Below are 1,153,433 nucleotides of genomic sequence, written 5' to 3' on the forward strand. Positions count from 1 at the left end.
GTCACCCGAGTCCTATGGAATGGGAATTTGGTCTGGCAGGCATCATAAACTGTAGCCAAAGCTCATCCCAGCACAAATCCCATCTTGCCCGGTGATTTTTGACTCCTTTCAGCCTGTTACGCCTGACACTGTGGACAGGGCGCTTGATCACTCTCGTGCCACCACCTCCTCCTTGGACCCTTGCCCGGCCTGGCTAATCAAGGCAGCCAGGCCTTCAACAACGGAATGGGCCACTGTAATAATTAATGGGTCTTTCCTTGAGGGCAGACTTCCTTCTGCCCTCAAGGAGACACTCATTAGGCCCATTAGAAAGAAACCTAGTTTGGCGGCAGACGAAATTGGCAATTATAGGCCCGTCGCCAATGTTTCTTTCTTAAGCAAGGTAGTCGAGAGGGTGGTGGCCGATCAGCTTCAGGCGCTCCTGGATGAAACAGATGCCCTGGATCCGTTCCAGTCGGGCTTCAGGCCACGCCATGGTACAGAAACGGCATTGGTCGCCCTGTGTGATGACCTATTGAGGGAGGCTGATAGGGGCAAACTGTCTCTGTTGGTCCTCCTCGACATCTCAGCAGCCTTTGTTACCATTGACCACGGTATCCTCCTGGGGAGGCTCTCTGAGCTGGGAATAGGTGGCCTGGCTTTGGCCTGGCTCCGTTCCTTCTTGGAGGACCGTCCCCAGAGAGTGTAGCTTGGGGAAAGCATCTCGGCCCCGTGGAGTCCCAATTGTGGGGTCCCACAGGGGTCGATCATCTCCCCAATGCTGTTCAACATCTACAGTACATGAGGCCGCTGGGTGGGGTCATCAGGAGGTGTGGAGCTTTGTGTCATCGGTATGCGGCTGACACTCAGCTCTACATCTCCTTTTCACCAACTGCAGGAGATGCTGTTCTGTCCCTTCAGCGCTGCCTGGAGGCCGTACTGGAATGGATGCAGGAGAACGGGCTGAGGCTGAACCCGGACAAGACGGAGGTACTGAGGGTGGGCGCCCCGACAGTTGGGGATTTGGGAAACTCCCTCTCTTTCGGGGGGGTGACCCTGCCCGCCAAGGATGGGTTCCGCAGCTTGGGGTTCATCTGGACCCAGCGCTCACCATGGAATCCCAGGTGGCGTCTGTGGTCCGCACCGCCTTTTTTCACCTCAGGCGGATAGCCCAGCTGCGGTCCTACCTTGATGTTGGGGCCCTCACCACTTTGGTGCATGCGCTCGTAATCTCAAGATTAGACTACTATAATGCGCTCTACGTGGGGCTACCTTTGAGGCTGCTGCGAAACTGCAGGTGGTGCAGAATGCAGCGGCCAGATTACTCAGTGGAGTGAGGAAATACCAACATATCTCACCCACTCTGGCCGCACTGCATTGGCTGCCCATCCGATTCCGCATCGACTTCAAAGTGCTGATGCTTACATATAAAGCCCTAAACGGTTTAGGACCTCGGTACTTGGCGGAACGCCTTCTCCCGCCAAGAACTACCCGTGTCACTCACGCGAGCCAGGAGGTGAGGCTGAGGAGCCTAATGCCGAGGGAGGCCCGGAAGGAGAAGACAAGAAATCGGGCCTTCTCGGCGGTGGCTCCTCACCTCTGGAACAACTTACCTCCTGAGATTCGCGCGGCCCCCTCGCTGGGTTCTTTCAAGAACCTATTAAAAACATGGATGTTTAGGCAGGCCTTCCCATCAAATAATTCCTGACACCCCTCTTTTCCCTTTCCTTCAGTTTTCCTATCTTGTTTAATATCTTTGTCATGTAAAATTATTTTTATGTGTATATCTATTGTATGATTTTAATGTTGTTAGCCGCCTAGAGTGGTCCTGACACGACCAGATAGGCGGGATATAAATAAAATTAAAAAAAATGTGGGTGCATTGCACTTCTCATACAGAACAGTTCATCATAAAGAAGCTGTGCGTGCCCTGCATAATCCACTTATGCTCTATAAATCAAGTCAAGGTATTGAACCAATGACTGTGCCCTTCAAGGCTGTGCCTTTACTATTACCCTGAAGTAAATTAGGAAGCCTGGGAGCCAATTAGCTTAGGTCTGCTCGGGCTTATGCTTCCTACGTCTCTCTCTTTCTCATCCTTTTTTCCAGCTCCTTTCTGTCCATGTCACATTAAGGAGCTCAAATAAATCTACATAGTTTCTCCATCATATTTTCTCCTTAGTGGCCAGAGTGAGATGGTCTCCTAATGACATAGTGTAATCCCCAAAATGCAAAGCTGTTAAAGGAACCAAATTGTACTCTGTGTCAGGTACTGATGGATAGTACCAAACCCTGACCCCAGTTGTTGCACCCAGTGGTGCTGGGAATGTAACTTGTGGGTAGGGAGCCATTCAGCTTCCAGACATTGTCCCTGGGTTAGGCCACTGGTTAGCCAGGGACCTATACCCCTATAGCTCCTGCACTGTGTTATAAGGTGTACATCCCTGCCCACTGCTGGGCCAAGGCCGGGCGGCCAAGATCCAGCAGGTGTCTGGTACCACTGCCAGCTCACCTGATGTTGCGACTGGGATCATATCTTGCACTGCCCTAACTGGCTGATAACCTGTGTTCATTTCAGTGTCACCTCCCTGAAGTCCCTGGACTGCTGCAGATGGTACCACAACCTCCATCACCTCCGTCCTCTGGTTCTCATCCTCACTTTGATGTTGAAGTGTTGTCATCAAGGGATCAGATGCACCTCACAATGTCCCCAATGCCTGATGTTTGGCTTCTAAAGCAGCAAAATGAGACGTTAAATCTTCTGCCAGAGCCTTACGTTTTGCACACTTATGACTCTTAGACTCTCTAGCTGAGTGACACAGCTACTGATCACTAGGCTTTGATCCACCCTGTGAAGCCCACTCAGCTTCAAGGGCTGCAGTCTTAGCCAGCAGTTGCTCCCATATAGGCCAGCTCTCCTCATCTGAGAATGACTGGGGTGGCGAGACCTGAGGGGCTGCATGCTTCTTGGCAGGCTGCTTGCCTTTACTTTTCCCCTGGCTCTTCCTAGGTGCCATTATTGCAACCTGGTCTCAGCCTGTGATAGCACACCTTCTTCTGTGCTGTCTCAAATTAAACCTCCCTATTAATTTTATTTGCTTATATATATAAATGTTTATATGTAAAATTGATATATATAAAACCCCAACCTCTAGTTCTGGCACAGATGTCTCCTAGGTTTTAAGAATCTCTCTTTTGCTTTCCCTTTCCCCTGCTATCACCTTATTCTGTTGAAAATATATATCTCCATACACACAGACACACAGACACTCTCTCCTTAGAAGCCTGGGTGGAGGGGGGAATTGGGGCAAGCTAGCCAATCAACCAACCAGTTGATTGGCTATGTATATATATAAAAACAAAATTATCTGTATTTATATTATTCTTGAAAAAAGGCTCGCCGTTGATGCTATGTATATATATATAAAAATAAAATTATCTGTATTTATATTATTCTTGAAAAAAGGCTCGCCGTATCCTACTGGCCCGAGCAGGCCACCCACCCTATGCACAATGCAGTACCATCCTGCTCCACTCGTCCACTTTGATTGATTGATTGATTGATTGATTTATCCTGAAAACGAGCATGCCGCGTGAATCGCTGACTCTGAAGATGGAGCTCTGTTCTCTCTCTTTGCCAGCCTTGAAAGAGGCAGATGGGGGGGGGGAGATTTCCTTAAACAGGGCAGTCCTTCCCACTTCCCTCCTGAGTCACATCCCGGGAGGGAAGTAATGGAGCTCCGTGCTGCCAAAGTGTGCTGGGCAGCAGAGCCAGCAGTCTTTCCTCATAAGACTTGCTTTCAAGCCCACTGGGCATTATTGCCCTCCACTGAACTTGTTCCAATTCAGCAGCATCCTTCTTGAAGTGCAGTGTCCCTAATTGGGGCCTAACCAGTGCTGAATTGAGGGGAACGGTAACCTCAGGGGATTTGGAGACTATACATCTGTAAATGCAGCCTAAAATAGCATATGCCTTTTTTGTAGCCACATCACACTGTTGGCTCATATTCAGCTTGTCATCTATGACAATTCCAAGATTCTTCTTGCTTGTACTATTGATGAGCCAGGTATCCTCCATCTTGTAAGTGTGTATTTGGTTTCTTTTTCTTATGTGCAGTAAGGTAAAGGTAAAGGTTCCCCTTGCCATTTAGTCCAGTCGTGTCCTACTCTAGGGTGCGGTGCTCATCCACGTTTCCAAGCCGTAGAGCCAGCGTATGTCATAGACAGTTTCTGTGTTCATGTGGCCAGCGCGACTAGACACAGAACACTGTTGCCTTCCCACCGTGGTGGTATTTATCTACTTGCATTTACATGCTTTCAAACTGCTAGGTTAGCAGGATCTGGGACAAGTGACGGGAGCTCACTCCGTCATGTGTATTCGATCTTATGACTGCTAGTCTGATCTTGCAGCGCCACTACATCCTTTTCTAGATGCAGTAGCTTGCACTTATCCCTGTTGAATTAAGATATATGATATATGGTTCACTGATATAGATTTTCTTTTTAAAGGCCTCATCTCCAAGTGCTTCTACTTACAACAATACAGCCTTCCCTTTTAAGAGCTCCCACACACCTATATGGCCCTGCAGTAGGACATGCATTCTTTTTTGCAAGCATTAACCAGGAGCGAGCAGCCTTCAGCAGCAGCTTCAGATTCCGAGGGAGAGTTTGAGAGAAAAATTATGGGAAGAACAAGGGAAGGGGAGTAGGAAGAGGGAGGGATAAAAATAGAAAGGCTCTGAAAGAGTGAGAGAGGAGGGTTTTTAAAAAAATCATTAGGAGGTAATCAGAGGAAGTACTTCACTGACAGCTGATTGGGCTAAAAGTGATTGTTTGGACAGGGATATCCAAATGGCACATCACTCCTCCCTCTGACCTCAACAGACCCTTTGTAGCCTGATCCACCCCACACCCAAAACGGCCAGTGTGGACAGGTTCTGAATCACATCACTCCAGGTTCTTTTCATGTTGTCCATGGGTGGACTGCTAATTTCTGGGACCATTTTAAGATGTTGTTTCAAGGACCTTAACTCCCTAAATGGATTCAGACCATGTTACTAAAAGCTACCTGTATCCCCATAAAAAAATTAAGATCAAAGAGTTCTATTCAGTCTCCAGAATGCCAGCAAATGCTGTTTGAATGGTGGCAGTTCTTTTCGCTTTTGGTATTCCCCCCCCCCCCCCCGGTCCTTATTAGGATGAATAGTTTCTAACTATTGGTTGCCTTTAAGAAAACATGGAGTCATTTTGATTCTAGTCTTATTTGAATTAATGCCTTACGCATTGCAAAAATGCTTTAGCTGTTGCTGGCTTTATTATCTGTTCCAGTTGTGAATCAGTGTTTGCATATTGCTTATTACATGTTTGTAAACCAACTTGAAATGGTGATGCATCTTGAAAGATGGATCAGAAATAATCTTAATAATAAATGAAGAAATTAAACATATGCAGAATGAAGCGAAGCCTCTCAGAACACCATGCTTTATTAGTTAGCAAAGGTTCCAACAGAGAATATTGCTTCCCAGTCTTTGTCTTCGTTTTAGAGCCAACAGGCGAAATGCATGTTTTGTAAGCAGACAAAGCTACAAAGAGTAGCCAAAAAAATAAAATAAAATAAAATCACGGGGTTGGCTTCACTTCTAAAGAAAATAAATTAGAACAATGTTGGCTCCACTAGGAATCGTCACTCGGGCTCTGAAAAAGCTCCTGTTATATGAAAGGTACTCTGAAGGAATTCATTCAGTAAGGAATGAATTCACACAATTTATCCTGTCAGTCATAGAAGAAAATATAATAATAGGAGTCAGTTATGATTGCTGGCATCTATCAACACTTTGTTACATGCCACTTAAGCTGAGCAAAGAAATACAAGCACATGAATTTTCAAAAAGGCAAAATGAAAACAGGAAGAGGGGAGGGGGAGAAAATAACTAAAAAGCACGGGCCTGTTTGCCTGCCAAAACTGGGCATTCTTTGCTGTGAATGTTCACAAATTCAGAGAACAATAACACATCAGATTTCCAATAGGCATCTGTGAGTTTAGCTGTCCTTGGTTTTATTTTGCCAGCTGACCAATGAGGTTACTCTTTAAGCTACCTGTTCCAGTCTAACACATCTTGGGTTTGAAGACTAGGGCAAATATTGTGTCTAATCTCGTAAGGAAAGAGATAACAGACATGGTTCAGGGCATGCAGAACTAAAGAAAAGAGCAATTAAGATTAGAAGGATGTGGAGTGAGGAATTTAGCTATACTCCCAAACCAGCAGAGGGCATTCAGAGGAGTCAGATACCTCCTGAATAATCTAAAAAGTTCAAGGCCAGCAGATGGTGATTTCAGCAGCAAGAGCTGGAGGGGATGGAAGAGTGTCTTGGCTAGAAAGATACATTGCATAAAAGGAAAACTACACCTTGGGAGGGGAAGGATATAAAGTTCGCTGGGGCCTAATTTGCCCTTCATCAGCTAGCTCACCACAAAATTAGTTTATCTGGAATACAGTAAGGTGCCCTTGAAAAATGACAGTTCTGTCTGAAAGGTTTTTGGCAGAAACACCGTGGTGGAACAGACTCGTAAATAACTTTTTATCTCTTGTTAGAACTGGAAGATGTGTGCAAGTTTGGTAGGTGCTTAGGAGGGGAGAGGTTTGCATCTATCACTCTGCATAGACTTTTCTTTAAGAGCATCCTTTTGTTTTGAGGACATCAAAAAAAAGAGATGTGCTTGACCTCTCAACATTCCCTGAATTTGCTGCGCAAATGACAAACAGTAGGAAATGATAAAATATCAGGAAATGTTGGTAAACAAAGATGAGTGCTTTGTAGAAACCTGATTATTCCTTTTAGTTAGCAGAGTATAAGGTAGAAAAATCAACAACACAGAAACATGGAGCGATCAACCCAGTCTCCTCAGCACCCTCCCTGGTTTTGCACACAGACTAGCACTTAGTATGATAAAATTACTCTAGAACCATTTAAAGTAGTGGAGGGAAGTATTTTTATTTACCATCTTTAGTTACAGTCAGAAGAAAAGAGGGAAATTGAGTCTCCAGCTTGCATGAGACCCTGCATCCTTGCTGCTTGGTGCTTGGTCAGAGGAAGAAGAAAGAAGCCATCAACAAGAGAGTGGAAGGAAAAACAAACAGAAAGATGGGGTGATGGCTTACCTCAAATACCAGAGGTGGGGAAAGAACTTAGCAATCATATTTGTGGCAGAAGACAATCACATTAGGCTGTAAAGCTCCCTTCCACTGATACCCAGTGTTAGTGCATGCAAAATTACCATATTTTTCACACCATAAGACACACTTTTCCCCCACAAAACAGGGGGGTGGAAAGTCTGTGCGTCTTATGGAGCGAAGAAAACAGATTATATCTTCCTGTTTTCTTCTCCTAAAAAATTGGTGCATCTCATGGAAAGGTGCGTCTTATGGAGCGGAAAAATACGGTACTATTATCCCAACCAAAACAATTCTGCAAAGTTTCAGAAAAATAGGAGAAACTGTTCATATAGAAGAGCAATCCAGAATGTTCTTGTGGAGAGAATGATTCACATTATCTTCCCTCTCCTCACCTCATAATTCAATAATATTTTGCATGAAAAAGGCGCAAGCCATAGACATGTACCCAACCAAAAAGCTGTGAAGTTTCAAGAAGATACATGCAGGAGCTGGAGAATTTTCTCACTTGAAATCCAGTACTTTGGAAAAATAGTAATGTTACATGGGCTGAAATCTTCTTGCATGACTTTATGCCATGCAAACTGGAGGATGTGATTATCTGCAAATGGAAGTTTACATTAATTGAAAGCTTCCTATCCCCTTCTTTCAGTTCCGAAGCTCCCTAGGTCTCCGAAGGTCTTACAAACTAAGATATGTAGATTCCTTTGTGTGATCCATCTCATGATAGGTATTCCTCTTTTTCTACTGCCCTAACACCATTTTCCTCAATAATATTGTCTTTGCTAGTTTGTTTTATACTGTCATTATATATGAATAGTAGAATAGTCTCAGTTTACTCATTTTTTCTTGACTTGATTGAGCACCCACTTTTCTGCCTTTCTGGTTCTCCATAGTATCTATAAGGCTCTCCTCCAACACCACATTTCAAATGAGTAGATTTTTGTCCTTCCTGTCTTCACTTTCTTTATTTTACATAGTATGAAAGCTTTTGACCTTGGTTTCCAGTGACAGTCTTTGCTAACCACCAGCTTTTATTTCAAAAGATGAAAGGATATATTTAGGAAGACATGCACAGAACATGGTTGTAGAACTTTTGGCCCAGTATAGCTTTTCTTCCTCAAGTTGCCTACCCAAGGAAAGGGTTTGTAAATTGGAACATAGCTTTCAAGTCTGCATTCTGTAGAGCAGTGATAGCACTGTAATTTTACCTGAAAGGCTAAAGGGTGCATATGTTTTACCCTTGCATGTGTTGCACTTACTCCAACATTTGGTTCAGAATTTCATTAAGTCCAAAACAGCCCTTCAAAATATTTTGGCACAAATTAATTACAGCCACATCAAAGCTGTTCTTGCTTCTGTCTAGGCCCAACAATCATTGTATTCATCATGTGCTCATCTTTTGGGATCCTCCAGCACTGAGCGATTTTAAATGAAGATGGTTTCTTTTGGAATTTGCTTGTAGTGTACATATAAGCAAACTTCCATTTTAAAAAGCTAGGAAATTCAATTCTTCAACAAAGTCCCAGTTTATGAATGTGGGATATTGTGCTTCTGTATCTATGATTCACAATGCCAGGAAACAGTCTGAATATTGCTGCACAATGTTGTGTCCACAGGGCATGCAGGAATAAGGATGCCAAGGATTACATAGCAAAGAGCAGCCTCAATTTACAGTTAGTTAAAAACAAACACAAGAACCAAAAATAAGAGCTCTGACAATTGCTTTGTATTTGGGTGAGATGTAGTTAGTTGATGAAAAAAGAATCAGCTTCTGGGATTTTCCTTTGCTCGGTGTCACTTTGTGAATGGTAGTGAGCAGAAGAAGGTATCCTGAGTAGACCATCTGGACTGCTGTCATTGCTGTTCTCAACATTCAGGCTGCTATGTAAACCTTCGCATCCTTTTTTCTGCTGGCAACACGGGCATGATATTGTGCAGCAATATTGGACCATTTCCTGGCATTCTGAATCATGGATACAGAAGCACAGCATCACATTGGAGGGATTTTTGGAAGAAGTAAATCATTACTCTTGATCACTGACAGATATGAATTGCTTCAAGGTGTCCTTAGCCAGGAAATCCCCTTCCCCTAAATTCTAGCCACCCGCTTCTCTGTCCTAAACATTCTGCTTTGAACAGGTTTGCTATGGGGAGTGTGTATTGTGTATATTGTATGTATGTGTATCATCTTTGAACACTGGCTTTTACAAATGAAGATTACCGCACGGTTCAGAAAACCATCTCTTCTTATGAAACTAACAGGTACACCTGCAAACCACCAGACTTATTGATGGATGTGGTAAAATATAGCATTAGTGCCAATAACATGTAGAGGAGGCGGAGGGGAAAACAAGTCTTCCAATATCAGAAGTGTTGCCACAGGAAAGAGGGCATTGATTTATTCTCCACTGCAGCTGAGGGTAAGACAAGAACCAATGGGGGGGGGGACTCGTCAGAGGGAGATCCAACCTGGAAATAAAGAGGAATTTCCTGATGGTGAGAACCATTAAGCAGTGGAACAGCTTGCCTCCCAATGTTGCGGGTGCCCCATCGCTGGAGGTTTTCAAGAAAAGATTGGACAGCCATCTGTCCGGGATGATATGGGGTCCAGGATGGTATGAGGTCTCCTGTCTCGGGCAGGGGTTGGACTTGAAGACCTCCAAGGTCCCTCCCAATCCTATAAAGATTCAATGATACGATTCTATGATGATGGAGGGCATCATTGATGAAGAAATGGGTATTGCAGGGATGAAATACTGTACTCATACAGGACCATTCAGCATTCAACATTGTGTTGCTAAATTTAATTCATATTTGCCCTCCTTTCCCTTCAGAGCTTCTCCGACAGCTGTTATTCCCAGCTCTACCTGTAGCTGCTGAAAAAATGAACATGGGATTTTAATAGATTCTCCCACTAAGCTATGTTTCAGTTAACAGCTAGTTAACTATTTTCCAATAAGTCTTCCCCTCCTCGTTTTTATAAATACATTGTAATTAACACATGGCACCTAAAGGCAGGAGAGGTTGGGATCAGAAAGCAATTTTCTTCTTTCTCATGTCCCCCCCTCTCCCAATACAGATAAATTGAAATATCTCTCTTCTGGGTGATTTGCCTTTTAATGAACTCTGATATATGCAGATTTTTAACAGCCTTTTTTCGTCAGTTCTTCTAATTACTGGGGCCAGAGTGGAATGAAAAGGGTTGCAAAATTGAGGAAAGTGGGAGGGATATTGAAATTAACTGCATATATGGAAGCACACGCGCGCACACACACACACACACACACACACACACACACACACACACACACACACTCCAAGAAATGTGTTTTGGAGTCTTTTTTTTTTTCAGTCTTGCTCCTGCTCTTAAATCCAAAGCTCCATTATGCTTATGATTACTGCTTTTCAAATAAAAAACTCGAGAATCCATCAAAACACCTGCTAATCAACATCATTGTGAACTTCTCTAGGTGAAAAAAAAAATCAATGCTGGAATGAAAGGAATTATTTGAAGGGAACCTCTGACCAATTCCCAAAGATCAGTCTTTGTCTCTGAAGTCTTGACTGGATCAAAGCAGGATGAAACCCTGCAGTTAACTAAGGCAATTTCGACTTATAAATCATATCTCCTCCTACTTCCAACCCCAACTTGGAAACTGTATAAAAGTAATTTAATTTGGTCATTATTTCTGTCACTCACTGATGAGAAACTCTTTTTAATTCTAGCCAATTCTTCTTCTTCTATTTTTTTTCCCCATTGCATTAGTGTGGCCATTATTTGAACCTTTTGAGTCTGGCACTTGGACCGAGTTTTAAAGTGCTTTAAACCAGTGGTTCTTAACCTTGGATTACTCAGTTGTTTTTGAACTGCAACTCCCAGAAACCCCATCCAGCACAGCTGGTGGTGAAGGCTTCTGGGAGTTGCAGTCCAAAACTCCTGAGTAACCCAAGGTTAAGGACCACTGCTTTAAACTATAGCACTTCTAGACTATTTATGATTTGTCTACTCATGTCTTTTACTAGTACATGGCAGAAACCAATTTCCTTGTGTTTGACCTATTAGAAGACCTGCCAACTGACCAGATCAAATACGTGGAAGCTGGCAGTTTTGGAGTTACTAGAAGAAAAGAAAAAGAGCAGTGAACTGAAGAGGCTGTCTCTTGGGGCACAGAGCCTCTCTAGGGAATTAATGTGTTTTAAGGGATCAGTGCTCTTTGCCTCCACTTAAACTTCTTTTGTATGTGTTTTAAAGAAAGAAAGCATACCTGAGGACTAAGGAGAGGAATCTGGAATGGACTGTGGGGGGAACCTGCCCTGGCACTACTGGTTCAGAGGACTGGGAGGATTCCTGATTCCTCAAGGAAGAGGAGCAGAAGTTCTTTGGGAGGAAGCTCTGCCTCCATGTCCAGCATCAAGTCCACCAGAAGAGGAATGGTGGTGACTGGTCTATCGATGGGCTTTCTGCCTTTAGAGACCGCAATGTCCTTCATTTCAGGTGCTCTAGCTTCTACCTCCTAAACAATAGACACACTTTAGAAATAAAGTGTGGTGGGCTTGGTGAGAAATAAAAGGAAAAATTAACTGAGTTGATCTAAGAGGGTGTAATAAAATAATATTTTTAACAGAAGGTGGGGTCCTCAGAGAAAATTCTGTGGAGGAAAAAATAAGAATTTTTTAATAAGAAGAGAAACGGGCTGGAGGGGGGAGCAGGAAAAACATATCCAAAAAAACCCCAGTTGTCCCCCCCACACATACATGGATTTACGGGCAGGAAAAGTGAAACACACACACACACACACACACACACACACACACACACACACACACACACACAAATCATCCAACCTGTCCTAACCCTAAAACCTCAAAAACAAACAAACAAACAAAAAACCTAGATGGTTGCTGTGGGTTTTCCGGGCTCTTTGGCCGTGTTCTGAAGGTTGTTCTTCCTGACGTTTCGCCAGTCTCTGTGGCCGGCATCTTCATAGGACAGCACTGCCAAAGAGCCTGAAAAACCCACAACAACCATTAGATCCCGGCCATGAAAGCCTTCGCGAATACAAAAACCAAGAAATAAAATGTACCCACCTAAAGAAAACCCTCACCAAAGTCCCACTATTTTAGATATTAATAAAATATGTAATTAATGTATACATACATTAATGTAATTAATGTCTCAAGGTTGCCTAGAGACTTCTGATTGACAGGAACAAGCTGCAGATGGTCTGAGGGGGTGCAAAACATCATGGAGATGGACTAAAACAAATTGACAAATTAATGACTTAAAACTGCAAAAAATATTGTTAATTGGTACAGTGGTGCCTCGCATCACAATGTTAATTCGTTCCAGCGAAATCGCTGTAGAACGAAAACGTTGTGATGCAATTTTTAAAAGCCCACAGAAACACATTAAAATCAGATTAATGCATTCCTAGGGGCTTGAAACTCACCGTCCAGCGAAGATCCTCCATAGCGCGGCCATTTTCGCTGCCTGTGCAGCGAGGAATCCGTGCGAAAACACAGCGGGTGGCCATTTTGAAATCGCCGATCATCGCTTTGCAGGGAACCGATCATCGCAAAGCAAAATTCCCCCATAGGGAACATCGTTTTGCAATCACTTTTGCGATTGCAAAAAGTTCGTCGTGATGCGATTTCGTCGTCAAACGGAGCACCCGTCTTGCGGGGCACCACTGTATTTGTCTGAGGAAGTTCCTTCTGACAAATATGAATGAATAAATTTGCAACTTTTGAATGAATTTGTCAATTTGTTTTTTAATTTGTGCCCTTCCCTAGTGGCGACACATGCTGGCTCTGCTTCTCCAACATCCCTTTGTCCTCTGGGCCACACCCTCTCATTCCCTGACATTGCCAAGTGGAGCAATTTTGAGATCATCTTTCTGGCTGATAAGATAGACTGTGACTAGATAGGGAGGCTGATCCAGGTAGATTTGGATCAATTAGAAGTTTCATATGGCAGTTAAATCAGTGGTGTTTTCAGATGGAATGTTTAATTCCCTGACAATTTTCAGGGGAAAAGGCCTCACCATACCTCAAATCACTGCAATTTGCAATGCGATCAGAGGTTACCCATCCTGGTTCATCATGAACACTGCCTTTCCCCTGCTTTTTAGAAAATATTGGCTAGTGTCACAGCACTGAGTTGATATAACAACTTGTGAAGCCTTAGCACTAATATGATATATTGATAAATATAACAAACAATTAAAAATAATTAAAGTATTGTTCAGGGGATATACAAGGTGTTCACTTGAGGGGAACATTCCACCTGTACGGGCATATGACCTCCTACTGAAGATGTTAACATCAGTATCACCCTGTGACGCACCTGCCAGTACCCCATTGGACCAGTACAGATGATTAGTTTAACAGAAACTACGACAAAAAAAAGGCAATGTGAGTGGAATAGCTACAAAATACACTAGGCCTTGCTGGCTGAACAAAAACAATGACTGCCCATGAAAAAAGGCTGGGCTTATTTGAAATTAGCTGCATGTTCTGTAATCAACAGAAAATACATTGAATTTAACCATGCTAACTCCAGCACAAACTGCGGCGTAAGCTGCGTATTAGTCACACCTATACTTGCTGTATTAGAGTGAAATACACAGAGAAATAGCCCGGGTGAATTCCTCCTTCTTGTATTTTTGCAACTTTTTTTAGATTGCTGTTCTAAGGCAAATCCACTCCTCCTTCTGTGGCCACTTTCCACCTCTTCCTTCTGCTACCTGGAGAAAGGCCGGTTAACACGGCGTGACACTCCCTCCCTCCATGATGAGATTGTAAGTACTGGTAGGCCTTCACTTTTATTGTGAAGGTCTACTCACGCAAAGAGAAGCACAACATCACAGCAATTCGTGCAGTCCCAGGCCTGTCTTAGCCAGTGAGTTAGGGAGTTCTAGTTCCTTGTCAGCACAGGGCCTCTAGGCTGACCAAACACAGTCTCTATTGGAACCTGCCTCCTGCGGGCTTGAGGTACTCCGGTCCTGAGGCAACTCAGGCCCCCTTCCTGGGCAGCCCATAGTCCAGTCCCCTCCCCTGGCCTGGTTCCTGCCCAGAGTCTCTGGTTGCAATTCCAGCATTATGCTAGTTCCTTAGTCCCCCAGGAGTTACTTCACTCCTTAGGCAGTGTGGCTTGCAGGGAATGTCTATTCAGTAAAACTGCCCAAGCCCCAACAGGGAGAAGTCTCTCCCCATTCCCCTGCTTCTCCCTCTATCTAGCCCTCTGCCTCTGCAAGAGCAAAGATCTGGTTACCAGGACTGGGTCCACATAACTAGAGTTCTGACAGCAGCTGCCGCCTAAGACGGCCAGGATTCAGTCTCTGTGTCAAAAAAAAAAAAAAAAGCAGAGGGTGAGGATTGAAGACAAGGTGGGAGAAGGTTCTGTTGTCTGTCTCTAGGCATTGGGAGTTTCCTTGAACTTGCATCCAATCTCCCTCCAAGCCCTTGCTTCCTGGGCTCACCATAATAGCTTCTGCAGGACAAGGCAACACACTTCCATGACCTTCTCCCCGACACCACACCTTAGTTCGCTGCTGCTGCTGCTGCTGTCAGGTGTTCCCGTGCATCTTCCCATCCTATCTCTCCCTCCCAGTTCTCTCCTGTTTCTCATCTGGCCAAGGCTGCAGGTGTGCTTGCGGGGGTGTGACTGATGTCTTTTCTGCTCCAGGGCTCAAGTGTTCTGTATGCAGATAACATTCCCCCCCCCCCCCCCGACCTGCCGAAGGGGCCTGGCCACTCTCACACTTAGCCACAGCCAGCCATCTGAATAGAGCTGGCTCACGCATGGCTTCTCTATGACGGTTAGGCACACTGGCCAAAATCCAGTTTTTTTCTGGGCACTATAGCACAATCCCAGATATACGTAGTGGCAGCTAATTTAGGATAGTTAGTGAGATGCTGGTCATGTGTGTGGTACTGTATATATATATGCCTCCCTATCTAGTCACAGCCTATATAAATATACAGTACCACACATATGACTATATAGATTTGTCCCTGGGTGGTAGTGCAATCAGGAACATTGTGATGGCTAACTGACCCGTGTTATATATATATATATATTCCTGGGCATGTAACTGACACTGTGCTAATTCTGGTCAGTTAGCCGTATTACATATTACAATAGTATTTGATTTAAACAAGCCAGTTTAGCAGGATGTGTGTGTTGGGACCCTGTTTTGGGCTTCTTCTCTTACACTACCGCTGAACTGAAGTGTTAAACATGTGTTTTTTTAATTATTGTTAGCTAATTAAAAGCTTCCAGATACTGATTGCTGTTCAATAGTCATAATGTTAGCACTCTGTTAATATCAATGCTGTTTAAAGATACTGGCTGTAAATGACTTCAACAGTTTGTCTCTCCTTTACTTGAGCAAAGGGCCAGGCAAAAGGGATTGCTTGCTTTACTTGAGCCAAGAACCAAGCAAAGGCAAGGTGGAAGCACAGCATATATTAGAATAATGGCATCTCCAGCAGGTGGCTAGAGGCCAGGTGGAGGGAGTGGGGATAAAAAGGCAGCCACAAAAATGCCAGCAGTTAGCTGTCTGCAGCGAAACACTGTCCTTAAGAAGTGTGGCACATCCTGCATGCTAGCAAGGGAGAGACTCCCACCTGGGATGCAAAAGGCAGACAATATGCTCATGTTAGTACCAGGTCTTCATCTGGAAGACAACTGAGCACATGGAGAAAACAGGCAGGTGTGTTCAGGGGCAAACTAGGCAATGTGATTTATATTTAGAAGTACTGCTGTTCCATGAAGTGGCGGAAGATGTTTATTTGTCGTCTTGCATGCTACATACATGTATCTTACATTTAGTGTGCTTGGTGTTTTTTTTAACTGAGCATTGGAATATAAACACGGGTATACTTAGCATATATGTCTGCTGGGACATACATCCCAGAGGAAATTTCATCATGCAGGAGCTATGCATTCTTTTCAATGTCTACCCTGACCTTCACATCACACTGAAGTTACACTGGCATAACAGGGATGATGTCATCATCAGTAACAAATGGCTGCTGATTAAAAGCAATTTCTGGGTGCACACAACTCATCAGTAGTGAAATGATGTCACGTGCACCCTAATGTCACCAAAGAAAGTCTTTAAGCAGTGGTGATTTGTTACTCATGGTGACATTATCCCGCACTGTACGTGCAAACTTGTGCAACAGTATTTCAATGAATGACTGCTTAGCTGAAGCACTTGACCTTTTGCATTTCATCCTGTATCTCCCTGCCTGTCACTCTGTGATCAAAAAACAAGCATATCTATGGACACTGTAATTCAGTGGAGCTTTCCCCCAAACCCTCCAATCTATAATCGCACCATCTTCTCCAAGTGCAAGGTTAGAATTTCTATCTTGCAATGCTACCATTTACCAGCAGGTGTCCCTTCCAGCTCATCAAAGCTGATGTCTCCTGCTCCTTTTTTTTCTTTATTGAAGGGAATCCAGAGGCATCTATTATTAACTGCAGCAAATTAGTTTGTATAACATTGGGTGAAACTGTGCCGTGAGGCACAATATGCTTCACTGAGCTTCACCATTACAGAGACTCACCAGAAAGCAGGATGTAGGTTCAAACTCCATGGTACCAAATGTCTGGAATTTCTGTGGTTTTTCACACATGCCATATCAGAAGAATCTAGATTTTGACCTCGAAAACTACAGTCTATTCCACAGGTGCCTAGGTTCATGGAGGATATTTTTGAGAAAAGAAAATGACAAGAGGAGTAGAAATGTGCAGGTGAAACAAGGGCAGGGCTAAGATTAATTGGAAGGACAGGACATTCTGCAGATGCACCCTCTTCTTGCGTTCCTGTCATTCCTCTTTAATATCTATTAACCAGACAGCCAACCAGCCAACCATTCCTTTTAGAGGCAGCCTGATGATTCTCTGTTCATGATTAGAGATGGGCACGAACCACCAATTTGGCACTTCATCTTGGTTCATTTACCAACCAAACAGGTGTTGAGGGCTTCCCAGCCCTGCCTTCTCTGATGGGTTCCCACTCCTAGGCCACACCCAGAGAAGGTGGAGCAGGGAAGTCCGGGCTCTCCCTCTGAGCGGACACTCACTTGAAGGAGGCCAGGCTTGGAAGCACCAAAGACCTGTTTGGCCACTAAAGGAACTGGCACAACCAGTGAGCTAGCAGTTTGTGCCAATTTCTGTTCATGATACTTGCTTGATAGGTCTTTAGAAAAGCTACAAAACATAAGATGGACCCCTAATAATTTGGCCCTTTTCTCTGTTTTTGAATGAGATATTCATCAGAGCTTGGTCAAAGGTGACATCTCTGTAGCCAAGTCAGGTGAATATGTGAAAGTGGAAACAGTAGGTGGTTGCTATAGGTGTCAGGAAAGGAACATTAACTGCATCCTCTCCCAGCAGTGAAATGGAGGTAACATAACTTACCCTTTGACCCTTGCTCCCAATTACCACCACTGCCTTTGGTGTTAATGTGCATAGATGTTTGCATGTCAGTCCCCTCAAGCTGTTCTTTAGGGATGCTTAAAGAACTGTGTGTCTAGATTCCTCTACTGGAAGTAAGGCTGTGATGACAGATGCAAATTCCTGCTTGTCTTGTCTTCACAGATTTAAAGAAAAAAATAGAAATTGCAGCATGAGATTTTCTTCTGCTTTTGATTCTGATGTTGCATTTGTGGTTTTTTTGTGCAAAACCTCTTCTTAGATTCATTGAAGTTTAAACCTTAAATGGGTTGCCTGCCACTGTCTTTATAGATCAGCCAATCCATCTGTGCATGCTGTGTCTGAGTGACTTGCTTCTCAACAGGAAATATTTTGTATACATTTTTTACAAATTTCAGAGACCGGGCAGTGGAGGAAACTCTGCCCTGCCCCACTACCTTATTGAGGTATCTTGCCAAGTCCAGACACCAAAATCAAGAAATATGAGGAATTTAGCAAATATTATTTACTTCTCTAGACAGGACATGTGCAAATTGGGTAAATCAAAAGTTTGGCCTTGAGTTGGCTTGTCACATTGCTTCCTCTAGGCATATTTCTGTTTTGAGCATGCAGCTTTACTCATGCTTTGTTTTGTTATTTGTATATCAAAGCAAACATTTCCCCTTTAAAAACATTCTGAATCCTCCATGGGAGTGTGCACATTATCACATCCACAGCTATGACCACAACTATGACCACCTGTTGTTGTCTAGTAGGGCAAAATCCTTCTCTCATTTTTGCAGTGTATTCAACTGAGTGCATTTTTTCCCTAGGCAATCTTCAAGGTGTAGGATTTGCTTACTCGCAAACATCCCCCCTGCTCACAACAATCAGTGTTGCAAGCTCTCAAGGCACCAGGAAGTGTTGTGCTTCGGTCTCCCTAGCTCTTTGGGCGAGGAGACAAATCCCATGTTGAGCACGGCTGGGGGAAGAAAAGGCTTGATTTTACTCTCTGCAGGTGGCTTTAATGCCTGGGGAAACATTTTCTCCCCACTTCCAAACTGGTATCACAGCTCCCTGACAAAAGTGTATCTGTGTAGCGGGTAGGGCAGGAAATCCTGCAAAGTGCACGTGCCACAGTCTTATTGGGAAAAATCAGGTGTGGAGCAGTGCTTGCACAATGATCTTTCACCCACTAATTGCTTTTCACAATGTGACTGAGCACACAAGCCAGCATACAACGGCTTCCCTGACCTGAGAAGTAAAAGGACTGGTCAGCAATACAACTGGGCTCAGTACGACTGGTTATTTATGTTGCACCGGACCAAAAGGACTTTAGTCATTGTTTGTATCAGGGTGTTGCTACATGGCATGGAAAATACACTTTGGTGCACATTTATCTGCACTTTTTCCAAATTGGGTCGCTGCTGGTTTTGGTGGGTGACATTACAAATTGTATAGATGACAATTATTATATTGCAGGAGACAGCAGGGGCAGAAGCAGAACAAACTGTCCAATGTGTTTGAAAGGAGTTCCAATGGCAGAAGCTGAATTCTCATCTGATGAGGTGTCAGTTGGTCATTTCTTCTAGGACCACCCCTTTCCTTTCCTCCTTTCTCTCCCAGGTGATAAAGTGTGTTGCTGAATTTGCATTAACATAAAATGTTTTTTTTCCATTTGTTTGTTTAAGAAACAGTGTTTAGAGACAACAATTGCTCAACTGAGGGGAACTGAAAGCCTTGAGAGGGTCCCTTTGCATGCACTCAGGTCATCACAAGGGAGAAAGCAGAGTAAAGGGATGGCCACTCAGCCAGAGCAAAATAAAATTGCCCCGGCCAGCTGAATAAGAGATGATTCCCCACTGAAAAGAGAGAATTCCCCAATAGACTTCCCCACATTGAGTTTTATGTTGTGTAGTCACTGGGTTTTAATTCAATTGCATCCATGCCTAATCTGATGAAAACTGAACAGTAGATGGTCAGTGTAGTCACTCCCTTGTTCTGTCATTTTGCATTTGTTGCATAATACACCACCACTTCATCTGATGTTTCAGACTTGAAATTTCAGAGAACTCATAGCTATTGACCCGGCAAGTCTTACTTCAATGATGTTTGTGCATTGTTTTTGTACAGATTTGACAAACGTATATTTTCATCTACATGTTTGCAAAAGAGTATATTTTATTAGATTTGCTTGTAAGTTTCTCTCAATGTGTAATTTTGGAACACAAAGTCCAGTTCTGACCCTCATCTCACCCAAGCATTGTAGAATGGGAAAAGGTCCACCTGAGACTGGGACCCAGATTTAGCTGGAGACTCCAGTTTGTGGCTGGAGGGGCGGTCCAGTCTGGCAGTCGCAGCAGGGTGGCCCCTGTGCTCAGTCACCGCTGCACTCAGCAGCTTCTGCAGCAATGCCAAGGAGGCTGGGAGGGGAGAGTGAGTAGCTGGAGTGATCAATCGATGGAGAGACTTCCGGCAGGCAGGTAGGAAGGGAAGAGGCTTCAATCTGGTCCACAAACCTCGTATACACGGAAGGTAAGCCACGTGCTTGGCCTCACTCTGAGGCAGTTTTTGTCCTTCCCCAACTTTCTTGTTAAGGTTTTCTGTTAAGAGGAGAGGGCAATTTTACATGCTTCCTCTGTTTTCTCATTGCATTGAATTTTTCTGTCACACCTTTGTTGGCAGGTTTGGAGCACTGAGGTGGATCCAAGCAGTTGGACATCAGGAGTCAGGGATGTGCATGTCTTGAAGTGGAATCGCCTTGAAGGAGTCGGGGACAGGGCCGTGGCCTGGCCTAGCTTGGGGATAAGAAGCCTGAAGCCTGGCCTCTGGGTGGCAGGGAGCCATGAAGCGGCATACGCCCGTGTGGTCTCCATGAGCTGCCATTCTGAGCAAGTTCCTCAGTAGGATCTGGGGAAGGACATGGTTGTCATCAGATGGCCGTTGTCTCTCCCAATGAGTTGGATAATGCGCTCCAGTGCTGAGCCAGTGAAGCTTCTGCTGTTATTTTAAAAATGGTGGCCTATTTTCTTCCAAGTTAGTGTGTGTCGTGTGTTTTATTCCTGTGAACTAGATCTGGTCAGCTGCAGACTGACAAAAAAATTCAACAGGACATGTTCTTTGCACACGCTTTCCCCGAGTATTAAGTTTTTGAGATCTCAGCCTCCCTTTTACCATCCTTTTCGCCATCCTTTTCATCATCCTTTTTACCACCTTGATTGCCATCTGTTTTAATTCATCCTGATGGTTATGATATTTGTTAAATGTTTGTATTATTTTATTTTTTTTATCGTGTTTTGATATTGTGCTGTTTATCTTGTTGTTAGCCACCCAGAGTGGCCTGGTTTCCAGACGGCGCAGGGTATAAATCCAATAAATAAATAAATAAACATATTTCTCCTCCTAACAGCAGCTGTTTCCGATCTCCATTAGTCTGTCACACCATGTGGATCTTTTTTCCTGTCCGCCCCCCCCATCTCCCTTTTTTGCTTGTGCCTGTCTCTTTGTAAATGTGCTGAGTTGCCAAGGTAACAGGTGCGCTCTAATAGACATTCTGGTAAATAAAATACCTGGTATTCCTGTAGAATTAAAAGCTTCAAACTGGCCTATTCAGTTGAGTTTTTTCTTTTTGGTCAACATATCGCACTTCAGCAATGAAAACAAGTATCCAGTCCCTCTTCTTGCTGTGCAAGCTGCCCACAGGAACCTGTTTCATTAAAAAAAAAAAAAACACCCATAGGTAAAGGGAATGCTTTGTTGGAGCTCAGGTTTGATACCGAGGCAGAATCTAAAGAATAATTTCTCTCCAAATAGAGGCTCTTCTGGACCACTTCCAACATTGTGTGAGAGTCATTTCATAAAACAAAGTGAATCATTTCCCAAAGATTATCAATAGTATTTTTCAGAATTATCAACAGAGAGACCCCCTCTTCAAGGTCTGTTTCTCAGCAAAGATGTAGGAGAAAATGAAACTGAACAGTCACTGCTAAGTGTACAGTGCTGGATTCCTAACTTACTGGCAGAGGCAAACTGTGGGCAGAATCTGATCTGCCAGCTGGTTCTCTCCAGCCCTTTCTATACTCCCCGTTTAATGTCAGAATGGCTCAGGAGAAACTGATGTGGGTTAGACGTGATGGATGGTTTACTCACACACCACCTCTGAGCTCAGCTGGCAAGTCCCCATTGCTAAATAGAGAGGCCACGGAAGACTCTGCCTCTCTCTGCCTCTGTTGGTGAGGAGCTGTCAGCTTAGCTTAAGCTGCAAGTTTTGAAGTGCCCCATGTGAGCAAGAGTAACAGTTTCATAGCCTTCTCAGAACTCAATGGACAGAAACTGAGAGATGCTTGTGTGCCATATCAGAGCCCTGCTGAAGCTTCCCTATAGGCTCCTGGGACTCCTCTAATCAGTGCCAGCTAGCTGCCGTTTTAATTTTCAAAAATGCCATGGTGTAGCATCTCACTGGGGACTGGGCAAAACAAGAATGTCTCTTGACCAGATTGTCAGCTGGCCACCACAGAGCACCAGAATAATAAATAAATGAAACATTGACCCATGATTGATGCTGAACCATTACAAGACACTGCAATCCCTCTAGCCCCCTGGATCTGGAGTGTCCATTTAATGATGTGTGCAATGTATTCTGAAAATAGTTTGTATGGGATTACTGGTCCCTTATTAGAGTTTGAGCTCTTCTCATGAGGACCTATAGGCTTGGAAATCCACATGCAAGGCTTCTGCATGGACTATGGAATTGGGATTCTCAAATGAGAAATGCAATATCAAGGACATCAGTCCACCTTACTTAGAGTATCTAGATGTTTCTCCAGATATTTTGTACTACAACTCCCACAGGTTTTTTTTAATCATTGTCAATACATCTGGCATGTCAAATGTTTACTACCCCAATCAATGAAGGCCACCAGAGGTTGTTATTTCACTAGTACAGGATCTGATCCCACCAGGAGATACTGCTCTAAAGGAGATGCTGGAAGGAACTAGGCTTTCAGAATTCTGATTTCAACCACTGCCTCCATAAATATGGGCTGGTGTTCTGGCTCTGGTGACTTCTTCCTTCCCCCCCCCCCTTGTTCCCTTGTATGCTTCTCTGTGCTTATCTTTCCATTTGTCACCCATCTGCCTCACATACTCCTTTACAACTCTTCCTTACTCTGTCCTTTCTGCCTGCTTGACTTTTCTGGAAGTCTTGATTCAAACCTTAAATCTTTTATTCTAAATCTTTTATGCTACCTCTATCTGTGTTTTCTTCTGTTCATTCTTCTCATCTTCCTGCCCTTCTATCATTTAGCTATACTATAGCCTGCATACTTACCAACTTAGGGCTGACCATACTCCTCTCCACCATCATTTCTCAATGTCCTCTGACTGCCAGAATCTGTTGGGTAGCAAGTCATGGGGTTCATGCCCTGGACTCTTGCTTCTGGGTCCACCCCAGGTGGTAAAAGACACCATCCTCACTTCTAACTTTAGCCTTGTATCTGTCCTCCTGCATCCAACAAAAGGCTTGTTTGAGAGCTTTGGTTGGTTGGTCACTTGACCAGTTATTTTTTAGTGCTGCTTAATTTGAGTTTTCAGGTTGCTTTAACACCTATGGGAACATTATACGATGCCCCTGTCAAGAAAAATATGGCAATTGTATGTTTGCAAGTGTCTTGAATCTTGGATGAAAGAGGAGCCCTATGAGATACTCCTAGCAGCTTAATGGGAGGGGTTCGTGAACTGGCTAAGGTGGCATTAACATTTAACTATTGCAGAGGATGGACAACTAAGTTACATGAATTTGCATTTAGGGATATAAATACTCAATAAATGCTTCATCCTCATCAATTTGGGATCTGTCATATTGAGATGACACTGATGAGAACTTTCCAATTCCTGCAAGATTTCTGGAGGCAGGAACAAGACAAGAAGTAACCAGCATCCTATTGCAGAAATGTGGAGTGGAAAGGCAATTGTTAAGTGTTATCGGCTTCACTCCCCTTTGCATGCCAGTTTTTGTCAACAAGGTGCCTGTAAGAAGGAAGATGTGAAGACATACCAGTATGTGGCAAATGCAATAATAATAATAATATTTTTTTTAAAAAAAAGTTATGTGATCCACACATAGAAGTAAAATTCTGAGTTAAGCAATACCCTTATTCCATCACTAAGATGTTACATGCAAGATGAAGTATTTTATTCTCCTGAAGTCTTTGTGAGGCAAACATGTTATCGAAGTTGGGAATCAAGCAAAAGTCAAAAATTTGGGCCACATGTGATGCCCAGGGCTCATGCAGTCAGACCGCAATGAAGGAGGAAAAAAACACAGAACATTCAATTCTGCATGAGAGAGAGAGAGAGAGAGAGAGAGATGTGTTTTTCTTCTCCAAGACTACTAGAGAGGCCTGTGGCCTTGCTCAAGGCAATTGGCAGGTCTGCAGCAGTAGGAGGAGGGTTGTCAAGCTTTTGTCTCCAGTGAGATGAGAGCCTGCAAATTGAAACTGTTGTCACCCTTGTGACAAAGTTCTGGAAGCAGAATTCTGGAGAACTCAAATGGCTTTATTTCTAGGAGTTTAGTGATCTAATAATCTTTGGTTTTCTCTTGTACTGATATGGCTCAGATGCTAGAGTTAGTATATAGTCATCCTAACTAGTAGCCCCTGAGAGCCTTATCCCTTTTTAATTTTGTCTAATACAGGAATACACATAAAAGACTGCTGTTGTTGTTTAGTCGTTTAGTTGTGTCCAACTCTTCATGACCCCATGGACCAGAGTACGTCAGGCCCTCCTGTCTTCCACTGCCTCCCGGACTTTGGTCAAATTCATGTTGGCAGCTTAGATGACACTGTCCAACCATCTCATCCTTTGTCGTCCCCTTCTCCTCTTGCCTTCACACTTTCCCAACATCAGGTTCTTTTCCAGGGAGTCTTCTCTTCTCATGAGATGGCCAAAGTATTGGAGCCTCAGCTTCAGGACCTGTCCTTCCAGTGAGCACTCAGGGTTGATTTCCTTCAAAATGGATAGGTTTGTTCTCCTTGCAGTTCAGGGGCCTCTCAAGGATGACCTAAATAACTATAAACCTGACAGCCACCTTTAGTATTATACGCAAACTATTCTCTAGCCACTTTTGGGAGAAATTTAAAACTTGGCTAGACCAAGAAAATATACTGGTAAGAGAGCAGGCCGGATTCAGGGAAGGAAGTTCACCCCAGGGGCACAACCTGATTATACCACAACTAATCGACAAATACACGGCTGGGAATACAGTATCCTTATAGGCAGCCTTCATTGATTTAAAGTCTGCCTTTGACTCCACTCCAAGGGATAAACTATGGGGGAAACTGGAGGCCACATCCATTGATTGAAGGCTCCTCCACCTAATTCAAGCATTATATTCTGAAACCTCTGTAACAGTTCATTGTAATAGGAACGGCCAACTTAATAAACTCCATCTCAACATCTAAAGGTGTGCAACAGGGATGTGTCCTAGCAGCCATGCTATTTATTTTCTATATGAACACAAGAGAACAGGCTGCATCAGCAACACTAAAACATTTCACATCTGCCATAGCCGATAGAAAGATCCACATACTAGGGTACACTGATGATACCGTCCTATCTCAAGAACCCTTGTAGGACTCAGAAGAGTCCTGCAGGTATTGTAGGGAGTGTCAGGAACAAATCTCCCTAAGAGATGTGGGTCCTTCAGGCAGGGAATTCACAAGCCACAAATCTACCACTTTACGCTGGGGCAAGTCCTCAACCTCCAGCAGTGTGCTGCATTTGCACCTGGACAAGCCTGACCTTAAAAGAACACTTTACTCAGTACTTTGCAAGTACAGCAACATGGGCTTTGTGATTCCTGAGAACTCACAACAGCTCAGTTAATTAGGACTTCTCTGGTAGCTAGTCAATGGCCCTTACCACTCCTCTGGATTTCGCCAAACCCTGCTGATCCAAGAGACCAGTCCTTAGTGATGATTTTTATAATTATTTTTATTAACAAAATATAGAAACAGTTTGTTTTTGGTCAAGCATTAACATAAAGACATATTCAAAGGATTCTTGTTGTTGTTTAGTTGTTACGTCGTATCTTACTCTTTGTGATCCCATTTACCAGAGCACGCCAGGCCCTCCTTTCTTCCAATGGCTTCTGGAGTTGGGTGAAATTCATGTTGGTAGCTTTGGTGACACTGTCCAACCATCTCGTCCTTTGCCGTCGCGTTCTCCTCTTGCCCTCACACTTTCCCAACATCAGGATCTTTTCCAGGGAGTCTTCTCCTCTCATGAGATGGCCAGAGTATTGGAGCCTCAGCTTCAGAATCTGTCCTTCCAGTGAGCACTCAGAGTTGATTTCCTTTAGAATGAATAGTTTTTTTCTCCTTGCAGTCCAGGGGACTCTGAAGAGCCTCCTCCAGCACCGGAATTCAAAAGCATCAATTCTTCAGCGGTCAGCTTTCTTTATGGTCCAGCTCTCACTTCTGTACATCACTACAGGAAAAACTATAGATTTGACTATTCGGACTTTTGTTGGCAAGGTGGTGTCTCTGCTTTTTAAGATGCTGCCAAGGTTTGTCATCGCTTTCCTCCCGAGAAGCAGGCAACTTTTAATTTTGTGGCTACTGTCTGCATCTGCAATGATCATGGAGCCCAAGAAAGTAAAAACTGTCACTGCCTCCATATCTTTCCCTTCTATTTCCCAGGAGGTGATGGGACCAGTGGCCATGATCTTAGTTTTTTTGATGTTGAGCTTCAGACTATTTTTGTGCTCTCCTCTTTCACCCTCATTAAGAGGTTCTTTAATTCCCCCTCAATTTCTGCCACCACAGTGGTATCATCTGCATATCTGAGGTTGTTGATATTTCTTCCAGCAATCTTAATCCCGGTTTGGGATTCCTCCAGTCCAGCCTTTTGCATGATGTATTCTGCATATAAGTTAAATAAGCAGGGAGACAATATACAGCCTTGTCGTACTCCTTTCCCAATTTTGAACCAGTTGTTCCATATCGGGTTCTAACTGTTGCTTCCTGTCCCACGTATAGGTTTCTCAGGAGATAGATAAGGTGATCAGGCACTCCCATTTCTTTAAGGACTTGCCATAGTTTGCTGTGGTCCACACAGTCAAAGGCTTTTGCATAGTCAATGAAGCAGAAGTAGACTTTTTTTGGAACTCTCTGGCATTCTCCATAATCCAGTGCATGTAAGCAATTCGAGCTATAGTTCTTCTGCCCCTTCAAAATCCAGCTTGTACTTCTGGGAGTTCTCGGTCCACTTACTGCTGAAGCCTGCCTTGTAGAATTTTGAGGATAACCTTGCTAGTGTGTGAAATGAGTGCAATTGTACGGTAGTTGGAGCATTCTTTGGCACTGCCCTTCTTGGGGATTGGTATGTAGACTGATCTTTTCCAGTCCTCTGGCCACTGTTCAGTTTTCCAAACTTGCTGGCATATTGAATGTAGCACCTTAACAGCATCATCTTTTAAGATTTTAAATAGTTCAACTGGAATGCCATCACCTCCACTGGCCTTGTTGTTAGGCATGCTTTCTAAGGCCCACTTGACTTCACTCTCCAGGATGTCTGGCTCAAGGTCAGCAACCACACTATCTGGGTTGTCCAGGATATCCAAATGTTTTTGGTATAATTCCTCTGTGTATTCTTGCCACCTCTTCTTGATGTCTTCTGCTTCTGTTAGATCCCTCCCATTTTTGTCCTTTATCATGTTCATCTTTGCACAAAATGTTCCTTTAACATATCCAATTTTCTTGAACAGATCTCTGGTTTTTCCCCTTCCTATTATTTTCTTCTATTTCCTTCATTGTTCATTTAAGAAGGCCCTCTTGTCTCTCCTTGCTATTCTTTGGAAGTCTGCATTCAATTTTCTGTAATTTTCCCTATCTCCCTTGAATTTTGTTTCCCTTTTCTTTGCTATTTGTAAGGCCTCGTCGGACAGCCATTTTGCTTTCTTGCATTTCCTTTTCTTTGGGATGGTTTTTGTACAATGTTAGGAGCCTCTATCCAAAGTTCTCCAGGCACTCTGTCCACCAAATCTAGTTCCCTAAATCTGTTCTTCACTTCCACTGTGTATTCATAAGGGATTTGGTTTACATTATACCTGAGTAGCCCAGTGGTTTTCCTACTCTCTTCAGTTTAAGCTTGAATTTTGCTATGAGAAGCTGATGATCAGAGCCACAATCAGCTCCATGTCTTTTTTTTTTTTCTGACTGTATAGAGCTTCTCCATCTTTGGCTGCAGAGAATATAATCAATCTGATTACGGTATTGCCCATCTGGTGATTTCCATGTGTAAAGTCGCCTCTTGTGTTGTTGGAAAAGAGTGTTGTGGTGACCAGCTTGTTCTCTTGAGAAAACATAGCCTTTGCTCTTTTTCATTTTGAACTCCAAGGCCAAACTTACCTGTTTTTTTCCTTTTATCTTTTGACTCCCTACTTCAGCATTCCAATCCCCTATAATGACAGGAACATCTTTCTTTGGTGTCAGTTCTAGAAGGTGTTGTAAGTCTTCATAGAATTAGTCAATTTCAGCCTTCTCTGCATTGTTGATTGGTGCATAGACTTGAATTTTTGTGATGTTGAAAGGTCTGTCTTGGATTCGTATTCAAATCATTCTATCATTTCTGGCATTATACCCCATTATAACTTTTCCCACTCTTTTGTTGACTATGAGGGCTACTCCATTTCTTCCATGGGATTCTTGCCCATAGTAGTAGATCAGATAATCATCTGAATTGAATTCGCCCATTCCTGTCCATTTTAGTTCACTGACGCCCAGGATGTCAATGTTTATTCTTCCATCTCCTGTTTGACCACATCCAGCTTCCCAAGGTTCATAGATCTTACATTCCAGGTTCCTATACAGTATTTTTCTTTGCAGCATCCGACTTTCCTTTCACTTCCAGGCGCATCCATAGCTGAGTGTCCTTTCAGCTTTAGCCCAATCACTTTATTAGCTCTGGAGCTACTTGTACTTGTCCTCCACTCTTCCTCAGTAGCATGTTGGACGCCTTCCGACCTGAGGGTCCCATCTTCCAGCATCATATATTTTAGCCTTTTGTTTCTGATCATGGTGTATTCTTGGCCAAGATACTGGAGTGGCATTGTCAATTCCTTTTCCAGGTGGATTGCGTTTAGTCGGAACTCTCCACTATGACCTGCCTGTCTTGGGTGTCCCTGCATGGCATAGCCCATAGCTTCTCTGAATTACTCAAGCCCCTTTGCGATGACAAGGCAGCAATCCATGAAGGAGTTGTTCCATTTAATGCAGCATAAAACCAGATGCTCTCTTAAAAATCAGTGCGCACACACACAAAAGAAGGCAAAATAAAATGCAAAATTAAACTCCTTCAGGTTGTCACATGGAGCTAGGGATATGAGAAATTTTCACTGAATTTCTTATTCTTGGCTGAGACCACCTTGTTTTGGAGTCATTATCCCTCACAACAGAACATGCCTGCGGTGTGAGACAAGCAGTTTCATCTTGTTCCATATAAGGTGAAAGCCTTTGTTTCAACATCTTGAGCTTCACTTTGCTTGTATGGGAAATTAAAGCAATGATCCTGCACCCTTTGGTATCTCCTTTATTGAGGATTAGTATGTATATAGAATTTTATTATTGCTTTGTTTTTCATTTTTGTTGGCACATTCTTGTTAGGATGTTGACAGAATGATTCTCTGTAGCTTGAAATAGTTTTGTTCATATTCCATCTTCCATTGATGGTTTATTTCTTGCTAGTTCTTACAGAGCAGCTTTCACTTAACGTTTTTGAACTGAAAGTTTTTCACCATAGGATTCCTCTTCAAATGAGTTTGTTATTCTTTCATCTCTTCTGTATAGGTCAATATATTTCTTCTACTTTCTCTTTATTTGTTCTGGTTATATGGTGTGCTTCCCTGTTAGCACTTCTAATCTAGGCTTAAATTTCCCTTTGATTTCTTGTATTTTCTGGAAGAGGTCTCTTGTTCTTTCTTATTTTTCTGTTCTCTATTTCTTTATGGTAGCTGTTGTAGTAATTATTTGTCTCTATGTGACAGTCACTCAAAAACTACATTCAGGGTTCTGAACCTATTTCTGTCTCTTTTTACTTTCACTGCTCATCAGTCCTTAGGTGGACTTTAAATTTATTAAGAATTTTGTTTGAATTATATTTTGGCATTATAATTCTTTTAGTGTTTTCTCTGGCACATATGCTCTTTAATATTGTTAGATACATCTTCTCCAGGCATTAAATGCTTGTGATATAGCTTACGTGCCACAGCCATTTTGGACCCAGCTGTATCTCATGCATAGACATTCCTGAGTGCTTGCCAACACTCCTGGATTGTTTTCAGGTTCCTCACGTAAGTCACTTGCAAATCTTCCAAGCACAATGTTATTGTGGCTCTTGCTTTACCATCGTTTGCACATCCCTCATCATCATCAGGAGTATTTTCAACATACTACCACAGTGACTCTCTCTTCAAGTATATCCCCATCTTAAAAGACCAGGACATGTAATTAATGTCATTTAGTTTTGTACACATTATTCCACTTGCCTGCTGCATCATGGAACTTGCTGTTACAGTCTGCTCCTTGTCCTCTGAAGTACTACCACTCTCAGTTACTTCAGCACTATCAGACCTCAGCTCTGTTCCAACATCAGCCTTGGCTTTTATGTGTTTCTTCCTCCCAGACATTCAGCACTTATTTGCTTAAAAGACAATTTCCTCTGGGCGCATAACCCTCTTGAGAATTTTGATTTTAACATGTATTCTCATAACATCAGGAGAGAAAGGAGATATTGGTTAGCAGAGATACTTACAACACTATGACACTGAGAGAGTAAAACCAACAACTTACTCTATTTACATATATACATAGAGAATAGATATTCCTCTGGCAGCATGACATGACATGAAGCAACACACAGAATAGGAAAAAGTGATCTGACTTACAGCAGATAAAGACATTCATTTTACACATGACTTATGTACAGTTCTGTGATCAATCAGAAAATACATTGCTTCATTTTCTGTTGCACAAATTTTCATCATGTATTCAGCTGTACAACATTAAGTCTTAATCCTTGATACCCACACCTGAATACAATCAGTACAGTGACTCAGGTAAAATCAGCCATTTTACAATTAACTATACAACATTAATATTTAATACATTTTCATATCAAAATCTTAACACTGGCACCTCCAGGCACTGATGTATGTGCTGGCACAGTCCCTGTGATGACAACTCATTCCATTTCTTGGGACAAAAGGTGATCCATGCCTCCAGGCAAATCACGGATGACCTGTGAATTAGCTCCCCTTCCGGTCATCTTGCCTAGCAAAATAACAATTAAGAAAAGCAGTCTTATTCTAGAGTTCTCTGAAAATGCAAAACTGTTTCTAAACAGAATAGACTCTCAATCGACTCAAGTTGTTTGAATCTCATTGTTGCCAACCAGGTGATGTCCAAGTCTCTCTAAGGTGAGTATGGATTCTGGGCAGTGAGTCAATCTGTTCAGAAATCTATCACTTTTTACTGAGGTAAGTCCTCAGGCCTCAGCGGTGCATAGCATTTGTGCCGTAGACAAGCCTGACCATTAAAGAACACTTCACTTTACTCTGTACTTTGAAAGTACTTAAACATGGGCTTTGTGATTCCTCAGAACTCACAACAGCTCAGTAAGTTAGGACTTCTCTACGGTAGCCAGTTAGTGACCTTTTCCACTCTTCTGGATTTAAATCTAACACTGCTGTTTCAAGAGACTAGTCCTCAATGAGTTTTTATAATTATTTTTTATTCGAAATTTTAAAGATTTATAGAAATAGTTTGTTTGCAAAAGCAGTAGCAAAAACATGTCCAAAATTCCGATAGTTAAAGAAAGCTGCTATATCTTATTAAAAGAAGAAATTCTAAAGATCTAAGCTATGGTGGGCTATTCCCACCCCTCCTTCTTCTTACCATGCTACATTCTGTGAGCATTCCTTCACATAGCACAATCCATTCAAAAACTCTCCAAGCTGGCAAAGCTAAGAGAAGCTCTCTTACACATCCTATCATCCATCTTTTGCTACATTCTTAACACCTCCCTCTTCTTGAAACTTCATAGCTGTAAACTAATTAGCTTCAAAGAGACATGACACATCTCTCCACCCATAATTCTCATGAAGATGCAGGTGTATTATCTTCTCCCAATTAGGATGGTGTGTGTTGCGTCTTCACACTGGGCCTCCTTTGACCTTGCACCCTTATCTGAATCCTCACTGTACCAGGCTTAACAGAAAAACACACTCGAATGCCTTCAAATCATTTCACAATGACTGACTCCATTTTCTCTGACTACAAATTCCACTCTCCTTCAAATCATCACAGTCATTATTGTCTTTGACCAGCAAAAAACATTAAACATATTACAGGTTACATTTATAAGGCAGTAAGGGTACTAAACAGGAAAAAAGAGTGAAAGGAAAGTTATAGCTTAAAATAATTATGCATTAAATCTTTACATATATTGCATGCAGCTATGAGAGATTTTGCACAGGTAAATGTAATCAGGGGATCAAGGCCTAAGAATAGTTTATGTGAGACCTGTTTCAGAACAGTCCAAAAACTAGTTAAGTAAAGGAAGGTAAAGGTAAAGGTTCCCCTTGACAATATTTGTCCAGTCATGTTCAACTCTAGGGGGCGGTGCTCATCTCCGTTTCCAAGCCATAGAGCCAGCGTTTTGTCCGAAGACAATCTTCCGTGGTCACATGGCCAGTGCGACTTAGACACGGAATGGTGTTACCTTCCCACCGAGGTGGTCCCTATTTATCTACTTGCATTTGCATTCTTTCGAACTGCTAGGTTGTTGGGAGCTGGGACAAGCGACGGGCGTTCACTCCGTCGCGTGGATTCGATCTTACAACTGCTGGTCTTCTAACCCTGCAGCACAGGCTTCTGCGGTTTAGCCCACAGCGCCACCACGTCCCTTAAAAAGCAAAGGAAGGATAAGTTTAATACATGGTTCAAGATAGAGGTACGTAGCAGTGTGAAATTACGTGTGTAGCTGATTCTACCATGCTATCACCACAAGGACAAATCCTTGTGGTGTGATGACAAACCTAGACAGCATCTTAAAAAGCAGAGACATCACCTTGCCAACAAAGGTCTGCATAGTCAAAGCTATGGTTTTTCCAGTAGCAATGTATGGAAGTGAGAGCTGGACCATAAAGAAGCTGACCGCTGAGGAATTGATGCTTTTGAATTGTGGTGCTGGAGGAGGCTCTTGAGAGTCCCCTGAACTGCAAGGAGAACAAACCTCTCCATTCTAAAGGAAATCAACCCTGAGTGCTCACTGGAAGGACAGATCCTGAAGCTGAGGCTCCAATACTTTGGCTGTCTCATGAGAAGAGAAGACTCCCTGGAAAAGAACCTGATGTTAGGAAAGTGTGATGGCAAGAGGAGAAGGGGACGACAGAGGATGAGATGGTTGGACAGCGTCATCGAAGCAACCAATATGAATTTGACATAACTCTGGGAGGCAGTGGAATATAGGAGGCCCTGGCATGCTCTGGTACATGGGGTCATGAAGTGTCAGACTACTGTTATTTAACATCTCACTATTCCCCATGTCAATAATTTTAAATAAAACTGGATTGTGCTACCATATTTCAGAACAAGCAGGAAAAAAAATCAACCATCTGTTATACATGCATGCCCTAAAACTATATGCAAAAAGTTCCATCACTGCTAAACACAGTGCAAATATTCAGTGACAATATCCAAATGAAATTTAGAATTCAGAAATGTGCAGCTCTGTCTATACACCGTGGCAAGATCCAAAAACTAGATGGAATAGAGTTAAAATGGCAATATTATAAAATCACTATCAAGTGATGAAAATTAGAAAATACTTTGGAATACTAGAAGCAGATAACATCCTGCATGCAAAAGTTAAACAACAGACAGAAAAGGAATATATCAAAAGACTGCCGAAAATCTTAGAGTCAAAATTAAATGGTGGAAATACAATCAAAGCCATAAACACATGGACAGTGTCATGATTGTGAGATATGTGGTTTAAAGCATGTAATTTGAATGGGATGTGTAGTCATGAGAAATGTAACATGGAGTGAAAATGGTTCTGTGTAAGGATGATTTGAAGCACTTGGGAATGTTTACTGAAGTAGCTGTGAGAATGTTTTCTGCAGACTGGTACAGTGAAGGACGAGATAAGGAAAGAAGACTCAACATTCCAGCCTAATTGGAAGAAGAAAACACCTGTGTTCCCATAGGAAAGAGGGATGGAGAGAGAGGCTTTACAGCCCCTAAAATCTAATTGGTTAATATCTGAATGGACAATGAAGAGGGAGGGGATTGAAAATGTAGAAAAATGGAGATTGTCCTATGTGAAAAGTTACTTCCTTCCTTCCTTCCTTCCTTCCTTCCTTCCTTCCTTTTTCATTCTTTTATGTTATTTTTTTACCTTTTTCCTTATGTTAAGATGAGGATTTGAGTATGTAGGGACGAGAAAAAGAAGAGGGGAGGCGTAACTCCCATTGCCTACCCTAAAGAAAGCTTTTTGGTTATATTTATTTAGTTTGGATCTTATTTTATTTAACTGTACTCAAATGCTAAGCTTATGCATCAAACTGAATTTTCTATAAAAACTTTATTTTTCCAATAAAATATTTACCGGTAATCTTAAAATTGAGGATTGGTCTCTTGAACAGCTAACTGCTAAGCCTGATTCCAGAGGGTGGAAGGGCCACAGGATTGCTACTAGACACCTACCTCACTGAGCTTTAGTGAGTTCTAAGGAATCACAAAGCCCACGTGTCTGTACTTGCTAAGTAACAAGTACTGTAAGTGCAGGAGTGTTCTTTTTAAGTCAAGCTTGCTAGAAAGGATTTATGCTACACTCTTGCTGGTGTTTGATAGACTCGGCCCAGCTAAAAGGAGGTAGATAAATACCTGGAAGCTCTCTGACTGAAGGAGCAGCATTCCCTAGTGGGAAGGTGTTCCTGACAGGCACTTCCAGCCGTTAGATACCCAGCTGGAAAAATAGATTGGACTCAAAACGAATAGGAAGAATTGGATCGAAAAACACAGAAACTAATGAACATGCATCATAATCATCATCATCATCATCATCAGTAGTAGTAGTAGTAGTAGTATGCCATTGAGTCCAACCCCATGCTTAATGCAGGGAAACAAATCAAAGTGTATCCGACAAATGATTGTCTAACTTTCTCTTGAATGCCTCCAGAGTAGATGTAAATCGTAACAAGAGACAGTTGAATTTGAAGAGATATTTGATTGGTTGTCAAAATGGGAACTAAGCTAATTATTTTGCATGATCTTTCCTGCAATGTGCTAAAAAAGAACCTCACAGTTATTTCACGTACAGGCAAAGAGAAGCCCTTCAACACCATCTCTGTTTTCTTTTGTTTTGTTTTTCAACCAAGGCAGAAATCTCTGCTCCAATGTGCTGCTTGGTGACTATGTTGGTATTTAATCCCTTCAAGTAAACAAAATTGATTGTCTTGATGGAGCTAAAATGATGCAAACAAAACTCTACAGACATTGTGTAAAAATTGCCTCTTTTCTCCAGTCAATCTCAAGAACGTGCGTGAAGCACCTAGGGAGGTGCTTAGCGTACGTCATGCTCAGTTCTCAAATGTCACCAAACCTTAGTTGAGGGGCTGACATTTACAACACTCAGAAAGCCCCACAGCATCTGGATTTCTGGACAACTGGGTTTTGTTTAGTAGAGTAGATGAAAGTAATAACTGGGGAAGGGGGTGGAATCTGTATTTGTTTCTGGTTTTTCAAGCATTTTTCCCAGCCCTGGAGGCAAAATGCATTTCAAATAACTTCCATAACCCAAGAAAGCCAACAAAAATCTGGTGTCAGCACTGGTCTCATTTTATGTCACACAATCTGCAACAATTATGAAGAATGGGTATAATAAGCCTGGGTATTCTATTAAAATATGGGGTTTCTTTATTAAAAACTAATAACCAGAATTAATCATCACAAATACTTAATTTTCAAGGAGATTTAAGAAATCATAGAAAAGTGAAGTTGGAAGGGACCCACAAGGCCATCAAGTCCAACCCCCTGCTCAATGCAGGGATACAATCAAAGCATATCTGCCAGGTGATTAAGTTTTTCTTGAATGCCTCCAGTGTTGGACCACTCACCAACTCCTGAGGTAATAGGTTCCACTGTCGTATTGTTCTAACAGTTAGGAAGTTTTTCCTGATACTCAGCCGAAATCTGGCTTCCTTTAACTTGAGCCCAGTTTTGTGTGTCCTGCACTCTGGGATGATTAAGAACAGAACTTGCCCCTCCTCTGTATGACAGCCTTTCAAATATTTGAAAAGTGCTATTATATCACCCTTGAATCTTCTTTTCTCAAGGCTAAACATGCCCAATTCTTTCAGCCTTTCCTCATAACCCTTGGTTTCCAGCCCCCTGATCATCCTTGTTGCCCTCCACTGGACATGTACTAATTTGTTAGCATCCTTTTTGAAGCGCGGTGTCCAGAACTGGACACAATACTCAAGGTGAGGCCTAACCAGTGCTGAATAGAGGGGGACTAGCATCTCGCAGGATTTGGAAACAATACTTCTGTTAATGCAGCCTAAAATAGCATTTGCCTTTTTTGTAGCCACATCACACTGTTGGCTCATATTTAGCTTGTGATCTACGGCAACTCCAAGATCTTTCTCGCTCGTAATTTTGCTGAGCCAGGCATTCCCCCATCTTGTAACTGTACAAGTGGTTTCTTTTTCTGAGGTGCAGTACATTGCACTTATCCCTGTTACATTTGATTCTGTTGTTTTCAGCCCAGTGCTCCATCCTATCAAGGTCATTTTGAATTTTGTTTCTGTCTTCTAGGGTATTAGCTATTCTGCCTAACTTTGTATCATCTGCAAATTTGACAAGCACTCCCTGCACTCCCTCATCCAAGTCATTAATAAAAATGTTGAAGAGCACTGGGCCCTGAACTGAGCCTTGGGATACCCCACTTGTTACCTTCTCCCAATTAGAAAAGGACCCACTAATCATCACCCTCTGAGTACGATTCTGTAGCCACTTGTGTATCTAAATATTTAGAAATGAAGTGAGAAAGCAGTCCTGCTGTGATTCTGCCTATGGTTATACCAAGCTTCTTTTCCACTGTGTTTTTAACTGTGGAAGGTGTGCCATTGTTTGTATGTCAGGCAGAAAGGGACTGGAGAAGAGCCTTGCCTTTTTTATGGTACTCTGTGGCTGATTGGTGTTTGAAAGCTGCAAAGGAAGGCATGGTTAGACTTCAACTGTGGGGCCAAAAGGTAGGGTTGAAAAATGCATTACCAGACAAGTTTCTTTATTTCAAACATAATATTATTGTGCCTTATCAAGCATTTTTGAAGGGTTTCAGCTGTATACATGCATAGCACAGAAGAAGGAAATTATTGAATGTCACCAATGGTTAAGGACAGCAGTAGCTGCAATTCAATAGAATTTGCAGGGCTGCATGTCTTGATCCCTGCATCAGATGGAGGTTCCTACCAAATACACTCTATGTGTGGCTGTCCATCCATCTTATTGCAACAGGGGAAGTATTGCACCTGATGGGTGAGAACAGATTTTGAATTTCCTATTTAAACATAATTATGAGACTCTAACAGTCTTTTAAAGAACTAGATTTGGTGGAAAGAGCGCCTGAAGAACTATGGATGGAGACTTGTAACATTGTACAGGAGGCAGCAACAAGAAAAAACATGCCAAAGAAAAGGAAATACAAGAAAGCAAAGTGGCTGTCAAACGAGGCCTTAAAAATGGCAGAGAAGAGAAGGGAAACAAAATGCAGGGGAGATAGGGAACGGTACAGAAAATGGAATGCAGACTTCCAAAGAATAGCAAGGAGAGACAAGAGGGCCTTCTTAAATGAACAATGCAAAGAAATAGAGGAAAATAATAGAAAGGGGAAAAACCAGAAATCTGTTCAAAAAAATGGAGAATTAAAGAAACCTTTTATACAAACATGAACATGATAAAGGACAAAAATAGTAGGGATCTAACAGAAGCAGAAGACATCAAGAAGAGGTGGCAAGAATGCACAGAGGAATTATACCAGAAAGATCTGGATGTCCCGGACAACCCAGAGAGTGTGGTTGCTGACCTTGAGCCAGACATCCTGGAGAGTGAAGTCAAGTGCGCCTTAGAAATCACAGCTAACATCCCAATCCCAAGGAAGGGCAGTGCCAAAGAATGTTCCAACTACCGTAAAATTGCACTCATTTCACACACCAGCAAGGTTATCTTCAAAATTCTCCAAGGCAGGCTTCAGCAGTATGTGGACCGAAAACTCCCTGAAGTACAAGCTGGATTTCGAAGGGGCAGAGGAACTAGAGATCAAATTCCAAACATGTGCTGGATTATGGAGAAAGCCAGAGAGTTCCAGAAAAACATTTACTTCTGCTTCATTGACCATGCAAAAGCCTTTGACTGTGTGGACCACAGCAAACTATGGCAAGTCCTTAAAGAAATGGGCGTGCCTGACCACCTTATCCATCTCCTGAGAAACCTATATGTGGGACAGGAAGCATCAGTTAGAACTGAATATGGAACAACTGATTGGTTCAAAATTGGGAAAGGAGTACAACAAGGCTGTATATTGTCTCCCTGCTTATTTAACATATATGCAGAATACATCATGCAAAAGGCTGGACTGGAGGAATCCCAAGGCAGAATTAAGATTGCTGGAAGAAATATCAACAACCTCAGATGTGCAGATGATACAACTGTGGTGGCAGAAATTGAGGGGGAATTAAAGAACCTCTTAATGAGGGTGAAAGAGGAGAGCACAAAAATAGTCTGAAGCTCAACATCAAAAAAACTAAGATCATGGCCACTGGTCCGATCACCTCCTGGGAAATAGAAGGGGAAGATATGGAGGCAGTGACAGTTTTTACTTTCTTGGGCTCCATGATCATTGCAGATGCAGACAGTAGCCACAAAATTAAAAGTTGCCTGCTTCTCGGGAGGAAAGCGATGACAAACCTTGGCAGCATCTTAAAAAGCAGAGACACCACCTTGCCAACAAAAGTCCGAATAGTCAAATCTATAGTTTTTCCTGTAGTGATGTACAGAAGTGAGAGCTGGACCATAAAGAAAGCTGACCGCTGAAGAACTGATGCTTTTGAATTGTGGTGCTGGAGGAGGCTCTTGAGAGTCCCCTGGAGTGCAAGGAGAACAAACCTATCAATTCTGAAGGAAATCAATTCTGAGTGCTCACTGGAAGGGCAGATCCTGCAGCTGAGGCTCCAATACTTTGGCCGTCTTATGAGAGGAGAAGACTCCCTGGAAAAGACCCTGATGTTGGGAAAGTGTGAAGGCAAGAGGAGAAGGGGACAACAGAGGATGAGATGGTTGGACAGAGTCAATGAAGTGACCAACATGAATTTGACCCAAATCCGGGAGGCAGTGGAAGAAAGGAGGGCCTGGCGTGCTCTGGTACATGGGATCACAAAGATTAAGACACGACGTAACAACTAAACAACAACAAGAATCCTTTGAATATGTCTTTATGTTAATGCTTGACCAAAAACAAACTGTTTCTATATTTTGTTAATAAAAATAATTATAAAAATCATCACTAAGGACTGGTCTCTTGGATCAGCAGGGTTTGGCGAAATCCAGAGGAGTGGTAAGGGCCATTGACTAGCTACCAGAGAAGTCCTAATTAACTGAGATGTTGTGAGTTCTCAGGAATCACAAAGCCCATGTTGCTGTACTTGCAAAGTACTGAGTAAAGTGTTCTTTTAAGGTCAGGCTTGTCCAGGTGCAAATGCAGCACACTGCTGGAGGTTGAGGACTTACCCCAGCGTAAAGTGGTAGATTTGTGGCTTGTGAATTCCCTGCCTGAAGGACCCAAATCTCTTAGGGAGATTTGTTGCTGACACTCCCTACAATGGGTGCTAAATGCCTGCAGGACTCTTCTGAGTCCTACAAGGGTTCTTGAGATAGGGCAGTATCATCAGTGTACCCTAGTATGTGGATCTTTCTATTGGCTATGGCAGATGTGAAATGTTTTAGTGTTGCTGATGCAGCCTGTTCTCTTGTGTTCATGTAGAAAATAAATAGCATGGCTGCTAGGACACATCCCTGTTGCACACCTTTAGATGTTGAGATGGAGTTTATTAAGTTGGCCGTTCCTATTACAATGAACTGTTACAGAGGTTTCAGAATATAATGCTTGAATTAGGTGGAGGAGCCTTCAATCAATGGATGTGGCCTCCAGTTTCCCCCATAGTTTATCCCTTGGAGTGGAGTCAAAGGCAGACTTTAAATCAATGAAGGCTGCCTATAAGGATACTGTATTCCCAGCCGTGTATTTGTCGATTAGTTGTGGTATAATCAGGTTGTGCCCCTGGGGTGAACTTCCTTCCCTGAATCCGGCCTGCTCTCTTACCAGTATATTTTCTTGGTCTAGCCAAGTTTAAATTTCTCCCAAAAGTGGCCAGAGAATAGTTTGCATATAATACTGAAGGTGGCTGACAGATCTATAATTATTTAGGTGATCCTTCCTTCCTTTCTTGAAGAATGGGATTATTATTTTTCAATAAAAAAATTTTTTGGGAGGGGGATCTTTGCCAGGATCTTTTCCATTCTTAAGTTGCTTGATAAGTTATTTTATTTCATCCTTCAAAACAGGGGGCATTCATGGATCTCCTCTGGCTTCCAGATTCTGTGGAACTTCTGCCTGTATTCCCCAGAAATATGCTTCCCATACATCAGCTGTATTTAGTGAGTCTAGTGGGAAGTGTCTTTGAATAAGGATGTTGATATCAATTTCCAGAAGACCAGTGGGCTTTTATCTTTGGTTGCTTGGATTAGGTGTACCCAAAATAGTTTTATACCCACTTTCTTTTTCTGTTCCACTATTTGTTTGTAAGTTCTCTTTTTCGGTAGTACTTGAGAATACAGATTTAGGGTGTCAGGTTCAGAAACAATCTTATAAAAGCAAAATACTTTGGTTACTGCTTTTTTTTTTTTACACTGCAACAATCTTTATCAAACTGTCTCTTAGATGCTTACAGGCTTTTTCCCATTGGGGGCCATTTTCCTGGAACAGTAAACAGTTAACTAGCTATATTAGATTATTGTAGGGACTTACTGGGTCTCCCCTTTTCCAAAATAGCTACTTGGCATTTTGACATCTCCTCTTCTGCTAGAGCTGTCTTTATCCTCTGCTCCAATAGGGTTTCCAGCTGGCAGTATCTTGGTTGTTCAGTGGGAATAATTTGAAACACAGTTTGAATTTTAAAATGGATTTCGTACCCAACTGGGTGCAAGAGAAGCGAAAGAGATAAGTGATCACTAGCCAGGTTAGGGAACATCTGGAGGTTCTTGGCAAGGGGGAGTAGATTCACGTTTACTAGCATATAGTCAATGGTACTGCGTCTCAGTCCTACCATAAATGTAAAATCCCCTGGAAAATCACCATGGGTTAAGCCATTTAGAATATATAGGTTCAGTCTTTTGACCATTGTGGCATTGCACATTCCAACCCAGTTTGCTGTTCTCTCCTTTGAGGAGCGATAGTAATAGGTGCTGTGACTTCAAAGAGCAAGGAAATTGGGTTTATTGTTTTGGCACTGTTAATTCACTCCTGAAAAATCTAACGTGATATTTCTCTTGTACTGGAGCTGTACCAAGTTTGTACTATTGATTAGCACCTTTCATCAAAATGAGTGATTTACTGTTTTACTGTCCATCTTGTCTCATTTAATCTAAAATATTGTGGGAGCTCAGATACTTACTTTATTTTACTGTATTTTGAAGGATGTAGATCTTTGAGAAGACTAGCAGAAAAAGTTGGTAACCGACTTGACAGTTCCAAAGCAATTGCATGTGATGGATAATTCACCAGAATGAGCAATGACCACATTTAAACTATGAGCCATACTATGTACATTCAGTGCTTTACAATATTTGTCAGAAATGATTCATTGGACTATCTTACATCTCCTTTTCATTTTGACAGCACCAACATATCCTTGCCCAATCATTGTTTCTAAACCTATACCCAAATTGTTCAGCTGGCACAAATTTGAGGAAATCATCTTGCAGTATTTTTTACTGTCACTTACTTCCATATAATGAGCACAACGGAAACAATGCTTGTTTGGATAATTTCTCCATACAGTCCAACTATCTCATTTTGGATGACTGGAGAGGCGAATATAGTTCTGGCACCTACAGTCTCTGTTGAGTGTTTCTTTCGAACTTCATCTCTACATCTAGCTTGAAAATACAGAACACTGCAGGAATTTGCATTATTATTATCTGGGCCTTCCAGTTCAATAGCACTGAAGTTGTCAGTGCCTCTTATTTGGCTATTTCCTGCCATCTGCAAAAGAATATGATTTCTACAATGAATACTATTTTTTTTTCAGTTCTCTAAAACAATTCGTTGTCTCTCTGACCTCAGTTTGGAGAGAATATCAGCCTGCTTTCTTTCCATGATATTAAGGAAAATTTTAGCAAACATTGATAATTTTTATTGAGTAGACTATGTCTAGATGGGCGGCATATAAATGCAATAAATAAATAATTTTTATTGATAATTTTTTCACCAGTATTTCTCCATTTTTTCCTGAAGCACGTTTGCAGTCCATTTGTACTTTTGTAACCAAATATCTTAATGTTTGGTCACGTCTTCCCCCACATTTGTGCCTGAACAAAACACAAATTTTGCATATTGGACCTCTTAAGCATTTTTAAAGCACTAGTCAAAGAAAAATCTTAAGTCATTGATTCTGAAATGACAGCTTTCTTTCTTCAAACACAGGAAATGTAAATTTTTCAGGTGGAATGTAGGGATCCTAAGACTTTCCCTTTTACTGAGTCATCCGAAGGCACTTCGTTTACATATAATCCTCTGCTATTTGTTGCTGTTTAGTTGTCAAGCCATGTCCAAATCTTCATGACCCCATGGACCAGAACACATGTAGAGTCACCTCTTGTGTTGTTGGAAAAGAGTGTTTGTGATGACCAGCTTGTTCTCTTGAAAAAACTCTATTAGCCTTTGCCCTGCTTCATTTTGAACTTCAAGGCCAAACTTACCTGTTGTTCCTTTTATTTCTTGATTCCCTACTTTAGCATTCCAGTCCCCTATAATGAAAAGAGCATCTTTCTTTGGTGTCAGTACTAGAAGATGTTGTAAGTCTTCATAGAACAGGTCAATTTCAACCTCTTCAGCATCAGTGGTTGGTGCCTAAACTTGGATTACTGTGATGTTGAAAGATCTGCCTTGGATTCATATTGAAATCATTCTAACATTTTTGAGATTGTATCCCAGTACAGCTTTTCCCATTCTTTTGTTGACTATGAGGGATACGCCATTCCTTCTACAGGATTCTTGCCCACAATAGCAGATATGATAATCATCTGAATTGAATTCGTCCATTCCTGTCTATTTTAGTTCACTGACGCCCAGGATGTCAATGTTTATTCTTTCCATCTCCTGTTTGACCACATCCAGCTTACCAAGATTCATAGATCTTACATTCCAGGTTCCTATGCAGTATTTTTCTTTGCAGCATCAGACTTTCCTTTCACTTCCAGGTACATCCACAACCCACCATCCTTTCAGCTTTGGCCCAACCATTTCATTAGCTCTGGAGCTACTTGTACTTGTCCTCTGCTCTTCCTCAGTAGCATGTTGGACACCTTCCAACCCGAGGCGCTCATCTTCCAGCATCATGTCTTTTAGCCTTTTTTTCTGTCCATGGAGTTTTCTTGGCAAAGATACTGGAATGGCTTGCCAGTTCCTGCTCCAGGTGGATCGCATTTAGTCAGAACATTCCATTATGACCTGTCCATCTTGGGTGTCCCTGCACAGCATAGCCTATAGCTTCTCTGAATTACTCAAGCCCCTTCTCCATGACAAGGCAGCAATCCGTGAAGGAGAAAGCTCTGCTATACCCATCAACATCTTCAGAACTTTTAATCACTATCACCTCACTTAGGTCTAGATCAGCTGAATCGTTTTACAGCTACTCTTTGAGTATTCTACTTCAGTATTTCAACTTCTAACAGCAAATGCAACTACTGGTAATTATTTTGACCTCTGTTTTGGATTTTCAGAGATAGAAAAAAATAACAAAACACAAGCTTGCCCCTTTCTGGGCAGTCACGAAAATGGAAATGGGTCAGAAATCAGGGAAAGTGTGAATAAGATATACTCAATTAGGGGATTTTTTAATAAGCTGGTGCAACACAGTATTGTCCTGACAATTTGTGTAGAGAAGTAATGTGAGTACAACTTAATGATGCCCTTCTCCTTCTCTGGCTTTTCTCAGAATCATCTCTTTCTTCATTCCATATCAGTTGCCTCAGCAACCAGTCAACTGGCTTTGTTGAGCTCTGTCCCTGCATGACTTGATCAGTCAGTAGCATTTACAAAGCAAAGCTAGTTTAAATGTTTAGAGTGACATACAAATTCCAAACATTTAATTGTTTGCATCCCTACATTTAATTTGCATACGGAGAGAAACATGTATTGGTGTCATGCTTGTGTAAAGAATGGAAGATTTGTTTCCTGCTCGATGCTGAAATCAGTCGCAAATGAGTTTTGGTGCTGTTGAATCTCACAGATGACTAGCATGTTGGTGCATCAAAGAAAGTAAAGGTTGTAAATGAGACTGTTCCTAAAGGAGTTTATGCAGGACCAGCTCTCTCACCTTCTTCCCTGACCTTTTCCATGCATGAAGCTTGCGGATGAGTATTGTCTGCCTATTCTTAATTGCAGAAATGGTCTGTGAACAGTTAAACTCTACTTTCATCCCTATTGCTGATATATTCATTGCATTATCTGGAACCCAACAAGTTAATCCTAGTTTTGGACAGTTCCTGTTTATCAAATTAAGAAATCTCCTGTACCTTGGTGTCAGGCAGGTGTTTCTGTGAAATGCTGTATCTGAAAACATGTTTTGAAAATGAATTTTAAGACAGCAGATTTTAATGGCTGGATATTAAATTTCATGCTGAGTTTATTCCACAGCTATCACCAATTGCTGGAAACAAACACAGAGATTATTGTAAAGTGTGCTACAGAACCTTTGAACTACCATATTTTTCCATGTATAAGACACCCCCCACTTTTCTAACCCAAAATTAAGAAATCTAAGTGGGGCTTAGCAAGTGGAGGGGAAAGCAGGGATCAAAGCCCTGCAGGATCACTTTGATCCCTGCTTTCCCCTCCACTTGTTTTTGTTCTCTCCTCATCATCATACTTCCGTGTATAACTCGACCCTCAATTTTTAGTCTAAAGATTTTAGACAAAAGTGTAGTCTTATACACGGAAAAATACGGTAATTAACATGGTAGTTAGAGATGTAGAGTCTCATGCACAAGAACTGTTGCATCAGACAAATCTGAAAATTAAATCAAGTCCATTGCTATATGTTTAGGTTCAACATCAAATAAAAGCTTGGACAGTAAAAGCAGACAGTATGGAGAAACAGACCCTGTAAAAATAGGAAAACATGTTTAGAGTTATGAAATAGGCATGCAATCAGTATGGCTGGTTGTGTAGTCAAGGATTATTTTAGGACAGTCAAGTGCCTGCAGGCTTTGCAACTAGTGATAAAGAAAATGTCATTTAATCTTGTAGCAATGTCAGTGAATTATTCAAGTGAATGTTTTTAGGTAGCCAAATGGACCAACTGTTCCATCGTAGTAACACAGAAACAATGTATGCTGTTTCTTTTGTTTCATCAATAATTAGCAAACTGTTTTTTTACAAGTTCAGCTACAGCAATCGACGTTTGAACCACTTTAACTCCCCCCCCGCCCCATATCCAGCCATGGGTTAGAAGAATCATTAATCCATTCCTATTCAGTTCTTCAAACAGTTTGTTCTTTTTTCTCTCTATTGGGCACAGTGTGTGGATATTGCTGGTAAAATAAAATAAAATTGAAAAACCTCCACAGCTACACAGCAGTCCAGATAGACACCCACAGAGCAGATTAATATATTAATTTGCAAGTCTCCCTCAGATACACCACATTTTATGGTATAGTTAGTTTTTAATCAGATTTACCTTGCTTTATTTTACTGGCATAACATATTCCCACTATATTCAGACAGACTCTGGTACTGTATATAAGTTTACTGGTTTTATAAATATTCAGAATACCAAAATTACTAACCTGTCTCTAACAGATGCATTCCTAAACTCTCACAGGCTGTAACATTGCTAAACTGACACTGAATCCTGACTGAGGTAAAAAGCCATATTGTTGTTTACCTCTCTACCTACTCTAAGTGACTGACATTCACCCAAAGTCCCTCCACATGAAAATCTCTTAAAGGCACAATATGTAGGTTGCAATTTCAACATTCTCTAGGCACACTATATTCTTCTAAAGCTTGTACTACCTTTCTGCATCCTCATGCTGTCATACATATTCAGCCCATTGCCATGTGTATGTTTCCACTGCATAATAAGTCTAACTTACCTTATAGTTCCAATACTTCCATAAGGCATATTTGTCTCATACTGCATCTGTCACGTTCCCAACTCACACATTTTCCCAACCACAAATTCTGGATACTCTAGCAAACAAATATAATCCTGCCATTTTATAGAACCAGAAATAAGGTCTCAATCCATAAGAAAGCCCTTTGTTTCTTATTGCGGACAAGTAATATACCTCTGGTGGGGATCAGTTGCAACTCGGTGGGAAATGACATATTTTGCAATCTGACTCAAGTACCTGGCGTAAGCACAAAGATAAAATCTATCCCTTACTCAACCAAGAGTGCTACTATTGGCTCATCAGCAATATATGTATGGATATATGTTGCAGAATTGCTGTCGGGTACACACAGATTTAGTGCTTTCCATCAGAATGTATTATTATATTCAGTTGTAGTCTGTGAGTTGTTCAAAGGCCTGCTGATTTCAAACAGACATGCCCTTGAGTACTAGGGTAAACTAGAGGCTGCAGTGAACAAAGAAAGAAAAAGTAGGATGTGCAAATACACAATCGTTAAGGCCACTTTAAAACCTATTTGTATTAAATGCAGCACTGATGTCAATATAAATGCAAACAAACAAAAAAAGAAGCAAGTGGAGTGAAGCATCTTAGAAAGAATCCATTACTTGCCTTAAAGTCTTCAGAATTGTATTAATCCGGTAGCTGGTAACAGATGCTTTTCTTCCACTTCTTGTTCATTTTAAATGATTTAACAGCTCTGGAAGTATTCATGAATTCAGGTTTCCTCAGTTCCCTAATCATGTTGTCAGCTTAAAATTCACATTTAATTAACCTCTTCACCGAAGGCATAAATCAATACTAAAACTCCCAGCACTTGCTATACTGATGGTGATTTTCATTTGGAGAGATGTGGGCATTGGGATACCTGGCACAACCTGACGTGCTAGTTGTGTGGAGTGAAGCACAACTGACGTGTAAATACCATTGCACATGGCCTTGGAATAAAGGAAAAGTCAGGTCTCTTAGGTCTCCAACAAAAAAAGTGCTCAAACTAGTGCAGGAACTGAAGCTGTACTAATAAGAATGAAAGTTGCCATTTAAAATGCATGCATATTTCAAAATCCTGTAAAAATGTATTTCAAATCTTGACAGTACTGGTGGGCTTTCTACCTATTTCCCAAAAGGAAACGTTACGGAAATAGGCATGTTCTATTTATATCTCCCCCACAAATCTCATGATGGGATACAATCCATATAGTCGTAACCACCCTGAAACACTCTAAATCACACTGCCTTTTGGAAAATCTTTGGAAGCTATCAGTGGGCCCACACTGTGGTGGTCAGATTATCAACCACAGCTGAGTCCCAGGAGTGCAAATATTGTTTGGTACTGCAGCTCCACTGGCTACTGGTTTCTGGGCACAACTGACACACGAAGCCATGTATAGAGATCCACCTTATCACAGGGCCTGGTCACACAGGGAAAAAAACCCTGTAATTTGACCTGTGTTTAAAACTGTGCTTCTCTGTGCTTTAAGTCATTTGGGTGAGGTTCTATTCACGCAAAATTAAAAATTATTTACGCAAAAGGAAAATTTGGTCCACCCTGTCAAAAGCAGCACTGCAGGAGACAGGAGAGAGAAGCAGGTCAAAATAGGTAAGGAAGTGGTAAAAGAACACCTAAATGCTTTGAAAGAGTTCAAGTCTCCTGGACCGGATGGTTTACATCCCATGGTACTAAAAGAACTGACAGATGTGATCTCAGAACCACTGAATGACATCTTTGAGAGGTCCTGGAGCACAGGCAAACTGCCAGAGGACTGGAAAAGATCAGCTGTAGTTCCAGTCTTCAAAAAAAGGGGGGGAGTGGATCCAGGAAACTACAGACCAATCAGCTTGACATAAATACATGGGAAAAACCTGGAAAAAATAATCAAGCAGCAGATTTGTGAGCACCTAGAAAATAACAAGTTGGTTACTAGAAGCCAGCATAGGTTTGTTAAGAACAAGCCATGCCAAATAAATCTTATTGCCTTCTTTGGTCAAGTGACTAAATTAGTGGACCAAGGAAACACTGTGGATATAGTATACTTTGACTTCAGTAAGGCATTTGATAAGGTAGACCACAACCTACTTCTGTGCAATATAGAACAAAGTAGGATAGACAGTGCAACTACCAGATGGATTTGAAGCTGGCTGACCAGCTGCACTCAATGTGTGGTCCTCAATGGAACCACATCTACATGGAGGGAAGTGGGGCCCTCAAGGTTCTGTCTTGGGCCCAGTGCTCTTCAACATCTTCATCAATGACCTGGATGAGGGGATTGAATGAGCACTCATCGAATTTGCTGATGACACAAAGCTAAGGGGAATTGCTAATACTTTGGAAGATAGACTCAGCATTCAGAAGGATCTAGACAGACTTGAACATTGGGCCCTATCCAATAAGGTGCAGTTCAGTGGTCTTGCACTTAGGCAGGAGAAACCAGATGCACAGGTACAGGATAGGAGGTACCTGGCTTGACAGTCGTACCTGTGAGAGGGATTTAGGTGTCCTGGTGGACCACCATCTAAGGATGAGTCAGCTGCATCTGCCAAGAAAGCCAACACAGTCCTAGGCTGCATCGACAGGGGGACAGCCTTAAGATCACGGGAAGTGATAGTATCACTCTATACCACACTGGTGAGGCCGCAGTTGGAGTGCTGTGTCCAGTTCTGGTCACCACAATACAAAAAAGAAACTGAGGGCCTGGAAGGGGTGCAGTGAAGAGCAACAAAGATGAGAAGGGGTCTGGAGGCTAAATCCTATGAAGAACAACTAACAGAACTAGGTATGTTTAGCTTAACGAAGAGAAGACTGAGGGGGAGACATGATAGCAGTCTTCCAATATCTGAAAAGTTGCCACAGGAAGAGGGCATCAATTTGTTCTCCATTGCTCCTGAGGGTAAGACAAGAACGGGGGGGGGGGGACTCATCAGAGGGAGATCTAACCTGGAAATAAGGAGGAATTTCCTGATAGTGAGAACCATTAAGCAGTGGAACAGCTTGCCTCCCGATGTTGTGGGTGCTCCATCACTGGAAGTTTTCAAGAAAAGATTGGACAGCCATTTATCCAGAATGGTATGAGGTCTCCTGCCTTGGGCCGAGGGTTGGACTGGAAGACCTCCAAGGTCCCTTCAAACCCTACAACAATTCTATGATTCTTCTCTTAGTCCTGACAGCTTCACTGGCACAAGGGAGGGGTTTTCAGTGGCTGTCCCCAGGCTGTGGAAATCAGTCTGGCCGCCTCACTGTTGTCCTTGCACCTTTTTATTCAGGTATCTTTAGGGAACTCATTAGTTCCTGAAGAAGAAGTTTTTAATGGGAAAAACTACACTCTTTACTTGAAAAAATAAAATATTTATTTATTTATTTATTTATTGGACTTATATACCGCCCCATAGCGCTACAAGCACTCTCCGGGCGGTTTACAATTTTAATTATACAGGCTACACATTGCCCCCCCAGCAAGCTGGGTACTCATTTTACCGACCTCGGAAGGATGGAAGGCTGAGTCAACCTTGAGCCGGCTACCTGGGATTTGAACCCCAGGTCGTGAGCACAGTTTTTAGCTGCAGTACAGCGTTTTAACCACTGCGCCACGAGGCTTTTAAATTAGTTTCAGTTCAGTAATTTGAATATGATGTGTTCAGTCATTGTGATTTTAGCTTCTTATGTTTCTAACCCCCTCATGGATTGCTGCCTTGTCATGATGAAAGGGCCTGAGAAATTCAGAGAAGCTATGGGCTATGCCATGCAGGGACGCCCAAGACGGACAGGTCATAGTGGAGAGTTCTGACTAAATGCGATCCACCTGGAGCAAGAACTGGCAAACCACTCCAGAGCTAATGGTTGGGTAAGAGCCAAAAGGACACTCAGCTGTGGACATGCCTGGAAGTGAAAGGAAAGTCCAATGCTATTTTTGCTTCATTGACTACACAAAAGCCTTTGACTGCGTGGACCACAACAAACTATGGCAAGTTCTTAAAGAAATGGGAGTGCTTTACCACCTTATCTATCTCCTGAGAAATCTACATGTGTTACATGAAGCAACAGTTAGAACTGGATATGGAAAAACTGATTGGTTTAAAATTGGAAAAGGAGTATGACAAGGCTGTATATTGTCTCCCTGCTTATTTAACTTATATGCAGAATACATCATGTGAAAGGGAGGACTTGATGAATCCCAAACTGTAATTAAGATTGCCAGAAGAAATATCAACCTCAGATATGCAGATGATACTACTCTGATGACAGAAAGTGAGGAGGAATTGAAGAACCTCGTAATGAGGATGAAAGAGGACAGCACAAAAATAGTTTGAAGCTAAACATAAAAAAAAAACTAAGATCATGGCCACTGGTCCCATCGCCTCCTAGCAAATAGAAGGGGAAGATATGGAGGCAGTGACAGATTTTACTTTCCTGGGCTCCAGGATCATTGCAGATGGTGACAGCAGCCCCGAAATTAAAAGACGCCTGCTTCTTGGGAGGAAAGCGATGACAAACCTCGACAGCATCTTAAAAAGCAGAGACATCACCTTGCCGACAAAAGTTCGCATAGTCAAAGCTATGGTTTTTCCAGTAGTGATGTATGGAAGTGAGACCTGGACCATAAAGAAAGCAGACCACCGAAGAATTGATGCTTTTGAATTGTGGTGCTGGAGGAGGCTCTTGAGAGTCGCCTGGACTGCAAAGAGAACAAACCTATCAATTCTAAAGGAAATGAACCCTGAGTGTTCACTGGAAGGACAGATCCTGAAGCTGAGGCTCCAATACTTTGGCCATCTCATGAGAAGAGGAGATTCCCTGGAAAAGACTCTGCTGTTGGGGAAGTGTGAAGGCAAGAGGAGAAGGGGACAACAGAGGATGACATGGTTGGACAGTGTCATCGAAGCGACCAACATGAATTTGACCAAATTCTGGGAGGCAGTGAAAGAAAGGAGGGCCTGGCGTGCTCTGGTCCATGGGGTCATGAAGAATCGGACACAACTTAATGACTAAACAACAACAACATTTCTAAATATTTTGTAAGCTCCCATGCATCTCCTATGCTGGCAGAAAGGAAAAATATAAATAAAAACAATCAAATAATTCAAATACTTGGAGGAATTGGAAACAATAGAGCATTGTTGGATACAATGGACCCTGAAGCAGGCAAGGACAACCTACTGAATTCGGCCATTACCAATGGTTATGTTAGTTACAGTCATATTTGAAAAAATTATGAAAATTTCGATCTCACAAATTTTGGATGAAAGGAAGCTGAAGGTTAAAACACTTGAATGCAGAAAAAAAGCAAACCTGGCTATTTTCTTCCATTCTTATTCCAGATTAATTCAGTGATTTTAGTAAATCTACTCTAGGTCTGATATCTACTCCACTGGTTACAAAGCAGACTTCCTAGCTGGAGTGTAACCAGTTGTTCCTACAGAATGTGGTGTTTGATCTACAAAAACCTGTACAGATTTTGCTTTACAGTGAAGATGAGATTTTGTGGTTTGGGAATGTGGTTAACTGGGAACTCTGATTAGATCTCTCAGTTATCCAATTGTAAATGATGCTACAAACCTGCACTACAGAACTACTAGTGATGGTACATTCATCGTACTAGTAATAGCAGCTTCATAGTTAATGTGGCTAATGAACTGAACAGTGTACACTCTCAGTCTTTCTACCATCTTCCTTCCCTCTGCCCTGGCAACATACATATACGCCATGCTTTCTGTAACTTCAGCCTGACCTGAGTTGGCTGCTGGGGAAAATGAAAGTGGTGGAATGAAAGCATAAAATGCATAGATGTCAATTTGGAATTCATTGTTTTCATGTGCATTTATTTTGTATCAAATAAGATATAAAGCAAATGGACCCAGTGTTTCATCCCTTTCCTATTTGTTACTAGATAAACACCGTTGTACCCTTAGTTTATTCTAGAATAGTTTTTAGACATTCACCTGGTTAAATTAGGATACAGGAGTAAACAAGGGAGAGCAAAGAAGGAATGGAACAGCAAAAATCTCATCCTTCAAAATACAGTGCTTGAAGAAGCATCTAGATTACTTTTTTCACAAATGCCTCATTAGACAGGCCTAGCAAGCTGATGGAGAACTAGAGACAACTTCTTGTATGCCAAGAAAATATTGTCCTTGGAAGATGATAAACAGGGAGTAACTTCCATTTTCTTTTTACAGGTTTGCTCTACAGAGGCCAAGTTCACTTTAAGCCCATTAACTCTCCTGCTCTTCCCTAGTTGTTCAATGGTAGTAATTAGCCTCTGTGCACTTTATTGTCTCATTTTATTGCAGAGGGCTGCTAACCTGTCTCCTCTTAGTGTCCCCCTGCTGCTCTCAGATATGTCAGAAGGTGAATAAGAATTTTAAGGACACAGTATTATGACTTTAAAAAAAGGATCTCCCACTTTGAATGAGAAATGCGCAGATCAGTTAATATTTTTTGCTCTGCATCTTAACACATCACTACTCTGAAGAAGATTGAAGATGTAATCTGAATCCATCTGTCAGCCTACCTACTTGCCAGTCTGTCTACTTGTCGGCCAGTATGTAGGACTTCCCTTCTACCTCCTAGTCTTCCTAAGAGTACCTGCTTTGGGAAGGATTAGGGCCATCAAATTTCTCCAGGATGATGAGTCCGCTATGGTTGGCTTCCTGCTTAGTAAAAGATGCTGTATCAACTAACTCACTGAAGGGGGCACATTTCTCACCAGCAGAGGTAAGACCAAAGAGGAGATGAAGCCCAGCCCTTGCTAATAAAAAGGACACAATGTTCTTGCTCCTGCCTGCTGTTTTAATATTGGAGACTATCCCTATTATAAATTATCTGCTGAAGGGAAAATATGTTTTCAAGAAAGGGAGGGTTCTGAAAGGGATCAGGGAGCAGCCATCAAAACTGCAGAAGGCAGAGGGAGATACATTGAAGGAAAACAACCATACCATCATAAACAAGGGGACAGAGAATGTTACAGCCGCTGCCAAGTCCCTGGACTTTGGGTAGCGTAGCCGGCTCTTTGCCCTCCACCCAGGATGACACGAGACTGCTTCAGTCTCTCAAGACTTGCAAGTGGGAGAGGGGGAAGCCAGGGTACTTAAGGGGCTTCCCCCCTTGCACCACCCTCTTTTTTCAGGCAACCGAGAAGGAGTCTGCGCGCTGAGTGGCCTTGCTTTTATTAGCTGCATCAGTGGAGAAGTGAGCTTTACAAAGATGGGAGGGCAGCATTGACTCCCTCCCAGGGTTGAGTTGTTCTATTGCTGATTTGTTTTACTGTTTTTTTGCGTTCTGATTATTTAATTGTATTGTATTTATTTGATTGTATTTACTTATATTTCCTGGTATATCCTGTTTACTTAGAGCACTTAATTAGAAGGGGGAAAGCAGCAGCGCAAAAGGTTCAAAAATATAGAAATAAATAATAAAAGAACAATAAAGAAGAAGGTTTAATAAAGGGGGAAGAGAGAAGGGACTAATAGTTTTAAAATAAATTAGCTTGAATGCAAGCAGGATAAGGAAGGCTGAGCAAGAGAGTAGGGGAAGCAATAATTAAACAGGCATTTGTTTACATTATTGGTAAGTTTTATTTTACTTACAGTGGCTGCTCGGTATTTATTTCCTTTAAGTTTCCCCTTTATTTGTGTGAGAGCTTCAAGGTCAGCAGGGACCTGCTTTCCTTTTCCCACCAACCACACTCTGTTGCGCTACCACTTGGGTTGGAATTAGATACCTTTAGTTACCACAAATTAATATCAACTTAGGGTAACAATGCCATCAAGGAAGGGGCAGGGCACCAGGAAGGGGAAAGAGCTGGCCAAGAAGAGGCCCACCCCTCAGGTGTCTCCCCCACAATCCTCATCTGATGAGGAATCCTGGCCAATATGGCAGGAACTCCAAGAACGAATTTCAGCCCTAGAGGCCCAGAGGATGGTAGGGCAGTCTCCCAAGATGAGTGAGGTTCTACCACACAGATCTGCTAGGGAGACAAAAAGCCATTGGAAAGCAAAATTAAAGGCAATGGCTCAAGACCAAATGGAGAAGTTTACTGCTCTTGAGTCTGCCCAGGTCTCAGAAGCTTCATCCAGGTGTGACGCTGACAAGGTTTCATCAACTCCAAGGACAAGAAGCATAGAGAAGCATAAGTCATCGACCCCTGGGGTGTCTGAACCATCATCAGTCTGCCAGGAACAACAGGACAAGGTGGAGGAAGTTAGCTTCACGCTCTTTGGAGGACCCGTGCAGGGCTACAATATTGCACGGTGAGTCTGCTTTTGCACCGGGCACTTATACACCTTCCCCTGCAGGGCCTTGGGCTGGTGGCACCCCATTTAGCTACAATTCATGCATACCCTACAACGCACCACATACAGGGTTGACTAATGTGGCCTGGCCATACCAATCCACAACTTAGTGTTTGGGATATGCCTTTTGTTGCTCCTTCTATGCAGGCCCAAGCTGATAATGTAACTAGCATAGGGGCTTGGCCATATCTATCTGTGCCTAATACAGGCTATAATACGGTTCAGTTGGGGGCATTGCCATATGGAGATTACTCCATGCCCCTAGGTGACCATCTAAGCCAGGGGTGTCCAATCTTTCACCTTCCCTGGGCCACATTAGAAGATGAAAATTTGGTTTGGGCTGCACATAAAATAAAATAACAGTAACGATACCTGATCATCCAATTGGTCAACACAAACAGGAATTTCCACTAGTAACACAGAAGCAGGAATGTGTTCTTTTCATGAGTTAACTAAAGAACAAGGAAAACGTAGTTTTGTCAAGTAGAACGGGAATGTTCAAAACTTGAATTTACCAGGGGTGTTGAGATATTTATAATGGACCCACAGAGATGGGGCAGCCAGCCAATCAGCCAGAATAGGGTCAAAGTGGGGGTGGGTGATGGGCTCTTTTCTGTGCCTCTTTGCCTCCCTTTCACACCTTTTCCAATCCTCTGGGGATCCATAGCTCACTTCTTTAAAATGTCATTCTATACAACACACACACACACAGAGAGAGAGAGAGAGAGAGAGAGAGAGAGAACGGGAGATCAGGAAAAAAGAGGCCAAATAGGGAATTGGAAACAAAATGAATGGTGAAAAAAAGTTAACAAAACCTCAGTTTAAAAAAGGATGACTCTCTTCTCCCCCCCCCAAAAAAAGAATCCAAAAGGCCCCATGGCCATGCGTGGGGGAGAAATCTCTTGGTGTGGGGGTGTCACCTGGAGAGTCGGTCTGGAGGTGGAAAAAGAAGGGAGGGCCAGGTAAGACAGAGGTGGGGAGAGAATCAAGTGGGGGAAGAGACCCAGTCCATGCCTCTCCTTCCCTTTGGAACCCCTCCCCGAAGGAAGGAAAGCTAAAAAAGAAAAAGGGGTCTTCCTTGTTCCACCCCCAGTGAGATCGTGAGCCCTCATGGAAGAAAGAGGGGGAGGGGGAGGAAAAAGGGGAGTCCTTTCCTTCCACGGCGAGCAACCCGGGATCCCTAGGGAGTTGGGGGGCCCTAATGTTCATTTTTGGAAATCCCCTCCAACCCACACAAACACACACATACACTCCTAATGATCTCGCCCACCTCCTTCCAGACCTTCTGGCGGGAAACGGCCAGGAAGACCATAGAGTTTGGGGGGGGGAGAGAGAGGACAGCAGGCACCCAGCTTCTGCTCAAGGATGATTTGCACCAGTGGGGCTTGGGGAAGGGGGGAACAGAGACAGATAGAAGGTAGGGTGTGTGTGCGCGCGCATGCGCGCGTGCGTGCACATGAGAGAGAGAGGATTTGAGCTCCATAGCATGCAGAAAGACCCCCACACATCTCTTTCAGAGGCAGACACAGTGAGTGTCTGTGTGTCCCTGTGTGTGAGATACACAGAGTGCGTGTGGGAGGGGAGACAGTGTCTGTGTGAGAGAAAGAGATAGTGTGTCTGTGTGTGAGAGTGTGTCTGTGTCTGCCTGTGAAAGAGACGTGTGGGGTGAGTCTTTCTGCATGCTAAGGAGCTCAAATCCTCCGCGCTGTGCCAACCTCGCCTAAAGACAGAAAAGGCAGGAAGCAATGGAAGGGAAGAAGCAGTTGCCGAAATGCCCGCGTCAGGTGGCACTTTGGGCTTCTTTTCCCTGCCGAGAAAGCAGCCATGCACCTGGAGAGGCCGCCCTCCCTCGGAGCAGCGAAGCCCACCAAGCCTTGGCTGTTGTGCCTCTCAGAATAGGAGGACAGACGTGCAAGCCAAGTAAATGAGCAGCCGCTGCTTCTCGCCCTTGGCCATGCAAGTAGTTTCGGCGGGGTGGGGGCGTTGCTATATGCACTGTGGGGGGGCAGCCCCCTCCCATCGCCTGTTGAAAAGCTCCCAGAGCCACATACTGACCTCCACCAGGGCGCTCCCAGCACCACTTCCTGGTCTCGGTTGCAACTGAACCATAGAGCTAGGGAAGGAATTTCTTAAAAAATAAAAAATTGTACTGGCCCGCATTACTAGCCGACCTGGGCCACATGCACCCCGCTGGCCGCGGGTTGGACAAGCCTGATCTAAGCCCTGCTACAAAAGAAAAAAACTGAAAAAGGCCAATACGTGGATGTATTTGACCTACTCAACAGAAACATCGATAAGAAAGACATAGATAGAGAGAATGAAAAAGCAAAAGGGAAAAGCAGAAAGAAAAAGCCACATAGAACATGGTCTAACTGGCTTCCTGGATTCTTGATATATGCAGGTGTTATTGTTAAGACCCAGCCTTGGAGGGCTGAAGCCCTCATTCAATATTTAGACATCATTTACAGAGCCTACACAGATTTTGCTGGCCAGGCCTGGCTGCAGTATAACCAAGCATTCCACATGTGGAGCGCTATTCAGCCAAACATGCACTGGGATCAGCCCCACCTGAGTCTCTGGCTCCAGCACATGACCCCCACCCACCAAACACAGGTGACAGATTCGATAGTGGTCACCTAAATAGAAAAATTGCCACTATACAAATTTCTTGCCCTGGTGTGAGGCAAGCGGTTCAACTCCTCATGCTTTGTTTTCAGCATAACTCTAGGGCATTTTGTTACAAGAAGTCATGTAGTTTCAGGCATGAGTGCCTTACCTGCGGGCTGCAGCACTCAAATGCAAATTGCTTTAAAGCAGGTGCCCAGTGACAGGATAAAAGTGCAGGAGGTGTCACAAAGCCAAAAAGCAGCAGGAGTAACCCTGGAAAAGGGACCCAGCCCAATGAAGGTTTGGGTTCTAGAGAAATGGTTAAAGAATTATCCTCATAAGGAAGATGCCAGGTATTTGTTGGATGGCTTTACATACGGGTTTGGAATCATGGCAGTAGGTGAATGCAAAGCATTTTTGGCACGGAACCTCTGATCAATATTGGGCATGGAAAATATAGTGCAGAATAAGACTGATAAGAAAGTAAAGGAGGGTAGGGTCCTTGGACCTTTCCCAACACCACCCATAGAGAACCTAAGGGTTTCACTGCTAGGCATAGTGCCTAAAAAGGCCAGGGCGACTTCCAATTAATTCAACACTTATCCTTTCCAGAGGGAGCATCAGTTAATGACGCCATTCCCCCAGAGCTGTGCACTGTTAGGTATACCTCCTTTGACAAAGCGGTGAATATGGTAAGGAGGTGTGGAGTGGGGGGCTGAACTGGTGAAATGTGATATTAAATCACCTTTTAGAATTTTGCCAGTTCATCCCCTTGACTTCAACTTACTCGACTTTCAATTTAGAGACTCATTTGATATAGACAGGGCTTTACCCATGGGCTGCTCAGTGTTGTGTGCTGCTTTTGAAAAAATTAGCTCATTTATTGAATGGAAAACCAGAAGCAGGATGTATTGTAATTCCATGGCTCATTACCTTGATGATTTCCATTTCTGTGGAAAAAGGAACTTAGAGAAATACATTTTTATACTAAATACCTTCCAAACACTGGCAAAAGAGCTGGGGCTGCCTCTAACCAAAGAAAAAATGGAGGGGCCAGCCACATCCCTAAGTTTTCTGGGTATAGAACTCAACACGGTACAGCAAATCTCGAATAAATTGGTTGACCTTAGGTCTAGGGTAGATTCTCTTCTGCATAAGAGAAAAGCCTCACTTAAGGACCTGCAGGAAATAGTTGGGCATTTAAACTTTGCCTGTAGAGCAGTGGCACAAGGTTGAACATTTCTCAGATGCCTAGGTGCAGCCATGAAGGGTTTTAAATGACCAGTACATAGGACTAGGGTAACAAGAGGTATGAGGGAAGATCTCCTCCTCGGGAAATTTAATGGGATCTCTTTCTGGAGATCTGATGTGTGTTTAAAAGCAGATTTTCAGGTGAACTCAGACGTGGCCATATCTTTAGGATTCGGCATCTATTTTCAAAGTAGGTGGTGCTCAGGCACATGGCCAGATTTATGGCATCAGATCGGCATCACAAGGGACCTGACCTTTTTGGAATTTTTTTCCAATATTGGGTGCACTTTGGCTCTGGGTAGAAGAACGGTCAAATTCAGTGGTTCGTTTCTGGTGCGACAACCAGGCAGTCGTTTATATCATAAACAACCTTACGTCGCAATCAGAACAGGTCATAACATTGGTCAGGGCCTTTACATTGCAGGCATTTCAATTTAATATATTGGTGCACAGCTTCTATGTTCCAGGTATTGACAATAGGATAGCTGATGCTCTATCACGCCAACAGATCGAGTGGTTCAGAGATCTAGCACCAGAAGCCAGGGAACTGCCAGAAATTCTTCCTATAAAGGTCTGGCAGATTGGTATGAGAATGCATCCAGAGCAACAGGTTTGGCCCTGGCACCCAGGACAAGAAAGGATTACCTGGCTGTGAGTATAGAGTTTCAGGAATTTAGGAAAATGGTTATATCTATATATATCTCCATGCATAATTTCTATGCTAGAGATGGACACTTTGCCTCATGTCTTTCCCTTCTATGATGAATTGGAGATCCAATTATGGGCATCCTGTACCATTTGCTTTTTTTCAGTCATGAAAAGTCGTCCAGTGTAAGGAAAATATCTTGTTTGGACAAATCACACGCTCCAATGTGTTTTTGCAAGCTAGAGTAACAAACTGCAGTACTCTCCCTCAAATGTCACTTTAAAGTCTCTCTGCTTCTTGAAGTCTAGCAATTATTTCTGATGATAGAAAATCATCTTAGCAAGATGGTAAAGGGGGGAAATAGAGCTGCATCATCTAACTGATGAATGGGCAATTACATTTTGTTCAGTCCATCCTGTCAAGGGAAAGAGAAGAATTTCAATTAAAAGCCCCCATCCTAATCCTTTCCTCAACCACTCCAAAAGGCATCTGAATGTAAATCTAATAGCAGCAGGGCCAAATTTTCATAGGAAAAAAAGGCTACTCATTCTCAAGGACTGAAAAATTTACCTGTTTGATTATAGTTCCCAGAATATCCCAAACAGAAAGGTGTGGCTCAATCATTCCAAAATTCAATATGTATTTTTACATAATATGCAGAAATTCGGGGGGGGGGCTACCAGTACTTTTAAATTAATTTTAGTTATTATTATAGTTACAAGTTCCCCAACAGCAGTTTTGAAAGTAGCATTTTGTGTTCTGTGCCATCAAGTCACACCTGACTGAGAGTGTCCTTAAGACAGTTTTCAAGGTATGTGCTGCCACTACGTCCAGTCTGAAACTTAGTCTGTCACTGTATCCATTATGCCACACATTATGCTTTCTTTTTCTGCTTAAATAATTTTGTAGTTCTTTAATTCTGTGATTAAAATTATTTATCTCAGTTACTTCAAAACATCAATTCTACCCTGACACACATTTGTTGGCCTGGTATGTGAAACAGATCCTGCTCCCATCTACCTTATCGTCATCTGAAGATCTACAACAGAACACAAGACAAGCTTTGAACCATGTTACTTCTCTCATTCACCATTTTATAAGACCACAAACCCAAAAAGTACATAAGCAACTGAAACATTATAGTTACACTGTGCAAAAGTAACACTAACCCTCTGTGTTACAAGTATAGCTATACCTTCCTCACTGAAAAATGGAATTAATTGTAAGTACGTAAGTTATTGGTTGAGATTACTTTCTCCTGGGGTCTAATATTAAGCATTTATTAGAAGACCTTTGTGGTGAGGAATGGATAATGTTGTACAATTTGTCCATTAATAGTATTGCTGTCATGTTGTGCTATGAGCTTTCCATGTATGCCATGAAATAACTTGCCTGAAGAGGCATGCCCTTAACACACCTGAGCCAGAATCTTATTTCCTCTACCACATGTGCAATGCTCCATGGTACATGCAGAGAAGCTTATGCAAGTGGGAATCCATTATCTCTTTACTCAAGCATAAACTCCACTGAAAACAATGAGGGATGGGAGTTGTTCTTGCACAACACACTGACCCTGCTATTTAGGCAACATTTTCCCACTCTATCCATACTGGAAAAGCACTTTAGAAACATAGATCAGTGACAGACAAGAGGCATTCAGTTGAGGTAGATGCTCCTGTGTCACATTTCCAGGGGTTACAACAGCAGAGTCCGTTAAGCCAGTCCAAAGTCAGGAATTCAGGGAATGCAGAGCCGATATCCAAATACCAAAGACAACTCACACAACATAGTCCAGGGTCAGAGTCCAAAGCCAAAATGCACAACGTAGTCCAGGGTCAGAGTCCAGAGCCAAGAGTCCAGAGAACACGGTTCAAGGTTGTCAGGAGCATTGATACAAGCCAGAGGTTTGACTTGTTGCTTCCACGGATTTTCAGCCATCTGAGAGCTGTTTATATAGTAAAACAGCCCCTTGAACTGCTGGAAGCCTTTTCATCCTGTCAGTACTCAGGGCTAGTTGATCAGATGTTTCTGCGGGCAGCCTTCAAGTGATCCTCTGACCTTTTGGTCATAAGTCTTCCCCGCAGCCTGGCTCTCAGCCTGTCTACTGGGGGAGGAGAATCTGAAGGCAATTCAGGTGTTTGTATTTCCAATTGCTCAGCATTCTCCCCAGCCACAGTTAACCCTTCAGGTTCCAGATCTTCAGCTGCACTCATGACACTATCCCCCTCCCCAGGTCCCCCCTTTCAGATGGACCGGGTCGATTAGGATAGGTGGCATGGAACTGCTGTACAAGGTCCGGGGGTGTAGGTTACTGGCGGATTCCCATGATCGATCCTCAGGGCCATAACCTTCCCAATCTATGAAGTACTGAAGACCTCCCCAGTGGATTTGGGAGTCCAGGATCTGACAAACATTGTATTCTTCCTCACCATTGACCAAAATGGGTGGAGGTGGAGCCAGGGGTGGAGGTCGGGCAGGGTCTGGTGCTGCAACAGGAACAAGGAGAGACTGATGGAAAACCGAGTGAATACGGAGAATAGCTGGGAGTTGTAACCGGAAAGCAACAGGGTTGATTTGGTCCGTGATTAAATAGGGTCCTATAAACCAAGAACTGAAGAGAGTAGGAAAAACCACTGGGCTACTCAGGTATAATCTAAACCAAATCCCTTATGAATACACAGTGGAAGTAAAGAACAGATTTAAGGAACTCGATTTGGTGGACAGAGTGCCTGAAGAACTTTGGACAGAGGCTCATAACATTGTACAGGAGGCAGCAACAAAAACCATCCCAAAGAAAAGGAAATGCAAGAAAGCAAAGTGGCTGTCCAACGAGGCTTTACAAATAGCAGAGAAGAGAAGGGAAACAAAATGCAAGGGAGATAGGGAAAGTTACAGAAAATTGAATGCAGACTTCCAAAGAATAGCAAGGAGAGACAAGAGGGCCTTCTTAAATGAACAATGCAAAGAAATAGAGGAAAATAACAGAAGAGGAAAAACCAGAGATCTGTTCAGGATAATTGGAGATATTAGAGGAACATTTCGTGCAAAGATGAACATGATAAAGGACAAGAATGGGAGGGACCTAACAGAAGCAGAAGACATCAAGAAGAGGTGGCAAGAATACACAGAGGAATTATATCAGAAAGATTTGGACATCCCGGACAACCCAGACAATGTAGTTGCTGACCTTGAGCCAGACATCCTGGAGAGCGAAGTCAAGTGGGCCTTAGAAAGCCTGGTTAACAAGGCCAGTGGAGGTGATGACATTCCAGTTGAACTATTTAAAATCTTAAAAGATGATGCTGTTAAGGTACTACATTCAATATGTCAGCAAGTTTGGAAAACTCAACAGTGGTCAGAGGACTGGAAAAGATCAGTCTACATACCAATCCCCAAGAAGGGCAGTGCCAAAGAATGTTCCAACTACCGTACAATTGCACTGATTTCACATGCTAGCAAGGTTATGCTCAAAATCATACAAGGTAGGCTTCAGCAGTATGTGGACCGAGAACCCCCAGAAGTACAAGCTGAATTCCGAAGGGGCAGAGAAACTAGAGATCAAATTGCAAACATGCTCTGGATTATAGAGAAAGCCAGAGAGTTCCAGAAAAACATCTACTTCTGCTTCATTGACTATGCAAAAGCCTTTGACTGTGTGGACCACAGCAAACTATGGCAAGTCCTTAAAGAAATGGGAGTGCCTCAACACCTTATTTATTTCCTGAGAAACTTATACGTGGGACAAGAAGCAACAGTTAGAACTGGATATGGAACAACTGGTTCAAAATTGGGAAAGGAATATGAAATGGCTGTATATTGTCCCCCTGCTTATTTAACTTATATGCAGAATACATCATGCGGAAGGCTGGACTGGAGGAATCCCAAACCGGAATTAAGATTGCCAGAAGATATATCAACAACCTCTGATATGAAGATGATACCACTCTGATGGCAGAAAGTGAGGAGGAATTAAGGAATTAATGAGGGTGAAAGAGGAGAGTGCAAAAAATGGCCTGAAACTCAACATCAAAAAAACTAAGATCATGGCCACTGGTCCCATCACCTCCTGGGAAATAGAAGGGGAAGATATGGAGGCAGTGACAGATTTTACTTTCTTAGGCTCCATAATCACTGCAGATGGAGACAGCAGCCACAAAATTAAAAGACGCCTGCTTCTTGGGAGGATAGCGATGACAAACCTCGACAGCATCTTAAAATGCAGAGACATCACCTTGCCAACAAAAGTCTGAATAGTCAAAGTTATGGTTTTTCCTGTTGTGATGTATGGAAGTGAGAGCTGGACCATAAAGAAAGCTGTCCGCTGAAGAATTGATGCTTTTGAATTGTGGTGCTGGAGGAGGCTCTTGAGAGTCGCCTGGACTGCAAGGAGAACAAACCTATCAATTCTAAAGGAAATGAACCCTGAGTGTTCACTGGAAGGACAGATCCTGAAGCTGAGGCTCCAATACTTTGGCCATCTCATGAGAAGAGAGGACTCCCTGGAAAAGACCTTAATGTTGGGAAAGTGTGAAGGCAAGAGGAGAAGGGGACGACAGAGGATGAGATGGTTGGACAGTGTCACCGAAGCAACCAACATGAATCTGACCCAACTCTGGGAGGCAGTGGAAGATAGAAGGGCCTGGCGTGCTCTGGTCCATGGGGTCACGAAGAGTCGGACATGACTAAACGACTAAACAAACGATATTTTTCATGATTTCTTTACCTCACTACAGTTTTGTAATTAACCAGCATAATGTTTATTTGCTTGCTTTTGCATAAATTGACTTTCCCTTAAGGAATTACCTTTTTTCTTTAATAAACAATGATTATAAAAATCAATTGGTTTCTTCAACAGTAAACTTGTCATAGGTCATCTGATTGTGCTGCCTCGGATTTGCATACTTAATGAGTCCTACCTGTGGCGCATAGTAAGTCTAATGACTACAAAGCCCACATGGTTTTCTATCAGAAATATCCTAAGGTACAAGGGTGTTCTTATTAGGGCAGACTTGTAAGAAGGCGTGTTGAACACGCCTAGCTGAGCTATGGAACTCTCTCAGCACATTTTAGGGTGTACAAGCTCCTTGTTACTCTCTGTCTGACCGGTCAAGCATCCTCTTGGGGAGCTGATCGCTGACACAGCTTATGGGACTGGCCAGGTTGGTGGAGATAATGGGTGGAAAGCCAGACCTGGTCCCCTGCTTTCAGAGGTGGCCCTTCTTGCCGTTTTCTGTTGGCCACTGTCTTATAGGCCTCCTCAGCCTGCTGAAGCTGCTCTCGGAGAGCCTGCAACTCGCATATATGGGCATCAGCAGCAGGAACCACGGTTGACGGCAGGACAGCCGGGAAAAAGCGAGGATGGTACCCATAGTTGCCTAGAAATGGGGTCTCTTTTGTAGATGTGCGTATGGCATTATTGTAGGCAAATTCAGCCAGGGGTAGCAGGGTAGCCCAATTATCTTGCTAATAACAGGTATAGCAATGGAGATATTGCTCAAGGGTGGCATTGGTACGCTCGGTCTGTCTATCTGTTTGAGGATGATACACCGACAAGTGCACCTGGGTACCCAAACTGGTGTGTAAGGCTTGCCAGAACCGGGAAATGAATTGGGAACTACGATCGGAAATTAAGTGTGTCGGGACCCCGTATAGACGAAAAACATGGTGAAGGTAGAGCTGAGCTGTTTCAAGAGCTGTAGGAGGCTTGGAACATGGGACAAAATGAGCCATCTTGGTGAACAGGTGCACTATAACTAGAACACAGGTATACCCTTGTGATTGTGGGAGATCTGTGATGAAGTCTAGGGATACTGTGTCCCAAGGGCCAGCTGGTGCAGGTAATGGTTGCATCAGACCTGGAGGTTTAGCTGGTACGTCCTTGGCTCGACGACAAACCTCACAGGAATCAACATAACGGATGACATCAGCTCGAACCCAGGGCCACCAGAATTCCAGTGTGAGTAAATGCAGAGTTTTGTAACAACCAAAATATCCTGCAGGAGGGGAATCATGGGTCAGATACAGCACATTGGTTCAGAGGGGCCCTGGAGGAACATGCAAGCATCCACGGTGTAATAGGAAACCCTGGTGGTTGGTAAAGTCTCCGGCAGAGCCCTCTTGAAGTTCCTGCAGGCGTTGCTTGGCCCAGGGATCTCGAGCTTGGCTGGCTCGAATTTCTTCAGCCAGGGATGAGTGAGTGGTAGTGGCTGCAAAAACTGAAGGGGATAGGATAGGTGTCATCGGAGGCTCTTCAGAGGTTGGAACAGCATATTCAGGTTTGCGGGACAAGGCACCAGCTTTCCGATTCTGAGTATGCGGGATATAGATTATACGGAAATCAAACCGGGAGAAGAAGAGACTCCACTGGATCTGGTGTTGGTTAAGGCGTTGGGCTGTCTGTCAGTGTTCTAGATTCCGGTGGTCTGTCAAAACTTGGACAGGGTGATGGGCCCCTTTGAGGTAATGCCTCCAGACCTCAAAAGCGGTTTTGATGGGCAAGAGTTCTTGTTCCCAGATGGTGTAATTGCGTTCTGGAGGTGTGAACTGCCGGGAATAGAATGCGTAGGGCTGCACTGGCTGTGAGGGGTCTTCCCACTGGGACAGTACTGCACCCAGGGCGACATTGGAGGCATCCCTCTCTACAGTAAATGGTAGTCGGGGATCTAGGTAACGTAGAATGGACTTAGTAGTAAAGCGGGTTTTTAGTGTTGTGAAGGCATGGTCTGCCTCCAGAGTCCAAAGAAATGGCTTTTGGGGCCAGAGGAGGTGGGTCAGTGGCGTGGTTACGTTCGCATAAGATGGCATGAACTGCTGGAAAGAATTCACGAAGCCGAGAAACCACTGTACATCCTTGCAGTTCCGGGGTTTCTGCAAGGTCAGAACTGACTCTATTTTCCTTGGGTCCATCTGGATCTCTTGGGGAGATACAATGTGACCTAGGAACTAGACTTCTTGCAAGTTGAATTCACATTTCTCCAGCTTGGCGTAGAGTCAGTGGTCTAGTAACCATTGTAAAACCTGGCGAACGTGTTCCGCGTGCCGAGTGGGGTCTCAGGAGTAAATCAAAATGCCATCCAGGTAGATGATCACAAAGCGATCAAGCAAGTCCCAAAAGATGATGCTCATGAACCGCTGGAACACTGCTGGAGCATTAGTTAACCCAAAAGGCATGACCAGGTACTCATGCTGGCCATAATGAGTTCCGAAGGTCGTCTTCCACTCGTCGCCAGCACGGATTCACACCAAATTATAGGCGCCACGGAGATCCAACTTGGTGTAAATACGTGCCCCCTTAAGGCAATCCACAAGTTCGCCGATCAACGGCAGAAGGTAGCGGTCTCTAATGGTGATTTTATTCAAGGCCTGGTAGTCATTGCAGGGGCGGAGTGTAATGATATGTGTTTTTTAAGCTATTTCTGTGTTTGTTAGAATGGGTTTTGTAGTCATAAGATTGTCTTAATAGCATCCATATTGAATTAATGTCTGTGTCTGTAGAAGGAATTTTACATGCTGTTTTCAAGAAGCTTAGTTCTCCGTCTTATCTAGTTGCTAAGATGAGCAGGAGAGCTGAATTCCTTGTAGTCATAACAAATCCTTGCACCTGCAAAACCCCCATGGGAAAGTTAGGCAGGACAAGACACCAGAAGGCTTGTTCCTAATTGGTCATCCTGTGGAGGAAGAAGGAGGGGGGAGAGTTGTGAAATGGAGTTTGACTGAGAAAGACAGGAGGAGAAGAGAGAGACATGCAGTTTTTCCTAAAATGGATTATAACTTTTGAATGGAACCCTTTTGCCAACATGGACTTTTGGATTACAACTGGACTCTAACCTTTCCTATTGGACAATGGACTATGGAGTCACTGGATACGTAAGAAAGACAATGCCTATGCATAATTCTAGCTTAGTATGTTTTTCTTGTGTTATTTTTCTTAGCTGGAGTTTGTGGGGTGGTCTATCTGACTTGACATGGAAATGTTACTAACTGATTTACTATGCTATAATCTGAATTCTGTTTACAACTATATTTCTTAATAAAAGCAGTAATGTTTAAGATTGCATGCATTGGTCTCTTGTACAAACTAGCCTAACTAATTGGCCATGAATATTTTGCTACCACATAGAGCCCAGATTTTAGCAAAGTGTTAACTCATGGATTGTCTGTGATTCTTGCTTTTTCTTAACAAAGGGGATGGACTTGAGGAAAGAGATTCAGTGCAGGGCCTGGTTGAGAATTTGGGCTCGTCTTAGCCACATAAGGACTGACTGAATCTCTGGAATCTCTCTATCTCCGGCTCCCCTAAATCTCCTTGGAGACGGGGGTAGCTTACACGGAGTTCTCCACCCTTCTTCTTAACGAAGATAATGGGTGCAGCCAAGGGCGACATGGATGGCCGGATGAATCCCCATTTCAGATTTTTGTCAAGAAAGGCCCACAAGGCCGCGAATTCTGGTTCCGACATGGGGTACATCCGCACCACAGGAAGAGGTGCCCCAGGCACCAAATTGATAGCACAATCATAGGGTCGGTGCAGAGGTAGCTGGTCAGCCCCCTTCTCCTCAAAGACATCTGCAAAGCCCTTGTATTCCAAGGGTATCATGGGACTGTCTGTTGACCCTGCTGCAGCCAAGGTAGCCGGTGGACCCAGATGTGGACACGGGTCCCTGAAATGCAACTCCTCTCGTGTCCAGTCCATTAGGGGGTTATGTGTTCGGAGCCAGGAAAGTCCCAGAATAAGTGGGAAACGGGGCATACGTGCAACGTTGAATTGTGGTTGCTCCTGAAGGCATTGGACCTGGAGAATGACCGGATGGGTTTCCTGGGTCACAGGACCAGAGTGGAGGAGACACTTGTCTATGGATTCCACTAGGGTCAGGGTCTCCTTATCCTGTACAGGGATCCAGTGCTGTTTCACAAAGGCTGTGTCAAACAGCGATCAGCTCCAGAATCGACCATAGCATGAACAAACAAACAACGTCCATCCAGCAGGCACAGTTTTACTGCTATGAGGAATGGACCTGGGATGTTAACGTAGGGTTCAGGGGACCCAGCTAAGTGCCCCACGTCTGAGGGTCCATTCAGACATGGGGCAAATCTTTTACTGACGGTGGTAGTGCGGAGCTGGGGTTATGCCGCTTAACCAAGCAGCCAGAAGCAAAGTGTCCTGCTCCCCCACAGTACAGGCAGAGATTCTGGGAACAGCATTGTGTTTTTAGCTCAGGGCGAAGGCGTGGCTAAGCAGCTCCTAACTGCATGGGCTCCGAATCCTCTTGTCTAGCATTGGTGGATGTAAGGGGTGGCTGCAACGGACAGGAACTGCCCTGTGCTAGGCGTCGGCTCTTCAGGCAGCCATCAATGTGAAGGCATAGTGATTAGTTCTTGCAGCATATTGGGTCGATCTACAGGTGCCAGCTCATCCAGGATCCCATCAGCCAACACCTCCATATATTGGTCCATAAGAGCTGCGTCATTCCAAAGTAAATCTTGAGCCAAGAGTCTGAATTCAGTGGAATACTGGGAGACTGAACCCTTACCCTGTTTCAGGGCCCGAATCTTCCTATTAGCAGTAGCAGCTTGCAAGGGATTAGCAAAAGCTGCTGAGATATGATCCAAAAGCCCTGGTAATTGGTTAGCAGAGGTGAAGGAGCAAGGAGTAGAGGAGTAGCCCATTTAGCTGCCTGTCCCTTGAGTAGACTGATTATGAAGCATACCTTGGTTTTGTCCGTGCGAAAGTCTCTGGTGCGCAGCTCAATATACAGTTTACACTGTGCCAGGAATGCTGGAAACACCTCCACCTTTCCTTCGAACTTTTTGGGAGGAAGCACAGGGCACTTGGCCTGGGAAGCAGCATTGGCTTGGGATTGCAGTTGTTGTGCCACTGTTTGAGTGAGAAACTGCACTTGAGTAAGCACAGCATTCAGCGGATCCAAACCTCTGCTTGCTTCTCTCTCCATCTTGTGGGGGAAGTGTCGTGGTGGAAACAATCTCACATTTCCAGGGATTACAACAGCAGAGTCTGATAAGCCAGTCCAAAGTCAGGAATTCAGGGAATGCAGAGCCGATATCCAAATACCAAAGACAACTCACACAACGTAGTCTAGGGTCAGAGTACACTAAAGAGTCCAGAGAACACGGTTCAGAGTTGTCAGGAGCATGGATACAAGCCAGAGGTTTGGCTTGTTGCTTCCATGGATTTTCAGCCGTCTGAGAGTTGTTTATATAGTAAAACAGCCCCTTGAACTTCTGGAAGCCTTTTCATCCTGTCAGTACTCAGGGCTAGTTGATCGGATGTTTCTGCAGGCAGCTTTCAAGCGATCCTCCGACCTTTTGGTCATAAGTCTTCCCCGAAGCCTGGCCCTCAGCCTGTCTATTGGGGGAGGAGAATCTGAAGGCGATTCAGGTGTTTGCATTTCTAATTGCTCAGCATTCTCCTCAGCCACAGTTAACCCTTCAGGTTCCAGATCTTCGGCTGCACTCATGACATCCTGCTGTACAGGCATATTATCCACCACTGAAGAATACTACAGTGGGGTCTTGACTTGAGAACTTAATCCGTATTGGAAGGCGGTTCTCAAGTCAAAAAGTTCTCAGGTCAAATCTGCATTTCCCATAGGAATGCATTGAAAACCATTTGATCCGTATCTGCTCTTTTCCGTCCATAGAAACTAATGGGAAGCTGCTATTCTGCCTTCGACAACTGGAGGGGGATATTTTGTTTCTTTTTTTCTTAGGTCAAGAAAGGTTCAGGGAAGTCAGGGAAAATACAGTCCAGGCAGTACAGTACCAGGCAGTCTGAAGACTGTCTCCCAATCCACTCTCTAAACGCTGGGAGGAGTGAGGAAGCAGACAGGCACCCTTTTCACTGGCCAACAGTTAACTGAAAGTTCACATTTTGCACTTTCCCTGCCTCCCACATGGTTTTTTTTCAGTTCTTAACTCAAATCTAAGTATGTAAGTCAAGTCAATATTTTCCTATGAGAGTGGTTCTTAAGTCAAAATGTTCTTAACTCAAGCCGTTCTTAAGTCAAGACCCTGTCAGCAAACACGGGTCCAAGAACACACGTGTAAGCCTGGACAGAGAGCAATCAGGAGTTTGCACATGCTAAAATGGGCTGAATGAGTCCAAATTCAGCTAGCCATGCTACAACACTCCTTCTCACAGGTCTGCCCACATAAGAATACCCTAGTACTCTCAGATATTATTATGAAAAGGTCAAGTGGGCTTTGTAGTCCTTAGATTTAACTTGCACCACTGACAGGACTCTAAGGAAGCTAGGCCGAGGCAGCACTCTCAGATGACCCTATGACAAGTGTACTGTTCAGGAAAACCAATTGAGTTTTATAATCTTTATTTTATTAAAGAATAAGCATGTTACTAGGTATCAAAGCCAAATTAAACCAAAACAAATAAACTAGCATTGTGCTGGTAAGTTACAAAGATGTAGTGAGGCAAAGAAACCATGAAAAATAGAAAAGTGTTCAAAAACCTTATAAAAACACAAAAAGCCATTAAAAAGAATAAAAACAGTTCCAGTCCAGGAAATCATTAGTAAAAACAAAATAATCCAAGTAGGTTATAAAAAGGCTATAGTCCTCAGTGATACTATAGAATAAAAATCCCTTAACAAAAGTAAAAATCCCTTATATGTCCCATAGTCCTTAGAAAAGAAAAATCCAGTAAATATACCATAGTTCTTACAAAATTACAAGAGCATAGTCCATATGGAGTATTCCAAGAAAAGGAGTTCATAAAGAATATTCCATAGGTAACAGTCCATAGAAAATAGTCCATGCACAGTCTTTAGGAAAAATCCCATAAGTCCAAAAGTAATCCAGCAAAGCATAGGAACCAGTCCATGTAGGTAGGCCACCAGTCCGTCTCGAAAGACATTAGGGTGAGTCCCAAATGGCTGAAGAGTAGGTCACGAATGACTGAAAGGTCGGTCTTGGAAAGACAATGTCCATAGAGAAAAAGTTCCTTTTTCAAGAGTAACTGGCAAGGGCTCATCGCACCTTCCCAAGATGTCATCCAATCAGAGTTCGTTACTATGCAAACAGTCCTGTCGCACCACATGACTTCTTTCTCATACGCACCAGATGTTATTTGGGTTATGGTGGTTTATCAAAGAGTCACAACAATTCCCACCTATCTAATCACACAGAGTCCTTTCTCAGGCTCTCAAAATAACATTCTCTCGGCTCGCCTAGAAAACAACTTGTCAGCATAGCAAAGATACTTTATACAAAGAAACAAGATGGAACCTCTCTGGCTCATTTCATAATTAGAAAACCCATATGCCTTAAAAGATTTTAACTCAAAAACCCATCTCATCACAAGCCCCCAGAAGATTAACAAAATTCTCAAACAATTAAAGTTTTAATTTTGATAACTGAATAAGATGAGATGTCATAATTAAGCAGTAACAAAATAGAGAAAGATACTAACTTGAGCATAAAGTAATACATTTCAAATATGATTCTAAAATAGCAAAACAATTGATACATGAGAACTATTATAATCACAGTATTTACCATACATGAGAGAAATTTGCGTTAGACACTTCTACTAGTCTGAAAAACAGAAGAACAAACATGTCAGTATACTTAATCAAATACATCACTCTGCATATGCTCAGATAATACTCTAGTCATCAAACAGTAAAATAATGAAACAAGGTTTACATCATAATATCTTGACAAACCAATATACTGAGATGAAGTAATAATGGATAAAACACTCTATGTATGCTCAGGAACATAGTCATACAGAATATCAAGACAATTAAACATCAGAGCTTTATCAATTCTAGCCATTTTCTCCCCTTGCATCTGCACTAAACATTCGAGATAAACAGTTAGCAATCAAGGCTTCCTTTCCAGGTAGATGTTCAACATCAAAATTATATTTTTGCAATCTGAAATGCCACTGCATTAATCTTGGGCTTCAATATCTCTGCTTCTCTAAGAAAGTCAAAGCATTTTTGTCTGCTTGAATAACCACTTTCTGTGTACATCCATATATTCTGAAAACATGAAGAGCCCACAAAATTGAATATGCATTTCCCTCCTGGGAGTTATACTTCCTCTCTTTTTCCTTCAACTTTCTGGCCACATAAGCTAAGGGGTGTAAAAAAATTAGTGTCATCTGGTTGAAGCAAAATCGCGCTCAAACCACGTTCTGAAAAAGCAGTTTGAATGATCATGGGTTTAGCAAAATCAGCTGATTGCAAGATTGGTTCTGTTATAAGTAACATTTTTAAACACTCAAAAGACTGGTTGCATTCTCGTGTCCACTGCATTGCAACAGATCTTGCTTTCCTTATCAATTTCTTTAGAGGTGACACCTTCCCCTCAAACCAAACACAATGATCCATTTGCACTTTCAATCCTGCGCTCCTCAATCTACAAAGTACCGTTTCTATATGTTTTACATGTAACATTGGATCAGGGCTGTAAATTACAAGGTTGTCTACATAGCCAATCACGTAATATAAATCACCAAACAATTCATCAACCAATTTCTGAAAAGTAACATAGGTATTTTCCATTCCAGGTGCTAGTTTTCTGAGTTGGTAAATTCCTTGAGGGCAAGTAAATGATGTATAAGGGCGATGTTCCTCTTTAATTAAAATCTGATAAAGCCCTCCTTTTATTCCAATCACAGAAATGTATTCAGCGTTTGCAACAATTTCTACCAACGTCTCAACATTGATTGTAGGGATTGTTTCAGTCTCCGTGAACTTATTTAATTGGCTAAAATCTAATTCCACTTTCAGACCATCCTGTTTGTCTTGACACACTGAAATAGTATTGAACACAGCTGTTCTACATGGTTCAATCACTCCTTGTGAAATAAGGCTTTCAACAGTTCCAGACACTAAATTGCCCTTAGTCCCTTCTAGGTCCATAGGAACAGAAACAGCAGTCAAACCATCATTGACTGTAATAAAATGTTTCACCACATGAGTTTCTCCCGGTGAATTCGAGAAGACGTTTTGGTGATTAGCTAACACAGACTCCAATATCTGTCCTGGGCTAAATTGATCAATGCCTTCACCCCTGAATACCTGTATTGCTGAATTAGCTGTGCTATCAGGTTTGGTCACAAGAGGCCGCTGTTGCATCCAAGTTCCCTCGGGAGTACTCTGCATAGCCTCAGAAACAGTATCAGCATTCTCACCACTTCCTTGGAAAATAGGCTGTTGAAAATAAGAATGGTCCCAAACCTCTGTTTTTCTCTCTAAAGATCTTTCTGAGAAGTTTATCTGTGGTACTGGGCCAAAGCTTCCAGATATGATTTCAGTCTCTGGAGAAACATCAGTACTTTGTAATCCCAAAAAGTTAGCGCTTCCCCCTACATTGGTTGTGTTAGAAACAGTCTCACAATCTGACAGGTTCAAATGCAGCTTTCTATCTTTAGGCAAGCTTACAGAATTAGTTCCATATTCACTTGTACTACTGAAACAATATGAAAGTCCATGCTGCAAAACCGCTCCACTATCAACTACTAAGGCACTTGGCGATGACTCTGAGAAAACCTTCACTCCTCCAGCCTTCTCAGCTGACTGTTCCGGTACACTGAGTAGGCCACCGCCCTGGTAAATCTCATTACTTCCAAACTGCCATGAAGTACACGGGGTCCCTGTCAACTTAACAGTGTCTGATTTCGCTGTCCCCTCTGGGCTAAGAGAGGGGGGGTTGTTTGAGATCTGACATGCATCAAGATCTGCTGTCACAAGTCCTGGCAAAGAATTGCGCTGAGTCTCTATTACATCATCCTGCTGGTATTTTACTCCCCCATGAACTACTGTTGCTTCTAAGCTGATGTGAGGCCTCTCAGTCACAGTAATTGCGTTAATGTTTTGGAAAATCCCTTGCTCTCCCTCTTCTGGCAAACCCATAGTCTCATCCCGAATTATTTCAGAACTTCTCACCTGTCCTGTGCTCTGAAAAAGAGCTAAGGATGGTGCTGAGTTGAATCCCAATGCACTGAAATTCTCTGGAGCACTGCAGTTTTCCCTTGCGTCGTCCGATGCTAATTCCCCCAAGGAAACAGCTTCTCGGCAAACTTTCTCCTGCATTCCTTTCTCAGCGCGCGACTCCAGGGCCTGTGAATCCTTTGTTTGGACGGGCGATAAATCGCTGTCTCCTCTGGAATGCTCATTAGAATTCCACTGGGCCTCGTTAACTCTTTCCACACAAGCATCTTGCATCTCAGGATCGCTCCCAATTGTTTGGAGCGTCTCATTGCAGTAATCCCCAAAGGAACCCTGCTGAGCTTGGAAAAACCTTTGCATCAAGCCAGGTTCTGTGCTTAAAAAACGTTTTAAAAGTATGTTTTCCTGGTATAGATGTTCTATAATAGAATCTCTTTCCCTAATTTTCTGCTTGGCTTGCTTGAAAAATCCCGAAGCCACTTCCAAGATTCTGTCCACAGTTGCCGACTGTTTTTGCTCCCCCATCTTCTGCTGGCAATTTAGCCTTGGCTAGGTCAGCAATAAAAACAAACAAAACTCCAAGAAAAAAAAAACAATTTAAAAATCTCCTCTGCCCCTTCGCCCAACTGCTGTCACTCTGCTATCCTAAGATATGCAAAGGGGACAGACAGCTGCCAAAACCAAAATAAAATTAAAAATCCTCTCTGCACCTTTGACCAACTGCTGTCACTCTGCTATCCTAAGATAGGCGAGAGGACAAACAGCTGCCAAACCAAAATACTGAAAAATCCAAAAGGAAGAGAAAAGAAAAACTGTGACTACTCTGTGAACCCTAAAGTTACAGAGATGATCAATGGCTGAGTTGGGTGCAGATAGATACCCTAGGGCCAGATCATCCCGACAGATGCTGAGATCATAGGGCAAGACTCTAGGCCAAGCCAGATGCAGCTAGGTACTCCTGACAGATCCTAAGATCGTAGTGGGAGACCCAGATCTAGGCTGGAACACGGCCAGGTGCTCCGGCAAATCCTAAGATTATAAGAGTACGCTTAAGCCAAAACAAGCTGAATGCAAGTCCCAGAACAATGTAGCCAGAGTCATTTATGCAATCCTAAGATTGTGAAATGACCTGCTCAACTTGGGTGCTATTACAGAGTGCAAGCACTCTAAAAATAAAGGACATGCATCTTGGAATTCCTTCACTACAACATTGTAACAACCTGCACATGCCTACTGATTAAATCCAATTGTTTCCTAACAGTTTGCTTGTCCCACTGGGAATCTCTTTCTTAAAAGAGCACCCCAGATTCTAACACACATTACCACAGCCTGAAGATTTGACACCTCTCACCACAGCCTAATTGCTGGCAAACAGCGTTTCCTAGGAAGCTACTGTTCACCTCAGGGAAGCACTTAGCTCCTTGAAGCCTCAGTGTCCCACTGCAATCAAAACTTAGCTTGTGGATCTGAGTCACTCAAGCTGCTAGATAGAACAAAGATTGGTCATCCTGAGGTACTACAAAACCTAGCACGTGGTCCATCGCGCCGCTGCCACCATGCCAGCAAACATGGGTCCAAGAACACACGTGTAAGCCTGGACAGAGAGCAATCAGGAGTTTGCACATGCTAAAATGGGCTGAATGAGTCCAAATTCAGCTAGCCATGCTACAACACTCCTTCTCACAGGTCTGCCCACATAAGAATACCCTAGTACTCTCAGATATTATTATGAAAAGGTCAAGTGGGCTTTGTAGTCCTTAGATTTAACTTGCACCACTGACAGGACTCTAAGGAAGCTAGGCCGAGGCAGCACTCTCAGATGACCCTATGACAAGTGTACTGTTCAGGAAAACCAATTGAGTTTTATAATCTTTATTTTATTAAAGAATAAGCATGTTACTAGGTATCAAAGCCAAATTAAACCAAAACAAATAAACTAGCATTGTGCTGGTAAGTTACAAAGATGTAGTGAGGCAAAGAAACCATGAAAAATAGAAAAGTGTTCAAAAACCTTATAAAAACACAAAAAGCCATTAAAAAGAATAAAAACAGTTCCAGTCCAGGAAATCATTAGTAAAAACAAAATAATCCAAGTAGGTTATAAAAAGGCTATAGTCCTCAGTGATACTATAGAATAAAAATCCCTTAACAAAAGTAAAAATCCCTTATATGTCCCATAGTCCTTAGAAAAGAAAAATCCAGTAAATATACCATAGTTCTTACAAAATTACAAGAGCATAGTCCATATGGAGTATTCCAAGAAAAGGAGTTCATAAAGAATATTCCATAGGTAACAGTCCATAGAAAATAGTCCATGCACAGTCTTTAGGAAAAATCCCATAAGTCCAAAAGTAATCCAGCAAAGCATAGGAACCAGTCCATGTAGGTAGGCCACCAGTCCGTCTCGAAAGACATTAGGGTGAGTCCCAAATGGCTGAAGAGTAGGTCACGAATGACTGAAAGGTCGGTCTTGGAAAGACAATGTCCATAGAGAAAAAGTTCCTTTTTCAAGAGTAACTGGCAAGGGCTCATCGCACCTTCCCACGATGTCATCCAATCAGAGTTCGTTACTATGCAAACAGTCCTGTCGCACCACATGACTTCTTTCTCATACGCACCAGATGTTATTTGGGTTATGGTGGTTTATCAAAGAGTCACAACAATTCCCATCTATCTAATCACACAGAGTCCTTTCTCAGGCTCTCAGAATAACATTCTCTCGGCTTGCCTAGAAAACAACTTGTCAGCATAGCAAAGATACTTTATACAAAGAAACAAGATGGAACCTCTCTGGCTCATTTCATAATTAGAAAACCCATATGCCTTAAAAGATTTTAACTCAAAAACCCATCTCATCACAGACCCCACTGTAGTATAGTAAGGGCATCCCCCCCAAGTGAGTGCCTCATCTGTCTCCTCTGAACAATTGTTTAAAAGGTTGTTTTTTCAATATAGCATTCTTGCCAATATAGTGCTATGTCAGATGAGCACTGCAGTTTCCTAAGTTATTATATCAGCATAGATCTATATCACTTGAAAAAATTATTCAAATTATACCCCATTATCAACAACTACCCTAAGACATCCCTGCCACTACCCTTTAGGATCCATATAGGCAATTACACATGCCAGGACCCCCTCCCTAAAAGCAATGCAAGCATAATTACAACAACAGCATCCCCTCCCAAAAAATAGCCCCTGATAGCTGAAAAAAAGACAACAAATGCCTATTTAAAAAGACCTGACTTGCTTACTGTTAGTTGCATGTAATGTAGTTGAGAAAAAAATACATCAAATTTAACCATGTCAAATTCAGTACAAATTACGGAGCACATAAGCAGGCCTTCCGTGAACAAACAACACCATGATACTACAGTGCTCAATATTATATCATCCATCACACCGCCATGCTTCTTGTCTTTTATATTTGTATGCTTTTAACTGTAATTTATTGTATTGTATTTTTGTTCTCACTGCACTTTATGCTATCTGATTTATGCCCCCCAATTTTATTGATATTTTATTTTGTTGTTGTGTTGCTTGTCTATTTGTTTTAAACCACCCAGAGTGGCTATGGCTGCCAGATGGGTGATATATGAACAAACAAACAAACATCCCCATCCTTACGTTTTGGGATTAAACCCCATTGAACTGAATGACACTCACTTTAAAATAGATGGGCATTTGCTTACTCTGTGCAAATACCTGAGAAAGGAAAAATGAAGTGGGAGAAGGGAAGAATTGATTGAGATTGCTGCAGCCTTGACATTCTACTTTCATTTTTATCCCTCCCTCCCCCTTCCTTCTAGACCACTGCTAAATTGATAAAAAGGAGGACATGTCCACCAAAAGGGAGGATAGTTTCATACTAAATTTGAATGTGCTAATTTAAATGACTGTATGCAAATATAATCACCTAATATACATTATTACTGTAAATTAAGTGGAAGTATACTACAGCTCACCATAGAGCACAAGATTGGCTATGCCCCCAAAAAGGAGGACAGAACTTCAAATGGAGGAATGTCCTCTCGAAGGAAGTCATGTGGCCATCCTCTCCTTCCCTCTCTCCCTTTTTGGCTCATCTCTACATCTATTTCTCTGTGGCTCTTCTTTCTCTATGTCTACATTACCTTCCTCTATCCTATTGACTCCCTCCTTCCTTCCCTCCCTCCCTCTCTCTGACACATCTCTTACTGTCTCTTTCCCATTGTGGCACCAGATCCCCTGGGTCTGTTCTCTCTCTTCCTGTCTCTCCCTCCATGGCTCCTCTTTTTCACTCTTTCTGCCTTTCTCACCTTCTCCCATTCTCTCTGTGAGAGGTTCTCTGTGTATGTGTGTGTGTGTTCAATGACACTTATACCTGTGGTAAGGCTGCAGTCCTAATCTACACTCTGGCCCAGAAGTAAGCCCCAATCACCTCAATTGGATGCAAGTACTGAGGTTCCTCCAGTACTGGGAAGACATTGGGGCAATTGCTATGGAATACTTCAATAAGCATGTGCAGCCAGAGTTCATGAAAGATTTCCTATATAGAAGAAGTATTTTTATGGTCATGGATGTTTTTAACAACAGGACAATATTAGCTTCAAATAAACAAAAGCCTGCAGGAGGAAGCATTTTCTTTGCAGCAAGAAGCCCCTGTCCAAACGTCTCCAAAATCTGTCAGAGAACCATCCCATATTGTCCAGTACTACTCTGTTGAATACAACCTTAAAACTGGTTCAAGGCCTTTGATGCAAAACTCTTACTTGCCTAGGCTTGAAGCTTTATATTTTCAGTAATATTAGTGTTGAATTACCCTGTGGGTCTTTTTTCCTTCTCATGTGGCTTCTCATCTTTAACATACCTGGCTCACAGGGACCATAAGTTTACACACACAGAAAGAGAGAATAGCTTATTGTCTTTGATCAGTACAGATGGAGAGGGAATTTGTTTCCCTTCAATTCTGAAGAACTTCCCAGACTTCACGAATTATGTATTTCAATCAGGAACAACTTAAGGGTTGTTGTTTTTAAGCGTAAATATAGGAAACAGCTTACCTGGCTGAGTTCCCTATCCCAAGCTGAGCAGAGGTATACCTATTGAATCTGTCCATTTGAAACCCTGGCTTTATAAAAGGAGAAGACTATTATCTTCCTTTCCTTTTGACGAAACTGGTGACCAGTTTCACAAGAGATAGAGAGCTGAACGAGGACTCAGAAGACCTGTGTTTGAATCCCCACTAGACCATGAAAACTCACTGGGCACTGGCCCTGGGGAAACCAAGCCTTAAATATCTCACTTACCTTGAAAGCCCTATTAGGGTCACTATAAGTTAGATATGACTTGACAGCACACTGCAGATTTCCTTATAATTTGAACAAAAACAATTGGGTTAAAAAAAATAGAATGTGGAAGAAAGACAAACTGACAAATTTTCCCATCCTAGGAAGCCTGAACAATTCCCTTGATGCTGGACAGAGTTGCACTTTTCATTATTATTATTCTAGAAAACTCAAAATATATGCCTGTTGCTACCCAGGTGAACATGGGTTGAGCCATCACTTCTAGAAAACAGCATAATGCCTCTGTCAGCAATTTAAACAGAGCTCATTATCTAAATGGATCCATAATTAATAAATATGTGAAAGGATGTCAGCTTTAATGATCGCCTACTTCCGCGAGCTGTATTTTATTTGCTTATTATCTGTGGCCTTCTCTCTTCTTTGGCTCCCACTCTTTGTTAAAGAGCCAGCTTATAAATGAGATGTGACAGGATGAAATGAAACCTGAAGTGATGGTGTACATACGTGAATGCACTGCCCGGCTGAGCAATTGTTTATGTCAGCAAGAGTCTGGAAGAAAATTAACATGGATCTTCTGCATTTTCTGGGCTATTCAGGTGTTCCCATGGGATTACTGGCTAGGTAAGAATTGCCTCAATCCGATACTGATAGGAAATTCTTAGATTGAATCTACACATCCCCTTTGAACCTTCTTCTGTCTTCAGTCACTCCTGTTGTTCCACATGACATCATCCACCACACACACAAACGCACGCACACTGAATGAAAATGGCTGTGCTTGTTTTTCCTCCACTGCAGCATTGTGATCTGATAGTATCTCTTGGAGATCATTCACTCATAGGGCTGCTATAGTTTCTTCGCTGACATTAAAGTTATGTAGTTCTTTGGTACTCATTGTTTTCGTTTTCTTAATGGTCAACTGTACCTAATGTAGTATAGTGGGCGGAGTAATGACTAGGACTCAAGAGATCAAGGTTCAGTTCACTGGCTCTGCCATGGAATGTCACGAGGGGAGGAGAGCTGGTTAAACCACTCCTTAAATATCTTGCTTACCTTGAGAGCACTATTAGGGTTGCTGTTCGGATTTGATGGCACATAACAACAAGGTCAGCTGAAGACCTGCCTTTGCCTTTTGCTCTTTCACCTTCATTTCTAGTCATTGCTGCTTCCTGCCGGTTATATGAAACCATCTGCAATTCCTACATCAGTGATATTTCTTCCACCATCAGATTAAGTGAGTCCTTGATGAAATCAGGTCTAAACTCTCTCTAGAAGCAAAAACGATGAAATTGAAGTTGTCATGCTTTGGGTACATCGTGAGAAGACAAAACAGGCTGGAAAAGTTGAAGGCAGGAGGAGAAGAGGAAGGCTGGATGTGAGATAAAAGGACTCTATGAAGGAAGTTACATGTTTGAGTTTGGAAGAACAAAGCAGAGCTGTAGCTCATTCATCATCATCATCATCATCATCATCATCATCATCATCATCATCATCATCATCATCATCATCATCATTTATTGTCATTGTAAGTATATACACATACAACGAAATTCACAGACATCCAGAGACCAGACACATGCACACACATAAAATTCCCCAAACACTCCCCACCCACTAAAAGTCCCCCACTAAAAATACAAACATCTACAGCGCAGGCCGTGTTAACACAGTCCAACTAATTATTCACTGCTGGTGGTCTTTAAACTCATTATTAATTGCAATTATAGCTCTGGGATAAAAACTATTGAGAAAACGTGTGGTCCGAGTCTTAATTGTTCTCTATCTTCTGCCAGATGGTAACAGTTCAAAAAAGTTATAAGCAGGATGGGAAGAGTCTCTCAGGATGCTATGTGATTTCCTTAGACAGTGGGATGTGAAGATGTCATCCAGGGTTGGTAGCTGGAGCCCGATGATATTCTGGGCAATTTTAATGGTTCTCTGTAGAGCTTTTTTTCCGCTACAGAGCTACTCCCAAACCATGCCAGAATGCCATAGGTTAGGACACTCTCAATGGTGCTACGATAGTATGACAGAAGTAAATGCTGAGATAAATTTGCCAAGCATTCTCAGGAAATACAGCCTCTTCTGTGCCTTCTTCATTAGCATGTTGGCATTTATAGTCCATGAGAGGTCCTCTGAGATGTAAGTACCCAGAAATTTAAAACTACCAACTCTCTCCACTTCCTCACCGTTTATGTACAGTGGTAAATGTACATTTCTCTTCCTCCTAAAATCAATTATGAGTTCTTTAGTTTTCTTTGATGTTAAGTGTGAGATGATTTTCTTTACACCAAAGTATCAACCTTTGTACTTCCTTTCTATAAGCAGACTCATTGTTCATATTTATGAGCCCCACCACTGTCGTATCATCCGCAAATTTAATAATTGCATTGGTGTTATACAGTGGGGTGCAATCATGTGTGTACAGGGAATAGAGGAAGGGACTTAGCACACAGCCCTGGGGAGCTCCTGTACTTAGTACCAGGGTAGAAGAATGGTGAGATCCCATCCTTACTGACTGTGGCCTATCTGTCAGAAAATCCTTTATCCACATGCAGATCTCCTGAGGTAATCCCAGGTTGATCATTTTAAAAAACAACCTATTTGGTAGAATGGCATTAAAAGCAGAGCTATAATCCACAAACAACAGCCTCACATAAGTTCCCTGATGTTCTAAGTGGCTCAATACAGTATGGAGTACAATAGACACAGCATCATCAGTAGATCTATTTTTCCTGTATGCAAATTGCCATGGGTCCAAAGAAGGTGAAAGACTAGCCTTAATGTAATCCAGCACCAATCTCTCAAAACATTTCATAACAACAGATGTTAAAGCTACTGGTCTATAATCATTGAGAGATACCACAGCTGACTGCTTGGGGACTGGCACTATAATAGATGTCTTCAGGCAAGTGGGGACTGAACACTGCAACAAGGATAGATTGAAAATATCTGTAAAAACTCCAGCTAATTCTGCAGCACAGCCCCTAATAACTCGTCCCATGATTCCATCTGGTCCAGCTGCCTTTCGAACGTTAATATTCTGGAAAGCGCATCTCACATCTGAAATCTGCAGTACTAGTGGTTGTCTGTTGATGGTAGATTCTAGTGAGGTATTATAGACAGTAGGTGCTGGAATAATGGTTGTTCCTGTTTCCACCTCAAAACGGCTGAAAAATTGATTTAACTGCTCAGCCAAAAAATCACTGCTGCTACACAGACTGTTTTTGATACTCTGCCCTGTGATTTGTTGTAGGCCATGCCATACTCAACGAATGTCAGAACTCTCAAGATGTTCATCATAGATTTGTCATCAATTAGACAACAGGCTGGCACATGACAATTACTACTACTGCTTTGTTCAAGTTATCTGGACGTTGAGTCATGGCAACTGGACTTATTTTTTATTTGGTTGAAATGTTTTGATACTCATCCAAGTAACTTCTTCAGTCTGAGGAGAGTTGGTAGGAGATCCCTGACATATCTTCCACATTGGTTTCACTTCCCCCTGGTTTGAATAGACTTGTTAGAAGGGCAAAGGATGGGAGGGGGGAAGTGAAAACCCACCTCTGTAGTCCTTCTCCACCAATTGTCATGGCCGTTAACAGTCATCTTTCTGGTGGCTGTGGTCCTGATCTTTCTGGGGAAGGATGAATAATTTTCACTAACTCCCTCCCCAATTCTTTGTACATCTAACAAACCTATTCAGACCAGGGCAGAGTGAAACCAACGTGGTGGATATATCAGGGATCTCCTACCAACTCTCCTCAGACTGAAGAAGCTACTTGGATTAGTAGTGAAATGTTTCAACCTAATAAGAACGGAGTCCAGTTCCCATGACTCAGCTTCCAGATAGCCTCACCTGGATAACTGAATCTTCACAGCTTTATTCAAGTTATTTGAATAAGCTACTCATCATATGGTTGCCTTAACGAGCTAGTTATTCTAGTACAACATCTTTACTACCTCAGACAGCAACCTCTACACTACCTCCTGTGCCTGTTTACACAAGATTGAGCCTTGTCTTCCTTTTGGGAGTGTTCTCATCATTCAGTGCCTCTACCGCTTGCTTATTCTTTCCCTTCCCTTAAATGTAGTTTTAAAACCACTTTTTGTTATTTTTAACCTGTCTTGCAGGTTTCATCTCATTCTGAGCTTTGGCTGTCTGAATCTTCTTACACATATCGGTGACTCAATTTTCTCCTCTTCCCTTGTGATCTGCCCCATCTTTTAAATCCTAGCTCATCATCTGCACACAAAAATATACATTTTAAGAAAGTTATATAGGTATGTGTGTATGTTAGGGAAATATTTATGCAAAACATGTATGAACACGGCTAAAGAGCCCGAAAACCCAGAACAACCATCAAACATGTATGATATTTGTGCAAAACATGTATGATACAGATGAAAAAATCTGTATGTGCAGGGTTTTTTTTTGCATATTTGAAAATAGTCACAGGGTGTTGTAGAATTTGGATGGAACAGAACAAAGATTATAGAATGCATGTCAATACTGACATGGCATGAATAGACTTTCCTAATTGTGTTGGAGAGAGTTCTTAAGCACATACAAGCTTTCCTCTTTCATTCATAAAGAACAACATTATCTGAAATCCCCATTATTACAAAGTGTTAAGTCAAAAAAAGACCTGTTGTCCTTTGCATGTAATCACTCTAATCCTGAGTGTGTTGATTTCTTGTAATCCTCAACATTGTAGACTTGATTCTTGCAGTTTTAATCAAGAGTATGAGAAGAAGATTCCCATATGAAGGAGGACATGTCTTGTAAATCCATATCAGCTGCAAAACATAAACTCAGATCCTATTAGACTGAGTCTATTTCTTCCCAATGATCAGCTCCTCTTAACTTATAAAAGGATGGCCTGGCAAGCTCTGGTCCATGGGGTCACAAAGAGTCGGACATGACTTAACGACTAAACAACAACAAAAACAAACTTATAAAACTGAAACATTTCTGGACTATGAAATTAAACCATGCCTTGATAATGTTTGCTGGTTTTGCCCCCACTTTCTTTTATCTTCCTTCAAGGATTAAAGGCGAAGTCTCTGAAGCAAATATCAATTGTCAAATTACAGTATATGTCACAAACGCTGAGCATTCTGTGTATCTGTGATGCAGCTGCTACTTGACCTTGGGCTGCTTCTCTTGCGACCTCTACAATATGGACTTTCTGTTCTCAGAGCTTAGGAAAAGAGCCTCCAGTCAAGTAACATATGGTTTTGCTTACTGACCTAATGCAGATCTTCTAGTTCCCTGGAAATATATTCTCTGCAACCAACCAGCTTGCCTTCAGGTGTGCTGAATCATACATTTCCAGCCACCACATCTTTATCTACACTGACTGGATTTTTTTTAATTGCTGAGTGAAATATTTAGTGCTTTGTTAGCAAAAACTTTGCCTCCATGTATATCTCTCCTGCTCTCTCCGTGCCATGATGACTACTAAGTAGGTTCTGCTGCTCTTCCTCCATGCAGCCAGATGCACAGCTTACCTCAGCTGTGGTGATCTGAGAATCAATCACCAGGGCGTGAATTAATCTCAGGCATAGAAAAAAAAAAATACAGATGCTTCATAACTTTCAGTCAAGCAAATTGAACACAGTGGAAATGATTGCATTTTTTATCAAACAGGTAGTTAGAGTGAAGCTTCAGAGGTGCTTATCTGGCTTTGTTAGAACTACTGATCCGCTTTTAAAAAAATTAATTTTATTTGTTTTCTAATACATGGAAAGCAGAACTAGCTATCATTATTTATTCTCTCCACCCAGTCCCCACTCCACCCCCTGCAGTGAAAGTAGAATATGAAATTAACATGTTAACTTTTCAACATGGCTCACAACACCCCAAAATGTTTGTAAGATTCCAGGAGACCGGTATTAGCTTTTTCTATTCAGAAAAGCCATGGAAGATTGCCACTCCTCAATAAATACATTTGGAGGTTTTGCCCCTTTTGCTGCCTGACATCTCTGTGTTAATTTTTCCATTCGTGCAATCTGCCATATTTCACTATACCACTGTACCAAACTGGACCTGAAACTCCTTGAAGATTCCTCCAGAATTTTGGAGATCATCATAAGTTGGAGGCAACTTGACAACACATAACAACGACATTCTGGCAGCTGCTAACAAGTAGCTTGTTAAAGATTTATAGAATAGCTTTGCATTATCCGCTAGGTAATGCTAATTCTGGAGACTTGATTATGGATTGCCCAGTAATAATTCTTATTTTATTAAATACTGTGTTCCAGAATGGCTCGTCTTTGTTTACAGAACAACCATTACTGTGGAACCATCATCCTGGGGCTTTGTTTGGCTTTAACTGTTTGATAACCATTTTTACTTGTCCCAATGTCACAGATGGTAGCCTCTTTGCTAATTCAGATGACTGTGGTACTATGATGGCCACCTGATAATTATTGAAAACTGCTTCAGATACTGTACACAATATACAAATCAGCAAAAAACTTTATAACTCTATTGTCTCTGGTAAAGGTATAATAAGCTCAGTGTAGTCTTATGAGTTTCTGTAGAATTTAGCTCCAACTACTTTGTGTTCAATACTTGGTGAGTTTTCAAGGAGCCAGTCTATTTATAAATATTTGTGAGAGTAACTGTTTCACATCCATATCTGACACCTTCTCAGTCTTCAGTCTTTTCATTGTTGATAATTCCTTTATGCAGAGGCCTCAGAAAACAATTTTCATAGCTTCCCATCTAATTATTTGGGAGATAGAAGAGTCTGCATTTTCCTTAATATAATTTTCTGACCCTTCTTGTAAATTCCATTCATTTCTTATAGGTGTCATCAGTGACGGATTGAACTTCTAAATTCTGTCTGCTCTAGACTGGCCAGTGATATTTAAGCACATCAATAAAGGGGCATGATCAGTTGCTTTGATTGTTCCTTATCTATTTATTTTTATTTAAAATATTTTACCCTGGCTTTCTTCTTAAAAAGAACCCAAGGAGGCTTACCTCATTAAAAGACAATATTGAAAGCTAAAAAACATTTAGTATACAAATACTAAAAAAGATCAAACAAATGACACTAAAAAGCAGTAAGCAAACACAATACCAGTTCCTAAGCTCAGATCTGATGTATTATGCAAGAGACTATGTCTTATCATAATCACATTTAACCCCAGAAAACTCCATGGGCTGCTGAATGATATGAATGGTTATAATGTCTGGGGTTGTATTCTGCCCCGGCCTCGCACATGTCGTGGGAATTAAGTATATTCACAAATCTTTTAAAGCAATTATTCTTAATTCTATCCATGCCTGATGCTCCCCATTTTTCTTGGCACCCTTATGAAACATACTGATCCAGACCTTGCATGTTTATATCTCCTCCAGTTATAACCTCTTTTTGCATAAACATTTTCAACTTTCTCCAGTTCATTATACATAAGGGAGAAGTGCCCCTTATTAGGGGCATAAATCGAGGCAAAAGTTAATGAAATTAAGTTATTATACATTCCTTCAACAAAGAGGTGACTACCCTTAGGATCTCACTGAATTTTAGTAACTGCTGAGGCCAGATCATCATGTAAACAGACAGACACCCCTCCTCAGTTTCCTTTTCTAAGCTGATGCAGGAATAATTACATTTTTAGATGCCTATGAGTTTCCTTCAGAAACGGTAGTGATGGCATGATCTTTAAGTATTCTATATAAACAGGCTCTTTTCAAAGGTTCCCAATCCCTTTTGCATTCAGAGTAAATACCTTCAAGTCCATAGACCTTAGTAAAAGAGCAATATAACCTCAAACATATTCGTTAGACTATTAGAAAATACCATTTGCTATCTAATTCTGTCCCTCCCCACTTTCACTTTCCTGTAGGTGATCACGGAGCAAAGGAAGGAATGATGGCGGTGATCAGAGAACAAAGGGAAGGCAATTAGCTTTCAGAGAGAAAACAAAGAAGTGTCAACAGCAGATGTCCAAGCCAGCGGAACCCAAAGGCAACACCTTGAGAACTCTTTTATTAACTTAGCAAGGGTTACATTGTATGTTGTGAGAATTCAGATAGGATACTGGTTACCTAATTGCCACTAGGACTGGCTGGAGAAAGTCTTTGAACCTATGCCCTAACTAAGGGAAAAGGCAGAATGAGTAGGTCACCCCGTCCGCTGGCAGCTGCTACTTCTCTGCCAAGAGAGTTTGCTCTCACTGAAAATACTTAGCCGCCCCGAGTAGACACTGTCTAGGGGGGGCAGGGTAGAAATCAAATAAATAAATAAATAAATAAATAAATAAATAAATAAATAAATAAATAAATAAACAAACAAACAAACAAACAAACAAACAAACAAACAAACAAACAAACAAACAAACAAACAGATGACGGCTAACAGCCTTGGGCAGAAGCTTCCCAGACTTTCCCCCATTAAATCCCAGAACATAACCTTAATCAATATAATTTGGTCATCAAGATTTTTATTTCTGATGATATGTCCTCCTCTTAGAGTAACACCGAGATACCAACCCTTTGAGGAAGAAGACTTCCACCTTGTGTGTTTGCCCAACGCAGGTCACCTATTTCTGTGGGAGGGTCTTCGTTAAAGAATTATTATTATTATTATTATTATTATTATTATTATTATTATTATTATTATTATTATTATTATTATTATTATTATTATTATTATTATTATTATTATTATTATTATTATTATTATTATTATTATTATTATTATTATTATTCCAGGCTAGGATACTCACTCCTAGACCTCTTGAGGAAGAAAGGAGTTAAACTCCACATATCCACACTTCCCTTAAAAAAGAAAAAAAGAAAAGAAAAAGACCCTACCTGAAGTAAGCCCCTTATAATTTTTGTGCAATGAATGCTGTATTTTAACCTTCAGTGATTCTGATATATATAATCTGGGATGAAAATATATATATCTTCTCTTGTCCAATCACTGTATAACTCTAAAACAGGGAAAGGAAAAGGTGGAAAAGGTAGGGAAATAGGAAGATAAATATTGATAATGTATTAGGTTAGCAAGTCAGTTACAGCGAATCAATCACATCTGGTTGTTGGAAATAAGGGAATCCTCACTGAACTTCAGTCTCATAGAAAATCATAGGTAGAGGAATCAGATATAGCTGTGAAATAATGAAAAGGAGAAATAAAATAACTGTGAAAATGGAGAGCAAGTGAAGGAGCAGAAACGATGGGGAGGGAGTGGGGATCAATAACTCAGCCTTAGGAGAATTTTTTTAAAATATGTGAAAAGTCATAAATGTTCAGGGGTTATGCAGTGCTCCTTAACAGTCTGTGTTCAACACAGTTCCTCCCTCTTTTATGTGCCATTAAAATCTTTAATGGAACAAAGAATGTCCTTCTGCATTTATCATCTATATGTCTTGTTGCTTTTGGAAAGGAGTTCAAAGAGGCACATGGCTAACTGGTTGTTGCTCAGCCATGGAAAGTCATTAATTTAAAAAGTCAACAACAGCAACAACAACAACAAAAAACCCATGAAATCCCCATGTAATTATGCCTCCTTTCAATCCATGAAATGGCAATCTGCAGTATGAAAGAATGATTTACTGACCAGAAGACATGCACATGTTGTTAAAGAAACAAGGGAAAAAGAGACACTTAAGCTAATTTCACTACAGTTTCTTGCATTGTATTCTACATTTCCAGGATCCACAATGAACCAGCCTGGGCATGTTTGCCCCTACCCTTAGAAGAAATGAAGACTTATAAATATGGTGACATCACATTGCCAATTGCCACTGTGGAGCCAGGGAAGGAGAGGTTAAAAGCCCTCCATGCCCCATTGCCAGCCCTCTTTTGCTTCCAGGATGGCCATTGCTACATCACCAAATGGAAGATGGACTTCACCTAAAAGGAGGGCATGGGGACAAGGAGCACCGAAAAGAAAGACATTCTGCACAGAGAAGGATATTTTCGCATTAAATTTTCATATACTAATTTAAACTAAGATGTGCAAATATCACAATTCCAATCTGACTCCTCTTTAAAATCAGTTAAACACTTCTCATCCAAACAAAAAACAATAGTCAGGGCTGTTCTTCAACAACTACTCTAGGTATCTATTGCTTGGGAGCAAAAAGCAAAGTGCCTAGAAAAAATGTGTCTTTCAGATTAACTGTGTGCACACAAGTACACACCCGTGTAGCTGGAAAGTATTGGATATTTAATCCCCAAGGAATTTACATGAATTTGGTGTGCTTCTGCCCCATGCAATCCAGTGCACACCACTCCCAGCAATTTATATTGAGATGCATTTTTTTATGCTCAAGAGCAAAACACATCCAGAATTTGAGAGAAGGAATGTATGGATACTTGTTGCAAAACATGTAATTTTAAATCACTCTCATAGGTGTGAAGTGTTGAAGGGAAGTGAAATGATGTAAATTACAGCATCTGCTTGGCTGCCTCCTTTGGACTGAAAACATTTATGTTAAAAAAACAAGTTCAATACACACACACACACACACACACACACAGACAAATCTTTCCATGTGCATTGAATTGTTGGTCTATATCAAGAGGAATGGAGGAGCAAACATTGTCAATTATTCTCTCCGGCTCCTCCTTAATAACAGAAGTATAGTGGTGCCTTGGCTTACGAACGTCCCGAGAGATGACTATTTTGAGTTACAACAAGCTCCGGACGCAAAATGTTGCTTTGACTTGCAGCCGGGGCTTCCAGTCATGAACAGAAAAAGGCAGGGGGGAAAAGGAGGGGAATTCAAATTGCTAACCGTTGGTAGGCAAACAGGCTGCTTCTTTGTAGCTCTTTTGGCCCAGCGGTTAGAGTGAGTGTGATTGGAGGGGGCTTCGGACTGCCTGGTAAAGTAAGGTGCCGCTTTCTGCTTTTTAAAAACTGTTCTGGGTGGGGTTTGCAGTGTGGTTTTGGGCTGGGTGGTGGGATTATGTTTCTATGCTGTGATGGGTCTTGCAGGGTTTGTTTTTTGGTGTATTCTTTCCCTTTTCCAATGGGTCTTGCGGTGTTTGTTTGCTTTTTGGGTCGCCCCCATTTCCGAAGGGTGTTGAGGGGTTTGTTTGCTTTCTGCTTTGTTTTTTTTAAAATTTCCATTAGGTCTTGCACAGTTTGTTTGCTTTCTGCTTTGCTTTTTTTCCCTTTTTTTTCTTTTTCATTTCCGATGGGTCTTGAATGGTTTATTTGCTTTCTGCTTTGCTTTCTTTTTGCATTTCCGATGGGTCTTGCACAGTTTGTTTGTTTTTTCCTCCCCCCCCGGCTGGAACGGATTAATCGCATTTCCGATGCGTCTTGCCATGGGTTTTTTTTTGTGAGTTTTTTTCTTTGGCCGGAATGGATTAATTGCATTTCAATGCATTCCTATGGGAAATGGTGCTTCAACTTACGATCATTTCAAGTTACAAACGGAGTTCCAGAACCAATTAAGTTCATAAGTTGAGGCACCACTGTAATGAATTATCCCCTTGTGTTTGAAACATTGGCAGCATCCAGGTTCAAAAACAGAAGAAGCAATCACTTCAAATGTGACTAATTAACTGGATTTATAAGCCCCTGTCATGGAACACTGTTTCTTTCTTTAAAAAGCCTTTTTTGAAGACCAGTATTTGAGCCTGTACAGCCTGGATTATCTCCAAATTTTAAAAAGTGGATGGGGCCAACCATTCTCTTTCAAGATAACAATGACTGCCCCTCCCCCAATTTATATGATCTTTTTTAAATCTAGTGACATTTAGGGCCACTATTTCTGAATCGGGAAAGCAGTTTTACTATTTAAAATATAACCCTTTGTCTAAACTTCCTTAAATTATGCACAGAGCAAGGGCAAACTGATTGTTACAACTATTCCAAATCTTGTGCTGGTCTGAAGCCAAGTTTAAAAGGGTTGTGCTTCCCCCCCCCCATCTGTCCCCATTTTTAGAATTTCCTTATAGAGTGTTGATTTGCTTTGCCAGCACAAGTTCACTGCTACACAGTTGTGCAGCACTATTATACAGCTAGGCGATTATTACTTATTTCACAAGAATAGTCTCAACGGTACTTTCAGAATGTCTACTCCTGGGACTAATCTCACCTCTGAATATCATAGAAAATTGACATGCCATGGCACATCCTTCCTGCCATTTATCAGTAGTTATACCTGTATGTAGCTCTCATTTTCTCTTACAAAAGGACCCGCACAAACCATTTTACTTTAAAAAGAGAGGAAGTAGATACATTTATCAATCAAAGTCTTTTTTTGCCTGCTTGGCCAGGGAAATTCACTGAGGAATAAGGTGGACAGTGGCACATCACCAAAAAGGAGGATGTGCATCATAAAAAACTAGGACTTCTTCCAATGATGGTGCATCCTTTTTAAAGGAAGATATATGGCTGCCCTATTTGCTTGTGTTTGGTGTCTGGAGAGGATCCAGGGAAAGGATATGGCCGTTCTGTAGCTGGCCGTAGGGACCAGGAAGAGACAGAGGATAGCAGTAACAGCATGGTGGTGTGCTGCAAAGGGGTTAAGCCCCTCAGCCGCCCATTCTGGCTTGATCGAGTGACCTGAGTAGAGCGAGGTGGGGACAGGCGCTCTGCCAGGTATCGAGGCCCTAACCATTTAGGGCTTTATATGTAAGCCTTAGTACCTTGAAATCAATGTGGAAACAAATGGGTAGCCAGTGTAAGACCGCCAGAGTGGGGGGAAATATGTTGGTGTTTTTCACCTTGGTTAATAATCTGGCGACCATGTTCTGGACCATCCATAGCTTCTGCATCAGTCTCAAAGGCAGCCTCATGTAGAGCGCATTGCAGTAATCTAATCTCGAGACTTCAAGCACACAGACCAGAGTGGTGAGCGACCCAATATCAAGATAGGAGCGCAGCTGGAGAATCCACCAAATATGTAAGTGGGTGAAGCGGACCACAGACGCCACCTGGAACTCCATGGTACTTATAGAGCAAGGCTTGCAGATCCTGCCATCAAACTAAATCATTTTTGCCTTATTTTGGATGCTGGTCAGGCCCTAATGTACCTGGGGCTGTGGAGGGGAGGAAAAAAGGAAACAGTAAGCAGCTTATTAGACAGCCAGCAGCTCAGTGGTCCCTACTGCAGATTTTGCACTTTTAAAATACGGATCGCCTGGATTTTGCAAGGATGGTGTCCCTGGTTGAGGTCCTGGAGAAAGAATGTTTTTGATCAGATATGTCAGTGTGGCAAAATGCCCTCTTCTCTGTTTTATCCCTCATGGGAGGGGGATACTCACATTTTCAGAGCATGACTGAGACTAGGAGAATAGCAGAGTAAAAATAAGTAGTAATCTTTTCCAGTGTTTTTTCTTGATGTTGTTACTCTACTCAGATTCTGAATAGCCCCCTGCTTCCACTGTAAGGCGCTTTTTAAGTAAAAATCAAAATGTCGGGAAATGATATCATAGATTTCATGCATAATATGTAGTGTGACACCCACTGCCACTCCCCACATGCATTCATTCTCTCTGATGTCTGGGAAATAACAATCAGGTCCACATTCACTTCTTGGGGTGATCAGCAGTTCTCCTTTGCCTCCTCTTCCCTTCAGTTGACAGCACAAATATCGGAGTGCTTTTATGTCCTTTAATATACTGTACTCATATTTTGAATGTAAAACTTAAATGTGCATAGCACTCAGCTTGCATATTTCAACCCACCCAGAAATTTCACTAACTGCCCGGGATATTTTTTTATGAATGCCCATGAAATAAAAAAAATATAAATTTGCAACTGATTTAAAATTTTATAACCAGAGTTACACTGAACATTAAGCAGGTCATTTTTGGCTAATCCATAGTGCTATGAATTAAGCTATTTCACTAAAATGAAGAGGAAAGAAAAATAGTTCCTGTACGGACGTCCCAGGTGGCCTGTTTGTTTCAGCAACTGGAATCTCAAGCTGATAAATACGCTACTCACTGCTGGCATTTGTCTCTTCCTGGGACCATTTCTATCTATCTTGGTTTCTAACCCATCCCGTGTGAGATATCAGAGTCTGTTTTCAACTATGCCCTGTTAACATCCAGGCTAGGCTGCTTTAAGGAGATATAACTGCGGCTCCCTTTGAAAATTACTTGTTATGTGCCATCAAGTCTGAACTGATGTATAGAGACCCTAATAGAGCTTTCAAAGTAAGTCAGATATTTAAGGAGTGATTTTACATGTTCTGCCTCTCCCGGTGAGTTTCCATGGATGAGCAGAGATTTGAACCCATATCTCATAAGTCCTAGTCCATCAATCTATTGATTACACTAGTGTTCCCCAACCTTGGGCCTCCTGATGTTCTAGGACTTCAACTCCCAGAAATCCTGACCAGCAGAAGTGGTGCTGAATGCTTCTGGGAGGTGTAGTCCAAGAACATCTGGAGGCCCAAGGTTGGGGACTGCTGGATTACACCACACTGGCTAACCATAAAGATTAGAAACTTCTAATTTTCAAAAACACAGCAGCTGAATTGTTAAACAGGCCTGGTTGGTCAGTTTCAACCACTTCCTGTTGATTCTGAGTATACTGTTTTTAACCTTCAAAGAGGTAGATGGTTTGGGACCTGCATAACTAGTTGGTCCATCTGTTAGGAGTATCATCACAGGATCTTCTCTCACAAATTTGCCATTGGAGGCTAGACAGATGCAACAAAGGAAAGGCCATTTTCTGTCAGGGCATTCTGTCTCTGAAATCTCCTCCAAAAGGCTGCTTACCTGTCGAACTCACTGAATTTTTAGCAGTTTCTCCTCTTTCCTCTTCCTTCATCCTCCACCACTAGATTTTTAAACAGTAATTCTTATGCTATTTATTAAATAAATAAAAATAGACAGACAGACAGACAGACAGACAGACAGACAGACAGACAGACAGACAGACAGATAGATAGATAGATAGATAGATAGATAGATAGATAGATAGATAGATAGATAGATAGATAGATAGATAGATAGATAGATAGATAGATAGATAGATAGATAGATAGATAGATAGAAAGAAAGAAAGAAAGAAAGAAAGAAAGAAAGAAAGAAAGAACATATTCTTGATGTGTACGTCTGCTTCTGAGGGGAACAGGCTACATGGAAAAAAGCACTGTGGTGGGAATTTATTCCTTGAAGACTGAAATATCCAGAACACTCCCACATACACAACTCATGAGCATGGAGATACTATGAGGAAAGTTATCCCATGTATTTGTATTAAAAGTCTGTGCTTGGAAGTTCAGAGACTGCAAACCTGTTCAGGAGGTCCAAGATAGCTCAGGGGATTAGGTCTCTGGCTGTGGAGCCAGAGGCTGGGATTCTCCACTGAGCCTTCTTGGCAGGGGCTGGACTCAATGATCAACAGGGTCCCATCAAACTCTGCAATTCTAAGATTATTATTCTAAGATTATTGAATAGGAAGAAAAGACACTTTACTGTGTTGCCTCCATTGAAGATTGAAATATCTGACTAAAAATAGACATGATGCCCAGAAAATTCTCTCTGTCTCTCTCTCTCTCTTTAATAGGAACCAGAAAAGCTACAGTGGTGCCTCACAAGATGAATTTAATTCGTCCTGCGGTTAATGTTGTCTTGCAAAAAAATTGTCTTGTGAAACACGCTTTCCCATAGGAATGCATTGAAATCTAATTAATGTGTGTCATTTCCTAGCTTTAATTTTCATGTGACTTTTGTATGGGTGTGTCATATTAATGATTAGATGTGATTGTAATTTCAGTTTCTCCAGAAAAAATTAAAGACTATTGTTGTTGTTGTTCTTGTTGTTCTTATTTTTGTTAAAAACTCCAGGCACAGTTAAAATTATAAAAACATTGATTGGTATTATATAACAAATACATGTTTTAACCAAAAACCCAAGTATCTGTTAAATATCGATGCAGTATGTATACTGTTCCTAATATTGCTGGTTTTTGTAGCTCTATTTATGTGATTTCTGAGATCTGCAACTGCTTATAGTAAGTACTGTGTAAAATTTCTTGATATTGTTCCCAATGCCCCAGTGATTATGGGGACCACTGAAATGTGTTTCTTCCAGAGGTGAGATGTTTTGATTGCCAGTTCTCTGTACTCTGTACTTTTTCCAGTTCTTTATTTTCAACTCTGGCATCCCCTGGAACTGCAATGTCAGTGATCCAGACATTTCTTTGGTCTGTTACTACAGTATGTTTGCTGTGTTCTGTTCTGGTGTGTTATCCAGAACTCCCACAAGATCTTGTCTTCCACATTTTCCGACACCTTCTCTACCTGATGTTTCCATGGGTTTTTGGAGGCTGAGAAGTTACATTTTTGCATAACCACCAGTGCACTAATTTTGCCACTCTAAGGCATCTAAATTTGTAAATTGTTTGTGCAATCTTTGGACATTCACAGATGTGGTGTGATACAGTTTCATCTTTTTCTTGGCAGAGTTGACATTTGCTGTTAGCACTAATTCCTGTTCCTGCTGCATCACCTGGTCCAAATTTAATGAACCCAGTTGTTTCAAAGCATCTATTGTCTGCAGTCATGGATCAAACTATGGAAGACAGCAACTTGTGAAGTATGGAAGTGAGCAACCAGAGGCAATGACAGTGGTGGCCAATGTGGGGCAGTTCCACTCATGGTAATGGAATGCTCCTGGGCTAATGCATTTACTGCCTCTCTACAGATTTGTGATGGGGATTTTGTAATGAAACCCTAAAGGTTTGTGAATTGGAACACCTGGCTGGGAAGTAAAAGCTTTTGTTAATGTGAGTTCCAATAATGCCATTCTAGACCCTCGTTGCGGAAAAACTTTGGAGAGGCAGATCTCAAGAGACATGGCCCTGGGACCATAATTACCAAGTGTGTGCATGGCAGTGTAAAGCCATACACCACTGCTTGGGTAATACAAAGAACCTATGGATGCAGCAAAGAAACAATCCTGCCTGAAGCTTTGTAGATCTCCCGCCAGTCGAAGCAGCCAGTAGTGGGCTAAAGAGCTCAGTCATGCACTACAGAATAATATACCTACTCATCTTGCTACATATATGTTGGCAAATATTCAGAAAGCAAGATTCACTCAAGGAATTAAGAAACAAGGCAATATTAGCTGAACTTCTGGTCCTCTGAAGCAACCAGGTCTTGCACTAATTCCCTCACAACTATAAGGATTATAGACAGGGGAGTTTTGAGGAACTGTGCAGATTAACACAGCCTATTTAAAGTGCAGGATTATCAGGGTACTGATGATTCACAGTCAAAAGAAAATGTAGCTGTTTTCCAGCTTTGATCTGTTTACATGATCAGAGGTTTGAGGAGTTGAAAACCTTCTCATCCCCATAGGGTATTAAGAGTATTTTCCATTTGGATTTGAGACCTCCCTGGTGTTAGCTGAAATGTCCAGGTTTCTTTGAACAAGGACAAGTTTCCTCTCATCTCTGCAGTAAAGGACTCAGCTGGATTTGTTGTTATCAGATCAAAGGCAGGGTTCCCTTTTATATTTCAAATGCTAGAGCTTTCAGTTAATTAACACACTAAAGCACTGAAATGGTGACAAGCCATTTTAATAAACTTACTGAAATAAATATCCATTACAAAATAAATTCAGTAATGATTGATCACTTCTACCTCTTTATTTTAGTACTATATACACATACACACTAATTTTGTTCAGACACTAAAAGAACATGTGATAATGGAGAAAATACACAACTGATGTGACTCTGAACACACTTGATCTCATCTGTTTTTTGCAAGCCAAGCAGGATGAGGCCTAGTTAGCATTTGGAAAAAGACCACAAATAAATGCAGGGACCCGGCGGGGTGCTAATAAACACCCCCAGACCTCAAGCCATCTTTAGTTGATTACTGTTGGTCCGGAATTCGCCTAGCGCATCTTCCCCCCACAGGCACTGTAATTGCTGGGAGGAGGGATGCGTTGTTAGCTTACCTGTTATTACAGTGGGACACACCGTAAAATACCTGTTTTTTTCCTCACTACGCACCACAGCATAGGGACTAACCATGCTGTGTCTCATGTGCACCACTGAGTTGCTCTAGCTCGACAATCAGCCCTCTCTTAGGGGGCTGTTTTTTACTTTTTAAAAAATGTTCTGGGTGGGTTTTGGAGGGTAGATTTGGACTGTATGTGTGTGTGTTTTGGTTACTTTTTTTTTTTTTTTTTTTTTTTTTTTGCAGTCCCAGCGTGGGACTTGCTCTGTTTATTTATTTTTACTTTATTTTTTGGTATTTAAAAATTAGGTGCTGCTTTTTATTTTTTTAAAAAAATGTTCTGGGTGGGTTTTGGAGGGTAGGTTTGGGCTGGGGGTATGTTTCTATGTTGCTTTTTTTGGTGATTTATTTTGAAATCTGATGATCAGCTGGTTTTGATTGTCGTAATGCGAAGAATCGGTTCCTGAAGCAGTGTGGAAGGGATGGTCACTCTCGAATTGGCCTTCTCAGCCACACTAGATGCTGTTCCAAGTCCTCCATTCAGAGCACGTTAGTATAGTCTCTCGAGACCGAAGGATGCCTAATCTAATTTTCTAGTTAATGTTTACATTGATTTAAATTGATTTATTATTATATTTCTGTCCTATTTTTATATGAACACCACTCAGATTAGGGACTCACTAAGACATATTGAGGAGGGACAGGATTTGTTCTGAATCACCCCAGAGTGAAGGACATGCAATAATGGGCTCAAGTTATAGCAAGGCAGATGCTATAACTGTTAGAGTAGTACAACAATGGAACCAATTGCCTCAGGAGATGATGAGCACTCCAACCCTGGAGGCATTCAAGAGAAAAATGGACAACCATCTGTCAAATCTGCTTTGATTTGGATTTATGAATTGAGAAGGGAGTTGGATTTAATGGCCTTATCAACCTATCAACTCAATTATTCTATTTTTATATTATTCTATGCAAATACAAAAACCAGAAAAACCCTGCTTTTTAAAACCTGGAAGTGACTTTTTGGCCCTTTCTGGTTTTATCTGGAGAGAGATGGTGCAGGTTCAAGCAGATACTGGGACTAGAAGACTGGACCCCTGACCTTGTAGTATGCCTATGGAGGCCCACCACATATCGTTTGGGATGGACAACATTCAGGAGGTGAGGCAATGCATTGTCCCCTTGACCCTACCAGGATTGCATCCAGCTACTGTTGGAGGCAGTGGGGAACTACAGTTGTGCTGGGGAAAAAGCCATCTAAGCCTAGTGCACCTTATTCTACACAAAGACAATCAAAACACCTTTTTGTAGTTGCAGTGGAAATAGCAAATTCAGCCCATTGGCTGCAAGCCTGCTATGGACCATACAGTATGTGCATTATATGTTGTCAAGTCGCATCTGATTAATGGCAAGCCTAGTAGGATTTTCATGGTGTGTGAGATGTTAAAATAGTCTTGACAATGCCATACACCCCGACAGCAAGTTTCAATTACTTAGCAGGGATATGAACCCAGGACTCTTGAGTCCTAGTTTATCAGTTTACCCTGCACCACACTGGCTCCTACACAAACTGTTGGGAGTTCTGTTTGCAACCTCACATGCTGTCTGTGGCTTGTCTGACCAGGAGGAACTTTTCTCATTTAGGATGGTTGAATTTATGTCCTGCATAAACTGATTATTCCTTCCAACCTCGGAATTCAAAGAGAGCACCACCTCTCCTTTGAATGTTTCCTTCCCTCTCTTCTGTCTATCGGTCGCTGTTGTTTTTTGCAGTTGACTCATTCAGTTGGTTGCTAAATATGTGTGCAGTAAAGAAAGCAGTATATACAAGTCTGTAATTTCAAGCAATTGTAAGTAAAAAAAATTTTTTTAATTCTTTCTCCTAAAAAGGTCTCAGAGTGAGTTACTGAGACTTAATTGGAGTGTCAATTAATGTGAAAGGCATGAGGAACATTCTCCTCTATAGATCTCTATATTTCTGTGTAGCAAAAAAGAATTTTACTAGAAATTCAAAACTCTGCAACATAAAACTACATAGCCCATGTGAAACAATACACAATAAAATTGACATCAGTAAGGTATAAATGGTTTTTGGAGACCATTTTTACTGAGCTCTAAGTGGGACAAGCTGTGATTGTTACATTCTTTCAGTTTCCAGTATATTTCACATGTGTGTCTTGTTCTCTGCAAAAATCAAATACAAATGATTGCAGAGGTCATGCTGTTTTTCCAAGGCTTCTGCAAACAACTTTTTGTCATCCTGCTTTGGAAGACTGGAATAACTCACGTTCTTTCTCAGTTGCTTTAGCCTGGCTGTTTTTACTCCCATGGCTTCAGCACAGGCTTCTTCAACATTTAAATGAAAGCAGTTTTCTCTTTTTTTTCCATTTTTATCAAAGTTATGAAATGTTGACAATGAAGGGACCCTTCAAGTCTTGCAAATTTTAAATAAATTGCAGTGGCAACCTTAATCAAGCATGTTAGAGGATTTTTCAGGCCAGAATGCAAATCAGAAAACATCTTAAGCTTTCTTTAATACCTGAACATTTTATTCATTTTCTGCTTCTTCCCCCTGTAAGAAAGGAGCCTTTTAGGAACAGGAAATTCTGACTTCATTGGACACAAGGGGGAAATACGATTTGGCTTCCCTGAATAGAAAAGTTTCCTGTGATTTTTACAGTAGTCTGAATATTACAAGGGGATGGAGGAATGCTAGAAATGGCATTAAAAAGGCTGGAATTTGTTCTTCCTGGTGAGGCAATGGAAAAATGGTTATAATAACCAGCTGCACAATTCCAGTGCCTGTGGAGAGAAAAGGATGGAACTCTGGGCACTAGATGTCAGAAGATTATCTGAGAAGTTTCACCCCAAATCCCTATTTTACCTGTAGAAAACCTAATTTCTTTGCAACATTTCCCTACTCCAGATAGGATGGCAAGATGGAGATTTCTGCTTAGCCCTGATTAATCTACAGTTCCCAGAATCTCAAGCATCATAGGAGGAAAAAGTAATATAAAAATGAAAATGAAGGACAGGGTGATGGCATCGTTTTTTGTCCATAGAGCCCATAATCTCAGGGGATGCAAGATGAAAAATAAAATAGACTGTGTGTTGAAGTAATAATGATCAGTGACCAAAACCTGTGCCAGAATTCCTGCAGCCAGCATGGCCACTGGCTGTTCCAAGCTCAGCTTGGGTACATCATATCTGAGTTAGAGTCTAAGCTTGTAGGAACAACAACCTTTGAGGAAGGGATAGGAATCTGGGGGCAGGTCAAGACAAGCTGTTGAGAGTTCTTCAACACCCACAAGAGATTGAAAGACATCCAGACTTGCAAAAATTTCTGGCAACATCTCGAATAAGTGCTGGAAATGCAAAAAACAAAAAACAAAAACAAAAACAAAAAACGAGAAGGAACTTATTACCATACATGGTGGACATTTGATAATGCAAAGAAATATTGGATCAAAATTCGTACATGGACTAAGCATATGACTAAGCAAGAAATATTATTTATTTTATTTATTTATTTATTTATTTAATTTATATGCCGCCCACTCTACCCAAAGGTCTCTGGGCGGCTTACAACAATTAAAATTCAATGCAATAAAATAAAATGATTAAAATACAGTTAAAATACAATTAAAATACAATTAAAAATACAATTTAAATTGCCATCATTAAGACCCACAGTTAATGTTCAAACTGTGAAATTTTCAAACCAGAAATTTTCTTATTGGGATTAATACCAAATAATATAAACAAGCAAAGTTATTATATAATATCACATGTCCTGACAGCAGCTAGATTAGCATGGGCACAGGTATGGAAAGGAGACCCGCCAAAAGATGAATTGATTATTAAAAAAAATATTAGAGTGTGCAGAAATGGACAGACTAACAAAGAGACTAAAAGGGCAAGAAAAATCAATTTACTATGAAAGCTGGAACCTATTCTATGAATGGTGGAAAACAAAAGCTTTGTAATAAATAGAAAGTAAATGACCGACATGAATAATATGGAGAAGATATTGCTGAAAGAAATGTATTATTATACAAAAAGGCTTACAGACACAAGATAGATTTTAGATAGATTAGGCATCCTTCAGTATCAAGAGACTATGGTAACATGCTCTGAATAAAGTTCTTGGAACAGCGTCTAGTATGGCTGAGAAGGCCAATTCAAGAGTGACAATCCTTTTCACACTGAAGACAAATCCAATCTGTCCCCTGTCCAGCTCCCTGATTTTGCTGGTTTCGGGAATGCCTCTTTGCCTCAGCTTGGTGGACAATCCTTTTCACACTGAAGACAAATCCAATCTGTCCCCTGTCCAGCTCCCTGATTTTTCTGGTTTCGGGAATGCCTCTTTGCCTCAGCTTGGTGGACAAGTGTCTCTTCAAATTGGGAGAGGCCATGCTGCACTGCCTGCCTCCAGGCTGAACGCTCAGATGTCAAGGTTTCCCATCTGCTGAGGTCCATTCTAAAGGCCTTCTGATCCTGCTTGCAGATATCCTTGTATCGCAGCTGTGGTCTCCCTCTGGGGTGCTTTCCCTGTACTAATTCTCCATACAGGAGATCTGTCTCCGTAGGGACACAAGCACAAAAAGGATAGGCTGGTTAATCTCAAAGACAGAAACAACCCATTTGATACCCTTGTTTTTTTGAGTCTATGCCCTTCAAAATATGTTTAATCTCTATGAAACATGCTTCTGCAATCTTGCTGTCTTGTGGTGAGGAGGGATTTCAATTAGAATTTGTAGTCTTAGTAAAGGGCTCCAAAACTGGACCACTGCAATCAACCTGAATCACTGTGTTTGGAGTAATCTCACCATCAGCTAACATGGAATCATCTCCCATTACAACAGGGTATCTATGGGCTGGCCAATCAGCCCAGAAATGCAAGATGGCAAAAACTGACAGAAGGAGGACTGATAGACAGGCTGGAGGTCTACCTATTAAAGATATTCCAATCCTTAAAAGGGAGGTAGTTTTGATCCTTTAAGAAAATAAGACTTCAGTCCATCCCTGGACATAATTGGATCAAGTTTTATCAGTGGAGGCTTGTAATACATCTCTTGCCTCCCTGTGTCCAGTTGGCTACCTGATGAGACAAAATATGAGAATGTATCACTGATGTATCACTTCATGCCTTATCATTTCAGTGTGTCTGAACATTATTGTTGATTTATTTGCTTTGTGAAGGGGTCGGGTTTTGGGTTACTGCGGCAACTTGTCCACTGTGCATATACCATTGTATTTTAATTAAAGGAATACAGTGGTGCCTCAACTTGTGAACTTAATTGGTTCTGGAACTCTGGTTGTGACTCGAAATTGTTGTAAGTCAAAGCACCATTTCCCATAGGAATGCACTGAAATGCAATTAATCCGTTCTGGCCGAAGTAAAAAAATCACCCCCAAAAAATCACTGCAAGACCCATCAGAAATGCGATTAATCCCTCCTGGCTGAAAGGGGGGGGGGAGAAAAGCAAGCAAAGCATGCAAGACCCATCAGAAATGAAAAGAAAGCAAAGCAGAAAGCAAATAAACCATGCAAGACCCATCGGAAATGCAAAAAAGCAAAGCAAAAAGCAAGCAGATCATGCAAGACCCATCAGAAATGCAAAGAAAGCAAAGCATAAAGCAAGTGGAACATCCAAGACGCATCGGAGATGCAAAGAAAGCAAAGCAAAAAACAAGCCGATTCTGCAAGACCCATCGGAAATGCAAAGACAGCAAGGCAGAAAGCAAGCATATCGTGCAAAAACCATTGGAAATGGGGGGGAGCCCCCAAAAGCAACTAAACCCTGCAAGACCCATCAGAAATGGAGGGGAAAAACCCCAAAAGCAAGCAAACCCCCAAGACCCATTGGAAATGGGGAACCCCCCCAAAACACAAACTGTACAAAATGGGGAAAAAACAAACAAACAAACCCCCCAAGACCCATCATAGCACAGAAACATAATGCCCCCAGCCCAAAATCACACTGCAAAACCCACCCAGAACAGTTTTTTAAATGCAGAACACAGCACCTTACCTTACCAGGCAGTCTGAAGCCTCCTCCGATCGCACACTCTCTAACCACTGGGGTGAAAGAGCTACAAAGATGCAGCCTTTTCACCTACCAACAGTTAGCAATTTGAATTTCGCGCCTTTTCCCCAACCTTTTTCTGTTTGTAACTAGAAGCTCCGTTCGCAAGTCAAACCAAAATTTTGCAGCCAGAGCTGGTCATAACTCGAAATGGTCATAAGTCAGGACGTTCTTAAGTCGAGACACCACTGTATTGTTAAATCACTAGTAATAGCCACCACCACCAAAAAAACAACACAAATACATTGCTCAGAAGACATATCAAAGGAAACAGCCTTCTCCCCTCCCATGTGAGTGAAAGCAGGCTTGGGAGAGCGATATTTCCTGCTTCTAATTCTAAAGAAAGGAGTGTAGCATTAATGTCTCCTCTCTTTTTTTTTTAAACCCTGCTCTTCGCAATACTTTGCAAGTCTCTTAAAACCCATTTCTTCCTCCTGATACTGTGCAAAAGGGAAGAAGAAAAATGAAAACCAAGAACTGAAGAGGGAGACATATTAAGGGAAATAAGAAAAGGGTGAGTAAAGGAAGGAAGTGAAAAGGGGAAGAAGAGAGAAGGCTCGTACCGTGTTTCCCCAAAAACAAGTCTTATATTTTATATCAGTTTTGTTATTTTTTAAAATAAAAGGGGTCGGGGGGGCTGATTGCCCCAAGAAACAGTAGAGAAAATGAATCAATACAAAATTAAAGAGCAGTGTAGCCTGTCATGATGGTTCAAACAGAAAGAAACGAATCAATATGGTTAAAAGCAATGTGAATGTTTCCATTGATATATATACACCATGTGACTGCTGAAAAAGATGTACAGAAGGATGAAAAGTATCAGTATAACTGGGGTTCCTTTCTCACATGTGGTTGAGCCCTAAAATGATCCCCAGTTACAAAGTAAAAACCAGTAATTTCACAGCTTATATATGTGCCAACTTCAAATATTTATTCTCTGTTTTTTAAATATATAAATTTTAAAGTATTTTACACCAAAAATAGAAATTATTTTAAATGTCTTTTTGGTCAGGAAGGAGTTAAAAAGTTCTCTTGAATGTCATTTATTTATTTTGGTCCTGACAAGCAAGACCTAAAGTTCAAATCTCTCTTTTTGCTCTCAGGTTCTCAATAGTGTTGTTTCTGTTTTGAACATTCATTTTTATATAAACACACGCACAAATAAACACAGAGGCCTTCCCTCTTTGAAACACCAAAAAGTCAATTTAACCCCCTCCATTGAAGCCTGGATACCTTTCAAATTAAAAAATGCAGCTGGGACTTGGCATTCTCTTTCAAAAGAAGCAAGATTGATATTTTCAATTTGATATGTTTAAAATCTGATACAGAAAATGTCACTGGTGTCTGTGCAGGGGGTGGAAGGTAAAACAGTTTTTACTTTTAAAAAAATCATAACTCATAACTGAAAAAAATTTGACCAAATCTCCCCCAATTTGGCACAGCGCAGACTGTCTGCTACATCTGGGCCAAATTTGGTACTTATCTCGGTTTCAAAGTTATGATTTTTTTTGTTTGGGCTCTCCCCATTTTTATAGTTGTATTATGGAATGCTAAATTATTCTGTTACACAATTTTTTAAAAAAGTCTCTTCAGGGAACAGAGAAATTTTCCAACGGTTTTGCGGGGACAGTTCAGAATTAATAGGAGTGCAGCTTCATTCTTCTCTCAAGGATTCCCTCCCCAACCCCTTTTCTCTCTCTTTGCTATATCTGCAAATGGCAACAGCAGCAAATGTGTCGACAACTTGGCTGCCATTTTGCAGCATCGCCAATGGCCTGTGTTGTACTCTGTTCTGCTCACGGAGAACAGATGTCAGCCATCAACAACACAAGCACATACTCACATAAACAGTGCAGAGAAGATTTATTCTGCAAAATGGCCTTTCTCTTAGAGTGCAAGGAAATTATTCTCAGGAAAGTATTGGCTGAAAAATTTGTCCCTGTTTTAATGAAAAATGAAAATTACATGGGAAAACTCTGAAGTCCTTTTCGTTTTACAGTGTTCTTGCTGGCCTTCACAAAGGGGGCATGGTAAAAGCAACCATTCAAATATTGAGGGAAAACTAGAGCTTCAGAGCCATACACTATTACATGGCTCTCCCATAAGTAAATACTGTATGAAATGTTGGAGGAGATGGATGGAGGTCAGGGGCATCCCTTTTGTGGATATTGTATGGAAATGAGTTGAAGAGAAGTAGTATCCTCATAGAAGAATCCAGAAATTGGCTCTAAAAAGATGTAAAACTTTTCAGAAGCATGAATACCTTTTGAAAGATTGAGAAAAGATTGTGCTGGCGGCTATAGCTAGTAAAAGCAAAATTATCTCATTAAAGTTCTTCATTTGCAGCCTGAAGAAATTCTATTAAAGTCTCAGATAGGATTATGAAAGGGCATCAAGATGAATGGACTGTGGCCATGTCAAGTTCCAGACTTGCAGATTATATTGCTCCCTTTCAAGAAAATAATTTTTGACCTTAAAAATAATGTAAGATAACCTAACAAAGTCCATGCAGAAGGATGATTAGATGGATATAAAAAGGAAAACTTTCCTGGCAAAAGAGGCCTTGAGATAATACAGTGCCAAATGATGGGGGAAGGAAAGATGGAAGATGACATGGTGAATGCGAGACCTGTGTGGTCAGGTCAGAAACATACCGAAGAAACCCCCCCCCCCCCACAGGCATACAGGTAGATATATTAGGGCTTGATCACACCTGTCTAAAGAACCCTAATTATACTATTTTGGCTGTTTTTTAGATCATTTCATAACTTTCCATTCACATGACACACAGCCAACATAGATTCATTTGTCCCAGCAAGCAGTTTATTTCCCCCTCGACAGCACGGTTGTTTTAAATTGTACTGATGATAAATCACTTCATTCCTTATCGTTTCAGCATGTGTGAATGTTGCTATTGATTTATTTCCATTGCAAAGGGTTAGCTTTGGGGCACTATGGCCACTTCATGGCCACTGTGCTTGTACTCTTTTTAAAATAAAAAATTAAAGGGATATTGGTAAGCTGCTTGTTTTCACAAGTAGTGACTGCTACTAGCAAAAACAGTGCGAATATATGACAGGTGAAAGAGGGCTAGAAAGAGAAGCATTTCCTGCTTTGAACTGTAAAGAAAGGAGAGTAACATTAACATCTCTCTTTTTTTAAACCCTGCTCTTCACGTACTGCTCTGTTGCTCTACCAATATACCACTTTTGGGTGTTTTTAAATAAAAGAATGGGGAGGTGTCTGATTGCCCCCTCAACCGCGAAATAAAGATGCAAGACAAGTCATATGGATTAAAACACAGGCTGCACTTTATTGATTGTAATTCAATTTTTTTTGCCAGATATCAGTCATTTGGCAAAGGGGGGCCTGCTGTAGTGCGGAAACAGACAAATCAGTAATCATATGGGCAGGTCCCTGGCCCAAGGTTCTTATGGTCTTAAGGACAGCAGGAACCTGGCTGGCCACTAATAAACACCCCCAGACCTCGAGCCATCTTTACTTGATGACTGTTGATCCGGTGGTGGCCCAGCACATATTTCCCCCCAAGTCCTGTAATTGCACGATCTGCAGCCCTTGGAGGTCTGATGTGCTGTTAACTTACCTGATCTTACAGTGTTACTCACCAAGAAATACCTGTTTTTTCCGCACTACCCGCCACAGCATAGGGACTAGCCATGCTATGTCCCATCCTCGCCCTCGAGCCTCTTGAGCTCAAAAAGCAGACACACACACACACCCCGATGTCTTCTAGGAAGACATCTAAACCCAAATCAGACAGATGGACTCCGTCATTTCGAAAAAACTCACACTTATCCATTTGGATCCTTTGGCGACCGATCACCCATCCAAGGCCACTACAGACAGCTCTGCAGACCACACTCCTGCGCAAAGTGTTAACATTGAGGAAAAACCAGGTGTCCCTCTACGCCAATTGTGGAATGATCGTAGACCACATGATCCACATAGCTGGGTACCTGGCCTTTAACCATCTCAGGTCTTGGGTAATGCCTATTACGAAAGAGTGAGTACAAAATCTCATATCTTGCATACCTACTATTTCTAATGCTAAGTCAGTTAATTTCCAAAACTGATATTTCATCAGAGGCGACCTATCAGTATGCTGGAAAAAATATCCTGGGTACTGTCCTCTGACCTTCAGATATATCTGTGTAGCTCTAACGGGGCATATGATGCTTATGCTACACTGCACTAAGGTAATTTGTGTACCCTTGCCTCGTTGATCAGCCTTGGATTGCCGAATTAGGATGTGTACCTTTCCTTCTTCTACCTTACCGTCCTGCCATTGAAGGGCTAGCCTGGACTTATCCTCCTTTCCTGATGCAACCACCTCACTAATCCTAAGGGCCCCAAAGAACATCATCAGAGACAACACTTCGAAAAGGGCCTTCTCATAATCATCCTTACATAATAGCATCCACTGCTTGCAGATGCATTCTAATAGGAGCGGTGAAATAGGGACCCTTGTGTTCTGACTCCTGCCCCTCTCCTTAGTCCACCCTTCTATCATTTTTCTTATGTGGTAATCCCCAGAATAATCCCTAAATCCATTGATTTTTGCATGATAGGCTAGAGCAGAAATCCTGCTCTGAATGGTTCCTGGAACCAGTCCCTTTCTATTTAAATGCAACATAAATGGTTGTAAATGTTCAACCTGAGCCGGCCATTCTGGCTCTAGGTTGAACATTTTCCTGAATTCCTGGAACTCTATTTTTTATTTTATTTATTTATTTATTAAATTTCTATCCCGCCCCTTTAGACAAAGTCTACTCTGGGTGAGTTCCATTAAAAACAATTCAAACAATTCAAACAATAATGTCAGTAATGCTCAAGATGGGAAAACAGAAAATTATAATAAGAATAACGCCTATTGACAGGAGGGAAGGCCTGCCTGAAGAGCCATGTTTTTAATTCAATTTAATTTAACTCTATACTCACAGCCGTGTAACCCTTCCTTGTCCTCGGTGCCAGAGCCAAACCTATAGCTTTTGATGCATCCCCACGCCAATTTGCCAGACCTCCAGGGGCAGCATTTCAGAAAACTCCTTGGCTCCAGGGTCTATCTCCCTGAATAGGTCAATCTGTTGGCGTGACAATGCATCAGCTATCCTATTTTCCAGACCTGGCCCATGCCGGGCATGAACCAGTACATTAAACTGCAATGCCCGCAATGTAAATGACCTGACCAATGTTATTACCCATTCTGAATGCGATGTGAGGTTGTTTATAATGTAAACAACCATTTGATTGTCGCACCAGAACCGGACCACTGAATTTGACCATTCTTCAGCCTATAGCCAAAGCACACCCACTATCAGGAAGAATTCTAAAAACGTCAAGTCTCTGGTGATACCATTTTTTGCCACTTGACGGGCCAAGTGTCCGCACACCACCTTCCTTTGAAATAAATACCGAATCCCATAGATCCTGCTGCATCTGAATGGACTTGGAAATCAGCTTTTAACCCGATCTCCCCTCTCCAGAAGGAGATACCATTAACTTTTTTCCAGAAACTGACTCCAAACTAATAGATCTTCCCTCATTCCTCGGGTGACTCTAGTCCTATGCCATGGTTGATGAAGACCCCACATGGCCATGCACAACTATCTGAGGGATGGATGCCCCGGACCCACAACTCTACATGCAAAATTCAAGAGCCCTACTATTTGTTGAAGATCCCTCAGTGACACCTTACACTTCTGCAAGAGTGTTGCTATCCTGGTCCTAAGATCCTCCAACTTATTATCAGGCAATCTTGATGCCTGGTGGATTGTGTGTAACTCAATCCTTAGGAAGGTAAGGGACGTGGTAGGCCCCTCAGTTTTCTCCTCAGCTAGTGGTAATCCTAGTTGTTTTGCTAATGCCTGAACCTTTTCTAGTATAAAACTGCACTTTCCTGAGTTCTGCTTACCACAGAAAAGGTAGTCATCAAAGTAATGGGCTGTAGACTTACAACCCACTGTGCACATAAGCTTCCATTCGATAAATGTGCTGAATTTCTCAAAGGCAGCACATGATACCAAACAACCCATAGGTAGGGCCCTGTCTCTGTAAAAGGAGCCCTGAAAATTGAATCCTATCAAGTTAAAATCTCTGGGGTGCACAGGCAAAAGTTGAAACGCTGGTTTTATATTGCATTTTGCCATTTCAGCCCCAAATCCGCATGATTCCTAGCTAGCAATGACAACACAAGTCTTTGAACTCATCCTACAGTTATGCAAAATGGCTGGTGGAGCAACTGCAAAGGAATGACTACCCTGCCCAGTAACCTCATGGTGTGGTGGTTAAACTGCTGTCCTGCAGCCAAAACTGGGCTCACGACCCGGGGTTCAATCCCAGGTAGCCGGCTCAAGGTTCACTCAGCCTTCTAGCCTTCCGAGGTCGGTAAAATGAGTACTCAGCTCACTGGAGGGGTGGGGCAATGTGTAGCCTGCGTAATTAACTTGTAAACTGCCCAGAGAGTTCTTGAATGGCTATGGAGTGGTATATAAGCAGCATGCTTTTTTAAAAACCTCCCTAGCACATCAGTTGCTGAAGTGTCAAGGAGAGTTATTGAGCTTTATTGGGGGAGGGCTTAGCTGTCACTCACATTCTCTTTTGACACTAGAAAATCTGTCTATTCATAGCATTTAATACTTTTAAATTTCCCCTCTCCTCAATTCAAATTTACCACTTTTGTTAAAAAATGTTTAATCCTACAAATGCTAGCTGGAACATGCAGGCTCTATAGGTGTCTTGCTTATTCCTGTGGGTGACTGTTTGCTCAACCACATGGTCACCCCCAAATCATACAAAAATAAAAATAAGAACAAAATCTGAATCCATTCATTTTCATGTGCTTCTCCAAATATGGTGCAGATCCCTACTGTGTTTTCTGCCTGTCTGTCTCTCTTTCTCAGGAAACAAAAATACCAGACTCTATTCCTTACAAAAGCAACTTTACATAAGAGTATATATCTGAGGTACATTAAAAGCTTAATAACTTTTTAATAGCTATGTTCTCAGTATCACCTTCATTCTGATGGAACAAAAGATGTGCTCATACTAGCAATTTGCCATTGGTTTCTTGCTAGAAGCCTTACTGTTGGCTTCACCCTCAGCCATCAGGATTATTAAATTAGTGCTAGAGGACCTAACAGCAGCTTTTTGCTGCTTCTTCTGTAACAATATGAAGAGAATGGGTGAATATTTATAAAGTATGCCTGGTCTTCCTGAACAGAAAATACTGGATAGACGTTGTGCTCCAAATTTATTTACTCTATGTAAGAGGTCATGGAACATTGACTGTTCTTCCCCAGCATAAAGACAAAGCAATGTGGAATCCTAGTACTGTTCTTCTCAATAGTCAGTATCCTGTTGCAGAAACATGGAGCAGAAGGGCAGAAGGGTTACTTGGAAATTTCCCTCTCATACCTTTAAGCACTGTTTATTGTCAATAATTATTTCTGTTTCCTTTCCAACCACTTCCCAATAACTACTAATTGTGTCTTCTGTTTCCTTATTCTGAACTAATTACAGTTAATTGAGTTGGCTTTTGCATTTGCTATTTCAATGCTTAGTTCAATAACCAGGGAGCTGTAGCTTCTTGAATCCTGTCAGTAAGTAACTGGATTCTTACTCATTTTCTTTTTAACGTGCACCATAAGTTTAGTCTTGTATATTATCCTTATCCCGCTTTTCCTGTTCAGGAAAGATCAGTCTTATGTGATGTGCCTAAAAAAATACAATGTGGCTTTTCTATGCCTATGTTGTTCAGCATTTATATGAAATCATTAAATGAGGTCCTCCAGTGATTTGAAAGTGTGTGTCATCAATGTGCTGATGAAGCCAACTTTTTATCTCATTCAAATGGTGCTGTGCAAGTTTGGGATTGCTGAAAGCCGATAAACTTTGGCTCATTCTCAGCATGAAAAAAAATGCTGTCTTGTTGTTCATCTGCCATAGGGATGGGGAAAGTGGTCAATTTTAACTTTTCCACCATACATTTTATCTTTAAAAAAGTCTCAAGGCCTTGCCATTTTGAATATGAAGACTTCTGTGAATGTTGCTAAATTCTTCAAAAGTAAACTGCAACAAAAATTTGAAAGCATTTTTAAGGTGCTCTGAACAACTTTAACCAATTATTTTAATACTGCTATATGTTTAATTGTTTTTAGCATCACAACCTATTCTAGTTCTACTCTGTTTTTCAACTTATAAGTCACCTTGGGTCTTTAATTGGGAGAAAGCATACAAATGAGAATAAATAAATAAATAAATAAATAAAACAAAGTTCTCCACAACTGTACTGGCAAAAGCCTGTCAGGAAAAGGAGGTTACAGTCCTAGTTTGAACACACAAGAATTCAAACTTCAACTCAAAGAGTGGGTCTGGATGGACAAATCTTTCAATTTCAGTTTCTTCCACATTCATCTAAAAGGGAAATAAAATCTTGAGTTCTTCCCACTTTATACATGCAGGAAAGAAACTTCTGGTAAATCATTGACTGTTGCACTAAGAAAGTAATAATATTGCTTATTATTTAATCATATTGCTTTGATAATAATAATTATGTGCCAGCAAGCCAATTCTGACTTATCTGACCCTTTCCAGGGTTTTCTAGGTATACCAACATCCCAGAGTAGACCTTTGGTCTAGATGGACAGGATAGAAATCCAATAAATAAATACACAAATAAAATACCATACTCACAAGTATTTGGCAGTTCCTTTCTTCATGGAGCCCTGTGGGACTGTACAGCTTGCCCAAGTCTACATAGACTGGCTGTTCTCCTGGCAGGCACGCTGAGAGATTAAATTCCCAACCTCTGGCTCTAAAGCCAGATATGTAACTCATCCCAAAACGTAGTGAGATGCAGATAAGGTTCCTACTTGTAAGCTCTGGAAGCTACTAGACATGCAAAAAATCCCCCAATTCTGAGCTAGAAGGATAAGGAAGGAAGAGTCATATACCCAAAAGTTTAAAAATACAAGTTGGATGACTATTATTAAAACATGCTTATTCTCTACAGTTAAAATAGAATATGCTGACCAAGAGAAGCTGGTAAATCTCATTCCTTGCAATTTTTAAAGATAAAGAATTCAACAGTATCTAGAAGGTTGATTTAAACGAAGTTTGACATCCTGTTGTGGGTGGGTGACCCTTCCAGCTGCAGAGTTCTTTTCTCTGTCAAAAGTCCTCTGTTCCTCCAGGGTTCTTCAAGAATGTTAATAGCAAAATCCCCAGGAGGCTGTTTTCATACCAATTTTCTATTCAGTTAGACTAAGTTTGAACTCTATTTCAGTCTCAGAGGTACTGTGCAGAGAACTTAGTTTCTTAAGCTGCAGACAGTGCCTGGCTATTCATTTTTAATAACTTGGTGTTATTTAAGCAAATTTGGCATGCAACAAGTCTTCCTTACAATCACTTAAAATTTCTCATTTGTTGTCAGCTAAGCAGCAATCAGAGACACATGTTCCTATCCTCGGTTTTGCTTTTTCCCAATGTGAGTGATGATTTTGTGACTTCTGCAATGTTAAATTTCCAGTACATAATAAACTAAAAAGTGAGCCTAAACAACCAGAGGCTTTCTTATTCACTATTCTATATTCTAGTACTTTAAGAAAGTTGTTGAATTTCAAGGAGAGCACAACTGCCTGAGAAATCAAAGATGTGGTCTCCCACAGAGTAGTGTCCTGGTACCATTACTTTTTAACATTTGCACAAATGATCAACCAACATTCCCATACTCCAAGGGTTTCATCTGTCAGGACTGGGGCCATGCTGGAGCCCTGCAACCTTAGTGCAGGCAGGATTGGCCCCATCTCCCCCTCTGGGGAGAACTGCTCTAAGGATTGCAGGACTGGGCCCTTTCCCTGCAGCTGTTGCCCAGCTCCTCAGGAGGGCCACCTGGGGAAGCTGAGGACTGGGTTATATAAGAACAGCAATGAAGGTCTTTGGCTTTCTGGATTTTGTTGCTTTGATATGGTTCCTCTTGGCTTTGACTCCTGGACTGTCTGATCACAATTTGCATCATCCTTCTACTGAGCTGCTGTTTGGACTCAAAACCCCAGCTGGTTGGTCTCTGCTTGGGCTGCGGGGTTGGTTCTGCCTTGTTTCTGTGATCTTGCTCTGGCCCAGCCCCTTCCAACTTCATTTTCCTATGATTCTACGAGACCAAGTGGTTTACTAATGAAAAAATAAACTATTTATTACAACATATCAGCTGGTAAAGTAGAGTTCAACATAAGTTCTTCATAAGTTACAGCCCAACTTTTAAAATACAACTTCCCTCTCCAGATACAAATTAACTTCTCTCCCGTTCTGCTTGGCTCCACCTCCTGCAGACTCGACGGGATAGGCTCAGCCCCTGCATTCTCCCATCCAATCATCTTATAGCTCCTGTTAGCAGGCAAAATTGGCTTGCCAAATTATGTTGAATTTTGAACACACAACTACAAGCACCTGTGTATTTGATCTTGTTTTAAAACAAACAAGAATATTAAATGGCTTGGGTCCAAACTATCTAAAAGACCACATCTTCCTTTATGAGCCTTCCCAGGTATTGGGATATTCCAGAAAGGTCTATCTCTCAGCCCCACAACCTTTACAAGCCCATAACCTTCACAGATGGAGACACAGGAGAGGACCTTCTTTTTTTGCTGCTCCCAGACTCTGAGCATCTTCCTATGGGAGGCCAGGTTGACCCCATTTTTGTTGACCAAGGGGATTTTTAAAGGGATTATTTTATTCGGGTTTTTGTGTGTGTGCTTTTAATATTCCTCTTATTTATGAGTTTTAATGTGATAACTGTTTGATGCTTTTAAAATATTGTAATAATTTATTATTTAGCTTTTAACTTTGTTTCTTTTAATATTGTAAGCTTCCTTGGATCCTTAGAAGAAAAGTGGCGTATATATACTATAAATAAATAAAAATAAATAGTTTTTAAAAAAACTTTCAGCTGTTTTTCCACTTTTGGATTACTTTCTGGATTACTTGATTCTCTGTTTTTTCAGCCTTTTAATTGTATTGTTTTCAGAGATGTCCTGTTGCTGAAGTAGTGTATTTGAAAGTGATTTGAGAATTATTAGCTTTCTCTAGAGCTAGTCTTTGGTTAGAAGTGCATGGCAGCATTTTCTTGGAAGATAGGGAGTGTATTCCTATCTGTGATCTCTGCCAAGGGCACAGCAATCACTTTTAACAATGTTAACAATCCAAAGTTATTTTTAAAAGATATTAGATGGATTCGTGCCATTTTCTCCATCTGGACCAAAAAAAAATAACTATTTAATATAAACACATTATAATTAACACATTAAATCTTAAGTTCTGGTTTTAGTATTATCCCTGAAAACAGTCAGCAAAGTTAGATAATTTTGTTGTTTTTGTTTTATTCTATTACTTTATTAAATTACTGCAACAGTCAATCACCACAATGTGTATAGCACGCATCCATGACCTATCACAAAAGGAGGGAAAAGTAATACATCCCTCAAATACAGTGCACATCACGAAGTGCCATTTCATAGATCAACATGGACAATGGAGTTGGTGTTAATCGTTGACTTTGTTTATTACCACAGGCAAACAGCTTTTCCAATGTCTGCTAGAAAAGCTCTGATTGCAGCACTACCTTTGTTTTTGTTTCTAGTTTATGAGATCCTGTTGAGTTTCAAGTTACTTGAACTTCAGCAACTCAGAGGAGGTGATGGCAGAGAAAAGGACAAAAGGAGTGCCTTTAGCAGAGATGCTGGAGGCAGGACAGACTTGGAAGACCCAGGAGCCTATATGCATTCTGTACTATTGGCCCTCCTTGAAGGATGTCAGTTGACTGAGGTGAGTGAGAAAAACTAGATCCCAGCCACAAACTCTGGACTGTATCAGCCCAGTGATGGAAACTGGGGCCCAGGTGAGGGAGCAGCAGCAGGGTAGTGGAGTTAACTCAGTCCCCTGAGGACTTTTGGTACAGGATACACCAGGCACCCAACAAACCCTTGTACACAGTTCCTCCACATGAATAAAATCCAGTTTGAGCAGTAATAAGAGTCTTGACTTCATTGAACCCATGGTTGAAGAGACGGAGGTAGGGGCCACCACGTATGGTTGTAAGAATTACATAAAAGGCCACTCCAAGACTGAATACAAGAACACTTCAAGGAAATGTCAGTGTGATTCAGTTACTCAAGACAAGGAGGTCAGGTGGACTTTTCTTTTTCTGTCTTGTTTGCAGAGGAGAGACCTTTTCACCAGTGTCAGTCGGAGTGTATTTACCCACTTCTTACTGGATGTTTACTGAGTTGAAATGCCCCGGGGGAATGTGAAGTGGATAAGGCTTAAATTGAGATGGAACATTTAAAAATATATTCTTCTACTGATCCAGACTAAGATATGCATACTTCCATGAAATTTCTAAAAGTATCAGCTTTGAAAGCCAAATAATAGTCCCCGTAGTGCAGTGGTCCCCAACCTTTTTGGGACCGTGGACTGGCTGAACCTCTGAGGAAGGGAGAGCACCCCCTGTGCTTGCACGGGTGCCGTCTCTCAGGCACATGTGCGAAGCAGTGGGGGAGCGCCTCCACGCACGCCAGCACCAGTGCGAGCACTCCCCCACTTCTTTGCGCATGTGCAGGAGCACCTGCACGCATGCATGCGCACCCGCCTATATCTTTGTGTGGACACTCAGGTGCATGCGTGAAGGGGTGGGGGAGTGCTTACGCTGGCATGCGTGTGTGCGTGCAAAGCAGCTGTGGGGAGGGGAGTACTTGCGGGGGGGAGAGGTCTGTCTCCGCGACCGGTCTGGCTCAGGCCACGGACTGGCACTGGGCCACAGACTGTAGTGGTCAAAGTGCCCCATCAAAGTTTGAGAAGGAGGCATAGTCAACACTGTTTGATGCAGATTATTTTATATGATAATTGCAAGTAACGGATGGGGAATTGTTGGTTTTTAAAATATTCTCAGCCAGCTTGGTCAACATTAAGGGGTTGTAAGAGCTGTAGTCCAAAACATCTGGATAGCCAAAGGTTCCCAATAACTACTCCTATGAGTGGTGTAAGTCATATTGTAAGGACGGATGTGAGCATTCTAGGGTACTCATAAATAGTGGTGGTGGATCAGAGTGTGATTTTAGGTGATGTTCAAAATCACAGTCATTGTTCTTTCCTCACTGAGAATTAACTGTTCAGATTTATTGTGTGTGGGAAGGGAAGTTACATCTTACCTATGCTCCCGATTCTTATCTTTTGTTAAGAGCTGTTGTTTTCTTTTGCAAAGAAAACTGGGACCTGGGAAACTACTTATTTTATTATACTTTAAAATGTAGACATTGCTTTCCAAGATTTACAATCACCATAACAAAGTTGAGGCTGAGGTTTATTCCATAATTATTATTTTATGATTCTGGGGACGTGTCTGAGGAAGAAGTTAAACAAATGGATTTTCATACTAAATGTCCTACCTGGAGAGAGTTATTATTATGTCCTGGAATGTGTAATGAATAATTCCTGCACCTTTCCCCCTCGTTGCCTGGCTATTAGTGTTAAATTAATATTAATTGCTGGGCAAAATCCTTCTGGTTTGTGTACAAAGGGTTAGATGCATACAGTCTGTTAACCTCTTCTTCATGCAAAAATACATACATGGGAGTTCCCATCCCCTGGTGGGATTACAATCTAACGTGATTTTCATCTCCAAATATCCTTCCTGCTGTGGCTGAAAATTGTATCATGATGTCTAGCTCTTTAATAAGCTGTTGAGAAATCAGACTTTTCACTCCATTTAAATAATTAAAATCTTGTCAGTAGAAACCCAGGCATTGGATCATTCACATCTTCCCTTCAAACTTTTACATCTGGGCAAACTGAAAACTAGCTTTCAAGGATGTGAGTTGAAGCGGTTCAATGAAAACAACAGTAGATAATTCTCCTTTCTGCCAACTCCATCCCTCCACAAAACCCTTCAGAATTCTCTCCTCAGGAGCTTCAAGATGGAGTGGGGGTGGGGAACCTGTGGCCTTTCCAGATGATCTTCGACTACCATTTGCAATGGTAGTGGCAGTCCAGCAACGTCTTGGAGAGGCAGATGTTGCCCACCACTCTTCCATACTGTCACAAAATAAAGTTGATATGTGGCTATGGCATGGTCTCCTGTTGTTGAACAATATCTTGTTGTACTGCCCTAGAAGCCTTCAAAACAGCACTGCTGCTGGCAAAGGAAACGGTGTTGTGATAGATGTTGGGTGTTTGTTAACACCATGACTTGTCTCTGCCCACCTGTCCTGGCCCAGTCCTAGAAGCTATTAAGGAGGTACTTTTGGGGGTTTTCTCTCTTCCTAACCCATTATGCACTTTATTGGAGATATATATCTATTAGAAGGCTTTGCCAAACTTGCTTTTATTGTTGTTGTTGTTGTTGTTGTTGTTGTTGTTGTTGTTCTGCTGCTTAGAAGCTAGTAGGAGGAAAGTTGCCATAGGGTGAAGGTACCCTTCCTTCTTGTTTTGTTTTTGCTCAGGGCATGGGATGTAGGTAAGAAATGGGTCTTGCCTGAGGATGAGTGCTCTACAGTGATTTCTTTATCAGTCTTGCTCTAAGCACATTATAATCACATTTTCTATATTAGTATTCTTTTGATAATATTAGTATTAACTTTTAACTTATATTAAGTTAACTTTTTGCAATGTTTTACATGAATTGTCATGTCATTATGAATTGCACATATTAATGTTTCATGACTGATACTGTATTTCTACACGTTGTGAGCTGCTTTGAACACATCACACTGAGAAAACATAGCATATAAATAAATATAACAATCATAACCACAACAATAATCATAATACTTTGATAACTGTTGAAAGCAAGTTTGTCTGGATAGTTGATGTGGCAATACCTGGGGATACTAGAATTAAAGAAAAGGAATTTAAAAAGATTGCCAGTTTCAAAGACTTCCAGATTGAGATAAAGTGACTATGGCAAAAGCAAACTAAGATGTGACTACATGAGCATTTATCCCCCTGCCTGGTCTCTTGTGTGGATGGGTGAACCAGCAAGTGATCGGATAACAGTGCTAGCCCATCCCCAGAACACCCTACCTGGACTTTCCTGACTTGCTGTTTAAAACATTTCCTCTGGTTTTAATTTCCTAATGGCATTAAGCTTAGCCAGTTGATGACATAAGAAAATTAAAAACTTCCTCTGCTCCTATATATATGTGTGTGCCTGTGTGTGTTCATTTATATGATGTGGATACAAGGCTCATACCAAATGACATACCCTATTTAGCCCAATCCAGGCCACTTCAGATATTATCAAATTGTCCTGGTTGTAACTGATGCTTTAGGTGCAATATCAAAACCTTCTTTGTACACTAGGAATAACTGAGATCATAATACACCAGTTATCATGATGATGTTGATGATGATGTCATCACTCGTTTTCAGTGGTATTGTTAGAGATGATGTCCTAAGGCAAGAGAAGGCAATTTGGATCCTAGAGTTTTGGACTACAATTCCATAACCCCAGTCCATTGGTAATTTTGGCTCAGCTCTGTAGGTTGGGGCCCCAGATAGAACCTTTAAAGAATACTACCATTCTTGCCCCTCATGGCTCAGAGGTCTATCCCAAAGCAGAACAGGCAGTCGCCCTGATTGAAGGTGCCAGTTGCTGGGGCCCCTTATGTGGTATTGCTACAAAGGTAATCTGTCTTGGTGTGTTAGGGAGGGATTCCAAGGCCTGTTGGTTATGACTCTGCATAACATTTCAGAGCTAGAGCCAACCATGATTAGTTGTCTTTTCAGGAGCCACCTCTGTCCACAGGACCTGCTAGAACTAGGATCATGCTGTAGTAACGCATCCCAGAAATGTTGCATTCTCGACAGTGGGTGATTAAAGGCTGCAGATTGTCTACCCATGATCTGTCTTAGAGTGTCAGATAAAATCGTTCACTGTGGAGTAGAAATAGATTGGTTTTCTGTTTAATTGCATATTCCACTAATAACCCATGATAGCCATATTGCTCTGAATGTATAGACTGCATTTCAGAACTTTTGGGAGGCAGTGCTGGCTAGAAAGTGCTATTCCATTCTAAGCATTCATTAAAGAGAGAGAGAGAGAGAACCAATCAAACTGACACTCAAGCTCTAGCGGAGCGGGAAGGCACTGAATTTTGCCACTCATAGATATTTTTAAAGGCTTTGCAAAACAACATAAAAGGAATATCTTATTAGTAGACAGAGACTGGAGCAGCACACTATGCAAATGAGGCTTTCCAGAAGCCATCTTTTATGGAAATTAATATCCTATTTTCATTACCCAGCTGCAAGATTAGAATTAGAACCATGACAGTTATGTAATAGCAAAATAAAATTTTGGTGCAGTCAAGCACCAATGTTTGGACGAGATAGAATGATAACAGAGGGCAAGACTATGCATGCAAAGCTCCTTGCTTTGCTCTTACATGCTGATCATTTTTTGTTATATTCTAGCATGCCCGAAGACAAAGACTAGAAAGTAAACAGGCAAGCTGCTTATGACACTTCCTATTTCAGCAAATGTATGACAAGGGGGGAAATGGAATCTGGGCTTCTGTCCTATGAGCTAAACATCAAACTCTGAGATGCTTGTGGTGCGGAATGTGGCAATGTTTCAGGTGCTTCAGCCAACCAGGCAGGAGGCTAGGAGCGATGCAGAATTAATTAACACACTGGTGAATGTCTGATTCAGCCTTTCATGTCCCCTCCCTTCGACATATTTTAATACATCAAAATTATTTTGGAGTGGCAGTCCTGCGCAAGCAACAGCAAGCCTACTACCCTCCCTTCACACAAATATTGTGAAGGCTACAGTGTAACCCTGAGCCAAACTGAGCTTTACTTTTGATAGCACTCTCTCCAGGGACACCATTTTTATGTTTGCTGCGCCAAAATAACCATGCCCACCCACAGTCATAGGCAAAACATGGAACAACCTATTAATTAAATTGTGTTAAACCATTAGAAGTGGGAAAATTAATTTGTTGCTATTAATGTTGACATTTGAATGCTGTTAACTAGTGGAATTAGCATACTTAATCAACAATTTAATTAGTTTTAAAAACAATGAGATTTGCAGGATTCATTTTTGGTTTATCCTTAATGGCAGTCAGCTCCTTCATAAATTCTTTAGTTGTTTTAAAACTGACATCCCCAGTCAAGCACCTTTGTTTCAACAGATAGTGAAAAGAATGTATCAACTAGAAATCTTGCAAACCTGGTAAAGAGGGCTTTAAAGAGTACTTTGCCAGGAAAGGTGGCAGTGCTGCATGTTAGAACGTGTAAATATTATGCAACGCAGCATGCATATGAGTATATAAAAATGAAGGTGTAATTATTTGCATAAGAGAACATGTGTAGCCAATCAGATTGTGTCTAGTATCAGCAAAAAAAAGGTGCTTAGAGGATTAACTGCATTAAAAAGTGTCAGTATGAGGCTTGTCTATTAATAAGTTAGTTTTCAGTTAGGACTGTCTGCTGCTAGGTGTCTGCTATTAGTATGTCATTAAGAAAGAAGTTCGGAAACTAATAAATGTCTGTTACAAAACTGTCAAACACAAACCAAATCTATACCAAGTCAAAGGTCCAATTACTGTTAGTTTAGTCTTCAACATATTTTGAGTAAACATTCTTAAAGTTTACTATGACTGAATGATTATTCTTTTATCTGCTGGCACACACACACATATCTATGAAGAGAGAATTTTATCTTAATCCGTGTGATTTTCAAAATTCGCACTTAATCTGCTGTGTGGAAACTCACAAAAACCTCAACTCTGCAGAGCACAGAGGAACAGGTAGCATCAGACACGAGTATCAGTGATGCATCAGAAACTGCAGTGGCAGTATGGGTACACAACCAATGGAATGGAATGAACAACAAAGAAGCAGCAGCTGAAAGGAGGAGTGACTTGGAGTTTCAAATGTACCTACAGTATACCAAAGCACAGACCATATGAAACAAACAAGAAATGTGCTAGAACTCTCAACACATGAAGGTAAATATGGTTTAATAGGTATTACTGAAGCATGCTGGGATGAGAATCATGACTGGAATGTAGTGATAGAAGGATATAATAGATTCAAAAAGAAGAGACAAAACAGGAAGGGAGGAGGAGCATTACGTTTTCTAGCCGTGTTGGTCATTTTCGCTTCTAGCTCTGTCTTGCAGTAGTTTGCTTCTGGGTGTTTGTCTTGTCCAGTTAATTTGTTCCTCAACCATATTGGATGGTCTTATAGTCTGAGAAATGCATTTTGTAGAGTTCGACGTTTCTGTATTGTGGGTCTGAACAGATATGATCATACCCGAGGGCTTAGCTGTAAATTATAGATTTAGTGTTGTATTCAGGATGGAAGCTGGAGGCATGCAAGTAGGCAATACTGATCAGTGGGTTTTTGATGCAATGTGGTGCTAAGATGTTCATTTTGTAGTTTCACAGTAGTGTCTAGAAAATGCACCTGTTGTGTAGATTGCTCCAGGTTGAGGTTGATTTTTGGATGAAAGTTATTGAAACCCCCAGTGGAATTTTTCTAGGGTTTTCTGTCGGTCCTGATTTTTTTAAAACATCATCAATGTAACTCAAGTAGAGGAGTGGTTTTGAGAACAACAGTTGAGAAGGTGTTGTTCTCTGTCAGAAATTAATATATTTGGGTATTGTGGAGCCATGCAACTACCCATGGCAGGTAGATTTTATTGTGAATAGCAAAATAGTTGTGTGAGAGCAGAAAGTTGCAGAGAGTGGGGATTTTGTGGCCTTGTTCCTTGTTCTTCATGTTATTCATGATAGCTTGCAGTCCATTTCTGTGTAGGTTGTTAGTGTAGAGAGCTACAGTATGTCCATTGTGACTAAGACAGTGTTGTCACAGGAAGGCTGTGAGTGGATTGATGTTCCCTTAGGAAGTCTATGGCATCTCTTACCTTTTCATCCAAATTTTTTCGTTAGCTAACCACTTTCACCCAAACGTAAAGCAATTATTTTTCAACAAGTTTTCTAGGTAGAGATGGGAATGAACTGCCAAAATAGCACCTTGTCTTGGTCCATGGGTAATCAAGGTTGACAACCCATGAACCACAAATTTGCCCCCAGTGACCCAATAAACCACAAATTGATTTGTCAGTTTGTTAGGTCTTTTTAAACTGCCCCCCCCACCTCCACAACATGACCCCCATCCCCTTCCCAGTGCTGTGTCACTTCCCAATCCCTACCTTATCCTGCTGTCTCTGTTGGAATGGAAGGTTGGCTGCCGGAATGACAGTTTCTGTTCCAGCAGCCTAGCTTCCATTCCATTGCAAACAGGATGGTGGGGATTCCCTTTAGTCAGGCTTTCTCTCTCTGCCTATGCCGATGGGAATCAACTGATCCACGCAGGCATAGACAGAGAGACAAATGAACGAATATAAAAGGTGTATATTTGTGGGGGGTCTCCTTGATATTTGTGGGGTCTCCAGATCTCATGAATAGGAAGGGATGAATATCTGACGAATCAGTGATAGTCAATGAATAATATCACAATTTGTTTTTATATTTATCCTCATGTTTTTTTCAAGGTATCTATTGCTTGGAGGCACAATGTAATCCAAATGCCTAGAAGAAATGTGTATTTCAAGTTAACTGTGTACATTCAAGTACATGTCAATGTAGCTGCAAAGTATTGGATTGTTAATTCCCAAGGAATATACAGGAATTTGGTGTGCCTCTGCTCAATGCAACCTAGTGCACAGCACTCCCAGCCACCTGCATTGAGAAACAAGTCTCAGCCATGTTCCTAAGCCATTGATCTCAGGATCAATGATTTTATATATATATTCAAGAGTGGTAGACAACACATCCACCTTTGAAAGAAGACTAAAGGAAATGTATGGCTACTTGTTGCAAAGTATCTCATTTTAAATCACCCTTGGGATGAGCACTGTGGGTCTCTGAATCTTTGGCAGGGAAGTGAAACAGTTTAAATTAGGGCATCTGATTAGCTGTGTCTTTTGGATTGAAAAAAATATATGTTAAATCAAGTTCAACACCCTGCACCTTTCTGTATTTACTGACTTTCTGTTCTATATCAAGATGAATGGAGCAGTAATACTGTTAATTTTACTCTCAGCCTCCTCCTTAATAAAATAATTAATGGTTCATCACCTTATTTCAAAAACAAGAGCAGCAATAAAGATCATCCAGCTGGTTTCTTGCTTCTGTTAGATATCTTGCAACTTGCACATGATGCCTTTTAAAGAGATTTTAGCTAGGAGGGTTTTTTCTGGACTGGGACCGAATGTCAGCCAACCCAGGAACAGTTTTCTCTTTACCTCATTTTTTCCCCTGACTTTTTTTCCAGTCAGGGTTCAGTTACTGTCAGTATTAGTTATAGCATCTGAAGACAGTTAGAATGATGTGTTCTGTCAGCTATGTAACCACTTAGTTAATCCAGAGGTCTCCAACCCCTGGTCCACGGCCCAGTGCTGGTCCGTGGCCTGAGCCACACCAGGCCGTAAAGACAGACCTCCAGCCCGCTCCCACATGCACTCCCCCTCCCCACAGCTGCTTTGCACATGTGCGGGCATGCCAGCACTGGTGTGAGTGCTCCTCCACCCCTTCACACATGTGCCCGAGTTCCCGAGTGCCCACGCAAGGGGGTGGGTGGCCTGCACATGCAATAAGGGGTGGGGGAGTGCTCACACTGGCGCTGGCGGGTCGGTGGGTGCTCCCCACCCCTTTGCATGTGCACCCAAGAGTGTGTGCACACCCACGCACACCTGCAGGGGCCTCCCCCACCTTACTCACAGGCTCAGCCAGTCTGCAATCTCAAAAAGGTTGGGGACTGCTGAGTTAACCAGTTAAGCTCAGTGATGTAACAAGTTACATTTTTAAACACAATATGTCTGGGGTTTTTTTCAGATAGATAAACACTTTTAAACAGAAGTACAATCTCCAAATCCCACAATGTACTAGTTCTCCTTTATTTGACACTCGTTAGGCCACGTGGTGGCGCTGTGGGCTAAACCGCAGAAGCCTGTGCTGCAGGGTCAGAAGACCAAGCAGTCGTAAGATCGAATCCACGCAACGGAGTGAGCGCCCGTCACTTGTCCCAGCTCCCGCCAACCTAGCGGTTCGAAAGCATGCAAATGCAAGTAGATCAATAGGGACCACCTTGGTGGGAAGGTAACGGCGTTCCGTGTCTAAGTCGCACTGGCCATGTGACCACGGAAGATTGTCTTCGGGCAAACGCTGGCTCTGTGGCTTGGAAACGGGGATGAGCACCGCCTCCTAGAGTCGAACAAGACTGGACAAAAATTGTCAAGGGGAACCTTTACCTTTACCTTTACCTAGGCCTCTCCTTGAGTATTGTGTCCAGTTCTGGACACCACATTTCAAGAAGTATGATGCTGAAACTAGAATCAAGATATAAAAAGGACAAAAATATGGACTTCTTTGAGGGTAAAGTCCAGGTGGGTGAACTATGGATCTGCACTAATGAGAAAATAATTTAAAATATGTATACATATCTATTAGAATATGATTTAAAGGATGAGAGGGTGAAGGAGGTGATGGTAAAATGGGCACAAAATTTTGGGTATAATATCAATATTGATGAATGGACATAAATGAGGAAAGATAATTATAAAATGATTAAGCCAGTCAATCTTAAAGAAAATATCCTTAAAATGTTTCAAAGATGGTATTTTACTCCAGTAAGATTGGCAAAAAAAATGTCAGAAGGGGTCAGTAATGTTTGTTGGAAATGTAAAAAAAAAAATATCCAGGAACTTATTATCAAATGTGGTTGTCATGTGAAAAAGAAAAAAAAAAGGGAAAAAAGGTTACAGGCTTGGGAAATGTCACAAGAGATTTTTCAGCAAAAATTAAGTTTTAAACCTGAAATGTTACTATTGAATATAATGCCAGAAATTATTGAGAAGAAAACAAAATATAGTCTACTGCATATATTAACTGCAGCTAGGTTACTCTGGGCCCCAAAATGGAAGAACGGAGATACACCAGCAATGGATCAGCTATTAAAGAAGCTATTAGACATTGCAGAACTAGATATGCTTTCAGAGACACTACGGGATCAACCAAGCGATTTTGTAAAGGAAAGCTGGAAGCTGATACATAATTGGGCCCAGAAAAAGACAGGAACTTAGGGGAAGAATTAGTTTATAGCGAATCAGTGCTCACTGGAATCCTTTCATGATATTTAGATGACCAGACAACAGCGAAATCTCTGATCCATAGGGGTAGTATGAATGTTTATTTATGATGTGTTTTTTGTTTTGTTTATTATTGTTAGGTCTTTAGTGTTTTTAGTTTTGTATGTTAGGTATGCATGAATAAAATAAAAATTCATTCCAAAAAAGAAGTATGCTACTGACAAATTGGAACAAGTTCAGAGGAGAGCAACAAGGATGATCAAACCAAGGCTTATGAGGAAAGACTGAAAGAATTGGGCATGTTTAGCCTTGAGAAATACTTGAAAGGCTGTCATGCAGAGGAGGGGCAGGATCTGTTCTCGGTCAGGACACATAACAATGGGATCAAGTTACAGGAACCCAGAATTCTGTTGAATATCAGGAAGAACTTCCTAACCGTTAGAGTAGTAAGACAATGGAACCAATTACCTTGAGAGGTGGTAAATGCATTGGAGGCATCCAAGAGAAATTTAGACAACCACCTGGCAAACACCCTTTGATATGTATTCCTGCATCAAGCAGGGAGTTGGACTTGATGGCCCTATAGGTCCCTTCCAACTTGATTCTATGAGTAAATGGCGAATCTGAATGAACATCCCTAGTTCTTGCTTCTGCCGTCCCCCAGTAAACATAGTACAGATCATGAGATCGTCTTATGGGATGCTCTAGCAGTGAGAAATAAGGGAAATTGCTCTTGGAGTTTGTGTGTGGTGTATATGTACTTAAACTTCTGTTTTTAAAAAAGCCAGGTGGTTCAGTTCCTCAAAAAGCCTCTGATATATAAATGTGTGGTATTCTGATTTTCTATCTATAGTTCAAAACACCAGGAAATAGCCCAGTATTGCTGCACAATATCCTGCTCACATTATCAGCAGGAAAAAGAATGCCAAACTATGCATAGCAAAGGGCAGTCTGAATGTTGATGAAACCAGAATCAGTAGTCAAAATTGTCTACAGGATACTTTATTGTGTTTTCTTAATTATTAGAATTTAAGGTGCTAGCTGACCTTAGTTTGAGAAATGCATGATAGTAGAAACACTCATTTTTGTTCAAGCATTTGAAACAGGCTCTCATTCCTTGTTGATCTCATAGCTATTGGATTTCTGGAACAGACAAGTCCTCTTCCACTTGAAAAGGGAGGCCAAAGGAGAGTTAGGAAGACATCATTATTTGCACATTATATTCCTCTTTTTGAAGTAACTCGTCTCTGTATTCACTCCTGGTGGGAGAAAAGTGGAAAGAGGTCAGCTAACAAAGTATGTGCCATTTTCAGTTGCCAATCCATCACTCTCTACATTCTTCATTGAGGTTTTTTAGTTCATGTTGTTAATTTCTTATGTGGGTCCTTGAAGTAAAAAATGAAATACGGTTATTAAGGAGCAAAATAACATTTCTCGTGCTTTGAGTGTATGTGTTGCTTTGTATGAGCATGTCAACAGCCAATCAATACAGTGGGTGGCTTGGCAAAAATAAGCTGTAGCCTTGACAGCCCATTCAATTTCTTCGTCTCCCTGTTTCTTTGGAACACACACACACACATACATACAGACACACAGAAACTTTTAATATGTGCTAAAGGTCAGGGACTATATTTATCACAACCAAATACACTCTGATGATGCGAAGCTATCTTCTTTTTGACAACATAGTTTGGGAGAGAAAAGAAAATCTAATTACAAGAGTTTTTTGATTACCAGAGTTAAAGTAAGCCCAACTGCACTGAAAATTGCTTGCCACGTTTCTAGAGACTTTGGATCCGAAACGTTTACCAGGCTAGGATTAATTTTTCCATGCCTGGCAGAAATCAAATGTTTAGTATACAAGACTATAACCTATGGTAAAGGATTAGAAGTAAGAATAAGTCCAATTTTCATGTATTAGTTTTTAAATTAGCAGCTATGGGTTTTTTTTTTCCTGATCAACTATAATCCTGAATCTAATTCCCAATCCAGCCCGGTTCAGTAGTGTAGAATTCAGCAAACAGTATGATCAAAACAGAGTTATATACTGGCTAAAGTGAGTTTCGAATGGGCACAACCCCCTAAGATCAGCCAACACAAATGGATCTGCCATCACAACTGCCATGCTAGCTAAAATCAGTTGACCAAAGAAAGGGGGCAGAAGAAAAGGGATGTTAAGTCAGATCCAAATCACTCTCAGCCAAGGCTCACAGCCACTATGACATAGAATCATAGAAACACAGAACAGTAGAGCTAGAAGGCACGACAAAGGTCATCAAGTCCAACTCCCTGTCAATGCAAGAACCCCTGAAAGGTGGACATCCAGCCTCTGATTAAAAAACTCCAATGAAGGAGAGTCCTTCACTGACAAGGTTCAACCAACTGTTTGCCACGACTCCCTTTTAATTCCTATATGTGGGTAGTGTTACTTGGAACAAAGATCACATTCCAGATATTCAAACCTTTCCTGACAATAACACCAGAGAACCCATTGGTCACTTCCAGTATTTTCCACTCTTTTGTCGGACTGTGACTTTCAAGAGAAATGTGATACACATAGACACAAAAATTGTGTTCCAATTTCCTTCACCTTCCTAACCAGAATCTTTTAGTCAGTTGCAATAAACTAAAGACTGTGTCTAGCAGCATCATTTGTTCCCCTATGGATAATGATGATAATGATGATGATGATGTCAATGCACAACATGTGTGCAATGAAATGTAATGAGACTCCATTGGTACAACCACACAAAGCACAAAGCACAGAATACATTCAGACACAGACTACATCTCCAACCTTATAAACAAATCCCCAACCCCAGTAATACTGGGGTTATTCCAACGGTATGCACATATTGCATGTTATACTGGCACTGTAAGTCTTATTAAGTCTAGTCATGGTGTTATGTGGCATTTAGAAGTCTGACGGCCCATGGATAGAAGCTATTTTTCAGCCTATTTGTCTAGCAGGCTCTGCATCTATATATATCTCTTGCCTGATGGTAGAAGTCTGAAGAAGTGCTGACCCAGGTGAGAGTCCTCCCTAAGGATTTTACTCACTCTGTTGAGACAGCAGGCCATGGTGATTTCCTCCAGTGGGGGTTATGGGGCAACCCATGAGTTTTTGTGCTGTGCTCATCACCCTCTGTAGCGCCTTGTTCATGGTTGTTAAGCCAGCATACCATACTGTGACATAGTATGTGAGGATGCTTTCTATTGTTGTCAAGGAGGTGGTGATGGTCAGTGGACGTCATGATTCTGGGCACGCTATCTGTCACATCTTTGATCATCATGCCAGGGAACCAGCACATCTGTCAAGACATCCTTTTCCTCTCAGTAAGGTGTTATTTCCTACCACCACATGTTTTGTCTTTGTTCTGGGAAGTGGCAAGAATCCTTAGATCCACAATGTCTTCAACAGGAACGTGTGTGCTGCCTGCTCTGTCAAAATCCCTGTCGGTGGAGGACTAGGACTGGTGTTCTTCTTTCAGAGGTCCTGGGATAGCTTTTCCTCTTCCAGTTCCTCAAAGTCATCATCTATGTGGAGGTCCTGAGTTTCCCTTGAGCTCCAGTAATACTCAACATTGAAGATGCCCTCTAATTCTAATTCATGTCCCTTCTTCCTCCAGGTCTGATAACTCACCTCCCATGGCAGCCTCCTCTACGGTTTCTCTTATAGTTCCCAGCCTTTTCCCTGCCCTCCTCCAGATGACCCTCCTTAGTGGTGCCCTTTTCTTTTCCCTCCTAGCTCCAATGTTCTGGTCCTATGTCCATCTCAGGTCCAGCTTTGGCTGGCTCTGATGGTCTTGCTTGGGAGTCAGAGGTGGGGGCTGATGGTTCACTAGAGGTCCCAGTACCACCTCCCTCACACGTCTTTTTTTCCTACATGGGCAGATAAAAGAAAAATCTTAGCCTCCCTTTCAGATTCCCCTATAAAATGCCTCTATTCACTCTCCCTGTTTGCCAGCTCCCAGAGACTCTGAGTGCAGCTATAGATGTGAGTGCAGCTGCCGGCTTCTCCCCCAGCCAGGTAGGTGACTTACTTCCTCTCAGCCCCTCTCCTTGGAGTAGAGCAAACTCCACCTCCCCCCCAAAAAATTAAAGTAAGCACCAGAAAAAAGCACAGAATCAACCTCCCATAGAGCTCAGACAATCACCCTCAAAGCCAACAGATAGCCTCACTTTCTCTTGTTTCTTCTTCCATTCCCCTATACAATCCTCCTGTTTACTTTCCCTGTTTGCAAGGTCACAGGTAATCAGCGTGAGTAGAGTCATAAAATTTCCAAAAGCAGCCCATTTTTCAAGTACAGTGGTGCCTCGCTTAACAACAATAATCTGTTCCAGGAAAATTGCTGTTAATTGAAAACATAGTAAAGCGAAATTAAAAATCCCATTGAAACGCATTGAAACCCATTCAGTGTGTTCCAATGGGGTAAAAACTCACTGTCCAGCGAAGATCCTCCATAGGGCGGCCATTTTCGCTGCCTGTATAGCGAGGAATCTGTCCCTAAGCACAGCGGGGAGCCATTTTAAGCACCTAGCGGCCATTTTGAAAACCCGACGATCAGCTGTTTTTGATCATCATAAAGCTAAAATTGGTTCCCGAAGCAGGGAACCGATCATTGCTAAGCAAAATTCCCCCATTTAGACCATTGTTTTGTGATCGCAAAAACATTGTCGTAAAGCGGATTAGTCGTAATGTGGGGCAATCATTAAGTGAGGCACCATTGTACTCTCCATAGTATTCTTCCTAGCCTTTTCTGTCAGAAACCTGTCCATATATTGAAATCAACAGCTAAGGTCCTTCTCTCATTACCTCCTCTGACAGAGTCTCAGAGGAAAGTGAAAAGGGGCAAGCTGTTTTGCATATTTATGTTGTAAACTGCTCTAGCACCAAGGGGTGGCATGCAAGTCGAAAGAACAACTCTTTCACAGCTTCTAAATTCATTACTCTGTCTCCATTTTGTTTCTCCATCACCTGAAACATTTTACAATAATTGCTTGAAAGGTTTGCCACCTATGAAAAACCTATGACAGTCAGGTATCAGGCTGAAATTTGAGACTTTGTGGAATTGTCTGAGTTTAGGCAGGAAACAAATCTCAGGGTGAGCACACAGGGAGAATTAATTTGTTCTATATGGATGTGAGGTGAATTTCAAGCCTGGATACGCATCTCCAACTTTTCCAAGCTGACACTAGTGCTCACTGCCTTGTTGTGTGTTTACATTATTGAAACGGATTGAGAGCTTGATCAGTGTATTTGGAGTTGGTTTAAAATCATGTGATAGTCATGTGGTCTTTGTGTCAGTGTTTGCATCCTAATGGAACAGCTTGTAATCTGATTTTAAACTGTGCAGTATATTGGTTCAGGGGACTACATGGATCCACATGACTTTAATATGTAGGATCATTCCCAAATCGCAACAACATGACTTCCAGGCATGGATCCACATGATTTTTATGTCATATCATTCCAAAACCACTGTCCAATCTGTGGACAGAAATGGGAACCTATGATTTGAGAGTTGTTTGGGGTGAAGTCCTTGTAAAAATCATGAGGATCCATGCCTTGGATTGGTAGTCTGTGGACATACGTAAAATCTATTATTTGATTTCAGTTTGGTGATGATCACTTATAAAAATCATATGAAATCATGAAATCACCTCTTCCTCTTGTCCTCTCCCCCCTTCCTTCCCACTGTAGGAAAAATCATTCCTCTTTTTTCTACTTAATACGTATATTTCACTATATTGTCTTTAAATCTTTAAGCAACAAGAAATTAGTGTAACAAGGCCTCATTCAAGTGAAACAGCTTTCTCAGGCTATGCAAGATCAGGAGTACAGATGTCTCTATATAGTCTAGAGAAGACACCAAATAACAGGAAAACAAAACCCCAACAGGAGAACAGGCTTGTTTTCATATCTCCATACTACATATTGTATTAACAAGGCACGACCAGTGACTTTAACACATACATGTTTCTCTGCAGATTGCATGTTATTGTAACCTAGCTAAGGCGGTATCAGGACAGTATTGCTGATCAAACTATCCTTGACATGGGAACATCTTGATCTTATCCCTCACGTTTGTTATGATTTGTGGTCTATAAGCGTAATTCCCTTCTTTTCTGTTGTTGAGCTGACATGATTTGAGTTATACTCCTGTCATCTCCTTCTGTAGGAATTTCTGTCTTTCAATAAACCCTATATAATATAAAATCCAATTTATCGTGTCAGGTTGTGGTCACTTCTCTCTCTCTCTCTCTCTCCAGGTACCTAAAAAGAGCTGGTTTCTGCCAGAGTAAAACACACTTGTATTTTTACAACACCACAATCCGAAACAAGTGGTTCTCTCTCTGCAGAGTTGCCTGTGAATCAATGATTAAGTGATACAGTAATAAAGTAGAAGACAAGGAAAAAATGGCTAGAGCTGGTCGCATATGGCCAATTGCTAGAAATTAAATCGTTGAGGTAAAATTAATTACACTCTAGAGGAAAAGTAAAAGAACTCACTGCCACTGAAAAAACCCACAATCACGTCAAAATAATCTGTCTTTCCATGTGCATCATGTATTCACCTTTAGAAAAAATATTGATTAAAAAAAAGCTAAAATCAATTGAACTATGCATTCTTTTTCTCTGTTCCTTCTCCTCATACCAAGTCCTTTGATGCAGTGATGTTTGGCCAATCCTATTTAGTGCAGGCCAGGACCTATTCTTCTATCTGGTGCAAGATCAGTGAGGCATCTTGTTGCTATAACCCTGTCAGCAACAGTGCAAAACCTGGGAATAAATGGTTGTTGTGGGTTTTTTGGGCTCTTTGGCCATGTTCTTCATGACATTTTGCCATGACGTTTCCTACTCCAGTCCTCTGAAGATGTCGGCCACAGAGACTGGCGAAACGTCAGGAAGAACAACCTTCAGAACACGGCCAAAGAGCCCAAAAAACCCAAAACAACCATTAGATCCTGGCCATAAAAGCCTTCGCGAATACATTGAGTGCCCCTGGGAATAAACTTCCCATTCTGCCCTACCTCTGTGACATCACATGGCTTTGCAACATCTCAGCTTTTGACCCTGAAATGGTAAGTAATGGATCGTTGCTGTCCTGGATACCTTAATTTTGGAACTGTAGTCCCCCAAAAAACTGACATTTCTCACCTCTGGCTGTCCAGTCTCACTGCCCAAAAGTGGCCAGAGATACATATCCTGGGAGGGTGAAAAAGCCTAGTCTAGTTGAATAGTTAAAATCAGATCTGCATTTATATAATTTTAGATCGTTATAAATTCCCCATCCCAGTTGTTCTTATCTGAAATTACTAATAATAATTACTTTTCTTACATACATATTATGGGTTAAAAGAGAGAGAGAGGGAGAAGTCCTGAAGAAGGTGAATTTGATTAAAAATCCTGTGAATAAGTGTCTGCCCTGTCGAGTGTTGGTTTCTATGCATTACACTAAGTCTATTTTAGAATCTTCCATCAGTATCTAATGGCCTAAACAAGCTGTCACAGGAAAAGTATCCAGACAATGGGATGCATGTGCCACAATATCACATATTGTTAAAGTCTGCCAGTGCAGCAGTGATGTTATTCCTGAGCTGCAGTCAGATACGTCAGAGTAGCTGTGTCGGATTGTCATGCCCATCGGATCTCATATTGAGCATCCACTAGTTGTGCATATATTCTGGACAACACACTTCGAAATATGTTCGCATTTCCATACGGGGGTGGATGAAAGACTTGGAGCCCAGCATGAAGCAGAATGAGCCTGACAACTTTAGGAAATGAAAAGTTGTTAATTCAGTGTATAGCCAGCTATACCCACACATCCAGACATTTGGCTAAACCAGTTCCTGAACTGTCTTGTGAACAAGCGTGCATGAATTAAAGTATAAGTCTCTCTTCAGGAAGCAACTGAGCTATGCTTATGCAAAGATGATAAAATGCCCTCTGGGCACAGTAGAGAATCTTCCCAAGTGTTCTGACACTAATTGCCAAGAACTATTCTGCACTCCATCCTTAAAATGCCCAACATATGAGACTCCACATCTAGGGCAATAATGAAATCTAGCAAGTATAGGAGTGCAGAGCAATGACATTGGAACTAGTTTCATGCCTGGAGCTCAGGTACTGCAAGTTAAAGAAGGGAGGAGCAGCGATTTATTTTGTATCACATAAGCCCATTGGTTATCTTTGTTCCAAGTAACAATGCCCATATGTGGGGATGTAAAGAATACTCCACAAATTCCTTGTTCTCATTAAATTAGGCTTTGAGACATGCAGCTAATAAATTTTCCAGCCTGTGAAATTTCTCACCTCTAGCTTGAAAATGCACTTCTTTTTCTTCAGGGTTCTGCAATTTGCTTCAGATATTTAAAATTCCACAGAATGAGGCAGCAGAGGCCATTATTTTCTGCAACCGGCATTATTTGTGTTACTTGGAATACTGGTGCAAAAAAAAAATCATCCTTGCAAATGTGAAGGCTTTGATTGAGGCTGACAGCAAAGGGCTTACCCTCTCACAGGCAAGAAGAGCAATGTGGTTTCTCATTTTCACACACAGGGACATGAGGAAGGAAGAAGAAGCAAGTTTTTATGTAGCACATTTCCTCAGATTGCTGTGAGAAGCGTTGGGCTGTTCTGGAACTGGCAGCCTGCCACTACTGGGCCAGAGTCCAGTTTCCAGTTTCTGCCTGACATATCCAGTTGGCCAGCCCTGGGCAGCATTGACACACAAGATCCCAAAACAGTCTGTTATCTTCTAGCTTTCTATTAGCAAATGCATTACTCATCTGACAAACATTGATGTTAAAATATCTTCATTGTGTCCATATAAAAGCTCTTTTCCTGATTAGCTCCAGCCCTCTGTTACAATCATGATGAATATTATTTTAGGCTGCAAAATTTATTGGTTCCTAGAGACAATGAGAACTTTTCTACAAATATGTTTAGGGGCACAGTTCAAGTAGAAAAAGCAATGAATGCTAGTTTGCCACTGCCTGCCTGCACCAGAAATGGGAGTGCACAACAACATGAGTTCCTTTTCTACCCAATATTGGAGAAGTAAAGAAGAGCTAACTTAATTAACTCTTCTGCCCTCTGGCTAGAAGCTGCCATCCTTTGTCACTGGATATGATCTGTTCCAAATTTCAGTAGCCATTCTGCCAGCTGTCTTTTCTATTAGAACAAAAAGTTCATGTGAATATAGATAATTAGTGAGAAACTTTGCCAAGCCATCAATTCCTCTTCCATGAATCAGTTCCACTGGTTTCTAACCTCAGCTTACAATTAACTTCCACATTGGTCAAAATAGCTGGTAGCTCAGAAAGCTCAACGGGGACACAGTGCTGGCTTGTCTCCCCTGCCAGGGAAAGTTTCAATAATAATAAAAAACACAACATGAGACCACTCTACCCCAAACTATAAGAAACATTAACTATATTTCTTTACCACCTTTCTTCCACATAACTGAAGGTGGTTGACATTGTACAAGTAACAGCCCCAAACTCACTGAAAAAGCTGGTATTTGTCACCCCGATGAGTGTGCAGGCAAGGACAGAGTAGCAGCCACCATTTTGGAGGCTGCTGGCAGTTTCTTTCCTAGGAGACAACGTTGGCAGCACAGAGGATCTTGGGGTGACTGCCCCGGCCAAGCAGAAAGTCCAGTGGGTAGGATCTTTATCCACAGGTGGTCTGGATTGCATTATTCAAATCCAGTCCATCTGTGAGGTTTTAAAACAGGAAAATGCCAGACTGAAGCTGTCATTCAGGTTGTTTTTTTAACTTCTCCCACCCACCATCCCTTTGTCATTTGGTGGTTTTGGTTAGCATATGAAACGGGTTCTGTGTATTCTGTCACAGCCTTGTTGGTGGAGGTTGGAAGCATGAAGATGGATCAGGCAGATGATGGTAGAGTCAGGCAAGTGCTTAGCTCTCCCTAGTGATTCCCTCTAAGAGGGTGGGACAGAGAGACATTACAGGGCTCATCCCAGGAGACCATGAACACTGTAGGGTTGCTAGGAGGTAGACACCCACATTGTTAGCCCCATTTCTGGTTGCCCTGCTTTTAACATCAGTTGGCCGATGCTGATCTATCCTCCAATTATAGTGCCAGGACTAGTGACAACTATTACCAATGAAGTTGTGGCCTGTTTTACCTCCAATACTTGTGCGTTCATGTGATTATTTCATACCCACCAGGACTGCAGCCTGACAGCTTGGATGAGAATAATGGTTTATAGTTTAAGAAGTCTGATGCAAAAAAGAAATAGGGATATGTAAGGGGTAGGGTTGGGGAGGAAAAAACAAATGCCTAGATATTCGTCCTTCTGTCCAAATGAGGTAGAATGCAAACCACAGGAAATAGTCTTGGGGAAAACCAGAGAAGATCCAAATGGCACCTGTTATCAGTAGCAACAGTGTCACATCTCTCCATAGAGCAGAGATGGTCTACTTTGAGATGGCAGATGTTTTTGATAAGAACTTCCAGAGTCTTCAGCCTGTATTTTCCCCCAGGAAAGCTCCCCGCAGGGACTTAGAGAATCCAGAATCGCACCGAAGCTTCCTATGTCTTCCCCCAACACGCCTGCCAATTTGGTGAAGATTGGATATCGGACATCCGAGTTATTCACCCACAAATTGGGTCCCCCCAGGATAGTTTACAGAAGCCCATGGCATTGAGGGTGTTATATTTGGCCCCAGCAGAATGAGAGATCTTTGGCACTGAGGTAGCTTAATTTGTCACTGACAGGCACACAGAGGCATGAGGCATTGAGTCTGTTGTCTTCAGCAACATCACATTTGGCAGTGAAGTATAGTTTGCCCCCAGGAGGCAGTGAGGAACATGGCAGAAAAGTACAGTAGGCTTTTTGGCCCCATCAGGCACTGAGGCACATGACAGCAAAGTAGTCTTTTTGGCCCCATTGAGCACTGAGGCACATGACAACGAAGTAGACCATGGCATTGCGGGTTAAACCATTGAGCTGCTGGGCTTGTTGATCCAAAGGGTCAACAGTTCTTATCTGTGCGATGGAGTGAGCTCCCGTTGCTTGCCCCAGCTTCTGCCAACCTACTGAGGCAGTAGAGACACACACACAACACAACCACTCAGGAATTTAATTTTGGGGACTGAGGTAGTTGGTAGCAAAATAGGCAAGAAAGCATGTCTTAATAGGCATTGGGCACCAAGGCAATTGGCAGCAAAGAAGGCTTTGCCCCTTGGGGATATAGTGGCAAAAACCTTCAACATTGATGAGCAAGATGGTGGTGTTTGCCATCAAGGTGGCCTTTGAAACACAATCCTCTGAAAAGAACTACATTTATAGTATTAAAATATGCTATTTTTTGCCTGCCAGGAAGGGCTGGTTTGGCCTGACCATGTTGCCATGGAGTGCGACCAGGTTGGGTTGTGTCGCTGCGCTGGAATAAATTCAAAAACATGTCACTGCAAGTAGATGAATAGGCACCTCCTTGGTGGGAAGGTACTACTAATGGCGTTCTGTGTCTAGTCATGCTGGCCACATGACCATGGAAAAGTGTCTACAGACAAACACAAGCAATTGGCAGAAACGTAGACTTTTTGCCCCATCAGGCACCGAGGCACGAGGCAGCAAACTAAGCTTTGGCCCTATCAGGCACTGTCTTCGTAGGCAGGGTTACAGATATGGGATTCGGACATTCCATACCAACATGATTCTTAGCAGATAGGGTGGCAATGGGGGAGGCATTGGTGGTGTAGTGGCAGAAATCTGACACATGGATGAGCAATAGGGAGGTGTTTGCCATCAAGGTGAAATAAAGACAACCTCCAAAAAGAACTAAAATGTGCTCTTTTTGGCTGCCAGGAAGGGCTAGGGTCATCCCTGCCAACCCCTGCCATGTTGCCATCAGGGGACCCAGACAAGTTTGGATGGCAAATTTTTATATTTGTCCCCATCTCTAGTCGCTACCCCTGCCCTAGGATTTAGAGCAAAATTTCTTCTCTTCAAATTTCAGTCTGAGCCTACCCCACCTACCAGTTGAAAATCGATGGTATAATGCAACATAATTGTGCTAGTGTGTATTTTCACTCTGCCAGACATATATTGAATTTAAACCCAATCAAACCCCAGATGAAGGTAAACCAGATCATGAAAAGAGAAATGGGCTCTGGGGATAAAACATTCCAGTATGAGGGTGACCTTTTAAAAATAGTCAGCTCACCAAAACAAAATGCTTGCTAGATGAGGAAGATTTTGAATCAGCTGATAAATAAAAAGAATAGTAACCAGGATTGGGCATGAACCAGCTGTTTGACGATTTGAGCCACTTCATCCTTTGGACAAACAGCGCTTGCCAGCCTTGCCTCCTCTGGCAGGTATATACTTGGAGGCAGCATCTGGAGGAGACAGGGCAGGGAAGCCGTGGTGCTTCCTCTGAGCAGGCGCCCACTGGAGGAGGTAAGGCTGGGAACTGCTAAACACCTGTTTGTCCAAAGGACGAACCAGCATGAACTACCAAAGCACCAGATCATGCCCGTCTCTCACAATAACAGAGGGAGCTGAATTGATCTTATTCAATTACACAGTTGTATTCCACAATTTGGGTGTATCCATTTAGAAGACAGACCATGACTTAACAATGGACAGGACATGAATACCTTCAATGGCTCTTAAGGAGAAGGCACGCACAAAACCTGTGATGAGAGCAATGCCTTACAGATCGCCTTTGAAACAATAATCGGAAAACACAGCCAGCATTTTTTGACCAGAGCTGAAGAGGGACTGAATCTGGGTGTGTGTGTGTGTGTGTATGTGAGATAAATCCCTTATTCAGACCATCAGTGCCCTTAGACAAACATAATCCTGATATTGAAGTGAATGAGCACAACTGTAAGCATTGTGAAGTCTGTCACTGTATTAATCAGACATGTTTTGTACTGTCTCTTCTGAAGACTTGCATTCATCTTGCATTTGATTCTATGACAATTCCTTGCAATAAAGTTGCAGTTTAATAATTCTTATGCCCTTGGGCATTACTATCTATTTTACCATTGAGTTTCTTTTTCCTGTTTATGTGCTTGATTAATCAGTCTGGGGACTCAGATAGTTCTATTACAAAGTATAATTAAAAGGCAGAAAATGAGAAGCATGTCCTGGATGGAAAATATCACAATACAAATGCACACTTTGTGGGTGTCTATCTAGGAATGGCCACATTACGAATGCATTCACATTACCTGTGAACACATGGCACTATTTAGAATTAAAGTCAATTATACTGGGAAATTTTTGCATGTTTTGAAGTCTAAGAAATTGCAAAATTTATTTATTTAAATTACAACATTTAAAACATAGCAAAATTGCTCCCACACTCTCTAGAGTAATGCCTATAAATTCCATCCTTGATATTGAATTCTGAATTTTGCAGTGACATTAGTGAATTAACAGTCATTATTCTGCAGTTAACTTCCTGACTTTGTTCAGACTGCTACACATGTTTGCAATAATTTTCTGATCTCATTATATCTGTCAAGATTCTCAGTCATCAAGGTGAGGTTGTCTGGAAATTGAGTCATGGCAACTGGACTTCTTTCATATTAGGTTGAAACGTTTCATTACTCAAGTAGCTTCTTCAGTCTGAGGAGAGTTGGTAGGAGACCCCTGATATATCCTCCACATTGGTTTCACTTCCCCCTGGTGGACAAAGATGGACAAAGGGTGGGGGGGTCAGTGAAAATCCCACCTCTGCTGTCCTTCTCAACCCATTGTCAAGGGTTGTTAACAGTGGTCTTTGTGGTATGATGTGTGGTCCTGATCTTTCAGGGGACAGATGAAGGGACAGCATGATTAATAGGAGACAGATTGTATCTAAGGCCTCCACCTCTGTTGAGTGAGGGATTTTCTATATACACATGTAGTGTATATAGTTTGAGAGAGGGGTCAGAGAGGCCATATGGACAATATTAGTCCATTTATTTGCATTTTAAATTGTGGGCACAGAAGCAATATTGCACATTCTGGATGCGAGGGTGATCTGGCTGCAACATCTGTCACCCCATTGATTGCCAGGGTTGACTTGGCTGATCCAGCAGGCTAGGTGGGTGTCTCCTTCCGCCTTCACCTCTCCATGCATGTCCCTCCTGAAGCTGCATGCTTGGTGAAAGAGGGCAACCATCCCAGATAGGAGGAGTGTGTTGTTCTTTAGTCAAGGGTATACTATAGCTGTGCCCCCTTGCTAGAATCTCCAAACAAGGTTTTCTGAAAACTGAATTTCTTGGTATTTTAACATTGAAGCTTATGCACACATTGCATACAAATTCAAATCAGTATCTCCTTATTTTCAGCTACTTCCTCTTGTGTATGCCCAGACTAGGAATACATGATCTACAGAAGCAAGAGCCTCTGTGATGTGGCTACACTTCCTCTGTGCCACATTCCATTGCAAGGGGATAATGAAGAATTATTCAGGTTGGGGCTGGAGACCCTTTCTGTGAATTTCCTTTCATGCTCTTGTATGGTTAATGACTTGGCAAAACAGAGATAAAGGAAAGGAACAATATGTATCAGTGAGTTCCCATGGCTAATTCAAACCCAGTTTCCCTAAGTCCCAAGTCCATTGCTCTGTCCACTCTACCATACTGGCTTTATGCTATTGACTGGGGAATTGTGGGAATTCTACTAAGTAAAAACCAGTAAAATATTTTATGAAAAAGTTATGTTTTAAGAATACAACTCCCAGGAAACTCCCAACCAGCATGGCCAAGTTATGTTGAAAAGCTAATTATTAAACTCCTTCCCTGACTGGCAAAAAGGACTTAAATTGGTCATTTTATCTTGTTTCACTGTTCTTCATTTGGATTCTTTGCATCTTGTCTAATATGTTTGTCATTTGGAATCTCAACATAATGAAACATCAGAATCTGAGAATTTATAAGCTTTACACACATTCATAGCATGAATTAAATGCTCTCCAGGGTAAGTGTAAGAATAAGTAATGTGTCTCAAAGTATTTTTGGGATAGGAATTTACTTGAATTACATCTGCTTCCCACCTTCCCACCCCCCAAAAATCCATAGATGGTTTAATTTATGGCAGAGTCTTTTTCTCTGTATCTGTAGCATGCTATTTTTGATGAAATTCATATATGTTTTATTGAAGCCACTTTGAGTATCAAGAAAACCATGTAACTGTGTGTGTGTGTGTGTTAAGCTGTGCCTGAAAGAATATGATTATTAAGATTACAGTGTCCAAATATATGAATTACAAGATATCACTGAATTGTGCCAGAAAAAAAGAAAAAGAAGTTCCTTGAGAAATTGTGATTGTCACCAGAAGGTTCTATGTACAATAAAGCACATGTTCTGTAGCTGAGGAAACTTTATCCTGGTTTAACCATTACTTTTTTGTTTGTTTGTCCAATCCTAATGTGGTACTTCTCCCTCTTTCCTGCACTGCATAATTAACTTGCTTAGTATTAGAAATGGTTTTTAAAATCAGGAATCAGGTGTTTAAAAGGACTTGACCAATGGTGTCCAAATTTGCTACAGAGCAAACCTTAAATTGGCTGCAGTTAATTTGCAAAATATGGTCCTGATTCAAGTTTTATTGAAACTGCCTCCTCCTATCAGAAATGGCTTATCGAATGTTGATTTATCTGGTCATACAATATTAGAGGTGCATTTTCATATTACACATGCGTGTTAAATTACCACTGGACCCACATATGCATAGTTGTCCCAAGCATGTTCTGTTTCTGTTTTATAAAAATCCTTCATTCTCCAGCTTTCTGTACTCTTAATTTAATTTTTCCTCCTGCAGATTACAATGGGGGTTGTACTGGACTCTTAACAAACAGAAGCCTCTCAAGTACATTTATTGGGTTATTAACAGGCATTGAATAAAGCAGAAATAACTGTGCTCCAGAAACATCGAATTTATGGCTCACCTTCACAATCAGGATTCAGAATGGGTTGCCGTCTGGTAATGAATTTTGTAGCTCTGATCAATGACCTCCTGGTGGCTACACGATGAGGTCAACCCCCAAAAGAGCAGAGGAGGACTTCATGTCAGAAAGTCAATGAATCAACAATGTTTACTGAGGAGGCATCATTCAAGACACCACCCTGGGTTGCCCCATGCCCACAAACAATCTGCCAAGACAAGGAAGAGAGACCACATGAGTTAAGTCTCAATAATTGCCTGGCAAATACTCAGCAGGAAAGAAAGATTCTATTCAATCATTGCAGCTAATTTTGCAAGTGCAAATTGCCACCATCCCCCATGCTGTGGCCAGCCAAGGTCACAATTTTGGGTAGACATATACCCTGAGAGTAAATCCCACTTCACTCAATCAGTCTTGCTTCTTAATGGACATGGATAAGATGGCACAGAGTATAGTGAAAAGTCCTTTTCTAATGTATTTGTATGCTTTACATTTATGACTCTCACAATGTGTTACCCAAGGTCACTGAGTTAATGAATAGGTGGTCTGAGAATGTAAATCAGGGAACTCCAGCTCCCAGCACAGGCTGTTAACTAATATCTCAAGGCTGGACAATCTCCAGAGAACCAGCTGAACAGTCCCATCCTGCATTTTGGAAGGCTTCACCTATACCCACACCCACCAAAAAGCCACCATCTCCTTTCCTGTCCTCTCCACTCCAAGCCCAGCAGGCAGCAGTAGGCAGGGCAGGTTTCAGCAAAAATAATTTAAGAAACTATGTACTCCAAATACCCCAGTGTGGTGCTATGGATAACGCAATGAACCAGGACTCTGCAGGTAAAGGTAAAGGTTCCCCTTGACAATTTTTGTCCAGTCATGTTCGACTCTCGGTGCTCATCCCCGTTAACAAGCCATAGAGCCAGTGTTTTGTCCGAAGACAATCCTCCGTGGTCACGTGGCCACCGTGACTTAGACACAGAACACTGTTACCTTCCCACTGAGGTGGTCCCTATTTATCTACTCGCATTTACATGCTTTCGAACTGCTAGGTTGGCGGGAGCTGGGACAAGCGATGGGCGCTCACTCCGTTGTGTGGATTCAATCTTATGACTGCTGGTCTTCTGACCCTGCAGCACAGGCTTCTGTGGTTTAGCCCGCAGCGCCACCATGTCCCTCCAGGACTCTGCAGGGCAGGGTTCAAATTCCCGCTTGGCCATGGATACTCACCAGGGGAATGGAACTGGTAAAACTGTTCCTTAAACATATCACTTATCTTGAAAGTCCTATTAGGTGACTATAAATTGATTCTGACTTAATGGCATGGAACAATAACAACAACAAGCACACTCCAAAAACACCTAATTGGATGAAAATTTCCTTCTCCCGCAAAATTGTGAGGGAAATCCCAAAAAATCCTGAAGAGGCGTATTGGGGAAAATAAACCAAAGAAATTGGCCTGGGGTGGGGATCTTAAAGAAGATTAAGGCATGGGGGGAAAAGGAAATGAGCCAGGATGATGGCAATTTGCAATTGCCCTCCATACTGCAAGATGGAGGACACCAGGAACCGAGCACACAGTAATCCTACAAGGAATGATCAAAACAAAGAACACTCCTCACTGGGTTAGGGGCTCTTTTTCAGATTCAAAATTCCCACTCCCCTTTGCCCTCGGTGGTCTGATTAGCTGCTGACAGCCCGTGCAGTGCTACCGGATGACTAATTTCTCTGGCAATTTCACTGACAGGTGATGAAAGAGCAACAAAAGGTTACACAAAAGAGTGAACACAAAAGAAATGCAACACTTTTGTGTATTCCTCTTTGGTAAACACAAATCATTGAATGCTTAGAGGCTGTTTTTCAGCAATTCCCAAAAGAAAACAAATTACACAAAAGAAAAACTCCTTTATGTTTTGGGTCTTTCCTTTAGACACAAAAGGCTGTTGTTATTATCGCTGGATTTGCTGGATTGTGGAAGATACCCGAATTGGCCAACTACAGCAGTTATCTGCAACCAAAAAAGAACAGCTACCACCACCCAAGAAGGACTGCACCAAGCGGAGGACTTTTTCTTCCTCCAGCTACTAGGTAATACCCTTAGAACCTGTTTACATTAATTATGTACCTTGGAATATACTGCAGTGTTAACAAAAGCAATTTATAGTCACACAAAAGATGCACCAGAACAAACCACCAAATTGGCAGTTCATACCCATCTCTAATCACATCGTAATTCACGTGGTCATAGAATCTCTGTGTGTGTCTCCCGGGACAACTTCTGTTCTGTTTTCATTTTCTAAAGGAGATGGCAGAGCACACCAGATTCTTCCACTTCACATCAGGCTGGATCCTTCAACCTATTTCCTCTCATTTCCTATGCAGATTGCGGTCTTCCTCACCCCGGCCATCCATTCAACCCTTGATGCTCTCAGTATCTTAAAGGGTGTGGCTTTCCTCTCCCTGTCTGCTGAGTGATTTCCACTTGGCAGAGTGCCGTACTGCTGTATCTGCAGTAATCCATGGCCACCAATTTTTCATAGTAAACATAATCCATCCACATCACCTTTTGGTGTGTGATACACGTTCATTAGTTTCCGTGTTTTTCGATCCAATTATTCTAATTCATTTTGGGTCCAATCTATTATTCCAGCTGTGTATCTAATTACCGGAACTGCCTAAGTGTTTATGGCTTTGATTGTATTTTCACCATTTAATTTTGATTTTAAGATTTGCCACAGTCTTTTGATATATTCTCATTCTGTCAGTTTTTTTAACTTTTGTGTGCACGGTGTTCTCTGCTTCTAGTTTTCTAAGATATTTATAGTTTTCATCACTTGATAGCGATTTTTCTACTATTGCCATTTTTAACTCTATTACATCTAATTTTTGGATCTTACCAAAGTGCATAGACAGAGCTGCACATTTGTCTATTCAAAATTTCATTTGAACATCTTCGCTAAATATTCACACTGTGTTTAGCAGTGGTTTTATCCCTGTGGAACGTTTTGCATATAGTTTTAGGTCCTGCATGTATAACAGATTATGGATTTTTCCTGATTATTCTGAAATATGGTAGCCCAATCCAGTTTTATTTAAAATTATTGACATGGGGAGAAGGCTGACCGCTGAAGAACTGATACTTTTGAACTGTGGTGCTAGAGGTGACTCTTGAGAGTCCCCTGGACTGCAAGGAGAACAAACCTATCCATTTTGAAGGAAATCAACCCTGAGTGCTCACTGGAAGGACAGATCCTGAAGCTGAGGCTCCAATACTTTGGCCGTCTCATGAGAAGAGATGGAAAAGACGCTGATGTTGGGAAAGTGTGAAGGCAGGAGGAGAGGGGGATGACAGAGGACGAGATGGTTGGACAGGGTCACCGAAGCTACCAACATGAATTTGACCAACCTCCGGAAGGCAGTGGAAGACAGGAGGGCCTGGCATGCCAATTTTGTAATTTATTTGTGCAGTCCTTGGATATTCACAGATGAAGTGTGACACAGTTTCATCTTTTCCTCCCACAGCTGACATCTGCTGTTAGCCCTAATTCCTTGAATCTTCACTTTCATAACATTAGTTTGGAGTGCTTGTTCTTGAGCAGCACAAATCAAGTCTTCAGTTTCTTTCTCAATGGTCCCCAGTTTTAGTCACATCCATGTTGAATTATTGTCATGCTCATCAGCAATACTGAGAAGAGGACACAAAATGCATTATTATTATTATTATTATTATTATTATTATTATTATTATTATTATTATTATTATTATTATTATTATTATTATTATTATTATTATTATTATTATTATTATTATTATTATTATTAAGAAATATGCCATGATGCTTCCTGGGTATCAGGGGTCTTTGGGAAGCACCCTCTGTAGAACATAATGAGCACTGAGACTATGACTCCTAATGTCTTCCGTACCCAGGAACACCTGGTCCTCACTGGTCCTCCTCACCCTCACCCCAGTATTAGTGCATGCATACTGATGTGTGTCATGAACATATAAAGTTGTATTCTGCAGAAACATGGTACTAACTTAATATGGTCTACTTTTCCCCAATCTTTTCTTCCCCAAACCCCTTTAAATCTGTTTGTTTGTTTATATATAATTCTTCTCTCCGAAAGACCCAAAATGGTGCAACACACAAAAACAATGTGTAGAATGGACAACAATAAAGTACTTCATATAAATGATAAAATTCAGTAAAATCTAATCTTCCACATGAAGTTGTAGCACACTGTCAATGAAAGACTGTGCATGATTCTACAGCAGGGGTGGGCTTTATGCACCCTAAGCCCTTTTTGTATCTTCCCTTTAAATTAAAAAACAAAATCTGAAATCTAGTGTTGCAGTTTCCCTACTGTTATGGCTCTTCATATCTGTCAAAAGAAAGATTTTTAAGTCCATAAGTTTAAACATTTATCTTATTGGTTTTTCCTTTCTTAAACATGTTAACAACTGAATAATTGATGAGATTTTCAGATTTCTTGGACTAGAAATCCCATACAGTGGACCCTCTACTTAAGGAATTAATCCATATTGGAATGGTGGCTGCAAGTCGAAAAGTCTGTAAGTCGAATCTCCATTGACCTACAATGCACTGAAAACCGATTAATCCCATAACCAGTGGTTTTTATTTTATTTTTATTCCATTTTTGTTTTTTTTCTGGTCTGTAAGTCGATTCTCTGGCTGCAAGTCGAATCTAAATTTTGCAGCCAGAGAAGTCTGTAACTCGAAAAGTCTGTAAGTCGAGCCGTCTGTAAGTCGAGGGTCCACTGTAATTTTTTTCATTCTGGGAGTTCAACCCGATATAAACCTAAATGTGGCTTACCTGGGAGAAAGGCCATGACTGGAAGGCTTTGAGATGGGGTTAAATGCAGCCCTGCTTAGCATCCTGTTTAGAAAGACAGTTTCCAGATAACCAGAACAGGAAGCTTGGATGGAAGCTGAGCCTAACTTAGCCTCCGTGTCTTCCAGCTGATACCTTTCTCTCAAGTGAGCCACTTTTAGCAGTCTGACTGTCATTTAGAACAGAGAATTATGGGATTTGTAGTCCAAGGAATCCTAAATCCCATCTCTATTGAGTAAGGCCTTAGCTGACTAAAGAAGTCTTCAATCCCCCAGGGTGCTTCCTTCCTCCTTAATTGGATATAGTCTGCTCTTTTCCTTCCTCCTGATCTTGCCAATTGCGTCTCTCTCAATTGGCGCTAGGATTCTCTGATGCTACTTCTGCTGGGCATAACTCTTCTCAGAGTAACTGCATGTGCTGGGAGTTATAAAAAGTCATTTAAATATAGCTCTGGGGATTTGTGAATTCTTTTATTTGATGAATTATTAAAAGATTTGGCTGTCACAGAATGAAAAATATTTTATGTAATGTAATGAAATAGAAATTAATTTTTAAAAGTTGCATCCTTTGTTTATTAAGTGTCCTGTTTGCATAAGCTTTGGGATGGAATTTAATTTGAATGATTTTTACTGATGGAAAATAGTTAAAATAGTTAAAATATTTCAACAACAGTTTTTTTTAGACTGGTAGTTTTGTCTATCTTGTATTTTAAAAGACTGAAAATCAATGTGCAAATTTTACTTTTTCCAGTGACCCTCTTCCTTGGCAGCACTCCTTTTTTGGGTTTCTTTCTCATCTGAGAAATGGGTTTTGGCCCTGCTGAGGTCACCCATCCATCCTCTTGAGATTTACCTGAGGATGGATAATGTTCATTTCATTGCTTATGTAACTTACAATTTTTAGAACAAGCAATCAGTCTTGATCAAATGAATAAGAATATCCCCGCGCAGGATTAATGAGCTGGAGTTATTTGTATACAAATACAAATATCCCTATCTCTAATTATAATGTCTGTTTTTATGTTTCATGGTATGCTTTGCAAGCAGAGGAGGAGGAGGAGGAAGAGCTGTACTTAATTCAAACTTCTCCCACCATAGGGATTGAAATTGTTTAAGACTGGCCTCACCCTGACCTAACTTGGTGCCAGCATCATGATCATGATCAATCTTGCTGAGCTGTAGAGTGTTTGGATTTTGTCAAATTGGACTCTTCCCTGGCCTGCATCTTTTCAGACACTTTTTTGGCTTTTTTGCTATTAAGTTTTTATTAGAAGAACTAGTAAATCTCTGAAATCAACCCAGTTGAGGAAGATACCTTGAATTTTTTTTGTCTTAATTTAAACTCACCTTTTCAATTCTACAAGCAACTTCTGTATTGGTGCTGTTGCCGAGGACATGGGTGCACAAATTGTAGTGTTAATTTTGTTAGAATCACTCATTTTCTCTGTAACAGTGGATAAGAAGAGACTCATTTTGTGAGCTGTTTGCAAGGTTCATCAATAGATATCTAAGTAAAGAAAGAGCCTCATAGAAGTTTAACGTGCTACATTCTCAAAAAAGACCTGTGCTTAATCTTAGCTTCCTAAAGCCAGTGGATCTTTAACTTTTGATTGTGCTGTAATATTTTAGTATATCCTTTGGATAACCCAATGGCTGAACTTCTGTTGCTTAGTGTAGTAAGTGGCAGTGGAGATTTGGTGAGTCAACTCCTCCATAGGTTCATCTGGTTCCCATGGACCTATTCTAGTTGCAACTTAATTTAGTATAGCAAATCACAACTAGAGTAAGCCCATTTGAATCAGTTGGACTTACGGAGGAGTTGACTCACCAAATCTCCACGGTGACCTACTACATTAAGCTTCAAGTACTGTACCAGTGAAGTCAATGGGTCTAATCTAGTGAGACTTGCTAAAAAGGAAACTTAGATTTTCTCCTTCCATCTTCTTAAGGATTTTAAAAACTCTTTCCCTCCCTAATCTCTTTTCAGAGCAGCCATGTATGAAGAGAGAGTCCTAACTGCTGTGTACTTTTGTTTTCATTACCTGCTTTGCTAGCAGTTTGAAATTTTAACAGCACTGCAGTTTTCACCTCCACTAGCTCCGCTCAGCATTTTGAGCACTGCTTCACACTTCAGCTCCTGCCTTCCTTGCAAATCCAGAACACAAGTCTTAGATACACTGTTTTTTAAAGAAATCTTTTGAAGTCATTCTGTGCAGTTCATTTCAGTCTCACACAATACTTTGTGACAGGACACTCTTAGCTTCAAATAGTTGTCCATTATTAGCCCATTTCAAAATCTTATCAATATTAATACTGTTTGTATTCTTTATTGACTACATTCATGTTGCTTATTATCAATATCATCAACATGCAATGTTTTTTTAAAAAAGTCTGCAGCTATTCTCAGCCTTGTTTATGGCCACAGCCATATACACAATATGAAGGAAATATAAGCCAAATGCAGTTTGTGTGTCAGATAATAAACCTTATAAGGTGGTTTGTGAAGAATTGTTTCCGGTTTGTGGCCACCTTCAATGTGCCACAACCCTCCAGGGGGCCATATGGCCCTCATTGAGAATGGCTGGTCTTAAGGAAAGATGGAGGAAGGAGAGTGATTATTGACATGAATGCTGAAGACACCAAAAAGACCTATCATATAATATTAAACAGGAGCAAATAACCTGAAAGTCACAAATGAAAACTGAGACAGGTGTCAGAGAAGTGTCACAGAATTTAACAGACAATGCAGAAATGGGGAGGATGGAGTCTGGGCATTTGGCACTACAGATGTTACAGACTGTATTTCTCATATTTCTTCATGTCTGAGAGAATTTCTTCATTGCTGAGAGAAAACCTGAAAAGCATGTAGAGAACCAAATTTTCCCCGTCCTGGAACTGAAAACAGAATAGAGTTTATGGAGGTCTTGTAGGCTGTTGAGTTCAGCCCCTTACTTAAAACTCAAAATTCAGAACTACAACTTTATCCAATGACCTTTAAAAATATTATGAGCCTACTTTCCCCATCAAGACATTTTATTTGAAATCTCTTATCTTGAAATATCAGCCTCATAGCCTTCACTGCAGGGATGAAAGCCTGAAGATTAGAGATGAGCACAAACTGAACCACGAACCAGAAAAACCAACAAACTGAGCTGGTTTGTGGTTCAGTTGTGGTTCCGTTAGGGGATCTTGTTTTGGCAAAACAAAACAAAGTGCTAAACTTTTTTCTCCCTGGAGCTTTGTTTTGTTTTGTCAAAATAGGATACTCACCCATCCCCTCCCACTGCCTCCATTGCCTTATCTTGTAGCTGCCGCCGCAAGCGCCATCCTAAGAGGAATCAGGCCTGGCCCCTTGCACAGAAGCTTGGGCCTGATGCCTGTTTACGTGCGTCGGCCGCTTAACTGACAGGCAGACTCCTGTGCAGAAGCAGCAGACCCGGCTTCAAGCCCCCTCAGCACAAACCCAAAGAATGAACTGTGAACTGGTTCGTTTTTCAGGGGTTTTTACGATGGTCGTGGTATGTGGGTAGCCACAAACCATCATGAAACATTGGTCTTCTGGTTTGTATCAATCTCTACTGAAGATTTTAAACCAGCTAGTTGGAGCGGAAGGGGGAGCTCACCACCACCAAACACTTTGTGGCCCCCAGGATCTTGAATGTGGAGTAGCACCTTCCTATCACTGCTATTGTCCTCCCTTGCACACGATGCAAACCTACAGAGATAGCTTCTCTTTCCTTAAAGTGTTTGGATTTCACAATACTGTACAGTTGCAATTCACCAACCACTTAAAATCTGCTGGTGACTGCCCCAATTTGAATTCAAAAAGAAAACAACAGCAGCAAAAGAAAATCCTGTAACAAAGAACATTCGCACTTCTGATTAGTTACTGTGCAATACTTCTAATTTGTATGTAATAAATCATAAACAATTTGAATAGAATTCTTCCACGTCAGATGCTATAGCTACAGAAACACTTATGGAGCCCCCCTCCTAGTCAGTTCTTATAGTTACTTAGATCTCAGCTGAAATAGGAGTTAGTTTGTCTTTTAGTAGTTCTTCTTTCTTTTGTCAGAGAACACATTTTCACCTTTTCATAAATGCCCTTTCAAACCTCTTGGCATTTCTGAATACCAGAACATTACTGTTGGTTGACAGATGTGGAGGTTACCAGTGTTTAAAAAACTCACCACCACCACTTATAACAAGCTGACAGACACCTGGATGAAAAAATAATAATTTGTTAGAGTGTGATGTTTTAAAGAATTGTTTGTGTGCATGCATGTACTGTATGTGTCTGTCTATTATCTATAACAGGGCTAGATAATCTCCAGAGGTGTAAGGGCCTGTTTTTCAACCTGGGGATTCTCATCAAACTGAAAAAAAAGGACTCAGATTCTGGGTTGAAAAAAGGGGGGGGGAGTTAAGCTCCTAGAGTTTGACAGTATCTCATTTATCACATAAGCCAGCACTCTTAGAAACATGGCAGTTCACTTTTTGTGTTCTCCATGAATGGCACCCTTATTCTAGCATAGCACCTCTCAACTTCTTCTTTACCATGGACCCTCTTTAAATATCTTTAAATATATTTGTTTAAAGTTTCTCAGGAAGGGTCTTCAAATTTGGAGCAAAGGGCAAAATAAGACAATCTGTTAATGGACACACTCTTATTATAATATTTTTTAAATTGGAATGATTCCATGCAAATTTAAAATCTCCTTCATCCCCTCCATGGACACAGGCCTTATTGAGATGGAGGGGCTTGTGTGCTTCAGTGAGGTTGAGAGGTATGCTGGCGGTAGTGTTGCTACCTGAAGGGTCTCCCAAGCCAGACAGGTATCAGGTAAGAAGCCAGATTAACAGTGTCCACCCACCATCAATTATGATAACAGGAAATAAACAACAAGGACCATGTCAGATGCTATAGTTCCTGGACATCTGGCGACAAATGGGCTACAGGGCTCAGCAAACGCTGCTGAGGAACCAGGACAGGCTGTTGCAAATCTACTGGAACAATGTGAACTCCAAACTTGGACTCCTACCAAAAATCAAGAAATTATGAAATGCTGTTATGAGGCAAACCCAGCAGCTGGTGATTGTCCAAAAAAAAAGAAAAAGAAAAAGAAAAAGAAAAAGAAAAAGAAAAAAGATTGAAATTTGAACAAAGAAACATCGGAATAGTGACATAGCTAAATGATTAATGGATCATCTGGAGAAAGTGTTCTCAGGACTGGAATTGCAAAAATAGTGGCAAAAGAAAATTCAACACAGAATAATGACCATAGTATGGAAAACAAATGGAGAGTAGAGGTAGATGGCATAGTGGAAGTCAGTGTATCAATAGAGGAACAACTTATGAAATAACCCAGAATTTATGAATTGACAGAATGGCAGACATCACTGAGGGAAAATATAGTAACCCATATTAGCCAAAACACAGAAAGAAAAAGGCTTCCCATTTTGCACCAATTGCAAAGGAAACCAGTAAAAGATCTACTGAATGATGCAAATGTAGTAATCAGCACAATTCAAACCAATACACTAAATGAAATAAACCAGCTTATGTATAGCAGAGCTACCATAATAATGGTGGAACTAGTTTTTAAGCTACAAAAAACAAAACAAAAACAAAACCCAAAACTTCCTGGCATGCCAAAATTCAGCTGGGAAAATAATAAACAATTTAGGCACAGACATTAGGAACTTAAAACACTAGAAGGATACAAAACTTAAAAATGAAAAAGCAAAAGCCAGACTATGCAAAATGTATGACCAAGAAAGCAAAACAATTGTTGAAATCATGGAAGAATTAAAACAATGGAAGAATTACAACAAAGAAAATTGAAAGAGATGATGGATGCCTGAAACAATAAACACAAATTTTTAAACAACCAATAATTGTTCTATAAACCACTAGGAGAAAATACAGAGTAAAGGAAATTAGGCCCATGTAAAGATGATGTTCTAAAATTTTGGACGGAAACTTGGAAAAGGACCTCATGGATTAAAGTTATTTGCAAAGAAACTCAAGGAAAACATATAGCTGATATTGCAAGAACAATCAAATTATTAAGAGGCAAGTAAGGACGTGGTGACACTGCATGTTAAACCACAAAGCCTCTCGGCTGCCAAGTTGAAAGAACAGCAGTTCAATTCCACGCAGCAGAGTGAGCTCCTGTCCCTTGTCCCAGCTCCTGCTAACCTAGCAGTTTGAAAGCATATAAATGCAAGTAGATAAATAGGTACCACCACAGTGGAAGGTAACAGCGTTCCATGTCTAGTCGCTCTGGCCACATGACCATGGAAACAGTCAATGGACAAACACTGGCTCTATGGCCTGGCAACGGGGATGAGCACCAGGCCCAGAGTCGGAGACGACTGGACAAATTGTCAAGGGGAACCTTTACCTTTACCTAAAGGCTGTAAAAACTGGATTGCACCTGGTCCAGATGAACTGCACAGCTTTTGGTTATAGCATTTAACAAGTCCCCATCAAGATATAGCAGTCCAATTTAATCATTTACTTAAAAATTTGGAGATTGGACAATAGGCTGCACATTTCTGATAATAAATGATCATCAAAAGAGCAATGAACCAATAATTATTTACGAGTTGCATGCCTTCCAACAATGTTCAAACTCCTCACAGGAGTATTTGCAAGATCATTATACAATTATTTAATTGAAAAATCCCTAAACCTGATTGAACAGAAAGAGAACTTTTGTACAAAATTGTACCTCATTAAACTGAAATTGGGTGGGGGAAAGGGAATATATTATATTCATATACAGAGGTGCCTCGAGTTACAACCATAATACATTCAAGGAGATGAATGTAACTCGAAATGGTCGTAAGCTGAAGCACCATTCCGGCCGAAGGAAAAAAAAATCATCAAATATATATATTTCAATATATAAAAATCACCGGCCCGGGGGGGGGGGGGAGAGAAAAGCAATCAAGCGTGCAAGACCCATTGGAAATGCACAGAAAACAAACGGAGCAGATCAGAAATGTACAGAGAACAAAGGGGACAGGTCGGAAATGCAAAGAAAACAAAGGAAAAAGCAAGGGAAGCATGCAGGATTCATTGGAAATGGGGAAAACCCCCAAAAAGCAAACAAACCCCCAAGACCCAACGAAAATGGGGGGAAAGCCAAAAAATAAACAACCCCTCAAGACCCATCAGAAATGGGTAACCCCCCAAAAAGCAACCAACCCCCCAAGACCCATTAGAATTGGGGGGGAGCCAAAAACAAACAACCCCCCAAAACTCATAGGAAATGGGGAAAAACCCTAAAAAGCAAACAAAACCCCCAAGATGCATCAGAAATGCAAAACCAAATCTGGCGGCGGATGAAATTGGCAATTATAGGCCCGTCGCCAGTGTGTCCTTCCTCAGCAAAGTGGTTGAGAGGGTGGTGGCAGACCAGCTTCAGGCGCTCTTAGATGAAACCAATGCTCTAGACCCATTTCAGTCAGGCTTCAGGCCACGCTATGGTACAGAGACGGCACTGGTCGCACTGCTGGATGACCTGTTGAGGGAGGCCGATGGGGGCAATGTGTCCTTGTTGGTCCTCCTCGACATCTCAGCTGCCTTTGATACCGTCGACCACGGTATCCTCCTGGGGAGGCTCTCCGAGTTGGGAGTTGGTGGCCTCGCACTTGCCTGGCTCCGCTCCTTCCTGGAGGACCGCCCCCAGAGAGTGCAGATTGGGGAGAATGTCTCGGCCCCGTGGAATCTCAATTGTGGGGTTCCACAGGGGTCGATCATCTCCCCAATGCTGTTTAACATCTTCATGAGGCCGCTGGGCGGGGTCATCAGAGGGTGTGGGGCATCGTGTCACCAGTACGCTGATGACACACAGCTCTACATCTCTTTTACTCCAACTTCAGTGGATGCCGTCCAGTCCCTTCAGCGCTGCCTGGACACCGTACTGGAATGGATGCAGTCTAATGGATTGAGGCTGAACCCGGACAAGACGGAGGTCTTGAGGGTGGGTGGCCCTCCCATCAGCGGCATAGGTGACTCCCTTTCTTTTGGAGGGACGACCCTTGCCGCAAAGAGTGAGGTCCGCAGCTTGGGGATACATCTGGACCCGGCGCTAACCATGGAAACCCAGGTGGCGTCCGTGGTCCACTCTGCCTATTTTCATCTATGGCGGATTGCCCAGCTGCGGCCATATCTTGATCGGGGGGGCCTCACTACTCTAGTCCACGCGCTCGTAATCTCGAGACTAGACCATTGTAACGCACTCTACGTGGGGCTGCCTTTGAGGCTCTTGCGGAAACTCCAGATGGTCCAGAATGCAGCAGCCAGGCTTATTAGTGGGGTGAGAAAATATCAGCACATCTCCCCCACTCTGGCTGCGCTGCACTGGTTACCTATTCGTTTCCGCATTGACTTCAAAGTATTAATGATTACATATAAAGCCCTAAACGGTTTGGGACCTCAATATTTGGCAGATCGCCTCTTCCCACCCAGATCTACCCGAGTCACCCGACAAAGCCAGCAGGGACGGCTGAGGGGACTGACGCCGAGGGAGGCCCGGAAGGAGAAAACAAGAAACCGGGCCTTCTCGGCAGTTGCCCCTCGGCTGTGGAACACACTTCCCACTGAAATTTGGCTGGCACCCTTGCTGGGTGTGTTCAAAAACCAACTAAAAACATGGTTATTCAGACAGGCCTTCCCCCCAGTCACCTAAGTTCCTTCCCCTTTTTTCTGGTTCTTAATGTTGCCATCTTGGATAATATTAATTATAATAATTATGTTAGTTATTTTTCTACATTGTTTTAATGTGTTTTAATGTTTGTAAGCCGCCCCGAGTAGACGTTGTCTAGAGGGGCGGGGTAGAAATTGAATAAATAAATAAATAAATAAATAAATAAATGTGAGGGGGTAACCAACAAACAAACAAACGCCAAAAACCCATTGGAAATGGGAAAAAACACTCCAAAGAGCAACAAAACCCCCCAAGACCCATTTGAAATGGGGGGGGACAAAAAACAAACAAACCCCCCAGGACCCATCATGCCACAGAAACATAAGCCCCCCAGCTCAAAACCACACTGCAAAAACACCCAGAACAGTTTTTAAAAACAGAAAACAGCACCTTACTTTACCAGGCAACCCGAAGCCTCCCTGCAAACACGCACACATGCTCTATTTAAGGAGTGATTTTACCAGTTCTAATCTCCCAGTGAGGTTCCATTGCTAAGTGCGGATTCAAACCCTGGTCTCCAGAGTCCTAGTCCATCACTTACTAATAGATACAGATACAGCATTAGAAATGAGAATTATAATTCATACAGAATTGCGATGACCAGGAGACCTCTCACTGCAGTCAGACTACCCTATGGTCCCTGATCTTCCTCCTTGTAGTTCTTTTAACTCAGACTTATATGAGACAATGACAGCCATTTGACAATGGAATCAACTTCTTCAGAGCATGGTGGACTCTTCTCCATTTGATATTTTTGAGCAGAAGCCAGGTGGCCACCTGCTGGGTGGTAAGGATTGCTCATACTGGCAGGGAGGTGAACTCAGTGTTCTTTCTGAGTCCCTTCCAGCTGTACAATTCATGGTTTTATGAAAAGAAAGGCATTGTCCTCAAAATTATAGATGTGATGCAGGGGCTTCTTTACTAACACTTGTGAATGTCCTTCAGGTGACGCTTACAGAGCACAGACATTTAAGATATTGAATGTGGGGGTCAATCTGAGCAGTTACCTGCCAGCAAGGGGTGATTGCTGAGTTCCATTGCATTACATGCTTGAGTTTGGTCTGCCTAAACTCCATGTGACAATCCTGTGTCCCTTTTATTCTTCAGGCGACAATGGGTATTCCCTCCTTTCATATCTTATCAATGTTGCAGGTGGTCACAGATGCCAACATAGGCTGCATTCAGTAAGGCACCCTGCAAAACATGTGTCCTGATTGCATATGACTTTGATCCTATAAGCTTTGTTTCTGAATCTCACTCTGTGCATGTGGCAGATCTTGCATTTCCTCAGGGACAGCCACTAATCAGTCACTGATTATGTGCACCATGCGGCAGAATGTGCTGTCCCAGACTTCCTGTCTGAACTTGTGAGGCAGCATACTTATCTACCTGATGTGATGTTCATTGTCCATCAGAAGTCTAAGCTCCAGACCCCGAGACAGTTGCTCTGTGCTTTGGCTAGTGGACAATTTACTTGAATACTGGCACATGCTGTGCTCAAAGAGGTTGTGCTTCATGTGCCTGGGTGCACACTTCCCCTTCTCCAATGTGTGGAGGGTGCTAGACATTTTGCTTTGATGCAACTGGTATTCCCTTCCTGCTCTAGTTGTGGGCCACCCCGAGAACCTGTCTGGCCCTTGTCTTTTGTTCATTACACTAAGTCCTCCTGGTTTGGCTACACATTATACCCTCTTTATCTTGGTATTTGCATTGAGGGATGTTTCCATGTGTGACAACTGCAACATGCCATCCCTTCATTGTTCCACATTACAGAACTGCTCACACAAAGACATCTTTTCCTAGATATGGGCAGAGATTGCAACTGATAACACAACAGCTTGTTAGACATATCGTATTTCTCAATAGGCAATGTGTGCTGATCTGATTTCACCTTTATAACAGCTTTTTCTCCTAAAAAGAAGAACTTGAGATAACCATACACAGTGGTGCCTCGCTTGAACGTTAACCTGTTCCAGCGAAATCGCTGTAGAACGAAATTGTTGTAAGGGAAAGTAAAAAGCCAATTGAAGGACATTGAAAACCGCTCAATGTGTTCCAATGGGCAAAATACCTCAGTGTCCAGCGAACATCCTCCATAGGGCAGCCATTTTCTGGTGCCTGTAATGTGAAGAATCCGTCCTAAGCACAGCGGGGAGCCATTTTGAACAGCAGGTGGCCATTTTGAAACCCGACAATCGGCTGTTTTCTGATCATCGTAAAGCGAAAAATCGGTTCCCAAAGCAGGGAACCATTCATCGTGAAACAAAAAAACCCCATTCAATCATTGTTTTACGATCGCAAAAAACACATTGTGAAGCGATTTCATCGTTAAATGGGGTAATTGTTAAGTCGGTCACCTCTGTACATCTTTAAAATGAATTGCATTCATCAGAGAGCACTTGACAGCATTAGTATTTTTATTAGAATATTTTTAAAAAGAGAAATTTCATAAAGTTGATTCATTGTTTACAGCAAAACGGTATGCTCTGTATGTCCAGCTTGAAGAAACCTATTGAGCAAGGTAAATAATTTAACATACCTCAGCCAAATTAAAAGAAATTTCTGTTTTGTGTTCCCTTGTGGCTTCCATGGCTTTTCATTTGCATTTTGCAGAAGAAAATATTAACAATGGAAAAGACTTCAAAGCACATATTCAAGTGAAAAACACACTGCTGGTTTCCTGGTATTCAACCTCATATTCCTAAGGAAACTTTTAAATGGTTTTTGAAATTCTTCAGATCTCCTCCGTTCACTGAGCACTGAAAAATTTCAGGGTAGTGTTGCAAACACCCCACTGGATGAGAAAGAGAACCTATGGAAATTGGACATGATTGATGCCCCCAGAGGCACGAAGCAGGGAAGTCCCTTATCCCCATTGCTATTGGCATTAGCCATGGAACCCCTGACCAAAATTGCTCTCTCTGTGGAGAAATAGTTAATGGAAAGAAAAATATATTATATTTATTACTGGATGACATTGCTATCGAAGTTTCAGGTCCACTCAAAGAAACTCTTACTAAGTCTGATTTTATGATCTGTCCCTAGTCTGGCAACTTTCTCCTTACTTTCAGGAGGCTGATGTGGGCACACTGTTCCATGCAATCGTAACCTTGAGATTAGACTACTGTAAGTCCCTCTATGTGGGTCTACTCTTGAAGACTAATTAGAACCTTCAAATGGTATGACAAGCATCTGCTAGGCTATTAACAGATGCTTCCTGTTGTGGTCATTTGACATCTATTTTGCACCAGCCACATTTGTTGCCAGTAATTTTCTGGGTATAGTTCAAATAGTTGGCTATCTTTTAAGTCCTACATGACTTAGGACACACATACCTACTGGACTGCCTCTACAGTTATGAGCTTCCATGCCCACTGATGTCATTCAACAATTCAGAACTGCTTTCTAAAGGTGCCAACTATCAAAGCAGTCCAATCTGAATATATCCAAACCTTGGAAGCCAGGAACTGCTATCCTACCACTTATATTGAATGTATGTAAGATGAAATTGTTAATTGTTAATGAAATTGTTAATGTATGTAAGATGAAATAAATAATTCCTCATATTTTACAAATTCTAGATGAGTTTGGAAATCTACTACCCTAAGGTTCATCATGTAACATTGACATAAAGGATCTTTGATAAAAATCTTAACCTTTTTCTATTCTTTGAAATTCCTAGGGATCTGTATCCCTTCTAACAGATCTAAAACTACTTCTTTACATTTCAATTACCTTCTCCAGCAAACAGAACAATGGTAATACAAAGAAGAAGAAGAAGAAGAAGAAGAAGAAGAAGAAGAAGAAGAAGAAGAAGAAGAAGAAGAAGAAGAAGAAGAAGAAGAAGAAGAAGAAGAAGAAGAAGAAGAAGAAGAACTAACTGTCCATGTTTGGTAAGAGTGGCTTCTATTAAAATAGTCAACTTCCCCAAGCTCTCCTGTTTGTTTTAAGCAATTCCTGTTCATTTTTTATTATGTAGCTCTCTTCCTAGCAGATAATATTATTGTCTTTCATTCACAATTTTAAAAGAACTAGAATTCCCCTGCCTGCATGGTATGGATCAACAAAGTGAAGAAGCATAAGTATTCCCCAGCTAATATCAAATTACAATGTCTACCACATTAGACAGAGGGTTAGATTTATCAATAATTCTAATGCTGCTTGGTTTCCCCTTGAAATTTGTGACAAACACATTATGCAGGTCAGCGTTATTTCCTTCATTTCCGTCAATTCCAAAGTATTATCTAACTTTTCCAATCTTTTCACATTCTGGCACAGATAGTAACAAAAATATATCATCTCCCCCAACATCATTTTTCTGTCATCCTTTATTGATAGATGATGCTAACTAACCATTTTAACAAGTGGGAATCCAGAAATCTATACTCGGATCTTTACTGAAGCTTACGATCAAAACCTATGCTTATCTTACTCCCCTTTCAGTCCCTAGCTTTCAATTGAGAGGCAGAATTTTCTCTCTCACGCTGACGAATTTTCTCTCCCATTTAGTCCAGGATGTTCATCACCTAAATTCTTCTGAGTAATTGATCACACAAGAGTCCAAAAATGACTAAAGAATTAACAACAAATATAAATAATTCATCAATAGGTACTCCATGTCAAATCTTTTCACATAAAACAAATGTAGGAAGAAATTTCAATAGTAATATCAAATAGTAACATTATTGGGTAACCCAGTGGTTCTTAACGTGGGCAATAATGCCCCCCAGGGGGCGATTTCATTTTTCAGGGGGGCGGTAGAATGAAAAGGGGCGGCATGGGGGTGATGGAGCAGAAGGGGGGCCGTAGGGGGTGCTGGAGCGAGCCAAACCTGTGAAGGTGGCTGCAGCCAGGGTGCTGGCAGTGAATCCGGTGCTGCTGCCGCCAGACGGTCCCACTCTTTCTGCCTGCCACATCTCGCCTTTCTCCCATAGGGGAGCACTGAATGTGGATCGGGTGGAAGGGTCTATTGGGTCCCCGTCCTCACCCAGTGAAGCTCTGCCTCGCACCCAGGTGGGGAGGGAGAGACAAGCCCCATTTGTCCGTCCTGCCTTCCCACCCACCTTCCTGCCCGTTGCAAGGGAAGCGCGGAGAGAAACGGGACGGTTTGGGGTGGTGCAGCATCTCTTTGGGTGGGATTGCAAATGCACTGCAGAAAGTCAGCCGCTCCTCTTTCTCCTTGAATTTAAGGAATTGAATTCAGTCATTGAATTTAAGTGTCATAAATAAATAAATAAATAAATAAATAAATAAATAAATAAATAAATAAATAAATAAATAAACAAACAAACAAACAAACAAACAGAATATCATAGCTGCGGGGAGGGGGGCGATGATAACTTCCTCAGTGGCTCAAGGGGGCGTTTCTTTCAAAAAGGTTAAGAACCACTGGGGTAACCTATGGGAAGAAATGACTATTTAAGAATTCTTTCCTTGAACATGTGAGAACATCGCCTCAAGATTCCTAGGATGTGGTATCTTATTCTGATTAAACTAAGTTATACCTCCAAAGGATACAATCATCGATATTAGAGAATATGTAATGAAATTGGTTTATATGAACATTTGTGATTGATGTTTCTGGTATTTTCCTTTTTTTAAAAAATGTGTTCAGGGAGATGACCAAAATGACATACCAAAATATTATGTTGTCACCTGCAATAAACCTTCTCTCCCTTTTTGTCAGAGATAATTAAGAATTGTTGCATAAATGTCTCCTTCTGTCTTTCTCTCTAATCATAAATAACACTACACTGGGAACATTGTTGACCTTTTTCACCAGAAAATTGAAAAAAAATGATTGTGAGCCTTCAGTGTTACTGAGAAATTATCTTATCAGTTGAAAAATGATACAATCCCAAAATATTTTGTCTCTTTTATCAAGTTTCTTTTGATATCTTATGTAAATAATAATAGTAAAACCTATCATCCCACAAGTATTCTAAGATAATCCTTGGATTTCTGTATCAAACAAATAATCTTGCTTTGCTTATCAGTGTAACAATTCTTGCCTTTGCTGATTATGTCCTTATGATTCCATTCTTCAAAAAATATCAAGTTTATGAATGTGGGATATTGTGCTTCTGTATCCATGATTCAAAACACCATGAAATGGCCCAATATCACTGTACAATATAATGCTAGCCATGCCAGCAGGAAAAAGAGTGTCAGGCTTTAAAGGGCAGCCTGAATGTTGATAACATCAATGGCAGCAGATGGTCGACAACCCGGGTCCCCAACCCTGGTCCACAGCCTGTACTGGTCCATGGCCTTGTCAGGACCAGGCCATGGAGACAGATCTCCCACCCCCTGCACACACAACCCCCCACATGCCGATGCACACACATTCCCTGCCCACCCACGCATGCATGCAAGAGCACCCCACCTGTGAGTGTGCCCCGCCCATCAGTGCATGTGCACAAGCACAACCCACCCACCTACACACGGGGGTTGACCCACTCCCATGCATGGACCCCAACTGGTCCACGGTTTAGAAAAGGTTGGGGATCAGTGGTCTACAGCAGTGGTTCTTAACGTGGGCGATAATGCCCCTCAGGGGGTGATTTCATTTTTCGGGGGGGCAGTAGAACGAAAAGGGGCAGCGTGGGGGTGCTGGAGCAGAAGAGGGCGGTAGGGGGGCGCTGGAGCAAGCCAAACCTGTTAAGATGGCTGCAGCCTTTTTACAGTGTGCATGAATATATATTTTCCTCCAATCTTAATTTAGTTTCAGAGTTTTCGTGTTGAAATTTTTAGTTCCTGCAATGTGGTTTGTTTTTATGCCCTTTTTATATTTCTTTTTGCGTCTTAAAATTCGCTTGCAACTAAATCATTAAATGCTACTTTTTGGGGGCATTTCATTTTCTTGGAATTGAATTTTGTTTTCAGGGGTCATTGGATTTAAGTGTCATAAATAAATAAATAAATAAATAAATAAATAAATAAATAAATAAATAAATAAATAAATAAATAAATAAATAAATAAATAAATAAGATATCATCACCACGGGGAGGGGGGCTATGATAACTTCCTCAATGGCTCAAGGGGGCGTTTCTTTCAAAAAGGTTAAGAACCACTGGTCTACAGGATACCCTCTTCTGCTCACTACCATTCACACTTGTTGAAAAACAGCCCTGACAGATTTTTGTTTGGGTAAGAAGTGGTTAATGGATGAAAAAAGGAATCAGCTACTTAAATTTTCCTTCACTTCATATTACTTTGTGTGGGGATATACAAAGATTCTCACTCAAGAAGTGGTTCAAAACTCTTTCATATAATCTCTCCTAAAATTCCCCCGTGACATACCTGCTGCATACTTAAAGTAAGATTAATCCCAACTGAAACACATTCTCACATTACACTGGCCATGTATTGACTAAAATGGGTATGCATGAGTGACTCTCACCTTCCAAAGAAGTGCTATAAAGAACAATATAGTCCTTCTCGAAAGTCCTGGGTAAATTCAGTTAGACCCATTTTACAGAACTATGGGATTGAAACAGAGTCCTTGCCCACTTTTGCCTCTAATGAAGTTAGGCATCTGGTTAAAGAAAAAAATATCTCTTCGATCTCAATGGCTGGGTTTGTGTGCCATCTCACAAATGCCCTATTCTCGTTGGTTGTACAAAACATCATTTTGTTTATCTAATTTCAGCCCCTTTAAGAAATGCATTCATAGCTTTGTGTTTCCAGTGTATGCCATCAGCCATTTTGGAGAGGGGGTGATAATGTTCCATTTCATCAAAGATTTTGTTTCAAAGATGCTTTCGATTATTAAGGTGCCCTTTATATGAGCACCCCAGAAGTCAGCTTCTTGCTAACATCTTCAGACTCTTATGTGATAGACCCTTCCTCACGTGGCTCAATTTTGAATGCTGTTTGTCTGCAGGGATGTCCTACTATCTATCAAATAGCAAAATTTGCTTTATCAAAGAAAATCACCTTGCATTTATGTATGGATCTGTTGTGTCAGTGCAGTTTTGTGTTGTTGTTGATATATTGTGGCGACCTATGGTTTTAAACAATAAAGCTTGTTTTGTTCCATATAAATTTGTGAGGAAAAGAGGCTGTCCTGTAGACCATATTGACTGCTGCCATTGGTGTTGTCAACATTCAGGGTGTCCTTTGCTAGGTAAAGCTCGGCATGCTTTTTAATAGAATCATAGAATAATTGAGTTGGAAACGACCTATAAGGCCATTGAGTCCAACTCCCTGCTCAATGCAGGAATCCAAATCAAAGCATTGTCAGCACATTTCCCACTGACAATGAAGGAACAATATTGTTCAGCAATATTGGGCAATTTCCTTGGTTTTTTTACTTATGGATATAAATTTACTTATGGATATAAAATATGGATACAGAAACACAATATTTCACCATTCATAAACCAGAGGTGTTTTGAAGAATTTAGTTTCCTGTCTTTTTAAAATTGAAGTTTAACTATACGAAGACTACACAATTTCCAGCAGAAACTGCCCTCATGTAGAGTTAACCAGCACTTAGAAAATTCCAAAAAATGAGCACATGATCTGTACTATAGTTGCTGAGAGAGAACAGAAGCAAGAACAGCTGGTATATGGCTGCATTCCCTCTGTGACAAAATATTTTGAAAGTCCAGTTTTGGACTTAACAAATTGGTGAAGGAAAGGTTTGACTAAGTCCAACACATACAATGGGGAAACATATATAGTACATCCTTTAACTTCTCAGGTAATGATACCATGTCCACTCCATAGAATGCACAATAGAAAGCCATCTTCCAATTTCCAAACCCTTGCATTGGGGTAGGCAACCTGAGGAAGAAAAGCTATATTTAAAAAATGCTCTACAAACACATTGTACGTGTTTTCCAAAACATATTATTTTGCCTTTTGAAATCAAAAAGGGGCAAGGGAGCCGAAAAATTAGAGAAGGTCAAGATCAGCCATGCTATGTAAAAGACAGTGAATAAAGACCAGTGGGAAAATCAGTTCATTTGAAATGTGATGTTGAAAGAAAGTTTTATAGATACCATAGACAGCAGAAAGGCAGAAAAGTAGGTGCTCTAGTCAAGCCTGAATTCTTGTTAGAGTTAAAGTCAGTAACCTGCGGCTACCCTGCCAGGTACATATAATAAAAGTGTAGAATTGACTACAAAAGATAAGAGAGAATACTTACCGAAAACTGGGCTGGAGCAAATACAACTGCTCTGTGCTTTTGTAATGAAGAAATACACTGAATCAGCCTTACAAAATTGTATGCTAATTCTTTGAAGATACATGGCAAAATATCCCCCTTTCTAGAGGAATGTCATTCCATTCATTTACCTAAACTAAGCCTGGTTTTTTACTCTTTACAGAAAATTTATCTTTCCATTGCCTTCCAAACATCTCCCTTCCAAACACAAGAAGCAGCAACAATGCATCTAATTTGGAATGCTCTTGCTGTTAAACCTATTGTACACATGCTCTGTCTTAGAACAAAGTAGCAGTTTTTGTCTTTTGAAAGATATTTTTGATTTTCAGTATTTTAGCCCCTGCAGCCTGGATTCCTTTCAAACTAAAAAAAAGTGGGTGGGACAACAATTCTATTTCAAGATAAGCAAGGTTGGTTTTTTTCAAATTTGTATTGGCTGTCTTGAATCTGGAGACATCTAAGGTTGCTTGTTTCTACACAGGGGCAGCTTTACATTTTAAAAATCATAACTTGAAAGCTCTTTGCCAATACTTCCTTAAATTTGGCACAGACCAAGAGTGGTCTGTGTGCTACATCTGTACCAAATTTGGTACTGATCCAACATGCAGTCTCAAAGTTTTTGTTTGTTTGTTTGGGCTGACCCATTTTTAGAATTGCCTTGTAGAATGTTTATTTGCTGTTCTGCACAAGAACAAATCTGCACTACTATACAGCCATAATGACTCTGTATCTCTGCCTTCATTCATCACTCCTGTACCAAATTTGTTGTGCTTCACTGTTTAAATTGTTGATTTCCTTTTGGTGTGTTGTGTATGATGAAATGCAATATACTTGGGAAAAGATGAAAATAAAATAGAGAATTAATGGCAACAGTTCAACCCTTAATATTTTCTTTATCTACATACATGCAAGCACAGCATATGTAGTGTACCTTCAATTTATGTATAATTTTTGAATGAAAGTTGAATATCAAATGGAAGCAAGCTTCTTCCAAGCTATTGTAAATTTTTTGTAGCAAACCTCCTCTAAGAAATGCTGTGGTAGATCCAATATTCAAAGGACTAGTTTGATCAGCAAAGACAATGATCTCATCTGTTACCTCTCTTAGAACACACTGGTCTCTCTGAACTTAACTGCAGTATTCACAAGAGCTGGGTGCTGATGTGAAATTCTTTTTCAACAATAATACATTGTTACAAGCTATCCCTATTATCATGTAAAGTTTTGGGGTGTTTTAAATGGGCAATGTAAACTAATAACTTTCTGTGGGGGAACCCATAGAAGATCACCAGTCAAGATCAAAATACACCAAACCGTTTATTAATATTCTAGTCCTAAACAAGACTGGATGAGTATTTTATCTGAGTTCATTTTTATAAGAATTTACCAATATTCACAAATGGAATAATTAACAGTCAAAATTTGAAATGAAAAAAAAAATCAATGTGGTACTAACCAAAAAATGCCATATTATTTCATGCAGGCCCAGACTTTGATTCCCCCCCCCATTAAAAGTCTGGGTTTGTATCCATATGTATAGAACTATGTTAGTACTAAAATATTATTGCCACCTTTTTTCCTGAGACATCTCCCATTTTAACACTGGTATGCCAGGCAGGGACAACAGTACCCTCCCTATTCTAGGAACAGTTCTGTTTCTTGAATTTGGCAGATTCAAATGAAACAGACTTTCATTTCAGTTTGCTTTGAAAACCTCACCAAATGTGCAGGTCACATATTCAGGACAGAAAGGATATTCTGTTCCAAATACAGGAGAAAGGGAAACTTGACAGCTTTTTCTTATCCCTACAAATCAGAGGTAAAATACTTTAAAAAATCAAGAAGAGCACATTGAAATAGACCCATACATGACTTGGGGTCCTACAGAACAATATAATCATAATGCCAGACAACAGTAATAAGAATACCACTGTACTCTGAACTGATGGACATTTCCAAATGGTCTTCAAAGGGAGACCCACAAAAGGCACTAATAAAATTCATTTTCTGTGAGGTATGGTTACTTTCTTACAGCTACAGGTGATGTAGGTGTTTGCTTTTAGCAGGATACACAAGTAAAATACATCACTTTGGCAGAATGTTGTTGTTTATGAGAAACTTCAGCTCCTAAGAGACTTTGCTAAAGAACTGCCAAATATGTTCTAAAATTAGCCATACATTTCTATAGACTCTTAGTGGAGAAGTTACATGCTGGCATATTTACACATGTAAATAGTAAAGGACCCAGGTTCCAAAAAAAATTGTTTCCAACTCTATCTGACAATTTTAATTATTAAAAGCATTGTATAAATCATACACAATACCAACTGACTTTCCGTGTGAATGCTGATCTGCTTTAAATATTCACAGTGCAGGTTTGATACTCAGGATAATTAATCAAACTGTCAGGCCTTAGACCAAGCACTGCTGTGAATACAAGCTAGTGTGCTATTGTTACTTAGCAACAGTAACTGAAGAGGTTAAGGTAAAATCTGCTGTCATTTTCTTCTTTGTGTGAGAAAAATCCCTCTGCAGCTCTAAGTGTGTGTATGTGGTCTGGGGGAGGGGGGCTGAGGGGAGAAAGATTCATTTTCCAAGAGATATTATCTTTTGTATGTTTTAACGCCACTGTGTTGTAGCTGACAAAATGACTTTCCTACCAGCCTATTTGAATGGGACACAGAATGTGAAAGCTTTTCTATGAATTTGCCACAATTGGCAGCTATTAATCTGGAACAGGTTGAAAGGTTCCCTGTTTGGGATAAGAGAGAGATTTGCTTTTTAAATCTTCAATAGAATCCCACTGGGTAAATATGATCAATAGAAAAGTCATAGGAGGTGGGGGGTTACTGGCTCACATCTTTCTTGTAATAAAGAAATGCCTGAAAATCATTATAAGACCCGCTCATTCAATGTGTTAATGAGATGATATCAACAAAAAAGGTTCCAACAACAGGTACAACCAGATACAATGCATATGAAGCTGATTTATTCCAAGCAAGACTTCTTAGGTCCTTCTCGAGTACAGTCTTGATCAGGAACAGGTTTCCATCGTCTCCGGCACAGAGCCTTCGCACTTCCTGACACTCGCATCCCTTGCTGCCTTATAGACCAAGGAGCATAACCTAGAGGAATGGTTATAAAAGACCACTCAGGTCTATATTGGCTTTCTCAAATCATCTGGTTTGGTTTGCCAATAAGCTGCAGTAAGTTTCAGGTGAGAATCCCCTGGACTGCAAGGAGAACAAACCTATCAGTTCTAAAGGAAATCAACCCTGAGTGCTCACTGGAAGGACAGATCCTGAAGCTGAGGCTCCAGTACTTTGGCCATCTAATGAGAAGAAAAGACTCCCTGGAAAAGACCCTGATGTTGGGAAAGTGTGATGGCAAGAGGAGAAGGGGACGACCGAGGATGAGATGGCTGGACAGTGTCTGCGAAGCAACCAACATGAACCTGACACAACTCCGGGAGGCAGTAGAAGACAGGAGGGCCTGGCGTGCTCTGGTCCATGGGGTCACGAAGAGTCGGACACGACTAAACGACTAAACACACAAGTTTCAGGTGTGACCATTCAGGCAATCTAATTTTATCATGGGCATCGAAGCATGAGGAAGAGGAAGTGCAATGCCCAGCATAACTTGTACCCACTTAGTCATATGTTTTTGAGAACAAATCTGTGAAGGCGGGTTTTTGTTTTTGTTTGTTTCTTTGTTTTTATCACTCCTTTCAGAAGGTTGCCCCCATACAAATATTTATTTATTTATTGCAGGCAACAGAATTGATGCCAGAAGACAGAGGGCCTAGTCTGTGCCCCCACTTCACACATGTATTTAACATACCATCAGAATGCCAGGAAAGGGCTTAAGTGATTGAGCCTCATGGCGTAGAGGTTAAACTGCTGTCCTGCAGCCAAAACTGTGCTCGCGACCTGGGGTTCAATCCCAGGTAGCCGGCTCAAGATTGACTCAGCCTCCTATCCTTCTGAGGTTGGTAAAATGAGTACCCAGCTTATTGGGGGGGGGGCAATGTGTAGGCTACATAATTAACTTGTAAACCACCCAGAGAGTGCTTTAAGCACTATGGAGTGAAATATAAGCAGCAAGCTTTTTGCTTTTGACCAGCTTTCACCCAGGCTAATCATATTTAAAATACAGTGGTGCCTCGCATAGCGATCGCTTAGTTTAGCAATGAAATCGCTTTGCGACACATTTTTTGCAATCGCTTTGCGATGTTCCCTATGGGGGAATTTCCCTTTGCGATGCTTGGTTCCCTGCTTCGGGAACCAAGCATCGCAAAGTGACGATTTTAAAACAGCTGATCGGCGGTTTCAAAATGGCCACCGGGTAAACAAAATGGCCACCCGCTGTGTTTAGGGATGGATTCCTTGCTTAAGAGGCAGTGAAAATGGCCGCACTATGGAGGATCTTCGCTGAACGGTGAGTTTTAAGCCCATAGGAACACATTGAGGGGGTTTCAATGCGTTTCTATGGGCTTTTTAATATCGCATAGCAACATTTTCGTTCTGCAGCGATTTTTGCAGAACGAATTAACATCGCAATGTGAGGCACCACTGTACCTTTACTTTAAAAGGCTTGCCTTCAGCCATAAACCCATAAGCCCAAGTAGTTTTAGAATGAAACATATGAGAGGTTCTTTATTGTGATGTAACAAGTAGTAAAACAAGTTCAACTTAAATTTATACTGAGTTACATGACAGGTCTCAAACATACAACTTCCCTCTCCCAGATACAAAATAGCTCTCACAAGTTCTAGCCCACTCTCAAAATATAATCTTCCTCATCAAGATACAATTTAAATCTCTCATTCTCTTCAGCTCTTCTTGACTCCACCCTCCTGCAGACTCTCTTGGATTGACTCATCTTCTGCATTCTCCCAGCCAATCATCTTATTTATGTTGTTATTAGGCAAAATTGGTTAGAGTTCTGTCACATTTCCCCCTTCTTTGCTTTATTGCTCAACTGAAACTGCTCTGAACTGCTAGGCAATGAGCATGAACTGAGCATACACATATACAATTCACAGTTTTTATGATTCTGTCTGTAATATTATTAATCATATTTTCAATATATTTTTCACTTTTACCCTTACCACATTTTTTTCTTTAGTAAAATTGATTTATCTTAGATTGGCACATTCATATGTATATTCAAATTCCAAATGATTTGGCAGTCACTGAATATTTTTACCATTTAATTATATCACTTTTATTAATTACTCATTTTCCAAATGTAATAATATATACATATAATGTCCGTTTTGTCTCCTTTTGAAGAATCCTCCATCACCTCAACCCCATTGAAAATCTCTCTCCACCTCACAGCCAGTATCAAGGCCAAGAAATCTGGTGCTTGTTCTATAAAGAGTTCTTTTATCTCTCAAAGTGGTTTACTTTGAAATGATGATATTGCCAAGTAGGACAGGTAATCAGGATCTTGAACTTTTCATTTCCTAGGCTGAGATAAATCTCCTACCTCCTCTGATCTTGCATTCTTGGGCACCATTCCTGAGATCTCACCAACAGTCTCTGTAGTTGGGCAAATTTTTCCAGATATCAATGGAGTTTCAGGATTTGCAGTCACAGCAGCTGCTGACTCTTTCATTTTGACCACTGCAAGTGGCACAGTCATTTGTTCTTTCTGAAGCTTTCTCTCCTGTTTTTATTTAACCACTGCTTCTCCTCTCTTATTTCTTTTAAGCTTTTCACATAGCCTTTAGAATGTGAATGGCTTCCACTGTCTTTCAACGGTTTTGTAGTAACGGCTCCTATAGAAGCTCTGGAGGGGATTTTACCTCCAATATGGTTATCTCTTCCAACAGCTTTTCCTTCTGGAATGGAAAGCAATCTCTTCCCAAGTGGAGCTTTGCCAATATCAGACTGGGGTGAGCATCTGATGTGTGATTCTGGAAACTCTTGTGGCTCAAGGGACCTTTCCAGATAATTAATATCATAGCCATCTCTTTCCCCTTCCATCATGATATTGCCTGCTTTTTGCAATAATTTTGATTTAAAGTTCATACTCAAATCCAAGACCATCTCAGTTGGAAATCGTAATCTACCATATATATTTACAAAGGCATTAGCCACTGTACTGGATTCTATTTATTTATTTATTTATTTATTTATTTATTTATTTATTTATTTATTTATTTATTTATATCCCGCCTATCTAGTCGATTGACCACTCTAGGCGGCTCACAACAAAGGGAACAACAATAATAAAAACCAATTTACAAAGAGGAAAACTTTCAACAATTGGGTAAAACACTAGGAGAGAGAAGGAAAGAGGAATAAGGAATTAACTGGGGGGGGGGGGAAGGCCTGCCGAAACATCAATGTTTTTAGTTGCTTTTTTTTCTAGATTACTGTCTGAATCAGACAGTGAATTTATGGGTACATTTATGTCTATGAGTCATGTATTGTACTAATCTTTTCCATCAGCATTCTCCAGTATAGTTTATCTATTTTCTTTAGTTCATCAAAATACACGCTTAATAGTGTGTGTTCTGAAAACTTTGATGGCATTTACAAGTTACAACAACACAAGCAAAATAGGAAAAGTAAAATTACATAGATTTCAAAAATTAGGAGCGAGAAGCAGGGGACAATTTCAAAATTGCAGAATAGTGTTTTCTCCAAATTTCAGATTCCTCCCATTATAGCCATTATTATTTTGCTTATAATTAGTTAATTTAGCTTGTTCAGCTCTGGACACTAACTACTGCCTTTTCTCTTTTGGTATGTAAGCATACCAAGCTTAACTTCAAAGAATTCTTATATTACTTACTACCAGAATTTCATCATGCCAGCTTTCCTAAGCTGTTTGGCTATCAAACTTAATTGGTAGTTAATTTTGAATACAATTAGTTGTCATCACAGCTTCGGCTAGCAAGTACCTTGTCATTTTTAAATGATATCTTTCTCTCTACCATTTTATTTTACTCATGAGTATGAGCAACTGTTTTCATATGTAACAATCCTTTCTCTTTAATACATTATTTCATTTTCTGTAAATAATATTCACCACTATTATCTGTTAAAACTGCCTTTCATCTAATCTATTATTGACCATTGCCACATATCTTTTAAACACCTCATATGCTTGGCTTTTCTCTTTTGATTTATTTCTATTTTGGTTCATATTTTCCCTTTGCCTTGCTTGTTCAGACTTAAAATGTTAATTTTTATTTAACTTATAATTTGAACATATCAGCCTTTCAAAATATGAATAATTTTGCCACAGCAGAAACTTATTCTTAGCTTATCTGTTTTTTACCTTTCTTTTAATAGTCATGTGTGAGGTAACTAGCTTCCTTTCTTTTGGACTTCACAAAACCAACTAAAGGTTTCATACTCTGCTCTAATTTTTGTTCTGTGACCAGTTCTGATTATTTTTTTCCTCAGAAGCATCCATAAACCCTTATCCGTCTGCTCAGTTGATCCAGCAGGTTCAGGATAGTCATTTGGAAGAGAAGCATTTTTATCAGATTGTTCTTCCTCAGTTTCTTTCTCAGATGACATCAAGGGTTGAATTAGGCCCTGATATTAGGTCATTAAACACACTTTTTAAAAAATGTCTGGCCAGATAATTTCCTATTAGACATGGGACTGGAACATCATCAGTGACAGCTACATTCCAAGGCCCTGCCCAGTCCTTATACTGAATATGTGCTTTGGCCATAAGTACAGAAAATAGTGGAGGCCCTAACACTTTTAATAGGACACTTTCATGAGGTAGCATATTTTCCTTGGGTATCACATCATTGTGACACACACTTGTGAGCATATATCTCTCAACCCTCCCCCAAAGCTTTGCCATGAATCCAAATTCTCTTTCCATATTCTTCCACTAACCCTGTATTTACTGTAACAATGTTTAACTTCTTGCTTCAGCCTGGCCTCACTCCCCTCTGACATATAGTTTCTGCTTCTTAGTCTCTCCATTTGGTGAGTGGTTTAACTTTGAATTCTTAAATTTTGAAAAATAATATACTTTCTTCTCAGGGTACACTTTTTCCCTAACAACTTTTTCTGTACAATTGTCCCTGAAATTATCTTCTTTACCATGTCTGAAACATATTTTATTTCCTGTTTTCCCCTTAGTAAACTGTTTTTCCCTGGCCATGCGTTCATTCTGCTGAGGAGATTTTCCCCTCTGTTCTTCCTTTCCTTTCCATTCTACAAATTCTTTATTTCTACCACCTAGCTACTAGTTTGTAATCATTTTCTTACTGTACTGTGGTTGTCTAATCTCCCTCAATGTTACTAATCTGTCAGTCAAGTCAACTGCCTCAACCATGGTTTTTGGCTGCTTCTGCTGTATATACCATCCATATTTCTGGGAAACAGTATTGTCAAATTGTGCCAGTCATATCATATTTATTATATCTTCCTTGGCTGTAACCCCTGACCCTTCAATCCAACCATTCAATAAATAATCTAATTTACATCCTAACTGCATGTATGTTTCATCACTTTTCCTCTTTAAATTTTGCAGTTCCTTCCTGTGATGTTCAGACATTAATCCAAACCTCTGTTTTACTCTGCGCTTATATAATATAATCCTGGGCTTTCTCTAATCTCATTTTCCCACAGATTTCTGCTATGACACCACAAATCTGAGAGATAACCCATTCTTTCCTCATCTCTAGCTCTTAACTCTGCACACGTTCTTTCAAAATTTGTGAGAAAAGAGTTGACTTGATCCCCTTGATAGTATCTGTGAAATCTCTTAATATCTATCTGAGATCCATTGTTACCACTGTTATTATTTGAGGAACTGGCTGCCAATTCTAATTCCCTCCTTCTTAATTGAAAATCCATTTCTTTCTCTCTTAACCTTATCTGTTTTTCCTTTCCAATTTCTAGCCTTTCCCCTACCAGTTTACCCCAGACTTTTACCTCAGAGAATTGCTTTTATGGCCTAGGTTTTATCAGTGTGTTCTACCTTTACTCAAAATCTTACCTCAGAAGGTCACTACTTCAATAGCTTAGTCTCCCCCAGCTTCCCAATGGTTCTCCTATCATTTACCACAAACTTTTACCTCACTCACAGGGCAACTAACTCTTTTCACATAATTATTAGATCTTTCCCCAACTTAGAATTTTCAGCCAACAAGTCTTTAAATCTTATCACCCACAGGATTTTCTCGAGACCTCCTCTGGAGTGCCAAAATCTTCACTAAATCTTTGGATCCCACTTCTCCACCAGGTCTCTAAATCCACCACCTAGAAATTTTCTAGCCCTCTCATTTCTCTTTAAAAATCGCCACTGGATTTTTCTTATCTCACTCACTGCCACCAATTAATGTGTCAATTAATATTGATTGTGACCAGCCTTCACCCAGGCTAATCATATTTAAAATATCTTTAATTGAAAAGGCTTGCCTTCAGCCATAAACATATGAGCCCAAACAGTTTTAGAATGAAACATATGAGATCATAGAATCAAAGCATGATAGAAAAGTGAAGTTGGAAGGGGCCTACAAGACCATCAATTCCAACCCCCTGCTCAACACAGGAATACAATTAAAGAACATGGGATGTTCTTTATTATAATGTAATAATTCATAAAAGAAACAGAGTTCAAGTTTATAAGTATAAACTCAGTGTATGTTTATACTGAATTACATGCCACCTCGCAAACATATAACCCTCCCTCTCCTAGATACAAAATAACTCTCACAAGTTCTAGCCCACTCTTAAAATATAACCTTCCTCGTCAAGATACAATTTAACTTTCTCATTCTCTTCAGCTCTTCTTGTCTCCACCCTCCTGGAGACTCTCCTGGATTGACTCACCTTCTGCATTTTCCCAATTGAGAGAATTTCTGCTGTTACTACGCAAAATTGGTTAGGGCTACATCATAGTGATGTTACAATGCAAAGACTAAACCCACCTCTTCCTTTGCCTGAGAGCTTCTAACATTATGAAGGATATGAATGAACCCTATGGTTCCACACTATGAGCAGGGATGATCTTACAGTTAGGCAGACAAAGGTGGACACGATGGTTGTTGTAGATTTTTCAGGCTGTTTGGCTGTGTTCTTGAGGTGTTTCTTTCATGTTGTTTGATTCTGGTCTGGTCAGACCAGAATCAAACAACATGAAAGTTACTGCAGACTAAAACAACCGGAAAAATCAGCAGTAGCTGAACATGCCCTGAAACTAGCTGGACATGAAATCCTATTTCAAAACACAGAAGTACTGGACAACACCAGCAATCATTATGTTAGAATGCACAGGGAAGCCATTGAAATCCACAAACACCAGCACAGCTTCAACAAAAAAGAAGAAAGTCTAAAAATCAACAAAGCTTGGCTCGCGGCACAGAAAAATAAAGCCTGCAAAAAGGTCAATGAAGGACTGGTGATCAGTGTACACAAAAGACTAGCTAATGGCACCCATCAATTATGGTGACAGATCATCTCTCCCCTTGTCACAACTATACACCCATAACAAAAAACACCCTGATTACAGGAATCACCAAATCTCCTGAAAGAAAAAAATCTGATCCCACAGCTACAAAGCTCAACAGTCCCACACACTACACCAGAAGACAGAGTTCTAGCTCCTGTGCGCTGAAGATGCCGGCCACAGAGACTGGCGAAACATTAGGAAGAAAAACCTCAAGAACACAGCCAAACCGCCAAAAAATCCTACAACCATCGGATCCCAGCCATGAAAGCCTTCAAGAATACATTGAAGGTGGACACCTCAGGTGCCAGATGTTGAGAAGCAACAGCAAGGTGTCAGAAGAGAGAGCAATGTCTCATGTAGTTTGCCTTCCACTCACGAAGAATATTTTGTCTCTCATTGCCACTGTAGAAGCAATTTTCAGCTCCCTGCAATTTGCTCACCAGAGGAAGTATGTACTAGCCACCTCCATGAGAAACTATTTTGTGTCCTAATACAAAGTCTCTTCTGACATACTGCAAATGAAGAAAATAGGCCAAGGGCCAGAGTATGATATCCCAAGATACATACTAGGATACCAGCTGTGCCTACTGTTGTAGTCTCCAGGGCTGCAGACACTAGGGAGGTAAATCTTCACTTATCTCAATCTCAATTCCCCCCTCCTTTCCTACAAGGCAGTGCAGTTTTGGTTTTGGTTTGTGTCAGTAATGACAAAATCCTTGCAGCTGCAATTATTTGTCCAAATTGTAAAAATTGAAAAATTTGTGCAAAATCATGATAGGAGCCTTCTGACTTGTTGCATGGACTTTTAAAACATCAAAAGCATCAGATGCACATCTATTGGCTGACTGCTAGCAGAGCACAGAAGAGGAATAAAACTGAGGTGGACCCCTGGGAGGAATCAACCAGGAGTTTGATAGGAAAGTAGTAATAAGGAAAGGGAGACAAAGGCAGAGATGTGAATGATTTAGATTAACACCAGGACATAACCTGGAGTAACACCAGGAAATAGTCTATTCAAAAGCAGTCTGATCAGCTTCAGAAAAAAAGGGGCATGGCCTGATAATTGCTGAGAGTAATAAGTAGCAGCTGGACCATAAAGAAAGCAGACCGCTGAAGAATTGATGCCTTTGAATTGTGGTGCTGGAGGAGGCTCTTGAGAGTCCCCTGGATTGCAAGGAGAACAAACCTATCCATTCAGAAGGAAATTAACCCTGAGTGCTCACTTGGAAGGACAGATCCTGAAGCTGAGGCTCCAATACTTTGGCTATCTCATGAGAAGAGAAGACTCCTTGGAAAAGACCTTGATGTTAGGAAAGTGTGACGGCAAGAGGAGAAGGGAACGACAGAGGATGAGATGGCTGGACAGTGTCACCAAAGCAACCAACATGAATTTGACACAACTACGGGAGGCAGTGCAAGATACGAGGGCCTGGCGTGCTCTGGTCCATGGGGTCACGAAGAGTCGGACATGACTAAATGACTAAACAACAACGACGTGAGTGCTTGGAGAGCCTTTCTGTTTGCTGAGTTCTTACAGAGCACAGCAAAGGAATAAAACTGAGATGGACCCCAGAGAGTGAGCAACCAGGGGTTTGACAGGGGAGAAGTAGTTAGAAAAGAGTTTTTCTGGAAGGCGAGACAAAAGAAAATGGAAACCGAGGAGACAAAGGCAGAAAGTTATATATTAGTAGACTCTCACAGCATCCTTCAAGGCAGACAGGACAAAGCAAAGGGCACTCATCATCAAACAGAAGAAAGTAAAAAGGTAACAGGAGGGAAGAGGCACTTCAGTGGTGGTGATCTGCAAAGTGTGTGCAATATTTATCTTCGTGCCTGAGAACAACATGGCATCCACATGTGGCAAGTGCAAATTGGTTGCACTGCTGGAAGAGGAAATAAGAGAATTGGAGAAGTGATGCTTAAGGCTATAAGAGAAAAATAAAGAGAACATAGATAGAAATCTCAAGTAGCAGCAGTCAAGGGAGGCACAGAAGGTGGAGGAACAGCAAGATAAAGCAGAGGAGAAAAATGCTGAGAGAACAAACATAGGAGAGGAAGCTACATGGAAAAGTATCACAGGGGCAAAAGAAGCAGGAGTGGAATTGCAAAACTGCTTTCCAATTCTTGAAGAGGAATCTGGCATAGAGGATGCAGAGCAAAACAGAGGAGACCCAACAAGAGAACATGAGAGAGGCTGAAACTCAATAAAACATAGTCACTAAACCCACAACCTATAAAAATAAGTTAGAGTAGGAAACAGTCTACTGCATGGGACTTATTATCTACAACAATTCCAGGATCCTTCTCACATGTAATATTACTGAGCCAAGTATCTCCCATCTTATAACTGTGCATTTTATTTCCTTTTTCTGAGCTGTAGAACTTTGCACTTGTCCCTATAAAAGTTCATTCTCTTGTTTTCAGTGCAGTATTCAAGCTTATCAAGATCTTTTTGAATGTTGTTTCTGTCTTCTATGGTATTAGCTATTCCATCCACTTTCGTGTTATCCACAGATTTGGGAAGCATTCCCTGCACTCCCTCGTGCAAATCATTAATAAAAATGTTGTACAGCACCAGGTTTAGGACTGAGTCTTATGGTACCCCACTTTTTACTTTGAAAAGTAAGCTACTGATGAGAAATCTTTGAGTATGGTTCTGTTAACGGACTGTGTATCTATCTGGCAGTTCTATCCAGCTCACACCTCCTTAGCTTGGGATCACGGGGCACTTTGTCAAAGTCTTTGCTGAAGTGAAGATTTATTATTATTATGCAAGACACATAATAATGGACTCAAGTTACAGGAAGCCCGGTTTTGGTGAAATATCAAGAGAAACTTCCTGACTGTTAGAGCAGTTTGACAATGGAGCCTGTTACCTTGGGAGGTGGTGAGCACTTCAATGCTGGAGGGATTCAAAAGAAAATTAGACAACCATCTGTGAGATATACTTTGATTTGGATTCCTTCATTGAGAAGGAGTTTGGACTTATAGATCCCTTTCAACTCTATTATATATTGATTCTGTGGGCTTCTTGTGTGTGTTTTTGTGTATATCTAGTTATCTCTCTGTATATTAGCCAGCCACTCTTGTGTGCACATACTTTGCCTCACAATGGAAAGAAAAAAATAATTTGGGGCAGATTTATAATCTTGCACTTGGTCCAAACAGTATCATTCATTATTCCATACTAATGACAAATGACTTTTCATAGTTTTTTTAGTCCATGTTGATCTAAATTTATGAACATTCAAATATGGGAGAACATTATCTTGACAGGTTTACCAATACCAGTTCTTAACCAGCTTCTTCTTATTGTGTCCCAAAGACATAGACACAACTCATCTCATTGAGTCCTGACATGTCATTGAGCTCAAAGGAAGGAAAGAAGAAAGCAAATCTTCCTCAACTCTAGTAGGAAGTTTCTGTAGTATTACAGTATATATTTATCATTTCAGATAAATTCAGTTTACCTGCAGAGGAAGATGGTCTGACCCCTCTCAGCACTGTTTGCAATACTGTCTGCTCAAATATTTGCCTGTGGCAATAGGTTAAAAATAATAGTGGTTCTGAAAATTTGATGAAAGCTGGAGGGTAAGTGTTACTTCGACACGGCTGGTTATCACACAAACAAGTCTGAGGCCTCACCGCTCGTAAAATAATCATGCCAAAGAGATTCCAAATTTCCATTGTCATATTGGTCTAAGAGATAAGTGAGTATTTAAATTTCTATAAAATGATCACAAAAGGACACAACAAAATCCTTGACCAAGGGGGTGTGCAAACCGAAGCGTTTAGTGCTTCACTTTTGGATAACTTTGATTCACATGCAAACTATTTTTCAATGGGTATTAGCAGATTTGCCAACAAATTCAAATGCTGTGAACTCATAATTTATTTTGATCTAAGCATGGGTGAGAATTTTCTTTCAAATTTACAAAAAATGTGCTTTTTTTCGTATTCAGGATAGAAACTTTGTGAGTTTTTCGATAGAAATATGAGAGAAACCAAAGAAGACATATCCATCCATCCAAGCTTTTAACTCTGAGAGCTCTACTCTTAAAAGTCTTACAGTATTTTGCATCCCTGTACATTCAGTCATTGTATGACTGACTTAGGCTTGCCCCCTTTTTCAAGAAAGGCTGCTTGTCTTTTACAAGTTTCTGTAGGGCAGAAATAAACTTGCCTTCTTTGTCCCTTAGGACAGAAGCTATCTGTCAGGCTGAAAGTCAGGAAAACACTCTCCTACTATGTTCATGGTCCTTATCTGGAATTGCATGGAGCTAAAGTTGTGGAAGCTTTTTGCCCTCCCACCTAGAACTTGGTGAGCTCAGGACAGTTCATTGTGTGAGGAAATAAGGGGATAGAACCAAGGTGAGCCTTCAAAAGGACTCCCTGTTCCTGGCTTGGCATCCTTCCTGAGGTATATGGCCCACCTTCGCACCCTGTGAGATCAAGACAAGACTAGCTGGTTGCTGATGGGCTGGATAGTAATTTTGGGCCTGCCACACCTATTTGGTGTATTGAACAAAAGGTGGGCAGGAGGTCTTTTCCTTATCCCATGCTGACTACTCACGAGATTAACAGGCTGATCAGATATGGACTATCTTTAAATGACTCACATGGGTGGGTAGTGTGGAAGAGAAGGTGTTAAAGTGACTTCCCAAGGGGCACCTGTGTGGGTGCTAACCTATCCCATCTCCTGGCATTGCAGATCCTGAGATGTCAGTTCTGGAAGGGGGGGGATGTGTGGGTACCGCTCAGGGCTCAAGCTGGGGTTTTGGTCAGCCAAAGCCAGGCTGTACAAAGGAAAACACAACTTCAGGACTGGGGACTTGCTCATGGACGATCTGGAGCAGAGGTCAAGGCTGATCACCGGCTCCAAATCAGGATTCCATACTACAGTAACTCCCCTTCCCCGCTGTGGAAAGGGGGCAGGTAATGTTCAAATGTTAAATAAGGTTGTGGCCCTAGTTTAAACTCATTACCTGTGTTTTGCCCCTTTATTCCAGGCTGTTTGGAAAGTGGGTGAGGACCCAGGGCTCCAAGACCCATATCAGTAGATGAAGGTTTTTACAACAGATGGGCAGCAGAAAAACCTTTGGATTACATTTATGTTGAGCTCTTTCAGGTACCACTCAAAGGGGGTCGATTCTTTCAAACTCTTCTGTTTCAGTTTTTCCAATCAGGTATCTGGTGCTAAAGCAGATTAAGCCCTACGGAACTGTGGTGCTGTTGCAGAAGAGTATTGTATTCTGAGGATATGTAATTGTGTATTTCAATTTTCTTCTATGCCCAAGCTTGATGCTTAAACTTACTCGCATGTAGATATAGGCTTCTATATATAAATCTTCCTATTGTACAGGCTTTTATGGGCCTATACAAAACAGAGAGCTACCTCTATTCAAGTTTAAAGTTACCTCTCTGTTTCATAGTGCTATTTTCCAGTTTTGTTTCTCTTCATATATTCTTTCCTTGTCTTAAGAAATAACTGTCTGGGAAGAGTATATGCTTACAGAAAGAAAAATGGGAGAGAGAACAAGAAACAGCAGTATTAAGAGGAGCTCTGGTAAAGTAGTCTTTATTATTGACAAAAATTCAATATGTGCTTTTTTCAGAGAGACAGACAGAAGAAATTGATAAATAAGCAACTATCTCTAACTCCTTTTGATACAAGGAGGGCTCGCCAGAAGCAGGCACGTGGCACCATTTTCCTGTGGTTTGTTTTCTCCCACACCAGCTAGTAGACAGAACCATAGAATTTGGAGAGCTGGAAGGAACCCCACGGTAAGTCTAGCTGAAATCCCTGCCAATACTGGATATAGAATTATAGAATTGTAGAGCTAGAGGAGATGCAAAGGATCATCAAGTCTCCTACCTAAGGAGAAAATCTGTAGCTAAAGCATCCAGGGCCAACTAACTTCTTTTTAAAAACCTCCACCACATTCCAAGGCAGTCTGTTCCACTGTTAAACAATTTCTGCTGTAAATAAATCTCAGTAATAAGAAATTTACCGTATTTTTTGCTCCATAAGATGCACCTTTCCATAAGACGCACCAATTTTTTAGGAGAAGAAAACAGGAAAATATAATCTGTTTTCTTCGCTCCATAAGACACACAGACTTTCCTCCACCACCACCCCGTTTTGTCGGGAAAAAGTGTGTCTTATGGTGCGGAAAATACGGTAGTTGAAATTTCTTGTTATGGGAATCCATTGTATCTGGTCCTACTTTCCTAGTTACATAAAACATGCCCACCATATCTCTCAATATGTACACTTCAAATACTTGAGGATGGCTGTCATATTGCCTCTAGGTTCATTGGCTTCCTTGGCTAAGTAAGCTCAGATCCCTCAAATGTTCCTCATAGGGTTTTCCAGATCTTTTACTACCCTGTTCTGAATTCCAGTTGTTGATAGCTTCTTAAATTCCCACAAGATTATTCAGTTCTTCAAAAAAAAAGTTCTGGCTAAGTTATGAATGTAGGATATTGTGTTTCTGTATCCATTCTATAAAACACGCAGGAATTGGCCCAATACTGCTGCACAATATCATGTGTGGTGGTGGTGGTGGCGGCGACAACGATGATGATGATGATGATGATGATGATGATGATGATGATGATGATGATGGGGGAAATGCAATCAAAGCCATAAACATATATGCCGTTCCAGTAATTAGACACCCAGCTAGAATAATAGATTGGACTCAAAATGAAGTAGGACAATTGGATTGAAAAACACGGAAAGAGCAAATGCCAACAAAAAGATGAAACTGTGTTACAGCTCATCTGTGAGTGTCCAAAGATTGCACAAACAGATTACAAAGTTAGACATGATAGAGTGGCAAAATCAGTGAACTGGTCATTATGCAAAAAATATAACTTTCTGGCCTCCAAAAACCCATGGGAACATCAGGTAGAGAAGGTGTCAGAAAATGAGGAAGTCAAGATCTTGTGGGATTTCTGAATCCAAATGGACAGATGCCTTGAACATACCATTTCTTCTAAGCATTTTGATACTTAGAGAAACTGTTGGAAAACAGCTTTGACAATTGCTTTGTGTTTGTGTGAGAAATGGTTAATGAATGAAAAAAGGAGTCAGCTTTTGGGATTTGCCTTTGTGTGGTGTTACTTTGTGAATGGTGTTTGATCTGTTTGAAATCTGCAGACACAGGGCAGTGATGTAAAACAGCTTTAAAGGTAAAGGTTCCCCTTGACAATTTTTGTCCAGTCGTGTTTGACTCTAGGGGGCGGTGCTCATCCCCGTTTCCAAGCCATAGAGCCAGCGTTTGTCTTCCGTGGCCAGTGTGACTTAGACACGGAACGCTGTCACCTTCCCATCATGGTGGTACCTATTTATCTACTTGTATTTGCATGCTTTCGAACCGCTAGGTTGGCGGGAGCTGGGACAAGCGACGGGAGCTCACTCCATCACGTGGATTCGATCTTACGACTGCTTGGTCTTTTGACCCTGCAGCACAGGCTTCTGTTTGGCCAAACATCATGAAATGTGGCACAGAGCCAGAGCAGTCTGTCTGCTACAGTTTCAAAGTTATAACTGTTTGGGTTGCCCCATTTTTAGAATTGATTTGTGGAATGCAGATTTGCTCTGCTGCACAATATCTATTGCTGCACTCCCATGCAGCAATAATTTGGTGAGAATGCAATGGCTCCAAGTATCCATCACCTAATATGAAGACCAAAAATAACTGCTAAGCAGAGGTGGCACCACTCTACAAAGGCTAGAGCATTACTCACACTGATTGATCCAGCTATCTTTCATTTCCCATTAGTCATTTGATGCATTCTATTTCTCTTGACAACACCCATAGTACAAGGACACTGCAAATGGAGGGAAGACCTAGCTGTTACTTTTACTTCCTTCAGACCATTTAGATCCTCTCCTACCACTGGCTTAAAAAATGCAGAACTCCCATTCTTCATTTCCTGCTCTTACACATGTACTATTTCCTCACATGGAGTATTGTCACAAACTCTGCTAGGTATGTCATTCAGTAAGCCAAAGAAGTTTCATGCTATCAAGCAATTAAGTCTACATTGTTGATAAAATATATGATCATAACAGGTTAGGAAATATCAGAGATTTCCTAGTCACAAAAATACCCCAGTACTGTTCCAGTTAACAAATTCATACAGATTATAGTTACCATAGGTCTCAATGGTATACAGTGGTGCCTCGCAAGACGAATTTAATTCGTTCCACGGTTAATGTTGTCTTGCGAAAAAATTGTCTTGCAAAACGCATTTTCCCATATCAATGCATTGAAATCTAATTAATGCATTCCTATGGGCAAAAAAGTCAGAACAAAGTCAAATTTGGTTTACAAAGGGTTTATTAAGTGCTCTTTAAAGCCATACATATTGTGCAGATGATTTAAAAAATTTCAATCAAAAAACTTTAACTTTTTAAATATCATAGAAAAACATTTAAAAATAAACAAACATAAGGCAGGAACAAAAAACGGAAAACATTCGTCTTGCAAAGCATGGCCATAGGAGTTTTGTGAGTCATCAACCCCATTGCCAAAAACCATTTGTCTTGCAAGTTTTTTGTCCTGCAAGGCATTTGTCTTGCGAGGCACCACTGTATTTGCATCTCATGACCTGCCAGGATGGAAACAGATCTTCTTTCAATCTTCAAACAGCCTGATAAATCTGAAAGGAAGCTTCAGCTGAAAGCATTCCTGCTTTTATCAAAGAAGGGAGCTCATTAAAGCTGTGATTCCTCTGTAACCTAATGCAGAACAAACCCCAGAAGAGATCCTGAAAGCGGGCAGGGAGGCAATTGGAAAGCACTGTATATTAGAAGAACAGCACCCTAGAAGAAACTGTCTTTCTTTCCTTCTTTCCTTCCTTCCTTCCTTTTGCTTTTTTTGTTCATCCAAATAGAGTGTAAGTAGGAAGAGAACTCTGATAGATGAGACAGCCAATTTGAGATTGCTGAGAAGAGCAGGTGATGGAGCTTAATAATGATGAAGCAACATTGTGACATTCGCCCCTGCTGCCTGACTCCCCAAACAGAGCACATGAAAGCAAACCAATACTCCTTTTTACCCCACTGCCACCAGTTGATCACTAAATCAACATTACTTATGGAAGGATGAAGATGCAGGTCCAAACTTCACTGTCTTTTAAATAAAACTTGTTTATTGATTACAGATGTTTGATTATTAATCATACCGTATTTGCCGGTGTATAAGGCGACTGGGTGTATAAGACCACCCCCCCAACATTCCCACTCAAAATATAGAGTTTGTTATATACTTGATGTATAAGACTACCCCCTCTTCCACCTGTGTGATTCTGCTTTGGCTGCATCATGGGGAGAGTTCCTTTTGCCCCTTTTGGTTCCTTTTCGGAGGCGGCAGCCATTTTGGAGAGGCAGCAGCCATGTGGTCACATCTCAAAATGGCTGCCGCCTCTCTGCTGTTCCGACAGTCAGCTGTTCGGCACTAGAATCAGGCTGTTCCCAGGCTAGGAGCAGGGCTCTACTGGGTCTTACTACCAGGTAAGTGACTTTGCTGGGAGAGAGGGAGGGTTTGCTAGACATGCACCCGGCGTACAAGATGACCCCCCACTTGGAGGCATGTTTTTCAGGGCCAAAAAGTCATCTTGTACGCCGGCAAATACGGTAGGTAACTTTTACAGGTTTATTTATATTCAGTCTCAACTTTCTATTTGATATAACAGTTCTTATTCACTCTTCACTCTAATCACACCTCAGATCTCCCAAATACCACACTATATCTCTGATCTCTCTGACTCTCACTGACTGACTCTGACTCACCCTCTGACTCCGCCTCTTTATTACCTATCTCTCGGCTCTGCCTCTCAGCAATATTAGCCTGTAACATGAATATGCATGACTACTTAACATAATCAGGATGAACGCTACAAGCATGTTTCATGGTTACATGTTGCAGTCATACGACAGGAAGTAAAAGTAATGTGGAAATAGTTGAACAAGACAACCTGATGTGTATCTCTCTCCCACTGCCCTCAGTTAGTTTGATCTTCAGGTATGGTTTCCTCAAGGATACTTGAGGAACAGCTACTAATCTCAGTATTTACCTCACACTCAAGTTGCTGTATTTATTCTGTGCAGGCTTAACAAATGAACTTAATAATATTTCAGTGACCTCTCCCCTACCAAGCTGCCCCCTACAAATAGAGCAGTATGCAAAACAATTTGAAGGAATGTTTTTCATCCTGTGTTTAAACTTGCTTAAAATTTAAATGACAACAGAAATGTTTATGGCCTTTAAGTGAGGGGAACTTTTTTAAAAAATATGCAGCACATTTAGCGAAATATATAAGGGAACAATATCCAATTGTACTTATTAATTATGGATTTGCATAGGAATTTACAAGCTCTCCTTTCAACTTTCTCAAGGTGACTAAAACATATGCTATTTAAATCATAAAACAATTACAATCAGTATAGCGGCAGCATAAAATAATTTCTATCACATCAATGAAAACATATTACCATTGATAATAGGGTGAATACAACTGATAATTTCAAGTAACATGTAGATGAAATTAGAAGGCCTTAAAGCCCACCTAAAAGCAAATAGGGGAGGGGCCAAATGTATTTGCTTTGGGAAAGGATTTCATAGATGTGGGTTCACTACTGAAAAGGCCTTGACCAAAATCCAGTTACCAGCCCCAGCTCCAAATCCCACCGATGTAATTTTCCAGTCTAGTTGGAAATGATTAATACGGGTTCAAGGTACTGTGTCTTTTGCCCACTAAGCTATATGCCTTAAAGGCATTTTTTTCACTGATGTGTGTTCACAATTTAAGAGCTATCATGAGAAAACTGAATAATTGCTCCATAGTTAGCAATTTTATCCTGCGCAGCATATTAACTACAGACTGTCACCAGTTTCTGCCTTTGAGAAGCCACTGAAGCCACATTAAGAGCAATTAGATGAGAGATGGCAAAGCCTGGAAAGTTACTTCTCCAGGTGCTGAGTAAACTCTAAGGGTACAGTCAAATGGGCATTTGTTCTGTGGTTTGCTTCTGCTTGGGGATGGGCTGGTTCACTCCTTTTCTTGGTGACCAGGAGATTAACTGTGGGCACAGCATATGATAGCCGCCTAGAGTGGACTCAATGAGACTAGATAGGTGGGATATAAAATAAATAAATAAATAAATATTCACCTTTCATATAACACTCTACATCTCATTATATATGATCAGTCCATCCCTGATCAATGCATACTTGCACCTTTTTGACTACTGGGCCTTTTGGGGATGGATGGATAGGATTGCTCCATTTTGGTTTGGTTCCAATATATATGTTCACTGGGATTGCCACAAAGTGACTGGCTTAAGCTGTCTCTTTGCTCAAACTGCTTAGCAATCTTGAGAAATGAGAATCTACCTTCCTGCTCATCTGTTGATGAGAAAGGAGAGGGAGTTTTCAATTTCTTTTTAATTGCTGTAACACTTCAGCAATATTTTCAATGAACTTTTCCCCCTTAAAGCACTTTATCAGTTAGTGACAATTAAGAGGAAATGGGAAACATCTTCTCTTTTCTCCTCCCCAGGTGAATGAAGCTTCCCATTTCTCAAGATGGTTAAGCAGCTTAAGCAAAGCATGGAGGAGGACAATGGAAGGTATTTTGGTTTTGGGGTGTTTATGAGTAGCTGTTTGTATTTTTAGTGGGGGACTTTTAGTGGGTGGGAACTGTTTGGGGATTTTTTATATTTGTGCATGTGAGTCTGGTCTCTGGGTGTCTGTGAAATTCATTGTATGTGTATACTATGTATAGACTTACAATGACAATAAATTATTTGATTTTGATAAATTATTTGAATTGAATTTGGGTGGGGATGGGGTGTTCTTTTTATTTTATTTCCCTTGGGGTTGATCCTTGCATCCACATGCAAGGATCAACACCACTGCATCTCAGGCAATCCTGTTTAGCATGATCTAGACTAATGCAGGTCAAGTTAATTTGCCCATCTAATTTGCCCTCCCTAAGTTTGGTGGCTGCATTGCCCCCCTCTCTTCAGATGGTAATAAGTTATTGCCATCTAAAGAAGGATAACTGGTACAAATACCAGTCATTTAAAAATAACTAAAGAGGGATGGTTTGAATATCAGTTCTATTAAAATGTGGTGAGGCAGTTCTAATATACTTCAGAAGTTGTTTTTTTAATGGGGCTATGGTCTTCTTCCCCAGGGACGTGGTGGCGCTGTGGGCTAAACTGCAGAAGCCTGTGCTGCAGGGTCAGAAGACCAGCAGTCGTAAAATCAAATTCACGCAACAGAATGAGCTCCTGTCACTTGTCCCAGCTCCTCACCAACCTAGCAGTTCAAAAGCATGCAAATGTGAGTAGATAAATAGGTACCACCACAGTGGGAAGGTAAAACGGTGTTCCCTAGTCATGCTGGCCATGTGGCAATGGAAACTGTCTTCGGACAAGTGCTGGCTCTACAGCTTGAAAATGAGATGAGTACCGCCCCCTAGATTCAGACATGACTGGGCTAAAAAGGTCAAGGGGGACCTCTTTACCTATGGTCTTCTTCAGTGTGGATGTGCTGTTCTGCAGTTCTGTACATAGCAACTCAAAGAGTGAGCAGTGGGGTGGAGGTTTCTACCTTCTCCCTTCTTCAGTAACATGGCTCCTATGCCCAACTCACTGACATCTGTTTTCAGAACAAAGGATTGATCAAAATCAGCTGCTAGCAAAATGGGCACCTCCATCAGCTCACTCTTTAAAGTGTCAAAGGCTTTCTGGAAAGCCTCTGTCCATTGAACTTTTACTGATATGTGTTTTTTGCACAAGTCAGTCAAAGGGCTTGCAATCACACTGGCATTGGGCATGAATCTTCTATACTATCTGGCCAGTCCTATAAAGGAGATGTCTTGTTTCTTAGTTTGTGAAATGGGTCATCCCTTCATACTTCATTTCCAGAAGCTAGTTATGCTCTTCATCCACCAAATGTCCCAAGTACACAACTTAACATCACCTCAGCTAGGACTTTGAGGCTTTAACAATCAGTCTTGCCTCCTGCAGCCTTTGCAGTGCTATTTCAAGATGACACAACTGAGACTCAAAATGTTCACTGGAAATTGCTAGATCATCTATTTAAATGAATGCAAAAGGCAGTCCAGCCAACAAATTGCTTATATGCATTTGGAATGTAGGTTCCTTAAACCAAACATACATATTGTGAATTGGTACAACCCCATGTGACTTGGCTGATTCATCCTTGTGAATGGCAACTTGCCAGCATTCTTTCATTAAATCAAAGGAGGAAATGTATTTAACTTTCCCCAGAGTTTCTATCAAGTGATCCATCCTGGGCATGGAATACAGATTAGGCTAAGTGATCTGGTTCAGCTTTCTATAGTCCACACAAATATCTCACTTCCTCCTGGTTTTGCTACAAATCTTGTTTTGAGACCACAACTATTGGATAAGCCTATGGGCTGCTGGAAGACTTAATTACAAAACCAGCAGTTCCCTGTTCTCCCTCTCAATAGTCTCTGCATGCTTGCCTGTAGCATGCTTAAGGAGGTAATTGGGCAGGTGGTCTTCTTCTAGTCCAGATACTGTGCTGAGCCAGAGAGGTTTTGCCAGGCTTGAAAACAAAGACTGACACCTTTGTATTAGGAGCTAAAGGGGTTCCTGGAACTCAGCTTCTATTGCCCCTTCTGGTTCTTTTCTTGCCACACAAGTTAAAATTCTACCCCTTTTGGGTTCCTCCTGACACAGTTTGGATAGGGTTTCCTTTTGTTCCTCATTAAAAGCATCAGAGACAGAGTCTTAGCTTCCAAAACCGTAGATTTTTCAAGAGCTTGCACAAGTGGCTCAGGCGAACCAGTTCCTTCCAAACTCTGCTGAGCCTCTTCCCTCTCCTTTACACATCTTCTTGGAAGGGAGTCAGGGGAATCAGTGGCCATCCATCTGTGCCAGGTCATTGCCTTTGTTGTCACCCCATGCACACTATCTGTGCCCATAAGAACCTTGAGGTTCTGGGGTCCATTGTGAAAAATAACTCATTGAATTCTCTATTGAGCAGAACCATATTCACATATTATGTCTGTGGCCCTTCTGCTCTATAGGTCTGTATTAGGAACCTCAGATCCTTTGTCATCTGTCCTTGCTCCAAAAGTGATTTATCAAGGCTACTCATATGAGCCCCCAAGTCCTGGTATGCTATTAATATCAGTGCAACCCTCCCTGTGGAAAATGTGGATCCCCTATTCTCCTTTTTTTTGCCCATTCTGTTTCTTCTGTGATTATGACTGATGCACATTATCAACAGTCTGCACATTGCCACATTGCTCCATTATTTTCAAAGCGGCTGTTCCAACTCCATTGTTGGAATCTTCCTTCTCTGATCATGGGATAGTTGGCAAAGTTTCCCTGAGCTTTGACAGAGGGAGCTCCTTGGTGGCTGCTGTCAGGAAGTGCTCCTCCATATTTAATACTTAGGATGCTGGTATCCTCTGCTGTTGGTTTAGCCGCCTAGAGTGGTCTTAACCGACCAGATAGGCGGGATATAAATAAATAAATAAATAAATAAATAAATAAATAAATAAATAAATAAATAAATAAATAAATAAATAAATAAATAAATAAATAAATACATTTCCTATTGCACCGCCATGTTTCCTGAACCTCCAGTCTCACTGCTCAGCTGCAGCTCTTCCACAGCAGTCTCAGGTGAAAAGACAGCTTTGTCCTCTTCTGCTCCCTTAGTTCTTCTTGCTTTTCCTCAGGACAAGCTTTCTGTAAATGGCCAACTTTCCCACAGTCAAAGCACTTTAAGAGGGTGCTGGAAGTCAGTGACCTAGTGTCATGAGTGCAGCTGAAGATCCGGAACCTGAAGGGTTAACTGTAGCTGAGGAGAATGCTGAGCAATTAGAAATACAAACACCTGAATCACCTCCAGATTCTCCTCCCCCAGTAGATAGGCTGAGGGCTAGGCTTCAGGGAAGACTTATGACAAAAAGGTCAGAGGATCACTTGAAGGCTGCCCACAGAAACATCCAATCAACTAGTCCTGAGTTCTGACATGATGAAAAGGCTTCCAGCAGTTCAAGGGCTGTTTTTACTATATAAACAGCTCTCAGACAGCTGAAAGTCCGTGGAAGCAAAATGTCAAACCTCTGGCTTGCATCCACGCTCCTGACAACCTTGAACCTTGTTCTCTGGACCCTTGGCTTTGGACTCTGACCCTGGGCTACGTTGTGTGAGTTGGCTTTAGTATTTGGATATCGGATCTGCATTCCCTGAATTCCTGACATAGGACTGGCTTATCAGACTCTGCTGTTGTAACCCCCGGGAATGTGACACCTAGCTATGGGTGATCCATGAGTAGGAAATGAAGAGATTCTTGCTCTCAACTCAGTCTCTCTGTTAACTTTGGTCCCTAGAAACCTCACTTCTTTCAAACCTCCCATTTCCCTCGTCTCATTACTCCAGAGCTAATCTGTGAGCAGAGCCACATTTTTAACCTTGAGGGCTTCTGATCCAGCAAAGGAGTCAACATGTTCACTGACACAAGGGTATAAAACTGCTCTAGAGATTATTAAGTCTCTTTGCTGCTCTTCTGTCTTTGCCCCAGCAATCTCAGCCCATTTATCAAAAGATTTAAACAATAGTGTCATGACAGAAGAGAAGCTTTACTTTCCATCTGTATGTGATGGATTTGTTGGCAACACTACCCCATGGTAAACGAGAAATGCTGCTTCACCAACTCTTCAAACAAAATGTAGGTGTTCTCCTCACCCATGTCACAGACTAGCTCCAGCAATGCACCAGTGACTTGAGCATGCAAAATCTGCAACCAGTCTTACTTTTGCACATTAAAGTCACAACAAATCTTTTCCAAAAGACATGGAACAAACAACATATCCCAATCCTCATTGTACATGGAAGACAGGTGTCTGATAATTCTGGTCACATCCACATGCTGTAGCCTGGCCTGCAGCCACTCCAATTGGGCCTGAAACATCCACTGCTTCTAAGTGACCAGCTCTTCCATCAGCCTCCTTGGGCTTTCCACAAACCCCTTCATTGATTCTTCCCACACTATCATCTGGTTCTGAGAAACTGGATCTAGGGTTCTCCATAGTTCTTGTTGACTCCAGCTCTCTCCCATTAATGATTAAAAAAATACTGGAATACTGAACTGAGACATCCTCTATCTTTCCCTAGAGATTTCCAACTCCTCATAGCATGAACTCAAGCTGTTCCACTCTAGGTACTCTAACTAGGAATCTTCCCTGGCACTCATTGCTTATGGCTAGGGATGGGAATGAACCAAGAAAATAGCAGTTTCTGATAGTTCATGGTTCATTGCTATTTGCAAATCATAATCCATGAACTTTCATAAACCTTCTAACAAAATGAACTGTTTGGTGGTTCATGCAATTCAGAAATTCTGGGAGCAACAGAACATTCCCTGCATGAGTTAGAGATGCCAAACTCACAGAAAGTCTTCAGGTAACTCTCCTCCCCAATCCTTCTAAGTTTGGCAAAGATTGGATTTGGGAAATCTGAGTTATAGCCTTCCAAATCAGATTCCCGCAGGAAAGTGCTCTTTAGCAAGCTGGGAGCACCTGCTTTGGGGAACTGTAACTGAGACATTCTAAATCCAATTTTTGCTAAACTTGGAAGATTTGGGGAGGAGAGTCAGCTGAAAACTTTCTTTTGATTTGGGTATCTCTAACTCATGTGGGGACCATTCTACTGCTCCCAGAATTACACGAACAATATGACTTGCCAACTCTGATAATAGTTTGCCATTTTATTGTGTTCTGGGCAGGCGTGTTTCCCCAAACTGCCCAAAATGATCCACAAAAAGGCCCAATTTATGAAGAGGTTTTTGCTTTGTGGCTTATTTCAGGCTTATCTCTATGTATGACCCTTACAAAATAACAAGCCACATCAATTATGTTATATCTCAGAGTGTCACAAAAAATGCTAAAAAACTCAATCACTTCCTAAGAACTTTTCACAAAACACACAAAGGAAATCAGGTATCAATCCTTCTTCTGGTGACCATGTCATGCTATTGAGGTTCAGCCCCTCCTGAAAGCCTCTGAGCCACTCTACCCTCATGTGTTTTGAATGTGGGGACTCAAGGGAATGGTAAGGGTGAGAATCTGTTGAGCCTAACCAGGAACCAGTTTTTGACTCCCAGCACCCAGCTTTCCTTAGTCTGGCCATGCTTCCAGGGAATTTAACTCAAAAAATAGCACTGCCACCACCACCCTTTACAATTTATGAGATAATTGGTAACATAGTGAGTCCAAGGCACTGTATGCAATTCTCAGACTTCATCACCACTCCAAAAACCAATCAACAGCTGGAAAAGATGTTATATATTTTATTAGATGAAAAAGAACAGAAGAGTTACAAAATGAAAAAAGGCGAAACTCCCACTCAGTTACTCAGAATGGATTTCCCAGTATAATGGAGCCAAAATACAGTGAAGACTTTAGACATTTCCCCCAAAAAAGTTCACACTATGAAATTAAGAAAATTCAGTCTAGCCTGTTCTATACTCACATTAAGCATAGAGTAAGGTAAAGGTAGAGGTTCCCCTTGGCATTTAGTCCAGTCGTGTCCGACTCTAGGGCACGGTGCTCATCCCTGTTTCCAAGCCATAGAGCCAGGGTTTGTCCGAAGACTGTTTCCGTGGTCATATGGCCAACACAACTAGACACAGAACGCTTTTTCCTTCCCACTGAGGTGGTACCTGTTTATCTACTCGCATTTTTACATGCTTTCAAACTGGAGCTGGGACAAGCGACGGGAGCTAACTCCATCACATGGATTCGATCTTATGACTGCTGGTCTTCTGACCTTGCAGCACAGAGGCTTCTGCGGTTTAAGTCGCAGCACACCAGATCCATATGCAGAGAGTGATAGCAAATGAGCTTCCTTGAGTTCTGGCCTCAAAGAAACTGTCCCTGTGGACTCTATATAGGTTAAAGGCCAGTTTGGGTGGCATGCAGCCAGGAACACTTAATTACTTTTGATCTCTGGTGATCCCTTTCCTCCATTATTAAGACAATGGGCACCTTCCTCAATAAATTGCCTCAATGTCTCTGCTTCCCAGATCCTAATCTATATTCCCTGAGGCACAGAAGGAAACTTCTTCACAATATTCAATAACCATTAGATAGAATGCTTTGAAATGATGGAAAATGTAAAGGAATCAATCCAGTCCACTTTGAAATTTTCCTGATAGCAGATAACAAAAGAGCACCAGTTCCTTCTCTGGAATAGTCTCTTGGCAAAAGGCAGCAGAATTATGTTACACCTTTCTGTTTTTCCTTTGACATATGTAGATGAAGAAGGCAAAGGTGAGAAATTCCCTTGATATGCTGCCTCTTCCATTTGGTCCTTGTCATTTGCCTCATTTTCCTAAATAACCAATTTTGTTACAATAGCTTCACATAAAGCTCAGAGAGGGCCAGAAAATAAGAAGGGACAAATACAGAACATAGAAGGAAGGCCTGACCATAAAGGACAAGTGCAGACAGGTAGCAAAGAATTGCAGGGATGGCATTAGGAAAGCAAAAGCTGAGAATGAGCTGAATTTATTTATTTATTTATTTATTTATTTATTTATTTATTTATTTATTTATTTATTTATTTATTTATTTATTTATTTATTTATTTATTTATTTATTTATTTGTATCCCGCCCATCTGGTCTGGTCGACCACTCTGGGCTGAAGTTAGTTAGAGTCGCTAAAATCAAAAAGAGAGAGAGAGAGAGAGAAAGAAAAAGTGAAGTGCAAGTAGGAGGGGACAGGGTTGAAGCTTAAGACTGATAAACAAATAGTCAAAAAATCCTGTACAAGAAATAAAGTGCCCCAGTGATTCTTGGGAGGCACAGTCCCTTGTAGATCCTACTGCTGATTAGGCTCCACCAAGGGCACCCTTAAACAACCTAAAGAACCACCCAGAGAACACTGAGGCAGTTTCGTTTTTGTACAAGAGACAAGTCTGAGACAAGGCCAGAGACAGTCTGACTGATAGGGCCTGTTCCAAGTTAATGAAACGTAGGTGTGTGGAGGTATGGTCTATGGGCAGAAACTCTAAGAATTCTGCCTGGACACCAACTGGAACTTAGAAGCAAAGAATGGCACACCCCGAGCTACAGCTTTTGTTCAGTCCATTTAAGCACTTCTACAGTTTACTGCTCAGGAAGCCGTAGAAGGGGGGGGGGGGAAGGAGACCTGTCGCCCCACGCCCTTTTTATCTGGCACATGATCAACTCCGATTCCCTACTGTGGCTGAAGAAAAGGCACAATCAGAATTTGCTTTCATTCCTTATATGGCTTAACCATAGATAGAGTAATGACTCAGCCGCATTTAATAGTCTTTTGCTGGTTGAACAGAGCCTCCTTTACATAGTTATGCTTTGTATGCCACACTCTTTTTATCCAAAGCTTCCTGTAAGCATCTAGTCTCATGCACGGAGAAATTCTATAGGAAATTAAATATGGAAATACTAATGACCTAAGAGTCATTGAATCAATGTTAATTGAACTTTAGCTCCTAAAGAAATCCATTTTTCAAGCCACCCAATTATGAGAACCAGATTGTTGCTGGTTGCATGTGTCAGATAAACTCTTGCAAGTGTTCTGTAAACTTGGTTTGTCCTATTTCTTCAAGTTTTTGCAGTTTAAAATAACAATATGAAACTTAATTGTTTTGTTGTTTTGCCTGTTCGTTTGCCTGTTTTAAAATATACACATTGTTCAATTATTTCCCTTCTTTTAAAATATACACTTCAAACCATTGTGCTATAGCTATTGTGGGTTATGGGTTTTCTTCTTCTTCTTCTGTATCATGGGATCTCCTTTCTTTGAGCCTTTTCCCAGTGACACCTCCAGAGCCTGGCACTTTCTCCTTTGCAGTGGAAGAAGCCCTTGAAAAGTGTTCTAGACTTGAACATAAGCCCATTAAGGCTCCAGAGACAGGGTTGTTGCTTTCAGTAGAAGCAGCTAGCATCCCCCAGAGATCAAAAAGCAAAAAGAACTTTTAACATGCCACAAATGCATATCAGGCAGTTGTGGCTGAACTTTGGCTAGGCGCAAAATTTAATTTCCCTGAGTTTCTCTTAAAAGCATTCTCAGACCCAAGGTCATTTTAAAAAATTATTTAAAAAGTAATAGGACAAATAAAGATAAAAACAAAAGCAAAGCCAGAAGTAGAAACAAGTTTATGAAAAACACTTGCAACCAAAGAATAAGCTTCTGGAAACTTGAGCAAGATTTCACAAAACAAAGAAAGAAACTTAAACCATTGGTTAAAGGTTAACAGGCAATGGACTCAAACAAAGCATAGCACACGAGAAAAAAGGAAAAAGGAACACTATTCTGTCATGAGGGCTGAAATCTTCTCTGTGGTTCATGCCAGTTTGTTTTTTGGCCAGATAGGTGTTTGGAGCTTCCCACCCCGCCTCCTCTGGCAGGCACCCACTTCGGGGCAGTGCCCCAGCTTCCTTGCTCCGCCTCCTCCAGGCGCTGCCTCTGAGTGGGTGCCTGCTGGAGGAGGCAGGGCTGGGAAGCGCTAAACACCTGCTCAGTGAAAAAATGAACTGGCACAAACCACCAGTTCAGTGGTTTGTGCCCATCTCTAACTCTGGGTATAGCTTGCTAGCTGTTTCCAGTTAAGTTCTAACTGACGTCCATTCACTCTCAGGATTTGCTCCTTCTCCCATTCATTGATGTTGTTCTCCCCTCTCTCTCCTAAGAGCTTCTTAAAGAGTTCCTAAAGCCTTTGACTCTGTACTTCAAAGCCTTCGAGGTGTGAATTTCAGAGACACAACTCTGGGTTGATTTCTTCAAACTATGCAGGTGTCCATTGTTTCCCCAGGACTTTGTAGCCTGCTGAACATCTCAGTGGTCTCTTTGGCTATTTGGCCTGTCTGATTAACATATCACAGAGGATTTATTTCCTGGGCAGCCTGCCTGGAGTCCTTCTGACATGCAGGTTTCTTCTGATCTCTGCTCCCACAAGAATTAACTAAAAGACACCATTTATACAAGGAATCAAAATTATATGTCAAGGTATCACTTAGGCCTTCCTTCATTTCCACACAGTTTACTAGCCCTTGTTTTTTGAGGTGAGAATTATGTTATTCTCAGAACATTTGGGAAGTGTGCATAACTATGTTCCAGCAACTTGACGTCAACACAGAAAGTCCTTAAATTTAATAGTATTTATAAATATCATGTCATTTATATACTCCTGCAGACTGTTCACTGCTCCCAAACATGGAAATATAGTTACAGAAGTAGCCCAAATCATCTTGTGTACTCTTGTGCTATGATGTATTTCACATGCTCTTTGATTTCTCTCATCTCTTTACTGAAGTGCATGTGTTTGCTAAGACATGAACTGACCTCTGGTACTCAAAGGGGTAGTCATGCCAGAAGAAAAAATCCTTATTATTTCTAGTACAGTATATGTGTTCTAAACTTGAACAATTTTTCATAGTACCTGAGAAAGTAAGAGAGGGGAAATTGTGTTATGGAGTTTAAAATTGTGCTGACAGTGCATGAAAGTTATAGACAAATCCAGCAAACTCTGATGCCTATCATTACGATAGGGAAAAAAAACTTTAAGTTATAATCATATTTCCTGATTGCGGAAATATAGGTACCATAGTTGTCCATCATAGTGTAGTTTCCTATTTATTCTTTGCAGACTTCCTGGCTGTAATGTAATCTACTGTACCAATTGTAATTATTATCTAGGGCAGAGATGGTGAAACTATGGCACGCGTGCCACAGCTGGCATACAGAGCCCTCTCTGTGGGCACACGAGCCATAGGTCGCCATAAAGAAATACTTACCTGTCCTCCGATCCCAGATTTCAGCACTCCCGTCTGCTGGTACAGTGGTCCAGCAGAGGAGTGCAATGGTGACCATTACCGGTGTAGCCCAATGGGGGGTAGAATGAGCAGTAAGTATTTATTTAGAAAGAAACCTAGTTTGGCGGCGGACGAAATTGGCAATTATAGGCCCGTTGCCAATGTTTCTTTCATGAGCAAAGTGGTGGAGAGGGTAGTGGCAGATCAGCTTCAGGCACTCCTGGATGAAACAGATGCCCTGGATCGGTTCCAGTCGGGCTTCAGGCCGCGTCACAGTACAGACGGCATTGGTCGCCCTGTATGATGACCTGTTGAGGGAGGCTGACAGGGGCAACATGTCCTTGTTGGTCCTCCTCGACATCTCGGCGGCGTTTGATACCGTCGACCACGGTATCCTCCTGGGGAGGCTCTCCGAGCTGGGAATCGGTGGCTTGACGTTAGCCTGGCTCCACTCCTTCTTGGAGGATCGTCCCCAGAGAGTTCAGCTTGGGGAGAGTGTCTCGGTCCCATGGAGCTCCAACTGTGGGGTTCCACAGGGGTCGATTATCTCCCCAATGCTGTTTAACATCTATATGAGGCCGCTAGCTGGGGTCATCAGGGGGTGTGGAGCGTCATGTCACCAGTATGCTGATGACACCCAGCTCTACATCTCCTTTTTACCAACTGCAGGTGATGCTGTCCTGTTCCTTCAGTGCTGCCTGGGGACTGTACTGGAATGGATGCAGGAGAATGGCCTGAGGCTGAATCCGGACAAGACGGAAGTTCTGAGGGTGGGGGCCCCCGTGGCTGGTGGCTTGGGTGGCTCTCTCTCGTTTGGGGGGGCGGCCCTGGCTCCGGCGAGTGGGGTCCGCAGCTTGGGCGTATATCTGGACCCGACGCTCACCATGGAAACACAGGTGGCGTCGGTTGTCCGTTCCGCCTTCTTCCATCTTTGACGGATCGCCCGGCTGCGGCCCTACCTTGACACGGTGGCGCTCACCACCTTAGTGCACACGCTCGTAATCTCAAGATTAGACCACTGCAACGCGCTTTACGTGGGGCTGCCTTTGAGGTTGATACGGAAACTTCAGATGGTGCAGAACTCAGCGGCCAGACTTCTTACTGGAGGGAGAAAATACCATCACATTTCTCCTACACTGGCCAGACTGCATTGGCTGCCCATTCGTTTCCGTATCGACTTCAAAGTTTTAACGCTCACTTACAAGGCCCTAAACGGTTTGGGACCTTGATACTTGGCGGAACGCCTGCTCCCACCAAGATCTACCCGGACCACCTGCATGAGCCAGGAGGTGAGGTTGAGGACCCGACGCTGAGGGAGGCCCGGAGGGAAAAGACACGAAACCGGGACTTCTCGGCAGCGGCTCCTCACCTTTGGAATAATCTCCCTCCTGAGATTCGCGCGGCCCCCACACTGGGTACATTTAAAACTCAACTAAAAATGTGGCTTTACGTCCAGGCCTTCCCTCCTGCCAGCATTTAATCTAATTTATTCTCTCTCTTTTTTCTATCTGTCATTTATTATTTTCTGTATGGTTTGTTAATAATTAATGTTTTTGGCTTTATATTATTTTAATTGTATATATACTGATATTAGCCACTCAGAGTGGTATAAATATACCAGATGGGCGGGATATAAATCAAATAAATAAATAAATAAATAAATATTTGTTAATACTGCCCATGGGGGGGGGGGAATAAGCATTTAACGCTTGCAAATTTTGCAGTAACAATGTATTTTTGCCATCTATCCATGGCATGGATCCACATGAATGTTAATGTACGCTCATCTCCAAATCATTGCCCATCCCCATTTCCTCAGTTGTGGCACTGGTGTGAGAGGTTGACTGGAAGCCTCTTTGAAGTGGCATATTTACTCCCCACTTGTACTCTGCAAGGAGCTGTCCATGGAGTACTCATGGTGTGGATCACTGGTTCTTAACCTTGGGTTACTCAGGAGTTTTGGACTGCAACTCCCAGAAGCCTTCACCACCAGCTGTCCTGACTGGGGTTTCTGGGAGTTGCAGTTCAAAAGCATCCGAGTAATAAAGGTTAAGAACCACTGGTGTGGATGATGAAGATGAGGCTTGCCAGGTCTCAGAGAATGAGCTGCTGTACCTGGAAATGGCTGGGCTCCCCTGAATCTCCAGGCCAGGCAAACAAATGTGAGGAGCAGTGGTGGAAGGGAAAGAGCGAGTCATGTTTATTGTTACAGAGTGGCCATGGTGTTTGGGTACCCAACTCCAACCCTCTCAGAATGGCACCAGGGCTCACTGGCTTCCTGTGTCTGTCCAACACGACACATAGTATACTTGCTTAGGAGCTCAGACAGGGAACCCACAATGCCTAGCTCACTCCCTCACATATGCATGGAGAAATATTATGTTCCTAATTCCTGTGACATCACAAGGCTCCACAGCATGACTTGACAAAGACCCACCCCAGGCATTGGGCCCCAGATATAATGAGGGGATGGGGAAGATAATCCCATGACAGCCCCTAACAAACAAGACAACACTTCAAAACCATTCCAGAAAAATTCTTTTATTGGTTTTGGAAAAGAGGCTAAATGGGTATCCTCAGTGGAGACAATGGCCTGGTTCAGCTCCAGCAGGACGCCTGCCTTCTCGTCCTTTGCTTCCCCCTGGGGAAGAGTAAGTTTCAGGCCCTGCAAGGGAAAGAGAGAGATTAAAAACCATTTAAGGGGACGAACTCATCCACTGCCGTCAACCGGCTTCAACCCTGGTGTATCCACAGACCAATGTTCTGGCAACTTCAACCTGAAGTTCTGCCTGCCAACATCCAATGGCTTCCACCAGGAATATCCATCCTGTTCAACTCCTCCACTCCGCTTCTGAAGCGAGCCCCCACCAGCTCCCGAATGCTTAGGTCACAGTAACGCCCCAGCAACATGCCCATGGAATGCCAGCCAGGCCATTCACACACACACACACGCATGCATGCATGCACACACTCAGGTGCTCACTCACTCACTCACTCACTCACTCACTCACTCACTCACACACACACACACACCAGCCACCACCACCCCTGACAGAGTAGCGGTAGTACAGGTACACACCAGGGTACGATAACCAAAAGGATCTTCCCTGAGATGATGAATACGCCAAGCACCAGAGTAGTGTTGATAGCAGATATTGTATTATTTACAGAATATACAGGTATATTTACAACTAGGTCTTTGTTCTCAGTCCCAAAGTAATGCACAATAGTTTCCACAGAGTTTCAATGTTCAGTAGTCGTATATCATACGTTCCATCCAGGTAGCCAGAGTTCCTCTTCAATTCCATGCTCGTAGACATGGCTTCCTCCAGGATTCTCCAGCACAGGAACAAGACGACTCTTCTCCACAAACACACCAACAAGCATCACCACCACCAACCCACAACAACCCACAGATTGTGTATGCTTGGTCTGCTAGTTTTATCCCATGGATGACCAATCCTAGGGTTACATTCACAGCTGTTCCAATCACCTCAGCTGTATACTTTCAAGCTTTGCTTCTTTTTACAATACTGATCCTGACAATTACTTATTGTCATGTACAAAATTTAACAGTTCTATCAGGTTTAGCCCAAACCTGTCACCCCCCAACACACACACATACCTTTACTCCACCAGCCATTCACAGACACGCCTGGGCTTCCATCCACCAATACCACCAAGCTTCCACCAGCTGGTTTCAGGAGGCTAACATCTCCCAGCTTCATCCGCCAACCTCTGCCGGCCTCCGCTTTGCAGCCTCAGCTTTCGCAGGCAGATTCCAACAGCTTCTGTCTGCCGATGTCCACCGACTTCCCACTGGCACATCACTGACATCAGCCAGCTTCAAGCCATGGATCTCTGCCTGCCTCGAGCTATTAACTCGCCAGTCCACTTAGCAAGTTCATCTGCTTTTGCGAGAGAACTTGCCTTGGGCAGAAGGGTTGGGTGACCTTCAGCCACTACCACTATCTCTGTCAGACGGGCCACTGACCTCCCTTCTGGTCTCCTGGCCTGCCCAGCAAGCCCCTTTTATCTGCCAGCAGAGAGGTGGGGCCCTGTGAGGTCACAAAGACCCAGGTGAGTGGTGTTGGGTTCCCAAGGCAGCCTCGCCCTCAGGATTGGCTGAGTCCTGAAGATGATGTCAAAAGTCCCTCTGATCATGTGATTCACTCGCAAAAGCTTGCATTTTGCATGATTTTTTAAAAACATTTTTAATTAGTGGCCTATAAATGTACCCCTGTCACCAATCATTCTGATTGTTAAATCTCCTGGCCTTCCGACAAGATTCTAGGCTGGTGCTCCAAAAAGTTATCTTCCAGCATGCAGATCTTTTGCCCATCATAGCAAGAATACAGGAAGCCTCTCTGCATGCCTCGTAAGTCGGCAGCAAATTCAGTGCCTTAGGTCCCAATGAAAATGAAAGAACACAACTATGGCTCTCTCTTAAACTGAGAGAAATCAAGGCTTGCATTCATAGACAACTGAACTACTTGGCCAGTGATGGCGAACCTATGGCACATGTGCCATAGCTGGCACACAGAGCCCTTTCTGCGGGCACACGAGCCATCAGTCGCCATAGAGAAATACTTATCCGTCCCCTAATCCCGGATTTTGGCAGCCCCGTCTGCTGGTACAGTGGTCCAGCGGAGGGGTGCAATGGCGACCATTACCAGTGTAACTCAATAGGGGGTAGAATGAGCAGTAAGTATTTGTTTGTTAATACTGCCCGGGGGGGGGGGGAATAAGCATTTAACGCTTGCAGTGCAGGAGCAGTTGTGTTTTTTTCTAAACTTAAACCACAGCATTTGGGTTTTAATTGCAGTATTGGCACTTTGAAATAAATAAGTTGATTTTGTGTTGCAGTTTGGGAACTTGGGCTTAAAAAGGTTCACCATCACTGCACTAGGTGCTCAGATGCAGCCACTGCCCTCAAGCAGCAGATTTTGCAGTACCAGTGCATTTTTGCCATCTATCCATGGCATGGATCCACATGAATGTTAATGTACGCTCATCTCCAAATCATTGCCCATCCCCATTTCCTCAGTTGTGGCACTGGCGTGAGAGGTTGACTGGAAGCTTCTTTGAAGTGGCATATTTACTCCCCACTTGTACTCTGCAAGGAGCTGTCCATGGAGTACTCATGGTGTGGATCACTGGTTCTTAACCTTGGGTTACTCAGGAGTTTTGGACTGCAACTCCCAGAAGCCTTCACCACCAGCTGTCCTGACTGGGGTTTCTGGGAGTTGCAGTTCAAAAGCATCCAAGTAATAAAGGTTAAGAACCACTGGTGTGGATGATGAAGATGAGGCTTGCCAGGTCTCAGAGAATGAGCTGCTGTACCTGGAAATGGCTGGGCTCCCCTGAATCTCCAGGCCAGGCAAACAAATGTGAGGAGCAGTGGTGGAAGGGAAAGAGCGAGTCATGTTTATTGTTACAGAATGGCCATGGTGTTTGGGTACCCAACTCCAACCCTCTCAGAATGGCACCAGGGCTCACTGGCTTCCTGTGTCTGTCCAACACGACACATAGTATACTTGCTTAGGAGCTCAGACAGGGAACCCACAATGCCTAGCTCACTCCCTCACATATGCATGGAGAAATATTATGTTCCTAATTCCTGTGACATCACAAGGCTCCACAGCATGACTTGACAAAGACCCACCCCAGGCATTGGGCCCCAGATATATTGAGGGGATGAGGAAGATAATCCCATGACAGCCCCTAACAAACAAGGCAACACTTCAAAACCATTCCAGAAAAATTCTTTTATTGGTTTTGGAAAAGAGGCTAAATGGGTATCCTCAGTGGAGACAATGGCCTGGTTCAGCTCCAGCAGGACGCCTGCCTTCTCGTCCTTTGCTTCCCCCTGGGGAAGAGTAAGTTTCAGGCCCTGCAAGGGAAAGAGAGAGATTAAAAACCAATTAAGGGGACGAACTCATCCACTGCCGTCAACCGGCTTCAACCCTGGTGTATCCACAGACCAATGTTCTGGCAACTTCAACCTGAAGTTCTGCCTGCCAACATCCACTGGCTTCCACCAGGAATATCTATCCCGTTCAACTCCTCCACTCCACTTCTGAAGCGAGCCTCCACCAGCTCCCGAATGCTTAGGTCACAGTCATGCCCCAGCAACATGCCCACGGAATGCCAGCCAGGCCATTCACACACACACACACACACACACACACACACACACACACACACACACACACACACACACACGCACGCACGCACGCACACATGCATGCATACACACACTCACGTGCGCACTCTCTCACACACACACACACAAACACCAGCCACCCCCCCAACACATACACACCTTAACTCCACCAGCCATTCACAGACACGCCTGGGCTTCCATCTGCGAATACCACCAAGCTTCCACCAGCTGGTTTCAGGAGGCTAACATCTCCCAGCTTCATCCGCCAACCTCTGCCGGCCTCTGCCTTGTGGCCTCATTTTTAGGAGGTAGAGTCCACCAGTTTCTGTCTGCCAAAGTCCACTGACCTCCCCTTGGTCCATCGCTGACATCAGCCAGCTTCAAGCCATGGATCTTTTCCAGCCTCGAGCTGTTAACTCGCCAGCCCACTTAGCAAGTTCATCTGCTTTTGCGAGAGAACTTGCCTTGGGCAGAAGGGTTGGGTGACCTGCAGCCACTGCCACTCTCTCTGCCAGACTGCCCTCTGGCCACTGACCTCCCTTCTGGTCTCCTGGCCTGTCCAGCAAGCCCCTTTTATCTGCCAGCAGAGAGGTGGGGCCCTGTGAGGTCACAAAGACCCAGGGGGAAAGGGGTTGGGTTCCCAAGGCAGCAGCAGCAGCAACCTCAGGATTGGCTGAGTCCTGAAGATGATGTCAAAAGTCCCTCTGATCATGAGATTCACCCACAAAGCTTGCATTTTGCATGATTTTTAAAATATTTTAAAATTAGTGGACTATAAATGTATACCCTATCACCAATCCTTCTGATTGTTAAATCTCCTGGCCTTCTGACAGGATTCTAGGCTGGTGCTCCAAAACGTTATCTTCCAGCATGCAAATCTTAGCACAGGTCAGGCTTTTGCCCATCATAGCAAGAATACAGGAAGCTTCTCTGCATGTCTCATAAGTCGGCAGCAAATTCACTGCCTTAGGCCCCAATGAAAATGAAAGAACACAACTATGGATCTCTCTTAAACTGAGCGAAATCAAGGCATGCATTCATAGACACCTGAATCACTAGGCCTGTGATGGCGAACCTATGGCACATGTGCCAGAGCTGGCACACATAGCCATCTCTGTGGGTACACGAGCCATAGAGAAATACTTACCCATCCTCTGATCCTGGATTTTGACACTCCCATCTGCTGGTACAGTGGTCCAGCGGAGGGGTGCAATGGTGACCATTATCAGTGTAGCCCAATGGGGTATTGGAGGACCAGTAAGTATTTATTTGTTAATACCACCCATGGTGCGGGGGGGAGGGGGGGAAAACACAAGCATTTAACCCTTGCAGTGCAGGAGCAGTTGTTTTTTTCTAAACTAAAACCTCAGCATTTGGGTTTTAATTGCAGTATTGGCACTTTGAAATAAATAAGTTGATTTTGTGTTGCAATTTGGGCACTCGGGCTCAAAAATGCTCACTATCACTGATCTAGGGTGTTTCTATCCTTCATATTTGTTATCTGTTTTCATCATTCTGTTTTCTTATTTCTCAAACACATATTATCCCTGTAAAATACCTATTGTGTTTGGATAAAGTAATGCAGAGAGAATGAAAATCCACTTTGATTTTTTTTTTGACATTTTTAAAATATCTTTTTGAAATTACAACACAAGAAGTAAATTAAGAAGTGTGCCACTATCTCTTTATGAACTGTGCTGGATAACTGCCACTATCTTTCTCTCTAGTTCTGGCTGCCTGGGAATTCATGGACTTGAAACGGTACTGTAGTATATGATGCTGTTGGCGTGCCCTAATTACACAGCATACAATCCATATTTAATTTGGTTGAATCAAGTATCTAGACTCAAAACTACTTTCAGATGTCAGGTATAATCAAAGGCTTATTAAAACAGTGCTTCCTACAAGGGATATAATGAATAAGGCAGATCATTTAGAACACATTCATCCAGAAAATATTGACAATTCTCTCAGAGCAGAAAATAGCTCTTAGATCTCTTCTTAATCCAAAAATACATATAATTGTTCAGTTCTAAACGGCACCACTGCTTGTGCTGCAAGGTTCTGAATAAAAATAGGATGTGGACGGTGAAGATAATTTTTAACAAAATGTTTTTATGCTAACATAGCCCATCTCATTTGACCCTATGAATCGTTCTACTTGCATATCTTACAAATGCAGTCACCATCTCTTTGTGTATCTTGGTAGTCTGAGTTCAGCTTATGACACTGCAAATCATCTTGAGTGCTCCGTGAGTAGAGAAGCAATTCAGAAGCAAAATGAAAAGAATAAATATACGGCCAAACCAATAGAGGCCCCTTTAGTATAAATTCTGGATCTCACAAATCTTTCTGAGTTCAGTAAACAGAAATTGACGGAAATGTGTTTGGCTTGTGTCATAGTCCTATACTCTGAGGAGAAGTCGCTCAAAAAATGAGACATATCCAACGTCTAGCCCAGCCCAAGCAGACCTGACAAAACAATGTTGCTGTCTCAATCTCCCAAGTCTCTGTCTCTTTGCTTTAACAGAAACCTTATTCAAACATTCACCAGTGACTGAAAGCCTGTTGCCCAACTTTACACAGTGCAACTTTGATAATGTCATCCATTTTGTTTTGGGGAAGCACCCACTGTAATATGTTTGTATTTGGTCACTTTTGTAACCCTTCGGCCTTTCTGAAGTTCTGTCTGTGAAAGAGAGAAGCCCTCTGATTTTACGTGTTTTCTGCTGTCCCTTTCTATCTTTATAATTTGTTCCCTTTTAATAGATTAAATATTCCTTTCAAAAAAACCCAAGAGAAGCTTGTGTAATCTAAAATGTATTGGAAATAGTTTTGTTCAAAGGATGCAGCAGATGGTAATAGACAGCTAGTACGTCCTACCAAGCTGGGTAGGCTTCCATTGCACAGGAGAAATCATTCCCGGAGATGCACAATTTCTTATGTGTTAATCAATTCCTTACCCAAAGAAGAAAGTCAAAGCCCAGGAGGCTAACAAAGGCTTTGATACCCTAAGTCTTTCCACACACTAGAAGAAATTGGTAGAAGGCAGGAGGAAGGAAAGGCAGCCAGCAGGAGCAGATAAGACCCTGTTGGAAAGAAGACATATTCTCATGAATACTGCAGTACTGTTGTTAGAACATGTAGGAAAGAAGCCTGGGTCATAGAGATATTGCATAAACATCATTAACACAGGAATGATTTTATAGGAAAAGCCAAGCTAAGAAAATTACCACTATTAATCTCTAGGACAAGGGATATAACCCTTGCATGCCCAGCCTAGACTGAGATGATGGATTGGAAAATTCACAATTTTTGCTCGTTCCCACCATCAATGCACTGGACTTGCAGAGTTCCAGGCAAAGTCACTCACTTCTAGGCCCACAGCCAGAAATTTTGGTTGGAGAAGCTTGAGTAGAATAAAGATGGATAGCCTGGTTAAATAAATAAATGAGGGACATGATACTTGTAAATACATTAAGCAGGTTCTACATTCTTCATCAGGAAATTAACATGCCCATAACCGGGGCAAGCATGGGCTGTTGTAACTAATGCTTCATCTTTCTCTTCCATGAGAACAGAGGCCAGAAGGAAATTTTGAAGTAGCTGAGCCTCCATGGGTCTCTCTGATTGCTACAAACATGGTCATTTCCCCAGTAGCTCCCCTTATCAAAAACAATGCATGAAACACTAAAATGCCATCATTGCTGATCGCCTTCAAGAGGTTGCTATAGTTATTACTTTATTTTTCAGTGTATAAGATGCCCCCATGTACAAGGCACCCCCACTTTTCTAATCCCAAATTAAGAAATCTAAGTGGGGCTTAGCAAGTGCAGGAGGAAAGGGATCAAAGCGCTGCAGGATCACTTTGATCCCTGCTTTCCCCTCCACTTGTTTTTGTTCTCTCCTCGGCTTACTTCCGTGTATGACGACCCTCAATTTTTAGTCTAAAGATTTTAGACTAAAGTATAGTCTTATACATGGAAAAATATGGTACTTAGCTTGGCCTGGTCAACTTTCTTGAAGAGAAATTTCTTAGTAAAGTGGTAATGAACTCTCATCTGTCATAAAGAGTCACCAATTTAGACATTTCTCTGGTGGTACAATTAAGACATGTAAGTATGTTATGTTCAAAGTCAAAGGAAGAAACCATCATCTTATTTTAAATCTTCCTCTTTTTTTAATTAAAAAATGAATCATTAATGGCAATGGAAAGTATGGCTTGCAGTTGACTAAAAATAGTGCTTGTGGGATGTTTACATTCCCTCCAGGTTTTCTGATGATAGGTCTGGAAGAAAATAACTGTTTAAACTGTTTTTTCACTGCAAAATGCGTTGGAAATGTTCTTCTTAATGTGCTTTTTATTGGAATGCTGCCCCAAACACATTCTCGGTAGCCATTCACAAGAGAACAATTAATTCATTACAACAAGAACTTGAGTTAAATGCATAATAGATGAACTGTTTATATGTAATGAAGTCAAATAACACCTGGAATGGGTTTGCCCAATTATTAATTCTGGATCTTGCTTATGTATTTGTTTGCTTTGCATTTTATGTGAAACTGGTGTTTCTGTCTAGCTTTAAAAAATAGGCTGCATGCAGAATTACAGATGGTATGGTGTTTATGCTGTCTAATCAGCATAGCTGATTTTGTCATGAATTCATCTGTCTGAGGGAGTGGGCTGCTAGTGTGGAAAGATGGAAAATAATGATGAAAATGCATTTGTGCCAAAATAATAGCAAAGGTTCTAGCATCTGAATAAACTATGAATTGACAAAGTTCAGTTTGTAAATTATGAATGTAAATCTATAGCTGTTGACTTTCAACTTTTAAATATATATTTTTGAATAATCATGTGTCCTCTTCACTTGAAACACAGTATAAGCTTTGCAGACAAGCCATGCAAGTGTCTTTGTTATGTAGAACATCCTCAAGGAAGGTTGCAAATGGTGTTCAAACAGGCTATCTATTTCTCGTGAAGGTCATCATTCACAGCCAGCTGATGGTATGTATATATCCTTCCTTTTGTCTCTTTTTCTCCTCCCAGTGTTGTTTGCATGATAGTGATCATTAAATTTCCCTAATATGGCTGATAGAAAATATTTGATTCTTTTTTTTTCCTGAAGATTTTGTGAACAGTACTTAATTGTTACTAAGGATGTGCATAGACCATTAACTGGCAATGTGTTCAATAAGGCTCTCTCCGCAAGGAGCGGAGCTGCTGCTGTGGGGATTCTTTGCCTTCCCACCCAGAACTGGCAGACATAGGCAGAGTGGTGTGAAGACCAATGGGGACAGAGATAAAGCCAGCCTTTAAATGGCTGTACACCCCGACCTCAGCCTCTCTTCTGTGCTCAGCACACAGAGGGAAGGGCAGTGAGAGCAGGAGAGGCAGTTTCACTTTCACCTCATGTGTGGCAAGAGTATTCAGGCTGGAAATTTGGGACTGATTAGTGGTGCACCCCATAGTTTGGAGGAGACTCGTTGGGGTGGCCCAGGGAAACAGATGCTTGGGGGAGCACCGAAAACTTAAAATAAAATAAATTGAGATGGGCAGAAGGTGCAGAGGTAGGTAGGTAGGTAGGTAGGTAGGTAGGTAGGTAGGTAGGTAGGTAGGTAGGTAGGTAGGTAGGTAGGTAGGTAGGTAGGTAGGTAGGTAGGTAGGTAGGTAGGTAGGTAGGTAGGTGGGTGGGTAGGTAGGTGGGTGGGTGGGTGGGTGGGTGGGTGCGTTTTGGATGGATGGATGGATGGATGGATGGATGGATGGATGGATGGATGGATGGATGGATGGATGGATGGATGGATGGATGGATGGATGCAGTCCCCCTGGCAGGCAAATAAACCAGGTACCATACATGGTATTGACGTACCTTGAAATTGGTTGGACATCATCCATTAATCCAGTGGGTTGGCTGAAAATAATCAAACAGACCTTAGGCTACAAATCCAGAGCAGGTTATTCCATTCTGAAGTTACCTTGAGGGAGCTCCAAGAGATGACTGAACACCTCAACTTCGAGTGCAAAGTAGCTGCATCAGGTAGGGCTTTTCTTGGGCAGCTTTGCAAGCCATGGAAGGCCTGTCAAAGTTGCATCACTGGCAGCGACTCTTCACCAGGATGAAACATGATTTAAGGGTCTGGTGGCAGTTCCTTGATGATTCAATAGTGTATCATTTTGAGGGAGGAAGTGTGGTTAGGATCAGAATGTCAAGTGCATTTTGATGCAGTTTGGTCTTTAGATTATGGGATTTATTTAGAGGTAGGTGGTGCACTGAAACATAGACAGCTGGGTAGCAAGCATCCAAAATTGTTAGATCCATGAGGATCATGCAGTTTGCTCAGGTCCTTATGCTTATATAATGCAATGTTTACATTATAATATAGAGTTTCAGGCATGCCATGTGACAGGTACAGTCAATGCCTGGCTGATACCCTGTCCCATCAACAGATTGACCAGTTCAGGGCATTGGCCTGGGAGCACAGGCTCAGCCAGAGGAGGTACAGAGCCTTGGAGGAATGAATCCAATAGGGTCATTGCTTTAGCTGTGGCATCCAGCACTAGGAGCGACTATGCAGTGGCCTGCAAGGAGTTGGTTTTTTGTTTTGTTTTGTTTTGTTGCATTTGTGGTTGGGACCACCTTCAATGATTCAGGGTGTATCTGCTCCTTAAGGGGCTTGTTCCTTGTGCTATTTAGGGCTGAATGGCACCCCTAGTGTTTTTATGCTAAGGCATAGGGCTGCTACGACCTATGAATGACCAAGTGATAGAAGGAGGGAGGAAAATGAACTGTGAAGTTTGTGGCCCATGTGGGCTGGCTTGTGGTCAGTGGTTATGCATAGAGATATACATGTGGAACAGCCCAAGTTATACAGAATTGATGGTGCCTATTCATCAGCTTTGGGGCATTGACGTTTTCCTGCACGATTTGCAAGGGGGCTGAAATTTTTGGCTGGGATGGTGGGCATGGGGCATATGAGTAGCCCCTATGCTGTGGCAGGTAGTGTGAAGGTAAGAGCTTTAGGTGAGTTCCATAGGGACACCCGAGGAGGGTGCCAATCATCCCACCTCCCTGATTTGCTGAGTCAAATGTTTCTGTGAGGGAAGGGAAGGATTTAAGGGGATCCCCGGGGCAGCTGTGCATCTAGGGTCAAGAGGCTTGGGTGGGCTGAGACATCGGGAATACACCGTGGCCTGTTACCAGGCATGAGCCATAAAGCATCTCTGAACTCTGGCAATAGTATGTCTTGACATGGGCTGACTATATCACACCCACACAGAGCTATGTATAAGGGAAAATTTATTAAACAAAAAAGAATTAACACATAACACAGATTCACAATGAAGTATAACTAACAAGCTCAAAAGAAGCAAACTTATATGGCTAAGACAGTACAAAGGAAAGACTTTTCCCTAAAACACACACGCACACACACGTATACACACACAGGAAAGTGGGGGATTGATTGGGGAGTCACCAATGTGTGGGAAAAATGTTCCCAGAAGATAGAGAAGTGACAATGATCACCTCTCTTTAGTCTTGTTAGACTGACTTGGAACTATGGAGTGTTGAAACTCCAGCTGGCAGGAGTAGCTGGAGGGTTCAGGCAAAGATACATCAAGAAAAGCAGGCCATTCAAGGATATTTGCTCTAGCAAGCCGCCAAACAATGCTTTTAGCGTAGAAACAAAAGAAGGTGATTAAATTTGCCATGGTACTTTGGCTGGGGTATTCATGTCTTATGTACTTTTGAGCTATATTACTGTATTTCCTCTTAAGGCCTGGGCTGTCCTTTAGATCTTTGAGGCATTTCTTCTTTGCCAATGTTTTAACTTATACTTGTCAATGACAAGTTTTCCAATTAAAACCAGTCTGGGGTGTGCAAACCTGACCAGTTTGGAAAGAGGCCAAAAGACTTTGATGATTATATCATTAATTTTATCAATGAGTTTGCAAAAAAAAAATGCAAGAAAGGTAATTTCTAAAGTAAAGTAAAGGCTGACTTTAATTTTACCCCCCCCCCCCATTTATAATCATGACACATGAACACCAGATTTAACTGAAATGTTCTGTGGTGATGTTGCTTCATCCTGTTAAAATGCACAAATGTAAATATTTACACATTTATTTTAAGATAATATGCATTTCTATTTTTTAGTTATTTTTGACCTTTTCTCCAAGCCACTCAAGGCATGGTCTCTTTTACCATTTTAATGATCACTCTACTATCCTTCGAAGTAGGGTGACAGAAGCTGTGAGAGGAAGACAGTGGCTGAAATCCTGTTTCTTGACATAGTACTAAATCACGCTAGAGTAGGCCCATGGAATCAATGGGGATTTTGTGAGCCATCTCCTCTGGAAGATTTATTAATTCAGATGACTTACTCTGTTGTGATTTAATATGCTAAGTAACAGGATTTTGGCCAGTGAGAAAGAATGATTGACCCAAGATTGTTCAGTGACATTTTTGGCCAACTCAGGATTTGGGTCTTGCTTCTGTTCTTCCTTTCCTCCTTGCCGTTTCTCAGGTTCCACCTCAGCATTCTGACCACTACTGTCAGGGATGCCATTTTTGCTACTCAGGCAGTTACTCTCATAGCCTAACATGGGGAATGAAGTGGCACTTTTGCATCCCCTTCCTGCTTTGAAAACGAGCATGTTTGTATAAGTGAATTAACATTTACACTTCAAACATACAGCTGCCCTTTGATGGGTACATCAAATTTTCATTGAGACAATTCAGCCTTTGAAGGATGTGTCACAGCATAAACAACAAATGAACAAAGCATTGCTGAACAAGTTGGCAAATGAAATAAAAAGCCAGCCTCAAAAATTGTAAAGTGGTGGCCATCCCTGAACTTGAAGAAACAATGAAGCTGATCGAGGGATGAGATTAGCTCTGTCGTTTTTCATTATAGTGGCCACAATGTGAAGAAGAAAGCAGAATGGTTTCCTCTCCATATGTCTTCCTGCAGGGTAGCTTTGGAATCTTTCAGCAGCTCAGAGACGGCCCTTAGAGACCTCCAGTCATGTATAATGTGCTGTAACAGAACTTGATGCTAAACTAACCCTGATAATCCAGGCCCTTGGAGACTTCTTGTATGCCAGTACAGCACAGACTAATTTCCAGTCAAATTCTGCTTTCAAAAATGCTGCAGAGGTTAAAATCACGTCTAATTACTGATGTTGTCTAAAGACTACAAGAGCATAACAACAACACAACAATTATGCTTTTAATTAACGATGGCTCTTTCTGATAGTTTTGATTACTTCTAGAAGTGGGGAAACATAACTATGAATAAAATGTGAGGAGTGTAAAATGTGAAGATTGGCTTAATGAGATTATAGAGGTCTCTTCAATAGTACAGACATATATGTACTTTTCAGACCATTTATTCCATTAAATAGGTGTCCAACATGAGAAGAGTTCAATCTAATTTCTTCAGGTTGGTATAGGAAAGCTTTTCGAGAACAGAAATCAGAACTTTTAAAATACTTGTTCAATCAATCAATCAATCAATCAATCAATCAATCAATCAATCAATCAATCAATCAATCAATCAATCAATCAATCAATCTATCTATCTATCTATCTATCTATCTATCTATCTATCTATCTATCTATCTATCTATCTATCTATCTATCTATCTATCTATCTATCTATCTATCTATCTATCTATCGTCTGTCTGTCTGTCTGTCTGTCTGTTTAATTTATTTATACCCCACCTTTCTCCCTAAACAGGACCCAAGGTCGCACACACCAATTAAGAGACAATAGGTAAAGTTAAAGGTTCCCCTTGGCATTTTTAGTCCAGTCGTGTCCGACTCTAGGGGGCGGTGCTCATCCCGTTTTCAAGCCGTAGAGCCAGTGCTTGTCCGAAGACAGTTTCCATTGCCACGTGGCCAGCGTGACTAGGGAACACCGTTTTACCTTCCCACCGAGGTGGTACCTATTTATCTACTCGCATTTGCATGCTTTGGAACTGCTAGGTTGGTGAGGAGCTGGGACAAAGCGATGGGAGCTCACTCTGTTGCGTGGATTCGATCTTATGACTGCTGGTCTTCTGACCCTGCAGCACAGGCTTCTGCAGTTTAGCCCACAGCACCACCACAGACCCACCTAACAGACAATATTTACAGCTAAAAACAGTAAGTATACTAATAACAAAAATGCTCAAAGAAATACCACACTAAAACATGGTGAACAAAAGCAACATGAAAACACCTTCGAAGCAGTAAAGGACACCAAGCTATTTAAAGACTCAAGCAGCTAGTCATTAAGGAAAAGCTTGTTTGAAGAGAAAGGTCATCATTTGCTTGCAGAAGGACTGCAAAGATAAGGCTAGCCTGGGATGGATTTCCAAAGTCTGGGAGCAGCCACAAAGGAGGCCCTCTTCCATGTCACCATCAAACACACCCGTGAAGGTGTTGGGACTGACAGAAAAGCCTCTTCTGGTGATCTTAAAACTCAAGCAGGCTCACAAAGAGGGACGTGGTCCTTGAGATATCACCAGGTATCACAGAAGCAGTAGACTAAAATTCTGCTGATGCTTCAACTGCTTATTCATTTAGAGCCTAATGGTGTTATTTGTGTGTCTCATAATAGCTGAAATCCTGTTGCTTAGCAGGATAAGAAACATTAAATTCAGTCTATTGAATCAGTGGTGATTTGGTAAGTCAGTCTCTCCATAGGTTCAATTGATTCAAATGGCCTTACTCTAGTTGTGACTTAATGCAATGTAGTAAGAGCTGATTCACCAAATCACCATTATTCAATTGGCCTACACTTCTGTGACTTGCTGTGCTAAGCAAGAGGATTTCGGTCACTGTGTGAAATGGCCGGTTAAAATTGAGTTAGTTTAGAAAAGTTAATTCATTGAACTATAATTAAAAAACAACAAACCAACAACCCAGCCACTGTGGCCAGTTTTGTGGCAGCTGATTTGTTTGGTGGTTCTGGAGGAGTGGGGGAGAGAAACACTTTTCCCTAGCGATGACTTAAATTTGATGTGCCATTCACAAATGACACCAAAGAATCATAGAACTGTACAGATGGAAGGGAATCCAAGAGTCATTTGGTCTAAACCTCTGTTAATTTAGGAATCTACAGCTCCTGACAGATGGCTGTCCAAGCTCTCTTTGAAAACCTCCCATGAAAGAGAATTCAGCATGTTCTGAGGTACTTCAGAGCTTAAGAGCTTTTAATATTCTTCATGTTTAGTCATAATCTTCTTTTTAATATGTTGAACCCATTGCTTCAGCCCTGATTTTCTAGAATAGCAGAAGACAGACTTGTTCCACCCTCCACATGATACGTAGCTCTTCAGATATTTAAAAATGGCTGTCATATCATCTCTTAATCTTATCTCCGTCAAGTTAAATATATCCAACTGACTTAACATCCCCCTTTACTACCCTTGTCACATTCTCTAGACATGTTCCAGCTTGTTAATAGCCTTCTTAACTTCTTAGTGGTGCTAAGAACCCACCAAAGCAGAATAAACTGGTATATACATCCTTTGGTCTGAAGAGAATACCTCTTTTGATGCTGTTGTTGTCATTGTCATTACAATTGTTGTCATCCTTATTCCACTGATTCTTAAATCCTTTTTTGCCCAACTTTAAATGAGGGGGAGGGAGGCTCAAAGGTGTATAATATAAATACTTCCTAAATTTGTATAAGACTGCAAGTCTAGACCTAGGATTCCAAAGTCAAAAGGCATCACTTAGGCCTGTGGTACCAGCCTTGGGTCCCCAGATGTTCTTGGACTAAAACACCCAGAAGCCTTCACTGGCTAGGGCTTCTAGAAGTTGTAGTCCAGCCACATCTGGGGACAATTTGGGAACCACTAACTTAGACTACATGGATGGAAAAGACTTCTTCTGGCACCTGTGCCCAGTCTCTGCCACTTACAGTAGGAACTATTAAGGCTAGAGGTCCATCTGTGACCACGTAAGCAGAAGGTTGGGAGACCTTCTTAACCACCCGAGAAATAGCCAGCTCCCCTGCCTTTTCAATGTTGATTTTCAAATACTTCTATCATTCATTTTCTTTTGGGAATATTAGACTGGAATTAGATTAATGTAGTTGAACTCCTGACCTGTTAAAATCAGTAGAAACAAGGTGTAGCTAGAGATAGTGCAGAATTTTGTTGGGTCCAATCTTAAGTCAAATGAGCTTCAGCCCTGATTTTCTAGAATGTGTTCCCTAGGCTAATGTGAAAATTAACACCTGGTTATCCTTTTAGATGGCATAGTTTTCTAAATTCTGGCATAAGCATTCAAAAATGCAGATCTTAGAGGAATATGCATAAAAAAGTGTGTGTGTGTGTGTGTGCGCGCGCGTGCGTGCGTCCGTGCGTCCGTGCGCGTACGCGTGTAGAAAATTTCCTATAATTTAAATGCATAGGGATGTGTGGAATGTGTTTGTGGGTGGTAGTGCCTGTGCAATTGTCAAAATGGGATGGAACTAACATAGGATTTGTCAGTCTCTTTCCTGAGACAGATAGGAAAGAGACTGATCAGTCCTTCCCTACATGCAGCCAGCAGTGTAGATTCAATCAGTTCTGTGCAATGGATGGATATGAAGCTAAGCTTTTCCTTCCTCCTGTTATTCTGGCCAATGTGTCTCCATGCAGTGGAATAACCGACAAAGCCCCAGACGCTGATAATTGAATGTCATCCTATTCTATTCTATTGTATTAATATTGCATACACTGAAATATTTAATAGGACCCATCTACCTGAATTTATAAATTCAGTGTTCTGAAATTATGTATTTGCTGCACTCAGAGGCCCTTTCACCACAAAATTTCTGGCTCTGGTTTTGGTTAGTTATGAGGTTATATATGGAGACAGCTTTATATAGAAATTAGCATGAAAAGGACATAAGGATAGACAGTAACAAGATGTTTCAAAAGCTGTGGCTTAGAGTTCATCTCAATTTCCTCATATTCATCTGTTATGAAGATATTTGTTTCGTCCATCTCGTTGCCTTTCAAGATTTGTAAGCAGGTAAAATGATTGGAATTCCCTGCAATAGACAAAGTAAGTCATTTTTAAAAGAATTAACCATGTTAGTCTGTGCTAGCATAAACAAAACAGGCAAAAAATAAAAGAAGACAAAAATGTTGTGGCACATTAAAATATATTGCTATACTTTAATGTGAGCTTTCATGAAAAAGTCTCTGATTTGAGACCATGTAAAAAGGTATATACAACTGATTGGTTCAAAACTGGAAAAAGAGTAAAACAAGGCTGTATATTGTCTCCCTGCTTATTTAACTTATATGCAGAATACATCATGCGAAAAGCAGGACTGGATGAATCCCAAACCAGAATTAAGATTGGTTGCTGTGGGAATTAAGATTGCCGGGAGAAATATCAACAACTTCAGATATGCAGGTGATATCAGTCTGATGGCAGAAAGTGAGGAGGAATTAAAGTATCTCTTAATGAAGGTGGAAAACAAGAGCCCAAAACATGTTCTGAAGCTCAACATCAAAGAAACTAAGATCATGGCCACTGGTCCCATCACCTCCTGGCAAACAGAAGGGGAAGATATAGACATTGTGACAGATTTTACTTTCTTGGGCTCCATGATCACTGCAGATGGTGACAGCAGCCACAAAATTAAAAGACGCTTGCTTCTTGGGAGGAAAGCGATGACAAACCTAGACAGCCTTTTAAAAAGCAGAGACATCACCTTGCCAACAAAGGTCCACATAGTCAAAGCTATGGTTATTCCAGTTGTGATGTATGGAAGTGAGAGCTGGACCATAAAGAAGGCTGACCGCCGAAGAATTGATGCTTTTGAATTGTGGTGCTGGAGGAGACTCTTGAGAGTCCCCTGGACTGCAAAGAGAACGAACCTATCCATTTTGAAGGAAATCAAGCCTGAGTGCTTACTGGAGGGACAGATCCTGAAGCTGAGGCTGCAGTACTTTGGCCATCTCATGAGAAGAGAAGACTCCCTGATGTTAGGAAAGTGTGAGGGCAAGAGGAGAAGGGGACGACAGAGGATGATATGGTTGGACAGTGTTATCGAAGCGACCAACATGAATTTGGCCCAGCTCCGGGAGGCAGTGGAAGATAGGAGGGCCTGGCGTGCTCTGGTCCATGGAGTCACGAAGAGTCGGACATGACTAAACAACTAAACAACAACAACAACAACGGGAGGCAGTGGAAGACAGAAGGGCCTGGTGTGCTCTGGTTCATGGAGTCACGAAGAGTCGGACACAACTTAATGACTAAACAAAATCAACAAAAAGGTATAAATATTTGGCATGTAGTCCCACCATTCGGTCTGAGGAAGTGGACTTGTCCATGAAAGCACACATTAAAATATAGTCTTTGGAGTGCCACAGGATTTTTGTCTTGTTTATTTTTTGTTTTTCTCTTGTTTTTCCTGATATATTTTAAGGAGGATGAGCAGCCATGACAAGGCACTCTGCTGATCTTGAATAAACTTAGCATGGCATCTGGAAAAGTTCCTGTCTGAAGAATACTGAAGTTCATTGACATTTAGTAAGGTCCTTCTCTCCCCTAGGACTTTGTTCTTCCCTTTTTATCATTACAAGGAATGTTGTAGAAAATGTTCACCATGAATCTCTCTTTGCAATCTTAAAGCCTGATCCTAAACGTCTTAAATCAGAAAAAAAAGGGGGGGGTGTTCAGAACCAGGTCATTGTTATGATTTGGAGAATAATCTATATGCTGGTTTTACTTTTAATACAAGGGACATTATTTGTCTATTTCATTTCATAACCACCATTTGCAGGAATCATGGTTCTCGCTGACATTTCTTTCTCTCTTTCCCCCCATGCATTTATTGCCACATGTCGCAGGTGCTGTTTTGAGTCATAGCTGTACATATGTTATTTCCTTCCTCACTCCTTTACACATGCCAAAAGATCCAGGTGCTTCTATTATCTGCCCTTTTCTTTCCTCTGCTAGATAAAATGTCTTGTTAGGTATTTCTCAGAAGTGTCATTAGCAAGTCACATTGGTATTTTTGTTCCCGCTCCCTCATCCTTCAAGGTCACACGCTGAGCCTTCAGCAAATTTATTTAAAGGTTAAGGGTACATTCTAAAAGAGCAGGTTGAACTCAGATGAGCTCCAGCAAAAGAGCAAAAAGAGAGTACTGTATCATTATGTGACAAATAGGAAAGCTCAGAAAATAATTGACAGGGCAGAAAATAACCATAACAACTTTATTTCTCCCTACAAACATACTCACAAATTATTTCCCCTATTCCAATTTTGTCCTTGCTAGTAAAGTCCGTGATTACTTGATTGGGACTATGAAAACATAACGTAAACCCTCATAGCAAAGATAGTCCAGCATTCCAGTCATGTGATGGTCAACCAGCTGTCTATGGGAAGCCCACAAGCAAGATGTAAGCAAGAGCACCCTTCTACTCAGTAAATATACTGCAGCATATCAGCTTTCGTATTGGACAGAATATGTATCCATCATGGCCAGTAGCATCAGGTGACTCCATTCTCCATGGATTTTGTTCAGTCCTCTTTTAAAGTCACCCAAGTTGTCATCCATTGCTACATCTTAAAACAATGGGTGCCATATCTATATGACTGTGAGAAGAATATGAACCATAATAACTTATAACACACTGTTAAATTCAGATTTGTTAACATTACAGATTTCATGTTCCCATAAAATTTTCTTGGATTCTTCTACATGAGACTGCAGCTGTGGAAGGCTACATTTTCCAATGTTGTTCTTATGCATGGAAAAATATCCCAGTCTACTGTCATGAATGGAGATTAGACCATACTCTTCTCTCCCTCAGACTATTATGATATGAAGAAAGTTTAATTTCTTTCTGTGTAGGGAATGCATTCAAATGTGAAACACTTTCAGCTTTCAATTAATAATCAATTAATAATAGATTTTTTTAAACAATAACTGTGCTTATCACTCTTATTTCTGGAGACAAGTGGTAAAATCAAAACCCGCATCAGAACACTTAGAATTTAAGAGTCAATCACCTCCAACTCCACTAGCAAGAATCTGGGCTGCTTTAATTGAAAACAAAACAATTTAGAAAACACTAATGTTTTGATGATTTTCCCCCCTATTAAATTAAGAGTCTATTTTTTAAAAAATAATAATAATATGAAAATCTTTCAAATGAAAATTGTTACATACAAGCAACTGCGAGTGTAAGTTGTGGCATCTTTTAAAAATCAAAACTGAAACATGCCATAGCAATTTTGAACTCAATTGTTCCACATCTGATATTTTGAACAAGTTGATTTGTGCATCAAGTTATTGAAAGGTGACTGTTAAATCATCCAGTGAAAGTAAAAGGAAATAATCTTCAAGAAGAATATTCTCAAGGAAAATACATGATATTGGATGTACTAAGCAAGAATTGATTTTCTCTTCAGTGGATGTGTTATAAAAATTCTAGTTCCTCTGGCAGGCCCAACCTTTTGGGGTACCTGAGAGGGACAGAAAATAACACCAACCCATACAAGATTGCTTTTATATTATATTGGAAATAGCCTGCAGACTAGGAGATGAAAGGGGTAACAGCCAAATCTTTCACCTCAATAGGGTAAAAGAAAAAGCATACCTTGATGGAGATCCTATCCCATAGCAAACAAGATCACAAGATTGAATGTCTTCTTGAATGGTCTGCACAAAAATTGTTCTGGCACAACCTTCTATTGATGATATGTTTACAGTTTTATGACAAGTTGTGACACATTTATACAAACATCAGAAATATACTGATTAGATTATTACATTAATATAAAGTAGGAAACAAGTGATGTTCAGTATTTATTGGAACACGAGTTAGGTTTCCTGTAAGCACCTCCAGTCTTTATCTCTCATGTTAAAATGTCAGTTTGTTCATCACATGTATTGTTTCCTATCGTTAGGAACTCTTTCCTTATCTCTTCCTCCCTGTTTCCTTGGCTCCCACCTGGTACAGAGGGAATAACATCCTTGTGGTGGTTTTCAGCAAGTTTGTGAGAAAGAGTTGGGGCGTTTTTCTTGTAGGAAAGAAATATGTTTAGGGAGAATTGTTAATAAATGAGCTTATTAATGCCAGCCCATTTGCAGTGAAAGTATCATAAAATATTGGGTGCATATTGAAAGGGAAAAGATATAAAATTAATTTTATATCAGATGGAATGAGACTTTAAGGGGAATATGTAGTCTCTATGATTTACTTCTCTTTATTTCTTTCGATGGAGCGTCATTAGCCTCATTAGGGTGGAAACTGTTTGCATGATTAGCACTGCTTAAGGCTTAAGGCTATAAGAGAAAATACATAGGCAGAATTCTCAAGCAGCCACCACCAAGGGAGGTACTGGAGGTGGAAGACCAGCAAGACAAAGCAGAGGAGAAGAATGCTGAGGAGAGAACAATGGAAAACAGTCACGGTTAGAAGCAAAAGAGGGAGATGATATTCTTCACCAGTGTAACTGCAAATCAGCTTTCAGATTTTTGGAGAGGAGTCTGGCAGACAGCATGCAAAGGACCTCATGGGAGGACATGAAGGAGGCTAAAACTCAGCCAAGCAGACTCACTGAACCCACACCTTATAAAAAGAAGAGTATAAAAAGAAGAGTAATGATAGAAGGAGACTCCCAACTGCATGCGATTGAAACCGAAAAATACTGGGAAGACTCACTGACCCTTCAGGTACGTTGTCTCCACGGAGAAGGGATTAGGGATGTGACAGAAGGATTGCTGTCACTCATAAAATGTTATTTGTTTATTTAAAATATTTTTACTTTGCCTTTCTCCTTAAAAGGACCCAAGATGCATCCATGTGGGAACAAATATCACAGCCAAGAGGAACTATGAAGAAATCACATCAGTCTTTGAAGTTCTGGGAAGGGCACTTGAGGGGCTAGGCAGGGGTGGGCAAAATGCAGCCCTCCAGATGTTGCTGAACTGCAACTCCCATAATTCCTAGCCGACACAGCCAATAGTGAGGAGATTTGGGCCTAGCCCACACAGCCAATAGTGTGAGGAGAGTTGGGCCTAGCCCACATAGTGAGGAATGTTGGGATTTGCAGTTCAGGAACATCTGGAGGGCCTCACTTTGCCCAGGTCTGGGCTAGAGGGTCTTCTCATCCATCTTACCAGTACTCAGAAGAGGAACAGAAAGGTAAAAGGAAACACTCTGGCTGAATGACTGGCGACAAAGTTGGTGCCAACATGAGGGATTTGGATTTGGGGTCACAGGCTATGCTTCCTGAAAGGTGGACTGCTGGCAAATGATGAGTTGCACCTCACAAGGACTGAGAAGAATGTATTTGGCCACAGCATGAAAAATTTCATCGGGAGGACCTTAAACAGAATTGGAAGGGGGAGGGAGACATAAGCTCAGAGAAACTCATGACACAGTGGTTAAACTGTAATACTGCAGTGAAGACTCTACTCATGACCTGAGTTTGAACTTGTGCTCAGGTGGCTGGCTTGAGGCTGACTCAACTTTCCATCCTTCTGAGGTCATTAAATTCAGTAGCCAGCTAATAGTGGGGGCAAAGTGTAGCATGCATAACTGAATTGTAAATCCCTCAGAGAGTGTTTTAAGCACTAAAGGGCAGCCTATAAACAATACAATTTGTTTTTTGCTGTCCTTTGCTCTACTCTACTCAGAAATAAAGATGGATGAAGGCTTGGGTACAATAGGAACAGGGCAAGCGGCTCTAATGGGATGTCATAGGGTACTTTCAAAGAAATACACTTCCAACAGTACCCAATGCCTCCCAGGAAGCAGTAGCATACAAATACAGTGGTGCCTCGTATAACGAGTGCCCCGTTTAACGACAAATCCGCATACTGATGCGGATTTTGCGATCGGAAAAGCGATCGCACAATGATGTTGCCTATGGGGAAAAATTGCTTTGCAATTTTTTCCCCATAGGCCCCATTTTCCCCCACCTGAGCGGCGGGAGCCTCCCAAGGAGCGCTCCCACAGCTCAGCTGGGGGAAAATGCCTGCGGTGACCTCGGAAGGACCCTTCTGAAGGGTCCTTCAGAGGCCACCACCGGGATTCCCCTTCCCCGCGGTCGGCTTCCCGGGCCATGGTCGGACTGTCAGGAGTCCGACCATGCCTGGGGTAGTCGGCCGCGGGTGGGATCCAAGCCGCGGGTGGTGGTGAAAGGCATGGCCGGGCTCTTCGGCAACTGCCGAGGCTCGGATCCAAGCCTCGGCGGCTGCAGAAGAACCCATCCATGCCTCCGATCCTCCCCCCACGGCTTGGATCCCAGCCATGGGGGAAGGGTGGAAGGCATGGCCGGGCTCTTCGGCAACTGCCGAGGCTCGGATCCAAGCCTCGGCGGCTGCCAAAGAAACCATCCATGCCTCCGATCCTCCCCCCATGGCTTGGAGGGGAGATGAAAAGGGGAGATGAAAAGGGGCTTTCTGTGTAGCTTGGCTACACAGAAAGCCCCACTACATGGGCCCCAACACCTAACTTATTTGTTCCAGGCTGCCGCCACACTGACCACCTGAACAGGACAGTAGTCTAGGGCCTACTTCCTGCGCCAGTGCTTCCTGGGAGGTGTAGGGTACTGTTGGAAGTATATTTCTTTGAGAGTACCCTATAAATAGTCCTTTGGGCAGCAAAACTACTTCATTTTGCTTGTGAAATGCAGTTCCCTGAACCAGCCAAAAAATGAACCATAAACCAGCTCAGTTTGTGAGGTTATTTTTGGTTTGTGGTTCATTTCACACTCATATTTATTTGTAATCTATGTCAAAAATACATATTCCTGCACAGAAATATAGGAATAAGCTTGGTTGACCCACCAAGAGCATCTGGATTTATAAAAGGAATGTGGTAGTTTGAGTCTATGGCCAATCAAGGAGAACTTGAGGATGAAATCTTTGGAAAACAATCTAGAATATTTTGTAGGAGGTATGATGAAGTAGTAATGTGAGATTTCAATTATCTTGATATCTATTGAGAGGCAAAGTATTGCCAAATATGGCACTTCCAAGGAATTCCTGGCTTGTGTGGCTGATAATCTTTTCCTTCAAAAAGGGGAAGGAAGAAACTAAAGGAGAATTGATTCCAACCAATAGAGATGATTTGGTGGAAGAAGTGACATTAAGGAGAACCTTGTGGAAAGAGACCACGTTCTTCTTGAATTCTTGATTTCAAAGAAAATAAAAGCAGAGGACAGAGACACATATATGTTGGATTTTTTAAAAGCTAACTTCAATAAACTTATAGAACATGGATTAGTAAGGTCCCATGGCAGGAGATCATAACAAGAAAAGTGAAGGGACCATGTTCACAAAAGCACTACATGAAACATGCAGGAAGAGCACATCTTTGATCAGATCACACGGAATGCAGTTTGGAAGGATAAAACACAGCCAGCTATACACATGCTTTTTGTTCCCTCAAAGAGTTTCTGTAAAGGAATAAGGCTGGCCAGGTTTCCTTTGCCAGGGCAGTTATCTCGCTTTCCAATCTAGATTGGAGAAGCAAACAGACACAGCACAGCTGGGTTTTGTTTCTCTTCCCCCAGGTGAATACCAAGACCACCTGGACAGTCACTGCACTGTACCTTTTTCCTATCACCTTGGAAGTCTCCTTCCACCTTGTAACCTCTTTGCAAGATAATAAATTGCTTTCCTGTCAGAACAATACAACGATGTAACCATGTAGTTCCATAACTGCTGTCTATAGACTCATCCTGTTGACCCAGCCTGTTGTAAAATCCTATCCCTTCTGTGATTCCCACTCTGATAAAGTTTGGATTCCTTTGTAATCCCATCCCTTCTGCTAATAGGTCATGAACCACCCATTTCTCCTCCCATTCTCTTGTGTAACCAATGTTATAAAAGTCCTGATCTTCCTTGGCATGACAGTTGTCCTTGCCTACACTTGGAGGCATGACTTCAGTCTGCCTTTTATTTAGCTAAATAAAACAGCAACCATTTGAACTCTCTCTCATTTCAAGGTTATTGTTGTTAAAGCTTTGATTCGCTATTCCAGAGACTAGCTCTTGGTTTCAACAAAAGGAGTCCAAGAAGGGTGGAATTTGTTAAAAATGAAATTTTTAACAAAAATTCTTGGATTACCTAACATAAAATTATATTACATAGCGAATCAGCTTAGACATATCCCAGATATAATTAAGGATAATAAAAACTTAATTTGGACAGATATTGAGATGGAAGGAATACAAGAAACTGTGGAAAGTATCTTGTTTAAAAAAATTGCAGAAGGGATTAAAAAGATCAAAAATCCTTTTTTAATAAATATGTTAGAAAATTGGAAAGAATTTAGAGAGGTATTGAGTCCACCGATATCTCCTCTATCCCAGGTAGTTGAATTAAGGAACTTTCCAGAAAATTTAAAAAACTTAAAGAATGTATTAAAAATCAAACAGATAAGCAGATTAAAAGAATGGACAGAGAAGATAAGAGAAAAAGGGGATATAAAAAAGGTATTAGGAGGAGAAGGGTATTCATGGCTAAATTTAATTCAATTAGAAAAGTGGACAAGAGAATGGTATACTAAAGAAGGGAAAGGTAGAGAAATGACAAAATTTGAAGAGATTATAGAAAAAAGATTGAAATCAGAGGAAAAGACAGAAAGAAAAGGAACTGTAAGCCAAATATATAAATTATTAATTCAAGTAGATCAGGGCATCTTAGGGTTAAAAATGCAATGGCAAAATGGTTTGGATGAAGAAGTAATAGGAGAGGAATGGGATAAAATACGGAGTCAGAGAATTATGAAGAACATGTCAGTAAGGATAAAAGAAAACTGTTATAAAGTAATACGGAGGTGGTATTTAATGCCGGTTAAAATGAATATGATAGACAAAACTGTCTCAACATTATTTTGGAGTTGCAAAAAAGAGAAGGGGACGTATTTACATATGTGGTGGTTCTGTGAAAAAAAAAGAAAGAATGGAAATTAATATTTAAAGAAATCTGAAATAACTGGATCGAATATTTCAATGTCTCCAATAATAGCTTTATTGAATACGATTAAAGATCAACGGGCGAAAGAAAATAAGGATTTAATAGTAATAATGATTACGGCAGCAAGGGTAATTATGGTAAGGAATTGGAGAAATGATAATCAATTTAACTTGGAGGAATGGTATAGAGAATTATGGGACATGGCAATTAATGATAAACTGACATGTGATATGAAAATAAGTAGAGGCCAAATGAAAAATAACGACTTTAAGAAAATATGGAATGTATTTTTAGAACATGTATTTCGGAGAGGGAGGGGGTTTACACCGAGGGAAGAAACAATGAAATTTTGGAGTGAAAATGGATGGAATGAAGTGTAATGCTAGTCCTGAAGGTGATGGGTGCACATGGGTAATTGTACTGTTTTTGTTTTGTATTCTATAGTTTTTTTTCTGTAGTAGTAGGTGTATTTTGTATTCTTTTAATATAAATAAATAAATAAATAAATAAATAAATAAATAAATAAATAAATAAATAAATAAATAAATAAATAAATAAAAAATGAAACTTTAAAGGCAGAACTACAAACAATTCCAACAAGAAACAAGAGCAAAAAAGACCCATGTGGCTTCACAAAAAGCTCAGAGGGAACCTGAAAACAAAAAAAATGACACACAGAAGAAGGAAAGCCAGACCAGAAAAGAAGAGTAGAGACAAGTAGCAAAAATTTCAGGGATGGCATCAGGAAGGCAAATGCTGAGAATCAGCCGAGATTAGCAAGAGATGCTAAAAGCAAAAGAAAATCATTTTTCGGATTGTGTGTAGCAAAAGACAGAGAAAAGAAATAGTGCCTCAGCTGCTCAGTGGAGATGGGAAAATGATAACAGACAACAACACAAAGGCAGAAGTGCTCAATTCCTGCTTCAGAAGAATCTTTTCCCAAAAGACAGTCTATGCCCCTCCAAGCAAATGTGCAGTAAAAGTGGAGGGCACAGGATTGCAGCTTGAGTTTGATAAACAAATAGTAAAGGAATACTTTATTAGTTTGAATGATGAACTGCATCCAAGATAATTTATGGAACTATCTGAAGAACCCTCCAAAGCACTCTCTATTATTTTCTAAAAATCATGGAGGATGGACGAAGTTCCAGATGACTGGAGGATGGGTAATGTTCTCCCTATGTTTGAAAAGGGCAAAAAGGAAGAACCTGGGATCTACAGAGCAATCAGCATGACATCAATCCCAGAGAAAATTGTAGAGCAGATTATAAAGTGGTTACGCTGCAAGCACCTTGAAAATATTGCAGCAATAACTAGAAGCCAGTGCAGATTTCCCAAGAACAAATTTTGTCACAGTAATCTTATCTCATATTTGATTAAGTAACTTTCCTGGTAGATGGTGAGAATGTTGTGGATATAATATATTTTGTCTTCAGCAAGTGCACCATGATATTCTGATTAGCAAGCTAACTAGATGTGAGCTGAATAGAAGAACTGTCGGGTATATACACAGTTACAGAATCATATGATTTGGATGAGGCGGTACAGGGAATACTTCCCAAATTTGCGGGTGACACAAAATTGGGTGGAATAGCTATTACCCTGTAGGACAGGAACAAAATTCAAAAACATCTTGATAGGCTCAAGCCGCGGGCTTAAAACAAGAAAATGAAATTTAACAGGGACAAAAGAATAGTTTTTCCCCTTGGAGGGGGGAAAATCCAAATACATAGTTGCAATGTGTGGGGGGTACTTGGCTCAGTAATACATGAGTGAAAATGCTCTTGAAATTGTTGTAGATCACAAGCTGAATATGAGACAACAGTGTGATGTGGCTGCAAAAAAAAGGTACCGTATTTTTCGCTCCATAAGACGCACCTTTCCATAAGACACACCAATTTTTTAGGAGAAGAAAACAGGAAAATATAATCTGTTTTCTTCGCTCCATAAGACGCACAGACTTTCCACCCCCCTGTTTTGTGGGAAAAAAGTGTGTCTTATGGTGCGACAAATACGGTAAATGCTATTTAAAGCTGCATTAACAGAAATCTAGTTTCCAGATCCCACTAAGTACTCGTTCCCCTCTATTTGGCAATGATTAGGCCTCATCTAGAATATTGTGTCCTGTTCTGGACATCACACCTTTAAGAAGGATGCCGACAAACAGGAACAAGCCTTATCAAAAGAAGATTGAGGGGAGATATGATAGCACTGTTCAAATAGTTGAAAACCAGTAATATAGAAGAGGGGCAGGATCTGTTCTCAGTCATCCTAGAGTGCAGGGCATATAATAATGGGCTCAAGCTACAGGAAGCCAGATTTCAATTGAATATCAGGAAAAAACATCTTGTTAGAGCAGCATGACAATAGAACCAATTACCTTGGGAGGTGGTGAACACTCCAATGCTGGAGGCATTCAAGAGAAAATTAGACAACCATCTGTCAGGGCTGCTTTGATTTAGATTCCTGCATTGTTCAGGGCACTGGGCTTGATAGTCTTATAGGCACATTCCAGCTCCATTATTCTACGTGCCCTCTGTTGTGGGTAATGAAGTGATGAAAAGGTCATTGGGAAGAGAATGACAGAATGGTTCTAACACAGACCAGTAGATTGTAGCATTCTGGTGGTGCTTTTTTCTCCTGATTTTTTTCCTTTGAATGTACTGTAAATAATTAATTACTCTTGAGAAACAGGAATGATACGATTTACTTTAAAGAAACTGCATCTCTAATGGTAACCATGCAGGGAGAGGTGTGGGTTTGAACTAAAGCACTAGCTAATTAGTTTGGGAAAGAATATTTATAAACTCTCGGCTTCACACACTATATTGGTTGTTTTCATAATGGCATTTAGCAAAACGTATTATATTTAGAAGGAATCAATTGTGACTACTAGTGATGGCTGCCAAAATACTTTAATTTCACATCTTACCTTAAATCTAATTTAGCAAATGAACTGCCTGCTTTCACATGGTCAAAATCATGCAGCATCACCTTATACATAGTTTAATTATGAGGTTTCCATAGTAACTGTTGCAATTAACTTAAATACATGGACATAGAACATTTATATGTTCAGAAAAATATTTCCATGTATAAATAGTGCAATCTGTTTAAGCTCAAAGGAGTCCTTATCTCTCCATTCTCTACTGATAAATTGAGCCATTTACCTTTTTTGGTGCTGATAAATCATTGTGATTTGCCATAAACTTGCTACACAATTCCCTCTGCTTTATGTCTGCTTTCTGGAGGATAAACACAGTGGTGGGGGGAAATTTCTATGTAGCATTAAATGAGGCTTACTGTACTGTCACTTTCTCTACCCTTTCCTGATGAATATTTTGCTGTGATGGCTATCTTTCAGGAGGATACTTTTTATCATCAGCATTTAACAGTAATAATAACAAATATGAAGATGTCCCTTCAGTACACAACCATTATTTTGAGACTGTGTCCTTTTCAGCAGCCATGTGCAACTTCAGAGAGTGCCTAGTGAGATGGACTGGTATTTCATTGGATTCTCCCTTATGAAAAGTATTGAAATTTAAAAAAAATTAAATATGGGAGACAACATTATACACATTCCAAATGCAGCTACACCATAAGTATACACATGTCATGATACCAGTTGTCCTATTCAGAAAAGGGAAGTTAGTAAAAAGCTATTAACTGTTAATTGCTCTCAGTGACACCTAAAAGCTAATCCAGTTATGTTTAAAGTGGAGGAGGCAAACTTTTAATAGTTCAACTGATGTAAAATTTAAAATGGTGGTAGCCCAAACAAAAAACTATAACTTTCAAATTGTGCTTCAAATCAACACAACAATTGGCACAGCTATAGCAGCCAGTCTACTCTTGTTTCATGCCAAACTTGGAGAAGTTTGGACAAAGCAATTTCAAATTATTATTTTTATAACTAAAATCTTTTATCTCCCATTCATAAATAGGTGACCCCAAGCTATCTCAGATTTAAAATAGCTCACTTAAATTGAAAGAACCAATCTTGAAAGAAAATTGTTGACCCCACCTGCTTTTCTTTATTTAGAAAGAATCCAGGCTGTAGGGGCTGAAATACTGGTTCTCGATAAGGCCTTTCAAATGGGAGAAACAGCAGTTTCCTTATAACACTGAGCATATGTGGTACAGGCTTTTCAGGAAAAACAGTGGCTTCAGCAAAGGCTACCCTGACCGTTGGTTTGTGGTGTCCCCTATCATCTACATGAAAATTCTGGGATTGCTTTTCCAGAGTTTTGAGGTTTGGTGTCACAAGTATGTGGATGACACCCAACTCCATCTCTCCATGCCATCTAAATCTGCGGAAGCTGTTTTGGCTCTAGATCAGTGTCTTGTATTAGTAATGGGCCAGATAAGGATGACTCAACTGAAACATCAGACAAGACAGAGATTTCCTGGTCAGATGAAAAGCAGAGCAAAGAATAGGGATTCAGCCTGTGTGGATGGGGTTACACTCCTGAAAATATAGGTGTGCAGCTTGGGGGATGCTCTTGGATGCATCTCAAAATCTGGATGCCCAGGTCTCAGAGGTGGCCAGGAATGCATTTGCACAGTTAAAACTAGTATGCCAGCTGCACCTGTTCCTGTAAAAAAGGTCTGATCTGGCCATGGTGACACATGCTTGACAGATAGAATCCTCAGGAGAGGTTTTTCTCTCAGTTCCGCCACTCTCATAAGTGCGTACATGGGAAAGGGCCTTCTCTGTCCCTAGTCCCAGACTTTGGAACTCCCTCCCATGGGAAGCTAGGCTGGCCCCATCTTTGTTGTCCTTCCACAAGCAAATAAAGATGTTTCTTTATAGACAGGCTTTCCATTACTGACTCGCTGTCTGAGAGGGGTTTTTAAATGGATTGTTTGCCTTGTTGCTTTTAAATGTGTTTTTACTCTTGGTTTTACAGTATTTCCCATTTTAATGCAATATTTATTTCTTTTTAAAATATTTATATATTTACTGTTTTTAGATTTTAAATTTTGTCTTTTAGTGATGTCAGACACCTTGGCTCTTTGGCTGCAAAACTTATCAAAAAGCAGCCCTGGCAATTGCTTTGTGTTTGGTTAAGATGTGTTTAACTGGTGAAAAAAAAAAAGAGTAAGATTCGCCATTTCCCCTCTGCTTGGTGTCTCTTTGTGAACGGTAATGAGTGCAAGAGGGTATCTTGTAGACCATCTTGGCTGCTGCCCTTTGTATTGTCAACATTTGGCTGCCCTTTGCTAGGTGAAGCTTGGCATCCTTTTCCTCCTGGCAACACGGGTGTGATGTTGTGCAACAATACTGGGTGATTTGTGGTATTTTGAATCATTGTTAGAGAAGCACAATATCCCATATTCATAAACTGAAGGTTTTTTGAAGAATTGACTCTACATTTAAGGAACTATGATAGAGCTTTACCAGAGAAAAGCAGAAATATCGCATCCATTCTTCTACCATCTTCCTCTAATGTTTTGAGCATGGGAAGGGATGATTTTTCAAAAAATTATGTTCCATCCACCCTATCAAAGCATTCACATTGATTTATTTCTTCTTTTCCTTTCTAATCAAGTCTCCTCACACTTCTTATCTTAACTCACTAATTCTCAAATCAAAGATACTCCCAGGGAGTCAAACACCAGTTTCATGGGACAGATGAAGTAAAGGGCAGCCGTGTGGTCATAACAAAATAGAATCCACATAGAAAAAGTAAGCAATACCTTTAAAGGCCACTAAAAAAATCACACAGTAATCCACAAAAGCTTGTTTATTGTGTGATTATTTGTAGTGGTCTGTAAAGGTAGGAAGGGACGTGGTGGGGCTGCAGGTTAAACTGCAAAGCCTCTGGGCTGCAAAGTTGAAAGACCAGCAGTTGGAATCCACGCGACGGAGTGAGCTTCTGTCGCTTGTCCCAGCTCCTGCCATCCTAGCAATTCGAAAGCATGTAAACACAAGTAGATAAATAGGTACCACCACAGTGGGAAGTTAAGGGTGTTCCAAGTCTAGTCATGCTGGCCACATGAAACTAGCTCTAAATTAAAAGAACAATTCAGAACCATTAATATACATATGAAGGGTATCTCAGTAACATTAGAAATATAAGACCAGGAACCCCTCAGGTCAGTCATTTTATGGAACACAATCATTTTTTAAAAGCTCTACAGCAGGCTTGTCCAACCTGCGGCCAAAGGGCCACATGCAGCCCAGGTCAGCTCGTAATGCGGCCCAGTGCAATTTTTTATTTTTAAAGAAATTCCAAAGTTTCAAGTTACACTGCCGGTGCTTGCGGCCGGAATGTGGCCGGGGCATGTCACAACAGTAGAGGGGGAGAGAGGGAAGGAAGGAAGGGGTGGGAGGGGAGGGAACAGGGGGGCTGCGTGACTGCATTGCGCCATCCCCATCAATAGGTGACCCCCTCCCAGCCCCATAAAGCCGCCAGAGTCAAACCTGGCAGCCTCTGCTGTCTGAGATCGCTGCTGCCGGTAAACACGCTTGGAGCAGGGCTGTGGAGGACGGCTAGGGCTGCCCCCCCATGTGGCCCAAACCAAATTTTCATCTTCTAATGTGGCCCAGGGAAGGTGAAAGTTTGGACACCCCTGCTCTACAGTTTTGGGTTATTGATGCTGTCCATCTAAACATCGATAAGGCTTTTTAAAAAAGGGAAATGACTGGATATTGAGACTGGGGCAGTGGCTCCTCAAGCTGAAATGAAGAACCAGAGTTGTTCCCCTACTCCATCAATGCTGCTTCCTGCTTACGCTCCCTAGGCCTTGCATGACATCAGTTCATGGATTAATCAGAGTGACCCTGAACAACACAAAATAAGAGTCTTGAGTTCTTTCATTCCAAATATGAAGAAGAAATGAAAACAACAGTGAAATGATATTGCCTTCCATTCATAGTGGAGGTCCATTTATTCCACCTGGAATACACCTGGATGTTATAAGCTTTTGGGGTAAGTTCTAAAGAGAATGTTCCTTTGTGTTCTCAAAGGCTTTCACAGCTGGGATCCAATGGTTGTCGCGGGTTTTTCAGGCTGTTTGGCCATGTTCTGGAGGTTCACGATGCTGGCCACAGAGACTGGTGAAACATTAGGAAGAAAAACTCCAGAAAATGGCCAAAACGGCCCCAAAAAACCCACAGAAACCATAGAATGTTCCTTTGTTTCCTGAGAATACTTCCCAGCACATAATGCTGTCAGTGGCACATGAGCATTAACAGTAGTACTTGGGTGCATGCCATTTGTGGGAATTAGAGTTGGTTTTGCCTGCTTGGCCCTATACAGTTGTGCCGGGCTACAAAATAGATCAGCCTTTAATTTTAACTCACTCCCCACAAACATAATTATCTATTAACAAGGGAAGGTTTAAAACCTGGATGGGGAACAAAAGCCACATGGAAAATGTCCAACCTTTGTTAATATCCTTCTGGCACATTTACACTGCAAATGCAAAAGCCATTTTAAACCAGTTAAACTGTCACAGCCACTGCTATCCTCAAGGAATCCTGAGAATTTGTGGTATACACATGCTCAGAGCAGATTCTCTTTATGACCAAATGTTGTTCTGTAATTGTAAATTTGTGTGGAAGATGTTCCACAAAAAGATGAAAGACCTGAGTAATTTTGCTTAGCTACTAAATAATGTCAGAATATAAATGGACCCCAGTTGGGTAACATTCATTTGCAGTCATTGTTCCATCTATCTCTCTCACTTTCCTGCTCTGGCAGCCATCATTGCTTTGCAAGTGAACATACGCAGAGACGATAAAGATTTTATGATAAAGTGATAGATCTTTTTTAAACACTGGGGCATTACATGGTTTTGTGTGGCTGTAAAACCTTCTCCAGACCTGACAAGTGTGGACTGACAGAGACAATTTTATCTATAAGACTGTAAAACATTAAGTGCCACATTGGACAAGCATAATAGAGAGGAAAGAGGAATAATTTCCAAAGCAGCAAGTGTTAGACAAGCAACAAATGTCTGTCAACAGGACTCAAATTACATGTTCAGAAATGCAGCCTGGTGGAACTCTCCCAGGCTGGTTCCACCAGAAGTATCTTCAGTCAACATTTTTCCGTGTCCATACTGAAGTCCAAAGAGAGTGTTTCAGGAACAATGTATATTGAGGACATTAGTCAAAGTCGAGCTACATATATGTTCAGAAATACATTAGAATGCAACACTTTTGAGATGGACTTATAGGAAAATTCTTTTTCCAGTCTGTGTGACTTTATTGTATGTCTATGCAACATTGGTTGAAATCCAATAATAAGTTGCAAGTAGCATAAGCCCTTGAATTAGTGTGAATTAGGTGAGTCCTCCCCACAAATTCCATTGGTTCAATAGGTCTACTCTGTTTGTGACTTACTACTGGATTTCAGCATCTCTCTCTGGGGTTCTGTGGAGCTATCTTCTTTTTGTGAGTATTGTAAACACAATGTATTTTACAAAGATGTGAATTCTTTTTTTCTTTCTTAGAGAACAGATCAACAGGAATAGAAATACAACCCAGACTAGATGATACAAAAATATGTATCCTCAAATCCATTCACTGACACTTGGCCATTGCATCAGTTGCTTGTAGGGGAAAATAAAATAGTATAAATGTCTTTTTGAAGCAAAATAGTCTTGAGCAAAGTTCCAGATATCTTTCTTGCCCATGGCAGAAAATCCACAGCATGAAGGGAACAGCTTCAGGTGTACAATTTTTAAGGCTCTGAAATAAAATATAAATTCAAAAACAAATACACAATATCACTACATGGATTTCTCTTTCTGTGCCCTAAATTAAAATTTGGTTAGTTTAATTATCTAAATCAAGGGGATAAAGGCTTATACTAACTTCTAGGGGAAGAGTAGCTCCTGCACTTTCCACCTCTGTTTCACAACTGAAATTTTGAATCATAGTCCTTTCCTAAGATTTCCACACCCTACACATAAGCCCATTTCATCCTGTTCCACATGAACGTGGATTTATGACTATGCAGAAATACCTATTCAAATAGTATTTCTACTTGACTAGGGGAAGAATATAAAAAAGAATCGCAATGAATATTGTTGATTCATCAAATATCTTTTGCTTCATATTCATGAGGTCCAGAGACCCCAACGAATATGAAGCAATGAATAACCCTTTTATATCCGTCCTTCCATCTATCCCTGTCTGTTCATGCCCCCACATATCAGCTGTTCCCTTGGGGCATAAGCAGAAAGGGGTTTTCCCTTTGGGTGGCTTGCTAAATCCTGCCCAAAAGGAATCCCACCCCTCTGTTTCTAAAGATGGGGGGATCGCTTTGCTCAGGCTTCCCTTGTCTTTCTATGCACCTGCAGCATATACATGGAAAGCCTGACCAAAAGAATTCTATCTGCTGTCTTTTCAAACAGTGGAGTGTGGGGGATAACTTCACTCAGGCTTCCCCTCTCTTTCTATGCCTGTAAGGGAAGTGGGACCCAAGTGATCCCCCATCCCTGCTGTCTTTGCAAAGACAACGTTGATGACCCATGAACCAAGACGAAGTGCCATTTTGATGCTTCTTCCCCATCTCTAATTTCTACATATATAGGGTTGTCTCAAGACTAAATTAGTTTAACTTAGCTCTCATAGGACCTGCTCATCAAGGAGTTTGATGTAAGGTCAGTCTGTAGCAGAATTCTCAAAAATGGTATTCTTTAAGCATCTCTAGATTCCAGCTAAGAACAAAGTTTGGGGTAGGTGCAGTGTAAAGACCATTTCAGAATACAGTGGTGCCTCACTTAACGATGATAATCCATTCCAGGAAAATCGCTGTTAAGCGAAAATATTGTAAAGCGAAAATAAAAACCCCATTGAAACGCATCGAAACCCATTCAATGCATTCCAATGGGGTAAAAACTCACCGTCCAGTGAAGATCCTCCATACGGTGGCCTTTTTCGCTGCCTGTATAGCGAGGAATCCGTCCCTAAACACAGCGGGGAGCCTTTTTAATTACCCAGTGGCCATTTTGAAACCGCCGATCAGCTGTTCTAAAAACATCCTTTTGTGAAGAATCGGTTCCTGAAGCAGGGAACCGATCATCGCAAAGCGAAATTTTCCCATTTAGACCATCATTTTGCGATAGCAATTGCAATTGGAAAAAGATCATCGTAAAGTGGATTCATTGTAATGCAGGGCAATCGTTAAGCGAGGCACCACTGTATAATAGCTGCCAGTATAACAAAACTCCATGAGATGGGACCTCCTTTGCCATTCTTCTCAAGTAGCTGGCAGTGGTGGTGTGTTTTCTGCACAATTCTGTATTTATAGGATACTATGTTCCCACTATGTGTGGTTGAATCAAGGGTATAAAAAGTTCACTGTGCTCGTTTACTGCCCTCATCCTATATTGCTCTCTTTGTAGACAGGACACTGAGTGAGGCCATGAGACTTAGCTGTGTCAAAGCATGAGGTAATGAATGTTTACTAAATTCTTTGACTCCATCAGTTTATGCAATTTGAACTTGATGAAACATCACCACAAAGAGTGTTTGTAATGCCAGTGAAAAACTTGTGTATTTTCTCAATTTCCCACAAATGCAGCCGATCTCAGATATTCTTTTGTAAAAGGAACTTGTTGCATGTCTTTTTCTCAGAAGCTTGGTTAACATTAATATTATTGCTTCTATCATGCAAGTAATTCCTTGTACCCAGAACCTCCTAAAGGAATTATATCTATGCAGTGCTCAAGATGAAGGCCAGCCAGAGCACCATGTTTAACCAATATATGTATACTGCATTTTATATGTATTTCTTATAGTTTATAGTCTAACCTTTCTTGGCTATCCAGATTGAATGCTGCTTCTTCTTCTTCTTCTTCTTCTTCTTCTTCTTCTTCTTCTTCTTCTTCTTCTTCTTCTTCTTCTTCTTCTTCTTCTTCTTCTTCTTCTTCTTCTTGTTTGGTATGGCAATTTTTAGAAATCTTTTTTTTTAAATTCTAAGGAACTTAGAACATTCAAAGGACATTTATATGACTCTGGGTCAGTTTCTGGCCAATTCAGTGTAATTTTGTAAAAAAAACCCTTGAGGCTGAACCCGGACAAGATGAAATTCTAGTGTTTGCAAATTGGGTGCCTCTCTTTCTTTTGGGTGAGTGGGGGTCACTCTCTCTGTTAAGGATGACATTCACAGCTTGGGGATACTCCTGGACCCAACACTATCAATGGAGCCCCAGACAGCATCTGTGGCCCGCTCCACCTATTTCCACCGAAGACAGTTTGACCAGCTACGTCCCTACCTTGACACCGGGTCCCTCACCGTGCTGGTCCATGCATTAGTAGTCCTGAGATTAGACTACTGCAATACTCTCTACATGGGGCTGCCCATGGGGCTGCTACAAAAACTTCAGCAGGTCCAGAGCATGGCAGCCCAGACCATTGAGAGCTCTAAAAAAATGGCAACATATCTCACCTACTCTGGCCGCCATGCACTGGTTACCTGTTGGTTTCTGTGCCTGCTTCAAGGTGATGGTGCTAACCTATAAGGCCCCAGATAGTTTGGGATGTTGATATCTGACAGAATACCTCCTTCCAATGAGATCTGCCCATCATATGTGAACTTCCCAGGCCAGGCTGTCTGGACCCTGAGAGAGGCCCAGAAAGAGAGGACTAGAAACCAGGCCTTCTCTGCAGTCACTCCCCAACTCTGGAACAACCTTCTGGCTGAAATCCGCCTGGCCCCTTCACTGGGAATTTTCAAGTGATTGTTAAAAGCATGGTTTTTTTTTTCAACAGGCCTTCCCAGACCTCATAAGTTAACATCCTAATACAGTGGTGGTCTTAACAATTTATATTATCAGTCCTGCTGCCTTTCTTTTATACCATTTAAATTATTTTAGTTAATTTTTGTTGGTGTGATTGTGTTGAATTTTGATTTTATAACTATTATGTTTACTGTTTTCAATTGTTCTTTGCTGTCCTGTTTGTTTCATAAGTAAACAGGCCAGAGTGGCCTTGGCAGCCAGAAGGGTAGTATAGAAGTCAAATAAAGAAATAAACAAAATAAATAAAATAAACAAATCAATTTTATGGTGGTAGATTGCCACTACCAGTACACCAGGTAAATATGAGAAATATTCTGGTTAGCCCATGATAATTATAATTATGTGCTGTCAATTTGTTTCTTATCTATGGTGACCTTGCCAGGGTTTCCTTGGTGTAAAATACTTAGATGTCCTTTACTAGTCCCTTCTTCTGTTGGCTCTCCAGGGGTATCACTGAACTCTCCAGCCAACTCCTAGTTTCACTAGTAAGGACCAAAACTGGAAAACATTTGTTACTTAGGATTCATAGCTAGATAGCATAAAACATGGAAAATTACTACTAAATATTCATGTGACAATTCCTTAAAATGCCTTCAGAGGTAAGCTTTGAAAGTAACTAGAATATATTGTTCATTGCTTATAAAAGTAACAGTGTACTTATTATCTCAATTTTACAGTAACTACTCATTATATTGTCTGCTCCGAAAGAGTAATTAATTATTTACAAAAAGTTACTTCCAAACACTGACTTTTAATTACTTGACTTAAAGAATCTTGATTAATCAATGCAAAACTAATATTTTTTTCTCTCTTGCTGAGTCAAAATATCTTTACCCCTCGTGGCATTGGGATAATTATTTTGCAATTAGAACAAGCAAGGATTTAGCAAAGAACAGTGGCCTGTAGGTTTCTGGGCCCTGCACATATCTGGATGCTATGCCATGAATGGACTAAAAAAGCAGCACAGTGGACCCTCGACCTACGTTCCCACTTACGGACTTTTTGACTTACGGACAGCTCCAGCTGCAAAATTTTGCATTGACTTGCGGCCAGAGCTTCGATGTACAGACCGAAAAAGGCAGGGGGAAAGGGTGGGAAATTCAAACCGTTGGTGGCGAAGAGGCTGCTTCTTTGTAGCTCTTTTGCCCCAACGGTTTGGAAAAGGGAGGCTCAGTCTCGCGGGCTTCCACCGCTGCTGCTACTGCAGCCAGGAGGCAAGCTGCCAGACCATCCTGGCTGGGCTCAGCCTCCCGGGCTTCCAGAGCCATCAGGGCAGCCCTTTCAGAGAAGCCACGCTCCTGCTTTTCTCTCCCGCCAGCCGGCTTCTCCGCTGCCAAAACTACCATTGGGGCAGCCCTTTGGGAGAAGTCAGGTGGCGGGGAAGAAAGGCGGGAGCCGATCCAGCCTTTCTCGCCCACCACCCGGCTTCTCCCAAAGGGCTGCCCCGATGGTAGTTTCGACAGCGGAGAAGCCAGGCAGCGGGGGAGAAAGGCCGTGGTAGAGGCCAGGCCTGGCAGCCATAGCCTTGGCCCGGTGGCGGAGGTTAGAGTCCAGGAAGCCTCCTGGCAGCGGCGGTCGTGGTGGTGGAGGCAAAGTACTGCTTTTTGCTTTTTAAAAACTTTTTTTGTCTTTTGCAGGGTGGGAATGGACCGGTGGGGTTATGTTTGTGTTTGTTTTTTGCAGCCCCAGGAGCTTGCAGTGTTTTATTTTTATTTTGGGGGGTATTTTTTTCTTGGGCCAGAACGGATTAATGGGTTTTCAATGCATTCCTATGAGAAATGGACCCTCGACCTACGGACTTTTCGACGTGCGGTCACCGTTCCAATATGGATTAAGTTTGTAGGTTGAGGGTCCACTGTAATGCTACTTACAGAAGGGGACCTGAGTGGTTCAAGGCTTGATGGAACAGGTCACAGCCTGGTTGCCATGGCTGGTTTTTTTTTGGGGGGGGGTGTCTTTTATTTGATTCATTTGTGGCCTGCTTTTGTTACTGATGGAATTCGTTCATAAAAGAAAAGAAAAATCCTCACCAAATAAACACACGTATACACTTGCCATGTTTATAGCACCCAGGTATTTTATTCATCATTTTCAGTTAGAAGCACTGGGAATTCTTAAATTGTGTGTAAAATAAACATCTGTCCATTGCCAGGATGGACACATCTGGACCAATTAATTTTCCATCATTTCTCAATATGGGAGAACAAATATTCACAATATGGTAATGCACTGAAGTGGTTCCATTGGTTACGTTAATGAGTTTCTGAAAAAGATATTTATAGAAAATGAGAAAGGTCTTCATTGCTCTTTAACCTGAGCGGCAGTATTTAATTTTATATGGTGAAGGGCTAATTCAATTTTTCATTAGGAACAGAATCATAATTTCTTTCCTTTATAAACACTGACTTAGTAGGAGGAAAACTCATTTGCAATGCAGAAAGTTAGTGCTCACAAATTTTTCTCTTTATTTATGCATTTAGTATTAAGAATAGAAAAAGATATATTTCAAGGTGATAGCATAGTCAGAATATCTTCATTAGTTATAGCAGCTCACCATGCATGTACATCTATATTCACTGGCAGGTCATGAATACGAATGGGAATTCTGGACTACAAATACTGTAATTCTCCATTATGGGACTTCTTAAAGACACTTCTGAAACACATAAGTGTGAAGCACTTGAGGGTAATGTCTAAATTGGAAAGCTTTGAGGCTTAGCTGGGCCTAGCTCTGCCTGAACTTCCTGTTCCTGCTCCAATGCTAGCTGGGAGCTTTCTTTCTGAACAGGGCACTCGAGCAGAGCTAGGCCTAGCTAAGCCTCAAAGCCTTCCAGTTTATCTCACAAGTGCATCATATCTAGTTGGTTGTAAGGTGTCTGTAAGGTAGGTAGAACTCATAGAATGCAGAGTTATGGTATTTGTAGTACAAAAAACCCTGCCCCTACTCATAAACGGTACCCTCAAAAGCAAATAGTATGTACAACAAAGAAAACAGCATTTTTGGTGGCATATAGCTGCCAGGAACAGGTGGAAATTTTAGAACAGCGGTGCAGGGCCAGTTTGGGAATGCAATGCAAATCAAGACCCAAGGCAACTTCTTTAAAAATAAAAGTGGTCAGTTTAAACATACATTTTTAAAACATGTGTTCCATTCAGCATGTAGTTTTGCCTTTGAGAATATAACCCCTTCTTAAAACCAAGGAGTTTTGGACAAGGCCAAAGCTGTGCATCGTTTCACATACCGTATTTTTCCGTTTACAAGACCACCCAAAGTATAAGATGAACCCCCCCTTTTCTAACCTCAAATTTTGAAAAGCAGGGATCAAAGGGCTCCCTTTTTGCTAAGCCCCGTGACTGCTGCTTTTCAAAGTGACTGCCGCTTTTCCTCGCCTTTTGAGAAGGTTAGCTTCTCAAAAGGCGAGGGCGCACTGGGTTTAGCAAAAAAGGAAGAGACGCCTTTGCTCCCTTTGCTAATGAGGCAGGAAGAGGAGACCCTCAGTCTCGCTGGAGGTGGTGATCGGGCGGGTCGCAGGGAGGCAGACATCAAGAGGCGCTGGAGCACATGTGAATGTTCCTTCACCTCCGTCTCTCCCTCCTCCTGCTGCTGCTGCTGCCTCAGCCATGGAAGGGACAAGCCATGAGCTCTGAAAGAGGCAATTGGGCGACAGCGGCAGCAGCAAGAGGCGCCCGAGCACGCGCGCAACTGCCTCCTTCCATTTATAAGACAACCCTCAATTTTTCCTCTAATTATTTTAGGAAAAAGTGTTGTCTTATAAACAGAAAAATACTGTTGTTTCCTACTGGAACTTGGTACTTGGCTCATTGTAATTATGAAGGTGGGGAGGCACATCCACAAAGCAAATGTCACTCAAAGGTCAAGCAGCATCAAGAAGTCTCAACAAAATGCATGTTGAATTTCAACTGTGCAGTTTGTTTTGAAGAGGGAAAAATAACCCTGCACTAATTTTCCTGGCATTTGCTACTTGTTTAGAACCATTGCCTCGGGCTAGCCCTGGCGTCTGAAATATGATTTGGAAAATAAATGCTGGGAAGTTGAACAAGTTCCTGTTTTCTTTCCTCATTTTAGCCATCAAGCATGGAGAATACTCAATTATGTGGCTTAGAAAAGTCATAGCAGCCTAGGAAAAGTCATTCCCAGTCACTGGCTGCTTATCAACCCATCCCAAAAGCACCACAAATGGAAGATTATATACATTGCACACATTTTTACAAGCCCCATCCCCTAGTCTTTGACCAAAACACAACTACAAAAATGAAAGGGTTGGGATTTTTTGGTTTAATACTCAATTATTTTTAATCTTTTCACTATAATTTTTTTCCAGTTAAGGAAAATGTAACACTAACTATGCATTCTCTAAGTTCGACATGGGTAAAATGTGGTCTGGGGCCTGCATGTGGCTTCTCATTACTATTGTTTGCTGACAATAGTGAATGTCTGGCTACTTTCAGTTTTACTTTTGCTTTTGCTTTCTTTTTAAACAGTCACTGAGGCTCCCAGAGGATCCCAGAAGCAGAAAATTGGCACTTGGATCTAAGTGTACTTGCCCATCCCTCATTGAGTTGAGATGTAAATAGCAGAAGGGAAAGATGATGTCATCACAAAAAAACATCATTATATGTTAGTGTCCCAACCCGCCCCCTGTTTTATCACATGAATGCTGTGCATGGAGTTGGGGGTGGAATTTTGATTGGTTTGATAATGTTGATAAAAGCAGCATTGTCATACCTTTCATGACTCACCGACAGAAGAAATGCACTTTGCCTCAAGAATTCGCAGGTTTCTGAGCTTATGAGATACTTGCACATAAAATGTAAGTAGTTAAAATGAGCAAAGCGAAAGTACCACAAACACGCTTAGGTCAATGGGGAAATGTGTAACTTAGGTAAACTGTGTAAATATATGTATACTAAAGGCAAAAACACTTAAGTGTGAAGCACTTATGCTCCACAGAAGCAGCAACAGCAGTACTACTCAAAGTATGTACTTCTCCAGCTCAGGGGCCACCCACCATACACTCATCCATTTGGAGGACTTGGAAAAGCTATACCTCCCAGAATCACACAGCCAATGTGATGATGAATTACAGCTCCCATTATGATTGACCAGGCTTTCGGGGGGGGGGGGTGGCACTGCGGGTTAAACCGCAAAAGCCTCTGTGCTGCAAGATCAGAAGACCTGCAGTCGTAAGACTGAATCCATGTGACGGAGTGAGCCCCCCGCCGCTTGTCCCAGCTCCCGCCAACCTAGCGGTTCGAAAGCATGCAAAATGCAAAATGCAAGTAGATAAATAGGTACCACCTTGGTGGGAAGGTAACAGCGTTCCGTGTCTAGTTGCGCTGGCCACGTGACCATGGAGGATTGTCTTCGGACAAAACGCTGGCTCTATGGGTTGGAAATGGAGATGATCACTGCCCCCTAGAGTCAGACACGACTGGACAAATTGTCAAGGGGAACCTTTACCTTTACCTAAAGGCAAAAATAAGACTGGTGATTTTTTATGTTCATAGGTATATCTAGCATACCTGTGGATATAGTGTGGAGAAGTGTGAGACCAAGAATTAAGCACAAGGGAGGGTCAGGGAGCCTGTAACCTTCCCAGTGCTATTTCAATTCACTTCCCATCAGCCCCTGAAAGCCTGGTCAATCATAATGGGAGCTGTAATTGATCAACCTAGTCACCTTGGCTGTGTGATTCTGGGAGGTATAGCTAGACACATAACTTTTCCAAGTCCTCCAGATGGATTAGTGCATGGTGGGTGGCCGCTGAGCTGGAGAAGTACATACTGCTGTTATTGCTGCTGGAGTTTGGGCCTGTGAGTTTCCCCCAACCTTGTCCAGGAAAGCTTACATGAATTTTCCTGATTATCCTCGTGTATATAAGGGTTGCTAATTACTTGACCCATGCCTTGGCAGCATACCACATGTGTTGCTAAATGAGCACTTTTCAATATACTTGATGCCAGATGGGGATGTAAAAGGAAGTAATGTAAATGATGTGGTAACTGAAACTGTGGCTCCGAGACCAGCTTCAGTGCCTTTACTTTGTTGTATATTGGTGCAGAAAATAAGCATGTTGTTTGCTAAATGTTCCAGATGGACTGCTTCAAATCCTCTTGCATAGTTATGTCAGTACAGTGCAAACAATGAAACTTTTCGAGTTGAATTGCCTCGAGTTAAGAAATCACCATAGACATGCATACTGAGTTACATGATGAAAATAGTGAAACATTGGACTCAATGACCCTATAGGAGTCTTCCAACTCCATTATTCTATGATTCTATAGAGAAAAAAAAGGGCTGGAACGGGGGGGGGGGAGGATATTGGAGACTGAGATGAAAATTTTTATTCCAGAGTATGGGAAGCTGTGTGTGTTGTACTGCATAATATTTTATCTTTCACAGACACAAAGGCTACTCCCCCTGTTTTTGTTAACCAAGAAAAGAGCAAATTTTGGGAAACACCCCTTTATATAACTAATTGTGGATTTTGGTAAAGTAACAAGGGACAAAATCCTGTTGGAGTAGTTGTGCCAGCATAAATTGGATCAGGGTGCTGGAATTAATTTAATTCAAATTCAAAAGCTTCATGCCCTTTCTTCACACACACACACACACACCTGGGGCTCCCTTTTGCCATTCCTTACCCTACCAATAGTCATCACTGGTAATCCAGTGGCAATCTTTGACTACTAAAGGCCTCCAAAGTCTTCCCTACTGTATGGCAAAAGGGGAGCCCAAGGGAGATTGCCTGTCCACTGCAACTGAGCAGGAGACACTTAAGAATTTGTTATAGAGTCTTAGAAATGGAGTGGAAGAGAAAATGGAGGAGGCACCTTACCTAGCTGTTTAAACAAGAGCGAGTGTGGAATAAAATATTCAGACTAACACTTAATGTTGTTATTTGTTGTCAACTTGCTTCTGATTTATGGTGGTCCTGTGAATTAGAGACCTCCTGTATTAACAGCCTTGCTTAAGTATTGCAAAACCTGTGTGTGCAAAGGTGGGCATGCACACAACCACAAACACACACAATGTGGTTCATAGGCAATATTTCCACAACTTTTATTAAACCTGCTCAGTGATCTTTGAATTTCAGTCCTTTGACTCTTTGCCCCTATAGTTCTCAGCAAGCCACTGACAGCCCACACCCTTCGTGACATTTCAGCTGCTAGGGCAATGTCAGCCAGAGTGGCTGTGACACTTATGGGTGTCGAGACCTGGTGAAATTGGAAAGCAGCCAGCTCACTGAACAGCTGAATGGCATGTACAGGTCATGAACTGCAAAGTATACCATGCTCTAGAATGTGCTTTTAAACAAATTTATTACTTAGTTGATATGGCTCCCCACCAGCATTTACTCTGTGCAGCTCCCAGAAGCAAGGAATAAAATACAGTTAAAGGAAAAATAATAATAATTAAGGAACAACATAAGCAATAAAATGCAACGTAAAAGATTTCCTTCTAGCAAAGAAACATAAAACGAAACCTTAGCAGCTCTGATTATGATACAGAATACAGCTAAATTGCTGAGTCCAGGTTTTCTAACAGTTTCAAAGATCTGATTGAAGAAAAACATCTTCAGCTGGTACTGAAAAGATCATTAAAAAGGCATGAGACGGGTTTGTGTAGGGACACTATTCCAAGATTGGGGAGCTGGCAGCACGAAGATTTTTCTTTTGTTGCCATTCCACCTCACCTCGATTGGCAGGACCCATAGAGGTAGAATACATGCAGAAGGCAGTATGTCTATATTAACAAACAACCTGAGGAAAAACTTCCTTTCTGGGCAGAGAGGATAAGGCTCCACCCAGAGTTTGGAAATAACTGAATTTTGTAACAAGTTTCAGACAGAAAAATACCCCAGAATGTGGCATCTTTGGAGAAACTGTCATCATCACCAGATTTTCTGTTTTTCTCAGCTTTCTGTATGTTCTCACATTTTTTTTTCACTTCAATTGCAAGAGAGCAGAATCTTACCCATAGATCCCAGCTACCCATATGTGCAAGGCAGCAACTGTTGCAACATAGCTGCCTGTTGTGTCTTTTTAAAAGAATCAGCCATTGTTTCCTATGTCTCCTTTATGTAGTGTGTCCATGGGCGCTTATGCATGTGCTTAGCTCCAGAAGGGGGAAAAGACTAGTTTTGTTTAGATACATTGTGCAAATTATAGAAACATCAAGATAAAAGCTGCTTGTTATTGCTTTTGTTGTTTTCACACAGGAGGCAAGGAAACTCACAGAGCTTGACAATTCCTCATCAGAGTATGTCAGCATCTCAGGGCAGCTTTAACTGATGAGAGCAAGGCATTTAGCAAGTATTTTTATACCCCTGGTTCAGAAGTAAAGAAGTGATTAATTTATCACTGCAGCAGTGAATTCAGTAGCAGGGGTATTATGGGATTCTGGTAGGGATGACGGAAAACTAGGAGGGCTGTGTGTGACCTGAGACTTGCCTCTGGATATTACCATCCCCTGGTTTACATAGTCTGGACTGTTTTTTATCACAAAGCATTAAAACTAGCTTTCTATCAATAGCTCATGTTCCTAAAGGAGAGAGAGCAAGATGAAGAGAAAAACAAAGCCACAAAGTCACAACATATTGTGACAAAGAGCCCAGAGGTTAAAATAAGGCTTCATTTCCTTTCATTCATCTCCAGCTGTTAATCTAGTGCTTGACATTTATGGTATGTTCAATCCCATGTCAGAGAAATGAATTATCACATCTTCTTGGCAGCCTTTCAGAAGGTTCTCCCCATTGCTCGCTCCTCATCTCAGCTGCGTTGCCAGATGTCAGCTTTGTGCAAGTGTAACACACACAGCTGCTGAACCTGGAGGTGATAAATATTTCAAAGGAGTGGAAATGATGCAATTTCACGTTCATTTTCTTTCAGATAATTGTGCATGAAGAGCAGAAGCTGCTGCAATAAGCAGGGTAGAGTTGGCCCCTTTCTTCTTAAGGACCTAACATTTGGAATATCAGTTTCAATCCTGTTCACTACATTGCTTGACAAAAACAATGCTCAATCCAACTCCTAAACCTGGGACACTTATTGCAGAATTATGTCTAGAATCTGAGAAGAAGAATTTTTAAAGGCTCTGATTTGCTATTCAAAGACAACAGAGAGTTGTCTAATGTCACCTTGCATAAAGGCATGGAGGGGATGCTCACCCAATTTGCAGATGATAACAAACCAGGAGGGGTAGCAAACAATTCATAAGTAAGAATCAGAACTCAAGAAAACATAAAAGGCTGGAGAGCGAAGCCAAGACATGACACAAGTTCAGCTTGGAAACATTTAAATTTCTACATTTAAGCAGGGGTGAAATACACCTATAGAAGATGGAGGACATAAGGCTAATAAAGATGCTGAACATCGTTGGGCCTCAGAAAGAATCACGCACCCCACTTACCATTTCTCTCCAGGATGATGAGGAACCATTGGGGGACACTCTTCAGGTTTGGTCTGCGGTCAACTTTAAATCCACCTACAGTAGCAGTAATCTAAACACAATTTTTACCAGTCTGGCTGCAAGAATATCATGAGGGACCCTGTGAAAAGCTTTGCTGAAATCAAGACACACTATAGTTACAGCATTCCCTTAATCTACCAAGTGTGTAACTCTATTTTAAAAAACTATATTATTGCACGACTTGTTTTTTAAAGAAATCCATGCTGAATCTTCAGTCTCCCTTTCTAAACACTCAGAGGCCAACAGTTTAAAACTTGTCCAATTATCAGTGTCAAGCTGACTGATTGGTAATTGCTTGGATCTCTCTGCCCCCCCCCCTTTTTAAGATGACATTTGCTCCCCTCCAATTTTCACATTTCTCCACATCCTTGTCTCCTGCACTTGGCAGGAGAGTCTTTTCAGCTCCATCTAGAAAAGCTTCACTTTCCCTAAAAGCCATAGTGTCATAAAACCAGGCTTTCAGTTTGCTGTATATTTTCTTCCAGCAGGACTGTTAGCTTGCACTTGGTGCAGGAGCAGCCTCCTATATCTTCAGGCAGGAAGACAAGTATGCCTCAGGTGTGCAAGTTGCTCTTCAACATTGATGCCTCTTGTCCTACACAAACCCTCACATTGCACTCCCAGCTTCTCCCTCAAATGTCCCCAGTGAACATCCATGCAAAGTGCCCTGTTTACTCTCCCTGTTCACAAACTCTTGGACACAGGCTCCTAGGGACTTCCAGGGAGTAGAACTATAGACCTGTGTTAGAGTTTGTTTTTTAAAAATATGATGTGCCTATAAGTTCATCAAAACCTGGCTATTTATTCTTTATGCTTTTCACCATGGTCTCCTTCACTTCTTGCTCAAAAATCTCCATGTTAAGAATTTGTTCATTTTCTTTGTTACCTTAATTTGGAAACATATATCATTCTGTTTCCATCAAAGAAGACTAGTATATTGTCTGGAATAATAAATAATATTCCAAACTATATTTTAAATTAAAAGTAAATTGGGGAGAGTCCAAAATTATTGCTTTACGTCTGTTTCATCAATATTTGAAATGACTGATGAAGAAACCAAAAAGTGATCTATTCTCAAATTCATATTATGCCTGGGAGGAAAATAAATAGAATCCAGTGCCCCAGATTAAATTATTTCCAAATATCAATTAAGTTGTATATTTGTAATAGCTGTGGAACCACTAGCTCAGTTTATTTAGATCAAATCTTTTATAGGCCTCTTATAGGTTTCAGGACTCTTCCAACTCCATTATTTGATCATGTGGATTTCTGGTCCAATGGCAAATGGGAAATTACAATGCTATTAGCATGTACACGGATGACAACCTTTTACAGTGGTGCCTCGCAAGAGGATTAATCCACAAGACGATTGGTTTTTGTGATCGCTGTTGCGCTTCGCAACAGCGATTTTTGCAAGATGATGATTTTTCCCCATTGGAACGCATTAAATAGATTTCAATGCATTTCAATGGGGAACTGCATTCCGCAAGACAATGTTTTCTATGGATGATTTTCGCAAGATAATGTTTTTTCCATTGGAACACATTAAATAGATTTCAATGCATTCCAATGGGGAACTGCGTTTTGCAAGACAATGTTTTCGCAAGACAGCGTTTTTCGTGGAGCGAATTAACATTGTCTTGCGAGGCACCACTGTTTTTTTAACAGATCCAGAAATAGGTATTCCAGAATTTATAACAACACTTATTAAATTAAAATGCCACTGGATTAAAAATAAACTATGCAAAATCTAAACTTCTATGCCTAAACTTCTATGCCTAAATACACCAGGGCCGCAAGTGCATTTGAAGGGTCGATGATCAATGTATAGTATATGCTTACTGCAATTGCAGAAAAAAAATTAGAAATGGAATTTGGGACAGTCCTTTGTCACTCAGCTTTAAATATTTGGGCATTGAAATCATTTGACAGGATAAATTTATAAAAATTATATGAACGTATAAAAATTATAACCCTGTAATCCAATGGATGAAGTAAAAAGCTAAAAAATGGCAGATTGCTAATTTGCTATTTTTAATAAAATGTTCCTTGCACCCACATTATTTTATTTCAAACTATTCCCTTAGGTCCTGGAAAATCAGAGCTGACTAATTTGGAAAAAATAATTAAAATGTTTAGCAATGCAAAAGAAAAAAACAGATTTACAAAAGCTGTGATATATGATTTGACACCCTGTGGAGGCTTGACAGTGCCCAGTATAAGTCCCTACAATGATTCCTGTCAAATCAAACAATTAATTAGCATTACCAGAGAAAATTGTTGAGTACACTGGCTAAACATGGTGCTCTCTAAAAGAGATGTCATAATTGCAGAGCTTGCTACTTTGTTTAATATAAATGAATTTATATTAAACCTCTTCTACATCACTATGCTGTAAACCTGGCAAAAGTAAGTGAAGGAATCCCCCTTATGTCCCCTTTGCCCAATTTGGCACACCTAGACTTCATAGCAGGACATGTTGCTCTGTGCTGCAAGGTCAGAAGACCAGCAGTCGTAAGATCAAATCCACGCAACGGAGTGAGCTCCCCGTTGCTTGTCCCAGCTCCCACCAACCTAGCAGTTCAAAAGCATGCAAATGCGAGTAGATAAATAGGTGCCACCACGGTGCAAAGGTAATGACGTTCCGTGTCTAGTTGCGCCGGCCACGTGACCATGGAAACTGTCTACGGACAAACAGTGGCTCTATGGCTTGGAGACGGGGATGAGCACTGCACTCCAGAGTCAGATACAACTGAACCTTTACCTTTACCTAGGCTTCATAGCTCAGACAAAATGTTGCAATTTCAGGATGGGAGGAGAAACAAGTTTTGTCAAATCATGACAATTATTTCATGTTTGAATGAGAAGTCATTAACTGATGATGAAAGAGTCAGTTTTTCAGATTTCCCCTTGCTTGGTGTTTCTTTTTGAATGGTAGCAAGCACAAAAGGAAATCTTGTAGACCATCTTCATTGCTGACCTTGCTGTCATCAACACTCAAGCAGGCATTTGCTATATAAAAGTTGGCATTCTTTTTTGTATTGACAATGCAGGCACTGCAAGATAATTTCAGGCCATTTCCTGGTGTTTTGAATGATGGATGCAGGAACAATATCATATATTCATGTTGTCCCAAGATATAAAGGGAAGGAATAAGTAAATTAGACATGGAAGGGGGAAATGACTCAGTTAGCAAAAGGAGATCCTTCTGTGTTCCTCCCAGTCCTAGATCATTAGTGCACCCTTTGAAAACTTTTCAGTCAGAAACAGGAGTCCAATTAAGACAGAGACAAGAAACCAGTTTCAAACAAATAGTGCGTGATCAGATGGCCAAAAAGGTGAATATATCTGATTGTACTGGAAAGGGACACTTTGATCTTTAAAAAGAACCTTCTGTCTGTCAGGGAATCACTCCATTATGGCCCCAAAAGAAGTAGCTGTATTACTAGACCCAAAAAGCATGAATTAGGGTTGGAATAGTGTGTGATTCTCCATATGTCATGTGATTGTCAAGAAACAGCACACACCAGACTGTCCCATAAGTGGTCCAAAATGCAAATTGTATGCCTGTATGATCACACTCTAACCTAAGGCATTATAAGAATGTCACATTCAGTATCCACACCAAGAAAGGATAGAGCAAGAAGTTAAATAAGCAAGTGGTAATCAGTTCCAGGAAGATGCCCTGAGCTGAAGACAACACATTTAGATGACTTCTACAGTTTTATTGTTAACTACCTTCACTATCTTGTTATTAAAATTAACTCACAATTATTCCTAATTATTGTGATATTTAGATAATAACTGTCTGTTACTGCTATTTAAGTGATTTTCTCAGTAACTGGAGGTCTCCTGATGTCTTTACTGGTACTTAAAAGAAACAAAAAACCAAAATGTATTTGTTTTAATCTTGTCCACTGCCTTGAGAGCCAATGTGGGACAAAAGATGGGGCGTAAAATTAATAAATGTCCTTTTATTTATTAGAGGCATTTCAAATCATGCAGCCCCTTCCCTTGAGATAGATGAGACCCATTGTGTTTGTTTGTTTGTGTGTGTGTGTGTGTGCATGCACAAACACACATGCATACACACACCACACCCTTTACTAATGCTCCATACCTTGCTCGACTTCTGCAGGATTAATTCTTACTCAAGTCTTTGTCCATAATACATTGTGTCCGTGCCCAAGGTCCCTGCAATTACAGACCTGGTGCCAAAGCAAGTGTGTGGGAAAGATTCAAACTGAAAAGGTGAAAGTTCTTGCCTTTGAGACAACAGCAGAAATAAACAGATAGAATTTGTTATACTTGTGCTACTGACAAGATTGTTATGGAATGCTACCAGCAATGGAAGTGGAAAAGTAGTGCTTACTACTGCTGCCAGCTGCTTCATTTCTTGCGGGAATGGATTGATTCATTGAACTGGGTTAAGCCCTCATGGAGAATCTATGAATCCTCCTTCAGACCCTGGCACTGTTTTCAGTCTCTCATAGATTCCTATAATTCCAACATTTTTCCTCTTAACTGATTCCTACCTGTCTGTCTTCTGCGGATCCGTCTTCTGGCATTTGGTTCTGTTTCTGCCCATCACCAGCATACAGAGTATTCTGAAGTTTAATGCTTCAGCTTTCAAGAGCATTCTGCTAAATATGTGTATTGCACTGGCGACTATTCACATGTCTGTGAGACTACAGTTAGGCTGACTGAAAAGAAGTTTCCAGAATTCTTCATGGCATTATGTGTATGTAGTAATTTGCAACACGGCAGGGCTTACTTCTGAATACAATTCTAAAACTGCACCTAAAGTATAATCCCTGTACAAGTCTACACAAACGGTCAGTTCCTGAATTCATTGGGGTTTGTTCCCAGGAAGGAGGCTATATGGAAATGTGTTTTGTTTTTTCGCTATAGCACACACAATCATGAAAAATTCCATAGGGAATAAATTTGTTCTTATTATGCTTTGCAGTACCACAGGCTGAAAATGATATTTGGTTGCCTTAGTGTTTGGGTATATAAGAGAGGAGGAGTGTAAAATATGTTTGGTTCTTGCCGGATTGTTCTTTTTAAAACTCTTAATTTGCAATAACTGTCTCATGCAGACATCTAAGAAGAGAGACAGGATTTGTAGGTATTGCATTTTAATGAGAATATTTCCAAGATTTTTATTACATTGTTGAATCCCATCCACAAGCAATTTAATTTCATTAGCATTAATAAGACAATTAATGAACCTGCCCCCAGCCCTATTAGCAACTGGTTAGACTCAACAGATGCCTGAAATGTTTGGTTATATGCAGCAAAACTTGAAAAACATCACTGCACAAAGAACTGAATACAGTTATGAAATGGCAAAATATTTTTTCTATGCTGAACTACAATTATCAAGGTTGCAAGGTATTCTAGTATTGCCTGCTTCATTAAAAAAAGACAGATCTAGAAGAAACTTAAAAATTATATGAAATATACCCAATTCAACCATCAACAGAAATCTGCAAGATTTGTTCGATTTCTACAATTAGCTTTAAGCATTAAAATACAGTATTATTAACAAAATCATAAAACAAAGGAAGCATCATGAAATAAAACAGAAATAAATCAAAACAGAAAGACAGTTGGAATAAAATAAATGATCATTTAAAATGTTGAGAGAAATAAAAATGTATTCTCCAGATGCTGAAAGACTATAAATTGAGGCACCAGGTGACTGTAACTGAGAACCATTTTCTACAACTGGAATTCCACTATAAAAAAAGTTCTGTTTGTAGTCGTTTCACATCCCAGCGTTGAAATGATACAGAACTTGGGGGAAATCCTCTTTGTACTTACCTTAGAGAGCAACTAGATTTATATGATAGCAGATTTGAAATGCCATCAATATAGTTAGTTCTCCAACTGAACAAAATTGTAACTCAACCTCAGTTCCCCCCCCCCGGCAGGTGGAAAAAAGATTCTCTTTGCCAGTGTAACCTGATTCTGTCTCCTTCTGTTTGTCTCTCTGTTGAACAGTGTGACTACATAGTGAGCAAAATACAAATTCACTCACTGTGAAGTCATATTTGTTAATTCATGTTTCCCTGGGTCTATTCACATTTGCCGGCTACAGAGAATGAGGGGAGGAAATTGACTAGACAGCCTTCTTTGCAGCTTGTTAAAATAGCTTTTTCTGTAGCTCTACAGGAGGTGAAGCTACAGGAGAACTACCAAAACAAGCTGTAAACAAGCACTGAGAGGCAATTTCCTCCTCTCGTTTTCTCCTCTCATTCTCTATTTCATTCATTCATTCATTCATTCATTCATTCATTCATTCATTCATTCATTCATTCATTCATTCATTCATTCATGCGTATGGGTGCCCTAGCATAATAGTTGTTCTTTTAAATAAAGACATTCTTTTTTAAAATAACCATTTCTTAAATAAAGAATGACATTATTTACTTAACTGCACAGTGACCCCTTCCTAAAGTTGCTGCACCGTCACACCAATCACAGGATTTCCCCTCTTGTGCACTTCCATTTCCTTTTGCTTGTGCACTCTCATTCACCTGCACCCTCCTTTTGCCTGTTGAACTGAATGATCAACTGCTTCCCTACTCCTTTCCTTGGTGCAGATGTAAGACTTGGAAGGAGCGGAGGGAAGAACAAGAGACTCCTGTGAAGGGTGAGAAGGAGCCTGACTACCCACTGGGAGTGCCTTTGCTAACCACAGCGGGTTTTTTTAAAAAATTCATTTATGAATCATAGAATCATGAAGTTGGAAGGGGCCTATAAGGCCATCAAGTCCAAACCGCTGCTCGATGCAGGAATACACATCAAAGGATCTCTGCCATATGGCTGTCTGAATTTCTCTTGAATGCCTCCAGTAATGGAGCACTCACCACCTCTCAAGGTAATTGGCTCAATTGTTGTACTGCTCTAACAGTTAGGAAGTTTTTCCTGATATTCAGCCAAAATCTGGCTTCCTCTAACTTGACCCCATTCTTGCATGTCCTGCACTCAGGGATGATCCAGAAGACATCCTGCCCCTCCTCTTTATGACAGCCTTTCAAGTATTTGAAAAGTGCTATCATATCTCCCCTCAGTCTTCTTTTCTCAAGATGAAACATGGCCAAGTCTTTCAGTCTTTCCTCATAAGGCTTGGTTTCCTTTTTTTTTTCTTTTTTTAATTTAGGAACAGGGATAGAGGGTACAAAAGAAAGAGGGGATAGGAAAGGAAAAATGGTTTGGGGGGATAGGAGAGCATAAAGTATAACATCATCCAATCAATTCATATTGCTAATACATATCAACTTTTTGCTTTTTCACAGTTTGATTACCCTCCTGCTTTTATCTTATCATTTAATTTTAATTTTATTCTATGTTATTCCAACATTATCTGGTAGCTGCTGCCATTTATACAATACATCCCATCGTTCAGTTTCTTTTTGAATTGAACAGTCTTTCAGCCCATCTGACAGAATATCCATTTTTTTCACTTCCCATATTTTCACCATAAAATTGTCTGGTTTCAGTATCTCTGCCTCCTTAAGATTTTTGTCATAATGCTTTTTAATTTTGGAAGCTGCATGGGTCACTGGATAACTCTCTACTGCATTCATATTACCTGGTGTCATGTCTAATACAGACGATTCTAAAGTCTGTACAACTTCATTTAAGTTTTGTTTGGCATCTACTGTCCCCTCTTTCGTCCCTTTCATCAAATCTTCTATTTTGCTAAGACCTGCATTCACTTGCTGGAACCCTGATAATATTAGCCTTTGTATATTAATCTGCCATTCCTTTTCTATTTCTTGCACCACTATTCCAGAACTTTGGGATTGAACAGACCAAGTCTCCATTTGTTCTTTTGAATTTTTGGGGTGCATCTCAGGCTTTGGGGTTTGTATAAATACCACAATAATCACCCCCTAGAAATCCTTCCACAGTTTCCACAATTTTATCAACAATTCAAACCCCTCATCATAAACCTCCCCTTAGATCTCCCTCCAATCTTTGTCCAAATATTGTAGTATAAAAATCAACTTTTAGCCCAGCAAATACAGTATCAATTAGAACCGTGACGCAGTTATTTCTTCTTCTCTTGAGTTCAGCAAGCTTCTATTATTAGACTCACACACGGTCTGCAGTCCGATAAACAAAACAACAGTCACAGAGTCTCAAACTGTCCAGTAGATTGTCCTTGGAGCTCGTCTTGTGATCTTCATTAACCCCTTAATGCTCCTTAGTCCAGTTGGCCACGTCAGCTCCTTCTCCCGAAAACCACCAGATTCTATTATTTATAGTTCACAAAGTCCAGAGAAGGCAAAGAGTAACGTATCCCAGCCACACTGCATCCACCGAAGTCTCTTAAATCCAGTCAGACGGTGTTGCTGTCTGGGATTCTTCTCCAGAAACATAAGATTTATTTTTCCATCTCAGACTCTCGGCTTTAGAATCAGCCTGGTGTTTAAAAGTTCACTTGGAGAAGCTTAGTTTCGTTTTTGAGTCAGACTGATAAGATAAACCCGCCGCTGCATTTATTCTTTCAGCCAAATATTTTCATTCTTATTTCAGCTTAATGAGGCTGTTTCATAAATCAGAGGCTTCGGCTTACTTACTTGTTATATATTATTAGTTTATATTGATTGCTCTCCTCTCCCCCGGTAAAGGGTTCCTCGCGGCTCAGTGCCAAAAAATGGTGCCCGCTCCAGTCCGTGCACGGTGATTTCTTCAGAAGAAAAAAGTCCGGGTCTGCCTCCCTTTCTTCTCCTTCTGCTGCTCACCATCTGCTTCAGAGAGACTTCTTCTAGACTCTCCTTTGATCCCCATTTCAAAAAGGGGATCCCGGGCCGGAGGGTTCCAGCTTTTTCCAGAGAGCTCCTCTCTGGAGTTGCTGGCAGCACCGCAACAAAGCCCCACCTCCCTCATAAGGCTTGGTTTCCAACATCCTTGTTGTCCTTCTCTGAACTTCCTCCAATTTGTCAGCATCCTTCTTGAGGCATGGTATCCACTAGCACCTCACAGGATTTGGAGAACATAGTTCTGTTAATGCAGCTTAAATTACTATTTGTCTTTTTTTTTAAATCATGCATCACACTGTAGGCTCATATTCAAATTGTGATCTATAACAATCCCAAGGTCCTTCTCACTCATAGTATTGCTGAGCCAGGTATCCCCACATACTTTAACTGTGTGTTTGGTTTCTTTTTCCTAGACGCAGTACTTTGCAGTTATCCCTATTAAATTTCATTCTGTTGTTTTCAGCCCAGTGCTCAAGCCTATCCAGATTATTTTGAATTTTGTTTCTATCTTCCAGGTCATTAGCTATCACACCCAATTTTGTGTCCCACATTTTTATCAATGTACTTACCGTATAAATCCCTCTTTTTCTTTCTCTCTCTGTTTTCTGTGTAATTATATAGTCCATTATGAGCATAGTAACATTAGAAAACATAGTACTGTTCCCTTCATTATTTATAATAGGGTGAAGGTAAGTGTAGAAATGTTACTGTAGATGCACAGAGTCTTAAAATCCTGTTGAGAATTTTGTCAGGGGTGATATATCCCGCCTTTTTAAAAAAAGATGATTGGTATATATATTGAAGCCAGCTTAAGTGAACACGTGACAGCCAGGAGGTGGTGAGCGCTCGAACATTTGAGGAATTCAAGAGAAAATCGGACAACCATCTGTCAGAGATGCTTTGACTTGGATTCCGGCATTGAGCAGGGGGTTGGACTCAATGGCCTTATCGGCCCCTTCCAGTTCAATTATTCTATGATTGTACGATTCAGTCAACAACTAATATGCATATATCTGCTATATTCATGTATGACCTGCTAACACATTCCTAATTAAATGCTACTTATAGTCATTTCTTTTACATGTTCTCTGTTTCTTACTCTAATAACTGAAAGCAGCCTTTTCAGGGTATAGATTCCAGCATGAATGTGAAAGAACAGAAGAGACTGCTTAATTCTGTCTCCACGGGGCCTGTCTTTTCAATAGCCAGAGTGAGGCAGCCACCTCATGAGGCAGACACTGAAGAGAGAAACAATGGGCGCTCCTCAGTTATTCCTCTCTATTGGAGGACAAAACTGTGCATCCTAAACAGCCCCCCCCCCACGCTCTCTTTGGCTAATCTGGTACCTTCATACACCTTCATCAATGTTAAAGAAAGATTCAACTGGTATCTCACTTGGCTTCTACATGTGGAATGGAGGGGGCATCATTTTGACCTTTATATCAGATAACAAAATGTCGCGGTCAAGCCATGCCCTTCCCCGGAAGCTTTTCATTTGGCAAAGGGAAAGATATGTCAGGGATATGGCTCCATATAACAAGTGCTTTGGTCCAAACATTAAGATTCACTTCCCCACAATCCTCTGAATGTTAAACATTAACCTTCACATGTAGTTTAGATTTCTTTCATGTTTAGGGATAAATTCTGATCAGATAGATATGGTGGCAGTTGCAGGAAGTTCTTACTCTTCCTTCAGAATAAAATGAACTACATGCAGGTGAAGCGTGCTAAACAACAATAAGTACACTAATTATAGTAAATGAAATAGAGCACACTGACATTGTTAAAACTAATGACCCAAGACATTACCACTTAACACACCTTTTGAAGTTCACTCAATTGAATTAATTGTAATATTGCTGAGCACTGAGACCTAGATCCACTGTCTAAATAATGATGAAGCAGCAGTAGATGTAGGGTCTGTGCACCATACTTTTCCTCCCTAGTTCTTAACTTTATATTGTCATATCAGTACTTTTCTGTGGAAAGTTCAAACCATCATTTTCACCTGTTAAATGTTTTTGCTAATTTTTTCTTTTTCTTTCTTATCTTTTCTCTCTTTTTTTCATGATAGAGCTAAAAAGACAGCAACCAAGTACAAGACTGGGTACCTGACATTTAGAAAGTCAAAGTTCAACACCCAGCGTCTCCAATTTACAAAGACTGAGAAACCAGAGACCAGAAATTTCTTTATCAATAACTGGCCTCCATCCATCGTAAGCAATACTGCGTAGGGGACATCAATGGTTTCTCTGGGAAGGTATGAATTCCATTGATATTCTTGTTCACTTCATACTGGGTTATGAAACTTTTTTTCCTACTCTCTGCACTGAAATCTGTGCATATTTTTTCTGCATTTTTAATATGCATTTTTGTCTGTACTTTTCAAATGCTCACATTTGGCATTCATTTTTCTCTGAAAATGTTTCTGCAAATTTTTCAGATATTTTCAGTTGCACTTATTTCTTTTTTTTTTTCTGTCTCAAACATTTTCCTTGTTGTGGGAAATACACAGATTTCTGAGGCAAGATGTGCTGTACTTGTTTGTTTTGTAGCCTGAAAAGCTGGAAAATATTTTTGCATGTACAGATTTGATTTCCAGCTTTAGGTCTTAGTGAAGATAATATAGCTTCACATGTTGGATCATCAGAACTTGCTCTACCCAACCTTCACAACAGTGCATTTCGTCATGAGAATATATTCATGAGAATACAATCTGATCTGATTTTTTTGATTGAGTAACCTCCCTGATAGTCAGGAATGCTGTAAACATAGTACATCTTTACTTCAGCACAGTTTTTGACAAGGTGCCCCATGATATTCTGATTAGCAACCTAAGTAGGTGTGTGCTGGATAGAACAACTGTCAGATGAATACACAGTTGGCTGCAGAATCATACTCAGAGGGTGATGATTAATGGCTCTTTCTCAAACTGGGAGGAGGTAATAAGTGGTATACCCCAGGGCTGAGTCCAGGGCCCCATGCATTTCAACATTTTTATTAATGACCTGATCAGATTTGTGAATGACACAAAATTGAATGTAATCACAAATAACCTGGAAGTTAGAAACAAAATTCAAAATGATCTTGATAAGCTTGAGCAGGTTGAATATGAGTCAGCAGTGTGATGTGGCTACAAAAAAGGCAAATGCTATTTTAGGCTGCATTAACAGAAGTATAGTCTTCAAATACTCTGAAGTACTGGTTCCCCTCTATTGGGCACTGGTTAGGTCTCATTTTGAGCATTATGTCCAGTTCTGGACACCACACTTCAAGAAGGATGCTGAATGTTGGGTTCCCCTGTTGTTTCACCAAACAAAGTTTCACGCCATGAGCTGTTCAGCTGCCACCAGTTGTTCACAACATCTTTCAGTGTTAATGACAAGGCCCCAGAATACTAGCAGTGCTCTCTGCACTAGAACACAAGTGTCTAGAATGGATACCCACTGCTTTAATTCCATACATAGTGCTTCTGGGGCCCTAATATAATTTCAGTCTATGACTATGGTGTATTGGTTATTTTGGGGTGAGGTTCAAAATGGCAGGCAACAGTAGCAGTTTTTACTGTTTAAAATGGATTCTCCTGCTGCTGCTGTTGAATAATCCTCAGCAGTTTTCAATATGTATATTGCCCCCTCTATATATGTATCACACACACAAAGCTTTTTCCAAAGTTGTTTGGTCTAGAAGATGTGCAAAGTTCTTTTTGTAGCTGGCCTTGACCAAGAACTTTAGTATAACTGAACCCTAACGGTTTGCTGAGGCCATTTGCACCCCAGCCTGGTCATCGTGTCCACAGATGTAAGCCATGTCATTGAGGTGCTACAAGCAAAGGTCCTGGCCTGCTCTCCCAGATTGCTGCACTTCAGAATGTGTCAGCACCTTCAGCACCAGTCCTGGCTCCAGCACCCCCTTTGCCAAACCATTTTTCAGGGGATTGCAAGGAGTTAAGGGGATTCATTAACCAGTGCCAGCTTCTTTTTTGTAGGTGTCCTGATGGCTGCCCTAGTGAACAAAGCAAGGTGGCACTGGTGGTCAGTTTACTGTCAGGCCCAGCATCAGTCTGGGTGTCCCCTCTGCTGGAATTGGACCACATTTCGTTGGGAGGTCTGACTGTGTTTTTACAGGCCCTTGAGCAGATATTTAGGGATGCTAACTGTCAGCAGACTGGCTCTGCAGTCACTAAGACAGGGCTGCAGATCAGTGGCTGACTATGCAGCTGACTTTCACTGACTCTCAGCTGATACTGCCTGGAATGCAGTGGCACACCATTTCCATTTCTGGCTTGGCTTGAATGCTGCTCTTAAGGATAAGCTAGCCCATGTCGCTGCACCTACTACCTTGAATGAATTCATTTCCCTCTGTATTAACATAGAGATTCAGTTGGTGGAGCAGGAATGTGAGTGCCGCAACTTTTGGTTTGAGAACAGCTGCCATCATGCTGTGGTTGGGCCTTCCCCACCCCAAGAGCCTATGCGGGTGAGTGGTTCTCGTCGTCACTTACCTCCTGCTTAGAAGCAGCACCGTCGTGACCAGGGGCTTTGCCTTTACTGTGCTATTCAAGGCCACTATGCTTCCACCTGTCTCACCAAGGTTCGATCCGTGGGAAATGGCATCTCCCAGCAGTTGTAGGGGGTAGCCTACCGGGAACTGAGCCTTCACCCCTGCACTTTGTGATATCAGTGTAAAGACCAAGGGTCCTCTAGAGGACACCTGGACGGCGGACAGAGAGTAATTAGGAGTCTGCACACCCTTATGGTACTGAGTGAGTCCTGGATCTCAGCAAGGCCTGTGCACAACTCCCTCTCACAAGTCTGTCCTAATAAGAACACTCTTGTACCTTAGGATATTTCAGATAGAAAACCATGTGGGTTTTGTAGTCCTTGGACATACTAAGCTCCACAGGTTAGGACTCCTTAAGTAAAATTTGGCCGAGGCAATACCCTCACGGATGACTTAGGCCAGTTTACTGTTCAAGAGACCAATTGATTTTTATAGTCATTGTTTTATTAAAGAAAACAGAAAATTCCATTAAAAATAGTCAATTTATGCTAAAGCATGCAAATGATTAGTTTCCAGGTTAGTCACAAAATTGTAATGAAGTAAAGAATCTATGAAAAATATAAAAGTATTAAAAATCTAAGAAAACAAGTAAAAACTGGTTAAGAAGGCAAAAAGGCAGGTGCCTCCCCTATAATTTAAAAAGGTAATCCACAAGGAAAACAAAATGAAGAAAATAATCCAAATGAGTGTAAAAGTGCAAAGTCCATCATTATCCTGTAAAAAGAAAAATCCTGTAAAAGAAATATCCTATTCTATTAATTTTATTACTGCTAATAATCACATTTCTCTAAAAACGAATCCATATTGTACTGATCAATCTAAGCCATATTGTTCCAAACTAAGCCATATTGTACCGAACTTCCTCATAATTGTCCATAGGCAAACGTTCCTTTTTCAAGCTTAGCTGGCATATCCCTTATCTTCCTCTTCTCACGGTGTCATCCAATCACGGTACTACGTTGGGTAAACAGTCCTTCTTTACTTTCTGACTTTCTGCTCCACTCCTTTCCCATGGGTAACAGATGTTATTTGGGTTTGGTGGTTTGCAACAAGCCACAACAAAGTCCATCTATCTTAATGTGGAATGTTCTTCTCAGGCCTTCAGAAGAGCATTCTCCCATCCTCCTACTAGCAGACACTTTGTCAGCCTTGCAGAAATCATCTATGCAGAGAACCAATATGGAATCCCTTTTACATTATTCACTACTACATAACCCATCTTCAGTACAAGATCTCAACCAAATATCCCATCTCATGATAAGCAGTACAATTATTGGATTTTTCTTGGAGGGACGGTTGTCTGTTCTTTGGCAGCCACCTCTATATTCCAGAAGGGTACCTCTGGCTTTAAGTACTGCAGCAATGCCACAATGCTCACACTGCAGGTCATTGGGAGTTTGCTAAGACAGCACGTTTGGTGGCTCTGGCATACTGGTGGCCGACATGATGGTCAGACATCCATACATATGTACAGTCCTGTGATGTCTGCACCCAGACTAAGGTACCTCGCCAATGCCCCCAATGGTTGCTGTAGCCTCTGCCCACTCCCCATCGCCCATGGTGTCTCTCAATTTTATTGTCAGCCTCCCTTCATCGCAGGGTCACACAATAATTCTAGTCATGGTGGATATGTTTACGAAGATGACTGGGTGGACCTGTTGCCCTTGGTGGAGTTTGCTTACAACAACGCGCACCACTCCTCTACAGGACTAAACCCTTTCTTTTCAAATTATGGGCAGCATCCATGAGACCACCTGAGCACACCGGATGCCTCCCTGGTGTCTGCAGCTGCCGATCGCCTCCAGCTCCTGTACACCACGGAGCTGGAACTCCAGCAGCACTTGAACCAAGCCAAGGCCACATATAAAGTGCAGGCAGATCGTCAACATCAGGAAGCACCCCAGTTCTGCATTGGGGACAGGGTTTGGCTACATATGAAACATTGCCATTTTCCGCGCCCACCTGTTAAGCTAGATTACAGAGTTCAAGGGCTTTTCCGTGTCACCTGACAGATCAACCCAGTCGTTTATGAGTTGGATCTTCCAGCGCACCTCCGGATCCACCCCATGTTTCATGTCTCCCTGCTGAAGCCATTTACGGCCAATCTATTTCCTGGGCATCAGACCCCACTGCCTCCACCTGTGCAGGTTCAAGACCATAAGGAATTTGAGGTTGCCAGAATTCTGGACTCCAAATGCATTCGAGGAAGACTGCATTATCTGGTGGACTGGAAAGGGTATGGTCCTGAAGAGCCTTCCTGGGAACCAGTAGAGAACATCCATGCACCAGCCAAGCTGTGGGCCTTCCACCGGCAGCATCCAGATAAACTTTGGCTGTAATTAGGGGTGAGGAGCCCCCTTTTTATTTTGGGGGGGCACTGTCAGGACTGGGGCCATGCAACCTTAGTGCATGCAGGATTGGTCCCATCCCTTTAGGGAAAACCGTTCTAGAGATTGCAGGACTGGACCTTTTCCCTGCAGCTGCTGCCCTCAGGAGTGCCACCTGTGGAATCTGAGGACTGGGCTATATGAGAACAGGCTTTCCCTACTGATCTTTGCCTCAGCAGCGAAGGTCTCATTGCTGTGGTGTTATTCTTGCCTTGCCTGCCTCACCTGGTTGTTCCTGCCTTGCCTGCCAGCCTCCTTGTTCCTGCCCTGCCTGGTGGTTTCTGCTGTGTCTGCTTAGCCTGTTGTTCCTGCCTTGCCTCTCCTTGCATTCCTGGACCCTGCTGCCTTGTTCCTCCTGACTTTGACTCCTGGACTGTCTGACCACGATTCGTGTCATCCTTCTACTTGGCTGCTGATTGGACTCAAAACCTTAGCTGGTTGGTCTCTGCTTGGGTGGAGGGATTGTTTCTAACTTGTTCCTGTGGTCTTGCTCTAGACCGGGTCCTGGTGCCTTTTCTCCTGAACCATGGCATCTCCTAATGAGAAAGGTCCCACAAGGGTCCTTGAATCCCTGTACCTGGCTGAAAAAGAAAATAGCCGCTATGTGGGCACGTAAGGTCCTGACTCCCCTGCCCATGGAGTGAAGGAAGGAAAGATGCTGCAAAATGGCCTGTTGCATTGCTGGGAGGCAGGAGAGATTCCCTGATTTGGTCAAGAAGACAGCAAAGGAGTCCATGGCAGAACTGTATGCTTGAAGAATGGCAGTTGCCATGGAATCAAGTACTCTCCTAATCACCTCTCATTTCCAAGCATCCACATCTCCTCCAGGAATGGATCCAGCCTGCTGTTTGCCTCCACCACCAGTTGGTGGAACCTGTCTTCCTGGAGACGAGACAGTGCCTCCACAATGGTATTATCAAGTCCTGGAACATACCTGGCTGAAAAACTAATGTTAGTGGAGAGACATAACTGTACCAATTTGCGTACGAGCTGCATGACCCACTCCAGTTCTGATGATTGTCACTGCCACCACTGCCTGGTTATTGCACCACAATGTGACCCATTTGTTTTGGAGTTTGTGCCACCACAGGGTCACCTCTACCACTACTGGGAAAAGCTCCTTAAAGGTGAGACCTTGTAAAATGCACTCCAGGGGCCACGTTTCGGCTCACCATCTCCCATTAAAATCGAACCCAAAGCCCAAGCTACCCAAGTTAACTGATTGCACCTGTAAGATGGATCCCAGCTCCCATGGATCTTGCCAGGTGGCTCTCTTGTTCAACTGTGCCAAAAAGGCTGACCACACCCATAGGTCTTCCTTCAGTTCCTTTGTTAAATGAATGCGGTGGTGTGGGTGTGTAACCCCTTTCCTTTGCTCATGCTAATCTAGCGCAAAAGGCCCTTCGCAGAGAAACAACTATGCAGCCAAAATTAAGGTGGCTGAGGAGTGTCTGCACCTCCCTAAGGGCGCAGTTTTTTGCATGGGAACAGGGCCTCAATGGCCTTCCTGAGTCCATTAAGCTTATCATCCAGGAGGCAAGATGAGCCTGCTACTGGATGGAGTTTGATGCCCAAATACACTAACCTGGTTGATGGTACTTCAGTTTTTCCTTCAGCGAGCAGGATGCCAAGTTCAGCTGCTAAGCTCTGGAAGGGGCTCCCGCCCTCCCTATAAAAAGGAAGTAATCCAGATAATGGTTTACCACCCTGGACCCAGCTGTGTCCTGGACCACCCATTGGTCTCAAATGCTGCACATGACATTGAGCAACCCATGGGCATTGGCTTATCAAAGTACCAGCAGCCTGTAAATTTAAAACCTAGCAAAGCAAAATCATTGGGTTGTACCGGGAGCAGCAACTGTATGTCACATTTGGCCAGGAGGGCTTCATGACCCATAGCCCTAACTAATGAAACCACATGGTCAAAGGATGCATAGTGCACTGTACAGTGATGTTGTGGGATAGTATCATTCACCAATGTCTGGAGGGTGTAGGAAAGGTGATGAATTAACTGTATTCCCCTGAGGTCTTCTTGGGGATCACTCCCAGAAGTGAAACCCTAAGATTTGGGATTGGTGGAGAAAGGAAAGGGATCACCAATCTACTGCTTGGAGTTCTTTCTTTATTTTGGCCTCCACAATGTATGATAGACTCAGGCTGATTTTAAATTATTGGTATCCATAGATGTTCTGGCATCCTGGTAAGGTATCCAGAAATCCTTGGTGAAATTCTCCCACAGGTAAATAGCAGCCGTGCAATTTGGGTATGCCAGAAGAGGTGAAGTTAATGCAGGAAGCTTAATTGGTATTGCGGCCACCGAGAATAAACATTGGGGAGATGCTGTTGCTCATTTATGGGAGCCCACGGGCATGGGGGTCCTGGGCTCCCCAGTGGCTCTGTCTTTTAGGATATTAGTCTTCTACCTCGAAAGGAGTTCTGGTTCCCCCGCTGCCTGGAACATGACACCTGTGGATCATTTTGTTGTTGTTTAGTCGTTTAGTCTTGGTGACCCCATGGACCAGAGCACGCCAGGCTCTCCTGTCTTCCACTGCCTCCCAGAGTTGGGCCAAATTCATGTTGGTAGCTTCAATGACACTGTCCAACCATCTCATCCTCTGATCATAGTTGTGATTAAATTTACATCATGGCCTCAAACACTTCCCAGCATTGTATTCCCAGCACAAACATGTTGAGCTGTCTCTGTGCCCCCCACATGCAGGCCTGTGGCCCTCTCCTTTCCCTTTCATATGTAGTCCCACCTCCAGTTGCCACAGAGGTGGATTAATGAGGTCCCATCTTGCCGTAGCACTCTAGGATGCTCTCTTTCTAAATGCTCTTATCGTATTCAATCGCTGCCTCATCCCCTGCCAGTTTCCTGGCTCTCAAAAATGATTGTTCAAATGCCAAATCCTCACTGGGTATGCCATCTGAACCACCCCCCACAAATTCTGCGTACCCAGCTAGCCAGTTGTTGAATGTACTTTCGTCTGGCCTCTTCCCCTTCAGGTTTAAGCATGGAGAAGATGTCAACAGAATACCCTCTTGCTGCCGCAGGCTGCTGGAGCCTTTTCGCTGCTGCCATCCTTTCCCTTAACATTGGCTGTGGGCTAATGCTGCTGGCTGGCCCTGCTCGCTGTGCTCCTGTGTCCAGAAGTTGGTGGTGGCTCTTTCTTTTTTTAGGGACAATGTGTTGGCGAGACTGAAGCTCTTAACCTCGGCGTGCCTCTTCTTATGTTGGGCTGGTGGACTGGAGAGGAAATCCCTTCCTGTCTGCCAGCAGGGAGCCCCTGCCTCCCGCATAAGCCAGTGTGGGGCTGGCTCTCGCTCTTGGGTCCATCCCAGGCCTTCCCGTGATCCCTTTTATGTGGCCCACATGGTGGGTGCCATTTTTCTGCCTGGCCACTGCAAGAGGGAACCTCTGCCATTGCGCCACCATCAACATGGGACCTTGGGTAAGTCTGGGTCCCAATTTCATTTTCCTTACATATTTCATTGGAATTCTTTCCATCTTCCCTATCTCTTAGTTGTTTCATGTTTCATTTTCAGATGGTCTGCCTCTATACAAGTGTTCTCTGTGCATGCAGGCATGAGTTTCATGAGTGAGAGGCTGAGATTTGTTTCTAACACCAATCACTCTCTCTCTCTTTTTTCCCTCTCCCTTTTCTTGAAATGAGATAAGCCTAAATAATGGAGGACTGGCTGCTATTTATTTATATTCTCCAGGTGAAATCAGGCTAGCATCACAATCAAGGCTTGTACAAGCATCAATTTGCTTCACACTGTACAAGTACCAAGCCTAACAACTCCTCCACAAATGAAATCCTATGCATGAGTAAGCAAGAGATGGAAAGTGCACCTGATTGTATATTCACCTGAGATTAAATGTTCTGATCTAAGGTGAAAAGGTGTAACCTGTTATTTTTAAAGGAGGGAGAAATAACAAGGAAAAAGTGGGAATGAAACCACTGAGTTGGTTTGTATTCAGTGAGGCTTCCTGCATGTCAGAAGCGACAAGACCCATGCAATTTTGGTTTAACCCTCACCACAGACCTTGGAGCTTGTATTGAAAAAATTAGTACACAGCAATCAATCTGGAGAATACAAATTGATTTTTACCACCAAATTCAGCAGCGGCATTGCAGAGGAAAGCCTTGGAGTATTAAGAGCTCTACATATCCTCAGCATCACTAGTTAATTGCTGAGGGTTTTTCTCCACACTGATTGAACAACAAAATTAGAAATGCAGGGGTGTTCAAATGTTGCAATCAGACTGTGAATGTTAAACTGCTTGACTTCCTCCAGAAGCAGCTCTGTTGTTTGGGTCTCGATGCTATGAAGAGTGGTGTCTTCCTAATCACTATGTGTAGGTGTGAAAGCTGACAGGACAAAGAATGATTCACTTGAAACGTGGTGCTGGAGGAGAGCTTTGCCGATACCCTGGACTGACAGAAAGACAAACAAGGAGTCCTAGAGCAAGTTAAGCCTGCACTATCCCTGGAGGCATAAATGATGAAACTGAGGCTGTCCTACTTTGGGCACATCATGAGAAGGCAGGATTTTCAGGAAAATACTGTAATGCTGGAAAAGGTTGAAAGGCGTAGGAAAAGAGGAATACCAAATATGAAATTAATTGACTCCCTAAAGGAACCCACAGCTTTGAGTTTACAAGAGCTGAGTTCAGGACAAAACATTTTACAGAGTGCTCATTCATGGGGTTGTCCGAAGTTGGAGTCAACCTGACAGTGTGTAACAACAAAAATCTTCCATCTGGCCCCTCCTACTATTTTAAATGTTAATATGTCACAATGATGCAGCAGTAATGTTACATTGAAAACTGAAATGTAGGTGCTTTTCATGATGTGGTGATGCCTCACAAAGAAAGTTCAAAAATGCAGGCAGCTGTGTTTCTATATTAGTAGTTTTCATCTCCACTAGAGAAGGCCTGTTGTTAAGGTAATGGATCTTCATTGCCCACCGAAGCTACTTCAACATACTTTGTGTTACCTCAAGAACAGCTCACAACAATGCCTTGTTGCAGTCAAAATCCACTCCTCCTCACACTTCACCTCACCGTTACTGTGAGAATTGCAGGTCAGCTCAGAGGAAAAAAGGAAGCTTGAGAGGAGTGGCAGTCCTGCCATTTTTCTCCTATTGAATGAGTGCCAATTTCACTCCACAACCGCAGTCCAATTCCAAAGGTTGTGATGAGGTTTGCTATATGTTTATTTTTTAAGTGTATGTTGTAAGCCGCCTAGAGTGGTCACAATTGACTAGATAGGCGGGGTATAAATGAAATAAATAAATAAATAAATAAATAAATAAATAAATAAATAAATAAATAAAATAAAGCCTGCTATGGGTCTATTTTCAAGCAGCAGCCTTATTACTCTGCTCCTACCACTGCAATCCTATGCACATCTGTTCAGAAATGCACCCTTCTTAACTTCACTGGGGTTTTATTCCATTTATATATGACCAGTCCCTGGCAGGAGCACAGGTTTGCCTGTCCTGCCTCCTTGTCTGAGTGGGTGATCAGCCAAAGAGGTGAGGTAGGGAAGCTCGTGTTCTTGTTGGAGTCTGGTCAGACAGCCAAAGAGGAAATGGAGAGGAGTGCATACTGGTTGGTGTGTGTGTGTGTGTGTGGGAAATGGAGAGGAGTGCATACTGGTTGGTGTGTGTGTGTGTGTGTGTGGAATCCTGATGGAAAGGTGGGAGAAAGGAATTTGTGGGACCTATGCTGCCATGCATACGATCTGGATCAAACCTCCAAAGAGACTTTCATGCCCATCTCTAACCCTTGGTTGTTATCCTCGGGAGCCTTTAAGGGCCTGGTTCTCACGGAGATGGTAAACTCTGCTAGCCTGCAGATGAGGAATGGAGGAACAGTCCTGGACTGCATCTCATTCCTGGAAAGAAAAACAAAATACTGTAAGGGGAAAGCCAGGCAGAGCTGAGCCAACATTTATCAGAAAATATGCCTTTGAGAAGATTCCTGAGATAGTTTTCTTTTTGAAGTGGCTGCCATTTCCCCCCTCAGGAAAATGCTGCAGAAAGATGCTAATTATGTAAGTAATGTCAAGTCATTTCAAAATGACTGTAGTATGGTTTTATTTTGTGTTGTGCTGTGTTTCCTGGGGTATATGAGATCTTCAAAGAGTCATTTACCATTGATTCCCCTCCTCAAGTTTCCATGGCCCAGCAGGGTTATAAGCCCAGGCCTCTTGCATCTTAGCCTGACATTCTGCCTGCTATAGCACACCGGTCGCCACCGCAAATATGTTAAGCCTGAGATATTGTGGAGGATGGAAAGCGGTAACCCAGCTCCCAATGCAGTTACAGCTGCCATTAATTTATGCCAGAAAAAAAGAGAGAAAGTGTCTCCAAGGAAAAAGCTCTGTCGCTGCAGAACTTTATTTGTGAGAAAATGTTGAGGAGAGGGGGGCTCCTTTCCTAGAGAAAATCAGTCGAATGGTCTCCCTACCACCTCACTACGTAACTGTGCCAATAAATAGGGAGGGGACATTTGAGAATACTCTTTAAAAGACAAAACAGGAAGGCATTTACATTATCTAGAGTCCCTAAGCTTTGCATAGTGCAGCAGAACAGTTTCTTTGATTAAGTTACAATAAGAGGACACACAAAGGTCAATGAACTACAAATTGTGGAAAAGTCAGCCATAAGCTTCAGTTACCTTTTGCTCTCAATCGGCACAAGTCTTTTGCACATTTTGCTTTTTTTTTGGTACATGTTAGGCAAGGTGCTGGAGTGAAGCTTCTCCATTTAATTCAACATACTAACAGCATGTAGCCACTGCTACAATGCCCCTCATGGCTACGTTTCTCAGTAACATTGTAGAAATCTAAGTAATCCTGTATTAGGAAAAGGCCACATAAAACTAAAAAAAATTATGCATATCTTTCCTTGTTTCAAATATATTAAATATATTATATTCAGAACAAGATTGGATGGCATGCATAACGAAGAAAGGTTCCAAAAAGGTCTGATGAAAAGATCTACTGATGGCAAAATATTAAATGAAGTTAAACTACTATCCAAAGGACTATACTTCTATACAAAACCAAAAGAGCACAGTACAACGTGAATTTTTAAAATGGCATTAAAGCTTTTGCAAGGAGATGTAGATTAACAAAATGGTTCCATGATGGCTCCAAGGACAGTACAGATATCAAGTGTTCAAGAGAAATTCTCTGCTTTAGTAGCCATTAAAAGTATGGGTACCCAGTATCAAATCCAGTCTTGGAAACCTTTTTCTTATCAGTTAACAGAAAAGCATACACCTATCCATGGCGACCTTTCAAAAGAAGACAGAATAACACTTCGAGAAAATCTCCAGATGAGAACAGATACTGTCACAAAGCCAGGTGACAAAGGGGCTGCAGTTATGGTATTAAACACAACAGACTATACAGTACAGCAGAAGGGCAAAGACAGCTGAAGGATGAAAAAACACACAAACCTTGAGACAAAGACATCATCTCAGAATTCAGTGAGCATATTACTAAGCTTTACAAAATCTTACAAACAGGGAACGTCTGGAAAATAAAAAATGGCTGATCTTATAAATCCAAATCCCACTGTTGGATGTTTTTACATGCTCCAGAAAAATCCACTAAGGGTGTTGTCATACAGGCAAACAGTTTGAATTTTGGACTGGTCCAGTGCAAGCTATTTTCTGGTGATATCATGGGAGATGGGAATATTGCTCCAGTCTAACCCCGGTCTGTGCCCAAGGTGGACCTTTTTGGTCCAACAACAGGGCTAGTACTTTTTGGAACAGGCTGGAATGATTCCTTAATGGACAGCTTTAGGGAAGTTAGCTCCAGGCAAAGCACCTTCTATGGTGCGTTCAGATGTTCTTGCCACTTGATTGAACTCTAAGTCAACATACCAAGACACCATATTGTTCCAGCTAATAACACAACTGAGAGGATCTACCTATATATCAATTTAAATTTACTAAAGATAGTAAAATACCTTCCATCATTTATCAAAACATAACTAAGAGGATCTACCTATATATCAATTTAAATTTACTAAAGATGGTAAAATACCTTCCATCATTTATCAAAGACAGCAGTGACTGATTTTTTAAATTAAGTGCATTTCATAATGATGCCACACTTCTTACACTAAATGCCATAATTCTTTACAAAAGTTTGAATCAATATCAGCTGTGTTCATCCTACTATCAAATTTATATCTTCTAGCACTGTTGGAAATTCATCCTTCTTTTTCCTTAATGTCCTCATTACAGATGAAACAACAACATTGCCCCTGACCTTTACAAGCCCATTGATTTCCACACTTACTTTGGCAGGAAATACTACCCTCACAACATACAAAGAGATTGTTATCTTGTCTTTTGTCTCTCCGACACACTTATAAGACAAAATAAAATTATTATTTAAAAAAACCTCAGTTGAAGAAACACATCCTCCATGTATCATTGATTCATATTATCAAGAAAGCAACTACCTTTTCAGGAAAAATAATTGTCTGTATCAAAGCTGTGAATCTAGCAATGACCATATTCCATTTGTGTTGGTTTCCTTCCTGTGTCTCTGAACTACAATAGTGGACATTTAGGAAAAGCCATCCCTTCTAAGCAAATTCTGAACATATTGCAAAAGCCCTCAGCAACCCTTCTGACAATTTTCACCAGCCTCCAAATATATGGAGGTTACTTAAGAGCTATTCACCAGTCAGCAGTTTAGGTCTACACTCTTGTCATTACCAGCATATTTCTTATGAAGACAGTCAACTTTATGAACGCTGTAATTGGTAGGACCTGCTATATTAAACAGATCATCACCTATATGTCTTGCAGTCTAATTTATGTCATTGAGTGCAGGTGACCAGGATGTTATCTATATAACATATGCAAAACAACAAATGGCCTGTGTACAAGCATCAGAAATTACAAATATGCAGTCCTGACCAAGAAACTTGAACAGGCGGTAGCTAGTTAAGATTGAGAGCATAACTGCCTATTTAACTTGTTCTTAATTAGGTCAGAAATATTGGGACAAAAATATCACCAGATTCATATACAGCAAAGAGGGAGACCTTCTAGATTTGTAGAATCTCTGGATTCTGTAATTACCATCTGGAAAACGGCAGGTGGCTTCTCTTCAGAGCCATGGGAAAAGGTAGAAATTGAAACATCTTGCTGTAATATTTTGTATTTGTTTTGGTTCTAAGAGATATAGAGATATATGTAGATATAGATGTGGAAGTTATTTATATATTAATTTTGTATAATTATATAACAGGTAAATAAAATCAGATATATTTTAATTATGTGTATTCAGAAAGTATGTTATGTCTAGATGTTTATAGTATTGTGTGCTAGTCTAGGACAGTTTATTAATATTTATCCTAAATCTAATAGGTGCTGCATTTCTCTTCTGTTTTTTTCAAATAGTTGTTGCATTCATGTTATGTCAGGGTTGTTATAATAGGGTAATCTACTTCATAGTGTTTCGATACTGCAACTGATTGTGCTTTTAGCTACATCTGTTTCTTAAATTAATGTTGTAAACTGCATTTGGTTGTGTAAGAAGTAGAAGATAAACAAAAAATATTTTTAAAGTATTTTGAGGGGCATTCAGTTGATTGAAGCTCTCACTGCAGATTAAAATGGTAAACTCAAACATATGCTGCATTTCTCTGAAATGGGCAAGGAGACTCCTGGCTTGTATTCCTTCAGTAGATGCATCTTTCCAGGATATGCTGGGTGAGGTATATCCCATTATTTCTCTGATTTTGTAAAAGGCCACTCAGTAAATTCATGACAGAGGCAAGTCTTAAAGCAGGGACATTCTAATCTGTAATTCAGTTTCTTAGCTGGATTATTACATCAGTTAAACCTTCTAGGATGTCCTAGGTTTACCTTCTTCACAGTCTTTATTTCAAAACCAAACTTAGAAAGCTCCCAAACATTCCATTCTCTTAATCCAGAATCTGAACATCAGCAACATTAAATTGTTACTTGCCATTAACATTTTAAGGTATTGTATCATGTTAAGTGGCAAGGCGTGCCATTTCCTGTCTCTGCCTTTCAGGCAGCATAATATTAACCATTGATGTTCAAGATTTTTAAGATGGCTTTTTTTTTCTCATTTTAATGAAAATCCTCATAAGAAAGGTCAGTGAAGTGTAAGAAATCAATCATTCATAAGCTGTCTTTGGTTTGTGTTGAAATATTTATGAACGATAAAGCCGGCCTGACAAGACAAAGTTCAGCTCAAAGGCCGCTTATGACAACATGACAAAGTTTCAGAAGAGCCAGTGTCTAATTAAAGGATTAATCAGGGAAGGATGGAGATGTGTCCAATTTCATTGCATAAATCTGCAAAGAGCAAAAGAACAACATAAATGGATGGAAAAGATGTTCAATCCAATAACTTTCCAGTTCAATCATATAAACACTACTCAAAAAACTTAACTAGGAACAAATAAACAATGACAGACATCAAATCCCTACCCAATGCACTGAAGACATTTTAAAGATTGAGTTAAATGCTTGGGAAACCAACTGTATTTCTGACACAACAAACTGCTAGTTCTAGAATGGCACAAGTCCTTGATAAGTAAAGATTCCTCACTCATCCTAGTCAAAAGAGTTATATACAGTGGTGCCTCACTTTATGATCGCTCCGTTTAACGACGAAACCGCATTACAATGAACTTTTTGCGATCGCTTTACCATGTTTCCTATGGGGGAATTCCGCTTTGCGATGATCGGTTCCCTGCTTCGGGAATTGATTCTCTGCAAAACGGTATTTTCGGACAGCTGATCGGCGGTTTCAAAATGGCCACCAGGTAAACAAAATGGCCCCCCACTGTTTTCTGGGATGGATTCCTTGCTGTACAGGCAGCGAAAACGGCCGCCCTATGGAGGATCTTTGCTGGACGGTGAGTTTCGAGCCCATCGGAACGCATTAAATGGGTTTTAATGAGTTTCTATGGGCTTTTTAATTTTGCTTTACGACGTTTTCGTTCTACTGCGATTTCTCTAGAACGAATTAATGTTGTAATGCGAGGCACCACTGTATTAGGGGAAAGATATCCATTGAGAGAGCAAGGTGAAAACCTGGAGGTTTTAACTTTGCAGGAGGTTCAGATGATTTATTTGTCAACACTAACATAACTCTGGATTGCTTCTCAGCCTCTTAAGGCTAAGCTCAAGTATAGTATCTGTTCTTATCAGCAGAATTGGGACTAATGTTGAATTTAACCCATTGCTTTTATTTTTTATTTTTTTAAAAAACAAACCTCTTGGATGTTCCTAAACATAAAAGCAGTAGATGGACTCTGGAACTACATTGCATTTGTTCATGCATATTTTGCTAAGACATATTCAGTTTTCTAAAAAATGGACTTCAGATAAGGAGGGATAAATCCTTTACAACCTAGTTGTATTGCTGTAAAAGTATTTCTGGGCTCATCTGTAGAGACAAGTTATCTCCATTATTCTGGGGTTGTCCCTGATCATTCTGGTTTTGTTGTTGTTGTGAATTTGAATGGATCATCTGGATATTTGCATCAAAAAGTGTACACAAAATATTTTTGAGGGTGTGGCAAAATCTATTAATCTATGGATTGTTGACCTGCTTATATTTTTCACACTTTGGGCAGCAAAACTGACCCAACAACCACCATCATGTGGGGCTGAAGAGAAACAATAAGGATAAACAAAACTAAGAGGAGAAATTTACTGGTAAATCCAAAGGACTGTAGTAAGGAAGACCATCAGATAAAAACAAAACAAAACAAAACAAAGAAACACAAAACAAAACAAAACCAAGAGACAAGAAGGTTTTATTATGTGGTCATAGACCTGATTAAACAAATATTTTGTTGTTGTTTAGTCGTTAAGTCATGTCCGACTCTTCGTGACCCCATGGACCAAAGAATGCCAGGCCCTCCTGTCTTCCACTGCTTCCCGGAGTTTGGTCAAATACATATAATAAATACATAGTATAGTATAAAATCTTGCTATAGCATTTTGTGAATTCTCATAGCTGAAAATAAAAACTTAGCCACTAACTGTTGTTATTTGATTCTCTCTGGACAGCAGAAACTTCAGATAGCCTGTGGGAGGTAGAACAGTACATTTACTCATGACTGAACCAGGATATCGAATACATTCGTTCCTTTATAAGCTACATTCTAAAATGATGAGACAAGAGACAAAATTTGGGGGGCACTTTAAAGACTAGCTGCTATATGAGCTTTTGTGGATCAAGTAAATTTTGTCAAATATAACACTGACACTGTATGACTTTCATATATATAAATGACCCCATGACCAGGTGGGGATACAGATAATGGACAAATTGACAATGTTTTGTTAGCAACTTAATATGCTGCCAGACTGAATAATGTCAATTACCAGTTTGCAATGTAACAATAGGTGACACAAGTGGCAATCAGTGTAGGATTTTACACTTGATAATGACTTAAGAACTTTGATTGATAGTCAGTCCTTTTAAGTGGGTCTCCAAGCATCCATATACTGTATACCGTATTTTTCTGTGCAGAAGACAATACTTTTGTCTAAAATCTTTAGACTAAAACTTGAGGATCTTCTTATACATAGAACTAAGCTAAGGAGAGAACAAAATGAAAACACTCTGCAAACAGTCTTCCTTCAGTCACAAGGCTTAGCTTCCTCCAGTCACGAACCTTGTGTAATTTATGTCAGCTGATGCTGTGCAAACCAATTGGAACACACTTCATTGGAGGTGGAGCCTGCAGGCAGTGCTCAGATTCAACAAGGACTCATAATGTCTGAGAGTTCTGAGCCCAGAGGCTGAATACTCAAAGCCAAGTTAAGATTTCTTAATTTTGGGATAGAAAAAGGGGGTCTTATACATGGGGGCATCTTACCCTATTTCCATGAAAATAAGACCTAACCTGAAAATAAGCCCAAGTATGATTTTTCAGGATGCTCGTAATATAAGCCCCACCCCAAAAATAAGCCCCAGTCAAGTGAAACCCCGCCCTCTACCCTTGTGCAGCAACCAGAAGATGACATGACTGTAAAATAAAATATCCCCTGAAAATCAGCCCTAATGTGTTTTTTGGAGCAAAAATTAATATAAGACCCTGTCTTATTTTTGGGAAAACATGGTATACACTGAAAAATATGGTCTCTGCTGTTTCTCTTTCAAGTCTGATTTTGTAGTATGTGTGTGTGTTTCTAAACCATGACTTGAAGGTCACTCAAAGAATGCCCAGGTAGACTGAAATATTCTGAAACAGGTGTTTTTTTTCTTTTTGGTCTTGGCATTCCTAATTATAGATTTTTGCCCCTTAATTCTTTTGCACAGAAATTGCCCTCTTTGTCCTATGTAGAGTGTAGAAGAGCATTGGCAAAGGATGATATACAGTAGATCACATTAGTGGAAGAACAAGTAAAAAAAAAACCTGATGTTATGTCAGTAACAAGTGCAAAATCCCACTTTGCCACTTGTGTCAACTGTGTTACCTTGTACACTTCAAGGTACCACAAAGTTTTTATGTCTTGGTTTTATGTTTTTGTTTTGGCTGATACACTATGAAAGAGATACTGAAACTAAAATGTAGTACATGAGGATAATGTAAATCTATCTCCTACTCAGTTTACATTATCATTGTTTGGGAAGGTATGTTTTATGAAACCTGTAGGGAGAGCAGCATCATTAAATCAAAACTAAGCTCCCTGCTGGCTCAGTCACCTCTCCATAACAGAAGAATAGAGGGCTCTGATCTCACAGCTGGAGATTACTGTTTTCTCATTGATTGTACTGGTCTTAGTGATCATTCTACTGCCTTTCTTTCTTTGCAGCTGGAATATGTATGTTTAATATACCTGTGTACATTAGAAAGATAGCAAAGTTGGGACTCTGGGGGGATAGGAAATTTAGGACTCTCCCCATGTTTATGTCATTTGATCAAATTCAGCAAAATAAATTAATAGAAATATGCAGTCAACTACATATTATTTTATATTATATAAAAATATAAAACATACAGTATTGGCGGAAAGCCCAGAACAATGACCTTGAACACTTTATGGAGGTTCTAAACTTGGAATTTGTTTTGATTTCCCTTTTTTTCTGAGGACTGACTGAAGTATAGACAAATTAACCCTGGAAAGTCTGACCCTGCCTAAGTGGAAAATTTAAACTGTACTTTGGAATGTATGCTGACAACTGAGCTCTGATCAAAGACAATTCATCTTGGAATATATATCTGGCTAAAGTGGACATATGTGGCCCAATAAAATCATTTGGATGTATCCTGGATTCTGAACCTGACTGGAGCAAAGGCCAAGATAGAACTAATACTGGAATGGACTGCTTCTGGGACTGGATTACAAAAGACTTCAGGCCACTGTGTGATGATAGGATATGTAGTCAGTAAAATGTAAGATAGAGTCAGGCAGGTTCTGTGTCAAGATGATTTGAGAGACATTGGAATGTGTTTTTCTGAAGATTGGTATAGCATGGTTCGAGATAGCTGAAGGTCGAATCAAGAGGCCTGTGGAAGACTCAACATTCTGAGCTAATTGGTGAAGAGGTAAAACACCTGGACTTTCATGGAAATTAAGGGAGGAGGAAGGTATTACAGCCCCTTGAGGCTAATTGGTTAACAGCCAGAATTGTCAAGAAGGGAGGAGTTAGAGAGTGTAGAAAATGGATGATGGGTTATGTGAAAGAAGTTCTGTTCTGAGATTCGATTCCATGATGACGGGAGAGAGAAAGAACCTGATGGTTTGAGCATGTGGCTTGAAGGAGAGAGAATGTAAGTGAGGAGAAAGAAGGAGGTGGGGCTAGCCCAGCTTAGTAGTGTTTATTATTTTAATGGGAAATATTTTATTTAACTGTAATGAACTTTTAATATGTTCTTTATGCTAACGCTTGTGCAATATAAACTGATTCTATGAAACTCTATTTTTCTAATAAAAATAAATTATAAAAATTCTTACAAAAGGACTGGTCTCTTGAACAGCAGGGTCTGGCTAAATCCAGGAGGTGGAGAGGGCCACAAACTAGCTATCCTTAGGAGTCCTACCTAACTGAGCTGTTGTGAGTTCTAAAGAATCACAAAGGCTGTGTGTCTGTACTTGCAAAGTACTGGGTAAAAGTAAAGTGTTCTTATAAGGTCAGACTTGTACAAAGGGCTTACGCTATGCACTGCTGAGGTCTTGGGATTTGTCCCAGCACAAAGATGGTAGGTACGTGGCCAGTCGAACTCTCTGACTGAATGCTAAGCACTCCTTAGGGAGGCTTGAACTGGACTGTGATATTTGGTGAGAAAATATCCTTGAACCTCTAAGCAGGGAAAACCTTTCACGTCTGAGACTGAGCTCAAATTTAACACTAAAGATGATCAAGCTATTAAAGTGGATTTGTTGAAGCAATTATTGATAGAATTGAACTGATTATTTTACGCAGTTGGGCAACTTTTACTTGGAGTACAATCATCTGGTATCCCAGGACATAATGTTACAACAAGGAAAATTTGGGGATGAAATAAAATCAATTTTAGAAATAACGAGATCCCACAATGAAGAGGCAAAATTATTCAATGAGCATCTAAGGAAGTACTATATTCAACAGGAGACGGAATGATGAACAAGAAAATGTCAGGGTGGTAGATGATGTATGCCAACCAAATGGGGGGCTAGAGGAAATCGGAGGAGATCTAATTTGAACCCTGAAGTCAAAGGGAGTCTTAGGTGTGCTAAGGGAAGATAAGGGGAGAGAACCAGCGGATTTAATTAGAAACAGCCTGGAAGATATATTGGAGATAGATCAAGTGCATAGAATGATCTCAGACGGTACAAGGGAAGGCAGAATTTTTAGAAAGATAGGAATAAGAATTGGGAAAAGACAAACTAGAGAAGGAGTTACTTAGAGAGATGTAAAGGAAAAAAAATATTAAGGGGCCCTCAAGGTTGAAAGCATGTATACATCTAATTTCTGGAATTGTAAGGGGACATATCTCATGTATTAGAAAAGGGAATCAACCTGAAATAAGGGATCACTAATCAGAGTATAGGCATAATAAGGTGGCTCTTAAGGTAAATTGAAGCTAGATATAAGAAATGGGTAAAACAAGTAGTACTTAACATATATTAGATATGATAGTGATATAGATATGACAAACTGTGGAGATAGAAATGTCTAAACAATTATATAAAGAAAATGTATATAAAATGCTTTGGACAACATTCATTATGAGTTAGAAACCTATTCAGTTATTATTGGTACAAAATACAACTTTGGCCAGTTAAATTACCTCAAATTATATAGATTTGAAACCAGAATTGCTCTTATTAAGTATTTTATTAGAGGATTTTGAGAACATTGTATACTATGAGAGCAATATTATGATAGTAGTCAATATTATACACTAAAATACACACATGATTGGTTCAAATGCTTTTAAATGTATAGATTTTGAAGAGACAACTAAGAAGACACCAAGATACAAAACAATAAATAATTTTAAGCAACCCATGTAACATGATGTTTAACAAGCACAAACTGAATGTAGATATAATGAAAACTAATAAAATGTTAATTAAAAAGATTGTGGTAAGTGGGAATAACATCAGTATAAATATTAAGTGTAATCACTCACGTATAGACCAAGTAAATAAATGTATTTGGGGCATTTAATTAACAATCACATAGACACTTTATATAAATAAAACAAAGAACTGAGATGGCTAGAACAAGCTTTTTGAAGTTGAATAAAGTACTGGGTAACAAACAGCTTAAGAAATGCAGGAATAGGTGATTATTTAATAGATTACTTAAAAAAGTCAAACTATCAGCAAGCTTTCATGGCTCAAGTCCACTTCTTCAGGGCATGTGCTGATATGTTGCAGATAGTGCAGAAAAATTATAAATGACAGAGCTAAAATCAGCTTAGCATGTCTTTGAGACAAAGATATTGAAGTGCTGGATATGGTCAATCCTTCTATATGAATGCGAAGTTTGGACTATTAGGAAAGAGAAGAAATGCTTTTGAAATATGGACAAGAGTTCTTCACATCGACGAATTGACAGAATAAGGAATGAAGTAGTACACCACTGAATACAGAAACAAAAAGAAATACAGCTGAATATTAAGAAGCACACTCTCATATATTGGGTGCATAATGCCTCATGACAAATATAATACACTGCAATACATAAATGAAGGGAAGATTGAGGGTAAACATGGAAGAGATATAAGACTGGTTTCTTGGAAGAGGAACACCAGAGACTGGCTGGACTTTAATAGAGAATGGCTACACCACGCAGCAAGAGATAGGTGGCAATATGTTGTGACAGTAGCCAAGCTCAGCAACCAAGATGGCATCCAGAGGGACAGAGAGAATTCCATGTCTTTGATAGTGTCTGGAAAGCTCTATGTTCATATCCCGACTGAGCCATGAAATTATTTAGGAGACATTGGACCAATCACTGTCCCTCTGCCTGATCTACATGATGTCCAGTGAAGAAGAGGAGATTCCTGTGTGTAAGCTAGTGCTTTGTGGAAAAAAAGTCAAAATACAGCTGTAGTAACTATCTGTCTGTCTAGCTATGTAGATATTTTATCAATGTATAAACCTCCTTAGAGTAAAACTATTTGCAAGAATTATTAATTTTTAAAGCATGCTTATACCACCAGGAATTATAGGGGAGGAGTCTGCAAAAAGAAGACAAGTTGATATACTAATATTAGAAATTCAATTCTTTAAAAAAAAACCTTTTGTTTATGAATGTGGGATATTGTGCTTATGTGCCCAAAATTCAAAAAGTCAGGAAATGGCCCAATATTGCTGTAAAATATCATGCCTGCATTTCCAGCAGTAAAAAGGATGCCTTGTTTTACACAGCAAATGGCAACTTGAATGTTGATAACACCAATGGCAGCAGTCAAGATGGTTCACAGGATACTTCTGCTCACAACCAGTCACTTTTGTTGAAAAACAGCCCTGACAATTACATTGTGTTTGGTGAGAAGTGATGAACACAAGGAGTCAGCTTCTGGGATTTTCCCTTGGGTGATGTCACTTTGTGGATGGTAGTGGTGCTGGGGGACATGAGAAACCTGAAAGAGGCTGCCCATAATTTTATGGTCTGCTACCACCAGTGTACTGACACCCAAATCCATCTGCTTTTAAGGTCTTCTATGAGGCTCTTCTTTCAGTCTCCCAGGCCCCAGTGTGTGTGCTCACCCAGCTCTCTCCACCCTCCCAATTTCACCATATAATCTACAAGGGATGAAATATGACATTTAAATGTAATTTTGCCTTCAGGGTTCATTTTATCCGGAGTTAGCCTTTTTTAAAAACTGGAAGTGACCACCCTATCACTTCTTATTTCTGACTAGCCAACAAATGTTTCTCCCAAGACTTCTGGGATATGTGGAAAAACTGAGAGACTGCAGTGCAGCCCACCAAACTCTGGGGCTGGGTGAGAAAGAAGGGTTCCCAGCCCCTCAACGGTTGCCTGTTCTGTTATAAAGCACATTCAAAGAATCACAAATTTTGTGTTTTTCACAGATACCCATAAGCAGGATACCAATTGTCTTCCCAGTGATCATGTGACTTGAAACATCCTTAGAAGTGCTGTATGTCAAGAAGTCATGGCCATGTCTTTGGCACAAGAATTAATGTCATCTACAGTATATTAGTTAGTTCAGGAACTGGAGGTTTTTGGCTCTCTGTGTGTATTGGAGTTACAATACCTGTAGTTCTCTACCACTGGCTATGTTGGGGGGGGGGAAATCTTGGAGCGGGAGTCAAAATATTTGACTGAATTGATTTGGTGTTCATGAAAGAATACTGCTGGTTTTCACACTGGATTGTTTAATTGATGAAACAAAATATAAGGTTCTTTTTATTAGTAGAATTTTAACTGTCCAAGAGAGTACTGTAGATACTGCAGAAAAATCATGTGGATCCATGGGCATCTCTGCGCCCCCCCTACCCATGCTTTCCGTGCTGTAGTCTGTGGGTACAGGTGGGGCCTGTGTTTGGAGAATGGTTTGAGGGTGATCTTGTGTAAAAAAAAATGGATCCATCAGGATCCATGCTTTGGATGCATGTTTTTGCACCATTGTAAAGTCATGCACCAGGGGAATGATGATTTCTGTGTTGCACCATATGAGTGCTAGAGGACATGTTTTGCGGGTATTTTGTGAAGACTGTACATATGTAATATAAGCTTTAAAGAAAAAGCTGTTGTTTTGTGTTTTCTTCTCTGTGAGGACTTTGGAGGCTGGTTGCACCCTCTGCTTTGCTCAACGCACCCCAACGAAATACTTGACACTTATGCCCCAACAATACGTTATCATTGTTGTTTCTATAACAGACTAAACCACGTTTCTCTCTTCTGTTCCTGTGGCTTTAAACATGATTTTGGAAAGTAGTCAAAATCCTGATGATACATATGTTTCACAGAACTATATCTAAGCAAATGATCTCTGTTCCTGCCATTCAGATGAGAATGAGATGAAAGATAGTAAGTTGTGCATTATGTTGCAAACATGCAATCTTGCCTGCTTCTCCTTTAACACTGGATGTCTGTTGGGGTGCATGCTCTGTATCTGACACTAAACCTTTGAGTTTCCCACACACAGAGCTCAGAGTTTTGAGACCCCCCTCCCTTCGTGTTGCTTTCTTTCTTACCTACCCTTCCTCTCTTGTAAATATGTATGTGGAGATGTAGCTTCACATTATATATGTAAAAGAACAAAGCAATTAATTGTGAATAGGAGTTCTTTGTATTCTTTAACCAAAAAGCATACAGATTACTAATTTTTCCTTTGCCAAGGGAAAAGGTGAGAGGGATCTCCATGCTTTTCTCTGAATTAAGAGGGAATACTCAAATTCCAAACCCCTCCAATATACTGATTATGTACTTACTGGTCATTGATGGTGGCAAAGAAACATTTGTTTCGCTGGCCCTTTTTCTCTATTGTTCCATTCATCTCTGAAAAATTCTTAAATTGTGGAATGCTGAGTAAAGAATTGCTCACCACCTTAATGGCTATATATGGCCAAACCTGGGTGTAGCATCTTCTGTACTGGAAAATCTGGAACATGATTATTTAATTGCTGAACATTTCTTTTATGACAAAGTCATGCCACTGGTGATGCTGCAGGTCAACAGTGGTGTTTCAACAATAAGTTTGTTTTACATTTTTGATGTTTAAGACTATAAGCCGATAGTTTTCTTCCGTTGCTGTCTGATTCCCAGGACATCTATTTTGTGCACTGAAGTGCAATGTTAGCATCTTGGGACTACCTGGTGTTAATTTCACACCTATGATTAATCAGTTCTGCAAGGGCTCATCCAGATGGAGCACTTCGTCCTTTTCCTTTATGCCAGTACTGCTACTTGGTACTACTGAATGAAGGCAAATCTTCCTCAATTTCTGTCCACACCTATTCCTAAAAATGAATATCCATTCTAAAAAAAAAAAAAAGTATTATTTAAAGGAATAGTTCAAAAAAATCCAAAAGCCTGAAGAAATGCTTTAAAATGATCTTTGTGAGTTTTTTTTTTTTAAAGTAGATTAAATGTTATCATTGAAAACTTCCACTTGAACCTCTTTCACATGCGGCTCATCTATTTGCTAATCTAATCTGAAATCAACTGCCTTTCATAGCAACTCTTTTAAAAACAATGAAGTCACCCACTGAAGAACAGTCTCTGCTGGATTTTTGCTTTGAAGTTTCTGACTGAAGAAGCTCTTACCATTTGAGTTTAGCTTTTATATAAAACTAAACATACACATACACCAAACAAAAAGAAAACAAAAACACCTACAGGGGTTTGTCAAGGTTTGATATTTTGTATGTATGGAGCACTAAAATTATTAAGGGAAGTGTAAAAAACACAATGATGAAAATGTACAATGTGCTTTTAAAAATAAGGTTTGAACAGGAGTGTGTTGAAAGCCATTGCAGGGCAATCAACTACTTGTCCATCCAAAGCATCACAGGGAAAGCAAGATCAATGCAAAATAACATTGCCTTGCAAAGCAAGTAACTTGATGTATTAAATTATCTATTTCATAGCAAGAAAACACATGAACATGGGCATGTGGACATTGATGAGAAATACAAAAAAAAGAGTCCTAGATCATGTAAAGTACTGTAATATAGTTGTAGCAAACTGGTCATAAGCATTCTGCTTACCGAGGCAAGTTGTATCCAAGCAGTCTGCTCTTCCCCTAGTTTGTAGGCATAGCAAAAGCAATAGGAATTCCCTTAGAACATTTGTTCTTGACAAATCCATGTTGGCTTCTAATTACTGCTGCATTGTTTTCTAGGTGCTTGCATAGTGACTGCTTTGTAGTCTGTTTCAGAATTTTCCATGGGATTGATGTCAGATTGACTGGTCAGCAGTTCCGAGGTTCCTCCTTTTTGTCGTTTTTGTAGGTAGAGACAACAGTAGCCCTCCTCCGATCATTTGGCACCTCACCCGTTTCCCATGATTTCAAGAAAATAATGGGCAGTGGTTATGAGATTTCCATCAATACTTTTGGATGCAGTTCATCTGGCTCTGGAGGTTTGAACTCATTCAAGGTAGCAAGGTATTCATGATAAGGTATTTGCTTATCCATCTCCAGCTGAATCTTGTCCTCTCCACTTCCACTTCACATTTGTCTGGAGGGTCATAATCTGAGAAAAGACTAAAACAGGAATTGAGCACTTCTGTCTTTTTCTTTGTCTTCTGTTATCATTTTTCCTTCTCCATTAAGTAGCTGAGCCACTGTTTCTTTTCCTTGTCTTTTGCCACACACATATCTGAAGAAAACTTTTTTGTTGTTGTTGCTTTTAGTGTCTCATCCTGCAAGTCCTTGCTACTTGTCTGTACTCTTCCTTTGTGGTTTGGCCTCCTTTCTGATTTGCATATGTGTCCTTTTTTTGTGCTCAGGTCCTGTCTGAGCTTTTTGTGAAGCCACATTAGCCTTTTTTTCCTGTCTCCCACCTTTGTTGTTGTTGTTATTGTTTGTAGTAGCATCTTTAGAATTTCCTTTTTTAGATGCCCCCAACCTTCTCTTCTTCTTAGGATCTCCTGCCATGGGACTTTCCTTATCCTTGTTATGAGTTCATTAAAACCAGCTTTTAAAAAATCTAGCATATAGTCTACATTCTGCTTTAGTTTCCTTTGAAATCAAGAATGCTACTAGAACATGGTGACTCTTGTCTAGAGTTTCCTTTATTGCCCCTTCCTCCACTATGTTGTCTCTATTGGTTAGGATCAAGTGAAGGGTAGTTAGTCCTCTAGTTTCTTTCTCTGAGAAAATTATCAGCCATACAAGCCAGGAATTCTTGGAAGGACCATACACATTGCACAAACTCTGCAGGTCACTACAACTGAAATGTCCCTTTCTTCCATTATCCCCGTTAGCTTTTTGCTTAAGTTTATTCGTTTATGAATGCCCTCTCCTTTATTTTGTCATCTTGATTGTAGCTTGGAAAGTTGACTAATATATAACTGTAGTGAAATGCCAAAAGGTGATATCATTCCTGCCTGTCCATCATGGAAGCTCAAGGGGGAGGAGCCAAGGATAGGGCAGGAGGGGCAGAGTTAGAGTTACATTTTGAAAGTTAGAGATAGACAGTTGGAGATGTGGAATGGCAGTTAGGGTTTAGGAGAGAGAAGGAGAGGGTTGGTGAATTGAGCTGAGGGTGTTAGGAGAGGGAATTGAGAAGGTTAAACAATATTGAACAAGCAGGAATGAAATTATAAGCACTATAAGAGATATTGATTGAAAGTATACAGCAGTTTGGAATAAAAGTGATTGCCTACATGATCCAATACGTGTTAATACCTGAAATAGTTCATATGTGATTTACCTTTATGATTTACTTGACAATAAAAGAATATTTGTTAATTAAACCTGTGATTCCTAAGTTCAATAACCCTCAGTGTTGGCAGCACACGTGTATAACATAATTGGTATTAGGAGAATACCTGGTGGCAGTGTGAAGGAAAAAGGGCATGAGCCTTTGTGAGGGCCAAATTAAACAGGGGCCACAGGGACGATCACCACAATAACTATATCTAAAAACTCCAAAAGTTTTGTTAGGGACCTCCCCCTTGGCCTCTCACATTGACTCACTTGTGAGACCCCCTTCAGCCTGACCTGTTTGCTCGCTCTGGTCACGAGCTCCCTAGGTCTGCCTCAGCTTTATTCCTCAACTGTTCTCTGTTAAGAGTCAGCAATCAAAAAGAGTCAATGTCAGCCGTGTGTTGTGTGCTTGGAAATTTATGAAATGGACATATTGGTGTGACAGGGCTTCTTTTGCCAGGTGTGATCAGGCCCTTAATCTGGTTAACTGGCTGCATTTCTAGGCACTTCTAGTGGAAAGATACAGAAAGGGAGCTTGTGATATAGTGAATAGTGAAGACCACAAGCCTTGATGCTTGAGCAAGCCCATCTCAAGCAGGAAAAGGATAGGGATTTTGCCGTGGCAAATTGTTTTTGACTTGATGACCAAACCGAATCAAAGGGTTGGCCAGTAATTTTTGTTGTTTAGATGTTAAGTCGTGTCTGACTCCATGACCCCATGGACCAGAGCACGCCAGGCTATTTCTGTCATTGGAATTTCCTTTCACTTCCATGCACGTCTGCAGCTGAGTGTCCTTTTGGCTTTGGCCCAACCACTTCATTAGCTCTGGAGCTACTCATAGTTGTCCTCTGCTCTTCCTCAGTAGCATGCTGAATGCCTTCCGACCTGAGGGGCTCATCTTCCAGTGTCATATCTTTTAGCCTTTTGTTTCTGTCCATGGAGTTTTCTTGGCAAAGATACTGGAGTGGCTTGCCAGTTCCTGCTCCAGGTGCATCACGTTTAGTCAGAAATCTCCACCATGACCTGTCTGTCTTGGATGTCCCTGCACAGCATAGCCCATAGCTTCTCTGAATTACTCAAGCCCCTTCGCAATGACAAGGCAGCAATCCATGAAGGGACCAATCCGTGAAGGCCAGGCATAGCCTATTCCAACAGTCAAGCTCACTTTGCATTGGGGCTTTGCCTCTAGCTGCTTTATATATAAGATGCTCCATGCTGTAAGTCTTGGAAGATGTGATTTTACAACACAGTGTGTGTTTCCCTGTGTAAGTTTTATACAGGAAGAACTGGAATGTGATATTTGCGTAGTGAAGCATTCTGACCAATCAGAATTTTTCTGCCATCAACCAGGTAGATAGATAAAGAAAGTGGCCATTAGCAGTTTGTCAGACAGGGTCAAATATATGATGGAATGTTGTTGTGTTAGATGAGTGTTAAATATGTGATAGGATATAGTTTTGTCAGATACGGTCAAATATGTAATAGTGTTAGGGTGGGGCTGATAGGTTTAACTGTTAAATGAGTTAGTTATCTATTAGAGTAACTATTTCTGTCAAGTTTAAGAATTATATACTAATGCAACTAAGTCAAGTACAAGTTCATGTGTATAGAGATGGGCACAAACTGCAGGTTTAGTAGTTCATCATAGTTCATTTACTGTTGCAACAGATGTTTGGTAGTGTGGTGGCCCACCCCCTCTAGTGGGCACCCACTCAGGAGCAGTGTCCTGGCCTCCTCTGGGTGCTGCTTTTGAGTGTGCACCTGCCAGAGGAAGCAGGGTGATGAACTGCCAAACACCTGTTGTGGCATAAACAAATCAGGATGAACTGCTAAACCGGCAGTTTATGCCCTTCTCTATTCATCTGTAAAGCACAAAATGTCAAAGTACTGTGAGTTTATTCTATTCTATATGTGTTTTAAACAGTAACCATTCCTTAATGTTTTTAACAAAGAATAAGTAATCATTTTTTTTAGTCTTACCTGCTCACATACACGCACACACACACACAAAGGGAGAATACAAATTTTTATTCTCAGTTTTTTTTATAATAATGCTTAAAACTGCTCTATGCAATCTATGTCAGTTGTACTTTATATTTTTTAATACCAAACCCAACAAACAGTTCATTATGCGGGATTCCCATCTGTGTTTTTAAATGCTTGGGATCAAATCAGATTGTTCCAGTTTTCAACCCAGCATCTTTATTTGCTTTTGAGAGTGCAATGAGAGGGTAAATAAGCAGGGCTTTAGTTGATGGCATAAGCACACAACACTGGGAGTCTATCTGAACATAGTGGGGAGATGATTGAACATTGTGAGATCCACAACAGAAAATACACTGCAGCCAAAATGGCTGCAGTAAATCATAGCATGGCATGCTACTACCATTAATAGTACATTTGTAAAAAACGGATATATCATTGAAAATTTCAGTGTGGATTATTTTAAAGTTCTGGATGAATGCAGAACTGGTATTCAGTGGACATACAAGTAAGCACATGTGAAAGTACATTGACCACAAACATACTAGTCAGTTAAATTATCCTCAAATGCATTTCTTCATTTTCACAAACTCAGCATCAATTTTACATCATTAGGTTTCAGTTTATTTTACATATAAACAATAAATGAGCAGAATATTCCTTCTCCGTCCAGTATCAAAGCTGATTGATGGAATGATCTATTAGATAAAGAAGTCTGTTCTGACTGAATCTGTCTGCTGTCAAGTTGGAACCAACTTATAGCAACCCTAATAAGGCTTTCAAGGCTAGTGAGATATATAAGGAATTGTTTTGATGGGACCATATACACAAAAGCACACACAAGAAGATGAGATCACACAGAATACGTGTATGTACATGTTTTTTGTTCCCTCAAGGAGTGTCTGTAAAGAAATAAGGCTGGCCAGGTTTCCTTTGCCAAGGTGGGCTATCTTGCTTTCTAATCTAGATTGGAGATGCAGACAGACACAGCACAGCTGGGTTTTGTCTCTCTTCCCCCAGGCCTAATACCAAGACTAATCTTATGCAAATTTGAACTCTGAAACTGGACAGTCACTGCACAATACCTTTTTCCTATCACCTTGGAAGTCTCCTTGTCGTGCAACCTTGTAACCTCTTTGCAAGATAATAAATTGCTTTCCTGTCAGAACAATACAACAATGTAACCATGTTTTTCCATAATTGCTGTCTATAGACCCACCCTGTTGACCCACCCTGTTCCAAAATTCTATCCCTTCTGTGATTCCCACTCCGATTCCTTTGTAATCCCTTCCCTTCTGCTAATAGGTCACAAACCACCCATTTCTCCTCCAATTTCCTTGTACCAGGAACCACCCATTTCTCCTCCCATTCAGTTGTGTAACCAGTGTTATAAAAGTCCTGGTCTTCCTCTGCATGACACGGTTGTTTTTGCCTACACTTGGAGGCATGAATTCTGTCTGCCTTTTATTTAGCTAAATAAAACATTTGAACTCTCTGTCTCATGCCAAGGTTATTGGTGTTAAAACTTTGACTCACTATTCCAGGAGACTAGCTCCTGGTTTCAACGGTTTTATCAATCCCACACCCCAAGTGAGTTTCCATGGCTGAGCGATTATTGAAACCCTATTCTCCAGAATCCTAGTCCATCCTGATGTGGTCTTTTAGATAGTTTGGACCCAAGCCCTTTAGGGCTTTATAGGTTAAAACCAGCGCTTTGAATTATGCCCAGATATGGATTGGCAGCCAGTGGAGCCACTGTGACAAAGGAGTTATATGTTCCCTGTAACCAGCCCCAGTTAGCAATCTGGCTGTGGCGTTTTAGACCCGTGGGAGTTTCTCAACATTTTGTAAAGGCAGCCCCATATAGAGAATGTTACAGTAATCTAGCCAAGATGTAACTAGGGCAGGTATCGCCACGGCCAGATCAGACCTCTCATGAAGCAGACAAATGTATAATCCCTTGTTAACCAAATTATACCACAACCATATTTTATTTCCACTGGTGAATCAGAAATCTGTGGATGCCATGAGATTGTCAGACTTTTAATTGCAAAAACTGAAAGACAAGTTAAAAAATGGCCCTTCAATAAGAAGATAACACTATAATCACCAAATCAAATGCCGAGTCACCAGAATAAGGCTTACAGCAAATTGGGAAAAATGCAGTTGACAGTTTTACCTTGTGGATGGCCCTTGATGCTGCTCCAAGGCTTCAGCTGCTGAGAGACAGTGGTATAAAGCAAGCAAAATACTTCCTTACTCAGAGTGATTAAAAGGATGCTGGCTTATTCCAAGCCACAGGGTCAAACACACACAGGCAGCCTTCCACTGTTTAAGGGCAAATGTCATTGCTAATCATCCTCCCAAACTTTTTTAAAAATGATCATCTCTTATTAAATTATGAAATTAGAATTGACAGTGTGTTCTTAAACTGTTTTCTTGATTGAGGACATTTGCCTCATTAATCCTGAACAACCTGTGAGCACCATTAAAGTTTAATAGAATAATGAGCAAGATTATAGAAAGTGCTTATGGTGTCCCCTCTCCAAGCATCAAAAAGACTAGTTAGTATTCAGTGACAGCCCTTAGAAAGCATGGAACCTTCTTCCTTCACGATCCCTATGCAATGAGAAAGGTTTTCATACAAATATTACACCACTCTTTGAACTAGCAAGTAAGGTAAGTTATTCTAGCAATAACTTGTAATAATAATATACTTGTATACTTGTAATAATAATAATCATATGCCATCAAGATTTATGGCAATCCCTTTCAGACTGTTTCAGGTAAAGAGTACTGAGAAGTGGTTTACCATTCCCTTCTTCTGAAGGTGTCCTAGGACTCTACAGCTTGCCCAAGGTCACAAAGACTGGCTCTTCCCCTAAGAGTCACAACAGGGAGTCAAACTCTCGACCTCGGACTCTGCAGCCAGATACTGAAACCATTGAGCTATCCAGCCAGCCAGGGTCATTATTTAAAATTCAACAGAAAATTATTAGCAGCAACATTTGCAATAATAGCAGCAGCTATTGTCACCTCCAGTATCAGGTTTTATATCTTGCTGGATGCTATTTGGTGGAGATCACAGGCAAGATGGTGCTATTACCCTATTGAGTTGAATGAGACTTTCCTGGGGCATAGAGTTGGCCACTGGCACTGAATAAAATACACACAGAGACCTTTGGTCTGTACTCACTCACTTCTTGTATCCTCAACAGCCACAATAACTACATCATGTCTTTGCATGGCAGCATCAAAGGAAACATATATTTATAGGACTTATGTGGCCTCCAACAGCTGGACAGGTATTATCTAGGATTTTCTGCTCTCTTGATAGACATTTCAGGGACAGCTTGAAATGTCTATCAAGAGACAGCTTGCACAGTGTCTTTCAGAAAACAGTTTGATTTGCTGAGTCTGGGGAGCAAGCTTACAGTCATGTAAAGTATTGATGTTCTTTGTTTTATTTCAATAGTTAGTGAAGTTTATGTGGGGCAGATGACGAGGGAAAGATCCAGTGGTAATGGGTATAACTAGTGCTGTTTCCTACCAGGGGAATGCTGCCTTTTAAAGTGATAAACTGTGTAATTCTAATGGTAGGAATCTGCCTGTGTGGTCTATGTATTTTTTATGTTATACAAATTATTACAAGGCATGGGATTTTCAAAATTTGTGGACTACAGCCTCCAGAAGTCAGCAGGTATTTCCCAAGCCAGACTTCTGAAGGCTTTAAACAAAAAATCAAAGTGTTTCCCCACACTTCAGAGTTCTGAGACCTGGTATTTTCAAGTTTTTACAGCTGATGAATTGAGATTCTACTAGCCATTTTCATGTTGCTGAGAAGGCTGGGGAAATGGGTAGGTGGGGCTCAGTTCCCTGGGAGCTACAAGAGATTATAGGTCTAGTTTTTTTTTTAAAGAGGCTTCCTTTGCAAATCCTAATGGGCAGAGGCTACCACATCCATAATCCATAATCCTTTGCAAACTTCAGGGACTATAGCACTGCCCACTCATGTCTTCTTCACAAGATGAAAATGGCTGCCAGAATCTGAATGCATTGGCTTAAGGAATTGAAAATAAGCTGTCTTTGATTTCTTGGCTAAAGTCCCAAGGAGTCTAGTTTAGGGAATTCCTGCAGACTTCTGGGGGCTGCTGTCCACAAATTTCAATAATCCTATGCCTAAGTGTTGCTTTACAAAAAGTATGGCTAGTGGTTTCCAGTAATGTGGAAGGGAATGCAGATATACACAGCTGGGCAGTCCATTGTGGCATGGTATATTCACAGAGAATGCTAAGAGATTATATCGTATCCTTAAATATTTGAAGCACTGCCATGTGAAAGATGGAACAAGCTTGTTTTGTGCAGCTCTGGAAGGTGGTACCCAAAGTAATATATTCAAATTATGAGAAAGGAAATTTTGAATGAACATCAGAAATAACTTCCTGACGGTAAGGGCTGAATAGAATGAACTACCTTGGGAGGCCTTTGACTCTTCTTCCTTGAAGTTTTAAAATGGATCCACACCGCTCAGGCCATTTATCCAGGATGCTATAGTTGTTGATTTCCTACTTTGAGAGCAGGTTGGGCTTGATTACCTTTGGGTTCCATTGCAGCTCTACAATTCTCTGATTCTATGATACACGCAGTTGGTGTGGATCTTACTGTTCACAGAAAAAAAGAAATCCTGCCCTCAACAGAAGGTTTAAAGGACCATAGTTTAAGCCTGGAAACAGATTGCTGACTGAAGATTTCATCCACATTTCTGTATTTGGTCCAGAACATACAGATTAGGTAAAACTGTGAAAACAGCATCAACAACAATACACAAAAACTTTCTCATATATCCTTATTGCATGGTGCCTTGTCTTCTAGCTACTGAAACTGTACTGTGTCTAAATTTATCCTACAACCCTTGCATGACAATTTTACTAAGAAAGTTTTATAATTAATTCAGGCATATTAAAAGTCAGCATGCTGTAAAGACAACTGATCTAATTATTTTGAAGGTCTAGGTGTGGTCTTATTGGGAGATTTTCTAGGAACATGTAGTCTAACTTGGAACCCATGATTAAAGGCAGGTAGAACTCAGTATTACATGTGTGGTCTGTGCCATCAGATCACATCCAGTTTATAGCATCCCTAAGAGGATTTTGGAATGTTCAAATATGGGATGTTGAAGGGGTGGTTTAAGCATTAGCTCCCACCAGTGAGTTTCTGTGGTTTAGAAAGGATTTGAACCCAGGTTTCCAGAGTCCTATTCCAATATTCTATCCGCTATAACACACTGGCTCTCACATTTATTAAATAAATGACATACATTTATGTGACCAATTCTTTCATAAAAGTTATGTTGAAGTAAAGCTACAGTCATATGGCTTATTCCCCAAATGGCATCACACAGGTATAGCTAACTTTCTGTAACCTCTTCATGAGCAATTACAGCTTTATAATGTGGAATTTTCTGACAGTCTTTTATATGCAGCCTAATTTCTAAAGCGATTGTTCATTAAACCACAATACATTTTGGTACAATGTTATACATTCCTGTCATACAAACATAATTAATTATGATTAATACCACAATGACTCTTCAAAAGCAGTTATGGTTATATATCTCATTTATAATAGAGTGTTGCCATCTTGTTTTACAGCATATGATAGCCTAGCTGATAACTAAAATGTATGTATCAAAGAAGTTGATGAATAGGTTGCGATTTGCAGCAGCTCTTCCTGTTCTTTCTTTATGTGTTTAATGAAGTATAGTATAAAGGCTTATGTATTCATTTTTGAATGTACATTTTTGTCAAGCTTGACTTAAGTCAGCTGAACATAAACTACAAATTCTAACTTCATGCTTGAGGGTAAAATAAGGAATTTTCAGAACTGTTATTCTTAACTAGTGATGGGCACAAACTGGGAAAACAGTGGTTTCTGATAGTTCATGGCTCGTTGCGAACTTTCTGATGAAATTAACCATTTTGTGGTTTGTGTGTTTCATGATGTCTGGGAGCACTAGAATGGCTCTCATGTGAATTAAAGACAGAAAGCCCACAGCATGTCTTTAACTGACTCTTCTCCACATCCCCTCCAAATTTGGCAAAGGTTGAATTTGGGGTGCTTGAGTTAAAACTTCCAAAACAGGTTCCCCCAGGAAAGTGGTCTTTAGCCCTGAAGACTTGCTACAAATTTGGCATCTCTAACTCACATGGGAACCATTCTACCACTCCCAGATGTCCTGAATTATATGAACTATGAAGCATATGAATCTCCAACTATGAAGCATATGAATCCAACTCCAATAAGAGTTTGGCAAATCATTTTCTTCTGGGCAGGCGTGTTTCTCTGAAGTGCCCACGAAAGAACCAAGAAACAGCCTGATTCATGGTGAGTTTTTTTTCCCTTCATGGCCCATCTCTATTCTTGACAGAAGCCATTCCAAGATTCTTATCCCAAGGCTGTTCCGTTGTTTGATTGCTTGTATGTCAACCAGAAAAACTGTGTGTTTTTCTCAATGGCTTTTGCAAATTTATGTAAAATGAGCAAAAATGGAAAGTGCAAAAACATCTGGCTTGTTGCATGAACGATCAGAAGCAGTAGCAAAATTGTTTAAATCTTTGTTACCAATCTATGTTCTTCTGTGTTTGCTGTGTGCGTGTGCGTGTGCGTGTGCGTGTGTGTGTGTGTGTGCTTCATAAAGGGAGAAGCCATTACTTTTGCTTAGAAAAATAAATAAAAACAACATTTAAATTCAGAGTAATAGGATCTGGAGTTTGTCATACAAGTAATACACATTTTGTGATCTTTCAGTAAAATCATTTTTATTCATAAATAACTGATCTGCAGTAATTCTGTACATATTCAAAGGCTTTTGCAGCCATACAGTTCTATGCAAACTCTACATAAAACATCCAAATTCTTTTATTTCCTTTTACCCATATAACATAGCATGTTTGGCATTAGTATATGTATGTGTGTATATTTATATACAGACATACATATATGGATACATATACATAGATACATATATGATGTATATACTTATTTATACAATATATACAAGTTCTGAAAAAGAGGTCACTGCCACTTTTCCAAAAAAAGCATTTACTGTACAACATTCAGTATTTACACTGATAATACAAGGCACAGAAAGTGTGGTATGAAGCCAAGGCCATAAGCTTTGCTTATCTTGAAGGAGACATTAAATTCCTGCTTATTTGTTTTCCTAAAGTGAAACCAAAATTGCATGCCACCAAATTTCACCCCATTTTCAGAAATCAACCATGTGAAATTGAAGCATTCCTTTTCCAATTCCAAACAATTACAGTGAAGGGTATGTTTTTTAAAAATGCAAAGGGAGCTGCACACTATGATATCTATTGAGTTGGATCTGGCTTTAGATTTGAATCTTGAGATAATGCAGTAAAATCCATATGACTTATGGTAGTGGTTACTAATTTATATCCCACAGATTTCAGTCTATTATTGCCTCTGCAGGCAATTTTTTTTGAAACTGGGGCCGTCCTATTTTGGGCACACCATGATAAGATAGGAAAAACAATAATGCCGGGAAAGGTTGGAGACAGCAGAAAAAGAGGAAGACCAAGTACAAGAGGGATTGATTATCTAACGGAAGCTATAGGCTTGAGTCAGCAAATGCTGACCAGGGCTATTGGGGACAGGACACTTTGGAGATTGCTCATAGGGTTGCCATAAGTTGGAGGCAATGTTTCAGAACACACCAAAAACAAACAATTCCACACATGAATACATTGTAAGTGAACTCAGAATCGAGTTGAAGAAAGAAAACAAAAAAATAGACAGAATATATTATCTGTAGAGAATTTTGAAAGGCTTAATTCCCTGTGAATTAGTATTAAGTAGTATTTCAGGGAGAGAGGGGGGAAATAGGGCTCTTAATACATTTGTGTTTCTGGTTTTATATTGGCAACCTTGGTCAAATTGACTTTCAGAGCATGACCTGATTCTGTGTTTCACTGGATAGAGAAATTATTCGTATGTTTAATATTTATCTCCTTTTCAGGTCCAGCTCTAAATATCATAAATATGGGGCTACAGGTATTAATGAGTTGAACACACTGAAAATGTCTGGCTCCTGATAATAATAATTATTATAGTTACATGCCATCAAGTCAATTCTGATTTATGATTACCTTTTCCAGGCATTCAGAGACTATGCAGTTTGTCCCAGGCCACATAGGTTAGATTTTCTCTCAGGAGTCACAATATGTAACTCCCAACCTCTGGTTCCACAGCCAGATACCCAGTCTACCGAGTTATCTAATCTGGCTCCTAGAATTAACCTAAAATTCACTGGTGCAACTTGGGTATTAAATGGAATGCAGCCAAATTAGGAGACATCCCAGTCCATTTACTATGAATGGTGATGCATTTCATCCCAGATGTGAGAAATATGATGCTTTAAATGGATAAATGAGGAATAATACTATAAAATGTTAATAGGTTGTAGATCTATACATTATGGAGGAGGAAAGTCAGGGAAAAAGATAATAAAACACGAGACGTTCATTGTCAGTAGATGGACTGTTTGAAGATGACGAAATTTCATTCTGTGTAATGCTTAATCTCTGCCCCACAATGCATGATATTCTTGTCCTGTGCTTTTGCTTAGATGGCTTATCATCTGTTCTTCATCACACCGAGTGCACTAAGTCACTTCTAAGAAAAATGCAAGACTAGAAAGCAAGAATAAAGCCTAATTTCAGAATACTATGCTATACTACCCTATAGAATACTACCTATAGGACTAGACAGACCAACCCTGAGCTAAAGTTCCTCAAGTGACAATGTATAGCTTGCCAAATCCAGAAGTCGTAGGCAATTTATTTCATTAGAATATGTTAGCCCATGGACTTGTCCTGTAAAAGAGTTATAACCCAAGCAATCAGAGAACAGCAAAAGCAGCTTTAGAAATAATTTGCAAAACACAACACAATGCTACCCACCTCAACAGCATTACAGAAAAAAGCAAGAGAAATACCAAGTCTGGGCAATGTAATTGCAATAGATAGTCTTTTGATAAATTCATCAGATTTTTCTTTGAAGAAGAATGGCAAAATTATCACATTACTCCGTTTCTTCTGTAGTGATCAATGTAGTCCATAACAAGGCATTTTGTTAGTTCAAGAGTTTTCGAAAGGGGACATTCACATGATGTCATAAAGTGAACTTGATATAAAAGATTGCTTTCCAAGAACATGGAGAGAATTAGTGTGGTTGTTTGAATCCATATTGGTGCAAAGCAGAAATCTAATCTGAATTTTAAAACAAAAACACAACTTTTGGACCATGAGGATATCACAGAATTAAATGACAAAATGTGGGGTGGCTGGGTAAAATCTGTGCTTTGGCATATTTTATCTATTTCAATAATATGAATAAGGCAGTTGAAGAGCAAGGACTAACATAGGTTGAATTTTTTATTAATTAATTAATAAGGGCTATGTATGGAGAAACATCTATTTCCTTTATCTTTTAATTCATTTATTTGTTCATCTAATTTTCCATTTTCTTGAATTGCACTAATTTTTTTATCTTGCACTTTCATTTTTCATTTTAGTATAAGGTACATTTATATTTTTTTCCTAACCAAACAGCATGAACTTTGCGGCATCTCCACACCTCAGACATATAGATCTCCAAGTGAAATGGACCTGCCACTTTTCAGACAGATAGCACAAATGTTGCCCATTTTATTTGCAATTTGAAAAGTTCCACAGTCAAAGCTTAACTGCTGTCCAACATACATACATTATTTCCTATCTGTCAATTTAACTGATTGGTCTACTTTCTTCTCCGTGAGCTGAGTATACATGGAGTACCAGGCTCTGTATCAAATGTAAAAGCATGTCCCCAGTACAAAGGTTTGGATAAAATAATACAGATTATTAAAAAGGAAGAAATGTACACCCTAATGCAAAGACATCACTATACTATTACCGCCGTCTCCACAGTGGGACAAAAATAGCTTAGAAGTGTGATATCATAGGGAAACAGCAAAAGAAAGAAAGAAAGAAAGAAAGAAAGAAAGAAAGAAAGAAAGAAAGAAAGAAAGAAAGAAAGAAAGAAAGAAAGAAAGAAAGAAAGAAAGAAAGAAAGAAAGAAAGAAAGAAGTTATATTCTATCTCCTCCTCCTCCTAGCCCTTTTGGTTGGTTTTAAACTTTAATAACTGGGAGATCCAATTAATATGTGGAAAGTGGATTCAAAAGGGCACATGTTTGATGGCTTTCTGGACACAGGCAACTGGGATCAGGAAACAGGTCTCTCATGGTCTCGTGTGCTCCCAGAGGCATCTGGTGGAGCCACTATGACATACAGGAAGCTGAACTAGATGGGCCCTTGGCCTGATCCAGCAGGGCTCTTGCTATGGTTTTTTTTTGTTTTGTTCTTAATTTGCTTTCCTTTTACTTACTCTCTGAAAGTAGCTCTCCGTGTCTCTCAGTTCTTCAAAATAAATAAGCTTTTGGGAAAGTCCTGGGGACCTGGCTATGAATCCCAGGAGCCCTTGAGATAAAAGATGTTATGAGCATGCATGACTAATTCCTCTCAGGGATAAGACACTGTAGGATTGCCCTAGCAGCCCATGGCTACTCATTCCTTTCAGATAGGCTCAATTCAAGATTTTTTTTAAAAAAAGAATTATTGAAACAGCAAAAATCAAGATGCATGATAACTGAATTCAGACTAATTTTTCCCCACTTAACATGGAAAATCCCATTAATGCTTCTTCCTTGACTCTGGATATAAAAATACAATAATGTCTAAATAATGGCACCCTAAACATGTTCTGCTCTTTTCTGACATCCAGATTTGCTGCCTGACAGGTAGCGACTTCACTCTTTTCAGTGACAAAGATGGCCATACTCCCACAATGTGGGAGTTCTCTTCTGTGGGAAAAGATGACAGTTCATGTTTCTTTGTGGCCTAGTGTCAGCTCCCCTTTCATTTTCCTACGATATATGTTTGTATTATTTTCTTGCCATAAGGAAAAGGCAAAAATAGCAGATAGTCTATGGTGCTTTAAAAGTCTTCCAAATGAATACTGGAACTGATTGCACAATGAAATACTCAAAAAGCCTTGAGCACAATCAGGGAAAGTAAGAGAAAAATATGACACTATTAATTCGTAGTTATCCTACCCATGTCATGTGCAGTCTGGCTCTGAGCAACTTTGCAAATCTTCTTTATATTATTGATTTTATCATCAGTTGGTTCACAGCATCCACTCAAAGATGTGCTGAAATGTTTACTTCCCCTTCAGCAGCAAGGTAATTCCGACGGTAAACGAAGGTGTGATAAATTCACAACTTGCTTTCTGATGCAAATTTCTTATTTAGAATGGTTAATCTTCCAAGTTAAGGTCAGTTGTTTACTGTGCCTGCTTTGTTAATGTATCCCTATAAACTAAAGGCCCCTATAATTCTAGACATAATGGTGCTGGAACTCAGTGCTGCCTGACATACAATTGAAAAACCCGCAAGTGGAAGCCTGACATTCCCAATCCTTCTTCTTTTTAAGCATGTAAGATCAGCAACCTTTCTAAACAAAGCACATGTAAGATACACTTGCCCCTGCCCTATCACCAATTGTCATCCGTGTGTGCGTGTTTCATTTTGATGCAATTTACCAGAAGGTATAATAGTACATTATTTGTGGAACTGCAGCTGGAGAACGTACAAAAATGAAAGGAATCAGAATTAGGGTTATTTGCAGATACTATTCAAGCAGATACCATTAGGAACAGCAGTGAAAGCAATGCGGAAAGGTGATGAATAAGCAGGATAATTCTACCATTAAGATTTGAAGCATTTTTGATGTCACAGGCATCAACATGGCTTAAAAGCTACCTGGTTCATGCCTGCATGGTAGTAGTTAAAGGGGGAAGGCACCCTCTTCTTCTCTCCTTCCTAATTTGTGGGAGGGTCTTTTTATAGAGATAGGCATTTAATGAACCACAAACCAAAAAAGCCATACAAACTGGGCCAATTCGTGGTTCATTTTGTCGGTGGATCAGGGAATGGTGCCTTCATGAAGTGAAACAAAGCACTGGACTTTTTTATTTTTGGAGTGCCATTTTGCTTCATGCCCCCTCCCAGAAAGCCCCTCTTCATGAACCCCAGCGCCTACCTTTCTTGATCTTGGGCTGCTGCTCAACTGAGTAGGACCATAGGCTGTCTGGGGCCTACTTCCTGCCCCAGTGCTTAGCGTATCATGGGAAGAGCAGTTTTGCTGCCCATCGGGCTAGAAGTGGGTAACTCTCAAAGAACGACACTTCCCACAACACCCTAAGGCTCTCGGGAAGCACTGGGGTAGGAAATAGGTCCCAGACAGCCTACAATCCTACTCAGCTGGGCGGCATGTAAGTACAGTAAGGTAGGTGCTGGGGCCCATGAAGGGAGGGGCATGGGGTGGGAAATCCATATAGAGGAGGGGCACTTTCTGTGTAGCTGAGCTACACAGAAAGCCACCTTTCATTTAGAGATGGACCTAAACTGAACAAATCATAAACTGGTTCTTTTAAAAATAATTTGGAATGGCTCGTGGTTCATGGGCACCAGGAAATCATGAACTGTCATGAACTGCCATTGTGCCAGTTCGTGCCCATCTCTAGTCAGTTCACCTATTTTTGGAAGCAGTCATACCAGCTTCATGGTAGCCAAAAATTGAGCTTGCCTCCTTAACACTGAACATTACCATGCAATAAAAGGATGGGGGTGAATTGCAGGAGGATGCTGAGTATGTTTAACTCAGAAATTGCTGTATTTGACCACCTAGGCAAGTGGTTCTCAATCCTGGGTGTTACATAACAGCACTGATGTTACCTGTCTGTCATGGGTTTGGAGGGAAAGTTCCATCCTATGGGGAGTGGAAGGCGGGACATCAGGAGGAGGGGCTGTACTGTATAAATATGTGATGCCTGGGTGGTGAAGGGAGATGCTGAGACAGACACTGTGAGACACTGGGTTGTGACGAAGCAGCAGCTGGGAAGAAGAAGCTGTTGTGGGAGTCTGTGTGTCAGACAGGGTACTTCTGTGTGTCAGAGTACCAACCTGATAGGTTCAGGGGTCTGTTGGTTAGCCAGAACTGATGGGTTCAGGGTCTGTGCTTTAAGTTAAAGGTTCTAGGTGAACCAAACTGTATGCTTGTGTGTGTGAGAATAAGCCACGTTACTTTATTTTATTCACCTGATTGTTTTATTTACCCTGTTTGTATTTAAAATAAACCTTATTCTTTTAATTGTTTAAAAATCCATCCCTGGTCTGTGTGACTTATTATAGGGAATGGTTGGTGGCAGCTTAGTAACTGTGTGATAGATCCCAGTAGGTCTGGGTTTGTCACATTGATTGGTGTCCAGCGTGTGGGATACGACTGGTCCAGTTGTCCAGCGGTCCAGCAAAGCCTTGGCAGGTGTGCCCAGAGCAAGGGGGGTCTAGTCAGGGACAGTCTGAGGCGCGTAGGTAATCTTCTAGGTGTACCTCACGGGGAGGTGCGCTAGTAGAAGAACGTGCCAACTGGGGAGACTTAGATTAAGGTGCTCTGAGGCAGCCTAGTTTTGGCGGGAAAAGCTGAGGAAAAACTGCGTAGCAACAGCGAGCTAGCTTGCCAGCTGAGAGGCCCAGCAGAGGGGGGTAGGCTCTGACTCGATACTGTTGCAACTTTAGTGCTGAAGAACAGCAGCAATCTCTAGGGAGAGCTGGTTCTGAGGTAAAAGGAAAAAAGTGGTCGTTTTATTTTGAGGCTTGACTTTTTAAAGCAGCCTGTTCTGAGGGGGGGTATGCCCTTGACTCGAAGCCAAGTAGCAGACATGAGTGAGGTGAAAGACCCCCAGATTGACCAAGGTTCTGAGGATGAATTTGGCTCAGTGCAAGGTGACAGCACAGGAGAGCAGGACCCAGAACTCAGAAAAATACTCCTAGCCCAACAGCATGAACTGAGGGTGAGGGAAATGGAGGAAAGATTAGAGAGAGAAAGAAGAGAGGAAAGGGAGAAACAGAGACAATTTGAATTGGCATTGGAGAGAGAGAAAATGGCGTTTGAATTAAGAAAACTGGAACTGATGAACCAGAACAATAATAATAATAGGGATTCTGAGGGAGGCCAATTGTCTAAGGCTGACCTGAAGAAATTCCCTGTGTACCACAAGGGAGATTGTCCTGAGGTGTTCTTTTCCTTAGTGGAAAGAGCGTTTGTGGACTTCTCAGTAAGGGAAACTGAGAAGATGACCATCATGCGGTCTTTAATCAGTGGTAGCCTGGCTGAGGTTTATGCCGAGATGCCTGAGGAATTGATGAAAGATTTTGCAGAGTTTAAAAAACTGGTGTTTGCCAGACATGGGATAAATGCAGAGCAGCTGAGACAAAGATTCAGGTCCCTCACCAAGAAACCAGAACAGACTTTTACCCAAGTGGGGGCCCAATTGGTGAGGCTGCTTGAGAAATGGCTATCGCAGGAGGGAATAGAGACCTATGAGCAGCTTAAAGACTTGATAGCCCTGGAACAGTTCTATTCAGTCCTGCAGGGGGAATTGAAATTCCAGGTGAGGGAAAGGAAACCGAAATCTGTGGCAGCAGCCGCAGAAATCGCGGATTTTATCTCCCAAATAAGAAAGCCCTTGGGTGAGGGGAAATCTGTAGGTAAACCCAAAGAAACCCACAGCAAGTACTCTCAGGGACCAGGGAAAAGCCAGCAAGGGGGAGGGGCCCATGGTGAAGGGAAGCCCTCAGGCATGAAACCAAGCCCTCAGAATTTGGAGGGAAAACCGAAACAAGAGGAGAGAGAATCCAAATACACTAGAAAATGTTATTTCTGTCAGGGAAAGGGTCATCTAATCTCAGAGTGTGAAAAATTAAAGCAGCTAAAAGGAATGGTGCCTCAGAATTCTAGTGGGACCAAGCCAAAAGCTGTGTTCTGTGTCCAGAAAGAGCAAGGCTCAGTGTCACAGAGGGAGCCTGTTGCCATGGCTACTCAGTCTGGGACAGCTGCCTCTGCTGATCAGGCTGAGGAAAATGGTCCTCTTCTGGAGGTAAAGCGCTGCTTGCTGATAAAAACAGATTCTCAGTTGTTTGAGACAGCAGGGGTGGACGTAGGAATACTTGACCGTCAGTATAGGGGGCTGCGGGACACTTGTTCCCAAGTAACCCTATGCCATCCAGATATCATCCCTAGGGAGTTTATAATCCCAAATGAGAGCATGAAGGTGGCAGGGATTGAGGGGCAGATAATCTCTCTGCCAGTAGCAGAGGTACCTGTCAACTTTCAAGGCTGGAGGGGAGATTGGCGGATAGCGATTTCATCGACTCTGCCAGCAGCCGTGCTCGTGGGAAATGACCTGGCTGAACATGTGAAACGGGTGCTAGTGATTACACGCTCACAAGCCACCACAGGGACAGTTCAGGGGGGTAATGATGAGCCAGAGACGGAAGCAGGTGGGGGGAGTTCAGAAGCTGTGGTGGAAACCTTAACCACAGACAGCAGATTTGGACAGGAGCAAAAGGCAGACGCCACTCTCCAAAAGTGTTTTGAACAGGTGACTGACGCCCAGCTGACACCTGAAACCCCAGTGAGATTTCTGGAGAAAAAGGGGATTTTATATAGAGAAACCCTGAGGAATATCTCAAAAGGGGGAGATGGGATCAGAAGTCAGCTGGTGGTACCTGAAAAGTATCGCCCTATGATCGTACAAAGGGGTCACTCTGACATGTTTGCTGCGCACTTAGGAGTGAACAAGACACAGCAGAGAATCACACAGAATTTCTACTGGCCTGACATAGGGAAGCAGATCAGGGAGTTCTGTAAACAATGTGATGTGTGTCAAAGGCAGGGGAATAACCGCGACAGGACCAAAGCAAAGTTGTGCCCTTTGCCTGTGATTGACACTCCGTTCAAATGCATAGGGGTGGATATAGTGGGACCTTTGCCCAAGGCCACAAAGAGGGGGAACAGGTTCATCCTAACAATTGTGGACCATGCCACAAGGTATCCTGAAGCCATACCCTTGACTAACATTGAGACTAACACAGTGGCCGATGCTTTGGTGGGGTATATGTCCAGGATGGGATTTGCCTCAGAGATAATCACAGATTTGGGAGCATCGTTCACATCAAAGCTCATGAAACGCTTATGGCAGATCTGTGGAATTAAGCACAAGGAAACCACTGCCTATCATCCTGAAAGTAATGGGTTAACTGAGAAGTTCAATGGGACTCTAATGCGCATGATTAGGGCTTACTTGGCAGAGAATCCAAACAATTGGGACCAGAAGCTGCAATCCCTTTTGTTTGCTTATCGATCAGTGCCACAAGCCAGTACCGGGTTTAGTCCATTTGAACTTCTATTTGGGAGACGGGTGAAAGGGCCCCTTGATTTGATCAAACAAAATTGGGAGCAGATCACCCAGGATGACCCACAAGACGTTGTGACATACATAGACACCTTGATGAATGACCTAAAGAGGAATCTAGAGCTGGCAGCAGAAAACCTGCAAGCTCAGAAGGTCAGACAGAAAACATGGTATGACCACAAAGCTAGAGAGAGGCGCTTTGACCCAGGGGAGGAAGTGCTTTGGCTTAGGCCCTGCAGAGAGAATAAACTGCAGCTCAAATGGGCAGGACCATATAGGGTCATTTCCAAGATGTCAGACCTGAACTACCTAATAGAGCAGGAGGAGAACCAAGCAAGGAGGGTGGTTCATGTGAATGCCCTAAAACCCTACTACAGAGGGGAACAGAGGGTTTTATTCGCGATAAAAGCAGCTGAGAGTGAGGAAGCGGAATTACCCTTCTGGGAGGGTAGAGGGGAAGTAAAATACAACCCAGAGGAGGTAAAGATCAGTCCTGCACTCACCCAAGACCAGCAGCAAGAACTAAAAATGCTGCTTAATAAATATCAACAGGTGTTTTCCAACAAGCCGGGGATAGTGAAGGGAGTGATGCATCGGATCCACACAGGGGATGCACCCCCGCAGGCAGTATCCCCATACCGAGTAACGGGACCCTATAGGGACAAGGTGCGGAAGGAGCTGGACGAGATGCTGAGGGAGAACATAATCGTCCCCTCTTCTAGTCCTTGGTCCTCTCCGATAGTCCTTGTGGACAAGCCTGATGGGAGCATTAGGTTTTGTGTTGATTACAGGAAATTAAACCGTGTAACCACTCCTGATGCCTACCCAATGCCCAGGCTAGACAACCTGATTGAAACCATAGGGGGTTGTCGGTTCATCTCATCATTGGACCTGGTAAAGGGATATTGGCAATTAAGAATTGATCCCAGGGATCAAGAAAAAACTGCCTTTTGCAGCCCTTTTGGTCTCTATGAATTTCGAGTCCTGAGCTTTGGTCTCAGAAATGCACCAGCCACATTCCAAAGGCTGATGGACCAGACCTTGGCAGGGCTCAGTGACTTTACAGTGGCCTACATTGACGACATAGGGATCTTCAGTAATACCTGGGAAGATCACCTGATACACCTGGAGTTAGTGCTGCAGAGGTTAAGTGCAGCAGGGCTAACAGTAAAGGCCAGCAAGTGTCAGCTGGGTAGCCCAGAAATAAAATACTTAGGTCACCTGGTAGGGGGAGGAATGATAAAACCCCTGGAGGCCAAAATAGAAGCTGTTCGTGATTGGCCTAGACCCAACACCAAGAAAAAGGTCAAATCATTTCTTGGGTTGGTGGGCTACTACAGAAAGTTCATCCCGAGGTTTAGCGAGATTGCGGCTCCGCTGACCGATCTGACGAGGAAGAAGGCTGATGACCGCATCCCGTGGACCAGCGACTGTGAGGCGGCGTTCCAGAGGTTGAAGGAGGCGTTGATCAACTATCCTGTCCTGCGTGCTCCAGACTTCGACCGGGAGTTCATCATCTACACCGATGCGTCTAACAGCGGGGTAGGAGCAGTTCTGTGCCAGGAGGATGAGAATGGTGACCAGCATCCAGTGTCCTACCTGAGTAGGAAACTCCAAAAAGGTGAGAGACATTTGGCAACCGTGGAGAAGGAGTGTTTGGCCATAGTCTACGCGATCCAGAAGGCCAAGCCTTACATCTGGGGAAGACATTTTATTCTGTGTACTGACCATTCACCATTGCAATGGTTAAAGACAATGAAAACCCACAATAGCAAACTTATGAGGTGGGCTTTAAACCTACAGGACTATGACTTTGAAGTGAAAGTGGTCAGAGGGTCAGTGAACTGTGTTGCTGACGCCTTATCAAGAAGACCTGAAGAATGAAGACGGCGAAAGAACATGGACTATGTGTATATAATGATGACAAAAAGTTAAAATGTACCTGTGTTTTCTGAATTTGGTTTGTATGAATAAAGGTAAATTGATGTATTGTATATGGTAAATGTTTAAATGCCTATTTGCTATGGTTTAACTTAGAATGTAAGTATGAGTAAGTATTATATGGTATGTATAACTGTTTTTGTTGTGTATTTTATGCAGGTTGTTTTTTTGGTGAAAAGCACTTTTAGCTTTCCCCCTACAAAACAACTTTTAAAGAGGGGAGGTGTTACATAACAGCACTGATGTTACCTGTCTGTCATGGGTTTGGAGGGAAAGTTCCATCCTATGGGGAGTGGAAGGCGGGACATCAGGAGGAGGGGCTGTACTGTATAAATATGTGATGCCTGGGTGGTGAAGGGAGATGCTGAGACAGACACTGTGAGACACTGGGTTGTGACGAAGCAGCAGCTGGGAAGAAGAAGCTGTTGTGGGAGTCTGTGTGTCAGACAGGGTACTTCTGTGTGTCAGAGTACCAACCTGATAGGTTCAGGGGTCTGTTGGTTAGCCAGAACTGATGGGTTCAGGGTCTGTGCTTTAAGTTAAAGGTTCTAGGTGAACCAAACTGTATGCTTGTGTGTGTGAGAATAAGCCACGTTACTTTATTTTATTCACCTGATTGTTTTATTTACCCTGTTTGTATTTAAAATAAACCTTATTCTTTTAATTGTTTAAAAATCCATCCCTGGTCTGTGTGACTTATTATAGGGAATGGTTGGTGGCAGCTTAGTAACTGTGTGATAGATCCCAGTAGGTCTGGGTTTGTCACATTGATTATCCCAGGTGTTCTTGGACTGTAATTCCCAGAAATAGCACAATTGGTGGTGAAGGCTTCTGGGTTATCTAAAGTTGGGAACCACTGAACTAGATTATTTAAAAGATCAATAGGAGATGCCAAAAGTAAGACAAACACTGGAGGTTTTCCGTTGCAATGAAAACACCTTTCCCAAGAACTTTAGCCTACATTCATCATCATTTTCAACAGAGACTAAAAATGTAGCTCCTGTAACCGAATCATAGAATAATGAAGTTAGAAAGGGGCCTATATAAGGCCATCTAGTTCAAGCCCCTACTCAATGAAGGAATCGAATTCAAAGTATTGATGAGTGTCTAAGGATGGTTGTGTGATTTCAGATATTTGAAAAACACTGTGATTCAGAGGTCAGCAAATTAAATTCAGTTCTGAATTTTCATTTGAAAATCCAAATCTTTATTCTTCCTAATGGCGATCACTGGAAATCGACAACTGCTTTCTTCTCTTCATCTTGTATTGACTTGTATCTCTCTTGATTCTTTCAAAATGGCCCCAATTAAGTTCAAGTGAATTTGAAGCAACATTAACTTTAAATAAGGGTATCAAGCTAATTTGAATGGAGATTCTGATGTTTAATATGTCACCATTAGACATAGGGACGAAGTGCCAAAATGGAGCTTCATCTTGGTTTGTGGGTCATCAAACCTGATGACCCACAAACCACAAATTGCCCCCCAGTGACCCGATGAACAGTAAATCAATTTGTCATTCGTCGGGTCATATTTTTGTGCTTTCACTCCTCTTGCTATGACCCACAGGTCACAGCAAGGAGGGAAAGCAGGGATCAAAGCAATCCCGCTGCGGCTGGGGGATTCCTTTGATCTCTTCCCTCCTCTTTTTATGCTACGCAGGCATAGGAAGAGGAGGAAAGGGGAACCATGCTAACCCTCAGCACCAGGGGTGGGATTCCCTCCTGGCAGGCTTTAGCAAGTCGCCCAAAAGGAAATCCCCTTTCTGCGTATACCCCCGAGGAACAGCTGATTTGTGGGTGTATAAGCAGATAGAGAAAGAAGGGACAAATATAAAAGGGTTGTATTCATTGCTTTGTATTCGTTGGGGTCTCTGATCAATCTGGGATATTTAACAAATATCCTGGTTCGTTTTTATATTCGTCCCCATGTCTAGTCATCATCTATCACCTGCCTTATCACAGAAAAGCAAAATTGCCACTACAGCTAGCTGATGAGGTTCCTGTCCTCTGTGGATCACATGCCTGATTATGCACCCATGTTACATGAGCAAGCATGACACGCTCACCATTTAGCAACAAAATAAGAAGCACAGAATTGTGGCCATTGAGCTTAAAGGATGTAGGCGAGGCTTCATGTATTTTTATTAAACACCCACCTGATTATTTGCCCACAACATATGAAGGGGCACAACGTCCTATTTTGTACTCTAACCACCTCTGATATCTGAAGTAAGCAGGAAAGAATGGAAAAGCAGCTTCAACATGCTCCTTTAAATACACAAAGTTCCCCCTCAACCTGTTTTATAACTACATGGGCACATTTATATTTATTAAGTATACAGCTCATGTTGCCCCTAGTTTCTAATTCTCATCTCTTGATGTCTCCGTTCTAAGTCCTTTGTGGCTTAGAGTCATTTCTAATACTTGAATTATGCTACCACCAAAATGATGTGTGCTGCAGTTTTCCCAACACTGTAAAGTTAATTTGCAGGTTTTTATAATGCTGCTGCTGCAATCTTGTCTACATTAAAATCCTGTAAACTTAAAGAAGACGAGGTCTGCTCGGTAGACTTAAAAGCAGATTTCATTTAGCAGTACAAGGAGTCTTATAAGCTAGGGTGTACTGTATTACTGCAACATTTTTACTTAGTTTACTGTTTATGTAATTACAAAAGAAAAAAAGCATTTTTCCTGCATTTTCAACAATATTGGGGTTAGAGCCCTGGACTGCCCCCCCCCAATAGTTCAAAATCTATGTATAACATATGAACCAGAAAACAACTACAAAGCATAAACAGTTGATTAAATTCTCTCACACACACACATACACACGCATACTGTTGACAATCCTTTCCATACAGTATCATGTGTAATGAGCCTTGAAGGTTGTTACAGCCTTCTGGTCTACAGCCTGAATAAGATATGTGTTTGGGGCAAGTAGAGCACTTTGATGCCTTTGGTGTTGAACTCATGAGGTTCTGAGTAGCCAGGGGCACACTACTTATTGAATACTTATTTATTGAATATTTAACTGCTGGATAGCTCAGTGGTTTAGATAACTGGCTGTGGAGCCAGAAGTTAGGAATTTGATTCCTTGCTGTACCTCCTTTACAGGTGGACTTGATGATCCATCATTTCTGCAGTTCTAAGATGATGATGTTTGTATTTATTTATTGAAAAAATGTGTATAACTGTATAAAGAAAGGAAAGGAAACTAAACTGCCAGGTACAGAGAAAATGCCACTCCATTTCCTTCCTCATGTGCCAAAAAGAATGTGACTTTCTATTTAAGATGGTGAAATTCTTCAACAATTTCTCATGCAGGTGGCCTACCATTCACAGTGGCAGCAACACAGATTCTATATTTGTTTTGAAGAATTTGAATTTTAACATTTACTGGGTTGGCCACTGTACACAATATAAACCATCATATTAGGACACTAACTAGAAAAAAGGGAAGCTGTTATATGCATAAATCGGTGGAGAATATTCAGAAAAACTTCTGCCAAGTGTATTTTTATTTCTAGCGGTGGCAGCGGTAATTAGAAAAATATTTCAGATTTTTTTTAAAAAAGACTGTTGGTGAATTTTGGCTCGGCACAATCTTTTTTCAACCTGGGTAGATTGCCAGCTTTTAGTAACACATTTTCTGCTGACCTGTCCTTAACCCCATAGCAGCTATGGCTCCACTTCCTTCTTATCGGTTCCCCTTCTGTGCCCTTGTTGCCTAGTCTGAGATAAAAACTAATAGTAAGGGCCTTTCAAGATGATAACCTCCACCCTATATTGATTGCTTGGCACTGGAGAAGCAGACTGTTTTCAGAATTTGCATCTAAACAAACCTACCTGTCTTTAAAGAAGATGAAAGGAAGATACTTTTCTTTAAGAACTCTTGAAGAATTAAGACACCTTTGAGAAAAGTTTAAAAAATCAACTTCCCATATAAAATACTGTAGCACTAAAATACCACCCCATAAGAAAATGAGACTAAAAATAAACCCTGTTTTCTGAAAGGACAAATGAAGTGTGGGAAGTCGGTGGGAAAGTCACTGTCGTAACAAAGAAGGAACATCATGTGGATGGCAGGAGAATACTGATTAAAATCATTGTCTAATACATAAAATATGACAAATGCTCTGGCTGAAAGAGCCCTAAAGCACAAAATTATCTATGACAGAGAAATGTTCAGGCTTTAAAGAATCTCAAGCTTTGAATGTTCAATTATCTCACTTTTCTTTCACTTGGGTGCAATAGTGTTTATTCTTAAAATATGGTTCTTGGACTTACCTGAGCACCTCATCTTAAGCTTTATGCACAGATCCATAAACCAAGCAAGAATGGTGTCCCTCTGTTGGCAGAGAATATGGCTCTAGACTCTGAATAATAAGTGTGAAATGGAGGTGGGAGGTGGGTGGGTTTAGAACAGGCAAACCAGAACTGAGAAGTTACCAGCCTGGTCTGCCAGCTCCATATTCGAATGGGAGCCAGCCAAAGAGCACATGTTCTAGTCTTCACTCCCCTCTCCATCCCTTTAGCGCTGATATTCATGTACATGTATCTAGGATTGTTTGCAGTTATGCACATAATCATGTGTTATTTCTTGTCCCATTATGAGATGGTCTGGTGGGGGATAAAGTATGAGAATTTAACCCCTTCCAGTTTTGTGGAATACCAGTAAAGAGACTGTGGGGTAAAGGCCTGGTGAAAACCTACCTCACGGGAGAGGGCTGGAAGCTCAGTACCATCCCTAGACAACAGTGAGGGTGCAGTGGCGATGTGCCAATGTATTCCCCAAGGACTGTTATTCCTAGGCTGTTCACAGGAGGGGGTTAGATCAATCTGACAGTCAAGTCTCTCAGTTTGCAGAATCTATTCCATCTTCCTCATCTATAGGACACCACTATAAAGTTACAGTCTTAGTTTTCTCAAAATTCAATGCTTGTATAGTTAGCTGTTTCTTCCCATCCTTTCCCCAGGACTGGAGCCTATTTACTACTAGGAACACAACATTTTTATACCATAAGGATGTACAGTACTCAAATATTAAACTTGATCTTTGTTGTATGGAGATTATCTCCCGTCACAACTCACAGAAACAGTTTATTCCCCTCTCATAGAGAGGCACTTATTTTGCTTGTGGTTACCAGCTTTTTCCGTTCCTATAAATGGAAAGTATTTTGATGGCATGAAGAAGTGAACCTTTTCTATGAAATACACATGGTAGTGGTATTAGTATGTGTGCGTGTGCGTGCATGGTGTGCTGTGCGATATGGTAACACACATTTTCCTCCCTGCCAACACAAATTCCATCAAGTATAAAGTCCAAGCCGTTTCTCAGTTCTTCAGAAGGGAAGTGACGACTAAAGTCCATTTTGTCTGCTGTAGCTGAAGTTGGACTCTTCGATCTGAGTTTCTGTAAGGTTTGAAATTTTTGGCTGTGTCCTTCCTATCTCTTCCAAAGCACAGGCTAGAGAGTCTAAGTCGCCATCATGCTGATGTCTGGCTTCCCATAAGTCCAAAATGACAGCAGATGGGCTGCGCTGGGTAGCAAAGTAAGACAAATTCCTAAGAAGAGAGGCAAAAACAGAAGGGTTAGGGCAAAGGACTCAATGGCAAGAGAGGAGAGGTTGACTGAAGCTATGGACTCACCCCATTCAGCTTTGAGCTGACACATGATTTGGGCTGATCCAGCTCAAAATGGGTTTTGCTTCTCATCACTAGAACCCACAACTGCATACTTTGCAAGCTGCACCACCATCTGTTTGTGGAGACAATATCAGCTTGGGGAGGGCTTGTCAATGGGCTTGCCTACCCAATAACTGAATTAAATGGCCAATGTTTAGATGCATTGTTTCCTGAAGAAAGTATGGAAATTGCCTCTTCCACCTCCTTGTCAGAAAGGAAAGGGAATCTCAGCTTGCAAATAGGATTTGTGAGCAAGCAGATTAGCAGAGCAGACGTGGAAAATCATCTGAAGGCTTTCTTACAATTCTGTTGAACGCTCACAAATTGTTTGAGTTTTTTAGTGTGTCTGATCTATATACTCACAAAATTCCACTGATTTTTGAGATGGGAGGACTTTTGTATATAATTGGTGGCAGGTGGCATTTCCCATGGAAATTGTTTTGACTCATTTGTTCTGGATTGACACACAGGTACAAAGAAAAACAATATGTTATAGGAAAGACATGCTGGTGCTCAAAAATGTTTGATTCTCAAGGGTGGGTAAACATGGTCATTTGTATGAACAAGGATAAGACTACCAATGGATATTTATGATGTTTATGTTTCCTTTAGAAACACAACATTTCTTCTCCTGTTTCTTCATAACAACAACTCTGTGAGGAAGACCTCACTGTGTCTGGCTCAAATTTAACAAATGAATTTCATAGATGGGTGGGAAATCAATCTGAATCTCCCAATTCTCAGTCTAAGATGTTTAACTACTATACCACTGTAGCTATAAGTCAAGATAGATATATATTCCTTCCAGAACTGGAGGTGGCACATCTCTGGAACCCCCTCAATTATACACCATAATATGTTGAAGGGGTTTGAGTGTGTCAGGGAAGCTAAGAGCAACACTATCAGGAAAATCTAGACTCCTAGAAGGGTTACCTAAGACAGAATGGCTAGATCAAATCAAACCTGAATTCTCACCAGAAACTAAAATGACGAAACTATGGTGATTGTACAGTGGGCATAGCATAAGAAAATAAAACTCACACTGGAAAAGACAGTAATGCTAGGAAAAGCTGAAAGCCAATAGGAAAAAAGGAAATATAAATGTGGATTGTCTCAAATCAAGAAGCCATAACCACTGGTTTGCAAGACATAGTTCATTAATTTTTTAATGGCATGGGATGCAGTCTTTAAGTAGTTCACACTGGTGGGTAGCGGGGAAGAGGCAAGTATCAGGGAATTCCCATGGTGCACACTGATGATGCTAGTGCATCCAACATCTCAGCACAAGATTATAATGCTGGGGGTGAATGCACTGGGGAAACTTCCTGGACTGCTGGCTGCTTAAGATCAAGGGCCTTGATGGGCCAGGGGGATCCTTGGACTATTGCCAGCCAGGGCCAGGCTATCTTAAGGACAGGCTTGGAACTTCCCCAGGGTCGGTTGGAGAGATTGTCATACATGACTTCTGCCTCCAGACTTGTTATGGCAGGCCCCTTAGTTTCAAATATGAAGTTGAAGTCACCTATTGAATTTAATAAAGTGTGGTCCTAGTTTTCACCCATTATTTGTATCTTGGCTCTTTATTTCAGGATGAAGGAGGCAAAGTTTCTTGCGATTCTCAATGGGCACTCTATGACCCCCACCCCCCGGCGGCTCCTAGCACGTTTGAATGGGGCATCAGACTGGAAAAATACATACCCTATTCTACTTTTCTGTTCATCTCTTCATGTTACATCTTTGTTTGAGAGGGGGCCTTACAACCCGAAAACACTCCTAAAAGGACTGTGGGCAAAAGAAAAAGGGCTGAGAATGGCTGTTTTGGCCCTTTTTAAAAGCAACTATTTAAAATTTTGTTAAAATGTAGCCCTATGATTTATGGAAACGTTCAGGACATTTATTTTCAAAGGGTCTGGTGGAACAAACTGATTTCTGAATGCACATTATTCTCCAGCTGTGTCATTAAGAGATTGTGCCTCCTGACAAATTTACTCTTGTTATTTCTGCTGGGCATAATCATCCAAGTAAGGCTACTGGATTTGCATGCGCAAATGGATAGCCATATTTACATAGAGCCTACTTATTTATATACATTGTACATGCATACGAGCCTTGCTGGGGTTAACCCTTTACTGAAATCTGTGCAATAAGAACTACTCAGATTATGCTAAGGGAAAGATCAGACATATGTAACTCCACTACTTGATGTCACATTTTCTGTATGAAAAATCATCACATAGCAATTTTTTTCACATTATCTTACGTTATCTTAAGGACAATATGTTTCAGTGGATTTATTTTACACATTAAGTTGCGAATCTTCATCACTGAATATTGAGATATGTCATGGGACATGTCATGCACGTATCAACTTTATGCTCTTCTATTCAGCACCTCCAGGTGATTGCCCACTCAAAGGCATTGCTGTGGGCTTCCCTGCCCTGCCTCCTCATCTGAGTGGGCAGCCACTGAACAAGGCAGAGAAGGGAAGAGCACACTGCTGCCGGTGAGTGGGTGAGCACCCAGAGGAGGCAGGGAAGCATGCGGCGTCCATGGTTCACCTATGCAGGTACTGCACTGAACCAGGCTAAATCACAGTTCATGCCCATTTCTAGTTGAAAGGCAGTCATACAGAAGAGAGGCAAAATCTGTTCTCAGCCATTCCAGAGTGCAGGACATGTAATAATGGGCTCAAGTTACAGGAAGCCAGATTTAGGCTGAATATCAGGAAAAACATCTTAACTGTTAAAACAGTATGACTATCTTGGGAGGTGGTGAGTGCTCCAAAGCTGGAGGCGTTCAAGAGAAAATTGGACAACCATCTGTCAGATCTGCTTTGAATTGGATTCCTGCATTGAGCAGGGGGTTAGACTCAACCGTCTTGTAGACCCTTTCCAACTCCATTATTCTATGATGTTTTCAATGCCCCAACTTTCATAGTCCAAATCTATGAGGTGCTTTGATCTTTATTGTTTTCACCAGAATCCAGTACTGTCAAGTGTTTTGCCATCCACTGCATGTCAGTATGGGAAAAAATATTTTAAAAACTTATATGGTGCACCCCTCCCATGTTGTTTCTACCGGCAAAATATTAATGTACACCAAATTTCAGGTCATTTGGTGATGCTTTGACCCCCGCCCAACAAGATTAACTGATTTATTTCATAAATCGTTTTCCTACACTAAAATCATGCCAAAATATTTGTAATATAAGACAGTTTATTACATAGAGAAGACAAACTACTTACGTAGTAACTAACAATTTTGGTAATAGTGTACACACAATCATATTAAATCACTTTACTGGATTTAAGGTCTTGTGGAGGAGAATGTTAATTTCTTTAATGTATTTTTTGAAATTTGGGAATTTGTTTGCGGTGATATTCGACCACTTGCAATAAAAACTGGGGTTTTTTTTTGTTTCATCATTAGTAACACTAGTTGAGAAGACTTGGATTAGTTTCACAGCCTGTTCCGACAGATCATTCACCACTTTGACATGCCACACATATGTCTCAGCTTCTTGGTAATTGGAATCATTATGCCATTCACTAACAGGTTTGTGAAACAAGAACCAAGATTTAGGCCCAATAAGGGATGATAGTTTTGTACTGTGGCTCAGAATAGGAAAAGTTGGATGGCCCCTTTCAAACTCTTTTGGTCCAGGAATCTGGAGCACTGTTTGAGCAATCTGCTGCCTTTCTGAAGAGGAAAGTCTGTTTGAAAATAGAGAGAACATGTTATGTACCTTCTGGTTATGTACCAGAAGTACCAGAAGTGCCTTTCCATGGCTTTTATGGCTGCATTTGCAACTTGTGGATCATGCTTGCAATACTTGTTCAAGTCATGCCATAGCTTGAGATCATTATATGCTGCATTGGCCCCAATGGATGGAGAGCCAGTTTTCAATATAGAATAGTGCATTAAATTTGCACAGTGCTTCCAGCTTACTGATCATGACTTTGTCATATCATGCTTGAGCACTGAAAACCAACATCTTTGCAGGATACAAAATGGATGGCATCCATCAAACATGATGCGCTGCTCCTGATTTTAGCCAGTGTATTCCTCTTTCAGGTGTCTAATCCAGAAGTATTAACATCAATTCAGCACACTCCCAATAGTCAGCACGAGGTAGCAAGTTCTTTCTATTTGGAGTAGAAAGTATTCTCTTCGGGGATTGTATAGAATTTTCCTTAGTGAGTTTCAAAGACCTGGCTTTGATTTCTAGAGTCTTAAAATTAGCTTCTGTGTTAATAGTTGACCAAATAGAGTCCCTGAATTGAATGAAATTAGTATTTTCAGGATCTGATATTGCACCAAACAATTATTTGTGAACTCAACTCAAGATTCTTTCAAATATGTGATGCAGACAAGCCTGCACTTTGTCAAAGTGGTTTTCCAGCCGAACACAAGCTCCAGTTTTCCATCCTGAGTTTGAAGCTGTAGTGTCAAAAACAAGGGATCTCACATTATCTGAAATCTCCTACTCATTTGCAAACGTAGCTCTTGCTTGTTCTTCTCCTGTTACGTTTGTAATTATTGGGATACCAAGAACTTTGCTTTCTTCAAAGTCTGGCATACCAGATACCAGAATCCCTAGTCTTTCTTTGTTTTATTTTTTTGATGTCTGGAACCAGTTTACCATCCCAATGTAGTGTTGAGTGCTTCGGTGCTGTGAATGTAGCCTTAACTGCTTGTACTGATGATTTCCTAACTTCTTTACCTGCTGTCCATGTGCTTTTAATTGATAGAGTTGCTTTTCCCAGTGGAACCCCACCTTTTATAAGAATTGCTCCCATGAATGCTGTTCGTTGACCAGTTGATAGATTAAGCATGTCTCCCATGGCTGATATGATTTTGCTTGTAAATGGATTTCTGTGTAGTGTTAAAGCAACTGATGAACTTTTTCTATGAAATGTTGTACCTGTACCTGTTGCACCACTGTTAGTTGAAGGAAATACAATATCTTCAACTAAATCAGATTGAGCATCCAAGCCATCCAAATCACTTGAATCAAAGTTACCAGCTAAACCAAATTTTTCAAGTTCTAGGCTACTACTTGTGTTTATCTTGGTTGAAGCTTCTTCTTGGCGATTCTTCTCCCTCACAGCACCCTAAAGTTCTTTTTCATTATGAGATAATGTCCTCATAACTTTTGCAAAGTGTGTCATATCAATACCACCTAACTCCATTTTTCAACATGATCTTTGATCTTCTGAGAATTGCACATCTTCAAGAATCATTTCTATAGTCCTACATCTGTCATGTTCTATAATAGCAATGGCATTGTGATGCACTGTAACATACAGCCCTGCTCTCACCTGTCCGTCACAGCTGGGCAGTGGAACATCAGCTAATGAAGGGACAGAGGGTGGTGCAGAAGGGGGAGGAGCTGAAATATAAAAGGGGTGTGAAGTGTGAGAGAGATGGAGAGATTGATAGATTGATAGATTGAGAGTTAGTGATTAGCATGTTAGTAGGCCTGTGAGCCAAAATAGTCAGTGAGGGAAAAGTCTGTGTGTGATTTAATGAATGAGAAACAGTGATTTACAACTTGATTTACTACCTGTGATTTACTTATTTAATTTTGTTATTCCAATAAACAAGTTTTGTTTGGAAGAAACACTTGTCCTTTTTGAATATTGATTATAATTGGTGGCAGCAGTTGAAGAGGAAGAGTAGTGAGCACTCCTGGAGGCCTGAGTTGGCAGAGGCTTCAGAGTGGCCAGCTACATGCGCTATGTCAAAGAGTAGAAGAAGAGATTTGAGAAAGGTTTCATTCTCAGCTGGGAAGGTCTTCCTTGTTTTATGTTTCCAAAGATTTTCGTACTGCACAATTAATGTATTGAGTTTTGCTTTGGGATGTCCCACTCTGATAGGCACCACAGGAATCCCAGATTATTCCCAAAACTGTTCTGCCTTCAGGATAACAAATTTTATAACATCATCCCTTTTATCTTTCTACATGGGTCCACGACTGAGAAAAACAAAGTAGTGAAGCACATCCCCGTTGGTGGGCAGTTGAGATCCTTTTTTGGGGGGGTCAAATCTTGCAGTAAATTGTTTATGAGCCACACTTCAGACACTTGTCTATCAGCCTTTCTAAGTACCAGGTGGTTTGGTGTGGATTAAATTGGAGGAAAACTTCCTGCGGTGGTTCTTTTTCCATATTTTCACTCATTGCTACCTTGGTTACAGCGTATAAAAGATAAAGAAAAAGTTTACAACTTGCTACCATGTTGTCAATGTCTGTTTTGAACAGAAAATGATTTTTGAGGTGGGTGGGAGGTCAAAACATGGCCTACAGACCTGAAAATCTGCAGGCTATTATGTTTCAGTAATGGTAACAATATGGTAGGGGTGCACAAGGAACATTTGAATTTATTCATTTATTTTTTTGCAATGGCCTAATGCATATGGTTTTTGGGTGAGGGAAATCAGTTTCTTGTGAGGAAGATCTCTAGCTGTATATGCATGAAGATTCTGGCTTGGGCCAAACCGCAATACTTCAACAGAAAGAGTTCCAACCAGGCCAGAGATTGGCAAAGTGCAGTCTTCCAGATTTTGGACTAAAATTCCCTGCAGTACTTGCCATTATGGCTAGGGCTGATCGAGACTGTAATCCAGTAACATCTGGAGGGCTGGACTTTGTTCAATCCCTGAAATTGGCTCTGGACACAAATACAGTGGTGCCCCGTATAGCGACGTTAATCCGTTCCGGATTAACCATCGCTATGAGAAAACATCGCTATACGGATAGGAAAATGCCATTGGAACGCATTAAACATCGTTTAATGCGTTCCAATGGCTTCTACACTCACCGTAAAGCGATGTTTCCTCATAATGGCAGCCATTTTCGCGCCCTCGGTAAGCGAGGGCATGGTGCGAAAATGGCTGCGGCCACCGATCAGCTGGCCGCTGGCCGAAAATGGGGCCGGCGCTAGGGCAGGAGGGCGGGGGAAGGCTCCCACGCCCTCCTCCCCAGCTCATCCCGCTTCTTCAGCCGGCTGACCGGCCGGCGATCGGCCAGGAGGGGAAAAGAAGCCTCCTTTCCCCTCCTGCCGAACGCCTTTCTGGCCGGCGATCGCGATCAGCCAGGAGGGGAAAAGAAGCCTCCTTTCCCCTCCTGCCGAGCGCGCAGGGGCGTCTGTGCCAGCGATCGGCCAGGAGGGGAAAGGAAGGGTCCTTTCCCCTCCTGCCGAACGCCCTTCTGGCCGGCGATCGCGATCAGCCAGGAGGGGAAAAGAAGCCTCCTTTCCCCTCCTGCCGAGCGCGCAGGGGCGTCTGTGCCAGCGATCGGCCAGGAGGGGAAAGGAAGGGTCCTTTCCCCTCCTGCCGAACGCCCTTCTGGCCGGCGATCACAATCAGCCAGGAGGGGAAAAGAAGCCTCCTTTCCCCTCCTGCCGAGCGCGCAGGGGCTTCTCTGGCCGGCGATCGGCCAGGAGGGGAAAGGAAGGGTCCTTTCCCCTCCTGCCGAACGCCTTTCTGGCCGGCGATCGCGATCAGCCAGGAGGGGAAAAGAAGCCTCCTTTCCCCTCCTGCCGAGCGCGCAGGGGCGTCTGTGCCAGCGATCGGCCAGGAGGGGAAAGGAAGGGTCCTTTCCCCTCCTGCCGAACGCCCTTCTGGCCGGCGATCGCGATCAGCCAGGAGGGGAAAAGAATCCTCCTTTCCCCTCCTGCCGAGCGCGCAGGGGCGTCTGTGCCAGCGATCGGCCAGGAGGGGAAAGGAAGGGTCCTTTCCCCTCCTGCCGAATGCCCTTCTGGCCGGCGATCGCAATCAGCCAGGAGGGAAAAAGCAGCCTCCTTTCCCTTCCTGCCGAGCGCGCAGGGGCTTCTCTGGCCGGCGATCGGCCAGGAGGAGAAAGGAAGGCTCCTTTCCCCTCCTGCCGAATGCCCGCCGACTTTTCCCCCCAGCTGACTGGCGGGAGATTCGGAAGAAGCCCCTCCTGTCAGCTGGGGGAAATGGAGCCTATGGGGAAAAATCGCAAAGTGATTTTTCCCCATAGGAAACAACGTTATGCAATTGCAAAAGCGATCGCAAAATCTTCTTCGTTAAGTGAATTCCTCGTTAAACGGGGCACCCGTTAAGCGAGACACCACTGTAACTGGATAATAACTGGATCTAGTTCCCTATATGTGGTGGAAAGTAAGAGCACTTAGCTTTTACTCCTAGACCCTCAGCCTGTATGCCTTTGCCTCAGTTCTGCAGAATACTGAAGCATTAAGGTTTAAAGAAACTTACTGTAAATTCATAAAGAAATGTGTACGAGAGATTGAAGACGCATAGGGCCAAAATGAGCAGTCAATGTCACTGATAAAATGAACAAGTTGCACATAAAAGATAGATCTAACTATTGTGGGAGTTTACACATATAATGCCTTCAGGAAAATTAAGGCTAACTAATATGGGACAGATCTGCTGGGTGAAGGGGATACACAGGGTTTGGAGAAAAGTAGGGTCTAATCCAGTACTGTTTTGTTTCACTGATTCCTTTCTTTAGGTATGAAACCTGTGGCTTGAGGGGTTCTACTTGGTGTAACACTATGGGGGCCACAAGCAGCAGCACCTACATTTCTTTGCTTCTTCAGACATGGGATATGAACTTCTTTTTCAGTAGTTAAACAGAAGTTCAGATGATAAAGGTAATTTAAGAACTAAAGCCAGGAGGACAAAAACTATACGTGAAAGTCATCAAAACCTTTACCACCTAAATCCTGACAAAATATCATCTCCTAGCTCTTTGACAGCAGAGCTGAGCCAATCAATAAACTGACATTGCTCTGAAAAGTACAGGCCTATAGCCTTCCTTCATTACTTCCTCCCAGAACCTCTAAGAAAAATGTCCTTTTTACTTTCAGATGAAGTCAAGGTCCTGCTATTTATGCGGTTTGAGTCAATGCCTCTGGCTTATTTGGGAGAAAATTCTTTGGTCCTCCACAGCTTTTACATGGCCTTATGTCAGGAAGCCCTAGCTTGGCCCTCAGATCCCCAGCTATAATTAAAGGGAAGATAAAAACCTATGTTACTGGGTGAGTTCTATGCTTTACTGAAACATGGAAGGTGTTCACACTTTTAAAGAAGATTCAGTGCACAGTGGTGTCTATACATATGATGCAGAAATTGCCATCGGAAGAAAAATTGCAATGATTCTAGGATTTCCTTGCAATGCCCCATAGTTTATAATTGTGCTAGAGAACATACCAGTTGTGCAATCTACCAATAATCATCTGTATCTTGCATTTTCATTCATAATAGGTTTTCTGACGATATTTCTAACAAGGCAGCACAGGGAACACAGCAACAGCAAGATACTCTCCCAATAGTACGGCATTGCAAAATGCATGAGTTTGTTCCAAACAAACAAACAAACACCATGAACAAATTATCTTGGTTCCAAAGCAATATAAATGGGCTGTAGGCTGGACAGACTTTCCAAACATGTTGAAAGTATCTAGGACCAATTTCCCTCTGGCATCTTATTTCCTTCTTCCATGTGCAGCTAATGCAGCCAACAGAAAACATACACACTTGCATTCCAGAAAGAACTGTGCATCATTCCAAACAACTAGACAATTGGCATGATTTAGACATTTGAAAGGTATCAGATATGTTTAAAAGATACAAAATCTGGCTTGTTTCTTAACAGATTCTTTTTTCTAATGAGGTACATACTGTAAAATGTTGATCAAGGTTCTTTCCCCCATGTGGTCCAACAATTTTATATTTTAGATTCAGAACAATAAGATCAGTTCTATAACAATTTTTTTATGACTCTATCGCTGGAATCTTGTCAACATAACTACATTTCCACACGATGAAAAGGATTACACGGGAGTTGTGGGACTGTAGCACAGAATTAGGAATTGCTTAATTTCTGAAAATCACGCTCTGCTGACAGTACCAGCAGCCTTCCTCAGGCATGGTTCTGCCAAAAGGATTTCCGCCTATGTGTTAAAAGACAATGACTTTTAAGTGTTACTGGAGGTGGTGTCACTCCTATAAAAGCAAACTAAGGCTGTGAGCACTGAGAGAAATGATGGTTAGAACAGAGCCATGGAGAGTCAGACTTAGACATGAAGGGGAATGTATCTCATTCATTCATTCATTCATCTATAAGTAAGTAAGTAAGTAAGTAAGTAAGCAAGCAAGTAAGCAAGCAAGCAAGCAAGCAAGCAAGCAAGCAAGCAAGCAAGCAAGCAAGCAAGCAAGCAAGCAAGCAAGCATTCCTTCCATGTAGTGACAGAGTACTTCTCTGGGTGGCTAACAGTAATAAAAAGAAATAAGAACCCACCCACCAGCACATACAGCCAATTGGAAAAAAACAAAACAATGAAAATCCTCCAGAGGCAATGTCAAATAAAACTCATTTTAAAACTAATGGGTCTGCAAAAATATTAAAGGGGGAAGATGAATCCATTCCTATGTATCTTCATAGTGATACATGTTTCAGCAATTAGAATTACAAGTGAAGCCTTTGTTTACATTCCAGTGGCAAGTCATAAAATAGGTAAAGGTTCCCTTTGACATTTAGTCCAGTCGTGTCCAACTCTATGGCGTGGTGCTCATCCCCATCTCCAAGTCATAGAGCCAGCATTTGTTCGAAGACAGTTTCCATGGTGACATGGCTAGTGCGACTAGACACGGAATGCCGTTACTTTCCCACTGTAGTGGTACCTATTTATCTACTTGCATTGGCATGCTTTTGAACCGCTAGGTTGGCAGGAGCAGGGACTAGCGATGGGAGCTCACTCCGTCGCGTGGATTCAATCTTACAACTGTTGGTCTTCTGACCCTGCAGCACAGAGGCTTCTGTGGTTTAACCCACAGTACCACCATGTCACTTTTAAAATAAAGCATGCTAAATACAAGGTACCTATGTGAGGCAAATCATATCCTTTGACAAACAGATATATTTCATTGCTAGAGAGACATTTCTGCTAACAATATGATAAATGTAATTGTCTAGCTTGCTCCTCAGAAAGATCAGCTCGCTCAGAGAAACCCCCAAGATTTCATTAAAACAAAGAGACAGACAAACACTCGCTCAATACTTCATTCTAGTAAGGTTGAAAGTTTGGACATTCTCATGGAATGCTGAATATCAGTTGGAAGAAAAACAAACAGAAAACAGGAGATATGGAATCCTGCTTAGTGTCTTAAAGCTGGTTGCCGGATTCCCCACTTTGATACCCTCCAGACTATGGCTAGGAATGTAGATTCTAACTTGGTTCTTCCTTGTACCATAAAGGAGAAAATTTCCTCTTCATCTCCTCATTATGTCATGTCAATTGTCTTGGAGGGTTTGTACATTTTAGGGCTGCATTTGTCAGACTTAGAAATGCACAAAACTGCAAACTTTGTCAATGTAGTTGGAAACTTTTAAAGGTGCAGTAGGTAAAAGGATACCCAGTGTTGTATGGTGGATAGCGCAACAAAAGACCAGGATTTGAATCCCTCTTCAGCCATGGAAATTCACTGGAATGTGTGTGGAACTGTCAATAAAACTCCTTAAAATATCTCATTTACCTTGAAAGGTATAGGTCCCTATAAGTTGGTTCCAACTTGACAGCTCATAATAGGAAATGTAGTAGCACTGCTACTACGACTATGTCACTGTGATCAATCCTTGTGTTTTTGTCCTTGTGTTTTTGCTGTAGTTTTCATTTTTCATAAGCTTTCACGTGTCTAAACATACTTCTTCAGATGAAGAAATCTTTGCCACCCCCCCTTCCCTTCAGATGAAGAAATGTGCTTGGACCCATGAAAGTTTATGAAAAATAGAAACTAGTTGGTCTTAAAAGTGCTACCTTTGGTTTGTCTTTTTCTATGTTGTGCAGAGGCATTTTATGTAAAATGTGGAAAGCATCCTGGGTTCTTGCCTTGTTCTTATGTAGGAGAAGAAATTATCATGGAAAGTCAGAAAACACTCAACCAACTGTCTTGCCATATTGGGTTGTCTTGTCTCAAACCAATCCAAGACAATGGGTTACATGTTGTTATTATTATTTTGTATCCTATATATAAATCATACAGGGGGTTACACTGGCTGAGAATAACTGAGGGTACAGTGTAATAGATCAAGAGGACATCGGGTTGGATGTTAGTTCTACTTCTACACTCCGAGAATACCTCGTCTTGAACATCCCAAAACACAGACAGGATAATAAGAATGAGAAGCGTTCCATTTGGTATAAAATTTCTGTCTCAAGCTTATGGTTGTTTAAATCCTTTGGATTACCTGTTGATGCTGTTTTTCTGTGCCAACATCTGCCAGTCTTTGCCTTTAGCACTGGGAGTATCAAATGTTGCACATATTCTTTGCCTGATCGAGTATGGTATCTTAAAGGCTTGTGGACCCATCTGAGTTGGAAGGTTGCTGTCATCGTGTGCAAACAAAGGAATGGTTTCTCTTTCATTCTGCATGAAGAAAATCATTTATGGTTGAAGAGTGTTGAGCTTGCTGAGAATTGAGTTGATTAGCTCATTAGAAGTCATGGTGCATCCAAATCCCCATTAACTGAAAGATAACCATGCAACTTCATACATTTAAACAATAAATACACAGGAATTTCCCTCAGTATTAACAGCTGAAAAACAGAAATTGAAAGCTGAATTTATTGCACTTAGGGGAGCCACAACTATACCCAGAATCTTAAAAATTAAGTGTATCTTAAAAATTAAGAGGGAATGTCATGAAAATTGAGGAAAGTCATTTCTGTAACTTCAGATATAGGAATAAACCAATCCCCTCCATCTCCCAGGTTATTTCTGTGTCCTCTGGAAACTCTTAATTAAAAAGGGGGGGGGGAAATGACACATACGCACCCAAATTGAGATAATTTTGCCTCCAGGTATTCTCCACTAAAACCAAATTGCATCCACTATATCTTGTCTTAGCAAATAACCTGCTATATGAATGGGAAGCAGTTTTTTCCAGATGAGAAGAAGCATTCCAGTCACTTTTGCTTTTGCTTCAAGTACAGCCCTGTCCTTCATGTTATTTAACACCTACACGAAACTGCTGGTAAAGACTGTCTGGCATTTTTGGGTTCAATGCCATCAGTATGATGATGACACCAAATTCTATTTCTTGTTCCCATCTGATTCCAAGGAAGCCGGTTTGTGCTCAGACCAGTGTGCCTGTTGTCAATAATGGACTGGATGAGGGCTAACAAACTAAAACTTAATCCAGACAAGACAGATGTCATAAGACAAGTCATAAGACGAATCAGAGGGTAGGAATTCAGCCTATAGAGGATGGGGTTACACACTCCCTGGAAAGAAAGGTTCAAAGTTTGTGCCCTTGGACTGAACCCTGAATTTGGATTCACAGGTTTCAGCAGTGGCCAGGAGTGTGCATTTGCAGAGTTGAACCTGGTGTGCCAGCTGTGCATGTTCCATAAGATGCCTGATCTGGCCATGGTGACACACCCTTCGGATGTAACACATTTGGATTACTGCAATGCATTCTACATGGGGCTGCCTTTGAAGAGTATTTGGAAACTTCAACTGGTTAAAAATGCTGCATCCAGGTTGCTGACTGAAGCTGGTTATGTAACTCCTTTGCTACAACAACTTCACTGGCTGCCAGTCCGTTTCTGGACTCAGTTCAAAGTGCTGGTTATTACCTACAAAATCTTACATGGCTTGAAAGATTAAGAAGGTCTTAAGATCTTCTGGGGAGGCCCTTCTCTTGGTACAATGCCTTCCCAAGTTTGTTCAGCGAGGACACAAATGAGGGCCTCCTCAGTGGCTGCTCCCAGGCTTTGGAATGGGCTGCTCTGAGAAGCCCAGTTCGCCCCCTCTCGCTCGTCTTTCCATTGTTAGGCAAAGGGCTTCCCTTTCAGGTGGGCTTTGAAGCAATAAGTGTCTCAGTGTCTTGTGAACCTATAGATTTTAATTTTTTTAATGTTTTAAACTTGTTCTTAATTATTATTTTAATCTTGATATATGTTTGATTAGTTATTAATATGATAGTCTTATGGTATTTTAAAACTTTTGATTGTTTCGAAGATTTTGATGTTATGGGCCATCTTGGGTCCCCTGTGGGGAGAAAGGTGGCATATAAATAATATAAATCAATTAAAAATGGTTAAAACCTTTGCCAGAGACCCGGGAGGATGAAGTTCAGTAAAAATACTTGATGAATAAACAGTTTTCCTGGGTGTAAAGGAACTACCAGTGTTCCAAGTTCAGTAGTGAGTAACTTCCAGTATACTGTGGGGTATTTTACTTGAATTTGCTGCTGCTGTTGTGATGGCAACACTTCTCTTTCACACACACACCTGCAGTCTTGCTTGAAAGTAAGTCAGAGAGGAACCACAGAGACCATTTGAAAAGAAAATATAACAGGTTGTCTTGCCATAGAAGGAGCAAATTCAGCAGTTGCAGGAGGAAGAGTAATGGAAAAGCAAGATACTTAAAAACAGGATGACGCCCATGGGCCAAAGTTTGTTAAAGGCTGTCCTTGGTAGGTCTTGAGAATGGTAACTATCCGTACTACACCTCTCATAATCCCCCATCCATGCTGGCTTGGGGATTCTGAGAGCTGCAGTCAAAATAAGCTTGGGTTGTAGGAAATTACTTGCATCCATTTCTCAGCCTGTCTTTCTTTTCTTCCTCTCCCTGAGATGGTGAATTCATCGGGCCAAGCATTTTCCTCCCTGCACCCCATGTTTTTTTAAACATATCTTTTTTGAATATGTCTTTTTAAAAACGTCTGGCACCTCAGGATATGTCTCTTGTCTGGTTCTTCTGGGTGCTAGTGCAGCATAAATATTTTATGGGAATGATACTACAAGCCTTTTCATATAACATTTATGGCAATCTTAGAAGACATGCATGCAAAGCAACAGGAATGATGTAGATACACTGCATTTCATGATTGTTTTCAATTAAATATGCAGTAGATGTGGTACTTGGCACTTTGAAGATAAGCTGCTGCTACCTGGTTCGGGTTTTTTTTTTTAAGCAGAGCCAATGATAAGTTAAAGCATTGGGAATGTTTTTTTTTTCTTTTAAAAATATTATTGCTTTTTCACTTTGTTGAATTAACCTTGTCTTTCTAATAATCTTTTGGAGGCAGAGGTAAGAAATAGCAATTCCATTACTATAGCTGTTTAAAGAGCAAAGCAAATGACATTCTATAAATAGAGTTCTGGGGTAGGACGCTGGCGCTCCTGTTTAGGAGTGGGAGTATAAACTGTGTATTAAAATCCTGTATATGAGGCAGGATGAATAATGTATTTATTATTTATTTATTTATTTAAAATCTTGTTATCCCCCTTTTCTCCTTAAAAAGGACCTAAGGCGGCTTACATCATTAGAAGACAATATTTAAAGCTAAAAACAAGAAATACGCAAAATATTAAACAGGATCAAGTAAATACCACTCTGAGAAATGGCAAACAAAAGCACATTCAAAGCAATAAGGCATAACAACCTATTTAAAAATCCCACTCAGGCAGAGAAAAGTCTTTGCCTGCTTGCAGAAGGACAGCGAAGATGGGGCCAGTCCAGCCTCCTGTGGGAGGGAGTCTGGGAGCAGCAAATCCACCTGAGAAAAAAAGCTTATCCTGATGACTTCCTGGCATGTGGCCATTCTGACATTGCTAGATTGCAACTCTCCTCGGATCTAACCAGCATAGCCAGTGATGAAGGGGCATAGAAGTTGTAGTCCAATATCTAGTTGGTGCAGTTGTTGCAACCTGATGATGGTGACAGGATTCTTGGAAATGCCATTGCACATGTGCTAGACCCTTGCCCTTCCTGGCGTCTAAAAGCAGCCAGAGGGGGATTGGCCGAGAGAGTAGGGAGGATGGTGTATGCCTTGTTGCAGCAGATTAGGATCCCAGCATTTTTCAAAGGGTAGTAGTAAGAGCATTACTGAAAAAGCTTTCCTTGAATCCTACTTTACTGGACAACCATCGGCTAATCTCAAATGTTCCATTTCTGGGCATGTAGTGTGTGGTGGTTTCTCACCTCCAGTAATTCCTGGAGGAAGCAAATTAACTAAACCTAGTTAATAGCTTCAGTCTGCTTTCAGAACTGGCTATGGGATGGAGACACCCTTTATTGTCTTGGTGGATGACCTACACCAGAAACTGGACAGAAGGTTTTGCTGGATCATTCAGCAGCTTTCAATAACATCAAAGCAAAGCAAAGCAAAGCAAAGCGTGCTGCTTATATACTTCCCCATAGCGCTTCAAGCACTCTCTGGGCGGTTTACAAGTTATGCAGGCTACACATTGCCCCCCCCCCAGCGAGCTGGGTACTCATTTTACTGACCTCGGAAGGATAGAAGGCTGAGTCAAGCTTGAGCTGCTACCTGGGATTGAACCCCAGGTCGTGAGCACAGTTGTGGCTGCAGTACAGCGGTTTAACCACTGCACCATGATCAACCATGGTATCCTTCTGGACCAGCTCTCTGGAATACAACTCCTGGATCCTTCCTGGATGACCAAATTTAGAAGGTGGTGCTGAGGGACTCAGGTTCGCTGTCCTGGCTTGTTAGCTTGTGGCGTAACCCAGGTTTCTGCTTTGTCTCCCATGCTTTTTAACATATATAGAAACTGTTGGGAGAGGCTGTCTAGAGTTCTGGGGTTCTGGATCACAAGTATGCTGATGACACCCAACTCTATCCCTCCTTTCTATCTAATTCGAAGGACGTTGTCTTGGTTCTAAACCAGTGTCTTATGGCAGTAATAGGCCGGATTAGGGCAAACATACTGAAACTTAATTCAGACAAGACAGAAGGCGTTCATGGTCAGCTGGAAGACAGATGAGAGCATAGAAGTGCAACCTTGTGTACACTCCCCCGACAACCCAGGTCTGCAGCTAGGCTGTGCTCCTGGATTCATTCATGAGCCTGGATGTCAAGGTTTCAAAGGTGGCCAGGAATGCACTTGCAGTTAAAACTGGTGTGCCGACTGCACCCATTCCTTGAGATGTCCGATTGATTGATTGATTGATTGATTGATTGATTGATTGATTGATTGATTGATTGATTCAATTTATATGCCGCCCACACTACCCAGAGGTCTCTGGGCGGCTTACAATAATTAAAATTCAATACAGTAAAAGATAAAATAATTAAAATACAATTAAAATTGCCTACAATTTGGCTACATACTTTAGTTACAACCCGCTTGGATTACTGTAACACCCTCTATGTGGGATTGCCTTTGAAAATGGTTCAGAAACCAGCTGGTTCAAAATGCAACTTCCATACGGGTAACTTGGGCCAGTTGTAATGCCCTTGCTACAACAACTGCACTTGCCACCCGTCTGTTTCCTGGCTCAGTGCAAAGGGCCAGTCATTACCTGTAAAGCCCTATATAGTTTGGGTCCAGGCTACCTGAAGGACGGTCTCTCCCCATATGAATCTTCTTGGCCCTTAAGACCATCAGAGGAGGCCCTGCTCACAGTCCCATTGCCGTGTATAATTTATTGTGTGTTTATTTCTATTGTTTAACACAGTGAGTTGCCTTGAGTCCCTCAATGGGAGAAAGATGGCCTACAAATGAGACAAATAAATAAAAATAAAATAGATGTTTGCTTTCATTTATTTATATGCTAATCCTCCCTGGGGTGGGAATGTTGCTACTTCAGTTCTTGCATGCATTGTGGCCAGTAAACTGAGTATCCAGCTCGTTGGAGGGAGGCAATGTGTAGCCTGCGTAAATAAATTTGAAAATGCCCAGAGAGTGCTTTAAGCACCATAGAGAGGTAGATAAGCAGCACGCTTTGCTTTTTCTTTCTCTTTTGGAGTATAATAGTCTTTATATAATTCCCTTCCTGTGTAACCATCAGCTAACCACCCAGAGAGTGCTTGAAGCGCTATGGGGCAGTATATAAGCAGCACACTTTTTTTTTTTTTGCTTTTGCTCTCTGTACTCTGGAGGACTGAGTAGGATGTCTATCTGGTTGACTTAAACCTGCTGATCACATAGCATTGAAGCATTCATTATTCACAGCAGATGGTTGTCTACTTTTAAAAGCAAGAGGTGGTAAAAATAAATTCTGTTTCCATTGCTTTGGACAGAAAGCAAATATGACTAATGGAGAATAGATAAGGCAGTGACCTACCTCAAGAATAGATGTCTGGATCTGTAAGATTTGTTCATGGCCTTTGACTTGTCTGACACAGATTTTACATGAGAGTTGTGTGGTGGCAGGAGTGTAACGCTCCAGAGAAAAGGCACAGTGGAGTGGCCGCTGGTTGCTACGCCACACACGAGAGAAGGGAACTTCCTATGAGGAAAGAAATGCAGGAGAGAGGAAATACTTCAATACAAAAACAAATGCAAGTAAGTAATAACCACCAATGATAAAATAGGTTTTGGAATCAATATATGAATGCTGGAAGGAATAAAAATAGATGAATCCATCCAATGGACAAGTGGCCTAACACTATATTATGCCCCAGGGACACAGGATATTAAGATAGTGGGACACATCTCTTCCACTTCCTATAATGTTTGCATTTTTCCCAAGCACGTGTTTATGACATTCAACTTCTGCATCAGTTTATACGCTGCTTTTTAATTTTTTTAAAAAAACCCAGCAATCTAATGCATTTTCACCAGCAAAGAAATTCATAATCATTTGTATCTAATTTTTCTGTAATCTATCAATTTTTGCACACTAAATGTGGACAAGAACCAAGGAACTAGAAGACTCTGTCTCCTACCTTTCCTTATGTGCACCAGTGATGGATGAATCTGTTTGCTTCCGTTGCTAATTTTCCCCTTTTAAATACTTGTTTTATCCCACGTATGCATCAATTTGCTGTTTTAAAAATGTCTACACAATGTTTGGCTGTGTATTCAATGTACATTTTCCTACTTTTTACGCTCCCCAGAGGCACCTGATTTGGCCATTAAAGAAACAGGATGGGCCTTCAGTCTTTTTTCAGAAGGGGAATTCTTATATACTTTTCCAACCAGCTTTAGACAGCCCCAAGTTCATTTTCCAAAAATATGGAGTCTGACAACACCATCAGCAAGTTTTGTCTCCCAGAACAAAAACTTCTCAATATTTTCATTAAGTAAGGCATACTGCTATTTCACCATATCCTCCGTGAATTACTTAAACTGCTGTGTAAGATTATATAGGGCATTAATGACCTGCTTTTCTGTCCTGTGTTTAAGAATTGTGTTCATTAAAACAATGTGACTATATTCCCATGGAGTTTCAGTAGAGCCCTTAATGCCTTAATGGTTGAAGTCCATAAACATAATTAATAGCCATCAGGTTTTGCCTTCATCTGCCAGTTCCACAGGAACAAGATAGCATGTTTGCTTTAAAATAACAATTTGTGCATCTGCTCACATGGTGCAAAATGCTTACTCACAATGAAGCAGTAGGGAATGGCCAGGAAGAAAAGTGAAAGAGCAAAGATATGTCAAAAGACCATAGCAGAGTTTAGGCAACATCATTCCATGCAATGCCAAAATGTGCAGGGGAAGATTCTTGGGAACACATAGTAGCCACCTGGGAACACATAGTAGCCAAGGCCCTTTGCCATCTTTAAGTGCCAGCATCTAGCCATTGTGTGAAGAGCCCATAGTTACCTAGGAGCCTCATGGCACAGTGGTTAAACCGCAGTACTGCAGTGAAAACTCTACTCGTGACCTGTGTTCAATCCCAGAGGATTCAGGTAGCTAGCTCAAGGTTGACTCAGCTTTCCATCCTGCCGAGGCTGTTAAATTGAATACCTAGCTCACGTGGGGGGGGGGGGGAATATGTAGCCTGCATCATTAAACTGTAAGCCATCTAGAGAGTGCTTTAAGCACAATAGACTTTTCTGCCTTCATGCAAATGAAACAAGCTCAGCTGCATGCTGCCCAGATGTATAGAACAGTGTACAGATATTCAAGGGGAACATGCTGCTTGCTTCAATGGCTAGAGGTATCCTGCCATCAGCCGCCCTGCAAGATCCATTTTGTTTGCTGCAGTGAGCAGGAGTCAGTGCTGATGTTGCCCGAATATGTAAGCAACTATAAGAATTGAATCTATGGGGTGTTTTCCCCCCTCGTACCTGACCTTCCTGCCTGCTTTTCCTTAACATTTCTGCACCTTTGCCTTTATTAAATTTGGACTCTCTTAATCTGATTTTTTACAGTCTTGCAACTGTGGGCAGACTCTATTTTTCTGGGATACAAGCCAAAAAATTCAGTGAGTCATTCACAGATGCAGAAACTTTTTATAACTTTGTTCAAATTTAAAGTTAATTCTTTTCAACACTTATGTCATTATTTTACAATTGTAATTACTGTGTTTTAGTAATATGTGCACAAGTATTAAGCCTTCTAGTGAACTAAACATCACTTTTCTGTTTCTTTAGCAGAGCTGAAACATTTGATCATTATCTGATAATCTCTAATAATCTATTTAAATAAATAAATGTCCCTAGCTTGTCAATGGGAATGTAATATTGTAGCGAAAATACCATTGTTCAACTCACATACCTCAGGTTAAACTGACCTGAATTGACATTTTGCTTTTGAATTATTTGAATGATGCTATTAGCTGTAATTTATAGGCATTTATTTCATAGGATGTTGGACTATTCAACAACCAATCAACAAATGATTTTCAATGAAGGTGAAATTATTGCTGCATGAGAGTTTAGCAATTAACTTCTGTTGGTAGAGCAAAACAGCACTCTGTAAGGCAATTATAAAAATGGGGCAGCCCAGCCAAAAATTTTTAACTTTGATACAGGGCTTCAGATCATCATCAAATCTGGTATTGCTGTAGCAGTCTTCTTTTTCTATGTGACAAAGTTGGGGAAGTTTGGCTACAAGGTTTTCAACTGTTTTAGCCTTCCAACTTTTATAAATTGTGAAGATCAATCCTGCTTAGCTTGAAAGAGGATGGTTGGTCTACCTGCTTTTTTTTAATTTGGAAAGAATCCAGGCTGTGCTGTCTGAAATATCTGTTTTCAAAAGAAACCTTTCAAAAGGAAGAAACAGTGATTTCTTACACAGAGCATGGAACAGGCATTCTAGAAATAACTTTGCAAAATTGAAACATTGTTGCAGCTTCTTGGGTGGGAAGGGAGATATTTAGGAAGTTTAACACATAAAAACAGAGTTAAAAAAGCAGCTTTTTTTTGTAGAGTCAAGGAACCAGGCTTGATTTAGAGAAAGTAATGGAGTGACAGTACTCCAGAAAAGGGGACATTTTGCCACATGCCTCCAGGGAATTACTGTACAATATTTCGAGGCATATTCAAAGTATTTCTGCATTACAAAAGCACAGAACAGTTATATATGGTTGTCCCAGCCCTGAATGCTTTCAGTAAACATTCTTTAAGGATTTCTGGGTCCAGACTCCTAACACAAGTGTTCAAAGGTCTCTGGCAATCTGAAATTTTTAAAATGGCAATTAGGAGCCAATTGAACTTTAACTCTTTCCTGACCATGCAGAGATTGGTACATGCAAAGGATAGTAAAATATTTTAAATATTTACAAAAGTATTATAAAAAGAGTCATCTAGAGATATCCTGTAAGCCAGTGGTCCCCAACCTTGGGCTTCCAGATGTTCTTGGACTTCAACTCCCAGAAATCCTGGCCAGCAGAGGTGGTGGTGAAGGCTTCTGGGAGTTGTAGTCCAAGAACATCTGGAGGCCCAAGGTTGGGGACCACTGCTGTAAGCCATCTTGACACCATTGGTGTTATTGACATTGAGACTGTCCTTTGTTATATAAAGCTTGGCATCTTTTTTCCTGCTGGAATCCCAGGCACATATTGTGCAGTAATATTGGTTCATTTCCTGGCAGCTTGAATCATTCATACAAAAGCAAAATATACTACATTATTAAAATGGAAACATTTTGAAGAATTGAACAACATATTTGGCTATTAAAAGAAATGGATTGCATTGAATTTCCATCTCAGCAATATGATGTGTAAGAAAAAGCCCAAATACTGCTCACAGGGTATATATTTATATGTAAAACCTACGTGGCAACTGTTGAACCACAATCAGAAATAATTTGGGGCTTTGGGGTTGCATGTGAATTGTGAGGAATTAAGTTAGGCAGCAAGAACTTTCACCTAGTTTTTTCTGCACATTGCTTATCTGTTAACTGGAAAAAAAAATATAGCTGGCCGAAGGGAGTGGGAGTTTCCCTAGATAAAAAGACAGTTTAAAAAACAGCAAGGAGGGAGTTCGTTTTTGCTGCTGGGAGGAAGAAGACAAGATGGAGATTTATGATGGACTGAAGGAACTGATTGATTTTATAGTCGTTGCTGAAATATCCCTACAACTAAAAAACTTCTGTGCTTTACCAGCTGTATTCAAGGACGTGAGATAATAATTTTTTTTTTTTATTTAGAGAATGTGTTTAAGTATTTTTCTAGAGAAATGCAATGAAGGGGAGGAAAACTGCTTAGAGTAAAAATTTGTACAAATATCTATTTATATTATATTAGAGTTCTATTGATTTAATTCTTTAATAAATACTTCTGTCTATTTGACAGTTTAAAATTATGTTCTTTCCTGACCAAACCGAATGCATTTTGAGTACTGAAGTTACGCTACCTAATTAATTGATGATTCAGCCCAACCAATTAAAATCTTATATGTCTGTGTTGTGTTATTTAAAATCAAGTGGGCTTTTTGAAACAGACAAGAGTAAAGCTCCTAACTGTTTGTATTTGGGCTGACGGACAGCAGAGAGAGGGGATTGCTTTGTTTGTTTATCAAATCCCTACTTGTGCTTCTCTAATTACTTTATTACAGCTTCTTAGGAACTGAATGAAGTAAATAAGAGTCATTATATGGTGGCAGCGGTGGGATGAAACACGTGCTTTGTTTATTTTTGCTGGCAACAGTTTGAAGATTTATAGCTAGGCAACGATCGTAAAAGTAAGACGTTAGCCTACTATATATTTGATTTATGGCATTAAAAGCAGTGTCTGCTTAAAGCAGAGCTGTGTGAGTAAGTGAAAAGCTAATGGGTTTTCTTTGATAAAAACATTAGCCATGCAGGAGTTTGGTAGGAAAGAACGTTTTTAAAGTTAAATTGGCTTATTAAATGTACATTTTTCTCTGAGTGAATTCCTTGAACTTCACAAGCATTTCTGCAGTGATTTTTTTTTTTCCTATGTGCTAATTTCATTTTTAAAGCACATGGACAGTTTTGCATCTTTTTTGGCATCAGAGAGAAGGAGAAGGGCGACATCTCGTGGTCTACGGGGTACATTGCTCCGAGGAGATGTCGAAGTGACACCTGGTGGTCTTCAGACATTATTGCAGCATGACATTTCAGATTCTTACGAAGCTGATACAGAAAGTGCAGCTCATCTATCTCCAGTAAGCAGACGGTTGCAACTAAGTGAGATGATGGCTGGAGTTCAAGAAGATCAAGCTATTGAAGACCAAAGAGGAGAAGAAGTAAGGTTAGATGATGAAGAAGCAGCAGCAGCAGCAGCAGCAGCATCCCAACTGGATGAAGAATTAGACCCAATTGACAAACTATCCAAGATGTTTGCTAGTTTTATTGCTAACCAAAATCAAGAGAAGAGAATCAGAGAATTGGAGTTAAGGTTGTCCAAACAGTACAGAGAAGCAAAACTCCAGCAAATGGAAAAGGAAAGGAAGCGAAAAGAGGAATATGATAAATCGATTGCCAGTGTGAACAGAAATAACCTACCTTTTTATCACGAGGGTATGGACGTTTTATCATTCCTATCTTTGTATGAGAAAGTTTGCCAAGATTTGAAGATCCCTCAGAAATGGTACATACCTTTGATTCGTACACAATGTAGTGGACTTCTTGCTGAGATTGTGGCAACTGTACCTAATGAGGACGTCGAGTGGGAGATTTTTCGTGAATATATCAAACGAAAATTTGGATACACTCCAGAAATTTTGAGACAAAATTTCAGGAAACTGAAAAAACAACCTAATGAGTGCTACTCTGCAATGGCTGATAGATTAGAAAAACTTGGGGATCAATGGCTAGACTCAGTAGGCGCCAGTACTTTCCAAGACATGAGAACACTGATGTACCAAGAACATTTTCTTTCCTTAGTACCTGCAGAGATCAGAAGTGTCTTGATGCAGAAGAGGTTCAAGGATCTGCAAGAATTGGCCTTAAGAACCGATGAGTTACTTTCCTTCAAACGACCTGACCCGACGGTTAGGCCGAAGACTGCACCAGCGTTCCCCAGGAAACAGAGTTCATTTCAAACTAGAGAGTCTTTTGAGCAAGATCCCAGACGAAGGACAGAAGATACACGTAAGAGTATAGCTCCGGGACAGACAAGACCACCTCTCAAATGTTTCGAGTGTGGTGGTTCTCATTTGAGAAGAGACTGTCCGAAGTTAAACATTCCGGTTAAACAGGAGAAAGAGCCTGGGAGAAGAACATCTGCTCCAGTACAACCCAAAGGCAGACCTAGTGCTCCTAAGATGGCTTATACGAGTATAGAGTCAATAGGAACTGTTCAAGACCATATTCACAGTACTACATCATCAGTACCCTTCCAGTCAAGCATCCGACATTCACATAGTCAAGAGGGTGGAAGAGCAACTAGAACCTCAACTCAAGCTAATGGGGCTCAAGCCAAAATTAATTATGGTGTACCTCGTGTTTTGAACTTACGAATGGATTCTGTAACCTCAGACTACATCGGAGAAACTGCTGATGGACAAAAATACTCTATTTTGGATCCTGACACCATAATACCAGATTACCAAAGGAACTGGACTATAAGGAAGTTCACCGAGACTGTTTTTTTGCATACACCATCCGGAGATGTAGCTTTATGTGCTTTCAGAGATTCTGGAGCTGAACTTTCTTCAATAAGCCGTCAGTTTCTTGATCCAGCTTTGGTCTTGTATAACTTGAGATGCCCCATAAGAACCTATGCAAGCGAAGGAGATGAGCTAAAACATATTCCTGTCGCGTATCTGAAAATTACATACAAGTCCTGGACTGGAGTAAAACATATTTTGACCCATGAGGGGAAACCTGACTTTCTTCTAGGAAATGATCTCGCTGTGTTGGACGAAATACAAAACCAAGGTCCACCTGTAATTCAAGTAGTTACCCAATCCCAGAGCAAGAAGATGCGAGAAGTTGAACCAATAGAAGAACTAGACTTAGAACCAGAAGAGGAGGAGCCAGATCAAAGTTATGAGCCAGATGAGGAACAAGATTCAGAATATGAACAAGATCAAGTATTTCCAGATGATATTCCAGAGGAAGAGCCTACTCCTGATGATATTCAAGGAGAAGAGTCTACACCGCAACAGCTCTTTGAGACCGAATCTGATGACTCAACTACAATTGAGGCCGGAATAGAAGAAATCCGAATGGGAAGGTGCGGTCAAATCTAGTTCAGCACCAGTTGCAGAATTCGTCCGACAACTTCAAGAGAAACTTTTAGCTGTTCAAGAGTTAGCTAGAGACAACTTGATGAACGCTCAAGCTGAACAGAAATACTATCATGACAAGAAATCCCGACACAGAGAATTTGCAGTGGGTGATTTGGTGTTAGTACTGAACCCGCTCAGACCTTCTAAGTTAGAAGTGGTCTGGGAAGGTCCAGGAGAAATTGTTCAAAGATTTGGAGATGTTAATTATCTTGTTAAAATGCTGGATTCTAAAAAGAAACCTGTTCTTTACCATGTCAATAGACTGAAACTTTACAAAGATAGATCTGCAATGGTTTTTCAATATCATGCTGAGTATTTCCATTCTTCCAATGAACCAATTGATATGTTGTCAGAATTGCAAGATGCGGGTGATTGGTCTGATAATATTATCTTAACAGGTAATCAAGATCAGAAGGATCAGTTGTACCAGGTCCTAGAACGACATCAAGATGTGTTCTCAGACAAACCAGGTTACACAAATTTAGTCAGTCATGAAATCACTACAGATAGTGATGCTCAACCTATACGGTCGAGCCCATACAGAGCAATTGGTAATCATGCTAAACAAATTGAGCAAGAGATTCAAAAGATGTTATCTCTAGGAGTTATTGAAGAGGCAATCAGCCCTACTTGGACTTCACCTGTGGTACTAGTCCCTAAAAAGACTGCTACAGGTGAAATTCAAGAAGAAGTGAGATTTTGTGTTGATTATAGGAAGTTGAACAGTGTTACCAAATCGGATCCTTACCCTTTGCCTAGAATGGATGATTTGATTGAACACCTTGCTAAGGCTAAATTTATAAGTATCCTTGACCTAAAGAATGCTTATTGGCAATTAGATATGGCAGAAGAATCACGAGATAAGACCGCTTTCATCACACATGTGGGAACTTTCCGGTTCCGCAGAATGCCATTTGGTTTGAAAAATGCAGGTGCTTCATTTCAAAGGATGATTGATAAACTTTTGCAAGGTTTACCTTATGCTAATGCTTATCTTGACGATGTTGCGATTTTTAGTAATGATTTTGAATCTCATTTGACACACATTGAAACTGTTTTGTCCAGACTTCAACAAGCAGGACTGACAGTAAAAGCCAGTAAATGTCAATGGATGCAGGGAAAAGTCATGTATTTAGGACACTTGATTGGGCAAGGAGAAATTCAAACTATACAAGCAAAAGTTCAAGCTATCAATGATTGGCCTATTCCTAAAACTAAGAAACAAGTACGCTCGTTTCTAGGTCTAATTGGCTACTACAGAAAATTTATTCCGGATTTTAGTAATTTGGCAGCACCTTTGACAGAGCTAACTAGAAAAAGAGAACCTGTCAAAGTAAAATGGACTCCTGAATGTCAAAAGGCTTTTGATGCCTTAAAAGCTAAAATTGTTGATGCGCCTATTTTGAAATCTCCTGATTTCAACAAACCTTTCGTATTACAAACTGATGCATCTGAATTAGGTCTAGGAGCTGTTTTATTACAACAAGGAGAAGATGGAAACCTTTATCCGATATCCTATTTCTCTAGAAAACTTTTGGAACGCGAGAAACACTATGCTATTCCTGAAAAAGAGGCACTTTCAGTTTTTTGGGCATTGAATCTTTTGAGACCGTATTTATGGGGGCGCAAATTCACGCTTCAAACCGATCACCGAGCTTTAGTGTGGTTACAAAGTATGAAATCTCATAACCAAAAATTGTTAAGATGGAGTTTGGCATTACAAGATTTTGATTTTAATATCCAACATATTCCAGGAAGGTTGAATGTAGTAGCAGATAGTCTTTCTAGAATGTATGAAGAGGAGAACTCATGCAACACTGAGCGTTGACTTAGATATCTGATGTAATTTCATAGAATGTAGTGTTTCATTATTTCATATATACTTTTGTAGTAGAGTTTTGATATATAACATGTTTTATATATTTTTTAATTCCTTGTATCAAATTACTATAAATTAGATAAGTAGACTAATCTGAATTTCTGTGTAATTTCGGGGGGCGTGTGAGGAATTAAGTTAGGCAGCAAGAACTTTCACCTAGTTTTTTCTGCACATTGCTTATCTGTTAACTGGAAAAAAAAAATATAGCTGGCCGAAGGGAGTGGGAGTTTCCCTAGATAAAAAGACAGTTTAAAAAAACAGCAAGGAGGGAGTTCGTTTTTGCTGCTGGGAGGAAGAAGACAAGATGGAGATTTATGATGGACTGAAGGAACTGATTGATTTTATAGTCGTTGCTGAAATATCCCTACAACTAAAAAACTTCTGTGCTTTACCAGCTGTATTCAAGGACGTGAGATAATAATTTTTTTTTTTATTTAGAGAATGTGTTTAAGTATTTTTCTAGAGAAATGCAATGAAGGGGAGGAAAACTGCTTAGAGTAAAAATTTGTACAAATATCTATTTATATTATATTAGAGTTCTGTTGATTTAATTCTTTAATAAATACTTCTGTCTATTTGACAGTTTAAAATTATGTTCTTTCCTGACCAAACCGAATGCATTTTGAGTACTGAAGTTACGCTACCTAATTAATTGATGATTCAGCCCAACCAATTAAAATCTTATATGTCTGTGTTGTGTTATTTAAAATCAAGTGGGCTTTTTGAAACAGACAAGAGTAAAGCTCCTAACTGTTTGTATTTGGGCTGACGGACAGCAGAGAGAGGGGATTGCTTTGTTTGTTTATCAAATCCCTACTTGTGCTTCTCTAATTACTTTATTACAGCTTCTTAGGAACTGAATGAAGTAAATAAGAGTCGTGGGAAAGTACTACCTTGAGGAAGGTAAAGGTAAAGGTAAAGGTTCCCCTTGACAATTTTTGTCCAGTCGTGTTCGACTCTAGGGGGCGGTGCTCATCCCCTTTTCCAAGCCATAGAGCCAGCGTTTTGTCCGAAGACAATCTTCCGTGGTCACATGGCCAGTGCGACTTAGACACGGAATGCTGTTACCTTCCCACCGAGGTGGTCCCTATTAATCTACTCGCATTTGCATGCTTTCGAACCACTAGGTTGGCGGGAGCTGGGACAAGCGACGGGCGCTCACTCCGTCGCGTGGATTCGATCTTACGACTGCTTGGTCTTCTGACCCTGCAGCACAGGCTTCTGCGGTTTAGCCCACAGCGCCACCACGTCCCGTGACTACCTTGAGGAACTAGCGTGCAAATACCTGACATGCAGTGAATGGTTTGATTCTCCAGAGGAAAGGGGGGATATCAAGGACAGAGATCTGAAGACTGAAGGTATTCCCTTTGAAATGCAACAGCTTCGGTTCTTCTAGCAGCTTCCCCCCTTGTTGTCTTTCATCCAAAATCACCTCCTGTGGAAGCAAACAAACGATATGAATTCCTACAGTTTTATTCTGCCCAAACAAAAACTCCGGGCCAGTTTGACCAGAGAGAGAGCTTCTAAATTAAAAGCAGAACTGACTTACACAGTAAAGTATATGTAATATTTTTCACAGCTTGACAAATTGCAAATTAGCTAGCTTTTGTTTGGTAGATGGCAATATGAATGAAACAACAGACTGTGGACTGTGAAATAGAGCAGCTGTGAAGAATTTTATCTCTACTGTGATAAAATGTTATTACTGCCTGATTCCTAATTAGGTTCCTAATTGTGAAGCTACCTGTTCATTTTGGCTTTCAAGCTCCCAGACATTTTCTGAAACCACCACTGTGTTTCCTCAGAAAACAGTGGTTGGTTCTTTATAGCAAGGCCAAAACAAAGTTACATACATTTCTAGATGCAGGTAATAATAATAATAATAATAAAACTATAGAATAATGAAGTTGTAAAGGGCCTATACGTCCATTGACTTCAACCTCCTGATCAATGCAGGGAAATAAATCAAAGTAGACCTGACTGATAGTTGTATATTTTTCCTTCAATATCTCCAATGTTGGACTGCTCACCACTTTCCAGGGTAATTGGTTCCATTGTCATACTGTTCTAACAGTTAGGATTCTTTTAACCTGATATTCCATGATCTTGACTCCCAGCATAAGGCAGGATTTTAATAGGGTTCTCCCTAAAAATATAGAATAATAGAATCACAGAAAAGTAAAATGGGAAGGGGCCTGCAAGGTCATCAAGTCCAACCCCCTGCTCAACGCAGGAATGCAATCAAAAGCATATCTGCCAGTTGATTTTTCCAGGTTTTTCTTGAGTGTCTCCAGTGTTGGAGCACTCACCAACTCCTGAGGTAACAGGTTCCACTGTCGTACTGCTCTAACAGTTAGGAAGTTTTTCCTGATACTCAGATGAAATCTGACTTCCTTTAACTTAAGCCCATTGTTGCATGTCGTGTACTCTGGGATGATCAAGAACAGATCTTGTCCCTCCTCTGTATGACAGCCTTTCAAATTTTTGAAAAGTACTATCATATCACCTCTCCATCTTCTTTTCTCAAGGCTAAACTTGCCCAATTATTTCAGCGTGTCCTCATAAGGCTTGGTTTCCAGCCCCCTGATCATCTTTGTTGCCCTCCTCTGAACTTGTTCCAATTTGTTAGCATCCTTCTTGAAGTGTGGTGTCCAGAACTGGATACAATACTCGAGGTGAGGCCTAACCAGTGCTGAATAGAGGGGGGCTAGCACCTCGCAGGATTTGGAAATGATACTTCTATTAATGCAGCTTAAAATAGCATTTGCCTTTTTTGTAGTCACATCACACTGTTGGCTCATATTTAGCTTGTGATCTACGATAATTCCAAGATCCTTCTCACTCATTCTGTTGCTTTCAACCCAGTGCTCCATCCTATCAAGGTCATTTTGAATTTTGTTTCTGTCTTCTAGGGCAGTGGTCTCCAACCTTGGGCCTCCAGATGTTTTTGGATTTCAACTTCCAGAAATCTTGGCCAGACGAAGTGGTGGTGAAGGCTTCTGGGAGTTGTGGTCCAAAAACATCTGGAGGCCCAAGGTTGGGGACCACTGTTCTAGGGTATTAGCTATTCCACCCAATTTTGCATTGTCTGCAAATCTGACAAGCATTCCCTCCACCCCCCTCATCCAAGTCATTAATAAAAATATTGAAGAGCACTGGCTCAGGACTGAGCCTTGAGGGAGAGAGAGAGAGAGAGAGAGAGAGAGAGAGAGAGAGAGAGAGAGAGAGAGAGAGAGATACCTAAAAGAATATTATGGTCAGTCATATCAAACAACATAGATAAGTCCTTGAGAACCAACAATGAGAGACTCTGCTGTTTCAGTTTCTATGAGTAAGCCTGGTTCCAAAATTAGGCCTGAAATGCAGCTGAAAAGAATCTAGAACACCGGTTTTATCCATGGGCATCTGAAGTTGATCCTTTAAATCCAGTTGCTTTTAAATGCTCAGTCCAATTAAAGTCCAGCTTTAAACCTGGCATTTAATGTAATCCAGAAAGTCCCTCTGACATCTGGAAGCTTCAGTGGGCTCTTGTAAAAGGGCTAATAAACACCAGTTAGTTGTGACTGTCAGCCAAGGAGATTGGCACACAAAATATTCTGATAAGTAGTGAAGGAAATCCACAGAAGGGTCCATCTAGATGGGTATTCAGATCAGCTCTGTGGACAGAACTCAGTTCTCAGTCTCACTAATACAGCATGATTTTACCCTGAATTAGAAAAACTGAAAGAATTTTACTGATTTTATTTTACTGCATTTTGATTTTAAATAAATAACAACCAAGCAAATAAGAAATAATTAGGAACATGTAGCTCTCCATATAATAATAATAATAATAATAATAATAATAATAATAATAATAATAATAATAATAATAATAATAATAATAATTTATTGTCATTGTAAGTATATACACATACAACGAAATTCACAGACACCCAGAGACCAGACACATGCACACACATAAAATTCCCAAACACTCCCCACCCACTAAAAGTCCCTCTCTAAAAATACAAACATCTACACCGCAGGCCAAGTAACACAGTCCAACTAATTATTCACTACTGGTGGTCTTTAAGCTCATTATTAATTGCAATTATAGCTCTGGGATAAAAACTGTTGAGAAAACGTGTGGTCCGAGTCTTAATTGTTCTATATCTTCTGCCAGATGGTAACAGTTCAAAAAAGTTATAAGCAGGATTGGAAGAGTCTCTCAGGATGCTGTGTGATTTCCTTAGACAGCGGGATGTGAAGATGTCATCCAGGGTTGGTAGCTGGAGCCCGATGATATTCTGGGCAATTTTAATGGTTCTCTGTAGAGCTTTTTTGTCCGCTACAGAGCTACTCCCAAACCATGCCAGAATGCCATAGGTTAGGACACTCTCAATGGTGCTACGATAGTATGACAGAAGTAAATGCTGAGATAAATTTAACTTGCTGAGCATTCTCAGGAAATACAGCCTCTTCTGTGCCTTCTTCATTAGCATGTTGGCATTTATAGTCCATGAGAGGTCCTCTGAGATGTAAGTACCCAGAAATTTAAAACTACCAACTCTCTCCACTTCCTCACCGTTTATGTACAGTGGTAAATGTACATTTCTCTTCCTCCTAAAATCAATTATGAGTTCTTTAGTTTTTTTTATGTTAAGTGTGAGATGATTTTCTTTACACCAAAGTATCAACCTTTGTACTTCCTTTCTATAAGCAGACTCATTGTTCTTATTTATGAGCCCCACCACTGTCGTATCATCCGCAAATTTAATAATTGCATTGGTGTTATACAGTGGGGTGCAATCATGTGTGTACAGGGAATAAAGGAAGGGACTTAGCACACAGCCCTGGGGAGCTCCTGTACTTAGTACCAGGGTAGAAGAATGGTGGGATCCCATCCTTACTGACTGTGGCCTATCTGTCAGAAAATCCTTTATCCACATGCAGATCTCCTGAGGTAATCCCAGGTTGATCATTTTAAAAAACAACCTATTTGGTAGAATGGTATTAAAAGCAGAGCTATAATCCACAAACAACAGCCTCGCATAAGTTCCCTGATGTTCTAAGTGGCTCAATACAGTATGGAGTACAATGGACACAGCATCATCAGTAGATCTATTTTTCCTGTATGCAAATTGCCATGGGTCCAAAGAAGGTGGAAGACTAGCCTTAATGTAATCCAGCACCAATCTCTCAAAACATTTCATAACAACAGATGTTAAAGCTACTGGTCTATAATCATTGAGAGATACCACAGCTGACTGCTTGGGGACTGGCACTATAATAGATGTCTTCAGGCAAGTGGGGACTGAACACTGCAACAAGGATAGATTGAAAATATCCGTAAAAACTCCAGCTAATTCTGCAGCACAACCCCTAATAACTCGTCCCATGATTCCATCTGGTCCAGCTGCCTTTCGAACGTTAATATTCTGGAAAGCGCGTCTCACATCTGAAATCTGCAGTACTAGTGGTTGTCTGTTGATGGTAGATTCTAGTGATGTATTATAGACAGTAGGTGCTGGAATAATGGTTGTTCCTGTTTCCACCTCAAAACGGCTGAAAAATTGATTTAACTGCTACACAGACTGTTTTTGTTACTCTGCCCCGTGATTTGTCTTAGGCCGTGCCATACTCGACGAGTGTCAGAACTCTCAAGATGTTGCTCAATTCTCTGGCTGTACATAGCTTTGGCATCCCTAATGCCCCTTTTCAGTTTAGCTCTGGCCTCTCTGTACTGTAGTTCATCACCAGAATGAAAAGCAGCATTTCTGGCTTTTAAAAAAAGGCGCACTTCTCTATTTAGCCAAGGCTTGTTATTAGAAAACACTCGTACTTGTCTGGTAGTAGTAACAACATGGATGCAGTTTTTGATATAAAACAGTACTGTCGAGGCATAAGTATCAACATTGTCCTCCTCAAACAGTGCCCAATCAGTGCTCCTAAAGCAATCTTGAAGTTGCTCAGATGCATCCACTGGCCACACTTGTATTTCTCTAATTGATGGTCTGATTCTTTTAACAAGAGGTCTGTATGATGGAATAAAAAAAAAGAGATATATGATCTGACTGTCCCAAGCTAGGCAATGGCTTCGTCTTATATCCATGTATGATGTTACTATATACCTGATCCAAGGTATTTTCCCCTCTAGTGGGACAGTCCACATACTGATAAAAGTTAGGGAGGATGGTCTTTAAATTGGCTTGATTGAAATCACCTGCTACCACCAGCACTCCATCTGGGTAGGCCTGCTGCTGTTTGCTGATAGCAGTTAACAAACAACTCAAAGCTGTGGTTGTGTTAGCATCAGGAGGTATATATACTGCTGTTATTATAACAACATTAAACTCACGAGGCAGGTAAAAGGGGCGGCATTTCACTGCCAAATACTCCAAATCAGGAGAACAGTGAATGTCCATTATTTTAACATCTGTGCTCCAATTATCGTTTGTGTAAACACAAACCCCTCCACCTCTGCTCTTCCCAGATTCAACAGATCTGTCTGCTCGATGTACTCTGCGTCCTTGTAGTTCAATTACCTCCCCTGGGATGGAAGAGTCAAGCCATGTCTCTGTAAAGATCATAACGCAACAGTCTCGAATATTTTTCTGTAGGGAGATAGTAAGTTCCAACTCCTCAATCTTGTTGGGTAGAGATCTAACATTTGAGACAAAAAGACTTGGCAATGCAGGCTTGTGAGGATTTTTGCCTAACCTCACTCATAGACCAGCCCTGCAACCTCTTTTCTGCTTGCGTTTTCTCCGTGTTCTTTTCTTCCTGACAGGGAGAGCAGGGGGAGTAACCCCCGGATATGCAGGCTGTCTTAAAAGCTCAGCTGGGATGTTGTAAGTTGAGACCGTCGATTCAAAGTTGTAACCTTCTCTGCCAATAGATAATAATTCTTGTCGACTGTAAATTACTTGTGCCTGAGCATGTAGAGTCCGTAATAAGGGCCGATCTCTGGAATGCCTAGCCGCTGCAAGTGCTTGCGCCGCCATCTTGACCATATTATACACGGTGCACAAAATATAGCCAAAGTCATGATAAGGGCAGATGCAGACCAGCACCATTGGGGAAGAGGCACCCCTACCCTCATCTATTTCCACAGCATTAATCTACTCTTAAATGCATTGGGCATTATTCTCACATTTCAGTCAGATTTATTTACAAGCAAACTTCCTTGTTTCAGGTTCCAAATTATTTAATTCTATGGTCTGCAAACACTCCAGAGGTATCTTCAGTCCTGTCTCCCACCTCCACCCCTTTTTTGCACTGAAAGTCTGAAATCTCTCACATGTGTTTATATGTGCTACTAATACTTAGCTACATTGCTTTCCCATCCCTTCTCCAGAGACCTCAGGGGATCAGAGAGAGTCTCCTTACCTCATTTTATCCTCACAGCTATTCTGTCAAATAGGCCAAGTCAAGATACAGTAACTGGCCCAAGGTCATCCAGTAATCATCTTGGCTTGAACAATAATTTGTCTTGATCTCCTTAACTCCAGTTGGACACACTAACTATCAAAAACACTGCTTCCTTCCCAAATATTTGATGTTAAGAGAAAAGGATATTGGATTCTTCCTTTCAGGTATCTAGTTAGGGCAAAATAGTCTTTCACACAATCACTCAGAGTGGCTCCCTAGTTTTGAGATTATGAACAGACCTAAGCAAATGAAAAAGTGGGAGTAAAAATGCCAAAAACTTTAAAAACAAACAAACTAGAACTATTGGAGGCCCATTGACAACTGCATTAATCCTTATAGAATGGGTCTTCCTCCATGTGCGTAGTTTTGCTGTTGTTGTTTGTTTGTTTGTTTCTGTTTTTTTTTGTCAACAATCCAGCATGAAGAAGAGTTCTAAGGAACCTGAAAGATTGCTCATAACCTTGATGGAACATGTTATATAAGACTAAAACCCCTATATTATATTACATCTGCCTCCTGAGCCATTAACATCTGTCCCCAAATATTATATAGGAGAAGCAGTGGACTGGACAAAGAGTAGAAGAAAAATCATATTTTAAGTTGAATTATGCAAAAGTATAATTATAAATAGATGTTCTGTAGATGCACTATTCAGGCATCATAGCCTGAAAATGATGGAAATATCAGCATGAATGTACATCCCACTCCTTGCGCTCCTCCATCCAGATATTAATCAGAGTCTAGAGCATTCAGTGTAAAGCTATGAAAAAAATGCTTGTAAGTATGACAGGGCATGGCTTCTGAGATCCAGCAGGGCTTCTGATCACAGAGAAGCTGTAAGCACATTGAACCAAATGTACTTACAAATGCCTCTTCAAGCCATCATGCTGAATGCCTGATGGCCTGACTGACATCTAGGTGAAGAGATGTTCGGAGAGAGGCTTAAAGGTGTGCCTCCTGTCCTCACCCTGACGAGAAGCCTGCTTTCAGTAAAATATCTGAATATGTTTTGTGTCTATGCTTTTTCTGTCTTGTTGCATATCCTCAGGTGTTGTTCTTTTATTTCTTTTTGTTTCTTCCCAATATTTATGCTAGGGCACAGAAATGCCACAGAGTAAATTTTGAAAAGGAAAAACATAGCTTTGCCACATACCTGAAATGCACAGGGAGTGTTGTCTATGCAGTAGACTCTTAGACTGTAATCCAGTGAGTTGCAGAACATACAGCCAAAAACGACTACTTTCAGTTCCTTAACAGAACAATCAGAGAGGGGGGCTCCAGTGAGAGCGTAAGTCCCAAAAGAGTCCAGGAGAATATGGCAGGCATATGGGTCCAAAAGGCAGTAACAGGAAGTAGATTCCTCTTCCACAGACATAACATCCTGTATTCATATGGGAGACAGAGAGAAAAAGGTGACGGGTGGTGATTTTTCAAATATATACGGTTGCATTTTAGTAAGTTAGTTTCATATTTTTAATTAGTTTGGAATATGTCATATAGATATAGATTGCTTAATAAATGAGTTTTAAAGCATCTAAATGCACTCCAAATAAGTGTATATACAGGATACCAAGAGGACATGGTTAACCATTTAAATGTTTGCAAGATCTTTAGAAGATCTTGCAAAATTACTGTGGCCCCAAAAATAATCTTGTTGCACTTTAAGCTGGAAGATGAAGACCAAAAATAAAGAAGTAAAACTTTCCTTCCTCTAATAGAGGAATACAATTTCTATGGCAGAGAGGGAACCTTGTATCATGCCAGTGTTTCTAAATCTCCTGCTCTATTTTCAACAACAACAGCCTGGCACACTGACATAAACTGTTTCCTAGTTGTGATGGTGCCTGTTCATGTATTTTTCAACTCTTCTTATTTTGGCATCTCTGTCATCAGAAATAGATTGCGAATGGAGCCTAGCTACCTTGGAATGGGCAACTAATTCAAGAAAACTTCATACATTTCCATAATCAGCCCAAATTCAAAATAACTGGGAATAAGCCTAGAAATGATGTAGTGCTCTCTCTCACTCTCTCTCACACACACACTATCTCTGTTATTCTAAAGACACACTGTGCCACTCAGCAATGTTTTTTTTTTAAAGTGAATTTTGGTTTCTTGGCCACCGTTTATACCATATGTGATTAGACAGGAGGAAGAAAGCTTCAGAAGACAGAAAGAGTAACATCGGGCATGTTTTCAGTAAAGAAAAGAGCAAAACAAGAAAACAAATCGTAGTCATCATCATAGTCATGAAGGGGCCTATAAGGCTATCAAGTCCAACCCCCTGCTCAATGCTGCTCAAAGCAGATTCAATAGATGGTTGTCCACTTTTCTTTCGAATGCCTCCAGCGCTGGAGTGCTCACTACCTCCCAAAGCACAGTAGTTGGTTCTATTGTCATACACCTTTAACAATTAGGAATTATTTAAGAAGTTTTTGGTCATATTCAGCCCAAATCTGGCTTCCTGTAGCTTGAGCACATTATTATATGCCCTGTACTCTAGGATGTTCAAGAACAGATCATGGCCCTTTCAAGTATTTGAAAAATGCTATCATTGTCTCCCTTCAGTCTTCTTTTCTCAAGACTAACATCCCCAGTTCTTTCAGTCTTTCCTCATATGGTTTGGTTTCCAGTTCCTTCCTCTGAAGTCACTCCAGTTTGTTGGCATTCTTCTTAAAGTGAAAGTGTGGTGTCCAGAAGTGGACACAATAGTCTAGATGAGACCTAACGAGCATTGGAGACATTATTTATTCTGTCTCTTAAAATAAGGCTATAGTGTTGCTGAAATACGGTGCAGAGGTATGTTGGTTTTGTCTGTCAAGTCAAGAGCTACTCCAAGAGTTGAAGCACTGTATCAAGTTACAGAGGGCAATAATGAGCAGTGGATTTGTTTTTCACCTCCAAATCCAGTAAACTGCATGATCCTATGTGTGCTTACTCAGAAAAAGGTTATGCTAATTACAATATGAACAACTTTGAGCTACGTTTTGCAGCCAAAGTATTTAAAACAATGCAGATCAACATATTACATTGTACTATATCAGGCAAAAACAAAAGAAAAATGCAAAATAAAGCAGACAAAAACATTGTGGTACCTTAAAAACTAATGGCTATATTATATTATATTATATTATATTATATTATATTATATTATATTATATTATATTATATTATATTATATTATATTATATTATATTATTTTTATTTTATTTTATTTTATTTTATTTATTTATATACCGCCCACACTACCCAAAGGTCTCTGGGCGGCTTACAACATTTAAAATACAATAAAAATTTATAACAATTAAAATACAATTAAAATATATATACAATTGCCATCGGACCTACAGCTAATATTATTTCAATTAAAAGCCTTCCGGAACAGGAAGGTTTTGACCTGGCACCGAAATGTCATCAGTGTCGGTGCCAAACGAATCTCAGTCGGGAGGGCATTCCATAGTCTGGGGGCAGCTGCCGAAAAGGCCCTTTGTCTACAAGGCGTCCCTCTTATCTCCTTGAGGGATGGCTCTTTCAAAAGGGCCCCCTGGCTAGATCTTAACTGCTGGGTAGGTTCATATGGTAGGAGGTGGTCCTTCAGGTATCCAGGGCCCAAGCTGTTTAGGGCTTTATATGTCAAAACAAGCACTTTGAATTGGGCCCGGGCAGCAACTGGTAACCAATGTAACTTATACAGAATTGGCTTGATATGTTCCCTGGTGGCCGCACCACTCACCAGCCACGCCCAATTCAAAGTGCTTGTTTTGACATATATTTTGGTCCAATATAGCTCCTTCCTCAGGATGTCTAAATCAAGGAAAGGGTTTGGAAATGGGAACATAGCTTTGTTGTCTGCATTCTAAGAAACGTGCATGGCAACCTTAGCAAAGGGCAGCCTGAATGTTAACAACACCAATGGCAATAGTCAAGATAGTCTACATTAGTGGTCCCCAACCTTGGGCCTCCAGATGTTCTTGAACTACAGCTCCCAGAAACCTTCACCACCACCTCTGCTGGCTAGGATTTCTGGGAGTTGAAGTCCAAGAACCTCTGGAGGCCCAAGGTTGGGGACCACTGTGCTCACCTTCTTGTGCTCACCATCATTTACACTTGTTGAAAAAGAGCTCTGGCAATTGCTTTGTGGTTTGATGAACAGTGGTTAACTGATGACTTGTTTATTGTCACTTTGTGAATGGTAGCGAGCGTCAGAAGGTATCCTGTAGAGTTAACTATATTGACTGCTGTCATTGATATTATCAACATCCACACTGCCTTTTGCTATGTAAAGTTTGGCATCTTTTTTTTCTGCTGGCAATGTGTCCCTGATATTGTGCAGCAATATTGGTCCATTTCCTGGAGTTTTCAATTGTGGGTACAGAAGCACAGTATCTCACATTCATAAACTGGAGGCTTTTTGAAGAATTGAATTCTTTTAAATTCTACTGTGCCTACTTTCACAGAGAATTTACAATATGGAAATCGAGTCATTACAAAAATGTTTAATGAAATGACAAATAGCAAATTAATAGAATAACCAATAGAATGTATTTTCATTCTGTTTCCCTCATACACATCTAAAAAGACTCCTGCCCTGTTCTGTCAGTTTTTATCTCTACTAGGAGTATAGAGATAGAAATTTTTACATGCTTTCTTATATGTGGGATGAAAACATTCCACTGGGCAAAATTAATAGAGCTTTTGTGCATTTTTGTGCATTTCTAGATTCTTGTAAACAATTGTAAAGAGGTGTGGGTTTTTTGCCCCAGAAACTGCATTTTGAGTACAGAAATATAGAATATAAGCTTTATTCGGTATAAAAGGTTATTAGTGAAAAATATCACATACACAGATTTTTGTGCAAAAAGTATTTTGTTTCTTTTGCTAACACTGAAGATAAACAGGCTGATTTTTGTTTATTCTTATGGCAGAATTAAAGAAATTCCTAGCCATTGAAAGTGTCTCAATGGGTCAAGATTACACAATTTCCTTGAAGATGAGAAAAAACACTAAAATTCTGTTGTGCTTTTCCTAGGTCCTAGTTGTGATGGTGCCTGTTCATGTATTTTTCCTTGATGAGGAGGAAAAACACTAAAATCCTGTTGTGCAGTTAAACAAAAGGCATAATGTTTAGAAGTGAATTGCCATAAATTAAGAAATCTCTGTAGACCTTATCTGTTTCACAATTTGGCATGCAACAGAGTCTATGGAGATTTTTTAATTTATGGCAGTTCACTTCCAACTGTGCGTAACTGTGCAACAGGATTTGGTCATTATATCCTTAGTGAAGGATGTTCTTCTGAAAGGGAGAGCATTTTTTCAAATATATAAACCTTCCATATGACTTTGAACACTTGGTACGAACTAGGGTCTGAAATCATATTTGAAATCTATATAGAAAGAGGACCCCCTTCCCACCTGAAAGTCCAGTCTCTGGATGTATGAATCTGTCTGTTTTAGCATATGGTTTTTTGTTTTTAACTAGCAAGGTCATCTTGTTACTAACATGAAAAACCAAATAAAAATGAAAATTCTCCCCAAGTCCTACACCATACTATAACATTTTGACATCCATCCTCAGATATGTTTCCCCTCCCAGAGGTCAAAACCTATTATTATCCTAGCAAGCAGTATCATCCATGTTTCACTTTGTTATTTCTATCTTTTTGTTCATCTCTCCCTAAAGAGCATTTCACTTACCTCCCATTTGCCCTGTTTTTTCCCCTTTTTCAGGTGGATGTTCCAGTGTTCAGAGTTCACTTGTGCACAGTGTGGGATCGTCAAGGCAAATGGAGTAGAGACGGTCACTTCAGGAGGACCACAAGTTACTTCTGGACCAAGGAGGATTTCACTGCCTTCTGAATGAAAACTTTAGGTTGAGAGAGAGGAAGAAGGAAGATTACAAAGGAAAGGTCAAGACCATAAAACGTTATTCTAGGAGCAAATGTGAAAGCTTCGTGAACATTAGTTAATCTCCTTGATTGCTAAAGTAGAATTTATGTTTGCTCAGTAACAGCATCTAAATATTGAAAACATCTTGTACCAAAATCCCATCATTGCCTCCATCTGTTCCAGAGATGGATATATATCAAAACTGAAGGGATGCTGAACTGTGTAGTGGTTGCCATTATGGGTGCAAAAAAAGAAAGGGTAAAATGAACTCCTACTCATGGGCTTTTTGTGTTTCAGTGAAAGGATGGGAAATATGAAAGAGGCACTTTTTTCATTTTTATGTTGCTTGTGGTTTCCCAAAAGAAAGATTTTTAAAACACAATGGATTCATATTAACACAAGAGGCATACACAGAAGTTTCATGTTCTTATGTGTTCCCTTCTTTTATCTAACCTTTCTCTCACCCTTGTTTGTCATATAACCTGGAATTATTTTTTCATCTAATAGTATCATGAGGGCTGTTTCAGCTGCCAGTCAGAGCATCCAGGAGGTAGAGAGAATAAGCTTTGAATCTGCAAAAGAGCCAAGATTGGTTGAAACCCATGAGTGCTCCTTATGGGTAAGAGTATGTCATGCCTTCTCGGTGGTGGCTCCTCGCCTCTGGAATAACCTTCCCCCTGACATTCGCGCGGCTCCCTCGCTGGGTATTTTTAAAAATCAATTAAAAACACTGATGTTTTGGCGGGCCTTCCCCTCAGCCAACTCCTAATCTTCCCTCTTTTTCCTCTTTCTTAGTGTTTGTCCCATCTTGTCTAAAGTTTTTCCCCTATTTAAAATTGTTTTAATATATTGTATTGTGCTTGCTGTAAGCCGCCTAGAGTGGACTCAATGAGACTAGATAGGCGGGATATAAAATAAATAAATAAACAAATAAACAAATAAATAAATAAATAAATAAATAAACAAACAAACAAATAAATAAATGCTGTTGAGATCCTGCTGCCCTCCACTTTGGATTGGCCTGCCTGCCTGCCTGCCTGCCTCTATGGCTCCATCTTGGATACTTTTCTTTTTTGTCTTTCCCCCTTCATTTTGGGGAGATATTTTTTACATTTATTTGCATTATTTCTGCCGTTGACTGCCAGTCCTGCCTTCTGGACTCAAGGAAGAGAAAACAAGAGAAGCATCAATTTTCTTTATTTATTGATTCCACTTCTATATGATCCCGCTAGTATTAGTGATACCAAGGAAAGATGAAACTACATTTTAGAACTGAGAATACATTGAGAGAAAGACCAGGCCTCAAAAGACCTAACCTTGAAACATTCACACCTAGCTTAAAAGTATTTATGGCTGACACAGAATAACAATGTAACTCTTCTTCTCTGCCTATCCACCGTTTTGATGTAATAAATGGCCCATCATTGGAATGCTTGTAGGAGGAAGCCGACAAGTAACATTCACAAGAGAGTCACAGTATTGATGGGCCCAGAAAGAAAACACATAAACATACCAAATAGATAAGGGAAATGGATACTCTTGTCCCCAGACTTTCAGGCACATCTAGGGCCCTGGTCAAGGAGAGATGGGGGCACAATATGCCTAACAACATGTAACCAATAGATTAGCGTAGTTGGCATCAATTACCCAATGAGGGACTGGATCCAAAGTTGGGGTACAATACAATTGAATTATACCATTTTAAAGCTCTTTGTCTGTATCTGCTTTTAAGGGAAATCCCAGCTGACCTTTCTTGTTCTTTGCTCTTTAAAATAAAAATCGGACCTTTGGTTCAGCTGTTAGAAAAAGTAGAACAAACTACGCCTGATTCCTTGCCAGAAAACTGAAACCCAAATCTGGCCGGTAACATCATCACTCTCTGGGCAGTGATATTGTATATTCACAACATACAATAAAGTCATACAATAAAAAACCTGTGTAATAAATACAGTACAAATACAATAAAGTCCAATATGTCCTGGTGCTAGCTAAAACAAAGGAACTACCTTAAATAAGAATACGGAACTTAAAACCCATTTGAGTGTCTCAGATCAATTCACCTCTAGTAGAAGAAAGATATAACTCAGCTTTAATTAGCGTCCTAAAAACTGGTAGAAGGGAGACAAATTTCCCTTTATTCTAGTAGCTTTGACTGAGGGGGGAGGAGGGCCTTGGCTCTATTTTTAAACTATTTTTATTTGCTTGCTTGCTTTCCTTGGTTTCTGGGACAGAAAGTTATGTGTGTCTGTTCCTTTGCTATTTCTTTTCCTTTGTTTCTGTTTGTGTTCCCTGGCCTGGCTGACTGGCTGCTTCCTTCACTCTTTTCTATTCTGCTGCCCTGGCCCAGACCATCTCTGTTGTGATAGGTGGGTGGCACTGAAATCATACTGTTGTTTTCTCTTTTTCTAATTTTTGGGTCCTTTACTCTTTTTTTGCATTGATTGAGGGGGGGGAGATGAAGTATTTTTTGCTCTATTCATAGAACTGGTAGGAGTATCTTGGCTGTATCTTTGTGTGGCCTCCGGTGGTGGTTTGCAGTGGGAGGTAGGGCACTGCCAGAAGCTTTCTCTATAAACTACTGCCTGCATAAGTCTGGGGATCATCTTTCTTTCTCATGCAATGTTCCCTGCTTTTGGAATAGGATAATTCTCTATTGCCTCGACTCTCTGCATTTTTGAATTATTTTTTTAAGAGTTCTGGTTTTCAGGATCCTAGAAATCTTCTTTCACGAAGAGGGAACCCAAAATGAAAGAGCCAGAAAAAGCTTCTCCTTTTGTGTTCAACCCAAAATGAAAGAAACACATTTTTGTTGTTGTAGAAATCTCTACAAAATCCTTCTCTCAGAGCTGCTGAATGTAGCCAGCAGCCAAAATCCACAAGAAACAAAAAAGGCATCAGCAGTTTCAGGTCTGCACAATCTCGCTGAGGAGAAAAGAAAAGAAAATCAGAGTCAAGTCATCACAGACTTCATTCTGAACAATTCATGTTCAAAACACATGATATCCTTCCTTGTCTTCCTTTGTTCAGCAAAGCAAGGCAAAACAAACAAACAAAGAAAAATCCCTTCTGAAGTCTGACAACTAATCAGAAACCCACTAGATGACATGCAAAATGATGAAGGGGAATTTTTTTCCCTCCATTACACAAGAACATAAGAAGAGCCCTGCTGGATCAGGCCAAGGGCCCATCTAGTCCGGCTTCCTGTATCTCACCGTGGCCCCACCAGATGCCTTTGGGAGCACACGAGACAATTGCATGCCTGTCTCCTGATACCCCTCCCTTGCATCTGGCATTTTGAGGTACCTCCCTTTAAAGCCTGGAGATTCTACATCCCAATCATGGCTTGTAACCTGTGAAAGACTTTTCCTCCAGGAATTTGTTCAATCCCCTATGTTGTTGTTCTGTTGCATAGACTTTTAAGGTTGAAAAACATCACAGCAGCTGCTTTTTAAATAATAAACCAGTTTGTGTTTGGGGCAGTGTGTATGTGTGTATGCACTCATGCTCTGCTTCTAGAAGAGTAGTACACTATTTTTTGCACAGAGGCAGATCACACAAATCATGAGGAAAATGAAAATTCCTCACTGAGGTGTCTCATCTAGTTCAGACAGTATAAATCAATGGGAATGAAAAATTCAGTAAATATCCTTTCAGGTCTACAAGCTATATTAATGTAATTTGGTAATGACCGTTCTGCGCTGCAATAAAATATGGTGTTTGTACTTTTGGCTAGCAATATGCCAGGAAAAAATATAGTTGTTCTACCACCTTATTACTATTTCAAAAGAAGTTTCATTAGTACATGAAATTGCAGGAAATATATTCCATGGTGTTTTAATGTCCCTGCACATGCATCTCCATATATGTGCACCAGAGGACAGATTCATCTGCTACCTGTGCTGGAGAACAAAGTGTAAGAGTAGCAAATATAACTACTCGCACTAGGACCATTTTCAACAAGGCATTCCCCTATCAAAAACAGGATGATGGTTGACAAAAACAGGCCCTAGAAAATAAGGACTGCCCTTGATAAAACAGAGGCATCTGGAACATATGCTTTAGGCATGTGCTCAGACCTCTTTGGGTCAAAATAAAATAGTCATTTTAACTACATTTCTTTGAAAGTGATAGAGTGTGAAGCTAATATATTTGCCCTGTTTCTTCTGTAAATCCACACACATCCATAACCTCCTGACCTCCCACGGAAGAAACAGGTGTTCATATTTTTGCAATACTGAGGTGTAAAAATGATTACAAATGCACTCAGAACCACACACTGTTCACATTATGGAAGTAAGATTTGGCCATTCTAAAACTAGACCCTTTTAACCCCTAATATGCCTGAATATAAAATTAAATCTGTATCCAGTAGACCCAAATAATCCATCAGATGCTTATGAGAAGTCTACCATCAGGCCATGGTTGCAGGAGCACCTCCATCTTGTTTTCCCAGGAAAGGCTATCTAGGAACATTGCACCTACTGTGCAAATAATGTTTTAACATGAAATATTAACAACATAAACTCACAAAATTACAATATTAAAAGTGATGTACTGGCATTCAGAGAAGTAATCATAGAATCATAGAAAAGTGAAGTTGGAAGGGGCCTACAAGGCCATCAAGTCCAACCCCCTGCTCAACGCAGGAATGCAATCAAACCATATCTGCCAGGTGATTATCTGAGTTTTTCTTCAATGCCTCCAGTGTTGGAGCACACACCAACTCCCAAGATAACTGGCTCCACTGTCATACTGCTCTAACAGTTAGGACGTTTTTCCTAATATTCAATCGAAATCTGGCTTCCTGTAACTTGAGTCCATTGCTGCATGTCCTGCATTCTGGGATGATTGAGAACAGATCCTGCCCCCTCCTCTGTATGACAGCCTTTCAAATATTTGAAAAGTGCTATCATATCACACCTCAATCTTCTTTTCTCAAGGCTAAACATGCCCAATTCTTTCAGCCTTTCCTCATAAGACTTGGTTTCCAGGCCCCTGATCATCCTTGTTGCCCTCCTCTGAACTTGTTCCAAATTCTCAGCATCCTTCTTGAAGTGTGGTGTCCAGAACTGGACACAATACTCAAGGTGAAGCCTAACCAGTGCTGAATAGAGAGGAACTAACACCTTGTGGGATTTGGAAACTACTTCAATTAATGCAGCCTAAAATAGCATTTACCTTTTTTGTAGCCACATCACACTTGCTCGTAGTTTTGCTGAGCCAGATATTCCCCAACTTGTAACTGTGAAATTGCTTTCTTTTTCCAAGGTGCAATATTTTGCACTTATCCTTGTTGATTTTCATTTTGTTGTTTTCAGCCCAATGCTCCATCCTACCAAGGTCACCTTGAGTTTTGTTTCTGTCTTCTAGGACAGGGGTCCCCAACCTCCAGTCCATGGTCTGGTGCCGGTCCGTGGGCTTCCTTGAACTGGGCTGTGGAACACGGATCTCCGTACCTCCGCAAGTGTGACACGCCCACTCATGAGAATGACACGTCGCTCTGCAAGCACAGCACACCCACCTGCGAGCATAACACGCCCACCCACGAGCACGGGGGTGCCCACCCATGCATGGAGCCCAAACTCCCAACAGTCCGCAATCCCAAAAAGGATGTCATGATGATGGGATATGTGGTCAGAGAAATGTAAGATGGAGTCAGACAGGTTCTGTGTGAAGATGATTTGAGAGACATTGGAATGTGTTTTTCTAAGTGCCATGAGGACCGTTACAGCCTGGTTCAAGATAGCACTGAAGGCCAAATGGAGAGGCACGTGGAAGACTCAATATTCCGAGCTAATTGGAGAAGAGATAAAACACTCTAATTCCCATGGACTCTCATGGGAATTAGGGAAGGAGGAAGGTACTACAACCTCTTGAGGCTAATCGGTTAACAGCCAGAATTGTCAAGAAGAATGGAGGAGCTAGAGAAGGTAGAAAAATAGACAATGGGTTATGTGAAAGTTGTTCATTGGTTTGTGTTGTTGTTCTGTTCTGGATTTTGATTCCATGATGATGGGAGAGAAAAGAACTTGATTGAGAGAGGATGTAAGTAAAGGAGAAAGAAGGTGGTGGGGCTAGCCCACTATAGCCCACCTTAACACTTAGTAGTGTTTATTATTTTAATGGGAAATCGTTATTTTATTTAACTGCAATGATCTTTGAATATGTTCTTTATGCTAAAGCCTGTGAAATATAAACTGATTCTATGAAACTCTATTTTTCTAATAAAAATTAATTACAAAAATTCTACAAAAGGACTAGTCTCTTGAACAGCAGGATCTGGCTAAATCCAGGAGGTGGAGAGGGCTACAAACTAGCTTTAAGAGTCCTACCTAACTGAGCTGTTATTAGTTCTAAGGAATCACAAAGCCCATGTGTCTGTACTTGCAAAATACTGGGTAAAAGTAAAGTGTTCTTTTAAGGTCAGACTTGTTCAAGGGGCTTACGCTATGCACTGCTGGGGTCTTAGGACTTGCCCCAGCACAAAGAAGATAGGTAAGCGGCCTGTCGAACTCTCTGAGTGTAACTTGCATCTTAGGTGGACAAGCATTCCCTCATCCAAGTCATTAATAAAAAATATTGAAGAGCACCAGGCCCAGAACTGAGCCTTAGGTATCCCACTTCTTACCTCCTACCAGTTAGAGAAGGACCCATTTAATCATCATCCTCTGAGTACAATTCTGTAGCTGATTATGTATCCACCTGGCACATGATCTATCCAGCCCACACCTAGTTAGCTTGGTAATCAGGATATCATGGGGCACTTGGTCAAAACCTTTGCTGAAGTAAAGATTTACTACGTCTACAGCATTCCCTCTGTTTATCAGGGAGATTACCTGATAAAAAAACGAGATCCAATTAATTTGGCAGGATTTGTTATTGACAAATCCGTGTTATTATTGCATTTTTTCCTAGGTGGATGCACAAGGACCACTTTACAATCTCTTCCAGAATTTTGCCTGGGATTGATGTTAGGCTGACCAGCCTGTAGTTCCCAGGTTGCTTTTTTTTTTGCCCTTTTTGAAGATAGTGACAACATTAGCCCCCCTCCAATCCTCTGATTTCAAGAAAACAATGGATAGCGGTTCTGAGAGTTCTTTAGCCAGTCCTTCAATACTCTCGGATGCAGTTCATCCGGCCCTGTAGATCTGAATTCGTTCAAGGTGGTAAGGCATTCCTTGACTATTTGTTTATCTATCTCCAGCTGCAGTCTCTCCCCCCCCACCACCACCACCATTGCACTTCCAATTTGTTTGGAAGTTCATAGTCTGTCTTATGGGAAAAGACTGAACTAAAATAGGAATTGAGCACCTCTGCCTCTTCTTTGTCATCTGTTATAAGTTTTCCATCTCCATTGCGGAGCTGTGCCACTATGTCTTTTTTGTTTTTCTTTTGCTACTCAAATACCTGAAGGCTAATTATTGTATGTTTTTCAGGCTGTTTAGCTGTGTTCTGGAGGTTTTTCTTCCTAACATTCTTCATCTTCAGAGGACAGGAGTTAGAACTCTGTCTGTGTTCTGGTGTAGTGTGTAGGATAGTTGAGAATGCTTTTTAATTGCTTTTAGTGTCTCTAGCTAACCTCAGCTCATTCTCAGCTTTTGCCCTTCTAATGCCATCCTTGCATTTCCTTGCAGGGATGGCATTCATCCTTGGTATACTCATCCCTGGCCTTCTTTCCACTTCCTGTACATGTCTTTTTTTGGTTTTTAGGTCCTCCCTGAGCTTTTTGTGAAGCGACACTGGCTTTTTTTGCCACCTCCCACCTTTTTTTCTTGTTAGAATTGTTTATAATTTCTTTTTTTACAAGCTCCCACCTTTCTTGGATTCCTTTTCTTGTTAGGATCTCCTGCCACAGGACCTTACTTATCCTTATTCTGAGATTATTAAAATTGGCTTTTTGAAAATCCAGCAGAAGTGGATGCTTGACTCCCATTAACATATCTTATTCCCTTTGAAAGCCTTCCTAATTGTCAGTCATTGCTTCACCATATGGCAGTTAATTCCACAGGTTAACTATTTACTGAAGAAATATTTTCTTTCATTGCCCTCTGCTATTTGTGATAATTGTTACACTTCAATTACACTTTAAACTGGCCAGTATCTTGTTTCATACTTCTGCTGCTACCATGGCAGGAGTGATGTCACCAGCAGTGGCTAATTGATGCTAATTAAAGAGTTCCTGTTTTGATTTTGTATAGTGCATGATTTAATCTTCATGTGAATCACAGGCAACCTGAAATTTAAGCAGAAACTCTTTAATTAATGGCAATCTGCTGTTGCCAGTGATAGCACACCTTTTGTACTGGTAAAGGTGTAAAAAAGGTACTGGTTTGAGCTAGATTTTGCTAAAAACCTAAGTAATGAATTAAGAGGCAATGATTGTTGTGTGTCTTTCGGGCTCTTTGGCCATGTTCTGAAAGTTGTTCTTCCTAACGTTTCGCCAGTCTCTGTGGCTGGCATCTTCAGAGGAAGGGAGTGCTACAACAACCATTCAATCCTGGCCGTGAAACCCTTCACAAATAGATTAATAGGCAATGCTCCAATCTTGTCTTTATATCACTATAAACAATGGTCTGGGAAAGCATGTAGATAATGCTATGTGCAAACAGCCAGGTGAATATAAATACGAGGGATCTGAAGAATACTCAGTAATTTTCTAGTTTCCAACAGTTTGAGTGGTCTCATCACACGTGATACTTTAATAATAAATTTTCAAGCCTCATGGGATTCTTCACTCCAGTTGAGAATGAGATACTTCACTGTTTCTTTACTTTGATTTTTTTTTCTAATTTTTCAGAAAATATCTCAGACCAACACCACTTCTTCCCCGCTGTGATAAGCACACATATACAAAGCAGTCATAGAAAGACTGATTGACAAAAATGATACAGATAATCAATGGAATGCTTCCACTTTTTGAAAAATCAAAGCATTCTGCATTATTTTCCACAAAATTTTTTTTTTGCAAAATTAAAAAATTGTAGTCAAAAGTGACAGAAAACAAATTATCCCTTTGCAGGAAAGGAGAAAATTCTATGCTTGTTATTTTCCACAAAAATAATCTTTGCAAAATTAAAAATTGTAGGCAAAAGTGACAGAAAACAAACTATCCTTTTGCAGGAAAGGAGAAAATTCTATGCTTGTTATTCTCACACATGAGTATGAGACAAGTGACAATATATGTCTCAAAGAAAAGCTTTCTTTATTGCCCATTAATTTAACTTAATCAATTTAATTGTGGAGAACAGTGACACTTTCTAGTATTTTCTAGCTATGGAGTACTCAGAAATGGTTTACCATTCCTTCTTCTGGGACCAAATGTACATGGGGAAGGAAGTAGAAATGTGTATGCCAGCTGTACATTCAGCACACCTGTATGTACATTGGTTTCTGTTCTGACATGTGCCCGTTTTCATTCCATGAAAATGAACTACACAGAGGTATATTCTGACCAATCATGGTTCTCATCCATGAGGAAAGCACCCATCTCGGCCCCTTTCACACTGATGCCAAACAGACAAGTACCAAAGGAGAAATGGTAGACATACACACTGGGATGTAAGGATCATGGCTAGTTAATGTGATCATACAACCCTTTCACACCTTGAGTCCAACCACCTGGATCAACTGTTTGAGATTTGGCAGCCTTCCTACAAATTAATTTCTTCAAACCTTATTTAGGACAAGTAACTTGACTATTTCACTTTCTCCTGCATTTTTTTTTAAACCTGAGTTCTGAATTTTTGGCTTGTTTTGGTAGGTTGTTTAAAAACCAGACTAGAACAGAATTCTCCCACATTTGTACCAGTGAAATTCAATGGGCACAGGTATTTCCAGCAGGAGAACACCATGTTGCATTTGGATGTAATGTAGTATTAAAAAGTGCTTCTCAGCCTTTTGGATAAGATCAAGTATAATGGTATTAAAGATGAGAAGCTGGAGGGGGAGGAGAAAGGTAGCAATCTTAATTCAATGCTAACGGGGTGCAATGCATAAGGACTCAAACATGGAATGCTTTTTAAGTAAAGAAAAGTTCTAGGCTTATATTGATGAACTTAATTTTGGTTTCCCCACGAATCATATTTTTTAAAAAATCTCAAATGCCATCCAACCTGAATGTGAAGACGTATACATTTTGGTAAATTCTTATAAAAAAGGAAATGAAATAAAGTTCTCATTAATTTGTAGTCTTATTTCAAAAGCAAACTTGAAGAGGTCTGCCTACTTTTGCTGAGATACAAAAAGGCCTAGAAATCTCATAAGAATCCCTTTGACAATTTTGGGAATATATCTGCCCTACATCACATCACTGCATCCTTCTATCTAGTTCAGAATGGTCTAATCTGGTACTTGTACATTTCCAGGAAATGAGTTAGATAGATTTACTCTGTAGTGGTGTCCTTAGCCAGATCAGGCATGCAAAATTCAAACTTTGCCTCCTTCATCAAAAAGATGCTGCTGACAAAGAAATGGAAAAGTTTACTATGGGGTGGAAAAATTTACACAATTATATTCCATAGTGAGAGCAAAATACAGGTTATGCTTTCAAAACCACTGTCTTCGTATTTCTTAGGAATAATAATTACAGAGTTTATTTGTGCTTCTAGGAAAGATTCCCAATAGAAAACAATCTTCTTTTCATAAATTGCAAGGAAAAAAAAAGCAAAACAACACGACAGAAAAAGTGTAATATAGCTTCCTTCCTATTTTTCCAAATACTATGATTTCGGAAGCAATCTTTCAGTGGGGTTGGTTTCATCATGAGAAGTTCAGTATTTTTGTAATATTTATTCACAAGAATATATCCTGAACAGAGTGTGTGGGTAGAAAAACATTCAGAGTACTCATCCAACGAGCAATGTCAGTTCCCTCAAAATGGAGAACAGGCAGTTGGAAGCACACAGAAAGCTCATTCTTGCAAGCAAGTGGAAGTTCTCCCCCCCCCCCCCGGCCCAGAGGCAATTTCCATTCTTTCCAGAGTCCCCAGTAGGAAGTAATCACCCACCATCAGAGATCAGAAACTGCTTATGGTAACTAACAACCATTGAGAAATCATCTTTGGCTATTACCCCTAGACAAAAGCCTAGACAAAAGGTCATATTTACACTTGAATGGCATAACATAGCAGCCTGCTCAGCTATAGAGCCTGAACATTGTGATGACTCAGTTAAACAGCCTGAGAAGAGATGGATGGACCATGATATGAAAATGAAGAACATAAAAATGTCCATGGATTGTGTCAGATTACAAATCACTTCTTCTCCCACTTATGTGCAAGATGCTGCAGACAGAGTTTGTCATTAGCAAGGCAATTATGGGGCAAGATACTCTATAAATGAAACATGTGCATCTGTTTCATGTACGTTATTAATGCAGAATTAAATAAACAGCAATTATCAGGGATTGGGGGGAGGATCAGCCAGGACTGGAGTTAACTTCCCCACTTCTTAACAACAACAACAACAAAAAAAGGCCCACAGGACCTGCTAATAATATCTGAGGAAAGTGCTGTACTGCAGCCAAAACTGGGCTCATGACCTGGGGTTCAATCCCAGGTAGCCGGCTCAAGGTTGACTCAACTTTCTATCCTTCCAAGGTTGGTAAAATGAGTACCCAGCTCGCTGGGGGAGGGAGGACAATGTGTAGCCTACATAATTAACTTGTAATTATGTAATTGTCACTGAAAGCAACAAGAGAATAATTTAGTTGGTGGATTATAGATTATATCAGTTTTGTTTTCTCCTGCATTTGAATTTTTAAATATTCTCCACCAAATACGTAGAAATTCTGAATTTGGGAAAATTCTCCTAAGTGATACTGAAACAAAGCTCTCACAATCCTTTTCACCCCCAGCAAAAGTCAATAGAAACAGCTCTTCTCAGGATAGTGAAGATCTTGCTATACTGGCATGCCATGGAGCTGTTACAAATGTAGAAAACAAGATGGTGACTTAAATTCAGGACTGACATTTGCATACACAGCGTTAGACATTGAAAAAACCTTGTCCTGACATAGTTTCTCTCAGGATACAAATTTTAACTTATAAATCCATTCTCTCATGGTAAACAAAATGTGAAAATGTTTCACCTCATGGAAACAAGGTAAGTTTTTGTTGTTGATGGTCGTGGTGTTGAAAACATCTAGCACAACTGATTTTTGTGCACGTTTGTACAATTAAAAAAATAAAAATAGCTGGTCCCTTGTTACATGGTCTTTAACTACAGTTGCACTGGAATGTTTGATTCAACACACTGTCCTTTTGTCCTTGCTGTGTGCACTTCTTGCTTAACAAAGGGGAAAATCTAGTTTTGCTTGGAAACTATTTTTCTTTATTTTAAAAATTGCATAAAAGGTGAAGTAAAATATGCTGGATTTCTTGATCTTTCATTGGAGGTGAGACTTCTCAGGGTGTTCGTGAATCCATGACAGTCTATTTCAATCGACAAAATCCTGTTCATGCAGTTACACCACTGGTATTCTTATTGTTTCTATTAAAAGCGCCTCCCCTTCAATTCCCAAGGCTCTCAAAGGCAAATGGAAGCCCTAGGGAGGGAGGGAAGCTTTGGTTTCATTTAAACAGATTATTTCCAGCACCTGGTTCTGGCTTATGCTAGAATAACTATGTGAACAAGATTTTGTCCACTGTATCAAGATATACCATCTCAATTGGAACAAGCACAGTAATGAAATTTTAGCACATTACTCCCACATTCATTTTTTTTAAAAAAAATCTCACATTCTTTCCATTGCATATATGAAGACATTTGTTAATATTGCCAAGTCCTTATTGAAAATGAACTGAAAGGAAATTCCTATCATGTCTAGTGTAAATAATGAAAACAATCAGAGATCTAGTCTCTCAGATGATTGTTTCTATGAGCACAGATATGACCTCAGTCTTTCAACATGGTGCAACACTCTCGTATTTGCATGTTTAGATCACACCAAACTTAATAATTCATTTCTTCAAAAAACCCCATGTTTATGAATGTGGGATATTGGATTTCTGTACCCACAATTCAAAAAGCCAGGAAATGGCCCAATATTGCTGCAAAATATTGTCCCCACCAGGAAAAAAGATGCCAAGCTTTACAAAGCAAAGGACAGCCTGAATGTTGACAACACCCATAGAATGCTATGCTATGCAAATAGTTCAGTCATTTAAAATGTTCACATTTCTCTTATATGTGTATGGTATAATAGACTCAGGTTGCTCATTTTTGCTCAAGTGAAAGTTCAAATATTTCAGACGCTAAAGCATAGATTCTTTCCATGTTAAAAAAAGGCAAGTGGACCAACCATTCTCTTTCAAAATAAGCAAGATTGCTCTTTACCGTTTATAAGAATTGGAAGGCTAAAACAGTATTTAAAAAAGATAGTAACTTCAAGACTCTGTGGCCAAACTTCCCCAAATTTGGCACAGAGCAAGAGCAGAACTTCTGCTACATCAGTGCCAAATTTGGTGCTGGTCTGAGGTTACAATTTTTTGTTTGAAGCACCCCATTCTTTTAATCTTACTTGTAGAATGCTTTTCACAGTACTTCCACAAAATATATAAAACAATGAGGGATGTGATGTATGAATCATGAATTCATCATAAGTAAAGGAAACTATCCACCTTTGTCACATGTTGAAGGAGCACTGGGGTTGTTTTCTTCTAGCTAATCCCCTGATGCTGTAACCCAATGATAGCACCAATTCACCTCAACCATGTCCTTCAACATGGAACAAAGCTTTGATATTTGGAAAGGATCCACTATGCATCAGCAGTTTAACTGATCATAGAAGATCCACTCATTTGAGACACATTTTTAATTAGAGCTTAGTTTAAACATAGATCAACTAGGCCGGAGATGACACAGAACAGCTATGGATGTAGAAGAAATTCTCTGAAGCAGTGTTGTGCATCCTTTCCTTAGGCTACATTGAAGACTACCTGAGGGGCAGACACAGCAAGTGCTCTAGAATCCTCACATTGATGGAGAGATATGGATAAATCCATCCCAAAATGTGTACATTTGGAGTGCACATAAAATTCATCGTCCAAATATGAGCAAAGCAATACATTGGGGTGGGCAATTTCCAGGGTCTGAGGACTGCCCCACCATCAACTTTCAGATCAGAGGTCTGCTCTGCCCTGCCCTTTTCAGGGATCCTGCATCCTCACACTAAACAAAAGCAAATGTGCTACAACAGTTAAATATGCCCATGGAAGCCACCAGGTATGGAGAGGCAACTGGTGCCCCATGTCATTTTGAGCAACTCCTGATCTGTTTTAGGCTGGGAAGGCTTTTCCAAATCTGGAAGAGCCCAGAAGTTATTTATAGATGTGCATATCGCTAATAAACAGCAAAATTATTATATGTTCTACAATCACGATAGGGATGCTTTCGAAATTTTTTAAATACATGCTCCGGTTCTGGTTTCTATATTAGAACTACTGATTTGGGAACCATCAGTGAGGTATGCATACATTTGTGTGCACACACATTTTAATTTTTGATCTATGCACATATACTATTGACCCCAGAGCATTTATTATTATCTGATATGTTATTTTATCTAAATAATGTATTTGTATCTTCCTGGTCATTGACCGTAATAAATGAATAATAAATACAATCCAGTTATTTCACATACAGTGGTGCCCTGCTTGACGACGATAATCTGCACCAGGGAAATTGCTGTTAAGTGAAATCGTCATCAAGCGAAAAAAATCCCCATTGGAATGCGTTGAAAACTGGTTAATAAATTCCAATGGGAAAAATACCTGCTCGTGCAACGCAGATCCTCCATAGGGTAGCCATTTTGCGATCCCTGTCTTGCGGAAATGGCTCCAGAAAACAGCAGGGAGCCATTTTGTGAACTGCCAATCAGCTGTTTTTAATCGTTGTCTTGCGAACAATCGGTTCATGAAACAGGGACACAATCATCGTAAAGTGAAAAAACCCATAGGAACCATCGTTTCGTGATTGCTATAGTGATTGCAAAAAACTCTTCGTCAAGCGATTTCGTCGTCAAGTGGGGTTGTAGTCAAGCGGGGCACCACTGTATTTTTATTGCACAGACTATCTAAAAATATGTTCACATTGGTAAACCTGCAGCAACAGGATGACTCCAAGATTAATTTTTGTAGTTTTTTATGAATATATTTGTGTGCAATGATAAAATGCAACCAGAAGCTATAGGGATAATTGCACATACCATATTTTCATTCATGTTGTTGTTGTTTAGTCGTTAATTTGTGTTCAACCCTTTGTGACTCCATGGACCAGAGCCCACCAGGCCCTCCTGACTTCCACTGCCTCACGGAGTTGGGTCAAAGTCATGTTGGTAGCTTTGATGACACCATCCAGCCATCTCGTCCTCTGTTGTCCCCTTCTCCTCTTGCCTTCACTCTTTCCCAACATCAGGGTCTTTTCCAGGGAGTCTTCTCTTCTCATGAGACGGCCAAAGTATTGGAGCCTCAGCTTCAGGATCTGTCCTTCCAGTGAGTACTCAGGGTTGATTTCCTTCAAAATGGATAGGTTTGTTCTCTTTGCAGTCCAGGGGACTCTCAAGAGTCTCCTCCAGCACCATAATTCAAAGCATCAATTCTTTGGAAGTCAGCCTTCTTTATAGTCCAACTCTCACTTCCATACATCGCTACTGGAAAAAAACATTGCTTTGACTATGTGGACCTTTGTCGGCAAGGTGATGTCTCTGCTTTTTAAGACGCTGTCTAGGTTTGTCATTGCTTTCCTCCCAAGAAGCATGTGTCTTTTAATTTCATGGCTGTTGTCACCATTTACAGTGATCATGGAGCCCGAGAAAGTAAAATCTGTCACTGCCTCCATATCTTCCCCTTCTATTTGCCAGGAAGTGATGGGACCAGTGGCCATGATCGTATTTTTTTTTAATGTTGAGCTTGAGACCATTTTTTCACTCTCCTCTTTCACCCTCATTAAGAGGTTCTTTAATTCCTCCTCACTTTCTGCCATCAGAGTGGTATCATCTGCATATTGGAAGTTGTTGACATTTCTTCTGGCAATCTTAATTCCGGCTTGGGAATTTTGAACCAATCAGTTGTTCCATATCCAGTTCTGTTGCTTCCTGTCCCACATATACATTTCTCAGGAGACAGATAAGGTGGTCAGGCACTCCCATTTCTTTCAGGAGTTGCCATAGTTTGCTGTGGTTGACATAGTCAAAGGCTTTTGGTAGTCCATGAAGCAGAAGTAGATGTTTTTCTGGAACTCTCTGGCTTTCTCCATAATCCAGCGCATGTTAGCAATATGGTCACTAGTTCCTCTGCCCCTTCTAAATCCAGCTTGTGCTTCTGGGAGTTCTCAGTCCAAATACTGCTGAAGCCTACCTTGTAGGATTTTGAGCATAACCTTGCTAGTGTGTGAAATGAGTGCAATTGTATGGTAGTTGAAGCATTCTTTGGCACTGCCCTTCTTTGGGATTGGGATGTAGACTGATCTTTTCCAGTCCTCTGGCCACTGCTGAGTTTTTCATACTTTCTGGCATATTGAGTGTAGCATCTTAACAGCGTAATCTTTTAAGATTTTAAATAGTTGGCGTAAACCTGTGGGAATTAGGCCATCAGGCCGCGGATACAACCATTGCATTGTACCTTGGTACTTTGGGGGTTTAAATTTTGGTTCAGGCCTATTTATCCAAAGCGGACTCTTTGAACTGACTCTGGAGACTTGGAATATCTGTTTAGCTGGCAACAATTTGCCAGGGATCAATTAGGACACAGATGAAATCATCGAATTGGACTGTGAGACTTGGGGGCTTCGAATCTTGGCTTAAGCTCTTGGGCAGCTGGAACAGAATGGCACAACAAGGACAATTTTGGGATGAAACAAAATCTACCCTTCAAACAATCCTAGAAATAGTGAGATCCCACTACCAAGAGACAAAATTATTCAATGAACATCTGAGAATTATAGTCAACAAGAGACAGGAAACAACGAAAAAAGAAATGAGAGTATGCCAAATGAAGTATGCCAATCAAAAGAGGAGCTGGAGGAAATTAATGGGGAAAACCTAAGAGAAACAACTTCAATCTTGGATACGAGGAGAGTATTAAGGGAAGACAAGGGGAGAAAATCAGCAAAATTAATTTTAAAAAAGCCTGGAAGATCTATTGAAGATAGACCAAGTGCATAAAGATCTAGTGGAGATAAATCAGATGCACAAAATGGTTTCAGAGGGCATGAAAGATGGCAGAATGCTTAGAGAGACAGAAACAAAAAAATGAAAAAAGAGAAATAAGAGAGGGAATTACTTAGAAAGATGAAAAAAGGGAAAAATAGGAAGAGGGCCCTTAATGTTGAAAAACATGTATATATTTAACTTCAGGAATTGTAAAGGAGCATGTCCTTTATATTTAAAAGGAGAATTAAATTGAAATAAGGGAGCTCTAACCAGGGTAAAGATGTAATATGGTGGGTTTTCATTTTAGGTAAATTAAACTAGATATAAGGTTGCAGCATGGATCTGGAACTACTTTTATTAAGAATGTTATTAGAAGATCTTGAGAATATTGTACACTATGAAAGTAATATTATGATAGTAGCCATATTATATACTAAAATACGTACATGAATGGTTTGAATGTTTGAAAGATGTCTGGAATTTAGGGGGACAACTGGGAAGACACTGAAGTGTAAAAATCAAATAATTGTAAGCAAATTATTTAACACGATGTTTGACAAGCACAAATCAAATGTAGATAGAGTGAAAAACTAATAAAATGTTTTTTAAAAAAGATTTTAAATAGTTTGACTAGAATGCCATCACCTCCACTGGCCTTGTTGTTAGCCATGCTTTCTAAGGCGCACTTGACTTCACTCTCCAGGATGTCTGTCTCAAGGTCAGCAACCACACTATCTGGGTTGTCCGGAACATCCAGATCTTTCTGGTATAATTCCTCTGTGTATTCTTGTCACCCCTTCTTGATGTAATCTGCTTCTGGTTGTTGTGGGTTTTTCGGGCTCTTTGGCCATGTTCTGAAGGCGAAATATTAGGAAGAACAACCTTCAGAACTAAAAGAGCCAAAGAGCCTGAAAAACCCACAACAACCATTAGATCCCGGCCGTGAAAGCCTTCGCGAATATATTGAACGCCTCTACGGGGAGGAAACAGACAGACAGACCCGGAGACTGGAAACACTCCGAAGCAAAAGAGCACACCTACTATGTTCCTTAACATTTCTACTACGCTGCAGAGACACAAAGATCACACCAGCCTTCCTCAGGACAAAAAGGACCATCCTTTCCCCACAGGCCAGCCGCATAGCCGTCAAACCAAGAAAACAACACCGAACTGAAGAAGAAAAATAGCCACCCACAAAAAAAGTATTTCTGCCATACATCAAAGGGGTCACGGACCACATGGGGAAACTTTTGAAAAAACTCAACCTACAAACAGTATTCAAGCACACCACAAAAATACAACAAAGATTACGGTCAGCAAAGGACAGACGGGACCCCCTCACCACTGCAGGAGTATACCGGATACCTTGCAGTTGTGGCCAGGTATATATTGGAACCACAAAACAAAGCATCCACACCAGAGTCAAAGAACATGAGAGACACTGCAGACTAAAACAACCAGAAAAATCTGCAGTAGCTGAACATGCCCTAAAACAAACTGGACATGAAATTCTATTTCAAAATACTGAAATACTGGACAACACCAGCAATCATTACATCAGACTGCACACGGAAGCCATTGAAATCCACAAGCACCAGTAGAACTTCAACAAAAAAAGAAGAAAGTGTAAAGCTCAACAAAACTTGGTTCCCAGCTCTCAAAAATACAGCGTGCAAAAGGTCAATGAACTCTACCCAGCCACAAGGACAGGGGATCACTACACACAAAAGGCCAGCTAATGACACCCATCAACCACAGGAACAGATAATCTCTTCTCCTTAGCACAACAATACACCCACAACAAGACACACTAATCATCCATCTACAGAAAAAGACAAAAACCTATCTCACAGCCATAAATACTCCACTCCCAAGCCAACTACACCAGAGCACAGAGTGCTGTCCTCTGGAGATGCCAGCCACAGAGACTGGCGAAATGTTAGGAAGAACAACCTTCAGAACATGGCCAAAGAGCCCGAAAAACCCACAACAACCATAAGGAGGACAGATTATCTTGTCACTGTTGCCTTTAAGAGATTTTGGCTAAAAGGGATCTTTCTGGACTGGGGTGAATATCAGTCAATCTAGTAGCAGCCAATTTTCCATCTGTTCCTCAGAATTTTGAAGAGAGTCATGTCTCACTACTCCAGATTCTTTTCCTGCAATTTTTCCAGTCAGGAGTCTGAGGACAGAGTAATGAATTTAATAAATTCAGTTAGTCAGTCATCAAGCTATTCAGTTAGGTTTTGTTCATGCAACCTATTAATATTTTTGTACAGAATACTGTTTGTTTTGATCTATGAAGAACTGTGAGTAAATGGACTGTTTTTAGTATTTTTTTCATACCAGTGTCTCTGACTGAATTATTGAGACAGTGAATGCCAGTTGAGGTAAAATAACTAATAAGGTGTGGTCTACTGAAAAGAGGCTTGAATCCAAATCTGCCCTGTAGGTCCATGAACCTTTATCTGCTGCATAGTTAGAGGTTTTTAATCCACTCCAACTCTCATATTCTGCCAATATGTTCTAATATTATGAGAGGGAGAAACATATACCTCTGTTTCCTCACCACGTGTCTCTTTACCCTCATATTTCTGCCAACAGAGAAGCACAGTAAATAGTGTTGTGCATCTCTGTGTCTGTTCTTGGATGTCAAGCAAAAGCCTTTCCTTTTTATTTCAAATATGCTGTAATAATAACCTATGGAATGCATTATTATGTGTTATCCTGCTCATCCTCCATCACAACACTGCATAACTGAATAAATAAATAAGCCTGAATGACTTTGAAAAGATATTGAGGAAAGAGATTTTTACTGCTGTGGGAGTGTGCTCCGAAGCCAAGCAGTGATCATCTAGAATTTCTAGTCAATGTGCCCTTTCCATTCAAACTTGACTGTCTCAGCCATCTGTGGAAATCATGATGACAGATTATCAAACATTACCAGACAAAGATCTTAACTCAGTAAAGAGAGAGAAAGGGAGCAAGAGAAAAGGTCAGGAATCAAGTGTGAAATCATCAGTCCTTGATTCTGATTCTTGCTCCTCCATGATTAAGTGTAGGTACTCATGCGTTGAGTGGTGATTACCTCATGGCTTGTAACAACACAGAGATTGTTATATGAGAGAGGATGGCGCACACATAAGAATTTATAGGGTAGGGCTGGGCAAAATCATGATATAGGAAGCTTCTCACCCCGAAGTTTGGGGAGCTGTGGTGCGTTGGAAGTATAAAAGCTGGCCATGCTATGAAAATCTCTGTTGGCCACCCAATAGCCTGATAGACTCTCTTTCCCAAAATTGTTTGATACAATTGATACAACTGGATATCACATCAAGTTCTTTGCAGAAATTCAAGTACGGATGGTGGGCAGGGGCTGGTAAAGAAGAATAAAACCGTGAGAGAAGACTCAGTCACATAAAAAAGATTGGAATCAGCAATATATCCTATTTAGCTATATTAATAATAATACTGATAACTCACAAATAAAAGAGACGTTCAGCAAGTAAGGGCTAGGTATAAAAGCAACCAAGGAAGGGTCACATGCCTCCATGTTTTTGGACACATTATTAAGTTTGGTGTGATCTACAAAGGTATATTTTCACTTAAAAAGAAGAACACCTCTCCTAATTGTCCCTGATATCCTCTCCTTTGTTTACAATTGTTTTGGAACCAATAATACCTGCAACCCACTTGGTTGGTCTCTCTCATCCATGAGATGTATGACATATGACAGGTTCTTTTAGAGAGAGTCTTAATTGCTTCCTCCAATAAAAATAACAAACAAATATATGGGGATTCTGGGAATTGTTTAGTACTAAACAAAATGGAAGCAGCTAATTAGATGAACTTCCACACACAGCAAACAGCTTGAATCTTCTCTCTAATAACTGGCAAGGTACAAGGATTGTGACTGCACTTCACTCATTGTTTATCAAGGAAAGAAAATGCTGCATTTAAGGTTCTCTGGAGTGCAAAGGATAAAATCACAAACCAGATCTAATTCTTTCAGATCCATCAAAATTAGAAGCTTGTTGTGTTGTTTCTATTTTATTTTTTCTTAGAGGAAGCCTAGGAGTATAAACAAAATTCATGTTAACTTACTAACCACAGTATCCTACAAGAATTTACTTATATGTATACTTATAAGCTACTTATATTTATACAATATGGGAGTTTACAATATCAAAACCAGATAAACTGAAATATGTACCGCCACAGGGAAGATCTATCTATCTATCTATCTATCTATCTATCTATCTATCTATCTATCTATCTATCTATCTATCTATCTATCTATCTATCTATCTATCTATCTATCTATCTATCTATCTATCTATCTATCTATCTATCTATCTATCTATCTATCTATCTATCTATCTATCTATCTACACAGAGAGAGAGACACACAGAGTATATAATTCCTATATTGATGAATACATATCCACCGGGAAGCCTAGAAAATTGTACATAAGAAATGCTGGATTTCTTATGTACACTGGAGGGTCCCTGGACCTCGAAACCAAAGCTGGCCTTGCCTTCCACCCGGGATATCGCGAGACGGATTAGTCTCACGTGATGGGAGGGGAAAGCCAGGGTATTTAAAGAGGCTTTCCTCTCTGGAACACCCTCTTCTTTTCGGGCACCTGCCCGCCCTCCCTATTGCTAGTATGAGTCATTCTGGTCGCCATTACGGGGCCAGATAGGAATTTTGTCCTTCATCCTGATTGGCCCGTGGATGGGGGCGTTTTTTGCCTATCCCACACTAAAAGAGGGTTGCGGAAATTTGGTGGATTGAAACTTCAATCACACTGGCGGGTAGTGCAGAAAAAACAGGTATTTACAGTGGGTCCCACTGTAATTTGAAGTAAGCCAACAGTATATACGACCGCCTGGCACTGCGGATCGTGAGATTACAGTGCCTGTGGCGGGAAGATGTGCTGGGCCACCTCCAGACTAACAACCCTTCAATAAAGGGGGATTGAGGTCTGGGGGTGTTTGTTAGCAGCCGGCCAGGCTCCTGCTATCCTTAAGATCACTGGAGCCTGGGGGCCGGGGACTCGCCCTTTCATTGATCTAGGAGTATTTAGATACTCACGTCATTTAACTGTTTCTGCATTACAGCAGGCCCCCTCCTTCTGAATGACAATTTTGAATATGAATGTATATTAATAAAGTGTGGCCTGTATTTAACCCATATCACTGTCTTGCGTTTCATTCCGGGGTTGGGAGGGCAAGGTGCTCAATTCGTATAATTCCTATCTTGTTATATTTGACATTTCCCTGAAAGTTTCTTTGAGAGCCTCGCTGTTTTTCTTCAGAATCTAATCTTGCTTTGATAACAAACTGTTTTTATTTCTTGGCTCCCCAGGAAGCTTACGGGGACTAAAGTTTATTCTTTGTTGGTAATACTGAGTCCTAGCATTTTGATAAAGAAAACGGAAATGCAAGCATCTTCGTCAGCAGCAATGGGCAGCTTGTTACCAAGAAGGAAACCTTCCCCCCCCCCAAACTTTCCTGTGGCTGTATATATTTCAATGTATGTGGTTTGAATATTGTAAACTTTCATACTGTATAAATATAAGTAAATTATAATAGTATATAAGTAATTTCTTGTAGAATATTGTGTTTGTAAGTTAATGTGGGCTTTGTTTATATTCTTTTGTTTATATTCTAAGGCTTTCAGTACACCATGTTTTGGGTAATTTTTCCTAGAGTAAGTTTGGAGAGAAAACTGACTTCTTTGGATTCTAATTTCATGATATCTAGAAGTTTTCTAAATTATTGATAGATGAAACTGAAAAATTGTAGAATTCACCACAGTTCATTTTGTTGAAATTATACTGTCAAGCTCAGCGTACTTTTTTTATCCTATTGGCACAGGATTGAAAGATTAATTTTTGCTAATTAAAACAGCAGCACAAATATGCACAAAAGTTTGTCCAAAAGCTCTTCGTCTGTATGAAACTTTAAATGGGTTTTAAAATGCAAAGCGCTTGCTCCCACAACACACAAATGGCCTCAGGCTAACCAAAGCTATGGACTGGAATATTCATCAGATTGATTCTACAAGGATAAAAGCACACACCTTACACAAAATATGAACACACATATGGGAGGGTATGTTTGCATTCACACGGAGAAAATGGAAAGCATGTCTAAATTGTAATGTGTCAAGGAAGAAGAAGAGCCATAATATAGTCTGTCTTCTTTGCAAATTCTTATCTGCATATTCATTGTTTTGTCAGGACTAAATGAAATGTGACATTGTAGATTTTATTCCTAGATTTATTACAGTTCTTAAAAGGAAAAAAGCTGGGGGGAAACAAGTTGTGATGCTGGCTGTAGCAGTGGTGGGCCAACCCTTCCCTTTTTGCAGTATTTTCCTGATTTAAATAATTGCTCTCCCATTATTTGCTACAGGAAACAAAGAAACCAAAAATTCCTGTGGAGTGAACAGCAACTTTGAGTAACACAAAACTGCAACAACATTCTATAGATGCCTACTCAGAAGTCGGTTCAATTGTTTTAACTTATACATACTGCCTGTTAACCTTGCATAGGATTTTGGCCTCAGGATTTCAATATACAATATTCCCCCAATCTCTTTCTTTGCTTTGCTATATACGTTTCAGCATTCTATTCAGGAGAACCTGTTTTCCTTGTAATAGGGCAGACAATTCAGATCAGAAGAGATTGGTTTAATAAAGGTATTTTTAACAGTAGTTCAAGACACAATGGTTCAGACTGTAGGCACCAAGAATTCTCATTTGCAGTGTTTTTGTACACTGCAGTTCTGACTTTCTGACTCCTCAAGTGGAACGACAATCAATGTAGCAAATTTTTGTTCTTCAGCATACATAATCAGAAAGCAGGTGACTAAATCACTCCATCAACTGAATTAGGAGACATCATACAGGCACAAAGAAAATGTAAACCTGTTTCAATAACTGCTTGTAGATAGTATTTCCTTTATGACACTCACTTTGAATGAATTTATTTATTACGGTCAGGTGACCAGCTCATGAAACATATTTATGGCTGTAATATATGAAATTCAGTTTAAAAACATACAACCAATTCATAAAACATACTATGTGGCTAAAATATACAAAATGCAGTTTAAAAATGAGCAACCAGTTCATAAAATATATTATATGGTTAAAATATACAAAATGAATTAAAGAAGTGTACAGGCAATTCCTAAAATGTATTATATGGTTAAAATATAAAAAATGTAATTTAAAAAGTGTACAACAGATATTTAATTGTGTACTGGTTGTAAAATATGGGGAGAATCAAATACAGCTATCCTTTGAACCATTGGATAGCTATCCTTTGAACCATTGATAGTCTAGGGCGAACTGGTTTGGACAGGGTCTTTGGGTTATAGGGAGTCCTTCCTACGAACTTGTAAAGATCTGTAAATATTTTCTCCCTTTGGTTGGAACCACAACATTTCTCTACGCTCAACAATAAACCACTCTCATGATAAAACCAGTCAGCCTGTGAACTCAGGAGACGACAAGGGAGTGCTGTGCCATTGCTGCTGCACAAAAGTTTGCTGCAGAGCATGCGATAAGGGAATCTTGATCGGAAAGAAGTAGTTTGATATATATTTCATCAGGTCTCCCTGGATATCTGAGAATGATTTGGCTCAGGGAGTTGGGTGTGTAGATCTCTATAGCAAAGACAGTACAGTAAGACATGACCTGCAGTTTTCACTTGGCCATGTGACACCCACTTTGTTGTATTTGTGCTATTCTTATTGTAAACAGCCGGTCTATGGTCATAACCAAGTAAATTAGTAAGTAAATAGATGGCAGTTATTTAAAGATATACTGTTACATGCCTGGCATAACAGTTCACTACTTGTAATTACTGTGTCCCTTCTTCATCTGTACGATCACAAATTAGCTTAAAAGGCATACCAATACGTGCACATAAATCCACAAAAACACATGCTACAGATTGAGCAGTTATGCTGCTGATAGGAAAAGCTTCTATCCAACGGCTTGATTGGCATACGAAAGTGATAACATAAGGTCTATTGAACTTAGTAGATATAAAAGGTCCCAATATGTCCATCTGCAAACATTTGAAAACTTGATCAGCAATAAAAAGCGGTTGTGCTTCTGCCTTGGTACGATCAGTTTGATGACCTACTCTCTGGAAAGAGTCACATGTAGAGACGTAATCTTTAACATTCTTTGTAATTCCAGGCGAATAAAAATGCTGTAATTCTGCTTAAAGTCTTTTTGAACCCTTGATGGCCACTACAGGGGTTGCTGTGTGCCATCTCTAGGACTTTCTCTCTGTACAGTGGTGCCTCGCTTTACAATTGCCCCGCATTACGACGAATCTGCTTTATGACAATCTTTTTGCGATCGCAATTGCGATCACAAAATGATGGTCTAAATGGGGGGATTTCGCTTTGCGATGATTGGTTCCCTGCTTCGGGAACCGATTCTTCGCAAAACAATGTTTTTTAAACGGCTGAGCGGGGGTTTCAAAATGGCCACCGGCTAAATAAAATGGCTCCCCACTGTGTTTAGGGACGGATTCCTCGCTATACAGGCAGCGAAAATGGCTGCCGTATGAAGGATCTTCGCTGGTGAGTTTTAAGCTCAGTTATTAGAGGGGAGGTTTTCAGTGCGTTTCAATTGGCTTTTTATTTTCGCTTTACGATGTTTTCGCTTAACGGCGATTTTCCTGGAATGGATTATCGCCGTTAAGTGAGGCACCACTGTATTCTTTAGGAACAATCAGTTGCTGAATTGGTTGTGCCTCTAATTTCCCTTTTGGGGCATACTGTCTATAAAGTAATCCATTTTCCCCCATAAGAAACTAACTTGCTGGCTAGGTTTCATAACAGCATGTTGATCTGCCTGAGACCGAAATGTGGCCAATGAAGGGTCTATACACATATCCAGATACATAAACCATACAGTGGCCTATGAATCTGCCCCTCCAAAGTAAATTGTCTTCCACATTTTAGATTTATCACCTTTTCCTTCAACTGAAACATCCTTCTTCATTGGACAGTGATTTTTCAAACATTAAATTCCCCCCCTACTGTCCTCAGTCCCCGGAGGTCTTCTTCAGATGAAAAAGAATCCCTAGGGAGTCTCAGAAACTTGGATAAGGGTAAGAAACTTACTGGTAGAATTCTTTGTCTGCTGACATCAGGAGCTTGTATGAATGTAAATCTAAGCACCAGATTTCAATGGATGTATTTGTCATCTTCACTTTCTCCTATCAATACATTAATAAATTTAGAAAAAAAATCAGGTTCTTTGAACAAATATATAAATGTTGGTTAATTTATATCTAAAGAGGATTGAAATATATAATCTCTTTGATTTAATCTGTCTAAAAAATATTAGACCCTTGACAAGGAATCTTCAAGGACTTGAGATTGCTCCTCTCCAGGCAACAATGAGGCAAACACTTTTTTTTGTAATTTTATAATTTGTGCAAACCTCTTCTGTATCAAATATCTTTAAGAAGCAATGTATTAATGTATGCAGAAAACACAGAATTATTGCCTGATTGTTAAAAATGATGCAAATAACTCTTCAATCCTATTAATCCTTAAATTCTGAAACAAAACAGTAGCCATTGTTTTGTACAAATGCTTTATTTCAGTTAAAATGCCTTGTGGTTACCCTCCCCAATTTTTCTCAATTTTTGCAAAGTTGATTATGTTCCCAAATGATTCTCCCAGAGCAAAAGGAATAATTTTATGATTCCATCCTCACCCTCACCTGTGAGGTGCAGCTTAGATGTGGTTGTACAAAATACAAGGTATATTATTGCATGTTTTATCTTCACCTGTGAGGATGAGGACAAAACATGCAATAATTTACATCCCCGTCTGTTTTGCACAACCAGAGAAACACTGTGTTACTCATGTTTCCTCGTGCATAGATCTAAGTTGCAAATGTATCCAAACAGCAAGGAATTTCTGTTGAAAAAAATTTTCAAACTGTAAATGGGATTTGGTATAAAAAGGTGATGAAAGTTGATAAAGAATCTTACATTATATGAATAAACTATAGTGTTTTGTGGGGAGGAAGGGAAACTGGAGAAGAGTGAAAAGCAACAGGAGAAAGTGCAGACATGACATTAGATTATAATGTCCATCAAGCTGCTTCTAATTTCTAGGGACCTTATGAATTAAGGCCTCCAAAAGGTCATGTTATTCACACTCCCACTCATCTCTTACAAATGCAAAGTTATGGTTTGCTTTATTGAGTTAATCTATCTCATATTTGGTCTTCCTTTTTTTTTTCATGCCTTCAACTTTTCCTAGCATTATTGTTTTTTCAAGTGAGTTTTGTCTTCTCATGAAATCAAGAGTGGGAATGGACCAGGGAGGGTGAGCTAAAATGTCTGTTAGAATCAACTAACCTGACAATAAAGTCTGCTTTGCAACTTGATCTCACTCCAGAGCATATGGAAGTCACCACTGCAGACACTTCAAGCCAGATAGAGGTAACGAGGCACATAATGATCCGCAGAGTCAAAAATTTTGCTGTAATCTAGAAAGCACAGACTTTCTTCTGAAATTCTTTGGTGCGCTCCAGTATGCACCTTAACATGTCCAATATGATCTCTAGTGTCTCTTCCTTTTCATATATCGTAGAAGTTTTTTTTCCTTCCAGAACTTGAATATCACTTTGTTAGATAACATTCATGGCATCTGTTACATAACAGCACTGATGTTACCTGTCTGTCATGGGTTTGGAGGGAAAGTTCCATCCTATGGGGAGTGGAAGGCGGGACATCAGGAGGAGGGGCTGTACTGTATAAATATGTGATGCCTGTGTGGTGAGAGAGACACACTGAGAGATGCTGAGAGACACTGGGTTGTGACGAAGCAGCAGCTGGGAAGAAGAAGCTGTTGTGGGAGTCTGTGTGTCAGACAGGGTACTACTGTGTGTCAGAGTACCAACCTGATAGGTTCAGGTGTCTGTTGGTTAGCCAGAACTGATAGGTTCAGGGTCTGTGCTTCAAGTTAAGGGTTCTGGGTGAACCAAACTGTATGCTTGTATGAGTGAAACTAAGCCACGTTACTTTATCCTATTCACCTGATTGTTTATTTTTCCCTGTGTGTATTTAAAATAAACCTTATTCTTTTTATTGTTTAAAAATCCATCCCTGGTCTGTGTGACTTCTTACAGGGAATGGTTGGTGGCAGCTTAGTGTAACTGTGTGGCAGATCCCAGTAGGTCTGGGTTTGTCACATTGATTGGTGTCCAGCGTGTGGGATACGACTGGTCCAGTTGTCCAGCGGTCCAGCAAAGCCTTGGCAGGTGTGCCCAGAGCAAGGGGGGTCTAGTCAGGGACAGTCTGAGGCGCGTAGGTAATCTTCTAGGTGTACCTCACGGGGAGGTGCGCTAGTAGAAGAACGTGCCAACTGGGGAGACTTAGATTAAGGTGCTCTGAGGCAGCCTAGTTTTGGCGGGAAAAAGCTGAGGCAAAACTGCGTAGTAACAGTGATCTAGCTTGCCAGCTGAGAGGCCCAGCAGAGGGGGGTAGGCTCTGACTCGATACTGTTGCAAGTTAGTGCTGTAGAACAGCAGCAATCTCTAGGGAAAGCTGGTTCTGAGGCAAGAAGGAAAAAAGTGGTCGTTTTATTTTGAGGCTTGACTTTTAAAGCAGCCTGTTCTGAGGGGGGATTATGCCCTTGACTCGAAGCCAAGTAGCAGACATGAGTGAAGTGAAAGACCCCCAGATTGACCAAGGTTCTGAGGATGAATTTGGCTCAGTGCAGGGTGACAGCACAGGAGAGCAGAACCCAGAACTTAGAAAATTGCTCATAGTCCAACAGCATGAACTGAGGATGAGGCAATTTGAAGTGGAGGAAAAATTAGAGAGAGAGAGAATGGAGAGGGAGGAAAGATTGGAGAGAGAGAGAATGGCGTTTGAATTAAGAAAACTGGAACTGATGAACCAGAACAATAATAACAATAGGGATTCTGAGGGAGGCCAACTGTCTAAAGCTGACCTGAAGAAATTCCCTGTGTACCACAAGGGAGATTGTCCTGAGGTGTTCTTTTCCTTAGTGGAAAGAGCGTTTGTGGACTTCTCAGTGAGGGAAACTGAGAAGATGACCATCATGCGGTCTTTAATCAGTGGTAGCCTGGCTGAGGTTTATGCCGAGATGCCTGAGGAACTGATGAAAGATTTTGCAGAGTTTAAAAAACTGGTGTTTGCCAGACATGGGATAAATGCAGAGCAGCTGAGACAAAGATTCAGGTCCCTCACAAAAAAACCAGAACAGACTTTTACCCAAGTGGGGGCCCAATTGGTGAGGCTGCTTGAGAAATGGCTATCGCAGGAGGGAACAGAGACCTATGAGCAGCTGAAAGACTTGATAGCACTGGAACAGTTCTATTCAGTCCTGCAAGGGGAATTGAAATTCCAGGTGAGGGAAAGGAAACCGAAGTCTGTGGCAGCAGCCGCAGAGATCGCAGACTTTATTTCCCAAATAAGAAAGCCCTTGGGTGAGGGGAAATCTGTAGGTAAACCCAAAGAAACCTACAGCAAGTACTCTCAGGGACCAGGGAAAAGCCAGCAAGGGGGAGGGGCCCATGGTGAAGGGAAGCCCTCAGACATGAAACTAAGACCTCAGATTTTGGAGGGAAAACCAAAACAAGATGAGAGAGAATCAAAATACACCAGAAAATGCTATTTCTGTCAGGGAAAGGGTCATCTAATCTCAGAGTGTGAGAAATTAAAGCAGCTAAAAGGAATGGTGCCTCAGGAGTCTAGTGGGACCAAGCCAAAAGCTGTGTTCTGTGTCCAGAAAGAGCAAGGCTCAGTGTCACTGAGGGAGCCTGTTGCCATGGCTACTCAGTCTGGAACAGCTACCTATGCTGATCAGGCTGAGGAAAATGGTCCTCTGGTGGAGGTAAAGCGCTGCTTGCTGGTGAAAACAGATTCTCAATTGTTTGAGACAGCAGGGGTGGACGTAGGAATACTTGACCGTCAGTATAGGGGGCTGCGGGACACTTGTTCCCAGGTAACCCTGTGCCATCCAGATATTATTCCTAGGGAGTTTATAATCCCAAATGAGAGCATAAAGGTGGCAGGGATTGAGGGGCAGGTAATCTCTCTGCCAGTAGCAGAGGTACCTGTCAACTTTCAAGGCTGGAGGGGAGATTGGCGGCTAGCGATTTCATCGACTCTGCCAGCAGCCGTGCTCGTGGGAAATGACCTGGCTGAACATGTGAAACGGGTGCTAGTGATTACACGCTCACAAGCCACCACAGGGACAGTTCAGGGGGGTAATGATGAGCCAGAGACGGAAGCAGAGGGGAGTTCAGAAGCTGTGGTGGAAACCTTAACCACAGACAGCAGATTTGGACAGGAGCAAAAGGCAGACGCCACTCTCCAAAAGTGTTTTGAACAGGTGACTGACGCCCAGCTAACACCTGAAACCCCAGTGAGATTTCTGGAGAAAAAGGGGATTTTATATAGAGAAACCCTGAGGAATATCTCAAAAGGGGGAGATGGGATCAGAAGTCAGCTGGTGGTGCCTGAAAAGTATCGTCCCATGATCTTACAAAGGGGTCACTCTGACATGTTTGCTGCACACTTAGGGGTGAAAGGGCCCCTTGATTTGATCAAACAAATTTGGGAGCAGGTCACCCAGGATGACCCACAAGACGTTGTGACATACATAGACACCTTGATGAATGACCTAAGGAGAAATCTAGAGCTGGCAGCAGAAAACCTGCAAGCTCAGAAGGTCAGACAGAAAACATGGTATGACCACAAAGCTAGAGAGAGGCACTTTGACCCAGGGGAGGAAGTGCTTTGGCTTAGGCCCTGCAGAGAGAATAAACTGCAGCTCAAATGGGCAGGACCATATAGGGTCATTTCCAAGATGTCAGACCTGAACTACCTAATAGAGCAGGAGGAGAACCAAGCAAGGAGGGTGGTTCATGTGAATGCCCTAAAACCCTACTACAGAGGGGAACAGAGGGTTTTATTCGCGATAAAAGCAGCTGAGAGTGAGGAAGCGGAATTACCCTTCTGGGAGGGTAGAGGGGAAGTAAAATACAACCCAGAGGAGGTAAAGATCAGTCCTGCACTCACCCAAGACCAGCAGCAAGAACTAAAAATACTGCTTAGTAAATATCAGCAGGTGTTTTCCAACAAGCCGGGGATAGTGAAGGGAGTGATGCATCGGATCCACACAGGGGATGCACCCCCGCAGGCAGTATCCCCATACCGAGTAACGGGACCCTATAGGGACAAGGTGCGGAAGGAGCTGGACGAGATGCTTAGGGAGAACATAATCGTCCCCTCTTCTAGTCCTTGGTCCTCTCCGATAGTCCTTGTGGACAAGCCTGATGGGAGCATTAGGTTTTGTGTCGATTACAGGAAATTAAACCGTGTAACCACTCCTGATGCCTACCCAATGCCCAGGCTAGACAACCTGATTGAAACCATAGGGGGTTGTCGGTTCATCTCATCATTGGACCTGGTAAAGGGATATTGGCAATTAAGAATTGATCCCAGGGATCAAGAAAAGACTGCCTTTTGCAGCCCTTTTGGTCTCTATGAGTTTCGAGTCCTGAGCTTTGGTCTCAGAAATGCACCAGCCACATTCCAAAGGCTGATGGACCAGACCTTGGCAGGGCTCAGTGACTTTACAGTGGCCTACATTGACGACATAGGGATCTTCAGTAATACCTGGGAAGATCACCTGATACACCTGGAGTTAGTGCTGCAGAGGTTAAGTGCAGCAGGGCTAACAGTAAAGGCCAGCAAGTGTCAGCTGGGTAGCCCAGAAATAAAATACTTGGGTCACATGGTAGGGGGAGGAATGATAAAACCCCTGGAGGCCAAAATAGAAGCTGTTCGTGATTGGCCTAGACCCAACACCAAGAAAAAAGTCAAATCATTTCTTGGGTTGGTGGGCTACTACAGAAAGTTCATCCCGAGGTTTAGCGAGATTGCGGCTCCGCTGACCGATCTGACGAGGAAGAAGGCTGATGACCGCATCCCGTGGACCAGCGACTGTGAGGCGGCGTTCCAGAGGTTGAAGGAGGCGTTAATCAACTATCCTGTCCTGCGTGCTCCAGACTTCGACCGGGAGTTCATCATCTACACCGATGCGTCTAACAGCGGGGTAGGAGCAGTTCTGTGCCAGGAGGATGAGAATGGTGACCAGCATCCAGTGTCCTACCTGAGTAGGAAACTTCAAAAAGGTGAGAGACATTTGGCAACCGTGGAGAAGGAGTGTTTGGCCATAGTCTACGCGATCCAGAAGGCCAAGCCTTACATCTGGGGAAGACATTTTATTCTGTGTACTGACCATTCACCATTGCAATGGTTAAAGACAATGAAAACCCACAATAGCAAACTTATGAGGTGGGCTTTAAACCTACAGGACTATGACTTTGAAGTGAAGGTGGTCAGAGGGTCAGTGAACTGTGTTGCTGACGCCTTATCAAGAAGACCTGAAGAATGAAGACGGCGAAAGAACATGGACTATGTGTATATAATGATGACAAAAAGTAAAATGTACCTGTTTTTGAATTGGTTTGTATGAATAAAGGTAAATTGATGTAATGTATATGTTAAATGTTTAAATGCCTAATTGAAATGTTTAACTTAGAATGTAAGTATGAGTAAGTATAATATGGTATGTATAATTGTTGTTGTGTATTTTACCCAGGTTGTTTTTTGGTGAAAAGCACGTTAGCTTTCCCCCTACAAAACAACTTATAAAGAGGGGAGGTGTTACATAACAGCACTGATGTTACCTGTCTGTCATGGGTTTGGAGGGAAAGTTCCATCCTATGGGGAGTGGAAGGCGGGACATCAGGAGGAGGGGCTGTACTGTATAAATATGTGATGCCTGTGTGGTGAGAGAGACACACTGAGAGATGCTGAGAGACACTGGGTTGTGACGAAGCAGCAGCTGGGAAGAAGAAGCTGTTGTGGGAGTCTGTGTGTCAGACAGGGTACTACTGTGTGTCAGAGTACCAACCTGATAGGTTCAGGTGTCTGTTGGTTAGCCAGAACTGATAGGTTCAGGGTCTGTGCTTCAAGTTAAGGGTTCTGGGTGAACCAAACTGTATGCTTGTATGAGTGAAACTAAGCCACGTTACTTTATCCTATTCACCTGATTGTTTATTTTTCCCTGTGTGTATTTAAAATAAACCTTATTCTTTTTATTGTTTAAAAATCCATCCCTGGTCTGTGTGACTTCTTACAGGGAATGGTTGGTGGCAGCTTAGTGTAACTGTGTGGCAGATCCCAGTAGGTCTGGGTTTGTCACAGCATCAACTGAAAACAAACTGAGTTCTCGAACACCATGGGCTCGTGACAACAAACAAGCAGTACTGCATGCTAAAGAAAGCATCCACCAAGTTAAACCATTTATTTGGCTTTAATTTGGCTTAACTTGACTGTTTCAGGTGGTTTAACTAAATTCCTAATCCCAACTCTGTTAGAGGCAGGCCATGCTACTGGGCAATCTTTCCTCCCCCAGCTAAAAGTTTCAAAAAGGCAGAAAAAGAGAATGGGGGGGGGGCAAATTGCCTGTGACTGTCCTCTAAGATATGGGCCATAAATTCCAAAATGCTGGCTGAATAAGAGCTTAAAATCAAAATGCATTCTGCAGCTATTTCCATCTAAGACGCTAACCTGCCTTTACATCATCAGCCATGTGAATCTGGACAATAATAACAGCACATAAGTTTGGGACTACCCACAAGAATTTGATGCACAGGCTTGAAGAAGATGATTTATCATTGAAAGCTTGCTGTTTGCTTTTTTGTTTTTGCTTTTTGTTTGTTTTATATTCTTAATGGTCAATTAAATGTATCACCTGCTCCTGCATTTGTTTTGTTTTGTTTTTGGGTAAATTAATGCTTTAGGCCTACAGTTACTCTACCATAACATCACCAAGGATGTCAATCATTGTGAAAATACCTGACTATTCCTTAGACAATGATAACTGAATGCCTACAACACAATTAATTTGATTTAAAAAAACCAAACTAAAGTAAATGTGGGGGGAGGAGGTATACATTTCCACCACCTCCCCACTCCTGAAGCTCCATCAGTCTCCTTTTTCTGCTTTACAACCTCAAATATCACACAATCCCATCCTAATATTCAGCTTCTTCTGACTACATACCCTTAATTTATTATATTTTTTCTTCTTTAGATGCATTGTAACTAGAGATGGGAAAGTTGATCCCAGTAAATGTCAGCAATCATTGGTAAGAGGTTGTTTCACAGTGATTATTATCTTTTCGTTTAAATAGCTATTGATCCATTGATCACAAAGACATTCATTCTCCCAGTCCAAAACACAATGAAACACAGAGACGTATTTTGTAAAATTAAATTGGAATCCTCTTACAAGTTTTTTAGTGCAGGAAATGGGTAAATCTGTGAAATTCAACTGAGCTTGTTTTTTCACTTTGCAAAAGTTAAATGCAGTCCAGTCCTTCCCACATCAGTTTATGAACTATTTTTTAAAGTCTGTATTTCTAAACATGCACATATTTTAGAATGTATTTTTTTTCTTGGAGATGTACCACATATGTGTTGCTATCTTCTCTTCTCTGCAAGAGATACATTTTTAAATCACATTTTATTGTACTATATGCATTTCACATGAAATTTCCAACTTTCATTGCAAATGTGTAGTTACTGATATTTCACTGTATTCCAACGCATGTTCAGTTAAGTGTGGTTTTCGTAAAGTTTGCATTAAAAAGGGAACCAAACAAATTTCTCATCCAGTCCGTCAGATAATTGGGCTAATGCTGTCACATTGCAAAAAAGAGATCTGATGTTCTCATTGCATTTACACACATTGATGTCAATACAGCATTTAACTATTCATTTATTTACGTACCATATTTACATTCCCATCCTCCAAGACTCTTAGGGGACTCTACATAACTTGTTCCCATTTTATCGTCTTGGTCATCCCCTGAAGTAAATTAAAATACTCAAAATCACTCACAAATCTCATGATTAACTGAAGATTTGAATGCAGTCCTCTAATGCCAGTACAGTGGTGCCCCGCATGATGACGATAATCCGTTCCATTAAAATCACTGTACAGTGAAATCGTTGTCAAGCGAAAAAAACCCATTGGAATGCATTGAAAACCAGTTAATGCGTTCCAATGGAGAAATACCTCCTCGTCCAGCGAAGATCGCCCATAGAGAACCACCGATCAGCTGTTTAAAATCGCTGTCTTCTGAAGCTTCTGTTTGGAAAACAGCCATTTTGCGAAGGGAGGGAAGCCATTTTGCGAAGGGAAGCCATTTTGCGGAGCCAGAAAAATCATCACTTAGCAAACAAACGCAATAGCGATCGCAAAAAAGTCATCGCCAAGCAATTTTGTCGTTTACCGGGGTAAGCATCTAGCGGGGCACTACTGTATTTTAAATTATCTATCCATTGAGCAAGCTCAAACAGTTCAGTGAACAATTTCCCACCCCAAACAGTGGGTAAATTGAGGCCACACTGTTGTTTCTATTGCACTTTGTTTAAAAGATAATCACTATTCCTAGACAATTTCAAGAGTAGCAATTCTCCTATTGCACTATTCCATCCCCCCACCCCCAGCCAGTGAGGAAGGTACAGTATCAATGTGGAAGATATATGATATAATGAGAAGGTGTGGTGGTATATACCAATGTTTCCTCTAAGCCCAAGTGAGTCTATGTCTATATGCTTCCATCTTTGCCCAGGCCTTTATCAGCCATCCTTAGCCTGAATGTCTTTCACAGCTCTGTGTCTCCTCTCAAGTCATTGCCACGATTGTCTGGGAAGGGTACTGTATTTATCCCAGCTGCATCAATTCAAGGCTGGGAAGAAAACTTTTCAACACCTGGAGATGAGAGTGTAAATTTATATTTTGTTCATTAATAAAATGCTCTAATGACATTTCTGTTATCATTTTGTCAACTAGATACTTTATTCTCATAGTACTAGTTAGTGAGTTGCTATCTTATCAATTTGTCAGTTAAAAAAAGGATTGCACTGTGGTTCTAGTTGGTGTGCGGGTGCCAACAGTAGTAAAAGTATATGAGGTCTTTGTTTGGGGAGTCTTACGTGCAGTTCATTCTAAGCTTGATGTTTCACATCTATGTAGAATCACCTGCTGCAGTTCTTTAGGAGCTTCCAGCAAGCAGAAAAGAGGCAGGTCATGTCTCATGTATCTTGCTTTTATTCTGTGATCTTGTAATTTGTTTTAGTATTTCTATTCTCTGCTGAAGTATTTTATGCTACTGCTGTGCATTTTGCTGCTATTATTGTATTATCCTACGATCATTCGGTCTGTTTGATTATTCTGTTGTGATTTACTCTACTTCATTGTCTCTGAAATAAAGTTTTGAAACATTTTCCCACCTGTGTGCTTACTATCTCTTGAGCACTAATGAATTTACTGCCATGCTGGTAGAACAGAGGAGTTTCTGGGGGCACAAAAAAGCTTTAGGGGTCACATAAGGCTCACAGGCCATTTGATTCTTGCTCAGCATTACATCAAATTGGCCACACTTAACAGAACTCAATGATTATAGAAATTCATCTTCCTTTTAACAATTGCTGCAGAAGGCAATTAAATGGTGGATTTAAATGGTTGTTAAATGGTGGATGCCCCCTTTTTATTGGTATCTTTTGAAACTTGTACTTCAGAATTTTCACTAGAGTATAATGAACTATAATAGATATTTATGATAAATCACTTACTTGGGTTTGTATTTTCTTCCAGAAGAATTTACAATATAAGAAGAGATAATGACAAAGTATAATTACAGCATGTGAAATGCTTTGCAACTCAAACTGGGCTGGATCGAAGTTTCACAAGGCTAGAGCCACTGATATGATGCTAATAGGCAGAGATGAGCATGGACTGGGAAAATTGTGGTTTATGATGGTGTCTGGTTTGTTGTTATTCACACACCATGAACTTTCACAAACATTTTGACTAAATGAACCATCTTGTGGTTTGTGTGATTTGAGATTCCCAGGAGCATTAGAACAGCCTCCACATGATTTAGATACCTTAAACTCACCATGAGTCTTCAGATGACTCTCTTCCCCACCTCCTTCAAGTTTTGAGAAGATTTGATTTGGGACATTTGAATAATAACCCCCCCAAAGCAGGTCCCCCAGCCAAAGCAGCTGGCTAAAGAGCACTTTCCTGGGGCGTCTTCACTTGCGGGGGCTATAACTTGGACACTGCAAATCCAATCTTCCCCAAACATGGAGGCAGTGGGGAGGAGAGTCAGTTCACTCACTGTGAGTTTGGCATCTCTAACTCACATGGGAGGGAGACATTCTGCTGCTCCTGAAAGTCCAGATTTACAAGAACCATGAAGCATACAAATTTCCAAACCCAATAACAATGCAGAATTTTGATTTGTTGTGGGCAGGCACATTTTTCCTGAAAGCAAAGCATAGCAAAGCATAGCAAAGCAAAGCAAAGCAAAGCAAAGCAAAGCAGCACATTTTTCCTGAAGTGCCCCCAAATTAACTACAAAATGACCCAATTCATGGGGTCTCTACTAGTGGGTCTCCTATATGTTTAACAGTTCTTCATGTAGATGCACACTAGGTGGGGGTGGAAAAATGATAACAGGTGAGAAAGAAAAAGCAGAAGCTCTCTGTTTCTACTTTAGCATGGTTTTATCCCAAAAAATTGTCTATGGCCTTCATGGCAAGTATAAAGTTTGAGTGATGGTGTCAGGAATTATGAAGACTGAGAAACAAAGTGTCAAAAAATGCCTCATTTCTCCGAAGGAGTTCAGAGCTCTAGGGCCTAATGAACTGCATACAAGAGGAATTAAGGAATTAAGGTTCATGTTGCAGGAAGGAACTGACTGAAGAACTTTCAAAACCGCTGTCTATTATTTTCTTGAAATCATGGAGGATGGGTGAAATGCTGGATGATTAGAACAGGGCAAACAATGATCCTATGTGCTAAAAAGGAAGAACCTGTGAACTACAGATCAGACAACCTCATATCAATCCCATGGAAAATTATGCAGCGGGTTATAAAGTGGTCACTTTGCAAGCACCTTGAAAAAAAATGCAGTAATAATCAAGTGAATAAATATTTGTCAAGAACAAATCCTGCCACCCTTATCTTATCTCACTTTTTTATCCAGAAATTTCGCTGGTAGACTGTGGAAATGCTGTAGATGAAATTTACCTTGACCTCAGTGAAACCTTTATCAAAGTGTCCCAAGATATTCTAATTAGCAAGCCAACTAGAAGTGAGATAGATAAAACGACTGTCAGGTGGCTACATCGTTGGCTATAGAAGCATGCACAGAGATTGCTTATCAATGGCTACTTGTCAAACTAGTAGGAAGTAACAAGTGGGAGCACCACACGGCTCAGTCCTGGGTCATCAAAACTTTTATTAATGACTTTGATGAGGCAGTGGAGGGAATACTTCTCAAATTTGCGGATTAAAACAAAATTGGGTTGAAAAATTAATACACTGGAAGACAGGAAAAACAGCCACAAATACCTTTATAGGCCTAAGCACTCGGCTGAAATCAACAGAATGAAACTTAACAAGGATAATTAAAATATTTACACCTATGAAAAATAAAGCGAAAGCACAGTTACAAGATGGAGAATACTGGCTTGTTAATACTTCATTCAAGAAGAATCTAGGCATTTTTTGGGGGATCACACGCTGAATATAAGCCAACTGTGCAACATGGCTGCAAAAAGGTCAATGTTATTTTAAGCTGCATTAATAGAAGTACAGTCTCAAAATCACATGAAGTACTAATTCCCCTCTCTTTGGCATAGGTTAGGCTTCACCTTGAGTATTGTGTCCAGTTCTGGACACCACACTTCGAGAAGGATGCTGAGAATTTGTAACAAGTTCACAGGAGGGCAACAAGGATGATCAGGGGGCTGGAAACCAAGCCTTATGAGGAAAGGCTGAAAGAATTGGGCATGTTTAGCCTTCAGAAAAGAAGACTGAGGGGTGATATGATAGCACTTTTCAAATATTTGAAAGGTTGTCATAAAGAGGAGGGACAAATCTGTTATCATTCATTCCAGAGTGCAGATAATGTAATTAAGGAATTAAGGGTCACGTTACAGGAAGCCAGATTTTAGATGATTGTCCGGAAAAATAATCCCAACTTTTAGAACTGTATGGCAATGGAACCAATCACCCCAAGAGTTGGTGAGTGCTTCAGTATTGGAGGCATGCAGGAGAAAACTAGACAATCATCTGTCAGGTATGCTTTCATTTGGATTCCTGTATTGATCGGGGGGCTGGACCTGAGGCCTTGTAGGCCCCGCCCAACTCCATGATTCTAATATTCCCTTTCAAAAGCAAAGCGTGCACAAACACACACAGAGCACAGAATGACTAGCTGTTTTTAAATGTGCCAGTGATTTTAATTCTTAAAAGTCTTTGCAACAAACCATCATCATTGTTTGTTATTTACACAATGTTCCTCAATTAATGTAATACCCTGCCCGAACTTTACTGTACTCTTGTTGACAGCACCACAAAATATTTTACTGTTTCATAAGGAGAATAATTCTGTGGTTTCTTGTACCCTCATTCAAGATGCAATGGTGCTTCATTTTTAGGACAATATTTGCATAATTCACCATTGTCAGCAATTATACACCAATGCTATATTCCTGGTTTCATCTTTTTCCCCAAAATTGACCACTTCTGCCACACATGTTGCACATGAACAGTGCAGAGCTGAAATATGCTTTAAAAAATGAACATAAGAGAAAACAATGAGTGCCTTCCAATGTAAGAAGCATTATATTTGGTTATAAGATTTGAAAGAAACAAATTGTTGCCAATGAAGCTTGAAGCATTGGGAGGTGGGGACAGATAGATGAGCTTATAACTTTAAATTGGCTTTACTTTTCCCCACACTGTTAGAATCTGATTTCTAATTCTTCAAGCTCTGTAAGGATATGTTCATAATCTTCCAACATTTCAATGTGCCTTCCCCCTGAGATTCTCAATTTAATGTTGTAGCCTAATAATATCTACCTTTACTGTGATTGTACGAGCTAATATTAATATGTACACTTGCACCTAAAGTCACCGGTCTTTTCACACTCATTCATGTATCTTTGTCCCAATGCCAGCTTTCCCTCCCAACTCAAATAGCCATTTTAGAAAAATAATTTATGTCAGCACAGCAAGGAAGAAAAAGGATAAATCCTTACTCGCCATCGTTCTGAGCACTATCAGCTCTGTTTGGATTTTTTATAAATGTATTTATGTAAATCCTAACCTGTCTCATTCTTGCATGCAAAGAGAGAGAGAGAAAGAGAGAAATCACATTTCTTGTCGTATTTTTCCTATTGGTCTGAATGAGTTTTCATATTCACAAGAACACTGTTATTGCAAACGTTATACAGAACTAAAATAGATGCACCTTGTTTCCATTTTTTGAACAGTCACCCTATCTATCTGTCTGTGCTTTGCTTGCTTGTGTGTGAACATAAGTATATTTGGTCTCTCAGAAGACACTAGTTTTGTGCAGATACTTTATAGGAATAACAGAAAATGTGACAGAATATAGTGCCTCTAGTCTCTTTTGGGGCTTGCAAATTCCTCACTGATGTCTCTTATCATACCGAGGCAGCCTAAACTGATGGCATAAAGCATTTCAGGAAGCATTCTTCACTGTTCTTGGTCTATATTATGTTCACTGGATTTGTATCCCGCCTTTTCCCCCAATGATGGCACTCAGAGCATTTAAGAATTTAAAAAAAAAAATCCTTCACACTGCCTGAAACCCTAAATGAATAGAACAGGCTTTATCTGCCAAAGGAAGGAAAATATGTGAAATGCAAAGACACACTTAATGTCACTTCCAGTTGAGCCCAGAGTGGCTATGTTTGTTTTTAAAAATGTATTATTCCAAATCACCCTGAAGACACAAGGATAAACTGGTCTTCTCTGGAAGGAATAGACCATATTCACCTGCTCTAAGATTCCTCATTATGAAATGATAATTTATTGCTAGTATTTCAGGAATACAGTGGTGCCTCGCTTAGCGATGTTAATCGGTGCAGCAAACATTGCAGCTAACCGAAAACATCGCTAAGCGATTTTTAAAAGCCCATAGGAATGCATTGAAAACCCCTTCAATGTGTTCCTATGGGCAAAAAACTTACCTTTAAGCGAAAATCCTCCATACGGCAGCCATTTTCGCTGCCCGGTATGCAAGGAATCAGTCCCAAAACACAGCGGGCGGCCATGTTTTTTTACCCAGTGGCAATTTTGGAACCATCGATCAGCTGTTGGGAAAACATCGCTATCCGAAAATCGGTAAGCAAAACACGGTACCGATCATCGCAAAGCAATTTTTCCCCATTTAAAACATCGCAATGCGATCGCTTTTGTGATCACAAAAACCAAATTGCTATGTGATTTCGTCGTTAACCGGGGCGCTCATTAAGCGAGGCACCACTGAACCCCTATATTCAGCTGTTCGCAGTACAATTAAAAAAAATCAGATGTTCACCCAATAAGGAACAACACTAAAACTATGTACCAAGTTTTGCACAGTACATGTTGAGGGGCACAACGTACACTGACATAGGTGTGAAGTTGTCTATTCTTCTCTACATTATGGGTGAAGCTGCTTATTTTTCTCTGCTCTGCCACTGCATCTAAGGATACTGTGCAAAAGTTATTCCGCTTTCTAACTGCTATGCCAAAATGGTATCTCAATGTTTCTTTTTACAATATGCTGCTCTCCTCTCCTCTGTGGATAAATATTTCCAAGTTGCCATTTGAGAGAATGTCTCTGTACTCTTTGCTATCGAGGTATGGAATTCTTTTCACCAGTGAGATTGGAGATGAATTCCCTGAGACTTTTGATAGAATGCATGGGGGAAAACATTTCTTATGAATAATACATTTTTAAAAACACACACCAAAATCATTTAATTCCCAAACAGTGTGAGTTTTTCAAACTGTCCAAAATGACTGCAGCATCAATCAAGAATCTGAAACATAGGGCCTGTCCAGACATGCATATAGATCGATATTCTGAGGTGACGACTATGAGATGTATTAGGTGGGTTCTGACATTAAAAAGAGAGGATAGACAAATCCCCTATTTTCATAGAAATTTTCAAAAATATTTCCCGAACTGACACAAGGCAATTCTAATACCATGCTAGGTTAACAAACAGAAAGTACACTCAAGTGAGAGATTTTAAAAAATCACACTGAAGATAAGAACCTTTTAAGTGTGAACCAAGACCACTCCAAATTCCGACATCTGGAATGGTCCATAGATGAAGCATCAGTCAACACTTGATCAGCATGTGTAGCTTACTTCTCATAGAGACAGAATAGACACATTTTATGCAAATTACAGAAATCTTGAGGAGATAAAAGGAACTCTCTTTTTTTGCTCTTGTTGAGCAATGAGTTTTAAAAATTCCCAAATAAGTGGTCTCATCTTCTTGAAAGTGCCAAAAATCAATAAACACAAGGAATTTAGATATATTATTGCCATCCCTTCACCTGGAACTTCCTCGTGGTCTTTCATCCTTCCAAATGGCCTGACCTTGTTTAGCTTCCAAAAAGATATGAGACTGAGCATTTTTAAGGTAATGAGGCCTGATTTCAGGGTTTTCAGAGTGGTAAGATCTAAGCTGAGTTTTGAAAAAGTTTAATAATGTCAGATGTTGTATATATTAACATAAGATAAAGGTAAAGGTTCCCCTTGACATTTTTAGTCCACTCATGTCCGACTCTAGGGGGCGGTGCTCATCCCGTTTTTCAAGCCATAGAGCCAGCGCCTCTCCGAAGACAGTTTTCCGTTGTCACGTGGTCAGTGTGACTACAGAGCCCCGTTTTACCTTCCCACCGAGGTGGTATCTATTTATCTACTCGCATTTACATGCTTTCGAACTGCTAGGTTGGCGAGGAGCTGGGACAAAGCGATGGGAGCTTACTCCGTTGCGTAGATTTGATCTTACGACTGCTGGTCTTCTGACCCTGCAGCACAGAGGCTTCTGCCGTTTAGCCCACAGCGCCACCACGTCCCGTTATATTAACATAATGCCTGTTTAATTCTTTTAATACATTTGTATAGTTACTGTTTTTAATGTTTAAATATTATCTTTTTAACAATATAAGCTGCCTTAGGTCCTTTTAAGGAGAAAGGCAGGGTAAAAACAAACAAACATGAGAGTTGGACAGGTGTTATTACACATGTACAGCTCATGTTTGCACGACCGATTGTGCCTTTCTGAGTTTGCCCAAGGAGACATCTGATATCCCACTGTGTGAGTGAGCGATTTTTGCCTTTTTCAGTTGCACAATGGTGACCATGACCTCATATGGGTGCTTTAAATCATCATCATCTTAGAACTGCAGAGCTAGAAGGGACCCTATAGAACCTTGGTCCAGCTCCTGTCATGGAGGTACAGTGGGAAACTCAAACCCCAATCTCTGGCTGTACAGCCAGATATTTAAACCATGAGCTATCCAGCAGTTCAAAATCTTAGAACTGCAGAGCTGGTAGGGACCCTATAGATAATCAAGCCCAGCCCCTGTGAAAGAGGCACAGTGGGGATTTGAACTCCCAACTTTTGGTTACCCAGCCAGATACTTAAACCACAAAGTTATCCAGCATTCAGCAACACTGTAATGCAGTGTAATTATGCCAATTCAGGTTTTTGCTCCACCAGCATAAAAACTGATTTAAGCCCAAAACTGGAAAACAATTGCAGTGGGCTACAACACAAAAGTATCACTGTTGCATGTCCTGACATTTATTGCAATACAAAGTGCACCTTGCTTCAAAAAGCCACACATTTGCAAGTCTTAATGGTGTATTACAGATGAAGAAAATGTGACCCAAATCATATGTACCTTTTAGAAAAGGTGAATAGCTAAAACCACATATTATTTAAAAATTCACATAAACACACTTTTCCCAGTGTGAACATGTACAAAACACATGCAATAAAATTTGTGCTAATTTTGAAATAAGATTCACACAAGAAAAAAGAACAAAGCCTCCCAACTGGATATGAAACATAGATAGAGTGAGAATGAAAGTGGGATTTAGAGAAACACAATGGAGACTGAAGGTTTTCATATCCTTAACAGAGGGTGCCCTGAGCAACAGAGAAGCACATCTTCCTCGTGTTATTATGCACCATTCCAAGCAAATGTGCTCAAAACATTTTTTCTTCTTTATTTTCTTCTGAAAGATTACCATAACTTGCCAATATTGAGCAGCACTGGCCTTGATGAATCACTAGGAAGATGTTTCTAAGCAAACAGGAGCAGCAGTTGCCTTCATTATTATTTTCTGTTGGTGTTGTTCATGCTGTTCCATGCTTCCAACTGTTTCTATTCAAAGCATTCAGCATCCTTGGCAAGAAATAAAGGCTAAATGCCAAAGCATCAAGGCTGTACACAATCCATTAGTGCTGTAAGTGTTTCCCCTTCTCCCCCGCAGTACTGGTCCTATTGTCCATGAGCCTGGTGCCATAACAAGCATTGCCTGTTGTTGACTGGCTGCACTGGAAGTGCACTCAGCAGGGCAATGTCCTTGGTGCCTCTGAACATGATCCTAGCATGGATGCACTGTCCTCCTCTTAAGATATTGTACAAAGTCATACGGCACACATTGTACTCATGCTTTCTCTCTCTTTTGCTTGTTGCGTAATTGGACTGGGGGCTGTACACATCCATCCTGGTATCCATGGACAGCTGCCCCCTTTCCCCACTCCCTTAATAGTTCTCTCTCTCTCTCTCTCTCTCTCTCTCTCTCTCTCTCTCACACACACACACACACACACACACACACACACAGAATTAAAAAAACCAAAAGCCTTTAGTGACATGTTTTTTAAATGATGCAGGAAGGGTGTTTCCCATAAAAAAAACATGGCAAAATTGTCTCCCCACATCTCCTAGAGTATTCTGGAGTAATTTGAACAATTTTCAAGGAAAAAAAACTGATAGGAGTGTTGGGGGGGTCACATTTGGGCTACAAGAGGTGGCCCAGAAAGCACACTTCCACCATCCATTATGTAAATGTATCACAAGTATGTGTTAGGGATTCAGATTCCGTATCCCTGTACACTTAATGGAAAAGGAAGATGTTTTCCCTCTTGTAGTGAGAGGGCAAGGTATTTAAAAATTGGTTTAAAAGAGATTTTTTGTGTGTGTGTGCAAGTGCACAATTACCAATTTTTGGTAAAAGGTAAAGGTTCCCCTTGACATTTAGTCCAGTTGCGTCCAACTCTAGGGCGCAGTGCTCATCCCCGTTTCCAAGCCATAGAGCCAGCATTTGTCCATAGACAGTTTCTGTGGTCACGTGCCCAGCACGACTAGACATGGAACGCCGTTACCTTCCCACCGTGGTGGTACCTATTTATCTATTCAGATTTTTACATGCTTTCGAACTGCTAGGTTGGCAGGAGCTGGGATAAGCGACAGGAGCTCACTCCATCACGTGGATTCGATATTACGCCTGCTGGTCTTCTGACCTTGCAGCACAGAGGTCCCAGTTTAACCCACAGCGCCACCACGTCCTAATTTTTGGACACTTGTATAAAACTTCAAACAACAGGAAATGATGCCACACTATTGCACTCTTCATTCTGAGGCAAGAAGCAAGGTAGTGCTACTTCCCTTTTCTTGCTATCTCATTCTACCCAACAATAAAATGAGTCACTAGGACAACATGTCAGCAGGGAAAAAAAATCAGCCATGTTATTACTCTAAAATGTAACTTCCATGGATACATCTTTGGCCAGTTTTTTTCCTGAATGTTGGCCTAAAGCCTTTGCATGCTTTGAAGCCATCTTCTTATTTCATGTTGAGTTGAAACCTCTAAAAGCAACTCTGTGACTTGATTTTTGATCTTTTTTCTTCTCCATTTTCTATAATGCCAATGTCTTCAAGAAGTGACTTGTAGCTATTTTTTTTTCATGCCATAAACAATTCTTCTGAATGCAGTCCCCTACAGTGAGGACTAAAGATTATGATTTTGTGAAGATTGATATATTACAGGGCAGTGGTAAATGTCAGCGACAGGTCTACCATTCTGCCTTCAGGGAATGACTGTTCTCAAACAGGTCTGAAGAAACAGCAGCAAAAAATGTTTAGAACAATCTTGCTATGGTCAGAGTTGTAACAAAGCCTCCAACAATACTACTTTACAATCCTAGTTTTTGCTAACTTAGGAGATAAAGATAAAGCATGCTGCCTCACATGATAGTGTCCATTACAGACTGGTAGTGGAAAGGACATTACTGGTACTTTTATGATTGAGGAGAAAAAATGCTGAATTTCTAAAAGCATCTTTCTCCATAGCATTTGGCACAAGATTTTTTTTCCACCATTATAACTAAACCTCTTTTTTTGCATAGAAATTCATATGCATTCCTATCACATTTGTCATATGTGTGCATTCATCCACACATTTTAGCTAGTGCACATTTATTTTTCTGTGATTAAAATATATTGATCCTCTCTCCTCCTCAACTGTATGTCTGCTTAACCTTTGTTTTGTGGAATATAGCTAATAATGATGAATTGCAATATCAAAGTAAGAAAAGGAATATCAAATAAAAATACAGTATGTATATGGGGATAATTTATTGCTTTTGTACTAACAAAGGGGAAGAGTTGTGCACCTTCACAAGAGTCAATGTATTTCTGGAAGGGGAAGGGGGCTTCGTAAAAGGAAAGCAATAGAATATCTCCATTGGTCCCGGTGCAGGGGAGCACACTGAGTGTATGAACATTTTCTTTAGTCTTGTTTTGTAATTATAAATAATGTTTTTTTAAAAAATGTTTTTCTAAGTGTGCATTATTTTTAGCACACTTTATCTCTTCAAACCACCTGCAATTCTTGAAAGCAGTGGGATTTTTAAGAAGGGTGTGGTTCATCTTGTAATATACTGAGACTGTCAAATCTACCACAATTCCTCCTTCACCTCTAATTACTAGTTTTAAAGTAATGTGTAGTATGCCTCACAAGAATCTAACTTGCTGGGACTATATAGTTATATTTGCTGGGAGAAATCCAGGCCATGTTAGCTAGTCTTTTTGGAAGCCACAAACAAAATTGGTATCGCATGTCCTGTACTACAGCTAAAAAAGATCTAGCTTTTTCTCCCCCCCCCCTTTATTTGTGTCAGAAGCACCACGGTAAAATCAATAAATCTATAATATAATTTAAACCAAATAAAGGGCAACACCAAGAGCATTGGAGGCAGCTAACATCAAGTCTTACATGGGACATGTTGAAGAACATAGAAGGGCACTGACTTAAGTGTGAAGTTGCCTGTCCTTCTCCGCACTTTTAAAGGAGTGTCAGCGCAAACCTTTACCCCACTTTTCTTAGGTTTACTTTGCCCGCCCAGCCTGGAATAGAGACAAGACACATGACATGGGGTAACTGGGCCACAATTTTATTAACTTTTAAACTTTAATTCCCCTTTCACAAGGGGGCCTACCATAGTGCAAATTCTGGTCTGTCCCCGAAGTCTGCCAGGACTTTCCGGTCCAGACCTCGCTTCAGTGAATTCCTATTCTTCAAGTGTGCTGTTCTACCATACAGCATGCCCTTGGACATAAAGTAACCAGAGTATCCTGCTTCCCCTCCCCTCAGCTAACTTCTGCTAATACTAACCTGAGAGGAGGGATGCCCGGCACCCCCTGCTTGCCCCCTTTTGAACTCACTATAACCTATTCCTTTTGCACTACCCGCCACTGTGACCTATTTAAGTTGCCAACATCTTTTAAACTACCACCGCTGCCCTCGCTAGTAAGAATGGGATGGGCAAAAAGCCATTCGCACCCAGGGCCAATTTAGGTGCGAGTCAAAAGTTCCCATCTGCCCCCGAAGTGACCAGTTAATCTCACTCTTACTATACAGGGTGGGCAGGAGGGCCAACTGCAAAGACAAAGAGGGCGATGTTGGGCAGGCAGCCCTTTTAAAGGCTTCTGTCCTGCCTGTGCACCCAAACCTTGCGATGTTTCACTCAATCCAAATGGGCGGGCAAAGCAGCCTCGTGTTGGCAGCTCTACGCCTCGCGGAGAGGCTGCTGGTTCTGCCAACTCCACTCCATAGCCTATGAAGTAACCCAGTTCTCTGTTGTGAGCACAGCTAGACTTTCCTGGAGTTCCAGCTACTTTAAGAGGTGAGTCGTTTTTAATTCCCACACCATTGTTCTGCTGTCCTCTGCTGTTCATTCAGGTTTTGAAGATGTTGTCAAAAAACTTTTCCTTGTTTTTAATCTGGTAAGGTGAGATGGTAGCCAGATAATATATATTCATTTGATTTAGATGCTTTGAGCCTTTCAGTATTACTTGCTACACCTTTTTGTGTCACCGGTTGCAATGCCTGCTAGGTAACTACTTTATTAATGGGGTTGTCTTCAAGAATCTAGTAATGATTCTATAGTCATGGGGTTGTCTTTAGGAATCTACCAGTTCTGCATGGGTTGAACTATATATATCACACTGGGCTGGTGTATTAGCCTGCAAAGCAGCATAGGGCCAAAGCTGTGTAGTTCTTTGTGCTGTGATTGTGTGCCCCAACTGGTTGCTGATGACTTTCAAAGAATATTGTTCTTTGTGCAGACCGTTTACTTATTTTCAGCGCTTCTTATAGGTCAGAGTACTATCCAAAGCAACACCTAGATATTTGGGGATCTAATTGAATGTCCTCCAAGGTAAACTGAAGTTTCTGAGATGCCTGCATATATCTCAGATGGAAGGCATATATGTGAATATTAAGAATGTTGGATTTAAGGTGATTTCTATCCTAATATGCACCATGTTCTTCTAATGCATCTATTAGAAATTGTTCTACCATCTGAAAGCTGTCTGAATAAGCAGCAACTTTGAGATCAGCATAAATAAAAAATCTGGTGCTTTTAAAAAAGGGTTAGTCATTGCTGTACATGTTAGGCAAAATAGGAGCTAGAAACAGCAGCCCTGTCCTTCTGTTCCAGACGCACCAACATGAGGTGCCATGAATGCCACTGGAAAATATAGCTACCTTTTGTATTAAAAGAGTCAGTACAGTATATCACATCTTTCTCAACTATTTGAAAAGGAAAGACTGTGTGGTATATTCTGATTAAAATTTGCTTTTGTTTGATTCCACCCTCCCCCTTTTTTTTTCTTTTTTTTTTTTTCACATCTCAGAAAGTGAATCTCGCTATGACAATTATTTTGGTCTGGCTTGCTCTTATCCCACAGAAGTAATAAAAAAAGCAGACAAAATATGTGCTCCTATTTAATTAACCCATTTTAATTCCCTTCTCCCAAGCTTTTGCTGATGAAACAGCTGGGATCAGCCTTGTGTTCTTGCCTCTTTCCCTTCACATATCTTAATCTTTCACTGAAAATGATCAAAAAGCAACAGCAACAGATGGGGTTGCAATATGAAAGGTTTCACAGAGGAGCTCTCCTCTCAGAAGTGGAGGGGTTGCAGATTAAGTTTTGAAAAGTATCTTCAGGCATCAAAATTCAATGACAACTCTCTCTCTCTCTCTCTCTCTCTCTCTCTCTCAGCACGTGTCTGTGTGCATGCGTCTGTGTATGCATGGACACACACACACACACACACACATACACTTCCTAATACTGCCTGAGGCATCTAGTTAGCTTTTCTATTTACTGAAGCTAAATATTTATTTTAAGCAGAATAATTTTTTGCTTCAGCTTCCAAGTAGTTGTTTTTGTTGTTGTTTCATAAGAGAGGAATCTCAGCAACACTGCTGGAGTTTCACATTTCCTAACACGTTGTGAGGATCAGAGATATATGAAAGAATAACGAAGGGTGCTCTTAAGACAGTATTTGTATTCCCTCTTCCCTGGGCACTAAACCTTTGTTTGATCCATTGAAATAACCAAGCAGGATAGAACTAAACCGGGAAGCACAGTGCTGTGTTGCTTAAAAGAAACAAAACACTTAATAACAGGGTGTAAAAATCTAGTAACAGGACCCTTCAGCAAGAACTGTTGTTGCAGCAAAAGGAGAGTTGAGAAATACTTTGGTCAATTACCCCTTGTAAATTATTCCCCTACTAGCAGCTTGAACAGAACATCATCACTGCAGAGCTAAGAAAAGCTTGACAATACAATGCGCATTGTTGGAGCTGATTTAACTACATTGGATGGCTGCAATTTTATGTGTCCCATATCTTGTAAACAGTAGTAGTAATGATAATGGGCATAATAAATCCATTCCACACAGGTCATTTGCAGCTGCCTGTGGGCAACTAGAGAAAGAAAAGAATGAGCACTGTATTTGCCAGCACTACAAACAAGTGATTTGAACTAAGGCTGAAACATACAAGAAAGACAGGGAAGAAATGTTCAATTCTTTTTCAAAAACCTCCAGTTTATGAATGTGGAATATTGTGCTTCTGTAGCCATGATTCAAAAAGCCAGGAAATGATCTAATATTCCTGCCAAGCTTTACCTAGCCAAGGGCAGCCTGAATGTTGACAACATCCATGGCACCAATCAAGATGGTCACTCTACAGGATATCATCTTCTGCTCACTTCCATTCACAATGTGACACCAAGCAAGGGGAAATCAGACTCCTTTATTTCCAATCAGTTAACCAGTCCTTAGCCAAATACAGAGCAATTAGGGCTGTTTTTCAACAAGTGTGAATGGTAGTGAGCACAAGACAAGTGTCCTGTAGACCAGTGGTTTCCAAACTTGGGTTCTCAGATGTTCTTGGACTACAGCTAGTGGTGAGGCTTCTGGCAGTTTTAGTCCAAGAACTCCTGATGACCCATGGTTGGGAGCCACTGCTGTAGACCATCTTGACTTTTGCCTTTGGTGTTGTCAACATTCCGTCTGCCCTTTGCTATGTAAAGCTTGGCATACTTTTTCCTACTGGCAATGTCAGCAGCATATTGTGCAGCAATATTTTCTGGCATTTCGAATCATGGATACAGGTGCACAATGTCCCACATTAATAAATCAAAGGGCTTTTTTTGAAGAATGTAATAATATCCGTTGACACAAACAGGATTTGCAAGACAACTGGGCATATTTCTCAATGACTACATAACGTAGTCTACGTGATAAATTATGTAAGAAAAACAGTAGCAGCCACCACAACACTGCACCAATACATAAGGTTAGGCTAGGAACATCCGGTCCACAATTAATTCCTTTAATTCCCTATCCCCTTTCTTGGACCCTGGAGAGAAATTTTAAACTGCATATGCTCTGGTGACACACAGCTTAGGTCATATGCTGCTCTGAGCAATGTTATACTATGCATGCATGAATGCCAAATTGAATCAACTGACTCACATCTCTTGGCCACCTTGTACTTGGCAGGCCATACATAATGAGGTTGAGGTCAACACAATGGGCTGCAAAGACTCACAGATGAAGCTATATTTGCCCTCCAATTCTACCCTGTGAGCAAGCCTGCTTTAAAGTAAACAAACACTGAGACTTCCTGAGGTTCCAGACAAAACCAACCAAGGCTAAACCACTTGATTTTTTTTCCAAAGTTAGATGCTATAAGAAAAGTGAGAGCCACTGGAGGCTTTTTTCCCCTACTAAAGGAACAGCTACAAAATTTACTAAATCTCTCTGCTTCACATGATTACCCACCTCCCCTAAGAAAGCAACCATTTTTAAGATACACTAGGCCAAAAGTGATCCTATGGAATATCTTAACTTTATTTCTGGTAAAGGAATTATGCTACAGGTTTACTGAAATTTACACACAAACACAATAAATGTAACTTGCTTGTGGGCTCAGATAGTTGCTGGAATACATCCAAACTAGAAATAAGGAACAATATTTTTGGGTATTCCCCCTTCACTTACATTGTTGTTCTGTATTGTCAAATTGTTTCCAATTTATAGTAGGGTTTTCACAATATGTGAGCTATTCAAGGAATGGTTTACTATTGCTGTGCTGCAGCAAGCTTCCATGGCCAGATGGGAATTTTAATGTGGGTCTTCTGAGTCCTAGTTCAACACTATAACAGTACCCTGGCTCCCTGTTCATTTACTTTATTTTATTTGGACTTATATCTTGCCCCTCTAGACAAAGTCTACTCGTGGCGACTTACATGAGTGATAAAATACAATACAATAAAATACAATACAATAACATACATAATAATAAAACCTACTAACAGATGCATATATAGATGCATACATATATTTACATTTCACTGTACACATTATATATATAATGTTATATGCCTATATGGTGTATGCAGTATTTGTTTAGCACTTTCTCTGGGTCAGGTTTACAGCAACAGAGTCAGAAATGTCTAAGATGCAACAGGATCAAAAGTTCAATAGCAAATGAAAGCATACGTCTCTCTTCAACCATGCTAGGGAATCAGTGCATAATTCTTATGCTCCCCAAAATCCAATGAAGGGACAGAAAAAAGCCTCTATCATAGGGGACAAAAGAAGGTGTGATCTCTTCCCCCTGAAAAAGTTTTCTGCTTTTACTTTTCCCAACCCATGTCTGCCTCTTGGCATGCCCCAGCACCCTCCTTGGCTACTATGTGAAGCTGCCATGCCAAAAACAGGGGCTGGTGGACCCACTGAACTGATAATGAGGGCCTCAATAAGTCCAAGACCCACATTCTCAGGCCAGTTCCTAGAGATGAATAGCAGCACCAAATTTATTTATTTATTTATTTATTTATTTATTTATTTATTTATTTATTTATTTATTTATTTATTTATTTATTTATTTATTTATTTATTTATTTATTTATTTATTGGGGGGGAACATGTGTAACCAAAACTGTGTTGCTCAGACCTGTGCTATTCAAGGGAGAAGTATAAAGTAAGCAAAGTCATGTTGAAAGGAAATATTTTAAAGTTAGACTGTAGTCTCTAACATTACAACTAGTATGAGTTTCAGATTTTCAAAATAATAATATTGAGTCTCAGTGGGACACTATAAAGACAAACCTGTCTGTCTGCTCTCCCCTGAAAACAAAAAAAGGGAGAAGGGGAGTCTCCCATTTTTAGGATTAAATAGATAAAGGGAGATGTATTGGCCCATTTTCCCATAGGCATTTCAGGTGAGTCTATGGCTTATATCAGAGCTTGGCCTGGGAGACATTATATGGATATTTAATTGTGTATTTTATCAACTTACTGTATTTTTTGCTCTATAAGATGCACTTCCCCCCCCCAAAAAAAGTGTGGGGGAATGTTCTGTGCATCTTATGGAGAGTGGAAGGCACTCTCAGACTCTTTGGAGGCTTCCCCCACCCTCACCCCCGCTGGCCCAGCAGGCCGAAATTCCCAGATTTTTTTTCCTGTTTTCTTCTCCTAAAAATTTGGTGCGTCTTATGGAGAGATGCGTCTTATGGAGCAAAAAATATGGTATATGCCATATTTCCATTTAAAAAAATCAGCTAAAACATTAAATCTACTTTAGACAGGTAAAAAAATAAATAAACCAAATTGAAGAATAAATTGTCATAATCATGTCAATCAATGCAACTAAAATCATCAACATGATCAGTAAAACAATTTAAAAGGAAATTTAAAGAGGCATGTATTTGCAGCTTTCATAAAAACAAGAGTGCGAACTGACTGCAACTCTGAGAGGAGTTCATTCCACAGTCAAGAAGCAGCACTCTCCTTGAAAGCTGGTCTTAGTGGGCAGCAGGAATCTCAAGAAGTACCATAGAAGACTGGAGGACAACATTCTCTATCTCCTGAACTGGGGAAAGTTACTTTTTGCATTACAACAGTCACCAGGCTGGTGGCCCATTCGGTGAGCTGTAGTCCAATAAAATAACTATTCTTATTTTTGCATAAATGTGTTTCAGTCCAGTGGTAATGTTTACCATTGTTTACAAAGGATTCTAACTCCAACTAACTGCCCTCTTCTGAGCTGGCAGGGAACACACTGGAAAGCTGTGCTGTCTTCAGCAATCTTTACTGCCTTCCTCTTCCCCAAAAACTTAACAAGATCCCACGTTAGCCTAGATCCATTCTTCAGAAATGAAAACTGCAGGTTGGTGGATTCTTCCTGGCCTTTCACACTGAAAATGTTCTTCACCAATCATTTAAATTTCTATTTTACAAAAAATAGTTGGTAGAAGAAAAAAAATCAATGAAAGGTCCTCCAGTGATACTGCCTTGTGCATATGGAGTAGAAATGAAGAGCAACAGGGATGTGGAGAGTAGCAAGGAATAATGGAGAACCAAACGGGGCATTGGATGTAGGAAGGTCAGGAGAAAGAGAAGTCTGAAGAGGGAGCTGGATCTCATGATGTAGGGTCTTCCATGCAGTTGGGATTTCTGATCACATAGAGCTTCCAGACACATGGTGGAGGCTTCAGGAATACAACTGGTTTGGCCTTCAGGCCATCCCTTAATAAAAGAATGGGGTGAGGCACTTTCCCAAGAATCAAATTCAATTCCAGAGATGGGCTGGGAACCACATTCCAGTGGTAGGCAGGGCCAAAAGCAGAAAAGTGGGACAAAAAAATGACAGAATATTTGAGCTTATTGCCAGCCTCTAGCTAAGCCTTAGGTGAGGCATTCCTTTTTTTTTTTTTTTTTTTTTTTAGAATGGAGAAGAATGCCCATGTAAAAGCCAGGGAAGGGAACACAACCATCTCTGGACCCCGGACAGACTCCAGGATGGTTGCATTAGACAACAAGGCCAGTGGACTCCCAACAATGCCTTAAAGGTTGCTTTAATGCTCTGTTCTTCTTTTCCTTCTAGAAGTTTGTGAGAATATACATGAGCTCTTTGCTCCATCTTACCTGGTCTCGCCTTGGTTGATGCAAAGATAAATCTCCCAGGACATATCTTCAGGAATAGCCCCATGAGGAATCAGCAGGCTAACTCCTGGAACAGAACAGCAACAAAATTTACCAGGAGACATTCTAAATCTCTGCTTGTTTGAGTCTCAGGACACTGTCTGCCTAAAAGAAGATAATAGCTTGACTATGCCCTTGTAATAGATGAATCATCACCATCATCTTGAATGGTATTAACATTCCAATTTATAATCATTGGTTATATGCACAGGATTTTTAATGCAATCACACTTCAAGGTCTCAGATAAGATTAGGTTTCTGTTGTGTGAAGCATTCAGAACATACAGGAGAGAAAGTACCTCACAGAGTACAGAAGGAACACTTGAATTAGTGTGGGGAAATCGGCAGAGCCACGTTCAGTGCTGAATTACAAAGATGCAGAAACAAACAAGCAAAGAAATAAACATCTCAGAAATGTGCACAGGTTGTCTGTAGCACAGTCAATACTTCTGCAAATCTCTTCTGTGTTACTAAGCTCTAAGACGTCCATTACTGGATTTAGTGTTGTCTCCAGTATTTCTCAGCAGGAAGCTGTCAGAGCTCGATAAAGAACTGGTTGTGAGTAAACAACATGGAGGTGCAGCTAGTCAGTAGAAGGCCAGGCTTGTGGATTGGGATTCAGCCTGTTCCAGAATGGGTTGCACTCACCACGATAGGTCAGGTTCATAGTCTGGGAGTATTCCCACATTTCCTGGATTTCCAGATAAGCAGTGTCAAGTGCCTTTGCACAAGTCTGCTTAATGTGCAGCTCTGACCTTTACTTATTCAATTTGCCTTAGAAATAGTCATCCACACCTTAGTTACGTTGTGACTTGACTACTTCAAAAAGGGTCTGGAATATTCACTTCATACAACAGGCATCAGTTAGCCTCCTAAGTACTGCAGAGTTTCCTATCACATGACTGCAGAAATGAAAGGCCTGTATTGGTTGCCAGTTGCTTACTGGACCCAGTTCAAGTTGCTGATTTTAATCTTGGATGAGTTAGACAGCTTGGGCCCTAATTATCTCAGGGACTGCCTTTCGTGTTACGAAATTTTCCAGAGGCTAAGCTCTTCAAAGGTGGCCTTCTTGAAATTACAGAGGCTTAAAAATACAGAGGCTTGCCTAACAGTCATGTAAAGCAGGGCTTTCTCCTGCGTGGTTCCAGACAGTGGAATGTGCTTCCCTCAGATCTGCAAACAGTTCCGATTTTGTTTGTTTCTAGGAAGAGTTTGTAGACGCGTGTTTTTTAAATTAATTTATGATATTCTTAAATTATTTTGAGGATTTCAACTACAGTGGTGCCTCGACTTACGAGTGTCCTGACATATGACCATTTCGAGTTATGAACAGCTCCAGCCACAAAATTTTGCTTCTACCTGCGACCAGAGGTTCGAGTTATGAACAGAAAAAAGGCAGGGAAAAAGGCAGGGAGTTCAAATTGCTAACCACTGGTGGTGAAGAGGCTGCTTCTTTGTAGCTCTTTTGCCCTAACAGTTAGAGAGTGTGTGATTGGAGGAGGCTTCAGACTGTCTGGTAAGGTAAGGTGCTGCTTTCTGCTTTTTAAAAACTGTTCTGGGTGAGTTTTGTAGCAGGTTGCAGCTGGGGGGTTATGTTTCTGTGCTGTGATGAGTCTTGCAGTCTTTGTTTTTTGGGTTTTTCCTCCCTCATTTCCAAAGGGTCTTGCATGGTTTGTTTGCTTTCTTTTTTCCTTTGGCAGGAACAGATTAATTACGTTTCCAATGGGTCTTGCACGGTTTATTTGCTTTTTGCTTTGCTTTTTTTGCATTTCCGAAGGGTCTTGCATAGTTTGTTTGCTTTGCTTTTCTTTTTTTCCTTCAGCTAGAATGGATTAATCACATTTCCAGTGTTTTTTTGGGGGGGGAGTTGGTGGTTTTTTTATTCAGGTGGAACGGATTAATTCTATTTCAATGAATTCCTATGGGAAAAGGTGTTTCGACTTACAACCATTTTGAGTTACAACCGGAGTTCCGGAACCAATTAAGTTTGTAAGTCAAGGCACCACTGTATTTGTTGATCTAACTGATGGTAATGGTTATTATGGTCATGTTTAGTTTTATTTCATTTTAATGATTCTTTATTTGAATTACATTTTACTGTTTTTTAAATGAATCTTTATATTTATGTTATATCTAAATATTGAAAGCTGCCTTCATCACTGCCTACTAGTGGAGTGGTGAACACATAGAAAGGATAGAGAGAGATTATGATATGACAAGTTGATACAGCAGCAAGCACACAGGTACCACCTGACCTGTTACACTTGTCAATTTTAAACACCGTCAATCTAGAGTCTGTTTAGGAGAAGGGGTGACATTTGGGCTAAATAAGGCCCCACATGAAGAGTTCAATAAAGCCCTACCCAGGGGTTCTTAATGAACATGCGCAGTGGGAGATCATGTAAATCCTGCAACAACACTCTTATCCTGTGGAGAAGAACAACATGATGCACAGCACTGTTCATGTGATCTAGAACTCTGAAATCAATCAGTCAATCAATCTACTTATGAGATGCCCAGCACACAACAGGCACTTTATTTGTTATATTAAATATATACATTTTAGAGTCACTGAGTTGCCCAATTTGTGGCTTTTGCTGGTAGGATTAGATCCAGATTTAAGAATGAAGTGTTGAATTGGACAACTGTAAGGATGTTGTAACATAAAGAGCAAGCCAGAGGATAATAGAAAGGCCAAGACACGGACAAGGAGTATGGGCAACTGCAACAATCCTGTAATTTTAAAGGGGAAAGTAATGGTTAATATATAAAACCAGTGTGCCTTGAATAATAACAATAAAAAGAATCATATGATTTAGCCATGCATCCCTACTTTTTTTTCAAATTGTTCTGAGCTCCCGGTATCTTAATAACTGCTCACATTGTCAAAAAAATAATTTTGCTCTGTTCTGGGGTGGACCTTTTTTTAAATGAGAAATTTAGAATGTTACTTATTGAACTATAGATGCCGTAATTCCCCAGGCTGAAGTTTGAAACACAGTTTTCAAATTCATAAGAAAGTGAATGGGTAAAAAAACAATGATTGAAAAGCTGCAGAAAGCCTATACAGTGGTGCCTCACAACACAAATGCCTTGCGCAACGAAAAACTCGCAAGACGAAAGCATCTTGTGAGTTTTTTGGTGATTCACAAGAGGAAAAAAATTTTTGTCTTGCAAGGCATGGTTTCCCATAGGAATGCATTGAAATTTAATTAATGCATTCCTATGGGTGAAAAAAAGTCAGGAAAACAAGTCAGAACAAAGTCACTTACAGTACCAGGTACTGTAGATTGAGTCCTGCTCCTCCCGGTGCCTAGATAGCCCTGAAACAGCCAAACTCTGTGTGACCAGAGCGCCAAACAGCTGAGAGGTGGCAGCCACTTTGTGGTCATCTCCGCTCCCCGCCCCCCGCCTCTCAGCTGTTTGCTGCTGGGTCTGAGGCTTTCTGGGGCTTGCCCAGCATGGAAAAAGGCAGGGGAAAAGCGCCCTTTACCCCTGCCTTTTTCCATGCTGCGCAAGCCCCAGGAAGCCTCTGAGACCCAGCGCCAAACAGCTAAGAGGCGGGGGGAGCCAGCGCCGCTTTCAGAGGTCCCCTGCCAGTCCTCTGATGGTGCTGGGAGGACTGGTGGGGGACCTCTGAAAGCGGCACTGGCACCAGGGGCACCCCCCCATGGCCAGCACTACTTTCAGAGGCTTCCCTACTTTCAGAGGCTTCCCGGGGCTTGCCCAGCATGGAAAAAGGCAGGGGAAAAGCACCATTTTTGAATTTCCCGCCCTTCCCCCTGCCTTTTTCTGTGCTGGGCAAGCCCCGGGAAGCCTCTGAAACCCAGTGCCAAACAGCGGAGAGGAGCGGGGCTCGGTCTCCAGTACCTGGTACTGTAAGTGATTTTGTTCTGACTTTTTTTGTTTCTGACATTTTCACCCATAGGAATTCATTAATTAAATTTCAATGCATTCCTATGAAAAACTCTGTCTCTTGCGAGACATCACTGTATTACCAAAAGATAGAGAGGCAGCTTCATTTTATAGAGCAAAGAAACTATACCATCTAATCGTTGAATACATGAGGACAAACTTCTCATTTTTGACATGTTGCGCTAGCTAGCAGTTAGCTTTGGGAAGGAAGGAAGGAAGGAAGGAAGGAAGGAAGGAAGGAAGGAAGGAAGGAAGGAAGGAAGGAAGGAAGGAAGGAAGGAAGGAAGGAAGGAAGGAAGGAAGGAAGGAAGGAAGGAAGGAAGGAAGGAAGGAAGGAAGGAAGGAAGGAAGGAAGGAAGGCTTACTGCTGTGTCACCATTTCAGTTCCATGCAACATAGGAATGGTCTTTTTGGAAATTTACCGTATTTTTTCGCTCCATAAGATGCACTCCCCCCCCCAATAGTGGGGGAGAAAGTATGTGTGTCTTATGGAGCAAATACAATTTAAAAAGGGTTCAACCACCACCCAGAAGCCTCCCACTACCATTCTGGGAGGCCTCTGAACTGGCACCAGAGACTGCTTGCTGTTTGGACCTCACCATTCTGCACTGCTGGCTTTCCAGGATCTGCTTCCTGGAGCCCACCTGGAAAACCAGCAAGGCCAACAGACCTATGGCAGCAGGCAGTGAAAACAGCCAAGGACCAAAGGGGAAAGAGTGATTCTAGAAAGACCAGGGAAAACCACAAACACAATCCTCCACTTAGGCAGTTGATTTTCCCACATTTGGGGAAATCACAGGGGTCAGCACATCCAAAGTGCAATAGATGAGCCTCACCCTGGGAAAACCACTTTGATGATCATGGTGTATCCCCTGCCAGGTATGAGTTGGAATGGCCCCGAACCTCCTGTCCCTTTCTGTGCCCTGTCCCCCAAAGGCATGGTGACCTCCCGGCTGCACCTCCTGATCAGGGCTGCACAGCCCCAGTCCCGAAAGCGGCCAAGAGAGCTACTCAGTGTTTTGGGAGGCCCCACAGGACCCCCATCAGGGGCTGGATGTTCCTCTCACAATCCTCCAGTGTACAGATATTAGCATACCTAATAGGCAGGGAAGGCAGGGAAAGCGGGGAAATTCAAACTTTCAGTTAGTGAAGAGGCTGCTTGTCTGCTTCCTTGCTATTCCAAGCAGTTAGAGAGCTGGGAGAGAGAGCTGGGACTGCCTGGTATTGTCATTTTAAAATGTAAAATTTAGTTTAAAAGCAGTTTGTTTGGGGTTAGTGCTTGGGTGAAAATGTGCTCTGTTTGAGTTGAAACCTGCTTGTGTAGAAACGTGCATACCAGTACTTTCTTTAAAAGCTGCCTGGGAAGCCGTTCAGACCAGCGCCGATCAGCTGTTAGGTGGGGAGAGGGGAGGAGAAAGGAGCAGGAGTGGATAAGAGTAGAAAATGGCTGCCGTCTGCCATCTGCCTGCTGGCTTTTAGCTGTTTGGGGCTCTTTTTTGGCTGTTCTGGGGTCTACCAAGGCACTGTGAAGAGCCAGGCTCAGTCTACAGTACCTGGTAAGTGACTTTCTTTTAAGTTTTTTAAAGTTTCTGACCTCCCCCCCCCCCAATAAAAATGAATTAATTATTTTCAATGCATTTCTATGGGAAATTTGGATTCAACTTGCAAACTTTTCAACTAGTTCTGGGCATCTAATAGAGAATGTATTTCCAAAGGGTGTTGCAGCAAGGAAACTAACTGTGCCTCGTGACTTCTAACTGGATTACAGTACCTGCTTCCTGATTTCAGCTACTATAGTTTGTATTCAGTTTTTTTGGCTTGTCAAGAACATTGATCATGGCTTTGTGCGGGCTAACCTGTTGTGCCTTGCATGCTATAAACATTCAATTATGTCAGAAAATGGAGATTTGGTCCTATGCTGAGCATGTGCTACTGCTGGTGAATGGGATCAGGTTAAGCTTTGTGTTCCTGTTCTTTTGCATAACCTAAAGTAAATAAGGAAAACCAGCTGTTAAATAGTTTAATTCCACTATTTATCCTCCACATAACTAAAAGGGACCTCTCAATGCAGTGCCAAATCAGACAAACCATTTCTAACTTAATATAGGCTTGAGCTGTAGCTGGGCAGAGTTGCACAACAATCTCATCTGTCATTGAGACATTTCTATAAGCATGGGGAGGAGGTAGATGAAAGGAAATGTAAAATATAGGTAGAGTGGTATAGGTCTTATCACTGGCTGATAATGGTCTATATGTACTTGAATTAAATTTATGGTATACAAATTTATGGTACATAAACTAGAGTACACAAAGCTTTAAGTCTCTCCATTTGTTAATGACAGTGGTGATGGTTCTTAATGCCACTGTTGACTGCTGTTGACTTTACATGGTTCAAATGTTATTCTGTTATAGTTTATTAAATATTTTATTACACTATTTGGTTCAGAATATATTTTCCTTGTTTTCCTCCTGTAAAAATTATGTGCGTCTTAAGGTCAGGTGAGTCTTATTGAGCAAAAAATATGGTAATTTTGCTCATTTTATGATTCATCCTAATTTTTGACAAAAGCAAACAAAACACCCACACAAGATAAAATTCTGACCCACCCCAGGAAATGAATGAATCTTCCACTTTGCCGTTCTTTCATACCTGAATGTTCTGAATGTTGGTAAATTCCTACCTTTTTTTGAAAAAAAAATTAAAGTGAAACAAAATTGTCACCCATCTCTGGTCACTATGAGGATAAGGAGTTTATATACTTTCTTTTGTCTTTGCTTTTTGAAATTTTGTTGGTATTTTACTGTTGAAAACAAAAGTGCAACAAATTGGCTGAAGTGAATTTACAACAAAGTGTGCTTTTGAATTTATGAATCTCTGACTGGAATCCTGGTTGTGGTGATTTTGGAGAAATGGAGTGGGGGAACAGAAAATTTATTTCCCCTGAAATGGCCATGGCTGATGATGTCACTGCGTAAAGCTGAGTAACAAGATTTTGGCCTCTGTAATGTAATGGAAGTAGTCTCATCATCCGAGAGTGGATCTTCCTCACTGGTTAATGGAATTCAGTATCACAAACTGAGATAAAAAGTAGTACATCAGATAGCTTTGAAAGAAGATTCAGTAGGAAGATCTGGCCATAATTGTTCATGAGAACTATACAGAAACTTTTGTTTCACGCGAAACAAAAAGTTGATTACCAACGGTCACCAAATGAGTATTGCTGGGGAGAAATAAAAGTGGGAAGGGTGCATTGCTTGTGGTTTTCCTACTAGCATATGGCTGACTATTTCAAAACAGAATTCCAGGGGCTTGGTCTGATCCAGTGGATATACTAGCATGTTAGAGAAAACTTTCACTATCTTTTCCCCCAGGTAGAGAATGGCAACAAAGCTGTCCCAATTCATTGAGTTATTCAGAAACTGATGCTATGCTCAACTGCACAGGCATCTATTATACACAATGTGTGCTATTAGTGCTTATAGTTGCAAGCTGTCAACTAGTCACAGTCACTTGTTTATGTACTTCATATGTTTGACTATCCCCAGTGAGAGAGCAAATACTGTAACTTCCTGTCATACTTCATTTTCATATGAAAGCAGAAGACATCCCTGTCCTAACTAATGCATTTCCAAACATTTTCAGTTTTTGCAACAACTCACCTGAGTTGGGGATTCCCAAACGTCCTCCCAGGTGGCCAAATACACCAGTGGCCCTCATCTCACTTCGTTTGGAGAGTGATGAAAGATTCTGGATGTATGCAGGTTTGTTTTTTGCATGTATGGTGCTGAAGGTTCTGTTATTGTCATGTGGAAATGTCCCAGAATGAGTTTTTCCATGATATTCAGATCGCTCTGACACACCCAATGAAACCATAAATGAACTCTGAACTTTCACCTTAATGTCAGACAAAGGGTTGAAGAGAGATGATTCTGTCATAAGCTCCTTGTCAAGGGGATCTTGAAGGCAAATGGGTCCACTGTAGGTCCTGCTCACGGTCAGGTCAGGCTGCATGGACGAGTTCAAAAGCAAGGAGTTACCTGATGGAAGGAAATTGATCAGGCAATCAGTTACCATTATTAACTACAGTAGAAAGTGTTGTATATACAGTTGCTTATACAATTGCCTGGTTCTTTCCATGTACTGGGTATTGTCTGTGTCTGGACAATACACAGTGCATGGAAAAATTAGGGTTTTTTGTTTGCAACTGTGGCGTTCGCCCTAGTCATGACTATTCATATGCTATTTGCATAGACCAATGGGAGTGCTGGAGGGGCGGACTCACCAGGTCTAAGAGACTCAGCAGCAGGAGGAGGTGTTTAGATAAGGTTTAGATAAGTTTTTGAGATAGAGAATTAGAGTGTTAGAGAGTTGAGAGAGTTTTGGAGTTTGGGTGGGAGAACGGTGGTTGAAGGTGGGTAAAGAAGAATGTTTAAAAGTTAACAACATTGCTTGTTCTGTCACCACCTGGATCAATAAACAATTTCTATTTGGTTCTTTTAAAATGGCATATGGCCTGGACATCTATAATTAATAAAAGGTATTGTTGATGAAATCAACTGGTGGCAGCTGAGGGCCACGTACCGTGAGCTCTTTGGTTGGTGAAACAATCAGGGGCCATGTGGAATCATGACAGCAACTATGAGAGTTCCCCAGACAGCATGACCAGTATGTAACAGAAACAAACAGGAGAACACGGGAGTCCGAATCCAAAAGGCTTCAAAAAGGCAGTCATGTTCATCAGTCTCAGAATACTGGCAAAATTAAAGCGGGGGGGGGGGAGGTTGGAAGAAAAAGAAAGGGGAAGAACAAGGGCAAAATACTGTGGCATTTAAAAACGAATTAATTTCAGTGTGAGCTTTTGTACAGCAAAATCCACTTCTTTTGAGAAAGCTGATTTTTAATCCACAAAAGCTCACACTGAAACAAATTATTAGGTATTGAAGCATCACAATATTTTGTCTTTCTCCCTCTCTTCTCCCCCCTTCCTTATTTTCCCAACTAGTTCAAAAAGTAACTTTTCCAAACACTGGCAATAGTATTTGAGATTTCAAGTGGCAGCTTGTGGAATTGAGTACAGTATATGCTCTTTTGTACCAAATAATGAGTGAGCAATGTTCTTCCACACAGAAAACTAGATATTGAAGAGAAGGTCCTTGCTTAGCCATCTTCCTGACTTGTTAGTTTTATTTATATAGCCTTGTGGCACAGCGGTTAAAGTAGTATTGCAGCCAAAACTCTGCTCATGGTCAGTGTTTGATACCAACAGATGTAAATGAATTCCCAGATCACTGGGTGGGGGCAATATGTATCCGGCATAATTAAAAAATATATTATAAACTGCCCAGAGAGTGCTTTAAGCACAACCGGGCAGTATATAAGCACAACTGGGCAGTATTCATGTGTGTGTGTGTCTCTGTGTGTGCACACACACTGTATTTGTTTTCATACAAAGGAATGTTTCTCCATGCAAGGCGCTGCTGTAGTCTGAAGCAAAAGTGAACTACGATAAAGAAGGGAGTGTGACGTTGTATTCCTATGCACTCTTACCCAGAAGTAAATCCCTGATGAACACAGTGACCAGAATCCTGTTGGTATAAGTTACACCATGGATTTCCTGTGACATCGCCAGCATCAGCATGGCTGGAAGAAGAAAATCTTCCCATTCCACCACAGATGGCTCTAAGGAAATAAAAATCTTCCCATTCCCCCACAGAATGCTCTAGGGATCCCCAGATTCCCTAATTCTGGCACAGTCTTTGGGAGCTGTAGAGGGTGAGGGGAAATGATTTAAAATCAGAAAAAGTGCTGCCGTGGGATAAATAATAAATCCTCCTTTTCTTTTTGTGGTTCCCAAAAGCTGCCTGAGGCTGAAGGAAAACCTTAGGGGTTCCTGGAGCTTTCGGGGGAGGATGAGAAACTTTTAATTTCCCAAAATGGACACGCATGGCTTCCACTGATGACATTGCCTGAAATCTGTGGTGTGACTTACACTAACAGAATTCCAGCCATTATATTCTTTGGCGACTTAATTCTAGGCAAGTGTGTTTAGGATTACAGTCTCACAATGTCTTAAATCAGATTTGAATGTGGGTAAGGAAGAAGGAACAAGGCAGGCGGTTGGATTGTAGGTGGGATCAAATCATGATATCAGGAGAACAACAGAGTCCAAACTGGCACCAGAAGTGTGGTCGCAATGAAATCAAACTCTTTCCCAACAACTTGGAAAGTACAGTAGTTTGCAGGCTTTTAAAGTCCAGTTTCCAAACGTGACTCTGAAAAGTTCTTCCATGACCCATTACTTTTTCAACAATTATCAGCCAATGCATTATTTAGATTATTTCAGAGAATAAGGTAAGTAATGTTTTGGACTCCCCCCTCCCCCCATGCACCAAATGACAATGAGGACGGGGCAAAGAACACTGAAGCCAGACCTGCAGGCGCTACATATTATATGGCAGGACACCGAAACACATTCACAACACCGAATGAGCTGGAGGATACTTGCTGCCCGAAAGGCTACATAGCATGGAAGTGGATCATCATCATTTCGGAGAAAGGATGGGGATATAACTTACATGTTGTGGTGTGGTGGGAACTGTTTTATTATTTTCCTCACAACAGCTAGACTTTTTTCTCCTTTTTGAAATACTGTGTCAATCCTACACAGACTCACACAAGTGCACCTGCGCATATGTATGCACATGGTATTTCTTTTTTTTTTTTAATTATATACCTTTATTTTTGTGGATGTATGTGCAGACAATTTCTTCAAATCTTTATTGGGCTTCCCTATCATAACTTATAACTTATACCTTTATTTTTGTAGATGTATGTGCAGACAATTTCTTCAAATCTTTATTGGGCTTCCCTATTATAACTTATTTTGAACTCTTATGTCTTCTCTTTCCCATTTAGTCCTGTCTTTCTAAAAGTCACATACAGGGGAAAGTATCTCGAAATATTACTATAGGAAACCTTTGCCTTGCTGAATAATGAGCAGACTGGAGACCTAGTTTTTCAAGACGGTATTGATTTTTTTTCTTTTGTTCTGGTGACTTCATTCTCCATTGTTCTAATAATTACACAAATCTTAAAAGCAAAGAATAACACTCAGAATGTGCCGACTCTATCTTTTCATCTCCAGAGCACATTCCAGGTAGCACACAGTACCTCTACGCACAAATACACGCTGTACAGAAGCAAATCAAGTTCTTAAAAGGGTATAGAATATTAACTCCATCAAATAACCAACAGCCAAGGAATTTGTTCCAAACACTATACATAAATAGGGGCAAATGTAGGAGTTGGTCCCCTCTTTTATCATTTCAGGTAATCAATTCCTCGTCAGCATCATTTCTGCTTTTAAAACCAACTTTATTCTGGGGAAATGGGCAAGTCTGCTAATGTTTGTTTCTTTCTGTTTGCTCTAGTCTAATTTTGAGTTTGTTCTGTTTCCACCTCAATTTCTGTAATGTTTTAAAAATCCATTCTGCACATCTAGAAAAATTCTTTCCTTTTTTGGTGAGTAATGACATTTTGTATGCTATTTTTATTAATAAACACATACTCGTGAACACTTTCCTCTAATATAGACATTTCTTACACTTTTTAAAAATTGGAGAGCGGCATAATTCAGAGAATTGCTAAGGCCAACTACATTTTGCTGCATTAGTTTTGGAAGTCAGCCTTATCGATTTGTGTACAATAAGGTACATTTTCATCTCATCCCTCTCTGTTTAGGAAGAACTACCTACTATTTGTCGCTGTAGCAAAGGCAGTGGTAACAGCAACAACAGCAACACTTTAGATTGTTTAGAAAGATTAAGACAATCAGAGGTATTATAAATGCTGTCTTCTTGAGATCTAGAGGGAATGTTAAAAACATAGGACAGTAACCATTCTTGCTTTAGAAGACTCTTACACTTAAGGAAGGATCAAACTAATTGTACTTTAACTCTTTTTCACCCTTTCTTTTAGTCTCAAAATAGATATATATATATTAGAATAACAGCAAATGGCAAAAGTTTGAGCTCGAACACAGAAAACATTTTAATGGGCATCAGATTACCTCAAAATTTTGGGAAAAACTGCCAAGGCCATTTCTATAAGCACCCCTCTCCCCCTCCCTCCTCTGTCCCCATCCAGACAGCATGCAACTCAGGAAAAACACTTACTCAAGTAATATACCTTAAAAACATTTTTCTGAGAGGATCATACTTATATCCTTTCAAGTTACTCTGGCTTTTAAATAAAAATAAGAAGCTTAAAGTCTCAAAATGCAAAGGGATTATCTGATCATATTTTAACTTGTTTCTATGATTATTTGAAGTTGACCAGCCATCTCTTCATCCTTCCATCACTCTCAAAGAAGGATGAAAAAGCGGTAAGAATATTGATATTAATTCATTACTGAAGTGGGGATTCCATATCTCCGTGATGTTTGTGAGTACAAACTCTGTCATTATCAGTCTACTGGGTTAATTAACGAAGGATACAATAGTGTGATCTTTCATGAACGACGTCAACCTAGGGAAGCTTTATTCCCTGTTCATGAATACCATGCCATTTCACTTGAGATACCACTTGAATTAGTGGGGTTACCCTTTAATGTGTCATAAGTGTCAGCAAATTACATCTTCCTGATTACTGAAACAAAATAAAATGCACCAAAATGAAAAATAACAGACTAAATACAAATTATGTAGGTGAGGAAAATCATGTGCTATGGCAAAAAAGGTATTTTTCACAACTGGAGAGAACACCTCTTCTAAAAACATGCTAAATATATAATATAATTTACATTGGTATATGCTATATGAAGCCTTACCATAAGTTAGTTAAGTAAGGAACATATAGTCAGAGTAAACAGTCAAGAACTTTCCATTTTAGAAAAGCTTCTTTAAGAGCTGAAAATATCACACTGTACAGCTTTCAACGGGATTGCATACAAAACAATACATAAGTTTGCATTTCTGGTAATAAAGATAACAGACCTTAGAAAATTAACTTTACCCAACCTGTGATTAGTTTCAAATGAGTTTCTGAACCTTTCTCTGCCTCAGTTATTTTAATGTATTCACTGCAAGGCTTGTATCCCACAGGGAGGGGAACATCTATATCATTATCTGTGAAATACTGTATCATTTCTTATGTACAGAAAATTAAAACAGAGCTGTGTTCACACATCCTTCAACACTTCCTCCCATCTATGATAAAGGTTCCATCTTTAAAAAATATGAGTGGTAGAAATTCAGAGAATTTTATTCATTCACTATTTTTTTAAAAAAAAACAACTATATTCTCTAGAAAACAGCTTTCCAAGAAGGGGGGAAAATGTATAATTTAGATAATACAGGTTGGATCTGGACACAGTCGTGCATAAAGCAGGTTTACTGCTAACGGGGTTAAGTTCATTTTCACTGACTTATTTTACAGATTCCAAGAATTCTACCTTAACCACCTCTAAGTTTAAATCCAACCCCACAGGTATCTTGTGACAAATTTGTTGGAATTATTGCACCCTCTTAAGTTCCCTTTAAGAGGTTTTGGTTGGGAGGGACCTTTCTGGACAGAGAAGAATGTCAATCCAGCAGTAACCAATTGTTCCTTCTCTGTTCAGAACTTAGAAGAAAGCCATACTTCTCAAAAGTTCTTTTCCTGTTATTTTTAGTAAGACAATCTGTGTACAGTTAGTGTCATGCAGACAGTTAAAGTCAGCCAGCTATGTAATGAGGTAGTATACAACTAGTAAATCAATTAAGCTCTGTTCCTATAACCAGTTAATATTTTTCTACAGAATGCTGTTTGTTTTGATCTATGAAGAACTGTTAGTGGTCATTTATGGAACATTTTATTCTTTTCTCTTACCAATGTCTCTGAGTGAGTTTGTGAGACAGTATGTGCCAGTTGAAGAGAACTAACAAAAAGAATCAGTCTACTGAGGGGATATTTAAAAGTTAATTCTGTTCTGTAGGTCCCTGAACTTTTATCCGCTGTGCAGTTAGGGATCTTAATCCAATAATTTTCATGCTCTGCCAAGAGAATCTTATGACTGAACAGTGTGCATTGAATTTACACAAACAAATCCTCAACACTTTTTATTATCAAGTGTGCATTAATTTTTCAAGTACAGATATACTGAAGCTTAAATCCAGATTGCAGAATTAATTGATTTTCAACTGAAGGATTATGACTTGCCCTTATTGCTCTATCCTTCTGCTCTTACTCTTTTCAGCACATTTATTTTGTGACAGAAGCATTTTCACCATGCTTTCTTGTTCAAAGCAAGTTATTCATTTTTTAAAACATCTTATATAGGTTAATGCTTATGATACAGAAATTAAACTCTGTGTGGGAATGCAGTAATGCACACATATTTATTTGCCTGAATTCTCTTGTCCCTCTCATTTTACGGAATGCATATCAATGGAAGGGAGGTTGAGGGGCACTTCTTCCCAATGAATATATATATACATATAACTTGTGTAAGAGTACACAAAGCGATATACTCTGTTTTGATTGTGTGCAGTCCGTAAACTATGCTGACATATGCCCAGCAAAACTATGCAACATTAGAATCATGCAGCCCACATAAATTCCTGCAGACACCCTTACTTTACAGGTGTGTTATGTGACCCCACTGATGTGACACTGGGCAAGCACCACAAAGCAACTTCCAAAATGGCACTTCATAAGGGGAGCTTGGAAAAGTTATCTTTTGGAGAAACAACCGCCTGACTATGGCAACATTCTTCAAACTGTGATCCATAATCTGAAAAGCTAGTCCTTGGAATTATCTCCAGGAATAATTTGAAGTACTAACCTTGTCGGACGGTTTTAAAATTAAAGGTCTGGAAGCCTCCTGTAAGAGCTGAGGAGTCAATCACATCCACACCATATTCACTCTGCCTCCGTCTGTAGACAGTTACACCAACAACAATAATGGCAACGGCAATGACTGCAGCGCCCAGGCCCGAATACAAGGCAATGTCAGTTGCATTCTGAATGTCTGCAGGAAGAGAAGGCATGGCACCAAATAATTAATGTATGGTAGGCTTTCTGAATGCATAGAAATTCAGTATGTCCAGCTTTCTAGAAATCAAAGTTAGACAATTCTACTCTGGTGTTTGTTTTCTGTGGAACTGACCTGCACCTCACTTCCCAGGCTAGATGCAATTTGCACTCTGGAATCTGCACATTGATTGGTGGCTTCTCATATATCTTGAAAAAAATGTGCATGTGAAAATTGTGTACCTTAAAAATGTACAAAACTGAACATGACATCATGCTGCAGTCAACAGCATGTGTTCAAGCAATGTGTATAATTTTAAAAAATTGCAACAGAACACAGCATACTCTTATGGGGAGCACAAAGGGCAGTATCCTACTGCCTTGGGTTCTTTTTAAGGAGAAAGGCAAGGATAAAAATATTGTAAATAAATACAAATATTTATATCACCATAAATGCAATTCTATAAACCACACTGGGAAACAATTTATGCCATCTCATCTACTCTAGCATACTGTACACAATGGGCAGGATTTGGCCAGAATTAGTATAAAAGTTTGTCTGCCCTCAGCGGGAAACAGTTTGTGGACAGTTACTGGTCCATTTCACCATCAAGTGAATGGTGTCCATTTCACAATTATTACATTTCTTTGTGGAAAGTCGGATCCCTTCTTCCCAGCACAACTGCTCCCTCTCCCAACAATATCCAACAAGTATCCCAGAGGTGGGCACACCCTCGGAGGCAGTGCTCGGAGGAGGTGGGGCAGTGAAGGCAGAGTTCTGCCTCTGAGTGAGTACCTGCTGGAAGGGGCGGGATCCAGAACCACAGAACAGCTGTGCAGTTGTTGGCCAAACTGACACAAAGTGCCAAACCAGTGGTTCATGCCCATCTATGCTAATATCAGCCCAACTCATGGGAATTGCAGTCTTACATATCCAGAAAGCTACTCTAGGCAATGCTCTACTATAGAGTGATAATCTATATCCCCCTCCAGAATCTCACAGAAGAAAAGAGAGAAAGAAAGATGTAAACAAACAACAAAAATGCCAAGTATCTACATTGCATTAATTTTGTTCCTTGTTTCTTTGCCAGATAAAAAAAAATCTCTTCAGGGAAAAATGGGTTAACCTTAGAAATTAATATAGATCAACAGGAAACAATGCAAAAATATAAATGTTGCATCATATCCATGGGGCTATGCAATTTATTTTTCTTATTCAAATCTCTGCAGAGGCAGGAGACATTAATCTTTTTCAGTGGGGCCAATTAAGCAATATCAGCGTAAAGGCTTGTCACATCATTTTCAGGAAAAATGCAAGGTGCCCAAGATCAGATTTTTCACTCCACATGTTTTTCTTATTTTATTTGAAACCAAGAACACAAACTATACATTGATCTATCTAGAAAGAGAATGGTGGTAGTATACATTCATATACACACTCATGCATTTATTCATGCCTTAAATAGATTACGATCCAAACATCTAAAGAAGAAGTTCCTGCTTTCTCATCCTGACTGTGGTTTAAGAGTACACTTTTTTCCAAGTAACAGCAGTGGGAGTATCAAGGAGATGGTCCATCTGTGATGGCCTCTTGGTTTGGGAATGTCCAGGAAAAAGGTGACCATAACTGAATTTGCTTTCTTTTTAAAATGCCCAAGCATTTTAAATGTCAGATGTACAGTAGGATCCCAATATCCATGGGGGATTGGTTTCAAGCACCCCCTCCGATGGTGAAAAATGTGGTTTATAGCAAATGCTATAACAGTGTATTGGACCGAGTACCTGTAATCTTTACCTTGATGAGGTCTCTATAAACGGCAACGTGAAGTCTTCTCTCTTTTAGTAACCTGCTGAAAACTAAAGGTGACCGGTTCTCTCTCTCTCTCTCATTCTCTCAATTACTCTCTCTCTCTCTCTCTCTCTCTCTCTCTCTCACACACACACACACACACACACACACACACACACACACACACACAACCTCAATGGCTCTGCAGCATTTCTTCTTCGAAGACAATTCAGAATCCATTTTTTCGTTTGCCCAGGAGTCTTGAGAAAGGAGCTGGCTGGAAGGCAGGAAAGGTGGGAAATTTCTCCCTGAGGCAGTTTGGCTTCAGGCTTGCACTACCCTCCTGGCCTTGACAGCCAACCTAGCTGTGAGTTTCACAACAACGTCTGGAAGGTAGCTGCTTCACCTATAGAGCATGGTGCCTGGCTCCCTCTAGTAGCCGGTTATGAAAACTTTGTTTAATTATTCATAAATCTAGGTACAGTGGTGCCCCGCATAGCGAGGTTAATCCGTTCCGGATTAACCTTCACTATGGGAAAACATCGTAAAACGGATCCAAAAAACCCATTGGTCCAAATGGGCCCAAAGCTCACCGTTCTCCGATGTTTTCCCTTGTTCCGGCAGCCATCTTGGGTGTACCGGTGGCCATTTTGAGCGTCCCGGCGGCCATTTTGGGTGTACTGGCGCCCACTTTTTGTGTTCCGGTGGCCATCTTGGGTGTATCGGTGGCCATTTTTTGTGTTCTGGTGGCCATCTTGGTTGTACTGCCGGCCATTTTTTGTGTGCCGGTGGCCATTTTGGAACCGCTGAACAGCTGTTCCCCCATCGTAATGCGAGCATGCCCTCGCATTAGCGATGGGGAAATCCGCATCGCAATGCGGATTCATCGTTCAACGGTGCACTCGTACGAGGCACCACTGTATTTTCATTTAAAATGTTCAATATTTTCAGGCTGTGGTTAACTGAGTCAGTTGATATTGATCCAGCGGCTATGTGGCCCCCACTGTATTTTAATAGTTTTAAGAAAATATAAATGGACACATCTGTGGACACAGAAATTTGGTATATTTTTTTAAAAAATCAGATGCCAGGGCATCCCGTTCCTCTCAGACTGAACAAATGGCATCAGATCTTGTGAGCTGGTTCTGCATACTCCTTACAGAGAAAGCCCAAACAGCACTAAAGGCTGCTGAGAAAACTCCACAGTCAGGGGATAAGAGCACAGATCCTTTTATGGACTGAGAACTGGTTGACAACCAGGAAACAGAGAGTAGGTGTCAATGGGTGATTTTCACAATGGAGAGAGGTGAAGAGCAGTGTGCCCCAGGGATCTATCCTGGGGCCGGTGTTTTTCAACCTGTTCATAGGAGACAGGGATAAGCAGTGAGGTGGCCAAGTTTGCAGATGACTCAAAACTTTTGCAGGTGGTGAAGACAAGAAGGGATTGTGAAGAGCTCCACAAGGATCTCTCCAAACTGGGAGAATAGGTGGCAAAATGGCAAATGCTTCAATTTAAGAAAATGTAAAGTAATGCACATTGGGGCAAAAAAAAAATCAAAACTTTAGTTATCGGCTGATGGGCTGTCCATGATGGATCAGGAAAGAGATCTTGGTGTGCTGGTGGAGAGCTTGAGGAAAGTGTCAACCCAGTGTGTGTCGGCAGTTAAGAAGGCCAATTCCATGCTAGGTCTCATTTAAAAGGGGATTGAAAATAAAACAGCCAACATTATAATGCCATTGTACAAAATGCTGGTAAGGCTGCACCTGAAGTATTGTGTACAGTTCTTGTTGCCTACCTTAAAAAAGACATAGTGGAACCAGAAAAGGTGTAGAAAAGAATGACCAAAAATGATGACTGGGCTGGGGCACCTACCTCCCTTATGAGGAAAGGCTACAGTGTTTGGGGTTCTTTAGTGTAGACAAAAGGCACCTCGGGGGGGGGGGGACATGATTGACATATAAAATTGTGTAGAGGATGGATAAAGTGGATAGAAGGAAGCTCTTTTCCCTCTCAGTCAATACTAGAACGAGGGGACATCCACTCCAACTGAGTGTTGGGAGAGTGACAACAGACAAAAGGCAGGGCTCTTGTGTTCTTTGTGTCTTTGGCACCCTTTTAAACTAGTGCTGCCACATAGTGTGCAACCACCACGGCTCTTCCTCAACCAGGCAGTGTTTGGTGACCTTACCAGCTCAAAGGTCCTGTTCTGAACACAGTGAAGTACTACCAATATCTTGGTTTCCTGAAAGGTCTCTGAAGATTTGTGTGGACATGGCAACAGTAGCTCCCACATGTCTTGTTGGACATTCTGTCTCCCTAAGAGAGGCAGTTCAGGTTCCTACTGCGGATGTGAGGATACAAACTACCACTACCAACCACCATCTTAATCTTCTGAAAGAAAAGATGCAAGGCCCCTAGTCTTCCTCTAATTATTACTGTACTTAGTTCTAGAGATACCTCAGCACTGAATTCAGCGCACGCACGCACGCACACACACATGTGCGCGCGCACGCACATGCACGCACGCGCGCGCGCGCACACACACACACACACAAAATCCTTTTCTCGAGTGGTCACATTCCAATTATGTTCAGGGGCAGTATGCATTTGGGTCCAAATATTTTGAATAAGACAATGCAATTAATTTTCACTACCATCCATGTGCTGGGTGGAAAAAGGAAAGCCTTCTGTAAATGGTACTAGTTGACACACATACTTTGATTCACAGAAGGAGAACCAGGCTCAGATGACCTACCGTGCATGGAAAAACAGGAGCCAGTTTCATGGAAAAACAGGAGCCAGACAAAGAGTAAAGTGCATGGCTCCCAGCAAAGGCAAAAAGGAAATTGAAAAAGAAAACTGGTGGAAGCTTGTCCAGCATGCTAAAGGTTGAGCACAGAGTAGCACCCCTAGTCAATGTCACAGCCCTTTATTTTCCCGTGTTTTGAGTCTCCCTCTCCTTTTATCTGGAAACACACAAATATTTCCACAAACTCAGGTACAAATCATGGAACTGGTCCATTTCCAAATGCATTTAAAGGAAATCAGTGGCAGTTAGTAAGGCAAATTTTTTGATACAAAGGAATTTGCACTCCCCGATCATTTGCCATGGCTTCTCTTACTCTAATTGCTTATCTCAGCAATTACCTTTTATAGTGATGCTCATCTATAAAGCATGACTATTAACTCTGCCAGCAAACCAGAATCATCCATCCAACCTATAGGTTTGCAATTCTATAGGTTAACAAAGGATAATTTTACTCCAGCCTCTAAGCCACAATTTCATATCCAGTGTATCCAAATGTAATGCAGGTTAAATTTGGAGGAAAATCTGCATATTTACAGGCTTCATATGACCAAAACATAATACATTCTCTTTCCTTGAGGTAAACTGCTACTTGACATTGCTTCTAAACTGGAAAACTAGGGCACTTAATTGTCATGCAAACCATGATTAGAAACCAGGATTAATCTCAGGTGACATTTGCTTTGTCTTCGCAAACAGAAATCAAATTTGCAAATTATGGTTTTCCTTACAGCAAAAAAGGGCCGAGCAATTGCTAAAACAAAGACTTTGGCACATACTTCCTGAACTGCAGTTTGCCATTATCCCTGGACAAGCCTTCATTTAATTGTGTGCCCAAGCATGATTAACAACATTTATCTGAATTACCTTTTCATGTCAATATAGTTGCAATTAACCATGATTAAGTTTTGTAAAGAAAAAAATGCAGTAATTTAAGTGCAGAAGCACAAAGTGAACATCTTGCTGTACTGTGTTAGGAATTGTAATAGACTGGATTATCTCATTTACAAGAATGTTTTTAAGGTGTGCAGGGCCCACATTAACTCCACTTTGCTATTCATTGGTTCTTTTCCTTTTTCCTTCCAACACCCAAATCCCTTTAATACCTGGAGGCTAAGCTCTTCTCTTGTTTTCTTAATGCATGAGAAATACCATTCCAAAGAACAGAGAACTATAAGTTCTTTTACCAGAATCAGTTGTTCTGCAATTATCTTAATAATTGACTTCGATTTTGCATCAGTAAAGATGCATATGGTCTTAAACATAATGTCTGCTCCAGTCAGTAGGAAGCAACAAGCTGTGTTTATATAGCACATCTCTAATCTCATGGTTTCAAATATATAGTTTAATTCCCCAAGAAACTAAATATACTAAAATCAATCTCGGCAGTTTGGCTAACAGTCCTTAAGGACACAATCATAATACTGTAATCCTGAAGATGATTAGTCAGAAAATTTGGGGTGATACTGGGCTATCAAATGTGTTGTGATCTAACAGGTGGAAACTTGTCTAAACATCCAGGTAGATAATAAAATACGCTGAAGTTTCCTGAAAATGGAAGATGGCTTAGTATAATAATTCAACACATTTTGTATGAGATAGTAACCAGCCACAGCTCCAAAGAAATCCTTGCTTAACAACGTCTTGATCAGGAAAGATGACAAGAAGCCTAGATCAGTAGTTCCCAACCTTGGGTCCCCAAATGTCTTGGACTACAACTCCCAGAAATCCTGGCAAGCACAGATGGTGGTGAAGGCTTTAGGAGTTTTAGTACAAGGACATCTGGGGACCCAAGATTGGGAACTTCTGGCCTACATGATGGTAGCCATAACCCTGCCATCAATGACTTATTGGGGCGATGATTAAATTCATGCACCTGTTTACAGAGCTGTGGACTTGCGGTCGGTCCTAAGCATCAACCTCCCTCCTGTCCTCACACCCACTCACACTTACACAAATTAGAAACATAAAGAATATTAGATATATTTTGTGTGTATAGAGTGTTAATAAAATTAAGGCTACAGAAAAAATCCCTGAAAATGAAAGTGTTTTTTTTAAAAAACTGAGGCTTAAGTAATAGTTTAGTATGGTCATTCAAAAATAATTAGCCAGCTCTCCAGTCAGCAAGGTCACTGAAGAATAACATTCCTGGGAACTTAATTGTTTATGTTATGATGAACTGGTTTATGTTACAATGTTTAAACATGTCCTATCCTGCATCCTTTCAGTGATTACTGTGACAACCCCAGACCTACTGGGATATGCCACAGTTTCACTAAGCTGCCACCAACCATTCCCTGTAAGGAGTCACACAGACCAGGAATGGATTTTTAACAAATAAAGGAATAAGGTTTATTTAAATAACACACAGGGAAAATAAAATGATCAAGTGAATAAGATACAGTAACGTGGCTTAGTCTCAATCATACATACACCAGTTTGGTTCACACAGAACACCTTTAAATAAAGCACAGACCCTGAACCTATCAGTTCTGGCTACCCATACAGACACCTGAACCTATCAGGTAGGTACTGACTGACACACAGTAGTACCCTGTCTGACACACAGACTCCCACACCAGCTTCTTCTCTCAGCTCTCCTTCAGCTCTCCTAACTTCTCCACACAAACTCCACATATATATACAGTACAGCCCCTCCTCCTGATGTCCCGCCTTCCACTCCCCATAGGATGGAACTTTCCCTCCAAACCCATGACAGACAGGTAACATCAGTGCTGTATGTAACAATTACCTTTCAGTGATTATAATATTTTGAGTTCACAATAGTCTAGTGTTTCAGGATTTCAGGTGACAGTATCCTAGCACATCAAATGCACAATGGTACAAAGTATTATTACTGTAAGCCCTGCAAATTTTAGTCATAACAATAATGTTATCAGCATAGTGGCAGCTTGCCAGATATTAAATCCAGACCTCATCATAGCATGGGTTCAAGCTATGATGCACACACACTGGATACCAACAACTGAGACCACTCTCAAACATCGTAAGTGATTTCCATCCCATTCTTGACAAGAATATTTCACTCTCCCAAGCCCTGGGCAGCAGGACTTGCTTATGGACAACATTCCAAATCTCAAACAGCTACTAACACACAACAAACCACACAACACTGATGCACACATGGGGACTAAATCTTGCTACAAACTGAGATGCCAACTCTGCCCCCACATTTATTCTGGCAACAAAATTACAGGACCTAACTATATGGTGCAAAATATCAAGGGCACTGTTACTTTTTCTTCAGCTATTGCGATCTATGACATAGTGTGCCAACAGTGTCTCTCTGTGCTCTACATAGGACAAATAATCTCTGCTCAAAAGAATTAATGGTTATAAATCAGACATTAGAAATTGCAATACACAGAAACCTGTCTCAAATCACTTTAATCTACCAGGAGATTCTTCACAAGATATGAAAGTTACTATTCTGGAAATGAAACACTACAGAATGAGAACACAGAGGGGAAATGGCTGAAAAATAATTTATACACACGACGGACATCCATATAAATGGATTGAATATCAGTCAAGTTAAGTCATTACCAAATGTAATAATTATGCTGTTATCTATTGTTATTTTCCTTTACAACTACCAGACCCATCTTTCAGAATAAGGCTCAAAGATAAAGTCTGACATACTAGATATTAATGTACATTGTTCCTCTGTTGTCTCCTTTAATCATGTCACTGCTTATAGTAGGTCTTTAAAGTGCCACAACCTCCCTCTCTATCTCTTTTTGCCTTTGCTTTGTTTTGTGTCTTTTATTGGAATGTTTAGAGAACCAGACTTCAAAAGATGTGACCACCACATAGAGGTCATAAATCATTGCAAGTGTGAAATTTAACCATATACCACTGTCTCTTAGAAGCTCACATTAATATTTTACTTTGTGATCTCTGTTTTCCATCTCATACATCTGAAGAACTGGGTGAAGGTCCACAGAACTTAAGTTTTTAAGGTGCTATAACGTGTGTTTGTTTGTCTTATTTTTGGTTCTGCACAGATTAACATGGCTATCTCTCCTAAAACAACCACAATCATGTTGTAGTGTAGCAGCACAATAATCAACATGGATTTTCCTCCATAGATTAATACTGATTTGGCTGGCTGAGCAACTGGAATAATTTTATGTGTGATTTTAATATGCTTAGAGGCTAGCAAAATTATTTTTGTTTATAAATTCCAAGCAAAGTGTGCTGCTTATTTACCACCCCATAGTGCTTATATCAATCTCTGGGAAGTCAACAATTATTTAAAATTGTGCAGGCTACATTTTCTTTCCATCACCACCCCTGCCCCCAGCAAGCTGGGTACTCAATTTACAGACCTTGGAGGGATGGAAGGTTGAGTCAATCTCAAGCCCAAGTTCAAACTCAGGTCATGATCAATCTTCACTGTTGTACTGCAGTTTAACAACTGTGTCACGAGGCTGTATTCTCACTTTTAAGAACCTTGGAGTTTTGCAGAAGTATTTTCTTGATGTTTAAATATGCCTTATTAAGCTATAAGTCTTTGCATTTCTAGAACGTAATTGAAACTTTCTCTTTTTTTTACACTTAAAATATATTTTACTGCATTTTGGATTAAAATCTGATTTACGTATTTGCCTAAGTTTAGTTTTCACATATTTTAAACTATTTGTCCCTACAGCGCTGTCCCTACAGCGCTGCCTGGGGACTGTACTGCAATGAATGCAGGAGAATGGGCTCAGACTGAACCCGGACAAGACAGAGGTTCTGAGGGTGGGCGCTCCCACCTTAGGTGGTCTGGGTAACTCTCTCTCATTTTGGGGGGGGGGGTGGCCCTGGCTGCAAAGAGTGGGGTCCACAGTCTGGGGGTCCATTTGGACCCGGCGCTCACGATGGAATCACAAGTGGCGTCGGTGGTCCGTACCGCCTTTTTCCATCTTTGGCGGATTGCCCAGCTGCGGCCCTACCTTGATGGGGTGGCGCTCACTACCTTGGTGCAGGCACTCGTAATCTCAAGATTAGATCACTGTAACACGCTCTATGTGGGGCTGCCTTTGAGGCTGATGCGGAAACTCCAAGTGGTGCAGAATGCGGCGGCCAGGCTCCTAAGCGGAGCGAGAAAATACCAACACATTTCTCCTATTCTGGCTTCACTGCATTGGCTGCCCATTTGGTTCCGCATCGACTTCAAAGTGTTAATGCTGACTTATAAAGCCCTAAACGGTTTAGGACCTCGATATCTGGCGGAATGCCTTCTCCCACCAAGGTCTACCCGTATCACCCACGCGAGTCAGGAGGTGAGGCTGAGGAGCCTGACGCCGAGAGAGGCCCGCAAGGAAAGAACTAGAAATCGGGCCTTCTCGGCGGTGGCTCCTCGCCTTTGGAATAATTTCCATCTGAAGATTCGCGCGGCCCCCTTGCTGGGTACCTTTAAAAATCAGTTAAAAACTTGGATGTTCGTGCAGGCCTCCCCCCCCAGTTAATCCATGATCCTCTTCTTTCTTTTTCTACTTTTTGCCATCTTAAATAATTTATTAATTGTTAATTTATGTTATTTTTATGTGTTTATGTTTTAAACTTATATATATATGTTGGAAGCTGCCCAGAGTGGTCGGAAGACCAGATGGGCATGGTATAAATCAAATAAATAAATAAATAAATAAAATTTGTGCCTACAGTTTTTCCATAGCTGTAAGACTTTTGTATTTTGAAAACGGCTCTGAAGTATGAAGTTTATAAAAGCAATGTAGAGAAATAAAGCTTGTAGAATTAGACAAGCTGATGTTGGCTGGAATCATTGCAACAATGGAAAGACTTACACCTTGGTACTCAGATGAAGTTTTATATGATCATAATTGTTTGGTTTCATTCTGGAATTAACCCCTAATTGGGATAAAATGCCAACTGTGATGAATACAGGCTTCTGATTTTTCCACAGAAGTCTATAAATATGTGTAGGTCTCTTATGGACATATTCAGGCATCAGTTTCTTTAACTTTTCCTATTGTCTTCAGTCACTGCATATTTTGTTTCAGTCTGTTTTTGAAAAAAATGCAACAATTCAGAAATCACATAGTTAGGAGGAAAGAACTAAAAATATATTTTAAAAATGGACAAAGTGATGTTTCCATCCCTACTATCAACATGAATAAGATCACAGGCTTGATCTGGCTGTGGATGGGGTGGATATGTTCTCTTTAGACTTTGCCCCAACAAACAGAAAGGTTAGGGGTCCTTAGAGGTGGGGCTAGCAAGTTCAGTGCTACTCACCTTTATGCCTATTTGCTGAATGTATGGAACAGATATCTGAGAACACACCTTTGCTTCTCATCAGACAATCTGCCTTACATCTAACCTGCTTCTTTTAGATAAAGTCTAGAGAATATATTTCCCCCCAGAAAATGTTATTAAAAATACATATACAAGAAAGAAAGAAAAACTTACTTTGGGGATTTACTTCATGAAGAGGCTTTCTATCTAAAAAGAGGAAGTGGGAGCAAGGAGGGAGAGAGAGAGAGAGAGAGAGAGAGAGAAGAAGAAGAAAGAGAAAGTTGTTCTTAATAAATATACTGTACAAGAAATGTATTTTCTAGACCACTTTTTTGTCCAGCTGTATAAATGAAACATTTCTCCTCCACTACCAGCACTAATGGGGTTTTCAGGAGAGCAGTAATAGGGGTTTCAGTCTCTTTATACAAATATATTCTAGTTTCTTTTGGGATTTAATTTTGTTTTGTCCTATTCTGTTTTGTTTATTTGAAATAGGGTGTGTTGATGGATTTTGAAATTGCTCCTTGAGTATTTGAATCATTTGACAGTCTAAGGGAAAAAAATGTATGAAAGGTCACAGATGTTAGGTTTAAATGAAGACAAGTGCAACTGCAATCAATAAGATTTGTGACAGATTTCAAAAGGCTGCTCATTCAGTCCTCTGCTGCACTCTCGAAAGTGTAAAAGGATGTTCAGTACAATACGATGGGAAAAAAGCATAATATGAACTGGCACTCTGCCTTGGCAACTGTGTTTAGTATTTGGGCTCAGTTTATGTTTCCCTCTCTTGCACTTGCTAAAGAAGAACTATTTCCCAGTTCTCATGAGCACCCTTTCCCGATATAGTTAATTCCAACCTAGATCTTGTTGTTGTTAGATGCCTTCGAGTCACCTCTGACATACGGTGACCAAATGAACGAGAGTGATCTCTAAAATATCCTGTCCTCAACTGCCCTGCTCAAGAAGTCAGTCCACCTCATATTTGGTCTCATTCTTTTCCTGCTGCCTTCAAATTTTCCCAGCATTATTGTCCTTTCCTGAGAATCTTGCTTTCTCGTGATATGCCCAAAGTAGGTCAACCTCAGTTTCAGCATGTTTTCCTCCAGGGACAGTTTAGGCTTCATTTGAGCTAGGACCCATTTGTTTATCTTTCCAGGATATCGGCAGAGCTCTCCTCCAGCACCATATTTCAAATGCATCAGAGGCGAAGTGCTGAGAAGAAAAGCAATTGAGGTGTTGGGGTAGGGGTGGGGAGACATTGTATCTGATCCAGATACAATGGGGGGGGGGGAAAAGAAACAAATTGCCTAACTCATAGGCTGTGTACAATCCATCATTTCTGAAAAGCAGTAGGAGTGACTTTATCTATGAATGGTACTATGCCATTGCTCCTTACCTTGCTTCTATCAGTCACGGGGGGGGGGGGGAGGCACTGTGGTATATCTTTCTTGTGTTATATGCATTTTGCATATTTTTTTAAAAAAATATGCACACCACTGAAAGTAATTTCCAGAATATTATTTGGTTTTAAAGATTGTGGTTCATTGATACATGTGCTTTTGGGTACACCTGACCTCATATATACAGCTTGTACATTTCTTTCCTGGGGCAGAGTGAGACTGCCAGATCAAGCAGCAAACTACTAAAAGACATGAATGTGCTGCCTCAATCTCGCTCTCAAGCTTCCACATTTTGGACAGCTATCACAGGTGATTTCCTTGGACAGTCCTCTGAGAGAAAATAGGTGGCTCTCCAGAGAGTAGTTTGCTTTGGTCCTGCTCTGCGTGGATCCCTCCAGGCAAATAAGATGGAGGGAACAATAACTGCAGAGCCAAAGATGAAGGTGAAGGAGGTGAAGTGCTGAGAGGAAAAGCAGTGGAGGTGTTTGGGGCGGAAAAGGGCGGGGGAAGGGAAGAAAAGCAGTGACAGTTTAGCTCTGCTCCTGCCCTTGCATTCTGGAGATGAAAATTACCTCACAAAATTCAGAAAAGTGTAAATACAGAAGTACAGCTGCATGTTGATCAAGAGGAGTTCAAGTAAGTTACATTTGCTTTAAAAAGTGGACGACACAGATTTTTATTGCATCAAATGTGGAACAAATATGTTTCTACCTCAGAACAAAAATGACTGCTCAGGAATGAGTCAGATCATACTTACAAAGTTTCTGTTCACGTATGACATAAAATATAGTACAGTAAATTCAGAAAAATATAACGCAAAATGTATGTGCAGTGGTGGTACCAGAGAGGTACATGGCAACAGCGGCTATAATTTTTATGGAACGGTTACAATTTTCTGATATTATAATTGCCAACATTGAACTTATTTCATGTCTCTTTTCCCCATTCCCACCCAATTCATACCAATGCCTTTCTGCCACTCAAATGTGTAAACTAGCTCAAAGAATCATACATAATGCATTTGAGATAATTAGCTTGCAGATTCTTAAGGGCAGATCTACAGAGCAGAAGCAAGCTCCAGCGGCTACTTTTTTTAAGAGCAAAAATTAGGTTCAGAAACAGGAATCTGTCAGCAGAAGAGGAGTGGGTGAGTGGTTATTTTAAAGTTCATTTATTAAACAATGTTGGAAGAAAGTAGGAGTATGTATAGACACGGTGCTCATATATCTTATTACAGGACATTTGCAAAATATTTCAAACTACAAAAGAATTAAAACACCATCAAGCACTGAACCATACTTGTAAATAGCGGTCCTGGTGACCCAGCTACGCAGAGGATTCTTGGAACATGATTCTGTGTAAAGACAGTGTGCACATATTGTCTGTATGTAATAAAAGGTCAGTCTTGTCATTGCCTTAATTGCAAGGAATTCAGCAGCAACCAGCCCCTTCTGGCTTTCAAAGAGCTGTGTCTGTGGGGAATTTTATTAGAATGCTTGGAAGTTATCTCATCTTTAATCATCATTATCATCATCTTAGAACTGCAGAGCTGGAAGGGACCGTATGGATCACTGAGTCCAGCTCATCAAGGAGACACAATGGGAAACTGAACTTGCAACCTCTGGCTCCACAGACATCTACCTAAACCACAGAGCTATCCATCCAGCAGTTTTTTATAAGGTCATCATTAACCCCTTACAAACATTCAGTGAAATGTGCACTGGGGCACTACAATACAGAAGCATGTGGCCAATCTACTAGCCTATGAACATGCCAAACAGCAATGCACACATCTAAGCTCTTCTGATTCTGGCAGCTAAGCACGTTTGGACCTGATCAGTATTTGAGTAGGACTGACAGGGATCTCCGGGTGTGACTTAGAAACCATTGTGCCTGAAACCCCTGGACAGTTTCTGTCAATCTGAGTTGGGAGCACTGGGCTAGCTGCCTCAGTGCTCTTTGGCTCAGTATAAAATAGCTTCCTATGTTTTCATGTGTAGAAATTCTGTAGCTGTTATCACAAAAGGCTTCTTTAAACTATAAAACAAAATGCAGACACTGGCTCACTCTCGCATGTTTTTACGACGGGTACGGAAAATTGCAAGTGCAGTGCCCTCCTTCTTGTGCCTTGAGAGAACATACAGAAATTCCATATGCATACTTATGGCATAATTCTCTGTTTGATGTTTTAATACCATATCAAGCTCCGTAACTGTTTCCAAGGCACATATTTGCGTCTGAAAGGATGCAAAATGCATTCTAATTCAGTAACTGTTTTGAAGAGTAAGACACTGAAACAAATGTTGGTGCCTATTTGAGATCCAGTCTTCTGTTTCAGATATGGACACCAGCTTGACCCCTAAGCTTCTGTTCTGAAGGAGACCAGTAAAGAATTAATCACTTATATGTATCTCCTTTCCAGACTGAAATATCAGAGTAAGAGTTGTTCTGTTCAGGTAAGGCATTCCAGAGGTTAAAAGAGAGCACAGTAGGACCCCCTTATCCTTGGATCAGTATCTGCTGATTCATTTACCCACAATCTGAGAATATTAAAAATATTAAAAGGAAAAGAAATCCTGGAAAAAATGTTTTTAGATGTATCACCATGTATTCTCAGGAGTTAATCTGAGAAGAGCCATTGAGTTCAGGATATTTTGGAGATTGCTCATTCATAGGGTTGCCATAAATCAGAGGTGATTTGATAGGACATACTGATGACGTTGCTATTTCTTTTCATTTATTCACAACATCACAAGTGCAGGTTTTACATCCTTAAATCTTACAGGTTAGTACTCTCTTCAAAACATAAGGGCCACCCTAGGCATTTCCCCTCACTGTGACAGATGTCCTGTTGTGTGGCCTATCTTGCATGGAGTGTGAGACCAAACATGAAATCACTCTTCCATAATTACATAACACAACAGTAAATGACACATAGAACAACAGAATGTTTTCAAACATACTAATGTTCTTAGTAAAAGTAGGCTTTCTCTTCCTGTTGTGCTGGCAGAGTGTGCCACTGACAGAGCGTGAGGCCCATGAACCTGGTTGGCAGGTGGTCTCTCCTCTATTTTCTGAGTCTGTTAAATGCTCCTAACAAAAATAAGGTTTATTCCAACTGGAAGAATAGGTACTGTTACATACAGCACTGATGTTACCTGTCTGTCATGGGTTGGAGGGAAAGTTCCATCCTATGGGGAGTGGAAGGCGGGACATCAGGAGGAGGGGCTGTACTGTATATATATGTGGAGCTTGTGTGGAGAAGCTTAGTAGAAGGAGAAGCTGGAGGAAGAGCTGAGAGAAGAAGCTGGTGTGGGAGTCTGTGTGTCAGACAGGGTACTACTGTGTGTCAGTCAGTACCAACCTGATAGGTTCAGGTGTCTGTATGGGTAGCCAGAACTGATAGGTTCAGGGTCTGTGCTTTATTTAAAGGAGTTCTGTGTGAACCAAACTGGGGTATGTATGATTGAGACTAAGCCACGTTACTGTATCTTATTCACTTGATCATTTTATTTTCCCTGTGTGTTATTTAAATAAACCTTATTCCTTTGTTTGTTAAAAATCCATTCCTAGTCTGTGTGACTCCTTACAGGGAATGGTTGGTGGCAGCTTAGTGCAAGTGGGGCATCTCCCAGTAGGTCTGGGGTTGTCACATTGATTGGTGTCCAGCGTGTGGGATACGACTGGTCCAGTTGTCCAGTGGTCCAGCAAAGCCTTGGCAAGTGTGCCCAGAGCAAGGGGGGTCTAGTCAGGGAAAATCTGAGAGCGCGTAGGTAATCTTCTAGGCTTACCTCACGGGGAGGTACGCTAGTGGAAGAACGTGCCAACTCAGATTGGGGACTAGATTAGGGAGCTCTGAGGCAACCCGTTTTGGCGGGAAAAAGCTGAGGCAAAGCTGTGTGAAGTAGCAGTGATCTAGCTTGTCTGCTGAGAGGCCTAGCAGAGGGGGGTGGACTCTGGCTGGCAACAGTTGCAAGTTAGTGCTGAAGAACAGCAGCAATCTATAGAAGGCTGGTTCTGAGGCAAAAGAAAAAAAAAGTGGTCGCTTTATTTTGAGGCTTGACTTTTGAAAGCAGCCTGTTCTGGGGGGGGGATTATGCCCTTGACTCGAAGCCAAATGGCAGAAATGGGTGAAGTGAGGGAACCCCAGGTGGACCAAGGTTCTGAGGATGAATTTGGCTCAGTGCAGGACGAGAGCACGGGAGAACAGAACCCAGAACTCAGAAAAATGGTCCTAGCCCAACAGCATGAACTGAGGATGAGGGAAATAGACAGGGAAGAGAAACAGAGGCAACTGGAAAGAGAAGAAAGATTAGAGCGAGAGAGAATGGAAATGGAGAGGGAGAGAGAGAAAATTGCTCTGGAAAAAGAAAGGATGGCGTTTGAGTTAAGAAAATTGGAACTGATGAATCAGAACAATAATAACAATAGAGATTCTGAGGTGGGCCAATTGTCTAAAACTGACCTGAAGAAATTCCCTGTGTACCACAAGGGAGATTGCCCTGAGGTGTTCTTTTCCCTCGTGGAAAGAGCGTTTGTGGACTTCTCAGTAAGGGAAACTGAGAAGATGACTATTATGCGATCTTTGATCAGTGGCAGCCTGGCAGAAGTCTATGCAGAGATGCCAGTGGAACTGTTGAGAGACTTCGCGGAGTTTAAAAAACTGGTGTTTGCCAGACATGGGATAAATGCTGAACAGCAGAGGCAAAGATTCAGGTCACTCACAAAGAAACCAGAGCAGACTTTTACCCAAGTGGGGGCCCAACTGGTGAGGTTGCTAGAGAAATGGCTGTCTCAGGAGGGGACAGAGACCTTCCAGCAGCTCAAAGACCTGATAGCGCTGGAACAGTTTTATTCAGTCCTGCATGGGGAACTGAAGTTCCAGGTGAGGGAGAGGAAACCGAAATCTGTGACGGAAGCAGCAGAGATCGCAGATTTTATTTACCAAATAAGAAAGCCCTTAGGTGCTGAGGGGAAATCTGTAGGTAAACCCAAGGAAACCTACAGCAAGTACTCTCAGGGACCAGGGAAAAACCAGCAAGGGGGAGGGGCCCATGGTGAAGGGAAGCCCTCAGACATGAAACAAAGACCTCAGATTTTGGAGGGAAAACCAAAACAAGATGAGAAAGACTCAAAATACAGCAGAAAATGTTATTTCTGTCAAGGAAAGGGCCATCTAATCTCAGAGTGTGAGAAATTAAAGCAGCTAAAAGGAAATGTGCCTCATGATTTGAGTGGAACCAAGCCAAAAGCTGTGTTCTGTGTCCAGAAAGAGCAAAGCTCCTTGTCACTGAGGGAGCCTGTTGCCATGGCTACTCAATCTGGAACAGTTACATCTGCTGATCAGGCTGAGGAAAATGGTCCTCTTGTGGAGGTCAAGCGCTGCTTACTAGTGAGAACAGATTCACAGTTGTTTGAAACCGCAGGGGTGGACGTAGGAATACTTGACCATCAGTATAGGGGGCTAAGGGATACTTGTTCCCAGGTGACCCTGTGCCATCCAGACATTATTCCTAGGGAGTATATAATCCCAAATGAGAGCCTGAAGGTGGCAGGGATTGAGGGGCAGGTGATCTCACTGCCAGTAGCTGAGGTAACTGTGAGCTTTCAAGGCTGGAGGGGAGTGTGGCGGCTAGCGATTTCATCGACTCTGCCAGCAGCCGTGCTCGTGGGAAATGACCTGGCTGAACATGTGAAACGGGTGCTAGTGATTACACGCTCACAAGCCACCACGGGGACAGTTCAGGGGGGTACTGGAGAGCCCGAGGCTGAAGCAGATGAGGGTAGTTCCGAAGCTGTGGTAGAAACCTTAACCACAGACAGCAAATTTGGCCAAGAGCAAAAGGCAGACGCCACTCTCCGAAAGTGTTTTGAAAAGGTGACAGACACCCAGTTAACACCTGAAACCCCAGCGAGATTTCGTGAGAAAAAGGGAATTTTATATAGAGAGACCCTGATGAATATCTCAAAAGGGGGAGATGGGATCAGAAGTCAGCTAGTGGTACCTGAAAAGTATCGCCCCATGATCTTACAAAGGGGGCACTCTGACATGTTTGCTGCGCACTTAGGGGTGAACAAAACACAGCAGAGAATCACACAGAATTTTTACTGGCCTGAAATAGGGAAGCAGATCAAGGAGTTCTGTAAACAATGTGATGTGTGTCAGAGGCAGGGGAATAACCGTGACAGGACCAAAGCGAAGTTGTGCCCTTTGCCTGTGATTGACACCCCGTTCAAATGTATAGGAGTGGATATTGTGGGACCTTTGCCCAAGGCCACAAAGAGGGGGAACAGGTTCATTCTCACCATTGTGGACCATGCCACGAGGTACCCTGAAGCCATACCCTTGACTAACATTGAAACTAACACAGTGGCAGATGCCTTGGTGGGGTATATGTCCAGGATGGGATTTGCCTCAGAAATAATCACAGATTTGGGCGCATCGTTTACATCGAAGCTCATGAAACGGTTATGGCAAATCTGTGGAATTAAACACAAGGAAACCACTGCCTATCACCCTGAAAGTAATGGGTTAACGGAGAAGTTCAATGGGACTCTGATGAGCATGATTAGGGCTTACTTGGCGGAGAATCCAAACAATTGGGACCAGAAGCTGCAATCCCTTTTGTTTGCTTATCGATCAGTGCCACAAGCCAGTACCGGGTTCAGTCCATTTGAACTCTTGTTTGGGAGAAGGGTGAAAGGGCCCCTTGATTTGATCAAACAAAATTGGGAGCAGATCACCCAGGATGACCCACAAGATGTGGTGACATATATAGACTCTTTAAGGAATGACCTAAAGAGAAACCTAGAGCTAGCAGCAGAGACCCTGCAAGCTCAAAAGGTCAGAAAGAAAGCTTGGGATGACCAGGAAGGCAGGGAGAGGCACTTTAACCCAGGGGAGGAAGTGCTTTGGCCTAGGCTCTGCAAAGAGAACAAACTGCAGCTGGGTAGCCCAGAAATAAAATACTTGGGTCACATAGTAGGGGGAGGAGTGATCAAACCCCTGGAGGCCAAGATAGAAGCAATTCGTGATTGGCCTAGACCCAACACCAAGAAAAAAGTCAAATCATTTCTTGGGTTGGTGGGCTACTACAGAAAGTTCTTCCCGAGGTTTAGCGAGATAGCGACTCCGCTGACCGATCTGACGCGGAAGAAGACTGATGACCGCATCCCGTGGACCAGCGACTGTGAGGAGGCGTTCCAGAGGTTGAAGGAGGCCCTCATCAACTATCCAGTGCTGCGTGCTCCAGACTTCGACCGGGAGTTCATCATATACACCAATGCGTCTAACAGCGGGGTAGGAGCAGTTCTTTGCCAGGAGGATGAGAATGGTGACCAGCATCCAGTGTCCTACCTGAGTAGGAAACTCCAGAAAGGTGAGAGACATTTGGCAACCGTGGAAAAGGAGTGCCTGGCCATAGTATACGCGATTCAGAAGGCCAAACCTTACATCTGGGGAAGACATTTTGTTCTGTGCACCGACCACTCACCACTGCAGTGGTTAAAGACAATGAAAACCCATAATAGTAAACTTATGAGGTGGGCTTTAAACCTGCAAGATTATGACTTTGAAGTGAAGGTGGTCAGAGGGTCGATGAACTGTGTTGCTGACGCATTGTCAAGAAGACCCGAAGAGTGAAGACGGCGAAGAAACATGGACTATGTATAGTTTGTTGACCAAAAGTTAAATGTACCTGTTTTTTTTTGAACAAGCTTGGTTTGTATTAATAAAGGTAACTTAATGTATTGTAAATGGTAAATGTTTAAATGCCTAATTGATATGGTTATCCTAGTGTAAGTATAAGTAAGTATGGTATTGTATGTTATTGTATAAATGGTTTTGTATGTTTTGGATCCAGGTTGTTTTTTGGAGAAAAGCACCTTAGCTTTCCCCCTACAAAACAACTTATAAAGAGGGGAGGTGTTACATACAGCACTGATGTTACCTGTCTGTCATGGGTTGGAGGGAAAGTTCCATCCTATGGGGAGTGGAAGGCGGGACATCAGGAGGAGGGGCTGTACTGTATATATATGTGGAGCTTGTGTGGAGAAGCTTAGTAGAAGGAGAAGCTGGAGGAAGAGCTGAGAGAAGAAGCTGGTGTGGGAGTCTGTGTGTCAGACAGGGTACTACTGTGTGTCAGTCAGTACCAACCTGATAGGTTCAGGTGTCTGTATGGGTAGCCAGAACTGATAGGTTCAGGGTCTGTGCTTTATTTAAAGGAGTTCTGTGTGAACCAAACTGGGGTATGTATGATTGAGACTAAGCCACGTTACTGTATCTTATTCACTTGATCATTTTATTTTCCCTGTGTGTTATTTAAATAAACCTTATTCCTTTGTTTGTTAAAAATCCATTCCTAGTCTGTGTGACTCCTTACAGGGAATGGTTGGTGGCAGCTTAGTGCAAGTGGGGCATCTCCCAGTAGGTCTGGGGTTGTCACAGGTACAAACAAATAATGTTCATGTCTCAGCTTGCATCAGGACTAGTTGACAGACTAGTCTGACTCAGTTTCCGGTTTCTCTCCACCCCAGGTTAATGTCACCGGGGGGGGGGGTGAGAGTCCATTTCTATTGATGGGATACACCACTTTAGCCCGAACCTCAAAGCCTACAGAAGTGAAAGATGGTAATCCCATAACGAGAGCAAGGCTCATGCTGCCATCTAGTCCAGGGCTCTACTCACATCAGAGATGATACTTTGCCCCAATCCACCTGGAGATGACTCTGTCACTCTTTCAGGCATTTCTTCCTCCAATGTAGGAGCTAGTCTGATCTTGGTTCTCCAGAACCAATCTCCTTAGGCAGTGCTACTCTTGCCTGCCTCTACTCTAATAGTAAGGGCAAGAGGGAGGGCAAGGATTCTGATGGTATTCTCCCTCCCCTTTTGGCACCCTAACCAGCATCAGAACCGCTGTCCAGGGGTCCTCCTTGAAGATGTAGTCCTTCTCATCCTGGGGTTCAAGGTTCAGCGTGGTAGATGTCCCTCAGTTCCTCTGGGCATCTCCCTAAGCACTCTCATCTACTTCTTTCTCCTTATTGGATCCAGGGTCCAAATCCATCTGGATCCCTAGGTTGGAGGTTCCTGGCATCTTCTTCTCAAACTTCTCCCTCCACTCCAACATTCTACTGTCTCCAGTGCCTCCTTTATATCCCCCAGTCAACTGGGGATGGTCATTTTCTCCTTCTTCTCTTCGGTTCACTCTCTTCTTCTGTCATTGCCTTCACAGGCAGGGCCTCCATTTGGTTTGACTGTTTTGGGTGCAGGGCTCCCTCTGTCCAGGTTTCTTGAAGCATCAATGGGATTCCCTCCTCGGGCCCTGGACTGGGACTAGACAGCCTGCCACCACGTAGAGTAATTGGATATGAACAGTTGACAATTGCTGGTGCAGTTAATAAAAGTCCAGACACTCTTTGCATGGGATCACTGGAGGCCCTGCCTTACCAAAACAGGATTTCAACAAGTAAGATGGAGTAAAATAAATGTTGTTGATGACAGAATTGGCTTATATGTATTTTGGCCTGATGAAAGGAACCACAGCAATAAGAAACTGCATTCAAAAATGACAGTGGCAACAACAATACAAAGTCTCAGAAATTACTTACCTGAAGCTCTGCACTGTGTTTCTCACACAATTCCCTACAGGAGGAAATCAGAGCTGGGGAGGCACATATTGGAAAAAGAATGGGGCAGGGTGAGGAGAGAGAGAAGTAAAGAAAGCAGCCTAGACAGCATAATTACATCAATTCCTACCAGCTGAGAAAGCAAAAACAAGAATACCTTAAAATATTGTGACATAAACGTACAGTGTGACCCATAAAGAAATAAAAATATCACACAGATATGAGAAAGAAAGAGAGAGCGGGAAGAGATAGATTTAATATTTCAATCTGGCTGAACTAACATAGATGGAAATTTGGGGTCCATAAAAATGCACATTCCTTGCTCATCTGAAAAAGGGCAGCAAATTATGAAAAAAAAAAGATAAAGGAGCTCTGCTGATCTCAGCTGCATTCTTCTCTCCTTCATCTGCCATGAAAAAGCATAAATTCCCCGGCAAGGCCTCTCTCTCTTTCTGAAGAACCATAGGGACTTCGGAGCTTCAGTGATGTCCAAATAACAACACTGAGCTGATGCAAGGGCAGGGTGTAGTCATGGACTGGTTTGTGGGGGTTTTTTTGAGTTCATTGTTTCTTTCACACCCATCTCTAATTAAAAAAGGGATGCCTTTATACTAGGTTGGGAATGGATAGAAAAAAATAGCCAAAAGAGTGTGAAACTGGACATGGACGGGGAGCCTGTTGGAGCACAAGGAACAGTTATATGGTTACCCTCTCATGGGAGCATAACACAATGGTCAAGATTATGTTACTGAGCATAGTAAATTGCACTAGAAGAAGTTTATTGAAATCAATGAGGATTCCTCTGTTACTTGCATTGATTCAAATGCTGGAGGAGAGTTTTGTGGATACCCTGGACGGCCAGAAAGACAAACAAGCAGGTCCTAGAGCAAATAATGGCTGAACTATCTCTAGAGGCAAAAATGTCCAACTGAGGCTGTCCTACTTTAGGTACATTGTGAGAGGACAGATTGAAGGCAGCTGGAAAAGAGGAAGACGATTCGTACTTTCACCAAAGGTTGGGGACAATGTAGCAACAACAACAACAACAACAATATATGGGGGGAGTAGAGACCTTTACAGTCTGCAAAATGAGAATGGTCGATCATATGCTACAGATAGGCTTTAAAAATCAAATGTAAGACTGGCTGAATCAGGCTGCAAACCTATATCGCTTTCCTGGAAGGAAGTGACTTTGGACTCAAAAACATCTACTTCTGATAAAACATTCACTTGACTGTGCTGTCAGCTTATTCCAATCTGTGTTGCATCCACATCTGTTCACCCAATACTGTAAGTCCATTCTGCCCTGTTCTCCACTTTACCATATATTTCACTGTCTCCAAAGCATGTTTTGACATGTCTATTTCAGTGGCTATAATAAAAATAAAATAAGACATTTGTGGTTCTTTGTAGACATAAAATGCAATGTTGGATCATTCCCTCTCAGCCTCCTGTATATTTTGTAAGTTTTTGCATGACAACAGCCATTCCTCCATTATCTGCTTCTTCGATGACAATGTTGCCATTGTTTTTGAAGCTGCAGATGGCATCACACTCCATCCAGCTGAGATTGTATGGTAAAATGTTTCCTTATTGGTTATATCAGCTTGGCCAAGTGGCAGAAGTACTCAACTTTTTGTTCCAACCTTAAAGAAGACTCCATGCAGAGCCCTCCTTTCTATTGAGAAGAGAAGAGGTTCATGTATTTCAGGATACTGTTTTTCAGAGATGGTGCTTGTGAGTTAGCGCATTGATTGGTGTAATGGTTTTTGAAATATTCATTGGAAGGTGGTGGAAAAAGACCTCCAGAGATGTATCACAGACTTGTATAATCTGTGTAGGTTTTGTGGGAGAAAAAAAATAGGCCATGAGGAAGAACAGGCTCTTGTGTCTCATATTACATATACTTGAGTGTAGATATGAGGCACACTGACAGCATCTTCGTCATATGGACTCATGGAAAAGTGTCACTTGAAATATTCTACCATAACATTAGTAACTTTCATTCTACTCTTATTATAAGTTTAGAGCAGTCAAGAGGTATATTTTCTGGAGTGCTGGAGAGCTACACAATGAATATCTAGGAACGTTTTGACCATTATAGATATGCCTCCAGGTTTTACCTGCGACACACCACAAATTCTGTTGTTTACAGCTAAGTCCACCAATTTAACTGCATACTGTATACTCAGATCCATAGGACAAAAGACTCAATGGATTTAAACTACATACCCACTCAGGACATTAAAAAAAGAAACGAATTGACAGGTCAGGACAAGTGCTGCAAGATAGACAGAAGAAGGAAAACGACAGAACACAATTGGTAGTCATCTACAGGTTCAAATAAGCCAACTCAAATGTACTATCTACTGTCCATTGTGGATGATACAAATTCCCTTTTTGTGGATGATAGAAATTCCCTTTTGCATGCTATATGGGACCAGCTTGTACTTGCTTACACACACACACACACACACACACACACACACACAGAGAGAGAGAGAGAGAGAGAGAGAGAGAGAGAGATCTTAAGCACTTATTGTAGCACATGGGAACACAGAACACACACAGAGAGAAGAACAAGACGCAGCTAAAAACCCAGGCAGCAGCTGTATCCCCACATCTACTCTAGCAGCACCATTACAGGCAACACCACCCACAACAACATGGGGTCATTTACTTGTTTATCTGCTAGTGTGATCTATGCTGTCCTTTGCCAGCAGTGCTTCTCTACAGTCAACACAAAGAAATCTCTCAACAAAAGAATAGACATTCTTGTGCATTCTGATGCAGATCTCAAAGTAACAGTAGTGGAGAAAAGGAATACAAAGGAAGATTTCAGAGAGAGAAAACTGAAGTTTGTTATATTCACAGATTCCTGCATGTATCAAAATGATCAAATGAAGAACCAAATATATGTACCACAGTTTGGGGCATAGATGTAACAAAAAAATATTTTTCTTTGACATAATTCTAACTTCCTGAAAAATCACCTCATTAATGATAATACAGTATCTATGTAACCCTGACATCTGAGTGTTCAGCCTGGAGGCAGGCACTGCATCACGGCCTCTCCCAATTTGAAGAGAACCTTGTCCAGCAGGCCGAGGCAAAGAGGAAGTCACAAAAGCAGCAAAACCAGGGAGCTGGACAGGGGACAGACTGAATTTGTCTTCAGTGTGGAAGGGATTGTCACTCTCGAATTGGCCTCCTCAGCCACACTAGACGCTGTTCCAAGTCCTCCATACAGAGCACGTTACCATAGTCTTTCGAGACTGAAGGATGCCTAACTAGCTCGATATAACTAGCTCTTTGACATATCATTCCTGGTGTTCACAAGGCGGTTGTCATTTTGACAATGCAAATGTAATTGTGATCTTCTTCTACCACTTGTCTGCTGGACCCTTGCCCTTCCTGGGTCTTTGCTGCCAGAGAGAGAGATTGGCTGAGTGGGTCGAAGAGGTAGTGAATGCCTCCTTGTAGCAGGATAGGATCCCACAATGCTTAAAGGAAACAGTAGTAAGACCAATATTGGGGGGGAACCCTCCTTGGAACCCACACTACTGAATAATTACCAAGTCCATCTCCAATATCCCATTTTGGGGCCAGGTGCTGGAACAGGTTGTGGCTTCTCAGCTCCAAGGGTTCCTGAACGAGATGGATTATCTAGATCCATTTCATTCTTGCTTCAGGTGTCTCTGTAGGACAGAGACTGCTTTGGTCACCTTGGTGGATTACCTACACTGGGAACTGAACAAGGGGAGTGTGTCCCTGTTGATTCTACTGGACCTCTCAGCAGCTTTCAGTAAAATCAACCATGGTATCCTTCATGCCATCTCTCTGGTATGACACCTGAAGGCACTGTTTTACAGTGGCTCAAGTCCTTCCTGGAGGGGAGAACCCAATAGGTGGTGCTGGGAGACTCTTGCTCGATAACCCTGGCTGTTGGCTTCTGTTTTGTCCCCAATGCTGTTTAACATCTACATGAAACCCTTGGGAGAGGCTGTCCAGAGTTTTCAGGTTCAGTGTCACCATTATGCTGATGACACCCAACTCTATTTCTCTTTTCCATCTAAATCCAAGGATGCTGTTTCAGTTCTAAATCTCTGCCTGGTGTCAGTAATGGACTGGGTGAGAGCAAATAAACTAAAACTCAATCCATACAAGACAGAGGTACTCAAAAAGCACATCAAGATATAGGGTTGCAGCCTGTGTTGGGTGGGATTTGATTGATTGATTGATTGATTGATTGATTGATTGATTGATTGATTGATTGATTGATTGATTGATTGATTGATTGATTGATTGATTGATTGATTGAATTTGTACCCTGCCCATTTAGTCAACTGACTACTCTGGGTGGCTAACAACATATAAAATAAACCATTTGAAATATAAAACAAATAGTACATCAATAGACAAGGACTCAAGATGAAAACAAAATAAATCAAGAGGTGGCTGGAGGGAAGAGAGATTTCCTCTGAAAACACAGGTGCACAGCTTAGGGGTGCTCCTGGATTCATCTCTGAGTCTGGATACCTAGGTTTCAGTGGTGGCCGGCAGTGCCTTTGCAGTTAAAACTAGTATACCAGCTGCACCTTTTTTTTAGAGGTCTGATCTGGCCATGGTGATACATGCCCTAGTTACATCTCGGCTGGATTAGTGTAGCATGCTCCACATAGGGTTGCTTTTTGAAAGCATTTGGAAACTTTGGAGGGTCCAAAATGCCACAGCCAGATTGATAATTGGTGCTGGTTACAGGGAACATACAGCATAACTCCCTTGTTGCAGCAGCTCCACTGGCTGGCTACTGATCCATTTCTGGCACAATCCAAAGTGCTGGTTTTAACCTATAAAGCCCTAAATGGCTTGGGTCTAAGCTATCTAAAGGACTGTGTCTCCCTCTATAAGTCTGTCCGAGCATTAAGATCATAGAAGAGACCTCTCTTGCAGTCCTACCATCCAAGCACAGAAACACATAATACATTCAAACACAGAATACATCTCCAGACTTCTAAACAAATCCCTAACTCCATGAATACTGGAAGTAGGCACACATTTAAACACACACGCATGCGCGCACGCACGTACGCACACACACGTGCACGTGCACACACACACACACACACACACACACATACACACACACACACACACACACACACACACACACAATTCCACCACTATGTACATATTGCATGTTATACTGGCACTGTGAGTCTGTTAAATATTAAGTCCAATGGTGTTATGTGGCATTTAGAAGTCTGACGGCCTATGGATAGAAGCTATTTTTTAGCCTATTTGTCTGGCAGGCTATGCATCCATATCTCTTGCCTGATGGTAGAAGTATGAAGAAGTGCTGACCCAGGTGAGAGTCCTCCCTAAGGATTTTACTCACTCTGTTGAGACAGCAGGACCTGGCAATTTCCTCCAGTGGGGTTATGGGGCAACCCATGATTTTTTGTCCTGAGCTCATCAACCTCTGTAGTGCCTTCTTGTCCGCAGTTGTTAAGCCAGTGTATGATACCATGACACAGTATGTGAGGATGCTTTCTATTGTTGACCGGTAGAAGGATGTCATCAGCCGCTGTGCCACCTGAGTTTTCCGTAATACTCTTAGGAAATGGAGTCTCTGTTGGGCCTTCCTGACCACTGGAATATGTTACTTTTCCAGGTGAGATCCTGGCTGAGGTGCACTCCCAGGCATTTGAAAGAGGAAACCCTCTCCACACTGCCCCCCTTGATATAGAGTGGGGCTGGTTCCTGTCTCTGTTTCCGGAAGTCCAACACCATCTCCTTAGTCTTGCTGGTGTTTAGGTGCAGATTGTTTTCTAAGCACCATGTAGTTAGCTTCTGGATTTCTTTCCTGAACGCTGTTTCATTCCCTCCTGTGATAAGGTCCAGCATGGTGGTATCATCTGCAGACTTTATTATCATGTTAGGTATGCAGTCATGTGTGTACAGAGAGTACAGGTAGGGACAAAGCACAAAGCCCTGAGGGGAGCCTATACTGAGCTTCAGGGAAGAGGATGTAAAGGACCGAGCCCTTACTGTTTGTGGGTGGTCTGTCAGGAAGTCTCTAATCCAGTCACAAGTGAGGGGAGGAAATGAGAATGTCTGGCAGAGTGGTATTGAAAGCCAAGCCGTAGTCTATGAAAAACATCCAGACATAGTTCCCAGGTGTCTCCAGGCGTCTCAGTGCCATGTGTGGGGTTCATGGCTATGGCATCACCTGTCAACCTATTTCCTCTGTAGGCTAACTGGTGTTAGTCAAAATTTGATGGAAGGTATGATGGAGAACCAGTTTCTCAAAGCACTTCATCACTACAGACGTCAGTGCGATGGGTCTGTAGCCATTCAGGCCATTTATGGTCATTTTCTTTGGGATCGGGATGATGATGGCTGCTTTCAAACATGGTGGTACACTGGCTGTTTGCAGGGAGATGTTGAAAATCCTTGTTAGGACCCTTGTTAGCACTTTCCCCAGCACTCCATCTGGACCTGCGGCTTTATTAGGATTCATGGCCTTCAGTGCAGCTTTCACCTGATGTCCGTGCAGGATGAGTGGTTGGAGACTGGAGGGCCAGTGGGCTGGTTCTACAGGGTCTGGTCTCTTTACTTCATAGCAGGCGAAGAACGTATTCAGCTCTTCCACCACCAAGGCATCAGCTTTGCCTGTCTCCATCATGTTGCCCCTATAGTTGGATAGGTGCTGCAGCCCCTGCCACACCTGCCTTGGGTTGTTGTCTCTAAAATATTCTGATGAGGCTCCGCACATGCGCAGTTTACCCATAGTGAGAAGGAGAAGTATTGTAATCCACAAAGAAATAAACCCATTAGGCCTTAAGGCACTTTAACTCTCTTGTTTTTATTTCACTACCAATTTTAACATATTTTCTCACAAAACAAGTGGAGCAAGGCATGTTGACACATGCAATATGATTTCCTTAACTTTCCTTAATCAAAAGAAGCAAACAGCCATATACACCCATTTGGCCCTTAATTACACAGCATACACTGTTACCCAACTATCAGATAGCTTCATGCACTGAAAAGTGAATTATTTTCTTTTAAAAAGCAAATCTTAGGAGCAAGAATTTTATTTAGTGCTGTATTGCTAAAACACGGGTAGTAAGATGTTTTATGGGAACATATACATCCATCAAGCCTGGGAATCTATCATGCTGTTTTCTGCCTGATCGTCCTGTTGTGCATGAAATGAACTCTTCACCATAGGAACTTGTTAAGCGAACCTCGATATTCTGTGTGGAATGCTGCACTAGCATGTTCAGTTAGAGTATACAAGAGAATAGCAGAATAGAATGGGTTGCCAAGGTCACCAAGTCCAACCCCCTCCTGATATCGGAAATCCATAGCTGCACTAGCTTACATCGGCTTCTGCTTAAAAACCTCCATGAAAGAGAATCCACTACCTTATGAGCCAGTCTGTTTCACTCTCTTAACAGCTTGTACTGTCAGGAAGTTCTTCCTAATGATCAATCAAAAATCCCTTTCTTCTAGTTTGAACCCATTTGTTCAGACTCACTCTCAGGAGTAGCAAAAAATAAATTTGCTGCATCCATCAAATACTTGGAACTGTGATCATACTGATTCAAATTTGTCTGTTTCCTAGGCTAAAGAAAAGAATCCAGTTCCAGCAATATTTAGTCTTGGTTGTCAGACTTGTCATCTTTACCAGTGTCTTCTGGACATGCTCTACTTTGCCACATTCTTCTTAAACCACAGGTCAAAATTTACTATGGGCTGTGAAATGAGAATGGGCACCATGCAGATATTAACTGAGAGCTTTTCTCTGGCAAAAATTAAATCTGTATCCCCCAAGAAGTTTACATTTCATTTAAGTAAAATGTTTCTGAATGTATTTTGGAATTCACCTTTTAAAAAACTTTTTCTAAATACACTGACACAGACATTTCTGCAAGGAGGTAAGTTGATTTCTGATTCCATGCATGCATCTTGTAAAGAGAGGCAAATCTTTGTTTATCTTATGCTCCTAGGTGAGGATAAGGAATTACAGTATTTTTGCCTTATCTTGAGAATGTGCACAAAAAGGACCTGGTGCTGTTGAATACAGAGTTTATAACCAAACTATGTTACTTGTACAGCTTGCACAAATTGTTCAAAAGTATGCTAGCTGCTGCCTTTCTGCATGGATTTTAGAAATCAGAGGCATTAGATGGGTTGTTTGTCTCTTTTTCATCATTAGTCAATCATTCTGCTCTTGCTCTGTATGTAGTTTGCTTCTTAAATGAAAAGGATACTTGATTTAAGCAGGCTGTTACAGACACAATGTGTAGAAATCTTGACAATGACAAGATTCAGGATATGAGAAGTCTTGTGTAGTTCTGAAATATTTCACTGAGGTGTCTCATAGTGTAGAGACAGCCTAAATCAACGAGAATAAAGAATGTTATGAGTATTTAGTGAACGTCACATCATGTCAAATTTTTGCATGGTATCTAACTGATATTTTTCTGGTTATGAGGAAAAGCCAAGAGAAGCCACTGGAAACGTGAAGTTTTTATATTTAATTTTTATATTCAATTTACCAATTCTGAAAACAAGAATGCTTTAATTGTACAAAAAAGCGATTACCTTACTCGCATTAAAGTTTGAATTATATTGTAATTTTTTTAAAAAAAATTCTGAAAAGCCATGCAACTCTTGTCTACAGATATAAATTCTCACTTCTTTCCTGGTACGCAAAAGCATAGGGGCTGCAACTCTCTTCTTTTCACTGGTAATGAGTTTCCTGGTGCTCTATATGGAATTCTCACATCTGCAAGAATGGCGGTTTGTACAAAATTGCCTATTACTTTGCACAGAGCTGTTCTCATCTGGGGAAGTTGGGGATGTATGGGGTTTAACTTATCTCTTCTGGCAGCAATTTGCTTGACTCACAGACTTATTTATTTATTTGTTCAATGTTTAGTTCACATTTTGCCAAAAGCCGCCCAGAGCAGACCTTTGGTTTAGATGGGCGGGGTAGAAATCCAATCAATCAATCAATCAATCAATCAATCAATCAATCAAATGGCACTCAGAATCTAAACCAAAAACATAATGTGACATGTTTCCCAGACCAAAATAGTTGAATTTATTTCCAGTCCATGTCATTTCCATATATTGTATTTTTACACATAATTCTGGTCAATATCTGCATCCAAATACTTGAAAACAAGAATGGGAACACTTCTTCAAAGACATACAGCTTTTGATAGGTTCAAATGGTAGTTCTCATCAATATGAAAGATCAGATTCAGACCATAGTTCACAGAAAACATTCATTAAGAACATGTATTGGATGTGGCCCTTTGAGCCCCATCATCTGTTCCATGACCTGGATGCATCAGCCACAAACTCCTTGAATTAGACTGAGATGATTCAGGAAAACAAGTGAGGGGATGATTCACATCCAAAATGTGTGGCAGTGCCCCCTGCCTAGCCTTGCGAATTGAGCTTTCTATGAAGACAAAAGCCCTTGCAGATAGACAAATGTATTTTTCTTCCATGGTTAATTCTGTTACAATACTATTTAATGAATTAGGAAGTTGGGGAAGCAGATGGGAATGATGGATTAACCCTTCCCTTGTGGTGGCACATCCCCCAAATCATTCTCTATGCGGCAATGGGCTTCAGGAATAAAGACTAGATTTAATACTTTGGTGCCACAGAGAGCTTTAATAAAGCCGTATTGTTACCGGAAAGGAAGAGGGATAAAACAGGACAAAGAGAGAAGGGTGTGCATGAGGGAGGGAGGGAAGGAGAGCAAGGACAGTTCCAGCTTTGGCCTCAATTCCTTTTGGATCTGCCATGGCATGCTGTCTCACAGCTTTCACATAAGGCAATACAGCCACTGCAGGGACAGAACAGTATAGGAACTTCCAAACAACAAAGTCTTAAGCATCATCTCTGTTGCTAAATCTAAAGAGGAAACTATACAGTTTATTGGTTATCTGAACTGGACAGGCACTGTGACCTTCCATTGACACCATCTGTTTCTGAGCAGATGATGCACATCCCAGGTAATATCTGATAAATTATTCACCACAGGAAGAATCTAAAACTTCCCTTCTAGCCATATAATTCTTCTGAAAGACTTCAAAGGATTTGTGCTCTGAGCAAAAAACTTCAGCAAAATGGATTTCAAAGCTGTAAAAGCATGCACATGGGCGTGCAGAAGCATGTGCATACACACACACACATTTGTCTGCTTCTCATGGAAGGATTATACTGCATGCTACTCTTACTGTTATTTAAAATGAACCATACACATAAGTCATCATTTAAGGGTGGAAAGTAAAGTACATGTCTGGAAAATTAAACGGAAGGGCTTCATGTCTCAGTGACTCACCTTGAATGCAAAGGCCTTCAGTACAGTTCTCTGACTCTTGGTTTGGGCCTTCACAGAATTTTCCGCCGTTCCGCGGTGGTGGAGCAGAGCATTCGCGTATCCTCAAGTGCTCACACTCGGGGCTGCAAACAGACCACTCACTCCATGCTTCCCAGCCACCATCCACTAGAAGAAGAATATAAATCAGACAAGTAGTTTGAGCACCTTGTAAATAAATGTGCAATACTAAAATCATCTCCATTGGTCCTTTTTCCTCCGCTTCTACAACCTTCAGCACTTCAGTGGTTTCTGATTCATGCACTGCCCCTTAGGCATGGAACATCTTCAAAAAACATAAACCCTTAAAAGCCTCATTAAACCACACTGCTCCACAGTTTCTTTAGCAAAAATTTTGTAGTCTCTAGCACAGTGGTTTGCAACCTCAGGTTCAAAGATGTTTGTGGACTGAAATTCCCAGAAGACTTCACCGCAAGCTGTGCTGGCCAGGATTTCTGGAAGTTGTAGTTCAAGAGCATCTGGGGACCCAGCCTGGGAACCACAGTTCTAGCACATTCTGCAGATGCTGTCGGAGTGCAGTTCCCATCAGTCCTACACAGCACAGTGTATTCTGACAATGGCAGTCTAACAACATATGGAAGACCACACTCTGCTCACTTCTCTAAAAGAATTAAGTCTAAGTATATGCAGCTGAACACATTATATCTGCCCTGCCATTCACCCTCATATCCACTGACCCTTCCTTCTCATGCTTCTCCTATGCTGGATTTTATACTAGAAACTCTTCAGGGTGGGTAATATCCTTAACATTTCTGCACTTATTTACACATTTCTATGCACTTTTCCCAACATTTTTATTTTTGTACAGACTGCCTGAACTTTTGTTGCACAGACACGTATGCACAATAGTGACAATGTCATCAGCAGTGATAAATCACTGCCAATTAAAATCAAACTGCAACTGTTTAAAGGCAATTTCAGGGTGCATGTGAGTCACATACAATGCAATAAAGCTGCATATAGCTCAAAATTGCCAAACAAAGCTTTTAATCAATTGTGATTTCCTGCTGCTACTCCTGACATCACCGCTGTTGCGCACACAGTGTGTCACAGTATTTCAGTCACTATTCTAAAATTATATACATTTTGGACACTTGTTCACAGAACCGAATCTGAAAAATTTTAGAAGGCATGAACTCCAAAAAAATAACTGCACTTCCCTTGGTATAATTATTTTAGAAGTGGGAACATGTTAAGTTCTTAGTTAAACATGAAGTGAAGGAAATTATCTACCATCCACCATTTAAATAGTTCATGCAAAATCAACAGATGGATATGAATTGTTCCTGAACTACACAAAATATGGGATAATATCCAAGAATTCAGAAGACTAGAATATCAGGAACAAGGCAAAACTTTCACTCTCCTTCCAGCTCTCCCCTTTTCTATGTTGGCATAAATTTTTCTGCCTGAACACCACTTTGATAGGCAAAGTTCCATCTGTTGTTTCTGTAGAAAACCTGAATCACATCATACAAAAAAAGGTGAACCAAATTTGGATCTGAACTTAAGACTTGTAACAGTCTTAAAGATATGCATGTCAAAGTGAATCTATTATCAGAGAGGCATACATGACTTTTTAAAAGCCTATACCATCCTTCAAATCTCTGTGCTGCTTTCTCATTTTGGCTTTCATGCTATTAAAAAAGGAGAAAAGCTGCTATTGTGGAGGAGGTGGGGAGGAGAGGGGGGGGAGACTGCCTGGAGGATAAAGAAAAACAAAAATGATTGCAGGAAAAAAATGTTGGCTGTTGGACAATTATTTTCTGTTCAGTCCCTGGCAAAGACTTGGGCTTCAACAGCTGACAACTTCTGCACAGCCAACTGTTATATACCACTAGCATTATCACCTCCAGTGCTATGATGCTCTGCATCTATGTTAGACAGAGAAAACCAGCCATTTTGGCTGTAAATTATAGTTTATATTATACCAATATTGGTATTTCACCGGAATGATCAGGGTGACTTGTTTTTTACCTCTTGTAACTTCCAGAGTTACATGTTTAGTTACAAGTTCAGCCCTAAATGGCTAAACTCTTAAGGTCTATTATTAGAACTCTTGAGCTTATAATCTGCCTTCAAATTCAGTAAGGGCCATATGAAACACCTCCCCTGGAGTTTTCATGGCACTTGCAGAGGCTGCATTTGGACAGATTTTTATAGCTGGTGAAGGAATAAATGTGTAGCCTAATCTGGAAACAAGGAAAGATTTGTGTGTTTGTGTATGTAGTGGAGCAATTTATGGTTTCCTATTCTTTCAGGACTTAAATGAAGTAAACATGCAGCCTTTACCTTTGCTAAGCTGGTTTGCTGATTCTTTCCGGCTCAGCCCCCACCCATGTTAATTTCACAGTCCTGTTTTCAAGTGGCAGATTCAGTACCACTCATCTCAGCCTAAAAAGTCATGCCTGTAGTGATACATCATGGTTTGGCCTTACAGTGACCAGCCTTTCATCTCAAATGAAGTAAATGTTGCTGCGGAAGTTCCAGGTCCAGTCAAGTCTAAAGCCTCTGATAACTTTGACAGGTACTAGAAACATCATGGCTGGCCTTAGAGGCTTCTCATTAACGCCTATAAGAAATCCAGGATGGGTTTAAAATAGCTTTCTTTATGCCTTATGGTCTTTGCAATCACTTGCCCAACAACATTTGATGTTGCTTGTGCCTATAGTATGCCGTTTAAAAGAAACAAACAAGAGTACCGGGTAACAGGGAGTTCAGAACACAAACACACAGAAAGGGGGAAAGAATGAACCACAGATTCAATGAATTCCAAAATAAAATCCATAAAGGTGAACAGACACTTTTTAAAGTGCTTTGGATGATAAAACCTGAACAGAGTATGCAACCTTAATCTCTTAGTACCTAGTTGTGATGTGACCCTCAAATATTCTACCAAGTGACAACAGGAAGAAAGTGATTGGCTGGAAGACATCAGAAAGGAGAGCCAATCAAGAGATGCCAGGGGACTAAGAAGGAGGAGTGAAGACAAGGGAGGAGGAGGAGGAGGAGTTAGACTGTATTTAAGGACAGGAGTTTGGGTTTTCCAGGGAGCTGTACAATATAATTACTTTGTAACAGAGAGAGCCAGTTCAGACAGGGAAAGTTCATTCTCACAACACATGTAACTTCAAGCTTAAGAATGTGCCTTGTAGCCATTATGTTTCAAGTTAAAAACTGCTTGGCTCTTATGATTTGGGCTTAAGGTAAGCCCAGGGAAATGGGAGGGTAGGTTAAAGGTAATCAGCCTAGTTAGGCTGGTCACATATTTGGTGGCAATGGGTGAGATCTGACAAACCTAGTGAAGATTTTAAAGAACCAGGAGAGATCACACAAATAGGTGACAGTGTTGTGTGATATGAAAAATCCAGTAGAGATTTTTTTAAAAAAGCAAGCAAGCAAGCAGGCCAGGAGAGGTCTGCAGAAAAACCTAATTGGTAGATTTAGAAACCGGGATAGAGGAAAAGAGCCCAAAGATCTGGTGAAGATTTTGGATCTCCTGAACAGGTCTAAGGCAAATCTGATGGAGCAGGATTAATAGATCTGTTGGCTGGAAATTCTAACTCAGAAAGGAATTATGTTGTTATTTAGTCGTTAAGTTGTGTCCGACTCTTCTTGACCCCATGGACCAGAGCACACCAGGCCCTCCTGTCTTCCACTGCCTCCCGGAGTTGGGTCAAATTCATGTTGGTAGCTTTGATAATACTGCCCAACTATCTCATCCTCTGTCATCTCCTTCCCCTCTTGCCTTCACACTTTCCAAACATCAGGGTCAGCCTTCTTTATGGTCCATCTCTCACTTCCATACATCACTACAGGAAAAACCATAGCTCTGATTATGCATAATTTTGTTGGCAAAGTGATGTATCTGTTTTTTAAGATGCTGTCGAGGTTTGTCATCACTTTCCTCCCAAGAAGCATGTGTCTTTTAATTTTGTAGCTACTGTCACCATCTGCAGTAATCATGGAGCCCAAAAATGTAAAATGTATCACTGCCTCCATATCTTCCCCTTCTATTTGCCAGGAGGTGATAGGGCCAGTGGCCATGATCATAGTTGGTTTTTTTTTTATGTTGAGCTTCATACTCTTTTTGACCCTTTCCTCTTTCACCCTCATTAAGAGGTTCTGTAATTCCTTATCACTTTCTGCCATCAGAGTGGTATCATCTGCATATCTGAGGTTGTTGATATTTCTTCAACAATCTTAATTTTGGCTTGGGATCCCTCCAGTCCTGCATTTTGCATGATGTATTCTGCATATGTTAAATAAGGAGGGAGACAATATACAGCCTTGTCATACTCCTTTCCCAATTTTGAACCACTCAGTAGTTCCATATACAGTTCAAACTGTTGCTTCCTGTCCCACATATAGATTTCTCAGGAGATAGATAAGGTGCTGAGGCACTCCCATTTCTTTAAGAACTTGCCATATTTTGTTGTGGTCCACACAGTCAAAGACTTTTGCATAGTCCATGAAGCTCAAGTAGATGTTTTTCTGGAACTCTCAGCCTTTCTCATAATCCAGCGCATGTAAGCAATTTGGTCTCTAGTTCCTCTGCCCCTTCGAAATTCAGCTTGTACTTCTGGGAGTTCTCGGTCCACATACTGCTGAAGCCTACCTTGTAGGATTTTGAGCATAACCTTGCTAGTATGTGAAATGAGTGCAATTGTATAGTAGATGGAGCATTCTTTCGCACTGCCCTTCTTTGGGATTGGGATGTAGACTGATTTTTTCCAATCCTCTGGCCACTGCTGAGTTTTTCAAACTTGCTGGCATATTGAGTGTAGCACCTTAACAGCGTCATCTTTTAAGATTTTAAATAGTTCCACTGGAATGCCATCACCTCCGCTGGCCTTGTTGTTACCCAGGCTTTCTAAGGCCCACTTGACTTCACTCTCCAGGATGTCTGGCTCAAGGTCAGCAGCCACACTCTCTGGGTTGTCCGGGGCATCCAAATCTTCCTGGTATAATTCTTCTGTGTATTCTTGCCACCTTTTCTTGATGTCTTCTGCTTATGTTAAATCCCTACCATTTTTGTCCTTTATCATGTCCATCTTTGCACAAAAGGTTCCTTTAATATCTCCAATTTTCTTGAACTGATCACTGGGTTTTCCCTTTCTATTATTTACCTCTATTTCTTTGCACTGTTCATTTAAGAAGGCCCTCTTGTCTCTCCTTGCTATTCTTTGGAAGTCTGCATTCCATTTTCTGTAACTTTCCCCTATCTCCCTTGCATTTTGTTTCCCTTCTCTTCTCGGATATTTGTAAGTCCTCGTTGGACAGCCACTTTGCTTTCTTGCATCTCCATTTCTTTGGGATGGTTTTTGTTGCTGCCTCCTGTACAATATTACAAGCCTCCATCCATAGTTCTTCAGGCACTCTGTCCACTCAATCGAGTTCCTTAAATCTGTTCTTCACTTTCGCTGTGTATTCATAAGGGATTTGATTTAGATTATACCTGACTAGCCCAGTGGTTTTTCCTACTTCAGTTTCTTTGGTGTCATTTCTAGATGGTGTTGTAAGTCTTCATAGAATTGGTTAATTTCAGCCTTTTCAGCATTGGTGGTTGGTTCCCCAAACCTGGATGACTGTGATGTTGAAAGGTCTGCCTTGGATTTGTATTGAAATCATTCTATCATTTTTGAGATTGCATCCCAGTCCAGCTTTTCCCACTCTTATGTTGACCATGAGGGCTACTCCATTTCTTCTATGTGATTCTTGCCCAGAATAGTAGATATTTATTTATTTATTTATTTAACTTATATGCCGCCCACACTACCCGAATAGTCTGAATTGAATTCACCCATTCCTGTCCATTTTAGTTCACTGACGCCCAGGATGTCAATGTTTATTCTTGCCATCTCCTGTTTGACCACATTCAGCTTACCAAGGTTCATAGATCTTACATTCCAGGTTCCTTTGCAGTATTTTTCTTTGGAGCATCAGACTTCCCTTTCATTTCCAGATGCGTCCGCAGCTGAGTGTCCTTTCAGCTGTGCCCCAGCCACTTCATTAGCTCTGGAGCTACTTGTACTTGTCTTCTGCTCTTCCTCAGTAGCATGCTGGACACCTTTCTAACTGAGGGTCTCATCTTCCAGCATCTTATCTTTTAGCTTTTTTTCTGTCCATGGAGTTTTCTTGGCAAAGATACTGGAGTGGCTTTCCAATGCCTGCTCCAGGTGGATCGTGTTTAGTCAGAACTCTCTACTATGACTTGTCCATCTTGGGTGTCCCTGCATGGCATAGCCCATAGCTTCCCTGAATTACCCAAGCCCCAATTACCATTACAAGGCAGCAATCCATGAAGGAAGGAGTTAAGAATTGTATTAAAAAGGTCAGTTGCCATGTCAGCTAACATGATTCTCTGCAGTATAAATTTATGGTCAATGGTAGGAGAATCGGTAGAAAGCTGGGAGAAGACCGAATTAATTAAGCAGTAGTCTCCGAAGCCAACATTTGGGTAATGTAGGGAGACATGGAGATAACCAAGTCTAGCAAAGCAATTTTCTGAGGTAAAGGTCTGAGGTAAATTGGTAGGAGAATTGCTAGGAAAGCTGAATAAGTTTAACAACTGAAGAGTGTTCTCCTGAGGTAAATATTTTTGGTAATGTAAGAAGACACTGGAAAAAGAAAAACCAGCAGAACAATTCTTTGAATTAAAATTTTTAAGTAAAAGTAGTAGGAGATTGCTCAAAAGCTTTCTGAGCTTAACAACCACTAGTACAGTGGACCACTGAGGAAAACGTTTTTGGAAAAGTAAGAAGTCTCTGTAAGAACTTAGCCTGGACACAGAAATAAATGTCGGGGGGGGGAATTAATGTATTTCCTGAGAAACGTAATTGTAAGGTAATTGTAAGGAAATATGAATACATGCCTCCCAAAATGACTAAAAAGCCAGATTCAGGACGTAGACCAAGCTGCTGAGAGATTTGATGAATTTAAGTCCTGCTCTTGTTGACAGTCCACAGAATTTGGAAGTATGGAAAGCTGAAAGGAAACGGAAATGGAAATAAGGTTAAGAAAGCTAGAGAAAGAGATGAGATGAAAGGAATTGGAAATTGAGAAGGAAAACAAAAGAGCTAAAAGAGCACAGGCGAAAGACACTATAGTCAATTTTTGTTGTATTTTAAATAAGGATGTTTAAAGAAATATTAAGAGGGTTGCAAGATATTAAATTTAAAGAGGATATAATTCAAGACTATCCAGATTTATCTAAAGTTACGATAGAATACAGAAGAAGCATGAGACAAATCTGTATAATTCTGAAGAGGGAGAACATGCAGTACAGTTGGAGATATCCAATGATCATGAAAATAAAGTATCAAGTAATATATTACAGAGTGCAGCCCTGTGAAAAAACACTGAAAATGATGAAATAATTGGGGATTATAAATAAGGAACAGTTCAAACAGGAGATGAAGAAAATGGAAATGAATCAAGGGAAACAATCCAGTATGGAGATTGAGGGGAGAAGAGATCTGGTGGAAGAGGGACAACAAGATGGGTCAAGAAGGAGTCCAGTTAAACCAAAAGAAGAGAAAAATTTGGGAGCAAGAAAAAAGAAGAAATAGAAGATGGCAGGGGAAGAAGAGTATAATATAAGATGATGTTAAAGGATAACAGGTAGTGATGCATAAGGTTATGTAATGATATATTAGTACATAGCAAAAAATAGTTGTAGTAGTAAACTACACGTTTTATTAAAAGTAGGTTTGAAAAGGAATGTATGTGTGTATATGAGAATGGATGAATGGGATTTCAATGCATTCCTATGGGAAGTGGTGCTTCGACTTACGACCATTTCGACTTACACCCATCTTCTGGAACATATTATGGTCATAAGTCGAGGCACCACTGTACTGAACTAAATAAAAAGATAAAAAGAATGAGTCTTAGGGAATCTATTATGGGAATTACATAATAGGGGAAAGAGTTATACATTTTATTCAAATAGATATAAGAGCTATCCTAGAATAGGGTTAGGAAATTTGTAACTTCAGATATATTAAATAAATTTGCTAAGTCAGATATAAAAAGGATAAAAGTTCCAGATCATGCAGTGGTAATGATAGAAAAAGGAATGTGTGATTATAAAGAAGCAAAACAATGGAGAATTGATGTGAATGTCCTTAAAAATAAAATGGCAATAGAGAAAATGGAAAAAGAATTGGAAGAAGTATGGCAAATTTATAGAAATAATGGCAGTAGTATAAATATAGTGTGGGATACTTTAAAAACAGTAGGATGAGGATTAAGTATAAAATATTCATATAATTTGAAAAAGTCAAAAGAGCAAAAAGTGAAGGAGCTAGAGGAAGAAATTAAAGAAAGAGAGAGGACATTTAAAGTACAGAGAAAGAAATGATTTGATGGAAATTATGGCAAAAAGGAAAGAAGTAGTGAAGGTAGAGATAGATCAATTAGATGGATTTAAGATAGTTAAAAGTTAAAAGGGGCTTACTATGAAAATAGCAATTCTAGAATATTGGCTAAAGTCATGTGTTCGAGAAAAGCAACAAATATGATAGGAGCAATAAGAAATGAGAAAATCTATGCAATTATGTAATAATTTCCTTTCCTCATTTTTATTGCTCCTATCATATTTTTATTCTACCTTCACTACTTTGCCATACTTCTTTCAATTCTTTTTCCATTTTCTCTATTGCCATTTCATTTTTAAGGACATTCACATCAATCCTCATATTTTTATGATAGGAAAGAAAATGAAAGAAAAACTGAGGATTTTTTTAAAAAATTAGAATTACAACTTACAGAAGGTGAAATATAGAAGTAATAAATTGAAAATGAGTAAAACTCCAGCGATAGCTGGTTTAAGTGTAGAATATCATAAAGCTTTTTAAAAACCTGTTGGTTCCAAAGCTGAAAGTATTATTTAATAAAATATTAGATGGAGTAGAAGTTCCACCTCCTTGGAAACAATTTATGATAATACTAATACTGAAGCAAAATAAGGATGCTACAGACTCAAGTTTCTATAGACCAATATCATTAATAAATCAGGATGCAAAGTTACTTACAGCAGTGCTGGCAAGATAAATGAATGTATTTATAAATATGTGAAAACTGATCAGTGTGACTTTATAGGTGATAAACAAATGTTGCATCTGGTTAAGAGAGCTATGAATATAAGTTATTACATAGAGAAAAATACATCAAAAGCCGGCATATTAGCATTAGATATATTCAAAGCCTTTGACTGTGTGGAATGGTCAACATTGAAGTTATTGATAAAAGAAATGGGGTTTGGAACAGAATTTAATAAAGTTTTACAATTCTACTTTGGTAATAAAGCAATAGTTATGGTAAATGATTGCATTATGGAAATGATAAACCTAAGTCAGGGAACAAGACAGGGATTCCCCCTATCCCTGATATTGTTTGCATTAATAATGGAATTATTGGTGAATGCAATAAAAACAGATGAAATTAGATTAGATTTCAACAAAAACTAAAGTAATTCTATTTCCGGATGAGATTTTGTTAATGACAGAAAACCCAGTAAAAGTTATAGACGGTATACAAAAGCATTTCAAGGATTTTGGGGGATTAAGTGGATTAAATTTGAAATGATCTTTTATAATCATTCCAGAGAAAAAACAGGGGAAAAATGAAGCTAAATTTTAGGAGACAGAGTGTATTAGGTATCTGGGTACAGATTTTAGAAAAAGAATACAAGATTTAAAGAAAATAAATATGGGAAGAATAAAGAAAGAAGTAAAAGGTAAGTTGTAAAAATACCAAAGATTGAAGTTATCTTGGTTTGGTAGAATTGCATTGTGCAAAATGAAAATATTACCTAAATTTAATTTTATGTTTAGGATGATACCATTTAAATGTAAAATCTATGCTGATGAGCTAGAGAAAAGAGATAAAAGAGAAACTTCAGTGGAGAATGTTGAGAGAAAAGATTAATACAACACATCACTTACAGATATAAAAGTATCAGGATGGTCAAAGCCTGATTTAGACAGAGCTGTAGATAGTAACATAGAATCTAGTACAGTGGCTAATGCCTTAATAGACATCTATGGTAGAGCAGGATTCCTGATGGAGTTAGTTCCAAAATTAAGTATGAACTTTAGATCAAAATTATTACAAAATACAAACAGTACTAGGATAAAAAAAGGAAAGAGATAGAGATGTCGGCTATTTGATAGTTTTGGAAAAGCCTTTCGAGCCATGAGAGTTACCAGACTGTTCATCTTGGTCTAGCAGAAATTGGTTTGAATTACAAAATCTGCTGCTGTTGAAAAGCAAGAGAGAGAGAGTTTCAAAAGGAACAAGTGACTCTGGAAGAAACACACTTCAGTGGTTCATTGGGGCTTTGGGAACAATATCAAACCATTAGGTTTTTGGTTAAACTTGTATCTGTTATATAATACCAGTCAATGTTTTTATAATTTTGACTGTGTCTAGTGCTTTTAAATAATAATAATAGCAGCTGTTATTGTTGCTGTTGTTGTTATTACAAGTTTTAACCAAAAAACCTAAGTATCTGTTAAATATCAGCACAGCAAGTATGCTATTCCTAATATTCCCAGTTTTTTCAGCTCTGATGGTGTTATTTCTGAGATCTGCAACAGCTTATAATATTGTGTGAAGTTTCTTGATATTGTTCCCAAAGCCACAATGACTATGGGGACCACTGAAGTGTGTTTTATCCACAAGCGAGATGTTTCAATTGCCAGGTCTCTGTACTTTGTTAGTTTCTCCAATTCTTTATTTTCAACTCTGGCATCCCCTGGAATTGCAATGTAAATGATCCAGACATTTTTTTCATTCCATTGCTACTATGTTTGGTGTGTTATGTTCAAACTGTCTTATTAGTTTGAATCTGGAAATCCCACAAGATCTTGACTTCCTCATTTTCTGACACTTTCTCCATCTGATGTTCCCATGGGTTTTTGGAAGCTGGCAAATTATATATATATATTTGCATAATGACCAGCACACTAATTTTGCTACTCTATCATATCTAATTTTGTAATCTGTTTGTGCAATTATTATTGTTGTTGTTGTTTTAAATTTGTATGGAATCATTCCAGTAAAATTATTATAATAGGAGTGTGTGCATTAACATATTAACTTATTTCTTCCTTTCCTTCACAAGAAACATCACATAAATATTTATTTGATACACTTTACAGTTTTAAGTCTTGAGTAAAGTCTTGGTAGTCCACAGCAACAAACGTTATTTAAAGGGGGTCCATGGTAAAGAAAAGCTTAAGAAAAAGAAGTTACCTACCTGCAACTCTGGTTCCTCGAGTGGTCATCTGTGAATTCACACTCCCCGCCCTTCCTCCCTGCTATCCGTCACGTATGCCATTTCCCATGCTATGCAGTGGTGGACAGTTCCACAGAACTGAGACACTCGGTGCTGGGGGTGGAGTTATACTCAGCGTGTTGGAGGTCCCAGCACCAGGTGCTTGAACTCTGGAAGATTCTGAAGCTGCTCTGCTCAGGCGCAGATTAACCCATTGGTGTGCATTCACAGAGACCACAAAGGAGAATCACTCTCTTATACCATTCCTCCAGATAAAAGTATAGTTACATTTCTCCACCCATCATGTCCCTGAGTATTGCAGGTCACTGGATAGGATAGGATAAAACTTTATTACAGTCAAAGACCAGCCAGGTCACTGCATAGATATGCTGAAGATGGATGGGGAACGTTATGAGGGATTCATATTTAATTGGGAAATAAATATATTCAGCCATGCTTCATGCCCTGACTGGTATAATTTGGGGGGCATTGGGAGGATGGGCAGGGAAGGTTGAAGGTTTTATTTTTAACGGAAGCAAAGCAAAAGGTGGCATTGGACACCTGCAGTTGGTTTCATCTATGGGTCTTAAAAGAGATGAGGATGAAAACTCTGTACCCATTTTATGCAAAAAGAGTTAGAGTCATTTTGTCTTCACTCTACTCTGATGCAGTGCTCTGCATTTCAGAGAAGCTGGCCCCTGTCCAGCCTTCACTGCACCTGATGTTGCATACACCGTTGCTTGGGGAGGCTCCTAGGGAAAAGTGGCTACGAGAATTCTGCCCGAGCCAGGAAAACACAACTCCTATCATGCTCACATATTACAAACGGCTGAGGGGCACAGTTTGACCCCATGGATATGTCAACAATAACAAGTCTCTCACCAGGACACAACGAAGTACAGGTAATTTTCTGCACAGACATTCCTTCACAGAAAGCACCTCCATTGAGAGGAGCAGGATTTGTACATGTCCGCGACCTCTTCTGCCATCCTCTACCGCAGCGTACATTGCAGCTGGACCACTCTGTCCATGAAGACCAGCCTCCATTCACTGTGACCAACACATATAGGGGGAGGGAGGAAAAATGTAGGTTAGCATAGTAATATTTTTGAAAAACAAAACTTATTTTCCCATATCTTCCATTTTCACAACTTATTTTAATGTCCTACATTCTAAACTTCAAGCTTAGTCACAGATCGTGTAGTTGTTTAGTCGTGTCCAACTCTTCCATGGACCAGAGTATGCCAGGCCTTCCTATCTTCCACTGCCTCCCGGCAGTCACAGATACAACTGTATAAAGAACACTGAGATGCAATTACAAACAGGGCTTGAATGGGCATGTTTGTTCAACACAGATTTATAAGGCAGGAGGTGCTGCAAATGACAGTAAGCTATTAGAAACCAAGGGTACAAAACCACCATAATTCTTCCCAAACACAATCTTTTAAAGGCAAAAAAAAGATGAAGAGGAGTTGTCTGGTTATACTTCTGACCTAATCAATAAAATGCCATTCTGTACTTTAATGAGGAGGAAGGAAGCAATAAGGGCCAGAAAATTGCCTTTGCAGTTCAGGTTAGGATGTTTGAAAAGCTATGTAATGGCACTTTTCCCTTAGAGTCTACATGTGATCAACAAGCTTTTCTACAGAGAATAAGCGATAGATGTGCCAGGCAAGATTCTTTGGCCAACCATTTAAGACAGGGCTGGGTATTCAGTGATCCTGTAGATAAGGCTTTACTCCAGCTACAGTCTGTCCCACCCAGTAGGAATGACGGGGATCATAATATCACACAACTGGAGAATAACTGATTTTCTATCCCCTAACTGGAACGCTGTTTCACACAAATGAGGAAGAGCAAACACACAGAACCAAAATGAAATGTCAGATTGTCTTTTGGCCAATATCTATCTTTTTTTGATTCAGAGCAGTGCATGACCCAAAACTAGAAGCCCTCCAAATAGGGACCATTTGTGGTTTCAAATGGTTGCTTGTATTTTGAATATGGAGAAGATTTATTGCTTTTTATTGTTTCCTTGTCCCCAGCAAGCCTAGGGGCTGTATAAGGTGAAACCTAATACCCAGTGAAACCTATTTGAGAGTCAGGAACTGCTTCCTTCCAAAACAGGTGCAAAAATACATGCAGATTTACTGACTTTAACATAAAGTCATCCCCATTTCTCTCAATGGCAATGAGAAGGCACAACTAATTAGGAAAAGGCAATAATGCTGGGAAGATTTGAAGGGAGCAGGAAAGGGGGAAGTCTGAATATGAATGAGATGACCTGATTCAGCAAAAGAAGCCATAGCCTTAAAAAAGCTGAGTAGGGTTGTTGCTGATAGTATCCCCTGGAGGTCACTAATTCATAGGGCAATCCTAAATTGGAAGTGATTTGATTGGCACATACTGAGAAAAACAAAGACATTATCATGGCATGGATTTTGGAACACTGAAACACCAGCAATTATATAAGTAGAGGCAGTGTGACATCAGCCTCCGCAACACACTGTTGGTGTGCATAAATACATTAATAAGTTTTGGTAGCGATAATAGCAGCATTTAGTATCAGTGGCATGTTTTTACAAAACTGAACACAAGTTTTATTTCTGTCAGTTGTTGACTCCTGGGAATGGTTAGCTATTTCTAATTGTCTGCTTCACCCACTGTTGCCTAGCTACAATTTAATAATTTTTGGTGAAGCTTGTCGGTTTTTAATCGCTGTTTGGCATAATGGGTGTTAAATTATCAAGGAGGAATACTAGGACTGTCAATCAACAGGTTTTAAAAGCCAATTAATGCTGCTGCTCTTAACTGTTTATTCTATTCACTGATTAAAATGTACATTGTAATATCTTCATCGAAATGATATTTTTAGAACAGTTAAAATAACATTTCAGTTATTCATCTTTCACAAACAAGCATTTTACTGTTGGAGGAAGGAGTTTATTTACTCAGCTAATCAATAGATGAAGTGTCCCTGCTCCAAGTTCCCTTGCCCCCAGATCAATTACGGACCTCAACACCAGATTTTAGATTCTTTTTAATTCTTGTTTCCAGTAATGAAGGTGTAACTAAGTTACATTACAATTCCAAAGTAATGAAAGCTAATGAACCCTTAGGGGAATTTTTTGTAGTGTAAATGTATCAATCATGCATAACGCTTACAGTAGCAGAGTGTTGCCAGATTAAAGGAGGAAGAAGCAGTGTTACATGCATGCTATGTATGCCTCTTGCAGCTGTCTTGTTCTTGCTATGGGTCTGAGATAATGACAAGGTGGACAAGAAGAGAGTGCGTTTTCTATCACAAGTGGGAGATTCATAACATTCTCACCCCCCCCTAAAAAAAGTAACTATGAAAATTACATTTGTGGACACTTTAAAAAAATCGAGGTCTTTAAAAAAATCAAAACTGGAATGATAGTTAACAACCAACCTACTCAACACTCTGAGCTCATATCATTCTCCTCTACTGATGTGATTTCCTCTGAACAATTGTAGTTATAAATGAAGCCTTGGGTTTTCTATCCAATAAGCAATCACCAAAGCAAACTAAGTTGCAAAATACATAGGTGAGAAATTCTCCTATAAAGACAATCTGATGTACGTTATCACTTTAAACATCACGAAAGGAGGAGCTTGTTGTCTTGTCTCCTTTAATATGACTAATGTGGACAATGTTAGAACTATAAGTGTAAGTAATTAGATTTCTAAGTAACCTCTTCCCAACCCTGCTGTGTATTACTCAGTCCTGGAGAAACCAATAACTAAGAGTGTGACTACATGGTCATACTGCGGGATTTGCTCTGCGTGTAAAACAGATTAACCTGAAGTATTTTTTACTGACCGCATGATGCAAAGGCTGATTCAAATTAGTCCAGCCCTTTTTGGTCTCAGAGTGGGAGCTGCTTTGGGGGTGAGGTGTGGCTTCTACTTTTTCAAGGTAAAATGATTTGAATGGGCTTTCCCCATGCATTTGGTTGTGATACATTTTTGTAAAGATGGGTGTGAGACTGTAGGTGTTTTGGTGATTTAAGCAGTTGGGGTGTGATGTTCAGGTCCAAGGGGACAAACAAAAACAAAGCACCATGATTGTAATGTTAGAAATCAGGTGCCCGTCCTGAATCCTGTCAAACACAGTAAGTTTCATATAGCATGGGAAGGCCTGTTTGTTGCTTAGTGCTGTTAATTACCTAATTGTCAGGTCTGCTTGTGAACTTTTTTTCATGTCAGTTAAAAATAGAGAGGAGGTGATTCCTGCAAGTGTTATTTGAAAGTAAGGGAAAAGAGTAACAGAAGAGAAGGAGAAGGTGGGGATCCCTATTATGGAATCATTCTGATGTGTGACTTAATGGTGTCTTTTGCAAAATCATTGTTCAAACTTTTGCTCCTCTGTGCTCCTTCACTGTTAAGTACCTTTCCATTTTATTTTTCTACAGAAATGCTTTGAGAAATGTAATCTGAAAATTTAAATGAGAAAGCAGCTTAAGAGTAAACCATAAAAGGAACAGTGGGTGAGGTCCAGAGAAAGAAGGAACAGAAGAGGGTGTGTGTGTGTGCTGAAACATAACTCACATTGTATCCAGAATGAACTGTGAACTTCCAAATCAATCTGTAGCCCCTATGTGAGTACTGACTGCTATTTCAAATAAATAGCTGAGAATCAAATAGCAGCAAAATGTAGGTGCACCCTTAATCACTAAGGCGGTGTTGAGGAAAGGTGCTTGCCACAAAATCAGGATGAGTTCTCAAAAGTCATTCTTATTTTTCTTCTTTTAGTCTTGCCATCTTGGGACTCTTTGCTTTAAATTAACTGTTAAAATCGTAAATTTATATTATATTTTATATTATTTTGTTTTTTAATGTAAAACTGTATATTTTAAATTGTTTTATCTTCTAAGTTGTGAGCCGCCCAGAGTAGACTATGTCTAGATGGGTGGCATATAAATAAATAAATAAATAAATAAATAAATAAATAAATAAATAAATAAATAAATAAATAAATAAATAAATAAATAAATAAACAAACAAACAAACAAACAAACAAACAAATAAATAAAAGGGTGGACTGGACTTGACTAGCAACAACCCAAAGTAATACACAAGGCTCTTTGAACTTGGTGCACTCTCTAATTGATTGTATTGAGCTCAGGGATTTCACACTCTTCTTTTTAACTCACTTGTCATTTTTTAAAAAACACACACACATGAATTTCAGGCCGTGTTTGTATGACATATTTAACTGCCAATAAAAAAGGGTCCCTTTTTTTCTGAAATCTGGTCTATTGGTTTCTTTAAAAAGTGGACGAATGTCTGAAGTTATCACATGAGCAAGACAGAACACATGAAAGTTATAGGAAACAGAAAAACTACAGGTTCTACTGTTAAAATCAATGGAAAACTACATGAAAATAAATGACAATCATTAGAAATGCAGTGCTGGAAGGAACCTCGAAGCTCTAATCCAACCACTTGCTGATGGAAGGTATAAGAGGGAGAAATAGGAGAAAGTGAAAATCGAGTATGTTTGTAAAAAATCAGAGAATCAACAGTAACATTCTTGCAGTGGTCTCCTAGGTGACTTCTAACGTGACTGAATAATTTCAAAAACACTCTTCGAGGTCAGACTACTAAAATACTTAAAGAGAAGAGATTTAGTACTAGGGAGAGGCTTCAGCTACTCTGATATGAGTTGAAAATCCAAGCCAGCCAAGAATGCAAGGCCCAACAAATTTAACACTTGCCTTGCTGACAATGTTAAGAGGGTGGAAGAGGAATGTGAGCCCCACTGCCCCCATTCTTGGCCTCCATAACAGCAAAAACTGGTGGTGCTAACTGGATGTGCGCGGCTTCTCATGCACCAACTTTCTCAGTGCATCTTTCAAGGTGCAATGGAACCTTTCAATTAACCCACTGGTCCTTCATGGCCAAATAACTGGGACAGCTCACATCTGTTGAAGTTAATGTCTTGTTCGGTGTGAACCCTATGCAGGAGAACAGAGTCACCAACTCCCAGGCTGGCCTCTTTACTGAGGTGGACCACAAAGGGATAGCTTCTGGGTAATAAGTGACATAGTGTAATATGAGGGTATGTTCCTGCTGACGTATCTACTGGTCCTCTATATCAGGCCCAATTCTTTCAAAAGGTTGGTCCACCAGCAGCATGAGGACTTGGGCCTTCTAGGCTGAAGTCCTGCTTGCATTCTCTGACATTCTGGGCATGGTAAACAATACCGCTCCACTTTCTTAGCCAATAAAACTATTGCAAGATGTGGGCTAGAGTCTTATCAGTAGGTATAAAATGATACTTTTGTCTAAAATCTTTAGACTAAAAATTGAAGGTTGTCCTATATACGGAAGTAAGCTGAGGAGAGAACTGCACAATTGGGAAACTGTCCATACTTTGCCTCTGCAAACAGGCTTACTTCAATCACAAGGCTTAGCTGCCTCCAATCATGAGGCTTAGCTTCCATCACAAGACTTAGTTGAAAAAATCAATTGGAACACACCTCGTTGGAGGTGGAGCATCTAGGCAGTGCAACAGGGACTGGCAATGTCAGAGGCTGAATAAAGTGATATGTTCAAAGCTAAGTGTAAGCCATAATATGACAGTAAAGGAAAAGGTTCCCCTTGACATTTAGTCCAGTCATGTCTGACTCTAGGGTGCAGTGCTAACCCCCATCTCCAAGCCATAGAGCCAGCGTTTTATCCATAGACAGTTTCCGTGGTCACGTGGCCAGCATGACTAGACATGGAACGCTGTTACCTTCCCACCGTGGTGGTACCTATTTATCTACTCGCATTTACATGCTTTCAAATTGGTAGGTTGGCAGGAGCTGGGACAAGCGACGGGAGCTCACTCGGTCACGTGGTTTCGAACTTACTACTGCTGTTCTTCTGATCTTGCAGCACACAGAGTTCTTCGGTTTAACCCACAGCGCCACCACATCCCTATATGAGAGTACTGGTATGTAAATGTTACCTAATTATTAAATTAAAATGTGTTCTGTTTTCTGTTTAAAATATTGATTTCTTAATTTTGGGTTAGAAAAGTGGGAGGGCGTCTTATATAGGAACGTCTTATACACAGGACAAATACAGTACCTACTGATCAAATACAGTAGCCCCTAAGATTGCTACTCGTGACTTCTGAAAGACCATCAACTGGGCACCAGAAACCTCTTCCCCTGCCCAGGAAGTAAAGGAGCCCTTCCCACAGCTTAATTAAGGGAGGGGTGAGGTTAGCCCACCCTTGGGGTGGACATTGGTCAGGGTCAAAAAAGGGCAATCACGCTGCTGGAGCCTCATTTGCTCTCTCCTCAGCCATCAGTTTTTTCAAGGCCAGTGGGGAGCGTTCTAGGAGCCCATGGTGTAGTGCCTTGCTTTTGGCATACAGACGTTCCACAAGAACTCCCATTCAGGGGTCCTTGTGGTAAACGTAGTCCAATCTCTCTGCGAAGCCCAGGACTTCCTCCTCACTACCGGACTCTTACACTTCTTCCTTGGCATTGCCCAGGTTCTTTCCTCCTCTAGATCTGATGAGTTACCAGCTATTGCCTACATGTGGCCCTCATCCTCCTTTCCACTGACTGCCCCCAATACCTTCTCTAAGTCCTTCTTTATAGTCCCCAGCTGTAGGGAGTCTTCCTCCTCTTTGCCACTCTGCAGGTGTTTCTTCTCAGTGATAGATCCCCCCCCCAAACTTGGATCTAGTGTTCCCCTCCCTCACTCGCCTTGGGTCTAGAAGAGACCCGTCCATGCACACAGACACACTGAATTTTAGTAGTGCAAATAAGAGAGAAAATGATCTGAAGAAGAAAAAAAATCCAGAATACAAAAATTAATCTCTACCACCGAGAAAATTTCACATTTTGACCAGCAGCTACGTACCTTGGAGAGCAACAACAGACAAATATATAAAAACTGTTGGCATGACTGACAGAGTTTCCCCAACACTTCAACAGCTGAAGTGTGCCAGTGAGTTCTTGGGCTTTGCTGCGAGTTCAGTTGTCAATCCCTCCCTGCTTTGATGCCTCCTCTGTGCCATCAATTTTCCTTTATTTGTAATAATGGAAAGCTTTTTTCATTTGTCATTTTCTAAGCCCAATGCTAGACTGAACATGGGCAATTCATGAACACTGCCACTCCATCCTGGGGCAATCAGGTTATTCATATCATCACCCCAAGTCTGTACAAATACATAAATCAGTCTTTTTTGTCACTTTTGCTTGAATGCTGTACATATCCCTAATCTAAACTGTCAGCTAGTAGTAAGGTATCATTTACACTTCAGATGTTGTTGATAGCCAATTGTTCTCCGTTGACAATGTTGCTGTCACTTGAATCAACAAGTACTTTCCTAAAGATGTATTTGGAGCACAAACTGAAGACTAGCAATGACAGTATATAGCATTGACATACTCCTTTTCACATCTCTGTGTCATGTCTCATTGGATCTTAAACTTCCACCACAGCTGCTTACTGCTAGAACAGGTTGTCAATTATTCAAATATTTCTGGAGTCAAGACCTTTATTTGCCAACAGTTTCATCACTTTGACACACTGAAGTTTGTTAAAAGCTATGCTGCAGTCAATAAAGCAGGCATACCTATCCATGCCCACGTCTTGGTATTTTTCCCTAAATACACATAGGCAGAATAGTGCTTATCTGGATCCAAACAGCTCCTTCTCTCTTTTTATGAATTCTGTCCACATTTTACCTCAGATCTGAAGCAAATAACTTATTAAGTTTTACCATTCCCTCATCATTTCAAGCTTCTTAGATAATGTAATAAAGGTCCATCTCAGTCAAATTTAAAAAATAATTCCTGTTTATAAATCTGATTGAAAAGAGTTGTAAAATATCTAAGTCATCATCTTCCATATGTAATCATCCTCCTATCTCTTCTATTAGCACACACATCAGTTATGTGTATATGAAAATATATTGTTGATCTATTCCCCACGGACCAGAATTGCACACCTGTCATCTCTGTACAGAGTTGATAAAGATACAACAGGAAAGGACCAATGACATAGTCTTTCTTCCACCTTTGGCTCAAATCCCTATTTTAAAACTTGCCTATGTAAAAATAAACGAATCTGTTAAAGGTATCAATGAAAATAAGTTAACACTTCCAGGCCAAGAAATTTGAGCATTTCACACCAACTGACCGTACACCACAACTGTAGCTGACAGACTTCTTCTCTTTGCAACAATGTTGGCTGCCACACAGGTGTAGTTTCCAGAATCAGACAGGCGGGCTTGACGGATGATCAGATTGTGATCAGCCCTCGTGTCAATATTCTCATCTCCCTCAGTGTCAATGGATTCCTCATTCTTCAGCCATTCCACCTGATGGGAGAGAAAGCAGGATAAGCAGAAGAGAAGGATTAACTTGGCATCTTCAGACATTTCTATATCACATTTCCAGCACCTGAGATGGTTATATCATTACACATCCCAATGAAACCCATTTCCTCTAAAATCAGGGCAGACAAAAACATGTGTACTTTCATAAACATAATCAATGTATGGAATGCACTTCCTACAGTTTGGGGTCATGGCCACAAACTTAGCTGTCCTTAAAGGGGAACCAGAAAAATTCATGCATGGCAGGATTCAGGAAAGCTTGGAGGAAACTCCACATTCAGTTACAGGATAGTACTAAATACCAGTTATTGGGAGCATTAGTAGGGCATGGTTGTTGTCCTTAGGCCATGGCTATGTGGCCTTTGCCCCATTCAGCTCTGACAGGACAGAGGAAATTTACATTCTGGATAAACCTTGACAGATAGTAGCAGATGAGTGTATGAGTGAAAAGAGAAAAATTAAAGTTCCATATTTGGAAAGTACCTGTGCACAGAAAAACATGGATATTTCAAATGTGTACTAAACAATGCTGAAATATTCTTGAGTCAATGGAAGAAACTGCACAATTAAAAAATGTTCAAGAATTTTGCACATGTGAGGAAAATGTGCAAAAAAGGGTGATACATTTGTGGTAAACAAGCAAGCAAGCAAGCAATGGAACAAGGCATAATTCAGACATGATTTTGGGAAAGTCTGGTGAATATACAGTATCTAGACCTTCAAGATCTATACCACCTTATTCCGGAAGCATTTGTTTGGCTAGTTTGGGAAAGTAGATACTGCACTAAATGTAATTTTGATACAATGCTGTTCTTACAGCAATATTCAAACCATGGTCTTACATGCATTTTCAGGGGCATCGTATTTTTTTTAATGGATACAAGGTTGTTTAACACTTTTCAAAAAGACTGTTAAAGCTCAGGTCAACATATGGCATTTGTAGATGACCCGGCAGATGACAAAATTGTTCCCAAATGCCCTCTCCACTCCAGAGCTCGCTCTGCCCCTTGGTATATTGAGGGGCTGTAAGCTATGAAGTTATCTAGGACTTGGTAAGAGAGCAGGTGGAGAAGAGATCAGTCAGCTCACAAAAGGGCTGCATTTAAGATTATGACCAATAAATATGCCAACACCCTGAAAAGGGCAAAAAGGCTTTTAACATTTGGATTACTGGTGAGGCCACGAAACAACAGGCAGAATTATTCCAGATGTTTGTGACCTGACCAGTTCTGACCATCAGGGAGGTCATCAGGAATTCTGGAGTAAGGTGTCATCAGTACACTGATGACACACAACTCTATTTCTCCATCACCACCTCTAGAGTGGATGCTGTCCAGATGCTTGAGCACTGTCTGGTTTCATTACTGGAATGGACTAGGGTTAACAGGATTAAACTGAATCTGGACATGACAGAGATTTTGCTCTGGTGAGGGGCCTAGGCTGGATGGCATTCTCTTCCTCTTAGGAACCAGGTTGATAATCTGGGTGTTCTTTCTTGAGAATCCCAGATTGCAGCTGTGTCCAAATCAGCCTTCAACCAACTCAGGCTTGTCACCCAACTCCACCCTTCCTATATGAGGACTCCCTCAGACTCTTGGTGCAGGCCTTGGTCATCTCCTGGATGAACTACTGGAATGCCCTCTGCATGGGGCATTCCTTGCGTCTAATCTGGAGAATTACAGCGAGTCCAGAATGTGGCAGCTAGACTGGCTGTTGTTGTGAGCAAATTTGATTGTATCATTCAGGTTCTGACTCGCCTTCACTGATTATCTACTGTGTCCTGGATCAGGTTCGGTTCTAACACTCACATATGAAGTTCTCCAGAATTTGGGCCCACGTTACTTGTCAGAGAGTCCTTCCTCAATGTCATTCGCCCAACCCATTAGAACATCACAGGTGAGGCTCCTCTGGGTAACTAGCATGAGGGAGACCCGTAAGTCTTCTACAAGAGGTAGGGCCTTCTTCATGGTATACCTTATGGAACTGGCTTCCAGAGGAGCTTCGCCTGGCTCCCTCCCATGGATATTCAGGAGGTGACTGAAGATGTTGTTCTTCAGGGAGGTTTTCCACACCAATCCTAACTGACCACCCATTTTGTCTGCTTTTTTCTGTATGTTATGGATTGGTCCCATCTGTTTTTATAGTTATTTTATAGTTACTTGCTAATTTGTTCTTACTATCTTTAGTGTTTCATTATTATCTCTGTCTGATGTTTTATCTATTGTAAATCACACAGAGGAGTACCCTGACATGAAAGGAAAGCAGTATACAAGCTAAATAAATAAATAAAAAATATAAAACAGTACAAATATATCTAAACATTGCAATTCTTTATACACCTATGCATAAATACATGCCATTGAATTCAGAAGGACTCAGTATCAGAAAGGGTGTGAATTTTTTTTTTGCTACATTTCTTGTTTTCATCCAGGTAGTTTGTGAAAAATGCATTAACCTGTTATCTAATTTCTTGGGCCCAGTAGTAGTAGTAGTAGTAGTAGTAGTAGTAGTAGTAGCAGTAGCAGTAGCAGTAGCAGTAGCAGTAGCAGTAGCAGTAGTAGTAGTAGTGTGTGTGCCTGTGCCTGTCTCTCTCTCTCTCTCTCTGTGTATATCTGTGCCTCATAGTCCTTTGTACTTATATAGATCTTCTTCTCCATGATGTGAATAAACAAGTACCCCTGTCTATCTATTTACCTTTGCAGCTTATGAGAAGTTTATAAGGCTTCAGTCCCATCACACTCTAGTCCTTTGCACCTATGAAATATATGGCTCCAAACACTCCACATATGGAGGGAGTGTTCTTGGTGACAAAACTTCATTGGTTTGTTTTCCAAAAAGCACTGGACGAAGAAAAATAAGCTATTGCATTATATTGGATGGGTCAAGTAGATGACCTCAGATAATTTTGTATGTCCCTTTCTGTTAAAACTGAACCATAAAATCCCATCAATGGGAAGAAGCAGTGTTGTCCAATTCATGTGTATCCCTTGAAGTCCCAAAGAAGCTGGATCTTGGCTTGGTTGGAACAACACCTTTGAAAAAATCCTGTATCAGGAAATTTGCAACTGGTTACCTGCAAAGAGGCATGAACCTGCTGAGAAACAGGATACCTGCCACTTTCTTCTGTCATTTCCTCTCAACTCCACCCCACCCCACCATTCACCCCACTTTGGAGCCCTTTCATTTTTGTTTAGTTTTTACTTAAAGCTTATAGTTTTGTAAAGGGGTGGCCCCAGTCACTAGATTTACTGTTGAAACTGTGGCGTATAAATAAACCAGAGGAGTAAAACAACAACAAACAAAACAAACAGATGAAACCACCCCAAAAATCTAGTTACCACTTCAAGCCACACTACGGCTTGGTGTTGTGTGCAACAACAGGACTCAACATAAATTCCAATCAGTTTACAGCAAAGCTGCAGTCCCAGCCGTTGATTTTTCCCTCAACCCTATCCCAAATTAATGATAAAATCAGACCGTGGGAAGAATGGGTATTTCCAACAGTTATCCTAATTTACTATCACAATTGCAAATTAAGCTAATGTTTACCCGTCAAGATGAGAACATAACTGTGTTAAAATAATTAAGGAGGGTGTAGAAAAAGCAGCCTTGAAAATGTACATTGTGCTCTAAAAATGAAGTTCGAACAGCAGCTTACTAAAAGTCATTGCAGAACAATTTGTTAGCTCCAGCTGAGCAAAGTATAAAAACACTGCCCAGCAAAATAATTTCATTCTTAGATGACACTTCAATGTAGAATTAAAACAAAGGAGATAATTGAAAAAGTATTGAAATAATTGGTAAAATGTTGAAATACGTAATGTAACCAGAGATGGAATTTGCAGGACATGTAACTTGCTGTCATTATTATGCCATTGCCAGAGTATTGCTCTTTCTGGAATATGCTATCCTTGAAATTACAGGCAGTCCAGACTGCTGGGTTCTAACCCTTTTAGTCAAAATAATTGCACTTATTATTAGAAATGGGGGTATTCATATACTAATATGAATTTCCCCCTACAGGTGGACATAATTCTGCTGCTGCCGTGAGCTTGATGGAGCCTTCTTATTGCTCTGTTGCTCTCAATAGATTAGCCAGTCCTGGCAGAAGGCAGGATGATGAGCCTCTCTGCCAGGTCGCAGAGTGGCTATTGCGAGCAATGGAGTGATAGGAAAGCTCTGTTGAGCTCGCGGCAGCAGTGGAATCATGAGTGGACTGTCGTTATCTCCACCTGTGGGGGATATTCGTATTTGTATACATATATCCCCATATGTACTTATCTTCATAATAGCTTTCCAGACTGAGTTACAGTCATTTTATGTTACAGGAGGTGCAAAAGCAATGGAAACCCCTATTTAAAAAATTCTGCTGGCACATCACACCCTTATTACTTGCAGGTTCCAGAAAAGATAATATTTACAGTTTGAAGGGAAACTGTAAACATATGGAAGAACTACTAATATAGGGAGGCTGGAGACACATACACATTCAATTCATCAATACAGCACATCACACCACACACTGGATATCAACAACAATAATGTACCAACAACAATAGTGGCAGCAGAAGAGGACAGCATGAATTTTCTTCTATAGATTCAAACTGGTCTAGTTGGGTGAGCAATTAAAATATTATTCATGTGTGTCAAATTATAATATGCCTAAATGCTAACAAATGCTTTTTTACTTCATATATTCTTTTAAGAATGTTGGTAATTTAGAAATGTATTCTCTGTTTTTCAATGTGCCTTTTTAGGCTATAAGCTTTTCCATTTTTAGAATGTAAGCTACTGCAATTTTGAAACATAATTATAATTAAATTCTGTCTAAAACACAAATTTTTTTGGAATGTACTTTTGTTTGCAGCTTCTCATAGTTGAAAAAGCTTTGGAGGGCAATCCCACTTGCAGCTTTTCACAAGTTCCAAGGATGGATTTCTGTTAAGCATTTATCACTACAGCTTTTCTCATAGCTGTAAAAATATTTTCAATACATTTTGACTTGTTAGAAGTATTTTCGTACTTATGGAACACAGAAGCAATGTAGATAAATGAAGCTTGTCAAATTTGACACTATGATGTTGCCTGGAATCCTTGCAACTATGAAAAGACTTATACCATGATACCGAGATGAACTTTGATATATTTGGAAAGGATTGTCTGGTTTCATTCTGCAATTAACTCTTAACTGGGATAAATGCCAGCTGTGAAAAATTCAGGCTTCTGATTTTTCCCTAGACGTCTATAAAGACTCTTGGGGAACTGTTCAGGCATCAAACTATCTGACTTGACATGCCTTACAATAATCAATCATAAAATGAAGCACACTAAATACAAAAAACAAAGTTACAGAAAGCCAGGCATTTTTACAAGTCTTTGGTGGAGCATCTCTGCAATGATACGTGATAGATTTCCCAGCCCTCCCGCAAATCTGGCATATAAAGGACCCTTGAGACTCATGAGACCCAACATATCTTTTGGAAGAGTAACAGGTTGTGGATTCTATCCACATTCAAGTCCTCAGAAACTCTGTTTAAGGTATTATTTCACTGCAGAAAACTGGCACAAATAAGCTTAAACAGAACCATACAGAGCTACTGGCATTGCAGAGCAAGGAAATTAAAGGCAGAATCAGCAGTCTCTATCAATGCACTCAAGAATTCACAATCCATTCTTAGAGGCAGGTCTTCCAGATCTATAGGCATTAGCAAGTGGCAGTTAAATTACAGTTTATTCCCAATGCTCAAGCTCAGTCAGATAACCTCAACTGAGAACCAGTAGGGTTTGTACCATGTAGAAAATCAGCTTATGGATCTGTGGCTACAGGCATTCATTAGCATACTGTTCAGTGCAGATGGTTAGCAATTTGTAGATTTTCCCGTTTATAAACAAATCTGCAGCCACACAGAATCTATGCCAAGCAGCAGGCTTATTTCCACCCATCTACCATCCGTCACGTTGGTAGCTAGGAAAAGAATAAGAAAGGGAGCAGGGAGAGACATCTTATTTTATACTCCTCACATCTCGGCAAGATGACACTGTGAGGAAGTAAAGGGAAGGCAATGGATTTGGGGGCACTGCTGGTATCCTACATTCGATTATGCAGAAAGCATAGGGACTAACAAGGCTATTTGACATGGCACTGATGTACAGTGTGGGTTAGCGACCAGAGTAATGAATACGGATCAAGGTTCAAATCTCCACTGAGCTATGAAATGTGGGCCAGTCACTCATCACTCTCAGCTTGACCTACATCACTATGTAGCTATTGTGAAGAATGGCCTCATGGACTTCACTTTAAGATTGTCGGAGGAAAAGTGGGATACACTAGGGCAGTGGTCCCCAACCTTGAGCCTCCAGATGTTCTTGGACTTCAACTCCCAGAAATCCTGACCAGCAGAGGTGGAGGTGAAGGCTTCTGGGAGTTGTAGTCTAAGAACATCTGGAGGCCCAAGGTTGGGGACCACTGCTCTAGGGTACTGCTTACAGACATGGACAAGTAAAGAATATACATGTAAAATGTAACTAACATCTAGCTAACTAACTAATGAATATCATGTTTATTGTAGAGTTTGCCCTAAAGTTATATCAGCAATAATATAAATCCCAATAATTTAATTGGTGGTTTTATTTATTTATTTATTTATTTATTTATTTATTTATTTATTTAATTTACATCCCGCCTATCTGGTCTTCTCTTTTGATTCAGATTTTTCTCTTCCCCCTTTTTTTCCAATCCTAGAAGAGGTTTGAGGACAGTTTAAAACGTGCTAACTTTGTGCTTCACTTTCTAACAGCAAATGAGAACCATTAACTATATATTCTAGTTGTCAGTCTGTTTCTAAGCTCAATTTAAATGTTTTTAACCTTTAATGCCGTAAATATCCTGGGTTACAAGAAGAACAGCAACATACAAGGCTGAAATAATTCCAGCCTTATACCACCTAAAACTGGGACTTTATTCCCCAACTAGTGACTCTTTTATGTGCCACATGAGGGGGTGCTGGCAAGTATATTTTTGCTTTTGTTTTGTTTTGTTTTTTTTTGTTGAAATACATCTATCCAGTTCAACTTCTATTGAATACACCACCTAAAATTATTTTGAGTTTATTTAAAATATATTGTGTGCCTTCTGCCAGCACACAAAAATCTTTAGGGAGGCTTTTTGGCAGCTAAGTGATTGCAAGAGAAAGGGGCTTTTTAACGATAAATGTTGTTTCTTGTAATCATTTTGAATGAAACATTTAAAATTGTTTTTCACTATATTTTATTTTAATATGGAAGCTGATTTAATTTTTTATTGTACTTTTAAAAAGTGTATATATATATATATATATAAAGTATAGACTGGAAGGAAAATGGATACAAATCAAATCTATAACAACATTAACATCTTGTTTTCCATTGGCCAAGGAACCTATGTGTCTCACCTAAGGGTGGATAACATTCCGAAAAGGATTCACGAAGAAGAGTGATTTTTCAGTGATTTTGTTTGCTTCTTCATTCCAACCATGTTTGCTTAGACCCGGATACAAAATGATCTACTGGAGCAGTGGTTTCCAACCTTGGGTAACCTATGTGTTTTTGGACTGCAAGGCCCAGAAACCCTAGCCAGCATAGCTGGTGGTGAAGGCTTCCTCTTCCTTTTGATCTTAAGACTCTGGCTATGCAGACATAGTGGCGTTAACACCAAGTCAAATCAAATAAAATCAAATTAAGTTATTTACAACCATTGGTCAGCCATTTAATTGGAATGCAATAGAACCAAAACAAGTAACAATAATCTCAAGCAAAATATTATTATATGCAGGATCAGATTATATGCAGACACCAAGTCAGATTTCCCTCTCCTTTGTTTTTAGTGACCCAAATGTAACTTGCAGCTAGAGTAAGTTCATTTGAATCAATGGACCTTACTAAGGAGTTAGCTCATCAAATCCTCATTGATTCAGTGAGCCTACGCTAGCGTGATTTACTGTGTTAAGCAGCTGGATTTCACCTTATGTGTGCCTTCTGTAGATGCCAAGTGCTTCCAAAGCAAGAGAACTTTAGAGATGTTTCTTTCAAGGATGGGGCACTAATGCTTTATTTTATTATGCTCAGTCATTTGATTTTACTTTGGTGAATGTCTAGAATGCAGGACACACAAATGAAAAAGGACTGGAGAGGGAGCTGTGAGAGAATGCACTAAATTGCCACAACTGAATGGAAACAATCTCTGCAGTTTTTATAAAAACCACTTAGGAGCAAAGGAATTGACTAAATACTAATTTTTATTGAGTTCTTTTGCTTTATCATTCACAATGACCTAAATATTCAGACATTGCTGTAGGAGAATTTTAATGCCTGGATTATGAAGTAAATTTCAGAATGACTGTCTAAAACACACTCTAAAATTTATAAACCTTGGCCCTGTTGAAACCAAGCATGCTTGGAATTGAAATGTTCCTACCAAATGTTGCCAAATCACAAAATGAGCTATGAAAGCAATTCAGCAAGTCTGGAGCAACTGCTCCATATATAGCATAGCAGCAGATGAATTAGCATAATCATAAATTTGTTCCAATTATGTGTCATCGGGAAAGAGCAACATTATCTGAATGAAATCAGTTAAGCACCTCACAGCCCAGGTTTCGGTACTAAGGGCAAGGACTCTCTTTTTCTTTAATAGGAAAAATGTTACCCATCTTTGTACTGATGCTGCAGATAATACGAGTGGAGAAAAAACAGTCTTAGCATGCATTCAGAAAAAGAAAGATCTCAGATCTCAGGTTGAGCCTTTGACCTTCCAGAAGTGCTGACCTATAGTTCCTATCAGCTACACTCAGCTCAGCCAATGGCAAAGAACTGTGGGGATACCAAAGCAGCCAAACATTTGCCATCTCTGATTTAGAACAATGCAGTTAAATAATTATGTTTTTCTCTAGATGTAATTAATTAACCCAAAATAGGCATACAGGCAAGAACGTCACCAGCACAGATGGTGAAGATTTTTAACAGGATCTTTGCAAAAGCAGAAAGACGGTTTGCATTTTGTTGCACAAGATTACGCTTTTTAAAAAAAGTTACATATATTGATGCCATCCCCCAGCTAATCTTTTAGACTTTATTACTTGATGATATCTTCCTTTTGTCAGCAAGAAGACCTGCTTCCCTGGCCTCCCTGAACACAACCAGGGATCTTCCCACCCCACAGTTGTTATGGTATTGTGCTATCCCACCTTGTTGCCATGTTCTTACACCTTTCCAGAACCCTTTAGCTACCTCGTGCAAATACACACCTTGAATTCCTTTCCTAGAGTCCCTCCCTGATCCTTCTGATGCATTGCCCAGTCCTGAACTACTCCGACAGGAGGAAGAAATACTTTCCTCCATTTTTAACAATGATGGACAGGAGGTAAATTGAGAGCCTTAAAAACCAGCAATGTCTGAAGTGGAGGGGGCTGGGAGGGACAGTGAGACATCACACATTCCAGAGCTCTGCATATGAGTAACTGCCTTCCAAAAGGAAAAACACTTTCCTTTATTCCAAATGAAAACACACACACACAAATATAAGTTGATTTCTTCTACAGTGGTGCCTCGACTTACAAACTTAATTAGCTCTGGAAGATGGGCATAAGTCAAAATGGTTGTAAGTCGAAGCATCATTTCCCATTGAAATGCACTGAAATGCAATTACAGTGGTCTTGACTTACGAACGTCTCTACTTACAAACATTTCGAATTATGAATGGCTCCGTTCACAAAATTTTGCTTTGACTTGCGAACAGAGCTTCTACTTACAAACAAACAAAAAAAACTTTCCTGCCCCTTTTTTGACCTAAGTTCATCTTAGGTCAAAAGAAAAAAATTCTCCCCCTAGTGGTAGAATTGGGATTAACCAGCTTTGCATTAGTTCCTATGGGAACTAATGCTTCTACTTGCAAACAGCGCCTCGACATAAGAATGAAAAACAGCCATAATGGATTAAATGGTTTTCAGTGCATTCCTATGGGAAATTTTGCCTCAATTTACGAATGTTTCGATGTACGAACGCTGTTCCAATACGGAATATGTTCGTAAATCAAGGTACCACTGCAATCTGTTCCAGCTGGGAAAAAAAGCACACACAAAAAATCACTGCAGGACTCATTGGAAATGTGATTAATCCCTTCCAGCTGAAGTGGGGGGGGGGGAGAAAAGCAATCAAGCATGCAAGACCCATTGGCAATGCACAGAAAACAAACGGAGCAGATCAGAAATGCACAGAGACCAAAGGGACCAGGTCAGAAATGCACAGAGAACAAAGGAAGCAGTTCAGAAATGCACAGAAAACAAAGGGACCAGGTTGCAAATGCACATAAAACAAATGGAGCAGATAGGAAATGCACAGAGAACAAAGGGACCAGGTTGGAAATGCACAGAAAATAAAGGAGCAGTTCAGAAATGCAAAGATAACAAAGGAAAAAGCAAGGGAATCATGCAAGACTCATCAGAAATGGGGAAAAAACAAAAAAAAAAACAAATAAACCCCCAAGACCCAGTGGAAATGGGAAAAAACACCCCAAAAACAAACACCCGAAGACTCATTGGAAATGGGGGGAAAACCAAAAACAAACCCCCAAGACCCATCACAGCACATAAACATAACCCCCCAACCCAAATCCATACTGCAAAAACACCCAGCAGCACCTTACCTTACCAGGCTGGGGCAAAAGAGCTACAAAGAAGCAGCCTCATCACCACCTACAGTTAGAAATTTGAATTTCCCACCTTTTTCCCCCTGTCTTTTTCTGTTCGTAACTGGAAGCTCCGGCCGGAAGTCGAGGCAAAATTTTGTGGCCAAAGCTGGTCGTAACTCGAAATGGTCATAAGAAGGGACATTCGTAAGTTGAGGCACCATTGTATATAGTTTCTGTTGAATTATTCACTATTTTAAAAACAATGTGTTTTTCATGGCCACTATTTTGTGCTTTCTTACAGCTCACACCTACCTTGTAGGTGGAAAGAAATGATTCAAAGAGATGATCTAAAGTTAAAAAGGGGTGAAGTTGTGATTAGGAAATCACAAAAGCATGAAAATAAAACTTTCTGAATCAGTGCAATGATCATCAGTCAAACAAATAATCAATAATTTCCTTCAGTTTTTCCTGAGGTGTGTGTATGAAGAAAGAAATGAGAAAGGAGCAGGACAGTGACATTACTTTCCTAAAGCAAGTGGGCTTCCCAGTGGGAGAGTGGCAGGCTTAGAATTAGGAACTTTAATCCAAAGGGGTAGTCACATGTGCCGAAAGAATCCCAGTTATATTGATTTCATGGTTTTATAAATTTCTGTTCACACGACACATGGGTAACATCAATTCATTTGGCCAGCCAGTCAGTCTTTCCCCCACTTCACCAGCATACCCTTTTAGAAATGATCCAATCCTTGTCAATTTGTTCCATGTGAATTCAATTCTATATTTATTTACTGTGGGTAAATAAATGGGTTGGGCTCTCAAGCACCATGTCTGCTGCATGGCCATTACCCTTGTACCCCCTTTTAAAAATTGTATAAAATGTTTAGAGATAAATCACTTACTAGCCATGGAAAACTCGTGGAATAGCAGCAGCAGCAATGTTACACATGAAGTACACTGCTCAGAAGGAGACAGCTTCCCCTCCTCACCACACCCAATTTAAAAAAGGAAGAAAGGAAGGAAGGGCTGCAGGTGACATATTCCATCAGATAGGACATCAACTAACAATTGGAAGTAACAGAAAAATAGTGGTACAATGGTGCCTCGACTTACGAACTTCCCAACTTACGACCATTTTGAGTTACGACCAGCTCCGACCACAAAATTTTGCTTTGACTTGCGGCCAGAGCTTCCAGTTACAAACAGAAAAAGGCGGGGGGGGGGAAAGGCGTAGAATTCAAATTGCTAACTGTTGGTAGGCAAAGAGGCTGCTTCTTTGTAGCTCTTTTGCCCCAGCGGTTAGAATGTGTGTGATCAGAGGAGGCTTTAGACTAGCTGGTAAGGTAAGGTGCTGCTTTCTGCTTTTTAAAAACTGTTCTGGGTGGGTTTTGCAGCGAGGTTTTGCACTGGAGGGTTATGTTTCTGTGCTGTGATGGGTCTTGGGGAGGTTCTTTGTCTTTTGGGCTTCCCCCTCCCATTTGCGATGGTTTGTTTTTTTTGGTGTTTTTCTCCATTTCTGATGGGTCTTGGGGGTTTGCTTGCTTTTTGGAGTTTCCCCCCATTTCCAATGGGTCTTGGGGATTGTTTGTTTTTTGAGGTTTTCCCCCCATTCCCAATGGGTCTTGCATGCTTGGCTTTCTTTCTGCTTTGCTTTTTCTGCATTTCCGATGGGTCTTGCATGCTTGGTTTGCTTTCTGCTTTGCTTTTTCTGCATTTCCAATGGGTCATGCATGCTTGGCTTGCTTTCTGCTTTACTTTTTTTTGCTTTTCCAATGGGTCTTGCACGCTTGGCTTGCACGCCTGGCTTACTTTCTGCTTTGCTTTTTTTTTGCATTTCCAATGGGTCTTGCATGGTTTGCATGCTTTTCTCCCCCCTCTTTGGTCAGAAGGGATTAATCACATTTCTGATTGGTCTTGCAGTTTTTTGTTTTTTTGGGTGTGTGTGTGTGTGTGTGATATTTTTTCTTCCTCTGGAATGGATTAATTGCATTTCAGTTCGATTAGGTGCTTCAACTTACGACCATTTCGAGTTATAACCATCTTCCAGAACGGATTAAGTTCATAATTTAATTTTTAAAGAAAATTTTAGGGTGGGAGGGACTCAGAAATGAATAAATGATTTATATGAGATGGCATGTGTAGCAAGAAATGTATCGACTGAACTGACAGCCATTGAATGGGCCCGGTGGTATACATACAAATATATTGATACAGAAAAGAAGTAGTAAAAAGAAACAATTCAAATGGTCCGTGTGAAATGGGTCATGATGCAGACCTTTAAAACACAAGAGAGTAGTATGATATTGCCAGTAGACTTTAAATTCTGCTGCACAGAATACACACATAAGGAAAGGCACATATGTAGTATCATTGAAAAACACAAACTCATCATCTTAGAACTACAGAACTGGAAGGGATCCTACGGATCATCGAGTTTAGCCCTTGTCAAGGAGGCACAGCGGGGAACTGAATTCCTCTGGCTTCACAGCCAAATTCCTAAACCACTGAGCTATCCAGCACATCCTCCTACTTTTCTAAGGAAAGGGTATGAGGGGTAACAAAACTGCATATGTTTCTCCAATACTAAAAATAACGAAGATGAGAGCTAGGGGAAGATTAGGAGGGGAAGAAGAATCAGCATGGCTCCTACAATATCTTCCTTCCACAGTTACAAAAAGCAGTGATTAAAACCCTGATAGTGGGCCATTATAAGAAGATAAAAGCAACAATCTGCTATCTGAAACAAAATAGTATTCAAACAATGAATGCAGAAAGAACTCTGAAGTTCAGGCATCCCACTATTTGAATCATCACTTACGGGCTGATGAGACCATGTCCACCATGGGAAGAAATGGAACAAATAGCTCTTAGAATCAAATTGACAAAAATGCTGGTAAAAATAAAAATTAAAAAATCACATTTTTTCTGGAATTAGAAAAGCATAGGATCATGGGAAAAGCACTTGAGATTACAGGACATGGAAATGAAAGTGGACATTTCTGCACAAAAAGCTGTCTGTGGAAAGCACTAAAAGATACGTATGGTTCTTACTAAAATTGTTTTCCTATTTCTCCCCACCACCACTGTCTAGCACCATTCAGTGTACAAAACAATTAAATAATGCTCAGGGAGCTAATACTACTCTATCCACTTACTAGGGCTTAGAAGACTAAAACTGCAGAGGGATGATTAAAGGAATTTCTCTTAAGAACCTCAAATAAATGATGGTATTGTGCCTGCATGCACATTCTAAACTGAAAGGTTGTTTGCTAGAATTCTGTTTTTCCACTCCATGCTGGGAAGCCAGCCCAACAAATGATTTACATTCTGCTCCATGCTTACTAGTCCTTAATGGCAGACTTCACAAAACAGGAGGAACAAGGATCTAGGCCAAAGTTCTCCAAGTAACTTGTTATTTTATCCAGGTCACACTGACATTTATTCGTAACAACAGGACCAACCCATGCCATGGTTACCTTCACCTCCAATTCTGTCAAGACAGCGCCCTCAAATTCAGAGCAGATATGAAGAATTTTATCTGCAAAATACAAGACTAATTATAGTGGGTCTTTGAAGGTTCTGGCAAACTGTCTTCAGCAGCTTCTGAGTAACCTAAAAAGCTTCATTGGCCAACACTCTGCAGATGCTGATGAGAAATACAGGCTTTTTTAACGTGACCTCCATTGCAGCCATATAACAGGCCTTGCAAAGGCTTCCTTTGCACAAAGGAAGGAGGTGATATTCATGCTGGTTATACAAAAGGACACAAAACAAAACCCCTCTGCATAGCAAAACATTCAGAACTAGACAGGGAGAAGGTTGCCCCAGATCCCAATTTTTGGATTTCATCCTTCTCTTGAGGTACAGGTGCCTGAACTTGACTAAATAATCCAGTGTGCCATCTATAACGCTCAGATGTGTTTTTCACTGATAGAATCCCAGCCCACCCAGTATGCTTCCACCCTAATTTGAAGTCTATCTTTCCCTTCCCCACTAGATTGCCACATCTTCAAATTTTAAGAACAGACACATTTGAATTAAAAATGCACAAACCCGCTATCATAACAGCTGATGTGATAGCATGGTTTCAACCAAGAGGCTTCAATCTGAGTAGCCTAAGATAAATTCCTTCCTGGCCTCCTGAAGGATAAGAAATATAAGGTTGAGGCAAATTATCTTCATGGACAAAAAGGTGGTTCATACTGCCTGCGGGGCTCCAAAGAGAGTGGGCTACATGGGTTGGGACCTTATATAGTTTGGTTTGAGATACTCACAAAGATACAGCTTGAGAGATTCCAGGCCTGTGAGATCTTGCATTGACCATTGTGCATGGGTCCAACCTCATCACCAATAAAATGCTGTCTCTTCCCTCTGCTGCAGCAACTACCACCCCTTGCATGTAAGCTGAATCAGGGGAAGGAGGCTTAAATTTGTTTGGTCTCACTCACCTAAACATTTCAGATATCTGTATTTTAGTCTGAATTGTTGGCCTTCCCATTTTACTGCTCAGCTCTTCAGAACAACAAGAAACCAATATGGCTGTTTATATTTAGCCATATGATTCAACAGGCCCGCAGTCAGTTCTCCAAGGCACCCCTGCCTCTGGGCATTAGGAAACCATCAAGATATATAAATCATGTAGGGATGGCCATGACAATTGGCAGTGGACATTGTTGCATCAGCTTCCAATCCCAAAATTTAAGTTTTAGTCAGGGGTCCCTTTACTGTGCACTGCTGCATGAGCGTGCGTGACTCCCTCCCCAATGTGCAGCCTTACTCCTGCTCCATGGACCCACAGCGATCATTTCCAGCCCCTGTGGTTCTGGTCATGGCAGAACCCATGCAGGGGGCCAGAGTCGAGCATGCAGGGCAAATGGCGTTCCACACAAGAGAGGTGGACAAATTTTCAGTGCTGAAAATTAGAAGGAACATTGGTTCTATTGATCCTGAGGAGACAGGCAAACTCTGAGGCCTCAACCCAACTCATAGGTCCAAGTAAAGTAGATCAACTGAATCAATGGGATTTACATAAGAGTTAGCTTCCCCTTTATCAACTGATTCTGTAGGGTCTACTTAGTTGGATCTATCAAGTGTATTTAAGCCCAGAAAATCACAAATCTGATGATTCTACCCTCCCCATGTTTCCAAATTATCTCCAAAAACAAAATTCAAAACAGCAGTTTACTGGGGAGCTGTGCAAAAAAATAAAGACATTCTCTAACAAGTAGCAACACAGCACACCTGAACTCCTTTGGACTTACCTAATTACTTTATAGGTCACAATACAACACCACTTAGTATCCCCGATATTAGATTAAGCCAGTCTGACCTTTAGAGAAGTCTGACCTTCATGTTTGGTCAATAATCATGATGTACATACAGAAAAGAGAACTAGATCATCAGTTCACCTTCAACACAAAATTAGCTGACTTTCAGATACAAAAATATATATTTTGCTATTTAAACAACACAGGTCAACATCTGCACCAAATTTAACAGTACAAATTGTCTATTTTAAAGGCACACTTTAAATTAAATTAATGAAAACAACACACGCATCAGGAACACATAATTAACACATATTACAAAGAGTGTACACAGAGGAATTATATCAGAAAGATGTGGATATCCCGGACAACCCAGACAATGTAGTTGCTGACCTTGAGCCAGACATCCTGGAAAATGAAGTTAAGTGGGCCTTAGAAAGCCTGGCTAACAACAAGGCCAGTGGAGGTGATGGCATTCCAGTTGAACTATTTAAAATCTTGAAAAATCATGCTGTTAAGGTGCTACATTCAATATGCCAGCAAGTTTGGAAAACCCAACAGTGGCCAGAGGATTGGAAAAGATCAGTCCACATCCCAATCCCAAAGAAAGGCAGTGCCAAAGAATGCTCCAACTACTGCACAATTGCACTCATTTCACACGCTAGCAAGGTTATACTCAAAATCCTCCAAGGTAGGCTTCAGCAGTATGTGGACCGAGAACTCCCAGAAGTACAAGCTGGATTCCGAAGAGGCAGAGGCACTCGAGACCAAGTTGCTAACTTGCGCTGGATTATGGAGAAAGCCAGAGAGTTCCAGAAAAATATCTACTTCTGCTTCATTGACTATGCAAAACCCTTTGACTGTGTGGACCACAACAAACTATGGCAAGTTCTTAAAGAAATGGGAGTGCCTGACCACCTTAACTATCTCCTGAGAAACCTATATGTGGGACAGGAAGCAACAGTTAGAACTGGATATGGAACAACTGATTGGTTCAAAATTGGGAAAGGAGTACGACAAGGCTGTATATTGTCCCCCAGCTTATTCAACTTATATGCAGAATACATCATGCGGAAGGCAGGACTGGAGGAATCCCAAGCCGGAATTAAGATTGCTGGAAGAAATATCAACAACCTCCGATATGCAGATGACACCACTCTGATGGCAGAAAGTGAGGAGGAATTAAAGAACCTTGTAATGAGTGTGAAAGAGGAGAGTGCAAAAAACGGTCTGAAACTCAACATCGAAAAAAAACTAAGATCATGGCCACTGGTCCCATCACCTCCTGGGAAATAGAAGGGGAAGATATGGAGGCAGTGACAGATTTTATTTTACTGGGCTCCATGATCACTGCAGATGGAGACAGCAGCCACGAAATTAAAAGACGCCTGCTTCTTGGGAGGAAAGCGATGACAAATCTTGACATCACCTTGCCAAACAAAGTCCGAATAGTCAAAGCTATAGTTTTTCCTGTCGTGATGTATGGAAGTGAGAGCTGGACCATAAAGAAAGCAGACCGCCGAAGAATTGATGCCTTTGAATTGTGGTGCTGTAGGAGACTCTTGAGAATCCCCTGGACTGCAAGGAGAACAAACCTATCAATTCTAAAGGAAATCAACCCCAAGTGCTCACTGGAAGGACAGATCCTGAAGCTGAGGCTCCAGTACTTTGGCCATCTAATGAGAAGAAAAGACTCCCTGGAAAAGACCCTGATGTTGGGAAAGTGTGATGGCAAGAGGAGAAGGGGACGACCGAGGATGAGATGGCTGGACAGTGCCTGCGAAGCAACCAACATGAATCTGACACAACTCCGGGAGGCAGTGGAGGATAGGAGGGCCTGGCGTGCTGTGGTCCATGGGGTCACGAAGAGTCGGAAACGACTAAACGACTAAACGACGACAAAGAGCTCTAGAACAGTGGTTCTTAACCTTGGTTACTCAAGTGTTTCTGAACTGCAACTCCCAGAAACCCCAGCCAGCAGGGCTGATGGTGAAGGCTTCTGGGAGTTGCAGTCCAAAAACATCTGAGTAACAAAGGTTAAGAACCAGTGCTCTAGAACATTAGCTTATCTTCATCCGTAGCTCTTTTGTGAAATCATGCCACATCTGTGACTTCATGATTTATCACAACATCTGTTAAAACATAACCTATGGGCTTCATATGGATCCCAGAAAGCAAAATATAGCCTTTAACTTCACAACTACTCTGGCCCCCAATGTTCCTATGGAGTTTTCTTTCACTTAAAAGACCCTTATTGCAGTATATTGACACTACCCTGCCGGGAGTGGGCCTGGCATGGGCTATTTTATCAAGAGTAGCAGGACCAGTGGCAGCAATTTTCAGATGTAAAAGGTAAACATCTGCCCCCAGGACCCCAAAGGCTTCTGCAGGTTGAAAGGAATTCAGAGCAAGCCTTGGAACCTTGGAAGAGGGGATAGAAAATGTTTCATTAGCTATAACAGTTTATGGCTCATGCATTCATCAATTTGTATTGTGCAATCGAATGTCTGCCAAGGAATCACAGAACTGTATTGCTGGACGGGACCCCAATAGTCAACATGTCTAACTGCTGTATTCAGAAGCAACAAGGGTCAAGAAACTAGTGTGAGTTTACAGCCAGTCCAGGTCAACCATTGAATAATCTGATACGGTTTCAGGGAGGGTTAAAGAGCAGAGATGAGTCAGTAGTCAAGCTGGGAAACATGTACCTACTAATCCAACACAGCTAAGAAAGAACAAAAAGTAGATTGTCAGTTGTCAACATGGATAAGCAGTAATTCAGACCAACACATTACAGTACAAGGAGTGCTACAGTGGAATGTAGCAGAATTACAGATATGCTTTCTACCAGCCTGGACTTGCCTAGGATGGTTCTATTTATTTTCTTGGCCTGGCCCTCCAACCTGCTGCAGTTGGCTATGTCTGGTTATTTCGAGCAAGTGGTGTGACTCAAAAGTGGCCACATGCCTTCATTTTTCTCTCAGTTCTAACATGTGCAGTCATTGCCACCCTCCACAGCTGGGAAGTTCTCCATCCATCAAGCTGACCTGGTCTCCTGGAGGATTTGGGTCCTCTTTGGCAGAGCCAGGCATTAGTTAATTTCTCATGTCTCTGTGAGACAGCTGACAGCTGGATCCTCAACTTTTTTTCTCAGCCCTGGTGTCCTCCTGATGAAGAAAGTTGTCCTTGTCTTCATCCTTGAAAGAGGACTCACGTCAGGCAGGGCAGTATACCAACCTCAGCTGAAACAAAAGTCATGCTCCTAAAGCCATTACTTAGCATTTTGGAACCTTTCATTCTCTAGGGAAGTACAGTGGTGCCTCACACAACGATGTTAATTGGTTCCAAAAAAATCAACGTTGTGTGAAACATCGTTCTGTGAAACACCATTTCTCATAGGAATACATTGAAAACTGGTTAATCCGTTCCAATTGGAACGGATTGCCATCGTTCAGTGAAAATCCCCATAGGAAACATCGTTGAGTGAAACAATGTTTCCTATATTGGAATGTATTGAAGCCGACTCAATACATTTCAATGCCTTTGTGAAGTCCTTTTTCGCTCCTGTAAAAGTGTCTTACAATGTTTGGACGCTGTTTTAAATGATTGCAATGGTTAGTCCACCTCCTGAAACCTACGCAAACTGATTTTGGTGTTGTTCTGACACTTCGTTAATTTATGATGATTTTTTTGTTTTTTCCATTGGAAACCATTAGACAGACCATCAAATGGTTTCCAATGGAGAAAATTCAAAAAATCATCATAAATTAACGAAGTGTCAGAACAACACCAAAATCAGTTTGCGTAGGTTTCAGGAGGTGGACTAACCATTGCAATCATTTAAAACAGCGTCCAAACATTGTAAGACACTTTTACAGGAGCGAAAAGGGAGATCGTTGTGTGAAAATCCCCCATTGGAAACATCGCTGTGTGAGGCAGCAAATTTAACAGAAAAAGGCATCGTTGTGTGAATTCATCGTTGTGTGAGGCACTCGTTGTGCGAGGCACCACTGTACACCATCCAATGTTTCAGTAGAAACAGGGCTTGTAGGATCAAAGCATTCCAACATTTCGTTGACAGGTGCAATGAAAGTAATTTCCCCCCTCCACTTCATGCTTTTCCTAAATTTAGCTGAAATCCTCAAAATAGCTGGGATAAATGGATTTTCCCAGCAACAAATTCTAATAAGTTATTTTGATACAGCAAACAAAGAGTCCTGTGGCACCTTAAAGACTAAAACATTATATTTGGCCTAAGCTTTCATGAACATTAGCTCACTCCTTCAATTGAGTTAATGATTTGTGGGTTGTGTGTGTGTCTTGGAACCAATCCTCTTTGGATACCATGGTCCTACCATGGTCCTACTGTACAATAAAAAACATAAAAAATGTGTTGAGGCCTGTAAAATTGAAATGCTCTCACACTGGTTTTAGTTTAAGTTGTTGTTTGTACTGTCAGATGGGCTGAGAAAAATGTGAAATGCTTTGTTCTTATCATCATAGTGATTTCCACAGTTTTTGTAAAATATAATTTCCATAAAATCCTTTTAAAATATAAAACGAGTATCCTTCCTTCTTAATGAACCTAAGCATGCATGCACGCACACATGCACGCATGGAACAAACACAATGATAACACACAAACAACCCATCCGCTAGCGCTACATTCATGAGCTTAGGCAACAAAACAGCAATTTCATTTTCCAACATCGTGGTTTTTACAGAAACATGCTAAAAAACAATTATGACATGGAACGTTTCTCTGAAACTTTGAAGAAAACTACTTGCCATATTGAGGCATCTTGTGGCCCTAATCCTGCTGCTTCTCTTTAAAGATTTCCTGGTTAGTCTACAAGGGCAAATCAAGTTAAGATTTACATCCCTGCTTTCACCTTATCACTCCTATGGTGAACCCTACTGACATGTGAAGGTATTAGAATAAAATGCTTTAGGTTCTTCATTCTTACCAGGACAGCTTCCATCAGTCTTCCCAATGAGTTTGAACTAAATATGTGAGCTGCCTCCATAGAAAAGTATTACTTTTGTGACCATTATCAATGCTTGATCTGTGATGGTATTTGTTTTACACATAAGCTAATGAGAGGTATGTGGATGAGTCACTGCACTCAATTTTTGAGCTGTTTGAAATGGCCAATCACTGTTGTGGTGCAACAACAACACCCTGACTCATCCAATCCTCAGGCTTTCATTTTGATGTGTTGAATTCTCCACCACTTGCTTTTATGGGGGAGGGGAACACCCTAAAACCAAACTGTGAGATTAAAATTACAACAAGCAATTACTGTAACGGTTACAGCACCGACAACCTTCTATTTGTTGCAGTGATCAGGCTTATAAGCATCTGTTATAAATTGGACCAAAACAACCCTACACATTGCTCAGCTGGAGATAGATGCTTCAAAGGACTTGCTTTTGAAAGTATCTGTACATGGGAAGCTAAACACCAGCAATGCTTTGCAACATAAAACACAATCTTATCAAAGAGAGCCAAGCAGGGAAGACCATCAAAGAAATAAAGTCACAAGGACATTACGATGTTCAGCTGGCAATTTTACCAGCCAATACTACTGTGTTTTTACTAAGACACTGTCCCTGTGTTTTTGCAACAAATCTCATTTCATGCATTAGGAACATAGTACGTTCTTACAGGAACATTAACACAACAGTGGGTCACAATACATAAATACTCTGTATCTTATCTCATTATGTCCATTCTTGAACAAAGGGTTTCCAAGACAGATTCCAGTGGCAAACAGCTGAGTAAGAATTCATCATGAGGTTCCGCTTTATCCCCTGTGGCTTGCAAAGTAACAAAGGCTTTTTATCTCACTACAAGAGTTATCAGCCTATGTGTGCAAGTACATCAGCATTACCATCCAAAATTGGTTGAATACCCACTGTTTAAGTATTGTTAATTGCATTTCTATTCTTCTTGGCCCTTCAGATAATGATCTTATATCCAAAAGATTTCATCTAAAAGTTAAACCCTTGTTAAATCTTACCTCATACTTGAATTAAATAAAGATGTTGTACCTGTGTGAATCTGCTTATCTCTGCTGAAACCACTTTGCCACTTCATAATGATTACTGCCAGTAAATCTGCAATGCTTATAGCTTTTGTGACACTATTCTCCATCTTTTCCTCCCATCCTAGCATGGATATATTCAATTCTTTAAAAAAAAAAACCCTCCAGTTTATGAATGTAGGATATTGTGCTTTTGTATCCATGATTCAAAACTGCAGGAAAAGGCCTGATATTCCTGCACAATATCATGCCTGTGTTGCCAGCAGGAAAAACGGATGCCAGGTTTCACATAGTAAAGGGCAGCCTGAATTTTGACAACACTAATAGCATCAGTCAAGATAGCCTATAGCAGCTGTTTTCAACTCTTTTTTTTTTGCCAGGGCCATAAACACAATATGAAAGAAATATAGGCTCAATCAGAATTGTATTAGTTACTTAACGAACCTTAAGTGGTATGTGAAGAATTGTTTCAAGTCCATAGATCTCTTCAAATGTTCCAGGGCACTCAAGGGGCTATTTGGCCCATGTTGAGAATGACTGGTTTACATGATAACCTCTCCTGCTTACTAAGTGCACACTAAGGAAAATCCCATTTGATGATTCTTTTCTTCATGAATTAATCACTTTTTGCCCAAATACAAAAAACCCTGTCAGGGCTGTTTCAATAAGTGTGAATGGTAGTGAGCAGGAGAGGAAATAGTGAAACAAAGGTGTGAGTAGGTACAACAAATGCAACGGAGAAACAAACACTCCCTTTAACTTTTCAGGCAAACTAATGTTGCAATGTCCACTCCATACCCAGAGATCTCCCGGAATGGTCCCCAGTCACAACTAGTGAAATTAAAAAGCTCATAGGGCACCTTAAAACTGGAAAGGCACCGGGTCCTGATACCCTTCCTCTGGAATTGCAAAAAGCTGACTCCGATTGGTGGGTGCCTGTTCTTGCTGCTCTATTTACTTCTGTCAATCGATCTGGTATCATGCCCAAAGCATGGATACAGGCCATAGTGATTCCCATCCATAAGAAGGGTGATAAGAAATCCCCTACAAATTATAGACCAATAAGCCTTCTTGCCATCACTGGAAAGTTGTATGCCAGCTACTTACTCCAAAAATTACAATTTATTTTATTTTATTTTATTTTATTTTATTTTATTTTATTTTATTTTATTTTATTTTATTTTATTTATTTATTTATTTATTTATTTATTTATTTATTTATTTGATTTATATCCCGCCCATCTGGTAAATCGGTACCACTCTGAGCGGCTAACACAAAAAAGTATACAATTATAATAACATAAATCCAAAATATCAATTAACAGAACATAATAAAATCATAAATAATAAATAGAAAAGGAAGAGAAAAATAATTTAAATTAACTTAGATGCTGGCAGGAGGGAAGGCCTTGACATAAAGCCATGTTTTTAATTAAGTTTTGAATGTACCCAGCAAAGAGGCCGCGCGAATCTCAGGAGGGAGATTGTTCCAAAGGCGAGGAGCCACCACCAAGAAGGCCCGGTTTCTTGTCTTCTCCCTCCGGGCCTCCCTCGGAGGCTGGCCTCTAGAACAAGATATCCTGGGCCCTGAACAAGTGGGTTTTAAGGCAGGAAAGTCTACACTAGACCATTGTATGATCTTATCCCATTTGATTTCCAAATACGCTTTGCAGCATAACATTCGTCTGTTTGCAGTTTTCTTAGGCCTAAAAGGGGCCTTTGATTCCATAGACAGAGATATCTTATGGCTTAAGCTCTCTAGGCTGGGCATTGGTTGGAGGCTCCTCTTTCTAATTCAAAAACTCCATGGGGGCTCTACTTGTCACATAAAAATGTCGACACAGGGGGCCCTTTCTAATCAGATTTTTTTCCAAATCTGGAGAGGAGTGAAGGAAGGCTGTGTTCCGGTGCCAACTCTATTTAACTTATTTATCAATGATCTTGCCCCACTCCTACGTAGTATCAACATAGCCCCCAACTAGACCCTATACAGATTCCAATACTATTATATGCAGATGACACAGTTCTCCTGTCCCGCACAAGGGTCAGCCTAAAGCGGCTAGTCAGCGGTTGCCATGACTACCTCATATGCAATAAGCTCCAAACAAATTTCGAGAAATATAAAGTTATACTATTTGGAAAAGCATGGAAACCCTTTTCTTGGTCCCTCAATGGCAACTCTATCCAGCAGGTGAGAGAATTTAAGTATTTGGGTGTCTTTTTTCATTACAGACACACTTGGTCGATTCACCAGCAGACAGTGATTAAGCAAAACTTTCAGCACAGGCTATTTTACATTTCGATCGTATATACATGGGGCCACTCGTACATCCCCGCTGCGCTGCAGATTTTTAATGCCAAATCAGCAGCACAGCTTCTTCATGGTGTCCCCATCTGGATGTCTGCATTCCACAGCACCGGGGAAAGGGTCCAATCAACGTTCTTGTATAAAATCTTTGGCCTGCCCCATTGTGTCTCCTACGCAACCCTATGCCTTGAAGGCTGTGAGCACAGGATTGAGACCCTGGCTTGGCTCAGATTCTTTAAATACTGGATCAGAATCTGTTTCTTCTCAGCCCAGGACATCCTATTCCAAGCACTGCTTTCTGACAAGTGTATTTCCAAAAAGTTTGGCCCTATTTCTCAAGAAAGTCAAGACCCTGGGGTTGTTATCAGATCTGCTGGGTTCAATACTCCCTTCCATGGTATTCCATACAATTGAAAATAGAGTTCTGGATATTGAGGGGCAAACCCTGCATAGCGCTGCACAAAGAGTCTGTTCCCCTCTATATTTTCAGTTGCCCCTCTTCCATGGCAGATGATCAAATTACCTCTATCACTTAGAGCATCCACAAGATTGATGGATATTTACCCTTGCTAGGTACAATATTGTACATTCAAACTTAGCGCAGGGCAGATATATGGGTTTACCCACAGAACTGAGAGTCTGCCCTTGTGGTCAGGGAGTGGTTGAATCCTTGCAGCATATGTTGTTCTACTGTATCTTGTATAAGGCTATCCGCCTGTCTTATCTTAGCACTTTCCTTTCCTCCCATTCTGGATGGGGCAACCTGATAAAAATTCAACACCTTCTAGGTGGCACTATTAAGGATCTTACCCTGATAACAGCCAGATACATCTACTCCATCATGCAGAGATGACACAGTGTGCTGTCGCAGAATGCCGAGCCCTAAATATGCATTTGGCAGTTCCTTGCCACATGTTAGCTGTTGAATGTTTTATCTGCATTTTAATGTGTTTTAATTTTGTACAGTATGCCAATAAAGGTTTCTGTCTGTCTGTCTGTCACTCCATAGAATGCAGTCTAGACAGTTATTTCCAAACCCTTGCAAACTCATATAGTCACTACACATTAGAAGTTACTTGATGACACATAGCCTTTTTGAAGTTTTTTCTTAATTACCAAAGAATTGTACAGTGACAGGATTGGTACAATAGGCATCAAAGCTATGTTAAACCATTCCCAGACAGCAGTCACTTCATAGCTTAAACATTTCATAGCTTAAACAAGTGAACTCTGAATAGATATTCTCTATTCTTTTTGAATATCTTTTAAAATACTTTCACAGCCAGAAACATACCCCTTTTAAATGTTTTTTTTGCCAGGAAGGAGTTAAAAATTTCTCATCCTGAGAATCATTTAATTTTTTCCTGACTCTGAGGATCAGAAGTTCAGATCTCATTTCCCAGCTTGCAAGCTGTAGCAATGTTTCTAACTTTATTCACACTAGTTATGAGAAAGTCACAGTATTACCCTTTTAACATCAGTATTTCACTCCCTAAACTCTGGATCCTTCCAAATTAAAAAAAAGCAGCTGGGACCAACTACAGTTGTGCCTTGCTAGATGATGATAATCCGTTCCACTGAAATCGCTGTTTAGCGAAATCATTGTCTAGCAAAAAGCATTTCCCCATTGGAATGCATTGAAACCTGTTTAATGTGTTCCAATGGGGAAGAATCGTCGTTGTCTAGCGAAGATCGGATATAGGAAAGCCGCTTTGCGAACCGCTGATCAGCTGTTTAAATCGCTGTCTTGCGAAGCTTAGGTCCCCAAAACATCTGTTTTGCGAGTGCAGAGGGAGCTGTCAAAATCATCATCTAGCGAAAATTGGTTTGCGAAGCAGGGACCAAACATTGTCCAGCGAAATTCTTCCATAGGAATCACTGTTTTGCAAATCGCTATAGCAATCGCAAAAAATCAATGTCTAGCGAAACAACTGTCATGCAGGGTAACTGTCTAGTGAGGCACCACTGTATTCTCTTTCAAGATAAGCAAGATGGGTCTTTTCAATTTATTGAATTTGTTTTAAATCTGCAGACAAAAAAGATCAGTTGCTTCTGTACTGGGGGACAGAACAGTTTCACTTTAAAAAAAAATCACAGCTCGGAAACCCTTTGCCCAAGCACCCCAAAATTTGACAAATAGGAAGAGCAGAATTTCTGTTACATCAGTGCCAAAGGTGGTGCTCACCCAAGATCCAATTACAAAGTTGGATTTTTTTTTAAATTTGGGATGCCTCCGTTTTTAGAATTATCTTGTAGAATACTGATTTGCTCTGCTGCACAATATCTATTGCTGCACTCTCATGCAACAATAATTCATCTGACATCTGGCAAAGTAGGCTGCAGGTCATGGAAGTTTTTGCCAAATAACATTTCTTAATCTTTCAGGTGACATTAGATTCAGGTGGTATTAAATTATTTGCTGTTGTGTAGCTACAGACTACAAAGGCTGTCTCTCTAGAAGTACTTCACATCTGCACTGATGCTGCAAGATTTGGTATGATTATGAAGGACTTCTGTGGCAGCTGTATGGGTGTTTTTTATGATTTTATAGCAGCTGGGCTAAAGTGCTACATGATCAAACATGGCAGGAACCTCTTTGTCTTCCCAAATAATTGTTATATTTTGTCTTGCCATAGAGCCTAGTTTGGGGTGTGCTAGCTTCAGTGGGCGGGGGTGTAATACCTGGCAATCCTAGCTGCTACATCAGTGGGGGTGGGCCAGAGCAGGGATAGACAAATATGTCAATTTGGCTTTCTCTGTTTTCCATCCCCATCCCAGTCTATTTTCCATCCCCATTAGTTTATCCTCAGTTTTGAAAATGCTGTGATCCATCCTCTTAAGCCAGTCCTTATTCACAAGGCAGGAAATCAGTACTATCCATGGGTCAAGCTGTTAATTCAATCTGAATAGATCAGTTTCACAGCAGGGATCAGATATGGGTGAGGTCATCAACACTCTGTTCATCAAAGGTTTCACAAATCTGGACAAAAATAGAGGTGAATTCGCACATTGTCTCCCACAGAGACTCTGCTGGCAGCACACAGAGAATTTAAAGATCCCAGAGAGCCATTCCCTGTGTTTCCAGTTGTCAGCCAGAGAGTCATGAAGTGCTGGCTGTACTTTTTCTGCAATCTTTTCAACCGGTACCACTCCTTGAAACAAAGGGTCTCATATCTTCTGAATTCTCTTCATCTTCTGATACTTCCCTGTGGACAGCACTGCTTCTGAAAGCTTCTGGAAGCTTAACTCTTGGGACACTGAATTCCCTTCTGTACAGCCTTCCCTAAGCTGGATGAAATGTTCTTCTTTTGAAGATGACTGGAAAAGGTGGCATGTAACAAATACTTCTGGAGGGATGTGGTAGTGCTGCAAGTTAAACTGCAGAAACCTCTGTGCTGCAAGGTCAGAAGACCAGCTGTTGTAAGATCGAATCCACACAACAGAGTGAGCTCCCGTCACTTGTCCCAGCTCCTGCCAACCTAGCACTTTGAAAGCATGTAAAATGTGAGTAGATAAATAGGTACCATCTCAGTGGGAAGGTAACAACGTTCCGTGTCTAGTCGCGCTGGCCACGTGACCATGGAAACTGCTGGCTCTACGACTTGGAAACAGGGATGAGCACCACCCCCTAGAGTCAGACACGACTGGACTAAATGTCAAGGGGGAACCTCTTCCTTCACCTAACAGATACTTCCAGTCTTTAATCTCAATGTTTGTGTTTATCTATACCAGTGGTTCCCAAGCTTGGGTCCCCAGATTTTTTGGATTATAATTCCAAAAATCCTGGCCAGCACAGCTAGTGATGAAGGCTTCTGGGAGTTGAAGTCCAAGAACATCTGAGGACCCAAAGTTGAGAACCACTGATCCATACTGTATTGATCCAAACTGGTATAACTCAATAGGTTGGTGCATCAGGGATTAGGAGTTCAAATCTTTGTTGTTTCCTGGAAAAAGGCCATCTGAAATTGCACAAAGATGTGTGGCTGATGGGGTTACATGCCCTGCTATTTCTGTGGCCTTCAGGAAGGTTTAAAGTCTCAGAGCTGCACCAGAAGTAGGAACTAGTAAACCATTTCCAAGCACTTATATCTAGGAACTCAGTCTTATATGTATACCTCAATATGGTGAGGGGTTTGTGAAAACAGTGCCATCAAGAGACTAGACTCTGTGATGAGTCAGGACTCTTAGAGAAGTCACTCAAGGCACAATAGTAAAAACTGAGGCATGACGCTAAGATATATTCACCCTGTTCTGGATTAATGGCCACATCAGCAAAGAATTAATAGTTCCACTGTTGATGGATTGAAGAAACTCCCAAAGGATACTTACAGGGCAGCAGGAACAGTAGAAGTTAACATTGGTGGAGGGTATTTTAGAGATAATGGCAGTGACACTCAAGTTACCTCTTGTTAGTTCTGAACAGAAAAAAACAATGGTTAACCACTTCTGAATATTTCTTACCTTGAAACTCTTAATATGCTGCAGTTAATTAGAAAAGCACTGGGACACATCTCTGTTGTATGCTTGGTTAGATGCTTGATTATACAAAAAAATGCATATTCTAACCTCATCAATTAGCCACAATTATCTGTGGCAATTTGTGCAGACCTTACACAATACCAATAGAAATCATGCCTGATTGTTTTAATACTCTTCAGCAGCACATTAAGTAATAATTCCATTTTTCTGAATTTATGAACTCAAATTTATAAATTGTGCTTTTGTACCCGTGATTCAAAATTCCAGGAAATGGCCTGATATTGCTGCACAACATTGTGTCCACACTGCCAGCAGGAAAAAGGATGCCAAGCTTGACAGCCTGAATGTTGATAGCACCAATGGCAGCAGTCAAGATGGTCTACAGGATACTATTTTGTACTCACTATTTTTCACACTTGTTGAAAAACAGCCCTGACAATTGCTTTGTGTTTGGGTAAGTAGTGGTTCACTGGTGAAAAATGAATACGCTTCTAAGATTTCCCCCTTGTTATCAACATTCAAGCTGTCTTTTGCTGTGTAAAGCTTGGCATTCATTTTTCCTGCTGGCAACACAGGCATGATTTTGCACAGTAATATCAGGCCATTTCCTGGCATTTTGAATCATGAGTATAGAAGCACAACATCATTCATAAACTGGAGGTTTTTTAAAGAATTGCATTTCCTTGTTTTTAAAATGGAAATTTAAGTATACAGACACTACATACAAATTCCAAAAGAAATTTTCCTCATGTACCCAGTGGTAGAGGATCCCATAAGATCAGCACATGGCCTGTACTATGGTTGCTGGGATGTGGTTGTAGTCTCTCTTTGCCACTCCTGGCAGAAGGAGGGAGGATGAGTGGCTAGCCAAGTGGCGCTCTGGAGTGACTGGAAGGAAGAGAGGGGCCGCCGCTGCTGCCGGATGCGTAAGTGGATCCCAGCTGCACAGGGATATGCGTATACGAATACCCTCATCTCTAAATGCAACACATATAGTGGAAAAACATACACACCCTTTACTCTCTCTGGTAAACTAATGTTGCCATTCGCACTCCGCAGAATGCAGAGTAAAAAGCTATCTTCCTGTTTCCAAAGCCATTGTTTGGGGTAGGCAATCTGAGGAAGAAATGCTGTATCGGACAAAAAGTTCTACATGTTGCCTTCGTGTTTTCCAAAAGATGTTCCCTCATCTTTTGAAATAAATAAATAATAATAAAAAGATCTGGCTTGGAGTTAGCAAAGATTGTCGCTGGAGCTCCATTGGGCTTGTCTTGCTCAATCCATGGATATAACAAATGAAGCACATCACAATACAATGAAATAAATTAAGAGAAAATGAAAGGACGTTTGGATTTATTTTACAGTGGACCCTCGACTTACAGACGGCTCGACTTACAGACTTTTCGAGTTACAGATTTCTCTGGCCGCAAAATTTAGATTCGACTTGCAGCCGGAGAATCGACCTACAGACCAGAAAAAAACCAAAATGGAACAAAAATAGAATAAAAACTGCCAGTTATGGGATTAATCGGTTTTCAATGCATTGTAGGTCAATGGAGATTCGACCTACAGACTTTTCAACTTGCAGCCACCGTTCCAATACGGATTAATTCCTTAAGTAGAGGGTCCACTGTATATCCCACTTCTCTTTCAAGTTGCAGAAGGCAGGAGCCATAGTACTAACTACAGCCCCATGAGGTAAGAGAGGGGTGTGTGTGTGTGTGTGTGTGTGTGTGTGTGTGAGAGAGAGAGAGAGAGAGAGAGAGAGACTCTCATTAACAACTGTTGAGGCAAGATTATCTAGTACTCTTCATAGGAGAGATCTCCAATTCACAACTTTGGGATCAAAGTAAACTAGTGGTTTTCATAGGACCAAAAAGAAAAATGCTAGGTCCAAGGCTAGTTGGCACCTCTGCTGAAAAGAGCATTTCTTTCCTTCTTGCCACTTACTGCATGTGTCAACATACAGATGCTGATTCCAGTTCCATTTAGCATGCCTCACTCAATCCACCGATTTATTATTTATTTATTAAAATTCTATGTTGCCCCATTAATGCAATGCTGGGTGGTTTACAGTTAACTAAAAAACAATACAGTAAAAATTAAACACAAAATGGTACCAATTGAAAGAAAAAAGAAAAGAAAAGAAAAATGTGTGATATGAAATGACATTTACTTTTCGGTTCAATGCATATTCCACTTTTCCTCAAAGTTGCCTCACACCTTTCTGCCCCTTCAAACCACTCCATGGGATACTGGTATGTGACAGGGCAGTTTGCTCAAGAGACTCTTGAACATCACCAGCTGGTAGGTCAGCTGCTTGCTACCACTTTGCTCCTTGTCTCTGCCATCCCAATAATGAGGGAAGGATTTGTGGTTTGTTTGTTTTTTGTTTTTTTTATCACATGCAAATTAAAAAATAACTGGGGAAATGCAAATAGAATTTCAAGCTATTGTGTTGTGATTTCGTTCTTTGGAGGAGATGCATGGATCTCCATTGTTACAGTTTATGTAATTTCATTACTTGGGCTAGAAGGCTTTCCTTGAACTTTCCCTTCCCGATGTGTTATATTCTTTGCCATTATATCACATTTGAGATCTATGAAATTATTAATTCTAACATGTGAAAATACCCCTGATAATCACACTGTCTAGAAATACGTGATCATGAAGGGGTAAGGTGAGAAGAAAAGAAAGGGGAACATTTTCAAAAGAAATGATGGGATTTTTAAAGCACAATGTGAGACAGAGGAAACAGGAGGAAAAACCAGTCACCCTGCTGGGTAAAGCAAGAACTGCTCCAGTTTAATTTCTGTCTGTTTAAAGTGACTGTTAAACAGTGTCTGGCCCAGGCCTCTGTTGCTCTCCCCATTCAACTGTTGAGGCACTGTATAGAAAGTAAGGGCAAGCAAATGTTTGTGAATCATTATTCTTTCTGGCAAGAGTCTACTGAGTATGGTCAAAATTTATGAAGTGCTTGCTTTTCCTGATTGGAGGAACCATTTTAGGTTATTAACTTAAGTAGTTTTTTTTTTTACAACAGCTGAATGGATTTGTTTCAAATAAAAAGGGGAGGTAAGGTAATAACTCTCCTTTCAAAATAAAAACGTTAGTTGTTTGTAATACCTTTCAGCAATTTCTTATTTGCTGACAGAAATAGGTCACCGTGTCTGCATGGGGGGTGTAAATCACATCTATACATACAAACTCATAACTTTAAAACTATTTGTCCGAACATCAGCAAATTTGGCATAGAGCAGGAGCAGCCTGTCCTCCCCCACTGTACCAAATTTGGTGCTGATCTGAAGCCTGGTTTTAAAGTTAGACATTTTTGTTTGTACTGCCAGCCTTTTTAGATTTGCCTTGTGGAATCATATTTTGCCCTGCTGACAAAATATCATCAGAGCACACCCATGCTCTGATAATAATAAACCAAGGTTTATTTGCAACACTGCAGTGCCAAGTATGCTTTCCCTCCCTTTGTCCATGCAGCAGCATTTGGTGCAATCCAGAAGCCAAAAAATGAAAAGCCAGGAGATAATGATTGTGGTGTCCGCCCAGATCATGAATGTTCATAGGATATCTGCATAGACCAATGGGAGTGCTGGAGGGGTGGAGTCACGAGATATAAGAGACTCAGCAGGAGGTGGGGGAGTTAGATAGAGAGGGAGTTTTTAGAGAGAGTTGAAGATTTTGGTATGGGTTTTGGGAGTTTGGGCGGGAAAGTGGTGGCTGAGAGTGGATGAAGGAGGATGTTTGTTAAGAGTTAACAATATTGCTTGAAGTATCTACATCTGTAACAATAAACAATTTGTATTTGGTTCTTTTAAAATGACACAGGCCCTGGACCTTGATTATTAATAATAGGTAATGTTGATGTAATCATCTGGTCACAGCTGAGGGGAACGTAGCGTGAGATCTTAGTTTGGTGAAACAAACAGGGGCCACATGGGGACTGTGACAATTATAAGCACTGTTTCAATTCATCTTCACAATATAGCAATAGAATTAGTCATGAAATGGAGAGAGGAGGGGAGAGAATGAACATTATAAAATATATCTGAATTCAGGCTATCACCTGTACCTTGTTCTGCAGACATTTAAAACAGGACAGATCTATGTCCATTTATCATTGGTAAATTGCTTCTGTTTAATGACCCAATACTAGCTTCTGACATGAAAACCTATTTTAAAATGTCCATTTAACCCTGAAAGCTTACTGAATGATTATGTTACTGGCTCATGTGAAGAGAAATGAGGGCAAAGATTTTAAACTTCTTCTTGCTGGGCTATATGTGATTACTGATATAAATCTGCATTTTAGATATAGACCTCTGTTTTAACAAGTTGCCTGCCTGTACTTCTAATTAGTAATACAATACAAATGGCCTGCCTTTGGAGATATAGCTGCTACAACTCCAGAAACTATATGGTAATATATTGCAAACACCGCAATATTTTCAACACATTTAAACCTAGTAAATTTTAATACATTAGATAAGATTAGAGTAAAATAGCTCTTAATGATACAAGCATTAAGATGTTTTTTTTTTCTTCTGCATGCACTTATACATACTCAGGCTATAGCTAACACTCAGAAGCAGGCTTATTGGTTAACAAATGTGTTTCATTTAGACTATGGTACAAGATGCATACTAAATACACCTAAATACCAGGCTTCTTCTGAAATTGACTGAGCACTTTTTCTCTCCCAACAGCTTATCTGTAATTTCAATAGGTATAGATTTATGTTTGAAGAAATAAACCCAGTTCCTTAATAATAAAACTGTTGCAGTTTGAGCTTGTGTTTTACGACACTTCCCCCAGATTGTTAAAACATCTTGGCTAGGCATATTGCTTCTACAGAATTTGAACACAAACTCCATCCATTCTTTTATTTTAGATGCTAACAGCCAGTGTGTTGTAAAAAGAAATGCAACTGGACTACAGCATGACAGAAATGTAGACCATGGAACAAAGCCGAAGCAGCTTGGAGGGGAGGTGAACAAAGTTTTAATGTCTCCAAACAGAGGCATCTACCAATCTGCTCTTCCATTTTACACACTAGGTGTGTACATATATAAATGAAGAGATTGTTGTTGTTGTTGTTTAGTAGTTAAGTCGTGTCTGACACTTTGTGACCCCATGGACCAGAGCACGCCAGGCTCTCCTATCTTCCACTGCCTCCCGGAGTTGGGTCAAATTCATGTTGGTAGCTTCGAGGACACTGTCAAACCATCTCATCCTCTATTGTCCCTTTCTCCTCTTGCCCTCACACTTTCCCAACATTAGGGTCTTTTCCAAGGAGTCTTCTCTTCTCATAAGATGGCCAAAGTATTGGAGCCTCAGCTTCAAGATCTGTCCTTCCAACTCAGGGTTGATTTCCTTCAAAATGGATAGGTTTGTTCATGGATTGCTGCCTTGTCATGGCGAAGGGGCTTGAGTAATTCAAAGAAGCTATGGGCTATGCTGTGCAGGGACACCCAAGACGGACAGGTCATAGTGGAGATTTCTGACTAAATGCGATCCACCTGAAGCAGGAACTGGCAATAAACTCCAATATCTTTGCCAAGAAAACTCCATGAACATAAACAAAAGGTTAAAAGATATGACACTGAAAGATGAGCCCCTCAGGTCAGAATGCATCCAAGATGCTACTGAGGAAGAACGGAGGACAAGTACAAGTAGCTCCAGAGTGAATGAGTAATGAAGTGATTGGGCCATAGCCAAAAGGACGCTCAGCTGTGGATGCATCTAAAAGTGAAAGAAAAGTCCAATGCTGCAAAGAAAAATACTGCATAGGAATCGTGAATGTAAGATCTATGAACCTTGGTAAGCTGGATGTAGTCAAACAGGAGATGGCAAGAAGAAACATTGACATCCTGGGCATCAGTGAATTAAAATGGATGGGAATGAGCGAATTCAATTCAGACGATTATCATATCTACTATTGTGGGTAAGAATCCCATAGAAGAAATGAAGTAACCTTCATAGTCAACAAAAGAGTGGAAAAAGCTGTACTGGGATACAATCTCAAAAATGATAGAAGGATTTCTATATGAATCCAAGGCAAACCTTACAACATCACAGTAATCCAAGTTTATACTCCTACCACCAATGCTGAAGAGGCTGAAATTGACAAATTCTATGAAGAATTACAACACCTTCTAGATGTTCTTCTCATTCTAGGGGACTGGGATACCAAAGTAGGGAGTCAACACATAAAAGGAACAACAGGCAAGTTTGGCCTTGGAGTTCAAAACGAAGCAGGGCAAAGGCTAACAGAGTTTTGTTAAGAGAACAAGCTGGTGATCACAAACACTCTTTTCCAACAACACAAGAGGTGACTCTACACATGGACATCGCCAGATGGGCAATATCGTAATCAGATTGATTATATTCTCTGCAGCCAAAGATGGAGAAGCTCTATACAGTCAGCAAAAACAAGACCTGGAGCTGCTTGTGGCTCTGATCATCAGCTTCTTGTAGCAAAATTCAAGCTTAAACTGAAGAAAGTAGGAAAAACCACTGGGCTAGTCAGATATAATCTAAACCAAATCCCTTATGAATACACAGTGGAAGTGAACAACAGATTTAAGGAACACGATATGGTGGACAGAGTGCCTGAAGAACTATGAATGGAGGATCGTAACATTGTACAGGAAGCAGCAACAAAAACCATCCCAAAAGAAAGGAGATGCAAGAAAACAAAGTGGCTGTCCAACGAGGCCTTACAAATAGCAGAGAAGAGAAGGGAAACAAAATGCAAGGAAGATAGGGAAAGTTACAGAAAATTGAATGCAGACTTCCAAATAATAGCAAGGAGAGACAAGAGGGTCTTCTTAAATGAACAGTGCAAAGAAATAGAGGAAAACAATAGAAAGGGAAAAACCAGAGATCTGTTCAAGAAAATTGGAGATATTAAAGGAAACTTTTGTGGAAAGATGAACATGATAAAGGACAAAAATGGTAGGGACCTCACAGAAGTAGAAGACATTAAGAAAAGGTGGCAAGAATATACAGAGGAATTATACCAGAAAGATCTGGATGTCCAGGACAACCCAGATAGTGTGGCTGCTGACCTTGAGCCAGACATCCTGGAAAGTGAAGTCAAATGGGCCTTAGAAAGAATGACTAACAACAAGGTCAGTAGAGGTGATGACATACCAGTTGAACTATTCAAAATTTTAAAAGATGACACTGTTAAGGTGCTACACTCAATATGCCAGCAAGTTTGGAAAACTTGGATTGGAAAAGATCAGTCTACATCCCAATCCCAAAGAAGGGCAGTGCCAAAGAATGCTTCAACTACCATACAATTGCACTCATCTCATATGCTAGCAAGGTTATGCTCAAAATCCTACAAGGTAGGCTTCAGCAGTATGTGGACCAAGAACTCCCAGAACTACAAGCTGAATTTCGAAGGGACAGAGGAACTAAAGACCAAATTTCTAACATGTGCTGGGTTATGGAGAAAGTCAGAGAGTTCCAGAAAAACATCTACTTCTGCATCATTGACTACACAAAAGCCATTGACTGTGTGGACCACAACAAACTATGGCAAGTTCTTAAAAAATGGGAGTGCATGACCACCTTATCTATCTCTTGAGAAATCTATATGTGGGACAGGAATCAACAGTTAGAACTGGATATGGAACAACTGATTGGTTCAAAATTGGGAAAGAAGTACGACAAGGCTGTAAATTGTCTCCCTGCTTATTTAACTTATATGCAGAATACATCATTCGAAAGGCAGGACTGGATGAATCCCAAACCGGAATTAAGATTGCCGGAAGAAATATCAACAACCTCAGATATGCTGATGACAGCACTCTGATGGCAGAAAGTGAAGAGGAATTAAAAACTGTGCTCATGACCTGGGGTTCAATCCCAGGTCGCGGCTCAAGGTTGACTCAGCCTTCTATCCTTCCGAGGTCGGTAAAATGAGTACCCAGCTTGCTGGGGGGGGGGGGCAAGGTGTAGCCTGCATAATTAACTTGCAAACCGCCCAGAGAGAGCTTGAAGCACTATGGGGCAATATATAAGCAGCACACTTTGCTTTTTTGCTTTAATGAAGGTGAAAGAGGAGTGTGCAAAAAAGATCTGAAGCTCAACATCAAAAAAACCAAGATCATGGCCACTGGTCTCATCACCTCCTGGCAAATAGAAGGGGAAGATATGGAGACAGTGAAAGATTTTACTTTCTTGGGCTCCAGGATCATTGCAGATGGTGATAGCAGCCACGAAATTAAAAGACCCCTGCTTCTTGGGAGGAAAGCAATGACAAACCTAAACAGCATCTTAAAAAGCAGAGACATCACCTTGCCAACAAAAGTTTGCATAGTCAAAGCTATGGTTTTTCCAGTAGCGATGTATGGAAGTGAGAGCTGTATCATAAAGAAGGCTGACTGCCAAAGAATTGATGCTTTTGAATTGTGGTGCTGGAGGAGGCTCTTGAGAGTCCCCTGGACTGCAGGAAATCAACCCTGAGTGCTCACTGTATGGACAAATTCTGAAGCTGAGGCTCCAATACTTTAGCCATCTCATGAGAAGAGAAGACTCCCTGGAGAAGACCCTGATGTTGGGAAATTGTGAAGGCAAGAGGAGAAGAGGATGACAGAGGACGAGAAGGTTGGACAGTGTCATTGAAGCGACCAACATGAATTTGACCAAACTCCGGGAGGCAGTGGAAGACAGCCACTGAGAAGACCTTTTCTTGTGCACAAGATAAAGAAAAAGCTTTCTCAAAGGTGTGTAGACTTGGCAGGCTCGTATGGGATCATACATTACTTCTGCACCCAAGCTAGGCGGGGCTTTGTTAGTTATCAATGGCACCTTGAATTGTGCCTCAGAATTTTGTGGTAGCCAATGGCAATGGAAAGACTTTTTGCTAAATTCCTTGTTCTCACTGACATGAGAAGACATTTTGATGAGGGATTTTAAAGCCTAGCAAGGTTTTTCACCTTTAGCAGAGACAGAAAACAAAGATCTATTTTCCTTCCCTCGAGGTCTGTGTAATTTGGAGAAAATGTCTCTAGTGTCCCATCCCTTTGAGATGCACACAATATAAACACAGAAGGGCTGGTTGATTGTTATGATACATGCCAGCAACCCGCATAGTGCTTCAAATCTTAAACAGAGGAACAGTCATCCTTATTCTATGTAATTTATACAATCAGTGCAATAAAGCAAATTGCACAATATTTTATTCTATTTTATTTTTGTTCAAAACATTCTCATGAATGTGAGAATCAGGAAAGCACTAGGAATGTCTTTCAGTCCTTACTGAAGAAAAATACATTACAATTCCCTATTCTTTTCTGCACCACAGTATGATTACGAAATATAACAGATAATTTTTGCCTAATAATGGGCAATGTCAAGAATACTGTACCTGGGACAACTAACATCAAACCTGCCACATTACATGACTCCACAGCACTTAACCCATGAACTTAGAATAATTCATCACAGGAAGTCGATTGTAAAAATATTGTCTTGGAATATTGCAGGGTGGCAAGCCAAGGTTGGGAATACAGCCTTTATAGAGTATGTCTCTAACTTTGACATTTATTACTACAAGAGACGTGGTCTCAAAGGGAACTAATATTAGCTGGTTTTGCAACTCAGACCCTTAAAGCAGCCCCCAGTGGAAAAGGTGGCCAGTTAAAAGGTGGCATGGCCATCCTTACAACAATGAAGCTGCAGATATCAGTTGTAAACCTCCAGCCCAGCTGTAACCTAGCACTGGCAGCCATTTTGAATTTTACTACACCGCCCTTGTTGCTTGCCAATGTCTATATCCCCCCGCAGCCAGCTCGTACCCAGTCTAAAGATCACTGGGCAAAACTAACAGACTATATTGATAGCCTGGTTTTATTATATCCAACAGCTTCCTTAATGGTGCTAGGGGATTTTAATGCTAGGACTGGAGAAAATGATGAAGCTATCTCTGCTTGATTCCACATGATCCCCCCGGACTGTATCCCCTCCCGACATCTATTCCCTAGACAGTCTAAGGATCTAGGCTGTAATTATGGAGGTCTATGCTTAATGCAGATGGCCAACAACCTGAATTTAGCCCTACTAAATGGGTGTATTGAGGGGGACATGGCAGTGTACATTCATCTCACCAATGGGAGCCTCAACCATTGATTACATTATGGTCTCCAAGGGTCTGGCAGACTTAATATGTGACTTCGGGGTGGAATGCTGCCCTGAGAGTGATCACTTTCCTTTGTCTGTATCAATCAACTCCAGAGCCGCTAAAGTATTTCCAGACCGCGAATTTTCCCTCCCGTGGACAGCCGAAATAAGAGCTGCCCGAATAAAATGGTCCACAGAAATGGTTACCCTTACAAGACTGAGCCCCTCTCCTGCTTTGGTAATTCCACTGTATCAGCCGACTCAATCTTGGCTGCCCTAGAGGCCTATAAAGGGCTGATAAGTCATCTGCAACCTTATCTGACATACAGAAAGTTAAAGCCTAGACCCTCCCAAGCTGTCCGCTCCAAATCCTGGTTCGATGCAGAATGTATACAGGTGGTACAAAACACAGAAGCTGGCTAAGATTCCTCCAGACTGGTTTATACTCAAGAAATCTATAAAGACTTGATTAGGAGGAAAAAGTATCAAGCTCAGAGAGAGAGATGGGAACAACTGATATTAGCATCTGAACTTAAGGACTCAGCCCTCTTCTGGAGGATTGTGGCAGGGGGCATGCGGGACTACTTCCCCAAACCAGACTGCGACATCCTCCCCATGGTCTGGGAATTGTATTTTCAGAGCATTTATGGTATGCATCCTGAGAGTGCTTCAGATTCATTTACACCTTACAAAATTTTCCCAGACTGGCCCCCTCTCACGTTCCCAGGGGTTACAACAGCAGAGTCGGATAAGCCAGTCCTATGTCAGGAATTCAGGGCATGCAGACCCGATAACCAAATACCAAAGCCAACTCACACAACATAGTCCAGGGTCAGAGTCCAAAGCCAAAACGCAAAACATAGTCCAGGGACAGAGTACAAAGCCAAGGGTCCAGAGAACAAGGTTCAAGGTTGTCAGGAGCGTGGATGCAAGCCAAAGGTTTGACTCATTGCTTCCACAGATTTTCAGCTGTCTCAGAGCTGTTTATAGTAAAAACAGCCTTTGAACTGCTGGAAGCCTTTTAATCCTGTCAGAACTCAGGGCTGGTTGATTGGATGTTTCTGCTGGCAGCCTTCAAGTGATCCTCTGACCTTTTTGTCATAAGTCTTCCCCTCAGCCTGTCTACTGGGGGAGGAGAATCTGGAGGCGATTCAGGTGTTTGTATTTCTAATTGCTCAGCATTCTCCTCAGCTACAGATTCCGGATCTTCGGCTGCACTCATGACACCCCCCGGTATCCGCAGATGAAATCTCCTCTTTAATTTGCCAAACAAAATCGGGTAAAGCCCCTGATGCTGACTATATCCCAGCAGACTTGTTAAAGGCCAACCTGGACTGGTGGGCCCCAGTCCTGGCCTCCCTATTTTCCTGAATTAATTATATAATGTGTATTCCAGAGGACTGGGGATTAGCCATTATAGTACCAATATTTAAACGAGGCAGTAGAGGAGACTCTGCTAATTACTGTCCGATAAGCCTACTTAGTACAATCAGTAAGTTGTATGCAAGATATCTACTGGGGAGGCTTTTGGACTGGCTTCAAGCAGAAAATATATTGACTAATGTGCAGGCAGGATTTAGGACAGGAAAGTCTATCTTGGATCAGGGCTTTATCCTACAACATCTAGCTCATAAATACTTCTCCCCCTTTATGCAGATGATGCAGTTCTACTCTCATTAACATGTGTGGGACTGAGAAGACTCTTGAGGGAGCTTTCTTCTTACTGTAATAGAGAGCAGTTAGTAATTAATTACCAGAAGACCAAAGAGTAAAACAGAATTGGAATATCATTGGTCATCCCATAGAGCTACAAATATTTGGGCACAATCTTTCATGCCTCGGATTCCTGGGACCCCCACTTAAAGCATGCAGCACTGAATGACTATAAAAGTGCAGTGGCATTAACAAGATTTTTTCACCCAAAAGGGGGTCACCATATCCTCTCAACCATTCAGGTTTCCAAGGCTAAAGTTGTTGCTCAAATGCTCTATGGGTACCAATTGTTTGCTGTATCTGACCTACGTCTTCTTGAGGTAGTTCAAACCAAATTTTTGAGATCTATTTTGACTTTCCCCCCCTGTACACTTAATGTAGCCCTTCGACTGGAGGCTGGCCTAATCGCCATAAGAGCACACACCAAAGTTCACATATTTAATTATTGGCCAAAGCTTTTCTTCAGAAGGCTTGGTACAGATGCCACTTTTTGGCTCCTTTCAATCAGCATGGAAACTACAACTTACAAAAGAAATAAGGCAAATGGGATTTTCCACCAGTGTTCTTTTGGTGATGGGGCATGTCAGCACTAAAGCAGCACTCAAACAAAGAACCTGGGACATAGAACTTCAAGAGCATATGAGCCAGGTAGGCAAATACAGTGTTGTCACTAATAATGTCTTTACAATATCTTCGTATTTGACAAGCACAATGTCAACAAAGACCAGAAGAGCCTTCACATTAGCGAGACTTAATGTTTTACCCTCTAAGCTCATGGAGGGAAGATTTCAACATACACCTATCTCAGATTGCTTGTGTCCGTGTAATGATGGGCAAGTGGAAACTGTAGGTCATGTTTTACTGTACTGTCTTTCTATAGAGATCTACGCACCAACCTCCTGAGCCCAATCATTCTCAGATATCCATGGAGATCAGATGAATTTTACATCAAGCTATTTCTTTCTGATCAAGACTCCCTTGTTACATGCTTTGCAGCAAGATTTTGTGCAGCAGCAATAGCACAGCGCTCCCTTATAGTCTCCTGAGCTCATGGGCTGACTGGTTTTGGCATGGGGGTCGTTTATTGTCTGGCATGGAGAGGTGTTATGGCCTGTCCATGAAACCAATGTTATGGAAATCACGATATAATGCTGAGATGAACTATTATCTATAGAAAATCACAAATAATTGAATGAATCACAAGTTCAATTCAAAACAACTTTTATTTTATCAAAACAGAAAAGAATGCCAAGGACTTGAGCTCTCCACCCTTTCCTAGTAATCTTATCTTCAGCTCCTCACTTTCTTTGCCCTATGCTCCTTGTCAAAATACAGTTGCACACACAAATTCTAACAAAGACAACTGAAGGATCTGCATTTTTCTTCTTTTCATGAAAGTTGCTGGATCATTGCAGCCATACATTTTTTCAAACACTTTAGAAAATAAAATATCTCCTTTGTATTCTTAATGTATTTTTGAAATTTGGGTGCACTGTGGTATATCAGAACAAAAGATGGTAAAAAATAATTTTCAGGATTAAGGATATGGCTAGCTGAATGCAATGAAACACCTGCTTGCAGAACTGGGGATCAGGACTTTGTGCCTTGCAGGAGAAGAACCAGCTTGTGTGGTCTTGAGCAAACTACTCACTGTCAGTGTGCCCCAGAAGATGCAAATGTTAACTGCTAGTCCACTTGGCTTCTTTATGAGAAGCAACCAAAACTTTTAAAAATCAGTCACCTAGGAAGCACCATCTCCCCATAAATGCTACATGCCAAGAATATTTGTTGCAAAGAATGACATTATTTTGGTTTTTACAACTTTCTTTTTCTTCTGTCAAACCAGCAGCTGCCAAACTTGAACATGAAACAGATTGTGAGATACAGTATTTTTATTCAGTCCCTGCAAAGGCAAATTCAAAGTCATTTCCTTGGCTCTGTCTGATACAGTTTGATCCTGACTATAAAATTCAACTATTGGGCCTTAGTGGGTTTCTGAAGAACAGAGCATAGATTTATTGCTGTCCAAAAATGTTTTACATATTTTTTTGAGAAATTGCATTGTCAATCCCCCCTCGTGGCACCCTCCATCATGACGCAACAAGTAATTGCAAGAACAAGCTCTTTTACTAGAACAACACAAACTTTTAAAGGGCTAATGTGGCTCAAAAACAAACCTATGAATTTCTATTGGCACCAGGGACTTAACTGCACTTCCAAACAGTTCCAGATAAACAGAATGAGTCCACAGTAGTCTTTCACTGGGACAAGCAGAACCCCACTTCCTCTACCAGCTCCAGAGGCTCTTGCAGGTGTGCCAGGCACAGAGTGCCACAACAAGGATGCAAGCCCTCATCTGTCCCTGGAGTAGTGTGGCCTGGGATCTTCCTCAGGTACCCCACGATAGTTTCCACTGGTGGCAGCCCGTCCATACATGCAGTACAGTTCCTTGGAGGCATGGCCAAAGTCTATGCAAACATGCTGGGCTTACCAGAGAAAGGATGTTTGGAGAGAGGTGAGATAGGAGGAAGAAGGCCACTTGACTGGTGTCCGCTATGGTGACGTGCTGCGGGGCAGCTCGTCCCTGCTGCTTCCTCTGCCAGCGACAGGCCCTCCACTGGTTCACCAACCTTCTTGCCTCACGTCTGCCTCATCTCGATGTACCCAGCACAAAGAACTCCTCTCAATACCCTGAGTTGGGATCCTGGTAACAGATAGTTTCCCAGTCAGCTGTTGTGCACTCTGGTAATACCAGCAACTCCTGGGCCTCAGACTTTTCCCAAACAACAGTGTCTGTCCAACAGCTCTCCCCATCTTCCTTGCTCTCCTCCCTAAATCTCCAGTCTGCCATGTGTGGGCTCTAAGGCACCATCCAGGTCTGCACCACCCACACCCCAGCCCACAGGTGAATCTCGCCCTGACTCTTGGGAAGGTGGAGAGCTCAGTCTCACCATCAGGGGGATGAGGGCAAGTCCCACACAGAAAATAAATTGCTTTCAAATTTCACTGAAATTCTCACAAGGCACAGGGTTCTTGTGTTTAGTGTAGACACAAGGTGGCTGAAGAATGATTATGAGTCTTTGTATTGCTGTCAGGCAATAGAGAAATATGTAGCAGAAGTTCAACAACAACAGGGTAAACAGGGCTCTTTTAGCCACCCATTAGCGATATGGTAAATTCACAAATCCCTCCCCAGAATTCTGAAATATCCTGAGAATGAGGCAGAAAAGCTGATGAAAAAGTGAAACATGTGGGAAACCCAGAAGTTCCCTACCCCTGTTTTAGCCAACTGCTGCTGCTGCTACTACTACTACTAGTGATATGATTTTCAGAATTCAAGAACTTCTACTCTCATAATTTGGCAAGAACCGGCCAGGTCAAATTATGGAAGTAGCCTCCATTAGAACTCACCCTCCCATGAACCTTTACAAGTTGCAGACAATCCTTGTGACTCATGGAAAGGGGGAATGTTTCTTTCCACTCGATAGGAATGGAATGGAAGCAGCATTTCCTTCATTTGTAGGAATGAGGTTTTCCTATGGAGATCTGAAAGTGTTCGCTCCTTACAGCCATTAAAACCATAGGCATATTCAAAGATTCTGGTCAGATTGATACTAAAAGTATCACAAGGGAAAGGATCAAGCATCCAGTTATGTCCCCTTATTCGTGCATGGAACAGATTTGAGGAGGCCACTGCATATCTCTAAGGTAAATTAATTTCTGAGCAGGAATTTGAATCATAGGCGTGAATCCAAATTTTAAACCCATTCAACCAAGAGGAACTTACACAAAATTTCATTGGTCCATTTAGTCTACTTGTAACAGGCAGCCCTGACCTCATCTGTCCATCACAGCTGGGCAGTGAATCATCAACCAATGTGGTGATGGAGGGTGGGGCTGAAGAGGGAGGAGCTGGAAGAAAAAGGGGCGTGAAGAGAGAGAGGGAGATCAGATCTGGAGTGTGAGAGAGAAAGAGCATGTTTAGAGGCCTGTGTGCCTATGTATTCAGTGAGAGAAAGTCTGTGATTGATTAAATAAGAAACAGTGATTGACATCGTGATTAGCTACTTGTGATTTTCATATTTTATTTTGTTATTTCAATAAACCTGTTTTGTTTTGAAGGAAACCTTTGTCCTTCTTAAATAGACAGTACAATTGGTGGCAGCGAGTGTGAAGTGGTGTGGTGGGCATTCTGAGAGGCCTGAGTTGGGGGTGACATCAGAGTGGCCTGCTATGTCACAATAAAATTGGTGTCCAGCAGTGGGATTCGAAGATCCAGTGAAGCCTTGAGCAGGGGTCTTTAGTCAGGGACATCTGGGTGAATGCGTGGGTAACCTTCTAGGACTTGTCTCACAGGGACCGAGTCTAGTAGAAGGGTGCGGGACCTCAGATTGGGGACTAAGACAGGGAAGCTCTGTGGTGACCATTTCTGTGGAGAGAGTTGCCCAAAGCTGAAATCTGTAGCAGATTGGCTAGCTGGTCCTCGGTTAAGAGAACTTTGAGGGGACAAAGCGGAGCCAAGGGCAGTGAGGCTGAGGGGACTCAAAGCATCTAAGCCTGGGACAGGGGGAAGCTGTGTGTTTAAAATTTTGTGTCCTGAGGCAGAAAGAAAAATTCTGTCTTTGGTGGGAGGCCTAGCTGGAGGCTGAAGCCTAGTAACAGTAGCTAGCTTGCCAGTGGATGAGTGCTGGAAGCTAAATTGTAACACAGACACTCACTGACAGGGAAAAGGTGGACTTTTAAAATCAAGGCTTTTAAAAGTGAATAATAAGCCTTAAGAGAGGAAAATGCCTTTGACTAGAGGCAAGAAAACTGAACAGATGCCTTGTGCAATGGCAGCTGGGTCAGATGAGGAAAATGGGGTTTTTGAAGAAGGTTTCACCTCAGATCAGGAGAAAGAAAACTCCTCAAAGGAAGACACAACAGAACTCAGAAAGTTGGAACTAGCTCAAGCACATGAATACAGGATAAGACAGGTAGAGCTAGAAAAAGAGAAACCGGCCTTAGAAATGGAAGAAAGACTGAGGCAGAGAGAAATGGATGCAGAAATGGAGAGAGAGAAGAATGCCTTAGAGAAAGAGAGGATGGCTTTTGAACTCAGAAGAATAGAATTGGAAAATCAAAACAATAATAACAATAGGGGAGCCAACTCTGAGGGGAGTCAGTTATCTAATGCAGACCTGAAGAAATTCCCAATTTTTAGGAAGGGAGATGATCCAGAGTCATTCCTTGTGATGTATGAAAGAGCGTGTGAGGATTTTCAAGTAAGGTAATCTGAAAAGATGATTATATTGAGATCCCAAATTAGTGGAGGCCTGGCTGAGATATATGCGGAGATGCCAAATATTTGGCCAGGGACAAGAAAACCCAGAATTTGAAAGAGGCAGGGGAGATTGCGGATTTCATTTCCCAGATACAAAAAACCAGCTTTTCTGAGGGAAAAGGTGGGAGGAAAACTTGGGAGGACTCAACTAAAAATCCCAGAGGACCATTTAAAAACCAGCAGAGGGTTGGCGGCCATTTTGTGGAAAAGTCCTCAGAACAGAGCCAAGCCAGAGGGCAAAATTTGGAGGGAAAAGTAGGAAAAGGTGCTGGAAATGATCAATGGAATGTTAGAACTTGCTTTAAATGTAATGAAAAAGGTCATATTGCGTCCCAGTGTGGTAAAAATAGAGAAAATAGAGAATTTTTACCACAAAAATTAAATTTAAGCAAGCCTAAAGCTGTTTACTGTGTCCAGCAGGAACAAGTTAATACACCAGGGGAGGAGTCAGTAGCCATGGCAACAACAGCATAGCTCTATACACTAGATGATAATATGGAATCTCATATCCCTTTTGCAGAGATTAGGCATTGCTTTCTAATTAAAACGGATCAAGAATTATTTAAGACGGCTGGGGACAATATTTGTATTTTAGATAACAAATACATGGCTCTGAAAGATTCTTGTTCACAAGTAACTCTATGTCACCCAGATATAGTACCTCAGAAATACATTTTAAAAGAAGAACACATGGCTGTGAAGGGAATAGGGCAAGAAACTGTTATTTTGCCTGTGGCTGAATTACCCATTCAATATCAAGAATGGCGGGGGCATTGGCATGTAGGAATCTCCTCACAGTTGCCATCGGCCATTTTGATTGGCACAGACCTCTCTGAGCACATTAAGAGAGTTTTAGTTCTAACATGTTCACAGCAAGAGGAAGCAGAGGCAACTGAAGAAAAGAGTGACAGTATGGGGGGGGAGTGACTGACAATAGAGACACAGCTGAGTTATTTACACTTGATATTCCCTAAAACAATACGTTCTCTCAAGAACAACAAGCAGATTCCATACTAAAATGCTGCTTTGAGAACATGTCTGAAATACAGTTAACCCCTGAAACACCTGAAAGGTTCCACATTGAACAGGGATTATTGTACAGAGAGACACTGGTAAACCCCAGGAAAGGGGGGGAGGATATACAAAAGCAGTTAGTAGTTCCTGTAAAATACCACCAGAAAATATTAGAAAGAGGACATTCAGATATATTTGCTGCTCATCTAGGAATTAATAAAATCAAACAAAGAATAGCACAAAATTTCTATTGGCCAGAGATGGGAAAGCAGATTAAGAATTTCTGTCAAAGTTGTGATGTTTGTCAGAAACAGGGTAATAACACAGATAAAACAAAGGCGAAGCTATGCCCATTACCCATAATTTCTACCCCATTTCAACGTATTGGCGTGGATATTGTAGGGCCATTGCCTAGAGTCACCAAAAGGGGGAACAGATTTATTCTGACTATTGTGGACCATGCCACACGATACCCAGAGGCCATTCCTCTGAGAAATATTGAGACTCATACAGTGGCTGATGCCCTGCTAAATTATATGAGTCGAATGGGCTTTGCGTCAGAAATAGTGACTGACCTCAAAACTCATGAAGAGACTATGGCAAATATGTGGGATCAAACATCTAAATACTTCCCCATATCATCCGCAATCTAATGGACTTACAGAAAAATTTAACGGTACCCTGATGCGCATGATTAGGGCCTCTTCTGCTGAAAACCCTAACAATTGGGACCAGAGATTACAGCTCCTGTGGTATGCATATAGATCAGTACCCCAAGACAGTACAGGATTTAGTCCTTTTGAATTGCTGTTTGGGAGAAAAGTGAGAGGACCCCTTGACATAATTAGACAAAATTGGGAACAAATAAAAGGAGATGATCCTGAGAACATAACCTCATATTTAGACACCCTGATGAACACCCTGAAAAGAAATTTAGAACTAGCTGCTGAAAATCTACAGTGCAGAAAAACAAACAGAAAGTCTGGTATGATAGAAAAGCCAGAGAACGAAATTTTAACCCTGGAGATGAGGTACTTATGCTGAGACCTCTCAAAGGGAACAAATTACAATTAAATTGGGCAGGACCATTCAGAGTTATTGCCAAAATGAATGATCTTAATTACATCATTGAAGAAGATGGAGAACCAGGCAGGAGGGTGGTTCATGTGAATATGATTAAACCATATTATAGAGAGGAGAATAGGGTGTTATTTGCCATGAAAGAAGCTGACAAGGAGAAACACGATTTGCCTTATTGGGAAGGGAGAGGGAAAGTTAGATACAACCCTGAAGAAAATCAGCCCTTTACTTTCCCAAGAGCAGCAGAATGAATTGAAATCCTTAGTTACAAAGTACCAACATGTTTTCTCTAACAAGCCTGGGTTAGCCAAGGGAGTGGTGCACAAGATAGATACAGGAGGTACACCCCCACCAGCTGTTACTTCTTGCAATGCTACTGATCTAACATGCAAGAGGAGTGCAGATTGTATCCAGTGGACCAGCAGCTGCGAGGAGGCGTTCGCGAGGCTTACAGGGACGGTGATGACCAGTCCGGTCATAAGAGTTCCAGAGTTCCAGCGCGAGGTCACCATCGTCGCCGATGCGTCCAACACCGGATTAAGAGCCGTGCTGAGCCACAGGGACAGCAATGGAGAACATCATTCTGTGGCGTACCTGAGCGAATATCTACAGGCGGGCAAGGATCAGCTTTCGAGTGGTGAGGGAGAGTGTCTTGCAATCCTTCATTCTCTTCATAAGCTTGGACCTTATGTGTGGGGAGGACATTTTGTCCTGTGTACTGACCATTCCTCAATATTGTGGCTAAGGACTATCAAAGCCAACAACAACTAACTGATGAGGTGGGCTTTGATTGTGCAGGACTTTGACTTTGAGGTTCAAGTGGTCAAAGGGACTCAGAACTGTGCTGCAGATGCCCTTTCCAGAAGACACGAGGATTGAAGAGAGAAAGAAATAATTGGACTTTTAATATGATATATGTAATAAAAGTTTGAGGGGTTGTGCCAGGTAAAATTGCTATTGGTTATATGAGCAAATGTTTAAATGTTGTATCTAATTGTTAATAATATGCATTAAGGAACACTGGAAATGGTAAAGTATGTAAGTGTAAAATATAATGCAGGTAAGAGGTTTATTTAAGGGTTATGCAATTGTTTGATATATTGATTGTTTGATTGATATGATGTATTGTTGTTGTGCTCTGTGTTCATGAGAAGAAAGCTTTTCTCCCATGAAACAACTTATTAAGGGGGGAGGTAATGTAACAGGCAGCCCTGACCTCACCTGTCCGTCACAGCTGGGCAGTGAATCATCAACCAATGGGGTGACGGAGGGTGGGGCTGAAGAGGGAGGAGCTGGAAGAAAAAGGGGCATGAAGAGAGAGAGAGAGATCAGATCTGGAGTGTGAGAGAGAAAGAGCATGTTTAGAGGCCTGTGTGCCTACGTATTCAGTGAGAGAAAGTCTGTGATTGATTAAATAAGAAACAGTGATTGACATCGTGATTAGCTACTTGTGATTTTCATATTTTATTTTGTTATTTCAATAAACCTGTTTTGTTTTGAAGGAAACCTTTGTCCTTCTTAAATAGACAATACAATTGGTGGCAGCGAGTGTGAAGTGGTGTGGTGGGCATTCTGAGAGGCCTGAGTTGGGGGTGACATCAGAGTGGCCTGCTACGTCACACTACTCTACTCTGGACAAAAACACAAAACTTACGACTAGGTCTCCCTTATTTAAAGGGAACATGTAAAACACTATTCTCCACTGGCTACATGAATCTTTTTAGTTATATATACTTGTCTGAATCTTTCTTTGGATAAAGCACCTATAGCCCATTAGGAACCACAACCACTTGGAAGCACGAACACTGACTTCAAATTCCTGCTGGGGAACAGTTGGAAAAACTGAGTGCTTGCAGTCACTAAGAACGCTATCTAGCCACTCAGAATCCACAAATATCTCCAAGCTATCCCCTTTCCCCTCTTATTTTTCTGGCTGTCTTTTGATCAATGTTATTAAGCATTAATGTTGTTTTGCTTCAGCATTGCTGTCTGTGACCTTTATGATTCCTTTGTGTATTGACTTACACAGTCTGAATGAGAACACAACTTCATTTTTTTTTCTGAAGTTCTCACCCATCAGAGAAATGCAGGTGTTACACTCTCCTGCTGAATCCAATACATGCAGCCCGCCCCACAGGGAATATCTGAGGATATGTCATATATAGCAGGGTTTGCAAAGAATATGATGTTGCCAAGAAGTGCAGCTGCAGAAAAACTGGAAAAGTAAGCAAAGAAACAAGCAATTACTGTGACTCTGTATTTCATCAACCGCTAAGGGGGAGAAAGAGAAATAGAACTAGGGTTGTGTAATAGTTACAGCAGAGACAGGTACTTTTCCCCCTTAGGGTTAAAATGATGGGGAATACACGAAGAGGTAAAGTGATGAAGTAAGCGTTGATAGACTCATCCTTTCTAGACACTGCTGGCCACAGCCACAGAACTATCAGACCCAGACAAGTTCTTATATTTTTCTTCCCCAACCATGTCGTTCTTGCCATAGTGTTTCCTGTTGCTCCAGATCACATAAATTTCACCCAGCTGAGCCGGAAATGTCTGTTTTCTCAAGAATGAACAGAGATTTTTATTGAAACATGACACAAGAGGCAGAATTCAGTCAAGCTTTACTCCCTAGACAGAAAGGAAGCAACATTATCTCCTGGAACCGATTATGTTCTACTCCCATCTAACAACTTGTCTACATAAGGAACATACAAGGAGCGTGTATCCTGCGTCCCTTCTTTCTTTAGCTGAAACATATTTTGAAGAAAATTTGATGGCTAACTTCTGGATTTATTACAATAAGAAAATTGGAAGCTGAGAACAGCATAAAGAGCACTCTGGACTTGGAAAAAGCTGACTTTAGTAAGCTAAAAGAACTACTAGGCTATATCCCATAATCAGAAATATTCAAATTGAAGGGAATCTGTGATGGCTGGGAGTTGCTTAAGGGTGAGATGTAAAATCACAAATTAATTCCTATGAGAAAAAAAGTAAGAGGCATTCAAGGAAAGCAAGATGGCTTTTTATAAGGGTCTTTCATATATTAAAAAGGGCATATATAATAAATAAAAGGAGGGGCAAATAACCAAGGAAGAGAACAAATTAATAGCCAATATTTGTAAAGGGAACTCTTTCTTTCTTTCTTTTTTCATGTCAGAAACACCATAGTACATTTGATAAATATATCGGATCATTTCCACCCAATGATGAGCAGCATCGAGAACATTTGGAACAGATGAAGGTGGTACTACATTAAGCATCCAAATCATTGGATTCAGATCTCCTGTAGGTCAATTTGCTTTAAGTGCATTATTGTTGATCACATGCAAAATAATCTGAATTAGCTTCATTTCAAGAGTCCTTATCAGATGTCTATATGCTGCAGCTTGATATGTGGCCCTAAGCCCCCTTCATTTTTAAATGAAAAGAGCCAAACATAGCAGTACTGATATTGCACCATGGAAGGATCTGATATGGACGGTAAAGGAGGTAATCATGGGAAGTAATTAGGAAATAAATGCAAAGGAAGTACCCAAGCACTGAAGAGACCAGTGATCTAGAGCAAGAGTGGACAATTTTAACAACAGCAATAACAAAATACTGTAAATACATTCAGGAGTGAAAAGAAGAGGGCTTGTGGGCGTGATTATTTCCACAATTGCAGAGAACACAGTCCACTTAAGATAGTGGTTCCCAACCTTGGGAAAGCCAGGTGTTCTTGGACTGCAATTCCCAGAAGGCTCCACCACCAGCTGTGCTGCCTGGGGTTTCTGGGAGCTGCAGTCCAAGATCACTTTAGTTACCCAAGGTTGGGAACCACCAACTTAAGACATCGACTTCAACACAACCCCTGTACCTCTTTGAATAGATCCCTGCAAATGCTCCCTCTGCTTTTCTACATCAGCATGGTGGATCACACATGCCTGAATCCATGTAAATACATTCACTTAAAAAAAAGTAGAAGGTCCAGCAGCAGAAGAAAAAAGGATAAATTAGGTTGAAAAAGTCTGTGCTGATTCACATCGACCTATATACCTCCTGTAGTCAAATGAAAATGCTACAAATCTAACCATTCTGATACTGGAGCAATTCCCATACTATTTGTCAGTGTAGTCACCCCTAAAATCAAGTCTTCCAAGAGAGAAACAAAAAAAAGCTAAAGGTCAAAATGAGCTCAGTTTTGCAAGAAAGATTGAAAACAACACCAAGTCAAAGACAGAGGAAGAACAAGGAAATGGTACATGGCATGGACGGGACAGAGAAGTGCTAAGGGGAGACAAAGAGAAGAAATAACTGCTGACTAGAGACTGACACAAACCACTGGTTTGGCAATTTGTCACAGTTTCTTTCCTGACTGAACAGCTGATCCACAATTCAGCCCCCTGCCCCCTCCAGAGTGTGCCCACTCAGCACACTCAATGTGATGATTGATGTCAAAGAGGAGAGATGTGCTTTCTTTTAACGGTCATTTCTAGGCAATGCCTGGTGCAGGGATTCTTCTGAATTCAACCGCCTTATCACAATCACCTACCTGGTAGATACAGGGCTAGAATGGGCAGAATCATGGCTAGAGATAATCTCAGCCTGTATCCAATCTGGAGACTGGGGAAGGCTCGGTATTGAAACCGAAGCCTGCGTCGCTTGGTGTCGAGTGGAAGCATCCCCTTCAGAAATAGTCATCAGGCATGTCTATAGACAACTCCTCCAATATCGGGGAAGGCACTGATGCCGAGATTGGAGGTATATCACAAGGTTTTTCCTTATAGGGTTTGTCCTTCTTGTTTTTATTAGACTTATCTGAAACCTTCATCTTTTTCAGGTTTTCTGTTGATGAATGCTTCGACGTTGAACCAGAGGGGAGAGTTGAAGACCTCTTAGTAGGCTTTTTGGAGGACTTCGGAGGTAATTTAGGTGAAGAATTAGAAGGTAATGAAGGTGTCATGGATTCAGGACAGGGAGGAGGTGTCTGAGATGGAATCTGGTCCATAGTAGGTTTGGCGGGGTTTGAAAGACTTACTCCAAAGAAAAGCCTTAAGTCTCTGTTCGTGGGATTTCAATATTTATTTATATATTTATTTATTTATTTTATTTCTATCCCGCCTATCTGATCATATTAGACCACTCTAGGCGGCTTTGAGAGCTTTGAGAGCTTTGAGAGCTTCTGGCACTGTGGGCAGGCTTGGGGTTGATGTTCCTCCCCCAAACAATACAGGTGATTGTCATGACCATCAGTAAAAGGAATTTTAGCTTTACACACTGCTTAAAGAGACCTGAGGAGACCATAAACCAGGAAGCCCCAAGGCACGATCAAGACAAAGTAACTCATGGTATGGCGATCAAAATCTTAGGCGGTAGTGCAAACAAGTTAAAATCGCTAATCAGAAGGGAGAAACGTTAAACTGTCTAAATCCAATCAATCCAAGAGAATAGTAGTCTGTGTTGAAAAGGCGGGAAACAGTAGCTGAAAACAGTCTGAGTCAAACCGAGAGAATTATGAAATAAGTAGTCCATGTAGAAAAAGCAGTAAATGGTAAACGATCCAAGTCAAACCAGGGAACAACATACAACAGTCCAAAAGACAAGCTGAAGTCAACAGAATCCGTAATAAAATCGTTTAGCTAAAACCCCAAATCTGAAACAAAGAATACCTCTAGCAAGGAGGTTCCAAACGTGACAGCGGGCGGAGCATGCGTATTAAGGGACAACGTGCTACTATGTTTCTTTGCTTTTTAAGCTCTAGAATATTCCAAGGATCCAGTGCAAGCACAGTTTATACCCAGTTGTGTGGATTCACAGAGGCCACATAGAAGAAATAAATTTAAAAAGATACAAGATGCAAGTCCTTCACTAAAAACCCCTTCAGTGGCAATGATTTACTCACTGGAAAACAGGTGTACAATAAAGGTCTTTGCCCACAAGTGACAGGAGAGCACCAGGGCAGCAGGTGCGTTGCTTCCCATGGAAGAGAGTTCAACCCTCTGGGAGTAGCCGGCAGAAGTGCCCTTTCTTTTGTCCACCTCACAAGTGCTGGTGAGGACTTTGAGACTTAGAAAAGGCCCCCCAAAGGTCATGGAACTTGGGAAGGCTCATACAGTTGCTCTTTTTCTGGCAGATACAACAGCAGCTATGCAGAAGTCCTCTCTGTGTACCCCCATTTCAGATTGTGCCCAGGTTTTACTCAGAAGAAAATAAAACAAAAATAAAACCCTTTATTTTAGATGACGCATGATTATCTCACATCACAAGAAAATCTTTTAGTTTATCATGTTAAGACAACATAAAACAGCTTCTACAAGCATCAGCGATCAGAAGCTTTTTATCTTTAAAACCAGCTCTTAGTTTGAACCTCCACAGAATATTACTCTAGGCTCTGCAATTGTGCCTGCTGCTCTAATACCTAATCCATTATCTGGGACTAACAGAAATATGCTTGGGGTAGCAAAGATGAAACATTTAGGAATGGCGGCGGCAGCAACAGTATGAAGACATATAAAATATCCTAGAGAGTTGGTTTTCCTCACTTCCTCCTTTTCCTTTTAAAGATGTTAGAATGCCTCCTGAAGTTGACGAGAGAACAAACATTGTTACAGTGGGACAATTTCTTAAAATAAACAGAGCCACAACATCCCACTTCACAAAAGTAGAGAAGCATCTCTCTCTACTAATATTTCTTAATGGGAGCCAAAAACAAGTCCAAGGGTAATACAACAGAAGACATCGTTCATTCCAGTGGTTCAAGGTTGATGGGATTTAATGAATTATCTAGAAAAACTATAAACATAGCAGTTATATTGCTTTTGCAGGCAACTGATGAATGTTATAGCTCTTCTTAACAGCTAGCAAAGGACTTTCAGGAGGTAAAATGTGTTCATTGTTGTTGTGAGAAGACAGTAGGGAGCAAGAGGTGTTCTGATATGTAATCCTGCAGAGTGCAGTGGCCTAGTGGAATGCCTGTGACTACTGAGGACCTGTTTGAAAACTGGTATTAAGGGGCGAGGGAAGAGCCTCACTGTCCTCTGTGAAATCCATTTTAGGGATATTATAGGGATATAGAAATGGAAGCCCAGAGCTAGCTTCCACTGATTCAAGTCTAATCAGGCAGCCATTACTAGGAGCAAGGAAAAACTGTGAGAAATAGAAAGGAAGCCCAATGTTCGAGCTAGAAGAGACAAGAAAGAAAAAACAGTTGGCTGTCTATTGATCTTCAGGTTACTTTCTACATGTTTTGTTCTACATTGCAACAGAGGGGGGGGGGTGTTGGCAGACCCAAAGGAATCCAGAAGAGTAAGGCACTTAATTTACAGGTAACAGGAGGTCATATAGTGGCTTGTACTCAAATGTTTCCCCCACATTCCTATCATTCCAGGTTTGCTTCCAGGATGTAGACCAGGTGAGATGATGATGATGATGATTAATATTACTGTCATTATTATTTTTGTTTTATCATCATCATCTTAGAACTGCAGGGCTGGAAGGGACCCTTCAAATCATCAAGTCCAGCCCCTGTCAAGGAGGCACAGCGGGGAATTGAACTTCCCACCTCTGTCTCCACAGCCTAAACTGAATAGCTGCTGAATTGACTGTATATCTGTCTCTGTGCTCAGGCCAAAAATAACATGGTGGCAATCTCTCCTCCCACCAAATGTTGGTGTGGCATAGTGTGGTTATGGTTTACTGCAATGAATCCCATGTCTCTTACCGCCTGGTCTGGAAAATGAGGTATTTTGTGACACTATGACAACAGAAAATAACAAGTCCAATAAACTTTTTTGGGGGCCAGTTTAGCAATTTTGTTCAAATACTGTTTTCACTCATAAAAACACAAAAACAATGCTGCATGGTCTTTTGAGGAATGAAAACATCAGAGGGTTGTTTGCATCATTGTTTCTCAAGGGAAAAGGATGTAAATTTTGTGGAGGAACAGCTTGGACAAATTGCAGTCACATTGCAAGAAAAAATAGGCTTATCTTCTCACTTGCACCTGGAGGTGAGGGATTTTCATCAAGGTATATGTAACGTTCAGCCCTGCCCTCACCTGTCCGTCACAGCTGAGCAGTGGAAAAGGAGCCAATGAGGGAATGGAAGGTGGTGCAAAAGGGGGAGGGGCTGGGATATATAGGAGTGTATGGAGTATGTGTGAGGGAGTTCTGTGAGTCTGAGAGACAGGGTGCCAGACAGTCAGTGAGAATTAGAAGCTGTGTGTTAGTGAGTTCAGTGAGTGAGAGAAATTGATTATCAACTGGTGATTTTCTTATTATATTTTACTGATCAAATAAACAAGTTTAAGTTTTAAAGTAACGCTGGTCTCTCTGAGTAATTGATATTGAAAATGAAATAGTGGTGGCAGCTACTTGAGAAGAGGAGTGAGCACTCTTGGAGGCCTGAGACAAAAGAGGCTCCAGCGTGCTCATTACAGCATCTAATCCAGTCAAGACAGTCTAACTGAGCCCAAAATTTAGGTCATATGTCTCATGAAACGTGAAAGACAGCAAGGCAAAATAGAGACTATACTGTAGATTTGACATGAGACTAACGGGTCAAATGAATCAGTGTATAATGAATATGAATCTTTCGTTCTGAATCTTTGTAGGCTTTCATAATGCAAATAGATGCTCATCAGTCCAGGTTGGCAACTGTTTCTTCTAAGAGGAAGAACTTTACATATTTACCTGGTCAAAATCCATGCTGGGTTCTTAGCTTACTTTGATTCTCAAATTCTGCTTTAGTTCTGTTGTTGGTGCCTACTCTCATGCTAAATAGAGATGGGCATGGGCCAGGACAATAGCGGCTTGTCATAGTTTGTGGTTTGTCAGTGACCTTGGACCACACCAGTTTTGAAAATAAACTAATCAGTTTGTGTCTGGAAGTTAAGTCATGGCTACTAGATTTCTTTCTCATTAGATTGAAACGTCTCACTACTCATCCAAGTAGCTTCTTCAGTCTGAGGAGAGATGGTAGGAGACACCTGATGTATCCTCTACATTGGTCTCATTTTCCCTGGTCTGAATAGGCTCATAAGATGGACAAAGGATGGGAGGGGGGGCTCAACTTCCAGATAATCTAACCCTGGATGACTGTGAATCTTCACAGATAACCAGTTTGTGCTTTGTTTGGTTCCAGCCCACCTGTAAAGGAAGGGAGGCTTTCTGTGTAGCTCAGCTATATCCAACAGGCAGCAAAACTATACTTCCCACAATACCCTAAGCCTTCCAGGGAGCAGACCCCAGACAACCTATGGTCCTACTCAGCTGAGCAGCAGCACCAGCTCAGGGGAAGAGGAGGCCTAGAGTGCTGAGGCCCATGAAGCGGGGAAGAAAAAAGTGTAAGCCACTGGAGGGGATGCCCCTTTGAGGACATCGGCTGGGGACCAGAGATGGGCACAAACTGCCAGTTGGATTATTTGTGCCAGTTCATTTCTCAGCCAAATTTGGCAGTTCCCAGCCCCACATCCTCCAGTGGGTATCCAATCAGAGGCAGCGTCCACAGAAGTCAAGGCAGGGAAAGCCACTTGAGAAGGCAGGGCTGGGAACATCTGTTCAGCCAAGAAACAAACCAACACAAACCACATAACTGGTGGTTTATGTGCATCTGTACTTGGGAGTTGTCATGACAGCAGATTCTTCATTTTCATTATGCAGCAGCATGCTGGTCTGGAATGACTGGAAAGGGTTAAGACCTGGAAAAAAGTATCATCTGATGCCTCACAGGTGTCATTAAATGTTTTTTTAAATTACCAGCATAAGCTTCCTTTCTTCCTCTTGATCTTTCCTCCCTCTTTGGCTGACTATGAGAGAGGCGATCCCAAGATAATAGCAGGTGACAAAAAATTAGATAGCTGTGAGTAGATTTAGGGCCTTAATGAGCTAGTTTGCATCATAGATTATCATTCTGTTTGGCTGTGCTGGTTATCCAAAAATAACTTGGCTATGTTTTCTTGTTTCTGTACTGTTTTTAAAGTTCTGTGCCCAGAAACTTGTCTATGTGATTTTGCATTAACTTCTTCCTTTAAATTGTGCCACCACTCTTTTCTTAAGATGTAATATCATGTAGTTAAATAAAATAAATACTTCCTTCTTAGATATAATCCTGCCTGTCCTCCAACTATCTGCTTGGTTCATATACCAGCAGGTTCCCCAGTTAAGGAATGCCAAAGCTGGCACTAAGGCTTGGAAATATGCCCCCTCACCTTTGTTTATTGTATTTTCCAGTCCTAGGAAGGGCACAGACCCAGCAACAGAAATCCTCTCATCTGTTGGGTAAACAGGGTTTTCTTCTTCTTGTATCAATGAAGCAGAAGGAGGTTGTGGGAAATACTAACTAAAATGATAGAAAAGTAAGCTCCCCCATTGGCTTTTACATTCCAACTAGAGATGGACATGAACTGACCATTTGGCAGTTTGTGCCAGTTTGTTTATCAGCCAAACAGGTGTTTGATGTTTCAAAGCCCTGCTTTCTCTGGCGGGTGCCCACTCAGAGGCAGCACCTGGAGGAGGTGGGATTGGGAAGCCAGGGCACTGCCTCTGAAGGAGCACCCCTTGGAGGGGCTTAGAAGCACTGAACACTTTTTTGGCCAATGAATGAATGGACATGAACCACCAAACTGGCAGTTTACACTCATCTCTAGTTGCTTCAGCACTTGAGACAATGAACTGAGTGATAAGTTCTGAAAGAATTTCCAGTCAAACAATGCATTGCTTTACTTAATGCCAAGGCCAAAAGAGAAAACAAAAATAAAAGGTAAGTCATAAGAGATTCAAACAGGTCTTCAACAATAACCTGTTTTAACCCCCCCCCTTTTAACACCAAGTCTATATTGTTCAGAACCACAGCTACCTTATAAACCTTATTCCCTGACCAGCCTACATGAAAATCCGTCAAAGTTTACTTTTATATCACTTTAAATTAGTCTTTGCTACAAAGGCCTGGTGGGATAAAGTTGGAGGAGCCACTCTCTCTCAGCTTTGACCACATGGGTTCTCTGTCCAGTAGCAGGTGAGACTGCCGGGTAAGAAAGCAGAGTTGCAGTAATCTATTGAGATTCCACCACACTCATCATCTGCCCTGTCCTACAGTTTGCTGTGTTGCAGTAAGAATCATAGAATCATGAAGTTGGAAGGCACCTATAAAGTCATTCAGTCCAATCCCCTGCTCAATGCAGGCATACAAATCAAAGGATACCGGTCAGGTGATTGTCTAAATTTCTCTTGAATGCCTCCATTGTTGGAGCACTCACCATCTCTCGGGGTAATTGATTTCAGGACAGAATAGAGATTCTGTTGATGTTATATCAACTCCAGCATGTGACACTCTACCTTACAAAGCTAGCAAGTTTGCTCTCTGGGGTGGTTACCTTGGCTTGCTGCTCTGAAGACTTTAACATCCACAACCCAAGCAACTTTATAAGGAGGTCTCCATATCCTCCATGATGACAATGGAAATCTGCCCTTCTTATGTTGCAGGGCCCACTTTGCACATTGCTTTTTGCAGACTAGGTGATGATAATGACAATGAGTATTTTTAGATTCTTTCTTTAGCTTTTTTAAAAAATATGCCACATTTAATTACTTTTTAATATCTTAACTTACTCTCTTTTTAATTGTACTTGCACTTGATTTCCTTTACTGAGAGAAATGTGGCATAAAAATAAAATGAAGAAATAATAAATGTATGATTGGTCCCTTAAGTGTTCATGAAAAACTTCACGTACAGAGAGAGCAAGAGAGATAGAGAGATATCTATCTATCTGTCTCTCTCATGAATTTGGTACAACTCAATCAATACTGCCGTCAGTAGAATTGAACACCCATATTCCAAGTTTGATTTTGCAGCCCTCATTTTGAAGTCTGGGACAAAAATTTAAGCTTTGGTGCTTTTTTGTGCACCATCCACAAATAAGTGATACCCAATCTGATGAAAGCTTGAATTGCTCAAAATGTCACCAACCCTTACCTTATATATTTGTTACTGTCTCTACTGAGCAAGAGATCTACACACACATGCACATACTGAGCAAGACACGCACACACACACGCACACGCACACGCACATGCGCGCGCGCGCGCGCGCACACACACACACACGCGCACACACACACACACACACACACACACACACACACACACACACACAAGTTTGAATTTCTTTGGATCCCTTGCTGGCAACAAAGGAAAACGTACATGGCAGTGAATTAATGGAAGCAGCTCTTGCACTGGATATACCAAGGGAGAGCTACAGACTCCCTTGATCTAATCAATAGCTGCCACTCATCTTGAATGTGGTGTTGTAATGAACAGAGCTTCTTCCCCCTAAAGATATGTTATTTTGTGAGATATCAAATAAAACAAAAGCACAGGCTTTTGACAGCTCACTCAATAAGAATGATAATCAGCCCAAGAGTTCATGTGCTTTAGCAGTACCCTGAAGACTTCTCCTGGAAAGAAGCATGCATGGGTGAATCTGCAAATTTACTTTTTGCAATTGGACTTAATTCTTGATGCATAGCATATTAATAATATTCACTGCTCAGAGATACCAATGGAAAAAAGGTGTCATTTTGGCTATTCCCCCTTGACCATACAATAGATGGGCAACTTTTATTTTTAAACAGTGCAAAAATACTTTCTAGATGTTTTAGCCTAGAACTTCCCCTTGCCCTTACCAGCATAGTCAATGGTGAGAGAGTCAATGGTGGGAGAGTATGGGATCTCCAGTTCAAATGTATCAGAATAGCCAGTTTCCCAGCCCTCGCTCTTACAGGAATTAAGAGGCTGCCTTGTGTCTCCTTAAGTCATTGTTTCATCTGATTTTGTATTGGTTATGCCTGGAGCGATGAATGTTGCTAATCCAAAAACATTTGGAGGACAACAATTCACAACTCAAGGACTATATAGCAGAACTTCCCAGGGTTAAGGAGAGGATTTTTTTTCCAAACCCACTCAATAGTGAAACTGATCTTTTCCATGCTAAATATAGGACTCTGTCCCACAGGAAGCTAGGCTGGCCCCACCTTTGCTGTCCTTTTGCTAACAGGCGAAGACTCTCTTCAGACAGGCTTTTCCTTAGCGATTTGAGTCTGAGAGGGTTTTTTTAATGGATTGTTGTGCTCTGTTGTTTTGAAATGTGTTTCTATTTTTAATATAATACTTGTTTAATTCCTTTTTAAATGTTTGTATGCCTACTGTTTTCAGCTTTTAAATATGGTCTTTTTAATTGTTGTGAGCCACCTCGGGTGCTTTTAAGAAGTAAGGCGAGGTAAAAATAAATAAATAAATAAATAAATAAATAAATAAATAAATAAATAAATAAATAAATAAATAAATAAATGCATACATACATACATACATACATACATACATACATACATACATACATACATACATACATACATACAGTATATCACAAAAGTGAGTACAGCCCCTCACATTTAATAAATATTCTAGTATACCTTTTCATGTGACAACACTGAAGAAGTGACACTTGGCTACAATGTAAAGCAGTGAGTATACAACTTGTATAACAGTGTAAATGTGCTGTCCCCTCAAAATAACACAACACACAGCCATTAATGTCTAAACCGCTGGCAACAAAAATGAGTACACCCCTAAGGGACAATGTCCAAACTGGGCCCAAGTAGCTGTTTTCCCTCCCTGGTATCATGAGATCACAAGTCTCAGATGTGAGGGGGGAGCAGGTGTTCTCGCTCTCACTCTCTCAGACTGGTCACTGGAAGTTTCACATGGCACCTCATGGTAATGAAATATCTGAGGATCTGAAAAAGTGAAGTATTGCTTTACATAAAGATGGCCTAGGCTATAAGAAGATTGCCAAAACCCTGAAATTGACCCGCAGCACAGTGGTCAAGACCATACAGCAGTTTAACAGGGCAGGTTCCACTCACAACAGGCCTCGCCATGGTCAACCAAAGAAGGTGTGTGCCTGAGGTTGGCTTTGGGAAATAGACGTATAAGTGCTACCAGCATTGCTACAGAGGTTGAAGGGGTGGGGGGCAGCCTTTCAGTACTCAGACCATACACCACACTCCGCATCAAATTGGTCTCCAGGGCTGTCATCCCAGAAGGAAGCCTTTTCTAAAGATGATGAACAAGAAAGCCCGCATATGGTTTGCTGCAGACAAGCAGACTAAGGACATGGATTTCTGGAACCATGCCCTGTGGTCCAATGAGACCAAGATAAACTTATTTGGTTCAGATGGTGTCAAGCATTTTTGGTGGCAACCAGGTAAGGAGTACAAAGACAAGTGTGTTGTGCCTACAGTCAAGCATGATGGTGGGAGTGTCATGGTCTGCAGCTGCATGAGTGTTGCCAGTACTGGGGAGCTACAGTTCATTAAGGGAACCATGAATGGCAACATGTACTGTGACAGACTGAAGCAGAGCGTGATCCCCTCCCTTCAGAGACTGGGCCGCAGGGCAGTATTCCAACATGATAACAACCCCAAACACACATCCAAAACGACCACTGCCTTGCTAAAGAAGCTGAGGGTAAAGGTGATGGACTGGCCAAGCATGTCTCCAGACCTGAACCCTATTTATTGAGCATCTGTCGGGCATCCTGAAACAGAAGGTGGAGGTGCGCGAGGTCTCCAACATTCACCAGCTCTGTGATGTCGTAATGGAGGAATGGAAGAGGACTCCAGTGGCAACCTGTGAAGCTCTGGTGAACTCTATGCCCAAGAGGGTTAAGGCAGTCCCGGAAAATAATGGTTGCCACACAAAATATTGACATTTTGTGCCCAATTTGGACATTGTCACTTAGGGGTGTACTCACTTTTGTCACCAGTGGTTTAGATAGTAATGGCTGTGTGCTGCATTATTTTGAGGGGACAGCACATTTACACTGTTATACAAACTGTATACTCACTGCTTTATATTGTAGCCAAGTGTCATTTCTTCAGTGTTGTCACATGAAAATATTTACTAAAATATTTATGAAATGTGAGGGGGTGTACTCACTTCTGTGATCTACTGTACATACATATGTGTTCCATCACTGATCTCCCCCATGATGCTATAGAATAGGGCAACATGTGGTTCATAGGCCTTCCTCAAGCTTTGATTTAAAAAAAAAAAGCTACCAAAGATTGGCAGCACAGCTTCCACACTGCTTCTGTGGCTGTGGAATTTTTTCCCTTTGTTTTTGCATGTTTACATTAGTTTGTTTATGCTGGTATTTCTATCTTAAACAGTGTACAAAACAAGCTATTTATCTTAATTGGCTTCAGTCTCCCTGGTGTAATTCTCCCTGCTGAGACTTTTCTGCCTGCCTAACTGTGGGTTCTCTGCCTGCTCCCTCTGTCCATATCTTTCTGGTTAAGCCATTCTTCATGCCTCAGAGAATCACAAAACTGGGATTCTCCAATGTTTGTGTTGCTGCAGCCATTTCTTCTCAGTGGCTTGAGACTATTCAAGCAAAGGCTGAGACTTCGAATAGCACATTAAAAATGAATAATGCAGTTGAGAATGCAATGTGATTCAAATTAATTTTTAAAAGTTTTTCAAAGTTACAATCTTTAACTTCTTTGTGCCATATGTAACTAGTCAAAGATTTTATGGAGCGAGGTTCATTATGATTTTATTTAAGGTGAAAGTATTTAAATTATTTTTAAAAGCTATTTCAAATTCTTAGGGCAGTATTTTTACATTATATGGTCCCAGATTTCCCTCGGCACGCCTGGGTCTTGCATGACTTCAGGACAGATTGTACAAATAGTTGTATGACTGGTAAGACAACAAGAAGTCTCAGAATGAGACATGACTGCCTTTATGCTCCGAATGGTAAAGCAGCTTTAAAAAGTCGGTAATAAACAACATAAATAATTTTAACATGTTGTAGAAGTCTTATACTATTACTAATAATCCACTTGCATTCTAGTAATATTTTACAATACTACTGCATTAAAATATTAAATAGCAAATTAATATTGCATATTAGCCTTTTTTGCCATTTCCCGCTTCTTTTAGCCATGCTCCTGGGAGTGTGGCTTTAGGACTGTCAGCCAATCTGAAAACTAGTCCTTGACACCGGTGAGGTTGCCCATCCAACCTATAGACCAAGGATATTTTCTGACGTAACAGAGGCATAATTAAGGTTGCTATATTTCAGATCTCCAAATCCAGGCAATATAATTTAGACTTTATGTAAATTAATCAGTCTTATTTGCACAATATGCAAATTAGTCCAACCCCCATATTATTCAAATTAAGCATATGAAACACTGCATTGTTTTTCTACCAATATGTTCCAGCCTTGACAATTTGCAAGCCTTCCTAGGGGTAGTTCCATGGGAGACTCCCTAATGGACAACAAGACCCACCCATGAAGGCTTGCAACATGTTAAAGATGGAATATATTGGGGGGGGGGATTGAATATTTAACATGCCTATTTTGCATAATATTGGGGAGAACCTCATTCAAGGGGGCTTTGTTCAAAGATCATTGGCACACAGGGATTTTTTTTTCTTCCCAATGGAGAAAAACAAAAAGACAGTAATTAAGATAGGGAAAAACTCTTCTGTAGGCATCTGTTCTTCTCACTCCCAGAAATCTACCTGAATGATTCTGGGCATGTTCTGGGAGTAGGAGTTAAAAATTGTGTAAGTCCCATACCAAAATGCATATTGAATTACTTTTTTGAAAATGCATTACAATTTCCTTAGTGTTGCTTGAAACTTTTTTCCAGAAATGTAGTATTCAAAACAATCATAAGCGCAAGACCAGATAGGCGGGATATAAATAAATAAATGAACAACAAACAGGCAGCTTGAAGAAGCATATGGAAGATGCAATGGAGCATATTATTTCTGGAAGGCCATATTGTGATGAGATGGGTTTTTGAGTTAAAATCTTAAGAAGGCATATGGGTTTTGTAATTATGAAGTGAGCCAGAGAGGTTCCATTTTGTTTCTTTGTATATAGTATCTGTGCTATGCTGACAAGTTGTTTTCTAGGTGAGCAGAGAGAATGTTATTCTGAAGGCCTGAGAAAGGACTCTGTGTGATTAGATAGATGGGAATTGTTGTGACTCTTTGATAAACCACAGAAAACCCAAATAACATCTGGTGCGTATGGGAAGGAAGTCATGTGATGTAACAGGACTGTTTGCCTAGTAACGAACTCTGATTGGATGACATCGTAGGAAGGTGCATTAGGCCCTTGCCAGTTACTCTTGAAAAAGGAACTTTTTGTCTATGGACATGGTCTTTCCAAGACCGACCTTTCAGTCTGGTGACCTATCTACATGGACTGGTTCCTATGCTTTGCTGGATTACTTTTGGACTTATGGGATTTTTCCTAAGGACTGTGCATGGACTATTTTCTATGGACTGTTCTATGGAATATTCTTTATGGACTTCTTTTCTTGGAATACTCCATATGGACTATGCTCTTGTAATGTTGTAAGGACTATGGTATATTTACTGGATTTTTCTTTTCTAAGGACTATGGGACATATAAGGGATTTTTATTTTTGTTAAGGGATTTTTATTCTATAGTATCACTGAGGACTATAGCCTTGTTATGACCTACATGGATTATTTTGTTTTTACCAATGATTTCTTGTACTGGAACTGTTTTGATTCTTTTTAACGTCTTTTTGTATTTTTAATAAGGTTTTTGAATACTTTTCTATTTTTCATGTTTTCTTTGCCTCACTACATCTTTGTAACTAAACAGCACAATGCTAGTTTATTTGTTTTGGGTTAATTTGGCTCTGATACTTAGTAACATGCTTTTTCTTTAATAAAATAAAGATTATAAAACTCAATTGGTTTTCTGAACAGTACACTTGTCATAGGGTCATCTGAGAGTGCTGCCTCGGCCTAGCTTACTTAGAGTCCTGTCAGTGGTGCAAGTTAAGTCTAAGGACTACAAAGCCCACTTGACCTTCTCACAATAATATCTGAGAGTACCAGGGTGTTCTTATGTGGGCAGACTTGTGAGAAGGAGTGTTGTAGCATGGCTAGCTGAATTGGACTCTTTCAGCCCATTTTAGCATGTGCAAACTCCTGATTGCTCTCTGTCCAAGCTTACACGTGTGTTTTCGAACCCGTGTTTGCGACACATATAATCTTAGGCCAGAATTCTACTGATTAGTTATACAACATTAAGTGTAGCAGAATAAATGAGTCTTGAATTGCCATTTGTTAGTTTGTTTTTGCTTTTTCCCAAGTTTTGTACCAACTAACATGACACACAATGAGTGATATAAGCAGTGACTTGATAACTAATAACTAACAAGTATATACTGCTGCAATTCACAACACTGCACCAAAGCTACTGTAACAAAACAATAGGATTCTGAAGACAGCCTCAAAGATTCTAAGAAGAATAGATCGGGAAGGGACCCCATGGGCATCAACCCATTGCAAAAGAAGAAAATATAGTAACATTTCCCTCATGTGACCGGGGCCTATGTTTTGCCCTATACTTTTGATTCTGAAAGAGCTAGAGCCTATTTAAAATCAAATAATTCTAAGTTTGCAATCCAGGATGGTTGATGAACTAAATGGATACAAGGTGGCATGTCTAAAGTTCAGGTAAAAAGTGACTTGCCAGGTAACATGGCTATCCTACCCATAATCAACTGATTATAGGATCTCAAATAAATGAAGAGGGATGTTTTGCAATGCGACACCATTGGAAGCAATTGTAAATAGGCCATAATTTCAACTGATTTTCATTACAACAACACAATATTGCAATTGTAATGAAATTACTACTACTATTATTGAAGTATTATTAAAAGATCAAGATTTAGAATATTATGGGTAAAAATTACAATGCAATATTTTATAAGTACTGTTCCTTAGTACTAAAATCCGTATTGATATTCTAGCCACACAAGTTATAAGATCTATAAGAAAGCACTAAAATGCATGTTCCACACATTAAGTAATCACACACTGTGTTTTCTGGAAAGAAGGCATAGTGATGACCATAATTCACAAGTCATTTTGCAAGAAGCACAGTGCTTTATTACAGTATAGTTATCCAGCTAGACTGCACTTTACATTGGTGTGTATAACAACTATAAATACACCACTCCAAGCTACTTGTGCAATACTAGCAACATTTTAGATCTTCTGTGGCTTTGTTCACATTTTATTGATGCATTTTTAATAGGAAAGTGGATGGCCCTGAAGAAAGATTGTGTATTTTTCCATTAAAAGCAATGGCACTTAATAAACAAACAGAATTTAGTGAAGTTTTTCACAGGCTACCAAGTCAATTACATTGCCAAAAGCTATGGTGAATACTTGCAAAAAGCAGCTCTTAGATAATATTCACAAAACATGTCTTTTAATCAAATGGTACAATAATTTTACAAGGCCGTTCTAAATATTACTGGACCCTATCAAAGAAGAAGTGAAGCAAGAAACTGGCAAAGATGAAAGGTGCTACCTCACTAAGCTGACAAAAGTTATGAATACGTCCTAGCCTGGAAGCTATTAGAGAGGTTGTTCATTGTTGCATGAAATGTTCTGGTCTCCTGACCTCTAGGAGACATTTGAATTTCATTGAAGAATCTGGGTGTAGCCACTACGTAGTCAGTGGGAAACTGCTAAAATTTATCTAATGCAATTCAAATCCTTAATTTAACTGGCCACCGAAGTCATCAAAGCTGCCTAACTGGAATCTCCTCTCCTTTTTGGACCCTTATGTCACATTAAATGTCCTTAAATGAGGGTGTGCCAAGACCATGCACCTAACGGTGCGCGAAATCCTCAAATTCTCCCGCCCCCCACCCCCAGCACCCCCTGCGCCCCCCCCGCAGCAAAGTGGGGCTTTCAGAGGTGCATTTTCACTGCTGAAAAAGCCCCAGGAGGCTTCTGAAAGCGGCGCGAGGGGGGGCTCTGGGGCGGCAGGCAGCAAAAATGGCGGCCGGATGGGGGAATCTTCACTTACCGGTGAGTTTTTCCCCAATAGGAATGCATTAAACGGAGTTTAATGCGTTCCTATGGGGTCCCCCCCCCCGCATAGCAATGTTTCCGGATAGCGATGTTAATCCTGGAATGGATTAACGTCACTATGCGGGGCACCACTGTACACCTGTTACTCTGTTAATATGGATGTTTCGGCAGGCCTTCCCTCCAGTAAATTCCTGATGTTCTCCTTCCCTCTCCTTTCCTACTGTTTGTTTTCCGTCTTGTTGGATTTTGCTTATTGTTCACTATGCATGTTCACTAATTTTATATTTATCTGCGTATTTTATGTGTATTTTATTCATGCTGTAAACCGCCTAAAGTGGTCATGATTGACCACATAGGCGGGATATAAACAAAACAAAACAAAACAAAACAAAACAAACAAACAAACAAACAAACAAACATTTAAGTTGGGATGAAATATGTGATGTTTGTCTAAGAGACTAACACTGCTGCCTTACTGGAGGTTTGCAGCTTTCCAGCAAGCTAACCCAAGAAAGTTTGCTGCTGGAAGTTAAGAATGAAATGTCACTCCCTCTCCCCTTCCATGTAAAAAAGCAAGCCAGACCAGTAGCTGAATCTTTAATACTGTACAAGCGTGGATGAGTTCCAAGCCCCCCTCCTGTAAAACCCCAAAAGTGAGGAAATATTGAATACTATGTATTGCATAGCATCTGGCTCCCTCTAGTGGCTTGTTCTGGTAAGTACATCCTAAAAACATAAATGCATATATCTGAGTTTTTTTTTTAATTAACATTTTCGAGCAGCAGGTAAGTGAATGAGCAGATACAGATCCTGCAGACTGTATTGGTGATGAAAATACATCCTCCATCAAAACTGAAAGGAGTACAAGCTCTATGGTACAGATGTCTCTTCTTCAACACTTTGCAGTTGCCTCTCAGCAGTTATAACTTGAGAACTGCATCTCATTCTCCTTAATATGAGGGTTGGCCCTGCATCCTGGCCACAAATCCACTTTTACATTAATATCAGGATAAAACCCCACTCTCAAGAAAAAAAAAACAGCTCACCAGCTTGATAACAACATAGCAGGAAGGATAAGTAGTGCTCACGCTCTGTATAGGAACAGTGTCAACAGCCAACATTCATGGGTAGCTAAGCTGCAGTGTTCCCGGTACTTCAGCAGAATCTAATAGTATTGCCTGTCCTGGGAGCTCTCTTACGATTTTTCATGCTCCACAGTGAGAAACATTAAATGAAATTGAAACGAAGATGCCAGGCCTGTGCCCTGAGTGATAAAGATACCCCTCCATGAAGAAGCAGTAAGTTGACATAAACCTGGATCTCATTCAGAACATGACCTAGTTGATATGGACAAGCATTTCCTTTCTTACTATGAAGGCTGATGTGGCAGCCACCTCCAGGTGCAATACTATTGGTATTATGGATTAAGGAGAAGAAAGAAATCACAATCTGCAAGCCAGGGAGGACATGATAATGTATTCCTCTTTGCTGAGTCTCTCGTACAGAGCTGGAATCTATTAGTCATATTGATTCTGGATGTTCCACCCTTGATGGTACAGAGCTACAGTGACAGGATCAAGTTATTACATTCATCATGGTTTTACTCTGAAAGCAAATGAGTGTATCATCACAAAGTGGCAGCTCCTGCATTTGGTATAGCCTATAAAATAGAAGAGATAAAACCCCTCCAGCAAGGAAGCACCGAGAATGTGCCATTTGATGATGAGGGTTCTGCACCTGAGGATTAGGGATAAAAAGTGTGACCAGGTTGGTTCATGTGTTAATGATAGAAGACATGTATGCCGGCACATATCATCCACATGGTATCGGGCATCATAAGTTTGGCTTGTATTCTGCAACAATTACTGTGCATGCATTACAACCTAATATTTATATTATGTATGTCCAAGAGAAGCTATGATAAATCTTTTCTGACTACCTAGACCAGCATTAACAAGAAACAACTCTAGCTGCCTAGAGTAGTCGCAACACCAGATAGGCGGGATATTAAATAAATAAATAAATAAATAAATAAATAAATAAATAAATATATAAATAAATAAATAAATAAATAAAATAAGCTACTACCATGCCACCTGGAGAACAACAGAAACTAAACAGGATCAGAAGCTCAGTGGCTTTATTAGGACATGAATGGGAGACCACCTGGGAACCTCTGGAAAGAAAGAAAAATATCCTGCCAGAAATCCTGGAAAGCCACTGCCAACAATACTGAGCTAGATGATCCAGTACAAGGTAGTTTCCTATGTTCCTACCCTGAAGCATCTACAAATACTCCCTGATTTTGGGATAGAGGTATTGAATCCCGATTCCAAGCCATATCCCAAATGAGTGAGAACTGATTAAATGTTTTTACTATCTGCTCTGAAATATGACTCATTTTGCCATCACTGTGATTTTTTCTTTTGATTATAGAATAAAATACAGTGTGCTGCTCATTTCATTCCCTCCTGTGCCAAGATGTGACTCTTGCATATAAATAGCAACGGTCACCTTTCCAAACTCACTTTTATATGGAGAAAGGCCAGAGATGTTAAAGGGAACTCCATGCCAGGGTTCCTTATAATACTTAGAAATGGCATTCTAGTCTCTTCTATTGTACATCCCTCAACTCCATTTCCTCCTTTTTTATTATTTTCTTTTTTATTAAGCTACTGTGAAAGAATAAACACAAGTGATGATATGAAAGTTAAGCCCTGTCTTGCCAGGGTAGGATGAACTGTACCTGACTAAATCAATAGCTTTTTAACTCCTAGAGATTAATTAATGTCTACTGATTGATTGATTCCTGCATGACATCTCGTTAATGTCAACTGATTCTTGTATGACATCTTTAATTTGCCTTCTTTTATTTTAAAACAATACTGACAGTACACTTTTCTATGTGACACACATATCATCCAAACAGGCATGTGTGCTGTACTTTTATAAATAAGACCATAATTATAGATATTTTTGAACATGCACATTTCAATTCAGTACACAGAATTATAAATCTTCTGTTTTTTCTCACGTCAGACTTTCCCCTTTTCCTTCTCGTTCCTTTCTCCCTTCTCTTTTCCACAACTGAAAAGAATGCCACTTGACTTTTGAAGGACTGCACATTTTATAAGTAGACAAATTCCACCACCCTCAGAGTGTCATACAATAATACCACAAAGTGCAAATACTTCTTACAAGGTGCCACAGCTCAAGCATTATATGGGGTGGACAAAATAGTTAGTAAGGAAGAGTTCCTCTTTTTCTCAAAATATCAGAATGCAAGATGGGCATCCACTGAAATTGAGCAGTCAGAGATGCAGAACAGAAAAAAAGAGAGTTCATCACTCAATGCTTTGTTAAATATGGTGTTCACTGACACAAGATGTATTGAGAAGAACAGTTTGCACGGGCTGCTGTCAACAAATTTTTATGCCAAATAAAACTTATTTTTAAGATGCCATAAGACTCATTTTACTGCAACAAAATCAGCTCTCCCTTCTCAAAAACGGTACTGATGGCTACCAACTTGGATGGCTCTTAAAGGCGAAGTGGGTAAATTCATGGAGATGAAGGCCATCAATAGCTACTAGTAATGTTGCATAAATATCACCTCCAGAATGAGAGTGTGTAGGCACCTGCACATCCGTTTCTGGGTATAATGGGACAGAAGATGTGGTTGCACTCTCCTCCTTCTGCCAGGTTTTCCTTAGGCAACCGGTTGGGCAGAGTGTGAAAGAATGTTTGACTATGTAGCTATTAGCCTGCCCCATCACTGTTCTTGTGCTTTCTTCCAAGAGACTAGCAAACTCCCCCTTTTTCTTATAATTTCTTGCCAACCCTTCCTGCTCAATATATTTCCCATTTCTTTTTTCTGTGCAACCTAAACCCAAAACATTTTAGTATATTTTTAGTTCCTTAAAAAAAACAACCAACCAACCAACCAAACAAACAAACCAAAAACAACAATAACAAAAAAACCCTCGAGTTTGTGAATGTGGAATGTTGTGCTCCTGTGAAAAAGGATGCCAGGTTTTAGATAGCAAAAGGCAGCCTGAATGTTGACAACACCAATGGCAGCAGTCAAGATGGTCTACATAATACCCTCTTGTGCTCACTACTGTACATACTTGTTGAAAAACAGCCCTGATAATTGCTTTGTGTTTGGGTGAGAAGTGGTTAACTGAGGAAAAAATGAGTTAACTTCTTGGATTTTCCCTTCTGTGGTGTCACTTTATGAATGGTAGTGGTGCTGGAGGACTCTAGTTTGGTACCTGACCCTGTGGAGTGCCTCAGGAGTCCAGGATTTCCCATACTATTTGACATGTTCATGAAAAACCAGAAAGGCTGTCCAGAATTTTATGGTCTGATGCTTGATGACCCCATCTCACCCAAACACAAAGTGATTATCAGGGCTATTTTTCAACAAGTGTGAATGGTAATGAGCAGAACACGGCATCCTGTAGATCATCTTGACTGCTGCCATTGTCAACATTCAAGGTGCCCTTTGATATGTAAATCTTTGCATCCTTTTTCCTGCTGGCAGCGCAGACACAATATTGTGCTGCAATATTGGCTCATTTCCTGGCTTTCTGAATTGTGGGTACAGAAGCACAATTCATAAACCACAGGTGTTTTTGTTTGTTTCTTTGGTTGGTTGGTCTTTTGAAGAATTGAATTTCCTGTATTTTTTTTTTCAAATTGGGAGTCTAAATATACACATGCTACACAGATTATGAAATTTCCCTCATATAGAATTTCCCAGTGGTAAGGGATTCCAGAAGATGAGAATATGATCTGTACTGTAGTTACTGGGACAAGAAAGAAGTGCAGACAGTTTGGATATCACTATGCTGCGTCTCTGCTAAAATATTTTGAAAGGCTGTTTTGGACTTAATAAAATAGTGAATCAAAGGTGTGAGCAGATTCAACACATGCAATGGAGAAACATGCACACCCTTTTAACCTCTTGGATAAACTAATGTTGCCATACCCATTCTGCCAAATGCAGATTGGAAAGCTATGTTCCAGTATCATATCTCTTTCTTTGAGCAAGGCAAGCTGAGGAAGAAAAGCTGTATTGGACCAAAAGCTGTATTGGACCTATCATAGAATCAAAGAAAAGTAAAGTTGAAAGGGGCCTACAAGGCCATCAAGTCCAAACCCCTGCTCAATGCAGGGATACAATCAAAGCATATCTGCCAGGTGATTATCTAAGATTTTCTGGAATGCCTCCAGTGTTGGAGCACACACCAACTCCCGAGGTAACTGGTTGCATTGTCGTACTGCTCTAAAAGATAGGAAGTTTTTCCTATCTTCAACCAAAATCTGGCTTTCTTTAACTTGAGCCCATTGTTGTGTGTCCTGCACTCTGGGATGATCAAGAACATCAAATAACTGGCAGTGGAAGACAGGAGGGCCTGGTGTGCTCTGGTCCATGGGGTCACGAAGAGTTGGAGACGACTTAATGACTAAAGAACAAGCTGCAATCCTGCCCCCCCCCACACACACACACTTGCACTTCCAATTTGTTTGGAAGTTCACTGGCTCTCTTTTGGGAGTGTTGAGCACCTCTGCCTTTTCTTTGTTCATTTTTATCATTTTTCCATCTCCACTGCAGAGCTGTGCCACTATTTCTTTTGTTTGTCTCTTGCTACTCACATACCTGAAGAATGCTTTTTAAATTGCTTTTAGTGTCTCAGACTAACCTCAGCTCACTCTCAGCTTTTGCCCTCCTAATGCCAACCCCACATTTCCTTACTACTTGTCTGTACTCATCCTTGGTGGCCTGGCTTTTTTTCCACTTCCTGTACATGACTTTTTTGGTTTTTACGTCCTCCCTGAGCTTTTTGTGAAGCCACACTGGCCTTTTTGCAGCATCCAACCACATTTTTTGTTGTAATTGTTTGTAGTTGTGCCTTTAGAATTTCTTCTTTTGGAAACTCCTAGCCTTCTTGGACTCCTTTTCTTGTTAGGACATAGGATCTTACTTATCCTTGTTCTGAGATTATTACAATTTGCTTTTTAAAAATCAATCAGACATGCGCGGCTACACTCTGCTTTTGTTTGAAATCAAGAATTCTAGAAGGACATGGCCACTCACGTCTGGAGTGCCACTTCCCCTATTAAGTCATCTCTGTTGGTCAGAATCAAGTCAAGGAGAGCAAATCCTCTAGTTTCTTTCTCCACTTTTTATAAGATAAAATTATCAGCAACACATGCCAGGAATTTCTTGGAATGGTCATACTTGGCAGAATTTGCCTCCCAACATACCGTTATATCTGGATAATTGAAATCTCCCATCATTATTACGTGGTGTCTGTTTGAAAACCCTGTCAACTTCCTCTCTTTGATTGGGCAGTTAGTAGTAGACTCTAACTACCAAGTTCCTTTTGTTTTTTGCCCCAACTAGACTGATCCAGGTGCTCTCGATGGGACAGCCAGTCTCCTCCTCCTGTATTTCTGTGGAGAAATGTGTATTTTTGATATATACTGCCACTCCACCTCCCTTTTTATTCTCTCAGTTCTTTTTTTTATCACTTTATATCCCTCAGTTGCTGTATTCCAGTCATGGGAGTCATTCCACAAGTTTCAGTTATTCCTATGAAGTCATACTTACCCTCCTGAATTAAAATTTCCAGTTCTTCTTGTTTCCCATACTCCTGGCATTCATATACAGACACTGGAGGTTGTGTGATTTGTGGCATGTTTGTCTTTGTACATTTTGATGAATATTACTATTATTATTATGTTTATTATTGTGATTGTTAATGTTATTATTGTTGCCTTTGGATCAATTTGGTCCATTCCTCTTATTGTTTGTAAGGCTTCATCTACCCTTAACTCTGTGCTTGCATCTCCCTCTCCCTTCCAATTCAGTTTAAAGCCCTCCTGATAAAGTCCCTCATGTTGTGGGCAAACACATTTGTTTCCAGTCCTTGTTAGATGCCAGCTGTCTCTTGCTAGAAGTCCTTCTTCCAGGAAGCTTAGTCCAAGGTCCCAAAAACCCAATTTCTCTTGTCAACACCACCTTCGTAGCCAGTCATTCACCCAGAGGATCTCCCTTTTTCTTTCGATTCCTCTTCCGAAGGTGGGAGAAGAAACTATCTGGGCCCCAAAGTCCTTGAATTTCCTTCCCAGAACTTCAAAGTCAGATGTGATTTCTCGGTAGCTCCTCTTGACTGTGTTGCATGTTTCCACATGGAAAAGAAGAAACGGACATGTATCTGTAGGTTTTATGAGTGATAGCAATCTTTCCATCACATTCTTTATCCATCCTCCAAGGAGACAGCATACCTGGAGAGTCCATCGATCCTCCTGGCATATTTCGGTCAATCCCACATAGCAGGGAGTCCTCTACTACAACTACTCTCCTCTTCTTCTTTTTGTAGGGTGTGGGCTCAGCAATTGTATTCTGCTGCACTTCAGCCCTATTCATGTCCTCCTGTGGGGTCTCCTCTGCATCTTGTCAAGTAAATGAAAGCAGTTTTGTAGTTCCACCCGGAAAGAGTGTCTTCTTCCTCTTTTGCTCCTAACTGTGAATCTTTTCCATGTTGGTTCCTCCACTATGTTTGTAGCCTCTACATCATTTTCCTCCACTGCAATATTTTGGTTTTCTTTCATCAGCAGTGCCCCCTCTGACAGCTGCTGCTGCTCAAGAGTTCTATCAATGTAAGCTTCATCTTCCCTGTTTGTTTAGGATACCTGTCCCTCTTGTTTTGTTAGTTTAAATGTAGTTGTACGTATAGCTAATGAACCAAAATATTTGTTAGGGCCCTCCCCCTTGCCCTCCCCCGGCGAACCCCTGCAGCAAACTCCCTGTTTGCTCTCCTGTTCATTAGCTCTGGTCACAAGCTCCCTGGGCCTGCCTTTAGCTTTATTTGTTAGCTGTGCTCTGCCCAGAGTCAGGACTCAAAAGGATATAGATATCTTGTGTACATTTTTTCCAAAAGATGTCCCTTTGCTCTTGAACTTTGAAAAAAAAAGGAAGAGGTTGGAGTTAGCAAAGAATGTAACTGGAAAGCAAGGTCAACATCATGCATACTATGTGAAAGGAAGATAGTGAAGCAAGACAGGGACAAAAATCAAGTCATTTGAAATGTGGTGTTGTCACAGATACTAAACACCGCCAGAAAAGCAGAAAAGTGCATGCTCAATGAAGTCAAGCCTCAACTCTCACTTGAGCAAAAATGAGCAACCTGAGTCTATTCCACTAAGCATATATAATGAAAATGTGAACATTCTAAATGACTATTTGCATAGAACAGCGTTCTAACCAATCAGAATGTGTCTGGAGTCATGATTTCTGTCTTATAATCTATGAGCACAAATGAGGCCTATGATTGGACAGTGGTTTGGGGATCATCCTAGTTAAAAATCCTATGGATCCATGAGAATCTGTACATCAGATCCATGTTTTTGCACCATTGCAAAACCATGCACTGGGGGACCCCTGATTTCTGTGGTGTTGTACGTGGACGCAGATGGGCCCTATTATTGGATAGTGGTTTGCAGATGATCATATGTAAAAAGGGGATGTGGTGGCGCTGTGGGCTAAACCGCAGAAGCCTGTTCTGCAGGATCAGAAGACTAGCAGTCGTAAGATCGAATCCACGCGACAGAGTGAGCTCCCGTCACTTTGTCCCAGTTCCTCGCCAACCTAGCAGTTCGAAAGCATGCAAATGCAAGTAGATAAATAGGTACTACCTCGGTGGGAAGGTAAAACAGCATTCCCTAGTCACGCTGGCCACGTGGCAATGGAAACTGTCTTCAGACAAGTGCTGGCTCTATGGCTTAAAGACGGGGATGAGCAACGCCCCCTAGAGTCGGACACGAATGGACTAAAAAATGTCAAGGGGAACCTTTACCTTTTTATATGTAAAAACCATGTGGATCGATGAACAACTCAATGGTTTAGGTCAGGAATTCAATTCCCCACTGTGTCTCCTTGACAGGGACTTAACTTGATAGGTCCCAGGATCCCTTTCAGCTCTGCAATTTGAAGAAGAAGAAGATCCATGCCTTGGATTTGTATTTTTTGTACCACTACAAAGCCATGCACTCAGGGTGATGATTTCTGTGTTGTAGTGTATGTCCACAAATGGGCTTATGAATGGACACTAGGATGAGGATGATCCTGCAGAAAAATCATGTGGATCCTTGAGGATCCGTATGTTGGATCCATGTTTTTGCACCATTGCAAAACAATGTGCTAGGGTATCTATTGTTACATACAGCTATGACATCACCTGCCCGTCACTGCTGAAGCTGTGTGTCATCTACCAATGGCGTGACGGAGGGTGGGACATAAGGGGTGGAGCTGTTGTTTATAAGGGGGGTGAATGGTGTGAGAGATAGGGCGAGATAGGGCCAGATAGGGCTTTGAGATAGGGTTAAGATAGGGAGATAGGGCTTGGAGATACTGAGAGATAAGAACTATGCTATATAGTGAGGGTCTGTGAGAGTGTGTGTGTGATTGTTATAGTATTATAGTGATTGCTTTATTATTTATATTCAAGTGATTTACCATTCCTTTTGTTTGTATACAATAAACTTAAGTTTTTATTTTGAAATCATACTTTGGCCTGAAGCTTCATTTGAGGGAATGGTTGGTGGCAGTGGAAACGAAGAGTGATTGAGTGTGACGTAACGGCCCCTTTGTGAGGTATAAGGAGGCTGTTACAATAAAATTGGTGGCAGCGGTGGGATCCGAGTATTCCAGTAAAGCCTTGGCAAAATCGTGCCCAGAGCAAGGGTCTTCCGTTAGGGTCATCTGAAGTGGAGAGCGTGGGTCACCTTCTAGGGCTTGGCTCAAGGGGAGCAAAGCCTAGTAGAGGGGCACTGAAGCTTCAGAGTGAAAAACTGAGACAGGGGAGCTCTGTGGAGTCCATTTTGTGTGGAGAGAGTGGCCCAAAGCAAAGGCTCTGGTGTTTTGGCCAGCGTGTCCTGAGTTTAGGGAAACTCTGAGGGGACATAGCGAAGGCCAAGGGCAGCAAAGCTGAGGGATCTCCGTTTGTACAGCTAAACCTAGGTCAGGGTAGCTGTGTGAATTCAAGATTGGTGCCAGAGGCAGAATAATAAAGTAAACTTTATTTGGCAAGAGGCCCAGTTTAAGGGGCAGAAGCATAGTTACAGTTGCTAGCTTACAGTGCTGGAGAAGGCTGCAACTTTATAACACAGACCAATAGCACAGGAAAAAGTGACTTTAAACCAAGGTTTGAAAGTTGATATAAGAGCCTCTGGTGAAATAAAATGCCCTTAACCCGAAGTAGAAAAACTGAAATAAGACCTTCTGGAATGGCAGCTAGTTCAGACGAAGAAATTAGTGGGGGAGAGGAAAGATTTTCCTCAGCTCAAGAGGAAAGGTCCTCTAGAGAAGATTTAACAGACCTCAGAAAATATGAGTTAGCACAAGCACATGAATACAGAATGAAACAGCTACAGATGGAGGAAAGAATGAAACAGCTAGAATTAGAAAAGATGGAAAAGGAGGAAAGAATGACGCAACTAGAGATGGAGGAAAGAATGAAACAGAGAGAACATGAGATAGAGAAAGAGAGGATGGCTTTTGAAATCAGGAGAATGGAATTATTGAACCAGAACAATAACAATAATAGAAATTCCAACTCTGAAGAAGGGCAGTTGTCTAAAGCAGATCTAAAGAAATTCCCTACTTTTAAACAGGGAGACTGTCCAGAAGCATTTTTAACTCTTTTTGAAAGAGTGTGTGCTGATTTTTCAGTCAGAGAGTCAGACAAAATGATTATTCTGAGATCTTTAATTAGTGGAAGCCTCGCTGAGGTTTACGCCGAGATGCCTATTGAAATGATTAAAGATTATTCTGAATTTAAAAAGTTGGTGTTTGCCAGGTATGGCATCAATGCAGAACATCTGAGGCAAAAGTTCAGAACACTAACCAAGAAACCTGATGAGTGTTACTCACAGTTATGGGCCAATTTGGCTAAATATTTAGATAAATGGTTGGCGCAGGAGAAAGTGGAGACAATTCAGCAGTTTAAAAATATTATAGGATTGGAACAGTTTTATTCCCTTCTACATGGTGAAATTAAATATTTGGTAAAAGACAAGAAACCTCTAGATTTGGAACAGGCAGGGGAAATTGCAGATTTCATCTCACAAATCAGAAAGCCTATGTATTCTGAGGGAAAGAGTATGAGGAAAACATGGGAGGACTACAATAGGTATCCCAAGGGACAAGTTAAAAGCCAGCAGAAAGTGGGCGGCCATTTTGTGGGAAAGCCTTCAGAACAGGGCCAAGCCAGAAGCCAGATTTTGGAGGGAAAAGAAAAAGGGGCTGGAAAGGGTCCATGGAGTGATAGAATTTGCGTCATTTGCCATGAAAAAGGCCATATTGCTTCCCAATGTTATAAAGCAAAAGAAAATAAAGAAATTTTACCTCAGAAAATGAATTTAAACAAGACTAAATCTGTTTACTGTATTCAGAAGGGACAGATAACTCCACCAAGGGAGGAGGAGCCTGTTATAGCAACACCAACAGAGGTCTCTACAACAGATGAGTTTAATGAAGATAATATTCCTGTGGCTGAAATAAGACATTGTCTACTTATAAGAACTGATCCCCAATTATTTGAAGCAGCTGGTGATAATATAGGAATTTTAGAACACAACTATTTAGCATTAAGAGACACATGCTCTCAGGTTACACTGTGTCACCCTGACATCATACCACAAAATCACATTATACCAAATGAGAGTATGACAATTAAAGGAATAGGGGAAGAAATAGTTGTTTTGCCTGTAGCAGAAGTGTTATTTCGTTATAAGGGCTGGCAAGGAAATTGGCGCGTTGGAATTTCCTCGCAACTGCCTTCAGCTGTACTTATTGGGACAGACCTCTCTGAGCATGTTAAGAGGGTGTTAATTCCTACACGTTCACAACAAGGCCAAACAGAGGCAGCTGAAAAAGTTACTGACATTCAAGAGGGAAATGAAAATATACCACAAGCTGAGGCATTTTCACTTGAAATACCCCAAAAAGTATATCTTCCCAGGAGCAGCAAGCAGATCCCACTTTAAAATGTTGTTTTGAGAAAGTGTCAAGCCTGGAATTATCCCCTGAATCCCCTGAAAGGTTCCTTATTAAGCAGGGTTTGCTGTATAGAGAAACGCTGATGAACATTTCAAAAGGGGGACAAGAGATTCGAAGCCAGTTAATAGTGCCTGATAAATATTGCCAAATGATTTTAGAAAGGGGACATTCTGATATATTTGCTGCACATTTAGGGATAAATAAGACCAAGCAGAGAATAACTCAAAACTTCTATTGGCCAGAAATAGGAAAACAAATTAGAAATTTATGTCAGAGATGTGATGTGTGCCAGAGACAGGGTAATAACCGTGACAGGACTAAGGCTAAGCTGTGTCCATTACCCATAATCTCTACACCTTTCAAATGCATTGGCGTGGATATTATAGGGCTGTTGCCTAAGGTCACAAAAAAGGGAAACAGATTTATTCTCACCATTGTTGACCATGCCACAAGATACCCTGAGGCGATTCCTTTGAATAACATTGAGACCCATACAGTGGCTGATGCACTTTTAAGCTATATGAGTAGAATGGGTTTTGCTTCAGAAATTATAACTGACTTAGGACCATCGTTTACTTCCAAACTTATGAAGAGACTATGGCAGATTTGTGGTATTAAACATTTAGAAACTTCCCCATATCATCCGCAGAGTAATGGGTTAACAGAGAAATTTAATGGAACCCTTATGAGAATGATTAAAGCCTATTTAGCAGAAAACCCAAATAACTGGGACCAGAAATTGCAATTATTGCTATATGCCTACAGATCAGTCCCACAAGAAAGTACCGGGTTCAGTCCTTTTGAACTGCTATTCGGGAGAAAAGTGAAAGGACCACTTGATTTAATTAAGCAAAATTGGGAACAGATTGTAGAAGAAGATCCTCAAAATGTAATCTCATACATAGACACATTAATGAACAACCTCAAAAGAAATTTAGAGTTGGCTGCTGAAAACCTGCAAGCCCAGAAAGTCAAACAAAAAGTTTGGTATGATAAAAAGGCTAGGGAACGACAGTTTAACCCTGGAGATGAGGTGCTGATGTTGAGGCCCATCAAGGGGAACGAACTACAATTGAACTGGGCAGGACTTTATAGGATCATTTCCAAAATGAGTGATCTTAATTACATTATTGAAGGAGATGAACACCTAGGCAGGAGGGTAGTTCATGTAAATGCCATCAAGCCATATTATAGAGAGGAAAAGAGAGTGCTTTTTGCAATGAAAGCAGCTGATAAAGAAGAACATGATTTGCCATACTGGGAAGGAAGGGGTGAAATAAAGTTCAACCCAGAGGAGGTGAAGATCAGCCCTGCACTAACCCTAGAACAGCAGAGGGATCTGAAAATGTTGGTTACTAAGTATCAACAGGTCTTCTCAAGCAAGCCTGGTTTAGCCAAGGGAGTGATGCATAGAATAGATACTGGAAATGCACCCCCGCAGGCAGTAACCCCATACAGAGTAACCGGACCTTATGTGAACAAGGTGCGCAAGGAGCTAGATGAGATGCTAAAAGAAAATATTATTGTGCCATCGTCTAGCCCTTGGTCAGCTCCAATAGTTTTGGTGGACAAACTGGATGGAAGCATCGGGTTCTGTGTGGATTACAGAAAATTAAATCTAGTAACCAAACCAGATGCTTACCCCATGCCCAGACTTGACAACCTGATTGAAACCATTGGGGGTTGTCGATACATTTCCTGCTTAGACTTAAGGGTTCTGGCAAGTGCGGATAGACCCTAGAGACCAAGAAAAAACTGCTTTTTGTAGCCCTTTTGGCTTATTCGAGTTTCGTGTCCTCAGTTTTGGCCTTAGGAATTCCCCAGCTACATTCCAAAGGCTGATGGACAAAACTCTGCAAGGGCTCAGTGCATTTACAGTTGCCTACATTGACGATATAGGGATCTTTAGCAACACCTGGCAAGATCACCTGTGTCACCTAGAGTTAGTACTGCAGCGGTTGAAAACAGTGGGGTTAACAGTAAAAGCAAGTAAATGTCAGCTGGGAAGCCCCGAGATGAAATATTTGGGTCATATGGTAGGGGGAGGTGTAATCAAACCCCTAGAAGCAAAAGTAGAGGCAATATGTAATTGGCCTAGACCCAATACCAAGAAAAAAATTAGATCCTTTCTTGGTTTAGTGGGATACTATAGAAAATTTATCCCCAGGTTCAGCAAAATTGCAGCACCGTTGACCGAGCTGACGAGGAAAAGGAGTGATGACTGCATCCCATGGTCCAGTAACTGCGAGGAGGCGTTCGGGAAGCTGAAGGAGGCGTTAACCAACCACCCTGTGTTGCGTGCCCCAAACTTTGATAGAGTTCATCATATACACCGATGCATCCAACGCCGGGGTAGGAGCCGTGCTGTGCCAGTGTGATGACAACGGAGACCAGCATCCTGTGTCCTACCTGAGCAAGAAACTTCAGAAAGGCGAGAAACACCTGTCGACCATAGAGAAAGAATGTTGGGCCATCGTGTACGTAGTCCAGAAGTTGAAGCCTTACATCTGGGGGAGACACTTCATTCTGTGTACAGACCACTCACCTCTGATGTGGTTAAAGACTATGAAGGCCCAAAACAGCAAGCTAATGAGGTGGGCTTTAATTTTACAGGACTATGACTTCAAGGTTAAGGTGGTCAAAGGGACTATGAACTGTGTTGCTGACGCCTTATCCCGAAGACCAGACGACGACAGATGAAAAAAATTGGACTCTTGAAATTAATAACTGTGTTTAATAAGTTATGAAAATATGTGGTTATTGGAATATTGTTCTGTATATATATATATGCAATTGATTATATAAGTGTAAGTATATTTTGAATAATATAGTTATGTAAGAATGTGCCTAATATATTAATATAAGGTAAGTGTTGAAATTTGGGGAAAATGTAATGTTTGATTTTGTTTCCAGTTGTTTTGGGTGAAAAGCACCTTAGCTTTCCCCCACAAAACAACTTTTAAAGGGGGGAGGTAGTGTTACATACATGATTTGTATCTTGTAGTCTGTGGGCACCAACAGTCTGTATAATTGGACAGTGGTTTGAGGATGATCCTGCAGAAAAATCATTTGGATATTTGAGCATCTCTGCTTTCAATTTGTGTTTTGCACCACTGCAAATACATGCACTGGAGCACCCGTGATTTCTATCTTGTAGTCTGTGCGCACTGATGGTCCATAGGATTGGGCAGTGGTTTGGGGATCATTCTGTAGAAAAATCATGTGGATCCATGAGGATCTTTGCTTCAGATCTATGTTTGTGTGTCACTACAAAGCCATCCACTGAAGGCGTCACAATTTCTGTGTTTTAGTATGCGGGCACAGATGGGGCGTATGAATCAACAGTGGTTTGGGGATGATTCTACATAAAAATCATATGGATCCATGAGTTTCGGCACATCAGCTCCATGTTTTGCACTACTGCAAAGCCATGCGCTGAAGGACCCATGAGTTCTGTGGTGTAGTCTGTGGGTGTGAATAAAATCTATGATCTAACAATGGTTTAGGGAGGATAATATCTAAAAATCATATGCAATAATGTCGATCTGTAAACAGCAGGGAGAGGATAATATGATGCCGTTGGTTTGCAAGATCTGAACAGAACTCTTAATATTTTGGAAGACAGTCATTTAGAGTGAGAAAGTGATAAGAGGATATTGAGACTATGTTTTAACATAACTATTACCACCATATGCATCAACAAGACTTGGGTATCCTATGTACCAGCAATGTACCAATATTCTATGCACCAACACTATGGGAACACTATACTGTATTTGTAGCACAAATGTACTTTATCTCAAATGTACTTTATACAGTGGACCCTTGACTTACAGACGGCTTGACTTACAGACTTTTTGAGTTACAGACTTCTCTGGCCGCAAAATTTAGGTTTGACTTGCAGACTGAGATTTGACTTACAGACCAGAACAAAACCAAAATGGAACAAAAACGGCCTGTTACGGGATTAATCGGTTTGTACTTGTACTCTGTATTTCTCTAATGTTCTACCCTATTAATGTATGCCTTTCCAAGATGGTCACATAGGCCACATTTACAAAACCCCTCTGCCCGGGAACAGCAAAGACCATTCAGGCCTACAGAGATGGCTATACTTGATAGAGTCTTTATGGTCCATCCATGGGCCATCCAAATAAACAAAGAGACCCCCATCCTACACTAGGAACTGACATTGTGGTGGGTAAAGTATGGCCAGATGGCTACACTTAGAATAACAAAAGGGCCCTCTGTATCCTGCCCAAAGTGGCATTGGAATATCAGGGGAGGAAGGCAGTGATAATGGATACCCCTGTTCCCAGACTTTCTGGGAACATCTTGGGCACAGGTCAAGGAAACATCAAGGCACAAAATGCATATTTTCTCCTAACCAATGAGTCAACTGCAGAAGCATCTCAGATCCAATCACGGCCGAGATCCAAAAGTTGGGGTACAGATGACCAATAGCAATGTAGTACTTTTATGGCTCTTTGTCTGTAACCATTATAAAATATTGATTCACTCTTCGTTCTGGGTCTCCCTCTGCTTTTAAGATGGGAGGCCCAGCTGAACTTTTGTACTTTTGTACTTCAATAAAATTGGCTTATTGTTCAGCTGCCTTGTGTCTTAGCCTGTGGTCCTTATCAGAAACCTGAACCCAGATTTGGCCGGTAACAAAAGATGTTGGGAGGAAGGTGGTTTTCCCTCCCTTCCCTCCCTAAACTTCACCACAATTTCTGTCCCCCTCATGCTGTAACTGTCCTTGGTTGTTGTTACTGCTGCCTCCTTACACATAAGTAAACTGGGTAAAACTTGCTTTGAGAAAATCCCCAGGCACAAAGCAGACCTTCCCCCATTCCAGTAATTTCACAGCTGAAATGGTGAGTTGTTCAATATTATTCCCATTTTAAAATGCATTTTAAAAAGCAGTTTAAAATGGTTGGCCAGGAAGGAGAACTGCTTTCTTTTGGGGTCAAAGGTTCACTTAGAATGCTGGAAAATTATGAAACAAACTGGTAAACTGGGCTTTTTTCTGGCTTGAAAAGCACTAATTATGGGACAGCTATTAGAGCAAGACTCTGCTAATTTATTTGAAATAAAAAAGAGGCTGCAAGGGGATGTTCTTTCTCCAAGCATGCAAACTTTCCCCCTTATCAATTTATTTGTTTGTTTTAAATGCTGTACATATCTGATCCTTATTTTCTGCATGGGGTAAAAACAGTGTTACTTTTTATAAATAATAATTCGATACCCCTTTGCCCAAATGTCCCAAAATTTGTGACAGAGTAGGAACAGCCTGTCTTCTCCTACTGAACCAAATTTGATGCTGATCTGACTTCCAGTGATTATGCTGGAACTTCTTGTTTGGACTGCCACCCTCGTTATCATTATCTGCTAGAATGTGTTTCTTTTAAGCTGCACCAATATAACATAATGGCAAGGATGGGCAAATGCCAGAGAGGTGGAGAAAATATTGACTCTTCTGAATCTCAAAGGGCTGTTATCTCCTTCACAGCAAAATGTTCTTCGGGGGGGGGGGGGTAGAGCTGGCTTTTTAAAAAGCTCTTATAGGCCCTAGAGGCAATTTTGGCATGTCTTTATGTATTTCAGGCCCTTACAAATTTTAAAATTAAGACTTTAGGGGAAGTTTCAAGAGTGGACTCTGGTTGTGTAACCACAAGTTACATTTTGCCAACCCGTTTTCTATATTGTTAGAACTATCTGTCTTGGAACCTCACATCTTCAATTATATGATTTCCCCCCCTCCTCTGTGAAACAAGATGGTCAGATTCCTACTGCCTATTTACGCGTGCACACGGGAAACTGTGTGAGACTTAGGTAGAGAATATTTACTAATCAACAAGGTACTGGTTGTTTCTCTGGAGGTGCCCCCAATTGAGTGATTGAGCATGCACCCAGAAATGCAACCCACACTTGGGTGGCAATATGTCATCAAGATTTATGTAATATCCTTTAGGTAAAGGTAAAGGTTCCCCTTGACAATTTTTGTCCAGTCGTGTTCGACTCTAGGGGGCGGTGCTCATCCCCGTTTCCAAGCCATAGAGCTAGCGTTTGGTTCAAAGACAATCTTCCGTGGCCACATGGCCAGTGCGACTTAGACACGGAACACTGTTACCTTCCCACCAAGGTGGTCCCTATTTATCTACTTGCATTTGCATGCTTTCGAACCGCTAGGTTGGCGGGAGCTGGGACAAGCGACGGGCGCTCACTCCGTTGCGTGGATTTGATCTTACAACTGCTGGTCTTCTGACCCTGCAGCACAGGCTTCTGCGGTTTAGCCCACAGCGCCACCACGTCCCCCAGTGATATCCTTTACACAAGCATAAATGGGCTATTCCGACTAATATCTGTTTTCTGACTCATTTGCAGATGGATTGTAATTTCTCTTTATTGTGTGTTGCAGGGTGGCCAAGGGTGAGGTCGGTGTGGCTGTGGGAGTGTTCGCACATGCTGGTGTGTCTATGTTTTCCATCAAACAAAATGTGCTTTCCGTTTTATCAGCTTCCCTGGCTTTCCATGGTTCAGTGAAAGGCCCAGCTAAATATGTGATGGGCTAACTCCTCCCCTAATTATTTTTAGGACAATAAATATGCACAATTAAGAAGGCAGAGGAGTGCTCGACAGATTTTAATCAGGTACCCCACAGCCACCTCACAATGATAACAAGAGCTACTTATTTCCAGACAAGGGATGTCTTTTCTCTCCAGACAGGAGCATCTGACCAAAATTTTCTCCTTCTCTTTCAGCATTAATGAATGTAATTAAAAGAAATACTATGAGGTTAAAGCAGCACTCTTCATCAGCATCAATGTCACCTGCATTTTGGTCTTTATCCTCTGCCTTGGTTTGTGGCTGGCACTTCAAGGTCTTTCTAACTATAAATGTACACCCTCGTCCGCCCTTGTATGTGTACATAAAATCAAGAAAACCTTCTCTTCAACTTGCAGGAAGGTTAAGTACTTTGTAACATTCTTGGTAAGATAATAATTTGTATGAAAAATTGTGCAAATGATATTTTAGTGAAAATAACACAAAATAATGATGTCTACTACTTTTTTCCTTCAACTTTTAAGGAATAGGACTAGAGATGGGCACCAACCAAACTATGAACCAGAAAAAAACATGGACTGGGTTGGTTCATGGTCCAGTTTGGGGATCCTGTTTTGCTGAAACAAAGCAAAGTGCTGAACCTTCCCCCCCCCACCTGTGCTTTGTTTTGCTTCAGCACCATGGGATGCCAACCCCTTCCCCTGTCCCTGCTGCCTGCTTACCTTGTCTTGAGGCCACTGCCATCATCCTGAAAGCAAGCAAGCCCAGCTTCTTGCATGAAAGGTGGGTCTGCTGCCTTTGTACATGTACCCGCCAGTCAGCTGTGAGGCAGGAGCATGCGCACAGGCAACAGGCCTGGTTTCCATACGAGGAGATGGGCTTGCTGACTCTCAGGATGCTGGCGATAGCAGCTTCAAGACAAAGTAGAGAGACAATGGAGCAGGGGGCAGGCAGGCGGTTTCCCCCCTGACATGAAACCAAAACACACACCACAAACTGAATTGTTTTTTGAGGGGCTCATAATAGTTCATGGTTTGTGGGTAGAAAAGAACCATGAACCATGGCGAATCACCAGTTTTGCATGTTGTGCCTATCTCTGATTAGAAGCATTGGAAATGAGGGATCCCAAACAGCTTAAAATTTCTCGTCGAGGAGTCTTTTTCAGTTCAGAAAACCAAGACTGATAATAACTAAACTGATGAGAATTAAATGACCACCATTTACATCCCTGTTTCTCGGAGATGGGGACTCACGAGTTGCAGATGAATCTGACTTAAGTCATACCAGTGACGTGATTCACACTTGTGAATTTTGGTGAGGACTCGAGACTTGGCTTGCAACTCGGACCTATCTGTACTAGTTGAGTCCCTATGGGCCTGCTCTTGCCACTACACATCAGCCTACCTAGCAGTGCCACCGCCATCTTCAAAAGTAGCAGGCCTGGCTTCCTGTTCCTAGAGCTGGGCTGCTGCCTCCACCCACACATGCCCTGGCCAGTTGATAAGCTGGCACATGCACAGGCAGCAGGCCAACTTCCACTCTGAAGCCAGGGATGGTGGCAGACCTGAGTCTTTGGGTCCCAGTCCTGAGTCCCAAGACTCGGGGGGGGGGCAAGTGACTTGAGGCTTGGACTAAGGCATGGGCCTTGGGCCTGGGGGCCCCCACTCAGACTTCAAACTCGGGCCCGAAGACTTGCCAGCATCCCTGCTATTTCTTATAGACCGAGCATTATAAACTAGATTAATATCAAGGTGGCTTTTATAGCTCAGTGAGTTAGGTATGCAGAGCCAGAAAGTAGGAGTTGGATTCCCCATTGTGCATCACAAAAAAGCCAGCCTGGGTAGCCTTGCACAGTCCCAGGATAGCCTCAGAAAAAGGGAATGGTAAATCTCTTCTGAGTACTCCCTACCTAGAAAAGTCAGAAAAGGGTCTCTGTAAGTCAGAATTGATTTGTCAGCACAAGAATATTATTATTAGATGAACTCTAATATCCGTTGCAAGCAAAGGAATTCATGTATGACAAATACACACCTATATCAGCTCACAGTAAACATTGGGAAGGACGGATGGAGACTTTTGTTATAACAATGGATAGTGCCATGTAGGAATGTTTGTTTTTAAGACCTAAGAATGGACCCATGAGAGAATTCCTCAGAAGACCTACTTTCCAGAACCAACCAACAATATTGATTGGTGCTTATGCTTTCCTCTCACCCTTCCACATGGTTACCAATCACTCTGGAAACTGTTGGCTATTCTAGATGACATCATAAGTACACATTTTCCATGAGAAAAGAAAGCAATGTATGAAAGATAGACATGAAGAAAACTAAAAATGAGATTCAGTGAAAAATTGAGCCTGTAAGATTTTGTATTTTTATGTGGACCATTTGAAAACATTGCTTTTAAATCAGAAATTTCTTGAATTCATAGCAGAAATCTCAAAACTTCTCTGTTGAACTGATTGCCATGAGGTTTGCAAAAAGTGTGGGATGCTACATTGGAGCACAAGGGACACATGCATCTCTGGTAGGAGAAGCCTCTGAAGCTGGAAAGCACACCATGGCAGTTTATTTTCAGCACAGGATGGAATACAATACAGACTCCATTTGTGAGAGTAGCACTGAGAGAAACAACAGCGATTTGTTGGTAAGTGATGCTTCAAGATATGTTGGAACAATGTGGGAAAAGCAACAGCTAAGGACACCATCATAAAGGACACTGACAAAGGAAAGGCACATCAAGGCATTCACTTGAAGGAATGTGTGGGAGACAGAACAAAAAGGGGAAGGGGGTTAGTGTAGAAATCTGAATTACCTCAGTGGAAAGTAAGTATGTAGTGTAATAGCAGAGGTCTCCATTATTTCTTACAGAAAACCACACAGTAGTTCTGGTTTCCATGAAATATGGAAGATAACAATTTGGCAGATTGTAAGAGGGAATGAAAGGAAGAATCAGAAGGAGAAAGCCTGTTTTACACAATGCTACCTGATGTGTCTTTGGATGGAGAAATAGGAAAGATAACTGAAATCTCTACAGGAGTCAAGGTGTACAACAAGTTCTGAAGCTGAAGAAAAGATATGAGGAAAATGTGGAGGCAGAAAAACAAAACAAACAAAATAAGAGTCAAACAAAAACAAACATCAAGAGAGGGATTTAAAAAAATGTATACCTAGTAAATCCATTCTGCTTTCTCCCACATGTTGCTAAATTCTGATTCAAAAATGGACTGAAACAACATCCATTACTTCTTATTTTAACTTTTTGAATAACTATGGATTTCTCCAATTTTGTTTGGGAGCAGCAATGCTGGGAAAGAGATTTTCCACAAGATTTCATAAGATATTGGATCTGAGATTTTAGGCTGAGATTTGGTGAGATCCAGAGATCATTCAGGAAAATAATGGTAAGGCAAACTGTCCCTTGGTGTGAAGCTGCCTTTTGCTCCAGCTTGCTACTCTTAAGCATTCCTGGCATGGAGGAGAGATATTGTAACACACATAGCTGTTCCCAGCTGTAGATTCCATCATTGCTATGGGGAGAGAGTAGAATCAAGATACAGATATCTGCTTAGCTTTCCTCAACAAAGCAACAGCAGAAAAAGATAGAAAACTGATTTAATCAAGAAAACAGAAAGAGGAAAAAAAATCCTGTCTACATGTACATTCAATAAAGGAAGACAATATAATAAAGAATGCTGTTGCAATAAAACAAGCTACAGTCTTGAATCTGCAAGAGCTGAGCAGGCTATTTATGACAGAATTTTCTGGAGGTCACTAATTCATTGGATTCTCATAAGGTGGAAGCAACTAGATGGTACATAATAACATACACGTAAGTCACTGTTTCAATGTTTAAAAAAATTCCAAGAACTGATTAAAAAATACATGGACACAGACATGTGTCTGTGTTTGTTTCCACATTCTCAGCACCTGAACAGAGTCGGCTTTCACCTTTACAAAATCTACACAGGGGTTTTTATGTCAATCTCCTCTATGTCATGGTGGTCTTACCTTTCATTATTGTTTTAAAGATCCATGTAACACTCACTGTCATTAGTCACAGAAACTGATCACTACAAAAAGTATAACAATGTTTGGTGTGGATATATTGCTAGACTTAGCAAAAGAGACCATTGCATTTTAATATAATGTTATTTCAAGCAGGACCCAAACACATAAATTCATGCTTGTGCAATATCCAAACTGAATTACGGGGCTGCAGCTCTTTATTTGTGGACCTCCCTAATTATTTGCTTTTACTGTAGACTATCTGCAAAAGCTAAATTGTGTGTGAACGCATGATGGATCAATAGTGCTACATCACCCTCTTTTATCTGTAAACTAATTTGATTGAGGCAAACACAGATCTAAAGGCTTATAACTAGTTCATCTCCCCTGCTATGACACATTAACATTTCAAGCAAACCATGAGAGCATTTTTCTGGCAACACTAAAATCCCAAAGAGACAGGATTTACTAACATAAAGGAACACAATGGGGGAAAGGACAGTTTAGCTTCTATAACAGAACCAGCTGTGTGTGTGTTTGTTGAGTCTTGACCTTAAAAAAACCCTCATAAGTACATTATGTGATATGACTATATTGACATCATGTACTAGTTATTCTATACAAATGTAAGAACAGGCAATACTTTTATAAGCCACTAATTTAAAAAATCATACATTATGCAAACTTTTGTGGTAAATCTCACAAAAGTCCAAATGTTTGTGGAAAGATGGAGTTTGTCAGGACATTACTCTTAGATGTAAAGTTCTTGGCAAGACAAATTTTGCCAGGCACATTAGTCTCAGATGGTGGTTCCTGCCTCATCCAAACGCAAAACAATTGTTAGGGCTATTTTTCAACAAGGGTGAATGGTAGTGAGCGGAAGATGGTATCCTGTAGACCAGAGGTGTCAAACTCAATTTCATCTTGGGCTCATCAGCATTATGGTTGCCCTCAAAGGGCCGGTTGTATCTCTAAGACTATATAAATGTATCTACTCTTTATCATATTAAATATAATCCTCCTCATTCGATTATTACTGCACTTTCTGACTCTTCGCTGCTTGGAATGCTGGGATTAGAAGTCCTGCTGGGTGGATTCCCAGCATTCTTGCGGGGCATTATGGGTGATCAAGTAAGTGGCTGCATATTGTATACTGCACAGTAAAAGGCAACACTGCAAGGGCCATATGAAACAGCCTGGTGGGCCGGATTTGGCCCATGGGCCTTGAGTTTCACGCATATGCTGTAGACCGTTCTGACTGTTGCCATTGGTGTTGTCAACATTCAGACTGCCCTTTGTAAAGCCTGGCACCCTTTTTCCTGCTGGCAACACGACCATGATATTTTACAGCAATATTGGGCCATTTCCTGGCTTTTTGAATCATGAGTACAGAAGCACAATATCCTACATTCATAAACCAGGAGTTTTTGAAGAATTGAACTTCATGGCTTTTTAAAATTGGAGTTTAAATATACATGTTACCTACAAATACAATCAAAAATTTCCCTCTCCCAGTGATGAGAGGATTCCAGAAGATGAGAAAATGATCTCCAGAAGTGTGTGGCCAGGAATGAGATAAATGCTTTCTTTCACACTGAAGGCCATGGCAGGGTTTAAAATGACAGACATCTACGCTGTGGGCTGACTCCAGAAACAATCTGATTGCACAGAATGTAAATAGTACCTTTGGAAATCTCGGAAGTTTTTTAAATAATCGATTTCAGAATATCTCTGGCATTATAAGAACTAATTAAAAATTCTGAATTAGAGTCATGAATGGCCCAATTCCTGTGGACCAAAAAAAGAGAGGTTAAATCTTAGGTTTCTCCCCCAAGTATGCAAATTATGTCTTATCTACATCTTTCATCTCATTTCAATTAGCTGCAGCTAAAATTCACTTGCTTGTGCACAGGGGTAAAACAATGTTACTTTTTAAAAAATCACAACTCAAAAACCCTTTGCCCAAACGTCCCCAAATTTGTCACAGAGCAAAAGCAGAATTGCTGCTACATCCAATTTGGTACTGATCTGAGGTCCAGTTCCATAGATATAATTTTTAGGGGTTTATGCTATTTTTTAATTTGGCTTGTAGAGGCATTTTGTTTTATTATGACTGTGTAGCCATAATAGAAATATTCCTTTCTTCTTGCCTTTGAAATAAAGAAGGTTTTGCATTTCTTTTTAATTGTTAATATGTATCAGTAATGATTGAAAGCTATGTCAAAACACCACTGATGCACCCTGCTTGCATGAGCAATGTCTTTCAAGGTACAGGATTCCTTTGAACTTACCATATAGTAAGGCTCCAGGCATGACACTGCATCTGGCTAGGGAGAATGCCCTGTGTTTTTGTAGGCACTTAAGCAGGGAAAGGAAGGCAGCTGGTTTTCCAATCTTACAGTGAATGTGGGAAAACAGTGATGAACAGGAGGAGGAAAAGATGGCTGCCAGCCAGTGACAGCCATTTTGTCTCTTTCCCCTTTACCTTGTTTATTTCGTTTTAAACCTCACAGCATTTTACTTTTTTATCTCTATCTATTCTTTTTTAATTGTTGAGATAAGGGCTTCTTGGACTTTTATTTTGTTTCGAGGTCACATAATTTGGTCTGCTGTGGATAGTGTTGACGTCTGGTATGGATTTGATGAGTCCACACATGCAAAAGTATCATTGATTTAAATGGGCCTATTTCAACTGAAATTTACTTTAGTAAAGCAAGCTACAGCTACATAGGCCCATTGAAATGAATGGAACTTATGGAAGAGTTGACTCACTAAATTTCCATTGATTTAATGGTCCTAATTTAGTACAGGTGATACCAGTCTGATGGCAGAAAGTGAGGAGGAATTAAAGAACTTCTTAATGAGGGTGAAAGAGGAGAGTGCAAAAAAATGGTCTGAAACTCAGCATTAAAAAAAACCTAAGATCATGGCCACTAGCCCCATCACCTCCTGGCAAACAGAAGGAGAAGATATGGAGGCAGTGACAGATTTTACTTTCTTGGGCTCCATGATCACTGCAGATGGTGACAGCAGCCACGGAATTAAAAGATGCCTACTTCTTGGGAGGAAAGTGATTACAAACCTAGACCGCATTTAAAAAAGCAGAGACATCAACTTGCCGACAAAAGTCAACATAGTCAAAGCTATGGTTCATCCAGAAGCAATGTACAGAAGTGAGAGCTGGACCATAAAGAAGGCTGACAGCCGAAGAATTCATGCTTTTGAATTGTGGTGCTGGAGGAGGCTCTTGAGAGTCCCCAGGGCCTCAACAATTCACAGCGGTTCCAGCACTGGGGCTACTTGGAAAAATGTACAGAGGATCTTGAGATTAGGTTCCCTCTGGACAGCCTGCAAAGGGCAGCCAGTGTCCGTTACAGCAGGCCATGATTGTGGAGGCCACAGCAGTAGGCGGTGATGGATGGCGGCAGCAGAGGGCAGCAATGGGTGATGGAGGTGCTGGGAGGTGGTGGATGCTGGCAGCGGCTAAGGTAGGAAGGGGAAAGGGGTGAGCAACAGGCTGTGGGGGTGGGTGGCTGGGGCCGCCTGGCTGCCTATTGGCCTACCAATCAGCTTGTCAATGGGCCCATAGGCAGAGTGAGAAGGCCATAGGAAAAGAATGGGGAACGAAGAAAAAAGGAGAAATATTCATCCTTTCGTATTTGTCAGGGTCTCCGAAACTCACAAATATGAAGGGATGAATATTTAATGAATCAGCATTTTTCTGAAGAATATTGTGATTCATTTTTATTCATCCCCATGTCTAGTCACCACCACAGATGTGTGTGTTTGTGTGTGTGTGTGTGTATACATATATGGGCAAGGATGGCCTCCCCTCTTAATGTTTAAAATACAAAAGAAGTAAAGTAAATCATCCTAGCCCACTGAGTGTTTTCCAGCCAATGCAAAGAGGATGTGAACACTTCCCTGAAAGTGTGCTGCTGTTTCCTAGATTTTAAACCCAATTTACTGAACTTCACAGATAATGCATATTTGGAAAGGGAGGCCCAGAGTGCAGAGAATGTTGGCTTCGTAAAGAAAGGGGTTTAATTTCTTTCTCTACCTGCTGTAGTTTGATGAAGAGTGAATGCAACATGTTTGTTATGAAAATGGCACAAGAGCACCTTGTTGTCACACCCAGCTTTCTCAATCCTTTACATTTTTCTTACTTATTTCAGTGTGTGTATTCACCAGTATTTATCTTCCAGCATTTTGATCTAGTGCTTTGGTACTGCACTGTTCAAGTAATTCTTTTTTTTACATGAAATGACATTCCTGGACAGTAAAATGTACATGGGAGTTGATAAAAGAAAACAGAAAATTGATAAAGGTTATTGGCATGTTAAGAAGACAAACAAAAAAGATTTTAAAAAATGGGTTGGGCTTTGCTCTGTCCTGCATTTTGGTGTTCTAGTGTTTTAAAAATGAATGCATGTACCTTAGAACTAATTTATACTAAGCAAAAGGAAGAATTCTGAGGCAGGAACAGCTGAATTAAATAAGAAGGATGGGAAAACCCCACTTCAAAACAAATAGGATTGGATGTTGCTGATTTTCTGTAATGTGTTGCAGTTTTACAGTATTTTTAAATAAGCATCTGAAACCTCAATTCGGCAATATTTTGAAAGTAAACAAGCAGTTCCATCAATCCCATTAATATTGTATATACAAGTACAAGTTTGTTGGTTCAAATAAAACTTATTCATTATAAAACTGTGTTTCCCCCCCCTTCGGCCCTTGAAAATGTGTAAAACATATGATGTGGCCCTCATACTGGAAAGTTTGGAGACTCCTGCTCAAAAATGATCCAGCATTTCATTTCTTAATTAATGAAAAATGTGCAATACTGTGTTAAAGATTCCTGTTGCAGAGCTACAATTATGTCAAAGTTGCATAAGTGGTGGCAATGATCACAGAAGTCACATTCTCAAAGCAGTTCCACATAGGTTTCCCAATTAGTCACCCCTTGAATTGCACAATCATTTGCACACATTGTGGAACAGAGACTGCCTGTGTGTAACACCCTGCAAACTTTTGCAGGTATAACTTTATGTTATGCCAAGTACAACAGGATTTCAGACATTGTTAAAAAGAAAAAAAATAGCACTATAATAATAAGTGATGCACAGCCTAAAATCAGAAATAAATCTTCCATTCCAATCAGCTTAAACTTTGCCTCACAAACAATTCATATTTTATTATTTACTTTTGGATGGCAAAGAGATGGGAAGCAGAATAGAATATGGCTGGCTGTCCCAGAGTGACCTCTTCCCCTTGAAAGAACCTCATCCGTTCTGTCATTTTAAAGCAAATTAACCCTTGTTCACATATATTTCCACACTCGTCAGAATAAAGGGATGTGCCATTCACTCTTCTACTGCTTTGTGGAGCACACTATCATTTATTGAAATGTAGACTAGGTTACAAAAGATTTTACATTATTACTTTAAGCAGACTGTCTACCTTGATAGGAAGAGAATATCCTTATACACTAAGCCTTTATGGGAAGTTTTATTGTTCAAAGCAAATATGACTTGTTAGGATTTACAGACTTTATTAGCAGCAATAACCATTTTATGACCAATACCAGTAAATCAGGGTTTATTGAGAGTTCTAGCATTTTAATCTGTAGAAAGGCATTAAAATGTCACCTTTTTTATTGGACACCGTTCCTAACTTTTATGGAAGATAGATTTTCCATTTAGCTGGAAAATGTAAAGCACTAGAGTTCAAAATAATGAATTGATCTGAAAGTAGCCCAGTAGTCAGTCAGGGTGTGAATAGACACAAGGGTTAATTACTGAAATGGTTTCACAATTCAATGGGCCACATGACAAAACTATCATATGAACAATAGTTAGGAATACAAGTAAGTTTCAGTCCAAAAAAACTTATGCCATATAATACACTTCCTCCACAAATTTTAATCCATTCCAATAATTTGCTCTCTTCTGGTTTCCATGATTAAGTAGGTAAGACTTTTAATATGGAAAAGACCTCTGTGTTGCTTATAGTTTCTACAGATCAAGTCTACATATGATTATAACACTGAGAACACATTCACAAATATACTTACTAAATTTTCCTGAACTAAAAAAAGGGCTATCCTCTTTCACACTTGTTATAGCCTAGCATGTAAAAGTGTCCAAAAAATGTTATAGGCACTCTGCAGGAAATATTTAACAGCTGTTGCTAATCCAGTGTAGCAAGAATATGACATGTTAAAAAAATGTGTGAATTAGGCATGTGCACTGCCTGATACAGCTCTGCAACCTGTCCTGAAATCCTGTGATATTAGAGCAGGCTATAAATGTTTTAAATAAATAAATAATATGTAAAAAGATGGACCAAACCAGCGGTCTTTGTGAGTGAATACAGGGTCAAGGGTATATTCAGTACAGTGTAACAGTGACAGACTGGGACTCAAGAGGTCTGAGTCTGAATCCCTGCTTGGCCATAGAAACTTATGGGGCGGGGCGGGGGGAAGAGAGTGGGAACTGATAAAACCATTCCTTAAACATCTTACTTACCTTGAACACCTTACTAGCATCTTTGTAAGTTGGTTCTGACTTGACAGCATACAGTATAACACAACACACCTAGGGCAGAGCAAAGAGTCGCTCACTGTTCAAGCACATCAATAATCTATCTCATTAGGGATGGCTTCAAAGAAAAGTGTCCAGATAAGGCAGACTATGAATATTTGTGAATTTTCAGATCAGCTACAGGGTAGTTCAAAAAGCCCCCAGTCAACCTTGAGATTGTGCCACTGTTTAGAGGCAATGAATGCTAAAATTTGGGGAGGGCAGATACTTGGCACCACTTGCTGTAGTAAAAGAAAGAAGTGCCAAAACAGAAGAATAACAGCTGAAGCCCCAGTGAAGGCCAAAGTCATCACTGAAACACCAGTCACTGAGCCGTTGAAATGTTCAGATTAACTTCACTGGACTCTATATATTCTCAACCGCCCAAATGAGCATCCATTTCATATTGAGGCATGAAAAAGCAAGGGTACTGTGGTGTCCGCCCAGGTCATAAATTATTCATAGGATATCTGCATAGACCAATGGGAGTGCTGGAGGGGTGGAGTCAAGAGATAAAAGACTCAGCATGAGGAGGGAGAGTTTAGATAGAGAGAGTTGAAGAGACTGAGAATTGAGAAAGTTTTGGAGTTTGGACAGGAGAGTGGTGATTGAGATAGATAAAGGAGAATGTTTGTTTAAGAGTTAACAATGTTGCTTATTCTATCAAGATCTGTAACAATAAATAATTTCTATTTGTTTTTTTTAATGACATATGGCCTGGACCTCAATTATTAATAATAGGTATTGTTGATGAAATCAACTGGTGGCAGCTGAGGGGCACGTAGCATGAGCTCCTGGTTCGGTGAAACAAGCAGGGGTCACGTGGGGATTGTGACAAATTGGTGGCACAGCACTAGGATACGAAGCAATCCAGTGAAAAGTTGAATGGGCTTGAGTTTAAAGGTATTCCTAGCTAGAAGGGGTAAGGATCTGTGGTAAGAAGTAGTTACCCTTTAGAGTCTTGATGAAGACTTAGTTTCATGACTTCTGTACCCAGATCTGGGGAATTCTAAGAGAAGGAAAATACCTATGCAAAAGAAACCAGTTTTTTAAACCTCAGGATTTAAAAGACTTAGTGGCTAGCTCAAAATCCGGAGCTTTGAGGGTAAAGGGCAGTGGCTGATAGAGTGGAAGCCTAAGTCAAAATAGATCTGAGGGGATAATAAAAGCTAATTAGAAGTTGTTCTTGTGTCTGGAGACAAGAAATGCCCAGACAGGAAAATACTGTAGCAATGGTTGCTAGCTTGGCAGTAGCTGAGAAGAGCTGCTTGGAAAAGTGCAACCTGGTTACAAGGAAAGCCACGGAAAGACAGAAAAGGGCTTATACTTTTGGCTTTTGTGAGGGAAAAGAACCAGTTCAGGTTAATAAGAAATTGTATAGTTTATGCCACCCAAATGAAGTAAAAAGTCAGTTATAGAGGCACAAGTTGAGCCTCAGAGTGCTGAAGAAAATGGGAAACCTCAAATTCAAAGGGATGAAGAAACGGAGGGACCTGTATTGATTGCCTCAGAGGGAGAAAATATTCAAAGCTCCCAAGACTTTGAAAAATGGAAACTAGAACAAGAATTTAAACTGAAGGAGCTAGCTATTGAAAGCCAATTAGAGGAGCTAGCTAGGAAAAGCCAATTAGGATTGGAAAAAGAAAAGAACAGAGACCCTGAAAGGGAAAAGGAACTAGAAATTAAAGAAAGAGAAAGGGAATTTGAGCAAGAAAACAGGAGAAGGGAATTTAAGCAAGAAAACAGGCATAGAGAAATGCAATTTCAAATAGAGATGAAGAAATTGGAATTAACTGCTCAAAATAATAATAATAATAATAATAATAATAATAATAATAATAATAATAATAATAATAATAATAATAATAATAATAATAATAATAATAATAATAATAATAATAATAATAATAATAATATTCCAGTGTGGAAAACCTCTCAAAAATCAACCTAAAGAAATTTCCCCAATATCGGAAGGGGGATTGTCCTGAATCTTTCCTGATTTCATTTGGGAGAGCTTATTGGGACTTTGAGGTTAAAGATGATGAGAGGATAATTTTAAGATCACAAATAAGTGGAATTTTATCTGAGCTTTATTCACAGATGCCTCTGAAGCAAGCTAGAGATTTTGAGGCTTATAGAAAGATGGTGTGTTCCCGATTTGGGATTAATTCAGAACATCTCAGAAGAAAATTTAGATTGATTTCAAAGAAACCTGAGGAGTCTTTTACCCAACTTGGGGCACATTTGACACAGTATCTCAGTAAATGGCTGGAACAGGAACGTATCTCTGCCTTAGACCATATGAAAAAATGTGTTTGGGGTAGAACAATTTTATTCAATTTTGCCAGGGGAATTGTGTTATCTGGTCAAGGACAAAGGATCCTAAAAATGTGTTACAGGCGTCTAAATATGCTGATTCTATTAGTGAGATCAGAAATCCTTGATTCTCTGAGATAAAAATTGACAGAAAATGATGGGACAATGTCACGTTCCCGGGGGTTACAACAGTAGAGTCCAATAAGCCAGTCCTATGTCAGGAATTCAGGGAATGCAGAGCCAATATCCAAACACCAAAGCCAACTCACACAACGTAGTCCAGGGTCAGAGTCCAAAGCCAAGGGTTCGGGGAACAAGGTTCAAGGTTCTCAGGAGCGTGGATGCAAGCCAGAAGTTTGACTTGTTGCTTCCACTAATTTTCAGCCATCTGAGAGCTGTTTATATAGTAAAAACAGCCCTTGGACTGCTGGAAGCCTTTTCATCCTGTCAGAACTCAGGGCTAGTTGTTCGGATGTTTCTGGGGGCAGGCTTCAAGCGATCCTCTGACCCTTTTGTCATAAGTCTTCCCTGAAGCCTGGCCCTCAGCCTGTCTACTGGGGGAGGAGAATCTGGAGGCGATACGGGTGTTTGTATTTCTGATTGCTCAGCATTCTCCTCAACTACAGTTAACCCTTCAGGTTCCAGATCTTCGGCTGCACTCATGACAGACAACAGCAGGAGAACATCCCAATCCAGTGGAAATTATTTCAGTCAAGCACAAAGGGAAGCCATTTTAAAGTGAAACCCTCATCCCCAGAGCACAGTCCCCTGAAATCAAATAATCCTGAGGGAAAAGTTTAAAGAATCCTTTATTCTAAACCTTGAGTCAATAAGAAATTTTTTTCCTGTGGAGAAATGAGACATTTTTTGGCTCAGGGTGACAATCAAAAGGATGAGAATTTCAGTCAGACTAAAAAAGTATTTCTTCTTCAGTCGTTGGCTACTGAAGCTAGCAGCAGCACTGTTGCTAAGGAAACAGACTTGCCAGAGAGCCCAGAAATTCCTGAAGCCAGAGTGGTACAATATTTCCTAATCAAGTGCAATCAGGATTTATTAGATAACTCTGGAGAGACTGGTTGTTGTGGGTTTCCGGGCTGTTTGGGCATGTTCTTAAGGTTTTTCTTCCTAACGTTTCGCTAGTCTCTGTGGCCAGCATCTTCAGAGGACAGGAATCAGAACTCTGTCTGTGCTCTGCTGCAGTTTGTTGGATAGTTGAGCATTTATAGCTGTGGGATCAGCTTTTGCCCTTTTCAGGAGATTGAGTGATTAGGATGATAGGCATGTTTTTCTTGTGTGTGTATTGTTGTGATAAGGGGCAGAGGTGATCTGTCACTGTGATTGATGGGTGCCGTTAGCTGGTCTTTTGTGTGCAGTGATCACTGGTTCTTGTGGGTGGGTTCATTGATCTTTTGCAAGCTGTATTTTTCAGTGCTGGGAGCCAGGCTTTGTTGAGTTTTAGACTTTCTTTCTTTTTTTGTTGAAGCTCTGCTAGTGTTTGTGCATTTCAATGGCTTCCCTGTGCAGTCTAACATAATGATTGCTGGTTTTGTCCAGTACTTCAGTATTTTGAAATAGAATTTCATGTCCAGCTTGTTTTAGGGCATATTCAACTACTGCCGATTTTTCCGGTTGTTTTAGTCTGCAGTGTCTCTCATGTTCTTTGATTCTGGTGTGGATGCAATGTTTTGTGGTTCCAATATATACCTGGCCACAATAGTCGGGAGAGACAATTTTTATTGACAACATAAAGTATTTAGGTTTAATAGACACATGTTCTCAGATTACTATGTGTCACTCAGACATAATTTCTAAAGAGAATATATTGGAACAGAACATCACCTTCAAAGGCATTAGCTTGGACTCAGTGGTTCTGCCAATGGCTAAAGTAGCAGTGAAATACCATGGGTGGTTTGTAATATGAAAAGTAGCAGTGTCAGACCAAATCCCAGCTCCTAATCTGGTTGGTTTATATCTAGCCAAGTGTTTTAATAGTAGCCCACTCTCAGGGGAGGCAAACTGAAGCCTCTGATGGAAGCGCTAAAACTCTTATTGAAAGACTCACTTTAGGTGAACATCCTGAAATGAGAGAGACAGGTGATTTAGTGCCAATGAGAAATCTTAAATATTCCTTCTTTATTAAGGAGCGAAAGGAAGATATTACCTGAAATGATTGCTTTGGAAAAGCTATTGAGCCCATGATCCCAAAAATCAAATCCTTCACATCACCACCACTTTTGTAGCCACCACTTTTGTTTCCCTTTCTATTCCTCTTCCAAGCACTGGTAGGATGGATAAGAAAACTCTCTGGGCCCCAGAGGGTAAAGTCCTTAGGTTTATTTCCCAGAGTTCAAAGTCTGATGTGATCCCTTTGAAATTGCTCTTGGCTGCATGGTTTGTTCCCACAAACAATGAGAAGAAAGGGATATGTATCTGTGGGTTTTCTGAGCGATGTCAGTCTCTTACATCACTAATTTGTACTCCAGGGAGACAACATGCCAGGAGGGTCGATGGATCTTCCCAGCATACTTCAGTTTCCATCCCATACAATTATGGACTCTCCTATTACAACTGCTCTTCATCTTTTTGTAAGGTGTGGGTTCATTTCCTCTGCTTGGCTGAGCTTCAGTTCCTCTCATATACTCCTGCAAGGTCTCCTCTTTGACTTTGCATTCTGTCTGTGTGACAGTGTGATTGGGTTCCAGACTAGACCTTGCAACAAGGACTCATAAAGAAAATGGAGAATGACAATTACTTTCTGGGAATGGAGAAGTGCACCAGTAAAGCCATGGAAAAAGTTGAAGTAAGTGGAATGAGAAAAGAGAGTAAACAAGATAAGGTTGTGCATCATTGAAGGGTCCAGAGAACAGCATATCTACAAAAGGATGTCTGGACATATAGATAATATCTGTTTTGGGTTGGGAATTGCTGATCCTGGAGAAAAAAACAGGATCTGGAAAATGACTCATATACTAAGCGGACTTTTTGTCAACATGTTTACTTCCAACTATAGAAGTCAGGGATTTTTTCCATGGTGGGTGTACTCCAAAACAGCACTGCAACTAGACATCCATGCTTTCATGTCTATGGCTGATCACCGAGAGACAGCGAAGCACACACCTTCCACCAACTGAGGGACTTCAGGGTCAGTGTGAGTATTGGATGAATGTGTGTGTGTAAGAGGCCTCTTGATATCTGGTATACCATTACAGTATATGCATTGGAAATATAATAAATATTGCATGAATAGTGGAAAACTATAAATGACTGTTTAGTCTCTTCTTATGGGACAGATTCTTGGGAACTCAGATCTCTCTCTCCATTAGAGTAAAGGACCATACCCTAAATGTGGTAAAGTGCCAGACTCCTCATCAAGAACATGAAAGCAGTTTCGCATTTCCACCTGTGAAAACAGTCTTCTTCTTTTGCTCTTAACTGTGACTCTTTTCCATGGTGCTTCCTCCACTATGTTTGCTCTCTCCTCTGCATTGTCCTCCTCTGCCTTCCCTTGTTGCTCTTTCACCTTCAGTGCCTCCACTGATTGCTGCTGCTGCTCAAGAGTTCTGTCAATGTATACTTCATCTTCTCTTAGAGCCTCAAGTGGCTGCTTGCTGCTCCAGTTCTCTCACTTTTTCTTTTAGCAGTGTGATCAGTTTGCACTTGCTGCATATATATGCCATGTTATACTCAGGCACAAAGGCAAACATTGCACAAACTTTGCAGGTCATCACAACTGAAGTGTCCCTTCCCTTCATAATCTTTTTGTTTTGATCTGTTTGTCTATGAATATCTTTTCCTTTTATTTTGGGAAAGCTGAAAGTCCCAATGAACCCCAAGAGTTTCCCAGGACACTTGAATTACATAGGTGCTAAAAAGGGCTCAGATAAGATCACCGTGCAGTGTGCATTCTCTTGTAGTGGTTGTGCCAGCTACTTTGTAGAGTTATAGGTCAAAGCGAAAAACTTGCATCACTGTCTAGTTATCCTGTTTGAATTGCAGACAATTTTTCTTTTTCTTTCGCTTCTCAGCTTAACAATTTCCTGAAATGTTATTGTAGCATTCCCCTCAGTTATATTCTTAGAGTTCTGCATGTGAATGATTGGAAGGATGATTGCTGCATGGGCCTTGAATGGGTAGGCCTCATAATCAGAGCACTAGCTTGTGAAGTCAAAGCTATTTGCATTTCTCCATATCAATTTGTGGGTTTTTTTTTCTTTTTGAAATATAGAATCAGAAACAAAGATTATATCATGGACTTTGTATGGAACACATTGAAGTATCTCTCATATAGTACAGGGTGAGTTGGTCCCAAACAGTATGCCCAATATTCAGGCACAGAATGGGTTAGGGGCCTTCTGCACATATTTAGTTTGAATCTGTTGCATTTCAAGAAGTAGACTGCAGTTCATAAAAGCTTATGCCTTTGCGGGACCAGAAGGCTCCTTGATTTTCTGGAGCTGAAGGCACCCTGCCACATGTCTAAGCATTTTTCCATTCACAGTACTGATGTTTTGCACATTTTACTAGTGTGCTATGCAGAAATAAGTGAAATGTTCTGAAATAGCATTTCGTCCCTCGTGCAAGACCTCACAGAAGAATTCACACAACTTCCTGCACAAGTAGAACCATGACATGTGCTAAAGATAGCGTTGCGCAAATTGTTGTACAAAGGTTTTTGTGAAGCAGCAGGTTTTATTTCCTTGTTCCCTGGTTTTTGTGGTTTGAATTAGGGATGGGCAGAACCACAAACCAAAAAACTCAACAAACTGGGCTGGTTCATGGTAAGTTCGGGGATCCCATTTTGCCAAAACAAAATGAAACACCAAACGTGTTTCCTTTTGGCGTTCTATCTACTTCAGCAAAAGGGGATGCCCACCTGCCCCCTTCCACCTGCCTCTGCCTTCCTGCTCCTGCCACCTGCGCTGCCACCTCTTCCACCACCACCACCACCACCACCACCATGGGTGCCAACCTCAGAGGAAGCAGGCCTGGCTTCCTTGCCAGGAGCCGGCCACTGCCTCTAAGTGTGTGCCTTCAGTGACAGAAGAGGTGTCAGCAGTAGAGGCAGAGGCGGCAGGAGCTGGTAGCCCCCTCAGGCACAATCCAGGAAAAGGAAACAAATATTGGTGGGGTACAAACCACAAACCATCACAAACCACCATTTTTCCAATTCATGCCTACCTCCAGTTTGAATGTGTATTTTTTATTCCAACTTATGGATTTCTCTATATTTTTATGGCCGACACATCAATATATAAATCAGTAGTACTCTATAGCTTAAAGGCTGACCTTCTCTCTTAATCATAGCATTAGTATGTCAGTGTGTGTGTGTGTGTGTGTGTGTGTGTGTGTGTGTGTGTGTAAACATTTCATAATCAGCTGATAAGAACGATGTGGATTTCTCATTCTGTAATGAATCTTACCACATGGGTAGATGACTGGGTAAAAATCTAAGTGATAAGATTCAGTAGAAATCCAAATAATAATTAATTGATGACTAAATCTTTATTATGTTATGCTAATATACACATAAGTAGAAAAACAAGCTAATAAAAATTTTATAACATTGTACCAAGTGTTATTTTTGGTAATAGATGCTTTTTTATATAGCTCCATACCATTATGACTGCTTTTCGTTTTAACAATTTATAATATTTTACGTGTTTCTCAAGACTGTACTATGGGGGAAAGTGGTAAAGCTCACAAATAAAATCCGACTGATACGCTTCAATAGGCCAGCCTGCACCGAGAAGGCTATATATATAAAAGCCCATCACCGGAGGCAAAGAAGTGGAACACTTTCCTAAAATTGAAAAGTATGAGATTGCTGCTGGATTTACAGGGGTGGAGCCTATAACATCACATAAAAATACCATATCCAAGAGAATTTTTGTGAAACAGATGCAGTGACACAACTCTTGGGATCACAGTAGAAAATGCCAGAATTACATATTTTTAAAACTGAAATCAATTTATATTGCACAATCAGACCGTTTTTTCCCCCAATAAAATTTGTCATAAGATGCATACACAGAGGGTCGCACTTATAACATTAGTTCATGCTTTCCTCTTTAAACTCCTGAATGCTAATCTTTTCCCCTTGCTAATGTCCTGTGAAAATAACTGACTTATTGGGATGGAAACGGGGAGTAGAGAGTTAGAATATCCCCTATTATTGGTGTTGTGGCAGAGCTCTGTCCAGGTTCTGGTTTCAAAGTGAAAGGCAGCCACTTCCCCTTTTGCCAAAATCAGCTCCTGTTTGCCAAACAAGTCTCCCTAATTTAATCGTATCCCCCAGTACTTTCAGGAATAACAAGATCCTCACCAGTACTGACACCAACAAGTCTTATCTTATCCCAACACAGTCAATCAAAAAGATTTATCTGTCTTGCTGAACATTTATGGCAAAGATCCTAGTTCTTGCACAGACAGACATAAATTGAACAGCATAAATCTCAGCAGCAAGTTACTGTTTTATTTATTTATTTATTTATTTATTGTTTGTTTGTTTGTTTGTTTGTTTGTTTGTTTGTTTGTATCCAGCCTATCTAGTCAACTTAGGACCACTCTAGGCGGCTGTTGATGCTCTAATTCCATTTTGGACATTAGTTGTCTGATTTCATGCACAATGAGGAATACAAGTATTAACTACTTAATTAGCCACAATTCAGTGCTAAGATTTACACCATTTGACTTATGCTGGTGTATATAACTAATATGATTCTGGCCAATGCTTTAATTAAAAATGAAAAATAAGGTTTTTTGGTTGAAATTCTGTTGCTTAGCATAGTACATCACACTACAGTAGGGCAATTGAATCAGTGGGGATTTGGTAAATCATCTCCTCTCTAAGTTCCATTGATTCAAATGGGCTTACTCTAGTTTTGACTTACTTCAACATAGCAAGTTGCAACTAGAGTAGGCCCATCTGAATCAATGAAATCTATAGAGGTGTCAACCCAATGAATCACCACTGATTTACACTCTAGTATGATATACTAGATTGTGTGAACCACAACAAACTATGGCAAGATCTTAAAGAAATTGGAGAGCCTGACCACCTAATCTGTTGCCTGAGAAATCTATACGTGGGACAGGAAGCAACAGTTAGAACTGGATATGGAACAACGGATTGGTTCAAAATTGGGAAAGGAGTACAACAAGGCTTTAAAATGTCTGCCTGCTTATTTAACTTCTACAGTGGTGCCCCGCTAGATGCTTATCCCGACGAAATCACTTGACGATGTTTCCTATGGGTTTTTTTATTTAACGACGATTAGGTCCCTTCTTCATGAACTGTTTGTTAGCAAGACGACAATTTAAAACAGCTGATTGGCAGTTCACAAAATGGCTCCCCGCTGTTTTCCAGACTTATTTCCACAAGACAGGGATCGTAAAATGGCCGCCCTATAGAGGATCTTCACAAGCAGGTATTTCCCCCATTGAAATGGATTTACCGGTTTTCAATGCTTTCCAATGGGGTTTTTATTTTCGCATGACAATGATTTCGCTGTACAGCGATTTTAACGGAACACATTATCATTGTCATGCAGGGCACCACTGTATGCAGAATGCATCGTGCAAAAGACAGGACTGGATAAATCCCAAACTGGAATTAGATTGCCGTAAAAAATAACAACAACTTCAGATATGCAGATGATACCACTCCATGATCACTGCAGATGGTGACAGCAGCCACGAAATTAAAAGGTACCTGCTTCTTGGGAGGAAAGCAATGACAAACCTTGACAGCATATTAAAAAGCAGATACATCACCTTGCCAACAAAGGTCTGCATAGTCAAAGCTATGGTAGCGATGTATGGAAGTGAGAGCTGGACCATAAAGAAGGCTGGCTACCAAAGAATTTATGCTTTTGAATTGTGGTGCTGGAGGAGACTCTTGAGAGTCCCCTGGACTGCAAGGAGAATAAACTTATCCATTCTGAAGTAAATCAACCCTGAGTTCTCATTGGAAGGACAGATCCTGAAGCTGAGGCTCCAATACTTTGGCCATCTCATGAGAAGAGAAGACTCCCTGGAAAAAAAACCTGTTGTTGGGAAAGTGTGAGGGTAAGAGGAGAAGGGGACAACAGATGACGAGATGGTTGGACAGCATCATCAAAGCTACCAACATGAATTTGACCAAACTCTGGGAGGCAGTGAAAGACAGGAGGGCCTGGTGTGCTCTTGTCCATGGGGTGGCAAAGAGTCGGACACGATTTAACAACTAAACAACCATAAAATGATATACTAAACTGGACCATAAAGAGGGCTGACTTGCCAAAGAATTGATGCTTTTGAGTTGTGGTGCTGGAGGAGACTCTTGAGAGTACCATAGACTGGAAGAACAAACCTATCCATTCTGAAGGAAATCCACTGGAGTGTCCACTGGAAGGACAGATCCTGAAGCTGAGGCTTCAATACTTTGGCCATCTCATGAGAAGAAAAGACTCCCTGGAAAAGACCTGATGTTGGGAAAGAGTGAAGGCAAGAGGAGAAGGGGACGGCAGAGGATAAAATGGTTGGAAAGTGTCATTGAAGCTACCAAAATGAATTTGACCAAACTCCGGGTAGAAGACAGGAGGCCTGGCATGCTTTGGTCCATGGGGTCACAAAGAGTCAGACACGACTTAACAATTAAAGAACAGCAACATGATATCCTAAACTAAGCAATAACATTCCAGCCAATCTTTTAAAATTAATACTACCAACCATTTCAGTTGTCATTTACCATTGTGCCTCTGGAGAGAGCACATATGTCTGCACATTCTCCTCCTTCCTGTTAAGAAGAAAACATCCACAATCCTTCAGAAAGTAATTGTTTTAGAAGTAATGACTCCCATACTAAATTAGACTGCAGCTAAAACTCTCAGAAGCCCTGGCAAAGTTAGGCAAATGGTCAAGCCTTCTTCAGCTACAGGCCAAGTCTATAAGTCACTGCTGCATACAGAGCCATATTGGCCACTTACACACAGATTTCTAGAGAACACCACTTTAAAAGTCATTATGAAAAGTTGAATGGATGACACTTCCAAAAATCTAAGTTCCCTCTTCTGCAGGGCTATTTCAGGGCTATTGTGAGATTTGTGGTCTGTTTAGGGAAAATTCCAAATTAAAGAGGAGAATTTTAACCCAACAAGAAGAAACCCTGTGGCAAAACCAATGGCAAATATGCCATTACAGGTCAACAGTGAAGGGACATTGCAAATCTCACAGAACTAATAATTTAAGTAGGAAGATAATACTTAGAATTTGACGTGTTAAACCTTTTCATTTTTAAAGTTAACACAACTTTCCAGTTTCTAACAGTTAATAGTATTTACAGTGGTGCCTCACAAGACAAATGCCTTGCAGGACAAAAAACTCGCACGACAAATGCATTTGGCAGTGCGGGGTGGTGGTGTTTTTTTGATGACTCGCAAGACAAATGTTCCTGTGGCCGTGCTTCGCAAGACAAATGTTTTCCATTTTTTGTTCCTGCCTCATGTTTGCTGATTTTTAAAATATTTTTCTATGATGTTTTAAAAGTTAAAGTTTTTTGACTGACATTTTTAAAATTATCTGCACAATATGTATGGCTTTAAAGAGAACTTAAAACCTTTGTAAACCAAATTTGACTTTGCTCTAACTTTTTTTGCCTATAGGAACGCATTAATTAGATGTCAATGCATTCCTATGGGGAAATGCGTTTTGCAAGACACATTTTTCGCAAGACAACATTAACCGCGGAACGAATTAAATTCATCTTGCGAGGCACCACTGTAATTAATTTTCTGACCTAGCATTCCAGCTCTACACACCAAAGAAAGAGACAGATTTCGAATCCATTTGCCTTGGTAACAAGTTTTCTAAATCTCCCTGACACAAAAAGGCAGGATATACATTATTAAATAAAATGGAGTGAGATTTACAATCCTGATTTCATGTCTTCTTAAACTCTGGCAAATGGTATCATCCTTCCACAGCTTCAAGGCCATAGTGTTACCAATTTTGATAAACTTCATATAAAAATAATGAAACAGCAAGCAAGCAAACAAAATTCTCAGCCACCTATGGGGTGGGCAAATCTGTTTGTTTCAGTTGCTGCACCATGCAAATTCTGTGCACTTTGATAACCTCTGATCAAAAGTAAATAGGAGAAACTCCTGCTCACCCCTAATCAGGTCAAGGCTGCAACAAACAGAGGGAAGCAGCAAGGGCTCCTTTTTATTGCAGAAGAAAAACTGCTTCTGATATCATTACAGCTTTTCTTCCAGAAGAAACAGAAACATGGGATGTGGTCCAGGCAATAATCATTGGAATTGCTGCATAGGAAGAAACTGTTAACAGCATCTCATCTTTCACATATCATGGCCAAAATCTTTGTTCACCTTACAGCTACAGTACTATTTAAAAAACAACAACAACAACGAGGACATATTAAATACAACTGTGCAGCAAATCTGCTTTGGCTCTTAAGCAAGTATTCCTCTCCTTTCTAATCAGCCTTTTCATAATCCTAGCTCAACAACAGCCTATTCTCTCTGGTTCCATGATTTCTCCCCTACTCAGTTTGCCTCATTACTCATCCTATAAACCAGTTTCAAATGGCGTACACTCAGCAGGCCTTCTGACAAACGAACAGAATGTGCTGCTTGTTTTTTACAGTTGATTTTCTTCTATTTTTTTTTTCTGCCTACCAAATTAATAGATACCATGGTAATCTGAACTGAGATACGAAGCAACCAGTCTTTGAGTAATAACACTTCTTTCTTTCCATGCATCTATAATCATGGCAGCAGCTCTTAGATGTTTGGACTTCTGGAGGTTCTAAAATGCAGAGTATAATATAATAAATGCAGCGCTAGATTTTTGAAAAGTACTGTGAAATATAAACAGAGTTGTTGGCTTGGTGTTTGAGTTTTGAGCAGCTGGCTAGACACCATCACAATTCATGCACCACTGCCCCTCCAGCTGTGCGTTTAGATAGCACTGGACCCCTTTTCCATTTTTCTGGACATCTCTGCCTATGCAAGAGAGGCTCCTATATTAAATCATATAAGCACTAGCTTTTGATATAACCAGTGTCACTGAAATTAGTAGCAATCCTGGCATTTAAGAAGCATGGTAGAGCCAATACTTTGCACGTGGATGGCCACTGGCTTCTTCATTTTAAGGGTCAGGTAGCGGGTAATGAGAAAGGCATCTGAATGAGGCTAGAGCATAGAAGTAACTAGCTATAAAAACAATCTGTACAACAAATACACACTAACTTTAATATCTGGCTCCAGAAGATCAAGGAAGAAATTATTCATCAAGGGCAACAACATCAAAGGCATCCCACAACTCCCAGAAAACACTTTGTAACCCTCTTGGGCTCCCAGGTTGGGAAACGCTCCTCTAGTCTTACTGGATTACATGCTCTCTCTACATCACCAGTTCACTTGGACAGTATAGCTGGGAATGATGAGGGAGTTTTAATCCAATACATCTGGCAAGTACCAGCAGGTGCAAACTACATCACTGTTACCTAGTTATACAAGGTAAGCTCTTACATTAGTGTGAAATTGTGATACAACAGCTGGTTTGAGACTGAGTGGCTGAAACCTGAACAGAAACATATCAAAACCAGAAACCTGAAAATTATCATTGTTGCTTCTCCTCTCTTTTAAAAATGTAGATTATAGATTAGTCTGTTTAGAGCATATGCTTTGCAAGCAAAAGGTTTCGAGTCAGATTCCTAATATCTCCAGCTAGGACAAAAAATAATTCCTGTCTTTAACCCTGAAGAGCCATGGCTAACTGTTAGTCCCTAACAAGATACCTTTAAATGAATTGAACTATAAGTCCCATCAGTCTTAGCCTGCTTAACCATTGGTCAGATTTTATAGGAGTTGTAGTCCAAAAATAACTAAAAGACATCATATTAGGTATTGTTTTCTACTGATTGAGTTTAAACACCATGCTTTACTGAGTAATATTCAGCAAGATTGGCCTGGAAAGATCCTTAAGAATTTATGTTGTTGCTGCTGCTGCTGTTTTAAAAGAGGATTTCATTCTGATAGCCATCAGGATGTAATTTTTAAGAACTGGTCCCTGATTTTAATTGCTTTTCATCTACTTATTATGTAAAGGCAATAATATTATAGTTGGGCCTTTGCACAACCATGCATAGTTGGATGATGGTGATAATGACAAGAACTATAATGCAGTTGGGGCGGAACAGGGAGGGAGGGTCCTATGCAGGCATCTTAATAATGTGCACAGTATTGTTTGTATTATTTTCAGCTGAAGGTGAGTGGATTGCCCAGGGAGAACAGAAGATAAATTTCCAAAGAGAAACAAATATAGCAGTTACAGTTCATCAGATCTAGGCTGACTATCCTCAGATTGTGTTATAATTCTGAAATAAACTGACCGAACAAAGAACTTGAGGAAATGTTCAGAATGCCTCAAAACTTGTGAGCAATAATGATCAAAAAAGAAATCACCCAATGCCGGCAGGCTGTTTTGCTGAGCTGCATGCCTACCCTTAGCTGATTAATAAGTCTTTGTGTTCACAGTGGTTTAATTCTACAGAGGGATAGAACTACTACTTTATATTATTTGCCATCCAACTGTTCATTACAGTTCCGGTTCTGAGACTTTATCTGGACAAAATAGCTCAAAACATGACAAAACAAATCCTGGTGAGCATGTCTTACTCTTCAAAGAGAAATATATATTGGAATGTTCCTCCATTACTACTCCTGATGAGGATGAGGATGATATTAGAAATGCCCAGGAGTGCATCTCTGATATTCCATGACCAGTCAATATAGCATTCTCTAGGACATTACTGATAGGAGTGGACAGTCCAAACAAAATGTTCTCACATTTCAGTCACAACCATGGTTGGCAGAGGGGTAGAAGCCAGTATGTGTTCATTCTCTGTCAAACTTGTCTCTTCACAAAATTAGTGTCTTTTTCCTTTGTAGAGTTAAGCACACACGCACATATAGGGAAAGCACAAAATGGTAGACTGATCAAAACAGCCCATCCAGTGGTACCATGTTTTAATGTGGAATATGAAAAAATTACACTTGGAAATATCCAACATCTCTTGGAGACCAAGGAAAAATCACATTCATGGGAATTAATCAGAAATGAATACTTTCACTTGCCTTGGTTTTAGAATATCTCTGCAACTGAATTAAACAATGGTTGTCCAAAAACCACACAGCAAACCCTGTTTTTATGAAATGCTAAAGGTCTCACTCTCACCTCTGCTGCAGGCACTCCCTCTGGTGGTCGACAGTGTAGTACTATCATTCCTTCAATAGGAACTTCCTTTCCTTGGGGGTCTTGCTCAAAGTTTTTGCGCAAATCTGTGGTGAAGGAGAACACACAGGAGTTAATGCGACTGTGGATTGCAAACCAGATGCAATATTGTAACTATTACAGCATACTGAGTCTCTGTTGTACCTAAATAACAGTGCTCCTCCTGCTGAAAATAAAAAACAATGTTTGTTTATTTTCAGTATTTAATCTCTTAAAACAAACTGATCTAGCAAGGATTTCATCATGGCAATTGGGCATGTGGCCCTCAGATGTCATCAGTACAGTTCTCTACATTCTTCACCTATGGCTATGACAGTTAGAACTGTTAAAACTGGATATGGAACAACTGATTGGTTCAAAATTGGGAAAGGAGTATGACAAGGCTGTATATCATCTCCTTGTTTATTTAATTTATATGCAGAATACATCATGCAAAAGGCTGGACTGAAGGAATCCCAAGCTGGAATTAAGAGGGCTGGGAGAAATATCAACAACCTCAGATATGCAGATGATATCACTCTGATGGCAGAAAGTGAGGAGGAATTAAAGAACCTCTTAATGAGAGTGAAAGAGGAGAGGGCAAAAAATGGTCTCAAGCTCAACATACAAAAACTAAGATCTCGGCCACTGGTCCCATCACCTCCTGGCAAATAGAAGGGGAAGAGATGGAGGCAGTGACAGATTTTACTTTCTTGGGCTCCATGATAACTGCAGATGGTGACAAGAGCCACGAAATTAAAAGGCACTTGCTTCTTGGGAGGAAAGCAATGACAAACCTAGATAGCATCTTAAAAAGCAGAGACATCAGCTTGCCAACAAAAGTCCGCATAGTTAAAGCTATGATTTTTCCAGTAGCTATGTATGGAAGTGAGAGTTGGACTATAAAGAAGGCTGAATGCTGAAGAATTGATGCTTTTGAATTGTGGTGCTGGAGGAGGCTCTTGAGAGTCCCCTGGACTGCAAGGAAAATGAACCTATCAATTCTGAAGGAAATCAACCCTGAGTGCTCACTGGAAGGACAGATCCTGAAGCTGAGGCTCCAATACTTTGGCCATCTCATGAGAAGACTCCATGGAAAAGACCCTGATGTTGGGAAAGTGTGAAGGCAAGACGAGAAGGGGACAACAGAGGACATCGAGACAGTGTCATCAAAACTTCCAGCATGAATTTGACCAAACCCCAGGAGGCAGTGGAAGACAGGAGGGCCTGGCGTGCTTTGGTCTATGGGGTCACGAAGAGTCGAACATGACTTAACGACTAAACAACAACAATGACAACTATTGCTTGCCCTTGCTGTTTCCTAATAAAAGAGACAAAAACTATGCAACTGACATGGGTTTAATTATTCAGGTGTGTCACAGAGTGTGGGAAATTTTATTTAAGTTTGGAGACAAGGTCCCATCTATGAGCCAGATGATGATCAGGGGTTGTAGGTGAGATAATAGCAGGAATCTCCTATCTGCTACTCTCCCAATTGGGAAAGAACCTGTAGATATCCAGTACAGCCACTGTACTATACGTCTCTGTGTGGATCACACACACAGAAACACATGTGAGCAAGTATTCTCATACTGTAATACAACACTTAGTTATTAGGAAGCTAGTGTAATCAGATTTTAAGGGTTAATCATGAATAACCATGTTAAAGATTATACTTCACATCTTCCATGTCTGCAAACTGATTAAACATTTCCTCCACTGAAGAGAAGCTGAAACTGTCAGAATATGCTTTTTTAATATTGAATTTGAATGCCTTTCCGGGATAATTTACCTCCCCTATCCTCCCACTCACTTACATGTGTTTGTCTTTCTCACTCTAGCTCTAAATCTTTTTTTTTAAATTAATGAAAAGCTGCTTCAGGCTTAACAGCAGGGAGAAATTCTTAACAGAAATTAATCTAATTTTACTTCAACTGAATAAATGAAAGTTGGAGGAGGGATAGAACTAAATGATAAAGAACCTGCTTTGCATGCAACAGAGTTTTATGGCAGGTGCTCTGTGAAGCAGTGAAAGATGTTTGTTTGTCACAGCCTGTGATTTTCCTCACTTACATTTACTGTGCTTTGTTTTGTGACTGGTCACTCGAATGTAATATGGGCTTAAACTGAAGGCCTGGTTGCCAAGCATGTGTCTCTGAAGAAATTTCATTGAGGAAGGGAAAATGAGGGGGGAAATAGAGGTTCATTGGTGGAAATATATATTCCACATAGCATCTAGTTTAACCCATAGGCTCCAACCTCTATGCACCTGATTCTCCCAAATGTGCCTCTGCAATATTCTTATTTAACTGCTAACATTCTTGCAAGCGACAGCATTAGGAAGGCAAAGGCTGAAAATGAGATGACGTTAGCAATAGATGCTGAAAGCAACCAAAAAACATTTTCAAGTGTGTATAGTGAAAGACAGAGAAAAGAAATAGTGGGTCATCTATTCAGGGGCACGAGAAAAAGGTAACAGATGACAAAGAAAAAGCAGAAAAGCTCGGTTACTTTAGCTCAGTCCCCCCCCCAAAAAATGACAGTCTGTGACCCTTCAGGTAAATGTGAAGCACAAAGGAAGGGGGGCAGGATTACAGTTTGAGATTGATAAACAAATAAGGAATACCTTTAGTACCTTGAATGAGTTCAACTCTACAGGGCCTGATGACCTCATCCAAGAGCAGTGGTCAGGGAACAGGGGTAAATTATCCCAAATGGGGTAAAAATGAAAATCCTAGGGGTAATGAGGATGGTTGTGGCAGACATTTTACCCCCAGGCATTTTATTTCTGACAATGCTGTGTGTAGGCGGGTGTTCCGTCGCGGGGAGAGCAAGCCCTGGCGAGGAACTGCACAGGGCACCCACCTGCCCTCCTTGCCTCTGACGTGGGGGGGGGAGGGCGGCGTACCAGGCCAGCTGGACTCTTTGCCCAGCAGAGTCCTAGCCAGGGTTCTCCTTCCTGCCTGCGCCCACTCACCCGGTGTGCTGGCGAGAAGGCCCGCTTCCCACCCCACCTCACCTGAGCTCCTGGACAGTGGACCTGCCAGCCTTGCGGCACCCGCCTCCCCTCGCCAAGGATGCGCTTTCTCAGCGCCGTGGTGCTCCAGACTGGCTGCCCGGGCAGTGGCCACAGGTCCCAGGTGAGCACAGAGGCGGGGGGGGTCAGCTGCAGACGGCGAGAGCCAAGGGGGGTAATGTCAACGTATATAATTTTTTTGGGGAGGGGTAAAATGTAAAAAAATTCCCTGACCCCTCTCCAAGAGTATTGAAAGATCTGAAACACTGTATATTATTTTCTTAAAATCATGGAGGATGGGTGAAATGCTAAATTATTCGAGAAGGGTTAATGTTGTTATTTTCTGCAAAAAGCGCAAAAAAGAGGAACCTGGGAACTACAGAATAGTCAGCCTGGAATCAATCCCAGAGAAAATTTTTGAGCAGATTATAAAGCAGTCACCCTGTGAGCACCTTGGGAACAATGCAGTAATAACCAGATGCCAACATGTATTTGTCAAGAATAAATTCTATCAGACTAATCCTATCTCATTTTTTATTGGGCAACTTCCCTGCAAGACATAGGGAATGCTATAGATGTAATACATCTTGACTTCAGCAATGCCTTTGACAAGGTGCCCCATTATATTCTGGTTAGCAAAATAACTAGGTCTAGGCTAGATGGAACAAGTGGATGCAATTAATTATTCCTTTCTGTATATGTTACAGATCATGGACACTGGCTAGGTGTTATCTTGAAACCAACTATGCACTGCTATATTTTGCTTGCATTGAGGATATTTGATCTGTCTCATATGGGGTGTATACCCCCATCTATCTGAGGACTGCTGTATGCTGTACATTTTTATGCCAATAAAAGTTACGTTATCATAGAACAAGTGTTAGGTAAATCCACAGTCAGTTACTCAATGACAATGCCTTTTGGAGGTCATTAATTCATAGGGTTCTCATGAGTGGAAGGCAACTTGGCAGGATATAACAAGAAGGGCCCTGTTTCTTCATTCTGCCAACCTATTTCTCCTTGATTGCAGAACCACTGCATGATTCAAACCAGTTTACCCAGTTCCTAGGTATATATGTTCCTATACATATGTTTAGCATATGTATACATGAATCCCCTATACTTCTCTAGCAACCTTAACTATAAACTGATTCAAACTCTTTTTCAAAAGGAGGCAGGTGGCCAATTTGATCCCAACTTCAGAAAGGCAGAACATTTCTTAACAGTGTTAGAGACCCTTCCCTATCCCGCATGCCTTCTCTTTTATCCTCCCTGGTATGCAGAAAACAGATTTTTTTTAAAAATGAAGGTATTTGGCATTAAAGCAAATTGTATTTGAGAAAGCAAATGTATCCTTAAAATGGAAATAACCAAAGTAGGTATTTTTATTAAGACTATGGAAGTTGTTTTTTATCAAGGCTGTGAAAGGGCACCATCAAGATCTTATATGTCACAGAAGCTTCCATGGCATAAGGAGAAGAATTCAGGGATTCTAGCAGCACGTGTTGGTATGGCTTGAAAACTAAGGACATCTAGATTTATTGACCTGCTTCAGTAAATATCTTGCTCACTTTTCACACTTTCATGTTAGGATGGAAAGTGTATAGTACAGGGAAAAAGTCAATAAAAATTCAATTCTGAATAATAGCCCATTGCAGCCCTGAAAAACTGGAGAATTATCAGCTCATTCAGTGTAATCGCACTTAATGCGGTGAAATAAAAATAATTTACACATTCCGAGCAAAGCAGCCAATGAAAAGTCATAGTCATTTATAAAAATTGTGAGGCTGATGTGCTGCCTTATTAGTTTACCCAACTGCTCAAGTCAAAGTGGCTCACTCAAGCAGGCATCTTTAGGTGGGAAAAAAGATGAGAAAAATGTGGTTGAAAAACAGTATCTGACACAAATAGTAATATGCAGAGAGTGGCTTATTGTAAGGGTGCATAAACATACTGTATCTGAGCTCACCCTGAAGGAGGCTTGGGATTTTTATGTAGATGCATCAAGAAAGTGTATGCAAAATGTTCTTCAACACTCAAATGATTTCGTATTAAAAGAAGATTTTATTTCAACAGAGCCATTTCCTTAGTGTGGATGTTATACTGAATCAGAGTTCATTTGAGAACTATGTGCTTATGCATGCTGCTAGATCACAAGTACAAAAACTGAGACACATCACAGTCCATGGTGTGTGTGTGTGTAGTGGGACCACAGTCTTGCCTCTCCCCAATAAGACACAGTCAGGTTTGTTGTTGGCTTATGACTAGAGATGGGCAGAAAATTATGAACCAAAAAAATCTGACAAACTGGGCTGGTTTGTGGTTCTTTTCATGACCAATTTCAGGGATCCCATTTTGTTGAAGCAAAAATGAAACACTGATTTTTTTTCCCCCCTGGGCGTTTTGTTTGCTCCAGCAAACTGGGATCACCCGTCCACCTCCTTCCAACTGACCCGCCATCACATCATAAAAATCATAGAAGAGTGAGGTTGGAAGGGGCCTACAAGGCCATCAAGTCCAACCCTCTGCTCAATGAAAGAGTACAAATCAAAGGATATCTGCCAAGCGGTTGTCTACGTTTCTCTTGAATGCCTTGGCCTACCTTCTGCTGCAGTCCAGGGTGCCCTGATCCCCAGGTGCCATCTTCAAAGGAGTAGCTCTGACAGGGAAGCTGGGCTGCTGCCTCTGAGTGTGCATCCGTCACCTAGAGTGATCGGCTGGGTGGCAGGCACAGGATCAGAGGCAGTGGCCCAGTTTTCCTGCCAGAAGCCAGATGTCTACCTTTGCGCATGTGCCTGCCACCCAGCTCATTGTCCGAGAAGCCCCAGCACTGGGCTTTCCTGGCAACCAGCTGGTCTACGAGTGCATACACAGAAGGCATGACTTTGCTCCTCCAGCTGGCTTCTCCACCACTGTGATCGCCTCCTGAACCACCTGGAGAAGCTGAACTTCCAGTGGCAATGATGGTGGTGGAAGGTAGGGCAGGCAGTGGCGGGGTGGTCATGGTTAAGAGATGAGCCTGAACCTCCGTGAACCATTAACCAGTTCATTTTCTGGGTGCTTCATGTCAGTTTGTGATTAGCCACGAATCTCCAGTTTTCTGGTTCATGCTCATCTCTATTTTTGATTCTGTCTTATCATGCTGTGCATTTACCTTAGCAATGGGCAAATACCTGCCTGTTTGTTTCACATTTTGTAGTTAAATTTACCTACTAAACCAAGATTTCACTTTTTGTACTTGGAAAATTAAGAAAATTTTGTTCTGAAATTGAAAGAGGGAAGGGAGTTTTCACCCCAAGCCAGAGATTTCCCATGAGTAGATTTTCAAAGCAAAATATTTGTAAACAGAAGGAAAACTGACATCTATGGCATAGCATTACTGTTCCCAGAAATAGTAATTCTGGTCTGAGGAAGTGAAATTGTCCACAAAAGTTCACTTTAAAATGTTGCACTTAGTCTTTAAGGTGCCACAACTTTTTTGTGTTCTTAAGTGTCTTCTTCTCTTCTTTGCTTTCCCCCTCCCTCTGTTTCTTTCTCAAAAAGTGTGACACTTTGACCCATTCTGATCCAGGTTTTACTATATTATTTTCTCTGGAAAACATTCAGTTCGCATGATCCATCTCCACACTTTTCAACGCAATGCAGATCAATGGAAGGGAAGAGGACTTCCTTTAGTAGGTGTTTCTCCCACCTCTCATCGTTTCTAATGTCTCAATCTGCTGCCCTGAAATTCTTTTTCAGTTTATTTATGCCAATGGATAATTGCCCACCTTTTTCCCCCTCCAGCTTTGTTGCTGTGAACCTGTTTGTACACTGTTGTACATTAAACAACACCTCTATAAGCCCACTACTTATGCACCTTTTTATAAAAATATCTAATTTCAAAACAACAATGAAATTAAAGAAATTATTTAGGGCTCACTGTTATACACTAACATATATGGTTTTAAGAACTCTTTTTAAGATGTGATGTGAATGTGTGCTAATATGCAAAAATGGCAAGATTTTATAAAGTCAATCACCAAAAATAGATTGTCCTTTTTGAGGGCTGTGAAAAGGTTCAAGAAATGTGGGCCTTTAGATGGTTGTTGTTATTGCTACCATCAGCTAAGCGATCTCTCCACACTCATTTTGGGCTCAGTTATTGAAAACACTGTAAATGCCCACAGCTTCCATAAATATCTTAGATAAGCAACAGCCAAATAGGGAAGAGAAAAGTAAGTGATATTTCTCCTCTTAACAGTACCTTCTGTATTTTGGCCTTACAAGAGCTCTAGTCCTCTGTTCTGGTTTCCTGAATACAGGTAGGCAAACAGAAGATAGAACAGAGACTTCAACCTCATCTCCAAAAATGTGGTTTGTGCATAATGATGATGTGCATGATCTGAAATGGTAATCAAACCTATTTGTGTAAATATGCTCTAAAAACACAGGAAGTTCAGAAACTCAATGAAGGACCAACAATTACATTACGAGGTTCGCTGAGAGATGTAAGGTCCAAATCACACGTTTCTAGTAAAGAACTGGATATATGGTGGAATCAAAACTCACTACTGTACGGTCAGTCTGATGCTATTATTTCAACCAGTCCAGAAGGAAACAAGTTATCAACAGGAAGGAATGAGTTTGGCCCCATTTATGCTGGACCCATCATTTTCTCAGGAGGCAGAGAAGGTAGCACAGCCGTCGATATTGAAACAAAGGAATCTCTTGCGTCAAGTCAGGACAGAAATATGGCAAAGACACAACAGAATGGCAACCATCACCTTTGAGGAAAATGAGAACATTCCAGATATCTGCTTGAAGAAAAATGTGTAGGAGACTGTTAAGTGGCTCATCTCCAGTGTGTGACCTGAACCTGAGACCTTGAGACAGATATGCCATCACAGGCAGCTCATGAAGTATCACAAGCTATTTCTGCATGCCACACCATACTGCAAAGTACTTTGTACACAGAGATGCATCATATTGAAACTGAAATTTATTATTATGGAGAAAGTACCACCATTTTCTGTCTAATGTTGAATAAAACATATTGACATTATCCAAGATCAGTTCTGGATGTGCAGCTCCAGAAAGGCCTGTCATACCATTATTCCTCCCTCTTGAGAAATGTAGCAGACACATTATTTAAAATGTTGTTTGCGCCATCTGCAAACTTTTATCACTAGTTACATTTCAGTAGGTTTTCAATTTCCATCTTTTTAAAGTTGGCAGGGGGGCATGGCCTTACTTTGACACATGCAGATGTTACTCTGAGCAAATTCAAACTGCTAAATACATTACAAAGCAAGCTGAAGAGATTTACTTTGAAAGTAAAGATGGTGCCTACCAAGCTGAGTTTCCAATGTGCCATGTTGTGGGAACTGCTTTTTAATTGGTGCAGTTTCTTTCATCACAGTGTAGCAACACCAGAAGCTGAAGTGCTTCGTGACACATAGCTATTAGCAAACTTTAAGGTGCACAATCTGTGAATTTCAGTAAGTGACAAGAGGCAGGGTATATTAAAGATGAGATGTCTGTAAGAAATGAAATGTGGCAACCTTAACTCATCCCCACAAGCATAAAGAGTCAAGCCTGGGTTTCAAACAGCTAAGCACTGAACTTTCCATTTGAAACACTAAGTTTGTAGTTCTGTTTTTTCCAACATGCATTAAAAATAAAACCTCAGATAATTCCATCAAATTTATTTGCAAGTCTGGCATATTTCTTACCAATGAGCTGACTGAAATTTGCAGCCATCCCTATGATCTACAACCATGTTCTTCACAGCAGGTGCAAAATGTCTGTATTTTGTTTTTGAGAATTATGAGCCAAGTGGAAATGGTATCATAAGCCCCTACAATCAGGATGCACCTGGATATCAAATAAATCACCACTCTTGAGAAAACCTGTTCCCTCCATCCTGCTACAGGAATGCCACTAGGTATGCATGTGTGATGCACCAGACCCCCTAAAGGGTCACTGGGCATTTGGCCAGAGAGTTCGGCAGGCACTTACCTCCACTTGTGCGCTGGGGCAAGTCCCAAGACCTCAGCAGTGCATAGCATAAGCCCTTTGAACAAGTCTGACTGAAAAGAACACTTCACACTTAACTCAGTACTTTCAAAGTACAGGGACATGGGCTTTGTGATTCCTTAGAACTCACAACAGCTCATTTAAGTAGGACTCTTAAATAATAGCTAGTTTGTGGCCCTCTCCCTTTCTGGATTTAGCCAGACCTCTATAAGAATTTTTATTAGAAAAATAGAGTTTCATTAGAATTCAGTTTATATTGCATAAGTATTAGCATCAAGAACATATTCAAAGATCATTGCAGTTCAATAAGATAACTACTTCCCATTTAAAATAATAAGCACTAAAAAGCTAATCTAGGATAAGCTATAGTGGGCTAGCCCCCTCTTCTTCTTTCTCCTTTACTTACATCCTCTCTCCTTCATGGAATCAAACAACACACAAACCATCACATTCCATTAACCTCCATCAATCTCCATCAGACAGTTTCACATAACCCATCGTCCATTTTCTACCCTCCTCACTCCTCCATTCTTCATGGCCTTCTTGGCTGTTAACCAATTAACTTTTTAGAGGTTGTACCACCTCCCTCCTTCCCTTATTCCCATGAGAGTCCAGGTGTTGTTTATCTCTTCTGTAACAAGCTTGGAATGTTGAGTCTTCCAGAGGCCCCTCGATCTGGCCTTCAAAACGCTATCTTGATCCAGGTCGTAACGGTCTTCAGGAAAACACTCTCATGGTGCTTAGAAAAAACACATTCCAAAGTCCCTTAAATCATCTCCACACAGAACCTAACTGACTCCATTTTACATTTCTCTGACTACATGTCCCATCATCATGACAGCATGCATGATTTTTACAGTCATGGTTTTTACAGATTTGATTTTTGTGTGAGCACCAAAAGAAACATGTATTGATTGAGAGAGGAAGTGCTGAAACACCCAATCCTGAATAACAGAACCTCTGAAATATATTCTCAAACTTTCCATATTTTATAATGAATTGAAAACCACTTACATGCTATGCGGACCGAAGCTTTTCTGCTCTTCGAAGTCCCTAAATGGCTCCATGCAACACACTGGCACCAGTAGTCCTCTGGCCCATGAAAATCCTCTACTTGCTGTCTCGTCACATTGATGTATGCCTCCCGAACCTTCAAGCCTGAACGAGAAAGATATGGGGAAATTAGCTGATATAAAATATCTTACTCAGGCATAACACTAAGGTTGGTCAAACCTTTTCTTTTTAATTAAACAATTCTTTTTTTAATCAAAGGAAAGCTTTAATTACTCTGACAATAATATATGGCTGCTAATTAAATTCTAACAGCCAAGTAGGTCAGGATACATGAGCTGAAAGCATCTGCCTTCAAAAAGAGGATTTTTCCATATCTGCCTTTTAAATCTACTGTAGACACATTTACTCTTAATTTGTTTCGTTTGAAACAAATATCCAACAGTAGTCTTCAAATAAGCTGTGGCTGCAATGTTAGACTAACTTTCTTACTGAAATCAATGGAGCATATTGGAAAATAAATCTGTAAATTTGAATTGCTACACGAGGTGATTATGGTTTACTGCTACTGGAAATTACAAATATGGCATGAGAAAAATGACCAAAAAGTGATACAATGAAACTGACAGTAGATAATCAAGAAATACATAAAATGCAGCACCACAGTCAAATGTGAAATAACACTCAGAAGCCAGTATCACTAATAGTAGACCAGAATAGTACACCAGTGTTTGATTGGAAGAGGACATTGGCTAGATACTGATTAATTACCATAAATTCCTGGCTTGTGTGGTTGACAATTTTATACTACAAAAAGTGGAGAAAGAAACTAGAGGACTATCATGTTTCCCCAGGGTCTTATATTAATTTTTGCTCAAAAAAATATTAGGGCTTATTTTCAGGTGATGTTTTATTTTAGTCATGTCATCTTGTTCTGGTTGCTGCACAATGGTGGAGGGCAGGGTTTCACTAAACTGGGGCTTATTTTTGGGGTAGGGTTTATATTACAAGCATTCTGGAAAATCATACTAGGGCTAATTTTCAGGTTAGGTCTTATTTTTGGTGAAACAGTAGCTATCCTTGATTCTAACCAACAGAAACAAGTTGGTGGAGAAGGTGCCAGTAATGGGAACTCTAGGCAAGAGTGACCATATCCTTCTAGAATTCTTGATTTCAAAGGAAATCAAAGCAGAGTGCAGCCACAAATATATAATGGATTTTTTAAAAAAGCCAATGTTAGTGAACGCAGAAAAAGAATAATTATAATCCAATGGCAGGAAATCCCAACAAGAAAAGGAGTCCAAGAAGGGTGAGACCTTCTTTTAAAAAGGAGATTTTAACGGCACAACTACAAACAAGTCAAATAAGAAAAGAAGGAGGGAGACAGCAAAAAAAAGGCCTGTGTGGCTTCACAAAAAGCTCAGAGAGGATCTGAAAACAAAAAAAGACACATATAGGAAGTGGAAAGAAGGCCAGGCGTCAAAGAGAACAGACAAGTAGCAAGGAATTGCAGGGAAGGCAAAGCTGAGAATGAGCTGAGACTAGGTAGATATACTAAAAGCAACAAACAAACAAACAAACAACCATTCTTTGGGTATGTGAGCAGCAAAAAACAAATAAAAGAAACAGCGGCTCAGCTACTCAATGCAGATGGATAAATGATAACAGGACAAAGAAAAGGCAAAAGTTCTAATTGCTCTTTAGCTCAATCTTTTCCCAAAGGACTATAACCCTCCAGACAAATGTGAAGTGCAAGCCGAGGGATGAGATTGAAGATGAAGATTAATAAACCAATAGTCAAGGGATACCTTATTATCTTGAATGTGTTCAGTTTTCCAGGGCCAGATGAACTGCATGCAAGAGTATTGAATGAAATGGCTGAAGAACTCTCAGAACCACTGTCCATTATTTTCTTGAAATCATGGGAAATGGGTGGAGGAGGGTTAATGTTGTCCCTATCTTCAAGAAGAGCAAAAAGGAGGAACCTGGGAACTAGAGACCAGTCAACTTGACATCAAGGCCAGGGAAAATTTTTTGGAACAAATTATAAAGTGGTAACTATGCAACACCTAGGAAACAAAGTAGTAATAACTAGAAGCTAACATGGACATATTTTACTTTCTTGGGCTCGATGATCACTGCAGATGGAGACAGCAGCCATGAAATTAAAAGACGCCTGCTTCTTGGGAGGAAAGTGATGGCAAACCTTGATAGCATCTTAAAGAGCAGAGACATCACCTTGCCAACAAAAGTCCGAATAGTCAAAGCTATGGTTTTTCCTGTCGTAACGTATGGAAGTGAGAGCTGGACCATAAAGAAAGCAGACCGCCGAAGAATTGATGCCTTTGAATTGTGGTGCTGGAGGAGGCTCTTGAGAGTCCCCTGGACTGCAAGGAGAACAAACCTATCAATTCTAAAGGAAATCAACCCTGAGTGCTCACTGGAAGGACAGATCCTGAAGCTGAGGCTCCAGTACTTTGGCCATCTCATGAGAAGAGAAGACTCCCTGGAAAAGACCCTGATGTTAGGAAAGTGTGACGGCAAGAGGAGAAGGGGACGACAGAGGGTGAGATGGCTGGGCAGTGTCTGCGAAGCAACCAACATGAAATTGACACAATTACAGGAGGCAGTGGAGGATAGGAGGGCCTGGCGTGCTCTGGTTCATGGGGTCACAAAGAGTTGGACACAACTAAATGACTAAATGAACATGGAACAGCAAATACCCTGGAAGACAGAAACAAAATTCAAAATGATCTTGATAGGTTGGAGCACTGGGCTGAAAACAACAGAATGAAATTCAACAGGGATAAGTGCAAAGTACTGCACCTCAGAAAAAGGAACCAAATGCACACTTACAAGATGGGGGGTAGCTGGCTCAGCAATACTACAAGTGAGAAGGATTCTGGAATTGTTGTAGATAACAAGCTGAATCTGAGCCAATATTTATATGTATTTGTCTGATATTTTCATATATATATATATGAAAATATATATCAAGGACACACACACGGCCTTGATATATACAGACAAATACAGTTGCAAGCAGCTTAGATACACAAAAGAGCTGGTGGGAAGCTAAGCATGAACAAAAGAGAGAGTATAGCTTCAAAACAACACCATGGAAGTGACATGTTAATGTTAGAGTCATTACTCGTTTTGCTTTAACAGGAGGAAAGGGCTCTAAATATTCTTATAAAATAATACTTTAAAATGTTATATCTCCCTTTTAACATTAGGTTTATAAGTGATAATTCCTAAATATGGCTTTGGAGTATAAAAACTAGAGAGTTTCTTACGGATCTGCATCAGGGGGCAGAACTACAGTATTTGAGAGAATAATATAAACAAAGCTACCCAAGTAAGATCTGGGGAGAAGGAAGGGTTGGTCAGTGTGGTAACAGGATGCTGCTCTCTTTCTGTTCTGGAAGGGGCATGGCAGTCCTTCTATGAAAGCCAGACATCTGCTGGGAGCCTGGGTGACTCTTTCACATCTCTATGGATTTTTGAATGAAGCACTGCATAATAAGAAGACAGTAGAATGCTACAGAGACTGTTCATCTCCTTGTTTCCCAGGCTATGAACCATGGGAAGACAAGGAAGAGAAGAAATTGGGTGTTTGATTCCTTTCCCTTTTAGTGTTACTTATCCTAGTCTTTTGTAAAACCTAAGACCCATGAACTGTAGGGACCTGAAATTAAACTACTTTCTCCTTCACATGCTGGTAGAGGAGATTCTAAAACACTGCTAATAACTAGTAGGATGACTGTAAGTTGCTGGTGTCCACCATATCATTAAAGGAAAACCATATATCTTGGCTGAACAGAACTTTTGGCAAAGTACAGCAAAGGTTTGGCTTAAAAATAGTAAGAGGTTTATAAAATATATTTTTATTTTCATTTACCAAATCTGGAATATTATGCCAGTTCTTAACATTTCTAGTCAATATTACTTTAAATTAACTGGCCAAATTAAACCTACTGGCACTCTACACTGTACACTGTTTTGCTTTGCAAAACATCTAACTAGACCCTTGTAACACAATTTACATGTCTTTGAAGACTCATTTGCTTCAAAAGATTCTTTCTTTCATCTAGCAAGCTCAGATCTTGGACATTCATATAGGTCCTGCAGAAATTAGTATTGGATCAATATGTATACTACTTTGTGAATTAATAAAAAATACCTCACATATTATGATAATTTCAGATATAAAAGCAGATCTTCCAAAAATCCTGCCAATCTCAAAACTGACAAAATGAGGAGGGAGTGTATGTATAAGAAGAGACAGAGAGAAGGCTCTGATTCCTGAATGCCTGCCATTTCACTAATATTAATTAATTGGATTTCTTAGCAGAATCCAAATTTACATTTTCTACCTCACTAGCTAACATTTTACTAAATATTTCAGGGGAACATGCAAAACATTCAGAAAAGAATGCTTTTGATGCCTAACTCCAAACAAAGCACAGTTGACAAATAAAGCTGAGGCAGACCCAGGAAGATTGCAACCAGTGCAAGCAAACAGGAGTTTCCTGGGGGAGAGATAAGAAGGAAAGGTCTACTGGAGGAAGGGAAGACCAAGCAGACAAAGGCAGAGAGGTGAGTGGGTTTTTTTAAGAGTAACACCAGGAAATGACCTGGAGAAACTCCTAGAAATTGCCCAGACAGAAGCACCATGTGCTCAGCGTAAGAGCCATGTGCTTGGCTTAACAGGAGGGTGTGTGTCCTTAACAGGAAGAGCTGTGTGACTGGCCTAACAGAAAGGGGAGTGTCGTGATTACTGCTGAGAGCTATAAGTAGCAGCTGTGAGTTCTGGGAGGATCTTTTGATTCCTGACTCTGAACAGAGCACAGCTGAGGAATAAAGCCGAGGCAGACACAGGGAGCTCATTGTTCAAAAAGAACAAAGAGAACAGAAAGGTATTTATTTATTTATTTATTTATTTATTTATTCATTCATTCATTCATTCATTCATTCATTCCCCCGCCTATCTGGTCAACATGAGTTGTAGTATATGTAAAATTGCTCACTGCTGCACAGAAATACAGGAGGAGGAGACTGGATGTTAAATTGAAGGCATCTCGATCAATCTAGTTGGGGAGAAAGAAACTAGGGGACTAGCTATCCTTGACTTGATTCTAACCAATAGTAATGACTTGGTGGAAGATGTGGCAGCTCATATAGACCCATTTCACTATTAAACCAAGATGCAAAGATATTTACAGCAATACTTGCGAACAGAATGAATAAGCTTATCACAAAATATATTAAAGAGGATCATAATGGGTTTATAAAAGGAAGACAAATGGAAAATTTAACTAGGAGAGTCTTGAACATTATATATAATATAGAAAAAGATAAATTAAAGGCAGGTATCTTATCATTAGATATTTTTAAGGCATCTGATTGCGTTGAATGGCCAACATTAAAGATTCTTTTAAAGGGCTGGGGTTTGGGAAAGAAATTTAGGGGGATAATAGATCAACTATATGTGGAAAATATCGCTGTAGTAATAGTTAATGATAGAACAGATAGCTTTAGGCCGAGGCACTAGACAAGGTTGCCCTCTTTCTCCAGTTCTGTTTTGTTTGATTATTGAAATGTTAGCAACGTAATGAGTGATGACACAATAAAATGTATGGGTGAAAATAATAAAATAAAGATTAATTTATTTGCTGATGATTCCTTATTGACAGTGATAAACCCATTAGAAAGTATAAAGAGAATTAAAATTCATTTGGAAAAATTTGGAAAAATAACTGGATTATGTGTAAACTGTCAAAAATCAGAACTAATGTTGTTAAATCATAATAAATTAGAACAAGAAAGGTTTGCTGAAAAATATGATTTTAAGATATGCAAATCAGTCAAATATTTAGGTGTAGATTTATAAAAAACATACAAAAATGAAGGAATATAATTATAATAAATTAAAGGAAGTAATTAAAAATAAATTACAGGAATATAATACTTTCAAACTTTCTTGGTTTGGAAAGATTGCATTCATAAAAATGAAAATCTTACCAAAAATTAATTTTCTTTTTAGAATGTTACCAGTACAGTTAACAGAGGAAGATTTGAAATTATGGCAAGGAATGATTAATAAATACTGTAATGAAGGGAAGAGAGCCAGAATAAATAAAAAATATTGGTACTGATCAACAAAAAAGGGTGGTATAGCTTTACCAAATATAAAAAAATTATTATTTGGCTAATCAGCTGAGGTTTATTGGAGAAAGTATATATAACCCAGAAAGGTTAATTTGGTGGAAAATGGAATCATCAGAAATACAGGTAGATATTGAAAAATATTTACTTGGTATGGTTAAGAAGTATAAAATAAGTGAAATTAAAAACCTGTTCTTAAAGACAATGTTAAACATAAGGTATAAAGAAAGAAAGAATTTATGCTCATTTAACTCTCCATTTGGATTAGTGACAGAAATAGAGAATTTTCCTGTCAATATGAAAGTGTATGCAGAATTATTTAAAGAAAAAAGTAATTAGATTAAAAAATTGGTTGAACAAAATGAGATCAACAGAGCAAATGAAACAAATTTTTCAGAGTAAGAATATTTCATGGCTGAATTATTTACATTTAGAAAGATGGACTAATGAATGGGTAAAGAAATATAACAAAGGTAGAGAATACACAAAGTATGAACAATTTTTATTATCATATGAAGACATTCAGATGACGGATTCAGTAAAGGGCACAGTGAGTAAAATTTATGGATTCCTGCTCAATGTAGAAAAAGAAGAAAGTGATAAAGAAGGGATGAAGCTAGTGTGGGGACAAGACCTTGGAAAAAGGATAAACGAGGAAGAATGGAGGAAGATGAGGAATATGAGGGTTTTAAGATTTATGTCAGTGACGATAAGGGAAAAATTTTAAAACTGTGTTTAAGATGGTATTTAACGCCAACAAAATTAAATAAAATTAATGCTAGTTATCTGAATGTCTGTTGAAAATGTGAGAAGGAAATTGGTACATACTTTCATATGTGGTGGGAATGTGAAAAAGTACAAAGATTTTGGAAACAAATTTTTAAGAATTAAATGAGATATGTGGAAAAGATATAGAACTGAATCCTGAGATCTCTTTGTTATCAATATTTGAGAATGTGGAATATGATAAGATGATAAAAGAACTGATAACTAATTTATTAAAAGCAGCAAGATTAATAATAGCTAGGCAATGGAAATCAAAATCTGAATTTCAAATGGATGAAATTGAAATATGGAATATAGCTCTAAATGATAAATTAACTTGTAATTTAAAGATTAAGAAAGGAGAGTTGAAAAAGAATAGTTTTTTATGAAATATGGGGCAGATTCTTGGAATATATATTGACAAGAGGAAAGGGGAAAGCTACAAATCAAGAATCAATGCAGTTCTGGAGAAGAGAACAATAAAAGAAGAGGAAGAATATGAATGGAGGAAGAAGATTATAGCAAGAGGTCCCATCTACGGTGGTGGGGAACACAGTTATATTGTATTTTGATTTGTGTATTTTATGTTTATGTTTTAAATAAAAAATTTTAAAAAATAAGAATAAAAAAAGGAAGAAGTGGCAGTATGCCAATTTTGATAATCTCAGAAGAAGAATGAGTACAGTCCCATGGCAGGAGATCCTAACAAGAAAAGGACTCCAAGAAAGGTGGGAGTGTTCAAAAAAGGAAATTCTAAAAGCAGAACTACAAACAATTCAAAGAAGACAAATACGTGGGATGCAGCAGAAAAAAGAAAAAAAGTCAGTGTGGCTTCACAAAAACCTAAAAACAGACTATGAAGCTCCAGACAAACATGAAGTGGAAGTGAAGGGAATGGGATTGCAGCTAGAGATTGATAAACAATTATCCAAAGAATACCTTATCACCTTGAACAAGTTCAAATCTCCAGGGCTGAAGAATGTGATGTGGCTACAAAAATGGCAAATGATATTTCAGGATCCATTAACAAAAGTATAGTCTCCAAATCCTGTGAGGTGCTGTTTCCCCTGTATTCAATACAGTGGGGTCTCGACTTACGAACGGCTCAACATACAAACGTTTCGACTTACGAACTGCTCTCATAGGAATATATGGACTCGACTTACGAACTTAGATTTGAGTTACGAACTCTTTTTTTCCCCTTTTTTAAAAGCTAAGTCATCTTAGGTTAAAAGGAAAAAAGAAAAAATATCCCCCTCTAGTGGCAGAAGGCAGAATAGCAGCTTCCCATTAGTTTCTATGGATGAAAAGAGCGGATACGGATTAAATGGTTTTCAATGCATTCCTGTGGGAAATGCAGATTCGACTTAAGAACTTTTCGACCTAAGAACTGCCTTCCAATACGGATTAAGTTCGTAAGTCGAGACCCCACTGTATTCGTTAGGCCTCATTTTGAGTTCTGTGTCCAATTTTGGCATTGCTCTTCAAGAAGGATGCCTACAAATTGGAAAAAGCTCAAAGGAGAGCAACAAGAATGGAAACCAAGCCCTATGAAGAAAGACTGGAAGAACTGGGCATGTTTAGCCTAGAGAAAGAAAAGTGAGGGGATACATGCTAGCACTTTTCAAACACTCGAGAGACTGCCCTACAGAGAAGGGAGAGGATCTCTTCTTGATCATCCTTGAGTGCAGGACATGCAAGAGTGGGGTCAAGTTACAGGAAGCCAGATGAATTTCGGCTGAGTATCAGGAAAAACGTCCTAACTGTTAGAGCAGTACGTCAATGGAACCAATTACCTCAAGAGGTGGTGCGTGCTCCCACACTGGAGGCATTCAAAAGAAACCTAGACAACCACCTGGCAGATATCCTTTGATTTGTATTCCGGCATCAAGCAGGGGGTTGTACTTGATTGCCTTATAGGCCCTTTTCAACTTCATTATTCTATGATTCTGTGATGATTCTAAGAACCCCTAGTACAGATATACAAGACTGGAGACAGACAAGTGACTTTAAAAGAGATGATCTAATATAGTATGTTAGGACCACTGTTGCAAGTGAAGCACATTCTTATGCAGGATATAGTAGTAAATTTGGAAACACAAGTATTCATCAGGACAGTGTCCTTAGTTAGACCTTTCCCTTTAGGAACTCTACAAAATGCAGACACTTTGATCAGATGGTTGTGTAAATTTCTCTCGAATGCCTCCAGTGTTGGAGCGCTCACCCCCTGGTTCCATTCCAGAACTGCTCTAACAATTAGGAAGTGTTTTTTGATATTCAGCCAAAATCTGGCTTACTATAACTTGAGCCCATTGTTGCACATCTAGAACTTTGGGTTGGTTGAGAACAGATCCTGCGCCTCCTCTGTATGGCAGCCTTTCAAGTATTTGAAAACTCCTATCATATTTCCCCTCAGTCTTCTTTTCTCAAGGCTAAACTGAATAATGTGAAATGTGTGAATTGCACAAAATTGAATGATTACTATTTTATTTATGAATTTGAAGTATTCTATGGGTTATTGACATATTACTTAATACTCAGGCAATCTGTTTGAGTTTGTTATGTGTGAGTGTACATATGGGTGCCTTGCTTTTTAAGGGAAAGAAAACTATAGCCATTTTACACAGATTCCAGAGGCGTTGAGGGGAGGAGGGGAAGAACAGTTCCTTTTGCTCTTGACTGGAGGTGCAGAATATTGAAGTGCTTTAAGAATTTCTCATTCAGGTCATGTTGGGAGTGCCAGAACTGATTTTTGAAAAAAAAATTAGTAAGTATTTTTCTATCCCTAATGTGGATATTGTTTAGTTCATATTATCACTGAAACATTTATTTAGTTGCTATTACATTTCTACTGAACCCTTCTCACTGCAGAGTAGCCCTCAACGTGGGTTACATTTACAATAAAACATCAGATCGAAACAGCAGATTAAAACAAATGCAATGGTAAGACAACACAACAAATCACTGTCTCTCACATGCACATCAAGTGCGTCTTTGAAAATGTTGCCATTCTCAAAAGTGCCTCTCCTGAGGAATTTAACAACCAGACACATTCGTAACACTGCAGACAATCCCTTAGACAGCCAGAGCCCTGAGCCATTTAGACCTCTACAGATTACAAATAACACTTTGAATTATGTCCAGGGAAGCCAACGGCTACCCATGAAAGTGTTTCAGTGTCAGGAGCATACGAAAGCTACAATCTATCTCCGTACCACACCAACAGGAGATCCCAGACCTTCTATAGGAGTACCCCATACAGAATGCAGTCAAAACATGATGTAACCAAGGGCCTGATCAAATGAGCCAAATGAACGCCAGTTTTATCTATTCTTTTCATACCTCTGTTGTACTGAATGGCAGTCACATGGTATATATGCTGGCATGAATATTCACATTTGTTTTAATGTTATCGATTCATTTCGTCCTGTTTGAAACGTTATGGCCAGCTACACCATAGAATCAATTTATTTTCTCGTATGTTTCCTGGGGCAGTACTGTCCCTTCCTTTTATTATTATTTTTTTAAAAGATCAATGGTGCAACAGAGAGGTCCAAGCCTCCACTCTTCTTTTCTTTCCTTTCCACTTGCAAAAGAGCAGAATACTTTGCAAGAAAAGAGAGTTAAAAAGAAGCCAGAGGAGAAGCAACCCTCCTTTTTTTACAATTCAAAGCAGGAAATATCTCTGCTCAAGCCATCATTTAAAGGGAGGGGGTAGGCTGTTTCCTTAGAGCTCCTAGCAAAAACACATGAATGCATTGCTCAGAAAGAGACAGAAGTTGCTAATTTGTCCATATACCTGCCAAATAATTTTTTTAAAAAAGGTACAAGTCTAGTGACCATCAAGCAACCACAGCAAACAGAAATCCAAGCCCTCTGCAAAGGAGCATGATGCTTTGCAAAGAGGGGGTTAAAACAAAGACAGAGGAACAACCCTCCCAACCCCCAGACACCCTGGACCTCCCTGTTGAGAACAGACTGCAGAGAAGAGATTGGAAGTTGTGAGGAGAGATCTGGGGTGAGGGTGGATGGGGGGGTTAGGAAATGTTTAGGATCGTGACTTTTTCCTCTCTGATTTGCACCCTCTGGAAGGGTCTGGGTGAGATTCCCCCCCTTCCCCAGCTGCTGGTCTCCATGCCTCATCTGCCCCATCCTATTTGGCAAAGAAACAAGGAAGGGCAATCAGGGAGAGGCAGGATGGTACCTGACATCTGTAGCTATTGTACTGTGGTTTGCACATGTTGTCCCTGTTAATCTAATCTAGTTCTCCCTCCTCACGGTGTCCAGAAAGCTGAGTTCTTCAAAAAGAAATAAATTATAGGAGCATGCACATATACAATACCAGTCCAGAATGAATCAATATGTCATTGGTACAAAATAACACAACTCTCCTGGTGAGAGGCAAATAAACCACAGATAAACCACTGACAGGGAAAATGAGTCATTCATGGCCATGCATCGCGTGACCAGAAATTAATGCAATGATCTAACAGGGGTATAACTAGGGTTCGTTTGGCTCATGTGATCAGTCCGTAAAGAATAGATGGCTTGCCAGTTCAGGTTAATTCAGGAAAGGTTTTAACTTGCAAACTAAGTAGAGTTGTACAAAAACAACCTTTGCCACCACAGTTGCCTTCAAAGTCCAGAGACATCACAGAATCAGTGAGTATTCCCAGCTAGAATCCTGATCTCTGAAGAGGAAAGAAAACCTTTTCTGTTATAAACTGAACCTCAATCCCCAACCTAGACTTTCTGCTAACCAAGAGTACCTCTGTCTTGTCAAATCTAAATTCATATTATTCATCCTCATTCAGACCATTATCCAACTGTTGATTGCTTCCTTAGAATTAGGTGACAGAGAGCAAAAGATATGAGTGTCATCACCATATTGGTGGCACCTCCCTCCAAGTCTACAACTATAGTAATGTGAAGGTAGGGTAAAGTCTTGAGGGGCTCTATGTGACACTAGCAAGTGGTCCCCCTGCACCATCTTTGTACAGGGCAACAGAAAGGATTAGAAATTCCACTATCCAGTACTCCTAATACTCCTAAAACTAGCTGATTAGTCTAGCGGGACAAAACAAAACAATCTTCAAGATGAGAGTATCTGGAAAATAGCTAACAAGCTGTAGGCAAATTCCAGAAGGTTCCATTGAATGATACTTAAGATGGACATTACTGTGTCTACTGCAAAATTTACACAAATAAGCCCCAAGGCAATAAGAAATTGAAGTACATAAATTAAAGAATAGCCTTGCTGACGGAGTCAGTGTCAAAGACAGAAAATGTATTAATTTCACTAGTCCCTGTAACAGAAGAATAGGTTGCTGCTTTTTAGGAAATGGCTCTAAAACCTTCAACAGCATCATTCCAAACTTGCATCCAGCAATGATTATGAACCCAAATACACTTACAATCAGATGCATTCCATGTTCCAAGCTGTGCAAAAGCTACCTTTCATGTCTCTAATCATTCCATGGAACTAGTCTGAGATGCTATGCATGTAGAGAATCTTTCTGTGTTGATACAATAATGCTTATAATTGGTTAATTAAATTTCTCCCCATCTCTATTCCAGAACAAATATCCCTGATCACTAGCAATGATAACTGGGCTGAAAAGATTTAGAGTATAACCAAATCCAGAGAGCCAAGAGTCCTTCATCTCCACCCTACAGGCCGCAGTAATCTCAACTAAAACCAATGCATTTTTGTTCCAGCCTGTAAACAACAGCAGCAGCAACAACAACATTCTTCTAATAAAAATTATGCCTAGTGTACAAAGGAAAGGGAGAAAGGAGTTTGTTTTTTAACTTTGCTATTGCTGAGATTGAGACTGGTGTGGTAAGAAACCTCTAGGAATACAATTTTGTTTAACTTCTTGGAGTACAAGTTCCATATGTCTCTATTCTGGAAGTTTCTATCTGACAGACAGCTACTTAAATGTGGCTCATCTGGGAGAAAGGCCTCAACTGGAGGACTTTGAAGCTGAGCTAGGTCTGGCTCTGCCAAAGCTTCCTGTTCGGAAAGAAAGCTCCCGTCTAGCTCTGGGGCATGAACAGGAAGCTGGGGCAGAAGCAAGTGTAGCTCAGCCTCAGATTCCTCCACTTAAGGCCTTTCCCCTGTATAAGCTAACATTTAGGTAATTTATCACATTCTGGTAAAACTCCCAGAATGGAGAATTATGGGATTTATAGTCCAAGAAATCTGAAAATCCCATCCCTAGACAGCTCCTTGAGGGATCTCAAATGTGTCACAAGGCTGAGCCACAAAGATATTAAGCCCATGGTTCTATGCAAAACTGGTGTCTTGTACCTTTGTGAAAATCAGTAATTTCAGATGTACAGAACACAACAAGACATGTCAGCTCATTCCAAAGATATACAGTTGTGTTCAAAATTATTCAACCCCCAATGCTGTAAAGGGGTTTAGGGACTATAGTGTACATTTGGAATTGTATTCAGAATGAAATCCTACAAGAACGTTTTAAAGAACCAAATGCAACTAAAATAACATCAATTGTTTATGTAATACAGTAGTAAATGTTTCTTTTGTGGTTTCTTCATTGCCACAATTATTCAACCCCTTAAAGACTACCACTCTGAAGAAGAGAGGTTCATTCAGGTGTTTTCGATCAGGTATTGAAAACACCTGTGGATGTCATCGAGCACCAATCAAGCATAATAAGCACCAATTAGGCAGCTTTAAAATGACTGTGATACTCAGCTCCTTCTAGACATTTACTGGTGTGGTTACAAACATGGTGAAGTCAAGAGAATGGTCCAGGAAGACAAGAGAAGAGGTGATTTGTCTTCACAGGAAGGGCAATGGCTATAAGAAGATAGCAAAGAAGTTAAACATACCAAGAGACACCATAGGAAGCATCATTCGCAAATTCAAGGCAAAGGGCACTGTTGAAATGCTACCTGGTCGTGGAAGAAAGAAGATGCTGACTGTAAGCAGCCCCTTATCTCCAAGAAGATTTATGGGCGTGCCAGAAATTGGGACGAGTACGAAAACCAGACAAACCTCTAACTGCTGAGCAGAGCCACTTAGATCTCAGCCAGGTTCTGTCTAAATTTTCTTCCTCAGAAAGCCAATCTCCTTATTAAGAAAGCAAGACACACAGACACATCCTTGAGCTATACTCAGAATATCTGGCTCTGGAACTTAGGGTAGCAAACACACGTGGCCAATTAGACATTCAGCCAGTCTGTGCAAGAACTAACACCTGCTTTATTGAAAAGAATTGCTTTAGAAAAGATTTCAGTTGATAGTAAAATAGTTTAGTAGGTACATTTTCATTCAATACCAACGGAACACTCCACTCCCCCCACTCCAGCTAAAAAAAAATAAAGAAATGAAACTATGCTAACTAATATAAAGGGTAACATAGTCCATCTCACGTGTCTTGGGTCTTCAAAGGCTGATGCTAGATGAAAACCAGTCCATGGTAGGAAAAATAGTCCATTAAGGGAAAAGCACGTGTCTGCCCCTTTCTCAGGCAAACTCCATCTTTTTTTTCTCTTCACTCTTCTTTCTTCTTCCCAGAATGCCTCCTGGGTCTTGTTGTCCCGCCTAACTTTCTCATGGAGCTTCAGTTGTTTTCATTCTTTGTGGCAGAATTATTTTGACTACGAAAGTCTCTGCTCTCTACTCAGCTTAGCAACGAGATAACCAGAGAGCGAAACTTCTCTGAAACAGCATGTAAAACTTTCCTACTACAGAACAGACTTTAAATCAAAATGGATGCTATTGGGACAATCTTAGGACTACATATCCCATTCTAATACACATAAAAACACAAATCATCACATGCCCCCCCTGATTATCGTTAAAATTCAGAGCAGTTAATCTGATCTAATTTTAAGAAATCAAGTAAAAGTAACTAAAAAGTAATTCAAAGTAATTAACTGGTTATATCTCAAAATCCAACTACAGATTAACTATTACAATACTGAAACATAGCACACTGTTGAATACATTGTTTCAACGTTCAGGTTCATAAGAATCTTCACAGTACATTCTAGAAAGACCATCTGCCACTACATTCAATTTTCCAGGAATGTGTTGAACTTCAAAATCAAAATCTTGCAATGCTAGACTCCATCTCAACAATTTTTGGTTGTGAGATTTCATCTTCTGTAACCAAACTAAAGCTCTGTGATCTGTTTGGAGTGTAAATTTATGCCCCCATAGGTAAGGTCTAAGTAAATTGAGAGACCAAAATATAGAAAGAGCTTCTTTTTCCGGTACTGCGTAACTTCTCTCTCTATCCAAGAGTTTTCTAGAGAAGTATGAGATAGGGTAAAGGTTCCCATCTTCTCCTTGCTGTAACAATACTGCTCCAAGACCTAATTCAGAGGCATCTGTTTGCAAAATAAATGGTTTGTCAAAATCAGGGGATTTCAGTATAGGTGCATCCATAATCTTAGCTTTTAAAGCATCAAAGGCACCTTGACACTCTGGCGTCCACTTTACCTTGACAGGCTGTCTCTTCTTAGTGAGCTCTGTCAGAGGTGAAGCCAAATGACTGAAATCAGGAATGAATTTTCTGTAGTAGCCAACTAGGCCCAAAAACGAGCGTACCTGTTTCTTAGTTTTTGGAATAGGCCAATCATTAATAGATTGCACTTTAGCTTGCAAAGTCTGAATTTCTCCTTGCCCAATCAAATGACCTAAGTACATGACTTTTCCTTGCATCCACTGACACTTGCTGGCTTTGACTGTCAGTTCTGCTTGCTGAAGTCTGGACAAAACAGTTTCAATGTGAGACATGTGAGAATCAAAATCAGAACTGAAAATGGCAACATCATCAAGATAAGCACTTGCAAAAGGTAAACCTTGTAAAAGTTTGTCTATCATCCTTTGAAATGACGCACCGGCGTTCTTCAAACCAAATGGCAATCTGCGGAAACGGAAAGTTCCCATGTGCGTGATGAAAGCGGTTTTATCTCGTGAATCTTCAGCCAAATCTAACTGCCAATAAGCATTCTTTAGATCGAGAATGCTGATAAACTTAGCCTTTGAAAGATGTTCAATTAAATCATCCATTCTAGGCAATGGGTATGGATCTGGAACAGTAACACTGTTTAACTTTCTGTAATCAACACAAAATCTTACTTCCTCGAGAATTTCACCCAAAGCGTTACGTTTTGGCACCAGAACCACCGGAGAAGCCCAAGGGGAGAATGACGGTTCAATCACCCCCAAAGATAACATCTTTTGTATCTCTTGTTCAGTTTGGATAGCATGATTACCAATTGCTCTATATGGGCTAGACCGTATGGGCTGGGCATTGTTCTCAGTAGTTATCACATGACTGATCAATTTGGTGTAACCTGGTTTATCTGAAAACACATCTTGGTATTGTTCTAAAATTTGAAACAACCTTTCTTTCTGATCAACGGTACCTGTTAAAACAAGATTATCAGACCATGTACCTGCATCTTGCAATTCAGACAACATATCAATAGGTTCATTTGCAGCATGAAAATATTCAGCATGACATTGAAAAACCATTGCAGATCTATCTTTGTACAGTTTCAAACTATTGACATGGTAAAGAACAGGTTTCTTATTAGAATCCAACATTTTGACCAGATAATTGACATTTCCCAATTTTTGAACGATTTCACCTGGACCTTCCCAGACCACTTCTAACTTAGAAGGTCTGAGTGGGTTCAGAACAAGTACCAAATCACCCACAGAAAATTCTCTGTGTCTGGATCTCTTATCGTGGAAGAACTTCTGACTTGCTTGAGCGTCCAACAAATTGTCTCTGGCTAACTCCTGGACAGCCAAGAGTTTCTCTTGAAGTTTTCTAACAAAATCAGCAACTGGCACAGTACTACTTTTAACCACACCTTCCCAATCGGATTTCAGGAAGTCCAATGGTCCTTGTAGATTTCTTCCAAACACCACCTCACTTGGAGAAAAGCCACCTAGTGAAGAATGAGCTGAGCTACGGTAAGCAAACAAAGCAAAAGGCAATAGCTCATCCCAAATGTTTCCATATTCTTGGGTCAAAGTTTTAATCATCCTAAGCAAAGTTTGTTGACCTCTTTCCACCATACCATGAGATTGAGGATGATGGGCCGTGCTAAAACCGATGGTTATTCCACTTATCTCGCAGATCTTACGCATAAGTTCACTTGTAAAGGCTCCTGCTTGATCACAAATTATTTTGGATGGTACTCCAATACGCGAGCACAAGTCCATGATGATTCTAGCTATGGTGGTAGCTGTCAGGTTGCTAATAGCGTAGGCCTCGATCCACCTACTGGCAGAACAGATGAAAGAAATGATGTATTTCTTCTTAGATTTAGTAGGAACAAAAGGTCCTAGCACATCCATTTGCAAACACTGGAACACTTGGTCAGGAATTTCCATAATCTGCATTTCGGCCTTTACCTTGTCAGTTTGATGGCCTGTGCGTTGGCAATAGTCACAAGAACTGACATAGTCCTTTACAGTTTTTGAAATACCAGGCCAGTAAAAATGTTGAGAAATTCTCTTTAGGGTTTTTTGTATTCCCTGGTGCCCACTACTCGGATGGTCATGAGCCATTTCTAGTATTTTCAGTCTATATTCAGTAGGCACGACTAACTGTTGAACAGGTTGGGCATCCAAGTTGGATTTGGGGAAATATTCTCTGTACAAAAGTCCATTTTCTCCCCACAGGAAACTAACTTGCTGACGCGCAGGACGTTCAGCATAGTTGTCTGCTTGTGACCTCAAAGAAGCTAGAGAGGGATCATTAAGTTGCTTCAGTCTAAAGTCCTCTGATCCCTTAGGTATCACCTCCTCTATTGTAGTTTCAGTTGTAGCTGCATTATCAGGTTCGGTCACAAGAGGCTGCTGTTGGGTAAGGTCTCCATCTGAGCTATCCTCAGTGGATTCCTGCTCCCGTTCAGGATCATGCATCTCCCTACTTTGAGAACGCGTAACTACCGACATTAAAGTTGCATTTTGACTCTGCATGTGATCCAAAAAAGCAAGATCATTTCCAAGAAGAAAATCAGGTTTTCCCTCATGGGTTAAAATATGTTTTGCACCTGACCAGGATTTATAGGTAATTTTTACATAAGCTAGAAGACTGAAACGCTGATCAGTCTCTATAGATCCATAGGTTTTTACTGGACACCTCAGGTTGTGCAAGATCAAGGTGGGGTCTAGAAAATGTTTGCTTATCGAAGAAATGTCGGCACCCGAGTCACGAAAAGCACTTAAAGCCATATCACCTCCAGGTGTGTGAAGAAAAACCACCTCAGAAAATGTGCGGGTTGCCCAGTCCCTTTGCGCAGTTGGTACTATGCAATCAGGGTCCATAACAGAAAACCTCTCTCCTGATGCAGTCTCTTTTACAATTTCTGAGGAAATTGAAGCAATTTGTAAGTCCAAAACTCTAGGCACATATTGGTTTACTGCTGCCTGCATTCCACTGGCTTGCGAAGGGGTTACAGTTAAGTTAACTCCTTCCTGACTCTGTGAAGGCACAATGCTTGACTGGTGAGGCACAGAAACTGCATTACTGGCAGCTGGCACTTGCTGAGTTCCTGCTGGCACAGAACTTACATACGCCATCTTGGGTGTGCCTGCTTTAGATCTGCGTGGAGCTGGCACAGGAGTTTTTCTAGCTGGCTCCTTAACTTGGCTAGCTGGCACATTCAACCTTGGGCAATCTCGTCGCAGATGAGAGCCACCACATTCAAAACATTTAAGAGGTGTTTTACTCTGACTAGGAGCTAGGCTCCTGCGTTGCTCAAATGAACTTTGCCTGGGCTCTTGAGGAAAAGACTTTCTAAATTCAGGCTGACTCTGTCTCTTAGGCGCTACTGGTGCAGTCTTTGCCCTAACAGGTAGGTCATCATGGTAGTAAGGTAGATTGCTTCTATCAACACCGGCTATTGAGTTCTCAAACTCCTCTTTTTCCTTCAGCTTATTAACCAAACGCTCCACCTCTTTCTCTCTGTACTGCTTCAATAACTCATCAGCAATGTTCTGATTATGAATAGATTGAGTGTGACAAGCCACAAAATCAGCAAACATCATTGTTAACTTATCCACTGGTGATAGACTCTTGTTAGGATCAGGGCCCTCAGCACCAGCTGCTACTGCTGCTGCTGCTCCTGCTGTCCCATCAGAAATGTTTCTGACTGGCACTCCCTTCCTTACTGGAGTGCTGGCACTCGCCATTTCCTCTGCCTGATCCATCTGTTGCAACTTAGTCCAAGTCTGATCTGAATCAGATCCAAGTATATCCTGGACGTCCTGTGCTGGGAGTTTAGCCATTATATTTCCCTTTTGTAATTCCCTTCTCAGTTGTGAAGAACCATAAGTAATCCTTTGCTTAGCTCCACTTTGAGTCAAGACGTCGTGCTCAACAGCCTCCAAAAGCTCTTGATGCAAGGGCTTCACATCTTTACTAACCAAAGGCAGCTTAGCAGATGCACCACCAATCTTAACTTTTCTCTGAGTCACAAACAGCTCTCCAGGCAACTCCAAAAATTCTTCTCCTGCTAAGTGTTGCTCCATACAAGCTGCAACTAACGCAAACACCAAGCTGACCCAAAAGGAAAAATCTCTCCCTGGCCATGTAGCCGAAACTGTAGGGCGAGGTCAAAACCATAAAACACTCTGGCAGGAGACAGCCCTAAACTGGAGCTTCAGAAGGGCGACCGTTTACTTGCATGAAAATGCCCACTCATTAAACAGCCCAATTACATACCCAAAGCATTAGTTCTTACAGACTTGGCTTAAAGCTAAGTCTTTTCATTAAGACCCTTAGCTTAAAAGAAAAAACAATTTGGCTAATTTATAGCTCTTCAAAGTAAATAGCGTGGAAGAAACCCTTTTGCCAAAGCTTGGGAGTTTCATCTGTGAAAAGCACATGCATCGAGATGCTTGCTGCTTTCAACTTAAGCCAAAGTAAACACAATAAATCAAAGCCCGTGTTTCGTGTCACCGCTGCCAGCATGTAAGCAGCCCCTTATCTCCAAGAAGATTTATGGGGGTGCCGGAAATTGGGACGAGTACGAAAACCAGACAAACCTCTAACTGCTGAGCAGAGCCACTTAGATCTCAGCCAGGTTCTGTCTAAATTTTCTTCCTCAGAAAGCCAATCTCCTTATTAAGAAAGCAAGACACACAGACACATCCTTGAGCTATACTCAGAATATCTGGCTCTGGAACTTAGGGTAGCAAACACACGTGGCCAATTAGACATTCAGCCAGTCTGTGCAAGAACTAACACCTGCTTTATTGAAAAGAATTGCTTTAGAAAAGATTTCAGTTGATAGTAAAATAGTTTAGTAGGTACATTTTCATTCAATACCAACGGAACACTCCACTCCCCCCACTCCAGCTAAAAAAAAATAAAGAAATGAAACTATGCTAACTAATATAAAGGGTAACATAGTCCATCTCACGTGTCTTGGGTCTTCAAAGGCTGATGCTAGATGAAAACCAGTCCATGGTAGGAAAAATAGTCCATTAAGGGAAAAGCACGTGTCTGCCCCTTTCTCAGGCAAACTCCATCTTTTTTTCTCTTCACTCTTCTTTCTTCTTCCCAGAATGCCTCCTGGGTCTTGTTGTCCCGCCTAACTTTCTCATGGAGCTTCAGTTGTTTTCATTCTTTGTGGCAGAATTATTTTGACTACGAAAGTCTCTGCTCTCTACTCAGCTTAGCAACGAGATAACCAGAGAGCGAAACTTCTCTGAAACAGCATGTAAAACTTTCCTACTACAGAACAGACTTTAAATCAAAATGGATGCTATTGGGACAATCTTAGGACTACATATCCCATTCTAATACACATAAAAACACAAATCATCACACTGACTTCGACTGCTGTGCGCTACCTAAAGCGTAGAGTGGTGAAAAGTCCCCGTGTGACTGCTGAGGAACTGAAAAAAGATTTGTCAGATGTGGGTATAGAAGTTTCAGCTCAGACAATAAGGCGCACACTGCGTAATGAAGGTCTCCATGCCGGAACCCCCAGGCGCACCCCCTTGCTGTCTCCCAAGAATAAGAAGAGTCGACTGCAGTATGCCAAAAGTCATGTGGGCAAACCACAAAAGTTGTGGGATAGTGTTCTGTGGACTGATGAAACAAAATTAGAACTGTTTGGGCCCATGGATCAACGCTATGTTTGGAGGAGGAAGAACAAGGCATATGATGAAAAGAACACCTTGCCTACTGTGAAGCATGGCGGAGGGTCAATAATGCTTTGGGGCTGTTTTGCTTCTGCAGGTACATGGAAGCTTCAGTGTGTACAAGGTACCATGAATTCTCTTCAGTACCAGGAGATATTGGATGAAAATGTGATGCAGTCCGTCACACACCTGAGGCTTGGGAGATGTTGGACCTTTCAACAGGACAATGATCCCAAGCATACCTCCAAGTCCACTAGAGCATGGTTGCAGAGGAAAGGCTGGAACATTTTGGAGTGGCCATCGCAGTCACCAGACTTAAATCCGATTGAGAACCTCTGGTGGGACTTAAAGAAAGCAGTTGCAGTGCGCAAGCCTAAGAATTTGACTGAACTGGAGGCTTTGGCCCATGAAGAATGGGTGAAGATACCCGTAGATCGCTGCAAGACACTTGTGTCAAGCTATGCTTCACGTTTAAAAGCTGTTATAACTGTAAAAGGATGTTGTACTAAGTACTAAGATTGAATGTCACTTGGGGGTTGAATAAAAACTAATAATGATGTGAGCACAGAAAAGACATTTGTGGTTATTTCATTATAAACTTAAGGTTATATTTCTCTGACCTACAAGTGCCTCTTTCATGTAAATGTAAGCAAGATGACTGAATGATCAAAATCAATGTCAAAATGGCCAAAACATTCAATTTCAGTGGGGGTTGAATAATTTTGAACACAACTGTAAACAACCCTCCACTGATGCACTTTAACTAATTCATGAAACAGGGCAATAATAACCATATTTTCCAATACTGTACATTCTCATAAAAAGCCACCAAAACACTTGGCAAATATTAACATTTTCTTGTTTCCCATACAAAGAGAAATCAAGTTAGTGTGCCAATTCTTAATGGAGAGTGGGAATGCCATTGAAGGAAGCACTTAATTAAATGCATAGGATGCAAGTGCAACAATAAAGAATTGCTAGTGCTTCGGGATTCATACTTTTTCCCTGATGGATGTGGATGCAAATCAAAATGTACTGGACTTTTCATCATCTCGTTTTACTTGATGGCAATTATTGAATCTCAGCTTTGAAAATCAAGATTTGCCATTAATCAGCTCCTACGTTTTCTCAAAAATTTAGGAGTTAATGTAAATAGGATGGATATTTGAAACAGGAGCAGAAATATAAGATCCTTAAACTGGATCTTAATTGTATCCTACATTTCTTCAGTAAGTCTTCTCTACAGCAAAATAGAAAGAACATTTGAGTGACATGGAACAATAATATTTTCTTGTCAGACATTCTCTTTTCTCCTATGATCACTGAAATCTCTGAATGAAGTCCAGCTCCACTCACACATACCAAATAACAGTGGCATGGTATGTGTTTCTGTTATATATCATCAAGTCACTTCAGAGTTCTGGTGACTATAACTGTTTTTTTAGGTGAAAACAAAATTTAAAAAAAGTTAAAAAAAAAGACAAAAATGTGGTAGCACCTTGAAGACTAACTTTTATATCTTTTAATGAGAGCTGTCTTGGACAAGTCCACTTGACCAGACATAAGAGAACGACATGGCAAATATTTATTTTGTTGTTGTTGTTGTTTAGCCATTAAGTTATGTCCAACTCTTCTTGACCCCATGGACCAGAGCACGCCAGGCCCTCCTGTCTTCCACTGCCTCCTGAAGTTGGGTCAAATTCATGTTGGTCAATTCAACCATCTCGTCCTCTGCCATCCCCTTCTCCTCTTGCTTTCATACTTTCCCAACATCAGGGTCTTTTTCAGGGAGTCTTCTCTTATGAAATGGCCAAAGTATTGAAGACTCAGCTTCAGGATCTGTCCTTCCAGTGAGCAATCAGGGTTCATTTCCTTCAAAATGGATAGGTTTGTTCTCTTTCCAGTCCAGGGGATTCTGCAGTCCACAATTCAAAAGCATCAATTCTTCTGTGGTCAGCCTTCTTTATAGTCCAGCTTTCACTTCTATACATCGCTACTGGAAAAACCATAGCTTTGACTATGAAGACTTTTGTCGGCAAGGTGATGTCTCTGCTTTTAAGATGCTGTCTAGGTTTGTCATCGCTTTTCGCCCAAGAAGCAGGCATCTTTTAATTTTCTGGCTGATGTCGCCATGATCATCATGAAGCCCAAGAAAGTAAACTATATCACTGCCCCTTCTATTTGCCAGGAGGTGATGGGACCAGTGGCCGTGATCTTTGGTTTTTTTATGTTGAGACTCAGACCATTTTTGCACTCTCCTCTTTCACCCTCATTTATTTATTTATTTATTTATTTATTTATTTATTTATTTATTTATTTATTTATTTATTTATTTATTTGATTTTTACCCCGCCCCTCTAGACAACGTCTACTCGGGGCGGCTTACATCAGTTAAAACAAGTTAAAAAACATAAAATGCATATAAAACAATGTTGTGGTTACGGGTGCACCTTTTGGATTGTTTGGGCTACAAATCCCATAATTCTCCATTTGTGAAGTCTCACCAGCAGAACCTAGACATAACATATACCTAAATTGTGCTTAGGGAGAGATGGCCCAAGTGACAGGCTTATCCCTTGGATAGACCTAATTTAAGAGGTTCTTTAATTCCTCCTCACTTTCTGCCACCACAATGGTATCATCTGCATATTTGAGGTTGTTGATATTTCTTCCAGCAATCCGGCTTGGGATTCATCCAGTCCTGCCTTTCACATGATGTATTCTGCATATAAGTTAGATAAGTAGGGAGACAATATACAGCCTTGTTGTACTCCTTTCCCAATTTTGAACCAATCAGTTGTTCCATATCCAATTCTAACTGTTGCTTCCTGTCCCACATATAGATTTCTCAGGAGATAGATAAGATGGTCAGGCTCTCCCATTTCTTTAAGAACCTTCCATAGTTTGTTATGGTCCACACAGTCAAAGGCTTTTGCGTATTCAATGATGCAGAAGTAGATGTTTTTCTGGAACTCTCTGGCTTTCTCCATAATCTAGCACATGTTAGCAATTTGGTCTCTAGATATTCTGCCCCTTTGAAATCCAGCTTGTACTTCTGGGAGTTCTCAATCCACATACTACTGAAGCCTACCTTGTAGGATTTTGAGCATAACGTTGCTAGCGTGTGAAATGAGTGCAATTGTGCGGTAGTTGGGAGCATTCTTTGGCAGGGCCCTTCTTTGGTATTGGGATGTAGACTATATTTTCCAGTCCTCTGGCCACTGCTGAGTTTTCCAAACTTGCTGGCATATTGAGTGTAGCACCTTAACAGCATCATCTTTTAACATGTTTCAGCTGGAATGCCATCACCTCCACTGGCCTTGTTGTTAGCCATGCTTTCTAAGGCCCACTTGACTTCACTCTCCAGGATGTCTGGCTCAAGGTCAGCAACCACACTATCTGGGTTATCCAGGACATTCAGATGTTTGTGGTACAATTCCTCTGTGTACTGTATTCTTGCCACTTCTTCTTGATGTCTTCTGCTTCTGTGAGGTCCTTACCATTTTTTCCTTTACCATGTCCATTTTTACACAAAATGTTCCTTGTATATCTCCAATTTTCTTGAACAGATCTCTGGTTTTCCCCTTTCTATTCTTTTCCTCTATATATTTGCACTGTTCGTTTAAGAAGGCCCTTTTGTCTCTCCTTACTATTCTCTTGAAGTCAGTGTTCAATTTTCTGTAACTTTCCCTATCTCCCTTGCATTTTGCTTCCCTTCCCTGCTATTTGTAAGGCCATGTTGGACAGCCACTTTTCTTTCTTGCATTTCCTTTTCTTTGGGATGGTTTTTGTTGCTGCCTCCTGTACAATGTTATGAACCCCCATCCATAGTTCTTCAGGCACTCTGTCCACCAAATCGAGTTCCTTAAATCTGTTGTTCACTTCCACTGTGTATTCATAAGGGATTTGGTTTAGATCATACCTGACTAGCCCAGTGGTTTTTCCTACTTTCTTTAGTTTAAGCTTCAATTTTTCTATAAGAAGCTGATGATCAGAGCCACAATCAGCTCCAGGTCTTGTTTTTGCTGACTGTATAGAGCTTCTCCATCTTTGGCTGCAGAGAACATAATCAATCAGATTTCAGTATTGCCCAACTGGTGATGTCCATGTGTAGAGTCGCCTCTTGTGTTGTTGGAAAAGAGTGTTTGTGATGACCAGCTTGTTTTCTTAAAAAAAAAACAACCTCTATTAGCCTTTGCCCTGCTTCATTTTGAACTCCAAGGCCAAACTTCCCTGTTGTTCATTTTATCTCTTGACTCCCTTCTTTAGCATTCCAGTCCCCTATAATGACAAGAACATGTTTCTTTGTTGTCAGTTCTAGAAGGTGCTGTAATTCTAATAGAACTGGTCAATTTCAGACTCGTCAGCATCAGTGGTTGATGCATAAACTTGGATTACTGTGATATTGATATTGCCTTGGATCCATATTGAAATCATTCTATCATTTTTGGAATTTTATCCCAGCACAGCTTTTCCCAATCTATTGTTGACTATGAGAGCTACTCCATTTCTTCTACAGGATTTTTGTCCACAATAGTAGATATGGTAATTGTCTGAATTGAATTCATCCATTCCCGTCCATTTTAGTTCACTGATGCCCAGGATGTCAATGTTTCTTCTTGGCATTTCCTGTTTGACCACATCCAGCTTACCAAGGTTCATAGATCTTACATTCCAGGTTCCTATGGAGTATTTATTTATTTTTTGCAACATCGGACTTTCCTTTCACTTCCAGGCACATCCGCAGCTGAGCGACCTTTTGGCTTTGGCCCAATCACTTCATTAACTCTGGAGCTACTTGTACTTGTCCTCTGCTCTTCCTCAGTAGTATGTTGGATGCCTTCCGACCTGAGGGGCTCATCTTCCAGCATCGTGTCTTTTAGCCTTTTGTTTCTGTTCATGGGGTTTTCTTGGCAAAAATACTGGAGTGGCTTGCCAATTCCTGCTCCAGGTGGATTTATTCAGAACTCTCCACTATGACCTGTCCATCTTGGGTATCCCTGCACGGCATAGCTCATAGCTTCTCTGAATTACTCAAGCCCCTTTGCCATGACAAGTCAGCAATCCATGAAGCGGTATATTTATTTGGCCACCTCCAAATCATCATCTATATGTCCTGATAAATATTTATACATGGCATCAAAGTATCAGAATACAAAGATTCTGGTTGGTTGATAACAGTCCGTGGTTGTTAAACAGTGTTATGATAGTGTCTTTGATATGTAGGTCTTTTATAGAAGTGTGTGCTGTAATGGATTGATTAACAATCATAAAATAGCAATAGGGAGATAACAATGGTGGAGTAACATGAATGTTAACTAGATGTGCTATTTACAATCCTTGATTAGCTTTTCCCCTACAAACTTTTCTTTGTAATCTGTTGTAATGATCTGTGAGTTGTCCCAGACAAGGGATGATGACAAGAGCAGAGTAAAGATCTTTTTGACCTTAGAAATTTCTAGGGTTGATCTGTTAAGAGGGGAAAATATCTGGGAGATGCAGTACACTACAATATATAGTGGGGATAGTGCCCCCAAATGCCTTGGTTATATTATGTCAATTGATATGTATATCTAGATTGTGTATATGTTTTATCTTAGCTCTGTTTCTCTCTGGATACTTGTCCTGTCATTTCTATTTTCTAGGATGGCCACTTCCAAATCATCTTTGGAATGTCCTGATAAATTAAAATGTTGAAAAATGGGTTTCTTTGTGTTGCCATTTCTAATGTCTGGTTTATGTTCATTGATTTGTTTGCATAGAGATTGTCCCGTTTGACCTATGAAGAGCACCGAGGGGCATTGTTGGCAAAAAATTGCATAAATAACATTGGTAAAAAGTGACTTTGACATTGTGTGTGACATTATTAGGTCCAATGTTGTCCGAATAAATGTGGGGGCAGATGTGTTTTTGTTAAAGGTTATGTGGCTTATCACAACCTCTCCTACTTTCTCAGATGAGGAACAAGAAAGGGGAAGAGTGGGGGAAGAGATAACTTAATTAATTGTACTGTAGACTGATTTGGAAATTCTACAGGTTTATATTCAAAATTGTGAACTATCTATGACTGGTTTTTAAATTAGAAATGTCAAAATATATCATGGTTTATATTATTCAGAGTGAGATATTTCATATATGACTGATAATTTATATAAGGAAAAAAATTAAAAAGGTCAAAGCAAGATACAGTCAGAGGATAATCTCTAAATTCGTTCTTTTCTTTTTATTTATTTAGTTATTTAGTTATTTAGTTATTTAGTTATTTAATTTATATCCCACCTATCTAGCCAACTCAGGACCACTCTAGGCGGCTAACAATCCTGAAATAATAAAAGTATACATATATACAACAGCATAAATAATAAAACTTTAGAAAGATAGAAACCAAATGGAGAGAAAAAGAAGATTTTTTAAAAATCTTGAACCTCACCTCACTTAAGGAAAAAAGCAAAACTATAGCTGCCGTGCTGAATAAAATGAGATCTATTGGCTTTAACAGTGTTTGGGGCAATTAGCCACCCCGGCACCTTGGGAAAGTTACAAGCAGGTATGAAGGAGATTCTTTGTCATTGCTGTTTGATAATCAGCATTTTTTATTCTCCACATTTTTGTAATATATGATGAAGAAAAAACAATATTCCATCAGTTTGGTCTAGACGGTCATAACTTTATTTAAAAAAAATGTCCCCTGTTCTCTTTGTCACATTTTCTCACTGAACCAAAAAGGGAGGAATTTAAGAATACTTGTTAAATTTTCTGTTCCTGTTTTACTGGGGTTAACAATTCAAATAGAGAGATTTCATACCCATCAGATTCCTTATCTCCAGGTGAGACATTAAAAAAAATAGAAAGAGGCATTATTTTTCTGTTCAAGGTCCATCTTGGATCCTTTCCCTCCCTGGCCCTTTTTCCTAAGAATTTTTGGTGAAGTACCCCTTTTTTCTTTGGATTATTTTTCTACTGCCAGGCAGCCTGGTGGACTTTGTATTCTACCAATGTGCCACTGAGCTGTATGGGTGGGTGGTGGTGGTCACAACCAAATGATCTGATGGAAGCTGCCTCCTTTCTGTATTGCTTTTTCCCTAGACCCCAGCAAAAAACCCATACCAAACCAACCAAACAAACAAACAAACAAAACCAACAAAAACATCCCATAATGTTTCAAAAGAAGGCAATTGGGGAGGAGAGAGGAACATGCAGATTATTTGGTTGTTCTTTGAAGAGTTAGGAGGAAAATTCAAGTCAGATCCTACCTGGGGTGAAGTTTGAAATGACCACCATGAAAAGCTGTTTGCAGCCAGGACTTAAACTCATCTGCCACATATTTTGGGGACTCTTGTGTAAATTTTTTCTGAACTATTCATAAAATCTGGTGCACAGGCTGAGGAAGATGGATTACCATTGATTTTTTTTCTAATTTAGCAGTTTTGTGTAGCTTGGGTGGTGATGGAGAAGAGTGAACAACCTCTCCAAAATCTTTCTTTATAAACTAGTGCCTGCATAGGTGTGATTCTTCATTCTCATGCATGGTTGCCTGCTTTTGGAGTAGAAAGATTCTCTGTTGCCTTACATCTCTGCTTTTCTGAAGTAGTTTCTAAGAATTTTAGGGCTTTAGGAATGCTAGAAAACACAAATAGGGAAATACAAATGGGAAAGACAAAAGAAGCTTTCCCTTTCAGAATAACATGAAGGGACTGGTATGTGGAAAAAATACAAAAATGAAAGAGGTGCCCCCTGAAAGAAAAGAAATATGATTTTTTCAAATCTCCACTCAGATAATGAAATTCACTGAGGGGCTGTCATTTATCGTGAAAGTTGTATTAGGGTCACTATAAGTCAGTACCACCTTGGCACCACAGGACACACACATGAATGAGAAACTGTAGCAAACTCAAACCCATCCAGTTATCCATTTGTTTCCAACATATGAAAGAGATCCTGTCTCTTTCTCCATTGCAGAGAAAGGCAACCAGAAGGTGGCAAAATACAGAATCCCTAGACTTATCATGCACCCAACTGTGACAACCCCAGACCTACTGGAGTATACCACCCTTTAATTATGCTGCCACCAACCATTCCCTATAAGGAGTCACACAGACCAGGAATGGATTTTAATAAACAAAAGAACAAGGTTTATTGAAATAACAAACAGGGTAAATAAAAGAATCAGGTAAATAGAATACTGGAACGTGGCATAGTCCAGTTCATATACATACAATAGATTGGTTCACACAGAACACTTTAAAGTAACGCACAGACCCTGAACCTATCAGTTCTGGCTACCTAGATAGAAACCTGAACCTATCAGGTATGTACTAACTGACACACAGTTGTACCCAGTCTGACACACAGACTCCAACTCTTCACTCTCCACACAAGCTCCAAATATATATACAGTACAGCTCCTCCCCCTGATGTCCCGCCTTCCACTCCCCATAGGATGGAACTTTCCCTCCAAACCCATGACAGACAGGTACCATCAGTGCTGTATGTGACACCAACTTACCCAGTGCTTGTATGTATGCACACCATGCACATGTATGTCCACAGAGGGTTGTTTACCTTCCAGCTGGGTGACATACTCTTGCAAACTCATGTGATGCTCACTATTTTTCCCACAGTTTGGTTAATAATGGTGTTCCCCGATGGATTTCTACTGCTTTTTTAAAAAAACTGTTTTAAAAATGTTTTAAATAATTAAAATGGTGCTTGCTTTTATGTATATTTTCATAGGCACAGAATGGAAGTGGAGGTGTGTGATGCAAAAAAAGTATTTCTTTTGTTTCAGGTTCTTCTAGGGGGCACCTCTTTTATTTTCCCTTTTTTCCCCACATACCAGTACCTCCATTTTATTATGAAAGGGAAATCTTCTTTTGGCAGAAATGAATTACAGTGACCCTAATGCAGCTTTCATGATAAGTGAGATGTTTAAGGAGTAGTTGTATCAGTGCCACCCTTCCCAGTGAATTTCCATATCTGAATGGAGATTTGAACTAAAGTCTTTTGGATTCCACTCAATCACTCTCTTGCATCATGGGATTCATTAAAAAAATATATGTTTGTTTTCACTTCATCTTTCTGAAGTTCAGTGTAATAAATACGATTTTCCTCTCTAACAATAGTACCACTATGATTCTGTGAAGGGGATTAAGATGAGAGTGTTCACTGAACTAAATTCTATTCTGTGATGTTCATAGTTTAAATCAGTGGTTCTCAAAGTGAGGTTCCCAGATATTCTTGGCCTGCAAATTCCCAGAAGCTTTCACCACTTGCTGTGCTGGCCAGGATTTCTGCAATTTGCAGTCCAAGAACATCTGGGGACTCCAGTCTGAGAGCCACTGATTTAAACCAGTGGTTCACGGACTGCAATTCTCAGAATCCTTCACCACCAATGGTACTGGCCAAGGTTTCTGAAAATTGCAGTCAAAGAACACTGGGTTAACCAAATATGGGAACCACTGGCTTAGATGTATGTAAACCTGAGAACTCTGCAGCCTAAAGTCCAACAGAGGCATGAACAGCTGGTTCAACTTCTCCGGTGGGTGCCCACACAGAGGCAGCAGCCCAGCTTCCCTGCCTTACCTCCTCTGGGTGCTGCTTCTGTGTGGGTGCCCACCAGAGGAGGCACAGCTTTCAAGTGCCAAACACCTGTTTGCCCGACAAATGAACCAGCACAATCCGCTGAACTGGTGGTCCATGCCCACCTCTATCCAACATTCTTTTCCACACAAATCAGACTGACAGCTCTATGCAGTTAATAACAAAGACAGCAAGTACTATGAAAGGGTCTGTTTGCTAGAGAAAATATTTTTCTACTGCTTTCTTGTAGCTCACACCTCCTCTGCCTTTAATAATGTAAATTATACGGCAAGAACCCATGATCAATTTGAAGCAGCAGCAATGCATTATGAATGAAAACAGGAGCTGTTCCCTGATACCTTATGCAATTCCAATTCACAGTGGTAGCCCAGCCCTTTAAATTATTTTGCAAATTATAAACATCATCCTTTGTCATCCAGCACAGCCTCAAATAATATGGAATTTTTGCCTCTGGTGCTACTGAGCTAATAAGCTTTCTGTACTGCTGAGTGCTTTAGCAGCAGACAGACTAATGTCGGCAGAGGGTGAATAATTGCTTGCTATGTGCTAAACATAACAAAGCAGTACCAAACTTCATCATTTGTCAGCTTTATTTGTTTAAATGAGAAAAATGCTGACAGCAGTTATTGTTGTAATCTTTTTATTTATCAGACAAGAAAACTTTAGTTACTCTTAGTAGGTCTAATCCCACTGGGAAAACTGGAGCTGAAATACTTTATAGTGGCAATTTGAGGCAGGCTCATTAAAATGTTAAAACAACTATACTTCCACATTAAATGCTTAACTAGATTTATCTTTACCATACCTATATGACCCTGCCTCTGTCTTTAAGTTCTTCAGCAAATGTCCTCCTCTCTGTTCCACCACCCTCACTGGCTCATTTCCAATAATATTGATGGTCTTCTTGGTGGCTGCTCCCAGGTTACTGGATTCATCTTGGGGGGGGGGCAGAAGGCAAAGGCATTTTTGTTTAAGTCAGAGCTTTTTAATAGTGAGCATTCTGTTGTTACTTTTCTGTTGTGTTCTAATTGGTTATACATGGCTTTACTAATTGTTTATTAATTGTGCATTTATTTTAGTGTGCTAGTTTATTTATTGTTTTATTACTGTAATTTATCGTCATTTTCAACCATATTTTTAAATAAAAAATTCCTTCATTCCCACAAGGTAGAAAGGCAAGATTTATTTTAAAAAAACAAACATATAAATGTATTTATTTAAAAAACATTCATATTAATACAATAAGAGACCTACATGCTCAGTTATTAGGAAGCAACCGATTGCTGTCCTTTCCTTGTGTTCTCATGTCATACCACGTTGGACATCTGTGATCTTCCAGATTATATTGGACCAAAACTCCCAACATTATTTACTACTGACTGCCTTGGGGACTGCAGCGAAGACTCTGCTCACGACCTGAATTCGATCCCAGGCTTCAGAAAATGGTAAATTGAGTACCAAGCTCACTTGTGGGGGGGGGCAATGTGTAGCCTGCACAAATTGTAAACTTGCCCAGAAAGTGCTTTAAGCACTATGGGGTGGTATATAACACTTTGCTTTGCTTTTGCTTTGGGTTGGTCTCATGGGAAGTGTAGATACCTCTGTGCGACACACAACCTTAACTTAATGGCTGAAATCCAGTAGTAGAATCATGACTAAAGCAGGGCCATTGAATTAGTGGGAATTCATTGAGTCAGCTCTTACATAAGTTCCATCAATTCAGTGGGCCTACTCTTGTTGCAAATTACTACTGGATTTCAGTCAGTATGTCATGAACAAATCATCATATTATTTTACCCACAAAAGAAAGTGGGACAGTGATTCTGACTGCCCCTCAGAACATGGCAAAAGAACCCCTTACCCCCTCTTGGGACTTCTTGAACAAACTATTTTTCTTCAAAAAAATGGAATTTTTAAGGGGTTCTTCGGCCCCTAGGGACCACATGTGGTTCACCTCTGATCTACACCCCTTCTCTTATGCCACAGACAGCTTGCATGTGTTTTGTTCCTGTCCTCCATCTGATAGGAAACTAAGCTCTCTTCCTGGTTGCAGTGGAGACTACAGCATGTTCAACTGTAGAGACTATCCTCAGATCTTCTCCATAAACACAAGGAGTCCAGAGCCAGAGAGGCTTGAACTAGACTGTATCTCCCCATCTCCCTCCTTTCATGACCACAAACTTTAGCAGCAATCTGGACAGATACTCAGGTGCTAATGAGGTGGTGATGCCCCAGAGGAGGCACTGGGCCTGAAATCCACTGTATTACCAAAGAACCCAAGCAGGAAATGGATTCAGGGACCCAGGATTCTTGGATTCAAACCAACATTGATAATTTTGGAGTCAAACTCAAGTACTTCAACAGCACATTCATCTCCAAAAAGTCCAAATCCATGAAGCAAGTTCAACAACACACAGTACACCCACATTTACAATGTTCCTGTAAATTCCCATCGCCAATGTTCCTTTCATGAGCAAAGTGGATGAGAGGGTGGTCGTTGATCAGCTTCAGGCCCACTTGGATGAGACAGATGCTCTGGATCAATTCCAGTCAGGCTTCAGGCCACGCCATGGTACAGAGACGGCACTGGTCGCCCTGTACGATGACCTGTTGAGGGAGGCTGACAGGGGCAAAGTGTCTCTGTTGGTTCTCCTCGACATCTCGGCAGCCTTTGATACCGTTGACCACGGTATCCTCCTGGGGAGGCTCTCCAAGTTGGGAATTGGTGGCTTGACGTTAGCCTGGCTCTGTTCCTTCCTGGAGGACCGACCCCCTGGAGAACAGTAGTGGACTAAGGACACAGCCTTGTGGAGTGCCAGTGCTGAGTATCTTGTCAGTAGAGATGTAGTCATTCAGTTTAACCCTTTGTGGACGATTTGTTAAAAAATCCAAAATCCACAGACAGATAGAATCTGGAAAATCAAGATCTTTAAGTTTGTCTATTAATCTGTGGGGTATAATGGTGTTAAAAGCAGAGCTAAAGTCCGCGAACAACATTCTTACATAATTCCCTTGTGTTTCCAAGTGGGATAAAGCCATATAAAGCACAGTATTGATCGCATCCTCGGTTGATCTATTTTCTTTATAAGCAAACTGAAGCCCATCAAAGGGATGAGGAAGGCAGGAGATAATATATTTCCGAACTAACTGCTCAAAGCACTTCATTAAGATTGAAGTTAGTGCCACCGGCCTGTAGTCATTCGGACTCTTTGTAGGCAACTTTTTAGGCAGTGGAACGATGACGGAAGCCTTGAGACAGACGGGAACTGCGCATAGTGTCAGGGATCTATTAAAAATTACAGTCCATATCCCGGCTAGCTGATCAGCACAGTCTTTTACCACCCGACCAGGAATTAAGTCGGGTCCAGCTGCTTTTCTGGAGTTAACCACTTTCATAGTCTGTCTCACATCCTGCTCATTCACAATGAAGGGGGGACTCTGCTGAGTAAATGATGGCAAACGAACAGTTTCAGTTTGATCGATCTCGAATCGAGCAAAAAAGTTGTTCAACTCCTCAGCCACCTCCACACCTCCGCCTGAGGAAACCTTTTTTGCTTTGTAGTTTGTTAGTTGTTGAACCCCCTGCCAAACTTGCCTCATGTTATTGCTGAGAAAGCAGTCTTCAATTCTCCTCTTGTATTCGGCCTTAGCTTGCTTAATGCCTCTCCTCAAATTCGTTCTTGCTGCACTGTAGTCTAGATCATCCCCAGACTTAAAAGCCTTATTTCTAGCATACAACAGGCGTCTAACCTTCCCGGTCATCCAAGGTTTTTGATTGGGATAAACCCGGATACGTTTATCCACTGTGACCGTGTCAATACAGTGTGCCATATACCCTAACACTGCAGCTGTATGTTCTTCCAGATCAGGATGGTCAAAAATTTCCCAATTTGTTTGTTCAAAACAGTCCTTTAACTGCTCCATTGCTCCCTCCGGCCAGCTTTTCACTGTCTTGACTACTGGCCCTGACTGTTTTCTCAGAGGAATATACTCCGGAGCTAAAAACAGGGACATATGGTCAGACTGGCCCAAGTGTGGCAATTGTAATATCCTGTATCCATTTGCAATATTCGTGTAGACCTTATCTAAGGTGTTCAGCCCCCTAGTAGCACACCTTACATGTTGATGGAATTTGGGGAGGACTGCACGTAGATCTACATGATTGAAGTCTCCTGCAATAATGTATACAGCATCCGGAAATTTACTTTGCAAGTTGCCAATTTCATCGCCCAGATGACCCAGCGCCAAATCCGCATTTGCATCCGGCGGAATATAAACAACAAGAATAATAACAACGCTGAATTCCCGTGGAAGGTAAAAAGGTCTGCATTTAACAGACAGATATTCCAGCTCCAAAGAGCTATGACGTGTTATAATCTCTGAGTTTGTGCACCAGCTCTCTCTAACAAACACGCACAATCCTCCTCCTCTGCACTTCCCCACATTCCTGTCTCTGTCCAAACGATGTAATAAAAAACCTTCCATATCAATAACAGTGTTTGGAATAGTGGGGTTCAGCCAGGTTTCAGTGATTAACAGCACGCAACAGTTTTTCACAAACTTACTTGAGGAGACCTGTAACCTTAAGTCATCCATCTTGTTTGCCACTGATCTGGCATTAGTCAGAAAGAGACTTGGGAGTGGTAGTCGCTTTGTCTGTTTTTGCAGCCTATACAAAACACCAGCCCTGCAGCCCCTTTTTTTCTTCCTCTCCTTACGTTTCCTTTTCCTTCTCACTCTCGCTTTTGCTGGAATTACAGTCCACAGAGAGCCAGGGGACCTTGCAATCTCTGATGGTATGCCATGTTTCCAAATAAACTTAGCTGTTATTTCCTGTTTACATTGCAATCCAATCCTCATAAGTTCACAATTGCTGTAGAGTATATTCACTCCGCCGGAGGTATTCACAACACCAGATAATACACACAAAAACATCCATAAAGAACGCCAAGTCGAAGAGCACTGAGCTGCAGCACCTGAATGCGCGGCCATTTCCAACTGTCATTCCAACATTAACCCCAGCTGCGTGGAGGCATTTGTATTTGTATACAAATACCCCATCTTCATTTGTGATACATCAAGGTTATGCATTTTTTCCGACAAATTGACTTCCCCTGGGTGTGAGTAAACATGTTCTATGACAATTCTTGATTTGGGGGAAATGCGGAATCTAGAAAATGGCTTAAATTCTGTTCTGCATATAAGTCCAAAAGCTGTGAACCAGGTTATGTTGTGGAAGAATCTGCAAAGATCAAATTTCTCAGGAAAATAAAAATATACCTGGTTTCTAAGTTAATTGTTCCTGCTTTTGCCTAAGTGTTTCTTTTATTGTTTTCAATGTTTTTCTATTTGAATTACATTTCTTCATTTTTAAAATTTCGCAGTTAGCTGTCTTAACTGCTTTCTAGTCAGAACAATTGAATAAATAAGCAATTAAATAAATAAACACGTTAGTTTGAAGCTATCACTGAGTTATATTAAGTAATAATATGGTATGGCATCATATTAATTATGAACTAAATGATACATCAAATTGATTATTTCAGTAATATTCCAGAGAAACCAATAGGCCCAGATGATAAATCAGTGTACATAGGGATTGTGAATGGATATCACAGTAAACATGAACACAGCTGAATAATAAATAGCAGAAGAAATAAGCAACTGTTCTAACATTACACATAGCTGGTAGGCATCATGGCCAGGATGCATGACTAAACCAACACGTCAAATATGAGATTTACATATGGATCCATGCAGATACCTACATACTGAGAAAAGTGGTTAGGTAATTGCTTCATCCAGACTGTATTGCAACCAACTACATTTATTGTCCTGTTTGCTAGAGGACAAGAAGGAAACGTGAGCTGAATTTCAACTTGTGTTTCTGTCAAAGCAATCATGCTACTCTTTCATCTTGCATCAGACTTTACACAGATCCATCCACAATTGTCAACAACCCAAAAAAGACTATGTGGATTGGCTTTATGCACCATTTCAAGGCCACTGTCCAGAAAGTGACAGCATAACACATTCTGTAGTGTGCAAAATGTTACACACCTCAAATGTGAGGCAGTATATGATATACTTTAAAACACCACCTTAATGTCTCCCTATTGAACTTGGTAGAGTTGGGAAGCCCCAGCTGTCTCATGTATATCATCTATACAATGTAACCTACATCATACTGCTTATCATTACATTAAAGCCTGCAAAATATATTTCTTATGAACACAGATTGTTTTTTTTCTTTTTGGCAAAAGATGCCACACCAGGAATTGTGTGTGTGTGTGTGTGTGGGGTTGTCTGTGTGTTTAGGATAGGATCCTTTGTCTCTAACTCATCATATTACCCTTTATTGCCTATCCCCTTTACATCCTCGTATTGCGCTTCACCACGTAATTTCTGACTTCTTACTCTGAGAAATGGAATATTCACTGAACTGCTCATTCTCATTGATTTAGGTTGCCCTAGACAGCATGAGACATTTGATGAGGATTTTTAAAATTCCCACTGAGGATAATGAGTTGCCTCTGTGATCCATGTGACTCTCTATAGTGCTCTTTCCCTCTGAAAGAGCATGCACAAACAGAAAGCAAGCACAAAATGACTGGCTGATTGTTATAAAGAGCTGTAAGTAACCCATCCAGTGCTTCAAAGTCTTAAACAAAGCAGTAATCAGCCTAGTTTTGAGCAGTTAATGCAATTGTTGAATTTGTCGAAGCTAAACAAAAATGGTTAATTATACACCAATCCAATACATAATTCTATTGGTAGTATTAGAAAATTCTTCACTATCTCACTCGTGAGGAAAAAAAGTTGCAGTTCCTTGACATCACCTGCAAGTTTAAGCAATCATTTACATCCCTATTCTGTCTGTATCCTGTTCTGATGCCACTCATTGTCTCTCCCCCATTCAGCCTCTCCCTAGTTTCCTCATCCTTCACCAACATCCTTGTCAAGCATATTTAGAAGGACTAAAGATAATGCCAAAAGTTGCATTACAAATCTGCAACCAAGCTTTGGAGGACTTGGAATGGTCACCTCAGAAGAACAGGCGAGTCTCAAATCATTTTACAGCTCAGGTTTAAATCTGATCTCAAAAAAGATCCCTGCATTATCCCTGCCAACTTTTCTCCTTTGAAAAGCCTTACTGAGAATTTGGTTCTATCAGAGCTGGCAGCAAGAGGTGAGAAGACGGACAATTGCTCCCTCAGTACCTCCTTCTGCTTTTATTTTGGAGACACAATACATAAACATCAGCACCACCACCAGCACTAACAACTTGTACAGCTTTTACAGCAGAATCTTGGGTCCCTAGATATTATTAGATTACAACTGCTGGAATCCTTGCCCAATAGCCATGTTGCTTGAGGCTTCTCCAAGTTGAGGTTGAACAATATTTGGGGGCCAAAGGTTGGAAACTAGCAATTTATTTATTTATTAGTTTAGTTCCTCCAGTGAGCATAATTTCAGGCATTGTAGACTATTTATAAGTCTTTTATAAGAATGCATGCACTTCTGTTTTCGGCTTTACAATCTATATTTCTATTTTAAAAAAATAAAAAAATAAAAGGAATATCAAAGTGAGACATTAAAGGGGACACACAGAAAATCAGATAATACATTCTCAAAATTAAATGCCTGTAGGCTAGAATACCTGTCCTGGTAATTCACTTGTTGATAATTAAAAAGTACAATATTGTTCCATTTTAAAGGTAATGATTAATTGAAACTAAAATATAGCTTGCAAGTTCACGCTAGCACAAATGTTAAATAATACTTTCTATTTTTTTTAAATTGAATAGTAATAACAACAACAAAAATAACAGTATAATGCCAGAATATCAACAACAACAATAACAGTATAATGCCAGAATATCGCAATAGACGACAGTTTCAGAATAAACTGTTGCATTACATTTGGATCACTAGAGACTTCATGGCCTTATGTTGTAGTTAGGGATGTGATGAAATCTCACCTAAGTCTCATCATACAGACAGCCAACAAGCATCCAACTGGCATGGGAACTTCAGCATGACAGTGAACCCCCAAATCTTTTTTTAAAAATTGTTATTTATGAATTTTTTATAAAAATCCTATAAAATGCCACTGCCTGCTATTAGACTGTTCATGATATGCACAGTCTAATATTTTTATTTTTAAAATTCCACACAGCCTTTGCCACTCCTCTAAGTCTTGTGTAACTCTATAAACACGTAATTGTCAAAAAATTGGTCCCATATGTGTACATATTCTGTCCTAACATCCTGAAATCCTACCCTCTTACCTGAGATTTTTGTGTGTTTTCTCATTTAGTAGCAAGATCAAACCAGGTAATCATATCCATAGTTATGTCTCACAACTGAATCGCACTGTATCATTAGAACCACTGTCTGAAAGGCACTATTTTCTGCAGCTTATCCTCAGAAAATAGTTCAGTGGAATGATCTGAAACTTACCAGTGTGGGAGACGTTTTCTTCAGGCTGGCCTATGTTAAATTAGAAACAGAAGGAGTCCCAGTAGTACCAAGCACATTTAATACAATTATTTTATGTTCTCTCTCTGTGTGTGTTATTAAACTTTTTTAGGTGTGCATGTTTTTGCTGTTATATTTGTTGAAAATAATAATAATAAATAGAAGTGGTGAGAAATGGTGGGCAACCGTTTGTTAATGAAGGGTTAAAACACACTATGCACTGAACACAACAAACTGTTGCACATCGTTTCCTACCATTTATATTTTTTTTTTGTTTATTTCAGCCTATGGAGGAGGGAGGGAAGGAATACTTGCTACATTCCTTGTGCTTATAGAATTGTCTCCACACAATAGGACAGCTCAATGACAGTAAAAACTGTACAAGGTTCCTCACCTCCAGACAACAGCACAATAAAAAGATATTTGCTTTACCTCAGGATCTCTGGCTAAGGCCAGAACTCAAATAAATACCACTCTGCATGGGGAATGCCACTTGTGCCCTCCCCCATGTGTCAACTCCCAAGGGCCACTTGGAGAGTTTGTAGTACATGGGGCAGATGTGATGTTATGGGCATGCTCCTGATCCCTATAAGGGGCCCATGCATGTGTGCACAAGTCTGTGGATCATATATAAGATTATCATATACATTAACTACATGTGTGTATTTCAAAGATTGACACTAGTGTTATTATAATCAAGTCATCAAATAAGTTCAGCCTTTTCTAATGCAATTGGGCAATTTAATTAGGTTTTATTTTAACTTGGAATTTTTGCATCATTTCACCAATGAAGCAAAATGCATGTATGCATGTCAGCCAAGAAAGAAAGCTGTTGCCAGACAACAGGTACAACAATGAACCACATACCCTGTTTCCCCGAAAATAAGACAGGGTCGTATATTATTTTTTGCTCCAAAAGACGCAGTAGGGCTTATTTTCAGGGGATGTTTTATTTCTGTCATGTACAGCCATCTACATTTATTCAAATGCAGTCATGTCATCTTCTGGTTGCTGCACAATGGTGGAGGGCAGGGTTTACTTAACTGGGGCTTATTTTCGGGGTAGGACGTATATTATGAGCATCCTGAAAAATCATACTAGGGCTTATTTTCAGGTTAGGTCTTATTTTAGGGGAAAAAGGGTAGTTAAAATCCTGTTTCTTCTCCCATTCCAAGATCTGTATTGCTCAGCCTTCTCAAAATTAAGTAAACAAAATATAATGATTATAAGACTTTTCCCTTAAGGTCACGCTCCCATGTCTTTCCTCTGGCTTACTCTTGGGTGGCCTCTTGACTGGAAATTTGGGTGGCATTCACTTGCTCACACACATAAGATTTCCTGCTTGAACTTTTTTGGTGGTATACCTGGAATTCTTCTTGTGACAAAAAGAGGCTACCTGCTTTGTCACAGAATCCCTCCTTACACATGTCATGGTTTCTTCTCTCCTTACAATATACACTGTAATTGTTGCTATTGATCTGCTTTGTTGGTTGCTATTATGTGTGCAGTAAAAAAAGCAGTATACACTGTAATTTCAAGCAACTATAGGTAAATAAACATTTTTATTCTTTCTCCTACAAATGTCTCAGAGTGAGTTATTGAGACTTTAAGTACCAGTTAATGAGAAAGGGGTGGATTCTGGGGAACTTGTTAACTATTCTCCCCGATGGGTATCTGTACTTCTGTCGTATAACAAAAAGAGAATTTTGCCAGAAATTCAAAACTCTGAAACACAAATTTGCTCTCCCTAACAAACCGTGCAACTTTGGAGTGGTACTAAGTTTTATGGTTTGTGCAGAATAGCAAAATATAGCAATGTAACGGCCCTTGCTGTTCCCAGGCTTTTCTCCAGAAGCATCTATGAAAAGAACCGAAAGCAACTGTCATTGCTGCCTCACTAACAGTACACTCCTGCTCGACTCATTTTCCTAGCCAGCAATTTATTTCTGGTTTATTTCCACTTCACGGAGAGGTTTTTTTTTATTTTGCACCGATGAATCGCTTCATTCCTTATCATTTTAGCTGCTGATTTATTTCCTTTGAAAAGGAATTGGGTTTCTGGGCACTGTGGCTACTTCATGGCCACTGCACTTGTATGTTTCATTTTTTTAAAAAAAGGGTACATCGACAAATCAATATTATTATCCACCGGGGCACTGCAGCTGCTGTTGCCAACACCCCAAAACCAAACCAAAACAAAAAAATGACAATATTGCTCAGTAAGAGACAGACTTCCTCCTTGCAGGTAAAAAAGAACTTCAGATTGCCTGCTATGAACTATAAAGAAAGGAGTGTTGTATTATTTAACCCTGCTCTTCACAATACTTAGCAAGTCTTTCAAAACCAACTTCCTCCTCCTGATGGGAAAAAATATGCAGGTAGGAGGGAAGAAAAAAGGTGAGGAGAAAAGGGGCCGCACACTACAGTATTTTTGTATCTATATACAGCGGTGCCTCGCATTACGACGTTAATTCGTTCCAGCAAAATCACTGTAGAATGAAAACGTCGTAATGCAAAAAGAAAAAAACACTGAAACACATTAAAACCAATTTAATGCGTTCCGAAGGGCTGTAAACTCACCGTCCAGCGAAGATCCTCCATAGGGCAGCCGTTTTCGCTGCCTGTGCAGCGAGGAATCCATCCTAGAAAACAGCGGGGGGCATTTTGTTTACCCGCCAGCCATTTTGAAACTGCTGATCAGCTGTTGGAAAATTGTTGTTTTGCGAAGAATCGGTTCATGAAGCAGGGAACCAATCATCGCAAAGTGAAATTTCCCTATAGGAAACATTGTTTTGCGATCGCAAAAGCAATTGCAAAAAGTTCATCGTAATGCGTTTTTGTCATTAAACGGGGCAATCGTAAAGTGAGGCACCACTGTACCAGCTTTGCTATTTTTTAAAAAAAAAGGACAAAGGGGGATAATTATCCCAAGAAAACAAATTGATGCAAAATTAAAGAGCAGTGTAGGCTGCTATAATGGTACAAATAGAAAGAAATTAATCAATACAGTAGTGCCCCGCTAGACGATTACCTCACAAAATGGTTTATTTGCTAGACAATGAGTTTTTGCGATCGCTATAGCACTTTGCAAAACGTTGTTTCCTATGGGCGATTTTCGCTGGACGATGTTTTGGTCCGTGCTTCGCAAGACTTTTTTGGGGGATGGTTTTTTGCAAGAAAACGATTTTGACAGCTAGGTCCGCAACTCACAAACTGGGTGTTTTCGGGACCGTTTTTCGCAAAACAGCGATTTTGACAGCTGATACGCGCTTCGCAAAATGGTTTTCCTATGGGCAAGTTTCGCAAAACTATAACGATTTCTCCCCATTGGAATGCATTAAATGGATTTCAATGCATTCCAAAGGGAAACCACATTTCGCAAGACGATGTTTTCGCAAAACAACGATTTTCACGGAACGAATTAACATCGTCTTGCGGGGCCCCACTGTACAATTAAAAACCAATGTGAATGCTCCCACCTGTTTACATACCACTTGACTTCAAAAAGAAATGTTTTGGTACAACATAGTTATGGAAATAATTGGTATAACTGGGGTTCTTCTGGTAGGTGTGATTAGGCCCTAAAACTCAAAATGTATTTGCATTTCTTCGTTTAAATTTTATCTTCTAGACGCAGATTAACAGCCTCCCATAATTATGAACTATTAATATTAATATGTTGGGTTAGAATTATAGTCTGAAAAAACCTATTTCAGTGTGTTTTCTTTACCCAATTAAAATGTCTTTTTATGCAAATGTGGCAGGGGGCCACATGCTACTTAGCTATCATAAAAGGGGGGTGTAACTCAAAAAAGGTTGTTAAATGCTGGTGTAAAGTCACCAGGCACACTAACAGTCTTACACTCATTCCAAAGTAGTTACAATCTTGCTCTTTAATTTAAAACAATCAAAGAGAAAATGTGCTTCCATTTTAGTACCTTCCTCCTCATTTGTATCTTTCTCCTCTATTCATTTTTACACATGATTTCTCCAATGCACAAATTTTCATAAGTAATTGTGTATACTAGCTATTAGGGAGTGCTAGGCGAATATTTCTCTCTCATTGATTTAAGCTGTATTGACAAGATGTGACAGCTTGATATGGAGTTTTCAACCCCTGAAAAACTCCTTGTGCCCTGGTGAGAGTAAACGAAGTTCTATTATTTCTTAGCAAGCTCTGTGTAACATGAACAAGCTTTCTCTGTGAAAAACTGGGATCCTTCCTTTGAGAAGCAAAGCACACACCATGCAAACACAAAAAAGACTGGCTGATTGTTAAAAAAGACACAAATAAACCCTCTGATGTGCCTAATCCTTAATTCAGCAAAGGAGCAGCCATTGTCATTTTGCATAATCTGTATTCTTTGCATGGAAATGTTGAGTCAAAGTGTTATTTTTTTGCACATTTGCTTACTTTGCACAAAAATAATTATCATTCTTTGCCTAAACAAGGATAATAATTTAATAGTTCCTTAGTTCTTGGATATGAGAATGAGACAAGGAAACATACTCCTAGTTTGTATGTTTCTCTAATATTTGTACAGGATTTTTTTGTTTGCTTCTTTCTCTCCCCCTCCCCCACTGGAGATGCTTAGAATGCTCAGTCTGCTTAGCCAATTAAAGCTGACATGCTATATCCACCTATTGGGAGCATGTCAGTGGAGCGTACATCTGAGCAGACAAGAAATACTAGTGGTAATTTCATTGTTTAGCTATAAACCCTAACAAAATTAAGGTAACATTTAAAGATAAGCAACAAATATAGCTTTCAATTCCCGAGCCATTAGTGGAAACAAGGAAAATGCTCACAGGTTTTTCATTACGAAACAGGAGAAAACACATCAATTCATCAGGTATAACAAAATTATTCCTGATTCATATGAACAAGACAGTAAATAATAGAATGAATAATACTGCCAGCCACAGTTTTACAGATTACAGACTAAAACTGTTCGAACAATAATTTCTTACAATAGCCTTCAATGAAAGCAAATTAATAACATTAGAACCTAATCTCACAAAGGCAATGAAACTAAGGCTAAAAGATACTTTAGAACTGACTTGCAAGCAATGTAGGAAGTAAATCTGTTCCCAGGTGGGCATAGAAAGATGGGGGAAGCACAGAGACAATTTCCGGAGGGGGGGAGCTCTTTGTGGGTGTGTGACTAAGACGTCTGAAACCCAAACTTACCATAGGAGCTTGTAGAGGAGATTCAGAGTAAGGTTCCCTGTGAATTTGGTGTCTCTAGGTGCCTGGATGCCATTTTATAGCATTTAAAGTAAAAACAAATCAACAAATCGATTTGTTGACTCATTGGAAAAAAAAATCATAACTTTGTGATTCATGAATCATCAATGTTGATGAATTGCGATGAATCACCATTTTTAAAATTCATGCCCATCTCTAATTCAGAGTGATTCCAATGAACTTTCCACTGCCTTCATATTGGTGGAACTAGAGGAAGCGATAAAAAGATGCAGAAATGGCAAAGCAGCAAGACTTAATGATATCCAAATTGAGCAAACTAAACACTAATTAAACTAGTGAGACAGGGAGGAACAACGTTTGTGCTGAACTCCCTTTTTAAATCTTTTATATTTTAATCCTTTCTATAAAGAAGCTTTTATTGTTTTTATTATTTTACCAAAATAGTAGTTTGGACTTTAAAACTTTTATCCACTGATACTGCAAAAAGAGCCAAGAAAAGAGAGAGTAGTGGTTACTTATTTAACTCTTAATTATTGGAAGCTGTCTGATAAAACTGAGTTATTCTGCTTATTGAATGGCCTTTGGAACGGAGAAGTGTGGAGAAAGAATTTAGCAGAATGCTGAGGCCTGGAAGGATGCTGTACTTGTGAATCAAGACTGACCCATTGACGTCAACCCTGTTCAACTTAGAGAAAAAGCTGTTTGTCCACAAAAGTACGTAGGTTGTTTATACGGGATCTGCTCGGACCCAGGCATTAGCTGAGATTTTCCTGCTCTTCACTACCCCAACCTGGTTGTGCCAAGACTTATTGACAGGCTGAAAACCTCACATCTTGGCAAAATTTGTGGAGCCTAAGTGAGCAAAGGAGTCTGTTTTTTAAGAGCCCTGGAGGAGAATACTGTATTGTCTTTTCTGCTGTCATGGACATGTCTCTCTTTATTTATTTGCCACTGATTCACTGGGAAGAGACAAGCTCTTTGCTGGTTTATATGAAGACTGCTTCTTCGGAACCCTGCATGACTGGGCCACTAATTGTGAGGAAACTGCAGAGACCCCGGCTGGAATACATGACTTAAGAAATGCTACTGAGGACCTCAGTCTAATTTTTTCAAACCTGGACCTCATAATTATAGTTGAATGGCAGGACAACATTCTGAAAAATATCAACTGTCAGCCTCCACCTGTGGTGACAACATGCTGAAAAGACATTCTAATGAACAGTCTCCAGCCACACACGTTAGGAAGACAGGTCCTGATATGGGTGTGTCAACTGAGTGCCACGTTACTATTTTCAACTGGCCAGTAAGAAGGTCAAATAACATGTGGGTATATACGTAATATAGAAGTAATATGGGTTATTTTAGGTATTAGGAGATGACTGGAACCCCCTAATGGATATTAAATGTTCCTGTATATATCCTACAAAGATTAAACTGTGGAGAGGCATGGTGCATCTGACTTTTGCAGATGGCAAGCATGTTCACAACTTCTGGAGCCTGTTATATAAGTTCAAAGGTAGAGCAATATCATTCAAACAGAGAACACATATAATCCATCCAAAGGCCAGGTTCAAATCATCTATGAAAACTATCCACAAGTTAGCAAATATGAATTATTTATTTATTTATTTATTTAATTTATATGCCGCCCACACTACCCAAAGGTCTCTGGGCGGCTTACAGCATTTAAAATACAATAAAGTTATGTAGCAATTAAAATACAATTAAAATATATATAAAATTGCCATCGGACCCACAGCTAATATTATTTCAGTTAAAAGCCTTCTGGAACAGGAAGGTTTTGACCTGGCGCCGAAATGTCATCACTGTCGGCGCCAGACGAATCTCAGTCGGGAGGGCATTCCATAGTCTGGGGGCAGCTGCCGAAAAGGCCCTTTGTCTACAAGCCCTTTGTCTACAAGGCCCTTTGTCTACAAGGCTCTTTCAAAAGGGCCCCCTGGCTAGATCTTAACTGCCGGGTAGGCTCATATGGAAGGAGGCGGTCCTTCAGGTATCCAGGTAATCATGGTAATCATGACCTGACCTACAAAGATACCCTTGTTGGAGGAAAAATGCCTGAAGAACCTGCTTACAGTTTAAATTCAAAAGGAATATTTAGACCCTGAAAAAATCTGTAAAAAAAGCACCTCTCCTTTTAACAGATATATTTATCCATGAAAAACCTGCAAAACTAACTCTGTGTAATTGCACTATAAGCAATATAGCAGGTATACTGTATTTTGGGGGGAAAGGCCATTCTAGAAGATCTAGGACATCTAACTGGATGAAGCCTCAGGGTAAGATGGAAATACTTGAAATAGCTCCTGATAAAGGAAATAAAGGTCTTGGGGTTTCATTCTGTTACCCTATGTTCCCACGATTGGAATTGTTTAAACAAACTAGAACCCCATTCTGTGTCAGATAACATTCTCCAGCTCAAAAGCTCTAATTCAGATGGACAGAAAACGTCAGCAAGTGGAACTCTCCAACCACCATCTAAACATAAACTCCACAAGCCCTCTCACTGGTAAACCTCCTATATGATATGGTAATCTACACTCAGGGTCCAAGTTGGATCATGGAGGGAAGTTAATCTGCCCTCCATTTGTAACCTTCCCCAATAACATCTCAGTCAACCACTCCCATGATCCTATAAATAAATCTCAAATTCAGAGCTCTTGAGTGAGATAAACATCAAGCATGAGGACCATTCCTACTGATAATAAACTCCCTAGTAGTCATAGATTTCAGTAAACATCCAAAATGAGGAGTTATCTGCCTTGCCAAATCGTAACCACTACTGATCCTGAGTCTGCGTGGCAACTGGGCACTAGATATGCCCATTTGGCAGCCTCCTCCCAGGACTGACTCTTGGTAGGTAAGGCAGAAAACCAACCTCATAAGCACCTCTCCTGGAATACTGTAAGATGGAGGAATAAACTAGCCAATTCCAACTTTATCCAGTACTGTGATGCTCAGAGTAAAATCAGGCTTGAGTTCACTGCCTATGTATGCTGTATCTTGGTGCTTGGTACGTGCCCCTACAGCTGCATGTATTATTTCCCCCCAGAAATTGGGAAAGTTCCTGTGTTATCTTGCAATGACATCTAATTGCTAACTGGCACAGCTGGGCTTCACCAGCAGTGAAAGGTAAGGAGTTAGTAACTATAAGAAGGGAAGCTTTTTATTTTATTTTCCTTTTTGTCCTGCTGATTGCAGGTAGTCAGTGGGCTGCCTTCACTATTTCCATTTGGGTCTGAAGAAACAGGTGAAAGATAGGGCTGCTTAGAGTAGGAAGTTGATTATATTTCTGTGTGGTGCTGTTTGTAAGTCTTGTCTCTTATGTGTTTTTAAACTGTTGGAGTTACTTTTCATCTATACCTATTGTCTTCTTTTTATCCTATGTAACCATATCTGTATTTTAAATACATGTAATATATTTTATAGACCTGTGTTGGTCTTAAGTGATAAAGAATATGACACCAGCTGATTCCAGTCATGCCTGCATAGCCAAGCCTGGAGGCCTCAATTTCCTTGGGACTGAGGACTGGCTTAAACCAAGGTGGTTACAGTTCTACTGGTATAAATGTTTTATGTATCACAATTACCTTCAGATATTTGGTGTAATTTGTCTCCAAGTAACCAGGGTCTTGGAGAAAAATTCTTTAAGTCTATTGGTATTTAGGACATGGGAACATCCTGCTCAGAAAACTGCCTCTTCAGGCTGTGGTAGTGGAGGTTTAGTTATCTCAATCTCCTCTACCCTTGAGGTGGAGGGAGAGGAAACAAATGACTTAAACTCTAATTATTGACAGGTTTTGGCTATCAAAGGTTGCAAATCAGGCCCCATTAACAAAAAGTTAATGTCAATCTTCCACCAAGACCTATTGGCTCCTCAACAGATGTTTGGGGAAACTGGATTTTTTTTACATGTTGGTTTCCTTACTGTGTATCCTATATTTTTCTAATTTGTGGCGATTCTAATGCCAGAAGAGGCAACAATTATTATATGATGGACAAACCCCTAGGGTTTGAGCTTGGAGGAGATACAAATTCCCAAGAAAAGACAATTAGCAAGTATGGCCAATTTCTATTTCTATTTCATTTAATTTATAAACTCCAACTTGTCTGTCTTAATGGTGAGCATTTGGACCATTCAAAAAGTTATTATACATATTTATCTGATAAGGGAGCCAGTGTAGTCAACTGTGTTCTGGGGTCACCTGGTGTAGTCCACTACGAGCAAATACTAGCAACTGGTGATAGACCCGATAGCAACCATCTTCCGCTTAGAGTGGCCCTAAAATTTCAACAAATACAATCCAGAGTTTTAACAGCTCATAGAACACCAGGTCATTTGCAAGGGGAAAAAGTCTTAAATGGTTCCCAAAACAGATGCCATTATAAGGCAGATGTTGAGAACAGCTAAGCTTCAAGAGCTATGACAGCATGCTCTCAGTGTGTCCCATATTTGTGAGTTATATCAGGACATAAGACATATACTTAGGCCTTATTTAACAACAACGTACAGTGGTGCCTCGCTTGACGACGTTAATTCGTTCCAGCGAAATCAATGTAGAGCGAAAACATCGTCAAATGAAATAAAAAACCCTATTGAAACACATTGAAAACTGTTTAATGTGTTCCAATGGGCTGAATACCTGCTCATTCAGCGAAGATCCTCCATACAGCATCCATTTTCGTTGCCTGTATAGCGAGAAATCCGTCCTAGAAAACAGTGGGGGGCCATTTTCTTTAGCCGGTGGCCATTTTGAAACCCGACAATCAGCTGTTTGCTGGTCGTCATAAAGTGAAAATCACTTCCCGAAGCAGGGAACCGATCATTGCATGGTGAAAAAAACCCAATCTCCCAGAATGGCTGCCTGTCTCTCCTGCAGAAATTGGGGTTCTGAACATGACTTTTTGTAATGGCAAGGCCCCGGGTGAGGATATGATTCCTGTCAAGGTGTTCATCACTGACATCAATTGGTGGTTCCCTGTTTTAGCCAATCTATTTAGCTGTATTAACTGCAAAAGTAATCAACCCCCAGGCTGGCAAACCAGTAACATTGAGCCACTTTTTAAGAAAGGCAATTAATCAGACCCCAGTAACTGAAGACCAATTAGCTTCCTTCATGTGGCTTCCAAACTTTACACATGGTATCTTCTGTGCAAGCTCCCTGATTGGGACAATAACCAATCATATTTGAGGAATAAGCAGGTTTTTGGAAAGGACAGAAGCACAATAGATAAAGCTTTTGTCCTGCATCACTTAATTAGAAAATTCACTAAGGAACCAAATACGTATATCTTTGCAGATGTTTTCCCCAGCTTTTGACCTCCTAGATTAAGGGCACCTATGGCACAAATTGGCCCAAACAAATATTGATAGAAGACTCCTGTGGTTTATAAAGCAGCTACATCAAAACAATATGCTACAAGTGGGAACTGGTTTAACAGGTGCTCTATCAGAACAAATTTGTATCAACCAACGGGTGAAACAAGGCTACATCCTAGAACCCTTCCTATTTATTTATTTATTTTTATTAATAACCTGATCACTGGAATGGCTTCTCATTCATTCTGCCCTCCGGGTATTGGCAATTGTAAGATTTTGATGCTGCTCTATGCTGATGATTTGGTTCTGTTATCCCAGAACTAAACTGGCCTCGAACGAATGTTGATCAAATTTGGCCAACTTTGTAAAGATGAATGACTAACAATCAATTATTCAAAAACTGAGATCATGGTCCTTGGGAAGACAGCCCCTAAGTATAACTGGTCACTCAGTGGACATACCATTGAGCAGATGCAATCATTTAAACATATGGCTCTGCATTACAGTGAGACTCTTTCTTGGAAGCACCACCTAAATGTTATTGCCTTACTGAGTTCCATTGTATAGGCCAGCTGAAGAGGGTTTTTTTATGTTAGAGGAGGCCAGCTAAAAATCCCACCATTTTGGCTCAAATGCTTTATGGGGGAGAAATATGGGGAGAGGAAGTCAAGTCTAGTTTGGAGCTTGTGCAGAATAACTTCATGAGGCAGATACTGGGGGTACCCACAAGGAATCCTTCTGCTCATATTAGGGTTGAGCTGGGTCTCCTTTCAATTATAGCCAGAATTAATTTGGTCTATTTTAGATTTTGGTGTAGGCTAAATAGTATGGACAGCCACTCACTGACCAATTGCTGCTGGCTTGAACAGTTACAAACAGGAAGATGGGCACAGTGGTGTCAAGAAAAGTTAATGGTTTACAGCCTTTCCATGCAAAGGTTTCTTTGTTTCTGTCCCCAAGATCTTGGGAAGTGGCTCTTCTATTCTGATGCCAGCCAAGACAGGGCTGCCATTGTTGGGTCACAATCTTCTACCTGGTATCCTCAACTTACAAGTTAACCATATAAAGTGATACTATTTTAAAACACTATCTATTCCACAGCTCTGCAGAGTTTTTACAGAGCTCAGATTCCAACAGATGCCCTCTGTATATCTTGAAGGATGATACCAAGGAACCCCAGTCTCCAGAATGAATATGTGCCTATGGCTGTAATGAGATTGATGATATAATTCATGATTTATTGTTCTGTCTTCTTTATATCCCCTTCATGGATTGCTGCCTTGTCATGGTGAAGGGGCTTGAGTAATTCAAAGAAGCTATGGGCTATGCCGTGCAGGGCCACCCAAGACAGATAGCTCATACTGGAGAGTTCTGACTAAATGTGATCCACCTGCAGCAGGAACTGGCAAGCCACTCCAGTATCTTTGGCAAGAAGACTCCCTGAACAGAAACAAAGGGATAAAAGATATAACATTGGAAGATGAGCCCCTCAGGTCAGAAGGCGTCCAACATGCTATTGACGAAGAGCGGAGGACAAGTACAAGTAGCTCCACAGCTAATGAAGTGGTTGGGGCAAAGCCAAAAGGATGCTCAGCTGCAGACGTGCCTGGAAGTGAAAGGAAAGTCTGATGTTGCAAAGAAAAATACTGCATAGGAACCGTGAATGTAAGATCTATGAACCTTGGGAAGCTGGATGTGGTCAAACAGGAGATGGCAAGAATAAACGTTGACATCCTGGGCGTCAGTGAGTTAAAATGGATGGGAATGGGCAAATTCAATTCAGACAATTTTCATATCTACTCTTGTGGGCAAGAATTCCATAGAAGAAATGGAGTAGCCCTCATAATCAACAAAAGAGTGGGAAAAGCTGTGCTGGGATACAAACTCAAAAATGATAGAATGATTTCAATACGAATCCAAGGCAGACCTTTCAACATCATAGTAATCCAAGTTTATGCACCAACACCAGTGCTGAGGAGACTGAAATTGACCAATTCTATGAAGACTTACAACAACTTCTAGAACTGACACCAAAGAAAGATGTTCTTCTCATTCTAGGGGATTGGAATGCTAAAGTAGGGAGTCAAGAGGTAAAAGGAACAACAGGTAAGTTTGGCCTTGGAATTCAAAATGAAGCAGGGCAAAGGCTAATAGAGTTTTGTCAAGAGAACAAGCTGGTCACCAGAAACACTCTTTTCCAACAACACAAGAGGCGACTCTACACATGGAAATCACCAGATGGGAAATACCAAAATCAGATTGATTATATTCTCTGCAGCCAAAGATGAGGAAGCTCTAAACAGTCAGCAAAAACAAGACCTGGAGCTGATTGTGGCTCTGATCATCAACTTCTTGTAGCAAAATTCAAGCTTAAACTGAAGAAAGAAGAAAAAACCACTGGGCTAGTCAGGTATAACCTAAATCTGATCCCTTATGAATACACAGTGGAAGTGAAGAACAGATTTAAGGAACTTGGTTTGGTGGACAGAGTGCCTGAAGAACTTTGGATGGAGGTTCGTAAGATTGTACAGGAAGCAGCAACAAAAACCATCCCAAAGAAAAGGAAGTGCAAGAAAGCAAAGTGGCTTCTCTTTTTGACCATGGAGAAGTAGCTACCGTAGTTATTAGAAACACTTTTTAAAACAAACAAAATCCCTATTATCTGAGCTGTTTTAACTTGAAGGGGGTTGCTGCTGCACTCGAAATCTCACTATATTCAGTTCAGGGGTACACAAGGATAAGTCAAATCCTTACATAAAAGAATAAGCTTATTGATGACATTAATGGGAAAAGCATACAGTACATAATTCATACACGCAAACCCTTTTGCAAAGTGTACCATAGTGGCTCCCAAGACCACAGTTGAGATGTTCTCTCTTGGGGCCTCAAAGCGTCTGCGCACAGAATAGCACTCAAGGTGGCTAAGAAACATCACTGCATCACAGAGACCATAAAAATACCAAAATCATTGTAACTATTCCAATAATTAGAAAAATCAAGACAATTTAAAAGCAAATTCACAAGGATGTGACATCACACTCTTCCTAAAATTAGCTAAAATTGGAACTACTAATATTTGAGGGGAAAAAAACATAAAAATGTTTAAGAATTTGAAACATAGTCCCTTGCCACTTTCAATAGCTGACTCCTATACAAATTCCTTTAGGAGGAGCAAACCTCATTTATTTTACCACATATTTCCTCTATTAACAATATTTTTAAGTTGGGTTATCTGGCTTTTAAAAAAAAATCAGTTCCAGCATTCTTTGTTTCCAAACAACACTAAAGCAATGACTTTGGAACAAATAATTTCTTCAATGCAATACGGAATTCCATTGTTCTGTTACCTGTGCTTTCATCGGTACTTTCCTCGGAGACATGCTCATTTTGGTGGACCCATTCCCCATTGCACTTGAAGAAGATCTGCATTGCAGGCGCAGCTCTGCAGCGCAGTACTATAGGGTTGCTTTTAATGATGTAGGCATCATCTGGCTCTTGTATAAAATGAGGCAGTGTTCCTGGAGCAGATGGGATAGATTCTGGAAGGATTTCACTATTGTCATTTCCTGTAAATGCAAAAGAAATTAAATGTCACACATAATGATCACCACCGAAGCCCAGCAAAACTAAATATTGCCAACACAAAACATTGCCTGGGGTGAATTACTATGTTGGGTTAAGTGTTTAAAACTTTTAAAATGCCCGGGCATGAATAAGACACATGCATTCGAGACTTCCAATGAAAATATCCACTGACACGTGGTGCAGCAACGTTGCAGGTACAAATTTGCAGGTACAAATTTAGGGTATGACTATATGGAGGAATTGGGAGTTATCCAGGTCATATTTAAAAGTTTATTATCTTTGGTGCAAACTATTTTATCTCGCACTTGAACAATCTTTTAATTCCCACAGATGTTTCTTCTTCATTGAGAAGCCTCCAGACAGCACTACAGATCACTCCAGTTTATCCCCCTTTGATAATTGATGCCTTTTCTTCATCCCATTCCCTACTTTTTGTCATAGCTTCCATGGCCACAAACTTCCTTGTTTTATGTTTAAAATAGCAAATGGCATAATGCTACAGCAATATATCAACCTACTATGGATACTCCCTTAAAGCTCTGTGTCACTTAGGAGAAAATAGAGGAGGTTTTCTCTGCCATTCCTTCTATTGTCACAACCCACTGCACAAGTCACAGAGTTATCACAAAAAAGAACACTGCCCACAACTCTATTTGGGAGCAAATTAAACAACCACCCAGACTGCAGAATGGCACATCAAGAGCACTCTTGACGACGCAAAACAAACTGCAGCCCTAGTGCTGTAACACAAGGAAGTGGAACAACTAGCAAAGGGGGCAGGATGGATCATTCCTACTTAAAAAAAAACATGTGATTGCTGGGAAATAAGACAAACCAAACCACACCAAAAGAAACTCAAATGGTGAAGTGAACTATATGCTCATGTGATCACTCCCTTAGTTACTATCTGGATAAGAATTAAGACCCCATATACTTTGCTTTGGTGGTCTTTTGTGGGTTGAAAAGTAGATTATAAATAATTTAAATCAATTATAATTTAAATAAATAATTACATCAGTGGGCAATGGTAAATGCTATTTGAAATTTTACAAAATAAAACATAACAATTATTTGTTCATTGTATGATCATCATCAGCACTAATAGTGAAAAAACACAAACAAGAAACAGGGGATGTAGAATAGAGATAATTCACATTTCAGTGCAGATTTATATTGCCCATCATGACTCAGACCAAAAAAACCTTCATATTTTAATATCCACATTGTTCCACATTTTCTGAGGCAGTTCTCCAATTAAAATACTTAAGATTTTTATTTTAATCCTGTTACTTTAACTTCATACTGATGATGATCAGCTGTGGTGATTCTTCAGAAACAAACAGATTATAATCCCCTTCAAAGCTCCTGGAGCTTCCATTGGTTTTCTTTTGCTTTGGTAAATTGATTAGGGACCACAAGACTGGGGAGGAGATTTCTTTAATTTTGGAATACTGCCACTAGTAAAATCATCCTGTGGCAGGAATTTTCAGGAATTAAAGGCTTCCCTCCCATCCCATCATCCCCAACAGCTTTCTCACAACAAAAGGGATCCTATGAGAAAAGGAAATGCAAGAAAGCAAAGTGGCTGTCCAAAGAGACCTTACAAAAAGCAGAGAAGAGAAGGAAAACAAAATACAAGGGAGATAGGGAAAGTTACAGAAAATGGAATGCAGACTCCCAAAGAATAGCAAGGAGAGACAAGAGGGCCTTCTTAAATGAACGGTGCAAAGATATAGAAGAAAATAATAGAAAGGGAAAAACCAAAGATCTGTTCAAGAAAACTGCAGATATTAAAGGAACATTTTGTGCAAAGATGGACATGATAAAGGACAAAAATGGTAGGGACCTAGCAGAAGCAGAAGACATCAAGAAGAGGTGGCAAGAATACACAGAGGAATTATACCAGAAAGATCTGGATGTCCTGGACAACCCAGAGAGTGTGGTTGCTGACCTTCAGCGAGACATCCTGGACAGCGAAGTCAAGTGGGCCAGAGGATTGGAAAAGATCAGTCTACATCCCAATCCCAAAGAACGGCAGTGCCAAAGAATGCTCCAATTACCGTACAATTGCACTCATTTCACACACTAGCAAGGCTATGCTCAAAATCCTACAAGGTAGGCTTCAGCAGTACGTGGACCAAGAACTCCCAGAAATACAAGCTGGATTTCGAAGGGGCAGAGGAATTAGAGACCAAATTGCTATAATGTGCTGGATTATGGAGAAAGCCAGAGAGTTCCAGAAAAACATCTACTTCAGCTTCATTGACTACGCATAAGCCTTTGACTATATGTGCGACAGGAAGTAACAGTTAGAACTGGATATGGGGCAACTGATTGGTTCAAAATAGGAAAAGGAGTACAAGAAGGCTGTACTTCTCCCTGCTTACTTAACTTATATGCAGAATACATCATGCGGAAGGCAGGACTGGATGAATCCCAAGGAGGAATTAAGATTGCTGGAAGAAATATCAACAACCTCAGATATGCATATTATACCAGAAGATGAGGAGGAATTAAAGAACCTCTCTTAATGAGGGTGAAAGAGGACAGCGCAAAAAACGGTCTGAAGCTCAACATCAAAAAAACCAAGATAATGGCCACTGGTCCCATGACCTCCTGGCAAATAGAAGGGGAAGATATGGAGATAGTGACAGATTTTACTTTCTTGGGTTCCATGATCACTGCAGATGGTAACAACAGCCATGAAATTAAAATACACTTGCTTCTTGGGAGGAAAGTGATGACAAACCTCGACAGCATCTTAAAAAACAGATACATCACTTTGCCAACAAAATTACGCATAATCAGAGCTATGGTTTTTCCTGTAGTGATGTATGGAAGTGAGAGATGGACCATAAAGAAGGCTGACCACTGAAGAGCTGATGCTTTTGAACTGTGACACTAGAGGAGACTCTTGAGATGTCCCCTGGACTGCAAAGAGAACAAACCTATCCATTCTCAGGGAAATCAACCCTGAGTGCTCACTGGAAGGACAGATCTTGAAGCTGAGGCTCCAGTACTTTGGCCATCTCATGAGAAGAGAAGACTCCTTGGAAAAGACTTTGATGCTAGGAAAGTGTGACGGCAAGAGGAGAAGGGGACGACAGAGGATGAGATGGCTGGACAGTGTCTGCGAAGCTACCAACATGAATTTGACCCAACTCTGGGAGGCAGTGGAAGACAGTACGGCCTGGTGTGTTCTCGTCCATGGGGTCACAAAGAGTCGGACACGACTAAACGACTAAACAACAACAACAGTAGGACCTCTGTATCTGTGACGGATTGGTTCCACCCCATCATGGATGATGGATTATAACAAATGCTATTTTAAAAACACTATACATAGCATGGTCTCTTTCTCCCTCTAGTGGCCAGTTATGGCAATTTCCTTATTAGAAATATATATTTTTGGAATTTTCTTTTAATATTTTCAGACCATGGGTAACTGAATCAGTGAACACTGATCCTGATAAAGGGCCCATACTGTATTGAGAAAGATTCACACACAGTCATTTGCAAATATATTGTAAAGAACAATCAGAGACACAATGCAATATACTTTAAAATCTAATAGAGAAGAACAAATGAGAAGCTGAACAAAACAGAATTTGGTAGATTTGTCCATCCTCAGAAGATTTCACTACTCCAGATTTTTGCCCAGTAAAGTTTATATATTTATTTATATTATTTATATGCTGTTTTTTCTCTCCAGAGGAGACCAAAAGCAGCTCCCAACAGCTGAAATTAAACAAGAATTTACAATTTTACAATATCATACAAATAAGATATTAACAATTTTAAACTTCATCAAGATTAAAACAAGATTAAAACAATTTTCAAACTTTTAAAAAATTTAAAAATCTCTTTAAATTTTTATAAACGAAGCATTCGTTAGACATTTATAGCTTAAAAGCCTGCCTGGAAAGAAAGGTCTTTGTCTGATGACAAAAGGACAAGAGGGAGGCAGCGGGGGCCAACCTCAGTTCTCGGAGCAACGTATTCCAAAGCTTGACAACTCTTCATAAAAACAGTTCACGTATGAAACAGAAACTCTACTGGCAGACACTTACTAAGAAGATAGGTGGCCACAATACATTTGCCCTATTGTTCTTGTCTTCCCAAGGCTCTTTCTTGAAGTAGAAGTAATTTAATGGGTCGGAGACCGCAAAATAAAGATTGATTGATTGAAGTAAAAGTAAACAGGACTATAAAAGAGTACTGTGTGGTCACACAACTACCAGTATTCCAATAGCTACTTCTTTTCCAGTCAAATTAAATGAAACTAGAGGCAAAAAGGCAAGAAAGCAAGCAAGTAACTGTAAGTTCCAAGTAAAGATAGAGGCTCTTCTAGGATGTTGGTGCCTTGGCAGTTTAGTGAGGGTACTCATCACTTAAAACTGCTACAGCCATCCTGGGGGAGCAATTTATGAAGGAAGATTAGATACAAACAGAATGAATAGCAAGAAAACAATAACAGTCAAGGGGACATGACTAAGAGGAAAGTCAGTGTGAAAGAAAAAGAAAAAGACCGAAGTATAATTTCAAGAGTACAACAGACATGAGAGATGTGAAATATTCAATGTAATGTGAATGACAGAAAACTAGGAGTTCTCTTTACATTTCTCAAAGCTCTGAATGATATATGCTCAATTTTACAAAATAGAGCAATTGGAGGGAAAAACACAATTCCAGCATGTTATAGCTGAAAACAGACACACATTTGTATATGAATCAGAACTGTGCACAGATTTCCCAAATTGGTTTAGGTTATGATTACAAAGTGACACCATGCAAGGGGAAATTCCAGAAGCTGACTCCTTTTTTTCAGCAGTTAACCACTTCTCACTCAAACACAAAGCAACTGTCAGGCATATTTTTTTTAACAAGTGTGAATCATGGTAGTGAGCATAAGAAGGTATTTGTAGGCCAGCCATTCTCAATGTGTCTTTATCCAGTCTTGGCATAGGAAGAGAAGGGAAGGGGGACCCAAGCGATCCCCCACCCCCGCTGCCTTTGCAAAGACAGTGGGGGTGGAGGTGTTGCTTCTGTCAGGCTTTGCTCCTCTTCTCATGTTCACCCAGGCATAGGAAGAGGAGGGAAAGGGAACCCAAGCCCAGACAGAGATAGGAAGATGAATGAAGTCTGATCTAGGCGATCCCCTGCCCCCACTATCTTTTACAAAAGACAGTGGATGTGGGGGATCACTTGGGTCCCCCTTCCCTCCTTCAGCCCTCAAAAATGTGTAAAATATATGCTGTGGCCCTCATACTGAAAAGTTTGGAGACTCCTGCTCTACATCAATGCTTGTTTGGTTAGTCAGGAGTTAAAAAATTCTCCTGAGTATCAGCTAACTGGGTCCTGACAAACAGGGTTAAAAGTTCAGATTGCAGCAGATCTGGAGCTGATTTCCCCTTCAAAGACTTGTGTTAGGAGTCTGGTCTCCAAAATCCTGAGACAGTGTATACTGAAAGCACTCAAGGCTGGGGCAAACACAACTGTGCTGTACTTTTGTAATGCTGAAATACTTTGAATATGCCTTACACAATTCTATGCTAATTCCCTGGACATGGCAAATTTTTCCCCTTTCTGAAGCATTATCACTCAATTACTTTCTTTAAAGCAACTCTGTTTGTCTGTTGGACTTTTCAAAGAAAACCTCTTTTTTTGACTGTTTCTGTGACCTTCTATTGCCCTCCAACATCTCACATCTCAGGCAACAAAGCTGCAACAATGTATCCACTTTGAAATGCTAGAAGAAAGTCACTGCTTTACCCTTTTGAAAGGCATTTTTTGAGAATCAATATTTCAGTTACTGCAGCCAGGATTCCTACAAAGTAAAAAAAAAAAGCAAGTGGGCCCAACCATTCTCTTTCAAGATAAGCAAGATTAGTGTTTTTGAATTTATTTGATTGGTTTTAAATCTGGGGATATTTAAAGTCACTTGTTTCTGGGGAAGGAGTGTTATAACGTTTTAATTTTAAAAAATCATAACTCAAAACACCCCCCAAATCTGGCACAGAGCAAGAAGAGACTAGTGCTGATTCATGTGAGGAATTCAAGGAAACCGGGACTTGTAGCCATACAAAGATGGAGTCTGTTAGGTTCTGTGTAAGATGAATTTAAAAGCAATTGAATGTTATGAGACTGTTTTGCAGAGTTGCTTTTCCTGGTACAGAGATAAGGATGCAAGGCCAGAAGGGCTCAGGAGAAGACCAAACAGCATACTGCTTAATTGGGAACAAAATAGGAGACCTGCAGATTTCATGTGAATTATGGGCAGAGAGCTGTGTTATACCCACTTGGATTTAATTGGTTAACAGCCTGGAAGAGTCATAAAGAAGGTGATCTAAGACATGTAGAAAAATGGTTGTTCATGTATGTGACAAATTAATGGTGAATGTTGTGGAATGTGAGAGAAAGAGGTTTATCTTTTTGGAGTAGAAGAGGGAGGAGAAGTAGCCCAGCTTCCAGATGTGAACTGGTACTCAGAGCAAAGATGATTACTTAGCATAGACCTAGTTGTTCTTATTTTACTTAGAAATAGCAGATTTCTTTAATCATTGTAGTAGCTGGATATGCCAAATGCTTGTGCCTTAAAGCTACAACTGTATTCTAATGAAACTACTTTATTTTCTTAATAAAACAAGTATAATTCTTAAGCAGAGGACTGGTCTCTTGAAACAGCACGGCTTACATCTAAACCCAGTGTGGATTTGAGAAGGTCACTAAGTTGCTACTGAAAATTGAGAGATCCCACCTGGCAAGGCTGTTGTGTATTTTAAGGAAGCACATAGTCAATGGCTTGTTGCTTTGGAAGCAAGCAAAGGTTACTTTTGGGATCAGGCTTGTCCATGGGGCTTGTACTATGCACTTCTGAGGCTTAAAAGACCTACTTCAGGCAATAAAGGTGTTAGTTTTGCACCCATAGTGACTCTCTGACCCACAATCATCACATCTTTCAGGAGAGGCGATTTTAACAAAGTCCAATTTCAAAGTTATAGTTTTTTGTTTGGGCTGCCCCCATATTAAGTGTTTCCTTGTAGAACAGTGATTCTTAACCTTTATTACTCATGTGTTTTTGAACTGCAACTCCCAGAAACCTCAGCCAGCAGAGCTGATGGTGAAGGCTTCTGGGAGTTGCAGTCCAAAAACATCTGAGTAACAAAGATTTAGAACCAGTGTTGTAGAATACTGATTAGTTCTGCCAGCACAATAACATTAGGGCCCAGCACAGAGCTCTGTTCAAGGACTTGCCCTGGGCCAAGAATTCAGTGCCTCTGTGTGATGAAGTGTATTTTCCTAATTAGAGATGGGTTATGTAGTCATGTTTTAACCATAGAGAAATCCATTTTGAGTCTGACACAGGCTAAATTCTGGAAAATTACTAGTAATTATTTTCAGCTTCATGTCGCCAACCTTATCGCTGCAGCTGGAGAGAAAAACACAGCAGAGTCAAAATATCTCTAACCTGAATTATAAACAATTCTTTGGTGTTGGTGGGAAAGTAGGGCGTACCCTATGCTAATTCTTTCCTTCGTGATTGGTCGAATATGTCAGGAAGGGGCAGGTTGGAGAAATTTACAAGAGGTTGGAAAAAGGAACTCGGAGAGAGAGAGAGGAGAAGAAGAGAGTTTTGGGTATCTGAAAACATGGCGTTGAATATCTTTGATCCAGCCGAAGGAACCTGATTTAACAATATGGACTGCGTAAGAATATCGTTTGTTTTCCTTAGTTTATAGTTTAGATTTTGTTTTGTTCAATAGTTAATTTTTATAGAAGGTGCTGAAACATTATGCTGTTGCTTAGAAATGAAACTGTAGAGAAATGTTTTCTTTGTTCACTTAAATAAACTCATGTTGTTTAATAATTGGCCTTTCTAGTCCTTTGAACAGAACAGTTTCCCTATAGATAATGAATTTGGCCTTACGTTACCAAAATTGAGTCATTGAACAGTAAAGATACGGTATTAAGTGGTTTCTTTTTAGTAAAATCGAAACAGACTTAAATGCAGGTTTTCCAAGAGTTCATGTCCCGGAACTGTGTTAGACTCAAGCAGTTCACTTCAGTCGGGAGTGAAGGAAGCCTGGATTTTCCTGTTTCGTGGTTTTTGCTCTCATTTATGAGACCAATAACTGACAGTAACTCCTAAATGTCCTGTTACCCTTTCCCCATGAAGCACTTAGTCCTCTTCCTGCATTCTCTTTAGCTGATGTATAGAATTGGTCTTGTTTCCCAGCTGCACTAAGGCTTGGCAGACAGATGGTCATGCTGGACAGACAATGCTGGAAAAAATACAGGTATGGAGAAGCCCCTCAGTCATGAGGTAAAGATGAGGGGGAAATGGCAGAACAACCTTTCATTGGCCAGCTGGGAAGGGACTAGCATGCCACAGGAAAAAGGAGGAGAAAGAAACCCAAAACTAAATCAATAAGCAGACTTCAAAATTTGTAAATATATCCTATCAAAACCATTCATTCTAAGCAAGATTTTTTTAAAATTAAAACTGATTTTTAAAAAAAAAACAAATGGAAAATACTCTCAGGGAAATAAACAGAACTACTGTCCTACTGCAGACACCCACTATACCATTAGCAAAATGCTACGTTGCTATTTCATGGGATGTGATTTTGTGGGTTTTTCCCCCCATCATTTATTTATTTATTTATTTATTTATTTATTTATTTATTTATTTATTTATTTATTTATTTATTTATTTATTTATTTATTTATTTATTTATTTATTTATATGCCGCCCTACTCTACCCAAAGGTCTCTGGGCAGCTTACAACAATTAAAATTCAATACAATAAAATACAGCTCTAAAATACCATAAACCATATTGTTGCAGGACATATGTCTTAAGTATCTAAGAAAAGGCAAGAAAGGGGAGTTTGGACACAGCAAAACTGCAATGTTACTCTCCTAAAAGTATTATCTGGAGTAAAATGCATTGTTATAAGGCAAAAAGAAGGGAGATTGTAAAAACACCCTTTGTTCTATAAAGTGAACATATTTGTGAACTCCAGTCTGTTCTTTGCTGTACAGAAAATTGGTGCACAGGGGGTGGGTAAATTCTTACATACATGAACAGATCAGGTGGAGGTGTCTGAATTAATATGGGAGAAGACAGAGTTGACCCCAAGGTGACCGCCTAGTTTGATAAAGACCAGAAACAGACTTTGCTCAAGCATGCGGTACTCTGTCTCCACAAGTGTTCCATATTCTCCTTCCCTTTCCATTGAATTCTTTAACATTATTCACATTGTGACTGAAGCAGAAGGGACAACTATTGTGTCCATTAGTAGGCTGGTGAGCAAGGAACTCTATTTCCCCCACTCTCCTTTCCTGTGAGAGATGGTGTCAAATGAACTAAAAGGGAGAAGGAACAGTAGCGATAAAGTGGGCCAACTCAGGAATGGAAGCACTGAAATTATCTTGGCCATTCTCCTGACTGAGAACTGCCAAGGAAGGAAGATGGTCCAGACCTAACAGCAGCGCACTGGGCCAAAAGTCAAGGACTCAAGAGGTTCTGGTAGGACTGCCATCATCTGTTTGAGCAGCAGACTGGGCAGGGGGCTTTGAAAAATCAATTTCCCTTTGCAGTTCAGCGTGGAATCAAGCAGCTGCAAAGAAGAAAACATAGTCCTTTGCAATTTCTGTGCCGCGGCTTTCTTACATCACAGACATTAGGGAAGGAATAAATGACCTTTTCTTGCTATAGCTTCTTGTGATCCTGTCAGTGTAAAGGGCAAGGGGAAAGAAAATCCAACAGAGGACCACTTCAGCTGGGCTGCACGATCCCTTTAATATTTTCATACTTGCAATTTATGGTCAGACTTCAGCGCCTTCTTTAGGTTAAACAGATTTGGGAATGCAAAAGTGCAAAACAGAATACATGAAAAACACATTTGTTAAAATACATTAGTTATTCAGATAGTGAACTAAAAATGCAATCATATGAGCCTATATGTTCTTTTAAACAAGGAGAATCCTCATTGTCTGGGGTTTTGTGTGTGTGTTTGTGTATGTGTGTGTGTGTGTGTGTGTGTGTGTGTTTTGGCACAAGGATTTTATTTAAAAAATACTTAAGATGTTTATGGGGAGCTACAGATTTGATGTCCATGCAGATCCTTAATACCTCTGCACCTCTAATACACGGATTTACTAAAGCCTCAAAGGACATGGTATTTAGCACAGACTGACAATAAAGAAAACAGCAGGAGTGGTCAGCGATAAACCATGCATGCTGATTTGTTATGTGGCTTATAAAGAGTACAAAGAATTACAGTGTATGTAATGGATAAAAATTATTTTGTTGCCTGAAATAAAAAGTTGTGATTCACATGACTGCAGCATAAGTCCACATTTTTTCAAAAGCATCTCTAGCATCTCATGCTAGACTGATACTCTGTATCACATTTTTTCTTCTTCTATTGTTGTGTATTAGATGCCAGTAATTGCAGCAGGCAAAGTTTAAAGCCAGAAGTAGGCAGAGCCTGAACCACTCCTTGCTTCCAATCCCCTCCCCCCTCCCTGTTTCTTGCTGGTCAGCAGACTGCTAAGAAATGTAAAGAGCACTTGCAAAGAAGACTGGGAGGCACCTACATTTCGGCTGAGAGTTGCCAATGGCTTTAGGACTGCAACGTTCTCTGTGCAACGTGGGACTCTTTCCTGCTGATAAGGAAGGGAGGCAATTCTGCAAAAGTGCCCTGTTTTTCTGGGCATGCCGGGGGATTTTAAAAAAGGTACTGTGATGGTTAAAAAAAATAGAAAACTCCCAGATTGTTTCCTGTGAAATGACAGCTCAGTTCTACTTACAAGGAAAATTATGGTCACACATGGTTTAATATTGTCAGCTGGCAAAGACATCACACACTCAACTGACAGGCCTTTTGAGTCACAGGGCTTCGTCTGTGCACAAAAAAACAGACATAATTCCAAAACTGCATGAGGAGTATGAAATGAAATGTGCTTTAATTCTCCTGCAAGAGATTATGGGATGGCTAAACCATTCCGATATGCTTCAAAGGCCGAGTAAGCTATTCTGAACACTTTTTTTTCTTTTAGATTTCTGTAGTGATACTGCCTATGTTTCATTTCAGTGCAACTTGCAATCATAATTGGGTTGCCAAGATAACATCCTTACAAGTGTGATACGGTAAGACAATGTCAAAAAGAAAATAAAAATTAAAAAGAGAAAGTGATGCCTGTGCTGTTTAAACAGAGATGACTTTCTGATATCACGCTGTAGCAAATAATGCCATTGTGAGTGTGGGAAGACAACTGCTCAATGTCAGGGTATAAGGGGAGCGGTGTTAACACATCTCTCTGTGACAGTATGATTCGCAGACAACATCTCAACAGTGTCAAGGGGATGCTGATGTGAGTTGCATTGCGGATTTCAAATCAAAGCATGCCACTGGAATCTCTAACTCCTGCCTCATCTTCCAAGCTTTGTTAAACATTCCTTAGTGTCTGCAGAAACAATACTAGGACACAGTTACATGCTTCCCATTGCACTGAACAATGACAAGCTCTAGGCTTAGTGACATCAGAGTATGTTTCCTTTGGATAATAAGCTTCTAGGGACTTGTAGCTGCCTAGAGTGGTCTTAACTGACCAGATAGGCAGGATATAAATAAAATAAAAATAAATAAATAAATAAATAAATAAATAAATAAATAAATGTCCATAACTCTAGCTTTTGAAAAAAAATGTAGAAAAAAAATAACAGATCCTGGATCTCGAGAAATACTGCACCTTCAGCCAGCTCAAAGTACTTTTTCTCTCTTTCTCCCTCTGAACCCCATCTTTCTTCAGATACAATCCTCCAAACACTTCTCTGATAATCAAAGTAGGCATTGTGGAAAATTTGCATTCCTAACGATTAGTCCATTTTCACAGAGTTTGACCATTAGACCATCCTTATATTGCAGTGGATGACGTATCTATCCAGGAAATGTGCTTCCCACTGAACTTTGATTGCGAAATTATTGATGGTAATATAAATGGTGTATCAATAGGTTTTTAAGTCTGTCTCTGTTGGAATAATGGCAATCTTGCATGCATGTTTATCAGTGGAAGGGGTGGGTGGGTTACAGCCTAAAGTGACTGTTCTTTGCCAGTATGTTCTTTTCACTAGCACCAGAGCAGGAGTTGCTTGAAGGAACAAGGAAGAATACACATGTTTCTTTGAAGTCAAGTAAGAACGAAGTCCTAGATACATTTACCAACCGAGAGAGGAGACCCACACTATAACAGAAACAGCTGCAATTATATAGTCTTTGAAACCTTTAATACAAAGGTGATAAGGAGCTTCTCATCCTCCAGGGGAACAGCAGCTCCTCTCCTGCTTTCTCAACTGAAATCTTGGATCACAGCCCCTTCCTAAATTATCCCCATCATCTGTTGGGGTTAGACAAACATGGAGGTTCTCTCCATGTCATGAGAGTCCATTTTACCTTTTTTCCTGTGACTGTAACTGCAGATTGATAACTGAGAGTAAAGACATTACTTTTTAATTAAAGGTACACCTAAAGTGACATTTTGCCACAGGAAGAGCTAGTTTTGTGTGCAGCCAGAGAGGGAGATGAGACTGGGCTAATTTCTCAACTTTCTTTTTTTTTTTTTTGACATTGTGTTTTACTAACAAAAAGGAATAACCAATAGAAGAGAAGAGAACAAAACAGAACAGAAAACCAATAGTCTCTTGACAGTACTGCAGCAGGATTTCTTTTAGATCAAGCAAGGCAAAAAGGAGGCAAATCTAGAATACACACCATCTATATGAGGGGATTGGTGATTCATTCAACCTTGAAATAATCTTGTTTCCACATTCTCCTTTCCCCCTTTTTACAAGCTACACTGGAGAAACCAATTTGTGAAACCAATTTCCATTATGATCATTCCTGGAGATTCCTTGTTTGACAGTACAAAAAAATCTTAGACATGTATAAAATAAAATAAAGAAATGCTTGGTTTTATTTCTGACTGAAAATTCTAATATGGGAAATGGATTTAACCTCTAAAGTATTCCTGATTTCCTAAAACTAAGATCCATTGTTTTATTTCTTTAACAAAAAAAAATGGAGAAACAATTCTGATAAGAAACACATGACACCATTTGACAATAATGAAATAATCTCTTTTTTAAGAGATGTGAACATGTGAAGCTGGACAAAGAACCCCAGAGCTATTACAGATGAAAAATATGGATAGTTTGCTAGACAGACAACATTTGTTTCATAATATAGCACAAAACCTTGAACTTCCAAAATATGATTCTTATCAAAACTCAGTTATTCTTTGAAATCCACTCTGAAATTTCTGAATGAATTTCTCAAATGAAAGTATAACACACTGTTAGAGATGAGCACAAACTGCCAGTCCAGTGGTTTGAGCTGTTTCGCTGTTGGCCCAAAAGGTGTGCCCCAGTTCCAAAGTTGTTCCCAGCCCTGCCTCCTCTGGTGGGCACCCTCCTGGAGATAGCGCCCCGGCTTTCCCAGCCTGCCAGAGGAGGTGGGACTCAGAATGGTGTCAGAACCATGAAGCACCTGTTGGGCCAACAGCCAAACCGGCAGTTCATGCCTATCTCTACACACTGCATATATTAGATGAACATGTATATATTAGTGACAATAATACCATACATGAATTAAATTAGGAAGCTTCCCTGCAATAAATATTGATATTAGGAAAAAATGAAAAATATCAAATTAAGAGAAATCTATACAAAAAAAATGTAGATTTTCATGTAGCTCCATCTCACAATGAACGGAATTCAAGGCCAAAAACCTGTGAAAGTTTTTGAAGAACACAATTTAATACTGGAAAAATTAGAAAAATTATAAATGGAGTGACAGAAAGAACAATTGATCTTTCCACTCCATAAAAGCATTGTCAGAGAACACAGAGAAAGCTCAGGTGAGATTTGAGAAGAGCAGGGCTGCCAGATTCCCTCCCCCACAAACTAACTCAACAAGTGTTAGTTTGCTGTCCTCCAGCAGAGTGCTGTCCTCTGAAGATGCCGGCCACAGAGAAACGTTAGGAAGAACAACCTTCAGAACATGGCCAAAGAGCCCGAAAAACCCAGAACAACCATCAGATCCCGGCAGTGACTTCTTGTATGACCCTCTGAATTGCAGTTTTGAAAAGCAAGTATATATAATGATCAAAGAAATCCTACAAAAACTCTCTGGTTTGTAATGATAGGAAATTGTTTCTGTATCCTTGATTCAAAATACCAAGAAACGACCCATTCACAAAGAAACACCAAAGAAAGGGAAACCTGGGAAGATGGCTCCTTTTTTATTAGTTATCTGTTTCTCATCCAAACACAAAGCAATTGCAATGGCTGTTTTTCAACAAGTTCTCTAGGCATTTATTGGTTGGAGCACAAATCAATAGATCTGTCTTTCAGATTGACTGTGTGCACTCATGTTTGTCTCTTTAGAACTGGAATGTCTTTTTGATTATTCCTTTTTTATTTTACTACATACAAATAAAATAAGACATAATAACAAAAAACTTTAATTGCAAAAAAAATGAAAATAAATAAAAATAATTATACAAAAAATATTCACCCCCACTAGAACCATCTGGAGATATAACATTTTTTCCATCATTACAGAGGCCCATTCCTCTTCTCAAACTGCAGTGATTCTTGTGAAGGTACACAGCCCTTCCACTTTTAAACCATAAACTCAATTATTCCTGGATATCATTAAAGCTATTATTTTGCATCAATCCATGTTTTTAATCTTCATATTACCTGTTAATTTATCATTAATACAGTGGTGCCTTGCTAGACGATAATCCATTCCACTGAAATCGCTGTTTAGCGAAATCATTGACTAGCAAAAAGCATTTCCCCATTGGAATACATTGAAACCTGTTTAATGCGTTCCAATGGGGAAGAATCGTCGTTGTCTAGCAAAGATTGGCCATAAGAAAGCTGCTTTGCGAACCACCGATCAGCTGTTTAAATCGCTGCCTTGCGAAGCTTAGGTCCCGAAAACACCTCTTTGCGAGCGCAGAGGGAGCTGTCAAAATCGTTGTCTAGAGAAAATCGGTTTGCGAAGCAGGGACCAAACATTGTCCAGCGAAATTCCCCCGTAGGAATCACTGTTTTGCGAATCACTATAGTGACCACAAAAAGCCAATGTCTAGTGAAAAAACTGTCATGCGGGGTAATTGTCTAGTGAGGCACCACTGTATATTCGTTTGTTTAGTCGTTTAGTCATGTCTGACTCTTCGTGACCCCATGGACCACAGCACGCCAGGCCCTCCTATCTTCCACTGCCTCCCAGAGTTGGGTCAGATTCATGTTGGTTGCTTCAATGACCCTGTCCAACCATCTCGTCCTCTGTCATCCCCTTCTCCTCTTGCCTTCACACTTTCCCAACATTAAGGTCTTTTCCAGGGAGTCCTCTATTCTCATGAGATGGCCAAAGTATTGGAGCCTCAGCTTCAGGATCTGTCCTTCCAGTGAGCACTCAGGCTTGATTTCCTTTAGAATTGATAGGTTTGTTCTCCTTGCAGTCCAGGGGACTCTGAAGAGCCTCATCCAGCACCACAGTTCAAAGGCATCAGTTCTTCGGCGGTCAGCTTTCTTTATGGTCCAGCTCTCACTTACATACATCACTACAGGAAAAACCATAGCTTTCACTATTCGGACTTTTGTTGGCAAGGTGATATCTCTGCTTTTTAAGATGCAGTCATGGTTTGTCATCGCTTTCCTCCCAAGAAGCAGGTGTCTTTTAATTTCGTGGCTGCTGTCTCCATCTGCAGTGATTATGGAGCCCAAGAAAGTAAAATCTGTCACTGCCTCCATATCTTCCCCTTCTGTTTGCCAGGACATGATGGGACCAGTAGCCATGATCTTAGTTTTTTTGATGTTGAGTTTCAGACTGTTTTTTGCACTCTCCTCTTTCACCCTCATTACAAGGTTCTTTAGTTTTTCCTCACTTTCTGCCATCAGAGTGGTATCATCTGCATATCGGAGGTTGTTGATATTTCTTCAGGCAATCTTAATTCCGGCTTGGGATTCCTCCAGTCCAGCCTTCCGCATGATGTATTCTGCATATAAATTAAATAAGCCGGGGGACAATATACAGCCTTGTCGTACTCCTTTCCCAATTCTGAATCAATCAGTTGCTCCATATCCAGTTCTAACTGTTGCTTCCTGTCCCACATATAGGTTTCTCAGGAGATAGATAAGGTGGTCAGGCATGCCCATTTCTTTAAGGACTTGTTTGCCATAGTTTGCTGTGGTCCACACAGTCAAAGGCTTTTGCATAGTCAATGAAGCAGAAGTAGGTGTTTTTCTGGAACTCTCTGGCTTTCTCCATAATCTAGCGCATGTTAGCAATTTCATCTCGAGTTCCTCTGCCCCTTCAGAATCCCGCTTGTACTTCTGGGAGTTCTCGGTCCACATATTGCTGAAGCCTACCTTGTAGGATTTTGAGCATAACCTTGCTAGCGTGTGAAATGAGTGCAATTGTGCAATAGTTGGACCATTCTTTGGCCCTTCCCTTCTTTGGGATTGGGATGTAAATTGATCTTTTCCAGTCCTCTGGCCACTGTTGAGTTTTCCAAACTTGCTGACATATTGAATGTAGCACCTTAACAGCATCATCTTTTAAGATTTTAAATAGTTCAGCTGAAATGCCATCACCTCTACTGGCCTTGTTGTTAGCCAGGCTTTCTAACGCCCACTTGACTTCACTCTCCAGGATGTCTGGCTCTAGGTCAGCAACTACATTGTCTGGGTTGTCCGGGATATCCAAATCTTTCTGATATAATTCCTCTGTGTATTCTTGCCACCTCTTCTTGACGTCTTCTGCTTCTGTTAGGTCCCTTCCATTTTTGTCCTTTATCATGTCCATCCTTGCACAAAAGGTTCCTCTGATATCTCCAATTTTCCTGAACAGATCTCTGGTTTTTCCTTTTCTGTTATTTTCCTCTATTTCTTTGCATTGTTCATTTAAAAAGGCCCTCTTGTCTCTCCTTGCCAATCTTTGGAAGTCTGCATTCAATTTTCTGTAATTTTCCCTATCTCCCCTGCATTTTGTTTCCCTTCTCCTCTCTGCTATTTGTAAGGCTTCCATGGACAGCCACGTTGCTTTCTTGCATTTCCTTTTCTTTGGGATGGTTTTTGTTGCTTCCTCCTGTACAATGTTACGAGCCTCTATCCAAAGTTCTTCAGGCACTCTGTCCACCAAATCGAGTTCCTTAAATCTGTTCTTTACTTCCACTGTGTATTCATAAGGGATTTGGTTTAGATTATACCTGAGTAGCCCAGTGGTTTTTCCTACTCTCTTCAGTTTAAGCTTGAATTTTGCTATGAGAAGCTGATGATCAGAGCTACAATCAGCTCCAGGTCTTGTTTTTGCTGACTGTACAGAGCTTCTCCATCTTTGGCTGCAGAGAATATAATCAATCTGATTTCGATATTGCCCATCTGGTGATTTTCATGTGTAGAGTCGCCTCTTGTGTTGTTGGAAAAGAGTGTTTGTGATGACCAGCTTCTTCTCTTGGCAAAACTCTATTAGCCTTTGCCCTGCTTCGTTTTGAACTCCAAGGCCAAACTTCCCTGTTGTTCCTTTTACCTCTTGACTCCCTACTTTGGCATTCCAGTCCCCCAGAATGAGAAGAACATCTTTCTTTGGTGCCAGTTCTAGCAGGTGTTGTAAATCTTCATAAAATTGTTCAATTTCAGTCTCCTCAGCAATGGAGGTTGGTGCATAAACTTGGATTATTGTGATGTTGAAAGGTCTGCCTTGGATTCGTATTGACATCATTCTATCATTTTTGAGGTTGTATCCCATTACAGCTTTACCCACTCTTTTGTTGACTATGAGGGCTACTCCATTCTTTCTACGGGATTCTTGCCCACAATAGTAGACATGATAATCATCTGAGTTGAATTCACCCATTCCTGTCCATTTTAGTTCACTGACGCCCAGGATATCAATGTTTATTCTTGCCATCTCCTGTTTGACCACCTCCAGCTTCCCAAGGTTCATAGATCTTACATTCCAGGTTTCTATGCAATATTTTTCTTTGCAGCATTGGACTTTCCTTTCGCTTCCAGGCACATCCACAGCTGAGTGTCCTTTCGTTTTTGGCCCAACCACTTCATTAGCTCTGGAGCTACCTGTGCTTGTCCTCCGCTCTTCCTCAGTAGCATGTTGGACGCCTTCCGACCTGAGGGGCCCATCTTCCAGCGTCATATCTTTTAGCCTTTTGTTTCTGATCATGGGGTTTTCTTGGCAAAGATAATGGAGTGGAATTGCCGGTTCCTACTCCAGGTGGATTGCGTTTAGTCGGAACTCTCCACTATGACCTGTCCATCTTGGGTGGCCCTGCACGGCATAGCCCATAGCTTCTCTGAGTTGCTCAAGCCCCTTCGCCACGACAAGGCAGCAATCCATGAAGGGGCCACTGTATATTATAATATATTAAAAACCTATTGATACCATTCATCTAATTGAAAATCATGCTTAACTTTCCAATTCCTTGCTAGTATTAATCTTGTTGATGTTAATAAAACTGAAATTAATTCTTTCATTGCCCAATTCCATTGCTCCTTATCAAATATTGATAAAAGAACTATCTTAGGGCAAATCTCTATACTTAACTTAATTATTTCATTTATTTCCTTGACTAGCAACCTCCTGAATTTCAATATATCATCACATTGCCACCACAGAGGGAAATAAGTCCCTACTTCCCGACACCCTCTCCAACATAAATTAGAATATTTAGTATTGAAATAACTTAATTTCACCAGAGTTAAATGCCATTTCCAAACTGATTTATAAAAGTTTTCTTTTATCCTTATAGATATACACTGCCTAATATGGTGATTTCTTTAGCATAGCATGCACTTCTTTCCACTATTGCTACACGTCAGTTGAAGAGAAAAGATATAACCAACAATAGAGCTAATTTACATTGGTGCCATTGAGCATGATGTTAGAATGCAGAATATATTTTTGTTGAGTCAAGGTTCTGCAAATAGGCCTCCTCCTCATTATTAAGAGTGCTACCCAGTGAACCACCAGTCCAATTCAACGTGTTAGGACTAGTCTTCTCATCTCTAAATGGCTGAGGAGCAAGAGATTTTGAGGAACAAAGTCCTTTGTACTGATCGGCCTAAGGCTTAAGACCAGACAGGAAGGTTCTGTTTGTAATACCTGGAGTAGTATGTCTCGTGGGCTTATCACACATGCCAGTGTTTCTCAGTGGCAGTGTCCTTGGTACAGTATTTGGTTTTTTTTCCCCTCCCCTAATTTTTCAAGGAGAAGCAGGAAGAAAAGGATGAATCTTCAAAATTTAAATGAATAAATAAAACCATGTTTTGCTGTATTGGACAAAATTGAAAAAAAAAAACACCAGATTAGGTTTCCTTTCATATTTTAAATAAAATATAGAGGTTTCATACCATCTGAGGCCCAAAATCACATCTTAGTTTATGTGTAAATCTGACACTCTATTTCTCTAGTCAGTGATGCTTCTAGCCCTCAAGCAGACCATGAAGACAGCCTCTTTCCTCCAGCTATTGCTGTCCAACAACTGGCATGCTGAGGATCTTGACTCTGAAACATGTGCAGCATATAACCATTGTGATAATTAACTGCTCGTGAGAGACCCAAGTACTGCATGCACACCTGAGTAAACCAACCTCTGATATCAATGGCACCATTTCATTAGAATCTCTCCTGCTGCCTCCGGATCCTTGTGACATATCTCTCCTAATCCTTTTTATCAGATAGCTGGGTGGCAGGTAGAAAATTGTTCTGCCACTAGAAAAAAAATCCCTTGGCAATTTTCTGCAAGGAACCCCACCACTCGAATGTGCAATACATTGTGGAAATGAATCTCTAATATCACACACAGGAAATGCACATGGCAGTCATCAACCAGAAACCTATTCTAAAAACTAAAAGAATGTCAATAATGGATGGCTGATTTCTGTTAATGTGTATTAAGACAAGGTTCACAGTATTATGAAAGGCACTGCTGTATGAAATGTATAGTGTTTTTAAGAGTTTCCTTTTAAAATGCACTTTGTGCCCTCCAAACTTGCAATTATTCATTCATTATCTACATATACCTTTGTTCCCCAATAAGCTCTGTTCTAAATGGACTCCATTTAAATCACACGACACTTTGAAACACTGTTTGTGTTCCCACCTGGGAGACTGCTGGCAACAGCAGTCCTTGTGTAGAGTTGTGTGTTTGGGTCTCTTCCTCCCTCCCAAACATGCACATAAACCTGTTGGTAATATATACTAAACAGGGTGCATTCTACAGCGTACTCTGGTTGGGACGTGCTTCTGTCTATACCCATTTTCCCTTCAGCCCCCCCCCTTTACAACACTTCAGTCTCACTCCTTCTCTCTCACACACACATACACTCTGTCCTCCTGCCTGAGGACCCCGGGAAAGCATCTGGCTTCCCTTTCCCTCCTCCTTTGTTCAAAGGGGTGGAAGATTCTTGCAGGTGGAGCTCGCAAAAGGGATGTTTCATCCCCAGCTCCCATTTCCCTCTGCCTTCATGGCTACCAACCTGCCATCCTTCCCTATGTGTGTGTGTATGGGGGCACGGGAATGAAATAAATAAATTAAATAAATAAAACTGTGGAACGAGAATATCTGAAAAGCTGGCACAAACATTTCCTGGGATTCCCTCCGCCTGCTGATCAAGTCCTCCCCTTCTCTCCACCTCCCAGAGACCAGCAAAAGCATTCTTAAAGGAGAGCATTCTTAAAGTGGTTGGGAAGCAGCCAACCTTTTTCCTAACCACTTTCCAGCCCACCTTTCATCCCTCCCTCCTTCCTGCCTGCCACCTCCTCCCAAAACCTCTGCTGGTTACGCCAAGGTACAGTTTGCAGCAACAGGGGTGTACATATCCAGAAACGAATAAAATAAATCAAGTTTCACATGCGTACTATTTTAAACAACCCTCTAGCAGAACTGTATTTTAGCTTGTGTTGCACCCATAAAAACATTTCCCTGGTAAAGTTTGTTTGCATAATGGAGACACACATTTTAACTTTGATTCATTAGAAGGCTGAAACATTTTAAGTAACATTTACTTTGCCTGTGTAATCATGACCTTATACATATTTGAGGACAGACCCCAAAAAGCACTTGTTTTGTAAGTGGCCAGTATGAAGAGAAATTGTGGGGGAGGAGATTGTAAGTACAGTACATCTGAAAATGAAGAAACTAACTTCAGAAATGGAAGCTTAATCATAAATATCTCAGCAGTGATGCTCCTGGTATATTTCAAAGGAATAATTAGAGTTGATAATGATATGGAACAAGCTTGGAAGGGGGCTGAAAATATCACTCTCTTTCTGTGATCAGGAACAAATATGGATAAGGGTTTCCTCCCATGTTCCAGACGACAGTCTGGATCCAAATAAGAGCTAATATGTGTAATTAAAATTTTGTTTCTTGTCCCCTCTAAGTTTAGGGGAGGGACAAAGATTATGAAGTACCCACTTTTGTTACACAGACATAATCACTTCAACAGAATTACTTCCTAGCACTTATAGCCACTGTAAGATTTGAGAAGTGTTGAAGTGTAGGTTGGAGAATCTAGGTCTTTCCCCAATATTTTTTTACTACAACTTCCACCAAAATTCAATTAATTGAATTCCAGCAAAAGTTGGATAAGTTTTTAATTGATATGATGGACTGCAAAAAAGACAGATGAAGACAGAATCCTCACCAGAAACCAGAATGACAAAAACAGGGCTACTGTTTCTTTGGGCAAATCATGACAAGGCAATTATGTTCGAAAAGCTTAATATGGTAAGAAAGGAAGAAGACTGAACATAAGATTGACTCAACAAAGGAATCTACTACTCCATCAGAGCTGTTAAAGATGGGACCATATCAACATATCAAAGCAACCTGAGGGCATCTCTCTCTCTCTCTCTCTCTCTCTCTCTCTCTCTCTCTCTCTCTCTCTCTCTCTCTCTCTCTCTCTCTCTCTCTCTCTCTCACACACACACACACACACACACACACACACACACACACACACACACACACACACACACACACACACACACACTCTCTCTCTCTCTCTACAGTTGACAATGGTGGATGGAGCTTATGGGGATCTCACAATACAATTGCACCTCAACTTACGAACATTCCTACCTACAAACATTTAGACTTACGAACGAAAAAAAAATTGTGTTCTGTTTAAAAGGTGTTCTCCAGCCCTTTTTTTTAAGCTAAAAGGTCCTTGGTTTTGTTTAAAAGGTCTTGTGTTTAGAAGGTGCTTCCTCCCCTCCTCCCTCCTTTCCTGCCCTTTTTTTGACCTAAGTTCATCTTAGGTCAAAAGAAGAAAAAAGAAAAAAATTCTCCTTTTAGTGGTAGAGTACGGATTAACCAGCTTTGCCACCTAGAGTGGTCTGGTAGTCCAGATAGGCGGGATACAAATCAAATCAAATCAAATCAAATCAAATCAAATCAAATCAAATCAAATCAATCAATCAATAAATAAATAAATAAATAAATAAATAAATAAATAAATAGTTCCCATGGGAACTAATGCCTCTACTTGCGAATGGCACCTCTACATAAGAACCAAAAACAGCCAGAATGGATTAAATGGTTTTCAGTGCATTCCTATGGGGAATTTTGCTTCAACTTACAAACGTTTCGACGTACAAACACCGTTCTAATAGAGATTACGTTCGTAAATCGAGGTTCCACTGTATCTGTAGGGGCACAGATTCCCCATACCTGCCCTGTTCCCTCCAAAAAACAATGTTTGATCCAAACCAACAGAAGAAAAACGACACTGTATGTATGAAGTAAGGAAGGAGATATTCTTCCTTTGACCAGTTCTACTCTGGACAATTTTGGTAAGACAAAGCAACTAAGAATTAAAGTGATAATCAGAGAACAACCGTGAAAAGCTGATTTCACAATTAGGGAACCAGTGAGAATCTAAGGGCTTAATGATCCCCATGGCTGAATTTGCCAACCTGTGAAGAACAGGAAAGACAAAAATAATGGAGCTGCATGCGGTTTCCAAATGTCAAATTTCTTATTTAAAAAGGCCTCTTGTGAGCCTCTCTCCAAAATGTTCAGGGGAAGTAGACATGATCAAAAATAGTGCGATCAAAATATAGCAGGGTGTGGGTTTGTGTGTGTGTGTGTGTTTTGCTAATTAGATGTATTAAATATATATACAGTCATGTACACTTATTCCCATGTCTCTTTCCTCCACCCTCAGAGATATCACACATTTTAGTTTAGTTTACTTTTTTAAAGAGGGTGCACATAGACATCTAAAACTAAGCAATTTAAAGAAGGGAACATATGGAGATAAATTTCTATCAACATATACAGTTTTTAGAAATTCAGTATTGTCTAATTGGTATTGTCTAATACAAACCATCCCCTTCATGGATTGCTGCCTTGTCATGGCAAAGGGGCTTGAGTAATTCAGAGAAGCTATGGGCTGTGCCATGCAGGGACACCCAAGATGGACAAGTCATAGTGACTAAACGCAATCCACCTGGAGCAGGAACTGGCAAGCCACTCCAGTATCTTTGCCAAGAAAACTCCACAGACAGAAACAAAAGGCTAAAGATATGATGCTGGAAGATGAGCCCCTCAGGTCGGAAGGTGTCCAACAAGTTTCTGAGGATGAGCGGAGGACAAGTACAAGTAGTCCAGAGCTAATGAAGTGATTGGGTCAAAGCCAAAGTTGCTCAACTGCAGACACGCCTGGAAGTGAAAGGAAAGTCCAATGCGACAAAAACAAAACAAAACAAAAAAAAAACTGCAAAGGAACCTGGAATGTAAGATCTATGAACTTTGGTAAGCTGGATGTGATCAAACAGGAGATGGCAAGAAGAAACATTGACATCCTGGGTATCAGTAAACTAAAATGGATGCAAATGGGAGAATTCAGTTCAGACGATTATCATGTTTATTATCAATTATCTCCTGGCAAATAGAAAGGGAATACAGTAGTGCCTCGCTTAACGGGCGCCTCGTTTAACGACGAATCTGCATAGCGATGATTTTTTGTGATCATTTTTGCGATTGCATTGCGATGATTTAGATAGGAAAATATCGCTTTGCAATGACCGGTACCGTGTTTCGCATACCGATCATCGCATAGCGATGATTTTCCAACAGCTGATCAGCGGTTCCAAAATGGCCACCGGGTAAATAAAATGGCCGCCCGCTGTGTTTTTGCCCGGATTCCTCGCTTACCGGGCAGCAAAAATGGCCACCATATGGAGGATTTTTGCTTAAAGATGAGTTTTTTGCCCATAGGAACGCATTAAACGGGTTTTAATGCATTCGTATGGGCTTTTTATTTCCGCATAGCGACGCAATCGCTTTGCAGTGATTTTTGCTGCACGGATTATCGTCGCTATGCGGGGCATTACTGTATATGGAGGCAGTGAGAGATTTTACTTTCTTGGGTTCCATGATCATTGCAGATGGTGACAGCAGCCGCAAAATTAAAAGTCACCTGTTTCTTGGGAGGAAAGTGATGACAAACCTAGACAGCATCTTAAAAAGCAGAGACATCTCCTTGTCGACAAAAGTCTCCATAGTCAAAGCTATGTTTTTTCCAGTAGTGATGTATGGCAGTGAGAGCTGGACCAAAAAGCAGGCTGACTGCCGAAGAATTGATGCTTTTGAATTGTGATGCTGGAGGAGACTCTTGAGATGTCCCCTGGACTGCAAGGAGAACAAACCTATCCATTCTAAAGGAAATCAACCCTGAGTGCACACTGGAAGAACAGGTCCTGAAGCTGAGGCTCCAATACTTTGGCTATCTCATGAGAAGAGAAGACTCCCTGGTAAAGATCCTGATGTTGGGAAAGTGTGAAGACAAGAGGAGAAGGGGACGTCAAAGGACAAGATGGTTGGACAGTGTCACTGAAGCTACCAACATGAATTTGACCCAACTCTGGGAGGCAGTGGAAGATAGGAGGGCCTGGCATGCTCTGGTCAATGGGGTCACAAAGAGTTGGCCACGACTTAACGACTAAACAAAAACAATACAAACCTTTGAGTTATGCAATGGGCATCACCCAGTGGCCTGATCCAGATGGATTTGTATTGCTACCAACAGGAAATATAAAAAATGGTTAAATTAATTAAAAATGTATACAAGCATGCATCAAGACCAATTAAATGAGTGATTTAGCTCCTATATCACAATTAAAACAGCACATTTTAATGGGTGATAATTTTATTCTAACACAACTGAGAATATTTTTAAGGTTTTGGCTCTCAAAAGTTCTCAAAATTTCCAAATATTTTCATAAATAGGATGGGAAGAACTTGAGATTAGAAAAGAGAGAAAATAAAATAATATCTGTGCTATGTGCCATCTGTGATGAATTTGGTTATGAAAGCCAGAAAGTGATTTACTGATGGAATATGTGGTTATGAAGTTAGCCTAAAAGAATCCATTTTGGTCTCTGCGTGCTTGAAAGTGGAAAATTCCAAAAGCCAGTTTCTCTTCACAGCATGGCTTGGTTAAGTTGACCTGTTATCTTGTTACCTAGTAACAGTGGCCTGGTATAGGGAGAGCAGAGACATAACATTCCAGGAATTTGTAATGATAACAACTTGAGTCTCATGAGAAGTTGTGGTGGGACAAGTTACTTTTTTCCTTACCCCTGATTGGTTGTTAGCTGTGAAGAAGAAGGCGGTACTAAGTTGCAGAAGGAGAGAGAGAGAAGGAAGATGGATGCCGATTGAGAAGACACATAAAGGACTTATTTCTGTTTGATGGATTTTAGCTGAGGATTTTCCTTATGGGACAGATGGAACTTGGATTTTCCGGAAGTTTGGTATGTTCTTTATTGGACTATGGACAATGGGATTTATAGTATTATTTTAAAATGTAGATTTTTACTGAAATAGAAGGGGAGCTTGCCTTTCCCTGTTTTATTAGTTAGAAGTTTGTTATTTTTGTTTCTTTTAGAGGAGTCCAGTTTCTTACTTAACTGGATGAGATGGAAATGTGTATATATATGCCTTGCTTTGCATAACTTTATTCTATCAGAACTTTATTTTTCTAATAAAACAGGGATCAGGGAATTTTTTTACCTTTTACCCCCCAAAAAATTTATATACGCCGACATTACCCCTTTGATTCAAAAGAAAGGAAATCATACATTATTTGAATTAAAAATATTATTGAATCTACACAGGCTGTGTACTGAACTAGCAGGATGCACCAAATTTGATAAAGATGTGCACTATTTTTGCTGGAACACATTGCACTCCAGCCATGGTGTGGTATAGGGAGTAGTAAGGTGTCCAACGTGCCTAGCAAGTTCCATTAAATTTTTGATAGCTTGCAGAGGATCATTAGTGGCTGCCAGAGTGGTGCTAGCAATGACAGGCTTGCTAGAGACAGCCAACACAGAATTGGGGGGGGGGGGCTTTCCCTACCACTTTAATCATTCTATGTGTGGTGTGCGAAAAGGAACAAACCAGGCTAAAGGTCATATCACCCACCCTGCAGCCTGCTCATTACCCCCAGGATTTTCACTTTTACCCCATTTGGGGTAATTTACCCCGGTTCCCCGACCCATGTAATAAAACAAAATATGCTTAATATCTGGATTTTGGCTTCTTGAACAGAACACATGCTACAATTGGTTAATTGGTTTACTTACATTGTTATTCTTTACAAGGCCACAGAAAGTAACGCTACTTGGGGTCCAGAATATTCTTGGGTACTAGGAGATTTAGATTCCCTAGAACTCACATGTATATCTTGGTTCTCAAAGAAATCGGGTCAGACTTGGTGCATGAGTGAAAGGACGGCCCTAGGGTAAAATTATTGGATCCCGGTTTTGCCTGGTAAGAGGAGTCATTCACTCAGAATCCTCTCTGTCCCGTGCAGAACAGTTTCTTAGGAAATTGGCTTTGCCAACTTCCTACTTCTGATGACCCTAATAGGATTTTTCAAGGAATGAGAGATATTTGAGCTGTGGTTCTACCAGCACCAGAATCCAGTGAATTTCATGATTCAGTATGGCACTGAACCCTGGGTCTCCTGAGTCAACATCAGACACTATCCAGTATATTGACTCTGAAAGAAATTGAGGAAAATCAAAACTGACAGTTTATTCCAGCCAAGTTAATGGTATGGAATGTTTAGCTCTTATAAACCTGGCTTTGAATCTTCACATAGTCAACCCATGTTCTTAACTGCTTTTCCAGGATTATCAGCCTCCTTTTTAAAAGAGGAGACTTCTAATCTCTAGTTAGCTATCTGTCCAGTGGGTATAAATGAACCATTTCCTCCCACACATGGGACATGAAATATACTGTAAATGTTCCCCAATGCCTTTTCATACCCTAGTTAGTGCCAAAAGCTACAATATGTTTCTTTTCTGCAGGTGAAGGGATACATATAACCTCCCTGCTCTCGTCTTCCTCCAGCTGGATCACAAAGAGGAAACAACCTTTTGCACCCGTTTTTATTAGTCTCTTTGTTATCACATTCCAGCAATAAACCAGTCTTAAAATGTCTTAGGACAGTGACAGTCATAAGACCCATTAGACATGCATGGCCTATGGTTCCACATGGCACATTTTTGTGCACCCTGGAACCCAATGTCACAGCTTCTGCAAGGAGGAAAAAAGGGGGGGTCATGCCTTCAGAAACCTCTGGGAGATCCTCTGAAAGAAGTTCTAACACCCCTTTAACATACCCCATGTTTTAGCTCACAAAGACATTTTTCTTTTTTACAAAAGCAGGACCTTTCAGTAACTTCCTATTTTTCCAAATGGGGCCACTGTGTTTCCCTGAAAACAAGACAGGGTCTTATATTAATTTTTGCTCCTAAATACGCATTAGGGCTTATTTTCGGGGGATGTTTTATTTTACAGTCCTGTCATCTTCTGGTTGATGCCCAATCCTGCACAATAGTGGAGGGCAGGATTTCACTTAACTAGGGCTTATTTTTGGAGTAGGGACGTGGTGGTGCTGTGGGCTAAACCGCAGAAGCCTGTACTGCAGGGTCAGGAGACCAGCAGTTGTAAGATCGAATCCACACGACGGAGTGAGCGCCCGTTCGCTTGTCCCAGCTCCTGCCAACCTAGCGGTTCGAAAGCATGCAAATGCAAGTAGATAAATAGGGACCACGTCATTGGGAAGGTAACAGCGTTCCGTGTCTAAGTTGCACTGGCCATGTGACCACGGAAACTGTCTTCGGACAAAACGCTGGCTCTATGGCTTGGAAACGGGGATGAGCACCGCCCCCTAGAGTCAAAAATGACTGGGCAAAAATTGTCAAGGGGAACCTTTACCTTATATTACGAGCATCCTGAAAAATCACACTAAAGCATTTTCAGGTCTTATTTTCAGGGAAACAGTACGAAATGGCCACCAGAATTTCTGGTTACCTAGCCCAGACTGAGGAAAGGAAGCCAACTTTATAAATTCCAATTTGATGTTGGCCTATTTCAATAACACGTTAGTTGATTATCTTAATAGCATTATTCATTATTACTATGCAGCCAGGTTGCCACTATCATTGCTCAGAACAGAAGTTGTCATTACTGGCAGGCCAATACTTTGACTCACTCTAGTGGTCAATTCTAATATTGCACTTTGATTGTACTTGTAAAAATGAAATAAAAGCCTTCTTTGCCACTTAGCAGTGATATAAAATCCCCAAAAAGCTTCTGTATTTTAACATGCTTCTTAAAAACAACTTCTGAAAATAACTGGATGTTACACATTGTAACTAAGTAACTTGGATGTTACTTATTACACAAAAGTAGCTTTTTAACTTATTAGGTACAACATACATTAACCAAATGTAATTAGTTATAAGTAACTGTTAATTGTAACTGTTACTTCTAAATTCTGCAGACGACTGATAAAATGGAGGTGAAAGCCTAAAGTTTCCTCCCTGAAGAGAGGGGGTGGATAAACACAAGAGTTTTTCATGAATTGCCAACCTATAGCTCATCTTTATGAAAAAACAGGGCTACCGTCAACCCACGAGACTATGTAAAGTGTAATTCAGCTCTGACCTGAAACCTAAGTCTAGAATAATCAAGTGTCATCATACCCTCTACTGTTGTAATGTTGTGTATAGTAGAAATGACACATTTTACCTGCACTGTGTTTCCATCACAAGTTTAAATATTTCATTTATGTTTTCTGTTGTACTCCCTTCAGCAGTTTCATGTAAAATTTACACTTTGGGGAAATTAAAAGGACCATTTTGCATAAACCCAATTTATAATAGTTGCATCAGGGCAGAGACTTTATCTCCACCAATGAGGATTAATATGATCTTTAGAAAACACTAGTGGCTTTCCCTTGCCAGACGAGATGAATGTGTTATCCTATCGTAATCCCGTATGTATTCTAAATCTGTGTCTCATGTATGCATATTTATCAAAATGTTATATTGCACTTATTAAATATTAAATGGATTACAAACTTGAAGACTCCTTCATGAATTTATTTAACATCTCTGTTTAAAAAAAGAGTACATGGAATACATAAATCTCTTTGTGCTGTAAATTTACAAAAGGTTTCTTTCAGCAGCATTTCAAATAGGCAAAGCTGTAATGAAAAACCTTCTAGCATTCAATGTGCAAAGAATATGAACTTGGGGGCAGAGGGAGAGATCTGTCTCGAAAGGTATTATAGGGCAATACTGCTAGATGTCTGTGCACTGAGACATTTTTATGTGGATAGGCCTCTTGTGTTCAAATATTTATAAAGAGGGAGTCAAGGATGCTCTCACTGATCTGATATGTAACTGTAGGAAACTGAGTCCACCACCTACCCTTCAGACGTTGGTAACTCAGAATATTTATGAAAGGTTCAATTCGGGTTTGTTAAAATATAATACTATAACAACATGCCAACAGTACAATTTATGCTACCATAACAATAACTCTCAAATAGTGGGAGATGGTAAATACTTAGTTAGGCATCCTTCAGACTCGAAAGACTGTGGTAACGTGCTTTGCATGGAGGACGTGGAACAGCATCTGGTGTGGCTGAGGAGGCCCATTCAAGAGTGACAATCCCTTCCAGACTGAAGACAAATCCAATCTGTCCCCTGTCCAGCTCCCTGATTTTGCTGCTTTTGTGACTTCCTCTTTGCCTCGGCCTGCTGGACAAGGGTCTCTTCACAATGAGAGAGGCCGTGATGCAACGCCTGCCTCCAGGATGAATGCTCAGATGTCAGGGTTTCCCATCTGTTGATCTGTCCATTCCTAAGGCCTTCAGATCCTGCTTGCAGATGTCCTTGTATCACAGCTGTGGTCTCCCTCTGGGGCGATTTCCCTGCACTAATTCTCCATACAGGAGATCTTTTGGAATCCGACCATCAGCCATTCTCACAACATGGCCAAGCCAACATAGACGTCACTGTTTCAGTAATGTATATATGCTAAAAATTCCAGCTCGTTCTAGGACTACTCTATTTGGAACTTTGTACTGCCAGGTTATACCAAAAATCCGTCAGAGGCAATGCATGTGGAAGGTGTTCAGCTTACTTTCCTGCCATGCACAAAGGGTCCAGGACTCACTGCAGTACAGAAATGTGCTCAGGACACAGGCTCTAGAGACCTGGATCTTGTTCTGTGTCGTCAGCTTCTTATTGAGCCATACTCTCTTTGTGAGTCTAGAGCACTGGTTCTTAACCTTGGGTTACTCAGGAGTTTTGGACTGCAACTCCCAGAAGCCTTCACCACCAGCTGTCCTGACTGGGGTTTCTGGGAGTTGCAGTTCAAAAGCATCCGAGTAACAAAGGTTAAGAACCACTGGTCCAGAGAACATGGTAGCTGCTTTCCCAATGCGTTTATCCAGCTCAACATCTAGAGTGTGTGTGTCAGAGATCGTTGAGCCAAGGTACACAAAGTCATTAACAACTTCCAATTCTTGTGTGGAGATGGTAATAGAGGGAGGTGAGTCCATGCCCTGGCCCATGACTTGTGTTTTCTTCAGGCTGATTGTTAGTCCAAAGTCTTGGCAGGCCTTGCTAAAACAATTCATGAGCTGTTGGAGTTCTGGCCCATGACGTGTTTTCTTTAGGCTGATTGTTCGTCCAAAGTCTTGGCAGGCCTTGCTAAAACGATTCATGAGTTGTTGGAGATCTTCAGCAGAGTGGGCAACAATGGCTGCATCATCTGCGAAGAGGAAGTCCCGTATGCATTTCAGTTGGAAGTTGGTCCTCGCTCTCAATCTAGAGAGATTAAAGAGCTTTCCGTCTGATCTAGTCTGGAGATAGACACCTTCTGTTGCAGTTCCAAAGGCGTGCTTCAGCATGACAGCAAAAAAGATCCCAAAAAGGATTGGTGTGACGACACAGCCCTGTTTCACTCTGCTTTGGATGTCAAAGGGATTTGATGTTGAGCCATAAAAAATTACAATGTCTTTCATTCCCTCATGGAAGGACCCGACAATGTTAAGGGGTTGAGGTGGACATCCAATCTTGGGAAGTATTTTTAAAAGGCCATTCCTGCTAACCAAATCAAAGGCCTTTGTGAGATTTATGAAGGCCACTAAGAGTGTCTGTTATTGTTCCCTGCATTTCTCCTGCAATAGTCTGAGGGAGAATACCATGTCAGTGGTGGATCTATTAGCTCGAAATCCACACTGTGATTCTGGATAGACTCTGCAAGCAACTGGAGCCTATTCAGCACAACACGGGCAAGCAGCTTCCCTACAATGCTAAGAAGAGAGATGCCACGGTAGTTATTGCAATCACCCCTGTCTCCTTTGTTCTTGTACAATGTGATGATGTTTGCATCCTTCATGTCCTGTGGTACTCCACCTTTGCTCCAGCAAAAACAAAAGACTTCATGCACTTCAGTGGTGATGATCTCTTTGCAGCATTTCAGCTCTTCCAAGACAAGCAGGCACTCAATGTTATTTAATGCTTCTTCGGTTGCTACATTCTCTCTGAAATATAGTTCAGAGTAGTGCTGCACCCAGTGTTCCATCTGCTGTGCTCGGTCCTGGATGATCACACCTGTAGCAGACTTCAAAGAAGCATATTCCTTCTGTATTGGAGCTAAAGCCTGCTCGATACCATCATACATTCCTTTGATGTTACCTGTGTCCACTGCTATCTGTATCTGAGAGCACAGCTGAAGCCAATAATCATTGGAACATCTCCTGGCAACCTGCTGGACTTGGCTACGAGCACTTCGAAGAGCTTGCAAGTTGTACTCGCTAGGACATGCTTTGTATGCTGCTAGAGCTCTCCACTTATCCTCGATGGCTGGCATCAACTCCTCCAAATGGGCTTCGAAGCAGTCAGCCATCTTTTTGGTCTTCTTGCCAAAGGTGGACAAGGTGGTGTTGTACACAGCGTTCTTGAAATGTTCCCATCGTTCAGGTGCATTTGCATCAGCAGGACCTGGAAGGGTTTCCTCAAGCGCTTGGGCAAATTCCTCCACTTTTCTTTGATCGTGTCATGAGTGCTTCCGAAGATCTGGACCCAGAAGGGTTACCTGTGGCTGAGGAGAATGTGGAGAGATCGGAAACAGCTGAGCAGCCTCCAGATTCTCCCTCCACAGCAGACAGGCTTCGGGGCAGGCTTCGGAAAAGACTCAGGGCAAGAAGAGCAGAGGATCGCTCTAAGGCTTTCCACAGGAACCTACGTTCACCTAGTCCTGAGTACTAGCAGAATAAAGAGCTTTCCAACAGCTCAAGGAGCTGTTTTAGTATAAAACAAGCTTCAGTGAAGCCAGAAACTTCGTGGAAGCAAGGAGTCAAAACCTTGGCTGGCATCCACATCTCTTGTTCCTGTCTCTGAACTCTGGACCTTGACCCTGGACTACGTACTCTGAACTCTGGACTCTGACTGTATATCTGACCCTGAACTTTGACATTGGACTGCACTCTGTAAGTTTGTTTCGGGACTTTGGCTCTGCATTCTTGGCATCTCTGACCTTGGACTGGTTTATAGGACTTCGGCTATTGTAACCCCCGGGAACGTGACAGATCGCGAGTCTTGCTGATGTCAATATGTGGTCTTCCTTCCTTTTTCGCGCGATACAATCTCTTTGTTTGCAGTTTTACTCTACTACACACCAGGGAGTGATCTGTACCGCAATCAGCACTCTGGTAGCTGCATGTGATCGTAATACTAGGAAGGCTAGAATGTCTAGTGAGGATCAAGTTGAGCTGATGCCAATGCTTGGATGTTGGATGTCTCCAAGAGACTCTGTGTTAAAGCTTCATATTAAAGAATGTGTTGCTGACACAAAGACCATAATAACAGCAAAACTCCAGCAAGAGTTGGCCATTTTCATTCATCTTTCCAATGCCAAAACGGCCTAGACAAGTGGGCTAAGAATTGTGATCAGCACCAACTCTAGCGTTAAAGTCTCTGAGAATGAACAGTGCCTCTCTTTCAGGGACTTTTTTGATAGTAGCTGCCAGATCGTCATAGAATTTGTCTTTCACTTCTGTAGTGGATGACAGTGTTGGTGCATATGCACTAATGAGGGTTACTGGTCCTGCTGATGAGTGGAGCTGCAGAGACAGGATTCTTTCACTCCCCACAGTAGGTGGAACAATGCATCTCAGGAGAGTATTTCTGAGTGCAAAGCCAACATCATATTCCCTGGTCTCATTCGATGGTTTTCCCTGCCAGAAGAATGAGAAGTTTTTTTCTTTGACAGATGCAGAGTCTGGCAATCTCGTCTCTTGCAGGGCAACAGTGTGCATCTGCAGTCTACTCAGTTCCATGTCCATGACAGCTGTCTTGCGCACATTGTCTATTTCCTGCAGGTCGTCAGGTGCTGTATTCAGAAAAGCCAGGGGTCATTCCAGGTGCCCAGCTTTAGGGCAGAAGTTTTATTACGATTGTTGCATGATGCAGGGTTATTGATTTGCTTGTTGGCTTTCACCCTACCTAGTGAGGTGCAGTGACCACTCCCACCATCAGAAGTAGCCCCTGGCGTCATGCTCTACACCAATCGAGCAAAGACTTATAACCAGTAATTGCTACTTCCTGTGTTATTTCAACACTGTATGCAAAGCTGGAGTGTTCTCTCCAGAGCACAAAGCCTGGGTAAAATAATATGGAGGATAGGCTGTTACCCAAGCAGCAAATCCACCCTCTCCACGTCATTGAAATAGTCCAATGGAAAGGCAAGAGCCAATACAACTGGTTCCAGCAACGTCGCAGGAGTTGCCAGAAGGACATGAACTGCCTCCGGGACTCCAGCTCCGGATTTTGCCTCAAGGTTATCTCCTGAAGCCTTTTCCATCAGTGGATATAGCCACAAGGCAGTGGAGGTTTGAAATCAGAGTTTTGTTTCTCCTGAGATGGTAAATAATAATTAGATAAATCTGAGAGGTTTCCAGTATCATAATCAGTAAAATCGTTCAATGGAATACATTTGCCCGTGCTGATTTGGAAGGAGAGAATTGAATGGAATAGAACAGGGGTCTCCAAACTTTTCAGCATGCAAGCCACATCACATATTTTACACATTTTTGAGGGCTGAAGGAGGGAAGGGGGACCCAAGCAATCCCCCACCCCCACTGTCTTTGAAAAGACAGTAGGGGTGGCAGATCACTTGGGTCCCCCTTTCCTCCTCTTCCTATGCCTGGGCCGGATAAAAAGGTCAACGTGGGGCCGGATGTGGCCTGTGGGCCATAGTTTGGAAATCCCTTGAATAGAGGATGGTAGAAGAGGTATGATTGCATGGTAGGTAGCCTGGTGTACAGTACACATGGCAATTTTTAGAGTATATACTGTATTTTAAATTGTATTTTAATTATTTTGCCCTTTTATTTTGCCTTTTTATTGTATTTTAAATGTTGTAAGCCGCCCAGAGAACTTCAGGTAGTCAAATAAATAAACAAAAGTAGACTGAATTGACAGTTGACTCTTTAATTTAATCTAAAGTGGGACTAAGGATATAAATGATAGCAGTTCTCAGTAGCTCTTCTTACTATATATATTTATTTGCAATTTCAAAGAGGGTTGCTGGTCGAGCTGCAATGGCCCTGCAGGTTGTGGCAAAAACATATTTACACAAGATAGAGCACCCAACTGGAAGGAAAAATTTATTTATTTATTTATTTATTTATTTATTTATTTATTTATTTATTTATTTATTTATTTATTTATTTATTTATTTATTTATTTATTTATTTATTTATTTATTTATTTATTTATATCCCACCCATCTGGTATATTCTACCACTCTGGGTGGCTTACAGAATATCAAAAACAATTTAAAAAATGGCCACAATTTTATTGAATACAGCTGTCGTGGCCCTGTGTTAATACAGAGAATGACCCCAGCATCATCTGATCTGCCTGCCAACCTGATCCTCACTTCCTCCCTGCAGCTGAAGGATAGACCATGAGGTTAACCATGTGGATGCAAGCTTAAGGGATATGCTATCTAGGAGTGAAGGGGTACCAGGTATACACATGGCCATTCCACCCTCAAATCCTATGAAGGGAATAATTACCTGCAAGGGTCATGGACCTATGGGGCCCTCCCATTCTCCAGCTAAGATCCATCCTCATGCTTCCAACTATTTCTTTAAAAAAGCTGTGATAAAAGAAAAGAAATGCACAGCACAATTCTCAACAATTGTATACTTACAGGCCAAAAAGGGAGGGTGGAAGGGCAAAGGTCAAGAAATCACTGGCTCACCCAGCAAAGCACAATGCACTTCCCTCCAGTCTGCCTGGGAAGTTCCCAGGCAGGAAACTCAAGCTGTTCTTGACCAGCTGGGAATAAATCCCAGCCACTCACCATGAAGGCCCACAGAAAGCCTTCCTAACCTTGTAAAATAACTACTGCCATGATACCTGCCTCCTGCATTGCCAGCCAACAGCCCTGGTCCAGGGTAAGTGCTTGTGAGTAAAGAAAAGGCAATATATGAAATTGCTTAATTGCACTACTGTATTTAGTCCTATGACCTTCTAGGAGACTATTTTCTCCTTAAAAATCTGAATTTGTATGTATGATTAAATTGGTGACTCTCAATTATAAAGAACTAAATGTTTATAGCTTTATTTGCGTAACAGCACTGCTGTAAACATATTCTCATTAAGGAAGAGTACCAATGGTTGTTTATTTTCAAATTGATCTTTTTCTCTCAGACAAGCAAATTACAAGATTATCTTTTTCTGAAATATTTGTTTTATTTGCTTTTCCTTCAATATGTCATACAGCCAATGTACATTAAATGTTAAACACTGAGTTGATGTAGTGTCACCAACTGACATGGTACAATGCACCGTGTATATTTTTCTTAAAACTATAAATAGCATAAGGGACGTGGTGGCGCTGTGGGCTAAACTGCAGAAACCTGTGCTGCAGGGTCAGAAGACCAGCAGTCGTAAGATCGAATCCACGCTACGGAGTGAGCTCCCGTCGCTTTGTAACAGATCCTCGCCAACCTAGCAGTTCGAAAGCATGGAAATGAGAGTAGATAAATAGGTACCATCTCGGTGGGAAGGTAAAATGGCGTTCCCTAGTCACGCTGGCCACGTGACAACAGAAAACTGTCTTCGGACAGGCGCTGGCTCTATGGCTTGAAAAGCGGGATGAGCACCTCCCCTATAAAGTCAGACATGACTGGACTGAAAATGTCAAGGGGAACCTTTACCTTTTAAAAATAGCATAAATGGGGATCAGCAGGGCTGACTGAAGACATTTGGCCATCTGTATCACACAAGATGGCACCTATTCCTGTTCCACTTAGAAAAGCTGATAGGACTGACTCGTTTGATAACGAGACAGTGTCTTTCCATGCAACTGAAGGCAGCAGGCTAGCTTAGGGACAACAGGGCAAGAACGCTTGTCCAACCTGGCCTCTACTTTCAGCATCTGACATGTGAAAGAAACATTTCACTCTGCCTAATAGTAGAGCAGGTACTTGGGATAAGGATTTGAACAATAGCATGCTCTCCTTCAAAAGTGTTAATCCGATGATTACTATTTCATGAGCATCATGGACATTTTCCTTTTCAAGAAAAATAGTAACTGGGGGGAGAAGGAGTTCACTTGTGTTCTGTGGGAAGAACATTTTCTTTAATATTTCTCTCTGCGTTGGGATCCTGACTATCCTATTGCTATCTATAAAAGATATACTGTATTTTTTGCACCATAAGACTCACTTTTTTCCCACAAAACAGGGGTGTGGAAAGTCTGTGCGTCTTATGGAGCGAAGAAAACAGATTATATTTTCCTGTTTTCTTCTCCTAAAAAATTGGTGCGTCTTATGGAAAGGTGCGTCTTATGGAGCGAAAAATGCCAAAAATTAATGATTCATGTACTTCAGCTATAGATGGAACAGGATTGGGAGGAATAAGAGATAACATACAGCCTGATTCTCTGTATCAGGACCTGGTAAACAGCTACAGGCATTAATAGGAATGGGTAAAGTTAAAGGTTCCCCTTGACATTTTAGTGTATCGTGTTTGACTCTAGAGGTCACGTGGCCAGCGCGGCTATACACGGAATGCTGTTTACCTTCCCACCGAGGTGGTACCTATTTATCTACTCACATTTACATGCTTTCAAACTGCTAGGTTGGTGAGGAGCTGGGACATTAATAGGAATACTGTAGTGGAAAATAAGCCTTCTGGAATGTATAATTTGGAATGGTATGCCTCCATTGTTACCTCCCAGAAGCATAAGCTGCACATGGTATTTTGTATGAACAAAATATTAGATGGTACAGGAAAACAGCCCATGCATTATCTTTGTTATAAACAAAGCTTCCAACAACCCTATAAAACTAGGCTCCAGGCTATCTGAAGAACTGTGTATCCTCATACGAGTCAACTTTAGTATGTAAGATCATTGGGCAAAGCCCTTTTCTAGTTCCCACCACCCTCAGATACATGTTTGCTGAGAACATGATAGACAGCCTTTTTAGTGGATGCTCCCGGGCTGTAGAACTCCTTTCCAAGTAGGACTAGGCTGTTGTCCTTCTGCCAGCAAGCAAATGCTGTTTATTCAGGCACGGTTTCAGCAACCAATTAGCTGCCATGGAAAGGTCCTTTTAATGAGAGGGGCTCCTATTTTTCATTTTTCTCTGTTATACTGTAAATGATTTTTAAATTGTTTTAATTCAGTGGTTGATTTAACATAATTACCTGCTTAATTATGCTTTAATGTTATGATTTATTGTGGGTTTTTTTGTATCTTTTAAAAATAATTTTGCGTGCCACCTTGGGTCCAAATATTGGGAGGAAGGTAAAATCTAAAATAAAGAAATAGGTAAATAAAATGAACAAGCTTTAAAATAATGGGACACTTTAATAGAAAATGTGTGTGTGTTCATGTATTCAGAGATCCCACTTGCTATACTATTTCTTCATAATCAGCAAGTTGAAAGGAACTCCCTTTGCAGGTTCCATTATTGACTCTGTGTAGTGGCTTATCAGACACAAGACCAAAAAAAGGTTTGCTGACGCAAGTGACTGCATGCACCAACAAAGCAATAATAAAATAATAGGTGCACTCAGCTCATAATTGCAACTCAAGCTGCAGTGCTTACTCTTAGCTAAAGTAGTATTTTATTTACTGTATTTGAAGCCTGGAATGAGCCTGCAGAGTCTCTCCCGTATGCACACACATATACACACATACACTCCAACTCAATTCACAAATCAATTGTCATGATGAAGGTTTAAAGGCTTTGGCGAGGCTAACTGCTGACTCAATGGCTAGAGATGCTTATTGCTGAGTTATTTGACTCCATGGTAGACAAAAGAGAGAGCAAACCATAGAACACACATACTATGTTTACTGATAGCACATTGCAAAGACAAGTTAGGACATTCTTTTATTTTTTTAAAGGTAGAATACTGCATCACATTCCAAAGAGACAAAATCCATAAAATAATTTAAACATGGTGATTGTGCTGGGATCACATATTATAGAATCATATACTACTGTTTGCGAAGCCTTTGCAAAGGTTGCTGGGCTTTGGCTTTATTTAAATAATACATCCATAACACCCTCTACTTTTTGTGTACAGATTGCAAATCCTTACTTAGGGCCTATCTATGTGGCCCACTCCAAAGAACCTGAGAACTACAGACCAGTCAGCCTGACATTAACTCCACGGAAAACTCTGCAACAGATTGTAAAGCTGTCGCTCTCCAACCGCCTTGAAAACAACACAGTAATATCTAGAAGCCACTATGGATTTTGTTTTGTACAAACCCTGCAAACTAATTATTTCATTTTTGATCAGGTGACCTCTCTAGTAGATGGAGGGAATGTTGTAGAAGTAATATACCTTGACTCCAGAAAATCTTTTGTCAAAGTGCCCCATGATATTTGATTATCAAGCTAACTAGTTGTGGGCTGGATAAAAAAAAACTATTAGGTGGATATGCAGATGATTATAGAATTGTAATCAGAGAGTGATTATCAATGACTCTTTCTCAAACTGAGAGGAGGTAAGAAGTGGGATAGCACAAAGCTAAGTTCTGGGCCATGGTGCTCTTCAATAGTTTTACAGTGGACCCTCGACTTAAACATGGCTCCACCTGCAGACTTTTTGAGTTACAGACTTCTCCAGCTGCAAAATTTCACTTCAACTTGTGGCTGGAGAACTGACCTACAGATCGGAAGGGGGAGGCGGGGAAAGCGCCAAATTCAATTTTGGTGCATTCCCTGCTTCACCCTTGCAGTCCATATGTCGATTGCTCATTTGTCCCCCTCGCCAATCGTGTCTCCGGAGGTCTCCCAGGGCTTCTTCGCCGCCATGGGATGCCTCAGGAGGTCGGCTACCACTGCTGCTGCTGCTGGGAGCCGTGCCACGCTGGGCAATCCCGGCCATGCTTGGACTCCTGGACTTTCCCACTGCTGCTGCCACTGCTGGGAGATGAGCTGTGCCGGGTGATCCCGGCCATGCTCGGACTCCTGGACTTCCCCCACCGCCGCTGGTGCTGGGAGCTGAGCTGCGCCAGGCGATTCCAGCCACGCTTGGATTCCTGGACTTCCCTCACCACAACCGCTGCTGGGAGCCAAGCTGTGCCGGGCGATCCCGGCCATGGTCGGATCCCTGGAATTCCCCTGCCGCAGCTGCTGTCTGAGTGTGGCATGGCTAGACTCCCAGCAGCAGTGGCGGTGGGGGAAGTCCAGGAGTCCGAGCATGGCCGGGATCGTCCGGTACGGCTCAGCTCCCAGCAGTGGTGGCAGTGGAAGTCCAAGAGTCCAAGCATGGCCAGGAGTCCAGGAGTCCGAGTAAGGTGCTGCTTTTTGCATTTATTTTCTTTTTTTTTGGTTTGTGGGGTGGTATTTTTTTCTTTGGTCGTTACAGATTAATGGGTTTTCAATGCACTCCTATGGGAAATGGACCCTCAACCTACGGAGTTTTCGATCTGCGGCCACCGTTCCAATACAGGTTAAGTCCGTAGGTCGAGGGTCCACTGTACAAGTGAATTTAATGTAGGGGCTGCAGGGGCTGTAGAGGACACAAAATTGGGTGGAATAGCTGATACCTTGGAAAACAGAAACAACATTCAAAAATAACTTGATAGGCCTAAACAATGGACTGAAAGCAACAGAATGGAAATTAACAGGGATAAGTGTGAAGTTCTACACCTAGGAAAAAAGAAACCAATTCCCCCCCATGTATACTTAGCTTACTAATATTACAAGCAAGAAGGATCTTGGAATTGTTGTCGATCATAAATAGTGAGATGTGGCTGTAAAATAGGCAAAGTTTTTTAATCTGCATTAACAAAAAAGTATAGTCTCCAAACCCCATGAAGTACTAGTTCCCCTCTATTCAGCACTGGTTAGGTCACATCTTGAGTCCTGTGTCCAGTTCTGGACACCACATTTTAAGAGGGATGCCAACAAACTGGAACAAGTTCAGAGGAGGGCAAGAAGGATGATCAGGAGACTGGAAACCAAACCCTATGAGGAAAGAAATGGGTACAGTGGTACCTCGCTAGACGATGACCCCACTGTATGACAAATCCACAGGACCGTGACTTTCCTATGGGAGATTTTCGTTTGACGACGATTAGGTCCGTGTTTCACGAACCGTTTGTTCGCAAGACAACAATGTTTTCCGGCTCCACAAAATGGCTGCCCTGTGTTTTCTGGACCCATGCTTCGCAGGGCAGCCATTTTAACAGCTAATTGGCGCTCGGAAAATTGCTTCCCCTATGGACAATCTTCGCTGGATGACGAGGTAATTTCCCCATGGAATGCATCAAATGGGTTTCAATGCATTCCAATGGGGAAACTGTTTTCGCTGGACAATGTTTTCGCTTAACAGCGATTTCAGGGGAACGGATTATTGTCGTGGTGCAGGGCACCACTGTATGCTTACCCAAAAGAACAGGGTAAACATACCCAGGGGAGAGATGATATAACATTTAATACTTGAAAGGCAGTCATACAGAGGAGGGGAAGGATCTGTTCTCAATCATTCCAGAGTGCAGAACACATAATAATAAACTCAAGTTACAGGGAAGCCAGATTTTGTTTGAAAATCAGGAAAAACCTTTGTAACTGTTAGAGCAGTACGACAATGGAAGCAATTACCTTGCAAGTGGTCAGCGCTCCAATACTGGAGGCATTCAAGAGAAAGTTAGACAACTATCTGTCGGACATACATTGATCTGGATTCCTGCATCATGACTTTAGAGGCCCCTTCCAACTCCTTTATTCTATCATTCTATGAGATATGGTCACTAGAGGTTGCAGAGAGGCCCAGTATGCCATTTAGTGCGGTACTCACATCCATATAGCATATGCATCTCCAGTGACCCAATTTGGTCCAGCTCCTTCTACAGATAATTTCCCATATCATGAAGTGAGTAGAGCAGACAGTCATTTCAGAGTATTGGCAAACCAAACACTTCCCCTGCTCCACTGTATAAGACTGTATTAGGAAGCAGGAGGAGTCAAGAGTGAATAATGAGGGAGATTTTTTTTCTCTGTGTGTTATCTTAAAGGTTGGGTTGAAAATCTGCCTTTAGCTGAATCTACCACCCTTTCCTATAGCTATGAGCTAATGTAGCATTTTAATGCAGGAATTACAGTAATCTTTCATTACTTCCAGTTAGGAATTTGAACGATCATATCTGGATAGCTCAGTGCTTTAGGCATCTGGCTGTGGAGCCAGATGTTGAGAAATCAATTTCCCATTGTGCCTCCTTAACAGCAGCTTGATGATCCGTAGGGCCCCTTTCAGATTACATTATTATTTGGAAATATATAAAGTTCTTAAGAAATAGAAAGAACTTGGAAGGAAAACCCCTGTGGCAGCAGGTGAAATTGGAGTAGGTTTGGCACATATCATACAAGAACCAGCACATAAGAAATCTGGAGGATGAAGGAAGGACTTCAGTCAGATAAGCTGGAAGATGTGAGGGAATTTCATCTAATTAGGCATGAATGTGGAAAAGAGGAGAGGGGAGAGGAGAGAGAATGAGAGAGAACGTGAGACAAAAGCAATGAAAGGAGGGGGAGGAAAAGAACTCATGAAATGGAGATTTATAATATGAAATTAAAAGAAGAAGAATTAAAAGCTGGCTTGCGACCTACTAATTTTCAGATCATCTCTTCTTGTGGATATGGAACTTCCCAAACTATTGTGAATGGGGTCACATTGAATCATTTTGCATGAACGTTGGTTAAGTGTGTGTTGAGAATGTTAAGATGATATGAAATTGGGATATTTATGCTCTCAAATCTGTGGAGTTTTGAGAGAAATATATAGATAGATTAGAAAAGAAGAATCCCAGGATCACTCAGTATTCAAGAAGAAGGCTGCTCCTTTTGAAGAGAAAATTCAGAGAAAAACTGGAAGCAGGTTAATTACCAGAAAGAAAATGATGAGATCTTTAAATCAGGAAATCAGACAAAGCCCACTGGAGTTCCAGAAAGTGTTCTCAGTCTGGGAGTTTAGGGCATTCGAAGAATAATTGCTTGGAGTTAATAAAATAAATTCCCAAATGGGGCCCTAGAAGGTGAATTCAGCAAAAAGAATATGGCCAGAGGCTAATTTCAGCTGCAACACACAGTACAGAACCTGGTGCGGTTGCTATGGAAACAGAAAGATTAAACAATACAGTTAACTCTTCAGTCACAGAATGAAAAGTGTGTGTGTGTGTGTGTGTTTACTAATGGTAAAAGGAGACATGCCTTGACTATAATAAGAAAAAAAATGGTTACAATACATTAACCTGGAGGAATCCAGAGCCAGAGGTCTGAATTTATGCTTTAGCTCATAAACCAGACAGTAATATAAGATGAAAAAGAAATTTTTATTAATTATCTGGAAGTTCTCACTTTCCCAGTACCAATGGCTAAGGTGAGCAATAAAAAATGGGTTGGTCCATGGGGAAGTGGAGGTACATGATGCCATACTAGCATCCATCCTTAAAAATGATCTGGCAAAGTATATTGCCACAGACTGCGCTACTATCAGACAAAAATGGGCTATCCATAAATCTTATGATGGTAATGAACAAAGGTAGTGTAAACTAAGAATTTAATTCCTTATGGCAAATGAACACAATCTATTCTCTATGAAATAAAGGATCCTTTGTGAACAGCAAAGAGACAATAATCTGAAACCTGTTAGACAGTCAATAGAAGCTCCTGCTTTAACAATTGAAAATCCTACTAAACATATGTTGGCCAAAGATAGGTCAAAATGTATCAGGATACAGCCAAACCTGCGATATCAAAAGACTGAAAAGACTTAGCCCTTGCCTGTTACTGGTGAAGATTCAAAAGGGTGGGGATTGATAAAGTAGGTGTAATACCTAGTCCTACCCAGAAAGGAAATAAATATTGTCTGACTGTGAGGAGGATGCTCAGCAGTTCAGTTGGGATATCTGCTATCAACCCACATCCCCTGGCAGGCCCAATGGAAACTCCAGTTGCTGGCTTCCAGGAGGGCACAGAGAGGGAGATGGGGAGCCAGGAGAAGACGAGCTATGCCTAAGCAAGAAGGTGGGGTTGGGCCCAACTGGTGGGAGACTGGTATAAGGGAGAAGGAAGAGGAAAAATGGGAAGACTCATCCCCCTCGACAAGTTCTGAAGGAGAGGAGTGGGGAGAAATACAAGAGGAACCAGACCTGATATTTTGCATCTTGGGGGAAGATGTTGTGACAGTCCAGAACCTCCAGACTTGTCCAAGCACAAGTGACAAAAGGGCTAACGACACAGCAGGAGATTGCCAGTCTTCAGCCTGCCATCCACTCCTATTTCCTTTCCAACCGCATGGAGGCCATGTTCACCAGAAGGGCACCCAGCCTGAACTCCAACCTAATGGAAGCACTGGAATGGAAGCATCAGAAAGAATGTCTCAGGCAGCAGCAGCAGCAGGAGGGACTAGGGGATATAGATGTCAATGGGGAATCAGCTGCACAAGCCATGGGGTCAGGGGGCTTGGGACTGTACTAGAGACCTGTCACCACTCAAGGACTGCACACAGTCCAAACCCAGTGGCTGGAACTCAGATCGAGGCAAAGACCAGACTTGGTGGAGAGCTAATGAAATCAGCCCACCCGCCACCTGGTGGAATGAGGTGCTACTAGCACCCAACCTTTCCTTGTACCCTGTTCCACTACATTAATAACATCCACTTCTAGCAGCTCTGGAAGTCTTGACTTTAAGAAGTTGTGACTGAGGAGGGTCCCATACAATCGTAGAACAGTGAAGTTGGAAGGGGCCTATAAGGACATCAAGTTCAACACCCTGCTCGATGCAGGAATACAAATCAAAGGATGTCTGTCAGGTGGTTGTCTCAATTTTTGTTGAATGCCTCCAGTGTTGGAGTACTCACCACCTCTGGTTTCATTGCCGTACTGCTCTAACAGTTAGGAGGTTCTTCCTGATATTCAACCAAAATCTGCCTTCCTGTAATTTAAGCACACAGTTGTGTGCCCTGCATGATCAAGAACAAATCCTGTGCCTCCTCTGTATGATAGCCTTTCAAATATTTAAAAAGTGCTATCATATTTTCAGTCTTCTTTTTTCAAGGCTAAACATGCCCCATTCTTTCAGCCTTTCCTCATAGAGCTTGGATTCCAGCCTTCTGATCGTCTTTGTTGCACTCCCCTGAACTTGTTCCATTATGCAGCATCCTTCTTGAATTGTTGTTTCCTGAATTGGGACACAGTAGTCAAGGTGAGGCCTAACCAGTGCCCAATAGAGGGGAAACTAGTACCTCACAGGATTTGGAGACTATAGTTCTGTTAATGCAGCCTAAAATAGCATTTGCCCTTTTTTGTAGCCACATCACACTGGAGGACCCGTTAAGAAGAATAGAACACTTAAAAGAAATATTACAGGAATATAGTCAGTATACAGGTTTAAAAATTAATTTCCAAAAATCTAAAATATTATGTCTAAATTATAGAACAAAACGAAATTTAAAAAGCATCTCATTTAAAGTTATGCTATTCAAGTTTTAAATATTTAGGAATACGGTTAACAAAAAACCTTAATCAATTAATTTACAGAAACTATAAAAATCTATTTAAATTAGCAAAAGAAAAAATGACAGTCAATGTTGGGGAGAATTGCCCTAATTAAATCATAGGTAAAGGTTCCCCTTGACATTTAGTCCACTTGTGTCCGATTCTAGGGCATAGTGCTCATCCCCGTTTCCAAGCTATAGAGCCAGCGTTTTGTCCAAAGACAGTTTCCATGGTCATGTGGCCAGCACAACTAGACACGGAATGCCCTTACCTTCCCGCCAAGGTGGTACCTATTTATCTACTCACATTTTTACATGCTTTCAAACTGCTAAGTTGGCAGGAGCTAGGACAAGTGACGGGAGCTCACTCCGTCGCGTGGATTCGATCTTACAACTGCCGGTCTTCTGACCTTACAGCACACAGGTTTCTGTAGTTTAACCTGCAGCGCCACCACATCCCAATAAATTAAATCATATATATTAACAAAATTTTAATTTCTATTCCAAAATATTCCACTACAGCCAAATACAAAAAAAAGTAAAACTACGGCAAGGAATGGTAGAAAAATTCATTGGAGGAAAGGGAAAGAAGATAAGATTCATAAATATTGTTAAATATAGACAGGGTCAAAAGAGGATTAGGGATACCACAGCTCCAAAAATATTATGAAGCTTGACAAATAAACCAAATTATTAAATTTATACAAATCGACGAGGCTCACAAGAATCCTGATTGGGTGGAAATGGAAGGTGAAACGAAAATGGACATAGTAAATAAGTATATTTATATCACTAAAATAATTAGAAAAGGAGAACAAATACAGAACCCATTAATTTCTGAAAAATTAAGGATATGGCAAAAACATAGTAAAACTTTGGCCCCACCAATATCCCCTTTATGTCACCTTTTGGATCACCCAGATTTTAAGTATCAAAAGAAATATGCACAATTTAAGGAATGGAAACAAATTGGAATATATAGAATTACTGATTTATTCAATTCAGGGGAGCCAATCTTATCTATCTCCTGAGAAACCTATACGTGGGACAGGAAGCAACAGTTAGAACTGGATACGGAAACACTGATTGGTTCAAAATTGGGAAAGGAATACGACAAGGCTGTATATTGTCCCCCTGCTTATCTAATTTATATGCAGAATACATCATGCAAAAGGCAGGACTGGATAAATCCCAAACTGGAATTAAGATTGCCATAAGAAATAACAACAACCTCAGATATACATATTATACCACTCTGATGGCAGAAAGTGAGGAGGAATTAAAGAACCTCTTAATGAGGGTGAAAGAGGAGAGTGCAAAAAATGGTCTGAAGCTCAACATTAAAAAAAAAACTAAGATCATGGCCACTGGTCCCATCACCTCCTGTCAAATAGAAGGGGAAGATATGGAGACACTGATATATTTTACTTTCTTGGGCTCCATGATCACTCCAGATGGTGACAGCAGCCATGAAATTAAAAGACACCTGCTTCTTGCGAGGAAAGTGATAACAAAGATAGTATTTTAAAAAGCAGCAACATCACCTTGACAACAAAAGTCTGCATAGTTAAACCTATGGTTTTTCCTGTAGTGATGTATGGAAGTGAGAGCTGGACCATAAAGAAGGCTGACTGCCAAAGAATTGATGCTTTTGAATTGTGGTGCTGGAGGAGACTCTTGAGAATCCCCTGGACTGCAAGGAGAACAGCTTTCCAAAGGCTATGAAAGGATGAGACAAAGAGAGGGACACCAGGGCTGTCATTCATTTTAATATAATACTTGTTTAATTCTGTAATATCTATGATTCTTCTTTAATTCTGAGAATACCTCCTTTTGAAGTCATTGACCAGGTTGAAACTCAGGTTGAAACTTCAAAGAGATCTCAGAATTTACTAATGAGATTATTGTAATTTTTAAATGCTACCAGACATTGCTTGTTTACAATATTATATGGTGTGGTAGTTTAATAGTTTAATTCTGAAGGAAATCAACCCTGAGTGCTCACTGGAAGGACAGATCCTGAAGCTGAGGATCCAATACTTTGGCCATCTCATGAGAAGAGAAGACTCCCTGGAAAAGACCCTGATGTTGGGAAAGTGTGAAGGGAGGAGCAGAAGGGGATGACAGAGGACGAGATGGTTGGACAGGGTCACCAAAGCTACCGACATGAATTTGACCCAACTCTAGGAGGCAGTGGAAGATAGGAGGGCCTGGCATGCTCTGGTCCATGGAGTCACAAAGAGTCAGCTATGATTTAACAACTAAACAACAAAAGAAATAAAAAAATTAGTGAAGGGTTTTAATCGGGCTCTGTATATTACATGCATACATGACCAATCACCGTTATGACTGAAATGTGAAACTTCAACAGCCCTTATTAACCATGAAGAAGTATCATAGTAAAGTACAGGCTTTAGTCATTTTTAATTATAGTTGTTGATGTGAGGTCCTATCAACTTCACTGGACAGGAGTAGGAATACAAATATGATACAGTTCCAGAGGTTGCTATTGGCAATGTAGAGAAGCTGCAAAACAACTTAGAAGGTATTATGCAGGTTGCTGGAAAGAACTTTACAAATATGATCAGTGGGTCTGACTGTTTATTTTCAAAGAAGTAGTCGTCTTGCTATGTCCTGCTAAGGGAAATAAATTCTAGGTGGTGTTGATATAAACCACTCAGCTTGCCCTAAAAGCTACATAATCAGTGACTGCAAACTTGTTATAACCTTATTATAGTCTAAAACATATTGTAATGTACTCCTGTGTAGAAAGAGAGGATAAAGTACCATATTTGTCTGGTTGGGATGGCTTTAATATAGCAGGTACAGCTATAAAGAAAAAATTAAATTAAGTGAAAAAAATTGCAAAAAGGAGAGAGAGCAAATTAACATACTGCTAAATTCATGTGAGAAACAGTTTTCAAACATAGATGTAAGCAGCCATCACATTAATATGGGTCATCTACTCCTTCATATAGAATAATAAGTGAATATGCCGAAGAAGTCGACAAAAAAGTGCCAAAACTATTTAAATTATGGGTAACAGAGCCACCAGAAATCCTGCAGTAATAAGCAGTCCTTGCTCGTTTGATTACACAATTTGCTTTTTGTGTTGACTACAGAAGAGTCATGTAGGAGACAGTGGCTGATGCTTACAGCCTCCCTAGAAATGATGGATTGACTGAAAAGATTGAGAGGGTTAAGTGTGCAACCAGTTTAGAACTTACAAAGGGCAACTGGGAGGTCCCAATGGTATCACAAAATCAGGACAACACTATTTACCATGCTCCTCTTTGCTGAAAGGCAGTGGTTCCCAACCTTGGGTAATTCAGGTGTTCTTGGACTGCAGGTCCCTGAAGCCTCCACCACCAGTTGTGCTGCCTGAGGTTTCTGGGAGTTGCAGTCCAAGAACACTATCAGTGTGTTGCAAACATTAGTAGAGACATTACTAGAAAGTTAACATGACTTATTTGCAGCATATGTTGATGATATCAGATTCTTCAGATAAGCTAAAAGACTTGGAGACTGTATTACAAAGAGTTATGAACGCTGGAGTAATCATCAACTATCCTAAATGCTAGGCTGCACCAAATGAAATATCTGGAACACACATTGAAAGATGGAAAAATCAAATCAAATCAGAACAAAGTGAAGTCTGAACTGTTGAAAATTGGCCCTTTATAAATATATGGAGTTTTTTTAAAAAAAAAATACAGAAGAGAAGGGGTGAGTTAAGAAAGTTATAAATATTTAGTAGGTATGTCAGACTGTTGTATCATGTGTAAGTAAATACCATTCATAAATGTACAAGATTGTTGATATATTATGACTGTATGACATCTAATATGTAACCTTGCCCTTTGAAGCCAGGAAATGAGGTGAGACACAGGTGATGAGTATAACTAGGGCCACAACTTTATTAACTGTTAACTCATAACCTTCCACCTCCTGCAAATGGTCCTATTATAGTGTGAATACCTGGGCCAGGAACCAGGGGTTCCTTATCCCTGCCCCTGCCGCTGAAGGGGTGAGTCCCAAACCCCAGGTCTGAACTGCCCCTAAAACAGCCAGTTCCCAAATGGTTAACACCTGCTTGGCCCTATCTGCCTGCCACCCACCCAAGCCTTGTGACAGTAGGCAAGCAGCAACCAGGACTTGCCACCCGTGCGCGCGCACACACCATCCTGGCCACTGAATCTCAAGATCTGCAGAGCCTCTTGGGAAGTCACCAATACTCCTCTCCCATTCTGTACTATCCTCCAGTGTGACTTATTAAACTACCACACCATATGATATTGTAAACAAGCAATGTCTGGTAGCATTTAAAAATTACAATAATCTCATTAGTAAATTCTGAGATCTCTTTGAAGTTTCAACCTGAGTTTCAACCTGATCAATGACTTCAAAAGGAGGTATTCTCAGAATTAAACAAAAATCATAGATATTGCAATATTAAACAAGTATTATATTAAAATGAATGACAGCCCTGGTGTCCCTCTCTTTGTCTCATCCTTTCATAGCCTTTGGAAAGCTGTGAAGGGGACTCAGGAAAGCATAGAGTGAATTTTAAGGGATAAAGCGTGGCTGGAGAAAATGTGGTGTATGGTATAATGCAGAGGGAACAGTTGGTGTAAAGTGTAAGGAAAGGTTAAACAAGATACAGGAAAAAAATGAATTTTATGAAACATTATTAGAATTATCAGTAGTAGTATTACTTTATTAGTATTATCTAGTACTAAATGGAGCTTGAAATGCTTTATTATTTTGTTAATAATTATGGTATGGCATCATAGAGTAACAGGATCATAGATTAATTTAGTTGGAAGGGGCCTATAACTCCATCAAGTCCAACCTTCTGCTCAAGGAAGGAATGCAAGTCAAAGCTGATCTAATAGATTGTTCAATTTTCTCTTGAATGCCTTCAGCACTGGAGTGAGTGCTCACCATCTCACAAAATAATTGGTTTAATTTCCATACTGCTTTAACAGTTAAGAGCTTTTTCCCTAGTATTCAGCCTAACTCTGATTTCGAGAGCAGATCCTGCCCCTCTTCTGTATGACTACCTTTTCAGTATTTGAAAACTGCTATCATATCTCTCCTCAGTCTTTTTTCTCAAGGCTAAGCATGTCCAATTCTTTCAGACTTTCTTCACAGGGCTTCATTTATAGTCTTCTGATCATCCTTGTTGCCCTCTCCTGAACTTATTTAAAATATTTCTATCCCATCATTCTCCCCAAAAGGCCCCAAGGTAGTTTATATCAGTTAAACAGTGTTTAAAAGCTAAAAACAGTATGTATAAAAATATTTAAACAGAAATAAACAAGTATTATGTTAAAATGTAACTGATATCAATATATAAACACATTTAAATCTTGCTCCAGTTTATTGACAGCCTTCTTAAAGTGTGGTGCCCAGAACTGGACACAGTAATCTAGCTGAGGCCTAACCAGTGTTGAATACAGGGGAACAAGTACCCCTCTGAAGACTATATTTATGTTAATGCAGTCAAAAATAGCATTTGTCTTTTTTGCAGCCACACCACACTTTTGGCTCATAGTTCAATTTGAATGTACAACAATTCCAAGATCCTTCTCACTCGTAATATTACAGAGCCAAGTATTCCCATTTTGTAATTGCATTTGCACCCCCCCCCATGTAGAACTTTGCACTTATCCCTGTTCAATTTCATTCTGTTGTTTTCAGCCCACTGCTTAGGCCTCAAGATATTTTTTGAATTTTACTCCTGTATTCCAAGGTATTAGCTATCCCAGCCACTTTTGTGTTATCTCCAAATCTGATAGTATTCTCTGTGCTCCCTCATCCAAGTCACTAATAAAAATGATGAAGAACACAGGACCCAAGACTGAGCCTTGGGGTGCCCCACCTTTTCCCAGTTTGAGCAGGAGCCATTGATGAGCACTCTCTGAGTACAATTCTGTAACCAACTGTGTATCTATTGACACTTCTTCTATCTAGCCCACAGCTAGATAGCTTGATAATCAGAATACCTTGTCAAAGGTTTGCTAAAGTCAGGATAATATCTACATCATTCCCACCGTCTACCAGGGAGGCTACCCCATCAAAAATGAGATAAGATTAGTCTAGCAGGATTATTGGCAAATCTATTTTGGCTTCTATTATTTCTGACTTACAGTGACCCTTTCAGAAAGTACTCAGAAGCATTCACCATTCCCTTCTTCTGGGTGTATCCTGGGACTGTTCAGCTTTTTAAAAAGTCATTTATTTTCTTCCTAACAGGAAACAGTTAAATCATTTATTGCTTTCTCTGTAACTGATCTTTGCCAAGATTTACATTCCTTGTTAGCAATCATTTAAAACATTATTGTCAGATAAAACACTGACCTACTCCAGTGCTGGAGGCACTCAAGGGAAAATTGGACAACTATCTGTCAGATCTTCTTTGATTTGGATTTTCTGCACTAAGCAGGTGGGGTTGAACTAGATGGCCTTATAGGCTACTCCATTTTTCTATATGGTGCTTTAGTGTTCATGTGCTAATGAATGCACTAGACACAAGATCAATCCTTTCCACACCCAGAGATTCAGCTTCCAGAGATTTTTTTTTTGTGGGGGGCGCTAAACTCTGAAAAGTAACAGTGCTAGGAGCAACTTGCAATGAAACATAGCCTGGTACCAAAGGCACAAACACACACAAATAACAGATCATGACGTCTGTTTAATCAAGTTGCATTAAGAAATAACTTATCCTCATTAAATTAGGACATCTGGGCTCTGTGGTAAGTCAGGGTTAGGAACATACCCAAGATACTACTAGATTGCAACTCTTCTCATATGTTGCCAAGCACAAACAATGATGAGAGATCATAGAAGTTGCAATCCAGCATCTGGAAGGCCACATGTTTGCTATCCCTTAGGAAATGGAGATTTAACTCAAGCTAAATTAAAGGACAGAAGTTGGGATATCTTGTTGGTGAAGCATATATAAAATTAATATGATGTCAAGCTTAGTTTATATTATGAACATTTATCTCCCAAGTAACTGTAGGTTAAAATGATTGTCATTTATTAAGATCTATTGCTATCTCAGCAAACGTGCTGTTCATATTGATCTTTACCTTCTTTTCATATTTCTAGCAATTTTCACTCCTTGATTGGCTTTGTTGGGGCAGCCCACGTTCCCTGCCGCTTGAGGTAGGACACAAAGTTACACCCACACACACTTGCTGCCTTTCTTGCCCTGTCCTGCCAGAGAGAGTGTAATCTCTCCCCACAACAGCAAATGAAGCAGCAGCAACAGTGGAAAGAGGAAGACAAAGAAGAGGAGGAAAAAAGGAAATGGCAGACAAGTATAGCAGCAGTTGACAGCAGTAAGTGGGCTATAGTTACTACATGGAACTGGAGGGATGTATCTCCCTGACTTATGGTTTTCTTCACACAGTGCTGAGCTACTCTGGAGAGGAAAAAGACATGTGGTAGTGGTAACAATGGAAGGCAGATGGTGGTGACACAGGTGTACATATGCCGATACGAAAAAAACCCATAGGTCTCTGGCAAGAGAAGTGAAATGTTAGGTGTCTAGCTCCGACCTGCTCTTCTTATGGGGGTTGGTGTGCCCCATCAATTCTGCCTGTCCTGTTTTCTTTCTCTTCTCCAGAGCTATTCACCATGGGGGGGGGGGAGAAGCTGGTCTTTAGCAGAGGGTGCAAGAGTCTAGGAAGCCACACCACTGCCTCTCAGTGGGCATCTGCTGGAGGAGGCAGGGCCTGGAAGAAGCTGTACAGCCAAACTGCACTGAACCACAGAAGGGCACTTCATGTCCATCTCTATGCAAGACATGTACCTGCTTGGGTTTTAGGCATTCGGCACCAAATTCTACAGAGGTAGAAGCTTTGGAAATATAGGCACATGCTCGCTCCACCTGGAAAACTGGTAGCACCCTCTAGCTTACGTCCTGTGGTCTTGATTATGTTAGAATCCAAGTTGCAATTTCAGTCAAGTCTCTAATTTTCCTGATGATAAATGTTCTTCATTTTTTACTGGGAGCACCAGAAGTTGCCTTACACTAAGTTAGACTAATGAATCATCCAGTCGAGTATTGTCTACTCAGACTGGCAGATTCTGGCAGAGATTCCATGCAGGATTCCTTCTACAGTGGTGCCTCCACTTACGAACACCCCTACTTATGAACATTTCGACTTATGAACAGCTCTGGTCACATTATTTTGCTTCTACCTGCAAACAGAGCTTCCACTTACGAGCAGAAAAAGGCAGGGAAAAAGGTGGGAAATTCAAATTTCTAACTGTAGATGACAATGAGGCTGCTTCTTTGTACTGGAGCTCTTTCATTTTCAGCAGTTAGAGAGAGTGTCGTTGTCAGCTTGGGAGAGCCTCCTTCTGCTTCGGAGTGAGCATGTGTGTGTGTTTACAGGGAGGTAAGCTGCTGTTTTCTCTTTTTTAAAAACTGTTCTGAGTGGGTTTTGGCTGAGCTGGGTATGCTTCTGTGCTGTGTTGTTGGCTTTGCTGTTTATTTTTGAAGTTCTTTTTTCCTTAAAGCCTCAGCAACGGAGCTGGCTTTGCTGTTTGGTTTTGGATTTCTTTTTTTTCTTAAAGCCCCAGCGCCTTTGGACCCGGCTTGCTGTGTTCTTTTTAATTTTTTGTGATTTTTTTCTTTGGCCAGAACAGATTAATCAGTTAATCAACAAGAATAATATATTCAGTGGTGGTTTGGTAGATCAATAGATGACATACCAAATTTCCAGTTACTATTATCAAGGAAAACAACATTCAGAGTGCAAGAATCTGGAAAATTAAATTTCAGATGCAGTGATATTGTAATAATTTTTAAAAAGCAGCTAATCTACAATAAAACCTTTTTTTAATTAAATTTTCTTGAGGCAGGTTTTTTATTTATTTATTTATTTATTTATTTATTTATTTATTTATTTATTTATTTATTTATTTAAAATAATTTTATCCCAGCTTTCTCCTTAAAAAGGACCCAAGGAGACTTATATCATTAAAAGACAACATTTAAAGCTAAGAACAGCGAGTATACAAAAACTTAAAAAAAAGCAACATCAAAACACCTTCAAAGCAATAGGGTACAACAATCCATTGAAAAACTCAATTCAGGAAAAGCTTGTCTAAAGAGAAAGATCTTCGGCAGCATGAGGAAGGACAGTAAACATGGGGCTGTATTATCACCATTGAGAGTGATACAAATCTCTATTTGAAAGAGAAACAAGATATGCAAAGTGTACTCACTTTTGAGATGGTAATTGGCAAGTACCATCAATGCATAGTACTCATTTTTATATGTGATGGAATATAGGTGTAGATTAAAAAAGGATCAGATTAGATCAACAAAAAATCCCTAGATTGCTCAATTAAACTATAATTTTCACTCTACATTCATTAGAGATGTCATTCATAACATGATTCACCCTCACCTGACAAACAGGTAAGGAAAAATTATTATTATTATTATTATTATTATTATTATTATTATTATTATTATTATTATTATTATTATTATTATTATTATTATTATTATTATTATTATTATTATTATTATTATTACACTCTCAACATTAAGAAGAGGTTGTTCATGTTACTGGTTTGTGTCTCAGAGAGAAGTAGGCCATGTGTGAGACTGATTTTTTTTAAAATAACACGCAATACCAAAATAAAAAATAAAGGAGACAAAAACACTGTAGCACCTTAAAACCTAACTACTACCCCGTTTCCCCTAAAATAAGACCTAACCTGAAAATAAGCCCAAGTATGATTTTTCAGAATGCTCGTAATATACAGTGGTACCTTGACTTATGAACGTCTCCACTTGCAAACGTTTCGAGTTACAAATGGCTCAATTCGCAAAATGTTGCTTCGACTTGCAAATGGAGTCTTGACTTACGAATGAAAAAAAACTTTTCCTGCCCTTTTTTTCACCTAAATTTATTTTAGGTCAAAAGAAGAAAAAAATAAAAACAATTATCCCCCTAGTGGTAGAGTACAGATTAACCGGCTTTTCATTAGTTCCTATGGGAACTAATGCCTCTACTTACGAACAGCGCCTCAACAACTGAACGGACTAAATGGTTTTCAATGCATTCCTATGGGAAATCTTGCCTCAACCTACGAACTTTTCGACATATGAACGCCGTTCCAATACGGATTAAGTTCATAAGTCAAAGTACTACTGTAAGTCCTACTCCAAAAATAAGCCCTAGTTAAGTGAAACTCCGCCCTCCACCATTGTGCAGCAACCAGATCATGACTGCATTTGAATAAATGTAAGTGGTTATACATGGCAAAAATAAAACATCCCCTGAAAATAAGCCCTAATGCATTTTTTTAGAGCAAAAATTAATATAAGACCCTGTCTTATTTTTGGGGAAACGGGGAATGTTTTAAAGTGAGCTTTGTGGACAAGTCCACTTCCTCAGACATAAGAGTAGGACTCTTTCTAATATAATTCCAGAAAACTTTGAACTATGATTGTTGCCTCATTATTGCATGGATTTTTAGAAACAGACTCACTAGATGGGTGCCAGATTGGCCCCGACAGGCACATAAATAAGGAAGAGCTGGTCCAGAATGCTGCCTTCCCCCAAGAATTAAACTTGTCTCTGCCCCACTGACCTCTACACATTCAATGAAAACCTCAAAGGGAAGATGGCTTTACTACTATAATCTTTCCATATGTTTTGAAGATCCATGTAATCCAGTATTCAAAATGCATGGAGGAGATTAGATACATACAGGTGGCTCTGTAGAGCTCAGACCATTGGAGTGGATGGCATAGGAGTTATAGTGATAAGGATAGGATCATGGCTTTCTTCCCTTGCCATATGGCATGCTGATATCAAGAAGGCACAAGAAAGGTAGAATGCTTTATAATGCAGTAGATGGCTCAATTCCTTCACTATATTACATGCCTTATGCACACTATTAGATTAAGACTTATTTCCAGAATTAAGAATTATCTCCAATTATTTCTACTTTAAAAACTCAGATGGAGAACAGTCAATGTCAGTCAGTCTTATTCTTTCTCATTTTTCTAACTTGATGTTTGTATTGCTCCATTTCACCATCTGTTTTCTTTTTAAAAGAGTATGCATGAAGATTTATGTACATGTTTGTGTGTATTTTTCCTACTATACTGCATTTTGTGAGAGCCAGTATAGTGGAGTGAACAGAGTGTTGGACCTAAGTTTCAGGAATAATTGATTAAAATTTCTGCTCAGGAATTTTACTGTAGGGGGGAATAATGAAAGATACCCTTTTATTTTGGCAGGGTGTGTGTGATCTTTCATGGATTTGTGATAGAGATATTTGAAATATTTAGGATTCTGAAAGAAAGATTTATAAAATGTATATTGTAGTTCATATTATCCTACTTTTTAATCCATTTATTTATTTATACTCCACCTTTCCACTAAAAGATACACATCAAGGCAATTTACAAAACTAAAAGAAATAAGAACCAATAAAACGAGCATTTAGCTAAAGCCTATAAATCTGCCCTACTGTAAAACCATACAAATCCATCAAATACTTTTAAAAACATTACAAACATCAACATTACAAAAGATGCAGATTAAAAACTACTCTTCAAGGCAAGTTAAACATTAAATTGTCTAAAAACATGTGGTTTTACTCCCTTCTTAAAAGCAGTCAGAGTGCTTTGCTTTGGAACTACATCACAACTTGGATGGGAGTACATTCCATAGTTTAGGAGCCACATAGAACATTTTATTTTAATGATGTTTGGGTGGTTTTGTCTCTGTTTTACTTATTGTTGCCTGGAGTGCCTAGCCGCATGCCCTTCATCTAGTGGACTAGTGACTCCATGGCTGTTTCTGAAGCTGTCAAGATGGTAGAAGGAAGAAATGTCCTGTCTATATGCCATATTTTGGGATTGGGGTTGGGAGGGATTGATAATATTTTCCTTAGTGTGTACGTGTGTAAATTAATTCATTTATTCATTCATTTCTTTACAGTCAAAGTGTGTATATGTGTGTTTTATTTGGATTAAGATCATGATGGTTTCTTTTTCCTATTTTCATTGTTTCCTTCTGATAAACTGACATGACGATAACTGTAACTTTAAAGTATGGTTAGTGCCTGCATAGGTCAGCAGATGATTGATTTTTATTTCTCATGTGCCTTTATCCATCCATCCATCCATCCATCCATCCATCCATCCATCCATCCATCCATCCATCCAAATGCCACCTTTCTCCCCACAGGGGAACCAAGGTGGCTGACAAGAATTAAAATCATAAAATAATAACAAGTTAAAAACACCATTTGTTGTTTATACCAAACTATATATTCAAAACAATTAAATACTGATTAAGATTAAAAACAATTTTGAATTTTTTTTAAAAAATGTTGAAATTATAGGCTGTTTTATCCACTTTTGGAGTGTATAAATGTCTGTTGCCTTGTCTCTACATTTTTAGATTAGTTTGGGGGATTCTTAATTGGTATTAGCACAAGAAACTCAAATGGGAAAGTCAAAAGAGAAGTACTCAAAACATTTGGGCAGTTTGGGATTTACTGAAAGGTATGTGAAAGAGCCCAAAACGAAAATACAAGACACCTGAGCCCGAAATTAAAGAAATACTAAAGTTTTCCCCCTGCACCTCATTTGTGGCAATGATAAAACAGCTCCTTAAATATATCACATAGCTTGGTAACCTTCAAAGACTTTCCACTAAATCGCAGTTGACTTGAGCACACATACACACATTCTACTAAATTCTTCCTAATATGCCTAATTTTGGAGCAGGGAGCAAGAAGCTTTCTCTAATGTAATATTATGTACATTGTTTTCACCAATATACCAAATTTTTGTCCGCATTCTTTTCTATTTTTCTTTGAAAAATAATACGACTGCATTTTGGTTCACATTTTTATATGAGAAGTATCAACTAGATACTACTGATCTAATTGAAAATGCAAGTAAAAAAAACCTTTCCCACCCTATTTACTTCAAATCTAAAAAAACTACAAACCTATAAGAACAATATTATATGTTTCCAAGCAAAATGTGTCGATGACTTCAAAGGATCATTTGGATTTTTAAACAGGGAAGTCTGACAGCTGTGCGTGATCTTTAATTGACACACTATCTGAACCAAATTATGTGCTACATCCTGAGCCTTCAGAGACGTTTAGCCGTACCTAACCTGTGGAAGTGGGTATGAAAGAGAAAACATTGGAGGTGTGCATGGAACACGTGTGAATAATTCAGCCTTCGCAATTCTCCAAAATAGCTGACATATCTAATAGTGTTAATTAAGGGATCACCTAAAATGCTGCTCTTATTTAAAACACTGGTATTTCTTATTAATTTTCTTTCAACTAATATAGCACAGAACTGCAATGAGTCAGGCATGAGTAACCATCCACTGTCATCAGAAATAAAATATGAAAGGTCACACATAATGATGTTTAAATAATTATTATGTTTCACACCTGAAAGAGGCAAAAAGAAAAAGAGATATAGTTCCAGACTTGTGCAGTATGGAAAATACTATGTTTACCTCCTTGTCTCACAGTTTTTAAGCAAAGTATTTTAATGACCCAGTCTTAAGCCATGATAAATAATCAAGGTAAACACTTCATGTGAGAGAATGACATTAGAAAACAGTGGAAAATATTGTAAGGTCAGGCCAAAGCATAACTGCAGTGTTGATTTACATAAAGTCTTTGGATTTCTCTAGAGATGGGCATGAACCGAACCACGAACCAGAAAAAGAGACAATTTGGGTTGATTTCTGGTTCATTTCAAAAAGCAGTTTCGCAGTCCTGTTTTGCCAAAACAAAATTTTGAACTTGTTTCCCCTTGGGGGCCTTGTTTTGTTCAGCAAAAGGGAATGGGTGGCAGATGCATGCATGATGGTGGCAGGACCAGGTAGGGAGGCAATGGGGGCAATGGAAAGGGTGTGTATGTGTGGAGGAGTTTCCCCCACAGGAATGAACCAGAAAAATGAACTATGAACAGGTTAATTTTTCTGGGGATTCATGGATCATGATTAATCACAAACCAGCCCAATTTGCTGTTTTTCCAGTTTGTGCCCATCTCTAGATTTTTCTTTCTTCACTTTGTCTGGATTAAGAGAAACCCTGCTGTATGTCTGCATTAAGAACCTACCCTGCCAATGTTTTTTTCCTGTTTTGGTTGGTTAAAAAAAAAACCCAAGCTATTAACATCTTCAGGAGATCATAGAGTCACAGAATCGCCATAGGGTTGGAAGGGACCTTGGAGGTCTTCGAGTCCAACCCCTTGCCCAAGGCAGGAGACTTCATACTATCCCGGACCTCATACTATCTGGGACAGATGGCTGTCCAATCTTTTCTCAAAGCTCCAGTGATGGAGTACTCATAACATCAGGAGGCAAGCTGTTCCACTGCTTAATAGTTCTCACCGTCAGGAAATTCCTCCTGATTTCCAGGTTGGATATCACTCTGACAAGTTTCTACCCATTGGTTCTTATCCTACCCTCAGGCTCAGTGGAGAATAAATCAATGCCTTCACCCCTGTGGCAACCCTTCAGATATTGGAAGACTGCTATCATGTCTCCCCTCAGTCTTCTCGTTGTAAGTTAAACATACCCAGTTCTTTCAGTCATTCTTCATTTAGCCTCCACACCCCTTATCATCTTTGTTGCTCTTCACTGCACCCCTTCCAGGGCCTCAGCATCCTTTTTGTATTGTGGTGACCAGAACTGGACACAGCGCTCCAAAAATCACTAGATGATTTTTCTAAAACCAGCTGTTTTTCCCCTTCCATTATGAATTTATAAAACCTATATATCCCTGTACTGCCCCAACCCTGTTCTTGGCCATTTCTCTTTTTTTCACTCAAAAGGGATAGTACAGCCCCTGGAGGGCCCAGGAGCCTGTGAAAATGAACTTCAGACCGATGGAACTTGTCCTCTCCATGCTTCTTTTTTTTTAAATTAAGAAATATTTTTATTAGTTTTTCAATCTATCTACATTCAATTCGTGCTTGTTAAACATCATATTACATGGGTTGCTTAAAAGTATTTGTGTGTGTGCGCGTTTTAGTGTCTTCTTAGTTGTCCCTTCAAAATCTATACATTTTTTAAACATTTAAGCCATTCATGTGTGTATTAGTATACTGTACAATATTGGCTACTATATTGCTCTCATAGTACGCAATGTTCTCAAAATCCTCTAATAACATACCTAATAAAAGTAATTCCAAATCCAAATCTATATAATTTGAAGTGATATAACCAAAAAACTTTGTATTTTATACCAATAATAACTGAGTAGGTTCCTAACACATAATGGATGTTACCTAAAGCAGTGGCTCTTAACGTGGGCGATAATGCCCCCCAGGGGGCGATTTCATTTTTCAGGGGGGCGGTAGAACAAAAAGGGGCGGCGTGGGGGCGCTGGAGCAGAAGGGGGCGGTAGGGGGGCGCTGGAGCAAGCCAAACCTGTGAAGATGGCTGCAGCCTTTTTCCAATGTGCATGAATATATATTTTCCTCCAATCTTAATTTAGTTTCAGAGTTTTCATCTTGAAATTTTTAGTTCCTGCATTGCGGTTTGTTTTTATGCCCTTTTTATATTTCTTTTTGTGTCTTAAAATTCACTTGCAACTAAATCATTAAGTGTTACTTTTGGGGGCATTTCATTTTCTTGGAATTGAATTTTGTTTTCATGGGTCATTGGATTTAAGTGTCTTAAATAAATAAATAAATAAATAAATAAATAAATAAATAAATAAATAAATATCATCACCGCGGGGAGGGGGGGCGATGATAACTTCCTCAATGGCTCAAGGGGGCGTTTCTTTCAAAAAGGTTAAGAACCACTGATCTAAAGCATTTTATACAGATTTTCTATATATTGTATGTATATATATATATATATATATATAGATTTCTATCTTCACATTTTCTATCATGTTGATATCAATACAGTGATACCTCGACTTACAAATGTTCCTACTTACGAACATTTTGAGTTATGAACGGCTCCATTCACAAAATTTGGCTTCGACTTGCGAACGGAGCCTGGACTTACGAACGAAAAAAAAACCTTTCCTGCCCCTTTTTTTAAACCTAACTTCATCTTAGGTCAAAAGAAGAAAAAATAAAAAAATTATCCCCCTAGTGGTAGAGTATGGATTAACCGGGAACTAATGCCTCTACTTGCGAACAGCGCCTTGACATAAAAATGAAAAACAGCCGGAACAGATTAAATGGTTTTCAATGCATTCCTATGGGAAATTTTGCCTCGACTTATGAACTTTTCGACGTACAAATGCCATTCCAATACGGATTAAGTTCGTAAGTCGAGGTACCACTGTATCATATCTAATGCATGGTCATTAAGTGCTACTTGTTTTGCCCCAGCTTTATATCTAGCTTCAGTTTACCTTAAAACCCACCACATTCTGCCTTTACCCTGATTAGTGATCCCTTATTTCAGTTTAGTTCTCTTTTTTAATATATAAGATATGCCCCTTTACAATTCCAGAAGTTAGGCATATACACGCTTCTCAGTGTTGAGGGCTACCTTAATATTTTTCCCTTTTTCATCTTTCTAAGTAACCCTTTCCCTTATTTGTCTTTTCCCAATTCTTGTTTCTGTCTCTCTAAATATTCTGCCATCCTTTGTGTCATCTGAAAACATTTTCTACATTTGATCTATTTCCAATAGATCTTCATGCATTTGGTCTACAGTGGGGTCTTGACTTAAGAACGGCTTGAGTTAAGAACATTTTGACTTAAGAACCACTCTCTTAGGAAAATATTGACTTGACTTACGTACTTAGATTTGAGTTAAGAACTGAAAAAAAACCATGTGGGAGGCAGGGAAAGTGCAAAATTTGAACTTTCAGTTAACTGTTGGCCAGTGAAAAGGGTGCCTGTCTGCTTCCTCACTCCTCCCAGCGTTTAGAGAGTGGATTGGGAGACAGTCTTCAGACTGCCTGGTACTGTACTGCCTGGACTGTATTTTCCCTGCCTTCCCTGAACCTTTCTTGACCTAAGGAAAAAAAAACAAAATATCCCCCTCTAGTGGTCGAAGGCGGAATAGCAGCTTCCCATTAGTTTCTATGGACGGAAAAGAGCAGATACGAATCAAATGGTTTTCAGTGCATTCCTATAGGAAATGCAGATTTGACCTGAGAACTTTTTGACTTGAGAACCGCCTTCCAATACGGATTAAGTTCTCAAGTCAAGACCCCACTGTATCTCCAATAGATCTTCCAGGCTATTTTTAATTAATTCTGCTGATTTTCTCCCTTATCTGTCCTCGGCTCCAAGGTTAGAATTAAATCTCCTAGGTTTTCCCCACTAATTTCCTCCAGCCCCTCTTTTGATTTGCATACATCGCCCTCTCATTTCTTTGTTCATTATTCCCTGTCTCCTGTTGACTATAGTTCTTCAACTGCTCCTTGAATAGTTTCATCTCTTTGTTGTGGGATCTCACATTTCTAAAATTGCTTGAAGGGTAGATTTTGTTTCATCCCAAAATTGTCCTTGCTGTGGCATTATGTTCCAGATGTCAAAAAACTGTATTCCAAGTGAAAGTTGTCCAGATGCTTAAAGTAATCAGTCCAATTCCATCAATACTTGCTTCCATATGTCTGATTTAATGAATTGATAATCTTTAGAGTTAAACTTGAATCCAGTCTCAGATGTAGAGTTTTCCCCACCTAAAAGCTCAAGGCCCCATCATGTTCAGAACCCAGGACACAGTTTAGAAGTTCCACTTTGGTTGGATTAGGCTTTTTAGGATTAATTTATCTGTAGTTCAGTTTTGTCCTCAAAAAGAAAGGGAATTCCAAACATGTCATTGATTCTAGGCTTTTTGCCAATAACTAAGATAGCTGTTACAAGTAGCATAAACAAGTTTAGTTTCCCAGAGTTGTTTCCAGTAATGTTTTCAGAAGATTCTTAAGTTTATAATGACAGAGTAATACCAAACTTCCTTCCTTTAAGTATAATTAAATGTCTAATTAATGTCCAATTTATTTTCCTTATGTTTCCCTGCGTCTCCTCCTCTCTCCAGATTCACCGCTGCTGAATCAGTGGTGAAGTGATAGAAGATGCTATTTCTGCCATAGGAATATGTCTCATCCGGGGATAGAAAATCAATACAATAAGGAAAAGGAAAGGAAAGAAATAAGCTTTCCCTCAGATGTTTCTAATCCATATAACAACACAGCCACTGTCATTTTACACAGTTAGTATTAAAACACCTTGAGTGTTATTTGCATTATTGGGAAGGGTGAGTGGAGGAATCCTTCTGGCAAGAATGCCAAAAATTGCTCACCTTCTTGTGGAGATCTGGATAAAAATAACAAAAATAATAAAAATGAAAAACATTATGGCATCTTAAGAACTATCTGCCTTTTTGTTTATGAATGGATATGTTTGCACAGAGTAACATGGCTATTTCTTTGAAAACTTCCTCTTGTAGATGTGGAGGATATTCTAAAGAATTAGCCATTTTAGTCTGTCTCAGAATGACAACTGCAAAATGAAAACGGCTGTCTTGTTTTAAGGATTAGAAGCATCTAAGGCAGTATTTGTTTATTTGTTCATTATAATCAACCATTTGTTCTGTGTTGGCAGAACTGTAGGTAAAAAGGGGGAAGGAAAAAAGGGCAAAATCCATTTCTTCAAACATAAGGATGCAAATATTATGTTGTCTATGCTTATGCATATCCCCATGATGGTATGAGGACAGAGATAATAGACAAAGTACTGTGTTTCCCTGAAAATAAGACAGAGTCTTATATTAATTTTATATTAATTTTTGCTCCAAAAATGCATTAGGGCTTATTTTCAGGGGATGTTTGAATTTTTTTCATGTACAACAATCTAAATTTAGTCAAATACAGTCATGTCATCTTCTTCTGGTTGTTGCACAATGGTGGAGAGGGGGGTTAACTTAACTGGAGCTCATTTTGGGGGTAAAGCTTATATTACGAGCATCCTGAAAAATCATACTAGGACGTATTTTCAGATTAGGTCTTATTTTCAGGGAAACAGGGTAACAGTGGATAGTTAACACAGGAATGGGACTGTTTAGGTATTGAACCCTTGAAACTGTAGCTGTTAGGCTGATGGGAGAATGTGTTGCTGTTGGTTCTGCTAGACTCAGCAACTTTTTTTACCATCAACGACGGTCTTTTTCTTGGCTGTTTCTCTGGGATGGCAATTGAACACACTATTTCATGATGACCAGTCTGTTTCCAGGCACAATTCAAAGACCATCTCCAGCCACAAAGAAAACAAAAAACAAAAACAAAAGACAGTGATTTCACAGCTTAAATGAGTGATATTCTGAGTATTTGTTTTTTATATATATTGAATTTGCCGGCGTACAAGACAACTTTTTGGCCCAAAAAAATGCCTCCAAGTGGGGGGGGGTGTTGTCTTGTACGCCGGGTGCACTTCATTTGGGCCAGGAAGGAGGCGCCGCCACTGCCGTTGAGTGAGTGACGTGGGGACGCACTGGCCAGGGAGGAAGGCAGGCAGACGGGCAGGCAGGCAGGCAGGCAGGCAGGCAGGCAGGCGGTCTGGAGGGAGGGAGGGAAGCAGAGCCGGCCATGCCTGAGCGGCCAGAGCCCGCCGCCAGGCTGCCCACTGCCCCATGCCGCTGAGCCACCTGCGCGCTCGCTCGCCCGCCACACACCTGCTTCCCCTCCTCCTCCTCCTCCCGCTGCCCACCCAGCCGCTTCTCCTCTTCCTCGGGCTCTCGCTGCTGAGCCAGCTGCTCGCTCGCCCGCCCGCCGCCTGCCTGGCCGCTTCCCCTCTTCCTCCTCCTCCTCCTCCTGCCGCCGCAGGCCCAGCCACTTCGCCTCTTCCTCGCCCTCCTCCCTGCCAGCCATGAACTTCCAGGGCGGGCCGGCGCCACAGCAGAGCCGTCCACTCTATATTTTGAGTGGAAATGTTGAGGGGTCATCTTATACGGCCAGTCGCCTTGTACACCAGCAAATACAGTATTTTTTAACATAATCAGCTAATTGGGTTCTGACTGACAGAGTCACATGTTCAGATTTCCACTTTGAAAACTTGTGACAGGAACCTGGTCTCAGAAATCCTGAGACAATATTTACTGAAAGCACTTGGGGCTGGGATAATCACAACTGCTCTGTGCTTTTGTAAAGCAGAAATAATTTGAATATGCCTTACAAAGCTGCATGCTAATTCTCTGGGGATAAATGGCAAAAAGTCCCTTTCTTGTGGGCTGTTACTCCATTATTTCATTTAAACACCTGGGTTTTTGATCTTTCAAAAAGCAAAATAACAACTGACTTTTAACGGCTTCTGTGATTTTTCATTGCCACCAAACATCTCCCTCCATGGCAAAGCTGCAGCATTGTATCTACTTTCAAACATTCTGGCTATTAAACCTGTTGCATGTATGCTCAGTTTTTTTTAAAGAATGTTACTGCTTTACCCTTTTGAAAGGCCTTTTAAGAGTTTCAATATTTCAACCCCCAGAGCCTGGATTCCTTCCAAATAAAAACAGTGGGTGAGACCAACCAGTCTCTTTCAAGACTGGTGTTTTTAACTTATTTAATTTGTTTTAAATCTAGGGATGTTTAAAGGTTGCTTGTTTCTGCATGGGAGGGCACAATTTTACTGTTGAAAAATTGTAACTAAAAAAAAAAATCCTTTGTACAAACTTCCCCAGACTTGACCAAGAGCAAGAGCAGCCTGTTTGCTACAACTGTACCAACTTTGGTGCTGATCTACATCCAATTTCAAAGTTACATTTTTTAATGTTCAGATTGCCCCAATTTTTAGATTGTGCTCTGCCAGCACAATAACATCAGTGAACTCTTGTGCAGTGATAATATATGTTGGCTTTGTATCTTAATTAGTAGGGTTCATGGCACTGGCACCTTTACCTCTCAAGACTTTTATTTTATCTGAATACGGTTTATTTATTTCACATGAGGCAAATAACATGGAGCTGATAATGGCAAGTGCAGTTCCAACTCCTTCTCTTTTACTTGATAATTCATGGAAGATTTCTGACATTCAGGAGTATCAAGTTGCCAATAGATTTACTGCCTATAGGGATCACAATGTTACCAGTGTGTTACTTCTACAAAACAACTTGATGTCCAGCATTGTGGTTATTTCTAAAATGTTGTGAATACTGTTTACCTGTTATTTATAAAATATTACATTTGGAGAGTCATTTTGGAGGACTTGGGCCTATTTTTATATTACTAAGAAGTGTATTTTGCTCCAAAATGTTCTACACATAAAACACACAAGAAAGCAGAATAACTACATTAACAATACAGGTCATAATAAAACATTCAAGGTTAAACATAGTATATAGATTAATAAATGTTTTGTAGTGTTTTAGGTTTGTTATGTTCATTGCTGTTAGGTAAAGGTAAAGGTTCCCCTTGGCAGATTGTCAAATCATGTCCGATTCTAAGGCCCCATGTTCATTCCCGTTTCCAAGCCGTAGAGCCAGCGTTTTGTTCATAGACAGTTTCCATGGTCATGTGGCCATGGAAACATGGAACACCGTGACCTTCCCACCAAGGTGGTGCCTGTTACAGACAGCTATGACATCACCTGCCCATCACTGCTGAAGCTGTGTGTCATCTACCAATGGCGTGACGGAGGGTGGGACATAAGGGGTGGAGCTGTTGTATATAAAGGGAGTGAATGGTGTGAGAGACTCAGATAGGGCCAGTTAGGGCTTTGAGATAGGGACAGTTAGGGCTTGGAGATACTGAGAGATAAGAACTGTGCTATATAGTGAGGGTCTGTGAGAGTGTGTGTGTGATTGTTATATTATTATAGTGATTGCTTTATTATTTATATTCAAGTGATTTACCATTCCTTTTGTTTGTATCCAATAAACCTAAGTTTTTATTTTGAAATCATACTTTGGCCTGAAGCTTTAGTTGAGGGAATGGTTGGTGGCAGTGGAAACAAAGAGGGATTGAGTGTGACGTAATGGCCCCTTTGTGAGGTATAAGGTGGCTGTTACAGTGCCTATTTATCTACTCACATTTTACATGCTCTTGAAATGCTAGGTTCGCAGGAGCTGGGACAAGCAATGGGAGCTCACACCGTCACATGGATTCGAACTGCTGATCTTACAACCTTGCAGCCCAGAGGCTTTGTGGTTTAACCCGCAGTGCCACCACATCCCTTCATTGCTGTTACTAAATTATAATTACATTTTTTTACTCAGAATCAGTGCCCTGAATTTGACTGAATATTTACACCAGGATAAATTTCAGTAGCAAATTGCCACTAGTTAAGAAGTTTGAGTATTTCCTGGCACGTGTCAAGGCATATGACTACAGGAGATATAAGCCCTGGCATCCTAATTGGTGGTAATTCATAGATGAGATTTATGCTGACGCTAGTCAACATAAGTAAGCAGATTCTAGTCAATGCAAAAAATGTCTAAAATAATGTTAAAACTGGTACTGACACAGAGATAGTATACAAATGAGGATGAAATGTGAGAAGACAGCAAGAACTGCAATTGTATCCCTCTTTAGATTATTGCTTTTCTGTCAACATGCATGCAGTTAAGTTTTTTTTAAAAAAACCCAGAGTTTGATATGCAAAACAGTTCTAGATGGAATCCCAATTATTTTTGTTGTTTCCCGGCATAGATTTTTTTTCTATTTAGAACACGATGATTTTGCTGTAATGCCCTCCAGTTAATTGTTTCTCAAGAAACAAATTGTTCTCTGGAAATCTGTTCCCCTCTCTGTTTTTCTCATTTAAGTACTACAGAGCTATTACTTAGCTCTGAAACAGCAAGGAACTCCTGCCAGTATGAAGAGTCCAGGAGGACTGCTTCCATCCCCCCCCCTCCTCCTACAATAAGAGATCTTTGTAGCTGACTTCAGGATATATTGTGATGTTGCCAACACTTGCTATGCTCAAGGAATTTCTAATTTACTTGAATTCCACATACAACAATGAAATGGAAATTAAGGAAAAGAACTGTCGTCCCCATGGGTGTTATGAATTGTCATCCCCAAATTGATGTCAAAACATCACCACCTCTTTTGAACAAGACTGTCGAGGGCAACAGAGTTGTGCCCAACAGACATTTTGCTGGCTGTACAAAATCCAGCTGGGCCGGTCTTTGACCTTGATAATGAGACCGGGTCCTTCGCCAAAGCTGAAGGCAGCAGACCTGCTCATAGGGTGCAGGAAAAGCTGTGTGGCACACATATCTCTATTTTTCATGAAGCTTAGCAGAATCAGCTAACAGGCCACATCTACTGTTTAAATAGGACTCAGTTGTTTAATCTGCGTGCAAAGAAACAAAATACATGATTACAGCAGCTGCAAATCAGACTTACTTGTCACTTTTCAAGATCTCACCACTTAGATATTTTATGATTTGAGCTTGCTGATGTTAAAGCAAAGAAAATCATTTTGGCAATGCAGAGATATTATGCAAATTACAGGGATTCATTACCACATTGTATTCCCCACCAAACTGGTTGTTTCCATGGGCTCAGACTCATCACTCAACAGGGCTTCACTCACCTCCCTCAGCCTGGTCCAAAAAAAGGCTTCCCTGAAGCTCCTCAAGACATAGGAGTGGCTGTTAGAGCTAACTCACCACTTTATATACCGTATTTGCCCCCAACATTCCCACTCAGAATGTACAGTTTGTTATATACTTACTGTATAAGACCACACCCTCTTCCGCATGCATGATTCTGGTTCCTTTTGCTGGGAGAGAGTGCGGGTTTCCTGGAAGAAGGACAGCATCAGTGCCGAACAGCAGACTGTTGGGAAGCAGCAGAGAGGTGGCAGCCATTTTGGAGAGGCGGCAGCCATTTTGAGAGGCAGCAGCCATGTGGTCGCATCTCAAAATGGCTGCCTCCCCTCTGCTGTTCCAGACAGTGAGTTGTTCGGCGCTAGAGTCAGGCTGTTCCCAGGCTAGGAGCGGGGCTCTACTCGGTCTTACTACCAGGTAAGTGACTTCGCTGGGAGAGAGGGAGGGTTTGCTGGACATGCACCCGGCGTACAAGATGACCCCCCCACACTTGGAGACATGTTTTTCAGGGCCAAAAAGTCTTCTTGTACGCTGGCAAATATGGTACATCTGCAATTGTCCTCCCAAAAAATCTGGAGAAAAATAATACTACACCTCTTTATCACTTTGCCTGGCCAGGCTACTCCCAATGATGGCTGTGATGTACTTCTTAATCATTTCATTTGTTTCCTCTGCCTGTTCCAGCACCATCTTGTTATTTTTACCAATTCAAGAGTTTACCTTCAGAAAACTCACCATTGCTATTTTATTTACCTTTTTAGGTGCCTCCTCCAGCTATGATATCTGTCCCCATATTTTTCCCCATCAGCTTAGTTTCAGTCATCACAGGTGGAGGGATGTTACTTTTTTGTAACAGTCAGCTTATTGATTGTCCATCTTAACCCTTCCCTTCAGATTATCTGGATAAAGAATATTTTAAGCAACCACTTACTATGGATTTGTGGCTAATTTAAATATGATCTCGTTCAGTGTATAACAAATAAATGCTATTAAGCAAAGGATTTTCCAGTTGCTCTTGTCTAAAGAGAATTCTGACATCATACTTCTGTAGGAGCACCACTACAGAAATAGCCTGTTGTTATTGGCAGATTGCACCAAGCTGGCCTCCTGTCATGACCCCCCAATATCTTCTAATTTGCAAGGAGTTCAAACCATAATCCCCAAATTTATCACCTTTACATTTTCAGATACACTAAAGATGTAAGATGATGTTCTATCTTTTAAAAAAGGCACCTTCAAAATACAGAAATATGCCTTTCGGCCTGTCTATATCAATGCAATTTCCTAGTGAGTCATAGTGGCCATGCAAGGATTTGAAGCCAGGCCTCTTGAGGCCAAGTCTGATATTTTGACTAGAGATGGGGGTATTCCTATACGAATATGAATATCCCCGCACAGGTGAAGTTAATGAGGGTCCAGCCCCATGGGGCCAGATGGTCCACTCACTGATCCACCGTGGACGGCAAAATTCTATGAATAGTTCCGTAGCGCACAATCCGCTCACCACTCTTTGACCTTGCAGCAACGCTTGTCCTCCCGCCTCCTGCCAGGAGTAGCGAGTGGATTAGGCGCTGCAGAGCCATTTGTAGAATCGCACCGTCCACATCTATGGCGGATCAGTGAGTGGATCGTCTGGCCCCATGGACCCTCGTTAACGCCACCTGTGCAGGGATATTTGTATTTGTATACAAATACCCCCATCTCTAATTCTGACTGAAATCCTGTTGCTTAAAGTAGTAATGTACCCCTAGAGCAGGCCCACTGAATCACTGGGGATTTGGTGAGTCAACTCCATATGTTCCACTCAGCTTATTCTAGCTGCAACTTGCCAACTAAGCAACATAATCTCAGCCTCTATCTACTACACCACACTGGCTCTTACTCAAGGCTTTACTATATGCTAGTCTCCCATCTAATAAATGCAGTTAAATGGACTCATATATCAGGTCAGTCCATTTCTCTGATCATGCACTCATCCTTACCAAACCCCAACTACAGGACAGAATCCTTAAACTCTTCTGATGGACTCTCTCCTCATCCATCCTCAAAAGAATGGAATTAGCAGACAAAGACAGAAAGGTCTTTCTACTGTCCTTTCTGAAAATGGTTCTGCAGATATAGGTATCCAAACTCTTTGAGACACTTTTAAAGTCATTCTGAGATTGGGAGGTATAAAGGAGTATTTAAAAACACACAACTCAAAATCCCATTAACTAGAGATGGTTACTAGAAATAACAGTACTAGAAGACTGTAAGTGAGTAGTAAGTCAAAATCAGAAGGCACCACTGAATCAATTCCTTTGTAAGTTCCACTGATTTAATAAACCTACTCTAATTGCACCTTACTACTGGATTTCAATCATAGAAAATACTAAATAAAAATGAACCTAAACTGCTGGATTTAAATAAAATTCACATGTCTACAATTTACCTAGCAAAAGTACTATGATTTTAATAAAAAATGATCCAGACTACTTGGCTTATCAAATTAAGAGAAAAGCCTCATAATCTTATATCTCATGTTAAAAATCATGAGAGAAAAAAACATTAATCCTAACGACACTAACTCAATACATGTTCCCTTTCCCAAATCTCTTTATTCTTCCAAAAGTCCACTACTAGAACAGGGTAGTTCTCTAACATACTCTCCTGAGTGTAAATCCCTCCTCCTCACCTCTCTCTTGATGAGCTCAACAGGGCTATTAAAAACTAAAATCTCATACAGCACCCTTTTTATGGGTTTTATGGCACATTTTGCAAGATGTTCAAGAATCTGATCACTTCTATTCGTAATTCTTTGTTTGATTTAATAATGGAATTCCTAACAATTTGCTAAAATTATTTAGATACTAAAACCTGATAAAGTGTTGCAATGGTTGTTGTGGGATTTTCGGGCTCTTTGGCTCCCAAGCAAACTACACCAGAGCACAGAGTGCTGTTCTCTGAAGATGCCGGCCACAGAGACTGGCGAAACATTAGGAAGAACAACCTTCAGAACACGGCCAAAGAGCACAAAAAACCCAGAACAACCATTAGATCCCAGCCGTGAAAGCCTTCACGAATACAAAGTGTTGCAGAGTTTTGAATTTCTGGTAAAACTCCTTTGCTAAGTAGTAAAAGTACAGAGATTCACAGTGGAGAATATTACAAGTTTCCCGGAGTTCACTCCTTTCTCATTAACTAGCAGTTAAGATCTCAATAATTCATTTTGGGACATTTGTAGGAAAAAGAATAAAAACATTTCATTACTTATAGTTGTGGACAAACCAAAAGCAAACAACAAACAACCTCCAACAGGCTAAAGTGAGGGAAAGGAGGAACACAGAGCAGAGAGGCAGGGCTCTCTTTGAACTCAGAGGCACTGAGTAATGAAGATTATGATATGGATACTGGCACAATGTGGCGCAAAGAATAAAACAATTGATTAGTGCTCAGAAGCCCTGGGTTCAAATATCTGCTTGGTCTTGGAGGCTCACTGAACAGGCCTTGGTTTGCAATACCAAACCACTCTTTGAACAATTCACATGGACTGAAAAGGCATTAGGGTTGCCTAAACATTGAAAACCCAGTCATCAGCAGAAAGGGATGCCAATATATTCAGCATCTTCTCTGTTACTTTCTCACTAAAAGCTGTCATTTGTTATAGCTAATAAAGTCCTGTATCTCTTAACAGAGAAGGAACTTGACTGAAACACTGCGTTTGAAAGCTAAGAAGGATGTGAATGACATATTTGGTCATTGTCTTTGATGTGCTAAATCAAAAATAGATTCTTGAAAGGTAACTAAGATCTACAGTGTGGATCTTTGTCATGGAGTTGGGACCCCAAAATCAAAGGAGACAATGACTGTCACTTCTGAACTGTCTCCACACCAATGCCTTCTATGAAATAAAATGCTTTATGATGTGACTGGCATAGTCATAATAACCACCCACTGCCTTTTTCCTCACAATAAGAATCTTTTTCAGAGAATCGTTGTACGTTTGAAGGATTTGAGTTCCAAAATGCATTTGTTGTTCCAACATGCAACATTTACTCAGATTTCCTGGAACAAGCCTCAGTGCATATAGTTTGTCCATAGTGGATCTTTCTCTGTGCCGTGTGGGACCTTACAAAATTGCCTCTGGAACAATCTCCCTCCCGAAATTTGTCTGACTCCCTCTCTAGGTGTTTTTAAGAGCCAACTCAAGACCTGGCTCTTTAGGCAGGCCTTCCCTCCTCTCAATACAGTGGTGCCTTGACCTACGAACATTTTGAGTTACAAACAGCTCCATTCACAACATTTTGCTTTGACCTGCGAACTGAGCTTTGACTTATGAACAGAAAAAAGGCAGGGGGAAAGGGCAGGAAATTCAAATTTCTAACTGTGGGTGGCAACAAGGCTGCTGCTTTGAAGCTCTTTTGCCCTGGCAGTTAGAGAGTGTGCCATTCGAGAAGGCTGCCTTGCTAAGGTAAGGTGCTGCTTTATACTTTTTAAAAACTGTTCTGGGTATTTTTGCAGCGTGATTTTTGGCTGGGGGGAGGTTATGTTTCCATGCTGTGATAGGTCTTGGGGGGTATTTGTTTTCTGGTTCCCCCCCATTTCTGATGGGTCTTGGGGGGTTTGGTTGCTTTTGGTTTTTCCCCCCCTATTTTTGATGTGTCTTGCCTGCTTTTTGCTTTGTTCTCTTTGCATTCCTGATTGGCTCCGTTTGTTTTTGCAATGTTTCATGCATGCTTCTCTTGCTTTTTTGCTTTGCTCTCTTTGCTGAGGTCTAAAATGCATTTTAGTCTTTTGCTTTTAAAATCAGAAATGTTTTGCAAAGGTTTCTTCTGGTGGCTGCTGGAGTCTGAAATGCATTTTAGTCTTTTGCTTTTAAAATCAGAAATGGTTTTGCAAAGGCTTCTTTGGCTGCTGGGGAACTAATATGCATTTTAGTCTTTTGCTTTTAAAATCAGAAATGTTTTTCCAAAGGTTTCTTCTGGTGGCTGCTGGGGTCTAAAATTCATTCCCCTAGTGATAGAGGACAGATTGACCAGCTTTGCATTTGTTCCTATGGGAAAGAATGCTTTGACTTACGAACCATGCTTGACATAAGAACAAAAACCAGCCGGAACAGATGAATCGGTTTTCAATGCATTCCCATGGGAAATGCTGCTTTGACTTACAAATGTTTTGACTTACGAACACCATTCCAATACAGAATAAGTTTGTAAATCAAGGCACCACTGTACTTAATTTACTGTTATCCTTATGGTTTAAATGTTGTTGTTTATTTTATTTTATTATTCTTGTATGTTGTTAGCCGCCCAGAGTAGACTTTGGTCTAGATGGGCGGGATATTAAAGTAAGTAACTAACTAACTAACTAACTAACTAACTAACTAACTAACTAACTAACTAACTAACTAACTAACTAACTAACTAATAAAAATTAAAAATAAGCTGTAAATGGTGGGGGCAGAAGTCCTTGAAATGGAAAACATCCTGTCTGTGAGACTTCTAATATAAAGATTCTGTTCACCATGAGGAGTCAGGACAGGATTTTTTGATTTTTTTGTACTATAAATCCCATAATTCCTCCATCCTAACAGACACTTAGCTAGGCCTAACTCCACCCAAGCTTCCTACTCCTGCCACAGGGCTATATGGGAGCTTTCTTTCTGAACAGGAAGCTAAGAAAAATAAGCCTTCCAGTTAAGGCCTTCCACTAACGGTGAGCCATATCTGAATGCCTGTAAGGTCAGTTAGGACAGTTTTTGTTTTATATTCTTAATGGTTGATTAAAGGTATCACCTACTCCTGCATTTATATGTCAGTTAGAATTCCCAAAATGGAGAATTATGGGATTTGTGGTTCCTATTACAAAAGTCAGCAAATTTTTTCCCTCATAGTTAATTCACAGCTTCTCCTTTTCATAATAATCAGTTAGTCCAGCCAGCATTCTCCTGGGTCCTCCTTTGGCAAAAGACAGAAGTATCATGTCATGAGTAGAGATGGGGATATTCGTATATGAATACGAATATTCCAGCACAGCTGGAGTTAATGAGTTAACCGTCCACTCATGTGTCCAGAGGCGGGTGCAACCCCGCTCTTCCTTCCAATTGCTCTGGAGCGCCACTTGGCTAGCCACTCGGCAGCCTTGCAGGGAGATTCATCCTCCCCCCACCTGACAGGAGTGGCTAGACGACTGGGAAGAGGAATGGCACTTGGGAGCAACTGGAAGGATGAGCGGGGCTGCCACCGCCAGCAGACATTAACTCCAGCTACACGGGGGTATTCATATTTGTATACAAATACGAATACCCCCATCTCTAGTCATGAGCATAAAGCTGAACACTTTGCAGCTACTGAGCAAGAGAGGGAACAAATAATTCCATAGCTGGCACAGTGCTGTTAACTTTTTAAAAATTAAAAAGGAGTCAACAGTTTGTTTGGAACCTCTGTTGAATGAAATAGGTTCAGAGTTTGCCAGGCCACCTGTACTATGACCAAAGGTTTAGTACAATCCAGTCAGAGGATCTATTTATTGTATCAGTCAAAGATTTTCCATGATCTTGATCTATTGATGGATTCAGAAACCGATGAAAGAACAATAAATGCAACCTACAGACTTTGCTATAGTATTTGGTACATTTCAGTGCCAGAACTTGCAAAGTAGTCAGGATGCCCTAGGTCAGTGATGGCTAACCTTTCTGAGCCCGAGTGCCTAAACTGGGGAAAAAAGAAAAAAAACCAGCAGGTGGTGGGGCAAGTGGAAGTGGCAGTGGCGTAAGCGGTGGCGTAAGTGGTGGTGAAAGGGGGGAATCCCAGGCATGGAGGTTCCTCCAGACCCATCTCAAGATCCGCCTCCCGTCATGCCCAGCCCCTGCCAGCTCCAGTTGTTCCGGATCCTGCCCCCCCGCCTGTCATGGTGCTGGAACCACAGCTGGAGCCGCCTCCTTGGGTTTGGCTGCCGAGGTAACAATCTGGCGACTTATGGCTCACGTGCCCACAGAGAGGGCGCTGCATGCCAGCTATGCCATACATGCCATAGGTTTGCTACCACTGCCCTCGGTGCTCTAGGTCAGCATGTTCTATCTAGGTGAAAAAGTTTGTCAGCTCTGCTCAGTTCTCCTTTGTGAGATGGTGAATATATTGTCTTGACTGCATATGCAAAAGACTAATTGGCCAGTGCCCACTGGGCTTTACCTGTTCCTTTTTTACCAAGTGGGTAAATAATGCTTTGTTTGCAGTTTGGATGAATTGTACAGCTGTTGTATATTTTGGACACATGCAGAAACTAAAATAGAATGCCACCAAAATGTATTCTATTTAAGGTACTGGGGTGCACCATCTCTTCTACATGAGCTTTCTCTGGGGTCAGAGAGACGATCAACTGTCTACAGACTGTGTCTCTAACTGCAGGATGTGCTAGGAATGAGACTAGACACCCTGTTTCTCCGAAAATGACAGGGTCTTATATCAATTTTTGCTCCAAAAACGCATTAGGGCTTATTTTCAGGGGATGTTTAATTTTAGACATGTCACATTCTTCTGGTTGCTGCACAATGGTGGAGGGCGGGGTTTCCCTTAACTAGGGCTTATTTTTGGGGTAGGGCTTACATGACGAGCATCTTGAAAAATCCTACTAGGGCTTATTTTCAGGTTAGGTCTTATTTTCGGGAAAACAGGGTGTATGAGTTAATATACATTTGTTATCTCTCTTTGGAAGTTGCTATACGTGGTTGAGACACATTGAAACCACATATCTCAGCTGAAAAATATGCAACTGCAAACTTGTGTGCCAGTTGCTAGTTCCCAGAATCTTCTACCTTTGGTATTGTTGTTCAAAGACCCAGTTCTACTAATTTTTATGTAATGAAATTGGATTTTTTAGCCTTTAGAAGTTATTATTTTGAAAATGAAACTGTCTTAACATTTTAACTGTAGAATCAGGTCTGCCCAGGCATCCTGACGCTTTTCTGGACTTTTCGCAAAGCTTTTAGAGAGAGATTACATTTTTAAACAAACTAACCCTTCTTTCTATGGAACCTCTTGGTCTGACCTATTGCAGTCAGCTGGGGGGATTCATTAGAGAGAAGATTCTGGAGAAGATGGAATTGATATCTGTGTCTGTTGATCTCACACAATGCTTCTGATTTAGCATCTGCTGGGATTTTAAGAAGGTCATGATCTTCTTACTAAGAAATCTGTTAGTTCCCCCCCCCAATCATATTATGTGCAAATGGGGATACAAGGTGAACAAAAAATGACATAATGATCACTTTGCAATCTACAGTGGGGTCTTGACTTAAGAACGGCTCGAGTTAAGAACATTTTGACTTAAGAACCACTCTCTTAGGAAAATATTGACTTGACTTACATACTTAGATTTGAGTTAAGAACTGAAAAAAACCCACGTGGGAGGCAGGGAAAGTGCAAAATTTGAACTTTCAGTTAACTGTTGGCCAGTGAAAAGGGTGCCTGTCTGCTTCCTCACTCCTCTCAGCGTTTAGAGAGTGGATTGGGAGACAGTCTTCAGACTGCCTGGTACTGTACTGCCTGGACTGTATTTTCCCTGCCTTCCCTGAACCTTTCTTGACGTAAGAAAAAAAGAAACAAAATATCCCCCTCTAGTGGTCGAAGGCGGAATAGCAGCTTCCCATTAGTTTCTATGGACGGAAAAGAGCAGATACGGATCAAATGGTTTTCAATGCATTCCTATGGGAAATGCAGATTTGACCTGAGAACTTTTTGACTTGAGAACCGCCTTCCAATACGGATTAAGTTCTCAAGTCAAGACCCCACTGTACTATGTATATCAACACAGAAAACCTAAAGGAAAAAAGATGATGAGACTAAACAGTAAAAAGTGACAGTAGTGCAATCAACAATTTATACCTCATAGTCTGCAAAGCAAAGTGTGCCACTTATTTATTTACCGTATTTTCGCACCATAAGACGCACTTTTTTCCCACAAAACAGGGGGGTGGAAAGTCTGTGCATCTTATGGAGCGAAGAAAACAGATTATCTTTTCCTGTTTTCTTCTCCTAAAAAATGGTGCATCTTATGGAAAGGTGCGTCTTATGGAGCGAGAAATACGGTACTTATTTATTTTATCCCACCCTTCTCCTTAAAATGAACCCAAGGTGGTTTACATTTTTAAAAAGACAATATTTAAAACCTAAAAATGGTTAAGTATACAAATATTTTTTAAAAAATAAACAAGTATTACATTAAAAATAATAAAATCAATAGTATAATACATTTAAAACAACAAAGCACAAGAATCCATTAAAAACCACTTTCAAACCACTAGTTATTAAGGAAAAGCCTGCCTGAAGAGAATGGTCTTTGCCTGCTTGCAGAAGAATAGCAAAAATGGGGTCGGCCTAGCTTCCTGTGGGAGGGATTTCCAGAGTCTGGGAGCAGCCACAGAGAAGGCCCTCTCCCACTAGGTCTGTGAATTGTTCCTAACCATCTTCCCCCACGAGATAGAGCCAAACAACCACTACCCCTGGTTTACTGGGGAGCTGATGGTGATGAATCAAATGGGACAAAGACTAGAACGATGATTACTGGAACTTGGAGCCTCTGCAGAGGTGAGCGACCAATTAAAATAGTCTGCCCCAGGAGGCTGAGGGAGCCAAATAGTTTCCTGACGGTTCTTGGGGAGTTCCCTGTTGCCTTGGCAGGCAATTCTGTTGAAGCCCTGGTGATGATCTGTCCATGACAAATGAACAACAGAGAATTCCTCCATATCCAGATCACCAACATCTACCCCAGTACAGAAAACCTGGTCTAAAGTTTGCCCTGCAGCATAAATGGGGGCAGATACCATTTGGGACAGACTCCACTATGCAAGCCCTCCCCAAGCTCAGGTTACATAGTATGTGAAACATTAATACAAATAATAGACTCAAACTGTTTACTGTCTATTTGAGCTATCTGTATATATTCACTATTATACTAGTGAAGTGCTTTCTTGATAAACAACCTATATGAACATAATGGGCAAAACCTCTAATATTTTGCTGTACCCAGACTTAGCCTTTCCCAACCAGTCCCTCCATTATCATAGTCTTGCAGCTTAGAAATGGAGTGATCTTTTCTCATTTATTCAGCAGATACTTTCTCATTTATTCAGCAGCTGTAAGTTACTTCAAAATTAATTGATGCATTTAACCAGTATTTTCACTACATTCTCCCTATGCACATGCCCTGTGCATGTGCCCATGTATACAAGAGTCTAGAGTTCAACCTGATGAAAAGTGAAATGAAGTACAGATGTTTCAGAGATGTGCACAGAACATTAGAATTAACTGTCTGTAACAATGGTCATATGATTAATTTACTGTTTGTTGGACTACAGCTCCCATCATTGTTCACCACTAGCTAGCTAGGCTAACATTGAGAAGGGCACATGTTTCATATTCCTGGAGTAACAGAATATAATTTATTAGTTTAAGTACTAGCATGGCACACATGACTGTTCAGAAAATTTAAATAAGAGTAATTTTGTTATGCATAGTAATTTTAGTTAGTATGTTCTGTGCAGACTTTAAGGAGAATATCTGTTAACTGAAGGGACTGTAAATGCCCTGAGCTGTCCCACACTCCCATCTTTCATAGTAGGTTCTGTGACAGGAGACAGAGGGTGCTTTGCAACAAACAGGTTTATCAAATGGCATGAATTTATTTTGCAAATACGGATCTTGCTACCTCTACAAATATCTTTTCTAGTACAGTCCCAAACTCTTGGATTATTGATTCAAAGGAGTCATCCCTGTTCTTCTGTAACCTGGAAGACTCTCCTGAGATATGCTAGGCAGGGGTTGCTGCAATAAGGATGGCTTATAGCCAGACTTACTCGCCGCTTGATGGGATTTTTCCACCTCTCCCCTTCTTCTCTCCTAGTTAAAGGATTTGACAAACTCTCCCCTGCTAATTAGGTCAGGATGTTGGAATGTTGGTGGTAAAACTTCCTCTCCTCTGTTTCAATGGCTCTCCTTCTTCTCTCTCTCCCCCAAAGGATGGCTCCCTTGGTGACTTGGCCTGTCATAACCTCTGTGCCTCAGTCTTGGGCATGTGCAAATGGCACCAGCTCCTGTCATCCATGGGTCTCCTATCTCTACTATCTCCCACTTCTCACTGGGTTTGGATCTTCTGAGCTGTCCCGCTTTGGCTTGAGAAGCTTCCCACTCTGGCTCCTCTCTAGCATGTCTTCTTCCTCTGAGCCTTTCACTCCTTCCTCCTCCTTCTCTTCCCATTTTCCCTTTTTACCCTCTTCTCCCCTACCCACCAGGGGTCCTTCTTCTCTTTCTCCACCTTTCTCTGTCAGTTCAGTTTCTTCTCCAATTGTACTTTCACAGGTGAGCTAGATACAGTGCTGCCTCGCTTAACGAGCGCACATTTAACGACGAATCCGCATAGTGACGTGTTTTTTGCAATCGCTAATGCGATTGCATTGCGATGTTTAGATAGGCCAAAAATCGCATTGCAATGATCGGTAAGCGTTTCGCTTACCGATCTTCGCATTGCGATGTTCTAAAAACAGCTGATCGGCGGTTCCAAAATGGCCACCGGAAGAATAAAATGGCCGCCCGCTCCGTTTTCGCGCCCTGCCCTCGCTTACCGAGGCAGCGAAAATGGTGGCTGGATAGGGAATCTTCACTTACCGGTGGGTTTTCGCCCCATAGGAACGCATTAAACGGAGTTTAATGCGTTCCTATGGGGTTTTCAGTTCTGTTTAGCAATGTTTCAGGATAGCGACGTTAATCCTGGAACGGATTAACATCACTATGTGGGGCGCCACTGTATGGGGAAAATGTTCGAGACTTTTGAGAGGGGCAATAGTTTTCCAGTGGAAACAGGGATGTCTTCATCTTCCTCACTCTAATTTCTAATTACTTTTACTATGACAAGGAATGCTTTTTGTATAAAATGGCATTTAAAGCATATTCTTATGTACATCATTTTGTCCCAAGGACCACATTACAACATTTTGTTTTTCTGACACATGAGAACAACAAAATATATGGTATTCTACTTTCCATATTCAAGAAATGCAAATTTGGTAAATTCTCTTTTATAAAGAGAAGTAAACAATTTTTTCTCCAATCCCTATCTAATTTAAATACATGAGTAAGAAATTGTAGCAAAACACAGTGCAGCTGGTCAGTTCGGTTGAAGGAAATTGAGTGAGATCCTCTGAGTTTTTGGGTAATGCAAAGGTGTTCCTAGGAGGATAGTCTATGCCCTTCAGGTTTAAAACTATGTACATGAGCATGAACAAGTTGCTACAAACCTAGAAGTATGCACACCTTTCTCTGTTTTTCCCAGGAAAACAGGGAGGAGCTGTTCAGAATACTTTTACTTTCATTTTCAGTTAATCATGGCTTCCTGTGTCTCCAAGCAGGGAGCTCTGGTTAATATCAGCTGTGATTAGTACAAACAATCCAGATTCAGAAAACTAAGAGGTTGGCTTGTTTTAAATTAAGGTGGACAAAAATCAGTCCTCCTGTTGTTGTTGTACTGCAAATCCTATCACACTTTGCCAGCAACAGTCAATGTTGAGGAATGCTAGAGACCGCAGCCCAACAACATCTAGAGGTCCACACTTTGACCACCCAGGATTAAGCTGACTCTAGTTAATGTTAAGAATACATTGATACTTCAGATGGTGTGATAAATGATGGTAAATGAGAAACAAAACTTGTACACTTCTCATAGCTATGTGGCAGGAGAAAGACTAAAGCATATGGCCATTCTCTCCTTCGACTCTTGGGTCCTTGCTTCTCATTCTTCTAAAAACAAAAGTGCTATTACGGCTTTAGAAAGTCTGCCCAAAAGCTGAAAAAGTAATGTTAGCTAAATACTGTGATGATTTGTGTTTTTATGTGTATTAGAATGGGATATGTAGTCCTAAGATTGTCCCAATAGCATCCATCTTGATTTAAAGTCTGTTCTGTAGTAGGAAAGTTTTTCATGCTGTTTCAGAGAAGCTTCGCTCTCTGATTATCTCGTTGCTAAGATGAGTAGAGAGCAGAGACTTTCGTAGTCAAAATAATTCTGCCACAAAACTTGATAACAACTCTCAAGCTCTCATGAGAAAGTTAGGCGGGACAACAAGACCCAGGAGGGGGTGTTCCTTATGAAGAATTCTGGGAAGAAGAAGGAAGTTGGTAGAGGAGTTGAAAAAAAGATGGAGTTGGACTGAGAAAGGTCAGACATGTGCTTTTTCCCATAATGGATTATAATTTTGCTATGGACTATTTTTCCTACCATGGACTGATGGAAGTCAACTGGATTTCATCTAGCATCAGCCTATGAAGACCCAAGACACGTGAGATGGACTGTGTTATGCTTTTTATTAGTTAGCATAATTCTATTTCTTTATTTTTCTAGCTGGAGTGGGGAGAGGAGTATTCCGTTTGTCTTGATATGAAAATGTACCTACTGAACTATTTTACCATCAACTGAAACCTTTTCTAAAGCAATTCTTTCCAATAAAGCAGTAATGGTTTGATCTGCATGCATTGGTTCTTGTACAGACTAGCTGAATGTCTAATTGGCCATGTGTGTTTGCTACCAAAGATTTAGAGCCAGATTATTCTGAGTATAACTCATGGATTTGTCTGTGTGTGTTGCTTTCTTAATAAAGGAGATTGGCTTTTGAGGAAGAAGTTTAGACAGGACCTTGCTGAGACCTAAGGGATCTGCTCAGCAGTCAGAGGTTTGTCTGGATTTCGGACTCATCCCAGTCTCCGGCACCCCCGTAAATCTCTTTGGAGTTAAGGGGCTCAATGAATATAAAAGCCAAAATCCTGTTGTGTAAGTTATGCCCAAGGAAGAGTATGATGTCACCAGCAGGGGAGATTTAATAAAAATCTTCCTCCTCCTTTCTTGTAGTTTGACCAATTTTTGAGTAATCACAGAAAAATTGATTTGGAAGGGGCCTCTAAAGCCATTGAATCAAAACCCCTGCTTAAAACAAATCTTACAGATGGTTGTTCAATTTTCTTTAGAATGCCTCCAGCGTTATCCTGAGGTTATTGGTTCCATTGTCGTACTGCTCTAACAGTTAATAAGTTTTCCCAGATATTCAGCCTAAATCTGGCTTCCTATAGCTTAAGCCCATTATTATGTGTCCTGCACTCTGGGATGATTGAGAATAGATCCTGCTGCTCCTCTGCATGGCTTACCTTTCAAGTATTTGAAAAGTGCTATCATATCTCCTCTTAGTCTTCTTTTCTTAGGCCAAAACATGCCCAGTTATTTCAATCTTTCCTCATAGGGCGAGGTTTACTGCTGTACTGCAGCCAAAACAGGGGTCACAACCCCAGCTCAAGGTTCACTCAGCCTTCTATCTTTCTGAGGTTGGTAAAATGAGTACTCAGCTCACCAGGAAGGAGGGGCAATGTGTAGCCTGCATAATTAACCTGTAAACCTTTAAGCACTGTGGGGTGATTTATAAGTAACTTGCTTTGCTTTGCTTTGATCATCCTTATTTCCCTTTTCTGAACTTGTTCCAATTTGTTAGCATCCTTCTTGAAGTGTGGTGCCCAGAACTCGAGAACCTAACCAGTACTGAATAAGAGGGTGATTAGTACTTCACGGGATTTCGAGACCATACTTCTGTTAATGCATCCTAGAATCACATTTGCCTTTTTTGCAGTCACATCACATATGTTGGCTCATATTCATCTATTGATCTACAACAATTCCAAAGTCCTTCTCACTTGCAGTATTACAGAGCCAAGTATCCCCCATCTTGTAACTGTGCATTTATCTTCCCTCCCCTCAGATGTAGAACATTGCACTTCTCCCTGTTAAATTCCATTAGAGGCAGCAGGCCAGCTCTGCAAAGGGAGGCTGGGACCACTGCCTCTAAGGATGGTGGTGGTGGTGGTGGAACAGGAGGCGCCAGCAGGAACAAGTAAGGAAACAACAGGGAGAATCAGGAAGAGGGGTGGAAGAGGGCGGGAGCAAGTAGGTTCCCCCCCCAGCATGAACCAGAAAAATTAACCATAAACTGGCTAGTTTTCGGGGGGGGGGTGTTGTGGTTCATGGTTAGCCACAAACCACAAACTAGCCCAATTTGTCATTTTCCCCGATTCATGTCCATCTCTAACCATGAATCAAAAGGTAAACTGCAGCCAAGAAGACTGAGACCTGAAAAGGCTATGAAACTACTGAGGAGCTCCTCAAGTGTAAAGGTGACTAGAGACCAAGGCCTAGATAATCCCTACTTCCGTATTCCTTATTAGCATTGACAGATGTGAAAACTGAACAACAAAATCTGACGGAAAAAAATGTATCTGAATTAAGGTGTTGGAAGAGGGCTTTACAGACTCTATGGAATGCCAGAAAGAAAAAATAAATGAATTCTAGCTCAGTTCAAGGATGATCTCTCAAATGAACTGAGGCCATTGTTGTTGTTGGACTTCAGACATATCTTAAAAATATAGGATTCATGGGAAAAAGACAATAAATGGGATGGGATGTTGAGATTTTCTGGACCAGAAGTACCATAATTCCTCATTCTGGGAATTCTGCCTACCTCACAGACAACGTTACAAACACATACTTGTGATTAATCTGGGAGAAAGGCCTAAACTACAGTGGTGCCTCAATTTACAAACACCCCTACTTATGACCATTCCGAGTTATGACCAGCTCCGGCTGCAAAATTTTGCTTCTACTTGCGACCGGAGCTTCCACTTACGAACAGAAAAAGGCAGGGGAAAAAGGCAGGAAATTCAAATTGATAACTGTAGGTGGCAACGAGGCTGCTTCCTTGTAGCTCTTTCGCCCCAGCAGTTAGAGAGTGTGTGTCATCGTTGGACGCTTGGGACTGCCTGCTTCTGAGATCATGTGTATGTTTGCAGGGACGCTTTGGGCTGCCTTGTAAGGTAAGGTGCTGTTTTCTGCTTTTAAAAAACTGTTCTGGTCTTTTTGCAGTGTGGTTTTGAACTGGTGGGGTTATGTTTCTGTGCTGTGATGGGTCTTAGGGGGTTTGTTTGGTTTTTGAGTTTTCCCCCCTTCTGATGGGTCTTGGGGGGTTAGGTTGCTTTTTGGATTTTCCCCCCATTTCCAATGGGTCTTGGGGGGTTTCCTTGCTTTTTGGCTTCCCCCCATTTCTGATGGGTCTTGGGGGGGTTTCCTTGCTTTTTGGATTTTCCCCCCATTTCCGATCATGCACAATCTGCTTGATTGCTTTTTACTTTGTCTTGTTTGCATTTGCAATGCATCTTGCATGGTTGATTGGTTTTTGGTTTGTTTTCTTTGCATTAGGTCTTGCATGCTTGATTGCTTTTTGCTTTGTCTTGTTTGCATTTGCAATGGGTCTTGCATGGTTGATTGCTTCCCTCCCCCTCCAGCTAGAAGGGATTAATCACGTTTCTAACCAGTCTTGCAGTGATTTTTTGGGTGATTTTTTCTTCAGCCAAAATGGATTAATTCCAATCCATTCGAATGGGAAATGGTGCTTTGACTTACGATCATTTCAAATTATAACCGTCTTCCTGAACCAATTACGTTCGTAAGTTGAGGCACCACTGTATAAGCCTTTGTGGCTTGCTAGGCTTAGCTCTCCCCAAGACTTTAACTCAGAAAAAAAGCTCTCAGATAGCACTAGTGACAGAGTTGCAGTATTACCAGGAGGCGCTAGGTGGCACTAACCAGTAGAATTCCCCAGAGAGATGAAGACACCAAGCAATGTCAGGGTTGATAGCAGAAAAGTTGTATTAACTCAATTTGTTTGTAGAATATATACATACACATACAGAGCTTTGTCCTTGTTTCCGGTCCAGTGGTCATACACAGCAGTTCCAACAGAGTTCAGGCATAAATCAGGTCAAAGTCCTTGTAATCAATTCAGCAGTCATATACCATATATTCAGTCCAGCAGTCAGAGTCCTTCTCCAGTATTCTCCACGACGACACAGTTTCTTCCAGCACGACCACTCCACCACGACGACACCACAGAGTATGTGTGCTGGGTCTGCTTGCTTTATCCCAGGGTTAGCCAATCCTGGGATTTCTTTCTCAGCTGATACGAGTCTTACATTACCCCAGCTGCATAAATTCTTATTCTCTTAGCAATGATTCTTACAATTATATTCTTTGACTGTTCTATACAAAACAGTATTTAACAATTCTTCCAGGTTTATCTCAAACCTGTCAACTAGGACAGAAGCAGAAAGCATGGCCTAGCTATGGCCCAGAGCTTTATAAGGTAAGATGTATCACACTTAGGTTTGTGTTGATGGGGTTTGTAGTCCCCTTTGTATACAGCAGAGTGCACAATGGCAGAAATTTAACTTGAATGAAGTTACAGTTATTTATTTTACAAAAGCATGATTCACATTTAATTCATGTGATTTGAATATTAATAGTCCAAAAGATTATAACAGCTTTTCATTGCTTATTATTTGCTTTTAAATTAGTTGCTTGCAGCCTCTATAATTTCAGGACTCATAAATCCTTTAACAGTTTCTTTTCCGTATTCTCTCACACATGAGGAAATATCCATGCAGACTTCTCTCACTTCATCTGGCAGTACATTTTCATTCTGTTGCTTCATTCTGCAACTTACTAACTAACTAACTAACTTACTTACTTACTTCTTCCTCTTACTTCTTCATGCTTTGCTACTGCCGCTGCCTTTATACTGATCTTACTCAAAGGCATCCAGCATTTCTCAAGGTCAATCAACTCATCAATCTCACCTGCCTGTCTTTCCGGCTTGTAACTTTACTGAACAGAAATGCTCTTTGTACAATATAACCCCAACATGTGTAAAGTGTCTATAATGTAGGCAGAACTCCCAGAATTGAGAATTACTGTATAATCTCTGTGGCCCTAAAAAAATCTGAAAATCCCATCCCGAGGGATTTTGCTAGGGGAAGTGAAAGTTAGTAGGGGAAAACAATGACCAAATATGAGATTGTTTGACTCAGTAAATGAAACAACAGCCTTTACTTTGCAAAGTCCAAGCAGGGCTTTAACAATAGGACCTTCTGGAAGAGCAACCTGACAACACATAACAGCAGAAGAATTCAATGCTGAAATATTCCTCAAGTTCATTATGCATAGACAGGGCTATAAATGGGAGGGAGCATTCAAACTGAACTTCAAAGGGTAGGAGAGGACGTTTGACTTTAAATCTGGCGTCATGTGATCTTTAAGACGTGTTTTGACATTCTCCTGTAAGATGTTCAATTCCTCAACTCATAACTCAAAACAAAAGCAAGAAGAACCAATAATCACTATGGGAGTCTTGTTTGCCTCTTCTTAGTGAGGTGGTACAAATATTTTATAGATATTGAAAGAAATTAGCATAGCTAGGATGAAGAGGGGAATCTGAATGTTATTCCCTCAGACTTTGTCAGAATTGTTTTTTTAAAATGATCAACCTGGGATTACCTCAGGAGATCTGCATGTGGATAAAGGATTTTCTGACAGATAGGCCACAGTCAGTAAGGATGGGATCTCATCATTCTTCTACCCTGGTACTAAGTACAGGAGCTCCCCAGGGCTGTGTGCTAAGTCCCTTCCTCTATTCCCTGTACACACATGATTGCACCCCACTGTATAACACCAATGCAATTATTAAATTTGCGGATGATACGACAGTGGTGGGGCTCATAAATAAGAACAATGAGTCTGCTTATAGAAAGGAAGTACAAAGGTTGATACTTTGGTGTAAAGAAAATCATCTCACACTTAACATCAAAAAAACTAAAGAACTCATAATTGATTTTAGGAGGAAGAGAAATGTACATTTACCACTGTACATAAATGGTGAGGAAGTGGAGAGAGTTGGTAGTTTTAAATTTCTGGGTACTTACATCTCAGAGGACCTCTCATGGACTATAAATGCCAACATGCTAATGAAGAAGGCACAGAAGAGGCTGTATTTCCTGAGAATGCTCGGCAAGTTAAATTTATCTCAGCATTTACTTCTGTCATACTATCATAGCACCATTGAGAGTGTCCTAACCTATGGCATTCTGGCATGGTTTGGGAGTAGCTCTGTAGCGGACAAAAAGCTCTACAGAGAACCATTAAAACTGCCCAGAATATCATCGGGCTCCAGCTACCAACCCTGGGTGACATCTTCACATCCCGCTGTCTGAGGAAGTCACACAGCATCCTGAGAGACTCTTCCCATCCTGCTTATAACTTTTTTGAACTGTTACCGTCTGGCAGAAGATATAGAACAATGAAGACTCGGACCACACGTTTTCTAAATAGTTTTTATCCCAGAGCTATAATTGCAATTAATAATGAGCTTAAAGACCACTAGTAGTGAATAATTAGTTGGACTGTGTTACTTAGCCTGCGGTGTAGATGTTTGTATTTTTAGTGGGGGACTTTTAGTGGGTGGGGAGTGTTTGGGGAATTTTATGTGTGTGCATGTGTCTGGTCTCTGGGTGTCTGTGAATTTCGTTGTATGGGTATACTGTGTATATACTTACAATGACAATAAATGATGATGATGATGATGATGATGATGATGATGATGATGAAGAAGAAGAAGAAGAAGAAGAAGAAGAAGAAGAAGAAGAAGAAGAAGAAGAAGAAGAAGAAGAATTGATCCAGACTGTCCTGGATCTATAGTCTGCCTGAGACAAACAGCAAAAAAAAAAAAAAAAAAAAAAAAAAAAAAAGGTACAATGGAATTATCTTCACCAAATGCAATCTGATCCTGAAAAGAGCCCTTCAGTCACAGTGGCAGCTTCTGTTCTTGGCTTCTGCCTTCTCTTTTCCCTTTTTAAAACTGCAGTTGACCAGGGATTTAAATTTTCATTGCTGCAAATAGGCAACTCATTTTCAGATTGATCTCTGTTTCTGACTGCTCTCATAGAGCAGCCAGGGTGGATCTTGCAGCCCTCTGGCAATAGAAGGCTTTTGGATTAATTGCATGTGTCTCTCACACAAAATCCAAAAACCCACTCCAAACTATAGCTTCAGATTAATGTTGTGGTTAAAAGAGCCACTTTGGATCCCTTGTTGGGAGAAATGTGGCATATAAATAAAACTAATAATAATAATAAAACCCACAAATAAACAAATAACCTCATTTGATAACTTTGACTATTCTCACACAATGTGACAGAATGAAAAACCTTTCAAAAAGAGTTTCAAACAAGAAGAAATGTAAGACAACTTCACATGGGTAAGGATCAGGATGCTTCTGGTTACTTCCTCATGTGGCTGAAGTGTGTTTGTGCGTCTGTGATCGTGTGTGAGAGAGCATATCTTTCCATTCATTGCACAAATAAGCTCTGTGGTGGCTGTCAGCCCTCCCCTTCCACAGCTTTCCACACTTCAGATAAACTCCAGAGACATATTTATTTAATTTCTTCCTTAAGGGCCTTCCAAATCAGGAAGTGTAGACAATTAGGAGAGCTAAAGAGTGATAACAAGATATGTAAGGGGGGGCGGGAGAAAAATATAAATTCAGCAACCTTAGACATCTTGAAATGTTATGGCAATCTCAAAACTGTAAACAAAATAAATTTAAATGAATGATCTGAAGATAAGATAGAAAAATTGGAAAGTAGTTTCTAAAAAAATTAAACTTTTAACAAAATTGAAGGTCAAAGAGTTTCTCCTTCTAGTTTCTCACTAGTTTGTCTTTCTCACAGCTAGACACATGACCACTAAGGACATAAAGATAATATTATTGGCATCTCCAACAAAAACAAAATATATTGACAGAGCCCCTTCAAAAATTTAACATCTGGAAGTTATAAGAAGTGACCCATGAAGAATGACAGCAAATGCTGGGCCACAATTTCTTATAAGACTGAGAAAGTGTCCTAGAATGACTTTAAGTGGCAGACAATTTGTGCAAAAAAAAAAAAAAAAAAAAAAAGACTGCTGTTTCCACTTTCAGTGGAAACAAATAAACAAATGAAATTGAGGGGAAAATAATGACTGTATTATAATCAAGGCAATAAGTGAGTTCCACTTTTGAGAAAACGTCAAAGAAGTTCTCCTTCTGGAGAAATTGAGTGAAACTGTACTCCCAGTTTCTCTTCTGACAAATATAATGGAGACTTTGAGAGGCGAATGTTACCCAAGTGTCATCCAAATGTATGTCAATAGCAATTTATCCTTCCTGTGACAGCCTGTTGCATGAGAATAAAGAGGAGAATGGCAGACAGAAAAAAAGAGAATGGCAGGAAAGAGGGGAAGATAATGTCTTTGACCACATCTGACTCCTGCCCCACTTCTTCTGGCACTCACTCCAATAACAAAAATAGCAATAATTGATGTCCCACAAAAGGGCTACTAGTGTGGCAAAGACAACAGGATGTACACAAGTCACATCTCAGCATCTCTAGAAACAGACTTCAGAGGACATTTGTAATCACGTTCACCTGAAAGTGGCCACAAACCTTTGCAGGCTTTAAAAGACACATGCTGAAGGACAATGCTGAAGGTTTTACAGACATTTCTGTGCCCTCACCACTCTTAGCCTTTACATGTAAAGACTAATTTGGATTTACTTTGTCATGCCCATAGGTGAGCCCTATAGGACTACCAGTTCAACTGTATAACTAACATCTCCTAGATTTTCCTAATGCTAGTTGGTGAATTAAACTAAATGACTGCTCTTGGGCAACCACTCCATTGCATCATTCTCTCTGGACTGGGTGTCTTCCCAGTGTCAATTGGCCACACTTGATTATCCCAACCACCCAGATACATATATCACTACTGAAATGTATTGGTGGACTCCATAGTCCCTGCTCCTACAGTTGCAACAGAAATTTAGTGGCTATGATGTTGTCTATCTATGCTGTGGAAAGGTGCCATAGCACTTTTCTGCTCCCCAGAATCCTGTAGAATGGCAGGTCAGTTTCACTTACCAAAAGGAAGTGAATGACAGAAAGGGAAAGCATCAGCAGCCAGATTTTGGAGGTGGCCTTCAAGCAGAAGTGCCACCAATCTCAATAGTGACCACTAGGGGCAGCATAGTCACATGCAGATTACAGGCCATCAGCAGTCCAGCTCAGGCAAACTAACAGGACAGCATTATTAATCCTGGCTTAATAATGGCAACATTAGTATCTCATATCAGTATGATGGTAAACAAAAGAAGTAATGCAAAGTACACCTTGATACTTCATCTTCTGTTTGACTCATTGTTTCCAGTTCTCATTAGGCGAACAATATTATCAATTCACTATATTTATCATCGACTGTGGAGCAAGTGAAGTGACTGTTGTCCCAAGAGGTAATAACATATTTGTCAAATCAGACAACTTACTGGTATCGTTGCAGCTAGTACCCCTCTGGAAAAGAACAATAATTTATAGCTGGGGTGCTCAAGCAATAGGACACAATAGAAGAAAAACAGGAAACAAAGGTGGGAAGAGGACAAATTACATTCTCAGCTGCTTTCCTATACTATCACTGCATGAGAGTGCAGTGACATTCCTGTGCAGCATAGCAAAACAACATTCTACAAAACAATTCTAAAAGTAGGGGCAGAACAAACAAAAATGTAAATTTAAACTGGACTTCAGATCAGCAACAAACATGGCACACATGTAGCACACAGTCTGCTAATGCCCTGTGCCAAATTTGGGGAAATTTGAGCAAAGAATTTTCAAGTCATAGGCATCCTCCAGTCTCGAGAGACTATGGTAACACGCTCTGTATCGAGGTGTCCTCTCCAGAGCATGAAGCCTGGGTAAAGTAATATGGAGAATAGGCTATTACCCAAGCACCAGATCCCCCCCCTCCGCGTTGCTGAAATGGTCCAATGGAAAGGCAAGAGCCAATACAACTGGTTCCAGCAACGTCGCAGGAGTTGGCAGAACGACATGAACTACCTTCGGTACTCCAGCTCCAGATTTTGCCTCAAGGGTCCAGAGCTACTTTGGGGGAATCAGGAGGCCTCGTCTTTCGAAACAGTCCAAAAGAGCCAGAGGAAAAAAGAGCTGCCTGGGGAGTAAGGGGAGGAGAAGGAGCAATGGGACCAGGGAGGAAGACCGAGGGCGGGAAACGGGGAAAAGGAGAGAAAGCCAGAAAATTGCGGGGGAGGGGGAGAGAGACAAGATAGGGGAGGGAGTGCCTCATCCTCCCAGGCTATCGGCTTTAGTAGCTTCACTGCCCAAGTCGGTGGATCCCTCTTTCTCTCTGCCGCTACCTTTTGTTTCTCTTGCAGTCACGGCTACGTTTCTATTGAAAATTGAAAATTCCCTATGTCCCCCTTCCCATGCAGATGCAAGTGACTCTAAATGTCCCCAGATTTAAAACAGATCAAATAAATTGATCAGTCTTACGTATTTTGAAAGAGAATGCTTGGGTCTACCCCCTTTTTATTTGGAAAAAAAATCCAGGCTGTGTAGGTTGAAGTACTGATCCTCAAAAAGGATTTTCAAAAAGGAAAAAAAATGTGACTTTGTTACACCAGCTTACCAGCCAGAGAGTTCCAAAGTAGATACATTGTTGAAGCTTTCTGGGGAGAATGTTGGAGAACAATGAAAGCAGGTTTTCTTTAAAGGGTTAAAACAAGGCTGGCTTTAAAGAAATTAATGGAGTGACTGCCCTCCAGAAAGGGGCATTTTGCCATGCATCTCCAAAGAATGAGCATACAGTTTTGTAAGGCATATTCAAAGTATTTCTCTATTAGAAAAACAGAGCAGTTGTGTTTGCCCAAATCCTGAGTTCTTTAAGTAAATATTTCTGAAACCAGTAAATATTTAAGTAAATATTTCTTCCTATTTCCAGCAATATAGTATTTTCTGGTTAGTTCTGTACCCTCATTGTTATGTGCATGGTAGGATAGACTCAGTTTACTCATTTTTACTCTAGTGAGAGTTCAGGCTTGATTTGGTTGAGCACCTGCTCTTCCATCTTTCTGGCTATCTGTCATGTATGTGAGGCTCTCCTCTAACACCACATTTCAGATGAATTGATTTTTGTCCCTTCCTTTCTTCACTGCCTTTCTTTCACATAGTATGGATGATTTTGACTTTGCTACCAAGAGACCATTTTTGCTAACTCCAACCTTTTCCCATTTGTTTATTTCAAAAAGCAAGGTTACATCTTTTTCAAGACATGCAGACAACACGTTAGAGCTTTTGGGCCTATATAACATTTTTTTCTCAGATTACCTACCCGAGGAAAGGGTTTGGAAATTGGAACATAGCTTTCTAGTCTGCATTCTGAGGAGCAGGCTGAGAGGCTACCTGAGAGCTTAAAGAGTACAATGTTCCTCCACGGTATGTGTTACACTCACAGTTTTGTTTCATTATTTCATTAAGTGTAAATCAGACCTTCAGAATATTGTGGCAAAGAAGGACTACAGCCACATCCCAGCTGCTCTTGCTTCTGTCCTCTCCCAGTCACCATAGTACAGATGATGTGCTCATCTTCTATGAACACATTATCTGTATCATGTCTTCACAGAAGACGTCATCTTCTCTAACACTGGATAAAGGGCAGCCTGAAAGTTAGCAACATCAATGGCAGCAGTCAAGATGGTCTACAGGATACCCTGTTGTGCTATCATTCATATGTGTCAAAAAATAGCCCTGACAATTGCTTTGTGTTTGGGTGAGAAGTGGTTAACCAATGAAAAATGAGTCTCTTTCTAGGTTTTTCCTTTGCTTGGTGTCAGTTTGTGAATAGTAATGAGCACAAAAGGTACCACTTTGGACCATCTTGACAGCTGCCATTGGTATTGTCAGCATTCAGATTGCCCTTTGCTATGGAAAACATGGCATCACTTTTCCAGCTGGCAACACAGGCATGATATTATGCAGCAATACTCAGCAATTTCCTTGCATTCTGTATCATGGATACAGAAGCACAATATACCATGTATGTAAACCAGGGGCTTTTTGAACAATTGAATTATTATCCACCACCACGGATACTGCATGCAGGGTTTTTTTAATTATTTGCATTCTCTTCTCCACAGAATACTTTGTATTCTCAAGACATCATCCACAGTTACATACTTGATTTCAATGTGTACCACACAGTTCTCATAAAGAGGATTTTGGGGGGAAATAGTGCATGATCTTTGCTACAGGGATGCTCTGTAGCTCAGTGCTACAACAAATGCCTTCTACTCAGAAGGGCCCTAGCCCAGTCCAAGATAGCCACAACTGGTAAGTATGGAGTATAATTTTAGTGATAACAGCTTACCAAGTATATTCTTCCTAAACTAATATAGAAAATAGTTAAGTTTTTGGTATTCGTATTTCTCAGAATTTTGTGCTTGTGGTTGTTGTTTCCCATAATATATATATATATACTGCATTATATATATATAGTGTTTCCCATAATATATTTAGTGCATTTCTCATAATACTGTATATGTTATGAGAAATGCACTAAAATGTAGTCATGAACCCACTCTACATAAAATAGTATTGCACTAAAGAAAACCACTTGCAAACATCCTTTCAAAGTGAGTGAATGAATGAATCCATTCATGTTATGAGTGATCTTCTCAGAAGAAAGCAAAACATTTGCAAAGCAACATTAAAGTAGCATTAAATATTATTCTTTGTGTCTCTAGGAGTAGATTCTTTCCCTAGATAAGGAGAGGGAGGGCTGAATCAATAATCTGCTAGTAGACTCTTCAGAACATTTTCCTTCTCCCTCCTATAGCCCTCTTTGCCATTTTAGAAGTTGCTTTAGAGGAGTTTCCCTTACAGGGCTGTTTTTAGGGACCATGCGGAAAGCTGGAATGGGAAAGAGACTCATTTCTATCCTGGTTCTACTTGAAACCCCTGATCTACTAGCAGATGCCAAGTATTATGGCACAATGGTAATCATGCCATATATTTTCTGTAAGCACAGTAAAGAGGATTCTACAAGCAAAATCAAAAGATTTGGGGGTCCCAAACAAAACATTATAACCATGAAACTAAACCTCAGATCATCACCAAATTTGACAGAGATGTAGCATGAAGTCTGCTCTTGCTCTCTGCCAGATTTTGGGAATATTGGGCAAAGGATGTTTGAGTTATGATTTTTTAGAAGTAACACTGTTTTATCCTTGTAAAGACACAAATGACCATTTTGTCGGCTAATAGAAAAGAGATGGAAAATGTAGACAAAATTTGCACACAAGGGGAGAAAAACCTCAATTTTAACCTCTTTTTAGCCTGTGGAGTGTCTCGGGGTTCCATGATTCCCCATACTATTTCACATATACATGAAAAACCTGAAAGAGTACTATCAGTATGCCAATGACACCCAACTCCATCAGTTTTTAAGGCCTTCCAGGAGACCCTTCTCTCAGTCTCTCAGGCCTCAGTGTGTGGTATCAAGCTCTACAGCCCCTGCCAATTTCACCACAGAATCTACAATATTCTCTTAGACAGATGAAAATTTACTAAGAGTCATGAATGTGCTTTCTGTTCCATCAATTTCAAAATTCAGTGTGAAAAACAGCAGTATTCTTGCATGAACACCAAATCAATTGACTTCGGCTCCAAGAATCTCCAATTATAACAGCCAATGATAGAGAATTCTAGGTATAGTAACTCCAATACACATGGATAGCCAAATGCCTCCCATTTCTGAATTTTTAAGAATGTTTCAACTCACAGGACCCCTGGGAATAAGTAGTTGATGGATAAGCCAAAGACAAATTAATGTTATCTCTTACGGTATCCTTGAGAAACACAACATTTGGGATTCTCGGAATGTATTTTATAACAGAACAGGCAACTTCTGTGGGGCTGGGAACCCTTGTTTCTTTCCCATCCTCAGTTTTTGGTGGGCTGCACCTCAGCCTCTCAGTTTTTCACATCTCTGAGAAATCTTGGGAGAACCATTTGCCATTTAAATGCAACACATGCACCCTGGCTAGTCAGAAATAGGACACAACAGTCTGGTCACTTCCAGTTTCTAAAAAAGGCTGACTCTGGATTAAATGAGGCCCGAAGGCAAAATTACAGTTAAACGGCATATTTCATCTCTTGTAGAATTTGCAATGAAATTGGGAGATGGGGGATGGAACCACACACTGGGGCCTGAGAGACTAAGAGAAGGGCCTCCTGGAAGATCTTAAAAAGCTGATGGAGTTGGGTGTCATCACCACACTGGTGAAACCAGACCACCAAATTCTAGACAGTCTCTAGACAGGTTTTTATGTATATGTGAAATAGTAGAGGGAATCATGGGACCCTGAGACACTCCACAGGCTGTTCAACAGAAGTCCCCCATTTACAAAGTGACACCAAGCAAGGGAAAATCCCAGAAGCTGATTCAGTTAACCACTTTTCACCCAAACACAAAGCAATTGTCGGAGCTGGTTTTCAACAAGTGCAAATGGTAGTGAGCAGAAGAGGGTATCCAGTAGACCATCTTGACTGCTGCCATGGGTGTTGTCAACATCGAGGCTGCCATTTGCTATGTAAAGTTTGGCATCCTTTTTCCTGCTTGCATTGTGGGCACGATATTCTGCAGCAATATTGGGCCATTTCCTGGCCTTTTGAATCATGAGTACAGAAGCCCATTATCCCACATTCATAAACTGGAGGGTTTTTAAAGAATTGAATTAGGCTCTTGTTCATGCGCACAACAGGTACATACAGTTAAAGTATGTGCTAAAACAGGACCAGATAGCAAGCTGCAACAGTGATGGCTATCAGGATTGACAATGAATACCAAATTTGTCAGAATTTCCATTATGTGATGTAAAGCTGTTTAATAGAGTGCAATAAAGCAGAGAGACTTCTTCCCAGCCTCTACATCTCTCACAGGAGCTGGAACACCTCCAATTACACCAAAAACTGTTTTGTCAATGCAAGAGGAATAAATCATGCAAGATGCATTTCACCTTTAGGAGAGCCAAGCAATCAGACAATCCATCATCTTCCATCAGGAAGAAATTTAGCAAACAGTGGCAGAAAAGGAGTCAATAAAAAGTGCTTAAATACTACTCTGGCTTTTACTTGCTGTGCTTTTAATTTGGTAAATAAATGCCTTCCGTTGGGCATACACCCTGCAGTCTTGGCAATGACGTGGATTAAGTGCTCTGTTAGCTCCACGGTGTTCAATGGATCTCTGAGGTATAGCAAGCTATAATGGCTTTGAAACATCTAGTTTAAATCTCTCTGCTGTTTAATTTCAAACGTTAAAAAGCGCAAGCGGGGGTAACAAAATTCAGCAGTTAAACATATACACATTTTTGTTGGGTTTTATCAGTTAACAGTAGGAATAAGAAATATGTTTCTTACAAGCAAGAAAAATTATTCCAATAATATCCACTGCTTTGGACTGTACTGCAGATTAAATCTCCCTTACTTTTTCTTAATTAAAGGTGATATTTTGAGGAGCTGTACTACATGTAAAAGCTGGTTATATGTTCAAATGAATCCGGTTTGCTTATTAGATATGGATACACTGGAAGATTTCTTCTTCTCTTTTAGCAACGTATATATGTAGCTACGCTATGTGTCCCTATCACCATAGGAAGTGGAACTAAAGGTATACATAGGCAATGCTTACATTCCCCCTTAAGGCCCAAATTTATTCCTCTTTCCTTAAAAGTGGACACACACACATGCAAGGGCACAGAGAATGAGAAAGGAACTCAGAAATGTATTCTCGAAGGCTTTCACGGCCGGGGTTCCGATGGTTGTTGTAGGTTTTTCAAGCTGTTGGCCATCTTCTTAAGGTTTTTCTTCCTAATGTTTCACCAGTCTCTGTGGCCAGCATCTTCAGAGGACAAGAGTCAGAACTCACCAGAGCACAGACAGTTCTTATTTATTTATTTATTTATTTATTTATTTATTTAATTAATTAATTAATTAATTAATTAATTAATTTATATCCCGCCTATCTATCTGAAGATGCCGGCCACAGAGACTGGTGAACCATTAGGAAGAAAAACCTTAAGAACATGGCCAAACAGCCCGAAAAACCTACAACAACCATCAAACTCAGAAATGTTACTTCCTGGTTGAAATGCTGAGAAATGTTGAACCTCCACAGTAACTTTTTAAAGTCCTGCAACCACACATGCATGTATATATGCACAAAGAGGACATTCTTATAACTTATTTTTTTCTCCCCAGGTATTCACAATGCCTTCTAAATTGGGTAAACTTGGTTCTACTGGCATGCAACAACACATGTTGTCCAGTGGCCTCATACACTAGACAGTGTCTGTTCTTGGCCAGAGAAGGGGTCATATAAATTGAGGGTTAATAAATTGAAACTCAATCCTGACAAGACGGAAGTGCTGTTAGTGGGTGCTTCACCAGACAGGTTGGAGGGCCATTTCCCTGCCCTGAATGGGGTTACATTCCCCCTAAGGGACAGGGTCCGCAGCTTGGGGGTGCTCCTGGACCCCAGTCTAACACTGGAAGCCCAGGTGGACTCAGTGGCCAGGGGCGCCTTCCTTCAGCTGCGGAAATTATACCAGCTACGGCCCTACCTGGACGAGCGGAGTCTCATGACAGTTACACATGCACTGGTAATATCCCGCATAGATTACTGCAATGTGCTTTACGTGGGGCTGCCTTTGAAAATGGTCCGGCGACTGCAACTGGTCCAGAATCGAGCTGCGCGGCTGATGAGTGGTGGGGCCACTAGAGAACACAACAAGCTGATTCTGTATAAGTTACATTGGTTACCAGTTGCTGCCCGGGCCCAATTCAAAGTGCTTGTTCTGACGTATAAAGCCCTAGACGGCTTGGGCCCTGGATACTTGAAGGACCGCCTCCTTCCATATGAGCCTACCCGGCAGTTAAGATCTAGCCAGGGGGCCCTTTTGAAAGAGCCATTCCTCAAGGAGGTAAGAGGGATGGCTTGTAGACAAAGGGTCTTCTCGGCTGCTGCCCCCAGACTATGGAATGCCCTCCCGACTGAAATTATCTGACCATAAGCACTTTGGTATTACACTCTAACAATACTACTCCAAGTGAACTCTACAAGCACAGCATCCTGGAAAAATCTGACCATTCATCTAGTTATTCCATCTATATTCTGCTGTTCTTACATGATGATTTGTGTGTGTGTGTGTGTGTGTTTTGTGCTGTCAAGGTGCATCCATGTATGGCAACCCTGATAAGGTTTTCAAGATATATGAGTTATTTAAAGAGTGGGTTTAACCTGGCCGTGCTCTCCAGTGAATTTCCATGGTCAAATGGAAATCTGAATTCAAGTCTCCTGAGCACTAGTTTCTCTTTGTATCCACTACACCACAGTGGTTCTCAAATCACTGAGAAAAGTGAAAAATTTCTCACTCTAGACTTCATTGCATTTTCTTAATCCCACCTCCCTTTTCTTCTTACACTTTTTTCTATCAGGTTGGGAAACTTTATGCATTTTAGAAAGACATAGATTTATGAGATGGACTGACACGAGCTGTGGAGGTGACCCGAAGGCACATAACAACAATATATGTTAATTTCTGCAGTTTACTTATTTTATACCTTTCCCATCTATTAACACACAAAAGGGAATTCGTGAGTACATATTTCAGTCATTCATGTTTAAAAATATGTGGATAATTTTATGCATATTTTATCTTTCTGAAAGACCATCACAAATATGTGAATTCTCAAAGTGAGATCTTTTTGTAACTCATCTCAGGAGAAGTTTTTAAAAAGTCAACTTTTGACAAGACTCTTTAATCAAACAAAATTACCTTTCTATCCTTAGGTGAGAATAAAGCTGACACAGAGTTTTGGGTTTCCAACAACAAAAAGACAAAACCACCAAAGATTTAGGATAGCAGCCATTGCATCAAGATTTGGTTTCTGACTACTTGGATTGCTTAATCTTTCTAGTGTGTTACTCTATATTCTTTATTTTTTGCACTATCCATAATTCTTACTATTATTCTTATCAACAAGAAAAAGATCTAGGATAAATCACAAGTTAAACATCAACCAAGACCATCAACCAACCATATGGCAGCAAAATAAATAAATAAATAAATAAATAAATAAATAAATAAATAAATAAATACGATGTACCAACAGCTGTATAGTGTCCAGATTAAGTAATTGTATCATATATTCTGCTTTAGTCAGATGTTACCGTGCACAGATGAAGAAAAATATTGAGAAGCTGGAAGGTGCCCAGAGGAGGGAACTAGAATGGTAAGAGATTTGGAATCCAAGCCCTGTGTGGAAAGGTTGAAAGAACTTGGCATATTTAGCCTGGAGAAGAGGAGATTGAAAGGTGATGTGACAGTCATCTTCCAGCATTTAAAGGGCTTTCACGTGGAAGATGGACCAGGGCTGCTCAAGTCAACAGGCCCAGAAGTAATTGATTCAAGTTATGAGAAAAGACATTTTGACTAAACATTAAGAAGAAACTCCTAACAACAAGAACAATTCAATAATGAGATCAACTATTCAGAAACCAGTGGACTCTCCTTCACTGGAGATTTTGTAAGAAGGAATTGGATGGCCATTTATCAGAGATGCATTAGTGGCGCCTTCCTGTAGTGGCAGAAGGCTAGACTCAGTGATCCGGGAGTCCGAGCTGTGCAACTCTATGATTCTGTGTGTGAACAGAAAGAGGAGGGTCAGGAGAGGGAGAGAAAGGTTTTATATTGGAGTGTGATCTTGCTTACAACCTGAGTTCGATTCAGGTAGCTGGCTCAAGGCTTTCCATTCTTCTGAGATCAGTAAATTGAGAACCCAGCTTGCTGAGGGAGGGGCAGTGTGCAGTGTTTTGAGTGTTATAGGATGGTATATGAGTAGCACATTTTTGTGATGTTATAAGTATCATTTTAAACAAGACCATAATCCAGTAACACAAGATGTCTTCTTTTCCAGGTTTTTAACCAATTATTTTCTAGTGCAGAGACAGAAGATCAGTGAAGGTCACCAATAACCAAAAAGTAGTCCAACATGTTACTTATTATCAACTCATTTGAAACAAATTCAGATTTTATATAATTTCAACAGGAGTGCCTGACATTCACCTCAATGTTTCAACATAGAGGTGAATAACAGGTATAGCTGAGCCACTGAGTTGTCTCCTAGTTTTTCCTTATTAACTGTATTTTTTAAAGGCAGGACAATGTGTCAGAATATTCTTCAAGGAACAGCACCTTCTTATCGATTCTAAACTTCACACTTCCACTACCTGCAGTGACTATATATGAATAATTTGGAATGTTTGTGTATGTACATGTGCATATATTAGCATGTAATGAAATCTTGCTAAGTTGTTCATTCTTGACAAGATGTATGGAGTCAGCCTATTTGAGTCCGTGAACTCCTAGAAGATCTTTTTGACTTTGGTGCTAGAACAAGTATGAAGCTAAGTACAGAAACAGCAAGCAAATAAAAATGGGCTGATTGACCAAAAACATGCGAAGAACACAAGCAATGGTTCTGATTTTCTTTAACCCCAACCAACAAGGCAAACTTGATAGTTCAGCTATGCAATTTGTACAGTTTGCACAAAAAATATTTCTGCAAGCTCAAATATTATCATCAAGACTGACAGAAAATACCTGATCACCTCATATCTAAATAGGAAAATTGTGTTGTGTATTGCTTTCACATGCAAGAATGAAAAGAATCAAGGATTTAACATTTCCATAGTTCATCTTGTCATGCAGGTTATGCAACATCTCATTTTGCTATGTGGCTTACATGGAAGTAAAGCAAATAAAGCCCTTTCTTGACTAAAAATAAAATGGCCCGACTTATTTCCTGTTAATCCCAAATTTCCTTTAACTCTTACTCTCTTCCCCACTCTGTGACCTAACAACTCGCAGTTCTGTTCCTTGTGCTTTGGGGGAAAAAATTACACCAAAACAGGGGCTGTCAAAGACAACTGGGGGGGGGGGGGCGGGGAAAAAAAGAAAAGGTGAAACACTGTAGGACTTTAAAGACTTCAAGATTTATTTTGATGGAAGCTTTCATGGATAAAATTCATCATCATCCCCTGATTTGATGGCAAGAGATTTAAACACACACCCTAATTCGCTAAAATCATTATGATATGAAAGACCCTCACTTTGACGAGATCCTAGCCCAAGAGGCTGTAACAGTATTTTTAGAAAAGCAATATGATTTTACAATTCCTGTTTACAAAGACCTGTGTAAATCAGAAAAGCTAAACAGTGATGTTCTAAGTTAAGTGAGCCCACAGAACCCCAAGCTGGTTACTTAAAAATCACACTTTATAGTCACAATGGCAGTTCTGTGAAATATCACCTAGTAGAGATTGGACGTGACACAGAGTGGCTTGTAAAACTCTTGTTAATTTCAGGGTAATAGTTACGGAGCTTTTCCATTACAAAATGATTGTGTGAAAGAGAGAGGAGAGATGCACTGGTCCTGAGCTCATCTCTGAGGCCATGTTTTGGTGGTGGCAGCAGCTTATGGGCTGAACAGAGTGGTGAGCAGCATTTTGGTGGTGCTCCTTCTTCCCAGGACTCGCTACACTGCACTGATCTGCTCCCACTTGGGATTTAAATAGGCCAATAAGAGCAGGCAACAAGTAGGAGTTGTTTCCCAGGTGGACTAGAAATGCTGGGCTGTCACATCCATTCTGCTGGAGGGGGGGCATTCAAACTGTTTGCTGGCCTGAGCTGCTGGGGTGAGGAGGACCTGGCAATGGTAGAAGCTGAGGGTGGTGCACGTGACTGATGCAGTGGTGGCAGCAGCCAAACAGTGGGGAGGAGCAGAAACATATGGAAGGGCCAGAGCCCACAAGGATCAAGCAGTGAGGCAGAACAGAAGGCTGCAGAGAGGAGGGGAAAAAAAAGGGGGGGTGAGACAGGGACAATAAGCGACAGAAGCAGCAATTTAGAAGAAGAATAAAAGCAACTATAAGAGTGAAAATGTATAGAAATTAATAAACATAATAAGAATAAAAAAAATCTTTAAGGAGTGGTGTAGCTGGCTCCTATACTTTTCAGATCATACAGTTTTAAGAAATGCCAATGTGACATACAAGCCAGCAACTCTTTGTGTGTGTGCAAGGTGCATTTTCAGAAAGGGCTCCATGAAAGAGCGCTGCAGGGGGACATAAGGTAGAGGACCCAAAGAAAAAAAAGGTTAAGAAATAATGAGGACTCCCAGGGAGATCTCCTAGTCTAAAGTCCCAGGTAACGCTAGGGGTGCTGGAATGCAGGTGGTAGACCGCAGCATGCTGCTCAGCCTGTCTCAGACAGTTGAAAAGCTGGCCAATGGGGTCAGGCATTTCGGAGCCCAGCAGAAGGCAGAAGGCAGCACATCTCAGATAGAGAAGAGGCTTAATGACAACAGCAAGGGCCATTCTGGAAGGAGGTGGAGGAAAGGAGGACACCGGGCACCATCAACCAGAGAGGATTCCTTCATCGGTAAGTGTTTTCCAAAACACAGGAGAGGAACAATGGCACCCGGTATCATTATTGCTGTTTTACAAATACTAACTGGTATGCACATAGTAAAATATGTTGTTGTCTTCCTCTCCCCGCCCCCCTCAGACTGCAAAGCATATATCCTGTTCCATATGACTTTCAGAATTAGCGATATGAAGAAATCTCAGCAAGGCCTCATTTCTTACTGGGATGAGCTATCTTGACACATAGAGACATCTCGTGAAAATTTCCAATCCCAGTGAAACTTCTTGCATCCAATGCAACAGTAGAAAGAAAGCATTTTCCCCCATTATGTTTATAAAACATTCTAGAACAAGACCCAAAGGACAGGCTCATTGATCAACAACATCTCCATCACTACTTAGTTCTTGCCACATGAAGAAGAAATGAGGTTTAGACTAAACATTAGGAAGAACTTCCAACAGTTACAGACATTCAGCAATGAAATTGACTACCTTGGAGGGTGATAGATTTTTAAGAAAATGCTCATTCATCACCAGTTGGGATGCTTTAATATATGAATTTTCTGCATTGGTGGGGGCTGGACTCAATGATGCATGGGCCCCTTACAACTCTACAATTCTATGATTCTACGAATTATGCATTTGCCTAGGTCCTCATACAAACCTCAGAATGGTAGTTGGATGCCAGCTGGGATTTTATACGTGTGGAAATATATGCATTATCACTGAGTCATAGCACTTGTTTAGCTTCCAGCTCTGTTTTCTCTTCCTCAGTGCTCACATAGGTTTAATGCTGAGACAGCTAGCTCTCATGGAAAGCTCTGTTGTACAGTGCTTATCATTAGACTTATTTAAATTCCACTTTGTTTATATCTGATGGAAAATTATTTTCGAATGCAAAGGAAAGAATTCTGTACTTTGAATACTGTCTAATTCAGCAGTTTATTTAGACCCAAATTAGATCCCCAAAGCCTTTGTTGTTTCTGGGGGATTAACAACACTGATATTATGCTATTAAAAGTTTTATTTGGAAGTGGGGGGAACTCTGCCCAGCATGTTAATTAGTTCAGAGTTGCACAGGTAGCCATATGTAATTAAGTTTGTCCACTAATTCTAGAGTTTCTACTTGATTAATAATTTTACTTCTAAATGATGTATTTATATCTAAATTTACATGGATATATCTACTGATCCTAAAATATCAATATTAGCATTTGTTGTTGTTGCTTATAATGATGGACAATATCAACATCAAAGCAATATGTGATTCTAAAGTGGGTGATATAAAAGTGTATGGAAGAGAGTGAAAAAAACTGCCAGTCCCTAGTATTGTAAGTTAACAGTCTTTGGACCCCAGGAATTAATGACAGTGTATAAAGACTAATATACTGAAACATGGACAGATTGAGATTTTTATGATGTGACCTAGAGATATGTAACAGGGTAAGCCAAGATGGAGCTTACAGTCCCCCACTGGAATGGATTTCAAATTTAGGCTGCCTCATCACATCTCATGTGAAAGACATGGAATTCATAGAATTACAGATGGCATCACATGCCAAATATTCTCATAAATTCTTTTGCTGGTTTTATATAGGTGTGGGTAATTGTACCACTGATTGTGATCTGTTCCTCATCATTCTTTCTATATTTATTCCATTGATTGCATGACATTAGCACCAACTGAAAGCAGATCTAGTCTCTGACTAGCAAGGCCTCTCTTTTTTTGGAAAGGGGGTTATGTTTTAATTAACATTATTTTGTCTTGCTTCTGGCTTGTATGGTCATCTATACTGATCTTTTGTGGCAGTTACATAATCTGTAAACTGAGTGCTTTTTTTAAAAAAAAACTCCTAGTTCAGCACCATGGACACAAATTCAAATGCCAACCATATCTTGTCAGTACAGTACTATTGCATTTGCTAAACTCCTGGGTAGCTTAGTGGTTTAGGTATCTGGCTGCTGAGCCACAGGTTGGAAGTTCAATATCCCACTGTGTCTCCTTCGGAGGTCATGGACTCGATGATCCATCCTTCCAGCTCTGCAGTTCCAAGATTGTCATTATTACAAACATTTTTAAAAAGGAAGAATTTCAGTGCCAGCAGAAGGGGTAGATAAGAGGGTGGTAATAATGGCAAAGAAGGATGAAAAGGATAGCGAGTGATATGTGGATACTTACAATGCTTTTTCCGTAAGAATGACTATAGCAATAAAAGTGTTGGGTGTGGTATAGGAATTTTCACATCATGGAGAAACACCAGTGTGGTTACATCCTCAGAAAAATAAACCAATAATGTGATATTGGTCCAGGCACACATTTCTTTTCTAGAACTAGGATTCAGTCAGTTTCCTAACACTCACTTGCAATAACAAAATCTTCAAGACAACTAGAAAAGGGTATAATGGGTGACAGAACTGGCATTTCAAGTCCATCTCTGGAATAATTTCTGAATCTTAAGGGTTTGATAATAGTATCTACAAAATTACAACTCCTCCTACACCAATTTATACTTATGGATGTAAGTGTTTGTCTTGTCATTGCAAGCGAGGATAACGAATTACAAAATACTTCTCTTCAACTCTTAATAAGATCAGGTATTTGATGGAGATCTCAACAAAATACTGCAAATAGCACAGAAATGCAAGTAACATTAAACCAATCCGCTTCAGGCTCTCCTGGGGGAAACCAATGCCCTTGATTTGTTCCAGTCCAGGTTCAGGCCACATCATGTCATGGAGATGGCACTGGTTGCCCTGCAAGATGCCCTGCAAGGGAGGCCAATAAGGGCAAAACGCCCTTGTTGGTCCTCCTCGACCTATCAGAGGCCTTTGATACTGTCGACCACAGTATCCTCTTAGGGAGGCTCCCAGGTTGGGGACTGGTGGTCAGACCTTGGCCTGGCTCCTGTCCTTCCTGGAGGACCACCCTCAGAGAGTACAGCTTGGGGAGATGCTGTCCACTCTGTGGACTCTCAGTTGTGGAGTCCCGCAGAGATCAGTCATCTCCCCAATGCCATTTAATATCTATATGAGGCTGCTGAGGGAGGTCATCAGGAGTTCTGGAGCTTTGTATCACCAATACGTGGATGACACTCAGCTCTATATCTCCTTCCACCCTTCTGCAGTGAATGCTGTCCCATCCCTTGACCGCTGCCTGGACGTGGTGCTGGGATGGATGAGGGAAAATAGACTGAGCCTGAACCCAAACAAGACAAAAATGCTGCGGATGGGGCTCCCTAGTGTTTGTGGTCTGAGTGCCTCCCTTTCCTTCAGGGGAGCCACTCTTTCCATGAAGGATGAGGTGTGCAACCTGGGCATACTTTAGGACCCAGTGCTATCAATGAAACCCCAGGTAGCATCTGTGGTCTTATCCACATAATGTCCACCTAAAGTGGATTGACCAGCTGCATCCCTACCTTGACACTGGGTCCCTCACCATGCTGTTCCATATGTTGGCAATCTTGAGATTAGATTACTGCAATGCCCTCTATGTGGGGCTATCATTGGGACTGCTTCAGAGACTGCAACAAGTCCAGTACACAGTGACCAGACTATTGGGTGGAGTTAGAAAATAACAACGTATCTCGTCTACCTTGGTCATCTTACATTGGTTACCTGTTCACTTATGTTCCAGCTTCAAGTTGATGGTATTAATCTATAAGGCCCTAAATGGTTTGGGACCTTGATATCTAGTTGAGCGCCTCCATCCTGTTCAGTCTGCCGATCCAGTAAGACTGTCACAAGCAGGGCAGATGAGCCTTCTAGGTGGTTGCTCTGCAATTGTGGAAAATCCTCCTTCCTGAAGTTTGCCTGGCACCCTCACTAGGTGCTTTTTCAAAACTACTAAAAACCTGGTTATTTAGACAAGCCTTTCCAGATCAAATAACACCCTGATGCAATAGTGCTTCCAATAACATAATATCTAATTTACCGCTATGTTTTCATGCTATTCATTTTATTGTATTTTATTATGTCTCCTATTGTATTTTATGGTACCATATTTTTCCATGTACAGTATAAGATGACCCAATGTATAAGACGACCCCCACTTTTCCAACCCTAAATAAACAAAATTGATCACTGCTTTCCTCCTCCACTTCCTAAGCACCGCAAAATCAGGATCAAAGGGCTGCAGAAGTGGAAGGGGAAAGCAGCGATGAAAGAGCTGCAGGATCACAGCCCTTTGATCCTACAGCCCTTTCATGACTGCTTTTGCCGCCACTTCTTAAGCCCCATGGGGCTTAGGAAGTGGTGGGCCAAGCAGCAATCAAAGAGCTGCGATCGTGCAGTGCTTTGATCTCTTTCTCCCTTTATTTCCGTGTAGAAGATGACTCGCAATTTTTAGTCTAAATATTTTAGATAAAAGGATCATTTTATACATGGAAAAATATGGTATATTGTTTTGCCCTTTATAATTTATTGATGTTATGATTTGCGATTCTATTGTTCTTATTGTTTAGTTGTTGCAAACCGCCCAGTGTGGCCTTTGCTACTAGACCGATGGTATAGAAATCAAATCAAATCAAATCAAATCAAATCAATCAGTCAATCAATCAATCACTCTTGGATATTTGATCTTTTAAAACAATCAGCTGTTTCTTCTTTCCTTCCTCCGTGTGTGTGCACACACATGGTTTATTTCTCATAGAGAAATGACACTAGTTTTGCGCAGGGATAGTTTGATAGGATAAAGGAAAGCTGTCCTAGAGTGAGAAATCTCACATAGCTTGAATATTTCTCACCAATAATGTCTCCTCAAATTGAGACTGCCAAAATTGATGTGAATGAAGAATTTAGTAAGCACTTTTACACTGCCAGTTGTGCTTCTAAAATGATGAATCTACAGTTGTAATCAAAATTATTTAACCCCCATTGCAAATCAGGTTTATCGTGAAAAATTATAGACTTTCAGCTGTTTGCAATGAACAAATCAAACAAAAGCAATGGAAAATGCTGAACACAATGAATACTTCAATGGTTTCCCCAAATTCAACTGAAAATGCAACTTTTAATGAATTCTACAATCTCAAAATTATTCAACCCCCTGAACAGAATCCCTCACAACAGCAAAATATGCAAAATAGGTGTTGTTTCAAACATACCTGATGCAACTAATCAAGAACTTCATTAAGTTGCACCAGATGGGCTTGAGCTGGAACACATGAAATATTTGAACTGGCTAGGAGTTTGGTGAGTGTCACATTTGACTGCATGTTCGAGATATGGCCAAGTCAAAAGAATGGTCCAAAAATGTAAGAGAAGTGATCATCGCCCTTCACAAGTAAAGAACAGGATACAAAAAGATAGTGAAGGCACTTTTGTTTTAATGAACTAGGTCCACCCACCTCTGAATTAGAAAATAACAGCTGGAGTTCTTTCTAACTAAAGTCATTCAGCTGGAAATCTTGTTCCCTGCATCAACTCTTTTTGCAACACAGTTTGGAAAATTACTTTTAAAGAAGAATGGATATGACACACTAAGGCCATCCATAACTGACCAGTGGTAGAATGACGCTATGCAACCCAGAGCATATGTGTCATCTTAATCATTTGTTGTTTTTCCATTCATATTCCAATGGCAATTGCATCAGAGTATAGACACTGCCCCTTTTTGTAACAATACAGGCACTGATGGGTTTTTTTGATGTTATGTCTATTATGTGGAGCCTCAGAAATTAAAAGCAGCTTCTCTGTGTGCATTCAGCATGGTGTGGTGGAGACAAATTTGCCCTATAGTCCCTGTAAATGCAGGATAACTGATAAATAAAGTAAAGATGAAATGTTACAGATCCTCTGTCAGGCAGGTCTTAACAGAAAATAAGCCAATTTAATTCAAGGAAGGCATAAGTATGAATCAGGTTTTTATTTTTTAAATTCCCCCAAATGCCTTCCTCTGCAATGATTATCCAGTGTCAGTTCCAATGACTGTTCCCATGCAAAGGCTTGAGTGAGAGCTACAAACACATATAGTAAGTCATATTCAAAATGTTTGTTAGTCATGATTAATTTCCTCCTACACTACTGCAGCACACACATTATGACTGTGAAGCATTGCATGGGAAGCATAATTAATAGGAAAAAGGATTTCGGTTAAAAGTTACTAAGCATCCAAGCTAGGAAAGATAACCTTGCTCAAGGCTTTTGTCTTTGTAAATTTCTACAATACCCTTTGCTTGGCCAAGCTGCTGTCAATACATATTTAAGGACAGTGCACACAACAGATAAACCATCCAATAGTCCATGAGCACAGCAACCGGCTTGTGAGGAACACATGGAAACTGCTGGATAACAAAGCACATCCAAACATGCTGCAGTTATTTTACATTGTTTCTGCAAAAAAGGGAAACTTCAATACACACGGAGTCAATCCACACTTCAGTATGCCAAACCATGTGTGCAAACTTCAATGCTTAAGTTCACATGAGTGTCGTGTTTTTTGCAACTCTACCCAACGCAGCATTATTTTCAAATGATTGTTAAAACATGCTTTTACAGAAACTAGTAAAGTTGTGTATATGCTCCAACATCTCAAAAATGTAACCAGGGAGTTCTTGGAGCAGTGGTGAACTTAGGCAATTTTAGACTCTCAAACAGATTCACAGGGCATCTTTTTTTTTTAGATGCCAAAACTTGTTCCAAAGGATCTTACCCCTTTCCTTGAAAGGACACTGGGCATTATTTCACATACTGCAAGTGCAGTCAGTGAACTGTTCCTCCTGTTCAATCCACAGAGCAAAGCCCTAGACCTCAAAATGCTATGAAGTCCATTAACATCAAGGGGGAAATGGGTTTCCCTACACTAGATAAAGGAAAAATGAAAGAAAAGGCTTTACAGTTTGATTAGCAGGCCCAAAAATCTAATTCAGTTAAATTTAAGTCTGAAAGAGGGGGACTGTGATTAGAAGATGCTTAGCAATCCTATACCCATAGACCTGGGAATAAACCCATTACATATAGTGGGACTTACTTCAGAGTAGATGTGGTTAAGACTGCACTCTTAGACTTTATTAACTATGGAAACTATGTTCTACAATATATTATTTTATGCTGCACAACATGTACCGTATTTTTCGCTCCATAAGACGCACCGGACGTTAAGACGCACTTAATTTTTAAATACTGAAAATTAAAATAAAATAAAAATATATAAACAGAGCAAGTCCCACACTGGGACTGCCAAAAAAAAAAATCACCAAAAAAACAAAGCAACATAGAAACATACCCCCCAGCCCAAACCTACCCTCCAAAACCCACCCAGAACATTTTTAAAAAGTAAAAAGCAGGAACTAATTTTTAAATACCAAAAAATAAAGTAAAAATAAATAAACAGAGCAAGTCCCATGCTGGGACTGCAAAAAAAAGTACCAAAACACAAAGCAACATAGAAACATACCCCCCAGCTCAAATCTACCCTCCAAAACCCACCCAGAACATTTTTAAAAAGTAAAAAGCAGCAACTAATTTTTAAATACCAAAAAATAAAGTAAAAATAAATAAACAGAGCAAGTCCCATGCTGGGACTGCAAAAAAAGTACCAAAACACAAAGCAACATAGAAACATACCCCCCAGCCCAAATCTACCCTCCAAAACCCACCCAGAACATTTTTAAAAAGTTAAAAGCAGCAACTAATTTTTAAATACCAAAAAATAAAGTAAAAATAAATAAACAGAGCAAGTCCCATGCTGGGACTGCAAAAAAAGTACCAAACCACAAAGCAACATAGAAACATACCCCCCCAGCCCAAACCTACCCTCCAAAACCCACCCAGAACATTTTTAAAAAGTAAAAAGCAGCAACTAATTTTTAAATACCAAAAAATAAAGTAAAAATAAATAAACAGAGCAAGTCCCATGCTGGGACTTCAAAAAAAGTACCAAAACACAAAGCAACATAGAAACATAACCCCCAGCCCAAATCTACCCTCCAAAACCCACCCAGAACATTTTTTAAAAGTAAAAAGCAGCAACTAATATTTAAATACCAAAAAATAAAGTAAAAATAAATAAACAGAGCAAGTCCCATGCTGAGACTGCAAAAAAAATTACCAAAACACAAAGCAACATAGAAACATACCCCCAGCCCAAATCTACCCTACAAAACCCACGCAGAACATTTTTTAAAAAAGTAAAAAGCAGCACCTTACCAGTGGAAAGCCTCCTGGAGGTCCTCAGAAGCCAGCGATGGTGGTGGTGGGGGACCCCCACGGGGCCTGCTGAGGCCTCCGGAGGCCACGGAAGCCAGCGATGGTGCCTGGGGGAGGCCCCCACGGGGCCTGCTGAGGCCTCCGGAGGCCTCGGAAGCCAGCGATTGTGCCTGGGCGAGGCCCCCACGGGGCCTGCTGAGGCCTCCGGAGGCCTCGGAAGCCAGCGATGGGGCCTGCGGGAGGCCCCCACGGGGCCTGCTGAGGCCTCCGGAGGCCTCGGAAGCCAGCGATGGGGCCTGCTGAGGCCTCCGGAGGCCTCGGAAGCCAGCGATGGTGCCGGGGGGAGGCCCCCACGGGGCCTGCTGAGGCCTCCGGAGGCCTTGGAAGCCAGCGATGGGGCCTGCTGAGGCCTCCGGAGGCCTCGGAAGCCAGCGATGGTGCCTGGGGGAGGCCCCCATGGGGCCTGCTGAGGCCTCCGGAGGCCTCGGAAGCCAGCGATGGTGCCGGGGGGAAGCCCCCACGGGGCCTGCTGAGGCCTCCGGAGGCCTCGGAAGCCAGCGATGGTGCCGGGGGGAGGCCCCCACGGGGCCTGCTGAGGCCTCCGGAGGCCTCAGAAGCCAGCGATGGGGCCTGCTGAGGCCTGCTGAGGCCTCGGAAGCCAGCGATGGTGCCGGGGGGAGGCCCCCACGGGGCCTGCTGAGGCCTCCGGAGGCCTCGGAAGCCAGCGATGGGGCCTGCTGAGGCCTCCGGAGGCCTCGGAAGCCAGCGATGGGGCCTGCTGAGGCCTCCGGAGGCCTCGGAAGCCAGCGATGGGGCCTGCTGAGGCCTCCGGAGGCCTCGGAAGCCAGCGATGGTGCCGGGGGGAGGCCCCCACGGGGCCTGCTGAGGCCTCCGGAGGCCTCGGAAGCCAGCGATGGTGGCGTGCAGGGGACAGTATTTGCTCCATAAGACGCATACACTTCTCCCCCCACTTGTTTTGAGAGGAAAAGTGCGTCTTATGGTGCAAAAAATACGGTAATTTTATTTCATTGTTCTGTGCTATTGTTTAAATATAAGGAATATAACAGGCATGAAGAGTTCATGACAAATTCTAGAATGTTTTTTACTTAGGCTCTAAGCAATGTCCTACAGGCAAATGGGTACTCCAAAACTGAAATCACAAGAGCCATCAAACCAAGAAAACAACAAAAAACTGAAGAAAAACAGCCACCCACAAATAAAGTATTTCTGCCATACATCAAAGGAGTCATGTACCACATGGGAAAACTTTTGAAAAAATACAACCTACAAACAGTATTCAAGCCCACCACAAAAATATAACAAATGTTATGGTCAGCAAAGGACAGAAGGGACCCCCTCATCACTGCAGGGGTATACCGGACACCTTGCGATTGGGGAGCCACAAAACAAAGCATCCACACCAGAATCAAAGAACATGAGAGACACTGCAGACCAACCAGAAAAATCTGTAGTAGCTGAACATGCCCTAAAACAAGCTGGACATGAAATTCTATTTCAAAATACTGAAATACTGAACAACACCAGCAATCATTACATCAGACTGCACAGGGAAGCCATTGAAATCCACAAGCACCAGCAGAACTTCAACAAAAAAGAAGAAAATTTGAACCCCAACAAAACTTGGCTCCAAGCTCAAAAATACAGTGTGCAAAAGGTCAACGAACTCTACCCAGCCACAAGGACTGGGGATCACTACACACAAAAGGCCAGCTAATGACATCCATCAATCACAGTGAGAGATAATCTCTTCTCCTTATCACAACAATACACCCACAACAAGACACATTAATCACCCATCTCCAGAAAAGGACAAAAGCCTATCTCATAGCCATAAATACTCCACTCCCAAGCAAACTACACCAGAGCATAGAGTGATGTCCTTTGAAGATGCCGGCCACAGAGACTGGTGAAACGTTAGGAAGAACAACCTTCAGAACTGAAAAACCCACAACAATCAATTCCCTCCTGTTGGAACATATCAACGTACACATTCCTGATCCAGCGGTAAATTCTGAGTCACCAATCTTGATCATGCAAAAGTTTCCCATATGTATAAAAGTCACATCCAAGTTTGAAGGAATATGGGACCTCTTCCTTCTCCCTCCTTCTCCTCTGGGAGAACTGCTTTAAAAGGAGAGGGGAATAAGTCTACTTTTAACCTGCAATCAGACTCTTTCAAATTTGGGAGGAGGTGCAAATACTGCAGCCATCAGTGCTGTTTCAGGTTTTCCCCTCAGTGTGATACAGTAGCATAAACAAAGTACCAATTTGAGTTTCAACTTTTTTCTGAACAGTTAACACACAGTTTAAGTTTAAAGAGAATATAAATTGAACTGTCCTCCAGTTATCCAACAAAGCAAACTCAAATGGCTAACATTGTTTATTTCTTTAAGCACTGCTTTCTGGCACACACCATGTTGCTGAATTACATTTGCCACTCAATTGTACTTTAATGAGCAATAACATTTATAAAACGCAAGGAGATTTGAAGTCTAGCAACAGTTGGAGGATCTCTGTGTCATGATGATGGGATATGTAGTCAGAGAAATGTAAAATGGAGTCAGACAGGTTCTGTGTGAAGACGATTTGAGATGTTGGAATGTGTTTTTTCTAAGTGTCATGAGAGTGTTCTCCTGAAGATTGTACAGCCTGTTTCAAGATAACAATGAAGGTCAAATTGAGAGCCCGTGAAAGACTCAACATTCCAAGCTAGTTGGAGAAGAGATAAACAACACCTGGACTTTCATGGGAATAAGGGGAGGAGAGAGGCGGTACAACCTCTTAAGGTTAATTGGTTAACAGCCAGAAAGACCAAGAAGAAGGGAGGAGTTTGGGAAGGTAGAAAATGGATGGTGGGTTATGTGAAAGTAACTGAAAGTAACAGTATGTGATTCAGATGATTCATGTGTTGTTCTGGATTCAATTCCATGAAGGAGAGAGGATGTAAGTAAAGGAGAAAGGAGGAGGTGGGACTAGCCCACTATAGCTCACCTTAGTTAGCTTATTAGTGTTTATTATATTAAAAAGGGAAATGGTTATTTTATTTAACTGCAATGATCTTTGTATATGTTCTTGATACTAATGCTTGTGCAATATAAACTGATTCTATTTTTATTTTTCTAATAAATATTAATTTATTAGAAATTAATAAAAAATTAATTATAAAAATTCTACAAAAGGACTGGTCTCTTGAACAGCAGGGGCTGGCTAAATCCAGGAGGTGGAGAGGGCCACAAACTAGCTATCTTTTAAGAGTCCTACCTAACTGAGCTGTTGTGAGTTCTAAGGAATCACAAAGCCCATGTGTCTGTACTTCCAAAGTACTGAATAATGTAAAGTGTTCTTTTAAGGCCAGACTTGTTCAAAGGGCTTGTGCTATCCACTGCTGAGGTCCTGAGACTTGCCCCAGCGCAAAGGTGGTAGGTAAGCGGCCTGTCAAACCCTCTGACAGAATGCCAGCGACCCCTTACAGGGTCTGGTGCATCACACTCTGATTCACAGAATAATTCACTTTAGAATATATTTAGCAACACAGGCCAGAGATAAGACACATGCAGTGTATGCTAGTGTCCATGTCCATCCATTTCTGTGTATTTGCACTAAGGTAAACATAACATAAAGATAAATTCCCTTCCTCATAGAGATTTACCCACTACAATATTCCCCCATCTCCCCTGAGGGTACACATATGTGTGTATAATAGGGGACACTGCTTCACAGTCAGAAAATCATAACAAGAATATGCAAGCATATGTCGTTGTTTAGTCATTTAGTCGTGTCCAACTCTTTGTGACCCCATGGAACAGAGCACACCAGGCCCTCCTGTCGTCCACTGCCTCCCAGAGTTGTGTTAAATTCATGTTGGTTGCTTCAATGACACTGTCCAACCATCTCATCCTCTGTCGTCCCCTTCTCCTCTTGCCTTCACACTTTCCTAGCATCAGGGTCTTTTCCAAGGAGTCTTCTCTTCTCATGAGACAGCCAAAGTATTAGAGTCTCAGCTTCAGGATTTGTCCTTCCAGTGAGCACTCAGAGTTGATTTGCTTTAGAATTGATAGGTTTGTTCTCCTTGCAGTCCAGGGGACTCTCAAGAGCCTCCTCCAGCACCACAATTCAAAGGCATCAATTCTGCAAGCATCCATCACAATATAAATCACCAAAGTCTCCTTTGTACAAATTGAAGTGCCAAATCTTAGCCTCTAGTCACAAAAACTAGAAAACTCAGTTCTCTGTGTGTCATGGTTGATTAACTATGAGATTCACTGCCAAAACAGGTATTAAATGCATGGCTGTACTTAACGTGTCTGTTAACCTGTACTTGTCTTTTTGTGAAATCCATTTATTTCTTAATGGTTTTTATCCCAATTTCTTTCTTTGTTCTTGTTAGGGTTGTTACTGCTCTTGGATTCAATATCCTTTTGTTTCATAAACAACTGCATTGGAGAACAAGTCCATAATCACAGTGTATATCAGGCAAGCCACATTTACCTCCCATTGTAAATAGCACCTGGTAAAGGAGGCATTATTTTAGAACTTTGGCTCAGGAAGAAAATGTTAATTCCTTCCTCTTGAGCTATGGTCCCTGTTTTAGAACTGTAGAGCTGGAAGGGGACCCAAGGGTAAGCAAGTCCAGCCTTCTGCCAATTCAGAAATCCACACCTACAATACCCCAAAAAATCTTGGTGAAAGAGAGTCCACCATCCTCTGAAGAATTGATTCCATTTTCAAAAGGAAATCTTCTGTCAGAAGATTCTTCCTAATGTTTAGTCAAAATCTCCTTTCTTATAACTTAAACCCATCACTTCTTGTCCTACCCTTCTGAGCTACAAAAGAAGAAAAAAGTCTGACATATCTTCTATGTGAAAGCCCTTCAAATACCTGAAGATGAATATCTTATAATCTCTCAGCCTTCTTTTGTTCAGGCTAAACATGCCAAGTTTCCCTAAGCTTTCCTCATAGGTCTTGGTCTCCAAACTTCTTATCATTTTGGTTGTTCTCCTCAGGGCACATTCTAGCTTCTCTACATCCTTATTAAAAGGTGTTGGTTAGAACCAGACACTAAATGAGGTCTGGCCAAATCAAAATAAAGTGGTACTATTACTTCCCTTGATCCGGACAGTGTCCTTTTCTAAATGTTCACAGATTGACTGTCTAATGCTCTGTTTTGGACACTTCCCTCAGATTCATGGTGACTGGCTGGCAGTTGCCCATATATTTTTCCTCCTTTTTGAAGATGGGGATGACATTAGCTCATCTCCAGTCTTTTAAAAACCTCACCTGTTCTCCAATAAGTCTCTAAGATTATAGACAGAGGTTCTGTAATTACTTCTGCAAGCTCCTTTGGTACCCCTATATGGAGTTCACCTGGCCCTGGAGATGTATATTCATTTAGGGTAGCTAGGTGCTCTTGTGCCATATCTTTCTCTGTTTTAGATAGCAACCTTCTCATTTCTTATTTTATCCTGCTTGAATCAGGCTGGGCACTGTTCACCATGTGTAAGAAAATACAGCTGAAGAAGAATTCAACAGTTTTGCCTTCTCTCTGTCATTCCTTAGTAATTCTCCATTCCCTCCATGCAATGGACCTACCATTTCCTTTTCCTTCCTTTTGCTTGGAATGCAGCTGACACAATTTTTCTCTTTCTTTGCAACTATGTGAACCTTCTCTCTGCAAATATTGGCTTATTCTTTGTTCTTTTCCTTGTTGATTTGCCTCTCCCCTTGCTTGTTCCTTTCAAATTGTAACTCATCTGATAGCTTTGTATCAGATGGCTGTTGGTTTCTTTAGATGTCTCCCATATTTCTTCCTCATAGGAATTGTTTGTGTTTGTGCTTTCAATATCTCACACATAAGGGACTCCCATCCAGTATGAACCACGTTTTTTTCTCTGAGTATTTCACTCAGTATTTTGTTGAACTTGCTGAAATCAGCCTTCCTAAAGTCCAGAGTGCATGTTACACTAGTCTCAATTTTTCCTTTTCTCATTATAGCGAATTCATTATAGCAAATTCAAAGAGAGCATGGTGACTACTATCAAAACTTTGTACTGTTTCCACTTCACTGACAAGTTTTTCACTGTATGTTGTGAGCAGATATAGGAACTGATTCCCTAATTGCTATATTTACCTTCTAGAAGGTAAAGATGTCAGCAAGCCAAGTGAAGGATTTGTTGGATCTTACATTGTTAGTGGAGTTGGACTTCCAACAGATTTTGAGATAGTTGATTTCTCCCATTTCTACAAGGTCTCTCCTCTCTAAATGACTGGCACTCTGATCCAGTAGGGCATCACCCACATGCGCAGTCTAGCTAAGAATTGTGTAGTGCTGTGGTCCCCAACCTTGGGCCTCCAGATGTTCCTGGACTTCAACTCGCAGAAATCCTGGCCAGCAGAGGTGGCGGTGAAGGTTTCTGGAAGTTGTAGTCCAAGAACATCTGGATACCCAAGGTCGGGGACCACTAGTGTAGTGGAGCCTTACAGTAGCATCACTATTATTTTTCTCCCATTTGGTTTTAACTCAGATGTTCTCTAGCTGCCTTCTATATTCTACCTCAGAGTGGTACATATCCAGTGCTACCTCTCCATCCTTCCTCTTTACCTTGTACCTTTTGAAAAAAAGGAAGGAACCCTACAATATTCCTGTGTTAAAACTACCAGCTGACCCTGTTTGTTCCCCATGTGCTGTGCACCGCTACAGAGACATTTGAAACCATGTGTCATTCCTATATTGATTAGGAGCTCTGATAAGGACTGTGTAATACAAATACAAAGATTTCCTGCCTATCACGCAGAATATCAGACAGATGCTCATCAAGAGTGATGGGGCAGGGCTGCCATTAGTGAGCAAAGACTATGTGCCAGTGTTTTATACCAGGCCAAGAAACTGCGCTTAATAAAAGCAAAATAATGTCTGGTGCTAATGGCACTGCAATCTCTCCACAACTAAAATGCCATCTATGTCACAGACTTTGCCAAACCATTTTGCTCAGCTTTAAAATGAAGATTGTGTTGTTTTCAGTTCTAATCTCCTAAAAACCCCAAAGCAATACCATACACATCATGGGGAAGGACTGCTAATTTATGTAAAATATTACAGAAAATGATCTCTGTGACAGGTTTGATATAAAATGTTAAACGCAAGCCATTACTCACTGAAGATAATTTGAAACAGTAGCATGTCAGGGGAGTCATTAGATTAGCAGATAAAAAGTAGGAATAGTTATTCATATATTTAGACATATTTGCATAATCATCTGGAGGAGAAAACAGATACTCTCCTGGGCCCAACTCGGACACAACAAATAGAACAGCAGTTTGAAAACTTTGTGCTTTCTTCACACACTCATATTATAGATTCACTTTCCACTTCTATGAGTTCACATGCTTGCTAGAAAGAGCTGTATTTCAACTGCAAGATGGGTGAGTCAGTCAGAGAAAAGAAAAGAGAAGAAAAAGCAGTTTGGAGAATTGAAAGGGTAGGAAAAACCATTACTAACGAGTAAGATTAAAGAAATAAGGACATCATCTTGGAGCTGGCAACATTTGGGGGGTAAAAGCCACATTTGCACCCCCCTTAAACTCCTAGGGGCCATGTATAGTGCCACCAAATTTGAAACAAAGCACGTTTCCTCTTTAAAAGTGCATGCTTCCTATGTGCCTTGTTTACAGTTCAAACATGTTTTTCAGAGTACTACCCTGGATATATACAAGTTGCATGGGGAATTTTTTTTCTAAAAGCAGAAGTTTGCCACCATGGTGAATTCAGTGATAAGGATCTTCAGGAAGTCATGGAAATGAAAAGGACTGCTACCTGTAGGCCAGGTGTTCTACAATACAATTTAGTCTATGCTAAATTTAGTCATTTTAATTTAATTTCATTTAGTCATTTTAAGGTATTTTTATTTAAAACATGAAATATGATGCTGGAACAAGTGTTTCGAAAGAAAAAAACCAAAAGGTAACACCAAGTACAGAAAAACTGGGATAAATGCACATAAGGATGTGGATTGGGTCAGGTCCAGATTTAGTTACACCTTTAGAATAGGTTAATTGAATTCATGGGATCAGACAAGGCTAACTTTTCCACCGAACTTCAGAGAAATACTTTAAGAATGACAAAGCCTGGATGATGCAGTTTAACCTACGGAGCTGAAGATTTTTTAAATACCTTCATCAGAGGTAATCTCCATAAATTAATTATGCAACACACCATAGGAAGCAGTTTTTTTTAAAAAAACAAAACAAGGAGTTCAGCATGACAATGCTAGTAGCCATATCCCCAAAGAGAATCCACAGTTTGCAAACTGGGTTAAAACAAAAAGAAAAATGCCACCACCACAGTAAAACATTGAGATCTATAACAAAATGAACAAAAACATTGATAAAGTTTCCCAAGTTTACAGGATATGACTGAAATTCTATGCATAATTTAATTCACCTCTATTCATATACATGCTCCTTTCCCCCCAGAATTGGGACTTGAGATGGCTCATAATAATTATATATATAATTAAGAAACAATAAATTTACAATTAACTTGCTTTCAAGTTATGAAGTCAGCTATCCTGAGCTGATCCTAAACAAAGATGATGAGTTTAAAGTATTTCTGCTTTCAGTTGTGTTTATTTTAAACAATCACATTCAGGCCAGAGGCACAAGGAGTGGGAATGACAGCCTAAAAATCTAGTTGAAATTACTGAGCAGTTATATCCATCTTCAATAAGCTGTGCATTCTTGCTTACAAACATCAGCGTTTAATCCATAGACCAGCTAATTAGATACTTTAAAATGGAATCCACACATCAGTAACTTTGGAGGGATTTGGATGGGATTAATGAACTGCCAGAGAAATCATCCACATGCTGGGAAGGAGGTATTCTCAGCAAGTTTTCTGAGCTAACACAAAGGAACTATTTATTATTTGCCTTTTTAAAAATAATAATAATAATAAAATTCATGAGGGTTCATGGGGCTCTTATCCCTTTGAAGGTTCACATCATTGCGCATTTCTGTGTTAATGACTCTCTTGTTTTGCACTGTGTCCTTACCAAAGACCTTTTGAATAGCTCCATCTGGAGCAGACGGGCTGGCATTCAAGACAGCTGCTGCTTTTTAAAAATCTGTCTGATTAGCTGTTTGGGTCTTTTGCCTCTGATTATCCCAGATACTGGACTAACACTGTCTCGGACAGATAAGCAGCTCAATACCATCCAGTACTCCATTAAGGAATTTAACTGAATCTGCAATATATCACAGTTCACTACTTTGGAAACTAATTTGGTATTTGAAGTCAAGAAAACAGCAACTGGCTGGCAGAATGGATTGTGAATCACAGTGTTAGCTTTTAAACAAGTTAAAGTGTTCATATATATATATCCATATATGGATATTGGAGAAAAATGTTTACTGCTGGTGGCATATTTATTATCTATAAAAGACACTACTGTACATATAAGAATATCCACATAGACAAAGCTGGTTTGTATGTGTACTTTAAAAATTCCATAGAGGCAAGAATCCTATAGCCAGCTGACACTTGCAAAAAGCATAAATGTGCAAGTCATGGCAGCAAATCGCTGCTCATTCATGCTGTGCTGGTTGCATTTCTGGGTGCAAGCATCTCATACATTTGTGGCAATTTGCCCCCAAGTTTTATGTAATTTCTGTTTACACATGAGAAAATTGGCAATAGGATTCTGGCCCTAGTATCTGGAGCTTAGATACAAGCACTTATTAAAACTACTAGGGCAAGTAGGCCACATCTAACATTAGTATTTCAATAGTCTCCTCCAAGTGTGAATCAATATAGATCTAACTTGGGCTGGCATGAAGCTGAGCCGGTATCAAGGGCAGCTCGATATCATGGCCGTGGGGACCGGAATAAATGGTCATAGCAGCCACGGTGGACTTTCCCCCATCCGACTTGTGACGTTTTGCTGGGGCACTAGATTCCATAGGAGTCGTCCGTTTCCGTGGCAGTCCTCCTTGGGACATTGGCTCCTCTCGACGATGGGAATGGCTCAGCAAGGGAGACTTCATGGGAGAATACCATGATGGAGGGTACAAAAGTCATCATGGCATCCACACGAGTGGTGTCGGTAAGTGTGGAATGGCTCTTGATAGTAATGGGTACTGATCGGTGTGGTAGTATTGCTCTCCGTATCAATGGCGTTGGTATGGAGAGATATGTCTATGCTTCTCCTTATTCTTTTTTGGAGAGCGGTTCGGAGATTCAGATTCAGACTCCTTATCGACAATCACCTGCCCTGGTATTTGAGGGCTATAAAGGGCCTATGGCCAGGCTGGATGGTGCATCAGCCTCCGAATGGCCTGAGTCTGGAGATAGGCTCAAAGTAGTAAGGGATGCCTGTGCCTAGGAGATCGTGCCCTCCTCTCTATCCGAGGAGATCGGTGCTTCTCTCGATGAGTCCTCCAGTAAAGGCGGAGGTATTGGGGCTGGTGGAGCGGTCGTAGTAGCAGAATTATCAGCTTTCTTCTTCTTCTTCTTTTTTTTTTTACTGTATCCTTGTCCCTTTTCTTTTTTGGGGGATCGTCCAGTCATGGCAGAGCCCAAGGAGGTGCTGCGGCTGACTTCATGGACTTTTGTGAGTCCTTGGACTTGGTATCGAGGTAGTGCTCAACAAAGATCGAGTGGTCGGGCTGAGCGTGGCTCTCTGCATCTCCCTTGGAGGATTAGGAGGGGGTGTCCCCACTTCCATGGCTGCAAGAGACTTTTCGCATAGGAAAGACCGGAGACTTTGGAGCCTTAGTTTAAGAGCCTGCTTGGAAAGGCTTTTGCACATGGAGTATGACTGTGTCTGATGGAATTCGTCCAGGCAAAAGAGGCACTTATTGTGTCCGTCGGTCAAGGAGATCTTGCGAAGACAAAGGGAGTACCTCTTGAATTCCCGTGGGGCCATAAAATGGGGGGGAAAGGTGGAGGAAAAGGGGGATCCTGGGGGAGAGGGGGGAAAGGTGAGAAAATGGAAAGAACCATTGTATGGAGAAAAAGAAGAGGAGTTCTATCTGCTATTACTATTACAAAATAAAGGAGAAAAATGAAATAGAAAGAAAGAAAGACTATCTGAACGGAGCTCTAGCGTTCCTATGTCCTACCCAAATGGCGGGGAAAAAGGAACTGAGAGGAAGTTTAAGGAGGAGGAGCTTGCTCCGCAGGGGGGGGTATTCTAATTGCTAGTTTTTCTCTCTAAGCTCTAGAAACTTCCGATCGTCCTGCGCAGGTGCAGAAGAAACCCATTTTGTGTACATTCACAGAGGCCACTATGAAGAAGACTGCCCAGGAGCATGGCCTGCCTGTAATAGAGCTGGGATTAGAAATTTAGTTAAACCACCAGGAACAGTCAATTTGAGCCAAATTAAAGCCAAACAAATAGTTTTAACTGGTGGATGCTTTCTTTAGCATGTACAGTGGGGTCTCTACTTAAGAACTTAATCCGTATTGGAAGGCGGTTCTCAAGTTGAAAAGTTCTTATGTTGAATCTGCATTTCCCATAGGAATGCATTGAAAACCATTTAATCCGTATCTGCTCTTTTCCGTCCATAGAAACTACAGTGGAACCTCTACTTAAGAACTTAATCCGTTTTGGAATGGTGTTCTTAAGTTGAAACGTTCTTAAGTTGAAGCAAAATTTCCCATAGGAATGGACTGAAAACCAATTAATCAGTTCTGGCTGTTTTTTGTTATGTAGAGGTGCGTTCGTACATTGAAGCATTAGTTCCCATAGGAACTAATGCAAAGCTGGTTAATACGTACTCTACCACTAGGGGGAGATTTTTTTTTTAACCTAAGATGACCTAAGGTTAAAAAAAGAGCAGGAAAGGTTTTTTTTTTCCTGTTCTTATCTTGGATTTCTGTTCTCAAGTAGAAGCAAAATTTAGCAAATGGAGCTGTTCTTAAGTTGGATTGTTCTTAAGTAGGGACGTTCTTAAGTAGAGACCCCACTGTAGTATGGCCTGTTTGGTGGCTAGAATACATGATGTTCAAGAACTCATGTTAGCCTTCAGCTGAAAAAAGGGAGGGAGGTGGGGGGACAAAGTGACTGACAGTCCTTTGAAAGATGGGCCATAAATTCCAAACTGCTAGCTGAGAGGAGCTTGAAACCAAATTGCAAACACTGTTTAAGAAGTCAACCTAGCCTCAACACCACCAGCCACGTGTATGTGGGACATTAATAACAACATATAAATTTGTAACTACCCACAAGAACTTGATGCACAGCCTTAAAGAAGATGATTTATCATTGAAAGTTCACTGTTTTTTGTTTGTTTGTTTTAAACTCTTGATGGTCGATGAAAGGTATCACCTATTCCTCCATTTGTAAAATTCTTTTTTTGCTACACAGTAGAAGGTGGAAGACAGGAGGGCCTGGCAAGCTCTGGTCCATGGGGTCACGAAGAGTTGGACACGACTTAATGAGTAAACGCCAACAACAAAGAAGTATAGTTAGCCACAGAGAAGAATAGCTACAAGTTCCCCAGAGTCCATCCCTTTCTCATTAACTGGCACTTAAAGGTCTCAATAACTCACTCTGAAACATTTTTAGGATAAAGAATAAAAAAAGTTTCTTTACTTTCAGTTGCTTGAAATTCCAAACTGGTGTATACTACTTTCTTTACTGCACACATACTAGCAACCAACTGAACAGATCAACAGCAACAATGAAACTGCCACCGACAAAAGAAAGAGATAGAATAGTCCTAGCAGAGAGGCAAGACTGTCCTTCCAGTGAGCACTAAGGGTTGATTTCCTTCAGAATGTATAGGTTTGATCTCCTTGCAGTCCAGGGGAGTCTCAAGAGCCTCCTCCAGCACCACAGTTCAAATGCATCAGCCTGGAGGCAGGTCGTGCAGCATGGCCTCTTCCAATTTGAAAAGATACTTGGTCAGCCTTCCTTATGGTCCAGCTCTCACTTCCATACATCGCAACTGGAAAAACCATGCTGTCTAAATTTGTCATTGCTTTCCTCCCAAGAAGAAGGAATCTTTTAATTTCGTGGCTGCTGTCACCATCTTCAGTGATCATGGAGCCCAAGAAAGGGAAATCTGTCACTGCCTCCATATCTTCCCCTTCTATTTGCCAGGAGGTGATGGGACCAGTGGCCATCATCTTAGTTTTTTTTTTATATTGAGCTTCAGACCATTTTTTTGTATTTCCTCTTTCACCCTCATTAAGAGGTTCTTTAAGTCCTCCTCACTTTCTGCCATCAGAGTGGTATCATCTGCATATCTGAGGTTGTTGATATATCTTCCAGCAATCTTAATTCCGGTTTGGGATTCCTCCAGTCCTGCCTTTCGCATTATGTGTTCTGCATAAAAGTTAAATAAGCAGGGAGACAATATACAGCCTTGTCGTACTCCTTTCCCAATTTTGAACCCATCAGTTGTTCCATATCCAGTTCTAACTGTTGCTTCCTGTCCCACATATAGGTTTCTTAGGAGATAGATAAGGTGATCAGGCACTACCATTTCCTTAAGAACTTGCCATAGTTTGTTGTGGTCTTCACAGTCAGAGGCTTTTGGATAGTCAATGAAGCAGAAGTAGATGTTTCTTTGGAACTCTGGCTTTCTCCATAATCCAGCACATGTTAGCAATTTGGTCTCTATTTCCTCTGCCCCTTTGAAATCCAGTTTGTACTTCTGGGAGTTCTTGGTCCACATACTGTTGAAGCCTACCTAGTAGGATTTTGAGCATAACCTTGCTAGTGTGTGAAATGAGTGCAATTGTACGGTAGTTGAAGCATTCTTTGTCACTGCCTTTCTTTGGGACTGGGATGTAGACTGTTCTTTTCCAATCCTCTGGCCACTGCTGAGTTTTTCATTGATTATGAAAAAAAAGCGCACTGGTCCTTTGATGTTGGGCTGTGGCACCAGGGTGGGTGACATTACCTTTAGCCTGGCTTGTTCCTTTTTGCATACCACACACAGAATGATCAAAGTGGTAGGAAAAGCCCCCCCCCCCACAAAAATCTGCCTTGGCTGTATCTAGCAAGCTCGTCATTGCTAGCACCACTCTGGCAGCTATTGTTGATGATTAAATCCTCTGCAAGCTAGCAAAAATTTAATGCAACTTGCTAGGCATGTTGGACACCTTACTACTCTCTATACCATCCCGTGGCTGGTGTGCAATGTGTTCCAGCAAAAATAGTGCACATCTTTATTAAAATTGATGCATCCTGCTAGTTTGATATATAGCCTGGCAGCCATTGATACTGATGTTATATCCTGCTAATTCAGTACACAGCCTGTGTAGATTCAATAAGATTTTGAATTCAAATAATGTATGATTTCCTTCCTTTCAAATCAACGGCGTAATGTCGGCATATAAATTTGGGGGGGGGGGGGGGTTAAATGTAATAAAGTTCCCTGACCCCTGCTTTAAAGCCTCTCCACAAGCCATTTCAGAACCGCAGGATGAAGAGAAAGGCCCTTGTTGCTGTTCAGAAAACCTGTTCTGGAACAGTCTTGTTTTTCCCTATTCTCTCACTGAGCTTAGTTTATGAATAGAGATAGGCATAAACTACTGGTTCAGTCCCCTCATGGATTGCTGCCTTGTCGTGGCGAAGGGGCTTGAGTAACTCAGAGAAGCTATGGGCTATGCCGTGCAGGGAAACCCAAGACGGACAGGACATAGTGTAGAGTTCCGACTAAACGCAATCCACCTGGAGTAGGAAATGGCAATGCCACTCCAGTATCTTTGCCAAAAACGCCCCATGATCAGAAACAAAAGGCTAAAAGATATGACGCTGGAAGATGGGCCCCTCAGGTCGGAAGGCGTCCAACATGCTACTGAGGAAGAGCGGAGGACAAGTACAAGTAGCTCCAGAGCTAATGAAGTGGTTGGGCCAAAGCCAAAAGGACGCTCAGCTGTGGACGTGCCTGGAAGTGAAAGGAAAGTCCAATGCTGCAAAGAAAAATACTGCATAGGAACCTGGAATGTAAGATCTATGAACCTTGGGAAGCTGAAGGTGATCTAACAGGAGATGGCAAGAATAAACATTGACATCCTGGGCATCAGTGAACTAAAATGGACAGGAATGGGCGAATTCAGCTCAGATTATTATCATATCTACTATTGTGGGCAAGAATCCCGTAGAAGGAATGGAGTAGCCTTCATAGTCAACAAAAGAGTAGGAAAAGCTGTAATGGGATACAATCTCAAAAATGATAGAATGATGTCAATACGAATCCAAGGCAGACCTTTCAACATCAAAATAATCCAAGTTTATGCACCAACCATCATTGCTGAGGAGACTGAAACTGAACAATTTTATGAAGATTTACAACACCTTCTAGAATTGACACCAAAGAAAGATGTTCTTTTCATTCTAGGGGACTGGAATGCAAAAGTAGGGAGTCAAGAGATAAAAGGAACAACAGAGAAGTTTGGCCTTGGAGTTCAGTACAAAGCAGGGCAAAGGCCAATAGAGTTTTGACAAGAGAACAAGCTGGTCATCACAAACACTCTTTTCCAACAACACATGAGGCGACTCTATACATGGAAATCACCAGATGGGCAATATCGAAATCAGATTGATTATATTCTCTGCAGCCAAAGATGGAGAAGCTCTATACAGTCAGCAAAAACAAGACCTGGAGCTGACTGCGGCTCTGATCATCAGCTTCTCCTAGCAAAATTCAAGCTTAAACTGAAGAGAGTAGGAAAAACCACTGGGGTACTCAGGTATAATCTAAACCAAATCCCTTATGAATACACAGTGGAAGTAAAGAACAGATTTAAGGAACTCGATTTGGTGGACAGAGTGCCTGAAGAACTTTGGATAGAGGCTCATAACATTGTACAGGAGGCAGCAACAAAAACCATCCCAAAGAAAAGGAAATGCAAGAAAGCAAAGTGGCTGTCCAACGAGGCCTTAGAAATAGCAGAGAGGAGAAGGGAAACAAAATGCAATGGAGATAGGGAAAGCTACAGAAAATTGAATGCAGACTTCCAAAGAATAGCAAGGAGAGACACGAGGACCTTCTTAAATGAACAATGCAAATATATAGAGGAAAAGAATAGAAAGGGGAAAACCAGAGATCTGTTCAAGAAAATTGGAGATATGCAAGGAACATTTTGTGCAAAGATGGACATGATAAAGGACAAAAATGGAAGGGACCTAACAGAAGCAGAAGACATCAAGAAGAGGTGGCAAGAATACACAGAGGAATTATATCAGAAAGATTTGGATATCCCGGACAACCCAGACAATGTAGTTGCTGACCTTGAGCCAGACATCCTGGAGAGTGAAGTCAAGTGGGCCTTAGAAAGCTTGGCTAACAACAAGGCCAGTGGAGGTGATGACATTCCAGTTGAACTATTTAAAATCTTAAAAGATGATGCTGTTAAGGTGCTACATTCAATATGCCAGCAAGTTTGGAAAACTCAACAGTGGCCAGAGGACTGGAAAAGATCAGTCTACATACCAATCCCCAAGAAGGGCAGTGCCAAAGAATGCTCCAACTACCGTACAATTGCACTCATTTCCCACGCTAGCAAGGTTATGCTCAAAATCCTCCAAGGTAGGCTTCAGCAGTATGTGGACTGAAAACTCCCAGAAGTACAAGCTGGATTCCGAAGGGGCAGAGTAACTGGAGACCAAGTTGCAAACATGCGCTGGATTATAGAGAAAGCCAGAGAGTTCCAGAAAAACATCTACTTCTGCTTCATTGACTATGCAAAAGCCTTTGACTGTGTGGACCAAAGCAAACTATGGTAAGTCCTTAAAGAAATGGGAGTGCCTCAACACCTTATTTATCTCCTGAGAAAATTATATGTGGGACAAGAAGCAACAGTTAGAACTGGATATGGAACAACTGATTGGTTCAAAATTGGGAAAGGAGTACGACAAGGCTGTATATTGTCCCCCGGCTTATTTAACTTATATACCTTTGCTCAAGACATCATGTGGAAGGCTAGACTGGACGAATCCCAAGCCGGAATTAAGATTGCCGGAAGAAATATCAACAACCTCAGATATGCAGATGATACCACTCTGATGGCAGAAAGTGAGGAGGACTTAAAGAACCTCTTAATGAGGGTGAAAGAGGAAATACAAAAAATGCAGATGATACCACTCTGATTGCAGAAAGTGAGGAGGACCTTAAAGTCCGAATAGTCAAAGCTATGGTTTTTCCTGTTGTGATGTATGGAAGTGAGAGCTGGACCATAAAGAAAGCAAACCGCCGAAGATTTGATGCCTTTGAATTGTGGTGCTGGAGGAGACTCTTGAGAGTCCCCTGGACTGCAAGGAGAACAGACCTATCAATTCTAAAGGAAATCAACCCTGAGTGCTCACTGGAAGGACAGATCCTGAAGCTGAGGCTCCAATACTTTGGCCATCTCATGAGAAGAGAAGACTCCTTGGAAAAGACCTTGATGTTAGGAAAGTGTGACGGCAAGAGGAGAAGGGGACGACAGAGGATGAGATGGCTAAGTGTCTGTGAAGCAACCAACGTGAATTTGACACAACTACGGGAGGCCTATAGGAGGGCCTGGTGTGCTCTGGTCCAAGGGGTCACGAAGAGTCGGACACGACTAAAGACTAAACGAACGAACGAACTGGTTCAGTGGTTCATGCCAATTTGTTTATTGCCAAACAAAAGGTGTTTGATGCTTCAAATCTCTGCCTTCTCCAGTGGGCGCAATCTTGGAGGCAGCTGCCTGGTTTCCCCGCCTACTGCCTCTGAATGGGCACATGCCAGAGGCGGACAGGCTTTGAAGTACTGAACACATGTTCAGGCAATAAAAGAACCGGCACAAAAAGTGGTTCGTGCCCATCTCTATTTATTAAACTTTCCTGAAATATTATGACACTATTAGCACTGAATGTTTGTATGATTGTGAAAGGTTTATTGTTTTATAGGTACTGAGTGGACAGATCACAAAATTAGGGAGCTGATTAGTCACCCCATATAATAGTCATTTGTGTACCTTCTAGAATTTTTTCCCCTTTACTGTAGATCTAGAAACACACAATGCATGTCATGACCCAAGCAGGTGAGAATGTATCTTAAATGATACAAGAGAGGCTGGCCTCAATCTTCATGCCAATTATTCAGGTACATTGTAGGCTGGGGGAATTCTGCACATCCTTAATATTAAATGTGCAGTATAAATTGCCTCTCAGCTAGTACATTGTCCTCTACTGTGTTATATTTCTTCTTTCCTCACTTAAAATTGATGAGCACCTTTTTAACCCTATGAATTTCAAACAGGATACAAAGGATTCATCATGGTGTTGCTCTACCTTGAGGCTGAAGCAAAGGCTCTTTGCTGCACCCCACACGTTGGTTGCACAAATAACCTTGATTCAGTCTCTTTTGGCACATTTGTCCAAATAAACAAATAGTAATGGAATACTTTATTACTTTGAATGAGTTCAGATCTCCAAAGGTGGATGAACTGCACCCAAGAATACTGAAGGAATTGGCTGAAGAGATGTCAGAACCACTATCGTATTATTTTCTTGAAATCATGGAGGATGGGTGAAGTGTCGGATGACTGGAAGAGGGCTAATATTGTCTTTATCTCAAAATGGGCAAAAAGGAGGAACCTGGGAACTACAAACCGGTCAGTGTGACATCAGGGAAAATGCCTGAGAAGATTGTGAAGTGGTTATTCTGTAAGCACCTTGAAAACAATGCAGTAATAACTGGAAGCCAACAGGGATTTATCAAAAACAAATCCTGCCAGACTAATATTATCTCATTTTTGATTAGGTAACCTCCTTGGTATACAACAGGAATGCTGTAGACATATCTTGAATTCAGAAAAGCCTTTGACATACTGCTCTGTGATATTGTGATTAGCAAGGTAATGAGGTGTGTGGGCTGGATAGAACAACTGTCAGATGGTTACAGAATTACACCCAGAGAGTGCTTATCAATGACTCCTTCCCAAAATGAAAGGCGGTAACAATTTTGGTACCACAAAACTCAGTCCTGGGCCTGGTATTCTTCAACATTTTTGTTAATGACTTGAATGAGGGAGAGCATAGTTATCAGATCTGTGGATTACAGAACTTTGGATGAATAGCTAATACCCTGGAGTGCAAAGTTCTACACTTGGGGGGGGAGGGGGGACAAAAGCACAGTTACAAGATGGAATATACTTGGCTTAATAATACTGCCTGCAAGAAGGATCTTGGAATTATTGTAGATTAAAGGTGAATATGAGTCAACAGTGTAATGTGGCTGCGAAAAAAGCAAATCCTATTTTAGGCTCCATTAACGGAACTATAGTCTCCAAATCCCGTGAGATGCTAGTTCCTCTCTATTTGGCATTAGTTAGTCTTCACCTTCAGTACTAAGTCCAGTTCTGGACACCACACTTTAAGAAGGATGACAACAGACTTGAACAAGTTCAAAAGAAGAATATTCGAAATATTGTTATATAGAGGAGAGGGAGGATCTATTCTTGATCATTCCAGAATGCAGGACAAGTAATAATGGGCTCAATCTACAGAAAGCCAGAATTTGGCTAAATATCAAGAAAAACTTGCTAACTGTTAGAGCAGTACAATAAAGGAACCAGTTAACTTGGGAGGTGGTGAGTGCTCAAACACTGGAGGCATTCAAGAGAATACTGGACAAACATATGTCAGATATACTTTGATTTGGATTCCTAAATAGAGCAGGAGGTTGGATTCAGTGACTTTATAGGCCTTCCATCATTCCATCATTCCAGGATTCTAAGAAGAGGAACCTTTGCTCAAGACATTATTGAGAAATGTAAATTTTATCTTTAAGTCACCCAAAGACAGATACACAGTGACAACTAGGAAGATCAATACAGGATGTTGAGTGTCAGTAGAGAGGGAAAATAAATTTCACGGTTTGCATCTTACAACAAAAATACCTGCATTGCACCTGAAGCTGTCAAACAGACGAAGTATATCTTTTCTCAGAAATCCATATATTTTCAAAGCTCATAATACGTTTTGGTGAAATAAATATATACACACATGCATTTTTTATTTCAATAGAACATGGGCAACAGAACATGTGAATTCAGAAATATCTTAACCGAAACTTATCAGTTAAAATGCACTTTTTGGAAAATGAACCTCCAAATATATACAAATTACAGCAGCAAAGGGAAAGAAGAAGACTTTTAGCTAAGTGCAGAAGTTGGAGAAGAAAAGTTTATTGGCTTTTAAGAAATGCAACGATAAGGAATCAGAGCAATTTTTACACCCTTAAGCACCAAATGGAAAAGAAACATGGAAAGACAGAGCTGGGAGAAGGAGAAAACAGTGTTCCTTCAAAGCAAATGCTAGGCTAGCTGAATTCTGAACAAGAGTATCTCAGCTTCGCACTATCTGACAGGAGCTGTAGCATTCAACATGCTTGAATCCAAGTCTATGTAAACTTCAAATGTAGGGTGGCAATTACATTTATAACCATTACTATAGATTATGCATGCTATTTGTAGTCTATTTTTTGTAGTCTTCCTTTTCATCAAGAAGGAAACAAACACTCTGATACCCATGGCTCTCTTGACTATGTTTGCTGCTCTTTTGAAGGCAAAGTGAGAGTTATATAAAGACCTACAAAGAAACAACAACATAAAAGGCAGAAACCGAAGGGAAACTTCAGAAAGAAATCAATGGCCTCCTGCTCCTGATGTTTTAAATTTAGATGTGCTTAGAAAAAAAGGCTTGTGTGGGAACTGTGAGAAGTAAGAAAATTATCCTGCTTTCAGAAGACTAAGAATCTTTCACTCGCTTAACACATATTTCCAAACTAGAACATGCCCCTTTTTTGAGCCTAGATAAGAAGAAGTCAACTGACAAGCAAATTCTGCTTTGAATACATGCTGAAAAAACAATGGGCAGCAGTTCCAGGTCCTAAGTAGGTCTTCCCAAAACTTAAAGCAAACATTTTCAAAATTCAAGTTCCTGCGATGGAAATGCATTTCAAAGACAAGATGTGGATCTGTGTATGAAATACTGTTGCTGTCAGTTATGCCATGAAAGGCTGATAATGTCAGCAGCTGCAGTGATTTTTCAACAATAAAACATTTCCAGTTCCCACCCGCAAGGCTCCTAAGGTTCCCACAGAATGTCTTTCATGCTGGGAAGCCACTAGCATCTGCAGGTGGGGGGGGGAGGTCTTTAATTTCTGGAAATGGTCACCACTAGGATGACTTTACGAGCAGTGGAAATTTTTGGTGATTAAAGGCAACTCCCCCATCCCATGTCTCCCCAGAGAGTTCCCCATATGAAAGAGATTCTAAAGGATTTCATCCTGGACATTTGGGGCAGGGGATGGTTTGGACAGTTTTAATATCTGGAAAACACAACTAATGAAGTCACTGGCCTTGGGTGGCATGAGTTACACTACTGGATTCTATATCTATGAAGCAGAGACAGGGTAAAAGCAAACCAGACTTCAAACCAGCTTGTGTCTTGGGCAAGGATGGGGAATACATACAGTGGGGTCTCAACTTACGAACTTAATCCGTATTGGAAGGCAGTTCTCAGGTCGAAAAGTTCTTAAGTCGAATCTGCATTTCCCATAGGAATGCATTGAAAACCATTTAATCCGTATCTGCTCTTTTCATCCATAGAAACTAATGGGAAGCTGCTATTCCGTCTTCTGCCATTAGAGGGGGATATTTTTTTCTTTTTTCCTTTTAACCTAAGATGACTTAGCTTTAAAAAAAGGGGGGAAAAAGAGTTCGTAACTCGAATCTAAGTTCGTAAGTCGAGTCCATATATTCCTATGAGAGCGGTTCGTAAGTCAAAACGTTTGTATGTCGAGCCGTTCGTAAGTCGAGACCCCACTGCAGTCCTCCAGATTTTGAAAAACTACTTTCATGATTTATCATCATTGGCTAGTCTGTGCAGGGTTAGTGGAAATTTGACTCCAATAATATCTGAAGAGCCATAAATGGCTTTGTTTTATCTTTTTTTTTTTAAAAAAAAATACAGATTGTAACTACTACTAGAGATTAGCATGAATCAGGAAAACAATGGTTCATGACAGTTCATGGCCTGTTCACGAACCATGAACTGGCATAAACCTTTTGACAAAACAAACTGTTTCATGTCTGTGAATATTTTCAGTCTTCCTGGTGAGGTTATCTGGAACCTGAGTCACAGCAACTAACTTCTTTCTATTTTTCTATAACCCAGTTTTACTTTTGTTTGTTTTTAATGGAGGCAGTAGGTTAGAAAAGCCAAGTTTTACACAAAGGAGCAAAGGAAATTAAGATTTTGTTCTATTTTTTTTCTTGTTCTCATTCATGCAGTCATTCATTCAATTGTTAATGCAAAAGATCATAACATTTCTTCAAGTCTTCATGGACCCCCTGTGAGGACATTGCAGCCCCCCGGGGGTCGAAGAACCTGTAACTTAGACAATTATACAGAAGCAGCATCACATTAAGAAAAGCTAAGACAGAACACATAGTTAAATCTTATATTAAAGATTCATTGTAAATTAAATATTTATAAGTATTCAACAGATCCCAGCATAGTTCAAACCCATCTGTTCCTATCAACTACACTTTTCCTTTATCTTACTGTATCCATATGCCACAAAGTAATGACCAAATCATTTCCTTTTAATCCTCAGAAGGAAGGTCAAACTGGAATCTGAGAGACAGTGCTTGCCTTCAAAGGATCAAAAGCTTGGGGGGGGGGGCTTAAGAAGATTTATAATGAGATAATGTCTCAACAGATTGTTACATACAGATTGTAACAAGGATGATAAAATAGGCCTTTTGTTCCCTATGAACAAAAGATGCAGAGAGATCTTGGTTTATCTGCAACCTGGGCCCATATATAATATACAGTGGTGCCTCGCTTAACGGGCGCCCCGTTTAACAACGAATCTGCATAGCGATTAAGATTTTGCGATCGCTTTTGCGATCACATTGTGATGTTCCCTACGGCGAAAAATCACTTTGCAATGATCGTGGGGAAGCGATCATCGCAAATGCCCCATTTTCGCACAGCTGATCGGCGGGGCGTCAGCGCTTCCCCCCATCATCCTGAAGCCCCACCAATCAGCTGGGCGAAAATGCGGGCTTCGGGATGATGGGGGGGCGCTTCCCGCCCATCATCTCCAAGCCCCGTCGATTAGCTGGGCGAAAATGCCGGCTTCAGGATGATGGGGGGAAGCACTTCCCCCCCATAATCCTGAAGCCCTGCGGATCAGCTGGGTGAAAATGCGGGCTTCGGGATGATGGGGGGAAGTGCTTCCCCCCATCATCCCAAAGCCCCGCCGATCAGCTGGGCAAAAACGGGGCATTTGCGATGATCGCGCAGAAGCGATCACTGCAACGCCCGCATTTTTGCACAGCTGATCGGCGGTTCCAAAATGGCCGCTGCTGTTTTGCCTCGCTTTAGAGGCCCCGAAAATGGCCGCCCCTATGGGGGATCTTCGCTTAAGGTCAGTTTTTAAGCCCATAGGAACGCATTAAACATGTTTTAATGTGTTTCTATGGGCTTTTAAAAATCACTTAGCAACAAAATCCTTGTAACGTGGCTGAGTCACTCTGAGGTCACCTCCTACTCAGGCCTCTCAGAATGCCCACCACGTCACTGTCAGCAAACATGGGTTCGAAAACACACGTGTAAGCCTGGACAGAGAGCAATCAGGAGTTTGCACATGCTAAAGTGGGCTGAGTGAGTCCAAACTCAGCTAGCCATGCTACAACACTCCATCTTGCAGGTCTGCCCACATAAGATGCCCTTGTGCCCTTTCTCTATTGCTGAAATAAAACCATGTGGGCTTTGTAGTCCTGAGACTTATCTTGCACCACAGGCAGGACTCTAAGTAAGCTAGGCCGAGGTAGCCCTCTCAGATGACCCTGTGACAAGTGTACTGTTCAGGAAACCAATTGAGTTTTATAATCTTTATTTTATTAAAGAATAAGCATGTTACTAGGTATCAAAGCCAAATTAAACCAAAGCAAATAAACTAGCATTGTGCTGGTTAGTTACAAAGATGTAGTGAGGCAAAGAAAACATGAAAAATATGCAAATGTCCAAAAACCTTACAAGAATACAAAAAGCCATTAAAAAGAATAAAAACAGTTCCAGTCCAGTAATTCATTAGTAAAAACAAAATAATCCAAGTAGGTTATAAAAAGGCTATAGTCCTCAGTGATACTGTAGAACAAAAATCCTGTACTAAAAAGAAAGATTCAGTAAAAGTCCCATTATCCTTAGAAAAGTCCAAGAGTATAGTCCATATGGAGTATTCCAAGAAAAGAAGTCCATAAAGGATATTCCCTAGGTAACAGTCCATGCTTAGTCCTTAGGAAAAAGCCCATAAGTCCAGTATAGTAAAGGTTAGTCCCATGTGTCACGAATGAATGAAGAGTCGGTCTTGAATGACTGAAGGATCGGTCTTGAAAGACAATGTCCATAGGCAAAAAGTTCCTTTTTCAAGAGTAACTGGCAAGGGCTTATCGCACCTTCCCACGATGTCATCCAATCAGAGTTCGTTACTAGGCAAACAGTCCTGTTGCACCACATGACTTCTTTCCCATACACACCAGATGTTATTTGGGTTTACTGTGGTTTCGCAGAAAGTCACAACAATTCCCATCTAATCACACCGAGTCCTTTTCTCAGGCTATCAGAATAACATTCTCTCTGCTCGCCTAGAAAACAACCTGTCAGCATAGCAAAGATACTTTATACAAAGAAACAAGATGGAACCTCTCTGGCTCATTTCTTAATTACAAAACCCATATGCCTTAAAAGATTTTAACTCAAAAACCCATCTCATCACAGTCACTACACACACTCTTGCTGCCACCAACCTTTCCTTTAAATAAAAAGGACAAGGGTTTCTTTCAAAAATAAAACTTGGTTTATTGATTACAAAAAAAAAAAAAAGTAAATCACTGGAAGATAATCACTTTGTAAATCACTTTCTTATTTTAAATCAACCACATAGACATTCCCTCACTGACACTCAAGCACGCAGGCCTCTTTCTCTCACACACTAGATCTCTCCAGATCTCACTCTCTAACTCTATCAATCTCTCTTCACACACTCTTCACCCCCCTTTTTATACCAGCTCCTCCCCTTCAGTTCCACCCTCCGTCACACCATTGGCTGATGATTCACTGCCCAGCTGTGACGGACAGGTGAGGTCATGGCTACCCGTTACAATCCTTTAACAACGTTTTTCTTGGAACGGATTAACGTCACTAAGCGAGGCACCACTGTATATGATATATGCGATATGCCCATCTAGATTTATGACAGGATTCCTCCTGTGTTAGGATACATCTTTTTGCCACAGACTGACTAGCACACAAATTACATCTTCACAAAGTGGGTATTTCCAAACAGATGGAGTAATAATTTTACAGTTTAAAATTCAAGACTGCCAGGAGCCTTAAAAAACCTGGTGAGAACGCCCAGGGATTGCCTCATTCTATTCCCTCCATTATCACATTCTTCCTGATTTCAGCATGAGACAGTTTCTTCCTGTGTGTAGGAACTGCAAACAAGCAAGACCCTGGGAAATCTGGGTTCTTGTTCAGATATACAGCCTAACTGTAAGCAGAAATATTATGTTTAGGCCCCATGCTGAAACTGTAGACAATGATATGGGCCGTGCTAGGAGTTCTGCTCAAAGTGTGTTCACCTTAAGTCAGTTCTATAATGTATCAGCAGAACTAATACTAATGTTGCACAGAATCATAGAAAAGTTAAGTTGGAAGGAGGGTAAAAGGTAATCAAGTCCAACCCCCTGCTCAACGTAGGAATACAATCAAAGCATAAATTATTTCCTTAACAGCAAGATACAAGCTATATAACTGATGAGAGCACTCAGGATTGATTTCCTTCAAAATGGATAGGTTTGATCTCCTTGCAGTCCAGGGGACTTTCAAGAGTCTCCGCCAGGACCACAATTCAAAAGCATCAATTCTTTGGCAGTCAGCCTTCTTTATGGTCTGGCCCTCACTTCCATACATTCCTACTGCAAAAACCAGTTGATATTTCTTCCGGCAATCTTAATTCCAGCTTGGAATTCATCCAGTCCAAACTTTTGCATGATGTGTTCTGCATATAATTTAAATGAGCTGGGAGACAATATACAGCCTTGTCATACTTCTTTCCCAATTTTGAACCAATCAGTTGTTCCATATCCAGTTCTAACTGTTGCTTCCTGTCCCACATATAGATTTCTCGGGAGACAGATAAGATGGTCAGGCACTACCATTTCTTTTAGGACTCGCCATAGCTTGCTATAGTCCACACAGTCAAAGGCTTTTGCATGTCAATGAAGCAGAATTAGATGTTTTTCTGGAACACTCTGGCTTTATTCCATAATCCAACTCGTTAGCAATTTGGTCTCTAGTTCCTCTTCCCCTTCAAAATCCAGCTTGTACTTCTGCAAGTTCTCAGTCCACATACTGCTGAAGCCTGCCTTGTAGGATTTTGAGAATAACGTTGCTAGTGTGTAAAATGATAGCAATTGATGTAGACTGATCTTTTCCAGTCCCCTGGCCACTGCTGAGTTTTCCAAACTTGCTGGCATATTGAGTGTAGCACCTTAACAGCATCATCTTTTAGACAGCATGGCCTTGTTGTCAGCCATGCTTTCTAAGGCCCACTTGACTTCACTCTCCAGGATGTTTGGCTTAAGGTCAGCAACTATCTAGATTATCTGGGACATCCAGATCTTTCTGGTATAATTCCTCTGTGTATTTTTGCCACTTCTTCTTGATGTCTTCTGCTTCTGTGAGGTCCCTACCATTTTTGTCCTTTATCATGCCCATCTTTTCACAAAATGTTCCTTTGCTATATCTAATTTTCTTGAACAGATCTCTGTTTTTTCCCTTTCTATTATTTTCCTGTGTTTCTTTGCACTGTTCATTTAAGAAGGCCCTCTTGTCACTTCTTGCTATTCTTTGGAAGTCTGCATTGCATTTTCTGTAACTCTCCCTATCTCCCTTGAATTTTGTTTCCTTTCTCTTCTCTGTTATTTGTAAGGCCCCGTTGGACAGTCACTTTGCTTTCTTGCATTTCCTATCAATTCTGAAGGAAATCAACCCTGAGTGCTCAGTGGAAGGACAGATCCTGAAGCTGAGGCTGCAATACTTTGGCCATCTCATAAGAAGAGAAGACTCCCTGGAAAAGACACTGATGTTAGGAAAGTGTGAAGGCAGGAGGACGAGGGGACGGCAGAGGGAGAGATGGCTGGACAGTTTCATCAAAGTGACCAACATGCATTTGACCCAACTCCAGGAGGCAGTGGAAGACAGTTGGGCCTGGTGTGCTCTGGTCCATGGGGTCATGAAGAGTCAGACATGACCTAACGACTAAATAACAACAAAGAGTTTTACAGTTATATTTATCTTCACTTTCATTGCTAAATGAGAACTCAATTTTTAATTATTGTAAGACAACTGCGTAAGTTCTAATGGTTCTCAGATATTCCCTGAGTTCTCCCTTTCTTCTTTTTTGGCACTGTCACAGTGTTCTTCCTGGCTTGTTTCTTCTGTGGGATCCATTGCTATTTCATTATAATATCCTCTGCTAATCCTTGTTATAAATCCTTCAGTTCTGAGTGAGGCTCTTTGTATCCAAATTATGACTCACTGTTGGATTTAGATTTATGTCCCTTGTCGCCGATGAGAAATTGGAAGTGGCTGCACTGGTTCATCTATAAAGACTCTATTCACTGTAATCTCAAAACTCCAAAAATTTTCACATTTTCGGGGATAGTTGGCTGGTTGAAATTTAGCTGAACTCTTGTTCTTGATGGTGATTTAGAAAGATATTCAACCTTATTGAGTTCAACAAAACAGTCTTCTGATTACAATTGCTGACATAGTGAAGAGTTTATCACTTTCTTATTTACCCACTGCCCTCTAATGCAACTTGATTTTGTTGCAACTGCCATACTAATCCATTTGTGGTCTCTCCCTACTGCTGCTGCAGCCGTATCTGTATAGCTGTTTTGATTTATCTTTGATGTATGTCTAGAAGTTGCCAAAATGCTTGAAGAACTTTTCAGAGAACTCCATTTTTAATTGTTCTGGTTTAGAGGAGCATTTGAACAAATTGGCTTATGGGCAAGCCAAGGCAAAAAGTAGAGACTGTCCACTTGGGGACTCTCTTAATGGGTGGGATGGCCCCAAAGCATTCATATTGGCTAAAATCCTGTTGCACAGTTATATAAAAGGCATAACCTTTAGAGGAGAATTGCCATGAATTAAGAAATGCCCGTAATTATTACCTGTTGCATGTCAAATTGCACAATTTCAGCCATAACTCTGTTACCCAAAATCATTTTCCTTCAGAAAAGCATTGCCACTCCAACTGGTCAAAAGCCTTTGAAGCATTGAAAGAGACAACAGCAATTGATTTGGGTCTTGTTTTAGCAGCCAAATTAATAACATTAAACATGCAACAAAGAGGAACAGATATATATCACTTTCTAGGGTACCCTAATTGATCCTCTGTAACATATGATTGTAGTACCGTTGACTGTAAAAAAAACTGGCATCTTTGTTGATTAAAGGACATGAAGCCATATCTTCTGGATTTTTATTTTGTTTATATATAAAAATGACTCTTGCAGATGGCCACAATAACCACTTCTATTACCCACTAGGAACTGAATTCATTTTGAGATTTATAAGTTTCTCTGAATCATTCGCTTTATGGCTTTCTGTTTATTAACAGCTAATAGAAGCTCACCATAGTTGTTCATTTATTTTTTAAAATTGTATGATCTCAAGTTAATGTTTTAAAAAATCAAGAAACTGGTTCATTTTAAGTTTAGAGAGATTTAATAATAATAATGTGCTGTCCAGTTGATTTTGGCTTTTGGTGATACTTGCATGAGATTTCTAGGTACAGAGTACTCAAAATGGGTTTACCATTCCCTTTTTATGGAGGCATCTCTGTGATCATGCAGCATGCCCACACAGGCTGGCTCTACTCATGAGAGGCACAGTAGGGAATCAAAGATTTAAGTATGAATAAATATTAGGAAAAAAAATAGAACAGCTAATTGATATTATCTGTTCTAAAGTGTTTCTCTCCTTTCCCATTTCAAATTATATTTATCTGCCTTTTACATTTCTTTTTTATGTACTTTGCCAACAATTCAGAATTCTTACCTCTGCATTCAAATTATTTCTGATTAGCACATTGCATATTTTGTTCAAATTCAGCATTTGATTTTCTTGCTATGCTCCTAGAAAATATCCAGCTTGTTTCCTACCTTGTACTTTAGTTCTGAATTTTTAATCTCTGAGAAGAATTCATCCTTAACTACACAAGAAGACTCTTTAAGTACAAAATTCTTTGATGCTTTCTCTTCTTATTATAGCTTTTAGTGAGTTCCATAAAGTTCTGATCATTATGTCAAGTGATGTATTTTCTTTAATAAGTTCAATATAATCTTTTTTCAATTTGTTTGGCATCTTACTAAAACAGGGAACCAGGTCAAAGGCTTGGAAACTGCTTAATGTGTTCTCTCCAACAATTGTTAACTTGAAAATAATCTAATCTGGTATACGTATTGTGCCTCTGGGAGAAAAATGAATACTGCTTTTTGCTAGGATGCAAAAATCTCCATTAGTCTATGATAATCTGAAACGAACTAATCAAGCTAAGCACATGTGAAGCCCCTTTGTACCAGAAATGTCTGCATTGTTTGTTTGTTTGTTTCTCCTTTTCCATACCTAATAAATGTCTCTTCCCTGATTTCCTTTGGAACTACTTTTCTGGTTAAACTCTCACACACAAAATGATGACATTGATTAAAAACACAATTCTCCACTGACTCCAGTGAGGTTTACTACCAGGTTAGAGAGTGTACAATCACAGGCTAAAATGTATACAATAAATAAATTTGTAGTGAAATGTACCTATGCAGGTGTACTCAGCATAAAGTTAACTGCATGCTAGTGAGATTATATCCTAGTTACATGGGTATTCAGGGGTGGGGTCAATTATGGTTTTAAAGGAGTAACCCTATGACTATTTTTGGTAGGTATAGTTATCTGATGTGTATGCACTTATCTCCTGTAGTGATGTATGGAAGCAAGAGCTGTACCATAAAGAAAACTGATGCTTTTGAATTATGGTGCTGGAGGAGACTCTTGAGAGTCCCCTAGACTGCAAGGAGAACAAACCTATCAATTCTAAAGGAAATCAACCCTGAGTGCTCATTGGAAGGACAGATCCTGAAGCTGAGGCTCCAGTACTTTGGCCATCTCATGAGAAGAGAAGACTCCCTAGAAAAGACCCTGAAGCTAGGAAAGTGTGAAGGCAAGAGGAGAAGGGGACGACAGAGGATGAGATGGTTGGACAGTGTCATCGAAGCTATCAACATGAATTTATTTATTTATTTATTTATTTATTTATTTATTTATTTATTTATTTATTTATTTATTTTATATGCCGCCCACACTACCCAAAGGTCTCTGGGTGGCTTACAGCATTTAAAATACAATAAAGATATGTACAATTAAAATACAATTAAAATATATATAAAATTGCCATCAGACCCATGGTTAATGTTATTTCAGTTAAAAGCCTTCTGGAACAGGACCCAACTCCGGGAGGCAGTGAAAGACAGGAGAGCCTGGCGTGCTCTGGTCCATGGGGTCACGAAGAGTTGGAGACGACTAAACAACAACAAATGTACTTATCTGTTATTTTGACTCAGATGCATTATCTTTGTATTTCTGTAGATTTTATACTTACTTTGCTATGACATATGGCTAATGCAAATAAACACTGATTGATTGAGCCTGGCCATTGTCTTGATTTTGCTTGAGAAATAACATATCAAAACAGCAAGACCACTTGCCCACAGAAGTAGTGGGAGTAGATTATTGTTCTCATTGTCTTGCTTTTGAACTTTCTCAGGACATTTGATTGGCCTTGCAGGAAACAAAAAGCAGTATTGGATAGACATTTAGACTGATGCAGCTGCTTTTTGATGTGTTTAATAGTGAAACTGTATCATGTTAGATATGTAAAAGTCTTGATTTTGGTCCATCTCAATATGGGGACTCAACCTTTTGATGATTCTCCAACCCACACCTCATCTTCATTTCCTTGCATTTTAAGAGTTAACAGATTATGTATGCTACTAAATTCTATTCAAAAGCAAATCAAAACTTCTTCTTCTTCTTCTTCTTCTTCTTCTTCTCTCTCTTTAGTTATGTTAAGTTATCCAAGGCCATTCTAAATCAGTTTACTATCTATTGATTTCATTTCAATTATTTCTTAAATATAACTGAACATTTTCCTTAAGGATAAATCAAGGTTAAAAACTGTATGATATATATAACCTTTTCTAAAAACCTCTTTTTTCTAAAACCGATTTCTGGGTTGTAATTTCATAGAACACAACTCTTGCTTTTGAAAGTGAATGAAGTACTCTTATAAAGAGAGTCCTCTCTATTATTTGCTTCTTAACAGCACCGGTGTGGGCAAATTCTGTTTTAATACCTTTTTAAAGGGATTTTCCAATATTCATAAACATCTTTATATGCCAAATGGAAAGGACTTGAAAGTTGTGTGTTTGTCTGTGTGCGTGCTTCCGTTTGTGTGTGTGTGTGTGTGTGTGTGTGTGTGTGTGTGTGTGTGTGTGTGTGTGTGTGTGTGTGTGTGTGTGTGTGTGTGTGTGTGTGTGTGTGTGTGTGTGTGTGTATTTAAAGGAATATGGCAGAAATTGGAACTGGGAACGATTAATTCTTAAACCCGAGTCCCTGCGTTGTCATCCATGTTAGTGCTAATTTAGAATTACTTTTCTTAAATTGCTTTTTCTTTTTAAGACATATATGGCAGGTATGACACAAATCTTTCCATGCTAGAATAACTGCACCTACTGAACCTAACCAGAGCAGACAGATGACCTTTTCCTTCCAATTTGTTTTTGGGGAAAAAATGTCAGAATTGTACAATTACATATTTGGGATGGAAAGAACTTCAGGTCTGAAAAATCTGAATGCAGGAGAAAGTGAAGCTGATGAGAGACGGGCACAAACCAACAATTTGGTGGTTCATGCTGGTTCGGTTTTTGTTTTTGGGCTGAACGGGTGCTTGATGCTTCCCAGGCCTGCCACTTCTGGCAGGCAACCACTCAGAAGGCAGTGTCCCAGTTTCCCTGCCCCATCTCCTCCAGGTGAAGTGTCTGAGTGGGTGCCTTCCAAAAGAGGAGGGTCAGGGAACAGCCAAGCACCTGTGCAGCTGAAAAACAAACCAGCATGAACTGGCGAATTGTGCCCATCTCTAAAACTGACAGATTTCTCAGTCCCTACTTAAAACTGTCTTCAAGAGTTGAGTCAACAAAGAGGTAGCAGGGCCACACTGCTGATCTTTCACCTCGTTCTCAGCTTACATCATTTCCTTGTATTTCACACATTTAGAAATGGCAGCCGACACTGACACTATTTAGGCTTCTCCCTTCTCAAGGATATATGCTGAATCAGTGGGTGAAAAGAAGAATCTTCATAACCTTTGGGTCATAATTAATGGATAAGGTGGAGGTAATAGTATGTTCCCAATGCCCTGGAAATTCTCTACATAGAATTTCAGCCAAACACTTTTGGACTGCAACTCCTATTGTTCTTGCACAACTTTCTATACTGTTCCAAATTGGCGGGAGATGCAGTTTACCAGTATCAGGAGGGCTACATATTTCCAACTCCTGGTCTAAATGTGTAGTCTAGATTTGTTAAACATAACAGGAAAGATGGCTGTGATTTGCCAAAGTGTATTATTGTCTCAGATATCGAGATATTTGGTATGGATTCCTGAACAGTAATGCTTTTCACTCATTCCTCCCACTAAAAACAAACATGAAAGGGATCATTATCTGAGCACATCCCCCTCTTGCAGGATTATCAGAAAAATAATGTCCCATTATTCCCTTCTCTATTGTGACACAAGCTGAGAAAATAATTTCCATTAATCTGTCATTATCAGATATGACTGCATTACATTCTGTTACACACTTGGGACTAATTTTCAAATAGATCTGAGATTGATGTAACAGATATAAATAAATCTGTGGCTACCCCAAAGCTATAATACAATGCAGATAGTATCTCTTGATGTATTTGTCACATTAAAATGGAAAGATATGTTTCCCTTCCACTGCACCTGAAATTTTTAAATAATAAATTCTTTCTGCCCTTAATTTGTAATTCATGTTTTCCAAAAAAAGGAAAGAAAAAGAAAGAAAAGAAACTAAAACACATTCCTCCATCATTTTCACAATGAAATACCACATATGCAACAAGGTATCCTCCTCACCCCAACTTTACTTCTTTTACAGAAACAAATGTAACTAGCAGGTAAATTTTAGTTCAGACACCAGGAACAGGACATCTCTCTCTCTCTCTCTCTCTCTCTCTCTCTCTCTCTCTCTCTCTCTCTCTCTCTCTCACACACACACACACACACACACACACACACACACACACACACACACACACACACACACACACACACACAGAGAGAGAGAGAGAGAGAACCTGCTGCATGAGGCCACTGCTTCCAGATGCCTACTGGTAGGGCTGGCTTTCGCATTATGCTTGAGCTAATACTTTATATAGAGTGATATGAAATGTGATCCCTAAATTAGTTTCTGAGGAAATACTGAGGAAAAGCAATGGAAAGGAAACTCAAGGCTTTGGGGCCCAGATAGGTTTTTTCTTCTTCTTCAACACTACCAGTACTACCCTGTTTTCACAAAAATAAGACCTAACCAGAAAATAAGTTCTAGTATGATTTTTCAGGATGCTCATAATATAAGCCCTACCCCCAAAATGAGCCCTAGTTAAATGGAACCCCGCCCTCCACCATCGTGCAGCATTGTGCAGCAACAAGAAGAAGATGACATGACTATATGTGAATAAATGTAAATTGTTATACATGAAAAAAATAAAACATCCATTGAAAAATAAGCCCTAATGCGTTTTTGGAGCAAAAATTAATGTAAGACCCTGTCTTATTTTCAGGGGAAAATGGTAAGAAGTGGAAAAGAAAGGGAAAGGAAAATACACCAGGTAAATGACTGGCTATAAAGGTGGTGTCAACGTGAGGGATTTGGTATCTGGGACTACGGGCTAAGCTTCCTGCAAGAACGACTGCTAGCAAGAGATGGCCTACACCTAACAAGGGCTGAAAAGCATGTGTTTGGCCACAGCATGAAGAACTCCGTCAGGAGGGCTTTAAACTGAATTGAAAGGGGGAGGGAGATGCCAGCACAGAGTTAAAGGTAGCTGAATCCTTACTCACAACAAGAGGAACAGACCCAATTGTTGAAATGGGGGTCAACAATAGCATTAACATTAATAGTAATATTCATAAAAATGTACAAACAGGCCACAAATCACACAATCTCCGGTGTCTACATACAAATGTCAGGAGTATGGGGAAAAAACAAGAAGAACTGGAAAATTTAGTTCAGGAGGGCAAATATGACTTGAAAGGAATAATTGAAACTTGTTCGGATGACTCCCACGACTGGAATACAGCAATTGACAGATAGAAATTATTTTAAAAACCCAGAGAGAATAGAAAAGGAGGTGGAGTTGTACTATATCTGTGTCAAAAATACACATTCCTGCATAGAAATACAGGAAGAAGAGATTGGATGTCCCATTGAGAGCATCTGGAGCAATCGAGTTGGAGCAAAAAACAAAAGGAACATGGAGGCCACCCAATCAAGGAGAGGTAGTGGATGAAACTTTTGAAAAACAAATTTCAAGATCTGAAAGAGACACAATGTAGTAGTGATGGGAAATTTCCGTTGGGAGGCAAATTCTGCAGAGTACGGTCCTTCCAAGAAATTCCTGGCTTATGTGGCTGATATTTTTTCCTACAACAAGTAGAGAAAGAAATTAGAGGACTAGCTATCCCTGACTTGATTCTAACAAAGAGAGATGACTTGGTAGAGGGAGTGGCAGGAAGGGGAAATCTAGGCGAGAGTGACCATGTTCTACTAGAATTCTTGATTTGAAAGGAAACCAAAGCAGAGTGTAACTACAAACATATACTGGATTTTTAAAAAGCCAATTTTAATAATCTCAGAACAAGGAGTAAGGTCCCATGGCAGGAGATCCTAACAAGAAAAAAGAGCCCAAGAAGGGTAGGAGCTTTTTAAAAAAATCTAAATGCACAACTTTCCCATATGTTGTCCAAAAACAATTCCAACAAGAAAAAAAGTGGGAGGCAGCAAAAAAAGACCAATGTGGCTTCACAAATAGCTCAGAGAGGACCTGAAAACAAAAAAGGACATGTACAGGAAGTTGAAAGAAGGCTAGGTCATCAAGGATGAGTACAGAAAAGTAGCAAGGAAATGGATTAGTACAGGCAAGTAGCAAGGAAATGCAAGGATGGCATTAGGAGAGCAAAAGCTGAGAATGAGCTGAGATTAGCTAGAGACACTAAAAACAATTTTAAAAAAACATTCTTCAGGTCAGTCCAAAGCAAAAGACAAAGAAAAGAAATAGTGGCACAACTACTCAATGGAGATAGAAAATGAAAACAGTTGACAAAGAAAAGGCAGAGGTGCTCAATTCCTTTTTTAATTCAGTCTTTTCCAATAGGACAGACTATGAGCCTCGTGGCGCAGTGGTTAAAACGCTGTACTGCAGCTAAAACTGTGCTCACGACCTGGGGTTCAAATCCCAGGTAGCCGGCTCAAGGTTGACTCAGCCTTCCATCCTTCCGAGGTCGGTAAAATGAGTACCCAGCTTGCTGGGGGGGGGGGCAATGTGTAGCCTGTATAATTAAAAAATTGTAAACCGTCCGGAGAGTGCTTGTAGCGCTATGGGGCGGTATATAAGTCCAATAAATAAATAATAAATAAATAAATAAATAAATAACCTCCAAACAGATGTGAAGTGCAAATGGAGGGACAAAAATGCAGCTGGAGATTGATAAACAAATAGTCAACGAATATCTTACCATCTTGGATGAGTTCAAATGTCCAGTCCGGATGAAATGCATCTGAGAGTACTGAAGGAATTGGCTGAAGGAGTCTCAGAAACACTATCTACAGTGGGGTCTTGACTTAAGAACGGCTTGAGTTAAGAACATTTTGACTTAAGAACCACTCTCATAGGAAAATATTGACTTGACTTACATACTTAGATTTGAGTTAAGAACTGAAAAGAAACCATGTGGAAGGCAGGGAAAGTGCAAAATTTGAACTTTCAGTTAACTGTTGGCCAGTGAAAAGGGTGCCTGTCTTCTTCCTCACTCCTCCCAGCGTTTAGAGAGTGGATTGGGAGACAGTCTTCAGACTGCCTGGTACTGTACTGCCTGGACTGTATTTTCCCTGCCTTCCCTGAACCTTTCTTGACCTAAGAAAAAAAAGAAACAAAATATCCCCCTCTAGTGGTCGAAGGCAGAATAGCAGCTTCCCATTAGTTTCTATGGACGGAAAAGAGCAGATACAGATCAAATGGTTCTCAATGCATTCCTATGGGAAATGCAGATTTGACCTGAGAACTTTTTGACTTGAGAACCGCCTTCCAATATGGATTAAGTTCTCAAGTCAAGACCCCACTGTATTTGTTTCTTGAAATCATAGGTGAGGTGTCAGATGATTGGAGGAGGGCTAACGTTGCCCCTATCATCAAAAATTGCAAAAAAGAGGAACCTGGGAACTACAGTCAGCCTGACATCAATCCAAGGGAAAATTCTGGAACGAATTATAACATGGTCACTGTGCAAGCACCTAGAAGACAACACAGTTATAACTAGAAGCCAACATGCAACTGCCAAGAACAAATCCTCATAGACTAATCTGATCTCACTTTTTGATAAGGTAACCTCCCTGATAGACACAGTATATCTTGATTTCAGCAAAGCTTTTGACAAAGTGCCCCATGATATACTGATTAGCAAGCTCACTAGATGTGGGCTGGATAGATCAAGTGTCAGATGGATACACAACTGGCTACAGAATCATCCTCAGAGGGTGATCATGAATGGGTCCTTCTCCAAAAGGGAAGAGGAAACAAGTGGGGTACCCCAAGGCTCAGTCCTGGATCTGGTGCTGTTCAACATTTTTATTAATGATTTGGATGAGGGAGTGCAGAGAATGCTTCTCAGATTTGCAGATTACATAAAATTGAGTGAAATAGCTAACACCCTGGAAGACAGAAACAAAATCTGAAACGATTTTGATCAGCTGAAGCACTGGGCTCAAACAAGAAAACGAAATTCAACAAGCATAAGTGCAAAGTACTGCACCTCGGAAAAAGAAACCATTGGTTAAAGGAAACTGTATTGTTTGGAAGGTGCAGAAGCAGTTGAGATTAAAAACTGAAAACTGAATGTGCAAATCTTGTTTAATTTCATATTGGGCTTGTCAAAACATTTTCACAAACAATTCACTGTGCCATTTGAAACTCAATTCTCTGGGAGCAGGGTGGGGGTGGGGAGAGGAAGAGCTGAATTAGAAGCATACATTTCCAGTAGTGTTGATGTATTACTTTATTAGACAGTTTTACATTCAGCATATTTTAGACAAAGAAGTCTAATGCATATTTCATATTCCTTCTGTTTTTGAGAGTGCTCAAGAGGACATTTAAATAAAACTTTATAGGCAGACCCAAGAAAAGACTTCATTGCTAAATCTCTAACTGAGGTCTGAAATAGATTTATGTGGTGCCACTTCACTTAGGGCAGATGAGAAGATACAAAAGTCATTTTAGAAAAAATCTGGGTTCTTTTTCAATACAAGAAAGTTGATGGTTCGGAGGGAAAATCTTTCACTTTTTCTGGAGAGGGGGAACGAATCCCTGTTCTGTGGTTTCAGAACCCTCTTTTCATAGAATCAAACGGTTGGAAGGGGCCTATAAGATAATTGAGTCCAACGTCCTGCTCACTGCACAAATCCAAATCAAAGCATATCTGACAGATAGTTGTCCAGTTTCATCTTGAATGCCTCCGGCATTGCAGTGTCCACCACCTCCCAAGAGCATCTACCCAAGTGTTGAGTCCAGAGGAGAAAGAAAAGACTCCTGTTTTTGCTAGATACTAATTTTCCTTACCAGATGAGAAAACTGACTTGGGACTTTTGTGGAGCTCTGCCTAGTAGCTGCCAGCAGTCTTTGAGAGTTGTTGGAACTGACTATATTCCAACTGACTTAATAAAGTCCAACTATGACTGGTGGGCTCCAGTATTAGCCTCTTTATTCACTTGGACTGATAAAACAGCATGTTTTCCCAAGGACTGGGATCTAGCCATCATTGTCCCAATTTACAAAAGAGAAAATAGAGGGGATCCAGCTAACTACTGATCAATAAATCTATTAAACACCATTAGCAAACTATACACAAGGCATTTATTGGGTAAATTATAAGACTGGCTGCTTGAGGAGAATATACTTACAGAGGAACAAGCCAGATTTAGGCTGGGAAGATCCATCATAGAGCAGGGTCTTATTTTACACCTTGCGATTAATCAATTAATTGTTTATTTATGGTCAAAGACCAGCAATATATTACAATTAAAATATAATTTCCATAACCTCGAAAAACAGGTGATCCATTATAAATCATTAACTTCCACATTAACATTTTCTTTTAAGACATCTAATAACATAGTAAACAAGCACGGATAAAACACAGGCCAAAAGCCATTATTGCATCATTGAAGGTTCATTGTCATAACATTAGGCCAGGACAATCAGTAGCCTCACAGGGATAGGAGGCTACAGTATGATATTACAGCAGTACAATATTTAGCCACTTTGAGCGTGATATCTGGGACTTTGTGTGAAAGCAGCAAAGTTATATACTGTAGACATCTGTATTTCTCCCAGGAAATTTCTGTAGAATGGACAGTAGAAAAGACCTTTGCAGGTCTTGATAAAATGAGCAGTGTACGAAACATGTCCCACAGATTCAATCGCTTCCCCACTACAGGGACATGAATGTTCAGTGTAGGGGATACCTTGAAATCTTCCTTCGAACAGTTTAGAGGGCAGGAGATTGAATTTCGTGAGAGTAAAGGCTCTTCTAAACTTAGGGAATGTTAAATTGGACAGATAGACAGGAGGTTTAAAGGTTTCCATTTCGTACAGCACTGAGTTTGTCTGGGAAGCCTAAGTGTTCTTGTAGTTCTATATCCTGGATCCTTTGTTTTATGACTGCTTTAACATTTGTGTAACCCACTGTTATGAGAACGCTGTTAGAAAAACCCATTTGAGTCAATTCCATACTCAGGAAACGCTTCCATTCCGAGTAGAAGGTGTCTAATAATATCAATGGTGCCAAATATACCGGGCAAAAAATTAACTTTAACCAATAATTAAGCATCTGAATCTTAGCTTGTGCTCTAGTAGAAACTAACCCTGCCTCCAACCTCAGGGTTCTGTTGGCAATGCATGAGGGAACTGCAAAAACACCCCTCAAAAATTTTTGTACCAGCTCAAGGTGATGCATGTTGGAGTGCAAATATTTGGGAGCCATAGAGCATTTGGGTTATAATTTTTGTCTTGAATCCTTGTAGCACAGATGGCATAATAAAGAATGCAATAAAGAACAACTAATAATTACCTATGCCAAAACCAAGATTATGGTTGTTATTAGAAAGAGAATAAAGCATAAATAGTTTCTAAATGGATACCCCGTAGTGTAAAGCAAGTATCATGCTACAAATATCTTGGCATAGTCTTCCATTCTTCAGGATCCTGGCTTACACATGTAAACAACGCAGCAATGAGTGCCCAGAAAAATACTGTACCACTAACCATATTTTTCCATACTGATGGGGGTAAGCATGTCCCATCGGCGATACAAGTTTTTAAAGCCAGGATTATTTCGCAAATGCTTTATGACTCTCAACTGTTCACCTATGCTGGGGGCGGGGCTTTGTTGCAATGCTGCCAGTAGCTCCAGAGAAGAGCTCTCTGGAAAAAACTGGAACCATCCAGTCTGGGATCCCCCTTTTGAAATGGGGATCGAAGGAGAGTCTAGGAGAAGTCTCTCTGAAGCAGATGGTGAGCAGCAGAGGGAGAAGAATGGGAGCCAAACCCGGACTTCTTCCCTCTGAAGAAATCACCCACCATAGATCGGAATGGGAGCAATATTTGGCACGGAGCCGTGAGTAACCCTTTACCGGAGGAGAGAAGAACAACCAATATGTGCTTAAAATATATAACAACTAAGTAAGCAGAAGCCTTTGATTTATGAAACAGCCCCATTAAGCTGAAAATAAGAATGAAAATATTTGGCTGAAAGACGAAAAGCAGCGGCGAACCTATCTTATCAGTCTGCCTCAAGAGCGAAACTAACTCTTAATACAGCAGACTGATTTCAAAGCCGAGAGAGTGAGACAGAAAAATAAATCTTGTGTTTCTGTAAAAGAATCTCAGACGGTGATACCACCGGACAGGATTTAAGAGACGTGAGTTTTGTGAATGCAGTTAGGCTGGGACATGTTTCTCTTTGCCTTTTCCTGAACTCTGTAAACTGTTAATAACAGAATCTGGTTGTTTTCTGGAGAAGAAAGAAGGAGCTGACGTGGTTGACTGGACTGAGAAGCATCAAGGGGTTAATGGAAAGATCATAAGATGGGATTCAAGGACAACGACTGGGCAGTTTAAGACTCTGTGATTGTTGTTTTGTTTGCCGGACTGCATGTGAGACTGATAACAGAAGCCTGCTAAACTCGGGAGAAGAAGAAATAATTGTGCCAATGTTTTATTTGATTTTGAATTTGCTGGGTTAAAAGTTGATTTTTATATTATAATGTTTGGATAAAGATTGGAGGGAGACCTAAGGGGAGGTTTATGATTAGGGGTTTGGATTGTTGATAAAATTGTGGAAACTGTTGAAGGATATATAAGGGGCGATCAATGTGGTTAAGGGCACAGTATTATCTATACAAACCCCATTCATTGGAAAGCCTGAGATGGCCTCCAAAAATTTAAGACAACAAATGGAGACTTGGTCTGTTCAATCCCAAAGTTCTGAAACAGTGGTAAAAGAAATAGAAAAGGAATGGCATATTACTATGCAAAGGACAATAAAAACAGGGTTTCAGCAAGTGAGTGAAGGTCTCAACAAAATAGAAGATCTGATTAAAGTGACGAAAGAGGGGACATTAGATGCCAAACAAAACTTAAATGAAGCTGCACAAACTTTAGAACCGTCTTTATTGGGCACGACACCAGGTAACATAGATGGGATAGAGAGTTATCCAGTGACCTATGCAGCTTCCAAAATTAAAAAGCATTATGTGAAAAGTCTCTAGAAAGCAGAGATACTGAAACAAGAGAATCTTATTGTGAAAATATTGGAAGTGACAAAAATGGATATTGTGTCAGATGGGCTGAAAGAATGTTCAATTCAAAAGGAAACTGAACGATGGGATGTATTGTATAAATGGCTTCAGTTACCAGATAGTGTTGGAGTAACATAGAATTAAACTAAAATTAAATGATAAGATGAAAGCAGGAGGGTAATCAAACTGTGAAAAAGCAAAAAGTTGATTTGTTATTGTAATATGAATTGAATGGATGATGGTATACTCTGTGTTCTCCTATCCCCCTAATCCTTTTCCCCTCTTCCCTATTTCCCCTTACTTTTTGTATTCCCTTTTGTATTCCCTTTTGTATTCCCTACCCTGTCCTTAAATAAATACTTTTTAAAAAAACTGTTCACCTATGCTAACTTAACGACCTCTGGAGATTGTTCAGACCACATTTGTGAGAGCAATCCTTGGAGTTCCACCTTGTACTTCCAATGTGGCTCTTCGCTTAGAGGTCGGGTTAGTATCCATTAAAGCGTGGGCCAAAGTCCTTATGGTAAAATACTGGCTTAAACTTATTTTTTCATTGGAAGGCTTGGCCCCACTGATGCTACTAGATATTTTTTTAGTCAGAGTGGAAGAAGCATATAACTGAAGAGCTATTGAAAACTGGCTTTTCACCCAGTAAACTTACAGCAATGGGTCTTACGGATGCCAGCAAGGCGGTGAAGTTAAGGTTCTGGGATATAGAATTACAGGACCATGTTGGCCAGCTGGGGAAATCTAACTTTCTTAAGAAATCTGCTTTTATCACCTCCTTGTATTTAGCCAGTACCCTATCTCATCTAAAATCACAAGGGCTTTTACACTAGCTAGACTTAATGTATTACCTTCTAAGCTTCTGGAGGGAAGATTCCGAGGTTTGCCTCCATCAGATTGTCTCTGCCCTTGTCTCTGCTCCTTTCCCCCTACCTTCTCCCAGCTGACCGGCGGCGGCAGTGGAGGGGATGAGGGGGTGCTTCGGGGACCGCGGGGAGGCAGGGCAAGGCCCGGGTGTTCCGGCGGCCCTCCTCCTGCCGGCGGCGGTGGCGACTGGGGTGAGGGGTGCTTCGGGGACTGCGGGGAGGCAGGGCAAGGCCCGGGTGTTCCGGCGGCCCTCCTCCCGCCGGCGGCGGCGGCGACTGGGGTGAGGGGTGCTTCGGGGACCGTGGGAAGGCAGGACAAGGCCCGGGTGTTCCGGCGGCCCTCCTTCCGCCGGCGGCGACGACTGGGGTGAGGGGTGCTTCGGGGACAGCAGGGAGGCAGGGCAAGGCCCGGGTGTTCCGGCGGCTCTCCTCCTGAGCCCTCGCTTGTCTCCCGGGCTGGCTAGCTGGCTGGTTGGCAGTGCTTTACTATGATCGGTTCCCTGCTTGGGGAACTGATCACGGTAAAGCAATGCTTTTTTAACAGCTGATGGGCGGTTCCAAAATGGCCGCTGCTGTTTCTGGATGGATTCCTTGCTTACCGAGGCGGCGAAAATGGCCGCCCCATGGAGGATTTTCGCTGAACGGTGAGTTTTTGCCCCATAGGAATGCATTAAACAGGATTTAATGCGTTTCTATGGGTTTTTTTGATCCGTTTAGCGATGTTTTCGGATAGCGACGTTAATCCTGGAACAGATTAACGTCACTATGTGGGGCACCACTGTATATTGTTCTGGTCTTACTTACTGGTCCTTGACCGTAATAAAGTTATCCTATCCTATCCCAAGATAATTGGTTCCACTGCTGTACTGCTCTAACAGTTAAGACATTTTCCCTGATATTCAGCCTAAATCTGGTTTCCTGTAGCTTGTGTCCATTATTATGTGTCCTACACTCTGGGACGATCTTGAATAGATCCTGCCCCTCCTGTATATGACAGCCTTTCAAGTCTTTGAAAAGTGCTATCCTGTCTCTCCTCAATCTTAACATGCTCAATTCTTTCAATCAGTTTGTCAGCATTTTCTTAAAATATGGTTTCCAGAACTGGACATAATACACAAGATGAGGATTAAATAAAGGGAAATTAGTAATTCATGGGATATTGCAGCATTCTTCAAATATATGAAATGCTGAAACCTTGGGGAAACCACGGGTTGATAGCCAGGGTGTCAAACAAGATTCTTTTGAGTACCACCATCTGAGTTTGAACCTCCAAAAAGGATTGAAACCACTATAATATGAAGCCCCGAGGACTCATTCTTGAAAGACTGCGGAAAAGAATACTACGGTTGATGGTATCAAAAGGTGCCTTTATATGCAACAGAACCAACAGGGGCACACTCCTACAATATAGTTCCCAGCATACGTCATCCACCAAGGTGACCAAATCCATGAGCTCCAGTCCATATTCAGTTGGATGTTCATAAATTTCCATATCCTCAAATTAGAAAGGTGTCTTGACATATTGAAACATTCATGAAAATAGTATCAGTCCAGAAGAATTGAGTCCATGGATGCCTGTCCATCTTATGGAATAGGCAGGAGTACACCTCCACGTAGGTTTATCTGTATGCCATTTTTCTATACTTTACCCTCAGTTGCTCTCAATGTATCAAATGATTATCAAAGTATATGCATTCAAAAACAGTAACAGGTAGTCATTGTATCAATGCTTAATATTTTGAAAATATAATATTGAACAAGACATAAATTCTTTCTTTCTTTCTTTCTTTCTTTCTTTCTTTCTTTCCACTAATGCATAGCACTAAACTAGCCTAACTCAGCAACTTTACACTAAAATAGACCCCCATAAAACCTGAAAATAAAATAAAAACCTAATACAGTGGTGCCTCGCTTAACGAGTGCCTCGCTCAATGATGAACTCACATAACGATGGTCTTTGCTGGAAATTTTGCCGCCTCACCTAATGATGTTTCCTATGGGGGATTTTGGGACCTTGCTTCACTTAACGATGACAGTTTTAGGTCCCCTGTTTCGCTTAACGTTGTTTTTGACAGCCCTTTTTTCGCTATTTTAAAAATATTCTAAAATGTTTTAAAAATGTTTAAAATGCTTGGAATCATTAGTGCACCTAATAAAACCTTCGTTAAAGTAATTTGGCTTTGTTCTGAGTCTTTTTGAATTTTTGGTGATTTTTTTTCACCATTGAAATGTATTGAATAGGCTCCTATTAGAACGGATTAACCAGTTTTCAATGCATTCCTATGGGAAATGGTGTTTCGCTTAACGATGTTTTCACATAACGATGTTTTTAATGGAACCAATTAACATCGTTATGCGAGGCACCACTGTACAGACATGAGAATACCTTGGATACATGGCTCAAGCTTCACTCAAAAGGAGCATAGGAGTGGCCACAATTAACATACAAATGTTGGCAAACAATAGAAGTGCTCTCCTGCAACCAGTGAACAAAACTGCAAGCACCACAAATGTTATTTTACAATAAATCTTACTGTTAATATCTGTCCTGGGGCATTTAGTGGCCAAAATCCTGTTGCTCAGCATAGTTAATTGCACTGTAATAGGCACACTGTATCAGGAGGGATTGAGTGTGTCAACCTGTCTGCAAGTTCTATTAATTCAAATGAGCCTACTCTAACTGCAATTTACTAAACTAAAGTTAGTTGCTCTTAGAGGAGGCCCATTTAAATCAATGGAAATTGTGGAGGAATTGACTAACAAATTTCCATAAATTCAATGGGTCAACTGTAGCGTGATTTACTATGCAAAGCAACATGACTTTGGTTACTTTTATTTTAATAACACTCAGAATCACAATGTTTGTTTTGCTTTGTACCGAGTATCTACAATTGCAAAGCCATCCCACTTGAAGAAAAACACATAAGTAAACTATATTGTATAATTTCAAAGGTAGTGTGTTCAAATGGTTTGATGCTAATGCTATAGCATCTTAGGTTCGATGGCAGCTCACAGATACTAAAGATTCTGTCTTGTAAGCCAATTTATGCAATCTGTAGTAGCTGGAGACAAAACTGCAAATGGAGAAGTGTAGATTGCTTTGATTCAGAAAATCGTTGCTATTAAGTGGTTTACAAATAGCCAGTGTTTCTGCATCATTATTCCCAGTATGTCAAAGTCAGTTGTTTCACAGATTTAAAGTACTACTGAATTCTTCATAAATATCATTTATATTCTAGTACAGCTATTCAGCATATCAAGGAATATAATTTCCATAGCTATATATTTATACAGTATGAATGGCTGAGCTGATATATGCTAACCTGATATCAACAATGACAACACAAAGGGCAAAGATTGTTTAAGAGGTGTACTGTATAATATAGCTCCTGTGCCACAGCTTGGTGTTTATTGCTGCTACTGCATGCAGAGCATTTTCAGATTATGCTGCTGTTTGAGGGGATGCTGTGGCTTTTATGCACCCTTAGCACTGAACGGGTTATTGTGTAAATGGAGAATGTCAAGAATAAAGTGAAGAATTCTGCCAATGCTGGGCACATAAGCTGGTAAGGGAGGATCCTGAAAAAGTATCTACAACGGCCAGTTTCCATTTTGTACTCTGTTTTCTATGCCAGTGATTCTCAATCCTTGGCCCATGATTTGTTTTGGGCTTTAATTCTTAGATGCCCAAGGCAGAATAGCCTATGATCCTTTTTAAGGAGAAAGGCAGTATAAAAGTATTTTAAATAAATAAGTAAAATATGATGGAAAATATTTCAAGGTTTCAGAAAGAATGATTATGATGATGCACTATCAATAATATAGAAACATGCAGCACAACATTGTATAACATTAATAATGTGTGTGTGTGTGTAAAACTATACATCAACATACAGTAAAACTCCTCAGAATAAGCAATGATCAAGAATTAATCAACTGATTAAAAATACTCAAAAGTTCAAAGTAAATTACACCACCCACTGAAATATAGATGAAAAGCCTTGCCTGCTCCATCATTAACCAGTAAATGTGAAGATGTCTTTGGCTTTAAGATCCCCCATATTTCACGGACTCAGGTTTGAATACTTGCACAAAGTATTTGTGCATATCAAATTCACAAAATGTAAATTTGCAACAACTACTGACTTGTATAGAATAGTTGCTGAAGATTTATTTGAAAAGCAGCCTATTTGTAAACCCCCTTGTGGGAATGAGGATAAGATCAAAATATTTTCTACACATGGCCCAATGTCTTAGGGATCCATCAAGGGAGACTTTCAAATTACAGGGTACAGGCTTCTGGATCAACAAATAAGCAAAGCCTGGGAAACCTACCTTCACATAACTCTTAGGGATTACACACCTCTTTTTTTGCTTTCCATGATAGCAATAAATGAAAAAAAATCATTTGAGGGCAGAGTCCTCTTCAAAGCATGAAATAGAAGAAAGAATGCCACATTTAATCAATGTGCTTGTTTTATTAATGGATGAAAACATCTGTTCAAAAAATTGCCTAGATTTTCTGACTCTCATTGCTTTTAAATTGAGGTATGATGAATTAAAAGCCATTTTAAAGCCAAATTTAAAATCATTCTTAAAGATTAAGGGTTTCACCTCCCATGAATACTACAGACCTGGCTGCTTTCCAGAAGCTCTAAAATAATGCAGCCAGCATGACTTCCCTTAGTGGAGCTGAGGTGCTTCAACAGAGAAAGCATACCTCATGCATTGACCTCTCAGGGTGGTGGGACACATGATAAGGTCCCTGTTGAGGATCTCAAATTCTGAGCAGGCTCAAAGGGGAAAAGGCATTCTGCCCCCTGACTATTTGTGCTTTGAAGGTCAAACTTGATGGAGCTTGGAAGCAGCACAGATGGGGAGTCTTCAACTTGTAGGTCTAAATTTGACCCACCAAATTGCCCAGTATGTCAGGAAGAAGTCACTTTGTGCAATTGCACAAAAATCATTGTCACAAATGTGAAAGTTCTCATCAAGGATGAGGCAAAAAATTATAACCAAGGAGAAACTTTCCTGTTTCCTGTTTTAATGTCAAGGGAAAAGACAAAAGAGCTGTTACATCTCCACCACAAAGAAAACATCACACCACCATTTCTTCTAATTCTAGATCTAGATAAACTGAACTACCCAAGTGCATGTGATTTTAAACATTTTGCATGATAAACTGTGCTGAGAGATAAGGTAATCCCTGCATGCTTTACTGGAAAATAAGAGAAAGGAGTAACAGATGGGAAGAAGAAATGGTGATCCCTGTTACGGAATCATTTTGACATGAGAATTATGATGTATTTTGCAAAATTACTGTTCAAGCTTGTGATGCTTTATACTCTTAGACTGGTGAAGTATCTTTTCATGTTATTTTTCTATAGAAAAATTTTGGAGACATATAGTAGTCTGAAGCTTTAAACAAAAAGCTGCTTCACAACAAACAATAAAAGAATCAGCACAGGAAGAACCAGAGGAGGAAAGATAAAAGGGGACCTGTGGGCTGGAATGCGACTCCTATCACATCCAGTATGAACACTGAATTTCCATATCAATTTGCAGCCCTTGTTTGAGCACTGATAGTGATTTCAAACATAATACAGGCTGAGAGTACACTGGTCTATAATTTTTTAGAAGTTATCTGCTTCAGAGATAAAATGTCCTATTTATGTATTTTGATGTGCTTGACATGGTCTAGAGGGGCGGGGTAAAAATCAAATAAATAAATAAATAAATAAATAAATAAATAAATAAATAAATAAATAAATAAATAAATAAATACCAATATGACAATTAAACAACTGACTGGCTACTCTTTCCAAAATAGCTTTTACATTTTATGTCTATGTATATTGTGTAGATAGGAGAGTTTTAATCATAAATTGTAAACCTAGGTCTTTTCATGTGTTTAGGGTTGCTTTATATGATAATATTCCACCTGTCCTTTCATGTAATACTTTAAAAATTAGCAAAAGTGTTGTATAAGTAAATTTTATTATGAAACAAAAGGCAAAAAACTATTGTATACATAGTTTAGTCCTTTTCAGTGTCTATTTGGTGGTTCTTTGCTTGTCTCTTGTATTAATTAAATGGAGCATCTCTTGCCACTGCCCAGCAAGTCTGCTAGCACTGTTGAGTTCCATTTGCCCTGATAATGTTTCTACATTGTGGCAATATCCTGGTGAAATTGTTCATCGTGCTCATTACTCACCATTCTGCAGTTCAGTGGAAAAACACCAGACAAGAGTGCAAAAAAAAAAAAACTTCAGTGACATGTTGCATCTAAGTCTTCTGTATGCCTTAAGGAGGATTTTCACCAACAACCTGTAGTTATCTGCCTTGTTGTTTCTGAGAATATTTGGGAAGGCTTTCCATGCCGTCTTTTCCTTGCCATGCAGTGCATGGTCAAAAGCATCATTTTGAAGAAGTTCACGAATCTGAGGACCAACAAAGACATCTTCCTTTATCTTAGCTTTACTTAATCTTAGAAATTTTCCATGGAGGTACCTGAAAGCTGCTTGTGTTTTATCCATGGCCTTGACAAAGTTCTTCATCAGACCCAGCTTGATGTGTAACAAAATCTTTGCTGATGCAAGAAGTGGTGGATGCTGAACACTTTCAGTCCCAGGCTCCAATGACTGTTGGGCAATCTATCTTGATGTAGTCAGAATCTCTTGCACGACTATCCCATTCACAGAGAAAACAGCATTACTTTGTATATCCAGTCTGCAGCAGCAAGAGAGCAAAAACCTTCACATCACCACAAAGCTGCCACTGATGTTGGTCACAGTTTATTCACCTCAAAAGTTGTTTCATGTTGTCATATGTTTCCTTCATATGGGACAGGATCTTTTTGATGTGAAAACCCTAACATCACCTGTCAGGAGATTCCACGGCTGTAGTCTGGAGCCCAACAACTCTGCCTTATTCTTTGGTAGTCCCAAATCCCTGCCAAGTTCATTCAGTTTACTTTGTGTCGTGAAGTGTGATTCAGAGGAGTAGGATGAGAGAAAATGTAGGTCCTGTGACATTGATGGTTCAGGACCAGAAGTTTCATTCTCTTGCCCTTTCTCATCTGACTCAATTGACAATGATTCTGGTGCATCAAGAACCAGCAGTCCTTCCTTGTTGGGTACCTGGCATATAGCCGATGGAATGTTTGATAATGCACTGTGCACTTTTTCTTCTTTGATACATCTTTCCCAATTGGAGGCACCATGCAGAAGTAACAATTCTTGATATGATCTGTTGGCTCTCCAAATCATTGGCACAGATTTCCTTTTTTCCTGTTCAGCCATGGTTGAAGACTCATTGCACAAGTGTTGCACCATATATATGAAGCCCAACTCTTGTCCTGATCTCCAATTTTGCAGCCAAAATAAAGGCGATAGGCTTCCTTTATCATAGTGCACTTTTGTGATACAAAAGTCACTTTACCAAAAACATAGCAGAAGTTACCTGCACTGTTCACACAAGTATGAGGCATCTCTGCTCACTTTGGTTAAACAGAAATGTGTCTGTCACGTTCCTGCCTGTCCTTTGGTTGTTTCACCAATTACAGAGTACAAGCTATGTGTTGGTGTCGCTGCCACCAGTTGATTACATCAACATTGTTTATTATTAATCACAGAGGTCTAGGCAATGTGTCATTTTAAAATAACCAAAGAGTTGTTTATTGTTACAGGCGATGAAGGTACAATCAATGTTGTTAACTCTTAACAAAACATCCTTCTTCATACACTCTCAAACGCCAACCCTCTCTCTCTACTCCAAACTCCCAAATCCCAAATCTCCAATCTCCCTCTAAACTCCAATCTCCCTCTCTCCTCCCCCTGCAGAGACTCTTATATCTCATGAGTCTGCTTCTCCAGCACTCTCATTGGTCGATCCACATAGCACATTAATATTCATGACCTGGGCAGACGCCAGTGTCCTGTTGCAAAATCAAACGCTGACCAATAAGAGAGCACAAAAATGTATGATTTCTAGGGCAATTTGTTCAGCAGAGTGATGTAAGCTCCATTATGATTACATCATCCATGACTTCTAGGAACAACATGATGCAATTCAAATAATGTATGATGGAATACCAGTTTTAGATTCATTCGCTGTTTTGACTGAAAAGAAAATAGTGTCCAAACCCAGTCATAGATTTATTCATAGATCCAGTCAAAGATGTATTTTAGTCATTTCTGGCTTAAATTGTGATCACATCCCGTTATAACTCACTTATCCTCTGCCATTCCCAAGTCAAGGGTGGAATATACTGACCCAACAGCATATCTTGGAAACTAGGGCCAATCAACAATTGTAAGAATCCCTTTCATTCTCAGTGACCCAGAATTAGTAATATTTGACTACATTTATTTCAAAAGCATTTGGGATGTAGACCAGTGGAAAATTCACAATAAATGGTGTAGTCCTCCCCTAATATAGGTAAAGGTATTCTGAAGCGCATCCAAAGATATTAGACAACTGTGCAGCTTCCAGCACACAGAAGTAAAACAATTATGATAAGTTACAAACTGGGAAACACTAGTTCCAATTTACCTAAGGAACATTTTCCTCCTCCCTTCTTGTCTTGCCAGTTGCACTGAGGTTGCTGTGCAGCAGAAATTCATACATTCTTTGCCTTCATGAATCAACAATCAATTGTAAAAATGTCTCAAGGCAATTTCAGTTCCTATTCTACCATTAAAGATTAGATGAATGTGTTTCATAGCAGCTCATAATGCAAATTGCCTTTGTGCCCTTCTGGGTTTTTCTGGAAGTGTGTTTTTGCATGTTTTTCCTATCCACAAAGATAGTCTCTAATGTTGCAGTGTCATCCTGCCCACTAAAAGACTGCAAGCTAACTCTTTGGGTTGCATGTAGAAGATCAAAGGGCATCTAAGATTTATTTAGTCATTGTTTGGAACTGCATATGTTTTATCATTTTAAAATGTGAACTACCAGCTGCTTTTCATTGTAACTACACAAAGTAGGGTTATCTTTTGAAGTCTGGTTATTACACCTAACAGTCTCAAAAGCCGTACCTCCTTTAAAAAGTCCAAAAACACAGACGGCTGTGTTGACCTAACAAACTTGTTGTGTGGATGTTTTCATATTCACCAGGAACAAGCTATTTGTCAAGACCAACCTGACATCTAAACATTTTGTATTGAAGTAAGAACATGTCACAGTACTATACTGTTCCTGGGAATACCCATCCTACTCCATCTGCATCTGACTTACTACATATCATAGATTTGAACTTAAATGTTGCTATTGTTACAGTAGTTGGTATGGACAGTTCTACACAGTATACAGACAGTTCCTCAAACATTGGGGGTCACTTCAGTCAAGCCAGATATTAATGGAAATTAGTATTCCGAACTAGCAATGCTTTATCTTCAAGACAGGGATTTCATCAGAAATGTATGTCTCAGAAATGGACTTGCAAAGTCCGCTTGTGTTTACCTTGCAAAGATCAATCACAAAACAAAACATCCTGGAATATGACATACAGTATAGGAGGAGGAACTGTATGCTTTGGCAAGAAGTAGTTCATTGGTTTTTCCAGTAGTGATGTATGGAAGTGAGAGCTGCACCATAATGAGGGCTGACCAACAAAGAACTGATGCTTTTGAATTATGGTGCTGGAGGAGACTCTTGAGAGTCCCCTGGACTGCAAAGAGAACAAACCTATCCATTTTGAAGGAAATCGACCCCGAGTCCCCACTGGAAGGACAGATCCTGAAACTGAGGCTCCAATACTTTGGTCATCTGATGAGAAGAGAAGACTCCCTGGAAAAGACACTGATGTTGGGAAAGTGTGAAGGCAAGAGGAGAAGGGGACATCAGAGGACGAGATGGCTAGACAGTGTCAACGAAGCTACCAACATGAATTTGACCAAACTCCGGGAGGCAGTGGAAGACAGGAGGGCATGGAATGCTCTGATCAATGGGGTCACGAAGAGTTGGACACAACTTAACAACTGAACAACAATTTCACTTCAGCAAGAAGGAGTACCATTTCTCACCACTAAGCTTACAATCGAGCTTTACCTCAGCTATCCTAACCCTTGAAGAGCTATCAAGGGCAAACAACACAAATTATGGAGGATTGAAAGTTGGATGTTCCTTGTGTGCTGTCATTAAGCCATGACATTTTTACCATCTCCTCTCGAGCATCAACCTTTTGACAAAAACCACAGTAATAATGGATCTGGAAGGTGAATATGGATTAGGAGACAGAGAGTGTTGAGACATGGCTGACTAGGAATAGCAAGAACTGAACTCAACAAATGTTGGGCTCACCATTGCTTAACTGTATATTGCATCTTATTCGCATAAACCTCCTGTTTGTGGATCCCATAAGCCTGGGTCTGAGAGTCTTTTCACCTCTCGTAGATTAGCTAAGTACTGATGTAAATCAGTGTAAGATTACTTTGCATATTCCTTGCATAGGCTATTATTTTTCCAATAACTAATGTCTTAATCATTTACATTTAAAGCCAAATGAACAAATAGTGAATTTGGATGTATGTTATACACAGTATTGTTACAGGAAGCATTTTGTTTCCTGACCCTTGCTGTGCATGGGGAAGCCCTTGCCAGCCACATACTTGATGCAAACAGTAGATTGCCTAGGAATCTTCAGCCTTGGGTTGATGCCACAAAATTAACAAGTTATTTTATGCCTTCCACGTAAATGATGCTGAAAAGCATGAAGGGTTATTATTAATGGGTAAATAGTAGCTGTAAAATGAGCCACAAAACAGAGCTAATTCAGGAAAAATGGCTACAACGCATGCATTGTTACACTAACACAATTTATCCAAATGAATGCCATGGCATAAGACTCCAACTGCTGCCTCAATTAAAATAGGGCAGCCCCATTTTCAAGCAGTTTTCCTGTCCTTAGACCTAGAAGTGTAAATAGGTTTAAAATATCCTTTTACACAACACATCTTCAGAAGAAGAAACCAAGTGAAGGAGTCCTGAAACGGCAGTCAATGATCATGGATATCTCTGTTTCGTATCAGATTGTAACATGTGTGAAGATAAGAACTATTCTTAGTTTATCTCATTTTCTTTTTAGGATGGGGGAACAGGGATGGAAAAATGCACATTTAATACCTCCAAATTCTTTTAATGAGATAAACCACATCTTACTTAAGAAATATGAACATCTACCAAAGCTTGTTAGGGAAATTAAAAGATATTCACAGACCAATGCTTACACATGAAAATATGAACAACTGAAATGTGTTTCTTTGAAAACAAAGTGCACAAAGAGATGGGTGGGATAGAAATCAAATAAATAAATAGATAGATAGAGAGAGAGAGAGAGAGAGAGAGAGAGAGAGAGAGAGAGAGAGAGGGAGGGAGGGAGGGAGGGAGGGAGGGAGGGAGGGAGGGAGGATAAATAAATAAATAAATAAATAAATAAATAAAATAGATAGATAGATAGATAGATAGATAGATAGATAGATAGATAGATAGATAGATAGATAGATAGATAGATAAAATATATTTCAATCAATGAAGGAAAATACAAAAAGACTACATGAGTAAAATACTAGCCAAGTTGGATACATTTTGGAATTAAAAATTAAAATTAACATTAAAAAACAATTTAAAGACACAAGAAACATGGAAGAATTTCTGTGGTGGAAGACACAAAACACACACAATCCAGTACAGAACTAGGGTGGAATAAGAATGCTGGTGGTCTTCTGAGAAATGCAGCAAAAAGAGAACTGGGAATTTTTCACATTCTTTAAAGAATCAAATCTGTACACAGTAGCCATTTAGCCATAACAAAAGGATTATGCACCTGCCTGTCAGAAGGTATCAGAGTTTGAAGTAAGAACTCACAGAGCTGGAAATTGCTGCTGATGTGGGCAGCCATGAGGCCATGGCTTGGAGCCATCATGGTTTCCTGGGCTCTAGAATGATTCTTGATCTTCTAGCCTTGGTTCTTTGCTCTTCTCATCAGGGAAAGTTTATCCAAGAATCTTTTCTAGTCACCTCTGCCAGAATCTGCCAGGAATTCCACCAGCTAAAAACTGGTACGCCTCGCATAGCGAGGTTAAAATTAACCTCGCTATGTGAAAACATCGCTAAATGGAACGTAAAAACCCATTGGAACGCATTAAACATCATTTAATGTGTTCCAATGGGCCCTAAACTTACCGTTCAGCGAAGTTTCCTCCATAGCGGTAGTGGTAAGCGAGGGGAGGGCGCGAAAACGCTGCGCGCGGCCATTTTGGGGCTTCCGGCGGCCATTTTGGAACTGCCTAACAGCTGATCCATGGGCATTGCAAAGCGAAGATTGGTAAGCGAAACGCTTACCGATCGTCGCTATGTGAGTTTTGCCCATTGCGACCGTCGGTATGCCTCCGCATTAGCGATCCCGAAAAAGGGATCACTATGCGGATTCGTCATTATACGGTGTGCTCGTTAAGCGAGGCACCACTGTATCTGAAGTTAAAAAATCCACATCTTTAGATAAGTTTTAGAATTCACGGCTGGATCATGGAAAGTCTCCCTCTGGATCAACCACCATTAGCACAAACAAAAAGGAAACAGATGAAGTGCCTAAGCTACACAGGAACTGCAAGTGACTTAGGTAGTATTTCTGCTCATTATGCTATGTAAAAGGTGAATCTCATAAATCCCCAAATCCCTTGCAACTCTCTTGGATTTTAGCCGCCACCACCCATTTCTTTCTTCTTCAGGTCACTTCAGAAGGGGAAATCTGATGAATTCTGGGAGTTACGGCCAAAAAAATATGAAAATCTCATGCCTAATACTTTCTTCCTCACTGTTTATGTATGTACTAGTGTTGGAAGAAAACATACAGATTTTTAACTGAGAAACAGACTATACAGTATGTTGGAAATTTTAATTAAGGTGCAAACATGATTGGCATTTTTAATGAAATTTCATTCTGGCAGTTCTACTCTCATAGTTCTAAGCTAATAGTTTAAAACTAATTTACCTTATCAAAATATTCCTTTTGCAATTTTTATGATGCATAACAGAATTTCTTAAACCTCTCTAATAAAAAAAGATAGTATTTGCAGTACTAATTTAGTAGTACAATTAAAAATGTATTTACACCAAAGCTGATCACCATTCTCAAATTTATAAAGAGAGCTGTGGTAAAAGAATCAGGTATTGAACTTGCAACTCTCTGTTCCGTTCCAGTTGTGCCCTGATTCAATTTCAGGATTTAATCTTCAAACACACAACTGGTTCTCAGATTGCATGTAGGCATCCTTCAATCTTGAGAGACTATGGTAACAATACTCTGAATAGAGGTCTTGGAACAGTGTCTAGTGTGGCTGAGAAGGCCAATTCGAGAGTGACAATTCCTCCCACACTGAAGACAAATACAATCTGCCCCCTGTCCAGCTCCTTGGTTTTGCTGGTTTTGGGACTGCCTCTTTGCTTCAGCCTGCTGAACAAGTGTGAGAAACTTCTGCTTAAAGGTTGTAGCTGCATTCTGTTCCAGTGACGTGCATACACTCCTGGCAGGAAGTGGCAGCTACCAACAGGCAGAGTAACCCCTCATTCTGCCCTTTTGCTTAGAGGTAGATCATAAGATCAAAGAGTTATTTCAGGCAATCCTAGTAGCGATTAGGTAACTATTATCCTATCTCAATTCTAACAACATACTATGTAACTCATGCTAAGTCAATAAAAAGAGCTCAGGGTGTTGCCTGCAAGACTCCACTGGCTCGGACATCCATTGTCAACTCCTTTGTTCTAAGGCAATTAGCTTTCCTTTGTTCCATGATCACCCACATCTGGCGCCCAAACTGGGACTTGAAAGGGACATCAACATCACCTAAGGCAATCAAAGCAGCTCACCTTGCCCAGCAAGGATTACAGATGCGTCCTCACATCCTTTTGGATCCTGGTGAGTATTCAGTTAAAAAAATGGGAAACACTCTTACACTGCTTCAAAAACAATATAAACAAGACTTGATTTATTTGCTTCATAAAGAAAGTCACTGTGATGTATCTGATTCAATAGAGGATTTACTGAAGTAAATAGGTACTTTTCGTTCTTGGTACCCAGAAGGAGGCAGCTTTAAGCTTTCAGATTGGAATAAAATTGGAAATAAACTTCACAAGGCCCCTGTTGCTCCAGTTAAAGTCCTCCACACATGGCATCTTTGCTGGGATGAGATTTCAAAGACCGTGAACCTTTGTTAGCCCAGTCTTTAGCTAACCTTCCAACAGTCCCTCAGATCTTGCTACCCCTCTAAGCCACCAGATCTCCATGAAAATAGAAACAATCTTCCTTCCTATGCACCTCCTGCCCCCTTTCCAACAGCCCTTTCTTCCCTTTCTTCTCCCCCTCCTCCCCCTCCTCATTCAACAGTGCAGCAGATGTTATCTGATGTTAATGCCCAAGGACATTATGGCTGCCGCCTTCCCCCTTATGTCTGTTTGTTCTGTGGTTCGTAACAATCAGGGACACTGTGTTCATGAAAATCTTCCCCTTGCCATGTTTAAAAACTCTCCAGTTGGTTGATGGGTTAAAAGGAAATGGAAACCTCATTCCAGCTGATTGGAAAGTCTTGGTTAAAGCTATGCTCTCTCCTGGACAATTTGTACTTTTTATGCAGGAATGGAAAGACACTGCTGCCATTTTGGCCATTGATAACTTACAAAACAATATTGCTGTGTCTGCAGATATATTAACTGGAGAAAGACTTTTTGTCACCGTAGCACAGCAGATTACCATCCCTAGCAGGGGATTGGCACAAGTGGCTGACATTGTTAGAGCAGCCTGGTTAAAAATCCTAGACAAAGGTAACCCTTTAGGGTCTTTTGCCGATTTGCGTCAGGGTCCTACAGAGGACTATATGTCTTTCATTAACAAATTGCAAAGAGTGATTGAATGGCAGGTGGTGACTATCAAGGCTGCTAATATTTTGATGAAACACCTAGCATTTGAAAATGCTAACATGGATTGTAAAACAGCCCTTCAGGCTATTTACAATAAACCAGAGACTGACATTGCTGTCATGCTCAAATTATGTCAGAATATTGGGACAGAAACTCACACGACACAGTTTTGGACATAGCCATGGCTACCTCCTTGACCCTGACCGAGATCATAAATGTTTTTCTTGTAGCAAGGAAGGGCACTTCAGTCGGGAATGTAGATAAAACCCCCAAAATAATAAACACCATTCTAAAAAATGCCCCCAGTGTCAGAAAGGTTATCACTGGGCCAATCAATGCCAGTCTGTTCCAACACCGGAAAACTCCAAGTCGGGTGGTCCTCCAGCCCCAGGTCAAGTGAGGGGAACTCAGTGAATACTACACCAGTTCAAGAAATCTGACCTGCTACTGTTAAAAGTACCAGTCATTATTTGATCACAGCCGAAGAGGTTGACTATCAATTCCCTCTTGCTGTCTACAAAGTCAAAACAGCACATTATGGATGTGAGGAGGAAGTAGCAGGACCATCAAAGAGTGAGCCGTCCCCTCAACCAACCAAGATAGAACAAGAGATAAAGCCTGAAAGGGAGTTAGGAGCGAGACCGAAAGAAAAGCAAGTGACAGATGCGCGCGCGAAGGAGGAAAGAAAGATCCGCGAGGCTGAGATAGGAGAGGGAGAAGGCAGGGGAAAGCGCGAGGAGGAGAAACGGAAGAAACGGTCAGAAACGCCAGTTGAAAGTGAGGGCGAAAAGTGGAACCGTGACAGGGAGAGAATAGACGTGTTTTTGACGACGGAAGAAGGGAATAGATCAAAGGAGACGCAAAAAGTAACCGTGATAGAGGAGAAAGCGACTGAAGAACCAGACGAAGAAGTGAGGGTGTTCTCAGTCCCACAGAAGAGGCTAGCCGAGAGCGAAATAGATGACAAATATAAAGATCCAGCTAAAGGAAAGTTCAAGCCAGTAATACCTGGTCTTAGCCCTGAAGAATGGACAGTTCTGGTGTATCACAGGGCTCAAGGTCCAGAGAAAATGGTACATCAATTAGATCCGGAAGTAGAGAAAGAGCTGTCGAAAGAGGGGGATTGGGCCCGCCATCCCTGTTGCGGGACCCTCTGTGTAGTCCGCAACGGGTTTCAGAGAATGCCAATCGAGAAAGAGAAAAATGCGAAAACCTACTATTAAAAGAGTTACCTGTTGATAAATCGTTAGCTTGGTTTTGGGATGATTCCCCACCTCATTTGACGTTACAAAAACCTGTTGATGTTGAAAGAAGAGTTGACTCAAGATATGTTAATAAAAATTCTTTATTTCTTAACCCTGAAGCCTCTTTCGTCATTCCTGAGGCAGAGTCACATAAAGATGTAGGCGAACCCCCCCACAATGGACCAATACCCAAAGACATTGTAGGTCTCATTCTCCCCTGCTCTAGCATCTCTGCACGGGGTTTACTGGTTGTACCAGGCATCTTTGATGGGGATTTTGAATGACCCCTAATTATTCAAACCTGATCTAATACATTACAGGTCCTTCCTTCAGGTGAATCTATCACTCAATTGTTGTTGCTTCCAATAACACAGATGGGTCCTTCTATCAACCCTCATAGTGGGGATTTTGGTTCTACTCGAATTGCTGCCTTAACCACCATTGAGCAGCCCTGACTCCCTCTTAAAATGGGATCGCTTGTCATTAATGGCCTGATTGATACGGGAGCCGATGTTAGCATTATTGCAAAGAAAGACTGACCAGAAGCTATCCCACCCAGCCAGTACTTGATATTTGGGGAGTTGGAGGTTATGAGCAAGCCCAGAAAAGCCTTCATCCCATTGTTCTGGAAAGTCTATGTGACTCTCCTAGACAAATCACAATCACTCCTTACATTCTCCCTGCGATGATTTGTGTTTTTATGTGTATTAGAATGGGATATGTAGTCCTAAGATTGTCCCAATAGCATCCATCTTGATTTAAAGTCTGTTCTGTAGTAGGAAAGTTTTTCATGCTGTTTCAGAGAAGCTTCGCTCTCTGGTTATCTTGTTGCTAAGATGAGTAGAGAGCAGAGACTTTCGTAGTCAAAATAAACCTGCCACAAAGTATGATAACAACTGAAGCTCCATGAGAAAGTTAGGCGGGACAACAAGACCCAGGAGGGGGTGTTCCTTATGAAGAATTCTGGGAAGAAGAAGCAGTTCTAAGATGGAGTTGGACTGAGAAAGGACAGACATGTGCTTGTTCCCAAAATGGATTATAACTGGAATCTAACGTTTCCTGGTGGATCATGGACTATGGAATCACAGGAACGTAAGAATGACTACGCTTATGCATTATTCTAGTTTAGAATGCTTTTAATTATTTTATTTTTTCAGCTGGAGTGGTGGGGGTGATTCGTCTGCCTTGTTATGAAAATGTTCCTAACTGAATTACTTTGCAATAATCTGAATTCTTTTCTGAACCATCCTTTTTTAAATAAAACAGTAATGATTTAGAATTGCATGCATTGGTTTCTTGAACAGACTAGTCTTTCTGATTTGGCCATGTGTATTTGCTACCTAATATAGAGCCCAGATTAGCCTGAGTTTAAACTCATGGATTTGTCTGTGTGTGTGTGTTTCTTTTCTTAATAAAGGAGGTGGATTTGAGGAAGAAATGTTAGTCAGGGTCTAGCTGAGAGTCTTGGGCTCATCTTAGCTCCTAAAGGACTGACTAAGCTTTGGAATCTCTCCATCCTCCGGCACCCCGTATCTCCTTGGAGAAGGGGGGTTGCTGACACTGCCTAATCCCTTTTCCATCTGGGCTCGAGATCTCTTGAAAAAAGGTCAATGCAAAACAAATTTATAATACAGGCCTCTACACAATCTGACACAGCCTTGCCATTAATGTGGCCCCCTGTACCGCCTGTCTGGGTTGATCAATGGCCATCTAAAGAAAAGCTCCAGGTAGTGGAGGCCTTAGTTAAGGAGCAATTAGTTCAAGGACATATAGATTATTTCACTAGTCTGTGGAATACCCCAATTTTCACCATCAAATAGAAATCTGGGAAGTGGTGTTTGCTACATGAACTTCGGGAAATTAAGAAGCGCATTCAACCTATGGGCCCTTTGCAATGAGGCTTACCTAATCCAAATTTGATATCCCAACACTATGAGTTAATGATAGTGGATCTTAAGGACGGTTTCTTCACTATTCCTTTGGCACCACAAGACAGGCGAAAATTTGCCTTTACAGTCCCTGTGTATAACAATTCCCATCCTACTCAAAGATATCAGTGCAAACTCTTCCCTCATGGAATGTTGAATTCCCCGATTTTATGTCAACATTTTGTGGATCTACCCCTACACCAATTTCATTTAGAACAACCTGAATTGTTTGTATATCATTACATGGATGACATATTGGTGGCAATCCCTCCCCACTACTGTCTATGATTCTCTAGCTAACTGCTTAGAGAAAAAAGGCCTTCACATAGCTCCAGAAACAATACAAACCACACCTCCGTTTCTTTACCTAGGGCACAAACTGTTGTTAGCTACATCTTCTTACCAGAACTAAAAACTCTATCGCAATTTACATTAGTGCAGTTGCAACAGTTCCTCAGGCACTTAAATTGGACTTGTCCATTTTTGTGTCCTCATACTCATGAATTGCAACCTTTGTTTAATGCACTCCGGGGACATTAGTCTCCTGCTGACTCCATACTCATCCCCAAGGCTATGAAACATGCCATACATCAAATTAATGCAGCCTTGCGATGTACCATGGTTGATCGCATTCCTTCTTTTGGTCCCTTGAAGCTGGTTATCTTGAACACTCCCCAACTGCCCACTGGGTTGATACATAGCCCAAAATCTGACAAGGTCATTGCTGTAGCAGAATGGCTTTATTTATCTAACATTCCTCCCTGAAATGTTTACTCCATTCTAAAGGCAACTACAGACCTTGTAATGAAAGGACGCCATCATGCCAAACAACTCACAGGTTGGGATCTTCTGTGCTGTTACTTACCTATTTCAAAAGCTGACTATGATCACTTAATGTCTACATCACTAACTTGTAAAATTGCTTTTTCAGACTATATTGGTGACATACATTTTAGTCCTCCTAAAGACCCTCACTTAACATTCATTCAGCAAGTAACCTTTCACTTTTCCTCTCTTTTCCCTGCTACTTCTCACCCTGATGCTCTGTTTTTACCAGTGGTGCACCTATCAGAGATTACCTTTTAGCAAACTTTTTAGCAACCTCCCGGAACCTGGAAAATCCTTTTTCGTCATCGTTTAGTCATGTCCGACTCTTCGTGACCCCATGGACCAGAGTACACCAGGCCCTCCTATAGGCCTCTCGTGGTTGTGTCAAATTCACGTTGGTTGCTTCACAGACACTGTTTAGCCATCTCATCCTCTGTCGTCCCCTTCTCCTCTTGCCTTCACACTTTACCAATATCAAGGTCCTTTCCAAGGATTCTTCTCTTCTCATGAGATGGCCAAAGTACTGGAGCCTCAGCTTCAGGATGTGTCCTTCCAGTGAACACTCAGGGTTGATCTCCTTTAGAATTGATAGGTTTGTTTTCCTTGCAGTCCAGGGGACTCTCAAGAGCCTCCTCCAGCACCACAATTCAAAGGCATCAATTCTTCAGCGGACAGCTTTCTTGATGGTCCAGCTCTCACTTCCATACATCATGACAGGAAAAACCATAATTTTAACTATGCAGACTTTTGTTGGTAAGGTGATGTCTCTGCTTTTTAAGATGCTGTTTAGGTTTGTCATTGCTTTCCTCCCAAGAAGCAGGCATGTTTTAATTTTGTGGCTGCTGTCTCCATCTGCAGTGATCATGGAGCCCAAGAAAGTAAAATCTGTCGCTGCCTCCATATCTTCCCCTTCTATTTCCCAGGAAGTGATGGGACCAGTAGCCATGATCTTAGTTTTTTTGATGTTGAGTTTCAAGCCATTTTTTTTTTGCACTCTCCTCTTTCACCCTCATTACAAGGTTCTTTAATTCCTCCTCACTTTCTGCCATCAGAGTGGTGTCATGTGCATAGCAGAGGTTGTTGATATTTCTTCCGGCAATCTTAATTCCGGTTTGGGATTCCTCCAGTCCAGCCTTCCGCATGATGTATTTTGCATATAAGTTAAATAAGCCGGGGGACAATATACAGCCTTGTCGTAGTCCTCTCCCAATTTTGAACCAATCAGTTTTTCCATATCCAGTTCTAACTGTTTCTTCCTGACCCACATATAGGTTTGTCAGCAGATAGATAAGGTGTTCAGACACTCCCATTTCTTTAAGGACTTGCCATAGTTTGCTGTGGTCCACACAGTCATAGGCTTTTGCATAGTCAATGAAGCAGAAGTAGATATTTTTCTGGAACTCTCTGCCTTTTTCCATAAACTAGCACATGTTAGCAATTTGGTCTCTAGTTCCTCTGCCCCTTCGGAATCCAGCTTGTACTTCTGGGAGTTTTCGGTCCATATACTGCTGAAGTCTACCTTGTAGGATTTTGAGCATAACCTTGCTAGCGTGTGAAATGAGTGCAATTGTACAGTACTTGCAGCATTCTTTGGCACTGCCTTTCTTGGGGATTGGGATGTAGACTGATCTTTTCCAATCCTCTGGCCACTGTTGAGTTTTCCAAATTTGCTGGCATATTGAATGTAGCACCTTAACAGCATCATCTCTTAAGATTTTAAATAGTTCAACTGGAATGCCATCACCTCCACTGGCCTTGTTGTTAGCCAGGCTTTCTAAGGCCCACTTGACTTCACTCTCCAGGATGTCTGGCTCAAGGTCAGCAACTACATTGTCTGGGTTGTCCGGGATATCCAGATCTTTCTGATATAATTCCTCTGTGTATTCTTGCCACATCTTCTTGATGTCCTCTGCTTCTCTTAGGTCCCTCCCATTTTTGTCCTTTATCATGGCCATCTTTGCACAAAATGTTCCTCTAATATCTCCAATTTTCCTGAACAGATCTCTGGTTTTTCCTTTTCTGTTATTTTCCTCTATTTCTTTGCATTGTTCATTTAAGAAGGTCCTCTTGTCTCTCCTTGCTATTCTTTGGAAGTCTGCATTCAGTTTTCTGTAGCTTTCCCTATCTCCCTTGCATTTTGTTTCCCTTCTCCTCTCTGCTATTTCTAAGGCTTCGTTGGACAGCCACTTTGCTTTCTTGCATTTCCTTTTCTTTGGGATGGTTTTTGTTGCTGCCACCTGTACAATGTTACAAACCTCTATCCAAAGTTCTTCAGGCACTTTGTCCACCAAATCTAGTTCCCCAAATCTGTTCTTTAATTCCACTGTGTATTCATAAGGGATTTGGTTTAGATTATACCTGAGTACCCCAGTGGTTTTTCCTACTCTCTTCAGTTTAAGCTTGAATTTTGCTAGGAGAAGCTGATGATCAGAGCCGCAGTCAGCTCCAGGTCTTGTTTTTGCTGACTGTATAGAGCTTCTCCATCTTTGGCTGCAGAGAATATAATCAATCTGATTTAGATATTGCCCATCTGGTGATTTCCATGTATAGAGTTGCCTCTTGTGTTGTTGGAAAAGAGTGTTTGTGATGACCAGCTTGTTCTCTTGTCAAAACTCTATTGGCCTTTGCCCTGCTTTGTACTGAACTCCAAGGCCAAACTTCCCTGTTGTTCCTTTTATCTCTTGACGCCCTACTTTTGCATTCCATTCACCTAGAATGAAAAGAACATCTTTCTTTGGTGTCAATTCTAGAAGGTGTTGTAAATCTTCATAAAATTGTTCAGTTTCAGTCTCCTCAGTAATGGTGGTTGGTGCATAAACTTGGATTATTTTGATGTTGAAAGGTCTGTCTTGGATTCGTATTGACATCATTCTATCATTTTTGAGATTATATCCCATTACAGCTTTTCCCACTCTTTTGTTGACTATGAGGGCTACTCCATTCCTTCTACGGGATTCTTGCCCACAATAGTAGATGTTATAATCATCTAAGTTGAATTTGCCCATTCCCGTCCATTTTAGGTCACTGATGCCCAGGATATCAATGTTTATTCTTGCCATCTCCTGTTTGACCACCTCCAGCTTCCCAAGGTTCATAGATCTTACATTCCAGGTTCCTATGCAGTATTTTTCTTTGCAGCATTGGACTTTCCTTTCACTTCCAGGCACGTCCATAGCTGAGCGTCCTTTTGGCTTTGGCCCAACCACTTCATTAGCTCTGTAGCTACTTCTGCTCTTCCTCAGTAGCATGTTGGATGCCTTTCGACCTGAGGGTCCCATCTTCCCACGCCATATCTTTTAGCCTTTTGTTTCTGATCATGAGGTGTTCTTGGCAAATATACTGGAGTGGCATGGCTAGTTCCTATTCCAGGTGGATTGCGTTTAGTCGGAACTCTCCACTATGTCCTGTCCGTCTTGGGTGTCCCTGCACGGCATAGCCCATAGCTTCTCTGAGTTACTCAAGCCCCTTCGCCACGACAAGGCAGCAATCCATGAAGGAGTTACTCAAGCCCCTTATCCACGACAAGGCAGCAATTCAAAAAGGGGAAAACCCTTTTTACTTCTATTCAAACCTCTGGTCAGTGTTCAGAATTGGCGGCTGTCATCCTTACCTTTCACATGTTTCAAGATCAACCTTTAAATCTTGTTGTGGACACTCAATGTGTATTTAACCTTCTTACTCATCTGTCACATGCCTATCTTTCTCCTGATCTTGACTTCTCCTTACCTTTCCTGTTTTTGACTTTAAAAAACCTCCTTGCTGCCAGATCATAACCTTTTTTTGCAGCTCACATTTGATCTCATACTGGATTTCAAGATGCTATCTTGGAGGAAAATCATCGTGCAGACTCCGCTCTTCGTTCCTTGTGTCCCCTCTTTTCCAATCCTATTGACAGCCATTCCTTTTTTCACCAGAGTGCTAAACAACTCCATAAGTAATTTTCTATTACATGTTCTGAAGCTCCAGACATCATCTCCTCCTGCTCTTCCTGTTCCATGTCTCCCATTTCCTTTCCTTTTGATGCTGTTAACCCACGAGGAACGGATGGCAATCATCTTTGGCAAATGGATGTCACTCATGTTCCTAACCTTGCTCCTCTTACGTTCATTTAACTATTGATACATCTGGGCTACCCCTCTTCATAGCGAGACCTCTCATCATGTCATACAACATTGTTTACGTACATTTGCAATTATGGACTGGCATCAAGCCTTAAAAACAGACAATGGCCTTGCCTATACCTCTCACACCTTTACTACTTTCTGCAATGAAAGTGACATTCAACTTTCCCATGGCATTCCTTATATCTGCACAGGACAGGCTACTGCAGAACGAGCATACTGCTCTTTTAAATTTCTCCGTTCAAAACAAAACAAAACAAAAAACTAGAGAGATCAAGCCCCAAGATGTTCCAGATGTAGCATCAATAGCATTGTTCACATTAAGTCATCTAATTGTATCTGCAGGTCAATATAAGTTGTCACTAGTAGAGAAACACTTTCGTAAAAAAAATTCCCATGGAACGGCCTCCAGTGACTTATAAGCAACGTCCTGACCCTCAGTGGGAGGGTCCAGCCCCTTTACTAACACAGGGTCATGGCTGTGCTGCTGTGCTTAATCCCATAGGTCCTTTGATGACTGTGGGCACCGGAAGCGCCGGGCCCGACCTGACGGCACTCAGTCCAAAGTTACTTAGGGGATGATAAAGACGCTGAGTGCTGATGCAAAAAGAACTCTAAATCAGCAGCAGATCCCGGAAACTCCTAAAACGATTCTAGCAGCCATTATCTCACAACTGAATGCTAACTCTGTGATGTTGTTGTCTTGTGTTCTCATTCTCGGAATTATGCTCCTCATACTCCTTATAAGTTGCTGTTGTTTTATTCAATGTATATCAAACTACTTTTCCATAATAGCTACCTGTTTCAAAGCTTCACCTTCAGGCCTTTGCCGAAAAGATTTATATGTAGTTTGCAAATACAGTGGTGCCTCGCTAGACTATTGCCTCATGGGACGAAATACCCGCAGGACAATTGGTTTTTGCAATCACTATTGCACCTCGCAAGATGTTTTTTTCAATGACTCTGCTTCACAAGACTTTTTTTCAATCAATCAGACCTTTATTGGCATAGACAAGACAACGTATAAAAGGAAAATTAAAAGAGGAGTGCAGTTTGCTGGTCTTTGTTGCACAAGGTTATAACATAGTGTAGAAAGGATGCTACGTTCGCAGATACATCCTGTAGAGAGTCACTCAACATAAAATAAACTTTATCAGCTTCAGAGAGGCCTGGTTTGTTTTTTAAAATTGGTTCTAAAAGTTGGATACGAGGGGCAGTATACTTGGGACACCCTAATAGGATATGGGAAATTGAATCGATACAATTTTGTTTGCATGAACAGAGCCTATCTGCGTGGGGGGTCCTTAAAAATCTGCCAGTCAGGACTGCAGATGGCATCACATTAAACCGGGCCAATGAGAACGCCCTCCGGTGCTGGGGGTTACTTAGTGCAGAAAGATATGAAGCTATATGTCCAAATTTGCAAGGAAGAGACAATTTCGCTGGTGAACAAGTCTTGTTAGCCGCATTATAAAGATTTTGTTGCTCAATATCCAGGACTCTTCGTTTAATTATTTGAAACGTTTCAGAGGCAGACAGCATATAAAAAGAGTCCAAGCATAGACCCAAAGTACTAATTTTTTTCTCGATGATGGCAAGCCAGTTGGAGGGGGACAAATCTTGAAGTAATTGAAAAATGAGACTATTTGGATCAGGGTCGTTATGAAGTCTCAGCCAATATTTGAAGGTAATCAACCAGGCTCTAGATTCGATTGAAGTCTGTCCAGTTTCCAGGCAAAGAGCAGCGTAAGGAACGCAATTAGGCAGCCCTAATATTTTGCGAAGAAATTTTGACTGGATACACTCAATAGAATGGTCGAATGAGCTGATCCATATAGGGCAACCATATAAAATTTGGGCCTGAACTTTAGCGTTAAAGACCTTTAAGGCTGCAGGGATGAGTTGGTTGCCAGTATTGTAGAAAAACCGGGAGACTGCAAAGGCGCTGGAAGTGGCTAGATTTGTAACAGAATTACGGTGTTGTGTCCAAAATAGGTTATATTGAAAGTTGATACCAAGGTATTTGTAATGCTTAACCTGTTCTATTATGTTTCCGTTGATTGCCCATTTTAAGGGTCGCCAGGATTTGGAGAAAACAAGAATTTTTGATTTTTCGCAGTTTAGTAGAAGCTTGTTTTGGTTGAGATATTCAAGGCACCAGGTGAGTAGGCGTTTCAAACCCACACGGGTGCGGGAAATTAGAACGGCATCATCCGCGTAAAGGAGCAGAGGGACTTGTAGGGAGCCGATTTTAGGAGAGTGAGCATCTATTTCAGCCAAGAATGGAGCCATATCATTGAGGAACAGGTTAAATAAAGCGGGCGCTAGGATGCAGCCCTGTTTGACGCCTTTATTAACCGGGATCTTTGATGTTAGTATTCCAGTGGGGGAGCACTTGACTTGGCATGTTGTAGAAGTATGCAGTCTTTTGATGAGGAAGAGCAGCCTTGGATCAATGTTCAGTTTGTTTAGTTTGGTCCAGAGAAGATCTCTGTCAATAGAATCAAAAGCTCCCTTCAGATCCAGGAAAGCAGTGTAGAGTTTGCAATTGGGCTTCTGTGAATATTTGTTGGCCAGATGATAGAGAACCAGACAGTGGTCTGTAGTTGACTTCCCTTTAGTGAACCCGATTTGTTCAGGCCCAGGGATTTTGGACTGTGCCATCCAGGAGGCAAGTTTGGCCATTAGATGCTTTGCATAGAGTTTCCCGATGATGGACAAGAGACTAATTGGCCTATAGTTGGAGGGGAGTGAACGGTCTCCCTTCTTGAAGATGGGAGTTATAATGGCATTCGTCCATGCTTCTGGTATTAAGCCAGTTTGGTCAGCCACTGAAAAGGTGGAAGCAAGAAGGGGGGCCCAAAAGTCCGAGTCATGCTTTAGCATTTCAGCTGAGATGGCATCGGGGCCAGGGGCTTTTCCATTTTTGAGTTGAGAAATTAACTCACGGACTTCGTCGGGTGTGGTCAGGGGCCAGTTGGGTAAGGCGGTCAATGGGGGATCTAAAAAGTTTGGAACATCAGTTTGTCTTTCATAGAAGAGAGCTGAGAAGTGTCGAAGCCACTCCAGTGATGAAACTGTGGAAGCCTCTGGATCAGCTTTGTGAGAGGACCCAGATATTATAGACCAGAAGAGTTTAGATTTATTATGGATTGTGGCTTGGTATAGCTGTTCCCACTGGGAAAATGAAAGGTCTTCTTTCTTTTTCTGGATAAGTTGTTGGAGTTGTTTTTTAAGGTCAAAGTATCTTAGAAGTAGAGATCTGTCATTAGAGTCCCGGAATTGGCGGTAAGTATCACGGATGAGACGTTTCAGTTCACGGCACCCCTTGTCTGCCCAGGGAAAACTATAAGGCGTTCTTAAGTTCCTTTGAGATCTTGGGCTCTGGGTCAAGGAATCAACTATGTGGGAAAGTATAGCCTCGTATCTTTTAATAAATTCGGGGGGGTCGTCAGATGAAGTACAGTGTAGCCGGAGTTCTAACATGGTGTGGGATTTGATTAAGTTAGAAAATATTTGAATTGAGGCCTCGTTCCAATGGATTTTGCATAGGGCCTCAGTAGATTCAGCAGGGAATTGTTTGGCTAAAAGAGAGCTTGGCTGGTAGTGAAGCTTAATTAACAATGTTAAAGGAACGTGGTCGCTATCTGTGTGGTCGCCCACTGCAAAATCAAAAACGTATGGCAGAAAAGAAGAAGAGATCACTATATAGTCAATTACGCTGCAGCCTCTGGGTGACAGGAAAGTAAAATCACCGGAATTGGCGAAGTTCATTGACCCATTAAGCCATATTCTGTTAAACTGGAAACAGAATTTTGTTAAACAAATACCAGCACGGTTTAGTAGTTTGTCTTTTGAATGTCGGCTTTGAGAGTAAGGAGGTGGTAAAAAGGTGTCGTGGTCAATATCAAGAGCCTTGTGGAACAACAAGGCGTCGTTACCAACCCTTGCGTTAAAATCTCCTGCCAGAATAATTTCTGAGGAGGGAAATTTTCTTTCCAGGTCCTCCATAAGAGAAGTTAAGTGTGACCAATAGTGATGTAGAGAGGCAGAATTGGGGAATGGTGGAATATATATATTAAGTATGATTAGCGTTGTTTTAGCAAAGGTAAGTTTTATAGCTTGAATTGAACGAGGAAAGTCCGACAATAAATTGACAGCTTCAGAGGTTAGATGCGAGACCACCAGACTTGCTAGACCGGCTTGTGGACGGCCTCTGTTGTTAGTTTTTAGGGCTGGAGAACAATAAGAGTTGAAACCTTCGACGTTAATTTGCGTTAAAGCCCAGGTTTCTTGGAGGAGCACGACATCGAAGGATCGAAGGTAATTCAGGAAGTCTTTGTCCTTGGACTTGCTTCTCCATCCTGAGAGGTTCCAAGAGATTAGCTTGATAGGTGAAGTGGAGGAGGAGTATGAAAGGGGGTTGACCAGTCAATCAGATTCAGTAAGTAGGTCAAGAAGGTTGTTGGATTGGGATGGAGCGCAACCATTAGCAATCACCTCAAGGTCGGAATTGTGACCCACGAGAAAATTAGAAGGGTCTCTGGTTTGGTGCAGAACAGCATTAGAATTCAAAGGGCTCACTGTAGTTCTGCTGGGTTCGCTAGGAGGGACTGCAATGGGATCGGCGTTAAAAATTGTAAGACACATATGTTGGGGCGGAGCCTGAGTATTCGTTACAATGGCAGCTTCAGCCCCAACAGACTCAAGCTGCAGGAGTGAATCTTTTGGAGTAGGTTTAGAGGCTGGGAGATTTGCCTCTCCTGAGCTTGGGTCAAAACTTGCAGGGTTTTGTAAAGGATTTGTCAGACTAAAATCAGATGTCCTAACTTGATCCATTACTGAAATGATCTCTGCTTCCGGTTGAGGTTTGTTATGAGAGTTCGTTGAGAGGTCGAAAAAGTCTTCATGGCCAGGTGCTGGAACAGCTGTAAGAGCAACCCTTCGGTCATCTTGGTGTCTAGGGTCAGCCACTTGATCTTGTTCAATCCCCAGGAAATTCTCGATCTCCATCAGGAACTCCTGGGGGTTTACTGGGCCAATATTCCGAAGCGTATCAGAATTTCCTTGCATGCCTCTTTTAAGCGAGGAGCCTCTGATGTTGGCTAAGGATTTCTCTAGGCTGAGAGTCAGACTCTGTAGGGCAGATTGCTCTTTTTCAGTGAGGATATGGCTGTGGAGATTCACCTGTTTAGTTTGTGAGTTAATTGCAGAAGGCTTATCGGAGGTCTGGGAAGCTGGCCAAGAGGTATTTTGAGCAGCCCGGGAAAAAGGGAGGCTTGCCAAGGATTTTTTTTCCCCTGTAAGCAGAGGTTTTAACCCTGTGGTTGCAAAAACTCTTTTAGTTGTTATTTGAAAATTTTCTAGAAACCTCCCCATACGCAAGAGCATTAAAGGTAATGTGTTTGTAAAAAAGGTGAGGTGAATTCTTTCTGAGTTAGGAGATCCAGGAAGCCATTCTATTTTGTCCAGATCTACTTGGCTGATCTCTGTACGAAGAAGTTTACTTAAAGAGATGAGGGCACATCGTTTGTTAAGCCATTTGTCCTTGTTAACTAATGCATTTTGGATTTCAAGGACTATTTGATTAGGTTGGAAACGTTGCGAGCAAGCAGAAAAGTAGCTCGGTGTTTCGAGTTTTAACTTATGTTCTTCATTCCCTTTGTCAGGTGAGTCAACCAAAAAAGGCTTCTCTCTGTTTCGACTGTTGCATGGAACTAAACAGTGAAGGGTTCCAGAAGCATTTTGCGGGACACTTTGCTTCATTTTCTTCTGAAGGGTTTCAATTTGGGATGATATTTCTTTAAGCCGGTGGAAAATAGACATAACTGTCCTGCCAGAGATAATGCTGTATTCTCCCAAGAGGGACAGGAATTGTTCATAGTCCACTTCGGTATTCTTACACAGCATTTGATGGGTTTGTTTAGGGTTTCCCACCGAAGCTGCGATTGTTGGGAGGGAGTGTTTGGTGAAGAGCTGGCCGTTTTCAGAAGAAGGGAGGTTAGCTAGGGTTGAGCAAGTATCACTTGTAAGCAGCCCCGTATCTCCAAAGAGATTTATGGGGGTGCTGGAAATTGGGACGACTAAGAAAACCAGACAAACCTCTAACTGCTGAGCAGAGCCAATTGAAACCCAGCCAGGTTCTGTCTAAATTTTCTTACTCAGAGGCCAATCTCCTTATTAAGAAAGCAACACAGACATAACCATGAGATATACTCAGAATGATTTGGCTCTGAAAGTTTGGTAGCAAACCCACGTGGCCAATTAGACATTCAGCTAGTCTGCTCAAGAAACAATGCTTCTAGTTAGAAATCAATCATTACTGTTTTATTAAAAAGAATTACTTTAGAAAAGGTTTCAGTTGATAGTACAATAAGTCAGTAGGTACATTTTCATTCAAGACCAACGGAACACACCACTCCCCCACTCCAGCTAAAAAAAATAAAGAAATGAAACTATGCTAACTAACAACAAGCATAAATAATCCATCTCACGTGTCTTGGGTCTTCAAAGGCTGATGCTAGATGAAAACCAGTCCATTATGGGAAAAGCACGTGTCTGCCTCTTTCTCAGGCAACTCCATCTTTCCCCTCTCCTTCTCCTCACTCTTCTTCTTCCCAGAATGCCTCCTGGGTCTTGTTGTTCCGCCTAACTTTCTCAGGGAGCTTCAGTTGTTATCATTCTTTGTGGCAGAATTATTTTGACTACGAAACTCTCTGCTCTCCACTCAGCTTAGCAACGAGATAACCAGAGAGCGAAGCTTCTCTGAAACAGCATATAAAACTTTCCTACTACAGAACAGACTTTAAATCAAAATGGATGCTATTGGGACAATCTTAGTACTACATATCCCATTCTAATACACATAAAAACACAAATCATCACATGCCCCCCCTGATTATCGTTAAAATTCAGAGCAGTTAATCTGATCTAATTTTAAGAAATCAAGTAAAAGTAACTAAAAAGTAATTCAAAGTAATTAACTGGTTACATCTCAAAATTCAACTACAGAATAACTATTACAATACTGAAACATAGCACACTGTTGAATACATTGTTTCAACGTTCAGGTTCATAAGAATCTTCACAGTACATTCTAGAAAGACCATCTGCCACTACATTCAATTTTCCAGGAATGTGTTGAACTTCAAAATCAAAATCTTGCAATGCTAGACTCCATCTCAACAATTTTTGGTTGTGAGATTTCATCTTCTGCAACCAAACTAAAGCTCTGTGATCTGTTTGGTGTGTAAACTTACGACCCCATAGGTAAGGTCGAAGTAAATTGAGAGACCAAAATATAGAAAGAGCTTCTTTTTCAGGTACTGCGTAACTTCTCTCTCTATCCAAGAGTTTTCTAGAGAAGTATGAGATAGGGTAAAGGTTCCCATCTTCTCCTTGCTGTAACAAAACAGCTCCCAGTCCTAATTCAGAAGCATCAGTTTGTAAAATGAATGGTTTGTCAAAATCAGGGGATTTCAGTATAGGCGCATCCATAATCTTAGCTTTTAAAGCTTCAAAGGCACCTTGACACTCTGGTGTCCACTTTACCTTGACAGGCTGTCTTTTCCTAGTGAGCTCTGTCAGAGGTGAAGCCAAATGACTGAAATCAGGAATGAATTTTCTGTAGTAGCCAACTAGGCCCAAAAACGAGCGTACCTGTTTCTTAGTTTTTGGAATAGGCCAATCATTAATAGATTGTACTTTAGCTTGCAAAGTCTGAATTTCTCCTTGCCCAATCAATTGACCTAAGTACATGACTTTTCCTTGCATCCACTGACACTTGCTGGCTTTGACTGTCAGTCCTGCTTGCTGAAGTCTGGACAAAACAGTTTCAATGTGAGACATGTGAGAATCAAAATCAGAACTGAAAATGGCAACATCATCAAGATAAGCACTTGCAAAAGGTAAACCTTGTAAAAGTTTGTCTATCATCCTTTGAAATGACGCACCTGCATTCTTCAAACCAAATGGCAATCTGCGGAAACGGAAAGTTCCCACGTGCGTGATGAAAGCGGTCTTATCTCGTGAATCTTCAGCCAAATCTAACTGCCAATAAGCATTCTTTAGATCGAGAATGCTGATAAACTTAGCCTTTGAAAGATGTTCAATTAAATCATCCATTCTAGGCAATGGGTATGGATCTGGAACCGTAACACTGTTTAACTTTCTGTAATCAACACAAAATCTTACTTCCTCGAGGATTTCACCCAAAGCGTTACGTTTTGGCACCAGAACCACCGGAGAAGCCCAAGGGGAGAATGACGGTTCAATCACCCCCAAAGATAACATCTTTTGTATCTCTTGTTCAATTTGGATAGCATGATTACCAATTGCTCTATATGGGCTAGACCGTATGGGCTGGGCATTGTTCTCAGTAGTTATCACATGACTGATCAATTTGGTGTAACCTGGTTTATCTGAAAACACATCTTGGTATTGTTCTAAAATTTGAAACAACCTTTCTTTCTGATCAACGGTACCTGTTAAAACAAGATTATCAGACCATGTACCTGCATCTTGCAATTCAGACAACATATCAATAGGTTCGTTTGCAGCATGAAAATATTCAGCATGACATTGAAAAACCATTGCAGATCTATCTTTGTACAGTTTCAAACTATTGACATGGTAAAGAACAGGTTTCTTATTGGAATCCAACATTTTGACAAGATAATTGACATTTCCCAATTTTTGAACAATTTCACCTGGACCTTCCCAGACAACTTCTAGCTTAGAAGGTCTGAGTGGGTTCAGAACAAGTACCAAATCACCCACAGAAAATTCCCTGTGTCTGGATCTCTTGTCGTGGAAGAACTTCTGACTTGCTTGAGCGTCCAACAAATTGTCTCTGGCTAACTCCTGGACAGCCAAGAGTTTCTCTTGAAGTTTTCTAACAAAATCAGCAACTGGCACAGTACTACTTTTAACCACACCTTCCCAATTGGATTTCAGGAAGTCCAATGGTCCTTGTAGATTTCTTCCAAACACCACCTCACTTGGAGAAAAGCCACCTAGTGAAGAATGAGCTGAGCTACGGTAAGCAAACAAAGCAAAAGGCAAAAGCTCATCCCAAATGTTTCCATATTCTTGGGTCAAAGTTTTAATCATCCTAAGCAAAGTTTGTTGACCTCTTTCCACCATACCATGAGATTGAGGATGATGGGCCGTGGAAAAACTGATGGTTATTCCACTTATCTCGCAGATCTTACGCATAAGTTCACTTGTAAAGGCTCCTGCTTGATCACAAATTATTTTGGATGGTACTCCAATACGCGAGCACAAGTCCACAATAATTCTAGCTATGGTGGTAGCTGTCAGGTTGCTAATAGCGTAAGCCTCGATCCACCTACTGGCAGAACAGATGAAAGAAATGATGTATTTCTTCTTAGATTTAGTAGGAACAAAAGGTCCTAGTACATCCATTTGCAAACACTGGAACACTTGGTCAGGAATTTCCATAATCTGCATTTCGGCCTTTACCTTGTCAGTTTGATGGCCTGTGCGTTGGCAATAGTCACAAGAACTGACATAGTCCTTTACAGTTTTTGAAATACCAGGCCAGTAAAAATGTTGAGAAATCCTCTTTAGGGTTTTTTGTATTCCCTGGTGCCCACTACTCGGATGGTCATGAGCCATTTCTAGTATTCTCAGTCTATATTCAGTAGGCACGACTAACTGTTGAACAGGTTGGGCATCCAAGTTGGATTTGGGGAAATATTCTCTGTACAAAAGTCCATTTTCTCCCCACAGGAAACTAACTTGCTGATGCGCAGGGCGTTCAGCATAGTTGTCTGCTTGTGACCTCAAAGAAGCTAGAGAGGGATCATTAAGCTCCTTCAGTCTAAAGTCCTCTGATCCCTTAGGTATCACCTCCTCCATTTTAGTTTCAGTTGTAGCTGCATTATCAGGTTCGGTCACAAGAGGCTGCTGTTGGGTAAGGTCTCCATCTGAGCTAACCTCAGTGGATTCCTGCTCCTGTTCAGGATCATGCATCTCCCTACTTTGAGAACGCGTAACTACCGACATAGAAGTTGCATTTTGACTCTGCATGTGATCCAAAAAAGCAAGATCATTTCCAAGAAGAAAATCAGGTTTTCCCTCATGGGTTAAAATATGTTTTGCCCCTGACCAAGACTTATACGAAATTTTGACATAAGCTAAAGGAATGAAACGCTGATCAGTCTCTATAGATCCATAAGTTTTTACTGGACACCTCAGGTTGTTCAAGATTAAGGTGGGGTCTAGAAAACGTTTGCTTATCGAAGAAATGTCGGCACCCGAGTCACGAAAAGCACTTAAAGCCATATCACCTCCAGGTGTGTGAAGAAAAACCACCTCAGAAAATGTGCGGGTTGCCCAGTCCCTTTGCGCAGTTGGTACTATGCAATCAGGATCCATAACAGAAAACCTCTCTCCTGATGCAGTCTCTTTTACAATTTCTGAGGAAATTGAAGCAATTTGTAAGTCCAAAACTCTAGGCACATATTGGTTTACTGATGCCTGCATTCCACTGGCTTGCGAAGGGGTTACAGTTAGGTTAACTCCTTCCTGACTCTGTGAAGGCACACTGCTTGACTGGTGAGGCACAGAAACTGCATTACTGGCAGCTGGCACTTGCTGAGTTCCTGCTGGCACAGAACTTACATACGCCATCTTGGGTGTGCCTGCTTTAGATCTGCGTGGAGCTGGCACAGGTGTTTTCCTAGCTGGCTCCTTAACTTGGCTAGCTGGCACATTCAACCTTGGGCAATCTCGTCGCAGATGAGAGCCACCACATTCAAAACATTTAAGAGGCGTTTTACTCTGGCTAGGAGCTAGACTCCTGCATTGCTCAAATGAACTTTGTTTGGGCTCTTGAGGAAAAGACTTTCTAAATTCAGGCTGACTCTGTCTCTTAGGCGCTACTGGTGCAGTCTTTGGCCTAACAGGTAGGTCATCATGGTAGTAAGGTAGATTGCTTCTACCAACACTGGCTATTGAGTCCTCAAACTCCTCTTTTTCCTTCAGCTTATTAACCAAACGCTCCACCTCTGCCTCTCTGTACTGCTTCAATAACTCATCATCAATGTTCTGATTATGAATAGATTGAGTGTGACAAGCAACAAAATCTGCAAACATCATTGTTAACTTATCCACTTGTGATAGACTCTTGTTAGGATCAGGGCCCTCAGCACCGGCTGCTGCTGCTGCTGCTGCTCCTGCTGTCCCATCAGAAATGCCTCTGCCTGGCACTCCCCTCCCTACTGGAGTGCTGGCACCCGCCATTTCCTCTGCCTGATCCATCTGTTGCAACTTAGTCCAAGTCTGATCCAAAAGGAAAAATCTCTCTCTGCCCATGTAGCCGAAACTGTAGGGCGAGAGCAAAGCCATAAAACACTCTGGCAGGAACAGCCCTAAACTGGAGCTTCAGAAGGGCGACCGTTTACTTGCATGAAAATGCCCACTCATTAAACAGCCCAATTAAACAGATTTTAATGTCTGTTAAAACCTAAGCGTTGTTTCTTATCAGACCTCACTGCAGCTAAGTCTTTCCGTAAGATCCTTAGCTGGAAAGAGAAAAGCAATTTGGCTAATTTACAGCCTGTCAGCATGCACGCACTCCCTCAGCCAAGGCTTCCGGAAGAATGCCTGCAGCTTCACTTACAAAGCAAGCACCATAAATCCATAAATCACACTAAAGCACGTGTTCCATCCCACCGCTGCCACCATGTAAGCAGCCCCGTATCTCCAAAGAGATTTATGGGGGTGCTGGAAATTGGGACGACTAAGAAAACCAGACAAACCTCTAACTGCTGAGCAGAGCCAATTGAAACCCAGCCAGGTTCTGTCTAAATTTTCTTACTCAGAGGCCAATCTCCTTATTAAGAAAGCAACACAGACATAACCATGAGATATACTCAGAATGATTTGGCTCTGAAAGTTTGGTAGCAAACCCACGTGGCCAATTAGACATTCAGCTAGTCTGCTCAAGAAACAATGCTTCTAGTTAGAAATCAATCATTACTGTTTTATTAAAAAGAATTACTTTAGAAAAGGTTTCAGTTGATAGATTTTGATTTTGAAGTTCAACACATTCCTGGAAAATTGAATGTAGTGGCAGATGGTCTTTCTAGAATGTACTGTGAAGATTCTTATGAACCTGAACGTTGAAACAATGTATTCAACAGTGTGCTATGTTTCAGTATTGTAATAGTTATTCTGTAGTTGAATTTTGAGATGTAACCAGTTAATTACTTTGAATTACTTTTTAGTTACTTTTACTTGATTTCTTAAAATTAGATCAGATTAACTGCTCTGAATTTTAACGATAATCAGGGGGGGCATGTGATGATTTGTGTTTTTATGTGTATTAGAATGGGATATGTAGTACTAAGATTGTCCCAATAGCATCCATTTTGATTTAAAGTCTGTTCTGTAGTAGGAAAGTTTTATATGCTGTTTCAGAGAAGCTTCGCTCTCTGGTTATCTCGTTGCTAAGCTGAGTGGAGAGCAGAGAGTTTCGTAGTCAAAATAATTCTGCCACAAAGAATGATAACAACTGAAGCTCCCTGAGAAAGTTAGGCGGAACAACAAGACCCAGGAGGCATTCTGGGAAGAAGAAGAGTGAGGAGAAGGAGAGGGGAAAGATGGAGTTGCCTGAGAAAGAGGCAGACACGTGCTTTTCCCATAATGGACTGGTTTTCATCTAGCATCAGCCTTTGAAGACCCAAGACACGTGAGATGGATTATTTATGCTTGTTGTTAGTTAGCATAGTTTCATTTCTTTATTTTTTTTAGCTGGAGTGGGGGAGTGGTGTGTTCCGTTGGTCTTGAATGAAAATGTACCTACTGACTTATTGTGTTGCTTTCTTAATAAGGAGATTGGCCTCTGAGTAAGAAAATTTAGACAGAACCTGGCTGGGTTTCAATTGGCTCTGCTCAGCAGTTAGAGGTTTGTCTGGTTTTCTTAGTCGTCCCAATTTCCAGCACCCCCATAAATCTCTTTGGAGATACGGGGCTGCTTACATGGTGGCAGCGGTGGGATGGAACACGTGCTTTAGTGTGATTTATGGATTTATGGTGCTTGCTTTGTAAGTGAAGCTGCAGGCATTCTTCCGGAAGCCTTGGCTGAGGGAGTGCGTGCATGCTGACAGGCTGTAAATTAGCCAAATTGCTTTTCTCTTTCCAGCTAAGGATCTTACGGAAAGACTTAGCTGCAGTGAGGTCTGATAAGAAACAACGCTTAGGTTTTAACAGACATTAAAATCTGTTTAATTGGGCTGTTTAATGAGTGGGCATTTTCATGCAAGTAAACGGTCGCCCTTCTGAAGCTCCAGTTTAGGGCTGTTCCTGCCAGAGTGTTTTATGGCTTTGCTCTCGCCCTACAGTTTCGGCTACATGGGCAGAGAGAGATTTTTCCTTTTGGATCAGACTTGGACTAAGTTGCAACAGATGGATCAGGCAGAGGAAATGGCGGGTGCCAGCACTCCAGTAGGGAGGGGAGTGCCAGGCAGAGGCATTTCTGATGGGACAGCAGGAGCAGCAGCAGCAGCAGCAGCCGGTGCTGAGGGCCCTGATCCTAACAAGAGTCTATCACAAGTGGATAAGTTAACAATGATGTTTGCAGATTTTGTTGCTTGTCACACTCAATCTATTCATAATCAGAACATTGATGATGAGTTATTGAAGCAGTACAGAGAGGCAGAGGTGGAGCGTTTGGTTAATAAGCTGAAGGAAAAAGAGGAGTTTGAGGACTCAATAGCCAGTGTTGGTAGAAGCAATCTACCTTACTACCATGATGACCTACCTGTTAGGCCAAAGACTGCACCAGTAGCGCCTAAGAGACAGAGTCAGCCTGAATTTAGAAAGTCTTTTCCTCAAGAGCCCAAACAAAGTTCATTTGAGCAATGCAGGAGTCTAGCTCCTAGCCAGAGTAAAACGCCTCTTAAATGTTTTGAATGTGGTGGCTCTCATCTGCGACGAGATTGCCCAAGGTTGAATGTGCCAGCTAGCCAAGTTAAGGAGCCAGCTAGGAAAACACCTGTGCCAGCTCCACGCAGATCTAAAGCAGGCACACCCAAGATGGCGTATGTAAGTTCTGTGCCAGCAGGAACTCAGCAAGTGCCAGCTGCCAGTAATGCAGTTTCTGTGCCTCACCAGTCAAGCATTGTGCCTTCACAGAGTCAGGAAGGAGTTAACCTAACTGTAACCCCTTCGCAAGCCAGTGGAATGCAGGCATCAGTAAACCAATATGTGCCTAGAGTTTTGGACTTACAAATTGCTTCAATTTCCTCAGAAATTGTAAAAGAGACTGCATCAGGAGAGAGGTTTTCTGTTATGGATCCTGATTGCATAGTACCAACTGCGCAAAGGGACTGGGCAACCCGCACATTTTCTGAGGTGGTTTTTCTTCACACACCTGGAGGTGATATGGCTTTAAGTGCTTTTCGTGACTCGGGTGCCGACATTTCTTCGATAAGCAAACGTTTTCTAGACCCCACCTTAATCTTGAACAACCTGAGGTGTCCAGTAAAAACTTATGGATCTATAGAGACTGATCAGCGTTTCATTCCTTTAGCTTATGTCAAAATTTCGTATAAGTCTTGGTCAGGGGCAAAACATATTTTAACCCATGAGGGAAAACCTGATTTTCTTCTTGGAAATGATCTTGCTTTTTTGGATCACATGCAGAGTCAAAATGCAACTTCTATGTCGGTAGTTACGCGTTCTCAAAGTAGGGAGATGCATGATCCTGAACAGGAGCAGGAATCCACTGAGGTTAGCTCAGATGGAGACCTTACCCAACAGCAGCCTCTTGTGACCGAACCTGATAATGCAGCTACAACTGAAACTAAAATGGAGGAGGTGATACCTAAGGGATCAGAGGACTTTAGACTGAAGGAGCTTAATGATCCCTCTCTAGCTTCTTTGAGGTCACAAGCAGACAACTATGCTGAACGCCCTGCGCATCAGCAAGTTAGTTTCCTGTGGGGAGAAAATGGACTTTTGTACAGAGAATATTTCCCCAAATCCAACTTGGATGCCCAACCTGTTCAACAGTTAGTCGTGCCTACTGAATATAGACTGAGAATACTAGAAATGGCTCATGACCATCCGAGTAGTGGGCACCAGGGAATACAAAAAACCCTAAAGAGGATTTCTCAACATTTTTACTGGCCTGGTATTTCAAAAACTGTAAAGGACTATGTCAGTTCTTGTGACTATTGCCAACGCACAGGCCATCAAACTGACAAGGTAAAGGCCGAAATGCAGATTATGGAAATTCCTGACCAAGTGTTCCAGTGTTTGCAAATGGATGTACTAGGACCTTTTGTTCCTACTAAATCTAAGAAGAAATACATCATTTCTTTCATCTGTTCTGCCAGTAGGTGGATCGAGGCTTACGCTATTAGCAACCTGACAGCTACCACCATAGCTAGAATTATTGTGGACTTGTGCTCGCGTATTGGAGTACCATCCAAAATAATTTGTGATCAAGCAGGAGCCTTTACAAGTGAACTTATGCGTAAGATCTGCGAGATAAGTGGAATAACCATCAGTTTTTCCACGGCCCATCATCCTCAATCTCATGGTATGGTGGAAAGAGGTCAACAAACTTTGCTTAGGATGATTAAAACTTTGACCCAAGAATATGGAAACATTTGGGATGAGCTTTTGCCTTTTGCTTTGTTTGCTTACCGTAGCTCAGCTCATTCTTCACTAGGTGGCTTTTCTCCAAGTGAGGTGGTGTTTGGAAGAAATCTACAAGGACCATTGGACTTCCTGAAATCCAATTGGGAAGGTGTGGTTAAAAGTAGTACTGTGCCAGTTGCTGATTTTGTTAGAAAACTTCAAGAGAAACTCTTGGCTGTCCAGGAGTTAGCCAGAGACAATTTGTTGGACGCTCAAGCAAGTCAGAAGTTCTTCCACGACAAGAGATCCAGACACAGGGAATTTTCTGTGGGTGATTTGGTACTTGTTCTGAACCCACTCAGACCTTCTAAGCTAGAAGTTGTCTGGGAAGGTCCAGGTGAAATTGTTCAAAAATTGGGAAATGTCAATTATCTTGTCAAAATGTTGGATTCCAATAAGAAACCTGTTCTTTACCATGTCAATAGTTTGAAACTGTACAAAGATAGATCTGCAATGGTTTTTCAATGTCATGCTGAATATTTTCATGCTGCAAACGAACCTATTGATATGTTGTCTGAATTGCAAGATGCAGGTACATGGTCTGATAATCTTGTTTTAACAGGTACCGTTGATCAGAAAGAAAGGTTGTTTCAAATTTTAGAACAATACCAAGATGTGTTTTCAGATAAACCAGGTTACACCAAATTGATCAGTCATGTGATAACTACTGAGAACAATGCCCAGCCCATACGGTCTAGCCCATATAGAGCAATTGGTAATCATGCTATCCAAATTGAACAAGAGATACAAAAGATGTTATCTTTGGGGGTGATTGAACCGTCATTCTCCCCTTGGGCTTCTCCGGTGGTTCTGGTGCCAAAACGTAACGCTTTGGGTGAAATCCTCGAGGAAGTAAGATTTTGTGTTGATTACAGAAAGTTAAACAGTGTTACGGTTCCAGATCCATACCCATTGCCTAGAATGGATGATTTAATTGAACATCTTTCAAAGGCTAAGTTTATCAGCATTCTCGATCTAAAGAATGCTTATTGGCAGTTAGATTTGGCTGAAGATTCACGAGATAAGACCGCTTTCATCACGCACGTGGGAACTTTCCGTTTCCGCAGATTGCCATTTGGTTTGAAGAATGCAGGTGCGTCATTTCAAAGGATGATAGACAAACTTTTACAAGGTTTACCTTTTGCAAGTGCTTATCTTGATGATGTTGCCATTTTCAGTTCTGATTTTGATTCTCACATGTCTCACATTGAAACTGTTTTGTCCAGACTTCAGCAAGCAGGACTGACAGTCAAAGCCAGCACACATCACTCTCTTCCCCTTTATCATTCACCATCAAGGCAGAGTTTTTAGAAGCAGAGTGGCTGTTAAAATCACTTACTGGAAGTAGTTCGGTCCATTGGTCCAGCTTCTGTTGTTTTGGAGCCTTGCTAGGAGAACCACTGGAGGGACGCTGTCTTTTCTTTTTCTTGCCCATTCTTTTTTTTAAGACTTTTTTTAAGACTGATGCATAGGGAACCTCGCAAGACAATTTGCCGAAAAGATTTATATGTAGTTTGCAAATACAGTGGTGCCTCGCTAGACTATTGCCTCATGGGACGAAATACCCGCAGGACAATTGGTTTTTGCAATCACTATTGCACCTCGCAAGATGTTTTTTTCAATGACTCTGCTTCACAAGACTTTTTTTAAGACTGATGCATAGGGAACCTCGCAAGACAATTTTTTCACAAGACGGCGATTTTTGTGGAACGAATTAAAGTCGTCTTGCGAGGCATCACTGTATATGAAAGAATATATGCCTTTGCTTTAAAAAAATGGGGAATGTGGGAAACTTCTGCTTAAAGGTTGTAGCTGCATTCTGTTCCAGTGACGTGCACACACTCCTGGCAGGAAGTGGTAACCCCTTATTCTGCCCTTTTGCTTAAAGGTAGAGCATAAGATCAAAGATTTATTTCAGCCAATCCTAGTTGCAATTAGGTAACTATTATCCTATCTCAATTCTAACAACATACTATAACTCATGCTAAGTCAATAAAAAGAGCTCAGGGTGTTGCCTGCAAGACTCCACTAGCTCGGACATCCATTGTCAACGCCTTTATTTTGAGCAATTAACCTTCCTTTGTTCTCTGATCACCCACAAACAAGTATCTTTTCAAATTGGAAGAGGCCATGCTGCACGACCTGCCTTCAGGCTGATGCATTTGAACTGTGGTGCTGGAGGAGGATCTTGAGAGTCTCCTGGACTGCAAGGAGAACAAACCTATCAATTCTAAAGGAAATCAACCCTGAGTGCTCACTGGAAGGACAGATCCTGAAGCTGAGGCTCCAATACTTTGGCCATCTCATGAGAAGAGAAGAATCCTTGGAAAGGACCATGATGTTGGTAAAGTGTGAAGGCAAGAGGAGAAGGAGACGACAGAGGATGAGATGGCTAAACAGTGTCTGTGAAGCAACCAACGTGAATTTGACACAACTACGGGAGACAGTGGAAGATAGGAGGGCCTGGTGTGCTCTGGTCCATGGGGTCACGAAGAGTCAGACACGACTGAACGACTAAACGATGCTAGATCATCATAGAATTTGACTTTGACTTCTGCTGTAGATGACAGTGTTGGTGCATATGCACTAATAAGGGTGACTAGTCCTGCTGATGAATGGAGCTGCAGAGACAGGATTCTTTCACTCCACACAGTAGGTGGAATAATGGATCTCAGCAGAGTATTTCTAACCGCAAAGCCAACACCATATTCCCTGGTCTCATTCAATGATTTTCCCTGCTAGAAGAATGAGAAATGTTTTTTCTTTGACAGATCCCATGACAGATCCCAAGTCTGGCAATCTCATCTCTTGCAGGGCAACAATGTGCATCTGCAGCCTACTCAGTTCCATGTCGATGACAGCTGTCTTGTGCACATCGTCTATTTCCTGCAGGTCATCAGAAAAGCCAGGGGTCATTGTATGAACATTCCAGGTGCCCAACTTTAGGGCAGAAATTTTCTTATGATTGTTGCATGGTGCAAGATTATCAAACTGCTTATCGGCTTTCACCCTAAACCTCATGCACCCTGTAAGGTTAACGGACCGTGGGAAGGCAGCACTTTACTGGCTGGGGACTGCCCAGCTTAAGGCAGGTGGAAGCTACCCAGTGAGGTGCAATGACCTGTCTCACCATCGGAAGCAGCCCCTGGTGTCATGCTCTATGCCAGTCAAACAAAGACTTTCCACTGGTAACTGCAACTTCCCATGTTGTTTCGATGCTGTATGCAAAACTGGAGTGTCCTCTCCAGAGCACAAAGCCTCTGTAAAATAATATGGAGGATAGACTGTTACCTAAGCAGAAAATCCCCCCTCTCCAATGGAAAGGCAAGAGCCAATACAACTGGTTCCAGCAACGTCGCAGGAGTTGCCAGAGTGTGACTGTACACAGTCATGAACTGCCTCCAGAACTCTGGCTCTGGATTTTGCATCGAGGTTAACTCCTGAAGCCTCTTCCATCAGTAGATATAGCCACAAGGCAGTGGAGGTTTGAAATCGGAGTTTTCCTTCTCCTAGATGGGCTGCCTTCCAAGCCTAACAAGCCCCACCTACCCGTATGCATAGTTTACTGTGCTTTTTGGGCATGGAAAGGAATATAAAAGGGGTGGAAAGGAAAGCAAGAGGAAAGGAGTTTGGAAGGTGTTGAGATGGAAAGGGGGAGGAAAGGAGTTTGGAAGGGCAGATAAAATCTTAAAAGAAAGATTGTATAAGTGGCCCATTTCTAAACACTTGGCCCATTTTACAAGAGTGACAGACATTTTGTATAGTCAAAGGGCCATTATCTCCCTCTTTCCAGCAACACAATATAGTTCAATTTCAAAATTAAAAATGTAGTGAAAAAGGAATAAAATTAAAGAAAGCATTAAAAAGCTGCAGAAAAGAAAACCTAACATATATTTCTGAAGGGATGAGAATGACAGAATATAACCTTCCCTGAAGAGGGGGAAGGCATTGTGAGTACACTTGGGCACCCTCTGGGTGGCGGTGTACAGCTGGCAAATCCTTCACTTCCAGAAGTGTTGCACTGAAACAGCACCAGACCACCCACTTCATTGATGCTGGCCCCCGTTTCTGTAAACATCCTAAGTTCTGGCCACTTCTGATCTAAAACAGTCTGATTGTCTTAACATTTTAATTAGTATTTGATTTTGCCTATATTCCATGTGCATCCATGATTCAGAATTGTACAGCACTATGGAAAAAGAATACACTTAAATAATTATTAGGCCACTAATGGCATTATTTACAATGAATTCTAAATTGTGGGTTTTTTACATCATATCTTGGACCGCCACTGAAAACCACATAAGATCATCAAAGTTGGACTGTTATAAACAAGATCATGTATTTCAGCGGATTCAGCACAGTAAAAGGTTAAGAATTCAGTTATCCTTTTCCTTTCATTTCTGTATTTCTGAAGGATGGATGGGTGGATTTGGCTTTTTGGTCCATGTAGAATTCAGAGTAAAAGTGTGTTGCTTTTATACTACTCCATAGCACTCTTTGGGTGGTTTACAATTCAATTATAACTAACTAGTTGCTCCCAGTGCACGGCAAACTCCCAAATTTTCGTCAGACCTATAAATGCCATGTCCTGGGAAGTGGAATTTGGTAATTTGGGTCCAACTTTAGGTTGGCCCATGGCTTTTCTGTGTCATTAGCAGTGTATCACAGAGGCATTCAAGTCTTGCAAAGGCCTGCTGGGGAGAGGGGTACCCTATAATTTAGCACTTTGGTGTGGATTATGGACTAGGACCTAGTAATCACTTTTCTTGGCTGGGCAGCCCTACTGGTGACCTTGACTTTTGTAACATGAATGGTGAGCGATAAGTGGTACTCACTGTTCCACCCCCATCTCACCCAGAAGACAAGATTACAAATAGCTCCACTGTCAGAGTCAGGATACTTCTGAATACCAGTTACAAAGGAACATGAACACAGTGGTGCTCTTATTATTGTGTCTTGAGTTTCCATAGGTATCTGGTTGAATACTGTGCAAGGAGAATATCCCTACAATGGTGTTAGGATATAGCAAGATCAACATTCCAATCATTATAAGGGCAATGTGTTTGTCTTTACTGAAATAGACTGCTGCTGGAAATATGCCCTACATTAGAGCCAATGAGTTCCACCTCTCTTCCAGGTAAGGCTCTACAAAAGGGGTTAATTGCTTTTGTCTGGCTCAGAGACACACCATATGATGCAGAGTGACAGAGCAAGGCAGAGGCTGTGTGTTCTTGCCTTTGCCAGGGGTGTTGCCTAACCTACCATCACCCTACTTGCTTTTACTATTTTAGTATGTTTTGTTACTTAGTTTTATTTTTAGTAGTTTGTTGTTTTACTACATATGTCCTGTTTATCCTCTCCCAAGAGACTTAGATAAAGATTATTAGTTATTCACCTTCATCTCCATGCTGTGTTCCCACAACTTGGACAGAGAATTTGCACAGGAATCATGTCTCAATACATCTGCATGTATATTTTAAAATATTGTATTTGTAATTATCAAGTTTATAGCATGCCTTGGGATTTTTTTTAAGTAAATACTGGTTGGAAATTTCCAACCACATTGTACCAGAGTGAAGAATTAAACCACACACCGAAAACCTTCCTGTATCCAGCTTACATTCATATTGTGTATTGACCATATTCTTGACAAAGGCAACTTCATATCTCTTTCTCACTATGTGTGCGTATGTTTGGGTAGGTTCCAGGCAGCTTTAAACTGTGTTTCACTGCAACCCTAGATTTTAGCATTTTTCAAATACAGGATACTTTTCTAAAAGCACAAGTTATAGAAGATGAGCTTCTGCGAAATTGACACGTGGTCCTCTTAGTACATTGAGATGAAGTAAGTTGAAGCTGTGGACCAAATCCAATAGTCAGAGCAAAAATTAAAGTTCAAGGAACAAGCCAGAAGGCACATCTGAGGAACAAGCCTACTGTTAGGGCTGAAAGGCAAAGCAGAGAACAAGAAGTATATTAATGGCTAAAAAGATCTTGTTGCATCTAGAAGACTCCTCTGGAAGATGGTCCTCTCTTACCCCTTCTTGTCCTATATAAGCTACACCCAATCAGGCTAGTAATTTATTCCTCCTAATGGGTGGATCAATGTGAGGTGTGAAGATACTAAAATGTCCAGAGGCTCACCATCTACAACAATAACACACAAACCTAAAGGTCCTAGCTTACTCCCTGGCAGCTTCTGTCATCAATAAACAAATTTAAATAGAAGCAGTAGTTTTTATCATTGTGGGGAAATTCTGAGGATGCAATATGTTTGTCTTCCTATTCTGCTAACCATCGAATGGCAATCTTCAAGATTCCTGCTGATCTGTCTCTACGTTTTTCATCTTTGCTTGGACAGCTCTTCCAATATGAAGGGTTAGTAAAGTGCGTTGTAAGAACCAGCCCTAGCCAATGTCACCAGTGGTGAAGAATGTGCAGAATTATGGTCATTCAGTACATCTGAGTGGCTGGACTTTGCCAAACCCTGAAATTAGAAATCTGTGTATTCATATACGAATACCCTTGCACAGGTGGACATAAGAGCTGGACCGTCCACTCACCCGTCCAGTGCTGCTGCTGGCTCCATGCTCCCTTCCAAACGTTCTGGAGCTCATGATTGACTAGCCACTCAATAGCCTGGCAGAGAGGCTCATCTTCCCTCCTTCTGCCAGGAGTGGCTAGTCAACCACAAGCTCTGGAGCGATTGGAAGGGAGAGCAGAGCCGGCAGCAACAAAGGATGGGTGAGTGGACGTTATGTCCACCTGTGCAGGGGTATTCGGATCTGTATTTAAATACAAATACCAAATGTTTTTCTTTTTAATTCCCTAGATTTCTCCTCCATAAGATAAATTGTGGGATTACTTTGCCTAACTATACTCATAAGGCTATTCCTACCTTTTGTCCCAAGAAAACCTCAAAACTGCCTGTGCAGATCTTGTAGCCTTCAAGGCTGAAGCAGCCAGATGGTGGGAGCAATTACCCCTATCTGCAGTCCATACACTAGGATAATAAAAAATAACTCACTTGTTCAATCACAACAGTTTGTTTTAGCATAATTTACCTGAAGATGTCCCTCATAGCAAATTGTTCCCAAAACTTTCAACAAGCGTGAATGTGTGATATTAAAACCATATCATCTGCATATAGCAGAGGTAACAGTCTGCGGATTGAAACTGAGAGAGGAAAATATTTTAGGTTTTTGAGCTCGAAAATTACATCTTTTATATAAAGATTAAAAAGACTGGTAGCTAATAAACAGCCCTGTCATGCTCCCTTAAAAGTTAGAATTAAATCTGTCAGTTGGCCATTGGGGCCAACACTCACTCTCATACATGTATTAGCATATAAAATTCTAATAAGAGTAATTTATATAAGACATAGTACCACCTTTCCTAAAACCCACTTGTTATTTAGCAATAATAGTATTAGACTCTACCAAATTTTCCAGTTTAATGAAGAAATACTGTGCATATAATTTTGAGGTCACAGACCTATAATAAGCTGGATCTCTTGCAAAATAAATCTTCACATTTATCACACATTATGTATGCAAAAACATCAAGTTCCGGATGCTTAGTTTTTTATGACACATATGCCCAGAATTTATTAGCACCTTGTTCTACTATTTCAAGTTTCTAACTATTCCAAGGTGATGCTTACAGTAGAACACCTTTTCTTTTAGCAGATATTTATATCTTCTACAAGTTTGTACCAGATCTAATAACTGGATATTATTTTGCGTCAATTTTTTAGCTTTCTTTTTTTTCTTGCTACATTCCCCATAAAACCATTCACCTCTGGATTTACATCTTGTTCCATTACAATTGCACTGATCAGCCACATTAAAACCACCTGCCTGTTATTGTGCAGGTTCCCCTCATGCTGCCAAAACAGCTCTAATGTGTCAAGGCATGAACTCCACAAGACCTCTGAATGTGTCATTTGGTATCTGGCACCAAGATATTAGCAGTAGATCCTTTAAGTCCTGCAAGTTGTGAGGTGAGGCCTCCATGGACTGGATTTCGTCTTCCAGCACATCCCATAGATGAGCAATCGAATTAAGATCTGGAGAATTTAGAGGCCAAGGCAACACCTAGAATTCTTTGTCATGTTCCTCAAACCATTCCTGAACAATTTTTGTAGTGTAGCAAGGGCTCATTATCCTGCCAAAAGAGGCCATTGCCATAAGGGAATACCATTGCTACGAAGGGAGTATGCAGTCTGCAACAATCTCTGCAGAGGTTGTATATGTCAAAAAAGCATCCACATGAATGTCAGGACCCAAGGTTTCCCAGCAGAACATTGCCCAGAGCATAATACTGCCTCTGCTGGTTGGTCTTCTTCCTATAGTGCATCCTGCTGCCATCTCTTCTCTAGGTAAACAACATAGAAGCACCTGGCCATCCACCTGATCTAAAAGAAAACATTATTCAGCAAATCAGACAACTTTCTTCCATTGCTCCATAGCCTAGTTCTGATGCTTATGTCCCCATTGTAGGCACTTTCAGCAGCAGATGGGGTCCTCATGGGCACTCCAACCAGTATGCAGCTATTGCAACCCAAAGTACAGCAAACTGTGATGCACAGTGTGTTGAATATAAACCTTTCTATCATGCTCAGCATTATGTTTTTCAGCAATTTGAGCTATACTAGCTGTTCTGTGTGATTGGACCAGGCAGGCTGGCCTTTGCTCCCCACATGCATCAATGAGTCTTGGGCACCCACACCCCTGATGTTGGTTCATTGGCTGTCTTTCCTTGCATCACTTTTGCTAGGTACTAACCACTCCATACCAGGACCACCCCACAAGACTTGCCTTTTTGGAGATGCTCTGACCTAGTGGTCTAGCCATCCCTAATTTGGCGTTTGTCAAAATCACACAGATCTTTTCACTTGCCGGTATTTCTTGTTTCTAACACATGAAATTCACAAAATGACTGTTCACTTGCTGCCTAATATATCCCACCCTTGACAGGTGTCACTGTAACGATATAATCACTTCACTTACCAGTGGTTTTAATTTTGTGGCTGATCAGTGTAGTAAATATTGGCTTTAGCTTCTGAATAAATGAATTTGAACAATATTGTATCCAAAAAAAAAATAGGACTAACCTCACTAATATATACAAGTATTATTGAGAAAGAATGGAAAATGCAGAGGACCTAAAACAGTGTGGGAAACAAACTTAAATATTAATACAGTATACCCAAGGAAATCTGGACAGGAATATGGAATAAATACCCATATAAATCTATATCAGCAAATGTGAAAGAAATGATTCTGAAGGTAGTGCATTGGCGGCATTTATATCCTACAAAGTTACATAGACTTAATAAAGATATATTAAATAAATGCTGGAGGAACTGTGGACAAAAAGGAACTCTGGGACATATGTGGATTTCTTGCCCCAAAATAGAAGCATTCTGGCCCGAGAAAATTAGATGGATAGAGACGCTGACCAATCAAAAAGTAGATACGAATGAAACATTGTTATTTTCATTATTTACAGGGGGAAATCAGAAACTTGAAAATAATTAGTTGCAAATCTTATAGGCACCGCAAGATCTGAGATCGCTAGAAATTGGAAAAACGCTCAATATCTCTCATTACAAGCATTTACAAATAAGCATGGCATACAATGTGGATGGGAAAAAATGACTTAAGACTATATAGAGGAGAAATAAGGCACAGTCAATTCACTGAAAACTGGAAGCCTTTATTAAAATAAGCCAATAAAATAAATCTCAAGACACATGGTTTGGAAAACAATTTGGAGCATTTAGATTGTTGGTCTTTAAGATGAGACGGGGAATGGTGTAAATGTGATTTTGAGAAATGTGGGGAATAGCAATTGGTCAACAGTTAAATTATATAACAAGATGACAGTTTACTATGTTAAGCTTTGTATTTATTACTTGTAACATGATGGATTGTCTTTTCTTTAGAAATAAATAAATAAATAAAAAGCATCTGAATAAGAGCATCATAACCATCCAGTCCTTCTGCTTCTTACTTCAGAAATTTCTTTCTCTAGACCATTAATTTAGGACTATAAAACAGATTTTTTTTTTAATATTACTTTGCACCTTCAAATCCCATGAGCACCTGCAATGACCTTGATGGGTAAGTTAAGAGAAAAATCTATCTTTTAACATAACTAATGCTACAGCATCAAACTTTTCTATAAGCAAAGGCCGGTGATCACTTTCATGTCTTTCCCCCACTGAAAAAGTCTTGAAACCCTGGTATTCCTGATGATGAAAACAGTATATAATTGACCACACTTCCTCCTCCACAACTGGCGACAGTGAACTCCCCTTCTGGATCACCTTGCCCTGAGCCATTACAAATGTCCAAATGTTATTTATAAATAATACTAAACAACTTTAAACCTAATTAAATAGCCGCCTAGAGTGGTCTTAACCAACCAGATAGGTGGGATATAAAATAAATAAATAATAAATAAATAAATAATAAATTAATTAATGTACTCATCTCTTGATTTTTCTGGAATTGAATTCCTCCAACAGACCAATTCTTTCTGCTACAACATTATGATTTCCTCCAATTCTAGAGCTGAAATAATCAGCAGATAATCAAAATAATCACTGATGTTTGAGGGTATTCTTCTGTTATTTTCTCTAGCTGCAAATTTAATAAATCCCTAATATTTTTATCACCACCCATATTTAGGTTGAATATAAACATTAATACAGGTTAATCCTCAAGGTTACGTGGATGGGCTACCTGAAATTATTGGGAGAGTACAGAAAGCTCTTCTGCTTCCGTATTTAAACTTGTTATACAAAATACCATTGCACCTTTACTTTTTCCTTCACTGTTAACTCTAATGGCAGGAAGAAAATAGGAGGAAAACCTTTGGATGGATATTTCTTTTGTCCAGGTTCTTTGAAACCGAATTATGTGGAATTGTTTAATGTATTCTATAAAGCTCTTATCCATCAACTTATTGAATCATTTTGCAATATTACAAGAAATAAATCTAGCGGGCTTACATTCTGAGTCATCTTGCCTCCCATTATATCATTATGTATTTCACCAATCCATTCCACATCCAAGACTGATCTGTTCCCTCCAATCATAATTAGCTTCTTTATCTTTTATCTGTTTTGCCACTGGGTCCTAGCAAAAAACATCCTGTTAGAACCCTTATTAACATGTTCAGTCACATCTTTATATAATCTATGTTTCCTCCTTCCAAGTGTTGTGTTTCTATCTCAGATTAGGACTGAAATAACATCAAATCCAATATTAGGTTTCTTCAAACTAGGGATATACTGTATACACTTTTTAATTTTGTACATTTTGTCACACGCACCAGCAGCAATTTAATAATAGGTGGGTGCCAGAACACAAACTGCATCCAGGCAAGGGAAGTTTACATTAAAAGTCTGCCATAGTTAGAGTTCAACATCCTGAGGGTCAACATTTGTTCAACATTCTAAGGTTTCATGGCACTGAAATCACAGTTGTATTTATGTGCCATCAAGTTGGCCCCAGCCTCTGGGGACCCTATGAATCAGCATTCAAGCCTGTGACGTCCTTTAGGGAGTTGGTTCATCTGGTATCCAGTCTTCCTCTTTTCTTTTTCTTTTTCCTTTTTTTTAGTTTTATTTTATAGGGTTAGGAATGGGGACAGGGCACATGGGATTAAACAGGGGTTTGTAAATCAACATGAACATTTTACAGTATTCATTCTTATCTATTACATTTCAAAGATACGTACGTTTCTGGTGTAACCAATTTATAACACATATTCTAATTTTAAATTGATTGTAGGCTTTCAATTATCAAATATTAATTTACATTCTATTATTACTAAGCTAATAATAAAATTTATGCCAACAATCTTCATGATTTGTCTGTCTTGTTGAGTCTAGCCATTCTGATAGTTTATCCATCTCCGCCGTATCCAGGATTTTTGCTGTTAACTCATCTTGAGATGGATCTACAATTAACAATGATGGGCAGAATTGCAACAGTCAAAATGAATATTTTACCAAAGTTGATTTTCTTATTTCAAAATATTCCAGTGATTATGAAACAATCAATATTTAAAGAACTTGATCAGATTATATCTAGGTTTGTTTGGCAAGGAAAGAAACCAAGGTTAGAATTAAAGTTACTTCAGGACAGGAAACAGAGAGGAGGAATGGGTCTTCCGAATTAGGCATTATACTATAGGGTTGCCTCATTAACATGGATTAAAGATTGGATTTTATTGGCAAATCAAAGACTTAAAATTAGAAGGTCATGATTTCAAATGGGGGTGGCATGCTTTTCTTTGGTACAGTAGAGAAGATGATTTTACACAAATCAATAACCATATTTTGAGAAAATCTTTATTATGGTCTTGGACTAAAATTCAAAGACAGATGTATGTCAAAATACAATTTTGGGTAACACCAGTGGAGGCATTTTCTCTTCCAAACCTGAGAAAAAAACAAGAAAATCTTAAGGTATAGAGAAGCACTAAAACCAGATGGGACATTAAAAAACAAAGATGAATTAATGACATAGGGATCTGATATAGATCAGTCGTCACACTCAGTTGATTTCAAGATATTGTAAAGATAAGCAGCAAGGTTTTTATGTAAACAATACAGTGGTGGCCCGCTTGTCTACGATAATCCGTTCCAGGAACATTGCCGTTAAGCGGGGGGAAACCCCCATTGGAATGCATTGAAAACCTTTTAATGCGTTCTAATGGGGAAATACCTCATCGTCCAGCGAAGATCGCCCATAGAGAACCGCCGAGCAGCTGTTCAAAATCGCTTTCTTCTGAAGCTTCTGTCCAGAAAATAGCCATTTTGCGAAGGGACGGAAGCCATTTTGCAAAGGAAAGCCATTTTGTGGAGCCGGAAAAAACATCATTTTGCGAACAAACAGTTCGCGAAGCAGGCACCTAATCGATGTAAAGCGAAAAAAACCCATAAGAACCATCATCTTGCTATCGCTATGGCGATCACAAAAAACTTGTCGTCAAGCAATTTTGTCATCAAGCGGGGTCGTCGTCAAGCGGGGCACCACTGTACTCCCTTTGACAGAGTTCTCCTGGATACCAAAGACAAGCATATCAAAGCATTATGTTATTTTTAATTAGATTTTGATACCCAGGAGGAAGTGGTTAAAGAATGTATGATAAGGTGGGCACAGAATATTGGGCACATTATAAGTTTGGATCTGTGGGAACAAATATGGAAAAACAATATAAAACTCACTAAGTCAGTAGCTTTTAAAGAAAATGTATATAAAGTGTTTTATCATCATAGGCATCCTTCAGTCTCGAGAGACTATGGTAACATGCTCTGTATCGAGAAGTATCCTCTCCAAAGCATGAAACCTGGGTAAAGGAATATGGAGGATAGGCTGTTACCCAAGCAGCAAATCACCCCTCTCCACATTGCTGAAATGGTCCAATGGAAAGGCAAGAGCCAATACAACTGGTTCCAGCAACGTCGCAGGAGTTGCCAGAATGATACGAACTGCCTCTGGGACTCCGGCTCTGGATTTTGCCTCGAGGTTAACTCCTGAAGCCTTTTCCATGAGTGGATATAGCCACAAGGCAGTGGAGGTTTGAAATTGGAGTTTTCCTTCTCCTAGATGGGCTGTCTTCCATGGCTGACAAGCCCCACCTACCTGGCCAGCTCTCTAATAGTGCAGAAGTATGATCCGAAACTTAAAACTTTCCTGCCTCCCAGTGTTCCTGCCTCAAGTGTTTTATAGATGGTATATAATTCCCACAAAATTAGCCAAAGTGGATGTTAAAGTTTCAAATCTCTGTTGGAGATGTAAACAAAAAGAAAGTTATTTTTATCATATGTGGTGGTCATCTGGGAAAGCTCAAAAATATTGGGAAAGGGTTGAAATGCTTTTGCATGAGGTTTTAGAGATTCGGATAACTGTAACCCCTGATTTTTTAAAAAATATATAATACTGGATTCAATAGACCTAACAGAAAAATATTTAGTTATCAGTATCTTGACAGCTGCAAGAATTCTTTTTGCTAAACATTGGACAGACCCATAGAATCCATCTCAGTCTTCCTATTTTCCTGCTGCCTCCCAACTTTCCCAGCATTATTGTCTTTTCCACTGAATACTGTCTCCTCATGATGTGTCCACAGTAGGATAGCCTCAGTTTCAAAATTTTTGCCTACAGGCTTGATTTTATCTATATGTTCATCTTTCTAACAGACCAGGGTATTCACAAAGCTCTTCTCCAGTACCACATTTCAAACAAATCAATTTTTTTCCTGTCAGCTTTTCTTAACAGCCCAGATTTCACACACATACATGGTGAGTACAAGAAATATAAAACTGTGAATGATATTTGGCTCTTTTCTAGTGATGCACTCTTACAGTTGCTGATCTTTTCTAATTCCTTCATTGCTGCGCTTCCTAGTTTCCATCTTCTGATTTCTTGGCTGCAGTCTTCTATTGCTTGATGATTGAAGCAAGGTATACAAAATCTCTAAGTTTCTTCACCATTAATTATAAAGTTGTATAGTTCTTCTGTAGTCAGGATTTTTGTTTCTTAATATTTAACTGCAGTCCTGCTTTGGAACTTCTTCCAGTTTTACTAGAAGTTATTTCATTACTGCTTTCATGGTATAGAGCAGGCTTGTCCAACCCGCCCATGGTGGCAGATGCATGGAGCTTCCAATGGAATGTGTCTAATAATGTGTCAGCCAGATTGCTAACTAGGGCTGGTTACAGGGACCACATAATCCACATGTTACAGCAGCTTCTCTGGCTGCCGATCTATTTTCAAGCACATTTCAAAGTGTTGCTTCTAACCTATAAAGACTATGTTTCCCACTATGAGCCTACTCAAGTGTTAAGATCATCATGAGAGACCTTTCTCTCAACTGTACCCAAACTTTGGAACTCCTTCCCACAGGAGGCCAGGCCATCTTTGTTATTGTTCCATAAGCAGGTGAAGACCTTTCTCTTCAGGCAAGCTTTCCCATGTTTGGTAAGAGAAATATCACATAGTCTTACATTCATTTTATTAAAAATCTAAATACAGTGGTGCCCCGCATAGCGACAATAATGCGTTCTGAAAAAATCATCGCTATGTGGATTCGTCGCTATGCAGGGCAAAAAAGCCCATAGGAACGCATTAAAACACGTTTAATGTGTTCCTATGGGCAAAAAACTCACAGTTATGCGGAAATCCTCCATGCGTCCGCCATTTTCGTTGCCTGGTAAGCGAGGAAAGGGTGTGAAAACACAGCAGGTGGCCATTTTCTTTACCCAGCGGCCATTTTGGAACTGCCGATCAGCGGTTGGAAAAACATCGTTATGCGATAATCGGTAAGCGAAACAGCTTACCGATCATCGCAAAGTGATGTTTTCCCATTTAAACCATTGTTATGCGATCGCTTTTGCGATTGCAAAAACTCAATCGCTATGCAGATTCGTCATTAAACGAATCGCTCGTTAAGCGAGGCACCACTGTATTGCATTGGCTGTAATACAATAGAAGAAAATTAAAGAAGCTTGACCTTAATTTGTTCGGGAAAGAACCTTGGTGGAGGTTAAGGACACATAGGAAACATTGTGGACCATCTAGCAATTATTCATTCATTCTCTCTCTCTCTCTCACACACACACACACACACACACACACACACACACACACACACACACACACACACACACACACACACACACACACACACACACACACACACACACACACACACACACACACACACACACACACACACACACAGGCTGGCAATAGATCTCCAAATGTCTGAGGAATGGGAATGCTCTTTTCTATCACTGGATCGCTTTAACCCCAGATCCAAATGTCTGGGGAACATTTTTCACCCCTGGAGAGTCCAGGGGCTGTACCAGCGCCTCCAAATGATATCACAAGTAATCAAAAAATCACATCTGAATTGACCTCTCCCTTCTAGATTTTTTTTTTTTTGTTACAAGAAGGTAAGTGCATTGTTTTAGAAAAAGAAACACATGGAGGAGAAAATTAGGACTGGAAAATTTTTTGAGATGGGGTGAGGAATTTCCATTGTCTGAAAAAAATAACCTTAGGGCGGATACGTTGTGAAGCCGCATGTCCCACCTGCATTAACTCTCTGCAGAGAAAGCATATTATATGTCACTGAGCAAGGCTTTCTCTCTATTAGTAATTCATTTAAATTGTTTTTTTACCTCACCTTTCTCCTTAAAAAGGACCCAAGATGCTTTATATCATTAAAACACAATATTTAAAGCTGAGGGAGAGAGGGAGAGAGAGCAAACAGAGGTAGCTTACATTATTAGAAGATAATATTTAAAGCTAAAAACAATAATTTAAAAATACTAAAAAGGATTAAACAAACACCACACTGAGAAATGGTAAAAAGCAATACTAAAAACACATTAAATGCAATAAGGCATAATAATCCCACTCAGGGACAGCCTGCCTGAAAAGAAAGGTTTTTGTCTGCTTGTGAAAGAAAAGGAAAGATGGGGGCAGGCTTTCCTCCTGTGGGAGGGAGTTCCAAAGTCTGGGACCAGCAACTGAGAAGGCCCTCTCCAGTGTGCCCAACAAATACAGCTGCAAAGGTGATTGGACCAAGAGACAGGTTTCTCCCGATGATCTTAGCACCTGGGTAGACTCATAAAGGGAGATGCAGTCTTTGAGACAACTTGGACCTAAGCCATTTACAAGTTGCAAGCAACGTTTTGTATCACGCCCAGAATGGAACAGCAGCCAGTGGAGCTGTTGTTAACGGGAGGTTATGTTGCCTGTGACCAGATCCATTTAGCATCCATTTAGCAATGTAGCTGCTGTGTTTTGGACCCACTGAAGTTTCCTAACACTTTCCAGAGGCAGCCCCACATACAGCATATTACAATAGTCCAAGCTGGTATGTAACCAAGGTATGTGTCGCTGTGGCCAGATTACACCTCTCCAGAAATGGGTTCAGCCAGCATGCTAGTTTTAGTTGTGCAAATGCACTCCTGGCCACTGTCAAAATCTGGTCATCCAGGTTCAGAGACAAATCCAGAACCACACCCAAGCCATGCACTGGTGCTCTCAGAGGGACTGTGTGAGACTGGTTTTGCTTCTTGTACCAGGGAGTATGGGCTATAAAAAGGTATAAGAAGAGCTAGCTGTACATGTGTACTAAACTTTACAAAGGATAAGGCAGAGGTTTTGGACTGAGACATTTTCCATAAAATGCAGAAACATCATGAGGAAAAAATGCTTGTTATTTCACTCTCATGATGGAGTCAAGACAGAAAAGCTTGCTATGGAATTGCTGCCTCCCCCAATGAATTCCTTTTACTGTATCTTGTTCAACTAGTTGTCATTAACAGAGGAAAATTTCAAAATTACCCTTTCTATTGTGTGATTGTTTTGTTTGATCAAAATCTATTGCAAATTAAGTTAATTGCATGACACCTCAATTTGAATATTATAAAGGAAACACTTCACTCAGTCCACTAATCCCACAACAATCATAATTTGGTCATGTCTCCATTTATTAAGGCTGCCTGGAACAGCTGGCAGGCAAACACCTGCCTGAAAGATTAGCTACTCTCTTTATTAACACAAAACACAAGTGGACATGTACCAATTTAAGTCAATAGTTTCAAAAGTATTTCATGCACAAAGTGTTCTTCCTTGCCAGTACTGTGATCACAGTGGCATTTCAATAGTATTACTGCTAGATTTATCTCCTCGTCACAGAGTTCATATTTGATCTGTGGTGTTATAGTACCAAACTACTGGTGAACTACATAATGACAACTTACTTTTCCCTGGGACTCTTGAAACACAAAGCTACTTAGTTCAAATGTAATGGGAAATCACGGTTTCTGGCTACACCAATAAGCCTGCCAAATTCTTTACTTATATACTCCTTTTCCTCCAATTTTGAGAAAAAGAGAGGATTGAGAAATTTTAGTCTGATTTTAAGCTATGTGCAATTCCACATGACATTCAAGTGTAGAGAACACTATGTGATTCAGATAGGTGGGATATAAATAAAATAAATAAAATAAATAAAAATAAATAAATAAATATAGTGAAATTATAATTGGATAGATAAAGCCAAGGCTATACAGAAATTGTGAGTCTTGCACAGAGAATGTGAAAAATATGGAAAAGAGTGGGGCCATGCTTATAGAGAGAGTTCTTATATTACTTTTTTAGACATTGCAGGTAGCTCTAGTGGGATTTTCCCAACTCATACAACAAAAAGATTGAGCAGCACTAAAGCAACAGCAAAAAGAGAGGACAGAAAGTCCAGAGTTAGAAGGGTAAAACATGTTGCATTGTGCAGAGACAAGTTTTAGTGTGAGTGCCTTCCTTCCCAAGCTACAGATATCAGGCGTACCTTGATTTACATACTCCTCAGTTTACGTAATTTTCGGTTTATGAACCAAAATCCGTAAGAAATAATGCCTCGGTTTGCATTTTTTACGGGGTGGTGGTGGTCGTTTTACGAAAAGGACGCATCACATCTGGAGGTTTCTAGTGCTGCCTCCGTTGCTACGGCAATCCACGTTCTGGTTTATGTAATTTCCGCATTACGTAACATCCCAGATGACGGATTAATTTCGTAAACTGAGGTACTACTGTAGACAGAAACATAAATGAGGCTACATGATAAAAATGCATACACAAGCCTTGAAAAATGATACAATTACAAGCAGGAGCAGATATTTGTATCTTACATAGAAAAATACTCAGCCGAAACACATCAACTTATTAAACAATACATTTTATCCTTCTGCATCCCTCCAAGTACAGGCCATTTTCATGTCCCTTTTTTCCTGTTTCTCAGTTCATATCAGGTTTCAGCTCCTGCAGGTGATGCCCACACCACACTGGAGCACCTCTCAATGACAGTTCAGTTGTGTGGCCTTGGAAGGTTTCCATGCTGTTAAAGGATGACATTTAAGAAGGACTCCTAGATAAATTTGCTTCTACAGTACGGCAATGCAGTCAACATATCCTATTACCTATTCTATTGCCCAAACTACAATTCTATCACAGGTCCTATGAGCTTATTAACACAAGTCATGAAAGTGCCATTTTCATCCATGCCTTTACACCTAAAGTACCTAAAACTCAACTCTCACAGCCTTTCAGCCAACATCTTTTTTCTGTGCAATGACAGATGCACTCTTCTGATAGAATTTCAAGCTTTCTGAATTTCTTAATTGACACTGAAATTAAATGGAGGCCCCATTTGTGATGTTAACACCATTTAACAGTTGTCAAGATAGATTTGAGGGAAGACAGGAGTTTAATGTATTCGCGAAGGCTTTCACGGCCGGGATCTAATGGTTGTTGTGGGCATTTCGGGCTCTTTGGCCGTGTTTTGAAGGTTGTTCTTCCTAACGTTTCGCCAGTCTCTGTGGCCGGCATCTTCAGACGACACCACTCTGTGCTCTGGTGTAGTTGGCTTGGGAGTGGAGTATTTATGGCTGTGAGATGGGCTTTTGTCTTTTTCTGGAGATGGGTGATTAGTGTGTCTTGTTGTGGGTGTATTGTTGTGATAAGAAGGAGAGATTATCTGTCACTGTGGTTGATTGGTGTCAGTAGCTGGTCTTTTGTGTATAGTGATCCCCAGTCCTTGTGGCTGGGTAGAGTTTGTTGACCTTTTGCAGGCTGTATTTTTTCAGTGTTGGAAACCAGGCTTTGTTCAGTTTCAAACTTTCCTCTTTTTTGTTGAAGTTCTGCTTGTACTTGTGGATTTCAGTGGCTTCCCTGTGCAGTCTGATGTAATGATTGCTGGTGTTGTCCGGTATTTCGGTAATTTGAAATAGAATTTCATGTCCAGTTTGTTTTAGGGCATGTTCAGCTACTGCAGATTTCTCTGGCTGTTTTAGTTTGTAGTGTCTCTCATGTTCTTTGATTCTGGTGTGGATGCTGCGTTTTGTGGTTCCAATATATACCTGGCCACAACTCCAAGGTATCCGGTATACTCCTGCAGTGGTGACGGGGTCCCTTCTGTCCTTTGCTGACCGTAACATTTGTTGCATTTTTGTGGTGTGCTTGAATACTGTTTGTAGGTTGTGTTTTTTCAAAATTTTCCACATGCAGTCCATGACCTCATTTGTTGTATTTTTGTGGTGGGCTTGAATACTATATGGCAGAAATACTTTATTTGTGGATGGCGGTTTTTCTTCTTCAGTTCGGTGATGCCATTCATCAAAGGGGTGCATTTTCACTGCTGAAAAAGCCCCAGGAGGCTTCTGAAAGCGGCGCGAGGGTGTCCTGCCCCTGCCACCCACCCACCCCCACCCCGGCAAAGCGTAGGTTTCAGAGGCTTCCCCAGTGCATTTCCACTGCCTGTTTACCTGCTGGGCAAGCCTGGGGAAGCTTCTAAGAGCAGCGCCAATCAGCTGTGAGGTGGGGAGGAGCTGGAGTGGAGAAGATGGCTCCCAGCTCTTTTCTGAGACGGATTCCTCGCAAGAAATGGGCCATTTGCGATGATCGCTTCCCCCCCATCATCGCAAACACCCCGTTTTCGCACAGCTGATCGGCGGGCCTTTGCGAAGATCGCTAGCCCCACCGATCAGCTGTGCGGAAATGGGGTGTTTGCAATGATGGGGGGAAGCCATCATCGCAAAGCAATTTTTCCCCATAGGGAACATCGCAATGTGATCGCTTTTGCGATCACAAAATCTTCATTGCTATGCGAATTCGTCGTTAAACGGGACACCCGTTAAGCGAGGCACCACTGTACTTTCAAAAGTTTAAACTGCCAGGAGCTATGCCATAATCTTTACAAACTCCAAAATTTATTGGATACATTGAAGTTTAGTTTGTACTTCATTCAAAACAGCGGTCCCCAACCTTTTTTGAACCGCGGGCCGGTTGGGGGGGAGGGCTCCATGCGCGGGAGGGCGGGGGCACCCATGCACTCGTGGGTGGGTGTGTTGCACTTGCGGATGAGTGTGCTGCGCTTCTGGATGGGAGTGTTGTGCACACATGCATGCATGCGAGCAGGACACCCCCTGCAAGTGACACACCCATCCGTGACTGCACACACGCACTCTGTGTGTGTGTGTGCAGGGGGGCAGAGATCCATCTCCACGGCCCAGACCTGGGAAGCCCACAGACCGAGGGTTGGGGACCCATGGTTTAAAAGACTTAGATAAGAATATCATATTGCAGATGTTGGCATGACGTTCCTCAATGTATAAGGAATTATCTCCTAGCTGATTCCTTTCATAGTCTCTCAAGAAGCACTACCTATATATATGAATGAAACATATTATGCTCACTCTATTAATTTATTGTGATTTAGTCCTCCAGGATGAAGGATGGAGACGAGCTGATACTTCTCATGTAGGAGTTCTCTCCCTTTCTCTCTTTAAAGTTCCTTGGGTTTTTTTTTCTCCCCTTGCCTCAAAGATGAGACTATCTGGCAGAATTTTCTCCTAATACTATCCAGCACCCCTTCTTCAATGCACAACTTAATGTTGTGAGGAGGTTTGAGTGTGTCAGAGAAGCTGAGAGCAATGCCATCAGGAGTCTTGAATTCTAGCAGGGTCACTCATGGTGAAATGTTCATAGCTGAAGCACCAGACTAAGATATATCCACACTATTTAGGAGCAATGACCACAAGAGCAACAGAGAATGGGTAGTTCCAATGGTAATTGTGGGAAATAAACTTCTGGAGAGCAGTAATGGGCAGCAGCAGTAGCTGAAGGTGACAGAAAATGGCAGTGACCCTCAAAATAATTTTGATTTGTGAAAGCTCGTATACTGTATGATTTTTAGTGGTCTATAAAGGTATCCCATTTTTGCATTTGTATTTCAGGACTGAGCAGAAAAATAGGTGTAACCCACTGCTGAACTTTTCTTGTTTTGAAAACTCTACGATGAAACAGTCCAAAATGAAACAAGATATAGTGCTGGAAGATGAAACTCCCAGGTTGGAAAGCATTTAATCAGTTACTGAGGAACAGCAAAGGACAAGTACAAATAGCTCTGTTGCTAATGAAGCAACTAGATTAAAGCTTAAAAGACATCTAGTACAGTGGGGTCTCGACTTAAGAACTTAATCCGTATTGGAAGGTGGTTCTCAAGTCGAAAAGTTCTTAAGTCGAATCTGCATTTCCCATAGGAATGCATTGAAAACCATTTAATCCGTATCTGCTCTTTTCTGTCCATAGAAACTAATGGGAAGCTGCTATTCTGCCTTCTGCCACTAGAGGGGGATATTTTCTTTCTTTCCCCCCCTTAGGTTCAGGGAAGGCAGGGAACACTAAAGGCAGCACTTTAGAACTCTTTTTTTTTAAAAAACGAAGCCAATTTTAAATAATGTTTTAAAGCATGTTGTGCTGATTTTTTCAGCACAAAGGCACTCAGGCAGGCTTTTTAGATGCTGAGCAAGCCTATGGAAGCCTGCTCAGAGCCAGCCGATCAGCTGTTAGGCGGGCAGAGGAGCGGGGAAAACCACAAAATGGCTGCCAGGCTCTTTCTGGGTGTCGGCTTTTAGCTCTTTCCTGCTCTTTTTCCTGTGGTTTGGGGGCTACCAAGGCCTGGTAAGTGACTTTATTTAACAGTACAGTATTTATTTTAAAGTTTCTGACCCTTTCCCCCCCTCCAGGAGCCTCTAAGGGGAGGGAGGGGGGACTTTTTTCCCTGTTCGTAACTCGAGGGAAGTTCGCATGTCGAGTCCTTACTTTCCCTATAGGGCAGGTTCGTAACTCGAATTGTTCGCAAGTCGGGTCGTTCGTAAGTCGAGACCCCACTGTAGCTGGTGTGCATAGAAGTGAAAGGAAAATCCAAAGCTGTACAGCAACTGCCAGATACAGACAAAGAGAACTATTATAATGGCCTGAGCAAAGGAATAGAGAAGAACAAAATAGGAAAAACGAGAGCTCTCTTTCAGAAGACCTAAGAAATCAATGAAAAAATTTGAGCCCAGAGGAGAAATTTTAAAAGACCAAAAGGGAAGTCTGCTATCTGACCAGGATAAAATAAAGAGAAAGCAGAAAGAGTATATCAAAGACCTATACAGAAGAGATAAAAGGATGACAAATTCTTCGGAAGAGGAATCTTGTGTGAAGAACCTGCAGTTCTAGAAAGTTAAATGAGAGCTGTTTTGAAAGCACTGGGAAGAAATAAATAAGCGGGTGTAGATAGAATACCAGAAAGAACTATTTACAGCTAGAGAGACTGGATTTGTTAAAATCATAACAAGAATATGTCAACAAATATGGAAAACAAAGCAATGGCCCACAGACTGGAAGCATTCATTATATACATTACAATCCCCAAGAAAGGCAGTATCAAGGATCAAGCAACTATAGGACCATTGCTTTAATTTCTCATGCAAGGATGCTGAAGGTGCTACAACAGCCTTTTACCTTATATGGAGTGAGAAATGCCTGATGTTCAAACTGGATTCTAGAAAAGAAATTCATTCTCCCAAATGAACTAATCTTATGACAACCTTTCTGCTTTCTTGGAGCATCATAGAAAAAGATAATCAATCCCCAACCAAATTGACTCAAAAACTACACAGGTTTAGCTTCCAAGTAAAACTTTAATAAAACAATAGAAGATCAAGCTTTCAACAAGGAAAAACATCCTGTCATCTTCAGGCAGTAGCTGGTCAAACCTGTGAGTTCCCTTGCTTGGAGTCTGGCACTGGAAAAGAGTATCTCTGGGATTGCTTTTGCCAGCAGCATGCCTGTTGTTGCTCTCTCCAAGGCCTTTTGCCACCTCGCCTCATCCTGGCATACCCTGGCAGCCTCCTCAGGGGAACACAGAACTACATCCAATGACCAGAATTCAGATCCCAACAGTAGGTTGTTTCTCAGCCCTCCCTGGAGTGTCCGGCCATCATAGGTTGTTCCCAGACCAGCAGGAACATCCACCCAATAGTCCCGGTCTCCCCCTTATATTCTTCTGCACTGGCACTCACCTGCAGACTCTCAAGAGTGTCGCCAATCTCTCTACCCCAATCCAGAGGTGAGTTGTAGATGTGTACTGTAGGTACGCACTGGCTTGTGCAAAGATTGACAGCCCACACTCTCCAACAAGGATAGAGCTATTGGACTCACACCCAACTTGGATTTATTTCTAAATAGACATCTATAGGATTGCACTCAATTATAAATGCTGTAGAAACAGCTCTATATGTGACTGATCAATGCTGCTACAATTTCAATTACAAATTTAATAAAGAAAATAACAGCCCACTTGATCCTATATGAAGTACAGTGGTGCCTCGCTTAACAGGTGCCCCGTTTAACGAGGAATCCGCATACCGATTCCTCTTTTGCGATGATGCTAATGGGGAAAAATCACTTTGCGATTTTTCCCCATAGCCCATTTTCCCCCAGCTGACCGGCTCTCACCGCTCAGCTGGGGGAAAATGCCGGTGGTGTCTTCGGAAGGACCACCAGGGAGCCCTCCCCAGTGGTCTGTCTGAAGCCACCATCGGCATTTTCCCCCAGCTGAGCGGCGGCAGGGGCTTCCCCTTCAGAAGCTCCCGCTGCTCAGCTGGGTGGGAGCCTCAGCTGGGAGGAGGACCGCCGGGAACACCCGGGCCTTGCCTTGCCTCCCGGCTTTCCCCGAGCCAACCCTCACCCCTGTCTCCGTTGCTGCCGCTGGGACACAGGGGAGGGGGTAGCTCGGGGAAAGCCAGGAGGCAGGGCAAGGCCCGGGTGTTCCCCGCAGCCCTCCTCCCGATCCATCACCTGGCCGGACGAAAAAGGCATGCGCTCGGGAGGAGGAGCCTTCCTCCACCCTCCTGCCCGATCGACGGCCAGTCAGCCGGCTGAAAAAGCAGGCGTGCGCTTGGGAGTGGGTGGGGGAAGTTTCCCACCCCTCCCGCCTGATCGCCGGCCTGTCAGCCGGCTGAAAAAGCCGGCATGTGCTCAGGAGGAGGGTGGGGGAAGCTTCCCACCCCCTCCTGCCCGATCGCCGGCCTGTCAGCTGGCTGAAAAAGCCGGCGTGCGCTCAGGAGGGGGTGGGAGCCTTCCGGCCCCCTCCTGCCTGATAGCCCACCGGTCAGACGGCTGAAAAAGCTGAATGCGCTCGGGAGGAGGGAGGAGGAGCCTTCCTCCACCCTCCTGGCCAAGCGCCGGGCCGAATAAGCCGGTGTGCGCTTGGGAGGAGGGCGGGGGAGCCTTCCCCCGCCCTCCTGCCCCAGCGCCGGCCCCATTTTCGGCCACCTGATCAGCGGTTCCAAAATGGCCGCTCGTGCGATTTCCTTGCTTACCAAGAGCGCGAAAATGGCAGCCGGATGGGGAAACATCGCATAACGGTGAGTTTTGGAGCCATAGGAACGCATTAAACTAAGTTTAATGCGTTTCTATGGCGTTTTCAGTTCCGTTTAGCGATGTTTCCCCATAGCGATGGTTAATCCGGAACGGATTAACCTCGCTATGCGGGGCACCACTGTATATATTCTTACATGTTTCACTCTCACATGCAAGAATAGGATCTGCAAAAATATTCTTTTCACCTTGCAAGAGAACAAAATATTTTTGAGCACTCTCAACAAGAGGCAGGAATAAGAATGTGGGATTCTCCACAAGCTGACTTAAAAAGTACAAATGGGACACTCAGTTCTTCAAACTGTGAGATATTGTGCTTCTCTACCCACAATTTGAATAGCCAGGAAATAGCCCAATGTGGCTGCAAAATATCATGCCCATATTGCCAAGCTTTATATAGCAAAGGGAAGTTGACAAAACCAACTGCAGCAGTCTTGAGTAATACCTCGGTGATTATTGACTGAGCTTTTGCGGCAAGGTTAGGTGACCAATTAAGTCTGGCACAAGCTGAATTGTCATCGGGAAATAGTGAAATGTCAAATATAATTTGACATTATTTGCAGCAGTCAAGATGGTCTATAAGATACCCTCTTGCGCTCACTGCCATTCACACTTATTGAAAAACAGCCTTGACAATTGCTTTGTGTTTGGGTGAGAAGTGGTTAACTGAAACAAAAAAGATATCAGCTTCTGGGATTTTCCCTTGCATGATGGCACTTTGTGAATGGTACTGGTGCTGGGGGACTCCTGTTCAAGATCTAGACCATTAGCCTGTGGAGTGTCTCAGGATTCCATGATTCCCCATACTATTTGACATATACAGTGTTGCCTCGACTTACAAACGTCCCTACTTATGACCATTTTGAGATACAACCAGCTCCAGCCACAAAATTTTGTTTCTACTTGCAACCGCAGCTTCCACTTACAAACAGAAAAAGGCAAGGAAAAACGTGAGAAATTCAAATTGCTAAATGTAGGTGGCGACGAGGTTGCTTCTTTGTAGCTCTTTCGCCCCAGCAGTTAGAGAGTGTGTCAGAGGAGGCTTGGGACTGCCTAGCTTCTGCTTCTGAGTGAGTATGTGTGTGTGTTTGAAGGGAGGTTTCGGGCTGCCTGGTAAGGTAAGGTGCTGTTTTCTGCTTTTTAAAAACTGTTCTGGGTATTTTTGAAGTGTGGTTTTCAGCTGGGGGGGGTTTATGTTTCTGTGCTGTGATGGATCTTGGGGGGTTTGTTTGTTTGCTTGTTGGGGTTTTTTCCTCATTTCCAATAGGTCTTGGGGTTTTTTGTTGCTTTTTGGATTGTTTTTTCCCTATTTCCGATGGGTCTTGGGGGGTTTGTTTGTTTTTTGGTTCCCCCCATTTCTGATGGGTCTTGGGGGGGGGTTGGTTGCTTTTTGGGTTTTTCCCCCATTTCCAATGGGTCCTGCATGCTTCCCTTGCCTTTTCCTTTGTTTTCTTTGCATTTCCGATCTGCTCTGTTTGTTTTCTGTGCATTTCCAACGGGTCTTGCACGCTTGATTGCTCCCCCCCCCCCTTTGGCCTGAAGGGATTAATCACGTTTCCAATGAGTCTTGCAGTGATTTTTTGGGGGGGTGATTTTTTTCCTTTGGCCAGAATGGATTAATTGCATTTCAGTGCATTCCTATGGGAAATGGTGCTTCGACTTACGGCCATTTCGAGTTATGTTCATCTTCTGGAACAGATTATGGTCGTAAATCAAGGCACCACTGTACATGAAAAAACTAAAAGAGGCTGTTCAGAATTTCATGGTCTGGTTTCACCAGTGTGTTGATGATATCCAACTCCATCTGCTTAAGATCTTCCAGGAGGCTCTTTTCTCTGTCTCTCAGACCCCAGTGTGTTGTCACTCAGCCCTCCCCCTCCCTCCCCAATTTCACCCTAGAATCTACAAGGGATGAAATATGGGATTTAAATGTAAATTTGCCTTCAGGCCTCATTCAATCCAGAGTTAGCCTTTTTTAGAAACTGGAAGTGATCAGCCCGTCACTTCCTATTCTATTTCTGACTAGCCAGGGTGCAGGAGTTGCATTTAAATAGCAAAGGTTTCTGGGAGATATGAAAAACTGAGAGTCTGTGGTGTAGCCCTCCAAATATCGGAGGATGGGAAGGTCTCCCTCCCCTCAGAGGTTGTCTGGCCTATTATAAAATACTGTATATTCAAAGAATTAGAAATTTTGATAATACCCATAAGTAGCTACCTTTCATCTTTCTTTGGCTTATCCATCCAGGACTTCTTCCCATTGTTTATGTGACTTAAAACATCTTTAAAAGTGCTGTGTGTCAAAGAGTTTATGAGATTCTATTTACAGTATTACTCTGACAACCATGGCACTGGGCATGTTCTATTCCTTAAAAGTGACCATTTGTGGGCTTGTGAGTATCGTGACAACAGTGGGCATGCCTAGAAGGTGGATAACATTGCCCTGTAGGTGGAAAAACATATGCCCAACCTTCTGTAGTAACCTCATCAAAAGGAGTGGTGATAGTTCAGTCTTCTGAATTGAAAACTCATTTGTTCAGTGCCAAGGAAAAGGTTTAACTCCTTGATTTGGTGTTCATTTTAGAATACTGTTGTTTTTAACACTGAACATTTACATTAATAAAACAGAAAACACAATGACTGGAAACTCAAGTGTTTTGTTTTGTGCTTCAATGTCTATTAGAGCTTAGAATAGGTTAATTTCTGTGAAATTTTAAAAAGCACACACCAGGGATACTTTTCTTTCCAGCTATGCTAATTTTCTCTTATCAATGTATTTAAACTGTTTTAAATCAGCCAATGATTTCTAGTTACTTGGTTCTGCACGGGGTAAAAACAGTGTTACTTTTTAAAAAATCATAACTTTAAAATCCTTATGGTTTTTACAAATCATGTTGAAATGCACCCAAATTTGGCAAAGAGCAGGATTAGACTGTTTTCTCCCACTGCACCAAATTTGGTGCTGATCCAAATTTCAGTTTTTATGTTAGGATTCTTTGTTTGGATTGCCACCCTTTTTAGAGTCACCTGGTAGAATATGGCTTTTTTTAAGCTGCACAAATATCAAGACTAGGACCTTGCCCAGTCATAATAATCATGATTTTCATTACATTATGTGGACTTTTAAGGTTTAGAACCATCAAAAACATTGTTCATGTCTAGAGATGGGAACAAAACAGTGGTTTGGCAGTTCATGCCGGTTCGTTTACCAGCCCCACAGGTGATCTACAGGTGCCCACTTGGAGGCAGTGTTCTGGCTTCCCTGTCTCACCTCCTCTGAGTGCTGCTTCTGAAGTACTGTTCATGCACATTTCTATTCATGCCTTTTAAAAGACGTGAATAACTCAAGTCACTCTATGCTTGCTCTATATATGGACTTTGATTTTGAGAGAGAAAAAGTAGTGCTCCGTTTCTTGCTCTTCTCATGTGAGAAGAACAAGACTCGTTTTTCCCCCTTTAATGAGGCAGTTCACAGGCTGAAATCCTGTTGAGCAGCTAAACTTACATAACACTATTTCAAACGAGCAGTAGTTCTAATCAGGTGGGGGGAAGTGCTGTTCACAAAGCATTTCCTGAAGTGCACTGCACAACAGTGTGCTGTTCACAAAGCATTTCCTGAAGTGCACTGCATAACAGCACAATCCCTCCTATGCGGGAATAACAACTGGCAAATCTGCACAGGTGGAATTTTTGTTACAGAAAAACAAACAAGATTCCACATATGACTAACGGGATTCTTGTTGTTTTAGGTTATCCAAAGAAAACAGCCTAAATAATTGAGCATAAAGAATGTAGCAATTATTGAATGGAATTTAATAGCACTTCAGCAAGTAAACCTCTATTCAACAAACATTCTTATGGGAGAAAACATGTGGTCACTGATACAAAAATCTTTTAATTTGCCAATGCTGACTGGGCATTTGGATTGAAACAGGAGAGGCAATGGCTCAGGACCACAATCAGCAGTGTTTCTTCATTTAAAGGACAAAGGACACTCATTTGATGACCAAGATGTACTCATTTTGGACTGAGAAGATGGGTGGCTTCAGAGAGAGGGAAGCCATACATGTGCATACAGAAAATCCCTCGTTCAACAGGGGTGGAGGCTTCAGATACAATCTGTCTCCTATTTATCATGCTGCCCTTTCACCCTTCCTCAGAAAGATCTGGACCACACACCAGAAAGACCACTGTTAACCACTGACCATCTAATGAGCCTATTCAGACCAGAGGGAAGTGAAACCAATGTAGATGATATATCACAGGTCTCCTACCAACTCTCCTCAGAGTGAAGAAGCTACTTGGATGTGTAGTGAAATGTTTCATCCTAATAAGAAAGAGGTCCAGTTGCCATGACTCAACTTCCAGATAATCTAACTTGGATGACTGGGAATCTTCACGGATACATTTTGGTGGTTTGTCCCCATCTCTAAACAATGGATAAAAATATGCTGCTGAATTCACTGAAGACAGTAGAAAAACTGCTGTGAGGGGGCTTTGGGAGCTGAGCAGCTGGTGGGTGCTTCTAGGTCTACAAGTAAGGGGCAGCCAACAAACAACGGTTGAATTGCTGGGTGGCATATAAAGCAGAGAATAATGCAGAGGTGGCCATCAACTAACTCTACAGCTTCCACCAGCAGGGAAGCCAACGCTCCCACTAAAAGGAAAAATCACAGCAAACTAAACAGGCAGAACAGAAGGGAGGATGATATAGGCAGCTCTGGATCTTTAGGTGGGTTTTTTTCACATGAGGATGGGGTGTAGGACTTTTGGTTGGCTGAAGCACATGTGTTGGGACTCCTCAATTGCACTTTGTGCAGATGAGGGAAGGAGGATATTCAAGCTTAAACTGAAGAGAGCAGGAAAAACCACTGGGCTACTCAGGTATAATCTAAACCAAATCCCTTATGAATACACAGTGGAAGTAAAGAACAGATTTAAGGAACTAGATTTGGTGGACAGAGTGCCTGATGAACTTTGGATAGAGGCTCGTAACATTGTACAGGAGGCAGCAACAAAAACCATCCCAAAGAAAAGGAAATGAAAGAAAGCAAAGTGGCTGTCCAACAAGGTCTTAGAAATAGCAGAGAAGGGAAACAAAATGCAAGGGAGATAGGGGAAAAAAATGAATGCAGACTTCCAAAGAATAGCAAGGAGAGACAAGAGGGCCTTCTTAAATGAACAATGCAAAGAAATAGAGAAAAATAACAGAAAAGGAAAACCAGAGATCTGTTCAGGAAAATTTGAGATATTAGAGGAACATTTTGTGCAAAGATGAACATGATAAAGGACAAAGATGGGAGGGACCTAAGAGAAGCAGAGGACATCAAGAAGAGGTGGCAAGAATACACAGAGGAATTATATCAGAAAGATTTGGATATCCCGGACAACCCAGACAACGTAGTTGCTGACCCTGAGCCAGACATCCTGGAGAGTGAAGTCAAGTGGGCCTTAGAAAGCCTGGCTAACAACAAGGCCAGTGGAGGTGATGGCATTCCAGTTGAACTATTTAAAATCTTAAAAGATGATGCTGTTAAGGTGCTACATTCAATATGCCAGCAAGTTTGGAAAACTCAACAGTGGCTAGAGGACTGGAAAAGATCATTCTACATCCCAATCCCAAAGAAGGGCAGTGCCAAAGAATGCTCCAACTACCGTACAATTGCATCATTTCACACGCTAGCAAGGTTATGCTCAAAATCCTCCAAGGTAGGCTTCAGCAGTATGTGGACCGAGAACTCCCAGAAGTACAAGCTGGATTCCGAAGGGGCAGAGGAACTAGAGACCAAATTGCTAATATGCGCTGGATTATGGAGAAAGCCAGAGAGTTCCAGAAAAATATCTACTTCTGCTTCATTGACTATGCAAAAGCCTTTGACTGTGTGGACCACAGCAAAATATGGCAAGTCCTTAAAGAAATGGGAGTGTCTGACCAGCTTATCTATCTACTGAGAAACTTATATGTGGGACAGGAAGAAACAGTTAGAACTGGATATAGAAAAACTGATTGGTTCAAAATTGGGAAAGGAGTACGACAAGGCTGTATATTGTCCCCCTGCTTATTTAACTTTTCTGCAGATCACATAATGCGAAAGGCTGGACTGGAGGAATCCCAAGCCGCAATTAAGATTGCCGGAAGAAATATCAACAACCTCCGATATGCAGATGATACCCCTCTGATGGCAGAAAGTGAGGAGGAATTAAAGAACCTGGTAATGAAGGTGAAAGAGGAGAGTGCAAAAAACGGTCTGAAACTCAACATCAAAAAAACTAAGATCATGGCCACTGGTTCCATCACCTCCTGGGAAATAGAAGGGGAAGATATGGCGGCAGTGACAGATTTTACTTTCTTGGGCTCCATGATCACTGCAGATGGAGACAGCAGCCACGAAATTAAAAGATCCCTGCTTCTTGGGAGGAAAGCAATGACAAACCTTGACAGCATCTTAAAAAGCAGAGACATCACCTTGCCAACAAAAGTCTGAATCGTCAAAGCTATGGGTTTTCCTGTAGTGTTGTATGGAAGTGAGAGCTGGACCATAAAGAAAGCTGACCGCAGAAGAATTGATGCCTTTGAATTGCAGTGCTGGAGGGGGCTCTTGAGAGTCCCCTGGACTGCAAAGAGAACAAACCTATCAATTCTGAAGGAAATCAACCCTGAGTGCTCACTGGAAGGACAGATCCTGAAGCTGAGGCTCCAGTACTTTGGCCATTTCATGAGAAGAGAAGACTCCTTGGAAAAGACCTTGATGTCAGGAAAGTGTGAAGGCAAGAGGAGAAGGGGACGACAGAGGATGAGATGGTTGGACATTGTCTTCGAAGCAACCAACATGAATTTGACATAGCTACGGGAGGCAGTGGAAGATAGGAGGGCCTGGCGTGCTCTGGTCCATGGGGTCACGAAGAGTCGGACACGACTAAACGACTAGACAACGATGATGGGAAGGAGGATAAAACAGTACAGGCAGAGGAATCCTCCACCTCAATTATCCACAGGTTATACATGTTTTGAAAAATGAGGGACCCCCCCCCAAGGAATCCACCTACACAGGAAGATTAGAGAAGTCTGAATGGGAGATATGTGAATCATTAAAACCTAAAGCTGAGAGTGAAAAAAACTGGAGATGAATTAAGAAAAGCAAACCAGGATGAGACTTTACTTCACAAATTGACTAGTGGGATGCATTACATTCATTGGGGGGAGGAACGGGCAATTTACTCAAAAAGGGGTAGTACCTCATCAACTATCTGGGTGGGTAATATGCTCCACACCAGGTTACTTGCTAATGGGTTGGTGGACATTGATTACAATGAGGTTTTTAGACAAAGGACATCTCACAGATACAGATCTCATGAATGATAAGCACTGGCTAGACCTACTTGCCTATACATCGAGGGAAAAGCCGAAACTAATGGAAAAGAAAAATAGCTGGGCAAGAGGAAACCCCTGAATAGAGTATGCTGGGAATATAACCAGGGATGTGCCAAAGGGCTCGGTATAAGTTGAGCACCACAATAATAGTTGTCTCCAGCCGCATCTTAGTCTGTCACGCTCTAGTAATACAAATAATCAGAAGCCCTTTCAACCAGGCAGGCCAATCATCAAGATTCTCAACAGATGGTAGATGTGCAAGGGGCTCCAATGCTGCAACTGCACAAAGAAAATGAGGAGCTGTCTGGGGTGACACACAAGCAAAGAGCAGTCATCCTGGTGCATCTCGAGGTGCTATAGCCTCTTTTGGCATAATTATCACAACAGGTATAGCTTATAGACTTAAGCTATACAGTATGACTTTAGAATTCCAGAGCAACTTATAATTTAAAACCATCTTGTCATATACCAGAGGTGATGGCAGCAAAAGACTGAGAAGGAGTATCTGGCATGTAGGATTGTGGGTTGAGGACAACATGGAAGGATCTCTATTCTTGTCCAACATTCCAAAACATCATAGGCCCCCTCCCCCAGGTAGTACAGACAAAGATTCCAAATGACTTTAGGCTTATTTATTACCTGTCTTATCTGATATGATGCAATCCCACCAGAATTATGCTCAGGGCACTACACATACTTTGATCATGTGGTCCAGATGGTTAGGCCCTGTGGCAACGGCATCCTGATAGCCAAATGTGGCATACAATATGCTTTCAGGTTACTGCCAGGATATCTTCAAAGACTTACCTTTACTGGGGTTTAAATTCAGTTTATGCTGCCACCTTTGGGACTTCTAGCATATTCTTCAAATGGATGTTAAAAGACAGAACATCTTGCCTACATATCACACAAGGTTGTGCTGGTCCCACTAGGTCAACAAGCTATGGACATTCCAAACCTTGGTGGTGGCGTTAGGGATTCCATCAGCTGAGGATAATATGGAAGGCCTTGCCACATATCTTGCATACTTGGACATTCAGCTTGATAAGGTAGCAGAAATATCTTCCCTTCCAAGGGCTAAGATTACCACATTGCAGCAATTCTGGGCCAAGAAAAAAGGCCTGCTCAAGGAAGCAATTCTGCGGCATATTAAGTTTCTATGTGGAGAAGTCATGTACAGTGGTGCCTCACTTAACAGGCGCCCTGTTTAACAATGAAATCGCATAGCGACAAACTTTTTGTTTTAAATAGGAAAAAATCGCTTTGCGATGATCGGTACCCTGTTTCACTTACCAATCATTGCAAAGCAATGATTTTCTAACAGCTGATCGGCGATTCCAAAATGGCCGCCAGCTGTTTTCTGGGACAGATTCCTCGCATACCGGGCAGTGAAAATGGCCACTGGAGGATTTTCGCTTTAAGGTGAGTTTTAAGCCCATAGGAACACATTGAAAGGGTTTCAATGCATTCCTATGGGCTTTTTAATATCGCATGTGATGATTTGTGTTTTTATGTGTATTAGAATGGGATATGTAGTCCTAAGATTGTCCCAATAGCATCCATCTTGATTTAATGTCTGTGTCTGTGGTAGGAAAATTTTACATGCTGTTTCAGAGAAGCTTCGTTCTTTGGTTATCTAGTTGCTAAGGAGAGCCAAAGAGTTACATTCCTGGTAGTCATAATAATTCTGCCACAAAACATGGTAACAACTCAAGCTCCCATGAGAAAGTTAGGCAGGACAACAAGACCCAGGAGGGGGTGTTCCTTATGAGGCATCCTGGGAAGAAGAAGGAAGTTGGTAGGAGTTGGAAAAAGATGGAGTTTGACTGAGAAAGGACAGACATGTGCTTTTTCCCAAAATGGATTATAACTTTTGAATGAAGCCTTTTTACCAACTTGGTCATTTGGATTACAAATGAACTCTAACTGTCCTGGTGGATCATGGACTATGGAATCACAGGAACATAAGAATGACTACGCTTATGCATTATTCTAGTTTAGAATGCAATTTTTGTTTTATTTTTCTAGCTGGAGTGGTGGGGGTGATCTGTTTGTCTTGACATGGAAATGTTTCTAACTGAATTGCTTTGCTATAATCTGAATTCTTTTCTGAACCATGTTTCTTAATAAAGCAGTAATGATTTGGAATTGCATGCATAGGTTTCTTGAACAGACTAGCCTAGCTAATTGGCCACGAATATTTTGCTACCACATAGAGCCCAGATTAGCCTGAGTGTAAACTCATGGACTGTCTGTGTTTGTTGCTGTTTCTTAACCAACGCGATGGACTTGAGGAAGGAGTGTTAGTCAGGGCCTGGCTGAGAAATTGGGCTCATCTTAGCTAATAAGGACTGGCTAAACTCTGAAATCTCTCCTTCTCCGGCTTCCCCTTAATCTCCTTGGAGATGGGGGATTGCTTACATCGCATAGCGATGAAATCGCTTTGCGGTGATTTTTGCTGCACAGATTATCATCGCTATGCGAGGCACCACTGTATCTCAGAGTAGTATGCAGCTGGTGAGGGCAACAGCAGGGATGCAAGCTCTGCACCACCATATTTGCATAATGAAGAGTATGCAAGATGAGCTCCAAGTGTGAGAAGCTTCCTGATGCATTTTAACATAGTGTGACAAGATTCTCTTGAAGGAAGTGAGGCGTTACAGATACAATCAGATACTGCAGTTGAGATGGGCTTTGGGGTGTATTTCTGAGGATGACTGTGTGCCTGGCAATGGCTGTAGCACTGGGTGCTATCTTCCTTTTTTCTCCCCTCATACTGCTCATTGTGTTTATCTGGAAAGATATCCTGAACAATCATAAAGTTAAGTTTGAGTAACAACATGATAGTGGCCAGGGTCACCAACTGGCAATCTCCCTATTCTGAATAGGTAATAAAACAAGTTATCATCAGACGGCAATTGGAACCTGTTCTCCATGCTATTGGAAGCTGCAAGCAATGACAAATTTATTCCAAAATGGTCTCCAAAGCCATCATACTCAAACAATGAACAAAACCTAAGAAATAATTACTAACACTATAATTTAAATAGACATCCATCTCGTTATGATGGAAAAGGCTGTGACAAGGATGTGAAGAAATGTTGATAAGTTTCTTTCTTATTCTTGACAAGACAGGTTGTCCTTGCAAACTGAAAGAACCTGTCTTGAATTCATTAAGAGAATGAGAGCTAGTTCTCTTCTTTAGCACCTGAACAAAAAAAGTTTTTTATTGTTGCTGCTGCTCCTGCTGACTAAGAGAGAGAGAGAGAGAGAGAGAGAGAGAGAGAGAGAGAGATTGACTGGTTGGTTGGTTGGTTGGTTGGTTGGTTGGTTGGTTGGTTGGTTGGTTGGTTGGTTGGTTGGTTGGTCGGTCGGTCGGTCGGTCGGTCGATCGATCGATCGATCGATCAATCGATTAATCGATCCCATTAGAGCCAAGGCACTACTCTGGCCAGTTACGGCAAATATAATACAAAACAAAAAAAAATAAAGATAAAAGCAGTAAAAGCAGTTACAATTAACTCTTAAAAACAGATGACACAGACCAATCATATAAAAGCAGAATGACTTGAGGAAAGAGGTAGAGGTGATAAGCTTGCATCAGTGTAGAAAACCTCCTTGAAAAGCAACATCTTTAATTGCCTCCTAAATATCAACAGGCAGGGGGCTAGGGAAAGCTCTTCCAGAAGCTGGTTCCATAACGTTGTAACCATAGTGAAGAAGGCCCTACGTCTTACAGAAGATTTATGAGCGTCCCTCGGGATGGCCATCGGGGATGATCTTGTGGGTCGGGAAGGTGACATTAAGGAAAAACACTCTGACAAGTAGCATAGGCCCAAACAATTGAGGGCTTTGTAGGTAAGTGTCAAAACCTTGAACCTGATCTGGGATGCAACAGGTAACCAGTGGAGGCAAGCCAGAGCCAGAGTGATACAGTCTAATTTACTCGCAACCACCACCAGTCTGGCTGCCACATGCTGGACCCACTGAAGTCTCCAGATCAGAATCAAGGGAAACCTCACATAAAGAGCATTGCAGTAGTTGATCTGGGAGATGACCAATGCCTACACCAAGGTCCTGAGGGAGCCCTCATGTAGGTAGGGGCACAGTTGGATGACAAGGCTTAGTTTGTTGAAGGTTGATTTGGACATAGCTGCGATCTGGGATTTTCAAGGAAAGGCTGGGTCCAGAAGAACACCCAGATTATGAATTTGGTCCCTAAGTGATGCATAGATAGATAAAACCTTTACTGCATAAGTAAAAATTGGACATAGTCACGGTGGTTTGTTAGGTACCTACATATATAGGCATCAAGAAGGCAGAAACGTGTTAGACATCCTTAAAGGGACAACATTTCATCGCCTAACAATAGTATCAAGGAAGTCTGCAACTCTTTCTACAATGTCAGCCATCTCAGCCATCAGCATACAGCAAACTTTATCCAGATTTCACCTCCTTTCCAGCTTTAATAAAATTGGGGCTATTAACCTTGATCAGCTGATTGAGTAAAATGGGCAGTGCAAAAGCACATGAACAAGGGTTTCCAGCACCCCCTGTTCACATGAACAGTGCCTTTAAGAATAGGGAACTGTATTAAATCTGCCATATAATATAGCAGTAGGCATGACATTACATCTGACCAAAGAAAAGACCCTATATTTTGGGGGGCATTTGAGCAAGGAAAAGTAGGCAGCAGGTTTACCCATTTTAGTAGGAATATGGAAAAACAATAGTGAACAGAATTTATTGGCAGCAGTACAAAGGTCCTAGAATTCAATATCCAAACTTCTTCTTTTAATAGTTTGGAAAGCTAGTTCTTGACTTAGAGTTCCAAGGTAGTCACTATTTATACCAACTGATTTAAATTTTTTCAAGAGGACCATTGACCCAAAAGGCATGACAGAGTCCTGCAGAAGCTAGTATAATAAACTGTCCATGTTTGAATTGTAATAGATACTTAACCAAAATCTGAATAATCTCAATCAAGCTACAGTCTGTTTTAAAGATACTCCGGACTCCAGACAGAGCACCGAGTAGGGCACACATCCAGATATTTCTCACCCTTTTAAGAGTGTTACCATATTTATTAACCATAAGCTTAACTGTGGCCCTATTTTGTGCCAACTGATTTCTTCCCCACCTGCTCTCTAGCTTGGAGTCCTCAGTATACCAAGGGGCAGAGTGAGCTCTGGAGCAGAGAGGGTGTTTGGGACTGATTGTGTCAGCCACTTGGGTCATCTTCAGATACCATCAATCAACCTGGACTTCAACAAGGTCATCTATCATGCCAGCTGGAAGTTCTACCAGAGCCTGTGAAAACCATTCCATGTCAAGAAGCCTGCAAGGGTGGAACATTTTCACAGCTCCGTTCTCTCCTTGGAGGGGGGCATATCACTGTAGACAGGTCAAATCTCAGTAGGACGTGCTCCATCCATGACAGAAAACGGGGGCTCACAGTCCCCACCCTCAGATCATCATCCACCCATGTAGCCGACAACACCAGGTCCAGAGTATGGCCAACTGAATGTGTGAGGCAGGTGACATGTTGGGATAGGTTTGTGGCTGTCATGCTATCCATGAACTCCAGGGCTGGACCAGTCAGTTCTGATTTGGCATGGAAGTTGAAGTCCCCAGCTATCAATAATCTGGGTGACCTCAACATTGCAGCCCAAATAATCTGTCAACCCTGACAGAGATAGTGCTAGATCTCAGGGAGGGCAGTACACCAGCACTATCCCAAACCTATTGCTATGCCCCATCGTCAGGTGCCAATTCTCTAGACCAAGGTTCAATAGCAAGGTGGTCCTACTAGCATGTATGGAGTGTCTGTAAACTATTGAACCCCACCCCACCCTGCCCCCCCAATTTATAAAATATTTTTCTGAGACAAAACTGGCAACACAGAAACGTTGGTTGATGAAAAAGCCACAAACAATTCATCTAAGCCTTGCAGTTTAAAAAGTCCATGTGCAGCAATGGAAAGATGATCCAGATTATTAGAAGTCCTAATGTATTTTACAGGTTTGAAACATGTATACAGGTATATATAAATGTTGGAAAGCGTTAACACCCAAAGAAAGACAGCTTGTGGTATCAGTGGTAATGCTACTGATAATTGACAGGTTGATTGCAAGATTTAAAAATATTTAGCAAGAGACTCCATTACTCTCTACTGGACTTCCTTCTCTTCAGCTGGCTATAAAGGAGAGCTGATCCCAGAATAATGAGAGTTGAGAAACAATGAGATGCTGTGAGTAGAATCAGGGTCATGCTGAGTTAGTCATGTCAAGGATCCTTTTCAGCTGTTCCAATAACACAGAAATGCCTAAATGCATTCCCTTGCACCATTTCTGTATTTGTTCATGGCCAGAGTCTTATCTCTGTAATGTTTCCATCATGCATTAAGTTTTGTTTGAATGTGTTGCATTCTTTCTTTTAAGATATAATAAAGTTTCATTCCTTTTTAGAAATAATCAGCCTGTCCATTGCCTTCTGCTTGGGTCCCATACAGAGAAGTAACCGGCTAAGGCAAGAGGAAGCAATCCTCTAGGCCTTTGGGTTTTTCTTTGTTTACTTCCCAGTTCCAAGTAAGGGGACAGACTCCACAACAGAATTCCTTCAATCTGTTATTATGGAAGGGCTGTATTCTTTTTAGATGAATGAAGGAGGGGAATGTGGTGATTCCAGTACTAGATTACGGTGGGCTTCCCCATTGGCTTTTCACAAAGGCTGTTTACACCATACAATAAGGTAGCAGCTATCATAGTTATGCAATTTGTGCAAAAATACTTTTTTCAAATCCTTTTTTTAGAACTACAGAAAAAACTCAGTGTCTCACAGGCAAGAACTGCTGTTTTTCAAGTACACAAGCTGGTCCGTTAGTTTCATGTTTTCCTAAAATCAGGTTTTTAAAATCTCCAAACTTTTTCATCAATGTTTATTGAGACGTTTGCAGGTTGGGAACGTTTTCTAAAAAGAAATTAACTCAAAGAAGTCCTCACTCATCCACAGAACACAGCATAAAGTTGGCATGCCTTTTCTACCTTTAGAGGTGCATATGTTCTATTGGTAGAACTGAGGATTGTAATAATAAGCAATTCTCTGGAGGCACAAATTTATTCAGAAATAGCTCTGCTAAGATACTGATAACTGTGATTTCATCCCTAAGGGTTATAGGCTGGCAAATTGCTAGCAAAGAGAAGAGGGCTTCTGAATCTAATTCTCTGCATTTGTTTATAAGTGAGCATCTGGGAGACAAAGTAGCAAGAAAAGTGCAAGGCAAAATTCACGGCACATTTCTAGAAAAGAAGTTCAGTCTAGCCTCTAGAAGAAAGCATTCACCTCTCCCGGTGGCATATGAATCCCCACCCTAAAGCACAAAGGAGACCCAGAATATTTATGACCTGCATTTTCACAGGCAAAAAAGGAAAAAAGCTATCTGCTGCACTCTCTTTTGCTGAAGTTGCTACTGCTCTTTGAAAGAATAAAAGCCCTTGAACACTTTCATATTTTCAAAGGGTAAAAGAGCTAAAGAGCTGCCTGCATTTCAAAAACAAAGTACACACAGGAAATTCAGTTAGTGTCTGCAGAGGATGCTTGTCTAGAAAAAGCAACAACAGCCACAACCAAAAAAACCCTCCAAGCACTAATGTTACTTATTCAGAGAGCTTTTCTGACCCCTTTAGTAGCCTATGAATCTTCATTGCCACCTTCAAACAACTTTCAGACAGACATCTGAGACTTATGTGTCCAGTCTAAACACAGGGAGAAAAAAATATTATGGCCTATAAGAGATGACAGTGTGGGCTTCTGTAGCTTACAACCCACTTCCTCAGGCACAGGGAACCTAAGAGTTTGGCCACAAAATATGACATGATAAAGGTAGGAACCAAGAGAGATGGGAAGAAGAGGATGAATATAACATTGCTAATTAACTTTGAAAATGACAATGGCATTATTAACATCAGTAATGAACTTGCAAAGTGCTGATTCTACACTAGCCCATTATCAGCAATCAGCTGACAACAGCTTGTCAGCATATATCAGTGGTAGGCAGTAATTTCTGATGTGGAAATAGAGCTGGTTTTCAGGAAGTTGCATTAAAAACCAGAATTATGCCAGGGAAAGAGCTTATTGGTTGCAGTTATACTCAAGATTGTGGTTAAGAATCTTTAATGTTTAGCTCTGTCATGGGTGTCTCAAGACTACATTACTTCTATGACGGCCATGGGTCTGCCCCAAATAGTATCTGCCCCCACCCATGCCACAGGCCACACTTTAGACCTGGTCTTCTGTACTAGTGTAAATGCTGGGGATAGAGAAAATTTCTGCACTTCCATTGTCATGGACAGACCAGTATCTGGTGCAATTTGAACTCACTGGAACTCAGAGCCTCTGCAGGTGTGGGGGACAGACTAAGAAAATCCACCCCAGAAGGTCGATGGATCACAATGGTTTTATGGTTGTTCTTGGGGAGTGTCCCGCAAACTTGACAGGTGATTCCATTGAATCCCTGGTTGATATCTGGAATGAGAAGATGGCAAAAGCCATTGACATGATTGCTCCTAAATGTCTCCTCCTTCAAAGTAAAGCCAAGCTGGCCACCTGGTTTATCACAGAGCTGGTGGAGATGAAAAGAGTGAGCTATAGATTTGAGCAACAATAGCGGAAAATTCAGAATGCATCTGATTGAAAAAGAGCTAGAGCCCATTGGAAGGCCTATTCCATAACAGTGGAGTTGGAAAGGAAGTCATTGTTCTCTGCCACCACTGCATCTGCATGGAATCACCCAGCAGAGCTCTTTCAAATGGTCAAGCGTCTTCTACATGCTAGCACCCAGGAAGATAATGCAAACCATACTGTAGCTCACTGTGAATAGTTTGCACAACACTTTGCAGGCAAAGCTGCTCAGATCTGTACTGATTTGGATACTGTAGTTGTTTCAGGACCTGTGAACATAACTGTGGCCCCTACATACCCTGTATTCACAGATTAGTTTCATTTTCTGCAACCTGATGATGACACTTGGGGAAGTAAGGGTATGATGGACAGGCCTGGAACCACACCTGTCCATCACAATGGAATACTGGTTCAGTAGCCAATGGTTGTGCAGGAGGGCGGAACCAAGGAAACATAAGAAGAGAATGGAGGACAGTTAAAAATCGGTTAGAGTCAGGATTTCAGTTAGACAGGAGTTAGGGGCTTTGGTTACTGATGAGATAGGACAGTTAGGAGTTAGGGAAAGAGTTAGGTAGTTTGAAGTATTGTTGTGGAAAGAAACACTTGAAAAGAATTGTATAAGAGAACTGAATGCAACTGTTATAAAGTGATTAAAACTAAATACAAAGTAACCAGCATATTTCTAAGTTAAATGAAGTTTAATACCAAATACAATTCCATCTGTGATTACCTTGATTCTTACATATGTTAATCTATTAATAAACAATATTATATTTGACACGAGTGATTCTGTGGTCCTAACTGGTAATTGAGAAAGGATCTCCTCTGGTGGCAGCGAATGTGCCAAAGGCAAATCTGTTTTGTTAGGGAGAACATACAGAGGAGCTGGGGTGTGTGACATAAAGTGGTGACTTAGCGGTGGGATACAAATGAAAAAGAAATCCAGTGAGCCAAAATAAAGTAAAATTTATTAAGCTGGATCTGAAACAAAAGGAATCAAGCGAGCCAAAAAATAAAGAGAAGGTTTCTGATTCTGGAATTCAAAGGGAAGGAATATCAGAAAGCCTAAAGTAAAAGAAAATCTCTGAGTCTAAGAGATTTGTTTGAACAGTAAATAGTCAAGGTGAAGGACTAGGAAACCCTAGAGCAGAAGGGATAGCTTGGAAGGGACTCAGAATCACTGAGACTTATTAATAAGAAAAACAAGTAAAAGACTCTGAGGAGATTTCTAAACAGTTTACCTCAAGCTGAGAAAGAAAGGACAAGAAAGGGTCCAGCTTTAAGATCCCAAAGCTCTAAGGAAAGGAAGCTCTGAAGGGAATAAAGTGGATGCCTAAGCTAGAATAGGTGGAAGAAGGCTTATCAGAAAAGAAATACAGTATTACTGGAAAAAGCTGGGTGTCTGTAGACCAAGAGATACAAGGTAACAGATACAGAGAACAGCGAGGCTAGGAGCCTAAAGATACAAAGTAGCAATCTTAAGCTGCCAAAAGAAAGCTACATAGTTTCAAATCCATCTTCTGGGGAAAGAAGAGATGCTTTTAGAAATTCGAGGCTCGGCTTTCTGATTTTAATAGAAAACAACCTGTCAACTGATTCAAAATAAAAACGGTTGGGCATTCCTTCCAAAAGAGGGAAGAAGGCAGTTATGGAATCAGCTGAGAGTCAGACTTTACCTCAGGAAGGGGGACTTTCTGACCAGGAGAGTCAGAAGGAAAGTGATGGCTCAGGGAGAGAAACTGATTTAACCTCCCTAGAGTTTCAAAAATGGAAATTTGAGAAAGAACAGGAATTTCAGTTAAGAAAATTACAGCTGTAGGCAGAGGCCAGAGTAAGGGCTGAAGCCGGACAGCTGGAAATGAGAGAAAATGCAGAGGCCAGAGAAAAGGAGATGGCCATGGAACAAGAAAGAGCAAAAGAAAGGGCTGAAGCCAGACAGATGGAAATGAGGGAAAAAGAGATGAAAAAACAGGAAATGGCATCTCTAAACAGTAATAACAGTAACAGTACAAATGAAGGGGTCTCAATAGTAAACCTTAAGAATTTCCCTCAATTTAAAAAGGGTGATTACCCTGAATTTTTTCTAATTTCATTTGAGAGAACGTCCTGGGATTATGATGTTCGGGGAACAGAATGCATGCTAATGCTAAGGTCTTTAATTAGCGGTGAATTATTTGAAATTTACACTATCATGTCATTTGACCAAACTAGAAATTATGAGCCATTTAAGAAATTAGTTTTCTCAAGATTTGGAATAACTGCTGAAAACCTCAGGAGCAAATTTAGACAGTTAAGTAAGAAGCCGGAGGAATCATATTCACAATTTGGGGCTAATCGAGTTAGATATTTACAAAAATTGATAGACCAATCTAATGTGCAAACTTTAGAGGATATGCAGAACCTCATAGGATTAGAATAATTTTATTCAGCTTTGCCTGCTGAAATAAGATATTTAGTTAGAGACAAACAACCTAAAACAGTACAACAGAATAGTGAACAGTACAACCTAAAACAGTACAACAGGCTAGATTTAATATCAGAGAATAGGATTTCCAAATATTCTGAAGTGAAATTGGGCAGAAACTTTGAAGAAAGAAAAAGAGAACCCAAAGATTTCCACAGAAACAAATATACAGATGGAAGTCATTTTAGAGAGAGCCCCTCAGAGCAGTACCAACAGAAGGGTAAAAGCTTGAAGGAATGGGAGACAGAATCCCTTATAATGAACAAAGAAATTTAAAAACTTGTTTTGGTTGTGGAAAAGCAGGTCATTGTTTCAAATTGTGAATTCATTAATGGCCTGGTGGTGTATTTGCATACAAGATGATGTAGCACTTAGATTTGATCTACTGTGCTATGGCCCGTCCTAAAACCTGCTTGTTCCTATTGAAGGATATTATTTTCCTCCATCCATTTAGCCAGCTTCTGATGAAGAAGACGGGTATAGAGCTTGGAGCTGATATCCAGTAAGCTGATTGGGCGGTAGTTCTGGAGGATGGAATTATCACCTTTTTTATAAATTGGGAAAATTATACTCTGACTCCACCCCTCGGGAAAGACTCCTGTAGCATTAATGTGAGAGAAGAGCTGTGCTAGGACTGGGGCCCACCATTCTAGTTTGTTCTTATACACCTCTGGCGGGAATATGTCCTCGCCAGGTGCTTTGTCTGTTGCTAAAGCGTTAATAAGTTTATACACTTCCTGTTCTGATACTGGGGGCCATTTGGGTTTGGAATTTAGTAGAGTTTGGGGGGTTCTCGCTTTTTGTGGCCCAGTGTCTGCATCACTATTAATGTTGCCAGTGATTTAGACATTAATGGCTGTGTGTTGCGTTATGTTGAGGGGACAGCACATTTACACTGTTATATAAGCTGTATACTCACTGCTTTACATTGTAGCCAAGTGTCATTTCTTCAATGTTGTCACATGAAAATATATATTAAAATATTTATGAAATATGAGGGGGTGTACTCACTTCTGTGATATACTGTAAAACAAAGATGGACAATGAAGGCTAAAGATGACATGCATCACACTAGCAGATGGTCAAATAATTCATAGAATCATAGAATAATGGAGTTGGAAGGGGCCTATATGGCCATCGAGTTTAATGCCCTGCCCAGTGCAGGAATCCAGTTCAAAATATACCTGATAGATGTTTGTCCAATTTTCTTTTGGCTACCTCCAGTGTTGGGGCACACATCACCTCCTGAGTCAATTGGTTCCATTGTTGGAACATGCATGAATTTTACACAACTTCAAGTGGCAGACACTACTCTCCAGACAATCTCTGGCCTTACAATAGTACTGTGACCATTTATCCCATTTTTAAAAAAATATACAGAATTATTTGCCCAATGCTACTCATCATGTCTTTCACGGAACTAGAATTTTAACTCAACACTAAGCTCACCACCTTCAGACAAACATCTGAGTCTGACATGTCCAGTCTAATATTATGGTAGAACCTACTGTAAACCAGTACCTCATCAATACAGCATTGTAGAGCCTCAGGGCACAGTGTAGTATTGCAGCCCAAACTCTGCTCACAGTCACCATTTGATACCAATGGATCTGACAGATGGCTTAAGGTTCACTCAGCCATCCATCCTTCGAATATCAGTAAAGTGAATACCCAGCTGTAGCATTCGTGAATATTTATGTTGAAATTTGCATGCACCAATGGGAGTTGGTGGGGGCACAGTTAAGTGGGAGAAGAAAAGAGGAGAGGGAGAGAGGGAGAGAGGGATAGTAGGCGATTGAGACTGAAGGAAGAAGGTTGTTTAGTTGAGAGTTTGTTTGTTTGTTTGTTTGTTTGTTTGTTTTATTTATATCCCGCCAATCTAACCACTTAAGGCCACTCTAGGTGGCTTACAGCAAGCATAATTACAATATAATTGAAATAATTTTAAGTAAGGGGAAAAATTTAGAGAAAGTGAAATGAAAATGAGGGGAGAAAAAAAGAGGAAAGGTTAGGAATTGGCTGAGGGGAAGGCCTGTCGGAACATCAGTGTTTTTAATTGATTTTTAAAAATACCCAGCGAGGGAGCCCCACGAATGTCAGGGGGAAGGTTATTCCAGAGGCGAGGAGCCACCGCCGAGAAGGCCCTATTTCTTGTCTTTTCTTTCCGGGCCTCCCTCAGTGTTAGGCTCCTCAGCCTTAACAACATTCACTGGACTTTTTATCACTTGTAACAATGAACAATTTCTACTTGATTCTTAAATGATACATTGCCCGGACTTCTGTCATTAACAGTGAATAAAGTTGATGTAATCAACTGGTGGTAGCTGAATGACATGTAGCTAATCCTGTAGCACTTAAATCACTCTCTGGGTGATTTACATTTTTTAAAATTCTACAAGCTACATGTTGCTTTGACTGGTGAAACAACTAAGGGACAGACGGGAACATTACACATTGGTGGCATAGCAGTCGGATCTGAAACAATCCAGTGTGAAATTGGATTTTCCTGAGTTTGGAGGGGAAAGGGGTTAGGATCTGTGGCGTAAAAAGTTACCTGTTAGAGTCTTGTGGAAGACTTAGTTTCGGGGCTTCTGAACCAGGTCTGGGGAATCCCAAGAAGAGGTCCTTTCAGCTCTTGTGAGGGAAAAGAACCAGCTCAATTTAATAAGAAACTATTGTTTATGCCAACCAAATAAAGTAAAAAGTGGGTTATGGAGGCACGGGTTGAGCTCCATGGTGCTGAGGGAAATGGGAATCCTCAAATTCAAAGTGATGAAGAAAGTGAGGGACCAGTAATAATTGCCTCAGAAGGAAAAAAAATATCCAAAGCTGCCAAGATTTTGAAAAATGGAAGCTGGAACAGGAATTTAAACTGAAGGAGTTAGCTATGAGAAACCAATTAGAATTGAAAAAAGAAAAAATCAGAGAACCAATATCGGAAAGTAGATTGTCTTGAATCTTTTCTGACTTCCTTTGAGAGAGATTGTTGGAACTTTGGAGTTAAAGATGATGAAATGATGATAATTTGAAGGTCAGATAGGGGGGAATTTTATCTGAAATCTATTCACAGATGCCTCTTGAGCAAGCTAGAGATTTTGAGGTTTAACAAAAGATGGTGTATTCCCGATTTGGGATTAATTCAGGAGAAAATTTCAATCAATATCAAAGAAACCTAAGGAGTCTGTTGCTCAACTTGGGGCACATTTAAGTAAGTATCTTAATAAGTGGCTAGAACAGGAATGGATCACCTAATTAGACCAAATGAAAAATGTGTTTGGATTAGAACAATTTTATTCAATTCTACCAGGGGAATTGTCTTATCATATCAAGGACAAGGTTCCTAAAAATATGCAATAGGTTCACTCAGCCTTCCATCCTTCCAATACCAGTATACCCAGCTTGCAGGGGTGAGGGGAGCAACATGTAGCTTGTAGAATTTTTTAAAATGTAAATCACCCAGAGAGTGATTTAATTGCTACAGGATGGTATATAAGCAGCAAACTTTGCTTTTCAGTATGGACAGTTTCCACTCTTCAGTTTAGATGTACTAACATCCCTCTCCCTTAGCACTCCTCCTGTATATAAAAACAAAGGTCTAATGTCTTTAAGATAATTGCATGGGGAAGCCACAAAACACTTTTCAAACAGTGAGAAAAATACACTAAACAGCTGCCCCTTGATATTTATTTACTCAAAACTTGAAAAGGAGAGAAAAGAAATTGTACTCCAATACCTACGTGGCTACAGATTCTCACTTCCTTCTTTGAGCATCTTTGGAAACGCACAATCATAAAATGATAGAATAATAGAGTTGGAAGGGGCCTATAGGGCCACTGAATTCAACCCCTTGGTCAATGCAGGAATTCAAATCAAAGTATGACAAATGATTGTCTAATTTTTCTCTTGTATGCCTTCATCATACCTCTGAAGGAAATTGAATTAGGAAGTTTTTCCTGATATTCAGTTCATATCTGGTTTCCTGTAACTTGAGCCATTAGTGCATTCCTGGACTCTGGGATGATCGAGAGCAGATCCTTCCCCTCTTCTGTCTAACTATCTTTCAAATCCTTGAAAAGTGCTATCATATCTCCCCTCAGTTTTCTTTTCTCAAGGCTGAACATGCCAAGTTCTTTCCTCATACAACTTAGTTTCTGGTCCCCTGATCACCCTTTGTCGACTTCCTCTGAACTTGTCCCAGTTTGTCAGCATCCTTCTTAAAGAAGGATTTGGACACAGCATTCAATGAGTCCTAACCAGTCCCAAACAGAGGAGAATGAGTACTTCACAGGATTTAGAGACTAATCTTTTCTTAATGCATCCAAAATATGTATAATGTTTACATTTTTGAAGCAATGTCACACTGTCGCCTTATATTCAACTTGTGATCTACAACAATTTTAAGAATCTTCTTACATGTATTACTGAGCCAAGTATTCCCCATTTTGTAACTGGTTGTTTGATCATTTTTCCACAGCTGTAGAACTTTGCACTTATTACTCTTAAATTTCATTCTGTTGTTTTCAGACCAGTGGCCAAGCCTATTAAGATCTTTTTCAATTATGTTTGTATCCCAGGATGTTCCACCCAATTTTGTGTCATCCACAAATCTGATTAGAATTCCTTATATCCCCTCACCCAAGTCGTTAATAAAAATGTTGAAGAGCACATGGCTGGAGACTGAGCATCGTGGTACCTCACTTGTCAACTCCACCCAGTTTAAGAAGGAGCCATGCAGAAGCACTCTGAGTAGAATTTTGTAATCAACTGTGGATCCACCTGATAGTTATTCTATCTAGTACACTTCTTATTATCTTGCTAATCAGAATATCATGAGGAACTTTGTCAAAAGCTTTGCTGAAGTCAATATCTACACCATTCCCACCATCAATTAGGAAGGTTAACTAATAAAAAAGTGAAATAAGATTAGTTTGGCAAGATTTGTTCTTGGCATATTCATGTTTGCTTCTGTTTTCAGGGTGTTTGTGGAGTGACCACTTTATAATATCCTCTAGAATTTTCCATGGAATTGATGTCAGGCTATCTGGTCTGTAGTTCAAAGGGTCCTTTTTCATGATTGGGTATTTGTTAGTCTTCCTCCAATCATCCAGCACTTCAACCATCCTCCATGATTTAAAGAAAATAACAGACAGTGGTTCTCAGAGTTCTTCAGCCAGTTCCTTAAATGCTCTTAGATGCATTTCATGCAGCCCTGGAGATTTGAATATGCTCCTCATGCCATATTTAGGCATGTGACATATTTAGTTTTGAAAGAACAATGTGTGCTCCCCAAGATTACACAAATGCAAGGGAGGGTGATACCTTTTATTGGACCACTGAGAAATTAAACATGGATTAAATCATGGATGAAAGCCACTTCCTTGGGCTAAGCACAGCTCCTTCCTGGATAGTGAAGAAAAATTGTAGACAAGAGTTCGAATGATACATGTATGTGAGAGACTATCCAGGTCTTCTTGAGACTGGGTCTCTAGTGTCTCTGCAGCAAGGCTTGGGTTTTTTAAACAGAGCTCAGAAGCAATCACTGAATGCAAACTTCACTGTTCATTGAACTAGTTTGACAGACATTTTAAGGCTGTAATCCAGGTCTCATCACTTACAAATAAGATGAAAACATGTAAGGAATGTTCATCGTCATTTAGATGAAGCAATAACATCAGCTCAGGTTAAATGTAAAACAACCTAACATTGAGTTTAAAGGGGAATTCTGTGAGGTCAACTTTCTGCTGAACGGTATTAAAAATGGAAACCTAAGAGAATATTAAAAAGCAGTATTAAATTTACAGTGATAATATATTTGATTGTTTCTATTCCAATCCTCCTATCTACCTTCCTAAAACAAATTGTGCAAAGAATTTCAGGGAGAGGTTAAAATGGAAGAAATCTAGCTCCACACTTGAGTGGGCTGTTAATCTGGCTTTCAAAAAACTAATTCCTCCACTATTTCTGCAACAATTGACCCCAGGAAGCAAAAGAACTAGCATGTAAAACATTAAACCAAAGCTAATTTATCTTAAAGCAAAAGAAGGCAGGGAGAACAAGAAAGATACTCTTTTAAACAAGACTAAGATTCAATTGGAACAGAGCAGGAATATTTAAATGACTGATATAAATTAGATCTGTAACTGTCTTTATGGGAACAGGCAAGTCAAGTAGCAAAGTTATCTTTGGAAAAAATCTATTAGCAGTAATGGAATGATAATCCTTTTAGAGTCATTGATGCTGACAGATTAAATTCATTCAACAATTTTTTTTATTTGGTTAGTTCATTTGACACATGATAGGACCTAGATTATTTCTTTCAGTGTGTGAAAACCAAGTGCCTGGTTCTTGCTATGGCAAGCAGGGGAACTTGGCAGTATTAGACTCTGCCACCAAATGGTCAATGAAAGTGAACATATACACAGAGAAAGACACACATAATATCTAATATATCTTGTTACTGCAAGCTGAAAAGAGTGAGACTCATACTTATTCTACACAACTGTTCTACAGTGGTGCCTCGCTAGACGATGATAATCCATTCCACTGAAATCGCTGTTTAGCGAAATCATCGTCTAGCAAAAAGCATTTCCCCATTGGAATGCATTGAAAACTGTTCCCCCAATGGGGAAGAATCGTCGTTGTCTAGCAAAGATCGGCCATAGGAAAGCCGCTTTGCAAACTGCCGATCAGCTGTTTAAATAGCTGTCTTGTGAAGCTTAGGTCCCCAAAACACCCGTTTTGTGAGCATGGAGGGAGCTGTCAAAATCGTTGTCTAGCGAAAATTGGTTTGTGAAGCAGGGACCAAACATTGTCCAGCAAAATTCCCCCATAGGAATCACTGTTTTGCGAATCGCTATAGCGAGTGCAAAAAGTCAATGTCTAGCGAAAAAACTGTCATGCGGGGTAACTGTCTAGCGAGGCACCACTGTATATTTACTGTACTGTGATTTATATCTTATCCCAGCAATTCTTAACCTTTTCTTTACCATGAAGCCCCTTTAAATATATTTTGTTGCTGTGGGCCACCAAGACTTAACTCAAGATTTAAAAACCTAAAGTGCATCATTTATTTAAAGTTTCTCATGAAGGATCCAATGCACACACTCCTATTATAATATTTTTATTGGATGATTTCATACAAATTAATTAATTAAATCATCATCATTATCACCATTGTCTTTAATTCTTGCTGGAGAAACTGAAATTATAAGCACATAAAATAATTAATACGATACTTATACAAAATGTCACATGAAAATGGAAGCTAAAAATGACATGAATATAATGTGTACAAAATTGTACCTCGTTAAACACAAGTTGAGGGGGGAAAAGGGAACATATTATATTCATACAATTATAATTAATGAGAAGGCTGGTGCCGCATTTCACTTCTAAGCCTTATTTTATTGGTCTTAATTGCTCAAACTTTTATTCTGAGTTCTGACTCTACGTTTTGCAAAAGGTTTATATATTTATTTTTAAGATAAACAAGAGCAGAGAATGATTTTTGCACATTATTACGAAAGGCCACTCAGAGTGGTCTATTTGATCAGATGGGCGGGATACAAATCAAATCAAATCAAATCAAATCAAATCAAATCAATCAATCAATCAATCAATCAATCAATCAATCAATCAATCAATCAATCAATCAATAAGTAAGTAAGTAAATAAGGCATCAATACTTTCATACCCTCTTTGATAGTTCCTGAAAATCTGCTTAGAAGTGACCCCAGATACCTGGAAGACATTGTTCCTTGAACTGCAATTTCAGAGTGTTGTCTGTGGATATTTCTATGACCTTATCTTCCTGTGCTGCTGTGAGCCCCTTTAGTTCTTACACATTAACTGAAAAGGGATCTCTAATCCATTATAGGGTTGTTTCTCCCCAACACTTATCTCTGTGTCCAGGCTAGGTTTTATCAGTGACTCCTTGCTTTACCAAAACTTTTGCCTGAGGAGGTCACTGAATCAACATCTTAGTCTCCTTCAGCTTACCACCAATCCTCTTACCAATATACCTCAAACTCTTACCTCAGAAAATTGCTGTAAATGACAGTGTGGCAGATACTTTTCTATCAATTCTGAACTTGTTCACTCAATCAGAATAACAGCTAGTAGGTCTCTAAATCCCAACACTCAGGATCTTCCAAGATTTCTTCTGGATTTACAAAATCTCCACTGGATTTTGGATCCCACTCCACTGCCACCAATGTCACTTTAAAAAATATCTTTCCCTTAAAAAGTTTCACATCAGCCATTAACCACACCAGACACAGTGGTTAATGAATGAAAAATGATATTTCGTTATTACAAAGTAACAACTTGGGAAACAAATCTAGGTTTCAGTTCTTCTTCAGTTTCAACCTAACAGCCAAACCACACACACCCTCTTTCTTCAGTTTCAAGTTTCTTCTTATTTATTATTGATTAATTGATTTGATTTGATTTGATTTGTACCCCGCCCATCTGGTTTATAAGACCACTCTAGGTTCTTCTTCTTGTCTCTGTCTTCAGCCCTCCAGCCCTCTCCTCCTTCAAACTTCAAGACAGGCTGGCCACATGCACCACCCAGCCAATCACCTTGCTTCCCTATTAACAAGCAAACTGGACAGGGTTTATGTTACAGTGATGAAGTATCAATTCCAGCTTTTGGATCATTGCTCTGATCTTGTATTCAATTTGAAAAACTGTAACCTTTTGTCCTTGAAGATTTAAGTTGAATATATTTAAATGGGTGAAGATATCTGATATGCTAATTTGACTAAGCAGGAAAAATCTGTCAAATGATCACTGAGGTGAAATTGCTTCTCCATGAGAAATAATCTTATCTCATCTCTCGATTCCCCAAAACTAGACAAAACTTGTGATAGCCAAAAAATTTCACAGTGTAGCAAAAGTTGATGGTGTTCACTGTCCATATCTTTGCGAAGCTCGTCAAAAAGTCTTGAATTCTGTGATTTACTTTTTATAAAGTTGACAATTTGGATTGATTCATTTAAGGCCTGCTTTAGTTTTTGTGGTATTTTCTTAACAACTAAAGTCTCCATACGTGTGTAGCAATGGTACCAAGTTATTCATGATATAACTTCCTTAATCTGAGACCAGCCCTCAAGGAAGGACTGAAATTACTATCTGCCTCCCACAATAGAACATTTTGCCAAACAACCAATGCAATTTCAGCTCCATGGCCTAAACTCTGATTTTCAAATATTCAAAGAGAAAACCAATTACTCTAATGACTGAGAACGTTTTTTAGCTGAAAGCCAGAAGGTAGAAATGGTGCCAGTCAAATATCTCAGAGGAAGTTATGTCACTGTGATAGGACTTTAAATCCCAAGTCCACAACATAACACTTTAAAAGAGCATAAATCCTCCCAACTTGTTAGAGCTGGCTAATACATTTTAAAGTAATGTATTAGTAATGCACTTAAGTACCTAAAATACCCCCAACACCATTAGCTTCATAATCTAAAACTGCATTTTTACCTGAAGAGTCATCACTGGGTAGGTCCTATAACTAGTTCACACTTGGCTAAGAGACACACAGTGTGGTGCAGTGGAATAGAATTATGGACTAGGACTCAGGTAGACATGGGTTTGAATTCTCTTTCGGCTATGGACACTTGGGGGAAGGGTGGAACTGGCAAAACCGCTCTTTAAAACCACTTATAGTGGTGCCTCGGTTAACGATTACCTCATTAAACAAAACTGCTTGACGATGAAGTTTTTGTAATCGCTTTTGCAATAGCAAAACGGTGTTCTAATAGGGAAAAATCGCTTAACAATGATCAGTTCCCTGCTTTGGGAACCGATTTTTCGCTCGACAATGTTTTTTAAACAGCTGTTTGGCAGCTCTAAAATGGCCGCCCACTGTGCAAAATGGCTCCCCGCTGTGATTTAGGACGGATTCCTCGCTTTACAGGCACTGAAAATGGCCACCCCTATGGAGGACGCTGAGGTATTTAGCCCATTGGAACACATTGAACCTGTTTTCAATGCATTTCAATGGGCTTTTTCGTTTCGCTTGACGAGGATTTCGCTTAACAGCAATTTCAACGGAACGAATTATCTTTGTCAAGCGAGGCACCACTGTATTTGAAATCCTGATGAGGGATGCTATGATTGATTCCATCTTGACTGCACATCACTCACACTTGTCTAATCTCTAAAAGTGAGGGTATTCAGAGAGGGGAATAGAGATGGCAATCTCAACAAACATTCAGCTTTATATGGGCGGAAGCTGTCCTTCAAACATTCTATGCTAGTTCACAGTAATATCCCATTTTCCTATTGATCCTAGAGCAGTGGTTCCCAACTTTGGACAACAACTCCCAGAAACCCTGGCCAGCACAGCTAAGACTTCTGGGAGTTTTGGTCTGAGAACATTTGGGGACCCATGTTTGAAACCTTAGGTTCCCATACGCAAAGATAATGGATGAAACAAGTGCCACTGCCATAACATCTGGAAGACAACACATTCTCAAGCCCTAGTTTATACAAAAAGAAATCATGCTGTATTCTTCTTGATGCATACAATTCACACAGTGGAAAATCTTGTGCTTGATTAAAAGACAAAGTGCATCTCTTGTTTCCATAGTGTTTGACTATGCATTTCCTAACTCTAAAGTGCTCGATGGAGCCACTAAATTCCACAGAATCATAAATGTATCTACATAAACTAGTCCAAAAACAAACAAACTAAAACTACAAGCAATGACTAACTCTCTGGATATTTTTCTCTTGAATGCATGGGTCAGAATCCTATTCCATATTTAAAAGCATGCAAGAGCAATTGCAAAGGTGCCACAGCTAATTGATGAGGTGTTCATTGCATTTTTAGTTGATTGCCTGATCAGGCAACCCTGTATGAGTCTGTCATCTTGTCAATTAGAGGGTGGTGGCAGATCAGCTTCAGGCACTCCTGGATGAAACAGATGCCCTGGATCCATTCCAGTCGGGCTTCAGGCCTCGTCACGGTACAGAGACGGCATTGGTCACCCTCTACGATGACCTGCTGAGGGAGGCTGACAGGGGCAAAATGTCTCTGTTGGTCCTCCTCAATATTTCAACGGCCTTTGATACTGTCGACCACGGTATCCTCCTGGGGAGGCTCTCCGAGTTGGGAATCGGTGGCTTGGCGTTAGCCTGGCTCCGTTCCTTCTTGGAGGATTGTCCCCAGAGAGTCCAGCTTGGGGAGAGTGTCTCGGCCCCGTGGAGCTCCAACTGTGGGGTCCCGCAGGGGTCGATTATCTCCCCAATACTGTTTAACATCTATATGAGGCCGCTAGCTGGGGTCATCAGGGGGTATGGAGCAATGTGTCACCAGTATGCTGATGACACTCAGCTCTACATCTCCTTTTTTCCAACCGCAGGTGATACCGTCCTGTTCCTTCAGCGCTGCCTGGGGACTGTACTGGAATGGATGCAGGAGAATGGTCTGAGGCTGAACCCGGACAAGACGGAAGTTCTGAGGGTGGGGAGCCCCGTGGTTGGTGGCTTGGGTGGCTCTCTCTCGTTTGGGGGGGGCGGCCCTGGCTCCGGCAAGTGGGGTCCGCAGCTTGGGCCTACACCTGGACCCGGCGCTCACCATGGAAACACAGGTGGTGTCGGTTGTCCGTTCCGCCTTTTTCCATCTTTGGTGGATTGCCTGGCTGTGGCCCTACCTCGACATGGGGGCTCTCACTACCTTAGTTGCATGCGCTTGTAATCTCAAGATTAGAGCACTGCAACGCGCTCTACGTGGGGCTGCCTTTGAGGTTGATACGGAAACTTCAGATGGTGCAGAATGCAGCGGCCAGACTCCTTATGGGAGGGAGGAAATACCATCACATTACTCCGACACTGGCCAGATTGCATTGGCTGCCCATTCGTTTCCGTATCGAATTCAAAGTTTTAATGCTCACTTCTAAGGCCCTAAATGGTTTGGGACCTCGATACTTGGCGGAAGGCCTTCTCCCACCAAGATCTACCCGGATCACCCGCGCGACCCAGGAGGTGAGGCTGACGCCGAGGGAGGCCCGGAGGGAAAAGACTCGAAACCGGGCCTTTTCGGCGGTGGCTCCTCGCCTTTGGAACAATCTCCCCCCTGAGATTCGCGCGGCCCCTACGCTGGGTACATTCAAAATCCAACTAAAAACATGGTTTTATGTTCAGGCCTTCCCTCCTGCCAGCATTTAATTTAATTTAATTTATTTAATTTAACTTTCTCTCTTTCTTATCAATAATGGATGCTCATGGATTTATATTGTTTTAATTGTATATGTTCTGTTGTTAGCCGCTCAGAGTGGTATAAATATACCAGATGTGCGGGATATAAATCAAATAAATAAATAAAATATATATATAAATAAATATAAATATCCAATAGTATTCTGGTGATAGAAAGATCAGAGGATTATGGTAATTATAATTAAATTATTAAGTAAACAAAATTCTTAACTGGCCATTTCTGCAGATACAGATATTACTAACAGGGAGAAAATCATGTACTACCTCCACAGTCCCCATACAGCTATGGAAGATGGGGGGCTTGAGGGCAGGGGGAGGAGGGGCAAGGTGGTAACATTAATTTAGCACCATACACAGAGATGAATAATTTTTGATTCCTGACTCCAGGCAAAGCACAGTTGACAAATAAAGGCAGACCAATGAGGCTTGCAACCAGAGCTCACAAACAAGAGAGCAAACGGGAGTTTGCCATGGGAGAGAAAGGAAGGAGACCAAGGAGACAAAGACAGAGAGGTAAGTAGATTTTTCGCTAGAGTGACACCAAGAAAGGGCCTGAAGTAACCCCTAGTAATTGCCCAGACAGAAGCACCATGTACTCTACTTAAAGAACTGTGTGTGCTGTAGAACAGGAAGGGGTGTGTCATTAACAGGAAGAGCTGTGTTATTGGCCTAACAGAAAGGGGAGTGTCCTGATTACCACTGAAGGCTTTAAATAGCAGCTGTGAGTTCTGGGAGGGCCTGTGTTAGGTGAAACAATCAAGGGACAGGTGGGAATGCAACAAATTGGCGGCACAGTGGTGGGATATGAAACAATACAATGAAAAATTGAATGGGCTTGAGTTTAAAGGTATTCCTAGATAGGAGGGGTTAGGACCTGTGGTAAAAAGTGGTTACCTGTTAAGAGTCTTGTGGAAGACTAAGTTTTGGGGCTTTTGAACTGGATCTGGAGAATCCTAAGATACGGAAATACCTACTTAAGAGAAATATTTTACCTCAGGATTTATAAGACCAAGTGGCTAGCTCAAAATCCGGAACTCTGAAAGTAAAGAGCAGTAGTAGATGGAGTAGAAGCCTAAGTCAGAATACATCTGAGGTGATAATAAAAATTAAAAGTAAAGAAAAGCTAAGCAGAAAGTTGTTCCTGTGTCTGGAGACAAGAAAATATTGTGGCAAGGGTTGTAAGCTTTGGAGTAGCTGAGGCAAGCTACTGGGAAATGTGCAACCTAGTTATAAGGAAAGCCACTGAAAGAAAGGTCATTTTGGCTTTGGTGAGGGAAAAGAATCAATCTAATAATAAATAATTGTGTTGTTTATGCCACCCAAACTTAGTAAAAAGTTGGTTATGGAGGCACAAGTTGAGCCCCAGGGTGCTGAGGGAAATGGGAATCCTTAAATTCAAAGTGAGGAAGAAACTGAGAACTCACTGATAATTGCCTCAGAGGGAAAAAAATATCTAAAGCTCCCTAGATTTTGAAAAATGGAAGCTAGAACAAAAATTTAATCTTAAGGAGCTAGCTATGAAAAACCAATTAGAATTAGAAATGAAGGGAAAAGAAAAGGGGAACTTGAGCAGAGCCAACACCATATTCTCTGGTCTCATTCAATGATTTTCCCTGCCCGATCCCAAGTCTGGAAATCTCATTTCTTGCAGGGCAACAATGTCCATCTGCAGCCTACTCAGTTCCATGTTGATGACAGCTGTCTTGCGTGCATCTATAAGTGTAGATTTGCTCTGCAGTACATCATATCTGCATTTTTGTGCAGCTATAATGATGGAATACTTGGAAACATATTTTGAGGAATTGTTCTGGGACACATGCATTTCTGTGGTACTAGAGATCTTTTAGTTGCTATAGGGATATAAATAACTCTTGGGAGAATACAGAATGCATGTTTTGCATTTATCTGTTTTCTAGTGTTTTCACTGAAATATCTTAAATTGCAGGGTGGGGAAAAAACCATGTTGCCTTGGCTGCTGAGAACCTGTCAGGGCTATGAAAACTTGTCTATTCACTTTTCTCAGAATCCAATCCTCATTGTCATACTGTGCCAGTTCTGTATTACATTGTGAGACTCTTCTGTTGTGTGTGATGTGTGGAGCTTTTAGAATGCATCTTCTCTAATGTATTATTTTTAATAGCATATACATTGTAGTGCTCCCATTCCTTTTTAATGCATTGCTCCCATAGATTGGTATATCTTTGTGCACATTGCTTAAATAAGCACTTGTTTATTCCTGTGCATTCTTCAAATTTACTTGCTGGTTTGGGCATTATTTCCCTTCACCAAGGTGCACCACAGACATCAGAAATATATAGGTTACTAATGTGGGAAGTGTGAACTTAAAAAGCATATTTACATTCCTTCTCCTATGCATCTATGATGGAACACTGGTGTGTCTGGAAACTGAGTCATGGCAAATGGACTTCTTTCTTGTTAGGCTAAAATAGTCTCACTACTCATCCAAGCAGCTTCTTTAGTCTTTATGCTTGGATGAGTAGCAAAATGTCTCAGCCTAACAATAGGTCCAGTTGCCATGATTCAATTTCCAGATAACCATACCTGGATGACTGAGAATCTTCACAGATATAACACTGGTGTGATGTGCATGATTTCTATAACATGTTATATTCATGTTATGAGCAATGTTCTCTCTAAGTTTCTGTCCCGCTGTGTGGGAGCCTTGCTCCATGTGCACAGGGTGGGCGGGGATTCATTCAAAATGGGAAGTAAACAAACAGGCTGCGTGCAAACCCAACAGAGGTCTGGGCAAACGTGCACATGTGCAGCTTAGAAGAGAATATAGGACAGTTGCTGGACTCCCTGTTGCCTCACTTGAACTGAATTATTTCCTACGGTAGCTAGTGAAATGGTGTCAGGGTGACTGTATGAGAATAAAGCTCCATTCTGTAGCAGTAATAGCATGAAACAGTACTTTGCAATCTTGAGACCCAAGATGCTATTGGATCTCAGCTATTGGAAGTCTAAGCTAGTGTGGTCAGTAATTTGGTGTAACGGGCAGCCATGACCTCACCTGTCCGTCACAGCTGGGCAGTGAATCATCAGCCAATGGTGTGACGGAGGGTGGAAATGAAGGGGAGGAGCTGGTATAAAAAAGGGGGGGGTTAAGAGTGTGAGAGGGAGATAGTGAGTGAGTGAGATCTGGAGAGATCTAGTGTGAGAGTTTGTTAGAGGCCTGTGTGCCTGAGTGTCAGTGAGGGGAAGTCTATGTGTTTAATTAAAATAAGAAAGTGATTTCCATCTTGATTATCTTCATGTGATTTTCATATTTTATTTTGTAATCAATAAATCAGTTTCATTTTTGAAAGAAACCCCTGTCCTTTTTATTTAAAGGAAAGGTTGGTGGCAGCAAGAGTGTGTGGTAGCGTGGTGGGCATTCTGAGAGGCCTGAGTAAGCAGTGACTTTGGAGTGGCCAGCCACGTCACACTTGGGATTCCAGAAGTTGTAGTCCAGCCACACTAGGAAACCCAAAATTAAAGGAAGCAGTGAGTGCTTGAACAGTATACTTGGTTACTGACTAGCTTCCTCACATGTTAAATCACAGGAAAAACAAATGGAGGATCATAAAAGATTACAAAATACAAACTTTTTTTCTTTAACATCTAACAGCTCTAAGTTCTTTAAGAATAATTATTTCTGTTTTTATACCATTCTGTTATTTTTACTGGATGCCCTGTGTGATATAGTGGATAGAATGACAGACTAGGAGTAAGGAGACTTGGGTTTGAATCCTCAGTCATGGAAATTCACTAGGGTTGTGGAAATGGTACACCCACTCCTTAAATATCTCCCTTACCTTGAAAGCCCTATTAGGGTCACTATTAAGCCAGTTCTGGTGTGATGGCACATTATTATTATTCATTCTAGAATGTATGGTGTTATCAGTGTCTTTCAGGATATCATCATGACAGTAACTTGCAGTATTTTAAATGGTGCTTGACAAAAATGCTTCTGATGCAACACAAATTCACCTATTCTCTAGTGCTCATCACTTTATATTTCCTAGGGCATTTTTGAAATACAGTACATAAAACACTCAGAACAAGCCTCCTTTTGAACTAAGGAAAATAAAGTATAGAATTCTACTCATTCTTCAGTCTAGATGTATTCTTTATTCAGAATGAGAGATGCAGATTGTAAAAGTAAGATTTTAATGCATTTTTAACACAAATGGCTGCGGTACCACGTGCTTACATGTCACAATCAATGTTTTAATCTCAAAGGTACCACAAAATGTTTTTATTGTAGGGGTACATAATGTGTTGCACTCCAGAAGTCTGAATGCATAATTCTTCACTACTAATTACTCTGTATGATTGATGGGATTTGTAATGCAACATTTCCTACCCAGTCTCACTGTTGTTGCTGTAACTGCTTTGGTTCTCCTTTGGAATGTATCTGTCTCTTGAGAAATCTAGCAAATTGGTGATTTCATGATTGTTCAAGGCATATATCAATCTGAACCAATCCTCCTGCCTCCATATTAGTATCTCATCAAAAAGCAGGGTGAAAGCATGTATAAGAACATAATGGTTGCTTTGGTATGACATACTCCAGTACTGTTTAATGAGGGGTGTAGGGATACGCAAGAATGTTGCATGCATAGGAATCAAGAAAATAAATCCACAATCTTCATATTCAATGTGAAATTTAAGTGAGTTTTTCATGTGTTTAGGAGAAAGTGAAATTGACTGATTTATTGATCAAGGTCTAGAATTTTGTCCTCAACTCTTCAGGGTTTGCACCTGAACTTAATATATTCAGATTTGTCTGTGGTCCTGAATTAGCCTTGCTGTTGTTTTTGTTATGTTCTCTCAAGTCACTTATTACTTGTGGCAACCTCTTGAAAGAGTGACCTCTAAAATATCCTGTAGAGTGTGTTTCCTTCACAAAGGCACTGTTATGATCAGCTTACAAACGATGGTGATTTAAGACTGGAGTGGGCAAAGTGTGGCCCAGGAGCTCCATATCCCTCTAAAGCCATTCTTGGTTCCTTCCAACCCAGAAGCAGATTTCCACCAATATTTGGTTTTTATTTTTATAGATTCCTTGATTTTCTTCAGGTATGGTGTGGGTCCTGGTAGGGGGCCTACCTTTGTCATAGTTAGCAAGAATTCAAGATTACTGTGAGCATCAGTATGCATACTGTCTAGTTGGGTTGTACGTATCCCTTTTGGAACACTATAAATAAAACAAGAGTAATCATAGAAAAAGACTTACTATAAAAACAATTTAAAACCAACTGATTGGTTCAAAATTGGGAAAGGAGTACAACAAGGCTGTATATTGTCTCCATGCTTATTTAACTTATATGCAGAATACATCATGCGGAAGGCTGGACTGGAGGAATCCCAAGCCGGAATTAAGATTGCCGGAAGAAATATCAACAACCTCCGATATGCAGATGATACCACTCTGATGGCAGAAAGTGAGGAGGAATTAAAGAACCTGGTAATGAAGGTGAAAGAGGAGAGTGCAAAAAAAAAAACGGTCTGAAACTCAACATAAAAAAAAAAACTAAGATCATGGCCACTGGTCCCATCACCTCCTGGCAAATAGAAGGGGAAGATATGGAGGCAGTGACAGATTTTATCTTCCTGGGCTCCATGATCACTGCAGATGGAGACAGCAGCTACAAAATTAAAAGACGCCTGCTTCTTGGGAGGAAAGCGATGACAAACCTTGACAGCATCTTAAAAAGCAGAGACATCACCTTGCCAACAAAACCCCGAATAGTCAAAGCTATGGTTTTTCCTGTTGTGATGTATGGAAGTAAGAGCTGGACCATAAAGAAAGCAGCTAATTGTGTATCCACCTGACACTTGATCTATCCAGCTCACATCTAGTTAGGCTGGTAATCAGGATATCATGGGGCACTTTGTCAAAAGCTTTGTTGAAGTCAAGATATACTACATCTACAGCATTCCCTCTGTCTATCAGGGAGATGACCCGATCAAAAGATGAGATCTAATTAGTTTGGCAGAATTTGTTCTTGACAAATCCGTGTTAGCTTCTAGGTCTTGTTTTCTAGGTGCTTGCACTACGACTGCTTTACAATCTGTTCCATAATTTTGCCTGGGATTGATGTCAGGCGACTGGCCTGTAGTTCTCAGGTTTTTCTTTTTTGCCCTTTTTGAAGATAGGGACAACATTCACTCTCCTCCAATCCTCACCCATTTCCCATGATTTCAAGAAAATAATGGATAGTGGCTCCTTCAGTACTCTCAGATGCAGTTCATCCAGCCCTGGAGATTTGAACTCGTTCAAGGTGGAAAGGTATTCCTTGATAATTTGTTTATCAATATCCAGCTGCAATCCTGCCCCCCCCACTTGCAATTCCAATTTCTTATAAGAAAAGACTGAACTGAAATAGGAATTCAGCACCTCTGCCTTTTCTTTGTCCTCTGCTATCATTTTTCCATCTCCATTGTGGAGCTGTGCCACTATGTCTTTTTTTTGTCTTTTCCTACTCACATAGCTGAAGAATGCTTTTTATTGCTTTTATTATCTCTAGCTAACCTCAGTTCATTCTCAGCTTTTGCCCTCCTAATGCCATCCCTAGATTTCCTTGCTACTTGTCTGTACTCTTCCTTGGTGGCCTGGCCTTCTTTCCATTTCCTATACATGTCTTATTTGGTTTTTAAGTACTCCCTGAGCTTTTTGCGAAGCCACACTGGCTTTTTTTTGCCACCTCCCCCCTTTCTTTCTTGTTGTAATTGTTTGTAATTGTGCCTTTAATATTTCTTTTTTTTTTAGAAGTTCCCACCCTTCTTGGACTCCTTGTTAGGATCTCCTGCCATGTGACTTTACTTATCCTTGTTCTGAGGTTATTAAAATTGGCTTCTTAAAAGTCCAGTAGAACTGTGTGGCTACACTCTGCTTTCATTTCCTTTGAAATCAAGAATTCTAGAAGGATATAGTCACTCTCACCTAGAGTTCCCCTTATTGCCATTTTCCCCACCAAGTCATTTGTGTTGGTCAGAATCAAGTCAAGAAGAGCAAATCCTCTTGTTTCTTTCTCCACTTTTTGTAGGAGAAAATTTTCATCCACACAAGCCAGGAATTTCTTGGAAGAGCCATACTTCACAGAATTTGCCTCCCAACATATATCTGGATAATTGAAATCTCCCATCGCTGCTACGTCGTGTCTCTTTGAAAACCCTGCAATTTGTTTTTCAAAAGTTTCATCCACTTCCTCTCTATGATTGGGCAGTCGGTAGTAGACTCCAAATACCAAGTTCCTTTTGTTTTTGGCCCCAACTAGACTGATCCAGGTGCTCTTGATGAGACAGCCACTCTCCTCCTCCTGTATTTCTGTGCAGGAATGTGTATTTTTGACGTATACTGCAACTCCACTTCCCTTTTTATTCTCTCTGTTCTTTTTGATCAGTTTATATCACTCAATTGCTGTATTCCAGTCATGAAATTCATCCCACCAAGTTTCAGTTATTTCTATCAAGTCATACTTACCCTCCTGAATTAAAATTTCCAGTTCTTCTTGTTTGTTATCCATACTCCTGGCATTCATATACAGACACCGGAGTGTGTGTGATTTGTGGCCTCTTTGTCCATTTTGATGAATATTATGAATATTATTATTATGTTTATTGTTATGTTTATTATTATGATTATCAGGGCTTGAAAAATTTTAGAATGTCTCACTAGTCAGTCAAAAATTTCATCTGTCAGTACAGTATGACCGGACTACAGCCTTGTAATTTATGTTAACAAATTTAAACTAGGCACTTGTTCACTTTTATTTCTATGTGACAATGCGTCCAAATCCCAAATAAATTGTATTACTTACCCTCAGACTTGGGTTGCTTTATTACCTGTGTGCCTGTGGGGTCATGAAGCTTGTATTTTGAATGCCTTTCTTTTGAATGTCTTCAGCAAAAATAAAACTGAAAGCAAAAGCGCCCGGCCTCTTAAGGAGCTACAGTTCCCTCCCACCCCAGTATGTTTCCTCATTCAGTTGAAAGTGGAAACAGGGAAACTCCATATTCTCCAGCATGGGACTAATCTACATTCTCTTGCAGAGCTATATATCTATGTGCCGCTCGAACTCTCTTCTTGTGAGAAGAGGGTTGTTTTCTTTTTGCAGTGGGAGGGGGAGGGGAGGACTGCAGGATCAGAGAGAGACACAGGTGGAGGTTAAGGAAGCAGGGAGGGAGGGAGCTGTGGCTCTTCAAGCAGCATTGTTACAAATGAGTGGACAAGTAGATTTTTCAAGCCCTGGTGATTATTATTTTTCCTGTTTTTATTGTTGCCGTTTTGATCAGTTTGGTTCATTCCTCTTATAGGAACGTAAGGCTTCATCTACCCTTAACTCTGTCCCTCCCCCTTCCAATTCAGTTTAAATCCCTCCCGATACAGTTCTTCATGCTGTGGCCAAACACATTCTTCCCAGTCCTTGTTAGATGCAAGACTGTATCTGTAGGTTTTATGAGTGATGGCAATCCTTCCATCACATCTCTTGTCCATTCTCCAGGGAGACAGCATACCTGGTGAGTCCATGAATCTTCCGGGCAAATTTCAGTCTCAATTCCATGTAGCAGGGAGTCCCCTACTACAACTACTTTCCTCTTCTTCTTTTTGTAGGGTGTGGGTTCAGTGACTGTATTCTGCTGCGATACAGCCCTACTCATGTCTTCCTGTGGGGTCTCCTCTGCATCCTGTCGCCACGGTCTGTTAACCTCACGGGATGCGTGGGGTTTAGGGTGAAAGCCAACAAGCAGATCGATAACCCTGCACCATGCAACAATTGTAAGAAAACTTCTGCCCTAAAGCTGGGCATTTGGAATGTATGGACAATGACCCCTGGCTTTTCTGACTAGGGCTTTTATGGCGACCTGCAGGAAATAGACGATGTGCACAAGACAGCTGTCATGGACATGGAACTGAGTAGACTGCAGATGGACGTTGTTGCTCTGCAAGACACGAGATTGCCAGACTCAGGATCTGTCAAAGAAAAAAACTTCTCATTCTTCTGGAAGGGAAAACCATTCAATGAGACCAGGGAATACAGTGTTGGCTTTGCAGTCAGAAATACTCTTCTGAGATCCATTGTTCCACCTACTGTGGGGACTGAAAGAATCCTGTCTCTGCAGCTCCACTCATCAGCGGGACCAGTCACCCTCATGCACCAACACTGTCGTCCACAAGTCAAAGACAAATTCTATGAAGATCTGGCAGGTACTATCAAAAAAGTCCCTGAAAGAGAGGCACTGTTCATTCTCAGAGACTTTAACGCTAGAGTTGATGCTGATCACAATTCTTGGCCCACGTGTCTAGGCCATTTTGGCATTGGAAAGATGAACGAAAATGGCCAACGCTTGTTGGAGTTTTGCTGTTATTACGGTCTCTGTGTCAGCAACACATTCTTTAATAGGAAGCTTCAACACACAGTTTCTTGGAGACATCCAAGATCCAAGCATTGGCATCACTCGATTTGATCCTCACTAGACGTTCTAGCCTCCCTAGTATTACGATCACACACAGTTACCAGAGTGCTGATTGTGATACTGATCACTCCCTGGTGTGTAGCAGAGTAAAACTGTGAACAAAGAGATTGTATCACACGAAAAAGGAAGGAAGACCAGATACTGACATCAGCAAGACTCGGGTTCAAATAAAAGTGGAAGAATTTGCCCAAGCACTTGAGGAAACCCTTCCAGGGCCAGCTAATGAAAATGCACCTGAACGATGGGAACATTTCAAGAATGCTGTGTATAACACTGCCTTGTCCACATTTGGCAAGAAGACCAAAAAGATGGCTAACTGGTTCGAAGCCCATTCGGAAGGAGTTGATGCAAGCCATCGAGGATAAGAGGAGAGCTCTAGCAGGATACAAATCCTGTCCTAGCATGTTCCAACAATTATTGGTTTCGGCTCTGCTTTCAGATACAGATAGCAGCGGACACAGATAACATCAAGGGAATGTGTGATGGTATCAAGCAGGCTTTAGGTCCAATACAGAAGAAATTGGCTCCCTTGAAGTCTGCTACAGGTGTGATCATTCAGGACCGAGCACAGCAGATGGACTCCTGGGTGCAGCACTACTCTGAGCTATATTCCAGAGAGAATGTAGCAACAGAAGAAGCATTAAATAACACTGAGGGCCTGCCTGTCTTGGAAGAGTTGGACAGCAAACCAACCTTAGCAGAAATAAAAACAGTCTTGGATTCCCTCGCCTCCGGCAAGGCACCTGAGAAAGATAACATCCCTGTTGAAGTGTTGATATGCTGTAAAGAGACCATCACCATCGAGCTGTATGAAGTCTTTCGTCTTTGCTGGAGGGCAGGCGGAGTACCACAGGACATGAATGCAAACATCGTCACATTGTACATGAACAAAGGAGACAGGAGCGACTGTAATAACTGCCGTGGCATCTCTCTTCATAGCGTTGTAGGGAAGCTGCTTGCCCGTGTTGTGCTGAAGAGGCCCCAGGTGCTTGCAGACAGAGTCTATCCAGAATCACAGTGTGGATTTCAAGCGAATAGATCCACCACTGACATGGTATTTTCCCTCAGACAGTTGCAGGAGATATGCAGGGAACAACAACAGCCACTCTTTGTAGCCTTCCGAGATCTCACAAAGGCCTTTGATTTGGTTAGCAGGGATGGCCTTTTTAAAATACTTCCCAAGACTGGATGTCCACCTCAACTCCTTAACATCATCAGGTCCTTTCATGAGGGAATGAAAGGCACAATATAGTTTTTGATGGCTCAGCATCAGATCCCTTTGACATCTGAAGTAGAGTGAAACAGGGCTGTGTCCTCACACCAACCCTTTTTGGGATCTTTTTTGCTGTCATGCTGAAGCACGGCTTTGAAACTGCAATAGAAGGTGTCTATCTCCGGACTAGACCAGATGGAAAGCTCTTTAATCTCTCTGAGAACGAAGACCAAAGTCCAGCTGAAATGCATATGAGACTTCCTCTTCGCCGATGACACAGCCATTGCTGTCCACTCTGCTGAAGACCTCCAATAACTCATGAATCGTTTTAGCAAGGCCTGTCAAGACTTTGGACTAACAATCAGCATTAAAAAAAACACAAGTCATGGGCCAGGGCGTGGACTCACCTCCCTCTATTACCATCTCCACGCAAGAATTGGAGGTTGTTCATGAATTTGTGTACCTTGGCTCAACGATCTCTGACACTCTCTCCCTAGATGTCGAGCTAGATAAATGCATTGGCAAAGCAGTTACCATGTTATTTACTCACAAATAGAGTATGGCTCAATAAGAAGCTGACGACATACAGTGGACCCTTGACTTACAGACGGCTTGACTTACAGACTTTTTGAGTTACAGACTTCTCTGGCTGCAAAATTTAGGTTTGACTTGCAGACTGAGATTTGACTTACAGACCAGAAAAAAACCAAAATGGAACAAAAATGGCCTGTTACGGGATTAATCGGTTTTCAATGCACTGTAGGTCAATGGAGACTTGACTTACAGACTTTTTGACTTGAGAACCGCCTTCCAATACGGATTAAGTTCTCAAGTCAAGACCCCACTGTATAACAAGATCCAGGTCTATAGAGCCTGTGTCCTGAGCACATTCCTGTACTGCAGTGAGTCTTGGACCCCAGGAGAGGAAGCTGAACACCTTCCAGATGCGTTGCCTCCAACGCATTTTTGGTATCACCTGGCAGAACAAAGTTCCACATAGAGTAGTCCTAGAATGAGCTGCAATTTTTAGCATGTATATATTACTGAAATAGCGACGTCTACGTTGGCTTGGGCATGTCGTGAGAATGGCTGATGGTCGGATTCCAAAAGATCTCCTGTGTGGAGAATTAGTACAGGGAAAGCGCCCCAGAGAGAGACCACAGCTGTGATACAAGGATACCTGCAAGTGGGATCTGAAGGCCTTAGGAATGGACCTCAGCGGATGGGAAACCTTGACATCTGAGTGTTCAGCCTGGAGGCAGGCGGTGCAGCATTCAGTCTCGAGAGATTATGGTAACGTGCTCTGAATAGATTGCCTCTCCCAATTTGAAGATGCAGGCTGATGCAAGAGGCTGTCCCAAAACTAGCAAAATCAGGAAACTGGACAGGGGACAGATTGTATTTGTCTTCAGTGTGGAAGGGACTGTCACTCTCGTATTGGCCACACTAGACACAGTTCCAAGACCTCTATCCATAATCTCTCGAGACTGAAGAATGCCTACCTAAATAATGGGTGGTCTGGTATATGAAAAGTAGCAGTGTCAGATCAAATCCCAGCTCTTTGTCTGATCAGTTTAGATCTAAGCATGTGCACAGTGTATTAATAGTAACCTGCTTTCAGGGGAGGCAAATTGAAGCCTCTGAGGGAAGTGCTGAAACTCTCAACAAGAAATCCAAGACCCACTTTAGCTGAACATCCTGAAATGAGGGAGATAGCTCATTCAGTGCTAATGAAAAATCCTAAGAGTTCCTCCTTTATTAAGGAGTAGAAGGAAGATATTGACTTATATGAATGCTTTGGAAAAGTTAATGAGAATCCCATTGCACTGACCCCTGAACACCCAGAGAGGTATTGTTGGAAAACATTTATTATCTTTATCTTGGCAGTGAGACGAGCCAAATCTATTCAGATGATTATTAATACACTTCAAGACCAAGCCCTAGAAATTACACAGGAGATGAAAATTGTTAAACAGAAAGTTAAGGAAGTGGAAGACAAGGCAGAAGCAAATTAGACTAGGATAAGCTCGCTGGATGAGAGAATCAGTGAAACAAACAAAAAGCTGATTTATCTGGAAGACAATTCTAGACGGTCCAATATTAAAATAATGAATTTTGAATTGCAGCATGGACAAGACCTTTAAAAAGAGATTATAATGTGAGTTAATTCCATAATGGGCACACAACATTGGATGGACAGGACATAGAAAGAGCTCATTTTGTTGGTAATCCTAAAAAAGCCCAAGGACAAGACCAGTGGTGGTGAAGTTTTTCAATTATACAAAGAAAGAATAATTTATGAGTGAAATTAAACACAAACAAGATCAGGTGGTCTACAGGGGCACTAAACTGCAGATTTTCTAAGATTTAAGCAGTGACTCTTTGAATTCAAGAAAATCTATGAAGCCTGTTACAGCAGTGTTCCCCAACCTTGGGCCTCCAGATGTTCTTGTACTTCAACTCCCAGAAATCCTAGCCAGCAGAGGTGGTGGTGAAGGATTCTGGGAGTTGTAGTCCAAGAACATCTGGAGGCCCAAGGTTGGGGAACACTGTGTTACAGGAGTGTTGATCAAAAATAATCTCAGATACCAATGGGGGCATCCAGGGTTTTTTGTTTGTTTGTTTGTTTGTTTGTTTGTTTTGAAAATTTGGAAAGACCAGGTTCTGTTTAAAATCTACTCATGTGAAGAAATTAAAGATCTGCTGAAGGCATGGAAACTCTGGCAAGAGGAAGAGGGAGGTCAGGAGCCAACTCTGACTTCAAGCAAAAAAAAAAAAATAGAAGCTTGAAGGAGAAAGGACCAGATTCCTGAATGGTTGGAAGATGGATCACTTGTTTCCACCGCCTCCCAAATTTCTTTCTTTCTTTCTTTCTTTCTTTCTTTCTTTCTTTCATTTATTTTTACTGATTTTTTCTCTTTTTCTTTTTTCTACTTTTTAGTACTGACTGTTACATACAGCACTGATGTTACCTGTCTGTCATGGGTTTGGAGGGAAAGTTCCAGCCTATGGGGAGTGGAAGGCGGGACATCAGGAGGAGGGGCTGTACTGTATATATATGTGGAGCTTGTGTGGAGAGCTGAAAGGAGAAGCTGGAGAAGAGCTGAGAGAAGAAGCTTGAGTGGGAGTCTGTGTGTCAGACAGGGTACTACTGTGTGTCAGTCAGTACCAACCTGATAGGTTCAGGCGTCTGTATGGTTAGCCAGAACTGATAGGTTCAGGGTCTGTGCTTTAGTTAAATGCGTTCTGTGTGAACCAAACTAGTGTATGTATGATTGAGACTAAGCCACGTTACTGTATCTTATTCACTTGATCATTTTATTTTCCCTGTGTGTTATGTAAATAAACCTTGTTCTTTTATTTGGTTAAAAATCCATCCCTGGTCTGTGTGACTTCTTATAGGGAATGGTTGGTGGCAGCTTAGTGAAACTGTGGCATATCCCAGTAGGTCTGGGGTTGTCACACTGACTATACTCATTATATTAATAACAGATAGCAACAGTAATAAAACTATTATTAATTCTGGATGTTAATTATTTGTTTAATTATAATTATAATTACAAGGGAGAGAGAGGCTAGAGAAAGGGGTTTCGATATTATTAAATATTAGGAAGAAATGCAAATTTTCACTGAAAAGAGCAGAGGCAAGATTCTGGTTGCGATTCTGATGAAGTGTGGTGGTGTTTCAGCCCCCCCCCCCCACATACACACACACCTTTTGCCCTCGCAAGTAGTTATGGCAGGGGAATATGGTGAATTTACAGTGAAACAGGTAGTAAAAGACTATAATGGTAGATTTATAATAATATAGGGTAAAATGGGTTTGGAAGAATATACTATGGTTAATGTTTACGCACCTAATAATAAACATGGAGATTTTTACGACACAGTTATTAAAGAGATGGTAAAGAAAAGTTATGTTATCATGGCAGGAGATTTTAATATGATTATGGATAAGATAATAGATAAAACTTTTTATGATCAAAATGATGTTTTCTAAAGAAATACAATATTCAGCAAGAAGGTTAAAAATTAATGATTTGAATGATATTTGGAGGGTAATAAAAGGTGATGAAGGATGATATACATATTTTTAGCAGTACATAAAAGTTATTCCAGAATAGATTTTATATTCACAGCTCAAGATTTAATTTCTACGATGGTTAATACTAAGATCAATTCTATAAAAATAACAGATCATGCTTTAATGTCAATGGAGACTGAGATTAAAAAAGATTATAAAGATTCTACATTTTCAAACACCCAGGGCTACCAGAAAAAGATAAAGAAAGAATGGTTAGAATTATGAACAATAAATGAAGCAGGAGGTACAAAATTAGGCCTGTTGTGGGACATTATGAAAGTAATTTCAAGAGGAATAGCAGTAAGGGAATCCTGTACACTGAAAAAAATTAAAGAGATAAACGTTAAAAATCTGGAAGAAGAACTGAAAAATTTGGAATGTAAGGTTTTTTTAGGAGACAGAAGGATATTGACAGAAATTCAGGCAAAAAGAAAGTTAGAGACAGAGGAATTTGATGTATATGAAGAGGATTTTTTTAATATAGCAATAAAAATTCAAACTTATTAGCTAGAATGTGCAAAAATAGAAGATTAAAAATACGATAGGGGTAATTAATGATAGAACAGGTAAGACGTTAATGTAATGAAAGATAAATTGTGGATTTTTCAAGAATTTTATCAGAAATTATATAAAAGAAACAATGTGTTGCAATAGAATATAGAAAATTATATAAATAAGAACTTAAAAACCAAATTATTGGAATGTGATAAAAGAATATTAGAAGAAGAGATTAAAGAAAATGAAATTGTTGAAGTCATTAATAAATTGAAAAATTTTAAAACACCAGGCTATGACGGATTGGGTCCGGAATACAATAAACACCTAAGCTAAAAATACTTTATAATAAAATATTGGAAGGGAAACAATGCCACCTTCTTGGATACACTCATTAACTATTCTAATTCCAAAGCCCAACAAGGATTTAACAGACCCGGGATCTTATAGGCCTATATCATTAATAAATCAAGATGCAAAATGTTTTGCTGCTATATTAGCAAATAGATTAAATAGATTTATAGCAAAATATATTAAAGAGGATCAATGTGACTTTATAAAGGGGAGGCAAATGGATAATTTAACTAGGCGAGTTTTGAATGTTATATATGAGGTAGAAAAGGGAAAAACAAGGGCAGCTGTTCTGTCACTGGACATATTTAAGGCCTTTGATCACATGGAATGGCTAACATTAAAGCTGCTTTTAAAGGATTGGGGATTTGGTAGAAGATTTACTGGAGTTACAGATCAGTTATATTTAGAAAATACTTCAGAAATAATAGTTAATGATGGTTTAAAAGAACGGATTTTTCTAGGCCGAGGCACAAGACAAGGCTGCCCACTTTCACCAGTATTGTTTTTGTATGATTATAGAATTGTTAGCTAATGCAATAAGAAATGATGAATTAATTAAAGGATTAGGCAAAAATGATACAATTAAGATTAATTTATTTGCTGATGGCTCATTATTAACGATTAAAACTCACTAGAAAGTATGGATAGAATTAAAAATCATTTAGAAAAATTTGGGGATATAACAGGATTAACTATTGTCATGATCATGGGATATATGGTCAGAAGCGTGTCATGATGAATTGATATATAGTCAGAGAAACAAAATGGAGTCAGATAGGTTCTGTGTGAAGATAATTTGAGAGATTTTGGAATGTGTTTTTCTAAGTGCCATGAGAGTATTTTCCTGAAGACCATTAACAGCCAACATGCTGATAACATGAAGGCCAAATCAAGGGTCCCATGAAGACTCAACATTCCAAGCTTGTTACAGAAGACATCAACAACACCTGCACTTCCATGAGAATTAGGCGGAGAGAGGTGGTACAACATCTTAAACTTAATTGGTTAAAAACCAGATGGGCCATGAAGAAGGGAGGAGTTTGGGAAAGTAGAAAATGGACGATGGGTTATGTGAATGGTGTTCAATGGTTCGCGTGTTGTTCTGATGATGGATTCTATTCCATGACGATGGGAGAGAAAGGACTTGATTGAGAAAAGATGTAAGTAAAGAGAAAGAAGGAGGTGGGGCTAACCCACCATAGCCCATTATAGCCTACCCTATATTAGCTTTTAAAATCTTATTATTTTAAATGGGAAATAGTTATCTTATTTAACTGCAATAATCTTTGGATATGTTCTTGAATGCTACTGCTTTTGCAATAGAAACTGAATTCTGATGAAACTATTTTTCTAAAAAAAAATTAAGTACAGTATTAAAATTCCTCACTAAAGTCTGGTCTCTTGAACAGCAGGATCTGGCTAACTCCAGTAGTGAAGAGGGCCACAGACTTGCTATCATTTAAGAGTCCTACCTAACTGAGCTGTTGTGAGTTCTAAGGAATCACAAAGCCCATGTGCCTGTACTTGAAAAGTACTGAGTAAGTGCAAAGTGTTTTTTTTAGGTCAGACTTTTTCAAAGGGCTTATGCTATGCACTGCTGAGGTGTAAGGAATCAATGCAGCGCAAAGGTGGTAGATAAGTGCCGGTGGAACTCTGGCCGAATGCCCAATGATTTTTAGGAGGCTGTGAGCATCACAACTATTAACTGGCAAAAAACAGAAGTAATGACGTTTAATCACAACAAATATGAACAAGAAAAGTTTATAAATAAAAATGGTTTTAAAATGTGTAGTTCTACTAAATACCTAGGTATAAATATAGTCAAAGTGACTCAAATATTAAAGGAGCAAATTTTTAATAAATTAAAAAAATCGCAATTGGTGTCCAGCAGCGGGATACGAAGCAATCTAGTAAAGCCTGAGTTTAAAGTGAATATTTTTAGTCAAGGGTACCTTTTAGTCAGAGGTCTGTGATGAAGAAGTAGGCTACCTGCTAGAGCTTTTGGGAAAAGCTTAGTGGCAGGGTTTCTGATCCCAGATCTGGTGGACTAAGATAGGGAATGACTCGGAGAAAAAAATTCCTGTTTTTACCTCAGGATTTGAGAGACCTAGTGGCTTGCTTAAGATCCATGGCTCTGAGAGAAGGGAGCGCTAGTGGATAAAAGCAAAAGCCAGGGGTCAGAACAGATCTGAGGGAATAGAACAAAAAACAGAGGCTTGAAATAGAAATTTATTTCAATGACTGGAATTAGAAGGAAGACAGGTTCTTTTTAAAATCAGTATAAGCACACTCAAGACTAAGTAACTCAGGTAACTATGCCACTCAAAAGAACCAAAAAGCCAGTAATTGAGGAAACTGATGATCTTCAAGAGGAAGAAAGTTCATTACCTCTAGTCCAGTGGAACAGGAGGACACTCATGAGAGTGCCTCAGAGGGACAAAGAGTTCTAAGCTCACCAGATTTTGAGAAATAGAAGCTGGAAGAGGAATTTAAATTGAAGGAATCAGAAATTAGAGAAAAGCCAGAGCTGAGGAGCTAGCTATGAGAAACCAATTAGAAACTGAGAAAGAAAGAGCCAGGGAAAAGGAAAGAGCTGAAGCCAGACAAATAGAATTAAGAGAAAGAGAAATGGAATTTGAGCAGGAAAAAAGACTACTAGAGATGAGAGAAAAATCTGAGCAAGAAAACAGACAAATGGAATTAAAACAAATGCAATTGAGACAAAGAGAAATGGAGTTTCAATTACAGATGAAACAATTAGAATTAACTTCTCAAAATAACAATAACAGCACTAGTGAAGGAAATATCTCAAAGACTGATCTAAAGAAATTTCCCCAATACAGAAAAGGTGACTGCCCAGAATCTTTCCTCATTTCCTTTGAATGTATATGTTGGGACTTTAATATCAAGGATGAAGAAAGGATGATAGTGATAAGATCCCAAATAAGTGGAGATTTAGCTGAGTTGTATTCACAGATGCCTAGAGCAGGCCAGAGATTTTGAGGCCTATAGAAAAATGGTTTATTCTAGATTTTGGATAAATGCAGAAATCCTGAGAAGAAAATTTCATTCTCTTACCAAAAAGGCTGAGGAACCTCATTCCTAGCTGGGGGAAAATTAGTTCAATGTCTGGAGAAATGGATGGAATGTGAAAATGTCACTTCTCTAGAACAGATGAATAGTGTGATTGGGTTAGAGCAATTTTATTCTATTTTGCCTGGGGAACTGCGTTATTTAGTCAAGGACAAAAATCCCAAAAATCGATTAGAAGCAGGTGAAACAGCGGATTACCTTGGGGAGATTCAAAACCACAGGTTCTCTGAGATAAATTTTAACAAGCAGAACTGGAACAACAATAAGAAACCCTTTAATAAAAATTACCTCAGCAAAACAACAGGAAAAAAAAGGCCAGGGTAGTACTTCACCCAAATTAGCACGGCCTAGTTCTCAGACCCAAATGAACTCTGAGAAAAAGTTAAAGTTGAACAGATCTCCTCAGAGTGAGCGAAGAAAACAGTGTTATAACTGCGGAGAGTTCGGTTATTTACAATTCAATTGTACGAAAACTAAACTTAGGAATGAGAAGGATGATAATCAGACCAAAAAGGTTTACTGTTTAAAACCAGCTGAAGCAACTGAGAAAAGCAGTAACCAAAGTTCTGTCTCCATGGCAACCGGCACAGAAAATTCTGATCTGCCACTAGCCCAGGTCGTTCATTGTTTTCTAGTAAAGGCAGAAGATATTTTAGTTCATAACCCTGGTTAGAGGATTCTTATTAATGGGAAGTCTTATGTAGAAGTGGTTGATACTTGTTCTAATATAACACTGTTGTCATGGTTTAGGTTATTAAGGCTAAAATGTAATTTCTGAATGGGATTTGTAGTCATGGAACTGTGTAGAAGGAAACCATATTGGTCTGTGTTAGCATAGCTAGATGCTTCAAGAAGCTGTTTTCTCTTAGAGCTAGTTAGAATTTTCCATGAAGCAAGCTTGGCCAGAGACGATAAGGGTCAGGACACAACATCAGGAAGATGGTCAACAACACCTGCACATCCCATGGGAAAGGAAACGTAGGTGGAGTTTGGAGAGACAGCCCTTCGCCCTGATTGGTTTACATCACAGGAGACTGAAGAAGAAGGGTGGTCCCAGCATGGAAGTAAAATGGAGAATGAGACAGAGAGAAGACTTTGACTTTTAGATTCTTGGATTTTTTACTTGGATTTTTGAATGGAATTTTGAGCTCCAATTGCTATTTTTTAGTATTATGCTAGAATGTAGTTCAGAGTAAGGATAGAGAAAGGGGGGCTATGCCTTGCCTACCTTTCAAGCTATTTTTAGAGTTTTTTATTTTATTTTATTTTTATAGCTGGAATTTGCTATAATTCTAACTGCTTTGATTTATGGAAATGTATTTATTTATTTATTTATTTATTTATTTATTTATTTATTTTATTTTATTTTATTTTATTTTATTTTATTTTATTTATTGTATTTATACCCCGCCTATCTAGTCATTTCGACCACTCTAGGTGGCTTACAACAAATGATAACAAGTTCTAAAAAATTTATAACAATTAATTAATTAGATGATTCTATAAGATGGGAAAAATAAAAATAAATCAAATAAAGAGAGAGAAAAAAAGGAAAGAGGACAGGAATTAACTGGAAGGGAAGGCCTGCCTAAACATCCATGTTTTTAGTTGGTTCTTAAAATTACCCAGTGAGGGTGCAGAGCAAATGTCCGGAGGTAGGTTATTCCAGAGATGAGGAGCCACCGCTGAGAAGGCCCGGTTTCTAGTTCTTTCTTTCCGGGCCTCCCTTGGCGTGAGGCTCCTCAGCCTCACCTCTTGGCTCGCACGGGTGACACGGGTAGAACTAGTTGGGAGTAAGCGTTCCGCCAAGTATCGAGGTCCTAAACCGCTTAGGGCTTTATATGTAAGCATTAACACTTTGAAGTCAATGCAGAAACGGATGGGCAGCCAGTGCAGCATGGCCAGAGTAGGAGAAATATGCTGGTATTTTCTCACTCCAGTAAGGAGTCTGGCCGCCGCACTCTGCACCACTTGAAGTTTCCGCATCAGCTTCAAAGGAAGCCCCACGTAGAGCACGTTACAGTAGTCTAATCTAGAAATTACGAGCACAAGTACTAAGGTAGTGAGTGCCTCCGTGTCTAGATAAGGTCGCAGCCGGGCAATCCACCAAAGGTGGAAAAAGGCAGTGCAGACTACCAATGCCACCTGCGTTTCCATGGTGAGCATCGGGTCCAGGTATACCCCCAGGCTGCGGACCCCACTCTTCGCGGCCAGGGCCACGCCCCCAAACATGAGGGAGTTGCCCAAGCCACCATCCACAGGGCCACCCACCCTCAGAACTTCCGTCTTGTCCGGGTTCAACCTCAGCCCGTTCTCCTGCATCCACTGCTGTACGGCCCCCAGGCAGTGCTGGAGGGACAGGACGGCATCACCTGCAGTTGGTGAAAAGGAAATATAGAGCTGGGTGTCATCGGCATATTGATGACACGATGCTCCACATCCCCTGATGACCCCACCCAGCGGCCTCATATAGATGTTAAACAGCATTGGGGAGATGATCGACCCCTGTGGAACCCCACAATTGAGACTCCACCGGGCCGAAACCCTCTCCCCAAGCTGTACTCTCTGAGGACGGTCCTCCAAGAAGGAACAGAACCAGGCCAGAGCTAAGCCACCGAGACCCAACTCAGAGAGCCTCCCCAGGAGGATACTGTGGTCGACGGTATCGAAGGCCGCTGAGATGTCGAGGAGGACCAACAAAGAAATTTTACCGCTGTTGGCCTCCCTCAACAAGTCATCATATAGGGCGACCAATGCCGTCTCTGTACCATGGCATGGCCTGAAGCCCGACTGAAAAGGATCCAGGGCATCTGTTTCATCCAGATGTGCCTGAAGCTGGTCAACCACCACCCTCTCGACTACTTTGCTCATGAAAGAAATATTGGCGACGGGCCTATAGTTGCCAATTTTGTCCGCCGCCAAATTAGGTTTCTTTCTTATGGGCTTAATGAGTGTCTCCTTGAGGGCAGAGGGAAACCTGCCCTCAAGGAAAGACCCATTTATTATTGCAGTGGCCCATTCTGTTGTTATCGGCCTGGCTCCTTTGACTTGGGAAAAGGAGCAAGTGGTGTCATGAGATGGGATATGTGGTTGAGATCTTGTACTGAAGATGGGTTATGTAGTAGTGAACAATGTAAGATGGATTCCATTTTGGTTCTCTGCATAGATGATTTCTGCAATGCTGACAATGTGTTTTGCTAGTAGGAAGGGCGAATGTTTTTCTGAAGGCCTGAGAAGAACATTCCAAGATAAGATGGATGGACTTTGTTGTGGCGTATTGCAGATGGCTAAACCCAAATAACACCTGTTACCCATGGGAAAGGAATGGAGCAGAGAAGACAGAAGATAAAGATGGACTGTTTACCAGACGTCGTGCTGTGATTGGATAACACCGTGAGAAGTGGAAGATAAGGGATGTGCCAGCTAAGCTTAAAAGAGGAAGTTTTGCCTATGGACGATGATTATTAGATGATTAGGATTAGTGGAATATGGACATAGACTATTAGAGGATCATTAGATTTTGGATGAGAATGAAGATGATTACTTAGAGAGATGCGATTATTAGGTTTTTGTTGAATAGGATGAGTAGGATTAATAGAATAGGATTTTTTTTTTTACAGGACAATTTATAGGACATTTTACAGGACATTTATACTTTCTTGGACTATTTTCTTCATTATGCTTTTTCTTATGGATTACCTTTTGGGATTAGAAGGGAGGCACCTGCCTTTTTGCCTTCCTGAACAGCTTTTACTTCTTTTCATGGATTTTTGGGACTTTTGCTATTTTTAATATTTTAATATTTTTCATGGATTCTTTACTTCACTACTGTTTTGTAATTAGCCACCAAAATGATCTTTTGCATGCTTATGCATAAACTGACTTTTTCTTTATGGAACTTTCTATTTTCTTTAATAAAACAATGCTTATAAAAATCAATTGGTCTCTTGAACAGTAAACTGTCCTAGGTCATCCGAGGGTATAGCCTTGGCCAATTTACTTAATGAGTCCTGACCTGTGGAACATAGTACGTCTAAGGATTACAAAACCCACATGGTTATCTACCTGAAATATCCTAAGGTACAGTAGTGTTCTTATCAGGGCAGACTTGTAAGAGGGTGTTTGGCACAGGCCTTGCTGAGACTCCAGGACTCTCTCAGCACCACAAGGGTGCGCAAAATCCTAATTACTCTCTGTCCGCCGACTAGGTATCCTCTAGGGGAACCTGGGTTGTTACAAGTGGGACTGCCTGGGTAGGTACCGGACTCAGCTCAGCTGATTTAGGAGTACACTTGCCCCTGGAAACTCTCTGTTCAAGCCACAGGAATCTCTTAGGAGATCTGTGAGCTGACAACTGTGTCATCCTGATGTGGTTCCTAAAGAAAAAATTCTCCCAAACCCGAATATTATCATTAAGGAAATAAATTCTACTCCAGTGATTTTATCATGGCTAAAGTAAAGATAAACTATAGAGATTGGGTTAGAATTTGAGATGAGGTAATTTCTGATCAAATTCCTGCACCTTATTTAATCGGGCTAGATCTCACTAAGCATGTGCAGAGTGCTTGTGAAGTAACAGGTTCCCTGAGAGAATAGTTAACAATCCCCGAAGGAAAAATGGATTCCCTAACCTCTGAATCAATCCAGGGATGCCCAAAGTTAGGAAAGAACCATGAAGTAACCAAGTGTGTTTGTATTCTTCCATAAACCTTTGTTTGTTTATGAGGGTAAATCGTTAAGATTTCCCTCCTAAAACCAATTTATTAAGGGGGGGAGGAATGTGGCATCTGCTCAGGTCATTAATATTAATGTGATATCTGCACAGATCAATGGGAGTGCTGGGGGGCGGAATCATGAAATATAAGAGACTCAGCACAAGGAGGGGAGTTAGTGAGAGAGATTGAGCATTTAAAGAGACTCGAAGAGTTTTGGAGTATGGGTGGGAGAGTGGTGGTGGAGAGTGCATGAAGGAGGATGTTTGTTTAAGCATTAACAACAGTGCTTTAAGTATCATCATCTGTAACAATATACAATTTCTATTTGGTTCTTTTAAATGACAGATTGCCTGGACCTCTGTGATTGATAGTGAACAGTGTTGATATAATCAACTGGTGGCAGCTGAAAGACACGTAGCGTGAGCTCTTAGTTTGGTGAAACAAGCAGGGGCCACGTGGGATCGTGACAGTGGGTATCAAAGTTAGAAGTTACTTTTAAATACCACAACTACAAAAGGAATTAACCACTTTATGAACTACAGCCAGAAGTACTTGCTTTTTAAAAGAAATATTTCAAGCTGTGGAACTTACAGTCAATTTAGATAAGAATGAAAACTGATAAAAATAGTTATGGGAAAAACAGAAAAGCCACTTGTAAGTAATTTTTATCTCCTTTCTTACTACTACTACTACTACTACTACTACTACTACCAATAATAACAATAACAATAACAATAACAACAACAACAACAATAATAATAATAATAATAATAATAATAATAATAATAATAATAATAATAATAATAATAATAATAATAATTTATTGTCATTGTAAGTATATACACAGTATACCCATACAACGAAATTCACAGACACCCAGAGACCAGACACATGCACACACATAAAATTCCCCAAACACTCCCCACCCACTAAAAGTCCCCCACTAAAAATACAAACATCTACAGCGCAGGCCACGTTAACACAGTCCAACTAATTATTCACTGCTGGTGGTCTTTAAGCTCATTATTAATTGCAATTATAGCTCTGGGATAAAAACTATTGAGAAAACGTGTGGTCCGAGTCTTAATTGTTCTCTATCTTCTGCCAGATGGTAACAGTTCAAAAAAGTTATAAGCAAGATGGGAAAAGTCTCTCAGAATGCTGTGTGATTTCCTTAGACAGCAGGATGTGAAGATGTCATCCAGGGTTGGTAGCTGGAGCCCGATGATATTCTGGGCAATTTTAATGGTTCTCTGTAGAGCTTTTTTGTCCGCTACAGAGCTACTCCCAAACCATGCCAGAATGCCATAGGTTAGGACACTCTCAATGGTGCTACGATAGTATGACAGAAGTAAATGCTGAGATAAATTTAACTTGCTGAGCATTCTCAGGAAATACAGCCTCTTCTGTGCCTTCTTCATTAGCATGTTGGCATTTATAGTCCATGAGAGGTCCTCTGAGATGTAAGTACCCAGAAATTTAAAACTATCAACTCTCTCCACTTCCTCACCATTTATGTACAGTGGTAAATGTACATTTCTCTTCCTCCTAAAATCAATTATGAGTTCTTTAGTTTTTTTTGATGTTAAGTGTGAGATGATTTTCTTTACACCAAAGTATCAACCTTTGTACTTCCTTTCTATAAGCAGACTCATTGTTCTTATTTATGAGCCCCACCACTGCCGTATCATCCGCAAATTTAATAATTGCATTGGTGTTATACAGTGGGGTGCAATCATGTGTGTACAGGGAATAGAGGAAGGGACTTAGCACACAGCCCTGGGGAGCTCCTGTACTTAGTACCAGGGTAGAAGAATGGTGAGATCCCATCCTTACTGACTGTGGCCCATCTGTCAGAAAATCCTTTATCCACATGCAGATCTCCTGAGGTAATCCCAGGTTGATCATTTTAAAAAACAATCTATCTGGTAGAATGGTATTAAAAGCAGAGCTATAATCCACAAACAACAGCCTCGCATAAGTTCCCTGTTGTTCTAAGTGGCTCAATACAGTATGGAGTACAATGGACACAGCATCATCAGTAGATCTATTTCTCCTGTATGCAAATTGCCATGGGTCCAAAGAAGGTGGAAGACTAGCCTTAATGTAATCCAGCACCAATCTCTCAAAACATTTCATAACAACAGATGTTAAAGCTACTGGTCTATAATCATTGAGAGATACCACAGCTGACTGCTTGGGGACTGGAACTATAATAGATGTCTTCAGGCAAGTGGGGACTGAACACTGCAACAAGGATAGATTGAAAATATCCATAAAAACTCCAGCTAATTCTGCAGCACAGCCCCTAACAACTCGTCCCATGATTCCATCTGGTCCAGCTGCCTTTCGAATGTTAATATTCTGGAAAGCGTGTCTCACATCTGAAATCTGCAGTACTAGTGGTTGTCGATGGTAGATTCTAGTGACATGGCTTTCCTATAGTGAAGTTGACTGAGAAACAATACTGGGGATTAAAGCACGTCTTTCTTTCTCACAGGAAGACTGACAGATAGAGACACATTGTCCTTAACTTGATTCAATACTGTACTGCAAGAGCAGGGAACCTTCAGTCTAGCATCAAAATCCAATTTGGAATTGTTCTTGAAGGTGCATTCCAGCACTACAAAAACTAGAGGTATTAACCATTTCAGCAGTTTCCAACCAACCATTTAAAGGATAACCTGTATTAATGCATGTCTACTCAAGAGTAAGCCCCAACATCTTCCTAGTTTCCAATCAAGAGCACCAAAACTTTCAAGAGCCTCTTATATCTGATCCGTGACTAAATATAACAAGAGAAGCTTCAGACCCGGCATGTTGCACCTGGCCTATAATTCAGTTGTTCCTCAGCTGTTAAATCCATTGTTTACCAACAGTCTCATAATTCTTTATCTTTCTGGCCTCTTAAGCTTTAACTGCAAATAATTTGCATGATCAGATGCTTTTAGTGCTTCAACACATTTAGAGTCAGCTCAACAACCAAGTACCCGTAAGAATCTGTGAAAAAAATCCTCTTACTTTTAAAGCAGCAATCAGCAAAGTTTTAGCACAGAAAAGAATTATCCCATCAGGAAGACATGGAGCAGGATAGTCATCTTAGCTGCCAGGCTGGCCATGACAAGATGTGGTGATGGTCACTCGCAGAGAAGGCTTTAAAGGGGCATTAGCTAAATCCATGGGATGGAAGGATTGGACAGTCAAAAGGAAATCACTTCCTCATACAACATATGAATTACAGTGGGGTCTTGACTTGAGAACTTAATCCGTATTGGAAGGTGGTTCTCAAGTCAAAAAGTTCTCAGGTCAAATCTGCATTTCCCATAGGAATGCATTGAAAACCATTTGATCCGTATCTGCTCTTTTCCGTCCATAGAAACTAATGGGAAGCTGCTATTCTGCCTTCGACCACTAGAGGGGGATATTTTGTTTCTTTTCTTCTTAGGTCAGTGGTCCCCAACCTTGGGCCTCCAGATGTTCTTGGACTACAACTCCCAGAAGCCTACACCACCACCTCTTCTGGCCAGGATTTCTGGGAGTTGAAGTCCAAGAACATCTGGAGGCACAAGGTTGAGGACCACTGTCTTAGGTCAAGAAAAGTTCAGGGAAGGCAGGGAAAATACAGTCCAGGCAGTACAGTACCAGGCAGTCTGAAGACTGTCTCCCAATCCACTCTCCAAACGCTGGGAGGAGTGAGGAAGCAGACAGGCACCCTTTTCACTGGCCAACAGTTAACTGAAAGTTCAAATTTTGCACTTTCCCTGCCTCCCACGTGGGTTTTTTTCAGTTCTTAACTCAAATCTAAGTACTTAAGTCAAGTCAATATTTTCCTATGAGAGCGGTTCTTAAGTCAAAATGTTCTTAACTCGGGCCGTTCTTAAGTCAAGACCCCACTGTACTGTATAGAATTCACTTATTGAAGATATGCTGATGGCCATCAACCTGCACAGTTTTATAAGGGGACTGCACAGATTCATGGAGAATGCAACAAACACAATGCCTGCTGGTCATGATAGTTGTACACTAGTTGTACAAAATCAGAGATAACAGGTTCTTGTGTTCTGTTTGTAAGTTTCCCAGAACACTTAACTGCCCTCTGTGCAAGCAGAATGGCAGGCTGACAAGGCCTTAGGGAGAGCTCATCCAGTTTTAAAGTGAGCTCCAAATTCTTTTACAATCCCTTCAGTAAATACCTCAACACAGAAGTCAAATCAGCACTTAATTTCAGTGGCATTCATAAGCAGCAGGATTTAATATTTTCATCCAAATGAAAAATGAAGTCCCTATGTCCATTCTGAACCACATTGCTTGGGCACAATCACTAGAATTATCACTAGAAATATGCGCCTATGAGAACTAGGCCTATAGCCTTTGGATACACAGGCCATTCAAAACACAAGAATGCAGCCCCATACAAATACAGAAGCCTAAACGCTGCATTCCAACTATGTGTAATGTTACCTGTGTAGTATGACCAAGGATCTTAAAGTCCGGTAAGAACATACAGTACATCTCTGGAAGAAAAAAAATTATCTGTCAGATGTTTTAAAATGTAATTGGCTTTTAAACAAATAATTTGCAATAAGTGTATTTGAATCTGTAGGCAACCATAATGTCAAAACTAAATTAGGGCCACACAAGGCTGAGAAATTAAAGCCCCGCTGACATTATTGGGTTCTTCCTTCTATGAGCCATGAATAGTGCAAACAACCATGAGTTGTAGGCAATGGTGAAGAATGATAGCTTCTGTCATATAATATTGGACATTTGCATGCTGCTCACCCTGGGTTGCCTGATATCATACAGAAGATACTTTAGCCTTTATTGGGTGTTTGAGAATTCTACTAAAGCATAGCAGACAACTACATATATTCCATATCTACCCCTTAAACTCTCAGTCTTCCCGGGGAAAGCTGTACTGATTTTTTTTTTTTTACTGTATTCAACTGCATGTAGCTACAGGGATCCACACAAATAATAGATTGTTGAGTATTCAGGCACACAAAATGCTACAACCACCTTCAGTTGAACAGAGTAACAGTACTTATACATACCTCCCACAACAATACAGGGAGTTAGACGGCACAGAGGTAGAAATATTACAGCATATGACTCCATATTCCCTCCATGGGCAGAATCATACATATCTGAAGAAATGTAATAAGTTCACATTTGCTATGTCTGTGGTTTCTAACATTGAGTCCCCAGGCGTTCTTCGACTAGAAGCTCCCAGAAATCATGGGCACCACAGCTAGTGGTGAAGGCTTCTAAGAGTTTTAGTCCAAGAACATCTGGGGAACCAAGTTTGCGAATCCCTGTATAGATGAATGAATCCAGCCATCTACTTCACTAGAAACAAAAACAGCATGCAGATGAAAGAAGACTCAGATGATAACAGTATACTTCTTAAACTCATATTCACAATTCTCCACCAACCAAGACTAAAAATGGCATGGCAGAGAAAGAAAATAGCACCAAGTTTCCTCAAGGGAACCTCTGCACCACAAGCAATTTTCCGTTTTAGTAACTTTTTTTTTTTTGCTTGCATGATGCAACTCGCTATGAAAGCTATTATTTTAGCCAACTATATCTGGACAGTTGGAAATTAATCTTGAAAGGATGAATTGTGAAGGATTCTAGTTCTTACAGCAACAGTGGCTCATTTCTCTACTTAGAGCCAACTCTCTTCTGTCAAGTCAGGCACAGGGAAGTGGTTATCCACCAAGGGAACAGAAACAGGATGCACACTTAACAGTAAGATTAACTTGTATCCAGATAGCTGTCTCCAAGAATAGGTGAAACAGCAGGGCCACTTCTACAGGCTCAGATATGATCAACTACCGTTTTAGGTCCCGCCTCTCTCTATTATTATCTTCAAACACATTCCACCTAGACATGTAAGACTGCAAAGCCGTATCTTTTAGTATTTAATAATGTGCCACAAGGTTAATTCCAATTTACACAGATCCTTACCAGTGTTTTCTAGGCATGGAGTACTCGAAAGTGGTTTACTACACCCTTCTTCTGGTGGATCACTAGGACTGTGCAGCTTGCCCAAGGTTACAAAGGCTAGCTCTTTTTTCCAGGAAATAACAGTGTTGAACTGAACTCCCAGCCTCTAGCTTCACAACTAAGCACCCAATACACTGAGCGCAGACAACTTTTATTAGTCTAAGTAAGGCCTATTCATTTTTTTCTCTCCCTGAACTGTCATACACTGTTTATTAGATCTTTTCATCCCCCCCCTCTTTTTTATTTTCAAAGGTGAAATTCTAAAGAAGTACATTACATAACCTAGAATCTACAATTAGCAGCAATAACCAGAAGGGAGGGTGTGCGAAAGATATCTTAGCTCTTATGCCTATTGCTACTGTGATCAATTCCACTCAAATCCCAAATCAAAGACTCAATATATCCAGAGCACAGATTTTACACACATACACAATAAATTAATTGTAGCTTCCTAAAAGACAAAAAGAAAAAAAATTCTCCCATGTGCACTCAGTGAACATGAGAGTGATGCAAACAGAGATCTCTGATAATATAAGACTAATATTCTTAGGGATGGGCTTTTTGTCTTTTAATGAATGATCCAAAACACACAAAAAAGCTTCCTTTTTTTCATTTTTGCGTTATTTCATTGATTACAAAAACACAGCTTCTAAAGCAGAACTGATTCATGTTAAGGAAAGAGGGATACACAACACTGGTGGGGTTTTTTTTCATGTTCCTGCTTTGGTGAAACCTTTTGGTGCCTTTGGTTATACCCTTTATGTATCAAAACACTTGAGCAATTTGTCATCCAACAGCATCATGAGAACTGTTGAAAAGACATGATGCTGTGATCAGTGAGGGCTATCAACTGCCAGTCAGAACATCTAGGGGTGAGGGGGAGTTTTGAATCTGTTAAATAGCTTGCAAGTCCAAGTTTACTGTATTAGCTAAAAGCCGACAAGCTGGAACCTAGCAAGAAGCGCTCTCTGTTTCAGTTCAGACATTCCATGTGAGATGGGTTACTGTATACTTAGTTCCTAGTGCCTTCTAACTTGTACAGTATTGTGCTCCCTATCTGCCTCTTTGTCTCTATTGTGGGTCCTCTTTATTTTTGCCTCTTCTTATTCATATTTTGGGGGAATTCCACCACCCCCCAGGTTATTTTTGCTGCTGCCACCATTCAACATGCCCCCTTGGCATGATGTCTCTCTCTCTGTGTATTTTCTTCCTGGCTTCTTTAAGGATTTTTTTCTCTTTGGGTTTTTTTTTAAAATTATTGTTCCTATATCGTCATTTCCTTCCCAGGATTTTTATTTTTATTTTTCTGCTGCTGCCTTCCTGGAAATACACTGGAAATCAAAACCGTATATTTATCTGGTAGATCCATACCTTCCTGAGGATCCATGACTGGCATGGGTGTCTGTGGAATCCTAAATCTGGTAACTCTTTAAATGTACGCAGGTGCATTAGGGTACTATATACTTTCTAGCTACACAAGAAGAAGTGTACTAAGAGTGATCACTGAGACTATAACATCAGTGACAGAATAGCAGTTTCTAGCTGAGAGACCAGCACAGACTCCCCTGTTGTTGAGGAAAGATGACCGGGCTAGCAGACAATTTACTTCTGAACTAATGATGTTGCTGTTTCTACAAGTTTAATAAGACATAAATACAGTGGTGCCTCGCATAGCGAGGTTAATCCGTTCCGGATTAACCTTCGCTATAGCGAAACATCGCTAAACGGAATTTAAAAAGCCACAGAAACGCATTGAACTTTGTTCAATGCGTTCCTATGGCTTTAAAACTCACCATTAAGCGATCTTCCTCCATAGCGCCGCCATTTTTGCGCCCTCGGTAAGCGAGGGCAGGGTGCGAAAATGCAGTGCGGACCTTCCGGTGGCCATTTTGGAACCGCCGATCAGCTGTTCTCCCCCACTTCGTTATGCGATATTCGCTAAGCGAATCACTTAGCGAATATCACAAAGCGAAAAAACGCCATAGGGGCCATCGCTGAGCGAATGCTCCAGCGATGGCCCAGAGCCCCTCGTTAAGTGATTTAATCGCTCAGCGGGGCGCTCGTTAAGCGAGGCACCACTGTACTTTAAATATAGAGTGATAATATAGACTGAATAGGAGATACAGATGCATAAACTTCACCTACTACATTTTAGTTTCAATATTTCTTTTATAATAATGGTCTTCCTTTCTATAGCCCTCCAGGTTGACCCCAGCAAATTTTATTTCTAGTTTTGATACTGCCAAAGCCCTCTTCTTCAAGCAGAGACTGAGAGACAGACTATTCTCATGGAATATATGCTGTAGCAAATTGGTGATGTTTCCTTACTGAACTTTATGTTGTTTAGGGTCAAAACAATTATTTCAAAATTTTACTTCTCAGATCTGTTTGTATTTGGACAGACATAATAACTGCTAAAGACCAAACATTATTATAATGTTTAGCCACACATACATTTTATCTAGTGCCAAAAAAATATGCAGTGTGAAATACTTTTTTGTGCAGATGGATGTCTTTGTTAAATGCCATTACAGATGATTCAGTATTTCAGTCTAGTTCAGCATGGAGCTCCACAGGTGTTCTGTGGGTGCTGAGTGTTTCCCTTCCCTACCTCCTCCAGGTGATTGCCCACTCATCGGTGACAGTTTACATTCCTCCTATGCCTCCTCCAGTGGTCACCCACTCAGAAAAGGAGGTGGGACAGGGAAACCTATGGCACTGCTTCTGAGTGGGTGATCATCCAAGGAGGTGGAAGAGGGAATCACATTGCTGCTGGGGAGAAGGCGATCAACAGGGAAAAATGGGGGAGGGAAGCATATGGTATCCATTGAACATCTGTGCAAGCGCCACATCGAACCACTAAACCACATTAGTGCCCATTTCTTCTTGCCAGTATGTCAATTCTGACTTACTGCAATCCTAATTAAGGGCTTCATAAAATCACAGAATCATGAAGTTGGGCCTATAAGGCCGTTGAATCCAACCCCCTGCTCAATGCAGGAATAAAATTAAAGGATCTCTGCTAGGTGGTTGTCTGATTTTCTCTTGAATGCCTCCAGTGTTGAAGCACTCACCACCTCTCAAGATAACTGATTTCATCACCGTACTGTTCTAACACTTAGGACATTTCTCCTGATATTCAACAAAAACCTGGCTTCCTGTACCTTGAGCCCAACTGCTGCATGTTCTGCACTCTGGGATGATTGAGGACCCTGCCCCTCTGTACAACAGCCTTTCAAATATTTGAGAAGTGCTATCATATCTCCCCCCCCCATGTCCTCTTTTCTCAAGGCTAAATATGCCAGGTTCTTTCAGTTTTTCCTCATAAACCTTGTTTTCCAGCCCCCTGATCATCCTTGTTGCCCTCCTCTAAACTTCCAATTTAGACTCATTCTTGAAGTGTGGTGTCCAGAACTGGACACAATAGTCAAGATGAGGCCTAACCAGTGCCGAATATAAGAGAACTAGCACCTTCCTTGATTTGCAGATTATTAATGCAGCCTAAAATACAATTTGCCTTTTTTTGTAGCTACATCACATCGTTGGCTCATATTCAGCTTGTGATCTACAATAACTCCAAGATCCGTCTCACTCGCAGTATTGCTGAGCCAGGTATCCCTTGTTACTGTGTGTTTAGTTTAGTTTTCCTTGGTGCAACACTTTGCACTTATCCTTGCTGAATTTCATTCTGTTGTTTTCAGCCCCAGTGCTCAAGCCAATCTAGATCACTTTGAATTTTGTTCCTGTCTCCCAGGGTGTTAGCTATTCCACCCAATTTTGTGTCATCTGCAAATCTGATTAGCACTCTCTGCTAATCAGGTCGTTAATAAAAAGATGAGGTGAACAAGGCCCAGGACTGAGCTCTGGGGTATCCCACTTGTTACCTCCTCCCAGTTTGAAAAGGAGCCTTTAATCATCAACCTGTGAGTAAGATTTTGTAGCCAACTGTATATCCATCTAACAGTTGTTCAATCAATCAATAGTTTATTTACAGTCCTTAGACCAGTCACATAAGTATAAAACCTTATAAAACCTTAAAATTTCTAACTTTCAGTATTCCATTAGAACATGTTGGCATACATACAACTGGGAACGGCAATCTAATTGGTATTTAACTTCCGCAATCGAAGAATTGCTACACAGAACCTCGCAACCCGACAGGTGATCTGGACATCAACATCTGAGAGAAGGAACTCTAGCCTATTTCCCTCCAAACGTCCTGGCAATCTATCTATTAAGGGGGTTATAGTCTCTTTTCGCACTGCTTCATACAATGCTGTTGTTCTATTCAGCTCATACCTAGTAAGATTTCTAGTAAAATTGGATTTCCCCAAGCCAGTTGTTAAAGGGCACTTTCCTGGGGTGCTCACTTTTTCAGTATAACTTGGATGTCTGAAACTCGATCTTTACCAAACTTGGGCAGATTATAGAGGAGATTCAGTAGAAGCTTCTGTGTGATTTTGGTGTCTCTAGGTGCCTGAGGGGGACTTTCCTGGGCCCTCCTTGTGGATAAGAATGTGGTGTCTCTAGGAGCTGGGGAGGGGAGTGTTTTATAGGGTTTCAAAGTCAAAAACAAATACAGTGGTGCCTCGCTTAACGACGTTAATTCATTCCAGCAAAATTGCTGTAGAGTGAAAACATCGTAAAGAGAAAATTTAAAAACCATTGAAACACATTAAAACCCGATTAATGTGTTCCAGTGGGCTACAAACTCACCGTCCAGTGAAGATCCTCCATGGGGCGGCCATTTCTGGGTGCCTCTCTTGTGAAAAATGGCTCCTAAACACAGCAGGGAGCCATTTTGAGCACCTGGTGGCCATTTTGAAAACCCAACGATCAGCTGTTTTGATCGTCATAATGCGAAGAATTGGCTCCCGAAGCAGGGAACTGATCTTCGCAAAGCAAAAAAACCCCATTTAGACCATTGTTTTGCAATCGCAATTGCGATCGCAAAAACATCATGCTAAAGCAGATTCGTCGTATTGCGGGGCAATCGTTAAGCGGAGCACCACTGTAAACAAATCAATTCATTCATTCATAAAAAACTGTATATTTGTAATTTGTGATTTGTTGACCATGACAAATCACAAATCAAAATAAATCATATTTCTACTTGTAACCTCCATGTCGGTCCTCAAAAAAAGGATCAAAGAGTTCCTTAAATACTTCATGGGATTCCTCATCACCAGCTACACATCTTACTGTCGTGATGAAAGGGTGGCCAGATTATCAACCCCCATCTGAATGACATCATTAGAGATGGGGGTATTTGTATTCATATACAAATACACCCCCACAGGTGGAGATGATGAGGGTCCAGTCCCCTGGGGTCAGACCGTCCTCTCACCATTCCGCTGCTGCCATGGGCTCCACAATCCCTTCCTATCGCTCACGCTGGATTAGCCACTCTTTGACCTGGCAGAGAGGCTCATGATGCCACATCATGCAAAGAGTGGCAAATCCACCATGATAGAGAGGAGCAATAGGAGCAGCGGAACAGTGAGTGGACCCTCGTCATCTCCACCTGTGGGAGGGGTATTCCTATACAAATAGGACATCATCCACAGTAAAGCCACTCAGGGTGGCTCTGTCTCTCAGTTTCTGGTACAATTCCAGGATTAGACCTTTGGCCATGTGGTTGTTGTGGGGACTCAAGTCTAGTATTCCTCATCGGGAGGCAATTTCTGGTTATTAAAGGGGGCCATTTTGACACCTCAAATATTACCAAGATGAGAAAAACTAAAACGATTACGCTCTGCCTGTTACACCCACCCTGCTCTTCGAGAAAAACCTGCCTTGAATGAAGCCTCCTTAAATATCTCATTTTGGAAGCCCTGTCAGAGTAGCTGTAAGTCAGTTCCAATTTGAAGGCTCATAATAAATACAACAATCCAACAGTTACATCGAAAAGCAGAAGGCAGCTAGTGAGCCATAGCCACATACAGAACATATTAGCACCTGCTACGTCCAGCTCAAAAGAGATGGAAAATACATAAGTAGAGAAAGAGCATGAGAATTTATCAAGTGAAAGAACTGAGGAAGCATTCCATAGTGCTCCACAACTTGAAGCACAGACGTACATATACATCAAAAGCATTACATCCTCTCAGACATTCTAAAATTTGGGCTGCTTATCAAATGGTGTACTCCTACACAGTTATAACTTCAGGCATGACAGTATAGGCCCAAGAGCATTTTTGCTGTGTGCAACTTTTGGATATCCTCCATGGTTTGTATATGCTACTGTTTTGAAAGGACCTGTATGTCATTATTGCATTTTATTTCCCCAGCTAGTAGCACAAGGCATACAAGACACATTTATTTTCAAAGCATGAACCAACTACAAAGTCTTCAATGAAGCTGCAAAAGGTAACTCAAAATATGACATTGTACAGCACAGTCCATATTAAGATGCCTCTAACCTTCATTCGATCACAAACAGGGAGCAACAACTCAATAAGACATATGTATGCAAGAGCTATAGAAGAAAACCAATAAAGACTTGCTCTGTAATTCCCACCATTATATACTGCAACCCACATGAAATTGCTTTCTGAGGTAAAACTAGTTAATTCAGGGAACATGACAGACCTGTCAGAGTTTCATGTTAAGGCAAGGGATGAAATCTTTTAAAAACCATCTGCCAGGACTCAGAATAAATTAGTAAATTTATATAGTCACACATTTTGAAGGCTAACAATTCCATGAGATTCTCAATTTTTAGCAGATGAAACATCAGATATTTCTGGCACAGAACAACTGTCACTAGATGTAAGATTTATGGAATAAAGTAATAGGAATATATATACAGTATGTACATGAAAAGTTTTGGTTCATTTTAATCTCAAACCGAATGGCAGTAGAGCAAAAAAAAAAAGAAAAGAAAAGAAAATAGTGCTGCTTATATACTGCCCCATAGCACTTAAAGCACTCTCTGGGCAGTTTACAAGTTAATTATGCAGGCTACACATTAAAACCCATCCCCACGCCCAACGAACTGGGTACTCATTTTACCAACTTTGGAAGGATAGAAGGCTGAATCAATCCAGAGCTGGCTATTGGGATTGAACCCCAGGTCACAAATACAGTTTTGGCTGCAGTAGACTTAGCCAACACAACCTAATCAACTTGTTCAGATTTGGACAAGGTTATAGTGGTTGAACAGTGAAGCTCAATTTCTCAGCACCGAACTCAGCCATCTGAATTGGGCCCTGTGACGTGGCTGGCCACTCTGATGTCCCTGCCAACTCAAGGCCTCTCAGAATGCCCACCACCAACTTCACACTCTCGCTGCCACAAAAGTTTCCTTCAGAACAAAACTGGTTTATTAATAACAAAATAAAATATGAAAATCACAAGTAGCTAATCACGATGTCAATCACTGTATCTTATTTAATCAATCACAGACTTTCCCTCACTGACTATCCAGGCACACCGGCCTCTAAACAAACTCTTTCTCCCTCACACACCCGATCTCCTCTTTTACACCCTCTTCACCTCCTTTTTATTCCAGCTCCTCCCTCTCCAGCTTCCCCCTCCGTCACCCCATTGGCTGATGATCCACTGCCCATCTGTAACGGACAGGTGAGGTTAGGGCTGCATGTTACAGGCCCTAAAGGCAAGAATAAAATCACAAGAGCCATCAAACCAAGAAAACAACACCAAACTGAAGAGGAAAAACAGCAACCCACAAATAAAGTATTTCTGCAATACATCAAAGGGGGCACGGACCACATGGGGAAGCTTCTGAAAGAAAACAACCTACAAACAGTATTCAGGCCCACCACAAAAATACAACAAACGTTATGGTCAGCAAAGGACAAAATGGACCCCCTAACCACTGCAGTAATATACTGGATACCTTGCAGGGATGTGGTGGCACTGTGGGCTAAACCGCAGAAGCCTGTGCTGCAGGGTCAGAAGACCAACAGTCATAAGATCGAATCCACGCGACGGAGTGAGCTCCCATCGCTTTGTCCCAGCTCCTCACCAACCTAGCAGTTCGAAAGTATGTAAATGCGAGTAGATAAATAGGTACCATCTCGGTGGGAAGGTAAAACGTTCCCTAGTCACGCTGGCCACATGACAACAGAAACTGTCTTCGGACAAGCACTGGCTCTACGACTTGAAAAGCGGGATGAGCGCTGCCCCCTAAAGTCAGACATGACTGGACTGAAAATGTCAAGGGGAACCTTTACCTTTATACGGTGGTGCCTCGACTTACGACCATAATTCATTCAGGAGATGGGCGTAACACAAAATGGTTGTAAGTCAAAGCACCAGTTCCCATAGGAATGCACTGGAACACGATTAATCCGTTTCAGGCAAAAAAAAATAATCACCAAAAAACAAACAAAAATCCACCACTCCAAGCCCCATCGGAACACCATGGGGCGGGGGGGAATCAAACACTCCCCCACAGCCAGCTCCATTGGAACACGATGGGGCTGGCGAAAAAATAAACACACACACGCACACACACACACACACACACACCAACCACAGCCAACCCCATTGGAACATGATGAGGCTGGGGGGGGGAATTTAAAAAAAAAAAACACACACAGCCAGCCACATCAGAATGCCATGGGGCTGAGGATTTTTTTTTTAAAAAAAACCCACACATTGGAATGCCATGGGGCTGGGGGGGGAATCCAAAACACCCCCACACCCCCACAGCCAGCTCCATTGGAAAGCGATGGGCCTGGGAAAAACACACACCAAAAAACAAAACAAAAATCACAGCACAGAAATATAATCCAACCAAACCCAAACCCACCCTTCAAAACCCCGGAAATGTACTCACCCAGAAGCAGAAAGCAGCACCAGGCAGTCCGAAGCCTCTCTGCAAACACATGCACACTAACCCTTGGGGCAAAAGAGCTACAAAGAAGCTATTCACTGACCAACGGTTAGCTACCTATTTTGAATTCCCCGCCTTTTTTCCCCGCCTCTTTTGTTTGCAACTCGAAGCTCCGGCCGCAAGTCGAAGCAAAATTTTGCAGCCAGAGCTGGTCGCAACTCGAAATGGTCACAGGTTGGGATGTTCATAAGTCAAGGCACCACTATATATTGGAACCACAAAACGCAGCATCCACACCAGAATCAAAGAACATGAGAGACACTACAGACTAAAACAATTGGAAAAATCAGCAAAACCTCAATATACCCTGAAACAAGCTGGACATTAAATTCTATTTCAAAATACAGTAGTACTGGACAACACCAGCAACTGTTAGACTGCACAGGGAATCCACTGAAATCCACAAACACCAGCAGAGATTCAAGAAAAAAGAAGAAAGTCTAAAACTCAACAAAGCCTAGCTCACAGCACAGAAAAAAACAGCCTGCAAAAGGTCAACAAACTCTACCCAGCCACAAGGCCCAGTGATCACTGCACACAAAAGACCAGCTAATGACACCCATCAATCACAGTGACAGATCATCTCTCGCCCTCATCACAATACCCTCACAACAAAAAACATGCTGATCACCATAATCACCCAATCTCCTTAAAAGGACAAAATTTTATTTATTTATTTATTAAAATTTTATCCCGCCCTTCTAGACTATGTCTACTCAGGGCAGCTCACAATAAAATTATTCATAAAACAATTAAAACCATGAATTAAATAAAAAATGTTAGTACTGAACAAGATGGAAAATAGAACAAAAGACTAAGCAAAAGCTCATCCCACAGCTATAAATAATCAACTATCTCACAAAACTGCACCAGAGTACAGAAACAGTTCTGACTCCTGTCCTCTGAAGATGCCAGCCACAGAGACTGGCGATATGTTCTGAAGAACAACCTTCAGAACACAGCCAAACTGCCTGAAAAACCTACAACAACCATTGATATAGTGGTTGTTCAACCATGGCAGGAAAACACAAAGAGCAATCTATCCACAAGCAGCCTTTGTCCATTGCTCATCCCACAGACTTTACAGCACTGCAAATTATCTGAACAGTATATGTGACAGTTTGCACAATTAAAACTGCAATCTATTTTTCCCATGTGAATATTCAAAAATAGCATCTACTACTCAACACACCAATTCTATGCGAAACATGCTGGACACAGAAATACTGAAGTATCCATGTGTTCGAAGAAAATTACACAATTATTAAAATTACACAAGAAAAATTATTCAAGCATTTAGCTGAATCAATCAACACCAAAGAAACTTTTCATACCAGCTATTTCGTGTATCACAAACATCATTTATTGACTGTATTGTCATCATAAGCAAAAATTCTTCAGTGCTGGAGCCAGTCACTCAATTTCTATAATCTATTATATCATGTTCTAATTAATAAAATGGAAACAGATATAAAAGAATTAGTTGGGGTAATGAAACAACACAGGGAAACTAGGAAAGCATAAGCAACTCTCCAGAATTTACCTGGGGGACACATTTTGTCAGCACATGCCATCTTGGCAGCGTTCCTTCCTCCCAGAGCTCACCATATCATGCAGCTGCTTCCACCCTTGGTTTTAAAGTGAGCCAATTAGAACATCCAATGGGGCAGGAACATTTTTCTGGGTGGAAAGACTCCTCTGGATATCATATCCAGCCAATGTGGGGAACCCACTTAACTTGGGTTCCTGTCCAGTCATATAATGGTGACAGGGCAGTGGAGACTCGGGGCTTATAAAGCTTATAAAATGGAGTAAGCTGCTCACGTGTAGTCTCATTTCTTTCAGTTTCAGCTCAAGGACTACCAATGTGGGCATACTACAGTGGTGCCTCGCATAGCGAGGTTAATCCGTTCCGGATTAACCTTCGCTATAGCGAAACATCGCTAAACGGAAATAAAAAAGCCATAGAAACGCATTGAACTTAGTTCAATGCGTTCCTATGGCTTTAAAACTCACCGTTAAGCGATCTTCCTCCATAGCACCGCCATTTTTGCGCCCTCGGTAAGCGAGGGCAGGGCGCGAAAATGCAGCGCGGACCTTCCGGCGGCCATTCTGGAACTGCCGATCAGCTGTTCTCCCCCGCTTCATTATGCAATATTCGCTAAGCGAATCGCTTAGCGAATATCGCAAAACGAAAAAACGCCATAGGGGCCATCGCTGAGCGAATGCTCCAGCAATGGCCCAGAGCCCCTCATTAAGCGATTTAATCGCTCAGCGGGGCGCTCGTTAAGCGAGGCACCACTGTATTGTGTATTGCGCTGGAATGTATGCTAAATTCACTAGATGAGGATCACACCTGTGACTGGAGGACTGACTATGACTGCACTGATTTGGATGAAGAGTGCCTTGATCTCTATGCTGAGGGAAAAAGCCAAACAATACCAGCTGCTAGACTTGATTATCATACAACTAGGCAAAAACGACTTGGCAGAAAGGAAGGGCTACAATCTGTTGTGTGTTGCTAAGCATGATTTAATCAAGTTTCGAACTCTATTTCCTGAAACTATTGTTGTGTGGTCAGATTGGCTTGAAGGGAGATAATGGAGTGGGGTTAGTGATCTTGCAAAACTATAGGTGACTAGAAGGAAAATAACAAACAAGATTTATTTATTTTATTTCTTCATAAAGCTTATAAACCACCTGACTTAGCGGGAATACTACTCGAGACAGTTTACATAATTAGGGAAAGCATGCATACAAGCCAAGTAGAATAAGAAAAAGAAATCAGAAAGCATAACACCACAAACTGAATCAAAAAAGGTGATGTAAGATTGACACCTCATAACTTAAAGTAAATTACATAATTCATAAAATACACACTAGAATAACGTAAAGAAATCAAAAGCCATTATTACAAATATAGTGTGTGGGTCTTGGCCTAGGATGTCACCTAATGTCTCCATCAACAGATATTTTAAAGATCCGTAGGGAGGGGACCTGTCTAATTTCTGATGGAAGTTTGTTCCAGAGTGAGAGTGCCATTGCTGAAAAGGCCCATATTCTAGTATTATTTTCTTTTTCAATCCCCCCCCCCAATTGTTCCAAGCTATTCAAATGGCCATTCAGACAGTACTTTGCCTCCTAGTTACAACATACATTATTGAACAATCATTTAGTACTCTTCACAGAGTGAAGATATGGTTATGTTCAACCAAGAGTGAAGAGCAATTTTTGCACTGTATCCATTGAGAGCTCAAAAAGAAAAAATAGAGACCTATACCAAGGATTCCCAGTATGGTGTAGTACAGAGGTTGTCAACCCCCGGTCCACAGCCCCGTGTTGGTCCATGGCCTGAGCCAGACCAGGCCATGGAAACAGACCTCCTGCCCCCACACGCACTCCCCTCCCCACAGCTGCTTCGCGAATGCACACATGCCAGCGCTGGCATGAGCGCTCCCCCACCCCTTCACGCATGCGTCCGAGCGCCCGCACGAAGTCGCAGGCAGGCAAGCACTCTTCTGCATGTGCGAAGGGGTGGGGGAGCACTCACACCGGTGCTGGCAGGTGCACACACAATCAACCACCGCTTTGCACATGCAACCGAGAGAGAGAGCGCCCCCACACACAGGCCCCACCTTCCTCAGAGGCTCAGCTGGTCCACAATCCCAAAAAGGTTGGAGACTGCTGGTGTAGTGGACAGAGTGGATAGGACTCTGGAGGAAAGGGTTTAAATTTCCACTTGGCCATTGAAGCTCACTGGGGGAGTGAAACTGGTAAAACCATTCCTTAAATATCTCATCTTGAAAGCCCTATCAGGGCTATAAGTTTGTTTCAACTTGACAGCACAGAACACACACATCTCAAAAAAATAAATTATAAATTATTTCAGCTAAACTCTGCAAAGACTCTAGTTTTGGATCAAAAAATGATCTCTTTTGCATTATACTTTCTTCTGTATTATGGACAGACAGAAAACAACAAAGAATTCAGACATGCCTTAGCTTTCAACAGCAAAGTCAGAGTCTATATAAAACACATGGAATGCAGCCTTAGGACCATAGCTTTTACTTGGTTTAGAATCTTGACATTCCATAGACAACTGTCTACCTTTCTAGTTCGTAATCCTCTTAAAGTCACACAGAAAAATAAAACACTTTGGGTATGACTAGACAGCTAAATTATCCAGCGTAGACCAAGCTATATTGTGCTAAAAAGGGTTGCTTTGATGTGCAGTATGTTGTTTAGGGTGATCCTTACATTTGATTGCAAGGATCAAGTCAGTTTTAGAGCAGGAAACTACACCACAGCTCAAACAACCCTATTTGGCACTTTCTCCTTTTAAAAGGAAAGGGGAAAAAAGGAAAACAGCAACAAATAAAGTTTCTCCTCCTGTCTCCACCACCATGGTGAGCAGAAGGAAATTTTAATTTTTTTTAAATTTTTAACTAGCATAGCACATCAGCACTACCTTAAAAGAGCTTTTTAAAAACCATTTACTTCCTTTCTCTACCTCTCCATGGGGGAGTGGGAGAAGCTTTTAATCTTCCAGTTAGCCATCCATCCCCTATGGTATGATCCTGGTAATTACACATGTTGGAACTTAATCAAAACAGAACTACTGTATCTTACCAGCATCCCCCCAAAAACCCAGGACCTCCTGACAGGGACCCAAAAGGTATGGGTAAGCATGGATCATGGATTCTCTAGCTGACTATGGTTCTCATGCCACATGGCCACCAGAAAAAGGAATGAACCAGATCATCTCCAAATGAGGCCAAACCACAGAACAAATCCTCATCTAGTTGTACTCTCAGTAACAGTTTAGTTCTAAAATATGCAATCTCATACAATTATCCTTATTGCTTCTCTTTAGTACCACATGCCAGTGGATGGGTTGTCCTGCTAATAGAGTAAAAATTACAGTCAAAGTAACAAACCATATATATCATTAACACATTTTGTACACACACCCCAATAATTTGTTTAGAGTGTTAGGGGTTATTTGGTGTGTGTGATTTGAATTTTGAGGAGAGCTTCAGCTTTCCACTGGCACTTGACATCTCAATCTTCTTCAACTTTGGCCTTCCTAGTTTTGCAACATTTCCATTTTCCCACTGAGACTCACTGATTCCAAATGGTTGTGATACACTCTCTTTTTTTAAAATTTTCAGAATTTTTAAACTCCAAAGAACCATAACAAAATCTGGCGCTAGAGAGAACTCTGATTCAGTCTGAGTGCCACTTCAGGCTTCTTTGCTCTGCCTTGTTCCAGTTAAAAATGGACAAATATCCAAACACAATTTGCTTTCCGAAACACAACTCTAGCTATTGCCATCTCTGGCACCTCTTTTCTTGGGGACTAGAATTTATATTAATGTTTCTAGTCTGCGGGTCTTTATTTTGTTTTCCATGTGCTGGCATATTCTTGATAAGATTTTGATAGATTCAGGATCTGTCTACATTTCTCAAAAAAAAAAAAGAAGAAGCAATACACACACAATGTGTAGCAGTTTAATTTTAGCCAACTCAACTCACATGTTTTTTAAAGTTATTTCCTACATTCCTAGTTAGTAACTGAAATGTGTATCTTCTGTTAATATATTGATTTTGGAGGCTAAACACTTTCTGCTTCTGTCCTTAAATCAAGTATGGACAGAGAAGCTCCCTTTGAAAACCAGCTGTAAGGTTCACAATGGGCTTAAATTTATTAAGAAAACAATGTGCTAAAATAAATGGCCCTCCGGTGGCTGTTTATTTTAACTTGCTTCTTAAGAAAATAAACCGAGTTAGAGGAAAATTAATATGCACTTTCAAATTCACTGTGCCAGCATGACATTCAGCACAGTTTTTAACACAGATCAAATCCCAGATTTTTTGGCTGTGTGACCAGGCTCTCAGTTTCTGAACTTTGAAATAGTTCTACTGGCATTCCACCTATTCCTGGTAATCTTTTTCAAGTGCTTTGAAAGCAGCTTCCACTTCACTTTCTAAAACTATACGTTCAACAATTATTTTTCTTTCAAGGCATCCATAATCCTTGCATATCTTCTGTATCTTGTTTTCATCTTCTTTTTATTTTATTTTCACCAGACACGATATTTCCCTGCTGATCTTCAGTATCACTGATCTCGGTTTAATTTTCCCTGATTTTTTTTTGAGCTTATGAAAGCACTCTCTTGCCTTTCCTTTGTAGTTTCCCATTTCTATTTCTTTGCATTGATTGTTATAATAGTTTTCTTTGCCGGTGACATGCCAGTCACTGAAAAGAGGCCTACAGGATCCTGATTCTATTTCTGTCATCTCTTCTGTTGCTCATCTGCAATTAACAGTGTAAAGAGTTTTCTCTTGGCTACACAAAGTTTGTTTTTTCATTCTTTCTATTTGTCTCAAACTGGTACAGTGGTGCCTCGCTTGACCACGATAATCCGTTCCAGCAAAATCGCTGTAGAACGAAATCATCGTCAAACAAAAGTAAAAAGCCCATTAGAATGCATTAAAAACCAGTTAATGCGTTCTAATGGGTGAAATACCTCATTGTCCAGCGAAGATCCTCCATAGGGCAGCCATTTTCCGGTGCCTGTAAAGCGAGGAAAACAGCAGGGGGCCATTTTAGACAGCGGGGAGACATTTTGAAAGCCCGACGATCAGCTGTTTTGATCATCATAAAGCAAAAAATCGGTTCCCAAAGCAGGGAACTGATCATCGTAAAGCAGTTTTTTCCTATCTAAACATCGTTTTGCGATTGCAAAAGCGATTGCAAAAACCTAATCGTTAAGCGGATTTGTCATGGAGCGGGGTAATCGTTAAGCGGGGCACCACTATAAATGGCAAAAACAAAATGAAAAAAATTAAGAAGACAAAAACATTGTGGCACCTTAAAGACTAACTGCTATATTTTAATACGAGCTTTTATAGACAAATCCATTTCCTCAGACAAATGCCACTTTCACAACTAGAAATGACCTGGATTCAGCAGTAAAGTAGGTGTGATTCTGGTCTTACAGCCCACATACCTTGGAAGCTGTACATTAGCTTATTGTTGTCTAGCAACTGATAATCGGGAAGTAGCAACAAGTTCTGTTTTCAAGTTAATTTTGTGAATGTTGCCACTTACAATACATTCTGTTGGAGGGATTAACCTTGTAACAGTGCAAAGTTTCTTGGGTCATCTGTCTTGACTGTTAATTACATTTATATCACAGAAAGACAGACATACCTCCTTCCTATATCCCCTCAGCGTGCATTGCTCTTTTTCTCCCCACCACACATCGTGAGTGAACACAGAGGGAGACTATGTGTCTTATTGGCCCAAGGTGTGACTAGACAGGAAGACTATACAATGTTGATTCACATCATCTGGAAATTTCCTATGGCAGTTACATCGCTGTTCTCATTCACATGGAATGCTTTATTATCCTAAAAAATCTTCACAGCAAGAGTCCATGCCACAATTGTCACCAGGATCACAGGTCATTAATACCACACACTTGCCCACCTTTTTTAAAAATGGCAAGTGATATAGCACTGAATTGATATAACCATTTGTTCAACTGCACAGTGACATAGTGCTAAATTTAATACTTGATTGTTCAGAGGATAAGACAAGAGGCTCTCACTTGAGGAGGATGCTCTTGCTCTACTAGCATGCCCTTTAGTTGGGCATGGTATACCAATATTGTGGGAACATCTTCCTCAATTGAGCACCTCTGGTATCCCCTCTGAACACTCTTTATGCTTATCAAATTTAGAGCTGTCAGATAAGCACTATATTTTTCACAAGCTGTTGTATCAATTCACCACTATGCAACTTGCAAAAAAAGTTTTAAAGATACCCTGCTCTCAACATCACACCCTCCACTGCCCCATTCAACAGATACAGGTGGTGACATTTTCCAGGAACTGTGAGTGCCAGCAATTTAAGCAGAATTGTTACCCCCAAAAAACAAGCAAACAAAAACCACTAACCCCTAACCCTAACCCCTGCCAGCAGAACAAAAAGCAATGAACACTCATGGGGGAAAAAAAGACCTGGTTTACTCACAGTTAGCTGTATATCACTAATCAATGGACAATACATCAAATTTCACCATGCCAACTCTGGCACAAACTACTGAGGAAATTGCACTTTAGTCACATTCCACGTTTCCTGGCTGAACAGATCTCACAAATCGCAGTTCCATACTGTAATCACTACACCACACTGGTTGTTGACAGCCCTATGATTCATCTCACTTTCTATTCCAAGAATGTCAGGTGTTCAAAGTTTTTAAATCTTTTCTCCCTTCCTTCAACTTAGCACACAGACCTAATATTATTCTTCTCTTAAGATTATGCATCAAATTCATACCAAACAAGCCCAAATGATGCACAGTACCATAAAAATTACTGGCTTCCAATGCTGAATATTCCACCTAAACAGAAACAGTAAAAAAAGCCAAATAAAATACCATGTTGTAACATGGATAATTTTTACACAAATTCAAGTGACAGACTCCACTTTCTAGACAGTTTCTGGTCTTACTGTAACTATTTATTTGTCTCATTTTTCTAATATACAAAATTACTTGCCCAGTGTTACTCAGCATGCCTTTTGCTGAACTAGAAATTGGACTCAACGCTAAACTCACCACCCACAGACAGTCATTTGAGTCTAACATGTCCAGTCTAATATTATGGATGAACCTGAATGGATGAGGCCTCATCAGTACAGTGTTTTCAGCATGGACACAGTTGCCACTCTTCAGTTTAGATGTACTATTACCCTCCCTCTGCACGCTTGCTATACGAAAAAAGGGAAATAATCTCTCAGAAGACCATTGCATAGGGAAGCCACAAAACACTTTCAAAAAATGAGAAAAATACACTAAACAACTGTCCCTAGCTTAATATTTATTTAGTCAAAACCTGAGAGGGAGAGAAAGGAAATTGCACTCCAATACCTACCTGGCTACAGATCCTAACTTCCTTTAGTGTGCATCCTTGGAATCATATAATCATAAAACCATATAATAATGTATTGGACGGGTCCTATAAGGTCATCAAGTCCAGCCCCTTGCTAAATACAAAATCAAAATAAATCTGACAGATGGTTGTCTAATTTTCTTTTGAGCACATCCAACACTGGAGCTCTAACCACGTTCTTAGGTAATCAGATCCACTGACATATTGCTCTAACATTTAGGAAGTTTATCTTGATAAAAAAAAAAATCTGACTTCCTAAATATGCCCAGTTCTTTCAGTCTCTCCTCATAGCACTTGAGGGAGCTGTAGTCCAAAGCAGCTGTAGTCCAAACTATATTCGCGAAGGCTTTCACGGACGGGATCTAATGGTTGTTCTGGGTTTTTCGGGCTCTTTGGTTGTGTTCTGAAGGTTGTTCTTCCTGACGTTTCGCCAGTCTCTGTGGCCGGCATCTTCAGAGGACAGAAACCTGTACTCTGGTGTAGTAGGCTTGGGAGTGCAGTATTTATGGCTGTGAGATAGGCTTTTGTCTTTTCCTGTAGATGGGTGATTAGTGTGTATTGTTGTGGGTGTATTGTTGTGCTAAGGGGAAGAGATTATCTGTTCCTGTGGTTGATGGGTGTCATTAGCTGGTCTTTAGTATGTAGTGATCCCCTGTCCTTGTCCAAACTCTCACAATTTCCCCAATACCCCACTTGTTACCCCCCCCCCAACTTGAGAAAAGCAATTGATAAGCACTCTCTGAGTACAATTCTGTAAACCACTGTGGACCCACTGAATAAGTTGTTTTATCCAGTACACACCTAGTAAGCTTGCTAATCAGAACATCATGAGGAATTTTGTCAAAAGTTTTGCTGAAGTCAAGATCTACACCATTCCACTATTCACCAGTGAGGTTACATAATTTCAAAAATGGGTTAAGATTAGTCTGGCAAGATTTGACCTTGACAAATCCATGTTAGCTTCTAGTTATTACTGCATTATTTTCAAGGTGCTTACCAAGTGACCGCTTTATAATCTGTTCTAGAATTTTCCATGGGATTGATGTCAGGCTGACTGTCTGCGATTCCCAGGTTACTCCTTTCTGTGGTAACACTAGCCCTCCTCCATTCATCTAGCGCTTCGACCATCTTCCATGATTTCCAAAAAATAATAGACAATAATAGACTGTTTTGAGAGTTCTTCAGCCAATTCCTTCACTTCCTCGCAGAGTCAAACTCAGAAATTTAACATATTTCTATAGGACAAAATTGTGTGAAACCTAAATATATTTTTAAAATATAGCCTACATTTATACCTTTTAGGAATCTACATTATTTTGGAACTTAACCATTAATGTATGTTTTCCCAAGCTTTTTAAATTAGTTTTCTCAAACCCACTATTAATTTATGTATTTAAACATTAGCAGAAAAAAAAAACAGTATTGCAACAAAAATAAATGAAACAATAGCACAAAAATATTTTAGAAAAATAACTAAATCTATCACTAATCCTACAGTATCGAAACAAAAGTAACCTGTAAAACCTGAAGTTGTGAAACCCACTTCTCCTGAGATCAAACCAGGTATTTTGACACAAAATCAGAACCATGCCAAGGTGATCATAGTAACCCAGTAAATTTGTGCAGAGGAATACATACCAGCCTAGGATTGACCATATGGAAAATTTCATTCACTTCCAAGCAATGTCACTGAACCTCTGTAAGACTCACCTGAACAATCCTGACTATTCCTAATGTTTGAGAGAGAGAGAGAGAGAGAGAGAGAGAGAGAGAGAGAGGACATTTTACCCTTCAGATACTTTGAACTCCCACAGTCTCCTTGCATTGGCCATGATAGCTGGAGCTTCTGGAAGTTGAAGTTAAAACCTTTGAAGGACTATCTGCATAGTGGAAATAAAAGTCACTTTTCTCACAGGTTCATAGGGTCATTGCGCAGGCAAGTCAAACATAAGTCATAAGGCATTTTTCAAAAAGCAAAGTAGATACGCTAACATTGGTGCAGCTGTTTTTCCAAAACAAACGTAGACTCCTGTGGTAAATAAACTAGTATGATTTATTTAGCACGTTTTGTGGAATGCAGTTCAACACATGAGAAATCTTATATCAAATTATCCTTCCGTCAAATTTTAATGTACCATAAGCAAGATTCCCTCTAAGCTGTCCCACACACACAACTCCACCTCACTCCGTGCAGTTTTCTTCTTCCTCCACGCAGTGATTGTGTTCAACCCCTTTGGTCCCAGTTATGATGGAACCCTGAGCACAGGGAGGGGAAGAGTCGCACACACATGCAGGAGTGATGTTGTGCAAGAGAGAAGCATAGCCCTGCCTAGCGGGACTGAAAATTAGAAGGTACGTTCACCACAAGGCTATTCATTTATTTATTTGTATAGTAGACTGACAAGGCTACTCAAAATAAGCCAGATACAGACCAACAATTCTTATAAACTGGAGCAATTTGTCTGGTCCTCCAGAAGCAGTTGGACTGCAGCACCCATCAACATTGTTTATATGGGCCACAGACAGCAAGACCTGCAGCCTAGAAACTTCTGGAGAACATCACTTTGCTATCCCCCCTATAAGCAGAATTCTCCTTTTCTCACTGTCTGATTTTTACTTGTCTAAGTGGCCATCAACAGACACAATAAAAAGTCATGGCAGAAATCACCTTAGTTTATTTTATATAAACAACATAATTGTATATGTAGTAACCCAACCCCCTGCAATCCTGGTGATAGGAAAACAGTACTACACTGAGGTATAAAACTGCAATCAGGGTTTAAAGCAAACTGTTGTGTTCACTTGTGCAGAGTACAACAGACTGGAGCCACAGGGACAGATGCCTCTGCCTACCTTCTGCTCCTGTAATCAGTGACCCTTTTGGTCATCATAACTCCTAACAGACCATCCTCTCTACTGCTATTATGAATAGCATCATGTACAAGAAGAGCATTAGTCCACACAGTCCAGGGAAGGGGACAGGAGACAGTTCCTGGTATAATCTGTGCTTTTGCATGTAAAACATCCCTGGTTAAATCCCTGACATCTTGAGGCAGTGAGTGATAAGAACAATCTCCACCTGAAACCATGGAAATATGTTATCAATCAGTACAGGTGTTTATTTCCTGTTGAAGAATAAACAGTGCAATGTGACACAAGCCAATATATTAACATGTTCCAATAAATCAGTGCACCTTTATAGTAAAAAGATGATTAAATGACAAATTCAAGGTACCAAACAAATTAAAAACTGTAGTTAGAAATACCATAAAATACACCCAACATAGAGCTCCAGGATCAAGACAGAGAGTATAATATCTATTTAGTGAGGTAGCTGAGGAATTCTAGATGTAGCACATCCACATCACAATTTTTTACTGCATCAGGAAATTAAGTACCCTCTGAGCAAACAAGTGGCTTTTCAGTCTCCATTTCCTCCAATGTGCTTTGAACAGAGCTGATTATGAGAAAAGGCAACACAACTTGTATCCACATCCATTTGAATAGGTCAGCATCCAACCTGGCAATGCTCTGAAATAATACCAATCCTCTTCACCCCATTACAAAGAAACATACAAACCCCGTTGAACTCTTTACAAAGAAGGATTCTGTTTGGAATGTAATTTCTCTTCAAGGTGGCTCGAAGACAACTTCATAAACTGCAATATTATAGCTCAATGGGTCAATAGCTAGGGTTAAGTGCTCCAGCTAGAGCTACATCTGAGCACTAAGGAGCATCAAAAGCAAAAGCACAGAAGTGCCACAAATCAAAAATACTCTGCTACCTCTCATTTTACTGTCTAAAAGCAACTCCACAACAGCCAGATATCTAAACATCCAGAATAGCTGCAAAGTGCAATCAAGCAGCTTTCAAAATGTCACACTGGAGTTCACCCCCCCCCACTGTTTTGCCACAGGGATTGAGCAGGGGGGGGAGAGGAAAAGATGGATTCAGGTATGAGCTACAGCTTCTCCTGAAGCATTTACAGCCAGGGACTCCTTGTTGCACACAACAGGGTCAAACTTCTTTTAACAAAGTCAGAAACGCTGCTACTTTCCTTAAAAATGAAAGTGAACAGCTGTGCATAGGGTGGCAAGAGAGATGCCAAGATTGCCCTCACTCCAACTTCACATCTCAATTCACTTGTTAAGGATGTTCAACTACTGTACAAGGTACCTAAACACAATAACTCAGACCAACAGCATGAATGTACTGCACCCTCTTCAAGTCTCCCTTTCTGTATTAAAAGTAGAATTTATTCTGGGGGGTGGACAGATTCATGGAGGGGGGATGGAGGATGGAAACCAAGAGTCACAGAAACCAAGGCTAGACATTATAATTACACATCTGCTATGTTGTAGGTGTGACCCTGAACTCATTGAAGACAAGGACAAATCTTGAAGCCAGCTGTATAGCAGTGTCTTACCATCCTTGGTAGAAGACTGTGAGATACACAGATACAAGGTTAAAAATTTCTGCACCCAAGATCTTGGCTGAGCAAATGTGCATACTTGATTAGCAATAGATAGGGATACATCTGCACCAGAAGCTCTCATTCCTCAACTGATCAACACAAAGCAGTGGCGAGAAATATATATGTCTAGTTGCCAACATCAAGTTAACTCTATGGAACAGAGAAGGGTAGCAACAGTCAGCTCTCTTCACTGCAAGACTTTCAATGACAGAGAAGCACACACATGCAGCTCAACGATTTGGAGGACCTCTACCATGAAGCCCAAAACATGTCTGTAGTTGTCAGGAGGGAAACCTTTGCCATCAGTGAACCTATTGGAAAGGCACCAAGAATAAGGAACTGATCAGCAAAATAACAAACCACAATAAACCAACTCTGGTTTTTTATTTCTACTAAACAGCAACCCTCACTGAAGTGGCTTACTCCCTAGTTCCAAGGATTAAACAGGACTCACTTCCAAGCTAACTTGCACTGGATTGCACTGCTAAATACACCGTCAAGGGATGCACCTGCAAGTCCACCAAAGCTGCCGAGGTTCGCCTGCACCTTCCAAAGATACTGGGTGCTAATGAACAGCGTGCACAAACACACACGCATACACACCCCTTTCCACGTCTAAGCACACCGACCTGTCTTAAAAAATCGTTCCCTATTGCTCCCGCGGTGGCACGTTTTTCCCCAGATCCGATGCCCGATCTCTGCAGCAGAACCATCTCCCACCCGAAACTCGTTTGATGACCGCCAGGCCCCAGAAAGCAATTCCCTTTCCGGACTTGGAGGAGAAGCAAATGCCGTTCGTTGCTACCGATGCACCTCTTCACAAAAAAGGGGTGTGTGTGTGTGGATCCTCCCTTCTTGCTCCCGGGTGAGAAGTCTGTCACCTGTGGACTCCAAGCAGGGCTTGTTTAGGACAGACGGACGCGGGGGCCCTGCGCAGGCAAACTCGCCAGCCTTTCCACCCCTAACCGATCCCGCGAGCCGCGGTCCAGGCGGCAAGAGTTGCTCCCACTCACCTCGCAGCGTCCCGGCTCCTCCGCGCGGTCCCATCAGCAGCCCAAGGCAGACGAGGAGTACGACTCTCCCGCCAAAGCCGCCGATTCCCATGACGAACGATCCTAAGGCCAGGAAAAAGGGGGCGGCGGCGGCGCGAAAGAGGGCTTAAATCCACCAGACTCCGGGAGAGAAACCCCAGGCACGGTCGCGGGGCGGCGGCGGCGGCGGCGGCGGCAGAAGCAGCAGCACCTCCGCGCTCTCCACCCCGACTCCAGGCGAAAGGCGGGCAGCCCCACGCCTGCATCCCAAGGAGACCCCCCCTCCTCCTCCTCCTCCCCGGCAGCCAATTAGGTGAAGGCTGGGCGGGGCCAGCGGATGAACGCGGAGGGAGGAGCCGGCGGACCACCACAGGCCAGGCCCGAGTGGCCACTGCGAGGCCGCCGTGCTTCCTTCGTCTTCAGCCGGGCGGGTGTCCGAGTTTCCTCGCGTCCCCGGCAACTCCGCGCACCGCCTTCAGGGCCTTCTGGGACCACAAGAGGCAGAGGCACTGGGTCCGGCGTGTTGCCTCCAGCCTCCCCGTGGCGCTGCCGGTAGCCAAGAGATAGCTTCGGCGCTGGTTTCGACAGGAGCCCGCGGTGGCTGGGAGAGGAGCCTCGGAGCGATGCAGAGGAGCGCTGACTCCCGACGATGTACAGTGCCTATCAAGCCGTGCCCTTCTGTTCGGTCTACCGGAGAGCTACACGCGCTAGAATTTCGGCACGGTTACTTCTGAGTAGATGCAGGAGTTAGGAGCTGGCGCGTCAGGATGCGAAATGGATGCGGTTTATTTCTCTCGTTATTCCGCCCGTTACATTCTTTGCCCCAGCACTTTGTTTTTATTCGTTCTTTCTCACGTTCCTTTTCATTTGCTTCGTTCCCGGCTGGCGCTCTGTGGCTCCGGCCGGCCTCCTACACCGCGAAGCCCAGCCTTTCAGCAGGTGTGCAGGAATTTGCATGGCAAGCGACACCTGCCGAAATTCCTGCTTCAATCCACACAGCTATTAAAAATGTAGAACATCAGCTGTTTGTTTTGTTTTGCTTTGCTACTCTACCGAGATTTCTTTTTCATTTTCTTTTTTCTTATTTGTACACGATTTTATCTCTTTTTAAATTTGTTGCGTGCGATCAAATTGTCTCCAATTTATGGTAACCCCAAGAACAAACACTTTCCAAAAAGTCCTATCCTCCGCAAACATGTTCAGCTCGTGTAAACTCAAGCATGTGTTTTTTTAGGGAGTCAGTCCATCTCATATTTGGTCTTTCCCCTTTTCCAGCATTATTATCTTTTCCAGAGAACCCTGCCTTCCCTTGCTGAGCCCAAAGTAGGATAGCCTCAGTTCCAACATTTAGTCTGTTTTAATATTTACTTTTCTGTGCTGTCCTTTTTTCTTCTTCTTCTTTTTTAATTTGCATTTGTTTTCTTATCAGGCAAATCTAAAAGAAAAAAAAGACAAGAACATTGTGGCACCTTAAAGATGAACTGCTATATTCTAGATTAAATTTATATTTAAATTTCATCTTTAAAGTGCCACAATATTTGTCTTCTTTATTTTGGTTTTGTGTGCACAGACTAACACAGTTGCCTCTACAACTATGGAAGGCATTTGTTTTTCTCATTTTTTCTATGCAGCTATAACTGTTTTTGGATTCTTTGGCAGAAGTAAGCTGTACTGAGTTTGGGTAATTTCTGTAATATGTCTTTCTCTGACCATTCCTTCAAAAGAAGCAGGCATGGTGACGCAGTCGCCCTATTTTTTTCTCTCCACACAACATTCTTGTAATATAAGTTAGGATGAGAGAATGACTCATTCAACAGGTTAGGGTGAGAGAATTACTCATTCACCAGGTATAGTCATTGGCAGAGTGTAGCACTGAAAGCTAGTCTCCACAATTGTATTCCAGTACTCTTAACTACAGTGGCAGGATAGGTTAGCCACATGGAAAAAATGCACCTACTGAAATTCCATCTTTTATGCAATTTTTAGAGATATTTGAACCTTTTTTGATGTGCTCCACAGCTGGATTTAGGCATTGGGGCCCCAGGGCACTTCAGGTTCAGGATCCCCCTCATATACAGAAATTAAAATACACAGAAATTCACTGAAGTTGCACATCAAATCCATTTATTGCATGTCCTCGGAACTTACACATACATAGAGAGGTTAAATGAATTATATATCTGAGGTAAATACATGTATACATTTAAATAAGTAAAGGTAAAGGTTCCCCTTGACAATTTGTCCAGTCGTGTCCGTCTCTAGGCAGCGGTGCTCATCTCCATTTCCAACCCATAGAGCTAGCGGTTTGTCTGCAGACAATCCTCCGTGGTCACGTGGCCAGTGTGACTAGACACAGAACGCCGTTTACCTTACCCCCGAGGTGGTACCTATTTATCTACTTGCATTTTTGCCTTTTGCATGCTTTCGAACTGCTAGGTTGGCGGGAGCTGGGACAAGCGATGGGGGCTCACTCTGTTGTGTGGATTCGATCTTACAACTGCAGGTCTTCTGACCTTGCAGCGCAGAGGCTTCAGCGGTTTAACCCACAGCGCCACCACGTCCCTTATACATTTAAATACATGCCAGCAAAACTCCAAATAGATTTTAGGTAATACAGATTACAAAGAAGATAGCTTTGCTGCTATGTACTCTTTAGTTTCCACAGATAACAATGGCTAACTCAACAATTTACACAACCAAATTCAACTCTGTACCTGTCAATGGAAGTTTTATCAACCTACACCTATATGCATCACACTAGAATATTTACAAAAAAGGCTTTTTTTCTACATTTGACATCTAAAAAATCTTTAATGAACTCAAACTGTATCATCTTTAGAACATTGCCCTCTACATCCAGTAGGCACAGAGCACTTAGTCTTTCATGGGTCATTGTGGTTCTCAGATAATTCTTTATTAGTGCTAATTTACTGAATGATCTCTTTCCCGACCATCATACTCAAATATTCTAAGAGCTACATTAACACTTGGAAAGGTAAGTGGAGTAAAACCGCCTGTTGAAATGGAGCTTGGCAGAGGCTGCAAACTGGTTTTATCTACTGTATGAATGCCTTACTGAAATCATGGGGGGGGGGGCAGTAATAAGTATTTCAGCCTCAATTCTTATCTCTGCATCAGGTAGGCAGCAGAAGTTGACTGTGACTTTGAACATGTCATATACTGATTGGTATGCTACCCTGTATTTTCGTAAGGCAAAAGACAACAGATCTAAAATGACATTGAAAGTTCCACATCTGAATTCTTCTCTTGAGGAAAGGACAACTTCATCTGAGACTTAATGTAGCATTCACATCACAACGTTGTTTCTCTTTCTTGCCCTCCCTATAGTTGCTTTGTAGTCTGTGTTGCCACAGAGGTTCCTGGTATCCAGTTCCAACTCGTCATACCTATAAGTGATTTCAGAAACTTATCCAGAGAATAAATTAAGTCCACCATTTTCTTCAGGTAAACCTCAACTGTTTGAATAGCTTCTTGTTTGCTGTTGAACCATTCAATAATTAAGTTCCAGATTTGGGCCATCAGAACAGTTTCAAGACAATCTATTTTGTCTGCCAATATCTGGGCTTCATATCTTGTTTTAGGTGTTTGCTCCAAGTCATGTTCAGTATATCTGAGGGCATTTTGAATACAGCTGTATCAATGTACAAGGGCTTCAGTAGCATCAGTTCTTGCTGACCAAGAAGTGTCTGACAAGGACTTCGGAGTTAATGCGCTAACTAACTTCCAAAGATTTCATTAGATTTGCCTTTCTGTGAGTTGATGAACAAAAAAGGAGTATAACCTTTGTATGAATCCAAAATAACTAATAGTTTCAAAATAGCAAGAGGTAGCAGCCTGTCCAACAAGATTCAATGAGCGAACAACGCAGAGAATGAAAACTGCTGCTGTGTTCTTACTCTTAAATCTGGCTTGGATTCCTGTGGCAACCAGACATATTACTTGCATTGTTGTAGGGCTGCCCTCTGCAGTTTTCAAAATTAACACCTTATTTTTCTAGAAATTATAGCAGAGACATAGCCAGAATTTCAGCCTTGTGAGAGTCAGTCTTCAGGAAAGTTAAAAAAACCTTTCTATCTGCCGTCTAGAAACAACATATAACACAATGACTGTTAGCTGGTCAACATGAGCGAGGTCTAGTATTGAATCTATGGAAACTGAGAAGTACTCGGTAGTTTTCAGTTATGCCACAATATAATTCTTAACATACAGTGGTGCCTCGAATAGCGAGCGCTTCAATTAACGAAGAAATCGAATAGCGATATGTCTTTCAGGGCATTTTTGCACTTCTATTAGCAATGTTCCCTATGGGCGATTCTCAAATAGTGATGGTTGGTCCACGCTTCGAATAGCGATTAGATTTCGGGTCCCCTGTTTCAATTAGCGACGGTTCAAAAAGCACGGGGTCAGTGCCTCGCTTTAATGGCGTTTTAACAGTCACTGTTTCGCAATGCTAATATCTCCAGGGTGTTTCTCCCTGTTGTTGTTTTCATTCAAGTTTGAACAGTCAGTACCCAGGATGCATTGTGCCTTGTGCGGGGAAGGCTTTAAGAACCCTTCCCCATGCATTCTGGGCTTACTTTTCCACGTGCAGTTCCAGGGTTGACTTGTCAGGAGCAACTTTGATCTGGCTTATGGGTGCATCCTGTGCGTGTTGAACAGCAAAAGGTAAGTTTTCATTTGTTCTCCTGTGTGGGTGGTGGGTTTTACTGCAAAAGTCAGATGTTAATTTGTAATGTTTGCCATGGGCTTTTTCTTGCTGGTGGGGGGAAGATGCTAGACTCTCATTTGAAATGGCTTAGCTGAATTTTCATGGGTTCTTCTGTGCATGCCTTGCTCTTGGAATTGCATTTCAAATTTTAAAAATGGGTTTCACCATTCTTCCTGGCCATGGGCTTTTTCTTGCTGGTGGGGGGAAGATGCTAGACTCTCATTTGAAATGGCTTGGCTGAATTTTCATGTTTTGATGGTTTTTCCTGGGAGAATTTGGATCTGCTATTGCATTCGTTCTGTGTGGGAGAAGTGTGCAGAAATGTGATTTAAAATTTTGGGTACCCTCCAGGGGAAACCTAGGGGGTACAGTAGCTTCTGTTGTGGGGGTTGGAATGCAAATGTAGGATGCCACGTTTGATTTTATTTTTTACTGTAGGCATTCCTTTCTGTTGTGTGGCGTGGCGTGGCCTTTGGTGGGATTTTCCAGCCTCTCTGGGAACTCAAGAGGTAGGTTTGAATTTCTTCTCCTGTGGGTTTTTTTTTCTTAGCTTGTGCTGGGGGGGTGTTATACCACTTGTTTGCCCAGGGCAGTTTTGGCCAGGTGTGGGGAGGTGTGTGGGAAGGTGAAGCAGATGTAAAGCACTGACTGTTGTTGTTTTTTAATGTAGCAACATCTGATGTGTGTCGCAAAAAGCCTGCTTCTGCCGAGGTTGGCAAGCCGACCAGGGGGCAGATTACCCTGGAGATGAAGAAAGAAATCATCAGACAGTACGATGGAGGCAAGCGCATCGTGGCCATCGCCAGGGAGTACGGCAGGAATTCATCCACCATCGGCACCATTGTGGCAAAGAGGGAGAAGTTCCTTGCCAAGGATGCAGCCAAGGGAGTCACCAGGATCGCTAAGAACCAGCCAGCTGTCCTGGAGGAGGTGGAGAAGCTCCTGGTCATGTGGATGCAGGAGAAGCAGAGTGCAGGGGACACTGTGACTGAGCCTGTCATCTGCGAGAAGGCCAGGGCCTTGTACACAGACCTCGTGGAGCAACAGCCCGGAACATCAGCTGAGCCTGAAGAGTTCAAGGCAAGCACAGGCTGGTTTGAACGATTTAAAATCAGATCTGGCATCCACAGCATGGTGAGGCATGGAGAGGCTGCCAGCTCCAACGTTACTGCAGCTGAGGACTTTGCCGTGGAGTTCCTGGAGGTCGTGACGACAGAGGGCTACCTTCCAGAGCAGGTCTTCAACTGTGATGAGACTTGCCTGTTTTGGAAGAGGATGCCCAAAAGAACCTTCCTGACCCAAGAGGAGAGCAAGCTGCCTGGCCACAAGCCCATGAAGGACCGTCTGACCCTCTTCTGTGCCAACGCCAGCGGGGACCTTAAGATCAAGCCCTTGCTGGTCTACCATTCTGAGAATCCATGGGCTTTCAAAAAGCACAAGGTGGACAAAGCCCAGCTGAGGGTGATGTGGCGATCCAATGCCAAGGCTTGGGTCACACGCGTCCTCTTTGTGGACTGGGTCAATCACGTTTTTGGCCCAGCTGTGAAGCGTTACCTTGTGCAGAAGGACCTGCCACTGAAGGTCCTGCTCCTGATAGACAATGCTCCTGCCCATCCTCCAGGCCTTGAGAACGACTTGCTGCAGGAATTTGGTTTCATAAGAATCATGTTCCTGCCGCCTAACACTACCCCATTACTCCAGCCAATGGACCAGCAGGTCATTGCGAACTTTAAGAAGAACTACACTAAGGAGTTTTTCTGGCAGTGCTTCAGGATGACTGAGGGCACCAACCTCACCCTCAGTGAATTTTGGAAGGAGCACTTTGATATCGTCGGCTGCCTCAAGATGATCACCAGGGCCTGGGACAGCATCAGCCAGAGGAACTTGAACTCTGCATGGCGCCCGCTCTGGCCAGACTGTGTGGCTACTGGTGTTTCTGCGCCTGCACCAGAGTCCACAGTGATGCAGGACATTGTGGCCTTGGGGAGGAACATCGGCCTCGAGGTCGCTGAGGAGGACATCTGTGAACTGGTGGAGGGCCACGACCAGGAGCTGACCACCCAGGAGCTGGTCGAGATGCAGGGCGAGGCTATGGAGGAGGAGGAGGAAGAAGACCCAGAGGGGAAACACATGCCCACCAGGAAACTGAAAGAGATCTTAGGCCAGTGGCAAAATGTGCAGACTCTAGCACAGAGATATGATCCGAACACGGCTAAGACACAGTGGTGTTCAAACCTGTATGATGAAACGGTCATGTCCCATTTCAAAGGGATGCTGAACAGGCGGCAGAGGCAGCTCACCATGGACAGGTTCATCTCGAAGAGGCCGAGACAGGAAAAGGAACCTGCTCCTTCCACCAGTGGTGCCCAGTTGCCTTCTTCCTCCCCCTCGTCCTCCTAGAAGACTGCTGCTGTGATCTGGGGACAGTTCTGTGTGCCTGCATTGAACACTGTTCCTGGTGCTTGACTTCAGCCTCACTTCTTCAGTTTTAAAATGTTTCTGTCATGTTGGTTTCTGTATGTTCATGCAGTTCCTGAAAATGTTCTGTATGTTTCTGTATATTTATGCACTTTATGTTTTGTTTTTAATGTTTTTCTATGTTATTTATGTTCCTGTCTTATTTTTGCTGTTTTTAAAATGTTTTTCTATGTTATTTATAAGTTCCTGTCTCATGTTTGCTGTTTTTTAATGTTTTTCTATGTTATTTATAAGTTCCTGTCTTATTTTTGCTGTTTTTAAAATGTTTTTCTGTTATTTATAAGGTTAAAGTTTAGTGTTTGAAATGTTTGAAATCTTAAAGTGCACTTAATAAACCCTTTGTTAACCAAATTTGACTGTGTTCTGACTATTTTTTAATTTGTTGTTAATTTTTTTCCGCCATTGAGATGCATTGAATAGGTTTCAATGCATTTCAATTGGGGAACCGCGTTTTGAATAGCGATGTTTCCTATGGAGATTTTCGATTAGCGACGGCAATTTGTTCCTATGGGAACGGATTAGCCGGCTTTCAATGCATTTCAATGGGAAACCGCATTTTGAATAGCGATGTTTTTGAATAGCGATGTTTTTTGCGGAACACATTAATATCGCTATTCGAGGCACCACTGTATTTTGTATCAGCAGAGAACAATTTCTTTATTGATGGCTGGTGATAAATATGCCTGCTTACCACTTCAGGATTGCCAAATTCTTTAAGGTGACCCATCAGAAATGGATCAAATTGAGCAATCGGTTCCATGATTTCTTAAAAATTCCCACTATACTTGAATCCCATTATCTCTTCATTACTCCTAAATCCCAGGCCTCTCTCAGCTAAAAAAAATTGTCACAGCCACAGCACAGTGTAATACTTCAGTTCAGTATTTCTTGTTTTCCTGCACTTGTTCATCCAAATCCCTGTCAACATGAGAAAATTCTCTACATAAAAAATTGAGCTTGAACACAGAATTTCTGGCCTTTGCTTTGTTCGTGAGTTTTAATTTCTCTCTCTCTGCTTTTTTCCAGTCATTAAAGCCATCTTTTAAAGTTGTCACATCTGGATATCAAAGTACAATAAAAGCAGAAGCCAACACCCTTCGATAGGCTGTACAGGAGCTACATTCCATTCAGCATTATCATGAGTAGTGTAGAACATAGAATTCTTGAAATAATAACACCTCTTGGCGGAGGGAAGGAAGGAGAGATCTAAGGTTGAGGGAGGAAGGGTCATGGATTGTTAAGGAGGGTGTATCATTTGCACCATGGTCCATGGTAAATCCAGCACTGAAAGAAAACTCTGTGGTGCTCCTTTCTCTTTTTGATGTCCTAAGCACATGCTTATGCTAAATGGCCACAATGACATGGATATTCCAGAAAATAATTTTACCCACTAAAACATATTTCACTTTCTCTCTTATTCTTTGAACCTGAAACACTGAAGCTGCTCCTTTCTAACTACTGTTCCATTTTGTCTGTTTCTTTCTGTCCCAGAAAGCTGTGACTATGTCTCTCCACTTGCTATTGCACTGCAGCTCCCATCATACCTCACTGTTGGTTATGATGACTAAAGCTGATGAGAATTATAATTTAACATCTGGAGTGTCTCAGTTGTCTACCCCGTTTTAATCCAGTTAGGGTAGGCAGATGCTGAAGAGGGAATTTCAGTTCTCACGACTTGTCATTCAAAAGAAATCTCATGAAATTCTCTAATTCCACAACTATTAAATGTGCAGGGGGACTGTAATTTTTGCCATGCTGATGAATGTGTGACAGTCAGAATGAATATCTTAGGTACAAACCTAACATGTCTATACTCCCCAAAGCTGTTTATATATATGATTTTCTGTGTGTAAGATGTTTCTTCAATACAGCTCATCCTTGTGTCTTGCCCTACGCAGGGGGACTTAGTACAATACCTTCTTTTCATATCTTTCCATACTTGTACTAGTGTTGCCTTTAGAACAGAAATAATCTAGGAGAACTTGTGCTACTCTAAAACCTGTCCTCTCGTTTCTCAAATGTTTGTGATGGAGGCTTGCAATTTGTGGGCTTCCTTTCCATCAAAATTTAGACTTTGGTGGCACTTGTGGAGATGCTATTTGGTTTTACAAAAATAACAAGAGCGCTGCTGGCTTGGACTTAAAGACCTATTCAGTCTAGTACATTTTTCTCACAGGGTCAACAACTAAATGCCCATAGGAATGTGACGGTCATAATCTGTTCTTCGCTGTCCATGCATTGTGACCTTGAACATTTCCATGGAAAGAATCATTATACAGTGGTGCCTCGCATAACGAGCGCACCGATTAATGATGAATTCGCATAGCAATCCACTTTTTGGGATCGTTAATGCGATCGCATACCGATGCTTTCTATGGCCGAAAATCGCTTTGCGATGATCGGTAAGCGTTTTGCTTACCGATTTTCACATACCAATGTTTTTTAAACAGCTGATCGGCAGTTCCAAAATGGCCGCCAGACACCCAAAATGGCCACGCGCAGCATTTTCACACCCTGCCCTAGCTTACCGAGGGTGCGAAAATGGCGGCCGGATGGGGAAACATCGCAGAACGGTGAGTTTGGGGCCCCATTGGAATGCATTTAACGAAATTTAATGCGTTCCAATGGGTTTTTCCGTTCCGTATAGCGATGTTTCCCCATAGCGACAGTTAATCCGGAACGGATTAACCTCACTATGCGGGGCACCACTGTAGTTTAGAGTGAATCAGCAGATCTCTTGGAAAGATGATGGGATGGAAGAGACTGTGGGAAACTTTTGCCCAAGGTTGCTAGCTGCATTCTGTTTCAGTGACTGCACACACTCCTAGCAGAGAGCGGCGGCTCCTCAGCGGGCGGGGAACCTCTCATTACTTTGAGTCAGAGGACACCCCAGGAGAAGGGGGCAAGTTTCCACAGGAGAGTGGGACTTCCTAGCAAGTGGGGGCTTTGAAACCACCGAATCTCAGATGGCAGTCTGGTTTTTGGAAGAGTTCCCTTCCTACACGCAATCTGTCTCGTGAAGTCGCCATGATGGTGAGTTGGCTGCTCGGAGAGGGGAGGTAGGAGATTTATTATCTGACTGCAGAACAGAGATTAACAATCTGCTGCTAAACCATAGCAAGTAAAAGATCAAATCTGCTCTGTGAAAGCTGATGAGAAGGAAGATCTCAAGCGGCATAACTTTGTTAATGTCTGTAACATTGGAGTTTTCTCTTTTTTTGAGTTATGTGAAGTCCTTTTTTCTCTAAGCAGTTAGCTAGAGAATCGTAGATGTCACAGCTCGGAAACTAAACCAATTCTGCTCTTTGTCTCTCGTAACCCTTCCCCCCAGAGAAACTGGCTTTTCATAAATCTATAAAATCAGGGATTAAGAAATCTAAATAACCCTGCATAATTTAACCTATGTATCTGGCTACAAGGTGGATTATAAATCAAATAACATCCTTGGGGTCCCCCCTCGTAAGACTTTAAGTGCAGACTAGCTAATAAATCATGTGGGAAATCTGAGTAATTAACGTACTGACTGCCACAGCCATGGAAGGAGGGGGAGAATCATCATCGCAATCCTCAGTGGATTATATCAAGGGACTTCTTCAACAATGTCAATTTAACATAATCAGTCATTTCGAGGCGGAACTAGAGGAGATCAGAACAGACTTGAAGATGACTTTTTCTGCTCTGCATGAAAAGATTGAAAGCAAGGACAAACAACTTAACCAGATATTTAATGAACAGCCTTTAATGTCAGAGAGAGAGAGGGCCTCAAAGCAACACAGACAAATAATGGAATTTATTCAACAGCTACCATCGTCAAAGAGAGAGAAAAAGAAGACTCCTTTTCTTCCAAAGATGCCTAAAAAAGATGAAAGGGGGCGGGGAAGGGAGGAAATATCTCAAGACTGTTCCAAAAAGAAAGAATGTAAAGGGGGAGAAATGGGCAAAGCTGAGGGCAGAAATTTACGATCAGAGATCACACACTATGTTGCTCCAAAATCAAACCACTGACCACATGGGGATGAAATTAGTCAACCGTATAGAAAATGTCTTAAAGAAATATTATAGATGACATTTTAAAACTAGGAAAAAATTGAATGAATAAAGGAGGCAAGAGGCCAATTTTGGTTTGATAACACTGAAGATGAATATACAAAGTAATATGACTAATACACTATAAGCAAATTCAGCCAAAGATGGAATTTAACGTTAGACAAGCACATGCAACCCATGAATTTTAGAAATGATGATGACTAATAATAGTGGATACTTTGTTGGTGAGGCACGTATATTGAGACATTAAATATGTGTGATTATAATAGTGGCAATGTTGACAAGATTAGAGAGGCCAATCCTGGTTTGATGATACTGGAGTTGATAAATAAAAATCAGAAAGGAGGAAGTTACTTGCTGAATAAATAATAGAAATCAATTGGTTTCAGATATATATAATTGACATATAAAGCAACATGACTAATATACTATAAGCAAATTTGACCAGACATGAAAAGTAAGGTTAGACAAGCGTATGTGACTTATGAACTTCAGAAATGATGATGAACAACAATATTGGATGTTTTGTTTCTGAGGCATGTATATGGAAATATCAAATATGTGTGAACTACAAGAGTGATTATGTTGACAAGATTAGACATATAGTTTTTTGTTTATAAGAATGGAGATCATCAAGGAATGAAATGGGCCTGTGTGGATATTATGGTGGATAAGTAATTTTAAAGAGGAAATGAGGTGTTTATGATGAAATTTAGATGGATGGAAATGCAGATGAGATAATTTACAAAATTTATTATAAACTTAGGATGTTAGATATTAAATTAGATACACAAAATAGGGATGTGGAATATAACATGTGTAGATGCACAAGGATATATTATTTCTGTAGTCAGAATTTGCATAATAGATAAGCTGGCATGGGAAATACCTCCCTGTCTGTATGTTCCATTAGTCTTGTATGTTTTAATAGTTTTATTTGTTATTGCTTTGTAGGTATTTGTGTTTTTTTTTTTGTCGGTATGTATGTTTTAAAAAATAATAAAATGTTTAAAAAATTCAAATTAATGCAGCCTCGCAACATACCATGGTTGATCACATTCTTTCTTTTGGTCTCTTGCAGCTGGTCATCTTGAACACTCCCCAATTGCCTACTGGGTTGTTGTGCAGCCCGAAATCTGATAAGGCCATTGCTGGAACAGAATGGCTTTATTTATTTAACACTCCTCCCTGAAATGTTTATTCCATTCTAAACGCAATTACAGACCTTGTATTGAAAGAACACCATTGTGCCAAACAACTCACAGGTTGGGATCTTCTGTGTTGTTACTTACCTATTTCTAAAGCTGACCATGATCATTTAATGGCTACATCATTAACTTATCAATTTGCTTTTTTAGACTATATTGGTGACATACATTTTAATCCTCCTAAAGACCCTCACTTAACATTCATTCAGCAAGTACTCTTTCACTTTTCCTCTCTTTTCTCTGCTACTCCCCTCCCTGATGTTCTAACTGTTTTTACCAATGGTATGCCTACCAGAGGCGTGGTTGCCTTTCAGCAACCTCCTGGATCCTGGAAAACCTTCTTCACTTGTACTCAAATCTCCAGCCAACATGCAGAATTTGCAGCTGTTGTTCTTACCTTTCAAATGTTTCAAGATCAGCCTTTAAATCTCATTGTGGACAATCAATATGTATTTAACCTTCTCACTCATCTGTCACATGCCTATCTTTCTCCTGATCTTGCTTCTCCTTACTTTTCCTGTTTTTGACTTTAAAAAACCTTCTTGCTGCCAGATCACAACCTTTTTGCAGCTCACATCCGATCTCATACTGGATTTCAAGATGCTATCTCGGAGCGAAATCCTCTTGCAGACTCCGCTGTTTGTTCCTTGTGTCCCCTCTTTTCCAATCCTATTGACAGCCATTCCTTTTTCACCAGAGTGTGAAACAACTCCATAAGCAATTTTCTATTCTGCTTTCTCAAGCTTGAGACATTGTCTCCTCCTGCTCTTCCTGTTCTATGTCTCCTTTTTCCTTTCCTTTTGATGCTATTGACCCATGAGGAACAGATGCCAATCAGCTTTGGCAAATGGATGTCACTCATGTTCCTACCCTTGCTCCTCTTTCTTATGTTCATCTAAATTTTGATACTTACTCGGGATACATCTGGGCTACCCCTCTTCTGGTGAGATCACTCTCTATGTCATACAACATTGTTTACGTACATTTGCAGGTATGGGCCGGCCTCAAACCTTAAAAACAGGCAATGGCCCTGCCTATACCTCTCACGCCTTTACCACTTTTTGTAATGAATGGGACATTCGACTTTTCCCATGGTATTACTTATAACTGCACAGGACAGGCTATTGTGGAAAAAGCACATTGCTCTTTTAAATTTCTCCTTGCAAAGCAAGCAAGCAAACAAAAAACAGAGGGATCTAGCCCCGAGATGTTCCAGATGTAGTATCAATAGCATTGTTCACATTCAACCATTTAACTGTATCTGCAGGTCAGCATAAGTTGTCACCAGTAGAGAAACACTTTTGTAAAGAAATCGCTATGGAGCGGCTGCTGGAGACTTATAAGCAACCTCCTGGCCCTCAGTGGGAGGGTCCAGCCCTTTTACTAGCATGGGGTCATGGCTATGCTGCTGTGGTCCTTTGTGGATCCCAGCTTGGTGTATGAGGCCATATCATGGAAAGAATGAGTTGGCATCATAACCTTCAGGACTGCATTCTGGAATTCAATCCAGCGATGGCTCTGGAGCGGGACCAGATGACTGCACGTCGTCGGAAATGCCCAATCACACCTGAAGGCACTCAGACCAAAGTTACCTGGGAGTTGTTAAAGATGCTGATGCAAAAAGAACTCTAAGTCAACAGCAGATCCTGGAGACTCCTGAAACTTTTCTAGCAGCTGTTATCTCACAGCTGAATGCCAGCTCCATGATGCTGTTGTGCTGTAATCTCATTCTTGGAGCTGTTCCAATTGGTGTCGTAGAGGCTTGAGAAGATTTGCATGTCCATTTGAAATTTAATTTATGGGAAAGGTTGGCGGAAATTGTGAATTGTCTCTCACTTCTGCCTGCAGGAGGCATATGCTATGCATGGACTTCTGGGAACCTGATTAATTCCTGTCTGTAAAGAATCCTGCGATATTGCTAATGACACTTGGTTAGGTAAATGGTTTAATTCCACTGTCATTAAATACACTAATTCTCATGACTGGGGGTGAACAATGCTACCCGGAGACTTGCTTGACGCTGTGACGAGACAGCAGCAGGAGGACAGAGCTCTGTTCCCTGGGCTGAATTTTGACCTGTTCCAGACACCCCAGGGTGTCGAAACCACCCTGAAGAGGTGGTGAACTGGGAGGGAAGGCTGTTGATCACAGGTGGGAGACGGCGGTCATCCCCGATTGATCCAGGAAACTCCCCAATCAGCCAACAGGCAGAAAAAAGCAGCTAGGAGGCTTGCTTGCAAGTCGGCGGTAGCTGGCGATGAGAGAAGCAAGAATCAGCTATTCAACATCAGTGTTATTATCGGGTGAGATATACTGTATTTTTACAACTAACTGCTTATGATTACCCCTGGAGAAGACAATTTCTATATACAGAAAAAGAATCTTCTATCAATCTCATCATTTGTAGAGAAGCAGAAAATCTGGAGAGAGGGATAGTTGATGCAAAGAAAATAATTTAAAGAGTAATGGGACTAACTACTCATTTAATTACATTTAAAATATATTTTAAGAATACAGTGGTGCCTCACACAACGATGTTAATTGGTTCCAAAAAAATCAACGTTGTGTGAAACACCATTTCCCATAGGAATGCATTGAAAACCGGTTAATCCGTTCCAATTGAGTGAAAATCCCCATAGGAAACATCACTGTGTGAAACAATGTTTCCTTCATTGGAATGTATTGAAGCCGACTCAATACATTTCAATGGCTTTGCAAAGTCCTTTTTCGCTCCTGTAAAAGTGTCTTACAATGTTTGGAAGCTGTTTTAAATGATTGCAATGGTTACCCCACCTCCTGAAACCTATGCAAACTGATTTTGGTGTTGTTCTGACACTTCGTTAATTTATGATGATTTTTTGTTTTCTCCATTGGAAACCATTAGACAGACCATCCAATGGTTTCCAATGGAGAAAATTCACAAAATCATCATAAATTAATGAAGTGTCAGAACAACACCAAAATCAGTTTGCATAGGTTTCAGGAGGTGGGCTAACCATTGCAATCATTTAAAACGGCTTCCAAACATTGTAAGACACTTTTACAGGAGCGAAAAGGGAGATCGTTGTGTGAAAATCCCCCATAGGAAACATCGCTGTGTGAGGCAGCAAATTTAACAGAAAAAGGCATCGTTGTGTGAATTCATCGTTGTGTGAGGCACCCGTTGTGTGAGGCACCACTGTATTATAATTTGGCATTATAAATCTTAAGAAACTTTTCTCGTAAGCTATTATCAGTCAAGCAGCAAGTCTGGAGTTATTATCTTATGTTTGGGCTATCTGAAGTCTTTTGGCATAATGCCCAGAACAGTGACCTTGCACACTCTACTGCTGTTTAAAGTTTGGAAACCTGTTTTTTATTTCCTTTTGATTTTTTTTCATGCATGGCTGGAACATAGACAAATTAACCCTAAAGTGGATCTTTTTAAACTGTACTTTGGGAATCAGTATTTTGAGTCAAGAGTGAACTTTTTGGAACCACCTCCAGGGACTTGGAATTTTAGTTTTGGCCGATGCAGAATTGTGGGAACTAGGCTACCAGGACATGGATACAAACACTGAATTCGACTGTGAAATTTGGGGGTTTTGAGCCTCAGTTTAAGCCTATTTGGCCAAAGTAGATTCTCTGAAACTGCCCCGGGAGCTGGAAGTGTTTGTGTTTGACTAGCTAGCGTAAACCTGTGGGAATTAGGCCATCAGGCCACGGATATAACCATTGCATTGTATCTTGGTACTTTGTGGGTTTAAATTTTGGTTCGAGTCTATTTAGCCAAAGCGGACTCTTTGAACTGACTCTGGAGACTTGGAATATCTGCTTGGTTGGCATCAATTTGCCAGGGATCAATTAGGCCACAGATACAATCATCGAACTGGACTGTGAGACTTGGGGGGTTACGAATTTTAGCTTAAGCCCTTGGGCAGCTGGAACAGAATGGCACAACAAGGACAATTTTGGGATGAAACAAAATCTACCCTTCAAACAATCCTAGAAATAGTGAGATCCCACTACCAAGAGGCAAAATTATTCAACGAACATCTAAAGAAGAATTATAGTCAACAAGAGACAGGAAACAACGAAAAAAGAAATGAGAGTATGCCAAATGAAGTATGCCAATCAAAAGAGGAGCTGGAGGAAATTAATGGAGAAAACCTAAGAGAAACAACTTCAATCTTGGATCCGAGGAGAGTATTAATTGAAGACAAGGGGAGAAAAATCAGCAAAATTGATTTTAAAAAGCCCGGAAGATCTATTGAAGATAGACCAAGTGCATCAAGATAGACCAAGTGCATAAATATCTAGTGGAGATAAATCAGATGCACAAAATGGTTTCAGAGGGCATGAAAGATGGCTGAATGCTTAGAGAGTCAGAAACAAAAAGTAAAAAAAGAGAAATAAGAGAGGGAATTACTTAGAAAGATGGAAAAGGGGAAAATAGGAAGGGGGCCCTTAATGTTGAAAAGCATGTATATATCTAACTTCGGGAATTGTAAAGGAGCATATCTTTTATATTAAAAAGGAGAATTAAACTGAAATAAGGGAGCACTAACCAAGGTAAAGACGTAATATGGTGGGTTTTCTTTTTAGGTAAATTAAACTAGATATGATGGGACATAGATCTGGAACTACTTTTATTAAGTATGTTACTAGAAGATCCTGAGAATATTGTACACTGTGAAAGTAATATTATGATAGTAGTCAATATTATATGCTAAAATACATACATTAATGGTTTGTATGTTTGAAAGATGTCTGGAATTTGGGGGGACAATTAGGAAGACACTGAGATGTAAAAAAACAAATAACTGTAAGCAGATCACTTAACACGATGTTTGACAAGCACAAATTAAATGTAGATAGAGTGAAAAACTAATAAAATGTATTTTTTTTTAAAAAAAGAACGCTACCCATTTATGCCTTTTCTATCTACACCCCTTTTGTAGCAACTAATGAAAACACTTCATGTGCCAGAGTAGTCAACTGTTCCTCTGACACATGCATTTCTACAACCAAAGCCACATGGAATTGTATCCATGCTGTCAACATTTTTTATAATTGGACACATCATCTTACCTCCAGAGTGGTTTTTTTACATGTGGTCAACATACCTTTAGTTACATTCCAGCCAATCTGTCAGAAACACAATGCTGCCTTAGTAGACTAGTAATCAACTTAATGCAACCTTTTGCTTTGCAGAACTCCTCGACTCAGATGAGATGGGAAAGCTTATCTCTTGATAGTACCTATAATAGTAAAGTTACCTTGTTGTCCAAAGCAGAATATGTTTCACTGGCTACATCACTTGTTGCCATTCCTGGCCTAGCTGTTCATAATGCTCGCATTCTTGCCAACATCACGTGCACCTTAGCTAAGACCATTAACCACACTTCCACTGCTATTGCCCTGCCGAATCAGGAGCAGCGACAGCTATGTAATGCTATTATAGACAACTGTGCAGCATTGGATTATCTCATTTTGCATAATCACATTGGTTGTGAGTTTTTTGACAATCTCTATTGCTTTAACTTATCTAATGATAGTCATGCAGTAAACAATCAGCTTGCTCAGCTTAGACAGCTCGTCAGTAACATACAACAGGACATCCTTCCTTCCTGGTGAGACAGTTTATGGTCATGGCTGCCCCACTTTGGATGGCTTTGCACTGTATTAATGTATGCAGTTATGCTTCTCATACTCCTTGTAATTTGCTGTTGTTTTAGTCAATGTACACCAGCCTTCTTTTCCATAAGAACTACCTGTTTCAAAGCTTCACCTTCAGGCCTCAGCTGAAAAGATTTATATGTAGTTTGCAAATATATGAAATAATATATGCCTCTGCTTGGAAAAAAAGGGGGGGCAATGTGGGAAACTTCTGCCCAAGGTTGTTAGCTGCATTCTGCTTCAGTGACTGCACACACTCCTGGCAGAGAGCAGTGGCTCCCGGCAGGTGGGGAACCTCTCATTCTGCCCTTTTGCTTAGAGTTAGAGCACTAGATCAAAGAGTTTGTCCAACCAATCCTAGTGGCAATTAGGTAACTAGTATCCTATCTGAATTCTTACAACATTCAATGTAATTGTGCTAAATTAATAAAAAGAGTTTTCAGGGTGTTGCCTGAGGCTCTGCTGGCTCGGACATCTGTTGTTGACTCTTCTTTGTACTTTCTCTGAAGGCTAATTGCATTCCCTTTGTTCTGTGACCACCCACAAGAGACAACACCTACATCCATATCAGCCAAACTGGTAAGAAGATTACATAGACCTTTGGCCAACTTGTAAGAATTTCACCACAACATTTCACCCCAAAATAAGAATGTGCAATGCTCAGAGAAATTGCAAAATCCCCAAGAGTTACATCTCAGACTCTACAGGTCTCAGTTAGCATGTGAAATGTCAAAGTTCATGACAGTACAATAATAATAATAATAATAATAATAATAATAATAATAATAATAATAATAATAATAATAATAATAATAATAATAATAATAATAATAATAATAATAATAATAATAATAATAATAATAATAATAATAATAAAAACTGAACAAGTATGGTTGATTTGGGAGGGTTGCCAGGAGAAATCTTCTCTCTAAAAAGAACATGGCAGCAAGATTTAGGTTTGGAAAGTGGCATCTGGACAAACCACAAGACTTCTGGATGAGACCAAAGTGGACATGTTTCACCATAATCCTCAGCGCCACACTTGGTGAAAACCAAACACAGCATATCAGAGAAAACACCTCATATTAACTGTCAAGCAGAGTGGTGAAGGGATGATGATTTGGGCTTGTTTTGCAGCAACAGGAGCTGGGCACCTTGCAGTCATTGAGTTGATCACAAACTCCTCTGTATGCCAAAATATTCTAGAGTCATATGTGAGACCATCTGTCTGGCAGCTAAAGCTTGACCAAAATTGGGTCATGCAACAGAACAATAAGCCAAGCATACTAGTGAATCTACAAAAGAATCAAAGTATTGCAATGGCCCAATGAAATTCTAGACCTCAAGCTGATCGAAATGCTGTGGCAGGACCTTCAGAGAGCTCTGCATAAACAAATGCCTGCAAACCTCAATGAACCAAAGCAATATTGTAAAGAAGAATGGGCCATTTTGGCTTTATTTCTGTAAAATAAATTACTGTATGACATGGTATAATATGCCATGTATTGTTCATCTAAGGTTGTATTTACCCAATTTTCAGACCTGCTAAGGACCAGATGATTTTTATTATGTCCTGATACATAGAATTCAAAGGAGTACTTTCTTTTTCACATGACTACATGTTTGCCAGTTCAGGCAAGAAGAGAAGCATTTTCTATGATATTCTGCTTGTAGAAGTACACAAACCTCAGTCTGATAAATTTCTAAAATCTCTCAAACAAAAAACAATTCCTAAAGCCCTTACCAAAAATAAGAAATGTAAAAAATAATCTCAGTATCTTCTGAGAAAGAGAATGATGTTCTCCACATTGATTTTACTGAGAAATCAGGCCAAGATTTACAACCCTAGTTTCTCTGATACTTTTACCATTGTGCAGAGCTGGTAAAAAGAAAGATCCAAATAGCACCCTCCTCCATTCCATGTACAGAAATCAACAGACTGTAATTGCATCTTACTTCAACATTGGAATAGTGTATTTCACCACACCTGATGGAAGCAAACTAATTTGGACAGTAGGGACAAGCTATATGTCCCACATGCGTCTGTCTTTCAAGGGAGGGAAATAGACAGGGGCACAGGAGGAGTAGCCACAAGACAGGAGTTGCTTGTAAAATTTGTAGTTTAAGTGTCCCTTTGATTTCAAAGTCAGACAAAAATCCAAGGTATCTTCCTCAATTGAGTTGGGTATCCATAACATAGGAAAATCTTCAAAACCCTAAAATAAAATTTTAATAGAATTGTATACAATTCACTATGTAGATTCACCTCTCCAACATAAACATACTGTATAAGATTAGGCAAAAATCCAAAGGAAAACACCAAACAAAACCAACAAAAAAAGGACAAAAACATGATGCACCTTAAAGTCTAACTATAATATTTGAATGAGAGCTTTCATGCATCCCATCCACATCTTTGGTCAAATGGAATAAAATGAAATACAGGATAAAATACCAAATAAACAAGTAAAGCATTCATTGACTTTGAGAGTCTTGGGTGTGTGGTTAAATCTCACATGAAGTAACTTATTTATTTATATCCGCCCATCTAGTAGATTCTACCACTCTGGGCGGCTAACAACAGACATATATACAATTAAAACAATATCATTGACATCATAGCAACAAAACATTCCAAAAATGATAAATAATAGATAGCCAAGAGAAAGGAAATTAAATGCTGGCAGGAGGGAAGGCCTGGATGTAAAGCCATGTTTTTAGTTGGGTTTTAAATATACCCAGTGTAGGGGTTGCGCGAATCTCAGGAGGGAGGTTGTTCCAAAGGAGAGGAGCCACCGCTGAGAAGGCCCGGTTTTGAGTCTTTTCCGTCTGAGCCTCCCTCGGCATCAGGCTCCTCAGCCTCACCTCCTGGCTCACACGGGTGGTCCGGTTAGATCTTGGTGGGAGCAGGCGTTCCACCGAGTATCGAGGTCCCAAACCGTTTAGGGCCTTATAAGTAAGCATTAAAACTTTGAAATCGATGCGGAAACGAATGGGCAACCAATGCAGTCTGGCCAGGGTAGGAGAAATGTGCTGGTATTTTCTCACTCCAGTAAGGAGCCTGGCCACTGCATTTTGCACCATCTGAAGTTTCCACATCAACCTCAAAGGCAGCCCCATGTAGAGCGCGTTGCAGTGGTCTAATCTTGAGATTATGAGCGCATGTACTAAGGTGGTGAGCACCCCGTGTCAAGGTAGGGCCGCAGCCGAGCAATCCGCCAAAGATGGAAAAAGGTGGAGCAGACTACCGACGCCACGTGCGTTTCCATGGTGAGCGTCGGGTCCAGATGTATGCCCAAGCTGCGGACCCCACTCGCCGGAGCCAGGGCCACTCCCCCAAATGAGAGAGAGCCACCTAAGCCACCAGCGGTGGGGGGGGCCACCCTCAGAACTTCTGTCTTGTCCGGGTTCAGCCTCATCCCGTTCTCCTGCATCCATTCCAGTACGGTCCCCAGGCAGCGCTGGAGGGACAGGACGGCATCACCTGCAGTTGGTGAAAAGGAGATGTAGAGCTAGGTGTCATCAGCATACTGGTGACACGACACACCACACCCCCTGATGATGCCAGCTAGTGGCCTCATATAGATGTTGAACAGCATTGGGGAGATGATCGATGCGAACACACCGCCCATATCTCCAAGGAGACGTTCGCGGGGTTCCGGAGAATGGGATGGATCCGAAAGACAGACAAACCACAATACTGCTGAGTAGAGCCCAGGGGATCTCAGCCGGGTCTTGTCTATTCCTTCTTCTCCAAAAGCCACACTCCTTTAATAAGCCAAATAGCCAACACAGACATAACCATGAGATATACTCAGATTAATCTGGGCTCTAGAAATCTTTGGTAGCGAACATATAAGGCCAATTAATATTCCTCAGCTAGTCTGAACAAGAAACAATGCTTCTAGATAGAAATCAATCATTACTGTTTTATTAATAAAAGTTGTTAAAGTAAAGAAACCAAATGTTTAGTTGGTACATTTTCAGTACAAGGCACAGATAATTCCTCCCCCACTCCAGCTAGAAAAATAAAGAAATGAAACTATGCTAACTAATATAAAGGGTAACATAGTCCATCTCACGTGTCCTGGGTTCACAAGCTGTTGTAGATGCAATCCAGGTGTTTCCCCTCAGTCCATGGCAGAGGAAACTATTTGTAATCCATGATGGAACACACTCCACTTTCTCTCCCTCGTCGCTTCTTCTTCCCAGAGTTCCCAAGGGCAAGAAACTTCTGGACAGGTCACGCCCCATATTCCCACGAGAGCTACAGAAATGCTTTGGCTACCAGGAATGTTTCTCCTTAGCAACTAGATAAGAGATAGCCACGGTGGCTCATCTCAGAAACTACACAGAAATCCTAATTTAAAATGGATTCTATTGAGACAGGCTTACCCATAAAAACACATCTCATCACAATCGACCCCTGTGGAACCCCACAATTGGAGCTCCATGGGGCCGAGACACTCTCCCCAAGCTGAACTCTCTGGGGGCGGTCCTCCAAGAAGGAACGGAGCCAGGCTAACGCCAAACCACCAATTCCCAACTCGGAGAGCCTCCCCAGGAGGATACCGTGGTCGACAGTATCAAAGGCCACTGAGATGTCGAGGAGGACCAACAGAGACGTTTTGCCCCTGTCAGCCTCCCTCAACAAGTCATCATACAGGGCAACCAATGCCGTCTCTATACCATGTCGCGGCCTGAAGCCCGACTGGAATGGATCCAGGGTATCTGTTTCATCCAAGTGTGCCTGAAGCTGATCCACCACCATCCTCTCCACCACTTTGCTCATGAAAGAAACATTGGCGACAGGCCTATAATTGCCAATTTCGTCTGCCACCAAACTAGGTTTCTTTCTAATTGGCCTAATGAGTGTCTCCTTGAGGGTAGGTGGAAACCTGCCCTCAAGGAAAGACCCATTTATTATTGCTGTGACCCATTCTGTTGTTTTCGGCCTGGCTGCTTTGATTAGCCAGGCCGGGCAAGGGTCCAGGGAGGAAGAGGAGGCATGACAGCGATCAAGCACCTTGGCCACAGAGTCAGGCATTACCGGCTGAAAAGAGTCGAAAATGACCAGGCAAGACAGAGTGCTGGACATCTCAGCTCGACTCGCTGTGTTTAAAAAAGGAGAGAGCTCCTGGCAGATGGCCTCCACTTTAGATTTTAAAAATGCTGCAAATTGATCCAGTGGGAGACTAGGGGGAGGCCCATCTCCTGGACCAATTCCAGATAGGTCGCACACTATCCATCGGATTCTTTCTCCATCTACTCTCTAGCCTTCTCCTTATTCACTTCATCCCTCAAAGCTCCTGGTTAAACCAAGGCGCCGGGCGAGTTCTGCATCGCTGAGTTCATTTGGGCGCGATTGTGTCAATGGCCCTGGTGGCAGCAATGGACCAGCTGTCAACCAGGACGTCGACAGGATCGCTAACCAGGTCAGCCGTAATCCCTCTCATGGCATCCTGGAATCCAACCGGATCCAGTAGTTTTTGAGGGCGGACCATAAAAATAGGCCCCTGCTCCCCGCGAGGGGGGGAGAGCCACTGCGAGGTTACATTTTATCAGGTGGTGATCTGACCATGACAAGGGGACTGACATGAAGTCCGTCACCACCAGACCACTCTCGCCCCAGTTGGAGGAAAATAACAGGTCTAGTGTATGACCACCCACGTGGGTGGGGCCGTTGACATGCTAGGACATGTTCAAGGAAGCCATGGTTTCCAGGAACTGAAAAGCTGGCCCAGAAACCTCTGCCCCCGCATGCACGTTGAAATCACCCAAGACGAGTAGCCTCAGGGATCCCAACAGTGCCGCGGAGACAAAGTCGGCCAGCTCTGGAAGGGAAGTGGCTGGGTTGCAGGGTGCGCGGTAACACAGCAAAATCCCAATACCATCCCTGCCCCAATTGACACGTGGAGTGCCTCTAGACGCGGCTTTACCACCGAGGAGCACCTGGTAAACCTCCAAGCTGGATTTATAGACAATGGCTACTCCCCCCCGCCCCTCCAGTCTACCCTGGTGCTGGACGGCATAACCGGGCGGGCGGATGAGGGACAGGGGAGGGCCACCCTCCCCATTAATCCACGTCTCGGTTATGCATGCCAGGTCTGCATCCTCCTCCAGGATAAGATCTTGAATCACCTGGGGCTTATTGGATACAGACCTGGCATTCAACAGCACCAGGGTTAGTGTGGAAGGCTGGCTGAACTGGCTACCTCAATACTGAGGGTTGATCACAGAACAGTGAACAGCCTTCAAGCATCTGTTCACTGTTCTACTAACATGAACAGGGACTGCGCCAACGCCAAATCTCCCTCTACCCATAATCACCGGAATGTTAAAAGGCCCCTCACTGGGCGGGCAGGCCTCCCACTCCATGCCAGACAAAAGAAAAAAGAAAATAAATAAGAAGAGCAAACACTAAACAGTATAACAGGTTAATAAAATACAAAATAGAAACCAATGTATTACAATACAAAATAATTTTTTAAAAATGCAGTAAAAAATTAAATTGAATTAAATTAATTTATGGTCTGTTTGGTGTTAAGTTATATTGTAAACATTCCCGTTCATTTAGTTGTTCAGTCGTGTCCGACTCTTCGTGGCCCCATGGACCAGATCACGCCAGGCCCTCCTATCTTCCACTGCCTCCCGGAGTTGTGTCAAATTCATATTAGTTGCTTCAATGACACTGTCCAACCATCTCATCCTCTGTCGTCCCCTTCTCCTCTTGCCTTCACACTTTCCTAACATCAAGGTCTTTTCCAAGGATTCTTCTCATGAGATAGCAAAGTATTGGAGCCTCAGCTTCAGGATCTGTCCTTCCAGTGAGCACTGAGGGTTGATTTCTTTTAGAATTGATAGGTTTGTTTTCCTTGCAGTCCAGGGGACTCTCAAGATCCTCCTCCAGCACCACAGTTCAAAAGCATCAATTCTTCGGCGGTCAGTTTTCTTTATGGTCCAGCTCTCACTTCCATACCTCACTACAGGAAAAACCATAGCTTTGGCTATGCGAACTTTTGTTGGCAAGGTGATGTCTCTACTTTTTAAGATGCTGTCAAGGTTTGTCATCGCTTTCCTCCCAAGAAGGATTTGTTGGTTTTTTGCCACAGGAGGCAAAAAACAGAACCAGAGAAGAGCAAAAAAGAGGGTGGAGGAGTGGGGGGTTGACGAAGGCTTACAGGAATAAGGATATCAGTTATTAAGAGGGGAAGGGGGGAAGAAAAAGTATATTTAAAAGTGAAAGAAGACAGCAGCAGAATCATGTGTGTAAATATAGGGAATATAGGAATTATACCTAAACCAAGTTGGCAAGGGTTTCAGCAGTCCAAGAGGCAATAGCAGCTCTGACCTCTTCAATTCTCTGCCTCTTTCTGTAAAAAAACTACTATTCAAAGCCCTGCTCTTTCTTAGTCTCACTCCTTTAGACTGAATCAATATTTCATAGTGGTTAAACTTGTTTTTTACCGGTTGGGATTTTATCTTAACAAGGTAGAGAATTTAAAGTGTGTTTGAACTGGTACAGTCAATTCTACTACACCAGGAGCAAGATATTTTATTTTGCTGCTTAAACAGATGAAGTCTGACTTTCCATTAATGACGTGACGGACTTAGATAGTATATAAACAAATATAAAGTTACCCACCTTCCAAAACAGAATCTCTGTAGCTCATAATTCATCAGCAACTGCAGATCACCTCTAATATGTGACTGTGGGGAAGTGAAGAGTGGGAATCTTACTTGAGTTCATCTGCATTATTCTTCAACTTCACCCATTGTGAGCTTATGAAATTTCAGTAGTCTATAGTACGGCTGATGTAAAGAATTTTTGAGGGATAAAATGAGATCTGCAGTTTCTTGAGGGAGCATAGGTCACTTCCATTGCAAGTGGATTCCAAAACTTTGGCAATAAACCAAGTGCCCTGAATTGCTGAGACAGACTAAAGAAATTGAAAAACTCTCCTCAAGCACTTTCTGCAATAGACATAGGTCCATCACCACTGTTCGCCAACTGTCTACACAAGAAAGCAAATTCAAAATACTACATGTCAGCAGAAAAGGAAGAAAGGAAAGAGATGATGCTCAAAATTCTGCTCTCAGAGCCTTAGGGTCTTGACACTGCAGTACTTTTTTTCTAAAGATCTACATACTCAACCAGATTTGCAGTGAGTCCACCTAATTATGTACTCCTGGATAGATTTCCAAGAGAATATTTTATCTAGGACATCAATGTTCAGCCAAGTTGCTTGCTACTTATATAGTTATAGAAGGAAAGGGAAAGAGTCTGTGAAAGGGAGAAAAAGAAAAACATTCAATAAGTTTAACCAGTGCATTAAGGCCTCTTCCAATAACATGGAATGTAGTCTGTGAAATAGGAATCTGCCAGGGATGGGAACTCTCAACTCGCTGTGGAGTCCAACTTAAGTCACACCTGCAACTTGACTTGAATTCAACTTGGGGTTTATTTTAAAAGTCTCAGGCTTGACTTGCAACTTGAGCTCAAGTCAACAAGAGGGTCTGCTGCCTCCCAAGCTCTGGCTGCAATGGGGCACCACCTACCCACCCTCGGACTCTGAAGATAGGCCTCAAGGGAGCCCAGGACATACCCATTACCCTGGCAATGTCAACTTCACTCTGATAACTAGGCTGCTCTGAGGAGTCTGCTCCCCGGCAGCTATCTGGGGTCCTCCAGTATTTACCTTACTACCTGCATGTCAACCTGGCAGCTTCCCAGAACGCATCAGGTGAGGTCTTCTTATTTATTTATTTATTTATTTATTTATTTATTTATTTATTTATTTATTTATTTATTTATTTATTTATTTATTTAATTTTATATCCCGCCTATCTAATCAACTCAGGACTACTCTAGGCGGCTAACAATCAACAAATAATAAACATAAACATATGCCGGCCTGTTGCCATTTTGCTCCAAGGGAGGAGAAGGAGGAGGAGGAGGAGGAGGAAGAAGATGCCACTTATGCCATTATGGAGAGCAGAGAGTGAGGGGCACAAGGGGGCAGGGTGTTCTATCAGTTGTGGTCCAGAAGATCACTCAAGTCTCTCTTGTTTTAATAGGAGATTTGGATTCAAGGCTTAGGACTTCGGACTCGGACCCATAGATTTGGACTTTGCAACATACTTGGAATCCCTGGATTTTGCACACACACACACACACACACACATACACACACAGACAGACAGACAGACAGACAGACACACACACACACACACACACACACACACACACACACGTACACATGTGCTAAGGTTGGGGCCAGGGAGAGCAGTGCATACTGTATCTATCTCGCATCCCTATATTGTCACAAGGGAACCATCCTCCATGTGCCTCACATAACTTCTCTGTGAATACAGGTCCACCATGTGTACAATGAATGGTGGCCCCAAAATATAGGAGGACATAATAAAAAACTGTGAGCCAACTAGAGAAGGTGACAGCTACTGCTAATGGATGCTCAGGTATTTGTAATGCCTGAGTAGGAATCTGAGAGCAGTGAATGCATGTCCAATGTTTTTCTTGCTCTCAAAATCATGTAAATTAACACCTCTCCTTCAATTGCTCTTATGAGAAACTAGCTCCCAATGTGGCACTGTTTGATTCAACTGCAACTCCAAGAATAATATAGATGAGGACAATTTACCAGCCAGAGATCTTGTCCCAACATTTTCCTTATTTTCAACATCTTCTTCCAGTCAAGATGAATGAAAGTTGAGAATGCTGACAGTACATATTCTGAAGTCATGTGTAATAAACCAGCATGCTTGCAAAGCACACATAGAACTCTTCAAGGTACACCATTTCTTCTTCTTTTTTATAATGTACCTAATTCTGCAATTATTTATTCAGTGTTTCCTCTACAATTCAGATGGAACATAGCAGAACAGTGAAAAAATTCATTACTTTCAATAAGGGTTTTTGATTCCTTCATGCAGTTGTTTTTGTTTTAAAAATGTAATTTGAATTTTTGTCTCCGTTCATTCCAAGAGGTGGAATTTAGTATTTTGGCACTGCCCATAGGAGGCTAATTTCCTGGTAGGAACCTTTCCATTGAGATGTCAAATACCCAAGGAAAAGAAGGGCCAGAATGAGGAAATCCAGTAAGGAGACATTTCTTATTTTTTTTTTAAAATCTAATTATATCCTGAGAAGATGGTATTTTAAGAGAAATGGCTTTTGAACTCAGGCTTGCAGATAACCCTTTGTAAACCCCCCATCATCTTGAGGGGCAGAAAGGGAGGAAAGGAACTTTCCCCTTCTGAAATATCTGATCAGCATGAAAATCCACATGCCATGCTGTGAATTTCCAAGCCAGTTTTTCCAAGGTAACTTTCAATCTATTGTTCTTCTTTCCATTCATTTCCATGTCTAGATGAATCAAATAGTTTGAAGACATGTGATTACATTTTGCTTTTTTCAGATACAGAATGATCCAATACCATTCACAATAAATTAGTTTCTTGTACTAGATTAAAGAAATTTCACCAATGTACAGTGGTACCTCGACTTGAGAATGTCCCTACATAAGAACAATTTGAGTTAAGAACAGCTCCGTTCACAAAACGTTGCTTCGACTTTAGAACGGAACCTCAATTTAAGAACCAAAAAAGAAAGAAAGAAAGAAAGAAAGAAAAGAAAAGAAAAGAAAGAAAAATATTTCTTGCCCCCTTTTTTTGACCTAAATTCACCTTAGGTCAAAAGAAGAAGGAAAAAATTCACCCTCTAGTGGTAGATATGGATTAACCATAGGAACTAATGCTTCAACTTAAGAATAGCGCCTTGACTTCAGAACCAAAAACAGCAGATATGGATTAAATGATTTTCAATGCATTCCTATGGGAAATGGCGCTTCGACTTAAGAACGTTTAAGTCGTGTCTGAGTCTTCGTGACCCCATGGACCAGCGCACGCCAGGCCCTCCTGTCTTCCTCTGCCTCCAGGATTTGGGTCAAATTCATGTTTGTTGCTTCGATGACACTGTCCATCCATCTCGTCCTCTGTTGTCCCCTTCTCTTGCCTTCCCATTTTCCCAACAACAGGGTCTTTTCCAGGGAATCTTCTCTTCTCGTGAGATGGCCAAAGTATTGAAGCCTCTGCTTCAGAATCTGTCCTTCCAGTGAGCATTCAGGGTTGATGACAGATAATGTTATTACATTTGTCGATATGTTTCTTACTAAACTTACTTCACGCTTATCTTACCATTTCTTCTAAGCCTTTAATATCTAAAATTATATCTTATATTTTCTTCCTCATAATTCTAACCCTTTCATATTCTCATCTGTCATCCAATTATACAAAGGTTCCCACTTTTTTCTAGTCTCAGTAATTTCTTTGTCTTTTAATACTTCAATTAAAATACCCATCTCTGCTAATTCAATCATTTTTTCTATTAACTCCTGAGTTGGTGGAGTCTCCTCTTTCCCCCCAGTATTCGGCATATAAAATTCTTGCTGCTGTAGTCACATGTATGATCAAATATCTTTTTTTCCTTTTCTATCGAGTCTCGTATTATATTTAACAAAAACAATTCAGGTTCATATTGAATTATAATGGATAATATTTTTTTTTTATAAAAACCCATGGACTAGTTTCCAAAAGCTCTTAGCTTCCCTACAAGTCCACCACCTATGATAAAAACTACCTTCTTTTGATTTGCATTTCCAACATTTGTTAGAGGTAGTTTGATATGTTTCCGATACTTTTTCAGGTGCCCATGCCTTTAAGTTAATATTGGGGCCCACATTCTGGGCCCATTTTATCATACATTGTTTAATTAATTCATCTTGCGTTTTTAATTCTAGTAGATAATTATAGAACCTTTTAATCAGTTTTTCCTTTACATTCAGAAGTATCTTATCCAATGGTGTCTGTTCCTTACAGAAGCCTACTGCTTTATCTCTTGTATATAGAATCATAGAACCACAGAGTTGGAAGAGACCACCGGAGCCATCGAGTCTAACTCCTTGACATGCAGGAACTCCATTAAAGCACTCCCGACAGATGGCCATCCAGCCTCTGCTTAAAAACCTCCAAAGAAGAAGACTCCACCACACTCTGAGGCAGCATATTCCACTACTGACTAGAACTGACAGTTGTCACAACCAAGGGTTCCCTAGAGAACACCTGGAAGGCGGACAGAGAGTAATCAGGAGTTTGCACACCCTTAAAATGCTGAGGGAGTCCTGGGACCTCCAGCAAGGCATGTACACAACCCCCTTTTAAAAGTCTGCCCTAATAAGAACACTCCTGCACCTTAGGATATTTCAGATAGAAAACCATGTGGTTTTTGTAGTTCGTAAACATACTATGCTCCACAGGCAGGACTCATTAAGTAAGCCAGGCCAAGGCAATACCATCAGGTGACCTAGGACAAGTTTACTGTTCAAGAAACCAATTGATTTTTATAAACCTTATTTTATAAAAGAAAAAAGTAAATGCCATAAAGAAAAAGTCATTTTATGTAAGAGCATGCAAACAATCATTTTGCAGTTTAATTACAAAATTGTAGTGAAGTAAAGAAATCATGAAAAATATACAAGTAACCAAAAATAGTAAAAAGAATTCAGAAATCCAAGAAAACAAATAAAAGCTGGTTTAGAAGGCAAATAGGAAGATGCCTCCCCTTTAGTCCAATCAGGTAATCCATCAGGAAAAACAAAATGAAGAAAATAATCCAAATGAGTAAGAAAGTCCAAAGTCCATTATATCCTGTACAAAGAAAAATCCTGTACAGTAAAAGAAATATCCTATTCTATTAATTCTACTACTGCTGTAACCTAAGCTATCTTGTTCCCAACTTCCTCTTCCTCAAAAACCACGAATCATGAATCATGAATGAATCAATCATTATCCATAGGTAAAAGTTCCTTTTTCAAGTGTAGCTGGCATATCCTTATCTTCTTCTTCTCACGGTGACATCCAATCACGGTACGAGGTTGGGGTAAATAGTCCTTCTGTACCTCCTGACGTTCTTCCCATGGGTAACAGATGTTATTTGGGTTTCAGTGGTTTGCAATGAGTCACAACAAAGTCCATCTATCTTATCATAGAATGTCCTTCTCATGCTTTCAGAAAAGCATTCTCCCATCTCTCACTAGCAGATACAGTGGGGTCTTGACTTAAGAACGGCTCGAGTTAAGAACATTTTGACTTAAGAACCACTCTCATAGGAAAATATTGACTTGACTTACATACTTAGATTTGAGTTAAGAACTGAAAAAAGGCCTCCCTTGGCGTTCGGCTCCTCAGCCTCACCTCCTGGCTCGCACGAGTGACATGGGTAGATCTTGGTGGGAGTAGGCGTTCCACCAAGTATCGAGGCCCTAAACCGTTTAGGGCTTTATTTATTTATTTATTTATTTATTTATTGGACTTATATACCGCCCCATAGCGCTACAAGCACTCTCCGGGCGGTTTACAATTTTAATTATAAAGGCTACACATTGCCCCCCCAGCAAGCTGGGTACTCATTTTACCGACCTCGGAAGGATGGAAGGCTGAGTCAACCTTGAGCCGGCTACCTGGGATTTGAACCCCAGGTCGTGAGCACAGTTTTAGCTGCAGTACAGCGTTTTAACCACTGCGCCACGAGGCTCTTATAGGTAAGCATCAACACTTTGAAGTCAATGCGGAATCGGATGGGTAGCCAATGCAATGCGGCCAGAGTGGGTGAAATATGGTGGTATTTTTTCACACCACTAAGTATTTATTTATTTATTTATTTATTTATTTATTTATTTTATTTCTATCCCGCCTATCTGGTCATACTAGACCACTCTAGGCGGCTTACAATTGGAGCAACAATAAAATTATTAAAAACATTACAAATAGACAAAAATGGAAATCAAAGAATATAAAATAAAAATCGTCAGGGATTATCTGTTGGGAAAGCCTGCCTATACATCAGTGTTTTCAATTGTTTCTTAAAAATGCCCAGCGAGGGAGCCGCGCGAATCTCAGGAGGTAAGTTGTTCCAGAGGCGAGGAGCCACCGCCGAGAAGGCCCGATTTCTGGTCTTTTCCTTCCGGGCCTCTCTCGGCGTCAGGCTCCTCAGCCTCACCTCCTGGCTCGCACGGGTGACACGGGTAGATCTAGGTGGGAGAAGGCGTTCCACCAAATATTGAGGTCCTAAACCGTTTAGGGCTTTGTAAGTAAGCATCAACACTTTGAAGTCGATGTGGATGGGCAGCCAATGCAATGCGGCCAGAGTGGGCGAGATATGTTGGTATCTTCTCACTCCACTGAGTAATCTGGCCGCAGCATTCTGCACCACCTGTAGTTTCCGCAGCAGCCTCAAAGGTAGCCCCACGTAGAGCGCATTGCAGTGGTCTAATCTTGAGATCACAAGCGCATGTACCAAAGTGTTGAGAGCCCCCACATCAAGGTAGGGTCGCAGCTGGGCTATCCGCCGAAGATGGAAAAATGCGGTGCGGACCACGGACGCCACCTGGGTTTCCATAGTGAGCGCCGGGTCCAGATGAATCCCCAAGCTGCGAACCCCATTCCTGGCAGGCAGGGTCACTCCCCCAAAAATGAGGGAGTTTCCCAAATCCCCAACTGTGGGAGTGCCCACCCTCAGTACCTCCGTCTTGTCCGGGTTCAGCCTCAGCCCATTCTCCTGCATCCATTCCCGAATGGTCTCCAGGCAGCGCTGAAGGGACAGAACGGCATCTCCTGTAGTTGGAGAAAAGGAGATGTAGAGCTGCGTGTCATCCGCATATTGATGGCACAGGGCTCCACACCCCCTGATGACCCCCCCAGCGGCCTCATATAGATGTTAAACAGCATTGGGGAGATGATCGACCCCTGTGGAACCCCACAATTGAGGCTCCACGGGGCCGAGACATTCTCCCCAAGCTGTACTCTCTGGGGACGGTCCTCCAAGAAGGAACGGAGCCAGGCAAATGCCCGGCCACCTATTCCCAACTCGGTGAGCCTCCCCAGGAGGATACCGTGGTCAATGGTATTGAAGGCCGCTGAGATATCGAGGAGGACCAGCAGAGACATTTTGCCTCTGTCGGCCTCCCTCAACAGGTCATCACACAGGGCGACCAATGCTGTCTCTGTTCCATGGCGCGGCCTGAAACCCGACTGAAATGGATCCAGGGCATCTGTTTCATCCAGGACCGCCTGAAGCTGATCGGCCACCACCATCTCGACCACCTTGCTTAGGAAAGAAATGTTGGCGATGGGCCTATAGTTGCCAATTTCATCCGCCGCCATACTGGGTTTCTTCCTAATGGGCCTAATGAGTGTGTCCTTCAGGGCGGATGGAAATCTGCCCTCAAGGAAAGACCCATTAATTATAGCCATGGCCCATTCCGTTGTTGAAGGCCTGGCTGATTTGATTAGCCAGGCCGGGCAAGGGTCCAAGGAGGAGGTGGTGGCATGACAGCGAACAAGCACCCTGGCCACAGAGTCAGGCGTGACAGGCTGAAAGAATCAAGAGTCAAGAATCACCAGGCAAGACGGAGCACTGGACATCTCTGCTCGACTCACTGTGTTCAAAAAAGGAGAGAGGTCCTGGCGGATGGCCTCCACTTTTGATTTTTAAAATGCTGCAAATTGGTCCGGCGAAAAACTAGGGGGAGGCCCATCACTCAGACCAACTTCGGATAGGTCGCGTACTATACAGAATAATTCTGCCTGCTGGTTGGATGCTTTGCTTATCCGGTTAGCGAAGTATGCTCGACTGGCAGCCTTTACCAGGTAAAGGTTAATAGCGACCTTAACAGCTATCCAATTAAAATCCATCGGGTCCTTTCTCCATTTGCGCTCTAGCCGTCTCCTGACCCGCTTCAGCGCTCGGAGATCCTGGTTAAACCAGGGCGCCGGGCAGTCTCTACGGCGGAGAGGGCGTTTAGGAGTGATCATGTCTACAGCCCTAGCCGCGGCTGAGAACCAACCATCAACCAGAGCATTGACAGGAGCGCAAGCCAGGTCAGCCGTGACACCTCTCATGGCATCCTGGAATCCAGCCGGTGTCGCAAACACGGGTTCGAAAACACACGTGTAAGCTTGGACAGAGAGCAATCAGGAGTTTGCACATGCTAAAATGGGCTGAAGAGTCCAAATTCAGCTAGCCATGATACAACACTCCTTCTCACAGGTCTGCCCACATAAGAACACCCTGGTACTCTCAGATATTATTGTGAAAAGGTCAAGTGGGCTTTGTAGTCCTTAGACTTAACTTGCACCACTGACAGGACTCTAAGTAAGCTAGGCCGAGGCAGCACTCTCAGATGACCCTATGACAAGTGTACTGTTCAGGAAACCAAATGAGTTTTATAATCTTTATTTTATTAAAGAAAAAGCATGTTACTAAGCCAAATTAAACCAAAACAAATAAACTAGCATTGTGCTGTTTAGTTACACAGATGTAGTGAGGCAAAGAAAACATGAAAAATATAAAAGAGTTCAAAAACCTTATTAAAAACACAAAAAGACATTAAAAAGAATCAAAACAGTTCCAGTCCAGGAAATCATTAGTAAAAACAAAATAATCCAAGTAGGTTATAAAAAGGCTATAGTCCTCAGTGATCCTATAGAATAAAAATCCCTTAACAAAAGTAAAAATCCCTTATATGTCCCATAGTCCTTAGAAAAGAAAAATCCAGTAAATATACCATCGTCCTTACAAAATTACAAGAGCATAGTCCATATGGAGTATTCCAGGAAAAGGAGTTCATAAAGAATATTCCGTAGAACAGTCCATAGAAAATAGTCCATGCACAGTACTTAGGAAAAATCCCATAAGTCCAAAAGTAATCCAGCAAAGCATAGGAACCAGTCCATGTAGGTAGGCCACCAGCCTGTCTCGAAAGACATTAGGGTGAGTCCCAAATGGCTGAAGAGTAGGTCACGAATGACTGAAAGGTCGGTCTTGGAAAGACAAAGTCCATAGAGAAAAAGTTCCTTTTTCAAGAGTAACTGGCAAGGGCCTAATGCACCTTCCCACGATGTCATCCAATCAGAGTTCGTTACTAGGCAAACAGTCCTGTTGCACCACATGACTTCTTTCTCATACGCACCAGATGTTATTTGGGTTAACTGTGGTTTCTCAAAGAGTCACAACAATTCCCATCTATCTAATCACACAGAGTCCTTTCTCAGGCTTTCAGAATAACATTCTCTCTGCTCGTCTGGAAAACAACTTGTCAGCATAGCAAAGATACTTTATACAAAGAAACAAGATGGAACCTCTCTGGCTTATTTCTTAATTACAAAACCCATATGCCTTAAAAGATTTTAACTCAAAAACCCATCTCATCACAGCCGGATCCAGTAGCCTTCGAGGGCGGACCATAACAATAGGTCCCTGCTCCCTGTGAGGGGAGAGAGCCATTTTGAGGGTGCATTTTATTAGGTGATGGTCCGACCATGACAAGGCTACCGACCATCGGACCACTCTCGCTCCCGTTAGTGGAAAAAACCAGGTCAAGTGTGTGGCCGCCCACATGGGTGGGGCCGTTGACATGTTGGGACATGTTCAAGAAGGCCATGGTCTCCAAGAACTCAAGAGCTGGCCCGGAAATCTCTGCCCCCGCATGCACGTTGAAATCCCCCAAAACCAATAGCTTCGCGGAATCCAACAGTGCCGCGGAGACAAAGTCCACGAGCTCCGGTAGGGAAATGGCTGGATTGCGGGGGGCACGGTAACCCAGCAAGATCCCAATACCATCCCTGCCCCCAATCGACACGTGGAGAGCCTCGAGACCCGGTTTTACCACCGAGGAGTGCCTAGCAACCTCCAGGTTGGATTTATAGACAATGGCAACTCCCCCCCACCCTCCAGTCTGCCCTGGTGTTGGACAGCATAACCGGGCGGACAGATGAGTGCTAGGGGACGACCCCCCTCTCTGCCAATCCATGTTTCGGTTATGCATGCCACGTCTGCATCCTGCTCCAAGATAAGATCATAAATTACTTGGGCCTTGTTGGATACAGACCTGGCATTCAACAACACTAGGCGCAGAGTGGATGGACGACTGGACTGGCTACCTCAATGCTGGGGGTTGGACACCGTCTCAGAACAATGAACAGCTTTTAGGTATCTGTCTGTCGTTCTTCTAACATGAGCAGGGACAGCGCCAACGCCATATCTTCCCCTACCCATGACCACAGAGATGTTTTGGGGCCCCTCGCTGGAGGGCTATCCTTCCATTCCATGACCGAACGGAGAAAAGGAAAGGAAGGGGGGAGGGGGAAGAAAAGAAAACGAAGAGAGGGAAAAAGAGAAGAAAGAGGAGGAAAAAAGAAAAACGTATAACTTAATAAACAGATCAAATAATAATCAAAATCCTAGACATATACAATGCAATAAAAATATACTGTACATACATTTAAGAAGAGAGAAAAAGAAAAAATAATAATAGTAAAAACTAATAATAATAACTTCAAAAAAATAACTAATTACAAAATACACAGTAACTATCCCCCACATGCTTCCCAGAGCTATCTTTCTCCACTGCGTAGTCTTGCCCTTAGAGAAGTCCGGAGCAACACAGTCTTATGGTCTTCATTTGAGGGGTAGTGCTCATAGATCTGTTTTTAGCTCGGGATTCATGCTGTTGTGTGTAAGGAGGTTCAGAGACACAGGGAACCAAGGTGGAAAAGGCTCTGTCCGTACTGTTCTTGACCCTTGGGGCTTGATTAAGAAAGCGTCCTTGCAAGCTGAAATACAGCAAGCAGGGAAGAGGAGAGCTGGGGAAGGAAGCGCCAACATGGCGCCGGTGCACTAGTGCTCCGGCTTTCCACCGGTCTCGTGGCTCCCTCCGCTCCTGCCGGGCACTATGATCTCCAAATCCTGGCTGGCTCCGATCCCCACTCTCCAACCACCCGTCAGGGGATCCCACCAGCCACTGGTCACCAACCGCCAAATCACCCTCAGGAAGACTCCAAGATATCCCTCAGACCAGGCAGGAACCTCCGCGCCTCTGTAAACCAGCTCCGCTGCGCAGTCCAAGGGAATCCTGGCGTCCCGAGCTACAGCCCCACTCGGCTCCGTCCGCTCCACCGTGATCTCCAACCCCACAGCCCAGATGCCCGAGGTCTTTCCAGGCTCGCCCAGCGTCAGTGCGGTCGCGGCTTGCTCTGCAGGGAGGGGGGCATCTAGTCCGCAGAGCTTGTCCCTTCCGATGATTGCCTCCGTTCCCGTCCGGCGCTCATCCACCTCCTGTTGAAATAAGGTGAGAGCTCCTGGACCTCCGAGCCCAGCAGGGAAGCCGAAGGAGCACTCCCAGCTCCTACTCCAACTCCGCCCCCCGCTTGCGAGCACCCATTCCAGCCACACGGCCCCAGTTTGCTTCAGCGGCCGAATATTAAGGAAGGAGAAGGAGGCAGATGGGGAAAGAAGAAAGAGGAGAAAGAAAATATATAATATATAAAAGAAAAAATAGGAAAAGAAACCAAGAGGCAAACTGAGGCGGCGGAGAGACGCACTAGCCGCCCGCCATCGGCGCCATCTTTTTCTACTACCCACCACCACCAAAAAACCCTCTTCCAAATCTTCAGGAGTAGCAGTGCTTGGGTATTTTGTTAGGGAAAATGAATTGGTGGGGATGCTTAAGGGCCTGGATTCTACACAAAATATTTGGAAGGTGCCACATACAACACCAGGGCCACCCTTTCCCCACAACACATTTTAAGTGCTCTCACAAAAGTGTGGGAAGCAGCCTTTGTAATTCATGCATTTCACAGCATTGTTCTATATTTCTAATGTTTTTTTAAATCTTAGCAAACAGCAAAGTGCTGTGCTTCTCTGTAGTACAGGACACATTTAAAAGTTAAAGAATAGACTAGCCATTCCTGGTCACCTTGGTATAATTCATTCCTTCAGAAAGCCTCTGGTTTATGAATGTGGAATACTGCATTGGTGTGCACAATTCAAAGTGCCATGAAATGGACTGACATTGCCTTGCAATATTGTTTCTTTGTTGCCAGCACGGACAAAGGATGCCAAGCATTACATAGCAAAGACCAGCCTGAATACTGATGATACCAACATGAGCAGTCAAAATGGTCTACAGGATCCCCTTCTGAGCTCATTGCTATTCACACACAGACAGGGAGCAAGGGAAAATCTCGCAACCTGACTTTTTTTTTAAAAAAAAAAAACCTGAACCTCACCCAGATACATAGTCAATTCTGATTTTCACCAAATTCTCACAGTATTTATAGCTTGACGCTCACAGCAATCTAAATGCCTGGAAGAAATGTGGCTTTCATTTGAGTGTGCACACTGAAATACCTGCCTTTTTAACTGGAGAGTGTTGGAATGCTATCCTCTTAAGGAGTAATGTGAATGTCAGGTGTTTCTGTCACATGCAAGCCAGTACTTGGCACTCCCTCCTAGGCATGAGGGAGAAATATGCAGTAACATTCCTTTCCTATAGTAGTAGTTTTGTTAAAGTCAGTTTTGCCCTATTGTGAGCCTGATACATTTGTTTTTGTGAGATTTTCAAAGAGTGGTTTGCTGTTGACACTACTTCATGAGCTCCATGGCCAAATGAGGATTTGAAACCAGATCTCCAGAGTCCTAACCCAACACTATCACATTCTTGGCTGATTTAGTTGAAGAATAATAGAATCATGAAGTTGCAAGGGGTCTATAAGCCATCGAGTCCAACCGCCTACAAATCAAAGTAAATCTGCCAGGTGGTTGTCTAAATTTCTCTTGAATGCCTCTAGTGTTAGAGCATGTGACGAACACGGGTTCGAAAACACACGTGTACGCTTGGACAGAGAGCAATCAGGAGTTTGCACATGCTAAAATGGGCTGAAAGAGTCCAATTCAGCCAGCCATGCTACAACACTCCTTCTCACAGGTCTGCCCACATAAGAACACCCTGGTACTCTCAGATATTATTATGAAAAGGTCAAGTGGGCTTTGTAGTCCTTAGACTTAACTTGCACCACTGACAGGACTCTAAGTAAGCTAGGCCGAGGCAGCACTCTCAGATGACCCTATGACAAGTGTACTGTTCAGAAAACCAATTGAGTTTTATAATCTTTATTTTATTAAAGAATAAGCATGTTACTAGGTATCAAAGCCAAATTAAACCAAAACAAATAAACTAGCATTGTGCTGTTTAGTTACACAGATGTAGTGAGGCAAAGAAAACATGAAAAATAGAAAAGTATTCAAAAACCCAAAAAGCCATTAAAAAGAATAAAAACAGTTCCAGTCCAGGAAATATTTAGTAAAAACAAAATAATCCAAGTTGGTTATAAAAAGGCTATAGTCCTCAGTGATCCTATAGAATAAAAAACCCTAAACAAAAGTAAAAATCCATTATATGTCCCATAGTCCTTAGAAAAGAAAAATCCAGTAAATGTACCATAGTCCTTACAAAATTACAAGAGCATAGTCCATATGGAGTATTCCAAGAAAAGAAGTCCATAAAGAATATTCCATAGAACAGTCCATAGAAAATAGTCCATGCACAGTCCTTTTAGGAAAATCTCATAAGTCCAAAAGTAATCCAGCAAAGCATAGAAACCAGTCCATGTAGGTAGTCCCAAATGGCTGAAGAATAGGTCACGAATCACTGAAAGGTCGGTCTTGGAAAGACAAAGTCCATAGGTAAAAAGTTCCTTTTTCAAGAGTAACTGGCAAGGGCTTAATGCACCTTCCCACGATGTCATCCAATCAGAGTTCGTTACTAGGCAAACAGTCCTGTTGCACCACATGACTTCTTTCTCATACACAGCAGATGTTATTTGGGTTAACTGTGGTTTCTCAAAGAGTCACAACAATTCCCATCTATCTAATCACACAGTCCTTTCTCAGGCCTTCAGAATAACATTCTCTCTGCTCGCCTAGAAAACAACTTGTCAGCATAGCACAGATACTATATACAAAGAAACAAAATGGAACCTCTCTGGCTTATTTCTTAATTACAAAATCCATATGCCTTAAAAGATTTTAACTCAAAAACCCATCTCATCACAGAGCAGTCACCACCTCTCAAGGTAATTGTGGGTGGGGGATGGGGTGCATGCATGTATGCATCTGGGGGCGGGCAGGGGTGTGAGCATTGTGCAGACGGGCGGGCACGTGTGTGCATGCAGCCCCGTACATGTGTGCACATTTGTATTTCTTCAGCCCTCAAAAATGTTAAAAATATTCTGTGTGGCCCTCACGGTCAAAAGTTTGGAGATCCCTGTTCTAATGAAAGAGCAAAACATGTTGCTGCAGATGACACTTTTATCAACGAAGTGTTTCAAGGCACCACTTTTTATCAAGTATGAGAAACATCATATTTGTTACATCCTTAATACAGGGGAACCTCTACTTACGAACGTCCCTGTCTGTCTGTCTGTCTGTCTGTCTGTCTGTCTGTCTGTCTGTCTGTCTGTCTGTCTGTCTGTCTGTCTGTCTGTCTGTCTGTCTATCTATCTATCTATCTATCTATCTATCTATCTATCTATCTATCTATCTATCTATCTATCTATCTATCTATCTATCTATCTATCTATCTATCTATCTATCTATCTATCTATCTATCTATCTATCTAACTTATACCCAAAGGTCTCTGGGCGGCTTACAACAATTAAAATTCAATTAAAATACAATAAAAGATAAAATGATTAAAATACAATTAAAATTGCCATCAGGGTATTCCATAGTCTGGGGGCAGCTGCCGAAAAGGCCCTTTGTCTAAAGCCATCCCTCTTACTTCCTTGAGGGATGGCTCTTTCAAAAGGGCCCCCTGGCTAGATCTTAACTGCCAGGTAGGCTCATATGGAAGGAGGCGGTCCTTCAGGTATCCAGGGCCAAAGCCATTTAGGGCTTTAGATGTCAAAACAAGCACTTTGAATTGGGCCCGGGCAGCAACTGGTAACCAATGTAAATTAAACAGAATCGGCTTGATGTGACCTCTAGCAGCTCCACCACTCACCAGCCGCGCAGCTCGATTCTGGACCAAAGGCAGCCCCACGTAGAGCGCATTGCAATAATCTATACGAGATGTTACCAGTGCGTGTGTAACTGTCATGAGACTCCGTTCATCCAGGTAGGGCCACAGCTGGTATAATTTCCGCAGCTGAAGGAAGGCGCCTCTGGCCACCGAGTCCACCTGGGCTTCCAAAATTAAAGACTGGGGTCCAGGAGCACCCCCAGGCTGCGGATCCTGTCCCTTAGGGGGAGTCTAACCTGTTTCAGGGCAGGGAAATGACCCTCCAACCTGTCCGGTGAAGCACCCACTAACAGCACTTCCATCTTGTCTGGATTGTTTCAATTTATTAACCCTCATCCAGTCCATTATCAGGTCCAGACACGAGTTCAGCACAGAAACCGCCTCACCTGGATTGGTGGAAAACGAGAGGTAGAGCTGAGTGTCGTCAGCATATTGCTGACTCCTCAGCCCAACCTCCTGATGACCTCTCCCAGCAATTTCATGTAGATGTTAAACAGCATGGGGGACAGTATCGAGCTTTGAGGAACCCCATGACATAAATGCCATGGGGCAGAGCAACCTATGAACAATCCAACTTACAAACAGCTCCGTTTGCAAAATTTTGTTTCTACTTGCGAACGGAGCTTCAACGTACGAACAAAAAAATGTGGGGAAGGCGGGGAAAGTGCAAAATTTGAACTTTCAGTTGACTGTTGGCCAGCGAAGAGGCTGTTTTTCTGCAACATTGCTCATCCAAGCGGTTAAAGAGTGGATAGGGAGAGAGTCTTCAGACTACCTGGTACTGCCTGGTACTGTACGGTACGGACTGTATTTTTTTTGGTCCTTTTTTAATTTTTGATTTTTTTATTTCGGATTTTTGACTTTCTTTTTTTAAACAGAGAGACTGCCTGTTCTGGGTGAGTACACTTTATTTACTGTATTGTACAGGTTTTTTTTTTTTTTTGCAGCTTGGCGGGGGGGAGGGCTAGGTGGGGGTTATGTTTCTGTGCCCTGATGGTGTAGTGAACAGCCCTGCCCTCACCTGTCCATCACAGCTGAACAGTGGAGTAGAAGCCAACGAGAGGACGGAAGGTGGAGCTAAGAGGGGAGAGGGCTGGATATAAAGGCTGGTATATGGAGTCTGAGAGGGAGATTCTGGTAGTGAGAGACAGTGTGAAACTTAAAAGTGAACTAAGAGTGAGTTAGAGAACTGTGAGTGTTCAAAGAGGACTCATATGTCATAAAACTTGAACAGAGCAAAATTAAAATGTGGACAAAAGAGACTCATAATGTTGTGGCAGACGACCTGACAATGTGCGCCAAAGACTGAATAAGAAATAAAAGGACTTTGGTAAAATGGCAAATGCTATGGAAGGTTAAGACTACCGTAGTAGATGTTATATGTTGTGCATTCTTTAGAAAAAAAATGTATGTAAATATTAAAAGTTTTATGTGAGGTTGTTGGATAAGCACCTGTGTGAATGATTGAAGTGGTGAGGAATGTAATTGAACTAGTAATGAAATTACAAAGGATATGTATAGCATGCATATAAGCTGTTTAATTATTACTTATGTTCAAAGATGGCAAGTTTTGATTGCAATGTTGTGTAGTGATTGGTTTTCTACTGTAAAGCTCCTCGTTGTTCATGAGGATAAAGCACTATAGCTTTTACCCCATGAAACAACTTTTTAAGGGGGGAGGTGTGTAGCGAACAGCCCTGCCCTCACCTGTCTGTCACCGCTGAACAGTGGAGAAGGGGCCAATGAGAGGACGGAAGGCGGAGCCAAGGGAGGAGGGAGCTGGATATAAAGGCTGGTGTATGGAGTCTGAGAGGGAGATTCTGGTAGTGAGAAACAGTGTGAAACTTAAAAGTGAACTAAGAGTGAGTTAGAGAACTGTGAGAACGATGAATGGAATAGAGAGTTAAAGAGGTTTAAAGTTATAGCAGCTTAGATTCAGATACTAGTGATTATCAGCCTGTGATTTACTTATTGAATATTAATCATATGTTAACTTCCCTGACCCAATAAATTACTTAACTTATAAAAGCACTCATGTCTCCATGATTAAGTGGCATCAAAGCAGTAATACCTGGTGGCAGCGAAGAAACAAGAAGGGTGAGAACCTCGTGAAGGCCTGGGGGAATAGGGGCTTCAGAGGAAATCGCCACGGATGGGTCTTGCAGTTTGGATTTAAAATTTGAAAAGTAGACTGTAATATTAAATTTAAATTAAATGTGAAAATTAGACTGTAATTTAAAAATATAAACATTTAAAACTTATTTTTGCATTCTGTGGCTTCTAGGGTTTGTATACTGTGGCCTCTCTGTTGAAACAAAAAGGACATCATCAAAAAGCATGAAGCTGGCATGGATGTGACAGAACTAGCTGCTGAGTACAAGATGGCAAAGTCAACCATCGGCACCATCTTAAAGAAGAAAGATGTCTTGAAAGACATTTATGTGGCAAAAGGAATCACAATCCTATCTAAGAAAAGGCCACCCCTGATGGAAGAAGTGGAAAAACTTTTACTGGTCTGGATCAATGAGAAACAGCTGGAAGGGGAAAGCATCAGTGAAGCCATGATCTATGAAAAAGTGAAGAAGCTGCACAGTGATTTGATGGGGAAAAACCCTCTGGTAGTGCAGCGCAAGAAGAATTCAGAGCCAGCAGGGGGTGGTTTCAAAAGTTCCAAAAGAGAAGTGGCATCCACTGCATCACATGGGGAGGCTGCAAGTTCTGACCATGATGCTGCAGAAGCTTTCAAGTTGGAGTTTGCTGAATTCATCAAGGAAGAAGACTACCTCCCCCAGGAAGTCTTCAACTGCGATGAGACAGGGCTGTTCTGGAAGAAGATGCTCAGGAGAACCTACATCACTCAGGAGGAACAGAAAATGCTGGGTCACAAACCCATGAAGAACAGATTGACCCTTTTGTTCTGTGCCAACATCACCGGCGATCTGAAGATCAAGCCTCTGCTGGTGCACCATTCCTAGACTCCTCGCCCATCCCACTGAGAGAAAGTTAACAAGGCCACACTGCCTGTCCTGTGGAGGGCCAACTCAAGAGCTTGAATGACAAGGCAGCTGTTTATGGAATGGCTCTATGAAGTCTTTGCATCCACTGTTAAGAAATATCTTTTGAACAAACAGCTTCCTGAGAAGTGCCTTCTTCTGATGGACAACGCCCTGGCATACACACCCATCCTTGGTGGATTATATCAATGAGGATTTCATCAGGGTCAAGTTCCTCCCCCCCTCCAACACAACACCTCTTCTGAAGCCCATGGACCAGCAGGTGATTAGCAACTTCAAGAAGCTGTACACAAAGGCACTCTTCACCAGGTGCTTCAATATCATCAAGGAGATGTCCTTGACCCTGAAAGAGTTCAAGAGGGCACATTTCAATGTCCTCCACAGTGTCAGACTCATCGACAATGCCTGGCAACACGTCACAGCCAGGACCTTGAACTCAGCCTGGAAGAAACTGTGGCCAGAATGTGTCACAGACAGTGGCACTGAGATGACTGATGAACAGGTGGTGAGCGAGATCATCTCCATCGGTGAAGGCATGGGTCTGGATGTCGACGAGGAAGATCACAAAGTGATCTTTGTGGTTGAAGATCACCACAGAAGAACTTGCAGAACTGCAAACAGAGCAGCACAAGTCTTTTATGGAGGAGCTTTTCACTGAGGAAGAGGAAGATACACTGCAAGTTAGCAGCGAGGAGATAAAATCCATCCGCAAGAAATGGATCAAGTGCCAGGACTTCTTTAAGAGGCACCACCCAAACAGGAATGTGACAGGAAGAGTTATGGACATCGTGAATGACAACGTGGTCAGCCATTTCAGAAAGATTCTGCAGTGCAGGATGAAACAGACAAAATTGGACAGATTTTTCACATGGATGAAGCCTGCAATCAAGAGACAGTGACAGGGAGCCCCTTGAGAAGATGACCCAGAGGAGGGGATCTCTACCTTGCAGTGGTGACCATCTCTCCATCTTCCAGCCAGAAGTCACCGTGATATCCTCCAGAAGACACTGAAAGCTAAGTGACCTCTCTTTTGTTTTATAAGGTATTGTGGTGGGTTTAAAAGTTGCTTGTTTCATTTTAAAATGTGTTTTGTTTAAAAGTTGCTAGGTTTAAAAATGTTGTTGTTAAAATGTGTGGGTTTAAAATGTGTTTTAGACTCCAAACTCTCTTTCCTTCCCCCCCCCTTGTTCCCTCCCTCCGTCCTTTCCTGCCCTTTCTTTTACCTAAAAGGTGCTTGGCTTGGCTTGGCTTAAAAGGTGCTTTTCAAGGTGTTCTGTTTTAAAAGTGTTCCATCCCTCCCTCCTTTCCTGCCCTTATTTTTTTTACCTAAAAGGTGCTTGGCTTGACTTGGCTTAAAAGGTGCTTGTTTTAAAAGGTGTTCTGTTTCGAAGGTGTTCTCCTGCCTTTTTTTAAAGCTAAAAGGTGCTTGTTTTTAAAGGTGTACTGTTTAGAAGGTGTTCCCTCCTCCCCCTCCTTTCGTGCCCTTTTTTTGACCTAAGTTCATCTTAGGTCTGTCATGAATTTGATTATGAAAAGTGTAAAAGTAGAATAGAGATGGATTTTGTTTCATAACTGCAACGAAACAACTAGAAGCTGACTAATGTCCAGGTGTTAATTAGGAAGAAAAAATTGTACAAGGTCAGTTCTTTTTCCAGCAGAAGGAAAAAAAAGTAAAGAAGAACAAGTTGACCCTTATCTTATCAAAACTCCAACGGACAAGGACACAACGGCTTAATTTAAGAAAGATGGGCGAAGAGAGAGGAGAAGGACGGAGAAGAGAGATGGGGGAAGAGTTTGCTTTCACGACAGCCAGAGACGACACACGGAGAGAGATGCGTCTGGCAGAACTTTAATCAGAAGACGGTGTAAGAATGTTAGTTTAAGATATAGCTAGACTGTTTATTATTTTCACTTTATAGAGGAAATGACTGGTGGCTAAGGCTGGGGGTTATTTTGGAAATAATTTGGAAATACTGAATGACGTTAAAATGAGCTTGTTGAAATGATATCTTTTGTAAAAAAATATAAAAAGACAAATTGTCTGTAAGCTGTCTCCTTGTTTAGACTAAGCTACTGTAGTAAATTGGATATTTTGGAACTAGGATTGTTTTGATCTGGCCACATTACGCTACCAAATTAGAGTCCTAGATTAATGAAAGGAAGATTAGATCTTCCAGAGCTCCTAGACATTGTTTATTTAAAATCGGGACAGACTTGGGCGAAAGGGTGAGAAGTCGCCTAGAGCAAAGTTACCGGACCCGATTTTGCTGGAGATAGGGACGGATCATTCCTGGATCCCTCTCTGTCCCGTGTAAGGGCCGTTCTAAGGAACGCTTTTACCACATGGTGGCATCTTGGGATCTGAGTCTCACGTGCCGTGTTTACAGTATAGTGGCAGATGGGATTTGATTTACAAGCCATGGTGGCTGTGTTTGGATACAAATCCATGTGCTGTGTTTATGCCATGCTGACAGCTTAAATAGTTGCAGCTTGGGTTGCGCTTTGCTCAAGGGCTGAATTAGCGCTGGTAATTGTTTTATGAAGGCAGATGTGTGAGTAAGCAGATACACACTGCTAAATAAAGGACAAGAGAAACTTCTCTGGCGTGAGCTTCAGAGCAAAGCAGGGAAGGTTGTAAATTATTGTGACTGGAGAAGACTCCTATGCAGAAAGCTCAGGCTAAAGTGATGCAAGGAGAGATTCTGCCAGTGGCTTAAGAGTTCTAAGGGAACAAGCATTGTGCTGTTTAAAAAGTGTCAGCTCGATTCACTCAGGTGACAGAGTGGCAAAATTGTTTTGAGTGTAGCAGGAGTCTAAAAGGAGCCAGCTAGGATAATAAAAGGAATTTAAAAGTAATTAAATAAAGTTTAAAAAAGGAAAATTTCCTACCCCAAGCCAGAGCCAAAAGGATTTCCTGAAGGGAAAGTAGGATTAGTCAAAGTTGACAGTTTAATTGTTTTATTGCTCCTCCCGTGCTTCGGCCAAGGCTGCAGGGAGAGAAGAAAAAAAAAAAGAAAAATGGCTTTTAGCAGTTGGTTTTCACTGCCTGAAGTATCAGTGGATAAGGAGATTTTGGAAGCAGTGGAACACTGGGAAGTAGATAACCCAGAGAATGAAGAAGATGCCCAAAGATTAATGGAAGCAAATCCAGATGTAGTTAAACCTAAAGTGAAGCCAAGAAAGGCACAGCAGTACACTGGGGCGGAACAAGTTCCAACTCAGCAGGACTTACTAACAGAAAAAATTCCTGGTGGAGAAATAATCACCCAGAGGGGAACAGCTGGAGCAGAGGCCAGCAGCAGCCCAGTAGATGCAAAGGATATAAGTTTCAGGTTGCAAGAACAGCTTACCCTGATGATGGCAGACTTCCTGGGTTGCCAGAAGCAATGGGTGAATGCACACACAGCTAGTGAACTTCAAGCAAGAAGATACCACAAAATGAAACTACAGAAGGAAATTGCTGAGAAACAACAAGCCAGAGACTCAATATCTAACATTGACAGGAGAAACCTACCATGTTACCAAGAGGGCGATGACATTTTTTCATTTTTATCACTTTTTGAATTTTCATGTGCTGATCTGAACGTGCCAACACAATTATATTTAAAACTTCTACGATCTCAAGTTTCCAGGGAGTTAGCCACCATTTTAGCAAGAAGTTCCAGCCAAAATTTAACTTGGGAGCAGTTTAAAATTTTGGTTTACCAAAGAGAAGGTTTTACACCGGAATTGCTAAGACAACAGTTTAGAAAATTGAGGAAGACCCCCTCAAATGAGTTATTCTGCCCTTGCTGATCAAATAGAGGTGTTAGGCGACTGTTGATTAGAGGCTGCCAAGGTCAATACATTCAAGGACTTAAGAATGCTACTGTATATAGAACATTTTCTAAATTTGGTACCACCAGAGTTGAAGAGTAGCTTATTGGAGAAAAATTGCACAGACCTCCAAACGTTGGCGCTCAAAACCGATGAATTAATTTCCTTCAAGAAAAGTGAACCTATTACCAGAGTAAGGCCTATTCCAGAAGTGCCTAGAAGGCAGAGCCTATATGAAGCCAAGAAAACAGTGGTTCCTGAACCAAGACAGTCTTTTGCTGGAGAGCAAAGAAGCATGGGCACTAGCCAGATTAGGTCACCCTTGACTTGTTTCCATTGCGGAGGAGCCCATTTAAAAAGGGATTGTCCACGACTGGCGGGATCAACTAATCAAGAGGGGAAGCCAGTTGGCAAAACCCCGTTACCTGCCCCACAGAGATTTCAGCAGACACCCTTACCAGCACCAAGGAAATTCGAGAAGGCACCCATACCGGCTCAACGGAAATACAAATCAACAACCCCGAAAGTCAATTATCTCAGTGCAACATCTCTAGAAATACCAGAAGAACAACCAGCAGAACCACATGTAATTAATCAACTATGTAATGTGCCACCCCAGAGACAAGGCGGAGTCAATCCAAATTTTTCTGAAACCAGTGAAATGCAAGCAACAGAGCCAAGGATTGTGCCAAGGATAATGGGCTTACGAGTAGCTCAAGTCTCTACAACAGTAAACCAACAGACATCCTCAGGGGAGAAATTTTCAGTTATAGATCCTAGTAGCATCCTACCGGAAGAACAGTTATATTGGTCACTGAAAAGTTTTTCGGAACCAGTAACCCTACATTTTTCTACAGGAGATTTGACCATAAACGCCTCTAGGGATACCGCCGCAGATATCTCGTCAATCAACAAACAGTTTGTAGATTTGGAACTAATTTTAAATAACCTGAGATGTCCAGTAAAAACTTATGGATCCGGAGAAATAATCGAGAGATTCGTACCATTAGTCTACGTGCAAATTAGCTACAAAAATTGGAAAGGCGCAAAATATCTATTAGTGCATGAAGGTAAACCCGATTTCTTGATAGGCAACGACTTGACGTTTCTTAATCACCAACATACGGAAAAATCCACATCGATACAAGCTGTAACAAGGTCTCAAAGCAAAACAATGCAACATGCACCAACTGAAGAAGACTCGGAGGATGACTCAGAAGGACAATTAGCACAGCTGCAGCAGCACCTTGAGGACGAACTAGATAGTTCAACCAAAACAAAAATCAACCAGAGGATCTACCTGTAACAATGGGATCCGAAGTATTCAAACAGAAGCAGATGGAAGACCCTACATTGGATTCTTTGAGGTCTCAAGCCGACGATTACGCCAGACAACCGGTACAACAAAAAGTATCCTTTTTGTGGGGGAAAAATGGATTGTTATACCAGGAATATTTCCCAAAATCGAACGAACAGGCGGAACTAGTTCAACAACTAGTCATTCCAAGAGAGTACAGGGAAAGAATTCTACAAATGGCCCACGATAATCCAAGTAGCGGACATCTGGGAATCCAAAAAACGTTAAGCAGGATTTCACAACATTTTTATTGGCCCGGAATTTCTAAAACCGTCAGGGACTACGTTAGTACCTGTGATTACTGTCAAAGAACAGGGAAACAGACTGATTGTACAAAACAAAAATACTATCATGACAAGAAGGCCCGTCACAGAGAGTTTGAAGTGGGTGATATGGTACTTGTACTAAACCCGCTCAGACCTTCAAAATTGGAAGTAGTTTGGGAAGGTCCAGGGGAAATCATACAAAAAGTGGGAAATGTGAATTATCTTGTGAAAATGTTAAATTCATCCAAGAAACCAGTAATGTATCATGTTTAAAAATGTATAGAAACAGATCTGCAAACAATCCTAATTGTAACAATGTGGGGAGAAAAATCGAACGTAATGTAACAGATCGTTGAAAAATGGTATGCTGATATAATATGGTTACTTTGAATTTCTGTTTAAAATTAATTAACTTGTTTTCTTTTTCTGTATTTTTCATAGAGATGTACTTAGCTATGAGTAAAGAGATATTACTTTGATAAGCTTAATACTTGGTTAAGATAATTGTAAGTTCACATATAGTCTTGTTCACCTTTCATAATCAAATGTTAAGTTAGTAACAAAATAAGAACTTTAATAGTCCTATATTTTGTATCTTTAAGGGGGGCGTGTCATGAATTTGATTATGAAAAGTGTAAAAGTAGAATAGAGATGGATTTTGTTTCATAACTGCAACGAAACAACTAGAAGCTGACTAATGTCCAGGTATTAATTAGGAAGAAAAAAGTGTACAAGGTCAGTTCTTTTTCCAGCAGAAGGAAAAAAAAGTAAAGAAGAACAAGTTGACCCTTATCTTATCAAAACTCCAACGGACAAGGACACAACGGCTTAATTTAAGAAAGATGGGTGAAGAGAGAGGAGAAGGACGGAGAAGAGAGATGGGGGAAGAGTTTGCTTTCACGACAGCCAGAGACGACACACGGAGAGAGATGCGTCTGGCAGAACTTTAATCAGAAGACGGTGTAAGAATGTTAGTTTAAGATATAGCTAGACTGTTTATTATTTTCACTTTATAGAGGAAATGACTGGTGGCTAAGGCTGGGGGTTATTTGGAAATAATTTGGAAATACTGAATGACGTTAAAATGAGCTTGTTGAAATGATATCTTTTGTAAAAAAATATAAAAAGACAAATTGTCTGTAAGCTGTCTCCTTGTTTAGACTAAGCTACTGTAGTAAATTGGATATTTTGGAACTAGGATTGTTTTGATCTGGCCACATTACGCTACCAAATTAGAGTCCTAGATTAATGAAAGGAAGATTAGATCTTCCAGAGCTCCTAGACATTGTTTATTTAAAATCGGGACAGACTTGGGCGAAAGGGTGAGAAGTCGCCTAGAGCAAAGTTACCGGACCCGATTTTGCTGGAGATAGGGACGGATCATTCCTGGATCCCTCTCTGTCCTGTGTAAGGGCCGTTCTAAGGAACGCTTTTACCACAAGGTCAAAAGAAGAAAAATTCTCCCACTAGTGGTAGAGGACGGATTAATCGGCTTTGCATTAGTTCCTATGGAAACTAATGCTTTGACTTAAGAATGGTGCCTCTAGATAAGAATGAAAAACAGACGGAATGGATTAAATGGTTTTCAATGTATTCCTATGGGAAAATTTGCTTCTACTTATGAACGTTTCAAATAACAAACATTTTCTGGGACGGATTAAGTTTATAAGTAGAGGCTCCACTGTACTTTGCACTTAGATAGCACATCAAAGTGTTCAAATCATGCCACTTAAACAGCTTTATAGCATAGGCTAGTATTATTATCCTTGTCTTAGAAGTGAGGGTGTGAGGAAGTGTGGTGTAGTGGTTGGAGGGTCAGATGTGAACTCAAGAAGCTTGAGTTCAAATTCCTGCTGGAGCATGGAAGCTCCCTAGGGGATGGGAATGGGAATGCATTCCATGAACTTTCCACTAACCATGAAGACCCTGTTAAGGTTACCATAAGCCAGAAACAACTTTACAGCACATTACAGAAACCTATAGATAATGCTGAACCCTTTATTGCACTGGCCATTGAACTGCTAAATTTCCAACTCTACAACACATGTGCATTCATCAGATGGTGCAAAGCTTAGGGGGTTAGTCTCACATGAATGGCAGACAAAATATTCCAGGCTGAATCCCTGACTTAACTAAGGAAAGATGGGAAAGACTTCTGTCTGAAATTTTAGGGAACACATAGTATACAGCGTAGGCATGCTTATCTAGAAAACAAACAAAGCTTCTCTGTGCTGAGTCAAATATTGGTCCAGTATTGTCAAGTCTGATTTACAGCAAAGACTCCACAGGAGTTCAGATTAGAGATGGGGATGACTCACCATTTTGGTGAGTCATCTTCGTGATCTGTCAAAGTTGACAATTCATGAAGCATGAAGCTCCCCCCACGAACTGACGAAGCAGGAATTTCTTCATCGATTCATGGGATGAGGGTTAGACAGAAAAAAACCTGCCTGCCTTAAGGGAATCCAGGCTGCCCTTTGCAAAGATGGAAGCTGCAGCTTCCCTACCCGAAATGAAGCCTCAGCCACCATCTTTGCAAAGGGCAGCCAGTGTCCCTTACTGCAGGCTGTGGCTGCGGTGCCAGCTGGAGACCACAGCAGTGGTGGCACTGGATGGTGGCAGCAGCTAAGGTAGGGAGAGGAAGGGGTGGGGGATAGGCTGTGGGGGGATGGCTGTGGGGGTGGGTGGCTGCAGAATGGGAAAGCCATAGAATGAGGCTTTCAGAATGGGAAAGCCATAGGAAGAGAGGGAAGACTAGCCTTCCCTCTCTTACTATGGGGGATGAATAAAAATGGGGAAATAGTCATCCCTTTGTATTTGTTGGGGTCTCTGGAACTGATGAATATGAAGGGACGAATATTTAATGAATCTGTGATTTCTCACAAATATCAAAATCTGTTTTTTTATTCATCCCCATGTCTAGTTCAGATCCTTATTATCCCCTAGAGGTCTCCTATTCAAACACCAACTACTTCCAACTCTGCTTAGCAGCCAAACCTGGACAGAATTTGTTGTGTCCAGAGTGCTATGGTGACCTGTCATGCTACTGTTTTCAAGCTTTGTGGAATAATGCATGGAAATTATTTTGGCTACCTGTGACCTATGATCTGACTAGATATAAAGCAACTTCCCATACCCACAGGCAATATTTCCATAATTTATTGCTTGATCTTGGAGATTTACTTTGATTAATGACAGTCCTGTGCCAAAAAAAGAGTGGAAAACTTGGAAAGAGACCTACAGGGAAGCAAGCAAAAAGCTAAGGGTTCTCCATTTCTGCCTCATAAACACCTTCTGTTTGTTAAAATCATTCTCTCTCTCTCTCTCTCTCTCTCTCTCTCTCTCTCTTTCTCTCTCAATCTCAATCTCTCTCCCTCTCTCCTGTTCATTAGAATAGCTCCATGTTTAAACATATAGATCAGTTGCTTTCTTACCTAATTTAGACCTTAGAAGACTGCATATACCCCCCACCCCACAATATCTTAAGTCTCCAACACTGTGTCACATTCAGTTCTTCTTAAAGGCCAAAGCAACCCTTTAAAATCCTTAGCAAAATCACAGACTTTTTTCCTTTTATGTTGTTTTCTTAATATATTGTTTTTTGCTTGTGCTGTCAAGTTGATTCTGACTAGAGATGGTGTTTGGTACTTTCCAGACCCACCTCCTCTGGCAGGTGCCCAGTCAGAGGCAGTACCCAGAAGAGGCAGGGCACAGAAGCTCCGAACATCATTTTGGCTGAAAACACTGAAAGGGTCGCCATTAATCACATTAGAGATGAGTATGAACCACCAAACTGGAGGTCCATGCTCATCTCCAATTCTGACTTTCCAGGTTTTTCCAGGTAGAGAATATACAGAAGTTTTTTTTTGTTTTTTTTTTTTTTTTACAATTTTCTTCTTCTGGGAGCATCCTGGGACTGTGAAACTTGCCCACGACTACACAGGATGGCTCTTCTCTCTGGAGGCACAGTGGGGAATTGAACTTCCAGTCTTGGGCTCTGCAGCCAGATATTTAAGTCATATAAAGATAAATAGAAGTTGTGAGTGTGTGAGACTGGGGACACCCTCAGAGGTGGAGGTGGAAACACTGAGGAACAACTGACAAACATGATGAAAGATTTACAGGAATTTAATTTAGAATCAGAAGCGAGAGGGGGTGCTATTTTGGTGGAAAAGAGGAGAAGGATAAAAAGGGAAAGGAGGAGGGGCAGGAGTGGGTAGATCAGGGAGAGGGAAAAGCATGTTGGATGGAAAAGGTAGAGGAAAAAGAGGAGTTGGTAGGTATGATACAAGAAGAACCCTGGACAGGAGAGTGGGTAGAATTTAAGGTTCTGAAAGAGTACGCAGATAAAGAATGGAAGAGACAAATATATAGAAAACCTCCTTACTGGGGCAAGACAAAGGAAAGAGAGGAAAGAAAGAAATATCAGGCTTGGGTACAGAGAGAGAAACAATGGAAGGAACACAATTAAGGTACGAAGAGAGCTGGGAGACCCCATGGAGTCAGTCCATTTTGCCTCAATCTAAGACCTATGCCAGGCAGATGAGTAAGGGAACCACAGGTGGGTTCGATATTTCACCCCCATCAGTGAGACCAGAACTAATAGCTGCAGATGATCTGGGCTATGAGTAGAAATGGTACGATCATGCTTTGGATTCTTCACCCCTCCCGTTGAAGGTGAATCTGTTATTGTTTGAGGAAGAAAAGTTTGGCACCGCCTCTACAAAGCAAGAGGCTGATGTTATTGTTGACAAAGACTACAAAAATTTGTTAAATAATAGACATTTTATTAGAAAAAAAACTGAAGCAACAGAGTCATCTTCGCACCCAGCCATCACAAAGGGAGGAAGGGGATCGGACAGGGATCACAGAGGGCGATTCCATTGGGCCCTCCCTCTGTGACTGATGGAGATTCCTAATGGAGGACCTTATGGAAATTCCAGAACCCAAGCCTGAGGCAGGTATGCATAGAGAATGGCTGGCAGCAGGTGGAACAGAGAAACTGAGAGATGATGGGACACATCTGGGTGAGGAGTCAAGGGCCAAGCCTGGCTGCCTTGAAGAAGGGGGATGAGGAGAAAGAGAAAGGCTCTAGCTTGGCAGATACAACAGGAAAGAGAAGCGGGGAGAAGAAAAAGAGAATATGAATCCCATATTTTGGGCCACCAGAGAAGCAGATTATAGATTGGAGCTAAACCTCTGGGCAGGGGTCTTGGTGAAATTATCAGTGTCTTAAGGGTCAAACTCCAGGAGGCAGTGGAAGACAGGAGGACCTGGCATGCTCTGGTCCATGGGGTCACAAAGAGTTGGACACAACTTAACAACTAAACAAACAAAAAGGAAGAGGATGTAGTTTTTAGCCCTCCAGCATCCCCACACTTGCCTACTACTTGGTGGAGATGTCAGTGATTGGCAGATCACCTAGCCCCCACCACAACCCAATGGAGGCTCTGGTAGCACAAGAAGCAGAAAGGAACACCAGAGGTGGCTAGGCCAAAGAAAGTCAGAAACTATTGAGTAGCTGGCATTGCAAACCTTTGCTGAAGGGTATGGGGTGGTTCACAGTTGAACTCAAGACTCAGTGGCTCCAGCACACTGTGAGTTGCCAACCAGTGCTGGGAACTTGGACTGAAACTGGACTTGATGTGTGTGGGGTGTAGTGGAGTTAACTGAGCGTCCTGGTGGACTGGCAGGATGGGGAGCAACTGGCTCCCTTTCTTTTCTTGTACCCCATTCCCCAATGTTAATAAAGTTCAAGCAGTTCCAGGAGTTTGGGATTTATGGAAATCATGAAACAGGACAGACTGTCAGTTGCCCCCACCTGGCATGAGGGTGGGGGCACTCAAAGCAGCTTTTAGGTTTCTATTATGCTTCATAATAATCAAAAATGATGTAACATATTTTTTCTAAAGATAATGTTCTCATATCATCTATGTGCTGGAAGTAAGGGTTGACTTTTTTTCTTCTCTAAAGTTCTGAATGATTCCACATCACTCATTCCATATGGGCAGTCATAAACCATCCCTTTTGATGAGATGAAAATTGTTATTATTTTCAAGCTGATTAACCCAAGATGAATTGCAACACAAGTGTTTGCAGTTCTTTTTCTAAGCATTTGCATTTTGTATGATTGACAAACACCATAAGGCAAAGTTAGTATAATTAAAAAGAAAAGGGGGGAAATCCCAAAGTGTTTGGGTTTATACTAGCAATGAAATTTGAGGGATTTGAAATGTATTCTCCTAATTTAAACTGTTAATCCCTTTAAAAATCACAATGACCTGACAATTAGGGGTAGTAAAATATTTAACACTGTATTACAGCATTTGAACAGGGTGAGGCACAAAAATTTAAAGCTTAAACATTAGCATTACTTGGAGAGGAAACTATTTCAACTTTCTTTCATCTGACAAAGAGGATAATTTGAAGTTATAATTCAATGCAATTTTAAAAACCATTTAGAATACTGTACTATGTTGCTGATGAAGCTGGCTAGATAGCTCAGTAGTTTAGGTACCTGGCTGCAGAGCCAGAGTTTGGGAGTCTGATTCTCTGCTGTGCCTCCTGTGAGTAGAGCCAGCCTATGTAGCTTTGGGCAAGCTGCACAGTCCTAGGGCGCTCCCAGAAGAAGGGAAAGGTAAACCACTTCTGAGTGAATTTCCCTACCTGGAAAACTCTGAAAAGGGTTGCCATAAGCCAGAACTGACTTGATGGCATATGAATATTGATTATGTTGAAATGCCTTCAGTTAACATTGCTCCCCGTGCTGTTGAATTAAAGACACAAGGCAGCCATTTGATTCACAGAAAGTGCTGCATTAAAAGGGGAGGGCTATACATATGCAAAAAGATTTGCATGAATACGGAAAGACCCATCCAAGAGATTACATACTTTTTTCTTCCATAACTCATGATTTCTTGATAATCTGAATTTATCAGCAAGGGGACTGGCAGGATGTTTGAAGAACTATTTGTTTGAAGATAACTGCGGGAAAGAAGAGCAACAAGAAGCATCCTTATGTCTACTTGAAACTGTTGGTTCAAAGCAAGTGTGTGTTGTGAATATAAGGCTCAGCATTCCAACAAATGGGGATTCATTGAGGACTCTTCTTCAAACACAAGCTGTAAATTGCCATCACATCATAGAACACCTCTGTGTTGGCATGCATTGTCTATGATTAAAGATATAGAGGACAGGAGAGAAACTCCCTCAATTGAATAGTCTCTTTCTAATCCTCTGCATAAACAAAAGAGATTGTCATAGTGCTGGTTAATTTAATTGCAGACAGGCATGCTGGTATTATTCCAGTGGCTGATAGTGGATAAGTAAATATTTATTCCCATCAAGAAGATGGTTCTCTCACCTTTGCTCCTCTGAAGCTCAACTACTCTGGAACAAAGAGCACACAGAAAAAGGCTTCTGTCATCAAATTAAAAATAACACCAATATTACCTACCAGTTCTCTTCAGTTAATTTTGTTGACCAGCCATGCATGCCATGAAGAAGAAAAATTACAATCTCTCACTCTATCTCCCTTTCCCGTGTAGTCAATAATGGGTTGGACCCAGACTTAGCTGTTCTTAAAGTAAATCTATTCAAACAAATGAGGGTCTTGATATATATTAATATATTTTCAGTGGGTTTACATTAAGTAGAAAAATATCTGGATCCAACTCAATGAATTTAGTAGGAGACTACATCCTGACAACCACAATGGCATTCTCCATACAGTTGCTTCACTGTGAGATTTGCTCTTTAGGAAAAGTGAATAAGACCATTCTTTCCAGGAAGATTTAATCGCAAAATCAGCACTTATGGGGCAAATATGGGGTTATATCATTATAAATTAAACCAGATCCAACTATTATAATCATTATCGTAATCAAAGAAAGCAATACACACCACCTAGATTTATTATAATAATAACTGTGTACTGTCAGGACAGTTCTGCCTTATGGCAACTCTTCCAGTATTTTCAAACTGGGAGGACATAAGAAGTGAGGTATTCCAGGGCGCAGTCCTGAGGGGAAATATGATAGCAGTTTTCAAATACTTGAAAGGCTGTCATACAGAGGGGCAAGATAGTAGTATAAGGGGCTTGCATTCATCAAACTCAATTTTGACATGTGCCATGCCCCCTTTAAGGCGGGACTTCTGGTCAGGCATTTACCCTGGCCCCTTCCAGCAGAAGGGCCGGTCTAGGGGTGACGTAAGGGGGTGTGGAGGTCACCGTGGCCCTATAGGGGTTTCCTAGAGTCTGGGTCCCCCGTGACCAGCGCCTGGCCTCAAGATTGGCCCCCCGAAGGGAAGTGCCACCCCGCAGCTCTGTAGGCCAGATGGAGGGGTTAGGCTAGAAAAGAGATGGCTGTAGGGCATGTCTTGGCAAGCCCTTAGGCCACCTGGGCTGAAATTCCACAGCGGTGATTTTTGGGCCCTTCTGATATACTGTAACAATAAATTAAATAATTAGACTTTCAAAATAGAAGACAATTTTAAAGCAATGGCTAAAAACAACAACAAGCCTCTTCTGTTATGAATGATTTGGGGACACTTCTGATATACTGTAACAATAAATTAAACAATTAGAGCTTCTTAATAGACAATTTTAAAGCAATGGTAAAAAACAACAGCAACAAGCCTCTTCTGTTATGAATGATTTTGGGGCCCATCTGATATGCTGCAACAATAAATTAAACAAACAAACCTTTTCTGTTACACAATTTTAAAACAATGGTTAAAAACAACAACAACAAGCCACTTCTGTTATGAATGATTTTGGGGCCCTTCTGATATGCTGTAACAATAAATTAAATAATTAGACCTTCTAAATAGGAGACAGTTTTAAAGCAATGGCTAAAAACAACAACAAGCCTCTTCTGTTATGAATGATTTTGGGGCCCATCTGATATGCTGTAACAATAAATTAAACAAACAAACCTTTTCTGTTACGATATAGCTGTATAAACCTTTTTCATGATTTCCACTTTACAGTTCAAGTTTTATAAGCAACCAAGGTAATAATATAAAGGCTATTTTTAAAGCAGATTTTCCCACATAACATGTGCAACATCCTCGAAAAGTCATCTTCAGCCCAGAACAAAGATGGGTGACCTTGGACTTCTGGCTTGACACCGTGATGAGACAGCAGCAGGAGGACAGAGCTCTGTTCCCTGGGCTGAATTATGACCTATTTGGGACACCCTAGGGTGTCGAAATCACCCCGGAGAGGTGGTGAACTGGGGGGGGGGCTTTTGATCATGGGGGACGACGACGGTCATCCCCGTTTGATCCAGGAAACTCCCTAATCAGCCAACGGGCAGAAAGAAGCAGTTTTCTGCTTGCAAGTTGTCGGCAGCCAGCAAATAAGAGAAGCAACAATCAAGCTATTCAGCATCAGTGTTACTATAGGGTGAGATATATTTTTTACAACTGATTACCCCTGGAGAAGACAATTCCTATATACAGAAAAAAGAATCTCCTATCAATCTCATCAATCATAGATTGGCAGGAAATCTGGAGAGAGGGATAGTTGATGCAAAGAAAATAATTTAAAGATTAATGGGACATTAACTACTCATTTAAATACATTCAAAATATACTTTAAGAATATTATAATTTGGTGTTATAAATCTTAAGAAATTTTCTCATTAGTTATTACTGTACTAGATAAGTCTGGACTCATGTTTTGACTACTTGAAGTCTTTTGGCATAATGCCCAGAATAGTGACGTTGAGCACTCTACTGTTGTTTAAAATTTGGAAACCTTTTTTCTATTTCTTTTCGATTTCTTCATGCCTGACTGGAACATAGATAAATTAACCCTAAACTGGATCTTTTTAAACTATACCTTGGGAATTAACATATTGGGCCAAAGTGAACTTTTTGGAACCACCTCCAGGGACTTGGAATCACAGTTTTGGCCATGCAGAATTGCGGGAACTAGGCCACCAGGATATGGATAGAAACACTGAACTGGACTGTGATATTTGGGGCTTTTGAACCTCGGTCCAGGCCTATTTGGCCAAAGTAGATCTTTTGAAACTGCCCTGGGAGTTGGAAGTGTGGTAAAAGAGTTCCTTAGAACCGCCTTTACACGAGACAGAGAGGGATTCAGAATGATCAGTCCCTATTGCCTGCAAAATCGGGTCCTGTAATTTTGCTCTAGGTGACTTCTCACTCCTTCACCCAAGTCTGTCTCGATTTTAAATAAACAATCTGGAAGGTCTGCTCTTCCTCTTTTATTACTTTAGGACCCTCATTTAGTAGCGTAAATGTGGCCAGATCAAAACAATCCTAGTTCTAAAATATCCAATTTATTACAGTAGCTTGGTCTAAACAAGGAGACAGCTTACAGACAATTTGTCTTTTTATATTTTATTACAAAAGATATCATTTCAACAAGCTCATTTTAACGTCATTCAGTATTTCCAAAATAACCCCCAGCCTTAGCCACCAGTCATTTCCTCTATAAAGTGAAAACAATAAACAGTCTAGCTATATCTTAATTAAGCATTCTTACGCAATCTCAAAATAAAGTCCTGTCGACTGCATTTCTCTCGGTGTCGTCTCTCTCCCTTCCATCTCTTCTCCGTCCTTCTCCTTCTGTCTCTCTTCACCCATCTTACTTAAATTAAGAAGTTATGTCCTTGTCCATAGGAGTTGAGATAAGATAAGGGTCAGCTTGCTCTTCTTAACTTTTTTTTTTTCTTTAGCTGGAGAAGAACTGACCTTGTACATTTACTCTCTAATTAGCACCTGGACACAAGCAGATTTCTAGCTTTTTCGTTGCAGCTCTGAAATAAATCCTATGAAATACAACTCTATTCTATTTTCATAATCAAATTCATGACAGGAAGTGCTTATGTTTGATTAGCTGGCATAAACCTGTGGGAATTAGGCCACCAGGCCATGGATACAACCATTGCACTGTACCTTGGCACCTTGGAGGTCTAAATTTTGGTTCAGGCCTATTTAGCCAAAGTGGACTCTTTGAACTGACTCTGGAGACTTGGAATATATGTTTAGCTGGCATCAATTTGCCAGGGATCAATTAGGACATAGATACAAACATTGAACTGGACTGCGAGTTGGCCTAATCTCTTGGGCAGCTGGAACAGAATGGCACAACAAGGACAATTTTGGGATGAAACAAAATCTACCCTTCAAACAATACTAGAAATAGTGAGATCCCATTACCAAGAGGCAAAATTATTTGATGAACATTTGAAGAATTATAGTCAGCAAGCAACAGGGAATAACGAAGAAGGAAACGAGAGTGTGCCGGATGATCTATGCCAATCAAAAGAGGAGATGGAGGAAATTAATGGGGAAAACCTAAGAGAAACAACTTCAATATTGGATCAGAGGAGAGTATTAAGGGAAATCAAAGGGAGAAAATTAGCAAAGTTAATTTTAAAAAGCCTGGAAGATCTATTGAAGATAGACCAAGTGTATAAAGATCTAGGGGAGATAAATCAGATGCACCAAATGGTTTCAGAGGGCATGAAAGATGGCAGAATGCTTAGAGAGACAGAAACACAAAGTGAAAAAAGAGAAATAAGAGAGGGAATTACTTAGAAAGATGGAAAATAAGAAGGGGCCCCTTAAGGTTGAAAAACATGTATATAACTTTGGGAATTATAAAGGGGCATATCCTTTATATTAAAAAGGAGAATTAAACTGAAATAAGGGAACCCTAACTAGGGTAAAGATGTAATATGGTGGGTTTTCATTTTAGATAAATTAAACTAGATATAAAGCCAGGGCATGGATCTGGAACCATTTTTATGAAGAATGTTATTAGAAAATCTTGAGAATATTGTATTCTATGAAAGTAATATTATGATAGTAGTCATATTATATACTAAAATATGTACATGAATGGTTTGAATATTTGAAAGATGTCTGGAATTTGGGGGGACAACTGGGAAGATACTGAGATGTAAAAAACAAATAATTGTAAAAGACAAATAATTGTAAGCAAGCCATGTAACGCAATGTTTGACAAGCACAAACCAATGTAGATAGAGTAAAAAACTAATAAAATGTTTTTTTAAAAAATGGGTGACCTTCGTGTCCACAAAGTTCCTGCTTGCATCCCGGGCAGGCATGAACGAGATGATCAGACAAACAGTTCTTCAGAATTCCATAAAGACAGGCCCTTTGCCTTTTTTCAGAGAATTGCCACTTACTTGTAAGTGGGGTGACTCCTGAAAAATTAAAGAGGGGTTTTAATACAGAGAGTAATCACATATAGCAAACCTCTGCCACCATCTGTAGTGAGCGCGCTGAAGCCTCTATTATCTCAGGCCTCCAGGAGGTGCTCACTCTTCTTCCTTTGTTGCTGCCACCAGGTATTGCTGTTTCAATACCAATTATTCATTCAGACATGTGTTACTTTGAAACTTAAACTTGTTTATTTGATCAGTAATATGTAACAGGTAAATCACAAGTTGCTAATCAATCTCTCTCACTCACTGAACTCACTGACACACAGAACCCTACTCTCACTGACTTACTGGCTCACTGACTCACAGACTCACATTCTTTTTTTTCATACTCCATACACCCACCTTTATATCCAAGCCCCTCCCTCTTTAGCACCACCTTCCATTCACTCATTGGCTCCTTTTCCACTGCTCAGCTGTGATGGACAGGTGAGGGCAGGGCTGAACGCTACATACCTCCCCCTTAACAAGTTGTTTCATGGGGGAAAATCTATAGTGCTTTACCCTCATGAACAACGAGGAGCTTACCTTATTAAATCATTGCAATATTACACTCAAACTTACCACAACATTTACACAACATTACACTCAAACTTACCACATTTGAACATATACAATAATTCAACATCTTACCTGCATGCTATACATTAACTTTGCAATCCAGTTACTAGTTCCATTACATACTTCAGCACTTCAATTGTCTATACAGGTGCATACTTAATAACATACCATAATACTTAAAATACATACATATAATTTCTTTTGAATACACAGCATATAACATTTAACAATGTGTACATGAACATTTTATTGCTCTCACCATTATACTAGAGTCCTTTTATTTCTTATTTAATCTTTGGGTCTTCTTGAGAGGGCATCTGCAGCACCATTTTGAGTCCCTTTAATTACGCGTACCTCGAAATCAAAGTCCTGAAGAATCAAGGCCCATCTCATCAGTTTGCTGTTGTTGGCTTTTATGGTCTTTAACCATAATAATGGGGAATGGTCAGTACACAGGACAAAATGTCTCCCCCATATATATGGCTTGAGTTTCTGAAGAGTGCACACTATTGCAAGACATTCTTTTTCAATGGTAGAAAGATGTTTTTCGCCTGCCTGCAGCTTTTTGCTCAGGTACGCCATGGGATGAAGTTCTCCGTGTAACGGCCTCCTTCTACCTCACAAAGGAAGGTTGCTACGTCACTCCACTGTTACTCTTCTGGTAGTCTGCCACCAACCATTCCCTGCAATAAGTATCCTCAGGCCGGAATGGATTTCAAACAAAATAACTAAAGTTTATTGATTGGTACATTAAGATTGGTATAACAAATAAATCAGGTAATCACATAATGAAAGGCTCTAGCTCACACAGACTCGTATCTCCACACAATCTGATCACTCTCTCATCTCAACACTCACAGATCCTCCTCTGACCCTCACACACATACACACTCCTATATATCCCAGCTCCTCCCCCTGATGTCCCACCTTCCGACCACCATTGGATGTTAACACTCCAGCCTCAACCTTGAAGGACAGGTGACATCATAGCTGTTTGTAACATACCTCCCCCCTTTATAAGTTGTTTTGTGGGGGAAAGCTAGATTGCTTTTCTCCCAAAACAACTAGGAGTAGAGTCAACACATTTCCATAAAATTACATTACCCAAATACTTACCACATTAATCATCTTTTCACTCTAAAACAACACAACACATTACAGCATTTCTTCCATTTCAAATACTTATCATCAATATTCAACATACACTTAAATTGTTCTGTTCATCAAAAAATGCTTACACACAATAACTCATTTCCATATACATATACAGAACAACATTTCAACAAACCCATATTCATAAACAGTTAAACCACTTTAGCCAATTTACAAAGTCCATCTGGTCATCTTCACTCTTCTGGTCGTCGGGATAAGGCGTCCGCCACACAGTTCATCGTCCCTTTGACTACCTTAACCTCAAAGTCGAAATCCTGTAACAGCAAAGCCCACCTCATCAGTTTACTATTGTGGGTTTTCATAGTCTTTAACCACCTCAGTGGGGAGTGGTCCGTACAAAGGATAAAATGTCTCCCCCAGATGTATGGCGATAACTTCTGAACCGCATAAACAATGGCAAGACACTCTTTCTCCACGGTAGCTAAGTGTTTCTCTCCTTTCTGAAGCTTTTTACTAAGGTAGGACACTGGATGCTGGTCTCCGTTGTCATCAGCTTGACACAAGACAGCTCCTACCCCGGCGTTGGATGCATCTGTGTACACGATAAACTCTCGGTCGAAGTCTGGGGCACGCAACACTGGATAGTGGATTAGCGCCTCCTTCAACTTCTGGAACGCCTCCTCGCAGTCACTGGTCCATGGGATGTGGTCATCAGTCTTCTTCCTCATCAGCTCGGTCAGCAGCGCTGCCATCTCGCTGAACCTAGGAATAAATTTCCTATAGTAGCCTATCAGACCAAGAAATGATCTTACTCTTTTCTTGGTATTGGGTCTAGGCCAATCACGTACTGCCTCTACCTTTGCTTCTAGGGGCTTGATTACTCCTCCCCCTACAACATGACCCAAATACTTTATTTCTGGGCTACCCAGCTGGCATTTGCTTGCTTTCACGGTTAGCCCTACCGCACTTAACCTCTGCAGTACTACTTCTAGGTGTCTTAGGTGATCTTCCCAGGTGTTACTGAAGATACCTATGTCATCTATGTAGGCTACTGTAAAATCACTGAGCCCTTGTAAAGTCTGGTCCATCAGCCTTTGGAACGTGGCTGGTGAATTCCTTAGGCCGAAACTGAGGACTCGAAACTCAAATAAGCCGAAAGGGCTACAAAAAGCGGTCTTCTCTTGAACTCTAGGATCAATCCTCACCTGCCAAAAACCCTTAACTAGGTCTAATGAAGAGATGTATCGACAACCCCCTATAGTTTCAATCAGGTTGTCCAGTCTGGGCATAGGGTAAGCATCAGGTTTGGTCACAAGGTTTAGTTTCCTATAGTCAACACAGAACCTAACACTTCCATCCGGCTTATCAACCAGAATTATTGGAGCGGACCAAGGGCTAGAAGATGGTACAATGATATTCTCCTTGAGCATTTCATCCAACTCCTTACGCACCTTGTCCTTATATGGTCCTGTTACTCTGTATGGGGTTACCGCCTGCGGGGGTGCATCTCCAGTATGGATCCTATGCATCACTCCCTTAGCTAACCCAGGCTTGCTTGAAAAGACCTTATAATATTTGGTAACTAGCGATTTCAGTTCCCTCTGCTGATCTAGGGTGAGTGCAGGGCTGATTCTCACCTCCTCTGGGTTGTACCTAACTTCACCCCTACCTTCCCAATAAGGCAAGTCATGTTCCTCCCTATCAGCAGCTTTCATTGCGAATAAAACTCTCTGTTCCTCCCTATAGTAGGGTTTCAGAGCGTTAACATGAACTACCCTCCTGCCTTGGTGTTCTTCTTCCTCAATAATGTAGTTTAGGTCATTCATTTTTGAAATAATCCTATATGGTCCTGCCCAATTTAATTGTAGCTTGTTCCCTTTGAAAGGTTTTAACCAAAGTACCTCATCTCCAGGGCTAAACTGTCTTTCCCTTGCTTTTTTATCGTACCAGGTTTTCTGTCTAGTTTTCTGTGCATGCAGATTTTCTGAAGCTAACTCTAAATTCCTTTTCAGGTCATTCATTAGCATGTCTATGTAGGTAACTACATCTTGTGGATCATCTTCTGTGATCTGTTCCCAATTCTGTTTAATTAACTCAAGTGGTCCCTTCACTTTCCTCCCAAATAAAAGTTCAAATGGGCTAAAACCTGTACTGGCTTGTGGCACTGATCTATAAGCGAATAATAGTGATTGCAATTTCTGATCCCAGTTGTTTGGATTTTCTGCCAAATAAGCTCTGATCATTCTCATTAGGGTCCCATTAAACTTTTCAGTTAACCCATTGCTCTGAGGATGATAGGCGGTAGTTTCTAAATGTTTAATCCCACAGATTTGCCATAATCGTTTCATGAGCTTAGAAGTAAAAGATGCTCCTAAATCTGTTATTATTTCTGAAGCAAATCCCATCCTAGACATATAACTTACTAAGGCATCAGCTACTGTGTTGGTCTCTATGTTACTTAAGGGAATAGCCTCAGGATATCTAGTGGCATGGTCCACAATAGTGAGAATAAATCTGTTTCCCCTCTTTGTGACCTTAGGCAATGGCCCTACAATGTCCACACCTATGCATTTAAATGGAGTAGAGATCACGGGTAATGGGCATAACTTGGCTTTGGTTCTGTCACGGTTGTTACCCTGTCTCTGGCAAACATCGCATCTTTGGCAGAAGTTTTTAATTTGCTTCCCTATCTCAGGCCAATAAAAGTTTTGTGTGATCCTTTGCTTGGTCTTGTTTACTCCTAAGTGTGCAGCAAATATGTCAGAGTGCCCCCTTTTTAAGATCATCTGGCGATATTTTACAGGCACCACTATCTGACTTCGAATCCCATCTCCCCCTTTTGAGATATTCGTCAGTGTCTCTCTGTATAATATTCCCTGCTTGACGTGGAACCTCTCTGGAGTTTCAGGGGTTAACTGCACCCCTGTCACTTTCTCAAAACAACTTTTTAAAGTAAGATCTTCTTTTTGTTCTAGTGAAAATATACTGCTTTTAGGTAACTCAAGTGTAACTGCTTCTGCTTCTTGTCTACCCTCATTTTCTCTCACCTCCCGAACATCAGTAACTTCCTTAGCTGTCTCTGTTTGGTCTTGTGAATGTGTAAGAACTAACACCCTCTTAACATGTTCAGCCAAGTCTGTTCCCACAAGAACAGCAGCTGGCAGTTGCGAAGAAATCCCCACTCTCCAATTTCCCAGCCATCCTTTATAACGCACAAAAACTTCAGCTACTGGCAAAACGATTAACTCTTCCCCTATTCCTTTGATTGTCAGACGGTAATATATACTCCTGGGGTATGATATCAGGATGACACAAGGTCACCTGTGAGCAAGTGTCCCTTAGGGCTAAATAGTGGTGATCAAAAATCCCAATATTATCTCCAGCTGCCTCAAAAAGTTGAGAATTTGTTCTAACCAGAAGACAGTGTTTTATTTCAGCCAGAGGGATACTTTCCTCACAGCACTCAGCTGTTGTATCAAGTGGTGCTGGGGTTGCTATGGCATCAGTCCCTTCCAGCGGGGGAGTTCTCTGTTCCTTCTGAACACAATAAACAGCTTTTGGCTTGTTTACACTCATATTCTGAGGTAAATTTTCCTTCCTGTGTTTTAGTTTTTCACAATTTGAGACCAAATGTCCTTTTTCTTGGCAGTAATAACATTTTTTGTTGCTCCAAGAGTATTTCTCATCAAATTTTCCCTTTCCCTCCAAATTTTGTGGTCTCTGTTGTTTCTGCTCTGAGGGCTTCCCTCCAAAATGGCTACCTCCACCCTGCTGGCTCCTAACGTGTCCCTGAGAGAATCTATTATAATTTTCCCCTGTCCTCCTCACATTTTTCCCCTCAGAATATATTGGTTTTCTGATCTGTGTTATAAAATCTGCAATCTCTGTGGCTTCTTTCAAGTTTTTAGGCTGCCTTTCCCTGACTTGAAATTTTAATTCCCCCTGTAGAAGAGAATAAAACTGCTCTAGCCCTATAATATCTTTCAATTCTTGAAATGTCTGCACTCCCTCCTGTGCCAACCATTTATCCAAATATCTAGCTAAATTTGCTCCTAACTGTGTGAATGTTTCATCTGGTTTTTTGGTGAGTGATCTGAATCTTTGCCTAAGCTGTTCAGCATTGATGCCATGACGGGCAAATACAAGCTTTTTATACTCAGAATAATCCTTTATTAACTCAATAGGCATTTCAGCGTACACCTCAGCCAGGCTTCCACTAATTAATGATCTCAAAATTGTCATTTTTTCTGACTCCTTTACAGAAAAATCTGTACACGTTCTCTCATAAAGGGAAAAGAAAATTTCGGGACAATCTCCCTTCTTATAGACTGGAAATTTCTTTAGGTCAGCTTTTTACAATTGACCCTCAACAGTACTTGAATTCATATTGTTATTATTATTTTGATTCATCAACTCAAGTCTGCGTAGCTCAAATGCCATTTTCTCTCTCTGTAATCTCTCTTCCATTTCCATTTTTTCTCTTTCTATTTGTGCCTCAATTTCCCTCACTCTCAATTCATGAGCCTGCGCTAACTCAATTCTCCTGAGTTCTCCTAATTCTTCACTTGAAGCCCCTTTCTCCTGAACTGAGAGAATTCTTCCATCCTCCTCACTAAACTGTTCCTCAGAGACAACTGCCTCCTCAAACTGGCTTTGTTCAGTCATTTTTCTCCTTGTCAAGGGCATAATCTTTCACCCAAAAGGTTGTTTTCTACTTTCAAGCCTCAGTTTAAAAGAACACTATTTTTTCCCTCTACTCTGAGTCTGTGAGATATACTGTCGCTGTCCTTTCCAGCACTGACAGATAGAAACAGTAACTGGGCTCCTGCCCCTTTCGCTAGGCCTCTTATTAAACAGAGTGAATTCTCTTTACTCTGTCTCTGGTACCAATCTTAATTCACACAGCTCTGCCTCTCCTCAGGCTCTGCTGTCTAAATGGAGAGTTCCCTCAGTGCTGCTGTCTTTTGGCTTCCGCGCTGTCCCCTCAGAGTTCCACTAAACTCAGGACAGGCCAGCCCCACCACAGCCTCTGCCTTTTGGGTCACTCTTCCCACAAAGATGGTCACCTCAGAGCTTCCCTATCTTAGTCCCCAGTCTGAGATTCAGCACCCCTCTACTAGACTTTCTCCCCTGAGACAAGTCCTAAAAGGTCACCCACGCGTCCACTCGGACGTCCCTGACTAAAATACCCTTGCTCTGGGCGCGATTCAGCCAAGGCTTCACTGGATCTCTTCGTATCCCACAAGCTGGCACCAAATTTTTGTAACGGCCTCCTTCTACCTCACAAAGGAAGGTTGCTACGTCACTCCACTGTTACTCTTCTGGTAGTCTGCCACCAACCATTCCCTGCAATAAGTATCCTCAGGCCGGAATGGATTTCAAACAAAATAACTAAAGTTTATTGATTGGTACATTAAGATTGGTATAACAAATAAATCAGGTAATCACATAACGAAAGGCTCTAGCTCACACAGACTCGTATCTCCACACAATCTGATCACTATCTCATCTCAACACTCATAGATCCTCCTCTGACCCTCACACACATACACACCCCTATATATACCAGCTCCTCCCCCTGATGTCCCGCCTTCCGACCACCATTGGATGTTAACACTCCAGCCTCAACCTTGAAGGACAGGTGACATCATAGCTGTTTGTAACACTCCGCTGTCATCCCTCTGGCTCAGCACGGCTCCTAACCCAGCGTCGGATGCATCGGTGAAGATGGTGAACTCATGCTGGAAATCTGGAGCTCTTAAGACTGGGTTGGTCATCAACACCTCCTTCAGCTTTGCGAACACCTCCTCGCAGCTGCTGGTCCACTGGATACTATCTGCACTCTTCTTGCATGTTAGGTCGGATAAAGGAGCAGCTATTTCACTAAATCTGGGTATAAACCATCTGTAATAGCCAATTAACCCTAGAAAAGATCTGATCTTTCTCTTGGTGGTGGGTCTAGGCCAGTTGCTAATAGTTTCAATTTTGGCTTCTAGGGGTTTAATTGTACCTCCCCCTACTATATGGCCTAAATATTTCAGTTCGGGGCTACCCAGCTGGCATTTGCTAGCTTTCACTGTTAGCCCAGCTGCTTTCACTCTCTGCAGCACTGTCTCCAGGTGATACAGGTGATCTTTCCAGGTATGACTAAAGATCCCTATATCATCAATGCATGCCACTGTGAAGTCACTAAGCCCTTGCAGCGTTTTGTCCATGAGTCTCTGAAATGTCACTGGTGAGTTTCTCAATCCAAAACTCAGGACACGAAACTCATATAAATCAAAAGGGCTACAGAACGCTGTCTTTTCCTGATCTTTGGGGGTCTATTCTTACTTGCCAAAACCCTTTTGTTAGATCTAAGAAGGATATGTATTGACATCCCCCTATGGTCTCTATTAGGTCATCTAATCTGGGCATCAGATATGTATCTGGCTTGGTTACATGGTTCAGCTTCTTATAGTCCACACAAAATCGAATGCTGCCATCCAGCTTGTCTACCAGCACTATAGGAGTAGCCCATGGACTGGATGAAGGAACAATGATGTTTTCCTTCAGCATTTCGTCCAGCTCCTTGCGCACCTTATCAACATATGGCCCAGTAACTCTATAAGGAGTGACCACTTGTGGGGGTGCATCCCCTGTATCAATCTTGTGCACCACTCTCTTGGCCAACCCTGGTTTGCTGGAGAAGACCTGTTGGTATTTCATTACCAAGGCCCTCACTTCGTTTTGTTGCTCAGGGGAAAGTAAAGGACTAACTCTGACATCTTCAGGGTTATATTTTGCTTTCCCCCTCCCTTCCCAATATGGTAAGTCATGTTTTTCATTGTCTGCTTCTTTCATGGCAAACAGAACCATGTTCTCCTCCCTGTAGTAGGGCTTGATCATATTTACATGGACCACTCTCCTGCCTGGTTCTCCATCCTCCTTGATGATATAATTAATTTCATTCATTTTGGAAATTATCCTGAATGGTCCTGCCCAATTTAGTTTTAATTGGGAGGTCTTAGCACTAGCACCTCATCTCCGGGATTGAAGTTTCTTTCTCTGGCTTTCTTATCATACCAGACTTTTTGTTTCTTTTGCTGCTCCTGTAAATTTATAGCAGCCAGCTCTAAATTTCTTTTTAGAGTGTTCATCAGGTTGTCTAAATATGAAATCACATTTTCAGGAGCAGATTCTTGTATTTTCTCCCAACTTTGTTTGAGTAAGTCAAGGGGGCCCCTCACTTTTCTCCAAAACAATAACTCAAAAGGACTGAACCCAGTGCTTTCTTGGGGTACAGACCTATAAACATATAGCAGAAGTTGTAATTTCTGATCCCAATTGTAGGGATTCTCTGCAGAGTATGCCCTAATCATACACATGAGGGTTCCATTGAATTTCTCTTCTAGGCCAGTAGTTTGCGGGTGATAGGGGGTGGAAGTTACATGTTTAATTCCACACAGTTGCCACAATCTCTGCATGAGTTTAGATGTGAAAGATGATCCTAAGTCAGTAACTATTTCAGACGTGAACCCCATATGGCTCATATAACTAAGCAAGGCATCAGCCACAGTATGAGTCTCAATATTCCTCAAAGGAATAGCCTCAGGGTACCCTGTGGTGTAATCAATAATGGTTAAAATAAATCGGTTCCCCCTTTGGGTGACTCTGGGCAATGATCCTATAATGTCAAGACCAATGCGTTGGAACGGGGTAGAAATAATTGGTAAAGGGCATAGCTTTGCTTTAGTCTTATTGTTGCTATTCCCCTGCCTTTGACACACATCACACTTTTGACAGAAATCATTTATCTACTACCCCATCTCAGGCCAGTAAAAATTCTGTGATATTCTTTGTTTAGTTTTGGTAATGCCTAAACGAGCAGAAAATACTTCTGAGTGTCCCCTTTCTATTATTTTCTGATGATATTTTAAAGGAACCACTAACTGCTTCTGAAGATTTTCCCCTCCCTTCCTGGGATTCACTAAGAACTTTCTGTATAATAGGTCCTTCTCTATAAGGAACCTTTCAGGTCTTTCAGGGGTTAATGGTTCTTCAGTAATGTTCTTAAAGCAGCATTTCAGCATGGAATCTGCCTTTTGTTCCTGAGTAAATGTATTGTTTTGGGGATTACTAAGCTGTACTAACTCAGCTGGGTCACTATTGTCTGTCATTATCTCCACAGGAATTTCATCTTTTCCTCAGCTGTCCTTTCATTTTCCTTTTGGGAACGAGTCAGTACTAAAACTCTCTTCACATGCTCAGAGAGGTCAGTCCCAATCAAAACCGCCGCTGGCAATTGCGCAGTTACACCAGCCCTCCATTTTCCTTCCCACCCTTGATATCTGATGGTTATTTCAGTGACTGGCAGCATAATGGCTACTTCTCCAATCCCTTTAACAGTCATGCTTTCCCCTTTCAAAATGTATTCCTGAGGGACAATATCAGGATGACATAAGGTTACTTGAGAGCATGAGTCCTTCAGAGCCATATATTTATTGTTATTAACATAAATACTGTCACCAAAAGTTTTAAACAGCTCTTGGTTCGTTTTAATCAGGTAACAATGCCTCATTTCTGCCACAGAAAGATCTGGTTCTCTGTTCTCAGCTTGTGTAGGGAGCTCAGCCTGGGTTGCCATGGTGCCTAACTCCTCCCTCTGAGTGGTAACTTGGTCCTGCTGTAAACAGTATGCAGCTTTAGGCTTAGGCAAATTTCCCTTTTGTGGCCCAACTTCTCTGTTTTTACCACACTGGGTTGAAATGTGGCCCTTTTCCCCACAACGAAAGCAAGTTCTAAAGTTCATTTGATCATTACCAGAGCTCTTAACTCCTTTTCCTTCCAAATTCTGGTTTCTGATCTGGTTATGACCTGAGGGCTTGCCTACGAAATGGCCCCCAACCTTCTGTTGGTTCTTAAACTGCCCTCTAGGATTTTTATTTGTGTCCTCCCAAGCTTTCCTCCCAACTTTTCCTTCAGAAAAGCTTGGTTTTCTAATATGGGAAATAAAATCAGTGGCCTCTCCTGCCTCTTGCATATTTCTGGGTTTCTTGTCCCCCACTAGATACCTCAGTTCTCCAGGTAGGAGTGAATAAAACTGCTCAAGTCCAGTGATGTTTTTAATATCCTGTACAGTCTCAACTCCCTCCTGTTGGAGCCATTTGTTCAGATATCTGGTCAAGTTTGCCCCTTGTGAACAAAGCCAGTTTCCTGAGAAACCGCTAATCCACGGGACAGAGAGGATTCGGAATGACTAGCTACTTTACCAGGCAAAACTGGGTCCAATAATTTTACCTTAGGCAGCTAAATCACTCTTGCACCAAGTCTGACCCGATTTTGATGAGAACCAAGTCACACACATGAATTTTAGGGAATCCAATCATCCTAGCACTCAGAAATATGTTGGACCCAAATGGTAGCGTTATGTATACATGGCCTTATCAAGTACATCAATTTAAATAAGCCAATTAATTATTTATAGTAGCCTGTGTTCTACTCAAGAAGCCAACTTCCAGATATTAAGCATATTTTGTTTTATTAGAAAAATAAAGTTCTGAAAGAATAAAGCTTAAGCAAAGCAAAGGTATATTTACATATTTCCAACCCCATCCAATCAACAAGAGACGGGATTCCTCTACAAGAAACGAAAATAATAAACAGCTAACTAACAAAATTAGGGGAAGGCAGACCTTCCCTCCAACTTCAGTAAAATCTACATCTTAAAACAAAACTGTATATCCCATTAGGAAAAGTTCAGTCTTACTGTCCATTCAAAAACAAAGTCCATTCTGTGTCTTTCTGCTGACGTCCATCTTCTCTCTTCTCCTCGTGCTGGAATTCTCCTCCTTTCTTGTTCCCATGAGCCTTAAGGAAAATGTTGTGTCTTTGCTCCCTCTGTACCAGCCACTGTTGCTAAGTTACGAGATAAGGGTCACACTGAACTGGACAGAGGTGCAAAACTGCAAAAAGAAACTGTCTTTGGAATTTTCCACTCTTAACTCACACACAGAAACCAAAATGGATTCGTTCAAGCTAACTTTGTGACTACAAGTCCCATCAGTAAATCATTTTTTAAGCTTTCATAACCAAGTTCATCACACCCCTAACTGAGAGTAAGACTCTTCAGGTTTCTTGGTCAGAGCTCTGAACTTCTGTCTCAAATGCTCAGCATTGATGCCATATCGAGCAAAAACTAACTTTTCATACTCATCAAAATCTTTTATTAATTCCACTGGCATCTCTGCATAAATATGAGCTATGCCTCCACTAATTTGAGACCTCATCACCGTCATGCATTCAGATCCCCTTGCTTCAAAATCCTCACATGCTCGCTCAAACATTATCATAAAAGATTCAGGGTCATCCCCCTTTCTAAATACTGGGAATCTTTTAAGGTCTGCCTTGGACAGATGTCTCTCCTCAGAATTAGATTGGCCATTGTTGTTGTTATTATTAGCTTGAGCTGCCAGCTCTAGCCTCCTAATTTCAAATGCCATTCTCTCCTTTTCTAGTTCTCTTTCCTCAGATCTGGCCTTCATTTCTAGCTCTATTTCTCTCTGTCTAATTTCTAGCTGTCTTCCTTCTTTTTCTATCTCCATTTGTTTCAACAGGAATTCCTGTTCTTACACCAATTTCCACTTTCTGAATTCTATAGAGTCCTCCCCCCTGGAGGTCTCCATTTCTTTTTCTGAGGTAATTTCTTCCCCAGATTCTACATTTTCTTGATCTGAGCCAACTGCCATCTCAGTAGGCACTTTTCAGCCTTCTTTCCATGTGTGGAAGGCATGTTAGGCTTCTTATTCAGTTTTCAAGCCCCAAATTTAAAAAGTACACTTTTTTCCTTCAGTGAGAGTCTGTGTTATAAAGTTGCTTCCCCAGGACTCATCTACTGGTAAGCTACTGTGTCTAGGCCTCTGTCTTCCAGCCAGGCATTTACCAAGAGACAAAGTTTCTCTCCCTGCCTCAGGCACTAAATAACCAGAAATATCAGCTTTTATCCTTTCCCAGTTTTAGCTGACTTGAGCCCCCTCAGCTTATCTGCCCTTGGCCTTCGCTTTGTCCCCTCAGAACTCTATCCTTTGAGCTCAGGACAAGTTAGCCAACCGGTCACAGATTCTGCTTGGGGTAAACTCATTCCAGAAATGGTTTCCACAGAGCCTGTCCCTATTTTAGTCCCCCAATCTGAGTTTCAGAGCCTTCCCACTAGACTTTTTCCCCTTGAAAAAGCCCTAGGAAGTTACCCACTCTTTCCACTCAGATTCCCTGACTAAAGATCTTTTTCTGCTCTGGGCACCTTTCTACTTCAAGGTGTTACTGGATCAAGTACGTATCCCACACGCTGGACACCAGTTTATGTAGTGAGTGTGCTGAAGCCTCTATTATCTCAGGCCTCCAGGAGGTGCTCACTCTTCTTCCTTAGTTGCTGCCACCAGGTATTGCTGTTTCAATACCAATTATTCACTGAGACATGTGTTACTTTGAAACTTAAACTTGTTTATTTGATCAGTAATATGTAATAGGTAAATCACAAGTTGCTAATCAATCTCTCTCACTCACTGAACTCACTGACACACAGAACCCTACTCTCACTGACTTACTGGCTCATTGACTCACAGACTCACATTCTTTTTTTTTCATACTCCATACACCCCCCTTTATATCCAAGCCCCTCCCCCTTTAGCACCACCTTCCGTTCACTCATTGGCTCCTTTTCCACTGCTCATCTGTGATGGACAGGTGAGGGCAGGGCTGAATGCTACACCATCCTCCCACAAAAGGTTACCTACCTATGCTTCAGAAGCTTTCTTGGTATAAAACAATGCTTCCATATGATGACACGGTCTGTCAGGATCTTCAAGACGTTGTAATGCTAATGGTGGCATATTCTCACTGTCAGATTCTGTACTCATGTAGCGCTTTCTGGAGTTGGCAATGGTTTTGGAGTCCAGATCCTTTTGCCCTTCCGCATTTGAGGATGACTGGGTGCCTGCACACTGGTTTTCCTTGTCCACCATCATCTCCAAAGCAACATAGCCTCTGAAAAAGAACGGTCAGCACACGCAGAACTCTCCAAAACCACTGCTATGGCATTTCAGCAAACGCTGTGGAATATCCGACCCAGGAGGCCTAAGGGCATGCCGAGACATGCTCTATGGCCACCCCTTTTCTAGCCAAACCCCTTCAACCACTCCCCATTGGCCTACAGGGCTGCAGCATGGCACTTCCCTTGGGGGGGCAATCCTCAGGCCTCCCTCTCATCACAAGGGACCCCAGACTCTAGGAAAACCCCTATAGGGCCACGGTGACCTCCACCTAGACCATTGGAAGGGGCCAGGGTTGAGTCCTGACTGGAAGTCCCACCTTAAAGGGGGTGTGGCACCTGTCAAAATTGAGTTTGATGAATGCTATCCTCTTGGTCAGATTATTGTTGATCATTGACAGAAAAGCAAATAATGCTACAAAAGATTGGGGGTGGATAAAACATGTTTTGATTCCCATGGAGAAAGGTATAAAAAGGGGCTGTATAGAAGCTCCTAATCATCTGTTCCTGGAGTTCAAAGCTGCTGTTGCTGAGAACTGTTGAGAACTGCTGAGACTTTTTGAGTGTGAAGACATGGCTCAGGTAAGAATATTACAAATCTGAGATCCTGTTTCAGTATAGTATAGTTTTTAATAGCTGTTAATTCTATGACCTTCTTTTCTAGAATTTCAGCACTAAAGCCCAGGTTCATCGGGATCCAGATGCTCAGCAGAAAGGTAATTGGTTGTTGGTTATAAAAATGTGGAAAACATTTTTACTTTGGATAGTATTAAAGCCATTTCACTAAAAATGTGGGGATTTTGTACTGTTCAACTTATTGCTCCTTACTATTTCAAGCCTACTTACTAAATCTGTGTTCAGGCGTCTGCTATCTCAGTGATTCTGCTGTCCACTGATTTTCATTGGGAAACAGAAACAGCCAAACTGCACTGAATCCTTATAATAAATAATTGTTTTAACCTATTATAAATGTATACTGTGGAGTGGGTTTATTTTTGTAATTTGCAGAAGGAGCCACAGAGGTTGAAAATTGGTTAAGGTGACAATGTAGAAATATTACTTGGTAAATCTTCAATATCTTTGAACACCCATCAGTGTAGAAATACAACTTAACACACACTAAAAACACTGACGCTTTTGATAGTGGTACTAGAAGGTATAATTATTTAATTTATTGTGACCATATACAACAGCGACCACAAATAAATTTGGTGGAATATTCTTAAGATCTTCTTCATCACCACCACCCCATCAGGGTGCAGGCCGGCTTTCTTGCGCTTTTCAGTGTCTGCTTTGACTTTGCGGTAAATAGGAATAGGGCTCCTGCAGACCTGCATTTTCTTCTTAGATTTTCTGGGTCTTCAGGCAGGCTCTCTCTGAGACTTGAAAGGGGCCCTAAGGGGCACAGGGGCATGAAAAAAACCCACAAGCCCATGGTAGCAACCTTGGGGGGGTGCAAGCACCCCAGTGTCTGCAAAGACCTGTGAGTGTAAGCACACAGCTTTCCTAAGAGAAGGCTGAGGCTGGAACAGAGAGGTTCCGGGGTCCAGTGTATTCCTATAACAGCTGTAATGAGTCCTTCTTACAGCCAGGCTGTCCCACTGACACCCTTTTCCCCAAGTCTGTTCCCAATTAACAATTAACTGAGAAAACCGAAGATAAAACCATGAGTCTTAGAGTCTGCCATGACCAGCAAAACTCAGATAATTAAATGGACTTAATAGCATACTTGTGGCCTTAAAAAGTGTCAGAGTATAGAAATTTTATAAGCCTGAACCTGTATATGTGTTTCATTAACGAGCTGCCATTGTGCACAGATGTGAGAGTGCTGAATCACTCTGGACATGATGTAATGACTTGAAACCAGGAGAAGACCAGGTGCAAAGCATGAAGTCATCTGTTCTCTGATTGGACAAAATATGCCATGTACATGTATATAAGTGGACAGTGTGTTTGCTTCTTTCTCTTCCTCCACTATCACTTGCTGCCACGCATGCTGCCAGATTGTATAAAGAGTTCCTGCTGTGCTGTTAAGATACCTGCCTGTATATAACTGTAAATACGTGTAAATACAACTGTCTTGCAACACAAGAAGAACTGGTAAAGTGTCTTCAATAACTCTGCGTATTTCTACTGTTGCCAAAACCCTAACAGAGGTTATGGGCCCAGCAACGTGTGCTGCGCAAGCCAGATAAAGTCACGTGAGTAACGTGGGTGAAGTATATAAATGAAAGAAGAGAGAGAAAGTGGCAGTGATATAGAAGATTTGGGAGAAGACAGTTCGTCTGTTAGCCCAGGAGGGGAAAGGAAACAGAGAACTGCTAGAGAAGGCAGGATGGCGCACAGCACAGGAAACATAGGAGGATTAGCCATAAACAGGCTGAATGACAAAAACTATAGAACATGGGCAGTGAAAGCAGAAATGCTATTACGAAGAGAATCTCTGTGGTCATATGTGAGTCATCCTCCAGCCCAATTAACAGAGGAGCAAGAGGAAAAGCATGAGAGGGTTCTGAGTACCCTTATTTTGTCCCTTGAAGATGAACAGTTAGTGCATATACAAGGACTGACCACAGCCAAGGCAGTCTGGGACAGATTGAGAGGCATTTACTTGAGAGAAACAGCAGGCACCAAGATTTCCCTAACCAGAAGGCTGTATAAGTGTCAGATGAAGTCTGGGGAGAGTGCCTCAAAGCATCTACAAACCATGAAGGAGGGACTGTTTAATGAACTGCAGTTAATGAATGTTATTTTCCCAGAAGAGCAGAAGGTCTACCTGATTTTGAGCAGTTTATCTCCAGAATTTAGTATGCTTATTACAAGTTTGGAAAGTCTGCCTGACACACAATTATCTCTTGAGTATGTTACATGTAGAATTTTGCAAGAGGAGGAACACTGGAAGGAGAGATTCCAAACTGCTGAAGGAAGCCACATGGGAGCTGACCAGGAGAGACGGAGACAGATTCCAGAAGGCAGCATGAAAAAAGGACGCCGGCTACAGACAGAGAGCAGCATGGGCGTGCCATGATGATCAAAGCCTGTTTTCGATGTGGATCCAGGAGTCATCTTTTGAAAAACTGTGAAGAGAAACAAGGCTGTTTGAAAGGAGAGACGTTTCCAAACAGCAGAGAAGCAGCAGTTTACAGACGCTCCAGAGAAGGCAGCAGAAAAGGCATTTCTCTTGTTAGCAAAACAAGAGATAAGGCGTCCAAGGTCGCAAGCACAGCTGAGTGGTTGATAGACTCGGGAGCCGTAAATCACCTCACTAATGATGTAGAGATGTCTTCTTTTCTAGGAAAGACGGAGCTGAGGAGCGTGACGCTGGCAAATGGACAGAAAGCAGACGTTGAAGCAGAAGGGAAAGTGTATGTTCCCAGTCTGAAGGAAGAGATAAGTAATGTTTTACTGACACCCACAATCAATTATCATATTTTAAGCGTCTCAGACCTTGACAGACAGGGGTTTTGTGTGATATTTGAAAAAGGGGAATACATAATTAAGAAAAATAACAGAGTAGTTGCAAGAGCAAAGCAAGAAGACAATTTATATGTGTTAAAAGGCAGAGCACATAGAGACACACACATGGTACATAAAAATGAACCCCAACATGACAGTTGCATCCACTTACTACACAGGAGACTGGGTCATGTAAACTTTAAAACTGTGCAGAGAATGCAGAACATGGCTAGAGGTGTGAACATAAAGGATTGTAAAAATTACTTGGATTGCCAAGTTTGTAAACAGAGCAAAACGCATGTGGCTCCAAAAGGGAGACAGAGTGTCAGAGAGACAAGCAGACCATTTGAGTTGGTACATGCTGATCTGATAGGGCCATTTCCACCCTCATTAGGAGGGGCAAAATATGCACTGGTGATTGTGGATGATTAAACACGTTTTTCATTCTGTTTTACACTGAAGTCAAAAACAGAGGTCTTCCAGACATTTAGGAATTGGCTGAAATCAGTTGAACGGCGCTTTGGCCACCAGGTGGTGCAATTGCAGTCTGACAGAGGTTCAGAGTTCATGAATACACAATTCCAAAGGTGGCTAGAATGCACAGGAATCAGACACAGAAAAACATGCCCATATAGTCCATTTCAGAATGGTTTGGCCGAAAGGAAAAATGGGGTGCTCCAGGAAATGAAGGATGCACTGCTAGCAGACGCAGGCATGCATCATGGCTTCTGGGCGGAGGCGCTGAAGACATCGAAATTTTTGGTGAACAGAATTTGGTCATCCGCCATAGATCAGACCCCATATTTCATGCTATTTGGGAAGAAACCTTCTTTAAAGCACTTAAGAGTGTTTGGATGTACCGCTTGGGTACATGTGCCAAAGCAGCTAAGGAGAAAAGGTAAAGCGAAAACAAAGAAAATGAGGTTCCTGGGTTATGAGCCTGGATCAAAAGCGTATAGATTTGTGGATGGTGACAGAAACATTGTAATTTCCAGGTCTGCCAGTTTCAATGAGGGAGAGAACTGGGACAAGGTACATGCAAATTCACAAATATATATCCCATTGAATGACAGAAGAAGAAGTCAGTTTAGACAGAGAGAAACATATGAGCAAGACACGAAGTCCTCTGCTGGTGAAGATGAAGAAGATGATGAAGGACATGAAGAACACAAAGAAAAACACATTAGTGAGATTAGTGAGTCAGAGATAGAGACAGAAACACAAGGTCCTAGGAGGTCTGAAAGGACAAACAAGGGTGTGCCACCCAAGAGATTTGGAGTGGGTGGAGTGAGAGTCTGTCATGTTTATGTAGAACCCAGAAATTACAAAGAAGTTATGGAACTTCCTGTTTTTGAAAAGAGAAAATGGCTAGGTGCCTTGGATGAGAAAATGGAGTACATGGAAAAACACAAGGTGTTTACAGAAATAAAGCTGCATACAGAACACAGAGGTTACAGGTAACAAATGGGTGTTTAAAAGAAAATTACAAAATGATGGTAATTATAGGTACAAGGCAAGGTTAGTTGCACAAGGCTTTACGCAAAAGAAATACATGCATTATGATGAAATTTTTTCCCCCACTGTGAAATCTGAAACTGTTAGAATGCCGTTAGCCTTAGCTGCTACAAAGAACTACATAATCCATCATTATGATATTACCACTGCATATTTAAATGCAGACCTGAAAGAGGAACTATACATGGCAAAGGCACCAGGATATGACGGTACAAAGCCAGAATTAGTGTATAGGTTAAACAAAGCGATTTATGGTTTAAAACAATCGGCTAAGAATTGGAATGATTGTTTGCATCAAGTTTTGGTAAAACTGGGATATAGTAGCAGTCTGGCAGATCCTTGTCTATATACCAAGAAAAATGGGAATGACTTAAACATACTATTAGCATATGTTGATGATATTTGTTTCATGGCAAAGAGTCAGAGCCAAGTAGAACTGTTTGAGAAACAGTTAAAAAAGGAATTTAAATTAAAAAGTCTGGGACCAATACAAAATTACTTAGGTGTACGAATACAGAGAACAAAACAAAGGATTGAATTGAGTCAAGAGCTAAAAATCAAACAAATGTTGGAAAAGTACTGCATGGGAGAGTGTAAAAGTGTAAGTACTCCCATGACAGTAGACTTTCAAAAGGAAGATGAAATCAGTAAAGATTTCGAAAACCAAGAATTATACCATTCAGCCATAGGAAGCTTAATGTATTTGGCAAACTGGACATGTCCAGATATAGCAGTGAACATTCTAAGTAGGTATGTAGCCAGACCTAGTGAAAAGCACTGGCAAGGCGTAAAAAGGATTTTTAGATACTTAAAGGGGACATATAACTACCATTTGATATTGAAGCCATCAAAAGATTTTAAACTGTCTGCTTATGTAGATAGTGACTGGGCCAATGATGAGACAGACAGAAAATCCATGACTGGATTTGTAATAAAATTTGGAAACAACATAGTTGGATGGAAATCCAGAAAACAAAGTTCCGTAGCAACTTCAACTTCTGAAGCAGAATTTGCCGCATTGTCAGAATTGTGTTCTGAATTAACATGGTATAAACAGTTAACAAAAGATTTAAAGAATGAAACAAGTGGTGCAATAAAAGTGATGGAAGATAATACCACATGTATACACATGGCTGAAACGGAAAGAGTAAAAAACAGAAGTAAACATATTGACATTAAGTATCATAATGTAAGAGAGGCTATAAGAGAGAAATTAATTGAATTAGAGTATTGTCAAACTGAAGATAACATAGCTGATATACTGACCAAACCTTTATGTACACAGAAGCATGAGAAATGTGTAAATGAGCTGGGATTGTGTTATGTTCAGGCATAAAAAATTAGGAGGGGTGTCAGAGTATAGAAATTTTATAAGCCTGAACCTGTATATGTGTTTCATTAACGAGCTGCCATTGTGCACAGATGTGAGAGTGCTGAATCACTCTGGACATGATGTAATGACTTGAAACCAGGAGAAGACCAGGTGCAAAGCATGAAGTCATCTGTTTTCTGATTGGACAAAATATGCCATGTACATGTATATAAGTGGACTGTGTCTTTGTGTCTTTCTCTTCCTCCACTACCACTTGCTGCCACGCATGCTGTCCATTTGTATAAAGAGTTCCTGCTGTGCTGTTAAGATACCTGCCTGTATATAACTGTAAATACGTGTAAATACAACTGTCTTGCAACACAAGAAGAACTGGTAAAGTGTCTTCAATAACTCTGCGTATTTCTACTGTTGCCAAAACCCTAACAAAAAGAAAAATAATTAAGCAGGTTATCTGCTCAAGAGACCAAATGTAAGTATTTAAGAATTATTCTTTTATTAGAAAAATAAAGAATTAGAGATATTCAGTTTGTTGCAAAGCATAACATTCAAATACATTTCCATAAACTAAGGTAGTTAGAAACATAGGAAATACCAGCTATAAAAATAAAACAAGAAAACTCTAATAGCTAGAAAGGTGGGTAAGGCTGAGCCCCTGTTTCTCTATCCTTTGCTATGAACTACATCCTAGCAATAGCAATGGGAACTCGAAAGTCCATTCAAAATCTAAAATCCAAAAATCCAAAAAGATCTTCTCTCTGTCACCATCCTGCCATTTTTCTTCACATGCTGGAACCACCTTCTTCTTCATTCTCCACTAACGTAAGCCAATCAGGACGAAGGACTGTCTCACCACTCTCCACCTCCTTTTCTCATGGGATGTTCAAGTGTTGTTGACATTCTTCTGGATGTTGTGTCTTTGGCCCTTATCGTCTCTGGCCAAGGTTGCTACATGGAAAATTCCAACTAGCTCTAAGAGAAAACAGCTTCTCGAAGCATCTAGTTACATGACACACAGACTAAGATGGATTCCTTCTACACAATTCCATGATTACAAATCCCATTAAGAGATTACATTCTAGTTTCAATAACCTAAACCATGACAGTGAGCACGCGCAGAAGGTCCCTGAAATCCCCGCTGTGGAATTTCAGCCCCAGGCGCTACGGCTACCCGTTTCCTAGCCAAACCCCTTCAGCCTCGCCCAACCTTCTGCAAATTACAAACAGGTCTTTAAGACGCAAGCTTTGTTACTGCACATTCTCAAGTGAAACCCTAGGGGTATATTTGAGTTGCTGCAATGAGAAACCCTAGTTTCTATATAACATAAGATTGAACTGTAAAGTGGAAATCATGAAAAAGGTTTATACAGCTATATCGTAACAGAAAAGGTTTGTTTGTTTGTTTTAACCATTGCTTTAAAACTGTATCCTATTTAGAAGGTCTAATTATTTAATTTATTGTTACAGCATATCAGAAGTGTCCCAAAATCATTCATAACAGAAGTGGCTTGTTGTTTTTAGCCATTGCTTTAAAATTGTCTCCTATTTTGAAGGTCTAATTATTTAATTTACTGTTACAGTATATCAGAAGGGCCCAAAAATCACCGCTGTGGAATTTCAGCCCAGGCGGCCTAAGGGCTTGCCGAGACATGCCCTACAGCCACCCCTTTTCTAGCCAAACCCCTCCAACTGTGCCCCATTGGCCTACAGAGCTGTGGGGTGGCACTTCCCTTCGGGGGGCCAATCTTGAGGCCAGGCTCTAGTCACAGGGGACCCAGACTCTAGGAAAACCCCTATAGGGCCACAGTGACTTCCACACCCCCTTGCATCACCCCTAGACCCGACTCTTCCGGCGGAAGGGGCCAGGGACGATGCCTGACCGGAAGTCCCGCCTTAAAGGGGGCATGGCACATGTCAAAATTGAGTTTGATGAATGCAAGCCCCTTATACTATTCAAGATCTGTTCTTGATTGTTTCAGAGTAGAGGACAATGGGCTCAGGTTACTGAATTTAAGTGTATATGAGCCTTACTATTTTGGTTTTGTTCAGGTTCAAGAGTTCCTAATTTCAACTTATGTCCATATAACTTAGACATCTGATTGGTGCACCTGTCTGCATCAAACAAACTTAAGGACTGCAGAGTAGGTCACCTTGTGCTCATGGCTCTTGCTGTATCTCCTTCTTGAGCTTCTGAAGTTTGAGGCACTACCATCATTCTGGCTAATGGTCCTGGTCTGGATTCTCATCTGAAGCTATTAAATGTGCAAAGGATTTATTGGACAAGAAAGCATAAGTGGCTCATGGTCCAGGAAGAAGGCTGCTGTGACACCCTGAAATGGCAGAATGAGTAGTGCAGTTAACAGGTTTCCATGTATGTGACTATTTCCAGTCTTTGTGGGGTAATGTAGGGAAATCATTCTGGCTACTTGTATAAATAATTTGTTTTAAAAGCACAATAGAAATAACACTAATATGCTTTTTCCCCCTAAGAGGCACTCTGACCCTCTCAGTTCTGAAGCTGCAATTTGCAGAAACTCTGATTTTTGGCAAATCATGGAAGCCATTCCTTATTAAAAGCTGTTAACCTTGTCCTCAGAGAAAGTTATAGAAACACACAGAAGAGGAGGGTTGTACTGTTGTACCTGTCTCAGTGGAGCCAAAAGATTGTGCCCCATATTTCTGTCAGCACAATCTTCAAAGTTATAAAATATGCAAGCCTCTGATCAAAGAAAATATGCTGAAGTACAAGGAGCTCAAATTAAACCCCTTGATGTAAAATCCCAAATTGCACTTTTCAGCCAGACACTTTCTCATTCCATGAAAACAAAGCCAGCATCCTCATCCCCTTCACCTTTTTCCTGGCAAGAGTTGCATTCATGTGGGGTCAAACTGTCATGGGTCACAGGCCCGTGATGTGCAGGATTATATAGACAATGGTGAGTAAGAGAAGAGCCAGAGGTGACCATGCCCACCTTTCTCTTGTGCTTTTTGATTCCCTGGTAGTGGAGGATCTTTGGCCCTCTAGATTGGTGGATTTTTGATAAGGGGGCATACCAGGATTTGTGGGAACCTATGTGTTGTTTGAAAAATTATATGCAATATTTCATTTTATTTGAAAATAGGAAAACAGTTTTCCTATTAGTTACATTATTCTGTGATGTGCATGTTGAATCCGGGCTAGCTCCTAGACTTTCCAAGTCAAAATTAATTGCCAATACATCTTGACTCGAGAGAGAGAGAGTTCAAATGGTTGCTGTTTTATTTAGCTAAATAAAAAGCATGACAGAAATCATGCCTCCAAGTCTAGGCAGGAACAACTGTGTGTTGCACAGGAATTCTAGGACTTTTATAACATTGGTTACACAAGGGAATGGGAGGAGAAATGGGTGGTTCATGGTACAAAGAAATGGGAGGAGAAATAGAGAAATAGGTGCTTCATGACCTATTGGCAGAAGGGATGGGGTTACAAAGGAATCCAAAACTTTATCGGAGTGGGAATCACAGAAAGGATGGAATTTTACAACATGGTGGGTCTGTAGACAGAAATTATGGAAATACATGGTTACATTGTTGTATTGTATTGACAGGAAAACAATTTATTATCTTGCAAAGAGGTTACTGTGATGATATGTGTTTTTGAAGTGATTTGTGTGCTTATTAGAATGGTTTATGTAGTTATAAGATTGTCTTCCTGGCATCCATTTTGAATCAAATGTCTGTGTATGTCACAGGGATTTCACATGCTATTTTCAACTGCATAGCTCCTAGTCTTATCTCATTGCTAGGATGGCTGGAGAGCTGAGATATTTGTAGTCATAACAAGTCCTTGCACTGGCAAGATTCTCATGAGAAACTTAGGCGGGACAAGACACTTTTTGCTTGTTCCTAATTGGTCATCCTGTGGAGGAAGAAGAAGGGGGGTGAGTTGTAAAATGGAGTTTGACTGAGAAAGACAGAGAAGAGCCTTTTTCCCAAAATGGATTATAATTCCTGAAATGAAGCCTTTTACCTAACATGGATTACAATTGGATTCTACCTTTCCTGATGGACTATGGACTATGGAATCCCTGGATACGTAAGAATGCCTTTTCTTTAAGAGAAGGATGGCTAAGCCTATACTTTATTCTAGCTTAGTATGCATTTCTTGTTTTATTTTTCTTAGCTGGAGTTTGTGGGGTGATCTACAGTAGATGTCTTGGTTGTAAATATTACTAAATGCCTTATTTTGAAATAAACTGAATTCTATGTAGAACTATATTCCTTAATAAAAACAGCAATGGTTAAGATCTCATGTTTTGGTCTCTTGAACAGAATAGCCTGGTTAATTGGCCACGTATTTTTCTACCACCGAGCCCATATTTCACCTGAGTATTAACTCATGGTTTGGTTGTGTTTCTGTCTTTTCTTAACAAAGGGGATGGACTTGAGAAAAGAGATTTAGTGCAGGGCCTAGCTGAGTTTTGGGCTCATCTTAGCCGCATAGGGACTGACTGATCTCTGGAATCTCTCTATCCTTGCCTCATCTGATCTCCCTGGAGACGGGTGTAGCTTACAAGGTTGGAGGAAAAATGAGACTTCCAAGGTGATAGGAAATAATGTTTGTATAGGAAAAGATATTGTGCAATGACTGTCCAGGTGCTGGAGTTCAATTTGCATAAAATTGGTGTTGGTATTTGCCTTGGGGAGGAGTGACAAAACCCAGCTGTGTCTGTTTGCTTCTCAAATCTAGATTGGAAGGCTAGATAACCTTCCCTGGAAAAGGAAAACCTGGCCAGCCTTATTCCTTTACAGAAACTCTTTGAGGAAACAAAAACATGTACATATATGTATAAACATGGCGGTGTTTTATCTTTCCAAACTGTATTCTGTGTGATCTGATTAGAGGTATGTTCTTCATGCATGTTTCATGTACTGCTTTTGTGTACATGGTCCCTTCATGCAGAAGCATACCTTAATGAATATTTTAAAAGAAGTTTATTCTAAATTTACAAATGTTTAAGTTTTTTTAATAGTTGTAATTTGAAAAGAGTGCATTGGATTCTTCCCCTGTATCAAAAGTATGTACACATTTAAAATGCTGCAAAACTTTGCTCCAAATGACTTGCAATTCAGCACAGTCAGTTGCAAAGGGAGCTGTTGTCAACAACACAGGGACACAGAAAATTGCCTTGCAATGAGTCACAGCTTTGGTCTAGTTAACCCAGTACTTTTAACACTGGCAGTGGCTTTCCAGGGATTCAGGCAAGAGTATGTTGGAATTTATCAACCTTCATATGCTGCCATTGAGAGGTTTTGACTGGGAGGGACATCTCTGGGCTGCAATGACTGTCAATGAATTCTAGTAGCAATTGTTCCCTCTCTGAGGCAGTTGCTGCTAGATTCATTGCCTCAGATTTTGAACAAAACCATGCCTTTCTACTGAAGAGTCCTTTTCCTGCTTTTCTTCAGTCAGGATTCAGTTAGAGTTACGTAGTCAGTGTTTGTCCTCTGTCAGCCATGTAGTCAGACAGTCATGTCAACAGTATGATGCTAGTTATATCTGTTAAACTCATGTAGCAAGTCATTTTTTTACATTATGCTGTTTCTGATCTGTTCAGAAGTCCATGGATTTTTTTCTTCTTTCTTTACCAGTGTCTCTGAGTAAGTTATTGAGACAGTAAGTCAGCAGTGAGTAAATTATTGAGACAGCAGATGAGAAAAACAATAAGGAGTGGCCTAATGAGGGGAGACTTGAAGCTAATTCTGCTCTGTTAGTCCCTGAACTTTTTTGCTGCGTAGTTAGAAGGTTTTAATTTCCACACTCTGCCAAGAGATACTCTCCCAAGCCCTCTAGTGTGATTCACTAAACTAAGCAACAGGATTTGGTGTCACGTTCCCAGGAGGGTTTCAACAGGCAAAAGTCCAATAAGCCAGTCCAATATCAGAAGTCCAGAAGATGGAAAGCAGATACCAAAATGCCAAAGCCAAAACACAAACCATAGTCAGAAGTCAGAGTCCAAAGCCAAGGGTCCAGAGAATAAGCAGGAGCATGGACACGAGCCAGAGTGTTGACTTGTTGCTTCCACAAACTTCCAAGCCTCTGGGTGCACATTTTGTAGCAGCAGCAGTCATCTAAACACTTCATCCTGCTAAAACTCAGGGCTGGTCGACCTGATGTTCCTATGGGAAGCATTCATGTGATCCTCTGCGCTTCGTGTCATGAGTCTTTGCTGAAGCTTAGCCCTCACCCTGGCTACTGGGGGAGGAGAATCTGGTGGTGATTCAGCTGTCTGTGTTTCTAATTGCCCAGCATTTTCCTCAGCTGTAATTAACCCCTCAGATTCCAGATCTTCTTCAGCTGAACTCATGACATTTGGGCCGATGTAATCATTGCATAGATTAGTGGTTTCCAAACTTTTGGGGCTTGCAGCTCCTCTGAGCAGTGGTAGGAGGAGGAGGAACAATGAGCAGGAGGAACAGTGAGGGGTGTGGGGTGGAGCAGGAAGCAAAGAAACCCAATGGAGCTGGAACGGGAGCCATAAGAGCAGCAGCAGCACCACTACTGGCTTGGTGAAAAACCAAGAGAAGCTTCCGAGTTGTTCCTGGCTGGCTTGGTGGTGCACTAGGGAGCCACAAGGGCCACAGGGTGCTAAAGCACACACTTTGGGAAGCTCTGAAATAGATCTTGGATGTATTAATTTTCTGCTCTATACCTCCCACAGTACTTCAATGTTTATATGTCTTTGGAGGAAAAGATAATGTTGGTGCATCATCAGCTGCCCAAGACAAGGCTGATTTGATAAGACTTACTTGAAAGGTGTGGTGTGGGGTAGAGTGCCTGGAAAAAAACTGATCCAGCTGAGCAGAAAGTGACACAGATAGCAGGCTGCATAATCACTAATAGTTGAGGCATGGGGACGTATTACAGGGATACCATTTATTTGTAGGAAGAATTATATAGGAAGGATGGTGAACTTTTGATGGATCTTGGGCTGGACAGATGGGTAGTGGACTTCAGGGCTGGACTTCTGGATTGGTTCCAGAAGCCATAACCAACTGCAACAGAAAGTGTGGGCCCTTGGCTCACACTTGTGAGGGGGTATGTGTACATAGAAGCAGATTCTTGGCAAAGGAGACAGACAATAGGCTCTGTTCCTGGCAGAAGATCCTCTTTCAGTGTGTGGAATCGGTGACTGACAGGTGTGCTGTGCTTGTGAGGGATGTCACAGCTCTCCACATCAAGTGGAAGTGAGTCTGCTAGTAATCTTGTCTCTGGGGAGTGTATACAAATGAAGTGCCAACATGTGGTTGCTCAATGCCAGGCTTAACTGCTAGGCATCAACAAGAAACAAATGCATGGATCCCATTCTCCTGCTCTGTAACCAGAGAACTTGTGGCCTTTTAACATTCATATCTTACTTCAATCTTTTAACAAACTGTTAAACTTGTAAGACTGGTTTGGAGTCTCTTGTGGCAAGCAGTGGGCCATGCAATGGGCAGTCTCACCTGGGTCCACAAAAAAACTTCAGAGAAAGATTCTAAAGGGGAAATGCTGAGTAAGAATGCATCAAGAGGTTCAGCTGTTTCTCTTTTGACCTGAACAAATGCAGGACTTACTCTCTCATTACACACATTTCTCATTAGCTCATCCATAAAGGCTTGTATTACTAACCTGCTTTTTATGACTTCTATCATTTTTCCCCAACAGCAAAACAGATTGCTTTCGCCCTCAGCTAAACCTGGCATGACCCTTCAAAGCAGAAACTACTGCTTTGGCACTTCAGAGAGTAATTAGCTTGTATAACTGACTTTACTGTTTTAGGATGCTTACACTATCTGACCTGTTGAAAGCTTATGACCAATGTTATTAATAAAATTGGAAGGATTTGTATCTAATATTATCCTGCCCCATCCCATGTCCAGAGCCAGTGTGTGTATAAACCCATGGTGTGAATATTATACTCTATACATCTTAAGAAGCAGGCAGATTCAAGCCAAAAGTTACTATCCAATAAGACTTGTTGGTGTTACAGGTTTCTTTATGATTCCAAGGAGTAGCAGAATGGATCATAGTTCTTGCCATTTGGTTCTTGATGCTGTTTCCCATTTTTGCTTAAATATTATCCTCAAGCAAAGGTGAGGATACTTTCTGCAAGCTGTTCAGCGTTTCAGTAAAAAATGCTATACTTTTATTTGACAAGGTGCTCAAATTTTGTTGAGGTGACCAGGTGGTTTTCTTTGTATATACTTTTCTTTCATTTTCGATGTCTGGATCAAAGAGCAGGTTGCCAGTCTGCTTTAAAATGGCTTCACAACCCAGATTGTGAAAATCATAATGTTGTAGCATAGTTTTTACAGTAACTGAGAAAAAGATGTGAACCTTCATGTGCCTATAAAGTGATCTGTAAAAATAAAAATAAGAGAAATGCCAGAACTACTTCATCATCCTCTTCCTTTCAAACAAGAATGCAAAGTTAGAAGTCAGTGTTCCGGAGTCTGTCTCTAAAAGAGAAAGGAGATTAGCATGGAGGGGGAGACAAAAAGGGTTACACATGGAATTATTCTTAGCCTCTAAAAACTGGAGAGCATGGAAGACAATCAAGGTCAAATTAAAATTTAAAGAATCTGCATATTTCCTTCTGTTACCTCATTCTCCATCTGACCCCAGAATTCCCTTAAATATTTCTTTCTTAAAAGTCAGACCTAAAGACCTAATTTCATTTTATTGACCATTTTTTAAAAAGCATGTTCCATACAAGATAGAGAAGTCAGGAAAATAAATATCCCTCATGACTTGAATTAGCAATGTGAATCTCTTTCTCTTGTGGTGAGAAATTAAGAAGAAAAATCCTTTTCTCCTAACAGAAAGTCACATCTCTCTCCTCACCCCACCCCAAGAAATCTCACAGGAAATTTTGTGGGATTTCCATGAAGTTTCTGGAACATTTTTTCCACTAGCGTGCACAGAATTATTACAATTCCTGTTCAGTACGTCATCTTTCCTGTGTTGGATTTTCAGAAGGGGCATTGAGGTACATAGAATTCATACTCAGAATTTAGCTGTTTCTGTTCAGAATGGTGTCTTTCTTTGCCCAGAATTCTGCATAAGATTTTCCAGAAAGGGCACTAAGCTATGTAGAATTTGAAAGTTTCTGTGCTAAATGGAATCTTTTCTGTAGCATGTTTCCATAGAAAGTGCACTAGGCTGCACAGAATCTGACACAACCTACAAAATTACATCCTTCCTACACACATTTGCCAAGAAAGTTGCACACAATTGCACAGAAGCTAGTTTCATGAACAGAAGGAGCAAGCAGAAAAACAGGGGAAGGTGAAGGTGGAGGTGGGGAAGATGAGATTTGGGTCTTGACATTGGAGGAAGCTGGGGAATCTCACTCATTAGGAGTATCTCAATACTGAGTCTCACATGGTGAAACTTTGGAAAATCACAAAGGATGATAGAGTCACATCTCTAACTTAAATGAGCACATATCCTAAATACATGCTAAATGTAGTTTGACCTCACAAATAGGAGGATTTCCTACTTTCTTCTTAACTTGTGAAGAATTTCTAGTTGGTGCTACATGTTGGAAATATTTGCAAGAGCAAAAGCTTGCAGTATTGCAACTAGCCTCAAGAAAATAATTAAAAATTATGCATTGGAGCCTACTTCAGTCAGGCCGAGACATGTTTATTCGCATGGGTAAGAAACTCACTTATTGGCCCTCCCCTTGATTTATCTATCCCTTTGGGCAAAATTAAGAAGTGAATATTTGGAAGAATATTTAATGGCTATTTAGAATATTTACATTAAAAGGAATATTTAGGGTATTTAGAAGTGAATATTTAGCTCTGCAAACAGTCTGAAGGAGTAGTGTTTGTCTTGTGTCTATTCCCATGGGAAGCTTGCTTTAGCAGAAGACCTGATATGTCTTCTGCTCTGCACTAGACTTCTATGCCTTCTGCTCTGCTCTATACTGACATATTGCTGTATCATCTGGCAAAAAGAAAATAAGTCAAAGGGGACATGAGGGGCAGAGTGAAAGGTCGAGGTCCTGAGAACTACAGTGATTTCAGGTGCAGTGTTGATTCTTGCAACATACCACTCTGTGTGAACTACAGCAGTACTATAGAAAATTCCAATTAATCTAGTAACTCAGAATTAGATTACACCAAGATTCAAGATCATGAAAATGGTTGTGTGAAAAGTATAGTGGAAGAAAAGTTTTTCCAAAGGTTCTTTCTAGGATTTGAAGACAATATACACAAAATGTGTACATTTTAAAAAATGTGTATATATAAAACATTTTATTAAAGAGCAGGCAAAGAAAATTAGATAGTATACAATACCAATGAGCAAGAAAGCTTTTCCCTTCAGTTGCCATGGACCCCAGATAAAGGCAATGGAGAGACCCCAGACTGGTCCTCAGCACCTTCCACCTCTTAGGTCTACATCAAAGTTCCCACTGGATAAGAAACCTTCCAGTTTGTTATACATTAGACAAGTGGTAACCCAGGTGTTATTGGACAGCAACTCTCAGAAACCCTGGCCAACACAGCTGGTGTTGAAGGCTTGTGGGAACTGCAGTCCAAGAACATCTAGGTTAGCCAAGGTTGGGAAACACAGCATTAGACCTTTCTTGACTGTGTGTGAGGTAAGATTGTACCTTTAATTAATCACACCTATTTTGTTGGCAAAATCTTCATCTTCAGTAACGACACATTCTTGTATTATTGACATATGAATCACTAAGAGGCGAACAGCAGCTATTATCATAACTTCAGGGATCCTCCTACATTCTAAAGTTATTCCATTCCCAGCTCATCCAGCTCCAAGCAATGGAAGTGCACATCAAGCCAAAAAGCACAAAAGCCACGAAGGTATCTTATTTTCCTTGAGATTCCTTTAAGTATATAGGCATGTGAGGAATAGCTCATGCCATATCATCCTGAGTCCTCAGGATGCAATGATCTGCCAAGTGCATTTCTGTTACTAGAAATAACTAAAATAACAGATGCACTAGAGTGGACAGGTCGCCCAGATAGGTGGGGTATAAATCAAATCAGATCAGATCAGATCAGATCAAATCAATCAATCAATCAATCAATCAATCAATCAATCAATCAATCAATCAATCAATCAATAATAATAATAATAATAATAATAATAATAATAATAATAATAATCACAATCACAATCACAATCACAATCACAATCACAATCAATCACAATCATAATCATAATCATAATCATAATCATAATCATAATCACAATCACAATCATCATCACAATCACAATCACAATCACAATCACAATCACAATCACAATCACAATCACAATCACAATCATAATCATAATCATAATCATAATCATAATCATAATCATAATCATAATCATAATAATAATAATAATAATAATAATAATAATAATAATAATAATAATAATAATAATAATAATAATAATAATAATAATAATAATAATAATAATAATAATGCATCCAACACAGCAGAATGAGGGGACAAAAGGGAAGAGCATGGACATTTTAACTTCCTTGCTTCTGTAAAGCAAATGCTGGAGGAAGAAAAATATTGATGTCTAAATAAATAAATTCTTTATCAAAAAGAAAGCATGTTTTTGGATGAGATATATAAAAGTGGCCAGGGTTTCAAGATAATTTGGAGAAACAACTTGTTAAAATTACAGGCCAACTGAATGCAATGGAGAAAAGGTTAAAAGCAGAAACTCAGGCTGTAAAGGTCTTTCAGGGAAGAAGAGTTTTCTGAAGTAGTAGTGAGCCTGACTGCTAGGAAAGCAAGGCGTCTAAGCTAAACTTAGCAAAACTGCAGATAAAGTTAACTTGAATACAACAAAGAGAAAATGCAGGAATTACAGAGGGAGTCATAGAAATAATCTGAAATTTGGAGGAATACAGGAAAATATGGGGAAAAGATCTACAAGGGAACTGCTACTTAGTTGCTTTTTTTAACATGGATACCCCAGCTACTGCTACTGCAGAATTCAAACAAATCACACACACTCTGGTGTCCATATACGAATGCCAGGAGTATGGGAAACAAACAAGAAGAATTGGAAATATTAATTCAGGAGGGTACGTATGCCTTGATGGAAATAACTGAAACTTGGTGGGATGACTCCTACAACTGGAATACAGCAATTGAGTGATATAAACTGATCAAAAAGAACAGAGAGAATGAAAAGGGAGGTGGAGTTGCAGAATACGTCAAAAATATGCATTCCTGAACAGAAATACAGGAGGAGGAGATTGGCTGTCCTATTGAGAGCATCTGGATCAGTCTAGTTGGGGCAAAAAACAAAAGGAACATGGTAGTTGGAGTCTACTACCTACTGCCCAATCATAGAGAGGAAGTGGATGAAACTTTTGAAAAACAAACTGCAGGGTTTTCAAAGAGACACGACGTAGCAGCGATGGGAGATTTCAATTATTAATATATGTGTTGGGAGGTAAATTCTGCCAAGTATGGCCCTTCCAAGAAATTCCTGGCTTGTGAGAAAAAAGAAACTAGAGGATTCGCTCTTCTTGAATGATTCTAACTGACACAGATGACTTGGTGGGGGAAGTGGCAGTAAGGAGAAATCTAGGTGAGAGTGACAATGTCCATTTAAAATTCTTGATTTCAAAGGAAATGAAAACAGAGTGTAGCTGCACACTTCTGCTGGATTTTTAAAAAGCAAGTTATAATAACCTCAGAACAAGGATTGTTGCAGTCACGAAATGAGAAGGCTGATAGTTTATGTGATCACAAGTACGTAATTAGGATAGGAAATAGTCTCAGAGAGAGAAGTTAAAGGGGTAACAACAAAGCCAGTGGAGGTGATGGCATTCCAGTGGAATTATTTAAAATCTTAAAAGATTATGCTGTTAAGGTGCTACACTCAATATGCCAGGAAGTTTGGAAAACTCAGCAGTGGCCAGAGGATAGGAAAAGATCAGTCTACACCCCAATCCCAAAGAAGGGCAGTGACAAAGAATGCTCCAAGTACCGTACAATTGCACTAATTTCACACATTAGCAAGGTTATGCTCAAAATCCTACAAGGTAGGCTTCAGCAGTATGTGGACCAAGAACTCCAAGAAGTACAAGCTGGATTTCGAAGGGGCAGAGGAACTAGAGACCAAATCGCTAACATGTGCTGGATTATGGAGAAAGCAAGAGAGTTCCAGAAAAACATCTACTTCTGCTTCATTGACTATGCAAAAGCCTTTGACTGTGTCGACCACAGCAAACTATGGCAAGTTCTTAAAGAAATGGGAGTGCCTGACCACCTTATCTATCTCCTGAGAAACCTATATGTGGGACAGGAAGCAACAGTTAGAACTGGATATGGAACAACTGATTGGTTCAAAATTGGGAAAGAAGTACGACAAGGCTGGATACTGTCTTCCTGCTTATTTAACTTATTTATTTATTTATTTATTTATTTAACTTATATGCCACTCACTCTACCCAAAGGACTCTGGGTGGCTTATAAGAGTTAAAATGTAATAAAAATACAATAAAAAGATAAAACAATTAAAATACAATTAAAATAGATACTCTAAAAATTGTCATCAGGACCCACAGTTGATATTATTTCAATTAAAAGCCTTCTGGAACAGGAAGGTTTTGACCTGGCACCGAAATGTCATCAGTGTCGGCGCCAGACGAATCTCAGTCGGGAGGGCATTCCATAGTCTGGGGGTAGATGTCGACAAGGCCCTTTATCTACAAGCCATCCCTCTTAACTCCTTGAGGGATGGCTCTTTCTAAAGGGCCCCCTGGCTAGATCTTAACTGCCGGGTAGGCTCATATGGAAGGAGGCGGTCTTTCAGGTATCCAGGGCCCAAGCCATTTAGGGCTTTATATGTCAAAACAAGCACTATGAATTCGGTCCAGGCAGCAACTGGTAACCAATAAAATTTAATCAGAATTGGCTTGATATGTCCCCTAGCGGCCCCACCACTCACCAGCCATGCAGCTCAATTCTGGACAAGTTGCAGTCGCCAGACCGTCTTCAAAGGCAGCCCCATGAGGAGCGCATTGCAATAATCTATACGAGATCTTGCCAGTGCGTGTGTAACTGTCACGATACTCCGCTCGTCCAGGTAGGGTTGTAGCTGGTACAATTTCCAGAGCTGAAGGAAGGCATCCTTGGCTACCGAGTCCACCTGGGCTTCCAGAGTTAGACTGGGGCCCAGGAGCACCCCCAGTCTGTGGACCCTGTCCCTTAGGGGGACTGTAACCCCATTCAGGGCAGGGAAATGGCCCTCCTGCCTGTCCGGTGAAGCACCCACTAACAACACTCTGTCTTGTCTGGATTGAGTTTCAATTTATTAACCCTCATCCAGTCCATTGGTCCTAGACACAAGTTCAGCACAGAAACCGCCTCACCTGGATTGGTGGAAAACGAGAGGTAGAGCTGAGTGTCATCAGCATATTGTTGACTCCTCAGCCCAAACCTCCTGATGACCTCTCTCAGTGGTTCCATGTAGATGTTAAACAGCATGGGGGACAGTAGAGCCCTGAGGAACCCCATGACATAAATCCCATGGGACAGAGCAACTGTCCCCCAGCACCACCCTCTGGACACGGTCAGCCAGGAAGGAGCGGAACCACCGTAAAGTGGTGCCCCCAACTCCAAACCCAGCCAGCCTATCCAGAAGGACACCATGGTTGATGGTGTTGAAAACCGCTGAGAGGTCCAGGAGTATCAACAGGGTCACACTCCTGTTTCTCTCCCGGAAAAGTTCATTGTACAGGGCAACCAAAGCAGTCTCTGTACCAAAATCCAGCCTGAAACCCGATTGAAATGAATCCAGAAAATCCATTTCATCCAGCAGTGCCTAGAGTTGCCTGGCCACAACCCACTCCAACACTTTGCCTAAATAAGGGAGGTTTGCCACTGGTTGGTACTTAACCACCAGCCTTGGGTTCAGATTAGGCTTTTTAAGAAGTGGCCAAATTATCACCTCTTTCAAGGTGGTAGAGACCACTCCCTTTCTCAAAGGGATGTTCATTGCCTTCTGGAGCCACGTGTGAAGCCCCCGGAAGATATTCCAATTAGCCAAGATGGGTGAGGGTTGAACGAAGTGGTGGTAGAATGGACAGATGCAAGCACCCTGTCCACATCCTCAGGTCTGAACAATTGAAACTCATCCATTAATATTTGACCTAAGCACGGCACACTGGACACATCCTATGATTTTGCAGTAACGGTGGAGTCCAATCCACTGTGAATCTGAGCGATTTCCCCCTCAAAATGAATGGCAAATTCATCACAGCAAGCTGATGAGCAGTCGGGGACCTCCACCGGATTTCCCGGTTGAAGAAGATCCCGGACTACCTGAAACAGTTCTGCTGGACGACATTCTGAGGAAGCAATTTGTTTGTTCAGTCGTTTAGTCGTGTCCGACTCTTCGTGACCCCATGGACCAGAGCACGCCAGGCCCACCTATCTTCCACCGCCTCCCGGAGTTGTGTCAAATTAATGTTGGTTGCTTCGATGACACTGTCCAACCATCTCATCCTCGGTCGTCCCCTTCTCCTTTTGCCTTCACACTTTCCCAACATCAAAGTCTTTTCCTAGGAGTCTTCTCTTCTCATGAGATGGCCAAAGTACTGGAGCCTCAGCTTCAGGATCTGTCCTTCCAATGAGCACTCGGGGTTGATTTCCTTTAGAAATGATAGGTTTGTTCTCTTTGCAGTCCAGGGAACTCTCAAGAGTCTCCTCCAGCACCACAATTCAAAGGCATCAATTCTTCGGCGGTCAGCTTTCTTTATGGTCCAGCTCTCACTTCCATACAACACTACAGGAAAAACCATAGCTTTGACTATTCGGACTTTTGTTGGCAAGGTGATGTCTCTGCTTTTTAAGATGCTGTCAAGGTTTCTCATCGCTTTCCTCCCAAGAAGCAGGCGTCTTTTAATTTCAGGGCTGCTGTCTCCATCTGCAGTGATCATGGAGCCCAAGAAAGTAAAATCTGTCACTGCCTCCATATCTTCCCCTTCTATTTCCCAGGAGGTGATGGGACCAGTGGCCATGATCTTACTTTTTTTGATGTTGAGTTTCAGACCGTTTTTTGCACTCTCGTCTTTCACCCTCATTACAAGGTTCTTTAGTTCCTCCTCACTTTCCGCCATCAGAGTGGTATCATCTGCATATCGGAGGTTGTTGATATTTCTTCCTGCAATCTTAATTCCGGTTTGGGATTCCTCCAGTCCAGCCTTCCGCATGATGTATTCTGCATATAAGTTAAATAAGCAGGGTGACAATATACAGCCTTGTCGTACTCCTTTCCCAATTTTGAACCAATCCGTTGTTCCATATCCAGTTCTAACTGTTGCTTCCTGTCCCACATATAGGTTTCTCAGGAGATGGATAAGGTGGTCAGGCACGCCCATTTCTTTTAGGACTTGCCATAGTTTGCTGTGGTCCACACAGTTAAAGGCTTTTGCATAGTCAACGAAGCAGAAGTAGATGTTTTTCTGGAACTCTCTGGCTTTCTCCATAATCCAGGGCATGTTGGCAATTTGGTCTCGGGTTCCTCTGCCCCTTCGGAATCCCGCTTGTACTTCTGGGAGTTCTCGGTCCACATACTGCTGAAGCCTACCTTGTATGATTCTCCAGCAATACAGCTGGAGAAATACAAAAGGCTGGAGTGGAGGGATCCTAAACCGAAATTAAGATTGCCAGAAGAAATATCAACAACGTCAGATATGCAGATGATACCACTCTGATGGCAGAAAATGGGGAGAAATTAAATAACCTCTTAATGAGTGTGAAAGAGGAGAGCACAAAAATAGTCTGAAGCTCAACATCAAAAAACCTAAGATCACCTTCTGGCAAATTGAAGGGGAAGATATGGAGGCAGGGGAAGATATGAAGGCAATGTTAGAAGCCTCCAGGCATAGTTCTTCCAGCACTCTGTCCACCAAATCGAGTTCCTTAAATCAGTTCTTCACTTCCACTGTGTATTCATAAGGGATTTGGTTTAGATAATACCCGACTAGCCCATTGGTTTTTCCTACTTTCTTCAGTTTAAGCTTGAATTTTGTTTCCCTTCTCTGCCTTGTTGGACAGCCACTTTGCTTTCTTGAATTTCTTTTTCTTTGGAATGGTTTTTGTTTCTGCCTCCTGTACAATGTTATAGGCCTCCATTCATAGTTCTTCAGGCACTCTCTCTACCAAATCTAGTTTCTTAAATTTGTTCTTCACTTCCACTGTGTATTCATAAGGGATTTGATTTAGATTATACCTGACTACCATTACCATTAGGCATCTTTCAGTCTCGAAAGACTATGGTAACATGCTCTGTATGGAGGACTTGGAACAGTATCTAGTGTGGCTGAGGAGGCCAATTCGAGAGTGACAATTCCTTCCACACTGAAGACATATCCAATCTGTCCCCTATCCATCTCCCTGATTTTGCTGCTTTTGTGACTTCCTCTTTGTCTCGGCCTGCTGGACAAGGGTCTCTTCAAATTGGGAGAGGCTGTGATGCACCGCCTGCCTCCAGGCTGAACCCTCAGATGTCAGGGTTTCCCATCTGTTGAGGTCCATTCCTAAGGCCTGACTAGCCCTATGGGTTTTCCTTCTTTCTTCAGTTTAAGCTTGAATTTTGCTAAAAGAAGCTGATGATCAGAGCCACAATCAGCTCCAGGTCTTGTTTTTGCTGACTGTATAGAGCTTCTCCATCTTTGGCTGCAGATAATATGATCTGCTTTCGTTAGTGCCTATCTGGTGATGTCCATGTGTAGAGTCGCCTCTTGTTGGAAAAGAGTGTTTGTGATGACCAGCTTGTTCTCTTGACAAAACTTTATTAGCTTTTGCCCTGCTTCATTTTGAACTCCAAGGCCAAACTTACCTGTTGTTCCTTTTATCTCTTGACTCCCTACTTTAGCATTCCAATCCCCTAGAATGAGAAGAACATCTTTCTTTGGTGTCATTTCTAGGTGGTGTTGTAAGTCTTCATAGAATTGGTCAATTTCAGCCTCTTCAGCATTGGTGGTTGGTGCATAAACTTGGATTACTGTGATGTTCAAAGGTCTGCCTTGGATTCGTATTGAAATCATTCTATCATTTTTGAGATTGTATCCCTGTACAGCTTTTCCCACTCTTTAGTAGACTATGAGTGCTACTCCATTTCTTCTATGGGATTCTTGCCCACAATAGTAGATATGGCAATCATCTGAATTGAATTTGCCCTTTCTCATCCATTTTAGTTCAGTGACACCCAGGATGTTAATGTTTATTCTTGCCATCTCCTGTTTGATCACATCCAGCTTCCCAAGAAGCTGGTAAAACTTTCTTACATGAATTCAAATTATCAGTCAGTTTAACCCAGTAATGTCTCCTATTTCCAGCAACAATTTTTTTTAAAAGTAGGGGCCAGGTTTTAATCAAGCCATTCTGCATGCAAGTGATTCTTGTCGGACTTTTAGGAATTTGTAGCGGAGACTGTGATGAGATGGGTTTTTGAGTTAAAATCTTTTAAGGCATATGGGTTTTGTAATTAAGAAATGAGCCAGAGAGGTTCCATCTTGTTTCTTTGTATACAGTAACTTTGCTATGCTGACAAGTTGTTTTCTAGGCGAGCAGAGAGAATGTTATTCTGAAAGCCTGAGAAAGGACTCTGTGTGATTAGATGGGAATTGTTGTGACTCTTTGATAAACCACCGTAACCCAAATAACATCTGGTGTGTATGGGAAAGAAGTCATGTGATGCAACAGGACTGTTTGCCTAGTAACGAACTCTGATTGGATGACATCGTGGGAAGGTGCGATGAGCCCTTGCCAGTTACTCTTGAAAAAGGAACTTTTTGCCTATGGACATTGTCTTTCAAGACCGATCCTTCAGTCATTCGTGACACATGGGACTAACCTTTACTATGCTGGATTATCTATGGACTTATGGGTTTTTTCCCTAAGGACTATGCATGGACTATTTTCTATGGATTGTTCTATGGAATATTCTTGATGGACTTCTTTTCTTGGAATACTCCATATGGACTATGCTCTTGTAATTTTGTAAGGACTATGGTACATTTACTGGATTTGACTTTTCTAAGGACAATGGGACTTTTACTGAATTTTTCTTTTTAGTACAGGATTCTTGTTCTACAGGATCACTGAGGACTATAGCCTTGCTATAACCTACTTGGATTATTTTGTTTTTACTAATGATTTCCTGGATGGGAAATGTTTTTATTCTTTTTAATGGCTTTTTGTGTTTTTGTAAGGTTTTTGAACACTTTTCTATTTTTCATGTTTTCTTTGCTTCACTACATCTTTGTAACTAAACAGCACAATGCTAGTTTATTTGTTTTGGTTTAATTTGGCTTTGATACCTAGTAACATGCTTATTCTTTAATAAAATAAAGATTATAAAACTCAATTGGTTTTCTGAACAGTACACTTGTCATAGGGTCATCTGAGAGTGCTGCCTCGGCCTAGCTTACTTAGAGTCCTGTCAGTGGTGCAAGTTAAGTCTAAGGACTACAAAGCCCACTTGACCTTTTCATAATAATATCTGAGAGTACCAGGGTGTTCTTATGTGGGCAGATCTGTGAGATGGAGTGTTGTATCATGGCTAGCTGAGATTGGACTCACTCAGCCCATTTTAGCATGTGCAAACTCCTGATTACTCTCTGTCCAGGCTTACACGTGTTTTTGGACCCGTGTTTGCTCACATGGTGGCAGCTGCGCGATGGACCACGTGCTGGGTTTTGTAGTACCTCAGGATGACCAATCTTTGTTCTATCTAGCAGCTTGAGTGACTCTGATCCACAAGCTAAGTTTTGATTGCAGTGGGACACTGAGGCTTTAAGGGGCTAAGTGCTTCCCTGAGTGTATACAGTAGCTTCCTAGGAAACGCTGTTTGCCAGCAATTAGGCTGTGGTGAGAGGTGTTAAATCTTCAGGCTGTGGTAATGTGTGTTAGAATCTGGGGTGCTCTTTTAAGAAAGAGATTCCCAGTGGGACAAGCAAACTGTTAGGAAACAATTGGATTTAATCAATAGGTATGTGCAGGTTGTTACAACGTTGTAGTGAAGTAATTACAAGATACATGTCCTTTATTTTTGGAGTGCTTGCATTCTGTAATAGCACCCAAGTTGAGCAGGTCATTTCACAATCTTAGGATTGCATAAATGACTCTGGCTACATTGTTCTGGGACTTGCATTGCTTGTTTTGGCCTAAGCGTACTCCTATAATCTTAGGATTTACCGGAGGACCTGGCCGTGTTCCAGCCTAGATCTGGGTCTCCCACTACGATCTTAGGATCTGTCAGAAGTACCTAATTGCATCTGGCTTGGCCTAGAGTCATGCCCTATGATCTTAGGATATCTATCTGCACCCAGCTCAGTCATTGATCATCTCTGTAACTTTAGGGTTCACAGAGTGGTCACAGTTTTTTTTTTCTCTTCCTTTTGGATTTTTCAGTGTTTTGGTTTGGCAGCTGTTTGTCCTCTCGCCTATCTTAGGATAGCAGAGTGACAGCAGTTGGTCAAAGGTGCAGAGAAGATTTTTAATTTTATTTTGGTTTTGGCAGCTGTTTGTCCTCTCGCCTATCTTAGGATAGCAGAGTGACAGCAGTTGGTCGAAGGTGCAGAGAAGATTTTTAATTTTATTTTGGTTTTGGCATCTGTCTGTCCCCTTTGCATATCTTAGGATAGCAGAGTGACAGCAGTTGGTCGAAGGTGCAGAGGAGATTTTTAATTTTTTTTTGTTTTTGTTTTATTGCTGACCTAGCCTAGGCTAGGTTGCCAGCAGAATATGGGGGAGCAAAAACAGTCAGCAACCGTGGATAGAATCTTGGAAATGGCTTCGGGATTTTTCGAGCAAGCCAAGCAGAAAATTAGGGAAAGAGATTCGCTTATAGAACAACTGTATCAGGAAAACTTACTTTTAAAACGTTTTTTAAGCACAGAACCTGGCTTGATGCAAAGGTTTTTCCAAGCTCAGCAGGGTTCCTTTGGGGATTACTGCAACGAGACGCTCCAAACAATTGGGAGCGATCCTGAGATGCAAGATGCTTGTGTGGAAAGAGTTAACGAGGCCCAGTGGAATTCTAATGAGCATTCCAGAGGAGACAGCGATTTATCACCCGTCCAAACAGAGGATTCACAGGCCCTGGAGTCGCACACGGAGGAAGGAATGCAGGAGAAAGAGATATCGCTTCGCTGAGAAGCTGTTTCCGTGGAGGAATTAGCATCGGACGACGCAAGGGAAAACTGCAGTGCTCCAGAGAATTTCAGTGCATTGGGATTCAGCTCAGCACCACCCTCAGCTCTTTTTCAGAGCACAGGACAGGTGAGAAGCTCTGAAATAATTCGGGATGATGTAATAGAGACTCAGCTCAATTCTTTGCCAGGACTTGTGTCAGCAGATCTTGATGCATGTCAGATCTCAAACAACCCCCCTTCTCTTAGCCCAGAGGGAACAGTGAAATCAGACACTGTTAGGTTGGCAGGGATCCCGTGTACTTCATGGCAGTTTGGGAGTAATGAGATACACCATGGGGGTGGCCTACTCAGTGCACAGGAACAGTCATCGGAGAAGGCTGGAGGAGTGAAGGTTTTCTCAGAGTCATTGCCAAGTGCCATAGGAGGTGATAGTGGAGCGGTTTTGCAGCATGGACTTTCACATTGTTTCAATAGTACAAGTGAATGTGGAGCTAATTCTGTAAGCTTGCTTAAAGATAGAAAGCTGCATTTGAACCTGTCAGATTTTGAGACTGTTCCTAACACAACCAATGAAGGGGGAAGCACTAACTTTTTGGGATTACAAAGTACTGATGTTTCTCCAGAGACTGAAATCATATCTGGAAACTTTGGCCCAGTACCACAGTTAAACTTCTCAGAGAGATCTTTAGAAAGAAAAGCAGAGTTTTGGGACCATACTTATTTTCAACAGCCTATTTTCCAAGGAAGTGGTGAGAATGCTGATACTGTTTCTGAGGCTATGCAGAGTACTCCCGAGGGAACTTTGATGCAGCAGCGGCCTCTTGTGACCAAACCTGATAGCACAGCTAATTCAGCAATACAGGTATTCAGGGGTGTGGCATTTCTGGACCAAGGCGTGGAAGGCATTGATCAATTTAGCCCAGGACAGATATTGGAGTCTGTGTTAGCTAATCACCAAAACGTCTTCTCGACTTCACCGGGAGAAATTAATGTGGTGAAACATTTTATTACAGTCAATGATGGTTTGACTGCTGTTTCTGTTCCTATGGACCTAGAAGGGACTAAGGGCAATTTAGTGTCTGGAACTGTTGAAAGTCTTATTTCACAAGGAGTGATTGAACCATGTAGAACAGCTGTATTCAATACTATTTCAGTGTGTCAAGGCAAACAGGATGGTCTCAAAGTGGAATTAGATTTTGGCCAGTTAAATAAGTTCACGGAGACTGAGACAATTTCTACAATCAATGTTGAGACGTTGGTAGAAATTGTTGCAAACGCTGAATACATTTCTGTGATTGGAATAAAAGGAGGTCTTTATCAGATTTTAATTAAAGAGGAACATCGCCCTTATACATCATTTACTTGCCCTCAGGGAATTTACCAACTCAGAAAACTAGCACCTGGAATGAAAAATACCTATGTTACTTTTCAGAAATTGGTTGATGAATTGTTTGGTGATTTATATTACGTGATTGGCTATGTAGACAACCTTGTAATTCACAGCCCTGATCCAATGTTACATGTAAAACATATAGAAACGGTACTTTGCAGATTGAGGAGCGCAGGATTGAAAGTGCAAATGGATCATTGTGTTTGGTTTGATGGGAAGGTATCCTATTTAAAATATTTGATTGGAAATAATTGTCCTCTACCTGAGTATTTTAGAGTGAAAGCTATTAATGATTGGCCTGTTCCTACAGAAAGAGAACAGATATTGGTATTTTTAAGATTAGTTGACCATTTCCAAGGATGCATTAATGGTTACAGAGATTTGGTGTCACCTCTAAAGAAATTAATAAGGAAAGCAAGATCTGTTGCAATGCAGTCGACACGAGAATGCAACCAGTCTTTTGAGTGTTTAAAGATGTTACTTATAACAGAACCAATCTTGCAATCAGCTAACTTTGCTAAACCCATGATCATTCAAACTGCTTTTTCAGAACGTGGTTTGAGCGCGATTTTGCTTCAACCAGATGACACTAATTTTTTACACCCCTTAGCTTATGTGGCCAGAAAGTTGAAGGAAAGAGAGAGAAAGTATAACTCTCAGGAGGGAAATGCATATTCAATTTTGTGGGCTCTTCATGTTTTCAGAATATATGGATGTACACGGAAAGTGGTTATTCAAGCAGACAAAAATGCTTTGACATTCTTAGAGAAGCAGAGACATCGAAGCCCAAGATTAATGCAGTGGTATTTCAGATTGCAAAAGTATGATTTTGATGTTGAACATCTACCTGGAAAGAAGGCTTTAATTGCTCACTGTTTATCTCGAATGTTTAGTGCAGATGCAAGGGGAGAAAATGGCTAGAATTGTTAAAGCTCTGATGTTTAATTTTCTTGATATTCTGTATGACAATGTTCCTGAGCATACATAGAGTGTTTTATCTATTATTACTTCATATCAGTATATTGGTTTGTCTAGTTATTATGATGTTAACCCTGGTTTCACTATTTTACTGTTGGATGACTAGAGTATTATCTGAGCATATGCAGAGTGATGTATTTGATTAATTATGCTAACATGTTTGTTCTTCTGTTTTTCAGACTAGTAGAAGTGCCTAACGCAATTTTCTCTCATGTATGGTAAATACTGTAATTATAATAGTTCTCATGTAACAATTGTTTTGCTATTTTAGAATCATATTTGAAATGTATTACTTTATGTTCAAGTTAATATCTTTCTCTATTTTGTTAATGCTTAATTATGACATCTCATCTTATTCAGTTATCAAAATTAAAACTTAAATTGTTTGAGAATTTTGTTAATCTTCCGGGGGCTTGCGATGAGATGGGTTTTTGAGTTAAAATCTTTTAAGGCATATGGGTTTTGTAATTAAGAAATGAGCCAGAGAGGTTCCATCTTGTTTCTTTGTATACAGTAACTTTGCTATGCTGACAAGTTGTTTTCTAGGCGAGCAGAGAGAATGTTATTCTGAAAGCCTGAGAAAGGACTCTGTGTGATTAGATGGGAATTGTTGTGACTCTTTGATAAACCACCGTAACCCAAATAACATCTGGTGTGTATGGGAAAGAAGTCATGTGATGCAACAGGACTGTTTGCCTAGTAACGAACTCTGATTGGATGACATCGTGGGAAGGTGCGATGAGCCCTTGCCAGTTACTCTTGAAAAAGGAACTTTTTGCCTATGGACATTGTCTTTCAAGACCGATCCTTCAGTCATTCGTGACACATGGGACTAACCTTTACTATGCTGGATTATCTATGGACTTATGGGTTTTTTCCCTAAGGACTATGCATGGACTATTTTCTATGGATTGTTCTATGGAATATTCTTGATGGACTTCTTTTCTTGGAATACTCCATATGGACTATGCTCTTGTAATTTTGTAAGGACTATGGTACATTTACTGGATTTGACTTTTCTAAGGACAATGGGACTTTTACTGAATTTTTCTTTTTAGTACAGGATTCTTGTTCTACAGGATCACTGAGGACTATAGCCTTGCTATAACCTACTTGGATTATTTTGTTTTTACTAATGATTTCCTGGATGGGAAATGTTTTTATTCTTTTTAATGGCTTTTTGTGTTTTTGTAAGGTTTTTGAACACTTTTCTATTTTTCATGTTTTCTTTGCTTCACTACATCTTTGTAACTAAACAGCACAATGCTAGTTTATTTGTTTTGGTTTAATTTGGCTTTGATACCTAGTAACATGCTTATTCTTTAATAAAATAAAGATTATAAAACTCAATTGGTTTTCTGAACAGTACACTTGTCATAGGGTCATCTGAGAGTGCTGCCTCGGCCTAGCTTACTTAGAGTCCTGTCAGTGGTGCAAGTTAAGTCTAAGGACTACAAAGCCCACTTGACCTTTTCATAATAATATCTGAGAGTACCAGGGTGTTCTTATGTGGGCAGATCTGTGAGATGGAGTGTTGTATCATGGCTAGCTGAGATTGGACTCACTCAGCCCATTTTAGCATGTGCAAACTCCTGATTACTCTCTGTCCAGGCTTACACGTGTTTTTGGACCCGTGTTTGCTCACAGAGACGTCACTTCCACTCAGGGGGATGACCAGCTAGGAGCGAACCCTCCATATCGCCTAGCAAGGTAAAAAGCTATTAAAATGCATTTCTTCCTTTAGAATACTGGTTTTTCTAACATAAATCCTTAGAGAGAAGGATAAGGAAAGCGTACAGCTAATTAAAAGTTTTAAAGACTATGTTATTTTAAAAGTACGAACTACTTTCACTTTTGAGTCCGATTAGCTTCTGTTTTTTTCCAGTTGCCCTGCTCCTAACGAAAGTCTGAAACAACAATAATTATTCTTAATTAGACCTCTCTATATCGAGGAGGGATAAATCTGCCAAAACCCCTTCAGATCGCAGTTTGGAAAGATTGACGACGCAACCAACTGAAGATGATAAGATGGACAAGGTTACGAAGCTTATAAAAGATCTATCTTGTAAAATGTCAGAAGGCTTTGACAAAATAGAGCAAAGATCTAAGTCCATCGAAAGGAGTATTAATAAGCTTAAAGAACAAGTTTCAGGGGTGTCACAGGAGCTAAATGACGTCAAAAGCAAAATTAGGGACCTTGGTGATATAGTTCAAACAAATAAAGAAAAAATAATGTCCATGGCTCAACAAATTTCTGAAGCTGATAAGCAGCTCATATATATGGAAGATAATCTCAGAAGGTCTAATATTAAAATAATGAACTTCCAAGTGCAACAGGGACAAGATCTCAGAAAAGAGGTTATGGCTTGGATTAACTCTATAATGGACACGCAACATCTGATTGGAACAGATATAAAAAGGCATATTTCCTGGGAAATCCAAGCAGTCTCAGAATCAGACCAGTGGTTGTGAAGTTTTTGAATTACACAAAGAAAGAACAGTTTTTGAAAGTAATTAAACAAAAACAAGACCAGCTGGTCTATCGGGACATAAAAATTCAGATTTTCCAGGATCTTTGTAATGAGACTGTGAAATGGAGAGGATCTATGCAGCCGGTTACAGCAATTTTGAAGAAAAAAAACATCAGATATCATTGGGGCTATCCAATTTTTTTGAAAATCTGGAAAGACAAGATTTTGTTTAAAATCCACTCTTGCAAGGAAGGTTTACAATTGTTGAAAGCCTGGAACATTTACGAAGAAGAAAGTCAGGAATTAACTCCAACTACAAGCAAAGAACTAGAAGGCTGAACCAGAAATAATCAGATGTGTGGAAGAAGATGGACCAGTTTTTTCTTCTTATTATTTTTTCCTTTATTTTTCTCCTAATAAAATTTCTCTTATATATATGTATGTGTGCGCATATATATACATATATATGTTTCTCTCTTCCCCTCTTTCCCCTCTTTTAATTTTTGATGTTTTTTGTTTTCTAATCAACTTTGTTGAATAATACTATTTATTTTATTCTTGTTCTTTACTTTTTTCTTTCTCTTTCTTGTATAAATTATATTCATATAGTCATACTAAACACACTAAATTTAGATAGTAAGAGTGATAACAAAATTAAAATTACGAAAAACTAAATTTAAATTTTAAAAGAATTCTAGTAAAGGGGAAGGGGGGAAGGAGAAGGGTATTCTTATTTTATTACTATTTTAGTATTAAATATTAAGTAGAAATGCAAAAGTTAAATGAAAGATCAGAGGTGAGGCTCCGGTTGTGGTTCTGCCGGACGATGGTGGCATCTCCCCCCCCACCTTTTGCTCATGCCAGTGGTCATGGCATGGGACCATGGTGGAGAGGATGCGAATGTATATGTTCACAAAATTGGTGAAGATCAATTATGGGGTGCTGTTATGTCTATTTTATGTTTTAGTTTATTTTTGGTAGGTTGGTGGGAGGCAAGGTTACACACAGCACCTATTAGAAAGAAAACATTCAAACTCACATGGGTAGAAAAATAAGACTTGCGACTTTAAACGTTAATGGCCTGGGATCAAGAGTGAAAAAAAGAAGAATAGAAGCATTGTTGAGGAAAAACAAGCTGGACATTGTCTTTCTACAAGAGACTCCTCAATCAGAAAATGGAGTTAATGAGTTAAAGATGAACAATATAGACATTTATGAAAAATATCTTGGAACTTCTAAATCTACAGGTGTAGCAATTATAATTTTCAAAAACTGTGAATCTAAAGTAGAAAAGGTAGTAAAAGATTTAATGGTAGATATATAATAATGCAAGGTAAAATGAGGTTGGAAGAATATACTTTGGTAAATATGTATACACCTGATAATAAACAAGGAGAATTTTATGATTTGGTTTTTAAAGAAATGGAAAAGGTAAAGAAAGGTTATGATATTATGGCAGGAGATTTCAACATGGTTATGGATAAAATAAAAGATAAAACTGCATATGGTCGGAATGATATCTATCATAGAAACACAATATTAAGTAAAAAGATAAAAAATAACCATTTGAAGGATATTTGGAGAGAAATGAAAGGTGATGAAAAAAGATATACTTATTTTTCAGTAGTACATAATACTTACTCTAGAAGAGATCATATATTTATATCTCAAGATTTAATTTCTAAGATAGTCGATACTGAAATAAACCCTATTAAAATAACAGATAATGCATTGATGTTAAAAGAGATTGAAATAAAGAAAGATTATAAAGACTTCAAAAGGTGGAGAATCGATAATATTTTGCACTACCCAGAAATAATAGAAAAGATAAAGAAGGAATGGCTAGAATTATGGACAATAAATGAAACAGGAGGTGCTAAGCAATCACAAGAGGAATAACAATAAGAGAATTGTGTAAATTAAAAAAAATTAAGGAGGGACATGTGAAAAAATTGGAAGAAGATTTGAAAAAAAATAGAAAATAGATTTTTTTACAGAAAGAGATAGAAGAATTTTATTAGAAATTCAGGCTAAGAGAAAGGAATTAGATAATATAGAAATAGAGAAAGTTCAAAGAGATTTGATGTATTTAAAGAGACGTTTTTGAATTTAATAACAAAAACTCAAAATTGCTAGCTAGAATGTGTAAAAATAAAAGAGCAAAAATTCAATAGGGATAATTAAAGATGGAACAGGTAAAAATTGTAATATAATGAAAGACAAATTGAAGATTTTTCATGATTTTTTAAAGAAACTGTATAAAGGAAATAATGTAAAAAATGTATAGAAAAATATATAAATGATAATTTAAAAACTAAATTATTGGAAGATGATAAAAGAATATTAGAAGAAGAGATCAGTGAACAAGAGATTGCTGAAGTCATAAATAAATTTAAAAATGGTAAAACACAAGGTCCTGACGGATTGGGTCCAGAATATTATAAACACTTTAGCTCCATTTTGATACCTAAGCTAAAATGTTTTATAATAAGATAATGGAAGGAGAGACAATACCTGCTTCATGGAAGCATTCGTTAACAATTCTTATTCTAAAACCCAATAAGGATCAAACAGATCCGGGATCCTATAGACCCATATGTTTAATAAACCAAGATACTAAGATTTTTACCGCTATATTGGCAAATAGATTAAATAGGTTTATAGCAAATTATATTAAAGACCAATGTGGTTTCATTAAGGGTAGACAAATGGATAATTGAACTAGATGAGTTTTAAATATTATATATGAAATAGAAAAAGAAAAAATAAAAGCAATGATTTTATCATTGGACATATTTAAAGCTTTTGATTGTGTTGAATGGTCAACCCTAAAACTTCTCATAAGGGGTTGGGGATTTGGTAAAAAGTTTAGAGAGGTTAAAGATCAATTATACTTAGATAATGCTTGTCATGAGTGCATCCGAAGACCTGGAACCAGAAGAGTTAACTGAGGCTGAAGAGAATACTGAGAGATTAGAAACACCTGAACCGCCTCCAGATTCTCCTTCCACAGCAGACAAGCTTCGGCCCAGGCTTCAGGAAAGACTTAGGACAAGAAGATCAGAGGATCGCTCAAAGGCTGTCCACAGAAACCTACATGCATCTAGTCCTGAGTATTAACAGGATAGAAAGCTTTCCAGCAGCTCAAGGAGCTGTTTTACTATAAAACAGCTCCCAGTGAAGGCAGAAATTCTGTGGAAGCAAAGAGTCAAAACCTTGGCTTGCATCCACGCTTCTTGAACCGTGTTCCTGACTCTGAACTCTGCCCCTAGACTATGCCGGTATTGGACTTTGGACTCTGCCCCTGGACTATGCTGTGTATCGGACTCTGGACTTTGACACTGGACTTCATTCTATGAGTTGATTTATGGACATTGGCTTTGCATTCTTGGTATCCTTGACCCTGGACTGGTTTATCAGACTTCGGCTATTGTAACCCCCGGGAAGTGACAGATTGCTTCCACCCCCACACTTTTCCCAACATGGAGGGAAAAGCAAATGAAGACTCAGGTCCGCTGAATGCTGTGCTTGCTCAGGTGCAGTTCCTTACCCAGGCAGTCGGCCAGCTTCAACAGCAACAAATACAATTACAAGCTGACGCTGCTTCTGAAGCTAAGTGTCCTGTGCTTCTTCCTGAAAATTTTGAAGGAAGTGTGGAGGAGTTTCCAGCATTCTTGGCACAAAGCAAGCTGTACATTGAGCTGCGTGCCACAGACTTTCCCACAGACAGAACCAAGGTATGCTTTATAATCAGCTTACTCAAGGGTCAGGCAGCTAAATGGGCTACTCCTATGCTCCTTGCTCCTTCACCCCTGTTAACTAACTAACAGGGTTTTCTGGAACATATCTCAGCCGCGTTTGCTAACCCCTTGCAAGCTGCCACAGCTAACAGAAAGATTCGGGCCCTGAAACAGAGAAAGGCTTCAGTTTCCCAGTATTCTACCGAGTTCAGACTCCTGGCTCAAGATTTACTCTGGAATGAGGAAGCTCTTATGGACCAATATTTGGAGGGGTTAGCTGATGGGATCCTGGATGAGCTGGCACGTGTAGATCGACCCAACACGCTGCAAGAGCTAATCACTCTATGCTTACACATTGATGGCCACTTGGAGAGCCGACGCTTAGCACAGGGCGGTTCCCATCTCCTGCAGTCACCCTTGCCAGTCCCCAATATCAGACCAGAGGATTCTGAACCTATGCAATTGGGAGCAGCTCGGCCCCGCCTCAGCCTGGAGGAAAAGACACAACGCCACTCCCAGAATATTTGTCTGTACTGGGGGGAGCAGGACACTTTGCTTCTAGCTGTTTGGTTAAGTGGCGTAACCTTGACTCTGTGAAACCGTTAAAAGAATTGCCCCATGTCTGAATGGACCCTCAGACGTGGGGCACTTAGCGGGGTCTCCTTAGCATCCCGGGACCATTCCTTGTACCAGTTAAACTCTGCCTGCCAGATGGACGTTGTTTTTTTGTTCGTGCCATGGTAGATTCTGGGGCGGATCGCTGTTTCATTGACACCACTTTTGTGAAACAGCACCGGATCCCTGTACAAGATAAAGAGATCCCGACCCTAGTCGAATCCATAGATGGATGTCTCCTTCGCTCCAGTCCCATGACCCAAGAAACCCAACCGGTCATCCTCCAGGTTCAACAGCATCAGGAGCAACTACAGTTCAACATTGCCCGCATGCCCCGTTTTCCACTTATTTTGGGACTTTCCTGGCTCAGAAGCCATAATCCCCTAATGGACTGGACATGAGGAGAGTTCAGTTTCAGGGATCCGTGTCCTCATCTGGATCCACCAGCTACCTTGGCCGCAGCAGGGTCAGCAGACAAGTCCGTAATACCCTCGGAGTATGAGGACTTTGCTGATGTCTTTGAGGAGAAGGGGGCTGACCAACTACCTCCGCACCGACCCTTTGACTGTGCTATTGGTGCCTGGGGCGCCCCTTCCTATGGCACGGATTTACCCCATGTCGGAACCCGAACTCGCAGCCTTGAGGGCCTTTCTGGATAAAAATCTGAAATGGGGATTCATCCGGCCATCCACGTCACCTCTGTCTGCCCCTGTCATCTTTGTTAAAAATAAGGGTGGGGAGCTCCACCCCTGCAATGATTACAGAGCTTTGAACAAGATAACTGTTAGAGACCACTATCCTCTACCCTTGATCAGCGAGCTTCTGGATCGCCTTAAAGGGGCCCAAGTCTACACCAAGTTGGATCTCCGTGGCACCTATAATTTGGTGCGAATTTGTGATGGTGACGAGTGGAAGACGGCTTTTGGAACACGTTATGGCCAGTATGAATATCTAGTCATGCCTTTCGGATTAACCAACGCTCCAGCGTTGTTTCAACGATTCATGAATGTCATCTTTCGGGACTTGCTCGATCGCTTTGTAATCGTTTACCTGGATGACATTCTGATTTATTCCCGAGACCCCACTCAGCATATGGAATATGTTCGCCAGGTTTTACAACGGTTACAAGAACATCGACTCTACGCTAAGCTGGAGAAATGTGAATTTAACCTGCGAGAAGTCGAGTTCCTGGGTCACATTGTATCTCCCCAAGGAATCCAGATGGACCCAAAGAAGATCGAGACGGTATTGAACTGGCAGAAACCTCGGAATTGTAAGGATGTGCAACGGTTTCTCGGCTTCGCAAATTATTACCGTCAGTTCATACCATCTTACGCGGATGTAACCACGCCACTGTCCCATCTCCTCTGGCCCAAAGAGCTGTTACTTTGGACTCCGGAGGCAGATCATGCCTTTACCACCCTAAAGACCCATTTTACCACTGAGCCCATCCTACGATATCCGGATCCCCAGCTTCCGTTTACCGTGGAAACAGATGCCTCCAGTGTTGCCCTGGGCGCAATACTGTCCCAGCGGATGGACCCCTCACAACCACTGCAGCCCTGTGCATTCTACTACCTGCAGTTCACACCCTCGGAGCGTAATTACACCATCTGGGAGCGAGAACTTTTGGCTATCAAAACAGCGTTCGAGGTTTGGAGGCATTACCTCGAAGGGGCCCGTCACCCAGTCCAAGTTTTGACAGATCATCGAAACCTGGAACACTTACAAACAGCCCAACACCTTAACCAACACCAAATTCGATGGAGTCTCTTTTTCTCCCGGTTCAACTTCCGTATTACTTATGTCCCGCATACCCAGAATCGGAAAGCTGATGCCTTGTCCCGCAAACCAGAATATGCCATTCCGGCTTCTGAAGAAACCCCGATTTCACCAATCTTGCCTTCTTCAGTCTTTGCAGCCATAACCACTCGCTCCCTGGCTGAAGAGATTCGAGCCAGCCAAGCTCAAGATTCCTGGGCCAAGCAACATCTGCAGGAACTTCATGAGGGCTCAGTCAATGACTTTACCAACCACCAGGGCCTCCTATTGCATTGTGGATGTGTATATTTTCCTCCGGGCCCCCTCTGAGCACAGGTCCTCCATCTGACTCATGATTCCCCTCCTGCAGGACATTTTGGTCAATACAAAACTCTGCACTTGCTCACACGAGAGTTCTCGTGGCCACAGGTTTGAGCTGACGTTGCCCAATATGTTGGTTCCTGTGAGGTTTGTCGTCGAGCCAAGGACATACCAGCTAAACCTTCAGGTCTGCTGCAACCATTACCTGTACCGGCCGGCCCTTGGGACACAGTATCCTTGGATTTCATCACAGATCTCCCGCGGTCACAAGGGTATACCTGTATCTTAGTAATAGTGGACCTGTTTACTAAGGTGGCTCATTTTGTCCCATGTTCCAAACCTCCCACAGCTCCTGACACCGCTCAACTCTACCTCCATCATGTTTTCCGTCTGCATGGTCTCCCGACGCACCTAATCTCTGATCGTGGTTCCCAGTTCACTTCCCCATTCTGGCAAGCCTTACACTCCAGTTTGGGTACCCAGGTGCACTTGTCGTCAGCATATCACCCTCAAACAGATGGACAGACCGAGCGTACCAATGCCACCCTGGAACAGTATCTCCGTTGTTACACCTGTTATCAGCAAGATAATTGGGCTACCCTGTTACCCCTGGCGGAATTTGCTTACAATAATGTGGTACACACATCTACAGAACAGACACCCTTTGAAGCCAACTATGGGTACCATCCTCGCTTTTTCCCAGCTACTCTACCCTCGACCATGGTTCCTGCTGCCGATGCCCATATACGTGAGTTGCAGGCCCTCCAAGACTTACTCCGAGAGCAGGCTAAACGAGGTTATAAAACAGCGGCCGACCGGAAGCGACAAGAAGGGCCACCTCTGAAACCAGGACACCAGGTCTGGCTTTCTACCCGTCACCTTCGCCGACCTGACTGAACCCGTAAGTTGGACCCTCAGTTTATAGGACCCTATGTAATCATGGAATAAATCAACCCTGTTGCTTTCAGGCTACAACTTCCAGATACTCTCCGTGTCCATCCGGTTTTCCATCGATCCCTCCTTGTTCCTGTCTCAGCCTCGGACCCTGCTCAACCCACGCCCCCAGCTCCACCTCCACCTGTTCTTCCTCGATGGCAAGGAAGAATATGAGGTCCGTCAAGTCCTGGACTCCCGAATCCACTGAGGGGGTCTTCAGTATTTTGTGGATTAGGAGGGTTACGGTCCTGAGGATCGATCGTGGGAACCCGCCAGTAATCTACACGCCCCTGAGTTGATACAGCAGTTCCATGCTACCTACCCTGATTGACCCGGCCCATCTGAAGGGGGGAGTCCTGGGGAGGGGGATAGTGTCATGAGTGCATCTGAAGACCTGGAACCAGAAGGGTTAACTGAAGCTGAAGAGAATACTGAGAGATTAGAAACACCTGAACCGCCTCCAGATTCTCCTTCCACAGCAGACAAGCTTCGGCCCAGGCTTCGGGAAAGACTTAGGACAAGAAGATCAGAGGATCGCTCAAAGGCTGTCCACAGAAACCTACGTGCATCTAGTCCTGAGTATTAACAGGATAGAAAGCTTTCCAGCAGCTCAAGGAGCTGTTTTACTATAAGTGAAGCCAGAAATTCTGTGGAAGCAAAGAGTCAAAACCTTGGCTTGCAGCCATGCTTTTTGAACCATGTTCCTAACTCTGATCTCTGAACTCTGCCCCTGGACTACACTGTGTATCGGCCTCTGGACTTTGACACTGGACTTCATTCTGTGAGTTGATTTATGGACATTGGCTTTGCATTCTTGGTATCCTTGACCCTGGACTGGTTTATCGTACTTCGGCTGTTGTAACACCCGGGAATGTGGCAATGCTTCAGAAATAATAGTTAAAATTAATTAATTAAAATTAATTTGTTTGCTGATGATTCCTTACTGACTATTAAAAATCCACCAGAGAGTATGGAAAACATCAAAAACCATTTAGAAAAATTTGGGGAAATAACAGGGTTAATGATTAATTGGCAAAAATCACAAATTATGATGTTTAACTATAATATACAGGAACAAGAAATGTTTGTGAATAAATATAGCGTTAAAATGTGCAATCATATCAAATATTTAGGTATAAACATAGAACAACTCAAAAATTAAAGGAGAAATTTTTTAATAAATTAAAAAATGAAATTAAAGATAAATTGCAAGAGTATGCCAAATTGAAACTAACATGGTTTGGGAGAATTGCTATAATTAAAATGAAAATATTACCGAAGATTACTTTTTTATTTAGAATGCTCCCAATACAGTTAGAAGAAGAGGATTTTAAGTATTGGCAGGGATTAATTAATGGATTTTGTAATCAAGGCAAAATATCTAGAATAAATAAAAGATATTGGTATAAGGCTCAAAAAAAGGAGGTGTATGTATGCCTAATGTTAAAAATTGTTATATAGCAAATTAATTAAGAGTTATTGGAGATATTATATACAATAAAGATAAAATAATTTGGTGGGAGATGGAATCTTCAGAAATAAATGGATATGCTGAATGATAGTTGTTTAATATAGTAAAGAGAAGTTCTATAAATCAGATGAAAAACCCTTTTTAAAGAAACCTGTTAAATATTTGGAATAAATATAAAGAGAAGTTTTGTCCCTCAACTCCATTAAAATTAGTGACTGCAATAGAAAGTTTTCCTACAAATTTAAAAGATTTAGTAGAACTGTTTAAGAATAAAAGGGTTTCAAGATTGAAGGACTGGATGTGTAAAATGAGATCAAAAAAGTTGATTATGTCTAAACTTCAAACTAATAAACTATCATGGTATAATCTTATTCAGTTAGACACCTGGACAAAGGATTGGTTGAAAACTAATGGCAAATGTAGAGAACTTACTAAGTACGAACAATTTCTGTCGTCACATGAAGATATGTAAGATACAATTTTGAAATGAATAGTAAGTAAAATATATAATATAATTTTGGAACAAGAGGAAAAAGAATGGGGAATAGAAGGTTTGAAATTAATTTGGGAAAATGATTTAAAAATAGAAATTAAAATAGAGGATTGGACAAAAATGTGGAGGATGAGAGTCTTAAGATTAATGTCAACAAGAATAAAGGAATTTTTAAAAAAAATCTGCTTAAGGTGGTATTTGACTCTTGTAAAATTAAATATAATAAATCCAGCATACCCCAAAGCATGTTGGAAATGTGATGAGGAAACTGGTACATATTTTCATATATGGTGGGAATGTAAAGTGGTTTAGAAATTTTGGGAATTGATTTTTAAGGAAATGTGTGATATATTTGGTAAAGATATTGATCTTAATGCTAAAATTGCTTTATTGTCAATTTTTGATAACAGATTTGGACTATTACTCGAAAGAATTAATCACCAATTTTATGACAAGTGCTAGAATATTAATAGCTAGATTTTGGAAAGACAAGAATGATATTAAAATAGAAGACTGGTATTGTGAAGTATGGGACATTGCATTAAATGATAAATTGACTATGGAACTTAAAATAAAAAGAGGGGAAATAAGTTCTAACAGTTTTTATGATATTTGGGGTAAATTTGTGGAATTTGTGTTAGTGAAAGAAAGGGGGAAAGCCTCTAAAGAATACTCAATACAATTTTGGAGAGGTATTCTATAATAAAAAATTATTAAATAGAGTCCCGTGGGTATGGGGTACATGTTAGAATTTAGTTTATAATAAGCACTATTATTTGTATTTTTTTCTGTATTTTTGTTATGTATGTGTTTTTGGTTTTTTTTTTTTGTATTATAAAATAAAAATTAATTATTAGGTCTCAGCAAGGTCTTGTCTAACACTTCTTCCTCAAACGCCAATCTCCTTTATTAAGAAAGCAACACACACAGACAAATCCATGAGTTATACTCAGAATAATCTGGCTCTAAATCTTTGGTAGCAAACACACATGGCCAATTAGACATTCAGCTAGTCTGTACAAGAACCAATGCATGCAGATCAAATCATTACTGCTTTATTGAAAATAATTGCTTTAGAAAAGGTTTCAGTTGATGGTAAAATAGTTCAGTAGGTACATTTTCATATCAAGACAAACAGAACACCCCCCTCCCCACTCCAGCTATAAAAATAAAGAAATGGAATTATGCTAACTAATAAAAAGCATAACACAGTCCATCTCACGTGTCTTGGGTCTTCACAGGCTGACGCTAGATGAAATCCAGTTAACTTCCATCAGTCCATGGTAGGAAAAATAGTCCATAGCAAAGTTATAATCCATTATGGGAAAAAGCACATGTCTGACCTTTCTCAGTCCAACTCCATCTTTTTTCAACCTCTTACCCACTTCCTTCTTCTTCCCAGAATTCTTCATAAGGAACACCCCCTCCTGCGTCTTGTTGGCCCACCTAACTTTCTCATGAGAGCTTGAGAGTTGTTATCATGTTTTGTGGCAGAATTATTTTGACTACGAAAGTCTCTGCTCTCTGCTCATCTTAGCAACGAGATAACCATAGAGCGAAGCTTCTCTGAAACAGCATGAAAAACTTTCCTACTACAGAGCAGACTTTAAATCAAGATGGATGCTGTCAAGACAATATTAAATGACTACAAAACCCATTCTAGCATCTCATAAAAACACAAATCATCACACTCCTCACTTTCTGCCATCAGAGTGGTATCATCTGCATATCTGAGATTGTTGATATTTCTTCCAGCAATCTTGCTAGCTATAAGTGCAGAAGAGAACCTTCTAGGCCACACTTGCTGGAAAGGATTTGTGCTATGCCCTGGCTGGTGTTAATAGGACTCAAGCCAGCTGGGAAGGCGTACAGAGATACCTGGAGGCTCTCTGGCCAAAGGAGCAGCGCTCCCTAGAGGGAGGCTGGTCCTGACAACGGGTTTCTCAAGAACAAGTAATGGCAGACTAATTTGATCTCTTTTCTTGATAGAGTTACAGGCCTGGTAGATTAAGGGAACACTGTGGATTTAGCATATCTTGATTTCAGTAAGGCCTTCGACAAGGTTCCTCATAATATTTTTGCAAAGAAACTAGTAGAATGCAGGATATCTAGTGCTACTGTTAGATGATTTTGTAATTGGTTGACCAACCAAACCAAAAGGGTGATCACAAATGATTCCCCTTCGTCCTGGAAAGAGGTGACTAGTGGGGTGCCACAGGGTTCTGTTCTGGGTCCCGTGTTATTCAACATCTTTATCAGACACAGAAAAAACAATTCAACATCTTTATCAATGACTTGGATGAAGGAATAGAGGGTATGTTGATTAAATTTGCAGATGATACCTAATTGGAAGGGGTGGCTAATTCTCCAGAGGACAAGATTAAAATTCAAAATGAACTTGACAGATTAGAGTCCTGGGCAAAAAGTAACAAAATGAATTTCAACAGAGAGAAATGTAAGGTCTTACACCTAGGCAAAATAAATAAATAAATAAATAAATAAATAAATAAATAAATAAATAAATAAATAAATAAATAAATAAATAAATAAATAAATAAATAAATGCTGAAATACAGGATGGAAGACACCTGGCTAGACAACAGTACCTGTGAAAGGGATGTAGGAGACTTGGTAGACCAGAGACTGAACATGAGTCAGCAGTGTGATGCAGCTGCCAATGCGATTCTTGGTTGTATGAATAGGAGTATAGTGTCTAAATCAAGGGAACTGATAGTACCACTCTATTCTGCTTTGGTCAGACCTCACCTGGAGTATTGTGTCCATTTCTGGGCATCTCAGTTCAAAAAGGATGTTGACAACCTGGAACATGTTCAGAGGAGGGCGACCAAAATATTTAAAAGTCTGGAAGCCATGTCCTATGAGGAGTGACTTAGGGAGCTGGGAATGTTTAGCCTTACAGAAAGAAGTTTAAGAGGGGACATGATAGCCATGTTTAAATGGTTGAAAGGATGTCTGGTTGAAGTTTGTTTTCCAGGGCTCCAGAGACTAGGACATGGAGCAATGGTTTCAAACTACAGGAAAAGAGGTTCCATCTGAACATTAGGAAGAACTTCCTGATGATCAGAGCTGTCCAGCAGTGGAATAGGCTGCCTCGAAGGGTGGTGGAGTCTCCTTCGTTGGAGGTTTTTAAGCAGAGGGTGGATGGCCATCTGTTGGGAGTAATTTGATGGATGTTCCCCCATGGCAGGGCATTGCCCCTGTGGTCTTTTCCAACTCTGTGACTCTATGAATCTAACAGCAGGCATGTACAGGGGAAAGCTTTTGCATTGTATTCCTTTTGGGTTCTTTTGTGGGCTCATCTGCGTCTCCTTCCTGTACAACCACTTTAGATACCATACCAACCATTTTCAGTAGTCCTCTTCCAACATTTTTGAATTTGCAACCACAGTTTCTTCCTGCCAACACCATGCCTTCATCTGCTAGCAAAGCAAGCAATGTTCTTTTTGTATCTCAAAGCATGCAGTACACTGTTTGACAGCTTATTCAACCAGAGAACAAGGATGAAGTCATATTTTCTTTGCTTTACTTGTTGCAGTGTGTGTGTGTGTTTGTGTGTGTGTGGTTGGTCCTCATGGTGCAGTGATTAAACTGTAGTCAAAACTGCTCACAATCAATATTCAATCCCAGCAGATTTTAGCAGTCAGCTCCAGTTTCACTCAGCCTTCCATCCTTCCAAGGTCAGTAAAATGAGTACCCAGCTCATGAGGAGGGGGCAATTAAAATTGTAAACTGCCCAGAGAGTGCTTTAAGTACTGTGGGGTTGTATATAAGCTTTGCTTTTGCTTTTGTATGTGACAACTACACCTATTTAGTGAGACCTTTTGAAAAAAATATTCTTGGGATGGGGGGATATTTTTTGTTTAGGTTGTAAGGCAGGGGTTAGGGTATATTAATCTTTTTCCTATGGTTTTCCTAGGTAGGCAAATATTTTCATTTTTCTATTTTCCTTCAGTAGCACACAGACATTATTCTACTGTATTTGTACTTATCTAATCCCTTTGGAGGGTAACGGTTTTAGGCGGCTTTTAAAGTTCCACCTTAGTTTTTCCTATGGACAGGTTGACTTTTTTTTTAATTTCAGACTTTCAAGTGACCTGTTTTATCCTATCCTCCCTGTTTAGCTTGAGTCCAGTGTCACTGGTGATGCTTTGCCCCTCTCTTATACTTCCTTAATCTATAGGCAGGGTGGGGTAGTCTAGAAGAGGCAGGTTTAACCTTCAGGAAAACCAGCTATTCTACCCTGTTACCCACAAAGCAGGAATAGTATCATCAGTGATGGCAAAGAAGATGTGTTCATTCTCTCCATATGGATATACAGTATATGTATGGGAGCAAAATAGCAACCTGAGGGCAGGACTGGCTGCACTTTCCAGTTCTGTGCCTCCAGCGTATCTATAGCTGTGGAGCATCCAGGTAATTTGCCATCTTTTGGGTCACTCTATCCTGCTTACTGGTAGTGGGAACCCCAGTGCTACTGGTGTGAGAAGCACAAGAGTGTAATTAATAAGATACATAATGTCCCTTGTCAGGGTACATGGAGAGAATCTGGGGCACCTAACATCAAATAATACGTGTTGAAGAGAATTAAGTACACTAACATAGATTTGAAATTGCCTTCTCTTCTCCGCATTCACATTTTCTTAGATTTGTTGGACGATACACACACAGAGTCCTGAAGAAACATTCAATTGTGACACTTGAAATTATTGCCTGAGCATATGATTTCCTTTATACAAGAATCACATCCATATTTCTTGCTAAGACATTTTTTTAAAAGTTTGTGTTCATTAGAGAAATATATATAGGGTGGGGAAAGTGATAGAAGTCGTAATTCCAGATAATTAAGTTGGAGATTGTATGAACTATGACTGCCCCTTTTATCTCTGGAAAACAAAGGAAAAAAAGAGAGATCTGTGAGAAGGAATGATATGACATCATCAATCTAAGCAAAGCAATCTTAGGTTATGCCAGCATTGAGAAGAAACCACATGGCTCAAATGATTGAAGCCATTACTCTTTTCAGGGACCTTCTAGGATCCCTTTACTATTGTGGATAGGGCTAATAAGAATCCAAAATCTTCTGGGAAGGCACATCTTTGCTAGATGGACATATAGTCAGACCTCCTGTATCAATTTCTTATATTTCATAGAAAGACCACTGCCACAATTTTGCCTATAGCAGACCCATATCCTGGCATGTCCAATTCAAAGGGATGCCAAGTGACTTGAATGGTTTCCCTTTGCCCAAATCACCTGCTTCCAGTCAGTATTTAGGTAAGTGAATAGAATCTGACATAGTCTGCCTTTGTTTCCAGACTAAACCTTATTTGACACGAATTCCTGCATCCAAAACACAAGAAAACTCACATCTCCTTTCTTGATATAATACTCTCTGTGTAGGTAGGTGAATGTCTTTCGCTTTAATCAGCAAGGCTCCTTGGAAAATATCACACAGAAGACCACTTTTCTCTATTTATATATAAGGAGTTCTGGCTCTAGATCTGAAGATGTTTTTTAATGTAGTAGAGACATTTAATATTCATTAATTAAATTATGGCAGATGTTAAGGGGAGATCTTGCTGGGAATAAATAAGCAGAGAGAGAATATAAGTGTGATGTAATTAAGGCAAACCTGATGAAAAATGTGAATAGTTTTAAAATTAACTCATTAGACTCCAATGCAACACTGAGGAATGTAATCACTACTTACATACTAGTTTGACTGTGGAAGAAGCTCAGAATGGCAAATTTACAAGTGGGCATTTAACCAATTTTACACATACACACATACATACAGTACTAGTAGTCATTCTTCCTGTGGAAAATCACCAGAAGGATTATACAAGTGTCAACTGGAGTTGTGATTTTCAAAAATTGATCCTTCTTGGATATTTTGAATTGTTTCATTTACTGGAAACTGTATAGGCACATTCTTAATAGAATCACTTTAACTTTCTTTCAAGGGAAAGATAGCAGCCTTTCTGTCTCCTTTTGCAAGTGTGAAATTCAATGCCTTTTATTTTACTTCATGAAGTGATGATTTAGAAATTAATTCCCTGGATTAATGAACACAATGAACCAGAAGTAGAAACTAAACCCTCAAGAAGCAGTAACAAAATATCAGCTGTAAGACTACAGCCAATTATGACCAGAAATAATTTCAGAACATTTTTATAAAACTGAAATGATTTTTTTCATTCATTCATTCATATTTATTATCTGTCTCCAAAAGAAAGCTCCCTCAGCACATACTTGTGATCTCCTCAAAAACAAGAACCACAATAAGGCAGAGGTCCCACTCAGAAAGTTGCTTATAAAATAAGGAAGATCAAAGGAGTATTTCAACTTTTCACATGTTTGATATTTTTTTCTTGTCTGTGCCAACCATATTATCTCTATCGTATGCCACAACAGTTAGAATTTAGGAAAGACACTTTCAGATGGAACAACATAAAATTAGGATACACAGAAAATTGGGAAAAGTTGGTACAATTCAAAACATAATGGAACTTTTTTAAAAATGAAACTTTTCTTATTAGTTGCCTTATTAGGAAAATGAGAACTGGAAAATACTTCGAATGAAAACTACCAAAGTGTAATGCATACTAACTTTTTTTAAAAAATCTGCTGTATAATCGAGAGGATTGCTGTCTTTGAATACACCAACATTGGCTGTGTAATGAGTTGAGTATGAACAGGAAACATATATCATTGGGTGTCTAAAAGGTTGTAAAGATGCCTTCTTGGTTCTTCCAGTTGAGCGGCTAGTAATCGACTTATGGTATACCACAGAGGAAGATCTTGGTTTCTTTATAATTTATGTCTTAACATTTCCAGTGTGTTTTGTTTTCATATTTAAATGAAATATACAAGTTATGCACTTAGGCATGTGGGTTTTATCATTACTTGTGTGTATGTTTTATCTACAGAGAGAAAGAGTTTATGTGTGTGTGCATGTTCATGGGTGTGTATGTGTATAAAGAGAAAGAGATAGAGAGTACTTATAAGTAACAAATGATATTAGAGGCATGGCCACGTGTCTTTACCTGGTATATTCAAGAATCTGGACCCAAACTGTATAGGTCTGCAGCAATCTAATAAGTAGTTGTTGCTGTTTAGTCGTTTAGTCGTGTCTGACTCTTCGTGACCCCATGGATCAGAGCACGCCAGGCCCTCCTATCTTCTACTGCCTCCCAGAGCTGGGCCAAATTCATGTTGGTCGCTTCGATGACACTGTCCAACCATCTCATCCTCTGTCGTCCCTTTCTCCTCTTGCCCTCACACTTTCGTAACATCAGGGTCTTTTCCAGGGAGTCTTTTCCTTTCATGAGATGGCCAAAGTATTGGAGCCTCAGTTTCAAGATCTGTCCTTCCAGTGAACACTCAGGGTTGATTTCCTTCAAGATGGATAGGTTTGGTATCCTTGCAGTCCAGGGGACTCTCAACACCCTCCTCCAGCACCACAGTTCAAAAGCATCAATTCTTCAGCGGTCAGCTTTCTTTATGGTCCAGCTCTCACTTCCGTACATCACTACAGGAAAAACCATAGCTTTCACTATGCGGACTTTTGTTGGCAAGGTGATGTCTCTGCTTTTTAAGATGTTATCGAGGTTTGTCATCGCTGTCCTCCCAAGAAGAAGGGGTCTTTTAATTTCATGGCTGCTGTCACAATCTGCAGTTATCATGGAGCCCAAGAAAGTAAAATCTGTCACTGCCTCCATATCTTCCCCTTCTATTTCCCAGGAGGTGATGGGACCAGTGGCCATGATCTTAGTTTTTTTTATGTTGAGCTTCAGACCATTTTTTGCACTCTCCTCTTTTACCCTCATTACAAGGTTCCTTAATTCCTCCTCACTTTCTGCCATCAAAGTGGTATCATCTGCATATCTGAGGTTGTTGATATTTCTTCCGGCAATCTTAATTCTGTCTTGGGATTCCTCCAGTCTGGCCATTTGCATGATGTATTCTGCATATAAGTTAAATAAGCAGGGGGACAATATACAGCCTGTCTGGCTCAAGGTCAGCAGCCATACTATCTGGGTTGCCCGGGATAGCAAAATCTTTCTGGTATACAGTGGTGCCTCGCTTAATGAGTGCCTCGCTGAGCGATGAAATCGCTTAACGAGGCACTCTGGGCCATCGCTGGAGCATTCGCTCAGCGATGGCCCCTATGGGGTTTTTTCGCTTCGCATAACGAAGCCGGGGAGAACAGCTGATCGGCGGTTCCAAAATGGCCGCCGGAAGGTCCGCGCCGCATTTTCGCACCCTGCCCTCGCTTAACGAGGGCGCGAAAATGGCGGTGCTATGAAGAAACATCGCTGAACGGTGAGTTTTCAAGCCATAGGAACGCATTGAACGAAGTTCAATGCGTTTCTATGGCTTTTTAAATTCCGTTTAGCGATGTTTCGCTATAGCGAAGGTTAATCCGGAACGGATTAACCTCGCTATGCGAGGCACCACTATAATTCCTTTCTGTATTCTTGCCACCGCTTCTTGATGTCTTCTGCTTCTGTGAGGTCTCCCATTTTTGTCCTTTATCATCTTCATCTTTGCACAAAATTTTCCTTTAATATCTCCAATTTTCCTGAACAGATCTCTGGTTTTTCCTTTTGTATTATTTTCCTCTATTTCTTTGCACTGTTCATTTAAGAAGGCCCTCTTGTCTCTCCTTGCCATTCTTTGGAGGTCTGCATTCAATTTTCTGTAACTTTCCCTATCTCCCTTGTATTTTGTTTCCCTTCTCTTCTCTGATATTTGTAAGGCCTCGCTGGACAGCCACTTTGCTTTCTTGCATTTCCTTTTCTTTGGGATGGTTTTTGTTGCTGCCTCCTGTACAATGTTTCAAGCCTCTATCCAAAGTTCTTCAGGCACTCTGTCCACCAAATCGAGTTTCTTAAATCTGTTCTTCACTTCCACTGTGTATTCATAAGGAATTTGGTTTAGATTATACCTGAGTAGCCCAGTGGTTTTTCCTACTCTCTTCAGTTTGAGTTTGAATTTTGCTATGAGAAGCTGATGATCAGAGCCACAATCAGCTCCAGGTCTTGTTTTTGCTGACTGTATAGAGCTTCTCTGACTTTGGCTGCAGAGAATATAATCAACCTGATTACGGTATTGCCCATCTGGTGATTCCCATGTATAGAGTCGCCTCTACTAATAAGTAGAAAACCCCTTAAACAACTCAACCTTTCATAACTAGGATGGAGGCATGCTTTGGAGTCCTGGCACAACACTGTTATTTGTTGTTGTTGTTTAGTCATTAAGTTGTGTCTGACTCTTCATGACCCCATGGACCAGAGCATGCCAGGCCCTCCTGTCTTCCACTGCCTCCTGGAGTTGGGTCAAATTCATGTTAGTAACTTCAGTGACACTCTCCAAACATCTCGTCCTCTGTCGTCCCCTTCTCCTCTTGCCTTCACACTTTTCCAACATCAGGGTCTTTTCCAGGGAGTCTTCTCTTCTCATCAGATGGCCAAAGTATTGGAGCCTCAGCTTCAGGATCTGTCCTTCCAGTGAGCACTCGGAGTTGATTTCCTTCAAAATGGATAGGTTTGTTCTCTTTGCAGTCCAGCGGACTCTCAAGAGTCTACTCCAGCACCACAATTCAAAACCATCAATTCTCCGGCGATCATATTTCTTTATGGTCCAGCTTTCACTTCCATATATCACTACTGGAAAAAACATAGCTTTGACTATGTGGACCTTTGTCAGCAAGGTGATGTTTCTGCTTTTTAAGATGCTGTCTAGGTTTCTCATCGCTTTCCTCACAAGAAGCAGGCATCTTTTAATGCCTCGGGAGATAGATAAAGTGGTCAGGCACACCCATAAGAACACTGTTATAGTCATGATAAATAGTTCACCGTTTTCTAAATGGTCAGGAGACCATTAGACTTCCTATCTGACAGGACTCTAGCATTTTAGTTAGTTCATTAAATTAAAGAAAATTGGATTTATTGTGATTCTTTTGTCATTATAGTGTAAGCCAGGGGTCTCAAACATGCGGCCCGGGGGCCATTTGCGGCCCGCCGGATGATAATTTGTGGCCCCCATCTTGCCTGCCCCCCGAAGTGCCCACACATCCTCTGCTGTCAAGAGTCAAAAAAGCCTTGCCTTGCTCACCGGCTCTCTCCCAAGACAGCGCCTCTTGCACCCTCCATCTGGAACTGCAGCCTGTCAGCCAGCCCGCCTGTCATGGTGGGGCTAGTTGCTGCTGCTGAGTGTGCCTTTTTTGAGGGGGGCCTTCCGGATATCTATGTGTGTGAGTGTTTGCATGTGTGCATGTGCACGCCCCTGTGGGGGGCCCCACCCCATTCTGTTTAATTTTGCAGGTACCAGTTGTGACAAACACGGTTCCCTAGAGAATGCGTGAATGCTCGGACAGAGAATAATCAGGAGTTTGTACCCCCTAAAATGTGCTGAGAGAGTCCCAGAGCTCAGCTAGGCGTGTCAATCCTCCCTCTTACAAGTCTGCCCTAATAAGAACACCCTTGTACCTTTGAATATTACTGATAGAAAACCATGTGGGCTTTGTAGTCCTTAGACTTCTTATGCACCACAGGCAGGACTCATTAAGTATGCTAGGCTGAGGCAAGCACCATCAGATGACCTAGAACAAGTTTACTGTTCAGGAAACCAATTGAGTTTTATAATCATTATTTTATTAAAGAAAAAGTAAGTTCCTTAAAGTAAAAATCAGATTATGCAAAAGCAAACAAATAAACATTATGCTGGTTAATTACAAACTTGTAGTGAGGCAAAGAAAACATGAAAAATATCCAATTGTCCAAAAACATTAAAATAATTCACAAAGTCAAGAAAATGAATAAAAACAGTTCCAATAAGGAAATCCATCAGGAAAACAAAATAGTCCAATTATGTTAGAAAAAGTCCATAGTCCTTGATAATCCTGTAAATGAAAAATACTGTACAAAAGGAAAAATCCTGTAAAAGAAAATATCCCATTGTCCTGAGAATAATCCACAAGAATAGTCCATAGGAATAGTCCATAGGAATAGTCCATGAAAAGAGTCAAGAATATTCCCTGAGTGCGTGTATGAGTAATCCATGCGTGTAGGCCATGAGTGACCTAGGAGTAGGTCATGAAATACTTAAGGGTGGGTCACGAAAGACAATGTCCATAGGTAAAAGTTCCTTTTTCAAGAGTAACTGGTAAGTCCTTATCTGCTCCTTCCCACAATGTCATTCAGTCACAGTCCGTCGTTAGGCAAACAGTCCTGTTGTACCACCTGACCTTCTCTCTCATGGGTAACAGATGTTATTTGGGTTTCTGTGGTTTTGCAAAGAGTCACAGCAATACCCATCTATCTTATCACAAAGTTCCTTCTCATGCTCTCAGAAAAGCATTCTCCCAGCTCTCACTAGCAAACAACCTGTTAGCATTGGAAGGATCCTTTATACAGAGAAACAAGATGGAACCTCTCTTGCACATTTCTTAATTACAAAACCCATGTTCAATACAAGATTTTAATCACATATCCCATCTTATCACACCAGTGGGGGATTTTCTCCTTTGGCAAGGCGAATCCTGTGAGGGTTTTTAAAAATTTTATGTCGTGCCATCCTCCCCCTGGCTAGGCGGTCGCCAGCACTCCCTCCCTTCTCTGCTTCTTCATCCTGCTGGTGGTGGTAGTAGTGAAGAAGGAGCTCGAGGGGGTCATGGGCGGCGATGAGGGCTCACGCACCCCTCCTCCTCCTCCTCAGAGCCCCATCTGGGCTAAGGAAACTCCTGGGCAGCTTCCTTGGGCTCTTGCTTGGCTTGGCGGAAAATATGATTCAGCTCAGCCTCACCCAGATTCTGCCTCCAGCAGCCCCCAGGTAAATTGAGTTTGAGACCCCTGGTGTAAGCCTTCTAGTCTGGGCTATGGCCTCAAGGTGCAAGACCTATAAACCAAGGTGAAACTAAAGATGATCTGAGTTTAGATGGTTCCTGGCCTGCCTAAAATTTTACTCAGTTGAATTTGAAGTGCATTATTATTAAATATATATGTTTTAATATGTATCTTAAAAGCAATCATTTGGAAAGGAATTATTTAATGGAACAGAAGGGATACTATACTGCAGGTTCTTCATTTTCAAACATATCCTGTCCCTTTTGGGATATACTATGTTATCTTCGGAATCTTTCAAGAGAACAGATTAAGAGAGTAAAACTTGTACTTGTAGGCGCCTCTAAGCTAAAAAGATATGAAAAGATGGATCACACTAGCAACAAGTTTACATTCCTACCAATTAACTTCACAAGATGATCAATCACCTGTTTTGTCTTTCCAGCTGGATGTTTTAAGTCATCTCTGACAAGTAAGGGACCAGGACATGAGCTGAGTTGAACATTAAAATAAAAAGAAGAATATAATCTGCTTTGATTGTAACGGTCTAAAAAGCCAAAACAGTGTTGTATCATAAAGGATATCACTGGTTTGAACCATTAGATTTGCTACTAGCTATGAGGTAGATACTTCTCTCACTAAACATAACTTTTCATATTTTATCACCAATGACAATTACTGATTTGCAACTTGGACCTGAAGGAAGAAGAAGAAGAAGAAGAAGAAGGAGAAGAAGGAGAAGAAGGAGAAGAAGGAGAAGAAGAAGAAGAAGAAGAAGAAGTTTTATTAAGAATATTGAATCATTTTCTACATGAAATGTTCCTGCTGGAATTAATTCAGGAAATGGCACTGATAGGAAAGTTACCTCTTGTGCTAGTTAAATACCTCCAACAGCTATGTTGTCTGGGAAAATTCTAGAAGTTACAGTTCCCCCTTCAAAATGAACTTTGCCTCAGTTGTAGCCTGCCTATTTTACCTAGCATCAAGAATCTGTATCTCTGGGCTAAATTTTCACCATTGAAATTACATATTTGAATTTGGAAATCTTTTAGATATTTGGATTGAAACAGCTCTTCAAACTCAACAAGTCATATTGGTTCCAGCATGAGACTGAGACAAGCAGGGATGGGTGGGGATAGAAGCAGCAGGGTTGTTTGCTTTCTATTTGAACAAAACATATTTTCCTTTGTGACATTAAGAACATACATAAGCACACACATAAACAAAGCAATCAGAAAGGAAAAGATTGAATGAGCTCAGTGATATTAAAAACATGCAATGTTAACACTTTGACTAGTTTATGCTGTGTGTGTGTGTTTAGTCGTTTAGTCGTGTCCGACTCTTCGTGACCCCATGGACCAGAGCACACCAGGCCCTCCTGTCTTCTACTGCCTCCCGGAGTTGTGTCAGGTTCATGTTGGTTGCTTCGCAGACACTGTCCAGCCATCTCATCCTCGGTCGTCCCCTTCTCCTCTTGCCGTCACACCTTCCTAACATCAAGGTTTTTTCCAAAGACTCTTTTCTTCTCATGAGATGGCCAAAGTACTGGAGCCTCAGCTTCAGGATCTGTCCTTCCAGTGAACACTCAGGGTTGATTTCCTTTAGAACTGATAGGTTTGTTCTCCTTGCAGTCCAAGGGATTCTCAAGAGCCTCCTCCAGCACCACAATTCAAAGGCATCAATTCTTTGGCGGTCTGCTTTCTTTATGGTCCAGCTCTCACTTCCATACATCACTACAGGAAAAACCATAGCTTTCACTATGCGGACTTTTGTTGGCAAGGTGATGTCTCTGCTTTTCAAGATGCTGTCAAGATTTGTCATCGCTTTCCTCCCAAGAAGAAGGAGTCTTTTAATTTCAGGGCTGCTGTCTCCATCTGCAGTGATCATGGAGCCCAGGAAGATAAAATTTGACACTGCCTCCATATCTTCCCCTTCTATTTCCCAGGAGGTGATGGGACCAGTGGCCATGATCTTAGTTTTTTTGATGTTGAGTTTCAGACCGTTTTTTGCACTCTCCTCTTTCACTCTCATTACAAGGTTCTTTAATTCCTCCTCACTTTCTGCCATCAGAGTGGTATCATCTGCATATCGGAGGTTGTTGATATTTCTTCCGGCAATCTTAGTTCCGGCTTGGGTTTCTTCCAGTCCAGCCTTCCGCATGATGCATTCTGCATATAAGTTAAATAAGCTGGGGGACAATATACAGCCTTGCCGTACTCCTTTCCCAATTTTGAACCACTCAGTTGTTCCATGACCAGTTCTAACTTTTGCCTCCTGTCCCACATATAGGTTTCTCAGGAGACAGATAAAGTGGTCAGGCACTCCCATTTCTTTAAGAACTTGCCATAGTTTGCTGTGGTCCACACAGTCAAAGGCTTTCGCATAATCAATGAAGCAGAAGTAGATATTTTTCTGGAACTCTCTGGCTTTCTCCATAATCCAGCGCAAGTTAGCAATTTGGTCTCGAGTTCCTCTGCCTCTTCGGAATCCAGCTTGTACTTCTGGGAGTTCTCGGTCCACATACTGCTGAAGCCTACCTTGCAGGATTTTGAGCATAACCTTGCTAGCGTGTGAAATGAGTGCAATTGTACGGTAGTTGGAGCATTCTTTCGCACTGCCTTTCTTTGGGATTGGGATGTAGACTGATCTTTTCCAATCCTCTGGCCACTGTTGAGTTTTCCAAACTTGCTGGCATATTGAATGTAGCACCTTAACAGCATCATCTTTCAAGATTTTAAATAGTTCAACTGGAATGCCATCACCTCCACTGGCCTTGTTGTTAGCCAGGCTTTCTAAGGCCCACTTGACTCCAGGATGTCTGGCTCAAGGTCAGCAACTACATTATCTGGGTTGTCCGGGATATCCAAATCTTTCTGATATAATTCCTCTGTGTATTCTTGCCACCTCTTCTTGACGTCTTCTGCTTCTGTTAGGTCCCTCCCATTTTTGTCTTTTATCATGTTCATCTTTGCGCAAAATGTTCCTTTAATATCTCCAATTTTCCTGAACAGATCTCTGGTTTTTCCTTTTGTATTATTTTCCTCTATTTCTTTGCACTGTTCATTTAAGAAGGCCCTCTTGTCTCTCCTTGCCATTCTTTGGAAGTCTGCATTCAATTTTCTGTAACTTTCCCTATCTCCCTTGCATTTTGCTTCCCTTCTCCTCTCTGCTATTTCTAAGGCCTCGTTGGACAGCCACTTTGCTTTCTTGCATTTCCTTTTCTTTGGGATGGTTTTCGTTGCTGCCTCCTGGACAATGTTACGAGCCTCTATCCAAAGTTCTTCAGGCACTCTGTCCACCAAATCTAGTTCCTTAAATCTGTTCTTTACTTCCACTGTGTATTCATAAGGGATTTGGTTTAGATTATACCTGAGTGGCCCAGTGGTTTTTCCTACTCTCTTCAGTCTAAGCTTGAATTTTGCTATGAGAAGCTGATGATCAGAACCGCAGTCAGCTCCAGGTCTTGTTTTTGCTGACTGTATAGAGCTTCTCCATCTTTGGCTGCAGAGAATATAATCAATCTGATTTCGATATTGCCCATCTGGTGATTTCCATGTATAGAGTCGCCTCTTGTGTTGTTGGAAAAGAGTGTTTGTGATGACCAGCTTATTCTCTTGACAAAACTCTATTAGCCTTTGTCCTGCTTCGTTCTGAACTCCAAGGCCAAACTTCCCTGTTGTTCCTTTTATCTCTTGACTCCCTACTTTAGCATTCCAGTCCCCTAGAATGAGAAGAACATCTTTCTTTGGTGTCAGTTCTAGAAGGTGTTGTAAATCTTCATAGAATTGTTCAATTTCAGTCTCCTCAGCAATGCTAGTTGGTGCATAAACTTGGATTATTGTGATGTTGAATGGTCTGCCTTGGATTCGTATTGACATCATTCTATCATTTTTGAGATTGTATCCCATTACAGCTTTTCCCACTCTTTTTCCTTTCCCGGCATGGCTGTTGGAGGCTGAGATTTCAGTTCAAGAGGACCATGTTGCAAGGAATACCGTGTTTATCACGAAAATATTAATTTTGCATTGTGATTGGTATTGAATTATGGGAAGAAGACATCTGGCTGGAATGGACTGACTCCATCCCTTGCCAACCTACATTCTCTGTTGCTCCTGAGGAGCATTACTGACTGCATGCTCCCCACAGGTTGTGTTGAGCAACTCCCACCCCAAGTTCACATCAGTTCACATCAGAAGCATGAATAATTGCATGTATATGTCTAGTTCATGGATTGCTGCCTTGTCGTGGCGAAGGGGCTTGAGTAACTCAGAGAAGCTATGGGCTATGCCGTGCAGGGACACCCAAGACGGACAGGACATAGTGGAGAGTTCCGACTAAACGCAATCCACCTGGAGTAGGAAATGGCAAGCCACTCCAGTATCTTTGCCAAGAACGCCCCATGATCAGAAACAAAAGTTTATGCTACCAGGCAATTTTTCCAGAATATCTATTGTTACTACTCTCTCCATTCCTTTGGACCTTCTCAAACTTCTTTTATCTATCCTTTCCAATCCATATTTTGGATCCAGTTCTAAAACCATTCCCATTTTTGAGTCCTTTTTGAGATGATATTTCATTTAATGCTTCTGTTAGTATATACATCTGTGACAGACAGGTCAGTAACCACTCCTGTCCATCACAATGGAACCCTGATTTAACAACCAGTGGTTGAACAGAAGGGGAAGAATAAGTAAATACACTAGTTGATTAAATGACAAATAATTAAACAAAAGAAGACATTGCAATGATTGTGATTCTGAGTAAATAAATAAAGAACATCTGTAACTTTAATAAAAACTTTCAATGATTGGTAGCCTGTGTTGGAGAGAAATAATTTACATTGTGGATAAAAGAAATCCACTGATGGCAGTGAAAAAGAATGAAAATTAAATGTCATGCCCGAAAGGGAATCTGGGCTGAGTAGAGAAGAACAAACAGGGGGACTGGGTGTGTGTGACATCATCTCCGCCACTTCCAGTATATTTTTGTTCTTGAATTATTGATTCAACTGTGCACCATGTTCAAACAAATATATAAACTCAGACCAAATCAGGGGTATTTATGCACTGCTGAGGGAGCAAAAGGACTAGAAAATAACACCCCCACAGATCCCTTGAGTTAAACCTGACATTCATGAGTCATAATTAGAAGTGGGGGGGAGAGAGAAAAATCTGGGGAAATAAAATACACTCTTTAACTCAGAAATGACTGTTCCTTGACTTTCCTGCTGCAAAGTCATTGATTAAATCATCAAAGTATTGTGGCTTCAGAACACTAATTTCAGATTAAGGGGAAAGACAAAGAGAATGGAGGGGGAAAGTGCAGAAAAGAACAAATAGCATACATTGCTCTTTTAAAAAGGAATAAATAGTCACTGTCCACGTATTTTTAAAAACACCCTCCCTTCCTGATAACTGTCTTAGGAATCTGCTGGGGGCTTCTTCGTGGAAGCTGGAGAAAACAGGGGGAGAAATAAAAAGACCAGATCAGAGGCAGAAGAAATACAGATATGGATTCTTCACAGAGGATCAGAGGTGCATGTATAATTGCTATGGATTTGAGCAAGGACTAAGTATGCTGGCCTCACTGCACCTTTCTTTCTTTCTTTCTTTCTTTCTTTCTTTCTTTCTTTCTTTCTTTCTTTCTTTCTTTCTTTCTTTCTTTGTTTGTTTGTTTGTTTGTTTGTTTGTTTGTTTGTTTGTTTGTTTGTTTGTTTGTTTGTTTATTGGCTTTCTATCCTGCCCATCTACCAGGTCTACTCTGGGTGGTTTACAAATTTAAAAACAATAAAAGAAAAAAAACTATATTATAGATCCAAGGTGGTGAAAGTATAAGAATTTAAGACACGGCAGGAGGGAAACCTGCCCAAATAGCCAGTTTTTTTATCCTTGAAAACACCCAGAGAGGGAGATAGTCGTATCTCCACTGGCAAATTGTTCCAAATGCGAGGGGCCACTGGCGAGAAAGCCCTGTTCCTCATTCTTTCCTTCTGGACCTCCCTCGGCGTTAGGCCTGTCAGCCTCTCGGCCTGGCTGGAATTAGTGACTCTGGCACAATTTGGTGTGAGAAGGCGCTCTTGCCAGATATCGAGATCTTAAACCATTTAGGGCTTTACTGTATATGTCATCAAAAGAACTTTGAAATCAACATGGAAATGAATGGGCAGCCAATGCAAGGCGGCCAGTATGGGGGAAATACGTTGGTACCTTTTCACCCCTGTAAGAAGTCTGGCACCGCATTTTGCACCATCTGAAGTTTCTGCGTCACTCTCAAAGGCAGCCCCACGTAGAGCACATTACAGTAGTCTAATCTTGAGACTATGAGCACATGGAGCAGAGTGGTGAGCGCCCCCACATCAAGATAGGGATGCAGCTAGGCAATCCGCCAAAGGTAGAAATGTACAGAATGGAGCACTGTCAACACCTGGGTCTCCATGGTGAGCACTGGGTGCAGATGTCTATCCAAACTACAAACCTCACTCTTGGTGGTAGGAGTCACACCACCAAAGGAAGGGAGTTTCCCAGATCACTGATGGACCTCCATCTTGCCTGGGTTCAGCCTCAGTCCATTCTCCTGCATCCATTGCTGAACAGCACCCAGGCAGCGCTCAATGGATGCAACAGCATCGATTGTTGTTGAAAAAAAGGAGATGTAGAGCTGGTTATCATCAGCATACTGATGACATGAAGCCCCACATCCCCTGATGACCCCTCCCAGCAGCCCCATATAGATATTAAATAGCATTGGGGAGGTAATCAAGCCCTGCAGAACCCCACAATTGAGGCTCCATGGCCCAAGAAACTCTCTCCGATCTGCACTCTCTGGGGATGGTCCTCCAAGAAGGAACGGAGCCAGGCAAGAGCCAGGCCACCAATTCCCAACTCAGAGAGCCTCCCCAGAAGAATACTGTTGTCAATGGTATCAAAGGCAGCTGAGATATCGAGGAGGACCAGCAGACACATTTTGCCCCTGTTGGCCTCCCTCAGTAGGTCATCAAACAGGGCGACCAATGCTGTTTCCATGCCATGGCACGGCCTGAAGCCCAACTGGAATGGATCCAGGGCATTGGTTTCATCCAGAAGAGCCTGTGGCTGATAAGCCACTATCTTCTCAACTACCTTGTTGAGGAAAGAAACATTGGTGATGGGCCTATAATTACCAATATTGTCAGGCGCCAAGCTAATGGGCCTAATCAGTGTCTCCTGGAGAGACCCATTAATTATTGCCATAGCCCATTCAGATGTTATAGGCCTGGCTACTTTGATAGTCTAGGCTGGGCAAGGGTCAAGGGAGGAGGCAGTGGTGTAGCAGCAGTCAAGCACTCTGTCCACCATGTCTGCCGTCATAGGCTGAAAATGGTTAAGTCTCATCGGGCAAGACGAAGCACTGGATGTCTCTGCTTGATCCACTGTTTTCAAATAGGGGGTAGGATCCCCGCGGATGGCCTTCACTTTTTATTTTAAAAGGCTGCAAATTGGTCAGGTGAGATGCTAGTGGGAGGCCAGTCACTATGACCAACTCTGGATAGATTGCGGACTATACGGAAAAGTTCCACCTGCTGGTTGGAGGCTTTGCTTATCCGGACAGCAAAGTAACATTGACTAGCAGCCTTCACCTCAGATTGGCAGAGGTTAGTTTTGATCCTGACAGCTATTTGATTATTTTCCATTGGGTTCCGCCTCCATATGCACTCTAGCCTTCTCCTATTTCACTTCATTGTTTGTAGCTCTGGATTAAACCAGGGCGAAGGGTGATCTCTGTGCTGGAGAGGGCATTTAGGTGTGATCGTGTCCACAGCACTGGTGACAGCAGCCAGCCAGCTATGAACCAGAGCCTCAACAGGAGCACCAGTCAAATTGGCCGGAATCCCTCTCATGATGTCCTGGAATCCTATAGGATCCAATAAACTTCGAGGGTGAGCCATTAAAACAGGTCCTTGCTCCCTGCGGAGAGGGAGAGCCACTGTGAGATTCCATTTAATTAGGTAATGATCCGACCATGACAAGGGGACAGACTCTAGGTCAGTCACCATCGGAGCACACTCAGTGTTCTGCTCAGTGGAGAACACCAAGTCCACTGTGTGGCCACCCACATGGATAGGGCCTTTGACATGTTGGGACATGTCCAAGGAGGACATGGTCTCCAAGAACTCAAGAGCTGGACCAGAAACTTCCACCTCCACATGCACCCAGGACCAAAAGCCTTGGGGGACCCCAAAAGTGCCGTGGAGATGAAGTTTGCCAGCTCCAGTAAGGAAATGGCTGGGATGTGGGGAGTGTGGTAACCCAACAAGATCCTTATACCATCCCTGGCTCCAGTTGACATGTAGAGGGCCTCTAGACCCAGCGTCACCAGAGCCTAGCAACCTGAAGGGTTGTAGACAATGGCTACTCCCATGCCGTGCCCCTCCAGTCTACTGTGGTGTTGGACTGCATAACCAAGATGGCAGGCAAGAGTCAGATGAATACCCCCTTCCCTGCCCATCCATGATTTGGTTATGCATGCCAGATCTGCATCCTCCTCCAGAATCGGAACTTGTATAATCTGGGACTTATTTGATACAGATCTGGCATTCAACAACACCAAGTTTACAATGGAGGGCCAGCTGAGTTGACTACCTGAAGCGTGGCAAGATGTCATGAGTTCATGAAGATCTGGAGTCTAAGGTTTTAATTACAGTTGAGGAAAATGCTGTGCAATCAGATTCGCAGACAGCTGAATCACCACCAGATTCTCCTCCCCCAGTAGCCAGAGTGAGGGATAAGCTTTGGCAAGGACTCATGACATGAAGATCCGAGGCTTGCATGAATGTTTCCCATAGGAGCATCAGGTCGACCAGGCCTGAGTTTTAGCAGGATGAAGTGTTTAGATGACTGCTGCTGCTATAAAATCTGCACCCAGAGGCTTGGAAGATTGTGGAAGCAACAAGTCAACATCCTGGTTTCCATCCACACTCCTGTTTATCTTGGACCCTGTTTTCTGGACCTTTGGCTTTGGACTCTGTCAGCAAACACAGGTCCAAAAACACGTGTAAGCCTGGACAGAGAGCAATCAGGAGTTTGCACATGCTAAAATGGGCTGAATGAGTCCAAATTCAGCTAGCCATGCTACAACACTCCTTCTCACAGGTCTGCCCACATAAGAACACCCTGGTACTCTGCATATTATTATGAAAAGGTCAAGTGGGCTATGTAGTCCTTAGACTTAACTTGCACCACTGACAGGACTCTAAGTAAGCTAGGCCAAGGCAGCACTCTCAGATGACCCTATGACAAGTGTACTGTTCAGAAAACCAATTGAGTTTTATAATCTTTATTTTATTAAAGAAAAAGCATGTTACTAGGTATCAAAGCAAAATTAAACCAAAACAAATAAACTAGCATTGTGCTGGTTAGTTACAAAGATGTAGTGAGGCAAAGAAAACATGAAAAATAGAAAAGTGTTCAAAAACCTTACAAAAACACAAAAAGCCATTAAAAGAATAAAAACAGTTCCAGTCCAGGAAATCATTAGTAAAAACAAAATAATCCAAGTAGGTTATAAAAAGGCTATAGTCCTCAGTGATCCTGTAGAACAAGAATCCTGTACAAAAAAGAAAGATTCAGTAAAAGTCCCATTATCCTTAGAAAAGTCAAATCCAGTAAATGTACCATAGTCCTTACAAAATTACAAGAGCATAGTCCATATGGAGTATTCCAAGAAAAGAAGTCCATAAAGAATATTCCATAGGTAACAGTCCATGCATAGTCCTTAGAAAAAAAATCCATAAATCCATAGGTATTCCAGTATAGTAAAGGTTAGTCCCATGTGTCACGAATGACTGAAGGATCGGTCTTGAAAGACAATATCCATAGGCAAAAAGTTCTTTTTTCAAGAGTAACTGGCAAGGGCTCATCGCACCTTCCCACGATGTCATCCAATCAGAGTTCGTTACTAGGCAAACAGTCCTGTTGCACCACATGACTTCTTTCTCATATGCACCAGATGTTATTTGGGTTAGGGTGGTTTATCAAAGAGCCACAACAATTCCCATCTATCTAATCACACCGAGTCCTTTCTCAGGCTCTCAGAATAACATTCTCTCTGCTCGCCTAGAAAACAACCTGTCAGCATAGCATAGATACTTTATACAAAGAAACAAGATGGAACCTCTCTGGCTCATTTCTTAATTACAAAACCCATATGCCTTAAAAGATTTTCACTCAAAATCCCATCTCATCACACTGACTACGGTTTGTGTTTTGGCTTTGGCATTTTGGCATCCGTTTTGCTTCTTCTGGACTTCTGATATTGGACTGGCTTGTTGGACTTTTGCCTGTTGAAACCCCCGGGATCATGACACAGGAGGTCACAGTGCCAGAACAGTGAACAGATTTCAAGCATCTCTTCACCATTCCTCTGGAACAAATGGCAACAGCACCTACACCATATCTCCCTTTGCCAGAAATCACTCTAATGTTAAAAAGTCCCCCTCTGAGAGGTGCAAGCCTTCCACTCCATGCCAACCAAGAAAGAAAAAGGAAACAAAAAGATTTAACAACTGAAGAGTAGCAAATAATTATTAACATAATTAACAATCAGATCAAATAAGTGATCAATCAAAAAAACAAACCATAACATAATAATTCAATAAGATCCAGATTAATCAGACATCAGTAACAATATGCATCAAGAAATTAAACAATTAAAACTATAACTCATATAGAATTATGCAAAAGAAAACAATTTAAGGAAAACTAAGTGTGAAGGCAAGAGGAGAAGGGGACGACAGAGGATGAGATGGTTGAACAGTGTCATTGAAGCAACCAACATGAATTTGACCCAACTGCAGGAGGCAGTGGAAGATAGGAGGGCCTGGTGTGCTCTGGTCTATGGGGTCACAAAGAGTCAGACACGACTAAATGATTAAACAACAACAAAACAAAATAAAAATAAAAAAGAGCATCGGCAAAAAGTCCCCCCATTACCCCTCCCTCCCTATTGCACTTAGATAACAGGGACTTTGCCTCCTCCAGCCAGCCAGAACAAAAGGTGTAATTGAATAGGATTGCTGGGTTTAATGTCTCTCCTGCTCTCGTGTTGTTAATGGATAGCAGAGATGGAATGATCTGTGTCATGGTTTAGGTTATTGAAGCTAAAATGTAATTTTTAAATGGGATTTGTAGTCATGGAATGGTGTAGAAGGAATTTATCTTAGTCTGTGTCATTTTACTAGAAGCATTGAGAAGCTGTTTTCCCTTACAGCTAGCTAGGAATGTTATCATGTAGATAGCTTGGCCAAGGCCGAAGATGAAGAGCAGAGTCATAACATCAGAGAAAGAATGTCAACAACACCTGCGATTCTCATGAGAAAAGGAGGTGGAGAGAGAAAAGGCGGTGGAGAGAGATAAGCAGTCCTTTGTCCTGATTGGCTTACGCCAGTGGAGAGTGAAGAAGGGGATGTTTCCAGCATGTGAAGAAAATGACAGGATGTTACAGAGAGAGAGAGACTCTGGGAATGTATGCCATAGCTAAACATATAAACGTATTTCTTGTCATGTTAATGTCCATGTTATATGAACCACGTTGATCTCCTCATGTGATGTAATATGGTGTGTTACTGAGCAGAGCGTCCTATTGGCTCATGTAAACCTGACAGTTGATGTTATGTAACCTGTAAGAGAATAAAAGGAGGTGCCAGGCATCACTGAGGGAGCTGTTATCACAGAGAGCTGAGCTGTTCACAGAGAGCTGTTATCACAGAGCCATTTGAACAGCAACTTCAGCCGATGATCCTGAGCACGCTTTGAACCAGACAATTCGACTGCAGTCTCCTTATTTCAGAGGTCTCTCCCTCCGGAACCTTTCAGAGATCTCTCCCATCACTACAGATTGTTGGAGCCGGATTCCAACAAGTGGTGCCCTGCGTGAGGCCTACTTCACAGCGTCAGGCCTTCTTCACCGTGTGAGGCCTACTCCACTATGTGAGGCCTACTTCACTGCGTCAGGCCTGCTTCACCGTGTGAGGCCTACTTCACAGTGTGAGGCCTACTTCACAGTGTGAGGCATACTCCAGCGTGTGCAGCCTACTTCAGCGTGAGGCCTGCTTCTCAGCATGAGGCTCCCAGAAGCTAAGAAGACCGGTGGAAGGTCATTCCCTCACCCACGCCTGGCAAGGGTTAGACTAACTTTGTTTGCCTCCCTTCTCTCACACTTGCCACCATTGTGATGAGATTGCTTATGAAAGTTAGATAGAGATTTACTTTATAGTGACTAAGTTAGTCTAGAAATCCATTTGATTTCTGTGTGTAAGTTAAAGAGATGTAAAATGTCCAAGGTCAGTTTTTTTTAGTTGCAAAAGCTTTGTGCAGACCAAGGTGACCTTTATCTCATCGCTAAGCAACTATCTTAGCCCAGATGGAGCAAGGACATAAATCTTTATTTAAGATTTATGGGACGAGAGAGGAAAAAAAGAGCAGGAGGGAAGAGTGAAGAGATTTTCCAGCATGGAAGGGTGATCATCAGAAGAAAGACTCAGAAACTTTATTTTTGGAATGTACAGTAAGATTACCTAATAGAATGTACAGCTTTGTTGAAAATGTAGTCAGTGGTTTGTTATTTTCATTTTTTATAGAGGAATTATATCTTTTGGTGATGGCTGGGGTTTGGAAATGATTGATTATGTAAAGATGTCTTATTTTGCTTGTTTAAACTAATTTCTTGCTAAATTCTATTTTTCTAATAAAATAAGAAAATGCTAAATGTCTGGAAGTTGGCTTCTTGGATAGACCATAAGCTACAATAGTTAATTGACTACTTTAAATTGATGTGTTTAATCAGGCCACGTTCATCCTACCAATTTGGGGTCCTACATATTAAAGAGGATGATTAGATCTCCTAGAACTCCTGTAAGTGTTTTGTTCTTTGTTAAATCGGATCAAACTTGGGAGAAAGAATGATTCAGCTGCCCTAGGGTAAAATTACAGGACCCGGTTTTGCCTGATAAGGAGCTGATCATTCCGGACCCTCTCTGTTCCGTATAAAAGCAGTTTCTTCAGAAGCTTGGCTTTTACAACATGGTGTCAGCGTTGGATCTTAACCACGTGCCTTGCTTAAGGTGCTAGTTAATTGTTTTATGGCATGGTGGCCGTGTTGAATCGTAAACACGTGCTTTGCTTAAGAGCTAAATAGTGCTGTTAACTATTTTATGGAGGCAGACGGTGTTCGCATGTCTGCAGTGTGAAATCTGGCTCTTGTGCCTAGTAATTGGTTTATGACTGGAGAAATTTCCCTTGCATAAGCTTTAGGCCGAGGCGGGGAGAGATTCTTTCAGTTGTTGTTAATTGTTTTATGACCTGGGAAACTCCTAGGCCGATGCTAGGAGAGATTCTTCCAGTGGTTCAGTGGTTTAGTAGGAACAGTTATTTGCTGTTCTAAAGCGCAAGCTCTAGTCATCAAGATGACAGAGTGGCAAGATTTGTTGTTTGCTTTAAGTAGCTGGAGTCTACAAGAAGCCAAACAGGATAGAACAAGAAATTAAATATAGTTAAAAAAAATTCCAACCCTAAACCAAAATCTAAAAGACAGATTCCTGAGGGAATTGGTAGTCTCTGTCAAGCTGACAGATTTATTGTTTTACAGCTTCTACTGTAAGCTTAGTGCTTCGGCAACGGCTGCAGGGAGAGAGAAAAAATGGCTTTTAGCAGGTGTTCCTCACTGCCTGAGCTAACTGTAGACAAAGAGATTTTGGAAGCAATGGAACATAGTACTTTGCTGCAGAGTGGAGCCAGACCAAGAATTATTAGTAGTTTGTTGCAAATACCAAAGGAGTTCCATATGAGAAGTGCAGTTACAAGATTCACAGAAGAAAATGTCCAAAGACTTAGGGCAGAGAATCCAGATGTATCTAAGCCCCAAGTAAGGGTGAAAATGGCACAGCAGTACCCTGGGACGGAACATATTTCAACTCAGAAGGACCTGCTAATGGAGGAGATTCTTGCTGATGACCAGAGGTCAACAGGAGCAGTGGCAGATACCAGCAGCAGTCCCGCAGATCAAAGGGATGTGAGTTTAAAGTTGCAGGAGCAGTTTGTGATAAGCTTGGTTATGAAAGTTCATAAAATGATTTATTGATGGGATTTGTAATCACAAAGTTAGCCAGAATGAATTCATCTTGGTTTCTGTATGTGAGTCGAGAGTGGAAATTTCCAAAGTTGATTCCTAGCTGTACCTCTGTACCGTCCAGCGTGCCAGGGGGGGCTGGCTACTTTGATCTCAAACAATAAATTTCACAAATACGAGGTCTTAGATATCTCCAACAGTTCAAATCTTATGGTTTTATGTGTAACACACACATCTTCCTTTAAATTTCTCCTGCTTAATATATACTGTCCTCCTTTGGATCCTCTTCGTCTAGGATCGCCAATGTTCCTGGAATTAAATCAAGCCCTGTCAATTTTGTATGAGAAATACCCGGACACTAGAATACTGATTGCCGGCGATATGAATGCCAGATTGGGACCAAACAACACCAATATCGGAAACTCTCTGGGCCTATCCTCTGAAGATCTTCTATTTCTCCCTAATAGAGTCTCTCCTGATTTGATTGTGAATTCTGCGGGTAGAGTCCTTTTCAGCCTGATTTTTAAATTTGATTTATTTATTTGTAATGGATCAACCACCGACTTGGATGCTTCCTCATTTACATTTTACGGTCCAAGGGGCAACAGTGTGATAGATTTCATGCTTCTTTCTTTCCCCCTCTCGACCTATTTTTCGATCTTTTAAAGTCCTATGCAGACCCGAAAGCGACCACATGCCAATTTCTTTGACTTTTTGCTTACCTCCAGGCCACAACCCAATACCTAATAAACAATGTGCTCCCACCCCATCCTACTGCCTAAGAAGGCTTCCATGGAATGAGAAAATTCAAAACCAGGTTTTACTTCTACTTGACTCTCCTAATATGCTCGCCTTAAGAGATTCTGTTTCCGATACTTTAAACCCCTTGGATACCTTTAATGAAATCACAGCAGCAATTAAGCCTCTCCTTGTCTCTTCCAAACCCCCTCAATATGACTCTTCTACAGCAGCCGGCTGGTTTGACAAAGACTGTCTAATCCAGAAGCGCGTACTTTTAACAGCTCTCAGAAGACTCCGCAAGTGGGGTTCTACTGCCAACTATTATGCCTTCACTCGATTGAGGAGGGACTACAAAAACCTGCTCAGAAGGAAGAAAGACGAACACACTAAAAAGTCATGGCAGGCCTTATCCTCGGCCGCCTTACACAAGGAACCTGCCAAATTCTGGGCCCTGGTCAACAGAGGTATGAAGTCTTCATTTGAGCCCTTGGACCATCAGATTTCTTCTTCCCAATGACACCAGCACTTTTCCGCCATCTATCGGGATAAGGATTATACCAATTCGCTCACTCACTTACTCGAGCTGAATGTTCCCTCACTTCACTTGCTACCTGAATGGGACCCAGTTTCTAAGGAAGAATTAAACGAACTTATTACCGCCATTGCTAACAACAAAGCTCCTGGACCTGACATGCTGCCAGGTGAACTTTTCAAATATAACCCAGACTGGTGGTCTGATGTTTTATCCAAAGTGTTCTCCTTTATTAACCACTCAGGTGAATTTCCCCCGGTGTGGTTAGACAGCATCGTCTCCCCCATTCACAAAAAAGGATCCAAATTGGACCCAAAAAACTACCGTCCCATAAGTCTTCTTTGTGTGGTCTCCAAACTATACATGAAGTTCCTGCTCCTTAAGCTGGAGAAATGGGCATCAGAGAACTCTATTATCGCTAAAGAACAGGCTGGCTTTCAAAAAGGGAAATCAACGCTGGATCATTCCTTTGTTATCCACCATTTGGTCCGTAAATACACTCAGGTGGGGAGGAAAAAATTGTACGCTGCCTTTGTCGACCTATCCTCGGCCTTTGATACAATAAATAGATCCCGTCTATGGCGGAAACTTGCAGAAACCAACATTGACAAAAGACTCCTCCTTCTTCTTATAAAGCTCCACACAAATACCAATCTCAGAGTCAGACTCGGCCCACATGGCATGCTTTCAGAGGAAATTACTACCGAAAAGGGGGTCTGCCAAGGTTGCTTGCTGGCTCCGTTTCTTTTCAACTTTTACATAAACAACATTGTATCTGAGCTCCAAGGCCTTGATTTCTTTCCGCCGACAATTGGGGACATAAAACTTCCAATATTATTATATGCCGATGACATTGTCCTTTTTTCACTCACCCCGGTTGGGCTACGTAGACTACTGGCCAAATTAAGTACTTACTGCAACCATGAAAAACTAACAATAAATCACGCAAAAACCAAAGTGATGACCTTTGGGAACCACCGCAGAAAACATACCTGGAGGCTTGGGGACTTCCCAATCGAGCAAGTGTCAGCCTTTCGTTACTTGGGTATTATTTTTAGCCCTCATCTTTCCTGGCCAAAACACCTGGACTCAGCAAGGCTTAAAGCCGCCCATGCCATCCAAGCTCTCCTACACTTTACAAGGTCTAAAGGAGGCAACTTGGTTCCGCCCGCTACTGAAATTTTTGCCAAGAAACTGATTCCCCAAATGACCTTTGGGGCCGAAATCTGGGGATACACAAACATTTCGACCCTAGACGCCGCACAGAACACCTTCATTCGCTCTATCTTGTGTGTCCCGCGGAGTACACCAGCCTCCTTACTTAGGGCAGAAGTAGGCCTTATCTCTGTAGCTGCCACCTGCCACTCAGCACTAGTCCGGTACTGGCATAAACTGTCCCAAATGAATGATACCAGTTTACCTAAGATCTGCCTTAGAGAACAACTGGCCAACCCCTCTCTTAAATCCTGGGTGAGTGCTGTGAAACAAATAACTGACTCCTATGGCATCGACTTAGATTCTTTAACCGCTCTTCCGCCCAAATGTGTGAAAGCTAGTCTCAAGGATACAATTCGCCTTTTTCATATCAGAAGTGACCTTTGCATCATCTCTAGCTCGCCCTATTCCTTTTCACTCCCACTCTATAAGTCAACTTTTGTCATGGAAAACTATTTGACCTGGATAACTACATTTGCCCTTCGCAAGGCCTTTACCGCTCTACGTTTTCAATGTATGCCTTCAAGAGTGTTAGAGGGCAGACACGAGAATCTGCCCTATCACCTAAGGATTTGTCCTTGCCACCTTGGAGAAGTCGAAGACATCACTCACTACCTTTTGAGATGTCCATATTACCACTCCCCTAGATCAAGGTTTTTGGCAAGTTCTCTGACTTCCATCCAAGACAGACCTAATCTCGCCCAGGTCTGTTGGCTCCTGGCTGACATTAACGCCAATACCACCTTAAACGTGGCAAACTTTGCCTTGGCTGCAATCAACATTCGAGCTCGCTTGTTCCCTGTACATTTGTCTTTTTGATTCCTGCTTACGCCTTATTGTATTTTCTTTTTTAATTAACTATCTCACCTGCTGCTTATTATTTTATTTTAACGTATTTTAATGACTTATAGTTGATAAATAAACACTTTCTACTGTCTACTGTATGTGAGTCGAGAGTGGAAATTTCCAAAGTTGATTCCTAGCTGTACCTCTGTACCGTCCAGCATGGCCTTATCTCGTAACTAAGCAACCTGGCTAGTACAGGGTGAGGAAGACTAAACAACTTTCCCTGAGCCTCATGGGAACAAGAAAGGAGGTGATTCCACCACTAGGGAGACAGAAGATGGATGCCAACATACAGGACTCGGCATGGACTATCTAATTCCAAGGACAGTAAGCCTGAGTTTTTCCTATTGAGAAAGTTTACTTTGGATTTTCCAGAAGCCTGATGGAATGTTGTTTTGATGATGGACACTAGGACTTGTAGTTTGTTTTAAGATGTAGTTTTTCCTGAAGCCGGAGGGGAGGTCCGCGCCCCCTCTTTTTTTGTTAGCTAGATGTTTTATTATTTTTGTTTGTTTCAGAGGAATTCTATCTCCTATCAATGGGGATGGGATTGGAAATTGTAAATATGCTTTGCTATGCTTTGCTTAAACTGATTTCTCTCAGAACTATATTTTTCTAATAAAAGTAAATATGCTTAAGATCTGGAAGTTAGCTTCTTGAATAGACACAAGCTGTTATAAATAATTGGCTATCTAAATTGATGCATTTTACAAGGCCATGTATACTTAACGCTACCAATTTGGGTCCAACTGATTCATGAGTGCTAGAAGGATGAGATTCCCTGGTACTCACGTGTGTGGCTTGGTTCTCAATGAAATCGGTCAGACTTGGTACCAGAGTAAATTTTAGCTACCCTAAGGCAAAATTTACGGACCCAGTTTGCCTGGTAAAGGAGCGATTTACTTTGGAACCTCTCTGCCCGTGGCTGAGCAATTTCTTAAGAAATTGACTTTGCTGACATGGTGGCAGCGGTGGGATGAATTTGATGTGCCGTGTTAATTGATTTATGACTGGAGAAATTGCCCTTGCGTAAGGCTTAGGCCGAAGCAGGGAGAAATTCTTTCAGTTGTTGTTAATTGTTTTAGGGCTGGAGAAATTCCTATGCGTGATTACAGCTTAGGCTGATGCATGCAGAGAGAGTTTCTTTCAGTGCTTAAGTGTAGCAGGAACAGCGTGTGGTGTTCTAAACTGCAAGCTCTGACCATTAAGGTGGCAGAGTGGCAAGATTACCTAATTTTAAGCTGGAGTCTATTGAGAAATTAACCAGGAGACACTGGAAAAATAAAGTTTACTATTTCCAATCCTATACCAGTAGACAGGGACAGATTCCTGAGGGAACATCTGGTCTTTGTCAAGCAGACAGCTTTACAGCTGTCTCCCCTAAGCTGATTGCTTCGGTAATGGCTTCAGGGTGAGAAATGGCGGCTAGCAGGCATTCTTCTTTACCGGAGTGGCTCTTAGCCAAAACTTTGGACAAAGAGATTTTGGAAGCTCTGGAACACAGTGCTTTATTGCAAAGTGGAGCCAGACCGAGGATGACGTGGCAGGACACTAGGGCGGAACGTGTTCCAACTCAGCAGGACCTGCTAACGGAGGAGATTTATGGCGATGAGCTGTGGACAGCAGGAGCAGCAGCGGCAGATGCCAGCAGCAGCCCAGCAGATCCAAGGGACGTGAGTTTAAAGATGCAGCAACAGTTTACTATAGTGGCAGATTTCATAGAGAGACAGAAACAATGGGTTCAGGCCCAAACGTTGGATGCGATTCAGGAGGGATACTACTGGGAGATGAAATTGCAGCAGCTGAATAGGCAGATTAAAGAGGAGGAGCATGGTAGAGACTCTTTAGGGAGCATGGATAGAGAAAACCTGTCTTTTCACCAGGAAGATGATGAAATAATTTCTTTTAAGAGGGGTGAAACTACTGCTAAAGTTAAAACTGTTCCAGGAGTGCCTAGGAGGCAGAGCCAGTATGATTTTAAGAAGCCTGTTTTTCAGGAACAGAGACAGTCCTTAGCTAGGGAGCGCAGAAGCATAGCTCCTGGCCAGACAAGGCCAACCCTGACTTGCATTCAGTGCGGGGGTCCACATCTGAAAAAAGATTGTCCAAAACTGTCTGTGCCAGCTAGCCAAGTTGAAAAGCCAGTTGGCAAGACTCGAATACCTGCACCACATAAATTTAAGCAAACCACCCCAAAAGTGGCCTGCCTTAGTGCTACGCCACAGGAAAATCAGCAGTTACCAGCAGAACAGCAGGTAGCTAACCAGTCAGCCAATCTGCCTACCCAGAGATAGGAAGGAGTTAACTTAACAGCAACTTCTTCCCAAGCCAGTGGAAAGCAGACAACGGTAACTCAGGTTGTGCCAAGGATAATGGGTCTACAAGTAGCCCAAGTTTCTACAACTGTGGTTCAGCAGACACCCACAGGTGAAAAATTTTCTATTATGGATCCAAGTTGCATTTTACCAGAAGAGCAATTTTCATGGTCAGCGCAAACTTTTTCTGAACCCGTGACTTTGCATTTTAATTCGGGTGATTAAGTTTTAAATGCTTCTTGTGATACAGCCGCTGATATTTCTTCAGTTAAAAACGTTTTGTGGATCCAGAACTGATTTTGAACAACCTGAGGTGTCTTGTTAGAACATATGGGTCTGGTGAAGTAATTAAGAGATTTGCCCCACTTGTTTTTCTGCAAATGAGTTACCAGAATTGGAAAAGTTCCAAATATTTGTTAGTCCATGAGGGCGAACCTGACTTTTTGTTGGGAAATGATTTGGCATTTTTGAACCACCAACAAACTTTAAAAGCAGCTTCAGTACAAGCAGTCAGCCGTTCTCAAAGCAGAGTGATGCAGCAAGTTCTCCCTGAGGATTTCTCTGAGGAGCACCCAGATGAGAACTTAATGCAACAGCAGCCTCTTGTGACCAAACCTGATAGTGCAGCCAATACAAAGACTGAACCAGAGGACTTGCCTATTCCAAAGGGTTCAGCTGATTTTAAACAGAAACAGCTGAATGATCCTACCTTAGCATCTTTAAGGTCACAGGCAGACAGTTATACAATGCAACCTGTGCAGCAACAAGTGAACTTCTTGTGGGGACAGAATGGACTTTTGTACAGAGAGTATTTCCCTAAATCTAATACTCAGGCCGAACCAGTTCAACAGTTAGTTATTCCTGTACAGAGAGAAAATTCTGCAGATTGCCCATGACAATCCGAGCAGTGGCCATCTTGGAATACAAAAAACTTTAAGCAGAATTTCTCAACATTTTTACTGGCCTGGTCTTACAAAAGCTGTCAAGGACTATGTTGGTTCCTGTGATTACTGCCAGCGAACAGGGCGTCAGACAGACCGCACAAAGGTGGAGATGCAACTCATGGAGATTCCAGACCAAGTGTTCCAGTTTCTGCAAATGTAGGAACCTTTTGTTCCTACCAAGTCAAAAAGAAATACATCACCTCATTCATCTGTCAAGCTAGCAGATGGATTGAGGCCTATGTGATCAGCAACCTTTCAGTGCAAACTATTGCCAGAATTTTGGTGGACTTGTGTTCTCGCATAGGTATACCTTCTCAAATTATCTGTGATCAAGCTGGTGCTTTTAACTTATGAACAAGATTTGTGAAATAAGTGGAATTAAACTGAATTATAGGATTTCGCACCATCCAGAATCTCATGGTTTGGTGGAAAGAGGTCAACAAACTCTTCTTATGATGATTAAAACTTTGGTTCAAGAATATGGAAACATTTGGGATGAACTTTTACCTTTTGCTTTGTTTGCCTACCGAAGTGCACCCCATGTTTCTCTTGGAAACTTTTCTCCAAGTGAGGTGGTCTTCGGGAGAAACCTACAAGGACCTTTGGATTTACTTAGATCTTATTGGGAAGGTGTGGTTAGAAGCAGTATTATTCCTGTTGCTGATTTTATTAGAAACCTGCAAGAGAAACTCTTAGCTGTCCAAGAGTTGGCTAGAGACAATTTGTTGGATGCCCAAGCAACACAGAAGTTCTACCATGATAAGAAAGCCCATCACAGAGAATTTTCAGTGGGTGATTTGGTACTTGTTCTGAACCCACTCAGACCTTCTAAGCTAGAAGTTGTCTGGGAAGGTCCAGGTGAAATTGTTCAAAAATTGGGAAATGTCAGTTACCTTGTCAAAATGTTGAATTCTACTAAGAAACCTGTGATGTATCATGTTAATAGTCTGAAGTTGTATAAAGACAGATCTGCTATGGTTTTTCAATGTCATGTTGCATGTTTTCAACCTGAAAATGAACCTGTTATGTTAGCTGAATTGGAGAACGCAGGTACTTGGTCTGATAACATTGTCTTAACAGGTACCACAGATAAAAAAAAAAGCTTTACCGAATTTTAGAGGAATACCAAGAGGTTTTCTCTGATCAACCAGGTTACACCAATTTGATCAGTCACAAAATCAATACAGAGTCTAGTCCTCCAATACGGTCAAGCCTATATAGAGCCATTGGTAATCATCTATCCAGATTGAAGAAGAGATACAAAAGATGTTATCTTTGGGGGTGATTGAGGAATCATTCTCCCCTTGGGCTTCTCCAGTGGTTCTGGTCCCTAAAAAGAACGCGCTAGGCGAAATTCTCGATGAAGTAAGATTTTGTGTTGATTACAGGAAGTTGAACAGTGTTACAGTTTCAGATCCATACCAGAATGGATGACTTAATTGAGCGCCTTTCACAGGCTAAATTTATCAGCATAATTGATTTAAAGAATGCTTATTGACAACTTGATCTAGCCGAAGAATCTCAAGATAAGACCACTTTCATCACTCACATGGGAACCTTTCGGTTCCGGTGTTTACCATTTGGTTTAAAGAATGCAGGAGCTTCATTCCAGAGAATGATAGACAAACTTTTACATGGTTTACCTTTTGCCAGTGCTTATCTTGATGATGTTGCAATTTTCAGTTCTGATTTTGATTCTCACATGTCTCACATTGAAACTGTTTTGTCCAGAATTCATCAAGCAGGATTGACAGTCAAAGCAAGCAAATGTCAGTGGATGCAAGTAAAGGTCATGTACCTAGGTCATTTGATTGGGCAAGGTGAAATTCAATCTCTGCAAGCCAAAGTACAAGCTATTAATGATTGGCCTATTCCGAAAACTAAGAAACAGGTACGTTCTTTCTTAGGTTTGATTGGCTACTACAGAAAATTCATTCCTGACTTTAGTCATTTGGCTACACCTTTGACTGAGCTAACTAAGAAAAGACAGCCGGTCAAGGTAAAGTGGATACCAGAGTGTCAAAGTGCTTTTGATGCCTTAAAGGCCAAAGCTATGGATGCACCTATTCTGAAATCACCTGATTTTGACAAACCATTCATTTTACAGACTGATGCCTCAGAATTAGGCCTTGGTGCTGTGTTGTTACAACAAAGGGAAGATGGGAACCTTTATCCTATCTCATACTTCTCCAGAAAACGTTTGGAATGTGAGAGACATTACGCAGTACCGGAAAAAGAGGCACTTTCTATTATCCTGGCACTAAATCTTTTAAGACCTTACTTATGGGGGTGGAAATTTACCCTCCTAACAGATCACAGAGCCTTGGTTTGGTTGCAGAAGATGAAATCTCACAACCAAAAATTGTTGAGATGGAGTCTAGCTTTGCAAGACTTTGATTTTGAAGTGCAGCATATTCCTGGAAGACAAAATGTTGTGGCAGATGGTCTTTCTCAAATGTACTGTGAAGATCCTGATTACTGATCGATGAGATAATGCATTTTGATAGTACATTGTTACTCTGAATTACTGTTTTGATACTAACTAACTTGTTTCTTTTCTGTATTTTCAATAGAGTGTATGCTTAACCATAAGAATATATTCAATTGCCATTATTAGTATTTCTTGCGTTGATGTTTTGGTAGATAAGTGCAATTTTACATGTATGCATTTTAATCATTAGCAGTTACCTTTCATAACCAATAGTTACAGTAGTTATCAAAATAAGAACTTTAACAGTTCTAGATTTTGTACTTCTAGGGGTGACATGTGATAAGCTTGGTTATAAAAGTTCATAAAATGATTTATTGATGGGATTTGTAATCACAAAGTTAGCCAGAATGAATTCATCTTGGTTTCTGTATGTGAGTCGAGAGTGGAAATTTCCAAAGTTGATTTCTAGCTGTACCTCTGTACCGTCCAGCGTGGCCTTATCTCGTAACTAAGCAACCTGGCTAGTACAGGGTGAGGAAGACTAAACAACTTTCCCTGAGCCTCATGGGAACAAGAAAGGAGGTGATTCCACCACTAGGGAGATGGAAGATGGATGCCAACATACAGGACTCGGCATGGACTATCTAATTCCAAGGACAGTAAGCCTGAGTTTTTCCTATTGAGAAAGTTTACTTTGGATTTTCCAGAAGCCTGATGGAATGTTGTTTTGATGATGGACACTAGGACTTGTAGTTTGTTTTAACGGGGGTAGCTTACATAGCGGTTGACTGGTGGTCAATGGTAAAATTAGAATCAAGATACAAAAAAGACAGGACTGTGGGTTTTTTCAATGGCAAAGTCCAGGTGGACAGACTGTGGTTATATATGGACGAAGCAATAATTAAGAAAATGTATACATATCTATTAGAATATGAGCTAGAGGATGAGAGGGTGAAAGAGACAATGATAAAATGGGCAAAATTTTTTGGGTGTAATGTGGACCTTGATGATTGGACTAAGATGTGGAAAGAAAGCTATAAGATCTTTAAGCCAGTAAATCTAAGAGAAAACATACTCAAAATGTTTTACAGATGGCACTATACACCTGTAAGATTAGCAAAAATGTCAGAGGGCAACAGCAATATATGTTGGAAGTGTAAAAAAATGCAGAAACTTATTATCATATGTGGTGGACATGTGAAAAGGTCAAATTTTATTGGACCCAGGTATGGGATTTAGCAAAAGAAATTACTCAGCAGAAGTTAGATATAAAACCTGAAATGACATTACTGAATGTCATTTCAGGAGTAAATGATAACAAATTGAAGCATTGTCTGATGTATATACTCACAGCAGCTAGATTACTCTGGGCCCAGAAATGGAAAACAGAAGAGGTTCTGACGATAGAAGAGCTGTTAAAGAAGCTATGGGACATAGCAGAACTGGACACTATCAGAAGCACTACAGGAACAGCCAAGAGACTATGTAAAGCAAAGCTGGGGACTAATATATTCATGGGCCCAGAAGGATACAGGAGTCTAGGGTAAAATTTATGACATATGTATGAACCATTTAGTATATATTGTAAATCGATATAGGGAGAGTAGAGGGGCTAACGAGGCTGGAGTCCAAAGGGGGGAGGGGGTATTTTAAATAGAGGGATTAGCTAAGTTTTTTTTCCTTTGTATACATGGTCTCATTTCTTTTTCTGTTTCTGTTTTTTTCCTCTCCTTTTATCCTTTTTGGTGTTTCTATGGTTTTTTGTATGTTAGAAATTATAATAAAAAAAATTAATATAAAAAAATGCAAAAAAAAGGGCCTCTGGGATTCTGGAACATCGTATTAAGATTGGAATTGTACAAATATTGAGGTGGGAAAGCCAGAGATCTATCCTAGCTCCATTTTGATATCTGGAACGTTGCTTGGGACTTTGGATTATCGTAACAAGGTAGGAACTGTACAAATATTAACATTTGAAATTCTGTGATTGTCATCAGCTTTGATTTTTCTTGTTGGATGGCGTGGGGATTCTGGGAACAGAGGTTGTGGATATAACAACTTTGCTAGGACTTTCGAGAAGAAGGAACATTTCTACCATGACTGTGTTTTAAACTGTTGGGCTAAAAACTGATTTATATACTACAATATCTGGGTAAAGACTGGAGGAAGGTTTTAGGTGAGGTTGTTGATAGTGGGCTTTGTTTGTTGGCTAAATAGGCAAATTGAAATGGCCTCCAAAAAAATCAAAACCCCAAATGCCTGGAAGCTCTCCTGCTCAGACTCAAGGACTGGGAAAATTAGTGGCACAAAAATCAGATAAAGAATGGCCATGCAAAATTTATTAACAACAGGATTCCAACAAGTAAATGAACATCTCACCCAAATAGCAGATCAGATGAAGGAGATGAAAATGGATATATCAGAAGCCAAACAACAGATAACAGATGTCATGGTCTCGGTCTCTTCCAGGCGGGCGAGCAGGTCCTCCGCGGTGTGGCTGCGCCTGGCCAGGCCCACCATGAAGGCCACCACATGGCGCTCGCTGAGCCCCAGCAGGTCGTGAAGCTGCCCTGAGACCCAGCGCTCCAGTTCCCCCGCCATGATATATAACCGGCCGCAGGAAGTCCCGGGCCTCCTCCAACGTCGCCCTTCAAGGCATCCTGTCACGGCTTCCGAGCACGTGCCCCGCGCCAGCCAATTACGCTCGCCGAAAGGACCAAAGCTTCCTCTCTATCCCTCTCTCTCTCTCTCATTCGTTGTTGCCTAGCGACAAATGATAGAGAGGCATAGAGAGGACGCTGCCGTCAAAGATTGCCAGGAGCCAATGAAAATTTGCAATGTGATCTCTAATGCTGCTTCCTTTTCAGAATCCAGCCTGAACACTGGGCTTTTCTTGCTTCATATATGATCTTTGTTGAAAACTTCTGAGTATCAGCTTGCATACATGAGGGAAAAGGTGCTTTAATTACTATAAGCTTGGGTATCTCCTATGTTTGAAACTTGAAATTATATGGAATGTTTTCAGTTCGTGGACCAGTTGTCAGGATCCACTTGCAAAGCTCTGCCAGTGCAGACGGAATAATATCACCACCACCAGCAGCAAATTGCTGCTAATTAGAGTTCCTTCTTCAATTTTGGTTTGTGTGTATCTAAAAATTTCAAAAGGATTTACTTAATCAGTTGCAACCCCTCACTGCTAGTGACATCATTCCCACAGTGTCAGCAGAGCTCTGCAAAACGACACTGGTCATTGCTCTTTTCCCCCCTGTATTCAATGGCATATTCTTGTTAGGATTATGACTGAAATGGGCCCCATTGAGTTAAGTGATACTCCTCAGAGAGTCTGTACTACACTAATGAATTAATACTCATGAGACAAAAGATGGCTTTACAGAAGGCACACAAACACACTCCCGGACAGAAAGGGGATAAGCTTCTTTCCAGTTATCTGGAGGTCTCCCGTTTGTCTCCTATAGAACTAAGGCTGTCATGTACCTCCTTCTCTTGGAAAAAGTCCCATTGAACTCAACGGAACTGCTGTGTGAATAGCCATGAATTTGATTGCTTTATATATTCCTTTATGTAGTGTTCATATGGAGTTATATGTTTTCCGTATCCTTGGGTAGACTACCAAAGAAGGGGGGAGAGGCACCTGGATACTCTGAATGGCAAGTAGTTACAAAAGTCTTCAAGTAATCCTCCTTCTCATGGCCTCCCCTTCAAAAGCAGATGGATAAAAACAAAGCCTAAAATATTTTTACAATGGTAAGAAGAATATAGAGAATGGAGACAATTTAATGCTTTAAAACTCTTTTTTTAATGTTGCAGAAACAGATATTTGTCAGAAAGCCCCATAAAATTTGGTGGATCCTAGTAAAACACAAGCAGGGAATGTGGTGGCGCTGTGGGTTAAACTGCAGAAGCCTCTGGGCTGCAAGGTCACAAGATCAGCAGTTTGAATCCATGTGATGGAGTGAGCTCCCATCACTTGTCCCAGCTCCTGCCAACCTAGCAGTTCAGAAGCATGTAAAAATGTGAGTAAATAAACAGGTACCACCACAGTGGGAAGGTAACGGCATTCCGTGTCTAGTCACAGTGGCCACGTGACCACAGAAACTGTCTACGGACAAATGCTAGCTCTACAGCTTGGATACGGGGATGATTGGGATAGGGAGAACTCGTAAGCATGTACCAATACCACTATACCAGCAACGCCCTTTCAGCGCACCACAATATCGTGAATGGAGCCCACAACAGGTGGGCCTGTGTCCCCACAGCCGGTGGGCCTGTGTGCTCTAAATGCCAGGGCCGATTTTTGGTCCCAGTCCGGCCCTGGAGAAAGAGATAGTGTGTCTGTGTGTGAGGGTGTGTCTGTGTCTGCCTGTGAAAGAGACATGTGGGGGGGAGTCTTTCTGCATGCTACAGAGCTCAAATCCTCTGCGCTGTGCCAACCTCATCCAAAGGCAGAAAAGGCGCAAGCAACAGAAGGGGACAAGCAGTTGCCAAAATGCCCTCCTCAGGCGTCAGGCAGTGCTTTGGGCTTCTTTTCCCTGCCGAGAAAGCAGCCATGTGCCTGGAGAGGCTGCCCTCCCTCATGATTTGTGTGTTTGTCTTATGTATGAGGTGGATGAATTGTGTGTACAGTGGTGCCTCACATAACGTTTTTAATTGGTTCAAAAAAAAACCTTATGAGAAAAAAACTTTATGCGAAACACCATTTCCCATAGGAATGCATTGGAAACCAGTTAATCCGTTCCAATAGGCACGGATTGGCGTCCTTAAGCGAAAAAAACCATAGGAAACATTGTTAAACGATAGTGTTTCCTCCATTGGAATGTATTGAAGCCGACTCAATACATTTCAATGGCTTTGCGAAGTCAATTTTTCCAAATTTAAGTGTGTCATAAAAGGGTCAAAAATGGTTTTAAATGCTTGGATTAGCTTCTGCACCCTCTAAAACGGATGCAAAAGTTAATTTGGCTTTGATCTGACAGGGTGGGATACTCCAGTAGGTCTGGGGTTGCTACAGTGCTGAACCGTTATGCTGTTGCTTAGAAATGAAACTGTAGAGAAATGCTTTCTTTGTTCACTTAAATAAACTCCTGTTGTTTAATAATTGGCCTTTCTAGTCCTTTGAACAGAACAGTTTCCCTATAGATAATTAATTTGGCTTACGTTACCAAAATTGAGTCATTAAACAGTAAAGATGCGGTATTAAGTGGTTTCTTTTTAATAAAATCGAAACAGCCTTAAATGCAGGCTGCCAAGAGTTCATGTCCCGGGAACTGTGTTGACTCAAGCAGTTAACTTCGAACGGGAGTGAAGGGAGCCTGGATTTTCCTGTTTCGTGGTTTTTGATCTCATTTATGGGACCAATAACTCACAGGCATAAGACTGGCAGTGGCAATTTTTGCATATTAAAACTCCCCACTCTCAGTCTCAAAATTCCCAAAGGCTTCCCTAGGTCAAATGGGATCACTAGGAAACCTCAGAAATGGAAGGGGTATATGAAAATTAAATTAAATTAAATTTAAGTTGAATTTTGCCTATGGAAAAAGAAACCAAACACACAATTACAAGATGGAGGATATGAGTGAGAAAGATATTGGAATTATCCTAGATCACAAGCTGGATATGAACCAACATTGTGATGTGGCACAGTGGTCAGTGCACAGAACAAAATGTCTTCCCCAGATGTAAGGTTTGGCCTTCTGAATCGTGTATACTATGGCCAGGCACTCCTTTTCCACGGTTGCCAAATGTCTCTCACCTTTCTGGAGTTTCCTACTCAGGTAGGACACTGGATGCTGGTCACCATTTTCATCCTCCTGGCAAAGAACTGCTCCTACCCCGCTGTTAGACGCATCGATGTAGATGATGAACTCCCGGTCGAAGTCGGGAGCACGCAGCACTGGATAATGGATGAGCGCCTCCTTCAACCTCTGGAACGCCTCCTCACAGTCGCTGGTCCACGGGATGCGGTCATCAGTCTTCTTCCGCGTCAGATCGGTCAGCGGAGTCGCCATCTCGCTAAACCTCGGGATGAACTTTCTGTAGTAGCCCACCAACCCAAGAAATGATTTGACTTTTTTCTTGGTGTTGGGTCTGGGCCAATCACGAACGGCTTCTATCGTGGCCTCTAGGGGTTTGATCACTCCTCCCCCTACTATGTGACCCAAGTATTTTATTTCTGGGCTACCCAGCTGACACTTGCTTGCCTTTACTGTTAGCCCTGCTGCACTTAACCTCTGCAGCACTATCTCCAGGTGTTTCAGGTGATCTTCCCAGGTATTGCTGAAGATCCCTATATCGTCAATGTAGGCCACAGTAAAGTCACTGAGCCCTGCTAAGGTCTGGTCCATCAGCCTTTGGAATGTGGCTGGTGCATTTCTGAGACCAAAACTAAGGACTCTAAACTCATATAGACCGAAAGGGCTGCAAAATGCGGTCTTTTCCTGATCCCTGGGATCAATCCTTAATTGCCAGTAACCCTTTACTAGGTTCAACGATGAAATGAACCGACAACCCCCTATGGTTTCAATCAGGTTGTCTAGCCTGGGCATTGGGTAGGCATCAGGAGTGGTTACACGGTTTAATTTCCGGTAATCTACACAAAATCTAATGCTCCCATCAGGCTTGTCCACCAGGACTATCGGAGAGGACCATGGACTAGAAGAGGGGACGATTATGTTCTCCCTAAGCATCTCGTCCAGCTACTTCCGCACCTTGTCCCTATAGGGTTCCGTCACTCGGTATGGGGATACTGCTTGCGGGGGTGCATCCCCTGTGTGGATCCGATGCATCACTCCCTTCACTATCCCCGGCTTATTTGAAAAAAACTTATGATATTTGGTGAGCAGCACTTTTAGTTCTTGCTGCTGGTCTTGGGTGAGTGCAGGACTGATCTTCACCTCATCTGGGTTGTATTTCACTTCCCCTCTACCCTCCCAGAAGGGCAATTCAGCTTCCTCACTCTCAGCTGCTTTTATGGCAAATAAAACCCTCTGTTCCCCTCTGTAGTAGGGTTTCAGGGCATTCACATGTACCACCCTCCGTGCTTGGTGTTCCTCCTGTTCTATAAGGTAGTTCAGGTCCGACATCTTGGAAATGACCCTGTATGGTCCTGCCCATTTGAGCTGCAGTTTGTTCTCTTTGCAGGGCCTAAGCCAAAGCACTTCCTCCCCTGGGTTAAAGTGCCTCTCCCTGGCTTTCTGGTCATACCAGGTTTTCTGTCTGACCTTCTGAGCTTGCAGGTTTTCTGCTGCTAGCTCTAGGTTTCTCTTCAGGTCATTCATTAAAGGGTCTATATACGTCACAACATCTTGTGGGTCATCCTGGGTGATCTGCTCCCAATTCTGTTTGATTAAATCAAGTGGACCTTTTACTTTTCTCCCAAACAAAAGTTCAAATGGACTGAACCCGGTACTGGCTTGGGGCACTGATCGGTAAGCAAACAAAAGGGATTGCAGCTTCGGGTCCCAATTGTTTGGATTCTCTGCCAAGTAAGCCCTAATCATGCGCATCAGAGTCCCATTGAACTTCTCCGTTAACCCATTACTTTCGGGGTGATAGGCAGTGGTTTCCTTGTGTTTAATTCCACAGATTTGCCATAACCGTTTCATGAGCTTTGATGTAAACGATGTGCCCAAATCTGTGATTATTTCTGAGGCAAATCCCATCCTGGACATATACCCCACCAAGGCATCTGCCACTGTGTTAGTTTCGATGTTAGTCAAGGGACTGGCTTCGGGGTACCTCGTGGCATGGTCCACAATGGTGAGAATGATAATTTTCCAGAACTTAGCCTGTGTCAGACTCAAAATGGATTCCTCTATGGTTAAGACATGACTACATAACCCATCTCTAATTAGAAAAATACACTTCATCACACACCCCCGCTAAATTTCTTCTAAATTCAGAACAGTTATTCTGAGCTAATTTGAAGTAAATTGATAAAACAACTAAAAGTAAATGATTATATATGGATTATAACAAACAATAACAGCAATACAATCTTTTGGCACACCATTCAGATATACAAAAAGGAAACAAGCATGTTAGTTTATTAGCCACAGTAACTACTCCAACCGTCTTCCATCTTCTTTAGTGGTCAGGAACATCTGGATCTTCACAGTACATCCTGGAAAGTCCATCTGCCACCACATTTAGCTTTCCAGGTATATGTTGAACTTCAAAATCAAAATCCTGTAATGCTAAACTCCATCTTAACAATTTTTGGTTCTGAGACTTCATCTTTTTGATGCTTTGTGCTACTGCGAAGCCATGTGCTGAGGGATCCATTGTTTCTTTCTTGTAGTCTGTGGGCAATGATGCAACCTATGATTGGACAGTGGTTTTGGGATGATCCTGCAGACAAATCATGTGAATTCATGAAGATCTGTGCTTCAGATCCATGTTTTTGCTTGACTTCACCCCAAAATTTCATAGGCTGTGCTCCCCCCCAAAAAAACCCCACACTGATCACAAGCCCCATCACATCTTTGTATGTATTTTTGGATTGAAAAACTGTATTGCAAAATAGAGAGGAATAAAAATACTGAAGAGCAACTGTATTCTTGATTGCATATTTATTAAGAAACTCTGAATCTAATTAGTTTGCACCAATATTTTCTTAGTTTCCTAACTTCATGCTTGTGATACATATTGATTATTCACATGATGCTATGTATGCTTCCCAAATAGACTGGTTTTGTTGTTCCTGTTCCTTACAGAAATGCCCCAGTCCATCACATAAATAGTCACTTCAAAGGTAACATTGTGTCTCTGAAGATCTTCCATTCCCCAATGGTATTAAATGTTTGGTTAAAAAGTAACTAGGATTGTTTCATAATAAGAGGCAAAATGATACCATATTGATATTCTTAACTATAGTGCTTATCTTTATTTTGTCAAGAAATCCTGTACCAGCTTTCCATTAGAGTGTGCTAGAATATATCTTGTTCTCACCTGATTAATGGGAAATGGCTCAAAAAGCACACCTGAAGAAAAATCTCAGAAATACTACCAAAGAGTTTATCTAGTTTACAAGCTGTTTTGGGTATTCTGGACTTCTTTTTTGCTTACACACCTTTTCCACAGTGCTGGAAGGATAAGATAGTGTGCACACAGATACAACTAGCAATTTCTCATAGGTCTACTTTACTTGATTTGAGAAATTTGGTTTGAGTAATCTACCACAGCTGTCTCAAACAATGTTTCTGACTTAGGGGAAATGAAGCCAGTAATCTTCCCTCTCCATCTTGTTGTATGCAGGAGGTTTTCTGATTGAAACCCTCTTTTTCTCTTCTACACCAGCAAAGAAAGACATGAGGAGGAAACAGAACTCCATTCATTTGTGTGGAATGTGGGTACAGGAAAAGAAATTGGAGAGCTATCTTATGAACTATTCTCCTGAAATACCAAAACACATTGCAAAAGCTGAAATGGGATTTGCATCCCATCTCTTGATTGTATCCCCCTCTGAAAATTTCCCCAGTTAGTTTGCATCCTTGTTAACTCCTGTATTGCCTGTTAGGTTATCATGGTTTTGAACATCTTAGCACATTAGGTGTGATCTATGCACAAAGTGTTCCTTTAATATCTCCAATTTTCCTGAACAGATCTCTGGTTTTTTCTTTTCTATTATTTTCCTCTATTTCTTTGCATTGTTCATGTCACATTCCCAGGGTTTACAAGGGCAGAGTCCAATAAGCCAGTCCTATGTCAGGAATTCAGGGAATGCAGAGCCGATATCCAAATACCAAAGCCAACTCACACAACATAGTCCAGGGTCAGAGTTCAAAGCCAAAATGCAGAACGTAGTCCAGGGTCAGAGTCCAAAGCCAAGGATCCAGAGAATAAGGTTCAAGGTTGTCAGGAGCGTGGATGCAAGCCAGAAGTTTGACTTGTTGGTTCCACAGATTTTCAGCCATCTGAGAGCTGTTTATATAGTAAAACAGCCCCTTGAACTGCTGGAAACCTTTTCATCTTGTTAGAACTCAGGGCTAGTTGATCAGATGTTTCTGCGGGCAGCCTTCAAGCGATCCTCTGACCTTTTTGTCATAAGTCTTCCCCTCTACTGGGGGAGGAGAATCTGGAGGCAATTCAGGTGTTTGGATTTCTAATTGCTCAGCATTCTCCTCAGCCACAGTTAACCCCTCAGGTTCCGGATCTTCGGCTGCACTCATGACAGTTCATTTAAGAAGGCCCTATTGTCTCTCCTTGCTATTCTTTGGAAGTCTGCATTCCATTTTCTGTAACTTTCCCTATCTCCCTTATACCTGAGTAGCCCAGTGGTTTTTCCTACTCTCTTCAGTTTAAGCTTGAATTTTGCTATGAGAAGCTGATGATCAGAGCCACAATCAGCTCCAGGTCTTGTTTTTGCTGTCTGTATAGAGCTTTTCTGACTTTGGCTGCAGAGAATATAATCAATCTGATTTTGGTATTGCCCATCTGGTGATTTCCATGTATAGAGTTGCCTTTTGTGTTGTTGGAATAGAGTGTTTATCATGACCAGCTTGTTCTCTTGACAAAACTCTATTAGGCTTTGCCTTGCTTCATTTTGAACTCCAACTAATGGAGTGTAAATTTACGCCCCCATAGATAAGGTCTTAAAAGATTAAGAGACCAATATATAGAAAGAGCCTCTTTTTCAAGGATTGCATAATGTCTCTCTCTTTCCAAGAGCTTTCTAGAGAAGTATGAGATAGGATATAGATTCCCATCCTCCCCTTGCTGTGACAAAATAGCTCCTAATCCAAATTCTGAAGCATCGGTTTGCAAAATGAAAGGCTTATCAAAATCAGGTGATTTCAGTATAGGGGCATGAATAATCTTCGCTTTTAAGGCCTCAAAAGCCCTTTGGCACTCGGGGGTCCAATTAACTTTGACAGGCTGTCTCTTCTTAGTTAGCTCTGTCAGAGGTGTAGCCAATTCACTGAAATCAGGGATGAATTTCCTGTAATAGCCAACTACACCTAAAAATGAACGCACTTGTTTCTTGGTTTTTGGAATAGGCCAATCATTGATAGCTTGAACTTTGGCTTGCAGAGTATGAATTTCACCTTGACCAACCAAATGACCCAAATATGTGACCTTCCCTTTCATCCATTGACATTTACTAGCTTTGACAGTAAGACCAGCTTGATGAATTCTAGACAACACAGTTTCAACATGAGACATATGAGAGTCAAAATCAGAACTGAAAATAGCAACATCATCAAGATAAGCACTAGCAAAAGGTAGACCTTTTAAAACTTTATCTATCATTCTCTGAAATGATGCTCCTGCGTTTTTCAATCCAAATGGTAGCCTTTTGAATCTAAAAGTGCCTACATGAGTGATAAAAGCGGTCTTATCTCGTGAATTTTCGGCTAAATCCAGCTGCCAGTAAGCATTCTTTAAGTCAATTATGCTGATAAAATTTGCCTTGGCCAATTTTTCAATTAAATGATCCATTCTAGGCAATGGATAAGGATCTGAAACAGTAACACTGTTTAACTTTCTGTAATCAACACAGAACCTTATCTCATCAAGAATCTTGCCAGTAGAATCTTTTTTCGAAACCAGAACCACTGGAGATGAGTATGGGGATGATGACTCCTCAATTACATCCAGAGATAACATCTTTTGTATCTCTTGTTCAATCCGTAGAGCATGATCACCAACTGCTCTGTATGGACTAGACCGAATTGGCTGACTATCGGTAGTGATAATTTCATGACTGACCAAATTTGTGTAACCTGGCTTATCTGAAAAAACATCTTGATATTTTTCTAGGATTTGGTACAGCTTTCCCTTCTGGAGTGAGGTACCTGTCAAAACAAGGTTGTCAGACCAATTACCAGCATCTTCTAATTCAGCTAGCATATCTACAGGCTCATATTCAGACTGATAACAAGCAACCTTATATTGCAAAACCATTGCAGTTCTGTCTTTATACAATTTCAACCTATTGACATGGTAACTTACAGGCTTTTTATCAGAATTCAACATTTTTACTAAATAATTGTTATTCCCCAGTTTCTGTACCACTTCCCCTGGACCTTCCCAGCCAACTTCTAATTTAGAAGGTCTGAGGGGGTTTAAAATAAGAACCAAATCTCCCACATCAAATTCCCTGTGTCTGGAATGTCTGTCATGGTAGAGTTTCTGGGTTGATTGAGCATTTAGCAAATTGTCTTTAGCCAATTCTTGCACAGCTAACAGTTTTTCTTGCAGATTTCTGACAAAATCAGCAACTGGAACTGTGCTGCTTTTCACCACACCTTCCCAATCAGATTTCAGGAAATCCAAAGGTCCTTGTAGATTCCTCCCAAATACCACTTCACTTGGAGAGAAACCACCAAGAGAAGTATGAGCAGAACTTCGATAAGCAAATAAAGCAAATGGTAACAGATCGTCCCAAATGTTACCATACACCTGTACCATGGTCTTGATCATCCTCAGTAAGGTTTTGACCTCTCTCAATTAACCCATGACTTTCAGGGTGATAGGCGGAGCTAAATTTTATTTCTATTCCACTAAGTTCACAAATTTTGTCCATTAAGGAGCTACGAAACGCCCCCGCCTGATCGCAAATTATCTGAGATGGTACTCCAATACGTGAGCACAAGTCTATGATGATGCGTGCGATGGTGGAAGCTCTTAGATTACTCAACGTATAGGCCTCGATCCAACGGCTAGCTTGGCAGATGAAAGAGATGATGTATTTCTTCTTAGACTTAGTTGGAACAAAAGGTCCCATGACATCCATTTGCAAACATTGGAAAACTTGATCAGGTATTTCCATTAAGAGCATTTCAGACTTTGTTTTATCGGTCTGATAACCTGTTCTTTGGCAATAGTCACATGAACTGACATAGTCCTTCACATTTTTGTTAATACCAGGCCAATAAAAATGCTGAGAAATTCTTTTTAAAGTTTTTTGCACACCTTGGTGACCACTAGATGGATTGTCATGAGCTAATTCAAGAATCCTCAGTCTGTATTCCTGTGGTACTACCAGCTGTTGTGTGGGTTGCATGTTCAAGTGTGATTTGGGATGATATTCTCTATACAAAAGTCCATTCTGGCCCCACACAAAGTTAACTTGCTGTGTTATTGGGTTTTGAGCATAGTCATCTGCTTGTGCTCTCAAGGAAGCTAGTGAGGGATCAGTCATTTGCTTCACTTTAAACTCAACTGACCCCATAGGCACTGATTCCTCTATTTCCACTTCTGTATTAGCTGCATTATCTTGTTCTGCCACTAGATGTTGCTGCTGTTCTAAGTTTGTAGTAGGGACAGCTTCATCAGAAACACTCCCAGTCTCTGCTTTTTGGGTTTGGGAACGGGTAACCACTTTAACAGCAGGACCTTCCTGACTCTGCTTAAAATTCAAATAGGTGAGGTCATTTCCCAGCAAGAAGTCAGGTTTCCCCTCATGAGTGAGGCAAAGTTTAGTACCACGCCAATTTTTGAACGATAATTCCACAAACGCGAGAGGAATATGTTGTTCTCCCGCCTCTCCTGAACCATAGGTCCTAATGGGTAACCTTAAATTGTCCAAAATTAGTTCTGGGTGCAAAAATTTTCAGGATATGGAAGAAAGTTCAGCACCAGAATCACTGTAAGCATTTAGAACCACCTGTTCTTTATCAGTATACAAAATCACCTCCGCAGAATAAGTCTTCATAGCCCATTCTTTCTGAGACTCAGGGATCACGCAACCCGGGTCCATCAGGGTATACTTTTTCCCCTGTGGAGACTGTCTTATAGCTCCTGCTTGTTCTCCTCCACGAACATCTAATATTTGAGGCACATAGTAATTTACCGCTGCCTGTCTATCACTGGCTAGTGAAGCGGTAGTACTCCCACTGGGTTGATTCTGTCTAGGCACTGTACCCATGACAGACTGGCTTTGAGTTGGTACTTGTTGACTCTCTGGGGTGTTAGGGCTTACCAGAGATACTTTGGGTGTGCCTCCCTTAGATTTGCATGGTGCAGGTACCGGTGTCCTAACATCTGACTTCCTAGCTTGACTAGGGGGTCCTTGAGATAGTCCACAGTCCTTTTGTAGATGAGGGCCACCGCATTTAAAACAAGCAAAAGTGGGTCTGCTTTGATTTGGAGCTAAACTCCTGCGCTGATCAGTTGAAGTCTGCCTATACTCTTGATGGTAAGGCTTTTTAAAATCAGCTTGGCTTTGTCTCTTAGGTGCCTCCGCTCTAGGCGCCTCTGCTCTGGCTCTAGGCGCTGGTTCAGGCTTTCTAAACGATAACAATTCGTCAGTCCTCAGCGCAAGGGATTGGAGGTCTTTAAATTCTTTCTCTAGTAAAGAACTCCTCAACTCTAAAGGGACCAAGTTCATAAATTGCTCCATGAATAATGCCTTTCTCATATCTGCTACAGATCTGATTTTCAAAGAGTCCAGCCATTGGTCTCCTAAAAATTCCAGCCTGTCAGCTAAAGCTGCATAACTCTCATTAGGCAGTTTTTTGATTTTCCTAAAAATTCTGCCTCAATAGCTCTTTTGTATAACCAAATCGCTGTTTAATAACCCAAACTAATTCAGACCAATCATAATCTTCCTCAGCCACTTTGGCTATTATTGTGGCTAATTGACCAGAAATTTGTGTACAAAGTAGTTTGATGTACCAGTCCCTAGGTATCTCCAAATCTTGGCAAGATTGCTCGAAATTCTTAAGGAAGCTCAACACACAATCGCCCTCCTGGTATCTAGGTAGACTTCCCCTATCCACACTGGCTATAGAGTCTTTAATTGCCTGTTTAGCCTTTCTCTTTTCCTGCAGCTCTTGCACTTTTTGCTCTCTGCACTTAGTCTTCACTTTCTCAGCCTGATTCAAAGTGTTAACAAACTCCTTTTGGGTCCTCACTAGATCTGCAACCAGCTGGGTTAACTCCTCAGACACTGGCATCGGTGTGGGTGGATTCCGCCCCCCCCGCACCAGACGGATTCTCACCAACGGCTTCCTCTGTAGGTCGGGGATGTTGCTCCTCCGCTCACCCTCTGGAATTTCTCCGGCTTGGAATAGGCAGTGGGTCAAACTCCTGGGGGTACCCAGCCATTTGTAAATCCAATTGGTCTTCTTCAACTGAATCTTCCACAATTGATTGTTCCCCCTCCGATTCCTCCATCAGCAACCTCAATTCGCTGGATGTTTTCCTCCGGCCAGTTCTCCTCTCAGTAACATGCTGAGCCATGCTGACCGCTTGCAGCCGCTGAGCTGTAAACCTCCCACTGTTTCGGCAATCAATTACCGCCAGCCATAAAACTGCCCTGAAAACCCTGATAAGGTGCTGTGCCTTAGCTGTGCCTAGCAACGAAAAAGCTTACTTTAGAAATTTACACTTAGTCCTTTAACAGAATCCACCCCCACAACTGACCCTTTTCAGCCAGGGCTTCAGTTAAAAGAAATAGAGCAGAGAAAAAAAAATATTTAAACAGTTAGCAGGACAACCCACGCTGTATTGCTGCCTTGTTTCAAACTGAAAGCAGTCCGTGCCTGACCCTCAGCTTCAATTTACCACAGCATCTGGATAAATCCAAAGCAAACTGTGTGTAAAGAGAAAGCCCGGGTGTAACACTACTGAAATCAGGTTGTAAATCAGGCCCGTGGATCGTAACACCGTGCCACCATGTGAGTTATTGGTCCCATAAATGAGATCAAAAACCACGAAACAGGAAAATCCAGGCTCCCTTCACTCCCATTCGAAGTTAACTGCTTGAGTCAACACAGTTCCCGGGACATGAACTCTTGGCAGCCTGCATTTAAGGCTGTTTCGATTTTATTAAAAAGAAACCACTTAATACCGCATCTTTACTGTTTAATGACTCAATTTTGGTAACGTAAGCCAAATTAATTATCTATAGGGAAACTGTTCTGTTCAAAGGACTAGAAAGGCCAATTATTAAACAACAGGAGTTTATTTAAGTGAACAAAGAAAGCATTTCTCTACAGTTTCATTTCTAAGCAACAGCATAACGGTTCAGCACCTTCTATAAAAATTAACTATTAAACAAAACAAAATCTAAACTATAAACTAAGGTAAACAAACGATATTCTTACGCAGTCCATATTGTTGAATTAGGTTCCTTCGCTTGGATCAAAGAAATGCAACGCCATGTTTTCAGATACCCAAAAACTCTCTTCTTCCTCAGTTACTTTTTCCAACCCTTGTAAATTTCTCCAACCTGCCCCCTCCTGACATATTCAACCAATCACGAAGGCAAGAATTAGCATAGGGTACACCCTACTTTCCCACCAACACCAAAGAATTGTTTATCATTCAGGTTAGAGATATTTTGACTCTGCCGTGTTTTTCTCTCCAGCTGCAGCGATAAGAAAAGCTGAAAATAACTACTAGTAATTTTCCAGAACTTAGCCTGTGTCAGACTCAAAATGGATTCCTCTATGGTTAAGACATGACTACATAACCCATCTCTAATTAGAAAAATACACTTCATCACAATGCCAGCAGTGGTGATTTTCAGATATTAAAATCTCCCTCATCCCAAAGCTGCCAAGGTTTCCCCAGGAAAGTTTAAATTCAATTCAAATTAAATACTAAAATAATCTGCTGATGACATTATCAGAATTTATGAAACACAATTTTGCCAACAGAATTTAAATCAATACATTTTTCAGCTTCTTAAGATCACTTAAATCTCACAACGCATTCTAACAGATAGACCAGAAGATGTTTCATTCTTCATTTGTGTAAAATATACATGGGTATATGTATATTTCCTTGCCAACAAAGGTCATAGCGATGTATGGAAGTGAGAGCTGGACCATAAAGAAGCCTGAATGCCAAATAATTGATGCTTCTGAATTGTGGTGCTGAGGAGGCTCTTGAGAGTCCCCTGGGCTGCAAGGAGAACAAATCTATCTATTCTAAAGGAAATCAACCCTGAGTGCTCACTGGAAGGATGGATCCTGAAGTTGAGGCTCCAATACTTTCGCCATCTCATGAGAAGAGAATACTCTTCATGACCCCATGGACTAGAGCATGCCAGGCCCTCCTGTCTTCCACTGCCTTGGTCAAATTCATGTTAGTTGCTTCAATGACATTGTCCAACCATCTCGTCCTCTGTCGTCTCCTTCTCCTCTTGCCTTCACACTTTCCCAGCATCAGGGACTTTTCCAGGGAGTGTCTTCTTCTCATGAGATGGCCAAAGTATTCAAGCGCCAGCTTCAGGATCTGTCCTTCCAGGAAGCACTCAGGGTTGATTTTCTTTAGAATTGATAGGTTTGTTCTTGCAGTCCAGGGGACTCTCAAGAGCCTCCTCCAAAACCACAATTCAAAAGCCTCAATTATTTGGTGCTCAGGCTTCTTTATGGTTCAACTCTCACTTCCATACACCGCTACTGGAAAAACCAGAGCTTTGACTATGCGGACCTTTGTCGGCAAGGTGATTTCTCTGCTTTTTAAGATGCTGTCTAGGTTTGTCATCACTTTCCTCCTAAGAAGCAGGGATCTTTTAATTTTGTGGTTGCTGTCACCATCTGCAGTGATCATGGAGCCCAAGAAAGTAAAATCTGTCACTGCCTCCATATCTTCCCCTTCTATTTGCCAAGAGGTGATGGGACCAGTGGCCATGAGCTTCATTTTTTTGATGTTGAACTTCAGACCATTTTTTGCACTCTCCTCTTTCACCTTCTGTAGCAAACAGCCCTACCCTCACCTGTCCATCACAGCTGAACAGTGGAGTGGGAGCCAATGAGCAGATGGAAGGCGGCGCCAAGGGAGAGGGGGCTGGATATAAAAGACTGGTGTATGGAGTCTGAGAGAGATTCTGGTAGTAAGAGACAGTGTGAAACTTAAAAGTCTACTAAGAGTGAGTTAGAGATCTGTAAGAACACTGAATGGAACAGAGTGTTAATAGAATTTTAAAGTCAAAGTAGGACTGATTCAAATACAAGTGATTAGCAACCTGTGATTTACCTATTGAATAGTAATCATATGTTAACTTCCCTGATCTAATAAACTGAATTAAGTTTTAAAAGTACACATGTCTTAATGATTAAATGGTATTAAGGCAGTAATACCTGGTGGCAGCGAAGAGAGAAGAAGAGTGAGAACCTCATGAAAGCCTGAGGGAATAGGGGCTTCAGAGGAGATCACCACATAAGTGGTGACCAGTGGTTGGGATACGATTTAATTCAGTAACACCTAGAAACAGAAAGGTTCCCAGAGCAGAAAAATATATTTTAGTCAGGTAACCTGAGTGAAAGGAGTGGGTAACTTCCTAGGGCTTTTTCAGGGGGAAAAAGCTTAGTAGGAAGGCTCCTAAGCTCAGATCTGGGGACTAAGATAGGGACAGGCTTTAAGGAAACCATTTCTAGATGGAGTCTACCTCAAGCAGAAACTGGGACCAGTTGGCTAGCTTGTCCTGAGCTCAAAGGACAGAGTTCTGAGGGGTCAAAGCGGAGACAAAGGGCAGAGAAGCTGAGGTGACCCAAATCAGCAAATACTGGAAAGAGCTAAAGCTGATATTTCTGTTTATTTGATGACTAGAGGCAGGGAGAGACACTTTGTCTCAGGAAGAAGGCCTGGCTGGGAGCCAGAGGTCTACGTACAGTATCTTAACAGTGGATGATCACTGGGGGAAGCAACTTTATTACAGACTCTAACTCACTGGATAGGAAAAAAAGTGTCCAGTCCAGCCTTTTGCATGATGTATTCTGCATGTAAGTTAAAATAAGCAGCCTTGTCATACTCCTTTCCCAGTTGTTCCATATCCAATTCTAACTTTTGCTTTCTGTCACACTCAGGAGATAGATAACGTGGTCAGGCACTCCCATTTCTTTAGTTTGCTGTGATCCACACAGTCAAAGGTTTTTGCGTAGTCAATGAAGCAGAAGCAGATATTTTTCTGGAACTCCCTGGTTTTCTCCATAATCCAGTGCATGTTAGCATCTATTACAATGGTTAAATAAAGCTTCTATTTCTAAATAAAATAAGAACAACTAAAATCTAAGTTAAGTAATCATTTTGACTTCTAAGCTGGGCTATTCACTCCCCCTTCTCCTCTTTTCAAAAGGCAAACCTTTTTTCTTACATTCTTACATTCCCGAACATGGACGAACCATCTTTTCACATACACAAACAATCATTTTTCTACATGTCTAAGACCTTCTTCTTCCTGACATTTTCTAGCTGTCAACCAATTAATTGCAAGAAGGCTTTACACAACTCTGCACCCATATTTCACACGAGACCCACAGGTATCTTATCTCACTTCCAATTAAGCAGTATTCTTGTCTGGTCTTCTTTCCAGCTTCTTCAGCCTTGGATTCTTATCTCTGTACCCAGCAAGTAGCTCTGCAAAAACACTCTCACACATCCCACTGCTTTTAACTCATTTTACACAGAACCTAACAGACTCCATATTTATATGACTATAAGTCCCAGTATCCTTCAGTTCATTATATGCCTTCCCTTGGAATTCAAATATCCAGGGTTTTATACAATCTAGCGTTTTTGACTAAACAAAGCTAGGTTACATATTTTGGCCTAGTATTCTAGCTGAACACTATGTTAAGGTTATACAATGTAATAATTTAAAAAAATCAAATTTTAAGCTTGCAAACTATCTAGCAAAAGCATGAGGTATGCAAAGTTCTAACAGCAGCAATTGAATATAGAACTCTGTTGTAAATGCAATTCTAGGAGTCTGAAAAATAGAACATAACAAGTTAGTAGCAAAACAGTAACAATGCACTCTGGTTATGACCAGGAACCATTGGAACAGAAAAAATATCTTTAACCGTCTGCCAGTCCATGGTACATTCTGGACAGATTGTCAGCCAAGCTATTCATCCTGCCAGGAATGGGCTGAATTTCAAAGTCAAAATCCTGTGAAGTTAAACACCAACACAAAAGCTTTTGATTATGAGATTCCGTTTTCTGCATCCAGACCAGAGCATGATGGTCAGTCTGTAAAATGAATCTGTGGCCCCACAGGTATGGTCTCAAACAGCTCAAATATCAGACAATCGATAGCGCCTCTTTTTCAGGTACAGAATAAGCTTGTTCACAAGGCAAAAGCTTCTTGCTGTAAAAAGAAATAGGATGTAATTTTCCATCAAAATCTGCCTGTAACAAAAGAGAACCTAGGCCCCATTCTGAAGTGTCTGTCTGTAAAACAAAAGGCATAGCAAAATCAGATGGTATCAGAATTGGAACAGTCATCATTTTAGCTTTCAAGGCATCAAATGCTCTCTAACATTCTTGAGTCCAATTTACTTTGATAGGCATGTGCTTTTTAGTTAACTTTGTAAGAGGTACAGTCAAATCACTAGTTAGGAATGAAACATCTATAATACCCAACTAAGCCAAAAAAATGACTGGACCTATTTCTTGTTAATAGGTACAGGCCATTGTTGAATACTGTCAACCTTAGCTTGAATTGGTTGTATCTCACCTTGACCAATTTGATGGCCTAGGTCAGTGATGGCGAACCTATGGCATGCATGCCACAGCTGGCACATGGAGACCTCTCACTTGGCACCCAAGTGGAGCACTATCCCCCACCCCACTCAGCCGAACCTCAAACTGCACAATTATCAGCCACCTCTCTCTGCTTCCTTGGTTGTGGCACTTGTAAATCAGTTCTTTTAGAGATCGGAGATAAGGCCGCTTTATTGTTTACTGAGAACAGCCCAGGGCAGTCAATCTGGCTTGTGAATGACTACTTCCATCAGAGATGGAAAGCTGCAATTAATGTAGGAAGGTAGGTGCAAGAGAGGAGATGGGTGGATTCATCAGCTTGTTTAAATGTATGTAGAAAATTGAAGGAGGGTGTGTGTGTATCTATGAGAGAGAGAGACTGACTCAAAACCATGAAAAAAGGAACTGAGGCAAGAAGGATGGAAGGCTTCAATTAAGGCGGGAAGGAAGGTGTGAAAGAGGGACAGGTGGATTCATCCGCTTGTTTAAATGTATGTAGAAAATTGAGGGAGGGATGTGTATGTATGTGTCTATGTGTTTGCGCGTGGGTTACAACTTGCAAACTAAGCCCGAGGATGCATGATCCCTGGTGCAGACTAAGATATATCCACCTTCTTGAAGGCAACTACTGAGCAGAAATCATAGCTGAAAGGATGGCCTATGCTAGCAACTGGAGATGGGGAGTATGTCCTTATTGGTTTTATTGGTTCTCTCAGTAACTTTCAGTACCATCAACTATGGTTATCTTTCTGGGATGGGACTTGGAGGCAGAGTTTTATAGTGGCTCTGGTTCTCCCTGGATAACTCAGAAGGTAGTACTGGGACACTCCTGTATGACACCTATAGGGTCCCTTCAAGGTTCTATTTTGTTTCCAATGTTATTTAACATCTACATGAAACCACTGGAGAGATTGTCTGGGGTTCTGGAGTTTGGTGTCACTAGTATGTGGATGACAGCCAGCTCTATCTCTCCTTGCCATCTAAATCTGAGGAAAGCTGTTATGGAGGTAGATTAGTGTCCAGTGTCAGTAATGGAGTGGGTGAGGGTAAATAAACTGAAACTTAATCCAGAAAAGATAAAGGTGCTCCTGGTTAGTAAAATGGCAGATCAAGGAACAATGAAGCAGCCTGTGCTGGATAGGGTTACACTCCCTCTGAAAACACAGGTATGCAGCTTGGGGGAGATACTGGATTTGCCTCTGAATGTGGATGCCCAGGTTTTGACAGTGGCCAGGAGCACACTTGAACAATTAAAACAAGTGTGCCATCTGCACCAATTTCTGGAGAGATGTGATCTGGCCATGGTGACACATGCCTGGCTGGATTACTGTACATGGTGCTTCCAACAGAACATGTCAGAAAACTTCAGTGGGTCCAAAACAGATTAGCTAGATTGATAAGTGGGGCTGACCACAGAGAATCAACCTGTTACAGCAGCTGCACTGGTCATTTTGGGGCACTCCAGTGGCTGATGATCCATTTTGGGGCACAATTCAAGTACTAGTTTTAACCAATAAAGCCCTAAATGGCTTGAGCCCAAGACCACATCTCTGTTTGTGAGCCTGCTCATGTTAAGATCATCAGGAGGATGCTTTTTATTAGTTCCACCACCTTCACATGTGTATTTGGTGGGGACATGAGAGAGGGCCTTCTCTGTTGCTGCTCCCAGACTCTGGAACTTCCTCCCACAGGAAGCCAGGCCAGCCCCATCATGTATGTCCATCATCAAGAAGGCAAATACCTTTCTCTTCAGCAAGCTTTCCCTGAGTGACTGGCCCCCTTAGTTGCCAGGGTGAGTTAAATGGATTGTTTTACCTTACTGCTTTGAATGTGTTTTGGTGTTGCTTTTTGTATTTGTATAGTTACTATTATTAACATTAAATATTGTCTTTTAATGATGTCAGCTGCCTTGGGTCCTTTTTAGGGAGAAAAGTGGAGTATAAATGCACTTGGATGCTCTGAATATTGTGTGGGTTTTGGGTATTTTCTACCTTGCAAAATTGGTTTGCAGCCACAAGCAACAGAATCATTGCACTGTTATATGTTGTTATGCTGGTTTTAAATGATATATAAAAAAGAAAAATATTATTGGATGTACAATATTAGTGTCTTGAGATCTGAAAGCTGATACCAATACAAGAAATTCATCAGGGAAAGAAAAACTTTGTCCTCCTGTCTAGCTCAACAGGGCTGACTTGAAAGTAACACACACTTTTATGATTAGAGCCTGCCATCTGCTGGATGAAGATGATATGACATCATAAAATATTGAAAACTGTTATGTGTGCTGCATAAAATGGAGGTTTTTTAAACTGCTTTCTGATATTTGCTATATGGCTAGAAAGCACAAATGGTACCATGAAAACAATAAAAGCTGATAAGCCATCTGACTGAAGCTTATGCAGATTGAAACATTGGGAACTTCGGGATGAACAGATGCTAATAGATAGAGATTGTGGGAGCTTCATAGGTAGGTGTTCAGAATGGGGGATTTAAATCCTACAGGGGATTTAGAAGAACCGATGCGCTGGTTTATTATGCCCATATGAAAGAAAGGGGAAGATGAAGTTATTTGTAGATGTGTAAGTTTTGAGGCCTGGCATGCTCTGGTCCATAGGGTTATGAAGAGTCGGATATGACTTAACAACTAAACAGCAATAACATCAAGGTTTTGAGGGATTAGGCTGTAGTTTAGTTAAATTAGATATTTTGGGGGAAATTGGTAATTTTTGTGCTATGATGGTAAAGTGAAATGGTCAAAACTTAAAGAGTTTTAACTTTGAATGTTAAGGGCCTAGGAATTGTTTTTTTTTAAAAAAAGAAAAGAATTGAAGCAATGTTAAATGCTTTGTAGAAATACAAAGCAGATATTGTACTTCTACAAGAAAAATGCAAAAAAAGATGGTGTAAATGAACTTACATTATCATGGGCTTATGGGAACTCAAAATCAAGAGGAGTGACAATAATAATATACAAATAATGTGATTCAAGGTGAATAAAATGAAAAAGGGTAAAATGGACAGATATTTATGGGCAGATAAGGTTTAATGGACAAATGAGGTTTAACCTTATGGGCAAACAAGGTTTAATGAGAGGAGAATATACATTAGTTAATATATAATAAAGAAACTTTTTCACAGAGAGGTATTTAAAGAATTAGAAGAGATGCTGAAGAGTTTTGTAAGTTGGCAGGAGATTTTAATGTGGTAATGGACAAAAAGAAAGATAAACTGAATTTTACAGTAGGAGAGAGAAAGAATAATATTACTAAGGCAAGGATTTCTGTGACGAAAATGGCAGAAATATGCAAGCCTTTATGAACTTAAAATAATTTAAATGTGACCAATTAAACAAAAACTATGTTTGCAATTTTTCTGAAATTATACATATACATAAAAATTAAAGCTGTGTTCTTCACTTAAAGTGTAGAAGTGCTAGTACTGAAGGAAGCAAATGAAGATTTTGAGAGTAAAATGGCTATACCTGGAATAGTTTTCATCAACAGCAGAATTACATTGGATGATCACATGCATCTTGAGATTATGAAAGTCAAAACTGTCAGCAATCACGGAGCTCAAAAGCACGCGTGAAAGCCTGGACAGAGAGTAATCAGGAGTTTGCACACGCTAAAATAGCCTGAGGGAATCCTGGAGCTCAGCTAGCCGTGCTACAACCCTCCTTTTTACAAGTCTGCCCGCATAAGAATACCCTTGTACTCTCAGATATTACTGAAACAAAAACATATGGGCTTTGTAGACCTTAGACTTAACTAGCATCACAGGCAGGACTCCTGAAGTATGCTAGGCCGAGGCAGAACTCTCAGATGACCCTAAGACAAGTGTTACTGTTCAGGAAACCAATTGATTTTTATAATCAGTATTTTATTAAAAAAAAAATAAGCATGTTATTAGGTATCAAAACCAAACTAAGCCAAGCAAGTAAATAAGCATTGTGTTAGTTATTTACAACTCTGTAGTGATGCAAAGAAAACATGAAAAATAGAAAAGTGTTCAAAAACCTTACAAGAATACAAAAAGCCATTAAAAAGAATAACAACAGTTCCAGTCAAGTAATTCATCAGGAAAAACAAAATAAACCAAGCATGTTATAAATAGGCTATAGTCCTCAGTGATTCTGTAGAATAAAAATCCTGTACCAAAAAGAAAAATCCAGTAAATGTCTCATTGTCCTTACAAAATTACAAGAGCATAGTCCATATGAAGTATTCCAAAAATAAGAGTTCATAGAGAAATAATCCATAGTCCTTAGGAAAAAGCCCATAGGTCCAAGGGTAATCCAGTATAGTATAAGGATCAGTCCATATAGAGAGTAGTCACGATAGACTTCAGGGTAAGTCACGAAAGACATTAGAATGAGTCCCGAATGACTGAAGAGTCGGTCTTTAAAGACAATGTCCGTAGGCAAAAAGTTCCTTTTTCAAGAGTAACTGGCAAGGGCTTATCGCACCTTCCCACGATGTCATCCAATCAGAGTTTGTTACTAGGCAAACAGTCCTGTTGCACCACATGACTTCTTTCCCATACACACCAGATGTTATTTGGGTACTGTGGTTTAGCAAAGAGTCACAACAATTTCCATCTAATCACACTGAGTCCTTTTCTCAGGCTATCAGAATAACATTCTCTCTGTTCGCCTAGAAAACAACCTGTCAGCATAACATAGATACTTCATACAAAGAAACAAGATGGAACTTCTCTTACTCATTTCTTAATTACAAACCCCATATTCCTTACAAGATTTTAATTCAAAAACCCATCTCATCACAAGCCCCTGGAAGATTAATAAAATTTCTGAATAATTTGAGTTCTAATTTTGATAACTGAATAAGATGAGATGCCATAATTAAGCATTAACAAAATAGAGAAAAATATTAACTTCAACCTAAAGTAATACATTTCAAATGTGCTTCTAAACTAGCAAAATAATTGATACATGAGAATCATTATAATCACAGTATTTGCAATACATGAGAGAAAATTGCGTTAGACCCTTCTACTAGTCTGAAAAACAGAAGAACAAACATGTTAATTGGTTATGCTAACTAATTAAATACATCACTCTGCATATGCTCAGATAGCACTCCAGTCATGAAACAGTAAAATAGTGAAACAATGGTTAACATAATAATAACTTGGTAAACTAATATACTGATATGAAGTAATAATGGATAAAACACTCTATGTATGCTCAGGAACATTGTAATACAGAATATCAAGAAAATTAAACATCAGATTTTTACAATTCTAGCCAGTTTCTCCCCTTGCATCTTCACTAAACATTCTAGATAAACTGTGAGCAATCAAGGCCTTGTTTCCAGGCAGATGTTCAATGTCAAAATCATATTTTTGCAATCTGAAATGCCATTGCATTAATCTTGGGCTTCGATGTCTCTGTCTCTCTAAGAAGGTCATAGCAATTTTGTCTGCTTGAATAACCACTTTCCGTGTACATACATATATTCTAAAAACGTTAAGAGCCCACAAAAATGAATAAGCATTTCCCTCCTGACAATTATACTTTCTCTCTCTCTCTCCTTCAATTTTCTGGCCACATAAGCTACGGGGTGTAAAAATTTAGTATTATCTTCTTGTAATAAAATAGCGCTCAGACCTTTTCCTGAAAAAGCAGTTTGAATTATCATGGGTTTAGCAAAATCAGCTGATTGCAAGATTGGTTCTGTTATAAGTAACATTTTTAAAGACTCAAAAGATTGGTTACATTCATGTGTCCACTCCATTGCAACAGATTTTGATTTCCTTATTAATTTCTTTAGAGGTGATACCAAATTACTGTAACCATTAATATACCTTTGGAAATGGTCAACTAATTTAAAAAATACCAAAATCTATTCTCTTTCTGTAGGGACAGGCCAATCATTAATAGCTTTCACTCTGAGATACTCAGGTAGAGGATAATTAGGCCCAATCCAATATTTTAGGTAGGGTACACTCCCTTCAAACCAAACACAATGATCCATTTGAATTTTCAACCCTGCACTCCTCATTCTGCGTAATACTGTTTCTATGTGCCTTACATGTAACATCTGGTCATGGCTGTGAATTACAATTTGATTTACATAGGCAAATGCATAATATAAATCACCAAGTAACTCATTAACCAATTTCTGAAAAGTAACATAGATATTTTTCAATCCAGGTGTCAACTTTCTGACTTGGTAAGTTCCCCTAGAGCAAGTAAATGATGTATAGGGGCGATGTTCCTCTTTAATTAAAATCTGATAAAGCCCTCCTTTAATTCCAACCACAGAAATGAATTCAGCGTTTGCCACAATTTCAACTAATGTGTCAACATTGAGTGTAGGAATAGTGTCTGATTCAGTGAACTTATTCAGCTGGCTAAAATCTAATTCCACCTTAAGATCAGAATCCTGTTCGCCCTGACAAATTGAAACAGTATTGAATATAGCTGTATGACATGATTCAAGAACTCCTTTTAGAAATAAGATCTTCAACAGTTTCAGTCACTAAATTGACATTAGTCCCTTCTATGACTACAGGAATAGAAACAGCAGCCAAACCATCTTTAACTGTAATAGAATGTTTCATCATATTAGTCTCTCCAGGTGAATCAGAGAAAACACCTTGGTAATGAACTAACACAGACTCCAATATCTGTTCTGTGCTAAACTGACCAATGCCTTCAATTCCAACATCTCCCTCATCACTTTCTCCACCTTGCTCATCATTTTCTTGGTCTACCTCTGTCACCACAGGTACAATGTCAGGAATCTCTTGGTCCAGAAATGCAACACACCTGAAAACCCGTATTGCTGACTTAGCTGTGCTATCAGGTTTGGTCACAAGAGGCCGCTGTTGCACCAGGTTTCCCCCGGGAGCTCTCTGCACAGCCTCAGGAATGCTATTAGGCGTAATGTCATCCTCTGTTTGTTTGTTATTATTTATTTGATTTATACCCCGCCCATCTGGTATGTTCTACCACTCTGGGCGGGAATTTGGTCAATTCCCGAATCGTTCCCAAAGTCATATTATTGTTCAAACAAATATTAGACATTCCAGAATCAATACTAGCTCCCACAACTTGGAGATTAGGCTGGTTAAGATCCCCTTTCCTGTCCAAAGGCCTCGAAGGAAGTATCAACTTTGGTACAGAGCCAAGTTTCCCAGACATGATTCCAGTCTCTGGAGAAAAATCATCACTTTGTAATTCCAACAAGTTAGCACTTCCACATCCACTGGTTGTGTTAGAAACAGACTCACATCCTGACAAGTTTAAATGCAGTTTCTTATCTTGAACCAAGTTTACAGGATTAGCAACACATTTTCTTGTACCATTAAAACATTGTGAAGGTCCATGCTGCACAGCCTCCTTACAATTAACTCCTCCTGTAGCATTATGCAATGTCTCTGGTAAAGATACTTTATCTCCTTCGGGCTGCTTTGATGTGTTCTCCCCTCTTCTAATTAGTCCACCCCCATGGACCATTGCTTTTCTGCCAAGTTGCCATGAAGTCCAGGGAATGCCAGCCAACCTCACCGTGTCCATTTTCACTGTCTCCCCTGGGCTAAGAGAAGGGGGGTCGTTCACCTCCTCTGAGTCAAATGTGGGGGTTCCAATTGACATAACTGGACTAAGAACGGGGGGGTCGCTTGAGATCTGACATGCATCAAGATCTACTGGCACAAGTCCTAGCAAAGGATCAAGCTGAGTCTCCATTACATCATCCTCCTGGCATCTCTCCCCCTCACGAATTCCTTCAGATCTCACTGTTTCCAGTTGCTCAGGCAACTGAGGAACTGTAAGCTGTTCATTCTGATCTGAAATAGTCACTACTGCTGGGCATTCTCCCAAGTCCGGGAGCGAATGAGATTCTGCTATTGCTTCTAAGCAAAGACCTTCCGGAAGCACTTCCTCCCCCTTAGCAGGCAAACCCACAGTTCCAAAACTAATTCCAGAGTTTCTCACCTGTCTTTGAGAAAGACCTGGGGGTTGGGCTGCGATGCATTCCAGTGCGCTGACATCCTCCAGTGCTCTGCCAGATGTCAATTCATCAGCGGAGATAGCTCCACGGGGTGACGTCTCTCCTTCCTGCCGTCTCTCTGCCTGCGACCCCGGAGCCAGTAAATCCTCTGTTTGGATGGGTGATAGATTGCCGTCTCCTCTGGAATGCTCAATAGAACTCCACTGGGCTTCATTAACTCCTTACTCACAAGCATTTTGAACTCCAGGATAGCTTCCAAGTGTCTGAAGCATCCCGTTACTGGAACCTCTCTTGCTCATTTCTTAATTACAAACCCCATATTCCTTACAAGATTTTAATTCAAAAACCCATCTCATCACAAAAACTCCTTCTGTTGTCCATCAGTATGCTCTTGTATCCGGAGAAACTGTGTTTGACATCAAAAGAGGTTAGAGGGGAAAAACTGAAAAAAGCCAACTCATTTAGAGAAAATTCTGGCTATTCTGTTATTCAAAGTACTGAATAACACTTTTTAAAAAAATTCCTGATTCCAAACTGAGCACAGCTGAGGAATAAAGCTAAGGCAGACATAGGAAGCTTGCAACCAGAGCAAGCAAAATGGTGGAGCAAACAGGAGTTTCCCAGGGGAGGCATAGGAAGGAAAGGTCTACTGGAGGAAGGAGACCAAACAGACAAAGGCAGACAGATGAGTGTTGTTGTTGTTTTTTAGGAGTAACACCAGGAAGGGACCTGGAGTAACCTCTAGGAATTCAACAGACAGAAACACTATATGCTCAGCATAAGAGCCATGCGCTAGGCTCTTAAGCTGAGCCATGGCCACTGGTCCCATCACCTCATGTCAAATAGAAGAGGAAGATATGGAGGCAGTGACAGAAATTACTTTCTTGGTCTCCATGATCACTGCAGATGGTTACAGCAGCCACGAAATTATAAGACCCCTGCTTCTTGGCAGGAAAGTGATGAGAAACATCAACAGCATCTTAAAAAGCAGAGACATCACCTTGCCAACAAAGGTCTGCATAGTCAAAGCTATGGTTTTTCCTCTAGTGATGTATGGGAGTGAGAGCTGGACCATAAAGAAAGCTGACTGCTGAAGAATTGATGCTTTTGAATTGTGGTGCTGGAGGAGATTCTTGAGAGTCCCCTGGACTGCAAGGAGAACACACATATCTATTCTAAAGGAAATCAACCCCAAGTGCTCACTGGAAGGACAGATCCTGAAGCTGAGGCTCCAATACTTTGTCCATCTGATGAGAAGAGAAAACTCCCTGGAAAAGAACCTGATGTTGGGAAAGTGTGAGGGCAAGAGGAAAAGGGGACGACAGAGGATGAGATGGTTGGACAGTGTCATCAAAGCTACCAACATGAATTTGAGCCAACTCCGGGAGACAGTAGAAGACAGGAGGGCCTGGCATACTCTGGTCTTTGGGGTTATGAAGAGTCAGACATGACTAAACGACTAAACAACAAAGCTAGGCTTAAGAAGAGGGTGTGACAAAGCAGAAACAATTTCTTTGAACTTTTGTACTCAAAATGGAGATTTAATAAACATTTTCCCCACATTTGATATTATGTTATCTACATTAAGCTAGTTTAGTTTAGTTTAGTTTTATTATTATGCAGTCATAGACCCGAAAATACAAAAATAAACACATATAAGATATTCAGAATAAGTAAATTGTTAGAACATATCAGCAGTATATAACTTGAGTCATGTAGTTGTCTTAATATAACATTTTACGAATTCTTAAAACTGTGAATAAAAACTTAGCCACCAACTGTGTTATTAATTGGTTCTCTCCAGACAGCAAAAACTTCAAGTAGTCTGTGTGAAGTATACTAGTACATTTATACATTATTGGGTAGAGATATTGGTTACATTCAGACCTATATAAGCTACATTCTAAAATGGTGTGTGCCAAGGACTCAACTGTTTGTTCCCCACAGGGGCATATCATTTCTCTATAAGGAATGTTATTAAAGCACCCTTTTAACAAGGCTGAGGGAAAGCAATTAAACCCAGCCCTTGAGAAGACAAAACAATACTTTGGAACTGTGATTTGATATAGATGATTTGCTCACTTGGGAAAGTTAAAATTAAAACCAAAGTACATTGGTGAGCAGGTCCTGTCTGCACAAGCTAGTGAATACTGGAGATCTATGTCTTTAATGTGTTGTACAAGCAATGACTTGGTACTATCATAAGGCTGACTCAGAAAGAAGTCCATAGCAAAGCCTAAAAGATGTAATTTGTCAGTAAATCCCTTATGCCATGAGCTGGCAAAGACATCTTTTTGTAAATAATATAAATACCTACTGGTTGTGGGAGCATATACCACCTTCAACCAGAATAGGAATGCATACAGCTAAGCTTGAAATTCCACCAATTGAAGGCCAGCCTCCAAACACAAAGCAGCTGAAGAGACACATCTTGGCATGGTGAATAGGAGTCACAACGAGTTTGACAGAACACTTTCAACTGAGGGATTGAAACCATTTATCCAAATCACAATACCATACAGGAGCTGTGTAAGAATTTTATATTTAAACTATTTGTAGAGCAGCAGGGATGAACTGCCCACCGTGGACATAGTGGTATCATCTTTGCTTGTGTTATTAGCCACCTGCACTGCTGCTTGTCTATGGTGAGACCAGGAGAGGGTACGTGAGAAGACAATTCCCAAGTATTTAAATGTTTTAACTTGCTCTATATGCTGGCCCTCAATAACCCATTCTTTAACTTTACTATGCCTAGAGAAAACCAGTATTTTGGTTTTCTCGAAGTTAATTGTTAATAGGTTGTTCCTGCAGTAACAACCTATTAATGCATGTAGAATTCATTTAAGACCAACCTCTGATAGTGACATGATAACTGCGTCATCTGCGTATAGTAGTAAGGGCACATTGATTTTGGTCACTTTTGGGGGGTGAAATTCAGGTGCCGTGCAGCTTTTATGGAGGTCGTTTAGGTACAGATTAAATAATGTAGCCACGAGAATACAACCTTGGTGAATCTCTCTCTTTACCTGAATGGGATTTGATAGATTCCCATCGAGTCCACATCTTACCGTAATTGTGGTCTGTTGGTAGAGACTTCTGATAAGATATAATAGCCTCTTATCAATCGAGGAAGAGTAGAGTTTTTTCCATAAATTTCCTCTGGCTAGTTGCTTTGAATCTCTGTAGCCACTCATGAGCAAGATATGTGATTATTGTGATGATACTGAAGGAGAGTGGGATTTGTAGTCTGAAAATAAAATGGAGTCTGATGAGTTTAAAGTGGAATGAGTTGAAGGCATTGGAATGCAGTAAAGGCTGGGAGACTGTTTTTCCTAATTTACAGCTAGGCTGTTACAGAGTGAATCCTGATAAGGGTGCAAGGATGACAGAGGCCAGTGTGAAGGCTGAACACATTCCAATCTAATTGTTAAAAAGATAACACACCTGTATCTTCATGAGAAATTGGGGTGGAAAGTGATGTTATGCCTCTGAGAATTAATTGGTTTGCAGCCATGAAGAAGGAGGTCCGAGGAATGTAGAAAAGATAGAGTAAAGGAGGTGTAGGTGTCTCTTGGACCAGCAAGGTTGGGCTAAATCCAAAGGAGTGGAAAGACCACTAACTAGCTACTATAAAGGTAAAGGTTCCCCTTGACAATTTTTGTCCAGTTGTGTTCGACTCGAGGGGTGGTGCTCATCCCCGTTTCCAAGCCATAGAGCCAGCATTTTGTCCGAAGACAATCTTCCGTGGCCACATGGCCAGTGCGACTTAGACACGGAACACTGTTACCTTCCCAACTAGCTACTATAGAGAAGTCCTATTTAACTGAGCTGTTGTGAGTTCTGAGGAATCACAAAGCCCATGTTTAAGTATTTTCAAAGTAATGAGTAAAGTGAAATATTTTTCAAAGGTCAGACTTGTCCAAGGCACAGATGCTATGCACTGCTGAGGCTTGAGGACTTACCTCAGTACAAAGTGATAGATTTGGGGCCTAAGAGACAGGCGGGAACGTGACAAATTGGTGGCAGAGCACTGGGATACAAAGCAATCAATTGAAAAATTGAATGGGCTTGAGTTTGAAGATGTTCCTCGCTAGGAGGGGTTAGGTTCTGTGGTAAGAAGTGATTACCCATTAGAGTCTTGTGGAAGACTTAATATCAGGGCTTCTGAACCCAGATCTGGAGAATCCTAAGATAGGGAAAATACCTACTCGAGAGAAACCATTTACCTCAGGATTTACAAGACCAAGTGGCTAGCTCAAAATCTGGAACTCTTGAGGGTAAAGAGCAGCAACGGATGGAGTAGAAGCCCAAGTCAGAATATATCTGAGGTGATAATAAAAGCTAGAAGTAAAGAAAAGAAAAGCAGAAAATTGTTCTTGTGTCTGGAGACAAGAATTGCCCAGACAGGGAAATATTGTGGCAAGGGTTGTGAGCTTGGGAGTTGCCTAGGCAATCTGCTAGGAAAAGCACAAGCTAGTTATAAGGAAAGCCACTGGAAGAAAGGTCCTTTTGGATCTGGTGAGGGAAAAGGACCAGTCCAGCTTTATAAGAAATTCTATTATTTATGCCTCCCAAAGGAAGTAAAAAGTTGGTTATGGAGGCACAGGGTGAGCTCCAAGATGCTGAGGGAAATGGGAACTCTCAAATTCAAAGTGAAGAAGAAACTGAGGGTTCAGTAATAATTGCCTCAGAGGGAGAAAGTATCCAGAGCTCTGAAGAAAAATGGAAGCTAGAACAAGAATTTAAACTGAAAAACCAATTAGAATTGGAAAAAGAAAGAAAAACAATTAGAACTGGGGGGGAAATCAGAGAACTTGAAAGGAAAAGGGCATTTGAGCTAGAACTGGAAAAAGAAAAGACCAGAGAACTTGACAGGAAAGGGGAATTTGAGCAAGAAACCAGGAGAAGGGTATCTGAGCAAGAAACCAGGCAAGGAGAAAGAGAAATACAGTTCCAAATAGAGATGAAGAAACTGGAGTTAGCTGCTCATTATAATAAGAATAATAATTCCAGTGTGGTAAATCCCTCAAAAATCAACCTAAACAAATTTCCTCAATATTGAAATGGAGGTTGTACAGAATCTTTCCTGATTTCTTTGGACAGAGCATGTTGGGACTTCAGGGTTAAAGATGATGAGAGGATGATAATTTTAAGGTCACAGATAGGGGGAGTTTTATCTGAGATCTATTCACAGATGCCTCTTGAACAAGATGGATTTTGAGGCTTATAGAAAGATGGTGTATTCCAGATTTGGGATTAATGCAGAGCACCTCAGAAGAAAATTTTGCGCAATTACAAAGAAACCTGAGGAGTCTTTGGCTCAGCTTAGAGCACATTTAATTCAATATTTTAATAGGTGGTAGGAGCAAGAAAATGTCACTTCCTTGGAACAAATGAAAAATCTGTTTGGATTGGAACAATTTTATTCAATTTTGTGTTATCTGGTTAAGGATAAGGATCCTAAATATGTTCTACAAGGGTCTGAATATGCTGATCCCATTAGTGGGATCAGAGATCCTCAATTTATTGAGGTAAAAATTGGTAGAAAATTGTGGGATGACAATAAGAAATCCCAATCTGGGAAAAATTATCTCAGTCAGGCTTAAGCGAAGGGAAACAGTTTTAAAATGAAACCCTCATTCCCAGAGCAAAGTCTCCTGAAATCAAATAGTTCTGAAGGAAAAGTAAATAAAACCCTTTATGCTAAATATAAGGCAAATAAACAATGTTATGCTTGTGGTGAACAATTTGAAACTCAAAGGAATAGGGATTTCAGTCATCCTAAAAGTAGAAATTACAATCAGCCTGAAAAAGTATTTCAGCCTTCGGCAGCTGAAGCCTCCAGCAGCCCTGTTGCTAAGGGAATGGACTTGGCAGAGAGCCCAGAACTTCCTGAGGCTAAAGTGACACCGTGGTTTTTTATCAAGTGTGATCAAAATTTACTAGAAAGCTCATGAGAAATAATTTTTATAAATGGCAAGAATTATCTAGGCATTAAAGATTTATGCTCACAAATAACTATTTACCATCAAGATAGGCAGAGCCGGGGCATCATGGAGAGCGGCGGAGGTGGCAGCCAAGGGCTTAGTGGATTTGGCGGCCGCCATGTGAGGGAAGGACTCAGAGGATGCTGGAGGCAGCATGGTTGCGTGTTCACTTAGCTGGGGTGTGTGTGGCGCGGTTGGGTCTTTTCTCCTCCTTGTGATGAACTGATGGAGTTGCACTGATAATCCCGGAAGCCATTGCAGGGGGTGGTGGAGGGGGTGGTGTCAAAAACCTGGGCCTGCTGATAGAAGCAGTGGCCGCTGCCGCCACCACCAGGCAGGAGGAGCTCCTCCTCAGCTCCCCTCAGGTGGAGTGGATAGAGAGAAAACATTGGAAGGGAGAGGAAAAAGTATTCAGTGAAGAATGAAAAGAAAGAGTGAAGACTGTGATGATTTGTGTTTTTATGTGTATTAGAATGGGATATGTAGTCCTAAGATTGTCCCAATAGCATCCATTTTGATTTAAAGTCTGCTCTGTAGTAGGAAAGTTTTACATGCTGTTTCAGAGAAGCTTCGCTCTCTGGTTATCTCGTTGCTAAGATGAGCAGAGAGCAGAGACTTTCGTAGTCAAAATAATTCTGCCACAAAGTATGATAACAACTGAAGCTCCACGAGAAAGTTAGGCGGGACAGCAAGACCCAGGAGGGGGTGTTCCTTATGAAGCATTCTGGGAAGAAGAAGGAAGTTGGTGTGGAGTTGGAAAAAGATGGAGTTGGACTGAGAAAGGGCAGACACGTGCCTTTTCCCATAATGGACTATTTTTCCTACCATGGACTGATGGAAGTCAACTGGTTTTCATCTAGCATCAACCTATGAAGACCCAAGACACGTGAGATGGACTATGTTATGCTTTTTGTTAGTTAGCATTATTTATTTCTTTATTTTTCCAGCTGGAGTGGGGGAGTGGAGTGTTCCGTTGGTCTTGATATGAAAATGTACCTACTAAACTATTTTACTATCAACTGAATTCTTTTCTAAAGCAATTCTTTTCAATAAAGCAGTAATGATTAAATCTGCATGTATTAGTTCTTGCACAGACTAGCTGAATGTCTAATTGGCCACGTGTGTTTGCTACCAAAGATTTAGAGCCAGATTATTCTGAGTATAGCTCATGGATTTGTCTGTGTGTGTTGCTTTCTTAATAAAGGAGATTGGCTTTTGAGGAAGGGGTTTAGACAGGACCTGGCTGAGATCTAAGTGGCTCTGCTCAGCAGTCAGAGGTTTGTCTGGATTTCGTACTCATCCCAGTCTCCGGCACCCCCATAAATCTTTTTGGAGATAAGGGGCTGCTTACATGGTTGGCAGCGGTGACACGAAACACGGGCTTTGATTTATTGTGTTTACTTTGGCTTAAGTTGAAAGCAGCAAGCATCTCGATGCATGTGCTTTTCACAACTGGAAAATCCCAAGCCTTGGCAAAGGGGTTTCTTCCATGCTATTTACTTTGAAGAGCTATAAATTAGCTATATTGCATTTTTCTTTTAAGCTAAGGGTCTTAATGAAAAGACTTAGCTTTAAGCCAAGTCTGTAAGAACTAATGCTTTGGTTATGTAATTGGGCTGTTTAATGAGTGGGCATTTTCATGCAAGTAAACGGTCGCCCTTCTGAAGCTCCAGGGTAGGGCTGTTTTCTGCCAGAGTGTTTTATGGCTTTGCCCTCACCCTACAGTTTCGGCTACAAGGGCAGGGAGAGATTTTTCCTTTTGGGTCAGCTTGGCGTCTGCGTTAGTTGCAGCTTGCATGGAGCAACACTTAGAAGGAGAAGAATTTTTGGAGTTGCCTGGAGAGCAGTTTGTGACTCAGAGGACAATTAAGATTAAGGGATTGCGAACAGGTGGAATTAAGTACAGTCTCACAACTGAGGATATCCAGGACCTACTTAGATCTGATCCAGATCAGACTTGGTCTAAGTTGCAACAGATGGATCAGGCAGAGGAAATGGCGAGTGCCAGCACTCCAGTAGGGAGGGGAGTGCCAGTCAGAGACATTTCTGATGGAACAGCAGGAGCAGCAGCAGCAGCAGCAGCCGGTGCTGAGGGTCCTGATCCTAACAAGAGTCTATCACCAGTGGATAAGTTAACCCTTATGTTTGCTGATTTTGTTGCTTGTCACACTCAATCTATTCATAATCAGAACATTGCTGATGAGTTATTGAAGCAGTACAGAGAGAAAAAGGTGGAGCGTTTGGTTAATGAGCTGAAGGAAAAAGAGGAGTTTAAGAACTCAATAGCCAGTGTTGATAGAAGCAATCTACCTTACTACCATGATGGCGATGATATCTTATCATTTTTATCGTTATATGAACAAGCGTGTAGAGATCTTAGGATACCGGAGGCCTGGTACCTCAAGCTATTGCGTACCCAGTGTTCTGGGCAACTTGCCAACTTAGTAGCCAAATTATTTGATGAGGACCCTGACTGGCCTAGTTTTAAAGAGGTGGTAAAGAGAAAATTTGGTTTTACTTCGGAAATACTGAGGCAGAACTTTAGAAAACTGAAAAAGCAGCCTAATGAGTGTTATTCTGCACTAGCTGACAAAATAGAACATCTAGGTGATCAGTGGTTGAGCTCCTTGGGCGCCAGTACTTTTGAGGATTTAAGAACTGCGTTGTACATGGAGCATTTTCTTAATTTAGTGCCTTCAGAAATAAGGAGTACTTTGTTGGAGAGAGGATACAAAGACTTGCAAACCCTTGCTTTAAAGACTGATGAAATTCTCTCCTTTAAAATGCATGAACCTGCCGTTAGGGCAAAGACTGCATCAGTAGTACCTAAGAGACAGAGTCAGCCTGAATTTAGAAAGTCTTTTTCTCAAGAGCCCAGGCAAAGTTCATTTGAGCAACGCAGGAGCCTAGCTCCTAGTCAGAGTAAAACGCCTCTTAAATGTTTTGAATGTGGTGGCTCTCATCTGCGACGAGATTGCCCAAGGTTGAATGTGCCAGCTAGCCAAGTTAAGGAGCCAGCTAGAAAAACACCTGTGCCAGCTCCACGCAGATCTAAAGCAGGCACACCCAAGATGGCGTATGTAAGTTCTGTGCCAGCGGGAACTCAGCAAGTGCCAGCTGCCAGTAATGCAGTTTCTGTGCCTCACCAGTCAAGCATTGTGCCTTCACAGAGTCAGGAAGGAGTTAACCTAACGGTAACCCCTTCGCAAGCCAGTGGAATGCAGGCAGCAGTAAACCAATATGTGCCTAGAGTTTTGGACTTACAAATTGCTTCAATTTCCTCAGACATTGTAAAAGAAACAGCATCAGGAGAGAAATTTTCTGTTATGGATCCTGATTGCCTAGTACCAACTACACAAAGGGACTGGGCAACCCGCACATTTTCTGAAGTGGTTTTTCTACACACACCTGGAGGTGATATGGCTTTAAGTGCTTTTCGTGACTCGGGTGCCGACATTTCTTCGATAAGCAGACATTTTCTAGACCCCACCTTCATCTTGAACAACCTGAGGTGTCCAGTAAAAACTTATGGGTCTATAGAGACTGATCAGCATTTCATTCCTCTAGCTTATGTAAAAATTACCTACAAGTCCTGGTCAGGTGCAAAACATATTTTAACCCATGAGGGAAAACCTGATTTTCTTCTTGGGAATGATCTTGCTTTTTTGGATCACATGCAGAGTCAAAATGCAACTTCGATGTCGGTAGTTACGCGTTCTCAAAGTAGGGAGATGCATAATCCTGAACTGGAGCCGGAATCCACTGAGGATAGCTCAGATGGAGACCTTACCCAACAGCAGCCTCTTGTGACCAAATCTGATAATGCAGCTAAAACTGAAACTACAATAGAGGAGGTGATACCTAAGGGATCAGAGGACTTTAGACTGAAGCAACTTAATGATCCCTCTCTAGCTTCTTTGAGGTCACAAGCAGACAACTATGCTGAACGTCCTGCGCATCAGCAAGTTAGTTTCCTGTGGGGAGAAAATGGACTTTTGTACAGAGAATATTTCCCCAAATCCAACTTGGATGCCCAACCTGTTCAACAGTTAGTCGTGCCTACTGAATATAGACTGAGAATACTAGAAATGGCTCATGACCATCCGAGTAGTGGGCACCAGGGAATACAAAAAACCCTAAAGAGAATTTCTCAACATTTTTACTGGCCTGGTATTACAAAAACTGTAAAGGACTATGTCAGTTCTTGTGACTATTGCCAACGCACAGGCCATCAAACTGACAAGGTAAAGGCCGAAATGCAGATTATGGAAATTCCTGACCAAGTGTTCCAGTGTTTGCAAATGGATGTGCTAGGACCTTTTGTTCCTACTAAATCTAAGAAGAAATACATCATTTCTTTCATCTGTTCTGCCAGTAGGTGGATCGAGGCCTACGCTATTAGCAACCTGACAGCTACCACCATAGCTAGAATCATCGTGGACTTGTGCTCGCGTATTGGAGTACCATCCAAAATAATTTGTGATCAAGCAGGAGCCTTTACAAGTGAACTTATGCGTAAGATCTGCGAGATAAGTGGAATAACCATCAGTTTTAGCACGGCCCATCATCCTCAATCTCATGGTATGGTGGAAAGAGGTCAACAAACTTTGCTTAGGATGATTAAAGCTTTGACCCAAGAATATGGAAACATTTGGGATGAGCTTTTGCCTTTTGCTTTGTTTGCTTACCGTAGCTCAGCTCATTCTTCACTAGGTGGCTTTTCTCCAAGTGAGGTGGTGTTTGGAAGAAATCTACAAGGACCATTGGACTTCCTGAAATCCGATTGGGAAGGTGTGGTTAAAAGTAGTACTGTGCCAGTTGCTGATTTTGTCAGAAAACTTCAAGAGAAACTCTTGGCTGTCCAGGAGTTGGCCAGAGACAATTTGTTGGACGCTCAAGCAAGTCAGAAGTTCTTCCATGACAAGAGATCCAGACACAGAGAATTTTCTGTGGGTGATTTGGTACTTGTTCTGAACCCACTCAGACCTTCTAAGTTAGAAGTTGTCTGGGAAGGTCCAGGTGAAATTGTTCAAAAATTGGGAAATGTCAATTATCTTGTCAAAATGTTGGATTCTAATAAGAAACCTGTTCTTTACCATGTCAATAGTTTGAAACTGTACAAAGATAGATCTGCAATGGTTTTTCAATGTCATGCTGAATATTTTCATGCTGCAAATGAACCTATTGATATGTTGTCTGAATTGCAAGATGCAGGTACATGGTCTGATAATTTTGTTTTAACAGGTACCGTTGATCAGAAAGAAAGGTTGTTTCAAATTTTAGAACAATACCAAGATGTGTTTTCAGATAAACCAGGTTACACCAAATTGATCAGTCATGTGATAACTACTGAGAACAATGCCCAGCCCATACGGTCTAGCCCATATAGAGCAATTGGTAATCATGCTATCCAAATTGAACAAGAGATACAAAAGATGTTATCTTTGGGGGTGATTGAACCGTCATTCTCCCCTTGGGCTTCTCCGGTGGTTCTGGTGCCAAAACGTAACGCTCTGGGTGAAATTCTCGAGGAAGTAAGATTTTGTGTTGATTACAGAAAGTTAAACAGTGTTACTGTTCCAGATCCATACCCATTGCCTAGGATGGATGATTTAATTGAACATCTTTCAAAAGCTAAGTTTATCAGCATTCTCAATCTAAAGAATGCTTATTGGCAGCTCGATTTAGCTGAAGATTCACGAGATAAGACCGCTTTCATCATGCACGTGGGAACTTTCCGTTTCCGCAGATTGCCATTTGGTTTGAAGAACGCCGGTGCGTCATTTCAAAGGATGATAGACAAACTTTTACAAGGTTTACCTTTTGCAAGTGCTTATCTTGATGATGTTGCCATTTTCAGTTCTGATTTTGATTCTCACATGTCTCACATTGAAACTGTTTTGTCCAGACTTCAGCAAGCAGGACTGACAGTCAAAGCCAGCAAATGTCAATGGATGCAAGGAAAAGTCATGTACTTAGGTCATTTGATTGAGCAAGGAGAAATTCAGACTTTGCAAGCTAAAGTACAATCTATTAATGATTGGCCTATTCCAAAAACTAAGAAACAGGTACGCTCGTTTTTGGGCCTAGTTGGCTACTACAGAAAATTTATTCCTGATTTCTGTCATTTGGCTTCACCTCTGACAGAGCGCACTAAGAAGAGACAGCTTGTCAAGGTAAAGTGGACACCAGAGTGTCAAGGTGCCTTTGATGCTTTAAAAGCTAAGATTATGGATGCACCTATACTGAAATCCCCTGATTTTGACAAACCATTCATTTTACAAACAGATGCCTCTGAATTAGGACTTGGAGCCATTTTGTTACAGCAAGGAGAAGATGGGAACCTTTACCCTATCTCATACTTCTCTAGAAAACTCTTGGATAGAGAGAGAAATTACGCAGTACCTGAAAAAGAGGCTCTTTCTATATTTTGGTCTCTCAATTTACTTAGACCTTACCTATGGGGGCGTAAGTTTACACTCCAAACAGATCACAGAGCTTTAGTTTGGTTACAGAAGATGAAATCTCACAACCAAAAATTGTTGAGATGGAGTCTAGCATTGCAAGATTTCGATTTTGAAGTTCAACACACTCCTGGAAAATTGAATGTAGTGGCAGATGGTCTTTCTAGAATGTACTGTGAAGATTCTTATGAACCTGAACGTTGAAACAATGTATTCAACAGTGTGCTATGTTTCAGTATTGTAATAGTTAATCTGTAGTTGAATTTTGAGATATAACCAGTTAATTACTTTGAATTACTTTTTAGTTACTTTTGCTTGATTTCTTAAAATTAGATCAGATTAACTGCTCTGGATTTTAACGATAATCAGGGGGGGCATGTGATGATTTGTGTTTTTATGTGTATTAGAATGGGATATGTAGTCCTAAGATTGTCCCAATAGCATCCATTTTGATTTAAAGTCTGCTCTGTAGTAGGAAAGTTTTACATGCTGTTTCAGAGAAGCTTCGCTCTCTGGTTATCTCGTTGCTAAGATGAGCAGAGAGCAGAGACTTTCGTAGTCAAAATAATTCTGCCACAAAGTATGATAACAACTGAAGCTCCACGAGAAAGTTAGGTGGGACAGCAAGACCCAGGAGGGGGTGTTCCTTATGAAGCATTCTGGGAAGAAGAAGGAAGTTGGTGTGGAGTTGGAAAAAGATGGAGTTGGGCTGAGAAAGGGCAGACACGTGCCTTTTCCCATAATGGACTATTTTTCCTACCATGGACTGATGGAAGTCAACTGGTTTTCATCTAGCATCAACCTATGAAGACCCAAGACACGTGAGATGGACTATGTTATGCTTTTTGTTTGTTAGCATAATTTCGTACTCATCCCAGTCTCCGGCACCCCCATAAATCTTTTTGGAGATAAGGGGCTGCTTATCCAAGTCCCAAGAGACAGTGCCTTTCTTATTCAGTTTTGAATATACAGCAGCATCACCAGCCCCATCACTGCGACCATGGGAGATAACATCAAATAGGTAGCCTCCTTCAGCATGACCACCACTATTTCTCAGGGGAACAATGCAACACTAGAAGGAGCCCTCCTGTAAGACGCCAGAGAGCAAGAAGAGACCGATTGTCTCAACATAATTCCATTAGTCAAGATGAAAACTACCATCATCCTTACGGACAGCAACAAGCAGTAGAAGAACCCCGAGCCTTCCACCCACCAAATGTATCTTCCCGTATGTTGCATCCAGCTGCTCATCCGCCACAGCAGAATGCAGTGATGGTTGACATTCACGAACAGGGCACCGTCCCTGTTTCGTACACTATGACCACAGTGGCACCACATGGGATTCCACTTTGCACATACCAGCTTGCAACAAACAGGTGTTCTGTGGTTTTCAGTGGACAGCATCTTCCTGTCTGCAGTGTGCCTCCCCCTACGCTTCAGGCGTGTTCTGTTCAACACTTGCCTGTTCCATATGCAGCTTTCCCACCCCTTATTTCTAGTGAGCCACTTCTTTTGCATCCTCCGCACCTCTCCCCACATCATGCTCCACACCTGTCACCTCCAGGCCAGTTTGTTTCCTTTCAAATGAAGCAATCATGGTTGCCTCTTCAAAGGATAGAAAATGAAGTAGAATTGCTCGGAGACCATATTCCTGTGGGTGGCCCATCCACCAACATTGGCACCTTCAACCCCTCTCCAGTTCTTAGCACATGATCCTTTACACCAAGAAGTGTCATTTGGAGCACCTTATCCACCCTTTATGCCTCAGAGACTCACAGGACGCAGCTGATATCGGTCCCAACAGCCAATACCGTCACCTCCATACCATCCTGGCATACAGAATCATGGAAAAAAAATAAATGCTGTGAATCTGGAGTTGACCTCCTTTCAACTGCCATCTGAATTATAATGTATTGGGCGGAAATTGGCATTGCTTAACATTTTAGACTTGGCCTTTCTATTTTTTTTTCCAGTATAGAACTGTCTACACATAGTTATTGGTTTTTAAGAGATGCCATCCAGATATAATCCCTGAGGAAAACATGATATAACATGAGAAAATCTCCATTAAAGGGATTAGTTCTGTTTTGGTGATATTACCTATGGCCAATATATCAGTGAAGTACCATGGGTGGTCTGGTATATGGAAAGTAGCAGTGTCAGATCAAATATCAGTTCCTGGTTTGATTGGTCTAGCTCTATTTAAGCATGTGCAGAGTGTTTTAATGGTAACCTGCTCTCAGGGGAGGCAGATTGAAGCCACTGAGGAAAGTGCTGAAACTAGCAATGAAAGGCCCATTTTAGGGGAATGACTGAAATGAGGGAGACAGCTGATTTAGTGCTGTTGAGAAATCCTGAGAATTCCTCCTTTATTAAGGAACAGAAAGAAGATAGCTCTGTAACTGATTGCTTCGTTCCACTGACTCCTGAACATCCAGAGAGGTATTTTGTTGAAAAAGATTTATTGTACAGAGATGTTATACTGACTCCTCATAGGGGAGTAGAAGGTCCCCACAAACAGTTAATTTTGCCTGTTAAATATCAAGAAAAGATTTGGGAAGAGGCACAAAAAAATTTTTTTGGCGCGCACATGGGCATCTCTTACACTAAGCAAAGAGTGGACCAAACTATCACCTCCCATGGCACTTGGCAAAGACTCTGAGAAAACCTTCACTCCTCCAGCTTTCTCAACAGACTGCTCCGGTACGCTAAATAGGCCACCCCCTTGGTATATTTCTTGCTCCCCCTCTTCTGGCAAACCCATAGTCTCATCCCGAATTATTTCAGAACTTCTCACCTGTCCTGTGCTCTGAAAAAGAGCTGAGGTTGGTGCTGAGCTGAATTCCAATGCACTGCAATTCTCTGGAGCACTGCAGTTTTCCCTTGCGTCGTCCGATGTTAATTTCCTCAAGGACACAGCTTCTTGGGGAACTTTCTCCTGCATCCCTTTCTCTGCGCGCGGCTCCAGGGCCTGTGAATCATCTGTTTGGACGGGCGATGAATCGCTGTCTTCTCTGGAATGCTCCTTAGCATTCCACTGGGCCTCGTTAACTCTTTCCACACAAGCATCTTGCATCTCAGGATCGCTCCCAATTGTTTGGAGCGTCTTGTTGCAGTAATCCCCAAAGGAACCCTGCTGAGCTTGGAAAAACTTTTGCATCAAGCCAGGTTCTGTGCTAAGAAAATGTTTTAAAAGTATGTTTTCATAGTACAGATTTTCTATAAGGGAATCTCTTTCCCTAATTTTCTGCTTGGCTTGCTCGAAAAATCCCGAAGCCACTTCCAAGATTATATCCACGGTTTTCGACTGGTTTTGCTCCTCCATCTTCTGCTGGCAATCTAGCCTTGGCTAGGTCAGCAATAAAAACAAACAAAACTCTAATAAAAGAAAGGAAAATTTAAAAATCTCCTCTGCACTTCTGACCAACTGCTGTCCCTCTGGGACCCTAAGGTCTGTGAGAAGACAGACAGCTGCCAAACCAGAATACTGAAAAACCCAAAAGGAAGAGAAAAGAAAAACTGTGATCACTCTGTGAACCCTAAAGTTACAGAGATGATCAATGACTGAACTGGGTGCAGATAGATACCTCTAAGATCATAGGGCATGACTCTAGGCCAAGCCAGATGCAACTAGGTACTCCTGCAAGATCCTAAGATCGTAGTGGGGAGACCCAGAGCTAGTCTGGAACACGGCCAGGTGCTCCGGCAAACCCTAAGATTATAGGAGTACACTTAGGCCAAAAACAAAAACAAAAAACCTGGATGCAAGTTCCAGAACAAGGTAGTCAGAGTCATTTATGCAATCCTAAGATTGTGAAATGACCTGCTCAACTTGGGTGCAAGCACTCCAAAAATAAAGGACCTGCATCTTGGAATTTCTTCACTACAACGTTGTAACAACCTGCACATGCCTACTGATTAAATCCAATTGTTTCCTAACAGTTTGCTTGTCCCACTGGGAATCTCTTTCTTAAAAGAGCACCCCAGATTCTAACACACATTACCACAGCCTGAAGATTTAACACCTCTCACCACAGCCTTTAGATCTAACTGCTGGCAAACAGTGTTTCCTAGGAAGCTACTGTTTACACCCAGGGAAGCACCTAGCTCCTTGAAGCCTCAGTGTCCCACTGCAATCAAAACTTAGCTTGTGGATCAGAGTCACTCAAGCTGTTAGATAGAACAAAAATTGGTCATCCTGAGGTACTACAAAACCCAGCACGTGGTCCATCCCACCGCTGCCACCATGTAAGCAAACACGGGTTCGAAAACACACGTGTAAGCTTGGACAGAGAGCAATCGGGAGTTTGCACATGCTAAAATGGGCTGAAGAGTCCAAATTCAGCCAGCCATGATACAACACTCCTTCTCGCAGGTCTGCCCACATAAGAACACCCTGGTACTCTCAGATATTATTGTGAAAAGGTCAAGTGGGCTTTGTAGTCCTTAGACTTAACTTGCACCACTGACAGGACTCTAAGTAAGCTAGGCCGAGGCAGCACTCTCAGATGACCCTATGACAAGTGTACTGTTCAGAAAACCAATTGAGTTTTATAATCTTTATTTTATTAAAGAATAAGCATGTTACTAAGCCAAATTAAACCAAAACAAATAAACTAGCATTGTGCTATTTAGTTACACAGATGTAGTGAGGCAAAGAAAACATAAAAAATATAAAAGAGTTCAAAAACCTTATAAAATCACAAAAAGACATTAAAAAGAATCAAAACAGTTCCAGTCCAGGAAATCATTAGTAAACACAAAATAATCCAAGTAGGTTATGAAAAGGCTATAGTCCTCAGTGATCCTATAGAATAAAAACCCCTTAACAAAAGTAAAAATCCATTATATGTCCCATAGTCCTTAGAAAAGAAAAATCCAGTAAATATACCATAGTCCTTACAAAATTACAAGAGCATAGTCCATATGGAGTATTCCAAGAAAAGAAGTCCATAAAGAATATTCCATAGAACAGTCCATAGAAAATAGTCCATGCATAGTCCTTAGGAAAAATCCCATAAGTCCAAAAGCAATCCAGCAAAGCATAGGAACCAGTCCATGTAGGTAGGCCACGAATGACTGAAAGGTCGGTCTTGGAAAGACAAAGTCCATAGACAAAAAGTTCCTTTTTCAAGAGTAACTGGCAAGGGCTCAATGCACCTTCCCACGATGTCATCCAATCAGAGTTTGTTACTAGGCAAACAGTCCTGTTACATCACATGACTTCTTTCTCATACACACCAGATGTTATTTGGGTTACGGTGGTTTCTCAAAGAGTCACAACAATTCCCATCTATCTAATCACACAGAGTCCTTTCTCAGGCTTTCAGAATAACATTTTCTCGGCTCGTCTGGAAAACACTTGTCAGCATAGCAAAGATACTATATACAAAGAAACAAAATGGAACCTCTCTGGCTTATTTCTTAATTACAAAACCCATATGCCTTTAAAAGATTTTAACTCAAAAACCCATCTCATCACAGGAACATCTTTTAATTCCAAAGTAATGAAGCGATTATGGCAAGTCTGCAGAATTTCCCACATCACTTCTTCTCCTTATCATTCCCAGACCAATGGTCTGTGGGCAGAAATTTAATGGGACCTTAATGAGAATGATAGAGACGTGGTGGCATTGCGGATTAAACCACAGAAGCCTCTGTGCTGCAAGGTCAGAAGACCAAGCAGTCGTAAGATCAAATCCATGCAATGGAGTGAGCGCGCGTTGCTTGTCCCAGCTTCTGCCAACCTAGCAGTTCGAAAGTATGTAAATGCAGTAGATACAGTGGTGCCCCACATAACAAGCAATTCGTTTAATGACGAATCCGCATAGCAATGTGTTTTTTGTGATTGCAAAAGTGATCGCATTGCGATGTTTTAAATGGTAAAACATCGATTTGCGATGATCGGTAAGCATTTCACTTACCGATTTTCACATAGCGATGTTTTAAGAACAGCTGATCGGCGGTTCCAAAATGGCCAGCAGGAAAAAATGGCCGCCCGCAGTGTTTTTGCCCGGATTCCTCGCTTACCAGGCAGCGGAAATGGCGGCTGCATGGAGGATTTTTGTTTTAAGGTTAATTTTTGCCCATAGGAATGCATTAAATGTGTTTTAATGCATTCCTATGGGCTTCTTTGTTCCGCATAGTGACGAATCCGTATAGCGGCAATTTTTCTGGAATGGATTATCATCGCTATGCGGGGCACCACTGTAAATAGGTACCACCATGGTGGGAAGGTAATGGTGTTCCATGTTTAGTCGTGCTGGCCACGTGACCACGGAAACTATCTACAGACAAACGCTGGCTCTATGGCTTGGAGATGGGGATCTGGCTTCGAGTCAAGGGCATAATCCCCCCTCAGAACAGGCTGCTTTAAAAAGTCAAGCCTCAAAATAAAACGACCACTTTTTTTCTCTTTTGCCTCAGAACCAGCTTTCTATAGATTGCTGCTGTTCTTCAGCACTTAACTTGCAACTGTAGCGAGTTAGAGTCTACCCCCCTCTGCTGGGCCTCTCAGCAGGCAGGCTAGATCACTGTTACTATACAGTTTTGCCTCAGCTTTTTTCCCGCCAAAAACAGGCTGCCTCAGAGCACCCTAATCTAGTCTCCCCAGTTGGCACGTTCTTCCACTAGCGCACCTCCCCGTGAGGTACACCTAGAAGATTACCTACGCGCCTCAGATTGTCCCTGACTAGACCCCCCTTGCTCTGGGCACACTTGCCAAGGCTTTGCTGGACCGCTGGACAACTGGACCAGTCGTATCCCACCGCTGCCACCAATCAATGTGACAAACCCAGACCTACTGGGATATGCCACAGTTTCACTAAGCTGCCACCAACCATTCCCTATAAGAAGTCACACAGACCAGGGATGGATTTTCAACCAATAAAAAGAATAAGGTTTATTTAAATACACACAGGGAAAAATAAAATGATCAGGTGAATAAGATAAAGTAACGTGGCTTACTCTCATTCATACATGCATACAGTTTGGTTCACACAGAACCCTTAACTTGAAGCACAGACCCTGAACCTATCAGTTCTGGCTAACCAACAGACACCTGAACCTATCAGGTTGGTACTCTGACACACAGTAGTACCCTGTCTGACACCCAGACTCCCACACCAGCTTCTTCTTCCCAGCTGCTGCTTCTTCACATCCCAGCGTCTCCTAAACTCTCCACACACGCTCCACATATATATACAGTACAGCCCCTCCTCCTGATGTCCCGCCTTCCACTCCCCATAGGATGGAACTTTCCCTCCAAACCCATGACAGACAGGTAACATCAGTGCTGTATGTAACAGGGATGAGCACCACGCCCTAGAGTAGGACATGACTGGACTAAATGTCAAGGGGAACCTTTACCTAATGAGAATGATACGTGCATATGTAGCAGAGAACCTAAATGATTGGGATAATAAATTGCAGTCATTATTATATGCTTATAGGGACATACCCCAAGAAAGTAGCAGGTTTAGTACTTTTGAACTTTCCTTTGTGAACAAAGTAAGAGAGGCCCTGAATTTACTTCATCAGAAATTGGAAGATTATAAAGAGGGTGACCTTGAATCCATTATAGAGTACACAGATAATCTAATGAACACTTTGCAAAAGTCCTTAGAAATAGCAGAGTGAAACTTAAAGAGTACTCAAGTAAAGCAGAAAAGCTGGTATGATTAAAAGGCCCAGGAAAGAACATTCTGTCCCGAGGACGAAGTACTGATGTTGATATCCATAAAGGAAAATAAATTGCAGTTAGCATGTCAGGACCTTTAGATTGGTTACAACAGCACTGGAAAGCTGAAGGAACTAGTATTAAGAAGTCTCCACATGCAGCTGCCACAGCACTGAAAATCCTGCAAAAGCTCCTGCCTGAGAAACCAGAGATTAATGGAAGAGAACCAGATGATAAACATCTCAATAAATCTGAAATAAACCAAGTGTTTGAGATTGCACTTAAAAGGAACTTTCCTATGAATTTTGAGGTGACCCGGGAAGGTGGTCCCCATCATATGAAGAGCTTTGTGACAAAAGAACCTGTAGTCAAGTTTATGGGTGAGGGTGAAGATAAGAGCAAGAAGATTTCAAAGAAGAACTCAGTCATAGCTGTTCTTGAGGAGTTGAAGGAACTGCCTACCCTTCACACAGTTGAGAAAATGAAGCCACTAATCAAAAATAATACAAATTTAACCCAAAATAAGCAAACTGAAAACAACCAGTGGACATCAGAGTGCCAGGTAGCCTTTGATTGTCTGAAGAGGGCGCTGACTTCTGGGCCTGTTCTTATTGCATCAGACTTCGACCATGAGTTCATCATCTACATGGATGTATCGAACATCAGGCTGGGAGCTGTGTTGATCCAAGCCGACAACAGTGGAAATCTGCAACCGGTGATATACATCAGCAAGAAACTTCAGTTGGGTGAGAAACACTTGTCCACAATAGAAAAAGAGTGTCTAGCTATTGTATGGAGATTGCAAAAGCTGAGGCCGTACATTTGGGGGAGAAGATTCATCCTCTGCACCAACCACTCTCCTCTTCTATGGCCACGGAGTACTCGAGCCAAGAGCAGCAAACTGATGAAATGGGCGCTCATTTTTAAAGACTTTGATTTTGAAATCTGCAGCATAAAAGGGACTCAAGCTTGATGGCTTGTCTCGAAGGCCAAATGACTTTGTTTTCATCTGAGTTCAATATTAACAGTTCTGTTTGTGCAATAGTTATGTGATAAGCTTAAAGTGCAAAATTTGCTTGGATATTAATAAACTAAGGGTAGTATAGTGACTCCTTCATGGAAGACTGCCTTGTTGTGGCAAAGGGGCTAGAGTAATTCCGAAAAGCTATGGGCTATGCCGTGCAGGGACACCCAAGAAGGACAGGTCATAGTGGACAGTTCTGACTAAACACAATCCACCTGGAGCAGGAACTGGCAAGCCACTCCAGTATCTTTGCTAAGAAAACTCCACAGACAGAAATAAATGGCTAAAAGATATGACGCTGGAAGATGAGCCTTTCAGGTCAGAAGGCGTCCAACATGCTACTGAGGAAGAGCAGAGGACACGTGCAAATAGCTCCAGAGCTACTGAACTTGTTGGGCCAAAGCTGAAAGGACACTCAGCTGTGGACATGCCTGGAAGTGGAAGGAAAAATACTGCATAGGAACCTGGAATGTAAGATCTATGAACCTTGGTAAGTTGGATATGATCAAACAGGAGATGGCAATAATAAACATTGACATCCTAGGTGTCAGTGAACTAAAATGCAGGAATGGGCAAATTCAATTCAGACGATTATATCTACTATTATGGGCAAGAATCCCATAGAAGAAATGGAGTAGCGCTCATAGTCAACAAAAGAGTGGGAAAAGCTGTACTGAGATAGAATCTCTAAATGATAGAATAATTTTCATATGAATCCAAGGCAGACCTTTCAACATCACAAC

At 40.9% G+C, this 1,153,433-nt stretch overlaps 2 protein-coding genes, 2 long non-coding RNA genes and 3 pseudogenes across 5 annotated transcripts; 4 read left to right on the forward strand and 3 right to left on the reverse strand.

Annotated features, from left to right (window-relative positions):
• The first annotated feature begins 54,120 nt into the window (after nucleotides 1-54,120).
• On the forward strand, nucleotides 54,121-88,658 carry LOC144584166 (uncharacterized). Its single transcript, XM_078379693.1, has 4 exons — nucleotides 54,121-54,362; nucleotides 61,156-61,201; nucleotides 61,502-66,774; nucleotides 86,999-88,658. The coding sequence occupies exons 1-3, from the start codon at nucleotides 54,121-54,123 to the stop codon at nucleotides 62,855-62,857; spliced, it is 1,644 nt and encodes a 547-aa protein (XP_078235819.1). The 3' UTR covers nucleotides 62,858-66,774; nucleotides 86,999-88,658.
• A 24,803-nt stretch (nucleotides 88,659-113,461) lies between these two features.
• On the forward strand, nucleotides 113,462-135,964 carry LOC144584187 (uncharacterized). The gene is made up of 2 exons (XR_013538284.1): nucleotides 113,462-114,976; nucleotides 124,136-135,964. It is a non-coding gene; the product is annotated as an uncharacterized LOC144584187 (long non-coding RNA).
• A 136,611-nt stretch (nucleotides 135,965-272,575) lies between these two features.
• On the forward strand, nucleotides 272,576-272,698 carry LOC140701930 (U2 spliceosomal RNA; annotated as a pseudogene).
• Nucleotides 272,699-307,149: 34,451 nt separating this feature from the next.
• Nucleotides 307,150-951,244, reverse strand: UNC5D (unc-5 netrin receptor D). Of its 2 annotated transcripts, XM_078379743.1 has the most exons (17): nucleotides 950,994-951,244; nucleotides 649,641-649,859; nucleotides 596,581-596,724; nucleotides 586,497-586,600; nucleotides 473,550-473,730; nucleotides 465,261-465,428; nucleotides 453,038-453,202; nucleotides 431,813-431,845; nucleotides 420,591-420,776; nucleotides 413,428-413,805; nucleotides 405,796-405,880; nucleotides 350,651-350,819; nucleotides 346,110-346,337; nucleotides 338,829-338,978; nucleotides 328,356-328,520; nucleotides 322,507-322,685; nucleotides 307,150-310,148 (listed from the first exon to the last, which is right to left on the reverse strand). In XM_078379743.1, exons 1-17 carry the CDS (start codon nucleotides 951,082-951,084, stop codon nucleotides 309,944-309,946), a joined length of 2,850 nt encoding a protein of 949 aa, XP_078235869.1. In that variant the 5' UTR covers nucleotides 951,085-951,244; the 3' UTR covers nucleotides 307,150-309,943. The 2 variants fall into 2 exon arrangements, with proteins under 2 accessions (XP_078235869.1, XP_078235870.1); XM_078379744.1 differs by lacking the exon at nucleotides 431,813-431,845.
• On the reverse strand, nucleotides 410,500-410,654 carry LOC140701925 (U1 spliceosomal RNA; annotated as a pseudogene).
• LOC140701840 (uncharacterized) lies at nucleotides 845,027-950,983 on the reverse strand. Its single transcript, XR_012080819.2, has 4 exons — nucleotides 946,503-950,983; nucleotides 860,570-860,810; nucleotides 854,929-855,115; nucleotides 845,027-854,642 (listed from the first exon to the last, which is right to left on the reverse strand). It is a non-coding gene; the product is annotated as an uncharacterized LOC140701840 (long non-coding RNA).
• Nucleotides 951,245-1,098,943: 147,699 nt separating the features above from the next.
• LOC110071034 (E3 ubiquitin-protein ligase RNF38 pseudogene) lies at nucleotides 1,098,944-1,145,897 on the forward strand (annotated as a pseudogene).
• The last annotated feature ends 7,536 nt before the right edge of the window (nucleotides 1,145,898-1,153,433 follow it).

Source organism: Pogona vitticeps, chromosome 8 (assembly GCF_051106095.1).
Source record: "Pogona vitticeps strain Pit_001003342236 chromosome 8, PviZW2.1, whole genome shotgun sequence".
Lineage (NCBI taxonomy): Eukaryota > Metazoa > Chordata > Lepidosauria > Squamata > Agamidae > Pogona > Pogona vitticeps.

What these genes read in the sequence shown, in the direction of transcription:
- LOC144584166 (XM_078379693.1), top strand. Translation starts at nt 54,121, where the DNA reads ATGGCTCAAGACCAAATGGAGAAGTTTACTGCTCTTGAGTCTGCCCAG. An exon ending in CAGGGCTACAATATTGCACG is followed by an intron (nt 54,363 to 61,155) that starts GTGAGTCTGCTT and finishes CCCCCCTTTCAG; the next exon opens with ATGGACCGGGTCGATTAGGA. An exon ending in GCATGGAACTGCTGTACAAG is followed by an intron (nt 61,202 to 61,501) that starts GTCCGGGGGTGT and finishes GTGATTAAATAG; the next exon opens with GGTCCTATAAACCAAGAACT.
- UNC5D (XM_078379743.1), bottom strand. Translation starts at nt 951,084, where the DNA reads ATGGGAATCGGCGGCTTTGGCGGGAGAGTCGTACTCCTCGTCTGCCTT. An exon ending in TCATGAAGTAAATCCCCAAA is followed by an intron (nt 420,777 to 431,812) that starts GTAAGTTTTTCT and finishes CTCTTCCTGCAG; the next exon opens with ACATTCAGAATGCAACTGAC. An exon ending in TTTGGGAATCCCCAACTCAG is followed by an intron (nt 405,881 to 413,427) that starts GTGAGTTGTTGC and finishes GTTCTGTTCCAG; the next exon opens with GAGTTAGCCTGCTGATTCCT.